Here is a 1084897-nt window from a genome sequence, read left to right as displayed (position 1 = left end):
AATACTGTGTAATGTTTGGTTAGGCTTTTGTACTCGTAGATGTTCAACAGTAAACTATTGTAACAGTATGTGGTTGTTTGCCTGCAACCTATTTTTGAGGCTTATAGAAAGTTAAACAATAATACACCGGCCATGTCACTGTGTATTACTGGAGGGTTGTGAACAGTGAAAGTAAAGAACTGTGAAATGCAAATACGCACTTGTCGTCTACATCATTCAAAGTAGTCAGTGTTTAACTTCCACCCCTATTTTCCAGCCATTATAGCAATGCAGTACGTCGACACCGAGGACTAGCAACGAGATTATAAAGCAGTGAACGTCACCACTTCTTGTATGGTACTTCAACAGTTAGGGTTGAACTGTACAACTGATGGTGCTTCCTGTTACCCTATATATTAGTAATGACCGTATTTTACGTCTACATCAAAGTCTTATGTGTTTGCGTCTAAAATGGTATGTATTTCTGTTTAAAAAAGCGTTTTGTTCTTCAATATTGTTCGTATAGAACGGATTTTTATAAGGAATTTGCGTTTCTGTAAAGTTTGTAACATAACATCCGTTGCTTTAAAGTTTCTAATAGGTCATCAGACGATGGATTAATAAATAAGTTCAGAGAAAACCAGAGACTGTTTCTAAGCTAGTACCACACAGCCTTTTTAAAATCTTTCCAATCATTATATAAGATACTCTTGCAGTTGCCACTCCTGTGGTTGATGCCACTTCTCAGAGGGCTGTCACTGGCGACAAGAGAGAAGCTGCTCTCTTCACTGCTCCAGCTGCACTTTTCCCTACATCGTGTACGGGCCGAGTCCACAGGGGTGAGGTCCCAAATGTGTGCTCTGGTTGCTGTCAGATATTCACTGACCACATCAAAACGAGCTACCTTAAATTCAGTTTACCCTGTGAACCGTGCTCCTAGAGACCAATTGAATCAGTTATTTTGAAAAGGGCATGAGTCACATTTTTTGCCATATTGAGTTATGCTTGGATTTGGTATCTATAGAGATAGATACATCATTTTTTATGAAATCGACATCAGTCCAATGCATAACATAGGTAGGGGAAGTTTGTTGAATGTTTTGAAAAGGGCATTTGTCGAGAACTCATGCCTCTTTCAAAACAACTACGCTGCTGCTATCTGGTGACAATTTTAGTAAACTCTTCACTCTTGGTTGAGTGTAGTTTTATAGTTGATTTGTGTGTTACTAATGAATCACCTCGAAAACGCAAAAATGGCCAACGAAACCCAGAAGAATACAAACAGAATAAGATTAAAATGTGTAAAGTAAAGGGAAATGAGCATGTCAGCTATTCTGGGAACGTCATTGCAGCCGGATCTACAGGACCCGATTGCAGATCAGTTTCTAACCTAACTTTTATGTAGGTTACATCTTATTAAAAATAGAATCTAATACAAACTAAGCATTCAGCATAATGGTCAGCAGAACAATAAAATCACATTTGCATGGGGCAAACATTCACTTCATCTTCACTAATTAAAATCTATAAAACAAATATATCAAAATTTTAATGTAGTATCATTCTGTTTACTGGGATCAATCAATGAATTTTAGTGTAATTATTAATCTTCAACTACATAGCATAAATACAGACTCACCTGTATTTAAGCTCAAACAAATTAAAAATCTACAGTAGTAAATTTATATTTCCACGAATTTATGCAGATAACACAGTTTGCCTAAATACCCATTACAAAACACTAAAGCCAAAACTAGTAGCTTTTATTTGATTTCAGAAGCAGTACCAAGTGTTTTACAAAATTCATTGACCTAGACAAGACAATAATTTTGAAAAATTTCCATGAGTTTGAAACTAAAATGGAGCAAGATATTTTCCTACAAGGCCAGCTGACTATCTGTTGTTCATTGCCATAGACCATGTGTAAGGTGGCAGAATAAATGGTCAGTTTCGCACCTTACATGAGACCTTTACAAATCGCAATGAGAACGTGGGGATGACACCTAACGTAAATCGACAGTTATGAGAACATTTGTCTATCAATATGTAATGCAAAATGGGACGGCAGTCAAATGACTGTAATTAACACTCCAGTCATATACAATGCATTTCTTTGAGTGGAAGGTAGAACAGAGAACGCGGGTCGAGTCGAGTCGAGTCGCTTTTAGTTTTGAAAAGCCAGCTCCACAACAGCGTAGCAAAACCGTGCTGCGGGAGCTATGCTGGTTACCACTTAAAGAGGTGGCAGGAAAGACAGTGACCCCGGGCCAGATGATTCAAGCTGGAGTGCCGCCTGTAGCGAGGGCATTGGTACAAGAGCAAGAGAAGAAGCTTTAGAAAACTGTTTCGAAATTCCAACGGGAGACGAACAAAAGCAAGTGACGCACTTTCGTCCAGCGAGTGCGACACACGGAAAGGTCAATGTACTTTAGGCATCTAGAATGGGCACAAAACGTCCGATTGGCGGAAACTCACTAGGAAGGAGAAAACTACTGAAGTTTCGAAGCAGTTTGATAGAAGGGACGTTGCGATTGGTAGAGGGTGTTTCTACAAAATGAGAGGAACGCTCCTATTGGCCGAAAAAAGCCGTGACGTCAAAAAGGAATCCAAGTGGAGGGAGGCAGTTCTGCCACGAGTAGGACAAGAGAAAAATTTTCTGGGTGGACTCTTCTCTGAACCAGCGTCAAGTGAAGAACGGAGCGCTTAACGCTCCGTACAATGCAGAGAAGAAATTTGTGTGGACACTGCGTTCACTGCGGCTGCACTCCAGCTAAAATTAGCTGTAGCAACGTTTAGCTCCAACTGTGGAGAAACGAACCAGCCAAATTAGTTCTTGCGAGAACTGAGAGGGCACTATAATATGCACACTGCTCCAACTATGCGCGTGTATATCGCCACATAATAAGAGTAGGGCTGAGTACATGTTTTCTCGCATAACGAGAAACATAGGGAAAGTTTCTACTGGAAAGTTCAGCAAAGGCCAGATTAGTTTGTAGGAATTTCAGTGGGAGAGAGTGGCCTTGCAGACAGCAGCGCGTCCCAGCTTAAGGTAAATACTGCGTACAGAGGCGTAAACTTTGTTGGTTCACCAGCTTGCGTCTACTGTATACTCGAGCGGCGTTGGGTAATCTTGCGCTCAGATTTGTCACTTGACTAACCATCCACCGTAGACCTGATTGTCATCCTAAATAGTACCGAACTTTGAACCAGAATCGGACGATTTTCGTAGTACTGACCAACATCATAACGTAATTGTAAGAGCGATTTTGTAAAGAAACATCCAATTAAACTTTCATATTATTGTGCTTAGGATTAATGTAAAGAAACTTCCAATTAAACTTTCATAATACTGTGCTTAAGATTAATGTTCTTTCAGAGAGTTAATATTTAACATTGTTGTGTATAAACGGATTTCACTTTTTGATGTGGGCAAGTTGCGTTATCCATTGCCCTGTTTTTATGTTGACGAGTTGAAAACTGTGTGAAAAGCTGTAATTTGGTGAGAAATATTGCGACATTAAACTTGTCATATCACCTCACACAGTTGTTCTCAATTCAAGAAGAAGCAAAAACAACAAAAAAAATCAACCTTACACATGGAAGGATATTAACTCAAGTTGAGTTACTGTGATCGCTTCTCAGTTTTGGTTACTGATAACTTGGTACCAGTGCCTATGAGTTTATTGTACACCACAGCACTGAAGATGATCACTATGTGATTGAAAATCGCTTTTGACGCTATCAATAAACCATCAATATTATGGTCAATGCTGACCTTCCTATTAATTTAACATATATGGTCGTTGTGCACACAGCACTCCATGGAGTCGCCAATCAATAATATTATCCTACACGGGGGCACTCTTTCCTCCCCAGTGACTGTGACTTTGGGGTAATTAAAAGATATATAAAGCGGAGTGATCGTGTGTACTCGCCTACAGAGTATGCAATGAAAGTAGCTGAATCAAGTTCAAAATGTAAATTTACTAGCATATTGCATGAAAAATCGTTCAGTATTGATTATAAAGGTTGATGGGAAAAATTTTACAAAAAGACAACCAAGTCGACTGAATCTTTGGGAAATAGGGTGCCAAAAAATGACAAAACTGATTGTAATATATCAAAGTATTTCATGTTACAGTGTGAAAAATATAATCCTGGTGTGTTAAAAGCTTATGAACATATTGATGAGTTAAAAGCACACCACTTTACTCTGGCTAAGGCAGTAAACATTTCTTTACCAACAGAGGATGCTTACCACAATAAGTGCCCAATCAACCACAAGAAAGTTGAAGATATTAAAAAGTTGGTAAAATACATTGCACAGGAGCATCTCCCCTTTTATGAAGAAACATGTTAATGGCTGACACAAGACGAAAAACTCAATGATGACTGAATATAAAATATAACCTTAAAATGCTCGTATTTTGTTATTTTTATTGATAATCGAAGTAAGTAATGATTTTTGGATACAATGTTAACATATTCAAGTTCAACATTAAATAAAAACACATTTTCTTAAAAAGTGCTATTATTCAAATTTCCTTATTTTTAAAGGGCATAAGTTCACTTACTTTAAACATTTCTTTAAGAAAACAAAAACAGATAATCACTTTCGATTTAGGTACACAATAGATGTTAAATATATACATTAATGAAAAATTATACATACATATATATATATATATATATATATATATATATATATATATATATATATATATAAACATCCCCATTATATATATGTATATATATATATATATATATATATATACATATATATATATATATATATATATATATATAAACATCCCCATTATATATATATATATATATATATATATATATATATATACACACTCCTGGAAATTGAAATAAGAACACCGTGAATTCATTGTCCCAGGAAGGGGAAACTTTATTGACACATTCCTGGGGTCAGATACATCACATGATCACACTGACAGAACCACAGGCACATAGACACAGGCAACAGAGCATGCACAATGTCGGCAGTAGTACAGTGTATATCCACCTTTCGCAGCAATGCAGGCTGCTATTCTCCCATGGAGACGATCGTAGAGATGCTGGATGTAGTCCTGTGGAACGGCTTGCCATGCCATTTCCACCTGGCGCCTCAGTTGGACCAGCGTTCGTGCTGGACGTGCAGACCGCGTGAGACGACGCTTCATCCAGTCCCAAACATGCTCAATGGGGGACATATCCGGAGATCTTGCTGGCCAGGGTAGTTGACTTACACCTTCTAGAGCACGTTGGGTGGCACGGGATACATGCGGACGTGCATTGTCCTGTTGGAACAGCAAGTTCCCTTGCCGGTCTAGTAATGGTAGAACGATGGGTTCGATGACGGTTTGGATGTACCGTGCACTATTCAGTGTCCCCTCGACGATCACCAGTGGTGTACGGCCAGTGTAGGAGATCGCTCCCCACACCATGATGCCGGGTGTTGGCCCTGTGTGCTTCGGTCGTATGCAGTCCTGATTGTGGCGCTCACCTGCACGGCGCCAAACACGCATACGACCATCATTGGCACCAAGGCAGAAGCGACTCTCATCGCTGAAGACGACACTTCTCCATTCGTCCCTCCATTCACGCCTGTCGCGACACCACTGGAGGCGGGCTGCACGATGTTGGGGCGTGAGCGGAAGACGGCCTAACGGTGTGCGGGACCGTAGCCCAGCTTCATGGAGACGGTTGCGAATGGTCCTCGCCGATACCACAGGAGCAACAGTGTCCCTAATTTGCTGGGAAGTGGCGGTGCGGTCCCCTACGACACTGCGTAGGATCCTACGGTCTTGGCGTGCATCCGTGCGTCGCTGCGGTCCGGTCCCAGGTCGACGGGCACGTGCACCTTCCGCCGACCACTGGCGACAACATCGATGTACTGTGGAGACCTCACGCCCCACGTGTTGAGCAATTTGGCGGTACGTCCACCCGGCCTCCCGCATGCCCACTATACGCCCTCGCTCAAAGTCCGTCTACTGCACATACGGTTCACGTCCACGCTGTCGCGGCATGCTACCAGTGTTAAAGACTGCGATGGAGCTCCGTATGCCACGGCAAACTGGCTGACACTGACGGCGGCGGTGCACAAATGCTGCGCAGCTAGCGCCATTCGACGGCCAACACCGCGGTTCCTGGTGTGTCCGCTGTGCCGTGCGTGTGATCATTGCTTGTACAGCCCTCTCGCAGTGTCCGGAGCAAGTATGGTGGGTCTGACACACCGGTGTCAATGTGTTCTTTTTTCCATTTCCAGTAGTGTATATATATAATTTTTCAGTAATGTATATATTTAACATCTATTGTGTACCTAAATTGAAACTGATTATCTGTTTTTGTTTTCGTAAAGAAATGTTTAGAGTAAGTGGACTTACGCGCTTTTAAAAAACAGTTTTAATCGGTTCCCCAAAAATTGCTTCTTGTGGACTCATGCCCTTTTCAAAAGCACTGATTCAATTTGGGATGTTACGAATTTCGCTAAATATGATTAGAATAACGTATCTCACTGTCAGTAAGTAATTCGAGTTCAGATTTTTCATCCTGTAGTGCACTTACTTAATCATCTCTTGCAGATTGGATTCGCAGAGCAGAAAAAACGCAAACCTCAATATCGCGAAACTTTTTCTGATATACTAACTGGAACCCGAAATACGAGGGGCGATCAGTAAAAGATGCAACACTTTTTTTCTGAAAGCAGGTTGGTTTTATTCAAGATTCCAATACACCATCTTATTCCCCAACGTCGAAGCCAATGTTTTGCTGCACCACTAATCTCCCCATCATTCCTGCGGATTGCATAGTTCATTGGGCCAAACAGATGGAATTCGGTAGGTGCAAGATCCGGGCTGTGGGGTGGATGAGGAATAACAATCCAATGAAGTTTTGTGACCTCCTCTAGGGTGCACACGCTTGTGTGAGGCCCTTTATTGCCATGAAGAAGGAAAAGTTCGTATGCATTTTCGTGGCGACAAACACGCCGAAGCCGTTCCTTCAGGTACCTGAGTAGATAGTCATTGCACCATGACGAAGGACATCGAACACAGTCCCAGAAGACCGTCGGCGTGAGTTTACTGGCTGAGGGTGCAGCTTTGAATTTTTTCTTTGAAGGAAACGTGGTGTGCAACCACTCCATGGACTGTCGTTTTGTCATCGGTTCGAAGTGATGAACCCATGTTACATCGCCTGTGATGGCGTTCGAAAAAAACTTGTCACGGTCAGCCTCGTAACAAGCAAGCAGTTCCGCACAGATGGTGCTTCGTTGCTCTTCATGGTCTTCTGCTAGGCGGCGAGTACACCAGCAGGCACACACCTTTGAGTGGACGAGTGAGTAAGCACTATCAACAGAGAACTCCAGTTGTTCATCGAAGCGTTTGATTGTGATCCGCCCATCACCTAGAATGAGAGTGTCCGCACGTTCCAACTTTGCAGGAGTCACAGCTGTGTGCGACTGGCCGGCATGCCGGAGACTGGACAGTTTTCAGCGACATCGTTGCGATGTGACAGGCGCCTCACCGTGCTTTCGTTCACTGCTAGATCTCCGTAGACACCCTGCAAGTGCCTATGGATACATGCGATGCTCTGGTTTTCCGCCTAAAGAAACTAAATGACAGCTCTCTGCTTGGAGCGCGCCTCCGTTATAGACTACATTTTGAAGGTTGCATAAAGTGGCGCCACCTATCGGAACTTCGTGGAACTACAGGGGCTGAAGCGGGAATATTCCACGATGTCCCAAAACAAATTCCACATTTTTCAACCGTAACTGGCCGAGAAAATCTTTTTTTGCATTAGATATTGAACGCCTCTCGTATGTCAGTATAAGAGATCCTCATGGTAGCATATTAGAATCGTCACTGTTTCTGATATAGGAATGATTTTCCCAATAGTGTTGGTTGGTTTGTGGAATTGAACGGACCAGACTACTAGGGCCATCGGTCGCGTTTTTCACGAACTTTAAACACCCACAAAGAATAAGAACAAACAATGGAGATGACAAGAGACGACACAGGACAAGAAAGACACAGATAGAGGCCAGAAAAAAGGAATTAAAATCACATCGCGTATGACAGTGGTTGGCCGACCAAAGAAACAAAAAAGGAAAAGCCAACCACCAAGAAACGCACCAAAAACCCCAGTCTAAAATCGTAGGCCAAAAGCCAGACTTAACACAAAAAAGGACAAACACTTAGATCAAGTGATCAAAACCCCCGGCACGAGTAAAACTCGAAACTAAATCTGCTATCGTAACGTCATCTGATAAAAGAGCAGGAAGCGTGTCAGACAGCGCAAACGTCTGCCTGAGTGGAGTTAAAACCGGGCAGTCCAACCAGATGTGGACCACCGGTCAACGCTGACCCGCAGCGACATAAAGGTGGGTCCTCGCGGCGCAATAAATAGTAGTGTGTCATCTATGTGTGGCCAATGCGCAGCCGGCAGACGACAACAGAGTCCTCGCGAGAGACCCGCAAGGAGGAGCGCCACGCACCGGTAGCCTCCTTGATGGCCCCAACAGTGTCAGTCATGGGGAAAAATTCACTTTCCTGATGATAGCAACAGTACAGACACTGATAACACAAGGGAACTCCTTGAAGAGAAAGCGAATAAAAACACGAAGGAAGTTCACAATTACACATTATGCAATAAAGTTAATTTGAACCTAAAGAAAGTGAGAAAGACACCGCTAAATCAAATGTAGATTCTGTATTTATACACTGCATGACAAACACAACATTTATAGTGATTGACAATTAGCTGAACTGGTGTACACATACAAAGATGTTTGCAAGCAGAATGACATGTAGAGTTAGATTCCTGTCGTCAATGTGTAACACTCAGGTATTTTAGTTATTTACTGTTCATACGAGACACCCATTTCCACACCTACGTATGGAGTTCTTTCTGGGGAACAAACCCGCAAAATATGAAGCCACATTTCACAGTGATTCAGCGGTCCGGTCGAGACGCTATGTAGGATGCCAGAATGTTCGTCAAACCAGTAACGTCTGCCTGCAGCCCTGTGAATAAAGCTGTTGTCTATTGGAAGATGAGAGTGTCTACAGCATTCTCATCACGAAGATGTAGAAGATAGGACAATTACATGGTCACTGAAAATGTTGAAATAACCAATGTGGTCCACATTCACGATACCTTAAAGATTGGTTCGGAACTTACCGTCGAAACATCACGAAACCATCTCCAGCCTCCGCAAACTGCGAGATAAACACGGCATCGAGCCACCGTGCACTCGATGGCTTCTTTCATTCGCAAAGAGTCACAAACGCAGCTCTTCGGACCCACCGGTCCCCTCCAGGCAACTACTGTCCATTTTCTTTGTTGTTTGGCCTACTGAAGAACGGAACAACCTCCTCAATGCCAACCAGGGTAGATTTCGAAAACATAGATTATGTGAAACCCAACTTGCACTTTTCTCACATGATGTCCTGAAAGCCTTGGATCAAGTCAGTCAGGCAGATACAGTATCTATTTCCGGAAGGCAATGGACTCAGTACCACTCACTTATTATCAGAAGTAACATTGTATGCGGGTATCAGACGAAATATCTGACTGGGCTGAAGACTTATTGGTAGGGAGGACGCAGCATGTTATCTTGGATGGATAGTCATCGACACATGTAGAAGATACTGGGCCCCTTGCTGTTCATGTTTTATGTTAATGATCTCGCAGACAATATTGATACAGGATTTGGGATGGACGTCATCAAAACAAATGCGTTTCTTTCTGCGACGGGATCTTCTCACGAAATTTCAATCACCAACTTTCTTTTCCGAATGCGAAAATATTTTAAAATCAGAGCTCGCACGGAAAGGCATAGATGTTCGTTTTCTCTGCGCGCTTTTCGAGAGTGGAACATTAGAAAATTTTTGTGAAATTGGTTCGATAAACCCTCTGCCAGGCACTTAAATGTGATTTAGAGAGAAGCGACGAAGTAGCCGATAACTAGCTATAAGACGTTAACTAGTCGTTGTAACTGCAGTTAGGGCAGATGCTCCACGAATGTTCTCTCAGTGTACACATATTCCCCTAAATCCAAAGTGGGTACTTTCCCCAGTCTGAATTTTTTAGGTAGGCAGGACTACCCACCATACCCGTACCAACCGCTGACCCTGCATCTATGCCCATTGCACCTTTGTTTTTCAACGTCTGACAATATTAGTGACGTCTGTTTCACCTGTTGGAAACAGGAACAGACATTTGCTATTTCTGGTGAAACTTTGCTCTTTTTAGTCCATGTTTCATTTTGTTTCATTAGATTCTGAACTGTATTTGTATTATCTTTCTAAATAAAGGCAATTTCTGTACCCACTGACTCATCATCGTTAGCCCAAACCATTAAGGATACAAACTTGAAATTTGCAGAGAATGTTGATCTTCTATTGTAGGCATCGTTTAAGAAGAGATTCTTCGAAATTCCACTCCTAAGGGGGTGAAGTAGGGGTAAAAGCCTTTTGAAAACATGTCGTTGTTAACACAACTTTGCAGCTAGAACTATGAAAATTGGTATTTCGTTTCTCAGTGAGAAATAAAAAAAAACAAATACATATTACAGTGTTTTTGGAAATTCAACCCCCTAACGAAGTGAAATAGGGGTTGAAAAGTTTTATGAAAATATTTGATTCTGACAGCATTTTCAAAGTTAAGTCTACGAACATTTGGATTTGGCCTAAGAACAAGTGTCGCGCGGTTTCTGGAAATTTAGCCATAATGATTTGAAATAGGGATGAAAATTTATAAGAAAATATTTCGTTACATTAAAAAGCTACATCTATGAAAACTGATAATTCACCTCTGTACTAGCTGTAAAGAAATATGTGTTACGGGATGGAAGTTTCTACGGAAATAACACCACAAGAACGGAAAAGGCATGATTAACAAAAACTTTCGACTCCAGCTATCAGAATCACTTTTGGTCTGAAGTATATTCAAATAAGAACATGACTCTATTGTCTTAATTAGCGTTAAACTTTTAGATGATTTAGCAGTTCGCGAACGAGATAAAAATACGAAAAATAAACAAAAAGTCTGTGCAGGCCATGCAATTTAGCGAGCAAAGCGACTCGCACTAAGTTACTATTGATTCACAGTGGAACACACTTAATGTGAATGAGTCAGTACTTCCCCTTTTGCTGCAAGTACTATGTTCCCACTAACTGTCTTATTTGATTCATTCCTCTTTGTAATTGTGTGTGACTAGACTGTCTTAGAAATATTTGAAGAAGTTCCAACTTGATGTTTACGATATTTAGATTTTGCTTGCCATATCATCTTGCTATATAATGTCTTCTTATGTCTGTACATTTCACAGTCTGCTTGACTACATTTCCTGTATCTTTTATAAAAAAAAAACTTCTAATCTTCTCTAGTACTGATGATTCCTCTGGTGATTTTTCTTATAAAATTAACTTTTGACAATCATTCATCTGAATTTAAAGAATTTACTAATTTCTCCAATCCATGGTCATTCCGACTATCGTAAAAAAAAATCAGTTGTTTCTTTTAACATGACAAATCTAGTGGCCAGCATTCCACTGGGCTGTGCCAGAAAAATTTCTTATAGGAGCAGATACAAACGCGTTATCCGGCGCCTTCACTGAGGTAAGATTTTTCAATTTATTCAGATTGAATTTTCTGGGCCATGACGCAGCAATGCTGACGTCCAGACTTGCCAGTTTAGGTTCACAGTCAGTTAATTATTGAAAGGTTATATATGACTCACATTTTTTATTGGGAGGTTAGTCATGTTATTATTGCGAGGTTACGGAATAATAAACTGTTGGGAGGTTACATTGAATGTGAATGTTATCATTGTTTTTTTCTGTTGGGATGTTACACTTGGCGACAACTGGCCAGGATCGTATTTCTTGTGAATTTCTGAGAAGTAGTCAGTTATATATCTGCTCTTATTTACCTAATGTTAAATGTAGTTTGCATCTGGCGCAACGCATTTACTAATTTGTCACTCCTTCTTTCACAGATCATCGGCAATTTATTGCTCTTTGTTGTTATTGTATTTGTTCCATTTTGTTTTGTCTTTGATTTTGTTGCCTACCGTCGAGTTGTGAAAATGCCGCGAAAAACTGCTAACAGTACATCGAGATGAGTAATGAGTGAAAAAGCCGACTTGAATAATTTGACTGATAACACTAGCGACACTCAGTGTCATAATGATAATCCTCCAATTATAGATAATCAGTGCGTGCGACCACCAGTAACGATTTCAATCCAAATCATGAACAAACAAGTTCAATCATGTCCACACTTAATCTAACGACAATTGATGACGCGGCACGTTCCGATACATGAACGCTGCCCAGTTTGACACACCAGATTTGCAAAAGTTGCACAGTGAACAGATAAATGTTTCTAACGAAGGTGAACAATGTACTCAAAACATGTCAGATTTATTTGATTCCGATGTAGTGACCAACAGTGCACATCCGATTGGCAAACCTTTTCGTGAGTCAGACAATGAACAAATGGTTACACAAAACGTGACACATGCAGATACACCATCACACAGCACAGAAAATAGAGTCGCTAATTTTGGCATGGATCCAGTTATGAAAATCTCAAACAGTTGAAGGAAAAACAAGACACCAATTATAGACAACTTAATGAAAAGTACGACAGGTCGATCAAACAAACTAATGAGAACTTTAAACAGATTAATGAACAGATTACAGCCGTTGCCGTGCAATGTCATGATACTAAAGAACAATTACGTGAGGAAATTAAGGCTTGTGCTAGGAATAGTAGTGAAGAAATTAGATCTGTTGAAGAATTACGTAATACACATGCAGACACAACAAAATTACTTAGAGATGAAATCAGTGCAGTCGCTAAACAATGTTCCGATAACGCATCACAGTTGCGCGACGAGTTTAAATTAATGTCAGCAGAATTTTCACGCACTCTGGATGCGAATGTCGACAAGAAATTTGAACAACAGAACAGCCAAACTGACGAACGTTTTAATCACCACTTACAAAACAGTGAGACGCGTTACCGTAAATTCATACAGTAACAGAACAAAGTAAAGAAACAAGTCATGGAAACAATTACTGCACAGAGACAGGAAGACAAGCGTAAGTTGTTTACTAAAGCAAAAACATACGTAGACACCAACATTGCTACAGTATCAGACGAAATCAATGCTATCAAACAGTTGAACACTGAATTGCATGATGAAATCTCTGATCTTAAAACAAAAGCAGATACACACACAGTAGACTTTCAGACAGTGACCAGCAAACTTGAATAATTGGAATCAATACAGGATCCCGTTGTCATTAAAGCAGACGTTAAGAAATTGAACAAAACCACACGTAAAATGCAAAAAACAAATTAATGCTTGTGACACTAAAAATTACGATCAGGTAAAAGCACTGACTAAAAAATTTGATGAATTGGCCAGTCGTATTGACGTTATCGAAAATAACAACTACACCAAATCGGACGATACGTCACCTATTTCGTTCAATCAAACACCCGAATTCTAAAATTTACTGCAGACAATCAGTGAGATAGGTTCGTCCAACAATACATTGCGTAGAAAATTCTCATCTTTACAGCAAGAAGTGACAGAAACGAAAAATGTTTCAGCCTCTAGCACGTCACGGCATACGCCACATTTTGAACATTTGTCACACTCACACAGCCAGTATAACTTAGGTAATTTACAGAGAGTACGTGACACAGATTCCGAAGAGACACAGACAAACAGATTATCAAACAATCCTGAACCTGTTCAGACATTCAGAGACGATAATTTTGATTACAAGCACTTTCAATCTGTTAGGAAATTTAAGGTATTTAAAAATGACAGAACACAGATTCTCCCTTTGGATTGGATTCAACAATTTAGTTTTGCAATTCCACCAACTTGGCCCGTAACACATAAACTTGAATTTATTTGCAGTTTTTTGGAAGGTGAACCGGCAACTCGTAAGAGACTGATCGCGAGACAATGTTATTCGGTAGAAGAATTTCAGAATGCTTTTTTGTCAGCGTATTGGTCGAAGACAACACAGCGCTGAATCAAGCATCAGTTAATGAGCTTACCGAATTATGTGAACTCAAATTTTCCCACTGTCACGCAATTTTTTGAACACATGGTACAACAAAACCAATATTTATGTGAGCCATACAGTGAATCTGCACTTATCCAATTGTGTATTTCTAAATTGCCACGATCGTTAAGAGTATCACTTTTAACAGGACAGCAGAAAGAAAAAAATTCGGTATTTAGAGATCTGCTGCAGCTTTTGGAAGTTCAGCAATCAGACTATTCCTTCATAAACAAAAATTTTTCACAACATAACGAAGGCCAACAAGCATACAGTAATTATGATCAGCCACGCTATCTTAATAGCAAAGGTGATAGACGCTCGAGGAATGACAACCACCAGAACTTTGATAAAAGACAAAATTTTTAATTATCAATATCGTCAAAATTATCAGCAACAGCAAACATATTTTGGTAACATTAGAGGTTTTTCCCACAACAACAACAAAACCAGCCGGTTAGCATTCCTAACCAACAATATAATGTGCAAGGTCAACCAAGCTTTAATGTTTCTCCGCCTACACGTATAGTGTCGGCACCGCCAAATAGTAACGCACAGCAACAAGGAAATCACTACGTACAGAAGACACATCATTTCAACTCCTATCGCAACGCGCCGTATAGCGATGACTATCATGACAGACGTAAAACTAATGAGCACAGTTTTCAGCGTACACTTAATAACAGTCGGTCTTACCAGCAGCAGAGTCATCCACAACAACAGCTTATCAAGAATGAACCAGACAGTCGATATCATCCCGAACCTAATACGTTAGGACGAAGTAACAGAACAGTACAAATAGTTGAAATGCCACAGCATCCTCCTGCAAATAGCAGCACGTCAGAAAGAATTCGACTAGATACAGTACAGGTTGCATCTTCTGGCAACGCAAGCAATATTTTCGATACACAGAATCTTGTTCACGAAAATGTTATTACTTTTGACGACATCCGAGACTCATTTTTACATGAAAAACCAGTTATTCAAAAAACCATTTCCCACCCTGTTATTGAAGTAAAGATTGGATCATCCACATTTTCAGCAGTAATCGATTCTGGATCACCTATGTCAGTTATAAATGAAGAAACTTTCAACGAATGTAGCAAAGAGAACACTTATCCTACGTTACCATAAGGCAAAACTAAAGTAAAAGGAGCAGCATCTGGTAAAGGAGTAGATGTAAAATTACAGACACACTTATCATTTTGTATTGCAGGTCATATGTTCCACTCAAATTTTTTGATTGTTCCCTTATTGACAACAGACGTTATTTTAGGTACGAATTTTTTGGTACAACACGACACACTTATTGACTTTCAAAATTCTTGTTTAATGTTAAAGGATGAAACAGTACAACTGGCATTAGAATTTCAGCACGCTTTATCTGCAGAAGAACAAGCAATTAATCGAACATAGGTCATTTCTACATCACGTAACATAGACTGTCATTCCACATTGTTCACAGATACGTATGTACACAACTACAATACACCAGACGAAGCCGACTATGACATTATGCAAATGATTTCTGATAAAGTAAAACAGAGCAACGCAAATACAGCTGACGAACGTACTCAACTACCTACGCAAAACTCTTTTACAGCGAGCTCCAGTTTTTGACAACATCCCTGGTACTATGTCCGGATTTATGTATGAATTTCAAGTTAAACAGCATGACACATTTAAAGCCAAACATTATCCCATTCCATATATTCACAGAGAACAAGTTCAGAAAGAATTACAAGCTATGCTAGACGAAGGAATTATTGAACCGGCAGTTAGTCCGTACGTAAACCCGCTCCACATTGTTAAGGAAAAGGATGGCTCACTTCGCCTCGTACTTGATTCCCGTCATGTCAACGACATTATTGTTAACGAAACAGATCGCCCACAGACACTAAAAGAACTTTTACAGAAATTTCATGGTACTGCTATTTATTCCACATTGTCATTCAAATCGGAATTTTGGCAAATTCAGCTCCATCCGAACAGCAGAAAGTACACAGCATTTCTCTGTTTTGGTGATTGTTATCAATTTTGCAAATTACCGTTCCGTCTTATAATTTCTTCAGCAGCATTTATCCGCGGTTTGAACACTATACTTCCGACAGAACTTAGCCGGCCGAAGTGGCCGAGCGGTTCTAGGCGCTACAGTCTGGAACCGCTCGACCGCTACGGTCGCAGGTTCGAATCCTGCCTCGGGCATGGATGTGTGTGATGTCCTTAGGTTAGTTAGGTTCAAGTAGTTCTAAGTTCTAGGACACTGTGAAAGGTGGCTACACTGTGCCACTGCGCCAGAGAGTGCGCCAAAGAGTACTATTAAGCCGCCTCCACAGTGCGTGTTACGAGATCGTAGAAGTCAGTGCTTGTTGTGACATCGGAGAGGACAGTGTGTGTTAAGAACTCATAGAGACAGTGTGTGCGTGGGCAGAGCTCGTGGTTGTTGTGAAGTTGGAGCAAGATGTTGTAGTAAAGAGTGTAGTTCCATGTCCTATGCAGTTATTTGATGGGAGAGATAGCAGATGTTATTGTAATGAGTGCATTTCGTCAATATATATGAAGGTAAAATTTATAATGTTCCTTTATTAGTTGTGTATCTGAAATAATGTGTCACTACAGGTTCAGTCAACAAAGCATCTGGCTCGTGTTCTTGTATTAGAGTGAATTTTGGTTTTCTTGCGTAATTATAGTTTTTCTAAATTTCTTTTGTCACGTCAGTATAATTGGTATCAAAATTCTTGTCTTGTTGGAAAAGAACCGTGCCAGATGTGGGCGTTGAGTCACACTCCCACATACAGAACAGTTACATTTGTGCTTGGATTTTGTAGGTTTTATAGTTGCTGGGGACTTAATTAATTAACTGTGTTTATGAAAATTTTCTTACATTGTTCTTAGCAGTCAGATAGCGTAATAATACTAGTCAGGGCCAACCGATTACGAGACTTACGTAATCGGACATACAGCAACTAAAAAATATTTTCAATCATATATTTAATTAAGCCCCCATGCACGTGGCGACCCTGCCAGGATCGTCCCTTGGAATTGTTCTGATTGTGAAATTGTAGACTGTAGTATTGTTGTAGTAATTTGTAGTTAGTAATTGTAGTCTATTTTGCATGTGTAGATTTGGTAATTGTCATTCTTCTAATGGTATTTTTTTTCTCAGAATTAAATTTGTTGTCTTGTCAACGGGTTTGACAATTTAGTGCAATTATTTCAATTGTTCGATTAATCGTGTTTGAGGGAAACATCTCGTGTGAATAGTATTGTTGGAGATAAGGAGGCATTGTGTGTAATTTTCGAACAGTGACGAATTTTTTTTATGTTTTGTAAATGATTACGCGATCAATGAAAAAGGCAAAAATGATGAATAGTGAGAATAACGAAATTGTTGACATGGCGAACTCGCCAACAGAGGAAAACAGTATGGTGGATAATGGATTTGAAAACAATGTAATAAGTCGGGAAAATAGTCCGGAACCATTTCAAAATTTTTCGCAATCAGATAATCCACAGAATCCGAGATTAACGACAGAAGATTCTGGAATAGTATCGAACACAGATAGCCTTTTGGCTATGCAGAAGGAAGTTAGTTTTGTGGGAAATGTTAGGGGCGAAAAGAATTCTGAACCATTTAACATGGAGCAGCTGATGGGTGTAATATTAAATTTGGGATCAGAATTAAAAACACGGTTAGACTCACAAATGGGAACAATGGAAAAACGATTAGACTCACTGGGATCACAAATGGGAACAATGGAAACACGGTTAGATTCAAGAATAGGGACATGTTTCAAAAATATGAAAGATGAATTAAAGAAAGAAATCAGGGAAGGAGTACAACCGATTCTGAATTCTCACAATAATAGATTAATTGCAGTAGAAATCAGACAAAGGGAACAAGATAGAGAACAGGAAGAAAGAGATCGCGTGATAGTACAAAAATTTTCAGAGTTAGATTTACAACGTGCAAACGATAAGAAAGAAATATTTGAAAGAATCGAGGAATCCGTACCAAATGACAGATTAAACAACCTAACACAACAATATGAACAGCTAGCTACCAAATGTGTCAATACTGAAACCCGAGTCGCGATACTTACGGAAGACGTAAACAAACAGAAAGAACAAATAGGTGACTTATCGGAAAGAGTTGAGGAGATTTCAGATAAATTGACAAATATTAGTTTACATGGGGACAGAGATTCGGATGATACAGCCCCATTACCATTTGCAGAAACCGAAGAGTATCAGAACATAAATAAGCATGTTGAGAATCAGGGAAAATTTAATGAACGCGTGAAAAAGGAATTTGAGGCTTTAAAAAAGCATGTCAAACAAATAGAAGGCGAAATAGTAGGAAAGGACAGTAGAAGGAACTTAGAATCACAGATAGCAGAGGGGTATGAAGAAAGTAATTTATTTCATTTACGAGAAGCAACAAGAGAGCGCCAGGCGCGCGAACTTTACAATAATCGACATTCGGACTGGGACAGACGCGGTAGGTCTTTGTCGCCACGAGGCGAAAACTTTGACTATAAACACTTTTTGACTGTCCGGAAATTTAAGATCTTCCGCAATTCTAAGAATGACATACATCCATGTGCATGGTTAGATCAATTCATGTACGCACTTCCACCAAATTGGCCACTAAGTCACAAACTGGAATTTATGTGTGGATATTTAGAAAACGAACCGGCGACGCGGATGCGCGCACTCATTAGAGATTGTAATAATCTAAATGATTTTTATCATGCATTTCTATCGGCATATTGGTCCGAAAACACACAAGATAGAGTCAAACACAGTCTTATTATGCAGCGTAATTTCAAACAGTCTGAGTTCCGCACGCCGGCAGAGTACCTTGAAGACATGATTCGAAAGAATCAGTTCCTGTCCAACCCTTATAGCCCGACTGAATTAATTCGGATTTGTTTAACTAAGCTGCCACAATCCATAAGACAAATTGCTTTGGCCGGAAGATGTAAAGACGACATCGAGACTTTTAAGACTTTGTTGCAAGAACTGGAGTATGACAACGACGACGGGACCTCTTGTAACTTTTTCAGTAACAGTAATTACAATAGACTTTCAGAGAAAAGTGATAGTGGTCGGAATGGACGTTATATGGGTAATTTTGAGAATGACAGACGTAACAGACACGACAATAGATACCAGCCCTATGACAATAACAGACGTTCTAACAGAAATTACACAGACAACTATAACAACGGTAATTCGTATCGGAATGATCAATCATACGGAAACAGTAATCGGTATCATCAGGACAGAAATCATTCATACAGTAATAGAAATTCTTACTACAGAAATAATCAGGGTAGTAGATACAATAATAATTTCAGAGATGACAGTCGAAATTACACAAGAAGTAGTTATGCAGACAGACAGGAAAACAGAAATTTTAATAACAGACACAACCAAGAATTTGTATCTAACAGACAGGAGGGACCTAATTGGCATCCTCCACGTGACAGAATTTCAGAGAGACAAGTGCAAATCGTAGAAATGGATCCGCGAAATGACGCGAATACTCAAAGACGTGACGCAAACAATCGACAATGACTTGCAGCTTCGGCTTCTGGCAGCAATATAGACGGTTCAGAAAGTAATGACACTACGACTTTACACTACGTACGCCTGGAAGACATGAGAGACATTTTGTTAAATGAAAAGGAAAATAATGTAGACGCATTTTTACATCCTGTTATTGAAGTATGTGTGGGTAAGAATAAGTTCACTGCAGTTTTAGATTCTGGGAGCCCATTGAATGTCATTAGTGAATCAGTTTTTCGTATATGTGTAAGAACTATTGCTTGTCCTGTGTTACCTATTTCTAAAACTACAATTCGAGGTGCGATTTCTGGAAAAGGTGTGGAGGTCAGACAACAGACCAATTTAAATTTCGTTTGTCAAGGATACGAATTTTCTGCTAATTTTATTATTGTTCCATTACTCAGTACACAAATTATATTAGGTATGGAGTTTCTTAACGCACATAAGGCAATTTTGAACTTTAAAGAAGGAAGTGTAAATTTGACTGTTGCTGGAATGCCGAAATGTCTAAAATTCTTCGAGTGTTTAACAAGATCTGAGTCAGATACAAAATGTTTAAGGTTTCTTACTTCTGATGTTTTCGTTGAGCATTATGACGACAATGTGTTTATTCATGATAATGACAATAGCTACAGAGACGCAATGGATGAGATAATTAATAGCGAAGAGTTAATTAATGAAAAGGTTAAGAAAGCTGAAGTGCCAGATGACGTTGCAAGAGAAGAGCTGCACCACATTTTGACTTCACATGCTACAGTGTTTAGTCATCACACAGGAACTATACAAGGCTTACAATATTTATTTAAAGTGAAAGAACACACACCATTTCGCGGGAAAACGTACGCTATTCCTTTGGCTTACAGAGACAAGGTTAAGAATGAACTTCAGTACATGTTAGATCAGGGCATTATTGAGCCTGCAGTCAGTCCTTATACTAGCCCATTACACGTTGTTCTTAAAAAGGATGGATCAATTCGTCTGGTTCTGGATTCCAGACAGATAAATAACATCATCATTCCTGAAACTGACCGCCCACAAAATTTAGATGAACTTTTTCAACATTTCCATGGAATTAAAGTTTTATCCACGATTGATATGCGCGCAAGTTTTTGGCAAATAGAACTCCACCCTGACTGTAGAAAATATACTGCCTTTTTAGCTTTTGGTAACTGTTACCAATTTCGGAAATTACCGTTTGGACTTACTGTATCTTCAGCAGCATTCATTCGTAGTTTAAATGAAATTTTACCTGTTTATCTTCGTGACAATATTACTTCTTATGTTGACGACATTCTTATTGCGAAACGTTCTTGGAGTGAGCACAACAAAATTTTGGATTCATTATTACGTATTTTTGCACGAGTTGGCATGACAGTGAACTTGGAAAAATCTGAATTTGGTCGTTCTCAGGTGAAATTTCTCGGCCACATTATTTCTACAGAGGGTATTCTTCCTGATCCAGAGAAATTAGATGCTATTCGTAATTATGCTGTTCCTACTACAAAACGTGATGTTCGTAGTTTCCTTGGTGTCTGTAATTTTCTTCGACGCTTTGTTAAATTGGATGATTTGGCCACACCTCGTTTATGTGAACTATCCGGAAAGAAATCTAATTGGTGTTGGGATGAGGAGGCTCAGTCAGAATTTGAACAGCTTCGTGATGCTTTAGTTGCTGCTCCACTTCTTTCACATCCGGATTTATCTAAAGAATTTTGTTTGGCGACGGACTCATCATACAAAGGCCTAGGTGCACATTTATTTCAAGAGATAGAAGAAAACGGCGTTGTAGTACAGAAGACTATTGCATTTGGAAGTCGTGTTCTTTCTAAATCAGAAAAGAATTATTCGATTACGGAACTTGAAGCTTTGGCGGTTGTTTGGGCTTTCACAAAATTTCGCACATTTTTGTTTGGCAGACATACTAAGGTTTACACCGATCATCGAGCTCTGGAATTTCTTATGTCAACAAAATTAACTCACGGCAGATTGTCACGATGGGCGTTGTACCTACAGGAGTTTGATTTCAGTATTGTTTACATACAGGGTTCTTCTAATATTGTTGCCGATGCTTTATCACGTGCACCTATGGGTTTGAAACAAAGTGCTGAAGAGGACTGCAAGGAAAACAATTATTGTTTGATGTATATTCAAGGTGTTGCGTTTGAGAACTTTATTTCGTCTTCGCTCCAGGATATCGCTAAGGAGCAAAATAAGGATCCAATCTGGAAGGACATTAAGGAGAAGTGGAGGAGAAAGGAAAGCGTAGCGATTAGACAGCATTATCTAGTTCGCAATGACATTCTTTTTAAACGAAAATCGGTCGACAACTCCGTTTGGTTAGTTTGTATTCCTGATGAGTGGGTCAATAAATTGATTTGGTATACGCATCTCAGTTATGCACACTTTGGTCCCCGAAAATGCTTTCACAAATTACGAGAAAATTGTTATTTCAGTAATATGGAAAAACGTATCCGATCTGTTCTTGCCAAATGCAAATTATGTCAAATGGCTAAGCCTCCAACGATTTCTCACAGAGCACCGTTGTTTCCCATCATTCCAGCGAAATTAAAGGAGATGGCTGCAGTCGATTTGTTTGGTCCAGTGGTTCGTTCTACTAATGGTTTTGCGTACATTTTCGTAGCAGTGGAGTTGACGTCAAAATATGTGTGTTTTACACCTTTACGCAAAGCAACAGCTCGTTCAGTATCTAACGCTTTCATCAAACATTTTCTTAAAGAAGTTGGTCATGTTGATAAGGTTATATCAGATAATGGATCACAGTTTCGTTCTAAAATTTGGCTTCGTACTCTACAGCGTCGTAAAATTAAACCAATCTTCATTTCACTTTTTCACCCTCAATCTAATGCTTCAGAGAGATGGATGAAGGAAATCAATAAATTGTGCCGTCTTTATTGTCATCAGAATCACAGAACTTGGGATCAGTATCTTCATATTTTTCAAAACATTCTGAATGAACTTCCTAATGATTCAACTTCTTTACCGCCTCTATTGATACTAAAAAATAAAGTACCAACAAATCGCATTTCTGAAATCGTTCCTTTTCCGCCTTCACGGAAACTGCGGCATTCTGAAGTTGTCAACCTGGCTCTGCAAAATATTGCATCTGCGGCTGCAAGAAGAGAGAAATCAGCCAAACGTCCTGGTCGTTTAAAAACTTTTTCAGTTGGTCAAAAGGTATTAATTAAGTCCCACCGTTTGTCTCACAAAGGAAAAGGCTTGTGTCGCAAATTTTTTCTGCTTTATAACGGTCCATATAGAATTCGCAAAATTATTCATGATAACACTGTCGAAGTAGAAACTCTTAAATCACGACGCTCTAAAGGTATACATCATATATCAAACGTTAAAATTTTTGTGGAATGACATACTTGTGAGAAACTAACAGCTACATGTAAACACGCAGAGAGTACAAGGATACCGCGCTGTGTTTTGGCGGCGGCACATACTCAAAGCAACAGTGAAGTCTGCGCGCCGCACAAGGCAGTCGTTGACCGCAAACAATTGCTTCCTACGTCACGCGCCTACAGCTGATCGAGCGCTCAGTGCGAATGCACTGACAGCCGTAAACAAATACACAGTCTAATTTCTCCGACTAAATTCTGTATAAAGCTATAAGGACTTGTTGAATTGTGTTATTAACATTCAGTATTTTGCAGGATACGGTGTATAAAGTATTTAAGACCTTCAGGTAAATTCTGTGCGTGTCCGACGTTAAGACGACTTGCTATCGAGAAATTTTCAGGAAGAATGTAATTTCGAAGAAGAAACTAATAAACTAAAAAAGGTAACTATTAATTGAGTTTATTTTTCAGGTAACAAATTTCCACTTAGGTACGTACTTAGACGTAATTTGCTGCTCACGATTACGTGATTCACACTTTGTGCTAATTTCATGTTCTATGAATTTACGTGTGAAGCGACGCGCTTGCGTACGTTAACTGAATTTGACAATGATTATTAATGAACTGGGTTGTGACCTGTATATATTATGCATCGCTTGGCTGCACTGCTTTTTCACTGATGTCATATTTTTTTTAATTATGTGCCTGCTGTGCTTATTTATTTAAATTATAATGGTAACCTGATTTATTGTGCTGATGTGTTTAGGTATGTAAGTTATACTTTGTGATTTATCTGCTTGCGCCTCCATGCTTACTTATTAAGATTACATATGAACATTTACTTGCGTATGCTGATATAATGATAATGACCCGTTTATTACGTAAGATATATGTTTACTGCTATGCGTATGGATTACATATTTACACATTTCTGTTTTGTTGCCATAATTGCTCTTTAATTTGGTGTATAGAAATGCTGATATACTGTGTATGAACATAGAGTTTAGGTCACATTACTGTATTAATTATAGATTGTTCGCTTGGCAGAGCCTCGTTGTAGGAATTGTGCTGCATCCACTTGTTGACATTCTGTTCTTTACTGGTCTATTTACTCGCTATTGCTTGTTTTGCTTACGCTCAGTGCCTTATATTTTTAAGATAAGGAAATTAACTGCTATAATTCGACGAACGACATTAGTACAAGAGAGTCATAGAAGTCACATGAGCTGAGGTTTTATGGAAGCTGTATAGATTTATGCTAATAGGAAGGAAGCTAACGACATGACATACCAATACTAGGTTTAGACCATTGACAATTATTACACTGCATTTTTCGTGAGCAATTGAAATAGGAAGTGACACTTGACACAAAAAATACTCCACATGTTTGCTTCTGCTATGATTCTTGAAGTGGTGTATACACTGTGAAATATTATGATCATTCACACTCCGTAATCGTACTTAGTTAGTGAGAGTTATTCGAACTAAGTCTGTTAGAGGTCAGGTATGCATTTCTTTTATTTAATGATGGACAAGGAACCAAAATGTATCTTATAATTTATAATGAGTAGAAGATTGGGTCAGATGGATTACACAGAGGTTGTGTGTGGACACTGTGTCTTCGAATTGTATGGGATGCTGAATTGAGGTTTGCATTAGGATTTTATCTGTACTTGTTCGAGGAGACTGACTAGAGGAAAGAGTTGTTATGGAAGTGAAATGATATTGGTGCTGAGGTTTATATTTATCGACGTATTATTATAGGTATTGAGAGTATATGAAGTTGTTTGTGGACAAGAGGTAAGGTAAATGATGTTGATGATAAGAGTTATATGTATCGACGTATTGAAGAAGTATTAGTGACGTATTGAGATTATGTGATGCTGATGATTATCGAAGTTTTGGTGTATAAGAGGTAAAGTAAGTGAGGAGCATATTTTTTTTGGTTGGTCTTATGGAACAAGGAGGATGAAGAGAGCAGACTAGAACACTAAAATAGCAGGAAGATGGTCTATACACACACTTTGTTAAATAACTAAGCAGTATATACTTTTTTTTGGAGAGAGGAAGTAATTGCATATCTTGGCTCACTGACAGTTGTTCAACAACAGTACATTTTGATCTGGCTTGGCAAACATTGGTCTTGACATGATGACTATGACGTTGACTTAACTATTATTGACTGTTATACATTGCTGCCAGTACTACTTGATACACATGATGAACATCAGATTTAGACAGAATTTCAGTTACACAATTAACACTATTCAATTACACAGTAGTATTTAATGTGGATGAGAGATGCGTGAGTGTGTTTTGTGTGTTTTCCTTTCCTAATCCTACCCACCTATCTCCTAAATATTATTTTATTTGTTGGTAGTGGCTTGCACTGACACCATAAATATTATAGGTTTACTGGTATTTGTGTATTGTAATAGTTAATAGGACAATTATCTGACATCATTTGTGTGTTTGTTATGATTTGTATGTTACTGTAAAAGCATTTGTATGTGCATTCAAACTATTGTTCATGCCTGAACTGTCTGATTAGTGAAGATAAATATTCTGAACTGTTACCTGCACTTTTCAACATGATGTGTGACATTTGGTCGTGTTTAATTTCTGCTGATGAACTGTGTGATCAGTGATTGTAAAAAAAAAAAAAAAAAAAAAAAATTATGGACTGTTACCTGTACCTTTTCTACATGATTGGAGCCACTAGGACATGTTTAATTTCTGCTCATAAACTCTGATAAACAGTGTGATCAGTGCTTGTGAGTTTTATGGAACTGCTTCTGCTGAGAGATGAGACTTGTTGGTGTCTGCACCTACTCAATATTGCTGGGTGCCACTGATGGACTGCTTCTACTGAAAAGGTGTCCCCTGTTGCTGTGTGCACCTGATCAACATTGCTGATGCCACTAATGGACTGCTTCTACTGAAATGGTGTCACTTGTTGGTGTCTGCACCTGCTCTCAACATTGCTGGGTGCAACTAATGGACTGTTTCTACTGAAATAATATCACTTGTCGGTGTCTGCACCTGCTCTCAACATTGCTGGGTGCAACTGATGGACTGCTTCTACTGAAATAATATCACTTGTCGGTGTCTGCACCTGCTCTCAACATTGCTGGGTGCAACTGATGGACTGCTTCTGCTGAAATGATGTCACTTGTTGGTGTCTGCACCTGCTCAACATTGCAGGGTGCAACTGATGGACTGCTTCTACTGAACTAATGTGACTTGTTGCTGTGTGTACCTCTTGAACTTTAGTGGGTGCCACAGATGGAACTGCTTCTACTGAAATAATGTCACTTGTTGGTGTCTGCACCAACTCAACATTGCTGGGTGCAACTGATGGACTGCTTCTACTGAAATGGTGTCACTTGTTGGTGTCTGCACTTGCTTAACATTGCTGGGTACATCTGATGGATTGCTTCTACTGAACTAATGTGACTTGTTGCTGGGTGTACCTGCTAAACTTTACTGGGTGCAACTGATGGACTGCTTCTACTGAAAAGATGTCACCTGTTAGTATCTTTTTTTTGTATAAACTAATCATTGAAAGCATTTTATGTGAACATTTGTATAAACTGATTTTTTTGTATATTGTGTAAACTATTATGTAAAGCCACATGTATGAAAAGAATTTGTATTGCCTACTGTATTTTATATATTAGGTTAGTGAAAGGTCAGTGCAAAGCCAAAATTTTTAACTAATTATGTGATATTTAGGTATTAATATTATCTTTTATTTTTGTCTGTATTTTTCTGGACGAATTTGGTGGTATTTTCACCACCAATGCTGGCAAAAATACCATCAAATTCTGGCCTGTGGAGGAGGGGCATATGAAAGGTGGCTACACTGTGCCACTGCGCCAGAGAGTGCGCCAAAGAGTACTATTAAGCCGCCTCCACAGTGCGTGTTACGAGATCGTAGAAGTCAGTGCTTGTTGTGACATCGGAGAGGACAGTGTGTGTTAAGAACTCATAGAGACAGTGTGTGCGTGGGCAGAGCTCGTGGTTGTTGTGAAGTTGGAGCAAGATGTTGTAGTAAAGAGTGTAGTTCCATGTCCTATGCAGTTATTTGATGGGAGAGATAGCAGATGTTATTGTAATGAGTGCATTTCGTCAATATATATGAAGGTAAAATTTATAATGTTCCTTTATTAGTTGTGTATCTGAAATAATGTGTCACTACAGGTTCAGTCAACAAAGCATCTGGCTCGTGTTCTTGTATTAGAGTGAATTTTGGTTTTCTTGCGTAATTATAGTTTTTCTAAATTTCTTTTGTCACGTCAGTATAATTGGTATCAAAATTCTTGTCTTGTTGGAAAAGAACCGTGCCAGATGTGGGCGTTGAGTCACACTCCCACATACAGAACAGTTACATTTGTGCTTGGATTTTGTAGGTTTTATAGTTGCTGGGGACTTAATTAATTAACTGTGTTTATGAAAATTTTCTTACATTGTTCTTAGCAGTCAGATAGCGTAATAATACTAGTCAGGGCCAACCGATTACGAGACTTACGTAATCGGACATACAGCAACTAAAAAATATTTTCAATCATATATTTAATTAAGCCCCCATGCAACTGATGACCTCAGCAGTTAAGTCCCATAGTGCTCAGAGCCATTTGAACAATTTTTATTATATTTTTGAACAGAACTTGAAGACAGAATCACAACGCATGTAGACGACATCCTTATCGCAGAAGCTAACTGGCCTTAACACAATTTGATTCTGGAACAACTGTTGCAAACTTTTCGTGCACAGTTAATCTTAGCAAATCACTCTTTGGCAAAACTTCTATAAAATTTCTTGGAGATGTAATTTCAGCAGAAGGTATCGCGCCTGACCCGGAAAAACTTCAAGCTTTACGTGACACTACTGTTCCAAAGACGAAGAAACAACTACGCAGCTTTCTGGGATTAATTAACTTTTTCCGTAAATTTATTCATTACTCTGCTTTAGACACCCCTCGTTTATGCCAATTGACGAGTAAAAACGCTATTTGGTCCTGGGATAGCCAAGCACAGTCTGAGTTTGTTAATATGAAACATGCCTTGTTAAATGCACCACTTTTATCACACCCAGATATTACCAGGAATTTTTCCATTGCCACCGATAGTTCTAACACCGCTTTAGGCGTACATATTTTTCAGGAAATTGAAGAAGACGGTTCTACAGTAATTAAAAACATCGCCTTTGCAAGTCGCATTCTGTCACCTTCTGAATGCAATTATTCTGTTACAGAACTTGAAACATTATGTGTTGTATGGGCATTTACCAGCTTTAGGCATATTCTTTATGGAAGACATACTACCGTTTATACAGATCATGGAGCTATACAGTTTTTACTTTCCGCTAAATTTACACTGACAGGTTAAGCAGATGGAAACTTTATTTACAGGAATTTAATTTTACAATTGATCACATTCCCGGTACACAAAATATTGTAGCAGACGCACTATCCCGTTCTCTCAGCAACAATCAGCAAGACTTCGCAACCAACTTCTGCCAAGCAAATTTGAAAATTTCATTTCGTCGTCATTACGAGACATAGCACAAGAGCAGAGCAAAGACAACGTATGGAAAGAAATTAAACAATTTTGGCAAGGTAGGAATAACGTTACCATTAGAAACCATTACACTATACGCAAGAACGTTTTGTTTCGCCGCTCTCGCACTGACAGCAACAACTGGTTATTATGTATTCCTGACGAGCTTGTTAACAAATTAATTTGGAATACTCATTTAAGTTACGCACATTATGGAACCAGAAAATGTTTTCTTGTACTGAGACAGAACTATTGTTTTGCCAACATGGAGAAACGTATTCGACGAGTTTTAGCGTCATGCAAAATCTGCCAGAAAGCTAAATCTGACACGACTTCACATATTCCTCCGTTACATCTCATTGTACCGATTAAATTGAGACATATGGCCGCTGTAGACATTTTCGGTCCGATTCCCAGATCTAAAAGAGGTTTTTGCTACATCTTTGTCGCTGTTGAACTCACTTCGAAATTTGTTACCTTCACTCCGTTACGCAAAGCTACTGCTAAATCTATTTCGAATGCATTTGTAAACCATTTTTTATTCCATGTAGGGCATGTATTGAAAGTAATTTCCGACAATGGACACGTATGTTACGATCTAGAAACATTTCTCCGATCTATATATCCAGGTATCACGCTTCTTCGAACCCTTCTGAACGATTGATGAAAGAAATTGGTAAACTATGTAGAATATACTGCCATAAAAGACATATTGATTGGGACATACTCTCATTCCGGGATGTAATCAACTCCATACCAAATGAATCTACTGTGCTATCTCCGACTGTTACATTGAAAATTTTGAATCACCCAACAAAATTAAAGAATTAGTATCCTTTCCTAGATCTCGTCGACTACGCCACCATGAAATAATTGACATTGCGCTCAACAACATCAAACGTGCCGCAGAGCGCCGGAGAAGACAGCAAAAACAGGTTTGTACACGCCGTGACTTTCACATTGTTCAAAAGATATTAGTACGCACACATTATTTATCCAACAGAGGAAAAGTAGATGCAGTAAATTTGAGCTTCTATACGCAGGTCCATATAGAATTCGCAGCATTCCTCACCACAATGTAGTACATGTCGAAACTCTGAGAACCCGAAAAACCAAGGGCAATCACCATATTTCCAATATTAAACCATTTATTGAATAAACACATTTTATGATTTATCACACTGTAATGCCATTTCCTGATATTTATGTGACCACTTACGCAATTATATCTATGTGACTACTTACTGATGATGATCGTATTTTTTCTTGGCAAGTGCCCGGCAAGGTAAGGTTAGCAGGTCGCTTTCCTTGTCGTTATATATCAGACCGTGCGCATTTTCCATTTCTTTTTGTGTATGTATGATTGTCTTCCTATTGAAAGCAGAATTTTTGTCTGTATGCACTATGAAATCTTTAAGATATAACAAACACCAGTTGACTTTGACATTTTGCCTTATGATATCTCAATATCTTGACTATTCTAGATTTTTTACTACTACATTATGATATTGTGAGCACATTTTCGCACTTGAGAACTGTCTATGTTTTGGTCTAATACGTTTTCTGTCTTGCTATGCTGTATGCTTAGTTATAGCACTAGAAAGAGGTTTTCATATAATGGCTATATGAATTAAATGCAAGATATTAATCGATATTCATAATTTTCAGAAAGCAATACCGTGTAAAAGAAATAAATTAAACAACCACAGTGGTTTACTATGAAATGGAAATTTCACAACTGGAATGAACGAAAGAAAATGCAATACCTTGTCATGAAGAGTAAACGGATCAGAATTAACAAGCATTAACAAGAATATTCTATACACATTGTATGATAGCAGTGTTGACTAATTATTTTTCTTTCAGAATATGAGGCAATTGATGCAGGCTGTCAGACAGAACTACAGATGTTAATTTTAGTGATGATATATGCTAGAAGTAAGAAACTCAATAATATATGAAATAATGAATGATAATGAATAGTTGTATGAGGAAAATGGTAATATGAATATGAATAATGAAGTGTCTACTTTTTGCAGATGATAATAAATGATGATGAATAGTTATTTGAAGAATATGGTAATATGAATAGTGAAGTTTTTCTTTGCAGATGATGATAATAATGAAGTTTATATATTTTCTATTAGTTAAGAAATGCTATGTAGTTATTTAAGTATTTGTTGCAGTTCTTTTTGACAGTATGTCATATGTCGCATAGTATAATGACTGAATGTTTTGTGAAAGACAGCTAGAGAACATACATATTAAGTACACGTTTCATTACCTGTTAATACGAAGTTTACTACTTTTCAGTCGGCCGGGGTGGCCGAGCGGTTCTAGGCGCTACAGTCTGGAACCGCGCGACCGCTATGGTCGCAAGTTCGAATCCTGCCTCGGGCATCGATGTATGTGATGTCCTTAGGTTAGTTAGGTTTACGTAGTTCTGAGTTACAGGGGACTGATGATCTCAGAAGTTGCGTCCCATAGTGCTCAGAGCCATTTGAACCATTTGAACTACTTTTCAGCATAATATACATTTGTTCTTTCAGCTCAATAATCCACTTTGTATTTTTTTCCAGGAGAAGCTTTTCATGATATTAATTTGCTACAAGCAGTTAGTTATTAAACTTGTTCTAATACTTGCATTTTTTTACCCAGTTGTGTGTATCATTGATGAATGTGATCACATATACTCTACTTGTTTCATAACCTTGCTACAGCTGACTCATGACGAATGACGTTATTAATCCTTATTTCCAGCAATAAGTCAAAAGCAAATATTTTCATGTCCCAGCAATTGACTATCGATCCCAACGCAATGCATTGCTAGCACAAAAAATTATCACCAGTCCCAACTATTATCATTATACAACTAAATAATGCTTCCAGTTAAAGATGTATTTCTAGTCTTAGATTATAATGCAAATTTTTCTGGTGTATTGATTCCATTATATCTATGTATTATTGGACTAAACACCTTGAATACTAGTTCCAATGTCTTACATTTTAAATATGTCTTATGTCACTTCCATGATATCATAAATAAACACTAGCAGCTTGATGCTGCATGCAATAACTCCTGTTTTGAATGATGACTTCTGAATAATACTGAATAATGTTTTGTATTACTACATAAATGCTTTGTAAATAGCCAAAGAATGCCAATAATTACTGTAATGAGATGATTTATGAATAATGTTCTGCAATACTCCATACATACTACATAAATGTTTGGTAACTGACCAATGAATGCCAAGGATTAATGCAATGAGATGACTTATGAATGATGTTATGCAATGCTCCGTACATACTACATAAATGCTTTGTAACTGACCAATGACTGCCAATAATTACTGCAATGACATTTCTTAATAATGTTTTGTTACATTCTATAAATGCTATGCCAATGATTACTGCAATGAGATGACATGTGAATGATGTTTTGTAATACTCTATACATACTACATAAATGTTTTGTAACTGGCCAATGAATGCCAATGATTACTGCAATGAGATGACTTCTGAATGATGTTATGTAATACTCCATACAAACTACATAAATGCTTTGTAACTAGCCAGTGAGTGCCAATAATTATTCAAATCGATTGACACACTAGTGTAGTTCTGAATGATGACTAGCATAAGACTTAATGTATCCGTCATCTTCAGACCTAATTACCACCAATTACTGCTATATCCATATGTTCTGTCCATCCTCATGATCATGGAGCACTATATTTGGTTTCTGCACTAATTCTACGTTGATGTAAGAGTACGGATTCTACAAGAATGTTGTGTTGACATCAAGCTGTCCACCACTCTGACCGAAGGAGATGTCATTAAGGTCCTAATGTTTGGTGTAGCTAATGTGTTACCAAAAGGATAACATACAATATTAATACAACATTTCAGTGTCTTGGATACAACATTTCAGTGTCTTGGCTACACTGATAAATACTTCAGGAAAGAGAACTTCAGATTGTCTCACTTGGTGTTGTGCTTCTGTAGAAAGATATGGACTTTTAGTGCAGCTTGAAACACGTATGTAACATAGCAGCGATGGCGAGGCATTGTAGCATCTGTGACCAGAGAGTATGCGCTTGACCGCGCGAGTGTTGCGAGCGGTTCTCAGTCTGTCAAGTAGTCGTTGCGAGTCAGTCAGTCTGTCGTTGCGAGTCTGTAGCTCTGTCTAGTGGAGGGCAGTACTCTAGTAGTAGTCGTGCAGTGAAGTACGCCAATAGTCGTCATGGAGAGCGGTCGGCAGCACTGGTCAAGATGGTGAATAAGGTATACTGTTAATTAATATAATCATTAGATAATGAAAAATTTTATTTATTGTAATTATTCTCCAACAAGTCCCCCAATAATAATTTTTATTTCAAAAGCATTTTCTCAAAAATTTAATTTTTTATTGAACTAAAGATTTCGTTGCACTTTCCATTTCATTCCGCTTCTTTTGAAGAAAAATTTCACTAAAATCACAAAAAAAAGAGAATATTATTATTTGCAATGCAGTTCCTCCAAGCGGTGCGCAACAACAAGAGCAGAAATGTGACATCCATTTATTCTGAGGTAAGACTTTAATTCTGATTGTTTTACACAGGACCAAAGACCGATATTTCGGTTTAATTGAATTTTCTTGTCACTGAATGGACTTTAATTTTTTGAAGGATTTATATTTGAGTCAGATTGCGAATTTCACATTTTTGTTGCCATTGTCAGTACATTTCATTGTGAGCAGGTTACGCTTAGAGCAATGTCCATTAGCATTCTTAAATAATATTGTCATTCATGTAAATTTATGTGGGGAGGTTACACTTGGCGACACCCAGTCCAGGATCGTATTTCATTGAGAGTCTTTTGAGCAACAGTCAGATATCTGCTCTTATTTGCTTAGATATAATTAGGATTTGGCGCAACGCTTTTACTAATCTTGTGACTTTCCTTCTACAGGTCAACGGCAATTTGTTGCTTTGTTGTATTTGTGTGTTGCTTTTGCATTGTGTTTATTTGTTTTGTGAAAAATTTTGACTATTGTAAAAATGCCGCGAAAGACTGTGAATAGTGTACCGCGAGGTATTATGAATGAAATTACCGACTCAAACAACTTTACCGATAGGACACGTGACACGCAGTGTAATGATGACAATCCTGCGTTCACTAACAATCAGTGCATTCCAACCACTAGTGATGACTTTTACCCTGATAATGAACAAACGAACTCAATTGTCTCGTCTGTTAATTGGACGACAATTGATGACGCAGAACGCTCTATTGTAATGAGCGCTGCCGAGCTTAACACACCCGATTTGGAAAACTCAAGTAACGAACAGACAAATTTGTCTAATGAAAATGAACAGATCACACAAAGTAGGACGGATTTATTTAATTCCGAAACAATGACTGATAATGTACATTTGACTGGCAAACCTTTTTCTAAAATGCAGAATGACCAAATGGTCGCACAGAACGTGACAATTGCACATATACCACCACACAATACTGACAATGCAACAGCTACTTTTGGGTGGGATCAAGTTATGGCATTTTTACGACAAATGGCTGAAAAACAGGATAATGATTCCAAACACTTAAATGAGAAACTTGACAATAATGACGAAAATCTCAAACAACTTAGGGAAGATAACAAACACTTAAATGAAAAACTTGACAATAATGACGAAAATCTCAAACAACTTAATAAAAAATTAGACGACAATTCCAGACAGCTTAGTGAACAAATTAGAGCCGTTGCCGCGCAGTGCCATGACACTAAGGAACAGCTGCGCGTGGAAATTGAAGCTTGTTCAAAAAAAAATAGCGATGAAATTAAGTCTGTTGCGCAGGAATTAAGAGAAATGCAAACAGCCGCAACAGACACACTCAGAGACGAAATTAGCGGAGTCGCTAAACAATGCTCTGAAAAAGCTACACAATTACGGGATGAGTTTAAAGCAATGACGGTAGAACTTTCGCGCACAATGGACGCAAAGATAGACGCGAAATTTGAACAACAGAACACTCAGTTGAACGAGCGCTTTAATCAGCACATACAAAACAGTGATACGCGTTTCCGCAGATTTATTCAAGATCAAAACAAAGTAAAACGACAAGTCATGGAAACAATCTCTGCACAAAGACAAGAAGACAAACGTAAAATATTCGCGAAAGCGAAGACGTATGTAGACAATAATATTACTACAGTGTCCGACAAAATTAATACCATAGAACAATGGAACGCGGAATTACGGGATGAAATTTCTGATCTTAAATCAAAAACAGATACACACACAGTAAATATTCAAACAGTGACAGACAGATTCGAACAATTAGAACTAACACAGGATTGCGATGTCATCAAAGCTGATGTTAAAAAACTGAGCGAAACTACGCGTAAGTTGCAAAAACAGATTAATGCGTCTGATTCTAAAACCGATGATCAGGTTAAGATACTGACTGAAAAATGTGATGAATTGGCCAGTCGTATTGATGTTATCGAAAATACTAATGACAATAAATCAGACGATACTGCACCGGTTGCATTTATCCAAACACCTGAATTTCAAAATTTACAGCAGACAATTAATGAGATCGATTCATCTAACAACACGTTACGTAGGAAGTTATCAAATTTACAACAAGAAGTAACAGAGATGAAAAACATTTCAGTTAATAACATACCACAACAGACGCCACTTTATGAACATGTGTCAGACTCACGCAGCGCGTATAATTTGGGTAATCTGCAGAGAGTACGGGACTTAGATTCCGAACAACCACAGTTCAATAGATACTCTTACGATCCTGAACCTGTTGCATCACACAGAGATGATAATTTCGATTACAAACATTTTCTGTCAGTAAGAAAGCTCAACGATAGAACGCAGATTCACCCACTGGATTGGATTCAACAGTTTAGTTTTGCTCTTCCACCGACTTGGCCTGTAACACATAAACTTGAATTTATTTGCAGTTTTTTGGAAGGCGAACCGGCAACTCGTATGAGACCGGTCGCGAGACAGTGTTACTCGGTAGAGGAATTTCAGAATGCTTTTCTGTCAGCGTACTGGTCGAAGACGACACAGCGCGGAATTAAAGATCAACTAATTAGTTTGCCAAACTATGAAAACTCAAATTTTCCCAGTGTAACGCAATTTTTTGAGCACATGGTACAACAAAACCAGTACCTAAGTGAACCGTACAGTGAATCCGCACTTATACAACTATGCATCTCTAAATTACCACGGTCATTACGAGTGTCACTTCTAACGGGCCAGCAAAAAGAAAACATTTCAGCATTCAGAGATCTTTTACAGCTCTTGGAAGTACAGCAATCTGATTATTCTTTTGTAAACAAAAACTTTTTGAGTAACAACCAAGGTCAACAACAGTACTGCAATTATGATCAGGGACGTAATTCCAATCGGAAAGATAACAGACGTTTTAGGAACGACAACTACCAAAACTTGAATAACAGGCAGAATTCTAATTATCAATACCGTCAAAATTTGCAGCAACAGGAACAACACTTTAGTAACAATAGAGGTGTTTCACAACAACAACATCAAAACCAGCCGGTTAACATACCTAACCAACAATGGAATACACAAGGTCAACCAGGCTCTAATGTTTCGCCGCGTGGACGTATAGCCCTGGTCCAACAAATAGTAACGTACGTCAGCAAGGAAACAACTACGTACAAAGAAGACAGTATTTCAATTCCTATCGTAATGCACCGTATAGGAATGACTATTACGACAGACGTAAAAATAATGAGGACAATTTTCAGCGAACATCTAACAACAGTCGGTCATACCAACAGCAAAATCATACGCAAGAACATTTTCTCATGAATGAACCCGACAGTAGGTACCATCCAGAGCGTAACACGCCTGGAAGAAGTAATAGGACAGTTCAAATAGTCGAAATGCCACAGAATCCTCCTAATAATAATAACACGTCAGATAGAATCTGACTAAATACTGCACAGGACGCATCTTCTAATAACACAAGCACTACCTTAGACACGCAAAATGTTGTTCACGAAAATGTAATTACTTTTGACGACATCAGAGACACTCTTTTACAGGAAAGACCAGTTATTCAGAAAACCATTTCACATCCTGTTATCGAAATTAAAATTGGTTCATCGAAATTTTCAGCAGTAATCGATTCCGGATCACCTATATCAGTAATTAATGAGGAGACTTTCAACGAGTGCAACAAAGAGAACACTTATCCGACGTTACCTTTAGGCAAAACAAAAGTGAAAGGAGCAGTATCGAGTAAAGGTGTAGACGTTAAATTACAGACGCATTTATCATTTTGTATTGGAGGTCATACTTTTCACTCTAATTTTTGGATTGTGCCTTTATTGACAACAGACGTTATTTTAGGTACGAATTTTCTGGTACAACACGACGCAGTTATTGATTTTCAGAATTCTTATTTAATGTTAAAGGATGAAAATGTACAACTTGCTTTAGAATTTCAGCACTCATTATCTGCGGAAGAACAAACAATCAACCGCACAGAGGTCATTCCCGCAACACATAACATAGACTGTAATCCCACATTGTTCACGGATACGTACGTACACAACTATAATACTCCAGACGAAGTTGACTACGACGTAATACAAATGATTTCCGATAAAGTTCGACAAAGCAGTGCAACTACAGACGACGAACGAACGCAATTACACAAAATTCTTTTACAGCAAGCTCCAGTTTTTGACAACATTCCTGGTACTATGTCCGGCTTTATGTATGAATTTCAAGTCAAACCGCACGACACATTTAAAGCAAAGCATTATCCTATTCCATACATTCACAGAGAACAGGTTAAAAAAGAATTGCAGGATATGCTCGACCAAGGAATTATAGAACCAGCAGTTAGTCCGTACATAAACCCGCTACATATTGTTAAGAAAAAAGATGGCTCACTTCGCCTTGTACTTGATTCACGTCACATTAATGACATTATTATTAATGAAACAGATCGACCACAGACACTAGAGGAACTTTTACAGAAATTTCACGGTACAGCTATTTATTCTACACTAGATTTGAAATCGGGATTTTGGCAAATTCAACTTCATCCGAACTGCAGAAAATATACAGCTTTTCTCTGTTTCGGCGACTGTTATCAATTTTGCAAACTACCGTTCGGCTTAACTATTTCTTCTGCAGCTTTTATTCGCGGTTTGAACACTATACTTCCGACAGAACTTAAAGACAGAATTACGACGTATGTAGACGACATTCTTATCGCAGAAGCTAACTGGTCTGAACACAATCTGATTCTTGAACAACTGTTGCAAACTTTTCATGCACAAGGACTTACAGTTAATCTTAGTAAGTCGCACTTTGGCAAAACTTCCATAAAATTTCTTGGACACGTAATTTCAGCAGAAGGCATTGCACCTGATCCGGAAAAACTTCAAGCTCTACGTGACATTACTGTTCCTACGACAAAAAAGCAACTACGCAGTTTTTTAGGCTTAATTAACTTTTTTCGTAAATTTATTCACCATTCTGCTTTAGACACGCCTAGACTATGCCAATTAACAGGTAAAAACAGTATTTGGTCTTGGGATAAGCAAGCACACTCTGAATTCATGAACCTGAAACATGCTCTGTTGAATGCTCCACTTTTATCGCACCCAGATCTTACCAGAAATTTTTCCATTGCTACCGACAGTTCCAACACCGCTTTAGGCGTACACATTTTCCAGGAAATAGAAGAAGATGGTTCAATAGTAATTAAAAACATCGCATTTGCAAGTCGCATTCTGTCACCTGCTGAACGAAATTATTCCGTTACAGAACTGGAAACATTATGTGTTGTATGGGCTTTCACGAGATTTAGGCACTTTCTTTATGGCAGACATACCACAGTTTACACAGACCACAGAGCAATACAATTTTTACTTTCAGCTAAATTTACTCACGACAGATTAAGCAGATGGAAACTTTATTTACAAGAATTTAATTTTACAATAGTTCACATTCCCGGCACGCAAAATGTTATAGCAGACGCACTATCGCGTTCTCTGAGCAACAATCAGCAAGACGTAGCAACCAACTTCTGCAAAGCAAATTTCAGTGTCATGTACATTCAGCAAGTTGCATTTGAAAATTTTATTTCATCGTCATTACAGGACATAGCACAAGAACAAAATAAAGACAACGTGTGGAAAGAAATTAAACACCTTTGGCAAGATAAGAAAAATGTTACGATTAGAAACCACTACACTGTACGCAATGACATTCTGTTTCGCCGCTCTCATCCTGACAGCAACAATTGGTTACTATGCATTCCTGACGAACTGGTTAACAAATTAATTTGGTACACTCACTTAAGTTACGCACATTACGGAGCACGAAAATGTTTTCTTATACTGAGACAGAACTGTTATTTTACCAACATGGAGAAACGTATTCGACGAGTTTTAGCGTCTTGTAAAATTTGCCAGAAAGCTAAATCAGACACCACTTCACATATTCCTCCATTATATCCCATTATACCTGTTAAATTAAGACACATAGCCGCTGTGGACATTTTTGGTCCGATTCCCAGAACTAACAGAGGTTTTTGCTACATCTTTGTCGCTGTTGAGCTCACTTCAAAATTTGTTACTTTCACTCCGTTACGCAAAGCTACCGCTAAAACTGTTTCAAAAGCATTTGTAAAACATTTTCTATCTCATGTAGGGCATGTAATGAAAGTAATTTCTGACAATGGATCTCAATTTCGTAGTAGCGTATGGACACGCATGTTACGAGCCAGAAACATTTCTCCGATCTATATATCCAAGTACCACGCTTCTTCGAACCCCTGTGAAAGATTAATGAAAGAAATTGGTAAGCTGTGCCGAATATACTGCCACAAAAGACATATTGATTGGGATACACACATACTCTCATTCCAAGATGTAATTAATTCCATACCAAATGAATCCACTATGCTATCTCCGTCTGTTATACTGAAAAATGCTGAACCACCTAACAAAATTAAAGAGTTAATAACATTTCCTACATCTCGTCGATTACGACACCACGAAATAATTGACATTGCGCTGAACAACATCAAACGTGCCGCAGAGCGCCGGAGAAGACAGCAAAAACAGGTTTGTACACGCCGCGACTTTCACGTTGGACAGAAGATATTAGTACGTACACACTATTTATCCAGTAAATTAAAAGGTAAGTGCAGTAAATTTGAACTTCTATACGCAGGTCCATATCGGATTCGCAGCATCCCTCACCCCAATGTTGTACATGTCGAAACTTTGAGAACTAGAAAATCGAAAGGCAATCACCATATATCAAACATTAAACCGTTTATTGAGTGAAACCACTGTATGATTCAACACACTATGATGTCATTTACTAATGCAATTAATTCACCTGACTAATTACTGATGATTATCGTATTTTTTCTTGGCAAGTGCCCGGCAAGGTAAGGTTAGCAGGTCGCTTTTCTTGTCGTTACACATCAGACCGTGCACATTTTCCACTTTTTGTGTATATGATTGTACTCCAGTTTTGTTTGTATGCATTGTGAAATAGTTAAGATATAACACACAACAGTCGACTTTGACATTTTTTTTGCCCTATGACATCTCAACATCGTGACTGTTTTACATTTTTTTTGCTACTGCATTGTATTATTCTGTGTACATTTTTGCATCTGAACACTGTCAACGTCTTTAACATATTACGTTTTCTGTCATGTTATGCTGTATGGTTAATTGTGTCACCATAAACCAGTCATTATTTAGTGGGTATATGATTTAAATGCAAGACATTAATCTCTGCTCATCAATTTCAGAAAGAAATGATGCATGTAAGAAATAAATTCAACAGAAATGGGAATTTCACCTACGGGATAAACGAAAGGAGATGCAATAACTTTATGAGGAAGAGTAAATGGATCAGGATTGGCAGGCATTAACAAGAATATACAATACTCATCACAGAATAGCAGTCTTAACTAACTTTTTCTTTCAGAATACAAGGTGATTGATGCAGGCTGTCAGACTGAACTACACACCTTAGTTTTAGTGATGAAATATGCTAGAGATAAGGAATAGTTGTATAATGAGTAATGAAGTGATTTTTTGCAGATGATAATGAATACTGATGAATAATGATGAGGGAAATGGTATTATGAATAATGAAGTTTTTCTTTACAGGTGATGATGATAATGAAGTTATGATGATATGGATAATGAAGTTTTCTTTACAGATGAGGATAGTGTTGAAGTTATGTATTTATGCTACGTAGTTATTTAAGTATTTGTTGCAGTTTACTTTGACAGCAGGTGTTACATTGCATAGTAGGATGACGGAAAGTTTTGGAAAGGACAGCTATGGAGCACATTTTATACACATTTCACTACCTGTTAATTCGAAGTTCACTACTTTTCAGCATAGTGTGCGTTTCTTCTTTCAGGTCAATAATCCATTTTGTAATTTTTCCAGGAGAAGTTTTTCATGATACTTACTAAACCTGTTACTTATTATACCTGTTCTAGTACTTGCATTTTATTTTTTTTACCCATTTGTGTTTATCATTTATAAATGTGATCACATATACTGCCTTGTTGCATGACCTTGCTACAGCTGACTCATGACGAATGACGTTACTTATCCTCATTTGCAGCAACAGGTCAAAAGCAAATAGTGTTATGTCTCAGCAATTAACTATCGATCCCAACGCAATGCATTGCTAACAAAAAAAAAAAAAAAAAAAAAAAAAAAAAAAAAAAAAAAAATTTATTACCAGTCCCAAGTAGTGATACCAGTTTGAGAAAGTTCTGAGTAATGCTGATTAGCTCTGAATAGTATGTCGCTTGAGTAATGACTTCTTAATGAGACAAAAAAAAAAGTATATATTTAAAATAATGCTTTGTCACTAGCTAATAACTGCCACTGTTTATTGTAATGATACTACTTATAATGCCTGTGATTACTAATGATTTGACTGTAATTAACTGATTTTAATAATGACTTTGTAATGATCTGAATACTACTGAAGGAGGAACACTGTTTATTGTAATGATACTACTTACAATGCCTGTGATTATTAATGATTTGACTGTAATTAACTGATTTTAATAATGACTTTGTAATGATCTGAATACTACTGAAGGAGGAACACTGTTTATTGTAATGATACTACTTATAATGCCTGTGATTTTTAATGATTTGACTGTAATTAACTGATTTTTAATAATGACTTCGTAATAATCTGAATAATACTGAATGATGATTCTATTCAATACTTGCTGGCCACTGAGTGCCAATAATTAATGTCACTTGAAGAATTGTTATTAATTATGCCATTAATTAGCCCTTTTTTCCCATGTTGAGTTTTCATGTTTTGGTTAATGGCCAATGAGTGCCAATAATTTGTATCACTCAATGTATTATGTTAATGCTAGGCCAATAATTGACTCTCCTTTTCAATTAAGGCTTCTGATGAACATTATTCTGTCTTACTAAATATACTTTGTAACTGGCCAAGGACCGCCACTGTTTATTGTAATACGATTACCCATGATGCCAGCTAGTGATTCTTAATAGATTGTAATGACACATAATTAATTAACTATGGTACTGTTTAATAATGCTTTGTAATTAATTAAGGCTAATAATTCTTACTATATTGGAATGACAAATGATTAATTAATTATCTGTAATTAGACAAATGATTAATTAACGACAAATGATTAATCAACTGTAATTAGGAAAAGGCTAATGATTTTTATTGGAATGACAAATGATTAATTAATTAACTGTAATTAGACAAATGATTAATTAACGACAAATGATTAATTAACTGTAATTAGGAAAAGGCTAATGATTATTATTAAAATGACAAATGATTAATTAACTGTAATTAGGAGAAGGTTAATGATTCTTAATTATACTCTGTAACTGAAAAGAATGCGATTATTTCATAATACTTTGTAACCAGGAAAAGAAGGCTACTGATTCTATGTAAAACAATTAATGAACATTTTTCTGTAATACTACATACTTGGTACAGAAATGTTCAATAACTAGGCTATGAATGCCACAAACTACTCATGAAGACTGTAATTGTCAATATTATGTGACTTGATGTCCTTCACCTCATAAGCTGACTACCCTGAATTACTGCAATGTCCATTTGTCCTGTTTATCCTAGTGATCATGGAGCACTATATTTGGTTTTTGCACTAATTCTACGTTGGTGTGCCTTGTAAGAGCGTGGTGTTGACACGACATGCTGTCCACCACCGTGAGCAATGAAGACGTTATTATGGTCCCACTGTTTGGTGTACCTAATGTACTGCCAAAATCAAAACATGGAACATTACTACGACAGTTCAGTGTCTTGGCTACACTGATAAATTCTGATGGGAAAGGAACTTCAAGTTGTGTCACTTGGTGTTGTACTTCTGTGGAAAGATATGGACTTTCAGAGCAGCTGTGTGCAATCTAAAGTGCTACAACCATGATGCAATCCTTCCCTTTCCTATCCTGATTCTTGTCACATAAAGAAAAAAATTTTTTGGTAACATCATTTATGTTCATAGGTTATACATTTTTTCGATTCCTAAACTCCAGTGCGAGTACACTTATGTCACTGGTCGACATGACTTTTTTTTTTTTGCTATTATGTTTATTTATTGCCAAAATGCTAAAGACATTTTTTGATTTGTTCTGAAGTACAGTATATGTGCACTTTTGTCTTTTATATTGTATATACATTTTTTATTTTCTGAACTACAGTGCATGTGCACTTCTGTTAGGTGTTAATATGTTTTCTACTGAACTTCAGTGCCTGTACACTTTTCTCATTTTTCAATATGTTTTCTACTATTCTGTATATTCAATACTTTAATGCGAATGCACTTATGCCATTTGTTACTAATTGTACATACATTTCATCAATTACTGATATGTTCTCAACTGCAGTGCATGTGCACTCATGTCACTTGTCAACATAATATTTTTTGCCAGTCTGTTTATTTGTTCTGAATATGCTAAAGAATTTTTTCAGTGCCTGTGCACTTTGTTATCTGTCAAATAATTTGTATATACATTTTTCTGATTTGCTACTATGTTTTGTACTCACATTTTGTCTTTGTCTGATATATTTTGTACATTGTGCGTGTGCACAACATTTAATATACATTTTTTTTATTTTCTGAACTACAGTGCATGTGCACTCATGTCACTTGTCAACATAATATATTTTGCCAGTCTGTTTATTTGTTCTGAATATGCTAAAGAATTTTTTTCAGTGCCTGTGCACTTTGTTATCTGTCAAATAATTTGTATATACATTTTTCTGATTTGCTACTATGTTTTGTACTCACATTTTGTCTTTGTCTGATATACTTTGTACTTAGTGCGTGTGCACAACATTTAAATATTCTGTAAGTTGTAGAATTTTGTTAATTAAAGAAAAATTTTGCCGCGCTTGGCAAGTCCAAATGACTCACCATCGCTGCCAAATTTTTGCCCCCCCAGTGGAGGGTTATGAAACACGTATGTAACATAGCAGCGATGGCGAGGCATTGTAGCATCTGTGACCAGAGAGTATGCGCTTGACCGCGCGAGTGTTGCGAGCGGTTCTCAGTCTGTCAAGTAGTCGTTGCGAGTCAGTCAGTCTGTCGTTGCGAGTCTGTCAGTCTGTCGTTGCGAGTCTGTCAGTCTGTCGTTGCGAGTCTGTAGCTCTGTCTAGTGGAGGGCAGTACTCTAGTAGTAGTCGTGCAGTGAAGTACGCCAATAGTCGTCATGGAGAGCGGTCGGCAGCACTGGTCAAGATGGTGAATAAGGTATACTGTTAATTAATATAATCATTAGATAATGAAAAATTTTATTTATTGTAATTATTCTCCAACAAGTCCCCCAATAATAATTTTTATTTCAAAAGCATTTTCTCAAAAATTTAATTTTTTATTGAACTAAAGATTTCGTTGCACTTCCCATTTCATTCCGCTTCTTTTGAAGAAAAATTTCACTAAAATCACAAAAAAAAGAGAATATTATTATTTGCAATGCAGTTCCTCCAAGCGGTGCGCAACAACAAGAGCAGAAATGTGACATCCATTTATTCTGAGGTAAGACTTTAATTCTGATTGTTTTACACAGGGCCAAAGACCGATATTTCGGTTTAATTGAATTTTCTTGTCACTGAATGGACTTTAATTTTTTGAAGGATTTATATTTGAGTCAGATTGCGAATTTCACATTTTTGTTGCCATTGTCAGTACATTTCATTGTGAGCAGGTTACGCTTAGAGCAATGTCCATTAGCATTCTTAAATAATATTGTCATTCATGTAAATTTATGTGGGGAGGTTACAAGCTATGTGCAACCCACTGTGCTACAACCATGATGGTATCCTTCCAATTCCTTTCCTAGTTCTTATAAAATACTAAAGACTTACACAGTGCATGTGGACTTTATTTCATTTCTCAATATGTTTAAATTCCTGCAAAATGGTAAAGACTTACACAGCGCATGTGCACTCTATTTAATTTCTTAGCATGTCCTGTACTCATTGCGTATACACTTTGTCACTTCTTAATATGTTCTGTACTCAGTGCGTGTGCACTCTATTTCCTTTCTTAATATGTTCTGTACTTATATTATTTGTCAATAATGTTATATATATATATATATATATATATATATATATATATATATGTGTGTGTGTGTGTGTGTGTGTGTGTGTGTGTGTGTATGTATATGTATATGTATGCATGTATATACTCAGTGACTGTAGACTTAGTAAACTAAATAGATTATAGAAAAATTTGTTGATCATGGCAAGTCCAATTGACTCACCATCGCTGCCAAATCCCCCCCCTCCCCCCCCCCCCCCCAGTGGAGGGTTATATAAGAGGTCCACGACTAAGGAATTTATTGCTAGCGCACTCTAGCAGATGTAATTTCGATGGACTGCTCACGCGCTGCCTGCGATATGTAAGCTATAATAGAATCGCAGACCAGAGAGCAGTGTCGGCTGCAGTAGGAGCTGTGTCGGCAGTACTGGTGGTAGCTCGCAGTCGGCCGGTTGGGGCAGTCGTGCCTGAGCGATGTAGTGTAAGGTAAAAGCAACCACATGCATATCTAATTTGTTACAACTAAATTTGTACTATTGTTGCATCAAGTCACCATGTAAATGTTTTTAAAAAATCTTTTAATAATAATCTTCCTTATAAAATTAACTTTTGACAATCATTCATCTGAATTTAAAGAATTTACTAATTTCTCCAATCCATGGTCATTCTGATTATCGTAAAAAAATCAGTTGTTTCTTTTTATACACGATAAATCTAGTGGCCAGCATTCCGCTGGGCTGTGCCAGAAAAATTTCTTATAGGAGCAGATATACACGCGTTATCCGACGACTTCATTGAGGTAAATTTTTCAATTTATTCAGAATGAATTTTCTGGCCAATGACGCAGCAATGCTGACGTCCAGACTTACCAGTTTAGGATCACAGTCAATTAATTATTGAAAGGTTATATATGAGTCACATTTTTTATGGGGAGGTTAGTCACGTTATTATTGCGAGGTTATGGAATAATGAACTGTTAAGAGGCTACATTGAATGTGATTGTTATCATTATTTTCTCTTTTGGGAGGTTACACTATACCTTTCATTTATCTATCTGTGAACCTTTGGACAAGCTGTATTTATGTGGCAACTTAAGACTGGAATGAAAGTTTTTCAGTTTTCTTCCACATCGTTGCTGTAGACGGTACAGTCTTCCAGTCTTCTCAACTGGGTAATAATTCGAGTATGCTGAGATTTCCAGCATTTGTCAGTTTACGTTCTACAACTATATTTCCAGTTTGTTTTCTTAATCTCTAGCTCAATTAACTGAATATGGTGAACTGAAATTTACTGTGTTAATTGTGTGTACTTTCAGTTTATTTAAAGGTACATTTGTAAAGTGCTCCTTGCTCTACCTTTACGTTTACATCTATACTCTGCAAACCACTGTGAGGTGCATGGCAGAAGATAAATCCCATTGTATCAGTTATTAGGTTTTGTTCCTTTTCCATTCACATATGGAGCGTCGGAAGAATTAGTGTCTGAATGGCTCTGTGTGTGCAATAATTATTCTAATCTTGTCCTCACGATCGCTGTATGAGCGATGTGTAGGGGGTTGTAGTACATCCCTAGAGTAGTCATTTAAAGCCAGTTCTTGGAACTTCGTTAATAGACTTTCTCGGCGTAGTTTACGTCTGTCTTCAAGAGTTTGCACTTTCAGTTCCTTCAGTATCTCTGCGAGACTCTTCCATGCATTAAAGAAAGCTGTGACTATTCACATTGTTCTTCTCTGTCTGCATTCAATATCCTCTATTACGACTATCTGGTACAGGTCCCATACACTTGAGCAATATTCTAGGATGGATCACATGACTGATTTGTAACCAATCTCTTTTGAAGACTGATTGCACATCCCCAGTATTCTACTAATAACCCAAGGTCTGCGACCGTCTTTGCCTGTAACTCAGCCTGTGTAATCATGCCATTTCATATCCCTGCAAACTGTTACACTCAGACATTTGTATGAGTTGACCGATTCCAGCAGTGACTCATTGATATTATAGTCGTAGGATACTGCGTTTTGTGAAGTGCAAAATTTTACATTTATGAACAATTAGAGCAAGTTGCCAATTCTGCACCATGTTGAAATCTTATCAAGCTATCACTGAATATTTATGCAGCGTCTTTCAGATAGAGTACTCCACTATAGATAACTGCATCATTTGCAAAAAGCCTGATTTTTACTATTAATATTGTCTGCAAGATCATTTATATACAACATGAACAGCAAGGGTCCCAATACACTTCCCCGGGGCACACCTGAAGTTATTTCTACATCTTATATTGACTCTCCATTCAAGATAATATGCTGTGTCCTCCCTACCAAAAGGTCCTCAATCCAATCACAGATTTCACTTGATGCCCCCATATGATCGTACTTTTGACAATAAGCGTAGTTGAGGCAGTGATTCAAATGCTTTTCTGAAGTGAAGAAACACTGCATCTATCTGATTGTGTTAATCCAAAACTTTCAGCATGTTATGTGAGAAAAGTGCGAGTTGGATTTCACATGATCGATGTTTTCGAAAACCATACTGGTTGGCATTGAGGAGGTTGGACTATTTCAGAGCAGCTTCACACTACATGTATTTACAACATCATGAAAACATTTTGTACAGCTGCTCTGTTTCAATGTGTTTATTTTTATGTCAGCAGCTACTATAAAGTATGGAAAATCTTTACTAGGTTTATCAAATAAAACTCGAAGTTCTGTTAGAAGATTTTTTATTCTAGAGTTTGGAGAATTGTATATACTTAGCACTAGACATTTGTTCTCATATAAATTTGTTAGAATAGCTGCTGCTTCAAGTCACATCTGTCTACAGTTTGTGACCACCCATGGAACACATTCGCTTATATCGATTTTCACATACAATGCTATCCCATCATTTCATGTGTAGTTCTCCAAAAATATGACACTCTATTATAGCCCTTTAAATTGTACAATTTTGTTTCATTTTCAATCAGACCATTTTTCAGTCATTAGGAAGGTATTAGGTACTTCAGAAACAAGTAAAACTTCTATCTTCTCCGCTGGTTTTGAAGTATACTGAACTTTTTCATGGAATATTCATAAATCAAAATTAAATTAAGTTTATTTTCTATGTTCTAGTTTGTTTACTTTTTTACCTGTGGGTATCAGCATTCCTGGTCTCTCAGCTGTACAGGTTACATGTTTCCTAGTGTCTTTCCTCCTTCCAGCGGTGTAGTTGTTGCTTTTAACAAGAAAAACCCTTCAGATGACTTGGCTCTCATGTTCCTTCTAATTGGCAGTGCTGGACTTTCTTCTGCTGCTGGTATGGTTGGTGCTGATGCTGATGTGATTTTAGCTGGTGTTGGTGAGGTTAATGTTCATGCTGGTGAAGCTGTTGCAGATCTTGTTCAAATTTCTTCTGCTGTCAGAGTGATTACTGCTGATGTTAGAGTGGTTGTTTCCACTGAGGTTGCAGTCATTGGGACAACATTTTTATCATATGAAACAGGTTCTTTATAGTTTTCTTGTCTAGATCATTGATAATTCCTCGAATATCTTCTTTTTTATTTTCTGTTAACTCGAACTGCTGGGCTATTGTAGTTTACACTGTTTTGATTACTTTCTTTCCTAGTCTTCTGTCTTTTTCATTGGAATGCAAATCACACTCCCGAGACCTGACTGGGCGCAACCACCGTATGTTTATGTAGTGCTACGCCTAAATTAACTCATATCAGTGCCTAAGCCCACTTTCAGGAATCAAACTTCCAAACCAAAATTGCAGTCTCAATGTTCCTCCATTGCCAATCACTCTGTAGCGTCACTACTATTTTGCGGCAAAATGTGAAGGAGAATACTGGTGATGCATTACACCTGCCGCAGGAATCTGGAAAGTACGAGATTTAGCATTCCAATCACAGTAATAGGGCTGCTTGTTCGTTACGAGATGGGACAGATTCAGCTCTGCAGAACCTTTCAGTATAGTGGGAAAATATGGTTCTTCCAGTGCAATCAGGGGGATTTCTCAACAGACACACTTTAGTGGAGTTGTCAAGAACGTGACTAGAGGTGGTCCATTGACACAACAGGTGTGCTGTTATCTAGTATAAATAGTTGCCATTTTACAGCAGATTCATTCACAGTACACCAGTACTACCAGGATGTGGAGGTTACACCTAATGGGGAGACGACGTGAAGCCATCAGCAGCAGTAAATAGTCCAGGCAGACATCACTGTATCTGCTTCTGCAATACATTCGCATTCCAGACTTGGTGCCACGGTGTACCAGGGCTATCCTAGGCCCACTCCATCAGCGAATCAGACTCCGCTCAGGAGGTCAGCGGATCGAGTCCTAGGGGCGACAGCGGCCTTCTCCCACCACCAGTGCACCTCACTCCATCACATACATACCAGGATTCACGTGTCCACCAGAGAGCTGGAGAATGTTGAAGAGTTTCGGCTTCCTTCGAGAGATGCGGACGCTAAGTGCTTGTGGTGCAAACGCTAAGTGCTTGTGGTGCAACACATAACTAGGTCGCATGCCACATATTGGGCACTGGCGTCAGTATTCCTGAACGGGCGTGCCGCAGCCAGTCGGCTGGGCACTAGCTGCCAACTCGCCAGTCACGCGGTCCTCGCCACGTGCTGGGACGGGCATGGTCGCTGATCCACGTCGGCAGAGTGCAAATTTCTGAGTAAAATAAAGTGTTGATTTTGATAGCTATGTTTCACTCGGCCATCTACAGCTAGTAACCCAGCCGTCACCGTCTACCATCAGCCATCCTGCACTGAAGCCATCACATTTCCCCTGGGGTCGGCTACAGTAGGAGTCAGAAGTGATGGGATCATTTTCAGTGGGTAGCTGATGGTCTGTCGTTCACACAACATGACGTCTAGATCAGGGCCTGCAGTGTCATCACAGTGGGGTGAGGGAGAGACAGTGGGGTGAGCGAGAGAACAGTTGGTTATTTTTACTTGTGTAACAGACATGGGATCTAGGAACGAGAATCACTGTAACTTGAGGGTTATTTTGGTTAAGCTAGGACAACTGGCTGATGTTTCTGAATTTTGGGGTAACTGCAGGCAGCAGCCTTTCAGATTTTCTCTGTGCAATCTGCTTGGCCGCACCACCATTGTGGTCATATTGCAAGGCTTTGCAGGGAGTTTAGGTGGTTCCTGATAAGACTTAGCGTGTAATTTCATGGTAACTGTGAAAAATAAACAAAGATTTCGCAATGGCAGTGCCGCCAGCCTCAGCAAGGTAGACGTTATTGATACCAGCAACAGAATATTGGTAATAAGGGTAGGCAAGGAGGAAATAAGCAGCCGTTAATCGCAAATGGTAATCCCAAGTCAACCAAAAACCATTCCCATTACATTTAGATTCAGTGGCAGAATGAGCAACAATAGGCATGATGCATAAGTTCTTGTCGGATACAGTGGCGCATTTGTCAGCGGGTAACACAGACTTAGAACGTCAGAGGCCATGGAACCCAACAGTCTACAGGTTGTGAGGGGTGGGAGATAATGATGAAAGTGCAGTGGGGTCAGTAGAGACAGATTTTCGGTTTGAGGCGGCTATGACACTACAAGTGGCTTGGCCAGATTATTTTATACGATGTTGTCACTGGCTTAAAGAGCTGGCAGACTGCTATATACAGTTGAGCCAAGGAGTTGGTGCATGCTGCCGCGAAAGTGTGGTGGACATGAGGTGGTAATCGATCACCCTCTGAGTGGCGGACGATTTACATATTAAGCTGAAAATACTATATCTTCACATAAATTGTTATAATTACCTGCAATGTACTCCAGTGAATCCAAACACACTTTTAAAATTGGCGGAAGCTCTAGACCGAAATAAAATTATCGCCAAAGTCGTATGACTTATGGTTTAAGAACAATTATTGCTTAAACATTTATTATTTATAACTGTTACAACCGTTTACAGACAAGTTAAGGACACATATGGCACATCAATGAGAAGATATGGATGACAGTTACACAGTGAGACACCTTGGTAATGAAATTACTGTATACATAAGTAGTGGACCAAAGCCATCATGAGCCCATATTGTTAATATGGGTTGCCTACATCAGGAGCAGGTATGCACTCAGGGGTTCACCTATTGTTCTCCTTTGATTGACAGGTACTGAACCTGTTGTTCTGTTAAAAGGATCCCTCCTTTAACCTCTTGTTCCCCCCCCCCCTCCCCCCCCCCCTGCCCCCAACCCCACAGAAACCTCCTCCATGCTGTTACAGGTACACTTTCAGGTCTGAGTTATTGGAATAGTCCTCTCCCTCTTATCAATTCAAATGACTACTTAATTAAATTGATCAATATATTAACCAGCTCCCCTCCACCAGAAAATGAAGGGACGTTCAAATTCCAGAAGAACAATGCAACACAACATGACTACCTCCACTAACCTAGGAAAATGGCGAGAAAATAGGTCACTTGGACTACCTCCAGTAACCTAAGTCATCCAACCGCCACCTCCTCCTAGGAATTGGTGGGAAAGGACTCAGCCTATGCTGAATAGGATGGATGTAAGTCTTTATCTTCAGTATTTATTTAAACAATTTGAGGCAGTACCGCCATCAAGTGTGTTCACCACGAGATTTGGAGTCCAACTGACCTAGTACACAGTACCCCCACCAGAGGGCACCATCGTCCCTTCTGTGATGTAATAAAATATGGCGGTCTGGAGGAGGAAAAATGGCAGGAAAAGGACTCAGCCTGTTCTGGGCTGCTGGAGAGAGGTAGGAGTGTATTTTATTTATTTCGGAACAATTTATTTAGGGACGGATTTGACATAGTATATTTATTACACTGATACAAAACACTCACCCTGAAGTGCTTGAGATTGCAATCAATAGTCTACAGATCTGCAAACTACTCGTAAATAATGCAGAACACTGATGTGTAGAGATGCAAACAACTCTGGGGCAAACGTGTTGCATAACCTAATGTTCAGCACTGTACTCTGGGTGTCTTAACCTAATGTTCAACCCTTTGTCGACACTTAACCTATTGTTGTGTTAAGACCTTTTCCACGTCACCCCCATTTCCTTAAACTATTGTACCGCCTATGATACCAAATTAAATAATTAGTTTTATACCCTCCAACCATTTTCTGGTACACTTACGAATTTCACATGCATTTGAACACCATTTCTGACGCATTCTTCTTTGTCACCCAGCCCCTTAAAGTATTGTGCTGCATTTTACATAAAAATTATTCAAAGTGATCTAGTGTTCTGCACTTAACCTGCTGTTCTGCACCATGTTGTCCACTCACGCACACCCTCTCCTTAAATATTGTACTGCTAACACCATGTTGATGTAAAAATTTATGCAAATTAATTAAATCGATTTCTTCACATGTGTGGGGTAGATTTTTTTAATTTGCAGCATCCTATTGGTCAGTGAAATTGTAGGAATATAGTTTAAACAAAAAATCGCTAGTAATAAACACATCCCGCCATCCCCTGTCCACTGGACACCACAGGACGCTACCGCACATGCTCCCAGGAGTCAGGATGCACTGGTGACCCCCACGAAGTGACAACACGGCTGTCAACTGCTGAACCATATGCAGACATCAGTTCAGGCCCTGCAAGGATGAGGGAGCGGCATCCCTTTCATACTTGACGCCCAAGAAATTCCTGTTGAAATATGTGTTCACCTAGGCACCACTGCTGCTGCGATGATGCAGAGTTGTTGGTCCATTGCTATAGAAATCCATTCCAATGCTTCCCAGAATAGCACAGGGTGCATTGCTCCTTGTGGTCCTAGTGCGACATGTGAAGTGCGTCTAGTCATGCATGCATGCTTACCTGCCCAGCATGGCTGACACATCACCGCATAATGTTTCTCCTGTTGTCACCATACATCTTGGAAACGTTAAATGCTCTCACTGGAGAAAGAGAGCCCTGTCTAAGCATAGAAGAGGGGAAATCAGAACAGTTACACGAACAGAATTCGAAACATTGTCTCACAGAAGAGAAAAATGGTGGGAATTTTCAGTATCCTACAGCTACTGGTCTGGAGATGTTCGAATGCCGCAGTGGCAGATGAGTGACAGTATTCCTGCCAGTGATGGGTGGTCTGCTTCAACTTGTCTTTGAAGACTCGCCTTCTCAAAACTTTTCATAGATACCTTGCCTCCATCTTGTTCGAATCAGTTTGTAGACACTTCTACGTCTCAGCACAAAGGATGTCTTGTGAATGAATGGAACATTATGATTGGTTCTTATTTAATTTAACCACTGTATTACTAATACTGGCAGTGTGGAAGCACTGTCCACCTTTTTTTTCTTTCTGTAGATGAGACTTCCAGCGGCAAAAAGTATTTTGTACAGATTACCATATTGCACCCACAATTAAACCCTGCAAAGTGAACTACAGATCGTCAAATACGGAAAGTCTCTCACTCAAATACACTGCTCTGACATTGAGGATGGGAGCTTGAATATTGGAGCGTGAAACCGATCTCAAACCCTGCAATATATCACCGTGTACCATGTCGATGTAGTAAACATACATTTCGTATCCTGCGCCATACAAAATCAGCCCTTTTACATTATTCATATAGCTATCAGACACCAGACACTAGCACGTATACCACAAAGACTGGATAAGCACTTTCACCGTAGGTATATTCCTCGTTGCACTAGATATTTCCGCGATGTCGGGCAGTAATCCACTCCTAACACGTGACCAGAATGCTCTCAGCAGACCGAAGTCACTCTCAGAACTCTTCTACAAATTCGGGGTCTGCTCCCCTCGGCACAAAAGCATTACTGCTTCCGGCCCCGACCTGCTTGCTTGCTTGCTTTCCTACATCCATCTCCAGACTCTGGGATTACAAGAACTTATGTGTTTTTCACACAGTTCGCCAGAATATTATACTATTTAAGCCAGGGCTTCCCAACGTGTGGTCCACGGACCCCTTAGTGGTCCGTCGGCTCTTTCTAGGGGGTCTGCGGTCACCTTTCATCAAATCGTGTAAACTAATGAGTTAAATTATTGAATACAAGTGTTAAAATCAAATTCATCGCTTTTTTGTGAGAAAAAGATGTGTACTTTTACTTCAGGTCGTATTCTCAAGCAGCCTTTGTAGTTCCTATGTGATAACGCATACACAGTTTAGTGCCGAGAATGCGGCTTCTCTGATCGACTGTTTCGCAACAATACGGGCGTCGTTTGTGCGCCGGCTCACGGCGCTAGATGCACTGAAACCTTTTACGCATGCGCGGAGCGAGCTTTGTCGACCAATCACAGCGCTCGCTGGTACGTTTGCGGTCCCAGGCATCATTAAATGTTAAACTTGCTATGTCAGTGCACTACCTATTTCATAAGCCGATTTTTGACCAGTTTATTACATCTAACACGGATCTGTGGCTGAAATCAGGATCATTGAAGAAGGGTGCAGTTTCTACATCACCTTCAGAACAAGGGAATTTTCCAGTTGAAATGAATGAGGAGGGGGGACGGCCAAAGGAAGAACAATCACAAGAAGCTCCACAGCCGGATTTATTATGTGAAACCGCTGCAAGTACTCCATTGGTTGCAATATCCTGTGGAAGTGGAATAACCAAGAAGCGCAAGTACAACGAAAGCTATTTAGAAATGGGCTTTATGGAGACAAAGGAGGGTAAAGCTCAGTGTGTAATTTGTGCGCGAGTCCTTCTGAACAGTTCAATGGTTCCAGTTAAATTGCGCCGTCATTTTGAAGGTACTCATCCGGATTTCCAGGCTAAAGACATCGATTTTATCAGAAGGAAGAGTGCTGAACTAGCTGCTTTTCAGCACTGCACGAAAACTCATGCAAAAGCAATTGATGAAAATTCATTAAAAATTTTTTTCTTGGTTAGTTATCGAGTGGCAAAAACAGGCAAAGCTCATACCATTGCAGAAAATCTCATAAAGCCGTGTGTTAAAGACATTGCTTCTTGCATGCTAGACGAAAAGGCAGTAAAGCTTGTATCTTCGGTGCCATTATCAAACAATACTGTCAAGAGACGCATTGTTGACATGTCAAATGATGTGAAAGAGAGTTTCTCGCATCCAACACAATTAATTTTCTCTGCAGATAGATGAATCCACTGATGTTGCAGGATTAGCGATTTTATTGGCTTTTGTCCGTTATGAATATTCTGGATGTTTTGATGAGGACCTCTTATTGCGCAGACCACTACCTGCCAACACAGCAGGTGCTGAAATATTCCGTCTACTGGATGATTTTTTAAGGACTAACGAAGTTTCATGATCTAATTGCATAGATGTGTGCACAGATGGTGTAAAAGCTATGACGGGTCCTACAGTCGGAGCAATAACGAAAATAAAAGAAAACGCCAAGAATTGCAGCAGTAGTCATTGTGCTCTCCACAGGTACGCTTTAGCGACGAAACAAGTGCCTGTTTCGTTCAAGAAAGATTTAGACGAATCCATTCAAATTATTAACTACATAAATCAAGGTCGTTGAAGTCAAGACTTTTCACAGTACTATGTGAAGATATGGGAAGCCTTCATCGTTCCCTGCTTCTCCACACAGACGTGGGTGGCTCTCACGTGGGAATGCACTCTCTCGGTTGTACGAATTAAGATTGGAAGTCTTAGCTTTCCTCTTGGAGCATAACACCAAATTGGCAGACCTTGTTAATGACGAAAATTGGAAGTGTATACTTGCCCATTTGTCAGACATTTTCTCCAAAATGAACGAAATGAATATTTCACTCCAAGGGCAAAGTGAAACAAAGGTCACTGCTATCGACAAAGTTCGAGCATTCAAGAGGAAAACCTATCTTTGGGCAGAGAATGTCGAGGAGAGGAAGGTCGAGTGTTTTCCTCTTCTCTAGGAGTTTTTTAAAAGCAAAACATTGGCGCTTGGGAAGAATTTGTTTCATCAAATCCTGGAACATCTCCGAAGCTTGATGTCATTGTTGGAGCATTATTTCCCTGCAGCTGAAGAGGAGAAGCCGCAGAAATACGAACGGGTGGTCAACCCATTCACTGTATCCAAAAAGCCGAACATTCTATCATCAAATGAATATGATAGAAATTGCCACAGACCCTACCTTGAAATCAAGTTTTGACATTGACGGTTATTCACACTTTTGGATCCGTTTGGATAACAAGAAATCCTACCCCCTTGTTGAAAATGCAAAACGTGTACTACTTCTGTTTGCCACAACATACGTATGTGAATCTGGATTCTCGATCTATGCTGCCCACAAAACTAAGTACCGAAGCTGTCTAGATGCGGAACCAGACATCCGTCTCCAGTTGTCAAGAATTGAATCCAACATTTCAAAATTGTCAGCAGAAGCACCCTCAACCATCACATTAGGATTCCATTATTCCTCTAGACTCATCTTTTAGATGCTCAGTGAACGTACCTGAACTATAACTCTGTAGGAATTTTTTTTCTGTCTTCTCTCATTTACAAAATAATTATCAATTGAATTCTGTTGGCACTGATATTTTTGTTACGAAAATTAAAATGATCTCTAAAGCTAATTTCTTTTCTTTATCATATATTCCGTCCTCTCAGTTAAAAATATGGGCAGCCTATACCTCAATTACAATTACTTGCTATTACTCTGACACCATTTTGTGGCACCTGGCTGCGAGCGTAAACAAATGAGGACTTTCCACGTGCCACCCTGTAAAAGGTAAACCTCCTCTGCCAGAATTGTTTCCTTTGAGAAAAGAAGTCTTACGTTCTGTGAAATGCTTTGTCTTCTTATATAGAAATAAGAGAGTCTGTTTGTTTGTTTTCCTAATTTGTTTACAATCTATCCTGACTGCCACGATATAGTGTCCAAGTAGTAGTTGAAGTGTCAGCTGTGGCTGTTGCCACGCCGCCTGCCACTTGCCAGCTACCAACTGACAGTACACTGTCGCAACGCCGCCTGCTAGCTGCCGGCTATGGACTGACAGCTGCCGTTCAGTAGATACGCAAAGACGTAAAAATAACTAGACTTTCCTAGCTGTTTACATGGGCACGAAAATCGATTGTGGGACTGGAAAACGGCTTTATAAAAGGAGATTTCCAGAATCGATTTTGAATTGTTTCCCTGACCAACCAAAAGCGGAACTGGGACATCGGCTTACGAAATCCGGTTTTGGAAACGCATGTAAAGTGGGTGAATGTATTCCCACACATTGCACAACAGATGTCACAATAGTCCTTTAAAGGCAATTCCTTGGCCTCTTTTCTTTCGTGATGTGTTTGTATCCCGAATCATGGGTCTGCCTCTTTTCTTCACAGTCGCTGGAATGGCCGCGCAGTCTCAGGCGCCATATCGTCTTGGATTGCGCGGCCGCTCCCGCCGGAGGTTCGAGTCCTCCCTCGGGCATGTGTGTTTGTGTGTGTGTGTGTGTGTGTGTGTGTGCGTTTTGTCCTTAGCGGAAGTTAAACTTAGGTTAATAGTGTGTAAGACTAGGGACTGATGACCTCAGCAGTTAAGTCCCATAGACTTTACATACATTTGAACTTTTTTCTTCGGATTTCACGAAAAACCACACACACACACACACACACACATACACACACACACACACACACACACACACACACACACACACACTACTGTTACGAAATATGCATGCTCCTTACACAACAGCAGCCAAACAGTGGAAGTGAACAGCCAACAAACGGCAGCTCGTCATCAGAGAACAGTTTGGACGTGACGCTGATTGCTCTTGGAGGAAGGCAGTTCCAACGTGTCAAATGTCAATTACCAAGTAATTTTAATTAGGCTGTAGTGTGTTGAACAAAGGGAGTAAATCCACTAGTAAGTGTCTGGATACAGTGGGAATTCAAATTGGATCGTTAATTTCAAGTTGTTTGCATTCATCTCTAAACCAAACACTATAGATACTCCGGGGGTGAGGGGTGGGGGGATGGGCGTGGGAGGGGGTGTCATTGGGAACATGGCACTTGCATTAAGAAGCTTTCAGTTCCCATGGGTTTCGCTCTGAAATTTAAAGTTACTGTGCTCTTGACTGACTAGGAGTCCGCTATGGATTTTCGACTGAAGAAGGGGTCCGCCAGCTGAAAAGGTTGGGAAGCCCTGATTTATGCCATACTTCTCAATATCAAGCACATAGCAGTATCACTCGCACAACATAATTTCAAAGATATAGACTGGAAATTATTTCTCTACAAACTCGACACTTTAGCAAGGTGGAGCGTGCTGTAAAGTACAGGGTGATTCAAAAAGAATACCACAACTTTAGGAATTTAAAACTCTGCAACGACAAAAGGCAGAGCTAAGCACTGTCTGTCGGCGAATTAAGGGAGCTATAAAGTTTCATTTAGTTGTACATTTGTTCGCTTGAGGCGCTGTTGACTAGGCGTCAGAGTCAGTTGATGCTAAGATGGCGACCGCTCAACAGAAAGCTTTTTGTGTTATTGAGTACGGCAGACGTGAATCGACGACAGTTGTTCAGCGTGCATTTCGAACGAAGTATGGTGTTAAACCTCCTGATAGGTGGTGTATTAAACGTTGGTATAAACAGTTTACAGAGAATGGGTGTTTGTGCAAAGGGAAAAGTTCTGGACGGCCGAGAACGAGTGATGAAAATGTAGCACGCATCCAGCAAGCATTTGTTCGCAGCCCAGGAAAATCGACTCGCAGAGCTAGCAGAGAGCTGCAAATTCCACAATCAACTGTATGGAGAGTCCTACGAAAAAGGTTAGTTATGAAACCTTATCGTCTGAAATTGGTTCAAGCACTGTCTGCAGCTGATAAGATTAAAAGAATGGATTTCTGTGATTTTATCCTTGCTCAAATGGAAACAGATGAATCTTTCGTTTCAAAGATTGTGTTTAGTGATGAAGCAACTTTCCACACTAACGGGAAAGTCAACCGTCACAATGTCTGTATATGGGGCACTGAGAATCCGCGGGAAACAGCTCAGTATGAACGTGACTCGCCTAAGGTGAACGTTTTCTGTGCCATTTCAGCCAATAAAGTTTTTGGTCCCTTTTTCTTCGAAGGTGCTACTGTAACTGGACTACAGTATCTGGAGATGTTAGAGAATTGGCTGTTCCCTCAGCTTGAACAAGAAGCACAACAATTCATATTTCAGCAGATGGAGCGCCACCACATTGGCACTTATCTGTCCGTAACTACCTGAACGTCAACTACCCGAGGCGATGGATCGGCCGCCAGGCAGCCCGTGACAGAGCACTTCATCACTGGCCTCCAAGAAGCCCTGATCTTACCCCCCGCGATTTTTCCTTATGGGGGTATGTTAAGGATATGGTGTTTCGGCCACCTCTCCCAGCCACCATTGATGATTTGAAACGAGAAATAACACCAGCTATCCAAACTGTTACGCCTGATATGCTACAGAGAGTGTGGAACGAGTTGGAGTATCGGGTTGACATTGCTCGTGTGTCTGGAGGGGGCCATATTGAACATCTCTGAACTTGTTTTTGAGTGAAAAAAAACCTTTTTAAATACTCTTTGTAATGATGTATAACAGAAGGTTATATTATGTTTCTTTCATTAAATACACATTTTTAAAGTTGTGGTATTCTTTTTGAATCACCCTATATTAAGTAACTAGAAACTTGCCCCATCTGTGAAGATCTTTACGTGAAAACTCGAAAAAAAAGAGGAAAATGATATTTCCACTCACAAATACCGATTTCGGTGACGTAACAGATTCCAAATCATCTTTGTAATTTATAAAGTCAACTAAGGTGTTTCTCATGTCTAGAGAACCAGCAAATGTGCTTCCCACCCATTTTTCAGCTGCAAGATGCACAAACCACAATCGATGTTATCTCAACTAAATAAAGGTGCGAAATGTGCAGAAGCAGTCAACCGGACAATTTACATGGGAGGGAATAATGGTCCAGCGCAAACATACATCCATATTAAATCTCCTCAAATTTCCGCGCGATCACGAAAGCCTTCCAACACATACTAAGTATTAGCTCGCTTTTCGGCCGTCTAGAGATCGACATGGTAAAGTCAGCTACATTCCTGCACCCCAGCTGGCCTCTCCATTCAGACACATCCTACTGTTAGCCGGAAACGTGAATCACTTGCGCCACAGGTCACAGGCGGTGCACATGTAGTGAATTTGAGCTGCGTGTTAGGAGCTGTATTACATTTACTAGCAGTTTTAGAACATGGAATAGAGGTTATGTTGTGATCACGTGGGTAGAAGTGACATAAAAATCGACAGAATTGCGAAAACTGATGGTAAATAAGTAAAAATTGAGGGGAATACGCTGAAATGCGGGGAAATTTAGGAAGTAATTGCGTGTCTTCTGGTTGGTGCAGAACAATTCTTGTACATGGGGACAAGTATGCGACAGCAAGAGGACTCCAAGAAAATGTCGACATTGAAGCGAAGGGAACCAGGGAAACATACACTTTTTTCCTGTCGAGGCAGCATTCTGCTTTGTGTCTATTGAAGGTAACAGTGATACACGCGGGTTGACAACTGTATTTGACGCTTTTAAGGAAAACAGAGAACCATCTGCTTCTAAACATACGTGCATCTGCGTTAAAGGATAACTGGGAGTGGATGGATTGTTCGGTTGAGATGGAGTTGAAACAAGGTACGATTTAATGGTAGACTGATTCTGGTACCGTGCGCCGTGGAATTTGAATCCCCGCCAGACATCATTGACGTCGAAGACCCCTAGAGGTCTCTGCACCATCGCGCCGTAAGCTGTGGCGGCGAGCGCGTCCTGGCCCACATTTAGTGTGAGGGCGCCACAGTGGAATACGTGGTTCCAGCGGCCAATAGTGGCGCCCCCGATAGAGTATTTAAGAGCCGGCCTCTCGCTCAGCCAGCTAGGGCGGACATGCCGACGTCCTCACCCCCCCCCCCCCCTCCCCCCAGTCCACCTTCTCCAGTATGCCGATGACACCGCCTTCCTTGCCCTTGCTCTCCCAACACCTTCTCCAGTCCCATCTTGACCGATTCACCACTTGGTGCAACCAGTGGTCGCTTAAGGTCAATCCTTCAAAAACCCAGGCGATCATTGTAGGCAAAACAACCCCTTCCCTCCGCCTCCTCGATTTTTATGTCACCGTCTATGGCCGTCCTACCGCCCTCACCCCCAACCTTAAGTACCTTGGCGTCAACCTTGACGGTCACCTCTCCTGGACCCCCCACCTCCGGACAATCCAAGACAAGGCACACTCCCGACTCCATCTCCTCAAGCTCCTTTCTGGCCGTACATTGGGTCTGGACCCCTCCACCATCCTCCACACCTATAAATCCCTCATCCACTCTATCCTCTGCTACGCCCACCCTGCCTGGATCTCCGCTCCTCCTACCTTTTACAAATCCCTTCAGATCCTTGAACGCCACACTCTTTGCCTCGCCTATCGTATCTGTCTCCCCTCCCCCACGAAAATCCTGTACGACCTTATTCCGTTCCCCCACCTCCTCCTTTTCCTCGAACGGATACGGATCATCTACACCTCTCGTAAACTCGATCCTCCTCACCCGCTTGTCTCTCCCATCCTCTCCCGCCCCCATCCGCTGCCGTGCCTGTATTTCCACGTCCCACCTGCTCTCCATCTCTCCACTCTGCTTACTCTCTCCCAAGGTGGCTTCCGCCAGCTCCCCCTCCCTGATGATGCCCTCCTCCCCTCCATCTACCCCTCCTACCAACTTTGATACTCCCCTCCCTCTTCCTGTGTTTGTTCCCATGGGCACCCTCTCTCCCTTCTCTCCCCCTTCCCTCCCTCCTCCTTTTCTCCCCCCTCCTCCCCCAGGCTTCCCCTACTCTATACCTTCATTCCTCCCACCATCTCCTTTGCCATTGGCATCTATGCTCTCCCCTCTCCCTCCCCCACCACCTTCTTCCCCTCTTGGCAGGTCCCCAGACTCGCACACGTTAAGTGGACATTCGCGCGCCGTAGATCATCGCCATCAGTTTCCCGTGTGTGCCTTCGTGTTTGTGATTTAGTGTTTTTCGCCGCCACGCTCCTTTGTTCACTTGTACCGTCTCAGTCATCAGTGTTTGAGCGGAGTGCCGACAGTTTTTCGTGTTTTTCGTCGAGTGTGAATGGCTTCGTGTTTTTTTAATTTTTTGTATCTACTGTTTTTTAACCACCAATCTGTTGTCTCTTTTATTGTAATAATTGTGGCTGAAGAGCGGAGTAGATTTATCCGCTGCCAGCCCACCTTTGTATGAGGTGAAAAATAACAATAAAGAAAAAAAAGCTCAGTCAGCGAGTCTAATCGTTGCGTGAGTCTCGACGCATCGCCTCGACAACAGACAGCGTGTTTATCGTTCTTTGTTTTCATTAATAGTGGACGTCTTGGATTCGTTTGGTTGTCTCTGTCACTCCGTTGCTTCTTGCGTGTTGTCGTCGTAAGGTCACTCTCCATCGTCCGTCGTTGTTTCGTGTCTGTCCTTTCCGTTCGTTTGTTTGTTCGCGGGCCAGTCTCCGTTTGGTCCCGCCGCGCTTTCTCGGCCACCCCGCGACCGTTCGGGTCGTGTACACAACAGGTTACAACACTGATGATGATGCATTCTAGAGAGAGAGAGAGAGAGAGAGAGAGAGAGAGAGAGAGGGGGAGAGAGGGAGATGTTGGTGCAGAACGTTAGACTATTTTTTCCGCTGTTCTGTCAGGTTGCGTCAGTTTGACATAGCCTGTATTCGGCTCTTATACAACCGCGTGTTCTGTATCTGATTCAGAGCAATGTCTACTTGCGATCGTTAACAGTAAACCTCTCTATCATCAGAGGACTCCCATCTCATGTGTGACACATTCCTCTAAACGAACGAAGATTTATGCGATGTACTCCATTCCCCTGTCGCATCTTTGGTGTAAAATCGATACTTCAGTTTCATAACTAAGATGATTTTAAGTTAGCAATAGGTGTTTGTGAGACTCTGCAATCCCTACGTATGCATCTGCTTGACAGGTGAGCTGTTTACAGAGTTAATGGCGGCATGAATTGTAATTTAAAGTGTCGGACACTGCTGCTATACATTTATCTGTTTCCCTGTAAGAGGTATTCTCCGTTACTAGCGATCATTTTATATAGTACTGATGGGGGCATAGTATAATTTCTGAACCGTGATCGGATGTGGATGCTAAACATCCATGGAAAGCTATATTGTGCATGTATCACACAGAGCCACTGTTTTAAGAAAGTAGATTTTTTGTTACAGTTTGCTACCATAGTTTTTCGTAGAGAAACCTGCAAGAAGGATGTATGTCATGCACTGGAAATATATTTCTTACACTGGAATATTAACTATACTGGATTCCACATGACTGATAGATCGGGAATTCAAGCGATCTAACATTATAGCCTGTTTTAAGTGCAGAACTGTGTAGCCTTAGGAGTGCATGTGTTTATGTTCTCTCTTACCAATACCCTCCTGGTACTGGTCCCAGACACTAGAACAATACTTTAAAATTGATAGCGTAGTTGATTTACATAAAATGCTTCGAACTCCATCCGTCTGTAGCTCCAGTATGCATAAAAATCACCCGTTTCTTGTTCTTCGTAACCGTTTGCTATTACATCATAACGCTTTCAAAGCTGTTATGTACACTGATAAGGGGTGCTAACCTCCTCAACATGGGTGCGTCTGGAGAAATTTTGTGCACTTGGACAGACGAGGACTTGGCAAGCTCCATTCATTCAAGAGACGCGGAATGTAGCAGTCTACTTCTGGTCAGCTGCAGATTCTCTGTTATTTCCATTCGTATAGAGATAGATCGTAAATTAAGCACTTGCTAGAGGTGTTAAAAATATGTAGAGCGCTGTCTGATATACTTTGATGATGTTTGTGTTCGAGAATTAACAATGAATGGACGTACTGCAGTCATCTATCTACATTTCCAATGATACCCGCAAATTAGAGAAGGGTCGGTTTAGCTATAATACTGAAACTGGGCAACATGCTGTCGCATCGTTGGTCAGTGTTGAAATTACTGTAAAACTGGTAAAATTGTTCGCACTATCAACAGTGATGCTTATTATTACAGTACATCGACAGTGTCTTCTTCATCCCATCTGTCCACTGCCATGCTGTTGGTTACCACATAACGATTGATTGACATCGCTTGTTTGAGTTGGAGAAAGTTTTGGTGGAGGGGCAACACCTTCTAGGTATGGCTAGCACCGAAACTGTGATCGCACACATGAATGCAACATCAGAAATCAGTCGAAATGGAATGCAGAGCCATCAGTTATTCTGCCATTGTGACAGATAAGTTTAAATGTAGAGGTCGTCAATCTCCTTTGGACTGCAGTTTGGAAACTCCCCACAACGCCGTCAAACTCTTCCAGTTTCCTTATGTTGTAACTGTCTTTTATTTAAAATCACACAGTTTGTGTCATGTGTTATAGTTGCAGCAGTAACAACATGATTGAGACCGTGTGACGTCTAGTTTTCTGCGAGAGGCAATGGGTCAGAAAATGTTAACGTCAGTTTAGAACCTGACACAGACCTCAAAGTCGTGGTGGAAAAACATAATGTATGACAGTGTACAAAGTGTGTTACAGCAGAGAAAAACAATGTTTCAAACAATGAGACAGGGTCACAGGGAGCATTTCTTGTGACTTACAGTTTAGTTCGCTGGATACGATTATTCTCCTACGGGACAGGTGGTGAAACTTTAAACCGGTCTGTGCAGTTGATCAATACCTGTATATTTAATAAGATCGTCATATGTGCTCGATGCCGGCACGCAGATGGTATTTGTTTTCGAGATGCAGAGGAGAGAGATGCGGTAAATATCTTATCGAGTTCTCTATTGGATGAAGTTAATGGAGCTTTTATAGTTCGTAATTTTTCTCTGTTGGATGGTACAGAATAACTAAGGTAGCATGTTGGAGTGACAGACATGAATGGGCTCTGAGGGACGCGGATCTGTAGTTTGGGGATGCACCACAGTGCAGTAGCAAAATCCTAGTCCTTCTACCAGTTCCCGTTTCCATCAAAAGGTCAAAACACAGTCATGTCACAGTAACTCAGTTTAGCCTGTTTCTACATGGGTTGCAGAAGGTGATAGATACAGCTTATAACACTTGTGTCTGCTACTGCTGTACCATAACCTTAAAGTTGTAGGCAGGTCGTGAAATAAAACTATTTTGTTGAAGCAATTATGGTATAAAGCAACAGAGTGGTGTTACCCTCTGAGAGGAATTTTGTTATGTTGACCGTGTTGTACCTAACGGAGGTGGCTTATCGGAAATGAAAGTCAGAATTACGTCTATATTTCAACAGTAACAAACAAAATTTTGCCTATCTGCACTGTTTAACGGATAATGAAAACGGTCGCCGGCCTAACTAGGCAAGAGAATGATTAACATTCTCGTTCAAGAAAATAGTTATTAGTAACTTAAATGGATAAACACAACCTATACTTTGTCACACGCGAGTGCAGTGAACTCTGACACATACATATGTTTACGGTAAGATTGAAACTAACAGTTAGAGCAGCACAAACTATTTGCAAAATTATAACAGATACCGAAACACACTATTACTTTCAGGGCCTACACAAACTGAATGGTCTTTATAACGTTATTATTACTATTCACTGCAGAATCATTAATTGGATATAGGTTAAGTCTCTCTCTCAGTTAAATACTTTACTATTTAAAACGAAAGTTAATTTGAATCCACTAACAGGTTGCTTCTCACTATCATTTGAATAAAGAAATTATGGTTTTCATAATTAGTGGTCTTCCCATTACTTGTTACCTAGCATTAACACAATAGACTAACTGTGGATCCTGTTATACTATTAATATGCACTTCCAATACACAAGAGAGAGAAACACTTAGCAAACGAGTATATAGCCTTCCATAAATGCAGTTCACGACTTTTACTACAGTGAGACACAATGTTGACAAATTTGCAAGATACTGACTCACCTTCTGCGATTTACAATAGGCATCAATGTGATCATTTACTAAGCAAAACTTTATAAGCCTCAGTCTTAAGCACTTTTAATTTTGAAGTTGGCAACAACACATTAATAAGCAGTTTTACAAGGAAAATTATTTTCAGCAAGCATCATTAACTTTAACTCACTCTCTTGCCACATTAACTTTAACTTTCTTTTTACTATGTTCAAGAGGCATTAATTAACAAAACACTGGTCTTTAATGTTCTTTCAGTAGGGACACTCGGTAATCACTTTAGTTCAAACGGAGAGGAACCTGAGAGGTGTTATGATAAGGAAAAGATTAAGGTAGGTACATAATTTCAGTTATAAGTTACCTTATATTTGAGCACACTAACGCATCCAATAAGCTGATCCTTCACTGTACATCATTATAGTATTTTGTTACAGTGATTGCGCAATGTGGTGGCAACTGCATATTGGTAGGTGGATTTGCAGACAGAATTGCTGGAGTCTGTCCCTTCTTGGTGGCGATGATGGATACCAATTCCAGAATCGTTCCAGCTATTTATCCATCCATCCGAGGCATTGGAAGGTGTCTCTCTCTCGAAACCTGAACACCATGCAACTTTTGCATGGCAGTTCACAGTTTGGTAGTTCGTCCCCGACTCGTAGCTCGTCCCCGACTGACTCTTGTTCCACCTTTTCTACCTTTTCTACCAACCACAATTTGCGCGCGCTACACATTTCCGTTCCCAAGGGGAAGCACAACAACTTTTACATGCAGAATAACTAAGAACCCTAAGTGAGGATCAGCAGTTTACATAACAGCAAACAAACATTTAAAATAAAACTGAACATTTGCACATATTAGTATTTCTACAAAAAATTATTCACAGAAAATTACAATTATATACAGTAAGTTTTGTTCCCTCCAAATGGGACAAAGAATTTAAATGACAGATATACTACATTGCATAGAATCAAATCATGACGTCAAAATTTTAACAAAGAAAGGAGTGTACAGTTTTATGTTATCGATTCAATCATACACACTTACAGAAGCTCAACGATGTAATATTAAATAAAACAAAAGCAAAATAAATCAGTAGGGTATTAGAATTATGGTGTTACAAGCTTTCTACAACTTCTACTTAGTTCCGACTGAAATTGGAAAGATCACATGCGTAAAGCTGCAGAAATGGCAGCAGTTGCAAGATGCATAGGGTCTACCTAAAACGATGTTGGAATTTTGCTGTAGCAGATAGGTTCGAGAAAGGTGACTCGTTTTAAGATACGAGAGCACCAGAAATATGATTCACTATTGGCTGCAATCATTAAAGGTCTTCTCCATAGGATCCAATGAGGGAATGTGGTTGAATGGAAAGATATGATTCCAAATCCCAGGCAGCATTACTACCGAAAGCGTAGCAATAGAGATTTGAAAATCCAGCGCACATTTCTTACGACCTCAATCAGCACACCATCTACTACTGTTTGTGATCCTTCTCAATCAACCATCGCCTATAAGCCAGCCGATATATCACCAAACCTCTGACATGACATTGAGACAGAATGCGTTACAAATACCGGAGAAATGTCTAGTGGTGGCGGCGTGAGGGGTTGCAAATGCCAGTTTCATATCGCGCTCCTTAGCCAAATCACTTTCAAAATTCAGTAATTTTATTATGAGGTTGCACTGTCTGCAACGTGTAACCGCACTTTTGGTCTGCTACTATACACTCTGGTGATCACCGTCTATATTCAGTGTCATTGTCTTTGTCTGGAAAAAACCACTTCATTCAGAGGTAATGCCATATGTAGATTTATAAATCGAGTAGAGATTTTAACGCCTGTAGAACCAAGACCACTTGTGAAGGTAATATTGTTGTGTTTCTTAACAGCTGGTGGTTAGTAAAACGATTACGCTCTCTTTCTAAGACACAGTGGTACCACTCACAAGAAAACTTATGAGACACATCCACCCATCGCTGATTTTCGGTCAGTATAGTTTTGTATTGCCAGCAGTCAGTTATTGACGAACTATTATACTTAGTAGTAGGGAAGGTGTGATAGGTTCGCCTTGAGCATCAGGCTTATAAAGTATGTGTTTGTGTTCCGACATGTACAAAGGAAACGACTATGTCCAGTCGTAAGGAGGGTCTGGACTTCACGTGGAATACTGTGACAGCAAAGGTAAGAGTATGTCAAGTCATAAGAATGGTAGAGATATTTCTAATTACAGAGCCACTGCCATCAGCAGGGTGTATTTCCGATACTTGCACATTGTCAAATGAGACCGCGATCGTAATATTTAGTTGTAAGTACAGGGATAAAACATATAGGTGGCCAGTTTTCTAAGATGATTCTGCCTATGCGTGCTTGGTATGCAGCGCCAGTGACCTGTGGCGGGAATGATTCACGTTGCCGGCTAACGGTAGGATGTGTCTGAATAGAGAGGCCAGTTGGGGTGCAGGAATGTAGCTGACTTAACCGTGTCGTCCTCTAGACGGCCGAATAGCCAACTAATACTTAGTATGTGTTGAACAGCTTTCATGATCGTGTGTAAATTTGAGAAGATTCAATGTAGATGTCTGTTTGTGCTGGACCATTATTCCCTCCCATGTAAATTGTCCAGCTGACTGCTTCTGCACATTTCGCGCCCTTCTTTAGTTGAGGGAATATCGATTGTGGTGTGTGCATCTTGCAGGTGAAAGACAGGTGGAAGGCGCGTTTGCTGGTTCTCTGGACATGAGAAATACCTTAATTGCCTTGTAAATTATAGGGATGATTTGGAATCTGTTACATCACTGACATCGGTATTCACAGGTGGAAATATCGGTTTGCTCTATTTTTTTCGAATTTCTCATGTAAAGGTCTTGGCAGACGGGATAAGTGTCTAGTTACTCAATGTTTTACAGCACACTGCACCTCGCAAAAGTTTTGGGTTTGTAGAGAAATAATTTCCAGTCTATATCTTTGGGATTATGTTGTGCAAGCGATATTGCTATGTGCTTGATATCGAGAAGTATCGCGTAAACGGTATAATATTCTGGTAAACAATATGAAAATAGATATGTTCTTGTAATCCCAGAGTGTGAAGATGGGTGTATAAAGGCAAGCAAGCAGGTCAGGGCCGGAAGCAGTAATGGTTTTGCAGAGCCGCGCGACTACTACGGTCGTAGGTTCGAATCCTGCCTCGGGCATGGATGTGTGTGATGTCCTTCGGTTAGTTAGGTTTAAGTAGTTCTAAGTTCTAGGGGACTGATGACCACAGATGTTAAGTCCAATAGTGCTCAGAGCCATTTGAACCATTAGTAATGCTTTTGTGCCGAGGGGAGCTGCCCTGAGTTTGAGGAACAGTTCTGAGGGTGCTCTGGTCACGCATCGGGAGTGGATGTCTGCCTAACCCCGTGGGAAATTTTCTAGTGCAGCGAGGAATATACATACGGAGCATGTGCTATAAATGTAACATATTGCGCATACATAGGAAAAGAAATCCACTACTGTACAGCTACACTATTGATGACAAACAGCTGGAGGCAGCATCTGCCATAAAATATCTAGGTGTAAGTATCCAGGGCGACCTTAAGTGGAATGACCATGTAAAACAGATAGTGGGAAAAGAAGACCCAAGACTCAGATTCATCAGAAGAATCTTAAAGAAATGTAACTCATCTACGAAAGCAGTGGCTTATAAGCCACTTGTTCGCCTGTTTCTTGAGTTTTGTTCATTTGTCTGAATCCCACAAGAATATTGTCAAGCCAAGGTGTCCACGGCATAATAATTCATGGAATGTTCTGTGGAGATACAATGTTCGGCTGTGGCTAACTTATGGGTTGAGAAAGACGAGTGTGGAGATCATGTTGAACGCATCGTTCATGAACAGCTGGAGGCAGCAGGGCTGATAGAGCAGATGCAGAATTTCCAACAAAGAGTAATGCGTTTCATCATGGGATCATTTAGTTGGCGAGAGAGCTTTTCGGAGATGATAAACAAACTCCAATGTCAGACATTACAAGAGAGGTGTTGTGCATCATGGAGAGATTTACTATTGAAATTTCAGGACAGCACTTTTCAGGAGAAGTCGAACAACGTATTACTTCCCCCCACATACATCTCGGATATTGACCATGAGGAGAAAATTCTAGAAATTAGAGCCATACAGAGGCTTACTGACAATCATTCTTCCCACGCACTATTCGCGAGTGGAACAGGATTGGAGGGATGAGATAGCAGTACCGAAAGTACTCTCCTTCACACACCATTAGGTGGCTTGCGGAGTATGATGTAGATGTAGACGTATGTTTTCGCAGTATATGTGTGACTGTCTGGCAGCTTATAGCTATAGGAATGATGTAAAATTTTGTATGGCGCAGGATACGAATTGTATGTTTACTACATCGACACAGTGCACAATGATGTATTGCTGGGTTGGAGATCTGTTGCATGCTCTAATATTCAAGCTCCCATCCTCAGTGGAACAGCAGTGTAATTGAGTAAGAGTTTCTCCATATTTGACGATCTATAAGTCACTTTGCAGGGTTTAATTGTAGGTGCAATATCGTAATCTGTACAAAATAATTTTTGCAGCTGAAAGTCTCATCTACAGAAACAAAAAAAGGTGGACAGTGCTTCCATACCGGTAGTATCAGTAATTCAGTGGGTAAATTAAATAAGAGCCAATCATAATGTTCTATTCATTCACAAGACATCCTTTGTGATGGAACGTAGGAGTGTCTACAAACTGATTCGAACACGATGGAGGTAAGGTATCTATCGAAAGCTCTGAGAAAGGGACTGTTCAAAGACAAGTTGAAGCAGCCCATCCATCTCTGGCAGGGATACCGTCATTCATCCGCCACTGTGGCATCAGGACATCTCCAGACCAGTAGCTGTAGGATACCGAAAATTCCTGCCATTTCTCTCTTCTGTAAGACAATGCTTCAAATTCTGTTTGCATAATTGTTCTGATTTATCCCCGTCTGTGCTCCGACAGTGCTCTCTTTCCAAGCTACAAGAATGCTTAACGGTGTTTTCACAAGCATGCACAGACTCGATGAAGACTTCTAGCCGTGAGAACGTTTAACGTTTCCAAGTTGTATGTTGACAGCAGGACTAACATTTCACGGCGATGTGTCAGCCATGCTGGGCCGGTAAGAACACGTGCTCAGCTAAATGCAGCTCGTATGTCCCATTAGGATCACAAGGAACAATGTACCCTGTGCTATTCTGGGAAGCATTGGAATAGATATCTATAGTGACGGACCCACAGCTCTGTGTCATTGCGCCAGCAATGGTGCCTCGGTGAACACGTATTTCGCCAGGAAATTCTTCGTTGTGAAGTACGCCGCTGGCTCATCCTTGCAGGGCCTGAACTGACACCTGCGCATGGTCAGCAGTTGACAGCCATGTTGTCAGTTCGTGGGGGTCGCCAGTGCATCCTGACTCCAGGGAGCACGTGTGGTAGCGTCCTGTGCTGTCCAGTGGACAGGGGACGGCAGATTGTGTTTTTTACTAGCGATCTGTTGTTTAGACTAGATTCCATCGATTTCACCGACCAATAGTCTGCTACGAATTAAAAAAAAATTACCCCATACATATGAAGAATATCGATTTAATTAATATGCATAAATTTTCTATATCAACGTGGTGTTAGCAGTACAATAATTAAGGGGAGAGTGTGCGTTAGTGAGTGACATGGAAAAGAAAAGCAGGTTAAGTGCAGAACACTAGGTTACTTTGCATAATTTTTATGTAAAATGCAATACAATAGTTTAAGGGGGTGGGTGACTGTAGTGGCACCACCGTTTAGGACAGGGAAAGTTAGTTTTGTGCAATATTCTGAGCACAAGTTACAGCCAAGTGCAGGCCAGATTGCAGTGAGCTACGCGTACCAACAGTATTTTTTCAGAATAAGTGTTAGTGTATTTGGGTAAGTAAGATTTGTTATTTGTTTTTTCGTGGCATTTAATTACTTTTTTTATTGGTTTGAGTATGATACGGAGCTGTAGGAAGTCGGGTTATTCTGTACTTAATTTTTTTTTTTTTTTTTTTTTTTGGGGGGGGGACTAACTGGGAACAAATGCAACCCTAGGGCAGAGTTGGTGTTTCGGAACCAGAAGCGGTTCGGATTTTGTTGGAAAAAGTAGCACAATTGATAGCAGACAATACGCAGTTGAGAAATGAATTAACATCTAGAAGTGTGCGGGAAACCGCATCTGATCAGTCGTTGTTGCCTAAGGTGCAGGAGATTGATCCAGCTGCCGCGAGTTTGATTATTCCGTTTTCTGGCAAGGCTTCTGAGGATGTGCGTTCGGTTGCGGTGGACTTGGAGGCTTCAGCGGTGATCAAATGTTGGCCTGATGAGCCGTTGTTACATACAGCCAAGATTAGATTAACGGGTGGAAACATGTGTAAGGTGTTCTGAGACCTTAAGGAAGGCAAGGCAGTTTAAGCAGTTAAAGGATGGGCTTTTACAAAGGTACAGAAAAGCAGAATAGCGCTCAGTACTTTAAAGAAAGGTTGAGTACAATGTCAAAGAGACAGGGGGGGAAGATGGAGAAATTTGCGGACAGGATAAGGGAAATTAATGAGTATACTTACGAGTTGGGCCAGAGGAATGAAGCGAATACTGTTCTGTTGCAGGAGGCCGAGCAAAGGGCACTTGATGTATTTTTGAGAGCGTTACCGGCGCATATGTCACGGAAAGTGCGTGAAGGGACTCCGAAAGATTTGTATTTGGCCATTCAGCTGGCAATTCAGTGTGGGGAAATAGACGTGGCAACAGGGGTACGCAAGAGGTTCAAAATGGTTCAAATGGCTCTGAGCACTATGGGACTTAACAGCTGTGGTCATCAGTCTCCTAGAACTTAGAACTACTTAAAACTAACTAACCTAAGGACATCACACACATCCATGCCCGAAGCAGTATTCGAACCTGCGACCGTAGCAGTCGCGCGGTTCCGGACTGAGCGCCTAGAACCGCTCGGCCACCATGGCCTGCTAGGCAAGAAGCAAACAGTGTTTACAGCAGGTATGAAATTTTTCAAGTGTGGTCGTACAGGAAATGTGCAGAGGCAATGTACTCATTCTCTGAGGAATAGAGGAAGGATTGGAAATCAATAGCGTGGAGGATGGAGAAGTGGAGATAGGAGAGGTAGACAAGCGTTAAACGGCAGAGGGGGCCCAAGACTCACCTAAGGGAGCTCCCGTTTAATTTTAATGCTACAAATACGTATGCAGAGGTGGAATGTTCAGTGGTAGGATCCATAGTAACTAAAAAGTTTAAGATGTTGTTGGACGCAGGGGCGCAAGTGTCAGTGACTACTAGGAAGATAATGGGACGAAGGAAGCTAGACCCACCACGTTATAGGTTGTGTGGAGTGAGGGATAAGGAGGTCACGCCTTTGGGGTCGGTGACAGTTGACTTTGCATAGGGAAAGTCTGATTTAATGCATGCATGGTGGTAGTACCATGGGTGAGCGAAGGCTATGACATGATCCTAGGAGTAGATTTCTTGGATCAACATCATGCCACAATTGACCTTGGACAACGAACTGCGGAACTTGGTGGAATGTTATTTCCGCTAGGGGAAACTGTTGTCAAAGCAAAGCCGTCGCGAGGGGCGTTCAACGTAATGAACAAACCAATTGAACCAAGTACATTAGCATTAAGGATTAATTCGCATGAGTGTGTGTCTAGTGGCACCGGGAAGTCGCTTTGGGTGTGTGGAATCAAATCTACCTGCGGGTGCAGTGTGTGTTATTGAACCATTGGAGGATAATGAAGTTTGGGGTCCATTGGGTTGTTTTGTGAAACGTAGTGTTGTACACGTACAGGAGGGGAACGACTGGCGAGTAGTTCCCGTGAACGTGGATAATTTTAGCGCTGTAGACGTGAATTTGAGGAAAGGAGTTTTAGTAGCCAATTTGGCTGTTCCAGATGACAAAGACTGATGTTCGAGAGTAAGGTGGAGCGATCAACCGCTAACTGCCGATAGAACTGCATTGCGTGACAAAATTAAGCGTTTTAATGGAGGAGAAAGAGAGCATATGGAAGAATTATTGTGGGAATTTAAGGATTTGTTTTTTCCGCAAGGCCCGTTATCAGCAACTCCATTAGTTCAACATAGAATACCAACAGGGAATGAAGCACCTGTTTACCGTAAATCATACAGAATACCGAGTTGTTTGCAGCCGATTGCGGAGGATTTCATTGATCAGCAGCTTACGGACAGTATTATAGAGCATAGTAACAGTTTCTGGGGAGTGGGCACTGTCATTGTGCCTAAAAAATCTATGAACGGTTCTAAGAAATACGGGTTCTGTTGTGACTACCGGCACCTCAGTAATAAGACAGCAACGGATGCATACCCCATTCCAAACATATCGGAGACTTTGGATCACTTAGGACAGTCTCATTACTTTTCTGCGATGGATTTGGCAAGTGGTTATCATCAGTTAGAGGTGGCTCCAGATGATCGTCCAAAAAGTGCTTTCTCTACTCCTGGAGACCATTACCAGTACAATAGAATGCCATTCGGTTTGAAAAACGCTCCGGCAACGTTTCAGAGGTTGCTCGACAGTGTCTTGAGGGTTTTGAAACCACGGTAGTGTCTCGTCTATTTGGATGACATTATAGTGCTTTCAAATAGTATGGAGCAACATAGACAGCGATTAAGGGAAGTCTTTATCAGGTTAAGAGTAGTTCGTTCGACGTTGAGCCTGGAGAAGTGTCATTTTGCATTAGAAGTAAAATATTTGGGTCATATTATCAGTAAAGACTGAGTGCGAACAGATCCGAGGTTAGTACAGGCTGTAAGGGATTTTCGGGAACCGAAAACAGTTAAGGAAGTGCAGTCATTCACCGGAATTTACAATTTCTATCGAAAATTCGTGAGGGGTTTTGCAGATTTAGCATGGCAGTTGATGCGATTGTTATGGAAGGGTGTGAAATTTGAGTGGACAGAAGAGGGTCAGAAAGCGTTTGACAAACTGAAAATAGTGTTAACATCAAGTCCAGTTCTTGTGTTTCCAGATTTTGAAAGGGAGTTTATACTAGCAGGGGATGCATCGAATCAAGTATTAGGGTGTGTCCTTAGTCAGGAAATTTATGGGAAAGAACATCCTGTAACCTATGCGTCTAGGCAGTTCATGCAGCGTAATCTATTGAATCACATATTTTAAATGCTATTTATAAGGGAGAAGATTTCGGGTAGTGACAGATCATGCTGCATTGAAGTGGTTGTTGGGGTTGAAGGATCCGTCTACTAGACTCGCTAGATGGGGTGTGAGGTTTAATGAATTCGACTACGAGTTGGTGCACAAGCCTGAGAAGAATCACGGTAATGCGGATGCACTAAACAGAAAGGTGGTAAAAATAGAAGTCATAGGTTATGACCTAGCAGTATGGCAAGAATTACAGGACGTGGACAACGATTGTTAATAGTATCGGACGCAGCCACAATTTAATATGTACGACGGTCTTCTGTGCAAGGGTAGTAGTGCCAACGAAGCTGAGGGATGGGGTTTTCAAGGAAGCGCATGATCACGTGTTATCTGGTCATGGAGGATGTAGAGCGACGAATAGGAGAGTGGCGGAGAGGTATTGGTGAAGAGGTAGGAAAGTAGATGTGGATCAGTATGTCAAGAATTGTATATCATGTGCGCAGAGAGCAGATTTGAGCCGGAAACAGATACAGCTACAGCGATTACCGGAAGCGACATTTCTATTCTCTTCGCTGAGGATAAATGTCTTAGGACCTTTCAGGCAAACACCGTCGGGGAACAGATTCGTTCTGACAATAATAGACCATTTTTCGAGGTATGTATGCCAAATTAACAAGCAGAAATGGTGGCGCAAGCGTTAGTAAACAACTGGATTTTGAAATTTGGTGTACCGGAGACAATAATTACTGACCAAGGGACCAACTTCATGTTGCATTTAATGAAGGGACTGTTTAAATCGTTGAACGTAAAGAAGTTGAGGGCGAGCGCATTGCATCCACAGGCCAACGGAAGGACAGAACGGGTACACAGAACTATCGGGAAGATGCTGAGTTTTTATGTGGATTCTCATCGCGATCAGTGGGACGAGTATTCGAAGCATATTGTATGCGCATACAATGCAAAAGTCCATACAACTACCGGTTTGTCTCCATATGAGGTAGTGTACGGGCGAAAAATGCTGTCACCCTTTGATTTGGTGAGGCTACAGAAAGGAAGGACCGGTGAATCTGTACGTCAATTCGCAAAACAATTCGGAATGTTTGGAAACAGGTACAAAAGGCGAATACAAAGGCTTTGGAAAGGCAGGAAGACGCAGTAACGCGGAAAGGAAGATTACCGCAGTATAGAGTGGGGCAATTGGTAATGCTGTCCAGCCCCTATACGCAAAAAGGGAAAACGAAGAAGTTCGTCACGAGGTATCATGGGCCATACCAAGTTGTTGAAATCACAGCCCCCGTTAATGTGAAGCTTCAGCTGCCAACTAGAACAACGATAGTACACATTGGGCGGTTACGGCCATTTAAGGGTTGCCCGGATGTGATTCCAGGCGTGTCACAGGATCACAGTAAAGAAAGAGGAAGAAAGACAGAGTGAAAAGAGGTGTTAAGCACAGAGAGAACCAGGAAGATAGAGTACAACATGAAGTATGCTTTGCGATCCAGAAAGTAGTAGAGCATTTGTAGTTTTTTTTGTTTGGGTTTGCATAGAGTAATTAGGCATTGTATTTTCATATGTTGTATGTATTTTCGAATGTAGCCTGCTGCGGACAGCAATCCTTTTGAAGAGGGAGAAAGGGTGATGGTGAGCCCTGTCTTCAGGTCACTGAAAGGGGGTGCGTTGGCATTGATTCATCTCTTCATCATCGGGGAGGACACATTACAGGTGCAGCACCTGGATGGGGGTGTGCTGTACTCAAGGTTGGTATGGAACGTATGAGAAATGTGGAATGAAGTAAGGAGGCTTGAGGAAGTGTTCGAAGAGCTTAGGCAATGTGCAGAGGGCAAGGGAATCCTGAAGGAAGTTGCAGGGGAGGATAAGAAATTGTATGCTTATAAGACGCTACAGAAGCAGGTAGGACGGATGGACGAAGCGGTGCCACAGGTAAGACGGGAACTAGGATGGCTGAACGCAGGGGAAAAAATGTTTAAGACTGCTTTGGAACCGCAGACGAAAGCGATATAAAAGAACTGAACAACACGGTGGAAGAGGTGAGGCAGCTCGCAGAGCAAAATAGGGCAACGGATGCTTGGCTTGCAGCTCAGATAGGGACATTGGAAGGGAAGTCCTGAATAACACACGGTTGCTCTGCGCATAAGCAGTGCAGGTAGTGGAATACGCTAAAGCGTCGGAAGACGCAATAAATCGTAAGCTGGGAACACCACAGGGACGTCTAGAAGTACTAGACAGCAGGGTGGTGTTAACCAGACTTTTGCAAGGAGTATCTGACAGTGTGTGGGATGTGCAGGGAGTAATAACGAATCTGCAAGAAGTGCTGCATCACGAATTGCAAGGCCAGATAAGTACCGATTTGTTATCGCCGGACCAATATTTACGCAGGTAGAGCAAAGCGCAGAAGGAACTACTGTCACGGTTAAATTTAATAATGGTGCCCAGCGAGCAAAACTTGCCGTTTTTCTACCCAGTTGCAACAGTAAGGGTAACAACCGACCACAGACGAGTGTATATTTTGGTCCAATTCCCGGTTATGGGAAAGAACGTGAGGTTTCAGTGTTACACGGTTCACCCATATCTAGCGAAGTGGGGACCGTTGAGCAAGTGTGTGGAAGTGAAAACGAAAGAGGTATTGCTCATCTCGGCAACTAGAAACCGGTACGCCGAGATGGCAAGGGAGGAATTACGAAGCTGCCATAGATGGAAGGAAATTGTATGTACAGCCAGGGTGGCAAGTACCAATCCCGACACATGCACGGTGCAGTTACTTTTAAAATTAAAATTTTAAAACAGTCTTGATCGCAATTTTTTTATTGGAGTGAGTGACCGGTTTCGACTGTTTCATAGAGTCATCTTCAGACTCCAGAGCGGTGGATGGACACAGCCAGACGAGTTCTGTCGACTCTCGACGCTCGTGTAACTGCTGTGGGCAGTTACTTTCGTAAGAAAGAAGTACATTTTTTCATAGGTATAGCTCGAAGTGTAAGGACAAGGGTGATCAGATAACTCTACTTAGTATTAATATTTTCTCTCTGTGTAGTGTCAGCATTTGACAGTATGTTGTCTATAAGACTTTCCGTTCTATTTGTTATTCTTGAGCGGTTATTTATGGGAGTAAACATGTTAAAGGTATGCAATATACTCACATCAAAAAAACATTTGCACCACCTCAGTTCCGAGAGTTCCGGAACCTATACAGAAAATTGGAATGAAGTTCAACATAAACATCGTTTCCGCCCTTTTTATCGCTCATGAAAACCACACATTGCATATTGTACCACCATACAGAGACACCTTCAGAGGTGGTGAAACGCGTATGTATTCAGTAGCAGCGATGGCGAGGCATGACAGAATCTCTGACCAGAGAGTTGTTTATCGTTGCTAGTCTGCGCTTGACTGCGCGAGAGTTCAGTTCCGAGTTGGACGCAGTTGCGAGAAGGTTGTTGTACGTAGCGAGTCGCGAGAGCATATAGTTGCAGTTGCGAGTTGTTCTCAGTCGGAGTTGCGAGTGAGGAGTCGGCGGGCGTCGACATGGGTCTCTGGTCAAGGTTCGGGACGAGGTATATTGTTGAATAAGGTAATGAAGCAGCATTGCGCGCATCTGATAATGTAATGTATGTTAATTGTAATTAATTAATTCAAGAAATGGCCAATAATAATTTCGTTTTCAAAGCAATCGTTTTTTAAAAAAAAGGAATCATTCCAATTGAAATAATACTTCCTATGCTTTTCCTCCCAGAATCAATTTAGCAGATTAATTATTGCACAGGGCCTAAGGTCAGCGTAGCTGCCCTTATAAAATTTATCAGGTTCACCTTAACGTTAATTTTGTGGGGACTTAACATTTTTGCACATTTTTAATATCATTGAGTTTTATTACTGTGGGAAGCTAACGTTTGGCTCTATTTGCAATTCTTTTCAATTTTATATTTTTGTGGGAAGGTTACATTTGGCTCTATTCCCATTAACATTTAATTATTGTCTTTTGAAAATTTCACGGAGAGGTTACAGTGGTGGTCCAAATTGCTGTACACACACCGGTACCTCTAATACCCAGCAGCGCGCCATTTTGCAATGATGCATGCCTGTATTCGTCGTGGCATGCTATCCACAAGTTCATCAAGACACTGTTGGTCCAGGCCGTCCCACTCCTCAACTGCGATTCGGCGTAGATTCTTCAGAGTGGTTGCTGGGTCACGTCGTCCATAAACAGCCCTTTTCAGTCCATCCCAGGCACGTTCAATAGGGTTCATGTCTGGAGAGAATGCTGGCCACTCTAATCGAGCGATGTCGTTATCCTGAAGGAAGTAATTCACAAGATGTGCACGATGAGGGCGCGCATTGTCGTCCATGAAGACCAATGCCTCGCCAGTATGCTGCCGATATGGTTGCACTATCGATCGGGGGATGGCATTCACATATCGTACAGCCGTTACGGCGCCTTCCATGACCACCAGCGGCGTACGTCGGCCCCACATAATGCCACCCCAAAACACCACGGAACTTCCACCTTGCTGCACTCGCTGGACAGCGTGTCTAAGGCGTTTAGCCTGACCGGGTTGCCTCCAAACACGTCTCCAACGATTGTCTGCTTGACGGTAAAGGAACACTCATCGGTGAGGAGAACGTGATGGCAATCCTGAGCTGTCCATTCGGCATGTTGTTGGGCCCATCTGTACCGCGATGCATGGTGTCGTGATTGCAAAGATAGACCGCGCCATGGACGTTGGGAGTGAAGTTGCACATCATACAACCCATACACACAGTTTGAATTGTAACACGACGTCCTGTGGCTGCACGAAAAGCATTATTCAACATGGTTGCGTAGCTGTCAGGGTTCCTCTGAGCCATAATCCATAGGTAGCAGTCATCCACTACAGTAGTAGCCCTTGGGCGGCCTGAGCGAGGCATGTCATCGACAGTTCCTGTCTCTCTGTATCTCCTCCATGTCCGAACAACATCGCTTTGGTTCACTCCGAGACGCCGGACACTTTCCTTGTTGACAGCCCTTCCTGACACAATGTAACAATGCGGACGCGATCGAAACGCGGTATTGACCGTCTAGGCATGGTTGAACTACAGACAACACGAGCCGTGTATCTAATTCGTGGTGGAATGACTGGAACTGATCGGTTGTTGGACCACCTCCATCTAATAGGTGCTGCTCATGCATGGTTGTTTACATCTTTGGGAGGGTTTAGTGACATCTCTGAACAGTCAAAAGGGCTGTGTCTGTGATACAATATCCACAGTCAACGTCTGTCTTCAAGAGTTCTGGGAACCGGGGTGATGCAAAGCTTTTGTTGATGTGTGTATTAGGAAACAGCTTCCTAGATGCAGTTTCATGTACAAGATCTATACTGACGTCCCCACAAACAATTATAGTGACTTTTTCAGTAAACATTAAGTTCAGCAGAGACTCAAATTATTAGTGAATGTGTCTGTGTCCTCACTATTAATTGCTGTAATTCGCATTATCTCAGCCAGCTCCACACGCAACTCAACAGCAGCAGCTTCAAAATGCTCTCCAATGCTCATACCTCCTGCCTCACTCTTCGCTCGTAATCCACTTTAGATTTAAGGAAAATACGAACTCCACCACTTTCGGCACCCTACCTACAAAACTGACTAGCCAACTTGTAATAGTCAATACTAATAAAACCAAGCTATTTTAGATCCCTGTGCCATTGCTCAATGTTACACATACATTCAGTATTGGCATGCTTAACAGCAACATGAGGTACAAAAAATTTGTTTCTCAGGCTCTGGATATTATAGCTTAAAATATGAAAACCACTACGACAGAGAGTGGTAGCAGTTGTACTCACACTTTGCCATGTCACAGCCGATGCTGTTTTGAGCACTACAGGTATTCTGCACCTTGCAAGGTGCTGCGTGCAGTGCTCTCCACGTGAGCTACTGGTGAGGCTGAGTCAACAGCTGCCAGCGATGAGTCTCCTACTACTGCTGCTGCTGCTGCTGCTGTCTGACCACCAGCTGCCGAAGCGATGTCCTTCGCCACTGCTAGGTGTCCCCCACTACAGGCGATGTGGCCCCCGCCGCCAGCGAGGTACTCTCCACTGACGATGAGGTGTCCTCCTCCAGTGTCAGTGTCTATCGGTCTAAAGTGTTCTGCTGTAGGTGTCCCAGCCTCCCTTGCAGGTGATCTGGCCCCTGCTGTGTATGATCAAACATTTGCTGTAAGTGGCCTGACCTCACATGTGTGTGTGACCCGATCTCAGTTGCAACAGTACTTGATTTCAGGACCCTTAGGATTTCAGCTGCCATTGCATCTTTTCTCTTTCTGTACTGGCGGAGGACATGTGTGGTGAAGTGTCCTGTAACAGTACTGTCTACACGAACAAAAGCTGCATTCGCAGTCTCTCAGCAGATTTTTTCCGGATCTTTGTTGAACTACTTTATGGTAACTTCAAAGAGACTTCGGGATTGAAGCCAGTCGTCGTAAACTTCACCCCACGATACTTTGATTGGGCACCTGCTAGTCATCTTGAGGTGAGCCCTTGTACACGGAGCCCATACAGTGTCGGATGCAAGTAGTTTGATTAAATAAATTGCACATTTAAAGGCAATGTTAAGAGACAGTAGATACTCTACTCGGCAAATTAACAGGACATTCTCAGCTAAAACCACGAACCGGGAAGTGGACAAAGACGAGAACGCGCCGTCAAAATCCCTAGCTTTTCTTCCCTTCGTTGGAAATATTTCCTTCAAAATCGCAAGAATCCTTAGTAATTTTGAGGTGATGGTGATTTTCCGCTCACCATCTAAGATTTCGGAATTGCTGGGAGCAGTACGGCAAAAAAAAAGGAATAAAAGTGAGATAGTGTTAATAGTTTCATCCTTCTTTACCTCCTCTGCATTACTGCAGATGACGTGTCACTGAGCACATTTGTACTGTGCATGCAGTACACGTGAGTTGCCTAGTTGTTTCCACTGCCGTGTGTGGAAAACGTAAGTTCTTGTACACTTCACTAATCTGCTGTCTTCATGATGATGATGTTGTCCGCAGCGCAGAAAACAGCACGCAGGTCGTGGATTATTTTTCTTGAGGCTGAAATTAACTTTGCGAGGAACTGCTGCTACGAATAAACTATAACTTATTTGGGATGCTACTCGCGTTTATATTGATATAGACACGAGAAACTATTCTTGATCACAACGTATTGAACATCTTTCCACAGTCATTATATCTGGCTAAAATAACATGAAACACATCCTGCCACAGACAACATGTCTGTCTACTGGAACGGTCAGAACTGGAGAGCCGGACTGTCCGAGACACTTCGCGCGCCAAGCCAGCCAGGCGTGACCCGAAAGCCACCGAAGTGCATCGGCAGTAATACTTTGATTTTAATAATTTTGAAATGACTGATTGATAGCTGGCTGTTGAGAGATGTTTATTTTAAAAATGAAGTAATTTGGATGACAGGTTTAATTAATAATAGCAACTAAAGTTTAACGTTTTGGTGCCCTACCGCCGAACACAGCAGCCAATCACAGAGCAGCAGCATCATGCAGGCGGTCTTTCTCACAGGAACGGTACCGAATCTAACATTTGTCACCGGTACCTCATCCCACATTGCGTCATCTCTATGCTTCTTGCATCTCCACTGCCCTGGGAATAGCGTCCTGGAGCCTAATATGATGGCTGAATAAGCCAGAAATATTACAGCAGTGAAGGATAATTTTTTATTGCAGAAGGCCGGAATTTGCAAAAAACCTTGCCAGTGTGGTACGGCCTCTATATCACAAACAAAACACACAGTGGAAGAACGCTGCACAAAACATAAACGTTACACTCACCGTTTGCAACCCAGCAAGTCTGCAATTGTGGGACGTTGCATCTCCAACGGGCATTCGATGGAGTATTAGAAAACATTAATTTTGCCCACCGCAACATCTTTTACGGGCTCCATTATACAAGAATCCGGTGAAATACGCATCGCGGAAAATCTAATGAACCGTGACAGCGGCTACCAACTGGATAATGCGTGGAATCCCATCACCTCCGAGATTTGTTCCAGATGAAGACGCCAGAATACTGCAATGGCTGCGGTGGGCGGCAACGCCGAAGGCAGCTGATCTTCGCAATTCCATCAGCGAGGGCTCTGCCACCGGGTGGTGTGGTCCATCTTTTGCTGTGATTCTGACTCATGCGCGGCAATACTCTCAGCGCGCTATATAGGGCGGAGAGGAGAACGTCTTCGTCACTCTTCGACGGCTCACCTGAAGATGACTGGCGAGTGTCCAGCCGAAATCTCTTCGAACATTTAATTCGCTGGGAAAATTTTAAATTTCACATCGGACACTTTATGGCACGGTTCACACACGAGTCACACATGAGCTTTCCATGGGGTCACGCCTATGAGGTACACTAACAATGATGAAATTTACTTCCAGTGTTTTTTGCAGTTTCCATAAGAACCGACACAGCAGTTTTGCGCACGTTTTTACAAACAACATTTGCGCTTCCAATTAGCATGTAGTCAGTGTCAGGTTTAATGAACTTCTCATTGCCTTTCAATATTTCTTTGAGAGAGGCACTGGCTTGGTGATACCCGTAACAATAAAATGAAATTCACTACTGGACATAATAGCTGCTACATCCCCTTCAAGGTATGGCTTTCAGACAATATAGCAATGTCATGAGCTTTTCTTTCTTTTTTTTTTTACTTGTTTCTCTACTGCACTCGTTAATGTTTCGGCAGCTTAAGCACACTCACACAAATCATGACACCGTCTATTAAGGCAGACAAATGTGAGCCATTGACAGATTCGTCAGAATCCAGGACATGGAATTTATTAATGGTCCTCAACACGACTTGTGAAGTATCATTACACCACAGTTGAGACGATCTTTGTGGTACTCGTAGTGATAGCACACTACTGGCATCTTCATGTTGACAACAGGATTGCGAGTTTCCGTAAGACGGCGATAGCGATGGCGTGGGATCCGGCGGACCCACTGGTGTGCGCCCACTGAGCCATGCCTCCAGCGGCTCTGCACCAGGAGCGGCCTTTGCCCCTGCAATATAGACCAACTGGCGATAGCCACTCCAGACACTTGCACTTGGAGCTTCACGCTACAGCACCGTCGTTTGTGCTTAGTACAGTGAGCCTCATCCTTGTTGACATTGTGATAGCTGGACTCTCTTTCTTGCTCCATTATTTGTAATGAGTCTTCATATGCTTGCAGGAATACAAGTTAAGTAAATCTTCTGTTTCCTGTGTTAACTTGTTCACTATTCCCAGAGGCTGAAAGTACCGCTATAGTTGTAAGGTTCTTCCGTTGCTCTGCGCTCGTTGTTAGCACACTATGTCATGTATACATCCATTGTGGCACTCGGGATCACAGCACCAAGTTACGACACCTGAAGATGGGCGTATAAGAGACCAAAACCGGTAGTGTGCTAAATAAAATAACCTTACAACTGTAGCGGTATTTTCAGCCTCTGGTATAATGCTCAGTTGCGGATGTTCCTCCGACAGAATTGTGTGTGTTCACTAATCATTTTTGCTCCTGTCCAGCTTTCCTATGAGGACAGTTGCTGCACCATTCTGTAACCCACCTCTCCTTACCGTTTTGTACGAAGTCGTACACAAGAGTATGCTTCGCCACGTAACACCACAAAATAAACTTAACAGATCTTCAGTTTCCCGAACATATCTTTTCGCTGGTGAAAGTTTGTACTGAAGGGCACTTTCCACACATACTTGGTGGTTTTCAAATCCTTTGGCGATTGCTGTTTCACTTGGGCTGCAGTAAGCGAAACCGCAAGTTTCATTTAATGTGCTTGTCTTCGCCAAACCAGTCAATGTGCCCGCACTTGCAAAACAGCACAAAGTCTCACGCTTTTCAACGCATTTTATACCAAATAATGCATTTTACATTTATGAAATGAAGAATTTCAGCAGAAGGATTTACTAACACGTCGGCACGCGACGCTATCTTGTCAACTTCAAATTAAACATTCACCATCTGAATGCCGTCTATGTATTCTACAGCACATTTTCCCCTGTTTGAAACTGCTGTTAGAAAACTGAAAACAACTCAGATACTTCTGTTGAGGTGGATAGAATAATAGTGGATCTTAAGAGCAAGCTAGAGAGCAGGAAACAAAATAAATTCTTAGGAAAGAAAGTTCGTGAGATCCTGGAAGAAATACCAAAATCACGGAAGTTGTGTTTTGAAAATGATACGCAATCTTTCTTGCATTGATTATTTGTCCCAAAACAATTACTTTCCTGAGAACATGTGTTCAATTTGCTTACATGCTTTTCACTTAAAAAACAAGAAGATTTTCGTCTGCAGTGGTAGGATGTTTTAAGGGTTGCCAACAATTTGAATCCCAGCCTGAATGAAGATGTTATACAATGAATTCTGTGTTTTTCGTAATGCATATGTTGGATTCGGTAAAATTAAAGCAGAGACCAGATTTATGTAGATTTCCTTAAGCAGCAGACCAAAATTGACATCTCCCATTCGCAATTGCTTAGGCTTATATCATAGTGTTTTTAATTCATATAACTAACTCATTTGGGCACAACAGCAGAGTTGTAAAAATAAAACAATTGCAACTTTTTTGTTACAAAACACATGTCTCAAGAGGATGCCTTGCTACATGCTGAAGTTGCAGCTGTTTGCTGAACGAATCTTCAGTACGATCAAGAACCAGTGGTCGGAAGAACAAAAATGGACGTCCTTGGTCACAGTGAAAAGTGATCTTCAAATAAAAGTGAACTTTTCTGAAAGTTGTGGTGAATTCTTGAATTTTCCGAGAGGGGGAAGAGTAAGGAATAGTTCAAATTGTTCAAATGGCTCTGAGCACTATGGGACTCAACTGCTGTGGTCATCAGTCCCCTAGAACTTAGAACTACTTAAACCTAACTAACCTAAGGACATCACACACATCCATGCCCAAGGCAGGATTCGAACCTGCGACCGCAGCAGTCGCACGGTTCCGGACTGCGCGCCTAGAACCGCGAGACCACCGCGGCCGGCTAAGGAATAGTGAAAGCAGCAAAGAGCAACGCAAAAAATGCATTCAAAAATACAAAATAGTAATCATTTTACTGTTTGGACATTTTCTTCGAGATTTTGTATCTCTCTTTTGTTATCTTAACCTTAATGTTACTGTATTTCCTGTAAATGTTTCAGTCTATTTTATGTTTAAATGGCGAACCATACATCATAGATAAGAGAAAGGGAGAACACTTTTTTTATTAATTTTTTAAAGACAATATTAAAATTATATTTTGATATGTTTAGTAGTTATATTACTTATGGTATTTGTAGTAAACTATTAGCATTGTGACAAATGGCCTGTTAACTTCTGTCCTAAGTTCTTCGGCCGACGTTTGATGACTTTTCGGACGTTTCGCCAGCACGAGTGGCTGGCATTGCCAAAGCTTCACCCTCCATTGTTGGTGGTGGACTGGAGTCGAATTCGAGACCGCAGATTATATGTCCACGGCGCGCCAGCTTCCACGTGTTTTCCCGTGCTCATTACCGCTACGGTTCTCCCCTTGCCACCTGCAACGATCTTCCGTCGCATCAGGGGAATCGAGGGCCCGTTCACATTATGGCTTTCGTCTTTCTCGATGAAGCTATTGTCATGTTTGTGTAATTCTATAGCTCCACTGACCAAGCAGGTGTGATAGTTATTCTGCGCAGCAAGAACTGCCGTGTCGGCGAATTTTACTGTGTGATCGGTCTGACATAGCGCTTGCTCCGCCACTGTCGGTTTTCCAACTGCGCCAGCCTGCAACGCAGCTTATTTTCGGTGATCCTGATGTTGATCAGTCGTCCAGTCATTCCAACATAGACAAGGAATGCCGTATATTCCAAGCGTTACGGATGGGTCCCTGTACTCCTTTGCCGATCTGAGACACACTTTGATCTTTTTTGTCAGTTTATAAATAGTCTTTACGTTGTGTTTGCGCAGTATACGCCCTATTTGTCCGTCACTGTAGGAATTTAAGGCAGAAAGGCCGTACCCAACATTTCTTTCTTCGATATATCACTTTACAGAGTATTTGATTCTGTGATACTTCTGGTGTAACTGTGGAGTACCCATTGCTCCCCAAGAACGCTTTCCCGATGTTGCACCTCGCGTCTGAGACGCTGGAGGTGACATATTCGTCTTGCTCGAGCTACGAGATTATTAATCATGCCCCTTTTCTGGCTCGTGTGGTGATCTGACAGTTTGTACAGTTATCAGACCCACTGTATCGTTTTCGATGTATACTATGTCACATGTTTTTCACCATCCCTCGTGACCAGCACATCTAGAAAGGGTAGCAGTTGGTCCTTTTTTACCTCCATGGTAAATTTTATGTAGCCACAGAGACTGTTCAAGTGTCTTAGTAAGTCACAGAGCTGTTCCTCACTACGGCTACACTCAATTATTACCTTTATTACCAATTCCATGTCATTTACCAGCCACAGCTGGACAGACAGCGTCAAGATACAACATCATCAAAATACATGAATACAACTCTACTATGATAGTAATTTATACCGCAAGACATATTTAAGTTATAAATTAGATTACAATAATATCACAACTATAAAATAGATACAAGTATATAATGAAATTAAATATAACAGTTGCTGTTGGAGTTATGGAACTGAGCTGCAGCTCAAGTAAACACTATGCTATTACTACAGAAGAATTCATCAATATTGTAAAAGGGTTGCTCTTTTAGCTTACACAGAATAGTAGTTTTAATCTGCTCCCGTGGTAAAGACTGAATGTCATCAGGTAGAGCATTAAACAATTTTAGGACCACCATTGGGAAGCTGTTTTGTGTCTTTGCTAATCGACACCTTGGCATGTCGATACTATCCTTGTTGCGAGAGTTGTATTTGTTAACTTTATTCCTCTTTCTCTAGATATCATGGTTTCTCTTTATGTAGACGAGGCAGTTCAATATATACTGGCTGTAAACAGTCAGAACTCCTACCCTAGTGAAAATTGGTTTACAGTCATCTGTTTTTTGCTCAAAGTAATGATCCTCATTGCTTTCTTTTGCAGTAAAAGCACATCCTTGCAGCCTGCAGAATGGCCCCAAAACAAAAGCCCATAACTGATGTGGCTGTGGAACATTGCATAACACACAGTTAGCAGGTACTGTTCTGGTACTATACCTTTGAGTTTCCTCAAGAGGTACAGGATCTGTGAAAGTTTGGAACATATATGTTTGGTGTGCTGTTGCCAGGTTAATTTGGCATCAATGAGAAAGCCCAGAAGTTTAACATCTGGTGCAGTACCCAGTGCTCCAGTATTGCCGAGGTTGCATATCATCCTCTGAGTATTTTTCATTAATTTTCACGTTGTTCATGATAAACCAGGGTCTAGCTTCATTGAACAAGACTTCTGCTTGTTGGACTGCCTGTACAATATTCTCTCCTTTTGAGAACAAGGTTGCATCATCCACAAACTGCAAGGTGTGCCCATTGGAGACTACGTCATTTACGAAAATAAGGAACAGCGGGGGCCCTATTACCGATCCCTGTGGCACACCATGCTGTAGCTTCTTCTCACCGGAATCAGCTCCTTGCACAGAGAAATCCCCCTATAACATATGTTTTGAGCTTTCAGAGCAGGGCCTTATGTGGGATGCAGTCAAATGCCTTACTAAGGTCACAGAGTACTAGTGCTATAGACTCTTTGTCTTCAAAACCCTGACTTATATTTGTAACTAAGTTTTGTTGTTGACCTGCCCTTCTGAAAGCCATGTTTCACATCATAAAAGAGACTATTTCCTTCAAAGTAACTTAATAGTTATTCTTTCATTATCGACTCCATCACCTTCACTAGTACTGATATTATAGATATTGGCCTGTAGCTTGACACTTAATGTGGACTGCATTTTTTTGTAAACAGGCACTGTTCGTGCTACTTTCAGGAAGTCATGAAATTCCCCTGCACGGAGGCTTTTATTTATTACTACTGTTAATGGCTGTGCAATTTCACTGATTATAGTTTTTAACATAGTACAGGACACGCCATAAATATCAGAGCTCCCTGAAGATTTGTAGCTTTTTACAATTTTTGTTATTTCTTTTGGATACACTCTCTTCCACATTACCACGCTGCAGTTATTCTCACATTTCACAGCAACTGCAGGATCTATTCCAAAGTCAGGAATTCCATCTACTGTGTTTTCCACTATTTTTATAAAATAGTCATTAGACTCATCTGGACTGCAAGATTTAGAACAGGAGGTGGGCTTCTTCCTGTGCTCATTAAACAGATCCCATGCTGCTTTACAAGGACTGTGAGCTTCTTCAATAAATCTGGCATTGCTTTCCTTCTTTGCTTTTTATACTCCCTTTCTGTAGATCCTTTTGGTCTGTAAATAACTAGAGTACAGTCTAAACTTAATATCTATATCTTTAGCAGCTTTGACCTTGTCATTTAATATTTGGACAATACATTTAACTTTGGCTAGTCTAGGAGTATACCACCTCTTTACTTTGCTAGTTTTTTGTCTACATTTCGATTTAGCATTTGAATATCCTTGTCATTTAATATTTGGACAATACATTTCATTTTGGCTAGTCTAGGAGTATACCACCTCTTTACTTTGTTAGTTTTTTGTCTACATTTTGATTTAGCATTTGAATATCTCTTGGGTTTTAATGGAAAATGTTCATCAAATGAAGGTATCGTCAATGTATCTGTATCACACCTTAGGTTTACGAGGGCCAAGTCCAGCGCCTGTGCTTCGAAATGTTCCATGAAGAAGTTGGTCACCACTAGACTAAGTGGCGACACCTTCCAGTTGTTCGTAGAAGTTGCCATTCCACGTGACATCGCTCGTGATGGAACATGTGTGAAAGAGATTGATGATGTCTTTCGGGAAAATAGAACCGATATACTCCAGAGAATCACTGAGTGGCACATTGGTAAACAAAGAAAAAATAGCAAAGCTGACCAGGATATCGTTTGGTCCAAGTTTTAGTTTCTTCAGCTTCTCAATTAAATGTCCTGAGTCCTTGATGTATGTTTCAGCCTTTCCCACATGCGGCTGGAGCAGAGAGGCCAAGTGTTTCGCCATTTCCTACGTCGGTGAACAAGGAGAGTTAACAGTCGGTCTTAATGGAACATTATTCTTATAAATCTTTGGTAATCCATACAGTCAAGGTAGTACGCCTTCTGTGTTGTCTTGATCAACCGATTCTTATTCCGTGTGATCCGCTTCGTCGGATCTGCCTTAGTTTTTGGTACGTCATTCGATCTAATACGTCCTGGATGTTCTGCTCATGATCTTCGGTCTCAATTAAGACGGTCGGCAAGCAGGCTTCGTGGAACATTTCCAAGAACAGGCGCTAGATTCGGCATCTTGTAAACCTAAGGTGTGGTACAGATACGTTGACGACATCTTCGTTGTGTGGAGCCATGGTGAGGAACAGCTCTCGGTAAGTAAGACACTTGAACAGTCTCCATGCCAATATAAAATTTACCATAGAAAAGGACCAACAGCTACCCTTTCTAGATGTGGAGCTCACGAGGATGATGAAGACCTGGGAGACAGCGTTATCGAAACCCGACACACACAGACTGATAAGTGCATGAACTGTCGAGATCACCACCCGGGCCAGGAAACAGGCGTCATTAATACGCTTGTAATGCGAGCAATATGATGCAAGATGTTTGAAAGTCTGAGAAACATAGGGGTAAGCTATAGGGAGGGATGGGTAATATATAATATGTACAAGAGCCAAGAGGGAATAATAAGACTGGACAAAGAGCGAAGTGCTCGGATTAAAAAGGATGCAAGACAGGAACACAATCTTTCACTCCTACTGCTCAAACTGTACGTGAAAGACGGAATGATGGAAATAAAAGAATGATTCAGGAGTGGAATTAAAATTCAATGTAAAAGGATATTAATGATACAATTGGCTGTGACACTGCTATCCTGACTGAAAATGAAGAAGAACAACATGATCTGCTAAATGGAATGAACAGTTTAATGAATACAGAATATGGATTGAAAGTAAATATAAGAAATACAAAAGTATTGAGAAGTAGCAGAAATGAAAACAGCGAGAAACTTAACAGCAGGATTGGTGATCATGAAGTAGCTGAAGTTAAGGAATTCTACTACCTAGGCAGCAAAATAGCTCATGACGGACGGAGCAAGGAGGACATCAAAAGCAGACTAGCTCTGGCAAGAAGGCTATACTGGCCCTGAGAAGTATCAAACATAGGCCTTAATTAGAGGAAGAAATTACTGAGACTGTACGGTTGGAGCGCAGTATTGTATGGTAGTGAAACATGGACTGTGGGAAAATCGGAACAGAAGAGATTCGAAGCATCTAAGATATGGTGCTAGAAACGACTGTAGAAAATTAGGTGGACTGATAGGTTAAGGAATGAGGAGGTTCTGCGCAGAATCGGAGAGGAAAGCAATATGTGGAAAACACTGAAAAAGAGAAGGGACAAGATGGTAGGACATCTATTAAGACATCAGGGAATGACTTCCATGATACTAGAGGCAGCTGTAGAGGGAAAAAACTGTAGAAGAGACAGAAATAGGAATACATACAGCAAATAATTGAGGACGTAAGTTGCAAGTGCTGCTCTGAGACGAAGAGATTGGCACAAAAGAGGAATTCGTGGCGGGCCGCATCAAACTAGCCAGAATACTGATGACTCAGAAAATAAAAATAAAAAAATAAACACATGGAAAGCGTTCTCTGGACCAATGGGTACTCCACCAGTTACATAAGAAATGTCACAGAGTAAAACACTCGGTGAAGTGACACACCAGAAAAAGAAATGCCGGGTATGGCCTTTCTGACATACATTCCCAGAGTGACGAACAGAACAGGTGGTATTGTGTGCAAGCACAGCGTAAAGATTACTTATAAACCGACAAACAATATCAAAGAGTGTTCAGGTCGATAAAGAAGAGAAGTGACCCACTTGTAATGTCGGGAATATACCACACACCACATACATGTCTAGTCTATGTCAGAACGATTGGCCCATCAACCAACACCAGGATCACTGAACATAAGCTGTATTGCAGGTTGGAACAGGTGGAGAAATCGGCTGTGGCGGAGCACGCGTTTTGTGAGACATACCACAGAGTAAAATTCGCCAACGCGGAAGTTCTTGCTGTGCAGAAGAAGAGCTATCACATCTGTTTGGGCACGAAAGCTATAGAAATACACAAATATGGTAATAGCTTAAACTAAAAAGAAGAAAGGCTAAAGGAAAACGGATCCTGGATTCCTGTCCTGCAGCAAACGACCAAGGGGAGAATCGCACCGAAATGCCTACGGAAAATCCGTTGGACGTATGTGCGCCAGATACACATAATATGTCGAAGCGAGCTCAACTCCAGTTCATCACCAGCAGTGGAGGATAGCAGCTATAAAGTGTAGGTTCTAGCTCACTTGGCTCAGTCCTGGATCACGCGAGGACCGAACCAAATTACCTAGAACCTACACTATATAGCTACTATAGTCCAGTTAAGTCCCATAAGATTTCACACATTTTTACTATAGTCCACATTTTTTGGTCGAATTCACATAATTTCATTACAAAAACGTTATTTTAAAATAAATTACTTAGAAAGTTAATAAGAATGACTATCACGTTCACTTATTATAAAATAATAATTTTTTTCGTACAAAAGCTGTGCATAAGAAAATAAATTTAATATTTTTTTTATAAAAGGTGCACATAAGAAAACAAGTTTAATTCATTCCCACAAAGAATAATTCATATCAAAAATTTACTGCCTCTCCAGTAGGTGAGGTGAATGTAAGTAAATAAATAAGAACTATTCTGTTTCTTACCCAAAGTTTTTCTAATTTTTTGTTCTGAGCAGCCATAAGATTTTTATGAACTGTCGATTGTACATGTTTTTTTAGATTATATTTATTTACAATTTAACATATTCACAAGTACCTCTAATTTTCAGGTACAACTTCTTACGTTCTTTACAAATCCAGTCATATATATCTTTTCAATATTTAACTTTATGAAATTCATTAATATTATTTCTCTCTAACAGTCACCACACCGTTTTAGCTGTTTGGTATTGTCCATTTCAAGATTGTAAAATTTAATACGAAAAAATAAAATTTTAAAAAAATTTCACAGAGTGAATTCCAGATCATGAAATTCATTACTTCCATTTTTAAGTTTCTTCATTCCTTTATATTTCACTTGCATCTGTTCTCTTCCAGTTTCTTGAAAATCCCCATCAGTATTTAATTTTGAATATCTATCTAGTAAAATGATCTTAAACCCATTATTAACCTCCATACCATTTTTTCTCCATATTTAGTATGTAAACATTCACAGCTAGCAGTAATAAATAAAACATTTATCTCTAACTCAATTGATTTTTTGGAAAATCCAGGAGGAATGAAACAATATTAAGGAAAGGAAAATTGCTACTCATCGTATAGTGGAGATGCTGAGTTGCAGATAGGCACAACAAAAATACTGTCACAATACAAGCTTTCACCTAACAAGGCCTTTGTCAAATTTGATTACACACACACACACGAGCGCGCGCGCGCGCGCGCACGCACACACACACACACACACACACACACACGAGTGTGCAAGTGCACACACGCGAGCACACACGCGTAAATACAACTCACACACTCACGACTGCAGCCTCTCTCAGCTGAAGCCACACTGTGAGCAACAGCAGCAGTGCATGATGGGAGTGGCAGCTGGATGGGGGTAAGAAGTTGGCTGGGGCAGGGAGGGGGAGGGATAGCGGGGTAGGGGTGGAGGACAGTGAAGTGCTGCTGTTGGTGGGAAGGATCCATATGGCACAGGTTATACAGCAGTCATTGAAATGATGGATGTTGTGTTGGGTAGAATGCTCAGCAACAGGGTTGTCCACTTGTTTCTTGGCCACAGTTTGTTGGTGGCCATTCATGCAGACAGACACCTTCTTAGAATGAAATTTTCACTTTACAGCCGAGTGTGTGCTGATATGAAACTTCCTGGCAGATTAAAACTGTGTGCCAGACCGAGACTCGAACTCGGGACCTTTGCCTTTTGCGGACAAGTGCTCTACCAACTGAGCTATCCAAGCATGACTCACGCTCCGTCCTCACAGCTTTAAATCCGCCAGCACCTCGTCTCCTACCTTCCAAACTTCACAGAACTCTCCTGCGAACCTTGCAGAACTAGCACTTCTAGAAGAAAGAATATTGCGGAGACATGGCTTAGCCACAGCCTGGGGATTGTTTCTAGAATGAAATTTTGATTCTACAGCAGAGTGTGCACTGATATGAAACTTCCTGGCAGGAGTGCTAGTTCTGCAAGGTACGCAGGAGAGCTTCTGTGAAGTTTGGAAGGTAGGAGACGAGGTACTGGCGGATTTAAAGCTGTAAGGACGGGGCGTGTCGTGCTTCGGTAGCTCAGTTGGTAGAGCACTTGTCCGCGAAAGGCAAAGGCCCTGAGTTCGAGTCTCGGTCCGGCACACAGTTTTAATCTGCCAGGAAGTTTCAGACAGCTTCTTGGTTGTCATGCCTCCATAGAATGCAGCACAGTGGCTGCAGCTTAGTTTGAGATTACATGACTGGTTTCACAGGTAGACCTGCCTTTGATAATCAACAGCATGAGGATGCAGAAGGCAATGGAAACCACTGCATTAAAGTCACATAACATGTATCCACAGGACACGTGGTCTGTAATTGAAAAATCCATTGGCGAAAGATTCCGGAAGAGTCCCCTATTCGGATCTCTGGGAGGGGACTAACAAGGGATAGGTGTCTAATAAATACTGAATAATCAACGAAAGGATAACGTAGGTGAGGATACTGAAAGGGTAATACAGTACAAAAGGGAGATGAAAATCTAATAATGATGGGCGACTGGAATGCAGTGGTAGGGGAAGGAATAAAAGAAATGGTTACAGGAGAATATGGGCTTGGGATAAGGAATGAGAGAGGAGAAAGACTAATTGTGTTCTGCAATAATTTTCAGCTAGTAATAGCAAATATTCTGTTCAAGGACCACATGTGGAGGAGGTACACTTGGGAAAGACCAGGTGATGCGGGAAGATTTCAATTAGATTATGTCATGGTCAAACAGAGATTCCGAAATCAGATACTGGATTGTAAGGCGCAGCCAGGATCAGATATAGACTCGGATCACGATGTAGTAGTGATGAAGCGCAGGCTGACATTTACGACCTTAGTAAGGAAGAATCAATACGCAAAGAAGTTGGGTACAGAAGTAATAAGGAATGATGGGACTTGCTTAAAGTTCTCTAAGATATAGATACAGCAATAACGAATACCTCAGTAGGCAGTACAACTGAAGAGGGACGGACAACTCTAAAAAGGGCAATCACAGACGTTGGCAAGAAAAAGACACATACAAAGAAGTTAACTGCGAAGAAACAGTGGGTAAAAGAAGAAATACTTCAATTGATCGATGAAAGAAGGAAGTACAAAAACGTTCAGGAAAATTCAGGAATACAGAAATACAAATCACTGAGGAAGGGAATAAATAGGAAGTGCAGGGAAGCTAAGACGAAATGGCTGCATCAAAAATGTGAAGAAATCGAAAAAGAAATTATTGTCGGAAGGACTGACTCAGCATACAGAAAGACCTTTGGTTACACAAAAAGCAAGGCTGGTAACATTAAGAGTGCTATGGGAATCACTGTTAAATGCAGAGGAGAGCTAATAGGTGGAAAGAGCGCACTGAAGGTCTCTATGAGGAGGAACATTTGTCAGGTGTGATAGAAGAAGAAAAAGAAATCGATTTAGAAGAGATAGGGGATCCAGTAACAGAATCAGGTTTTAAGAGAGCTTTGAAATACGTAAGATCAAATAAGGCAGAAAAGGTAGATAACATTTCACCGGAATTTCTAAAATCGTTGGGGATGAGGCAACAAAACAACTATTCACGTTGGTGTGTAGAACGTATGAGTCTGGTGACATATCATCTGACTTTCAGAAAAATATCATCCACACAATTCCGAAGACTCCAAGAGCTGACAAGTGCGAGAATTATCGCATAATCAGCTTAACAGCTCATGCAGCTAAGTTGCTGACAGCAATAATATACAGAAGAATGGAAAAGAAAACGGAATGTGCGAGATGACGATCAGTGTGGTTTTAGAAAAGATAAAGGGACCAGAGATTAGAAGAGACTAGATTTACTTTCATTCCAACTGATACGTAGTGAGGAGGACCTCCAGGATGTAGAACATGTCAGAAAAACAATAATACATGGCAAATATTTACAACTGAAACAAATAAGCTAATGTACCTTCCTACGGTCCCAAGTGGAATGATCGTCATTTTTTTAGTGAACACTATAAGAAGAAATCATTTTACAAACACTCATTTACTGAGATCACATTAATGCACTGAATTAAAAATTTTAAAAAAGTTTTTATTTATTTATAAGGTAATAAACATATAATAGAACTACTACAATACTTATTTACAATGAACACATTACTGCACTGAAACAGTGCAGAAGTTAGATACACAATTAGTCGGTTCTGCTGAGAAATTCATCAATGGAGTAGAAGGAGTTGGCCACGAATAAATCCTTTAGGCTTCTCTTAAACTGAATTTCATTGGTTGTTAAGCTTTTTATGGTCGCTGGCAAGTTACTGAAAATGTGTGTTCCTGTATAATGCACACCTTTTTGTACAAGAGTAAGTCACTTTAAATCCTTGTGAAGATTATTCCTATTTCTAGTATTGATTCCAAGCATTGAGGTGTTGGTTTGAAAAAGTGACATATTTTTAATGACAAATTTCATTAAGGAATACATATATTGGGAAGCAGTAGTTAGTATACCTACTTCCCTAAACAGGCTTCTGCAGGACGTTCTTGAGTTCAAACCACATATTACTCTTACTGCACGTTTTTGTGCCCGGAAAACTTAAGCTTGGCTTGATGAATTACCCCAAAAATAATCCCATATGACATTATGGAATGAAGGTATGCACAGTATGCCAGTTTTTTCATTTTTATATCCGCTATGCCTGACACAATTCGCATTGCAAATAGAGGTTTGTTTAGTCGCTTCAGCAGTTCTGTGGTGTAATTATCCCAGTTGAATTTATTATCAAGCTGTAATCCCAAGAATTTAACACTGTCTACTTCTTCTATCTGCCTGTCATCGTACGCTAGTCATATACTCATGGGGCACACCTTACAAGCTCTGAGCTGCGTGTAGCGTGTCTTTTCAACGTTTAGTGACAAAGAATTGGCTAGGAACCAGTGATTAATGTCCATAAATATTTTATTAGCCGAACTTTCTAAGGCTACACTTGATTTTCTATTTATTGCAATGTTTGTATCATCAGCAAAAACAAAATAAACTTGGCATCTGGTAATGTTACTGATGAAAGGTCATTGATATACACAAGAAAAAGTAAGGGCCCTAAGTTGGAACCTTGTGGGACCTCACATGTAATTAGTTCCCAGCTGGATGATGCCTGATGGCTTAATAGATGTTTCTTTCCTAATAACACCCTTTGTTTCCTGCCATAGATATAAGATTTCAACCATCTTGCAGCATTTCCTGTTATACGACAATAATCTAATTTACTTAAAAGGATATTATGATTTACACAGTCAAATGCCTTTGACAGGTCACAAAATATACCAGTTGCCTACAATTATTTGTCTAATAAATTAAGTACATTTTCACTGTAAGTGTAGATAGCCTTCTCAATATCAGAACTCTTTAGAAATCTGAACTGCGACTTTGACAGTATGTTATTTGTGTTAAGATGGTTATAAAGCAAATTGTACATTACCTTTTCTAAAATTTTTGAGAATGCTGGCAAAAGTGAAATTGGACGGAAATTTGATACTGTTTCTTTATCTCTCTTCTTAAACAGTGGCTTTACTTCAACATATTTCTACCATTCAGGAAATATTCCACTGATAAATGGCTGGTTACACAGATAGCTTAATATGTTACTTAACTCAGAATCACATTCTTTAATTAACTTTGTTGATATTTCATCAAACCCATTAGATGTTTTTGATTTGAAAGATTTTATGATGGACATTACTTCTCCTGGGGTAGTGAGGGTCAAATTCATGTTATGGAAGTTACTTGAAATGTCTGGTCTGAGATATTCCATAGCAGCATGTACAGAACCTGACAACCCCATCTTTTCAGTAACAGCTATAAAATGTTTGTTAAAAAGTTCTGCAACACTACACACATTTGTAACCAATGTATCTTATACTCTTAATGCTATTTGTCCCTCTCCATGTCTGATTCTACCAGTCTCCTCCTTCACTATATCCCATATTCTCTTTATTTTGTTGTCTGATATGACTATCTTTTCCTTTTAATATATTTGCTTTGATGTCTGTATTACAGTCTTTAATATTTTGCAGTATTTCTTGTAATGTGCTATAGCATCAGCATCAGAACCGTTTCAGATTGACAGACACAGTTTTCTTTTTGTTTTACCAGATGCCTCTATTCCTTGAGTAATCCATAGTTTCTTTGTAGACTTTGCTCTAACCTTGGTGAGTTTTGGGGAAAAACAGTGTTCAAATAAGGTAAGCACTTTATAAGCAAAAGTGTTATATTTTTATTCATGCCATGAGAACTGTAAACATCACTCCAGTCAATGTCTCTGAGGAGTGTCCTAAAATAATCTGTTTTTGACTCATTGATTACCTTTCGAGCTCATATTTAACAGATTTTATTTCCTGTTCAATATTAACATTTAACAGAAGGAACTGCATGTCATGGTCTGAGACCTCATTAACTATTTGTTTTGTAATATAATTTTGTTCATTGGACTTTTCTATGAAGATATTATCTATGGCTGTTTGTGACCAATTGGCTATCTTATTGGGGAACTTTACAGTGGGAATTACGTTGAATGATAGTGTTACTAAGTTCTTATTAGGAAAGTCTTTAAGGAAATCTACATTGAAGTCACCAGCAACCAAGATTTCTTTGGTTTTGGTTGTTAAATGGGCCAGCACAGCTTAAAGGTGGTTTACGACCAGATTAATGTTACATGCAGGTGCTCGATATACACTTAATATTATGAAGGATGTTTTTTAAAATTCTACTTCTCTTGCACATGCTTCCATATGCCGTTCCAGGCAAAATTTATGAATGTCTATGTCTTTAAATTTATGACAAATCCTGCCGAATGTGGCAACTCCTCCATTCTCCATTTCTGCTCTACAAAAGTGAGATGCTAACCTAAATCCTGTAACACTTAAAAGTTCTATACGAGTGGTCACATGCTGTTCAGAGAGGCAGATTATGTCAGCTGGGTTTGAGGACTCTAATTCATCTATGCAGATAATTAATTCATTAATTTTATTTCTCAGTCCTCAAATATTTTGATGGAATAAAGATAGCTGACATTTCACATTGACTGAGTTAAAATTGGATAGATTTGAAATTTCTGCAGATTGTGAAAATTCTTAACCAATAGCTATTTATACTGATTTAATAAGCTAGAACCATGTTTTTTGGTTTCTTTCTCAAACTGAAGGTTTGTCTCAATCCTAACCTCCCTTAAAACTTGGTTTCTTTCTGTCCTCCCTACCCTAAAAAAAGTGTCTTTTCTGAATCCTATAATCACTGGTATTTTATCATTCTGGTATTTAACTTTCCTGCTATTTTCCCAGCCAGTTTACCCTTCCCTTTCCTGTTGAGATGAAGGCCATGCCTAGTACAATCCCACCTATTGAGAGAATCAACAGGAACCACACCAATGTGTGACCCTGCACCCGACGTAAGCAGCCGTTCCAACTCCAAATTAACTCTCTTGACAGAAGAGTCAAATGATGTCGGCCATGGCGCTCAAGCACAGATTCAAACTCAACACTAGTATGCTTTGATGCTGATGCAATCTTTGCCAGGTCACCCTCTGTACTGTACCCAGTCATATATATACTGTCAATACCCAATATAACCACCGTGTCTTCCTTAATGAAATCTTTGGAAAGTAAACCTAAATCCTCTGTCACCTGCTCCAGACCAGCACTAGGTTTTAAAAAAATTGGTGACCTGGTATTCTGATCATAGTTCATCCAGCAAAAGTTGGCCAACACTTCGTCCATGGGAACTATCGAGCAATGACACTTTCTTTCACTTTATTGATTTCCCTATATTCTTACTTTTCAATTTGCTGCTGAAAGTTTGTTGAGCCCTGTCTACACCTGCAACTGCTTGAGGCTCACCAGCTTCTAACTGGAGCAACAGGTCAAATGTATTTGCCACATTCACCATGAATCTGTGAAACAAAATTCTAGGCCTGTTCCTCCTGTTACCTGTTGCCACTTCCCACCACTCTTTACGTTACTCCCTCCATAACCTGTCAAGTTCTCCCCTGGCCTTGTCTAACTCAGCCTGAAGGGCGGCAATTTTCCCATCCTGTACTGCTATCTTCCTATCTCTACTTCATATCCTACAATACCACTGATGAGTCTCATTTACTTCCCCTATTCCCACACCACTACAGTCACCCACATGGAAAAAACCACAGCGCCCGTCACACCAAAGCCCCGACCCCTAACAATTCTACGGCAAGTCAAACACTTTTCACTCGTGATAAACGTAATAGTTTATTAAGAATAAGTCAGTTAAATTACAGATAAACACGAAAATATGTTTGCATAAATTTGGCCTATACGCAATTGTATGTAAACAAAAACAACAGTGCAAAGTTTCTGAAACAACAACTTAAGCTTTACACTACTTCCTGAAAATGTGAGTTAAATAATGAAGAGGTAAGCTACAGTTAAATTGCTGGAAAGAGCAAAGAACAATTAAACGATACTGTATGGATTTGCTGGGGCAAAACGTTAACAGAAAATAATAGACTGTAACCTGGCTGTTCTATCTTTTCGCGTTTTCTGCTATATTACGTTAAGAAAAATTAAACCTTTAATGGTACGCTTAAAAAAGCACAATAATGCACCTATTTACTACGCAATCAGTACTAAACTAAATGTTTTTATAATCTAAACTGACTTATCTTTACGAGAACACCAAAACTCGCGCTAGCCGCCTGGTTGCAGGGCTGCCACAATTTACATTGTGATTGATAATGGAAGCAAGACTAAAGAAAAATAAATACATGTTCAAAGGATTTGTCGACCTGGAAAAAGCGTTCGACAATGTAAAATGGGGCAAGATGTTCGAAACACTGAGAAAAATACGGGAAAGTTATAGGGAGATACTGGTAATAGACAATATGTAAAAGAGCCAAGAAGAAATAATGAGAGTGGACAACCAAGAACGAAGAGCTGTGATTAAAAATGGTGTAAGACAGGGATGTAGTCTTTCGCCCCTATTGTATTGTATGTTGCAGAAGCTATGACAGAAACTGAAAAAAAAAAAATCAAATCAGGAGTGGAATTAAAATTCAAGGTGAAAGGACATCAATGATGTGATTTGCTGATGACATTGCTATCCTGAGTGAAAGTGAAGAAGAATTACATTATTTACTGAATGGAGTGAACAATCTAATGTGTACAGAATTTGGATTGAGAATAAATCGAAGGAAGACGAAAGTAATGAGAAGTAGTAGAAATGAGAACAGCGAGAAACTTAACATCAGGATTGATGGTCATGGAGTAGATGAAGTTAAGGAATTTTGCTACCTAGGCAGCAAAATAACCACTGACTGACGGAGAAAAAGACATCAAAAGCAGACTGGAAATGAAGTCCGATGCTTCTTGACAGAGCATACGGGAACGATGTGGGATAGCCACACCGCCGTACTAGGCGAGGTCCTAATGGAGGTGGGTTGACGTTGCCTTCCTCTGACCATAATGGGAATGAATTATGATGACACAACAGCACCCAGTCATCTCCGGGCAGTTGAAAATCCCTGACCCCACTGGTAATTGAATCAGTCATGGCAAAAAGGGCATTTCTTGCCAGGAAAAGTCTACTAGTATCAAACATTGGGCTTCATTTGAGGAAGAAATTTCTGAGAATGTACGTCTGGAGTAGAGCATTGTATGTTAGTGAAACATGGACTGTGGGAAAGCAGGAACAGGAGAGAATCGCAGCACTCGAGATGTGGTGCCACAGTGGAATGTTCAAAATTAGGTGGACTGATAAGGTAAGGAATGAGGAGGTTCTGCACAGAACTGGAGAGGAAAGGAATATGTGAAAAACACTGATAAAGAGAAGATACAGGATGACAGAAAATCTGTTAAGACATCAGGGAATGACTTCCATGGTACTACAGGAAGCTGTAGATGGCAGAAACTGTAGAGGAAGATAGAGATTGGAATGCATACAGCAAATAATTGAGGACATAGGTTGCAAGCACTCCTCTGAGATGAAGAGATTGGCACAAAAGAGGAATTCGTGGCAGGCCCCATCAAACCAGTCCATAGACTTAACAAAAAAAAAAAAAAAAAAAGAAAGGTGACATTTGTAACCGGACGGCAGTAGGTGGCAGTGGGAAGATGTATGGGACTGGTCTTGCACCTAGGTCTATTATAGGGATATGAGCCATGAGGTAAGGAGTTGGAAAAAGGACTTGTGTATTGATGGATGGGTAAATTGTGTAGGTTTGCTGGATGGCGGAATACCGCTGGGGGAGGGGTGGGAAGGATAGTGGGCAGCACATTTCTCATTTCAGAGCACAACGATAGGTAGTCGAAACCCTGGGGAATGTAATTCAGTTGCTCCACTCCTGGATGCTACTGAGTTACAAGGGGAATGCTCCTCTTTGGCCGGACAGAGAGAGTTTAGGAGGTTGTGGAAGACTGGAAAAATAAGGCAGGGGAGATTTGTTTTTGTACAAGGTTGGGAGGATAATTTCGGTCTGTGAAGGCCTCAGTGAGATCCTCGGTATATTTCAAGAGGGACTGCTCATTATTGCAGATGCAACCATCACAGAGGGCTAGGTTGAATGGAAGGGGCTTCTTGGTATGGAACAGGTGGAAGCTGTTGAAGTGAAGGTTTTGCTCGTGGTTAGTAGTTTTGATGTGGACAGAGGTACTGATGTAGCCATCTTTGAGGTGGAGGTCAACATCTAGGAAGATAGTTTGTAGGAGTTGAGTAGGACCAGGTGAAGCAAATGGGGGAGATGCTGTTGAGGTTCTGGAAGAATGTGGATAGGGTGTTCTCACCCTTGATCCAGACCACATAGATGACATCAACGAATCTGAACCAGGTGAGGGGTTTAGGGTTCTGGGTTTTTAGGAGGTATTCCTCTAGAAGGCCCATGAATAGGTTGGCAACGGATGGTGCCATGCTTTGCCCATAGCTGTACCCTGGATTTGTTTGTAGGCAATGCCTTCAAAGGAGAAGTAATTGTGGGTGAGGATATAGTTGGTTGTGGTAACTAGGAAGTAGGTTGTTGGTTTCGAATCTGTTGGGCATGTTGCTCTAGATCCTGGAGTGCAAGAGGTTCAATGTGATTATGAGTTCCAGCAATTTGGGATTGCATAGTAGGAGAATTTTACAGATGGAGAGAAGGTATTGCGAGGAGGTTTCGGCTTGGTTGATGTGGTTTTGCAGGACTATGTTGGTGAGGGTTAAGGATTGGCGGAATCTGAGCAGACAGAGGACACTGCAGATGGAAGGGTTGCAGCTCGAGATGGGTAATTTGATGGTAAGGCCATTTGGGGGTTGGGAGTTTCCATGAGCCAAGCAACAATGCATGAACAGCATGTGGGACTGGGTTCTGGCTAGGGATAAGGAAACTTTCCTATATTTACGCAGATGGAAGAAGCAATGATCCATGGTGGTGAAAGAATGCGATAAATTATGTAAATAATGTAGAATTACATCCGAAAAAAGTCGCAAAAATACACTCCAATACGTAAGAAAAATTACTAGAAGGAAGAAATCACTCAGAATCGACAACCTAAAAAGACCCGTAACACAGTCATGAACCTTTCCTCCAAAAGCCTTAACCCTACAGAAACATCAGTACTTTCCAAAGGTCTTACCTTTTTTCCCCACCCCCAAATTTAATCACACAGGACTTGTTAAAGACCTTCTCTCCTTCTCCCAGTCCCTAGAATGGAAACACTTTTTTGCCATTAACCCCTAATAGTCAGACTCAACCAAAGGCCAATGTTGAACACTGCCTGATTAGTTCACTCCTCCATCCAACTGTGATCCACCCCCACTGCCCCAAAATCACCCCCTGTTAGCTTCTCAGAATTTCTTAACCTCGAATCTTGCCTCATCCTCATTCCCAAAATCCCTCAACATGCAAACTAACCTTACATCCACAGAAAGAAGTGCAGTCTACCATCTAAAGACTGATCATGACCTAATGATCCTACCAGAGGACAAAGGCTCCATCAATGTGTTTTTTGAACTGCAAGGATTACCTGGCAGAAGGACTCTGCCAGCTATCAGATACATCCACCTACAAACCTTGCACAGTGACCCCATTCCAGAAATACAACAGAATTTCATCTCTCCTCAAATCCTTAGTGCTATCCCAGAACCTCTCCCTGGAGTCCATCACTCTGCTCACCCCTACCATTCCCTGCACTCTTACCTTCTACATGCTTCCTAAAGTGCATAAACTTAGCCACACAGGGTGTCCCATTGTGGCCAGTTAGTGCGCCCCCACTGAGAGAATCTCCAATCTCATAGATCAACACTTTCAGCCTATTACCTAGAATTACCCTCCTACATAAAAGATACCAACTATTTCCTCCACCGACTCTACAAAGTTCCTGTCCCTTTACCACATGGTGCCCTGTTTGTCACTATTGATGCCACCTCCCTTTACACTAACATCCCTAATGACCATTGCCTTATCTCTGTTGAACACTACCTTTCCCAATGCACGATAGATTCCAAGCATACAACCTCCTTCCTAGTCGCCATGACGAACTATATCCTCACTCACAATTACTTCTCCTTTGAAGACATAACCTACAAACAAATCTGGGGTACAGCTGTGGGCACCCACATGGTACCATCCTACGCCAACCTATTCATGGGCCATTTAGAGGAATCCTTCCTAAACACCCAGAACTCTAAACCCCTCACCTGGTTCAGATTCATTGATGACATCTTTGAGATCTGGATCGAGGGTGAGGACACCCTTTCCACAATCCTCCAGAATCTCAACAGCTTCTCCCCCATTTGCTTCACCTGGTCCTACTCAACCCACCAAACCACCTTCCTAGATGTTGACCATCTCAAAGATGGCTACATCAATATCTCTATCCATACCAAACCTTCTAACTACCAGCAATACCTCCACTTTGACAGCTGCCACCCATTCCATACCAAGAAGACCCTTCCATACAGCCTAGCCATCTGTGGTCATCATATCTGCAGTGATGAGCAGTCCCTCTTGAAATATATCAAGGATCACACTGAGGCCTTCACAGACCGCATCATCCTCCCAACCTTGTACAAAAACAAATCTCCCATGCCTTATCTTTCCAGTCTCCTGCAGCCTTCCAAAGCCTCACTGTCTGGCCACAAAGGAGCATTCCCCTTGTAACTCAGTACCATCCAGGATTGGAGCAACTGAATTACATTCTCTACCAGGCTTTCAACTACCTCTTGTCATACCCAGAAATGGAAAATATCCTGCCCACTATCCTTCCCCCGCCCCCCCCCCCTCCAAGTGGTATTCTGCTGTCCACCGAACCTACACAATACATTCGTCCATCCCTACACAAACCCTGCTCCCAACCCCTCTTGGCTCATATCCCTGTAATGGAGCTGGATGGAAGACCTATCCCATACATCCTCCCACCACTACTTACTCCAGTCTGGTCACTAACATGACCTATCCCGTCAAAGGCAGGGCTACCTGTGAAACCAGTCATGTGGCCTACAAGCCAAGTTGCAACCACCGTGCTGCATTATGTGTAGGCATGACAGCCAACAAGCCACTGACAAACTATGGACAAGAAACAAGTGAACCATCCTATTGTTGAACAGACTGCCAAACACAATATCCTTCATTTCAATGACTGCTTCATAGCCTGTGCCATAAGGATCCTCCCCACCAACATCAGCTTTTCTGAATTGCGTAGTTGGGAACTTTCCTTGCAATATATCCTACTTTCCCATAACGCTCCTGGCCTCAAACTTTGTTAGTAATTTTTCGCACCCATCCATACCCTTTCCTATTCTCATTCCAGCACTACACAGCCCTCATTCCTCCAATGTACCCAGTCTTTACTTCCCTCCTTTTCCACTCTCTCTACACCTCTCCCCTGCCCTCTGTCTAACCTCCCAACTGCAACTAACTGCCCTACCCTCTCTTCACCACATTCTTGTGCACTCCCCAGCAGCACTTCACTGTCCCCCACTCCCACCCCACTATCGCTCCCATCCCCACCCTAGCCTCCTCCTTACCCCCACCCAGTTGCCATTCCCATCATGTAATGCTGTTGTTGTTGTTTGCACTGTCAACAAAGGCCTCGTTGGCCAAAAGCTTACATTGTGACAGTCTTTTTGTTCTGCCTATCTGTGACTCAGCATCTCCAATATATGGTGAGTAGCAAGTTTCCTTTTCCTGATACTGTCATTTTATCTTTTAATCTCTTTCGAGATACTTGTGTTGTTTATCTTCTTAATTAGAGTCTCCATTTATAAAGCAAAATCTTTATTAGCTTTTTTTTATAATTTGTAATGCCCATATGGTAATTTATCTATTTTATTTTCCGTACATATCTTCTGTCATCATGAGGACTCAATGCTTTCTTGTTTATTTCAACTGTGTATATTTCGTGTTTTTCACTTCAGATCATATTAGTTTTTCTGTGGTGTTCTCTATTATTAAATAAGCAATTTCTATAATCTTCTAAACTTATTCTATTTCTTAACTACTTTAGATTTTTTCTCTGTTTTACCGCCAATTTCATAAATATACCTTTTTGCTCTTTCCACAAGATTCTTCTAGTATTTTTCCATTCCATTTGTCTTCCATTTTTTCTCAAACTTTCTTGTTTACTTGAAGAATACCATAAATATTATTTTCAGAACAATTACTAGTGTCAAAATTATCAATCATCATTTACATGTATTCATAAAAACGTTCAGTTTTAAATGTCGTAGATATAAATGTCCATATCTTGATAATACAACTCATTATTTTCTCCATATTTTGGTTTCATTATTGTATAGTGAAAATCATACATCAGTTCTTTCGATAAATCAAGTATACTCATATCAACATACATGGGTCTGTTGAACACAATTTTTTTATTCATATAAATAGCAACAGGATTTTCAGTAAATATAGTTTTTCAGCTGAAGTCCTTCCTTTGAAGTCCATGGCAGAGGATATGTCCCATTGTGCCACTTATTATGTTTTTTTCATTTTCCCTCACATTTGGAACACGGGAAGGACGATTGTTTAAATGCCCCCATGTGTGCTGTAATGAGTCTAACCTTACAAGCCCTATGGAAGTAATATGTAGAGGGTTGTAGTGTATTCCTAGAGTCATCATTTAATGCCTGTTCTTGAAAATTTGTACGTAAGCCAAAATTTGTATGTAAGCTTTCTAAGGATACTTTGCATCTATCTTCAGGAGCTTTCCATTTCAGTTTCTTTACCATCTCTGTAACACTCTCCAAATCATGATTCGTGCAGCTCTTCTCTGTATACATTCAATATCCCTTGCTAGTCCTATTTAGTACTGATCCCACACACTTGACCAATGTTCTAGGATGGGTTGTGTGAGTCATTTGTATGCTATCTCCTTTGTAGATTGACTGCATTTCCTTAGTATTCTACCATCTGCTTTATCACGACTGAACATATTTGCTCCTATCAGCACGAAGTGGTACACACACCAGGTGTTTGCATAAGTTGACTGATTCCAGCTGTAACTCACTCATATTATATTCGTAGGATACTATGTTCATTCGTTTTGTGAAGTGCACAATTTTGCATTTCTTAATATTTAAAGTAAGTTGCTACTCTTTGCCCCACTCTGAAATCTTACCAAGATCTGACTGAATATTTGTGCAGCTTTGTTCAGACTTCTTCATTGCAGGTAACTGCATCATCTGCGAAAAGTCTGAGGTTACTCTTAGTATTGTCTGCAAGGTCATTAATTAACAACAATACAACATGAACAGCAAGGGTCCAAAAACACTTACCTAGGGCACACTCGAAGTTACATCTACATCTGATGATGACTCCCCATCCAAGATAACACGCTGAATCCACCCTACCAAAAAACCATCTATCAGGTCACAAATTTCACTTGATACCCCACATGATCGAATTTTGGACAGTAAGCGTGGATGTGGTACTGAGTCAAAGCTTTTCGGAAATCAAGAAGAACTGCATCCACCTGACTGTATTGAACCATCACTTTCAGTATGGTATGTGAAACGAGTTGAGTTTCATATGATCACTGTTATTGGAATCTACGCTTGTTGGCATGGAGGATACCTCATTACGTTTGAGCTCAGAATACGCTCTAAGGTTCTACAATAAATCGCTGTCCAGGACACTGGATGGTAGTTTTTTTGGACCACATCAACTGCACTTCATGTAAGTGGGTGTGACCTGTGCTTTTTTCCAACTGCTGAGCTCAATTTTTGTTCCAGGGATCTACAACAGCTTACACATGGCGATGGGTATAAGGGCGGATGTTCCTATTGGTGACCGAGGACAGTGTACTGAACAAAATTGCATCAGTATTTAAGTTGTCTGCAGACTAATGATTATAGCAATTACAAGTTGTATGCTTTTAGGTTCGTTAGTACTTCCAAGCATGTGTGGCAAGAGCAATCCATTAATGCTTATTTTCACATGCGGAGCATATCAGGTGTTGAAGTGTGGGCGCGGGATGCAAAAAGGTTAGTCCATACTGACAGGCGTAGTTCACCTAGTGTAGTGGGACGCGGAATTGAAGCGTCACTCATCCACCAGTGTCAGCCCAGTTTGCAGGTGAATATAAGTTTAATTTAGTTTTTTGTTTATGTATTTTTGTAATATTTGTAATGGTTGTGAATTGTCTAAAGTTTTTATTTATTTTTTATGTTTCATGTACGGAGAGGGCGGCGCAACGAACGGAGACAGCATCTTCGCTGCCGGGACCAGAGAAAAAATTGCTGGCCACTATACGTCGCGGGTCGACAGCCAAAGAGCAACAGAAGATCCTGAAACCAAGTTGCGTCGTGCTTCTAAAAATTGAAAATTAATAATTTGTAATGTTTCTGCATCAATGACGTCATGCAAAGTTTACTCATGTTGTAAATGTTCAGTCCTATCTTGTCAAGGCTCAGGTTCACGTCTATATGTAGGAAGATAATAAACTAGTGTATACTACAAAAGTTTAAATACGTGTTCCGAGAATTTATTTATGAGGAATTATGTTACGTAATTTATTTGACAAGATTATTAATTTTTGACAACGTTCATCACGAGTTTGAATCTTGAAAGTTTATTCAATGTGGTTCTAATACCTATTAAAGCAGATAACTTGTATTAATATAATTTCTGAGGAGAAACAAACGACATCTAAACTGAAAAAGTTTACGCAAACCAATTGGACTAAGTGACGTAATTCTGCGCATACGACTCAAATGATGATGTTTTACAGTTTCGTTCAGGAACCATTCTGAGGCAATTTAAAAAGAATTTAAATAATTTTGAAGTGTGTTGTAACTGACGTAGGTGACGAAGTCTGCACATGGTCACATGTCAAAAAGAAAATCATTCATACAAAACTTGCGTCGTTACACTACACTAGTGGTACAGTTACGACCAAGCAGAAAACATCAGGTCGTAAACTTTGTGGCGTGCTTATGGGAAGAAATGTTTGATGGAGAGGAAAAACAACCAACACATTGTTGTGTGTACATATTAAGGCAACACATACAAAAATATCTGCACTTATATCCGTTACACTCTGTATAAGGGGCGATCAAAAAATTTCTGTTCGAAGGCTGTACAATCCAGACTCGGTACGCCAATCAAGCAAAATCGCCGTTAGCATCGAGAAAATCATCCTACCGATGCACTAAGTTGAAGACACCCGTTTGATAAAACAGTGTGTCCTACTGCGTGAAGACGTCCGTAACTACCAGCAGCACATCGTCGTCCGAGGGGAATAGTCGGCCCTTCAAGGCCTTTTTCAAGGAATCGGAGGTGTGATAATCGCATGGGAAGAGATGAAGACTATAGTGCAGGTGCTCGAATGTCTCCCAATTGAGTTGGCATATTTATGGGTTACGACATTTGCGATATAGGGGGACGTATGTTACCACGAAGCAGCAGCACCCCTTTTTGCACGATTCCTCAAAAGTGGTTTTTTACAGACATGCTGCCCCATAACATTCTACATTTGCCGATGGATGTGTACCACTATTTGATCTTTGGCAACTAAGAAAAGAATGATAGTGTGTTGGTCCTGTTTAGATGCATTAGGTAACAACGTTGCCATAGTTCACATTTCCGCAAACACATCGGAAAGACTCGAATGTCAACAAATCCCTTGCCTACATGTTGACACTTATATATTATATCACGCTACATTGCCTATACACTGCAGCAACACTCTCAAACAGAAAATTTTTGATCGCCCCTTATAGTTAACAAAAGGGCTAACTCAGCCACAAATTCAGTATAGAATCTGATAGAAATTCCATTGGGCCCTGGAACTTCGTTTAATTTTGATGTATCTCAACATCACTAACACTTATTTCGCTTGTCTTTTCAGTGGTATCAGGATTCAACTGGGGCAACTCTCCTGGGTTTCCCTTTGTAAATAAACAATTGAAAACAAAATTAAGCACCTATATGGTTTTGCTTTGCTAAGCTAAATTTCAGTCCTTATATCACCCATGAGTGACTGGACGATGACTTAGCGCACAAACACCCTTTGCATACGACCACAACTTCTTTGGGGGTCTGTAAAAGATCATAAGGTTCAATATTCTGGTACAGTACTCATTGAAGGCTTCACGCTTTGCTCTCTTTGACAGCCAAACATGTTTCATTTAGCATCTGTCTATAGCCCTATGCCTTTTATACCTATTGTGCAATAGTCTGTGTTTCTTTAGAAGTTTCTTTAGAAGTTTCTTTACAATGACTGTATGTGTAAACCACAGAGGACCTCTCCCATGATGTACTGTTCTGCTGGGTACACATCTATCCAGAGTTTGGTCAACTATTCTTTTAAACTTGATCCATAGTTCCTCTACATGCTCTCTTGTCTTGTGCTGAAAGTTTTAAGTTCCTCATTGAGAGATGACACTACTCCTTTATTTTGTTGATTTAGTTGCCCATTGTACTTTGTAAATATTGTTGCTACAATAGCCTCATGTTCACTGATACCAGTTTTGATGTGGATATTCTCAAACAGGTCAGTTCTATTTGTTGCCATCAGATCCAATATATTTCCATCACGAGTAGTATTCTGAACTTATCGTTCCTAAGTAGTTTTCAGAGAAGGCATTTAGTAATGTTTCACAGGATGTCTTGTCGCGCCCACTACTAACAAAAGTGTAATTTTCCAAATTGATTGTTGGATGATTCAAACCTCCACTGATTATTACAGTGTGATTGGAGAACTTACAGACAAATGAACTGAGTTTTTCTTTGACCTTTTCAGTTACATCAAGAGATTAGTCTGGTGGGCGATAAAAGGATCCATTTATAATTTTATGCCACCATTGATACTGAGTCTCGCCCACAGTCTCACACGCAGCTCCAACTTTTATCTCAGTTGATTGAGTTTCTTGTCTACTGTGACAAATTTACCACCTCCTTTTGCATTAGTCTATTCTTTTGATATACACACAAATTTTCCCCAAAAATATCACTACTGTCAACTTCAGATTTTAGCCAGCTTTCTGTACCTAGCATTGTGTGAGCTTCACTGCTTTTCAGAGGCGCTTCAACCTCTGGCACTTTGTTGCGAATACTTCGACAGTTAACTCCTAGGATTTTAATACTTTCGGCTTTTGGGGACTTTACTTTGGATCTTGCACTAAAACTTTCTGGTCTCCTACAGCTGCCATTAAGGGGTTGGTATCTGGTTCCTCGTTCACTCCAGATGAAAATTCGGCGAGAATCACTGTTCAGACTATACCTGGACTCGTCCGTGAACACAACCTGGGACCACCGTTCCAATGACCATGTACTGTGTTCTTGACACCAGGCTTTACCGGCTCTCCTGTGATCAAGGGTCAGTGGAATGCACCTTGCAAGTCTCCGGGCGAATAAACCATGTCTATTCAGTCGTCTGTAGACTGTGTCTGGAGACAACTGTTCCAGTGGCTGTGGTAAGGTCCCAAGCAAGGCTACCTGCAGTACTCTGTGGCCGCCTGAGGGCACTGATGGTGAGATATTGGTCTCCTTGTGGTGTTGTACACTGTGGACGTACCGTACTATAGTGCCTGGACACGTTTCCTGCCTTCTGGAATCGTTGCCATAATCTTGAGATCACACTTTCTGGCACACGGAGGGCCCATGCTATGATCTGCTTTGTTTGACCAGCCTCCAGTCGCCCTAGTATTCTACCCTTCATAACGTCATAAATATGTGTTCTTTTAGCCATTTTTAACACACACAGTCACAATTAGCATGTCTGAAAACGTCTGCACACTTACTCGCTGCACTGTACTTTGACATTCACCAACACACCTCTGCGTATGTGGACTGCTGCCAGTGCCACCGTGCGACGACTGCTGGTCAAATGCACCGCATGGTCATACCCCGAGATGATTTAAACCTGCAGATCGTCCACCAGAGCGTTGTTTCACCATATATCAGCATTATCCTTAATTTATGAGCATGGGTGTGTATACTCTCTGATGATGGAACAAGGAATTATTAAAAAAAAAAAGATCTGTGACATTCACAAGCGTAACACAAGACAGGGGAAAAGTTTCCATGAAGGCTCCGCAATGGTCTCAAGTCTATAGAGGAGTAACTGAGTCAGGAATAAAAGTTTATAACAAGTTTATCAATATACAAAAAGGAAATTAATTACATACAGATGTAAAAGCAAACTAACAAATTCCTGAGAGAACAAACTTATTGTAAAATGAATGAATTCGTATAGTAATAAGCCAGCCTTTTGAGTAAAAAAAGAGGAACCCACATACATTTAAAAATAGAACTCTTAAAGAAAATTTTTACTTATGGCATGAGGACAAAATTGTATATTCCTAACATACATTATAATAATAAAATGTAAATTTATTTATATCGTAGGTTAAAATGTGTGTTAACATTTATTCTACGCCCATTAAGTATTCACTTGAACTTAAATATGTGATGAAGATAAAAGCTTTGTATTTTAATGTAAATCATAATGACAAAAAGTAAATTTACTTATTTATTTGTGGCACTGGGATAAAAATTTGTATTTCCATTCATTCTGCTATTTCAGACATTCACTTGAACTTACACCTGTAAAATGCAGGTTCTAATATTGTCCGCAAGCAATCATTCATAGAAAATAAATATTTGTATGGCATATAAAATGCTCACTTAATTTTGTATTAATTCACTTGACTTGTCCTATATTACTAGTACACCTGTGTACAATATGTAATCGACAGGACCAAATAAAAACCAAATTCAGTAAAAGAAAATCGTTCAAGTGGCGAGTCTTTCTATGACCAATAGACTTGTGAATTGATGTTGCACAACATGTCAAAGTAGATGGTGTCTACATAACAATCTTTGATGTAATGCAAGATATATACCGACAGTATTGAACAAGAGCAACAGACTGAAAACCAATCAGCTAATGCATTTTCGAATATGCAAAGACTTAAAACAGGGGTTTTGTAGTTCTGTTTCTGTTGTGTGAACCAAGTTCTTATGTATTTTTGTTAATAACTAGTGAGTATGTATTACCAACAACACTAATAACATTACTTTCTGTTGCAGTTTTGTGTCAACATTTGTGCAGGCTTGTTATCCTTCTAACAGTTTAACCTATGTTTTACACAACATGCTGCATGAATGTATGGTACTTTTCTTAACATTTATTTTTCATGTAGTAGTGCAGAATATGCAAGTATACATTTGTTTGTAATTATGAGCAATAAATTAATCCCCATTTGTTTCACAATGCGCCTATTTCCTTCCGAGTTTCTACCTTTTTCAACACACTTTTGTATTCTGGATGGATGGCAGGTATTCTACGGAAATAAGTCTGGATATACAAAAATGACTTATTTCCCGGTTTCTTCCACCACACCGTCAGCAGACACTGTAGAAAATGTCATGCTGCATGCTGCAGACAAGCACGTGCGCCCGCCTTCTGTTTGACCATGTCGATATGGCCCAATTTGAATAATACAATGTACGCGGACATTGTTCACGCGAACTGCCCACTCTCTGACTGAGCCTTAACGTTTCCATCTGACAGACGCATCACCAGCAAGAGTCAATGAACTCACTTCCTGAGAAACTGCATACGGATTTGGAATTTAATCCAGGACATAAAGGCAGAAGGAAAATTGTCAACACAGCATAGCATACCTGAACGGTTACCCATCAGTACTGGCCACGCCCGACGGCGCGTAATTGATCTGACCGCAATGTGTGTGTAAACCGCGGCACTGCCATTGACTACTGCTTGTATGTCATAGAGACACAAGGCAGCAAAGTAAGACACGACAGGCATCATGTCACTTTTACTGATCCATAGCCAAGAGTCTGGAACAGTCTAAGAGACATTCTTGGCATTTGGGGGTAATTATGTCCACGATTGAAATTTTGGGTTAACGGCCAGTTTCAAGTGCTATAAATCATCCTTCAGCACATGTCATGCAGGAACCTACACACTCCATTTGATATTTTTCTGTCATTTTCCATACATATGTCAAAAAACCAAACGGCATCGTTAGTTACAGATATTAGCAAATAAGGTATTCAATGCATTTTAAGAACATTCAAGAATATTAGAGATATTATGCATCCAATTAAAAGGCAGCTTTGGTCTCGATGTTCCTGGAATATATAAAATTAATTGTAAATGCAGTAACATTGGCCAGTCTATACCTACAATGTCAGACTACTGCACACAGCACCAATACTGCAGTAAATATCATAGTTTTAAGTCTGCAGTTGCCAAACACACCCTCACAATCTGACAACTGTGGGCATTCTGTCATGATTGAGCTAAGAAGTGCAATAACAGCTTTAATCCGGATAGTGGCAACACCTTTAGTGGTGACTGGATACGGGCACTCAGTGTCAAATGGTACAAAGAAAGAAGCTGAATTATCCACCATTTAACTGAATAAGAATCTCAGGGTCTAGTGAAGCAGGGGATACAACCCGTCGGCTCTGACCAATGACGTCATACATTACTCATAGATAATGTCTTCACTTTCAGCCATAGACAATAAAACAGTTCTGTGTTCAGGATAAGCGCTACCATTGTACATTAAAATAATAGAATGTGATCCTAAAAGAGATCGCTACATATTGCTCAAACTATTCTGTGTGTGCATTTATTTAAATAATTGGTTGTTCGCAATTCATTCGGTACTTCATTTCATTCTTAGTGATCTTGAGGTAATTTGGATTATTAGTTTCTTATTTTAGGATAATTTTTAGTATCTCATTTTCGTTTGTAGGTATGGATTTATCTATTCCGATGAACCTGGATGATTTGAGAGAGACTATGTGAGTAGACATGTTGGCCACGATTTGTTTTTTAGAAATGTGTGGTCTCGTTGCCGAGTATGTTCGATGTCGTGAGTGAGGCGAACATATGCGCCTCACAAGTGTACATGCGCCATACTCACGACTTTTTCGTATGGCGCTGCAGCAAAGACCGGTTGTGGCAATCCATTAGACGAGGGACGTGGTTCGAAAAATCTAAGCTCGCCTTGAGAGGCATTATGAAAATCACGTACTGTTGTTGTTTGAGATATCCTGTGTGGCCATGAATGTTGTGTGAGTAAGCGTACAGTTGTGGACTGGTACTCTTTTTGTAGGGAAGGTTGTGGGGAATAAATGAAATATATGGGGCCGTTGGAGTGGCCGGGTGTTATGGTCGGAATTGACGAGTCACATTTTGGTGTCCGCAGCTCGTGGTCGTGCGGTAGCGTTCTCGCTTCCCGCGCCCGGGTTCGATTCCCGGTGGGGTCAGGGATTTTCTCTGCCTCGTGATGACTGGGTGTTGTGTGATGTCCTTAGGTTAGTTAGGTTTAAGTAATTCTAAATTCTAGGGGACTGATGACCATAGATGTTAAGTCCCATAGTGCTCAGAGCCACATTTTGGCAAAAGGAAGTACAACAGGGGGGAACCTCCGGTGGGATTGTGTGTTTTGGGGGTGGGGGGGCTGTTGTTTCAGGTCAAGAGTGTGACGATGTAGTGTTTAAAGTAGTACTTAATCGAAGGGAGGACGTTTTGGTCAGCTTAATTGAAGATCACTGCTATGATGAAAACTAAAACTTTCAGTCGATACTATTAGCATCGAAGGCGAAAAAAAAAAAAAAAAACAACTGATCCCGTAGTGAAGTACTGGATACAAATTGTATATGTGTCGTCTTATTGCCTCTTCGCGTAGTTCAAATGTAACGTACGCCCATTTCCACGTTTTCGTTAGCAGTGTACACATACACAGGTCAAGGGAAGTATGGGATACAAATATTATGTACGTAGCTCCTTCTGCTATCGGTAGTACTACTATCTACGTAAGAACAGACTATTCGTGGTAGCAGAGGCGAAAGAAACAACACATGTAAAATTTGTATCCCGTGCTTCAGTTGAGCTATTTAGTTCAACTGAACAACAGGAAATTAATGCTAACGAAAACGAAGAAATCGACGTAAGCTAAACTTGTATCCCGTACTGCAGTTACCCAATATAATTCGAATGAGGTTCGAGATACAACCAATATATATGTGACATGAGGTATTCTATGCTATCAATATTTCCATCCATTTTTTCCCCTTCATTTTCCACAGAAATAATACGATACAAACACGCGCTATCCTTAACGTGAAAATACTACTTGTCTTGATATATATCAACTATATTTTTCGTCTCTCGTATTCCTTTGTTTTTGAACAGCCTTGTCAGTTCTTTCATCTGTGTAATAAATGCTCTCTGGCCAATTCTGACGTCCTTGGTCAAAACCGACGGGCTGTATCCCCTGCTTCACTAGACCCGAATCTCAACTAATAGTCCTCCATCACAGCCATCACTACAATTTCTGATAGCACATGGAAGTTCCAGGCTTTATGATGTCCACATAACATACCGTAATTCAACCAACTACATATAAAAGTTTCACATGTCCTTTTAGTACGGCTGTTCTCCAGACGGTGAGCATCGTTGAAAGCTTGAGTTTAGGAAAAAAAACTCAGATGGGAAGAAACCTGTGAAACATTATTCAAGAGTTTCTGCACGCGCGCACACACACAAACTTTGGCAGTTTCCGGTGATAGAGGGAACAGTCTGTGGTGGTGGTGTTGTGCAAGACTCACACTGCCCCTTCATTAGTGAACTTACGCGAAGTTGTTCTTTTTTTAAAAAAAATGGCTCTGAGCACTATGGGACTTAACATCTGTAGTCATCAGTCCCCTAGAACTTAGAACTACTTAAACCTACCCAACCTAAGGACATCACACACATCCATGCCCGAGGCAGGATTCGAACCTGCGACCGTTGCAGTCGCGCGGTTCCGGACTGAGCGCCTACAACTGCTCCGCCATCGCGGCCGGCTGTTCTTTTCAGGATGGCTGACTGCGATAGTCTGCCTCACTTCTTCTCCGAAGATGCTGTTTTGGAGGAATTTTCTCTACTCTTAAGTAACTCCGTACACTCGAGATACTGTGAACTCAATCCCACTATACACAACACACAACAGTTTTCACATACAGGAATCATTTTTAGTTAGTTCAACAATTTCCGGTCTGACAGATACTATTACTTATTCTTTAACATAAATACAGTACATAAATCTTTCAAAGTTCTAGTTAGTCCACCTTCCGGACCTCACGAAAGTAAGTGAATAATTCAGATAAGTGTCTTTTTTTTCTTTCTATAACCTTCAACTGTTTCCAATAATGACGGACGTCGCACCGTCATGGAGTATGGCGTGCTTGCTCCTTATGCTGGGCGTGTAACTTCTGAGGCGAGCGCTGCGGATACCAGCCAGCGCCGATCATCGCCAGTCCTGCACACACATAATCGTGGCGCAGTAGACACAGTTGCACTTTCACACACACGTCTTTAAAATAACGCGTAACGCGTGTTCGAGACGGTGTAAATACGAGTGTCTCTAGATTTTGCCCCGCAATTCGCGAGGCGCACACACACACACACAACCAACCCCATGTTCTTACATAATTTTATCTGCATGACAACTCCTTTTACTCCACAGAAGAATTTTGAAATGTGTAATAATATGGTGTGTGTGTGTCAAAAAGATTTATATATATATATATATATATAAGAACGAGTCACTATATGTATGACAAAAAAAGAAACATACCCTGAATAGGTGTACTATAATTCTAAAACTGACTTGACCCACATTATAGTTATGGTTGTAATTATGACCCAAAGATGACGCAAATATCTAACTGGCATATTTCAATTTCCGTGGCAGAGTTATGTGGCCAATTCACAAAATATTTACGTTTATTTCCACTACGACTTCATTTTTGTTTTCTTATTCTTTTCCAGCACACATTCATTTCTGAAGTTCTGTATGACTTGCTCTGTTGCAAATCCTTTATCCATGGTGAAAAATAAATACAAAGTTCTGCTCCGAAAAACATGACTATGCAGTTGTATGCCACCTTCTCAAAATATATTGTAAAGACTGGAAGCACTGAAATGAGTTTGTACTTAGATCTCAATTTTTATCATTGATTTACCACTGGTTTTTTAAAGGTCAGGAAACATTGTTTCTGTCATTGATAAGTTACAGGTACAAATATAGATGAAAGGCGTTTCTATTTAGTCAACATGGGGTTTCAGTACTTGGTTAGGAGCAAGGTAGTGGACATAATAGTTTTTCCACCTGCTTAGTTGTTGTATTTTTAAAACTAATGTTCGTCAGTTATGCATACAGTATCCACCAAAGTAATGTAGTCAATGATTTCAAAGTGTCATCTTTTCTACTACAGTTACTGTCTCAGAACTAAACTTAATTTGCCTCGGCACTTTCGTTAGTTACACATGATCCCTAACTCACGCATTTTAATTGAAAAAGGTTTTACATTTTATGTATTTGCAAATATTCATTTCACATTTTTGGCAACAGGATGGAGTATTTTACAATAATAATGTGAATGGAGTTAAAAAACAACTACAACCTGTCCCTAAGAATCAGCCAGAGCTCTCTGCCTGGCACTAAAATTAATGCCAGTTGTTATTCACAATTTCTTCCTGTATCTGTTAAATTTTATCTCCATATGATTTTAAGATAGATGTCATAGAATTGTAGAAACAGTTTGTAAAACCAATTCAAGAAATAAGGGGGGGAGGGGGGGGGGGACAAATAAAAGTGGCCCCGAGAATAAGAGTTGCAGGGTACAAAGAAGTGCAGCAGATGAAAGGAAATAATACGAACCTGACTATAGCAGATGTTGAAAGAGACCATCATTCATCTCTTGACACTTCTGGGCCCTGGGCAGCACGTTGCTGAAGGTGGTTTGAAACTTGACTGCTGCAGTCTCATCTGAAATGTTCTGTTGCGGTTCTTGAAGACTATGAGGGTCACTGCAAACACCTTAGACTTGAGGGCTCCCAACACAAGGTAATAGCACACTAAAAAAAAAAAAAAAAACACATCAGGGACCTGGCAGGCCAGCTAAGGCTGCAGTAGGGATGCATATGCAGGTCCATGTGGAGCGTTTGTCTGCACGAAGGATGTGATATTCTAGTCTCTTGCGACATATGTCGGGTTGATTTGGTAGGGCTCTGAAGGATTTTCTAGTGAACTGCTGCCACGTTTTCTGGTGTGCGGGCATATTTCAGCTATCTAATACCATTTTTGGACTCGACATTGCATGACTCCATTTAACTTCTCAGAAAGCAACTGACCACACCATTTCCATGATTCTGTTGTCATGTAACATTCCACAACAAACACTTGCTATCCCACTGTAACTTCATCCCTTTTGCACTGCTCCACTCACACTAACACAACCAACACTGCACTCTGAACCAGTGTGGATCACATGGCATGCGTACATGTGGTGTGCATGTCACGGGGTGTGATTAGCGCGTACATTCACGTGTAATTGTTTCCACTCATCTGGGCCCTTTTTATTTTCCCCAAGCTCTACTTAAATTTTTCACGTACACTCTGCTTTGTTCCTCCTAGACTTTCAACTGAATTCATGTTATAAACTTGTTTATACTGTATTCTCCACTTGACACGCAAACCAAAACCATTTGTGTCACTTTCGTATCTAAGTCACTGAAGACAGCTGGTTCTAAAGGCACGTTGTCAATTGCTGCTGCACTATCATCCCACTTGCTAGAACAGAAGATATTTGATGTTATAGTACACTATTAGTACTACTAATTAGAGTATTTCCAGATCTACTATTGTGTCACAGCATTTGATCAGTTCGGTTCACTATTTGCAAACCTATATGTCCTGGAAAAACCAACAAGTTCCAGACATACTGTCTGGCACTAAGTAGTGTTGTATGGTCCTGGGGAGATGGCACGCTACACTTCTTGTTAATTTACCTCTATACTGCGACCACAAAAGTTCTGTTGAATGTACAACAGGTTATAAAGAGCTTGTCCCTTTCTTCTATCTGTAGCTGCATTACAACAGATGTGTAGATAATTATTATTATTTTTACAATTATCAAGGAGTTTTTCAAAGATTACTTGATATACAGGGTTTCTACTGATTTTTCAGAGAATCAAATTCATGACTTTTCCATTACTTCTTTAGTTAAAATCATTACCTCTCAAAAACTGGAGTGGTATGAAAAAAACATTTTTTTTTTAAATGAACTGTTAACACTTTTGAAATGAAAGCTGGATGTAAAAATTCTTACATCACTTAAACTGATGACAAATACCTACACATGACTTACAGTGCAGCATTCATCAAATGCTACAAATGCATTCAGTTCTGACCTACAATAGGGTACTGCTATTTTCAGATTCACTGCATCATTTAAAATACAAATTGTTTTAACATAGTAATGTAGTGAAAACTTACAATCTTCAAAACAAAAGGTTCAGTGTTTTAAATATCTTGGCTAAACTTACTGAGCGAGGTGGCGCAGTGGTTAGCACACTGGACTCGCATTCGGGAGGACGATGGATCAAATCCGTCTTTGGCCATTCTGATTTAGGTTTTCAGTTGTTTCCCTAAACCGCTTCAGGCAAATGCCGAGATGGTTTCTTTGAAAGGGCATGGCCGATTTCCTTCCCCATCCTTCCCTAATCTGAGCGTGCGCTCCGTCTCTAATGACCTCATTGTCAGCGGGACGTTAAATACTGGTCTCCTCCTCCTCTTGGCTAAACTTGAAATTTCAACACCTGAAACTTCAGCTTCTTTTTTCTCTCTGAGCTCTTTCATTTCTTGAAATGTTCTCCTTAAGATTGGTCACTTCATTTCCATCAGATTTCTTCTTTTTTAATGCTTGTATTCTTTGTGATGAAACAGCCTTCACAGCTAATATTGCTGATTTTGTGATGTCCATGTTTGGTTGTTTCTTACTGTTACGTAAGCCTCCCAAGCCAGATGTACTGCATTGTAAACACTTCTTTCTGCAACAACTGTATCATCAAAGTGTCCACTTTTTTGTTAACAGAAAAGTCTCTTTCAATTGCATGATTTTTATGAAACATACAGAACAGCTTCTATACAAACTTGATGGCGTCATAATTCACACTTTGTAGTACATTCAGCAGAAACTAACTGTTCCAGCTGTTTTTCAAGATATTCACAAAATTTTAAATATTCTCTCATCACTATGTCAACTGTTGATACAGTTTTACATTTTTTTGACACAAATTCTTCCAATGGAATTGTCACCTGAGAATTGCTCAAAATGGATGTAAGGATAACTTCAGGTAATAAACATGACCCACCTTTGACAAACTTAAATTTCAAAGGGCACTTCTTGGCGATTTTTTAAATGAACTGTACGACTTTTGAAATGAAAGCTGGATGTAATAATTCTTACATCACTTAAACTGATGAAAAGTACCTACACATGTAACTGTGCACTCATTTCTGAAAATAATGATACCCTTTCCCCTGCAATTCTTGAAAGCAGCACTTGCAATAAACCCTATACTGTATCCACATAATGACTTGTTTCATAGTTCTCTGCTAATATCAATAGCAAGTAATTTGACCGAGCGAGGTGGCGCAGTGGTTAGCACAATGGACTCGCATTCGGGAGGACAACGGTTCAATCCCGTCTCCAGCCATCCTGATTTAGGTTTTCCGTGATTTCCCTAAATCGTTTCAGGCAAATGCCGGGATGGTTCCTTTGAAAGGGCACGGCCGATTTCCTTCCCAATCCTTCCATAACCCGAGCTTGCGCTCCGTCTCCAATGACCTCGTTGTCGACGGGACGTTAAACACTAACCACCACCACCACCACCAAGCAATTTGCTAGAACAGTCTTCTTTATGAACTGAGACACATTATACATTAAATTGAACAACTCTTTGTACAATAAGGGGAAGACACTTACTCAAAAAATCAATGTCCAATTGATAATGACATAAGAAACTCAGGAAATGAATAGAATTAGAGAAACAGCTGTTCTGTCTGATAGTTCACCAGTACACATTAGATGACAGCACTGTCTTGGTTGGAGCTACAGTTTATACGTCATTTGCAGTAAGTGTATACACCTCATATAGGTCATTCATCAGTTTCATAACCAGAAGACACCCTGATGTGGTTGTTCAGTGTAAACTGATCACTTAATGTCAATGAGGCATGAAAGTTGCCCTGTTGTGAACTTGTAAATAAAAGTTTTGTCTGTGATTAAGATCCAGGTATTGTAATGTAAGGTAGGAAAATACTACATCATGTATTATACACAGTACTATAAATATTCCTGTTCATAATCTATACACCATTTGCTAAAGCTTACGGAAGATACTCTTTAAGACATTCTCAATGATGCTGCTGCTTTAAAAATGTAACACGTGAAAATTTTAGTAAGGATTTAAAACTGGTTTAATGATGTTCCTTAAACTCCAATAATTGTACATTGCTGTTTATAAACAGAACGTCAGTGAAAGAACCTTATTTACACGTGAAATGAGCTGCCTGTATATTGCTGCCAAGAGTATCTTTTGAAGGTTGTTCAAACTTGTCAAGTAACTGGCTATAACATAAATATATTATTGCTCTTTTCCAAGTGATGGAATACAGCTCAAGGTCTATAGCACAGGAGAAAATATTGTGCGCTAGGACACAAAGTAAACGTCCAGTAATAATACAATGCACCCACCATAGTTGATTTAATTAGAAAACATTTTTTACTAACTCATATTTGCACAAAAATGGTCATAAAAATAGTTTCAAATGCTCAATAGACATTCCATAAATTCAATGATTCTGTCTTTTGTTTTATTGCAAATGATGGAGTGCATCACAAGTAATAAAATTCTATGTTCACATATTTTACTAAGCACCATACACTATTTTAACTATAATTCATGTCAGTCATTGCAATGAGCATATTAAAAAACTTGAAAGATTTAATTGCACTACAATAAAGGTACAAAAGTATATCAAATTCTTCCGAGAATAAAAATTAGCAGACAAAAATACATAACAAATGGTAACTAATGGTAATGTATATCGAAACAATGAATAGCAAACAGGTAGCAGCTGAGCACCATTGTGCCTCATTTTCAGACTCTCTCTTTCATCTCAAGTCTTCTGTGACTTTCACATGCCATTACATTGAAAGTTTAAGGCTGTATGCCGACTTAAGCAAATTTTACTTCTAAAGATGTGCTGTCTTTTCTACACTTCCAAGTAGATAACTACATATACCATCATCACAACCATTAGAACAGTCACAAAAAAAAAAAAGGACGCACTAGGTGATCTGAGGCATCACATGAAATCGCATAAAATAAATGACTATCACATTGGCAAGTTATCACTCACCTAAAAAAATAATGCCTACTCATATTTCATTTTAAATTGTTATTGAACCATTACCACCATTTATTTCCCTTCTGTGGCAAGCACCTTTTACATGGAACAACAAGATACTGTCCAGCAATTTGGAGGGATAGGGAGGGAGGCAGGGAGATGAAAATTTTGTTTTATTGGAAGTTTGTCAACATATTACAAGATTAATCAATGTTGCATGTATGCCACAACAAAGGCAAAACAAAGTACTACACATAAAATGTAAATGTAACACATAAATCTGAATTGGATGGACTAAATTTACGATAGACAAATAATAGATGGAGTGATTGTTTGGAACAATGATTATCTTTCTTAGTGGCTATCCTACTCAATTAACTAAGTTCCCCTTGTTTTCATCTTTTTAACCTTTCTCTAGTAAAGAAATAGCTTTGCAACAGACAGCTGCTACCTCATAAGCACACTATTATTATTAATAGCACAACCACAGGAAACACAACACACATCTGATGCTTAAAACAAAATTGTAGCACATTCCGAGGCTGAGGGCCACTATTTAAATATCTGAAGCAAAAGGTCTTTCAGATGAAGGACAATATATGCAAAAAATATCAAGGAGTGATCAAACACAGGTAAGTACCTCTTATTTCAGTCAAGTGCCATCAAAAATGACATTTGTATAAAAATCTGTAACTGGCCCTTTAATTTATGTTCCTGTTATTGTACTACGGCATATTCTTCTTTCTAACAAAATCAATATAAAATATTTATTTCTGATATACACAATATGTAGATGTATTGATGAACATAAGTGATACTGAAAAATGCATCTTCATAGAACATTTGTAATTTTTCAGCTAGGAAAAAAAGGTGTGAATTCATGAATCTAAAACAGCTTTTTAAAATTAGTCATTCCTTTTCCTAGAAACTAGATATTCTCTACTCAGCCCAAGTCTCATAAGGCTTTTCTGTGGCAAGCTTGTTTTCACTGAGATAAATCACATCTGTGTTGGATTTGCCACATAAAAGAACAGAGTTTCCTCGATTTTTGTTCGGAGCTTTCACCCAACTTTTATACATCAGAAAAAGTAAAGTAACACACTTAGTACCACTCATATAGAAGGTGTCCCTCCTAAAAGCACCCAATGCATTTTCTCTGGTGTTTTGCAGATATTTGCAACATAGTTTTTGCATTGTGTACCTGGAGTGAGCCCAAACAAATGCTGCACATACTGTCACACGTGATGCCCAGAGTCAATGGATAGTGTCAGTTTGTTTTCATTTGTAAATAAAATGATTTTTAAAGTGGAATTTTATATACCCACATGATAGAATGATCCTAAATTAGTCTACTGCAGTATTCATTTTATCAACAGGCATTAACTGGTACTGTAAAACATGAGGAATAAACCAGTACTTCAATAACAAATGAGCAGTTATGGTGCATGACAGTAGCTGTCGGTGTGGGCAGGGCCACGCTGTTGCTTCTGGTGTATTGGTTACTCTTCATGTTTTACTGTTCCTGTTAAAAGATACTGATAAAATGAAAATTGAACTAGACTAATTTGGGGTCACACTATCGAATGGGCTGTAAAGCTCTGCTTTAAAAATAATTTTGTTTGGGTGTTAACAGGAGATAAACTGACACTTTCTACTGACACTGAGTATCACATGAAAGACATGATGAGCAGTATTTGTTTGCAATAACTCTAGCTACATAATGAAAAACAATGTAAAATCCAGCATGGAATGTAATAATATTATGAAAAGGAAAGTTGCCACTCACCGTCGTCTATTTTTGATGCAGATTTATGGGCCGAAAGTTTCATTTGTTACAGTCTTTTTGTTGTGCCTGCCTGTGACTCAGCATCTCCGCTATATAGTGAGTGGAAACTTCCCTTTTCATAATATCATTAATGAAAAACAAAATTCAGAGTATCTGCTGAGACACCAAAAAAAATGCATCTTGAAGACTCTTAGCAGAAAGAACCTGTACATGCAACTGTCAAACTGAACTATGTCTGATGGGTTACCTTCAATGCAGCACTTACCCCACAATATTAAATATATATTGATGCATTATGCCTCCAAAATGAGAGTCCAATAGCCTATTACATTCAAAAATCACTGATATGTAATGTATACTTCAGAGGTAGGTACTGTACGTGCATAATTTCTACATGACTCAGCTAATGCAATACAAATTCCCATCTAAAATGGATCAACCTATCCGCTAGTAGTAGAATGACTTTCAGTGAATTTTTACATTACGTAAAAACTTAAAAAAAAAATTTAAAAAAAATTCATCACCTATAGTCTTTTCATAGTGTTCTATAAATCCCCCCTCCCCCCCCCCCCCCCAAAAAAAACAAAGTAAATTAAATCAACTGCAGGTATTTCAAGGGGTCTCCTCAGTCTATGGCTTCTCAGTGGCAACTATATCTGTTGCAAAATACCATTCTGTCTGTCACTGTGTAATGCATCAAAATGTAGTCTCATTCCAACAACTGTTATCTGCTGGTAGGAAGTTTCCGCATTGTCACCAATCAGGAGAACAGTTCCACAATAAATGATGATAAATCAAACAACTTAAGTTTTTTTTAGGCTTTCCCAACATAGCAAATATTATTGAAGTTCTCATGTTTTGTCTCAAAAATAATTTCATAAACTATGCAACTTCTCCATAGAGCACCTGCTAATCTTGTTGTTGATTATTGGCAGAAGAGGACTACTTATGTAGTATTCTGGTTTAAGGAAGAAAGGTTAAGGTTTAGTTAGCTTCCTGCCAATGATAAGGCCATTAGGAAATTAGCACAAGCCAGGTGGGGCACAGGGGAGGAATTTGACAGTGAGATTTTCAAAGGAACTTGCTTAAGCAATTGTGGGAAATTAAGAAAACCTGAATCTGAGTGGCTGTTTGAGGATTTGGACACTGATTCTCCTGACATTTTGAGGAGGAGGTGGTGTTGGGACTAGTTGTTTTGTTTTAACACCCTCTTGATGAGATCATTACAGACAGAGTACAAGCTTGAACTGAGCAACGAAACTGGGCCTGTGCTAATCAAAGAAACCATCTTGGCATCTACCTTAAACAATTTAGGGAGATGATGGAAAACCTTAATCTGAAATGCCACATGGGGATTTGAACAACCATAATCTCGAATGTCATTCCAGTGTCTTACCACTAGTTGATTCAAGTTCAATGTGTCTTAACCATTGCATCCCAATAGTTGGTATCACCAATTTTCCAAATCCAGTGCTTAAGACGTCAGTTCTGTCAATTTTTTAAATCTATGCCCACAAACATTATAACCTGTCACAGCAAAAATAGCTCTCATCCTGATATCTGAGTGACCTGTTCTTCCTTTTGAACTTCCCTAAATCCATTCCCCACTCATGATCAAGAAAGGAACTGATAATTCTAAAATTAGGATTGCAGCACGTACTTTTGTATGTGTCTATAGACAGTACAAAATATTTTGCCTCCTGAAGGTACGTGTTGTCCATAAAGCTGTCTGAGCAGTGAATCTTTTTGTTGCTATAAAATAGTTCTTAGCTAGAGCACTGCATCCATATTGCAGAACTGCATGAACAATGCTCACTTTGCCCATGTTGCAGAAGCAGGTGCCTGGCAACAGGTGAGTGACCCTGCCATGTGGCTTAAGAAGCACAAGCTTTGTACAGCTCTGTGACATGTAGTGGAACTAATGGGCCCAGCAAGCATTAGAATGTATTTTGAATTAGAATTTCTTTTCAGCTGCCAATTTTCCAAGTTTTCTATAAAGAATGTGTATGCTGTGTACCTGAGATTCACTATTACACAGTGACTGAGTACAACCACGTATAAACATTAAGGAGAAAATTGAATATTGAATGTGATTGATTTAGCTTTGACAGAGCAAAGAAAAGGAATTATGTTGAGGATCATGACAACATATTACAATTGTCAACTTCACTTATATTAACAAAGGAAGACTTCAATCCAGCTAAACAGTAGTAAGCAATAGGCAAATGAACTGACAGGACTCATTACAGTTGACAGTATTAACTGCAAATAATGAAATGAAGGAATGGAGTGCAAGGTGTATTGGCAAGAAGAGATGAGTATTATTCGAATAAATTTCTATTGGGATAATTATTTGAATAAATAGGTCATTCACACAAATCTATGCACAAATAAATTATTTATAACTTAAATAATGAATAATGTAGAATGCCACTGTATTTTCTTTGTTTATTTTTTGTATCAAATTCTATGACTAGTGTTCGTTCCCTTGGGTCAGTGCTGTTTCTGTTTGATAAATAAGTTACTAATGGATTGTTCATAAGTGTGCCTAGCTGGCTCAGTGGGTTATTTTCCAGATGAAAAAACTAAAGGTTTCATGTTTGATCTCCCTGTTGGTAATATGATTTTTTACTCTTACTTATAACTTCTTTCATTTCCGATAATGAGAAAAATGCAAAGTCAAGTTGCAGTATGTTTTGGAGTATATATTAAACTGTAGGTTCCTCTCCAAGTGGCTGTATAAGGTTCAGGTGTGTGTGTGTAAGGGGGGGGGGGGGGGGGAGCTAGGGCACATCACCATGCCTAGTAAAGCACTGCAATGTTCAAAACAAACTTTGGGTTGAGCACAACTTTACTTACTTTACAGAAACATAAAAATACTTAATAGGCAGTTGGCGTTATGGGTTTCACTACCAACACAGTCCATTTCAAATGATTCTGCACTTGCCAGTACTTCCCCCTTCTCTGTGCTAACATGTGGAAGTACTTTACAAGTAGCCACAGGTGAGAGTGCAGCCAACAGAAACTCTTAATCTGCAGCACCTTCTTCCACTGCAGCAAAATTGCTTGCACTATAGGATATTTATGTCTTATTGATATAACTATGCAATTTGTTCATGTTTGTAGTGCTTCAAAATGAGTGAAGCAAGTAAGAAATCAGTTGATAATGACTAACAACAGACTTTCAAGAGCTCCTATAACAATTGTGGAGTGTTGCTATACATACAAAATCATCCAAAAATGTTTTAGGATTAACTCTGACTAAGCTTTCTATCAGAATATGAAATAGTTTCTCATTCCGACTTGTGTATGTGTAAGATTCAAACATTCAGGAAGAGACAATGGATTAGAGTACATAACAGAATGCGTAAACTGCAGCACACTGACATCTTTTTTAATGAGAAAGTGTCAAGAAACAACTGGAAGACATTTTTTACCTTTATACACTGACTGGAATTAGTGTAGCATTGTCTTACCCACAATTTAAAAACAGAGAGTTCACCTGTATTGCTATCCATGACCAATGGAAGCTTACAACAAACTTGGGACATATAACAGCCAAAAAAATGTATAAGAAATTGGGACATGAGTTCTGTATGATGTTACAATGTAAAAAGAAAATTTTATTTTGTATGTGAAATAGGATATGAAATGAACATGGAATCAAACGAATTATCTTATAAAAACTACTGCAAAACTGAAGATTTATCAGTTTTTGCTGAAAACATTGAGAGCTGAAAGTCATATATCATTAAATAAGGACAATTTCAGGGGATTTAATACAGTGCTATCCTCTTTGCAAGAATTATTTTCTTTAGTGACAAATCTTCACAAGTCAAATAAAGTTTAAGAGGAAATCTTCGAAAAAAAATAGTTGTTCAGACAACTAATTTAAAAGCAACAAAAAGTAAATTTGTTTAATAGGTGACAAAGAAATGTTGTAGTAAATGTCATTGAATTTCAATTTTATCTATTATTCATAAAACATTTTTATTCTTGTAAGTGAATAATGTTTCAAATAATATTTAAACAATGAAAAATCCATCATTGAATATAAAAATATCATGAAAAGGATAGTCGCTACTCACCGTTTAGCAGAGATGCTGAATCACAGACAGGCGCAACAAAAAGACTGTCGGAAAGTGAGCTTTTGGCCAACAAGGTCTTCTCTGGCATCTGAAGACAGACTCAAGAGTTGTGTGTGTAAGTTGCAATTGCGCACGTGCACTTGTGTGTGTGTGTGTGTGTTTTGTCTATTTTCAACAAAGGCGCTGTTGGCCGAAAGCTCACTTTCCGAAGCTCTTTTTGTTGTGTCTTCAGCACCTCCGCTATATGGTGAGAGGCAACTATCATTTTCATAATATTGTTTGAATAATATTTGTTATTCACCAGTAACAAATACTAATTTTTATCTGTATTTGTTATTCACCACTCAAATTTTGCCCATCTCTGGCAGTAAGCAAAGGGAGTACTGCATATGTGCAAACTGCAAACTCACAGCCTGTGTGCAAGTTAATGCAAATGCATGACAATCACGTCACTATGAACAGGCATTCACTCAGCTGTGCCATCTCCACTGCTGTGGAGAACCGCTCGCTCAGCTGTCATTACGCAATACACCATTGGTAACCTTCAACAACTTCCACCAAAGTATGTGAAGTGTACTGGCACTCTCTTTCACATACCGCAACTATACTAATACCACACAAATCGGACATGAGCTTGCAGTGCTCTAATGCCATCCTGAGATCTTCCTCTAACAATCAACAGCACCTGGAGATGAGAAACGGGTTCTCAAATCAAAATAACAAATTCAGAGCCCAAGTGTCTTAGTAACATGAATATTTTTGAACTTCCTGAAAGGTGCCAGAATGTGATGCAAACCAAGACATTTGTCTCATATAGGAAATTCTCTTACCAACTGAGTTACCCAAACACGACTTACAAACGAGCACCCATATTTCATCTCCCTGTATCCTTCTCCTACCTTTCTAATTCTAAGGAGACTCCCCTCTATACCTTGCTGGACCATCACCCCTGGGACAAGGAATAGAACAGACAATGGCTTTGTTCATTAAGGGTTCCACAACAAATTTAGAGTGAAAATGCAATAAGATGTTTGAATCTAGTGGCTTCCTGGTAATCCCTTCACTTTCAAAATACAAAACTTTTCCCTATTTAAAAATTTTTCTCCCTCTTCCTCCAGTCACATTGTTTCTTTAAAATATTCTCTATATTTTAGTTCTTCTAGCACTGCAACTTGAAGCCCTTCCAAACATTGCTCCTTTTCTTCATGGTGTCACTTTTGTTCTGAGAATACAAAGATCTGCGAACTAGAAGACGAGTTACCGTTTTGATATACCTGAGATCAGAAAGTCGTTCAGAGCATATTACACATACACGAGAATATCATATACCTTTGCAAGAAGAGAATTTGGGACAAGTCTTGCACTATGTGCACCTACATCTGAAGGAAATCACAATGGAATGAAATTTCTCCCTAAAGTATAATGTGTACTCAATATAAAAAAAAGTATATAATGCATGCCACAACCATAAATATTATCTATTATTATAACACAATGCTCCCATACGAAATCAGCCGTAGATTTCTTTTCAAGCTCTTTGTTATTTTCTGTTAAAACAGATTCTTGAGAAGCTGCATTGTACCTCAACATGACAGCAATATTACCAAGGACTGTTCACATGTGTTGCAGAATACAGCAACACAAGGAAAATAAATGTTGTTATAGGATTGCGAAGTGCACTGAATAATGCATACTAGACAATAAATCTTCCAATCACTCAAATCTAATAACAGGTGGGCCCAAGTACTGTAGAAGCAGGTCACTGAGACCTGCAAAGTACATAATAATGGCAACTACAAAAGTATTTGTAACTGTATGAAAGTCCATTCAACACGTATTTCTAGAATAATCTTTCACATGCCTACAGACATGCATATATAGATATATACTTTATATTTATTTATATATATATATATATTTTTAATACACAACTTTATTTAGTTTTTCTTTTCTTAAAACTTATAAATATATTTTGTGTCATTATAGTCACATATACTCAAATTTTAAGTCTTTTAATTAAATTTTTTCACACATGTATAACACGCACTGATTTCACAGTTACTTTAGGATGGATACCTAACATAAAAGCAGTTCATTTCTTAAAACAAAATTTAAAAAAGGTGCTAAACAATAAGCAGCCTCTACAGATGTTGTAACAACACACTCAAAAATTATTTGTTAAAATACAGCTATAAAAATAAAAATTTCTTGCATTTACTAATAGCTTTTTTTGCAGCAAGCTACAAAATGCTCTGTTAACAGCCAGAGCAGTTTAAAACGATTTTCTTGTTTCCAGTGCTACACAGTGCTCACATTAAAAACACTGTCGTAAAGGCAGAAGTCGAAATAACTAAAACATAAAAGAAAATGACAATAGTGAAGTGGGCATATAGAGGAAAAAAACGCCCTATTAAAGCAACTGTCACTGACAGTTGAATACATTAATAAACTACTTTTTCATACTGCTGGGTGCACCATCCCATATGAGAGTATTCAGTGAATGTGATTTGTTATTATAACCATGTGTGAAGGAAGCACTTCTCAGCTACTGTGTGGCTGGTAAAGCTGATGGGGCTGCTGTTGCTGTGGCTGCTGCTGTTGCTGCTGTGGCTGGGGTTGTGGTGGTGGAGGCTGTTGTTGCTGCTGTTGCTGGGGTTGTTGTTGTTGTTGTGGTGGTGGTGGTTGTTGTTGCTGAGGTGGTGGTGGTGGTGGTTGCTGCTGCTGCTGAGGTTGCTGCTGCTGCTGCTGTTGTTGTTGCTGCTGCTGCTGTTGTTGTTGTTGTTGTTGTTGTTGTGGAGAGTGATGCTGTTGCATATGCTGTGGAGTATGTTGTGGTGCAGGTGGAGGTGGTGGTGGAGGAGGTGGTGGCTGCTGGTATGGGACTACCATTATTTGTGGAGGTGGGGGAGATGCAACCACTTCTTGATGACCTTCTGCTTCATATTTACACCGTTTGAACCTACCATACAGAGAAGAATAGGGAAGGTTGTAATGAATAGCAGCTTGGTTAATGCTCATTTGGCCAATTCTCACTGCCTCTAAAGCCTCTCCCATGGCATCCTCTGACCAAGGAGTTGGATTGCTTCGTGATAATTCAATGCCTTCACGCTTGCAACGTCCGTACAATGTGCCGGTTGGAATACCAAACTCTGTGGAGGCCCGTTGCACTGATGATGCTCCAGACCTTATAGATTCCAGGGCACGTTCCAAGTCATCTGGACTCCACGTCGTTGGTGCAGCATTGAAGGGAGCAGCTAGTCTGATACCTTCACGTCTTGCTATTTTATACAGTGTACTACTTGGTATACCTGCAGAAAAGATTATTGTCATTTGTTAGAAAGCAAACACGAAAAAAATTGATAGTCCTGCCAGTACACACCAAAGAAGGTTATTCAGTGTCAATAAGCACCAAAACTTGATAGTGACTGTTTCCAAGTTCAACTCACAATTTTCTATATTCATAGCGTCAAATGTACAATGTGCACTGTACTACTTGTTTTCATAATATAAACAAGGAGGATTCTAGGGACCTCAAGGAAGTATTCAAAAAACATGCCGTATTTTACACAGGAACTCAAGACACTCAAAGAATCTTTTATCCTTAGTCTGGGAATCTATGATCACAACCATAGGTGGAAGCATAAATGGTCAAAGACACGGCTAGCTAGGGCAAAACCACCTGTGGTGATTAACATACACAGCGACAACATCAGCAAGTTGGTGGTGGCATGTCTGTTGCTGTTAGAAGTAGTTTACCTTGTCGCGAAATTGAAGTAGATAGTTCCTTTGAGTTAGGATGGGCAGAGGTCATTGTTGGCAACTGGAATAAAATAATAACTGTATCCTTTTTATGGACCTCCAAAATTTACCCTTGATATGTTGGTGAAAATACATTTTTAATTCCGGAGGTACACATAAAATATCAGCTGAAACTGTGCTAAACGCATTCTCTGGAAATTATTTGGAGCAGTTAAAATGAACCCACGTAAATAATGAACAATTGTGAAAACACACTTGACCTCTAAGCAACAAATAATGCTAAGCTAGTAATGAACATCAAAACAGATAAGGGATTAGTCAACATAGGGTTGTCGTAGTGATATATATTGTAACCCACAAATACTTCAAAAATAAATGAAAAATATACCTATTCAAAAAAGCATATAAAAATTCACTTGATGCAATCTCCACTTCTTCCAAGTTAACAATGTAAGTGTAGACCAGATGTGGCTTGAATTCAATGAAATAGTATCAGCAGCAATTGAGAGATTTATATCAAATACGAGGGCTCTTCAATAAAGAACTTTAACATACTGTAGTAGTTTCATTGTTGGGGCTCCTGGTTCCTGCCTGTGAGAGGCAGGCAAGGTCAGACATGTTCAGTATCGCCTACCGATGCAACGGAGGTAACATGCGAGGAACAATATGCAGCTCCCAAAGTCTGCTTTCATCTCAAAAAATCTTCAGCTGAGGTCTATACAATGTTACAGGAGGCCTATGGAAAGTCTGTTCTTGCCTATAGCACAGCTTGAAGGTGGTTTAAAATGTTTAAAGAGGGAAGACAATCAATTTCAAAGGAAGGTGGACCCAGTGCTCCAGTTACTGCTCTTGCAGAAGAAAACATCAACACTGTTGCTGTCATTGTGAGAGAGGACTGACGAATTACCATAAGATCACTTTCTGAAATACTGAACATTTCATTGGGTACCACCCACACATTGGTGACAAAAATTACACATGACGTGTTAGTGCACGATGGGTTCCAAGACTGTTGATTCCCGAACAAAAGGACATTTGCAAGCAGGTCTGTATGCAGTTAAAGTTGTAATCACTGCTGATGAAACTTGGTTACATTATTGTGATCCTGAGAGCAAACAGCAAAGCTCAGTGTGGAAATCTCCTCGCTCACCAACCCCCAAAAAAGCAAAAGTGGTTGCTTCTGCTGGGAAAGTTATGGTCATCTTGTAGCGACGCTCCCGCGCGCTAATCCAAGCTCGCCGGTGTGTGTGTGTTTGTGTGCTGTGCGCGTGTGTCAGTGCAGTGTTGTGCGGTTGTAATTACTTTACGCGACGTTTGTGTAGTTCCGCGCCCAGCCTCTAGAGGTGCTGTGTTTTCTAGCTTTTATATACGTTCTGTTATTATTATTATTAATCCTTGTTGTTTGAGTTAGTGAGTAGTTCCGTGCCTCCTGACTTGTGTGGACGAGTACTGTTTTCCCTCCTAACTACGGAAGTTTCCGAGGATTAAGGATCCTCTGTATAGGCCGGAAGCAAATTTTATAGCTCCGATCTGTCCATGCATGCCGGGCGTCGGCAGATACGCGCTCGCAATAAAGTTATTGTTGCTCAACTGAAGGTCTTCATTCTTCTGAATCACGTTAAGCAAAGGTCGGACAGCCACCAGTTTAGCTGAACCCGACAAGTGGTGACCCCGACGTGATTCAAGCAAAGCCCGACGTGATTCAAGCAGAGCCCGACGTGATTCGAGCAGAGTCCGATGTGATTCGAGCAGAGTCCGACGTGATTAAGAAGAAGCAGCCGTGAGCTACGCAAGTAAAGAGCACATAATGACCGAACAGCAGGCCGTCTCCAGGATTGCAGTCCGTTTGCCGCCGTTCTGGCCCGACAACCCGGTACTCTGGTTCGTGCAGGCAGAGGCAAGTTTTAGCTGCCCTGGAATAACGGTCGAAGCAACTAAATTGGCGCTGATTGTGAGCCAACTCGACCAACGTTATGCAGCCGAGGTGCAGGACATAATCACAGCACTGTCCGAGGCTGGAGCTTATGCCAGGCTAAAATCAGAGTTGATTCGACGGGTGGCCGCGTCACAAGAGGACCGGATACGTCAGGTTCTGACACAGGAAGAAATTGGCGACAGGAAGCCTTGTCAATACCTGCGACATCTACGCAGCAAAGTTGACACTGTTACTGTGCCAGACAGTCTGCTCAGAACGCTGTGGAGCAGTAGGTTGCCGCTGCAAATAAAAGCCATAATCGCCTCACAAACGGACATGCCGCTGGATGACGTGGCGCAGCTAGCAGACCGGATTCAGGACTCGATCACACCGGCTCCGGTCAGTGCAAACAGTACCACGTCTGTAGCACGAGCCGACCATGATTCTCTCGCTGCCAAGGTTGAGCTTTTGTGCGCCCAGGACAGTGCGCTGCTGGCACGTGACGACGACAATAATAGAAGAAGGCGATACAGACGGCGGCGTTCGAGAAGCAGATCTTCCGGCGGTACTACCACTCCGCAAGGCGAGGTACCGTTGTGCTGGTACCACCGACGATTCGGCGATCAGGCAAGGAAGTGCACATCGCCATGCTCGCACCCAAACGCCACCGGCGGTCGACAATAGGCGCAACCGACTGCCAGTTATCCTCCAAGCGCCTGTTCGTTACCGACAGGAGTTCCGGCGTTAAGTTTTTAATAGATACTGGGTCGGACCTGAGTATCATACCACGAACAGCCATACATCGTTGCCGGCCGCCAACTGCCTTCCGTCTGATGGCTGCCAACAATTCTTCCATCGCAACATATGGCACACAGAGGATGGAGCTTAATCTCGGCCTACGTCGCGCGTACGAGTGGAATTTTACAGTGGCTGACGTCACGGAGGCGATCGTCGAGGCTGATCTCCTCGCGCACTACCACCTGCTTCCGGACGTCGCGAACGCACGCTTGGTAGACAGCGTCACTGGCTTAGCAGTCACGGGTTTCCGTCGCAACACCGCAACGCACAGTGCCAAGTTGGTCCATGCTACGGAGGGTGAGTACACTGAATTACTGCTTAACTATCCGAACTTGACCAGGCCGCCCGGCGCTCCCAGGTTCATACCACATGACACGGTGCATCACATTCAAACGACTGATGGTCCCCCAGTAGCATGCCGACCTGGGCGTCTCGCTCTGGACCGATTGAAGATAGCGAAGGCAGAATTTGACGCCATGATTCGCGAGGGCATAATGCGGCCATCTAAGAGCCCGTGGTCCTCCGCATTACATCTTGTTCCGAAGAAGGGTGGAGCTTGGCGCCCATGCGGTGACTACCGTGCGCTTAACGCGCAAACAGTGCCGGACAGATATCCCGTTCCGTTACTGAGGGATTATAATCACGCTTTACATGGTGCCACGGTGTTCACAGTTCTGGACTGCGCTGAAGCGTATACACAGATTCCGGTGGCCAATGACGACATTCCAAAGACTGAAATAATAACGCCTTTCGGTTTATTTGAAAGCAAATTTATGACTTTCGGTTTACGCAATGCCACTCAGACCTGGCAAAGGTTTATAGACTCGGTTCTCCAGGGGCTGCCGTTCTGTTTCGCCTACCTGGACGATGTGTTAGTGTTCTCTGCTGACCGCGATCAACACCGACAACATCTGCGAGAGATTTTCGAGCGATTGGAGCGTTACGGTGTCGTCTTGAACGTGGACAAGTGTGTTTTTGGGCAGTCAGAGGTGACATTTCTTGGGCATAAGATTTCTGCTGAAGGCTCTCTTCCTCTGTCCGAGAAGGTGGACGCTATCTTGCAGCTACCCCAACCAACTACGATCAAAGAATTACGTCGTTTTTTGGGGATGCTCAATTTTTATCGACGACACCTTCCTCACGCTGCGGAGCTGCAGGAACCTTTGACGGCGGCATTATCAGGCCCTAAAGTAAATAGCAAGTCTCTGATACAGTGGACAGAGGACATGTGTTCTGCGTTCGAGGCAACTAAGAGGAGCATGGCCAACGCGGCGCTTCTCGCACACCCACGGCTCGACGCGCCCTTAGCAATTGTCGTAGATGTGAGCCAGACGGCGATCGGTGCTGCGTTACAACAATGGTCCGACAACGCATGGCAGCCACTGGCGTATTATTCCCACAAGCTTTCGCCTGCACAGAGAAAATGGAGCACATATGACCGTGAGCTCCTGGCAGTATACCAGGCAGTGAAATATTTTCGCCCCCAAGTGGAAGCGCGAACTTTCACGATATATACAGACCACAAGCCACTCACGTTCGCCTTCCGTCGGAATAGTGTCAACTGCTCTCCCCGTCAATTTCATCACCTTGAGTTCGTGGCCCAGTTTACTACCGACATTAGACATATTTCTGGGATCGACAACATTGTTGCGGATTGCCTTTCACGGATCAGCAGTGTTTCCTGTACCATAGACTTTCCTGCACTGGCACAGGCACAGAGAGACGACGAAGAACTCCTTGCCTATGTTAAAGACACGGCTTCCGCATTGCAACTGAAACTCGTTGATGTTCCGGGGGATGACGTTTCTCGCGGCCGACCTCGTCCCTTTCTGACGCCGGCTTTTAGAAGACAAGCCTTTGATATAGTACATGGATTGTGCCATCCCAGGGTACGCCCGACATTCCGCCTAGTATCGCAACGTTTCGTGTGGCCAGGCATGCAAAAAGACTGCCGTGAGTGGGTCCAATCTTGTCTTCAGTGCCAACGCTGCAAGATTAATCGCCATGTACACGCACCGATCGGTGATTTTCTGGATACCACCGCCCGCTTTGCCCACGTTCATTTAGATGTAGTCGGACCACTTCAACCTTCGAACGGGCAAAGATATCTGTTTACAATGATCGACCGTTTTACACGTTGGCCGGAGGCAGTGCCGGTGGATAATATCACAGCAGACACATTAGCTTCCGCTTTTGCAATGACTTGGTTGGCAAGATTTGGATGCCCACTACATATTACCACTGACCGTGGACGGCAATTTGAATCAGACCTGTTCTCACAGCTGGCCAAGTTTTGTGGTTACACCCACCATAAGACCACAAGTTATCACCCAGCAAGCAACGGAATGATCGAACGCTGGCACCGTTGTTTGAAGGCCGCGCTGATGTGCCACGAAGAAACCTGGACAACCGCACTACCAGTGGTCTTGTTAGGCTTACGGACGACTTTCAAACCAGACCTGGGGTCGTCAGCGGCAGAACTGGTTTATGGAGAAACACTGCGCCTTCCTGGTGACTTTGTAGACGCTGATGCCACAGAGACAGTTGCTACTGGCCAGCCGGATTTCTTGCGACGATTGAGGGACCATGTATCAAAGATTCGCCCTCCGAAAGCCACATGGCATGGCAAGCAGCCCACTTTCATGCACCAGGACCTGGAACAATGTCGTCACGTCATGCTCCGCACTGAGGGCGTTAAACCGCCTCTACAAGCTCCTTATTCTGGTCCATATGAAGTGCTACGGCGCAGTGCCCACACCATGGATATCCTAGTGAACGGCAAAACCATGACTGTTGTGTTGAATCGGGTTGAACCTGCGTATGTTTTTCCTGACACCCCACTAGCGGCACCTCGTCGTAGGCATCCATCTATCGCTGTTCCAGACACTGACGCCACATCTCCGGCGCCGGCTCTTCAACATCCGCCGCCCAACGCAGCACAACATCCGCCTCCAGACGTTGTTCCTCCTCCTCCGCCGAGGACGACCCGTTCTGGACGTCGGGTGCACTTTCCGGCGCGGTAGCTCGACGCCGACGCTCCGCTTCCGCCCGGGGGGCTGATGTAGTGACGCTCCTGCGCACTAATTCAAGCTCGCCGGTGTGTGTGTGTGTTTGTGTGCTGTGCGCGTGTGTCAGTGCAGTGCTGTGCGGTTGTAATTACTTTACGCGACGTTTGTGTAGTTCCGCGCCCAGCCTCTAGAGGCGCTGTGTTTTCTAGCTTTTATATACGTTCTGTTATTATTATTATTAATCCTTGTTGTTTGAGTTAGTGAGTAGTTCCGTGCCTCCTGACTTGTGTGGACGAGTACTGTTTTCTCTCCTAACTACGGAAGTTTCCGAGGATTAAGGATCCTCTGTATAGGCCGGAAGCAAATTTTATAGCTCCGATCTGTCCATGCATGCCGGGCGTCGGCAGATACGCGCTCGCAATAAAGTTATTGTTGCTCAACTGAAGGTCTTCATTCTTCTGAATCACGTTAAGCAAAGGTCGGACAGCCACCAGTTTAGCTGAACCCGACAATCTCATTCTTTTATATCAAGGAATGGTTTATCAGCATGTTGTACCTGCACACACATCAGTAACTGGACAATACTACAGGGATGTCCTGAAAACATTGAAGTCCAAAGGCCACATTTCCGTGAAGCAGGCTTGCACCACGATAATGCACACCCGTATATTGCCAATGTTGCTGCTGAATATCTTGTAAAAATCAAAGTGTAATGCATCCCTCACTCTCCCTATAGTCCGGAGTTAGCCTCATGTGACTTTTTTCTATTCCCTAGCATGAAGAAATGCCTTCGTGGCAGGCATTATCAATCATTAGAAGCGGTGGTGAAGGCTGCGGAGGCAATTTTGAAGGTCCTCTCAAAAAATGGTTTCCAACATGTATTTGAAGACTGGCAGACACTGTTACAAGTGCATCACATTCATGGGATACTACTTTGAGAAGGACCATCAATTTTGAGGATGAGTAAAGGTATGTTGTCAAAAGAAAATTATGATCATTCTTTATTGAACAGCCCTCGTAAATTAACAAATGATGGAACTGATCCTCCTTGGTACCCAAAATGTGTCAGAACACCGTTGCAGAAGCAACAAAAAGAACATGCCAAATTTAAACGGATGCAAAATCTTCAAGACTGGCGATCTTTTACAGAAGCTAGAAATTTAGCATGGTATTCAATGCAAAATGCTTATAATTGTTTCCACAATGAAACTTTGTCTCAAAACTTGGCAGAAAATCCAAAGAGATTCTGGTCACAGGTGAAATATGCTAGCAGCAAGATACAATTAATTCCCTCTCTGCACGATAGCAATGAAGATATTATCAAAGACAGTGTTGCCAAAGCAGAGTTACTACAGGCAGCCTTCTGAAATTCCTTCACCAAAGAAGGCGAAGTAAATATTCCAGAATTCAAATCAAGAACAGCTGCCAACATAAGTAACATGGAAGTAGATATCCTCGGAGTAGTGAAGCAACTTAAATCACTTAACAAAAGCAGGTCTTCCGGTCCAGATTGTATACAACTTCGGTTCCTTTCAGAATATGCTGATACAATAGCTCCACACTTAACAGTCATATACAATTGTTCACTCAACAAAAGATCCATACCCAAAGACTGGAAAGTTGCACAGTCACACCAATATTCAAGAAAGGTAGTAGGAGTAATCCACTATATTACAGGCCCATATCATTAATGTCGATATGCAGCAGGATTTTGTTAATATTTGTGTTTGAACATTATGAATTATCTCGAAGAAAACTGTCTATTGACACACAGTCAACACGGATTTACAAAACATCATTCTTGTGAAACACAACTAGCTCTTTACTTGCATGAAGTGTTGAGTGCTACTGACAAGGGATTTCAAATTGATTCCGTATTTCTGGATTTCCGGAAGCCTTTTGACACTGTACCACACAACTGGCTTATAGTGAAATCGGAATATCATCTCAGTTATGTTACTGGCTTCATGATTTCCTGTCGGAGAGGTCACAGTTCATAGTAACTGACTGAAAGTCATAGAGCAAAACACAAGTGATATCTGGCATTCCCCAAGGAAGTGTTATAGGTCCTTTCCTGTCCCTAAATAATTTGGGAGACAATTTGAGTAGCCGTCTTAGATTGTTTGCAGATGAGGCTGTCGTTTATCTACTAGTAGAGTCATCAGAAGATCAAAACGAATTAGAAAGGATATCTGTATGGTGTGAAAATTGGCAATTGGCCCTAAATGATGAAAAGCATGAGGTCATCAACATGAGTGCTAAAAGGAATCTGTTAAACTTCGTTTACACAATAAATCAGTCAAATCTAAAGGCTGTAAATTCAACTAAATACATAGGAATTACAATTATGAACCACTTAAATTGGAAAGAACACACAAAAAATAACCAAAGACTGCGTTTTATTGGCAGGACACTTAGAAAATGTAACAGATCTACTGAGGAGAGTGCCTAAACTACGCTTGACTGTCCTTTTTTTTATAATACTGCTGCGCGGTGTGGGATCCTTACCAGATAGGATTGATGGAGTACATCAAAAAAGTTCAAAGAAGGGCAGCACGTTTTGTATTATCATGAAATATGGGGAGTGTCACTGAAATTATACTGGAGTCGGGGTGGATGTCATTAAAACAAAGGCATTTTTCGCTGCGGCACAATCTTCTCACGAAATTTCAATCACCAGCTTTCTCCTCCGAATGCGAAAAACTTTGTTGACACCAACCTACATAGGGAGAAACGATCACCATAATAAAATAAGAGCAATCACAGCTCACATGAAAAGATACAGGTGTTTGTTTTCTCCTCGCACTTTACGAGACTGGAAGGATAGAGAATTGTGAAGGTGGTTCGATGAATCCTCTGCCAGAGACTTAAATGTAATTTTCAGAGTATCCATGCAGATGTAGATTAATATTCGATTAAGTTAAGGCAAGAGGTAAGCAGAAGGAACAGAAAACACCAATTTCAGATCCAAAACTACATTTCATGCAGGAATAAAATGGTAGGAACAAACACATTTATAAAAGCAATAACACTCAAAAATGAAACGGATGTCTGCTGTGCTGTGACAAACCAACAAACAGCTTGCTTGTAAGTATAATTTACAGATTCATCACTATTCTAACAGTTTAGATTTTTAGTGTATTCATCAATGTAGGTATTCAGAACACTTCTAGCTTTTTTAACATTCATAACTGTTTCTCATATACCGTCAATGATTTCAGTGCTTAGTCTCTAAAACCATGATTTATATATGACTCACATTTTTGCATCATGTTTATTTTATTCATCCAAAAGTTTTTACATATTTTGGAGTAGCTAGATAATTTGTTTACAAATGGCATGTAGGAATGTAGATTCATTGATTCTCTCTTTCTGACTGTTACGGAAAATATAACAGTAATAGCTGTCTGCAGAAAAGGAAGAAGTTTTCAAACCTGTGCACTATCTAAGATAAGAGACCAACAAACACCTATCATATAATGTGGGCGTACCCTGGAAAATTGCAATAAAAGTCAACAGTTAATACTTCCAACACCGGAAAGCAATAAGAAATTGTATTTCTCAGAGTCAATTCTAATGATTGCAAGCCTAGATGTACAGTGTATCACCAAAACTAAAAAATAAAATCCTCTCAGAGCTTTGTTCCATACATAAAAATGGAACTTACTGTGTATACAAGAAAAGACAGATGAAAGAAGGGACAATAAAACCAGGAACAATACTTTTTTTTATTAACTACATAAAATCCACTCTGAAGTATGCCAGTGCTTTCTCCATAAGACCAGAACTAGCCATTACATCAACCAACAAAATTACGAACAACAACATAGAGCTATTAACTACTGAATGTAGCACCTTTACTATAACACCAGTATATAAACTCCATGGTGACAAGCTCAGCCTGACTTTGCCATCAAACTTCAACAACCAGAAAACACAGTTCATTTTAGATGACCTTAACTGCAACTGCACCACAGGAGTACTGAGGTACAAATGGAAATGGACATATACTAGAGCAATGGGTAGAAATAAAGAATTTATGCCTTTCCAGAATGAGATTTTCACTCTGCAGCGGAGTGTGCACTTGTTCGCTAAAGGCAAAGGTCCTAAGTTCGAGTCTCGGTCTGGCACACAGTTTTAAACTGCCAGGAAGCTTCAATTTATCTCCTTGTAATAGTCCCACACTCATACAGCAACAAGATCCAGAAGGGTGAATCCAACTCCGACAATTGTTTTGCAACCAGAAATAGGGGAAGATTGATACTTAAAAACCGTACATGCACCTCTTCCTAAAACACAACACCAACCTATGATAATCTGAACATATACTGCTGTGAGAACAACAAAAATACCATTCCGCAGGTGGATCAACTTTTAAAACACTAAATGGACAGGGTATGCTGAGGAGTTAGATGTACAAATAAAATCTCTGTAAAGTCCTGGAAAATTACCAAGCCTTTGTGGAGACCCTTCAAAAGACTTCTAGGAGACATATACTATGAGGCTGCACAGAGAATTTTATACCAGGCCTCTCCAATGAGTCAAAGAACATACCAAGGGAATATGAAATGCTCACAAACAGAATCCTTACAGTGAAGAGGTAGTCCTATATGGAGAAACACCAATGGAAATGATTAGAGTCAAAACAAAAGAAATGCGTCTAAATCCTAGGTAGAATGAATAAGACGTACAGCAGTAAAGTGGCCTGGAACTTTGTAAAAGAAATAAACAGTGACTCTAGGATAGTCAAACAACTCCCTGGAGTAATGCCCAAACAAACCGCCCACCAACTCCCACTAAATGGAAATTCCAACAAGAAATGCCAGAAAATAAAAATTATCAGAAGCAAGAGCCAAGACTCAAAATCCCATCATTTATTATAAAAGAAAAATGGAAAAGATGTCGGAGTCAACGATGTACGCATGAAGCAGATCAAGCATGTTGGCACTAGCATCAACTAATAGATTTTCCAAGTCTTTAATCGCCGTCTAAAATCTTGCACGATCACGAAGAATGGAGGAAACCAAGGATAGTAGCACTATCGAAACCAGGGAAAGGCACAGGCCAACAGAAGAACTAACACCCAACTGTGTCCCTATACCATTTGTATAAACTGTGCGAAGAAATTATTTTAAAATTGCACAGCAAATATTTCAGAGCAGAAGCTCATTTCCAGTCCCAAAATACCATGCATACCAGTCAAACCCTGTCCATTATAGAAAACAGAGGAAAGGTCAAAAAACAAACAAATAACAGGTGTAATTCTGGTGGAGTTAAGTTCTGCATATGACACTGTCAGTCATACAATACTCATGAAAGAACTCTACAACACTTTAAGGAACATCAGCTCACAAAAATGATTGAATCAAGTCAAAGGTATTGACAAAATAATGGTATCACCCAGGGCAGTGTCCCGGTCCTCTTTTTATTTAATCTACACACCAATGATCAACCAACCTCAGAACATATTATCCGTTTCTCGTATGCTGACGTTTTGGCTGTTACTGCACAAGGAAAGAGCTATGAGAAAATAGAAGAGAATCTAGAAAACTCAATCATCATGTCTGAATATTATCAAGAGAATTCCCTCGGACCAAACCCCTTGAAACACAAGTTAGCACATTCTGCCTTCACTCAAAACAGGCAAATGAATGCTGGACTGGCAGCAACCTGGGATATAATACAAACAAACCAACCTACCTGGGTGTTGTGCTGGTCAGATCACTGACATACAAATACGGTGACAGCAGGAAGGGGGCGGGGGAAAACAGAGAGAGAGAGAGAGAGAGAGAGAGAGAGAGAGAGTTGGTAGGGGTGTTTCTGCAGGTGAAAGATGATGTCTATTCAAATTTCGTGCCAGTCACTTAAGAGTGATGCTAACAGTGCTACTATGAAGATGCAAATAAGTTTTGCTTTCAATTCAGTCATGAAAATTAGTTACCTTTGAGATTGGGCATGGTGAGTTGATGTCAGTCAAGAAATGCCTTTAAGGTGACAAAGACACCACTATCAACACCTCACCGAGTTTGAATGAGGTTATGTAATAAGACTACAAGAAGCTGTCTATTCCTTCTGTGATACTGCAGAAGGATTCGGTATGAATGTAGCCACTGTACGTGACTGCTGGCAGCGATGTTCACGAGAATGTATGGTCACAAGAAGACCGGACTCCTGGCAGCCACATGTCACTACCGAGAGGGAAGACCATCGTACTCGCGTAAGGCTCTGCTGCATTGTATTGCACTTGTAACAGCAATCTGAGCAGCACTTGGTATCCCAGTGATAACAAACTATTATAAAAAAGGACAGCTCTGACACACACACACACACACACACACACACACACACACACACACACACACACACACCCTGTAGCATGCATTCCACTGACTCCAAACCACTGCTATTTGTGACTTCAGTTGACTCATGTTAAAGCTCATTGGAGGGTGAAGAGGATGCCTGTTGTGTTTTCTGATGAAAGCTGTTTCTGCCTCAGTTGCAGTGATGGCCACGAGTTTCTTAAAAGGACCCCAGTCGAGTGCCTGTGACCGACCTGTCTGTGTGCTAGACACACTGGTTCGGGACACAATTTCGTATGACAGCTGTAGCACTTTCGTGGTTATCCCACACACCCTCACAGCAAAACTGTACATCAATCTGATGTTTCGATCTGTTGTGCTCCCATTCGTGAACAGCATTGCAGGGGGTGTTTTCCAACAGCATAATGCTCACCGGTGTACAACTGTTAGTAACCCAACATGCTCTACAGAGAGTTGACATGTTGTCTTGGCTCATCTGGTCACTAGATCTGTCTCCAATCCAACACATATGGTATATCATTGGTCAACAAATCCAGTATCATCCATGAACAGCATTAAACGTCCCTGTACTGAGCCACTATGTGGAACAGGCAGGGAACTCCACTCACAGACTGACATCCAGACCTGCAGAACACAAAGCATGCACGTTTGCATGTTTGCATTCAACATTCTGGCAGTTACACAGGTTACTAATGTAACAGCATTTCACATTTGCAATGACTTATCTTGCACTTACACTAACCTGTGATCTTGTAATGTCAACCACTTAAATATGTTACCTAGACAAATGTAGTCCCTAAATTTCATTACTCTACATTAATTCTTTTTTGGTGTTGCGATTTCTTTTCCATCAATGTATCACTGCAAGAAGACCTGTCGAAAGGTCATCGCCCGGAGCATCATCTTGAGAAAACTGGCAAATAGTTAATGAGGAGTCAGGTCAATCTTACTACGAACAACTGTCAAGCACTTTGCTTTTCCATGGTGGAATATTAAGGCTGAGTATGGTCCAGATCTACACATGCTAAAAAGTCAATCTAACCCTAAATGACACGCAGATTAACAACAGGATGCATGAAACCCACAGCACCTGGGAAACAATGTAAAGAGGTTGGATTCTCAGGATCTGAGCCCCCAAGAATTGCCCATGAAAATACAGAAAAATTTAAACAGATTTTCAATGAAGGCCACATCCTACATGGTATTCATGTGGACCTGACAAATTGAAAGGCCTGCAAGAGATTCCTTAAGACTGAGCTAAAAGAGCCCCCAAAGGGTTAACCTGTCTTTCAAGAGATGCCCTGTGACAATACAACAAGCTGGAAGATTTGGAGACTGAATCACATCATAATGGGTAAAGTACCAATCAAAACAAATTATTAAATAGGACCTCAAAGACAAGGCAGACAAGAAACACGATTGTGGTGAAGTTCATGACATGGAACATCATGTACAATAAAATAAAAGAAAATATGGTCTGCATTTGGCTGTAACATGGACGCTCTCTATTTAAATAGTGTGATTAGCTAACTTCGAAACTTGTCACTTCCAAGCATCTTGGCATCACTTTCTTTTGCAGACACTTGTTACTGAACGTATACATTCATTCCACTTCAGCATCTTTATCCAAATACATTGGTGTTTTATTATAGTAGCCTATGCTGTACTACAAAAAGACCTTAAAATTTTGTTTTTTGGGGATCCACAGCCTCCTAATGCTTAACAGAAGTAAACATGGTCTACAGTAAGCTGTAATGTAGATGACCTTTATTTACAAAAAAACATGGTTTATAGTAGGCTGAAAATAGAGATCATCTCCATTACAGCCAACTACAGACCATGTCAAATTTCCTGCACACGAAGAAGTAAAGTAAGCGTTCTTTGTATAGATCTAGAAACTGCAGAACTGTACCTGTCAACATATTTTACTTCTTTTCCATTAAGAAAATGAAAACACATTGAAATCAAATCAAATGGACCATGGCAGTAACTGTTTCATAAAAACTGGGACATGTTGTTGATGTTGTTGTTGTTGTTGTAGTTGTCTTCAGTCCTGAGACTGGTTTGATGCAGCTCTCCATGCTACTCTATCCTGTGCAAGCTTCTTCATCTCCCAGTACTTACTGCAACCTACATCCTTCTGAATCTACTTAGTGTATTCATCTCTTGGTCTCCCTCTACGACTTTTACCCTCCACGCTGCCCTCCAATACTAAATTGGTGATCCCTCGATGTCTCAGAACATGTCCTACCAACCGATCCCTTCTTCTAGTCAAGTTGTGCCACAAACTCCTCTTCTCCACAATTCTATTCAATACCATCTCATTAGTTATGTGATCTACCCATCTAATCTTCAGCATTCTTCTGTAGCACCACATTTCGAAAGCTTCTATTCTCTTCTTGTCCAAACTATTTATTGTCCATGTTTCACTTCCATACATGGCTACACTCCATACAAATACTTTCAGAAACGACTTCCTGACACTTAAATCTATACTCAATGTTAACAAATTTTTCTTCTTCAGAAACGATTTCCTTGCCATTGCCAGTCTACATTTTATATCCTCTCTACTTCGACCATCATCAGTTATTTTGCTCCCCAAATAGCAAAACTCATTTACTACTTTAAGTGTCTCATTTCCTAATCTAATTCCCTCAGCATCACCCGACTTAATTCGACTACATTCCATTATCCTTGTTTTGCTTTTGTTGATGTTTATCTTATATCCTCCTTTCAAGACACTGCCCATTCCGTTCAACTGCTCTTCCAAGTCTTTTGCTGTCTCTGACAGAATTACAATGTCATCGGCAAACCTCAACGTTTTTATTTCTTCTCCATGGACTTTAATACCTACTCCGAATTTTTCTTTTGTTTCCTTTACTGCTTGCTCAATATACAGATTGAATAACATCGGGAATTGGGACATAGTACTTATGTTTCAAAATAAAACTGCCGAGGAGCAGTCAAACGGTGCTACTCAATGGTTCAGGAAGGCTTGTGGCATCACTAAGTACAACTGAGTTTAACATTTAGTGACATGACAGCATCTGGCACTATTATAGTCATACCACTGAAAACTAGGTGTTCACACATGAATTTATAGTATGCTGCAAGGAGTGGCATCACTTCAGTTGTGTATGTACAGGGTTATTACAAATGATTGAAGCGATTTCACAGCTCTACAATAACTTTATTATTTGAGATATTTTCACAATGCTTTGCACACACATACAAAAACTCAAAAAGTTTTTTTTTAGGCATTCACAAATGTTCGATATGTGCCCCTTTAGTGATTCGGCAGACATCAAGCCGATAATCAAGTTCCTCCCGCACTCGGCGCAGCATGTCCCCATCAATGAATTCGAAAGCATCGTTGATGCGAGCTCGCAGTTCTGGCACGTTTCTTGGTAGAGGAGGTTTAAACACTGAATCTTTCACATAACCCCACAGAAAGAAATCGCATGGGGTTAAGTCGGGAGAGCGTGGAGGCCATGACATGAATTGCTGATCATGATCTCCACCACGACCGATCCATCGATTTTCCCGTTACAGAGGCATCCAGAAGCTTTAAACTGCGCATACCATCGCCGAATGGAGTTAGCAGTTGGTGGATCTTTGTTGAACTTCGTCCTGAAGTGTCGGTGCACTGTTATGACTGACTGATGTGAGTGCATTTCGAGCACGACATACGCTTTCTCGGTTCCTGTCGCCATTTTAACTCACTGCGCTCTCGAGCGCTCTGGCGGCAGAAACCTGAAGTGCAGCTTCAGCCGAACAAAACTTTATGAGTTTTTCTACGTATCTGTAGTGTGTCGTGACCATATGTCAGTGAATGGAGCTACAGTGAATTTATGAAATCGCTTCAATCATTTGTAATAGCCCTGTATATCAATGTAGCTTTACACAGTAATTACCTTAATCACCTGATGATGTCAAACAGTTGCTTCAAAGAAATATTGGTTGGCTTACAAACTTATCTGCTGGAGTCCACAAAGTGTATTTACAACTTATATGTAAACTGGAACTAACCAGTACTAGTAATATTGTAAACTCTCAGGTTTTATGCCATGGTCATTAAAAGCACAGGACATTCTACTCACAGTGGCTATTCTCTCATATTTTTCTTTCTTATTGCTCCCTTGAGAGGCATTCCACACAAGATCTGTCCTCCACCCGAAAATTTTTGCTTGTGTACTTCCTTATTGATGAAGGACAAAAGTTTTAGTCCCTGTGCTTTCTTACTTAAATGCACAATCATTGTTATGTATTCTCTCAGGCAGATTTGTTTATTTCCTTAGAAAATAGTGTGACTATTGTTTATTTGAATTCTGAGAAAATGACTATGTAGTGAAAATTAAAAACTTTCATATGCACAAGATGTTTTTAAATCACTGTCACAATAGGAAAAACAATAGTCATCCATCTTTTTATGTACTTACCACTGAATTGTTGGGCCACATCTTAGGTGAAATGTGACACGCTGACAAAACCTACATTATGGAAGTAGTCCATATTTGTTTACTTGAGGATTCCAAAGTTCAAATAAATAGTGTGTGTTTGTGATTCTTTTCTTCTAACTAGTTACATTGCTACTTCGGCAAACAAATATACTAAATACCATTCTTCAGAGAACAAAATTTCATTCTTATTATGTTTATGTAATCATTGAAATACAATAATTGGGCCTGCCTGTGTTTTGTTACTTTGATTTCCCTTATGAAAAGAATTCAAGATAAGAAACATGAACAGAAGCAATCAGTCCCAGGATTTTATAAATAACCTGATATTTAAATGTGTGTACCAATGTACGAGCAAACATGTGGTGTCATGAATGGAAGATGGGAATGATAATCTTAGCAGAACATAAATGTGACAGTAATTTTCTCATGCATGGAACATACCAGATATAAGTAGAAACCATACATATAATACGAGGACCAAAAGCAATTCTAATATTAATAGTTAATGAAATGACTTATGTACAGTGATGAAGCAATGCACTGCAGTAATTCAATGGTCAGAATCTTAAATAATATTCGTATAGCAACTACATGTAACTAAACAAATAATCATATGAATATAATAGAGGGAAACATTCCACGTGGGAAAAATATATCTAAAAACAAAGAAGATGTGACTTACCAAACGAAAGCGCTGGCAGGTTGATAGACACACAAACAAACACAAACATACACACAAAATTCTAGGTTTCGCAACCAACGGTTGCTTCATCAGGAAAGAGGGAAGGAGAGGGAAAGACGAAAGAATGTGGGTTTTAAGGGAGAGGGTAAGGAGTCATTCCAATCCCGGGAGCGGAAAGACTTACCTTAGGGGGAAAAAAGGACAGGTATACACTCGCACGCACACACACACATATCCATCCGCACATACACAGACACAAGCAGACATTTGTAAAGGCAAAGAGTTTGGGCAGAGATGTCAGTCGAGGCGGAAGTACATAGGCAAAGATGTTGTTGAATGACAGGTGAGGTATGAGCGGCGGCAAATTGAAATTAGCGGAGATTGACGCCTGGCGGATAATGAGAAGAGATGATATACTGAAGGGCAAGTTCCCACCTCTGGAGTTCTGACAGGTTGGTGTTAGTGGGAAGTATCCAGATAACCCGGACGGTGTAACACTGTGCCAAGATGTGCTGGCCGTGCACCAAGGCACGTTTAGCCACAGAGTGATCCTCATTACCAACAAACACTGTCTGCCTGTGTCCATTCATGCAAATGGACAGTTTGTTGATGGTCATTCCCACATAGAAAGCTTCACAGTGTAGGCAGGTCAGTTGGTAAATCACGTGGGTGCTTTCACACATGGCTCTGCCCTTGATCGTGTACACCTTCCGGGTTACAGGACTGGAGTAGGTGGTGGTGGGAGGGTGCATAGGACAGGTGTTACACTTGTGGTGGTTACAAGGGTAGGAGCCAGAGGGTAGGGAAGGTGGTTTGGGGATTTCATAGGGATGAACTAAGAGGTTACGAAGGTTAGGTGGACGGCGGAAAGACACTCTTGGTGGAGTGGGGAGGATTTCATGAAGGATGGATCTCATTTCAGGGCAGGATTTGAGGAAGTCGTATCCCTGCTGGAGAGCCACATTCAGAGTCTGATCCAGTCCCGGAAAGTATCCTGTCACAAGTGGGAGGTCCTGGGTTTGAGGGGCACCTACTCCAGTCCTGCAACCCGGAAGGTGTACACGATCAAAGTCAGGGCCACGTGTGAAAGCACCCATGTGATTTACCAACTGACCTGCCTACACTGTGAAGCTTTCTATGTGGGAATGACCAGCAACAAACTGTCCATTCGCATGAATGGACACAGGCAGACAGTGTTTGTTGGTAATGAGGATCATCCTGTGGCTAAACATGCCTTGGTGCACGGCCAGCACATCTTGGCACAGTGTTACACCGTCCGGGTTATCTGGATACTTCCCACTAACACCAACCTGTCAGAACTCCAGAGGTGGGAACTTGCCCTTCAGTATATCCTCTCTTCTCGTTACCCGCCAGGCCTCAACCTCCGCTAATTTCAAGTTGCCGCCGCTCATACCTCACCTGTCATTCAACAACATCTTTGCCTATGTACTTCCGCCTCGACTGACATCTCTGCCCAAACTCTTTGCCTTTACAAATGTCTGCTTGTGTCTGTGTATGTGCGGATGGATATGTGTGTGTATGCGAGTGTATACGTGTCCTTTTTTCCCCCTAAGGTAAGTCTTTCCGCTCCCGGGATTGGAATGACTCCTTACCCTCTCCCTTAAAACCCACATCCTTTCGTCTTTCCCTCTTTCCTGATGAAGCAACCGTTGGTTGCGAAAGCTAGAATTTTGTGTGTATGTTTGCGTGTCTATCAACCTGCCAGCGCTTTCGTTTGGTAAGTCACATCTTCTTTGTTTTTAGATAAATAAATAATCAGTTTAAAATATACTCAAAACTATATACTTTATGAGTAAACACACTATTATCATCTTAAATTTGTCTGTTTCCCTACTGTATGGGCAGAATGCTTATTTAGACTTAACTATACATTCCAAAAGCTGAGCATAACATATCTGCAACTTACATGCCTGACAATGTAAATATTTCCCCACACAGGGCCAGAAGTCTTGCTTGATTAGAAAGCTGGAAATTATTGTAGATAATCAGACAATATGCCCTGTACATGAAGTTAAATGGTCAGAGAGAGGGGGAGGGAGGGAGGGAGGGAGGGAGGGAGGGAGGGAGAGAGAGAGAGAGAGAGAGAGAGAGAGAGAGAGGGAGTGGGGGGCAGAGAGCATTTATGTAAACATTTTAATGTGGTAGTTTTTGGTGGGAGGAGTTCTGAACACTGGTTGGGTAATAGTGGAAGTTGGACTCAAACTACCATATCTACAACACTGCCAATAATTGTGTTGTAGCTGCTACTGAATATCTTCCGTTGTGCACTGTTCTTTCATTTATCTTTTTATTTTGAAAGGGGTTAAAAGACTGGTCCATGATGTGGTTCCAGTATGACTCTCACAACGCCAAAAGGGGTTAGTGATCCATATTACTACTGTGTCAGTTCTGGCCTCGTACGAGTATGGAGTATGTACACAGGCTGCCAGCCCTGTGAGAGGGAGGTAGGGCTCGTTTTCTCATTCCGCTCCGCTCCTCTCCTCTCCTCTCCTCTCCTCTCAGGATGTCAAGATACTTCTCTTTTTTGCACTCACAGACAACTGTCATAGTGTTTGCATTCTACCAGTCACTGCTTATTCTATATCACAAAATACAGAGCTGTCGGAATAAAGCCTGTGAAATGCTTATCTTCCTCTAGCCTTGGTCTCATTATTTCACTTTCAAATAAAGTAGGCAGTACATTCCAAACAAATCAAAGTCATCATGTATTTTGCACATCCCAACATTCATAACTTGGGCAGTTGCTATGGTGTATTTTTCCCACAGCATTTTGTTATGGTTTCATATTTCAGCAATAGAGGTTTTGAAATGTTGTCGTAATAACATGTGACAGGAATATTAGTGCAAACAATAGATAGGATTCAAGTGATACTACTGCTCTTCCTACACAATCCCAGCTGACAAAAATATTTTGTCGTCACGTACATGAATCCCTTCCACTCAAAGGTAGGTTAATTATTCCATCAAAGATTGTGGCCATGAACAAACTTATGCATCATAGACGGAAGGATATTAGTCAATACATCTAGAACCCTTTTGTAACATTAACAAAGCTGAATCATGCACTTGATGTTTAATTGTATGTTCACCAATTTCAGACATCATCGTGCCATCTACAGAATACATCAGCAGCTCATTCTGTCTTAAGACTGAATAATCTCAAGCCATATGTGAGATCCAGAGTGGCTACTTTTGGGATATCCTTTTCTTTAAATTTTGTAGATATAGCAAGTCATTTCAATAAATTTTCTGCTTTAATAATTCTCCTAGCTCAAACTCTAGTTAACTGCACATTTTTTCCACAAATTTTGAAGTTACATTTCTTGTTTCTTAATATTATTGTACATAGTTTACATTTTTTTTTAAATTTTTTTTTATGCTAAACATTCTGCAGTGGTCAGGAAACTAGACAATTAAAATATATTTTTGGTAATACCAGCACTCCTTTACTTACCGTATGCTTTGCTTGCTTTGTTCGCTGAAATACTGCCAGTCCTTAGGGCTTCAAGTGCACTATTCAGGCTGTCCTCTGTCCAGCTTTTACTAGGCCCCTCTTTCTTGGGAGTGTCAATGCCTAACCGATGGGCACGTTGCCACAGTGTAGTGGATGGAATTCCATATGTTGCAGATGCTTTGGTCAAACTCATGCTATGATTACGAAGCGCATCCAAAGCAAGTTCCATATCTTCCTGTGTCCAAGACTTTGGACCTGTTTTCGTAACCTCATGGTGGCTGACATCTAAAAAGGATTTATTAAGTGAGTTTCTATATGAAAAAGAAACTACAAGCAAATACAGATGCAAAAACATTCTACATATCAAGTGGCAGAGAGAGTGAGGCACATTCAGAAAACATTACATAAATACAATTTTTTTGGAAGCATGGGTTCCCTCATTCAGCTAATATTCTCCCTCAACCACCCAGAGGAGCTTTTCAGTAAGTAGCAAGCCTTGCAACAAGCTGGTCAAGTCCTAAGCTCCCTCTCTATATGTGTCCTTGTCATAAAGTTCATGGACTTCATCGCTAATAGAAATCTATCAGCTATCTACCACCACTTGCGCCAGCCCTAGCATTGAGATTGATCTAGTTCAACAAAAGAAGAGTTATGAAGGAGATAAATGACAGAAAAACTTCTGGACCATTTAGGGGTAGAATCCTGGACATTTTGATTTGTAGTCTGGCATTTAACCACTTAGTTACACCATTTATACCTCTCTAATTTCATTATCTTGACATACGATTTAGGTCTTGTGACTGCTCCATAGCCAGGTTTGTCTTACGCACCACTAATACTTCCTCCTTCAGCGTCTTCACTGGTAAGACATATTCTAGCGAAGGAAAAAGCAATTCACACTGTATTTCAGCTAACATCAAGACACAGTTCAGCTTATTATCCCAGCATGATTACTAAAAAGCTATCAATAAGGATGCAGTTAGTTAAAATCAAACAATGGAAACACCAGACTGGAATATCAACCATACTAGGAAAAGGATAGATTGCTACTGAGTAACAACGTGTCCTTTTCCTAATGATGATGAAGTTAGTAGCACGTTCCTTCGAAAATATTTATGATCTATTACTATGCTGTGGGACAAGTTAGTTACCTTACAGTAATCACTCATTTTCTCTGCGAAAAATATGGCGGTCTGTTGATCATCTATACGATTACCTTCAATTTTTTTTTTTAATTCATATAGTGATTTACACCTAACTCCATATACAATCATTCACTCCCCACCCCTCTCTTTCTTTTAATTGTGCGCACACACAAATTGTATTAGAAACTCGGATATTCTTCAATGGGGTATAAAGTGTTGTCAATCAGATGAGATTTCACTTTGTGTTTGAAGTTAAGAATTTACAAATGTTACTGTTGTCTTCAAACTCTTTTTGATTATTAACAAGAAACTCTATGAAGGAGTAAATGTAGTGTGTGGCTGTTTTCAATATGCCCAACTATTTAAAGGACTAGCTTCAAGAAAAGAAAGTGTAGAGTTAGCACCGCATATTAAATTTATTAAATGGTCCTGTCCAACCAACGCTTTTTTCCTTAATGAATATTTGCGTTGGAATATGATTTCTTAAGCCATCAGTGATGGAACAGGAAAAGTATGTTAGCTTGTTCGACAACCCTGGTATCAGGCTTCATGCAAATGTTGCAGAATTCAGTCATTTTAAGACCCACAGCATGCAACTTCCAGTTCAGGTTTCTATCCATATAACCAACTAAGAATTTAGAGTATTCTATTTCAGAGATTGATTTTTCCTCATACATTATTTCTAATAAAACTCTCACACACTGAGGAGTACAAAACTGGATATACCGTGTTATTGAAGTTCCATTTGCAGACAACCAAATTTCAAGAAAACTTTTAGTGCTGGAGTTTCTTCAGTAGGCTTGATAATAATACTTGCATAATCAGTAAAGAGAATCAATTCAGTTTCTTGGATACATGACAGCACAGTATATGTAATAAGAACATAAATGGACGCAATATCGGTACGTGTGCATTCCACCATTTCCCCATCGGACAGACTCCCATACAGACGACATACTAATAAGCATCCCTGGCATAGAGAAACAGCTGAAAGGTTTGAAAGCAAATAAATCACCTCGTCCATATGGAATCCCAATTTGGTTTTTCAAAGAGTACACTATGGCACTGACCCCTTACCTAGCTTGCATTTATCATGACTCTCTTGCCCAGCACAAAGTGACTGGAAAAAAGCACAGGTGACTCCTGCAAATAAGAAGGGTAAAAGAACAGACCCACAAAATTACAAACCAGTATCTCTAACTTCGGTTTGCTGCAGAATCCTTGAACATATTCTCAGTTTGAATGTAATACACTATCTTGAGTTTGAGAGGCTTAGAAAGCATTGCTCTTGTGAAACTCAGCTTGTCCTTTTCTCCCATGATATACTGCAAACTATGGATGAAGGCCAACAGGCTGATTCCATATTTCTAGATTTCTAGAAAGCATTTGACATGGTACCCCTTTGCAGGCTGTTCATGAAGATACGAGCATATGGAGTAAGTTCACAGATATCAGTGGCTTGAAGACTTCTTAAGTAATAGAACCCAGTATGTTGTCCTCAATGGCGGGGGTTCATCAGAGACAAGAGTATCATCAGGAGTGCCCCAGGGAAGTGTGATAGGACCGCTGTTGTTCTCTATGTACATAAATGATTTGGTGGACATGGTGGGCAGCAATCTGTGGTTGTTTGCGGATGATTTAACGAATGGCAGCTAGCTCTAAATGAGGAAAAATGTAAGTTACTGTGAATGGGTAGGAAGAACAAGCCTGTAAAGTTCGGTGTCCTGCTTGACACAGTGAAAGTTATTTAAACATCTGTGCATGCCGTTGCAAAGTGATATGAAATGGAATGAACACGTGAGAACTGTGCTACGGAAGGCGAATGGTCGACTTCAGTTTATTGGGAGAATTTCAGCAAAGTGTGGTTCACATGTAAAGGTGACTGCAAATAGCATGCTGCACGAGTGTGTGTGATCTGTACCAGGTCGGACTGAGGGAGGACATAGAGGCAGTTTAGAGGAGGGGTGCTATATTTGTTACTGGTAGATTCAAGTAATGTGTGTCATGGAGATGCTTCGGGAACTCGGATGCAAGACAACATTCTTTTTGAGGAAAACTACTGAGAAAATTTAGAGACCTGGCATTTGAAGCTGACTGCCGAACAATTCTACTGCCGCAGACACACATTTCGTGTGAGAACTGCGAAAATAAGACACCTCACTCTATTTGCAAGTGGAACAGGAGAGGGAATGACTGGTAGTGGTACATGGTATTTTTACTGGGAGGCTCTTATCTGAGATAAATTCGAGGCTTCAACCTGAGGCTCTAATGATTATATGGTGATCTTAGATGCGAATTTCTAGATCTTTGCTATGGTGGAGAACTGTAGACCTTTGCACATAAGTTAGGTGCGCACTATGAAGTGCAATCAAAAATTAATAGAAATTTTTCTTTTTCTTAAAGAATTTACTTATTTAATCATGAACATCAACTTTGTCCCATTCATAAGTAATCCCCCCCCCCCCCCCCCCCCCCGATATAATACACTTTTTCCAATCTTGTAAGCACTTCTGGAACTCACTTTTCTTTACAGCGTTCTGCTCCTTCTGTTCTTATTTTATCAATGGAGGCCAAACAATGCCTTTTCATGGTTCTCTTTAGCCTCAGAAATAGAAAAAAAAAAAAAAGAAAAAAAAAATCGCATGGGGTCATGTCCAGCAAATACAGTGGCTGAGGCAACATAATGGGTTTGTTTAAAAAAAACTTGAAATAGCATTGAGGCGTGAGGTTGAACTTTATCATGATGCAATTTCCATTTGTCACTTTGGCACAATTCTGGACCATACAACCATAAGGCAGCAACTCATGATGCACTATGTCATTGTATTAAAAGAAAACAGTGGGAAGAACCTTCACATGTGATGGAACTTATCGAATTTTTTTCAGTCTTGGCTCTTCAGGCAGTTCCATTGGGACCATGGGGCCTTGGTCTCAACGTCATACCTGTAGACCCATGTCTTGTCACCTGTTATAACATTCTTTAGAAGTTCCATATCATTGTTGACTTTATTCAGCAATTCCGAAGTGTTGTCTACACGTAATTTTTGGTCAAAATTCAACAATTTCAGAACAAACATTGCTGCTACAAGTTTCATGCTAAAAAAAAAAAAAAAAAATTATATATATATATATATATATATATATATATATATATATATATATATATATATGCTCGACATAAGCCACAGGATATGCTGACATCGTCAGCAATCTCTCTGATGGTTATCTGGCAATTTTCCTGAAACATTTTCTTTACTTCTACTACATTGTTGTCAGTAACTGCTGTGCTAGGGCATCCAGGGGCAGTCCGAATCTTCAACGTCTTCTCGATCCTCTTTGAAATGTTTACACCACTCAAACTCTTGTCTTACACACAGTACATTCGCCAAAAGCCATAGTCAATATTTCGAATGCGGTGCTGCACGTTATTCCATAGAAAATTCTTTCATCAATTTTTTCAACGTTTTCAACTGTCAACAAAACAGCTGAGAATGCAAACATTCATCAGGAGTTTGTGTACCAACACAATAATTTTTTAAATGTGACGTACAAAGCCCACAAAATTAAAAAAAAAGTCCCATTTCTTTTTGACCATACCTCGTATGTGCAGGAAGTGACTACTAGGGTATTAAGAGAATGTGTGGCACTGGATGTTTAGGATAGAAAAACCTCCAATGCTAATCTTCCCCTTTTATGCAGTGGATCTCTTGGTCTGTTGTTTCAGAAGGTTTCTTACCACATGATGTGGCTCAACAGTGACACTGAGCTCGCACTCACAGTGCCAGTTAAAATCTTCGTCTGGTCATTCAGACTTTGGTTTTCCAAGGTTTCTCTAAGCAGCTTGAGGCAAATGCTTAGACAGTTCCTTCGAAAATGTCATGGACAATTTTCTTCCCCATTTTTCCCAAATCTGTGCTTCAGCTTCATCTCTAATGACTTCATTGCTGACAGGTGATAAACCATAATATACTTTCCTCTTTGCAGCTTTATGAATTGATTCCCACAGGGTATCATTTCTTCACACTTTTCAGTTACATAATGTGGAGAAGGAATCACTAGATCTCACGGTTAGTATCTGTGTCCCTTTTACTTGTGTGCTCATAAGACTGCTGCCACTCTTTATGTGATTATACACACATTTTTATGGAATTGAAAACTAATTTCCACAAAACTGCTAAACGAAACAAACGTATTTATTTACCTGTTATATCAAGGCTCTCCTGGCTCCAACTTTTGGGGCTTCCTTTCACAGCATCCCCACTCAGATCTGTAAACACAACTGACCTTATTATTGTATTACTCACATACACGAGTTATATTTAGCAACTTAATTTTCAGGTAAGAAATACTCTTAATGACAAATTGAGTTGAGAATTTTTTACAGTTATTTGTATTTATATAATGCCATTTTTGCACAAGTTGCTGAAACTACATATAAGAATAAGAATCTTTACTAGCTGTTCATTATTTTCTTATACAATGGGCTTCGTCAACAAGTTCAATTACAGTACAAAGATGGTTATATTCTCGTAACAATGTATATATAAATCATATGAATGTTTGTGTAGTACAATAGCACGCATTTGGAATTTTGTATAGTGTTAATTTCACAATAATAAATAAACATTATACAAATTTATATTACGCGCGGAGTATTCATGTTAATGACGAATGGCTCTGAGCACTATGGGACTTAACTTCCCAGGTCATCAGTCCCCTAGAACTTAGAACTACTTAAACCTAACTAACCTAAGGATATTATATATAAAAACAAAGATGAGGTGACTTACCGAACAAAAGCGCTGGCAGGTCGATAGACACACAAACAAAGACAAACATACAAACAAAATTCAAGCTTTCGCAACAAACTGTTGCCTCATCAGGAAAGAGGGAAGGAGAGGGGAAGACGAAAGGAAGTGGGTTTTAAAGGAGAGGGTAAGGAGTCATTCCAATCCCGGGAGCGGAAAGACTTACCTTAGGGGGAAAAAAGGACAGGTATACACTCGCACACACGCACATATCCATCCACACATACAGACACAAGCAGACATATTTAAAGACTTTAAATATGTCTGCTTGTGTCTGTATGTGTGGATGGATATGTGCGTGTGTGCGAGTGTATACCTGTCCTTTTTTCCCCCTAAGGTAAGTCTTTCCGCTCCCGGGATTGGAATGACTCCTTACCCTCTCCTTTAAAACCCACTTCCTTTCGTCTTCCCCTCTCCTTCCCTCTTTCCTGATGAGGCAACAGTTTGTTGCGAAAGCTTGAATTTTGTGTGTATGTTTGTCTTTGTTTGTGTGTCTATCGACCTGCCAGCGCTTTTGTTCGGTAAGTCACCTCATCTTTGTTTTTATATATAATTTTTCCCACGTGGAATGTTTCCTTCCATTATATTAACCTAAGGATATCACGCACATCCATGCCCGAGGCAGGATTCAAACCTGCGACCGTAGCGGTCGCGCGGTTCCAGACTGTAGCGCCTAGAACCGCTCGGCCACTCCGGCCAGCCTGTTAATGACACTATGTCATTATCATATAGTTGTTGATACCACTATGTCATTATCCTAAGATATTGATACAAATATAGATCACTCGAAATAGGTCTATACCTATATGTTAGATATTGTTTTTCCAAATTTAGGTCCTACTACAGGCAGAGGTACCTTTCTCTATGTTAAAACAGCAAATCTGCCATATTACAATCTTTATACTCATCAACTGAGTAAAATGCTTTACCTTTGAGCCACTGACCCAATGTTGTCTTAAATTTATTTTTAGATACTGTTTGTACAATTTTAGGGGGCATATTAAACAGTTAAAGGCCTACATATTTATAACTATTACATATCTTGGACAATCTAGAATATGGCAGATCAATTGTGTGGTTTCGTCTTGTATTAAGGGTGTGGACAGATGACCTAAGGCGATATTGAGCTATGTTTTCTTTTACGTGTAATAAGCAATAATAGATGTACCAACAAGGAACGGTCATGATGTTAAGTTTTTTGAAATGTTCGCTGCATGTATCCCGAGGAGATAAATCAACTATATATTGAAGAGCTTTTTTTTTTTGCCATCTAAAAATTGATACTGAATTGGGAGAATTTCCCCAGAGTAGAATACCATATGAAAGATGGGGGTGGATATAAGCAAAATATGAATGCAGCAGTAAGTTTTGGCTGACATTATTCCTAAGCTTATAAAGTAGGAACATAGCACGTGAAAGTTTAGAACAGACGTATGTGATATGTTTATCCCAGCTAAGTTTCTGGTCAATCATCATTCCTAACAGTTTAACAGACTTATTTTCTTTGTTTGATACCTTCAAATTAAAGAATATTTCCTCAGTTTTTGTTTCATTTATGTATAGGGAGTTTGCACTAAACCAATGAACCGATTTTTCAAATATTATATTATGTTTTTCTCGTACAGATTCAAGAGTCTGTCCTGAATTGATAAAAGTTGTAACATCCTCGTAGAGGACTGTTTTACAGGATAAATACTGTGGCATATCATTAACGTACACTACAAACAGGAAGGGCCCAAATATGGAGCCCTGTGGCACACCTCTTTTTATTGTTTGTGGGTTTGACAGCTGCCCTTTTACACTAACAAATTGTACTCTGTTGCTTAAGTAGGATTCTAATAATTTCAGGGTGCCCTCTTCCATGCCATAGTGTCTTAATTTCATGAGCAAAGTACTTTGAGATACAGTGTCAAATGCTTTACTCAGAATGATGGACTGTCAATCTACAGACTGAGGCTGCCTAAACTACACAGTACAGATCCCACAAAGATTATGCCTTTTATAATTGTCTCAAGTCAATGTCAACACAGATAGCCACCAATCAACATCAGCATCTAAAAACTGTTTATCTGCATGTGATTAACTATGCACAGAATCTTATATACATTTTCCTTCTGAACTTTTATAACCAAGTGAAACGTGCTGAACTACATAAACACAATGGATAAAACATCAGTCCCCTCCTTAAAAAGAAATTTTCAGAGTACCGCAGATATAGAAATAGTACCAGGTCGCCATGCGATATTCCAATTCAATCAATGACATAAGCCATGGCAGTGAAGCTGTATGTGTCAGTTGGTTTTATGGAGTTCGTGCAGTATGATGGGTCAGTCAACATGAAGATTTGACAGAATGATCATTCAAATTGCCATATACATAACAAACTCTGTTTATTTCAATATTCTCGGTGACCATTTGTTGCCCTTTTTTCTACAAATTCAGAATGATAACACTGTGAATAGTCTTTGACACAAAACCAAATGACCACCCTCCAGCTAAGGCAGAGACAAAGTCCGAGTCATCCACTTAAGGCACCAATAAAATTAGCTACCTCTCAGAATTTTCCGTCTGGCCATCTGCATGATCTGGCAACACTGTAGGACATGGAAGTTGCTGGAGGAACTGTTGTCTTCCACTTGAGAAATTAGGGTGCCGTATCTGCTCGTGGTCTAATGATAAATATGATACATGAAGTCGTAAGTTGGAGTCCTTTCTTTAATTTTTAACACACATTTCGATTGTCTGCTTAAGCCACCACACTGATTGAATCACGGAGCTAATTTGCATCGTTTTCTAAGCCATCTGTAACAGCAAAATCTTCTGCGAAAGAGGTCGTGGCTACTCCAAAATATGCTTAAAGATTTTCCTTGTCCTACAGTGGTCACCAGCCACCCGCCACTGGGCTCCTTAACTCCAACCACCACCCAACCAGTTGATTCTAGCATGGCACACTTCTCTTACATTTTCAACATAAAATTGTTTGTTATTGTAGTTTGATTTTTTCACATTAAATAACTTCAATAAACCATCTGAACATCATGCAGTTACACAAGTTGTGTCAGTTGTTACGAGTGTGTTTATAAAGTGTCATTTTCTTACCTGAAGTTCTAGCCTTATAGAAAATGTTTTAAGTGTAATAAAATAGAGCACTAGTGCAAAACATCTGACATTTGTGACATATTGTTCGCTTTGTGTTTAATGGAGGGGTGCAAGGAGAGGAACCAATTTGAAACATTTGTATCATGTAGTGTGAGTGCCATTGGACAGATAATACCATAAAAGGATTTTCTTATTTCAAGAAAGGTTATTCTAGAGTTAATGATTTTCCACATTCAGGAAGTCTCGTTAACTGACACATGATGAAGTGCCACATTTGCATTCAATACCTTAAGATTCTGGGGTTGGGCCTAGGAAAACTGCATAGTCTAATTCAAAACAACAAAAATCAAAGGGATAACTATTACTAAGATTTTGGTTGAACTAAATCGGTTTGCTCTTATGCAGTATTGTTACAGATGAAGAGTTATGGTGCCTTTATGTTAACTTCTCGAGGAGGAATTAATGGTTGAGTATTAACAAAACACATGTCCTTGAGCAAAGGGCAGTATCAACAAATAATATTTTGCACCTAATGGTACAAAAAGGGTAGTTGTACGCCGCATTTTTTCCAACAAACGAGACACATTTTGGTCACAGTGTAAGAAAAACAACCAAGAAAACTGTAGTAACTGCCACTACTACACAACAACACTCTGCTGATTTAACATACTAAATTATCCCAGAGGTTCTTGGGAAGTCTGGCCTCCCACACTTATTCATCTGACCTTGCAGCGTCAAATGTTTAGCTTCTCTGCTCCTTATCACACAACCGTCAAGGATGAAAATCTACTTCAAACATTTTTAACACCAAACGAGTGGATTCCTACAGGCATGGAATTAGTAAACTACCTGACCATTTATAGTCTTGTGGGGATGTAGAACCACTGGCTCTATCACCCCCCCCCCCCCCCCACCCTCCCACAAATAATAACACTGCCCTATTGCAGCAAGAACAACCGTATGTTTGGCAGATTAGTTGTCTGCAGTAAATGCTCTATGCTACATGCATTGTGCATATGCTGTGAGAATAAAAGTATTCATATTAAGTGACGGGAGTGCAAGTGATTATTTATTGCCGTAATTACCACAAGCACTTCCCACTACCTACAGACTGTTATAGATAATGTCAGAGAACATAGTGTTGATGATTAACTTTTCTCTTGTGTTTACTGTTATTTTCAATAAACTAAAGGAAAAAATTACATTAAAATATGAACTGTGCTAATACAAATGAATTACGACTTACCAGAATAACCTTAAAATGAGTCTATTCTAATAAAATATTAAGTATTTGTAACACAAGCATGCCTACACCAGCATGAATTAATAAGACTTTGGACTTCAAAATGTACAGGTTTATGTGCTGTCCGGTGTCATACTTGAGTAGTATGGAAATTAGCAGTTGGAGTGGACACATAAAGAAGCTACAATTTAACTAATAAAATAATGTATACATAAAAAATAAAAAATTATGATGGTAGAATCAGAAAAAAAGGCATTATCAAGTGTTAAACTTTGGTCTGGCAGATGGAAACTGCCACAAGATAGGTAAAAAACATGCTTGCACTGAGACCAAACACAGCATTTACTTTAGAGAGAGAGAGCAACCATGTCATCTCACAGCTAGCAAACAGCTGCCACATTTCTCTCTCCAATATAGACCATTTCGAATACTTTATGTTTTATTAAAATAGTATTTCATTGCAAGGTTATCATGGTAAAGTAGTAATTCATTTGTACTTGTACAGTGCATATTTTAAGTGTATTTTTCCATTAGTTTATTGAGAATAACAGTAAAGGTGACAGAGAAATTAATCATCAACAATATATTCTCTAACATTATCTAAAACAGTCAGTGAATGGTCAGGTAGCTTACTGATTCCACACCTGTAGAACCTACTTGTCTGACATTAAAGATGTGAGCATGCCACGTCTGAAGAGGATTTTTGTTGAGAAAGGAACTTTCTTGATGATTGATTGATTGATAAGGAGCAGGAAAGCTTAACATCTAAGGCCATAAGGTCAGATGAAGAAGTGCGTATGGGATGACTTCCAAAACAATCCCCTGGATAATTTACTACGTGAAATTAGCAGTGTGTTGTTGTGTAGTCGTGGCAGTTACTACAGTTTTCTTGGTTGTTTTTCTTATACTATGACCAAAAGGTTGCAAAAAATGCCATCTATGATGGAAACAACACCCTTATACCACTAGACACAAAATCTTATTTGTTCACACTGGCTTTTGCTCAAGGAAATATTTGTTCTTATCTTGATGCAGCCATGAGCTCTTTCCAGGAAGGTATCGATATTACCCGTGGGTTAGAATGTGATGCAAATTATCTTTGAGGTTCACTCAGTACACTACCTTCAGCAGACAGCAGAAATGCAGTTTAGAAAATAAAAGAAGGAGTGAACTTGTTTACTACTAAACAATGAGCAGATACAGCACTGTAACATCTCGACCAGAAGACAACACTTCCTCTAGACATTTCCACACCCTATAGTGTTGCCAAATTGTGCAGATGGCGGGATTTAGAACTCCGAGGGGCAGCCAGTTTTATTGCCACTTTAAGTGAATGTCTTGGACTTAGTCTCTATGACAGTTGGCTGGTGGCAACATTTTATGTCTATGTCTATGCCTGTCCAAGATGATGATAGCCATGTTCAAAGAGCTGCACACATACACCCCTTGTTTGATGACCACTCATGCACCATATCGCATACTGACTGGCCTGCTAAACCACCCCATCTCATACAGAAAATACCTCGGACTATTTGAAACCGTGGGTGTAACACAGGAATCAATATGTGGACAATTTGGTAGCTCTACAAGATTTAATATCAATGAATGGCTTCAGGTGGGTGTGGTGTACTTGAGAAAACTAGTAAACTCACTTCCTTGTTGAATTGAGGCCATAACCTCTTCATAGCATATGTAAGCAAACAATGTATACTCACAGTTAACCTGGCCACTGTACCTTTTCTTGCTGCAGGTAGTTCTCTCCACAGCTAGCGTAAGTTTGAACATTGTCATTCCCAGAACCACAATGTGGGCTTTGGAGAATGACGTGGGGGTTCACACTAGAAGTGGATTCCTAGGGTACAGGTGGTATACAGGACAGATGTATTTTTAACTAGTTCAGTGGAACTCCAATTATCCAGATCATTTTGAGGAAAAAGAAATTTGAACCATGACTAAAATTGTTAGTTTTGTTCGATAGTTATTGAACTATACATTACCACGTAATGTTTCTTTATTGTTCTAAAATCAATCCACAGTGAATGTAATAAAAGATAAAATCTTCCAGTGCACAATGAATACCATATGCACAATACACACACTATTGTGTTTGTGCTGTCATTCAGTGCAGACTACATCAATCTGTTTTGTGACCTTAACTTACACAATGATCTGTCACTATATGTTCTGTCTTCCAAGGCTTTCGCTTTGTTTTGTGTTATGTGGGTGTTTTAATTTACTGAGTGGCATAAATCCTCTAAAAGGAAATGCGCTGTCATATCATTGGCAGACAAAGCCAAAAAAAATCGACAGTTTGTCTTCACTTAATGTGAGCAACCGCTGCCTACAGAATTTCAAGGCAAGGCACAGTATTTGAGAGTTGGATTTAAGTGGTGAAAAACTATCAACAGGCCTAAAAGCAGCAGAAACATTTATTGAAAAATTCAAAACTGAAGTAGATCTTATGACACTGAATTTTTATACAACACGGATGACACAGCCCTTATTTGGAAGGCTTTGCTTGAAATAACTTCAGCTCTAAAAGGGAAACTAGTACTTATGGCCATATGGTTAGTAAAGACCATGTTACCGTGCTGAGCAGGAAACAAAAAAATACCTTTTCTGCTGACAGGAAAATTGAAAAACCGCTAGGCTATCAAGGCTGTTAAAAATTTCCTATATTCTATAAGAATTGACCAAAGGCCTGGATGACTGCTACTTTCTTTTCCTAATGGTATGATTCAATTTTCATACCAGCAGGAATAGTAATAATAATAATCATCAATAATAATAATAAGTACCGTGATGTTAATTCTGGGCCATGCACACACCTACCCCACAGAAAGCCTTCTTGATAGAGAAGACAGAGGTTTTGAAAAACTCTTCCTGCTGCCAAATGTAGTGAGTTTTCTGCAGCCAATGGACCAATTGGTGATCCAAACTATGAAGTGACACTACAGAAGGCACCTGTGGAGGAACTTTTGATAAAAGATGTAAATGAAGAAGGCACTGTGGCTCATCATCAAGTATTGAATTTAAAAGACTGCTTTTACATGGTGGTAGGAGCATGGAATTTAGTCAAAACAACTACATTAAAAAGAATTTGGAATCAATTGAAAGACATTTCAATTGAAGATGAGGTACAGAAAGATCAAGATGAAAAGCATATGTATGAAAAGGAAGAGGAAAGAACAGAAGCAGCTGAGGACAAACATTCATTTGAGGACAAAAGAAAGATCCTTTTGAAAATTCCTGTATGTTCCAACTGCAGTGGTTTGCTTGTGATTCCTCAGACCCTGGATTCCAGATTTTCAGTGACAATGAAATCAAACAAAGTATGAGAGAAGAAAATGATGGTCAGGAGGATTTTTCTTTTAGTGCTTCGCCTGCCTCGTGGATAGTTTCACTCTGCTCTGTGTTTTTATGAAACAAGGGACCGATGACCTTTGTAGTTTGGTCCCTTTAATCTTTAACCCAACCAACCAACCAGGAGGATTACACTGTCACTGAACCAGGTGTGGGACAGTCAGCTCACGAGGAATTTGTGTGTCTTGACACTGCACTAATGTGGATGGAGCAACAGCCTGAGTGGGACCATATCAGTTGCTCACCTCAAGCAGATGCCAGACTTGATTGCATGAAAACAAATGAAGACAGCACAGCAACTGACTGAGCGATATGTGGAAGAACTGACACCGTATGTATATACAGTACTATAAACGGAAAAAAACTTGTTTTCATGATTTATCAAACTACTGTCCAGATAGGATCTGGTACCAAGTCAAAGGGTAACTGGACTTCTACTATATTTTCATAAGGGATGACTTTCAATGAATTTTTATGTTACCAAGGATGTCATCTACATTAAGAGTTTCAAGTACTGCAAATTACTACAGGCAGTTCAAATTATTCTTGTCCATATAATTAAGGTTTTCGTGTGTGTGTGTGTGTGTGTGTGTGTGTGTGTGTGTGTAGGTAGGCAGGCAATAAAAAGGTTGTTAAGCATGCTTATGACATTTACTACAAAATTTTACATCCATAGGTGATTTATTTATACAACCAACTCACACTAATTAATTTGAGAGAACTAATAATCACATCTCTCACCTCTCCGGTAATGGATTTACCTGAATAAAAACAGGATTGCGATTTCTTAAATGGATGTGTGTGGGTCCTCGACCTGACAGGGACAAATAACTGGTGTTTTTAAAATAAACTGAAAAGTATAGTGAAACTTAGCTTTGGAATGTCCTTACTTCAAATAGTTCTCTTGCCAATATCATGTAATTTGATTGGAAATTTAACAATGATCACTTTTGTTAGAGAAAACAGTCTTTCATTGGAATAAATATGAGGTCTATTCAAAAAATTCCGGAACATTCATAATTTTGCCTCAATAGTATGTTGGAGTGAAAAGTGTTTGGCATCCCCGCACATGCCAGTGTTTAAAGTATATGTGCTGGAAGTTTCATTGTTGTACGTCTGTTAGTTTTGTTCTGTGCTGTATTGAGTGGAACATTGTTGCACAATTTGCGAATTTCAGCATGGCGGAGTTAGAGGAGCAACACGTCCACATTAAATTGTGCACGAAACTCAAGAAAACCTATACAGACACACACCAAATGATGCAGGAAGCTTACAGTGATGAGTGCTTAAGCCATACTTGGTTTATGAATGGTTCGCATGGTTTAAAAATGGCCGGATGGACGTTCAAGATGTCTTCAATTCAGGACACCCTTTGATGTCTACTGACAATTCTCATGTCAGGAAAGTCAATGAAATTGTGCATGCCAATGAAAGACTGACAATAAAAGACTGACTGACTGAGGGATTGCAGAAGAATGTAACATTTCAGTTGTATCATGTCATGAAATCCCAATACAGCACCTTTGAATGCATCGTGTTGCTGCCAAGTTCATCCTGTGACCCACGGGTCAAGACCGGAAAGACCTTCACCTCGTAATCTGTGAAGAGCTTTTGGATCACGCAAATGAGAATGAGATGCTTCTTTAAAGAATCGTAGCTGGTGATGGGACATGGGTCTACGGTTATGATGTCCAGACCAAGGGTCAACCTTTGCAATGGATCAGGAAAGATTCTCCAAGACCACAAAACGCTTGTCATGTCACGTCATGTCATGTCATGTCAAACGTCAAAGTCACACTGATGGTTTTCTTTGACTTTGAAGAAATAGTTCACCGTGAATTTGTGTCACAGAGACAAACTATTAATTGACGCTACTATCGGGACTTGCTGTGCTGGTACTGCGAACAGCTGAAAGCAAGGAGAATCTAAAGCCGTAATTTTTCTCGAGGGCATGCAGCTTTACTGTATGGTTAAATGATGATGACGTCCTCTTGGGTAAAATATTCCGGAGGTAAAATAGTCCCCCATTCAGATCTCTGGGTGGGGACTAATCAAGAGGACGTCGTTATCAAGAGAAGGGAAACTGGCATTCTACGGATCGGAGTGTGGAATATCAGATCCCTTAATTGGGCAGGTAGGTTAGAAAATTTAAAAAGGGAAATGAATAGGTTAAAGATAGATATAAAAATTTAAAAAGCAAAATGGATAGGTTAAAGTTAGATATAGTGGGAATTGGTGAAGTTCGGTGGCAGGAGGAACAAGACTTTTGGTCAAGTGAATATAGGGTTACAAATACAAAATCAAATAGGGGTAATGCAGGAGTAGGTTTAATAATTAATAAAAAAAAAAATAGGAGTGGAGGTAAGCTACTACAAACAGCATAGTGAACGCATTATTGTGGCCAAGATAGACACGAAGCCCACGCCTACTACAGTAGTACAAGTTTATATGCCAACTAGCTCTGCAGATGACGAAGAAATTGAAGAAATGTATGAGGAAATAAAAGAAATTATTCAGATAGTGAAGGGAGACAAAAATTTAATAGTCATGGGTGACTGGAATTCAATAGTAGGAAAAAGGAGAGAAGGAAACGTAGTAGGTGAAAATGGATTGTGGGTAAGAACTGAAAGAGGAAACCGCCTGGTAGAATTTTGCACTGAGCATAACTTAATCAAATAACACTTGGCCCAAGAATCAAAAAAGAAGGTTGTATACATGGAAGAAGCCTGGAGATACTATAAGGTATCAGATAGATTATATAATGGTACAACAGAGATTTAAGAACCAGGTTTTAAATTGTAAGACATTTCCAGGGGCAGATGTGGACTCTGACCACAATCTATTGGTTATGAACTGTAGATTAAAACTGAAGAAACTGCAAAAAGGTGGGAATTTAAGGAGATGGAACCTGGATAAACTGAAAGAACCAGAGGTTGTACAGAGTTTCAGGGAGAGCATAAGGGAACAATTGACAGGAATGGGGGAAAGAAATACAGTAGAAGAAGAATGGGTAGCTTTGAGGGATGAAGTAGTGAAGGCAGCAGAGGATCAAATAGGTAAAAAGACGAGGGCTAGTACAAATCCTTGGGTAACTGAAGAAATATTGAATTTAATTGATGAAAGGAGAAATTATAAAAATGCAGTAAATGAAGCAGGCAAAAAGGAATAAAAACGTCTCAAAAATGAGGTCGACAGGACGTGCAAAATGGCTAAGCAGGGATGTCTAGAGGGCAAATGTAAGGATGTAGAGGTTTATCTCGCTAGGGGTAAGATAGATACTGCCAACAGGAAAATTAAAGAGACCTCGGGAGAAAAGAGAACCACTTGTATGAATATCAAGAGCTCAGATGGAAACCCAGTTCTAAGCAAAGAAGGGAAATCAGAAAGGTGGATGAAGTAAATAGAGGGTCTATACAAGGGTGATGTACTTGGGCACAATATTGTGGAAATGGAAGAAGATGTAGATGAAGATGAAATGGGAGATATGATACTGCGTGAAGAGTTTGACAGAGCACTGAAAGACCCAAGTCGAAACAAGGCCCCGGAAGTAGGCAACATTCCATTAGAACTACTGACAGCCTTGGGAGAGCCTGGCCTAACAAAACTCTACCATCTGGTGAGCAAGATGTATGAGACACGCGAAATACCCTCAGACTTCAAGAAGAATATAATAATTCCAATCCCAAAGAAAGCAGGTGTTGACAGATATGAAAATTACCGAATATCAGTTTAATAAGTCATGGCTGCAAAATACTAATGCGAATTCTTTACAGACGAATGAAAAAACTGGTAGAAGCCGACCTCGGGGAAGATCAGTTTGGATTCCGTAGAACACATGAGGCAATACTGATCCTACGACTTATCTTAGAAAATAGATTAAAGAAAGGCAAACCTATGTTTCTAGCATTTGTAGACTTAGAGAAAGCTTCTGACAATGTTGACTGGAATACTCTCTTTCAAATTCTGAAGGTGGCAATTATAAGAGCCGAGGGGCATGAAAGGGAAGCAGTGGTTGGGAAGGGCGTGAGACAGGGTTGTAGCCTATCCCCGATGTTATTCAATCTGTATATTGAGCAAGCAGTAAAGGAAACAAAAGAAAATTTCGGAGTAGGTATTAAAATTCATGGAGAAGAAATAAAAACTTTGAGGTTCGCCGATGACATTGTAATTCTATCAGAGACAGCAAAGGACTTGGAAGAGCAGTTGAACGGAATGGACAGTGTCTTGAAAGGAGGACATAAGATGAACATCAACAAAAGCAAAACGGGGCTAATGGAATGTAGTCAAATTAAGTCGGGTGATGCTGAGGGAATTAGATTAGGAAATGAGACGCTTAATGTAGTAAAGGAGTTCTGCTATTTGGAGAGCAAAGTAACTGATGATGGTCAAAGTAGAGAGGATATAAAATGTAGACTGGCAATGGCAAGGAAAGCGTTTCTGAAGCAGAGAAATTTGTTAACATATAGTATAGATTGGCGACTCCATGGAGTGTCCTGTGCACCACGACCAGATAATGGGTATACTTGGAAGGAGAGACAGCATTGGTCGTATTTTTTTGTTTTATTAACCGCAAAATCGATTTTCGGTCACTTAGTGACCATCATCAGTGCTGTAATATACAATTTAAATTGGTAGGCACTGGTGTCAACAAGCTTAGAGCGATCACATAAACTCATGTGGTGCTGCAGAAGAATGATGAAGATTAGATGGGTAGATCACATAACTAATTAGGAGGTACTGAATAGAGTGATTTGCACAGTCACTTGGGACTTTGCATTGGGCAAGAGATTTGTGATAGACGCAAGCTCAGTAAGGGGCCAATGCTGTGGAGTACTATTTGTAAAACTAAATTGGGATCCCATCCAAACCTGGCAACTTATTTGTTTTCAACTCTTTCACTTATTTCTTTACACCATAGATGCCTATTACTATGTTGTCCATACGGGAGTCTGTGTGATAGTCAATCTGCAATTTCCTAAATACGAAATTTCAAACTTCAGCTTTTCTTTTGCTTCTTCTATTGTCACACCAGACAGGTCAATGAGATACTGGATAGAAGCCTTACCTGCTTAGCGATTTTACATAAGACCTCAGTTTTATCAGGTTCTCGGCCAGACCTTCTGCTAAGGTGTGAAGGTAATGAAGTTCATGCACACACCTTTTACACATGTACTAATCTTGCCTGTCATCATTTGTGCATTCTCTTTTGAACCGATAGTGTAACAGCCTTTGCTTTCTTAGCGGTTTTTGAATTTTGTTGTTAGACTACAGTGAGTTTTTTCTGTCCTTAATCCACTTACTAGGCACATACTTCTCCTGAGAACAATTTACAATCAATTTAAACTTTTCTCATAATTCCTCAACATCCATTACACTGGAACTAAATGATGTCACTTCATTGTCTGCTCTTTCTAGCAGACACAATGTAGTGCTTCGAGAATTTCGGGGTAAATTCTAGAAACACTTGACTCTCCACCACCTCGAACACCCGATATTTTAATGACAAGGATGAGAGAGCCTTTTTACTGTGCCACACATGTCTGTGTGATCAGGAAGGACAGCTGTCACGAGGAGCCAGGAGCTGTGTCAGACAAGCGGCCTCGACAAGTGGTTACAAGCAGCACCCTAGAAGTTATAGCAAAAAGTCAAAGAGTATTTGGATAATGTTCCATGGTCGGTGGTGTCATGAGGATTGTTACAGAGACTTTAACTTTATGTCTTGGCTCTGCATGAGAAAGAGCATATGTAACTGTACGAGTGTTTAGTAGATTTTGACTTTTATCTTGGAACCAGTTGGCTTGCTGGAGTTGTACAGAATAATTGTTACTTTGGGACAAGAATCGAAAATATATTGTTGTTGAACTGACAAGAGCCTACGAGTACATAATCTATTTCAAGAATCTAGAGCTGGTTCATAATATTCCCCTTAACCTGATACAGTCTTAGGAGATTAACTAAACGGTGACAGCAACGCAGCTGATAACCCAAAGAAGAGGATCGGCTGCACACACAATGTACAAGTCAACTGGAAGAGAAGTGTGAGTCATGTAATCCAACATCACACTCTCTTATTGTCCAAGAGAGCGTGAGAACATGGTGACCCAACTTACAGGACCCAAAGAAAGCGGGAATTTTATGACAGAAATCGAGATAAGATATTGAGTTGCCATTGCAACTGAGAGTAACAAGACAAGGAAACTGTTATACAAAATTGGATTCTGCCTAAAAAAGAAAAAAAGGGTGAAAAAGTTAACAACCACCGAACAAAGGAAGACGCAGAGAATAGTTCGAATAAGAAGATTTGGTGTGGGGAAGTAAACAGTCCTCACACATACGTCGACCCAGCTGATGTATATGCAGTAAGCAGCCAACGCCGATGCAGTAACCAGCCTCCAACGTAGTATCCTGCCAATGACGCCGCCTGCAACTGCCGTTCACCGTTGCTGACTTCGCGTCCACTCGCCGACACAGACACCGCAACCACCTTTAGAAGCTGCTAGCGCCCGTGCTGATCACTGGTGCCGATTGTACACCTGCTCACTAACGCAGCCTAGACCTCTACGACGGGTGAGCGAAAACCAGTAACTGTTTGGTAAAGTTGAAAGAACTGCAGGACAATAAACTGTGGGTGTATTTATTGTACACAATATTGTATTTTAGGTTAGATGATTACTAGGTCAAAGAAAAATAGAGAAATGGATAATATTCGGAACGTTGGGGAAACTTCTGAGCCAGTCATGGCAATGACTGTAACAAAATAAATGCCAGACTGGACTGAGGTAGCAAATCTAACTAAAGCACTGAACCTTAAATTATATAACCAGATACAAGAACTAAATGCTAGATTAGATAACCAAAGTGCTGAGTTGGATGACCAGAAGGCTAATACAGCCACTCTAAGTGAAAAGTTAGAACCACAGAGTGAAGCTTTAAATTCTAAGATTGATGTATTAAATGATAAAGAGGAACATTTATGATTAGATTCAAAGAATGAATTAAGTAATTCCTTAACTGTGCAAATGAATCAATGTTTACAAATTTTAACCATAGACAGGATGAGCAATTTCAGAATTTTGCAAAGAAACTAGAATTTGACACTAAAAGTAATAATAAAGAGCCCGAGCTTAACGAAAAATTAGAATCTTGTGAAAATTATGTAATATCAAATTTAATTCTGTAAGACAGGAACTGAATATCTGAAAGAGAGCACAGATCAACCCAAGGAGTTAATATCAATTATTCAATCGAAAATTCCAAAGAAGAGGATCGGTTGCACGCACAATGTGTAAGTCAACTGGAAGAGACGTGCAAGTCATGTAACCCAACACTGCACTGTCTCTTGTCATCCCAGAAAGCATTAGAACACTCCCTTCGTCTTCTTGACTGATTTATTAGCTTTCATAACCAAAGTCAATATGACGACATCATGATCACTTATCACCATCTCTGTAGTGATGCCACTGATAAGGTCAGGCCTTTTTGTAAGTAGCAGTCCAAAATATTTCCACTGCATGTGGGCTATCAAACAAACTGCTCAGGACAGTTTTCGAAAAACTTTGTTCAAAAGCTACTTTGTAAGATTGTTTGTCTGTACCCCCTTGCAATGAATCCATGGACGTTCCAGTCTATACTCTGTGGGTTTTTTAAGTCACCTCCAATTAATATTGTTTGATCTGGGTATGTACACACTAGTGATCATAGACTTTCTTTTAATGACTCTAGAACTGTAACAGCAGTATCAGTTGGCTGGTAAGAACATCCAACAATTATCCTGATTTCACAAACATCTGTTTACATGAGGTAGTTCACAGTCACACTCAGTTTTGCCCTCAATAGATACAATATTTTTCTCAACTGCAATGAACACTCCCCTCTCCTATTGTGTCTAACCTGTTCTCATAATACATGTTCCATGGCTCGCTAAATATATCTGAGCTTTCTATTTTGGGTTTCAGCCAGTTCCCCGTCCCAACAATAATTTGAGTGTGAGAACTTTCCTGCAGAAAAGTAAATCCAGAAGTTATGTTACCAATACTTCGACAACTTACTGATAAAATTTTGACAATCAATGTGTCTTTACTCTGAATGTGGACTGATTTCACTATCTGCATGTAGTCTGGCAAGTGTTCATCAGAGTATGTCAAACTACTGCCTGATCTACAATGCCCGATGTGCACTCCACAAATACCTGAGTAGCTGCTTCCTTTGTGTAGCCACCCCTGACCTATCAAGGGAAATTCTACAATTCTCCACCTGATAATGCAGATCCAGAAACCTGCAGCCAAGACTACCACAGAGCAGATGAAGACTCTCTACTCGGCTCCAAACCAAAGGGGTCCCAATCAACTCTGGGAACAATGCTGGAAATTGTGAGCTCTTCTTCCAACATGTGTGAAGCCAGCAGCTTCTACAACTTCCACCAGCCACCTGTATGAATTGCGGATGGCCTCGGAACCTGTGTCAGGCATCATTAGTGCCAACATGAGCCACAACTTGCAGACAACTGCATCCTGCATGCTCAACAACAACTGCTGCCAGAAGTGCAGTCAGCTGTTCATGAACTGCAGCCAGCTCCTCCTGTGTCCACACACAGTAAGCACATATCCTATCCATCCTAAGAATACTGGCTGAAGAAGAAGAAGGAAAGTATAAAAGCAAGCAGAAACCTAGATATGCAATTTGCTGCCCTCCTGACAGGTTAGCAATGGACCATGTTGCATTAATAAGCTGAGTAGCTTGTCGTTCAGAAAAAAATAAAAACTTCACTAAAGACTTACTGAATTTACACTTGCAGTTAAAAAATTAATAAATCATCCTAAATAAAAAACATGCGTGGAGTTTAAGAAGCATACCACTAGGAAAAAGCAGGAAAAGCTATATATGTAACGTGCCTCTCTGGAGATGTGTAAAAGATGACAGCTGAAGACTGACTGACTAGCTTACTAGGCTGGAATGAGCACACACTTGTCTTCAAAACAAACAAATGAGCAAGTACTGCACTACAGACTGAATGAATTTACACTTGCAATTACAAAACCCAAGTTTAACCCTTTCGTTGCAGTGGCTGTGTATACATGTGACGTTCGCCATGTGTTCTGGACCCATACAAGGCTGTCGCTGAGGTTTTCCTACAATGCTACAGACGACAGAGTGTCGTAGGCCACTGACCTCTCACTGCTGTGGATGAGTTATTTCCATTTCTCGGCGAATAAAAATGTTTCATGCATTTATCGTACGATGTATGTGCCTTCTAGCATGCTATTATTTGTAAAAAAAAGTTTTGATATATTGCATTGTTTATGAGATATGATGATTTTTATGAGCACATGACCTGCGAGGCACGAGGCCATGAATGGGTGTGCCACGTGTGACTGTCCTTCAGAGACAAAATGCAGCAACTTGAGAATAAAATGAGGTATCCCTCTGCTCTCAATTCTAAATAAAATTTGGACATATTATCTACATTTATTCACTGCAATGTATGAGCTAAAACCAACCACAAGCAAAGTTTACAAAATGCTTTATTAATTTGATGCAGTGCAGTAAATGTGATGGAAAACAAAAACAAATTCAGTTCCTTACTGAGTGAAGATATCAGACTCCAAGATGTGCAAAATTCAAGTTTTTTTTTCATCTAACAGTTCTTGATAAATCAGATGATAAGCATTTCATATCAGCCAGAATGCCTCTCTCAGCTCATACGCCAGCATTTGGCGAGCAGTGAAAGGGTTATACCTCTTCAATAGAAAAACATGCACAAAATTCAAGAAATACACTCTTAGGAAAACACAGGAATAGTTAAATATGTAACTTAATGCACTGACGATGTGTAACAGGTGACAGCTGGAAAGATGTTAAGTCCCATTTAACTGTGAGGCCATAGCCACACTCACTGCAGCATGTTGTTGTGGTCTTCAGTCCTGAGACTGGTTTGATGCAGCTCTCCATGCTACTCTATCCTGTGCAAGCTTCTTCATCTCCCAGTACCTACTGCAGCCTACATCCTTCTGAATCTGCTTAGTGCAATCATCTCTTGGTCTCCCTCTACGAATTTTACCCTCCACGCTGCCCTCCAATACTAAATTGGTGATCCCTCGATGTCTCAGAACATGTCCTACCAACCGATCCCTTCTTCTAGTCAAGTTGTGCCACAAGCTCCTCTTCTCCCCAATTCTATTCAATACCTCCTCATTAGTTATGTGATCTACCCATCTAATCTTCAGCATTCTTCTGTAGCACCACATTTCGAAAGCTTCTATTCTCTTCTTGTCTAAACTATTTATCGTCCACGTTTCACTTCCATACATGTCTACACTCCATACAAATACTTTCAGAAACGACTTCCTGACATTTAAATCTATACTCGATGTTAACAAATTTTTCTTCTTCAGAAACGCTTTCCTTCCCATTGCCAGTCTACATTTTATATCCTCTCTACTTCAACCATCATCAGTTATTTTGCTCCCCAAATAGCAAAACTCCTTTACTACTTTAAGTGTCTCATTTCCTAATCTAATTCGCTCAGCATCACCCAACATAAGTCGATTACATTCCATTATCCTCGTTTTGCTTTTGTTGATGTTCATTTTATACCCTCTTTTCAAGACACTGTCCATTCCGTTCAACTGCTCTTCCAAGTCCTTTGCTGTCTCTGACAGAATTACAATGTCATTGGCGAACCTCAAAGTTTTTATTTCTTCTCGATGGATTTTAATATCTACTCCGAACTTTTCTTTTGTTTCCTTTATTGCTTGCTCAATATACAGATTGAATAACATCGGGGATAGGCTACAACCCTGTCTCACTCCCTTCCCAATGACTGCTTGCCTTTCATACCCCTCGACTCTTGTAACTGCCATCTGCTTTCTGTACAAATAGTAAATAGCCTTTCGCTCCCTGTATTTTACCCCTGCCACCTTCAGAATTTGAAAGAGAGTATTCCAATCAACGTTGTCAAAAGCCTTCTCTAAGTCTACAAATGCTAGAAACATAGGTTTGTCTTTCCTTAATCTTTCTTCTAAGATAAGTCGTAAGGTCACTATTCCCTCACGTGTTCCAACATTTCTACGCAATCCAAATTGATCTTCCCCAAGGTTGGCTTCTATCAGTTTTTCCATTCGTCTGTAAAGAATTCGCATTAGTATTTTGCAGCTGTGACTTATTAAACTGATAGTTCGGTAATTTTCACATCTGTCAACACCTGCTTTCGTTGGGATTGGAATTATTATATTCTTCTTGAAGTCTGAGGGTATTTCACCTGTCTCGTACATCTTGCTCATCAAATGGTAGAGTTTTGTCAGGACTGGCTCTCCCAAGGCTATCAGTAGTAATAATGGAATGTTGTCTACTCCGGGGGCCTTGTTTCGACCCAGGTCTTTCAGTGCTCTGTCAAACTCTTCACGCAGTATCATATCTCCCATTTCATCTTCATCTACATCCTCTTCCATTTACATAATATTGTCCTCTAGTACATCGCCCTTGTATAGACCCTCTATATACTCCTTCCACCTTTCTGCTTTCCCTTCTTTGCTTAGAACTGGGTTTCCATCAAAGCTCTTGATATTCGTGCAAGTGGTTCTCCTTTCTCCAAAGGTCTCTTTAATTTTCCTGTAGGCAGTATCTATCTTACCCCTAGTGAGATAAGCCTCTACATCCTTACATTTGTCCTCTAGCCATGCCTGTTTAGCCATTTTGCACGTCCTGTCGATCTCATTTTTGAGACGTTTGTATTCCTTTTTGCCTGCTTCATTTACTGCATTTTTATATTTTCTCCTTTCATCAATTAAATTCAATATTTCTTCTGTTACCCAAGGGTTTCTACCAGCCCTCATCTTTTTACCTATTTGATCCTCCGCTGCCTTCACTATTTCATCCCTCAATGCTGCCCATTCCTCTTCTACTGTATTTCTTTCCCCCATTCCTGTCAATTGTTCCCTTATGCTCTCCCTGAAACTCTGTACAACCTCTGATTCTTTCAGTTTATCCAGGTCCCATCTCCTTAAATTCCCACCTTTTTGCAGTTTCTTCAGTTTTAATCTACAGTTCATAACCAATAGATTGTGGTCAGAGTCCACATCTGCCCCTGGAAATGTCTTACAATTTAAAACCTGGTTCCTAAATCTCTGTCTTACCATTATATGATCAATCTGATACCTTTTACCACTGCAGCATAGGTAAAGCAAAGCAAGGAGTAGACAACTAACAAACTGTTAGGAAACCAGCAGAAAATAAAACAAAGGCAGGCACAAGCAGTTAGGAACCATTAAAGCTCTAAAGCAGAGCTAAGAGGAAATTCTGAGGAGACAGAAAAAGCCTACTCATAAATAAAAGATGTAAATTGTAAGCTCGAAATGTCACTGTAGCACACGTAAGTATCAAATATACCATGAAAGTCCATTACTCGAAGTTGAAATCGCAACCTGTGATGAAGACCAGACAGATTTAGGAGGAGATAGCCTGCACTGGAAGAGGAAGTAGTTTCACTTGATAGTGTGTTAGAGAAGCCACAAAAAGAAGTAGTAAATATTATTTGCAAGCTGGAATGATAGGCAAGGAAAAACCATTGTGGTAATACAAAATATAACACAGCTATATTCACAGGGGGATTTCCTTAGCAAAGTTACAAACAGTAGTGTCCCTGTGCAATTACAAAGATGAGTTGCCAGACAGATGGCCAGATGCACCCAAAATTACACATGCAGTCAAATTATTGGAAGACAAAGCTACAAGTCGGGGTGAGAAGCCAGAAACAGAAATGATAACTTATGCCAATTTTGAAGCTGCATTTTGAGCTGAGTATTGGTTCAAGAGTAAACAAGATAATACAGTAAGTTTGATTAATAATCAGCTATATAACTGAGTGCAAGGTGGTACTCACACTAAAATACTAGAGGGAGAGTTTAAGCAAAATCAATGCGTTGACATCCCCATATGAAGAATGCACTGTAGTACACTGGGTGATAAAACTGCTTGCCATCAAGCATACAAGAGAGATGATTTGAACCACCACTGAAACACATGATTAAGTGAGAAATATACTTGACCAATTAGAGGAACATAGTATGGGTATGTGTGACTTTTTTTTCTGCTACCAAACAAGAGAGGAAAACAATGAAAATGGATCAGACAAAAGATAATTTTGGTACAGGAAACAAAACACCAGTGGCTTGGGAAGCCAGACACTGACCACAACAAACAGAGGTGGTGTCCAGATAAGCTAAAGCAACTGTTACATGGATATCACAACCTTGAAGCAGGAGCATGTCACACTGTGACACATAGCCATTTTTTCCCTCTAGAAAAACATGGCTCAGATACAGTTACGCAGCTCTTTAGGCAGCACTTGCCTTTTTTCCCAATCCCAATATTGATAAAAGACTACAACCTTGGGTGGGTAGCACAGTCCTTGTGACCTGTCATTTAACATAAAACAATATTGCTGCCTGTTAATCAATGCTATAAGCAATTCTTGGAACACCATTCCGTTCACTGGTGTACCACATCAGACAGGCATGCAAATAGCATTTATGCTAGCACCCAACAATGTTCTCACTAGATAGCGAGGGGCACATAAATTGCAACTCACGGAAAATGTGACACCTCCAGCATTGGCACAAGTAGTGAAAGTATTCTGTGTGTGTGTGTGTGTGTGTGTGTGTGTGTGTGTGCATAGTCAAAAGATTTATCGTTCAATTATGGTGGTTAATACTTCCCTTTTTCATAGTTTCTTCCATTTGTTTTGCAGCAGACTTTTAAATTTTCAAGTGAACAGAATAACACTGAATGACCAAACTGTGACACATGGCAAACATGCTTTATCTGCAAAGTTTCTGATGATCAAATGTATTTTTTTGTAATTATTTTAACATTTTACATTGTGATGATGCAAATATTTACAGACATTTACTAACTAAATAACGATGATAACTGCAATAAAGTTACACAAATTCCAAACAGAATAATTTTACACCATCTTTAAATTAACACTTTAAATGTTTTTTCTATGTTTCCGAATATTTGAAATATTGTCTAGTCTCAGCATGATTTAAAACACAAATGATGATTTTTGTGCTTGCATTTAAACACTGACTAAACCTTTTTATATACTTAATGTATGCTGTTTTTCATGTTCTATTATTGTGATTTGGAGTTAGGTCATATTAATAAGATTTGTGGATTTCTCTCTCTCTCTCTCTCTCTTTGAATTTCCCATATAATCTTGATCGTTAAGACAGATCTGATACTTCTTGAACAAAAGTAAATCTACCTCTGTAGCTGAGTGCTCAGCACATCTGACAGCATCCAGAGAACCCAGTTTCTATTACTGGTATTGCCAGGGATTTTTCCTTTGCTGGAAGACTGGAATGGGTCTACACAGAGCTTTGTGATGCCAATTCAGGCACTACTTGAATAAAAAGTCTAGAAAAATGATAATGGACAGGATGGTGGTGTGCCAAATCTATATCCTTCCATGGCATTATATGACAGAGGATAACACAGTGGTTGACTGGCATCGCAGTTAGTGTGGGGGCATAAGCAAACCATGCGCACTTACACTTGACCAACATGGCATAATTTTTTTTTCTGTCAATAGTTCTCTACAGGTTGTTGCATGGCCAGCAATACTCCGACATTGCCATGATGTGGAACAAAAATGTGGGAGAGTCAAGAACATAGTCTGCTTGGAGTGAGAGAGTGGGAAATGGATTCCTACAGGACAGATGACAGATGTAATCAAATAGTGTTTCCTCAACATTTGACTTTTGATGAAGTTTTATATTTCTGATGACATCATCTGTGTCCATAGCTTGAAATACTGAACATAATTATGGGTGGATAGAATTTTTTTGCAACTAAGGTTTTCACCAAAGCGCATTTTCATAAAGCCAACAAAGTGATTGTGAAGCAAACTTGGGATATTTAATACAAACTTTTATTGCCATGAGTGATTTATTCAGGACAGCAAACCTATGCTACTTAATTTGAGACAACTAAGAAGCTCATCTCTCTAATAATGAACTTTACCATAAAAAGACAGGACTGTGATATCAAATATAACTCAATTCTCGCTAATAGTATACACTTTCAATAGATGTTTAACCATGATTTAATTTAGAGCACAATAAATCCACAGATGTGAGCTCCGATACTTGTAAATCAGCACAATGCCTAAATTTTAATGAACTATAACAGTATCAATAATAGCTGGACACCTCTTAGTGGACATAATATGGGGCGTGTCCACCTTTGCTTTTATAATGGCCTGAACTCTGCTGGGAACACTTGAAATAAGACGTATAAATATATTGAGAGAAATGGTAGCCCATTCTTCCTCAGAGAGGGTAGTAATGTTGGTCAATGGGGTCTAAAGTGAAGATGATGTTCCATCTCATCCCAAAGGTATTCCACTGGGTTCAGGCTGGGACTCTGTGAAGGCCAGTCCATTTCAAAAATTTCTTGCCCACGAACAACTGCCTCAAAGACACCGGTTTATGACAAGGACCAACGACATGCTCCAGACTGTTTCTCTACAGCATGCAGTACACAATGCCGCAAAATATATATATATTGATCTGCACTTAGAATTTTTTTGAGCGCAATAAGGCGATCACACCATAACCTGCCAATGTCATACCATCTCTTCCATACTTCACTGCTGGCACTAGATGATGGCATGTAGTGTTCTACAAGTATTTGTCAAACCAAACGCCTTCCATTGGAATGTCAAAGGGTCATTTCAAATCATTCACTTCTACACATCTACTGCCCAGTCGCATTGCTCTTTACACCACTTCAAGTGTTACTTAGCATTGACTATAGAAATTTGTGGCTTATGAGGAGCTGTTGGAACACTGTACCCCATTCTTTTAACACTTTCGAGACCAGCCACTTAGAAGAATGTTGGGTCTAGAAAACCAGGCATTTATGTCGCTATTTAAAGCAGCACTGGCACATATGTAAATGATGTATCTTCAAGACCAATACATGCTAAAAAAGGGCCAATCTTCAAGATTTATTTTTCATATTTACTTTAGTTCTTTTATTGATTACAAATTTCAAAAATAAAGGTCACAGAAAGTATAATTTTCCTTCCAAAACTCCCAAAGAAGTGCAAGATGAGTTACTGAGCAATTTCGTCCTCTTAAGCTTATAAAATTTCTTGCTCACTCAACAAACGTGATGTATTTGCTGCAGAATTACAGTAAACTGTAAAACCTTATGAATAAAGACACGAAATTAAGTCCATACTATCATATTGACTCAGCCATTCATGACAGCAACTGTTACATTCACTAATGTTTCTTTCAAAATAATTCTAGAAACTGACAACAGAAGGCAATCCCGGAGCAGGTCGTCAGATATCTTTACTTTGTCCTTATACGAAATGAGTCCAGTTTTTGAACAATAGGTGGCTCGCGCATCGAGAAAATTGCGTCCGACCTATACTCCGCTGCAGCCTTTTTAACACACAGTTGCAAGCTGAGTTATGCTTAGACTTCCAAAATGTTCACTCCCTGCACATAGTCACTGAGCTAGCTAGACTGCTGGTAGGATGAGTGATTGGTACCACTGATTTTTTACAAGTTTGTTGCAACCACCCTTAGCAATGCTCGATAGTCTCTATCCGACAATACGTGGGGCCTGCCTGGTCTTGGTTTAGCTGTGGTCGTTCCTTTGCAATTTCACTTCAAAATCACGTCACCAACAGTCAACTTGGGCTACTTTAGAAGTGTTGAAATGCTCCTGATGGGTAATGACTAATCCACAATCAAAGTTACTAAGCTTTCCTGACCCATTCCGCTGTTGCTGCTTCTCTACTGACAACACAATACTGCCCACCTCCTTTTATACTGGTACGCCTGCCTATTGTGTCATTTGGTGGCCAAATCCACATTACATACTGGTATTCAGATACTTTTGATCATACAGTGTACTTATAGGGGACTTACACTGCGTTAGATCCTATTACATATTTAATACTGACCAGGTGCCAATGGTCAAGTTAGTTGTTATATGGTCTGTATCACTTCTTTAAGTACTATAACATCACAATGATTTATATTGAGGACAAGCTGCTTGCATGAAGCTTAGATAAAAACTGCATCTTCTGGTATTTTGTAAAAATTTCCTATTGGCACAACCTAAGATATTAAAAACTTGGATAATAGCATCTCATAAATGATTTTCCTTTTGATCATTATTTCTTGGTCAAGGCAGCAGCCTTTGTTCTGAAACATCATACTACAATATCAATATTGTTACATATGCTTATCACATGAGCTCTCTGAAATAGCCTAGGTATAGAAGGAGCATATGGGAGGAGGGACAAATTTTGGCAGTAATGGCGTATACTGCCTCATTTATTTAAACCTCAGTACTGTGGCAATACAATGTTTGGCCAAAACATTGTGAACATCTGCTTATTAACATGCTGATCCACCACTGGAATGCAATACAGCTATGAGTTTGTAGGCATGGATTCAACAAGTCCTTGGTAGGTTTCTGGAGGTATGTGGCACCGAAGGTCTATGAAAGGTTATGCAATTCCTGTAAATTATGGGCAGGTAGTTTATGATTGTGAAGCTGGTGCCTGTTAAGTGTCCCAGAAGTATTCCATCAGGTTCAGATAAGGTGAATTTGGTGGTCAAGAAATCAATCCGAGCTCACTATCATGCTCCTCATGTATCATGATTTTGGCCTTTGACATAAGACAGTTAGTTATCTTTCTGGAAGATGCTGTATCCACTTGGAAGGATATCAAACATGAAGGAATGCAGGTTGTCTGCAATAATGTTCACATAGCCCAAAGCCGTAAGGGTGGATTCAATTACTATAGTGGCATGCACATAATACTGCAGCAGCATGATGCGTTCTATGCACAGAGAGATGAAGAATACTTTTCAGCATCGCCAGTGTGTTCACAGGCTTTGTTCCACACCTCATGCTCCAGTTGTTGCCTACCCTGGTAACTGGCAACAAAGGTGTGAGTAAAACACACACACACACACACACACACACACACACACACTGTTCCTGCTTTTTGACTTATTAGCAGAATTTATATGTTCAGAAAACTATCACTATCACTTCTTAAGGCAGTATTTGTTCCGTTTACTCTATGCCACCCACAGTGAATAATACAGTGGTTAGGTAACCTCAACAAATCTAAACTAACATGAAAATCGAGGCTAAATATTTCACACGCTCTCCTTGTGTGTGCTAAAGGCAGACACGGCATAATGATGCTATTGGATGAAGCATCATGTGGTACATTGCTTCTTGCCACTGCACATCGTCCCACCACCCAGGTTTATTATGTGCACACCACTATACCACAGGTCTCACCACAGGGGTTGAGATGGTTGGATGATACTGCCCCCACCGACCTGTGTCTGTGGGGCAGTGCATGTTTTGGGCAGCCATTCACCTGGATGACAACGAATTTGGACACAATCATCTACCTCATGTAACAAGGAATGTGATTCTTGAGGACCCCATGATCACTGCAATCATGATTGGTGAGTTACTGAGTTAACAAATAGGGGACATTTGCTTCAGAGCCCCCAACTGCTGAATGGTGGGCTTTGAAACACTTGTGCCTGCGGCAGTACTGTACCCTGCTGTCGGATTTACCACATATTGCCACCTATCCTGCTTTACAGAGGGCGCAAACTTTCACTTTCTGTGATAAGTGTGTGTGTGTGTCCAATATCTTGTCACTTCCATGTGGTTTCATCATCCTTCTAACACTTTACAGAAATTCTCATGACAGCGTCACATGAACAGCAGAACAACTTTGCAGTTTTTGAGATGCTCATTGCTAGGCACCAGGTCAAAGATGCTGATGTCAGTTTTTCCTTTCATTTCTTCTCCATTTATACATTTTTATTTTTTTATTTTGCCATGTCACTTGCCTGCAATGACACCAGGTACATACTGTCTCCTGATAGGCAGTAGTCACAACGTTTTGGCTCATCAGTGTATAGAGCCAGGTCTAAAGTCGGTACACTGTTATGGCATATAATACTGAGAGGTGAACAAACTGCTGACTACGTACCAGAATGTCCTGATGAGGACGGTATGAGGCCTAGAAGCTCTGGAGTAATCATCATCGTGTGCATTGTGTGATCCTCCTCTCCCACATTCTAGAACATAGCAAATTTATAGTTTGTAGACAGTTTGTACTAATGCAAGGACTTCAGACAACAATTAGGGTGAATAAGAAAGAAAAAGCAGAAGAAGAAATGAGAAAGAAGAAAGACTTACCCGCTCTGACATGTGGCTATCAATATCTATTGTATCAGCCTGCTCCATAGCACGGAGAGTTTCAAACTTCACTTTCACATTTCCTTGTTCATCACAACCAACGCCAGAACTTTCTGAAAACAAAAGGTAAATTTATTTGAAGTACAAACAAAACATGCACATGTACAAATTAAGTTGGTTGCTTGACCATTTTTAAATATATTAATTTTTTTATATGTGATTACCCTATAATTGAAAAGTTCAAAACAGCTTTTTTTAAATAATTTATCTTGCACCTTTACTGAGTGGCGGCCATTTTCATTTGTAAGCGCGCGACGATGTTTCAGTTTAGAGACATGAGCAAAAATATGAATATCACTGCACTGGGTTAAGTTATTTTAGAGAAGTGTCCTCTGTTAAATCTGAGCTCAAGAGGGTAGTTAATAAGCCAAAAACTGATTATTTTAGGACACTCCTCAGAGACATACTGGAGTGATGTTTACAGTGCTCATGGCAAGAATTAAAAATATAACAGTTTTGCTAATAAAGTGCTTGCTTTATTTGAACACTGTTTTTCCCCAAAACTAACCAAGGTTAGAGCAAAGTCTACAAAGAAGCCATGGATAACTCAAGGAATGGGGATAACTTGTAAAACAAAAAGAGAACTGTATCTGTCAATCCGAAACAATTCTGATGTTGGTGCTATAGCACATTACAAGAGATACTGTAAAATATTAAAGACTGTAATACGGACATCAAAGCAAATATATTACAAGGAAAAGATAGTCGTATCAGATAACAAAATAAAGACAATATGAGATATAGTGAAGGAGGAGACAGGTAGAACCAGACATGAAGAGGGACAAATAGCATTAAGAGTAAATGATACATTGGTTACAGATGTGTGTAGTGTTGCAGAACTTTTTGACAAACATTTTATAGCTGTTACTGAAAAGGTGGGGTTGTCAGGTTCTGTACATGCTGCTATGGAATGCCTCAGACCAGGCATTTCAAGTAACTTCCATAATATGAAAATTGACCTTAACTACCTCAGCAGAAATAATGTCCACCACTAAATCTTTAAAATCAAAAACATTTAGTGGGTACGATGAAATATCAACAAAGTTAATTAAAGAATGTAATTCTGAGTTAAGTAACATATTAAGCTATCTGTGTAACCAGTCGTTTATCAGTGGAATATTTCCTGAAGGGTTGAAAATATGCTGAAGTCAAGCCACTGTTTAAGATGGGAGATAAAGAAATAGCATCAAATTTCCATCCAATTTCACTTTTGCCATTATTCTCAAAAATTTTAGAAAAAGTAATGTAAAATCGGCTTTATAGGCATCTTAACACAAATAACATACTGTCAAAGTCGCAGTTCGGATCTCTAAAGGGTTCTGATATTGAGAAGGCTATCTACATTTACAGTGATAATGTGCTTAATTCATTAGACAAAAAACTGCAGGCAATTGGTATATTTTGTGATCTGTCAAAGGCATTTGACTGTGCAAATCACAATATCCTTTTAAGCAAATTAGAATATTATGGTGTAACAGGAAATTCTGCAAAATGGTTCAAATCTTACATCTCTGGCAGGATACAAAGGGTGTTATTAGGAAAGAGATACGTATTACGCTATCAGGCATCATTCAACTGGGAAATAATTACATGTGGGGTCCCACAAGGTTCCATTTTCGGGGCCTTACTTTTTCTTGTGTATATCAATGATCTTTCATCAGTAACATTACCAGATGCCAAGTTCATTTTGTTTGCTGATGATACAAACATTGAAATAAATAGAAAATCAAGTGTAGTCTTAGAACGTTCGGCTAATAAAATATTTATGGACATTTATCACTGGTTCCTAACCAATTCTTTGTCACTAAACTTTGAAAAAACACACTACATGAGGTTCAGTTCAGAACTTGAAAGGGGTGTCCCGCAAGTATATGCCTAACATACGATGACAAGCAGATAGAAGAAACGGACAGGGTTAAATTCTTGGGATTACAGCTTGATAATAAATTCAACTGGGATGAACACGCCACAGAACTGCTGAAGCGTCTTAACAAATCTCTATTTGCAATGCAAATTGTGCCTGACATAGGGGATATAAAAATAAAAAAGCTGGCATACTATGCTTACTTTCATTCCATAATGTCATATTTTTTTGGGTAATTCATCAAGCCAAGCTAAAGCTATCCGGGCATAATAACGTCCAGTAAGAGTTATAAGTGGTGTGAACTCAAGAACGTCCTGCAGAAGCTTGTTTAGGGAACTAGGGATACTAACTACTGTTTCCCAATATATGTATTCCTTAATGAAATTTGTCATTAAAAATATATCACGTTTTCAAACCAACAGCTCAACTCATAGAATCAATATTAGAAATGAGAATAATCTTCACAAGGATTGAAAGTCACTTATTCTTGCACAAAAAGGTGTGCGTTATTCAGCAACACACATTTTCAATAACTTGCCAGCAGCCATAAAAAGCTTAACAACCAATGACATTCACTTTAAGAGAAGCCTAAAGGATTTATTGGTGGCCAACTCCTACTACTCCATTGATGAATTTTTCAGTAGAACCAACTGATTTGTGTGTGTGTGTGTGTGTGTGTGTGTAAGTACAATCTAACTTCTGCACCATTTCAGTGCAGTAATGTGTTCATTGTAAATAAGTATTATAGTAGTTCTATTACATGTTTATTACCTTATAAAAAACACTTTTTTATTTTAAATTCAGTGCGTTAGTGTTTGTAAGATGATTCTTTCACATACTGTTCATTGGGGGGGGGGGGGGGGATTATTGTTTTTCTGTCATGTTCTACACCCTGGAGGACCTCCTCACTATGGATCAATTGGAATGAAAGTAGATGTAATCTAATCTCTACAACATTCTCTATTACACAAAATACCCTAAATTCAAAAATAACCAGTCAAAATGACCTCCAAAGTTTGGTATCCAAATTTTCAAAAATACAATTTTTAGGTGCAAAAATAACAAACAAGGAGTGATTTATGAGTCTCTATTTTTTGCTATAGTTAGTTATCATACACTACTAGCCTTATATGGAGCAACAACACTTACAAATGTTTCCTTAATTTTTTATGAACTTTCGAAACTTGAAAATTTGTAAAAATTTCAGCATTGATATCTGACTGTGAACAAAGATATGAATTTTTGAAAATGAGGAGATAATTTACATTACAACTGATTTTATGGCTGTTGCCTATTCATGTGTGATATTGGCAGGATATAATCAATTATTATTGAAGTAAGGTACTGACCTATATACAAAAAGTGGAAACATCACTGAAATTAACATTTATATTATTTTGACATACTTAAAATAATTATTTTCAATTAACATCCTACGAGATGCGACTGTTCCTAAACCTGGTGGTGAATGTTAAGAACACTTATTTCTTCAGACAGCTTCTGTGATATAGACTAAGACCTCCCAGTTGCTGTGGCAAGTTCAAGCACTGAAAGTTTCCTTAAAACATTTTCCATTGGTATCCAAACTTTGTCACTAGTAGATTTCTTGAAAGATGTTCTTGGGCCCAGGATGGTAAAAGTGCACAAAAACATCATTGTTTTCCAAACTTATTCTTTCAACCTCTGCAAGCCACCACTGTCCACCATACACAACTGCCACTATGTCATTCAACGATAAAGACAGAGATGTAATTTTACTGCCACAATGATCCTCATAAATTTCAGTTTCAGATGTTACATAGCATCGAACTAAGTTTTCTGCAATGCCAAGGAATTTGTGGAAATGCCTTGCTCCTTTTATTGCTATACAGTTTTCAAATATGGTTTGAAGTGTTGTTTTCATGTGCAGAACCACTTCTTCTTTCTTGATCAGAAAATAGGTAATGCCTTAAATATTATCCTTGCAAAACACATACATGTCCTGTACTGTGAGAATTTGGTCTGTGGTTTATCTTTGTAGGCTGGCTTTACTTACTTCACATTTTGTTGTACCTCCTACTCCATCACATGCATTTTTATCATGGCAAGATGCAAAAAAGTGCCATTCAGCCTCCAACCCAAAGTCTGCTTTGTGGTTGCACAGATTTGAAACATTCTTTTTGTTCTTATACTGACTACCACTTGCATCTGAAAAGTATATCAGCTTCTCAACCTTGGCAAAATTTTCTCTTATGTAATTTATTACATACTTTTGAAACATATGTACAGCCAAAGTGTTGTGCTTTAAGTAGTCGCTTAGAATGCAAATTGAAGAACTGCTAACTTCATCTTTCTCATTTTTAAAATAGAGAAGGCTGCACTGTTGCCTGGTCATTGACCCAGTCGTACACTTGTATTGTATCCTGAATCACAAATGTAAAATTGTCTGCAAAATCAGCTAGCACTATGCATTCAGTTCCATAAAGTTGTGCTTTTTTGTCTGTCAAAACCTTACTTTGGGTTTTAGAAACATAGTGGTGACTTTTGAGGTTTTTGTAAGTTATCGATTAAAGATTCCAAGTATTCTTCCTGAGATTTAACCACTGTTATCATTTCTGCCCTGTCAGTTGTTTGAAGGTAATACTGTCTGGCATTTCCTCATCATAATTGTGAAACAATTCAATAACGGTTTCCTTATCAGGGCATTTATTACATAAACTCATCATGCAGTCATAACTGTTAATGTCACAGATCATTAAATCTAGTAACTCTTTGTAGTTAAAATCACTGAGTTTTGCATCTGCGATCATTGGCATTTTGATGATATAAACAAACACATACAGAGTGTGTCCCTGAGGATCTAGCCAAAATACACCACTTTGGGTGAAAGTCACAAAATTTTGACCTTCCAATTTTGCATTCAGGATGAGAATTTTTGAAAGCTACATAAAGTCCATTTAAATCTGACAGCACTAGTCCTTTCTGCTTTGTTACTTTAACTCCATTTATGACAACTCTTTTGCTATCTTTGCAACCTGGGCACATTCTACTGTTTTCATCATCCTCAAAAAATTGCTGGATCTTTCTAATCATTTCTTCACTTATACCTACTCCCTTCTTCTTTCCTAAAACTGGAGGAATGCCTTGTTCTTTCACTAATTTTTGAGTTAGTTTAACCGAATGATGAGAAATGTTCAATTCATGAACAATTTTTTCTCTTGACCATGAGTCAGGGAGCAAACTTCAAAATTTTTAACTCTTTCCGCTTTAGATGTCACTGAACATTTAATTTTTAATTTCTCTATTAAGCTCGAATATTCAGTGTCAGATGATGTTGGTGGTGGTAGGTTTTCTTCTTCTTTAGAAATAATTTTGGTATCTGTATTATTAAAGCCCGATTCCAAGTCTTTTCTAATTTTGTCTGAAATTTGTTGTACCTTATTTTCAATAGCTGCTTTTTATTCTGCTAATTAACTTTATTGTTTTTGAAGCAGGAGATACCTCTAACTCAGAACAAGCAAAATCCAATATGCCAACAGCTTCCTCATTAGGAATACAAATGTCATTAACAAGGTTACATGATTCCGGTTCTGAATTCACAGCAAATATTTTTGAGTAACAATTTAGGCACAGGGAATTTCCAGGAATCACATTACATTTCACTTGGGAAGCTGTTTCACTCTCATATAACAAGGACAAATGTCCAAGTTTAATTTCCCTCAAACCTTTCGTAATGGGCTTTTTATGAACTTGAAGTGGATCTTCCAAAAATGTGGTTGTACTTCAGAATATATTTCTTCTCATGATACTCACACACTGATGTTACAGAAGAACTTACTCGAAATTTAAACGAAGTTTGTCGAGCTTCATCAAAGTCATTGACATTTTTAAAATTTTTTTAAACTGAACTGTAAACTGTTTTGTGACACACGTCACTTGCTATCTGTCCAACAAAGCACTTGTTCATCCATGTTATTACATTCCAGTTAATCTCTCAAAATTAATTACAAATTACACACAGAACAAAGTGCATCACACATTCTACACTCTCGTTGAAGTATGTACATCCACTCTAACAGAGGTTTCAGAGCAGACTGACTATAAAAATGCCACACCCAGCAATAATGTACTTCTTTATTGAAAATAAACCTAAACATAAATGGGCATTTTTATTACAATAGAACAAAAGCGAAAGCTCCTATTGTATAATATTGCATTATTAAAAATATATGAACTAAATGAATATTGAGTGATGGTGTTAACTAAATATATGTCACAATTAAATTTTATTACAATGAAACAATAAACCATTTAAATAGGCAACAGCCATAAGATCAGTTGTAATGTGAATATTTCCTCACTTTCAAAAACTCATATCTTTATACACAGTCAGATATCAATGTTGAAATTTTTACAGTATGTTGCTATCATATAGGTGTACAAACTGTGCAAAAATAATATTTTTATGTTCAATCCCACCCGAGATAACTAACCCAAACTTTACTAAAAAAGAAAATTTTCAAATTTCAAAAATTAATAAAATATTAAGGAAACATTTGTAACTGTTCTTGCTCTATATGAGGCTAGTAGTGTATGATATTTAACTACAGGAAAAAAAGACTCTCATAAATCACTCCGTTTGTTATTTTTGAGCCTAAAAAGTGGATTTTTAAAAATTTGGATACCAAACTTTGGAGGTGATTTTGACTGGTTATTTTTGAATTTAGGGTATTTTGTGTAATAGAAAATGAGACAATGTTGCAGAGGACACTTTTTAAAAAACAATCATGTGAATTGCGATGTTGTAACTTAACCCAGTGCAGAGATATTCAAATTTTTGCTAATGTCTCCTGACTGAAAAATCATCGCGCACCTACAAATAAGAATGGCCACCATCCAGTAAAGGTGAAAGATAAATTATTTTAAAAAACTGTTTTGAACTTCTCAAATATAGGGCAATCACGTATAAAAAATATTTAAAAAGGGTCAAGCAACCATCACTGGACCACATCATATGGATTGACCCAGTATGTCACATACAACTGCATGTTACAACAATCTGACCTCCACAGCAACATAATAAATGTTTCCCCTAAATACATCTCTGTGCTTGTTTGAAAAAAAAAAAAAAAATGGTTTTTTGGTAAAAAAAGTAATTCTTACTGTAATCCAGTGCAGTATCAAGTGATACTAAAATAAGAATCAGCTTAGTGTTACCAATGCAATTTCAAAATAACTATTACAGCCTACATTCATTATCTCATGTACACAATTGACAGTAATTTAAATCATATTTTAAAATTCTCATTAACAGCAATCACTTACTGAAATGAACTGATGGACCTAATGCCCATGTATCAACTGAACCAGTCATTTAAACTTCACTTGGGTGTTAGCGTTAGTTTGATTTGTGCTGCTGCTAATTACACAGTGGTGTGGTGCAGACAACACAAGTTTATGAATTATTTTATGATACGGCATTTATGTGGAATGTAGAGCATCAGTGGTGCACTTCCTTGTAACATGGACTGTATCCACTAATTTCTCTTAAACATAGTTCTTGATAATGGTTGGCTGGAAATGAATATAGTCCTTTTAATGCTGTACCTTATGTCTACCAGTGTTTGCCCTTCAGCAAGCAAGAAAATAACTGCACATTCATCCTACTTGGACGTATATGACAATAACATTGCCATAGTTCACATTCCTGCTTTTACTGCACTCGCACACTTGCATAGGAAAGTGCCAAATGCTATCCTAATCCCTTGTTTACATGTTGGTGCTTACATGCTCATATCGGAGCGGAGCTCTGTTACATTGTAGCTATACTGCAGCAACGCCCTCAAATGGAAACTTTTGAATCACCCGTTATATTTTTATATATATTGTGGATTGGTGATATCAGATGGAAAGGATATCCTCTATATTTTATTTATATAGTTCATTCACATTCTCTCTCTCTCTCTCTCTCTCTCTCTCTGCCCCCCCTCCCCCCCCCCCCCCCTCTCTCTCTCTCTCTCTGTCTCTCTCACACACACACACACACACACACACACACACACACACACACACGAGGGGGGGCAGGATGGAAAGATCTTTCGGGGGATATGAGGTGAAATTTGTGTAAAACTTTAAGAAAGTTTTCGAGGGAAGCATTTGCCTGAATATCCATACCTGGAAGGGCTTACTTTTCTACAGGGTCGATACAGTATGTATAATTTATGTAACTTTCGTGGGGCAGGGCATTTATATGTTTTATTGATATTTTGGTTGAATTGGTAGGGCTTGTACATTTTTCTAGGGGCCGGTAGCTTTACTTACTATATTTGTCAACATGTAAAATGCACTTTTCCCCCTTCAAAAATATGCTCAAAAACTGGTGTGTGTCTACAAAAATGATCATTTGTCAAGTAAAAGCAAGATCCACTGACAAAGGGATTGCCAACTTTACTGGATCATCTTGGTATTCAAGATTTATGAAGAGGTATTATCGGCTTTGTAGGTGGACCAAGACAAAAATAACACAGAAGTCGCAAGCCAAGTACAAAGAACAAATTGCTGAACTTCATTGCTTTGTTGTTAACACAAGGAAAAGAGAAACAACAGAGTCCCAAAACAGCAAAACTTTGAACTTTCACAAACTGGAAGCATGGATGACATTTCCCTAATCTTTAATGTGCCTTCTAATAGAACTGTGTATTCCAAGGACACAAAAAGAAATATTCTTAAAACTTCAGAGCATGGAAAGCCCCATTACACAGGTTTTTTTTTATCCTGCTGTGTTGATGGGAAAATATTGCTGCCACTTTGGACTTCTAAAAGAAAGATGCTTCCTAAGGAACGATTTACGAAAGGAGTAATGTCCATATACGTCATACTGGCTGGATAGATGGGAGAGGAATGAGGTTGTGGATAGATAAAATTTGGACTAGGCAATCTGGAGGCCCACTGAAGAAGCCTGTATGTTAGTACGGGATCAGTTTCGTTCTCACTGAACAGAAGATGTTAAAAATAGACTGAATGACTTGAAGACTCCGTTAGCTGCAACTCAAAGAGGGCTAAGTAGTTTACTTCAACCATTACATGCGTGTATCGAAAGACCATTTAAGGGACTTATGAAGGAGAGGTGGAACAGATTTTGAAACCACACCATCAAGAAGGAAAAAAAGATCTAGCATTTATAAATTTGTGAGAGGGTCAAAGCTTCATGGCACTCCGTAAAAACTGAAACAGTGGTTAAATTGTTTAAGAAGTGTTGATCAATAATCTGGCTGTGTGTGTGTGTGTGTGTGTGTGTGTGTGTGTGTGTGTGTGTGTGTGTGTGTGTGTAGGGTGGGGGTGGGGATGGGGGTGGGAATCCCAGGTTTTTCCCATTTAAAAATACACTCTCTTCTTGGTAAAAATGCACTATAACCTGGATGAAAGTACATTTTTCCACATTAAGTAACAATACACTTTCCCTTGGAGCTGTAAAACATATCATCCCTTTCAGTAGTGCAGGTTTTATACACAAGCATAGGACTTCCTGGCACTCCCAGCCAAAAAACAACACATTCTGGAAAGACTTTTAATGTGAGACAACACAAACACTGCTTATTTTGGTATTATGAAAAGTATAAATATGAGTTTACCAAATACAGCATTGTAGTTTCTGAACACAGAACACCAAAATTTAAGAAGTGTGATGCCCATGTTATGATAAGGAAGCAGATACCGTAGCAGTGCCACGAGTAGTCCGACAATGAACTTCAAATTCGGGAAAAATATGGTCTGATAATATGTATTCTTGCTTTGCGAAATACTGTTACCAGATAATATTTTTTTGTCAAGAAAAGCTAAGCTTTCACATGTAACACTGGTCGCCAAACCTTTTTTTTCCCCTCCCCCCTCTCTTCATCGACTGTGTGGTAAGGCAGGATCCCAAGACCACAGCTTAAACTACAGCAGCTGAATATTTCTAACAAGAATGATTGTAAATTTCACTGCTGTGCTCTACACATTCCTTGCATTACCCTGCTGAATACAAAGAACTGTCGATTATGGGTGAAATTGCTCAAGAACTCACCTTGCACTTTTTATGTAAGATACTTGTACTTTTTGCCATCATTACTGCATAATTTGTAGTCTCTGAAAGAACTAAAATAAATATGAAAAACTAACCTTGAAGATTTTTTTTAAGATGTGTGTTACCCTATAAGGTATATCAAACATGAATGGGCCAGTAAAATTTTAAATGATGGCATAAATGGCTGATCTTCTGAGCCTGAAATTTTTCTCTGTGTCTGGTCCTCATGTGCAAGTTTTGGAAAGAGTCAGATGCTCTATGATTTAAGAAATTCATTGCACATTCTCACATATAACATACTTCCTCTTGCGTAAGAGGAAATTTACTTTGGAAGTAACACTTCTCAAACTACCATTCATAATATATTCCCGAGACCTGTTGCAAATGTGAACTGTTGTAACATAATGCTCTTCGAAAGAAGTTTGTTGTTACAAAGTACTGCATAATCTTTGTCCTAAAGCCTTTGACACATTTTGCTGTCGGCAGATGCTTGTACAGCCACTGTATTTTGTTGGTGTAAATAGTGCACTTTATGTCCAACCAAAGTTTTTTCCCCCCCACGTTTATATTTTATTGCTGCAGTATTATTTTGCAGTAGTGGGGTAAAGTCAAATTCTCTGTTAGAGTATCTGTTCTTTCCACTCAAAATTATAGAAATTTAATTGAAAATTAAAATAATGGAGAATTCCTGGAATCCTACAAAATTTCTGTGTATTTCCTGGATTTTTCCCCAGATGAAAAAATCCCTGGATTCTTCACAGGGCGTATACACCCTGGTAATGCACTGGAAGCTGCAGAGGATAATTTATTGTATGGGGAGTCAGATTTTGATATGGCGGCTTCAAGTATTTCTTCCTTCAGCTCTGAGGGTGAATGTTGCAAATCTGAGGATGAAAATTGCAAAGTGCCGGCCGGAGTGGCCGAGCGGTTAAAGACGCTACAGTCTGGAACCGCACGACCGCTACGGTCGCAGGTTCGAATCCTGCCTCGGGCATGGATGTGTGTGATGTCCTTAGGTTAGTTAGGTTTAAGTAGTTCTAAGTTCTAGGGGACTTATGACCACAGCAGTTGAGTCCCATAGTGCTCAGAGCCATTTGAACCAAAATTGCAAAGTGAAAACTTTTTCCTACTTATATTGCGTAAATGTTTGATGTACACGTATGTATGTGTTACGATTGTTTTGCAGCAGATATATTACGTGATAAACCTTTTTCCATTAAAAAAAAAAAAAAAAAAAAAAAAAAAAAAAAAAAAAAAAAAAGGCATCTTTAAAGTGGGGTGCATCTTTTATGCCAATGCATCTTATGCCCTGGGAAATATGGGGTGCATCTTTTATGCCAATGCATCTTATGCCCTGGGAAATACGGGGTGCATCTTTTATGCCAATGCATCTTATGCCCTGGGAAATACGATAAGTAGAGCTCATCCTTATTGCATACCAATGAGTAACTTTCTTGGATTATTCCAAGTTTCAAGTTGTCAACTCCTAGTACCCTAGACTTTTATTTGTAGTATGATCAAATAACCTCCTTCTTCCAATCCCTTCCTTATGTTTTAATAGTGAGAACTGATCAGGTATTTCTGGTGACAGTATTATCACTCTACACAATAAACTTAATTAAGGTGACTATCAACAGGATTTAGAACTGGTTCACATGCTATTCTGGGAATAAATTATTCAAGTTGTGCCGTTATATTGAACAATTACAGGGATTCACTTATGATGAATATGAAGTTGCACATCAATTATAATTATGTAAAATTGTTAAACTTACATTGAAACAGGTTTGTTTGAGCTCTTTCTTTAAATAGTTTGTGGCTGTAGCAAACATGGCACTGCATATATAGAGGAAAACAAGTGTAATGCATGTAATAGTTCATGTAGTTATGTTCACTTGTTCATAGTGGCAGCAGATGAAAAGATGTAGAAACTTTGAGGGGTGAAAAACAGAACCTGAAATATGCATGAAGAACATCACACTAAAATTTCTGCCCCCTCAATGTTGTGACTAATGAGAAAATGTGTTGTGTTATAGAATTACGTTATTCTGCAAACTCATGTTTTACCTATGTACTGTAGACAATATTTTCCTTTGCTCGTATTTTTGTAACTTCTCTTTGAGATACTCGTTGGGCTGCGGGTAGCTTTGGGGACACAGCAGCCGATGGTACAATGTCAGAGCATGTGGAGCAAAGAGACCTCATTGCCAACCGCAGCATCAAGGAATACACCAGATGGAAGACTCCGTCAACCCGGGTTAACAATGGAGAAGAAGAAAATTCTGAATTTGTAATTAGTCATTCTTTAGAAAAACGTCTCACTGTATTCTCTGGTGAGACATCATTGCTTGTGTAACCAAAGCTGGCAATAAATGAATTTGACAACACAAACTTCAGGTCTTCTGCTTTAAGTGCGCTGGATAAGCAACTATTTTGTTGAGTAGTATGGTTCAAGAAAGTACCACACAACTTGTCACACTCACCGTTTAGATCATACAAATTCACGTGGCACACTTCCCCCCCTTCAATCAATATCCACACTCTTCCACATACTGATGATGTGTCACCCTGACTATGCTAGGATTAAGGGTAACAGGTAAATTGCAAGAACGGAACTGGTTTTCATATTTAAATAAATTCCAAACCGAATCACCACGCCACTGCCTCACGTAATTACTACCAGCAGATATTAAATTCTTCCATACAACGACTGGTCTCTGCATTGGCAGGGCACAGTGACACATGGTTGCCAGATAGCAGGAGCTGTTTACCAGCGAGATGCCGTAGCCCTGCTAACAACCGATTTAACATTATGGGCTACCAAAAAGCCTGTAATATACTGCAAGCAGTAATCGTAGCATATTATATGTAGGAACTGGAAGATCACAAAAACTGCCAACTCTGCCCAAGTCTGACACAAATTGCATGTAAACAGAACATGAGGAGTGACAAAATGTATTCGGTACTACATGTCAGTATGGATTAGCTCTGTTGAGAATAAGAAATTGCAAGAAATATGAAAACTACAGAGTCAGCAAAAACATGCAGAAAAATAGGCAGATGTGCAAAAAAACATTTCTATGGCTTTTCAGTATTCAAAACTCTTGCTTGTGCTGGTTATACTGTATACTGTATCAAGTTCACAATTGGGCCCCAAAACCTGGAGACAGTGGTAATGTGTGCTTTTGTGAATGAGTGCTTTTTTCCTATTCTGAAAGAAGGACTTTTCTGCCCAGAAACTAAAATGTTATGTAGTCCTTTCCACTGTCTTTGTTTGCAACTCGGTGCCTCCTTCATGTACATGGTGAGTAGCAATCTATCTTTTCATACTGCTGTTGGTTGGTTGGTTTAAAAGTTCATCGGTCTCTTGTTCTGTATAAAACAATGCTGTAATGGTGAGAATAAAACGAATGAGACTGACAACACACAACGGAATGAAAGGAAAAACCACAAGCATGAAGGAAGGGCAACAAACACTTTAATGGACAAAAAGAGGTCAAGAAAATGACAGAAACAGGTAGAAGAGATTAAAACGACAAAGCAGATTACCATGGCTGGCTGACCATGAGAATAAAAAGGAGAAGCCAGCTACTTTGCAACACATTAAAACCTCCACCCTAAAGGCACTAGGGTAGAGGACACAAGGGACAAAGGACATGCGCTAAAACTTAAATCAAATGATAAAACCCACCCTCATGAATAAAACTTAATCAGCCGATGAGGCTCTGTCAGCTAAAATTAGCAGCAACAAGTCCGATAACCCAAGATTTCATTGTAGGGCAGTCAACAAGGGACATTGGACCAGAATATGGGCCACTGTCAACCGGGTGCCGCACTGACACTGAGGCGGGTCTTCATGGTGCAAAAGGTAGTCATGGGTCGCCCAAGCGTGGCCAATGCAGAGCCGACAGAGAACCACAGAGTCCCTACGAAAAGCCCACATGGAGGACTTCCACACAGTCATAGTCTCCTTAATGGCACACAGTTTGTTGTGCATACTGAACCTGTGCCATTCCGTCTCGCAAAGCCGAAAAGCCTTGGGGCGTAAAAACAAATGCAGGTCAGTTATTGGAATGTCGATCTCTATAAGTGGTTTCTGTGTAGCCTGTTTGGCCAGCCTGTCAGCAAGTTCGTTGCCTGGGATTCCGACGTGACCTGGGGCCCAGACAAACACCAACAAACGACTGGACCATTCCAAGACATAGAGGGACTCCTGCATGGTCGCTACCAAAGGATGACGAGGGTAGCACTGGTCGATAGCTTGCAGGCTGCTCAAGGAGTCAGTACACAGAAGAAACAACTTCCCAGGGCATGAACGGATGTGCTCAAGAGCACGAGATATAGCCACCAGCTCTGCAGTGAAAACACTGCAGCCATTGGGCAAGGAATGCTGTTCAATATGTCCACCATGGACATACGAGAAGCCGATGTGACCGTCAGCCATTGAACCATCGGTGTAAACCACTTCGTGGCCTCGGTACATGTCAAGAATCCAGAGGAAGCAGGCCAATCTGTTGGCCTCTGGAAAAGACTGTTCAGATGGCAGGGTTAAATGAGTCCTTAGGGCCATGTGAAAGTTCCAGGAAAAGCCGTGGCGTAGGTGTACACCATGGAGGTATACGTGTATGGACCTCAAGTATAGATGGTAAAGGCAAGGACACCAGTTTGGATAGAAGGGATCGGCTGTGAACTGCAATTGTAAGTCTTTTCCTGGGCCACCAATGCGTGAGAACCTTCAATGGAGGGACTCCAGCCTCCACCAGGACGCTGGTCACTGGACTTGTCCTAAAAGCTCCCGTCCCTAGTCGAACGCCACAGTGGTGCACTGGGTCGAGTAAATGCAACAGTGAGGGTGCCACTGAATCATAAACCAGACTCCCCTAGTCAAGGCAAGTTTGAACAAGGGCTCTGTAGAGCTGTAGCAGCGTAGAGCGATCTGCACCCCAAACGGTGGTGCTCCGGCAGCGGAGGGCATTGAGGGGCCGCCAGCATTTCCGCTTAAGCTGAGGAAGGAGAAGTAGCCAAATCAACTGGGTGTCGAAAACCAGTCCTAAAAATCGATATGTCTCCACTACAGTGAGTGGATCATCATTAAGGTAAAGTTATGGTTCCGGATGAACAGTACGATGCCAACAGAAGTGCATAACTCGCGATTTTGCGGCCGAAAACTGGAAACCATGGGCTGCACCTTGTAAATGGCTCAGCAACACCAGTACTGGTGCAGCAGTACGAAATGCAGAAGTCGTCTGCATACAGGGAAGGTGAGACAGACAGCCCTACAGCTGCTGCTGCTAGACCGTTAATGGCCACTAAAAATAGAGATACACTCAATACAGAGCCCTGTGGGACCCCATTCTCCTGGATATGGGAGGGGGGAGGGGTGGGGGGAAGGGACTATGGGAGGCACCAACACGGAAAGTACGAAGCAATAGAATATTCTGGATGAAAACCGCGAGCAGGCCTCGGAGCCCCCACTCGTATAATGTGGCAAGGATATGAAATCGCCAGGTAGTGTCATATGCTTTTCATAAATCAAAAAAGACGGTCAAGCTGTTGACCTCTGGTAAAGGCTGTTCGGATAGCAGACTCGAGGGACACAAGATTATCAGTGGTACAGCAACCCCGGCGGAAACCACCCTGGCATGGAGCCAGTAGGCCATGTGACTCGAGGACCCAACTAACCGCCAACACACCATATGTTCCAGCACCTTACAAAGAACATTGGTGAGGCTGATGGGCTGCTAGCTATCCACATCAAGTGGGTTTTTACCGGGTTTGAGCACCGGAATGATGGTGGTCTCCTGCCATTGCGATGAAAGACACCATCACACCAGATCCGGTTGAAGAGGACGATGAGATGTCGCTTGTAGTTGGACGAGAGATGTTTCATCATCTGACAATGGATCCAATCTGGCCCAGGAGCTGTGTTGGGGCAATGTGCAAGGGCGCTGAGGAGCTCACACTCTGTGAATGGGGCATTACAGGGTTCACAGTGGGCTGTAGTGAATGAGACGACTTCCCTTTCCATCTGCCATTTAAGGATGCGAAAGGCTGGGGGGTAATTCTCCGATGCAGAGCCTCGAGCAAAGTACTCGGCAATCACATTTGCCTTGGTAGATAACATGCCACCGATGTTAATGCCAGGGACACCTGTTGGGGTCTGGTACCCAAAACACGTCTGATCTTTGTCCAGACTTGGGAAGGTGTCGTATGGCACCCAATGGTCGAGACGTATCTCTCTCAAGACTACTTTTTCAGTCTTTTTATAAGCTGGTGAACGTGGGCACAGAGCCGTTTAAAGGCTATTAGGTGGTCTAGGGAAGGGTGCTGTTGATGTTGCTGAAGAGCTAGCCAACACTCTTCAATTGCCTCAATGACTTTTGGTGACCACCAAGGTACTGACTTTCGCCGGGGGCACCCTAAAGACGCGGCATCGCATTTTCCGCTGCAGAAACGATCGGTGTAATGACCTGCTCAACCACAACATCAATGGCACTATGCATGGGAGATTCAACGGTTACAGCAGAGGTGAGGGCTTCCCAGTCTGCCTTGTTGAAAGCCCATCTGGGTAGACGTCTTCCTGTCACGCTGGGGGAGTGACAGGAAGATGGGGAAGTGGTCACTACCACCACACAGGTCGTCTTGTGTTTACCAGTGGACAGATGGGAGAAGGTCTGGGCTGCAGAGGGGTAAATCAATGGCTGATTAAGTGCTGTGAGCCACACTGAAATTTGTGTGGGCCCCAATATTTAAAGAAGCAGAGGTCGAAGTGAGACAGTAAAGTTTCGACATCTCTGCCTCTGCCAGTAAGCACGGTGTCACCCCACAAAGGGTTATGAGCATTAAAATTTCCCAAAAGCAGGAAAGGTGTAGGGAGCTGAGCAGGAGGAGGAGGAGGAGGAGGAGGAGGAGATTAGTGTTTAACGTCCCGTCGACAACGAGGTCATTAGAGACGGAGGGAAGGAGGGGGAAGGAAATCGGCCGTGCCCTTTGAAAGGAACCATCCCAGCATTTGCCTGAAAGGATTTAGGGAAATCACGGAAAACCTAAATCAGGATGGCTGGAGACGGGATTGAACCGTCGTCCTCCCGAATGCGAGTCCACTGCGCCACCTCGCTCAGTGGGAGCTGAGCAATCAGTGCAGTCAGTGCGTTCACGGGCACTGCACCATATGGAAGAAGATACGTTGCAGACAGTTATTTGCTGTGTTGTCCTTATCCTGACAGCCACAGCTTCAAGAGTGGTGTGAAGGGGCACAGGTTGACTGCATACCAGAGTTTAGGACACAGACACAAACTCCACCTGACACTCTATTATAGTCACTACAGTTCTTGTAATATCCCCCATAGTCGCGGAGGGCAGGGGTCCGCACTGCCGGGAATCAGGTTTCCTGGAGGGCAATGCAGAAAGCAAGTGTAAAGCTTAAGAGTTGACGTAGCTCAGCCAGGTGGTGGAAAAAACTGCCGCAATTCCATTGGAGGATGATGTGCTCATTAGATTGGGAAGGCATGAAACACACGATCAGGCTGTCTATGCCGCAGGGTCACCTGCTGCCACCGGATGAGTACCTGTGCGATCAACATCCATTGTGTCTGAGGCCCCAGAGAGATCTAGGTCCTCAGCAGATGTCAGAATCTCCACTTCATCCTCAGATGCAGAGCTTGTAGGTAGCGGTGGTATGGGTGCCACCACAATGTCTAGGTTTTTGGGGGTCTTCTTCTTTTTTGTTTTCTCTCACTGACACCTCTGAGAGCCAACTGTAGGCCGTGGAATGGAAGGTGCTAGAACCATTATCGTAGCGGCCGGCGTAAGTGGATATCATACACACAGGATGTGGCCTCTTGTATTTTCGCTTAGCCACAGTGTAGGTCAGTCGGTCCAGGGTTTTGTATTCCATGATTTTCCTCTATTTCTGTAAGATCCTGAAGTCTGGCGAGCAAGGTGAATGATGCTCTTTGCAGTTGACACAGATGGGAGGTGGGGCACATGGAGTATTGGGATGTGATGGATGTCCACAATCTCACCATGTGATGGTGGAAGTACAGTGGGAAGACATATGGCCAAACTTCCAGCACTTCAAGCACCACATTGGGGGAGGGATATATGGCTTGACATCACAGCTGTAGGCCATCACCTTGACCTTCTCAGTTAATGTGTCACCCTCGAAGGCCAAGATGAAGGCACCGGTTGCAACCTGATTATCCCTGACGGATGCGCCAGCCGAAACGAACACCTCGCTGCCCTAAATAGGCGCACAGCTCATCGTCAGCCTGCAAATGAAGGTCCTTGTGGAATATAATTCCCTGGACCATATTTACGCACTAATGGGGCGTGATGGTAAGAGATACATTCCCCAGCTTGTCACAAGCAAGTGATGCCCATGACTGCACAGAGGATGCTGATTTGATCAAGACTGACCCTGACTGCATTTTGAACAAAGCCCTCCATCTCTCCCAGCTTGTCCTCTAAATGCTCCAACAAAAAACTGAGGCTTCATTGACATGAAAGATTCCCCATCAACTCCCGTACATACGAGGTACCGGGGCGAATAATCTCCGCTGCCATCCTTAGCCTAGTGATCCTCCCATGGTGTGGCCAGCGAAGGGAACGATTTTGGGTCATACTTCCGTGCATGAAATTGAGCTCTTGAACGCTTAGAGACTGCTGGTGGTTGTCCACCAGCAAGAGACAATGTACTATGCTTCATGGCGTGTCACCCACCCTGATGCCACCTACTCCGACCAGGGGCCCTCCCTACGGCAAAGGCTATCTGGCAGGATGGCCGTTGCTGGGAATCCCGATGCCCCAGGGTGACGGGCATCTACTCTTTGGCATATGCGGGGAGTTAGCGGCGCAGGCAGAGCAATCCCTGTGTGGTCAGGGGGCTACAACCAGCAGGGTACATGGTGGCCCCACCACAACGGACTGGCTACTGTGCTGGATATCAGGTGCAACCAAGCAAACAGGTCCATTATTATCGTTAGCGCAGAAAATGATACTGCACAGTGGATGGAGGAAAATGCACCCAGGAGAGTGACTTTACCCAATAGCTGGAAAATGAGCAGAAATGCAGATCCACGTCGATGAAGGATGCGAAAGGTCTCAGCGCACAATGGACACAATGCACCGTGTAAGGTGCCATTCCCCAACTGACTCGCTCCTTGGCAAAATTTTTAAGAATGGAGGTCAAATCCGACAGGGGACAATAACATACAGGCCGAAACATGTGAGACTCCTTTTAGTCGCCTCTTACAACAGACAGGAATACCTTGGGCCTATTCTAACCCCCAGACCCGCAGGTAGGCATACTGCTGTTATTCCATCCGGGACTTTCCATTGTTTAATATATTGTATCCTAACACACACAATAACAAATCAATATGTTACAAATAAATTTTTGTATTTTAGTTGGTTGTTTGATCATGAGCTTTTCAACATTCTACTGACAACAGAGCATGCAGCAAATAAGAACATAAACAGGAGGAGGGGACGGAGGAAGAGGAAAAACCACTGAATACAATGATGTGTAAAAGTGCAAAGCAACTGTCAAAATGAGAGGAGGAAGAATGATTATGGAACACAGTGCAGGTAAAGAACTTCCGTGTGCCATTGTCCTCCATAAAATACTATCCAATACAGAGTTTTATTGATTGGCGACTCCATGGAGTGCCCTGTGCACCATGATCAGATAATGGATATACTTGGAAGGAGAGACAGCATTGGTCATATTTTTTTTGTCTTATTAACCGCAAAATCGATTTTTGGTCACTTAGTGACCATCCTCGGTGCTGTAATATACAATTTAAATTGGTAGGCACTGGTGTCAACAAGCTTAGAGCGATCACAAACTCAATACAGAGTTATTCAAGTGATATTGATTACATAAGAAATGGAGGGAAATGATAAAGGAAAGGAATTATTTATATTGGAGAAAATAAGACAATGCAGATACAATGAATTTAAAATACAACAATTTAAAATTCATCTATGGTATATGTTCTAATTTGCTCTAATGTTTATAGGACAATTGTGACACTAATGTGAACAAATATCACTTAAAATAAATTTATTCTACATCACGTATTTCAGGATCACGCAACATGCACAATTACACATGATACGTCACAACACATCAAACAATCTGCACAGTTCTTAAATAAGCTCGAATTTTTTTTAAACTCTGTGCCATGATGTCCTTCCAGATTCCTATCCCATTTGGTTGGATGGAAAGCTTGAATTTTCCATGTATTCCAAATAATTCTGAAATTAGGTCATACAAATAGGAAATTCAACAATGCATACTAACTGTACACGATAGGAGAGAATGACAGGTTTCCAGTTGTTGGAAAAAGAGCTCACTTTGACTGCAGTGTAACACAGTTTAAAATTTGCCAAAAATTCATGTTCATCTGTGGAAAGGAATTAACAAATCTGTCTGTGCTGTGTTGCAATAAAAAAATAGAATTAAAATAGTGAGTAATGACAACAGGATGTTAGTCAGAAGGCAAGCCAGTATTAACCACGGAAAGACCTTCAGACAATACCTTCCAGAAGCTCAGCTTCAGTCCGTCTTGACCAATGGGGGATACTTCTATGAGCCACTCACGCTGGCAAATAATCATATTAACAATAAAACAGTCATCGGCCATGGAACTCTGAACAGACATGTCTAGACAATACATCATGAGGTGGCTGCAAAAATCGCGAAGTTTACATAAAATTTAATGAGCTCTAAGAGGGATCCACAAGTTGGAGAGTGTTCCATGATGCCAGACTTCAACTAACTCAGATTCGCCCCAACATATTGCAGCGGTATTGGAATGTCACAGAAACAATGAATGAAACTGTCACTCTAGGAGGCAGAAGTCATCAACTGACAGTATTTGCTGCTCTATCTACAAAAAGTGTAGTATGAGCCAATAGTGACACATCCTTGTCAAGTAATGCTCATAATTTCTGCTAGCACTCAGATACCAGAACCAGTGAAAGAACAATCCACAGACAGGAAGTACAACTTAGTCTTCCTTGTTACTCTGCCAACTGTGAAAAAATTTCACAGTAAGAGTCAGTCTTCTATTCTTTTTCTGAATATCCACTACTCTGTGTTTGCAGATGAAAACACTGTACTGGACAAAAACTTGAACCTGGAAGTTTACCTTTTGGAAGCAATCCTGTTACCAATTGTGCTATCCAGGGATGATTCATGACCCATAACTAACCCTCCCACCATCACTTCTGGCAGTACTAGTCTCATACTTAATAAACTTCACAGAAGCTCTGTTGCATACTCTACTAAGCTAACACTTCTGGAAGAAAGGATATTGCGGTGAAATTGTTAGCCACCCAGCCTAAATGTTGTTTCTTAAATTACTCTTATATTCTGCAGTGGACTATGCACAGGTTTGAAACATCACAGTTAATTAAAACTGTGCGCCAGACTGGGAACTGAACTCAGAACCTTGCCTTCCGTGTTCAACGATCTTACTGACTAAGCAATTCAGGAACAACTCCTTGGTCCTTCCACGCACAGCTTCACTTTTGCGAGTACATCAGCCATATTCATATTAGGCACGGTTCACAATGAGGCAATGCGATATACGATATGACATGCGATACAATGCATAAGCAAGCTGCATTGGAGAAGTGCAGGGAAACATAACAGAACTGACTTAACTGGTTCACTCTGGGATGAAAGCGATACAACACCGATACGTACCTCTATTGTACTGCCTAGTCGCAGTTTACGTTTGGTGCATTTTACTGCGTATATTGCTGCGTAAGAAGTGTATCTCACAAATCACTGGAAGAAAAGCTTTACCTCTTTCCATTCTCAAGTAAGTGTGTGGCACATTTTTGGTTTGGCTGCAATGAGCTATGACGTGCCACACACGACTTAGCAGTAGCCCAAATTTTTTTTAGTCTAAAATGAAGAGTTTCCTTATGGCTCACTCCTTCTGTTCTGTCGAGGAGCTCCTGGAAGAGCTAAAAAATTAAGCAAATTTCTGCGTTACATTGTTGATTTTCTTTATTTAAACTTACGACTTGTCACCTGAATATGTTTTTTTATCTTTCATTTTATCTGTTTTTAATATCGTGTTACAACTTCATGTATTGACTCGTTCCATGGCCATGGAGACTTCTCCTTAATTTGGTCCCACAGAACAATAAATAAATACATAAAAATAAATAAATGATTGCATGTCACACTGTCAAGATTTCTCGTGCTGCTGCGTATACAACCCGAAGCATTCACTTGCATGTGTGCTTTATACTGGGAAGATGACATATAGCCTGTGCATTTCTGTCTGTGCAGCATGTAGTCAACATGCCATTTACACAACAGACACTTCGATGATGATATCTTTTGTCCAGCTTGTTGAGAAACGCCCTTGTCTGTAGGATTACACTATGCAATCACAGTTGTGGACAGATGTGACCAACTTGGTGTGGAGGGAGATAGCAACAGAAATGAAACAGGTAAGAATTTGCTGTGGAATCTGTACTATCGTTTTTTAACTCATTTTCTTCACTATTGCTGTTTCTCATTTAGATAATAAACTTATGGCTTTGGTTGGGGATTGTCAAATTTTGACTGTACTCCAAAAATTACTTCATTCAAAACTTAAATGGGAGAGTCCCTATTTAAGGTTCTGGGAATATTGACTGCAGGTATACAAACTAAGCAAGTCCTGTTTCCCGTACATTTAAATATACATCTTAGAATAAAAGTTGCCTACAGCTGCTTTGACAAATAGATGAAGCTATGGTTCAAGTTTAATCACCATCTTACCATATTGTAATTAGCTGCTTCTTAGCAGGAGAAATACCAAGATGAAATGTGTCTTGCTTCGACATAGTAGCTGATACTACACTCATGCTCATAAATTAAGGATAATTGCAGAATGTGGTGCCATACAATGTGGCACTACACAAAACTGGCGCTAACAGCATAGGCACATAGGGGACACACATGGCTCAGATCTGTAAGTCCACGGTATTGGTGATAAATTGAGAAAACCACCTGAAACACGTACTGCTAAACGCCACTGTTTCCTGCGCATGTAACCCGTCATCAATATGGGATATGATCACCATGCACGCATATACAAGCCACACAACGGGTTGGCATACTCTGGATCAGATGGTCGAGCAGCTGCTGGGGTATAGCCTCCCATTCTTGCACCAGTGCCTGTCAGAGCACCTGAAGTGTCCTAGGGGTTTGAAGACGCCGACCGAGAGCATCCCAGACATGCTCGATGGGGTTTAGGCCTGGGGAACAGGCAGGCCACTCCATTCATCTGAGATCTTCCATTTCAAGGTACTCCTCCATGATGGCAGCCCGGTGAGGCTGTGCATTATCATCCATCAGGAGGAAGGTGGGACCCATTGCACCCCTGAAAAGGTGGACATACTGGTGCAAAATGATGTCCCGATACACCTGACCTGTTACAGTTCCTCTGTCAAAGACATGCAGTGGTGTACTTGCACCAATCACAATCCCACTCCACACCATCAAACCACGACCTCCATACAGGTCCCTTTCAAGGATATTAAGGGGTTGGTATCTGGTTCCTGGTTCACGCTGAGTGAAAACCCGACGAGAATCACTGTTCAGACTATAACTAGACTCGTTCGTGAACATAACCTGGGACCACTGTTCCAATAACCACGCACTGTTTTCTTGACACCAGGCTTTACGGGCTGTCCTGTGACCAGGGGTCAGTGGAATGCATCTTGCAGGTCTCCGGGCGAATAAACCATGTCTGTTCAGTTGTCTGTAGACTGTGTGTCTAGAGACAACTGTTCCAGTGGCTGTGGTAAAGTCCCGAGCAAGGCTTTCTTCAGTACTCCATGGCCGTCTGCGGGCACTGATGGTGAGATATCGCTCTTCTTGTGGTGTTGTACACTGGACATCCCGTACTGTAGCACCTGCACACATTTCCTTTCTGCTGGAATCGTTGCCATAATCTTGAGATCACACTTTGTGGCACACAGAGGGCCCATGCTATGATCTGTTGTGTTTGACCAGCCTCCAGTCGCCCTAGTATTCTACCACTCGTAATGTCATCAATATGTGTCCTTTGAGCCATTTTCAACATACAGTCACCATTAGCACATCTGAAAATATCTGAGCACTTACTCTTTGCACCGTACTTTGACATGCACCAACACACCTCTGCGTATGTGGACCGCTGCCAGTGCCACCGTGTGATGACCGCTGGTCAAATGCACCGCACGGTCATATCCCAAGGTGATTTAAACCCACAAGCCGCCCACCAGAGCGTTGTTTCACCATGTATCTGCATTATCCTTAATTTATGAGCACAAGTGTAGTTGCCCCAAGAAGTGGAAACTGATAGGCTCATTCTACTTAATTTGTGGAATTCATGTTTGTATTGAGGGAGATCATGAGAAACCACAGGTGCACTATCTTTGATATTAATATCATTGTACAGGTGCACCTAATACTTCCTTTTTTCCATTGCTTGAGCTTTAAAAATTGATAAACTAAAATATTATCCTCTTCAGAAAAGTTCATAATTGTAACTAAGGCAGAAACGCAATTCATCCTGTCCTGTTGTTTGTTGCATCACATACTGCATTGTATATTGTATCGTTCAAGTGGAAATGCAAGTGTCTCACTGATAAGCATTGCATTGTGTGACCTGTATTACTATGAATCACATTGCCTCAGTATTAAGAACTTAAATGACAAGCCATTGCTATTCAAACAATGTAAGACTGAAAGGTGGTTGGAATAATACAGAAGGGCTACATAATCTAAAGAAATTGAAGAAAATTTTATGGAAAGGGAGGAGAAGTAGATAACGATGTGATGGGTGATGTGATAATGCTAGAAGACTTTGACAGAGCGTTATAAGTCACATGAAAAAGCAAGGCACTTAGAGTACACTTCATTCTCTCTTCTTGAGAGAACCAACCACGAAAAAAATTGTTTCAACTGTAAGCAGATTATATGAGGCGGGCCAAAAACTCTCAGAACTGGAAGAACCATTATAATCCAAATATCAAAGGTAATAAGTGCTGACTCAAACATCAGTTTAGTGCTAACCTGGAGGAGGAGTTCGTGTTCTGGAGAAATGTAGGAACACTAGAGGCAATGCTGATTCTATGCCTTATCTTAGAAAACAGGTTAAGAATGCTGAACACACATTTAGAGCATTTGTAGATTAAGGAAAGATTTTGACAATGTTGACTGGAATACATTCATTGAAATTCCAAATTTTCCGTAGATAAAATACAATGGAAAATATGAAGCATACTTTGAACACAAAGCAGACTGCAGTGGCAGACATGAAAAGAAAGCAGTAACTGAGAAAGAAGTCAGACAGGGTTGTAGTCTGTCCCTTACATTATCAATCTGTCATCAAGCTAGCAATAAAAAAAATTAAGGACAAATTTATCCTATCTCTTGTGCTATTCAGTGTGTCATCAAGCAGTCAGTAAAGAAAACTAAGGTCAGATATGGAAAAGGAATTGAAGTTCAGGGGAAAAAAAACACCCATATGTTGATGAGATTGTACTTGCATCGGAGATGGAAAATTACTTGGAAATTCATGTGAATGCAATGGATAGTGTCCTGAAAAAAGAATATAAGATAAAAAGAAGCTGTCAAATTTCTCAGTACATCACTGAATCAACAATAGCATTCATTAACAGAAATAGTGATTGGACCTCACTCTTCTGCGATCAAATGTGTGTGTGTGGGGGGGGGGAGCAGAAAAGATGTGTGTGTGTGGGGGGGGGGGGAGGCGGGGCAAGGGGGGGGGGAGCAGAAAAGGAGAGCAGGAATACTGAGAGTTATGAAAGTAAACATGAATGTTGTTGACTTATCCAGTCTCATATATGAGAGAGAGAGAGAGAGAGAGAGAAGTGGGGGAGGGGGAAAAACACACACACGTTCACACAAGCACAACTCACTCACACATGGCCACTGTCTCTAAGTCAGCCCCAGTGCTAAGAGACAGTGGGCCAGATGTGTGTGAGTTGCGACTGTGTGTGTGTGTGTGTGTGTGTGTGTGTGTGTGTGTGTGTGTGTGTGTGTGTTTTCTATTTCAGAAAAGGAATTTTTTGGCCAAAAGCTTAAATGTTTAGGTGTCTTTCACATTGTGCCAGCCTGTGACTCAATGCTTCCTCTGTGTGGCAAGAAGCAATCTATCCCTTTCACACTGTTGTCATTCCATAAAAATGAAGTGGAAGGTGTAAGGCTATGCTCTGTGTTGTATGTGTGGACACACTTGGTGTGTTTAATAAATGAAACTTCTTGTGGGTTCACACATTGCTCCACTTATTTACGTTAACCTCTTAAAATATGTATTATTTACAATATGATGGTTCTTTTTTCAACTAATTTTTTTATTGCCAAAGTGAAATAGTCAGTGAAGCACAATAATGACAGTAACAATGAAGTTATTTTTAGGTGCTTAACAATGGACATTTTCATCTCTAAATAGCCCTTGGTTTAAAATCACGAGTATACTCGTGATGGCTTAACTTTTTTTTTTCTTCTTAAAATTATAGTAATTCTGTTCATCGAAGCACTAAAAGTGAACAGCAACACTAACCATTAAAATTTAGAGCCATTTTTTATATGTTTGTGGCTGTGTGTAATACCCTGAAGCGAGGATCAATACACAGAGCTACACCACAGTCTTTACACATGTATCTTGATTCCCTCCGTGCCTTCTTCCCTCTGGCATCACGCACATTACTGCGCATCCTACACGTTCTTGTTGGATTCTGCTTCTTCTCGGTCGGAGGAATCGTAGATGGGAAATGACGTGGAACAAGTCGCGTTGGGGTTGATTTTGGGTGAACATTCCTCCCCCTGATGTTTGGCAATGAGCTGTTCAGCAACAGCCATGTGAAAGTCAAGGGCAGTGAGCTTTCCTCCATGTTTTTTATATAGGACAAAGGCATTCCACTCTGCTAATTCTAATAGATGAAAAAATATCTTCTTGTAATACTTTTTACCCCTCTTGCATGGCAATGGATTGTTTGCAATGTGCTGATCAGCTTTATCCACACTCCCCATTGTGTCATTATAAGCAAATACAGCCATTGGCTTGGAAATATATTTGTTTCTTACTTTCCGTGTTTGTATTTCTGCATTGTGGATAGTGGACAGCATGCAGATGTCTCTCTTATCTTTCCATTTCAGTGCAGTCAGTTTACCTCGCTGGAATGCTGCAACCTCCCCTTTCTTCAGTTTCTTGGTCCGGAAAGAAGACGGCATTTCTTTTCTAGTAGGACACACGGTGCCATAAATATCTGTTCTTTTTGTTAGCAGAATGTCAGCAAGCTGGGGAGAACTATAATAATTATCTAGAGTCAAGCAGTATCCCATATTTAGCAAGGGTTGCATTAGTGTCATTATAATTTGTGACGACATTGGTAGATCCTTGTATTCTTCCTCAAATGTAGTGCCCTTGCCAACATAAATAATAAGCAACAAAACATATCCAGTCTGTGACTCATACAACATGAATGTTTTTATGCCAAACCTAGCTCTCTTGAGTGGCAAATACTGGATCCATCCCAGTTGCCCTTTATATAACAGCAGGCTTTCATCTACAGTGACATCTCTCTCTGGAACACAGCTGTTTCTAAATTTAGCCGACAGGTAGCTCACAACAGGCCATACTTTATTCAGTTTGGGTTGTGGACGGCTATCTGCGTTATAGGTTGCATTGTCCGAAAAATGTAATTCAAATTGACAAACCTCTTGAATGGTAGAACCTCTCTAAAAATTGGTGTGGCTAATATAGCTCTTTTTGTCCAGTACATCTGATATGTGGGTTTTTTCACAATGCTTTGTAACAATATTACAGCAACGAACATGTACATCTCATCAATTGTTGTTGGCTTCCATGCCGGGATGTTTCTTTGTGTTGCATATTTGTTGGTCTCGGTAACCAAAATTTGCATGTATCCGTCATCAATGAACTGTCTAAAATAATGCAAGACATCTTCAATACAGGGTTCACAATTAATTTGAGGTTTACCTGTAAAAGGAAAACGTGGTACAGCAGGTGGCAGTGGCTTAGATGGATCTATCTCGTACCACACTCTGGCGCTCGCAATGTCACACTGAGAAGAAACTGATTCATCTCTTCCTTCTTCCGAACTCTCTTCATAACTATCTTCAGAACTCTCAGACCCACTAAATTCAATATCCAACTCATCTTCACTCTCCATTTTCATAAAACGTGAGGAAATAACAGGCAAACTGCAAGAACAGATTGTAGAGTGATCGCTAGTACAACTGCCTGATTCAGAGACATCTCTTCCCAGAAATATACACTTCAGAGTAACACACCACAGTGACATCTACCAAAAATATCAAGGAACTGCCAAAACACGAGATAGAATGAGTAAATTCGGCCTTTTAAAACGTGTGCCAGTCGGAAATGATAAGCCTGAGTATACTCCGCGTTTTATTATTACGTCAGAATCAAAAAAATGAGTATACTCAGGATTTTATGTTAAGCGGTTAAGTGCAGCATGGAAAAATGACCACACTGCTATATCATCTTACAGTCATGGAAGGGAAATAGTGGATATTATGCTAAATAGTGTTCCATGTTTCAATGTTATAGGTATCACCAATCCCAGCAACCCTCTCAAGGATGTACTGAAAGGCTGGGAGAAAATATTAAAACCTGGTTGTGAACGTGTATTAGTTGGAGGTGCCAATGATGTGTATAGGAATGAGGGCAAATCCAAGCAATGTATTGCACAGCTTCAATATGTTTCTACTACATGTTTCCACAGAGCGAGGTGGTGCACTAGTTAGCAAACTGGACTCGCATTTGGGAGGACGACAGTTGAAACCTATGTTCAACCAACCAGATTTAGATTTTCCACAATTTCCCTAAATCACTCCATGCAAATTCTGCGATGGTTCCTTTGAAGGGCACAGCTGATTTCCTTCTCCATCCTTGACACAATCCGAGCTCGTGCTCCCATTTCTAATGACCTTGATGTTGGTGGGATATTAGACCCAATCTTCCTCCCTTATAAACAGACCCCCCCCCCCTCCCAAAAAAAAGACAAATAAAATGTAAAGTATTACAGGCAGAAATGTTCAAATGTGGACACCGCAAATGTAGAAATTATTAATACTGATTTAGGTCTATATGACAATACTGGCCCTAGCCACACTATTCCTGCTATACTAGTTGAAGCTGTGCAATACATAGCTGGCTTTGCTGTCACTGCTGTGCAGAACATTGGCACCTGCAATTTACACACAGTCACTACCAGGTTTTAACATCTTCTCCGAGCCTTTCCCTTATCACACTCATATTACTCTTGGAACAGAGAGCTGACTGAAACCCAAAATAACAAGATGCAAAATATTTACGAGATTCGGGACATATATTGAAAAGCCACATTTGACTCCATACAGGGGGCTTTCATGAAGTAGACAGAAATACTGTGTCTATCATGGCCCACATTGATTCAAACTGTGAGGCTATCTGGATGCAAGTAACAGGCCGAGGTGAACTCAAGTTAATTATCCAAATTTCCACTGGCCACCCGATTCCCTGCGACAGTTTTAGAATTACTCAGAAAAAGTCTATACTCAGGAGTCCACAAATACTCAGATTATACAATATTAGTTAAGGCAACTTTAATCATCAAGTGCAGACTGGAACGTATACAGATTCATTGCTGCCAGGATGGACAGACAGTCTTGGGAAATAGACTCGCGCAGCTACTTTGATAGCCCAGATGAAATGGAAATTAGACATTGTACTTACAAACAGGCCTAACATTGTAACATTGATAGTGTTGGTGTAGAGTAGTGCCAGCATTGTGGAAAAATAGCAGTGCAGAACTGCAAAAGCCACAAGCAACTGGCGAGCACAGTATGTTGGCATACCAGCTACAGCAACAGGGCTGTTTATGCACTATGAGACAGACCAGGCCCGGTGCCATGAACCTACCAGTGCAGTGGTAAAAAATGGTTCAAATGGGTCTGAGCACTATGGGACGTAACATCTGAGGTCATCAGTCGCCTAGAACTTAGAACTACTTAAATCTAACTAACCTAAGGATATCACACACACCCATGCCCGAGGCAGGATTCGAACCTGCGACCGTAGCAGTCGCGCGGTTCCGGACTGAAGCGCCTAGAACCGCTCGGCCACCGCAGCCGGCTGCAGTGGTAAGATAGGGTCTTAGGGAACATGAAAATGTGTCAGGAACATGACTAGATGGCACATGGGAACAACAAATGAGCCTCTATCTCATGTAAATAGATGTGACTTTTTAGCAGAGATACTCAAGGCCCAGCCGAGTAACTACCAGACAGGGCTATACCAGACACCGCCACACCATGAGTCAGCAAGCAGCCACCATGAGACCGGTCAGCTGCCACTATGGCACACACTATTAGCACAAAGTCTGTCTTCTGGGACTTGGTGCCACTCCACTAATGTGCCACTTCAGGCTTGCCCCAGCAGCAGCTTGACTCCTGCCCAGGGTGCAACAGGTTGTGACCAGAGCAGTACTGCAATCAGCGCTTTTACACAGCCATTAGTAAAAGCAGGATTTCCACTGGGAGGGTGACATCCATTGCAAGTGAAATACCAGTCTGCCTTTGCATCACTTCACCACTTGGACACAGCACGGCTCACTGAAATGGGATGTATGTTGCTAGCTGGCTGCAGGCATCAGCATTCCGGGGCTCATATGTCAGTACCCACTGGCTGGCCACCAACTGTCACCACTCCACATGCGCTTCCTGCACCATAAGATGCGTGGCTGCTCACTACGGCGTCAGAGTGTAGCTGCATGGGTTGTAATAAAGTGATTGAGTTGTAAATGCTATTTTACTACACTGGCACTGGGCTGCGCCCTCGCCACAACCCACTGCCGTTGACCAGTCCAGCATAGAAGTGGCACATCACACCTCCCCTTCTCCCCCCCCCAGGTTGACTTCCGATGTGTTGAAGTCAACTTCAGTGGACATCAGAAGGCTCACCTTCACAACGTCACAGTCACAGCTTGCAGTGTCATCACACAGTGGGATGAGGGAGCAAACTGTTGATTCTACTTGTGTGTGCAGAAGAGATGGGATCCAGGTATGAAATACAATGGAACTTGAAAGTTACATTAGTCAAATAAGTGGGACCTACTGTTGTGTCTCAGTTTTGTGGGAACTGTAGGGAGTACTGTCTGTAGCCAGTAAGATGTTCTCACTGGAACCTGCTAGGGTACAGTGCATCTTATGCAGAATCAGTGCTGGCAGAATTTTTTTGTGTGCTGTCATTATGGCTATACTGCTTGGCAGTTTACTGAATCCAGGTGGTGCATGGCAAGGTGTAGAGTACACATTGATGTCGATTAGAGCTATGTTGTACTTTTTAGTGAGCAGGCGCTGAAGATTTCACAATAGCAGAGTTCACAGACACATGGTGTTTCCGCAGTGATATCGCAGGTTTTACTGGATAACTTAGCACAGTTAACCATAGATAAAATGAAGTTACTATAACAAATGGCAATTAAGGATGAGCAGTTATCAATCCAGCCATCCGAGGCTGAACTAGATCCAGCTGTGGCCAATCTGATTACTTCCTTTTCTGACAAGTCAACTGAAAATGTGGTGTCTTTTGTGCAGGACCTTAAAAGATCAGAAGGGGTGAGTGTTGGTCAGATAATCAGTTGTTGCAAGTGACAAAGTTATGTTTGATGGGAGAGGTAAAACTTTTGTTAGGTGTACAGAGGCAATAAAAATGCAAAGTCATTTGGGCAATTGGAACAAGGCCTTCAAAATGATATAGGGAGCAACAGAGGGCAAGGTTGTTTTGGAAATGATTAAGCAGAATCATGAAAAGACACAGTGAAACAATGGAAGATTTTGCAGATAGGATACATAATGTACAATCATACAAGTTAGGTGAGAATGATGAGGTGAATAAGATTACACTGAAGGAAGCCAATCACAGGACACCTGACACCTTCCTGAGGGGCCTGTTACCCTATATGTCACGACAGGGTGAGACAGTAATCTCCAGTCAGGTTGAGAACACAATTTGAGAAGACTGATATGGCAATGGAAGTAAGGGATAAGTGCAGATTATTCTCCACTAATACAAAATATTGTAGGCATGGATCAACAGGCACATCCAAAGACATTGTCAACAACCTCACCATACTGAAGATTGAAGGTGGTAGGAGACAGTACTGTGAAGTCTTCAAGGTCAGAGGAATTAAATTGTCTGGTTGGGTCACTTCAATTTGAAAAATGTGTGGAAGTGTTGCCTTATGTGAGCAAAAGTTACTATGTGATCCTGAGATTAGACATTTTTGTATGAACATTGTGCCAAAATTAACCTTCAGCGAGGTGTGGCGGAACTTAGTGGGACAACATCCCAACTGGGGAAAAAGCTGCAGAGTTTGAAGTGCTCCTGCAAAGCAATGAAACTCACATAATACTAGGCACAAAAAGCTGGTTGAAACCCGAAATTGATGGCAATGATATTTTTGGGGAAAAGATGTGTGTTTATTGAAATGGTAGGCTAGTGAGAAATATGTAAAATAAGATTTTACTTTTTAGAATATTTTAAGTGAGAATTGCTAGAAAACAGTGAAAACAGTGTGAAACACCCTAATACTAACACCATTTTAATACAATGCAGCCAATACTTAAAATAATTTCACTATCAAATATGTATCGGCTACCATTCTGCAATTTATGTTATTATTAAATATGTACAGTAATTGCTCTGTATTTTAAAATTTTGTAATGAGTATCCTATGCAAGCAGTTTCATAGGTATTAGAGAAACTCTTTCAGTCATTCTTTAGACACCTTGAGCGATGTTCTTACAGTCATCAATAGTCACTTATAGTTAGTCATCACTGGGACATAGTTTCATACTGCAAGAAATATTCTAATCACTGGAATAGTTTTATACATACCACATGCATAGTTAGGTTAGAATACGTGAAGTTCTTTTACAGTGTTTACATTTTGTAAAACTAATGGATCTTGGTAATAGAAAGCTGCTCTGATTATTACCAACAGCTATTTATTCATCAGTTGAACTACAAAGAGAACATTCTATAGTGCATGAAGGTTCATGTTAGAAGTGTAGCCTTATATGCCAGGGAAACGTGAATGTTAAACAGTTCAGACAAGAGGAGAATAGAAGCTTTTGAAATGTGGTGGTACAGAAGAATGCAGAAGCTTTGATGGGTAGATTGAGTAACTAATGAAGAGGTACTGCATTAAACAGGGAAGAAGAAGTGGGGGGCAGGGAGTGGCCTGTGTGTGTGTGCGCGCCGAGAGGGGGCCCAATAGTGAGATCATGTACAAGTGTACTTGTGTGTAGAAAAGGGGGAGGGGGGGGGCGGAGGGCTTTAGAGGAGAAACTAAGGCTTGACTGTTATGGTAAGCAGGTTAGAGTGGCTGTACGCTGCAAGAGGCTACATCAAACCAGTCTTTGGATGGAAGACCACATGACAAGATAACACAACAAACCACCTCTATCTCTACTTTCCCAATTCCACACACAGTCCCCTGTGAGAAATAACAGCAAAACATAATTTCCAAAATGATTTTGCGCTGTTATGAAACTTCCCACTTTTTCTGTTGCCTAAATAGAGTGCAAGACAGGCCTACTGGTTGACGAGCGAATATATTATTCCCTAATCTGTATCTGTTGCAGTGAAATACCTTTGAAATGTGTTTGAATCATTGCAAAGTTAATCAGACTTACCAGAGTAACATCTATCGCATGTTAACAAGGATTCTTCATCTTGGGGTCAAAGATGTTGTACACTCCTAATCCAAGCAACCATGATTCTTCACTTGGCACCAAACATGAACACTATTAAGCATATCTGGGATGTCTTGCAACATGCTGTTCAGAAGAGATCTCCTCCCTCTCGTACAGTTGCGGATTTATGGACAGCCCTGCAGGATTCGTGGTGTCAATTCCCTCCAGCACTTCAGATATTAGTCAAGTCTATGCCGTGTCGTGAGGCGGCATTTCTGTGTGCTCACGGGGGCCATACACGATATTAGGCAGGTGTACGGTTTCTTTGGCTCTTCAGTGTATGTATCATTAATTAATGGTTTTACTAACATTCTCAGGTTATAGATTATCCTCAAAGATGTTTACTTCAGTCTGGGCACTGTCATAATATACTGACTGGACGAAATTACAAATGTCTGTGAGAAGTTTGTTAACAAACAAAGGTTTCTCAGAAAAAACAATAATATTTGTAACAGGAAAGTGGAAATCCAATTAACAGCTGCCACATTAAGATTAATCAGAGGAGGGTAACAAATGTCTAGATCTTTATGAAGAAAGGAAAAAGAGGACAAGAGAGGAGAGGAGAGGAGGAGGAGAGAGAATCTCCTGATTTTAATTTCATTTGGGGTTGGGTATGGGGGGTGGGAGTTGGAGGAGGAAAACAGAAGACAGAGTTAGCTATAGAATTGCAGAAGTGAAGAAACGTTAATCTGAAATCTGCATCAGCAGTTATAAACCAAGGAAAGTATTTGTGAGTAATAACAAAATAATACCCAAGAAACAAATACTATTTCCCTGTACAAGGAAATTTTAAAAATTCCAGAAACTAGAGATTCAACCAGATCTTTTAATTTTTTGTTATTTTTGAAACACATGCACACTGGATTTGGAAGGAGACAAAATTATCATATCTAACCAGATGTCATGGGCATGATGTGAATACTGGCGTATTATGCTAATTTCTAATTTAATATCATCTCGAAAAATTGGGAAAAGTATCAGGTCATCACTCACCCAACAGATGGAGCTGTAATGTGGCCAGCAAACACATATAAACGCTGCATATATAGTTTTCAAATACCACCTCCATTTAGGAAATACTAGATACACCTGTCAGTTATACCTCTGTATCAAGATTAAATATGATTTCTTTTGAATGAAAATAACACCTAACTGAGGTCATCCATCTCTTCTTTAACTTAATTAACTTTGCAGAGCACAGTGTGTGTATGTACAATGAATCAACTATCATGCTCTTTTTGATTGATAACGTTTCACTCAACCCAAACCAACAAACTGAAGTATTTTATGTCTTGTTATTTCCACACAGATCTGTTTTCAACTCCTACATCTGTAGTGACAGATCATTCACTTGATGTTACAGAGAACCACTTGCCCTCACACTGGCTCTACTAACATGCTATGGAAACTCTTTTGCAACTCATCAGCCAGTTCTGTACATGCATTGCATTTTCTAAATAATACCTCAAATATTGCAGTATTTCCTTAAAAATAACACTGCTTTATTTTATGCACTATTATTTCCATATACAATAAGCAGAAATGTTCAACATAGCCACTGTTTGGCTGCTGATGGAATAATGTAAAAAGAAATCAGTCTTAGCAAGCCAGATTATGATTATAAATAATGACTGCAAATATCAAAAGCCAATCCAGAATGACTTTTCACTTTGCACTAGGCACTGATATGAAATGTTCTGGCAGATTAAAAGTGTCAATTGGACCAGTATTTGAACCTAAGACCTCTGCCTTTCACGCGCAAGTGCTCTATCAACTGAGCTACCTGACGACGACTCTCAATCCTGGATTCGAGTCCCAGTCCAGTACACAGTTTTAATCTTCCAGGAACATTTTTATGAAAAGCCAATGTTTACACAGCAATATAATGACCAGATGTTCATTCTGATCATCTTTATGGAAAAGTGGCATAAACACAGCAATATAAAAACCGAAGACCAGATCTTCTTTACAGGAAAGGGGCACAAACTTTTAGCTTGCTGTTTCCTTTGAATGTTCCTTATGAATTGATAACGAGATTTTATTCATAAACCAGTAAATGAGTATGGTTAGCCTTTTCTTGGGGAAAAAATTTTGGTTAACTTTTTACCTGTTGTTATTCAACTACTCTCACTGTGGAGCACAACATTGTCCCAAAGTAATTCAAATTAAGCTGGAGGAGGTGGGGTAGGGGTGGGAAATCACTGACTCATCTCAAAACACCTTTGTACATGACAAATAATGAGTTGGGATTACCTAAGTTCCAGCATCAATGGCGTATTCTTGTACATATTTTTAACATGCAAGATCAGATCAGAACCAAGATTAGTAAGAAAATCGCATTCATGCACAGCACAATTATTTATATCACTTCAGCCAGATTATCATCAGGGTATTACTATTTATTGCCATAGGGAAATACTACAGTAATCTTGTGATGACAGTACCACTGTTTGCCACTTTGTACGAAGTTGTACACAATAGTTATGCTAGCAAAGGTTTATAAAATGAAGCAAGTTGATTATGGTCATTTGAATCTCATTCCGGATTTGTGATCTACTTGAGAAGAAACAGTATTACTTGTGTAGAATGGTTAAAACACACCAGTCAGTTTAATTTGCATTGTAATATACTAATAGCACAACTCTCATCACAAGCTCACACAGAACAGGTAAACTGATCTCAAATTGTGAGGTGTGCCTTTTGGCACTGTCAGGACAAGACAGAAGCTCCTTCAATTTACAATAATAGTAAATGGTAACATAGTGAAGACAGCACAAAAGGCAGATTTTCCAAATCAGATTATTTTTACTGCAGATTTTCTCAATGAATAACAGTGATTGTAAAGCGGTTGTCGAGGTGGGTTTCAATACCATAGTGATTTACTATTTGTGGTCCCAATGGAGGTGGTACTTTCTTTGATGTACAAACCCGGATAGATAACTGTCTAATGCAGAATCTGAGCTATAGAGCAACCTGGCATTCATCGTAACACAAAGCATTCCAAATCATTGTTTTAAAGACATTACAGAAGATGAGTGGACAAATATATACGTCAATAATGAAATCTTCTGTTGTTAGTCAACACACTTTGTGCTGTACAACACCCTGAGTCCTTAAGCTCTTACCTCTACTAATGGACTACTTTTGTTTTAATTGACTTTTGACTTTTTGGTTCTTTTCATTTGCACTGTTTTTGCTGTATATTTAAATTTGAACACGTCCCACATTTTGCCCTCTCAAAATCAAAGGAAATAACATATAAGATTATTAACAATAATTGTAACAAATTTGGGTGATTAGGTATTTCTTTTTAACTAGTATGTTAAAGCCCAGCTATTTTGATAATCAATTCTTCATGCATCTTTTTAAAGATTACCACAGTTTCCCCAGCTTACTACTGACTCTGATATTTATTGGTAATAACTAAGATTGTCACAGTTATTATCTATTTCATAATCTTCGAGGTGTCAGGTCCTGGCAAAATTTCTTTGGTATCCCACATGCAATCACTACTGATAGATCGCTGCTAACAATTCAATGGTTTGAAGATAAATTATACAATTTGATCACAATCACAAAACAATCAGAGGGCTCACACAGACTGTAGATCTTGCCAATCTTAGCATGTATCTTTCACTCTGCAGTGGAGTGTGCATTGTTGAAGAACTTCCTGATAGTGTAACACTGTGTACAGGAGCATGACTTGGACTCAGATATTTGCCTTTCCTGAGCAATGCTCTTTTTGATTGTTCTACCAAGGCACGAATCATGTATGACTTCACAGCATTGATTCCATCATCAGCTCCATACTATATTACACACTTCATGTAAGTTCTGCATAGCTTGCTGGACTACCACTGCTGAAAGAAAGACTGCCCTGGAGAAAATGACACAGTCATTTGCTTAGGTGTTGCTTCCACAAATGAATGTTTCACTCTGCAGTGGCACCCGCATTGTTGTGAAATTTTATAATAGATTAAAACTGAGTCTTGAATCTTGGACTCAAACCTTGTCTCCTAACTTTCATGGGCAATACTCTTACTGACTGAACCATCAGCTCCATAATATGTTTTCTTCCAGGAATGACAGTCCAGGAAGGTATGCGGGAAAGCTATTCGCAAGTTCCGAAAGTATTGGAGAGAGATATTGACAGAATTGAAGCAGTGAAGAAAGGTTGCAAGCCTGCAAGAGAATTCACCATGAACAGCAGTGTTCTGTTTCGTATCCCAGTCTACGCACATTTTTAATGTAGTTCTTTATTTATTCATTTTTAAAATCATAGTACTCTCAAACTGTCATTTATTATAATCTTGTCTCCTTCAAAAGCCTGATTACACACACCATCTCTTTCCATATTTTCCATATCACATTAACTATTGTTTGGTGCGAATGCATTTGGGGACTAGTTACTCCTTTGCTATCTGAGAATCCTCCCTACCTGATAAGAACAAAATACCTTTAGATATGTATTAGCTGGCCACATCTAAGATGTATCTGTCAGCTGAGTGATGGCCCACTTCACATTCCCACAATTTATATTTTCGGCAACAGAATTTCCTTTAGTCTTGAATAAGCAATAATTTTCAATTACCACAAAATTGTTAATCCAAAACCTGAAACAGAAACATGAGTGAAATAGCTTGTGTATTCAACTGCACCCATAGTTTAATGAATAAAAAAATGACAAACATTTCACAAACATCATGTCTGCCATAAGTTAAGGAACAAAAATAAAATAATGTAAAGGAAAAAGATTTGGTGAAAAAGTGAACTAATACAATGACCCTTACATAAAATAATGTTAACATAGATCAACATAAATTCCACAGTAAGCATATTATTTCCAATCACATCCTCCTCCAACCTTAATGAATACATTGTTAGGGAACTAATGAAGCTGAAATATGCAACAACAATATCCCTGATGAAGTACAAATGGAAGATTGAAAGCAGACTAGAGACTGTAGGATTGTTCAACATTTATCTTTTGATTGATATAATTAATGTAAAATACTGCACAGAATTACAGCAGAAAACACAGTGACTAACACTGCCTGCCAATGATTTAAACTCCCGTATGGGTCTCCAATAATTTGCACATGAGACAATCTGTACATACTAAACTTTGTGAAGATGGTCTTACACTCTTGCCAATCAGTGGTATTCTCACTTGAAAGGAGTAGGTGGCATTTACAAAGAACTATGGAAAATGTGTTAGTCGTTTCTTCACAAATGAATATCAATTCCGTAGGTAGTGATTTTATTTATGTGCAATAGTCTAGAGGAAACTGAGATGTACTGGTTCTTTATGCCCTGTATAACTTGGCTGCTTTGTGGGAAAAAGAGTACTTTTCTATTATTGTTTCGGACAGCTCCTATAAATAAAATAAGAGAAATAATTCCATAATGTGACAATGTTACTTTACACAGAATCCATTTAGTCATGAGGAGCATAATATTTAAAGAATAGCAAGGTCCTTGGGGATTATCCCAAATGACTGTGTAGGACATTTTCTGTCGTTACCTGCCTGGGATTGTGCTTTCTGAGGACAATTGATAGAGACAACAGTGCAAGCTATTCTTAATTGCTTGCGAACAATTATAAGGCACGCATTTCTATCATTTTCCATAGTTGGGCTCAAATGCAACCTCACTATATAGTTTTTCTACAGGCCTTTTCCATGTTCAAGAGTGTAAAATATTGTTTTCTCAAGAATATAATTTCAAGTAAAATCTGACATTGTTTTCATTGCACACGCTGATTTTGTTTTGTTCCTTAAGTTACGACAAACACTGCATTTAATCATAAATGCAAACAGTGTACCTCGGTCATGAGCTGTGCACTCATGCATATCCATATTCTCCACAAGAGTTGCAGAAGGGGCAGGTGGCTGGGCCTCTGGAGGGATATCAACATCTGTTGGACCACTTCCAGAGCTGTGTGGCGTTCCATCCATAACCATCTGTTGCGTTGGCTGTGGCTGCATTCCGTGTGGTGTCATCACAGGAGTAGGTGCATTACTGTGCATCATCTGGAGAGGTAACAACTATAAAAATAATATCAGGAAAATCTAGCTCATACATTTCAAATTCATTGACACTGTGAATGGTAGTCCACTTTATGCTACCATAATTAGCATTTTCAGCAACAGTACTTCCTTTATTTTTGGGTTTGCAGTGATTTTCAATGCTTATTTGTTTGTGACTGTGATGAAAATGTAGCAAAATAGACTGATTGTGGATATAAATTTATAGCTATAAATATAATAGAGGGAAACATTCCACGTGGGAAAAATTATATATAAAAACAAAGATGAGGTGACTTACCGAACGAAAGCGCTGGCAGGTCGATAGACACACAAACAAACACAAACATACACACAAAATTCAAGCTTTCGCAACAAACTGTTGCCTCATCAGGAAAGAGAGAAGGAGAGGGAAAGACGAAAGGATGTGGGTTTTAAGGGAGAGGGTAAGGAGTCATTCCAATCCCGGGAGCGGAAAGACTTACCTTAGGGGGAAAAAAAGGCGGGTATACACTCGCACACACACACATATCCATCCACACATATACAGACACAAGCACACACACACACACACACACACACACACACACACACACACACACACACACATATCCATCCACACATATACAGACACAAGCAGATGTCTGCTTGTGTCTGTATATGTGTGGATGGATATGTGTGTGTGTGTGTGTGTGTGTGTGTGTGTGCGCGCGAGTGTATACCCATCCTTTTTTCCCCCTAAGGTAAGTCTTTCCGCTCCCGGGATTGGAATGACTCCTTACCCTCTCCCTTAAAACCCACATCCTTTCGTCTTTCCCTCTCCTTCTCTCTTTCCTGATGAGGCAAAACAGTTTGTTGCGAAAGCTTGAATTTTGTGTGTATGTTTGTGTTTGTTTGTGTGTCTATCGACCTGCCAGCGCTTTCGTTCGGTAAGTCACCTCATCTTTGTTTTTATATATAGCTATAAATAGTTTGAAACACATGCCAATAACAATTAAAGTAAACTGGTATGTCAAAAGCATATCACTATAAAAGTATGTATATTTAAGTAACACCAACTGCTTTCCCATTCAGTGGAAAAATCAGAGTAAATATGAAAATTTTTTACAGGGATATGAAATATTTTTAAGCAATCACAAAACATTTAGCATCTGAAACTGTCAAGGTGGTAGCATTTCTATGAAGCTGCAGCAATACATAGAATATACAATCTTTGGCAAGATGGTGTCACACATAGATGTAATAGTACTTGCTCTGCTGAAAACCACAACTGTGTGCTAATAAAGGGCATTCCGTGCCATAAAAATGTATTGAAAGGGTTAGACTATGTTCTGTGTTGCACAGGTGGGCACATTTAGCTTATTAATTAAATAAAACATGTTGCTGTCATTTCGCGCATTATAATTGAAGAGTAACAGCCATCGCCAAATTTTTCGAAAATGTGAAGAACCCACAAAAAGTACTCTCATTAATGAAAAGTAAATTTTGGACACTGAAGAGCTATTGAATACATTTTGCGACAGAAATGGGAAACATGAATTTGAACTGAATGACAGTACTGTAGGACAAAAACATTCTGACCGCAGTATAGCAATCCGAAATTCATGTCAAGGGCCATTAATAGATTCGAAGCATCAGAGTCAAATGAATTTCAATCTGACTTAGTTATATCAATCTTGTTAGATAATGCAGTAATTTGTGTTACACACTAAAGCTGTCCTGTACACAAGTACAGCAGACAAACACGATCAAAACATTGCACCACACTGCTATGCTATCTTACAGTCTTGGAAGGGAAGTAGCAGAAATTAAGGCAATGATGTTATGGATATCACCAATTCTAGAGCCCCTCTCAAGGGAGTACTGAAATGCTGTAAGATGATATTAAATATGGGTAGTGACTGTGTATGAATTGGAGGTGTCAACATTGCGTATAGGAAAGAGAGAAAATGTGCAAATGTTATTAGGGAGCTCTGCGAAAAATACCTGAAGTGAATTTCTTTGTTGCTAGTGTGCTGTGAAGACATGATCTCATGGAAAATTCATGTGGTAATCTTGGAATAATAAAGTTCATGATCTGCAGTGATGCCGTCAATGCAATACCTTTTTATGCAGACAGTTTTGGAAGACAACCTCTACATCTACATCCATACTCCGCAAGCCACCTGACGGTGTGTGGCGGAGGGTACCCCGAGTACCTCTATCGGTTCTCCCTTCTATTCCAGTCTTGTATTGTTCGTGGAAAGAAGAACTGTCGGTATGCCTCTGTATGGGCTCTAATATCTCTGATTTTATCCTCGCGGTTTCTTTGCGAGATATACGTAGGAAGGAGCAATATACTGCTTGACTCCTCGGTGAAGCCCGTACCGAGCTACTGAGCGTCTCCCCTGCAGAGTCTTCCACTGGAGTTTATCTATCATCTCCGTAACGCTTTCGCGATTACTAAATGATCCTGTAACGAAGCGCACTGCTCTCCGTTGGATCTTCTCTATCTCCTCTATCAACCCTATCTGGTACGGATCCCACACTGCTGAGCAGTATTCAAGCAGTGGGTGAACAAGCGTACAGTAACCTACTTCCTTTGTTTTCGGATTGCATTTCCTTAGGATTCTTCCAATGAATCTCAGTCTGGCATCTGCTTAACTGACGATCAACTTTATATGATCATTTCATTTTAAATCACTCCTAATGCATACCCCAGATAATTTATGGAATTAACTGCTTCCAGTTGCTGACCTGCTATATTGTAGCTTAATTATAAGGGATCTTTCTTTCTATGTATTCGCAGCACATTACACTTGTTTACATTGAGATTCAATTGCCATTCCCTGCACCATGCGTCAATTCGCTGCAGATCCTCTTGCATTTCAGAACAATTTTCCATTGTTACAACCTCTCGATATACCACAGCATCACCCGCAAAAAGCCTCAGTGAACTTCCGATCTCATCCACAAGGTCATTTATGTATATTGTGAATAGCAAGGTCCTACGACACTCCCCTGCGGCAACACCTGCTCATAAGAACAAAAAGGGTAAAAAAGCAATGATAATTGAAATTCTCACAGTCGTGAAATCATGTATGAAGGTCAAGGCAACATACATGCGAACTTCCCAATCATCAGCCAACTGAACTACAGAAAAAGTTATGGCAGCCACAGCAGCTAAGGTCAGGTCACCCATGGCATAGCATGGGTCACCTATGACAATCATCAGGTCACCTACAGCAGAGGTCAGATCATTTACATCAGAGGACCCTACACCAGCAAAACAGAGGAGCCTGAACTGCAGTTGGAGATCCAACACCAGGAGCAGCAGCCTCATCTGTAGCAGCTGTGGAGAACATTAGAATGCAGCCACGTAAAATACCTACAAGGCTTAGAATACCTGTAGTAGTCAATGGATCAGATATGACACAGAATAGTGTATGTACAACTATTAACTGTATCTACATTAAAGGTTTTCATATTTTAAACTGTAATAAACAGAGTTTGAGAAATAAATCTTTTGAACTTGGAAGTTACAGTTAACAATGACAATACTGGCTGTACATGTATTATGAAACACTAGTCCAGGGATTTTGAATTAGTTACTGATAACGTTACTTATTATAAACTGGCTAGTCTGTTCTGAGAAATGTTGTCAAAAGTGGAGGAGTTGCATTTTTATTAAACCTAATGTTGAACATAAAAGGAGGTATGAGGCAGAAATACTGAGTATTGAAAAGCATTGAAGCTACCGCTGCTCAGTTGCATGGGAAGCTGTATAAAGTAATAAAGTAGCAATCTATCTTTTTTTACAATATTGATATTCCTACACTGAGTTTTCATCACCTACTGGGGACACAGACATATTCATCAATAAATTATCAGCTGTTCTGGACATTATTCATTTACTAAGAAGGCCATGATAATAGTCTATGGGAACTTCAATAGAAACCTTGTGAATGAATCTGCATCCAAGGAGCTATTTCTTAATGTTCTGTACAGCTTCAACATGTTTCCTCTTCTAAATAGGCCCAAAAGAGTAACAAGTAGTACGGAAAGTCTTATAAACAACATATCACCAAATATGGGCATCACAGAGAAACAACTTATTAATATTAATTTTGTGCTATCTCATCATAATGCCCACATCCTTACAATTCCTTCTATATCTGGGAAAGAAAGGGATGTATATCTTTCTTATAGAAGAGACCACACTGTTATTCCTAAAATATTTACATTCTGAAAGAGTTTTCCTTACTATATTTCTTACCGAGGAAATTTCTCTGCAGAAATCTTTGCCAGTTTTATAAACAGTCTGTATAATGAATCATGGTCAGAAGTGCTTTCACAATTAGGTACTAACAATGCTTTATCTTCAGTGTTCATGACTATCTTTGAAGAGAGCTTTTTCAATAAAGTGACCAGAGTCCATTCACAAAGGACCTAGTATGCAGTCATGCAGCAACATTTCCCACAGGACTCTAAACAGGCCTAGACCCCAAATGAAAAGATCCCCATTTCTCAGTTTATAGAATATGTTAAGACTTGTAAGAGAATATAGCAAAAGGGAAGTGCTAAAGCAAACCTACTTAGAAATGACACCGTGATATGACTGTTGGACAATAAATCTAATTCTGTGTGGTAAATTGTAAAAAGGGAAGAGACATGAAGAACAGGAAATTGCACAAATGCTGATAACAGTAATACTGACAAAAATACTTGCCAAATTACATAAATGATTACTTTATAAACATTTCTCACCACGAACCTACTACGGTGTCGTAGCAGGCGGAGAGGTGATACTCCGACGTGGCGCGTCCCAGGTGGCGGATAGGGGGGTCCTCACCGGTTTACCGGCGGACTTGAGCGAAATAAAATAGCTCTCGCGGACCAAACACTAAACAACCTCTACGGCTAACAACCGTAGTTGTAACTCGGAGCTTGCTCCATACAAGGTTGACTACCTTTGAAAGTCAAACATGGAAGGAAATCTTTCAAGGAATAATCCACCGCTTGACAATAACCAAGGAAGACTGCACTCGGATACGGTGGGCAGTCACCTGAAAGATAACTTGGATGAGTCGGAGCATCTGAAAATACCCAAAACGGACAGACGACCAAAACTCAAGACAGGACAAATAAACTACATTGCGACACACAATATAAATTCCCTCATACAACCAGGCAAACTCAAAATTCTGACGGATGAAATGGATCGCAAGGGGATTCTCATAACCAGACTTCAAGAAATGAGAAATACTGATCAGGAGCCGATAGAGTCACAAGGATATAGGATTTAGAAGGGAATACCAGGGAAAAGAGTCATGAAACAGTGTCCACAATTTGGAACAGGATTCGTGGTGAGTCTGAAAATAATAGAGTCCATAATAGAATGTAAAGCACAATCTCCCAGGCTCTCAACATTAACTCTAAAAGCTGCAAATAAAATGTACACAATAATAAATGCCCATGCCCCGACAAATGATAAAAATAATAAAAAAGAACACAGAGAAGAGGTAGAAAAATTTTGGGAGCTCTTAGATCAAACGACGAATAACATTAATAAAAATCACATCAAAATTTTAATTGGAGACTTCAATGCCCAGCTAGGAAGGGAAAAGAGATATAGAGACATAATAGGGAAATGGACAGCACAAAGAAGAACAAACAAAAATGGCATAAGACTAGTGGAATTTTGCAGAAACCATTGCTCAAAGTCGACATATTTTAAGAGAAGACCAAGTAAACTAAAAACTTGGAAACATCCAGACTGGAAAAAAAGGAGAATGGCAACTGGACCATGTCTGCATGGATAAGAATTACCACAAGGAAATTTACAATGTGAAAGTACTGAGAGGGACAGATACCGGATCAGATCATTACATGATAAAAATTAAAATTAAATTAACCCCATTAGCAAAGAAAAAATCCCACCAAAAGAAGAAGAGAACCTATGACCCTCATAAACTGATACAAAATGAGGATTATGAAGCACAAACCAGGGATATAAAAATAACAGATAATCTGGAAGAAATAATTCCCAAATTGAAACAAATAGCTGAACAAGTTGCCCCTATAAATCCAAGGAAAAAACACCAGTGGTGGAACGATGAATGTGATGAAGCAGTGTTGGGTCGACACCAAGCCTGGTTAAGGCATCAAAATGAAAAAACAGAAAAATCATATTTGGAACTCACAAAACAAAGGAAGACAACACAAAAAATAATAAGGAGAGTTAAACGTCAGTACCAAAAAGATATACTTCTAATGATAGAAACAAATAGTGAAAAAACAAACTCAAGAGATTATTACAAAATATTTGGCAGACAATTACAAAGATATGATCCTCCAACATTAATGTTAAAAGATAAAGATAATAACCTAGCCCATAGCAATAGTAAAAATACAGAAATTCTAGCAGAAACATTTAACAAGTTACTAAATTGTGAAGATCCCCCAGAACTTCTGCAGATAAACACAGAAACCCCAATTAAAACACCAGCAGAAAATATAAATCCACCTACAATTAATGAGGTCTACAGAGCTTTGAAAGAACTCAAAAACTACAAAGCAAGTGGAGAAGATCAAACATTTGCTGAACTTTGGAAGTATGCAGCAGAACCAGTAAAGATAGCATTACACCAATGCATAGTAAAAATCTGGAATGAAGAGAAATTACCAGAAAATTGTACTACTGCTATAATACATCCATTACATAAGAAAGGAGAAAAATCAAATCCAGACAACTATAGAGGAATTTCCCTTTTGGACTGCACGTATAAGATCATGTCAAGAATACTATACAACCGCTGTAAAGATCAACTAGAACTGGAACTGGGAGAATATCAAGGAGGATTTAGATGCTGGAGAAGCTGCCCAGAACAGATAATCACCTTGAAGTTAGTTATGGATGTCTACAAAAGAAGGCAAAAACAACTAGTCATAACCTTTGTAGATTTCAAAAAGGCGTATGATTGCATCCATAGATCTTCAATGATGAAAATATTAAGGAATTTTGGACTTCATCCTAAATTAATAAAAATGATACAGTTAACCTTAACAAACACCAAATCCAAAGTAAAATTTAGAGGAGAAATATCTGAACCATTTACGATTAAAACAGGGTTGAGACAGGGAGATTGTTTATCACCATTGCTATTCAATTGTGCTCTTGAATATGTAATGAGAGAATGGTACAAGGAAAATCCTATGAATATTAAAATTGGAACTAAGAAAGATAAAATAAACCTAAATTGCTTGGGATTTGCTGATGACCTAGCATTACTAGCTAATAATATTCAGGAAGCCACGAAACAAATAACAAGCTTACAAAATACAGCACAAAAATTAGGACTCCAGATATCATTTGAAAAGACTGAAATAATGGTAACGGATCCACTTGTAATAGATCACATCACAGTGAACAATAGGGAAATTAAAATAGTGAAACAATTTAAATACCAGGGTGAAATTATAACACATAAATTGGACGAGAAACCTGCATGGCGAGCAAGAACTAATAAAATGATAAAAGCTCAAAAACTAACATGGTCTACGTACAATAAAAAATGTCTATCAATTAAAACAAAATTAAAACATTACAAGACGGTGGTTCAACCAGAGGTTACATACGGAAGTGAAACTCTTTTTAAAGTCACCCAGAAAAACAGAATTGACAAAATTTTAAAAGTAGAGAGAAGAATTGTTAGAACATGCATAAATAAGAAATATCAAAAAGCTGGGCAATGGCGGATAGTTCCAAATGAAGTGGTATACAGAGAACTGGAGCCCATCACCGATACTATACGAAAGAAAAGGATCTCTTTTTGTGGTCACATTCTGAGGACACCAGAAACCAGATTATCAAGGAAAATTATTGAGAAACTCTGGAATTTGAAACAACAAGGAGGATGGCTTAAGGAAATAAGAGAGGATATGGAAGAACTGGAAATAACTCTGGATGATTTGCAGAACAAAACGCCAAATTTAAAGAAGTTGAGGGACACAGAAATAAGATTTAAACCAAAAATTGACAAACGACATACAATGAAAAGGGTATTTACAGATGAGGAACGACGAAAAGCATCGGAACGAATGAAGAGATACTGGGCCACTCGGAAGGGGAAAATACCAAAGAAGAGGACCAGAAATGATTGACTGAAGTGGTCCAATGAGGCCGTAAAAGCAGAAGAAGAAGAAGAAGAAACATTTCTCAAATACACCTTGAATTTCATAAATCAAGGTAAAAATACCTGCACACAACATGGATTAACTACAGCTAGTGAGGGTTAAGTATTAAAGGTGATTGAAAGCCTCAAATGAAAATTGTCAGCAGGTATAGATGAAGTACTAGCATCACATATAGCTCTTACAGTTTCACAAATTGCAAAGCCCTTGGCTCATACTGCTAACTCATCATACACTGAGGGACTGTTCCCTCACAGATTAATTTTGAAAGTAATACCCTTACTCAAGAGTGGTAATAGGTATAAAGTTGAAAATTAGCTACCATATCACTCCTCTCAGTACTAGAGATTAACAAAACAATGAATCACCAAGCAATTCTGCCGACTTTTCCAGCAATCTGTTGACATCTTGAGGTGTCAGGTATTCTGCCAGATAATAGCATCGTTCATACACTACATTTTGACAACATAACATGTTACCTTTATCATATGCTACCTGAGATTGCTCATTGAGTGGTGAACTTGTATGTGTGCTGGCATTCTGTTTTCCATCCAGTGTGGTTCTATGTGTTTCCTCTGTGATCTGCTACCACAGAAGTGTCCTGTGAAGTTCCATCTTCAATCTGTCATGCCTGGTGCTATGTCTGAGTACGTTCACCATGTATACACCTTCAGTTCATCTTTTCATGGAGTTCTCCTGCTACCGCTGTTGTGTTTTCAACAACTCAAGTGTGAGATTTCAGGCTCTGCTGAGATTGGTAATCAGTATGCCTATTCTTGGGGATTTGTGTCACCTTTACAACTATAGATTCTCTTGTAACACTGCCCCAGTATCTGGGGATCTGTGCTGGACAGTTCTTTTCATTGGTTCACGGAATAATTTATTACCAGACAGTGCTCGGCTATGGCTGATTTCGTTTCCTGTTTTAGTTGGGTGTGCCCCTGATGTTCACTGAATTGGATGTCCACTGTCCTACAGTCCGATTAAAGAACAATGGCGACGCGCAAAGGTTAAGGCTTGGACAGGAAGTACACGGTTGCAGGTTTGAAGTGACAGTCACAGTACATGCATACACGTGCTCTGTGCTTGAAAAAAAACATTCATTGTGTAAATTATGTCTGTCCCTTCATTATGTAGAATTTGTCACATACACCACCATCAGCGATGACAACTCACAACAAATGGAATGGAAATTCATTAAACGACTTGCTGCAATCACATTTTATACTTGCACTGACTATGATATTCACAGTAGAGTGCTCAGGACACTACTAAACACTCATTGGCTGTCATAAGATAAGAGATGCAGATGCAAAGAACAAGCCTAAATTCTACTGCCATCTATAGTTGCTTGGCAACTATACAACACGCCACACTTGCAGGGTATATTATAAATTCCTGGGATTTGTAGTTTCAGGTCATATTTCACATTTCCCAGTAGTTCTTTGTTTAGTAATCCACAAATAGTACACTCTCTTTGTGCCACAGTGCCCAGTTGTCAGCAACACTGGTGCATCACTGTAGCCAACAGCAAAGTCCTTGAAGAAACTGCTGTTCCTATATGTGGGAAAGTGTATTCATCACACCCACCATTCTGAGGACTTCTTGCAACATCTCAAGCAACTACATATCACAAAATCTGATACAATGGTCAGTTTCAGTGTGGTATTCCTGCTCACTAGGGTGCCACTGAAAGGCTCATTTGAATTAACTGCAAAAATCTGATGATGCTCTATTGGACCTGTTCAGGCATGTACTGACTACAACTTATTTTCTGCATGGGGGCCAACATTATGAACAGACAGAAAGTGTAACCACGGGCAGGCATTAGAGACTGCTAGATACAAACCTACAAGCTTCTTCAAGCATTTGGAAGATACCTTTGTGATCTGGTCTCAATGTGGCAAGAGGCTCAATGAGTTTTTGGAACCTTTTTACTCACACCACCCAAATATTAAGTTCACCATGGAACTGGAAAGGGATGGCCATTTGCTGTTTCTGGATGCACTTGTGAGAAGAAGAGTAGATGGGCCATTGGGTCACAGTGTGTGTCGCAAACATATATACACTGGTTTATAGCTGCAAGCCAGCAGCTGTCACAACCCAATGCAGAAGAGTAAAGTTCTGAAGCATTGGTTCACAGGGTACACACCTTGTTATACTGAAGTAATCTGGCAGCAGAAATAAAGCATCTACGATTAGTGTCCTTTGAGAATGGAGATACAGCCAAACAGATACAGAAGGCCCTTTAACCAGCCATATGATATACACAAAAAGCTGGATGAGTCAAAGACTTTGCTTGCCCTATGCAGGTCTATTTCTGCCAAAATCAGCAGGACTCTCAGGAAGCATAACATTGAGTGTCTGTTCTGTCCACCTACAAAAATAAGAGAACTACTGGGAAACATGAAAGATGACCTGGTACTATGAAACCCAGGAATTTATAATACACCTAGCCAAAGTGGAAAGTCATACATTGGCTGAACAACATGGACAGTGGACATCTGACATAACGAACATTAGGGAAACACCTAAGTAAATCCAGGCAACTACATCAGCCATTGCCGAGCATTGTCTGGTACTCAGCCCTTCTACAAACAATGATGAAATGAAGGTTCTTGAGATGCTGGATACCAACCCAGTAGAGCCTGGGATACCCCACTGGAGTTGCTGAAAACACAACAAAGGCAGCACCACAACAACACAAAAAGAGTAACTGAGGATGTAGACAAAGGGAACACACCACAGACAGAACACCAGGTGTGCTAGACTAAACACAAAACTTTGCAGAATGCTTCCAGCTGGAGTGGACCACAGTTGGAACACTTAGAACCATATCAGATCAAAACTGAACGCCAGCACACATATGGGTGCATTGGACCAAAGATGAAACACGAGTGCTCGGCCTGGTGCACTGGACTGAAGAATGAAGCGCTTAAGAATGTTTACAACAGGAGCGGACCTCGGATTGAACATCAGGAGCCACAACAGACAAAAACAGAATGCCAGGGTGCAGATAGGGAAGAGGGAACACCTAAAGACACTGCTAGCACGTGCTGGCTGTAGAATGAATGCCTGGAACTAACCATGGAGGGGGAAGGCTGTAGGTATAAATACCGGACCTTGTCAACTTCTTGAAATACTGTGCATGAATCACACTGATATCCAGCAGAGTACCTGATGCCTCCAGATGTCAGTCACCAGGTACTTATACATACACACATTAATTAATAGTAATCAGCACTGTTTTTGAACAAATACAAGTACAGAAACAGCAATAACAGATTATACATATGAAATAATTAGGATACAAAGGATAGAAAACAAATGGTTTCAATCATATTTGCAAAATGGATCACAGGTTGTGGAATTCACTTCCGCTTATTCTAATCGTAAACTCAAATTAACCCTTTCATCGCTGCTAGGTCCCAGCATCCTGCCTGCCTCGACCGCTAGTGGGGACAAACATATTGAATGCCTAAAAGATATTCACAGTTCCGAAAACAGAGAACCATCAGCTGTATAATGGAATTAAAACAACAAAAATTTGTACCGGACTATCATTATGCTATCCAAGCACGCTTCATGACATGACCCAAACTTCCATATGTCGTCGGGGTGTCTACCACCTGCACCCCTTACGCCCATTATGTATATTTCCGTACAGGGGGGGACATTGTAACTGAAAGTTGTTTGCCCTGTTTTCAAGTATAAATACTGCAGTGCCTATGTTGTTTAGATGTATGATGGAAAGTCCCTGAAGACATATATGTATGTCACATGGCTGACAACATATGGAAATTTGGGTCTGACCTGAAATATACTCTGATAGCCGAATGGTAAGGCAACTGCTTGCATTAAGTGGGAAATCTGGGTTAAAGTCCCAGTCCAGCACAAATTTTCATTGTCGTCTTTTCATTAAATAGCTGATGGCTGTCTATATTCACAACTGTGAATACATTTCATGTATTTCACAATGGCTGTAGCCATTGCAGTGCCTTTTCCTTCAGATATGCATGCAGGCTCTGCAATATTGTACTGTGCGCCTGGCTGGCAGACAGCTGACACAGCCCGACGACTGCTGCACACTATGGCCCCTGTGGGCTAATTGCACATTCCTGTATACACAGAACTCCTTTTGTAACATTTCATACATCAGTTCATTATGATAATTCATGCCCTTCAGATTATATAGGATTATTTCTTTTGTCTTCTGTAGGTTAAGAAATCAGACTACATCTACCAGTTGACTCATAAGCAGAAAGGAACCAGGAGCATGTGAAATCTGTGTGAATTTCCGACATTACAGAGATCAGCAGATAATAAACAGCATTGGCAGGAACATTGTAAGGCAGACAAAAGTGAGTCACCATTATGCTGTGCGTGTTTACCTGCTCCTGTGCCCATGGGTACATCTTTGCTATTAGCGGCTGGGCCTTCCCGCCTGTCAGGTGTAGATGAATGCTAATAGCCATCTGAGTATTCTATCTGTTCGAAATACACGTCTGCCTGTAGCTGTGAAAGAGTTGATATTTTATGCAAAGAAAGTCAAAATGTGTTTACCACAGGGCAGTGTGATGGCCGCCTCCTGTTTCTTATATATATATATATATATATATATATATATATATATATATATATATATATATATATATATATATAAAAAAACCAACTGCGTCTCAGCATTTCCGCTATATGGTGAATGGCAACTTTCCTTCTCATTTTATTTATATATAAAAAAAGTAATACAAGCCTCAGAAACTCCAACTAAGACCTTGCTGTTCACAGGTGGGACTAGCGTAATATTGGGCAATGTTAAGGAATCTCTGCTTACAACAATCGATCAAGTCCTCAAGTCCTTGCATTCATGGTTCAATGGCAACAGGTCGATGTTTAATGCAAAGAAAAAAAAAATTATACTCAATTTTAAAAATGAATCGAAACCAAGATCTCCATCTGGTACTGTGTAGAAACGAGTTAGAAAGGGTACAATGCAGAAAATGTTTAGTGACGTATGTTGACTAACACACAATGGAAAGACTACATGACAAAACCATTTCAGGGACTCAGTTCTGCAAGTTTTTCTCTGGGAATCATTTCTAAAGTATGCTCTTCAGTAAGTGCTCGAATAGTTTACTTTGTCTTTTTGTTGCGCCTATCTGCAACTCAGCATCTCCGCTATATGGAGAGTAGCAACTTTCCTTTTCACAACATTGTTACAATGGCTTACTTTGGTTACTTCTGGTCTCTTATGGCTCTCATGCAATAGTTTTTTGGGATAAAACTATAGAATACATACAAAGCTATTTGAATTTTGTCACATCGCTCTATAAGGGTTAACTGCAAGTTCCTATTTAAGAAATTGTGAACACTGATAATACTCTTCCTACGAGCACACAAGTGTGTGTTGATGAAAGAGCTAATCTTGGAGACCTGCACACCAGCAACGATTACCATAGCTAAAACACTCACAGCTGTGGGACCTTCCATGTAAAGCAAGCAAAAACACCTCATACTCAAGGACATGTGGGCTACTCTGGTGTCGTTCTTTAGAATGCGGTGCTAAATACATGAAGAGGTTGCAAAGGGAAATGGCTTTTAGAGCAGAGTTAAAAACATTTCTTGTTGAGATGTGTTTCTGTAGTATAAGAGAACGTGTCAGTTTACAGAATTGAAGCCCATCATTTACTGATGAGAACCTTTTAACCAGTTATTAGGTGCAACATCTATGCTCTGTGTGTCTTTGTACAAGAATGTTTCTGCTGTTGGTTTCTTGTTCTCTCTGTTTCACATGCAGTGCAATACATCTATTCAAAGTAGGGAACCAGGTGCAAGAAAAGTTTCTAGGGATATAGTGTTGGCAGGTGTTCTTGTGTTTATATTTTTTCAAGGTGCAACATAATTTTTCCAGACTGAAATTTTCACTCTGCAGGGCAGTGTGCACCGATATGGAACTTCCTGCAATATTAAAACTCTGTGCCGTACTGAGACTTGCACTTGGGACCTTTACTTTCCCTGGGAAAGTGCTCAGTCTCTGCACTACCCAAGCATGACCGTCCCCACAACTTTACTTCAACATAATATTTGCAGCATAATGTGTTGGTGTGTTCGTATTTCTCAGATGCGTACAACAAATTTTCAAATTTTAGTTACATATTTCATTTTACTATATCTACATCTATACTCTACAAACCACCATGAAATGCATGACAGAGGGCATGTCCCATTGTACCAGTTACTGGGTTTCTTCCCATTCCATTCACATATGGAGTGTGGCAAGAATATTGTTTAAATGATTCCGTGAATGCAGTAATTTTTCTAATCTCATCCTGATGATCCCTATGTGAGCTATATTTGTAGTTTATTCCTTGGATCATCATTTAAAGCTGGCTCTTGAAACTTTGTTAGTAGACTTTCTTGGGATAGCTTACATCTATCTTCAAGAGTATGCCAGTTAGGTTTCTTCAGCTTCTCTTTAACACTCTCCCATGAATCAAACAAACCTGCAAGTATTTGTGCTGCCCTCCTCTGTGCACGTTCAAAATCTCCTGTTAGACCTATCTGGCATGGGTCACACACATGTTAGCAATATTCTAGAATGGATTGCCCATTTGTATGGACTGTCTCATTTGTAGACTAATTGCGTTCCCCTAGCATAGTACCAATAAACCAAAGTCTACCACCTGCTTTACTCACAACTGGGCATATTTGATTATTCCATTTCATCCCCCCCCCCCCCCCCCCCCCCCCACACACACACAAAGTGCTACATCTAAGTATGGCCGATTCCAACTGCGACTCACTGATATTATTGTGATATGATAGAGACTATGTGATTTCATTTATTGAAGTGTACAATTTTACATTACTGAACATTTAAAGCAAGTTGCTGGTCTTAGCAGTACTTTGAAATCTTATAATGATCTGACTGAATATTTATGCAGCTTCTTTCAGGCAGTACTTCATTATAGATAATGGCATCATCTGGAACACTTCCCTGGGGAATACCTGAAGTTACTTCTACATCTGATGATGCCTCTCCACCCAAGATCCACTATATTTCCATCATGGATAGTGTTCTGAACTATCTGTTCTAGCTACTTTAGGAGAAGACATTTAGTACTGTTTCACAGGATGTCTCATCATGCCTACCACTAACAAAACTGTAGTTTTCCCAATTGATTGTTGGATGATTAAAGTCTCCGCCAATGATTACAGTATGGTTGGGGCACTTACGTACAAGTGAATTGAGGTTTTCTCGAAAGCTTTAGGTTACATCAGGAAATAGGTTTGATGGGCAAGAGAAGGATCCAATTACCATCTCATGCCCACCACTGATACTGGGTCTGGCCCAAATAATTTCACATGCTTTTCAGAAGTGCCTCAAACTCTGGTATTTTGTTGTGAATTCTTCAGCAGTTAACCACTAGGATTTTGAAACTCTCACCTGTGGGAGGCATTTCTTTTGAACTAACACTGATACTTCTGGGTTTCCTACAGCTAAAAACACCTTGTGGGCATCCCACACACAGTCAGCTACCTGGCTAGAGCCTCTGATGTACACATTTGGGGCACCATACAGTTCTCAACCCTACGCTGCAAGTCCAGAAAGTCACTGCCTAGCTTGCAACGGGACTTTCAAAATCTCTGAGCAGTCCTTCCGCTCAATTCAGAGCTGAGGGGTCATGATAAGTTCCAAGGGCAATACAGCAAACTGTAAGCTGCATTGAACTCCTTGCACAAGGCCAGTCTTCTCAACCTTCTCTGCCAATCAGGGGAATGATCAAAGTATGACCTTGAAGCCCAGACGACAGGCATCATTTACTCCAATGTGCGCCACAATCTACAGTTGCTTGCACCCGGTTTCTTCAATGGCTGCTGGAATAGACTCTTCAACATATTGAATGCGGCTTCCAGATGCACACATAGTGCACCTGGTGTCCTGTCCTGTTCCTTGCTGCCATTTACCAAAGGGGTATCATAATTTGCTGTATGTTTAAACTGCCAACAATTAGCAGAATCCTATCCTTTTGCGTTTGTCTCCTCTTGACACCAACAAATGTGATGATTGATCAGAATCTGAAGCACACATACAGTGGTATTGTTATGCTCTTGGAAGTAGGTCCTACTCATGTATTAGATATCTTATCGCTGAGTTACATTAAATGAAATTTAAGATATTCTAATGTATTAACAGTCAACAACAGTTTTCTTAATCAAGCATTTTGGCTATGTAGTTTTTTTATTTCAAAAATCATTTACAGTCACAGTCTTTCTACTTTTGTGCTTTGATTGTTGTGCTGTTAAAATATGCGGTATGATAATGGCGGAGGTTGCTTCCTCTCCGTAATGAAACACACATGTGGAAAACAATTAAAGAGTGCCGAGAAATAGTTGTTCTTCATATTTTTTATAACCATACAGAAAAAAAATCGGCTCTGAAGTTTTCTGAGGGACTTTATTTGATACAGTTGAGATGCAAGCAGACATTGGATGTTTAGTGGAATTGCTGGTTAAGTCTCGCCTGGGTCTTGGTGATCTTTATTTATTTATTTATTCTTTTTTTCATTCAATTTGAAATAACTACATCTCATATTGTCAATAAAGATTGCTTAAATTAAGAAAACAACTTAATTTTTCAGGAAAAAAATGAAAAACCAAATACTTTTTATTTGGACTATGTCCATTGTTTTATACCACAGATGTAGTCTCACACGAATCAGAGTAGTAAATGTCATAGAAACACAAAAAACAATCATTTTCACAGCATCGAGCACATCATACAAATGTATTTTTTTACATTTGTCACTGTACCATCACAATATAAACCCAATAGATTTGATATGGAGCCAAGTTAAGCAATTTATTATGAGAATTAACAAGACTGTTAAGCTGCCTAATGTACTGGAACTAACACATGCAGCTTTTTCATATGCCACTGCCGAATGCTGGTGGGATATAGAACGGAACATAGATAGAACTTGATAGAAGATATAGAGAAGATCCAACGGAGAGCAGCGCGCTTCGTTACAGGATCATTTAGTAATCGCGAAAGTGTTACGGAGATGATAGATAAACTCCAGTGGAAGACTCTGCAGGAGAGACGGTCAGTAGCTCGGTACGGGCTTTTGTCAAAGTTTCGAGAACATACCTTCACCGAAGAGTCAAGCAGTATATTGCTCCCTCCTACGTATATCTCGCGAAGAGACCATGAGCATAAGATCAGAGAGATTAGAGCCCACACAGAGGCATACCGACAATCCTTCTTTCCACGAACAATACGAGACTGGAATAGAAGGGAGAACCGATAGAGGTACTCAAGGTATCCTCCGCCACACACCGTCAGGTGGCTTGCGGAGTATGGATGTAGATGTATATGTAGAAAAGAACAGGAGGAAATGCGGAGCCTGGTTGGCTTTGTGGATTCTGTTGTTGATCAACTCATTATCAACGTAGCAGATGACAGTTCCAGAACTGAAATGTATTTCTCAGATTCAGATAAGGGAGGAGCTAAGAAATTATCAGACAATTGATTGTAATTAATACCTACAGTGGCTTCAGAATTGAACAATATAGTAAAATCCCTGTAGCATGCTTTTGCATCACACATAGCTCACTCAGAAAAGTTAAGTTAGGAATTTTCATCACTCTTGTTTGTAATTGGAAGATATGTTAGGTGATAATAAAAGCATTTTACCTGTAATTAATACCTACAGTGGCTTCAGAATTGAACAATACAGTGAAATCATTGTAGCATGCTTTTGCATCACACATAGCTCACTCAGAAAAATTAAGTTAGGAATTTTCATCACTCTTGTTTATAATTAGAAGATATGTTAGGTGATAATAAAAGCATTTTACCCTTTCTGTTAGGCCACGTAGGAATCGTGCGGTACTGGTGGAGTTTTGCTGAATATAATTTCATTCTCTTTTAAAAATTAAATGTCATTCAAAGCTATATTGTTTCTCTGCTTGTCTCATTTTACATCTAAAATGCAACTACTCACATCATTGCAGGTTAGTTCGACCAGGTGGCTGACCAGTGCGTCCAATTAAATGCACTGGTAAAGCTGTTATCCCACATCAGCGCTCAGTCTATGTGCATGTTAACACAGCATAAAATGTATCCTTATGCATCAGCACTTAGTCTACGTGCATGTTAAGACAACATAAAATGTATCCTTATGATTGTACTTGACTGTACTAGACATAGCTTGGCTTCCGCTCTACATGAAATGAAACCCAATCAGATTCAAGCAAATGCAGAAAATACATGGTGTAAAGCGTACATAAGGTTTACTCTTTTGATGGATACAGTATAGACCTAACATCAAAACAACACTAACAAGCAAGTGAACAAGTAATGACAGATCCCATACTTTCTACAGAGGAGACAGGATTCACAGGAGAAGATAACTGAACTTTTGTACCGGTACTATAGGTACAGGACTTGTGACAAAGCAAGCTGGGATAGTTTGACTTCCCCTCTTGTTTTGCCATCTACCACCTTAAAATTCATTTCTTCACTTCTAACTAATTAACATTAATATACATAAGTATAATCTGCATTTTCATAAAAAAGAAAGGTTGGCAATCATTTTTAAAGAATGTAACAGTGCTCCCTACCGCTGTTGGATAAGCAGCTGCAGCAGCAAGTCGTATACTCCTAGCTCACTCATTTGTTACATAGTTTAATTCTTAATTTCTTTGCCTGTTTTTGGTACTTGCATTGTTTCATTCATAAATTTCAGGCGTATTATAGTATTTGAGAGTTGTAGCATCGCGTTTTAGTACCTGAATAGTGTAAAATCGCTTAGTCTCCTTCCACCGCCGAGCAGTGTGTCGGCAGTGTGCAAGTAGCAGCATTACTGCTTTTACTAGGCAATCTTGTATTTTAATAACCGTTTAAATTTTGTGTCGATTTGTTTGCGCTCTCTGTAGATTAGTTCAGACGTTCTTTGCACAACAGTTTTTAGCATGGATAGGGACTGCAACTGCTGTGTTCGGATGCAGGCTGAGTTGGCATCCCTTCGCTCCCAGCTTCAGGCAGTGTTGGCTTCGGTCACACAGCTTGAGGCTGTTGCCAATGGGCATCACTGTGGGGGTCCGGATGGGGGTTTGTCGGGGACAGCCAGCTTGTCCCACGCATCCCCCGATCAGACTACGACTGTGGTTGCCCGGGATACTGCCCGCATTGACGCTGATCCCACACCTGAGGTAGAGTGGGAGGTCATCTCAAGGTGTGGCAGGGGGCGAAAGACATTCCGGAGGGCTGAACGGAAGGCCTCTCCAGTTTGTCTGACGAACCCGTTTCAGGCTCTGTCTCAGGCTGATACTGATCTTTGGCCTGACATGGCTGCTTGTCCTGTTCCAGAGGTTGCCCCTCAGTCTGCAAGATCCGGGCGGTCGCAGAGGGTGGGCTTACTGGTAGTTGCGAGCTCCAACGTCAGGCACGTAATGGGGCCCCTTAGGGATATGGCAGCAAGAGAGGGGAAGAAAACCAATGTGCACTCCCTGTGCATACCGGGGGGAGTCATTCCAGATGTGGAAAGGGTCCTTCCGGATGCCATGAAGGGTACAGGGTGCACCCATCTGCAGGTGGTCGCTCATGTCGGCACCAATGATGTGTGTTGCTATGGATCGGAGGAAATCCTCTCTGGCTTCCGGCGGCTATCTGATTTGGTGAAGACTGCCAGTCTCGCTAGTGGGATGAAAGCAGAGCTCACCATCTGCAGCATCGTCGACAGGACTGACTGCGGACCTTTGGTACAGAGCCGAGTGGAGGGTCTGAATTAGAGGCTGAGACGGTTCTGCGACTGTGTGGGCTGCAGATTCCTCAACTTGCGCCATAGGGTGGTGAGGTTTCGGGTTCCGCTGGATAGTTCAGGAGTCCACTACACGCAACAAGCGGCTGCACGGGTAGCAGGGGTTGTGTGGCATGGGCTGGGCGGTTTTTTAGGTTAGATGGCCTTGGGCAAGTACAGAAAGGGCAACAGCCTCAACGGGTGCGGGGCAAAGTCAGGACATGGGGGGACCAAGCAGCAATCGGCATTGTAATTGTAAACTGTCGAAGCTGCGTTGGTAAAGTACCGGAACTTCAAGTGCTGATAGAAAGCACCGAAGCTGAAATTGTTATAGGTACAGAAAGCTGGCTGAAGCCAGAGATAAATTTTGCCAAAATTTTTACAAAGGTACAGACGGTGTTTAGAAAGGATAGACTGCATGCAACCGGTGGTGGAGTGTTCGTCGCTGTTAGTAGTAGTTTATCCTGTAGTGAAATAGAAGTGGATAGTTCCTGTGAATTATTATGGGTGGAGGTTACACTAACCACCGAGCTAGGTTAATAATTGGCTCCTTTTACTGACCTCCCGACTCAGCAGCATTAGTGGCAGAACAACTGTGAGAAAATTTGGAATACATTTCACATAAATTTTCTCAGCATGTTATAGTCTTAGGTGGAGATTTCAATTTACCAGATATAGACTGGGACACTCAGATGTTTAGGACGGGTGGTAGGGACAGAGCATCGAGTGACATTATACTGAGTGCACTATCTGAAAATTACCTCGAGCAATTAAACAGAGAACCGCCTCATGGAGATAACATCTTGGACCTAGTGATAACAAAGAGACCCGAACTTTTCGACTCTGTATATGCAGAACAGGGAATCAGTGATCATAAGGCCGTTGCAGCATCCCTGAATACGGAAGTTAATAGGAATATAAAAAAAGGGAGGAAGGTTTATCTGTTTAGCAAGAGTAATAGAAGGCAGATTTCAGACTACCAAACAGATCAAAACGAAAATTTCTGTTCCAACACTGACAATGTTGAGTGTTTATGGAAAAAGTTCAAGGCGATCGTAAAATGCGTTTTAGACAGGTACGTGCCGAGTAAAACTGTGAGGGACGGGAAAAACCCACCATGGTACAACAACAAAGTTAGGAAACTACTGCGAAAGCAAAGAGAGCTTCACTCCAAGTTTAAACGCAGCCAAAACCTCTCAGACAAACAGAAGCTAAACAATGTCAAAGTTAGCGTAAGGAGGGCTATGCGTGAAGCGTTCAGTGAATTCGAAAGTAAAATTCTATGTACCGACTTGACAGAAAATCCTAGGAAGTTCTGGTCTTACGTTAAATCAGTAAGTGGCTCGAAACAGCATATCCAGACACTCCGGGATGATGATGGCATTGAAACAGAGGATGACGCGCGTAAAGCTGAAATACTAAACACCTTTTTCCAAAGCTGTTTCACAGAGGAAGACCGCACTGCAGTTCCTTCTCTAAATCCTCGCACAAACGAAAAAATGGCTGACATCGAAATAAGTGTCCAAGGAATAGAAAAGCAACTGGAATCACTCAACAGAGGAAAGTCCACTGGACCTGACGGGATACCAATTCGATTCTACACACAGTACGCGAAAGAACTTGCCCCCCCTTCTAACAGCCGTGTACCGCAAGTCTCTAGAGGAACGGAAGGTTCCAAATGATTGGAAAAGAGCACAGGTAGTCCCAGTCTTCAGGAAGGGTCGTCGAGCAGATGCGCAAAACTATAGACCTATATCTCTGACGTCGATCTGTTGTAGAATTTTAGAACATGTTTTTTGCTCGAGTATCATGTCATTTTTGGAAACCCATAATCTACTATGTAGGAATCAACATGGATTCCGGAAACAGCGATCGTGTGAGACCCAACTCGCTTTTATTTGTTCATGAGACCCAGAAAATATTAGATACAGGCTCCCAGGAAGATGCTATTTTTCTTGACTTCCGGAAGGCGTTCGATACAGTTCTGCACTGTCGCCTGATAAACAAAGTAAGAGCCTACGGAATATCAGACCAGCTGTGTGGCTGGATTGAAGAGTTTTTAGCAAACAGAACACAGCATGTTGTTATCAATGGAGAGACGTCCATAGGCGTTAAAGTAACCTCTGGCGTGCCACAAGGGAGTGTTATGGGACCATTGCTTTTCACAATATATATAAATGATCTAGTAGATAGTGTCGGAAGTTCCATGTGGCTTTTCGTGGATGATGCTGTAGTATACAGAGAAGCTGCAGCATTAGAAAATTGTAGCGAAATGCAGGAAGATCTGCAGCGGATAGGCACTTGGTGCAGGGAGTGGCAACTGACCCTTAACATAGACAAATGTAATGTATTGCAAATACATAGAAAGAAGGATCCTTTACTGTATGATTATATGCTAGCGGAACAAACACTGGTAGCAGTTACTTCTGTAAAATATCTGGGAGTATGCGTGCGGAACGATTTGAAGTGGAATGATCATATAAAATTAATTGTTGGTAAGGCGGGTACCAGGTTGAGATTCATTGGGAGAGTCCTTAGAAAATGTAGTCCATCAACAAAGGAGGTGGCTTACAAAACACTCGTTCAACCTATACTTGAGTATTGCTCATCAGTGTGGGATCCATACCAGATCGGGTTGACGGACGAGATAGAGAAGATCCAAAGAAGAGCGGCGTGTTTCGTCACAGGGTTATTTGGTAACCGTGATAGCGTTACGGAGATGTTTAACAAACTCAAGTGGCAGACTCTGCAAGAGAGGCGCTCTGCATCGCGGTGTAGCTTGCTCGCCAGGTTTCGAGAGGGTGCATTTCTGGATGAGGTATCGAATATATTGCTTCCCCCTACTTACACCTCCAGAGGAGATCACGAATGTAAAATTAGAGAAATTAGAGCACACACGGAGGCTTTCAGGCAGTCGTTCTTCCCGCGAACCATGCGCGACTGGAACAGGAAAGGGAGGTAATGACAGTGGCATGTAAAGTGCCCTCCGCCACACACCGTTGGGTGGCTTGCGGAGTATAAATGTAGAACAGCAGACCTAATTTTGTGCTTAGTTTTATGTGCGTAATTGATTTTAAAATTTATTTCGACTACTCCTAGTTAATACTTTTGTTATAGGGTGAAATCAGTAGTTATTTCATAACTTAAATTCTATTGTTGAATTATAAATAAATATAAATTCCGTACTAATTATAAACATTTGGGGGAACAACTAATAGCATTCTTTGAGTATTTATTTGGCTCCATTCGAAAACATTTTAACAAAGTCAGCTTTTAATTACTTCCAAAAAATTTACCAGTTTTGTCAAAAGTATTGTTTGCATAACCATATTTCTTTATTTCACCATTGAAAGAAATAATTCGGCCAAACCTTGTAGTAGAAGAAACTGCTAAAAAGAAAGAATTTTTCCAGGTTTTCAGTTAATTGAATGAGGTATGTTTTAATTGTAATATCTGTAAATTAAACATTGAACAATGTGTAGTTTTGGTGCCTATTATTGTGATGATATATAAGGGCCCGATTTTTGGTCCTGAGACAGTCAGTCCACGGCCGAGTTTCAGACAAGAAACCTGTGTTGGTTAGAACAACAACATTGTTCAACTTAACTGTGAAATAAGTGTAACAAAAATAGGCCATGTGTTAATACAATGACAGTGTCTGTTAAATTTATTTGAAGTACTGTGAAGTAAGTGGTTATACTTTTACTGTTCACAGATATTCAACAGCAAATTATGGTAGCAGTATGCTGATGTTTGCCAGAAAACTATTAATGAGGCTTATCGTTAAGTTAAACTATAGTGCACTGACCATTTTAACTGTGTATATTGGGGGGATGTGAACAGCGTAAAGTAAAGAACGATAAAACGTAACTATGCAACTGTCAGCTACGTCATTTAAAGTAGGTGGTGTCGAACTTCCACCCCCATTTCTCAGCCAGTATAGCAACGCAGTACGTCGTCACCAAGGACGATCAACGAGGAAATAAAGGAGGCGAACGTCACAGACTCTCAGGAGCTGTTGTGACGCAATGATTTACAGCAGTGTCAATTGTTTGACAGTAGTCTAGTCAGGATGATTTCCAGCTGCTTACGAATGTCAACCAACTCAACCGATGTTCGAGAACAGCATCCCAGTGGGACTGCCTTTTGCCTGGTGCAATGTATTACAGGATAGTGAACAAATAACTTGAAACTAAGCCTGCTGATTATCTTTTATATCTGTGGAGCTACAAATATAACTACTTCCCTAAAAGAATTGAAGCAAATACACAAAAAAACAAGATTTCTATTAAGGAAACAGAAAAACCTGTGGCAAAAATCACTAATTTTCTTAAACTTTTCGAGGTTAAATATAGTTATTAGCAAACTTGAAAATAGAGCAAATTTACAATAAATGTAAATAATGTATGCTCCTCTTCAAGGGAAAACTAGATGTAAGACAACATGTTAGTTAGATTATGCATGGAGCAATTATAACTTCCAAAATTTCCCAAAAATGTGCATTTATTTGCACTGATATACAATGAAATTCAGGATGATTTATTCTTTGGGAGTATCAAAAATGCTGATTTGGTATGAAATAAGTTATCCAAAAACATTCGTACTCGTAACTTACAAAAATACATTTTTGTAAGTGTCCAAAAATCCTCAAAAATAACCTATTTCTCAGGTAATGGTACAACAAAATTAAAGAACATTTGTCCTGAATTAGGATAGGCGTACTGTCCTCAAAAATTGTAAAAGAGTACAAGTAAGTTTGAGCCTACAATTGATGATAACAGTAGGAGTTTATCCCGACATTTGTGAATTTACGAAATTTCACAATACATCACAACACAAACAGTTATTGCTACAATCAAAGAAAGATTATGCAAAAGTGATGGAAACAGTAAAATATGTGAATCTGGAATTTCAAATCAGTGCGCAAATTTGCAGATGCGGTCTTGCACAAAGGAAAATAAATATAAATAAACATGCAAACAGTACAGATTTTACTTAGCTGTTTCACGCCAACGTCTATACTGGTGTGCCAAAGGAGAACGCTACAACTTGAGTTTATCTCAGTCAGAATCTGGTAAAATGTGTAGCGCAAACAAAGCACGACTTCTGCCTGTTGCAGCTAACAAAGAATAACTAGTATCATCAGAATTGTCCAAGAGCTTCCTCTTGATGGCTCTCCTACGCTGTCTGGCCATCTTTGAATAGATTTTAATAAACTATCTGAAGACAAGAGCCATTCCTTGTCCAAACAAAGCACGGCTGCTGGAGTCTAATCCTTTGCTGAGCCCAATCTTCTGCAGACCTTTGCCACTTTTTTATATGGGCCTGATTGCGCAGAGCCTCATCTTCTGCGGACTTTGCCACTTTGTTATACGGCCTTAAATACAGTTTTGGTACCAGTTCCACATCACATTCCACACACTCATTTGGATTCATTTGGAGTCCGGCCACGAAGTCATTTCTTTAGTAGACTAATATATGCAAGGTCTTGGAATATTGGTTTTAATTCATCCGTTATGGTATGTGGCAAATGATGAGGGCGATGTTTAGTTACATTGCCTCTATTCTACTTGCATCAACTATCTCCTCCTCCTGGATGCAGCCCTTGTTGGGGATCTTCACTGCCTAAAGCTGAGTGAAAAAATACAGAGCCCTGGCTGTTGTTCTCATTAATTCTGCATGTCTTGTATTTTATCTAATTGCTAGCAATATAGCAAAATCTGTCAGTCAGTTTTTCCATCCTCAATTTCTTGCCATTTATGCTAGTGTTGAGCTGTTGAAGTCTTGATCCCAACATTTTCTGAATGTTGCCAACAAACCATAGTTTTCAGATGTTCATGATCTTCCCTTGGTCCCTCAGTTCCCAATTTCTTTGAATGCCTCTGAATCATCACTCCAAGATAAAAAATGTATGTAAAGTTGCATCATTTTACTAAATGTTGATAAATACTCCTTACTCCAGCAATTTCCATACTAAAACTTGAATCAAATTTGCTACACACTCTCCCTCATGTTTATTTTTCATTTTATCCTTGGATCTGCACATCTTGGAAAGTACTTCCACATCAACTTCCTTGCCAGCGTCCACACTTGTATCCGTTACAATGCCATTCAGAGATATGTGACTTCCCTTCTGCCAGCTTCCCTCAAAAGCTATAGACAAGTCCCTGCTATTATTATTTTCAACAACCGATCCTTCAACAGCACCTTTCATATTTTCCTGTCAATGATGAATGTGTCAGATTTTGAGGGCGGAGCATAGAGGTTCATCACACCACATAACATGGCACTGCAGCCCTGCACTTACCTACAGACTGTAATCCATACACCACCAGTTCAATGTGTATATCACATAGTTTACCTGTATCTACAGTAGCATGCGAGGAATTGAAAAAGATAACATTGTGTTTGCAATAATTCCACATCAACTCTAATCGACAAGGAAGACCTACATATATGTAGCTCTCAGTGAAAAATATTTTCTACAGTGTTCCTGAAAGCATCTGATGATAAAAACACATTAATCATCTCATATTTTGTAGTCCCAGTTTTTACTTTCTTGTATCATTCTCCCATTTCGGTTAGTAGCTAGTTTTCTTTTTGAAGCACTTTCAGATGTAGTGGCAGGAGCATCACAGTCAATGTACCACTACCAGTGTAGAAGTTAGATGCAACTGGGATATCAAATACTGACATGAACAATGCATTAGAACAATACTGAGTACCCTTTACTTTCCAGCACCAACGTAAATACTTTCTAAATACCTTCAGACTAGTTCTTGGCATGTTTTTTTTAAAAACCAAAACAATAACTTCACCAAATATGAGTTTCACAACAAGCACATTGATATACCAAAAAAAATTTAGAAATGGTGCAAAACTGATTGTCAACTGTCTTGTAGCGTAGCCAACAGAAAAGATAGCTCTACTGTGATCCATTAAATCTCTGGCAAGGCAGACTACATCAGTCATGTTCTGTATCTCATAAACACAGTATGGAATATCATGTGCCGCAATTTTTTAAAAACTATTGAGGATACTTCTATCCACATCATCTCAATATTTTATACACAATTTTAAATGGGAGACTCTAAACATTTTGAAAATGCATTTTCCCAAAAATTGTTTTCCTCATAAAAAAAACTCATTCTGTATACCATTAAGAAATGTTAGTGGAAAATAAGAAGTTAAGCTTTTGTGTAAAGTTGGCACTGGCAAACTAACTGTCAACAAATAAGCAAGTAATGTTGTTGTTGTTGTTACTGTTGTCTTCAGTTCAAAGATTGGTTTGAGGTAACTCACCATGCCAGTTTATCGTTTCTTCTCCGCTCAATTACCTTAACCTAAATTCATTTGAATTTCATTGGTCACATGATCTATTATTTAATTTCCAGCATTTTTCTGCAACACCACATTTCAGTTAGTATTATATGTAATTAAAAACATGACTTTTAAGGGGGGGGGGGGAGATGAACCTCCATCTACATATATACTCTGCTAGCCACCAAGCGATGTGTGGTGGGGGGCACAATTCCCGCCAAAGTCATATCCCCCCCCCCCCCCCCCTCGTTACACTCGCGGATCGCACGAGGGAAAAATGACTGTCTGAATGCCTCATTATGAGCTCTAATTTCCCTTATCTTTGAATCGTGATCATTGCGCGATTTGAAAGTTAGTGGTAATAATATATGCTCTACATCCTCGGCGAAGATCGGATTTCGGAATTTAGTGAGCAGCTGCTTCCGCTTAGCGCGTTGTCTATCTGCAAGTGTATCCCACTTCAAATTTTCTATGAGATTTGTAATGCTCTTGTGATGGCTAAATGTACCAGTCATGAATCTTGCTGCTCTTCTTTGGAATCTCTTGAATCAGACCCAACTGGTACGGGTCCCATACAGATGAACAATACTCTAAGACTGGACGAACTTAAGTATTGTAAGCAATTTCCTTTGTTGAAGGATTGCATCACTTCAGGATTCTACCAATTAACCACAATCTAGAGCTCACCTGACCCGTTACTTGTGTAATCTGATCATTTAATTTGAGATCATTTCGAATAGTCACACCCAGATACTTGACAGATGCTACCGCTTCCAAAGACTGGGCATTTATTTTGTACTCATACATTAATGGGGATTTTCGCTTTGTTGTACACAATAGGTTACACTTACTAACATTGTGAGATAACTGCCAGTCATTACACCACACATTTATTTTCTGCAAATTCTCATTAATTTGTTCACAACTTTCATGTGATACTACTTTCCTGTAGACTACAACATCATCGGCAAACAGTCTAATGCCGCTGTCAATACCATCAACCAGATTGTTTATGTAAATCGTAAAAAGCAGCGGACCTATTACTCTGCCCTGGGGCACACCTGAAGTTACACTTGTTTATGCTGAAGTCACCCCATTCAGGACGACATACTGCTCTCTGTCTGTTAGAAACTTTCTATCCAACTGCATATGCCACTGGATAGACTGTAAGCGTGCACTTTTTGGAGCAAGCGACAGTGCGGAACTGAGTTGAATGCCTTTCGAAAGTCGAGAAATATGACAACAACCTGGGAGCTGGTATCTAGAGCCTGTTGTATATCATGCACAAAGAGGGCCAGCTGAGTCTCGCATGACTGCTGTTTCCTACAACCATGTTGGTTTCTGCAGATGAGATTCTCAGAGTGTAGAAAGGCTATTATGTCAGAACACAAAATATGTTCCACGATTCTACAACAAATTTATGTCAGTAAAATTGGCCGGTAATTAAGTGCATCTGATTTTCTACCCTTTTTATAGATTGCTATGACCCTGGCCTTCTTCCAGTCCCATGGAACAGTTTGAGAAAACAGATGAACAGGAGTCAGATTTTATCATACAGCCTCCATTTAAACAGTGTTTAACAGAAAGTAATCAGAAACTGCCAGTTCATCTTCGCCAAAGCAGTTACAATCCCATTAGTATGCAGTATCAGTTATCTTTATTACACCAGAACATTCCGGGACTTAGAAATAAAGTTGATGAACTCCTCATTTGTATCGATGAAATGAATTTATCTAACCAAATTGACATAATCTGCCTCTCTGAACATCAAGTGACCACTGATATAGATATGTTAGACATTTCAGGATTTAAGCTAGCTTCCTACTTCTGCAGAGTAGATATGGATGGAGGAGGAGTTACCACATTTATCAAAAACTGCCATAAATTCAAAAACATTGACATTAATAAATTCTGTTTAGAGCAGCATCTAGAAGCATGTGCAACAGAAGTAGAGTTCCATAACAGATCCTATATAATAATAACTATTTACCGAGCACTTCACCAAAAGAAATAACGTCCATAATAAAATCTTTAAAAACAAAGCATTCTAGTGGGTACGATGAAATATCAACAAAGTTAATTAAGGCATGTTCTTGTGAGTTTAGTACAATTCTAAGTTACTTGTGTAACCAGTCAATTATAACTGGGACATTTCCTGACTGGCTAAAATATGCAGATGTTAAGCCTCTATTCAAGAAAGGGGATAAAGAGATACCATCAAACTACAGACCGATTTCACTTTTGCCAGCATTCTCAAAAATTTTAGAAAAAGTAATGTAAAGGCAGCTGCTCAACCATCTGACCACAAATAACATATTATCAAGAACACAGTTTGGATATCTGAAGGGTTCTGATGTCGAGAAGGCTATTTACACCTACAGTGAAAATGTACTTAATTCATTAAATAACAAATTACAAGCAGCAGGTATTTTCTGTGATTTGTCAAAGGCATTTGATTGTGTGAACCACAACATCCTTTTAAGTAAATTAGAATTCTATGGTGTCACGGGCAGTGCTGCAAAATGGTTCAAGTCATACCTCACTAACAGGAAATCAAAGGGTGTCAGTGCAAGGGACTAGTGAATTAAGTCATCAGTCATCATCAGAATGGGAAAAAAATTACATGTGGTGTCCCACAGGGATCCATCTTAGGGCCATTGCTTTTTCTTGTGTACATTAATGATCTCTCATCAGTTACGCTGCCAGAAGCAGAGTTCGTTTTGTTTGCAGATGACACAAGTATTGCAATAAATAGTATGTCAAGTGTAGTTCTAGAAAGATCTGCTAATGATATTTTCATGGATATTAATAAATGGTTTAAAGCCAACTCACTGACATTAAACTTCGAAAAGACTCACTATATGCAATTCAGAACCTGTAAGAGGTTGCCACCTAGCATATGCATAAAATATGAAGAAGAGCAGATAGAAGAGGTTGACAGTCTTTAATTCCTGGGATTACAACTTGATAATAAATTCAGTTGGGAAGACCACATCACAGAACTGCAGAAACGCCTTAACAAATCTGTATTTGCAATTCGAGTGTTAGCAGACATAGGCGACATAAAAATGAAAAAGCTTGCATACTTTGCCTACTTTCATTCCATAATGTCATATGGTATAATATTTTGGGGTAACTCTTCAAGTCAAACAAAAGTTTTCAGAGTCCAAAAGCGTGTAATACGTATTATTTGTGGAGTAAATTCATGGACGTCCTGTAGAAACCTCTTCAAAGAACTGGGTATACTAACTACTGCCTCTCAGTATATTTACTCATTAATGAAATTTGTCCTAAATAATACATCTCTTTTTCCAACAAACAGCTCAGTTCATACATACAATACCAGGAACAAAAATGATCTGCACAAGGACTTAAAAGCACTTACTTTAGTTCAAAAGGGGGTCCACTACTCAGGAACACTCATCTTCAATAATTTGCCAGTAAACATAAAAAATTTAGTTACAAATAAAGATCTGTTTAAAAGGAGCCTGAAAGACTTACTAGTGGCCAACTCCTTCTACTCCATTGACGAATGTTTTAATAGAAACAAATGATGTATTGTATATATTCATACTATTAGTATTGTTATTTCAGCTTAAAAATTAAAAAAATACCATGTTCCACATCCACGAGGATCTCCTCAGCACGGATCTATGGAACGAAAACTAATCTAATCTAATCTGCTGTTCCAATGATCTCTGATAGATGATGGATAAGAATGGTGCTATATTTGTAGTATAGTCAACATATAATCTTAAGGGGATATTATCTGGGCCAGATGCCTTCCTGTCGTCTAAACACTATGTCAGCCATCCTTGCGTTTGTTCGATAATTGAAAGGGGAAATGGTGCTGCAGTCCTCTATCGTAAATGAGTTTTTGAAAGCTAGGATTAGGATTTTGACCTTATGTTTATCACCATCCATTACATTACCCGTACTGTCAGCAAGAGAAGGTATTGAATTATTTGTAGCGTTCATAGATTTTATTTACATACAACAAAAATTTTTTGGGGTTATTTTTTTAATCTGCAGATAAAATATTGCTTTCAAATTCGTTAAAAGATTCTCTCATTGACCTTTTGACAGCTTCTTTCATTTCGCATGATTTCTGTTTGTCAGTGGGGCAGTGACTACATTTAAAACGACTGCATAAAATTCTCTGCTTTCTCAGCAACTTCCTAATATGTTTGTCGTACCAAGGTGGGTCCTTTCACTTCCTTATATTTTTGCTAGGCACATACTTCTCTAGTACATGGTGGACAATACATTTAAATTCCGACCAAAGATGCTCAATATCTTTGTGTCCTGTGGTGAATGCTTGGAGCTGACTATGAAGATATTCATTAATGACACTTTTATTTGCCTTCCCAAACAAGAAAACTCTACACTGCTTCTTTGCCCTCTTTTTTTGTAACTTCCACTGACATAGAAGCCACAATGACATTATGGTTGCTGATACCTTCTTCTAGATTAAACTGAGGGGATATGCTACTCACTGAAATAAATTACTAGATGTAGACATTGAAATATTGCAGCAGAACTGAACATAGACCACCCTGCATCTATACACTACTTGCTGAAATCAGTCTTTATCATTTCTCAACTTTCTTTTCAACTTGTGGAAAAACTAATTTGATTATCATCATTTAAGATATATTACATTTAACAGTTTTACCTCATCAAACTAAACACAGTTTTGGAAATTACAACACAGAAAATGCATCATGAAACATAAGGGAGGAAACAGTGCTGTGCTTAATTACTTTACCTGATGCTGCTGTGGAATACGACTCTCAAGCACCACAACAGGTAAATTTTCATGATCATCTTCAGTAGATGTTGCAACAGTGACACATTCTGGTCCCATGGGAGGTCTGTTGGCACCCAATTCAGTCATTTCCATTTGCTGTTGATGCTGATGGTGGAGCTGATGCTGGATTGCCATTGGGTTTGGCTGTAAATGCTGGTGTTGAGGCTGCTGGTGAATGTGGATTTGCTGTTGCTGCTGCTGTTGCTGTTGAGGCTGCAGAAGTTGTTGCTGGTGTGGATGTGGGTGTTGATGCGGGTGCTGCTGAGGTTGTTGATGCTGCTGATCGATAAATTCTTTGAAGATATTGCGACGCAGAGGTTCAGGTTGCCGCTGTCTTTTTATGCCTGTGAGACGTCGTAATTTGGTGAAAGAGCGTCGAGAAAGAATAGGCATTGGGGTCACAGGACCCTCTTTTCCATCTGGTACTTCACAAAGTCCTTTGATTTTTAGTTGGTCAGCTGTTTTCAATAAAGACTGCAAAGCAAAGAGCAAATGGCTGTTACCAAAATAGTCCTCACAACTATTTATAAACATACATTGTTATTTATAAATAGAAGTAAAGCTTTCATAAAGACAGGACCTATAAAATGCAATGGTTAAAGTGTTACTCAGCAAGGTGAATTGGTAACCCAGCTGTTGCAGGAACTAGCTTGCTCCCACAACTAGGTACAGTCGCATTCCAATTGAAAGCAGCGTGCATTGTTAGCTCATAGTATGAGCATGACAAGTGTTCATGAGTGACAAGCGCAGAAAATACCTTCACAGGAAGCCATGAGAACCTGCTGTTAATGTCATTAATTTTACTGACAACAAGAACAACATAGGTGTGATAATACCAACAGATGAGGCACCAGCAAGCAAATGTTGACAAGGAAAAGTTAAGTAGGTCAATGGTGTGCAAATTATGGAAGGATGGACATGATGCTGAGTGGAACACTTTCCTAGTATGAGCCCCAACATAGAACAAGTAAAATGCACACAATAATTATTTCACTGTTGGTATAGATAAATGTATTATTAGGCAGCAGTGTCTAAAATATTGGGAAAAAATTGTTCCATCTTTGGGATTTGATTTTAAAAGGTGTCTTAATAAGTGAGTCACTATTTATTTTTCAAACACACAACACTGTAAATACATGCTGAAAAGTCACAGTATCTGACAAGTATTGTTGAACAACAGCGTCAAGCAATGTTCCATTACTGTGAATACATAATTTTGTTTCATGGTCATTTCTCCTCTATGACTGTAACAGAGAAACTTGTGGACTGTCATGTAGAAATGGACAGAAAAATATTAAAAATACATACAGAAAGTCAAACCTATGGCATTAACTGAGGAACACCAACCTTCCCCTCTTCATTCTACTGACTAAATTTTGCAAGAAAATGGTTTCCTACCTACTGCTGCCATATCATCTAGCGCTAATTCTATAGGATTAGTCTGCAATCTTGCAAAGAATAAGATCTGTAATCATAATATGTCAAGTATCTCACACTCCAACGGAAATAAAGAATGGCTGACACTTTTGTTGCTAATAAACAAACTTCATCTATCACCTTGTCCGATGTAAGCCTTTCAGTGTTAATGCTACTTTATTGACTTGTGTATTAATTTCGCTGCTTTTATATTCAAGTAGCTTTTCAAACAATGGAAAATGACAATATTATGAAAAGGATAGATTGCTTCTCACTATATAGCGGAGATGTAGAGTCGCACATAGGCACAACAAAAAGACTGTTATACAAATAAGCGACTCAATATGTCTGCTGTATGCTGAGTAGCAATCTATTCATTTCATAATACTGACAACTAGATTTTCAGTTTGCTTCACACAGCTCAGTAGATCTCCTTCCAGACCTTTCAACTGAGAAAATTTTTTGAAGTGGTTGCCCAGTACTGAACCCAAGGCCTAAATATTAATGGTCAAAATCATTGACCACTAGACCACATTGTCAGTTTGCTTTTGCTGCTATAATATTAGCCTTTACTCTTGTGATATTAGAAGACCTGAAAGGCTAAGTATAACACCAAAAAAGTGAGTGATGACTATCGTACTCTGATAGACGAGGAAACTGAAAACATAATAAAATCAGTCAGCACATATTCAAACAAAGAGTCAGCAGCCTAATTTGTGACAAATGGCAGATGATAAATGAAAAACTCCACTGTGAAATGTAGTGATAGCTCCAGGGAATATAATTTTATGGATACTGCAAGCGAAGCATCATGAACTACTAAGGTGAGAAATACTGTATGTTCTGTTTCTGACCTTGTTCTAAATGGACACTTCATTCAGTGATATGTAACGACACACAGTGTGTGCATAATAGTAGTGGAGTGTACTCTGTTTGCTACAACCTCTTCCTGCTTCTCAAGTGTAATGGCCAGTTTACCAGCTCAGTTTGCGGAGTGGCACTAGTAGGAGCTACTAGCAAAAGCATGAAATGAAAGGGGAGGGTGGGGTGCAGTAGTTGTTATTCTGCAGACATATGTAGCCATTTTCTGCAAGGTACAAGGTGATAAACAGAAGGATTAAAAAAATGAAAAGAATTAAAACGAAGAAAAACAGCTGTTGTTGCTCAGTAAATAAATACACCCTGCAAGAGAGAGGTAAAGGAACCTGGTACTAAGAACTTTAAAATATAACATAGCTCCAGAATGACACACTTCTCTTTTGCATAAGTTTGTATTTACTATGTTCCTGTGTAGGTTCATCTTCTGTCTAGTTTCATATGTGTGTATATCATAGTTGTGTTTGAAGATATTTTCCTTTTTTAAGATGCTCCCTTTTGTGAAAATTAGTATTTCATATATATACAAGCAAGGCAGTGGCAATATTTTCAGAGTTTTAAAAAGGGGTCTACAGGAACTCTTACATTTAGATTTTTTTATCACCCTGATAATCTTTTTCTATATTTTAAATGTTTTTGTAGTATTTGTGGAATTCCCCCAAAAAATTATTCTGTACATAAGTAGCGACTGTATACTGCAATGATACATTGTCAGCACTGATGAACAGCTTGTATTTTGAGTGAGGATCCTAACAGCACATGCTAGTGAATTCAGTCTCTTATTTAATTTGTTTAGGTGTACCTCTGACTTCAGATCTGCCTGAATATGTACACCTAGAAATTTTGTGTGACTGACCTTCAACACATTTTTTCCTTTGTTAGTGAAAACAGGGTTTACAGGATGGAGGTTTTGTGTGGTATGAAAGTTAACTGCCACAGTTTTTTCAGAATTTATGATAAGCCTATTGGTCTTGAACCTGTGTGTTAAGGTATGCATAACTTATACTGCAGCCTCCTGCAGATTTTCCTCATTCTGTGATTTAATTAGAATATTAGTGTCTTCTACAAGCAGTACAGTGGTTCCTTCATGTATTTTACTAGCCAAGTCATTTACATACAGCAGAAATAGGGCATTTCCTAGAACTGACCCTTGTGGGACTCCATACTTGATTTTCTGCTCATCACTGTAAAAACTAGAAATTTTTTGTTTCGCTGTCTTGGTGTTTTATTTCTGTAATCTGCTGTGATTACTGAGATACACTTTTCAGACTGGCCTCTAATTCCATAATTACTTAATTTACACAAGAGAATGCCATGATCAATTACATCAAAGGCTTTACTTAGATCCAGAAATATCCCAAATACATATTGTTTATCATCCACTGCTTTTAATACTTCATTTTAAGAAGGCAAAAATTGCTGACTGAGTTGACTTTTCAGCTCTGAACCCATGTTGGGAGTCACTTATCAGCCTCTCTATTTAGGAAAACTGTTAATCTTCTAAGGAACATTTTTTCCATAATTTTGTTGAGGCCTGACAAAACTGAAACTGGTCTATAATTAGCAATATCACTTTTTGCACCCTCCTTATGCAAAGGTGTTACATTTGCAGTTTTTACATTATCTGGAAATACACCACTCTCAAAAGATGAATTTACTATGTCTGTTAGTGGTTCCACAATAAATGTTGCACTAGCTTTGACAATAGCATCTGGTATGTCATCAACATCCACTGAATATTTATTAGGTAATTGTTTTAGGATTCTTGACAGTTCCTCACGTGTTGGTGAATACAGGAATAATGTGTCCGAATGAATTTTTTGATCTGAGTGATTGGTTGGCTGTTTGTCATTGTATGTATTTATTAACTGCTGTGCTATATTTGAGAAATAATTGTTGAAAGCACTAGCAACATGTTTGGGGTCAGTTAGTTTATTTTTATTCATAATCAGCTCAATATTACTGTGATTAACTGGCCTGGTGTCCATTTCTTTCCTTATAATTTGCCAGGTTGCTTTAGTTTTATTCTTGGAATCACATAATATTCGGTCATTTTCTAGTTTTTTTGCTTTTGAAATAACTCATGTTAGTATTCTTTTGTATCTTTTGAAATATGCAATAAAGTCAGGACTGGTATTATGCTTGAAGTACTCATACATTCTCCTTTTATTTTGACATGATATCCTTATCCATTTTGTAATCCACTTGTTTGTTTTTTGAGTAGAGTTCAACATAGTTGTTTTCTTGGGAAAAGCCATTAAAATAAAAAAAAAGAAGAAAAAAAGTTTGAATGTAGCCATAAGCTTATATTTCTTATTGGTCTCATTACAGTCATATACATCTTTCCAACTTTCACCCTCTAGGAGAGAACAAAAATATTCCACATTTTTTATACTGAAATTCCTTACAGTGTGTTGTATTCGACTGGTAATTTGGGGTCCTGAAACATTCATTGCGAGAATTTGATCATAGTGATCGCTAAAACTGATGTTTACAACTTGTGTGTTATAGGCATATTTGGACGTATTTATCAAGATCTGATCAATAATAGATGCAGAGGTAAGTGTTTCTCGAGTTAGTTCAGTTACCGTTGGACTGATGTTGAACAATTGTAGTAAATTTACAATGTCATCTCTGAATTCATTGGATTTTGAGAAATCAATATTCAAGTCACCACACACAATTATATTTTTCTTGGGAGAGTGAATTTCTTCCAAGAGTTCCTCCATGTGATTGTAAAACATTTTTTGTCTCCATCTGGTGACCTGTATACACAAATAATGACTGTATTTTGCCTTGGTAGTTCAGCAACAGAGTGTTCTATATCATTTCCACAGGACAGTTTATGGTATTTAGTTACACTATTGAATTCAATATTTTCTTTAACATATAGACAAGTACCCCCATGACTCGATATTTTCCTACAAAACATGCTTGCAAGTTTGAACTGAGGAAGGTATGTTTGCTCTAACGTATCTTGTTTGAGCCAGTGTTTTGTAAAGCATAGTACAGAAATAGCATCTAGATCATTTAATATTATTTCTATTTCATTTAATTTATTCAGGAGTGGCTGAACATTTTGATTTAAAATTAGGGACAGGGAGGGAATCATTCCTTGCTTGACCACTTACCTCACTACTTGAGAAAGTGTACTTAGTGGTAAAAAATCCTCATGTTTTCCAGGGATGGTATCCATGGTGTTTGCCTTGTGGCTTGCTGGTTCAATCATCTGTCGATTAATGACTGCCTTGTTGCTGCATTTGATGGCTCGAAATTCGATCTAGTAAGTGTGTTGTTATGACTTTCATTGGGCTTATATTTTGTTATAAAATGGTCCATAATAGTCTATTTTTCATGGGTGGCTTTTTCACTTCGAGACTGGCACTTTATATCTGATTGTACATTTGTGTATGCTTTTTTCCTGTACTGGTACTTGATTTTCCAGTTTTCGTCATGTGTATGAAAGGAGCAAGCCTATTACAAATGCGAATCTTTCCTTGTTTGTTTAGATGTAAACCATGAGTTGTATATTCATTTCTTTTCAGGCGTTCGATTTCGAAATTCACAGATAATCTCTTCCTACACACGGCTGTGGCACTGTTGATTTTTTCTAACATAATGTGGTTTGCAGCTTTGATTTTTCCATTTAGACCTTGTGTGTCATTTCTAACCAGTATTGGGTGAATTATTACATTTGTTTTTCGCGTGGGTTTAAGTATGTATTCCAAAGAAGCTTTCATGTTCCTCTGCAATTTTTTCAGGGGTTTATCAGTGTCATTTGTGCCACCAATAATGATTAAAGTATTGTTGACGAAGATGTTATCAGTTAATTTGTCTGCATTTTTCACAACTTCCTTAATTTTACAATACTTTGCACACTGAAATTTTTGCCTAATTTGTCTTGTAGTATATTCCCCCTATGAGCGTAAGCAGCTTCAAATCATTGGAAGGTAGAGGATACTTTGATAATGTGTTTTTTTTCACATGATTTGTTACAATCAAATGACAGGAAACAAAATATCGGTAGTTAAAGGCTGCTCTTATTTGATGCTTCTCATTTTCAACTCCATATGGCTTAGTCCAATATGGCATCTCCAAAGTTCTACTTGTGACGTAAAGGCAGTATCGCATCCCATGGACCATGTTCCTCACCGCAAGCCAAAAATTTGATCTGGTAGATTCTTCCTTTCACATTTTCTAATGCAGTTGAACATGAACTTCCATGCTGTGATGTCGCTAAACTTGACCAGATACTCATCCACAAATGCTTTCACATCCCACGAGAGGATGAAAAGTAGCACATTCATGTCTGAGAACTTGCAATTTTTTTTGCCTATGTTTTCCAAAAGATTCTAGGATTTTCTTATTAATTTAATTTAATTTACAAGCATGATCTGCAATACTAAGTGTTATTGTAGTTTTGCTAGTGGTGTGTGTGACAAGACATCCCATGAAACATTACTAAATGCCTTCTCTGAAAACTACCTAGAACAGATAGTTCAGAACTCCACCCATGATGGAAATATATTGGACGTAATGGCACAAAACAGACTTCACCTCTTTGAGGAAGTCTACATCAAAACTGGTTGCACTGAGGATGACACAAATGGCAACAAAGGAAGGCATATATGTTCAATACCGTAGATGAAAAAGCAGTACTTTTATACCTGAATGAAGAACTTTAAACTTTCAGCACAAGGCAGTAGAATGTAGAAGAACTAAAAGAATAGTTGACCATAAACAATGGGACAATAGAATAAAGAAACAATTGCATCACACGTGCAGAAGTATTAATAATAATAATAATATCATTCATTTGTGACCATGTGAATAGACTAGAATCTATGTCTTTGATGTCACGCCAGAAGAGTCCTCAAAGATGGAAATGATGTAATGCCACAGATGGAGAAAAGGGGAGTGTTTTACTCAAGACAAAAGAAAATGGAAATGCTCAAATATTGGCTTAATGTCAAAAATCAGCCGAAGTCAACCCAAACATTTACACATCGCACAACGTCTGCAATGAAAAACAGATTTTGTACTAAATGCCTTGCATGGTGTATGTTGTATGAATGGAAATGTCGGTGGGAAAGAGGAGATTTAATGTTTGTGAAGAAGAAGAAATACAAGCATATTATAATGCATGTGACGGAGACCTTCAAACACGGCTGCCATAGAGTTCGACGTGTTCGGGAAAAACAAAAGCAAGACACTTAAATTTTCCAAGATTGATACCAGTGAATGTTAAGTCTTGTGCTGAAAGTGTAAAAACAATACTGTAAGCTGTAAAGTCAAATCTTCTGTTACAGTGAAAAGAGAGTGTATACCCGTCCCTTTTTCCCCCTAAGGTGAGTCTTTCCGCTTCCGGGATTGGAATGACTCCTTACCCTCTCCCTTAAAACCCACATCCTTTCGTCTTTCCCCTCTCCTTCCCTCTTTCCTGACGAAGCAACCGTTGGTTGCAAAAGCTTGAATTTTGCGTGTATGTTTGTGTGTCTATCGACCTGCCAGCGCTTTCGTTTGGTAAGTCACATCATCTTTGTTTTTAGATATATTTTTCCCACGTGGAATGTTTCCCTCTATTATATTCATATCAATAATATACACGTTTCCTATGCTCTGGTAGTTCTGCTGTTATTTTTATTTAATGTTTATGGCTGTTCTGCTGGGGACAGCACTTAGTACAAACCAGATCAGAGTTTTCGTCTGTCAACATGCAACATTTGGTACAGATCTGAGTGTCTGACATCTGGAGGTCTGGGTGTGAGTAATGTGTAATGCAACATATGACATACATAGATGAAGTTGAAAAATGATGCTCGAAAAGAGGAAATACAACATCACATAAAGTCAATGCAGACAAATAAGCTGATAAAGATATTCATTAATGAAAGATGGACGACAAATTAATACAATAATGCCTAATGCAGAAAAAGGGTGACAATCTTTTGCAATTACCGAACTTGTAAATATGACAGCAAACACGAAACAACTTCATGTAATTATGAAATGTGATTTGCAAAATAATACTCTTAAGATTTAAGTTTTAATTATAGAAAGGGCTAACCCGTGACTAGTGAGAAAACAACAAGTAATTGGCTTCCACTGCTCCAACAATGTAGGAGTAAATTCCTGGATAACTATGCAAATCTGATAAGACATAAAAGGGAGAATGTAGAAATAATCCTGTTTGACACAAAAAATATTTTTTTCTTACTATATGAAAAGATTTTTGGAATGTAAGAGGGCACAAATGTAAAATGTGATTTTCATGGTACAATGTTATAATTACGAACTTCCAGCATGCTGGAATAGCTGTGGGTTAGCAACTTCTGTTAATCAGTATGACATAAAAACAAGCCAAAGTTGCGAATTTCACTTTTTATTCACTTGACGATTAGTTTCAGACCAGGACCCACTTTCAAATCATCATAACATAGTGAAAAATGCTATTTCCAAAAATGCTAAAACATGTCAAAAACGTGCAAATGAACAGCTACAGCACAGTTATCTGTATGCGCTGTAACTGTTTGCTCATTTCTGACACGGTTTCTGCATTTTTGAAAATACCACTTTTGACTATGTTACAATGATTTGAAAATGGGTCCCGGACCAAAACTAGTCACCGAGTGATTAAAAAAGTGAAATTTACAACTTTGGGTGGTTTTTCATCGTATTGACAATGTTATAATACCTCTATTGTATAGCATCTTTGAAGGAACTGAAATGATCGATGCACACTTTCAGGGCATCTAGAAAAGAGGAGACAAGAAAGATTTTTCTTTTTCTTTTTTTATGATAAATTTTATTATCTTACAACCACTTACAGCAAATTGTACATAGCAATGTGAACTAAGAAAACATAATGTCTTTGAAGTCCAATATTAGGTTACATTCAATTTTTTTTAGTTACTACCTCTTCTGTCTATTTGAGTTATTGGTGGAGAATGTTGAATAAATCAGACATAATAATGATATGTAATAGAAACTTTACTTATAAACACATGAGTCTTTATGAACACAAAACTTATTCAATTAATTTCTATATCAATTTGATACAAGAAAAGGATTTTTAGTGGATAAAAGACACAGAAGGCTGGGCGAAAATGAACATTACACTGCAGACTCCAAGCCAAATGGAAACAACGCAAGATTCATTTTGGCAGACCGCGATTAAATTACTGAGGCTGGAGGACCACACTATGAAGAGGTAAAACACCAATCTTAAGTATCTCCAAAAGAATCAGCACCCATAATTACTCCAGAAAGGACAATCCCTACAAAAATCTTTGTAGAAAATTTTCATTGTTCTTTCAGTTTCTGTAAGGGATACTTAAAAAAACACTTAACTGATCAGTAAAATAGCAGCATAATAGCGTACAGTTGTGCATAAATGTAAACATATGACATTGCCTGTAATGTCTCAACAAGGTAGTTTGAACACCATCTCTGAATGTCACTAGCATCAAAACATTTATGGACAACTAGCAGGGAAAACTGTACATGTGACATTTTTATCAGATAAAAAAGTGTATCCTTTTATCTTCTATTTACACAGCAAAATTCTGTCAGTATATTTTGTAACACACTGTATATTGCAACACAAAAAAATTCCAGGCTTGTTACAATGTTCAATATACAGTGCTGGCCACCGTAAATGCAACACCAAGAAAGACAAGAGGTAGCACAACAAAATTTATTTTGTAGATAACATGTTGACCAAGTATCAAATGATTATGTTTACAGACGTCTGTGACATGTGGTTCATGCCAGAATCAGTAGCCAGAGTAGCCTCCATTGTTGGAGATCACCACTGCCACACGTCTCGGCATTGAGTCAAAGAGACGTTGGACGTGTTCCTGGGGTACAGCAGCCCAAGCAGCTTCCACACATTGCCAAAGATCATCTGGTGTGGCAGCTGGGGATGTAATCTGGGTCACTCGTTGAGCAACCATGGACCACATGTTTTCTATCGGCGAAAGATCCGGAGAGCGAGCCGGCCAAGGAAGCACTTCAATCTGGTTATTGATGAAGAACATTTGGACAATGCGTGCCACGTGTGGTCGCGCATTATCCTGTTGAAATATGGCTGTGGCCGAGCCCTGAAGGTAAGGAAGGACAACTGGCTCCAGCACCTCGGATATGTAGCGCCGGCTATTTAAAGTACCGGCAATGTGTACTAGAGGCGTGCTAGAGTAATATCCAATACTGCCCCATACCATAATACCCGGTGCAAGACCAGTGTGGCGGTGCATAATGCAGCTGTCCAGCATCCTCTCTCCACGGTGTCTCCACACTCGAATCCGACCATCGTGGTGCTGCAGACAGAAGCGTGCCTCGTCAGTAAAGACAACATCATTCCATTCTGCCGTCCACATCCGTCTGTCATCACACCATTGGCGACGGAGACGTCTGTGGTTCTGCGTCAATGGTAGACGAAGCAATGGACGTCTTGCGGACAGACCACTCTCCTGTAAACGGCGTCGAATGGTACGCGCAGACACTGGATGATGCGTTACAGACGCAATGTGCTGTGCTACGGTTCGGGATGTCACTGAGCGATCCGTCACTGCCATGCGCACAATTTGCCTATCAGCACGTGCAGTGGTGCACCGAGGTGAATGCGATCGACCACGTTGGACCGTCGTACCCTCCTGCATCCAACGGTCACATATCCGCATGACAGTTGTTTGGTTTCGTCCAACACGACTAGCAATTTCTCTGTATGATAATCCACAATCTCCGTAAGCCACTATCCTTCCTCTGTCGAACTCGGATACTTGATCAAACGATGTTCGCTGTTGTCTACGAGGCATAACTGATCGTCTTGTGAAACAACCACAAGGTAAACACATGTGCCGAACGTACACTCGTCAAAATCGCCAAGCCTTAAATGGCACTATGAGGTGGCGCCACAGGCGCGCGTGATGTGCGTCTGCGCTGAAATTCTAATCAGTTGCATATCTCATCGCTGCAAACCCATGGTGTAAATTTCACTTGATTCGGATGCTTCCTTCAGGGTGTTGCATTTACGGTGGCCAGCAGTGTATCTTGATTATTACATCACTGATTCAAGTGTTAATAAAAAGAAACAATGATTAGCACTGTTAATTTGTGGTGTCTTTTGTTTCCTCGATAGAAGTGAGACACTTAAACAAAAACTAACCATGCTATCACTTTGCAAAAATACTATGGTCACTTCCTTGCCCTTAACAGGACAAGTCAGTGGAGTTTATTCATTCTCGTGTAATATAAATACAATAGTAATGCTTAAATGTGTATGACAAATGTGTATGCAGAAAACAACAGAGATAAACAACTGAAATATCTGTTCGCCACAATTTCTAGAACAGTGCTCTTTCTTGTGAAAGAAAAAATGACAATGTCAAATAATAATGACATGTAGACCAGTTGATGAAAAATGACTGTTGAAAGAAATAAAAATGTTTGAAATCAAAGCACGCTAAACCTTTCAGTGAAGAATTCTAATAGTCATGTAAATTACAGAATAACAACATATAAAGACTTATTAGTTATTAAAAAAAAATCAAGGAGCATCCACATTACAGCAGAGTCCCGGTAATCCGAACATGAAAAATGTTAGTCTAAGTATGGAAAACTGTACGGTAAACTGCTGTACATACACACTGTTTTAACTTACACAGTGCAGTACACATGTATTAGAAAAATTGGCAAGAAAACATTAGGTATAATCAATGCCTAACAATGAAATAAAAGCTGTCAAACTTAGTAAAATACAGCGGACATTTTATCCCTACTTTTTAGAGTAATTGTTTTCTGGCATAATGAAGGCAGTCTGTTATATAACGCATAGTTTCGCCATTGTCTCAAACATCAAATCAGCAGGTGTAGCAGTGGGCTGTTGCTCCAAATAACGTAGCGTGAGGTCAAGGGATTCTGCTGTGCCATTGTGTGGCTCCAGCTCTCCTTTGTCGCTTTCAGGCTCATTGTCACTTCCATCACAGCAGTCCACTTCTTCCTGGTCTTGAGTCACAGCAACAACTAAATCAGTGTCAGTAAGGTTCTCCACACATGTCACATCTGCTACCATCCACTCATCTACACCTCCTTCACTAGCTTCTTCACATCCAGGGATTGTCTGTATCATTTGTAGTAGATTTTCCTCTTCATTTTAAACTAGGTTGTCCTGAAATTCAAGAGATGTCCACAATTTTCTCCACAATTATCTCGGAGTATTTTCTGAAATATTCTACCATGCCTCAGCGGCCCAATAAACAACATCCTTCACATCGGTCTTTTTTATTTTGCCCACAAAAGGAATGCTATCATCTTGGATCAGCGTTCTTAAAAATTGTTTTCTGTAAATCAGTTTTAATGTTTGCAGTACACCCTGGTCCATCGGCTGTAGATGTGGTGTCACATTCGGCGACAAAAACTTTGCCACAATTTCTCCATTGCATAATTCCTCAGAATTGGGGTGAGATGGCGCATTATCAGTCAGAAAGATTGCACGGGGGGACAAATGATTTCCTTAGAAAACCGTTGAACAGAGGGAACAAACCGGCCGCGAAACCATTCTTTGAACAACTACCATCCATCCATGCTTTTTTCTGGTTGCGATAATATCCGAGCAGGAACTTCATGTTGCAGTTTTTAAAAGCTCTGGGCCTAGCAGATTTGCCGATCAGCATTAGAGGCAGCTTGCGATTACCAGCAGCGTTGCTGTACACTAATAAAGTCACACATTTTAAAACCAGGAGCATGGTCTTCTGCTTTTGATGCCAGGCTTTTTGTTGGCAATGCCCTAAAATTAAGGCCAGTCTCGTCAGCATTATAAATTTGTTGGGGAGAATACTGTCCCCCTCTCTCATTTTTTCAAACACACCCAAGTATTCCTTCACTGCATCACGGTCAGAAGAAAGCTTCTCTCCAGTAATTGTTAGCTGACTGATTCCATGAAGTTTTTTGAATATGTCCAACCAACCCATACTCGCACTAAAAGACTCCGCTCCATTCGTTAACTTGTTCAGGTAAACAGCCTTCTACTGAACTAGTGCTCCATTCAAAGGAGTCCCCCTTTCTCTTTCTTGCGTAAACCTAGGGAAAAAGAGCTTCATCCACTTTATCGTACTAGGACTATTTCAAAGTATGCAGAATTTCGAGTGTTTTTCTCAAAGACGTTGCACAGGACTGTTCAAGCTTCACTTGGTTCTTCTTCCAATCACAAACGGTTGCTTTACCAACACCCAGTTCCGTTGCCAGTTTAGATACATTCTATCAGCTTCAAAGCATTCAGTTTTTCTTTGAGAGTTAATGTTGTATGTTTCCGTTTACTCATCTCAACAATGCACAACAATAAGGACAGGGAGTGAGTGAGAGTGAGCCATTGTTCCCACACTTGTTCCCATTTGTTACCATGGTGTACCTACTTGTCTGCTTGGTATACTTCACTGTAGAAACTCGTCACTGCAATTCCGGCTAATCTGAACAAATACGAGGGTTATTCCAAAAGTAAGGTCCGATTGATTGCCAAATTGAAACCACAGTGAACATCAGAAATGTTTTACTTGTAACAATTAGCTACACCTTTCAGCTACTTCTCTACGTAGTCGCCGTTCTGACTTAGACTTTTGTCATAGCGTTGTACCAACTTTTCAATAGCCTCATCATAGAAGGCAGCCGCCAGTGCTTTCCGCCAATTCTCCACGCTGGCCTACACCTCGTTGTCTGTGTCAAAATGTTGTCTTCAAAGACAGCGGCTCATGTGACCAGAGATGAAACTCAGGGGGAGACAATTGCGGACTGTATTGTGGGTAATCTCACATTTCCATTTGAAAACGATGCAGGAGCATCTTCATTGCCCCTGCAGAATGCGGCTGAGAATTGTCGTGAAGACGAAACAGCACGACAGTTATGTAATGTTGGCTGCATAGCTTCAGGCGAAATTTCTCACCAGGCCCTCGTACTTGGCGGCAGACACTATTTTCTAGACATCTTTACGCACTCACTGCGAGCTCAGAAATGAGAAGAGCGACGTGATGCTAACTGGGGTTATACTAGAGACACTACCCAACACATCTGTGCAAAGCTTTATCGGATTTTCATAGTCGTTTCCATTTCGCGACCGATCGGACCTTACTTTTGGAATAACCCTCGTAGGTAATCCGAACAAGGTCCAGTCCCAATTAGTTCGGATTAACAGGACTCTACTGTATGTCAGAAATCAGTAATTCTGACAACAGCCTTAAGGCTATATGGAATGAAGTGAAACAAGAGACAGGACAATCAGCCAAAGAATAGGATAGTATCACTACTGACTTAAATGGAAAGACTGTAAATGATGGGTCACATGTTGTAAATTTGTTCAATAATCATTTCTTAAATGTGGTAAAAAAATACGGGTGTAAACAGTTCAAGAGACAAAGCACAGCATGAAATTTGCGATTTTCAGCCCCTCTATAAGAAAGGTGATAGGAGACATATCAGTAACTACTTACCTGCTTCACTACCGACACCATTTTCCAAAATTTTTGAAAAACTGATGCATTATAGAACAGTAGCCCACATGAGCAACAATAATATACTCAAATTCACACTTTCGATTTCAGAAGAGCTGCTCTACTGGGAATGTCTTTTACAAGTACACTCACCAAATTTTACAAGCATTGAATAACAAAATAGCACCAGTTGGTATTTTATGTAACCTACCTAAAGCATCTAGCTGTGTGAACCACAATATCCTCCTACTCCTTGATGAACTGAGGTTTTATGGAATTGATGGTATAGCCAACAAATATTCATTTCTAACTGAACGAATGCAGAAAGTTGTACTTAGTAATTCAACAAATGTAATCAAGGAAGATCTCTGACTGAGGAGAAATCACACAGTTCTTGGATCTGACATTGTTCCTCCTGTGTGTAAACCATCTACCATCTAATACAAAACAAGCAGAATTAGTTCTTTTAGCAGGTGTCACCAATATAGTAAGTTATCCAACCATACCTACAGCAACAGAAGAAATGGGGGAACAGGTCTGTGGAGTACAGAGGCTGAACCAGCACAGTGATTTCATTTTTTGTGCAACAGTCACGGACCAAAAGGAATGAATGTGCAAGTGTGTTACCATGATGCAAAAGCCATGAATTGTCTTCGCCACATTTCAGGCCATTTCCTTCTCACATTTTCTTGCAGCCGTCGAAACATGTCCCGATAGTACCATCGATTAATAGTTTGTCCCTGTGGCACAAATTCATTATGAACTAATCCTTCAAAGTCAAAGAAAACTATCAGTGTGGCTTTGACATTTAACCTAACCCGACAAGCTTTTATTTGGTCTTGGAGAACCTTTCGTGACCGAATGCGAAGGATGAACCCTGGTCTCAACATCATAACCATAGACCCACATCTCACCTTGAGTTATGATCCTCTATAGGAACATCTTGATCTTGTTCGTGGAATCCAAAAGCCCTTCACAGATTGTGTGGCAAACGTCTTTTTTGTCTTGAGTCACGAGCCGTAGACAAACTTGGCAGCAACTTGATGCATTCCAAGGTGCTGTGTCATGATTTCATGACATGATCCAACTGAAATGTTACCTTCTTCTGCAATCTCTTGGACAGTCAGTCTTTGATCAGCACACACAATTTCATTGATGTTTCTGACATGAGCATCATCGGTAGACATTGAAGGGAGTCTTGAAGCAGGATCATTTTGAACTTCCTTCTGGCTATTTTTAAGCCATGTGAACCATTCGTAACACCAAGTACGGTTTAAGCATTCATCACTGTAGGCTTCCTGCCTAAACACACAACATTTAATACAGACACATTGCTCCTCTAACTGTGCCATGTTGAAATTCACAAAATGTGGGACACGATGTCCCACTCAATAAAGCGCTGAACAATAACTAACAGACATATAACAATGAAGCTTCTGGCAATTACACTTTAAACACAGGAGTGTGTAGGGATGCCAACCGCATTCCACTGCAACACACTATTGGTAAAAATTACAAATGTGCGGTAATTTTTTGAACAGACATGGCATTCAGTTTCAAATGTCTAGAGGTACTACTCCAAGGAAGGCCACTTGACAGTGAGGGGGTGGGGCAGAATGATTGATGTACTTAAGCCCTCCACGAGACACCTTCATCTGGATTACCTGTGAACTCTTGTGAGACTTTAATAGCAGAAAAAGAACGCGAGGAGTCAGAATTATCAGTTGCTTGCTAGTCAGAATGACAGGAAACTACTTTTGGTACTTTAATTTCATTTGCATACAATTTACCAACACTAGGATTAGACATAATCAAAGCTTTTGCTGTGACCATCTGTCAGGAGCAAGGTGCACAATCATATATTATTATGGCACTGATTAAACTGTAGCCCAACTGCAATGAGGTGCATATGATGACTACAGTAATCAGTTACCAGAGCGCACACATCATGAAAAGACAAAACCCTATGGTCCGAAAATGGCATCAATTTCTACACTGCTGCCGTGGACTGACATCTCTGTTACTGTTAAGACATGAACTGCCGGAGAGAAAGGTGCTGTTCTTGCTGTTGTTCCTTGTACTGCTACCGTTGCAGTGAGGGCAGTTGCTGGTGGTGTTCCTCTTTAAGTGCAAACTGCTGCTGCTGCTATTGTTGTTGTTGTTGTTGTTGTTGTTACCAAACTTCCGAATGATTGTGAACATGTCACTGAAAGCATGATATGACAAGACATGGTAGCCACTTTTCTGTCAGCTCCCAACATGGTCATGTAATACATAAAATGAAGTTCATTGAGAGCAGAACATTAAGCGAAAGTCAGTAATGGGAACATGTTCTGGTACAATGCAGATTTGAAATCCAATAAGCAGAATGCTGTGACTGATAGCAGGTCATTTAACAGATTGTACAGACTGAATCATGGCTCCCTGCTTAGTCCTGTTGACGCAAGAGGTTCAGTCCACATGACTTGCTGCACACGCCCCTTGTGGTTATTGTCAGCCGCAGTCTGTAGCGCCTTTGAGCCACAATGGATATTGGCTTTTGGTGGTGATAATGTAACACAGATCTTGCCTCCAAAAATGCAGGATGAAATTAGGTATTTTATCACTTTTCATTTGTATCTAAATTGGGCACCACCTCCTGAGTATAGATGTTTTCTCTAGCTTTATTTTATTGTTACTATTAGAATTATTATTATATTATCATGAAATTTGCAAGCAAGTTACCTGCAGCTCTGCTTGTGAGACATCAATTTCTCCGCGATACACAAATTCAATAATAAATTTGAGATCACTAAAGCATACATCTTGAGGCATAATAATTGTGGGATGCTTGCATGGGTTCTCCATTAGCAACTTCTGAAAATATGATGAGCATGCCGAAAGGACAACCTGAAACCAGAACAAATGCATCTTATTAGTGGATCCTGTATATACAGTGTACAAAAAATGCTACACCCACAGAACTAACTTCCTAAACTGCTATCTTCTTATCTGCAGCTGATTTTTAATCTTATTCATAGCTCGAATGTAACAATCCATCTGCAGGGGTAAAAAGACCTCCATAGCAATCAGCACATGGTCTAATGGTTAGAGGGAGGGATGGACAAAAAATGAAACCAATCTTTAGCTTTTCATAAAACATATGTCACAAATGTATAAAACCTGATGGAGTTGGCACTCCTCGACTCTGAAAAGTCTTTACATTCAGAAAACCAGTGACATGAAAAGCAATTATATTCATATCATGTATCTAACCTGGTTTACTACTGAACTGGAAACTTCTTGCAGAACGCAGCACTCTATCCTAATTGAAAAATCAACAAAATATGCAAAAGTGATTTCTCACAAGCCTTCCGGCAGTTAACAGTTCTATTACAGTCTGTTACATGGTGAAGACTTCTTGTTGCTGTAGTATTTAGTACGAAGATAGGTTTGATGCTGCTCTATCCTGTGCAAGCTTCATCTCTGAATAACTACTGAAACCCACATCCATTTGAACCTGCTTACTGTACTCATCTCCCGATCTCCATCTGCAATCCGCCCCACACTCACACTCACACTCTTCCCTCCAATACTAACAATTCTCTGATGCCTCAGAATGTGTCTTTCCTTTGATACATATCTAAGCCTAACTTTGTTTTGTACGAATAGCAGAAGTTCTTCTATTGTAAGCTTCCATAACTATTTTAATCTGAGTTTTAGTTGTAAATTTATATTATAATGTTTAACAAATGAGAATGTTACCACAGAATAGATAGACATGGAGTGGGATGTGAGTGTTTTGAGTTATGTTTCACTTGGTAACCTGTGTGGGGAAATTCAACAGAGAACTCACTGATGCAGTCCCACTAAACTATACATCACACAGAGAAGATAATCGCTGGTCAGATGAGAAAGATTTTTGCTCTTCAGGGTTAATTAGATCCCACAATATGTGACTTAGACATTCTGAAGAAAGAACTAGGAAAATATTAGAAGCAAGGAATGATAAGGGAACTGAGTTCAAGTGACATTTTACATAACACTAAATGAGTGAACATCAAATATAAATGACACTTTTTGAACAGAGACCACAAAAAAAAAAAATCGGGACATGTTTGTGTCTGCGACCATGTAAAGACTACTGCAATGAGTGTGCGCTCACATGTGTGAAAGAAAGAGAGAGAGTATTTTGTTCTTCTTGTGCAACAAATTGCAACAAGTTTTCTCGTGAACAGGATTATTAATGTTGCTGAAATTAGTCACCTTCTCCCCTCACAGTTCTGGGAAATAAACTTTTCATAGCAGGCATGGTGCACAAGTTCAAGAAAGAAGGCCCACTTGCATTGCTCCTATTAGAAGCATTACTACACTGAAGATTAACACTTTTTGTGAACTTGTCAAAGGTGATTAGCACTTAACTGGGCTTGAAGTCCCTAAAACTTCAAATCAGTTATGGCAGTATTACTATCCAGAATGAGTTGGGATTCCTATAAGTCACAGCTCACTGGGTTCTAAAGTTGTTGAATAAACAGCAAAAGTTGAATAAATTGCAAGTCATTTCACACTTCTCATGAGATGCAAGAAAGGAGATAAAACCCCTGAATCAAAGAAAATCAGTATGTGGAGGCAGACGGAAGTCAAGATATGGTTCTCTGATGATACACTCATGGCTATGTTGTTCTTGAGGCCGATTTCCTGCAGGAACATAGGACCACTGCTGTCAACAAGTTCAAGGTGACTACCATTCAAAAAGGCACAGAAACTAGATCAGAAGTGTGTTGCTCCACCATTACAATGCCAAACTCACATTGCAGCAATAGCCCAACAAACAAAGGCCAATATACTTTGGGTTACAGCCTTCAACCAGACTTACCACCATGTGACTTCCATCTGTTTGGATTGCTCAAGGAAGCTCTTAGTTGAGAGCACTTCACGACCAATGCAGAAGTACAACCATTTAACCATTTGTACCAAATCATTTCAGTCAAGTTCTTGTACTTTCTTTGAAAATGGCATTGTTGTTATTTGTTTTTGCATTAAAAAATTTATGAAAGTATGGCTAAAATGTATCACTAACATACAAGATTATGTAAAAAACAAATAGCTAAACTTTAAATTTCAATTAATTTTGAATAATAAAAGTTTTCTTAATTGAATATAAACAGTCAGAACTGCAATAAACTTTCTTTTTTTATTTATAAAGGGTAACAGTTTCCATCTGTTTTGCACTATCTTCCAACCCACACTATTTATTTATTTATCCTGTGGATCACATATTGTACAAAGTACACATGATATAGGACAAGTCATTTTTCTTAACAAATATGTAGTTTGGAGAAAAAAAATAGGCAATGGACTGCCATTTAAAAAAAATGTACACAAAATTGTTCGTTGATGAATATAGTAACTTCACATACAGAGAATACAAACAATTTACATGGGGAACTAAGAAACATGTAGGCAATGTAGTGCTACTTTAAATTTACACAAATAATCACTGAGATTACAGAATAGCGAAAATGTCAACTGGAAACACAACAGAAGGACAATGTCATTTAAAAACTACATTAAACATGAAATTAACATTGAGATTTCACAGACAATTAAGTTTTAATACTAATAGAATGTGTACTTGTACATTCAAAAGCGAGTTGAAAAATTTTGGGAAGTGAAACTGAAATATAGTTGTGTATAGTAGAAATTAGGTTATTATTTTGCCTACAGAATGTTTTACTCTAATCACAGTATTTTACAAAGGAACTTTATAATTTTTCATTTCCAGGAATTCTTGTACTGAATAGAAACAGTGCTTTGTCAGAAATGCCTTTAGTTTATTTTTAAATATTGGATCTGGAGCAGTTTTTATTTGTTCTGGAATTTTATTGTGTAATACGACACCCAGATGAGTTACATATTTTTGGTATGATGATGTCCTTGAAAAAATTTGATGGATATTAGATTGCCCCCTGGTATAATGAGCATGTATATCATTGTTTCGGATTAATTTGCCTGTTCTTGAGAGGTATTCCCTGGTGAATAGGATTGTTTCTTGAATGAATAGGGATGGGATGCTTAGAACATTAATTTTTATAAATTGACATTTACAGGATTTCAGCTTTTTGAGGCCACAGATTATCCTCAGTGCTCTTTTTTGTAGTTTAAATATATTTGTGCTGTGAGTTGAATTTCCCCAAAAGATGATTCCATAGCGGAGCAATGAGTGGAACTGCGCATGGTATGCTTGCATTAGTGTGGATTTACTTGTAGTAGATTTTAGTATTCTTAGTCCATAGCACAATGATGAGAGTTTCTTTGATAAGTTGTTTATATGTGTCCCATCTTAAATTTTGTTGGACCCGTAGACCCAAAAATTTTGTTGCATTTACATTTTCAATTTTATCATTATTTAACTTTACTTGGATAGTTTTTTGACTGGATGTGGGAATTAGATGGAAGTTGATACATACAGTTTTCCCACTATTAACAATTAGGCCATTTTTGTTAAACCACTCAAAGTTTTTCCATAGAGTTATCAGATATTGTCTGAAGGGATTCAGGGCTAGATCCAGTCAACACTATGCTTGTATCATCAGCAAACAGGATAGTTTTTTGTGGGCTCATACGTTCAACAAGATCATCTATGTAAATGAGGAAAAGTAATGGCCCTAGAACAGAGCCCTGGGGAACACCATATCTTATTGTTCTTTCCTCCGAGAGGAAAACTGTGTTATTTATTTTATTCTGTACATTAATATCGTATTGAAGTGATACCTTCTGTCTGCGGTTTTGTAGGTAAGAGCATAGCCAGTTGTGAGCCACACCTCTTATTCCTCTTCTTTCCAATTTAGCAAGCAGTATTTTATGATCTAGTACGTCAAAGGCTTTAGAGAGATCTAAGAAGATACCTGCAGCTATATTATGTTGGTCAATTGATTTCAGTATGTGGTCCAACAGTTCAAAAATTGCTGTCTGGGTGGATAAAGATTTACTAAAACCATGTTGTTGAATGCTGATTGGTGCGTGGTTTTTTATGAAATTTATAAGCCTGTCATAAAAAAGTTTTTCCAGGATTTTTGAAAAGATGCTTAATATGGATAATGGTCTATAATTGGATACTAAATCAGGGGAACCTTTCTTTAGTAATGGTGAGACTTAAGCTATTTTGAGAGCATCTGGAAAAATGCCAGTTTTTAATGATTGGTTGTAGATGGTTGATAATGGCTTTACTATATGGGGAGCACACACCTTTAATATGAGGTCAGGTACTTCATCATAGCCACTAGAGATTTTATTGCATAACAATTTTATTATGTTCATAATTTCATCAGGGTTTGTTTCATAAACAAACATTGTAGCATTAGTGCTGTTTGATGTATTGGTGGAATTGAAGAACGATACCTTGGAGTTTGCCTGAAAGAGATCTTCTGCTAGTGAGGTGAAATATTCATTGAACTTGTTTACAACTGTGTATGGATCTGTGACCTTAGAGTCATTAAGTGTTAGAGAAATGTTTTCCTTTTTAGGTGTTGAACTACAAGTTTCTTTTTTAATAACTTTCCACATAGCTTTCATTTTGTTTGAAGAGTTTCTTATGAAATTGTCACTCCATAAAAGTTTTGCCTGTCTAATCACTCTAAGATAAGTTTTTTTGTAGGCTTTACAATAGTCAGAAAATTCTTCAGTGACTATGTATTTTTTGGAGCAATATTGGAGAAATCTGTTTCTCTCACTAGAAATTTTGATTCCTTTTGTTACCCACGACTTTCTATTTTGATTGCTTGAAGTTTTTGTTTCAAAAGGAAATGCTGTATTAAAGTAATAAAGGAAGGTGTTATGGAAGCTGAGGAACATATTATCAACAGTTGTTTGCATGTAAACACTGTCGCAATTTTCCTTAGCTAATAGGAAGGTAAAAATCCTAATATTGCCATCTGAAAAGTTTCTTCTTTGAAATACTTTTTTGGGGCTGATTTTACTATTTCCCATGTCAACACTCAGTAGCTGAGCATCATGGTCACTGTATCCCATGCTCAGTACTTCGCCAGTGAATTTGTAACCAGTATCAGATATGAAGATTTGATCAATTATTGAATCAGTACGCTCTGTTGATCTTGTTGGAGAGTGTATTGTGGGGATCATATTAAAGGATTTGGTCATGTTTATCAAATCAAGTTTAGCATTACTGTTTTTTGATAAATCAATGTTAAAATCGCCACAAAGTATTATTCTAATATTTAATGAGCTGACACTATTCAGCAGAACTTCTAATTTGGTCATAAAATTTGGAATATTACTACTTGGTGCTCTGTATACATTTATAATTATATAGTTTAGTTCAGGCAGCTTAACCATAGAAACCTCAAATTCCTTATCTTCAGATAATGCAATCTGTTCATTTAGGCCTACCTCACTGAATTTTATCTGGTCCTTTACAAATATAGCAGTACCGCCATGTGTGGAGAAATTCCTACAATAGAAGCTTGTTAATGAGTACCTTGGAATAGAGGTTGACTGAATTTCTTCTTTAGACAGCCAGTGTTCGGTAATACATATTACATCTGGATTTATTTGAGACTGAAGTAACACTTCCAGCATTTGAATCTTATTTCTGAATGACTGGACAATATGGTGTAATACAAGAAATAATGAACTTTGTGACTTTTCAGTTAAGGGTTTAATTAATTTCCTTTCTAAAGGTATTTCTGACACAGCACTTACCCTAAAAAATTGGCCGAGATTTTATTTTTGTGTGTGGCTTCTTGCACGCAATTTTCAGTAGCAGAGATGGTTTTGAGTGGTTGACACAGTTCTGCTTCCATCAAAGCTTCTGTTTTTGGCCTAAACCATTTTGTAATTTGTGGTTGATTGGCGATCTTGATACTTGGGGCTGATTTCTTCAGGATATGATTTCGGAGTTTTTCTACTATTTGGTCTTTTCCTAACATATTTAAATGTAGTCCATGAGCGGTATGAAATCTTCTTCCTAAATTGTATGTATCAATCATCTCTACGTTATGAAATGTAGAACATATTTCTGATATCAGTTTGTCTGCAATGCAAATTTCTTGGTTGACACAGGACCAGGAAGGCAAATCATAACGATGAGGAATGTTAACAACGAGTACATTTGTATGTAATAGGTTGTTTAAGCATTCCTTCATTTCTTTTGCAAACCCTTTTGTTTCATTCCTACATATATCGTTTGAACCACCTAGAAGCACGACAAAATCACAATCACTTAAGTGAGATACATCAGTAGAGTTTGTTAGTTTATTTACCTCACAAAACTGCGCTCCTGGCTTCACAACACCTGTTACCATTAAATTACATTTATCTTTCAATAGTGCTGAAATTCCACGTCCATGACTGTCACCAAGCACACAAATTTTTTAGTTCATCACAGTTTTGGGGCTAGAAGGTTTTGAAACGTGTTTTTGCTGTGTAGATATATTCTGTTTTTGCACATTCGTTAACCTTTTTTGATAACAATGAACCTGTGTTAACTTTGCGGTCTTGGGAGCAAGTTTATTGTATGCAGAAGAAGTTTGTTTTTCACAATGACCATCGTTTTGTGGTAGGATATCGAATTTGTTTTTTTGATCTATTACTGAAGAAGAAACACTATTTACGATATCTGCACACTTTATTTTACACGGACTCTGTTGTGTAGGTTCCACATTTTTCTTAATAACAGGCTTTTCTTTCAGATGGTGCACGATTTGATCTTTTGTTGATTGGCCTACCGTTTTTTGGAGCACGGCAGGAGAATTTATTACTAAAGGCGACGAAATGATTGCGCTATGGTTAGCGTTACCGGTACACCCAGAATGTGTTGGAAAACTTGAAATGGCGACGGAATCATCGGTTACTGTGTACACTTTATTTCTGTCGAATTCACTTACGCCCAGCTCGGCGGTTTTTAGTTTTCCCATGATCATTTTCAAGACATTTTGAGTCTATCAGCTAATACTCTGTTTTCTGCCAAGGATCTGCGCACAATTTCTTGCAACGAATTAATAGTTTCAACTAGTTGTGCTTTGTCAGGATGGACTTCACATGTTACACACTTACATTTTGATTTGGATGATTTTTCACTGCAGTTTTTTTGCGTAGCACTAGACTTGAAACGTTGCGAAGCACTTTTGTTGATCATCTTCTTGCTATTGATGCCGGATAACATTTGAAAATTCGAAATAACTGGAGGCACAAATTCACTAAACTTCTCAATCTAATGTAGATGGTGGCTGTGAACTGAGCAGGCACTGCTTCTCCACGAATGCTAACAACTCACATAGCAGTTAGCGCATAGTGCAGCACCTGCATAAATGCTAACTGCTATGTGAGTAGTTAGCATTCGCAGAGGAGCAGTGCCTGCTCAGTTCACATCCACCACCTACATTATGGCGTGGGTCTGAAGATGGCCCAAAACACACCAAAACTGGTAACCTTATATATATAAATATAAAAATAAAAGTTTACTGTGGTTGTGACTGTGGATATTCAACTTTAAATAATAAATAAATTGCTGTACTCCAGAGAGACATTTTCTCAGAAATTAATAAAAGTTTCATTTCAAGAGGTTTCTTTGTGATTTAGTGAAACTTCTAAATCTGGCCTAAAGTATATGAGGAGTCTCACAACATGGAGAAGAAAGTAGGGTGCAGCACACTGTTAGATGTGTAACTTAAAGGCAGGTCAGACACAAAGACAACTGGGGGGAAGAACACCTTGTTGGTAGGTAGTAGTCTAGGGATGAGTGTAAGTCAAATGCTATTGGATAAATAAAGAGAAGGCAATCAGGTCACAAATATGATGAAGTGGCGTAGCAATTTGCCCAGTAGAAGATTTTCAGTTCTAATTGTCTTTCCCACTGACCACAGAGTAGAATAGCCTTTATAATTAAAAAAATATTTTTTAACCAAAAAAAAAACCCTACTATAACAGATGTATTCTTAAAAACTAATATGGCTCATATTATGGAACACTCATAGCTTATGAAATGAACGGTTCAGTAATCAACCATGAAACTTTAACTGTAAATGTGAAAAAGGTTGTGGACTGAGCATAATATGGGACTCTGTTACAAAAAACTGAACAAATTATTTTTGGGAGTTACCGGGGACGTGTCAATGCAGATCTTTATAACTCCAAGTATTTTCAGGTTGACAAGGAGAGAGAGTGGCATTGTTTCTTGGGACAAGCTGTGTATATTATTCTAACAATCTTCTTCTGTGTTTTTAATATGGCTGAAGCATGACTAAAGTGAACCAGGCATGAGACAAACACAAGTATTCTACCCTTAGATACTCAATAGTGACTAAATCTAAAAGTTTGCACACGAGATACGACACTCACACTGTATTTCTGCATATTGTTAATACGTTCTTCCCAGACTAGTTATGAGTTTACTACATCTATACTCTACAAACCACCGTAAGGTCCATGGCAGATGGAACATCCCATTGTACCATTTGTTAGGGTTTCTTCCTGTCCCATTCACATATGGAGTGTGGGAAGAATGATTGTTTGAATGCCTCTGTGCATGCAGTAATTATTCTAACCTCGTCCTCGTGATACTTATGTGAGCATACGAATAGGTTTGTAATATACTCCTAGAGTAATCATTTAAAGATGGTTTTTGAAACTTCTTTGGATAGTTTACATCTATCTTCAAGAGTCTTTCAGTTCAGTTCCTTCAGTATCTCTGTGATCTTCTCTCACAGATTAAACACACGTGTGACCATTGTGTAGCCTCTCTCTCTCTATACGTTCAATATCCCAAGATAGTCCTATCTGGTACGGAACCCCCACACTTGAGCAGTATTCTAGAACCAGTTACACGAGGGATTTGTAAGCATCTCCTTTGTAGATTGATTGCACTTCCCCAGTATTTTAGCAATAAACTGAAGTGTAACATATGCTTAACCCACGACTGAACCTATGTGATCACTCCATTTCATATTCCTATAAAGTGTTACACCCAGGTATTTGTATGGGTTGAAATATTCCAACAGTGACTCATTGATGTTATAGTCATAGGAAACTACATTTTTTTTTCCATTTTGTGAAGTGCAAAATTTTACATTTCTGAACACTTAAAGTAAGTTGCCAATCTCTGCACCATTTTGAAATCTTATCAAGATCTGACTGCATATTTATGCAGCTTCTTTCAGATAGTACTTCATTACAGGTAACGGCATCATCTGCAAAAAGCCTGATTTTACTATTAAATATACATCATCAACAGCAAAGGTCCCAATACATTCCCTGGGGCACAACCAACATTATTTCCACATCTGACAATGACTCTCCATCCAAAATAACATGTCGCTTCCTCAGTCCAGTCACAAATTTCACTTGATACTCCATATGATCATACCTTTGACAATAAGTGTAGGTGTGGTACCGAGTCAAATGCTTTTCAGAAATCAAGAAATACAGCATCTACCTGACTGCCTTCATCCAGCTTTTCCTATCATCAGTGTTTCCGAAATTCATGCTGGTTGACACTGAGGTGGTCATACTGTTCAAGATACCTCATTATGTTTGAACACAGAATATGTTCTAAGATTCTACAACAAATTGATATCAAGGAAAGTGGATGATAATTTTTGTGGATCACTTCTACTACCGTTCTTGTAGATGGATGCAACCTGTGCCTTCTTCCAAGAACTGGGCACGGTTTTTTGTCTGACGGGTCTACGATTGACTATAGTTAGAAGAGGGGCTAACTCAGCCGCAAATTCAGTATAGAATCTGACAAGGATTCCAACAGGCCCTGAAGCTTTGTTCAATTTTAGCGGTTTCAGCTGTTTCTTTATACCACTGACACTAATACTTCTTTCAGTCATCTTTTCAGTGGTACGAGGATTAAGTTGGGGCAATCCTCCTGGGTTTTCTTTTGCAAAGGAACACTTGAAAACTGAGTTATGCATTTCAGATTCAGTCTCATTCACTAGGCTCTCGACACTGGCTTTGGTGCCACTAACAGCCTTTACATAGGGCCAAAATTTCTTTGGGTTTGTGAAGATCACTTGACAATATTCTGCTACAATAGCCATTGAATGCATCACACATTGCTCTCTTAACAGCCAAACATATTTTTTTATCTATAGTCTTACACTTTGTTTCACACCTATTATGCAGTAACCTCTGTTTCTTTATAAGTTTCTTTACAGTGAATGTATACCATGGAGGTTCCCTCCCATTACAAACTGTCCTGCTGGATATATATATCTATCCAGTGCATGGTCAATTATTCTTTTAAAGTCGAGCCAGAACTCCACCATACGCTTCTGCCCTGAGCTGAAAGTTTCAAGTTCCTCACTGAAATAAGACACTACTGACTCTTTATATAGTTTCTGCTTGTTTTGGTTCCCCTTTGTACTTTTGTAATCATTGTTGCCATGACTGCATGATCACTGATACCAGTCAGTGAGCTCTGGTCTACTTGTTGCCATTAGATCCACTATACTTCTATCATGGATATCATTCTGAACTAAATGTTCTACGTAGTTTTCGGAGAAGGCATTTAGTATTATTTCACAGGATGTCTTATCACGCCCACCACTAACAAAACTGCAGTTTTCCCAATTGATTGTTGGAGGATTAAAGTCTCCACCAACGATTACAGTATGATTGGGGTTTTCTCGAAAGCTTTTGGTTACATCAGGAGATGAGTGTGTTGAGCAAGACAAGGATCCAATTACCATCACATCCCCACTGCTGATACTGAGTCTGACCCAAACAATCTCATATGCTGCTTCCATTTCTATCTTGGTGCATTTGAGTTTCTTGTCTACTGTGGCAAATAAACCATCTCCATTTGCCATTAGCCTCTTCTTTTGATACACACTTTTATTTCCCCACAAAATCTCACTGCTATCAATTTCAGGTTCCAACCAGCTTTCTGTAACTACACCACTGGCCATTAAAATTGCTACACCAAGAAGAAATGCAGATGATAAAAGGGTGTTCATTGGACAAATATTATACTAGAACTGATATGTGATTACATTTTCATGCAATTTGGGTGCACAGATCCTGAGAAATCAGTAACCAGAACAACCACCTCTGGTCATAATAATAGCCTTGATACACCTGGGCATTGAGTCAAACAGAGCTTGGATGGCGTGTACAGGTACAGCTGCCCATGCAGCTTCAACACGATACCACAGTTCATCAAGAATAGTGACTGGCGTATTGTGACGAGCCGGTTGCTCGGCCACCGTTGACCAGATGTTTTCAATTGGTGAGAGATCTGGGGAATGTGCTGGCCAGGGCAGCAGTCTAACATTTTCTGTATCCAGAAAGGCCCATATAGGACCTGCAACATGCAGTCGTGCATTATCCTGCTGAAATGTAGGGTTTCGCAGGGATCGAACGAAGGGTAGAGCCACAGGTCATAACACATCTGAAATGTATCGTCCACTTTTCAAAGTGCTGTCAATGCGAACAAGAGGTGACCGAGACGTGTAACCAATGGCACCCCATACGATCATGCCGGGTGATACGCCAGTATGGCAATGACGAATACACACTTCCAATGTGCGTTCACCGCGATGTCCCCAAACATGGATGCGAATATCATGATGCTGTAAACAGAACATGGATTCCTCTGATAAAATGATGTTTTGCCATTCGTGCACCCAGGTTCGTCATTGATTACACCATCGCAGGCACTCTTGTCCGTGATGCAGCGTCAAGTGTAACCACAGCCATGGTCTCCGAGCTGATAGTCCATGCTGCTGCAAACGTCGTTGAACTGTTCGTGCAGATGGTTGTTGTCTTGCAAACGTCCCCATCTGTTGACTCAGGGATTGAGACTTGGCTGCACGATCCGTTACAGCCATGCGGATAAGGTGCCTGTCATCTCGAATGCTAGTGATACGAGGCCGTTGGGATCCAGCATGGCACTCCGTATCACCCTCCTGAACCCACCGATTCCATGTTCTGCTAACAGTCATTGGATCTCAACCAACACGAGCAGTAATGTCGCGATACGATAAACCGCAATTGCGATAGGCTACAATCTGACCTGTATCAAAGTCAGAAATGTGATGGTACGCATTTCTCCTCCTTACACGAGGCATCACAACAACGTTTCACCAGGCAACGCCGGTCAACTGCTGTTTGTGTATGAGAAATTGGTTGGAAATTTTCCTCATGTCAGCACATTGTAGGTGTTGCCACCGGTGCCAACCTTGTGTGAATGCTCTGAAGAGCTAATCATTTGCATATCACAGCATCTTCTTCCTGTCGGCTAAATTTCGCGTCTGTAGCACGTCATCTTCGTGGTGTAGTAATTTTAATGGCCAGTAGTGTAGTATTAGGTAAGCTTCACAGCTTTTCATGACTGCTTCAAACTCTGGCACTTTTTTGTGAATCCTTTGGCAATTTACCATTAGCATTTTAATACTCCCACCTGTGCGAGGCATTTCTTTTGATCTTATGCTGATACTTCTGGGTTTCCTACAGCTTTCGTTATCTGGACTGGATGGAGAGTCACCTAATCTAAAAAACCCTTATATGCACCCCACACACAGTCAGTTACTGGAGTAGGAGCCTCTGAAGTGTAGTGCACACCAGACCTATTTAGGGGGACCCTGCAGTTCTCAACTCAATCGCCCAAATCCAGGAAGTTGCAACCTAGCCTTGTCACAGGATCTTCGAAGTCTCTGGTTCAGTCCTTCCACTCGAACCAGAGGGTCACAATCAGTTCTGGAGACAATGCTGCAAATTGTGAGCTTTGCTGGAGCTCCATGCACAAGGCTGCCCTTCTCAACCTTCTCTGCCAGTCACCGTACTGACATAGAATGAGCTCAGATCCCAGATGACAAGCATCATCTGTTCCAACATGTGCCATAATCTGCAACTGGTTGCACTGTGTTCTTTCAATGGCTGCTGGAATAGCCTATTCAATATGTTGCATGAAGTACCCACGCATACACACTGAGTGCACCTAGTGTCCTTTCCTGCCCTTGCTGCCATTTTCTTAAAGGGTACCCTCATTTTCTGTACATTTGAACTGCCAGCAATTAATAGACCCCTATCCTCTTGCGTTTTCCAGTGAACATTGCACAAAACAGGTTTCCACAAAACAGGTGAAGTGACTCCCACTGGCTCAGTATCAGTTTCAGTGAACGACAGCACTCCAAAGTTATTGGTTAGGGGAACCAGTACAACACTCCCTGGTATTGTCCACATCTTACAGAACATGAAGATCTACCACTGACACGCCACTCACAGTCAAGTGTACAAGTAATGACAATTCCTATACTTCCTGCAGAGGAGACAGGATCCACAGGAGATGATAGTAATTCAGGTACCTCTGGTGCAGGTATCACAGGTATATGGCTCTTGGGAGCTCTTACAACAGACCAATTCACAGCAGCTGCCAATCGTTAGACTGTAGTTCGGATGACTTCCAGATGCTTACGAACATCAACCAACTCATCCTATGTTCGAGAGTAGCACTCACAGTGAGGCTCCATTTTGGCTGGTGCAATGTATTACAAGGCAGTGAACAAATAGTTTTAAATTATGCTCACTGATTATATTCTAATCTGTTGGGCTTTAAATTTGCTAAATTGCTGTAAGAATTAAAGCAAATACACAAAATGAAATTTCTATCAATGCAACACAAAAACCTGTGGTAAAAACTACTACTTTCCTAAAACGTTTTGAAGTTATTGATAGTTGTTAACAAACTTTAAAACAGAGTTAATTTATGGTAAATAAAGAAACTGCAAAACGCTATGCTTCCCTACGGGAAAATTAGATGTAACACAATATGTTAAGAGGATCTGCAACAGTAACTAAATCACAAAAGCCAATGTACTGCAAACTGCTAATAGATGATGCAAAGGACAATAGTAGCTTCCAAAAATGCTCGAAAAAGCATATGTATTTGCAGGGTTGATATATTCTTTGGCAGGGCTGTGAATTGCAAACACTGAATTGCTACAAAATCTATTATGTATCTAAAACACTCGTACCAGTAACTTACGAAAATATGTTGTCCCAGAAATTCAACTGACTGCTCTCTCTGTCTTTGGTTAACCCTAGCTGGATGTGCTGCAATTTTCCATATTTGCAGAGCAGTTTATTGGATGTAAAGGAATACTGTGCTGAGTTCATTGTTTCCTGCATAATATGGTGCAACTCTCTAGTACAGTGATGTGCAGTAACCAATTTTGTTTTGACTGTGGCACTACGTAGCTAAACATATCACTGACAACAACTATGAAGTAGAATGGTTAATGAACTGAACCCTTCTACACATCTATCCTTACTTCCTTCATAGCAAAATGTAATGAGACAAATTGTACCCTGTTGCTTAAATATGAATGAATTACAACCGTGGACAAGTTGCTTATGCAAGGGTCACAGTGCAAGTATTCTGGCGCAGAGTATTAAGTGATTATACCGAATGAAGTAAATAACAGCCTGACTAAAGAAGGAAGGTATAGTATTTGATGTATCCTGAATGGAATAAGACCAGCACAAGTGTGTTATTTGTGAGTGGTCCTACAGTGTCATATATATGCTCAGTAAACTAGAAAAAAATCAGTACTGTTATATCTCAGTGAGGAATGTTCTTAGAGAACAAAAGCTAAAGGGAGGAAAAGAGTGGCTTCCTAAACAAAAGTGGAGGGAATTAAAAGAGCTTGAGCCCAAGAGCTCCAAGAAAAGACTGTCCCTGGGTGAAGGGGGTGTACAATCCCCTTCTACATTGGACAGCAGACAGTAAGAGAACAAGGGAGGGATCTAAGACTCCCAATTCCCAGGACAAGCATATCCAGAAAAAAACTGAGGCAAGAAGTAGGGAAACAGACCTATAGTACTGTAGTCTCGGTTTTTAGGATGGTGGTTATCCAGCAAGGCTATCCACTGGTCAAGATCACCTCACAACAGGAGCAGCTCGTGCAGATGGCTCTCTTTAAGAAGATTTGGGGGGTGTGGGGGGTGGGGGGAACACACACACACACACACACACACAGGTCCAGTACCCAAGTTCAGGAGAGTCTATCTGGATCACGGTGCTCTAATCTTTGTCTGTGAAGGGGTGGGTACAGTGCACTGGCTTAAGGAAAAGGTGCCCTATATCACTGTAGGAGGATGTGAAGCTGCTGGTAAAGACAGCAGCTGAGCTCTTCAAGACGGCAAAGATATTAATCTGGGTGCCAAAACTCTTTAAGGATACCTCTCCAGAGACTGAGTGAGAAAATAGGGTCTCACAACCTGAAAGTCTCGACAGAGGATTGGCAGGTAATCAGCCGGAAGGTTGCACCAAACGGCCAAACCATTGGGGTGGAAATCAGAGAGAAGTCCCTCAAGGCAATGTGAGAACAGGACCTGAGACAGTTCTTTGGGTTCTCGCAAGTTGCCGTCAGAGTACTCAAAAACATCAGAAGCGACAATGGCGGCAAGATAGAGACTGAATATGCTGCAGACACAGTAAAGGGGCCACTGCTGCCCTGAGTTGTCTTCTGGGAAGACAAGAAGTGGACGTGGCCCTGATTCAGGAACCCTATTTATATAAAGGGGGTGTATCAGGCCTTGGCAGCACTGGAGGTAAGCTGGTTTATGCTAGAACTATAAGAAACTCCAGAGCATGCATTTATGTAAAAAATGGAATCCCCTTCATGCCGATTGCAGACTTCTGTTCTAGGGACTTAGTGACCATCAGGATGCGGCAACGCGAGAAAGGTATCATGACTGAGTTTGTATCGGCATACCTTCCTTATGAGGACAGTGCTGCTCCCCCTCCTCAGGAGGTGAGGAGACTGACGAAAGCCTGTGCACAACAGGGTTACTAGCTATCGGTTGGATATGGTGCTAGTGCCCACAACTTAGTGTGGGGCAGCACCGACACCAACAGTAGAGGTGAGAACTTTCTAGAATTTCTTCTAGCTAATAACTTAGAGGGAACCTACATTTAGGAATATAAGAAGGGAAGATGTAATTGACATAACCTTCAGTCCCAATTTGATGGATAGTTATGTCAAACAATGGCAAGTGGCTTTAGAACCATCCTAACCAGACTACATGTATATTAAGTTCGAGGTTGAAATGGGCATTAGACAGACCATGTCCCACAGGAATCCCAGGAAAATGCACTGGGAGGCGTATATGAGGGACCTTAATTCAAGCCTATTGGAAGTCAGTGCTTCGATAAGAATCCAGTATAGTTTGAGGAGGTAGCAGAGGCAGTGACCTCTACTATCATGACCTTATACCATGACAACAGCTCAATCACCAGGAAGTGCATGAATAGGAATGTATCTTGATGGAACAACAACCTGGAATCACAGAGGAAACAGGTATAAAGACTGTTTAACCTGGCAAGAAGGAAAGGACAATGGGCGGAATATAGGGAGGCCCTTCTCAAATATAATCTTCCAAAGAAGCAAGCAAAGCAGGTGTCCTGGAAGGTATTCTGTGAGGAGGTAGAGGGTATGGCTGTTCAGGCTAGACTTCACAAAATCCTCACTAGGATACCAACTAATCCAGGAGGAACTTTAAGGAAAGAGGATGGGGAGTATACCAGGACAGCACATGAAATGCTGGAACTACTCCTCAAGACTAGTTTTCCTCAATGTACTATGACAGACAACATAGACCAAGATGAGATTCCTGTAAGATATTGGTTTTCAGGTATTTGAAGGGAGAACTGGGAATCTGTCAGAGAATGTGTTGACCATAGCAAAATCCAACAGGTGGTGAGAACATTCCAACCGTTCAAGTCACCTGCCCCAGATGGAATTTTTCCAGTACTCCTGCAACAAGGAGTGAACTTAGTAAGATTCCTGTGCAGGTTATTTACGGTTAGCCTAGTAGCACGAATCATCCCTAACATTTGGAGGGCAGTGAAGGTTGTCTTCATTCTAAAGCCAGGGAGAATTGATCATACCAAGGCCAAGGATATTAGACCAATCAGTCTGTCATCCTTTCCTCTTAAAACATTTAAAAAACTGATCAACAAGCGTGTTAGGGAGAGGAGGTTAACTAAGGTCCATCTACATGTAAACCAACATGTGTACCAACCAGAAAAATGATTTGAAACTGCTCTCCACCAACTTGTTGGTAAGGTAGAGAAACCATTACACTTTCAGGAAATAGCCCCCTGTATCTTCTTGGACATCGAAGGAGCAACACGACCTTCAAAGCAGCAGGGCAGCAGAGGTGCATGGCTTGGAGATCACCATTTGCACGAGGATTAGAGCCATGCTTAGTGGTACAAAGGTAGAAGCCACCATGAAGCAGGAAAAAATGGTAATCAACACCACCAGAGGCTATCCAAAAGGAGGGTCTGGTCCCCTCTACTGTGGAACCTTGTGACAAATGATCTCATTGTAGAATTAAACTCCAGACAGTACTTTTGCCAGGGATACGCAGTCAGAGCTATGGCACAAGGAGCACTGAACATTGTGCAAAACTGGTGCAGGAAACAGCATCTAAGTGTCAGTCCCACGAAGACTTTTGTAGCACCATTTACAAGGAAACAGATCCAACACACATTGAAACTCAAGCTTCTTGATGAAACACTACCAGTGAAGGGGACAGTAAAATATCTAGGGGTAGCCCTGGACGAGAAACTACTGCACCTGTTCCAAGGCAAAAGGTGCTCTAATGAGTAACAGGAGAGCTTGTGGTAAAAACTGGGGCTTAAGCCCCAAGAGTATGTACTGGATATACACCATGGTAGCTGACCTATGATCACTTACAGGGCTACAGTGTGACGAAAAAGGCGAACAGCAGGTAGCTGCTAAGGAGCTTGCTATGGTGCGGAGATTGGCCTGCTTAGCCATTACAAGTGGAATTAGCAGCACACCCACTCTTGGATGGGAACCATGCTGGACATGCCCCCATTACCCTTGTGGGTAAAGATGGAGGCAGTTGGCAAAAACTGGAACTCATTGGGATATCCAGGACCTCTCACTAAAATACTGAGTGAGATAGCCATAGGTATGGTTAGTGAAATGCTGGCCAACTATATAATAATTCTCAGTTGCTTCAACAAGGCTTTCAATGTAGTAGTTGGAAGTAGAGAGCTCTGGGAGAACAAATTTCAACACCGTACTGGGGACATAGTCTGGTTCACTGACACTTCGAAAACAGACCAAGGTATTGGGGCCGGGGTATACAGAGTGCAGCCAAGGCTGGAGAGTGCAGTCTCTCTAGGGAAGATGGCCACTGTGTTTCCAGCATAAATATCTGCTATCAGGGTGTGCGTGGAGGAGAATTTGCAGAGGTGCTACAGAGGTCATAGCAGTTTCATTTATTCAGACAGCCAAGCAGCCCTGAAAGCACTAGCTGCCTCTGAAACATGGTCAAAGATTGTGGCAGAATGCCACAAACTCCTTGTGGAGCTAGGGGAAAGTAATGGGATAAACCTATGGTGGGTCCCTGGTCACTCAAGGATTAGTGGTAATGAGCAAGCCGATAGGTTGGCAAGGATAGGGGCGATGATCAAAATAAAATTACCAGACTGGACAAGGAGACAGCATGTAGAATATAGGGGCTAAAGTCTAAAAGCAAAAACATGGCAAGGTATTGATGCTGAAGCCATGTTCTAAGAGAAGTCTCTCAATCCTGGACTTGAACAGGAGAGAAATGAAACTCATTTGGACTATTGACAGGCCATGGGAATTTCAAAAAGCACCTACATACAATGGTGGTAATAGAGAAAGACCCCAAATGTAGGATGTGTGGTGTGGGCGAGGAAACCGCATCACATTTGATCTTCGAATGCGAGGCATTGAAAATTAAAAGACACATAATATTTGGATCAAACAGACCTGAAGAAATTGTGTCTAGCAAAGCACTGGTAAAGGATCTCCTTGCACTGTTCAAGTACACTGGTTGGCTTTGCTAGAGACACAGGGACAATAAACTGTTTCGGTGTAGGCTGCAGCAGGCTTGACCAATGTTATTTTGCTTCACTGGTAAAATCAAATCAAAGGTAGCAAAGCAAAAGCTGAAATGCGTAACTCCATATTCAAATGTTCTTTTAGAAAGAAAAACCCACTGGTTTGTTGTAATTTAATCCTCATACCACTGAAAAGATCAATAAAATAAGTATTATTATCAGTGGTGTAGAGAAATTGCTGAAATTGTTAACATTGAAGAAGCTCTAGGGCGCAACAGCACCCCTGTCAGATTCTATAGTGAATTTGCAGGGGAGTTAGCTTGTCTTCGAACTGTAATCTAGAAAAATGTGGGTTCCCAAAACAATGATAACGTGAAACCCAACCCGCACTTTTCTCACATGACCAAGCGTGCCAACTTACAAAGAATATTAGGGGGCCCATACTGGGGGTCTTGCCACGGGAAATTTTCTAAATTTTAGATGAAAAATAGTAAGTTTTAAAGTTTTTTTTTAAAGCATTTTTGAGTCATGTGATCAACATTAGAACCCCAAAAACTGGACTCTCGATAACTTGACACGCCCGACATTTTTTTTGGCTTTGAATACAGAAACAAAACAAACATGCACGGCATTTTCATAAAAAGCTAATTTAATTTACAGTAATAATCATACTTATAGACTATTACAGAGCAGTGAATATATAGCTCTTAGACGAATGAAATTATATTCAAATTCTAAACTATCATTAAAAGAATAAAACATAAAATATTGCTGTCGCACAGTAATAGCACTTTGATTGATAAGTGAAATAGCTACTATAAGCTTACTTTGAATAAGGCTCAGGGTTCATTAAATAAAAACAATATCTCAAAGTTAAAGCATTAATACAGTTAATATAAAGTTAATACAGTATGCCTAAAACTTTCAGTCAGAAAGTATGTAAATAGTGGGTTTTAGTTGGGTCCTACACCCTAAAAAGATTTAAGTATTTGAAAATAACTAATACAGTACTATAGTAATACAGCACAAAACTAGTACTAATATTTCGAGTCTGAAAATTAACATGTATGTACAGGGTGTTTCAAAAATAACCGGTATATTTGAAACGGCAATACAAACTAAACGAGCAGCGATAGAAATACACCGTTTGTTGCAATATGCTTGGGACAACAGTACGTTTTCAGGCAGACAAACTTTCGAAATTACAGTAGTTACAATTGTCAACAACAGATGGCGCTGCGGTCTGGGAAACACTATCTACATTTACATCTACATCTATACTCCGCGAGCCACCTTACGGTGTGTGGCGGAGGGTACTTATTGTACCACTATCTGATCCCCCCTTCCCTGTTCCATTCACGAATTGTGCGTGGGAAGAACGACTGCTTGTAAGTCTCCGTATTTGCTCTAATTTCTCGGATCTTTTCGTTGTGATCATTACGCGAGATATATGTGGGCGGTAGTAATATGTTGCCCATCTCTTCCCGGAATGTGCTCTCTCGTAATTTCGATAATAAACCTCTCCGTATTGCGTAACGCCTTTCTTGAAGTGTCCGCCACTGGAGCTTGTTCAGCACCTCCGTAACGCTCTCGCGCTGACTAAATGTCCCCATGACGAATCGCGCTGCTTTTCGCTGGATCATGTCTATCTCTTCTATTAATCCAACCTGGTAAGGGTCCCATACTGATGAGCAATACTCAAGAATCGGACGAACAAGCGTTTTGTAAGCTACTTCTTTCGTCGATGAGTCACATTTTCTTAGAATTCTTCCTATGAATCTCAACCTGGCGCCTGCTTTTCCCACTATTTGTTTTATGTGATCATTCCACTTCAGATCGCTCCGGATAGTAACTCCTAAGTATTTTACGGTCGTTACCGCTTCCAATGATTTACCACCTATGGCATAATCGTACTGGAATGGATTTCTGCCCCTATGTATGCGCATTATCTTACATTTATCTACGTTTAGGGAAAGCTGCCAGCTGTCGCACCATGCATTAATCCTCTGCAGGTCCTCCTGGAGTACGTACGAGTCTTCTGATGTTGCTACTTTCTTGTAGACAACCGTGTCATCTGCAAATAGCCTCACGGAGATACCGATGTTGTCAACTAAGTCATTTATGTATATTGTACACAATAAAGGTCCTATCACGCTTCCCTGCGGTACTCCCGAAATTACCTCTACATCTGCAGATTTTGAACCGTTAAGAATGACATGTTGTGTTCTTTCTTCTAGGAAATCCTGAATCCAATCACAAACCTGGTCCGATATTCCGTAAGCTCGTATTTTTTTCACTAAACGTAAGTGCGGAACCGTATCAAATGCCTTCCTGAAGTCCAGGAATACGGCATCAATCTGCTCGCCAGTGTCTACGGCACTGTGAATTTCTTGGGCAAATAGGGCGGGCTGAGTTTCACATGATCTCTGTTTGCGGAATCCATGTTGGTTATGATGAAGGAGATTTGTATTATCTAAGAACGTCATAATACGAGAACACAAAACATGTTCCATTATTCTACAACAGATTGACGTAAGCGAAATAGGCCTATAATTATTCGCATCTGATTTATGACCCTTCTTGAAAATGGGAACGACCTGCGCTTTCTTCCAGTCGCTAGGTACTTTACGTTCTTCCAGTGATCTACGATAAATTGCTGATAGAAAGGGGGCAAGTTCTTTAGCATAATCACTGTAGAATCTTAAGGGTATCTCGTCTGGTCTGGATGCTTTTCCGCTACTAAGTGATAGCAGTTGTTTTTCAATTCCGATATCGTTTATTTCAATATTTTCCATTTTGTCGTCCGTGCGACGGCTGAAGTCAGGGACCGTGTTACGATTTTCCGCAGTGAAACAGTTTCGGAACACTGAATTCAGTATTTCTGCCTTTCTTCGGTCGTCCTCTGTTTCGGTGCCATCGTGGTCAACGAGTGACTGAATAGGGGATTTAGATCCGCTTACCGATTTTACATATGACAAAAACTTTTTAGGGTTCTTGTTTAGATTGTTTGCCAATGTATTATGTTCGAATTCGTTGAATGCTTCTCTCATTGCTCTCTTACGCTCTTTTTCGCTTCGTTCAGCTTTTCCTTATCAGCTATGATTCGACTACTCTTAAACCTATGATGAAGCTTTCTTTGTTTCCGTAGTACCTTTCGTACATGATTGTTATACCACGGTGGATCTTTCCCCTCGCTTTGGACCTTAGTCGGTACGAACTTATCTAAGGCGTACTGGACGATGTTTCTTAATTTTTTCCATTTTTGTTCCACATCCTCTTCCTCAGAAATGAACGTTTGATGGTGGTCACTCAGATATTCTGCGATTTGTGCCCTATCACTCTTGTTAAGCAAATATATTTTCCTTCCTTTCTTGGCATTTCTTATTACACTTGTAGTCATTGATGCAACCACTGACTTATGATCACTGATACCCTCTTCTACATTCACGGAGTCGAAAAGTTCCGGTCTATTTGTTGCTATGAGGTCTAAAATGTTAGCTTCACGAGTTGGTTCTCTAACTATCTGCTCGAAGTAATTCTCGGACAAGGCAGTCAGGATAATGTCACAAGAGTCTCTGTCCCTGGCTCCAGTTCTGATTGTGTGACTATCCCATTCTATACCTGGTAGATTGAAGTCTCCCCCTATTACAATAGTATGATCACGAAACTTCTTCACGACGTTCTGCAGGTTCTCTCTGAGGCGCTCAACTACTACGGTTGCTGATGCAGGTGGTCTATAGAAGCATCCGACTATCATATCTGACCCACCTTTGATACTTAACTTAACCCAGATTATTTCACATTCGCATTCGCTAATAACTTCACTGGATATTATTGAATTCTTTACTGCTATAAATACTCCTCCACCATTGGTGTTTATCCTATCCTTGCGGTATATATTCCATTCTGTGTCTAGGATTTCGTTACTGTTCACTTCCGGTTTTAACCAACTTTCCGTTCCTAATACTATATGTGCACTATTTCCTTCAATAAGAGATACTAATTCAGGAACCTTGCCCTGGATACTCCTGCAGTTTACCAATATTACGTTAACTTTTCCTGTTTTTGGTCTCCGAGGACGGACGTTCTTTATCAACGATGATAATGTCCTCTCTGGTAAGCCGTCAGGTATTTTATCGTTTCGCCCAAGGGGGGGGGGGGGGTCCCTCTAACCTAAAAAACCCCCGTGTGCACGCCACACGTACTCTTCTACCCTAGTAGCTGCTTCCGGTGTGTAGTGCACGCCTGACCTGTCTAGGGGGGCCCTACAGTTCTCCACCCAATAACGGAGGTCGATGAATTTGCAACCATTATAGTCGCAGAGTCGTCTGAGCCTCTGGTTTAGACCCTCCACACGGCTCCAAACCAGAGGACCGCGATCGACTCTGGGCACTATGCTGCAGATATTAAGCTCAGCTTGCACTCCGCGTGCGATGCTGGTTGTCTTCACCAAATCAGCCAGCCGCCGGAAGGAACCAAGGATGGCCTCAGAACCCAAGCGGCAGGCGTCATTCGTTCCGACATGTGCTACTATCTGCAGCCGGTCACACCCAGTGCGTTCAATAGCTGCCGGAAGGGCCTCCTCCACATTACGGACGAGACCCCCCGGCAAGCACACCGAGTGCACACTGGCATTCTTCCCCGACCTACCCGCTATTTTCCTGAGGGGCTCCATAACCCGCCTAACGTTGGAGCTCCCTATAACTAATAGGCCCGCCCTCTGTGACTGTCGGGACCTTGCCGGAGAATCGGTCACTGGCCCAACAGGCGAGGCATCCTGTGGTGGCTCGGAAACGATGTCATCACCACTAGGAAGCACCCCGTACCTGTTGGAAAGGGGTAAGGCAGCTGCCACGCGGCCAGAACCCACCTTTGCCTTTCGGCCAGGCACGCGCGAGCCCACCACTGTCCGCCATTCACCCTGGAGTGATGGCTGACCGGTAAGATGCTCACTGCTGGAAGACGCAGCGACATCAGGAGTTCCATGTGATTCCAAGGCCACCGAAGTAGGCATAGGTCTCACCACAGTTGCCCCAACGCCACTACGAGCCGACGCCTGCGCCTCGAGCTCGATGAGCCTAACAGGCAAAGCCTCCACCTGCCCCCGAAGAGTACGATATTTTCCACATATCCACCATGCGTAGCAATAATATGGCGTAGTCTCTGAATGAAATTACCCGAAACCTTTGACAACGTGTCTGGCGGAATGGCTTCACATGCAGATGAGATGTACTGCTTCAGCTGTCCAATTGTTTCTGGATTCTGGCGGTACACCTGGTCACAGGGGTTCATGTCTGGCGAATAGGGAGGCCAATCCACGCCGCCTCCTGTATGTTTTGGATAGCCCAAAGCAATCACACGATCATCGAAATATTCATTCAGGAAATTAAAGACGTTGGCCATGCGATGTGGCCGGGCACCATCTTGCATAAACCACGAGGTGTTCGCAGTGTCGTCTAAGGCAGTTTGTACCACCACAAATTCACGAAGAATGTCCAGATAGCGTGATGCAGTAATCGTTTCGGATCTGAAAAATGGGCCAATGATTCCTTTGGAAGAAATGGCGGCCCAGACCAGTACTTTTTGAGGATGCAGGGACGATGGGACTGCAACATGGGGCTTTTCGGTTCCCCATATGCGCCAGTTCTGTTTATTGACGAAGCCATCCAGGTAAAAATAAGCTTCGTCAGTAAACCAAATGCTGCCCTTATGCATATCGCCGTCATCAATCCTGTGCACTATATCGTTAGCAAATGTCTCTCATGCAGCAATGGTAGCGGCGCTGAGGGGTTGCCGCGTTTGAATTTTGTATGGATAGAGGTGTAAACTCTGGCGCACGAGACGATACGTGGACGTTGGCGCCATTTGGACCGCAGCTGCAACACGGCGAACGGAAACCCGAGGCCGCTGTTGGATCACCTGCTGCACTAGCTGCGCGTTGCCCTCTGTGGTTGCCGTACGCGGTCGCCCTACCTTTCCAGCACGTTCATCCGTCACGTTCCCAGTCCGTTGAAATTTTTCAAACAGATCCTTTATTGTATCGCTTTTCGGTCCTTTGGTTACATTAAACCTCCGTTGAAAACTTCGTCTCGTTGCAACAACACTGTGTTCTAGGCGGTGGAATTCCAACACCAGAAAAATCCTCTGTTCTAAGGAATAAACCATGTTGTCCACAGCACACTTGCACGTTGTTAACAGCACACGCTTACAGCAGAACGACGACGTACAGAATGGCGCACCCACAGACTGCGTTGTCTTCTATATCTTTCACATCACTTGCAGCGCCATCTGTTGTTGAAAATTGTAACTACTGTAATTTCGAAAGTTTGTCCACCTGAAAATGTACTGTTGTCCCAAGCATGTTGCAACAAACGGTGTATTTCTATCGCTGCTCGTTTAGTTTTTATCGCCGTTTCAAATATACCGGTCATTTTTGAAACACCCTGTATATAATCCTATTTATGTATTTAATTCTCTATTTTATAAAGATTTTTAATATTGCTCTAAATGGCATTATTAGGGCTAGAGTGTCTTTAGAAAGGTGCAAATGTCGACTGCCTGACTGGATTACTGAATATGGTCAGATATCCGATTCATCCAAAACATCTCGGTGGGCACGAAGATCATCCAAGTTGTTCAATTGCTTCTGTCCCATTGTTGATTAGAGATATGACTTTACACGTCTAATGTCGCTAAATGACCATTCTGCTGTTGGTTAAGTGATTGGACCTACTTGGTGAAGCTTAATGCACTTCACTATTTCACATAAAATTTCTCCAACTGCAAGCTCTTGTGTAATGTACTTTCTTTCATCACGTGTGTTTTTTAAGATCTTTGCGATATTGGCTAACATATTCAAGTGTAAGTGCAGTCTCTCAATATCTAGGTCATTTTTGAGAAACTCGGTTGATTTCTCCAAATTTGTTTCACCTCTGTTTACTAAAAGCAAGCACTCTTGTTCAACTGCAATTACCTGTTTGAGTCCAGCTAAAGCAAACCGTTCACTAATGCAAGAATGCACCGTTTCACAAACTTCAATGTAAATAGCTTTGTAGTATTCCTTTGGGGTTTTGAAAGTGTGTGGTGAGCTGGCTTCGTTGTTTTCATACTTCTTTGGTATACTTTGATTCCGAGGCAGCGAAGGATCATCAACTTGTGAAGGTTTTTTTCTTTTAAACACAATTCCCGAACATATTCAAAACTATCATACCTTCCACTCAATATACAAATCAAGCCCTCATATTTTTTCCAGATCAGCAATATTTAGATGAGGGCACTGAATTTTTTCAGTCACATCCTCTACTGGGTTCATTGCATGGCAATAAAGACATAAAAAGAAGTAAATCTTGAATTGTAACCTTGACTTAAGGTAGCCTACATATTTGTAACCTGCCTGTTTTGTCCTCTGTAGAAAATGTTTCAAAAAAAGTTCTTCAAAGTTTTTCAACATTCTCAAGGCACTAGAAACTCACACAGTCCATCGAGTCGGGCAAAGTGGCCGTAGACCAGCTTGGTCATTGGCGCTCTCACAGCATACGCTTCTGGAAAGTCCCATCCTTTTATTGGATTCCCTTATGGTGTTTATTAAGTCCTTGGCTAAAGTCATAATGTACCTCATAGGCTTACGATGGTGGAGACTGTCTACAACTGCCAAGTCTAAACTGTGAGCACCGGCCGCTGTGGCCGAGCTGTTCTAAGCGCTTCAGTCCGGAACCGCACTGCTGTTGCGGTCGCAGGTTCGAATCCTGCCTCAGGCATGACCTTAGGTTAGTTAGGTTTAAGTAGTTCTAAGTCTAGGGGACTGATGACCTCAGATGTTAAGTCCCATAGTGCTTAGAGCCATTTGAACCATCTAAACTGTGAGCAATACAGTGCACATAACGTGCTTTTGGTTGTATATCCAAAAATAACTTTTTTGGTCCTTTGAACTTACCTCTCATACTCGAGGCACCATCATAGCACTGTCATCTTCAGTTGTCCATTGACAAACCAAGACAAGCAAAAACATCTTTTAAAATACTAAACAGAGCTTGTGATTCAGTTTTTGGGGTCTTCGTTGATGATTAAGGAATCATCGACAGCATGAATACAAAATGACACTTGTTCATAAATTGAAGAATCACTTGTTTTGTCAACCATAATAGAAAAACATTCAGTTTTCTTGATTGAAGTCAATACCTTTCTCAACACAGACTTTCCTAGCAGATCAATGATCTCGTTTTGAATATTGTGGGACGTCCACATATACCCCGAATGCTCTAACCAATCTTTAAACTCAGCTATGTCATTCTTACAATTGAAAAAAAAAAAATTGAGTTTACATGTTCGTGCCCTCTAATTGCTAGTCCTCGACGGCATAGAAATTTCATGGTAGTAAAATCTCTCTCAAGAGCTAAACGACCTTTCTTCATATCACTAACTGTTCATTCAATTGGAAAGCCACACTTTGGTTAGTGATAGAATTTAGTTTCAGAACACCTTCTTTATGCCTAAATGTATTTTCATGAAGACAGAATTTTTCGAAAGCCTTTTTCCAGTTAGTAAACGCTACAGAAGTAAATGCATCTTCTTTTTTTGAAGAAAATTTTAACGGATTTTTAGCATCTGCCTCTTTGCAGGTTTTGTAAAAAACTTTTTCGGTAAATGTTTCATAGTCTAGCCATGTATATTTGATCAACCAAGACTACTGAATTGATCTTCCCTTACCGGATTGTCCTAGTTTTGGCTGTGAATGGTTCTTGCCTGAAGATTACGAAGCAATTGATGATACAATAATTGTTGGAGGTTAACTTGCAGTATCATCAACTCGCACCTTTTTGGTAACAAATTTATCCATTGCAAACTTAATTCACAATACACTAAGAGAATACAGTAAATGAATAAAATATGATGAGGCAACAGTTTGTTGCGAAAGCTTGAATTTTGTGTGTATGTTTGTGTTTGTTTGTGTGTCTATCGACCTGCCAGCGCTTTTGTTCGGTAAGTCACCTCATCTTTGTTTTTATGAATAAAATATAGTCACACAAAATAGTCCACTAGACACTAAAGTCAGAACACTAAGCTAATGTCTCTAAGCATCAAGGCGATGTGAGGCGGAGGGTTCCAGGTGCTTCTGCTCCAGTCCTATTGATGGCGGCGCAGCCGCAGCGCTGGCCCGCCGGCGCCAGATTTTACTCAAATGTTCGCACACCGGGACAAATTCTAAGTGTGCCCACAGCACTGTAACACTATCATGATTCACACAACTCTTTCAGTTAATCTGCTTATGGCCATAATAATTATTTGTTTTAACTCATTATTGAATGTATTTTAAAAGGTAACCATCATCAAACAATGAAAATAAAAAATTCCAACGTAATTTTGTGATTTTACAAAGCATATTATAACTAATAATATTCTTAAAAAAATGAGGGGGTTTGGGCCCCCTCAGGCCCCATGGAGTCGGTGCCTGTGCACATGATATATCTAAGGCTTTGGATCAAGGCAGTCAGGTAGATGAAGTATTTCTTGATTCCTGAAAAGCGCTTGACTCAGTACCATCTATGCTTATTGTCAAAAGTACAATCATACGGTGTATCAAACAAAATGTTCACTGCACTGAGGGTTTTTGGTAATGAGGACACAGCAGATTATATCAGATAGAGCACCAACGTCAGATACAGAAGTAACTTCGGTTGTACCCCAAGGAAGTGTGTTGGGTCCCCTACTGTTCATGTTGTATATTAATGATCTTGCAGACAATATTAAGAGTTACCACAGACTTTCTGCAGATGATGCAGTTATCTATAATGAAGTACTGTCCAAAAGAGGCGGCTTAAGTGTTAAGTCAAATCTTGATAGGATTTCAAAATGGTGCAAAGATTGGTAACTTGACACAGGAAGCCAATGGCGATGAGTGCTTAAGCCGTACTCAGTGTTATAAATAGTTCACACAGTTTAAAAATGGCCAGACGGAAGTTAAAAATGATCCTCATTTGAGACTCCCATCGATGTCGACCGACGATGCTCAAGTGAGAAGTGCCAATGAAATTGTGCCTGCCAATCGAAGACAGACTGTGTGAGAGAATGCAGAAGAATGTAAAATTTTAGATGGATCATGTCATGAAATCCTGACACAGTACCTTAGAATGCATCATGTTGCCACCTAGTTCAGCCCATTGTTCACAAGTCAAGACCCAGAATGACCTTCGCCTTGCACTCTGTGAAGAACTTTTGGATTCCGCAAATGAGAATGAGAAGTATCCTAAGATCATCATACGTGGTGATGAGACATGGGTCTACTGTAAAGATGTTGAAACCAAGGTTCAATTTTCACACTAGGCCAGGAAAGGTTCTCCACATCCCAAAAAAGCTAGTCAGGTCACGTCAAATGTTAAAGGCATGCTGACAGTTTCCTTTAACTTTGAGGGATTAGTTCATCAAGAATTCATGCCACAGAGACAAACGTTAATCAATGGTGCTATCAAACGTGTTGCGATGCCTGTGAGAAAATGTGAGAAGGAAAGAGCCTGAAATGTGGTGAGACAATTCATGGCCCTTGTATCACAATAACACACCCCACACATTCATCCCTGTTGATGGATGACTACAGCACAAAAATGAAGTCAATGCATTGCCTCATTCTCCGTATTCTCCAGACCTGGCCCCTGCGGACTTTTTTTTGTTTCCAAAGTTGAAAACCCCATTCAAAGGACAAATATCTGCAACAATAAGATGAGATAAAATAAAATTCACAGATGATTCAATGTGATTCAGTTGGAGAGGAGCAGGGACAAGAAAAGAGAACTGTGTGCATTGTCAGAGAGTGGTGCACATTGATGATGAGGCGGCATGAATGGGGTGGTGGTGATAGAACAGACGAGGAGAAACTGTTGGTTAGGTGGTATGGGAATACTACATTATTACAGGATGAGGCCAGGATAATTTTGAGAGCAGAGTATGGGTTTTAACCTTAACTCCCATCTGCAAATTCAGAGAAGCCGGTGGTGGCAAGGAGGATCCAGATGTCCCAGGTTGTGAAGTAGCCACTGAAATCAAGCACGATACATTCAGCTGCATGTTGTGCCATAGGATGGTCCACTTTGTTCACTGCCGAAGTTTGGCACTGGACATTCAACATGGCGGACAGCTGGTTGGTAGTAATACCAATATAAAAAACTGTGCAAAGATTGCAGCAGAGCTGGTATACGACATGGCTGCGTTCACAGGTGCCTGGGAACTAGTAGAATAGGATAAGCGTGATACAGAATTGGAATATGAAGTGCTGGATGGGTGGATTGGGATCTTTGGTAAGATGACCCTTATTTCAGGGCATATAATCAAAGCCCTCAGGAAGGATGTGGTTTAGTGGTTCCTGTCCAGGGTGGTATTGATTGATGATGGAGTCACTCCTTGGTAGCTAGTTTTTGGGGATGGAGGGAGGACTGTGTGTGTGTGTGTGTGTGTGTGTGTGTGTGTGTGTGTGTGTTGGTGGGGGGCAGCATATGGTATGGGAAATCTGTTGGCAGATTAGTTCAGTGGATTGTGTCTTTCTGTGAAGGCCTCTGTGTGGTCTTCAGGGTAGTTGGTAAGGAAGTTCATGTCACTGCAGGTATGCCTTATCCAGTTGGCCAGGCTGTATGGAAGGGTTTTTTTTTTTTTTTTTTTTGGGTGGAATGAACAACAGCTGTCCAAATGCAGGTAGTATTGGTAGTTGGTGGGTTTAATGTGAACAGGGGTGTGGACGGAGCCATCAGCGAGAAGGAGCTGGCTGGCATGCTGTGTTGAGGAGGACCAGATGAAGCAGATGGGAGAGAAGGTGTTGAGGTTGTGAAGGAATGAGGATAGGATGTCTTCGTATTTAGTCCATATCATGAATATATCTTAAGTGAACCTGAATGAGACTAGGGGTTTGGTGTTGTAGTTTGAGAGGCTAGCAAGGTTTCTTCTATATGGCCCATAAATAGGTTGGCACAGGAGTGTGCCATGCAGGTGCCCTTGGCTGTGCTATGGATTTGTTCATATACCTTCCACTCAAATGGAAAGTAGTTGTGTGTTTGGATACAGTTAGTATGGTTTATGAGGAATGAGTGTTGAGTCTGAAGTTTGTTGGGAGAGGTATGATAAATAGTGGCAAAACCATGGCAAAGATGAATGCTGACGTGTAGGGAAGTGTTGTCAACAATTACTAGTAGGGACAAAGGTAAAAGGATGGGGATGGTGGGAAGTGGGTGATGATGTAGGAGGCTAGATTTTGGGCAACTGGTTGGAGGTGTTGGTCATTACGAGCTGAAATTCCATGAATGGAAGCATAAGAAATAACAAAGACAGTTGAGTTTTGAGTTTGTGAATTTTGGGGAGCACGAAGAGTGTGTGTGTGTGAGAGAGAGAGAGAGAGAGAGAGAGAGAGAGAGAGAGAGAGAGAGAGAGAGAGAGAGAGAGAGAGAGAGGGGGGGGGGGGGGGGGGGGCTGCCATTTTGGAGTTGGAAGAGAAATGGGTTCAGAGGAAAGGTTCTGAAAAGAGCCCAAGACTAAGTGGAGATTGGAGGTTATGCTGGGTTTCCGAGATGGGATCACTCTGGCACAGATTATAGTTGGAGAGTCAAACAATTGGTGGAGATCTTCTGCAAGGGAGTCATTGTGATTCATAATGGCACTGCCAAGGGCACCTGTATGGAACCTTTCTATGCAAACCTGTTTATGGGCCATCTAGAGGAAGCCTTGGTCTGGTTCAGGTTCACTGATATCTTTATAAACTGGACTCTGGGCCAAGACAACTGTCCTCATTCCTTCACAACCTTCAAATTCTTCTCTCGCCGCTTCACCTGGTCCAACGCAACCCAGAATGCCACATTCCTGCGGGTTGACCTTCTCCTCTCTTATTGGCCACAATTCTGTCACAAACCCACCAACACCAACAGTACCTGGATTTTGACATCTGCCCTCCCTTTGACATCAAAATATTTCGCAAATGCAGCCTCTCCACCTGGCACAGCATATCTGCAGTTACAAACTCCCTTGCCCAGTATGCTAAATGTTGCACATGGGCCTACACAGACAGGCGCTATCCCCCAGATCTAGTCTGCAAACAGATTTCATGCCCCACACCCTCACACATCTCTAATCCTCTCACCAGCCTCCATGAAACAACTACAATGGACTGTCCCCCCCTCAACCCAATACCACAGAGACTGGAACAACTGAACCACATCCTTCATTACAACTTTGGTTATCTATCATCCACACCCTAAAATGAGGGACACCTTACACAAGATCTTTCACTAAGGTGGTATTCTCTAACCCATCCAACCTCCAGAAAAATCTAATAAATCACTATACCACTCCCAGTCCCAGCATCTTGCCACATGGATCACACCCCTGTGGAAGACCTAGGTACATAAAGGTCCACCCACCAACCACTTTTTATTCCAGTTCTGTCAAAGGCTTATCCTGCCAAATAAGAGGATGGGCCACCTGTGGAAGTAGCCATGTTGTATAGCAGCTCTGCTGCAAACATTGCACAACTCTTTACATTAGTATGACTACCAACCAGCTGTCTATCAGGATGAATGGCCACCACCAATCTGTAGCAAAGGGCAAAGTGGACCATCCTGTGGCACAATCAAGCTGAATATAACATACTTGACTTCAGTGGCTGCTTCACAGTCTGGGCCATCTGGTTCTCTCCTCTACCACCAGTTTTTCTGAACTGCTCCCAATATTATCCCAGCCTCATCCAACAATAATTTACTGTTCCCACGCCTTAACCCAAGAGTTCATGCTCCCTTTATTCTATTACCGGCATCCCACTCAAATTCCCTCATCCACATTCTGCACCGCTCTCTGCCAATACACTCACCTGTCTTTTCCCCTCTCTGCTCCTCTCCTTTTCCGTTCCCCCTCCCCCACAGTGTCCCGATGCAGCACCTGGCAGCCTTGTTCTGTCACTGTCTAGTCCCTGCACACTTCGCTCTTCTCTCGTCCAACCCACACCCTGCTATTCCTCCCCATTCCTTACCCCACTCCAGATTGTTGCTTCTGTTCAGTGAAATAATTGCAGTCTGGCCAGAGCAGCTGGAGATGAGGTGTGCTTACTTTGTGTATGTATGTGTGTGTGTGTGTGTGTGTGTGTGTGTGTGTGTGTGTGTGTGTTTCTTTTCTGAAGATTTTGGCTGAAAACTCAAGTATTTAACAGTCATTTTGTTGTGCCCATCTACAACTCTATGTGTCACCATTTTAGTGAATAGCAATGTATCATTTTCATAACTGCTGATATTACAACTTAGACATTACATTGTTGTATTAAGAAATAAGGTCTAAGAGGGTCTCACCTTTTTGAAGATTCACAAAGTTTTGAAAACATCTACAGCCTGAACCTATTTCAACATCATGTAAGTAAAGAGGTCAAGTTTAAATAGTTATATATTAACATCTTCCTCTTGTAGAATAAATACAGAAAAAAGAAAAAGATGGTACACATATAAAAGGCACGTGTGTGTGTGTGTGTGTGTGTGTGTGTGTGTGTGTGTGCACGCCTTGCAGGGGGGGGGGGGGGGGGGGGGGCAAGGGGAGGCAAGACAGGGAGAGTCCAACATCCCAGCTATTTGCATCTACATATTCTATTCAGTACTATCATGCATTTAAGACTAATGTCAAACAATACACAAATCTTTACAAGCTTAATGAAATTGGGATTTGTAAGCCATTAAAGTTCTAGAGCAGCAGGATCTGTTGGGGCATTCACTTACTGAAAGTAATCACACTATGGGTTTGTTTAACTATTTGACCACAATTATTTTGCAAAAAAGAGATAATTATCTACTTTTAGTTATTGATTATGATTTTTATTTCAATACATGACTCATTTTGAGCCCTGTGATCTTATCTTCAAGTGACTGATCAGTTTACATCACATCTCAAAAACGTGTTGCTTCTGGTTATCAGCAATAACAGTTACATAGTTTTAAGGTACAGCACGAGTAAACACACACATGCATATGAAAACTTTCAATTCCACAGCACAGTTACACAACATTTAACCAAGTGTCTACATGTTTAGATACTCACAGATTTTTTTTTTTTTTTTTTTTTTTTTGTGTTAATGTGTTCTGGAACTAGAAGTGTTTGTTTACATGTAAATGTGTCTACACATGCTATACCTAAAATCCATGTAACCACTACTCAATGATCGAGCAACAGAGGATGAACCCCCAAGGCTCAAAAAGAATAATGTACTATTTAAAATAAAAATTTTAAAAAATCTATGATTAGTGACTGAAGGCAGTTTGTTTTTTGTTTTACAAAATTAAAAGTCATAGTGACAACACCTGTCAACAACGATAAAGCTTTAGGTACAATTCCGTTTCATTTTCTTATTAATTGTGTGTGCGAGTTCTGACAATAAAAGATTACCAACTAACTATTCGTTACTCTACCAAAAGCAGAGAATGACCAAATGTTTTATTTCATAATCCTAATTAATCTTGTCTTCAAGATCCCCATTTAGCATTTGTTATAGATACTTCCAAGAATGTTTGTCATGTTCAAAGACTAAAGTTATTTCATCCCTTAGATGACCAACAAATTCAGATTATGATGTCTGAAACAAATAAAAATTACTTATAGGCACCAGAAGCAGAATATTATGAGACACCAAGAGTGTAGTTCACAGACTTCCAGATGGATAATGAACTGAGTCTGCATCAGCTCATGGATAAGTTAACCAAAAATCTCAGCTCTGTTTCCTTTTCACCTAGGAAATGTTGCTCATTGGTTGACCTGAAGACAGGATTGCTAGCACACTTTGTCAATGGTGTCCTACGGCACAATCTTTTGGACCAATACAGCTAAGAGCAAAATGGATTTATGCTAGAGAACTAAGTAATAAGAATTTTGTGTGAAGTTCAGAAATGAACATCTTGCAGAACCCTCTTCAGGGACCTTGGGATTCTTATGCTTGGATGTCATTACATAACAAGAACGAATTTACGATGAACTATAAAATTCATGGTAAAAAACTAAAAGTAAACTAATTTAATATAGACTATTCATCTCTATCTAGGGTTCACAACAAATGTTTATATTCTGATGCAAAAGGTTATTGTCAGACATCACGCAAGAATCTGAAAAATCTCATATATTCAAAAACAAAGTAAGAGAATACCGAGTTAAGCACTTCTATAATTTACCAGAATATTTAGACCCAATTCTATTCTACAGAGCAGACAAGCCTCCGAAGCACACATTCTGTGAAGAGTTGTGGACATTTAATGCAGCAATTGCAGTCTGGCCAATGTGAACAGAGATAGCAGTCACTTGTGCATGACGTGTGCCTGCTTGAATGAATAAGTGTGTGTGTGTGTGTGTGTGTGTGTGTGTGTGTGTGTGTTTTTCCTGTCTTTGCTGAAAAACGCTTTGGCCAAAAGTTCAGTGTGCAACAGCCTTCTCATTATGTCTGTATGCAACTCAACACGTCAGCTTTATGGTACTCTATCCTTTTCATAATTGTTGTTATTACTTCATCCCCTACCGCCTAATGGTAGTTTCACTGTCCTTCTACTTATTTCTGTAATGCATACAACAGTATGCACATAAACATTTCACCAGATTTGCCATTTTCGATATACTCTTTCACAGGCTCTGCATAACAATTATCTGTCGTTTGTCAAAGTTGCTATTTCAATGGATTTCCCCTTTACAGGGTCATACCCTGTTCCTTCCTGTTTCGCTTACACACTTTTGCTACTGTGTAACGTGCCTACAACACCACCAGGTGGTGTAGGATGTAGAGGTGGACAGTGATCATAATATTCTAACTTATCAGTGTAAGTCTGACGCTGGGTTTATTGCTTGAAATAAGTAGGGCCGAATAATAGGCTGCCGCACTCTCTGTTCAAAATGAGGATGTGCAAACGATGAGAGGCAAAGATTAGTAGAGATTCTTATGTCTATGAAGAGACCTATGCACAAGGCTTACAACACCTTGGCTAAATATCTGGCGGAAAACCAAAAAAAATTCTGGTGCTATGTAAAACTGCTAAGCAGGTCTAAGACTTCCATCCAGTCACTCGATGATGAGTCCAGTTTGACAGTAGAAGATAGCAAAAGAAAGGCCGAAGTTTTAAATACCAAGTTTAAGAAATAATCCATGGAGGAGAATCATACAAATGAACCGTCATTTGACCATTGCACGGAGTCCTGTATGGATGAGATAGTAATAAGCATCCTCAGCATAGAGAAACAACTGAAAGAGTTGAAAACAAGTAAGCCACTAGATCTGGATGGAATACTATTTCCGTTTTACAAATGGTACTCTACACTCTGGGCCCTTACTTAGTTTGCATTTATCACCAATCTCTCAATCAGCACAAAATACCAAGAGACTGGAAAAAGTACAGGTGACTCCTGTATATAAGAAGGGTAAAAGAGCGGACCCACAAAATTACAAACCAGTATCCATAACTTCGGTTTGCTGCAGAATTCTAGAGCATATTCCGAGTTTAAATATAATTAATTTCCTCGAGACTGAGAAGTTCATGTCCACGAATCAGCATAGCTTTACAAAGCATCGCTTGTGCAAAACCCAGCCTCCTTTTCTCTCACACAATATATTGCAAACTATGGATGAAAGGGCCACAGGAAGATTCCATACTTCTAGATTTCTGAAAAGCATTCAACACAGTAGTGTGTTAACGAAGGTATGTGCACACAGAACAGGCTGCAAGATATGTGAATTGTGGCTGGTTACTGTGCCCCCACTGAGAGACTATCTGCTCTCATAGACCAACACCTTCAACCTATTTCCCAGAAACTATCCTCCTATATAAAAGATAGCAACCATTTCCCCAACCGAATCTCCACAGTTCCTCTCCCTTTATCACACGACGCCCTGCTCATCACTATTGATGCCACCTCCCTATACACTAACATTCCTAATGCCCATGGCCTTACTGCTACCGAACACTACCTTTACAGATGCCCTATGGATTCCAAACCTACAACCTCCTTCCTAGTCTCCATGAACAACTACATCCTCACCCACAATTACTTCTCCTTTGAAAGCATTGCCTACAAACAAATCCACGGTAACGGCTATGGGCACCCGCATGGCACCATCCTATGCTAACCTATTCATGGGCCATCTAGAGGAATCCCTCCTAAAAAACCCAGAATCCTAAACCCCTCACCTGGTTCAGATTCACTGATGACATCTTTGTTATCTGGATTGAATGTGAGGACACCTTATTCACATTCCTCCAGAACCTCAACAACTTCTCCCCCATTTGCTTCACCTGGTGCTACTCATCCCAACAAGTCATCTTCCTAGATGTTGACCTCTGCCTCAGAGATGGCTACATCAGTACCTTCGTCCATATCAAACCTACTAACCACCAGCAATACCTCCACTTAGACAGCTGCCACCCATTTCATACCAAGAAATCCCTTCCGTACAGCCTAGCCACCTGTGGTCGTCGCATCTGCAGTGACGAGCAGTCCCTCTCTAAATATACCGAGGGTCTCACTGAAGCCTTCACTGACCATAATTATCCTCCCACCCTTGTACAAAAACAAATCTCTCGTGCTTATCTTTCCAGTCTCCCACCAGTTTCTGAAGTCCCACAGTCCGGCCACAGAGAAGCATTCACCTCGTAACTCAGTACCATCCGGGACTGGAGCAACTGAATTATATTCCCCGTCAGGGTTTCGATTACCTCTCATCGTGCCCTGAAATGAGAAATGTCCTACCATCTATCCTTCCCAACCCTCCTACCGTGGTATTCCACCGTCCACCGAACCTACACAATATACTTGTCCATCCTTACACAACCCCTGCTCCCAATCCCTTACCTCATGGCTCATACCCCTGCAATAGACCTAGATGCAAGACCTGTCCCATACATCCTCCTACCACCACCACCTACTCCAGTCCGGTCACTAACATTACCTATCACATCAAAGGCAGGGCTACCTATGAAACCAGTCATGTGATCTACAAGCTAAGCTGCAACCACTGTGATGCATTCTATGTAGGCACGACAACCAACAAGCTGTCTGTCCGCACGAATGGCCACCGACAAACTGTGGCCAAAAAACAAGTGGACCACCCTGTTGCTGAACACGTTGCTAAACATGATACCCTTCATCTCATTGACTGCTTCACAGCCTGTGCCATATGGATCCTTCCCACCAACACCAGTTTTTCTGAATTGTGCAGGTGGGAACTTTCCCTGCAATACATCCAATGTTCCCGCAACCCTCCTGGCCTAAACCTTCATTAGTCACTGTCCTCATCCATCCAGCCCCTCCCTGTTCCCATTCCAGCGCTACTCAGCCGTCATTTCACCGCCACACCAAGTCTTTTAATTTCTTTCCTTTCTGCTACTTACTCCCTCCGCACCTTCTCTCCTACCCTCCGTCTAAACTGCAACACTTCGCTGTCTGCCACTCCCACCATACTATCCCTCCCCCTCCCCCTCCCCCTCCCCGCCCCAGCCTCCTCCTTACCCCCACCTAGTCGCCACTCCCATCTTGCACCGGTGCTGCAGCTCGCAGTGTAGTTTCAGCTCTCTGAGACTGCAGGTGTGTGTGTGTGTGTGTGTGTGTGTGTGTGTGTGTGTGTGTGTGTGTGTGTAGCATCTCCGCTATATGGTAAGAAGCAACTTCCCTTCTCTCGTATTGTTACATTCCATCCTGGATTTTCCATTGTTCGAAAATGAAAATGTGGATGAATAGGAAAAACAAACCCGTAATGTTCGGATACAGCATTAGTATTGTCCCGCTTGACACAGTCACGGCATTTAAATATCAGGACATAATTTTGCATCAAATTTTTACAGCGAAATCAGAAATCTTCAGTCGGATGATAAAATGCCACGAAAAGCAAAAGTGACTATGTACCACACTTACCAATGCTTAAGTATGGTTTAGAAACATCTACCCACTAAACAAGGACCTCAGCAGAATTAAGACAACAGAAATGAGTTTCATTAGAACTATGAATCACAACAACTAGAAAGGACAAAACCAGGAATGAGATGAATATAAAAGTAGCTGGTAATGAGGTTCCTGTTACCACTTTCATAAAGAAATGCATGCTTCAGTGGTATCAGCAGATAATGGGACTGAACAGTGAAAGCTCTGCCAATGTGAACCTAGTACGAAGAAGACCATGGGGAAGACCAAGAAAATGTTGGATAGAAGTCTCTACAAAAGTAAGATTAGACGTGGAGGAGAAAGGACACAAATGGGAAGTTTTCCTGCAACAAATATGTATGAAAACAGAAGGAGATGGTGAGCACTTGTACACCACACCCGGGAAACTGGAGTTGGAAAATAATAATGATGATGAAGAACATTGCAGTGCGATATGAAATGGAACGAGCATGTGAGGGTTGTGGTAGGGAAGGTGAATGGTCTACTTCAGCTAATTTCGAGAATTTTAGGAAAGTGTTGTTCATGAGGCTACATATAGGACGCTAGTGCTACCTATTTTTTAGTTCTTCTCGAGTGTTTAGAATCCACACCCTGTCGGATTGAAAGACAACCTCGGAACAATTCAGATGTGAGCTGCTAGATCTGTTACCAGTAGGTTAGATCATCATGCAGGTGTTACAGACATGCTCTGGAGCGCAAGTCGGAATCCCCTAGAAGGGCGCAGACATTCATTTTGAAGAACTAGAGAATCGGCATTTGATGCTGACTGCAGAACATACCTATCGTTGCCAACACATATTTCACATAGGAACCCAGAAGATAAGATACAAGACATTAACGCTAATATGGGGGCATACAGACAGTCGTTTTTCCCTCGTTCAATCTGTGAGGGGAACAGGAAAGGACACAAATAATTGTGGTACAGAGTACTGTCCCCCACGCACTGTACGGTGGCTTGCTGAGTGTGTATGTAGATGAAACAACCTATTTAGGATCATGAATTTGCATCAACTGCTAAAACCCAGTAAATTGAACTGAAAGCCAAGATATAAGCATTTCCCTATATTATCAGCACTACATCTGATTGCATCAAATATTTATGAACTACTTTAAAAGGAAACTGAACAAAAAGTGAACAACTTACCTTATGTGCTTTCAGAGATGAATCATTGCAAGCAAGAGTAACATCAACAAATGCCTCATTTCGCAACAGCTGATGGAATACCGATGTCATATTTGACTGATAGTTGTTCCAGCGAAGGCAGTAATGTTGACCTGCCATGCTGAACACAACAGCAGTCACTGTAACATGCAGAAGTATTACAAGTTAGTTTATTCAATTATTATTTACTAACTTAACAGTTCAGCTGGACAATTCTCAAAACAATCTCGGAGACAATGCCTGTAGTGTTGTCTTGTGCAGTGCACTGTGAAAAGTGAATCAGACACCAAGCTAGGAAAAAGTCTGCTTTTTGATTTTTTTTTTTTTTTTTTTACATAACATCCTAATTCAATGCAAAGAAATTTAAGCTTCTCATTGCATTTCTGTGCAAACACCACATCTCAAAAGTGATTATTTGCATGACTGTAAACATTATTTTTTCACGTTTTCATTTCCATAACACACAACTATGAAAAACCCATTTTATGTACACATAATGTGCACCAATACATCTTATTTTATTGTACTTGAAAGTCATAACCTAACATCAATGTTACTGCATAAATGACATTACGTTTGGTAGTTTACATTTCTACAACATTTACTATTAGAGCTGTACCAAAGTCCAGGGAAGGAACTATCAACAAAGTACAACGAACTAAACATACAACTGGTGAAACAATTTTTCCTAACAATGTATCAACATCATATGACAAGCAGCATGTAAAAGCTTGAAGTTCCAAAGGAGTGTAATCAGACACAGAAGAAAGATTATGGGCTTAACAGGACTAAACTACCTGGTTATTGAGTCCGTCAATTCACAGGGAATAGGACAATTGACAGCTGCAGGGTCTGTGACCATGTCACTGTGGTTGAAAATGTATGTGACAGAATTATTAACCACGTGACTAAAAAGTGAGATAAAACCCAGGCAGCTAAACCTGTATCCAGTCACTGAAGGATACAGAAGGGCCATCTTAGTCAGTACAACTAAAATGGGGCGAGAAATTAAAATGGATTGAGAAAATACAGACTGTACAGACCGGAGAGCTAATCACCTTAAAACATAACTGGATAGACAAAAATCTACTCATGAAGTGGCAGCAGGAGAAAACTCACAAAAAAGTACTGGAAATGTGCACGCTTTCAGAGCCAGTGACTCCTCCTCGTGGCAGAAGGGTTGAAGTGAAAGGAAAAGGAATGAAAGAAGAGGGGTGGCAAGGTTTAGGAGATGGGAAGAGTTACAGAAAAGTTGCCAAGAACCCCGGGTCAGGGGAGACTTATCAAGCAGGATAAGAAGGAAAGACTGACCCTCGGGACTGCACTGGATGAGATTCAGAAACCTGAGAGCTTGATGGTAGAACACAGGGTAAAAATCATGATTGTTACTGACAAACCTGGAGCAACAATTAACAAGAGTGGAAAGCTAAAAATGCACTGTACTTGGTAGACAGGCGAGGGGAGGGGAGGGGAGGGGGCAACAGACAACTAAATAAATAAAAGATATAGAAAATTAAAAGGGAGTGAGGAACAGAGAAAGTTACTACAAATATATGCTGACACAAAACAAACTAAAGTAAATTTAAACCAGTTGGATGCCAAGAACCAAGCATATGTCGCAACACCAGTTCCAGTCCTTTGCCTTTATACCTCTTCCCTTACCTTCTCTCCTGCCAGGAGAAGGAGCCACAGGCTCTGAAAGCTTCGACACTTCTATTACTATTGTATGAATTTCTCCTGCTTAGTAAATAGATTTTTTAATGTATCCAATTATTTAGCCCGAGGCCACTGTAGAGAACACCGCAGCAAGAGGTACTCCCCCAACAACCATCCCTAACATCAAACGTGGACACACATTAAATTTTGTTATACATTTTTTTCTCAGAAAATGTAAGACTTCGGTAGCTGCTAACCCATCTTTCACAAATATCTGAGGTTGTGAGGTTGATTGCTTCTCAGGTTAGCCTGCAGGGCACACACAGCGACAATGTGAGCGATCACAAGGTCACTGCCGTAGCTGCACTGTGGGGGAGAGTCCATCTGATGCAAAAGGAACTCATGGGTAAGACTGGAGTAACCAATATGCAGTCAGCAAAGTACTAGGACATCTTTCTGAGAGGCCTGAAGAGAAGTATGCCAGGCCTTCGTGGTCCCCTTGATCACTCTCAGTCAATAAGCTGATCATGGTAAGCTCCCACTGCATATCCCAGGATTTCAACATCTGATGTTGCAATTGTAATCTTACGTCACTGTCTGGTACCCTGAGCTCAAGTTCATCTCCTGTGGTTGCTTCTTTAGCTAATTTGTCAGCAAGTTCATTTCCTGGAGAACCCAAGTGACTCAGTGTCCAGATGAACGTTACTGTCATTCCAGAGCTGTAGAGGTCAACCAACATGTTTTGGACGTTAGCGACCATAAGTTTTTTGTTTTGGCATCTGATGGAGTCACTACAAATCAGGTTAAGACCTTTGTGGCAAAAGTTTTAATGTACTGCAGAGCTCTTGATATGGTGACCGACTCTGCAGTGTGTACAATGCATGCACTTGGCAGAGAATACTTCTCATGCCCACTTGCAAGTGCAAAAGCAAAACCGACTCTATCGATGACTTTTGATCCATCTGTGTAAAGTTGAATAATCATGGCGAACCAAATGGAACAAGCATCTGAGAGTGATGGGATCAGTGCTTTTCTTAGGTCCGTCCAAACAATGGCACTGTGTCAACACGGGTAGGATTGTGGATGCTGAGGAGGAACTCTGAACACACACCAGAGGAGACAGTTGGAAGTCCTTGCACTGAGCTTCCAGTTGTATCCCATCTGGTCTACCTATTTCTGAGCAATTCGTAAACAGCCTGAACTGTTGATTGTGAAGCAGAGTCGAGTATCACAGATGAGTAGGCATCTCAAAGACTGTAGGCATCTCAAAGACTGTGACTGCATAATTTGCCATGTGTTGCTGGCATCTGACCCCTCAATGATGGGACACCTGGTTACACCAGGAGGCTGGATACAGGGCTTCTAAGGAAGGCTCCACTTGCCAACCATACAGCACTGTGGTGGAAAAGGTCTAACAAGCTCAGTATTGATGGTTTTACCAACCTGTAGGCAAACTGTGAGTAGCCAAGTTGGGATACAATCTAAACATTACAAAAAACACAGAACTGTGCAGGTAGCACCCCAGAAGCTGCTGCTGAGAAATCTGAAGGTATTAAGTTTCCTCATGCAATCTACCTTGAGCTGGTGTACATGTGGTAACCACGTAAGCTCAGTGTGAAATAAAAGGCTTAAAAATGTGAAAGTTTCAATGGATTCAACCAGCTGGTTCCTTAGGTATAGACCTGGGCATGGATGCACAATTCTGTGTTGAGAAAAGTGCACTAAGCTATTTTTGATGTGAGAAATTTGATACTCACAATTCAGGGCCTAATTATGTGCTTTTGTATGGCCCATCAAGTTGGTGCTCTGTGGTGCACAATAATGGAGAGCTATAACACTGTGAAGATGAGATTGTGGGTCCCCAAGCAGTCATGATACCACTGATTGCAATGGTAAAAAGGGTTACACTAGCACCAATACCTGAGAGACTCAGTTTCCTGTAGGTATTGGTTGCTGAAGTTTGAACCTATCCAGAATCAGGATTGTCAGAGGGACAGAAAATTCTGGACAAGAATGAGTAAACAGCCCCAGAAGTCCCCCCACTTGTGCAGTGTAGACAGGATATGATGGCACCAGGTGGTACTGTGTGTCTTCTACAGATCAAAGAATACAGTAGGCTTCATTGCTTCTGTAGCATGTATAATTGTGCCAACAGCATCTTGTACCACTCCTTCGATATCCCTCTTTGAATGGTTTCAAAAGATGCTCTGGAGGTGAAAGTTTGCCAGTTGGTTTTCCAAAGTAATCAATAGGAAAGCTATCTCTGTTGGAGAAGGTGCCATGAATGAACCATTGGATTAATGATGAGATGCTCAGGCTGCAGACTGTAATATCTATGGCTGAGTTCCATTGGCCATACTGAAATGTGTTGCAGCTCTGGGGTTCAGGAGGCAGATTTCAAATTCTGAAATTAATTGCTCTATTACCTGATCTCTGCTAGATGTGGTTTGGCTGCCCCACGAGCAATTGTGGGCATCGAAGTCATGCAGTCGGAGGAAGGGAGGAGGCAACCATTCCAACAGCTCATGGTATGATATAGATCTGTCTTGGGGTTGACACGTATTACATACTGTTACCCTAACTGACAAGTAGACATGCATACCAAGACTTGTAATATAATGGTTAGCAGCACCAACTCACTGAAAGTATCAGTTTGAATGAGTGTACAGAACCATTGAGAGGCCCTGTTGGTGTTAATGAAATTAATACAGTAGGATGTGTAATTTTTAATAGTAGGGAGTTGGGTTTCTTGAAGGATGTCTCCTGAAGTGCCATGCCAACTGCAGAGTAAGTAGAAATTAATTAATGAAGTGGCAATGGTAGTCTTAGTTACAATGAAGAAACGTCACATTGGGATCTGAGAAAGTAGCGAAGGAGAAGTGGGACTATGAATTACTTTACTGGAGAATCGTACTCCACAAGAATGCGTTGTTCTCCATCTGTATTCACAGGCTTGAGCCCCAGCAGAGGGACGGGAGGGGGTGAAGGAAACGGGACTGACTGGAGCAGCGGATTCAGCTCTAGTTTCGATTTATTCTCATCTCTGCGAGGTTCCAGTTTCTGTGAGTATTTTCCCAGCTTGAGTTTGGGACAGAAGAGGACCCTTCTTTTCTATGTATGACCTGACACCCGCCGCTTGGTCAGCTACTGGATAGTGAGAGACTAATGGTCTGTTTTGTCCTGGGAAGGAGGCACCTTGACAGATGCCCCCTTCCCTAATGATGCCAAAGTATAACCAAGCAACTTCAGCCACAATGGGGCGGAGTCCATCCCCTGACTGAGAACTGTTCATCGTACCAGATGTGAATTTTGCCAATATGTTTGTAAAACATCACACCTTATCGATCAGTTGGAGTGGTGCAAACTTTTTCTTGGCATCTTGACAAGAGAGGTGGTCAAATGTTTTATATTCCAGGATTCTCTTCTCCCTCTTGAAAACAGAACACATAGGTGAACAAAGGGGATTGTTTTCTGGGCATTTACATATGTAGGGGGCTTTTTGCAAGGGCTGTCCTCATACACTGTCTTGCCACACAACCCACAAGTAGCCTCATTACTACAGCGGAACGACATGCGTCCAAAACCCCTAACACTCAGATCATCTCACAAAGACAGAAACAACATGGAGCTGTAGGCCTCTGCATTAAGACTCTTGCTTTCTATCTGCTGAGACGACCCTGTTGCTATAGCCACTGGTATGGATGGGTTTGATCAGTTTCACTACAGATCATCTGGCCTGATGCCACTCACTCCAATGGGCACCACTCCACCACAGCACAGGCTACCTGGCACAGTAGCCATTGCCCCCAAGTCCCTCTGTCCCACGTTGGATAGATACCTACTCCTCTGTATACATGGGGAGATGACAGTTTAGGCATCAGCAGGGCAAACCCTGTCCTGTAAGGAGGCTACGACTGTGAGGGTACACTGACACCTCCCTCCCCCCACACAATGGATGAGCTACTGTCTTGGATTTTGGGTGTGAACATAAATCCATTCTAATATTAGCTATAGAAGGTCATGGCACACGGTGGATAGATATCCAACAAGTAAGGTGCCCTTCCCCAAACGGGCTGCATTCCAGCCTGAAGGGAAGGTTCTGAAATAATTTAAAACTGATGGGTGCCCTAATTATAGTCAAGTCGTCAATGTAAAATATTCTCTAGAAATAGGACTTCTTTTAGTTGCCTTTTATGGCAGACATGGAGCAACAAGATGTATATTCCAGCCCCTGACACTACCAGTGAGACAGAAGAAAGGAGATTCAGAAAACAGGATGGAGTCAATCCCTGAGAACCAGCCACCAATCAGTGCTTCACGTATCACCCAGGGCTTGATAATCAGCAAACTCTCATCATGCCCTGAGACGACAGGTACCTTATTTAGAATCCTAATCACAATCTTTAAGTTGTATTGCGTAAACCGCCCAAGCTACACAATATCTGATGCCATCCAAATGCTAATTTTGTCCCAAATTCTGCACCTTATGGGACATTCTGCTGTGGATGACCCAAGTGAATGAACTTTAACATCTGGTTGCTGAACAGGCAACACATTGCCTGTCAATGAATAACCACTGCTAAGAAGGCACAATCATGGCTATCCTGTTGTTGAACATTTTGCACACCACAAAGCTTCAAAGACTATGTGCAAATTCTGAAACCCTACACCTCCTCAACTTCTCTGAATAATGTGAAAATTGGTGACTGTAGATACAGAACAGGGAAAGCTTCAGAGTTAGGAGAGGTTAGGATGGGGGAAACAAGTGGCTCAGCAGAAATAGCAAAATGATGATTACCTATGGTGAAAAGAAAGAGAGAGAGAGAGAGAGAGAGAGAGAGAGAGAGAGAGAGAGAGAGAGAGAGAGAGAGAGTGTGTGTACTTTAAGACAACAAAAATCTCAAGAGGCTAACAAAATTTTCTGGGCTGTTGCTTGCATCTACGCATCACTCATCTGGAGAGAAAACAAAATCTTTGTACCTGAAACGAATGCAGAAGAAACATGTATCCTTCTGCTACTAACTGTACAAAGATCGACATAGACAGGGTGCAATTCTTTTTTAGAAACAATATGTTCCCACAGCCATGAAATACAGTGGAACCTCACTTAACAAGCACCTCCCATAATGTGCAATTCACATAACACACAAAACAAATTGTAAGAAAGTTACTCTTTTTAACAAGCCATATTTCGCGTAACAAGTGACGATGACAATGTAACATCATCAGCTGTTCACACGCAGTAGGGGAAACATTCAACAATACGAACACCTTTCACTGTTAGCAGCAGCATCTGAACTATATATTTAGTATGTACTGCAGTCTGGGTTTAGTGCTCTTTCTGCTATCATCTTAGTGCAGCCTGTGATCACACATTTTTCTAAACTTGTGTTTACACAGTGTTTTTTGTGTGCAAACTTTAATAGCCTTCGTAAAAATGTCCCCGAAGATAAAGCAACAGAACACAACCATAAGGAAAGAAAATGACCTTACAATGAAATGTAAAATCATTGAAAAATGCGAAAGTAGTGTGAGTGTTGCTGACTGAGCACGCACATACAATCGGTCTGCATCAACTATTTGCACTATCCTCAAGAACAAGAACAAGATTAAGGAAATAGATGCTTCGAAGAGACTGACAAGAGTATCTAAACAAGTGTTTCGTATTCTGGACAATGTCGAAAGGTTGCTCCTTATATGGATAAATGAAAAACCAATTAAAAGGCGACACTAACAAGAACATCATTTGTGAGAAGATGAGAATGAATTTCACTGGCCTCATTAAGAAGACACCAGGACCATCAGTGGCCAATGAAGTGTCCATGGGAAGCCATTGTTGGTTCGAAAAGTTTAAGAGAAAAACCAGCATCCACAGCGTTGTGAGGCACGGCGAAGCAGCCAGCAACTTCACAATGCTCCAATATTCTGAGGGTTATCTGCCACAACAGGTTTTTATAGTGATGAGACAGGTCTGTTCTGGAAAAAGATGCCGAAGCATACCTTTGCAACAGCAGCAGAGGAGAATGCATTGCCCGGCCAAAAGCCAATGAAAGACTGCCTCATAGTGCTATTATATACCAATCCAAGCAGTGATTTGAAAATTAAACCACTGCTTGTCCACACTTCTTGAAGGCTTGTGGAGTTTCTGAATGGTCAAGTCCGGAAGAGGAGGTTCAATGTGATGTGGAGGTCTAAGAACAGGCCTGGGTGACATGCGATCTTTTTTGTGATTGGATCAATGAAGTGTTTGGTCCTTTGGTTAAAAAAAAATTTGCTCGACATGAATCTGCCACTCCATGTCTCGCTTGTTATGGGCAATGGTCCTGCCAATTCTCCAGGCCTGCAAGACTACCCCGTTGAAGAATTTTGATTTATCAAGATCCAATTTCTGCTCCCCAAAACCACTCTGTTACTCCAGCCTATGGTCCGGCAGATTATTTTTAACTTTAAGAAGCTCTACTATAAAGCACTCTTTGAGCATTGCTTTGAGTTGATTGAAGCTACCAATTTCACTCTCAGAGAGCTCTGGAAATATCCCTTCAACATCACTGCCTGCATCAAGATGATTAAAAATCTGTGGGAATGGGTTACCAAAAAAACTCTCACTTCTGCTTGGAAGAAGCTTTGGCCAGAGCGCATTGTTGAATGTGAGTCTGAGGCCACAGCATGGAACTAGAAGTGGGAACAATCATATCGATGAGCTTGTGAAAGACCACAGCCAAGAAATGACCACTGAAGAGCTTATGAAGATACAGTGTGTTTCACAGCAGCAGGTTGTGGAGAGGGGTTCTTCAGTGGAGGAGAAGGCAAGTGAAGCAGCAATCTTCTGGTGCACTAAGAGAAATGCTGAAAGCATGGGAATCAGTTGCGTCATACATTAAAATCATCATGCCAATAAAGCAGAGGCTAGTTGCACTACAACTTTCACAATAATGCTGTGTTGCACTTTTGCCAAGTGTTAAAGCAATGGCAGAAGCAAATGACTACAGATAGCTTCTTAGTAAAAAAGAATTAGTTATGTATTGTGAATAATAAGTACATAATACTGTATGTATAATTTCACTGAAATAAATTGCTTGAATAAGGTAAGAGTTTTAGTGCTTTTTCTGCATGGAACACATTATCGTATTTTACCTTAATTTTTATCGGATAAATTTTTTCACTTAACGAGTGTTTCACACTATGAGTAAGATTCTGGAACAAATTATGCTTGCTATGCGAGGTTCCACTGTATTTTGAAAATCAAATATAAGCATTTTGTATTTGTATTTTATTACAAAAAAATCCAGGGAGTGCTGGAGGACAACAACGGCGACTCTCACCAGGGTCTTAACTGAAAGAATTTTTTGGGTGTTTGACAATGAGATTTTTTAAGTGGTTTGGGTTGTAAATTACATACATATACTAATTGTACTGATTTAAATGTTATAAATATTTTATATTTCATATGTAAAATCTAGGATGGAATGTAACAGTATTACGAAAAGGATAGTTGCTGCTCACTTTACGTCAAAGATGCTGAGTCAGATAGGCACGACAAAAAGACTGCAGGAAAGTGAGCTTTTGGGCAATAAGGCCTTCGTGAGAGATAGACAAAACACACACACACACACACACACACACACACACACACACACACACACACACACACACACACACACACCTCATGGAGCGCGGAGGGGGAGGGACAGCATGGTAGGCATGGTAGTGCTGCTTGTGGGAGCATAAATGGATGAGGTGGAGAGAGGGTAGGACAGCTAGCTGCAGTTGGGAGGTTATACGGACGGCCAGCAGGAGGGTTGGGGTGGGCGGAAGGAGGTAAGCGGGAAAAGAGAGAAATAAAAAGATTGTGGGTGCGTTGGAGGAATAGAGGGTTGTGTAGTGCTGGAATGAGACAGGGAAGGGGCTAGATGGGTAATAAAAATGACTCGTGAAGGTTGAGGCCATGAGGGTTACAGGAACATAGATATATTGCAGAGAGAGTTCCCACTTGCACAACTCAGAAAAGCTGATGCTAGCGGAAAGCATTCAGATGGCACAGGCTGTGAAGCAGTCATTGAAATGCAGAACGTCCTGTTGGACAGTGTTCTCAGCAATGAAGTGGGGCCAGCTGTTTCTTGGTCACAGTTTGTCAGTGGCCATTCATGCAGACAGACAGTGTGTTGGTTGTCCTGCCCATGAAGAATGCAGCACAGTGGTTGCAGATTAGCTTGTAGATAACATAAGAGGTTTCACAGGTAGCCCTTGTTGGGAAAGGTGATGCTTATGACCAGACTGGAATGAGTGGTGGTGGGAGGATGTATGTGACAGGTCTTGCATCTACCTCTCTTACAGGGATATGAGCCATGAGGTAAATGGTTGGGAGCAGAAGTTGTGTAATGATAGACGGGGATATTGTGTGAGTTCAGTGTGTGGCAGAATACTGCTATGGGAGAGGTGGCAAGGATAGTGGATAGGACATTCCTTATTTCAGGGTATGACGAGAGGTAGTCGAAACCCTGGTGGAGAATGTGATTCAGTTGCTCCAGTCCTAGGTGGTTCCGAGTCACGAGGGGAATGCTCCTCTGTGGAAGGACAGTGGGACTTTAGGAGGTGGTGGATGACTGGAGAGACAGGGCACGGGAGGTCTGTTTTTGTACAAGGTTGGGAGGGTAATTACGGTCTACGAAGGCCTTAGTGAGACCCGCCATGGGTGCGACAATCACTGGTGGTTACGCTGTAAGGAAGTGACTTTTTGGTGTGGAATGGTGTCAAAGTGGAGGTACTGCTGCTAGTTGGTAGGTTTGATATGGGCAGAGGTACTGATGTAGCCATCTTTCAGGTGGAGGTCAATAGCGAGGAAAGTTGCTTGTTGGGTTGAGTTGGACCAGGTAAAGAAAATTTGGGGAAAAGGTGTAGCGGTTCTGGAGGAATGTGGATAGGATGTCCTCACCCTCAATCTAGAATAAGACGATGTCATCAATGACTCTGAACCAGGTGAGGGGTTTGGACTTAGAAAGATTCCTCTAGATGGCCCATGAATAGGTGGTTGGCATAGGACGGTGGCATGCGAGTGCCCTTAGCCTTACCCCAGATTTGTTTGTAGGTAATGCCTTCAAAGGAGAAGTAATTGTGGCTGAGGATGTAGTTGATTAAGGGGACTAGGAAGGAGGTTGTACGTTTGGAATCCGTTGGGCACTGGGAAAGGTAGTGTTCAATAGCAGTAAGACCATGGGCAATAGAGACGTTAGTGTGAAGCAAGGTGGCATCAATAGCAATGAGTAGGGCACCGTGTGCTAAAGCAACAGGAACTGTGGAGAGTTGGTGGAGGAAATGGCTGGTATCTTTTTATGTAAGAGGGTAGGTTGTGGGTAATACGCTAAAGGTGTGTGTCTACAAGAGCAGAGATTCTCTGAGTTGGGACAAAGTAACTGTCCACAATGGGGTGTCCTGATTGGTTGGGTTTATGGACTTTACCAAGCATGTAGAAGGTAGGAGTACCGGGAGCCGTAGCGGCGAGGAGAAAGATGGACTCTGGGGAGAGGTTCTGGGATAGAACTAAGCATTTGAAGAGAGACTGGAGATCCTGTTGGATTTCTGGAATGGGTTCACTGTGGCACTGTTTGCAGGTGGATGAATCTGACAGCTGGCGGAGTCCTTCTGCCAAGTAATCCTTGCAGTTCAAAACAACAGTGGTGGAGCCTTTGTCAGCAGGTAGGATTATAAGGTTGGAATCAGTTTTTTGGTGATGGATTGCAGTTCCTCCTGTGGATGTCATGTTAGTTTGCATGTTGAGGACTTTGGGGAATGATGCTGCGCAAGGTTCGAGGATAAGAAATTCTGGAAAGTTAGCAGAGGTGATTAGCAGGCAGTGGGGGGAGGGGGGGGGGGGGGGAGGCGCATCACGGTTGGATGAAGGAGTGAACTCAGTAAGGCAGGGTTCAACATTGGTTTTTTATTGAAACTGATTGGTAGAATTGATGGCAAAAAAGGATTGGGGGAAGGAGAGGTGGTCTTTAACACATGCTGCACAATTTAATTTGCGAATGAGGCAGAAGGTGAGGCCTTTGGTAAGGACTGATACTTCTGCAAGGCTAAGGCTTTTTGAGAAAAGGTTCATGACTGTGTTTTGGATCTGTTTATGTTCTGCATTCTGTATGGTGGTAGGAGGTAATTTTTTAGGACAAGGTATATGTAGTAGGTCTGCGAGACAGGGCTTGTCAGCTATGCGAGGTTTGGAGGTTGTTGCAGAGGTGTTTTGAATAGTAGTAGTCCAAGGTGGGAGTAGGAAGGGAACAGGGTCGAGATTATTTTGAGGTGGCGTTTGGAACATTGCTGTTGTTCCTGGAGGGCAAGCGTTTTAATGTGTGATATGGGAACCAGAAATTTGGGATTGTATAGCAGAAGAATTTTACAGATGGAGGAAACTATTGCAAGGAGGTTTGAAACTGATTGATATGATTTTGCAGGATTATGTTGGCAAGGGTTAAGGACCAGATGGAGGTCATTGTGGAAGGAAGGGTGGCGGTAATCCATTTGGAGCGATTCCATGAGCAAGCAGCAACACAGGAACAGTATGTGGGGCTGGGTTCTCGCTAGGGATAAGGAAACTTTTCTGTACTGATGCAGACGGAAGGAGTAAGGATTCATGGTGAAGAATAAAAACGTGTAGAAATACATAAATAACATAGAAATACGCCCAAAAAATTTGAAAAAATGAACCCAAACACATGGGAAAAGCCACGAAAAGGAAGAAATGGATGAAGTAGAGGGAAAAAAGATGAAATCTGATAGTGAAAGGTGAAAACCAACTGGAATAGGCGTGAAGACAATGAGATCAAAAGAAAATAAATAAATAAAAAGATTGTAGTGAGGGTTATGTGTGAGAAAGGGGGACAGCAGATGTGACCAGATTAGGTGATAATGTGTGCAAACTCGAATAGAGAGGAGGAGTTGGAGATGGGGAGGGGTTGGTACGGTAAGATACGAATTTGTGTGTCGCAGGAAGGTACGAGAAATATCACGCGAAAATACATGACAGTGAGGCAGGAAGAGTGATCAGTTTGAAGATATTGCAGTAATTATATTGGCAGGAGTAATACTGGATGCGAGATTCTGCACCAACAATCAGCGCAGTCTTTTAGTTGTTGGTTGCGCGCGGCCGAGACAGTTGATACAGTGGGACTGTAAGTACAGCATGAAATGCAGTTTGCAAGGCAATGAGAGAAACACAGGAAAGAGAGAAAGCAGGACAAACACTGAGTATCGGAGCATTAGAAAATAATGTCAAAGGGAAACAGCACTGGGTTAAGGTATGGAAGACAAGCAGCACGGCAAAATTCAATAATGGAAAATCCAGGAGGGAATGTAACAAAATGATGAAAAGGATAGTTGCTACTTACCATATAGCACAATGCTGATTGCAGATAGGCACAACAAAAAGACTGTTGGAACGTGAGCTTTTGGCCAACAAGGCCTTCGTCGGAGAAAGACAACATCCACACATTCACTCATGTAACTCTCACATATTTTATATGTTTTTATTTAGAAATATCAGTATTGCATGTAGACCATTCTTATATTATATTAACTGGTTTACTGACAATAAATAAATGTAACAATGATGCTGGTGAAACTTGCATATCAACGCAATTCTATTTTGTGCCCCATTATCATTATTCTGGGAAGATTCTTTGAGCTGCAGATACAGTTCCTATATAATACACAGTTGGTATGGACACAGTGGGCATTCTGTAGAGTGCTTTTTTGTGTCAGCATTTCTTTTAAAGTGAATCATGAGGTGTTTCAACACTCTGTTGAGCGCAATTGGCCCAACAGGCAAAGCTGAAATGTTTTTGTTCCCCTCTCCCCAATTAGTCGATGTGGGCTTTTGCTGAAATTAGTACCTCCGTATCTTCAGGGGTTGTTTACAACCCTCTCCACTAGTTTCCATGCAGATGTGACGTTTGTGGCCTCTCAAGCTCACTGTGCACAAATATGTCTCACTTATGGAGGTATGTATTTCTGGACCATCAGAGTTGTTATTTTGCTCAGTTGATAGATGAGTAATGTGAATTTGTGAAAATATACAGTATTGTGAGCTCGGCCTTTCAGTCACTGCGCTGGGGTACTGCTGAAGATGATGAAGGAAGAGACGACAAAACAAGGAATTTTTATTTGGGAAGAGAGAAGAAGATCATGTGGGTCAAAAAGCCATCTCGGAAAAGACATCGTACGGGATCTCACAACGTCATCGCTCACCTCTCTGGAGTCATAGGAATAAGAACACTGAAAGTGCAACTGAATGTTGGAATAATTTACTCACTGGTGACATCCTTGACACCATTGTCAAATACACAAATCAATACACTGACACTGAATAGTTTCTCCAGAGAAAGACATCAGTTCCACAGATGTAACTGAACTAAGGACATTTAATGGTTTGTTGTACCTTCCAGGGGCATACAGAGGGAATCGTCCAATTCTGGAGGAACTACAGGGGACTGGAGGTGACGGTGTCTAAAAATTCAATCTCGTGATGAATCTCAAAAGAGTCGGATATATTGCCTTCATTTTGAGTACCAAATTACAGAGCTCAACAGAAAGAATTTGACCAGGTAGCTTCTATTCGTGAAGTTTTTGTAAAGTTCATGGAAAATTGTCAGATGTGCGATTGCCCTGGGGATAACATCACAATAGACGAAATGCTTCCTGGTTTTTGTGGTAGACGTGTTTTTAGGCAGTAAATACACTCAAAACCAAATAAATATGGATTAAAACATTTTGCTTATGTTGATACTATACTTATACACACAATGAACATGGAGATCTACGTTGAACTAAAGCCTGCAGGTCCTTTCTGTGTAAGCAATAATCCAACTCGAAGTAGTGCGACAAAGGGGGTATCATCCAACTCAGCATAGTTGCCACATTTATTCAAAATGGTGGCCATAGATGTGACAACATCACACTGACGTCATGCTGGGAAATTCATATTTTGGCAGGAATATAGGTCAACTGGGCTACCTCCAATAACCGGCCTCCACCCCCCTCCTGCTTGCCCCCATCTGGAAAATGGCAGGAAAAGGACTCAGTTGGTGCTGGGCTGCCAGGTAGTATGGACATAAGTCTTTGTTGTTTTGTGTGATGTGCAGTATATTGCTTATGCTAGATGTGGGGTGGATATTTTCACTATTCATCTAGCACTGGAGAGTTGCTCCAGCCTGTCTATCCAATAGCCGTATATGGAAGGATAGATGATGATGGTAATAGGACAGCAAGCTACCACTGACGTACAGGGGGGTAACCTCCTGCCGATCTACAAGTGAATACCTGCTGCTAGGAGGAACATATGGGTGGATAATAATTATAATATTGTAACAGGAACCCACCGTGCCCCCCCCCCCCTTCTTTTGTGGTTGCTTGGGATATAGCGCAACTGCGCGTCTACCATCCTGCCCCTATATACAGGACTACTTTAGCAACATCATTTGAGAATGAAACACACTTATACGTGTTCCAAGTTGCATTCTAGCCAACAGAAACACAGGAAATACATTGTATGATATGTAGTGCTCATTATCTCAAGACGAAAAAGAAAACTGACTAGCCACCTCCAGTCTAGCCTAGCATCATCTACCAAATGTGTTTTGTACATGAAGAGCCGGCCAGCCAGGGAGTTGCTGCTCACCAAAGGCTCAGCTAATCCTCTATTTCCTACTACCCCAAGAACTCTTACTGCCATCTGTGGTACATTGGGGCCCGGCTCGGCCTAATTCCAGTCCAATCCCTGACATAGACCCCTCAGTTTAAAAATTCTGAAACTGTGATATTTTGTCAATACACCTCAAATTTATCACATGAAATATAGATTCCTCCCATTTATACAAGTTATTTTTGAAGATAGAAGAAATCGGACCACGTGTGCATTTTCACGTCAATAAAAATATCATTACTTGTTGTGAAAATCCTGTACATCACTATGTCATAGGCTATATTTCCTGTAACAAGGAAAATTTCCCATCGCACCCTCCCTCATATTTAATGGTGAGAGGGCCCAGAGGACAGCCCACCAAAAACTGGAAACAGATCAAGCATGAAAACAGTAATAAGGTGTACTGAACTATCAAAAAAAAGTAAAATAGAAACATTCAATGGTCTAAGGACAAGATGTGCAATACAGGGAATCTTGAAATAGCAATGGTGTCGTAGTTAAGTGGTAGCGGTGTTGGACTGCCACGCAGGCGACTCGCGATCAAAACTCACTGCCACCAACTTACATATCAGGTAAAGTCCACAAAGATAAGATACGGAAAATTAGTGTTCATAGGGATACATACAGGTTGTCTTCCCTTCCTGTGTTTGTGAGAGGAATAAGAAAGGGAATGACTAGTAGGACTACAGGATACCCTCCGCCACACACCGTGCAATGCCTCACAAAGTAAGCATATAGATATAAATTTAGTCTCTCTATTAAAATGTCAGTCCATTCATTTATAGGCAATCAAAGAATGTTGTCTCTTATTTAATGAGAAAACAAAAGACGGAACTTCTGCTGTTGCTGATGGTCTCTCTGTACAAACCTTCGTATTAGCCCCAATTTTCTCACTGCAGTTATTTCGTGAGACGTATGTGAGAGGCTGTAATCTACATCTACATCTACATTTATACTCCGCAAGCCACTCAACGGTGTGTGGCGGAGGGCACTTTACGTGCCACTGTCATTACCTCACTTTCCTGTTCCAGTCGCTTATGGTTCGCGGGAAGAACGGCTGTCTGAAAGCCTCCGTGCGCGCTCTAATCTCTCTAATTTTACATTCGTGATCTCCTCGGGAGGTATAAGCAGAGGGAAGCAATACATTCAATACCTCATCCAGAAACAGACCCTCTCGAAACCTGGACAGCAAGAGCGCCTCTCTTGCAGAGTCTGCCACTTGAGTTTGCTAAACATCTCCGTAACGCTATCACGGTTACCAAATAACCCTGTGACGAAACGCGCCGCTCTTCTTTGGATCTTCTCTATCTCCTCCGTCAAACCGATCTGGTACGGATCCCACACTAATGAGCAATACTCAAGTATAGGTCGAACAAGTGTTTTGTAAGCCACCTCCTTTGTTGATGGACTACATTTTCTAAGGACTCTCCCAATGAATCTCAACCTGGTACCCGCCTTACCAACAATTAATTTTATATGATCATTCCACTTCAAATCGTTCCGCACGCATACTCCCAGATATTTTACAGAAGTAACTGCTACCAGTGTTTGTTCCGCTATCATATAATCATACAATAAAGGATCCTTCTTTCTATGTATTCGCAATACATTACATTTGTCTATGTTAAGGGACAGTTGCCACTCCCTGCACCAAGTGCCTATCCGCTGCAGATCTTCCTGTATTTCGCTACAATTTTCTAATGCTGCAACTTCTCTGTATACTACAGCATCATCCGCGAAAAGCCGCATGGAACTTCCGACACTATCTACTAGGTCATTTATATATATTGTGAAAAGCAATGGTCCCATAACACTCCCCTGTGGCATGCCAGAGGTTACTTTAACGTCTGTAGACGTCTCTCCATTGATAACAACATGCTGTGTTCTGTTTGCTAAAAACTCTTCAATCCAGCCACACAGCTGGTCTGATATTCCGTAGGCTCTTACTTTGTTTATCAGACGACAGTGCGGAGCTGTAGTGAACGCTCTCCGGAAGTCAAGGAAAACGGCATGTACCTGGGAGCTTGTATCTAATATTTTCTGGGTCTCATGAACAAATAAAGCGAGTTGGGTCTCACACGATCGCTGTTTGCGGAATACATGTTGATTCCTACATAGTAGATTCTGGGTTTCCAAAAACGACATGATACTCGAGCAAAAAACATGTTCTAAAATCCTACAACAGATCGACGTCAAGAGATATAGGTCTATAGTTTTGCGCATCTGCTCGACGACCCTTCTTGAAGACTGGGACTACCTGTGCTCTTTTCCAATCATTTGAAACCTTCCGTTCCTCTAGAGACTTGCAGTACACGGCTGTTAGAAGGGGGGGCAAGTTCTTTCGCGCACTCTGTGTAGAATCGAATTGGTATCCCATCAGGTCCAGTGGACTTTCCTCTGTTGAGTGATTCCAGTTGCTTTTCTATTCCTTGGACACTGATTTCGATGTCAGCCATTTTTTCGTTTGTGTGAGGATTTAGAGAAGGAACTACAGTGTGGTCTTCCTCTGTGAAACAGCTTTGGAAAAAGGTGTTTAGTATTTCAGCTTTAAGCGTGTCATCCTCTGTTTCAATGCCATCATCATCCCGGAGTGTCTGGATATGCTGTTTCGAGCCACTTACTGATTTAACGTAAGACCAAAACTTCCTAGGATTTTCTGTCAAGTCGGTACATAGAATTTTACTTTCGAATTCACTGAACGCTTCACGCATAGCCCTCCTTACGCCAACTTTGACATCGTTTAGCTGCTGTTTGTCTGAGAGGTTTTGGCTGCGTTCAAACTTAGAGTGAAGCTCTCTTTGCTTTTCGCAGTAGTTTCCTAACTTTGTTGTTGTACCACGGTGGGTTTTTCCCGTCCCTCACAGTTTTACTCGGCACGTACCTGTCTAAAACGCATTTTACGATTGTCTTGAACTTTTTCCATAAACACTCAACATTGTCAGTGTTGGAACAGAAATTTTCGTTTTGATCTGTTAGGTAGTCTGAAATCTGCCTTCTATTACTCTTGCTAAACAGATAAACCTTCCTCCCTTTTTTTATATTCCTATTAACTTCCATATTCAGGAATGCTGCAACGGCCTTATGATCAGTGATTCCCTGTTCTGCACTTAAAGAGTCGAAAAGTTCGGGTCTGTTTGTTATCAGTAGGTCCAAGATGTTATCTCCATGAGTCGGTTCTCTGTTTAATTGCTCGAGTTAATTTTCAGATGTGCACTCAGTATAACGTCACTCGATGCTCTGTCCCTACCACCCGTCCTAAACATCTGAGTGTTCCGGTCTATATCTGGTAAATTGAAATCTCCACCTAAGACTATAACATGCTGAGAAAATTTATGTGAAATGTATTCCAAATTTTCTCGCAGTTGTTCTGCCACTAATGCTGCTGAGTAGGGAGGTCGGTGAAAGGAGCCAATTATTAACCTAGCTCGGTTGTTGAGTGTAACCTCCACCCATAATAATTCACAGGAACTATCCACTTGCTGTCCTATTACCACTACCACCTATCCTTCCCACACAGGGCTATTGGATAGGCTGGCTGGAGCAACTCTCCAGTGCTCGACTAGTAGTAAAATATCCACTCCACATCTAGCAGTTATTGATGAAACTGGATGGAGTTACTGTCTTGTGATCAATCAATGGCAATTCCAATTGTTTAAACAAACAATATCCTGCATGGCATAAAAAATAATAAAGACTTATGTCTGTCCTATCCAGCATTGACTTGGGTGTTCACGTGAGGATGAGGGGTATGTCAGCTATAGTACAGCTAGTGGCAGGGTCTCCCATGCCAGACAGGCATCAGTGGATCAACCTGGCGAAGCGTGTCCCATAAAGCCTCATTTCTCTGACATACATTCCCATAGACCCTCCCTAATCCCCCAGTGTCTCGCTTGGATAGTTAGCTGCAACAGGCAGAAGAAGTGCTTTGATGATGCAGCACATTTTAGCGAGTTTGACCCAGATAAACTGATGCTGTAGTGTTCTTCAGCACGACAGTGTGCATAGAAACAGCTACGTGAAAAATCCTTGAAATATGCATTTATATATAAAAGCCAACTTCGGAATTTTCCTTGTGTGTGACCACGTGTCCAAGAATCGTGTCGATTTGAAGTTCTAGATTCACATACCTTACTGTTTGCGTTTCTGCTGCATATTCTTTCAATGACTGTATCAGTGCTTATTTGCAGTGTGATACGCTGAGAAATTTCAAACATTTGTGACTGCCGCGATAAACTCGTTCTGTTACCGTCAATTATAGGCTTAAACTTAATTATGCTCTTTCAAAATTTTTGAGAATATTAGGCCTATCCTCTATCAAAACAGTCCTTCTCTAACTTCTTTGTACAATTATGTGAGAAATCTGTTAGTTATGAGAATTTTCGGATGCTTGCAAAACTACATTTTCTTAAGTTCCTGGTACAAGTGTTTTGGATATGTAATTTATTTCAAAGCAAAATAGCATTTGTGGTTCACAGTTCTCTCAAAGATTACATCACATCACCCCTCAATTTCATTGTATATCAACAAAAATAAATGTGTATTTTTTAAATTTACGGAAGTTAACATTGTCCTTTTGCATAATCATGAACAGTCTGTATAAAATCAGTGTTTGTGATACAGTTGCTGTAGCAGGCATTCTAACTAACATATTGTGTTACATCATCTTCTTAGAAAGGAGTAGCCCTACACATTATTTACAGTTGTCGTAAATTAACTCTGTTTTGAGTTTGCTAACAACCAAAATTAACCTCTAAATGTTTTAGGAAACTAGTAATTTTTACCACAAGTTTGGGAGTTGCAGTATTGATACAAATCTCATTTTGCATATTTGCTTTGATTCTTATAGAGAATTGATAACTTTTTAGCTCAACAGACTGAAGGATAATCAGTGAGCTTAACTTAAAGTTATCTGTACACTGCCCTGTAATACACTGCACAAGCCAAAATGCAGCCCCATTGTGGATGCTATTCTCGAACACGGGATGAGTAGGTTGACGTTTGTAAGCAGCTGGAGATCACCTTGACTACTTTCAACCAATTGGCAGCTGGAGATCACTGGGTGATGGAAGAGCTCCTGAGAGTCGCGCACCTGTCGTACCAGTACCAAAGGTACCTCAAGTACTATCCTCTCCTGTAGATATGTCTCAAGATACATCATTACTCATCCACTTAACTGCAAATGGCATGTCAATGGTAGATCTATGCATCCTGTATTTGTCTGGTGGCAAGAGGAGGCAAACACAAAAGGGTAGGAACCTATTAATCGTCGGCAGTTCAAATGTATGACAAATGATGTACCCCATAGGGAAATGGCAGCAAAGGATAACAGGTGCACTCTGTGTGCATGCCTTGGGGGTCTCATTCGACATGACAAAAGAGGCTATTGCAGCAGCCAAGGAGGAAACAGGGTACAATCAACTACAGAACATGGTGCACATTGGAACAAATGATGCCCGTCGCCCCGACCCCGAGGCCATACTTGGGTCATTCTAGCGACTGGCAGAGAAAGCTGAGAGGACTTCATAAAATCCTCACTAGAATATCAACTAAGCCAGGAGGCACTCTAAGGAAAGAGGAGGATTGGTATACAAGGACAGCATGTGAGATACTGGATGTGCTGCTTGAGACTCACTTCCATCAATGCACTCTGGCAATTAACACAGAACAAGTCTCTATCAGGTACTGGTTTATAGGTAAGGAGAACTGGGAATCTGCCATATACATCCAGAAGGCGACTGGAACATTTCCACCATACAAGCCACCAGGTGCTGATGGAATCATTTCGGCTCTACTGCCACGAGCAGGAGAGGGGCTAGTTAGATTCCTACCCAGACTGTTTAGAGTCAGCCCAGTAGCAGGAGTCATTCACATTGCTTTGAGGACAGTGGAGGCTGTCTTCATTCCGAACTTGGGGAGATCTCATCACACCAAGTCTAAGGATATGAGACCGAAGATTCTATACTTTCTCATAAAGACATTAGAAAAACTAAGGAGGTTAATTAAGGGACATTCACATGAGAACCAGTGCACATTAACCAGGCAAATCAAGTAAAGCAGCACTTCACCAACATGTTGGGAAGATGGAAAAAACTCTGTGCATCTTCTTGGACATTGATGGGGCTTTTAGTAATAGTATCATCAAATGTGAGGTTAGAGCTGCAGAAGAGCATGGTATTAAGACACCACATGCAGATGGCTTAAAGCTATGCTAAGCAGATGAAAGGTAGAGGCCACCCAGATGCATGAGAAACTGGCGATTAACACCACTAGAGAGTGTTCGAAAGGAATGGTTTGGTCCTTGCTACTGTGGAACCTAGTTGAGAATGAACTCATTGAAGAGTTAAATACTAGTGGTTATTTTTGCCAGTGCACAACTTGCTATCAATTCACCACTGTATGCAGATGGAGACACAACAGCTCAGAGCTTTGCTTCACCACTCATTCTGTGGCATTGTATGAGAGGAATGGTACATCATGAAACGTTACAAAATTGCAAATTCATTCACAGATTTCAGAAGAGGTTTTAAGTAATTTCGTAACTGAGTGAGTCTTGACATTCGAAATGAGGCACAGATTTTAATGTAGAATAAACACAGCCTGTGTTGTGTTTTTTTTCCCATATTTTGAAGGGTTGCATTAGTTAGTAGTGCAGTGAAACTGGCAAGTGCCAAACCTTGGGATTTCCCACTGATGATGATTTGGTGAATGTCGGTGCTCAACAAAATTAGCATCAGAGCCATTACCGAGACTCAACAAGTAATTTCGTTGTTTGGGCGGAGGGGGGGGGGGGGGCGTGTGTTAAAAGGTTAAATCCTATATACAGCCTGCCAAGCAGCACTTACTCCCATCAATGTGGTTGGTATGGAGTCCACCATACCTGTGTAGTTGACTTGAGTTGCTGTCCACCCCTTCCAACCATTATGTTTCCCACTGATTTACAATTCTTTTGTCAGATAATGAGGTATGGCATGCAAGAGGACAGAACACTGATGTACAACAACATATTGACCTGCTTATTTCGCTGCTTTTGCCAGCTATGTAGTTTCTCTGTACCCTGATGTGTCCAGATACACAGCAAAAGACCACCTCCTTGTCTCACTGCTGTAAGGAATCATGGACGGACTTAATCACCTGGTCTACTGAATACATTTGGCGGACTGCTTACAGCATACAGAGTGTCAGAACAGACAAAAAAACCTTGTACTGTGAAGCCTCTGAATCCAGCACAGCACTGTCATAATGCCATATAACTCTGCACAGTAATTTGTAAATTGTTCTGAACGGCATACTTGAAAAACACTTTTGGGGACAACAGCTGAACAACTGAGGTCATTCCCTTGCTGTGATTCATACATATAAACAATAATAAAACTGTGGTACACACTTAAAATTGAAGAGAACTGACTTGTAGAAACATGTTCTGGGGCACAAGTTTTCTTGTACTGCATCAGGCTTTAAATCGCTTTGGGTCTCTGAAGATGCCAAGATGGTAATTTGTTCTATCTCTGATTGCGTATTCGGAGGTCTAATAAATACACATCTGTGAGACAGTTGTTAGCATGAATACTGAATGGCTTGGCTGGATGAGACCAATTGCTGAAAAGCTGCTCAAAGTTGGGATTGATCACTGCACTAAATGCCAAAGACTGAAGCAAAGCTGAGATTTTTAGGGCCTGTCAAGCCATAGGGAGACACTGTCAGTTCTAGAGTGGTGGTCCACCAGCGTCCGGATTTGAGGAGCCAGACGAGGCGGCAGTTGAAAATGCACTTTGGAGTCTTAACCATACAGCTATTAAGGGCTACCTCTACACTCCAGCAACTACCAGGGCTGGCACGATCAATGCCTGCTTTCCATAAGGGAATTAATATTGCTTCCTTCCAAGTGAAGGGGTAGTTTCCATCAAACTAGACCTGATTAAAACAAGGTAGGTGCTTGTCTTTACTCCACGTCACAGTTTGTCCAGATAATGCATAGACAGCAAATAAGTGTTCAGCTAAAACATCAGTCACATCTTGGCCACATCCACCAAGACTCGATTTCTCAGCAAGGCCATAGGGGGAGATGTACTGCCCTTGTCTGAAGTCCACGTTATTGAGTCACAAATTCATGTGGTGAAAGAGGACCGATCAATGGAAATAATGAATTCCTTCCCGAGTTCCTCATCCATTGCTTTATCACTCCTCTCACTCATGGTCTTGCAGACTGGAAGACACAACTACATTGTCTATAGTTGGATCATGCTCGAATTGCCACCTGGCCCTGATTGACAAGTGACATTCTTCATTCCACTAAGGGACAGAAAGTTGTTTGATTACACAGGTGACATGGTCCGCCATCTCATTAGCAAATTCCTGTTGTTCAAAGAAGGCCTGCTGCTTACATCGCAACCAATTTGCCCTTTGAAGCATCCATTTTTGGGGTCTACTGCCATTCATCAACCGAGTCAGCATATGGATTCACACGGCAAAGGAGTCACTAAAATGCAAATCTGTGGCCACTTCTCACTGAACCTGAGTCTGTAATAGCTGGGGAGTTAAAACAAAAATCAATGGGGGGAAAATGACTAACTGTAGAAAAGTGACTAATTTGACCACAGCTCAAAAGGCAGACCCTCTCTAATGGACAAGATGCTTATTAATTCGACCCCTGGAGCACGTGGTAGCTGGGCCTCACACCACATTTGTATGCACTGAAGTTACCCATGAGGAGGAATGGGCAGGTGAGCGCCCAGAAGAGTGCTGTCAGTGTGTCTGCGGGCAATGGATCATGAGGTGGAGGATATAAAGAACGCACTGTGATCTGGTATGAGAACTTCCACTGCAACTGCTTGTATGGCATGGTAAGAGGAAATGGAGAAAGATCATCCTTCATGTAAGGATGGCAGCCTCTTAACTCAGTTGTGTCAGTGACTTCAAAACACGTTTGTAGTAGGATTCTCCAGTTTCTTCCAGCACATTTGTTTCTTGAACAGTCCATGGGTATACTGCCAGTTCATAGTGTCAACGGGCACAATATTTCGGTGATCAGACATGTCGCCATTGTCAGGTGCGCTGACGAACTGAGCTCCTGAGGGTGAGCGACCAATTTAAATCCCCTCCCCCCCGCGGGCCGCTCTCTCTGCCGTCCGCACCCGCGCGCCAGAGGTCACGAATACGTGGGCGTCAGAATCTTTGATGGTGTGCAGTGTTGTTGGCGAAGGTTCCAAGTTCGTTCGTTGACATCTTCCAATGGTTTCAAGGTCAGGTGTAGCTGGCAGACTAGGACCCTACTACTATTACTATTCTGAGATGACTTCACGGACAGACTGACCAACTGAGCTCTCTTTGTTGGGTGGATATAGGTACTACCTAACAGTATAACCATCCCTTCAGGAGTAGATGTGAACTGAGGTGACTCTGTAAGGACTCCATGAGCTGGTAGGGAAACAACTGTCGACCCAGGCAGAGCCCCATGTGCTGACCAAGCAAACAACCGTGGGGGCGGGAGGTGCTTCAGAGGATGGCCACTAGAGACTGTTCTATTTCAACACCTATTCACCCTGTCAACATTGCGTAAACCTTGTGATTCAGGATGAAGTCAGGGTTCCCATTCTTTGAAACACAGTATGTTCCACTGCCGCACATACTGATGGTTTCTGAAGTATGCCAAATTCCCAGTTTGGGAAACAGGGATTGCTGTGCCCACAGCCAACCACTGATAGTGGAGCTTCCTGAGAAAACACACCCCTCCCTTTGCTAAAGAGTCGGACACTTGTTCTCAGGTCACTCCCCCAACGACTGTCCTGCCTGAGTGGCACTGCCAGCAGTTATGCTACCGCCAGCATAGCCCTCAGCATCACTGAGGCACCCAAAGCCTCCAGCTGGTGTTGATGGGGCCTAAAATGAGGAGGGAGGGACTGTTGCTGCTTGCCAACATTGAATAGGTCCCCAATACTGATTGTGGGGCAGGGCATCTCGGAAGCCAATATGGAGACTTTTTCTGGAGATTTATTGGAATGTTTTTTCTCATGTCAGTGTTCAGCTGAAGCATTTAGAGGTATAATATTGTATACTGAGTGCTTGCCTAAGTAACATGTGGATGCAAAAAGTGTCATCTACAGATTCAAATTAAAAGAAAATACACTCCTGGAAATGGAAAAAAGAACACATTGACAAGGGTGTGTCAGACCCACCATACTTGCTCCGGACACTGCGAGAGGGCTGTACAAGCAATGATCACACGCACGGCACAGCGGACACACCAGGAACCGCGGTGTTGGCCGTCGAATGGCGCTAGCTGCGCAGCATTTGTGCACCGCCACCGTCAGTGTCAGCCAGTTTGCCGTGGCATACGGAGCTCCATCACAGTCTTTAACACTGGTAGCATGCCGCGACAGCGTGGACGTGAACCGCATGTGCAGTTGACGGACTTTGAGCGAGGGCGTATGGTGGGCATGCGGGAGGCCGGGTGGACGTACCGCCGAATTGCTCAACACGTGGGGCGTGAGGTCTCCACAGTACATCGATGTCACCAGTGGTCGGCGGAAGTTGCACGTGCCCGTCGACCTGGGACCGGACCGCAGCGACACACGGATGCACGCCAAGACCGTAGGATCCTACGCAGTGCCGTAGGGGACCGCACCGCCACTTCCCAGCAAATTAGGGACACTGTTGCTCCTGGGGTATCGGCGAGGACCATTCGCAACCGTCTCCATGAAGCTGGGCTACGGTCCCGCACACCGTTAGGCCGTCTTCCGCTCATGCCCCAACATCGTGCAGCCCGCCTCCAGTGGTGTCGCGACAGGCGTGAATGGAGGGACGAATGGAGACGTGTCGTCTTCAGCGATGAGAGTCGCTTCTGCCTTGGTGCCAATGATGTTCATATGCGTGTTTGGCGCCGTGCAGGTGAGCGCCACAATCAGGACTGCATACGACCGAGGCACACAGGGCCAACACCCGGCATCATGGTGTGGGAAGCGATCTCCTACACTGGCCGTACACCACTGGTGATCGTCGAGGGGACACTGAATAGTGCACGGTACATCCAAACCGTCATCGAACCCATCGTTCTACCATTCCTAGACCGGCAAGGGAACTTGCTGTTCCAACAGGACAATGCACGTCCGCATGTATCCCGTGCCACCCAACGTGCTCTAGAAGGTGTAAGTCAACTACCCTGGTCAGCAAGATCTCCGGATCTGTCCCCCATTGAGCATGTTTGGGACTGGATGAAGCGTCGTCTCACGCGGTCTGCACGTCCAGCACGAACGCTGGTCCAACTGAGGCGCCAGGTGGAAATGGCATGGCAAGCCGTTCCACAGGACTACATCCAGCATCTCTACGATCGTCTCCATGGGAGAATAGCAGCCTGCATTGCTGCGAAAGGTGGATATACACTGTACTAGTGCCGACATTGTGCATGCTCTGTTGCCTGTGTCTATGTGCCTGTGGTTCTGTCAGTGTGACCATGTGATGTATCTGACCCCAGGAATGTGTCAATAAAGTTTCCCCTTCCTGGGACAATGAATTCACGGTGTTCTTATTTCAATTTCCAGGAGTGTATATTACGAACATTATGGACTTTTCTGTGCATGAAACAATATAACATTTGCAGTTTATTTAGTAAGAAAGAATTCTAAGAGCTTACAACATTGACTACAAGGATGATTCTTTAGTGAAGAAATACACAGCCTAACAACAAAGTGACACACTCAGGAGATATGGTCTGACATCAACATAGCTTCATACACATACAAACCATTGGCGGGTATGCAAATGATTACATTTGCAATTCTCTGTGACAAGTAGAATGGTCACCACACTGCATTAGTGTTGTTCATGTTTACTGCTGTCAGCATTAAGCCACTCTCGCATTTTGGTCAGTTGCAGTTGACATATTTTAAACTGCCTTTATTAATTTTTTAATAATATTATTTACATACAAAGTAGTCTCTAAGGGTGTTAAGTAAAGGAATAAAAGAATGTTATGTTGTAGACTGTTCCGGTCTGTATAAGCTACTATATGATACTGTTAGCTCACTTTTTTTTTTCTTGCTTGCTGCACATATTGCTTGAGCTTGGATCTGTGCTGTGTAAAGAAAGTATTGGAAACACTACAAAGTTTATTTTAAACAGCACACATTCTTTAACCAGATATCCCTGCACCAAGTCAGCACTGAGAGAGAGAGAGAGAGAGAGAGAGATTAATTAACTTTTTATTAAAAGAGAATTGATTAAGAATTGACTTTTAACCAAATAGCCTGTGGGAGTTTAAAAAGTGACTTTAATCAGAATTTTTTAGTGTGAACAGTTTGGCACAAACAACCACGGTGACAGTCATACGTCAACCTCAAAGTTCAAAATGATGCAGATAATAAAATCTCTGGTCAAACTTTATGTGAGCTAGCTGGAACTTTTTCTGATAATTAATTAAATCATATTTCTGGGCCTTGTATGTTATTATATAGCATGTGAACAAACAGTGCGTTACTAACATATCACATGTAGTGCATATTAAAAACTATTAAAACAATGTATTATTACAAACTGTGTTGCTTGGGACCAGGTTGTGTATCTTGTCAATGAGTAAAAAAGACCAGAGTATATATTTACAAAATAGAATTATTGTTACAAAGTAAAGCAGTAGCAAGATCTTTTCTCTCAAGGCGATGCACGTCTCAAGGCGATGCACAAGGATCGTTTCATCTGCTGACCCCACTACTACAAAAAGAACCATGACAATACAAGTAATAAATAAGACTTACTGCTAGTGAGACAAAATACCTTGAACTGGGACTGGTAGAGTATATGAGAGAAGACTTTTAAAGGAGTCTCACGGTGGGTCTTCATTTGGCCGGATGGTCAAACTGTGTAATACCCACAATTGTGGGGAATTGTATGTAACAGTGGCCCGATGCTGGACTGAGTGCGAACATGAGGGCAGATGTACTTGTTGTCAGGTCCCAGTCGACATAAACTGACCACTCCAAGGGCAGATCTCCAATCACGCATCTGTGCCTCCCATCCATAGCAAATAACAGACTCCCTGCAACATTCTGTGTCACCCTACACTATTGGTGGAGACTAGCAGCAACCAGACTAGGGAACAGTTAACACCAGAGCATCAACAGCTGCATTTAGAGTGGTGTTGGGACTGGAAGCATGGACTGTTAATGACTGGCATCACGTTGTCTTCAGCAATGTATAGCAGTGCTTCAGTATCCCGGATAACTATCGTTAGTGAGTATGGTGGCCACCTGGAAGAGGTCCCATTCTTTCAATGCTTTGGAGTGGTACAGCAGTGTTACTCCTATGACATGGACATCCTGTATCCTAAAAGTGTTACCTCACATCCAACAGTATCATGGTGCCATTTTGCCACAGGGAGATGCTCATCCACACATGGCACATCTCTGTGAAATAGAACACGTGTGGTATCAATGACAGTATCCAGAATATAAGGGATTAGTTACAAAAGCTGTGGGCCATTTGCCTCAGTAGCATATACAATGGCTTTATGACACACTTGCCAACTGAATCCGTGCATGTATCCCAGTCTAATGGGGTGCAACATCATATTGAGAAGTTGGCTCATACTGACAATTTATTCGTAAATCTGACTAGAGTTTGTAGCTTCTGAAATAACGTCACACAGCTTTTCAATCTGTGAAGTCAAATAAAATATTTAAAAAATACTACTCAAAAATTAAGATGACTGTTCCTGATTAATTGTTATGTCACTGAATACTATATTAGACAGTTACCCCATCCCAAAAACCTCAGTCATACACTTCCATAAGAACTGTCCTGGTACTATTAATTCCAACAGTTTTCTGCAATGTCCACTTATCAGTGTCACTGGTGACTTCTTTATTAATATTTGCAGAGTACTAATATTTGCAAGTCTCTAATCCTGAAATATTTTTCTTATTTTTTTTTGGCAAATGAAATCAACTAAGACACTTAAAAGACTACCCTGTAGTGATTTTTTGTTTTTGGTTCTCATTTATGCCAATACTATATATATATTTGATTGCAAAGTGATTTTGGTGACCATTTCCACTGCTAAAATTTGTGGCTTAGGTGAACAAGTTTGTAAAACACTAAAAAGTGGTCTCACATAGTAAAAAACTCCTATAGTTTCCATAATATGTATCAAGCATGGCATCAAAGAGATTGCAAAATAAAATAGTGTATGTACTTGCAGTATAGAAGTCGTTCATGAAATTACAAGCAAACATTCTGTCTTATTAATTGTTTGTTGACTAAAAGACTTTTAGGCTTATTTTAATCCATTTTATCTTGTAAAAAACAATGATCTGGTGTCACAGCCTGCTGTATTTGTATTTATTGTTAGTAAGCGAATGAAGATAAAATAAAGTTTATCTGATACAGCACTGAGCAACCAGGCCTTGTACAAGAGCTTTAACATCCATGTAGTTGCCTGTCCTGTAAAACAAAGTATGTGGCAGCCTATGGCACCACTTATAGTGGAGTACAATGCTGAAGAAGGTATAACGTATTATGAGACTACTGTTCACTGAACATTGTAGCATTCGCAGTGGATGACTCGTGTAAGCATTAGTTGGTCCAAGAAAATCATCAGTTATTACTATAATGGCACAGGAACATTGTGGTTGGATCATGGAACAATGGATGCAGATTACCCAACCAGTGGTACTTGTGGAATGTTGCAGATTTCTCACTTTTATTTTGGTGTCATCTATCAAGTTATCCCTTGCACACTCGCCATGTCTGACTTACCAAACTACATCTATTTTTAAACATTTAACTTTAAACAATATGATAACAAGGTGCAAATTCATGAGTGATGCAAGAAAATAAATGGTGATGGGGAATTGGCTGAACATACACGTGGACACATTTACCAGAATATAATGATATTCAGGAATTTAAGAACTAAGTGAAGTGGAGCTAAAGCCACAGCATGGCACTTTCATTGCAGAGGAGGAGAGCTGACATCCCTTTTTGACCATCCAGATTTAAATTATTTATGGCTCCCTATTATTGAATTTAATCGATGAAAGGAGAAAATATAAAAATGCAGTAAATGAAGCAGGCAAAAATGAATAAAAACATCTCAAAAATGAGACCGATGGGAAGTGCAAATGGCTAAGAAGGGATGGATAAAGGACAAATTTAACAATATAGAGGCATATATCAATAGGGGGGTAAGATAGATACTGTCTACAGGAAAATTATCGAGACCTTTGGAGAAAAGAGAACCACTAGTATGAATATCAAGAGCTCATATGGAAAACCAGTTCTAAGCAAAGGAGGGAAAGCAGAAAGGTGGAAGGAGTATATAGAGGGTCTATACAAGGGTGATGTACTTGAGGGTAATATTATGGAATTGGAAGAGGACATAGGTGAAGATCGAATGGGAGATATGATACTGCATGAAGAATTTGACAGAGTACTGAAAGGTCTAAGTCAAAACAATGCCCCAGGAGTAGACAACATCCCATTAGAATTACTGATAGCCTTGGGAGAACCAGCCCTGACAAAACTCTACTGTCTGGTGAGCAAGATGTACAAGACAGGTGAAAAAGCCGACTTCAAGAAGAATATAATAATTCCAATCCCAAAAAAAGCAGGTGTTGACAGGTGTGACAATTACCGAACTATCAGTTTAATAAGTCACATTTTGCAAAATGCTGACACGAAGTCTTACACATGAATGGGAAAACTGGTAGAAAACTATGTTGGGGAAGACCAGTTTGGATGCCGTAGAAATGTGGAACATGTAAGGCAATACTGACCCTACGACTTGTCTTAGAAGATAGATTAAGGAAAGACAAACCTACATTTCTAGCATTTGTAGACTTAGAGAAAGCTTTTAATAATGTTGACTGGAATACTCTCTTTCAAATTCTAAAGGTGGGAGGGGTCAAATGCAGGGAGTGAAAGGCTATCTACAGTTTTTAGAAAAACAAGATGGCAGTTGTAAGAGTCGAGGGGCATGAAAGGGAAGCCGTGGTTGGGAAGGGAGTGAGACAGGGTTGTAGCCTATCCCCGATGTTATTCAATCTATACACTGAGCAAGCAGTAAATGAAACAAAAGAAAAATTTGGAGGAGGAGTTATAATCCATGGAGAAGAAATAAAAACTTTGAAGTTTGCCGATGACATCGTAATTCTGTCAGAGACAGCAAAGGACCTGGAAGAGCAGCTGCATGGAATGGACAGGGTCTTGAAAGGAAGATTTAAGATGAACATCAACAAAAGCAAAATGAGGATAATGGAATGTAGTCTAACTAAATCAGGTGGTGCTGAGGGAATTAGATTAGGAAATGAGACACTTAAAGCAGTAGATGAGTTTTGCTATTTGGGAAGAAAAATAACTGATGACGGTCGAAGTTTAGAGGACATAAAATGTAGATTGGCAATGGCAAGGAAAGCGTTTCTGAAGAAGAGAAATTTGCTAACATCGAGTATAGATTTTAAGTGTCACGAAGTCTTTTCTCGAATTATTTGTATGGAGTGTAGCCATGTATGGATGTGAAATGCGGATGATAAATAGTTTAGACAAGAAGAGAATAGAAGCTTTCGAATTGTACTGCTACTGTAGAATGTTGAAGATTAGACGGGTAGATCATATAACTACTGAGAAAGTACTGAATAGAACTGGGGAGAAGAGGAATTTGTGGCACAACTTGTCTAGAAAAAGGGATCGGTTGGTAGGACATATTCTTAGGCATCAAGGGATCACCAATTTAGTATTGGATGGCAGCGTGGATGGTAAAAATCAGAGGAAGACCACGAAATGAATACACTAAGCAGTTACTTGGAAATGAAGAAGCTTGCACAGGATAAAGTAGCATGGAGAGCTGCATCAAATCAGTCTCTGAACTGAAGACAACAACAACAACAACAACAACAACAACAACATGGCTCCCTAAACCAATTGTGTCAAATAATAGAAAAATACCTTTGAAACGATCCCAATTAATTTTGCTCTCCATCATTGTCAATAATGGATTGCTCATTATCAAGTGACCAAATCAAAGATACTCCCAGCTTGATCATCTTCGATTTTGATTACCTCAGTCAGACCATTGTTCTTAAGCTAATAGAGCTAGGATCCTGCATCTTGCCATCCTAACATTCACACAGAAATAGCATTCCAGCAAATGAAAATCAAAAAGAAATGCCTATGGTATACCTTACAACACTGACGTATGATCATGTTTGCACTGAGTTTTACTCACTGTACAGGGTGTTACAAAAAGGTACGGCCAAACTTTCAGGAAACATTCCTCACACACAAAGAAAGAAAATATGTTATGTGGACATGTGTCTGGAAACTCTTACTTTCCACGTTAGAGCTCATTTTATTACTTCTCTGCAAATCACATTAATCATGAAATGGAAACACACAGCAACAGAACGTACCAGCGTGACTTCAACCACTTTGTTACAGGAAATGTTCAAAATGTCCTCCGTTAGCGAGGATACATGCATCCACCCTCCGTCGCATGGAATCCCTGATGCAGCCCTGGAGAATGGCGTATTGTATCACAGCTGTCCTCAATACGAGCACGAAGAGTCTCTACATTTGGTACCAGGGTTGCGTAGACAAGAGCTTTCAAATGCCCCCATAAATGAAAGTCTAGAGGGTCGAGGTCAGGAGAGCGTGGAGGCCATGGAATTGGTCCGCCTCTACCAATCCATCGGTCACCGAATCTGTTGTTGAAAAGCGCACGAACACTTCGACTGAAATGTGCAGGAGCTTGATGCTAGTACTGTAGAGCAATGAGTCGCATGTCAACACAAGCACCGAAGTCAACATTACCTTTCTTTAATTGGGCCAACTGGCGGTGAATCGAGGAAGTACAGTATGTACTGATGAAACTAAAATGAGCTCTAACATGGAAATTAAGCGTTTCCGGACACATGTCCGCATAACATCTTTTCTTTATTTGTGTGTGAGGAATGTTTCTTGAAAGTTTGGCCGTGCCTTTTTGTAACACCCTGTATATTCCTAGTGAAAATGTGGGAACAATTTTTTCAGCAAATTTGGAAAGAGAGAGGGAGAGGGAGAGGGGGAGAGAGAGAGAGAGAGAGAGAGAGAGAGAGAGAGAGAGAGAGAGAGAGAGAGAGAGAGAGACATATGCATTGATTTCTGATTTTCATTTGTTATTTCTGTTAATACTCTCAGGATTGCAAGTTGCAGCTCTATTGGAACAATAACAATAGCTTGTTAATCCCCCCCCCCCCCCCCCCAAAAAAAAAAAGTACCGAAGAAAGAACAAATTGTGAAAAAGTTATGAATGGCACTGAAAATTCACATAAGTTCATGTATGTCCCTTGTGTAAGCTCCATACAAATTTCGATTAAACTTAAGATTGTTGAGGTGCAGTCCCTAGCTCACGTAACATGGAATGCCTCTACTACAATAGCAAGCATTTGCACTGTCTCTATTTGCATCTCTAATCGGACATTACAACCCAATATTCATTCTTCTGCCTTGGGTTAGGCTTGAAGTACTTTCCTCTTCATCTGTACTATTAGGTTTTTTCATAGTTCTCACTAATCGTTGAGGCAAATGCCGAAATTGTTTTCTTTCAAGAGGGCACGGCAGGCTTTTACTTCCAACATCCTTGTAGTACATCTTTTGTGCAATTATATTATTCTTTACTGTTATATGCAATTATACTTGTCTCTCCATTGTTTCTAGGTCCCCGGTTAATATACAATACAATGCTAGAGGTGAACTGGATATAATACACAGACAAACTATTTTGAGCTTTTGTGCTGACACATAGTAAATTACTGATGTCTCATCGTCTGCACTTGAATTTCTGTGATCTCCCCTCAGAGATAACTGGGATCTGAGCTAGAGGGAGTGGATGGGGGAGCAATCATATTAGTTCCTTGGCAAATAGCATAACAGTCTTGAGATTTCATGACTAATGGTTCTGGGTACACTGCTACTAGTCAGCATCCATTAAATGTTCCACCCTCCTCCAAACTCATACTGAATTGTGATTCTTCAACACCTCCCAGCATAATTAATGACAAAATAACTTACGGATGAATGACCAGATGTCCATTTTGGCAAGTGACCACACTGCCATCAGCGCACTTGATGAAGACAATGTGGTCTCTTGTCAAAATATTTGGCAGTTGAAAACAGAAATCCAGAGATTCGCTCATGAATTATATAGTCACACTGACCTGATACATCTCTCTTTGTGGTGGAGCAGGATGCAAGTTCAGATAGTGAAGACTTTTTTTTTAAATTGGGCGTGGGAGGGTGGTGGGAGCAGGGGGGGGGGGGGGGGGGGGGGGTAGGGGACAGTGCTGCTCCCCTGCTCCTGTGTGTTTCCATGGTGATGATATGGCATATAGCTAGTCTGTGGTTCCCACATAAATCATTTGTCCAATTTTTTAAACTGAATCTGCTCTCAAAGTTGGTATCCATACTGTATACTGTTTTTACACTGTGACACCACCACCCACCAGTAAAAACCTGTAAGATACTTTCATCCATCACCTAGGCAACTTCTTATCGTTAATTGTAATGCATTTGCATTTTACATAACTGCAACCTACAATGTAATACAGGTATTGTTTCTCCTCCTCAGTTTTTTAACCTAACATCAAAAACTGAAATACACTTGCAGTCATTTTTGTTATGGTACCTATGTAGAGTCATTCTTGTTAGGCGATTATGGCGACAAGATAACTGAAGTTATTTACATGACACTGGTATCTCATGTGTCAGTAATACATTCAAATTGTACTGTTAACTATCTTCAGTGCCAATAGAAACTGATTATGCAATGCTGCCTTTCGCAGACGGTAGCTGTGTCCTTACTACATTTTGTTCCACGCGGTTTAGCCATTGTCCACGACATATTCTCTGCCCGACGTTTCGTCTCCTAATGTTGGAGACATCGTAAGAGACTACAAGGACACACACTACGTTTACATGCAACACATATTCTGGAATATGAAAACCGAATTTCGCTGTTGTATTTCCATATCAAGGTCTAAAGTGATTTGCTAGGCCAGTTACATATGGTATCTGAAAACCAGTGATCCAGTTTCTGATTCGGTCAACCAAATCATTATTTCTCTTCACTTAAATATTACAGGTAGACAGCTTCTTGCTCAGTTTTTCTGCATCTTATTCACTGCATAGTAAGTCCATAATAGCCGAATATTCTGAAAACAAAATGTAACTTGACTACCCAAGCATATTTCAAAACCGGCTGCTTTTACATGGGAGCGAAAATCGATTTCGGAATTGGAAAACCGACAACCAGAAGCAGATTTCCAGAATTGATACTGAAATGTTTCACCATCCAGAAGCGGTATTGGAAATAGGTTTACGAAATTCTGTTTTGGGAGCCTCATGTAAGCGGTGTGACAGACAGTAGCTTCAAATTTGAGCAAATTATGCAGGCCAAACTGTTTTACGTAACCCCGCAACGGTTGGTCCGTGACGTCATAGACCGCTGCCGTAAGGATGCGGGTCACAATGGCACCCATATCGGTGGATACCGCCGCCGACCGACATCAACCGACCATTTAAGATTAGCGATGGGTTAAAATGCGATTTTTCGATATCAGTGATTTATGTGAACGCTACTTTTCGGCAACTGCGGTTTGTCGCAGTTAAGAACCGCAGTTGACGAATTCACAACTTGTATCCCTCCGCTATTTCTGCTATTTGCGCGACTTCGGCGCTTTATCACCGGAAGTGTTACACTGTCATTAGTAAGAAGTGAAGTGTGTCAATGCAACCGAGAAATATGTTCTCGGCTCTATAGACAATTGTTTGTGAGAGCCTAATGTAACGTTTCAGTAACCCAACTGACAAAAAGTTACCTGAAATGGTATAGTTAATGTTTCCAACGATTCTCCCTCAGTTGTACATGATATACGGAAGATAAGCTTGACCGCGTACAAAATTTAATCTCAACTAAACAGTCAGTATTAAGTATATTCTTCCTTTAGCCTTTGTTGGAATTGTGTGAACAATATATTTCGTGTGTGACGGAGTAAAGTGCATTGTGTAAAATAGACCTCTTTGGCATTGTCTAACACTCTTTGTGTGCGCTAATTATTTTGTTGTGTTCGCTGTAAATTTTTTGTTCTTGAATGTGCAAATATAGTTATTAGTAAAATGTCCTTTTTTCTCATTAATACTTATTCAGCTGCGCAAATTCCAATAGGTTATGGGCCCAGGCTGCATTTGGAATAAGTATATCAATAAAGTAGTAGGGAGAAAGTACTGGAAAAGTTCCAATTTACGTGAAGTGCGATCGCAATTTTTTTCCGCATTATTTTACCGTTAAGAATGAGTGCGGCACAAATTCCACAGATTGAAAGACTTATAGGTCGCGAAAACTATGCAACCTGGAAGTTCGCAGTAGAAGAGTATTTACGTTAAGATGACCTATGGGACGTGGTAGATGGGACAATGAAATCCATAGATCAGAATTATTCAAATAAGGATAGGAAAGCAAAATCAAAACTGATATTACTGATTGATTCGGTGAATTATGTTCACGTTGAAAAAGCTGCTACAGCGAAAGAAGTCTGGGGCAATTTACGAAGTGCATTCGAGGATGGTGGTCTTACGATAAAAGTAGGATTATTACGCGAGTTAATTACCGCTCGTCTGGACAAATGTAAGAGTGTAGACGAATAAGTTAACAAAATAATAACCACGTCGAACCGACTGAGAAACATCAGATTCGAGATCGCTGACGAATGGATAGGAACATTGCTGTTGGCAGGACTGCCCGAAAGGTATGCACCTATGATTATGGGACTTGAAAGCTCGGGTATACCAATCACAGGCGACAGTGTTAAGGTGAAAATACTACAGGACGTAAAGAGTGCTCCAAGCTGTTGTGCATCGGAGAAGGAAGGTGCGTCTGCTTTCTACTCAAAAAACAAAAAGAAGAAATCGGCGAGGTGCTATAAATGTCAGAAGATGGGACACATTGCGCCTCAGTGCAAAGAAAAAGTAAGCCCAAGATCAGACACTCAGCAAAAGAGGTATGTTACTGATAGCCCAGAGAGAAGGACCAATAACAAAGGTAAGGCACTCTCATGTTTTTATTCTTTTGGTGGGGTGAGTAATGGTGATATGGAATGGATTTTAGACTCAGGTGCATCTGTGCATATTGTTAAAGATAAATCACTTCTTTATGACATCAAAGATAGGACTCATATGGGAATATCTACTGTTGATGGCAACAAGCTCCAGTGTCACCTGGCTGGGAAACTAGATCTACATGTAAGTTTAAATGGCGAATCAGATATGGTTACAGCACACAATGTTCATTATGTGAAAAATGTGGCAACTAACCTGCTATCTGTAGGGGAAATTGTCAAGAAAGGAAATACAGTCACTTTTGACATGCAGGGTGCAAGAGTAATCAGTGAAAGTGGTGAAGTTATAGCTACAGCAAGTAACGAACGGGGTATTTTTAAGTTGGATACCATTGACAGTAAACATAAAAATGTTAGTGATTCAGTATGTTCAGCAGAAGGTTTTTTATGGCACCAGAGGCTTTGACATCTAAATAGAAAGATTATGTCTATAATAAAGGATATGGTAAAGGGAATACAGAATTTTAGTGTGTCCCAGGATCCTTGTGAGACATGTATCAAAGGAAAACAAGCAAGGTTACCCTTCAAGACTAGTAATAGTAAATCCACAGAAGTCTTACAGTTAATCCACACAGATGTATGTGGCCCAATGGAGTGTGAATCCATAGGTGGGAGTAATTATTTTCTTACGTTTATTGATGATTACTCACGATATACTCATGTTTATTTTCTTGGTTCTAAAGACCAAGTGAGAGATATCTTTGAGGAATATTGCAATATGGTTGATAGGTGGACGGGAAAGAAGATCAAGATCATCAGGTCTGATAATGGGAGAGAATATATTAACCAGAAATTGAAGAAACTTCTGGAAGAAAAGGGAATCAGGCATCGAACTACCATAAGGTACTTCCCATCTCAAAATGGAGTTGCTGAGAGGGCTAATAGGACCATTGTTGAGAAAGCAAGGAACATGATGACTGACGATGAAATATCCAAAGATTTTTGGGCAGAGGCAGTGTCAACAGCTGTATATTTGAACAATAGATCACCTACAAGAGCATTAAAGAATAGAACCCCTTATGAGATATGGATAGGAAAGAAACCTGATCTAAGCAATATAAGGTTTTTGGGTGTGATGCAATGGCACATATTCCAAAACAGCTAAGATGAAAATGGGATCCGAAAGCTAAAAAGTATATTTTTGTAGGCTATTGTGAAAATTCAAAGGGCTACCGATTAATGGACCCATTGACTAAAAATATTGTCACAAGTAGAGATGTAATATTCTTTGAAAATAGAAAGGACTCAAAAGAGAGCAAAACCACTAAGTCAACTGCACCTAGTTCAGAAGGTGAAACCTTGTGTGAAGAAATAGAAAGTGAAGAAGAGGAAGACGACAGCCAAAGACAAATGGATACAATTTATGACAAATGGATACAATTTATGATGACAATGAGTTAGAGGACGAAAAAAATGAAGAAAACAATGTAAGGCGTTCTTCTCGTGTACCAAAACCAAAGGAATATCCTGATTTTGAGATGTATACAGCACAGTCTTTTAATGATGAGCCAAGAACAGCAGAAGAAGCAATGAGTCGCCCAAACTCTCAAGAATGGAAAGAAGCGACGAAGAGAGAATTAGAATCTTTATATCAGAACGAAACCTTTGAATGGGTAGATATGCCAGGAGATAAGCAACCACTGCAGGCAAGTTGGGTATTCAATTTGAAGAACCATGAAAGCTCATCACCAAAATACAAAGCAAGACTTGTGGTAAAAGGATATTCACAAAAACAAGGGGTACATTACGAAGAAACGTTTTCACCTGTAGTCAAGTATGCATCATTGAGATATCTTTTAGCCTTGGCAGTAAAACGAAATTTAATAATTCATCATATGGATGTTAAAACGGCATATTTAAATGGGAAATTGGAGGAGGAGATATATGTCATTCCACCGAGGGAAGCCATAAAAACCAGATCAGAAAGTAAAAAGATTTGGCGTTTGAGAAAAAGTATTTATGGACTTAAAGTGGACGTTGCTGGAATCGATGTCTACATGAAACTCTAATAAATATGAATATGAAGCAATCCAAGGCAGATCCCAGCATTTACTATAAGGGGAGAAAAGAAGAAATAATAATAATGGCGATATGGGTGGACGATTTCTTTATACTGACTGAAAGTGAAGGCCAAATGAGAATTTTCAAGAAACAGCTGCAAACCAAGTTTAAGGTGCATGATTTGGGAGAAGTCAAACGTTATTTAGGTATGCAGATTACTAAAGATGAAGAAAGACAAGAATTGAGCATAAGTCAATCATCATACACGGAAAAAAATATTAAAGAAATTTGGCATGAGTGATTGCAAACGCATAAGTACTCCAATGGAAGTAGGAGTGAAGTTAAGTGTAAATGAGACTGATGTGGAATGTGACAAGAATGTTCCTTATTTAGAAGCAGTAGGGAGTCTGTTATATTTGTCTCAAACGTCAAGACCCGACATTGCTTTTGCCACCAATGCAGTGAACAGATATTGCAGAGACCCAAAGGAAAAGCACTGGAAAGCCGTAAAGAGGATATTCCGATACCTAAGAGGAACCTCAAACTATGAGTTAAAATACCATAGAGATGGTAACGCAAAACTAGAGGGGATATAGCGATGCGGACTGGGGGAGTGAATTGGGAGACAGATACTCCACCACTGGCTGCTGTTTTAAATTAATGGGGGGCCTCACATCTTGGTCCTGTCAAAAGCAAAAAACTGTTGCATTGAGCACCGTAGAGGCCGAGTATATGGCACTATCTTACACCACACAGGAAGCATTATGGCTACGAACATTAATAAGTGAAATAGAACCCAATTTAGTTGAGGAACCTACAACCATCTTCTGTGACAATAAGGGAGCCATAAACCTAGCTAAAAATGATGTTACTAGTGCTAGGACAAAGCATATTGATATACGGCACCATTTAATTCGGGACCACATATAGAGCGACAGAACATTGCCGTGGACTACCTGCGCGCAGAAGACATGTTAGCTGACCTTCTGACCAAACCCTTGGAAAGGGAGAAGTTTGATAAGATTGTGGGACTATTTGGTTTATCTTGTGGAAGCAACACACAAAATATAAGTTCAAGGAGGGGTGTTGGAATTGTGTGAACAATATATTTCGTGTGTGACGGCGCAAAGTGCACTGTGTAAAATAGACCTCTTTGGCATTGTCTAACACTCTTTGTGTGCGCTAATTATTCTGTTTTGTTCACTGTACATTTTTTGTTCTTGCATGTGCAAATATAGTTATTAGTAAAATGTCCTTTTTTTCTCCTTAATACTTATTCAGCTGCGCAAATTCCAATAGCCTTGAATTAATGGAACAAATGTGAAAATATTGATAGTGTTATGTTGAGAATCATAACACAATATATCGTGCAGTACCATAGGAGTTCATGTTTGGAATAGGGATTCTAACCACATTGTTACGTTCACAAGTATCTGAATCACATTGTCGGTCGCCGGATAAAGCAATAATTCAAAATATGACAGCAGAACTGGAAAAGCTGCCACAGCGTCTTCGTCAGAAGTATGATTAGCTTCTAAGTTTGTGAATGTACGTAGGGCATCGTCTGTGCAAAGTGTGAAATCTCCCCTCTCTCAACTGCTTTCATTACCACAAGTATTAGCAGTTGTATAATGTTAGTTATACTGCTAGTAATTAGTAGCAGTATGAAAGTTTAATATCCCTCGTGATTTTCCAGACGCAGTTCTCATTTCGATTACTGATTGATCTATGTATCCATCCACAACTAGAAGAGATAATCGTAAAGATTGAAGAATTCGCAGCGTAGAAGAGCGGTAATTGACAACGAACGTGTGCAAAATGAGTATTGGTATAGTGTGTCATTCAACACTGTGAGTGAATTATGAAAGTTCCATTCTGACCTTTCATCCCACATTGGAAAGCACTGATCTTACAGTTACAAGTCGACATTTAGAATAATAATAATGCTATATTTCAAAATACAGACAGAAGTTTAACCGATATGCGGAAAAAATATCTGTCTTGTGAATACAGTTGTTAGACATTCGGTAAAGTTACGTAGTTGACACAAGATTGCATTTATAGTAGTTTATGTACGGTGTGTGTGTGTGTGTGTGTGTGTGTGTGTGTAATACGCATCAAAATACTCATCGGAGCCTTATCCTTTATCTGTTTTTGAAATTCCGCGCAGTTTTAGCTTATATGATGAAGAGTATGTTTAAGTATGTCACGAAAATTCCAAGCTAAGCTTGTCAGTTAGCAGTAGTTTTATTCGGTCTTCACATTCCTCGGCTGCACCAATTCTAAATCGAGTATAAAATTTTTCTCAGAGCAAATTAGTTTCTTGGTTCATTTCTTCGACCATAAGCATGTAACACATCCATATCGTGAGACACAATGTTCTTAGAACGAAGTAACGACGTATGACAAGAAATGGCAATAGCCTCTAATGTTAGCTGCGCTTTTTAGTTGCTCCTTGCGACTTCTAGCTGCGACTTGTCACTGAAATTGCAGCTAGACAAAAGGTTCACAAGAAGTAGTACGAAATTCTGCCAACAGATGGCACACGGCATTAATGCTGAAGGCTACGTGCGACTCCTAGTTGTGATGAAATCGCAGCCAGTTTCTGTACAGTTATATCTCAGACTTCTTAATCGCTGTCGCTATGATTTATAACAGATACGCGATTTCTTCCTCCCTCCTGTATCAGATCAATACGCCACTACGAGCGCAGTCACACTTCACTCCATCTCATCGTCCGAACGTAGAGACTTCACAGACGATAGTTGGTGAAACTCTTGTTTTCTTCCGTCAAATCAACCGACATTCTTTCACACAAAGTACTGACTCAGAGACGGTGATAGTTTATTCCAAGAAAGAGTGGGTTTGTGGCATCCTGAGGATGAAAAATATTATGGGGTTGTAGTTCGGAATATGTGGGTAGAAACTGCACGTTTATTGGTAACTACACGTAGGCGAAATCGTTATCAAAATTGTTTGGCGTAAATAATAATCTGTTCAGGTGAGAAGGGTGCGTATCTTATGCTTATGGATACTGTAGTGGCTCTCTTTTGGGTTGTGGTGGATGGGTAATAGCTGCATACAAATTACTACTACACTTCCTGACGTTTTTATGCCAGCAGAATGGTGACTTATATGAAATGGTTTGCAACTGTAGTGTTTCTACTTTTCAGTGCTTAAGGTTCTCCGAGTGTCTTGATCAAAACTTTATGCTTGTCTCTCACGTGTTGCTGAATAGTAGTCACTAAAAGTTAACTAACGTATGTCTCGAAAACTTGAAATAAATACAGGAAAACAGGGTGTCTGTCATCTTTATCCTCAAGCTCAACACGAATAATCTAGAGTAGATAAACAACGTTTTCGTATAGAGTTCGTGATTTCTTTTTCAATGTGAGGGCAGGTTCTCATGTGCAGATTTTTCATTTTATCTCTATAATGTCTCAGGTGCGGTCTCATAGACAGCTGGCGGTTATTGTTGCTATTGCGTAGGAGATTACAGCATTGTGTAGTTGCTCATATCCGAAGCTGCCGTGGTTCCCTTTGTCAGAAGCCGCTTTAATATGACGTGGACCTGTACTAGGCATCTTTCGTGCCACCAGTCTCTTGACCGCTCCTGGGACTTCGCGTTATGCATTCAGTAGCCAGGTCTGCGTCTATTGTTTATGTTTCAGATTCTGGCTTCGAGGATGCTGTTTAAAAATGGCTTGGGGACAGTTTAGGGAGTGGTGCTAGATAAGAGAGTGACAACGAAATTGAAAGTGAACATAATACTGTATAGGAACGGGGGGGAAAGTTAAGACAAATTTGTTTTGCCACCTGTGAATTCCTCGAATGAAACAAGTCATCAGGCAGATGCAGAGAGAAGTGTGGAGACTGAATCTATAGCTAGAGGTTCTGCTACAAACATATTAGGTCGAAACAAATACCGCTGGTTGTCGAAACCTTTTCCAACAATGGCGAATGGCATTATTTTTCCGCATGTTGGACGTAAGTGGTGGACTGCGACTGTCCTTCACAATTCCTACAAAGACAACACTCTGGTAAACCGCTTTAATTGTTGAAGAAGCTTGTAAACTCGCTGGTGACAGAACAGATAAAAAGCGAGAAAACTAGTATCACACACCCCCTGACTTTCGTGCATCCTTCACCGTGTTTTGGGTGTAGCAGAACCAAGATTATAAGTCGTCGTAACCGATTCGAAAAATGCAAAACACGCTCTACCTGTGATCCAAAAACGAAGAGAAAGGCATCTTATATTTGCCATTGTTGCAAGAAGTTAACCTGAACTAAAATCTGTACAAAAATTACTAACGAGTGCTAAAAAAACCTCTGAGAAGGAAACTGAACACCAAAAAAGTGCAAGTGTAATTTTCATTTTTCTGTATGTTTTGTGGGAGTTTTTAATGCTTTTATCATTACATAAATAGTAAACAATAAAAATATAGCAAAAAGTAAAATTAAGAGAGCAAGGTATTTTAGTTTTGATAGCATTAACATTATCATGTTATGTTCATTATGTACAATTTTCTGTTTAAGTTCGTTTTTTTCGTAAAAATGAACTTTAAAATCTATTTGAATATATTTTGTGTAGTAATAATGCAACCTTTTAAATGTGTGGTATTAATGCAACCTTTTACATAAAATCTGAACTGTCCCCACTGAAACTTCTGAATGCAGTTTTTATGGTTTTTTCAATATAGAGGGCACTCAGACCGCACCTGAAAGTGTGTGTGTGTGTGTGTGTGTGTGTGTGTGTGTGTGTGTGTGTGTGTGTGTGTGTGTGTGTGTGTGTGTGTGTGTACACCTTATGGGCTACACCATTCAATGGATCAACATATTGGTTTCTTCTTCAATAAACATAGTGCCAGCGTTAATGTTAAAAATACCATATTTGCATTTGTATCCATACCCAATGGTGCCAAAATGCAGCATATACAAAAAGCACCTGTTTCAAAATTAAAGTTAAATTGACAATGTTGCTTGGTAACTTCACACGTTTGTTTGACATATCTGTGGCTATATACGGCGAATTTGACAAAGATTCCTCTTTTGCGGGGGTCATAATGAGTTCTGAAAGTTTCATCGACCATTCGAAGAAAGTTGATGTAATCCTCGGATTCTGAGAGTGATATTTCCTTTAGCAAATTTTCATTGGCGAATAACTTGTTTAAAGTCATTACCTGGGCCAGCCTTTTTTTTCTTATTCCTTAAACGCAGTACCAAAGTCAATGCCAGGACTGCTTTGTCTGAATTTGTGGTTATTCTCAAAACTGTCAAAATACGAACACCGTGAATGCATTACATTGACACACATTGCTTGTAAGTATACGTGCTTCCGTGGCAAATCCGTGGCTAGACAAGAACGGTTTTGTCAAACACGATTGATCGTTTACGGGGACCTTTGGCGGCGAAATCGTGTCGACGTGTGTTATGAGCTTGAAATGGGAGAGATTTGGCACTGATTGCTTTATGTAGCTCTAAAGCACACAACTTGTTTAATTTCTATTCTTCTTTGACTGAGGGTCTTATTGCTAAATAAGGCAAAGAGCAACTCTTCCCCACAACATGCTTCAAACATACGTCCGTGCAACACAGCGTAAGGCAGCGGTTTGATGACGTCACGAGACGACTGTTGCCTGGTTACGTATAACCAATTCTACTTGCTGAGCTGGCTTAAGTTTGAAACTGCTATCTAAGTCTTCACAGCCTGTGATGATGTCTCAAGCACTAGAAGACGAAACGTTGGGCACAGAAATGTCTAGTACAACGGCTTAATGCCCATAAAACATAAATGAGAGAAGAGACAAAAGAAATTGTCAAAATTTAGCCATTTCATCTGGCATCACATACAAAGTGAAAAATTTCATTTTCAAAATTGTCGTTCAGAAATGGCGTGAAGAATATCACAACGGGATTCTGTTGTATACTTCCGTAACTTGCAATACACAAGGACGTGGTTACTTATGATTCTTCGTAATTCCTGGGCAGGGACCACAAAGCTGTCGAGATACTGTCCGCCAAACGCGCAGTAACAGACGAGGAGAAAAGAAGTCAATTTATAAATGAACAGGGTGAGGTAGTAAATTTTCCTAAGCTTCGTGTTCCTATCTTGTGTCCACAAGTCGCGACTGTAGAAGCACGATGTTTCACAGTGTAATTTAGTACTAGTAAAATCATAAACGATAATTACCTGATAGATTTCGCTAACTTATTGGAGACGACCACCACACAAGCAAGGAAAAAAAGGACATCACGAAATTTTACATAACGAAATAGTCGAACGTCTAACAGTGAGAAAGCATAACTGAAGGTGAATTCCAGTACCGTTTGAATTCAAACCTACGACCAAACAGCGGAATCGTTGACGGCATCTATGACAGCAACATTAAGGGCAGACGCCTCCTCGATCGCGGTTCGACCATGTGAAACAAAGCATAGGTCATGTAATGTCCCTTATTCATATGCATCGAATAAAAATTCTAGTTTCTGTAAGTTGTGATCAGGACAAAACTGACGTGACCGATATGAATCATGTAACAATGGTAGGACCAAGTTCAAAGATGCACTGGTCGCAAGAGGTTTTCCTTTAGCTACAAGTGTTGCCTTCTCGCTCTCAGAGATGTAAAGAAGTGCTCTCTGATAGAGGAATACTTAAAAGAAGCTGATATACTAATTTAAACTTGGTAAAACTAAACACGTATATTTGAATATGAGTACTTAATATGTTTCACACTATCTTGAATATGACACACTAAATGAAACCATTGTGGGAATAGATTTCTACATAAAGTGTTCTCCTTAATATATTGTACTACCATATTAATTAATACTTATTCTGTCAAATTACTTTAACCTAAAGTTTACGCTAACCCTGCGCTGTTTTAACTACTGCTAGCTGTATGGTCAATGTTGCCTAAATCTAAAATAAAAAAAAATAAAAAAAAATGGTTTATGTGGAGCGACTTGGTTCATACATTTGCCGCCTACACACGTCACTCCTCTTCAACATTGGCATTCTTGCTGCCATTTCGCTACGGCATTTTTAGGGTCTCAAAAGGCTGGCGAGCAGGTGTTCTGACAAATATGCTATTTGACCGAAGGTTCCAGCTTTTGCCGACGGAGAAATGTAACTCAAGCCAGTGATTTTTCTGCTCCAATTTCCAGTAGGTACGAGCGCCGAGTAAGTAAGAAAATATTAACTATTACGCTTTCAGTGGTTGATGAATAGTATTACGGGCGTTGTTAGCCGTCATACCTACAAATAGCTATCTCTGTTAATCGAAGTTGAACGCTCGTGGTAATAAACGTTGTTCCGTCACTGGCACCTGCTGAATTGCTCAAAAGCCTGGTGTCTTAAGGCCACTGGAAGTGGACTTTACTTATGCATGAGATATTTTATTATTCTAGTGTGAATGATAACAACACATGGTATAGCAAAGGAAATCTTTGCGAATCACTCTGCTGAACATATGACCCACGTTATGTAGTTCTTGTATCAAATCTCGCTGGAGATAGTTTCGCTGTTCTTCATTTTTAATAAACCCACTGACAAAGTAATAAAATTTGCTAAATCTATGTAGAGAAATTTAATAGTTTTATAAGGGGAGGGAGGAACAGGCAGCTTTGGCAACTATGGCAAGTGCGCAGTCACCTCAATACTGTTCTGCTCCTCGTGCACCAATGGATGACGACGTTACTTTACGGAACACCTCAAAAGTAACGACATAATTTTTAGTTAAAAATATACCATATGTCAACGTCTCGCGTCGACTGCATCTTATAGTATATAATTGAAAACGTATTATTAAACCGATATAGAAATTCACAGATCTTCCTACGATTACACCGTTAATAATTTTACGTATGAACTATGAATTTTGGTCCATGAGCTCTCCGCGGAAGCAGATAGGTGACTTTCCCATTTTGACAGTGTCCTGTTAAAAAGCAGCTATTGCACGCCGTGTGCTATTACAGGGAAGTAGTGGCAGAATAAAGAGGAACAGGTGATGCCGAACAGCAGAAGACACTGCGGCAGCACACATTTGACAGAGAAGCAAAAACGAGTGGTGACAAAAATAGCATATTAAAGTGCTGGCAAGAGTGAACGAACTTTTTCAAACTCATTTACTGCCTGGACTTTACGTCGACTGTATGGTGAAATGAATGATCGCTTTCGTCCTTTATTAATGCGGTACGAAATTTGCTACAATTGTGAAAACGTTATCGACATGCAGCAGTATAATGCCACTGAGAATTAAATTTGACGGTTCTCTCAGTTCTTCCGTTTCTTCTCGTGCAGGCTGCTTCCTCCATTATCGGACGCTGCTGTCTCCCCACTTCCTTTCACGCAACTCTCCGCCGCGTGCGATTATAGGGAAGTGGGTGTATAAGGAAGAGGAACAGACGGCAGCGAAGAGCAGAAGACACTGCGTCCGCACTGTTATGAGAGAAGCGGAAACAAATGGAGCTACAAATCGCATATAAAAGTGCCGGAAAGAGTGGTTGGACTTTTCAAATACTGCTAGGACTTTAGATTCGCCGTGCTACCTGCCTGAAAACGTTATCTAAATGTGAGAGCACAAGACCACGGAGAAATATATTTTGCCGCTCCCTCTGTTCAGCAGACTTCTGCCTCTCATTATCGGCCGCTGCTGACACCGCGTATCCTCCCTTTCACACAACCCACGGGGAAAAAGGAGGCAGCATGCTGCAGGCCGCAGAGCCTTCGGCATGCAACAGTTTCCTGAAATCAGAAAGCATGTGCCGAATATTGTTAGGAATAAAAAAAAAACATTTCCCTTCAACCACCAATTACGAACCGCCATTAAAACTGCTGATATTACAAACGATACAAGGGCGAGTTTGAGGTGGAAATTAAAGACTGACAAAACAATAACTACTGGCAAAAAATGACCAAATTATTGCACGACCACATCGTGCATACATGAGTGTACTAGTCTAAGGTTTATTTCGTACATAACTATGATTAATTGAGAAAAAGTTAAATTTTGTGATTGGTAAAAGGAGGAGGGAACAAGGTAGAATGGCATACTATCCCACATAACGCCAAACGAAACACGATGAAACAGTTCCTTTTGGATATGATTTGATTCCAGTGTTTTAATATACAATCCTAGAAGAACTGGGTTCCTAATGCTCCACATCATGAATTGGCAGCAGAGACTTACTCTGGACTGGTAAGCGACTGGAAGCGACGTGACATCTGTTCCGTCACTTGTTGTCACCCTGTGCAGCAGTTTACAGTTGTGGGAACTTTGAATCTGAGATATTAAAGCTTAAACATAGCTGCTGTTGTTGACCCGAATACGTAATCTCATATATGCTATGAACTTTGCACTGATTTATCACCTTATGCTCAAAACTGGGTAACTCACAACATACTGTAACATACTAAGCAACAGACTGTCTACAGCTGCATCTTACATCACAACATTCTGATTTCATATATGCACGTCTTTAAATGGAGAAAACCTTCACATGACTTTTGGTCACTCAACTTTTTAGTTTGCACATCACCTGTATCTACTGACTGCATTCACAATCTTGTTAATTTTTATTATTTACCAATGACTAAGCCCATCTCATTTTATACAATCAAAGATCAATAAAGATTCTTGTTTCATGATCCATAAGCTCGTTTTCTTCACTCTTACTAGTTCCCAACACGTATTTCTCCATTACCCACTGAGCAATGCTCAGTTTTTGATTGGTTTTTCTTATAATAGTCTATGCTACATTACTGTATGTCAAAATGGGAAATACATATATTCTATAAATTCATTTTTTAAGACAATTTGCAATTTGAAAACACTATTTAATTCATCAAAATTTCTCCAGGCTCTTCTGTTTATTTCGTCTGCAGCCCATGTAGTCCCCCCTATTCAACTGTCCCACATACACTATCTTGTATTTAATTGACTAAGTATATATTCTTGATCCTCACTTGTACAATTTCATTTTCTATGTGTTCATTGTACATTACTGAAGCCTTACGGTAACTAGCTTATATGCATTTTTTTTTTTTTTTACCCTCCTCTTATCAAACTGCTTCTATTTCTTGTTGAATTTTTGCCTACAACTGATGCAATCGTCATGTGTCATAAGTATAAAAAAATAGGCAGTTCAGGTCTATTCCATTAATGAATATTCCTTTTCGATTTTCTCAGTTTTAAGATTGGCAAATTTCTTCTAGGGCTGCTGAGAATAATTTTTGTGGTATGCAATTTCTTGCCCAACTCGTGCTCCAATTTTGAATTTCTCACTGTCCTGCTGAACTCCAGTAGAAGCTACAACTTTGACACACATATTCTTCAGTATAGTAACATCCCTTGAATAAATGCCTGGTTCTCAAGGGCAATTAGTATAACTGTTGAAAGTAAGTAAATCTTTGCAGCCAACTTCAACAAATTTTATTGTAACCCCATCATCTCCAAGCACCTTTCCTGTCTTAAGCATTAATGTACACAAATTTTTGAAGGAATCTTAAAAACTTGGTGTCCACTCAATATAAATTCCTGTTTTGTTTCCTTCAGAGAATGACTGTGTTAATTTTTAGTCTTGCCAAGTACTTCCTATATCTAGTCACATAGTCCCCCTAACATTCCCAAACAGTTTTTCTTTACTTCAGCAAATTCTGTCATTGTCCCTACTGCTTTTGTCTAATATAAACGTACTTAGTACTTATAACAGAATATTATCTTTTCTGATTAATATAAAAATCTAACCAAACAATGAAAATATGTGCCAATTTATTATTTATTACTTCAAATTGCTTTTGCAATTATCATACACTTTCACTAAACCTGGTTGAATACCAGTTACTGGACTCGGTGCCTACCATGACCATTGGACTCAGGTAGATAGCTACACAGCCCCATCTAGAATTCTATTCAGACATCTGTTGGGGAACCCCAATATTCACTATTACACTTTAATGATAGGCTGCTTCGGCACAATCAATTCAAGTCTCAGTGGTTATATTAATCTTTATTGATGATACTTCATTGATGTGCATTTTTTGTCCCCATGCAGAAATATTCCATCAAATTCATCTGTCCCAATCTCGTTTACCATAGAAGTGATAGTGATTTCAGAGGCTCTCAGATTTAACTATCATGCAGGGGTCTAGAACCCGCTGATAATGTCAGACATAAAAAGCATATGACAATATATTGCAAACCTGAAGTGGAAAATTAAAATGAACATCCACACATTGGAAATTATAATAAAAATCTCAATAAAAGAAATTACACGAGAATTGTAGCAAAATAAATTAAGACGAATGAGAATCTCCTATACAAAGGCCGCAGCTCACATAGGATTGTTTTACAAGAAGGCCGACCTGATGATGGAGGTTGGTATTTCTGGCCCTGCAATGAACGTCAATCTACCATCCTCCGATTTCAATTTGTGGATATGCCAAACTGACAGAGGAAGAGAGAGCGAAGAACTGGCACCTTCCAATTTGCCATAAAAATCAGTACTACACTGTTATCCAATGAGTAATGAGAACACCCCCCCCCCCCCCCAATTTTGAAAATTTCAAGCAAGCAGGACACTTGGTACAAATGCATACTAACAATCATTTGATAACTACCCATTTATATCAGATGAACGATAACCCTTTCTGTGACTGCCAGTGGAAAGGAGGAAGATGTAAATCACTTCCAGTTTTCTTGCAGTTCCTTTGAGGAACACGTAAATCACTTATTGCAAAAACTTGTGAAATTAAAGGTGCCCTTTTCAACAAGTACTTCTGTTTTACTGTGTCATGAAGATACTCAAATTTACAAACCCTTTTTTATTTTATGGAAGGTGGTAACATATGTATATGAAATTTGGCGTACTATCTGCGGATATGAAAACACACTATCTCCAGGCTTGCATACCACTGTCCTCAACGCTTGTAAGCAGTCTCTTAAAGTAAGGGCACCTGATATAGTGGAGATTGAATAAGTTTGAAGTTTAGCGAAACCAACACACTAGAATGTATTAGGACACGTAAGGAACTGGCCAAGGTCTTGGAGAAGCTATTACGAGTTTGTTTGATCTGACTAACTGATGCTCACATTTACAAATATATGAACAAGCCCCCCAGAGTTGCCAGTCAACAATGCTATACAGCTGTCTTTTCACTTCTGGTAACTTCTAAATTAACTTTAAAATGCATTGGAGCTGCTGTATATAACAACAGGAAAGTATACATTGCTTCACAAAAATATATTTCTCTCACAAATTTTATCACGAATCTGTGAAAGGCTAGCATTGTCAGTTGACTGTCTTACATAATGGTTATATACTGAGGAGAGAATGCTGTGGTTGTTTTCAGTAGCGAGTTACTGTACTGTGAGGACTAAATAAGAAAAACATATATTCATGTGATTCTGTGTACTTTAGGAATAGATACTGCAAGAGATCTCAAGCACTGTAGTATTAATACGTCACATTCTTTTGCACACCTTGAACATTTTGTTAACAATGAAAGTATAAATTTACTGTAACAATCCTTGGCACGGATTAAGAAATGACATTTGTTGGTGTTAAAACTGTGTGCTGCAATGGGTCTCTAGCACATACCATTCTTTTAATTGGGCACCCTTATTCACTTCTCACCTTCCATTTAGAAGCACTCTACTCACAAAAAGCAGATGTTTTGAGTGGACTCTCAGTCCATTGCGTTGTAATGTTAGCTGATGATGTCGACATTCTGATGAGCAACTAGACTGCAAGATATCCCAATACTGTTAATTCTTTGTTTGATGTGGCAGAAAGATGAATCATTGCAAATAATTTTTAATATCACAAATTAAATAATGCAGGTCTGGAGGGATAAAACAGTTTACAGGTCCCCTGGACCGGCACTGAACAGCAACGCAATATGGAATACCAGCTAGTTAGATGTTTTTAATATGGAGATGACTGCTAAACAAAAATAATTTCTGAGATACAAACTGTAGTCCTAATAATGGAATCGCAATTGCTAATATTAATTCAATCTTAACAATTTGTACAAAGTAGAGATTAAGATCAAAACCACAGATCCATTCAGCTATGGGCCCACCATTCAATTATGGGTCATGCTACTAGTATCTTTCACTGAACACACATTTCCATTTCGATGATCTACCCAATAGAATAAAGTAGTATCAAGCATTATCATATTGAATGTTAAAATATTTCTTTTCTCTATAAACTCCCCCCCCCCCCCTTTCTTCAATCAGCACATAGCCATAATTACACAATAATATGTGATATGAATATAAAATGACTCACTGTACATCTTTACGATTTAGACCCATGGGGGACAAAAGTAACTACTAAAATACTTGAAGAACTGGTACTTTTTGGAGATGATACTAGTGTTACAATAAATGTCATATACATCTACACTTGTACTCTGCAAACCACTGTGAGGGGCACAGCTGACGGTACATCCCACTGTACCAGTTAGTAGTGTTTCCCGTAATATTCATGAATGGAGTATGAGAAGAATGATTGATTGAATCCTTCGTGCCTGCAGTAATTATTCTAATCTTATCCTTTTGCAAGGCCATTAATATACAACATGAACAGCAAGAGTCAGAATACACTTCCCTGGGGCACAACTGAAGTTGTTTCTCTATCTGATGATGACTCTCCATCCAAAATAACATGCTGCATCCTCCCTACCAAAAAGTCTTCAATCCAGTCACGAATTTCGTTGATACCCGTCGCTTCCACAGAACCATACCAGTCCAGAGTAAGTCCCCGCTGCCCAGTTCTTGTTTCATCGCATTTCATCTGGTGTTATGTGGGATAGTATGCCATTCTACCTTGTTCCCTCCTCCTTTTAACACACACAAAATTTAACTTTTTCCTCTATTAATCATAGTTATGCACAAAATAAATCTTAGACTAGTACACTCATTCATGCACTACGTAGTCGTGCAATATTTAGTCATCTTTTGCCAGTAAATATTGTTTTTGTCAGTCACGAATTTCGTTTGTACCCTATATGATCATACTTTTGTCAATATGTTTAGTTGTGGTACTGAGTCAAATGCTTTATGGAAACCAAGAAATACTGCATCTACCTGACTGCCTTAATCAAAAGCTTTCAGTATCTCACGCGAGAAACATGTGTGTGGGATTCCATACGATTTAATGTTTTCAGAATGCAAGCCGGTTAGCATTATGGAGGTCATTCCGTTCAAGATATCTCATTATGTTTGAGCTCAGAATATGTTCTACGATTCTACAACAAATCAACGTAAAACATATTGGACTGTTGTTTAGGGGCTTACTTCTACTACCCATTTTGTAGACAGGTGCGACCCAAGCTCTTTTCCAAGAATTGGGCATAGCTTTTTGTTCGAGGGATCTACATCCGGTAATAGAAGAGGCTAAATCAGATCAAATTTAGTATAAAATCTGACAGGGATTCCGTCGTGTCCTGGAGATTTGTTCAAGCCACAAAAAAGTTTGTTAATGATGTTCTTAAATAGTTCCCTGTAAACAGATTCTCCCTTAATTGTAATAAAACACTATATACTCAATTCTGTACAATAAGTAGTCATACCAACAACTGATGTAGCACATGAACAGGAGTCTGTAAATGGGGCAGAAAGCTTCAAATTCTTGGTGCCCATATTGCTGAAAACAAACTGCAAAGGCGTATTACTGAGCTGGTCACACAATTAAGCTTAGCTACTTTTGCTTTTCAGATAAATGCTACTCTTGGAAACAAACCAATCAACCTCCTAATATATTCTGTATTTTCATTTAAAAATGTCTTAAGAAATCATTTCCTGTGGTAACTGATCACTTAGAAAGAAAGTATTAATTATAAAAAAGCAAGCATAAAGAATAATATGTAACATTCACTTGCAGTACATCTTCAAATGATCTATGGTACATGTAACTAAATAACTCACAAACAAGGCCAGAAAGATACTACAGGCTTTCGGATTGGTGGAGATACACTTAAGCAGAAGATAGGTGGTAGACGATAATGCTGTAGCAACAAAGAATATCATAGGATGAAAAAGTTTTTATCCCTCAGATTTTGTGCGTTAGCAAGCTGAAAATTCCATGACGTCTCAGAATGTTTCCTATCAACTGCTTCCAAGTGCTTCGTCATCTCGCACAGAATTACGTCATTTGAAATCTGCATAGTTTTTATTTCTTCTCCCTAAACTTCAATCCATTTTCCAAATTTCTCCTTGGTTTCCTTCACAGCGTGCCCAATGTACAGACTGATGATAAAAAAATCAGGGATAGGCTACAACACTGTCTCACTCTCTTCTCAACTATAGTCTTTCTTTCAGATTCTTTGACTCATTTTGTAGTCTGGTTTCTGTACAAGTTGCAAATAATCTTTTGGTCTCTGTATCTCATCCCAGCTATCTTCAAAATTTTACGTAGTGTAGTTTAGTCCTCATTGTCAAAAGCTTTCTCTAAATCTACAAATGGTATAAACATACCTTTGTCTTTGTTCAACGTATCTTCTAACATAAGTAGTATAGGGTAAGTACTGTCTATATTTCACCAAAACTCTTAACTGATCTTCCCCAATGTCAACCTCTACCAGTTTTTTTCCATTCTTTTGTAAATAAGTTTTATAATATTTTGCAACCATTATATTCTTCCTGAAGTCTAGAGGGTATTTTGTATGCCTCTTATTTCTTGTGGACCAAGTGGAATAACTTTGCCAAGGCTGACTCTCCCAAGCAACTCAGTATTTGTGGGAAAGTTGTCTAATCAAGGTGGTCTTGTTTTAGGCTTTGTTCTTTTAATGCTCTGCCAATTCTACTTGGAGTATCATATTTCCCATCTCGTATTCCCCTTCTCTTTCTATACTATTGTTGTTAGGTGTGTTCCTTCCACATTTCAGCTTTCTCTTCTTTGTGTGGTGTTTACTTGCCTTCTGAGCACTTGATATCCATACATTTACTTCACTTTTTTCCGGAGGTCTATTAATTTTCCTACAGACAGCATCTATTTTTCCTGTAGTTATACACGTTTCTATAACCTTCCAGTTCCCAGAAAGGGGCAGCGGCCTTTCCGGCAGTTGTAGGTACAACGGTATGGATGATTTGCTAATTTTTTTTAACATCAGCTAAAATGGTTTTGCTGCAAACAGCTTAAAGCAATTGGAAACTACAGATTGGATCTTTGCCCGACGGCAACCAAATCTACTAAAAGGTTTAATTATAATGGAATCCTCTTGGCTAAAATTTTCTGGCGATAACAATTCAGATCTCCATGTGGGGACTACTCAGGAGATGTTAGCCTCAGGAAAAACAAGGCTGGCATTCTGCAGGATGCAGCAAGCAATGTTAGATTCGTTAGTCAGGTAGCTACAACAGAGAATTTAAAAAGGGAAATGAATAGGTTTTAGTTAGATACAGTGAGAATGTGTAAAGTTCAGTAGCAGGAAGAACAGGACTTCTAGTTAGGTCACTACAAGGTTATCAACACAAAATCAGATGTGGTAATGCAGGAGTACTCCTAATAATGAATAAGAAATGAGGAATGCAAGTTTGTTACTTTGAACAGCATAATGAACAAATTATCATAGCCAAGACAGACATGACCCCAGCACCAATCAAGTAGTAAAAGTTTACAAGCCAACTAGCTCCATAGACAAAGAAGGGACTGAAGGAATGTATAATGATATAATGGGAATGATTCAGGTAATTAAAGGAGATGAAAATTTAGTTGTGATAGTTAACCTTTAACTGCACGAGTGGGGTCTCAGCAGACCCCACGCTACATTTATGTTTTATAATTTCCATTGTTGGTGCACTACAGACTCGTCATTGTAGGTATTCTCAGTGTGCCGCTGACGCTTGCAATAGGTGGATGTGCACCGCACTCTCGCAACAGTATGTGCCTGTTTGTCATTGTTGGGGTACCTGTAGACCCCATGCATGCTTTTACATAGTATTTATTTACAATATGCTAATAAAGTAATTTCCTCTTATTTCAGTGTATTTACACCGATGACCCGCTTTCTTCGTGATGAGGATATTGCACGACTGTTGGAAGAAGGCACTGACTCAGAAGGTGAAGACACAGAACTAAATGACCCAGATGATGTTGATGACATCAGTGATCATGATTCGATACACAGTGAACACCTTTCTGGTTCAGATGGAGCTAATTGAAGGCTCTTCTTCTAGTGAAGAAGGCGAAGAAAGCTCAGGAGAACAATTTTTACAGTAAGAACAGATTCAAATGGAGTAAATCTGCCCCACATTCATCTCGTGTATAACAGCACAATATTGTACTAGAACGCGTGGGACTGAAAGGACCTGCTGCTTGTAAATGTGAAATGTCACCTGTAGAGAGTTGGGAACTATTATTTACCGATGATGGGATTGAGACTATCGTGCACTGTACCAACAAAAAACTTCAGGACAAATATTCACCTCCATTATTACAGCCGTATTATGCCAACAACATTGATCGCTGTGAGTTATGAGCTTATCTTGGATTACTTTTGTTTACGTTGATATTCAAGTCAAATCGTGAACATGTTAGATCGCTATGGGTGACTGATTTTACTGGAAGAGACATTTTTGTAATGGTGATAAACAGGTTTTTATTCATTAATTTCAATGTAACCTTTGATGACATCAGCACATGAGAAGAAAGAAAATCTACAGATAAACTGGCTTTGATACGAGGAATTTCTGAAAATTTTATAAGCAATTGTAGTATGTAACTATTCTTGTGGTAAAATGTCGAGGAAGGTGCTCTTTCAGAATGCTTATCAAATGTAAACCTGGAAAATATGGCCTGAAAATGCAGTGTATTTGCAATGCGAAAAGAAACTATTTATGTAATGCATTTATATACTCTGGAAAACCACTTACCCAAAGAAATATCCCTTTCGCAGTACCAACACAGGATGTGCTAAAACTTGCAGAGCCATTTTATGGAACTAATAGGAATATCAATGGAGACAGTTGGTTTACGTCTGTTGAGTTAATAGACGAATTACTGAAACGAGGACTAACATACGTGGGTACTGTACGAAAAAACAAATGACGAATTCCTTGTCAGTGTTTGCCTGATAAAAGAAGACCCACGAAACCATCATTATTTGGATTTGTTCGGGACAAGACCTTGGTCTCATTTGTCGCAAAGAAGCATAAAAGTGTAGTTCTACTATCTTCCATGCATCGTGAAGTGTCTGTAAATCAACAATTGAAGAAACCTGCAATTATAGACTTTTACAATGCGACTAAGGGAGGAGTTGATGCCTTGGATTTGAAATGCTCAAATTACTCTTGTTCACGTAGAACAAGAAGATGGCCGAATGCAATCTTTCCTGCAATGCTGAATATTTCTCTTGCTAACGGATATGTTCTTTGGGTCGGTTCTAATCCAAATAAAAAAGTCAGCAGAAGAGAGTACATAAAGTCCACTGCAATGAGTCTTGTAATGCCATAAGTTTGCAGGAGATTAGAAAATAACCCAAAGCTGGCCAAAGATGTAAGGGAAATTATGTGCAAATTGGTTGGTAAAGAACAAAGGTTTTCAACGCCTAATGCAGATGAGCCTGGTCCTAGCGCTTCTAGAAAGTGAAGGTGTTATATTTGCCCAAGGTCGAAAGATAAAAAGAGCTCTCTAACATGTAACACTTGCAAACAATGTATTTGTAAGCTTCATTCAAAGACAATTTTTGTTTGTTCTGTGCAGCCAAAGGAAATGAATGATTTTGTAGGCACAAAATGTGGTGTTATTTTTTTGTCTTGTTACTTTTTCTGTTTTATAATTTTCCATTTGATTTTATGCTCAAATTCCATACAAAATTAAAAAAAAAGTTTAGTTAGAAGTTAGTATTTGTTGATTTTTATGTCATTTTAACTGAGCTGTACAAACAGAAAACCAAAATGACATGTTTTTGTAAATGGCTTAAAGTTTCTGATAAGACTGATAATAAATGACTGAAATAATAAATATGTTGTCTTTTATTATATACATATAAAATAGCCAAGTTATTTCCAGTAATTACTTGTAAGCACACCTAAACACTGTTGGGGTACTTCTAGACCCCACATGTGACTGTATGTTACCAGAAACAGCGCGTGTACTTTAAGGTTAACTGGAATTCAGTACTAGGAAAAAGAAGACAAGGTAAAATAGGTGGGAACTGGGGGAAATATTGAATTTTTTGTTTGATATCTATAGGGAGCCTGTTACAGACTTTTCATCAGAACATAAAACTCCAATGTGAATGCAAGATAGGGATACCTAATATACACAGAAATTATTTTCCGTTCTACAACTGTGTTTCCAAATTTCACAGTTCAACACAGATTCACTCAGTAACCACCAGTGTCATCAGGAAATAAATGTATTGGTGTGCATTTGTAAGAATCTCAAAGACCCTGAAGTGGCTTCTGCACAATATTTAGTCATAAAATTCACATTATCCTTAGTGCATGCTTCTGTGAAACAAATATATCTTCTGCCTTACACTATAACAACTTATATGATTATGATGTAGAATATATTGGCGAATTATGCTAGTAATCAAATATGTAATGTAATGTATTGCGAATACATAGAAAGAAGGATCCTTTATTGTATGATTATATGATAGCGGAACAAACACTGGTAGCAGTTACTTCTGTAAAATATCTGGGAGTATGCGTACGGAACGATTTGAAGTGGAATGATCATATAAAATTAATTGTTGGTAAGGCGGGTACCAGGTTGAGATTCATTGGGAGAGTGCTTAGAAAATGTAGTCCATCAACAAAGGAGGTGGCTTACAAAACACTCGTTCGACCTATACTTGAGTATTGCTCATCAGTGTGGGATCCGTACCAGGTCGGGTTGACGGAGGAGATAGAAAAGATCCAAAGAAGAGCGGCGCGTTTCGTCACCGGGTTATTTGGTAACCGTGATAGCATTACGGAGATGTTTAATAAACTCAAGTGGTAGACTCTGCAAGAGAGGCGCTCTGCATCGCGGTGTAGCTTGCTGTCCAGGTTTCGAGAGGGTGCGTTTCTGGATGAGGTATCGAATATATTGCTTCCCCCTACTTATACCTCCCGAGGAGATCACGAATGTAAAATTAGAGAGATTAGAGCGCGCACGGAGGCTTTCAGACAGTCGTTCTTCCCGCAAACCATACGCGACTGGAACAGGAAAGGGAGGTAATGACAGTGGCACGTAAAGTGCCCTCCGCCACACACCGTTGGGTGGCTTGCGGAGTATCAATGTAGATGTAGATGTAGATGTAAGTCAATACAACAAGGAAGCTTTTCCAAGTGCAAATGAGGCTTTTATCAATCTAGGTGCTGCAAACTTCACACACTAAGCCTTAATTGGTGAGAGCCCATCAATATCTACTTCTGGTGTTCCATTATAATTTTGGATGTGTCTAGTATGTATGTGTAGCGTTGTTTATCAGTGCATTTCTATCATCAGGATCTCCGTGTGACACCACATTTGATGTTTGCCCATTCTGAAACAAGGTTTAGTCCTGCAGTATCATTTTTTAAATATTGGTTTCTACTTTTTTTATCATTAAGTTATTAGTTCACCAATGTAATGGGAATGCTTTATGTTTTACTTTCCCAAGTAAAGTTCTATGACCTACACAATCGAAGGCCTTCGTGGGGTTGCAGAAAGTGCTGACACAGAATTTAGTCTATTTTTACCATACGGAGTTTGTGGTATCAACATATTGGATGTTAAAAAAATGCACAACTTCTGAAAAGTTATAATCAGGAAGTGCTTTAATATTCTGTTATGAGATACTTTTCAAAAATTCTGAAAACACAGGAAGAAGAGAGATGGATTTATAATTGGAGGACCCTATCATACGAAAGCTCTTGATTAAATGCATTCAAAAGTGTGCTATGGAAGCAGAAGACATAAGGGATATGCCACGTACAGTAGGACACATACATGATTTTTAAAAGTTTAAAATTTGGTACTTTTTATCTATTGTTTGAAAAGGCTTGACTTCTTATTGTATAACAACAATTATTGCTTTCCCTCTGTAATTTGTAGCCATTTCGTAATGGCCACATTTTTCGGGTGATGAGAGAGTGAATTATTGGATATTTTGGACCTTCATTTCAACTAACTGGCAGGTAAAAATTAATATATCATTATAAGAAGGAAAGTTGCTACTCACCATATACTGGATATGCTGAGTTGCAGATAGGCACAACAGAAACAAATCTCCCAGCCCTTATCTTTCCAGTCTCCCACCACCTCCCAAAGTCCCACCGTCTGGCCACAGAGGAACATTCCCCTTTTAACTCAGTACCACCCAGGACTGGAGCAACTGAATTACTTTCTCCACCAGGATTTCAATTATCTCTCTTCATGCCCTGAAATGAGAAATGTCCTGCCCGCTATCCTTCTCAGCCCTCCCACAGTGGTATTCTGCTGTCCACCAAACCTACACAATATATTCGTCCATCCTTACACAACCCGTGCTCCCAATCCCTTACCTCATGTCTCATACCCCTGTAATATACCTAGATGCAAGACATAGCCCACACATCCACCACAACCACCACCTACTCCAGTCCATTCACTAACAGTACTTAGCCTATCAAAAGCAGGCCTACCTGTGAAACCAGTCATGTGGTCTACAAGCTAAGCTGCAGCCACTGTGCTGCATTCTATGTAGGCATGACGACCAACACGCTGTCTGTCTGCATGAATGGTCAACAACAAACTATGACCAAGAAACAAGTGGACCACCCTTTTGTTGAACACACTGCCAAACATGATATCCTTCATTTCAATGACTGCTTCACAGCCTGTGCCACATGGATCCTTCCCACCAACACCAGCTTTTCTGAATTGCACAGGTGGGTACTTTCCCTGCAATACATCCAACATTCCCATAACCGTCCTGGCCTTAACCTTCGTTAGTCACTGTCCCCACCCATCCAGCTCCTTCCCTGTTCCCATTCCAGGACAACACAACTGTCATTCCACCACCACACCCAGTCTTTTTATTTCTCTCCTCTACCACTACTTCCCTACCTCTCCCCTCTCCTCCGCCTAAGCCGCAGCACTTCACTGTTAGCCACACCCACCATACTATCCCTCCCCCTCCTCTCCCCAGCCTCCTCCTCACCCCCACCCAGTCACCACTCCCATCATGCAATGGTGCTGCTGCTCGAAACGTAGTTTCAGTTGCCTGAGACTGCAGTTGTGTGTGTGTGTGTGTGTGTGTGTGTGTGTGTGTGTGTTGTTGATGAACGCCAATGGCTGAAAGCTTTAATTGGGAGACACTTTTTGTATGCCCATCTGTGACTCGGCATCTCCGCTATATGATGAGTAGCAACTTTACTTCTATAATATGTTACATTCCATCCTGAATTTTCCACTGTTTGATTAGTATATCATTATTTATACTACAGTTACAGACCCTAATGTGTTGCATGAACAGTATAAAATTGAAGTAGGTAAATTATAGATTAGGATAAATAATATAATAGAACAGCATGAACTTTCATGTAACGTGAGCTGCTTTCGTGTAATTAACTTTATATTAAGAGAAATGCAGCCTTGGCAGCAGCCTCGTTTCCTGGCTGACCGACATGACATTGGCTCCACCAAGAGTGAGCAAGTGACAGTTTTCCTGGACCCGCTGCACTAGGGGATGAGCAGTGTACAGCGCACAGAGACTTCGGAGGGCACTGAGTGAGTCTGAGCAGAGGCACAATTGGGAAGGCTGTGTCGCCGGATGTACTCCGTGGCCTGATACACGGTGAAAAGCTTGGCTGTAAATACCAAGGAGTGTGCCGGAGGCCGATATTGAAAGACACGGGTGCAATGACGAAGGCACACCCGACCCCACGGTCAGTCCGAGAGCCATCAGTGTATACAAAGGCACTATCGCTAAGTTCTATGCGAAGGTCGTGAAACTGAAGGCGATAAATGGAGGCTGGAGTAGTGTCCTTAGGAAGCAAATGAAGGCCAAGGTTAACATTGGCCACTTCGCGAAGCCAAGGTGGTGAAGGGTTCACACCCACTGGTACAGTTGCAGGTAGCGTGAAGTTAAAGCCACCATAGCATGTGGCGAAAGCTGACTCCAGGAGGTAACAGAGAAGAGGGACAAGCCCCGTACTGACGATCTAAGGAATCAAAGGAGGAGGCATAGGAGGGGTGGCCACACATGGCAGACAAACGGCATGCATGCCTGCTGAGGAGAAAGTCATGACGGTAGGACAGTGGTAGTTCAGCAGCTTCAGCATACAGACTCTCAATCGGCTGAGTGTAAAAGGCGCCCGTGGCCGAATGGATGGCATGATGATGGATAGTGTTGAGGCAGCGTAAAAAGGATGGGCGTGCAGATGCATAAACAAAGCATCCGTAGTCGAGTTTCGAATGAACGAGGGACCGGTACAAACTAAGTAGGGTGGTTCGATCACCACCCCAAGAAGTACCATTGAGGACACGTAGGACACTGAGGGACTGCGTACAGTGGGCTGCCAGGTAAAATACATGGGAGGACCAAGAGTGTTTCCTATCGAGCATGAGCCCCCAAGAATTTTGTAGTGTCAATGAATGGACGGGCAACAGGCCCAAGATGTAGAGATGGTGGGAGAAACCATTTGCACTAATAGAAATTCATACAAACAGTTTTGTCAGCAGAAAAGCGAAAGCCATTGGCGATACTTTAGGAGTGAAGAAGATCAAGACAGCACTGAAGACACCGCTCAGTGAGACAGGTCCGTGGAGAACTGCAATATATGGCAAAATCATCGACAAAGGGGGAGCCGGAGATGCCCGGCAGGAGACAGGCCATTATAGGGTTAATGACAATAACAAAGAGGATGACGTTCAGGATGGAACCCTGAGGTGCAACATTTTCCTGAGTAAGGATGTCCGACAAGGCAGAACCCACATGCACCTTGAAAACTCTGTCTTGTAAAAGTGCCCAAAGAAAACAGGGTAGGTGCCCATGGAAGCCCCACGTGTATAGAGTCCGGAGGATACCAGTTCAAATGGTCCAAATGGCTCTGAGCACTATGGGTCTTAACATCAGAGGTCATCAGTCCCCTAGAACTTAGAACTATTTCAACCTAACTAACCTAAGGACATCACACACATCCATGCCCGAGACAGGATTCGAACCTGCGACTGAAGCGGTCGCGCGGTTCCAGTCTGAAACGCCTAGAACCCTCAGCCACTGCGGCCGGCAATACCAGTTCTCCAGCAGGTGTCATAAGCCTTCTCCAAATCGAAAAACACAGCCTCAGTTTTGGATTTCCACAGAAAACCAATCATCATATGGGTGGACAAAGCAACGAGATGGTCAACTGCAGAACGCCAAACTCAAAATCCACGCTGTGCATTCGTGAGTAAATGGCGAGACTCGAGCCACCACATCAGCTGGGCACGAATCATACATTTCATCGCCTTGCAGACATAGCTGGTAAGAGAGATGGGGCGGTAGCTGGAAGGAAGGTTTTTATTCTTTCCGGGCTTATGTATGGGTATGAAGGTGGCTTCACGCCAGCGTCCAGGAAATGAGCCCTCAACCCATATGCAGTTGTATGTGTTAAGTAGAAATAGCTTGCCCGCAAGAGAGAGGTGCGGGCAGCGTCTGGCCCTGGGGTGGAGGACCGGGATGAACTGAGAGCATGATCTAGCTCACTCATAGTGAAGGCAGCATCGTAGCACTCACGAATCGGAGAAGAGAAGGGTACGCCCGAGCCTCCTCCACTCTTTTCCGATGGATGAGGGGAGGGTGGTATTGCGTAGAGCTCAAAACTTCCGCAAAATGGCGGCCCAAGGTGTTGGAGATAGCTACAGGATCCATGATGACATCGGCACCTACTGTAGGGCTGGAAATGGGGGAATGGAACTTGGTTCCAGAGAGCCGTTGGAGATTTGCCCACATGACAGAGGAAGGTGTGGAACTGTTGAAAGCAGCAGTGAAAGAAATCAAACTAGCTCTTTTGCTATCCCGAAGAACTCGACGACACTTTGCATGCATCTGTTTATAAAGAATGCAGTTTACCAGCGTAGGGTGGCGGTTAAAAACGAGGAGAGCATGTCTCCGTGCGCGAATTGCGTCGTGGCATGCCGCAGTCCACCAAGGGACTGGGACACGACATGGCAAAGAGGAAGTGGGAGGAATGGAACGTCCTGCAGCAGTAAGGATAATGTTGGTGAGATAGTCCACCTGGTCATCACAACTGAGGAAATCTTGTTCTGCGGAGGTCACCAGGGAGGAGTAAAGCTGCCAGTCAGCCTTAGAAAGATGCCATTTGGGCATTCATGTGGATGGGGTAGGAGTCAGCAGATGGCGAGTACACGTGAAATGGTCGCTTGAGTAGGCGTCAGAAAGAACGAACAGACGACTCAAGACTATGGGCAAGCTGGGCAATGCAAAAGGATAGGTCCATATGGGAATAAGTATGCGAGGAGTCAGAAAGGGAAGTGGGTGCTCCAGCATTAAGGCAGAAGAGGTCGAGTTGGTTAACAGGGTGTCTACATGGACAAGGAAAAATAATTCCCGGATTTCCCGGTTGAAAATACACTTTCTCCCAGGTGAAAATACACATTTTCTGTGTTAAGTGACAGTATACTTCTTCTCGGCACTTATCAATCCTTTTATGGTTTATGGTTTTATACACCGGCGTAGAATTTCCCGGCACTTCAGAAGATGAAACTCAGGGGAAAAAACACATTTTGGAAAGTTTTTTGATGTGCAGCAACATATACACTGCATATTTCCGTGTTACGAAGGTATAAATTCGAATTCCACCAAACACCGCATGTTACTTTCCGAAGCATTAAAATCGAGATTGTGACGCGCTTTTGTAAGCCAGTCACAGCTCATGTTACCTGATCTCGCCAGCTGATGACAGCATTTGACACGTGATGTAGTCAGCCAGTAGCAAGATCACTCTTAAGTAGCGCGAACAAACAAATATGAAAAATTAATAGCTTAAATTAATGTACAATTGTTGCTACAAGAAAAGAAAAGCTATCATATATAATATTGGTCTCTAAGACTAATAAGCTGCAAGAGAAGCTAAGCTTCCACATATATTGTTGATCTTTTTTGCGCATCATAAGTCACATAAATGTGCCAGTAAAATTTTTTAATAACGATGTAAATGTCTGATCTTCTGGGCTCAAAATTCTTCATATGGTCATCCCCAAAGAGTTGATTTTTAAACGAGAGTCAAAGCTCTGTGATTTAAGAAATTCGTCGTACACTCTCTCACATAGTTTATCTTACATAAAAGGAAATTTACTTTGAAAGTAACGCTTTTCAAAGCAATATTCGCAATATTTTTCCGTGACCTATTAGAAAGGTACATTTCAGCAGTTGCCAGAGAGCGCCAGATAACAGGCGTCACTGCACTTGCGCAGCTACGATGACGCAGGAAGCCCGCATGTTCGTACGTGTGAAACATTAAAAGATCTTGCATTGAAACGAATCTAATGTAAAAAACTGTCACTTCACGCTCATTGAAGGCAATGTGTTATTAAGAAGAACTGCACAGTCTTCCTAAAGCCTTTGACACACTTTGTTGCTGGCAGACTCTTGTATGAGCACTGTGTTTTGTTATTGTATATGTCGCATTTTCTTTGCGATTTAAGTTTTATTTTAGTTTTTTTCTCTCGTTCATGTTTTGTTGCTGCAGTATTATTCTGCAGAAGCGGGATACAGTAATTTTTTTGTTAGAGTTCTTACCAGTCAAAATCACAAAAATTTAACTGAAAACTAAAACAATGAAAAATTCCCAGAACACAAAAAGATTCCCGGGTTTTCCCCGGTTTTCTCCTGGATGAAAAAATTCCCGGGTTTTTCCCGGATCTCCCAGTTGTCTCGGGTCGTAGACACCCTGGTTAAGAAGGTCAGCCAAGAGGGCACCTCTCTGGCAGGTCCTGGGAGAACCCCAAACGGGATGATGTGCACTGAAGTCACCGAGTAGCAAAAACAGGGGAGGTAGCTGCCCAATAAGCTGAAGGAAGTCTGCCCTGGTGACATCGAAGGAAGGAGGTACATAAATGGTCATGGTCATCCTGTATGAGCAGCATGACACTCCCCTGAGATGGGATGCCGACCTCAGGGGAAGGTTAAAACGAATCGGTAAGTAATGTGAAAGCCCAAAGTGGTCTTGAGGGCGCAATTTCATTTCCTGAAGGTAGAGTACAAGGGGATGCTGTGATGCTAGAAGCAGCCGTAAATCCTCTTTGTGGCACCGAAGGCTGCAAACGTTCCATTGGAGGACAGTCATGAGGAGTTAGAGATGAAGGAGTGTCAACTCGGTGGCCACCGAGGGACAGCCGGTGGAGAGTCGCTACTACAGGGCACAGAAACAGAAGGATCCTGCTCCAAGGGGCCCGCAGAAGCATCGGCGTGCTTGTGCGGTCGGTCTGTTGAGTCCACAGATGCAGAGCTGTGAGACAGAGGATAGACGTGCTAAGTGACCATGTGGCTACACTGTTGAACAGGATCTTTGTGTTGGTGAAGGAGAAGACCGTTTGTCTTTAGTGGACTTCTTCGAGCCCTTCTGATTAGAGGATGACTTGGATGTTGTTTGGCTGGAGGGAAGTCTTCTTGGGAGTACTCCTTCTGTCCTTTCCTGCTTGCCAGTTGTGTAGTGGGTAGCTTCGCCCCTTCATGCAAGAGTTTGACAGTTTGTTGCACAGTGGAACAGGGGATGGCGATGCTATCTTGACACTGGTCAACTTCACAACCCTAGATTACCAAAATATCTTGTACAGCCCGCTCATCTAGATACACAGTAAAATCCCGGGAGGAGGTGGTGTGGCCACCATTGCAGTTGATACAGCGGGGAGAAGGAAGTGGACATTCGCCGTCTTGTGTATCCCTGCCACAGGTTATGCATTTGGGTGGGTATTGATAAGATGTTCTAGTGTGATTGAACCGATGACACTGGTAGCAGCGCATCAGACTTGGAATGTATGGCCGGATTGTGATGATTTCATAGCCAGCTTTAATCTTGGACGGCAGTACCACCCTATCAAAGGAGAGGAAAAGAGTGCTGGTGGGTACCAAGGAGAAATCGACCTTTTTCATTACACGATGGACAGCAATGACACCCTGATAAGAGGGGTAAGAGTGTATTTCAGCCTCGGTGATATTGTCATGCAGCCTGGTGCACATTACACCACGGGAAGAATTCAAAGCTCTATGTGCCTCAGACACGAGCAGGGTAGCCATGGAGAAGCGAGGCAGCAAGTAATTGTGCTCGAGAATCAGAAGCCATCTCCAAAAGCAAAGTGCCATTCCATAAACGAGAGCAGGATTTCACAGGGCCAGCAATGGCATCAATACCTTTCTGAATAATAAACGGACCGTGGCGAAGGACTGATGGTCTTAAGCATTTGATACCACAAGGAAACGCGGTGCAGCGGGAAGGGTCTCTGAATCAGTATCCTCATTATGTCTACGTATTGTCGATGACGATGGAGAGGACGATTGACTCATCGCGAGGATATCCCCCATGATTGCCAGCACCGTCAATGGCACACCCCTTCCAACTGGGGGCCCCCTTGATGAGGGAGTGCACCTGCCTTAGGTGATTGTTCACACCACAGGTCATACCTCCTGAACATCTGACAGATGGACCAATCGGCAGTTTGGGAAAATTACAGCTCAGGCAATCACCCTTCCCTGGACCTGGCCTGTACCAGGGGGTACGTGTGAACCCTACCTGTCGACCTGGGGCTGAGAATTACACGTTACAGTCACCTTTTACACGTCAGATGCGTGGGCCGGCCTTTGGATACGCACAGGGAGGAAGAAGAATAAAAAGAGGATCCTCAAATGCTGAAGTAGAGGAACGACAAAAAGAAAGTTGAGACTGTTCGCAGGTCAGCGACAGAATGCAGAACATTCTCAATAACACCCCAGACATGTTTCCCAATAGAGAGGAAAAAGAACAGTAAGAGGATAGACAGACAGCACGGAAGGGAAAAAGTGCTGCAAAGGCTGGGGCCCCATGGTAGCAAAGCAGGAACCCGCCAAAGAGTGGCGAGCCCTCTGGGGGTTCTACAGTTGTGATTTTAGTCGCCAGTCACCAGGCAGGAAGGACACAACAGTGATTAGACAAAATAATGAGGAAAAGACAGTTCATATTCATCACTCAGTCATGTCCATCATGGAAACATATGAGGCATTCAAGCAGGAACATCCTGAAGATCAAATTGTGAAATCTGAGTTTGCGGAAGTACTATCACTACATGTTCCATTAAGTGGCAATTTACCTCATAACATATGTTTGTGTAAATATCACTAAAATTTCATAAATGCTATCAGCAGCCTTTATAAGAAACATTGTAATATTCCACCTTACAGCAACGAATTTGTATCAACCATCATATGAAAGCCACCCAGTGAGCTTTGTTGGCAGAATGAATGTATCGCACGTCGAAATGGTAGAGATTCCGATGAAGCCTATATAATCACCGAGCTGAAAATTGTGAATTTATTACTGTACATTTGAAAGATGGAAGAAATCACCTCTAAAATTATTAAAAGTCAAACAAGAAGGCTCTACAGCTGATATAGTGAAAAACATCATTTCCATAAGTCCTCAGTTTCTTCTTCATTGATGCACAAAGACAGCTCGCTCTGCATCTTATTATCATAAAAAAGAAATGGTTCTGAGCGAAGATTCCAAGATGTTTTCATCACTGCATATTGATTTTGATTACACTTGTGTTTATCAAGACTAAGTGCAAAGAGCACAGTGGGAACAAGCGCAAGTTAGTATTTTCACTGTGTCATTGTGGCATTGAGGTTCTCATCATCCAATTGTTGTTTCAGACAACCCATTCCAAGGATAATGTGATTGCGTACATTAGCAAGGTACTGTCAATTACCTGAAAAGGTAGTTTCAATTTGGTTAGATGAAGCTGCATCACAATTTAAAAACAAATACATTACTGCTGCTGTACCTCAACTTAAACTGTTCCACGCTGTGGAAATTATTTAAACTTTTTTGGTACATCCCATGGTAAAGGAGCCATAGATGAAATTGGTGCAGTTGTGAAACAGCAAGTGTAGAACACAGTAAAAAAGCAAGAACTCATGGTAGGTGATGCATCAACTTTTTCTTAGCCAGCTGCAAGAACCACAACTATGTAGGATTTTCATATGTCTACTGATAAAATTCAAGGAATCAATGTGAAACTCAATCTGGCTCAAACATTTTCTTCAACTTCATCAGTACCAATCATAAAAAGCATTCACTGCTTTCACTACAAGAAAGGAGTACTGTAAACATATTTGCTGTCTACAAAGAGTTTCCCTGTTGCAAATCATCATACTGAAGAAACTATGGATAGTGTCAAAATGGAGATGGGCACAAAGTATAGTATGATGGTAAATTCTATGCTGGAAAGTACATGCAGTTTTTGTAAATTCTCACCAACTTAACACAATGGAGCACAGTGCTCACTACTGGGAAATGGCCTGCAAAATGTGATGAAACTGTACACACAGGACAACATTATGAAAAAATTAATCCATCTGATGTTATCAATGCGAGAGGATATTTTCAGTTCTCCAACTTTTAATTGAACTTACAGTTTATTTTCACAGATGTCATTCTCTTATAATTTTTCATAATGTTTAAAAAGTGAAATTTTAACGTTACGTTTATCTAATTTTGCAAATAACATCATATTTTCATTTCGCTGCTCACAGGAAAAAGTTTTTCCAACAATAAGTAGCAAGCAACATAAGTCACATAACATTGAGTCACGCATTTTTTTCAATACATTACAATATTTTACATGGTATAAATACTTAGACCTCCCACCATGAAGCATGGATCTTGCCGTTGGTGGGGAGGCTTGCGCGCCTCAGTGATACAGACAGCCGTACCGTAGGTGCAACCACAACGAACGGGTATCTGTTGAGAGGCCAGACAAACGTGTGGTTCCTGAAGAGGGGCAGCAGCATTTTGGTAGTTGCAGGGGCAACAGTCTGGATGATTGACTGATCTGGCCTTGTAACACTAACCAAAACGGCCTTGCCGTGCTGGTACTGCGAACGGCTGAAAGCAAGGGGAAACTACGGCTGTAATTTTTGCCGATGGCATGCAGCTTTACTGCATGGGTAAATGATGATGGTGTCCTCTTAGGTAAAATATTCCGGAGGTAAAATAGTACCCCATTTGGCTCTCTGAGCGCGGGTCTACTCAGGGGGTTGTCGTTATCAGGAGAAAGAAAACTGACATTCTACAGATCGGAGCGTGGAATGTCAGATCCATTAATAGGTTACGTAGGTTAGAAAATTTAAAGAGGGAAATGGATATGTTAAAGTTAGATATAGAGGGAATAAGTAAAGTTCGCTGGCAGGAGGAACAAGACTTCTGGTCAGGTGTATACAGGGTCATAAATACTAAATCAAATAGGGGTAATGCAGGAGTAGGTTTGGTAATGAATAAAAAAATAGGAGTGCGGGTAAGCTACTACAAACAGCATAGTGAACACATTATTGTAGCCAAGAAACATACGAAGCCCACACCTACCACAGAAGTACAAGTTCATATGCCAACTAGCTCCGCAGATGACGAAGAGATTGATTAAATGTATGATGAGATAAAAGAAATTATTCAGACAGTGAAGGGAGATGAAAATTTAATAGTAATGGGTGACTGGAATTCGATAGTAGGAAATGGGACAGAAGGAAACGTAGTAGGTGAATATGGATTGGGGGAGGGGGGAATGAAAGATGAAGCCGCCAGGCAGAATTTTGCACGGAGCATAACCTAATCATAGCTAATAGTTGGTTCAAGAATCATAAAAGAAGGTTGTATACATGGAACAAGCCTGGAGATACTGACAGGTTTCAGATAGATTATATAATGGTAGATGTGGACTCTGACCACAATCTATTGGTTATAAACTGTAGATTAAAACTGAAGAAACTGAAAAAAAGGTGCGAATTTGAGGAGATGGGACCTGAATAAACTGAAAGAACCAGAGGTTGTAGAGAGCTTCAAAGAGAGCATTAGGGAATGACTGACAAGAATGAGGGAAAGAAATACAGTAGAAGAAGAATGGGTAGCTTTGAGAGACGAAATAGTGAAGGTAGCAGAGGATCAAGTATGTAAAAAGCTTAGAGCTAATAGAAATCCTTGGGTAACAGAAGAGTTAAGGAATTTAATTGATGAAAGGAGAAAATACAAAAATGCAGTAAATGAAGCAGGCAAAAAGGAATACAAACGTCTCAAAAATGAGATCGACAGGAAGTGCAAAATGGCTAAGCAGTGATGGCTAGAGGACAAATGTAAGTATGTAGAGGCTTATCTCACTAGGGGTAAGATAGATACTGCCTACAGGAAAATTAAAGAGACCTTTGGAGAAAAGAGAACCACTTGTATGAATATTAAGAGCTCAGATGGAAACCCAGTTCTAAGCAAAGAAGGGAAAGCAGAAAGGTGGAAGGAGTATATAGAGGGTCTATACAAGGGCGATGTTCTTAAGAACAATATTATAGAAATTGAAGACAATGTAGACGAAGATGAAATGGGGGATACGATACTGCGTGAAGAGTTTGACAGAGCACTGAAAGACCTAAGTCAAAACAAGGCCCCGGGAGTAATCAACATTCCATTAGAACTACTGACAGCCTTGGGAGAGCCAGTCCTGACAAAACTCTACCATCTGGTGAGCAAGATGTATGAGACAGGCAAAATACCCTCAGACTTCAAGAAGACTATAATAATTCCAATCCCAAAGAAAGCAGGTGCTGACAGATGTGAAAATTACCGAACAGTCAGTTTAATAAGTCACGGATGCAAAATACTAACGCGAATTCTTTACAGAATGGAAAAACTGGTAGAAGCCAACCTCGGGGAAGATCAGTTTGGATTTCGTAGAAATATTGGAAATGTGAGGCAATACTGACCTTACGACTTACCTTAGAAAATAGATTGAGGAAAGACCAACCTACGTTTCTAGCATTTGTAGACTTAGAGAAAGCTTTCGACAATGTTGACCGGAATACTCTCTTTCAAATTCTGAAGGTGGAAGCGGTTAAATTCAGGGAGCCAAAGGCTATTTACAATTTGTACAGAAACCAGATGGCAGTTATAAAAGTCAAGGGGCATGAAAGGGAAGCAGTGGTTGGGAAGTGAGTGAGACAGGGTTGTAGCCTCTCCCCGATGTTATTGAATCTGTATATTGAGCAAGCAGTAAAGGAATCAAAAGAAAAAGTCGGAGTAGGAATTAAAATCCATGGAGAAGAAATAAAAACTTGAGATTCGCCGATGGCATTGTAATTCTCTCAGAGACAGCAAAGGACCTGGAAGAGCAGCTGAATGGAATGGACATGGTCTTGGAAAGAGGATATACGAGAATAATGAAATGTAGTCGAATTAAATCGGGTGATGTTGCGGGAATTAGATTAGGAAATAAGACGCTTAAAGTAGTAAATGAGTATCGCTGTTTGGGGAACAAAATAACTGATGATGGTAGAAGTAGAGAGGATATAAAATGTAGACTTGCAATGGCAAGGAAAGCATTTCTGAAGAAGAGAAATTTGTTAACATCGAGTATAGATGTAAGTTTCAGGAAGTTGCTTCTGAAAGTGTTTGTATGGAATGTAGCCATGTTTTTGTTGTTGTTGTTGTAGTCTTCAGTCCAGACACTAGTTTAATGCAGCTCTCCATGCTACTCTATCCTGTCCAGGGTTCTTCATCTTCCAGTACCTACTGCGACCTACATCCTTCTGAATCTGTTTAGTGTATTCATCTCTTGGTCTCCCTCTACAATTTTTACCCTCCATGCTGCCCTCCAATGCTAAATTGGTGATCACTTGATGCCTCAGAATATGCCCTACCAAGCAATCTTCTTCTAGTCAAGTTGTGCCACAAACTCCTCTTTTCCCCAATCCTATTCAATACCTCCTCATTAGTTATGTGATCTACCCATCTAATCTTCAGCATTCGTCTGTAGCACCACATTTCGAAAGCTTCTATTCTCTTCTTGTCTAAACTATTTATCGCCCACGTTTCACTTCCATACATGGCTACACTCCATACAAATGCTTTCAGAAATGACTTCCTGACATTTAAATCTATACTCGATGTTAACAAATTTCTCTTCTTCAGCAACGCTTTCCTTGCCATTGCCAGTCTACATTTTATATCCTCTCTACTTCGACCATCATCAGTTATTTTGCTCCCCAAATAGCAAAACTCATTTGCTACTTTAAGCGTCTCATTTCCTAATCTAATTCCCTCAGCATCACCCATGTATGGAAGTGAAACATGGACAATAAATAGTTTGGACAAGAAGAGAATAGAAGCTTTCGAAATGTGGTGCTACAGAAGACTGCTGAAGATTAGATGGGTAGATCACATAACTGATGAGGAGGTATTGAAAAGAATTGGAGAGAATAGAAATTTGTGGCACAAGTTGACTAGAAGAAGGGATTGGTTGGTAGGCCATATTCTGAGTCATCAAGGGATCACCAATTTAATATTGGAGGGCATCGTGGAGGGTAAAAATCGCAGAGGGAGACCAAGAGATGAATACACTAAACAGATTCAGAAGGATGTAGGTTGCAGTAGGTACTGGGAGATGGAGAAGTTTTCACAGGATAGAGTAGCATGGAGAGCTGCATCAAACCAGTCTCTGAACAACAACAACAACAACAACAACAACAACTTAGAAGTGTGTCAACACGATATGCATTTTCTGTGATACAAACCAGATCCATACTCCTAACAGTTTAAGGACACTTTTGACTTACAATGTACATTAGCAGTACACATTAAATTTTTTTTCTTTGATTTTAATGCTTCTTCCCTGTTTAAATGTTAATTCAAGATCCTTGCCTGAATAACATAATATGTAATGATGATTTACAAAAGAAAATCTAAGTTTATAGACTGATAAAAAGACTACATAATCTAACACCCGATTCCAGAATGTAATATTAGTCAGCATGGAATCTCCCGTAAACAAAGTTCTCAAAATTATCACTGACTGGTTTTCTGTAAACAGTCTCACCATAATTTTTAAAAAGACACAACATACTCAGCTTTGGACATCTAGGGATAATACACCAATGATAAGTATAGCACATGACGACAAAATAATAATTATGGTGGAAACTTCAAAACTCTTAGCTATCCTTAGAATGAGAAGTTAAATTAGAAATAGTACATTTCACAACTCCCGATACAAATGAATTCAGCCACATTTGTATTTAAAATTATTGGAAATCTTGTGAAAAGACAAATCAGTAAGTTAACATATTTTCATTCCGCAATGTCATATGGAATAATGTTGTGGGGTAACTGTAACTCATCTTTAAGAAAGAATGTCTCCATTGCACAAAAAAGTGCCACAAGAATAATATGAAGTGCTCAAACACGATCATCTTGTAGACATCTATTTATTGAATTGAGCATCCTGACTACCGCTTCACAGTATACTTATTTCCTCATGAAGTCTGTTGTAAATAATCCACTACAGTTCAAAACGCACAACACTGTGAAAAATAAAATACCAGAAGGAAAAAAGACATTCACTACTCCACACGAAGGTTAAATGTAGCACAAAAAGGGGTGCAGAATGCTGCAACAAAAGTCTTTGATCACTTGCCCAGTAGTATAAAATGCCCAACTGACAGTAAAGTAAAATGTGAAAACAAACTGAGGAAGTTTCTCCTTGACAACTCCCCCTATTCCACAGTAAAATTTATTTTACTGTAATGTGTATAAGGTGGTGAGTAGGGATTACAAACTCACACCTCTATATCTTTTCTATTTTCTTTTTGTGAAAAGAGGTAAAGCTTGAAGTTCAGAATGTAACTGAATGTACAAATTATCTGATGTAAATGTAAAATGACATGTTCCACTTCATTATGATCTAATTAACTGTGCTAAGCCAGACAACAAACAGGTCAACAGTGAGTCGTACATATTATGGAAACTTCCATTTGTTGCTTACGTGTGGATTTAGCTTCTGAAGAAATTAGGGCACCATCAAAATACATACATTTAGGAAACAGAAAAATGCTGCCCTTTATGTAATTTGAATACATTAAGCCATATAAACCTCTTCACAGTGGGATTTACTTTCTTCTTTGCAGCACTAGGGAACTGTGACAAGATAAATGTGCCAGTTGATAACATATGAGAAAATTACTATCATATCTCCTTGAATATACAAGAACTGTGTTTCATACAAGAGCTACATTAATCACATCATAAAATATCAAAATAAAAGTTCTTACTAAAAGCAATATTTATAGATACTTCGTGTATTGTTTAGCAACTGCAATTCATGCACATAATTTGCAAATCAAAATTCATGCTATTATACATTTTGTATCTGTAAATTGGTGTTTTACTACGACATTTATTTATGTTCTCTTTCCTTTCCTCACAGTAAATGTGTCATATATACAGTTTACTAGTAAAGGGTGTGATGCATCAAAAATTCAGTGATACAGAAAATACTGCTCAAGATCACCTGGGCATGTGTAATGGTTAACCATATTTAGGTACAATCATATTGTGACAATCAGCTTTATTTACTGAACACAACTACTTTAACAAACGGACTTGAGTGTATTTATTTGTTGCGTAACGGGAACATATACCTATTAATAGTTATGGTTGTATTTGAGCTGAACTCGCTACATAAAGTTAAATAAATGTGTAGGCTTCATCTTATTTTTAAAGTTCCAGGTTGTGCATGTATGAACTGGGCAGGCCTGGGTAGGGCTGAACGGGAAATACAAAACCCCAGTTGTTACTGTTAACGCATCGTGGGCGTCTTAATTTGTTAGAACCCTTGCATCACAAAATCGTAAGCAAAGTGGTTTAGCGATTCAAAGCACGTTTCAGATATTCATTGTCCCTGTAATTTAAACTAGTTGGACTGCTCTGTCTAAAATTTATGGTAGTGCCACATTCACGCTTTAAGAATTGACCTGAAAGAGGCAGGTGTCTAACGATATGGTAAAGAGACATCATATGAAAATAATTAACAATTTAAATGAGCATAACAAAGAAATGTTATTACCGTACCCGTTCTAAGATACGTGTCTCGGTTTTTGCAATAAATATCGCGTTCATTTCGCTTCGCTAAACAAGAACTGAAATCTAAAACAGTTTTCTTTTTGCAAATAAAAAAATAAAAATATTATTCACGGGGAACAAAAAGCAACACAGCTAAACTTTAATAATTTTGGCTTCCAATCAATAAAATGTGATTCTTATTAAACGGGCCATAACTGATATGTCGTGGTCGGATATTGTTTTGAGAAGCTGGATGATTGGTATAGTCAAAGAAGATTGATTGTAGTCTGAAAAAGTTGTCTCGTAGCACTGGCTGTTGTAAAGACGGCCATAATTTGCACCACGGAAAGAAGTTTATTATGATGGCAAATGGCGTTATGGACTTTTATTGACAGTAGAAGTAGTCAGACGGGGAGAAATCTCAATTTTAAAGTGTCACAGACACCGTTGGGCCGTCCAATCTTAATTCCCTTTGCTGAATGTTTACCTCGATTCGATGCCATATTTATCAAAAACGCCGAGGAAATTATTGACTTTGTGTACACATCCTATGGCAATTTAATCACGCTTTAACTGGATCATGTTTGTGAAATGTGTACAAAATAATGGAAACAGTATGTTGTGTTATTCATAAAATGTAAACTTGCTGCCCATAAATGAGTAAATTAAGCATCTCCCTCCATGTAGCTTCCTTTGACCCGAAATGAGTTATAATAATTGCTGATTTTCCAGACCTTCTTCATTGCAAGTGTTGAATGTCGAATGTAATAATGGAACATTATTATCTCGAAAGCTTAGCGTGTTTAAGTAAGTTTCTTGATAAATAATTCTGGGAAATGTATTTTATTTTAATATATGGTACGAGTATGCAACGTCGGAGTTTATGTCAGTTTTCTTACACGAACAGTGAATTATTATATTCTTTTGTATGTCCCTTGAGTACCACAGGTAAAAACAAATCAAATCTGGTGATGTGGAGTAGGGAATTGAAGGAAAGGAAGAAAATTTATGTACACCCCTGTACAGGTGTGTGGATTCAATAAAAGTCTTTCGAAAATAAATATTTCTTGCGCTGGTTTTATATCGGAAAAATAGAATCCAGTAGTTTATCATGTTGCCAGAGTTTCACCCCAAGCCAATAAGAGACAGCCGCAATCCTTATCTACAATACATGGGCGTGCGGCTTGTGCATATCGCAACTAGCACTGCACAGCTCAACTGCAAGAAAATGCGCGCCTCGAATCGATCTACGTATGCCACCTACACCATCCACTGTCCTCTGGAAAGTATGCGCATTCTCAAATAAACAGTGGAAGGGAAGCATGCCAAAAAGCGGACAGCGGATAACAGACAGGAAAAACTATGCAGTGGTCAAATCTTTTTATCAGTGCTCTCGGTAGCTCACAGCTGTACTGCACCGCACTATGGCGCAAATTTGTCAATTTTTTCCAAGACTTCAAATAACAGGTCTAATTACCTGAAATTTACTACAGAATTTCAATTTTGGTTGTATATCTTAAGCACTAAAGGCAATAAAATACGAACTAACTTGACTAACGCACTTTCCTAAAACCGCAACGCTTCGGCGATGATTAAAACAGTAAACATATTTCATACTTCATAATACCACTATTTTGTGTCCTTACCTGCTAAATATGATCGAATGAAGTAATGGTTAAATTTCTGCAGCCAACAGTAAGGCAGAAAACAAAGTAGACAATTTTTAAGCTATTTTGTTGTGAACCCACTTCTTCCTCTCAGATCTCTCTTTGGACTTTTCACCGTTCTCCTTGCACCCTTTTCTCCTCCCGGTTCATGTAAAAGGTGGACGTAGGGGGAACGAAAACTGTTACGGAATGATAGCCGATAACCGCCAACGCCGCATACACAAAGATGCGCAGAGTGCGTAGTTTCGTATCTGCGCAGATTTCCGTTCTGGACGCTTCCACCTTTTCCCGTCATCAGCAGTGTGCAGCAGTCGCTACAGACGGTAGCAGGTAGAAGGTTTTATGCTGTTGGCGGTGCTGGCAGAGTGATCGGGTAGCTGCTGAAGTATTTTGTTATTTTTGTGCAAAGTTCCGTATTTTTTAAAAAGTAGCGACAGAAGAGGTAATAATGCAGTTACAGAACGTTTTTATCTGTTTATCGCATGTGGTTAAATATACGGTCTAATTTAATTTGATGTGATCTCACCACCCTTTGTACTAACTACGGAGGAACTGTATACTAAGTTTGTAACTAGTTTATGTACAATGTTTATCATTTAATTTTTTTATGTTTGTCGATTGACAAACTGGTATAATTTAGTGTACGTGTTCTAAAACTTGGTCTTTTTGTATTGAATGGTATTGACCCAGCCATCTTGTCTAGTTCGTGCAGTGAAGCGGCCATTGTGCAGTGGCGTCGCCCCCACCCTAGTGTAGGGTCAGTCAATGCAGTGCGGCAAGATGCGTAGTTAATCAAATTTCAGTCATCTTTAAATTCTTTTCCAGGAACTGAATCGATATGGGATCAGAACAGCAGTTTTGTTTGAGGTGGAATAATCATCAAAGCACTTTGGTTGCTGTTTTTGATACTTTACTGGAGAGTGGAACTTTGGTTGACTGCACTTTGGCAGCTGAAGGCCAATACTTGAAAGCGCATAAAGTAGTTCTTTCCGCGTGTAGTCCTTACTTTGAGGTAAGTGTGGTGCTAAAATATTAGTATACAAATTACTAACTAATTTAACAAATTCGGATATGTGTTTCTAACTCTTGTTTTTCCTCCATTACAGCTCCTGCTGAGTCAGCATTATGAGAAACACCCGATCGTTATTCTTAAAGATGTGAAATTCCAAGAATTGAAAGCTATGATGGATTATATGTATCGGGGTGAAGTGAATATTTCTCAAGATCAATTAGGAGCTTTATTGAAAGCCGCCGAATCTCTGCAGATAAAGGGTTTATCGGATAGCGGTGGCGGAGGTACAGAGAGGGAAGTGGAACCTAAGAGGAGAAAAGAATCGGTTCCACCTCCTCCCACACCAGCAAGAACGCCACCTATTCTACAGCATTCGTCGTCGGGCCTCACTATCGAGCATCGACGAACGGCGCAGCCATCTCAAGTTCCGCAAGTTATTGATTTACCCGAGGATGCCCCGCCGCCGATGCCGTTGCAGAAGATGGCCACGACGAGGGAGGGCAGCATTTCGCCCGTCTCACGTAAACGGAAGAAGCATAGACGCCGATCAAGTTGTGATGAGAACAGTTTAGGGGCACCTGGTGTTTTACCATCAACTGACAATCACGAAACAAGTAGCTCGTGTGAACTTCCACCCCAATCGCAGGTACCTCCTGCTCCAAGTATACCCGCCACCATAACGCCGGTTACGTCGACGCCAATACCCAAACCGTCGTTAGATACCCAGTTAAGTCATACAACTGAGGAGAAAAACAGTGACTCTGAGATTATGAGCAAACCTTTGGCCTCAGTGCAAGGTGCTGTAGCCTCCCCACAGACAATGCCAATTGAACCTGAACCTGTTGTGCATAAAGTAGAGCCACAGACTGAACCTCTATTAGAACCAAAGTCAGAGTACCTGGAGGAAGTGAACGATGACAGTGTGGAGGACTTGACTTTAGATGATGACATGGACGATATGGATCAGCCTAGAGCGGGTCCTTCGCATGGTGGGGAGGGTTCCAGCAGTCAAGGAACAGGTTAGTGTCGACAGTATATTATGTGTACATCTTGATCTTCAGATTTCGAACGTTTAGCTTGAATTAATGCTTGGTAGATTTAGCTCATTTTTTCCTAGCAGTCAGTAAAATTTTTCGGCATTGTCAGTCATTAAAAGCATACGCAAAGATATGAAATGATGGGTGTGTATCTGCAGGCTTTGCACCGTGGCATGTAACTGCAACTGACAGATCGACGGATGAAGTCTTCATGGCTGCGCAGGAAGCGGTTGGTGCTCATAGGGATTCTCAAGGTAAGAGAAAAGTTTTACTGATTATTAGCATATTTCTACGCAAAGTCGGAACATTGTGATTTAAAGTGTAGCTATTTTGTACTACACCGATCGGAAATTGTCTATTCTGGCCGATTTGTTACTTTGCGGAGAAATATGCGTTCATGTAATTGGGAGGATGTGCCAGCAAATAAATTATGTACTGTCAAGAAAGTGTACCAGCGAATTAGTTGTATATTGCAGGAAGGATCTGACAACTGAAGATATTGGCTACATAAGTATCTATAATCACTTCATACATAGGTTTAAATGGGCTGTTGAGGTTCTTAAGTTATGAGTGGACAGTAGGCACATGTTAGGTTGTTTGGAGGTGCAGTACTTAAAGTATAAAGTTTTCATTATGTTATTAGTGTTCTCTCTGTCTAGGTGTTGGGTAGTATCTGCTTCTGAACTAATGGCACTTGTAAAATCTTAGTGACATGCATAAAACATGAAATCTGTGGGAGCAAAGTAAATTTAAAGGATAGTGATACAGCATACTTGATCTTAAAACTTAAAATTCCCAACTTCATAAATTAAGGGTAGACGGTTTTAGTGAAAGGAATCAACTGTGAAGTTTCTTTATATAGGATTTTAGTGTTGTGCTGCTTGGGTCTACTGCTGTGCTTGGTACTTAATAATTGGCATTCAGGAGCTGGCATGTCCTCTTAATTTTCTTTTGTTGCCATGCTTCATGAGTAAGTTTTTAAAATTGTCAATCATGTTACAACTTACTCATGAAGAATGTCGCATTGTTAGGATTATATGTACTGTTAATCATTCTGTGCATGTATTATTATTAACAACAGGGTAGCTTTAAAGATTAAGTGCTAAGGTTTTGTTTGAGAATAAGGCAAGAACAGGTAGCCCAGGTCTGAAGTAAATTATATAAATCATATACATGCATTGCCTTACAATGAGAGGCATTAAACAGTGCTCTCTTCCAATATGATTTTTATTATTTTATAAGCATTTTATAGAATTAAGACAAAAAAGTTGGAATTCAGCAAATGGTACCCGTAGTTGCATATGCCCATACTTTGTGTGGAAGTGGCTGATGACACCATATAAAGTCCCTATTTGTGTATATAGATGTCTGTATACTGTTCCTAAACAGCGTTTTCACCTCGAGCATTGAGTTCCATTCAAAGTGCCACAGAACGTCAAAACTTTCCAGTTCGTTCGGAACATCGTGTCAACTTTTTTGCGATTATGAAATTTCGGATACTTGCTTTATGTGCGCATCGTCTTTATTGATCATACACTAGAAGAATCAGTCAAGCGGTGCTTATTACGAAAATCTTACAAGCCAACAAGATGTCACATGACCATCATTTGATGGAGAAGACATCAAGATATGCTGCAGCATGGAAGACTTCAAGATCAACAGTGTGGATAGAAGTCATCAAGATCTGACGATGCCAAAAGCAGTGAGCTTGCACATCCCATGAAGTGAAGATGACCACAAATCCTGATAGGAGGCCTTGATTGCAGAACAAAGTTTCAGAGAGTAAGTAAATTTTAATTTTTCTTAAATTACTGTTAGTCGCATATTCATCTAAAGTTGCTGTCTTACATGGAAAAGTTTGATAGGATTGTTCTGAGGGTGCTGATCTGAAATACATGTTACTAGTATTCTTTAGTTGTATGAATATAAGATTTGCAGGCAAGACTTTTGTTGGAAGCTTATAAGGTTGTTGGTAAAAAATTTCCACCATTTGCGGATAAGAAAACACTGGATTAACACAGCTACACACAGTGTATTTTGCCTGAAGCAGCTCTGAAACTTATTTCACAGTTTTGAAAGAAAGCCTTCCGTACTTGTTATGGTGCGTTGTTTGAAAATGTATTCTCACCTTTAGGACAGCATCATTACAAATTTTCAACACTGATGACATCCCTAGAATTACCAACGTGCCTTTGAGGAATTAGGTGAGTGCTGAATGTTTTCAGGAAAGTGCAGCAGAAGCCTTTGTACATTATTACCTTAACATGAAATTGGATTTCAGCACACAGGTGAGTGGTATTTGTGGTACCTGCGACTAAGTGGATACTGCTTGTTTTTGCTGCTGTGCAGAATAAATATCAATTTTATTTAATTTATTTTTTCCGTAATGAATGGAATGCGATCTTACTGAACACCGCGGAGGGTGGTTTCACCCAGCCTGAGCGTCAAACGATAAAGTTTCGCGTGCGCAAATTTCTGAAGAGAACTTAGCATCGGTTGCTGGTTATTTTAATACTAGCAGTTGCGATATATTATGAAGCTCTCTCATCATCATCATCTTCACAAGAATTTGGCAAGAAGACAACTTTCCAACTCTGCTTAAGAAGATTACCCGTTGCTGTACTGAAGCAGTGAACATGATGAAGCAGCTGATGGTGGATGGTCCAACAGAGTGCATTCAGGCTATGGTTGACCAAATTGCAGTCCAATTCCATGCTACTGACATCATTTATGAAGATGGATGCATAGCTTATGATGGTCAGTATCATTTTTATATGGCACTTTTAGAAATTTTAATAGTGATTAGATGACATGTCTCTTCTTTCCTTGCGTAGTAGCTGAAAATGTCGGTGGCAGACAAACCTTTATCAGTTGTGATGATAATACAGCTTTCAGAATGCAAAGCTGAGCTTGTTTGTGGTTCTATAATGTTCCCTGAGCAGTTGATGTTGCAATTTGGATTGTACGAGTGTGCCACATTGTTGGTACTGAAACTCATGTTGATTTTGAGAGAGGGGGCAAGACTAGACATGGTAAGTCCATGGTAAGTTGATGGAAGCATCTAATGACAGGCCATAAAAAATTCTGTTGGTTTAATTTGAGTTCGATTAACATGTATTGGATGTGGTTGTGCCTCTCCCGGAGGTTGATGTGACCTGTGAGTGTATTTTGGGCATATGTGTCTAGTTTAATTCTATAAATGTGCCCAGTTATATTTGAATGAATTTAGGTTTAAAGCAGAACGGAGTGGTAAGAAATAATTATTTTATGAATTTAAATACCTGACACAAATATTTGCCTGTTTCTTCCCATCTTCAGCAAATTTCTTAACATATACCTAGTGTAGTGTTTATTACAGGGCCTTTCGTAAGTATTGGGTTTGATGTGTTCAGGAATGGTTGAAATTGTGTTTAGTTTACTTTCTCCCCACTGCTTGAGGAGGCAATTATAATGGCACCAGGAACAATGCACTCCAGAGGTTTGTCACCCAAGTCTGACTGTTCAAATTATCAACTACTGTTGGAGATCAAGTAATTACAGATGTTGGAAATATGTTGCTGTCGAGGTGCATTTATGGTGTTGAGGTGCTGTGTGTGGGCACAGTGCTGGTGGAAGTTTTTTTGACGTATTATCATTGTGGCCATCTGAAATGTTGACATGGGAATACTTCACAGGTAATGTACTACTGTTGCTGCTGTGTTTTCAGGTATTTTCACTGTTAAAATGTGACTTTGAGATGTTTGTAGTTTAACTTCTTTTTAAATTGGTATCATAGCTTTAAGATTTCCTGCTCACAAACACACACACACACACACACACACACACACTGTGCGCGCGCACACACACCCACACACTCAAAATTATTGCTAATAAGGAACTAGCACCTGAAATGACTATTATAATGTGGTTGATTATAATTGCTTTGTGGTTGGTTTCCCCAAGTTAATTTTGCCTAAGACGTGTGACTGGTTCAGTATATCTTAATAAACAGTTTTATTTTATGCGTAAAAACTTTTGATGGGACAGATGTAAGTATCATATGTAAGAGCATGTAGAGTGAAGAAAATTTAGTTTAATGGAACTTTAGAATATGGCATATATTTATAGTTAATGGCGAATCACTATGTTTCATGGTAATACAGGAAAATGTGTGCTTGAAATGTGTACCAAATTACTAGCTGAATGAATTCTGATGTACATGATTTGATAGTTATAGTTTCTGTTCTTACTGGTACTTGTGGTATTGGGCTTAAGTTGTATGGAAGATTTTCCCCATATGCCTATATTTAGTTTGGATAGCAGGTAGTGACATAGGGATGTTTATTGTTGTTCCAGAGGTCTGGCCACTGTATCGCAGACTGGCCACCTTCTCCAGCCGGTTGACTACACTATCCTCAGACATAGGTTGTTCTAGCATGTTGAGTTGTCCGCGTTGCGACCGAAAGTACTCGGTCACCTACACACTTGATCGACACATGCGGTATGAGTGTGGAGTGGAGAAGCAATTTTGTTGTGCAGTTTGTATGAAACGATTTAGTCGGAGTGATGTTCTTCGTGCACACCAACGTAAAGCAGGTCACTTACCAGTTGAAGCTGGCTGGATGGGCTCTCTATTAGCTTACAATCGCAAGTGATTTTTAATGACACTTCACATACGAATGATTGCAGCAAATGGTAACATGAATTTTGAAGGTCTGCATTATCCTGTCACATAACCACTAATTTACTTAAGTTTTATGGTGCAGTAAACTTTCTAAGCTTTCATTGGTAAGAAAATATTTTACAGTTGTTGAAGATTCATTTAAACTGATCTGTATGTAAGTTGGAATTCTGGTTGGAAGTATTCCAGGGGTCCTACACAAATGATGCTTGTACCATGTACTCTGATCCATTATAGAGGTGGAGGCCTACCTATTGTGCAGCTGGTGCTACAGGTGCCAGTGAAGATGAACATTAGTCTAACTCTGTGCCTCACATTAACTTCATAACACATCCTGAAATTCAAAATTTTCAAATTCACAGGTGAAACATTGTCATTTCATATCAAGGAAATTACATCAAACACCAACTGGATGTGATTAAGCCATACCTGGATGCCTAAGTGTTTTGATGACTTACCAATGAATTTCACACATTGTTTACAGGCATAAGTATGTTGTGGAGGAAGTACACGAAATGTGTGTGTGTGTGTTGTGCTTGCTTTACAGATAGCATCATCACATTATAGGCATATCCTTCATAAATCTAGGTTCTTAAAGGGCAAGTTGAATGCCTAAAATGTGACAGAAAAGTCACATACTGATATCTTGTCATGTATTACATTGGAACAACTGGGGAGATTTGAAGCGGTGTGCACAGGTATATTTTGAGAAATCGCTCTGCACTAATCTGCTGCATTCATGGAGAGCCAGTTGGTGATTGGGTGTGAACTGAACTGCTGCCATTGCCACACCAAACTTCACTTCAGCTATTGAAAGTAAGTAAATACAATCTAGTTGCTTAATTAATAAATACTGTTTGAATTTTGAAATAATTTTATTTGCAATGCAGTTCAGAGGAACAAAAATAAGAATTGGCACTTAGTCATGTGCCCCCCTCCCCGAATTTCTCTCTCTCTCTCTCTCTCTCTCTCTCTCTCTCTCTCTCTCTCTCTCTCTGTATCTATCTAGTCCCTCCCTGAATTTTTCTCTCTCTCTCTCTCTCTCTCTCTCTCTCTCTCTCTCTCTCTCTCTCTCTCTCTCTCTCTCTCTCTCTGTATCTATCTAGTCTTCCCACCCTACAGCCTTGGTTCCTCTGAAATGTGTTGCTGGAATTTAAATGATACTAATGTATTTCTTTTTTCCGATAACAATTTTGTAGGTGCGGCATTTGGTGTTCCATTGTGTCTTTTCAACGTGTGCCTTCAAGTTGGAGAGCGTATTTCCTAAGCAGACAGCCTATTCTATGTGGACTAGAGGTATGTAGTACAGCTAATGATTTTTCGATGTTAACCTTTTCAAACAAATTCCTTAAATGGGAGTTATTACAAATGCCTCAGTTTGATGTAATGACTAAATATTAACAAATTATGAGCCCCCGAGTAAACCAGTTGCTGAATTGAGGGATAGTGTATGCTATGAAATTTGAGAGTGAAATTTTCAAATCCCTGTACTGTATGAAAGGGCGACTTGAGTAAAATGATTGACAGGTGTAATCGAACTTTGCTGTCCCATTTCATAGTATGCTCTCATCTCTGATAAGAGCTACTTCATATTTATACCAGTTCCTTTCATACTGTATTGCCATTTACTGATGAAATGCGAGTCGAAGTAATTAAGATTTGTTGTTAATTTTGTACATGATATTTGTGGCAAAAGAAGTGTTATCTTCTTTTGCAGTGTACTATTACCACCCACAGAAACACTTACACATATAGTAATGTTGTGATTTTTTATTCTTTACATGTTTGTTAAAGTGACAGTTTCGAATTTTAGTTCTTTTTCTTGGTATGATGTAGACTAAAATCGGTGTTACATGCTGCAACTGAAACATGGCTCTACACTTACTCAAGTCCGTAAACTTAAGTTTTTTTGTGTTACTGTATTGTTTCCATCTCGGGGAAGGTGGTTTTAAAATATCACTGTGGATTTGCTCAGTGCAAAACACCAAAGCACAGCTCATATTTCTTCTGTTGTCAGAACTGCAGCAACAGCACAAAGATAATTGATTTAACTCACCTGCCAAGTGAATGTTACAGGAAATATGTGCACACTGTGCATTGGTGTGGTATAAATGCATGGTAATGTACTGGAAAATAGTCGTTCAGAACTTGAGATATCCTCTTCCGATCTTTAATTCAAATTATACTTACAAAAGAGATTCATACTGGTGTTTGTTCTCCAGTTGCGGATCATTTCTGTTTTTACAGTGTATTCTGGTTTATTAATGGGGTCTTTTTTTCTCCCCCAACCCTGATTCTAAAGTAATAAATATGCCTGCTATTGTAAAGTATACTTCCCATACTGCAACTTTGTACACTTGTTGTTGTAAATTTTAGAGGGTCTGTATTCTGGTCTTACTGCCACCTCTTTGCTAAAGTTTGTCTTGTAAATATAGATTAACAGTTTGTTTTCTGTTGGGAGTTATAGTTATGAAAACTTCGATTTTTGTGGGTCACTGATCCATTTGAGGCACTTGGCAACACATTAGATACACCAAAATAATTCTCATGAATTTAATAAGGTGCCATTCCATTACAGGTGTGGTTATAAATATTGATTTTGCATCAGATTTCTCTTTAATTTGGTTCATGTCTTCTTTTCAGATTTCCAGCTCATGTCAGCATGTAGAGAAGTTTGTTCGCTGCATTTCGTAGAGGATGTACACATAGGGTGGTGTAGGTAGTGTGTGTTGCGAAGGACTTGAAACTGTGAACACTTCTGTGACTTAGTGCCATCTGTGAATGAAGATATCTTTAACATTGAAATAAATGGAAACTTTGTACTTTACTGAGAGAGAAATAATATCTTATTTTTCTATTACATTGTTTGTTCTTTGTTGCTATATTTGTACAAGGCAGCATCGAATAAAGGTTCCATAGTTGTTCCTGTGATCATTAACTCATGTTCTCCATCAAAGGTTAATGATGCAACTTAATCATCCAAGATCAATGATTCATCATACCTATCCTTACCTGTATTGGGATTTACACACATGCTATATGACAGCTCACACAAAAAATATAGTCACACTAACAATGTGAAAGGTCATCTCATAGCTAGCTGGCAGTGTAAACTTTCGTATGACATGTGACACTACTAATGGGCAGATACCAAAACTTTTCAAGGAGTGTTCAAAACAATTATTTCCATAGGTTATATTGTAGTTTCTTGGAAGAAGGAGAAAATTTATTTTGGAAATGTTTTTCTTGCAACCAAATTGGAAAGAATGGTATTAGCTATTTTTCTTAATAAATTGTGTAAATACATTTTTTCGTTTATATAATGCTTACTGCAAGTTCTAAGACTGCAGGCAGTTTTTAGGGGTAACTGGGAAAATAGATTTATTGCATTTATTCTTGTCATTGGCAGTGGTTGCTTTTGATAATAAAACTAAATGTCTTGGCACATCTTTGGCTCTTAATCAAAGAGGAGGTATTAGAAATGTTCAGATATGTGTTGTTGCTGCAGTGCTGCCAGACAAAGAATGGGGCATGTTCTTTGTATTTCACCATGAGCATATATGTAATTTAACACATCTTAGTGGTGTACACAGTACCTTGTGGCTTCTGTTCTTTCCTTATTTACTTGCATAGCATGTGTTTTATAGCAGAATGATGTAAATCCCATAATTTGCAAAACTGCACTTCGAATGCTGCTGTTCAGCTACTTCATTTATCAGAAAGTTGCCAGTTACTTCCATCACATGGCAGGCAGTTATTGATTGTTAGTATATGTGGTTCTGTGTACAAAATGTTGCTGGTAACATTGATAAAGGATTAGTTAATTTTACAACTATCAAAGCTCCACAATAATAGATGGTAACATGTAAAAGTAAAAAGTTTGTTAATGGGTTGAAGTGGATATAACTTGTCTTGAAAGCTTGTTGAATGTGTCTGTATTATGACTGAATTGTTGACTTGCTGGAGCAACAGTTTAAAGTCATACCCATTGTTGGTGATGCACTTCTGGGAACAGCTATGAGAGACCTGATTTTAATTTGAGGAACAACTATAAGGCTTGAAAGTAGGTTGATTGACTGACACAACTCATCTGTTGGCCAGGAATTGTGCTCTGGAAAGGCAGTGCGTTGTCAAGCATTGTTGTGGAGCAGAGTTGAAGTCACCTTATGTGGTGTACTGGAGGTGTACGTGCGTAATCTTTTGCGGCATTTACTGTGGTGCCCTTGTGGAGGAATTGTTGATAGGGCCATGATTAATCTTCCATGCAAAAGAGGTCTCCACAGGTGTCAATTTGAACTTGCATTTGTTCTAGGATGAGAGTGGGAAACAAATTGGGTAAAGCTTCCATTTGCACGTATGTGGATAACTATGAAGTGGGTCATCTCAGTCAATTCCTCTTATCATTTGCACTGTCACATGATTCTTTGACAGTTTCTTCACTTCCTGTATGCCGTCCAGGGTGCATGCAGTTACAGTTGAAGTTCGAAACAGAGCAGCATACATGTTCACTGATCCATTTTGTGGTCTAGATCATGTGCACTACACCTTCACTCAATGTGCAGTTGAAATACCACACACACACACACACACACACACATTATTGCTACTCAAGAACTGTCTGTTAGCAGTGTGATATTAGAGAATTTTCTGGACTGAGGTTGTGCCTCGTGATTGTAAATACTTATTGAATATTGATGGTTGGTGGTAAAAAGTGCTCAGAAGAGAGAAGTGAAGTACAAGCTATTAACAGTATTGTCAGAAATTGAATTGCATGTATCGCATCTTGTTGATTGTACTAGTGAAAGGTTGTTGCTTAGGCCCTTCCTTATAGCATTGCAATCCATAACTACTGTCATTGTCCACTCTGAGATTGATGTAAAATGAGATCATCTTATTTCACTATGTGCTCAGCATGACTTGCGACTAGTTGCCTGTATGGCCAGACTGGCACCTGCATGTCAGTGCACAGTGTTCCTCAAACATTTCTGACAGTTCAGTAACTTGGGGTGGTACATAGTTTTTCTGAAGGGACAGGGTTCTTTTTTTGTGTGTGTGTGTGTGTGTGTGTGTGTGTGTGTGTGTGTGTGTGTGTGTGTGTGTGTGTGTGTGTGTGTGTGTGTGATTGATTGAAGGAAGCGCTGCTGACGATTTACACTGCATTGGATTCTTTGGTAATTTTTCTTGATTGCAGTATTTTCAATAGACTCTTTGACAAGGTGGCACAAGCTAAACATTAGTACAAGTTAAAGCATGTGTAAAGGAAGTAACCAATTAGAACTGGTGTTTGTGGTTTCTTTCTGTGAAGGTTACCAGAATGTCTTGGTTGCACCAAGGCGAGATTAAGTTGGTCAGAAGAGCATACATGATTTTTAGGAATGTTAGTGAACTTTCGTTTGTCCAGGAAGTAACTAATGTGGTACAATGAAGCTGCAGCAAATTTATTTGGGTCAGTCTAATGTAAATGAGACAGATGAGAAAAAGCAAACTTGTTTATTATTTCACAAATAATCTCCAGAACTATTAGCTTTATTTATATTGCACTGAGAGACAACACTGCCATAGCCTTTGGGGGAAATTTTTTGTGGTTGCCTAAATGTCTATGTGGACATTTCACTAAAAGTAGCCTGCAATCAAAGTGACCAGACAGTCATTTCTGTTGTGGGATAATGCCTTGCCCACATTTTGCCAAGATGGTTTTCCTCATGCATTTCCCTTGGGGCCTTGAAGAAAGACAATTTGTGACTGTCAACTTTGGATCAAGAGGTGCATGCCCGAGTATAATCGTGGCTTTGTGGGCAGCTACAAAGGTTTTTTCGTGAAGGCATTGACCGTTTTGTCTCTCTGGGACAAATTTTTTGAATTACGGCAATTACTTTTGAGGTAATAAACCATTTACTTTCTTTTTTGATCTCTCATTTCCATTTGACTGTCCCTTATTGATGCACACTGAGGTAAGCAGTCAAACAACCACCTTTCCGTTGTGGAATATGCATCATCTGTTAAGGTGAGTTATTCCCACACAGGTGAGCAATGTTCAAAACTTTATGAGGTAGAGGTTTATCAATTTAAAGGGATCATTTAGATTGGGTGTTACATCTTAAAAGGGAAGGCTGTACTTCATTTGCTCTCATATCTCCACACACTCAATGGAACACAGATTTCCACATTTTGTTAATAGCACACTGTTGGTAATTCATACTGTTACTGCAATCGTACAGTGTTAACTGATAATACTGAAAATGGTATTTTTAATAAAGTTCATGGCAATGGAACTTGTCATTTTGTTGCATATTGCTTTAAAGATTTTCCACACACACACACAGACACACACCCAACCAACCAACTTGTCACCTCTGTAAACTTACTTTAATTCTTGAGTACCAAGCTGTTTTAAAATGTACATGGAAGTATTACTTCCAGGACTCTATTGGAAATATGCAGAGGTAGACATTGGGATATACATTTTTTTTATGTTAACACTGTTGAAGCTTGTGGCACAAGGTACTTGTTACAATTGATCCAATTAATTCCATAAAAAATGATTTAAGAACATATGAAAAATTTTTACAATCTTAGTTTCACGGATGTATTTCGTGGTTTTTGTGTGGTTAATTGCAGATACCTGCTGTTTCCTCCAGATGTAAGGTTACAAACATTTTATCACTACCTTCCTAAGGAAATATTTCAGTGCACATGCACTCATTCGAGTAAGTTTCCTTTTTGAAGTGATAGCATAGCAGTGGAGAGGCAGAACAGTTGCACTGAATAATTTTGTGCATGTAAATATGTTCGGCACTGAGTTCCTGTATTTTTAAACTATTAAAGTGGTGAAATATGAAATGTAAGTACTTACCCTTGCAATGAATGAGTAGGCTAAAAATTAATGAATTGCACAATACTGCATTAAACTTTCTACTATAAGTCACGTCAGGAGATATAAAGAGCTACATCAAGTTTGAAGCAGATTCCAGAAAAAGGAAAAATTCATTTTCTTACTGTCCTATCAAAACTTCTTAGTGTGTCCAGCAAAAACAAAACTTTTGAGTGTATGCGGCTGTTACGGTTGCTGGTGGTGTTTGTAGAAGGTAAGTAAGCATTTTCAGTGAAGAATGTAACATTTCTTCATATAGAAGACATACTGGAATTTGATTTGGCACACCATCTGAAGAAACAGTATTTATAAAGTTGTTGGAGTCATTGAAATGGTGTTCATTCTACTAGATTCTTGAACTTTATTACCTATGATTGCACACTACATAAATTTGAATTAGCTATTTTCAGAATAAAATGTGTGTTCATGTGTATTGACATATACGTTTAGTATAAAAAGAAAGTATTTGACAATTTGATTGTGTTGACTTGAATCCCTATCAAGTATTGAGGAGATACGGAATTTGAGCCAGTGAACGCGATCATCTTTGCAATGAACAAACACTACATGACGGCAGCTACATTACTATGTCACTGTTGTTGATTAAGCAGTTTTGAGTGTTTTAGATTGTGTATTTGATTCTTGAGTGGTTCAAGAGCAAGGTGGTTTGGTTGTTTTCATAGTGATTGCTGTTCAGATCAACAGCCCATGCTGATATCGGCACATATACTCTGCCCAATGTGGTGTGTTCAGCACATCCCATTGATGCTGGGATTGGGGTTTCTTAGTGTTCCATTCACGTACACCGTTTGGGAAGAATGATTGAATACTTGACTATGTGCTGTAATAAATCTCTCAGAATCATTGTGACACTCAGAATCATCGTGTGAATAATACAGGGGGGGTTTTTAGTGTCTTCTTAGTGGATATTAGGTGGTGGTTCTTGAAGCTGTGTAAGTTGGCTTTCTCGGGGTAGTTTACATCCAACTCAGTCCGCCAATTAAGTTTCTTCAGTATCACTGTCAATTACTATTTTGTATGGGTCCCACCTACTTGAGCAGAATGGGGTAGAATAAGTGATTTGTAAGTAGGAGTATATAGAGGGTCTATACAAGGGTGATGTACTTGAGGGAAATGGAAGAGGAATAGATGAAATGGGAGATACAATACTGCTTGAAGAATTTGACAGAGTACTGAAAGACCTAGGTCGAAAATGGGCCCCGGGGGTAACAACATTCCATTAGAACTATTGATAGCCTTGGGAGAGACAGGCATGACAAGAGTCAGACAAAATACCCTCAGACTAAAAGAAGTATATAGTAATTCCAATACCAAAGAAAGCAGTTGTTTACAGGTGTGAAAAATTGCCAAATCATTAGTTTAATAAGTCATGGATACTGGCACGAATTGTTTACAGATGAATGGTAAAACTGGTAGAAGCTGATGGGGAAGATCAGTTTGGATTCCGTTGAAATGTTGGAACATGTGAAGCAGTGCCTACGACTTTCCTTGGAAGATGAATTAAGGAAAGGCAAACCTATGATTCTAGCATTTGTAGACTTGAGAGAAGGCTTTTGACAATGTTGACTGGAATAATTTCAAATTCTGAAGGTGGTAGGGGTAAAATACAGGGAGCAAAAGGCTATTTACAATTTGTACGGAAACCAGATGGCAGTTGGGGGTCAATGGGCTTGAAAGGGAAGCAATGGTTGGGAAGGGAGTGAGACAGGCTTCAAGCCTATCCCACTTGTTATTCAATGTTTATATTGAGCAAGCAGTAAAGGAAACAAAACAAAAATTTGGACTAGGAATTAAAATCGATGGAGATGAAATAAAAACTTTGAAGTTTGCCAGTGACATTGTAATTCGGTCAGGCAGCAAAGGACATGGGACAGCAGCTGAAGGAAATGGACAGTGTCTGGAAAGGAGGATATAAAATGATCATCAACAAAAGTAAACTGATAATTTAATTTAGACCAATTAAATTAAATCAGATGATACTGAGGGAATTAGATTAGAAAATGAAGACACCCAAAGTAGTGGAGTAGTTTTGCTACTTGGGAAGCAAAATAAACTGATTATTGTTGAAGTAGGGAGGATATAAAAGTAGACTGGCTACAGCAAGGAAAATGTTTCTGAAGAAGTGAAATTATTTTGTTAATCTTGTGTATAGACTAGGCAGGAAGTTTTTTCTGAAAGGCTAGAAGAAGGGATCGGTTGGTAGGTCGTGTTCTGAGGTATCAAGGGATCACCGATTTTGTGTTGGAGGGAAGTGTGGAGGTAAAAATTGTAGAGGCATACAAAGAGATGAATACTCTAAGCAGCTTTATAGGGATGTAAGTTGCAGTAGTTATAAGGAGATTGAGGCTTGCACGGGAGAGTAGCATGGGGAGCTGCATCAAACCAGTCTCTGGACTGAAGACGACGACAACATATGTTTACAGAATTCGTGCTGGCATGGAGGTCATTCCGTTATATATAGAACATGTTTTTGAGTTGACCTGAAATGAGCAGAGATTCTGCAACAGTTTAGTGCCAACAATATTGGCTGGTTATTTTGTGGATCACTTGTACTACTAGTCTTGTTAAATGCGTGTGACCTGTGCTTTCTTCCAACTACGCTAGACTCTCATTAATCCAGCTTCTCAGTAATCTGGCACATATCCAAAAATGTGCACAATGAATATAGAAGGCTATGAGAATGAAGAACGGGATGTAGCTGTTTATAAATGGTTCATTCTATAACACAGTAAAGGAATTCCATCAGTGGTTTGATTATAAAGGTAAAAGCAACTGCATTTAACTAACAAGTTGGCTGTAGTAACTTGTTTGCAGCAAGTGAGGATTGGCTATAAAACTTAGAAAAATTTAAATGGCATTCGGCAGCTGACAGTTACTCGGGAAAGTTGCTCAGCTAACAGTAAGGATCTGATGAGTTCGTAAGCAAGATACGGAAGACGATAGAGGAAGGAGATTTAACTGCTGATGCCTTGTATAATGCTGATAAAACAAGACTTCTTTTTTTTTTTTTACAAGATGCTTCCATCAAAAACATTAGCTGCCAAGAGGAAGCTTGTGGTTACAAGCAACAGAAACAGCACGTAACATTAATGGCGTGTTGTAATGCAAATGGGAGTCGTGAACTACCGCTTATGGTTGGAAGATCCCAATATCCACATTGTTCTGGGCCTCAGCACACTGACGTAAATACTCTACCAGTGCAGTATTGCATTCAGATGAAAGTGTGGATGGACAGACAAAATTTTGTACCGGCAGTGAGAAAAGAGCTAAAGAAGGAAAAACCTTCCACTGAAAGCTATCTTTATAATTGACAGTGCTCCCAGTCATCCTTCAGATGTTTCTCTAAAGTCTGATGGTATACTAGCAATCTTTCTACCATGCAATGTGTCAGACCTAATTCAGAGCATGGACCAGGGAATTTGGAATCAAACGTCATATCGACATTCACTTCTTGTCTCCTTGCTGAATGAAAGTGAAAACGACTTGATAAGACTACGCTGAAGGGGGTGGAAAGCAATTAATGTATGTGATGTTTTCCAAGGAGCTGAAGCATGGGCTAAAGTGGAGAGCACTACCCTAATGAAGAGAAAATTGTTGCCATCCATTGATGCAGAGTTGGATCCAGTAGTTAGTGACAGCGATGAGCCAGTCAATTTGGAATTATCATTTACTTTGTCCAGTGACAAGTTCCCCAACCAGTACCAATGTAATACTTGTTATGCAGTTGCACGATAAAGCATGCCACTATCACGTATCATCATTGCGACAGTTAAAAATTAGGGACATGTTTCATGGTGAGTGGTACGGCTGTATAATTATGTACAGTATACATTCAGGGACTAAGTTTTCTTTGGAAATTAAATGTATTTTTGGATTTAATAAAGTATCTCCTTGGTTTTAAAATTGTATTCTTTGGTTAAATAAAGTACAGTACACAATATCCCCTTTGTTTTCATAATAAATGAATAAAATAAAATTTCAGAAACTCAATAATCTGACACTTCCGCTAATCCTGCACCCATATGCGCTAGGAATGGCCGGATTAGTGAGAGTGTAGTGTATTGGGCATGCTTTTCCTAGTTGAAAGAGGGGCTAGTTCGACTGCAAACTCTTGTGTTCAATTTTAACAATGTGGGCTATTTTTTGACACGACAGACACTCATATTTATTTCATTCATCTTTTTAGTGGTACAAGGATTTAATTGGTGCGATTCTTGTGGGTTTTCCTTTGTAGAAGAATATTTGAAAGTGGAATTGCTTTGTTGCCCTGACTTTGAGTTTCTGTCTTATTTGTCAATGTCTGGATACTGACTTCAGCGCCACTAATAGCCTGTGCATATGACCAGAATTTATTGGGGTTTTGTGAAAGATGTTGCCCTCTTGAGAACCAAACACCTTTCATTTAGCATCTTTCTATCTGTAGTCCTATGATTTATTTTACTTATTTTTTGCAGTTATCTGTTTCTTTTGAAGTACATTTGCATTTGACTGTATACTGTGGCTGGTTTCTTCCGTTATGAACTGTTGTGCTGGGTACATAATCATTCAGTGATCAACTTGAACCGTAGTTCCTTTAAATGCTCCTGCTCTGTTCTGAAAATGTTAAGTTCCTCATTGAGATGGCACTACAGCTTTTTCGTCTACTACTTTACTGATCATAAATATACCTTTCTTTGTTGCCAATCATGTCATCGTCACTGATACAGTTTCAATGTGAACATCCTGAAAGAGGGCAAGTCTGTCTGTTGTGTAACTGTGTGTTTATTAAAATTTTATGCCCACCGTTGATATTAAATCTTTCCCAGTCAGTCTCTATCTAAATTCTGATTTAATTTCTCTTAACTGCAAAAATACATCTCCATTCACCATTAGCCTATCTTTTCGATAGCACCTTAATGTTTTCACTAAGAATCTCTGCTTATCAGTTTATGGTTTCCATCTGCACATAGCATTGAGAAGGTCATTGGTTTTCAGATGAATACTTTTACAGTTAAGGATTTTAATACTCTCACCTTTCGGGAGGGGGCAGGCATTCTTTTGGATCTTACCCAAATACTTCTTGTTGTCCTACAGCTGTCATTACCTGGACATGTTGGAAAGTGCCTAAACTATAAAAACCTTTGTGTGTGTATCCTACACACAGCTATCTGGGTAGCAGCCTCTTGATGTGTGGTGCACACTGACACCTTTATGGGGACCCAACAGTTCTCAACCCTGTTTCACAAGTTTGGGAAATCTTACAGCCTAACTTGTCTTAAGAGCCTTTGAAGACCCTGTTTTGTCCTTCCACTCGGCTCAGAACCTGGTGGCCGTAATCTGTTCTGTGGACAATGCTGCAAATTGTGAGCATTTGTCAAAATTCCATGTGCAGGGCTGGTCTTTTCAACCTTCGCCGCCAGTTGCTGGAATGACCCAGGTGGAACGTCGGAGCTCAGATGACAGGTATTATTTATTCCAACACGGTCCACAACCTGTAGTTCGTTGTATCGTCTTGTTCTCTCTATGGTGGGCAATATTGCTTTTTCAATGTGATGAATGAGGCCCCCAGGCATACAAACTAAGTGCACTTGGTTCTTTGCTGCCATTTTCCTAAAGGGCACTATTATTCACCATTCATTTGAACTAAAAGTTGCCCTTAATCTGTTGTTCCAAACACTGGTAGTAGTTGGAAATAAGCTACGCAGCAGTTTCGTCATCTGATTGAGTAGTAAGTAACAGAATCACATTCACTCATCATTCATGTCCTTTGAGAAAAGGACCAGTGGCCTACCACCAAATTAAGTTTTGGGCTGAGTGCTTTTTGATGACAGCGTTTTATGTATCTGCATTAGTTCAACAGTGGTAATTGTTGTTTACAAGAGCCATAATGTGAAATGGTCAAATCAAGTGAAGCTGAAGAAATTTTTACAATGTAAAGGGGTAATTGGAAGAAAGTGTGTGTTGGTTAATTCTGAGGTCATAATTACTGTAAAATAAAAGTCTGTTGATAGACCACACGTATCTGACGAAGTAGTGTTACCTGCTGACAACAGGAGGCAGAGCAGTAAGGAGTTCCTGACATCCTCTCCCTCAGTATTTTCTCATTCACGAAAACTGAGATTGGAGATGAATTTGCTCATTTCAGCATTTTTTACCTCCTTCACCACTTGAACAACAGCATTTTTGATTGCCGGTAACAGCAAGAATTACCAATAAGCATAATGTTTGTTTATATTAGCCCTACTACTGTCAAGTTATGGATAATTGTTGATTTACAAAAATGGTATGTATTCCACTTTGGTTTTGACAGCAGTGAGTCTACCAATTCAACTTTCGTGACAGTTATCATTATGTTCTGTAAGGTACATGCTTCTAAAGCAGGGGCTGCCAAACTTTTCCTCTGACGGAACACTTTAGGAATCCTAGTACTTTGAAGGAACACATTTTTATTTTTAAGGTTATAAAATTAAAAAAAAAGAAAAAATTGTTTCATTCACTTATTTCAATTTTAAATTGAAACAAATACCAGAAATTACAACATCATAAAAAAACTGAAACAATCCATGTTATTAAGATTTTTGCGGAGCACGTATTCATTTACTGCTGAACACGTGGTTCTTGGAACAGTTTGGAAAACTGTTCTAAAGCATATGGAAATGTCACTTTTGGTCATTGCATGTTTCTGCTAGATTCAAATTAGCTGTTGTTCCATGATTGGTACAGTTTGAAATGGTTCATCAAGCGAATGTTAATCATAAAATACAGGGTTTCCACACTAGAGGTATACAAAAAGAGTTATTTTTCACTGTTTATTAAGCCTTATAACTTCATTTCTCCAACATTCTACACAGGACATTTTTATGTGCATAATTGCAGTTCAGTGTGAACATAGTTTGTAGCTTGAGAGTTACCAGAATGGTGCTTAATTTCTTGCCCCAAGTTCATAAGCTTCACAGGTGTTACGGTTTCTACTGCAGCAAAGATACATTGTGTCAAATGTACGACAGCCCAAACTTGTTCAGTGGGCTTTATAAACCCCAGGTAGAAATCCAGTGGTATGTGGTAACAAATACATGGTGGCTAAGAGGGAAAGGTTGGGGGTGGGGGTGGGGGCACAACCCTGCTGGAAAATGGGGCAGAGAATGCATTTGTGGGACTGCATAGTTTGCCAACGTGTCAAGATAGGTGCACCCTGTCATTGGAGACGAGGTGCTGTTCGTGAAATGGTGAGGATCACATGTGTGGAAGTGTTTTTGTCTGTATATTTACTCAACAGTATAAAATGTTGACTTTCTTTTCTTGGATATAAGGATTTGTCTGTTTACAGCATTTGTATAAAAAGTAACGAGACTGAGCTTGTGAATCACAATTTATCATAGATATCACTACAACCACTAAGTACTCTTCAGTGTATGACCCTTGCGTCAAAAACCCACTGCATGCGATATTTGCATACTTCAAATGCTATCGCAAACACACAGTCTGGGATGGCCTTCAAAGCCCTAGTCGTGGCGGCTTGGACCTCCTCCAGGGTACCATGATGGTGTCCTTTCAGGGAAGTTTTTAGCTTGAGGAACAATAGTAAAGTTGGGCGGGGCCACATCATGACTGTCGGGGGTGGGGGGGGGGGGGTGTTTCTGAGGTATCATTGGAATCCCTTTCCAGATAGCTGGCCACCATCAAGCAGGTGTGACTGCACGTTGTCATGATGCTGCTTCCAATCATTTGTGATGGCTGACCTCACACGTGTCCAAGGGCAACGAGACAATTTGGGATTCGTGCCAAGCATTTGCTTGAGTCCCTTGGTGTGGAGCGTGTGGCACCCCAACATCAGGGTTTTACCCCCCTGCCTCCCTGGTTGCTCCAGAGGCCCAGCGTCCTTTTAGACTTGTCAGAGTACCGGAGGAGCTGCACTCCTGCGTTTGTTTTTACCTCCTTATTTTACGATATTTTAAACCAGCATCCCGACCATGTACCAGTATTTACAGATGGCTCTAAACAGGGGGACTCTGTAGGTTGTGCTGTTGTTTTCCCTGATCGAGTCGTCAAGTTACGGCTTCCTGCAGCGTTTACCATCTTTGATGCCGAATTGTTTGCGATCTTGCGGGCATTGGAGCAGATGAGATGTGTTCCCAGTCTTAAGTTTCTCATCTGTTCTGACTCCCTGAGTGCCCTTCAGGCCATGCAACACTTGTACCCAGCGGATACGGTCGTCCAGAACATCCATGATGCCCTACTCCACCTGCAACGGCAGGGGAAGGAGGTTTCTTTCTGCTGGGTGCCGGGGCGCGTGGGTATTAGGGGAAACGGAACTGGCGGATGTGGCTGCCAAAGATGCATGTTCCCTCCCTCACGTTGTTGAATGTGCCGGCCCCCTCCATGCTGTTACCTCCCTTTTGCGTTCTCGTGTTATGCGTCAATGGGAAGAGGAGTGGCTGGCAGTCGGTGAAAATAAGCTGCGTTTGGTCAAGGCCACCACGCGGCCATGGCGTATGTCCTACCAGTCATGCAGGCGGGATGAGGTTCTCCTCACTCGCCTCCGCATCGGGCACAGTCCCTTAACGCACGGTTTTTTACTCCGGCGGGAGGACCCACCAATCTGTAGTGCTTGTGGCGTCCAGATAACTGTCCGGCACATTTTACTTGACTGTCCTTTATTCTCTGACCAGAGGGCGGTGGTTTCCTTGCCACCGGATTTGCCCTCTATTTTGCAAGACGACGCATCGACTGTGGTTAAGGTCTTACGGTTTTGTGTCCTGTCCAATTTGTTGCCTCGGATTTTAGGGAGAGGATTTTAATGTGCTGCTGGGTGACTGGTTCACCCAGGCTTTAGGTAAGAGGTCCGCCAGTCACGATTACCTACTTGTTTCACTTCGATTTCTGTTCTCTTTTCCTTGTGTTTCCTTTCCTTTTTTAGTACGTTTCTTCTCCTCTTGTTTTGCCTCTGTATGTTTTCCTTTCCTTTTTTAGTACGTTTCTTCTCCTCTTGTTTTGCCTCTGTATGTGAGGATTTGTAACTGCCTCAGGCCTGTACCTTTTAACCGTTCTCCTTGCTCGCTGTCCGTCTTCGTCCCTTCTCCGCATGTGTTCCTGTTTCTGTGTGTTTGGGCGCTGGTGACCACGCTGTTTAGCGCCCGAAAACCTCAAACCACACACACACACCTCACACGATGGACCCTTCGCAATAAGAAGCACTGTTGATATTTTGACAAACTCATGGTGAACCGTGCCCCTGCCGTTGAAAACCACAATCAGCATAGCTTTCACCTTCTATTTGTTTATTGGGTATGGGGATACTGCGGTGTGCCATTGAGCACTCTTGTGTTTTGTGTCCGGGTCATACTGAAACACCCAGGTTTCATCTCTGTGATAATTTTATCTAAAAATTCCACATCAACTTCAAAAAGCTCTGGAGATGTCTTGGCAGATGCCCACATTTGCTTGCTTTTGAACGTTTGACAAAATCTTGGCGGGGGAGTGGGAGGTGGGTTGCAAGATCGAGCATTTGCTCTTGCGTAGATTCTGGGTACAGCCTTTTTATTCGTGATAGAAATTAATGGAATTCACACACATTTATAATAGTGAATATCAAAACCTAAAGAAGAGATTCAACACCACTGAGCCTGTTGGCAAATATACCATAACTTTAATAATCCCAATTTTTTTTTTGTTTACACAATGTTCAAAGGAAACTATGCCAATTGTTCAAAGGAAACTATGCCAATTGCCAAATGTGGTGGCAACTTGAGTGGTGTTCTGCAGTCAAGTTGGATACAAAACCGTGCTGAAGCAGAGTACTCAATTTTTTCTGTGTCACTTCCTCATAGACATTGCTTATCGAACTGAAGATTCCCTTGTGCATGGACACTGATGTGGCTTCCCAGAACATAAACATAGCTGTAGTATACCTTCCCGTTATCTGGTCCCCAGGCCCCATGACACCAACACCCTTAGCTGCAAAACAGAATAGCAACACCAGTTTTCTGTGGACAAAGGAGACCTGTGATGGCTTGCTGAACATTCAGTTGCACATGGCTAGCAACAGTAGTACTCTGGTGAACATGGTCATTGAATGCTGGAGGTGTGAACACACATTTCATCTGGGAGTGAGATACATGGGGGTGGGGGGAAATATAATTTTCTGTTGTAGACAAGAGGAGGCAAAGTGTAATTTTAAGGTTGAAAGGCTGTCGTCCAGGAATTGGGACTTACTCTAAACTCTATGGGGTGCTACACAGCACAATACACAGTCATGAGAGCTAAGAATTCTGCAGTGAGGTTGGCTGGCTTTAAAATAAGTGTGAGAAATTGAAGACATGAGGGTTGCCTTCATTCAATCCCCGACTGTTAAGCCAGTTCCACAGGCCAGTTTACGGTTGGTTTTGGACATACCACATTTCTCCCGAGGATTTTTAGGATTCCATGCGGCAATCAGTAGAAAGGGAATCCTTATAGGACCACCTTGTCTGTGTCCGGCTGTTGAGAACCCATTTTCTCAGGAACAGGTAGGTGTATAAAGTTCAAATTTGCCATATATGGTCGCTTGGAAGTGGAAAAATTTTATTCATGTAAGTCGCTTCATTCAGAAGATACGGCCATTTATTTCAAGGGTAGTTCCCGCTTAACTAGAATCATGAAATTCAGCTATCGAAAGATTACTGTAGAGACTTTGACACTGTCTTGGGAGTCCTGAGACGAGTATCTTGCTGCTGTCGATCTTGATAATGGGCAGAAATTGTTGTTTCTCGATTTCCAGGATTTGTGAACTGTATGTATATACATAATTGTATAGAACCCTCAGTGCGCAAGTCATATTTGTACTTGGCCAATTTATGTCCTGGGCTATGCTTTCTCATATATTTCAGATTGTAGAATATCAAAAGATTGCATACATCGTTGAAATATACATACTGCGTAGGTATTGAGTAATCTGTACAAGAACTCAGCAGATCCATTAAACTTTTAAAACTGGCATTTTTAGAATTTTCGCCCCTCTTGGATATATTCCTGTGAGTGCGCATGTCAGGAGCAGTAATAATATATACTCAAATGAGGAACATAGAAGTTAGTTAACTTGCAAAATTTTAATAGTTGCTGGGTTTGTGGTTTAAAACAGTAAATATATTGTGGAATATCAGGCGGTGCCACATATTATAACAGTACCTCATGGCTTTCTCTTTCCCTTTTTTAAGAGCTGAAGTGCAGCGGAGGAGATCAGAAGCGAAGACCTCTGAGATTACGTATGAAGTTCTTGAAGGGCCATTACGAGATTCTTGGGTAAAAATTTCAGATATTGGGAACAAGTTGCAACCCGACTTTTTGGAGGTAATTTAGATGTAGGAACAGCATGCATCACTGAAAAAAGCAAATTGTAGGTATGTCCATTGTAGCAATATAGCTTGGCAATGTGACAACATACAGCTGCATTCAAGGGCAAAATGGCACTATTTTCTCGGTCAAAAAGTAGTTGGGGACCTGAATAAAAGATAAGTGTGTGTGAGGAATTTGCAACCAAGATCTTACACTTTGTGCGTAATTGAATTTATGAAATCACCAGAGAGAAGAATGACCATAAACAGAAAGAACAGGAAAACACAAATTGTCCATTATCCACTGTCTGTCTCTTAAATTAGGTCCATTGACTGAATCCAGTCGAGAAGGAAACATGTTGACAATATTGATGAGAATTCCGAAGCTGTAGAGTTCAAAATGATTTGTATCTATGAAATACAGGTAGAGGAGCTATGTCTGAAGCAATAAAACTTGTAGTTGAAGGTTGGTGCAGTAGAAGGCTGTTTAGCAATGGACCGGAAACAGGAAAAGGAATATGCAGGTGAAGTACAGTGACTAAGGAAACTTGAGGCCAGGATGGTTACGGGAACACCGATATATTTCAGGGAGAGTTTCCACCTGTGCAGTTTAGAAAAGCTGGTACTGGTGGGAAGGATTTAGATGGCACAGGCTGTGAAGGAGTTTGTCAGTGGCCATTCATGCAGACAGCTTGTTGGTTGTCATGCTCACTTAGAATTCAACTTGGCGGATTGCGGCTTAGCTTGTAGTTCAAATGACTGGTTTCACAGGTTGTCCTACCTGATGGGATAGGTGGTGGTGGTGGTGGTGGTAGTAGTAGTAGTAGTAGAAGGAGGAGGAGGAGGAGGAGGAGGAGGGTGTATGGGACATACCTTGCACCTAGGTCTATTACAGGGCAAGGGATAGGGAGCAGAGGCTGAGTAGGGATGGACCAGGATTTGGTGAGCGGCAGAATACCACTGTAGGAGGGGTTGGAAGGATAGTGGATTGGACATTGCTCATTTCAGGGCATGGTGTGAGGTAGTCAAAACCCTGTCAGAGTATGAGAATTCAGTTGCTCCAGCCCTTTGTAGTATTGACTCATGAAAGGAATGCTTCTCTGTGGCTGGATGGTGGGACTTTTGAAGATAGTGGGTGACAGGAGAGAGAAGCCAAGGGAGATTAGTTTCTGTACAAGGATGGGAGGGTAATTCAGGCTGTGAAGGCCTCAGTGAGTCCCTTCATATGTTTCAAGAGGAAAGGTTCGTTACTACCGATGTGATGACTGCAGGTTGAGTAGGCTGTGTGGAAGGAACTTATTGGCAGGGAATTGGTGATAGCTATCAAAGTGCAGGCATTGCTGGTGGTTGGTAGATTTGATATGGATAGAGGGACTGATGTAGCCATGTTTGATGTGATGGTCAACATTGAGGAAGGAACTTGTTGTTTAGAGGAGGACCAGGTCAAGTGAATGGGGGAGAAGGTGTTGAGGTTGTGGAGAAATGTGGGTAGGTTGTCCTCACCCTCTATCCATATCATGAAGAATGTCAAATCAAACACCTTATTTTATTGGGCTGCCAGTTCTGACAATATATTACATGATCCTCAGGCCTCCTGACTGACTTGCAGCAAGATTCCCACCTTTGGGCCTGTCAAAATAGGGGCCAGCATTCCAAGACTGGTATCCGTAGATTTTTGAGACAGCGATCACGGCAAGCATCACTTGCTGACCAAGTGATCGCTGTCTCAAAAAATCTGCGAATACCAGTCTTTGAATGCTGGTGTCTATTTTGGCTGGACCAAAGGTGAGAATCCTACACATTTGTCAGGAGGCCTAAAGATGGCATCACTCACTGGGACTGGTAGCCAAATAAAATAACAATTTGGAAATTTAGACAGCTGAAAGGTGTTTGATTTGATATTCTGTGCTGAACAGCCAAGGTTCTGCAACCATCTGTGGAAAGATCGGCATACAGAGATATTGTGTAGATGTCATCAATGAAACTGAACCAGGTGTGGGATTTGGGATTGTGGGTGGTTAGGAAGGATTACTCTTAAGATGACCTGTGAATATGATGGTGCTCTTTGCCATAACCTGGATTTATTTGTAGGTGAAGCCTTCAAAGGAGAAGTAATTGTGGGTGTGAATATAGTTGGTCATGGTGTCCAGGAAGGAGGTTGTAGGTCTGGAACCTATTGGGTGTTGGGAAAGGTGGCATTCAATAGCAGCAAGGCCATAACATTAGAGATGTTAGTGAAAAGGAAGATGGCATCAATAGTTGTGAGCAAGACAGCGTGTGGTAAAGAAATAGGAACGACAGGGAGTCAGTGAAGGAGATGGTTGATAAGTTTTGTGTAGGACAGTTCGTTGTGGGTAATAAGGCCTGTCTGCGACTCTGTATGTCCCTTATATGGTGGGTAGCAAACTGTCATCTACACAATATTGTAAATATTCGATCCTGTATTTCCATTGTGTGAGAAAGTGTATTTCGATGACTGTATTTTTCTAATTGTACAGCAACATTTTGTTCACTTATTTTAACATCTCTTTCAGTTATTTCAGTTGTGAAAGAAACATTGTCAATGTCACCTGGAATAAAGGTACAGTGCTTGGACGTCTTTCCATGACTTTTTATGGGAAGTGATTAGAACCATAGTGTTTTTTTTGGGGGGGGGGGGGGGGGCACAGGATAATTTACAAGGATTATCTACTATCCTACAACCCAGTGCTGTTTTTTAAATACCCTGATACAGGATGGCAACTTGTCTGGTAAATTGAGGAGTCAATGGGAAACTAGATTTTTCAGAGCAGTTTGGGAATTATGAGAGACTAAAGGGGAATTGAACAATTGGAAGAAATATTTTATTACAAATCACTGACATTCATCTTTTAGGAAGCAGTTTGTTGTGGAGTGGCTTAAGGGGGATAGGATGCCAACTTGGAGCAGGAGAGGCACCACAGGACACTTAAAGGTGTATGAAACTCTAGAATTTTCCAAATCTGTTAAAAATTGAGGTAAATAACTATAAAATTTGTGTTTTTTCTAATCATGAAGTTTAAAATATAACAGCTCATTTGTTTTTTCATAAATTAAATAAATTCTAGAGTTTCATACACCTGTAAGTATGGTATGTATGCTGTGCAAAATTCATCGAAGAGTCTCTCTAACTTACGAAGAAAAGTGTACCTATAGCAACAAATGCTGCCATTAGTAAGAGAAAAATGATGAAATTTCACAAGGAAAAAAATTTATTTTGTCATGTTTTTAAACTTCCACCGCAATGAGTGTGAATCCTGAATCCTTCCTGGTGATGCTGACAAAGTTTTATGAATTTATTTGTAATAGTATAGACACTGGAAACTAAAATGTCCTGTGATGCCTCTCCTTTCCAAGTCGGCCCGTTTGACGTCCTACCCCCTTAAGGAAAGTTGAAGGAATTAATTGAATTGCCGTAATGGCTAATGTCTGCTGCCTGATCGTGACTACCTCGTTCCCACTCGTTGAGTACAGGAATCTTTGTAATTGTCTCCAGTTGCATGGGGCTCTTGAATCTGTTTGCCGTTGTCTGAGTATTGCTTGTTGGAGTGTAACATGAATACAAGTTGGGTACATAATTGTGAATTTGCCTTTTGCAGAAAGTTCCATGTATGAACATGTTGTATACACATGTATTGTAGTTCAATACTGAATATTCTGTCTTCAGTTCATTTTTTACTAATTTCTGTGCAAAGTAGTACTTTGTTAACCTACTCTCAGTCTCTTACTGAAGTTAGCAATGCTGACAATGTAAAGAGCACCTGATTTGAAACGTGACGAGTTAAAGCTATGAAAAACTAGCATTCCATTCTAATACCAAGGGTCTGATGCATATCCCTGCAGTAATTTCCCATGTGCCTGAGGTTATTGCACGGTGCCACAGAGTGGTGTATAATGATAGTGAAGAAATTTCCAGGAATGGCAAGGGGGTGTGATGTACAGTGTTGCTGAGAAAATTGTGAAATGCCAACTCAAGAGTTTTGATTTGCAGCCATGAAAAGTAGTTCAGTAAAACACTCAATGTATACAGTAATAATTTACTCAGAGAAATTTGGAATTTCAACCTGGATAAACATGGAAATTTTAGATAAATATTTTGACGAAACAAAAGTTGCCATCCTGTAATAGCTTTTTGTAGTTGGTGACTACTGAAAATTGTGAATGTCATTTGGGGTTTTGTGTATTGCTGTTTGAGTTGAACATATTGATTTTGTGCTGTTGTCTGTATAATTGAATTTGTAGACGGACACCATGACTTGAACACAGCAAGCATGCTGCAGTAAATGTAGGCTGCAGTAGTTACACTGAGATTAAAAAGACATTTGCAAGAATGACAAGTATAGAGAGCTGCATTATTCACCCAACAAAAACTAATAAAACATCAACATATCTATGGGGGAGAGATCTATGTTATAATTCCAATCAAGGTACCTACTTTTAATTTGTCGCATGTTCCCATGAGTTACTATTTCTGTTTTATTTTATTACTGTTAGCTCAATGATTATACTGTCAGGTATAAATCTAAGGTCGAGGGTTCAATATTGAGTCAGTCCTAGAATATTTTTATTGTTACTTACGGTTTCTTTAATCCCCGGGGTCTCATTTTTATTATACTGCAGCCCCCTATAACTAGCTTAGTAATTCAGTTCGTTGAAAATAACACCATAATACCATCTCCACTGGGACCATGCCTTGCAAGAAACGCAGTGTTGTTCCTTTTGAGAACAGCTATAATATGTTTATATTGTTGTAAGTAGGAAAGATGGACCTTCCATCTCAGAATAATTTTATTCTACACAACATCTGTTAGTGTTGTTTTGCTTGGAATGCATTTTTAAGAGCTCTTCTTCGGATCAAGTGTGTCTTCAGTATCTATCACATGGTCTTTAGGTTGTAGCATGTAACTAATTTGTTATTGTTGCTGTTTAATGAAGAATACAAAAACATCTTGCAATCCTTAACGTCACCGCCATTCAGTTGGGATTTAATTATTTTATTTGCAATTAATATGAAAGGCAATTCAGATTGTGAACTATTTTTATACTAAAATGAAAAGCAATGGCAGCAACGTTAAAAGAAACTGGGGCCTCTTTCATTAAATGATTGATGTAATTCAGAACTTTTACAAGAGTTAATGCAATTTCTTCTGAAAGTAGTAACGACCAAAAGCTTTGCAAATCTCTTGGTAAAATTTGTTACTGACCATGAATGTAAATATGTTTCCTTGCAGAAGTTAATATTAAACTGACTATCAGACTTCTAAATATTAAAATGATTGTAGGTTCTGTATTATCTCACAAACAAAAGACTACAGCACACGATGGTGGTGGTGGTTAGAATTTAACGTCCCGTCGACAACGAGGTCATTAGAGACGGAGCTCATGCTCGGGTTAGGGAAGGATTGGGAAGGAAATCGGCCGTGCCCTTTCAAAGGAACCATCCCGGCATTTGCCTGAAACGATTTAGGGAAATCACGGAAAACCTAAATCAGGATGGCCGGAGACGGGATTGAACCGTCGTCCTCCCGAATGCGAGTCCAGTGTGCTTACAGCACATGAAGTGGCACAATTAATCTACAGGGTGTTACAAAAAGGTATGACCAAACTTTCAGGAAACATCCCTCACACACAAAGAAAGAAAATATGTTATTTGGACATGTGTCTGGAAACTCTTACTTTCCATGTTAGAGCTCATTTTATTACTTCTCTTCAAACCACATTAATCATGGAATGGAAACACACAGCAACAGAACGTACCAGCGTGACTTAAAACACTTTGTTACAGGAAGTGGTCAAAATGTCCTCCGTTAGCGAGGATACATGCATCCACCCTCCGTCGCATGGAATCCCTGATGCGCTGATGCAGCCCTGGAGAATGGCGTATTGTATCGCAGCCGTCCACAATACGAGCACGAAGAGTCTCTACATTTGGTACCGGGCTTGTGTAGACAAGAGCTTTCAAATGCCCCCATAAATGAAAGTCAAGAGGGTTGAGGTCAGGAGAGCGTGGAGGCCACGGAATTAGTCCGCCTCTACCAGTCCATAGGTCACCGAATCTGTTGTTGAGAAGCGTACGAACACTTCGACTGAAATGTGCAGGAGCTCCATCGTGCATGAACCACATGTTGCGTCGTACTTGTAAAGGCACATGTTCTAGCAGCACAGGTAGAGTATCCCATATGAAATCATGATAACGTGCTCCACTGAGTGTAGGTGGAAGAACATGGGGCCCAATCGAGACATCAACAACAATGCGTGCCCAAATGTTCACAGAAAATGTGTGTTGATGACGTGTTTGCACAATTGCTTGCGGATTCTCGTCAGCCCACACATGTTGATTGTGAAATTTTACAATTTGATCACGTTGGAATGAAGCCTCATCCGTAAAGAGAACATTTGCACTGAAATGAGGATTGACACATTGTTGGATGAACCATTCGCAGAAGTGTACCTGTGGAGGCCAATCAGCTGCTGGTAGTGCCTGCACACGCTGTACATGGTACGGAAACAACTGGTTCTCCCGTAGCACTCTCCATACAGTGACATGGTCAACGTTACCTTGTACAGCAGCAACTTCTCTGACGCTGACATTAGGTTTATCATCAACTGCACGAAGAATTGCCTCGTCCGTTGCAGGTGTCCACATCGTTCTAGGTCTTCCCCAGTCGCGAGTCATAGGCTGGAATGTTCCGTGCTCCCTAAGACACCAATCAATTGCTTCGAACGTCTTCCTGTTGGGACACCTTCGTTCTGGAAATCTGTCTCGATACAAACGTACCACGCCACGGCTATTGCCCCGTGCTAATCCATACATCAAATGGGCATCTGCCAACTCCGCATTTGTAAACATTGCACTGACTGCAAAACCACGTTCGTGATGAACACTAACCTGTTGATGCTACGTACTGATGTGCTTGATGCTAGCACTGTAGAGCAATGAGTCGCATGTCAACACAAGCACCGAAGTCAACATTACCTTCCTTCAATTGGACCAACTGGCGGTGAATCGAGGAAGTACAGTACATACTGACGAAACTAAAATGAGCTCTAACATGGAAATTAAGTGTTTCCGGACACATGTCCATATAACATCTTTTCTTTATTTGTGTATGAGGAATGTTTCCTGAAAGTTTGGCCGTACCTTTTTGTAACACCCTGTATAATAACCAGAAGAAATGCTTTCATATTTAAGAAAAAATACAAAATTATGGATCTGTAAAGGAAGAACAGGTTTATAAATGAAATACGGTTAAACTTTTGAACAGTATATTTTAAAGAAATACAAGTCAGCTTACACTATTCTTCACAGCCTAATATTTATAGCAAAAGGTCCTCTACATGAAATGCATGATATTCAAATGCACGCACTTGATATTCCGATTTCTAATAACAGTTCCAGTTGTAAATAATTAAGTAAAAGTCCAAGAAAGATCTCCTGTGACCATTTCATTGAATCCACAGAATTAATTGCGTTACATGAATCAAGCTAACCAAGAGAGACGAGCATAATGGCAAAAAGAACAGAGGAAGAAAGAAAAGGGAGTGGTGCCCTTGTTTCACGACTGTTTATACTAATTACACATTATGATCTGTGGATGATTATCAATATATTATCCAGAGGTGTCTAGCATAGTTATATTACTTTGGGGTAAATTTCATATAAAAGTTAGGGACGTTATAAATTGCTCCCTCCATTTTTGACAGTTGTCATTCTTTATTGTTCTTGACTGTCTGTGATCTGTGTGGACTTCTAACAGTACTTTGGTTTTCTGTTAATTCTCACTCAGAAGTGTGTGTGCCGATCATCATCCTGAAGTTCACAGAAGCTTCCTGTCATTTCAAAATGTGTGGTTGTGGTGGTGTGTGTTTGTGTCTACTAGAGTCATCACTCTTGGGTGCATAAAACTGAAGTCACTTTTAAGTTTCACAATTTACTTTTTAGCCATTGTTCACAGTGCAACAGTTTAAGGCATCAGCAAACTAGCAACAGTTCAAGGCATCAGCAAATTACTTACCTTTGTTTTCCTGTTGCACTAAATACCTTCATTTCCACACTTTGTTTGTTGTGTCCAAAAATCTGGACCGTTTACTGGGAATTTTGTATTTATGTCATATTTATTTCAAGTATTTCTCTTTTTGTTTTCAGATTTCTTTTTCTTACTTTTCTAAAATATTTCAAACATAGACCACATATTTGTGTAATGTGATACCAGGAGTTAATGGAAAACATTATTTTGGTTCTTATTACAAACTAAATATTCTTTGAATAGTAGTTTTGTGTAATCTGTTGAGGGATGCTTCAGTGTTGTGGTGCGGTGTTGGGTTGAAGGTTGTATTTTGAGAGTACTTGCTGGACACTGACTATTTACAGCAGCAACTTGAGGATGTTCACTTTGTGGGAGGAAATGGAGGACTGTGAAGCATGACACTTAAGACAGTGAATAGACTTCAGGATATATGTATCCTACTTTCCACAAAAGAACATTGTTTCTGAGTGACAAATGTCCAATTTCAGTATGGCTACACAACATACAGAACAGCACCTAAGTGGCTGTAACTGGCTTAATGTGATATGATGTCTTTATAGCAAACAGAATACTGAGAGGTCACTGGTGTTAATTGTGTATTCATAAGTATTTTAACCTACAAAAGGAAGCAGCTTTTGTGTTGAATTTGTGCATACTCACAATTTCTGAGTGCATTAAGTCAAGTTTTAATTGACTTAGGGTCTTCCAAACTTTAAAATCGTTTCAAATGACAGTGTTACACAAAATCCAGAAATTACAGTCTATCATCTTATTTCTTTCTACGTCTCTGTGTTGATCATTTTGGCAGTATCCTGTCTGGAAACTCTTCGGAAGAAGCCAAAAGTACCTAGAAGGAACATAAACCAGGTACATTTTTTACTTTTAATCATGGACCAGCACAGAATGCCAGTACATTCAAATAGGAAAGTAACACTAACATCATTGCACACAGTTCAAAGAGGGTTCACTTTGAACAGAGTTAACTATAAAAGTCTGCCTTGTTGGAAGTAAAAGGGGAAGAAGAAAGAAAGGTCAGATTTGTAACAATGATTTTCATATTGTGGTTGGACGTGAATACACTGCTCGCCATTGAAATTACAACATGATGAAGACAGCATACAGTAAACACAAAGTGGCATGAATTGTACTTGGTGTTCAAAATGCAAAAAATTAGCATTTCAATACACTGCACAAATTAGGTAGGAGTAATGCCAGATATATTCTGTATACGAGGTCTGTTCAAAAAATTCCAGAACTTTGTCCATGAAATTTTTCTACATTTACCATTTACTTATTGTGCATGTTCTACTTCAGAGTACTGACCTCCACAATTAATACACTGCCCCAAACACCATTTCCACCTCCATAAGCAGTTTTGTTACACCTCTTGCTGGATCACACCAAAGTGCCGTCAATGAATTTTCTTTTATTTCGTCACTCATTGTAGATCTTCATCCTTTCAATGTAGTTTTCAACTTTGAGAATTAAAAACAGTTTCCAGAGACCCAAGTCTGGAGGATGAGGCAGCACAGTGATTTCGTTTTTTGTGCAATAGCCGTGCACCAACAGGGATGAATGTGCGAGTATGTTATTGTGACGCAAGAGCCATAAATTGTCTCACCACATTTCAAGCTGTTTCCTTTTTACATTTTCACTCGGGCATCACAAAATGTTCCTATAGCACCATCGATTAACAGTTTGTCCCTGTATCATGAACTGATGATTAACTAATCCTTCAAAGTCAATGGAAATTATCAGCATGGGTTTTGACATTTGGCCTGATGAGCTTTGAACTTTTCCAGACCCACTATGAAGATTGAACCGTGGTCTCAACATCATAACTGTAGATCCACATCTTGTCACCAGTTATGATTCTCTTAAGGAACTTCTCGTTCTCATTGGCACTATTCAAACGGTCTTCACAGATTCCGAGGCAGAGGTCTTTTGGTGTTGCCTCATGAGTCATGGGACGAAATTTGCAGTAACATGATGCATTCCAAGATGACGTGTCAGGATTTCATGACTTGATCCAATTGATGATGTGATCCAACTGAAATGTTCTATTCTTCTCCAATCTCTCAGACAGTTCAGTCTTTAATTGTCATGCACAATTTCGTTGATGTTCCTGTCATTAGCGTTGTCAGTAGAAGTTGAAGGGTGTCCTGAACTTCTGTCTGGCCATTTTTAAACCTTGTGAACTGTTTGTAACTTCGAGATGGCTTAAGCTTTCATCACCATAAGCTTCCTGCATCATTTGGTATATGTCTGTATAGGTTTTCTTGAGTTTCATACAAAATTTAATGCAGATGTATTATTTCTTGAAACTGCGCAATACAGCATTATACTCAATACAGCCCTGAGCAATAACTAACAGACATACAACAGTGAAAGTTGCAACAGCTACACATTAAACACAGGCACATGCAGGGATGCCAATCACAGTTTGTTTCAACATACCATTGGCGTGAAATTATGAATGTTTGAATGTTCAGAATTTTTTGAACAGACGTCGTATGTGGTAAGATTACACAGTCTTTTTTTGCCCCCCTCATTCAGAAACCAAATCGGAATGTTTGTTTGTGAGAAGATGGCAGCTGTGCCCTATCTTCTAGGTCTCCTTGAAATTATGGTGCAACAAGACCTTATATCCATTCTGTCCAAACCTACCTCATACAGAGTGTGTTGCCCTGGCCAGCACATTCTCCAAACCTCTCACCCATTGAAAGCATGTGGTCATGTATTTGCAGTAATACTGGCACGCCAACATTCACCAGCCCCCATATTTGATTAACTCTGGCATGGAATTGAAGCAGCGTGGAATTATGTACCTGTATCTGTCATTGAAGCTCAGTTTCACTCAGTGCCCAGCCGTCATGCTGGCAGAGATGGCAGCTGTCTACACTAAATTTTATCCCCATATAACCCCAAATCATTAAATTTAATTGCATGTTCTTGCATACTAAAGTCCAATTCATGAATGCTGCCAGTCTGTGTAGGTCAAGGCATGGATGGGTTTGCAACATATCATTTTCAAATTACATGTGTGATACACACCCGAAGAAAGCATTTATCCTGGAAATTATGTCTCACTTACTTACATTGAATTTCTTGCTTACCACCATTATTAGCTATGACAGCTTGCAACAAATGGAATAAATATTCAGTAAATAACTCGCTGTTATCACATATAATGCTCGCACTATCTACAACATTCAAAGTAGAGCACTCAGAACACTACCAAATGCTGACTAGCTGTTGGAGAATGTTTGATGTCAAGTGTGCAGAAGAAGCCTAAATTTGGCCGCTGTGGTTCACGGCTCCAGCTATAGCACAGACAAAGAGGGCGTTGTTAGTCAAGAGAAGTCTAGTAGTAAATAACATTGGCCCTATTTGAGACAGAAGTTTATGAGAATGTACATCTGGAGCAAAGCATTGTATGGTAGTGAATCATGGACTGGTCAAAAAGAACTGAAGAATTTAAAATATTGTGCTATAAAAGAATATTGAAAATTAATGATATCAATATAATAGAGGGAAACATTCCACGCGGGAAAAATATATTTAAAAACAAAGATGATGTGACTTACCATACGAAAGGGCTGGCAGGTCGATAGAAACACAAACAGACACATACATACACACACGTCTGCTTGTGTCTGTATATGTGTGGATGGATACGTGTGTGTGTGCGAGTGTATACCCGTCCTTTTTTCCCCCTAAGGTAAGTCTTTCCGCTCCCGGGATTGGAATGACTCCTTACCCTCTCCCTTAAAACCCACTTCCTTTCGTCTTTCCCTCTCCTTCCCTCTTTCCTGATGAGGCAACAGTTTGTTGTGAAAGCTTGAATTTTGTGTGTATGTATGTGTCTGTTTGTTTTTATGTCGACCCACCAGCGCTTTCGTATGGTAAGTCACATCATCTTTGTTTTTAAATATTGAAAATTAGATGGATAAAAAAGATGTTGAAAATTAGATGGAATGTCAAGATGAGGAATTTGGGGGGGGGGGGGGGGGTGTCTGAATAGAGGGTAAAAACTATGGAGGAAGGTGGAGATCACAATACATTCAGAAAATAATTGTGATCATAGGGTGCAAGTGCCTTTCTGAGTTGTTGAGGTTAGCAAAAGAAAAGGATTTTGTGGTGGGCAACATCAAACCAGTGAAGACTGATGAAAGATAAGTTTATAAATATTCTCCCAGTTGTGCTGTGTATGCATAATAAGTAAAATTTTATTTGCAGTCCTTCTCAGTTGTTGGAACTTTAATGGCAAGCCATGTACTTTTTGTGTGCCATTTTTAAACAGTGTGAATCATTCGTAACACCGAGTACAGCTGAAGCACTCATCACCGCAGGGTTCCTGCATCAATTGATGTGTCTCTGTACAGATTTTGTTGAGTTTCACACAAAATTTAATGCAGATGCATTGTTTCTCAAAAGTCACAAACTGTGTGACACAATCTTCTACTCAATACAGCACTGTACAATAACTAACAGACATACAACAATGAAAATGTCAGCAGCTGCTCATTAAACACAGGCCTGTGCAGGAATGTCAACCGTATTTTGCCGCCAACACACCATTGGCGTGAAATCACAAATGTTCCAGAATTTTTTGAACAGACCTTGTATGTGCTGAAACGGAAATTCCTGACCTGAGAAACTTACTGGTATTTGTGTTTTAAACTTTTTCTGCACTGTTGTTAGTGTCTCAAGCTTAGTGGTGTAAGAGCTGATGTTAGAGCTGCTATAATAATCAGTGACACATATCCTTTCTTGCTTCTGCAACTAATAAAGATTCTCTTTATTTACTCTCTGGCGTACGTACAAAAGTATTCAATTCTGTTTCTAAAAATTCAAATGCTCGCAATAAGTGTCACAGTAAATTGCCCCTGAGTTGTTCAGAGTGTGATACTGTCAGAGTGTGTTGGTCACAGAGAAATCATTACAGTGTTGTTACGTTAATCTGTCTGTGAACTGAAGAACTATCAGATGAATCCCTGTTCAGTCTACCTCAGTGCATCATAAAGAGCAGTTACAGACTGTTGCATAAAATTATACCAACCCTCCCTCAGGCCAACTCTTAAATCAGTGATTAGGAATGTTCAAACATATCTGTTAGTTTATTTGCGTGGCCGTACTCTGCAGTGTTATTTTCCACTAGGTCTGTTAACAATAAACGGAAAACAAGAGGGTAGGAGCTACCCTGTAACCTCCCCACACCCTGATTCTTTAAAGAATTGAACTCACATATAAAACAGCTTTAAATGTCAATTACTGTACAAATGAGTTAATTAGTTTATGTTAATCAACCTTTACGGCTGAAGATGCAGTTAGTTTTGTTGGTTTCAGATTATTCACTCGTAGGTTAATGAAAAAGTCAAAACCAAAATGGAATCAGTATAGTCTGGATAATTTGCACTTATTTTAAAAATAGCTAGTTTTTCATGCACCTCAATGTTTGTGATGTCGCATCACCTTAACACCTTGTACACTGATATTTTGTAAGGACACACTTTGACATAAAACCTGACCACCCGGCCCAGAGTCCGAGCCGGCACTGGTTGTTATATGGGACAAATAGACTGGTCATGCTGGTAATAATACTATGTAAGTCCAGCTACCTGCGCTAACTGGCAACACTATAGGATGTGTATCAGTTCCTGGTGAATGTTGTGTCGCCTGTTCGCGTTGTTATGATGTGTCAATACTCATGGTCTAATGCTAAACAGTATGTCATCTGAATGTAATGTCTTGTGTTCGAAGCTGCTTGTTGTCTAAATTCTTGCAGCGCATTTTGTCCAAATGCTGAAGTCTTTAGTGTAATGGTAGCACAGTTGCAATGTATTTCACTTCCATACACACTGGTTTCAATGTTTTTGTGAAAGCTTACATGGTAGACTGACTGTCACTGGATGCATTAGAGCTCTCCATGCCCACTTGCTGGTGCCCGGCAGAGGCTGCTGCAACTCAGCTGTGCTGCTTCGACTTTCTAAAAGTGTCATCTACTTCTCATAGCTTTGGAGAATAGAAAATGCTTTCCTGTTGTTCAGTAACATTCCTCAAAAAATGTCTGTGCGTTTCAACCTCGATAACAATGGGGCAGATGACCCATTATTATATGATGATTATTGTACTACACTTATATGCAAGGCATGAGTATGGCTCAAAATTAATTTCATAATCTGACTACCTTACTATAAAATTAATTTTATAATCTGTCTACCTTACTATGTTGTTTAACGTTATTCTTAATTCTTTATACCTCGTTTATTGCTCTTTTTGAAGCAATTTCTCATGCAATTTTTGGGCTAGAAATTCAGATTTGTATGTTTTCTTCCGCACAGTTAGTCACTGCGATGTAATGTGTTTTACTGCCATGGTTTGATTTATAACGCTAAATGTATGCGATAAACTGAATGAATACCTTGCAGTGCATGCTCTATTGCAACGCAGGCACACTGCGCATTTTGAAGTTCGTGAACGGATTCAAGGTGAAATTGATGCTGATCTAAAGTGATAGATTTAAACCAACAAAATTGCATATTTTTGAAGCTACCTAGAGTGGAAGGTAGTTCCTAACATTGGTGGCAGCAAATGTCTAGATGGGTGCCTAATTGCTATTTCACAGATTTAGCACAAGGTAACACTTTATAACTATTACCCTGACCTACGAAACTCGAATTTATGTTGTTGATGGTTGAGTCTTAAGTTCTTCAGATGCGTTCGTATAGAAGACACTAATTTTCACAGAGCTGACATCTATGACCATTAACACAGCCTACTGAGTCGAACTTGTGAGAAAACTTAATATGCAAAGTTTTCCTTCAGACTTTGTTAAAGAATTTCTTCTAACAATTTGTAGCTGCATTAAATAAAATGGAAAATAATAACCTAGAGTTCACTGGTCTCTACCACAATTAGAACAAGAACTCCCACTGTCTTGGGATCACAAGACGTATGCAGGAGAACTGAGCTAACAAGATGTTCCTGGGTTCAGGTCTCTCTCATTGCAATATCAGTCATTGAGACTTATAATGCAACATTACCTGTAAGAATAGCTGTTGCGTATGTGAAGTATGACATCCCTGGAGTCCAAAACTAAAATTTTCTCTCTGTGTGTCTCACCTTACATGAGGATTTTATAGCATAAGTCATTAAAATGAACTGTCTGTGTGTCTTGCCTTACATGAGGATTTTATAGCATAAGTCATTAAAATGAACTCTCTGTGTGTGTCGCCTTACATGAGGATTTTATAGCATAAGTCATCAGAATGAAAAGGGAATTCCATGTGAATTTAGTGGAATGATTCAGGACCACATGCGGAAGTAAGTGCACAATCACAGGGTTGTTAAAGGCACAGCTATGTAGCGAAATGTTTGGCGTGCTTGTCGTACACGGGCACTCAGAGGGGAGGCACGACTGCATTTGGTTTTTATGCAGCATTACCTTCTGATACTTTTTTAACGTTGCGAATTATGCTTGTCAAAACATCCAACGTTCCATCCTTCTTGGTTCATTGGTCATGTGCAGTTATACCAGATAGGGATAGAAAAGTTCTCGTGAGTGAATGAATAACAATGGCAGTGACAAGCCAATGATGGATGAAATTTGTTGCATTAACCCTCTGGCAGGTGCACCTGTTGTTGTCACACAAGCAAAGGCTTGTTGCCTAATTTACAACATGGACATTTGTCAGTAGAAATAAACATATGCTGAACTAAGTATTGTATTGATTGAAGAAAGCATTTTACATTCACTATCTTCAACATTTGTAACGAAAGCTTTCACTCTTTTAGTTCTTTTAATAACAATTAAGCCCGGTATTCTGACAACTGTTTATTGTCAGAACACCTTTCATAGACAGTTTGTTTCTTACAGTGCTGTTTACAAGCAAGATTATTACATCTGCGACATTTAGTGGATATGGATTAATTTTTTTATGTCCACAATTGATACAAGCCACGCCTTTCTTTGCTGAGGGTTCAGGTTGCTTTTCTTTTGAAGTCGATGCTTGTGCATGAAACTGCGTAAGAAATATGGTGAGATCAGCTGGTATTGATTTGAGTTGAGCTCTAGATATGAGTTGTTGTTCTGCTTGCTTCTTGAGATCAGCACATCTGCATGAAGTTGACTGTGTCTATGTGAAGGAAAACAGTAGGTATGAATTCATTCCAGCAATGTTTAAAAAATAATAAAATGACTTCAGGTTTGTGTATTTCTTCAACTGTTGCAGTGTCATGCATAGCATACAAAAGTATGATAACACAGTTTTTATGAGGTCTTACCCTGCTGAAATCCAAACATTGTACTCCCAGTTTCTCCTGTTTTGTTTGGGAGAAATTCTGGAGGAACTTCAGATATGTTCTTCCGCATTGTATTAATACAAGTGATTTTCTTCTGCAGCAGATATTCAGAAAGGAGGTAGCTTGTGTACCAATTGTCAGTTGTAAGGTTCCTATTAGAATTTTCGACAGACATCACATTTCATAATTACTGAACAAACAAACCAACCTAAAGCACAAAAAGTTTATAGAAAATTTTATTCACATTATTAATCGGGAAAACGGGTAAAATAATATTATCAGTGGTTCTAAACAACAGATATCCATAGTAACAGAACACCAACATAAATCATAGACAACAACAGTTATTATGAAAAGTTAAAAAAGGAAAATGAAAGTAAAACTAAACTTAGGCAAAAACATAATTTGGAACAAACCTATATGAAAAAAATAATAATGAACAACTGAACTTCAAAAAGGTGTACGACTGTATCGACTGGAAAACTCTCTTCAAAATTGTAGCAGAATACAATGTATACAACAAAACACGTATTATCATAGAACAAGCCTTGACCAGCATGACCTCCAAATTAAAGTTCTGTGGGGAACTATCAGAGCTCTTTGAAATTCGCACAGGTGTCTGAGAAGGTGATGGCCTCTCACCCCTCCTTTTCAATCTAGTGTTAGATAAAGGTAATAAAAGAATGGGAAACATCACAACAGGGGATAACCTTAGGAAACCTACAGATTAAATTCCTGGCTTTTGCAGACAATTTGGTGATTGTCATGAAAGGTATAAACGAAACAAAAGACGCTGTTGAAAAACTACACGAAATCCCTTCCAAAACTGGACTACAGATCTCTTATGAAAAGACACAGTTTATGAGCACAAAGAAACTCTCATCTCTGAACACAAAGTACGGCACGATTTACAAAACGGCAAACTTCAAATACCTCAGTGAAACACTACAAATGAGCGGACATTACAGAGACTCAAACGAAGAAAGAAAAACTAAACTGGGCAAGGCATACAAAGTAGTGTGGAATCATTACAACAAGAAGTCTGTCTCACCAAAAGCCAAATTACTCCACTACAACATGGTGGTGCTCCCTGAGGCACTATATGCAGCAGAGACCACACTAATCCTAGGGCATACACGTATCAGATAACTAGAAAAAGCAGAACGGAAAATACTTAGAAAATATTTGGCGCAACTAACAACAATGGAATATGGATCGAGAAACCTACAGAGGAACTACACAAACATACGGAGACAATCACAAAAAAGATTAGAAAAAACAGACTACAATTCTATGGACACCTATAGAGAATGCCATCACACAGACTGATCAGACAGATGTTTGACTGGCTAACAACTAGAAACAACAAATGAGTGGCAGAGGTAAAAAATGACCTGAACCAACTCAGCATAACAGAAGACACAATAAACGACTGAATAAAATTCAGAAACATCATTAAGAGAAGTAAACTACATGAGATATACTGTGACAAACGAACAGGCATAAAATGGACCAAAGAATGCAAGCAAGATCACAGCCGAAAGATGAAAGAAATATGGGCAACCAAAAAGGCAATCAAGGTTAAGCCGAAGACACAAAGCCGACAAAAAGCACAGACAGATGACCGGAAACAGAAACACAGTGAGCGAATGATGGAAGTTTGGGCAGCAAGGAATGCAGCAAAAGGAATTGGTCATGTAGTTTAGTCCAACTGCGCTCTTTAAGGGCAAACATCAATAATAACAATAATCAACTGAACTTCATGATCACTTATTTATAATGGTAACTATGTAAACATGTAATGTTGCTGACCCACTGTCATCCGACCATCAGGGAAGTTGCATATTTGGAAAACAAATAACATCTGATACACATCTCCACTCTACACCTGGGTGCAAGTAGTAATTCCAAAACAGACAGGACATGACAGGAACAATGTTACATGTAAGGTAAAACACCTAATGATATATTATAAATTTTCAAATTATAGTTACAAAACCATTATATTAAGACCATCGCTTATCTATGTATTACAAAGCACCTAACGATGACAATTTGCCAAAATGGGCTCATTGTGAACGAGATAAAATATAAACAACTTGCATAACAGTGTAGCTAGATATTATTCATAAATAATCATGTCATTAAAAGACATATTTTGCACTGCATGCCCCATCCCAAACACAGCCATTATTGTGTGCCTCGATGTGATGTTTATCATTTCGTTTGCACGAGAATAGATGTCTCTCTCACTGTATATGTATTTGTATAATTTATGATTTCATCAATAATGTCAAGCTCAGTTGTTTTCAAAAAAATCACTAACTTATCAGGTATATGCATCACGTTTCTCTTTGGACCTCGTAGAATTTGCGCACTGTACTTTCTGTTGCTTTTTGACATTTTAGTACACTCACTTCAATATACATCCATGCAGAACTATTTCTTTTCCAATAAAGAACTCCTGCATATCTGCCATCTCTACTGAGTTCATCACCATCCTCACCTTCAAGTTCACATTCAGGACTGTGGTCCTCATATTCATTGTTTCCATCATTCAGATCCACTTCACTTTCCTCCTATTCTCAAAAATCTGGATAGCCTTCATCACTTTCTTTGAGTAGTTCGTGAATTTCCTCATCTGATACACCCTTTGAACTGCAACAAAACATAAAAAGAAATGAAATGTGTAAATAAATTCACATGTCAGTGTAATGAAATTAATGTCTAATGTGCATGTATACAAAATAAAAAAACAATTATCAAGTATAGTTAACTTTTTATTACACTTACCTCTGAATACTGACTGCTGGGGCAAAGCTTGCAACTGTCACTTCAGCAGACGCGCATTGTATGAGGGTGGTTTGAAAAGTTCTCAGAACTGAATAGAGAAAATGTACTTACATTACTGAATTTTCAATGTAGTCTCTGTGTAGGTTAATGCACTTGGTCCAGCGAAGTTCCAGTGACTTGATCCCTTCTTGAAAATTAGTTTCCTCAAAAATAGTTGTCAACTCTTGCTATCAGTTCTTCGTTTGAAGTGAATCTTCATCCACCAAGAAAAATTTTCAGTTTTGAGAAGAGATGGAAGTCTGACAGAGCCATATCAGGTGAATAAGATGGATGTGGCAACAATTCATACCTTAGTTTGCGTAATTTTGCCATGGCAACGGCACATGTGTGTGGGTGCGCATTGTGAGTCATGCAACCCATCTTGCAGATAATTTTTTAATTTCTAATTCTTCATTTAAAAGTGATATACCCTTTCAGATGACATCTGGCAAGCGTGAGCAATTTCACGCACTTTCAATCGGCGATCCTCCATGACCATTTTGTGCACTTTTGCAGTGATTTCTAGAGTAGTGACATCTTGACCGACCACTGTGCGGATTATCATCCAAGCTCTCTCGACCAAATTTAAATTCATTTGTCCACTTGGCAACAGTTGAATATGAATGAGCAGAGTCCGTCCGCCACTGTATTCTGGAAATTGACATGAATGTCCTTTGCTTTCATACCTTTCTTTGCGAAGTACTTAATCACTGCTCAAATCTCGATTCTTTCCATCTTCACAAGTCACTGTGCAGGAACAACAGCAGAGCCATGTCACCGCCACAGATCTCTTCTAAGATCACTGATGTGGCATGTGTTCACAGGCAACAGTCCAATGAATATTACATGAACAACTCGTTGCGCTAGCGCTGACCTCTCGTGATTCTGAGAACTTTTCAAACCACCCTCGTACTTTTTACAACATTTGACACCTGCTTGCTTACAATACAGAAAACAAATTAGGAATGCTAACTAAAGGATCTGAGGCCACTGTAACATTGTAGAGAAAACATCAACACTGGAATACATGGCATCGGTGGCACAATAGCTCAAAGTTAAGGAATCGATTGTGCATAAAAACTGCTGCTGATGTACTTCTTACAACAGTGCACCCGCTGTGGGGTTAAGAAGAATGTTGAAAATTAAAAATAAAAATAGGCTGATGTTCAGTTGGAGCAATGCAAATGTTTTCGTAGCATTTTGTTACTGAACTCTGTTCTGGCTGCTTTCAGAGAAAAAAGAAAAAAACCGAAGTGGTACAGATCAGTAGTCCAACGAGATCTGAACCAGCAAGTACCCTTGCCTTAGATCATGAGATGAGCATGGTGCTACTCAGCAAATATGACAATGCCTCATTTAGCTCTCTGTCATTGCTCTGCTGGTAGTTAATGCAGACAATTTACAATGAAATACAAAACCAGTTGAAATTTATCCATGGAATTACCTTCCTAGGGTAAAAAAAAAGAAGAAAAAAAACGATCATGCTCTCTTATAAACATGATGACTATTCAGGTTACTATACGAGTATAAAAGGAGTGTTAAGAAAATCTAGCAAGATGAACGACCAGGGGGTGCCAAACATTGTCAGCAATATTGCCAAGTTTCAACTGCATTAGCAATAGGAAGAACTTCATGGGCAGCTCATAATGTTCTCACTGGTATCCACGGCCTGCTCCAGCCAGCCCTCAGTGGAGTTGCACTACCAGTCGCCAATCTAAGAGGCAGCTTTCAACTGACTGTAGATTATGGCATTGAAAAATACAAATGAGTTGCTCACTTATCCTCTTTGGCTTGTGGTGAAAACTTATTTTAACAAAAACTTGTTTTAACGAAACTTATTTTAACAAAATGAAAGATGTGTGCAAAATTAATTTCTCCAAATCAAATGGACTACGTCCATGTCCAGTCTAGTGTCGTATGCAACTACGATATCTGGAATACCTACAAACTTTGGTGATATTATGGATAGTAAACTATGCATCTGTGCCACAGAGTAATAAATCAAATTGTGAATTCACAGGGAAAAATTGAACATGAGCCCACTCAATTTGAAACAAATCAGGCGAATGTGCACTGCCGGCCGCGGTGGTCTTGTGGTTAAGGCGCTCAGTACGGAACCGTGCGACTGCTACGGTCGCAGGTTCGAATCCTGCCTCGGGCATGTGGATGTGTGTGATGTCCTTAGATTAGTTAGGTTTAAGTAGTTCTAAGCTCTAGGGAACTGATGACCACAGAAGTTAAGTCCCATAGTGCTCAGAGCCATTTGAACCATTTTTTGAAGTTGTGCACTCTCATACAATCCTCACCTCCAGATCTACCATAGGTAAAGCATACTAATAATCTTGTTCATTGCTTCCATGATACATCCCATTTTGTTTGATACAGAGATGAAGAAAGTACATGTTCATGTCACAGACAGCTGCTTCAAATCTGATTGGGGACTTTCTTTTGTTTTGTTGGTGCTTTAATGTGGTATTTGTGATTCAGACAACGATGGTTACTCCTGTGAGATTGCCAGGAGACATATGACATGGAGTGTTAAGATCATCACTTAGCTTGTGACAGTTAGCAGCTCAGTCAAAGTAGTACTGAAAGGAGGTGATAAGATACAGTTTGTGCACAAAAGCTCGTACTGATTTCGAAACAGCTACTATTTCAGAAAGGGAGTACTTTACAGCTATGCAGACAAGACATTGTTGCAGTGCACTTTCTCTCATTGCCATAACCATAGCTCAAGTAGATAGTTCACAATGTGAAAGATGAGAGGAAGTGTAGTTAATGTATGAAATAACCTCTTTTGAATCATAAAAGTTTACTAACCCAGTGTGATACTTTAGTGGCTGTTATTCAAAATATTTTATCAAGATATGAAAAAGTCAAGCGGATTTGGTAAGATCAATCAGTCTCTCAACCGCTAACACTGTTATGGCAGCAGGGTTGCCAAACAATGACTAAGGCGTTGCAAAGTCTTCACTGTGCTAATGGCAGAATAACAAATTTTCCTAACAGGAATCTTGCAAGATCTTATCCTGACATCCTGTCTAACATGAGACACTGTACTCCATGTATTTAAGATATTTTTAACTTTCGAATTCCTTTATAGAGCAACTAGCAATTCAAACAATTTGATGGTATACAACAGTAAAGGACCTTCTGGATTATGAGGTGTGATTAGAAAGTTTTAAGAATGGGCTTGTAATTGTATAGTGGTGGTACTTATGCTACTGTGAAGCATCTCCTTCAAAATAGTCCCCTTCTGACTGAACACACTGACTCCAGCGGTGTTTGCACTTCTGGAAACATTCCTGGAAATTTTTTTCCTGAAGTGTGTTAAGGATACTCTCCGTATTTGTCTGGATGTCTTCAATCGAGTCAAGTCTCTTCCCTTTCAGTAAAATTTCAGTTGAGAAAACAGGTAGAAGTCTGCAGGGGTCAAATCAGGGGAATATGATGGTTTTGGAAGCACAGGAATTTTGAATTTGGTTAAAAATGCAATGATGGAGAAGGCATGATGAGCTGGAGCATTGTCATGGTGTAGCACCCAACTCCTGTCTTTCCACAATGCAGGCATTTTCTTCTACACCTTTTCTCGCAAACACTGAAGGACGCATTTGTAGTATTCCTGGTCAGTTGTCTGTCCTCTATAGGTAAATTCATGATGCCAGTACCAGCAGAATTAAAAAAAAAAATAAAAAAAACCATCAACATTGTCTTCATCTTCAACCAACTTTGCCATGCTTTTTTCGGTCGTGGTGAACCTGGGGTCTTCCACTGTGAAGACTGCATTTTGGTTTCAGGATCATATCCATATACCCACTATTTGTCACCTGTAATTACCCTATTTAACAAATCTGGGTAATTTTTAGTCTGCTTAATCAGTTCTTGGCACACTTCAATTCGGTGTTGTCTCTGGTCACTTGACAACACTTTAGGAATGAATTTTGCGGACACTTGATGCATGTTCAGATCTTCAGTTAAAATTGACTGAACTGCATAGAAACTTAAATTAAGTTCATCAGCCATCTCCCTAATTGTAAGTCTACGATCGGAGTGCACTAAGTCGCAAACTTTCACAACATTTTCATTCATTTTTGAGGTAGAAGGACGGCCGGACCGTGGTTCATCTTCAAATGATTTGCAGCCATTATTAAATCTGTTGAACCAGACAAAAACATTTGACGGCTCATACAGTTATCTCCAAAAGCTGTTTTTAATAGTTTGTAAGTCTTAAAAGCTGATTTTCAGGTTTTAAACCAAATTTTCATGCAGACAGAATCCAACAAAAAGCCCTAACAGATGTGCACTCGACCAGTTGCCATAACGAACTGAATAAAGGAAATGCAGTTTCCTGTCAGAGGGCATTCAAGGACAAGGCAATGACTCACTCCCCAGCCTCCGTGTACCTGCCCGCCAAACCAGTAAGCAGTAGTGGATCCATTCTTAAAACTTTCCAATCATACCTCGTAAGTTCTGACTGCCAAATGAATTAACCCTATCCAAAACCAACAAAGCAGGCGACAGTGAGAGAAGTTTTGAGTACATTCAGTATGTCATCATGACATGGGGTGAAATTAAAATTAGTAAGAAACTGAAAGGGACCTAACATAGTAAGATATTTCATCTACTACACTTCAGTAGCAATTCCCTTGTGAATATGCCGATAATTTTTCACTAATAGTGCCTTTAGCAGCAATTCCCTTTTTTTTTGCCCCCACAGAAGAGCTAAAAATCTTTGCCTCCGGCATGATTACAAGTGAAAACGAATGCCCTCTTCCACCTGAAGTGTGAACAGTTTACTACACTAGCATACATGTGCGTATAATAGTGTTATCTTGTTGTCCTAGCAAAGAAAGAGAATTCGCAATGCTAATGATGAAGTAAGCTGCAATTTTTGTTGGAACTAACTTTCTTAACACGAAACCATAAATTTGCTACCTCTTACCTCGTTCCTCAAATGAGAATATTCAGAATATTTACTGTAAGTGACATGAAACTATCAATTGAATTTACTACGGTAATTCAGAATCAACAAGCAAGTAAATCGAGAGCCACATAGTTGCCAACATATTCCCAAAAATGGCCGAGCGGTTCTAGGCGCTACAGTCTGGAACCGCGCGACCGCTACGGTCGCAGGTTCGAATCCGGCTTCGAAAATGGATGTGTGTGATGTCCTTAGGTTAGTTAGGTTTAAGTGGTTCTAAGTTCTAGGGTACTGATGACCTCAGCAGTTAATTCCCATAGTGCTCAGAGCTATTTTTGATTCCCAAAAATGTTGGCAATTCTTCCTTAGACTAGTGATGAGTAGAATACCACTGCTCAGCCGTTGTGAATCTTGAACTGAACTGGTTGGAATTGGGGAAGCTTGTATTTTGAAGAAGTGTTGCAGGCTGTCACTGCAATGACTGGGAGCAGACATAACTGGTATAGGCCAACAATAAGTTTTATTCACATTCCCGTCAAATATGATCTGGGTTTAAACCATAGTTATGAATAATATCCAGATGCACGAACTATGTCTCCAGCAGCATAAATAAAGAACAGGGAGAAATGGAGAAATATTTGGGCAGTTCTCTTCTGTAGCTGTCACTGTCCCCCCCCCCTGTCTTAAGCAAACTGAAAAACTAAAAATCTCATGCACTGGAAGTGATTCAGATTTTCAGCATCACCAAACACTATTAATGTTATGAGTAAATAACATTCATTTTATCACTATACACTTGAAAACAGTTTTCCTTCAGGATGCTTGCATTGGCACCACCTTCCGTGCAAAATAACACAAATAAAAAGACAAAATAACTCTTTTTTTTTTTTTTTTTTGGATGTTCAAGTTTGGTGATCAAATTTCATACGCTGAAAATAACGTATAGTTTCAAATCGCAAAAGCAAACCTGCAAGGGCATTTTTCACAATGACTGAAAAATAGGTCTCAAAAGCAGCTAAGATAATTAAACAAGTAAACTGCTGCAATCTCACCTTGATTCCAATAACATGAATGCACAAGTTGTGTTCGGATGTGAAACAAGGAACAAAAAGTGCCAAAATTAATGTTTCAAATAAGTCATTCTTAAGCAAAACTGATATAAATTCCATACAAACCAAAGGGATGAAAAGTGCCATCTTCTTGTAATGATTACATTATAACTGCTGGTTATGTTTTGTCTATAATGGGGAAGAGTGCTTGATGTATTACCTTTCCAGTTTTCAGAAAGCTACTTAAGACAGAGAGAAACCAAAGTGACAAGAAGAGGATACTGTAAGTGAGCATGGGATAGAACATCTAAGCAGTATGCCGCAACTGGCGCATTTTGCTTTTAGTTTATTTCTTGGTTGTTTCACAATAACAAGCCCTCTATTCTATCAAAACATTCATACGTGAATTGTTGTTGTTGTTGTGGTCTTCAGTCCTGAGACTGGTTTGATGCAGCTCTCCATGCTACTCTATCCTGTGCAAGCTTCTTCATCTCCCAGTACCTACTGCAACCTACATCCTTCTGAATCTATCTGGTGTATTCATCTCTTGGTCTCCCTCTACGATTTTTACCCTCCACGCTGCCCTCCAATGCTAAATTTGTGATCCCTTGATGCCTCAGAACATGTCCTACCAACCGATCCCTTCTTCTAGTCAAGTTGTGCCACAAACTTCTCTTCTCCCCAATCCTATTCAATACCTTCTCATTAGTTACGTGATCTACCCACCTTATCTTCAGCATTCTTCTGTAGCACCACATTTCGAAAGCTTCTATTCTCTTCTTGTCCAAACTAGTCATCGTCCATGTTTCACTTCCATACATGGCTACACTCCATACAAATACTTTCAGAAACGACTTCCTGACACTTAAATCTATACTAGATGTTAACAAATTTCTCTTCTTCAGAAACGCTTACCTTCCCATTGCCAGTCTACATTTTATATCCTCTCTACTTCGACCATCATCAGTTATTTTACTCCCCAAATAGCAAAACTCCTTTTTTACTTTAAGTGCCTCATTTCCTAATCTAATTCCCTCAGCATCACCCGATTTAATTTGACTGCATTCCATTATCCTCGTTTTGCTTTTGTTGATGTTCATCTTATATCCTCCTTTCAAGACACTGTCCATTCCGTTCAACTGCTCTTCCAAGTCCTTTGCTGTCTCTGACAGAATTACAATGTCATCGGCGAACCTCAAAGTTTTTAATTCTTCTCCATGAATTTTAATACCTACTCCGAATTTTTCTTTTGTTTCCTTTACTGCTTGCTCAATATACAGATTGAATAACATCGGGGAGAGGCTACAACCCTGTCTCACTCCTTGCCCAACCACTGCTTCCCTTTCATGCCGCTCGACTCTTATAACTGCCATCTGGTTTCTGTACAAATTGTAAATAGCCTTTCGCTCCCTGTATTTTATCCCTGCCACCTTCAGAATTTGAAAGAGAGTTTTCCAGTTAACACTGTCAAAAGCTTTCTCTAAGTCTACAAATGCTAGAAACGTAGGTTTGCCTTTTCTTAATCTTTCTTCTAAGATTAGTCATAAGGTTAGTATTGCCTCACATGTTCCAACATTTCTACAGAATCCAAACTGATCTTCCCCGAGGTCCGCTTCTATCAGTTTTTCCATTCGTCTGTAAAGAATTCGCGTTAGTATTTTGCAGCTGTGACTTATTAAGCTGATAGTTCGGTAATTTTCACATCTGTCAACACCTGCTTTCCTTGGGATTGGAATTATTATATTCTTCTTGAAGTCTGAGGGTATTTCGCCTGTCTCATACATCTTGCTCACCAGATGGTAGAGTTTTGTCATGACTGGTTCTCCCAAGGCCATCAGTAGTTCTAATGGAATGTTGTCTACTCCCGGGGCCTTGTTTCGACTCAGGTCTTTCAGTGCTCTGTCAAACTCTTCACGCAGTATCTTATCTCCCATTTCGTCTTCATCTACATCCTCTTCCATTTCCATAATATTGTCCTCAAGTACATCGCCCTTGTATAAACCCTCTGTATACTCCTTCCACCTTCCTGCCTTCCCTTCTTTGCTTAGAACTGGGTTTCCATCTGAGCTCTTGATATTCATACAAGTGGTTCTCTTCTCTCCAAAGGTCTCTTTAATTTTCCTGTAGGCAGTATCTATCTTACCCCTAGTGAGACAAGCTTCTACATCCTTACATTTGTCCTCTAGCCATCCCTGCTTGGCCATATTGCACTTCCTGTCGATCTCATTTTTGAGACGCTTGTATTCCTTTTTGCCTGCTTCATTTACTGCATTTTTATATTTTCTCCTTTCGTCAATTAAATTCAATATTTCTTCTGTTACCCAAGGAGTTCTATTAGCCCTCGTCTTTTTACCTACTTGATCGTCTGCTGCCTTCACGACTACATCCCTCAGAGCTACCCATTCTTCTTCTATTGTATTTCTGTCCCCCATTCCTGTCAATTGTTCCCTTATGCTCTCCCTGAAACTCTGTACAACCTCTGGTTCTTTCAGTTTATCCAGGTCCCGTCTCCTTAAATTCCCACCTTTTTGCAGTTTCTTCAGTTTCAATCTGCAGTTCATAACCAGATGATTGTGGTCAGAATCCACATCTGCCCCTGGAAATGTCTTACAATTTAAAACCTGGTTCCTAAATCTCTGTCTTACCATTATATAATCTATCTGATACCTTTTAGTATCTCCAGGGTTCTTCCAGGTATACAACCTTCTTTTATGATTCTTGAACCAAGTGTTAGCTATGATAAACATATGCTCTGTGCAAAATTCTACCAGGCGGTCATTTCTTCCCCCCAATCCATATTCACCTACTATGTTTCCTTCTCTCCCTTTTCCTACTGACGAATTCCAGTCACCCATGACTATTAAATTTTCGTCTCCCTTCACTATCTGAATAATTTCTTTTATTTCATCGTACATTTCATCTATTTCTTCATCGTCTGCAGAGCTAGTTGGCATATAAACTTGTACTACTGTAGTAGGCATGGGCTTTGTGTCTATCTTGGCCACAATAATGCGTTCACTATGCTGTTTGTAGTAGCTAACCCGCACTCCTATTTTTTTATTCATTATTAAACCTACTCCTGCATTACCCCTAATTGAATTTGTATTTATAACCCTGTAATCACCTGACCAAAAGTCTTGTTCCTCCTGCCACCGAACTTCACTAATTCCCACTATATCTAACTTTAACCTATCCATTTCTCTTTTTAAATTTTCTAACCTACCTGCCCGATTAAGGGATCTGACATTCCACACTCCGATCCGTAGAACGCCAGTTTTCTTTCTCCTGATAACGACGTCCTCTTGAGTAGTCCCCGCCCGGAGATCCGAATGGGGGACTATTTTACCTCCGGAATATTTTACCCAAGAGGACGCCATCATCGTTTAATCATACAGTAAAGCTGCATGTCCTCGGGAAAAATTACGGCTGTAGTTTCCCTTTGCTTTCAGCCGTTCGCAGTACCAGCACAGCAAGGCCGTTTTGGTTAATGTTACAAGGCCAGATAAGTCAATCATCCAGACTGTTGCCCTTGCAACTACTGAAAAGGCTGCTGCCCCTCTTCAGGAACCACATGTTTGTCTGGCCTCTCAACAGATACCCCTCCGTTGTGGTTGCACCTACGGTACGGCCATCTGTATCGATGAGGCATGCAAGCCTCCCCACCAACGGCAAGGTCCATGGTTCATGACACTTGCACAGTAGGACAGTGTTGCATGCTCTAATGAACCCTGATGCCTTCTTCATCATGCCAATACAAGGACTCGAATCCGTAATCTTCCAGAGGAACTTGCTTGTGTTAATGAGTAGCGTGTGTTCATCTTTCTTTTTTTGATGAAGGCTGTGGCCAAAAGGTTATGTGTAAGTGTCTTTTAATTGTGCCAGTCTACAACATAATATGTCATCTTCGCAGTAAGTATCAATCTATCTTCTGGATTGTTCTGTGTTATTTAGCTATCAATTGAGTAATTGAAAATGAAAACATATAAATTTTATTACATCAAGTTTTGCTGTATTCCACAGGGTGATTCCTATCATTAAATTGTTCATGCATAAACACTCAAAACGCTGACAGCAGTGTATGAAGGCACATACTCTGATCAGCCAGATCATCATGACCACTGACATACTATCAGTATAAACCTGTCCAGGCGATAGCAGCATCACCTGGTAAGGAATGACTGCTATGGGACACATGCACGGTGCATGTAATATCAGTGAGCGTGCTGTCCGTGTGTAGAATGGGGAAGGCATGCAATCTATCCAAGTGTGACCAAGGGAAGACTGTGGTGGCCCGGAGCCTTGGCTCAAGCACCTCAGAAGTTGCACAACTTGTTGCGTGTTCGAGGAGTGCTGTGCCGAGTGTCTTCAACATGTGGCGAAACAAATGTCATGTCCAGACGTCAAGGGGTTGGGCAGACACCCCTCATTGCAGATGTCGGATGTTGTACTCTGGGCAGACTGGTAAAACAGGACTGGTGGTGACCTGTGGTGGAACTAACAGCAGGCCTTGTTGGTGGGCAGAGTACAGTGACCTGTGGCGGAACTAACAGCAGGTCTTATTGATGGGCAGAGTACAAGTGTGTCTGAGCACACAGAGCACCGAACACTCTTAACTATGGATCTCTGCAGCCGATGACCCATGCATGTTCCAATGTTAACACCACAACATCGGCAACTACGGCTGAAATGGACACGTGACTATTGGCACTTGACACTTGCACAGTAGGACAGTGTTGCATGCTCTAATGAACCCTGATACCTTCTTCATCATGCCAATACAAGGACTCGAATCCGTAATCTTCCAGAGGAACAGCTCCTTGATACCTGTACTGCGGGACAGAGACAGGCCGGCGGTGGCTATATTGTGCTCTGGGGGACATTCACGTCGGCATCCATGCATCCAGTGGAGCTCATGCAAGGCACCATGGCAGCCAAGGAGTGTCGTACACTGTTTGCAGATCTCATACATCCCATCTTGACGATCATGTTTCCTGACGGCAGTGGCATTTTTCAACAAGATAGTGCTCTATGTCACAAGGCCAGGGGTGTGATGGAGTGGTTCGAGGAACACAGTAGTGAGTTCCAATTGATGTTCTGGCCCCCCAACTTGCCAGAGCTTAACCCGATCAAACATAACTGAGATATGATTGAACGTGGTGTCAGCATTCATCGCCCCCCTCTCCCTGGAATTTACGTGAAGTAGGTGACTTGTGTGTGCAGATGTGATGAAAGCTCTCTCCAGCGACCTACCAAGGCCTCATTACTTCCATACCATGACATATTGCTGTCGTTATCCATACCAAAGGTGTAAATACCGGCTATTAGGTAGGTTGTCGTAAATGTTCTGGCTGATCACCGTATGCTACAATGTTCTTTAATGTGAATATCATTAAGAAAAGCAACTTTGTTAACATTCAACATGCCTTATGATCTGCCATTAATGCCGCGGTATACAAAGCACATAAAAGTATTTCTCGTAAGCTGTTGCCTGCAATTGATTACAGATTCATTGCTTGTACTTGTGATTTCCGTTTGTTGTGTGAAAGGAATGGGGCAGTAGTAGGGGAATTTAATTCTTCACCTGCCAGTAAAAGTATACTTCATAAGGGTGACAGAAGGCATACAGTTTGGTAGGATTCCTTTTAATGAACTCTTAGATATTCCAATTTCATCGACAACAGGGTCATCGTGTAAGGAGGTATAGCTTTGCCTGTCCCACAAGTCAGTAATGTACAGAACAGCTCCCATTTTATGTAACGTCACAAAACTTTGTCCAGAACTGATGAGGGTACCTTTTGTGAGCTTTCCAGATTTTGTGGCTGTTGTTTACACATTATGATGCTGCTCCATCGGCTAGTTTACGTCTTGTGGGACTGGAGGGCCAACTTTTCCTTTGACTTCTTGGAGACAAACATAAACTGTTGTTTACAGTTTCTGAAAAGTGTTGAGTGCACTAGCTCACAAGTATAAAACAGCTTTTCAGTGGGGCACCCAAGTGACAAGCAGAGGATCGACTCAACATAAATATAAAATGATTGACTTGTGTCTATTCAGACATTTTACAGAGGCTAGAAACAGTGGATATGATTTAACCACATGAACATTGCAGCAGTGGGCATTGGCTGCAAGAGCATCATTGTTGTCAGAGAGTTTTGAATTCGAAGCCTGAAACACCTGGTGAATTTAGTAAAGGGGAAACACAGCATTCAGTTGCGTCATGTCACCAAATACCCACCACCAATGACACGCTAATGTTAATGAATTATTGAAAACAGTTACATTCTTTCAACTTCAAAGCCCCACTGCATGAAGTCAGCCCTTATTTAGTTGTAAGTATGGATCTCAAACAGAATGTGTTACGTCTGTGGCAAGTGAATGTTATCGTTTCGAGGCAATGATGATGATGATGATGATGATGATGATGATGATGTTGATAACAATAACAACAACAATTTTGTGTGTCTCAATGGCCTGGTACAAGTCAATAATAATAATAACAACAACAATTTCATGTGACTCAATGGCCTGGTGCAAGTCTTTATATTGGACGCCACTTTGACGACTTGCATGTCCGTTTACCTACCCTAGTTATCCATCTGGATAAAGGGAACCAGCAGTTTAACATGGAATCTGAACCACATATTGTTTTGGCAACCCCTCACACCATTGAGAGGAGAAGGCTAGGTTAAAACAACTGGAAAATCCATGGTCTCACTAAGATTCAGTCCCATTATCTCTCATTTTGCAGGAACACATTTACTGCTAGACCACCATGTCTGACATATATGTAGATAAAATCCAGGATGGAATGTAACAGTATTATGAAAAGAATAGTTGCTACTCACCACATAGCAGAAATGCTGAGTTGCAGACAGGCACAACAAAAAGATCGTTTGAAAGTGAGCTTCCAGCCACCAAGGCCTTCGTCGAAAATGGACAGTGCACACAACCACATTCACGCAAATGCGACTTGCACACAAATGATAACAGTCTCTGGTAGCTGAAACCAAATTGGCGTCTACTTTCGATGAAGGCCTTGTTGATCAGAAGTGCGCTTTATGGCAGTGTTTTTGTTGTGCCTGTCTGTGACACAGCATACTCGCTATATGGGTGAGTAGCAACTATTCTTTCCATATGTAAGGATAATTTATCTATAACTTTGATGAATAAGTTTCTATTCATATTTGACGCATATCGCTGAATGTTTTGACTGCGTTGGCTTAGAAGCTTAATTTATTTACATTGACAAGGGAATGTGGACCTTAGTACCTTACATAAATTTAAACTCGTTACCTCCACACATTCCTTAAAAAGGGGTCTTAACAATCAGACAGACAACAGAATGTTCCTATAATGGGTTCCGTGTTTACCGTTTGAGGTTCAGAAACCTGAAAGTAGAGTCTTTTCTGTACAGTATTGACTTTCGAGGTGTGCAAAGCTGCCCAGCTTAATGCAGTCTTATCGTTGTCGAAGAAATCGGCATGTTGAAGTGTTCATTGGAAGTGATTCTACTTCTGTCAAAGTGTATGCTATTCTTTCAACCCTACTTTTACTGACAAGTGAAAAATTACATTTGCCTGTTACAAAAGTGCCTTTTTCTTGTCACACAAGAATAAGCAGTCAAATTAATATAATTTACGACTGGATCCATAATCAGTTACATGCTCCAGGTTTCGAGAAACTGGTTTGATACACTTGGTTTGCCACAACATTATCAACAGACTGTGAGGTATTTAGGATGCAAAGGAATATGTTTTTACTCACACAATGCTGGTGGTGGTTCAATTTTGTATGCTTTGAATGTTTTTGTGACAGGTATCACCTTGGGGAATACACTGATTCTCTTGAAGTGTAAAAGAAAAAATCAAACGAAAAATTGATATACTAAAATTCACGTGTTTTTCATTTTCAATTACTGTTAGTTACATACCATTATATAAGATTTGTTATGGTACATAATCATAACTAACACTTGGTTTAAGAATCATGAAAGAAGGTTGTATACATGGAAGAACCCTGGAGATACTAAAAGGTATCAGATAGATTATATAATGGTAAGACAGAGATTTAGGAACCAGGTTTTAAATTGTAAGACATTTCCAGGGACAGATGTGGACTCTGACCGCAATCTATTGGTTATGAACTGTAGATTAAAACTGAAGAAACTGCAAAAAGGTGGGAATTTAAGGAGATGGGACCTGGATAAACTGACTAAACAAGAGGTTGTATAGAGTTTCAGGGAGAGCATAAGGGAACAATTGACAGGAATGGGGGAAAGAAATACAGTAGAAGAAGAATGGGTAGCTTTGAGGGATGAAGTAGTGAAGACAGCAGAGGATCAAGTAGGTAAAAAGACGAGGGCTAGTAGAAATCCTTGGGTAACAGAAGAAATATTGAATTTAATTGATGAAAGGAGAAAATATAAAAATGCAGTAAGTGAAACAGGCAAAAAGGAATACAAACGTCTCAAAAATGAGATCGACAGGAAGTGCAAAATGGCTAAGCAGGGATGGCTAGAGGACAAATGTAAGGATGTAGAGGCCTATCTCACTAGGGGTAAGATAGATACCACCTACAGGAAAATTAAAGAGACCTTTGGAGATAAGAGAACGACTTGTATGAATATCAAGAGCTCAGATGGAAACCCAGTTCTAAGCAAAGAAGGGAAAGCAGAAAGGTGGAAGGAGTATATAGAGGGTCTATACAAGGGCGATGTACTTGAGGACAATATTATGGAAATGGAAGAGTATGTAGATGAAGATGAAATGGGAGATATGATACTGCGTGAAGAGTTTGACAGAGCACTGAAAGACCTGAGTCGAAATAAGGCCCCCGGAGTAGACAATATTCCATCGGAACTACAGATGGCCGTGGGAGAGCCAGTCCTGACAAAACTCTACCATCTGGTGAGCAAGATGTATGAAACAGGCGAAATACCCTCAGACTTCAAGAAGAATATAATAATTCGAACCCCAAAGATAGCAGGTGTTGACAGATGTGAAAATTACCGAACTATCAGCTTAATAAGTCACAGCTGCTAAATACTAACGCGAATTCTTTACAGACGAATGGAAAAACTAGTAGAAGCCAACCTCGGGGAAGATCATTTTGGATTCCGTAGAAACACTGGAACACGTGAGGCAATACTGACCTTACGACTTATCTTAGAAGAAAGATTAAGGAAAGGCAAACCTACGTTTCTAGCATTTGTAGACTTAGAGAAAGCTTTTGACAATGTTGACTGGAATACTCTCTTTCAAATTCTAAAGGTGGCAGGGGTAAAATACAGGGAGCGAAAGGCTATTTACAATTTGTACAGAAACCAGATGGCAGTTATAAGAGTCGAGGGACATGAAAGGGAAGCAGTGGTTGGGAAGGGAGTAAGACAGGGTTGTAGCCTCTCCCCGGTGTTGTTCAATCTGTATATTGAGCAAGCAGTAAAGGAAACAAAAGAAAAATTCGGAGTAGGTATTAAAATTCATGGAGAAGAAATAAAAACTTTGAGGTTCGCCGATGACATTGTAATTCTGTCAGAGACAGCAAAGGACTTTGAAGAGCAGTTGAATGGAATGGACAGTGTCTTGAAAGGAGGATATAAGATGAACATCAACAAAAGCAAAACAAGGATAATGGAATGTAGTCTAGTTAAGTCGGGTGATGCTGAGGGAATTAGATTAGGAAATGAGGCACTTAAAGTAGTAAAGGAGTTTTGCTATTTGGGGAGCAAAATAACTGATGATGGTCGAAGTAGAGAGGATATAAAATGTAGGCTGGCAATGGCAATGAAAGCGTTTCTGAAGAAGAGAAATTTGTTAACATCCAGTATTGATTTAAGTGTCAGGAAGTCATTTCTGAAAGTATTTGTATGGAGTGTAGCCATGTATGGAAGTGAAACATGGACGATAAATAGTTTGGACAAGAAGAGAATAGAAGCTTTCGAAATGTGGTGCTACAGAAGAATGCTGAAGATTAGATGGGTAGATCACATAACTAATGAGGAAGTATTGAATAGGATTGGGGAGAAGAGAAGTTTGTGGCACAACTTGACCAGAAGAAGGGATCGGTTGGTAGGACATGTTCTGAGGCATCAAGGGATCACAAATTTAGCATTGGAGGGCAGCGTGGAGGGTAAAAATCGTAGAGGGAGACCAAGAGATGAATACACTAAGCAGATTCAGAAGGATGTAGGTTGCAGTAGGTACTGGGAGATGAAAAAGCTTGCACAGGATAGAGTAGCATGGAGAGCTGCATCAAACCAGTCTCAGGACTGAAGACCACAACAACAACAACAACAACATGGTAAAATGTAATTTTAATAACATTTTTAATGCTTACACATTTTGTAAATAAGCCCATTGTATTTTTCTGATGTGTCATACATGCCACATACTTCCAAGACAACAAAATGAAAAAATAATAATATCATAAGGTTGGATTTGAACATGAGGCATGAAACATTGAACATGTGCTTTCATGAATTTTGTGTCAGCTCAAAATGTTGAATTTATTGCATCAGCCTCATTTCATCTAAATGCATTGCTTTACCAATGCTTAATTTTTTAAGTTATTCCACAGTGATGTAAAGAGTGACATGTCTCGTCTCAATGCCTATTTGTCCTTCTGGTTTTGTCATATTTATGTGACCCTGAACTTTCTAGTTACCAAGGGCTCATGAGCAGTTGCCCCAGAAGACAGGTTGGTGTGTGCAGTGAATATTTTTAGAGCATTATTAAGCCTCTCCAATAGTCTTCAAGGTAAAATGAAATTACGGAGTCAGAACCAGGTACAAGTGCTGTCATATTTAGAATAGCATACCGTTTTAACAGTTACATCTCGATAATTCAGATATGAATGTTGTGATAGACTAGAAGGCTTGTTAGTGTGAAGCAACCGAGAAATAAACTAAAAGCAAAATGCGCCAGTTGTAGCACACTGCTTAGATGTTCTATCCCATGCTCAGTTACAGTATCCTATTTTTGTCACTTTGGTTCCTTTCTGTCTTAAGTAGGTCTGAAAACTGAGAAGGTAATTCATCAAGCACTCTTCACCATTATGGATGAAACATCACCAGCAATTATAATGTATTCATTACAAGAAGATGGCACTGTTCATCCCTTTGGTTTTTATGGAATGAGTGTCAGTTTTGCTTAAGAATGACTTATTTGACACATTAATTTTGGCACTTTTTGTTCCTTGTTTCACATCCTTAACACAACTTGTGCATTCTTGTTATTGGGATCAAGGTGAGTTTGCAACAGTTTACTTGTTTAATTAACTTCACTGCTTTTGAGACCTATTTTTCAGTCGTTGTGAAAAATGCCCTTGCAGGTTTGCTTTTTTGGTTTGAAACTATACGTTATTTGCAGCATATGAAATTTGATCGCCAAACGCGAACATCCACAAATAGAGTTATGTTGCCTTTTATTTGTGTTATTTTGTATGAGAGATGGTGCTAATGCAAGCATCCTGAAGGAAAACTGTTTTCAAGTATATAGTATGAAAATGAATGTTATATACTCTTAATATTAGTATTGTTTGGTGATGCTGAAAATCTGAATCGCTTCCAGTGCATGAGATTTTTAGTTTTTCAGTTTGCGTATGGCGGAAAATAAACTGTGACAGCTACAGAAGAGGAGAACTGCCAAAATATTTCTCCCTGCTCTTTATTTATGCTGTTGGACATGTAGTTGGTGCATCTGGATATTATTCATAACTATGGGTTAGACTCAGATCATAGTTGACAGAAATGTGAATAAAACTCATAGGCCTATATCAGATATTTCTGCCCCCAGTCATTGCTTTGGCAGACAGCGATGCTAGATCTTCAAAAGACAAACTTCCTCAATTCCAGCCAGCTCAAGATTCAAAAAGGCTAAGCAGCCATATTCTACCCATCGCTAGTCTATTGAAAAATTGGCAACATTAGAAAATATGTTTGGCAACTATGTGACCCTCAATTTACTTGCTGGCTGGTTCAGAATTATCCTGGCAAATTCATTTTATAATTTCTCTCCATTTAGATTAAATATTCTGAATCTTCTCTCTTGAGGGATGAAATACGAGGTAGCAAATTTTTGGTTTCGAGTCCAGAAAGCTCGTTCCAACAAAAACTGTAGCTTACTTCAAATTAACATTGCGAATTCTCTTTCTTTGCTGTGACAACAACGGAACAGTGTTATACAGAGATGTATGCTAGCTTAACGGTAATTTGTTCACTTTTTCAAATGGAAGAATGCATTAGTTTTCAGTTCTAATCTCACTGGAGACAAAAAGATTTTTAGCTCTTCTGTGAAAGAGCTACTAGCAGGAAGTTTGACAATCAGTAACGAAATTCTAAGAGAACTTTCCCCCCCGTAAGTTTTGTCACTGCCTTGATTCTATACCTTGTGGATCTGAAGGTCAGAAACTTTGTTAGTGCCTGATTTTTCAGTTCTGTCATTTGTATTGACTTCATTGTAGCATTGAATAATTTGTTAACTGGATTTTGTTACGTATTTACCACAACTGCTATGTTTGCATACTTTTGTGGTAGTCCTGTAATGCTACTTCAATATGAAAGTGGACTGAACTAAAAGACAGACCATTTTGAAGATGAAATGGCATATTACCTGGTTAATTTGTATAATTTGGGATACCTTGCTTAATTTTTTTTCACAGATCTTTTTTGCAACTATATGTTGATAAGTGATATGTAATTCATGTGTTGGAGTACATTGCATACTAAATAACATCTTTTCTTTAGTATATTAAACACAGCAGACAAACAAACAAGGGACAAATAAATCAGTAACAATATAATCTACATGTTTTCTACATGTTTTGCATAGTTTTTTGGTTTCATCTTTATAGAAAATGTATTGGTAGCACCTTGTGTCCTTGCATATTGTGCTGTATCAACAGACAGCAAAGGTGTCCAATCTAGAGCTAGATACTGCGCTCTCAGGATTTCCGATACGTGCTGTAGCGAGGTGTTTAAATAGAATAGACAACTGAATAACATCCCAGTGAGCATTTTTCCATTTCTGTGACTCTGTTCATGGGTCATTCTTATAAAGGGATATGTTTACAGGCTGTGTCAACAACCTACACCATTAATCCTAGCATATGCCCACCAAAGATTTGTTCATTGTTTTTTAAGTATATTAACAACATAATTTTCAAAGAGGTACTGATGTGTAAGAACCTGGAAATATCTTCGAACACACTTAGCAATCACTAAGTATTTTAGTAGCATATACTACCAAGCTGTGCTGGAGTGCAGTACAACTACAGTAAAATAATTTTTAAAATTGAATTTTGTTGATTGTTGTTGATACTTCCTAACATTCACATTTATCTTTCATGTTTGCATGTTTATCTTTTGACAAAAGCTGTTCTTGCTTTTGCCAGTCTGTATTTTATATCTGTTGTACTTCTGCGACCATCAGGTGCCTTGCTGCCTACATAGAAAAACTGACTCTGCATCAACTGACTTAATTCAGCTACAGTTTATTGCTCTTCTATTTACATGTACACATCAAAAGGGTGATAAGCATCATCTACAATTAATTTTTACAGCATGGTTGTTCAGGAATCTTTGCCAATAAATGCAAATAGAATCTGGTGAAAGAGCTTTTCAATTTGCATATACTTCAGACCAAAAGAAAGAAAATAATAATAACAATAAGAGCAGCATTTTTACCATCTTGAGTGTAGGCAGGGCTGATGCACTGTCCTGAAGTTGGTATAATTTTCTCCCAGTTTACTACCAGATTGCTCCTAAAGGCACTGTTAGAAAGAATAATTGGCATATTCACATGGGAATTACTACTGAAGTGTAACAGATAAAATATGTTGCTAAGTTAAATCAGTAAGTGGATCGAAACAGCGTATCCAGACACTCTGGGATGATAATGGCATTGAAACAGAGGATGACACGTGTAAAGCTGAAGTACTAAACACCTTTTTCCAAAGCTGTTTCACAGAGGAAGACCGCACTGCAGTTCCTTCTCTAAATCCTCGCACGAACGAAAAAATGGTTGATATCGAAATAAGTGTCCAAGGAATAGAAAACCAACTGAAATCACTCAACAGAGGAAAGTCCACTGGAGCTGATGGGATACCAATTCGATTCTACATAGAGTACGCGAAAGAATTTGCCCCCTTCTAACAGCCATGTACCACAAGTCTCTAGAGGAACGGAAGATTCCAAATGATTGGAAAAGAGCATCGGTAGTTCCAGTTTTCAAAAAGGGTTATCGAACAGATGCGCAAAACTATAGGCCTATATCACTGACATCGATCTGTCGTAGAATTTTAGAACATGTCTTTTGCTCGCGTATCATGTCATTTCTGGAAACCCAGAATCTACTCTGTAGGAATCAACGTGGATTCCGGAAACAGCGATCGTGTGAGAGACAACTCGCTTTATTTGTTCATGAGACCCAGAAAATATTAGATACAGGCTCCCAGGTGGCTGCCATTTTCCTTGACTTCCGGATGGCGTTCAATACAGTTCCGCACTGTCACCTGATAAATAAAGTAAGAGCCTACGGAACATCAGACCAGCTGTGTGACTGGATTGAAGAGTTTTTAGCAAACAGAACACAGCATGTTGTTCTCAATGGAGAGATGTCTACAGACGTTAAAAGTAACCTCTGGCATGCCACAGGGGAGTGTTATGGGACCATTGCTTTTCACAATATATATAAATAACCTAGTAGATAGTGTCGGAAGTTCCATGCGGCTTTTCGCGGATGATGCTGTAGTATACAGAGAAGTTGCAGCACTAGAAAATTGCAGCGAAATGCAGGAAGATCTGCAGTGGATAGGCACTTGGTGCAGGGAGTGGCAACTGTCCCTTAACATAGACAAATGTAATGTATTGCGAATACATAGAAAGAAGGATCCTTTATTGTTTGATTATATGATAACGGAACAAAAACTGGTAGCAGTTACTTCTGTAAAATATCTGGGAGTATGTGTACGGAACAATTTGAAGTGGAATGATCATATAAAATTAGTTGTTGGTAAGGCGGGTGCCAGGTTGAGATTCATTGGGAGAGTCCTTAGAAAATGTAGTCCATCAACAAAGGAGGTGGCTTACAAGACACTCGTTCGACCTGTACTTGAGTATTGCTCATCAGTGTGGGATCCGTATCAGGTCGGGTTGCCAGAGGAGATAGAGAAGATCCAAAGAAGAGCGGCGCGTTTCGTCACAGGGTTATTTGGTAAGCGTGATAGCTTTACGGAGATGTTTAGCAAACTCAAGTTATTTGGTAAGCGTGATAGCGTTACGGAGGTGTTTAGCAAACTCAAGTGGCAGACTCTGCAAGAGAGGCGCTCTTGCTGTCCAGGTTTCGAGAGGGTCTGTTTCTGGATGAGGTATTGAATGTATTGCTTCCCCCTACTTATACCTCCCGAGGAGATCACGAATGTAAAATTAGAGATATTCGAGCACACATGGAGGCTTTCCGGCAGTCGTTCTTCCCGTGAACCGTACGCGACTGGAACAGGAAAGGGAGGTAATGACAGTGGCATGTAAGGTGCCCTCCGCCACACACAGTGGGGTGGCTTGCGGAGTATAAATGTAGATGTAGATGTAAGTCACTTTGAGTTTCTTACTAACCTTAATAGCACCCATCTTTTGATGACATACTGAATGTATTCCAAACTTCTCTCCCTGTCGCCTGCCTCGCTGATTTTGGAAAGTGTTAATTCATTTGACAATCAGAACTTAACTTAGAAAACCCATCACTGTTGTATACCAACAAATTGTTTAAATTACTAGTTGCTGTACACAGGAATTTGAAAGTAAAGAGTACCTGAAATTTGTGGAGCACAGTGTCTCGTGCTAGACTGGACCTCAGGATCTGATTTTCCACAATTCCAGTTCAGAAAACCTGTTATTCTTGCCAGTAATGTAGTCATGACTTTGCAACGTCATAGCCATTTTTGGCAACTCTGTTGTCATATCAGTGATTTTGTGAGAGTGGAGCTGATTGATCATGCCAAGTTTACTTGTCTTGAAGAAGTATTCTGAGTAATTGTCAGTTAAGATATGACACTGAGTTAGTAAAGTAAACTTCTGATTCAAAATGGGTCATTTCGTGTGTAAACTACCCCTGCTCTCATTTTTAGTGTTGTGAGCTGTCTACCTCAGCTACGATTTTGACAATGAGAGAGTGGTCACTGCAGCAATACCTTGTCTGCGTAACTGTAAAATACTCCCTGTCTGTGATGGTAGCTGTTTCGAGATCAGCTGGAATTTTTCTGCAAAAGCTTTATCTTATCACCTCCTTTTGGTACTACTTTAATTGAACCACTAACTTTCACAAACTTTGTTATCATCTTAAGCCAAGTGACGATCTTAACACCACTGTCACATGTCTTCTGGCAACCTCACAGAAGTAAACATAGTTGTTTGCATCACATGTACCATGTTACACCACCAAAAAAACATGAGAAAGTCTCTGAACAGATTTGAAGCAATTGTCAGTGACATAAACATGTAAGTCATTCATCTCAGTATCAAAGAAAATGGGATAAATCACGGAAGGAATGAATGCATATTTAGTTTTTGGATCAGTAGTTAGTTCAGGTATCAGGAAAAAGAAAACTGGCGTTCTACGGATCGGAGCATGGAATGTCAGATCCCTTAATCGGGCAGATAGGTTAGAAAATTTAAAAAGGGAAATGGATAGGTTAAAGTTAGATATAGTGGGAATTAATGAAGTTCGGTGGCAGGAGGAACAAGACTTCTGGTCAGGTTAATACAGGGTTATAAATACAAAATCAAATAGGGGTAATGCAGGAGTAGGTTTAATAATGAAAAAAAAAATAGGAGTGCAGGTAAGCTACTACAAACAGCATAGTGAACACATTATTGTGACCAAGATAGATACGAAGCCCACACCTACCACAGTAGTACAAGTTTATATGCCAACTAGCTCTGCAGATGATGAAGAAATTGATGAAATGTATGATGGGGTAAAAGAAATTATTCAGGTAGTGAAGGGAGACGAAAATTTAATAATCATGGGTGACTGGAATTCGAGAGTAGGAAAAGGGAGAGAAGGAAACATAGTAGGTGATTATGGATTGGGGGTAAGAAATGAAAGAGGAAGCCGTCTGGTAGAATTTTGCACAGAGCATAACATAATCATAGCTAACACTTGGTTCAAGAATCATGAAAGAAGGCTGTATACATGGAAGAATCCTGTAGATACTAGAAGGTATCAGATAGATTATATAATGGTAAGACAGAGATTTAGGAACCAGGTTTTAAATTGTAAGACATTTCCAGGGACAGATGTGGACTCTGACCGCAATCTATTGGTTATGAACTGTAGATTAAAACTGAAGAAACTGCAAAAAGGTGGGAATTTAAGGAGATGGGACCTGGATAAACTGACTAAACAAGAGGTTGTATAGAGTTTCAGGGAGAGCATAAGGGAACAATTGACAGGAATGGGGGAAAGAAATACAGTAGAAGAAGAATGGGTAGCTCTGAGGGATGAAGTAGTGTAGGCAGCAGAGTATCAAGTAGGTAAAAAGTAAATGAAGCAGGCAAAAAGAAATACAAACGTCTCAAAAATGAGATCGACAGGAAGTGCAAAATGGCTAAGCAGGGATGGCTAGAGGACAAATGTAAGGATGTAGAGGCTTATCTCACTAGGGGTAAGATAGATACTGCCTACAGGAAAATTAAAGAGACCTTTGGAGAAAAGAGAACCAATTGTATGAATATCAAGAGCTCAGATGGAAACCCAGTTCTAAGCAAAGAAGGAAAAGTAGAAAGGTGGAAGGAGTATATAGAGGGTCTATACAAGGGCGATGTACTTGAGGACAATATTATGGAAATGGAAGAGGATGTAGATGAAGATAAAATGGGAGATACGATACTGCGTGAAGAGTTTGACAGAGCACTGAAAGACCTGAGTCGAAACAAGGCCCCGGGAGTAGACAACACGCCATTAGAACTACTGACGGCCTTTGGAGAGCCAGTCATGACAAAACTCTACCATGTGGTGAACAAGATGTATGAGACAGGCGAAATACCCTCAGACTTCAAGAAGAATATACTAATTCCAATCCCAAAGAAAGCAGGTGTTGACAGATGTGAAAATTACCGAACTATCAGTTTAATAAGTCACAGCTGCAAAATACTAATGCGAATTCTTTACAGACGAATGGAAAAACTGGTAGAAGCTGAACTCGGGGAAGATCAGTTTGGATTCCGTAGAAATATTCGAACACATGAGGCAATACTGACTCTACGACTTATCTTAGAAGAAAGATTAAGGAAAGGCAAACCTACATTTCTGGCATTTGTAGACTTAGAGAAAGCTTTTGACAGTGTTGACTGGAATACTCTCTTTCAAGTTCTGAAGGTGGCAGGGGTAAAATACAGGAAGCGTAAGGCTATTTACAATCTGCACAGAAAGCAGATGGCAGTTATAAGGGTCGAGGGACATGAAAGGGAAGCAGTGGTTGGTAAGGGAGTGAGACAGGGTTGTAGCCTCTCCCCGATGTTAGTCAATCTGTATATTGAGCAAGCAGTAAAGGAATCAAAAGAAAAGTTTGGAGTAGGTATTAAAATCCATGGAGAAGAAATAAAAACTTTGAGGAAGACCACAACAACAACAACAGTCATATGTTCGATTTTTCGTTGTGAATCCACAATTTGATTTTTTATTCAGTGACATCGATGCTTTGGTCTACTATCCATAATACCTCCACATTTTGTAGGTGTTCCTTATATTCTGCTTGTGTGTGACACGGGACTGTACATAGGTATAGCCCATTTCATATTTTGGAGAATGTCATTTTGCACGCATTTTTAGTTTTGATAAAATAAGTTTTCACTTTAAGTGTGCAAGTCTTTTGTGTTTTTCAGTGGTGTAATCTACTGCATCTGTTACCATAGGAAGCTATTTCTATGCTTAAATTTCAGCTGGTTTTGTATTTCATGGTGAACTGTCTGCATTAACTGCCACCAGAGCAATGATAGAGAAATAAATGTAGCATTGTCATGTTTGCTCAATAACACCATGCTCATCTCATGATCTAAGGTGAGGGTACTTGCTGGTTCAGGTCTTGTTGGGCTACTGATGTATGTTGCTTCTTTTTTTTCCCTCCAGAAATAGCCAGAACAGAATTCAGTAACAAAATGCAAAGGAAACATTTACTGTGCTCCAACTGAACATAAGATAAGCCTATTTTTGTTTTTAATTTTCAATGTTCTTGTTAATGCAGTAAACTTCATTCATCTCTGGTTTGCTATGGTTCTCTCACAAGAGCTTTTGTATCCCTATTTGGTACCAACACACATGATCGTGATTCTGGAAGAATGAAATGTTGGATGCTTTGGCACGCAGAATTCATGACATTAAAAAGTATCAGAGCATAACCCTGCATAAAAATCAAATGTGCTCACGCCTCCCATCTGAGCGCAGGACAAACATTTCACTGCACAACTGTTCCCAACACAGCTATGAATTGGCAACATTGTTGCAGACATTTGAAATCCCTGTGATTGTGCCCTTACTTCCACATGTAGTTGTGAATCAATCCACTAAATTCACCTACAATTACCTTTCCATTTTGATGACTTATGCTGTATAAACCTCATATAAGACAGGTCACTGAGAAAGAAAATTTAATTTTTGGACTCTAGGAACGCCAAACATCTTGTAAGTTAACAGCTGGTCTTATCTTTAGCATTGTGTTATGAAGCTCCCAGGAGCATCTTATTAGTTCAATTCTCCTACATCTATCTTGTGATGCAATGGCAGTGGGAGTTTTCGTTCTAATCACAGTGGAGGCCAGTGCACTCTAGATTATTATTTTCTGTTTTATTTAATGCATCTACATATTGCTAGAAGAAGTTCTTTAACAAAGACTGAAGAAAACCCTTGCACATTAAATCTTGTCACAAGATCAACTTCGTAGGCTGTGTTAATGGTCATAGATGTCTGCTCTGTGAAAATTAGCATCTTCACTATACAAATGTGTCTGAAGAGCTTCGACTCGACCATCAGTCATACAAATTCAAGTTTTGTTTGCCACACAGGACTCATATGTCAGTGACTGTAATATTTATGAAGTGAGTATAGTTCCTTTGTGCTAAATCTGTGCCATCGCAATTAAGCACTCCTTAAGATATTTGCTGCCACCAATGTTAGCAACTTTCTTCTGTTCTAGGTAGGTTAAACACACACACACAATTTTGTTGTTTTCAATCTAACTTAATGCCTTAAATATCGCTTTAAATCAGTGTCAATATCCCCATGAATCCTGCAAATTGTGCGGTGTGCCTATGTTGCTGTAGAGCATGCACTACAAGGTATAGACTCAGTTTATCACATACATGTAATGTAAGAAATCAAACCATGGCAGTGAAACTCATTACTCTGCAGTTACTGACTGTGGCTGGACAAAAGCATATGAATTTGTGGCATAAAAATTGCGTCTAAAAGGTAAGAAATAAGATATAGAACATTAAGAATATCATTAAGGAGTGTAGCCAGATTGGATCATAAATTATAATTAGTTTTTAGCCATACCTGTGTCTTGCCTATCCGTGTAGTACAATACTAATGATATAAAAATGTCTCATCTACCTCCATTGCTATGGAGTATGAAATGCATGTTGTAGACATTTTTTGTTTAGCATCACTCATCACTCAACAACAGTAAAGCATTTTATATTCTCCAAAGCAATGAATGGTAGTTGATGCTTTTGACAAAATGCGAGGCAGCACTGCACTTCTTGGCAGCCGCTGCCAGGCGCCAGCAAATGGATACCAGGCAGCTCCGAGGCATGCAGCATTTAGAGCATACAGTGTGCCAAGTAATCAGTCACAAAAATGTTATCAGATGGATTTGTTCTTATTGATGAGTCAGAAAGTGAAATACATTGTAGCTGTGCTACCATTACATTAAAGATCTCAGCATTCAGACAAATGGCGATATGAAATTTTAGGCAAATAGTGGTTTTTAAATGTGAGCCATTGCATTCAGATGACATGCTGTTTATCACTAGACCACAGGTATAGATGTAACAACTCAAACAGATGACAAGACTGCTGCAGTCTGCATTGTTGCCAGTTTGTGCAGTTTAGGTGGACTTAGCTTTGGCCAGCCACAATTAGTGAGGGTTTAGATCCTGCGGTGGCCAGCCAAGTTTAATGTCAAAGGATGTACATTCAGTGGTATATGTAGATACTGTCTGTGAATAATGTTAGTAGCAAAGGAAAAATAAATTGAAACATCATGCCTGATACTGAAGTCTTATTGCATGAACAATGATAATGTCATAGGTTATAAAGTATTTTCCTTTCAGCATTTGCATGGGGGTGTCAGTGAGCAAAAGTTTTGTGTAGGGTGAAATATGTGTAAATTTGTTGTTATTTGCTAAGTGTCCTGGTTCTCAAATACTGAATGACTATAGGGTGGGTAATTTGTGCCCTTTGAGATACACTGCCTCAAGACACATACACAGTTTCTGACATTAGTACTTGACTTCTTGTGCTAAACCCAACATAGGATTATACCCCTTAATGAGTAGGTTATGACAGCATTTTAAATTCAGTCAATAATTATATGGGACATTGAAATTAAAATTTTTGTTTCCCCAGGAAGCTTTTACATTGTAATCTTCAACTGAGTCATGAACCAGGTTAGCCATTTCTATGCAAATGCTCATTGAGAGCAATCTTTTATGATGCCCATAATGGTTTGCATTTCAGCACCATAATCACAAGAGAATCAGTTCCCAATACTGAATGACAGAAACACTTAATCCAAGACTATTCATGTCATGTTAAGTTTTGTCTATGCGAAGTGAGAGTGTTGAACTAAGTAATTTTTGTATAAAGCACAGCTAGACAGGGAACCAATTCATAGGTGTACTATACACCATGTAAACTGTTCTTCTTGGAAGGCCACATGTCCCCCACCCCCCACCCCACCCCAGCCTCCACACCTCCACCACCCTCCCATGAGCACTGGTTGCTGTTCAGTTTACTGTCATATTAATTTCTCACAACACCGTCCCATTTTCCTTGCTGACATTTCTCAGTTGGAAGGACTTGATTACTTTCCATCAGACCGAGTTTGACCATCTTGGGGGTTGTAGGGTGAGGTTGGAAGTACACAGTGACTACTGTAATGATAAATAGTTGAGAGACCACTTTGTGAGACATAGCTGAACTATGACATAATGATTTCTTGCTATTACTATCACCAGGAGCCAGAATCCGAAATTCTGTCACCGCTGAACATCGTCATAGAGGATGCTTATTAACTTCAGTTTCATTTACGATATTTACAGATCTATATTTAGTGTATTATTCTACATTAACATTTGTTTCCAACGAAGTTTGTGCACACAAATATATTTACATCATAAAAAATTAAATAAAGTAAAGATGGAGTGCTTAAGGTCAGCCAAGTACCTCAATGGATACTTTTTAACTTAGGTCTTCCAACAAATCAGTGAATGCTCATTGGTGGCAATCTTTTATGATGTGCACAATGGTTTGCATTTTAGCACCATAATCACAAAAGAATCAGCTCCCAATACTGTAAGACAGCAACACTTCCTCCAAGACTAATCGTATCCTGTTAAGTTTTTTCTATGTGAAGTGAGAGGTATTGAAACAAGTTAGTTTTGCATGTTGTTGTTGTGGTCTTCAGTCCTGAGACTGGTTTGATGCAGCTCTCCATGCTACTCTATCCTGTGCAAGCTCCTACATCTCCCAGTACTTACTGCAACCTACATCTTTCCGAATCTGCTTAGTGTATTCATCTCTTGGTCTCCCTCTATGATTTTTACCCTCCACGCTGCCCTCCAATGCTAAATTGGTGATCCCTTGATGCCTCAGAACATGTCCTACCAACCGATCCCTTCTTCTAGTCAAGTTGTGCCACAAACTTCTCTTCTCCTCAATCCTATTCAATACCTCCTCATTAGTTATGTGATCTACCCATCTAATCTTAAAGCTGCATGCCAATGATTGCATATTGTTAAGGTCGTACATGCATTTGAGACTGTTGGTGGCCTGTATGCTCCTCAGATGCATCAGATAAATCTCATGCTGTCTTCCATGCAGCTTTAGAGATTACAGTCACATTGTAGCACTTTTACTGTCATCTGATCCTAGACCATAATCATGCAATGGCACTTTTCCCTCTATTGTGAGGAAATTGAATGTTGCTCATTGCAGATGAACAATGTAGTCAATATGATTCTTTTTATTTGGCGCATTAGACATCAACCTTGTAGTGTATAACCTGTTTGACCATACCAGGAGGCAATATTCAGCTGGTGAATATACTGGGTGTTTCCCTCAAATGAATGTTGGGGTTTTAAGGCTTTGTAGCATTTATTACATACAACTTACAATTATAAATAATACATCAAATGAAGGGGGGATGATATCAGGAACATGAAAGGTATCAGAGAAGAGATGAAGAATTATTTTGAAATCTTACTGAATGGGGAAGGTGCACGAGAAAGTGACACCGAAGTCATTGAATTAAAGGAGGAGTAGGATCCAGTCTCTTGTTTAGAAACTGAGACTTCCTTGAAACAGATGAAAAGTGGGAAGGTGGCTGGAGTAGATAAGCTGACAGCGGATATCATTGAAGCCGCAGGAATCCATGGAATACAATGGTTACACTGGGTGCTGGGGTGATATGGAAAGAAAACAAAGTGCCGGATGAATGGAAAAAAGGAATCATAACACCATTGTTCAAAAAAAGTAGTAGAAACAAATGCACCAACTACCAAGGAATCACACTGTTATCACACTGCCTTAAGATAATCGAAAAGGTCGTAAAAAAAGATTGTAGAAAATTCTAGATCACCAATTAGAGGAACAACAGTGTGGGTTCAGAAGTTACAGGGGAATAATAGATCTCATTTTCTCCCTCCGTCAGTTAATGAAGAAATATTGGGAAAAACGAAAGGACTTCATAGCAGTATTCGTGGATTTGGAAAGAGCATATGACATTGTACCAAGGGATAAAATATGGGAATGCTTGAGAAAACATAATGTTCCTGATGCATTAGTTAAAAAAGTCCAGATGTTGTTTGATGGTTGTGAGAGCAGTGTACAAGTAGGAGGTGGAAGATCAAAATGGTTTAAGACAAAGAGAAGTGTTCAGCAAAGGCAGTTCGCTCTCCAGTTTACTCTTCATTACACTTATGGACACAATCATGAAAGAAATCAAGGAAGGAGAAAATGAGGATCTCAGTGCTTTTGTTTTTGCTGATGACATTTCCATTTGGGGAGAAATGGAAATGGAGATTCAGAGGAGACTAGATTACTGGAACACAAAATTTAAAAAATGGAACTTAACTTTGAGTAGGAACAAGACAGTGGCAATGAAGATGAGCAGGACGCCCAAACCTTGTCACATCATACTGGAGGGGGAGAAGGTTGAATGTGTGAAATGGTTCAATTATCTGGGTAGTATCATATCACACAATGGAAGTTCCAAACTAGAAGCCTTAAACAGAATAACAAAAGGATCTAGCTTCTTCCATCAAGTACGGAATCTAACCTGGGACAAGGAAGTCCCTCAGGGCAACAAACAGACCATGTATAAAACTTATCTCCTGCCAATTGTGATGTATAGTCTAGAGGCCTGTGCCATAAATAAGAGAGAAGAGAGTCAAATACAAGCATGTGAAATGAAGTTCTTTAGGTCAGCTCTGCAAAAAACTAGGAGAGACAGAGTCAGGAATGATTATGTAATGAGAGACCTGCAGGTGACATTGACTACAGAGGAGAAGATGATTGCTTTAAGATTGAAGTGGTTTGGTCATGTGAAGTGAATACACCCGACTCGAACTCCATGCCAGTATTTGGAGATGGAGGTACCAGGAAGAAGACCAATTGGGCTGCCTAGAAAGAGATGGACAGACCAGGTTAAGGAAGATCTTAAGAGGAGAGGAGTAACATGGGATGTAGTGGAGAGGGAAAAGCTATACCAGGACAGAAACCAATGGAGGCATATTGTTCACAAGTTCCTACCCGGCTCAATGGAAGGAAATCCTGATGATATCAAATGAAAGAGCAAGTCAAACAGTTTTTCTTACAATATTCGATGTGAACACCATTCATCATGTACTCATCAAGTCATTAGGCTAGTTTTTTCTAAACCTTGATCAGTATGCCTGCAGTAACTTTTGCGACTCCTACAATCCTGTTTCATAAGTCGGGTAGATCTGTTGATAGTAGAAGCACATACACACAATCCTTTATGAATCCCCAAAGGTAAAAATCACATAATGTCAGAGCAGGTGAGTGATGGCCATGTGAAACAACTCTGTCATGTGGCCCTTTGTGGCCAATCCAGTGGTTGGTTACAATGTTGTGCAACCAATCACATACCGAGTTATTCCACTGATGCAGCACACCCTCTTTTTTCCCCCCTTAATGAAGTTCTGTGATTTGGCTTTTTGCGGTTGAAGAAAGAGACCTAGTTTTTATGTATCAAGATAATAAATACCAGCTACAGTTGCTTCACTGCAAAAGGAAGGCCCACAAACTTTCCTCCTTGATATGGCACAAAAAACATTCGATTTAGGGAGTCTCATAACTGTGCCATCTCAGGGGAATATGCCGACCCCCACATTATGTGTGTTCACATTTTCTTGTACTGAAATGTCTACTTTTCCCTGAAGACAACATGATCGAGAAAATCTTCATCATCGTGTACCAACATTTCGTTTGCAAAACTGCCATGTAAATCATATTCTGTAGGTTTTAGAGTTTGTAACAATTACAAATGACAAGGACATAATTGTAGTTGTCTCCTTAAAATACTCCACACAGATGTCACTGAAGTTGCTAATTCACAACTAGCGTACCAAACTGACTTCTTAGGTCTATGCACAAAAGACTCTCTCATTCATTCAACACGTTCTTCACTCACTCTTGGTTGTCCCATACTCTTCCCTTTGCAAAGACAGCCAGTGCCTTCAAACTGACAGTACCATCTACAGATGATATTATCACTTGGATGACTGCAATGGAACTTAATACGGTACACACATTTCACTGTAACAACAAATTCAGTCCTTGCAAACTGTAAAACACAAAAATCTTTTTGTTCACCAGTTGCCATCTCTGATACTCCCACTTTGTGGTGGAAGACGTAGGAAAGAGTGCATGCACGTGCACATGCACATGAACCCAGGTATGCAAACAGAATTGTTTGAGTTGCTCTGTCATTTGATGTATTATTTATAATTATAAGGTGAATGTAATAACAAATGCTACAAATCCTTAAAACCCCAATATTCCTTTTGAAACATCTGGAGTTAATGCTGAAGCTGTTGTTCATAGCATACTCACATTTGCAGATTCTTACCAGAAGTTTTTATGGCTTATAAGTTTGGCTGCTAGTTTTTAAAGATAGTACTAGTAAGTTAAGTATCTATCTAAGATATGTAATTCCAGTTTGAATAACAACTTGTGGAAACCAGGCACCTGCATACAGGGGCAGACGGGCAGATCACACTTACTTTGAGATATCAAATATGATTGCAAGAACACGTTTTTGACAGAAAAAATTCAACCTAAGTAAAAAGTTTAATACATCAATGAAACATGAGACTTACTTTTATTTATAGATTTGTTATAACCTTTAATCACCAATAATTGCGTGGATATTCAAACACACTCACTTAGAAACAATAGCTCGTTACATGATAACAACTCAGTATCTCTTATTCGACTGCCATGCCGTGACATGTGGCCGGCGCCGTTCGTAGCTAGGTGGCGCTTCCGCGCTCAGCCGAGTTGCGGAGCACCTCTATCGCCGTTTGCGCGTACTGTCATGGCGGCACTGTTGAATGTCGTGGCACTGTCACAACACTTTTCCCCCCTTGAGAAAAAAAAAAAAAAACACTCACTTCCTTGGAGACATGGACAGTGCAGAGACATCCATGGCCTCTTGTGAGGCCCCGAGAAGATCCCGCGGAGAGACACGAGAGTATGGTCGAAAATGTCCAGGACGGAAGCTCGTGCATGGAACGTGCCTCCTGGACGAGATGATGGGGGAAAACTCTGGAGCAGCATCCATAGGTGTCGTGGACCTGGGGGTGTGCTCCAGCGAGATGGGTCCCGGAGAATGCGGCGTCGCGACTTGGGCCGGTTCCGGCGTACTCAGAAGTGGTAGCGACGTTGGCTGCATCAACACGTACAGTAGATCGGCAGCAGCGACAGGACTGGCTTCTCGGGCTGGTGGAGGCGAAGGAAGGGGCGGTGGCACCGGCGTGGCCACCACTCGTGGGTGCATCTAGTCATAATGGCGAACAACCATGCCGTCGTCCGTACGTATTTCACAAAGCCGGCGGCCGCGAAGAGCCTTGACCACCCCTGGAATCCATTTAGATCCATACCCTCGTGCCCACACGTCGGCGCCCACCGGGTATTTTCCCGCACTAGGGGACACATCACAAGGCCTGACAGGGTGAAGCAGGTGCAGTAGAGTGCGCGGTTGGTGGCCATGCAAGAGTTCAGCAGGGCTGCGATCACCCAGAGGCGTGAAGCGATAAGAACTCAGAAATTGCAGCAGAGCGTCATCTGTGGAAAAATCACTAAGGAATTTTTTCATCTGGCTTTTGAAAGTGCGGACAAGCCGCTCGACCTCCCCATTCGATTGCGGATGGAAGGGCGGTGCTGTAACATGATGAATCGCTTGTCCAGTACAAAAATCACGGAAGGCCTTCGAAGAGAACTGAGGGCCATTGTCCGTGACGATCGTGGATGGAAGACCTTCTAGCGCAAAGATTTTGGACAAAGCCAGCGTCGTCGCCGCAGCGTTGGGCGACGGACATCGAACAACAAACGGAAACTTCGAGAAGGCGTCAATCAACAGTACCCAATAAGTACCGAGGAAGGGGCCGGCAAAGTCAGCGTGCACCCATTCCCATGGCTGCACCGGATCAGGCCACAGAGAGGGCATAGTACGAGGTGCAGCCAGTTGTTGAGCACACTGACCACACACAGCAACCATGTGGGCGATGTCCGAATCGATACCGGGCCAATAAACGTGCCTGCGGGCCAGGGACTTAGTCCGAGAAATACCCCAATGGCCTTCATGCAACAGTTTGAGAACATCTTTGCGAAGAGAGGCTGGCACCACGACCCGTGGAGATGCGCCATCCGTGGCCAGAAGAACAACACCATGACGAACAGACAGACGAAGGCATGATAGTTGCGAAGGGGATCCGATGCCCGGCCCTTGGTCCTGTCCGGCCAACCCCGTTGAACAAAACCGATCACCTGACGCAGGACCGGGTCCCGCGCAGTAGCCGACGCGACCTGGGAACCTGTAAGTGGAAAACCCTCGACCGCACGACGTTCTTCCTCATCAATGTGGAAACAGAGTAGTTCATCACGATGGAAAACCGGGGCGGGGCCCATCGGCAATCACGACAATGCGTCGGCGTTGGCGTGCTGGGCCGTGGGGCGATAGTGAATCTCATAGTGAAAACGAGACAAGTATAAGGCCCAACGTTGCAGGCGGTGAGCTGCCTTATCCGGAAGCGACGCCGATGGGCTGCACAGAGAGACCAGTGGCTTGTGGTCGGTGATGAGGTGAAACTTAGAACCATACAAAAAATCGCTGAACTTTTTTAGAGCATAAATGATAGCGAGCGCCTCCTTTTCGATTTGAGAGTAACGCCGTTGCGCATCGTTGAGGGTCTTGGAAGCATAGGTGATGGGTCGTTCCGATCCATCCTCATACCGATGGGCGAGAACAACCCCTAGGCCATACTGTGACGTGTCAGTCACCAGAACCAAGTGCTGACTCGGACTGAATGTGGCAAGACAAGGCGCCGACTGCAAATGAGCCTTCAGGCGGACAAAAGCCTGCTCACCCTCGTCGGACCAACAGAAAGGGACGTTTTTGCGTAACAGTTGATGCAGAGGATGAGCTACCGCCGCCGCGGATGTAATCAATTTGTGATAATAAGCAATCTTGCCTAGAAACGCCTGAAATTCTTTGACCGTGGACGGCCGGGGTAGAGCGTTAATGGCCACAACGTGCTGACGTAGAGGACGTATACCCTCACGGGACAAGTGGACACCAAGATACACAATGGAGGGTTGGAAGAACTGTGACTTGTCCAGATTGCACCTCAACCCAGCCGAATGCAAAACCCGAAACAGTGAACGCAAATTGCAAAGGTGCTCCTCAGTGGAGGCCCCCTTGACAACAATGTCATCCAGATAGTTGATGCAGCTGGGAACGGAAGCCGTGAGCTGTTTCAAAAACCGCTGAAAAATGGCCGGCGCACTAGCGACTCCAAATGGTAACCGCTGGTACTGATACAACCCACAAGGAGTGTTGATGACGAGACATTCCTTGGAAGATGCATCCAATGGCAACTGATGGTACGCCTCCGATAAGTCAGGTTTGGAAAAGAACTGGCCCCCAGCGAGCTTGGTAAACAACTCCTCAGGACGGGGAAGAGGATAAGTGTCAATGAGGCTCTGAGCATTGACAGTGGCTTTAAAATCACCACACAATTGCAGACTCCCGTTGGGTTTAGAAACCACCACGATTGGCGATGCCCATTCGCTGGAAGTAACAGGAAGGAGAATCCCTGAAGCTGTTAACCTGTCAATCCCAGCTTTGACAGGTGCACACAATGCTACCAGAATAGAGCGTGCCCGGAAAAACTTAGGGCGAGCTGTAGGTTTAAGAGTAATGTGGGCTTCAAAATCCTTGGCACGACCCAGACCAGCAGAGAACCCGGACGAAAATTCAGAACACAATCCATCCAGCTGTTGATATGGAATATCCTCAGAGATGAGGTGCACATCATCATCAATGGAGAACCCGAACAACTGGAAAGCATCATAACCGAACAGGTTTTCAGTGCCCGCATGATCCACCACATAAAACGTGAGGGGCCTAATAAGAGACTTGTAGGCAGTGGAAGCATCAAACTGGCCAATGATAGGAATTTTCTGTTTATTATAAGTTCTCAGATTTCGCGTAACTGGAGACAAGGGAGGGGAGCCCAACTCCAAATAGTGCGAGAATTAATGAGAGTTACTGCAGAGCCAGTGTCCACTTGCATGCGAATGTCTTTATCCAGAACACGAACAGTAACAAACAACTTATTTGTTTGAGAAAGCACACAGTTAACATCCATGTCTGATGCCTCGTCCTCGTCGACAGGAACTTTAGGGGACTGACACACAGAAGCAATGTGGCCGTTTTTCCTACATGAATTACACGTGGCACAACGTTTTGGACATGCAGCCCTGTCATGCTGTACGAAACAACGTGGACAAGAAGGAAGTGCGGAACGAACCTGCTTCTGTGGTTGATGTTTTCGCTGCGAGCGTTGTGGCCCAATGCGACGTTGTTTACGCGAGTGAACCGCCGCCACATCTTCGTTCTCCTGTGAAACAGGCAAATTGTCCGTGTCGAAAGTTGACTGTACAGCGCCTACATCACACCATGCGTCTATTTGCGCGCCAGCAGCGTGAGACACTTCAAAGGATTGAGCGATGCTTAGAACTTCCGACAATGACGGGTTTGGCAGTTGTAGGGCACGTTGCCAAACTTCTTTATCAGGAGCAAGTCGTAGAATAGCATCCCTAACCATTGAATCAGCATAAGACTCATGATGAGTGTCCGTGACAAAGTGACATTTCCTACTCAGACCGTGTAGTTCCGCCACCCAAGCCCGGTAAGATTGATGGGGCTGTTTATGACACCGGTAGAATGCCACGTGGGCGGCAACGACGTGGGTGTTTTTTAGGTAATAGTTAGACAATAAGTCACACATTTCTTGGAAGGACAGAGAGGCAGGTTCCCGCAGAGGGGCTAACTGAGATAGCAGCTGATAGATCCATGGGGAAATCCAAGATAGAAATAACGACTTACACATAGGAGCGTTGACAACACCGAAAGCCAAGAAGTGTTGCCACAGACGCTTCTCATAATCCTCCCAATCCTCAGCGGCCTCGTCGTAAGGAGAGAATGGAGGCGGAAAAGAGGAAGACAGACGATGAGTATGCGACGTTGACAACGCCTGTATAGCAGCCGTCATCTGTGTTTGTTGTGCCTGAATAGCAGCCGTCAGCTGTGTTTGTTGTTCAATGAGCGCTTGCATAAGCTGTTCCATGTCTGCCCCGTCACGAACACACAAATCCACAACGCAGTGAAAATATTCGACCTCGTCACCAAAAAGTGTTATAACCTTTAATCACAAATAATTGCGTGGATATTCAAACACACTCACTTAGAAACAATAGCTCATTACATGATAACAACTCAGTATCTCTTATTCGACTGCCGTGCCGTGACATGCGGCCGGCGCCGTTCGCAGCTAGGTGGCGCTCCCGCGCTCAGCCGAGTTGCGGAGCGCCTCTGTCGCCGTTTGTGCGTACTGTCGTGGCAGCACTGTTGAATGTCGTGGCACTGTCACAACAAGGTTATTGTTTAATAATGGAAGTGGAACTTTTCTACCGATTTTATACTTTTCATGGCAGAATTTATCTATGTGTTCACAATGAAATGTTGCCCCCCCCCCCCCCCCCCCCCCACACACACACTCTAGATGGCAGCTGCATTTATATGTACTTTCAGAAAATCTTTAAAATACTGTTGTTAACAACATCATGTGATTATAATTACCGTGCTTGTAAATCAGTCACTATCTGTACATCCAAATGTACAGTGTACAGTGCAACTGAAAATTGAGCAATAAATAATTTCTGTTCACTGTATAAGCTACTCAGGTCTTGAATCCTTGTCTCAAAGCTTTGATGCGGTGTACAATGTTCTGTTAATGAGCAACAAAACAATGTGTCTTGTGGTAAATGCAACAGTGTAAGACTTTTAAGTTCCCAGCACCAAAGTACCATTGAAATGTATTTAGTTGCCAATGAATGCATTTTATTGCACACATTAATAACTGACACATTCTGCTGTGTACAGAACCACTATTCAGCAATGTTCTTCCTATAAACAGTATACCCTGTATGGTCACAGTTGTTATAGTTTCTGATAACCTGGAAAGAGAGCTTTGAAACTAACCAACACTTTCAGTTATATGTTTATTATGGGCTGAAAAACAGTTGGTTTAGAAAATTGATTGGACCTTTTTTTGATAGTAAATCCTGTAACTTGAGACTTGGAGCTCGATGTATTTGTCTAAAATTTCATTAACATCAAACAAATGTGTTTCAAGATATATAATTTTAAAGTGAGTAGTGCGTAGCAAAAACGCTCAAATCTCAGCTAATTCTTGATACTATCTTAAATAAAAAATTAGTACAGAAATTTAAAAACCAAATTGTTTCATGTATCTGGACTTAGAGTTAAATAAAGAATTTATCTGGATAACTCATGTTACAATAGGCCTGTGGCTTCGTTTGTGATTAAAGCCTAAAGTCATTCTCCACAGTAAGAAATCAGATAGTAAATGTCTACCTTCTTCATACTCACTGTTTTCTTTTTCAGCTCATCATGTTCAGTACAGTTAACTTTAGTGGCTTCACATCCTCATTTTTGACGCAGGCTTTGGACTGCCACTGGCTGAGTTAAAAGCCATTTTTTTTACTTTTATTTACTTTTTTATTTTTATTTTTTACTTTCCTTTACCTGAAACTTTGTCTCTGTGGTGACTTCAGTGCTAATGTCAATGCACAATTGATCATGGATTCGTATCCTCTCCCATGCCAGGAGGAACTGTTGGCAAAAATATCAGGTGGCCAGTACTTTTCTAAAATTGATTTGTGTGAATTGTACCTGTAGGTTCCTGTGGACGAAGAGTCTCGGCAAGTTCTTGTTTTGAATACTCCTTTTGGTCTCTATCAATATTTGTGTCTCCCTTTTGGTGTGGCTGGCACCCCACTATTTTCCAATAATTTTTAGAGCAATTGATTATGCCTGTCTCAGATTGCACTAATTATCTGGATGATATTGTTGTTACAGGCTCCTCCACAGCCAATCACTTGAAAAATTTGCATGCTTTGTTTTCTGTCTTACATTCTACAAGTTTATGGTGTAACCTTGGGAAATCGCAGTTTTCTCAATCTTCTATTGTTTCTTTGGGGTTCGAGGACTCGCAAGATAAGGTTTGCCCTCTGCCAGACCACATCTCCACTGATACATCTATGCCTCACTTCTCATCCATGAAGGAGCTTCAGGCCCTCCTAGGAAAGATAGCCTACTACCATAAATTCTGCTGGGGGCAGCCACATTGGCTCACCCATTGCATCCCTTGATGTGCAAGAATGTACTTTTTTGTTGGAGCCTGCAGTGTGAACGTGCTTTTCAAATGTTTAAATCATTGAAATCCAAATTACTCCCAGCCCCTTGATTAACAATGTTCTCTGCAGACCAGCACGTAGTTTTGGCGACTGATGTCTCACAATATGCCCTTGGCGCAGTCCTAGCACACTCTTGCTGTGGTCTATGCTTTCTGGGAATATCATGTTCCTTTGCATGGCTCCAAGTTTCACCTTATTACTGACCACAAACCCTTGGTTTCCTTTCTTGCCTGACAAGGCATCACAGTGCCTACTATGCTGGTCCCTGTTCTTATCTCACTACAGGTACAAAATCCATTTTCAACCTATGTCTTAACATATAAATGTAGATGCCTTGTCCCGCCTTTCTGTGGATCCTGATCCAACTTTGATTGTGAAGAACTGCTTCGCTCACATTGTAATATTGAAATGCAGGCCACGGTCAAGGGTTTCCCAATTACGAGCTCGTGCATAGCAGCTGCTGTTGCTGCCGATCCATTCTCTGCTGGTGGTTTGGTTTGTTCATCAGGGCTGGCCAGATGAACAGCTCGGTTAGGCTTCAAACCCCCTGTGCAATTATTTTTCCTTGCAGTAGTATAGTCTGTCGGTAAACTGAAGAGCGAGCAAGCGAGTCCCCACTCTGCCAAGTCAGCTACGTCACAACGCTCTTCTACAGGCTATTTCACAAAGTAGTACCTCCCCTGCCACGGCACGCCCTTTAAATCTGTGGCGATGCCGTGTACAGATACGTCTCGGCTGCGTTCATTTTCAGACAAATATATTAAGACCATAAGGAAAACAAAAAATGATACCTTCTTCCGAAACACAATATTATAGAGTAAATAATATTAAGATAAGAGTGGAAGTCAGGATTATACTACAAACATAGAACCGAATGCCTGTTCATGTGAATGTATTGTATGTTCCTCTATTGCTATTCGTAAAACGAACCCCATATAATGCAATCAATCTGTAGAATTTGAGGCTTGTTCTTACTTTGTGTTTCTACTAAAAGGTAGAAGTTTTCTTTGAAGGACTGCATCGAAACTTAACAATTTTTGCAGCACGAAGAGTGTTTAAAAAGTAAGCAGAAATTTATAATTTTGTGTGTTGTATTAGTCTGATTTACACTACTTTTTGTCACTGTCTTCGTAAACATGTCTCAAAAGTATGTGTACGATGCTATGCATATTGGGTATTTACTCTGTTGTCAGCTGTCAAAAAGGTTACATGTGTTTCGGTAGCATCAACGATTATTTGTTTTGTATAAAAATAGATTAGAGAATCTGTATTAAATTTTGTTATAGGAATGTAATGAAGTCTATGAAAATTTTAGAAATGTTAAATATTGCTTTTGGTGAGCCTGTTGTAAGTGAACCAAGGGCATACAAGTCGTATAAACATTTCAAAGCAGGCCTTAAAGGACAGCGGTTTTATAAGCATGGATGAGATTAAAAGTGCACAGTTAAGAGACCTATAAACTAACCCGAAGAAACAGTTCCTAAAGAATTTCGAAAATTGGGAAAAGCAATGGCACAAGTGTATATAGTGTGTAATGGGGAATAACATTGCTGTAGATTAACAAATAAACTTCTTACCAAAAATTAAAAATTAATACGTGAACGCATCTCGTATGTCAAGCTTTTTGCTTAGAAGTCCAGAATCCACATACATGTTTCGAAGAAAATTTCAGCAGTGTTTAGAATAGCTAATGCGCACAAATTTCAAGCAATATGTCTCAGAATCAGGTGAAGCGTGACCGAGATAGAGCTTTAATGTTCCATAAGCATCAAAGGTTTTACGTGATTTAGAAATTGTTTATAACGATCGGTTTCCTCCCAAGATTATTAGTTTTCCTTCGTGACAATTCCACTAAACCATGCGGCTTATTTTCGCGTTCCTTCCTTATGGGTGCTACTGGATGTTTGCATAAATTGCAGCCCTTTGATTGGGACTGGTAATATTAACCAACAGTCCTTTGTGGGTCGCCTCTTTAATACATGATGCAATAACATTAGAGATGATCGAACGCTCGTTACTCCCCAAATACCTCCTCTTCCTCGTATTCTGCACATTTTCTTGCAATGCTAGATGATTATCCATCACTTCTGAAAATTGAAGTATATCAGTAAGTATACAAAGTTATCTGACTGACACTGGCAACTAAGATCATACGAACAGAAACAACATATATCACTACACGGCGATCTGCACCTCTAGACATGTAATGGGCAACAGATTTTGGGTGCCTCGGCTCGCTCTTAAGTTTACAGACAGACTATATCACCTCTCTGTTTCTGATGGTGGTTTGCTGTTGTCGACCGAACACTTGTCTCTCAGAGCAGTCATTCCTGCTGCGTTATGCTGTGATGTTCTATGCCTTCTCCACCAGGGCCATTGGGGGCTTTCATGCACTAAAGTGTAAGCTAGGAGACACATTTTCTGGTCAAGGATTGAAGGCAAAATTGCCCATTTTGTCACAGCTTGCGAGCAATGTGCCTGACGACAGGCAGTCCCCAGGACTCTCTGTCCCCCTGCCCTGCTTCATGCCAGCCATGGAACTGAACTCTTGTAGACTTTGCGGGTCCCTTCTCAAATTCCTGTAGGCTCTCAGTTGTGGTTACATTTGCTGGTTTCTTTACATTCTCCAGTGTGCATTGATATGGAGGTCATAATTTTTACGTATTTGAGGAATTTTTCTATTGAGGGGTTGCCTTGTACCGTAGTTTCCAATAATGGGCCCCAGTTCTTTTCTCAAACCTTTCAGTTGTTTTGTTCTTGTCATGTTATGGCTCCACCATTCTGCCCTCAATCAAATGGCAAAGCAAAACGAGTAGCATGTACATTCAAGTCCCAAAAAGAAAAGTTTGTTGAGGACTCTTCACCAGATGAAGCCCTTCCCCAATTTCTGAACAACTATCACGTCATACCTACAGCGGAGTCAAGCCCGACAGAGTTGTGTCACGGCTGGCAGCCGTGCAAATTCCTCCACTTTCTGTGGTCTGTGCCTCACCTGCCATTGTGGCACCCTCCTCCCATCAGCTGCCTTCTCCACTTGCGGCACAGAAGGGTTTCAGCTTCTCGGTGCTGGGCACTGGTCCATCTCTGGCTTCGGGTCCATTGCCGCAGCCTGCTGTTCTGATCCGGCTGTCTCCACTGGCACCCTCGCCATCGCCACCTCATCCGTCGCCACTGGCGAGTCCGGCCCCTTCTTCTCTGCCCTGGGACTTGCCTGCTGCTGATAATGCAGAGATAGCAATGGTAGTTGTTGGGCACTGTGGAGGCCCACAGCCCTGTGGCATGCCTGCCTCTCTGTGCTTTGCAGCCCTATGTTCCGGTGCCCACCCAGCACATTCTCCCAGCCCTGCCATCAGCACCAGATGCCACTGCTCTGGATCCATCAGATGTGCCTCATATCATGTGCCTACATCTCATGGGTGCACTCTTCACACGAGGGAGAGGCGTGTTGTATTCTACTGCTAGTGCGTGTGAGTGTGAGTGCACTAGGTGTAGTGTCACTGCACACGGTACTTAAATCGACCACCAATTGTATCGGTGCAAGCCGGCCACTAGAGGCGACCTGTAGGAAGCGTGCACTTGGGACGGTGTCTGGTGCGCTGTCTACCGGTGACGTGCGCCTATGTACATGCAGACCAGTGCTGTCTCACTGTCACCATGTTCTTTTAGAGTGTACTGCTCACATAAGCTGTTCAGTGTATTGCTTATGTCGTATGTTCTGTGTGATTCTTTTGTCTTGTTATATGTGGAGTCAAGAGATTCTCATTTCCGCTATTGTTCAGAGATTTATAAATAAAAGCATATTTGTGTTACTTGTATGGGTTTTGTGTATTACTTGGTTACTACAAAAATATGGAAGAGATGGGAACTCTGCTACACTGGTGACTTTTGCAATACAAATTGATGAGGAACAGTGTGTTTGAAGAAAAATCAATGTAAAAAAAAAGCTCTTGTACTTAAATATGCTATGACAGAGCACAATTACGCTTGGTACCTTATAGAAAACTGTGGCTGCAAGATCTATCATATCAGTTTAGTTTTTATGAAATGTTTATTTCAGCTGACAGGAGAAATTATGTTCTTGAATAGACAGCTCATTATTCTGTTATGAGTATGAATGATTTTCATTATAACTGTAAATCAAACCCTCATGCCTGAGATCAGTGCCACAATGTTTGAAACTGCAACGCACTTGACATTGTGTTTCCTGATGTTGGCTGACCGCAGTAGGCAAACACCATGTAAGGGACTAGAACTTAAATCATTGCATCACTCTGCCTACTGAGCCATTCAAGCATGATTTATGGGTCAACTCCCAGTGTCAGTCCTCCAGTACAGTCTGGGACTCCAGGATAAAATACATAAAAATTAAGCAGAAATAGTTCTTATATACAATAATTTGTCTTTACACAAAAACATTCATAACAATCTCTAGGACACAGATTCGCAACCCAACATTGTCTCTTTCACATCACTATTTTATTTATTTATTTTAATTAAAGGTTTTTTGATTTTTCTGTCTCTCAGGGATCATCTCACAATGAAAGACGGTTTATCATGATGTTGTAATGAAAGTAAATAGCTCAGAATATTCGTACACGCAGAATATATGAGTATCCTTATGTAAGGGCAGGGCATGTGTTTGGCCATGACCTTAATGAAGCAACCATCCTGGCATTTGCTGGAAATGATTTAGGAAAACCTGAATCAGGATGACTGGCTAGAATGAACTCCATACTCCTGAATGCGAGGTCATTGTCTTAACAACTGCACCACTTCATTCAGTTGGTCCTTTGTCTCTCTTTGCATTATTTAGCTTATGCTCCTTTCTCCTTTTCCTGGACATACAGTGCTATTCATTGGGCATTTAAATACTCTTCTAGATTCTGTAAGAGGCATCTGGAAGTGTTATGACAACTGAGGAAAGAAGTTTATGTAACAAAGACCAATTTTCAAATGTAGTGATGAAGACTGAATATGAATCACTTACTAATTATGTTGCTTTATCTTAGACTCATCTTTTTTTAAAAGTGAGCGTACAGTGGCTCCCTGCCGCCGTTGGATAAGCAGCTGCAGCAGCAAGTCGTATACTCCTAGCTCACTCATTTGTTACATAGTTTAATTCTTAATTTATTTGCGTGTTTTTGGTACTTGCATTGTCGAATTCATAACTTTTGGGCGTATGATAGTATATGAGAGTTGTAGCATCGCGTTTTAGTACCTGAATAGTATAAATTCGCGTAGTTGTTTGTCTTCTGTTTTTGTTTTGAACGGCCAGTGCCGGTTGGTCACAGTCAGTGTGCTTCCTGCCGCCATTGGATAAGCAGCTGCAGCAGCAAGTCGTATATTCCTAGCTCACTCATTTGTTACATAGTTTAATTCTTAATTTATTTGCGTGTTTTTGGTACTTGCATTGTCGAATTCATAACTTTTGGGCGTATGATAGTATATGAGAGTTGTAGCATCGCGTTTTAGTACCTGAATAGTATAAATTCGCGTAGTTGTTTGTCTTCTGTTTTTGTTTTGAACGGCCAGTGCCGGTTGGTCACAGTCAGTGTGCTTCCTGCCGCCATTGGATAAGCAGCTGCAGCAGCAAGTCGTATATTCCTAGCTCACTCATTTGTTACATAGTTTAATTCTTAATTTCTTTGCGTGTTTTTGGTACTTGCATTGTCTAATTCATAAATTTCGGGCGTATGATAGTATTTGAGAGTTGTAGCATCGCGTTTTAGTACCTGAATAGTATAAATTCGCGTAGTCGTTTGTCTTCTGTTTTTGTTTTGAACAGCCAGTGTCGGTTGGTCACAGTCAGTGTGCTCCCTGCCGCCGTTGGATAAGCAGCTGCAGCAGCAAGTCGTATACTCCTAGCTCACTCATTTGTTACATAGTTTAATTCTTAATTTATTTGCGTGTTTTTGGTACTTGCATTGTCGAATTCATAAATTTCGGGCGTATTATAGTATTTGAGAGTTGTAGCATCGCGTTTTAGTACCTGAATAGTGTAAAATCGCGAGTCTCCTTCCGCCGCCGAGCAGTGTGTCAGCAGTGCGCAAGTAGCAGCATTACTGCATGTACTAGGCAATCTTGTATTTTAATAACCGTTTAAATTTTGTGTCAATTTGTTTGCGCTCTCTGTAGATTAGTTCAGATGTTCTTTGCACAATAGTTTTTAGCATAGGGACTGCAACTGCTGTGTTCGGATGCAGGCTGAGTTGGCATCCCTTCGCTCCCAGCTTCAGGCAGAGTTGGCTTCGGTCACACATCTTGAGGCTGTTGCCAATGGGCATCACTGTGGGGTTCCGGATGGGGGTTTGTCGGGGACGGCCAGCTCGTCCCACGCATCCCCCGATTGGACTACGACTGTGGTTGCCCGGGATACTGCCCACATTGAGGCTGATCCCTCACCTGTGGTAGAGTGGGAGGTCGTCTCAAGGTGTGGCAGGGGGCGAAAGACATTCCGGAGGGCTGAACGGAAGGCCTCTCCAGTTTGTCTGACGAACCCGTTTCAGGCTCTGTCTCAGGCTGATACTGATCTTCGGTCTGACATGGCTGCTTGTCCTGTTCCAGAGGATGCCCCTCAGTCTGCAAGATCCAGGCGGTCGCAGAGGGTGGGCTTACTGGTAGTTGGGAGCTCCAACGTCAGACGCGTAATGGGGCCCCTTAGGGATATGGCAGCATGAGAGGGGAAGAAAACCAATGTGCACTCCGTGTGCATACCGGAGGGAGTCATTCCAGATGTAGAAATGGTCCTTCCGGATGCCATGAAGGGTACAGGGTGCACCCATCTGCAGGTGGTCGCTCATGTCGGCACCAATGATGTGTGTCGCTATGGATCCGAGGAAATCCTCTCTGGCTTCCGGCGGCTATCTGATTTGGTGAAGACTGCCAGTCTCGCTAGCGGGATGAAAGCAGAGCTCACCATCTGCAGCATCGTCGACAGGACTGACTGCAGACCTTTGGTACAGAGCCGAGTGGAGGGTCTGAATCAGAGGCTGAGACGGTTCTGCGACCGTGTGGGCTGCAGATTCCTCGACTTGCGCCATAGGGTGGTGGGGTTTCGGGTTCCGCTGGATAGGTCAGGAGTCCACTACATGCAACAAGCGGCTACACGGGTAGCAGGGGTTGTGTGGCATGGGCTGGGCGGTTTTTTAGGTTAGATGGCCTTGGGCAAGTACAGAAAGGGCAACAGCCTCAACGGGTGCGGGGCAAAGTCAGGACGTGCGGGGACCAAGCAGCAATCGGTATTGTAATTGTAAACTGTCGAAACTGTGTTGGTAAAGTACCAGAACTTCAAACGCTGATAGAAAGCACCGAAGCTGAAATCGTTATAGGTACAGAAAGCTGGCTGAAGCCAGAGATAAATTCTGCCGAAATTTTTACAAAGGCACAGACGGTGTTTAGAAAGGATAGATTGCATGCAACCGGTGGTGGAGTGTTCGTTGCTGTTAGTAGTAGCTTATCCTGTAGTGAAGTTGAAGTGGATAGTTCCTGTGAATTATTATGGGTGGAGGTTACACTCAACAACCGAGCTAGGTTAATAATTGGCTCCTTTTACCGACGTCCCGACTCAGCAGTATTAGTGGCAGAACAACTGAGAGAAAATTTGGAATACATTTCACATAAATTTTCTCAGCATGTTATAGTCTTGGGTGGAGATTTCAATTTACCAGATATAGACTGGGACACTCAGATGTTTAGGACGGGTGGTAGGGACAGAGCATCGAGTGACATTATACTGCGTGCACTATCCGAAAATTACCTCGAGCAATTAAACAGAGAACCGACTCATGGAGATAACATCTTGGACCTACTGATAACAAACAGACCCGAACTTTTCAACTCTGTATGTACAGAACAGGGAATCAGTGATCATAAGGCCATTGCAGCATCCCTGAATATGGAAGTTAGTAGGAATATAAAAAAAGGGAGGAAGGTTTATCTGTTTAGCAAGAGTAATAGAAGACAGATTTCAGACTACCTAACAGATCAAAACGAAAATTTCTGTTCCGACACTGACAGTGTTGAGTGCTTATGGAAAAAGTTCAAGGCAATCGTAAAATGCGTTTTAGACAGGTACGTGCCGAGTAAAACTGTGAGGGACGGGAAAAACCCACGGTGGTACAACAACAAAGTTAGGAAACTACTGCGAAAAGCAAAGAGAGCTTCACTCTAAGTTTAAACGCAGCCAAAACCTCTCAGACAAACAGAAGCTAAACGATGTCAAAGTTAGCGTAAGGAGGGCTATGCGTGAAGCGTTCAGTGAATTCGAAAGTAAAATTCTATGTACCGACTTGACAGAAAATCCTAGGAAGTTCTGGTCTCACGTTAAATCAGTAAGTGGCTCAAAACAGCATATCCAGACACTCCGGGATGATGATGGCATTGAAACAGAGGATGACACGCATAAAGCTGAAATACTAAACACCTTTTTCCAAAGCTGTTTCACAGAGGAAGACCGCACTGCAGTTCCTTCTCTAAATCCTCACACAAACAAAAAAATGGCTGACATCGAAATCAGTGTCCAAAGAATAGAAAAGCAACTGGAATCACTCAACAGAGGAAAGTCCACTGGACCTGACGGGATACCAATTCGATTCTACACAGAGTACGCGAAAGAACTTGCCCCCCTTCTAACAGCCGTGTACCGCAAGTCTCTAGAGGAACGGAAGGTTCCAAATGATTGGAAAAGAGCACAGGTAGTCCCAGTCTTCAAGAAGGGTCGTCGAGCAGATGTGCAAAACTATAGACCTATATCTCTTGACGTCGATCTGTTGTAGAATTTTAGAACATGTTTTTTGCTCGAGTATCATGTCGTTTTTGGAAACCCAGAATCTACTATGTACGAATCAACATGGATTCCGGAAACAGTGATCGTGTGAGACCCAACTCGCTTTATTTGTTCATGAGACCGAGAAAATATTAGATACAGGCTCCCTGGTAGATGCTATTTTTCTTGACTTCTGGAAGGCATTCGATAAAGTTCCACACTGTCGCCTGATAAACAAAGTAAGAGCCTACGGAATATCAGACCAGCTGTGTGGCTGGATTGAAGAGTTTTTAGCAAACAGAACACAGCATGTTGTTATCAATGGAGAGACGTCTACAGACGTTAAAGTAACCTCTGGCGTGCCACAGGGGAGTGTTATGGGACCATTGCTTTTCACAATATATATAAATGACCTAGTACGAGGGCAGTTCAATAAGTAATGCAACACATTTTTTTTCTGAAACAGGGGTTGTTTTATTCAGCATTGAAATACACCAGGTTATTCCCCAATCTTTTAGCTACACAACACTATTTTTCAACGTAATGTCCATTCAGTGCTACGGCCTTACGCCACCTTGAAATGAGGGCCTGTATGCCTGCACGGTACCGTTCCACTGGTCGATGTCGGAGCCAACGTCGTACTGCATCAATAACTTCTTCATCATCCGCGTACAGCCTCCCACGGATTGCGTCCTTCATTGGGCCAAACATATGGAAATCCGACGGTGCGAGATCGGGGCTGTAGGGTGCATGAGGAAGAACAGTCCACTGAAGTTTTGTGAGCTCCTCTCGGGTGCGAAGACTTGTGTGAGGTCTTGCGTTGTCATGAGGAAGGAGAAGTTCGTTCAGATTTTTGTGCCTACGAACACACTGAAGTCGTTTCTTCAATTTCTGAAGAGTAGCACAATACACTTCAGAGTTGATCGTTTGACCATGGGGAAGGACATCGAACAGAATAACCCCTTCAGCGTCCCAGAAGACTGTAACCATGACTTTACCGGCTGAGGGTATGGCTTTAAACTTTTTCTTGGTAGGGGAGTGGGTGTGGCGCCACTCCATTGATTCCCGTTTTGTTTCAGGTTCGAAGTGATGACCCCATGTTTCATCGCCTGTAACAATCTTTGACAAGAAATTGTCACCCTCAGCCACATGACGAGCAAGCAATTCCGCACAGATGGTTCTCCTTTGCTCTTTATGGTGTTCGGTTAGACAACGAGGGACCCAGCGGGAACAAACCTTTGAATATCCCAACTGGTGAACAATTGTGACAGCACTACCAACAGAGATGTCAAGTTGAGCACTGAGTTGTTTGATGGTGATCCGTCGATCATCTCGAACGAGTGTGTTCGCACGCTCCGCCATTGCAGGAGTCACAGCTGTGCACGGCCGGCCCGCTCGCGGGAGATCAGACAGTCTTGCTTGACCTTGCGGCGATGATGACACACGCTTTGCCCAACGACTCACCGTGCTTTTGTCCACTGCCAGATCACCGTAGACATTCTGCAAGCGCCTATGAATATCTGAGATGCCCTGGTTTTCCGCCAAAAGAAACTCGATCACTGCCCGTTGTTTGCAACGCACATCCGTTACAGATGCCATTTTAACTGCTCCGTACAGCGCTGCCACCTGTCGGAAGTCAATGAAACTATACGAGACGAAGCGGGAATGTCTGAAAATATTCCACAAGAAATTTCCGGTTTTTTCAACCAAAATTGGCTGAGAAAAAAAATGTGTTGCATTACTTATTGAACTGCCCTCGTAGATAGTGTCGGAAGTCCCATGCGGCTTTTCGCGGATGATGCTGTAGTATACAGAGAAGTTGCAGCATTAGAAAATTGTAGCGAAATGCAGGAAGATCTGCAGCGGATAGGCACTTGGTGCAGGGAGTGGCAACTGACCCTTAACATAGATAAATGTAATGTGTTGCGAATACATAGAAAGAAGGATCCTTTATTGTATGATTATATGATAGCGGAACAAACACTGTTAGTAGTTACTTCTGTAAAATATCTGGGAGTATGTGTGCAGAACGATTTGAAGTGGAATGATCATATAAAATTAATTGTTGGTAAGGCGGGTACCAGGTTGAGATTCATTGGGAGAGTCCTTAGAAAATGTAGTCCATCAACAAAAGAGGTGGCTTACAAAACACTCGTTCGACCTATACTTGAGTATTGCTCATCAGTGTGGGATCCGTACCAGATTGGGTTGACGAAGGAGATAGAGAAGATCCAAAGAAGAGCAGCGCGTTTCGTCACAGGGTTATTTGGTAACCGTGATAGCGTTACGGAGATGTTTAACAAACTCAAGTGGCAGACTCTGCAAGAGAGGCGCTCTGCATCGCGGTGTAGCTTGCTCGCCAGGTTTCGAGAGGGTGCGTTTCTGGATGAGGTATCGAATATATTGCTTCCCCCTACTTATACCTCCCGAGGAGATCACGAATGTAAAATTAGAGAGATTAGAGCGCGCACGGAGGCTTTCAGACAGTCGTTCTTCCCGCGAACCATACGCGACTGGAACAGGAAAGGGAGGTAATGACAGTGGCACATAAAGTGCCCTCCGCCACACACCGTTGGGTGGCTTGCGGAGTATAAATGCAGATGTAGTTGTAGATGACAATAAATGGGCTTTGTGGTGAGATGTGTTATAGGTTGACAAGAGATTAATGAACAGTGGACGAAGGAATAGTGAAAATTATACTGAGAATGCAGCACATACCTAGAGCCTATGCGGCTCTAATAAAGTGAATCTTACAGAACAGGAAACTGGATGCCAGAAGCATATGCTCAAAGGAAACATGAAGGAGAAATCTAAAATTATGAAAGACTATTGGCATTTGGTAGTAATGGTGATGAAGATAGGTTGATAGAAAAGAAAAGACCTGTCTTGGTACTAATAAATCACACTGTAAAATTCCTAAGATCTTACATTAGTAAAAGAGCAAGTAGCACATACAAATAATGATTCCAGTTTAGGTGGTTGGAAGGTAGCATTTAACTGGTATGCAGACACTATCGTTATCACCATCACTCATTAGTAGCATGAAGTACTTCCCATTCTGTGACAGCACAAACTGTTCAATTCATCTATAATATGGTCTTTCTAAACCTAGCCTGCATATTTGATATTGGAGCATTTTATATGGCAACCTATTATGTGACATCCTAACAACTAGATGGTTCATTTTAGATTGGTACATCTGTACAACATGCAGTCATTATTGAGATCATGACACTATTGTTGTACATAATGAAAACTCATGTCAGTTTCTGTGGAGTACAGTAGTATAAACTGGCCTCACAGGATATGTAAATAATTTGAATCATACAGTGCAATTTGTTGTTGTTCACTTGTTTCTCCCGCCACCCCCCTCCTCCCCCCACAAACCGTGGACCTTGCTGTTGGTGGGGAGGCTTGCGGGCCTCATCGATACAGATAGCCATACTGTAGGTGCAACCACAATGGAGGGGTATCTGTGGAAAGGCCAGACAAATGTGTGGTTCCTGAAGAGGGGCAGCAGCCTTTTCAGTAGTTGCAGGAGCAACAGTCTGGATGATTGACTGATCTGGCCTTGTAACACTAACCAAAATGGCCTTGCTGTGCTGGTGCTGCGAATGGCTTAAAGCAAGGGGAAACTACAGCCGTAATTTTTCCCAAGGGCATGCAGGTTTACTGAGAGCTGCATTAAACCAGTCTCAGCACTGAAGACCACAACAACAACAACAACAACAACAACAACACTTGTTTCTCTAGAGCCATTGCCACTTTCTGACAAGTAAATCTACACAAGAAATACACTTCGATTTGATTGGCTTTGAATATGTAGTAGTGTACAGCAAAATAAGAATAAGAGAAACACTTTTTTTTATTAGTGCCCATATGGCTGTTAAGAGGGTGAAAAAATTGCGTTTTATATTTCTGAATGAGTACTGGTGAAAATATATATATAAACAAAGATGATGTATCTTACCAAACAAAAGCATTGGCATGTTGGTAGACACACAAACATACTCACAAAATTCAAGCTTTCACAACCAACGGTTGCTTCGTCAGGAAAGAGGGAAGGAGAGGGAAAGACTACACGTATACACTCACACACACACACACACACACACACACATATATCCATCCGCACATATACAGACACAAACAGACGTGTATACCTGTCCTTTTTTCCCCCTAAGGTAAGTCTTTCCGCTCCCGGGATTGGAATGATTCCTTACCCTCTCCCTTAAAACCCACATCCTTTCGTCTTTCCCTCTCCTTCCCTCTTTCCTGACGAAGCAACCCTTGGTTGCGAAAGCTTGAATTTTGTGTATGTGTTTGTGTTTGTTTGTGTGTCTATCAACATGCCAACACTTTCGTTTAGTAAGTTACATCATCTTTCTTTTCAGACATATTTTTCGCACGTGGAATGTTATATATAAAACAAAGATTCTGTAACTTATCAAATGAAAGCGTTGGTATGTTGATAGAGACAATAAACAACACGCAAACACACACACAAATTTTAAGCTTTCGCAACCCAAGGTTGCTTCATCAGGAAAGAGGGAAGAAGAGGGAAAGACAAAAGGATGTGGGTTTTAAGGGAGAGGGTAAGGAGTCATTCCAATCCTGGGAGCGGAAAGACTTACCTTAGGGGGAAAAACTACAGGTATACACTCTCTCTCTCTCTCTCTCTCTCTCTCTCTCTCTCTCTCTCTCTCACACACACACACACACACACACACACACACACACACACACACAGACACACATCCATCTGCACATATACAGACACAAGCAGACATATGTAAATGCAAAGAGGTTGGGCAGAGATGTCAGTCGATGCGGACGTACAGAGGCAAAGATGTTGTTGAATGACAGGTGAGCTATGAGCGGTGGCAACTTGAAATTAGCGGAGGTTGAGGCCTGCTGGTTAACGGGAAGAGAGAATATATTGAAGGGCAAGTTCCCATCTCCAGAGTTCTGATAGGTTTGTGTCAGGGGAAAGTATCCAGATAATCTGGACGGTGTAACACTGTGCCAAGATGTGCTGGCCGTGCACCAAGGCATGTTTAGCCCCAGGGTGATCCTCATTACCAACAAACACTGTCTGCCTGTGTCCGTTCATGTGAATGGACAGTGTGTTGCTGGTCGTTCCCACATAGAAAGCTTCACAGTGTAGGCATGTCAGTTGGTAAATCACGTGGGTGCTTTCACACGTGGCTCTGCCTTTGATCGTGTACACCTTCCGGGTTACAGGACTGGAGTAGGTGGTGGTGGGAGGGTGCATGGGACAGGCCCCTTCCTTACAGCCTCTAGCCTCCAGCCTAGGTCTTCGTGGCAAACGAATCTGCTCCAGTCCGGAATCCCTGAACCATTACACCAACAACCTGAAAACAGCTTTCGCATCCCGCAACTACCCTCCCGACCTGGTACAGAAGCAAATAACCAGAGCCACTTCCTCATCCCTTCAAACCCAGAACCTCCCACAGAGGAACCCCAAAAGTGCCCCACTTGTGACAGGGTACTTTCCGGGACTGGATCAGACTCTGAATGTGGCTCTCCAGCAGGGATACGACTTCCTCAAATCCTGGCCTGAAGTGAGATCCATCCTTCATGAAATCCTCCCCACTCCACCAAGAGTGTCTTTCCGCCGTTCACCTATTATATACGTATAACTGGAGCACCCAGATTTGTCTAAAAAGGTTTTTTTTCCCCATATAAATCTTCTCCCCCCCCTCTCCTACACACACACACACACACACACACACACACACACACACAACTACTTTTTTTTTTATTTTAGCATTTAATAGCATAACTTATAACATCATTAATACCAAATTAAATCATATGAAGTGGTATTCCAAAGATGAATTTGTCAGAAATAACCTAGAAATATTGCTGTAAATATAAATGTTATGTGTCTGCTTCAATGTCAATTGTTGTGTTGGCTTGTTTAGTATGTCTTTCCCAGATAAATATATTCTAAATTTATATTTTAATTTTATTAACTATAAAGTATCTTGTGTTGTATTTGTGGTTTGGTGTATTTTGTTTGTTTTCAAGTTGCAACCTTTTCAGATTTAATTATATTATATTTGAAACTGTTTGTCAATTATTCTCAGTCTGTACAATAATGAGGGAGCACAGAATTGTTCCTCCGCTGTCCTGGTGTACAGAATCAAATGCATTCAACATCTTTTTGACCTGAACAATTCTATACTTCCTCGTTATTGTACAGATTTTCAATAATGTACAAACAATTTCAAATATAACATAATGAATCCTGAATGGATTAAAACTTGAAAAAAAAAATACATAAAACATCAAATGTATTAGGTTTGTATATAAGTTTGTAGCATTTTTCCGTGAGTTTAATAAACACAACACAAGACTTAAGTCATCAATAATATATTCTCCCTCACTATTTGCAACTGTCTGCCAATGCTCGGGTAACTTGCCGATTCCACGAATGTGGAAATGACGTGGTTTTGAGATGAAGAACTCGTCGAGCAATGTTCGGAGTACATTTTAATCTGAAAAGGAAGTTCATTGAAGATTGTTTGATAGAGAGCAGAAACGATTAAAATCTGAGGGTGCAGTATCAGGTGAATAAGGGTAGTGCGAAATGACTTAACCAACACAACTCCTGAATGGTTTTTTTGTCAGTCTAGCATAATGCGGGTGGAGATTATCGTGGAGTAGCATCATTTCATGCAGATTTCCAGGTCTTTGTTTGTGGACTGCATCTCCAAGACATTTCAGTTGTTGACAATAAATGTCAGCAGTGATGGTTTTGTGGATATGTGTGTGGCGAACATGGGACCCCGAGCTACTGCCACTCTCTTTCCTTTCCAGGCTGCATAACTTCGTTTTCTACATCCCTCCCTGTCCCCCAACCTTCCCCACTCCCTCCTCCTGCCTCTTCCCTTCCCCTTCTCCCTCTCTTTGGGAGTATGTTTCATGCCTATCCCCAGAGACAGAGGCTTTTAACTGTAAGACATTGTTTCCCTTCTTTGTTCTCTCTGCTGGAATGTCTCTGTCCTCTCTTTGTCCTTCTCTTTTCCTTGCTTCTTCTCTTTACCCTCTTCTCTGCAGCATTGTTGGAGACCTCTCTTCTTTCCTGTTCTTTGTTTCTCCCTTTCTCTTTCTTTCCTCCCTCTTTGTGTCTGAAGGCTGACCCTCGCATAGCTGGTGGTGAGCTAACGCGTAATTCCCTAGCTCAGGTAGAGGGTGATTACCCGAGCTGCTACCTTCCGAATGTGCCAATTGGTCCCTCCATCCATTTCTCAGGAGGTGCGACCTGAGGTGTGGACAATCATCTAAGGCGGGAGTGCCCTCAGAGAGGGCCCCCACAAGGAAGGAGTGCGCCATTGGAGATGCCAGTAATCATGGGGGATACTTTCGCAATGGTTTCATCTACTTCTGCAACTTCTGCCCACTAGAGAAAGCTGGATGAGTCTCAACCATGGACAGTTCTTCCATCAGTGCCAAAGTTCCTAATTGTTTCTCAGTCTGACGAAGGTCAAGACTTCTCCACAGTCAACCGTTTCATTATTCAGAAAGGCGTCGATGCAATTGCAGATCCTGTAAAGTCTTGTTCCCAATTATGAAATGGCACTGAGTTGTTAGAAATAGTCAGAGCCCTACAGGTGCAAAAATTGCTGCAAACTACATTGCTATACACCTTCCCTGTCCGGGTGAAGGCGCACCATACTTCAAATTCATCATGCAGTGTGGTTTATACACACACACTCGATGGATTATCCAACAAGGACATTCAACACTACCTGTCTGACCAGGGCGTAATGGCTGTACATCGAGTCATGAAACGGGTTGACAAGGACTTGGTACCGACCCGTACTCTCTTCTTGATGTTTTACAGAGTTCATCTTCCTTCGAACATTAAAGCGGGATATGAGATCATTTCAGTTCGCCCTTATCAGCCCCAGCCCTATGCATTGCTATCAGTGTCAGCAGTTTAATCATACCAGGAAAACACTTTCCAATCTGGCCAAATGCATTACATGGGGCAGGGATGCCCATGAGGGTGATTGTCCTCCTCCATGCCCTTGTTGCATCAACTGTATGGGCGACCATGCTGCTTCTTCTAGAGATAGCCCTATTTTCAAAGATGAACGAGTAATTCAGGAAAGCTGAGTGAAGGAAAAGGTGTCCACATTTGCTGCTCGTAAGTTACTCGCCATTAGAAAGTCCACTGTGTTCCTAACAGGTAAATATAGCACTGTCCTTACATTGCATATCCTCGGCCTACTAAGGAGGTAGCCACACAGACTTGCGATCTCACCTTCATTGCTACGGTCGTCAGATACGCCAGCCCAAAGATTGCCCATTTGTCCTCCCCACTATCACCTGCTCACTCTCAGGTTCACCCACCCTTTATCAGCTCAAGCTAAATCACGGGCCCCAAAATTGGATGCCTGGTCTTCCAAAAAAGAGCTCACTCAACGAAGATTTTTTATGTACCCTGATCTCCCATCCGTCGATTCCTCCCTCCTCTCACCGTCCTGCTTCCAAGAAGACTCAAAAGAAACAAAGTTCCTCTCCTTCTTCTGCCAGGGCATGTCTCATCTGCAGCACCACCCAGCAGTAGCCATCCTCTGCCGTGTCTCTGAGCGGCACTGCTGGCGGCCGATCCACCAGCCGATCACTGGCGGCAGGAGCTGCCCCTGAACAACCTACGGATCAGGATATTCTGTTTTTGGCTGAATGTCATTCCACACCATTGGCCGCCGGCTCTCAGTGGTCGTTGTGTTGGCGGCAACCGTGGTGAGACTTTTCCCCTTTCTGTCTGCCCTATGTCAATTATCCACTGGAATATCCACAGAATTCACTCCAATTGGAATGAATTGTCGATCCTCTTATGATCCTCTTCCCAGTCATCTTCTGCCTTCAGGAAACAAAGCTATATCCCCATGATCACTTTGTTTTCCCTCATTTCCAATCGGTCCAGTTTGATCTCCCCTCTGTTGATGGCACTTTGTCACATGGGAAACTTATGATTCTTCTCCATTATACTGTCCATTAACATCCAATCCCCTTTAACAGTTCCTTCCAAGCTGTCACTGTACGTCTTTCCATTTCTGGATACACCTTCTCCCTTTGTACCATATACATTCCATTGTCCACATCAATGGCAACAGCTGATCTCCTTCATCTCCTTGGTCAGCTCCCGCACTCCTATTTGCTGATTGGGAACTTCAATGCCCACCACCCGCTTTGGAGATCTCCGCGTCCTTGTCCACGAGGCTCCCTATTGATTGACCTCTTCCACCAAGTGGATCTTGTTTGCCTCAACACTGAGGAACCTACATTCTTGTCTGCCTCCACATCGAACATTCTCATTTGGACCTTTCGGTTGGTACTGTTCAGCTAGCTCGGCACTTTGAATGGTTCACTCTTGCTGATACACACTTGAATGACCATTTTCCATGTATCCTTCGATTACAGCCATATCTGCCATCTATGCGCCCCAGACAATGGAAATTTTCCCAAGCTGATTGGACGATTTTCTCCTCTGTAGCAACATGACCATCACTTTCCTAGCATTGACGATCAGGTCACCCATGTTACAGAAGTACAGCCACGGAACATTCAATACGTCATACCTCCCCTTTGCCCTGGCGCCCCCCAGTTCCTTGGTGGAATGAGACATGCCATGACGCAATACGTGAGCAGAGACGTGCTGTTCGCTTTTTCTGCCACCATCCTACATTGGCCAATTATATCTGCTATAAGCAATTACGTCCACGATGTCGTTGCATCATCCGCGATAGCAAGAAGGCAAGCTGGGACTTCTTTACAAGCTCCTTTAACACCTTCACTCCCTCATCTGTAGTTTGGAGTCAAATACGACGGTTATCCGGCATGTCTAGTTTCTCCCCAATCTCTGGGCTCACTGTCGTGCCTGATATCTTAGTGGACCCAGTCGCAATTTCTAACTCATTGAGACAACACTTTGCTGAGATTTTGAGCTTCAAATTATCTGCCAGCCTTCTCCTGAAGAAATGAACAGTGGAAGTGCAGCCTCTTGCTTTCTCATGTCAAAATCACAAAAGCTATAATAGTCCTTCACCTTTATAATCGAATTTGGAATGATAGTACTTTTCCCAGAAGATGGCGGGAAGCTATTGTCTTTCCTGTTCTGAAACCTGGAAAAGACAAACATCTCCCCTCTAGCTATTGCCCCACATCTCTCACGAATAGTGTGTGTAGGGTTTTGGAGCATATAGTGAATTGCCGTTTAGGCTGGTGGCTGGAGTCCCAAAACCTTTTAACACCTGCCCAATGCAGTTTCTGAAAGCATCATTCTGCAGTTGACCATCTTGTTGCTCTCTCCACTTATATCATAAACAATGTTCTCAGGAAACACCAAACAGTAGCGATATTTTTTTATATGGAGAGAGCATATGATACCAGTTGGAGGAGAGGCATCCTCCACGCACTGTTGTCTTGGGGCTTTCGAGGTCGGCTACCTCTTTTTATTCGTGACGTTATGACAGAGCACACCTTTAAGGTGCGGGTGCACACCACTCTCTCCTGTACTTTCTACGAAGAAAATGGGGTTCGTCAGGGCTCTGTGCTGAGTGTTGTACTGTTTACCATCGCCATAAATCCAATTATGGATTTTCTCTTTCCCGATGTCTCGGGCACCCTCTTTGTTGATGATTTTACAATCTACTACAGTTCTTGTTAGCAGAGTAATTTACAGGTGGTTTCTGATTGGAAGAATTTGTTAATACATTAAGCAAGCTCCGTGAATTACACACACAAAACTCAATACACAGAATAAAATAAATCATAGCATCTGTAGTTGCCCAAAGCAACACAAAAGATATTCACACACCAGGGAGGCATAGATTCTAAAATCTCTCGTCCCCACTAGAATTATGTCTGCAACAAAGATACACACACACACACACACACACACACACACACACACACACACAAACAAAACAAAAAACTACTTTCTTAGTCCAAAATCTTGCAGTAGCATATAATGGCGTACCTTCGTCAGAGATTTTGTCATCATATCTGCCAGCATTTGGTCGGAAGTATGAGCTCCACAGTAATTTGTGCTGACTCTATTTTTTCCCTTAGGAAGTGGTGTCTTGTATCTGTATGTTTGGTTCGACTCTTATAGCCACTAGTCTTAGACAGGTCAATTGCTGGCTTGTTGTCACATAATAGTTTGATAGGCTGTTTTTTGGGGTTTGGTGATATTTCATTGCATAGCCTTTGAAGCCATAGAGCCTCCTGGCATTCTGAGGTCAGAGCCATATATTCTGCCTCAGTTGTAGATAAGGCCACTGTTGGCTGTTTCTTACTCTGCCAAGATATCACTGCTCCTTGAGATTTAAAGAAATATCCAATCGTTGACTTTCTGTCTTCAGAATCTCCAGCCCAATCTGCATCACAGTAACCTACTATGTGGCAGTCCTCTGATTTAGAAAACAAAAGTTTCATATCCTTAGTACCTTTTAGATATCTGAAAATTCTTTTGACTTCGTGCCAGTGCGGTATGCCTGGATTATTACAAAAACGGCTAACAATTGGAAAGGTGAGGTCCGGACATGTTCCTAATTGAACATACATTAAACTACCTATTGCTTCACGATAAGGTATGTTCTTCATAGATTCTTGCTCTTGTTCTGTTTTCGGACACATATCATGAGTGAGCATCTGATTACTGTCCATTGGTGTACATATTAGTTTACACTCTTTCATATTAAATCTGTTGAGAATTTGTTCCACATAGTGTGTCTGATACATCCACAAAAAGCCTTCTTTGCGGTTCCTAGTAATTCAAATGCCTAAACAGGTTCTAACTTCACCAAGATCTTTCAGCTTAAATTTTTCTCTGAGTTTGTTTTTAAAAGCATCTCTGTCTTGTGAATTGTTACCAAAAATGAGCATATCGGCCTCATAAACAAGCAACTGTTCAAAGGTCTGAACCTTAATTTTTATAATAGACACAAGGATCAGCTATTGAACTTTTGAAGTTTAGATTCAATAGTCTACTATCTAATTTCAAGTTCCAGCAGCGACCACCTTGTTTCAATCCATATACTGCCTTTTTCAGTCTTTTTACACCATTATCTTCCACTGTCTTTGTAACTGGATCTACTTCTGGAACTTTCACATAAGTCTCCTCATGTAAGACACCTTGCAAGAAAGCTGTGACAACATCTAAGCGATCAATGTCAAGATCATATTTAGCAGCAACCATAGCAAATAAATACTTTAACGAGTTATATCTTATGACTGGTGCATATGTTTTATCATAGTCCAGGCCTTGCTTCTGGGCACAACCTTTTGTCACTAGCTGTGCTTTATAGCATACAACGAGACATTTCATAGCTTTCTTTCTTTTAAATACCCATTTTGCTTTTAATGGCTTTTTATCTGAAGGTAAATCAGCAGACTCCCACGTGTGGTTCCTTTGCGAGATTGTAACTCATCATGTATTGCCTTCAGCCAGTTTTCAGTATTGTCTGACATCATCGCTTCTTCTAATGCCGAAGGATCAGAGACAGTAGACTGCTTAGACTGATAAGTTACAAAGTCATGCAGTTTCTTTGGCTGTGGAATTCTCTATGACCTTCGTATTTTCTGCAGTTGCTCGTTATCATTAATTGTATTGTCTGGACTTGTGTCATCATTGCTGGTAGTATTCATTGAACTACTACTTGGTTTACACTCTCAGGTTCAGGTTCAGTTTCTTCTAATTCAGTTGTAGTTACTTCATCTTGCTTCTTCTCTGTCAGTGGGAGAAACAGTCAACTTGGTTCCTTTGACTCAGTTCCCTCTGTACACTGTTTCGAAGTATCTTCATCAAAAATCACATCTCTCATTTTTATGATTCTCTGACAGTTAGGTTCAAAAAATCTGTATGCTTTTGAATGTTCGCAGTATCCTAGCAAAAATACACTCAACACTTTTTTTGTCCCATTTTTGTCTGTTGGCTCTTGGAATGTGAGCATGTGTCTTACTCCCAAATATTCTAAGATGCTTAAGATTCGGCTTCTTGTTTATCCAAGCTTCCTCTGGGGTCTTGTTCTTCAGGGCATTAGTCGGGACCTGTTAATTAAATAAACAGCAGTGGAGACTGCTTCTGTCCAGAATTTATTTGGCAAATTTGCTTCAAAGAGTAGGCATCTTGCTTTTTGTACTATTGTACGGTTGTAATGCTCAGCCACTCCGTTCTGTTCTGGTGTATACGGCGCTGTAGTCTGATGTTGGATTCCTTCCTTTCTGAAAAATGTTATCAGATTATCATTAACATATTCTGTGCCATTATTGGTATGTAGAGTGCAGATCCTTTTTCCAATTTGCCTTTCTACTAGATTTTTGAAATCTCATATTAGTTGTGCTACTTGATGTTTATTTCTGAGGAAATATACAGATACTTTCCTGGAATAATCATCATTTAGAGTAAGGAACTATTTGGCTCCTCCAATTGATCTAGTTTGCATCGGCCCACACAAATCTGAGTGAACTAGCTCTGTGGCTCATGAGCTAGATCGTGGAAAAGGAAGTCTTGTTTTTTTCCCCTCTAAGCAAATTGCACAGGGAGTATTTATTGTTCCCTTATATGGAATTACACTATCCAGGCCATTACAAAGTGCATCCATAGCTTCAGAATGCAGATGACCTAGTCTTTTATGCCACAAGTCTGCACTCTTTGCCTGCAATACGGATTTTGCTTCAAAATTTCGATCATATGGTTGGTCTAGTCAGTACATTCCATTTGCTAATGACACACTAGCAACCATATTTTTTGCATGCATCATAAATACGACAACCTTGTTTGTCAAATAAAATCAAATGACCTTTTTCTACTATTTTACTAGATTTGTGCTTAGCTGAGGCATATACAGAATATCCTCTACTTATATTCTAGCTTTCTTGTTACTAGTGAGAACATCTACAAATGAAGAGCCTATACCTTTTACGGGTAAGTTTTCATTATTTGCTATTAAAACTTGTGAACCTGTCAGTGCTTCAACTCTACTTTAATTACAGTGATATTTAGACATGTGCACTGATGCGCCTGACTCTACATACCATTCTGTCCATGTATTTTTACCTGCAGCTGCTGTTGTGAGAAACGTCTGGTAGCTGGCTGTCTTGGCCGAAGTTTTTTCATCATTTTTCTTCTTGGTGCGACAGTTTAAAGCCAGATGCCCATACTTGTTGCAGTTTTAGCACCTGGGACTTTTTTTGAATATTACATTGCTCTTTTTCTTGTTGTCTCACAGAGCAGATCGCTCATGAATTGTTTATTACAAGCTTCATCATTTATTTCTTGCAGTACTTTATTTTTTATGGAGGCTTGCTTTAGCTTGTCGCACGCTTCTTTTGCTGAAGATGTATCTTGCAAGTTTACATATATTGACAGATGGACGGAGAGTATAATTTTGGCTCTTGCTGTACAAACTTTAGTTACATCCTGTACTTCGCCACTGATGCAACCCCACAGTTGTTCGTGTTCTAAATATGTTCACATAGCAAACTGACAGGTACTGTGGTTTTCTCTTCCCATCAGTTTTTCGATCGTAGGTAATGAATTGGTATTTACTGACACCGTGATTTTACGGATTACGTCGTTCCAAATTACCGCGCACTGCTGCTACTTTTCCTGAGCAGGTGATCTTGTAATTTTTTTTTAGAATATTATTATATACTACATGAGATTAAAAATTGTACCAACTTAGTAATAAACACAGGAGAAACAGTTACAGTGCATATACACACAGTGCAAAATAAATGTCCACTAGCACCAGACATAGAGTTGTTTACTAGAACCCTCGAAAATGTAAGCTACAAAATTTCTTGGGATATGGATCCAAGAAGATCTAAGGTGGGTCCAACATGCAAATTACATTACAAATAAATTAAATAGCATTTGCTATACTATCAAAATTCTTTCTTATTGCACATTGAAAGAGACACTAAAAGATGCATACTTCGCCCAGCCAAAATTCTTACTGCGATATGGCATAATCTTTTGGGGAAAGGCATCGCCTAGCAAAAGTTGTTTTATCTGCCAAAAGAGAATTGTAAGAGCAATAGAAAATGCTGCATCAAGAAGCTCATGCAAGCACTTATTCAAGAAACTACATATCCTTCCACTACCATGTCTGTAAATTTTACTGGTAATCGTATTTGTAAGGAAAATCTTAGAAAATAGCAACAATCTTGTGTCAACCAACCAGAGTATCCACCTGTACAACACAAAGAGAAAGCAGGACATACTTGTTCAACATGCACACACAACACTAAAACAGAATGGACCACTGCAAACAGGAAACAGACTATACAATAAGCAACCTACAAACATTAAAACAATAAAAGACACTTCAAAATTTAAAACTGCTGTCCATAAATATTTATTGCAAAAATATTATTATAGTATAGATCTTGAAACATCAAAATTTATTGCCAAGGTTAAATATAATGTATGGAAGCTAAACCTTCAGTTGTGTTAATATTAAGCCTAAATCAATGTAAATATTCTTGTGTGATTTAAAAGCATGTACTGTAAATCACAATGACTTGTCCAATATCATATTGTATACCTTGTACAACAAATGATCAAAAGGACCAATAAAAATGTAATGTAATTTATAATTCTGGGCCCATAACCTGTCAGCAGAGTAATTTACGGGTGGTTTCTGATTGGAACAATTTATTAATACATTAAGCAAGCTACATGAATTACACACATAAAGCTCAATACATGGAATAAAATAAATTATAGCACCCCTAGATGCCCATAGCAACACAAAAGATATTCACATACCAGGGAGGCATAGATTCTAAAATCCCACGGCTCTCAACGGACCAACCTTCTTGAATGACATCTTCAAGGATGCCTCGATCGCCTCCACTCATGAAGCATCGAAACCGGGTTCAGATTTTCTCCCAGTAAGACTGTCTGCGTAAATTTTTGCTGTTGTTTATTTTATTTATTTATTTATTTATTGTTCCGTGGGACCAAATTAAGGAGAAGTCTCCATGGTCATGGAACGAGTCAATACATGAAATTATAACACGATATTAGAAACAGATAAAATGAAATATAAAAAAACATATTCAGGTAACAAGTCGTAAGTTTAAATGAAGAAAATCAACAATGTAACACTGGAATTTGCTTAATTTTTTAGCTCTTCCAGGAGCTGCTCGACAGAATAGGAGTGAGCCATGAGGAAACTCTTCAGTTTAGACTTAAAAGTGTTTGGGCTACTGCTAAGATTTTTGAGTTCTTGTGGTAGCTTATTGAAAATGGGTGCAGCAGAATACTGCACTCCTTTCTGCACAAGAGTCAAGGAAGTGCATTCTACATGCAGATTTGATTTCTGCCTAGTATTAACTGAGTGAAAGCTGCTAACTCTTGGGAATAGGCTAATATTGCTAACAACAAACGACATTAAAGAAAATATATACTGTGAGGGCAGCAATGTCAGAATTCCCAGATTTTTGAATAGGGGTCGACAAGAGGTTCTCGAACTTACACCACATATAGCTCGAACAGCCCGTTTTTGAGCCAAAAATACCCTTTTTGAATCAGAAGAATTACCCCAAAAAATAATACCATACGACATAAGCGTATGAAAATATGCGAAGTAGACTACTTTTCGTGTTGAAGTGTCACTTATTTCAGATACTGTTCTAATGGTAAATAAAGCAGCATTTAGTTTCTGAACAAGATCCTGAACATGGGCTTTCCACAACAGCTTACTATCTATCTGAACGCCCAGGAACTTGAACTGTTCCGTCTCGCTTATAATATACCTATTCTGTCTGATCAAAATATCGGTTCTTGTTGAATTGTGAGTTAGAAACTGTAAAAACTGAGTCTTACTGTGATTTAGCATCAAATTATTTCCCACAAGCCACGAACTTATTTCATGAACTACATTATTTGTTACTGTTTCAATATTACACACAAGATCCTTCACTATCAAGCTGGTGTCATCAGCAAACAGAAATATTTTTGAATCACCTGTGATACTAGAAGGCATATCATTTATATAAATAAGAAACAGCAGTGGCACCAGCACCGACCCTTGGGGAACGCCCCACTTAACAGTGCCCCATTGGGACTGAACATCACTACCACTCTCAATATTGCGGAGAATTACCCTCTGCTTTCTGTTCTTAAAGTAAGAGGCGAACCAATTGTAAGCTACTCCCCTTACTCCATAATGGTCCAACTTCTGCAATAATATTTTGTGGTCAACACAGTCAAAAGCCTTCGTTAAATCAAAGAAAACACCTAGCATTCGCAACCTTTTATTTAATCCATCGAAAACCTCACAGAGAAAAGAGAATATAGCATTTTCAGTTGTTAAACCATTTCTAAAACCAAACTGAACATTTTACAGCAAATTATGTGAATTTAAATGCTCTAGTAACCTTGTATATACAACCTTCTCGATAACTTTAGCAAACACCGATGGCATAGAAATAGGTCTAAAATTGTCAACATTATCAATGTCTCCCTTTTGTGCGGAGATTCCTATGCCTTCCCTACATCTAGGCCCTGTTGACCTTCCGTTTGCTGACGTCGCCCAATTCTCGGGACTTATATTTGACAGAAAACTGTGCTGGTCTTCCCATGTTTCATATCTTTCGGTTCGCTGTATGGGATCCCTCAGCACCCTCAATGTTCTGAGTGGTCCCTCCTGGGGAGCAGGCCGAGTGGTCCTCCTCCGCCTATATCGCATCTTAGTGCACTCGAAATTCGACTATGGAAGCGTAGTTTACTCCTCTGCACGGCCATCTGTTCTTTGGTGTCTCAACTCTGTCCATCTCCATGGATTCTGTTTAGCATCTGGAGCTTTTTATACCAGCCCCATGGAGAGCCTTACGCTGAGACTGCTGATCCTCTGCTGTCCAATCAGTGAGCTGTCCTATTGAGTCATTACGCTAGTCATCTGTCTTCCATGCCTGCCCATCTGACCCATGCCCTTTTTTTTGACACATCCTTGGATTTAGCATATGCAGGCCGCCCTTTGTCTCAACTAACACTGGGAGTCTGCTTCCTTTAAGTGTTACAGTCTCTTTCCTTCCACTTTCCTAAAACTTTCTTGACATTTGGTTGTACAGCGCTACCTTGGCTTTGTCCCTGGATGTGCCTTCCTCATGCCCTTTGTCAGCTTCACAAGGATAGTACCCCCCTATAGTTTATCATTGGGCATTTGCTGCTCTATGCGCACAAATGGAGGATGCCACATCTATTTACCCTTATGGCTCAAAGAACACATTTGGTGTTGGGATTGCCTATATTGTTGACAACACCCCTAATAGATTTCGGCTTCCCGACCAGTGTTCGGTTTTTACTACAGAACTTTATGCTGTTCTCCAGGCTGTCCAATACATCCATCACCATAAGCGGCTACAGTATATTACATGCTCAGATTTGCTCAGCTCACTTCTCAGCCTCCCAGCTCTTTGTCCCGCCCACCCTCTGGTCCACTGGATTCAGGACAGCCTCCACTAGCTCCACTTGGGGGGAGTCTCTGTGGCATTCCACTGGATCCCAGGGCACGTTGATATCCGCGGAAACGAGGCAGCTAATATAGCGGCCAAGGCTGCAGATTCTCTTCTTCGGCCCGCTGTTCGTATGGTTCCCTTTGCTGATCTACACAGCGTTTTATGTCATTGTGTTACTCTTTTATGGCACACACATTGGTCTACATTTCCCAATAATAAATTACGGGATATAAAACCTCTTCCCTTTGCTTGGACATCTTCTTCCTGGCCTCGACATTGAGAGGAGGTAATTTTAACTAGACTCCGGATAGGGCTTTGTCTTTTTAGCCATCGACATCTTTTAAGTTGCGATCCTCCCCTGCTTTGTCCTCACTGCTCTCAGCCGTGGACAGCTACATACCTTTTACTTCAGTGCCCCTATTTTAATCCGCTATGCACCCATTTACAGGTGCCACCTGATATATCTTCCCATGCAGCAGATGACCCGCGCTCAGCAGATCATGTCTTTGAGTTTATCAGTGTCAGTGAGATGACATCGGTCATGTGAAGCACTTTTTTTTGGGGAATACAATCCCCCTTCAATAGTAGTTTTCTAAGGTTTCCTTCCATTTTTAGTTTACCTCCTCCTTGAGTTTTTCTCCCATTGCTGCTGATTTCGCATTCAGTTTTTTATCCTTCCCTAAGCCACAGAATGAGTGCTTATGACCCTAAAAAAAAAAAAAAAAAAAAAAAAAAAAAAGGCAGTGAAGGTTACACTTTGGGGAAGCAATTCATAGTTCAACATATCATTGCTGTTCCACCAGATGCATAACATTATCTTTTTTGGATGCGCACAGGTCTTTGCACAGGCAGTTGCTGCTTCATTTATGCTCAATAAATCCTTTCTTTTCCTTATGTTAGCATAAATACACCACTTCTCCTCACCAGTAATGATACAGGATAGAAATGGTTGGTATTGTTCAAGAGCCAATTGATGATGAGCAGGCAGAGATGCATTTGTGGCCACCTGCTGATTTTTGTGACTTTGGCTTAAGAGCATGCGGTACCCATACACCTGATTTTGAAAACATCCCTATTGCATGCAGATCTGACACGGTGGTGGAATTATCATAGTTCATCACATTTGCCAGTTCTTGAGTGCATGGATGTGTATTGTCATGGATTAATGCCTTTAAATGATCTTCGTCGAACTCCAGAGGTCTTCCTGAAAGAGGAGGGTCACTAATGGTGAAACAATCCTCCTTAAAATGAGAGAGCCATTTTCTTGCCATGCTCTGTCCAGTGGTATTATCCTCATTCAGTCTGCCTCCGTAGTGCAGCGGTACCATTACTGCTTTCCACACAAGGGCGCCTGGGTTCGATTCCTGGCAGGGGACTGGGTGTTGTGTGTGCTTCATCATCATTGACATGCAAGTCGCCGATGTGGCGAGAACTAAACAAGACTTGCAATACGGCAGCTGAACCTCGAAGGTGATATCCCAGCAAATAAATACCATACGATCATTACATTTCATCCTCATTCACGGCACAAATGTTTGTGTCTGTATCAACTACTGTCGCCCCTCTATTGAACTCAGACAGAATAATATGTTCTAATTTCTCCACTTGGCACTCCATTTTCCAGTGTCCACAGTTCCACTCACTATCTCCAAATGACAGTATGTAAACTGAAATAGCGATGGTTAAGTACAAATAAAAAATGACAGTTGATTAATAAATCCATAGTAACCAAAGTACCAACATGCCCTCCCCCTCCCCCCCTCCCCTTTTGCCCAAGCTAAGAAAAACACAAATACAAATAAATATTTTATTTTTCATAAAATTAAAGGAAAATATGTATACAGAACAATATATGTGGAGTACACATCTAGTGAATATTTATCTGAAGAAGCATTATTAAACAACCCAAACTGATAATTAGTATTGAAGCATGCACATACCAGTTACGGATACAGCGTTATAAAGGTATTTCTAGCTTATTTCTGACAAATACACTTTTGGAATACTACTTCATCATATATGATTGAATTTTGAATTGATGATGCTATGCATTTTGCTATTAGAAACAGTATAGTAGGGGGTGGGGAAGGTTATTTTCGGGGGCAAAATTGCTTTTTCTGTACAAATCTGGTTTCACCATTTTGACATATTTTAACCATGGAACTTTTATTTGAAGTTTTTATTTTAAATCTGTTACTGTTTCAATGATATTCATTCATAAATATTGAACCCATTTTTTCAAGGGCTTGTTTCACCTCCTTAATGGCCTTATGGACTCATATAAAAATATATGTATCTCTTATTTTCCTTTACACTACAATATATTCAAACCTGAAGTGTATCCTTGAATAAGTTTACTTGTGAGTCAGAGAAGATGGATATGTGAGAATGTTATATCATCAGTACTGTGTATATGTGTAGGTGAATAACAGTCCAAGTGCAAACAAGTTTTTTGTGAAAGTGATAATAATCCTGCAACTGTAGCTCAGTAATAGTGTTGTTGCAGAATGTGCACTTTTTGAAACACATTTTAATGTAAATTCATTGAAATGTATTAAATTTAGGACTAATTGCTAGTCATTTGGGAAGGACAGAGTAGCTCCTCCCTCATATATCTAGCCTTCAACAAAGCCAGTGAATTGAACAGCAGTCTCTAAGATAGAGACGCAACGGTAGAACTCCTCCACTTACCTGAAATAGTACCTCAGCATTATTTATTTAAGATACTCTGGGCATGCCATGAAATTGCATATTTGTCTTTATAGCTTAATAGATGTGAATGAAGGTCTAGTGGATGGTGGATGAGGTTTCAGAGAGGAAAAGATATTCTACCACTGTGAAACCTATGATAATGGTATAATAGCTTGTCTGAAATAATTTAATCATTATGTATGCACATTTGTTTGTTGTCAGATTATGTATCATTTTAATGGCTATTTATTATAAATGAAATTGTGAAAGTGATGATAATCATGCAACTGCAGCTCAATAATAGTGTTGTTGTAGAATGTGCCTACATTTAAAGCACATTTTAACATAAATTCATTGAAATGTATTAAATTTAGGACTAATTGCTAATCATTTGGGGAGGGCAGAGTAGCTCCTTCCTCATATATCTAGCCTTCAACAAAGCCAGTGAATTGAACAGCAGTGTCTAGAATAGAGACACGGCACTAGAATTCCTCCACTTACCTGAAATAGTACCTCAGCATTATTTATTTAAGATACTCTGGGCATGCCATGAAATTGAATATTTGTCGTTATAGCTTAATAGATGTGAATGAAGGTCTAGTGGATGAGGTTTCAGAGAGGAAAACATATTCTACCACTGTGAAACCTATGATAACGGTGTAATAGCTTGTCCAACATAATTAAATTATTATGCATGCTCATTTGTTTGTTGTGAGATTATGTATCATTTTAATAGCTATTTATTATAAGTGAAATTGTGAAAGTGGTAATAATCATGGAACTGCAGCTCAATAATAGTGTTGTTGCAGAATGTGCTTACATTTACAGTACATTTTAACATAAATCATTGAAATGTATTATATTTAGGACTAATTGCTAATCATTTGGGAAGTACAGAGTAGCTCCTTCCTCATATATCTAGCCTTCAACAAAGCCAGTGAATTGAACAGCAGTGTCTAGAATAGAGACATGGCAGTAGAATTCCTCCACTTACCTGAAGTAGTACCTCAGCATTATTTATTTAAGATACTCTGGGCATGCCATGAAATTGCATATTTGTCTTTATAGCTTAATAGATGTGAATGAAGGTCTAGTGGATGAGGTTTCAGAGAGGGAAAGATATTCTACCACTGTGAAACCTATGAGAACGGTATAAATGCTTGTCCAAAATAGTTAAATTATTATGCATGCACATATGTTTGTCGTAAGATTGTGTATCATTTTAGTAGCTATTTATTATAAATAAGGCAGTTTATAAAGTTGTTGACACCTTGGGAGAAGAAATGCCTGGCCACCAAGATGTATTATGTATGTGTTATTAAACTGTTCTGAAATGTGTTGTACATGTAAATATACCTGTTTTACCATCTAAATTGTGTGAAACATAAAAATAAAATACTTGGATATCGCTGTGAAAAATGAAATAAATATCACTCATGTACAAAAATGTGCAGTATCATGGAAGCAAATTAAAACTGTGTTTTTTTTTAATACACTACAGACTTAGACAGAGGCGTACAGCAAAGGCTTGCTGGAATCTTATGTTAAAGTTGTGTTGATGTTGAGAATTGTTTTGTTATTTAACCTTATCTGGAGACTATGAGCATTGATAGTTTTACTAATCTAGTGATCCACATTTTGTATTGTTTTTTTTCTGCCTGAGCTCGTTGTTTTGCATTGATCAAAATGTTGAAATGTTGTTTGTTCTCTCTGTGTTTAGGCTAAACATCTATGTAGTGAATGAGCCCGTCCTCCCCCCTCCCCCCCAACCCCATGCCACACTGAGAACATTGCATCCAGCTTTGATTGATTTTCATGTTCATCATGTGCGCAGTGAAGTGTATATAGTTACCGAGAATCAATTATGTAAAATAGATGTCTGAAATGTACTGCATGTGTTTAATTCTAATTTCTATGTTTACGTGATGTTTTCAGGCATAACACAAGATTTAAATGACTTTCCTTCAGTTTTGGCTTCACGCAGATTGCCTTTCTCGGATACTGTGCGTGAATTTCCAGCTTCTCACTCTGTTTGTGAAGGTGATATAGATTCATTTTCATATTTGTCACCAAACTTCAGTAATCAGAGCCATCAAGAAGCCCCATATCAAAGTAAGCACTGGACATTTTACTGTTTGGACTTTGACCTTTTTTGTCCCATACACAACAAAATATTCAGGGGACCTTGTAGCCCTCAGTTTAAAATAATTGCATTTTTAAAGTACTAAATGCTAGTATTGTAGTTCTTAAGAGTTTTGAGTATTTATTGCAAGCAGTAATTTCAATTCAAGTATGAATGTTTTATAAAGACTACACATGTTTTCATTGCAGATGATGGGTGAGTATGAGACCACTATTTTTAATCATCATAAAATGGAGTTTCATAATGGAATAATGCAGTAATGATAGAAACTGGTTTAAACATATACAGTAAATGTGAATATACACACAAATTAAAGGTGGCATGAATGTTAGGTTTTTGGCATCAGTGTATTTCATGCAGTAAAATAGCGGGAAGAGTTTTAGGAACAAGTCTGTTGTAGCAGTTAAGTAGTAAAAGGTACCCAACATCCCTGATCAGTGAAAACACATTAGGGTGAACAGTACTCAAAACTAAAATTCTGATATCATATGAAAACCCAAAAAGGTGGTAGTTGTAGAAAGAGAGTGGTAAAGAAGTCAGTAGTAATGAAAGGACAGATTGAAATTAGAAGCAAAGATCGGGTAAATATGGGAGAAATGAAGAAACCTGTGAAGCAGATAACAATCAAAGGAAATTAACAGTAAGAATAGCTGTGAAATACATAAGAAAGATCAAATGGGAATTTAGTAAATAAATAAATGTGCAGTTGAAAGATGCTGCAGTACTGAGTTACGATAAAAATTGAATGGAAGTAGGCAAGAAGATTAAGTAGTTTTTAAGTTGAAAACGGGTGAGATGAAGGAAACCTGGCCTACTGCTGCCCGCAGATAAACACCTCCTTCTGCGGGTCTACCCATGCCATGAGCTGTGTGCATCCTCCACACTATTTCACTCCACTACCCTCACCAACAGCCTGTCTGCCTCCAATGTGATGTCCACAGGTAGGGTTACTAAATTACCCCCCCCCCCAAAAAAAAAAAAAAAAAAAAAAAAAAAAAAAAAAAAAAAAAAAAAAAAAGGTCACATAGGGCTGAAAATGACCAAACTTGGGTTGCAATCTCTGGCGCAGAACTGGAGAGGCCTCAGGAGAACCTGAAATTGAATCAACCACCAAAGAAGGCAATGCGCTTGGTGATAGATCCATGGGAATGGCAGAAAGGCACAGAGGTTGCAACAATGGGTGTCCACCGGCAACAGTACAGGTGATACCACCTCCGTTGGTGCAGGGTGGGTGGATCAAAATCCATTGAGTTCCCCATTGACAGGGTAAGTATGGGCCTCACTGGGGGCTGCTGCTGCTGCTCCAGATGATAGGAGGACAGTGGAGCACAGGAAGGGGATGGCAGTGGGGAAACATGCTGTTGCAGTTGGGAGCCATTACCCGTAACAACATCATGACCCAACCTGCTGCCCAGGGCAGACCAGCAATAGCTGATTTGCATTACAGGTCAGCTGCTTCCTACCAACATCCATCACAACCAACAGCTGACTCTTGTACTCACCATGACACCCTGATGCTGGCAGAAAGACTGGCCCTAAGATGTAGCCCGGGGAGATGGCACTCCACAATGCAGTGGTAGGTGACTCGTGCAACAAATCCAGGGCACCCTGCAGCTGGTGCCCTTGCAAACATTCTGCCGGGTGGCACCTGTTTCCTGGAATTTCTCCAACAATGCATTGTCACCTGGACATCTTCATTTAGGTCTTAAATGTATGCTCTGAAGTGCTCCAACTCTGAGTTAGAAGCTAGGCGACACAGAGCGGTAGTCAGATGCTGCATACCACTGCAAACACAAAAGTCCTCAAACTCCCATAATACATACTGCCAGCTGTTGTCAGATACCAATATCCTGTGGAATCCCTCAGTGGCAAAAATAACCGACGATGCCTGAACCATTGCAGTCAACAACATGGAGGACAACTTGACAAAGTATGGGAAAATGGGATAATACCTTGACCACGAACAACCACATGTGCCCAAAAAGGGGCTGGAAAAGTCAAAGTGCACCCTGCGCCAAGGGTGATCTTGGACTGGCCAAGGAGAGAATTGGCACAGCAATGCAGCCTGATTATGTTCACAAGCCATGCAAGAATGCACCAGATGTTTGATATTGCACGATGCATGCATCATCTGGAGTATGCAAGGATGAAATGCTGCGGGAACTACTTCATGACAGCATTGTTCCTCTGTGGCAAGCATAAGAGATCCCTCTGTACAATGTTAAGCCGATCACATAGATGGAAAAACATACACCACACCTGCTCCGCACCTGAAGAGATGTGCTGGAAGGTCAGCAGCTATAGCGATCATGACTTCACATGCATCAGTGGAAAGTCCAACCGGGTTTGCTGCAAGACATCACCCAGCACAAACAGAAAAGAGCCTCCTGCCGATCAAACTCTGAATCAGACCCTACCAGTAGTGCAATAGTGCACCAGCGTTGGCATGCTGGGTAATGGAGCAGTAATAAATATTATAAAAATAGTTGCAAGTGGGTCCACTACTGCAACCAGTGGGCAAGGCTATCCAGCAGCTTGGAACAAGGGCAAAATAAGGAAACCAATGGCTTGGGGTTGGTAATGAGGAGATATGCATCTTTGATATGTAAGGAATGGGCTGTTTGATGCCGTTCGGATTCCACTGGGACAGGATGGCACCAATGCCATACTGGGACATGTCAGAGCCCAGAGTTAAAGGTTTACCCAGCATAAAGGAAGACAGCCAGAAGGCAGAGCACAAATGCTACTTGAGAGACTGAAAATCCTGTTGACAATCGGCAGACGAGAAAAACTTAATGGTCTTCTGGTGTAGCCAGTTAAGAGGCGGCAGAAGTGTGTAGCCTGGGGATTGATTGGAGCATAATACGAAATCTTGCGCTAAAAAGGCTGGAGCTCCTTCAGGTTCTTGAGCTGTAGGTTGACAATGGCCTTGATGTAATCATCAGTGGGGACCAGGGTGATTTTTACTAAGTACATAAACCAACAAATGCGCCTTCATGGAGAGAAAACTGAACTTCTGCAGCTTGCAGCAGAGGGCATTCTCCAGGAGGCATTGAAAAACTGTCTGGTTTCATAAATTCTCCTTCTGAGTATGGCCCATTACCTGAATGTCATCAAGGTTTTTGATGCAACATGGAATGCCCTGAATCGGGAACACTTTCCATTATATATTGCACAAGAACTAAACATTGTACAGATGTCATACATATTGCATTTTGAAAAGAAACTCTGAAAGTTTTTTTTACAAACATTCAATACGTGAGCCATGAGTGAGCGGGCAGATGTCAGTATGGTGATTGAATTCTTGCCATACCTGTCCCAGCATGGCATCGTCGACTGTGGCGGTCGCTTCCCGTAATCTCTACCAGAGTTCTGCTACATCATGTGGTAGAGGCGGTACATACACCAGATCTTTAATGTGTCCGCGCAGAAAACGTCACATGGAGTGAGATCTGGAGATCGGGGAGGCCATTTCATGAAACAGCTGTCCCCTTCTGTAGCACAGCCATGTTTGCGACTAGCACTGACTATTGGAAAATTACCAAACTACGTTGTGGCGGTATACATGAAAAAAAGCTTTCATATGTATGATATATGTACAATGTTTCATTCTTGTGTAATAAACAATTGAAAGTGTTTCCAGACTTCATGTACACCCTGTACTGTTGGTAAATTCCCAGTGCAGATGAGATTCTAAAAGGCAAGCAGCTAAACTGATAAAGCCCAAAGGGGATGGGGGATGTTGAGGACCAGGAAAATCAGAAACTGCATCCAATGTCAGCTCCAGGTATGCATCACACAAGTTAATGTGGGAAAAATACTGACCTTCCGACAACATTGCCAAAAACTCTGCCTGCCACACACATTGCACATTGACCATCTGCTTAAAATCACTGCAAAGGTGCATGGTGCCATCGATCTTATAAATCCCCATCAGAGGGGTGGCCCACTGACTCAACGAAATGGGAGAAATGACACACTGACCCTGCCAATGCTGGAACTCAACCTTTACCTTAATGTGCATAGTGAAGGGAATGGGACGAGGGTGACAAAATTTGTGGACTGCCAATCGCTTAAGAGAAACGTGCCTCGAAATGTCCAGTTCAGGCCAAGGTATTTCAAGCAATGGGCTATAGGACAACAATAACAAGTCAAAATCGTGAAAAGGAATGGACTGACACTAAATGCACTTTGTCAGTGATCTGGAAGCAAAAAATAGAAAATGCATTGAGCCGAAAGATATTCTGTGCCAGTGGTGAATTGACCACTAAAAAGATGAGTTGCTGTTTCACACTCTTATAATGCGTGGAGATGGAGAATTGCCCCTGCAAAGGAATTCCCTGTGTACTATAAGACACAACCAGATGGAGCAGGTGTTGCAACTGTAGGCACCCCAAGATCCTGTACATATTTATGTTAATTGTGCTGAATGTTGCTACTGTGTCTACCGGAAATTAAACTGGCCACATATCCGTTACCAACATCAGCAAAATATGCCAGAGTTACATGTGTGGGACATTGGTGGCAGTGCCAGAGTCAAGTAGAAACATCAGAACGTCTGACAACTGAGTTATGGCCCATCAACTGTCACAAAGAATTGCAAAATGTCATATCACCACCATACCTTAGACGTAACCTCCACATGCGGGCAGTCACCTCGAACGTGCAGCAAATGACAATCAGGGAGGACTGCTGTCTTACACAACAAATGGAAGGAGAATGACACCGAGGACCCAAGAAACATCACTGGCAGGAATTATGATGTGCGAACCTGCTGAGCTAAGCACAAGCAAAGATGGGCAGCACTGCAATGCCACTGCATAGGCATCATTAACGGCAGCAACACATGGTGACTTACCCTGAGGCAAGACCAGCAGGGGTATCCCTTGGGACACTGGGGGCCGTTTACCATGCAAACCCAATTGAGCCACCTGCCAATTATCAGAAAGGATGCCCACTGCTGTACAGTCATGAAATTCTACGAGTTGGGCAACTGCTGTACAGTCATGCAGTTCTGCAAGTTGGGCAACATTGGGTAAAGATGGGTCAGGCAAGGTCAATGCTGTACTCTGAACCTCATGATCAGGAGCTAACCTGACAATCACTTCTCAAATTAGTGAGTCTGCATAAGAGGTAGCATATTGGGGACACCCAAAACTACACTTGCTTGGAGTCTCTGCAAATCGGTGATCCAGGCCACACACGACTGCGCTGGGCACTTATGGTGCTGGTTAAACAGTAACTGTGCTGCCACCACATGGGTTTGATGTCCACAATACAGCACAGGTAAATGACAAAGCTTATCACTGGGAAGTTTCTTGTACGCAGTGGAGGGCTTCAAATTTTGTACAACTTTGTGTAAACCTGTGCTTCTGGACAACAAGGCAACCTTATCAACTGGATCAACAATACATCTTAGCTGGCAGTGCAGCAAGAATTGGCTCAGTTAATTTTCCCACCTTTCAGTCAACTCATGAAAACTGGCAAACAGCTTCATAGGTGGTAGAAGTGGCACAGAAAACAGAACTGTGGGTGCCTGTTCCTCAACAGCAAGGCAAGGGCATAAAGCAGGTTCGCATTCTGGTTAATCAGCATCTGCATGTTCACCTGTCGATGCTGCTGCTTCTTCTTCTTCTTCTTCTTATTCTGTTAGGCACAATTGATCCTGCCAGCATTGCAGAAATGCTTTGTCCATGGTTGCCCAAATGAACACTAGGAAAAGGGGAAAGATGTTGGCATTTTACTATTAACACAGGTATGAAGCAGGGGAAAATGCTGCTTCACTGCATGGTCAGCACAGATGCTTCATGGACTGACAGTGGTTCAGTGATAGCCGAGGAACAAAACTACATGAGAGGGAAATGAACTCACCACAGGAGTCAGTCTACGGGAAGCAGAGAGTATGAACCCACATAGGCAATCACAGAAAGAATCCAGCACCATCTGGTGTGGACACCTGATGGCTAAACACTTGTCACAACACGCAAGATGAGGTCCACAGTGGTTGAACTCCAAGTAAGCCCTAGCCTGCCCATCCTGCTGCTGATTACAGGTAAAGTCTTCCGCCAGCAGGTGTGCCCAAACCACGTGTTGTGGGTGCCCTCCATGGCAGCTTTCAACACTGTTCCCCTGCACTATCCACACCAACTCATCTGCTTCCATCATGATGTCTGCTGGTGGAGATCATAAAGTGGCCATGCCATTGCTCTGTTAAGCAGAGTTGGAGTTTGTGTTGCACTGGTGTTGTGGGCTCATCTATGAGGGCATATGATCATCTGAGTTATGCTTGTGCACCATCAATACTCTCACAGATTTCACTCATTAGATGTAACATTGCACATGCTACTTCTTCCATCATAACTCATTTCCATATAATAATTCATTTTCCCTTTGAGATTTTGTCATTTAGCAATCAATGTAGGAACTTGTTTATGGTAGAGGACTGCAGCACCATTACCCCTTTCAATTATTGAACAAACACAAGGATGGCCGACATAGTGTTTAGCGTACCTGAGATTGTAAAACAGTTAAGATTCTTAGATGCCAGGAAGGCATTTGGCCAAGATAGTATCCCCATAAGATGTTATGTAGACTATGCTACAAATATAGCACCATTCTTATCCATCATCTATCAGCTCATCTGCTGAAACCAGCATGGTTTCAGGAAGCAGTGGTCATGCGAGACACAGCTGGCCCTCTTTGTGCATGATACACAACAGGCTCTAGATACTGGCTCCCAGGTTGATGCCATATTCCTTGACTTTCGAAAGGCATTCAACTCAGTTCTGCACTGTCGCTTTCTCCAAAAAGTGCACGTTTATGGTTTATCCTATGACATATGCAGTTGGATAGAAAGTTTTCTAACAGTCAAACAGCCATATGTTGTCCTGAATGGGGAGACTTGAACAGAAACAAGTGTAACATCAGGTGTGACCCAGGGCAGTCTACAGGAAAGTAGTATCACATGAAGGTTGTGAACAAATCAATGAGGATTTGCAGAAAATAAATGCGTGGTGTAATGACTGGCAGTTATCTCTCAATATTAGTAAGTGTAACCTATTGTGTATAACAAAGCAAAATTCCCCATTAATGTACGAGTACAAAATAAATGCCCAGTCTTTGGAAGCGGTAGCATCTGTCAAGTATCTGGGTGCGACTATTCGAAATGATCTCAAATGAAATGATCAGATTACTCAAGTAACAGGTCAGGTGAACTCTAGATTTCGGTTTATTGGTAGAATCCTGAAGTGATGTAGTCCTTCAACAAAAGAAATTGCTTACAATACTTTAGTTTGTCCAGTCTCAGACTATTGTTCATCTGTATGGGACCCTTACCAGTTGGTCTGATTCAAGAGATTGAGAAGGTCCAAAGAAGAGCAGCAAGATTCATGACTGGTCCATTTAGCCATCACAAGAGCATTACAAATCTCATAGAAAATTTGAAGTGGGACATACTTGCAGATAGACGACGCGCTAAATGGAAGGGGCTGCTCACTAAATTCCAAAATCAGATCTTTGCTGAGGATGTAGAGCAGGCTGTTCCAACCGAGCTCCAGGGAGCCGGAGCGCTCCAGAGCGCTCACTGCGGCAGCTCAGAGCCCGCGTGGAGGGGGAAAGCTAACTCACTGCCCCCTGGCCGCATGCAGCTGTAATAATCCGTGCTCAATGACAGCTATGACTAGCTGCGGGAGCCCTGTACCTCTGTTGGAGGATACCTTTCTATTCATTGAGAGGCATGGTCGACCGCAGTGTTTTGTATGTCATAAAGTATTTAATTCTGCGAAGAGGTACAATATACAGAATTAAGTACAGTCAGGTTGAAGGCGTTACACGCAGAGAACTGGTAGCCAGGCTTAAGAACGACATACCAGTAGACGTATGTTTAAAAACGGATTCGTAATACGGAGGGTATCAAAACATGCAACATAGTTCGTGTTCTGTAGTGCACCAATAGGCAATGTGTGCTGAAACAGTAGAGCTAGGTGGCGTAATGAAAGATGTCGTGGGCGTGAAGTGTGTGAATTTTGTGCGTCGTCAAAGGATTCCTGAAAGATGTGGAAGCGGAGTATGGGGATATATCTTACCACAGTACAGTTCGTTGGCTGAGTCGTGGAAAAGTTCTTGATGTTTTCTTTGCCATTAGTGAGGAAATACCCCTTTTCTAGAAATGAAAGGGGAAGAAATGCGTTGTCTGAAAGATATAAAATGGATATCAGACCTGGCGTTCCTAGCTGACATAACTATGCATCTGAATAATTTAAATCTGTCATTGCAGGGCAAAGGGCAGCTAATCGTTGACATGCACAACCAGATCAAAGTGTTCATGGAAAAGTTACGTTTATTTGAGAGGCAGATGAGTAATGGACATCTAACGTTCTTCAATCATCTTGCTTCTTTAAAACTACCTGAAGGTACTACTTTCGGCGATTACCAAGCAAACTTAAAGCAGCTCATCACGTCATTTGAAACACGATTCCGAGACCTCACTAGTTTGGAAATGGAACTTAAGGTGTTCAGCACTCCTTTTTCAGTTTCCACCGATGACTTATCATCGTCACTTCAATTGGAGATTATTGATTTGCAAAATTCAACTTTGTTGAAAGAGAGGTACTACAACACGTTGTATTTGTCACGATGGTAGTGTTCATTACAGAAAAAACATTTCCCAAACTTCACAACAATGCCGCTCAGATCATGTGCATGTTCGGATCTACGTTTTGATGTGAGCAGCTTTTCTGAGCAATGAAAACAGTTATGAAGTAAGGAACGATCGCTTCTTCAGGATGCAACAATGAAGGCCATCCTCCGCATTAACGCTGCGAACACTTTGACGCCTGATATTTCCGATCTTGCAATGAAAAGAAAATTTCAAACTACAGAGGCCCAATAAATTTAGTATGCAATTTCTTGTAAAACATTTGTTTCTTATTTATTTCCCGAAGATCATATTTTCTGGTATAGCACGTCACCACGTCTTAGCAGCTAAGAGTGTGAGGTTGTCGATCTTGTAAGACGCAGCTGGCACATCAAAACGCTTGCCTTGCCGCCTGCCTCAGCCAGCCGTGCCACGTGCCAGCGTGCCGGCCCACTTGACTGGTCACAGCGAGCGACACGGCTCCCTGGAGCAGGGAGCGCTCCGCGGCTCACAACGGAGCCCACGAGCTGGAACAGCGTGATGTAGAGCATATATTATTACCACCAACTTTCAAATCACACAATGATCGCCATTGCAAGATAAGGGAGATTAGATCTCGTACTGAGGCATTCAGACGGTCGTTTTTCCCTCGCGCGATCCGCAAGTGGAACAGGGGGGGGATATTACTTTGGCACGAATAGTGCCCTCCGCCACACACCACTTGGTGGCTTGTGGAGTATGTATGTAGATGTAGATGTAGAACTTAACACATGATATTCAACGGCAGTCTCAAGTAAGAAGTATAGTAAATAAAAATGGCACAGATTCTGATGCAGTGTTCTAGTACGAACAACATTACCTTCGATACTGTGTTGTTACAGGGTTGTAATCATTCTCAATTTCCTGTCACAGCTGTAGTCCCAGCAAATTTGTTACAGAAGGAGTGTGACTGGTAAGCTGATGATGTTAACTCTGGTTGTGATTGATGTGATCCATTGTGAACTAAATTATGTTTGAGATGAAATTATTTTCCATTACTTGAGCTGAAGTACTTGAAGTACTTTGGTTATGCTTTCATCATCTACGTCTTGTATGTAGTGTAGTTATAAACAATCTGGAAAGCCTGTAAGGTTGTTGCAGGGTAGGTTGTGCTGAGAAATAATTGTCAAGAAAAAAGTTTGATACATAGCACTTTTTCCCAGTTAATTAGCATTGATGTTAGTCAATGAGGCCATTGTGTTCAAAGATTCGAGCAGCCCACGAGAGATGGTGTCACCAGACATGTTCTTTGTTTGCTATTTTACAACCAAACAAGGGACACTATCATCTACACTATGAGAACAACTGACACTAATTGCGTCTGGCGGGCTGTGTAAATTTGCACATGCAATGGCCTGATTGCCTAACTTCAATGTTAGTTAACTCAAAAATGATGCAAGATATCAATTTTTTTCTTAACAGTTATTTCTCAGCACAACTTACCCTACAGCACACTTACAAGCTTTTCAGACTGTTTCTGACCACCCTGTATATTGTCTCTACAAAGCCTGTTATCATAGCATGTGTCATCATTGAATCAATGAGAAATATACCAGGGATACTAGAAGTGAATTCCCAGAGGTGGTCTGGACTGCATGAGGAAGGCATATGAACACACACTACTGTGCATGCTGCAGGGGTGCCCTCATGCTGATGACAAAGTTGGTGTGCCCACACACTAGCAGGGACCTTTTCATGTACAATGACAGTGGTGGTGTGATTTATCCTTGTGTCATACATAGCTTATTTGTATATGACATTGTTTGAGTGTACACCTTTATTCGTAATTTTAATAACTCTTTTTGTTGTCTTTATGTGATTTCTGAAAGTGCCATCCACATTTAAATTATCTCCTGACTATTTGCTGGTGGCTTGCTTAACATTTTGCCTCATTTAAATTTTAGAATTTTAACTGGTTTTCCTTCTGAGTAACTTTTATAACATTGTGTTGTATAAATATTATAAACTGCGCAATATACCACATACATTTTGCAACTATTCTGTGGATAAGTTGATCAATTTAAAATATATATATATTATCTTGCGTTTAGCTCTTATCACACCTATGTCAGGCTGATCCAACTTCTAACAAAATCAATTTTGTGCAGATTAACAGATGTAGTCCTTCAATGTCTAATGCCTCAAATGCACGAGATTCATGAATGTTGTGATGGTTACTACCAGCTTGGTGTCAATATTCGCTGCGCGGAGAATTGAATCTTGTGCATATGCTGCAACAAGTTATTAAAATATTGTAGAAAAAAATAATATAATCTTCTGCACCACTTAGAGCAACTTGAATCACTCTTTCAACCTCTTTAACATTCAGAAAGGAACATCCAGGCTGAAATAATGACAATATTATGAAAAAAATGGATTGTTACACACCATATAGTGGAGATATTGAGTCACAGACAGCCACATTGGTAAACAAGTAAGTTTTCAGCCAAAAGGCCTTCTTCTGAAGTAGACAAAGTAAACACACATTCATGCAAACATGACACACACACACACACACACACACACACACACACACATGAACGCAGACTGTGAGAAACAGCACATAATAGGAGAAGCAATCTGAGTTGTGGGGGCTGGGATGATTAGGGGAGGGCAAGGGGATGGTAAAGGTGAAGAGAGAATAGGGTAGCTAGTTGCAGTCGTAGGATAGGTGCAGGGCAGGGGGTCAGAAAAGGAGAGGAATAAAAAGAATGTGGGTGCATTGGTGGAATTGTGTAGTGAGGGAAGGGTATAGGTGAGTGAAGGACTGTGAGTAATGAAGGTTGAGGCCAGGAGAGTTCTAGGAGCATAGGATAGATTGCAGGGTGAGTTCCTAACTGTGCAGTTCAGAAAAGCTGGTGTTGGTGGGAAGCATACAGATGGTGCAGCCAAGTTGGTGTTGGTGGGAAGCATACAGATGGTGCAGCCTGTGAAGTAGTCACTGAAATAAAGAATGGTGTGGTGGGCAGCATGCTCAGCAACTGGGTGGTCGAGCTGTTTCTTGGCCACAGTTTATAGATGGCCATTCATACAGACAGGCACCACGGAGGTTGCAGCTTAGCACGTAGCTCACACCACTGCTTTCACAGGTAGCCTTGCCTTTGATGGGCTAGGTGATGCTTGTGACAGGACTGGAGTAGGTGGAGGTGATGGTGGGAGGATATATGGGATGGGTGTTGGGTCTAGGTCTGTTACAGGGATGTAAGCCATGAGGCAAGGGATTGTTAGCAGGGGTAGCATAAGGATGGATGAGGATGTTCTGGAAACCCTGGCAGAGAATGTGTTTCAGTTGATTGAGTCATGAGTTTTACTGACTCTTGAGGGGAGTGCTCCTTTGTGGCCAGATGGTGGGCTGCTCTCATAGACCAACACCATCAGCCTATTAACTACAATACCCTCCTACATAGAAGACACCAACCATTTCCTCTACTGAATCTACACAGCTCCTGTAGCTTTACCTTGTAGTGCTCTACTTGTTACCTATGATGCCAGTTCCTTTTACAGTAATATCCACAATGGCCATGATCTTGCCACTATTGAACAGTACATATTCCAATGCCTGACAGGTTCCATACCTACAGCTTCTTTCATGGTCACCATGACCAACTATATCCTCAACCAAAATTACTGCACCTTTTAAAGCACCACCTAAAAACAAATCCATGGTACAGCAGTGGGCACCCACATGTCACCATCCTATGCCAACCTATTCATGGATGTCTAGAGGAATCCTTCCTAACCACCAAGAATCTAAACCCCTCATATGGTTCAGATTCACTGATAACATCTTCCTGATCTGGATCAATAGTGAGGAAATGCTATCCATATTCCTCCAGAATCTCAACACCTTCACCTGGTCCTTCTTAAACAAACAAGCCACCTTCCTCGATGTTGATCTTGACCTCAAAAATGGCTACATCGGTACCTCTGTCCATATCAGATCTACCAACCACCAGCAATACCTCCATTTTGACAGCTGCCACACATTCCTTACTAATAAGTTCCTTCCCTACAACCTAGTCACCTGTATCTGTTGCATCTATAGTGATGAACAGTCCTCTTGAAATATACCAAGGGTCTCACAGAGGCATTCACAGAACAAAATTACCCTTTCAACCTGATACAGAAACTAATCTCCCATGCCTTATTTCTTGAGTCAACCACCACCTCCAAAAGTCCCACCATCCAGCGACAAAGGAGAATTCCTCTTGTGACTCAGTACCACCAAAGACTGGAGCAACTGAATCACTTTCTCTGCCAGGGTTTCTACTACCTCTTGTGCTCTGAGATGAGGAATGTCCTACCAATTATCCTTCCCACCCCTCACACAGTGGTATTCCACCACCCATTGCTCCTACAGAGTAATCTTGTCCATCCTTACTCCACCCCTGTTCCCAACCCCTTGTCTCACGGTTCACAGTCTTATAATAGACCTAGATACAAGACCTGTCCCACATATCCTCCCACCCCCACCTACTCCAGTCCTGTCTCTGGCGTCTTGTACCCCATGAAAGGCAAGGCTACGTGTTAAAGCAGTGATGTGATCTAAATGCTAACCTGTATCGACTGTACTGCCTTCTATGTGGGTATGGCAACCAACAAACTGTCTCTCTACCCGAATGGCCATTGACAAACTGTGGCCAAGAAACAGCTGGACCACCAAGTTGCTGAGCATGCTGCCCAACAAACGTTCTTCACATGTATGTGCCATCTGGATCCTTCCTACCAGCACCAGCTTTTCTAAATTACGTAGGTGGGAACTCTCTGTGCAATATATCATATGTTCTCATAAACCCCTGGCCACCAGCCCTTTTCACATTCAAGCACTATACAGCCTTTTAGTCCACCAACAAACCCATGGCGTTTTTGCTTCTCTCGTCATCAACCCTCCACCCCTCACCCCTCCCTGCTCTCCCGCCCTTGCACTCCATCTAACCTTTCAACTATACCTAGCTGCCCTACGCACTCTGCACCACGTCCCTGTATTCTTCCACAAGCGACACTTGACTGTCTCCAGCCCTGCTCTGCTATCCCTCCCTTCCCCACCCCAGCCTCCTCCATACCCCCACCACCCAGATTGCTTCTCCCATCACGCACAGTTGCTTGGAGTCTGGTCTCGGAGGCCAGAGACAGTGGTCATGTGTGTGTGTTGTCTACTTCAGAGGAAGGCCTTTTGGCTGAAATCTTACTTGTTTAGCAGTCTTTTCATTGTGGCTGTCTGCGGCTCATGATCGCCTTTACATGGTGAGTAGCAATCTATCCTTTTCATAATACGGTAACATCCTGGATAGATTCTGTGGCCTTCATCAAGCCTTTCAATTGTCACAGTTCATGTGACTACCTATTGTAATACACTTTCCCTCAGCACCATGTTATTATTTACTCTTTTTACATATACAAGGGTCACTCCAAAAGAAGTGCACACTATTTTTGTAAAAATACAGTTTTCATTCTGCATGTGTGAAAGTTTTACAGTGTGTAGATACATCCTTCCTGCTTGTTTTCAAACTTAGTTCAACTTGTTCCCATGAGTGGCACCGTCACAGCATGTCTTCAAGATGGCTGCTACCTTGACATTCATCAGAAGCAACGTGCCGTCATAGAATTCCTGTGCTGTGAAAACGAGACAGTGGGAAACATCCACTAGAGGTTGAAAAAGGTGTATGGAGATGCTGCTGTCGGTTGCAGTATAGTTAGTCGGTGGGCAAGCAGGTTACGTGATGAAAGCGGGCATAGCAATATTGAGGATTGTCCTCGCAGCGGCAGGCCTCACACTGCACACACTCCAGACAATGTGCAGAGAGTTAACGAATTAGTGACTGCTGACAGACGCATCACAGTGAACGAATTGTCACACTATGTTGGGATAGGGGAAGGTAGTGTTTCCAGAATACTGAAAGTGTAGGAGTTAAAAAAGGTTTGTGCCAGGTGGGTCCCCAGGATGTTGACAGTGGCTCACAAAGAAACAAGAAAAATGGTATGCAGCGAACTTTTGGAACACTACGAGAATGGTGGAGGTGAATTTCTTGGAAGAATTGTGACAGGTGATGAAACATGGCTCCATAATTTTTCACCAGAGACGAAGAGGCAATCAGTGGAGTGACATCATGCAAATTTACCCAAGAAAAAAAAAAAAAAATTCAAAACCACACCTTCTGCTGGAAAAGTTATGGCTACGGTGTTTTTCGATTCCGAAGGACTCTTGCTTGTGGACATCATGCCAAGTGGAACCACCATAAATTCTGATGCATATGTGACGACACTGAAGACACTTCAAACTCGACTGAGTTGTGTTCGACCACATCAGCAAAAGCAGGATGTTTTGCTGTTGCACGACAATGCATGGCCACATGTCAGTCAAAAAGCCATGGAAGTGGTCACAAAACTCGTATGGACAACACTGAAACACCCGCCTTACAGTCCTGACCTGGCTCCATGTGACTATCATCTCTTTGGGAAACTGAAAGACTCTCTTCATGGAAAAAGGTTTGAAGATGATGACTCCCTTGTGTACGCTGCCAAACAGTGGCTCCAACAGGTTGGTCCAGAATTTTACTGTGTGGGTATACAAGTGCTGGTTCCAAGATAGCGTAAGGCAGTTGAGAGGGATGGAAATTATGTGGAAAAATGAAAATATTGTTCCTAAAGGATGTATCTACACACTGTAAAACTTTCAAACATGTAGAATAAAAGATGGATTAAAAAAAAAAAAATAGTTTGCATTTCTTTTGGAGTGACCCTCGTACATACATGCTCTGCAAGCCACCATACAGTAAATGGTGGAGAGTACCTTTTATCACTGCGAGCCATACCCTTTCGTGTTCCACTCACAAATGGAGTGAGGCAAAAATGAGTGTCCATATTCCTCAATAACAATGTATCAAAATGATTAATTTAATCTCTTATTGTCTGCTGTCTTTTGCTCTCCCTGCTTTTTGCCTTTTTTCCCCATTTCTCTCTCTCTCTCTCTCTCTCTCTTTTATTTTGCACTCATTCCATCTCCTTTACACAGTTATCATTTTTTACCTTTTGTGTACTTTTCCTGCTTTCCCATTTTATTTTTTTATTGTTGCTAATAACTTTTGTGTGTTATACATACTTCAGTCTCAGTTGGTTTACCCTTATCTCTTATGTGTCTGCTAGTTCTAACTTCTGATTTTTTGTGTATCTTTCGTTTGAATATTTCATTGTTGATTTTCTTTTCATCTTGTCCTAGTATATCTCCTCCTAAGTTGGATAAAGCCAAAAGCCAGCATTTGTGTTTGTTTATTGTGTCCAGGAAGTAAAAGTGCTTTCATTTGATTTCAATTTCAGTTTTTAAGTTTGTTGTAGCGATTTGAGTATACTGAATGTAAGTAAGCATTTTCAGGATCTGTTCTGAGATATGTAATGAGAAACAATGTTATGCATATTAGAACATTAGCTTTACAGCCAAGTTTTGCAGCAGTTGGATTTTTTTAAGGTCATTCATATATAAATTATCTGATCTTGACTGTCAACAGAGAAAAATGTATCGCATGGAAAGATGAATAACTAGTTCGAAAATTTGCATAACAGACATGTAATTTCTTATCAGATACCTGATATGTCTGTTGGTGTGTATGTTTGCTTGAGTGACAGTTAATCAAGAGGCAATAATACCAGAGAAGGAAAGTTTCTACTCACCATATAGCAGAGATGCTGAGTCTCGATAGGCACAACAAAGAGATTCACACAATTATAGCTTTCGGCCATTAAGGCCTTTGTCAGCAGTAGACACACATACACACATGCACACAAACACTCACACAAATGCAACTTGCACACACATCTGCAGTTTCAGAGGACTGAAACCACACTGCGAGCAGCAGCAGCAGTGCACGATGGGAGTGGTGACTGGGTCGGGGTAAGGAGGAGCCTGGGGTGGGGATGGGAGGGATAGTATGGTGGGAGTGGCGGACAGTGAAGTGTTGCAGTTTAGACTGAGGGCATGAGAGAAGGTGTGGAGGGGGGAGGGGGTAAGTAGTGGAAAGGAGAGAAATAAAAAGAAATGAAAAGACTGGGTGTGGCGGTGAAATGATGGCTGTCTAGTGCTGGAATGGGAACAAGGAGGGGGCTGGATGGGTGAGGACAGTGACTAATGAAGGTTGAGGCCAGGAGGGTTACGGGAACATAGGATGTATTGCAGGGAAATTGCGCAATTCAGAAAAGCTGGTGTTGGTGGGAAGGATCCATATGGCACAGACCGTGAAGCAGTCATTGAGATGAAGGATATCATGTTTAGCAACATGTTCAGCAACAGGGTGGTCCACTTGTTTTTTGGCCACAGTTTGCCGGTGGCCGTTCATGTGGACAGACAGCTTGTTGGTTGTCATGCCTACATAGAATGCAACACAGTGGTTGCAGCTTAGCTTGTAAATCACATGACTGGTTTCACAGGTAGCCCTGCCTTTGATGTGATAGGTAATGTTAGTGACTGGACTGGAGTAGGTGGTGGTAGGAGGATGTATGGTACAGGTCTTCCATCTAGGTCTTATTAGAGGGGTATGAGCCATGAGGTAAGGGATTGGGAGCAGGGATTGTGTAAGGATGGACAAGTATATTGTGTAGTAAGACTAAAAACAGCCGACCAGTCGCTTATGAGCTCTGCTACATCCATGTACTAATTTTTATTTGCGTGACAAACCCTATTTTCAGGGCTATATTTTATTTTGGACTAATGGATCTATGCAGATATTTGTAAAAACGACAATGATACATCATTCCATATTAATGTAATACTGCCGCCTTCTGAAGAAGACAGGTTTAAATCTGTCGAAACCTAGGTAAAGATTACTTTATCCATTGCAACTGGTCGGCTGTTTTTAGTCTTATTGCGTGGAACCGTTGCTGTTGCGCAGCTATGTTTAAAATACTATATTGTGTAGGTTCGGTGGACGGCGGAATACCATGGTAGGAGGGGTGGGAAGGATAGTGGGTAGGACATTTCTCATTTCAGGGCACGACGAGAGGTAATCGAAACCTTAGCAGAGAATGTAATTCAGTTGCTCCAGCCCCGGATGGTACTGAGTTACGAGGGGAATGCTCCTCTGTAGCCGGACTGTGGGACTTCAGGGTGTGGTGGAAGACTGGAAAGATAAGGCATGGGAGATTTGTTTTTGTACAAGAATGGGAGGATAATTACGGTCAGTGAAGGCTTCAGTGAGACTCTCGGTATATTTTGAGAGGGACTGCTCGTCACTGCAGATGTGACGATCATGGTTGGCTAAGCTGTAAGGAAGGAACTTCTTGGTATGGAATGGGTGGCACCTGTCGAAGTGGAGATATTGCTGGTGGTTAGTAGGTTTGATATGAATGGAGGTACTGATGTAGCCATCTCTTAGGTGGAGGTCAACATCTAGGGTGGTGGCTTGTTGGGTTGAGTAGGAACAGGTGAAGCAAATGGGGGAGAAGTTGTTGAGGTTCTGGAGGAATGTGAATAAGGTGTCCTCACCTTCAATCCAGACAGCAAAGATGTCATCAATTAATCTGAACCAGATGAGGGGTTTAGGATTCTGGGTTTTTAGGAAGGATTCCTCTAGATGGCCCATGAGTAGGTTAGCACAGGATGGTGCCATGCAGCCGCCCATAGCCATACTGCAGATTTATTTGTAGGTAATGCTTTCAAAGGAGAAGTAATTGTGGGTGAGGATGTAGTTGTTCATGGAGACTAGGAAGGAGGTTGTAGGTTTGGAATCCATAGGGCATCTGTAAAGGTAGTGTTCGGTAGCAGTAAGGCCATGGGCATTAGGAATGTTAGTGTACAGGGAGATGGCATTAATAGTGATGAGCAGGGCGTCGTGTGGTAAAGGGAGAGGAACTGTGGAGATTCGGTTGAGGAAATGGTTTGTATCTTTTATGTAGAAGGATAGGTTCCGGGTAATAGGTTGAAGGTGTTGGTCTATGAGAGCAGAGGTTCTCTCAATGGGGGCACAGTAACCGGCCACAGTGGGGCGTCCTGGGTGGTTGGGTTTATGGACTTTAGAAAGCATCTAGAAGGTGGGAGTGCGGGGAGTGGTAGGGGTAGGTATAGAAATGGACTCTGCGGAGAGGTTCTGTGATGGGCCTAAGGATTTGATTAGTCACTGGAGATCCTGCTGGATTACTGGAATGGGATCATTGTGGCATGGTTTGTAGGTGGAAGTATCTGACAGCTGATGGAGTTCTTCTTCCACGTAATCCCTATGGTTCAAAACAACGGTGGTGGAGCCTTTGTCTGCAGGTGGTATTATAAGGTCAGGATCAGTTTTTAGATGGTGGACTGCAGTTCTTTCTGCAGATGTAAGGTTAGTTTGCATCAATACAATTTTAATCGTAAAGAAGAAGGATTAAAATTGGATAAGATATGGCGGTCGACGTTGCATCAATCACGTGACAATCGATTGCCTGCAATCGAGAGAACAGACGATAGCCAGAGATAGCTGCACATCGACGCCACGTGACATGCGGTGGCGCCCCCTACGATATCCATATAAGCGGCGGCCCCAGCTCCTAGCAGCCAGTCGTTGACTCACCTCGGAAGATGTTCTCCGTAGTTTAGAATGAAACGTCAGGGAGAAGAAGTTCTACAGATCGACCACGACAACTTAGCCCGGAAGAGTTTACTGATGATTTGGGGAATGATGGTGAGGCAAGGTTCGAAGTTAAGAAATTCTGGAAAGTTAACAGGGGGGTGGTTTGGAGGCAGTGGGTGTGGATTGTGGTTGGATGGAGGGGTGAACTGAGTTAGGCAAGGTTCAGTATTGAGCTTTGGTTGAGTCTGATTGGTTGGGTTGGTGGCGAAAAAGTGTTTCCACTGTAAAACTGGGGCAGCTGAATTACATTCTCCGCCAAGGTTTCGATTACCTCTCGTCGTGCCCTGAAACGAGAAACGTCCTGCCCATTATCCTTTCCACCCCTCCTACCGTGGTATTCCGCTGTCCACCAAACCTACGCAATATACTTGTCCATCCTTACACCCTTACACAACCCCTGCTCCCAATCCCTTACCTCATGGCTCATACCCCTGTAATAGACCTAGATGCAAGACCTGCCCCATACATCCTCCTACCACCACCTACTCCAGTCCGGTAACTAACATCACCTATCCCATCAAAGGCAGGGCTACCTGTGAAACCAGTCATGTGATTTACAAGCTAAGCTGCAACCACTGTGCTGCATTCTATTTAGGCATGAAACCAACAAGCTGTCTGTCCACATGAACGGCCACAAGCAAACTGTGGCCAAAAAACAAGTGGACCACCCTGTTGCTGAACATGCTGCTAAAATGATATCCCTCATCTCAATGACTGCTTCACAGCCTGTGCCCTATGGATGCTTCCCACCAACACCAGCTTTTCTGAATTGCGCAGGTGGGAACTTTCCCTGCACTACATCCTATGTTCCCGTAACCCTTCTGGCTTCAACCTGCATTAGTCACTGTCCTCACCCATCCAGCCACCTCCCAGTTCCCATTCCAGCACTGCACAGCCGTCATTTCACCGCCACACCCAGTCTTTTCATTTTTTTTTTTATTTCTCTCCTTTTCGCAACTTACCCCCTCCCTCCTCCACACCTTCTCTCCTGCCCTCCGTCTAAACTGCAACACTTCACTGTCTGCTACACCACCATACTATCCCTCCCCCTCCCCACCCCGGCCTCCTCATTACCCCCACCCAGCCACCACTCCCATCATGCACTGGTGCTGCTGCTCACAGTGTGGTTTCAGTTCTCTGAGACTGCAGACGTGTGTACAAGTTGCATTTGTGTGAGTGTGTGTGTGTGTGTGTGTGTGTGTGTGTGTGTGTGTGTGTGTGTGTGTGTGTGTGTGTGTGTTTGTGTTTGTGTTTGTATGTGTGTTTACTGCTGACGAAGGCCTTAATGGCCAAAAGCTATAATTGTTTGAATCTTTTCGTTGTGCATATCGCGACAGCATTTCCACTATATGGTGAGTAGCAACTTTCCTTCTCTGGTATTGTTACATTCCGTCCTGGATTTTCCATTGTTTAATCAAGAGGCAGGTATTCAGCTACTTGTTGATTTAATTTAATCGTCCTTGACTATTCAGTGTGTAAAGGGCGAAGGAAAGGTTTGGAAGCTGAAACATTAATTGTAACTCTTGACAGAAAGCACCAGTCACCAAATGAAAAATGATAATATATAGGGATATCTGTTACATAACTTTAAGAGGTTAAGTATACATATAGCTGTGAATAATTCAGTATTAGTTATTGACAGTATTCCTCTGGGTGTCATTTTAAATCATCACTTTGAGTAGCTTATGAGATGAATTTATGGTCATTGACTTTACTGATGTCATTGTTGCCATAATGAGTTACAGTTAGCAAAGTGCCTCACAATCACATGTATGGAGAGACAGTCTTCCATAAATAGTTCATATTACTAAGTGACATTCACAAGATTTTACAATAAATAATTTTCTGTTACTGATGTCATTTTTACTTCTTTCCCCTTAGGAAAGGATACTACTGCTCAGAGGGACGAATTTAATGTAGAAGCAAGGAATTCTTCTGATGTGTCCTCTCAGAGGCTTAAGTGCAGAGTAAGAACAACATTGAAAGAGCAACAACTTGCTGTTCTGTGGAATAGCTTCAGTAATAATCCACGGCCTAATTCACAAGAGAAATTACGTATTGCTGAAATGACAGGTTTAAGCGTGAAAGTTGTGTCAATATGGTTTCAAAACAAAAGATGTCTGCAAAAGAAGAAGAATACTCTGTCTCAAGTCCAATGACAAATTATTATTTTGGCTGTTCAAAAACGTTCTGTTCTACTTTCTTGTATTCAGAAATGGAAATTGCATGTGAAGATGTGTACCATAAGCTGAAAAGCTCAGTAGTTGCTGCTGAGAGCTTATTAATGCTTAGTTACCTTCCATATACATATTTCTATTAATATCACTTGTGTTATCTGCCCCTTATGGAAGGTAGGTGCAATTACTTCATCAAAAGTGATGCAATCTGTGCTGCGTTATCATATGTGATAAATGTTAACAGTGATAGAATTGTTTCTTTCTACCACATAAAAGTGGGAAAGTGGGAAAAAGGAGAACTAACTGACAAACTCCACTTCTTAATTCTTCCAAGGCCCTTCATAACAGCAATTTAATATGTGCATTGCTCCTATCTTCCGTGTGTGCTGAATGTCATTGCACCAGTATCCATATCTTTCTTTCTTTTCTAATTCCACTTGGTTTAAATTGACTCACCAACTACAACCTGAAGTTGTTTACTTCTTTAAGTTGTGTGTTGCGACATTACACCAAAGCATGAGACTCACATTCATCCTTCTCTTCCCACTACTTTTATTCTTTGCCCTGTGCTATCCTTCTTTTCACCCTCCATTCCTATTCTGCCCCATCCTTTCCTACTCTCCCCCTCGCTCCCCCCTTTTCCACACTTACGTACTCTGCTCCATCCGCTCCTACTCCCCCCTATTTTCCTACTCTGCCTTATCCTCTTCAGCCCATCCCCTTTTCTCCTCTGTCTTTTTTTTTTTTTTCAGTGGTTAGCACACTGGACTCGCATTCGGGAGGACGACGGTTCAATCCCGTCTCCGGCCATCCTGATTTAGGTTTTCCGTGATTTCCCTAAATCGGTTCAGGCAAATGCCGGGATGGTTCCTTTGAAAGGGCACGTCCGATTTCCTTCCCTAACCCGAGCTTGCGCTCCGTCTCTAATGACCTCGTTGTCAACGGGACGTTAAACACTAATCTCTTCCTCCTCCTCCTCTTTTTTTTTCTTTTTTTTTTCTTTTTTTTTCCCCTACTGATTTCTTTACTTTTCTCCTAGCTTTCCCCTACATTTCTTTCCTCTTTGACTAGCTTTCCCCTCTGCCTCTATATCTTTATCCTCTACCCCTCTTTCATTCGTCTTGTTGCCTTTGATTCCTGCTTTCAGCTTTTCTTCTCCTCCTCCTGGCCCTTCTCATTTTTCTGCCTCTTCCTATTCCCTGCCTAACTTACACCCTCCATGGCCTCTGTCCTCATCTGTACAACTGGTCCTTCTGTGTGGCAAAACTAGACAGCCACCTGATGTGCCAAAATTTGGAAGGGTGCCAAATATTGGGTAAAAGTACAGAAGTTCAACAAATTTAATTTTTCTCTTGATTAACACTGTTAGCCGTTTCATCTCCTGACTGCTGTGTTACAGAAGTATCACTCTGGAGACTGTGCACAGCCAAGAAATGAGCAACCTGCTCAGCAGTGACACACATCAGCCTTTTTCTACATTTAAGTCTCACAAACTGTTACTAAACAAGCTTCTTAAAGATTATAATTGTTGGATTATGGGTCCATACTGACTTAGCATTCTGGCTCTGATGAGCAGTTCAGTGCCTATCAGCCACTGTGTCATCCTCCATTTGAATGCAGCATGGAAGGTGTGTAAGGTTAGGAGAATGTTCTCCTAGCCATTGTTACCTCTCCAAACCTTAAAGAAACCTTCATTCATGATGCTCCTCAATGGGCACTCCATTCCAGTCCTTCCACCTAGAAAAAATCTCTAGTGGTACTGGGAACTTAACCCAAGTCCTCTGCCTGAACCCTCAGCTATGAATTAATTAAACAACATTATATTACAATATATAATTATTTTTGTGGTGTGAGGCTAAGATTGAATGACAGGGGGTTTGTTGGCAAAGGGATAGTGGGGGCACCAAATACATTACTTATCACAGGTGCGAAAGTACTTGGAAGCATCCATGCTAACATATGACATAAAACTGTCCCAGAATTTATTATGTGAATGTAGACATGCCCGGTATATGCTAGTGATGAAAACTCATGGGTTTCGAGCCAAATGATAGTGTTAAAGTGCTGCAGCTCGTATTCATACAGTACTAATCATCTTATGACAAAGTCACATTATATAACACTCTTCGAAATGTTGCATTATTTTAACACTGCCACCTGATTAGAAACACGAGACCTTTTCATCAATAGAATTTATTGCATTCACTATCTTTTCACCTATCAATGCAACACCTGGCTTTCAGGTACTTATAATGTATGACAGGAGTCATCGAAACTATTCATTATTGATTAAATCCTCTTGGATGGTTCATTTGGTTTTTATGTGTTCTGTCTGCCACTGGATTAAAAATGCTCTCCTGTAACTGAAAGACGAAGATGTATACCATGCACAGTGAAATGCCTCTGAATGGTACTACTCCGACTTGCAATATATTGTGTTCTGTTATTAATTAATTCTTTGATAACTACTTGGGGAAACAATACAATCCTTAAGAATGATTACACTAATGTGTGATTATTCTAAAACTGTGTATTTAACTTGTGAATTGATCTTTGTTTTGTTTCTTGACAATGTCTTTGTAGTATCAAACTAGAAACCGAAATATTTCACAAAAATGTGTTCCTATCTTGTTTGTCACTCATAAATATAATTGAAATTTTCCTTTAAATTTAATGTGATTATTGAAATTGTTTTTCTAAATAAATTTTTATTTGAAATTACTGTAGTTGCTGTAAATTGAACTGTCATTTGTACCCTCACATTCACCAATAATAATTGTGATAAACTGAAACATATTGATATTAAATAAAAGAAGTATTTGGAGATGGAAAATCTTATTTGAGCTTTCATTTTCTTTGTGTAACTATGTTGGCTCTTGTAACACAATTTTACAAAGACTTACCAGTTTTTGAATGGGGCTGTTGTTTTGACATCTTGCCAATCAGTGCACTTGATATAGTTGTGGCTTTGGATATTATGCTTTCAGCTGAGCAATGTAAACATTCTGAGAAATGTATGAAAAAGACTTCATATAACTTAGAGTCTTTTCTGCAGAAATTAGCTTCATGTGTAAAATAATGCTAGTAGTTCATATTTCCCAAGACCAGCCTGGCCAGTGCCTCCTCATTGCAAGCAATTTAATTTCTAGTACTTGTAAAATTAAAAAGAGGTTACATTTTTGCTCTTGGCACTTCACTAAAACCTAAACCAATTGTTTTAATAATTATATGAATATAATAGAGGGAAACATTCCACGTGGGAAAAATATATCTAAAAACAAAGATGCTGTAACTTACCAAACGAAAGCATTGGTATGTTGATAGAGACAATAAACACACAAACACACACACAAATTGCAAGCTTTTGGAGAGGGAAAGACGAAAGTATGTGGGTTTTAAGGGAGAGAGTAAGGAGTTATTCCAATCCCGGGAGAGGAAAGACTTATCTTAGGGGGAAAAAAGGACAGGTATACACTCGCGCACACTCACACATATCCATCCGCACATATACAGACACAGGCACACATTTGTAAATGCAAAGAGGTTGGGCAAAGATGTCAGTCGAGGTGGAAGTACAGAGGCAAAGATGTTGAGTGACAGGTGAGGTACAAGCGGCAGCAAATAGAAATTAGCGGAGGTTGAGGTCTGGTGGGTAACGCTAATTTCTAGTTGCCGCCGTTCATACCTCACTTGTCATTCAACAATATCTTTGCCTCTGTACTTCCGGCTCGACTGACATCTCTGCCCAACCTCTTTGCATTTACATATGTCTGCCTGTGTCTCTATATGTGTGGATGGATATGTGTGTGTGTGCGAGTGTATACCTGTCCTTTTTTTCCCCCTAAGGTAAGTCTTTCCGCTCCTGGGATTGGAATGACTCCTTACCCTCTCCCTTAAAACCCACATACTTCTGTGTTTCCCTCTCCTTCCCTCTTTCCTGATGAAGCAACCTTGGGTTGCGAAAGCTTGAAATTTGTGTGTGTATTTGTGTGTTTATTGTCTCTATCAACATACCAATGCTTTCGTTTGGTAAGTTACAGCATCTTTGTTTTTAGATATGTTTTGATAGTTAAATTTACGTGAACAAGAAATGATGCCATAATGTTCTGCAGGAGTCATTCGTAAAGTTTGGAGAAAGTAATGTGTATTGTTGCCTTTCTTAAAAATGAACTATCTTGTCAAAGTTATTCTTTTCTAAATTGTGTGTACCAGAGCTTCCTCTCAAACCATTCAGTGAAAACTGTCAAATATTCTTTCTGGAGAAGACCGGTGAATACTATGTAAAGAGATACAGCCACGTAGAATTCTTCACATGCTTTCTTTTGGTTTTGATAAGAGAAAGAAGTTACTTATGGCGTGGTATAGGTCATTAAGTAATGCCAAAATGTATAAAATACATGTTTCTTAACTGTCCAATGAGCAGGAGCATGGCTGTAGTGCCAAATTTCAAACACATCTTTCCTTGGCTACTTCTCCCTGATTCGTTTGAAAAGCTCAGAAGGGCATGCTCCACCATATCATTCAGCAGTTTCTGTAACTTGGTTTCACTAGCTCATGTGATAATTTGCCCACTTTCTGTGAGGAAACCGTATGATCCAGAATGGCAGACCTTACTACATTGTGGGCCAAACACTGTAAAAGACAATGCCACTTTTGTTAGGCAAAAATTTTTGGAGGCGATCCAAATGTATTATCAACTTCTCATCTCTGGGTTATATTGACCTTGCTTCTTGTCATCATGAGTTGTAATGTTAAATATAGATTTTCATATTCCTGAACTATAAAGCAGCTGTTAACAGAATCTGAGTTATTGGTTTAAGCAATGTGGGAGGGAAGTCCTGGCAATTGGAGTTCTGAACTAGTTTGTAAGGTATACTAAGATGCATCATCAGTTGACTGTTCCCCATGGTCTGTCAGCTAGAAACGTGTCTAGGATACCACTGTACATGTACCGTGAGATAGACGAATGCAATTTTCAGCATTGTGTTCATTTGTGCAGTAAATAGTATAAAATATTCCTTCAGACCCAAATGTATTACTATCACTGACACAATTTGCGAGAAATGTGAAATTTTATACTATAAATTGTTTATTATTTGTTTGTTTATTGGGAGGAACTCTGACTGCATAGTAACAGTAACGATAGTGATATGAACATCTGCAACTTGCCAGTTTATACACTGTTTGTATTTATTTAAACTGTAACTAATGATTTCTTGGTGTAAAGTGGCTGTTCACTGTTGGGTTAATCTTGTGATCAATAGTAATGCATGTTACTGTGTTTTCATTTGACAAGATTTTTAAGTAAAAGGGATCTGGATCCCATTTCATATCTCTCTTGTTTAACAATGAAAGAGACTAAAATGTTGATACTTTGTTCTTCATACTTGCTTTTTAACTTTTTCATTCGGTCTACACTACACCATGAAAATAAACATTAGAGTGATAAAACAGTACTTCAAACTCTGCTGACTGTTTTTGAAAATGATACTTGGAAAAGACACCTAAAAATTAATATATGTAAGGCACAATTTCGACTTGTGACTAGGTATTTAATGCCTATGAGTTTTAAACAAAGCTTGCTTCTCATACTTTTATCAACTTAAAAAGGACACAAATAGATTTCTGTGTACATTTTCAGTATGTATACAACAATGCAAATTTTAGATATGCTACATTTTTTGTGTCTTTATTCTCAAATAAATATTCAAATGTCCAGTATGTTTCATTAATGTGTTTTAGTAAACACACAGTGCTATTCTCACGTGATTGATTTTGCAGAATGAAATCAGTTTCTGGATTTTATTGAATCACACTTATAAATCATGCACAATATGGTTATTTTGTAGGAAAGTTCTGGCAGAATGTAAATGCTTTGGAAGAAAAGGAGACCACTCACTGGAAAACAGAAGCATTGAGTCATCAGCAGACACACACAAAAAAGAAAGAAAACATGCTAGCTTTTGGAGTAGAGGTAGAGCGTACACGCATACATGCATGATGTGCCCTTTCTGGGAATCGAGTATTTCAATGATTGTTGCCTGTGATCCAATATTGGTACTAGCAAGATATCAAAATATGTGACATAAATAGCTGTGTCTTTTGACTGGAGTGATGCAGAAGCCTAATGTTTTAACATTTCCAAGGGACAATAGACCTTAGTATGTGACATAAATTTCAACTTTCTTCATCTGTCCTTTCCTGAGAAAAAGGATTCTTCTCAGTCAGACATATCAATAGACACTCGGGCAACTAATCGATCCTATAAGGGTTCTGTTTTTGCTGAATGATGCACAGACCCCTAAAAATATAATGAAAAAGAGTGGGGGTGATGAATTAACTGAGAGTGAGTTCAGGCAGGTGTTTGGCTGTGTTGGAGGTCAAGCTTCCTTTTCAGGAGTTCAGGGAATCTTGTGTCTGATGGGAGGATTCGAATTGCCTTTGTGGCATAGCATACACTCCCTTGAGTCATGCTGTAGACCATGTTCAGCAGTTGGGTGCTGCATACCCCAAGGTAGCAGTTCTTCTGTCTCTATTCATGCTTTCAACCAGTTTAGTGGTCGCCATTGTTACATAAAATCCTGTACTGTGGACACAAATTAGTTGGTAAACAACATGTGTGGTTTTGCAAGTTTCTTTACCTTTGATATTGGGGGATTTACTAGTAGTCGGAATGGAACATGTGGCAGTGGGTGGATGCATGGTATAGGTTTCACAGTGGGACATTTCCAGGGATAGAAAAGTTGTTGTAAGAGTAAGTGTTAAGAATTTCATACGGTTTTACTATGATGTTGAGGAGATTAGGAAGGCGACTGAAGGTGACAGTAGGTGGTGTAGGGAGTGTATTGGTGAGAGAGGATCTCATTGCAAGGACTGATTCATGAAAGTCACAGCCTTTGTGCTACTGGATGACAAGGGGGATGTTTCTGAGCTTTTTTGTACGTGGGAGATGTATTAGTCAGAGGGTGATACTGCCCAAATATTTGTTTGTGAATAAGATCTGTGGGGTAATTGTTGGGGAGTAAAGTGTCAGAATGGTGATTGTGTAGTTGCTGATGGACACGTGCACCAATGTCACAGATGAAATCTTCTTGGGTTACCAAACAAGTAACAAGATTGTCTCAAAGTTTCTTATTCATCTTCTTCAAGTAAATTATTAGGTTCCCATTGGATATGATCTTTTATTGCTACTAGCCCACTCTTACTCAGCCAAGAGATTACTGAGTGAGTGAGCAGCCAACTGCCTGCAACCACAAGAACGTGTTCCAGCCTGTGGTGGTGTTTTTTGTGTAGCAAGGTTGAATTGTTTGTGTCATGCGAAATAGCATATTGTTTGCTGCTGTGTCAGTGAATGTAAGTCTAACAAGGAGCAGAGATTCCTTCCTTCATCGTGCTCCTACAGAATGATTTGTTTCACTCAATGACCTTGTTACAGAATTCCTCAATGAACTCATCAACATTTTTATAATAGTTCTCAGCACACTGCTAATTTCTTTTCTAAATGAGGTAAAGGGTGTCAATATGACAATTAAATTGCCTGTATTGTTATTGCATGTTCAGAAATTTTGTACACATTATTTTCAAAGCTCTCACTGTAGTGATCAGCAAGTTCTAATACTGCCTGGTCGTTCTGTTTGCTCTCAGTTAGGAACTTTTGATGGATAAGTGCTAATGCAGTGTTGTACATAGAACATAGATGAAAACCTCTATCCCGGTTGGCAATTGTGTCATATATTTGTAAGAGAGATATCAAGAAAGTAACAGACATTTTGGTCTGCCATTCAGTGGGCAGGGCTACAGCTACTATCTTGGTACCATAAATTTCTTACACAATACTCATCCAGCAATGGCAGCATGTGGTCTGTGTCTCTGCTACTTTGCTTTCTGTGTCATGTTAAAATGTGCAATGCAATAGAAAATTCTGCTACTTGTGAATTGTGTTGGCAAGAAACAGCAAACCAATTGAAATTTATCACAACCTTTGTGATGTGTACAGAAAAGGAATAATGAGTGAAAGCTAAAGCAGTGGTGCATTTATTCTAAAAATGGCTGGATCAACGTTCACAATGAGGACCACAGATGTAGACCTAGCTTTGTCATGGATAAACTGGTCATAAAAATCAACATCAAAATTCATGAAAATCTTCATGATTATAAAACTTTTGCAACATTTCCCCCAAATTTCATGAAGTTTGGTACATGAAATTGTGGCAGTGAAGCTTGGTTACCCAAAAATTTTGTGCTAAGTGGTTTCCCAAAATCCAGACAGAAGGCAACAAATAACAAAGACTGGCTACAGCTTTAACATTCCTCAAAGATTATGAGAGAAATGGTAACAAAGTTATCGATCATATTATAACTGGCGACGAAACTTGGGTGAAGCATGTCAGTTCTGAAAGAAAAAAGCAATTTATGAAATGGGGACACACAGATTCTCCCAAGAACCAAAGGAAATATTTGCAGATGCTGTCAGCATGGTTACTATAGTACTCTAAGAGAGTGATTCTTGTTGATTTCCTTGAATGTGGCACAACAGTTAACTCAGAGAAATATTGTCAAACAGTGACAAAGTTAAGGCAGGTGTTACAAAACAAGTGCCAGGGAAAACTTAGTACAAAAGTTTTGTTTGTTCATGACAATGCACATCCACACAAGGCCAATTGTACTAGAGAGCTCCTACAGGGCTTTGGATGCAAGCTGTTTGATCACCCACCATTTAGCCCAGATTTGCTGCTGAACTATTACCATCACTTCCCAGCAATGAAGACATGGCTTGCTACACAATGATTCAATACTGCTGCCTAACTGCTTACCAGTATACACCCGTGGTTGTAATTGCAGGTGCAGGTTTCTGCACAGACAGTATTGAAAAACTTTGCACGGTATGATAAGTGCCTTAATTTGAATAGCGATTATGTAGAAAAATAGCTTACGGATGTACTTTTAAAATGTATACAATGAAGTCGGGTTTTTCCTTAGTTTTAATTTTTTATTTCAAAATGTTTGTTACTATCTGGATATCCCTCATATACCCACTACTTCTATGAAGACTGTCACAAAACCCATTGGCATAACGCACATCAGTTTTCACTTTTATAGATTGAACATGTGGTCTGCCACTGCAGAGTCATCTGTCTGGCACAGGCAAATGCTTCTTATATCCTCCACACAGCATGTAGTTTACAGCACTTCATTTAACTGTAATACTGTTGGGATATGATTTGTAACTGTTGTTTCCCAGATTCCAGTCGGTTTTAGCTGTGGGTAATTCTACATGCAGTAAGAATGATAGACATTTGGTTTCCTGTTACAATTTCTCCTTCTTCTTCTTCTTCTTCTTCTTCTTCTTCATGTTCGACTGCAAAGAACATTTTATTTGCTCTCCAAGTAGCCAATCTTGCAGAAGGTGTCTTCTGCATACATCCCGTAGATGATTGTTGCCAATGGTCCAAGATCTGTGCACCTGTGTGGTAAACACATGGTATTGTTCTGCATTGGATAGTGGCAGCTCATATTATTTAGGTACAGGTCTGTGCATGTTTTCTTCTTGTAGATACAAAGTGTGTTCAAAAAGTTTTGCGCATTTGTCTCTAATTTTTTTATGTTTTGCAGGAGGAGAATTGAATTTTTTGTGAACGTACTTGGAACATTTAGCTATAAGTTGGTATATAAAATTATTTTCTTTTATTTAGAGGGGAGCCATAATGGACCGTGAAGTAGATGTCAGGTTGCGACAACGGTCGGTGATGGGGTTCCTCTTCAAGACCAGCAATGACACAACAGTTTGCTCCAATGACTCTTTTGTCACTGTATAGTGTGGTATCACTGGTACAGTCACTAGGGAACAGAAAAATCTTTTTGATTATTTGAACAATGGTCTCCTTATTCATATCACTCACTGCTGTCGATGGTCTACCGCATCGTGCATTAGAGAGAAATCACCTTCTTTAAACCTCTGGAATCACCGCTGGATGCTACTGTGATCCACTGTGTCCTCTCCATAAACAGCGAGCAACTTCCTGTGAATCGATGTGGCAGAGTCATTGCTGGTCTTGAAGAGGAACTCCATCACTAACCATTGTCACAACCTGACATCTACTTCATGGTCCATTATGGCTCAATTTTATATACCAACTTATAGCTAAATGTTCCAAGTATGTTCACAAAAAATTCATTCTCCTCCTGCAAAAAAATAAAAAAAATTAGAGACAATTATGCAAAACTTTTTGAACACCATTTGTAGTTACCCAAGAGTACCATCACATTTTTCTTTATTGGACTGTCCAGGAGCAATGTCAATAAATAAATAGATAGAGCTCCTTTAGCCCCTTTAAGCACTATTTTGTATATAGAGCAGTTACAGGAAAGAGCTCTTGAATTCATTTCCTTTAACCAGAATCAGTCTACATATATGTATGAATGTTTCATGGTTAGACCAAAAGGCTAGAAAACCTGCAGAAATTCCTGCACAGCATCAACGACATGCACAAAACATCAAGTTCACCATGCAGATGGAAGGAAATGGATACCTAACATTTCTGAAATATTCACGAGACCTGCTATGAAAAATATAATGAAAATGACAAACTGTTGTCACCATTCTGACACATAGTAATCTACAACAGCACTTTCAGAGCACACTAAAAATACATTTGTTTTTCTCACAGTAAGACACCCAATACGAAAATGAAAATGATGTCTGAAACACCAGTTTTTCATCATATGGTGTTGTTTCATAACAGAGAGAAAAACTGCATAGAATGTGGCACAGCAGATATCAAGTGAGTTATTTGTCTCTCTCTTAAAATATGCATCAGTTGCTCTGGGAGTCTCTTATCTGGAACAGTGAGAATCCGTTGTACATAGGAGAGAGGAAGATACTGTCTACTGAGATAAAGAAATAAGTCAATAATGCCTGTACAAATTCACACACTTACAGTGCAGCTGCTTAATACTTGCATCAAAGTCATCTCATCCAGACATCCCCACAAGGAGGCTACAAATTTACGCGGCTCACCGTGTCTTTCTGACCAGCACTTAAAAACAAGTACACGAATGCTAGGTCGATAAAGCATTCAAAAATAGAACAACCTTAATGAGGAGAAGACAAATGATAACAAAGTCTCCCCTTTCACCCTCTCTACTGATTTGGATTTATTGTGTCAGTCTTATGACTGTAGGCTAATATGGTCCCTCCGATGTAACGTCATGATTCCCACAAAAAACAGCATTTTTTTTTTATTATTATTTTTTTAACTTCAAAACAGCTCCCCCATCAATTCTTTCTTTGTCGGTACTTCATTAAATACATTGTGATATGCAACACTGGTGTCAGCTGTCAAGATTTTGAGAAATTTATGTCAAGAGAAGTAGTATGTGTTCTGAACATTGAGCAAATTACACACTTAGTCTGTTCTGCAAGTTCTTTCTCAGTCATAAATATTTATTATGAATTTCTAACAAGTAGAAAGTATCAATTTTTTCGACTCCAGTGACATCTTCCCACTTGGATCCAGCAGTCAGGCAGAGTAGTATCAGGAAAAAACTACCAAAGTTAGTGAACTGGACAATTTCCAGGCGAATGCTGATTTTTGAACATCGTCAGCATCCAACCTTATGAACTTGATGTACCATCCCATGGAGACATTCATTACACACTTTCAGGACACTTCCAAATGTAGGCTGTCTTATATACAGTTGACATTATATTCTTCTGGGTGGCATCTCTGAAAGTTAACACTTCATAGGGCTGTGTTTTGAGAGTGAAACACAAAAATGTTGAACACTATCCTTACAACAAAGCATACATTTTTCTCTGTTTGATAGTCCAAGTGGTTTGGATGCAACAGTCTCATTATCAAACACCCACTTTTGTGTAGCGAGGTTGAAAGGTTTGTGCCATGCGAAACAGCATATTGTTTGCTGCTGTGTTAATGAATGTAAGTGTAACAACGAGCAGAGATCCCTTACCTCATTGTGCTTGTACAGAATGGTTTGTTTCACTCAACAACCTTGTTACAGAATTCCTCAATGAACTCATCAACATTTTTATAATAGTTCTCAGCAAACTGCTAATTTCTTTTCGAAATGAGGTAAAGGATGTCAATATGACATTTAAATTGCCTGTATTGTTATTGCATGCCCAGAAAATTTGCACATATTATTTTCAAAGCTCTCACTGTAGTGACCAGCAATACTGTCAAATGAAGCTGTAAGTTGGCAGGTATCTGTAATCTGAAAACTTGGATAATTAACTCTATTCAAACCACTGTAGATTCAAAATCTATGTTGATGGATTTATTGGTTGTGATAAATACAGTGCACTTGCCTTTGGAGTTGGCTTGTCTTTCTCTTTGATTTGCATTTGCACATGATATTTTCACTATTTCATGAGACTGGTTTGATGCAGCTCTCCATGCTACTCTATCCTGTGCAAACTTCTTCATCTCTGAGTTACTATTGCACTCTACATCCTTCTGAATCTGCTTAGTGTCTTCATCTCTTGGTCTCCCGCTACGATTTTTACCCTCCACACTGCCCTCCAATACTAAACTGGTGATCCCTTGATGCCTCAGAACATGTCCTACCAAACTATCCCTTCTTCTAGTCAAGTTGTGCCACAAACTCCTATTCTCCCCAATTCTATCCAATACCTCCTCATTAGTTATCTGATCTACCCATCTAATCTTCAGCATTCTTCTGTAGCACCACATTTTGAAAGCTTCTATTCTCTTCTTGTCTAAACTATTTATCAAATAATTTAGAAAGGAATTCCTGACACTTAAATCTGTACTTGATGTCAACAAATTTCTCTTCTTCAGAATCGCTTTTCTTGCCACTGCCAGTCTACATTTTATATCCTCTCTACTTCAACCGTCATCAGTTATTTTGATCCCAAAATAGTAAAACTACTCTACTACTTTAAGTGTCTCAGTTCCTAATCTAATTCCCTCAGCATCACCTGATTTAATTAGACCACATTCCATTATCCTCGTTTTGCTTTTGTTGATCTTTTATATCCTCCTTTCAAGACACTGTCCATTCCATTCAATTGCTCTTCCAGGTCCTTTGCTGTCTCTGACAGAATTAAGATGTCGTTGGCAAACCACAAAGTTTTTATTTCTTCTTCATGGATTTTAATCCCTACTCTGAATTTTTTACTGCTTTTTCAATATGCAGATTGAATAACAACTGGGATAGGCTACAAGCCTGTCTCTCTCCCTTCCCAACCATTGCTTCCCTTTCATGCCCGTCGACTCTTACATCTGCCATCTGGTTTCTGTACAAATTATAATAGCCTTTTGCTCCCTGTATTTTACCCCTGCCACCTTCAGAATTTGAAAGAGAGTATTCCAGTCAACATTGTCAAAAGCTTTCTCTAAGTCTCCAAAAGCTAGAACGTAGGTTTACCTTTCCTTAATCTATCTTCTAAGATAAGTCATTAGGTCTGTATTGCCTCACGTGTTCCAACATTTCTATGGAACCAAACTGATCTTCCCCAAGGTTTTCCATTCGTCTCTAAAGAATTCATGTCAGTATTTTGCAGCTGTGGCTTATTTAACTGGTAGTTCGGTAATTTTCACACCTGTCAACACCTACTTTCTTTGGGATTGAAATTATTATATTCTTCTTGAAGCCTGAGGGTATTTCGCCTGTCTCATACATCTTGCTCACCAGATGGTAGAGGTTTTGTCAGGGCTGGCTCTCCCAAGGCTATCAGTAGTTCTAATGGAATGTCATCTATTCCCGGGGCCTTGTTTCGACTTAGGTCTTTCAATGCTCTGTTGGATTCTTCAGGCAATATCATATCTCCCATTTCATCTTCATCTATGTCATCTTTCATTTCCATAATATTACCCTCAAGTGCATCACCCTTGTATAGACCCTCTATATACTCCTTCGACCTTTCTGCTTTCCCTACTTTGCTTAGAACTGGGTTTTCGTCTGAACTCTTGATATTCATACTGGTCCTCTTTTCTCCAAGGTCTCTTTAATTTTCCTGTAGGCAGTATCTATCTTACCTTTAGTGACATATGCCTATACATCCTTACATCTATCCTACAGCTATTCCTGCTTAGCCATTTTGGACTTCCTGTCAATCACATTCTTGAGACGTTTGTATGTATTCCTTTTTGCCTGCTTCATTTACTGCATTTTTATATTTTCTTCTTTCATCAATTAAATTCAATATCTCTTCTGTTACCCAAGGATTTTTACTAGGCTTCGTCTTTTTACCTACTTGATCCTCTACTTCCTTCACTATTTCATGTCTCAAAGCTACCCATTATTCTTCTACTGAATTTCTTTCCTTTGTTCCTGTCAATCGGTCCCTAATACTCTCTCTGAAACACTCTACAATCTCTGGTTCTTTCAGTTTATGCAGGTCCCATCTCTTGAAATTCCCACCTTTTTGCAGTTTCTTCAGTTTTAATCTACAGTTTATAACCAATAGATTGTGGTCAGAGTCCACATCTGCACCTGGAATTGAGACTTTTCCGTGTCTCCAGGCCTCTTCCATGTGTATAACCTTCTTTCATGTTTCTGTGTTAGCTATGATTAAGTTATGCTCTGCAAAATTCTACCAGGCAGCTTCCTCTTTCATTCTTTACCCCCATTCCATACTCACCTACTACTTTTCCTTCTCTTCCTTTTCCTGCTATCAAATTCCAGTCCCCCATAATTATTAAACTTTCATTTCCCTTCATTATCTGGATAATTTCTTTTATCTTATAATACATTTCTTTAGTCTGTTCATCATCTGCGGAGCTAGTTGGCATATAAACTTGTACTACTGTGGTAGTAATGGGCTTTGTATCTATCTTGGCTGCAATAATGCGTTCACTATGCTGTTCATAATAGCTGACCCACACTCCTATTTTTTTATTCATTATTAAATGGACTACTATATTGCCCCTATTTGATTTTGTATTTATAAAAATGAATTCACCCGATCAGAAGTCTTGTTCCTGTTGCCACCAAACTTCACTAATTTCCACTATATCTACCCTTAATCTATCCATTGCCCTTTTTAAATTTTCTAACCTACTGGCTCAATTAAGGGAACTGATATTTCATGCTCCGATCCATAGAACGCCAGTTTTTTTTTTCTCCTGATATCGATGTTCTCCTGAGTAGTCCCTGCCCGGAGATCCGAATTTACCTCCGGAATATTATACCCAAGTGGACACCATCATCATTTAACCATGCAGTAAAACTGCATGCCCTCAGGAAAGATTACAGCTGTAGTTTCCCCTTGCTTTTAGCCATTCGCAGTACCAACACAGCAAGGTCTTTTTCGTTAATGTTACAAGGCCAGATCAGTCAGTCATCCAGACTGTTGCCCCCTGCAACTACTGAAAAGGCTGCTGCCACTCTTCAGGAACCAAATGTTTGTCTGGCCTCTCAAGAGATACCCCTCTGTTATGGTTGCACCTACTGTACTGCTATCTGTATTGCTGAGGCACACAAGCATCCCCGCCAATGGCAAGGTCCATGGTTCATGGGGGACACTATTTCAGACAAGTGTTTTAATACTTCAAGTGTTTTAATCAGATATCCACCTATAATAAGAGAAAGACAAAACTTTAATTGGCAAGTGTGTTGAACACTTATTATCAACATAAAAACACCAGGAAATTATCTCAAGTGGTTAAGATTTTACTATCTAACCTGTAAGATTGATATTTACACTCAAGAACAAAAAAAACCGGTACACAGCACAACATGGCATGGACTCAACTTATTTCTGAAGTAGTGCTGGAGGAAATTGACACCATTAGTCCTGCAGGGCTGGCCATAAATCTGTAAGAGTCTGAGGGTATGGAGATCACTTCTGAACAGCATGTTGTAAGGCATCCCAGATCTGCTCCATAAATGTTCATGCCTGGGGAGTTTGGTGGGCAGCAGGAGTGTTTAAACTTGGAGGAGTGTTTCTGGAGCCATTATGTAGCAATTCTAGATGTGTGGGGTGTCGCCTTGTTCTGCTGGAATCACACAAGTCCGCCGGGATGCACAATGGACATGAATGAAAGCAGGTGATCAGAAAGGATGCTTACCTACACGTCACCTGTCAGAGTCATATGTAGACATATCGGGGGTGTCGCATCATTCCAACTGCACATGTCCCACACCATTACAGTGCCTCCACCAGCTTGAACAGCACCCTGCTGACATGCGGGGTTTTTGATTCATGAGATTGTCTCCATACCATTATGCATCCATCCAATCGATGTGATTGAAAATGAGATTTGTCTGACCAGGCAACCTGTTTCCAGTCATCAACAGTTCAATGTCAGTGTTGATGGGCCCAATCAAGGCATAAAGCTTTGTTCTGTGCATCCATCAGTGGTACAAAAGTGGGCTTTCAGCCCCGAAAGCCTATATCGATGATGTTTTGTTGAATGGTTGCATGCTGGCATTTGTTGATGGCAGCATTGAAATTTGCAGCAATTTATGGAAAGATTGCAGCTGTGTCACATTGAATGATCCCATTCTTTCAGGATCTTTTTCCACCCGCAGCAAAGTTGGAGATTTGATGTTTTACTGATTTGCTGATATTCATGATACACTCGTGAAATGCTCGTATGGGAAAATCCCCATTTCATCGCTACCTTGGAGATGCTGTGTCCTATTTCTCATGTGCTAACTATAACACCATGTCCAAACTCACATAAATATTGATAACCTGCCATTGTAGCAGTAGTAACTGATCTAACAACTGCGCCAAACAGTTGTTGTCTCATATAGGCGTTGCCAACTGCAGCGCTGTATTCTGCCTGCTTACATATCTCTGTACTTGAATACGCATACCTATACCAGTTTCTTTTGCACTTCAATGTATATCCAGCATGGAACCCTGAATTCTCTCTCTGAAGAGGCCTACATAATGACACTTGTTGGGATTAATTAAGTTGAAAAATTGGCATGTGTAGTCTGCAGATATTGTATTACCTGAATATCTGTTTTGTATATGCAGTTGACTCAATAGGAGAGGTCCACAGAAATATTGCATGTTGGTTTCAGAGGAGGCACATCTTCCGGTTTTGCCAAAACCAAACAACAAGAGTCCGATCAGTTCTTGGTACAGTGGTGCATGTGGTGAACCCAGGAGCCAGCCTGATTTGTGAGGCTTGCAAACTTCACCACAGCACTGTGGTGTCAGTTGGAACTCAGGGTGACACAGGTGAAAAGCACGGCATCACTAACATGGAGTACAATTTACAGTGGACTGTACCCTTGATAGCCACTGTTACAGCTGTGTCCACTCCTCATCTTGGATTTGAGTAATTGAGGTAAAGATAAATCTGTAATCTACCTGAAGATTAGTTCCAGCAAGACAGTGATTTACTAGGCTTCATCCCAGTGGAGATGGTAGACCCCTGCCATTTTCCAGTCTTTGAACAAAGTTACCTGTCCAATTGCAGGGAAAACTACAGTTTACCATGGACTCTGAACCATGGACGACTTGGCATTTTCCCCATTAACAAATCATTGCCAGAAATGAAAAAGTGATAAGTGACAGAAATCTCAGGATAGACAAAGAACTGTACCATGGACCTATGAGTTTGAAGTTGGAAACTTCACTGTTTAGCCACTGAGTCACACAATAATAATTTGTGCCATTTGACACCAAGGGAATGGCCATAGTTGAAAGAGCAGTGGAAAGTTGTACTGCCTTAGTTTAATATCTTAGTTGATCTATCACCTTCAAAAATGTTGCATACATGTTTGTAGGGATAACTGACCAAGATCATACTGATAAGAGAGCAAGGAGAGAATTTATTGATCTGGCACATGGATATCAATTTAAAAAAAAAGGTTTTATTATGCTAAATCATAGCTGATTGCAAACTGATCTGTGGAACAGGTAAAAGAGATGTAAGAATTTTTTCATTGTCAATGAAAATTTGTCTAAAGTTGATGATGGATCATAAGGACTCTAATTCTTCATTATCAACATTTAAGAGACGAGCTCCTGAATCGATGCTGTTGTAAGCTTATGAGCCCCTCCTTTTTCTGCATGCACGCCCCCCTCCCCCCCCCCCCCCCCCCCCCCCCACACACACACAGTGCATTTTTTACCTAATTCACAATTCCTTGATGCCTGATGATGTTTCGTATCAAGCAAACCTGTCTTTTTATCAAGTTGTGCCTTAAATTATTTTATTTTCCAGTTTGATCTAATACCTCACCATTACTTATTAGTTATTTCGTCTACCCATCTAATTGTCAGCTGTATGGATTAGGATAGATTGCAACACATAAAATAGAGGAGACATTGAATGCTAGACAGGCACATTTAAAAGTACATTTGAAAGTAGACTAAGATATCAGACAAAAGATTTAGAAAAATATGCACACACATTCATACACACACAACTTACACATTCCTTCCTTCCTGCGTTGTGTTTGCATGAGAGTGTATGTGTATGATGTCTAATTGTGTCGAAGGTCTTTTTGGCTGAAAGCTTACCTTTTTGTCTTTAGCCTATCTGCGACTCAGCATCTCCCTATGTGGTGAGAAGCAGTGTATCCTTTTCATAATATTGTTATTATTCTAGCCTAGATTTTCCATTGTTTGATTCAAAAGTAGTATTGACTTTGTTTTTGGTAAATTAGCTGTCACTTAGTTAAAAGAAAGGAACATAATTCATTCAGTCCTGTGCAAGGTAAGATACATCTCATCAAGATCAATACAATTTTGGGGGGAAGGGGGGGGGGGGGACAGGAAATAAGTAAAACGGATTGTCCAGAGCTCCTGGGCATGCATACTGATCAGCTGACTTTGGTGATGAAAGAATCGGAAAGTTGGCTTACTTTGGATATTTTCATTTTTTGATTTTGTATGAAATAATTTTTTGGGACAATTCCACACACTGCACAAAGTATTCATTGCACAGAAACATAGTGTAAGAATAATACCTGGTCTCCGGTCTTGAATGTTCTGTAGGTAAATGTTTAAAAAATTGAGCATAGTAACAACTGCCTCACAGTACATTTACACTCTGATAAAGCTTGTTGTGAATATCGAGGACTGTTTACAAATGGTAGTAAAACTCATAAACACAACACTAGGAACAAAAGTGGTCTCCATTATCCCAACTTAACCATAGTCTAGCAAAGAGAGCTGCAAGTATGCTGTCATAAAAATATTTATTTTACCACCTCCCTTGTGAATTAAAGGAACCGACAGATAATGGAAATTTTCGAAACAAACTGAAATCATTTCCAACTGATGACTCCTCTATACCACAGATGAATTTCTGAGTGGTTATATGTGATTGGGTTACATTTATCATTGTTTGCTGTAGATTAAGATGAAAATAAAAACTACAATTATGCACGCGATCAAGATATATCTATGTTTTCACAGGGAAAATGTGCCTTATTTGTGAACCTACTGACACATTTCACATAGAGGTGAGCTGTTGTGAGTATGATCCACAAAAAATTAAACTAAGATGGCGTGACAGCAACAGATGCTCACAACGAAAATTATCTTTTACCCCCAGTTGCGCCTTGGGTGCTTTTATGTCACTGCTGAGGAGGAGAGTTGTGTCTTAGTAGGAGAATGATAGGCTGGAGCTAAAAAATAACAAATTAAGGATGGTGAAGTCCACAGTTTTGCCATTGCAAACATTCAGTCACACAATTGGAAATAAACATCTTTAACACAAATCAGAATAGGGCACTGCCCTTTGACACAGCCACCACCTCCAGTGGTAGGACCTACCAGAGTCTTGTGCTTGTGGTGTTCCAATGTTGGCCCACCACATTTTACTTGATTGCAATTTATATTCAAGCAAGGCATGGCATTTTTTCTTGATAGTGATTTGTCCACTGTGAGATGTGTGTGGAGAAGTTTTAAGGCTTCATGTGTTGTCCAGACTCCTGTCCAAATTTACAGGTTCCCTGTTTTAATGTGACTCGTTCATCCTTTTTCAGTTGGTGATCAAATCGACCAAGATTATATTAATCATGGCCATTTCTGTTTTAATATGTTGTTGTTGTTGTGGTCTTCAGTCCAGACTTGTTTGATGCAGCTCTCCATGCTACTCTATCCTGTGCAAGATTGTTCATCTCCCAGTACCTACTGCAACCTACATCCTTCTGAATCTGCTTAATGTATTCATCTCTTGGTCTCTCTTTACGAGTTTTACCCTTCACACTGCCCTCCAGTACTACATTGGTCATCCCTTGATGCCTCAGAACATGTCCTAGTAACTGATCCCTTCTTCTAGTCAAGTTGTGCCACAGATTTCTCTTCTCCCCAATTCTATTCAATACTTCATCATTAATTATGTGATCTACCCATCTAATCTTCAGCATTCTTCTGTAGCACCACATTTTGAAAGCTTCTATTCTCTTCTTGTCCAAACTATTTATCGTCTATGTTTCACTTCCATACATGGCTACACTCCACACAAATACTTTGAGAAAAGACATCCTGACACTTAAATCTATACTCAATTTTAAGAAATTTCTCTTCTTCTGAAACGTTTTCCTTGCCATTGCCAGTCTGTGTTTTATATCCTCTCTACTTCAACCATCATCAGTTATTTTGCTCCCCAAATAGCAAAACTCATTTACTACTTTAAGTGTCTCATTTCCTAATCTAATTCCCTCAGCAACACCCGACTTAATTCGACTATATTCCATTATCCTTGTTTTGATTTTGTTGATGTTTATCTTATACCATCCTTTCAAGACACTGTCCATTCCGTTCAACTGCTTTTCCAAGTCTCTGACAAAATTATAATGTCATTGGTGAACCTCAACGTTTTTATTTCTTCTTCATGGATTTTAATTCCTAGTCCAAATTTTTCTTTTGTTTCATTTACTGCTTGCTCAAGATACAGATTGAATAACATTGGGGATGGGCTACAACCCTGTCTCTTTCCCTTCCCAACCACTGCTTCCCTTTCATGCCCATCGACTCTTATAACTGCTATCTGGTTTCTGTACAAATTGTAAATAGCCTTTCACTCCCTATATTTTTACCCCTGCCACCTTTAGAATTTGAAAGAGAGTATTCCAGTCAACATTTTCTAAAGCCTTCTCTAAGTATGCAAATGCTAGAAACTTAGGTTTACCTTTCCTTAATCTATCTTCTAAGATAAGACAAAGGGTCAGTAGTGCCTCATGTGTTCCAGTATTTTTACGGAATCCAAACTGATCTTCCCCAAGGTTGGCTTCTATCCGTTTTTCCATTCGTCTGTAAAGAATTCACATTAGTATTTTTCAGCTGTTACTTATTAAATTGATAGTTCAGTAATTTTCACATCTGCCAACGCCTGCTTTCTTTGGGATTCGAATTATTATATTCTTCTTGAAGTCTGAGGGTATTTCGTTTCTCTCATACGTCTTGCTCACCAGATGGTAGAGTTTTTGTCAGAGCTGGCTCTCCCAAATCTGTCAGTAGTTCTAATGGAATATTGTCTACTCCCGGTGCCTTGTTTCAACTTAGGTCTTTCAGTGCTCTGCCAAACTCTTCATGTAGTATCATATCTCCCATTTCATCTTCATCTACATCATCTTCCATTTCCATTACATTGTCCTCAAGTACATCGCCCTTGTATCGACCCTCTATATACTCCTTCAACCTTTCTGCTTTCCCTTCTTTGCCAACTACGGTAGTTCAAGTTTATATGCCAACTGGCTCTGCAGATGATGAAGAAATTGATGAAATGTATGATGAGATAAAAGAAATTATTCAGGTAGTGAAGGGAGACGAAAATTTAATAGTCATGGGTGACTGGAATTTGAGGGTAGGAAAAGGGAGAGAAGGAAACATAGTGGGTGAATAGGGATTGGGCGAGAGAAATGAAAGAGGAAACCGTCTGGTAGAATTTTGCACAGAGCATAACTTAATCTTAGCTGACACTTGGTTCAAGAATCAAAAAAGAAGGTTGTATACATGGAAGAATCCTGGAGATACTAGAAGGTATCAGATAAATTATATAATGGTAAGACAGAGATTTAGGAACCAGGTTTTAAATTGTAAGACATTTCCAGGGGCAGATATGGACTCTGACGACAATCTATTGGTTATGAACTGTAGATTAAAACTGAAGAAACTACAAAAAGGTGGGAATTTAAGGAGATGGGACCTGGATAAACTGAAAGAACCAGAGGTTGTACAGAGTTTCAGGGAGAACATAGGGGAACAATTGACAGGAATGGGGGAAAGAAATACAGTAGAAGAAGAATGGGTAGCTCTGAGGGATGAAGTAGTGAAGGCAGCAGAGGATCAAGTAGGTAAAAATACAAGGGCTAGTAGAAATCCTTGAGTAACAGAAGAAATATTGAATTTAATTGATGAAAGGAGAAAATATAAAAATGCAGTAAATGAAGCAGGCAAAAAGGAATACAAACGTCTCAAAAATGAGATCGATAGGAAGTGCAAAATGGCTAAGCAGGGATGGATAGAGGGCAAATGTAAGGATGTAGAGGCTTATCTCACTAGATGTAAGATAGATACTGCCTACTGGAAAATTAAAGAGACCTTTGGGGAAAAGAGAACACTTGTATGAATATCAAGAGCTCAGATGGAAACCCAGTTCTAAGCAAAGAAGGGAAAGCAGAAAGGTGGAAGGAGTATATAGAGGGTCTATACAAGGGTGATGTACTTGGAAATGGAAGAGGATGTAGATGAAGATGAAATGGGAGATACGATACTGCGTGAAGAGTTTGACAGAGCACTGAAAGACCTGAGTCGAAACAAGGCCCTGGCAGTAGACAACATTCCATTAGAACTACTGACGGCCTTGGGAGAGCCAGTCCTGACAAAACTCTACCATCTGGTGAGCAAGATGTATGAGACAGGCAAAATACCCTCAGACTTCAAGAAGAATATAATAATTCGAATCCCAAAGATAGCAGGTGTTGACAGATGTGAAAATTACCGAACTATCAGTTTAATAAGTCACAGCTGCAAATTACTAATGCGAATTCTTTACAGACGAATGGAAAAACTGGTAGAAGCCGACCTTGGAGAAGATCAGTTTGGATTCTGCAGAAATGTTGGAACACATGAGGTAATACTGACCCTACGACTTATCTTAGAAAATAGATTAAGGAAAGGCAAACCTACGTTTCTAGCATTTGTAGACTTAGAGAAAGCTTTCGACAATGTTGACTAGAATACTCTCTTTCAAATTCTAAAGATGGCAGGGATAAAATACAGGGAGTGAAAGGCTATTTACAATTTGTACTGAAACCAGATGGCAGTTATAAGAGTCGAGGGGTATGAAAGGCAAGCAGTCATTGGGAAGGGAGTGAGACAGGGCTGTAGCCTCTCCCTGATGTTATTCAATCTGTATATTGAGCAAGCAGTAAAGAAAACAAAAGAAACTTTTGGAGTAGGTATAAAAATCAATGGTGAAGAAATAAAAACGTTGAGGTTCGCCGATGACATAGTAATTCTGTCAGAGACAGCAAAGGACTTGGAAGAGCAGTTGAACAGAATGGACAGTGTTTTGAAAGGAGGGTATAAGATGAACATCAACAAAAGCAAAACAAGGATAATGTAATGTAGTCTAATTAAGTCGGCTGATGCTGAGGGAATTAGATTAGGAACTGAGACACTTCAAGTGGTAAAGGAGTTTTGCTATTTGGGGAGAAAAATAACTGATGATGGTCGAAGTAGAGAGGATATAAAATGTAGACTGGCAATGGCAATGAAAGTGTTTCTGAAGAAGAGAAATTTGTTAACATCAAGTATAGATTTAAGTGTCAGGAAATCGTTTCTGAAAGTATTTGTATGGAGTGTAACCATGTATGGAAGTGAAACATGGATGATAAATAGTTTGGACAAGGAGAGAATAGAAGCTTTCGAAATGTGGTGCTACAGAAGAATGCTGAAGATTAGATGGGTAGACCACATAACTAATGAGGAGGTATTGAACAGAATTGGGGAGAAGAGGAGTTTGTGACACAATTTGACAAGAAGAAGGGACCGGTTGGTAGGACATGTTCTGAGGCATCAAGGGATCACAAATTTAGCGTTGGAGAGCAGCGTGGAGGGTAAAAATTGTAGAGGGAGACCAAGAGATGAATACACTAAGCAGATTCAGAAGGATGTAGGTTGCAGTAAGTACTGGGAGATGAAGAAGCTTGCACAGGATAGAGTAGCATGGAGAGCTGCATCAAACCAGTCTCAGGACTGAAGACAACAACAACAACAACAACTCCTTTGCTTAGAACTGGTTTTCCATCTGAGCTCTTGATATTCATACAAGTGGTTTTCTTTTCTCCAAAGATCTCTTTAATTTTCCTGTAGGCAGTAACTATCTTACCCCTAGTGAGAAATGCCTCTACATCCTTACATTTGTCCTCTAGCCATCCCTGCTTAGCCATTTTGGACTTCCTGTTGATCTCATTTGTGAGATGTTTTTATTCTTTTTTGCCTGCTTCATTTATTGCATTTTTATATTTTCTCCTTTCAGCAATTAAATTCAAAATCCCTTCTGTTACCCAAGGATTTCTACTTGGCTTTGTCTTTTTACCTACTTGATTCTCTGTTGCCTTCACTATTTTATCTCTCAAAGCTCTCTGTAATATACAGGGTGTAAAAAAGTATTCCATATTTTGAGAGATTGTAGTATGGACAAAAACAAGAAATATATTGCTCACTTAATCTGGGCTTTAAAATGCATACCTTAAGAGCTATGAGGACATACACATCTTCAGTACTCTTAAACACATCTCTTCTACTTCAAGGTCTTTGCTATTATTAATGACCTATGGAATATAGTAAAAAAAAGGGGGACACATTCCTCTGTTATTGTCTGTGGATATAGAATGCAGTAAACATCTGTTAGTGTTCTTACTGTAAACTGTATTCACAGCTCTAGGTAAGTGCAGCACATACATTAGTTCTAATGGAACCAGTTTATGTTTTTAAAGGTTGGAAAATGCTTTTACATTGTAGTTTTATCTTTGTGCTTACCAGCTTAGTGGAAACACTTTTATTCCACACAGAAAATGGCAGATATGATCTTCTGTGATGGTCTGACATGTGGAAGCAAACAAAGATTGTGTCCATCATTTCCCATATGGAATAATAAGTTTCCATTATCATGGTAAGTGCAAAATTAAGACTAGAGCTTTACACATTTCAAAAACTTAACAAAATAGAAACTGTTCCCATTATCACTAATTTATGTAGTGCAGTTATGCAGAACTGTAAAAAACATTTACAGTAACAACACTAACAGATGTTTAGTGCATGCTGTATGCATGGACCATAACAGAAGAATGTGTCCTTATTTGTTTACTGCATTCTATAGGTCATTTGTAATAGCAAAGAGCTTGCAATACAAGAGATGGGTTTTGTACTGGTGAAGATCAACAACCCTTTCAGTCTTTTTTTCCGTTTTGGGGATGAAAATTTTGTAATCTGGTATCCAAGTAGAACTTACTTATTGGAACTGTTTCACGTAGCAGAAACAAAAATTGGACTATCCTAATCGAAGTTATAGATTACGCACTTAAATTTTTCATATTTTTTCGGAATTTTTTATTGTGTATTTTTAGTCTCTAAAGTAATTGTGACATCTGTTCTAAAGGAATGGAGCATTGAAATATGTTAGTAAAGTAGCTGTGAAAATTTATTAGAAAAAGCTTTGCAAAAGTGAAATGATGCTACTGACACTGTATTTTCATGCAAAGTTTATTTTGTATTGAATTGTAGAAAGCAGTTGTGCCTTCTTGCTATACACAGATGAAGCTTGCATTTGGGACACTGTATCTGTGTTTTAGCTTTCCAATCAAGATTTCATTTGAAATTCGGCCTCTCTTCTTAATAGTTTGCTTTCATGCCGTAATCCACGATTCTGCAATATACTGATGAAAAGTGAATATATCCAAAGTTTCCTTTTCACGAAACCCAAGATATTTTGCCACATGCCGATATTCCAGCCATGAAATGGTTACAGCCATATCACTGGCATGAGTAAACATGTGCTGTGTCCACCTACGTGATGGAATTAGTTTTTTATAAATTGAAATGAAAAGGTCACACTTGTCAACACTACCAGTGGCTGTGTTGTACAGTTCCACATCCTCAATCTTGGAACATCAATATTCAATTTATTATTCTTATCCCAACATTGACATGTATCCTTGGTTCCAAAGCCTTTTAAGTTCCAGTGCCTTTGAAATTAGAGCCTAAAATCACAGCTGTTGTCAGACTTTGGAAGAATTATAGCACCGATATTCCTGACAACCTGCTACATAAGTCTTTTTTCTGAAATCAATTTACCCAGATAGTTCCAATAATACCACTGGAATAGCCAGTATGTGCTGAAATAATTATCAAAGTGTTACTGTGGAAATGGAGCACTGATTCTCTCGGTTAGTCACATGACAGTACTTGCACCTAGACCAAACTGCATTTACTCTTCATGTATAGTTGAAGAAACTCCTTGAAAAATCAGGAGGACATTGATGTCACTTTCCACACACAACACAGACACTTTGAATCCTCACCTTTTTGGCTTAATTAGTATGAATGGTTTGACACTGATCTTCCGTTTTAAAGGGTTTGGGCTCTAACTTTTAAAGGGATCACCTGTTCATCCGCACACAATTGAGGTTCCATTTCATGAGTTTGACGCCTCTATTTGACTGCATCAAACAAAGGACAGACTTCCCAGAAATTATCTGAATTCTGGGGATCTTTATTATTAGTATCTACAAAATGCAGATTTTGTCTCAATTTGAAAACCTTATTCATTGTTATAGCTTCTGATATAACATGTACACAAAACTTTGTATTCTAATTTAATCATATTTGTGGCTAGTTCAAGTTTCCAATTAGCAAAAGAACCCCAATGTAACATATCATTTCTCCTACATTTGTCGGTGTAAAATTTGTAGTATTATTCTGAAATCCATACAACTTTGTACTTTCTACTGTTGTAAGTGGTAAATCTTTTAGTAAAATAATTATCATTGTAGGTGTTGGGGGCCTGACTACTGTTACATGCTCTTTGCAGTTGGCTGAGAAAAATGAATTTGTGGTGAGACGTACAACAGAATTCCTTGAAATGTCCATCTTATATGTGAGCTTTTGTCCATTCAAATATTTTCTTGAAAATCCATCACCAGGCATACATGTTTGTTCAACAGAGTCCTTCTCTCCAAGACTTGTGATTCTTGTAAAGTATATCAAGAATCAGGCCCACTATCATGATTATATTCATCTAAATCTTCCTCCTTGAAATAGTCCATTGTCAGGGAAAGTTCAGCATTGCTGTTAGCCACTGAAGAAAAATTATCATGTAAAGTTCTTCAGTATCAGATATATAGCTATTTTCCAGAACTTCTAAAATCTCTTCCATACTGAGTTTTTCTTTATTATTCCTGATCATTGTTGAAATAATTCCAAGTAATTACTAACAACAAACTATGGTGAAAATGAGAGCAAGCATTTAGAACCAAGTTGAATTGTTGTAGGAAACCGAAGATGAGAGTTACTGTAGACACTTTGTTCACTGTCGCAGACAATTTTTTGAAACTTTGCCATGGCAACTGTGATTCCACTAACTTATGATTGTATCCAATTTTGACTTTATGAAAAGCTCCTTCAACAGGAAAAAATACCAACAATTCATTGAACATTTAGAAAAAAATTGTATACAGTACTATAGGTACACTTTCTGCATGCTTTGGAAGTTCAAGCATTGGTCAACAAATGACACTGGAATGCAGACTCATAGAAGAGAATGTCCAATAAAAAGTACACGATGCCCAGCACCTTATGAAGCTTTTAGAATGTGTACATTGACTGAAAATAATATTGTCCACTACAGTGGACAGATAAATCGAATGGGTTACAGTATGCATTTTAGGGCCCCTATTTAATGGACATTTGTTTCTTGTTTTGGTCCTTACTACCACCTTTCAAAATATGGATTATTATTATTATTAACACTGTGTATTCTGGGATTAGATTTTCACTCTGCAGTGAAGTGTGTGCTGCATATTTCTTAAACTGAAACTGAGGTTTTCCGTTAAGCAATTTTAACAGCCACATATAGAACCGTTGATTAACTTTTGCTTGTTCTCATAATGACTGGCCACTGTTTTTATGAGTGGTCAGCCAGCCACATGTACCACCTATTCTGCATGTAGTCATGCTTGATCGCATGCTTAATTTTTAATGATCAGTTTAAAACATTTTGTAATTAAACACTGCTGCCGTTGTTGTTGCCACTGCTGGTGAGTCTTTCAAATCTCTAATATATGTCCATGGGCCATTTTTCCAAGAAGATTGCTTACTAGGAAAGACTATTCTCACTAACCATTTAGTTCATATTCTACAAGGGCACTCGTAACAATTTCGTTGAGTGCTATGAAACCAAAACAATCACCATCATCATCTTATATGCTGATAATAAATTGCTTGTCTTGGTCACTCTGTTGTTGTGGTTAGGTAATCAAACAGATAAGATAATTAACTTGCTATCAACAGACCTATGCAGGGAATATTGCTCTTGGTAGTCTGTGCTTTGGATGTTTCGAAGGAAAACAGAAAGTATGACCAGTCATCTTTTGAATACTGCCACATAGAAGTAATTCAGGAGGATATTGTCAGGGATTTAAAACTATGCACAGACAGTGGGCCTCATCATTTTAAAGTTTTGAGTGCTCCCACACAGGATTGCAACAGAATGAAGCTGTGTTACAGCCAAGAAAAGAGGACATACTTCAGTGTGAACAATCACTGTTGTAGTTTGTGGATGATATGGCTGGTGATCTCCAGTCATTACATTTGAAATTGACCAAGCTGATAATTCTTGCAGGAAACTTCGGCTGCATCTCTTTTACACTTTGTACTTGCATGCTGGTGCTGCTTGTGTGAAAAATTGACTTATCTGTTTTGACCATGTAGAATGAGACACTTCTGTGCATTGAGACTCAATCCCACATGGTCAGTGGCTGGAACAGCAGTGCCAACAGTCTCCTGTAGATACGGCTGGCAATGAACAAACAGATGTCATCAAAGAAAGAACTTACATTCATCCTTCTTCTAATTACTTACACAGCTATGTGAGATGGAAGCTTATAGTACATCATGATTATCTCTGTGTTGATGCGATGTAATTTAGGAGATGACACTGTAACTCCACATGACAGCAGCCCAACATCTGATGACTTTCCAGCTGAAACAAACAGGATGGTGCTGCTTTTAAAACAGCAGACTCCATTTGGGTGGATCAAGCTCCAAATCACCATCCAGCCATCCACAGTTTATTTTTCTGTGGCTTTGCAAAATCACTTAAGGCAAAGGTCAAGATGGTTCCTTTGGAAAAGGATATGGCTGACTTTCTTCCCCAATCTTAGTTAGTGCTTTGTCTTTAGTGACCTCATCACCAATGGGACAAGAAACTCTAACCTTCCTGACTTCTCGACTAATGCGATTGTGACCATACTCATCTGGAACTGTCTTTACTGGTCCCAGAATATTAGAATACATTAAATCAGAGACCTATGATGTGTCCAGAGTTGCCATACAGAATCACTGACTGGACAACATTACATCAGGAATTGTGAGGTGAAGGAGAAAGTGGTTTTCCTGAATCCGATCCTAAGAGGTGAAAGCACAATGTCATTCATACAGATCAAGGAAATGCATAAGGTGTCTTGGCCGCTACCAGAAGTTATGAGAGCTGTGCACTGAGATTGAGCTCTCCCACTTAACACAAATGGCCTTTCATTGTATCAGGAGACATTGTGGGAAGAGCTTAACCTGTTTGTAGTTTATAAAATTAGCTCCCTTGATAGTTAAGGAAGTCTAAGCATGAGTAATAGAATAATCTCTCCTAACCCTCTCAGTGTGACTCTCCAGATTTGTTACTTTGTTGCGGGAATGATATGGTAGATTCCTAGGCAGAGCTTCATATGGAAACAACTGTATCCTGGCACAAGTCACATGCTACAGCTGGATCCTCTCCAGAATTGGATCATTGGCTGGGCATAGGGTCTGCTCCACTTACATATCATTCTTCTCAATGGATTAAGCTAGAAAATTAGTGACCGAGGCATGCCATCTCTGTGGTACCTCTAGTGCTTGTCCACTGCAGTTGTAGCTACTCCCACAATGGATGGTTTAACACTACAGCATTTCACCAGGCAGGGTCCTGTTGGAGGTTGTGCAGTCTTATCTACCTCTGATTGGTGAAGCAGCTTTTCCACCCAGATTGGGGTGTGTACTCCAAACAATATAGAAATTAGTTATTTGTTACTTAGGAAAATAACTTTTCAAGATGAAAACCACATTACACACAAAGAAAATAAATAAAATCATAATACTGCAGGAATCAAATAATGAACTCTGCATTTGTATCTTGACTCATACCCTTTGCGTCGTGTAACATAGATTCTGAAAAACAACAGTAAAGTAATCCAGAGGGGTAGCTGCTCCATTTCTAGAAACACATTCTGCACAGTGTATGAACCTCCTATTTGCTCTTTTTAAATGTGTCCTATCTGCTTGGTTTCCTGTGGCCTAAGTGTGTCAACATTCTTTGCTTCCTTTGAGGTGACACGTTCTTCTGCTAAGTGTTACAATTATGAAATATGGTAATGGAAAGTCTTAGTGGAATGTAAATAATTTAAGCAGTAAAGGTAGAACATCACCAAATGGTAGAGGTGCTGAGTTGTTAAAGGACATAAAGAAGATTGAGAACTTAACTAGATTTAGGCGGAATTCTTTTTCAGAGCTGTAGGAGACATGCGTGCACACCCAACACACATGTACACATGCATGTGCATGCACGCACGCGTGCGCATACACACACACACACACACACACACCTACCTCTGTATGGCTATATTGTTCTTACTGGTTACACTGTACCAGTGTTGCTGCTTGAATGGAATGAGGAGGGGTTGTGTCGGGTGAAGTGGGTGAGGGGAGAAAGGAAGTGGGAGGGCAGCTGATGGCTGGAAAGAAAGACAGAAAGTGCACAGGACAGAAATGTGGCACCAGTTAACTCATTCTTGCCTCAGGCAAGGGCTGTTGAACACACTGCACAGTGACATCAATGAGTGCCAACCGACTTAGGGACCACCTATGAACTTTTCAAGACAGCCACAATTCATGTCCAGTTCAGGGCTTCAGCTATTTATCATTGTGCCCTGAAATGAGGGAATCCTACCCACAATCCTACCCACCACTTCTAAAGGGATATTCCAACAACCACTCAATTTACGTAATGTCCTAGTCCATCACATCCACTTTCAACCACCTGCCATATATGTGCCAATAAATGCACCCAGAACAACCTACTCCACCATTACAGGCATATCCAATTCTATCAGAGGCAGGACCACTTTGGAAGCAAACATGTCATATTCCATCCCTGCCGTAATTTCTGCACAGAATTTTGTATGGACGTGACTGCCTACCAGTTGCCCACCCAAACGAGTGAACACCACTAAACTGTGGTGAAGAGAGGAGTTGACCAGTGTAATATTACCATCTCAAACATCACTATTAAAATTCTCTGTCTTTGCACAAGTTTTGAAAGCTTCAAGAGGTGTAAGATATACAAAAGGAAACCTTTTTACTTATCTTCATTTTCTCTTCTTATTGTTGGCTGCAGTTATTGCGTCTAGCGGTACATTCTTGTGGCTGAATTTTTGGTTTATAACATTGAGGGTTCCTGATGACTAAATAACTGATAAAGATTTACCTGTATTATTCTTGAATTTTATTCTTTGTCACATTTTCCAGTATAGCAGCAACTTTACAATTTCAGTTTGTATCACACCACAAATTAAATTATTAGTGACACAATCAAAAACATGTCTCACAATATTCCAAAGAGTTAACAAAGCAAAAGAGTCTATAAACTTTCTTGACAAAAGAAGAATCATCACCAAGTTATAACATTATTTTATAAATGGATCCAGAAATTAATTTAATAGTTAGCATCAGATTGTGCAATTAATAATATGAATTTTAAGTATGCCAGATATATCGTAACTTCAGATATTTCTGCAAGAAGAATAATTTTAACTGTACATACAGAGCATAACAAATTAATTTATTTTTATACATTTTAGTTGAAACATATATACAGAATCATATGAAATTCTTTTAGTTATACAACTGAGATAATGTTCATCTATACGAGAATCAGTAGTATAAATGGTATCGGTTATTTCTATAAGAAAAAGGTTATGTTAAAAAAAGGGTGTCCCATTACACCACTCAGTGGCAGACCATGCTGCTGAGCACAGCCCATGTCATCTGGATCCATGCCCCCAAAACCAGATACTCTGAATTTTATAGCTGGGAGTTGTTCTCGCAACACATCCTTTGATCCCATAATCTTCATGACCTTCATGTTTTCTGTAAATCACTGAAGACAAATTGTGGCATGGTTCCTTTGATAGGATATGGGTGATTTCCCTTCCCACCTTTTCCCCCAGAACAAGCTTTTCCTCTATCTTTTTAATGAATTTGTCAACAGCACCTTAAAGCCTAATCTTGTGACCCTCCCAGTTGACAAAATATTGAATGGCTTGAAACAGTGAATTATGTGGCAGATTTGCTTGGTCAACACATGAATATTGTAGAGACACTTGCACAAGAAAACTCAATAACAAAGGCAGTATGTGAAGAACTGCATTCAAATTTTGAGAACTCATATTCACAGAAAATTGTAAAGACATATCACATAATAATGAAGTAAAGAGAGGATACGATGTATAAAGAAGTATATGGACAGTTTTTTTGTGCATTGCATCCACAAACATAATATGAAGGATTGTAAATTATACTGACACCAGGTACCTTTCATGAAATACATTGAGTTGTCGAATAAATGCAGAAATAGATATTGCATTTTCCAATCTTTTGTTTGAAATGGCATCAGTCCCTTTTGAATTCATTGGTTCATTTACATATTGTTTCTCTAAATACATAAATAACAAGCTAGTGCTGATCTACTCACATTGTTAAGTACAGAAATTACTTCTGTACGACATAAAAAACCGCTACTTTGAAGGAAGAATACAACTACACTTATGCTATTCAGTGGTTGGTTTCACTTGATATTGTTGCAGAAGAAGCTGAGTATCACAGTCACCATGGTGTAGTGGTTATGACACTAGATGGTTGCATGGATGGTCATTAGTTCAAAACTCACCTGAATTGTAAAATTTTAATTTCTATATTCAGTTCAAGTACATTCTAGAAGTATCCAAATATGTCAAGAATCATTGTACTTGAATGTTCTGTAACTGTATATCTACCATATGTGTTCTGGCCAAAGGCAGTTCGCTCTGCACTCTTGTGTGTGCAAGTGCTGAATAAACCATCGTTAAGTGAAGTTAGTGTTCATCATTCATCTAATTGCACCTTCTTCTACGTGACATTATTCTGGTGGAGGCGCCGCACATTGTCGACGACACAGTGGCTCCCATTAGGTCATGACAGAGCTGCTGTTTATGTGGCAAGAAACCCGAGTTCGAGCCATATTCAACAGATCACAATCTATCACAGATAGAAGAAGAAGAGGACGTTACAATGACAGTAACTGTGTGCCACCACTTGAGACATCCCTTCGGGTTCCCTGGTGACAATGGCCAAGATCCAAACAACTGGCTGAAGGTGTATGAGTGTATAGTCAAATTTAATAAATGGGATGACACCGTGTGTTTGGCTAACGTATTTTTCTATTTGGAGGGCACTCTCAAGTAACGGTATGAGAACAGTGAGGAGAAGTTCACAAGCTGGGAAGTATTTCAGGTGGAACTGCACAAGTATTTCGGCAACACACAATGACAGAAGTGCTAGGCTGAAGATAAATTAAAGTGCAGGGCACAGCGTCCAGGAGAAACTACAGCATCCTACATTCAAGACGTCTTGGAGCTGTGTAAAATAGTTGATCCTAGAATGAAGGAGGAAGATAAGATTGCACATCTCATGAAGGGTGTTGCTGAGGGCATGTATCAAGCCCTACTGCTGAAGGAGGTTTCAACAGCAGATGACTTCATAAAATGGTATCAATATATGGAGACAATGCAGCAAAAAAGAATTACATGCAAGAAGTTTGAACAGCTTCCAAATGTCATATCGATGTCTGTGATGGAGGAAGGAACTGATTTCACAAATGTTCTTAATCAGATAGTGAGAGAGGAAGTTCAGAAGGCACTTGGATTGCATGGCGAACAAAAAACCGAGACACTTCGAGAGGTCATAAGGGAGGAAGTGGAGCAGACATTGAACCCAATCTCTCGTCCTTCATTTCCCTTTAAAACGGTGAAAAGGTTGAGACCCAGGCGAAGTTACGTTCCTACAATGTCGCATGAGGAACCTGTTTGAGCACCAAGGAAGACTGAAATCTGGAGGACCCAGGATAACCAACCAGTATGTTTCCACTGGACATGTGGTGTGCTATTTTCGAGAAAGGCAGCGGATATTTGATGACACCCGTGCCAGAAGACAGCAGACTGATCTTAGCCGATGCCAACTTTGGGACAACGAAGATGAACAAGAAGATGTGTGTGCAGGACGACGTAGGTCACCATCGCCGCAAGCTAGCTGGTGGAGAGGATGCTCCTCAACATGCCGATCAAGGTCTCCATTGCCGTTTAGAAGCTCCAACCGATCACCTAGCCACTGCAACCTGAAAAACCAGAGGGCCACCAAAGAGAAAAATCCCCCACTGTCGATCACTACAAAAATGATAGGAAACTATGTTGATATCTTCATGAATGGCCGACCAGCCCAAGCTCTTGTGGACTCTGTAGCATCATATTCAGTCATTCCAGAGAAGTACCATTGGCAGTTGCAGAAAACTGTATTGATTGACTACAAAACATCTCTGCTGAAGGTGGCTAATGGGAAATATGTAAAACCTACACAAAGATGTACCATTTGTATGGGTATAAGAGGCCATACACAACCATTAGAACTCGTCATCTTACAAGAGTGTAGTCACGATGTCATTGTCAGATGGGACTTTTTGAAAGGTTCTCAGGCAATTATAGAATGTGGTCGCTCAAAGATTTTGCTAGACGAGCTGGGATACTGTGGGCAGAAAGATGCGCATCCGAGTGTGTGGAGACGATGTGTGCTGGATGAAGTGATCTTTCCTGCAGTCAGTGCTAGAAAGGTAATTGTCACATGTCATGCCATGCATCAACCCATGGGTCTTGTAGTGGAATGTAAGAGAAGCATACCACTGAAGAATAACTTTGTCATCCCAGCCTCTTTTGTCTTGTTCAAGAACTGATTCAGAGAATTGTGGATTGTTAACTGTTACTGAGAACCGCAGATCCTTCCAAGACAGCATGTGCATAGCAAACGCTGAGCTGGTAACTGAATAACAACTGAGCAGCATAGAAACCTCTCATACTGTCTGTGGGCGAAATGAGTGCTACCACTAAAATTCAAGATCTTCGAATTCGATTATCGGCGGGCCTCACTAAGGGACAACAGAAGAAGCTACTTGCCATTCTTTAAGAGTTCTCTGAATGCTTCAATCCACAGGTGAAGAGCAACTTAGACAAATCGACAGTGAAGCATCAGATTAGCACTGGAGACGATCAACCAACAAACCAGAGAGCATACTGTGTCTCAGCAATGGAACATCGAATAATTCATGACGAGGTAGAGAAAATGATGAAGAATGACATCATTCAGCCTTCACAGAGTTCATGGTCATCACCAGTGTTTCTTGTCAGGAAGAAGGATGGCAATGGACGCTTTTGTGTTGATTGCAGGAAGCTTAATAAGATAACTAAAAAGGACGTTTACCCTCTTCCACGAATTGACGATACACTAGATTGTCTAAAGGGGGCTAAGTTTTTCTCAACCATGGACATGTACTCGGGATACTGGCAAATCGAAGTATTTGAGGCTGATCGTGAGAAAACTGTATTCATCACCCCTGAGGGCCTGTATGAGTTTACAGTAATGCCATTTGGTTTGTGTAATGCACCAGAAACTTTTGAACAGATGATGGATAATCGTCTAAGGCACCTGAAGTGGATTATGTGTCATTGATATTTAGATGACATTATAGTGTTTTCAGAGGTATTTGATGAACATGTAAAAAGACTGAGGGCCATTCTTAAGTGTCTCCAACAAGGCGGACTGAAACTTAATTCAAGAAAGTGTCTCCTTGGAGCAAAAGAAATTAAAATACTTTGACGCCTTGTGTCAAATGAAGGTGTGCGGCCAGACCCAGAAAAATTGAGATCTATAACGGAATTTCCTATTCCTAAAAGTATTAGAGATATGAAAAGCTTCCTCGGATTATGTTTTTATTACCGTTGTTTTGTCAAAGACTTTTGTATCAAAGCCAGGCCACTCTAAGAGTTGTTAAAAACTGATCTAAAATTATCTGGTGTGGTGCTCAACAAGATTCTTTCAATGTGCTGAGAAAAGCTCTGACGAGTGACCCTGTACTTGGTCTGTATGATGAGAGAGCACCTACCAAACTACACACAGATGCCAGTGGGTATGGGATCGGTGCTGTTGTAGTGCAAATTTCCGATGGGAAAGAGAAGGTTATAGCCTATTCTTCTAGGACACTTACAAAAGCCAAGAGAAACTACTCAACTACAGACAGAGAAAGTCTTGCTGTGATCTGGGCCGTGTGCAAATTTCGACAGTATCTCTATGGAAGGCCATACACAGTTGTTACAGACCATCATTCACTTTGTTGCTTGACAGGTCTTAAGGATCCAACAGGATGATTCGCCAGGTGGGCACTACGTCTTCAAGAGTATAACACTACCATAGTGTACAAAAGACGAAGAAAACAGCAAGATACCGACTTCCTGTCAAGAAAACCTGTGCAAGACCATCAAGACTTTGAAGAAGATAGTGACTGCCTCGCTGCACTCCAGGATCTCTCTGCTGAGCAGAAGGAGGACGCCAAGATATCTCAAATTACGCTTGCCTTAAATTGGTCAGAGGTTGTGAATTGACAATTTAAGGTAGTTAATGGATTACTTTGCAAGAAAAACTTTGATCTGTTTGGAAAGAGGTGGCTACCAGTGATTCCTAAACACATGCGCTTAGATGTTTTGTAGAAATTCCATGACACACCTGAGGTCAGACATTTAGGATTTATTAAGACATATGATAGGCTCCGCAAGAGATTTTTATGGCCAGTTTTATTTAGAAGTGTCCGTCACTATGTGTCGCACTGTCGAGAGTGCCAGAGGAGAAAGGCAGTTCATCAGAAACCACCTGGCCGACTCATATCAATAACACCAGTATAAATGCCTTTCCATTGTGTTGGGATTGACCTCCTAGGATGATTTCCAAAGTCTGCTAGTGGAAATAGATGGATTATTGTTTGCATTTATTATCTGACTCACTATGCCATTACAAAAGCTGTGAAAACAGCGCAAGTACTCGAGGTAGCCAAATTCATCATGGAAGACATTGTATTAAAACACCATGCCCCAAGGTGGTTAATTACAGATCAAGGGAAAGTTTTTCAATCAAATCTTGTGACAGAGATAAACCGTCGGTGCAATATTACTGATCACATGATGACTGCCTACCATCTGCAAACTAACGGGCTTACTGAACGCCTTAATAAGACCTTGGCCAACATGCTATCAATGTTCGTCAGTGTTGAGCAGAGCAACTGGGATGAGGTGCTACCATTAGTGACATTTGCCTACAACACCGCAAAACAAGACACAACAGGATTTATGCCATTTTTCCTGGTGCATGGGTGTGAGGCAACTACGACGATAGACACCGTGTTTCCGTTACGTCCTGATGATGTGGACAATGACTACATCAGCCAGGTGTTAACCAGAGCTGAGGAAGCTTGGCAGTTAGCTTGACTCTGCACGCTGCAGGCTCGAGAAAATGATCACCGAAGGTATGACGCGAGGCACCGCTCTGTTGTCTACCATCCTGGGAACCTTGTCTGGATCTTCCTCCTCAGGCACTACTTTGAACCTTATAAAGTTGTAAAGCAATTGTCTGATGTTACTTATGAAGTTCAAGATTTTGACCCCGACACAAGACAACGAAAGATCAGAGATACAGTCGACGTCCTTTGAATGAAGCCTTATAAGGATCCTGCAACCCAGGGTAAATTTGAAGCTCCAGTGACAGGCAACAAGTGGAAAGGTGATGAAGAGCATAGCAGCAAAGGAAGTTCTAAGAAGATCACCGCCAGGGCGAACATCAGTCATCGGGAGTCAGAGTATGCAGGCCCGATGACTCGTTCCCGGACTAGGAGGACATTACACCGAGATGCTGTTCTCTTAAAGAGGGAGCAGTGTTGCAGAAGAAGCTGAGTAGCACAGTCACCGTGGTGTAGTGGTTATGATACTAGACTGTTGCATGGAGGATCGTGAGTTCAAAACTTACCTTCTAAACAGCTTGGCGGTGAGCTGGTATGACATGGGCATACAAAAACTGCAACAACGTCTACAAAAATGCATCAACAGAAATTTCTATATTCAGTTCAAGTACACTCTAGAAGTATCCACAAACGTCAAGAATCATTGTAGTGGAATGTTCTGTAACTGTATATATACCATATGTGTTCTGGACAGAGGCAGTTCACTCCTCTCTCTTGTATGTGCAAGTGCTGAGTAAACCTTTGTTAAGTGAAGTTAGTGTTCGTCATTCATCTAATTACACTTTCTTCTACGTGACAGTATTACAGAGCATGTGTATAACTTACACAGAACAGCGATGACAATATGAGAAGAATGGATGGCTGCTCAACACTGAGTGACAGACAGGCATATTGAAAAAATGCTGTTAAATATTATTAGCCACCAAATTGGGTTCTTCATCAAATATAGACAAAACAAAATACACAAACGTTCACACTTACATCACTCACACACTTGCTAGTGCCATCCCTAGGGACTGAGGTAAGCAGCAATCTTTGCTCGTGTAGAACGTGAAGGTACAAGAGAGTTATGGTGTGAGGAGGGGGAGAGTGGCAAAATACTAGTACTGCCTGTAGAGGCATGCAGGGACATGACTGGGACAGTATAGTGAACTAGTAGGTGCAGCAGCAGGTCATGGTTGGGTAGGGGAAGGGTAAAGAGGAGAGAGGGAAGAAGAGGAAAGGAAATGACTACAGGTATGCTGATGCACTGGTGTGAAGAAGGCATGTGCGGAGCTGGAGTGGGAGCGGGGAGGATAGGAGATGGCTGTGCCCAGCCCATCAAACCATGTAATCTACCAACTTAGCAACAACCACTGTGCTGCATTCTGTGTGGGCATGACCACTAACAAACTGTCGGTCCATATGAATGGCCACTGCCAAACTGTGGCCAGGAGACAGCTGGACCAACCAGTTGCTAATAAGCATGCTGCCTAACACAATGTGCTTGACTTTGAGGACTTCCTCACAGCTTGTACCATCTGGAGTCTTCCTGCAAACACTAGCTTTTCGGAACTGCGCAGGTGGGTATTCTCCCTGTGGCATACCCTTTGTTCCCATAACCCCCCTGGCATCAAACTTCATCAATCTCTGTCCTCCGCCTGTCTATTCTCTTCCATGCTACCACTCAATCTCTACAAGGGTAATCCCTAAAGTAAGGTCTCCTATTTTTTTATAAGTACATAGACCTGTTTAGTTCTACAATGGTTTACTACAATTTACAGCTTGAACATTTAGCTATTTTTTGATATAATCAACATTTCTGTCGATGCATTTTTGTAGACGTTGCTGCAGTTTTTGTATGCCCATGTCATACCAGCTCACCGCCAAGCTGTTTAGAAGGTTACAAACCTCTTCTTTCACCTCGTTGTCAGAGCTGAATCACTTTCCGGCCAAATGTTCCTTTAACCTAGGGAACAGGTGATAGTCACTGGGCACCAAGTCAGGACCGTAGGGTGGGTGGGTGATTATGTTCCACTGAAACATTGCAGGAGAGCAGCGGTTTGCTGAGTGATGTGTGGGTGAGCGTTGTCATGGAGAATGTGTACACCCTTGCTCAACTTCACTGGTTCTGAATTGCCCGCCTGAGTTTTTTCAGATTTTCACAGTACCTGTCAGTATTAATTGTGGTCCCAGTGGGCATAAAGTCAACCAACAATACCCCTTTCTGATCCCAAAAAACGGTTGTCATGACTTTATTGGCAGACTGTGTTTGTTTGAATTTCCATGGCTTTGGTGACGAAGGGTGCCGCTAATGGTGTGATTGTTGCTTGGTCTCAGGTGTAAAGTGGTATACCCAGGTTATGTCACCTGTGACAATTGAGTCCAGAAAGTTGTCCTGTTTGGCTGCAAGGCGGTGAAGAAATGCACTGGAAGCATCAACTCGTTGCCGCGCGTGGTCCTCAGTCAGCATGCGTGGCACCCATCTTGCACACACCTTTCGGTAGTTCAATGTTTCTGTTAAAATTCTGTGAGTGGTGGTTCAGGAAAGCCCAGGAACCAACATCCAGAAACCATCCAGGGTAATCTGCCGATCTTCACGCATGCTTTGCTCAACCTTCAACACTGTCTCCTCAGAAATTGATGGTCTCCCGCTCCTTTGTTCGTCATGAATTTCAGTCCGACCAGATGCAAACTCTCTACACCACTTACAAACATTTTTGACGTCCATGCACAACTCACCATACACTTCTGTCAATTGGGGGTGGTTTTCAATTGGCGCAGTGCCCTTTGCATTCAAAAACCGAATAACTGCGCGCAATTTGCACTTGGCGGTAACATCCAACAGGAGCTCCATTCTCAACGGCTGCCAAGTCAAGACTGAGTGCCCCAGCACAGCATGCACATGTTTACACACAGCGCATGAAGCCCTCTTAATAACAGTGTGACCAACTGCCACACAAACAGAGTTCTGTAGTTTAAAAAAATAGGAGACCTCACTTTTGGGATTACCCTCGTACAAAGTCCCTTCTATCCTGCCATTGCAGCTGCATAGTACTTTCCCCTTCTCTATTTCTCTCTCTTCCCCTTCGCCCCCCTCCCCCCACCCTCTTCTTAAGAACAACGTCCTGACACTGCAGCTGTCAGCCCACTATCTTGTCCCCGCCAGATCACTGCATGCTTCTTCCAGCAGCACTAGCATCTTCTCCCACCCCTGCTACCCCTTCCTGCCCTAAACCTTTTCTGTTCCCCCACTGCCCACCCCATCAAAGATCACTGCTTACCTCAGATGTAGTCTTGGTTGGGCCTAGCACCCGGAGACAACAATGGCTATAGGTGTCTGAGCTATTCATGATTGAATATGTGTGTGTTTTGTTTTGTCTGTGTCCGATGAAGACTTAGTCTGATAGCTAATGATATTTAACAGTGGTCTCTCTGCCATTAATGATTTGGATTTAAAGTCATATGTCTCATTGCTGCTATTGTCAGGGTGTTGAATACCATTTGCCTTACTGACTTTATTTGTTTTATACCTAATGATGTCACAAATTCTCTTTGCTTTGCTTGTGATCTTGCAATTTTGAATTTTTTTATGCGTACTGCATTTTTATGATGCAATTCTGAATTTGGCAATACTGCTTGTATCACAACATTAAGTTGTACTTAGAGCTAGTCCTCTGCATTCAGTAAATCTGTCTTCATGGAGCATTTTCTGGGTTTCCATTGGAAACATCACAAATCTGTTGTAACAGAAAACTGGATTCATAGTGTCATAAGAATATTTTTAGGAAAGATAAATTTCTTAATTAGTGTGGATCTTTTGTAAATTTCTTCCTATTATTCATCCTGTAAATTCTCTCTGAGAAGTGTAACTGATTTAGCATATATGATTTGCTGAAACTGTAATTTCCTTTCTTAGCTAAACATGATTGATGACTATGATTATTGTTACCAATTGACCATCGTAATTGGATAAATAATTTATTAAGGGACTTAAATCTGTTTCAGAAAAGATTGTTGTATTTAGAAATAAGTTACCAGTCACTGTTGTGCTGTGTCCTTTTCTGTTGTTCTGAACATTATTGTATAATAATCAATAATATTTGACATCTACTGCTAGATAAAGGCCTCCTTCAGACTTTTCAATACAGTACCCTCTTCAGTTATATGCACCTTTATTTTTTCTACTGCCGACTCACCTCCTGTTAGGCTGTCACTTTGATTTGTTCTCAGCCCTTGGAACCCAGAATAGGACATCCTTGGTGGCCACAGGCCCTGCCCACTTTCATTGCAGTCATAATTACACATGTTCCATTCAAATCTTTATACTTAACCATCTGTCTGTTTTCCTTCCTCTTTTAATAATTCCCATTGTGCACCTGTCTATTGCTCACTGAGCAACTTGCAATTTGTGTAGGGGTTTCACACTGAAAGTCCATGTCTCACAGTCAGCTGTAGCAGCATGACTTTAATTCTGCTTTGCTACTAACATAGAAAGTACTTTCCTTAGTGAGTTCTGCAGAAGATGGCCTGTCTTAGAGCAACGTGCAACGTCCCTCAGCTAAGAAAAGCTGTAAAAAATTAGCTGCACTACGTGTGTCAACAGGGTGCACGCATATATTTAGGTTTATTATACTGTTGAAGTGAGTTAATTTTATCATGTCTGGCTGGAACTAATGAATGAAGAAAAGTCTTTGCAGAAAACACGTGTTCCATATTGTCACTTTCTTCACACACATTAAACCAAGTCCATCTTAGTATACAATTTCAGAAAGGAAAGAACGAAATTAAGCACAGTTCAACTTTTCACATTTACAGATTTATATCACTCTATCTCTCTCTAGTAGCTTGTTTAAGGTTTTAGCTCAGACCTGACACTGAAAGAACCACAAGAAAATATGTTTAATAGTTCTGAATACTCATTCAAATATTATGCAAATTATCACTTTTGGATTCTGAAAGTTCACATTTGTTACTGTTCAGCACACCACATGGAATTTATACCCTCAAACGAAAATAGTGCTGATCTGCTCACACTGTTAAGTACAGAAACTACTTCTGGATTACATTATCATAAAAAAGCTACTTTGAAGTAAGAGTACAACTACACTTAGGTTATTCAGCTGTTGGTTTCACCTGACATTACAGAGCATGTGTATAACTTACACAGAACACTGATGACAATATGAGAAGAATGGATGGCTGCTCGACACATAGAGGAGGCACTGAGTGACAGACAGGCATATTGAAAAAAATGCTGTTAAATACTATTAGTTATCAAACTAAGTTCTTCATCAACTCTGTACTGCCACACTGAGGCAAGCTGCAACTGTGATCATCTTGCTGTCAGTCCAAAGTGCTCCACACATTGCTGCCCTGTCTGTGCGGGTATTTGTCTTGCTCTGTGGAACATTAAATTGCCACCTCAATGGACTACAAGCTGCTGCTGTAAAATTCTGACAGGTGCCGGCAGACATTTCTCCTCCTTATGTAGAGCATAACACAATCTCCTCAACAACAAACAAATTTTAAGTTTGAATGCTGAATGAGAAACCTGGTGCATAATTTGAACTTGCTTACAGAATGTAGATGCCATTACTTCTACTTTTGCATAACCAAGTATATCAATCCATTGCATGCCTCCTTCAGAGAGATGCCATTTTAATGGCCTGCAGTGTACATTACAATCAACACCTACAAATAGAAAACTGCCATGCATGATTCCCCGAAAGGTTGTCTTGCATTAGTCTTGAAACTGCTCAAACAACAGTAGAATTCTCTTCCATCTCGTCAGTTTTTTTCCTGGTTGTGATAACATTCGTGCTGCAGTGTTGTTATTTGCTAGATTCCATTACATAGCCGGCCAGAGTGGCCAAGCGGTTCTAGGCGCTACAGTTTGGAACCGCACGACTGCTACAGTCACAGATTTGAATCCTGCCTCAGGCATGGATGTGTGTGATGTCCTTAGGTTAGTTAGGTTTAAGTAGTTCTAAGTTCTAGGGGACTGATGACCAAAGACGTTAAGTCCCATAGTGCTCAGAGCCATTTGAACCATTCCATTACATATTTTCATGAACACTGCACTGTTACACACAGAAACACACCCACGCGCACACACAAAACCATAACATACGAGGTCTATTCAAAAACTTCTGGAAAATTTGTAATTTTGGGCCAATGATGCATTAGAGCAAAATGAATTTGGCACCCCTGCACATGCCTGTGTTTAAGGTGTAACTGCCTGAAGTTTCATTGTTGTATGTCTGTTAGTTATTGTTCAGTGCTGTATTGAGGTGTCAGTGTTATAGGAGCAAAGTGTCTGCATTAAATTTTGCATGAAACTCAAGACAACCTTTACAGAGACACAGCAAATGATACAGGAAGCCTATAGCGATGAGTTCTTAAACCATACTTGATGTTACAAATGGTTCACACAGTTTAAAAATGGCCAGGCAGAAGTTAAAGATTACCCTCGTCCAGGATGCCCTTCAACGTCTGCCAATGATGCTCTTGTCAGGAATGTCAATGAAATTATGCATGCCAATCGAAGACTGACTGACTGAGAGATTTCAAAAGAATGTAACATTTCAGTTGGGTCATGTTAAGACATCCTGACACTGCATCTTGGAATGCATTATGTCACTGCCAAGTTCATTCCACGGCTTCTGAGCCAAGGCCAGAAAGACCTTCATCCCGCATTCTGTGAAAAGCTCTTGGATCGCGCAAATGAGAACAAGATGTCCCTGAAGAGAATCATAACTGGTGATGAGATGTGGGTCTATGTTATGACGTTAAGACCAAGGTTGAATCTTCATAATGGATCATGTCAGGTCAAATACCATGCTGATAGTTTTCTTTGACTTTGAAGGATTAGTGCCTCATGAATTCATGCCACAGGGACAAACTGCTAATCGATGGTACTATCGGGATGTGTTGCAATGCCTGCAAGAAAATCTGAGAAGGAAATGGCCTGAAATGTGGCAAGACAGTTCATGTCTCTCGCATCACGATAACACATTTGTACATTCATCCCTGTTGGTGTGCGACTATTGCACAAAAAACAAAATCACTATGTTACCTCATCCTCTATACTCTCCTGTCCCTTGCAATTGTTTTCTTTTTTTTTTCCCCCAAAGTTGAAAACTCCATTGAAAGGGTGAAGATCTGCAATGATAGACGAGATAAAAGAAAATTCTTGAATGGTGCTTCATGTGATCCAGCAAGAGCCATACCAAGACTGCTTCTGGAAGTGAAAACAGCATTGGGAGTGGTGTATCACTTGTGGAGGAGAGTATTTTGAAGGAGACTATAAGTAAAAGGTAAGCACAGATAAATTTTGTGGACAAAGTTCTGTAATTTTTTGAACAGACCTCGTATTACACGTTTGAGGTGAGCTAATGTTTCATCTGAGTTAATCAAATACCTGTGTCAAGCCTGCCAGGTATGTGATTAGCACACTCATGTATGATTTTAAAGTTGAATGCTGCACAATACCATCAAATAAACTAAACATGTACGTTTTGGAAGATTAGCAGCGTGCTTAGTAACAGATTAAATGTGTTATTCTGATCTTGCTAAATGCCAGATGATTACTGACACACAAATTGTTTGAAATATAGAAACAATTTTAGAGATGCTTTTGGGCTATGTTGTCATGAGTACATGAAAGCTTATTATTCTCTTGCAAGTTGCTAAGTGCTCTTTGTCATGATACCTGTCTACATCTTCTCTGTTACTTTTTCTGAAGGTATTATCAGATGAAGTTTAATGACCCAATTCAGCTGACCTACTTCTTGGTCTGGAAATCTTTATAAGTCTTGTCTATAATGAGATCATAGTATTTTAGTGCCTTGGAATAAAGTACAGCAGGAAACTAACATGTAGATTAAAATATCATTGTGCTGAGAGTAAGCAGCAACATATGAATCAGTTTCTTTTGGTATTTGGATATCTTTTCACCATTTTCAGTGTTCTGTAAACATAGTCTTACAAGTGGAATAATGGTATGACAAAGCAGTGATTGGATTTTAAAGGTGAAGAACATGAAAGTGAACTCTGTGTGCATACAGAAGTAATAACCATTATTGTTACTGGATATGTGTATCCCTTTAAATATTCTAAAAACAAAGATGATGTGACTTACCAAATGAAAGTGCTGGCAGGTCGACAGACACACAAACAAACACAAACATACACACAAAATTCAAGCTTTCGCAACAAACTGTTGCCTCATCAGGAAAGAGGGAAGGAGAGGGGAAGACGAAAGGAAGTGGTTTTAAAGGAGAGGGTAAGGAGTCATTCCAATCCCGGGAGCGGAAAGACTTACCTTAGGGGGAAAAAAGGACAGGTATACACTCGCACACACGCACATATCCATCCACACATACAGACACAAGCAGACTTGTGTCTGTATGTGTGGATGGATATGTGCGTGTGTGCGAGTGTATACCTGTCCTTTTTTCCCCCTAAGGTAAGTCTTTCCGCTCCCGGGATTGGAATGACTCCTTACCCTCTCCTTTAAAACCACTTCCTTTCGTCTTCCCCTCTCCTTCCCTCTTTCCTGATGAGGCAACAGTTTGTTGCGAAAGCTTGAATTTTGTGTGTATGTTTGTGTTTGTTTGTGTGTCTGTCGACCTGCCAGCACTTTCATTTGGTAAGTCACATCATCTTTGTTTTTAGATATATATTTCCTACGTGGAATGTTTCCCTCTATTATAACCTTTAAATATTCTGAATCACAAACTTCACAGTCATTTCATTATGACATTGAAATTCCATGTGATACGGTACAGCTTTTCCCAACATTAAGGTTGGTTTCAAAACCACATTGTTTTACTAAGCATGGTTCTATTGGAAGTGGTATCCCACTTGCCTTATTACAACCTTTGAAAATAATTAACCATCCAATTACAGTAGGACCTACTGTTTAATGCTGTCTCTCAACCATTGTACAGCTTGGCATTTTCACATTAATAATAGTGACATAAAAATATCCTATTACAAACTGAGAACTGAAACTCGAACTTTAGGATTTTCTCTTGGCTACTGAAGATTTCTAGTAGCCTAGTATTAAAAAATAAGTTGATGTAAAAGTTTGTTCAGTATTTACATGTTACCCACATACACTCAAACACATAATCACAGCAGGAGATGTTTATTTACTATAATGGTTTCTTTTTTCAGGTTACAATATATTTCAAAATACTTTAGAAGAAAGTGGGAAAACACCTGTACCTCCATCTCCAGTACTTGTACTTTGCAAAGGAGAACCATACTTCAGTGCTGAACATTTCATTAATGGTGAAAATAAGATGTACAGCTCTATCCATGACGAACGTGAATTGTTGGTAAGAAATGTGTGCAGCACTCAGTACTTGGACTGGAATACTGATCTTGGGAGTGACAGCCAACAGGTGCACTCTTTCCATTTAGTTGAAACTTCTCTTCACAGTGAACCTGATAGCAACTTTCATAATGTCTCCAAACAACTGTATAATTATACTGCTTGTAAGAGTGGTGATCAAATTACTAGTAAAAAAGTATCACTTCTAAGAAAAAGTACCACCTCTAAAAATTCATCTAGAAGATCTTCAAAGCAACACTCACAAGGAAGACAAAATGTACAAGGTAACAGCCACTGTCAGAAGAAAAAAAAAAGAGTATGTAACACACAGCCTAATGATACATCTCACACGCAACATAAAAAGAAATCAGCTACAGTTTTTCACAAATTTGATTATGTGCATAGTACGTGTACTTCATTAAATGCTAAAGTTCCTTGTATACAATGCCAGCAATATTTCTGTAACAATAACCAACTTATGAAACACTTATTATCATGTAAACAGTCAACACAGCAAGGAAAAAAACACAAAAAATTATAGAATTGTAATTAGATATTCCACTCCCAGTACATTTAAGTAAAATTGGCTTTTGTGATGTGTGCTGTACAAATATGCATGACTTCCTCAAATTGGCATTTTACTAATTTAGTTCAGCTGGTGAAGCACTATATAAAAGTATAATTATATGTTTATGCACCATTACTATTAACAGTTTAGTAATCTATACCACTTGACTCCACATTAAATTTGCAGACATGCATTTTTGTTGTCATTGCTTACAATTTTATTTCTCCATTTACATAATAAGTGCTTGATTATTTCACCACATCATCACTGATAAATCTAATCTCACTATTAACTGTACTGATAGCTTTTTTTCCCTTCCCATGTATTTAATTTTTGGTTATTAAAAATTCATGTGCTTTCTTCTTCTCTCCTTTTTTTTTTTTAAAAAAAAAAGGGTGAAAAAATTGTAAAATAAGTTCCAAGATTCTGCAATGTAGCAGAAAGAAATTTTAAGTATTACTTCATCATTAGTCAATTGTTTAATACAATTTATTATTTGTGGATATGACAATAGTACAAAGAATCACCACTATATATTTAATTTTGAAAGAGCATTGAACTGTAATCATACTTGAATACAAATACGAATAACAGTTGTAATAAAATTTTATAGCAGGTTGTGCACCAAACAATATTCTGTACAACATAACTGTTAATGTATATATCAGATAGAATCATGAAACTTTGATTTGTTTTCTAGTGGTCAGTGTAGTAGGAACTGTAATCAGAAGGAAATAAAAATGCGTAGAATTATTTCTGCTTTGTGATTTTACCCTATATGCATTTTCAGGAAATAAGTGAGTAGCAATTAAATTTACAACATGATTGTAAATAGCCTTTTCTGAACATGATACATGGCAATATACTCAAATGATATGTTCTTGAGAATTTTCTTCATCAGTGAAAAAGTGCATGTAAAGTAAGCTAACATAATAGTTTATGAACACTGTGATAAAATTGCCCAGTGATAAATATAATTATGTATGGTAATCAACTAAATGTAAGTAATATATAAATGTTATAACGATCAGGAAATTTAAATACAGCTACAGGATAAATTGCATGTACTGGAAAAAAAGTCACTGGTTAAATCATTTAAAAAAATTTTCAGCTTAAAGCTTACGAAATTCACTGTGTATTAGTCCTGACACAAATGACCTGTAACATGACACTTCATTTCCTTAATGACTATATTTTCAGATTTTGGTATTCATTACAAAGCTGCACATTTTCATTGCCCTCTTTTCTGTGAAACTGAGCCCACCTATAACATGTTCTGGCATAAGATCTGTAGCAAGTAGAGCACATTTTCCCAATCTGCAATGGAAGAAGTTTAGTTTTCTCTTAACAAACTCTGGCTCAAGCAAACAAAAGATAACAACAATAATAACAATAAGTTGAGCAAGTACTGCCATAGTAATCCAGCACAACAGTCTGTGATAAGAGGGGCTTTGTATCGTATTCAGTTTCACAGTGGAATTTCTGAAGAAACACAATAGTTGAAAAATAGTGTATGACTAAAGATATAAAAAATGCTAAGTTAAACACTTTTGACTGTAAAAGAGCAATGTAAGAAACATTCAAAAGTCTGCTGCAATAGAATATTATTCAAAGATCTCTCACAAACCCCCAAAAAATTATATTTCCTTTGTGGGGGACAGCAGTCATATAGAATTTTTTGAAAAAAATTTCCACCATTTGACTGTTAATTGTTCATTTGTTGTGTACAATGGATGTGTACAATAATTGTTCATTTATTGTACACAATAAATGAACAACAAACATTCAGATAGTGGAAATTTCTTTCAAAAAAAATTAGGTCACAAGTAAAGGCTGATAGTGGCATTAAACCCAAATTAAAAATACTTTGTGATTGATGTTTCAGAGTGTCGAGTGGTAGGGGCCAGCAGCCAATCATAGTTCTTCCCTGAGTGCCATGTGCTCCCTCTGTTGCCTGTTTTGTAGATACACGCAGCGCCTCATGAAGTATGGCTGGCTGCACTGCCACACCCCTCCACCCCTCCTCTCCCCTGCGACTACAATCTATCAATCACAAAGTAATTTCAATTGGTGTATAAAGTTAGTGTGCAGATACACACGAAAAGCACACAAACTGAAACCAAGGATATCAAACCAAAAACAGAAATACTGAAATCTCCTTTCATATGTTCCTTTTGCAAAGCACAATCCAGGTGCACTGCCCCTGTTTAAGCCTCACACTACTGCAAAGATAAGTGATATAGGTAGTAGTATCAGTGATGTTAAGAAACATATGAAACTGCTAAAAATAAACAAGTCTCTTAGCCACAAAGGAACCACTACTGAATTGTATAAAGAAATTGTGTCTGAGGTTGCCCTTCTTTTAACCATAATATACCCTCTCTCCATTGAACCAGTAATTGTAAGAAAGCACAGATCACACTCATCTACAATAAGGGTAGCAGAAGTATTCCACCGAACTTATGTTCAATATTGTTGGCATCCACTTGTCGTAGAAACTTAGAACATATTATGACCTCAAATGTAATGAGGTATATCTTACAGAAAGACTTCCTCTGGTGCAACCATCATATAGTTTGAAAACATTGGCTGTGTGAAGCTCAACTGGCACTTTTCTTGCATGACATCCTGAAAACCATGGGTCAAGGCAGTCGGACACATCTGCAAGCCACCATACTGTGTGTGGTGGAAGCTATCCTGTACCACTATTTGCAATCTTTTTTTCTGTTCCAATCACAGATATAGAGATGGAAAAGTAACTGTCCATATGCCTCCATATGAGCCCATATTCCTTGTATCTCTTCTTTGTGGTCTTTACACAAAATGTTTGTTGGCAGGCTGCAGTAGAATTGTTCTGCAGTCAGCTTCAGATGCCAGTTCTCTAAATTTTTTCACTAGTGCTCCTCAGAAAAAACCCACGGCCCTCCAAGGATTCATAGTTGAGTTCCTGAAGGATCTCCGTAACACTTGCACGGTCTTCGAACCTGCCGGTAACAAATCTAGGAGCCCACCTCCAAATTTCTTTGATGTCTTCCTTTAATATGACCTAGTATGGTTCCCAAACCCACAAAGCAGACCTAATGAACAGGCCGCATTAACGACCTATATGCAATCTCTTTTACAGATGAACCACACTTTCCTAAAATTCTCCCAATACAATGATGTTGAGCATTTGCCTTCTGTACCACAATCCTAACATGCTCATACCATTTCATATCGCTTTTCAGTGTTACACTCAGATATTTAAATGATGAGACTGTTTCAAACAGGACACAACTAATGCTGTACCCAAATATTACAGGTTTGTTTTCCCTACTCATCTGCATTAACTTACGTTTCTCTACATTTAGAGCCACCTGCCATTCACCACACCACTTTGAATTTAGTCTAAGTCAACTTGTATCATCCTGTGATCACTCATCTTTTACAATTTTCAATACTTCACAGCATCATCAGCAAACAAACTCAGATTGCTGCCCACCCTCTCTGCCAGATCATTTATGTATATAGACAATAATAACAATTCTATCACACTTCCCTGAGGCATTGCTGACGATACTCTTGTCTCTGATGAACAACCATGCCAAGGGCTACATACTGGGTTCCATTTGCTTAATAAGTCTTTGAACCACTCACATATCTGAGAACCTGTTCCGTATGCTAGTTAGTACCTGTGTTAACAGTCTGCAGTGGGGTAACCATGTCAAGTGATTGCTCCTCATGCATAGTTTGCAGTATATCATGTGAGAAAAGGGCAAACTGAGTTTCACACGAGTAATGCCTTCTAAAACCATACTGGTTCATGGACATAAACTTTTCAGTCTCTGGGAAATTTATTCTATCCAAATTCAGAACATGTTGTAGAATCCTACAGAAAATCAATGTTGAGGCTATTGGTCTGAAATTTTGTAGGTCTATCATTTTACCATTCTTATTTACAGGAGTCAGTTGCATTTTTTTTTCACTCGCTTGGGACATTGTGCGAGAGATTTGTGGTAATTGCAAGCTAAGTAAGGGAGCAATGCCTTAGAGCACTCTTTGTAAAACCAAACTGGGATTTCTTCTGGACCTAGTGACTTATTTGTTTCCAGTTCTTTCAGTTGTTTCTCTACACCGGGGATGCTTATTACTGTGTTGTCCATACGGGACTCTGCATGATAGTCAAATGATGGTATGTTTGTATGATTCTCCTGGGTGAACGATTTCTTAAACACAGACTTTCAAACTTTGGCTTTCATTTTGGTACCTCCATCTGCCACACCAGACTGGTCAATGAGTGATTTTTATTTATTTATTTATTTATATACTTGTTCCATAGATCTGTACATGTGAGCAAGTCACTCAGATGTGGAACGTGTCAATATACATAATGATATGAATATAATAGAAGGAAACATTCCACGTGGGGAAAAAAAATATATCTAAAATCAAAGATGATGTGACTTACCAAACGAAAGCGCTGGCACGTCGATAGACACACAAACAAACACAAACATACACACAAAATTCAAGCTTTCGCAACAAACTGTTGCCTCATCAAGAAAGAGGGAAAGAGAGGGAAAGACGAAAGGATGTGGGTTTTAAGGGAGAGGGTAAGGAGTCATTCCAATCCCGGGAGCGGAAAGACTTACCTTAGGGGGAAAAAAGGACGTGTATACACTCGCACGCACACACATATCCATCCACACATATACAGACACAAGCAGACATATTTATACATCAATATACATAATAAAATACATAGAATAAAGACATTGTTATAGTATTAATAACAGTGCACAAAAGTCATACTTATTAGCTTAAAAACTAGTCAACATAAATGTGAAGATAGCTGTTTCATATTCAGGGCATTTTGCATTTATTTTAACCTTGAACAGTAATCAAAACTTCCCACTTTGGGTTTAAAAGTGACCCAAAAATGGAAATGAGAAAAACAGGAATTTTTACATTAGGGCATTAATACATTAGTTTAACAGTAAACAGTGTCAAAAAGTTTAAAAACATCTTTCCAATCTGGGTTTTACTTATTTCTCTGAAAGAATTCCTCTAGTGAATAAAGTGAGGTCTCAAGTAAATAATTTTTCAAGCTACGTTTAAATACTGATGTACTACTCCTTATACTTTTGATGCTGTTGGGTAGGGAATTGAAAATTTTCATTCCAGCGTACTTTACCCCTTTCTGAATAAGTGTCAAGTTCTTTATCTAACAGTGGAAATCCTCTTTTCTTCTGGTGTTATGTTCATGATGTAGGCAATTCGTTTCATACAGAGTGGGGTTATTTATTATGAAGCACATCAGTGAATATATGTACTGAGATGTTGCTGTCAGTATTTCAAGTCGTTTAAAAAGATTTCGACATGAGGTTCGTGGGGGTACACCACAAATGATTCTTATTGCTCTTTTTTGTGCTGTGAGGATTTTCTTTGCGGCAGGTGTATTGCCCCAGAAGATGATGCCATAACGCATGACTGAATGAAAATAGCCAAAGTAAGCTGACTTTGAGATGGTAATGTCATTGAAGCGTGACAAAATTCGTAAAGCAAATGTTGCCGACGTCAGCCGTTTTAGTGTTTGTAGAACGTGATGTTCCCAGTTCAGCCTACTGTCCACGTATACGCCTAGGAATTTTGATAAGTACACTTGCTTTATCATCTGATCATTCTGTGTGATAACTATTTCTTTTGGGTTTTTGTGGGTTGTCTGGAACTGGATAAAATTGGTTTTTTTCAGGTTTATTGAAAGGGAGTTAATACTAAACCAACCCAGAACTTCTTTAAGGATATCATTGACCTCGGATTCTAAGTCAGTAGTTGACACATTATCCACCACAATGCTCGTATAATCAGCGAACATTGTAAATTTACACTGCTTATTGATGGATAAAGGCAGGTCATTAACATATATGAGGAACAGCAAGGGCCCAAGCACTGATCCCTGTGGCACTCCATGCTGCACAATTCCCCACTCAGAGTCCACTATACATTGTGATACACTATCTGAAACATCTAGAATAATCTTCTGCTTCCTATTTTCAAGGTACGATTTTAACCAGTTCCCTACAGGTCCTGTAATTCCATAATGACAGGCCTTCTTGAAGAGTATCTGGTGATCTGCACAGTCGAACGCCTTTGATAGGTCGCATAAGACACCAATTGGCAGCCTCTTGCTGTTTATAGACTCTAGAACATCATTTGTGAATCAGAAAATTGCGTTATCTATTGAAACTCCCTTTTGAAAACCAAACTGCTGACTGTTAATGATGTTCAGGTCACCAAGGTGTGCCACAATCCTGTTGTACAGAGCTTTTTCTAGGACTTTTGAAAATGTTGTTAATAGAGAGATAGGGCGATAGTTTGACACATTTGTAGCATCCCCTGCTTTGTACAGGGGCCTGACAACAGAGTATTTCATTCTGTCTGGAAACACTCCTTGTTGCATGGATGTGTCGCAGATGTGAGACAAAACTTCAGCCACTTCACTACAGCAAGCCTTCAACAGCTTGCTTGAAATATCGTCGATGCCAGCAGAATGTTTATTTTTCAAAGACTGTATGATTTTTTTTATTTCATTGGCAGTAATGGGAAGCACACTTATTTGACTGAAAGGTTCTGGAAAATTATTTTTCATTATACAGGCAGCTTTATCTACAGAACCACGGCAACCTATCTGTGTTGGGACAGTTAAAAAGTGTTGGTTAAAGATTTCAGCAATTTCCTCACTATTAGTTATCTCTGAGTTGTCAACAGTTAAAACAATATTTTTGTCTTTGGTGTAGTTTACAGTCCCTGTTTCTCTCTTTATCACATTCCAGATTGTTTTAATTTTATTTTCAGAATTAGTAATTTCAGATGCTATAAACATACTTTTAGAGTTTTTAATTACTTTGGCAAGAATTTTACAGTAGAGTTTATAATGTTTTAGCTGAGCAGGGTTGTTAGAAGTCTTTGATGCTATGTAGAGTTGTCTTTTTCTCTGACAGGAAGCTATGATGGCCTTAGTGAGCCATGGTTTTTTTTTGCAGACCTAGCAGGTTGGACTCTGTATGACTTTTTTGGAAATACACTTTCAAAGGTACCTGCTATCTCATTTGTGAATAAATTGTATTTTGAATTAGCAGTTTCTGCTAGATAAACAGGTGTCCAGTCAGTATGCTGAAGACATGATCTGAACGTTTGAATAGCTTCCTCACTTTATTTTCCTTGCTGTTTTCCATCTAAGTGAGGTGTCACTCAGAGGAATTCCCAAGCTGTTGAAAGTAACTCGTTGTCCGTCATGGTCAGACAGACCATTTATAACCATTTCAATATTAATATGGTTGACTTTACTCTGATCAACAAAAACGTTATCAATGAGAGTACTGGAAGAGGTTGTGGTTCTGGTGGGCGAGCTAACCACGGGAACAAGGTTGTACGTGCCCATGAGATTTTCAAACTCCACCTTGCAGGGAGAATTAACCAAGAAATCTATGTTAAAATCCCCAACAACTACCATGCCCCTATTTTTTCTACTTAAGTACAACAAAAGAGTATCTAATTGTTTAACAGATAGACGACATAAAGGGAAGAGGAAATTATGCAGACCTGAAGAGGATGACAGAAGACCGGACAGCCTGGAGAACTACCATGTGAAAACCTGCCTTTAGGCAGAACACTGATGATGATGATCAGTTCAGTGATTGTTTGTTCTCTACTGTCACCCTAGCTTTCTCAAACCTAACACTTTCAATATCTGCCTCCGTAGCAGAGTGGTCAATATGACAGGCCCACATGCAGGGAACCTGGGTTTGACTCCCAGTACTGCCAAGGATTTTTCCATGGTGAGAGGACTGGACTGGGGTACCCTTAGCCTCATCATGTCAGTTGAGGAGCTACCTGATTGAGAGGTAGTGACTCCAAGGTTGGAAAGTTGACAACAGCCTGGAGCGTGGTACCCTGATCTCATGACCCTCCATACTGCATCTAATGATGAATGACTGAGGATGACATGGTAGTAGGTAGACTATCAAGTGGTCTTCATGGCATGATTATGAGGTTTACTTTTCCTTTACTTTTCTAATACTCTCAGTTTCAATACTCACATTCAGTTCTGCTTTATTTGCATCTAGCTTAACACCTTCGGCATACAACTTCATTTGTACTTTGCATTATACTGTACCAATTGTCCCAAAATAGCACTCATCTCAGATATGATTTTAAACATTTCCTCCATTTTCCTGGTTCTCAGTGGCATACACTTCAGTGATGATAAATTAGCAGCTACGTTCTTCCAGGTACTACCTGAGTAAGCTCAGTTAAGAAGCGGAAGAAAAAGACATTGGGGGAAAAATGAGAAAAAGGATAGGAAGGGGAACGAAGATGTGAAACTAAAAGCAATAAGGAAATTATTTAAATGAGTCATAATATAAGGTGCAACAATAAAGTAATGAGACTGATGTGAAAAAAAAAAAAAAAAAATGTTGCTTACCATTTTAGTCAAGTTTAGTTTGTCTCCTTCAGAGTAGTTCCCTTCTGATTGCACACACTTTTTCCAGTGCTTCTGCCATTGATGGTAACATTTCTGGAACTCATCTTCTGTAATATTTTCCAAGACCCTCATCATAGCTTTTTGGATATCTTGTGTTGTTTGAAAATGGTGTCCCTCGTCCGCTGTTTTGACTCTTGGAAATAGAAAAAAGTCGCAAGGAGTGATATCTGGTGAATAAGGTGGCTGTGGTAGTACTGAAATTTGTTTTGAGGTTAAAAATTGCTATACTAACAAAGCAGTATGGGATGGCTCATTATCGTGATGCTGAATCCAGTTATCAGCAATGTTGGCACGGACACGAAGAACTATTTTGCGAAGTCTTTCTAAAATTTCTTTGTAATAATATTGGTTAACTGTTTGTCCAGGAGCACCCACTCTTTATGAACAATTCCCTTGGAATCAAAGAAGGGCACAAGCATGCATTTCACTTTTGACTTTGACATTCGAGCTTGTTTTTGGTCTGGGTGATCCCTTAGAACACTATTGAGAACTTTGGCATTTTGTCTTTGGATTGTACTGGAAAAAAATAAAAAATAAAAACAACTTTCTTCTTTCATCACCAGCGATAACATGGCTCAAGAATTCTGGATTGATTTCCATTTGCTCTAACAGATTGGCAACCACATTTTTCCATGTTTCTTGCTGTTGTGGTGTGAGATTTTTGGGAACCATTTTTGCACAAATCTTTCTCATACCAAGATCTTCAGTTATTATTAGATGAACCATTTCTTGATTGATGTTCAGTTCTTCTGCAATCATTTTCATGGACAATCTTCGATCAGATCATACGAGTTCATGCACCCTGGCCCAGATGACATCTGACCATGATGTTGATGGTTGTCCACTCGATCTTCATCTTCAACATTTGTTCTGCCTTCACTAAACATTTTATGCCAACGAGAAACTTGAGCTCTTGACGTAACCTCCTCTCCAAAAGCCTTCTAAAGCAGTTGTCATTGCGCTTTCACCCAATTGAATGCAAAAAGAAACGGCATACCGTTGGCAATATTATGTGGTTCCATTTCCGTGATGAAAGATACAAACATTTGTTAACTTATTACAGCGCAACTCACGACTGAGCAGTTGCATTGATGTGCTGCTTGGACTATAAGCAGTTTATAGACCAAGGTCAAAGATAATGTGCCTAGCAAGCCTGCAGGGTTTGCCACATCTTGCAAAGAAAATCAGTCTCATTACTTGTCGCACCTCATTAATAAAAAATCTGGATAATGCAAATAGGATTCGTGCACCAAGGGTTCCATACAAACTTCTCTCATGTTAGTTATTTTTGCATACTACTCAAAAGGTACCCTGAAGGAAGAGACTAAGAATTCAAAGCTACATTGCTGTGATTGTAATCAGCTTGTCTAACAGGTGATGTGGAAAAGCTCAATGAACATAAATAAATATTGGTGGAATAAAGATGATTAGTTCATCACAAAAGGTGGTAGGGTAAATTTTAAAATAATCTATGTTTGAGATGTATCTTACATAAAGACATTGTGTAAGAAATTAGGGTGAATATGGAGTTGCATGTTGTTTGCTCATTTCATGAATGGAACAGGAAAAGCAGTAAGAAAAATTGATATGAAGTACTCTCCACTATCCATTGTTAAGCAATATATTTTGGATGTGTAGAAATAATCAGGAATTTCATCAAGCTACAATACCACAACAGGTTATTCATAGCTGAGTCATGAATCATGAATATTTGTTAGAAAAATTTATTTAGATCATTATTGAAATGTCAGTTGTTTTTAGAATGGATCAGTAGTCACAGCATGAAATTAGGCACTCATTTCAAATGACTTCTCTTTTGAAGAAATTTTACTCTTTATTTCAGTATAATTGTAAACATATTTGTCTCAAGTGAAATGATTACTGAATTACAGCATTTTACATTGTTTTGTCTAATTTGTAGTTTAATTAGTTTGAAAGTTCTACATTTATGTACTATTTGTTACATAACATATTTTCAGCATTCTGTCTTTGAGATAATGTACCGTCCATTTCTTTTTTTTGTTTTCACAGGGTACAGAAGAAATAGTGAAATGTATATTAACCAGTTAAAGCTGTGTCATATTTCACAAAAATCTGTTCCTTTAAATTCAAAAATGTGGAATTATGTGGATGGAAAATTTAAATGTAATGGATGTGGAAAGATGTACCAGTGGAGAAACTCACTTTACAACCATGTGAAACTTGAGTGTGGGAAAGAACCCAGCTTTCACTGTCCTTACTGCCCACACCGTTCAAAATTAAAGGGAAATTTGTTAAAACATATGAAAATCAAGCATGCAGAAATAATTTAATTTATGGACTGATGAAAATTATCTTCAGAAAAAATCAGAAGATTTATCTGAAGTTTCTTTTCTCTCACTTTTCATTACAAGATATTTCATTTTCTATTTTCATTTTATGTGTTATTAAGTGGCCCATACAAGTATCATTTGATGCCTGCACATGATCCATTAAGAAAGGTGTCACTGATTTACTCAGTAATAAGTACTGGAATACAGGATGTACAATATTCATTGAGGTATATTTTTACATGAAGCATAAAAGCTGAAATCATAATTTGAACTTTTTTCAAAGTAACTCTTCTGAATAAAATTCCATTACAGTGACATTCAGAAGCAAAAATCACTTAATGCAGGAACTAAATATTTAAATTGTAGATGTTATACTCATATTGTTTTCCTCTGAGCCAGGAAAGCAACAGAAAAAAAAAACAATGAAAGACTTCAAATACACGAGAATAGGCCCTGCACATAAAGTGTTAGTAGAGACAGATGAGCAGGGAGAAGAAAGGAGAACAGAAACAGTTAAACAAGATTTGTAATCTTTGAAGAATGACACTGGAACTATATCATGAAAAAGTGTTAGTGCCACTATTATTGCTACACAAATCTGCCATAAAGCAAAATAAATTAATGGAGACATTATATTCACCAGGTTAGGAAGTATACTGTAATGCTTGAATCTTAGAAGATCTTACGAGTATCAATAGTGTTTTGAAAAACAGGCATAGCATATATAGAAACATGTTGAGTATCTAAATCATGAAGAAGATAGCTAAAAGGAAGATGCACAGTTATTAAGGATGCAAATGTCTACAGCAAAATAAAATATTTTGCCTTAAGCTGCCCCTTTGTAACCTAGATATCACAAAAAAAGTCTTAGCAGTGTTGTGTAAGATATAATGGAAATTAGAAATGCACAATTTCTAAAAATGAAAACGAAAGAGGTAGCTAGTTTTCTTCTATCAAATTTTGTTTTTTTATTGATTGAAGCATTCACAACATAATTCAACAGTTTAATGACATATCTAAGAATTGGAAATATGGCTCCTGGAGCTGATATCAGTGTGGAAACTATGTAAATTAAATAAAATTAAAATAAAGTGTGTGAACCATTCATAACTGATTGACCTAAACTATCACCCAGAAAAAGTTATTTCTGTGTATGTAGACCTTCAATTTCCTAGGAATTTTTTTGTTCGTGTGGATGATGCTATATTCAGAAAACAGATTCAAGAAGAACATATATTACTAAATAAATAAAATACTACATGTTTTCATGATGACGGAATACTTTGGTCCATTCAGCTGCAGGTAGTCTTTAAATTTGAATGTATACTTGTGAGTCAACTGGAAAAAATTATAGGGCTAATAGAGGAGTGTAATTCATCCATAAAACAACTGAATAAATGTGTGCACTTAATAGTGTATGCAAATGCATATAATACAGAACTTCCACGTGAGTATAGTGCTTTGCTATGCCACCATAAGTTGGGTATTATGAACCAGGAATCATTTATCACTGAAAAGCAATGTTATGTTTGTGGACCTTTTAGGTTTTTATGTTTACTATCTTTCTTAGGTTTCTAGTCAGTTTAACTGTTATATGCACACAACTATTCGCCAGAACATCTTTGTGTTATTACCAGACACCTCATGCTAAACTGCTATAATTGGATGAAATTATTGGATTTTACACTTAGCATTCTAATCCAACAAATTTTGTGATGTGCCCTTACGAGTAACTACACAGACAAGACTAAAAGAGCTATTGCCAAACCAAAGACTGGTCTGAGCAAGGCAGTGCTTTCCAAAGCATAATCCAATTAAGGGTGGTATACCCTTGTCTTCTTCAAATATTTCAACTGATTTATCCAACCAGTTGCAAACGTACTAACAGTATAATGAGTTCTTGGAACATGGTGCTACTTGGTATTTTCCACATATGCAAATCAATGTTAGAAGTGAGAGAAGAAATTAGTGACTCAAAAAACCCAAGAACTGTCTGAGAATCAAACCCTGTACCTTTAGTTTTGTACACTGGCAAATAATCACTTAGCCACCAGTCAACATGTAAACGAGTGCTGCTTTTTAATTTCAAGATAAGTGAGTTTGCCTAGAGTGCGGTAGCAGAAAAATTTGCTTGTGAAATAATGACAGTTTTAATAACTTGGTATGCTGATTATATGAGAACATCACCAACATTAAGAAAGTTTTCTTCAGCAAAAATCAGTATTGACAGTGTGACCTTTCACAGCTACATGAGAAGAATGTGACAGTGTGCTTCTTTTTTTCATACAAATGAGTGCAATTGATGTTTTAAAAAAGAAAAGATAATAATTCATTTGTATACAATTTGTACTTGGATGCTGACATTACTGCTCCACATAGTCTCCACCCATTTTCTGACATTTTTTATAATGTAACACCAGCTTCTCTATCGCTTCATCAAAGAACAGTGTTGTCTGGTGTCTCAGCGAATTGTTGACAGCATCATTAATTTGATTATCTCTTGTTAAGTGCTGAGTAGCCAGCCAGTCTTTCATCTTGGGGAGGAGATGAATGTTGCTTAGTGCCAAGTACAGACTATAAGAGGAATGTCAGAACAACGTAAGGGAATGCAACCAGGTGACATCTTTGGCAACTACCAGTATTCTGACATGTGACCATCCCATCATTTTCAAGGCATAAGTGCAATAAGATGACATTGTGCAAGGAAACTTAAAACCTTGATTGGCAGAGCTATATTGACCAAGAACTGTAACAAGACATATGTAGAAAGACAACACACACACACACACAGAGCCAAAGAGAGAACGTTGCATTAACTCTCCCTCTCTTGTTTGACTAGGGAGAGAGTATGATTCCAAACAGAATTTAAGCAATAACACCGTTTTTATAAGGTCATCAGCTAATTTAATCTCAACTGATCCTTAATAACACTGTCACAATAGCTGGAAGTTCATGTGAGAATCTGTGACTTGTTATACTCCGTAGCATGATCAGTACTGGGGCAAACTTCTGCAGTGGCAGATTTGCTCAGCTGTTGTAAGCATGTGTGCTGCTTATGCTGTATAAACCATTCCTCCATGATAATGATGGTCTGACCACTGTATTACATGCCACAACTGCATGGAATATGGTAGACACTGATCATACATGCACCGATGTCCTCCTATACAGTCCCATCTTTTTCTTGAGTCATTAATCTTCTAACTGTTGTGATGCAGCCAGCCACAAGTTTCTCTTTTGTGCCAACCTATTCTTTGATGTCTTAACACACATCCTATCAACCTGTCCCTTCTTCTTGTCAATGTTATCCACATGTTCCTCTCCTCACTCATGGATGGAGAACCACCTCATTTTTGATCTTATTGGTGCACCTAATTTTCAATGTCCCTCTGTAGCACCATATGTCAAACACTTCAATCCTCTTCTTTCCCAATTTTCTCACAGTTCATGACTCACTACATACAGTCCTGTGTTCCAAACATACCTTCACAGAAATTTATTCCTGAAATTAAGGCCTATATTTGCTAACATTAGGCTTCTTTTGGCCAGGAACACTCTCTTTGCCTGTGCTAGTCTGCCTCTTTCATTCTCCTTCCTTCAGCTGTCGCACGTTATTTTGCCTTCAAGGTAGCATATTCTGCAACATTGTCTAATGTGTGGACACCATTTGCTTTTATCTTTGTTTGGTTTAGTTCCCAATCCATCGTGTGTACTCATTAATCTGTTTATTTCGCTCATCAGGTTCTGTAATTCTTCTTCACTTTCAATAATAACAGCAATGTCATCAGCAAATATTATTATTGGTATCATTTCACTCTGAATTTTAATGCCATTCTTGTCACTTTTTTTATTTCCATTACTGTTTCTTTAATGTGTAGATTGAACAGTAGGGACAAAAGACTGCATTTTACATCTACATCCATACTACGCAAGCCACCTGATGGCATGTGGTGGAGGGTGCCTTGAGTACCTATATCGGTTCCCCCTTCTATTCCAGTCTCATATTGTTCATGGAAAGAAAGATTGTCAGTATGCCTCTGTGTGGGCTCTAATCTCTCTGATTTTATCCTCATGGTCTCTTCACGAGATATAAGTAGGAGTGAGCAATATACTGCTTGACTCCTCGGTGAAGGTATGTTCTCGAAACTTCAACAAAAGCCCGTACCAGGCTACTGAGCATCTCTCTTGCTGAGTCTTCCACTGGAGTTTATCTATCATCTCTGTAATGCTTTCGCAGCTATAAATGATCCTGTAACGAAGTGCACTGCTCTCCATTGGATCTTCCCTGTCTCTTCTATCAACCCTATCTGGTACAGATCCCAGATAGGGGATTTGCAAACCACCATAAAGTTCATGGCAGAGAGTACATCCCGTTGTACCAATTATTTTGAGGTGGAGTATGGCATGTCAGAATTTTGAACGGGATAAGGAAGCTAGAGAATCTGAAAAAGAGAATGAAAAGGCTCAATCTAGATATAGTGGGGGAGAGTAATATCAACACCAGCAGAAAATGGTGTAAGAGGAGTAGAATCCATTAAGAAGGTATGGCAAAGAATGAGTTCCTGTTAACAGTTCAGTGATACACCAGTTCCCACCAGAATCAACTGTAAACCCACCTCAACAACAACTTTTCTGTGGATGAGATGGAAGAAGAAATGGGAATCAGTATAAAAGACATAGTGAGTCCATATTAGAGTGAGTGTTTAACAGATCTCTGGAAAGGATGGCAGAAGACACAGATGACATTCCATCAAAATTTCTGAAACCATTGGGGAGGGGGTGCCAACTAAATGATTATTCAAGTTGGTGTGTAGAATTTATAAACCTGGAGACAAGCCACCGCAATTTGGAAGACTATCATCCACAATCCTGAAGATAGCAAAGACAGATGAGTGTGAGAACTATCGCACAATGAGCTTAACAGCTTATGCATCCAAGTTGCTGCCAAGAATAATACATACAGTGATAGATAAGAATATTGAGGATCTGTTGGATGATGATTAGTTTGGCTTCTGAAAAGGATATACACCAGAGAGTCAATTCTAGCATTGAGATTGATAATGGAAGCAAGACTTCAGAAAAATCAATATGTTTTCTTAGGGTTTGTTGCACTAGAAAGTGTTTGACAATGTAAAATGGTGTAGAATGTTCAAAATTCTGAGAAAAATAGGAGTAAGCTGAAGAGAATAACAGGTACTATGGAGTATGTACAAGAACCAAGAGTGAACAAAAAGCATGAAAGAACAAGAATGAAGTCCTTGAACTGAAATGAGTGTAAAAAAGCAATCATCATGACACTTTTTCAAATAAAGGCCCCTAGGTTCTGTGGAAACAAATTATTTGTCTCTAATGCAGTGGTTTCCATTGCCTTCTGCATCCTTATGCTGTTGATCACTGCTGATTATTCATTCTTTTAGGAGCAGTTTCCTACTCCAATGCCAAGATGTTGCACTGAAACTCTCCCCAATCCTTTGTCCTCTTTGACGAGGCCATTGACAGAACTAGAGTGACTCCTTGTTCTGGAAGCTTTCAACAACCACCACTGACAATCTTTATTCAAAACTTAAGCAGAGCCTCAGATCAAATCTGGATTGTTATTATTATTATCTTTCCTTTCTCAGACCTTGGGTCTGGTTCGGAATGAAAGTGACGCGGACCTTGATCAAGCGTCACTTCCTTTTAACTGTACGGTATATGTTACATTGCGTTTAGGAACTTTCGGGTAATTGAACATGTATCAATAATTACGGATTTCTGAAGTTGTATATATAAGTTTGGATGTAGCTGTATTGCATTGATGTACTGGTGGATATTGTGTGGTATGACTCCTGTAGTTGAAAGTATAATTGGTATAATGTCAACTTTATCCTGATGCCACATGTCCTTGACTTCCTCAGCCAGTTGGATGTATTTTTCAATTTTTTCTCCTGTTTTCTTCTGTATATTTGCTGTATTGGGTATGGATATTTCAATTAGTTGTGTTAATTTCTTCTTTTTATTGGTGAGTATGATGTCAGGTTTGTTATGTGGTGTTGTTTTATCTGTTATAATGGTTCTGTTCCAGTATAATTTGTATTCATCATTCTCCAGTACATTTTGTGGTGTATACTTGTATGTAGGAATGTGTTGTTTTAAAAGTTTATGTTGTAAGGCAAGCTGTTGATGTATTATTTTTGCGACGTTGCCATGTCTTCTGGGGTATTCTGTATTTGCTAGTATTGTACATCCGCTTGTGATGTGATCTACTGTTTCTATTTGTTGTTTGCGAAGTCTGGATTTATCTGTTGTGGTATTGGGATCTCTAATAATATGCTTGCTGTAATATCTGGTGTTTATTGTTTGATCCTGTATTATTATTATTATTATTATTATTATTGTTGTTATTATTATTATTTTCGGTTATTCCCTTTTAAGAGAGCAATTGTAGTCATTATTTCTTCTTCTTTCTTCGTTCTTCCCAAATTCTCTTTATACGTTCACTGTGTTCTCTCTTGTGTTCTTCCAACCATCTTTTTCCCATTCTGTTCTCTGTGTGTTCTTGTTTAAATGTGTGTTTCTTCATGATGTTTCTAAACTGTTCTCTATTGTTTATGTTGTCTTGTGTGATCTCCATTTCTTTACTGTCTTGTTCTGTTTCAGTGATCCACTTTGTCTTGTTTTTGCTCTTGTTTACTATCTCAAAGATTTGCCTTGAGAGTCTGCTTTTATTCATCCTGCTATGTCCATAAAATTTCATCCTTCTCTTTCTAATGGTGTCTGTTATTGTTTCTATGTCTTTGTAAATCTCTCTAGCTGGCCTCTTCATCCAAATTCCTTCCCAAAACACTCGTCCATATATTTTCCTCAGAATTGTTCTTTCCTGCTTTTCAATCTCTCTGATCTTCATATGATCATGAATCACTGTAGTTTCTGCAGCATAAAGTGCTTCTGGTAGGACTACTGTGTTGTAATGCCTTAGTTTCGCATCTTATTATAGTGGCTCCAAGTGAGCTTATATGCTTTTTGTAATCTGGAGATTCTATCTGTATTGGCTATTGGTTTCAGTCCTGATGGATTATCTCTCCCAGGTAACTGAAGTGGGCAACTTGTGCCACTTTCCCATTTTGGGTAGTAATGGGGAAATTATCTACAGGTTTGTTTTCCATATACTGTGTTTTCTCGTAGGAGATTTGTATTTGGGTCATTTTTATTATTAGTCAGAGAGGCTACAGCTAGACTTTAAAAGTGCCCTAATTTAGATGGTGATAAAAAAACACACTTTAGAGCATGTTTCTGCAAAATACAACCAGTCCTGTTGGTAATGCTACCTGCATAAGGCAAAAAAGGTGTGGATCTTATCGTTTTCATCACTTACCAAATTCACAGTTGGTCAATAGCACAATGCACAACTGATCTGTCTTTCACTGTAACAATTCTGGCAAAAAGTAACTTTGAGGTGGGCGAAATCAGCTGAAAAACTTTCAAGATTTAAATATCCCTTTGTGCTGAGCCAGATGGTGACAACTATCATGCAAAGATACAAATTGGTGAGAGTTGGCTCCCTATAAATATCACCTCCCTAGTGCAGAAAATATTCAGGTGGCTGGAATTCAGATATTCTAAAAAGCATTGCAAAGTTTCACTGTCATGCGGAAAAACAACAAAAATATCACCTACATATCTAAAGAAGCATGTGAGTTTCAATGGACCTTGAAAACAGAGATTGAGGCTTTTGCTTAAATTCTTCTTGGAATCCTGCTCTCTCCATGGCCAAATGCCAGAGGAACAAGTTACACTACTTTCTCACCCAGTGGTAATTAGAGTTTACTATTGATATCATCTGATGTTGGTCATCTTTGGATGTCAAGTGATGCTAGTTGTTTGTCTTTCCGCATGTGCCATTTTTTGATTCTTCACCAGCATACCCGTGCATACTGAAGATTTATATTTCCTTTCAAAGCAGTGTGTCATTGCATTTGTGCCTTTAAAATGATAGGATAATCACCTGCTGAAATATCAGTGCTATCAAAGACATCATCTGCCTGCATTTCCATAAATTGTTTGAACATTTTATACATTGGGAGGAACTTAAGTTTCATATAGGGAGAATACTGAAAAATGTCCCAGGCAGAAAGTCTGAGATTTTGCTTCAGTTCATTTTCACTATGTGGACACACATTATTGTGAATGAGAATGATTCCTTTTGTATTGGTCCTGTACTGTTTGTTTTGGAATAACCTTCAGAGTATTATAAGTGTTTACAATAAATACTGTTGATGTCACAGTATTCTCGTGTATTAACTCTCATGAAATGTGCTGTCAAAATTCCTTTGCAATCCCAAAAGACTGTAATCATGAGCTTGCAGTTTCACAATGTCTTTTGGAGTTTCTCTGGTTTATTTAGAGAATGAATGTGCGTCGACCTGTTTGGACTATTAATTTGTTTTAGAAATCACATACTGTACCCAAGTGTCGTCATAATTCTGTTCAGAAACTTCTCCTCCTCTTCATATAGTGATGAAGGGAATGTCAAGGCCAAAGTTAGTTAGTTAGTTAGTTGGCTGCATGTTCCATTGATCAATCACATGGTACAGTAGCTGTTATGATGTGGAACGTGTCAAGTGCAAAGAATTCGTCTATGGTATAGAAGGAGTTGTCAAGGAGATATGATTTCAATTTATTTTTGAAGCTATTACTGCTGTCTGTCAGACATTTTATTTCATCTGGTAATTTGTCAAAAATTTTTATAGCAGCATATTTTACCCCTTTCTGTGGCAAAGATGGGTTGAGTAAAGGATAGTATAAGTCTTTCTTTTTTCTGGTATTATAATCATGAATGTCATTGTTGTTTTGAAACTGGTCCATGTTGTTGAGAACAAATTTCATTATTGAGTAAATGTACTGTGAGGCTGTTGTAAGGATTTCCTATCTTTTAAAAAGATGCCTACAAGATGTGCGACTATGAATCCCACACATTATTGCGATGACTTTCTTTTGAGCAGTGGATACTTTTTCTCTAAATGTTGAGTTACCCCAAAATATTATTCTGTATGACATCAGAGGGTAAAAGTATGCAAAGTATGTTAGATTACTAATTTCTATATCCTCAAAATTGGCAATTATTCTTGTTGCAAAAGTTGCTGAACCTAGTTGCTTTATAAGATCCAAAATACGAATTTTCCAATTAAGATTCTCATCTATATGTACACCCAAAAACTTAGTATGCTCTACCTTCTGTTGATGTGTTATATTTATTGAAGGAACTGTACTTTTTGCAGCAGAAAATTGGATGTACTATGTTTTTTCAAAGTTTAAAGCAAGCCCATTTGCAGAAAACCAATTAATGACTTTTCCAAAGACCCTATTTGTATCATTTTCAATTGAAGTTTCTTTTACTGGATTAATAATGATGCTTGTATCATCAGCAAACAGTATCAGTTCAGCTTTTTGTTTCAGATAAGAAGGGAGGTCGTTCACATATATCAAGATTGGAAGGGAACCCATGATTGAATCCTGTGGAGCACCCAATGTAATTTCACCCCAGTTAGATGAAGTGGCAAACTTATTTAAATCACTTGACCCACATAAAGAAACTTTTTGTTTCCAGTTCTGTAGGTATGACTTAAACCACTCATATGCTATTCCATTTATAGCATAGAATTGTAATTCCTGTATCATAATGTCACGGTTCACACAAATGCTTTGGACAAGTCACATAAAATTTCTATTGGTGACATTTTACTATTTAAAGACTCTATTATGTGGACAGTCAAACTGTATATTGCTGTCTTAGTGGAACAGCATTTTTGAAATCCAAACTGTGATTTACTAAGTATCCCATTACTGTCGAGATGGCTAACCACTCTTGAGTACATTACTTTCTCAAAGATTTTTGAAAATACTGTAAGCAAGGATACTGGCCAGTAATTGTTGACGTCTGCGGTGTCCCCCTTTTTTGCAGAGAGGCCTGACAATGGCATATTTTAACCAGTCTGGATAAATACCTTGAGTTAGTGATGCATTACATATGTGACTCAGAACATCAGCTGTAATTGCTCCACATTGTTTTAATATCTTATTAGAGATGTCATCTACTTCAACAGAACATTTATTTTCCAAAGACTTAATACGAGGGCTATCCACAAAGTACATTATGTTTTGGAATTAAAAATAAATAAAGTACTGGAAATTTTTTTATTATATACAGATGAAAGCCACACTTAAATACTACTTTTCTACAAAGTTGCCATTTAAATTAAGGCACTTATCATAGTGATGGACGAGCTTGGAAATTCCTTCGTCATAAAATTTGGCCACCTGCACCTTCAACCACGTGGTTACCTCTTCTTGAAGCTGTGCATCGTCATCAAAACGCTGCATAGCCAACCACTTCTTCATTGTTGGGAATAAGTGGAAGTCACTCGGTGCCAGGTCGGGACTGTACGGCGGATGAGGAAACAACTCCCATTTAAAAGATTCAAGAACTTCACGAGTGGCATTTGCCGTGTGGGCCCGGGCGTTGTCGTGAATCAGCAAGATCTTTGAGCCCAAATTTCCCCTGCGCTTGTTTTGTATTGCTCTTCTGAGGTTTTGCAGAGTTTGGCAATACCTTTGAGAGTTTATTGTAGTGCCTCTTTCCAGGAAATCCACAAAAATCACACCTTTTCTGTCCCAAAAGACAGTCGCCATCACCTTCCTTGCCGACATTGTCTGCCTGCATTTCTTGGGTTTTTGGGGGGAATTTGTGTGCCCCCACTGCATTGACTGCAATTTTGTCTTGCAGTTCACATGCTTAACCCATGTTTCATCACCAGTAATGATGCGATCGAGTAATGAGTCGCCATCTTTCTTGTAAGCATCCAAAAACGTTAATGCTGCAGCCATTTGCTGATTTTTGTGAATCTCTGTCAAGATTTTTGGTATCCATCTTGCACAAAAGTTGTGGTAACCAAGCTTTTCGGTAATGATTTCGTGCAACAAACTTCGTGAAATTTGTGGAAAACTCATAGAGAGTTCCGTTATTGTGAAATTACGGTTTTCACGGACTGCGGCATCGACTTTTTCGACAAGTTCGGCAGTCACTATGCTGGGTCTTCCACTTCGCTCTTTGTCGTGAACATTAGTTCGGCCATTTTTAAATTTTATGACCCATTGACGCACTCCACCTTCAGTGATTATGTTGTCCCCATACACTTCACAAAGCTGCCGATAGGTTTCTATCGGTGTACAGTTTTTTGCAGTCAGAAACCTTATTACAGCACGCACTTCACACTTCGCGGCATTTTCAATTAACGCTGACATTTCAAACTGTCACAGTAACTCAACGGAGTACAGCACGAACCTCTCACTAGCAAGCAGGATGCCGACTGAGCGGCGGAATGCCATGACACCAAGATGGCCGCGTTAGCCCCACCCCTAATGGTCAGAAACGAAAACGTAATGTACTTTGTGGATAGCCCTCGTAATTTTACTTATTTCACAATAGGTTGTTAGGTGAAAATCTGACTAAAATTTTTCAAAACTGACTCTTCTATGTACTGCCTGGCTTTTTCTTTTGAACTATTCTCACCAATTTTTTCTCCTACACTTAAGATATGGTTGTTAAATACATTAGCTACTTGTGTACTGTTGGTTAGGATGGGCTCATTCTCTTTAATAGTAATACTACTTACCACAGTGGTTTCTTTTCTTGTCTCCTTTCAAACAACATTCCATACTGATTTGATTTTATTGCCAGAGTTGTTAATTTCTTCTCCAACATACGTATTTCTTGATTTCCTTACAACTTTTCTCAGTGTGTTACAATAATTTTTATAGCGTAAAACTACTTCTGGATCTTTACTAGTTAAACCTGTCTCATACAGTTTTCTTTTTCTTTCTGAAGACACTTTAATACCTGTAGTAATCCAAACCAGTTCTTTCACCTATGTGAACATTGGGTAAATAGTTAGATTCATGTTCCATGGATCATTTGCACAACAAACAGTGCACAAAACATATGTTAATCTAACCTCTCTATGACAATGTTAAAGAGGGTTGTTCTTCAAATCTGAAGCCCATCTTCAGAAGTTGTGAAGTGACATTTCATATTCAGAAATTCATCAACATGTTGCAGAAGTTCATCAGTCACATGTGAATGTTTTCCTTAACCACTTTCATCATGCATATCTATGTGACCAGTCTTGAATTTTCTGCACCACTCCCTCACATTCTCTTGTATATGACCAACTGATGACAAATTTCAGCAGCATTGACTCTTTCTGCTTGCAGGAAGTACATGGCTGGCCACACGAGTGGATTTCTGCAGCGGGCCAGAAATGATACTCAGTTCTTCCGGTATTTTTATCAGATCTTGCCTGCCAATCACAGGCCTGTTTTTTTCCCCTAATGATCAGATCCAGTCCCTCAGATCAGCCTGGAGGCCAGGTCTTTTTGTGTGTGACACAAATCAGTGGATTTTCATGAATACCTGTGGACCCAGGACTGCAGTGCATCTTCAACAGGTGAGAAGCCACAGGCAGCAGAGTTCAGTAACTGCAAACATGTCTCACCAAAAGTGCGACTTTCTAGGCGTTATTAAAAAAACACGTGTGGATTTTGAAACTCATTCACATTATCAGCAGGAAGTTAGTTTGGGCGATAGCAGGAAGAAAACTGTGACAGTCACTGGTGACTTGTACACTGTGCGCTCATTTATTTTTTGAAAGAAAAATCACACAAAGTGGGGAAAAAAACACCAAAAAGCAACATTCCAGATGTACAGATCTGATTTAGGATATTGGGCATTTCCTTTGACAATCATGAGGTTCCATATGCAAGGATGAGGATGTTCTTGATCCTTTGAAAAGTACAGTAATTCATAATACCTGTAAAATAATGGATGAGACACAGTTGTGGGTAAGACAATAATGAACATAGTGCTAGCTACTTTTAATTGACGCTTAACATAATGTTTGTTTACAAAATTCTACCTTCTGTCCTATTTTCCACTTCTTTCAAGAGCCCTGTACCTTTCTGAGCACTCTGATGTCGTTGTTGAAGGTATTTTAAATCTGTAGGTGCAACTACAAGAAAATGCTTTTTTTTGTCACCCTATGTGTTTCTTTTCTTCTTTTTAATAAAACAACATATTGTGTTGTGTTTTGCACCAAGAAATACTATATTTTGGAAAACAGTGTGGGATAAGGCAGAAAATAACAGTGCCTAACTAGGGGATTTTTGTAAAGAACTGTTTTCAGCTCCAGGAAGCATGCCAAATTGCAAATGTTTCATTAATGCTGTTTTATTTCAATAAAGCTAAACATGTTTGGTGACAGAAATAAACTTTTTTTGTAATTGGAACTATGGATTTAAAATACCTTCAAAAATTATAGAGAAACTACAGACAATATATCCACACAAATGAAGAATCTCTTTTCTGAACTTGATTTCAAATTTTGTACCTTAGATTTCATTAACTTTGACCCATAGTTGGTATATCATCTAGGAATGTTTCAACCATTCGTGTTTGTGTAATGTTCATGTCTGATTTCCACAAACACGAGGTATTTCATCGTAGAATTGTACCAGTACAAGTTTCTCACTGGGGTCTTTGGCCCATACCTTTACTATACTAGTAGCAACTAAAATTTGCTGTTCCCTGAAAACCACAGGAAAATTCACAGACTTTCTAAACATGGGCTGCCGCAGAAATCTTCATGTGTGTGCCCGGCTGGGGGGGATTGCTAGTTCCGAGCTCTGCAGGCCATACCTCCACTAATGCACAGGCGTTGAATTTAGGTGTTCCAGAATTCATCGGAAATATCCCTGGCCCATTGGTAAAATCTGCTTGTGAGTGGCCAGTTAATGACAGAACATAACTGGAACATAATTGGCAACTGGCGGAAGAAGCAATAACACCATTCTTTTCAGTCGCTTGCTGCTTACAGGGTGACCAACAGAAGACAGAACTGACTGGTGTAATGTGACATTCAAAATCTCCTTTTACAGCTATGCAAGTGGCATGAAGCTACAACAGGATGTATATGCCCCGGGACAAGCAGAAAAAAAATCAGGAATTTTTTCATCTGGAAAAAACTTGAGAATTTTGTAGAATTCTGGGAATTTTTCATTGTTTGTTTTCAGTTCAATTTTTGTAACTTTGACTGGTGAGAACTGATACTCTAACAGAAAATTATAGTTTATCCCACTATTGTAGACAAATACTGCAGCAATAAAACATAAACGAGTGAATAATACCAAATCAATACTTTAGTTGCAAAGGCAATGCACCATTTACAACAAAACACAGTGCACACACAAGCATCTGCTGACAGCAAAAGTGTCAGAGATTATGCAATGCTTTGTAACACCAAACTACTTTTGATGTGTCTTACTCATGAGCCTTGTTTGGATGAGCGTGACGTCACAGCTGTTTATATTTCTATCAGGCCATGGGAAAATATTGCGAGTGGTGGTTTCAGAAGCTTTACTTTCACAGTAAATTTCCTTTTACGCAAAGTGATTTATGTTACGTTCGAGAATGTGCAATGAATTTGTTAAGTCACAGACTGTTAGACTCTCATTCAAAGCATAACAATGAGGGCTAGCTGCAGAAAAATATTGACCCCAGAACACTAACGATTTATGCCATTATTTAAAATTTTACTGGGACATTTGTGTTTGATATATCTTCTTAAAAAGGTAACACACACTAAAGAAAGACCCAAGTTTCAAGGTTAGTTTTTCATGTTTTAGTTCTCTCAGATTACAAATTATGTAATAACAATGGCAAAAACTATAATATCGTGAAATTTAAAATTTTCCCAGCGAATGAAACATTTGAATAGATTTCAGGAATGCAGCCAGTCATTATAAACTTCACTCCACTGCATTTCAACTCGACACCTGCTAGTTAACTTCAGGTGAGCCACTGATGTCCATTTGAAATATCGTGGAGTGAAGTTTATGACGACCAGCTGCAATCCCGAAACCTATTTGAACAAGTATAATATTATAGTTCAGGAAAAAGTGTAAAGTGAGTTCATGAGCAATTGACATGAGCCTTGCTTTACCATGCAAAATGTTGAAGAGATTGATGGAACTTGCATCCAGCCAGGTAACCTATGAAATGTCTTGTGTATAGCTGTGAAATTTATAATCGTGCTCGTCAGAAATAATCATCTGCTGCAATTTAAGCTGGTGCTCTTAAGATCCTGCATAATCGCACCCTCTGACAAAAATGCAAATTAGTTTTGACGATGAATATTGTATATGAAAGCTTAACTTTGCTTCCGGTTGTGCTGCGTGTATATTAATTTAAACCATTAACATTTCTGTTTGTGTGTTCGCACTATGAAATGATGCCACAATTGGCTGGAGTAGAGGTGGCAACAGTGCCTCTGCAGCTTGAGACTGGTCCATTGCCGTTGGAATGGGGGATGGTTTGGGAGGAGGGAGTAGTTCTGCCTGTGATCCCATCACCCAACTATGTGCAACTAGGAATGTAGCTTCGGAAGTTGTACCATGAGGGGTGAGAGAGGGGTGGGAGACGTGGCTGAAAGTGATCGTGGTGGCCACGGGATGGAGGAGGAGGCCAGGACAGGAGCACCAACTGTGGTCATAGCCAGTGCTGGTTGTGATGGCAGAGCAGGGGAATGCCGCAGCCTCGACATCAAACAGCTGATGGGGCCTGAATCTATGATGACCTCTTTGGTCCACAATGGACACTAGACAGATGTGCAAGCCCAGACAGCAGCACCCTGAGTGTACGTGGGCCTGTACACAGGAGGGGCACAGTGCATTGGACACAGGAAGTCTATCAGGTTCTGATGTCTGTGTCTGTGGAGAAGATCAACTGGACAAGAGTGAATAGATATATCATGGGGAAGCTGTGCAATGCATCCTCAGTTGACAACACTTGTAACATGTGAGTCTTGAATGGTAGGATGATCTGTTCAGCCTCCACAATGGAGATGAGATGGAAAGGGGCAGTGGTTGGATGGTTAATGTCATTTTGAAGAAAGAAGATCTGAAACTGAGTTTGGGGCCTCTTCTGACACCAGGCTGTGGGGTCCCCCTCAGTGGTGAAAATCCTCTCATGGGCACTGATGGTAGCGAGGATGTAGTGTACGACATGTGCACCACATATGGAAATTGGGAAAAGGCATCCACAAACAACAACCATATAGCTTCCTGAAATGGCCCAGCAAAACCATTGTGAACATTCTCCCATGGGTGGTCACAGTGGGGCCATGGCAAAAAACATTCCGCTGGGGATGCCTGATTGAGGAAGAAGGCGTGGCAGGAGTGGCAACAATGCTGGGACAGCTGCCGGACCAGTGCCTTCGTGCATGTCTTCCTCTAATAGGATGCATGAAGGAGTCCTCCACAGCCAAAGTCTAGACACCCTGAGAGACAGTGAGCTGGTATGCAACTTAAAAAAAAAAAAAAACACAGGTTGGCCTGGGGGAAACATGCTCCAGCTACTCCTTCTGGACTGCCTACAAAACATTGTGTGAGATAGGTCACAGGAAGCTGCCAAGGTGACCATGTGTGCCACCAGTGGAAATTCATCCATGGTTGTTTATTTTGTTGATCCAACAAACAATTTCATGGCGGTCAAATTCTGCATTGGAACCAAGAGAGAGGCAGGACAGGTTACCTGTGTGATATGTTAGGTAGCAGGGCAAGTATGGTTGTATTAATGATAGATGCTTAAAAGCAATGCCCGGCACTGCTGATGCTGCAGTTTTATCTAGGAGCTTTGACTGGTGCCCAGTCAAGGAAATTAAGGATTTGTCATCAGTCAAGAGGTGAAATTTGTAGTGATACAGATACGCATAAAACTTTTTGACAAAATAAGTAATTGCTGAAGCTTCTTTGCCAATTTTGGAGTAGTTGAGAGATGCAGAGTTTAATGTTTTATAGGTGAAGGCAGTTGGGTACTCTGAACCATCTGATAGTTTGTGAGACAAAACCTCTGCAATGCCTTACTTGGACACATCTGTCACTAGCATCAGCCCTGGGATCAGACATGGAGCTGCCTTAAGACCATACTTAAGGCATCAAAAAGCCTATTGGCAGGAGGCTGACCACACAAGTTTAACACCTTTCATGCACTACTGATTTAAAGGGTGTGCATCTGCACAACTTATGGAATGAACTTGGCATAGTATGTGATTTTAGCCAGGAACATTGGCAACTATTTATGGTTACTAGGAACTTTCCAACTGACAGTGTAAACCATTCTCCTTGAGCCATTTGAAGGGGGATTCAAAAATTCTTTATAATGTTATGCATGAATTGGGCCCATAACAATAATATTGTTCAGATAATTAACACAGTGCAGAATAGCTTGAATCATCTGTTCTAATTACAGGGCATTATAAATTAAACAATGGAAAATTAAGGACAGAATAATGACAACATTATGAAAAGGATAGATTGCTACTCACCAAATAGTGGAGATGTTGAGTCGCAACCGGGCACAACAAAAATACTGCTAAACAAGTAAGCTTTCCGCCAAAAGGACTTCTTCTGAATTAGACAACATAAACACACACATTCATGCTAACACAACTCACATATACATGATCACTGTTTCTGGCTGCTGAGGTGAGACTGTGAGCAACAGTGCATGAAGTGATCTGGGAGGTGGAGGTAAGGAAGAGACTGCAGCACAGAGGGGGTTGGACAGCAGAGTACGTGTGGGTGACAGTAAGGTGGTACTTTCTGTAAGTGTGCAGCTATGGGGTGGGGAGAGGGTATCGCAGCTAGATGTAGTGGGGAGGTTAGATGGAGGGCGGGGACTGCGGGAGGGAAAGTGGGAGTGGAGAAGGAGAGAAGTAGACTGTGGGTGTGCTAGTGGAATAGAAGGCTGTGTGGTGCTGGAGTGGGAACAGGGAAGAGGATGGGTTGGTGAAGGACAGTGATTATCACAGGTTGAGGCCTGGATTGTTACAGGAATGTAGGACATATTGCAGGGAGAGTTCCTGCCTGTGTAATTCAGAAAATCTGGTGTTGGTACAAAGGATCCAGATGGCACAAGCTGTGAATCAGTCATTGAAATGAAAAATGTTTTGTTGGGCAATATGCTCAGCGACTGGATGATCCAGCTGTTTCTTGGCCATAATGTGCTGTAGCCATTAATGCAGACATACAGCTTGTTGACTATCATGCCCACGTAGAACACAACACATGGCTGCAGCTTGGCTTGTAGATCACATGACTGGTTTCACAAACAGTCCTACCTTCAGTGGGATAGATGATGCTTGTGACTGACTGGAGCAGGTGGTGGTGGATGGATATATGGGACAGGCTTTGAATTTATGTCTATTACAGGGGCTGAGTAGGGATGGATGAAGATACTGTATATGTTTGATGGGCGGCAGAATACCACTGCGAAAGAGGTGGGAAGGATAGTGGGTAGGACATTCCTCATTTCTGGGCACAATGAGAGGTAGTTGAAACCCTGGCGGAGTATGTGGTTCAGTTGCTCCAGTCCTTGGTGGTATTGGGTTACAAGAGGAATGATCCTCTGTGGCCAGATGGTGGAATTTTGGAAGGTGGTGGTTGACCGGAGAGATAAGGTTTGAGAGATCTGTTTCTGTACACGATTGGGGAAGGAGGGGGAGGAGTTTTGATCATTGAAGAGGAACTACATGTCACTACAGTTGTGATGGCCACAGGTGGCTAGACTGTACGTAAGGGACTTATTGGTATGGAATGGATGGCAGGTTTTGAAGTGGAGGAATTGCTGGTGGTTGGTAGGTCTGGCATGGACAGAGGTACTGATGTAGCCCTCTTTGAGGTGAGCTGGAAGTCAACATTGAGAAAGATGGCTTGTTGGGTTGATGCAGTTCATGCAAAGTGAAAAGGGGAGAAAGTGTTGAGGTTCTAGAAGAATGTGGATAGCGTGCCATCACCATTGATTCAGATCATCCTCACCACCAGCTGAGAGCACGAAGATGTTATCAATGAACCTGAACCAGATGAGGGGTTTGGGCTTCTGGGTGGTTAGGAGGGATCCCTTTAGATGGTCTGTGAATAGGATGGCATAGGATGAGGGCAAGCGGGTGCCCATTACTGTACCCCAGATTTGTTTGTAGGTGTTGCCTTCAGAGGAGAAGTAATTGTGGGGGAGGATACACACTGAAGCACCAGACAAACTGGTATTGGTATGTGTATTCAAATACAGAGATATGTCAACAGCCAGAATATGGCACTGGGGTCGGCAATGCCTATATAAGACAACAAGTGTCTGCTGCAGTTGTTAGATCGATTACTGCTGCTACAATGACAGGTTATCAAGATTTAAGTGAGTTTCACATGGTGTTATAGTTGGCGCATGAACGATGGGACACAGCATCTCTGAGGTAGCAATGAAGTGGGGATTTTCCTGTATGACCATTTCAAGAGTCTACCGTGAATATGAGGAATCGAGTAAAATGTCAAGTTTCCAACATCACTGTGGCCAAAAAAAGATCCTGCAAGAACAGGACAAATGAATACTGAAGAGAATCATTCGACATGACAGAATTGCAACCCTTTCACAAATTGCAGCAGATTTCAATACTGGGCCATCACCAAGAGTCAGCATGTGAACCATGCAACAAAACATCATTAATATGGGCTTTTGGAGCTGAAGACCCACTCGTATACCCTTGATGACTACAATACACACAGCTTCATGGCTTTCCTGGAGCTGTCAACAATAACATTGGACCTTTGATGACTGGAAAGATGTTGTCTGGTTGGACGAGTCTTGTTTCAAATTGTATCAAGCGGAAGGATGTGTACGGGTATGGAGACAACCTCATGAATCCATGGACCCTGCATATCAGCAGGGGGCTGTTCAAGATGGAGGAGGCTCTGTAATAGTGTGGGGCATGTGCAGTTGGATTGATATGCCACCCCTGATATGTCTAAATGTGACTGTGACAAGTTACACATACTTCAGCAACCTGTCTGATCACGTGCACCCATTCATGTCCATTGTGCATTCTGACAGACTTGGGCAATTCCAGCAGAACAATCCGACACCCCGTATGTCCAGAATTGCTACAGAGTGATTCCAGGAACACTCTTCTGAGTTTAAACACTTCTGCTGGCCACCAAACTCCCCAGACATGAACATTATTGAGCATAGCTGGGATGCCTTGCGATGCGCTGTTCAGAAGAGCTCTCCACCCCCTTGTCCTCTTAGAGATTTGTGGACAGCGCTGTAGGATTCATGGTGTCAATTTCCTCCAGCATTATTTCAGACATTAGTAGAGTCCATGCCACGTTGTGCTGCAGCACTTCTGCATGCTCATAGGGACTCTACATGATATTAGACAGGTGTACCAGTTTCTTTGGCTCTTGAGTGTAGTTGATCATAGTTACCAAGAAAGAGGTTGTAGGTGTGGTATCTGCCAGGTTTTTGACTACTTCACATCCTGGCCTGAAATGAGGAACTGCTCACAGTCTGGTCTCATCAGCCAGCGACAGTCATCATGTATGTGTGAGTTGCATTTGCATTTATGTGTGTGTATGTTGTCTAATTCAGAAGAAAGCCTTTTGGCCAAACACTTATTCACTTAGCAGTCTTTTTGTTGTGCCTATCTGTGAATCAACATCTCCACACATGGTGAGTAGTAGTCTATCATTTTCATAATATTGTGTTCATACATTAGTTTTACAACACTAACCTTTAACTGTAAAAAGCATAAACAACTTACAGAAATGTTTCCTACAGCACTGAATGCAGTTATCTTCCAAGTTTTATTCCTAAAGAACACTGTTAGCTCCCAATGTTCCCACTAGGTGGAAAGCACAAATGAGTTATTCCGACAGTCTTTATTGAGTGGTATAATGGTGCAGAGACTGAAGATTATTTCTTAATATAATTGTGTTCAGTAACAAAGCATCAAAGGGAATCAGCATAATGTTCAGATATGGGCTGAGCAGAAACCAGATTTAACAAGATTTATCGTCCTTTCTTTCTTGCTGGGTCAACTGTAACTGGCATATCATAGATGGATATGCCTGAACAATATCCAGTGCCTCAGTTACAACAGTGTATGGACACGGAATTTGTTTTTTCAGTAACCAGATTATCATGATGAAGTTGTCACATATCTCTGTAGGGACGTGCTGATTTGAGCGGGGCATGTTGGAACATCATCCTGGGCACTGTGATCACCTGATTAACCTTATGGATTTGTGTGGATGGGTTACATTAAAGACAGAGTGTTCCTCCACTTCCAGGAAATATCAATGAGCTGAAACAACAGATGATACAAGCAGTTGTCACCATACTCCAAGATGGGCAGAAAACTGATTAAATACGGGACATTTGTCATGTTACAAAAGGTAGCCACAGTGGACATTTGTAAGTAAAACTTGAAGATATACTGCATTCAGTGTTGTATCAAACATTTCTGTAAGTTATTTACCATTTCCACAATTAAAGGTTACATTTGTGCAACTGATTTGTAAACACCCTGTACTTTTGAAAATGGCAGATACACCTGAAACCCCAAATGATAAGTGATTATACCAGATTAACCTGAATGGTGCATTTAAAACCAGCAACTGACCTGAAGACTCATCAAGTGGCAGTTGGAGGTAAGCATCCTGTAAATCAATTTTTGAAAAATATTTCCCCTCAGCTAGCTTAGACAACAGCTTCTCTGGATGGGGCAGTGAATGTATATCAATGTTAGAATAATAGTTAACAGTAGACTTAAAATCACCACAGATACATAATGGTCCCATTTAGTTTCTTAATGGCCAGTACAGGAATTGCCCATTGACTGGTGGAAACTGGGGAAATGATATATTGATCCTGAAGCCATGTGAATTCCACCTGAACAGCCTCATGAACCACAAGTGGGTGGGCTCTGCAAAGTTTGGAGAAATACGAGTGTGAGCCATAAAGAAATTTGCACACCCGAGTGTTTGTTCCAGTATTTCCCTACATGTCATGTGCAGTGCATCAAGACCAGAAAAAGGCACAATGGTAGACAATAAATTAACTTGGTCCTCCACTGTGAACACAAAAATTGTAAAGGTGTCTAAGCCAAAAATGTTGGTAGTAGTCAGGGAGCATCATATTAAAAGATTAGTACTCATTCAATGTTTTTGTAATTAGCTACCAGAAAAAATTCACTGAGAAGAGGAATGACTCTATGGCAGTAAGACAGATCTCAGCACTGGGCCTGTTGCAACATAGCAAACCAAGCTGTCAGTACGCAACCACATTGATTAAGGACACAGCAGCACCCATGTACAGTGGAATCATGTGCCCTGGATGAGTAGTGTCATGTCCAAGGTAAGCTTTCGTGATGGCAGGGAAACTGCCAGTGCTAAACCCGTGATGAGGTGGATGGCCTTGTTGTCCTCCTGCTGCAGTGGAGTATGCATCCATTGGGCTACTTGTTGATACACAACATCCAATTGACCACCCTTGCCTCAAGCGCAGCATACCACAGCATAATGTGGGCATCAGCATCTGGTATGCCCACTGCCACACGCACGCATGTGAAACTGTACTTGTATGTGAGAACCTGCAAGTCACCTGCCCAGGTGGCATACAATTGACTTCTGCACTGTTTATGACACTGATTAATCTGAAGCTTAGCAGCAAGAAGTGCCTCTGCTGAATGTAGTATTTGGTTAACAGAGCACAGAGATCACCAACAGACAACTCACTAGGGTCCAAGAGGCTGCAATTTCCACACTTTGTATAAATGACTGCTAGAAAAAAATTAAATTATGTTTCCACTCTCTGGAAATATAATACACAGGACAAAACAAGTCAAAATGTCAGAGGCAGACATCTCAGCTCTCTGAAGCCTTGTCAAAGGAAGTGAACATCAGTGACGGGGCAGCTGTGTCCTCCACTTGATGTGCTTGTTGTTGCTGAGATGCAGACTGCTGTTCCTGCTGAGATCCAAGCTGTTGCTATTGTAGCTGCTGCTGTTGCAGAGCCACAAACTGTTTTTGTTGTAGTGACAGCTGTTGCTGCCACTGTTCCATAAATATGGACTCCATAAAGCAGGAACTTAAGGCAAAGCCAACGGCGCAGAAACAATAAGGTAAGAACTCAACACCTCTAAAGAGTCCACACCTGATGCAAATATGGGATCCTTGAATAAAGCCAAAGTTGTCATGAGTAGAGCATTAAACAAACACCAAGAATGTGTACCAGAATGTAAAGTTCAAAGCAGTATCGAATTGTGAATAACAACTGAGCCACAGTGGCTCACTTACCCTGTAGCTGTCAGTGTGTCAGACCATGTGACTCTTGCAGCCATGCCTGACTAGGTCTAACTGTAGTGCCTCTGCTTTGCTGCTGCTGATGGAGATATCGAGATATTAAATGAGGGAGACAGGAAAGGGGGAGAGAAAGGGAGAAGGATGGAAAGTAGAGGAGAGGGGAGAGAGAGAGAGAGAGAGAGAGAGAGAGAGAGAGAGAGAGAGAGACAGAGAATGCCTGCACCTGTGTTTGGATCAGGAGGGGGGGGGGGGGGGGAGGGAGGGCAGTGGTAGGACAATTCAGTACATAATCTGTATGGGGAAGAAGTAGTATGGACAGAAGAGAGAAGGGGAAGGTAAAAGGTAACAAGAGGAGTCAGAAACAGATTAGCAGAGATTTAGGTCAGGCAGATTGCAAGGGTGCAGGTACACTGAAGAGAGGATTCTCACCTACGTAGTTCAGATAAACTTGTGCTGAAGAGAGTACCCAGTGATGCGTCAGTAGAGGCTCTGGTAAGGTTATCAATATATTTTAACTTCTCATGCTTTCTGCTGCAGATGCAACATCTAGGGGCTGGTGAGTCTGTAAAGAAGATACTCGTTGACACAAAACGGGTGACACTTGTCAATGTGGAGCTATTGTTGGTTTGCTTGATATGTACCAATGCATTTATGGAGCCATCTGGGAGATGAAGATCAGCATCTAGAAAGGTGACTCATTGGGTTGGGAATAGATATTTAAGTTGCGAAGGAAACAGCAAAGGTTTCATTGCTATGAGTCCAGCTCATGAAATTTTCATCAGTGAATCCAAACCAGACAAGGGATTTTAGGTGTTGACCGGATAGGAACAATTCCTCCATATGGCCCATAAATAAGCTGGTAAAGGACGATGCCATGCTGGTAACCATGACAGTACCATGGATTTGTTTACAAATTTGACCTTCGAAAGTTAAATTACTATAGTTCAGGATGTGGCTGGCTAGGAGGATTAGGAAGAAAATGACCCGGAAAAATCACCTTTGGGGAAAAAAGATCTATATTTTTCGTATTAGAAATGAAGGTCATTCTTCAGAACGTATTGCAGAACTGCCTGTAGATTTTGTAATGCTTCTTTTGCATGGAATTCATGACCCAGATATAATCAAGCTAGTTTATGCAACAGAAAATGCCATGAATCAACTGCTCCAAATATTGTGCCGAGCAAGCTGGTGCAGTGGTTAGCATACTGGACTCGCATTTGGGAGGATGACAGTTCAAACCTGTATCCGGCCATCCAGATTTAGGTTTTCCACGATTTCTCTAAATTACTGCAAGCAAATGCTGGGCTGGTTCCTTTGAAAAGGCGTGGCTGATTTCATTCCCCACCCTTCTCACAATAAGAGCTTGTGCTCCATCTCTTATGACCTTGGTGTTGATGGGATGTTAAACCTCTTCCTTCCTTCCAAATACTGTTGATAAATTCCAAGCGTGGACAAGATCCTAAAATGCAAGTGATTAAAGTGATAAAGTGTAAGGGGGGTGTTGAGCACTAAGAAACTCAGAGGAGGAGTATCCAGTGACAGCTGCAGGTATGTGTTGACCAAGTCAGCGCATGAAAAATACTGGCCCCGTGACAACTTTCCCAGTAACCCCTCCTTCCATGGAATCAGATATGCGTCTGAGATACATTGTGCATTAACCATCTATTTGAAATCAATGCAAAGAGGTGTGGCACCATCTGGTTACTGAATCATCACTAAAGAGGTGGTCCGCTGACTCGATGAAACAGGAGGAATGACACCGAGGTCTTGACAGTGCTGCAACTCTGTCCTGATATTTTACACCAAAAGTGAATTAACCCCTGGCAGTGTAAGTTGCCATTCCGTATTCTTATAATGTGCAGAAATGGACAGTTGTCCTCTAAAAGGAATACACTGTTTACTATAAGACACAATGTCACGGAGTGGCTCTAGCAGTGGAGGGGAGCACAAGAGCCGGTATGTATCTAAGTTAATGAAGCTGACTGTCACTCCCATGTTTCCCTGAAACACAATTGGTCACTCATCTACTACCAGTATCCGTAGAATCCTAGTGGAGCAACATTTGTGAGGTGTCGGAGACAAGCTCCAAGTCCAGGAAAAACTCTGGGGCCCCTACTGACCATCCCACAGCTCGCCCACTGTCACAAACTGTTGCCAAATGGCCTAATTTACAGTATACTCCATGGACAGCATCTGTGTACAGACAGTCCTATTGAATACGCAACAAATGATATTTGGGACAGGATTGCCTGCTTGCTCCTTGAGTGAAAACAGGTGCGGAAGGGGAGGGAAACTAAGAATTTGAAAAGTGTTGTGAGTGGGGATTATGATGCTGAGCCCAGCACAGGTGAAGATGGGCAGCACCATGCATCAACATATGGTGGCTCAGCGGAAGGGAAGGCCACCCAGCTCACCTCCTGGTACACTGGAAGCTGTTTACCACACAGTCTAACTTTGCCACCATCACTTTTTGGAAAGAACCTCTCGTGCTGCTGCAATAAGTTCATGTGATTCAGCAACCTTAGTGACTTCAGCTAAAGAAGGATTCACCAAGAACTGGCCCAGGTAATTTTCCTGCCTTTCCATAGCCTCATTGAAACCTGAAAATTGTGTGGTGAGGGTGGGGGGATGGGGAGGGGGGGAGAAAGTTTCCCTGCACATTGTTTTGAGGATATTGAAATCTATAGCCACATGCACCACAATAAGATTGATATTCTTAACGAAGAAAAAAGCCTTAAAAACATTGCTGTCGTGGATGCCTTTCAGAATGTATTTGATGTATTATAATGTAATTAATTTTAGTTCTGTTATGTCTCTTTCAAATTCTAAAGTGGCAAGGGTAAAATACAGGGATCGAAAGGCTATTTACAATTTGTACAGAAACCAAATGGCAGTTATAAGAGTCGAGGGGCATGAAAGGGAAGCAGTGGTTGGGAAGGGAGTGAGACAGGGTTGTAGTCTCTCCCCAATGTTATTCAATCTGTGTATTGAGCAAGCAGTAAAGGAAACAAAAGAAACTTTTGGAGTAGGTATTAAAATCCAGGGAGAAGAAATAAAAACTTTGAGGTTCGCCGATCACACTGTAATTCTGTCAGAGACAGCAAAGACTTGGAAGAGCAGTTGAACGGAATGGACAGTGTCTTGAAAGGAGGATATAAGATGAACATCAACAAAAGTAAAATGAGGATAATGGAATGTAGTTGAATTAAGTCGGGTGATGCTGAGGGAATTAGATTAGGAAATGAGACACTTAAAGTAGTAAAGGAGTTTTGCTATTTGGGGAGCAAAATAACTGATGATGGTCGAAGTAGAGAGGATATAAAATGTAGACTGGCAATGGCAAGGAAAGCGTTTCTGAAGAAGAGAAATTTGTTAACATCGAGTATAGATTTAAGTGTCAGGAAGTCGTTTCTGAAAGTCTTTGTATGGAGTGTAGCCATGTATGGAAGTGAAACAAGGACAATAAATAGTTTGGACAAGAAGAGAATAGAAGCTTTTGAAATATGGTGCTACAGAAAAATGTTGAAGATTTGGTGGGTAGATCATGTAACTAATGAGGAGGTATTGAATAGGATTGAGGAGAAGAGAAGTTTGTGGCACAACTTGACTAGAAGAAGGGATCGGTGGGTAGGACATGTTCTGAGGCATCAAGGGATCACAAATTTAGCATTGGAGGGCAGCGTGGAGGGTAAAAATCATAGAGGGAGACCAAGAGATGAATACACTAAGCAGATTCAGAAGGATGTAGGTTGCAGTAGGTACTGGGAGATGAAGAAGCTTGCACAGGATAGATTAGCATGGAGAGCTGCATCAAACCAGTCTCAGGACTGAAGACCTCAACAACAACACGTCTCATTACACAGTACAGCAGGCAATTAATTGTAAACAGCAGACCATGTTCAGTTCCTTGTGGTTACAGGTTGTATTAACATCATTTTTGCATGCAGATATATCTTTTGCTTCTTCATTTTGTTTACTGTTGTTGGTTTCCAAATTGACCTTTCATTCATCATAGGGTCTCTCAGTGTCCTATATTGTGCTTTCTCTCTTTTTGTGACCATACTTTTTATGTTTTTTATGCATCCTTGTTGGTCATTTAAATTCCAATTTGTTTTGTATTTTATTTAACATTTAAAGCATTTTTATCAGTTTTTAACTGCTCACCTGCATCTGCCTGCTTTCCTGGCTGACCCCTAAAGACATCATTTGCAACTTTCCTCTCACCTACTTAGGTGCCAGCTCCTGACACATCTTAGCAGTGATCCTGTGTCCTCGTAGGATGCCTCACATGTAAGTTCATGTGACATATGTCAGTTTCCTAGATTTTAACCAATTTCATACAACATCTAACAATGGATGTGTGTTTTCTGTTTCATAAGAAGGAATTTTTGGCCAAATATTTAAATGTATAGCAGTCTTTTTGTTGTGCCTGTCTGTGACTCATGTAACATCTATGTTATTATGGTGTTTTTATTATGTTTGTTGACAAGCTTGTTTTCAACATTATTCAGTGTAATAACATGTATCCATTTTAATAGCAGATGAGTTCACAATACATTACTCTGTAATTTGTTTCTTTTTGAAGTCTATGGAGAGTTGTTTTGAACATTTATGTATTTGATTTATTGTCGATGATGCTTATTGCTGCATTCTTCACTATTTGACTAACTCTGTTGTACTTTGTTGTTTGATGCTATGTATACATCACTAGATAATGGCTGTGGGGGCTAAATCTGGTCATGGTTTAAAATAAAAAGAAAAGTGCAACTGATACTGATATTTTCTTCAAAACCATTTCTGCAGTTTCAGTATGTACACCAAGACACACCATATGCTGAACAAGAAATTTTTGAGGATGCTCCTAGTTTCATTTATGAAATGTATTATTTATGTTTATCTCCATACAAAATTGTGTCAACTTTTGTACTTGAGGCTTTTTGTAGAACTTCTGTTAAGTTTTTGAAAACAGCATGCATGTTACCATTGGGTGACCAATACACACTCAAAATGATTAATTTCTTGGTGATTTCAAGCCCTGCTAATTCAATAGATGATATTTCAAAGTGTTAGTCTTCACTTACTGTTCTCAGGCCTTGACTTGATTGAAACTATGTTCATTTTCTGATGTAAATGGATGGTCCTCCAACTTTCAAAGTGGTCCTACAGTAACAGTTGTGACAATAATGGCTTCTTGCTGTTTAATTCTGGGGATAATTTATAGTCTACACATAGTAATTGTGTGCTTTTAAAATAAAATAAAGTAATAAATTTGCCTTAGATGTATTAATCAGACAGACAAATAACTCCTAGGTTGACCGTAGATGTGATCAATGTTAAATAACATACCCCAGCACAATGGTTTTTAGATTAACTAAAAGAAGTTTAATGTCTGTAACAATCACAGATTAGTTCATTGGCTGGTGTAAGAAACTACTCATTTAAGTGATTTGAAAATAGCTCAAGCCCCTAATATAGGGCTGAGCGAACATGCTATATAAAATTAATAAATAAAAATAGCTGGAAAACACATACTGGTTCATACCTCAAATTAACAGAAGATAAACTCCTTACTAACTCACATATAATAAGAGTCTTAAATGACACACAAAGCATAACCTAAATATTGATTAGTAACAGAAAATATTCAAAATACTCATTGGAAAACTGAGTTAAAGTACATACTCAGTGCAAAAGTTCAGAGTCTACATCAACCTTCACATGCAAAACATACAAAAATACAAGTTCTGCTGAACTGCTGGCAGAAATAAATCAGAGTCATGACTACCACAGAAAAACTCTTTATAAGTCCCAGCAAACTAGCGTTAAATACATTGGGTTGGTGCATAAGTTTGTAGTGTTTTTCTATAGGTCTATAAACGCAACAGACACATATAACAGATACTTTAGCCACCAATAATATATTTCTCCTTCACTGTTTAGAAAAGTGTGCCAGTGCTGGAGTAACTTCTTGATTCTGTGACGGTAGAAATCAAGTGGTTTTGAGGCTAATGACTCATTGAATAATGTTTGGAGCCCAATTTCACCTGGAAAGAAGATTCATTGAAGGGTGTTTGTTAGCAGAAAAGGTGAAAATCTGAGAGCGCAAGATCAGGAGAATGAGGTGGGTGTGGAATGACTTCCCAACCCAACTCTTCTATGGTATTTTTTGTCAGCCTGGCAGCACGGGTCTTTGTACAGGGCACAAACATTCCTTTCTTTTCCTTACATCAACATAAAGACACCATTTCTCATCACCAATAATGATGCAGTGTAGGAATGCCTGGTGTTATTCATGAGCCAATTGATGATGAGCAAGCGTAGATGCACATATGGCCACCCACTGATTTTTGTGATTTTGGCTTAGAGCATGTGGTACCCATACACCTGATTATTGAACCTTCCCCACTGCATGAAAATTTTGCATAATGCTGGAATGATCACAATTCATCACATTTGCCAATTCTCAAGTACACTGACATGGATTATTGTGGATTAATGCATTTAAACTACCTTCATCAAACCCTTAAGTTCTTCCTGAATATGGAGAGTCACTAATGTAAAAACAATCCTCCTCAAAGTGAGAAAACCATTTTCTTACTGTGCTCTGTCCAATAGCATTATTCCTTTACACAGTGCAAATGTTTCTGGCAGCCTCTGCTGCTGGTCACCCCTTTATTGAACTCAAACAGAAGAAAGTGTCTTAAATGTTCTGATTTCTCCACTTTGCTCTACATTTGCTAGCATCCACAGCTCCACTCACTATGTCCAAATGACAAAATGGCTGTATGTGTACTCAAAGAGTAACAGTGAACTTCAAAATAAATGACAAACAATAAATAAACCCGTAGCAACCAGAATACCAACATGCAAAACAAAAATGCTGCAAACCAACCCAATATTTCTGAGTGTTGTGACTGATGACGTGAAAAATATCTATCACCAAAAATATGTGTTGCTAGATCACAGTTCAGACCAATGTAGATCTTGCCACTTCAAACTCATACCAAACTGCATGTGTCAGCGAGATGGTGGCAGCCCTTTTAAAGTGTTAGAGCTCCCCCCTCCCTGCCATGAAATGCCATGCATGTAAATCACTTAATGACTTTATACTTTCCCCAGCCTGACTCATAACTTTTTATGGATAAATGATATCCAAAATCTGATTGTGTTATTACTGTGTGCCTAAATTCAGACTGATACCTTACACTTAATTTTATGTGCAGTAGTTCACCAAACAAATGCAAAGTTTTGTTTCAGTGTTAAAAATCAGTTCATTATTTCTGTGGCATCAATTCAACTATTACAATAAATATGGATATGGCACAACTTTCTTATTAGATTTTCCTCCTCTTTCCATTGAAATTATCAGAGAAAATGGTTAGGTATAACAGTTTTTAAATTGTGGGCAAAACTAGGCAAATATTTAAATAATTAATTACAGATCCCAATAAAAATTATAAATCTTATGAACTCAATGTTGGAGGTGGTGTGTAAGTATGTCTGCCAGTGCATACAATTGTGCTGACTGTGTGTGTGTCTTGTATTAAATTATATGTAGACTTTTAATCAAAGTTCATGTAAAAACAGTCTCAGAGCCTAATAAATTATGATGTGATACAAGTGAGTAGTTCAACTAATGCACATTACTGGGAGGCACAATTTGAGTTCTTGATCTCTTTTGTATCATAAATATTATAAAAGTTATTAAAGATTTGTTGAATTTAAAATCAATAAATCTTCTAGGTGTTGCATATTCTGACTTATACTTATTACAAATTATATCTGCATACTAGCAACTTCTCTGTATCCATCAAAGTTTGTGCTGCAGGTGTACAAACACAAACATTATAAAATAAGCCATTTGTGTGGACTGGTGGTGGAAATGACATCACACTGCTAGTTTCAATCTGACAAGAGCATGAGTGTGCAGTCACTGCCACTCAGCTGTACAGCACAGCATGCTGGCATGCGACCACCTCCTCCCAATGCCTGGTTAGCGCTTGTCATCAAAACCAATCATCCATGCTCAAACATAGTAAGTCGTATCACACAGTCTGTCATTTTACAGAAAGTTAATTGGATCTTTGTGCCTCTACACCACTGCTCAGTGACACAAAGTACTGTGCTGTTTAAAGACTGGAACTCAACTTCAAATTCCTGTATCTTATTTTTTCTTGATTGTATGTTTTGATGTAGGATTGTAAACCGTGTGAAATGTTCCATGTTAATTTTTCCAATATTTTCTGTTCTTCATCACTTGTAATATCATGTGTCATTTGGTGTTTTAGAATGTATGTCATAAGTCATTACTTCAGAATTTTTTAGACTGTTAGAGAGGCTCTTCAGACAGCAGAATATGTCATCTGGATTTATCCTAAAAGGCCATGCATGACCTGAGAGCCACTTCCTGTACTTTCATGCATCAGCTGTGCCAGTCTCCCATTCCCAGTCCTATTAAGTGGAAGGCTATGACTAATGAAATCACATCTACTGAAAGTCCTGACTAGTACCAGACAACACACATAAAGTCAGCTGTCATCATGCAATCTCTAACCCTACATTAATCTCACAGCTCCTTTAAGGTATGTCTAAACAGTTGTGACACATTTCTGTAGGCACAGGTATATAACACATTCAGAGAACACAACTGGAATCACAATCTCACAAAGACATTGCCTGCTAACTCTGGAAATAGGCTTAAATGGCCATAAACTGACTGAAACACTGTGTATAAAATTCTGTGGAGAGTAGCTGGTCAGCCAGAAATAGACAAACTAATCAAGGAACTCAGTTTAATATGTTTTGCTCTTAGAAGTATCTTTCATTGTATTGACTTAAACACATGAATGTTGGCTTTTATGTATTTTCTACCCCCCATTCTCTTAAGGGATTGTCTTCACGCGCAATGCACCCAAAGTAAGTAAAGCTAATCTTCACCACAAGCGAGTGGTAAGAATATTCTGTAAAGTTGATAACAGTACATCTTCCAGGAGCCTCTTTAAGGATCTTTGAATTCTTATACTCACTTCCCAACACATTTACTCCTTAATAGTCTTTGTCACTGATAATTGATATTTTCAGATCAAACGTAATTAGCATACACACAATAGAAGATGAAAAAAAACATTTTCATGTAAACTTTGCTTCCTTGTCAAGTGTTGAAAGCTGAGGTCTGTGCTTTGGTGCAGATGTCTTTAACAAGCTCCTATCTAATATAAAGCAAGAAACGAGGACTCGCTACCTTTTGAAAAGAAAATGAAAACATACAACTTTAACCAGTCCTACAAATTATTGTGTACATGTAATGACTGAAAATTCCTATTAGCTCTGTGGCAAGTAGCAGTGTTCATTGTAAAACCATATGACGAGTAGTAGTATATTGTAAACTGACATGTGTTGTTATAGATATCTATTTTCCTTGGGAAAATACCATTGTACTCACAAAAAAATTAAGCTGGCCATAGGAAATAAACAGCAAGTTGCATTTACAGAGTGATTCTTATTAATGTTTAAGAACCCCTGAAGCGGCTTAGATGACTTCAAGACATGTAATTTAATATGAAATAAATGTCGGGAAATACCCCAAAAGTGGATGACAAATGTTGAATGTGTGATGTCAGCAGTTGATGTACTTTGCTGCACATGCAGCAGTGGAGTGTATCGATCTCTTGCACTAGATCATCCCAACCAAAGTCAAGTACTCACTTCAGGGTGGCTCTGGTCCTGCTTGTGTGACTTTAGCACTTGGGGCTCAAGGTTTGAGTCCTGCATGTGGCAGGCAGTGAGTTTTTTGGCATTGTGTTAGACAGTTGTGTGTTTATGTTGAGGTAAGATTTATTATTTTATTTACTGGTCTCACAGTCTCATGGAGCAATGTGTAGCACTGCCCCTATTGACGATGGTAGGGTCGACAAGCCCACTTGTTGCACATGTGCTGACATACCTCATGTGATGCTGCCACATTTTTAACATCCACTTTTGGGGTATTTCCTGACATTTATGGCCTGATGTGTCTTACATTACACTACTTGTCTCACTGTCAGGTATGTCACTTTGGAGGTTTTTAAACATTAATAAGAATTGCCCAATATCATATAATAGCAATTTATCAGATTCCATTTAGCTTAGAATCAGTACCGTTAATGATAAGTAGTATACTGATAATTTATTTGCAGTGGTTAAGTTACTTCAAGTTGCTCATCTTTTACTAAAATATAACTTGGCCCATTCCACATGCCTAAGATTATGCTTCTTGATGGGATTTGTAGAACACCATGAATGATTGAAAGTGTGTAATAAATAAATGTGATAAAAGTCATAGGAGTTTGCCTAAATGCTGCATTTACCAATGAGTAATTGTGTTATTCAGGTTTTACTGCAACCAGCATTCAGTTATAAAGACATTTACATAACTGAAAGTCATCATTTACATTTCCTTTCCATTTGCTTATATTTCATTTGATTTATTGTTAAACTGTGCTGTGGAAGCTGTTATTAGCTGTTAATTCTTGGAATGTAAGGAAGTGTAAGTGTATAAAGACACAATAATTTTCATGTCATTAATGTCTTAATGGCAAGAAAAAAGAGAGTGCCCAGACTGTTACAGAAAGGAAAAGAAAAAAATGGAGAATGAAATACTGAACAAAGCCAGAAGACTACAGTCTGTATAACAGGTTTATTTTCCCTGCCTTGCTCATGATAGGGTTACGTCTTAATATCAGCCTAAAAACAGCCTGTATTTTTGATCATTTCCATGTACTGCAAAAGGAGACAAGCAAATACTTTTGCATAACTAAATAATTAAACTAACGCAGCATGTTCACAGTAGTGATATAGATTCAGGTTACTGTGAATGAGAATGTTAACAGTAAATGTAAATCAGTGTTGGTCTTTACCTTGATCAATTATTTTTATGCTACCATGATTAATTCCAGATGGCACAGAATGATGATCATACTCCCATCTCATACACAGGTGTACAACTTTGACTGTTGGAAATATAATGCACAAAATGTTTGTTTAAACACACATGTGGAACATCAGTCTTTCTCTAGTTAACATACAATTGTGTTAATATAACACAAAAAATTCCTAACTTTCCATTTTGGTCAGAAAAAAGTCTTTGATAGGAATGTGGCAAAAAACTTAACTTTGTGTACTTATTTCCCCTCCTTAAGGCACCATAAAAATATCAGTATACATACACTGAATACCTACAGTAATAAACAAGTAATCTACAAAAAATATGTTTTTTTCTGTTTGTTTTTCTGAATTATTAACTCCAAACAAATTATTGTCAGAAATAAAATATGTTACATGAGTATTAGAATTCTTATTGTGTACAAAGAAGAAAATGTGATGTAGTTATAAAATTATGTAACTTATATTTTTACAGCACTGTCCATTGTCAAAGGAACTTGTTGTTTTGGTTTGGACTTACTAAGAAGAAGCATATTTTTTATACCAAATATGATCAGTAACATAATTGCTACAAGTAATGAAAGCAATAATTATTAATATTTTAATTTTTTTCTTTTGAACATAAATTTTTGTTTTCTGCACTGTTTGTACTTTGAGTAAGGAACTTCCTTTACTATTTTAAAACCAAAAAATATTTGCACAGTGAGAAGATGAACTTCTATAGCATCTCTATGCGAGAATTAGAAAGTAACAAAACAAGAGGTTGATTAAAGTGGTTTTACAGTGCTAAAAGTGTCACACAATCACATGAAAGGTCTGTTTCCAAAATCCAAGGACATGTTACTCTCTACATATGTAGTATCTCTCTCTCTCTCTCTCTCTCTCTCTCTCTCTCTCTCTCAAAAGTAGGGGCAATGTCTCATAAACTAGCTTAAAACAGACACTGCTACTGTACCTGAGTAGGCATTTTTTTCTTAGTGTGCCTCTTTAAATCACAGTGAACACTGTACCATGCTGAAGACATGGCTCATGTGCCTCTTTAAATCACAGTGAACACTGTACCTTGCTGAAGACATGGCTCATTCCCAAATAAGTAGCTTTGTATGCACAAAAAAATTGAAAGGCGATCAGTTGCTGGGAATTACACACTGAAGAGCCAAAAATATTTGGTACATGTGCCTAATATTGTGTAGGGTCCCTGAGAGCACATAGAAGTGCTGCAACACAATGTGGAATGGACTCGACTAATGTCTGAAGTACTGCTGGAGGGAACTGACACCATGAATCCTGCAGGGCTGTCCACAAATCCATAAGAGGACAAGGGGGTGGAGATCTCTTCTGAACAGCGTGTTGGAAGGCATCTCAGATATGCTGAATAATGTTCATGTATGGGGAGTTTGATGGACAGCTGTGTTTAAACTCAGAAGAGTGTTCCTGGAGCCACTCTACCAATTCTGGACATGTGGGGTGTCTCTTTGTCCTGCTGAAACTGCTCAGTCCATTGGAATGCACAATGGACATGACTGGATGCAGGTGATTAGACAGTATGCTTATGTATGTGCCACCTGTCAGAGTCATATCTAGACATATCAGGAGCCTCATATCACTCTAACTACACATGCCCACACCATTACCAGCTTGAAGAGTCCCTGCTAAATCCAGGGTCCATGGATTCATGAAGTAGTCCCCATACCTGCACACATCTTTCTGCTCAATATAATTTGAAATGAGACTCGTCTGACCAGGCAACAGGCTTCCAGTCATCAACTGTCCAATGTCAGCGTTGATGGGTCCAGGTGATGCATAAAGCTTTGGGTCATGCAGTCATCAACGGTAGTCGAATGGGCCTTCAGCTCTGAAAGCCCATATCAATTATGTTTTGTTGAATTGTTTGCACACTGACGCTTGTTGATGCCCCAGCATTGAAATCTGCATAAATTTGTGGGAGGGTTGCACTTTTGTCTTGTTGAACGATTCTCTTCAGTATTGGTTTGTCCTGTTCTTTCTGGATCTTTTTCTGGGTGCAGCGATGTCAGAGATTTTTTGCCAGATTCCTGATATTCATGGTACACACATGAAATGGTCATACAGGAAAATCCTCACTTCATCACTATCCCAGAGATGCTGTGTCCCATCACTCATGTGCTGACTATAACACCACATACAAACTCACTTAAATCTTGATAACCTGCTATTGTAGCAGCAGTAACTGATCTAACAACTGCGTCAGACACTTGTTGTCTTATATATGCATTGCTGGCTGCAGTGCAGTATTCTGCCTGTTTACATACTCTGTATTTGAATACACATGCCAACAATAAGCAGCTTTCACTCGGTTAATACGTGGCAGAAATCAAACCTCCATTTGGATCGGACTTCCTTAACTCTTGTGCAAAAAGGTGTGCAGCATACTGCTGCATCCATTTTCAATAAGCTGCCACCCGAATTCAAAAATCTTAGGAGTAATCCACGCGCTTTCAAATCGAAACTGAAGAGTTTCCTCATGGGTCACTCCTTCTATTCTGTCGAGGAGTTCCTTGAAAAATTAAGCTGATTCTCATTATATTGCTGATAGCATTTGCTTAAACTTATGGACTGACCTTTTTTTTTTCAGGTTCATGAACATTTATTTTTATCTGTTATTACTTTTATGTTGTAAGTTCATGTACTGACACATTCCATGACCTTGGAGATTTGTTCCTCAATTTGGTCCTACGGAACTTGACATGTGAATAAATAAATAAATGCCAGTTGCTTTGCCACTTCTGTGTATTTACTCCATTTTTGCTCTGAGCAACATTCATTGATAAGAGAACAATGTAAGGATGCACATCACTCCCTTGAACTGGCCTGTATCACAATGTATTGTATCCAGTTAGGAATACTCATAGAACAATAACTAAGGCATGACTGTGGTGCACGGAGAGGGAGGAAGATTGCCAAGGTCTTGTGCAGCTGTATGGACAAGCTGTGCTGTGAATGTCTGTTACACAGGGCATGGCTGGACTGTTTCTTCATGAGAGAGTAAAAGATAGTGTGTGTTGTTACCCTTACCTCTCTTTCAACACTTGGGGTAGAGCCTAGGGTGGGGTGAGAGTCAGTGTGGTCTACTGTAGTGTGACAGTTAGTCTGTATTGGAGTGGAAGTGGGGGAGGCAGGGGAGTAGGCTGTGGAATTGGCGGGGTCATAGTTGTGGTTGCCTTATCCTTCATTTGGTTGTGTGGGAGTGGATGCTGCTTTTTAGTAGCTATGATGGTAATGCTCCGTCAGCTGGTAATCATGATCTGATCATGGTTGGTTCGACATCATGGGTTAGTTTGGTTTGTAGCTGTGAATAAATTGCCTGGAGAGGAATCCATCCTTAACCTACCATTCTCTGTGCTGTCCTTCAATGACAATGGAGTTCTTGCCCAGTTTCTCAGTGATGTCTTTTGTTTGCCAAGTTTCACTAACAAACTGCTGTTGCTGTTTGACATGTCAAATGCACAGGCGTGCTCTCGAGTAGCATGATAATTTCCATTTGTGTGTGTTGTACCTCCGTTAGTTGTGCTGCTGGTATCTTGCATAATCCATGGAGGTTCACTATAACAGAGGTCAGTTTCCCCTCGAGGAGAGGATGTCAAAGGTGTTAGCACTGCACTTTCTCACTCTGTGGGACCCTGAATATGGTACTGCAAGACAGGGAAAATAGAATCATTCCACAAAATGACAGAGTCATTTTCTTTTAGAGCTGGATATTCAAGCCACATGCCTGCAGAGGTGGTATTCTGAGGCATGCAGTGTGCTGTTTAACTTGCCGGATAGGAGTAGGTAGTTACCTGATGGTAAGACAAAGTCAACTTGTAGGGTGAATGGCTCACCATGTAAGATTTCTGCAGGTCAGCTTTATACACAGAACTCAAATATAAAACACCCACAACAAGGATTCTGTCCAATCGCCAACATGATGTGAGTGCTGTTTTTAGTGTGTGGTCCCAGTGCTCCACCAACCAATTGCTTTGAGGGTGATAATCTGTAGTGCAGAGTGTTGGACATTGCAGAGATTACAAGAGTTCGGTAAGTAGAGATGACTCGAACTGTCGATCTTGGTTGGTCATGAAGGAAGCAAGGCAGCTGAAACATGAGATCTATAACTGTTAAATCCTCTTGCCGTAGTTACTGCTGTGGTATCAGGAAGAGGTATGGCTTCAAGCCAGAGGATGACATGATCAACTGTGGAGAGAATCCTCCTGACCCTGGGAGGAGTTTGACTAGGTAAAGTAAACATGTTGAGTGTGGCTTTTAGGTATCACAAATTGACCTATTTCTGCTGTGTACAGGGTGATTATAATTAAAGTTAAACTTTCAAACTGCTGTAGAAATAACACTACTGGTCAGAATGACGTCAAATTGCAATGGAATATTATTGGAGAAGGTGGAAAATGTATGTCAGAAGAAAAGTAAATAGTTACAAAATTCAGCAATAAATGCCACTGTAAGCATCATAATGTAATGACAAATGAATCATACAACAATGCCTAAGGTGTATGTTTGATATTAAACAAACTGTACCACTCATTTTGTGTGGGTGTACAGGTGTGATGCTGTTAGTTACATAAGCCCATCCACCACAGCAAGGTCATACCACATCCGATGGGAAAAATTGGTTTTTAATTGCTCTGAGGCCAAAAACCTCATGAAAAGCATCAATCACATCAGTTTTTAATTGTCTTGAGGCCAAAAACCGCATAAAAAGCATCAATAAAAATCAGATCGGATTATTAATTTCCGTGTGACTGACACAAAACATGTTCAATATGTTGTCCACCATTTTCTGGAACAAGTTGAAATTGAGAAACAGCATGTTCCACAACCAATTGAAGTGTTTCTGGGGTCTTATTCAGAATGTGTTGAGTAATGCATGCCTTCAATGCAGCTAAGTTTGTAGTCAGAACACTGAACACAACATCTTTCAGATAGCCGCGCAGCCAGAAGTCACATGGATTAAGATCAGGTGATCACGACAGCCAGGCTGTAGGGAAATGGGGGCTGACAATTCTAGCATTTCAGAAATGGCATTTCAGCAGCCACTGAACTGGATTAGCAATGTGCAGAGTTGCACCATCTTGCAATAAAATGATCCCATCCACACTGTTGGAGAGCTGAAATGATGTGGTTGTGCAAAAGACACTCATAGCGCTTACCAGTGACAGTAAAAGTGACAGCACCTGTCTCTTTGCAAAAATATGGCCCTATGATAAATGATGCTGTAAACCTGCACCACACAGTGACCTTTTCAGGATGAAACAGTACTGGTTGATTTGTGTGTGGATTTTCTGTTGCCCATATTCAACAATTCTCTGTATTGACATATCCTGTCAGATAGAAGTGTGCTTCATCTGTCCACAAAGTCTCCCATGGCCATTCGTTGTCCACATCGATATGAGCAAGAAATTCTGAAGCAAAGGTCTCTCTTGCTTGCAGATCAACAGGAAGCAGCTCATGCACATGGGTTACTTTGAATGGATAGCAAAGAAGGATGTTTTGTAGGATTTTATGTCCAATCTTCAGGCAATTCTCCATGCACTACACATTTGCACAGCACCACTCATCTCCTCCTGCATTACTTTGGCCACTGCTACCACTGACATCAAATCAATTCATTTCTTCCCTCTACCAGGTTGCACACCAAAAGAATCTGTCTTTTCTAATCATTTTCTTCAGACCCACAGCAGTCATCAGAACAATGCATTTTTTTCAAACCCTTCAGTGTCCAGAACTTCTGCAGAGTGATGTGTGCACAGTCATCATTCTTGTAATACAGCTTTACAAGCAGAGTGTGATCCTGCATTGAGTCAGTCATGGCGAATGTCGCAGACATGAAAGGAGGAATTGCAATGTACCCGGCATGTTTATACCACCTTCAATGGGCAACCGCATGACAGGTGTTTTCATTTACATATTCTGACACATACAGCACCATCTATTGATCAATTTTCACACAATTATTTTCTTCTGCCATACGTTCCACCCCCCCCCCCCCCCCCCCCTCTCCCTCTGATAATATTCTCATTGCTGGGTGTGACTGTCCACGCAGTCAGTCATAAACTGTGTGATTAGTCCAGGTGTTGTAAACGGCAAGGGCAGCAGTCTTTCGATGGGCTATGAGTGAAATCTGCCAATGGCTAGCGATCGGTATAAATAGTAAAATGTCTGCTGTCTATGTTGTCTTTGTAATGACACACTGCTGCATATACTGCCAACAACTCCCAGTCGTATGCTGACCACTTATACTGGGACTCAGATAGCTCTGTGAAAACGAAATGCAACAATTGCTCTACTCCTGCTATAGTCTGCTGAAGTCACCGTATCACTCGCGTCAGATGCGATTAACAAGGGAGTGGTTGGCAGCAGGTATACCCAATTAGTAGCAAGAGATAGGCTATCTTTAGTGTCATCAGATGCTTGTTGCATATGCAGGATTATCACAAGATTTCTTTTGTTGTATGCTTGCTTTCTTGCAAGTGCATTCATCTGTGGAGCCTGAATGGCAGCCAAATGTGTAAGTGCTGTTGGTAAAAGTCCACCACACCAAAAAATCAGCATAATTCCTGGTGGTTCTGGGTCTGTAGCAGCTGATGGATGAGTTCCATACATTTCACTGTTGGGCAGATGTCATTGCTAACAGAATGGTCATGGAAGGTCACTTTGGATTTTTACAGTTGGTATTTGTCGTTATTGATCATGATGCTGAAATGTATCAGTGCTTTGAAAATGATTATGAGATGTTCCTCGTATCTGCGAGGGGAAAGGGAAAAGGCCGAAATATGATTTAAATGTGCATAGCAGAAAGGAAACTTGAAGACAATATTGTGTGTGAAATTCTGTCAAGTTTGCCCTGCATTTTTCAGGCTACAGGACATGAACAGAAATTTATGAAGCACAAACAGGATGATAATTGCTGTGTTGGATATATCCTACTTGTCAATAGCGATTTTCAAGTAAGCTTTCCTACTATTTTAAACACTGAACACAGAAGTAGCTGGTAATATTTTGGTGAAGTTTTAAACATTCAAGTTCAGGTAGCTATCAACAATTGTACAAGTACTGAGTATATGAATAGCCACATAATTGATATGTAAAATCTGTTTTGGGGATGGGATGGATGGGTGAGGCCCAAGGGCTGTCAGACTGTCTGATGATCCCTGCTTGAAGTGCTTTATTTATAGCTGAATTTTCTGCATGGAGTATATCTGTATGGCACACCGAGGGCCGGGGGCTAGGTGTAGTGCTAATCTTATGTACAGCACCCTATCAGATAGCACTCTGTTGGGATGTCACACATGAGTCCTAAGGAGAAGGGGGGCTCACGCATGGGAAAGTGTTTGGGCACTGAGAAAAATTCACTATACTGACCTGTGCAATCTGTACCGGAGACGTGTGTATGTGTCCACTGTTGGCAGTCTCAGCACTCACTGTCTCATTCACAATGCTGTTTCAGGAAGACTGTGACTGCTCAAGTGTGAGGTGTTGCAGATAAGAACATGTGGCACTGAGCTTGTCTGCAGTTGACAAAAATTTAGCACGCAGTTCGTGTTTATCCATGTGTTGGCTGATAGTCTCTTTTCTGACTTTTTCATAATACCACATCATCTGTTGTAACTCTAATTTCATTGTTTGACATTTGCAGAAAATTAGTAGATGGTTACTGTAGACAACAGTATTTGATGCCTGCGAGTCAGTATCTGTCAATGTGTATTGTGCTGGGGCACTGAAAACGCTGGTCACAGATTCTCAGTTGCTTGGCTGCTGTGCTGTGTAAGATTCACGCATGTCAGGCCTGCAGAGAAATGGAAATGGTGAAAAGCCTGTCACCAAAACAGGTTCTCTGCCGTCTGTGTCCAAAAAGTGCCATGGGAATGTGTGATGTAGGCCCAGGTTTATAGTTCAAATGCCGATTTCATAAATTGCAATAGGAGAATTGTTTGCAGCAATAAGTCAGATGGCTGGTAAGGTCCACTCTGTCAGAGGGTCCTCATAGGGAAGGGGTTCCAACCCCTGAACAAGTGTTGATACGAAGGAATCTCAATGTGGTGGTGGATCAGATTCATTGATGACATCTATGTGATATGGACTGAGGGTGAGGACATCCCATCCACACCCCTCCAGACACTCAACACATTCTCCCCTGTTCACTTCATCTGCTCCTCCTCAACCCAAAAAGCCACCTTCCTTGATGTTGATCTGCACCTTAAAGCTGGCCACATACGTACCTCCATCCATATCAGTCTTACCAACCACTAGCAATACTTCCACTTGAGAACTGCCACCCATTCCATACCAAGAAATCCCTTGCATACAGCCTAGCCACCTATGGCCATCACATCTGTAGTGATGAGCAGTCCCTGTCGAAATATAGCAAGGGTTTCACTGAGGCCTTCACAGACTGAAATCATCCTCCCAACCTTGTACAGAATCAGATCTCCGTTGCCTTATCTATCCAATCACCCACCACCTCCCAAAGTCCCACCGTCTAGCCATAGAGGAGCATACCTTTTGTGACTCAGTACCACCCAGGACTGGAGTAACTGAACCACACTCTCCACCAGGGTTTCGGCTACCTCTCATTGTGCCCTGAAATGAGCAGTATCCTATCACCCACCAAACCAACACAATATCCTCATCCATCCCTACACAACCTCTGCTCCTGGCCCCTTGCCTCATGACTTATATCACTGAAATACCTAGATGCAAGACCTGCCCCATATATCCTCCCACCACCACCACCACCACCACCACCACCACCTACCCTATTCCAGTCACTAACATCACCATCCCGTCAAAGGCAGGGCTACCTGTGAAACTAACCCTGTGATCTGCAAGCTAAGCTGCAACCACTGTGCTACATTCTATGTGGACATGGAAACCAACAAACTGTCTGTCTGCATGAATTGCAACTGACAAACTGCGCTAAGAAACAGACCAGCAGGTTGCTGAGTGCTGCCCAACACAACGTTCTTCATTTTAATGACTGCTTCACACCCTGTGTGATCTGGATTCTTCATACCAACACCAGAATTTCAGAATTGTGGAGATGGAAACTCTCCTTGCAACATATCCTACATTCCTGTAACCCTCCTGGCCCCAGCCTTTGTTGAACTTTGTCCATCACCCATCTGTCTCCTTACCTGATCCCACTCCAGCACTACACAGCCCTTCTATTCCACCAACACACCCACAGTCTTTTTACTTCTCTCCTACCCCTCACCCTCCATCTGACCTCCTGACTGCATTGTGCTACCCTACCCTCTTTCCACTTCATCCCTGTGTGCTCTCACAAGTAGCACTTTACTGTTTACCACTCCTACCCTGCCATCCCTCTCTCGCCCTGCCTGATATTCCTCCTGACCCTCGTCTGCTCCCCTCGTGGCCTTGGCAGCAAGAAACAGTGGTTGTGTGTGTGTTTGTATGTATGTGTGTGTGTTAGCAGTCTACCCTTTTCATAATATTGTCATTATTCCATCCAGTATAATATTTTGGGTTAGTCCCATACCAGTTTTTGTTCGATGTTGAATAATAACGTGAAGGAAAGATCATATTTTCTCTTCATACTCTTGCGGCATTTCCTGAGATATTTTGGTTTTGGTTTTCATGCCAAGTCCATGACACTTCATAAAACTGTAGCACCAACCAACTCCACCCTTAAAGTCTGTTAGGTTCCACTGTAGCCCTAGTTTACAGGTGTGTATTTGAATCATTTTTGTATTAATTCCAGTGCCATTTTGATGGTGTACTTGAATCAATTTCAGTATGTCATCTTCTAGTTTTGGTCATTTTGCGTTCAAGCCTCTATTTGCACATTTAATCTTCCTGATTCTTTTATGTTCTTCTTGACTAGCCCACCAATTGCAAATGGTTTTTTCTGTTGGTGGACGGTCGAAATGCCATTCAGTTGCTCTGTTTCCATGTTCTACTGCATATGCTCTTACTTTCAATTTATAGCCCATGTCATATGAATCGTTTTTATTTTTTTAATTATGAAACTAGCTGCTAACAAAAATTCTGTACTGTTACCAATAACATAATCACCTTCAGTTCAAGTTTACTGGCACTGTAGACTGCAGTGACACATATGCTAGACAGTGTTCTGGGTTTGTGATGGCAGAGCGGAAGAGAGAAGGTGTTAGCAAGTTTGTGAATCCCCAGAACTCATGTTCATCGCATTGGTGCACTGCTGTTGCCAGTTGAGTCAAATTTTAACAGATAGGGATAGGTTTCCTGTGGCATTGAAAATATGGCCATTTTTAAGACTGATGGTAGCATAAGATGCATCTGAATTTTGGAGGCAATTTTTCAAAGAAAAAAATGGGTCTTATACTCCATAATGTATGGTTCTCTCGCAACCTATTAAGTTTTATTTTGTTCGTGCCTCACCTTCTTGGTGCTTCAGTCTTTTTCAAGCAGTGGATTTCAGTATTATTGCACACTAATTAGTGTTTTTCTCCCATGTTTGCTGTTTATGTGACTGTGTCTTGGTTAGGATCAGGTGTATTTTACTAGGATTTGTCATCAGTAACTTTTATTAATCCAAGTTGTCATTAACATTTGATCTCATTGGCAAAATCCTTTGTTATGAATCAGTTCTTAATGTTCTCCATCAAAAATTATTTCAGTTTGTTCTATCTCACACTCTGTGCATGATCCTTCAGCTGATATATTCTTACATACACATACCACTCCAATATGGAGGAATCTTCCACACCAATTCACAAAAAGTCAGCTAGTCATTACACAATCACTGTCCATGGAATGTGTAGCATTAGACTCTATTTTCAAGACACAGAAGAGGGAAGTTTTTACTCAGCTGATTGTCTTCATGTTGTCTTCTTTGTCTTCTTTAGAGGCATTTAAATTTCCGCAGACTGGGCTAGTACATAGAAAATTAACTGATGTAAGGATTGTGAATATCTGCTAAATTTTAGGTTACAAAATGAAATAAAGCATCTCAACATTTAAATGTTTGTATTCTGATACTCTTCACACATTACAATGAAGAAATTTGAACTAATAACTGGAACAACACATCTACTTTCAGCAGTCTCATAGATTTGCTTGATCACCATTCATCAGAGCCTTCTTCCAAATCTATGTACGATAAAGGAGCACGAAGATACTATAGGCTACAAAGCAAAGCTCTTACGTCTTTGTGAGAGACATTCACTGATAAATATTTAATAAAACTTAATAGAACTGCATTTATAAAGTTTTATGTTAAAAACTTCAATAACAATTTAAAGACATTAAATATAAATATTTAAATATGAAATAAAACAATGGAAAATCCATAATGGAATAATGAGAGTTGCAGACAGCCACAAAAAAAAGACTGCTAATGAATCTTCATTAGTCCTGGTCTTTCACCTATCTATCCCCCTTCCCCCTTCCCTGTACCCAGTCCAGCACTACACACCTTTCTATTCCATCAGTGCACCCACAGTCTTCATCCCCTCCTCTGCTTCTCTCCTTTGCCACTCCCCCCCTCCGCTCCCCCCACTCCCTCTCCCACTGTGTAATCTCCTGACTGCACCTAGCTGCACTACCCTGTCACCACCACATCCCTATATGCTCCCACAAGCAGTACTCTTCTGTCCTTCACCCCCACCCTGCTATTCCTCCTCCTCCTCCCTGCTCCACCACCATTCTCATCCCAACCACTCCGATGATGTGTAGGTGCTCGCAGTCCAGCCTTGGTGGCCAGAGGCAGGGTCATGTGTTTGTGAGTTGTGCTTGCATGAATGTGTGTGCGTGTTGTCTGCTTTAGAAGGATGCCTTTTGGCTAAAAACTCACATGTTTAGCAGCATTTTTGTTGTGCCTGTCATGCAACTCAGCATCTCCTGTGTGTAGTGGTGGATAGCAGTCTATCGTCTCCATAATATTAAGCGTGAAATAATTAATTTTAGTTGCCATAGTTCTTATATGAACTTTTCTTTTGTAAATGAAAATTCTGTGATATGCACAGCGTGGTAGGCGTAAAGAGAACGTCTTAATCACAAAGGTAGATGGCTTATGGGAACATGTGTTATTGCATCTGTAGGCAAATGCAAGCAAGCAATTGGAGAAGACAATGTGAATTTACTTAGCCTTGGTAGCGTAACCAAACAGTGGGGCAGGAATGTGAGGCAGATGTCATCTGCTGCATCATTCAAACTGGATTCCACCAGAGTTTCATAATTTATTTTAAAAAATCTGTGTATATTGCATATAGTTATTTTCCACACATAAAATGTATTGAAATGATCACAATTTATCATTTCTATTTTGTTTTCTTTGGTTGTTAAATGACTGTACAGTACCTAAAATATACGTATTTTGTAGTGAATAGCTAAGCCAGAAGGAATCAAAGGGCATCTTGCACTGGTTACCTGATAGTCTTAAATAATGTTTACTTCTCCATGAATACTCCATGTAGAAAAATTCCTTGACTGTTATCAACGTACCTTTTCTGATTGTGTATTCCATTCTGCTAATTCAGATGTCTCTATAGACATTACTTTTTAAGGTCATAATGTCCTTTGCCCTCCTTCTTGTCTTGCTGTGCCTTTATCACCCTCTTCTCTGCTTTTGTGGCTGGTTTTACAAACTACTGATGTGCCATCTCCATGATTATTACCTTTCTTCTCCTCCTCCACATGCTCCTGACCGGACCATGCAGCAGCTGCTACTTCATTATCATGCTACATCAGTCAGACTGAATACGAGATAATTGAACCCTAGAGTTTGAAAATTAATTTAAAAAAATCTGTGTATAATTGCATGTTGTCATTTTCCACCTTCATTCTCTTCTAAATGTTCTATGTTAGATGTTTCAGTATCTGGTTCATGATTTAATCCTGCCATTTGGTTTTAAAAAATAGCTGATGATAACTGTTTTCGTACTGAAATATTATTCTTATAATACTGTTAGTATGAATTAGTTTGTCTTTTTTTCTAATTATTCCAATATAATAATACGATTAGTCATAAAGTCATAGTTGTACATAAGCACTACAGGATTGCAGTTATGCAGATTTTAAAAATGCAATTTATTTTTATCTTTTTTCCTTGGATATACTTCACTCCCAGTTGAATAAGAATTGGTGTTACATTAAACTGTTCTTTGGTAGATGGATAGTGCAGCCTCAACCTAGTGTATTGCATTACACATAAAGTGCATGGACCTACACAGTTTCAGTGGGGTGAGTCAGTGACCTGTGCATTGATTCACCATTCAGCTGTATGTCATGCCACTTTCATACAGTAACTGCAATTTCAGTACACTACACACATGAAGGGCATGCTAAATAGTGTTCCATGAGTTACAAAAACACTTGCATATATTCTTAAAATGATGCATCCAAATTACTCAGTTACATTTTAAACAGTATTTTTTTCTATATGCTCTGATTCATTAGAGGCTGGAACAGATTATTGGCAGACCATTTTTGGAGCTAAAAGTTCTAAATGTTCCACAGCAGTTATGCAAAGTTCATTTGGTGCTTATTGTACTTGTATGATATTTAATTCAATCCTGACATGGTGGAATACATATTTTTTTCTTTGCCCCCTCATATTGTACAAAAATCTTTTCAGAGATCATGCTATAATTGTGCTGAGGGTATCATGTCATGTTTTTCTTCTGTAACCACTTTCTGTTCACCTAATTGCATTAGAGCCACACATTTTTATGCTATTAATATCACATTAAAAATACTTTCCACATAGAAACAATGCTATAGCACTTGTGTACTGTGGCTGTCCTTCCACGTGACAGATTTGCTGACTCACTCTGACCAGACTGCTGCCACATTGTCAGTGACAAAACTAAAATTATGGCAACAATGTGCATGTGAAATTATCTAGTGCAAGCACTTAATTTCAAAGGAATGACATATGCTTACAAAATGATTCAACACCACGAATCCCTCACTGTATTCCACAATAAATAAATATAATTTAAGCAAATGAAGGATAGCCCTTACACTCTCTTGTAGCTGTAATGTGTGTCATTTGTTTTTCCAAACATGTAACAGATTGTTAAGTGACCATGCAAACTGTTGCCATCTGATGAAGCAATGGTGAACTATATCCTTGCTTAACCACTGTTCTGATAAAATATAATATTGGAGAATTTGTGTACACAGTACTACATTTTGTTAATTTCTGAATTTTTGTTTTCTGAATGCCTCACATAATCATCTCCAATATGCATGCAACTGCAGCTGCTCTGCCCCAGTACTCATCAATCTTAATTTGGAGATAATCTAGATGAGACAATGTTATCATCAATCAGTAAAGCATGGAAACTGATAGCAGTATTTAAACCAAAAATTATGTTTACAGTTATTCCTTTAGTTACTTCTTGTTCACTTTTCTTCTGACATCGACAGAAATGAAATATGAAGAATTGGTGAAACCTATTGTATGTCTTCTGATGCTGCGGCACCTGTTATTTTTATCCAGTAATTAAAAAAGTAAACTGCCTGGACAACTGAGCACATTAAAAGCATCTGCTTCTCGGACATGGGGAGACACTAGACCTGAATTAAGTCTGCATGGTGATTAACGACGAGGGACAGTGTGCTAACTGGTCTGGATGTTGTCTTTAGGTGGTATATGCTGGGCTGATTCCCATGTTCTGCCTCAGATACACAAAATTCATACACTTTGAAAAATAATGTCACATTTAGCCAATGAATTACGCTAGGGGTACACAGATTCATCCCAGGAGGAGGAGTGGAGGGGTGGGGGGTAGTCTTAAAATGCTTTGTGGATGGGTGGCTGCATTGTATGAGGGTCATTCTGAAAGCAGTGCCTCCTATTTTTATTCATGGAAACGACAAGGGATACATAAATCACAACGTAGCTAAACAGAGCAATATTTTAGCTACAGACTGCCATTTTCCCACATAGTCACCACCATTCATTATGAACTTTTGCCAGTGATGAACCAGAGCCTGTATGCCACACTTGTAAAAATTTTTACCAGCTGAAGCTCACCACTTCCTTACAGCTTTGACAACTGCATCTGAGTTCTGAAAATGTTCGCCACGTAGTCCATCTTTCAGAGGCCCTAAGAGATGGAAGTCTGCAGGCGCTAAATCGAGACTGTACAGTGGGTGTAGTAAGACAGTCCAGCCACATTTTGCAATGAGTTGCATGGTCACAAAACTAATGCGGGTCGTTTCGTGTTGCATGTGAAAGTTGGTCTTCTTCTCTGGCCTTACCCTTGAAATTCAGGCTTTTGGTTTAGTTAGTGTCATCTTGTTGCATACTGAATTGACAGTTTCTCCAGTCTCCAGGATATCCAAAAGATCCATAACCTGGCTATCCCAGAAGATTGTGCACATCACATTGCCTGAAGATGACTGTGTCTTGAATTTCTTCTTTGATGGAGAATTTACATGTTGTGATTCCATGGACTGCCTTTTGGATTCTGGCTCATAGTGGTGACACCGCTTCTCATCTCCAGTGATGATACTATCCACAAAATAGTCACGTTCAGCTTCATATTCATCATGCAGGTCCCAACAAATTTCCATTCAATGAGTTTTTTGTTCTTCTGTAAGCAACCGTGGGACCCATCTCACACAGACTTTGCAATAACCAAGATGTTCCAACAGAGTTTCTAAGGCATTCCAGCTGACATTCAGCTTTGCATTCAATTCTCTGGTCATTATCGGTTCAGATGAATTAATCAAGACATCTTCATTGCAAGGGATGACAGCTGTGCAGGGTTGATTGGGCCATGGCTTTTCATGCACACCCTTTTCACCACCTTGAAAATGCCGTACCCATTGCCTGACATTGCTCACGTCTATTATATTGTCTCCATACACCTTTAGCAAGTGTCAATGGATTTCATTCAGCACAATTTCTTCAGCAGTGAGGAATTCAATCACACATTGCTGTTTTATACACATGGCCACCTCAGACTCTATTTTGGAACACTCCTCTACTGGAGCCAACTACAGCAGAACAACGGAACCACCTGCAAATGAAAGAGGAAGATTCAAGCATTAGCACTACACCAATGAGCGCTGGCATGGATAACCAAAGTCACCACAAACAAATAGTGGCAATACTTTTGGAATGTCCTTCATAATAGTAGCTGATATATGGGTGTAGTGGTTCTCTGCAAAATTGGAGAAGTGCCATATCAGTCCTGACCCTTTATCAACTGGATAAAGGGGACCAGGAAGGAAGGAATTAAGAAGCTGATTCTGTTACAAAAAGTATAGCAATACAATCACACGATATTACATTAATTTTTTGATTCTCCCTTCACTTACAGTGGAATGTGTGGTGAAGGGAATGGCAATAGTAGAGAGGGGGGGGGGGGGAGGGGGGGGGTGGAGAACTACCATAATAAGTTATTCCCATATGCTAAACAAGTTTACTTATCAAAAGACAGCAAATTAACAAGTAAATACAACAACTGAGAGAGTCATTAGCTTTCAGATACAAGGATTCCCCTGCCATATGAAATAGGGTGAAAAAGAGTTTAACAAAAGTAACTTTGCTTTAGTAAGGGCAGGAAACATATTTAGGAAAGTAATCAAGATGAAATCAATAAAAAGGGCTTCAACAGGATGCCTAAGACTATTGCTGGAATTTCATTCTTAGTTTTCCTGTTGCTCTGTTCCACAGAGAATAAACATCAATTTCATATTTAATCATGCTGCTGTCAATAACAAATATAATATCCAGCAATAGCTATTTATTTATGTTTTACGAGCATCAGACCTTCTGTGTAATCCATGCTGTTATTGCTTCCAGACTATGAGGAAAGGTGCCATAAAATCTCTGGCTGTAATTCATTGCCCGTAGACAAATTAAAATTTTGATAAGTTCAGATATATGTTTGTCAGTATTCACAGTTTTGTGATGATACAATGAAACTCATGTAATAATTATTATAAAACAAAGCAAACTGTTCCCTCTAATATAGACTCAGTTGTGTAATATTCCTGCAGTTGTTGTCCAATGACTGTCAAGAATTATCCTATAAACCAAAGTGACCTCTTGCATAAACAGACATGGATATTTATCTTTTTTTGGTGTATTGTGGACATTGATTTTTATTAAAATTTTACTTTTTAGTACACTTTCAAATGATAACTGTGTTTTTATGAATCCATTTGAAGTTACATGCCATCTGTTAGCTTTTGTTTAGGCAAGATTCTTAGGAACTTAACAAACACTGTTGTAGACCAGTCACAAACATATTGTAACTCACTCCTGCTGCTTCTCAATCCAAAACAGGACTAGTTCAGAAATTATCTTGTAATATGAAAATGGATCTTAATCTCTGTGTGTGTGTGTGTGTGTGTGTCTATATATATATATATATATATAGACACACGCACACACACACACACACACACACACACACTCTCCACGACTCCATAGCTGAGTGGTGAGCAAAGCTGACTGCCATGTGCAAGACCTGGATTTGGTTCCTGGTACCCTGGTACTGCCAGGGATTTTTCCTTGTTGGGAGGATTGGTACAAGGTGCACTTAGACTTGTGAGGCCAACTGAGGAGCTACTTGATTGAGAAGTGGTGATTCCAGATCACGAAAACTAACAATGGCCAGGAGAGCAGTGTGCTGATCTCACGTCCCTTCATATTGCATCTGATGACACCATGGGCAGAGGATGAAACAGCAGTCGGTTGGTAGCAGCAGGCCCCAACATGGCCTTTGGATGGAATTTATGTTTATTGTTGTTATATTTCCATCTACAAGCCTTGCTGCAAGGATCTGATTCAAAATCTCCAGGAAGACCTCTGATGCTTCTTGAGAGCCCTTTACTCATTCCAGAATCTTGTTTCCTTCCTCACTCCTGTAAATTTGACTTACTCTTACTAAAATCCATAAATCGTATTACCCTGTATGCCTCATTCTAACTGGTCATTGTACTCCCATTAGAAAGTTTCTTACCTTATTGACTAACACATTCAGCCCATAATCCCACATCCCAACTTACTGCACCAAAACACCATTTCATCCATTGCCTCTCCACAGCTCCTGTCCCATCATCACTGAAATTCTCACTTGTTACTTTTGATGCAACTCCCATACACTAACATTTCTCATTTTAAAGGCTATGCCACCATTTAAAACTGTCCGCCCCCGGTAGCTGAAAGGTCAGCGTGATGGATTGTCAAACCTCTGGACCTGGGTTTGATTCCTGGCTGGGTCGGGGAATTTTCTCCACCCAGTGACTGGGTGTTGCGCTGTCCTCATCATCATCCTACCATCCTCATTGACTGCAGGTCGCCGAAGTGGTGTCAAATTGAAAGACCAGCACCCGGCAAACAGCCTCCCGATGGGAGGCCCTAGCCATACAATTAAATAAAACCATTTAAAACTGTCTCACTTCTCCTATGAGGGAAAGTATTCAAACAGATCTATGTCACAGTCACGTGTAACCCTCATATCATTCTGTTTAAGGCATTCATTGGCAATTCTCAACCACTAATCTTATTCAGGTTTAGCATTATCACTGGAAGCTGGGTCCAGAGTCAAGATATTTTTCATCATTATTCTTCTACAGTCTTAGTTCTTTAACTCCAATTTTTTTCACCTCCCTGAGTACTGACCTCCACCTCTGTGATAGTGCCACAAAAACTTTCATCTCCTTTAAACCCAGCAGTAACTAATAATACCTCCACTTTGATAGCTTTGATTCTTTCTACACCACCTCAGAGTTGTTTTTGTTGATTCCTAATTGGTAGTCTGATGTCCTCTGGACACATATAGTTTCCTGCTCAATCTCAGTCCACTTTCCCTTCTAACTCGTTGGTCCATCAGTCATATCAGTGTGAAAGACACACTATAAACCTGCCCCATAAACTCACTTAGCACACCCTATTTCAGTCCTGTCAGATGTTTCTTACCTCATTGGAAGCAAGACCATTAGTGAAAAAAGCCACCTAATTTACTCATTCTGCTCTAATTACCACTTTTTTCCTTATGTGGGCATGACCAACTGTTGGTCTGTGCTCCCATTGAAATATATCCTATCATAATAGACCAACACTATGGACAAAAGCAAATTTGACCTCCTTGATGCAGAGGACATCATCACATTCAGTGGTTTTTACCCCACCCTCCCCCGCTCCCCTCATCACCTCGGCCCATGTTCCAACATTGCACCACCTCCCAGGGGTGCAATATCCCTAACTCCCATTCTTCTGCTTTTGCTGTCATTCATCATTTCCTTCCCTAGCCTTGCATCTCCCATATTTCCCTTCTCTTCAGCTCTTAATTTTCCAAATCCCTCATTTCACCCATTATAACCTGTCACCTCAATCATAGTGCAGTGCTGGGAATCTGTAGTATGTGTGTGTGTGTGGGGGGGGGGGGGCGGAGGGGGGGGGGGGTGCACATGTGTGTGTGTGCGCATGCATGGGTACGAATCGTGAAGAAGAAATGAGTTTGTAAATTAGAAACTGTCAGTAAAACCCATTTCTTTAAAGAAATGAATTCCTGTGTGTAAAACCACTTCAAACTTCTGATTGATTTACAACTTTACAAGTAAGTTAATGTATTAAATATTTGATGTTATGCATGTAAGCAAGGGAAACTTCAGAAAAATGTTTGAAATTATGTATAAAGTTCTCAAGAAGTCAGTAAGTGCTCTCATCATCAAACACTGAATGAGTATAGTCTGGGTAATTTGTGCTCTGTTGTAAACAAAAGCTAGTTTCTGATGCATCTCAGTGTTTGTGACAGCATGTCTCCTGAATTATCTGTTGTGCAAAGGTATAATGTTGCAGTTACATTCAATGGTATAAGTAGATACTACCTATTAAATGTGTTGCAAATAGAGTTACTAGTAAGGAAGTCATCATCATCATCTTGGACAGTTTCCAGCCACTGGCTGGGTCTGTCGGGAACACAAGCCTCTCCATCGTGTTCTGTCTTTCCACCATTCCCCCTCTTCCACCTTCGTCCAGTTCTCTCCTCTTCTCATCACACATTCCTTTACTCCCTTCACCCATCTATCTCTTGGTCTTCCTCTGGGCCTCTTCCCCTCCAGTTGCAGATCAAACATCCTCTTTGGAATTCTTCCCTCATCCATTCTCTTCATGTGTCCATACCACTGCAGTCTTGATTTTTCTATCCTGTCCTGTACTGGTTCCTCCTTTAGTCTTTCCCTCACATACAAATTTCGCAATCTGTCTCGTCTTGTTACACCCAACCTGCTCCTCTGGAACTTCATTTCACTAGCCTGTATTCTACTTTTGTCACTTTTGTGCATTACCCATGTCTCACTTCCGTATGTCAATATGGGGACAAAGTAGGTTCGGTATATAATTCCCTTGGATTTCTGTGGCACCTCCTTGCTCCAAATAAGCCCCCTAATGCATTTGTAGAACTGCCCTGCTTTTCTGCACCTTTCATTTATTTCCATTGCGTTTCCCCCCTTACTTTCAATCACGCTTCCCAGGTACTTGAAGTTCTCTACCACTTGTAGTTTTTCCCCTCCACAAGTTATATCCACATTTGGCCTATTCTTCTTCCTTGTTGTGACGATTATTTCACTTTTCTTTGCAGAGAAATGCATTCCATATTGTGCTGCCGTTGCCTCCCATGCATCTAACTGCTCTTGCACCTCCTTCACGCAATTTCCCCATAACATCAGGTCATCGGCAAAGAGCACTAGTAAGGAAGTAATAAAGTAAAATGTTATACCTGAAGCTGAACTTTTATTGCACAAACAGCAAAGCTAGTAAACAATAAACTTTTTCAATTTCGTCATTTTATGGGGATATTGGAAGGAGGGTTATCAGCAAGAAAAAGTTTTGTGGTGTTTTTAAATTATTTGTAAAGTTTGATGGAGGTTGCTAAACACTCTGGTTCTCATGTATTGGATGAATACAGTCTGGGTAATTTGCGTGTCGTGAGCTGTGCTGACTCGTGACATATACCCAATTTCTAACTGTAATGCTTGTCTTCTGTGTTAAACGTTAAACATAAGATTATAACTTCTAATGAATAGATTTGACAGCATTTAAAATGTTTAAATTCTGTCAGTAATTATATAAAATAATGAAAATCAAATTTTTATTGGCTCTAGAAGCCTTAAGATAGGCACCTAGAACTAGAATTGAGTGACCATGCCTGAGGTGAGCCATTTTGGTAATGTCGATTTTTCAGTATTATTTTTAGATATCCATCCAATGTGCAAATGATTATCTTTACTCACCCTGCTGCCTTTGTGGTAAAACAATTATGTAATGTAATTATCATTATAAGATGAAGTAAGAGATCCTCTAATGCCAACAAATACCCACAAAAAACTAATTTCTTGCAATCATATTTTTGTGGCATATCAAGCATTACTTGAGAGGTTCTAGTAAAACCTTTCAAAATAATATGTGGAGATCTGTATCCTGTCACCTATATTGTGAACACTGATTAATATTAAAATGTTGGTTCTCTGTAGTGCTCTATATGATAAATTAGTTGGTTTAAGTTATGTACAGCACATCCATTTGTTTTCACAGAATACAGAGGAACTGATGGACTAAATGAAAATATGGTACAAACATCCCACAGTTCACAACTACTATTCCCTGTCAATCCAAAAAGATGGGCCTATGCAGACCGAAGATTTGAGTGTAGTGAATGTGGTAAGTTGTACCAGCAGAAAAAGTCACTTTACAACCATGTGAAATATGAGTGTGGGAAAGAACCTACTTTCCAATGTCCTTATTGTCCCCATCGCACAAAACTGAAAGGAAATTTCCAGAGACACATAAGACTTCAACACATGAATCTCTCACAACTCTCTTCATAAATTTGTCTGTCTTGAGCTATGAGAAAGTGAAATGTAACTTCAATAATGTGATAGTGCTCTTATTTTCAGTGTGTCTTATGTCTAACTGGGTAAATTTTGTACTTACCTAAATTTTCATTAGATGGAGTACTAATTTAATGTTGAATGGAAGTAACACAGTGACTTATGCATTAAAGATTTCATGAATGTGAGCAAGTTGTGTAGTGTGTCTTGTGTAGATTTTTTTATTTTAACATTACAGTGGAGACAAAAAATGTATTCAGATGCTACCTGACTAAAAGTTGTTAAATCAACATCCTAATAAATATTGTAAGAAATTGCTGTGTTTTGATGCTTTTTAAAATTATTTATTGTGATATTATCATTTCTTATCTTACTAGAAGGAAAAATGGTGTTGCAAATTTTTCTTTAAAAACCTATCTGTGCAGATCAGCTGACAGATGAGTAAAATGCATTTTATATATTTGTAGCTTCTGTTATATTACCCAATACATGGAGTAATGGTGTTTGGGAATCCTCTATGATGCTATTTTTCCTGCTGGGACATGAAATCAAAAATGTTCATTTATATGTTGCCCTTTTTCACCACACACATGAATGGTGTTGTCCCCAGGATATGCTTCATCCATTGTTTGTGTCATTTGTTAATTTCTTCTGTATCCTAAATTACTATCATCATACAAATGTTGATTTATATTTGCAGATGGCAGCTCTTTGTGTTGAGTACACAGTGAAGTCCTATCTAGTGCAACTTACTTTACTTTTTCTGTAAAACTTTAGTATGCTTTGTGATAAACATGTTTAAACATTGTAGTTTTCTGTTACAACTTGGATGAAGATGAAGTAACTAATATATTTTAATTACAGTAGCAAAATTAGGTAAGTAACATGAAATTCTAAATTGTTTTATTGATTAGCAATGTTAAAATTACAGAAGTGAGTATAGAGAATTTACTGTATAAATTTTTATATAATTATGTACTCAAATGTCTGTATATGCTATAAGATTATCACACTGTATTTCTAAAAAACTGACTCATTCCACATCCTTGTGAACCAAACACAGTTGGACCTATGGAACACAAAATCAAATCAGTGCATAAGTGTTATTTAAAGTCTGAAATCATTTGTAAATGAGTGAGATAAAGTGCAACACTTATTAAAACTGAAATACTTATTTATTTTATTCATTGGGTAAATATTCCATGGTTCTCTAAGTGTAAGTGACTTGGAAGTGAAACGAGTTTATATATACAGGAAAAATAATAGTTACGACAAATGTGGCAACAGTGTGTTAGTAGTAATCAGAATGTTATAAATGTTACAATGCCTAGTTCATTCCATTGAATTTTCTTTTTGTGGTAGTTGAGGCAATTTTCTTAAACCTGCCATGATATATTTATCATTATAAGTACAACAAAAATATCGAGGTGGTGGTGAATAGATTTTTTATTATGTTAATGGATTATTTTGTTGATCTTTTGGTCTCCCTCTACAATTTTTACCTCCCACTCTCCCCTCCACTATCAAACTGATGTTTCCTTCATACCTCTGGATGTGATCCCCTCTTTTGTCAAGTTGTGCAATAAATTTCTTATTTTTCCAAATAAATTCAGTGCCTACTCATTGATTACTCATTCTAGCCATCTGATCAGTATTCTCATGTAAGACCACATTTTATAACCACATATTTTAATCTTTTTTGAATTGCTTAGCATCCATGTTTCAGTTTTGTCCCATGCTACACTCAGTACAAATACAATTTCACATGTACAAAGAAAACAGAAACTGTTGATGCCCTATATGTTTATTTATTCTGTGAACAAGTTTTCAGCTTTCAAGGCCATCATCAGATTTTTTACTATTGTTTTGTGAGACTTTAGAAAACTGTTGAATAAAACTGGGAAGAAATCATGTATGAAATGTTTGTTTCAAAACTTGCAGAGTAAAAATTGTCTTTGACAGTGCAGTCTTGATGTAGCAGAATATATAAAAAACTAATGATAAATAAAAATAAAAATCAAGTGAGAACTGGGACTATGTCCCAGATGTTTGTCTCCAAGAGAATCAGTTTTCTCCCTTTGTTTGCTAAGTGGATGATTGGTAGTGCCTAGTGTATCTGGTATCTGTCACATCTGTTAATATGGGCACAGCAAATGGAAAATTGGTCCTTTTCAACCTCTCGCTATGTTCATACTCACTGATCAGTTTGATATGGTTGACTGGTACCAAACTAATGAATAATGACAGCTGAAATATATTTATACTCTACTGTTATCTACAAATCTTCTTTTGTCTTGACTGTTAAAATTATACAAAGCTGTAGTATTTATAATATAATATGATGTTTTATAGTTGCAGGATTGTGATGTTTCTGGGATACTAACGCAATTGTACAGCAATTTTCTGCTAACTTTGCAATGAATTGTTAGTGGAGTACAGTATCTTAATTTTTTATGTACAACATGATCACCCACAAGCAGAGTATATTCGTTGTTGGTGGCAATGAATTTCATGGTATCTAGATCTAATTGAAGATACACTTACAGTATGTGAACAGATGTGAGATGATGTACCATGGTGTGGAAATCTACAGGTTTCTGTTCTAATGAATGCCTTATGCAAAAATTATCACTTCAAAAATTCCTGATAATAAAAACTATGCTGAACCTGTGACATGAACCTGGGTCCTTGCTCTTCACAGGTAATGTTACTGAATAAACAATCCAGGTAAGACCCACAACCTACCCACATTCATTTATTCTTTCATTGTGTTTCATGACTCCATTCTTGAAGGAGAGGCTTCAGGGATGTAAACAAATCAAAGTGTACATTAACTGGTAGAAGCACTCACAGAAGTATACTTATAACCAATTATTACTAGTGCTGACATGTTTTGGGGGTGTGATAAAAAAGTAACAGGATATTTTTTCTTAAAGCATCTTTATTTATTCATCAACATCAACTTTGTTCCCTTCAACATAATCCCATTCAGATATAATACACTTGTACTAGTGATTTTTCCACTCTTGGAAGCACTTCTAGAACTCAGTTTTTATTAAGGTTTCAGATCCTTCAGCAATTATGTTTTTATTTCCCAGTGGTTCTCTTCATCCTTGGGAACAGAAACAAGTTGCAGGGAGCCATGTGTGGTGAATATGGTGAGTGAGGCAACATAAAAATTTTATATTTTGCCAAATAATCCCAAGCATTGAGGTGTGAGTGAGAGCATTTTTGTGATGCAGTTTACTTGAATGGTTTTATCACAGTTCTGGTCATTTTCTTCAGGTTACTTCAAGCAAATGGTGAATAACTTCCATATAGTATTCCTTATTGACCATATGACCATGAGGCAGCAACTCTTGAGGCGCCATCCCACTGTAATAGAAGAAAACAGTGAGAAGAACTTAACATGTGATCCTACATGTTTCATGCCCAATGAGCATGAGCTAAAGGATATGTCAACATCATCAGAAACCTCTCTGATGGTAATTTGGTGATTTTCCAGAACCATTTTCTTCACTTATTCCACATTTTCATCAGTAATTGATGTGCTAGGGCATCCAGGGTGGTCATCATCTTCAATGACTTCTAGGCCCCCTTTGCGTAATATGAGATGTTGTAAGACAGAAAGTTAAGCTATTTGCTGGGAATCAGTTGTAAGCTAATTCCAGTATTCCTCTGGATATGTCTGATATTGATGTGTTTTGACTTGTACAAGTATGTTTATGTCATCATCAAGCATCACTGTTTTTCTAAGAGTAATTTAATACATTTGATAAATAATTTAAGTGTATGAAAACAAAAGTCAGCAAAATATAAACCTTCCTGGGACACCATATTTAATGTTCTCGCGTTATGAGTTTGGTTTTATTTTTATGGTAATATTTCTTAATGTGACCTTTTGATTTCTCTTGTTGGGATATGAGTCCAGATATCAAAGGAGCTCCTTGTAACGCCATAATATTTTAATTTTTCTAGTAGAACTTTCCATATTGTTGGTATCTCTCTACTACTATTCAACCTTCAGAGAAACTCTCATGCCTAATTGCATGGACTAACATACATAAATGGAATCCACAGCTTAGGCATTGTTTCTAGAGGGGGTATGTACTCTTCTGTGGTGTCTACTGTTGTGAAAATTACTGATTACTGTGAAATTTTGGACCAGGACTGAAATCTCTATTGTTATCATTTGTGAGCAATGATCTTTTAGTTTGTTAATAGTTGTTGTTTTTACTGCCACTCTGAAGAAGTAATAATTGAATTTATGCTTCTATATCTGTTTTACATTTTTTGTACCATAAAATCCTTTCTTTCAGAAGTGCTAGTCCTGCATGGTTCGCAGGAGAGCTTCTGTAAAGTTTGGAAAGTAGGAGACGAGGTACAGGTGGAAGTAAAGCTGTGAGGATGGGGCATGAGACATGCTTGGGTAGCTCAGTTGGTAGAGCACTTCCCCGCGAAAGGCAAAGGTCATGAGTTCAAGTTTCGGTCCAGCACACAGTTTTAATCTGCCAGGAAGTTTCATATCAGCACACACTCCACTGCAGAGTGAAAATCTCATTCTGGAAACATCCCCAAGGCTGTGGCTAAGCCATGTCTCTGCAATATCCTTTCTTTCAGGAGTGCTAGTCCTGCATGGTTTGCAGGAGAGCTTCTGTAAAGTTTGGAAGGTAGGAGACGAGGTACTGGCAGAAGTAAAGCTGTGAGGATGGGACGTGAGTTGTGCTTGGGTAGCTCAGTTGGTAGAACACTTGCCCATGAAAGGCAAAGGTCCCGAGCTCGAGTCTCGGTCCGGCACACAGTTTTAATCTGCCAGGAAGTTTCAAAATTGCAACTGCTTAGTCATTAAAAATTATGATAATTCATATGCATTTAATCACAGAAGGAATAAGATGAGTATTTCATGTCTACTAAAATCATAGCTCATTGCATGGTGAAAATATTACTTCTTATGCAAATGAAACATATACATTACAATTCTTTTGAAAGGATATGGGAGCAATTCAAATAAATAAGATTTGTAAACATTTTATTGTGAAACATTTTTCAGGCATATAACTATGCATTGTGCACAGTATGTCCTGGACACTGCATTGGTTTCACACAAATGCACTGAAATTTTCATATCTTTAGGGCAGACTATGGCAGTGACATCATTGTAAATTTACACGCTGATGTGTGTGATACAGTGTGATGAGATGAGATGGAGGGTGGATGTAAACTAAAAAAATACTGGTGAATTGGGAAATGAGCAGACATTGGCCATCTCATCAGCTACGATGGTGATGGCATGCTGCTTGTTGACTGATCAAAATATTTGCAAATGTGACATACCCAATTTGTGTCATGCCACAACATGATGTAGTGCATCCCATTACACCAATTGCAGCTTTCATTCATGGTGACACCACTTGACTGTACCCAGAAATGTGAGATATGACACTGTACAGACCTTCAGTTACTCTGACAGAACACAAAATGTTTTAAAACCTGTTCATATCAGTGTCTCTCTGCCTCCACACTGTAAAATGACATAAATAACATTTTACTAAATGTAAATCCGTTACATTCATGAAATCCCAACCACTCCACCTCCCTGCCTTCTTTTCTCTTGCTCAGTCCCTCTCTCTTGTCCCCCTTATCCTCCCATCTCCTCTGCACCCCCCCCCCCCCCCCCCCCCAGTTATCTACATGGATAATTTCAACAGTTAGGTAACTCTACTTTTTGTAAAATAGTAGATACTACAGGTCTAGTTTTATTTTGTTTTGAGATCTGAAGATAATCCAGGGAGTTCAAAATAAGTCACAATGATAACAATTGTGCAATGGGACTGGAGAGTAAATGATACATAAAAATTTTTAAACTTTTCATGATGATGGAAATATTCCACAGGTTGTCTATAATCTATGTATGTGCACAGTCCATCTTCTCTTTTATTGAAACAATTTGCTAGCAAGTGATTTCTTGAAACCAATCTTCACATAATGAAAAATACTCATCATAGCTTCTTGTGTCAGAATTCCCTCTGTTGCTTTGCTCCTTCTTAATCAGTAATCTCCACATTATCTAATAATACCCATATTTATTTAGTTTCATGATCCAAAGACAAAGACAGTTTTTCTTGTACCTTAACAGGTACTGTTTGAATTATAATTTCAACTAACTCTTGTTCTTGTACTGGATCATCTATATATTCATTTTTACTCAGGTTTTTTTGTAAACATTTGTACATGGTACTTTCATTCCCTGTGTAATTTGGTAGTGATAACAACAATGATTTCATAAACCATCAGTGGCTTTGTGACCAATATTTGTTCAACAAAGCTGCTTCAAATTCTTTAAAAGTTACACATGTTGCAGATGCTTTACTTCACACGTGTTAATTTTTTTCTTTCTTTATGGACAGGTTTTAGGATAAAGATTTTGAAACTGTTTGGTGATAACCACTGGATGTATGTCATGAAGTAGTTTGAATTCATAAAATTTCAAATTTAAACTGTGATTCATGATGAGTACAGATGTGGTAAAAATAAATTTACTGGTCCATTCGCTGAATGCTGTATGAGTCTCATTCTTCACAATTTCATCATAACACTTCGCTGTATTGTTGAGGCAGTTCACTAATATTATTAAACTTTATTTCAAGTTCTTTCCAGTAAACTCATACACCATGTGTCATTTTTGTAACTGGGATTGTTGTGGCTGAAATCACATTATTTTTTCACTAATTTGACTGCTTTCAAAATTTCTTCACTTTCTTCTAGTTCAGATCCATTAATTACATCACCTGTGTATTTTTGTTATGGTATCAATTTCTCGATTCTGACCAAATGAGAACCTTCAGCTGCAGATTTTTGATTCTGTATCTTCTGTTCTTCTCACTGTATTTTTATTGCGGTGATTTGGCCCTCAGTATGAGTGCATTTACCTTGAAATTTGGCCTTGAGCACATGATGCTAAATGAATACAAAAATGACAATTTTACAAATGCTGCTTTTTTGTGTTGAAATAATGATATTTATTTATTTCTAATCACATTAATGTGAAACAATTGTTCTTTTGAAGTAAACTCAAGTTAACAAAACACGTAATTTTCCTACAGTTATTTTTGAATGGCCTGGTCAAAAATTGTCTTATTAATCAAAGTGTCCATGATAAGGGTCATCTGTGGAAGTTTCTAGCCTTTAGTGTAAATTTTGGGTACTAATTGTTATACAAATTTTCTTATGTGTCTTATGACTTAGCAAATCTATGTGTTTTTAAGGACATCACTGAAGTGACATATCTGTATTTCTTTTTGTTTTCATAGGTTTCATGGAAATTGAAGGAATATGTGTAGTCAGATACCAACATTGTAACATGACTGCCTGCTTTGTCTCAGCTCCACATCCCGGAACAACAAAAATGCGTTTTGAATTTAGTATGTATGGTAAGATGTACCAGCAGAAAAGCAGGATTTACTGTCATGTAAAAAAAAGAGTGTAGGAAAGAATCATGATTCCAATGTCCTAATTACTCCTTCTCATCAAAACATAGAGGAAATTTCCAAAGACATATCAAATACTGACATATGCACTTCTTATATGTCATATTTTTCTTGTATTGAAGCCTAATACAGTAAAATATCCGCAACTACAGAACTGAGGGAGAGCATTACTTCCTAAGAGCACCTTAAATTCATTTGGACAGATTGTATTTTAATCCAGATTGCTACAAGATTGGGCATAGAAGTTTAAACAAAATATCTACAAATTCTGGTCTATATTTCCAAATAGATAACAACAGGTCCACATGCACCTACGTAGCTCTAAAAGTGACAAACTCTGATTAAAAGTAGTCATTTCATAAAAATAAATGCACAACTGAGACAACAAAATGAAAAAAACTGTAAATCTCAACACAGTTGAGAATCCTTCAGGACAAATACATCGGTGATAGTGAAATTAATCTACCATACCACTGATTGCATCCAAGTAAGTTTTTTTTAGTAAGTGTCTGATTATGAGCTACACTATTCTAATTGAATACAAAGATAAAGCTGTGTCTTTTGCCTTCTTTTTAACATGAGGTAGTGAAGGTGACAGCTGTGTGTGTATGTTATCTAGATGGAAGTAAGCAGTTCCAAAACATTAATAAAATATATAAGAAACCAATGACACCATCATTTCTTATTTTGTTGTTATAGAGATAATGAAATAAGGAATTATGTCTTCTGATTAACAAATTATTTGAGATCCTAATAAATACTTTGAAAAGGAATATGTGTCATGTATGCGGATTCATGATTTTTACGTCCATGACAGGGAACAATGTAGCAAATTCCATGGTGATCACAGTCACGATCAGAAAGTGAACTGATCAAATGCGGTGTGACACCGTGTTCTAGTCTTGATCCTCTTTTGCTTCTGATATGCATAAATGACCATCAACTTACATTTTGAGTAGAAATAAATTTTCTTTACGTGGAAGATGATACCTGTTTTAGTGCAGGAATACACTCAGGTGACAAAAGTCATGGGATAGCAATATGCACATATGCAGATGGCAGTAGTATCAAGTACACAAAGTATAAAAGGGCAGAAATGGCAGAGTTATCATTTGTAGATAGGTGATTCATATGAAGAGATTTCTCACATAATTATATAGTTGCATGACAGACTACATGGGAGATTCCATTTTGGCAATTGTTAGGGAATTCAATATTCCAAGATCCACAGGGTCTAGAGTGTGCTGAGAATTTCAGGCATTACCTGTTGCTGCAAACAACACAGCGGCTGACGGCCTTTGCTTAACGACAGAGAACAGTGGCGTTTGTTTGTAGTTGTCAGCACTAACAGACAAACAACACTGTGTGAAATAACCTAAGAAATCAATGTGGTGCATAGGATGAACATATCCATTAGGACAGTGCAGTGAAATTTAGCATTAATGGGCTACGGCTGCAGACAACTGACACTAGTGCCTTTGGTAACAGGATGACATCACCTGCAGCAGCTCTTCTGGACTCGTGACCATATTGGTTGGATAATAGATGACTGTAAAACCGTGATCTGGTCATATGAGTCCCAATTTGAGTTGGTGAGAGCTGACGGTATGGTACAAGTGTGGCATAGACCTCATGAATCTGTGAACCCAAGTTGGCAAGAAGGCACTGTGCAAGCTGGTGGTGGCTCCATAATGGTGTGGGCCATGCTTGTACAGAATGGACTGGGTCCTCTGATCCAAATGAAACTCTTGCAGACCATTTGCAGCCACTCATAGACTTGTTCCCAAACAACTTGTGGAATTTTTATGGATGACAATGCACCATGCCACTGGGCCACAATTGTTCACGATTGATTTGGAGAATATTCTGGACAGTTCAAGCACATGTTCTTGCCACCCAAATTGTGTGACATGAATCCTATTGAACATTTATGGAACATAATTGTGAGGTCAATTCATGCACAAAATCCTGCACTGGCAACACTTTCACAGTTACGGATTGCTATAGAGGCAGCATGGCTCGATATTTCTGCAGGGGACTTCCAAAGACTTGTTGAGTCTGTGCCACATTAAGCTGCTGCACTAAGGTGGGCAAATGGAAGTGCAACATGATGTTGGGATGGATTCCATGACTTTTATCAACTCAGTGTATCTCACATAAATTAGTACAAAATGCTAGCTTTTAATTTTTAGGGAAGTATCAGTATATGTGTGCCAGAAATAGTCTTATGTAACTTCTGTGCCCTTAAAACAGTTAGTTTAATACAGTCTAACTGACAGTCTTTTCTGAACATAGGTGAGTGTTGTTCTTGCAGCACATCCTTTATTCCAACAATCCTCCTGTCTCAATCTCGACTAATCAACTGTTCTCACATCCTCAACCCAAAAGTTTCGCCTGCCATTGTCCTATCACACCCTCACAATCTGTGCCTCAATGTTATCCTATTCGTGCCCCGCACCTAACCTGCTCCAGCACCCATGTATTGCAGGGGTAGGCCACACATCTGGCACTATTCCTCCTGCATTCCTAGCCACACAGCTCCTGCCTCCCTCTGAGCTGTTAGCTACTGATCCCCAATCCCTCCTGATTCCTGCCTCTTTCTCCCTCTACCAACTCTATCTGACACAACTCTCATCACAGTCTACCTGCTGAACTGCAATTCTATCATTGTATGTCGAGCTGGCACAATGTGGTGCACAGTTTTCTTTGTATGTGTATTTGTACTCTAGCTCATCAAAAGATTTCTTCTGATAACTAGCAAAATTTTCTTTCTCTTTTGTGTGTGTATATCATTCCTCAACACTTCTGGTTAAATTACTTATATTCCATGAAGATGTTCTTTACTGTATTTATACTAAGAAGTTGTTCTGATTTATTTTGATTGTGTAATGGCTGTGAACTAAACAAACAGCTATTTCTGTGGTAGTAAATGTTTTCGTCTATTGTGTAGTCTTCATCAACTGACACTTACGATCAATAAATTGCCCTTAGAAATCATGTGAACATAATCTTTTATGAATGTTTCCAGAATGAAATTTTCACTGTGCAGTGGAGTGTGCACTGATATGATACTTCCTGGAAGATTAAAACTGTGTGTCAGACCTGTCCTCACAACTTTGGGAGACAAGGTACTGGCAGGAGTAAAGTTGTGAGGATGGGCCACGAGTCATGCTTGTGTAGCTCAGTTGGTACAGCACTTGTGTGCGAAAGGCCAATGTGCCAAGTTCGGGTCTTGGTCTTGCACACAGTTTTAATCTGCCAGGAACTTTCATGAATGATTTAGATTTTTTCTCATAAGTAAATTTCATTATGTACAGTATTTAAACTTACAAGTTACATTTAAATTTTACTATGCAATTGTCACTAAATTGCTCTCATTTACAAAGTAATTGATCAAAAATTCAAAATTTATATGTTACCTTTCATTGAAAAATGTTCTTTCTTCGAATAGTGTAAGCAAAGCTCAACTGTCAAAATAGGCAAGTGTGTAAGCTACCACAGAATGCGACTGTGACCATCAGTATGTGGAACATTATCAGTATTCTCATGTGGCATGTTATAATAAATCTTCAATGACAACTGAGCTGGCTCCATGCATATTATCAATACTAGGAATAAGAACAATCTACATTAAGACCTAAAATCACTTACCTTGGTCCAAAAAGTGGTCCAATATTCAGGAACCCACATTTTCAATAAATTGCCAGCAACTGTTAAAAACTTGGTTTCAGATAAAGCACGGTTTAAACAGAGTTTGAAGAATTTTTGATAGGCAACTCCTTCTATTCCACAGATAAATATCTTAACATAGACTGTTAAGCCAGCTTAAGCAAAAATGTGTTAGATTTCAGTTTTGACAAAACTTGGTCACAACAGTCAAGATTAGGTATTTTGTCTATGATAAATTTATTAATAGTGCATAACAGTGTTTCATTCTGACAGTTTGTTGATTCTGTAAATATTAGATGTTCCCATTTACTGCATTGTATTAACCTATTTCGACTATCTCCTGATAAATGATTAGGGTAGTAAGTATTATATTCAATGGCTATGAGCCACATGTGAAATGTCAAAAGTCTGTCAAAAAAATTTGTTGCACCACTTATGATAAATCAAATGCATGTGAAATTCTCAGCACTTCTTTCAGCTAGAGGCCCAATTGTCATTGTTTGCAAGACTCCTTATCTGAGGCTAAGTGAATCACTATGCCATGATTTTAATTTTACACGTATGTTTTACCACACTCACTTGTGAAGTTACATTTTCGACTCAACTCCCACAGTTCCACAATCTAAGCAATATAACTGGCATAAACTGACTTGAAATGTTGCAACAATTTTAGCATGCCAGTACCATATTCATTTGCTCAGAGAAATGCTTGGACAATATAAAGAATAGATCAGACAATAGGAATGCAAATGGATTGAATAATGGAGCTAACTTTTGAATCAATGAATATACTGAGAACTCATAAATAGCAGAAAGGCCCATTGGTGATCTGAACATTGGATATCACTTGCCTAAAAATGAAGTGCAATGCATATTTGAAATACTTTCCAGTCTTCATGAGCCTCGTTAAATAGCTGAAATGCTGGGATGGTTGGCAACTCCTGTGATGCTTCTGCTGCTACTGCTATTGTTGCTGTTTTAGCCACTGTTGTATTGAACTAGACAACCAATTGAATAATTCTTGATGCTGTTGTTGTTGCTGATTTAGCTGTTGCTGCAGTTTTTCCTGTGCACATTGGTGCTTGATCAAGTTGTTATGCTGTTGCTGCCCAAGCTGGAGAATTCTGGTGTCCATGGTAATGGATGGGTAACTTTTCATAGATCACTCCATAATAGGATTTGACCCCAGTGAGAATAGCTAGGTAACACACTTCATAAGGTAAAGTCCTGTAAAGGCAAGAAATTGTGGGAATCACAATTCCAGGAACTATTGTAATAATACACATGCTAAACTACTAGCACTGCAGAGTCCACTTGTAGAGATGATTGAATAACGATGAACTGAGGCAGTGGCAACTGACAGTTGGCATTTTATTCAGCCCCTTCTGATGCTCATAATACTGGACTGCGATAAGGGCCAGATTCCTGCCACAGGATGTGTGCGCCATTGCCTAATTACCCATATCAATCATTTATTTGCACATTTGGTGAGATTACTAAAAACAATCTACAGTTACTCTAAAGTGTACAAACAAGTGGCATTAATGTGTTGTCAATATTCAATAAATGTCCAATGAAAATATTACACAGATGAGCGTCTGATGCCACAAAAGGCAACAGTAAATTCATCTACATGCTGCAATGCCTCAGGGAAGTTTTGGCACACCATACAGAATAAACAACATGCCCTACAATCTTCTGAAGTGTTGCACCTACATGGCACTGCACAGTGTTATTCTGCTGCGTAATCTTAAGAGTTAATGAGATCCTTTGGGTGGTAGTGAATGTGCTATGCATGATATAGTCAGACCTTGCACCGAGGTATTACTGCCAGTTCCACTGCCTGATTATGTTTCTCACTGATAAGTGTTTATAAAAATCTAGAAAAATAGCTTGAAACTTAAGGAGTTAAAATGTTAATGTAAATACTTTTATTTTTATTGAAAAACATACCTTACATGAAAAGTGAACTTTCTAGAAATCAAAAGTGCATTGCAGTGTGTGCTCTAAATTTCTCCGAGGAACTCCTGTAGTGATAATATACTAACCAAAACACCATGACTGGTGCTGTACTTATATTTACTTGCCTTGTGTCTTTCCATCTTGGGAAGGCCCCTTCTTTTCCTTCACCTTACTCCTCTATTCCCTTTTTCCTTGTGCTTTTCATCTGCTGTACTGAACACCACTTCTCATTTTCATCCAGCAGCAGTGGGATGGTGCAGCAGTGTGTGTTTGTACATTCTTAAGAGGAGCAAATAATGGTAAACTCAGCTTCTGTGGTCCAGTTCTTGTTTGCCCATCTATTTACTATCCAATACCTCCACCACACTTGTTTTTTAAAGTTAGTTAATTCACAGATATACAAACAAGAAAATCACTTCTTGATATTCTATGTTTAAAAGTATCTCTAATTATTCTTGCTTGAAGACAGAACCTTAACTTCCATTCCATACATTTAGTCAGTCTTCTCTCACAGAAAAAATTGCTGGGGCAATTCATTTAGAGAAAAATGAGACATAAGAATACTATGTAAAGATATCAGCTTATATCACAAAGGCCCATTCAGAGAGATTGAAATTTTCATGCTTGCTTTAAGTACATTTAAACCTTAATGTAATTTGCTGATTATAATAAAACTCTTTAATTTACACAACCATTTAAAGGCAGCATGATAATAGTAATAACATCAACATAGACTTTAATCAGCATTAGTGTTGTGAGGGATGTGCCATAATATAAACTGTCATTCTGTAATTGCAAGTATAAGACCACGCCAACTTGGCAAAATTACATTAGTCATGATAATTTCCTAATCAATTTGAACCATTTCAAGTAACTAGTTTTGCTAAGGCTCAATTCAGTTAACTAATCATTTTTTTTTCAAGTCATGATAATTTCCTAATTAATTTGAACCATTTCAAGTAACTAGTTTTGCTAACAGGATAGAGTAGCATGGAGAGCTGCATCAAACCAGTCTCAGGACTGAAGACCACAACAACAACAGTTTTGCTAAGGCTCAATTCAGTTAACTAACCATTTTTTTCCTATTCCAGCCACAGAGTTGACATGTAAACAGGTGTAATTACTATATTGCTGATAAAGTTAGGAAAATAACCCAAAAATAGAAATCTGTAAAGTATTCATATAGCTAATGTCCAAAATATGGTAGGAACATCAACACTTAATTAGTTTCTAGGAAATTAATGCTTTTATGAATGGTATTGTTTATTTAGCTATTTTTGCAACTTTCAGTCAAAACTCTTATTGTATTGTAAAGTTCAGACGAAAACCAGTTTCCCTGCACTATTCAATTAATTTGAGATGTTAACTTGTAAATTGTTAAAATTACGTATTTAATGTGAATGTTCTGCAGCCATTTTTGAAAAGATATAAAAGCACTGAGTGGGAAGCCATTTTTAAGTCAGTCCATTCTGAGATTTTGAGTGTGGAAGCAATGTCAGTCAAAACAGCATTAATGTAATGGTGCGATGCTGTGTCGTTGTGAATAAGAAGGTGGACAATAAAGAAGGACAGTTAACAATGATTACAGACTAACTTTAATACACTCATGCTCATAAATTAAGGATAATGCTGATACATGGTGAAACAACACTCTTTTGGGTGGTTTGTAGGTTTAAATAACCTTGGGGTATGACCATGCAGTGCATTTGACATGCGGTTGTTGCACGGTGGTGCTGGCAGCAGTCCACATATGCAGAGGTATGTTGGTTCATGTCAGAGTATGGTGCAGCAAGTAAGTGTACAGACATTTTTAGTCATTCTAATGGTGACTGTGTGTTGAAAATGGCTCAAAGAACACATATTGATGACGTTACGAGGGGTAGAATACTAGGGCGACTGGAGGCTGGTCAAACCCAGCAGGTCGTAGCACAAGCCCTCCATGTTCCACAGAGTGTGATCTCAAGATTATGGCAACGATTCCAGCAGATGGGAAATGAGGAAATGTGTCCAGGAATACAGTATGGGACGTTCACAGTGTACAACACCACAAGAAGACCGATGTCTCACCATCAGTGCCCGCAACAGCCATGGAGTACTGCAGGTAGCCTTGCTTGAGACCTTACTGCAGCCACTGGAACAGTTGTCTCCAGAAACACAGTCTACAGTTGACTGAACAGAAATGGTTTATTTGCCTGGAGTCCTGGAAGGTGCATTCCACTGACCCCTGGTCACAGGAGAGCCTGTAAAGCCTGCTGTCAAGAACACAGTAAATGCTCATTGGAACAGTGGTCCCAGGTTATGATCCCGGGCAACTCTAGGTATAGTCTGAACAGTGATTCTCACCGGGTTATCATCTGGCGTGAACCAGGAATAAGATACCACCCCCTTAACGTCCTTGAAAGGGGCCTATATGGAGGTCGTGGTTTGATGGTGTGGGGTGGGACTATGATTGATGTACATATACCCATGCGTGTCTTTGACAGAGGAACTGTAACAGGTCAGATGTATCAGGACATCATTTTGCACCAGTATGTCCAACTTTTCAGTGGTGCAGTGGGTCCCACCTTCCTCCTGATGGAAGATAACGCACAGGCACACTGAGCTGACATCATGGAGGAGTGCCTTGAAACAGAAGATATCAGATGAATGGAGTGGCCTGCTTGTTCTCCAGACCTAAACCCATCAAGCATGTCTGGGATGCTCTCGGTCAACATATCGCTGCACGTCTTCAAACCCCTATGACACTTCAGGAGCTCCGATAGGCACTGATACAAGAATGAGAGGGTACACCCCAGGAGCTGCTTGACCACCTGATCCAGAGTATGCCAACCCATTGTGCGGTCTGTGTACAAGTGCATGGTGATCATATGCGTATTGATGTCGGGGTACATGCACACGAAACAGTGGCATTTAGCAGCACGTGTGTTTTGGGACAGTTTTCTCAACTTCTCACCAATACCGTGGACTTACAGATCTGTGTCATGTGTGTTCCCTATGTGCCCATGCTATTAGTGCCAGTTTTGTGTAGTTCCACATTGTGTGGCACCACATTCTGCAATTATCCTTAATTTATGAGCATGAGTGTTGTTCGTCAGAGTGAGACTGTTGTAGGTTGATTAGGTTATATTACACAGTGCTCATTGTTGTACAGTTAGAAGGTGCAACATATGCAACTTGGAAAATGAGACTTAATAATCTAATTAAGACATGGACTGGCCGTAACACTAATTCTGTGAGGGGGATCTAGCATTTATGGAAGTAAAAGATGTGAGACCAAATGTGTGTGTCTCATCCATGTTATTGGATATAGGTTGTGCTGGTGCAGTGATGGGGAAGGATAGCAGAGTATGGGGGGGGGGGGGGGGGGAAGATGCTTTATTGCTGCCTGTGGGTATATCCAGGGATGTATTGGTGACCACATTTACAGCCAATTGTTCACTGTGATCGCTGCCACTGGGAAACTTCAAGCAGATGTATGACTGGGTATGTCAAAACTCCTTATCTTCATTTCAGAATAGCCAAAGACAGCATAATAATAAATTCAATGTAGACTTTTTCTTCTCACTTTAGATTCAGAGTAGGTTAACTGTATTCTACTGAAAAGATCTTCAATTCCTACAGTTGCAAAATAAAATGAAAAAGATTGCTGACTACTTGTTCCTCATACAAATTATTTGGCTCTGAAGGAAGTAAGTTTCAGGTTTTACTCCAAGAAACTTCAGTTTGTAAGTAAACCTTAGAGTAAAAGTATTAAATCCTATTTTTGAAATAATGAAAGATCACAGATATTTAATTAACATTCATGCAAATAAAACTCACTTGTTTTGGTAGGTGTTCAGTTAAACAAAGTAATAATAAGGCAATGAGAGAGGTTGGTGTGTCTCATGTGTAAGACCATTTTTTAATAAAATAGTGGAAAATCCAGGGTGGAATACAAAATATGAAATAGGATGGAATGATATTCATCACACAGAGGATGCATTGAGTAGCAAATAGGTACATTGATGAAGACTGCTTGATATTATCAGCTATTAGATTAATTACTTTGTCATATGTAAACAAATCAGCAATATAAGCTGGGATGAGTAGTAAGAGAGCTGAAGAGGCATGGTGCAGTGAAGAGGAAGGATAGCAGAGTATGGGGGAAGGGGGGGGGGGGGGAGATGCTTTAATGCCACCTGTGGGTATGTGCAGAGACATGGTAGGGACAGGATGGTAGGCTGCTAGGTGCAACATGGGGAGACAGTGCTTTCGGTGCAGAAGGCGAGAAGAAGGAAGTAGAGAAGGGGTAAGGACTGTGCAGATGTGCAGGTGGATAGAAGGCATGTGTGTGAGATTTGAGTGGTATCAGAGAAGGGGTTAGAGACAGGTGGAGGACAGAGACTAGTGGAGGTTGACACCAGGGGATGTTACGGAAACAACGGATATGTTGTATGGAGAGATTTCAAGTGACAATTCATGTGAAAAAATATGTTTTTGGGAAGAACCTTGATGGCATAATCTGTGAAGCAGTATTTGAGTCAAGAACATCATGTTGGGTGGAATATTCAGCTACTGGGTAGTCCTGCTGCCTCTTGGCCACAGCATTAATGTAATGGTGCGATGCTGTGTCGTTGTGAATAAGAAGGTGGACAATAAAGAAGGACAGTTAACAATGATTACAGACTAACTTTAATACACTCATGCTCATAAATTAAGGATAATGCTGATACATGGTGAAACAACACTCTTTTGGGTGGTTTGTAGGTTTAAATAACCTTGGGGTATGACCATGCAGTGCATTTGACATGCGGTTGTTGCACGGTGGTGCTGGCAGCAGTCCACATATGCAGAGGTATGTTGGTTCATGTCAGAGTATGGTGCAGCAAGTAAGTGTACAGACATTTTTAGTCATTCTAATGGTGACTGTGTGTTGAAAATGGCTCAAAGAACACATATTGATGACGTTACGAGGGGTAGAATACTAGGGCGACTGGAGGCTGGTCAAACCCAGCAGGTCGTAGCACAAGCCCTCCATGTTCCACAGAGTGTGGTCTCAAGATTATGGCAACGATTCCAGCAGATGGGAAATGAGGAAATGTGTCCAGGAATACAGTATGGGACGTTCACAGTGTACAACACCACAAGAAGACCGATGTCTCACCATCAGTGCCCGCAACAGCCATGGAGTACTGCAGGTAGCCTTGCTTGAGACCTTACTGCAGCCACTGGAACAGTTGTCTCCAGAAACACAGTCTACAGTTGACTGAACAGAAATGGTTTATTTGCCTGGAGTCCTGGAAGGTGCATTCCACTGACCCCTGGTCACAGGAGAGCCTGTAAAGCCTGCTGTCAAGAACACAGTAAATGCTCATTGGAACAGTGGTCCCAGGTTATGATCCCGGGCAACTCTAGGTATAGTCTGAACAGTGATTCTCACCGGGTTATCATCTGGCGTGAACCAGGAATAAGATACCACCCCCTTAACGTCCTTGAAAGGGGCCTATATGGAGGTCGTGGTTTGATGGTGTGGGGTGGGACTATGATTGATGTACATATGCCCATGCGTGTCTTTGACAGAGGAACTGTAACAGGTCAGATGTATCAGGACATCATTTTGCACCAGTATGTCCAACTTTTCAGTGGTGCAGTGGGTCCCACCTTCCTCCTGATGGAAGATAACGCACAGGCACACCGAGCTGACATCATGGAGGAGTGCCTTGAAACAGAAGATATCAGATGAATGGAGTGGCCTGCCTGTTCTCCAGACCTAAACCCATCAAGCATGTCTGGGATGCTCTCGGTCAACATATCGCTGCACGTCTTCAAACCCCTATGACACTTCAGGAGCTCCGATAGGCACTGATACAAGAATGAGAGGGTACACCCCAGGAGCTGCTTGACCACCTGATCCAGAGTATGCCAACCCATTGTGCGGTCTGTGTACAAGTGCATGGTGATCATATGCGTATTGATGTCGGGGTACATGCACACGAAACAGTGGCATTTAGCAGCACGTGTGTTTTGGGACAGTTTTCTCAACTTCTCACCAATACCGTGGACTTACAGATCTGTGTCATGTGTGTTCCCTATGTGCCCATGCTATTAGTGCCAGTTTTGTGTAGTTCCACATTGTGTGGCACCACATTCTGCAATTATCCTTAATTTATGAGCATGAGTGTTGTTCGTCAGAGTGAGACTGTTGTAGGTTGATTAGGTTATATTACACAGTGCTCATTGTTGTACAGTTAGAAGGTGCAACATATGCAACTTGGAAAATGAGACTTAATAATCTAATTAAGACATGGACTGGCCGTAACACTAATTCTGTGAGGGGGATCTAGCATTTATGGAAGTAAAAGATGTGAGACCAAATGTGTGTGTCTCATCCATGTTATTGGATATAGGTTGTGCTGGTGCAGTGATGGGGAAGGATAGCAGAGTATGGGGGGGGGGGGGGGGGGAAGATGCTTTATTGCTGCCTGTGGGTATATCCAGGGATGTATTGGTGACCACATTTACAGCCAATTGTTCACTGTGATCGCTGCCACTGGGAAACTTCAAGCAGATGTATGACTGGGTATGTCAAAACTCCTTATCTTCATTTCAGAATAGCCAAAGACAGCATAATAATAAATTCAATGTAGACTTTTTCTTCTCACTTTAGATTCAGAGTAGGTTAACTGTATTCTACTGAAAAGATCTTCAATTCCTACAGTTGCAAAATAAAATGAAAAAGATTGCTGACTACTTGTTCCTCATACAAATTATTTGGCTCTGAAGGAAGTAAGTTTCAGGTTTTACTCCAAGAAACTTCAGTTTGTAAGTAAACCTTAGAGTAAAAGTATTAAATCCTATTTTCGAAATAATGAAAGATCACAGATATTTAATTAACATTCATGCAAATAAAACTCACTTGTTTTGGTAGGTGTTCAGTTAAACAAAGTAATAATAAGGCAATGAGAGAGGTTGGTGTTTCTCATGTGTAAGACCATTTTTTAATAAAATAGTGGAAAATCCAGGGTGGAATACAAAATATGAAATAGGATGGAATGATATTCATCACACAGAGGATGCATTGAGTAGCAAATAGGTACATTGATGAAGACTGCTTGATATTATCAGCTATTAGATTAATTACTTTGTCATGTGTAAACAAATCAGCAATATAAGCTGGGATGAGTAGTAAGAGAGCTGAAGAGGCATGGTGCAGTGAAGAGGAAGGATAGCAGAGTATGGGGGAAGGGGGGGGGGGGAGATGCTTTAATGCCACCTGTGGGTATGTGCAGAGACATGGTAGGGACAGGATGGTAGGCTGCTAGGTGCAACATGGGGAGACAGTGCTTTCGGTGCAGAAGGCGAGAAGAAGGAAGTAGAGAAGGGGTAAGGACTGTGCAGATGTGCAGGTGGATAGAAGGCATGTGTGTGAGATTTGAGTGGTATCAGAGAAGGGGTTAGAGACAGGTGGAGGACAGAGACTAGTGGAGGTTGACACCAGGGGATGTTACGGAAACAACGGATATGTTGTATGGAGAGATTTCAAGTGACAATTCATGTGAAAAAATATGTTTTTGGGAAGAACCTTGATGGCATAATCTGTGAAGCAGTATTTGAGTCAAGAACATCATGTTGGGTGGAATATTCAGCTACTGGGTAGTCCTGCTGCCTCTTGGCCACAGTTTGGTGGTGGCTATTCATGTGGACAGACAGCTTGTTAGTGGTCAGGCCCATTAGAATGCCATATAGTGGTTGCGGCTAAGTTGGTAGACCACACGACTGCTTTCATGTTTGTTAATACCTTTGTTAGGTTGGGAGATGCCTGTGACAAGGATGGAGTAGGTGGATTTTGGAGGATGTATGAGACAGGTCTTGCATCTAGGTCTATTACAGGGGTGGAACAGGGACAGACAGAGATATTACACAGGTTTTGTGGGGAGCAGAATACCACTGTGGGAGGAAAGTAGTGAGTAATAGGGTGGATAGTTCCCATTTCAGAGTATTACAAGAGGTAGTCGATATCCTGATGGAGAGTGCGATTCATTTCCTCCAGTCCTGGGTGTTATCAAGTCTGAGAAAGTTGCTTGTCTGTGGTGGTCGGTGAGTATGTGGTGAGGTGTAGGAAAATGCTTGGTAGAGCATATTGTTAATTGTAAGTGATAAATTATTTTATCTGTGATTGAGCATTTTTTATTACAGACATCGAGTATTGTTATTAGTTCTGTGAACATTAAAACATCATATATTTCAAATCAATATTGGTAAATCTACAACTTGCAATGAAAACTGTCAGTCTTTTCCGGTCTATTAAAATATCCACCAACTTTCCTTGCAAGATAATGTAAGTTTGATTTCTCCAAATAAATTCACAAGATATGTCAGTTTGAAAGTAAATACATTATTTGTTATTTTGTCTTGATGAATGAACAAACAAAACGGTGAACAACAGGCAAGGTTGTAATTCAGTCAAATGACTCAACTTGTCATGGTCATCTCTGAATGTGTACAAATTTCAGATAACATTGTTTCTGGATTTGTTACACAAGCTGTGGCTTCTTCCACTTTGGGTGATATGATTTGAAAATTTCTGGTAATCCTTGTTGACTTGTGCAATAAAAGTTAAAATCTAATGATATAATGATTGTAGAGATGGCTTATTAACTAAAGTAATTTAATTTAGTGATATGTTTGGTATTTAAAATTTTGTATTATCCTCCATGTGGTAATTACCCACATGTTGGCAATCACTGACATAGTTTGAAAGATTGAAACTTCTAGTGACTATGTAACAAGTGGTTATGTTCATTATGAACAGGCCACTATTCTAACAGCATGTAAGTTACCATTATTCTTTGATAAATATCTGTATGGTCCTCTCGACATTAATGTATAGAAAGGAGATACATGACAGGGATGTAATATAACCTCTTAAGTAACAGACTAGTCTCAAAGTGGTAACTTTCTTGTTAAGCTTAATACGTTATTAACATTCCACATGAATACACATAGTTTATAATGTTTAATGATCATTATTGCTAATACTGTTTTTAAGATGTTCTTCACTTTGTCTATACCCAAATTCTTTTCTTCATTTTATGGACAGAAAATGATGAATAACATAAAGGAAGATGTCGTACAACCTACCTAAGCAGATAAATGTCAGATAGACAAGATAAGTGTTTTCAGATGAGACTTAAAGTTGCTCCTTGGTAACTCATTCTTTACTATAAAGGAATTCTTTACTAACAATAAGGTTTTAATTACAAACATGGCAATATCCAGCATGTAGTCATAAAAATATATATTTTTTTAGAAATTTTTGTAATGGTTGTTGAATTGACGCATTTCTTATGATAACATTTGCTGTGAATGTGATCCACAGATCACATCAGATCATTAACTAAACCAGGTTATTAGAAAATAAACTAATTCAGATATGTATTTGTATGTGTTAGCTGTTTTTTTAATGAAATAATGACAGTGATGTATCAAAATAATGTGAAATAGAATGTTCCTTTGATGTAAACTCCATTTAACAAAATGCTTTATTTTTATACTATTGTCTTTTTATGGTCTGTTACAAAATTGCCTTATTAAGCAATGTGTTGATCTGGATATTATCCATTTGTTTGTATATTTTGGATACTAATTTTTACATAAATGTTTCATTTTGTAGGCTTTTTATGACTAACAAAGTTAATATGTTTTTAAGAACTCAATTGAAGTCATATACTCCATATTTACTTTTTTTTCACAGGTTACGTGAGAACTGATGGAATACATGTGGGCCAGATATCAGTGTTGCAGAGTTCACAACTGTATCATCTCACTTCCAAAACATGGAACAGCACAGATGCAAGCTTTGAATGTAATGAATGTGGTAAGAAGTACAAGCGGAAAAGTGGACTTTACAGTCACGTGAAAAATGAGTGTGGGAAAGAAGCCAGATTCCAATGTCCTTATTGCTCATACCGGTCAAAACGTAAAGGAAATTTCCAAAGACATATCAAATACCAACATAGGGACATCTTGTAACTCATTTTTTATGATGTGAGGCTGATACAGTAAAATACAACTACAGAAGTAAGAGAGAGCATTCATTTTCAGAACAACCTACAACCATCTGGACAGTTATTATTCTAATCCTTATTGCTGTGAGATTGGGTACAAATGAAGGAACAAAATGATCTACCATGCCACTGATTGCATCCAAAAAAATTTATCATATGCTCTTTGATTATGAGCAACAATATTTTAATAAAATCTGGAAAAAATTGTGTTTTGTTTTCTTTGTAAAATGAAGTAGTGAAAGTGAAAATTGTACCATGTGTAGTAAGATATGTTAATAAATGTCAATGTGAAACTTGTGTCATCATCCTTTTTACTAGATACACACACACACACACACACACAATTGAACAACAGTATTAATACAAATTGTTGTTTAGATTAAATTCATATGATTATTTTGAGAACAATGAGGTTACACAAAACTATTAATGTCTCACATTTACTGATACTTTGCTAAAAACAAAAACAACATAGCTGTTTTGGGCTAAATTGTTGAGACAGGCTAATATTGTTAAAGATGTAAATGCACTAAAATTAAACTTTATGCCAAGGCTGTGCAGTTTGACAAGATTATGAATGTTCTTAGTAGTGTAAATTTCATGCAATCTGCAGGACTGAATCACAGACAATGTCAAGATTTGATGGATTCACTAGAATCTGATTTCAATGATGTTTCCTCTTTCCCATTCTCTTGATATTTTTTATGTAGTATTCATGAAAAGATTTGAGAATTTCATGTCACTTGAGCTGACTTTGACATCTTCATGTCAACCACACATGTTGACACCAGAACTGTGTCTGCAGAGGTGCAAGCAGAATTAATAGATCTGCAATATAATTATTTTATTAAGGAGGCATTTAGAATAGGAAATGACGTCATTCAGTTTTATTCTTACCTTCCACAGTATAGATTTCCTCAACTATGTGCAAAAGTGGCAACTATTATGTGCATGTTTGGTTTTACATATTTATGTGAACAACTTTTCTCATCCTTAAAATTTTGCAAATTGAAACACGTATCACAAATGGCAGACCACACAAGCCTGATAATGTAAATTCTCTAAAAGCAAACTAATTACAAATTCAATCTTCTGTCAGTACAAAAACTACAACCACCACACATAAGACCTTTTTGTCGTTTTTTGTTGACACACAGCTAACCTTAATTATTCTTTCAAAACTGACCATGAGGGAGAAATGTGGGAGCTGTTATAGGATAGAGAGTAGAGGGATTTGTTACCAATCTTGTAGGAAATATTTTCACTGGGGGGGGGGGGGGGGGGGGGGGGGAGGGGGGGGGGGAGGATGCAGTGGGGAGAATGTTGGGAGAACAGAAGAGGCTCTCTCCTGCAACTGCAGAATATGCAGTAGGAACATTTTGATTGGGGAACAGGAAAGGAAAGTCTGTGCCCTTCAGGCACAGTTGACAGAAGCAAGGAAGGAACTCATAAGGACCCAGGGAGATAGGGAGGAGGAGGGTGATTGGGTACTGGCAGCTGGTAGGAGGATAGGAAGAAAGAGAACGCGGTCTGATAGTTTTATCATCAACACCAAAAAGAACTGCCAGAGGGGATTACAGAAGCATCTGATTACACCTGTCTGCTTTGACCCATGATGTTACCAATATGGCGGAAAAATCATTCTCAATGTCTCCAATATGGCACCTATGATGTCATTACATAAACACGACAACAAACACGAAAATACATATAAAACCAACAAACATGTACCCTCCAAAAATATAATCAAAATAATGGGACCAGCATGGGAAATTTGGGGGTTTGGGCGGGGACAAACGAAATATAAAAACATACCCACACACGCACACACACACACACACACACACACACACACACACACACACCATGATCCCAAATCACAAAGCATGACGACATAAAAACACCACAAAATCCCCAAATTCCGCTACACTTACAATATCAACAGGAATAGATCACTTCCCTGCACCTACATAGCTCAACTGCAATTGTCGATCCCACAAAATAAAAACCAACTACTCCAAAAATTATAATCCACCATAACTGTCGATTACACAAAACCAACACCTAAAACAACAAAAATTGTATTTGGACACTTCCCTTGACCTATATAGCTCAAGAGCAGCTCATGATACTAAAACACACACACAGCTACGACACATTGGAATTGGACACTTCCCTTGACATATATAGGTCAACAGCAACTCACAGTACCAAATCACACATAGCTACAGTGACACATTGGAATCGGACACTTTCCTTGACCTATATATGTCAACAGCTGCTCATGATACCAACACACAGTTACAATGGCAAATTGAAATTGGTCACTTCCCATGACTTATATAGCTCAAATTCAACTGACGATACAAAAGAAAATTGAAATTGAATACTTCCTCTAAGATACATAAATCAACCACAAGTAATGATACCATAACATCAACCACCAACACATCCAGTAAATAACACCGACCCAATAACACATAAAAAACCCACCGAACATCATAACACACAAACAGGAGACCCAAAAAAACAACTACTTGCCACAAAAATGTTCTGGTGCTACACACTAGCTCAGCCACCCCAAACACACACACACACACACACACACACACACACAAAAGCTTAATGATGGACAACATGTCATCCTCCATTTCAGCTTGCAGACATGCACTATTAAACTTAGAAGTCATATCCATACCTAACAAAAAAAGCCACAAATTGAATTAAACAGCTTAAAATGCGACAAACAGCAAACCAATAACATCAAATGATACCACAATAACATAAACACAATGGAAACTTAATTCTTAACTCACTGAAATTAATTTCCATTCTTCTATAACAGTCACGACCGATAAATGCACACTGCAAGCACCGACACCCAAATGAACCCAATACACCACATAACATGCAGACCATACACACACCGCCAGAGGACACCACCAACTGCAAAAAGACAACATCTACGAATACAACACACTCATAAACTAAACTCCGTGCCGTCATGACATCACACACGACAACACCCTTATGTCATGGGTCAAAGCCGACAGGTGGGATCAGATGCCTCTGTTGACCCCTGCGAGAGTTAAGTGGAGAAGAGCCTCAGATAGAACAAGGAGCAGGAAATGTGCAGCACACTTCAACCAATGCCAAGAAGCCTAGAAATGTACAAAGTGTTAGGAAGATGAAAGTGCCGCTGCTAGGCAATAGCCTTGGGCGAGGTGTCGGCCCTCGGTTACAGGAAAGTTTAGGGGCAGCTTACCAGGCCACCATTATCTTCAAGCCAAATGCAGGGCTAAGTCTTTATGTATGGACTTTACAAAAGAGGACCATGTAGTGGTAGTGGGTGGTGCAGGAAACAGTTTGGACAGGGATGGGGCGTATGACGTAAGTGGTGACTTGAACAAGATAGCTTCCCTGACTCGTGGCACCAGTGTACACTTCGTTGAGCTGTTCCAGCATCATGATCGACCACACTTTGATGGAGCTGTGAGGTGAATCAATGTGGGGTTAGGGATGGCTCTGAGGACAGCCAACTTTGCTCATGTTTCTCTAGCACCTGTCAGGACTATCAACAGATGGGGTTTTGCTAGGCATGGCCTACACCTAAACAACACTGGGAAGGGAAGATTCATGAAAGTATAGGGGGTGGATCTCAGGCCACACATGGTCAAATACCTGTTGTCATAGGTAGGAAAAGTAAGTCTTTTTTAGGATAAATCCAGACAACTGGTTCTCCTGCCTAAAGAGTATCTCCAGCAGTTTAAAAAATACTGAAACAATCACTCACAAGACAGATTTTAACACTTCAAATATCACACAAACCAGGTGTCACAAAGAAAAACAAACCATTGGAAAGAGTAACATAGGGAATTTCACAGACTCAAGAGTCCTCCATCACTACATGCAATCAATAAAAAATAAAATACAACCATTAGAAGTTGAGCTCCAAACTTTGAACTCCACAGTCATTTGTGGTACTGAGCACTGGTGTAGAGACACAGAAATCCAACATGTAGTATTATAATTGTATGAAAGGGCAAACTGTTACTGCAGAACTGCTTCAAGGGGTGGAGGATCTTGCATTTATATCAGAAAATGAACACAGTTCAAATCAAGACATGACCTCAGTGCAGTAAGTGAAGACAAGCACTTTGAAATATCAGCTATTGAATTAACAGGGCTTGATATCACCAAAAAATTAATCATTTTGTGTGTGTATAGATCTCCCAGTGGTAATGTGGACACAAGTACAAAGGTCAACATAATTCTGTGCGGGGACGTTAACATCAACACTAATATCATAAATGAATCCAGCAGCATCTTCATAAATATCTTCAAAGTTTTGGCATGTCCCTATTGGTCAGTAGCGCAACATGGGTTACTACAATGACTGAATCAGTAATTGACCATCTGGCCACAAATATGGACAATTCAAAATGTGATGTAGCTGTAAATGAGTTAAAGGATCTTCTAAGACTCTTTTCTTGTGAATTAAGTAGGCACTCGAATGTTACTTTTCATCAACTAATGATACACTAGAACTTCATACAGAACAAAAGTCTCATTTCTCACATAAACTTCTCGTAAGTCATTCATTTTGTCTCGCATCAGAAACAAAGTTAATCATATTTACAAATGAGTTGGCTTAATAACCACAACTCTATCACAGGATTCATAAAAAATATCTTGCCTCTAGCAAGGCTGGAATAAGAGTTTTTTAAGAGTTCTTTTTTCACTAACAATAGCCACTGACACTATTGTCATAGAGTTACATAAATACTCCATGGTCCTCTCGTATGCACTCACTAAACATCCATGCACTACCTGACAGATACTTGTCGGTGCCGTTCAACAGCCGCATCTACATTCTTCCTGTGACTGAATTTAAGCCTGCACACACAGACGTGTGACACGCAGTTGGTAGGATTCCACACTCTCACACTCATATCTAAAATATTATGTGTTCGAGATGGTAGAAGGCCGAGTGGTTCTAGAATTTACACTGAAATTCTTAAAACACTACATATTCCCCCCCCCCCCCCTCTCAGATCGAACACGTGATGTTTTATACATAATCATTATGTACATAATATCACACATGCTAACATTTACATTTTAGTAGTATACATTTCTTACATAGGTTTATATACAACTGTTCCACTTCAATAACAACCCTTTGTTTTCTCTAGACCAATCTTTAGCTGAGCGTTTCTTTATTTTATTCTCACTTTACTTTGATTTCAAGACCTGAGTATTCATTTGTGCTTTAGTAAGCTTGACTAGTATTTAGGAATCGTGAGGCTTTTTCTTTATTTCCAATTGTGAACTTCACGTGTTCATGACACTTGAGTATTCTATTTTCTGTTCTCATTCTTTGTATTAGTTTGTAGCTTGTGGCATATAGTTTGGAGGAACTCTGGGTGAAATGAAAGTGTTCTTTTGACACTCATTTCTTTATATGAAACATAATAATGCTAGTTGTGCATAGAATTCAAAAAATGGTTCAAATGGCTCTGAGCACTATGCGACTTAACTTCTGAGGTCATCAGTCACCTAGAACTTAGAACTAATTAAACCTAACTAACCTAAGGACATCACACACATCCATGCCCGAGGCAGGATTCGAACCTGCGACCATAGTGGTCGCTCAGCTCCAGACTGTAGTGCCTAGAACTGCACGGCCACACCGGCTGGCCATAGAATTCAAACTTTCCAGAATAATCCCTATAAAATTTTGTGACTTTCGTCACGATACTGTCCCCTTCTCCTAGGATCAGTACCTATACCTTGCTTGTGGGTTGACACTATGAGAGCACTTCCTCTTTCCATTTTGGTAGGTATGCCCCCTTATAAAACATTCCTATCTTTTAGGCCACAGGTAGTACTATCTCCATCATGTAGGTATGCCTGCCCTATATACTTCGTAAATGCCGGGTACACCCCCCCCCCCCCCCTACCTCCTACCCCTTATCCTTTCTGAGTAGGCCTCATGGTTCATTACCCTAGTATACATTTCTATGTATACTATAATTAAATATTCCTTGGTAAAGCTACAAATCTATTCTACACTTCACATTCACTTTTTACTGCATCATTTACCCCCTAGAGCCCTCCTCTACTTCCCAAATTCTATACTCTCCATAGATAATATGTCTCCATACACTATTTAAGTCCCACTATCCTACAATCCATCAATTCCTCAGAGTATAAATTACACTGACTTTTCTTAAATGACTATCACAATTAATTCCACTCTAGCTTACATTCTCTTTCTTTGCTCATGCCTCTTCCTTGTCTGTCCCCTGCTCTCTACTGCTTTATTGTTATTCCACTAACTGACATGCTTTTGTCTCTCTTTGCGCATGAGTTGATCGCCACTATACTTTCTTAATTTACACTTCTTCATATAAATGGAACCATCATAGTTTATATATATATGTACATATTTTCCTATGCACACACATTCTTTCCCCTACAACACCTAGCGGTTCTCATATCGCAACAGGTTTCTAGTCTGTCATTTCAATGTTTGTGCATAAGGGTATTCTTGTGTGTATGTGGGTGTGTGTTCGTGTAGTCTGATTCTTCGGCCTTCTTATCTAAAGATAAGATGTAGGTTATTGAAACCACAGAAACCAGGAAGGACTTCAGCAATAGAAGTTAGTGAATATGGAAAAAGGGAAAAATAGATAGGTCTTCAAATGATAAGTAAGAAAGAAAAAAATAGATATGGTTGCTAAGATTGAAGAAGAGAAAGAAGATAGCCCCAAAGACAGGAAACCCTTCCCACCCCCATTCCCCAGGATCCCTACCTCGCAGGTACTTGAGTGAGACACTGGAGGAGGTTTGGTGTTAAATCGTCTCCTACAGAACGTACATTCCCACCTTCACCCTTGAGGTCCCAAAATGAAATTTTAGCAACCCCATGGAAATGGCAAGTGATGAAGAATCAGGCACATTTGTTTGTGAGGGTTGTTTGAAAGGTGTGATGTATGTTTTGTGTCAGTCATGATTTATGTGTTATAAACCATGCTTTTATCTATGTTAACCACCCCTTTCAAAATTGATACAAACCCTCCCATCTACATCACATTTCATAAAAGGTATAAAATATTCTATACAAAAGAGAACATTTATACACTATTATACAATAGTTATTTAGTTAGTCACATCATATTATATTTTCCACACATATAATATTTCATTCCTTTTATTTTCATGTCGATACCTCTTTCCTTCTTATTCTATGATTCACCTGGATAGTTTTCTACTTGATTTTCATGTGCAGTTTTCTAAGTACTAAAATTATAGGATAGATTTTAGGAATAGATGACAGAATAGTTTAAGATTTTGAAGGAATTCGGTGCAGGAAAACTATTTTGTGAGAAAAACCGAAAACAACTCGGTATCCGACAGTCATCACTCTACCTGTTAACACAGAATGTTAATGTCTCTGGGGGATATATGTCTCCACCCAGGTCCCATGGATCTGCACTTGCAGATCAGTACTTCTCTTTAAATTTCATTTGGAAATCTGCCCAAGAAGAAAAGTTCTCAGTTTTTACAGTCCCCCATTCTGCAGGCTTCCCCCAAAAAGGCAACCCACAGTAAATTCAATCTTTTTAGAATCTTCCCAATTTTTCAGCAGAGCTTGGTTAAACATTGTTGAGAAATGCATTGGATCGACATCTCCATCGGGCTTGAATTTAGGGAATTGTCTCGTTAACCCCGAATTCACTCCCCATTGCAGATCAGTAACTACTTCACTAGTTAACACGACATTGGGTGAAGTTATCCATTTTTCCACTTTGTCCTTAATAAGTCTGACTTCCCTCCACAGGTCATCTATGCCCTTCCTGGTATCTAAAAGTTCAGAAGAAACAATAGGCGACATGTTCCCAGATGTTATTCTCTCGGTGACTTTTCGATCTATAATCCCTTTAAATTGTTCCTCCAAACTACTTATATTTATGATATCAGAGTTTGCTATATTCTCTTGAAAAGTTTTCTCTACATTCTCCACTCATGTACTTACACCTGTAATTTGCGATTGAATGACAGGCATTAATTCATTATGCTTATTGACATTCTCTTTTAAAGTATTCTATCCCTGCTTTACAGCATTAAGCTTAATATTACATACATTTTCAAAGAATCCTAACATTTCATTGATTTCAGATTCTGCAGTATTACATCTGTCTTCAATGTTAAATTCCATCTTTTTTGTAGAGCTAGGAAATCGTCATTTTGTTTCTGACTAAGGTCAGTAAACATTTGTTTTACATGAATGGTCAAGGAACTAGTCAATTAAGTCTTTAAATCTATTTTTAAATTATCCACTTTATTATTTAATGCACTGAATTCAGTCTTCATAACACCCATGCCTTTGCATAGATTACTAAATTCTTTACTTTGTGAATCGACCTTGGCATTTAACAAACATAAAGTTTCACTGTGAACCTTCAATTGAGCATTTAATTGGGTTCTTAAAGCTTCACTCTGGGCATCTAATCAAACGTTTACTGAGCCTATTTCTTCACTTAGAGTCACTTTTAATTGTATACTCTGAGCTTTAATTAGATTTACTAATTCAGACCAGTCAGAAACTTCATTGGGAACTTTCACGGCCATGGTTGGTTCTGAAGTTTCCCCAACAGACCTTGTGAGCATTTAAAAATTAACTTTAAGTATAATAACTGCACTACTAAAGTGCACTCAACAGTTTGTACCACTTTGTACTAAAACAATAAAGTTCTGTTTTACGCTCACGTGGCATAGAATTTGTGACATGTTGGTGAGCAGGTCAGCACCGGTGAACAGCAAATGGTGCCGGCGGCATCTGAAGTTGGTTTTCACGTCTGCATCACCGTAATATGTGTGAGAGCTGTACACTCCGCACACTTTACCGTCTTAGGTGAATCGTTCTAGGCGTATCTCTTCTTGGTCTAATACATCGAGATTTTCTCTTCGGTTTTTAACATTGTGACTCTCTCACATCTTCTCCTTTTTTTGCGTTCACAAATTCTCTCCATCAGATATGTGGGCAGGATCTAGTTTCTTAAAATGGTTCCCTTGTCTTGTTATGCTTGGTTGCAATGGCAACACTTGACAGCTTTTCCCTCATTTTCATCTCGAAATTCCTTTTTTCTTCGGTCCTTCCACACCGGTCACCACATTCTAATGGTTTGGCCAACAGAAGAGTGTGTGAAGTGTATGTATGCTACCTTCCCCCCTCCTTTATACAAGTTGACTTACTCGGGAGTGCACAGTCAACCTTCTTCGCTGGTAAGGTGGCTGCTGGAATCTCTATAAACTTCTTCTCTGAAGGATGGTGCTAGTTAAAGGAACCTCTAAGACTCCCTCTTTACTCACGAAATAAGTAGGTACTCGAAGGTTACTTTTCATCAACTAACGATATATTAGAACTTCATACAGAACGAAATTCTCATTTATCACATAAACTTCTCATATGTCACTCATATCATCTCACATCAGAAACAAAATTAATCATATTTACAAATGAGTTGGCTTAATAACCACAACTCAATCACAGAATTCATAAAAAATGTCTTGCCTCTAGCAAGGCTGGAATAAGAGTTTCTTAAGAGTTCTTTTTTCACTAACAATAGCCACTGACACTATTTTCACAGAGTTACATAAATACTCCATGGTCCTTTCATACACACTCACTAAACATCCATGGACTACCCAACAGGTACTTGTTGGTGCTGTTCGACTGCTGCTGCTACATTCTTCCAGCAATTGAATTTAAAACTGCACACACAGATACATGACGCACAGTAGGTAGGATTCTGATCTCTCACACTCATATCTAAAATATAGTGTATTCAAGATGGTAGAAGGCTGAGTGGTTCTAGAACTGACACTGAAATTCTCGAATCACTACACTCTGTGAAATAACAACAGTAAAATCAGGCATTGAGACATTCCCTAAGCTACAAGGCTACAAATGACATCTATCAGAAATCAAAATAAAAGATTTTTCAAAAGAACTAGAAAAACAAAGCTGGGATGACGTGTATAAGGAAACCAATGTGAATATGAAATTCTCTACATTGTATTCAAGAGTAGCTTCATATATCTGTAAAAATGAAGTACTAACAAAATGTCAGTTTGGTTTCCAGAAAGGTTTTTCAACAGAAAATGCCATATATTTATTTATTTATTTATTTATTTATTTATCCTGATCAGATTAGGGCCATCAGGCCCTCTCTTACATCGGACCAGTGTTTCACACATGCAGCATTTCACACATCAGAGTTACATCATGAACATAGTTTAAATGAGAAAATTAGCTTACTCTAGTGACAATATGAATAAAGAGTAGTGACTAAGACCTAATAAAGTAAATGCGGAAGTATTTTTACAACAGTTGCTATACATACAGATTATGATAAAAGCAATAATAATAACAGTAAAACAAAAAATCAAATAATAATGATGAATATGACTAAGACCTAATAAAGTAAATGCTGGCAGTATTTTTACATCAGGTGCTATACATACAGATTATGGTGAAAGCAATAATAATAACAGTAAAAAAAATCAAATAATAATGACAAACATGAGAAAGAGTGGCAATAATAATGAAGGTTTGTGCAGATGTACATTAATATATTGGTGTGTAAAGTAGATGTTTACTAGTATAGCGAGTTTTGGGTAAGGGAGGTTTAAGGAGGGGGAGAGAGGGAAGTAATGAGGTGAAGTGCACTCATGTACAGAGGAAGGCATTACTGTTGCTTAAGTAGATACGTCATTAACTGTTTTTTGAAGCCGGTCATGTTTTTAAGTTCTCTAACATAACGAGGGAGGTTATTCCAGAGTCGGGTTCCCGCTACTGTAAAGGACTTGGAGAAGGTGACTGAGCGATGCAGTGGAACGGAGAGGATTTTATTATGATGGGAACGTGTGTTTCTGTCATGTTGTTCCGACATGAGTGTTAGGGAAGAGGAGAGATATGAGGGACAGTGTACATTTATAAGGCAGTAGATGAGACAGAGTGTATGGAAATCTCTGCGTTTGTCTGCACGCAGCCAGGACAATTTTGCACATGCTGGTGAAATGTGATCAAAAAGTCGAACGTCACAGATATATCGGACGCAGGCATTCGTGACCAGTTCTAGACGTCGGGAATTTTCCTGAGAGAGGCCTTGTAGGATAATATCGCTGTAGTCAATGATTGGGAGTATAAGCGTTTGTACTAATTTCTTTTTCAGATCGAAAGGGAAGAGTTTTTTATATTTTTGTAGGACATGAAGGGATGCTGATGCTTTTTTGCACACTGCAGTTACGTGCTCTGTCCAATTTAGATTTTCATCAATTATTACTCCCAAACTCTTTGCTGATGGCGAGAAGTTAATATTTGTTCCATTTAGGATAAGAGGTGGTACGGATTCCCGATGTTTTGGGCTAATGAGCTTAGAGTGACCAACAAGTACCGCTTGGGTTTTAGATGGGTTTAGTTTTAGACCTATGTCCTGTGCCCAGTTTGACAGCGCATCGAGGTCAGTATTGAAATTTTCAATAGCTTTCTTGAGATTGCTTGGTTTCGCACTTAGATACAACTGAAGGTCATCAGCATACATATGGTATTTGCAATAGGTCAGGACCGATGACACATCATTGACGTAAAGAGAGAAGAGTATAGGACCTAATACTGAGCCTTGGGGAACGCCTGACACTACCTGCCGCCATTGTGATTTTATATCCCCAGACAGGACGCGTTGCTGACGAGACATCATGTATGAGCGAAACCATTGCATTGCGCTTTGTGAGAAATTTAGACCGCTAAGTTTGGCTAGTAAGATGTCGAAGTCGACAGTATCAAATGCTTTGCTGAAATCTAAGAAGCAAATAATAGTCGCTTCTTGTCTGTCCATGGCAAGTTTCAGGTCATCTGTCACCTTTATCAGAGCGGATGTTGTGCTTCGATGTTTACGGAAACCTGATTGGTATTCGTCTAGTAGGTTGTTAGTAGTTAGGTAGTTGGTGAGCTGGTCATGAACTATATATTCTAAGGCCTTTGATAGTGCAGGAAGAAGGCAGATGGGGCGGTAGTCAGAGGCTGCTGTGGCGATGTCCTTTTTAGGCAGTGGCTTAATTTGTCCCAGTTTCCAGGCCTCAGGGAAAACACTTGTGATTAATGAATCGTTGAAAATGTCTGTTATAGAGGGCAGTAGTTGGTCAATAATAAGTTTTACCATCTGGATAGTGATACCATCATGTCCAGTAGATGCTGATCTAATCCGCATTATGGCTTTCTTGACAGTACTGCAAGTGACGTGCTGTAGATAGAATTTTTCTTTGCTACAGTCGTTCATCCCAATGAAGTAATCAATGATTCTCTGTTTTTTTTGCGGATCAATTTTGGTTGCAGGTAATGTGAAGAATCGGTTTAGTTCTTCAGCTGGGACCATGGGATTTTCTGCAACTTTTATTTTGCCTAAACCGAGACTACGGAGATTTTTCCACAGGATAGCTGGTCTACATCTATTGTCAGCTAATGTACGGGCATGTCTGAGCTTAGCGTTTCTCACCGCTTGACTGACTTTGTTTCGTTTCTGCTTGTATACAGCGTGATTTTCAGGTGTAGGGTGTATCTTGTATGCTCGATGTGCAGCATCTCTGAGATTCATGAGCTGTTTTAGTTCATCAGTCAGCCAAGGTGCAGGTTGCCTTTTTACTTTTCTGGTCTTTATTGGAGCATATTTGTCATATAGCTGAGTAATTTTGTTAGTGAAATCGTGGAGTTTGTCGTTTATGTCCATGAGGGGAGTAGAGGTCATCCCCCAAACTATTTTTTGTGCCTCAGTTTCGAGTTCAGGCAAATTTGTGCGTTTGAGGTCTCGGTATGTAGACAGTTTTTGTTTCTTTCTAGGGCATTCTAGTGAATACGTCATGGAAATGATGTCATGGGCAGACATGCCAGGCGCAGATATTTGAGAGGTGCGGATTATTCTGTTCGGAGATTTCGTTGCGAATATATCTATGAACGTGTGACTGGTAGTCGTGTGATGAGTAGGTGCCAGCTGAAGTAGCGTCATATTTGAGGAAGAAAGCATCCTCTTAAATTTCCCAGTGGAAGGACTATTGCACAGAAAATTAATGTTAGTGTCACCAGCTATAATTACATGTTCATATGACGATTCGAGACTAGAGAGGGCAGTTTCGAAGCAGGCGAACCCACCTACTTTAGGAGGTTTGTAAAGGACACATATTAAGCACTTTCTGTTAAGTGATTTGATCTCTATGAACATATATTCCACTTGTTTATCTACATTGTTGTCGGATGTGTGTAGTACTGTAGGTGACAAATCAGAGCGTATGTACGCCCCTACTCCGCCCCCTCGTCTGTTGCATCTGTCGTGCCTGAGAAAGATATAGCCATCTAGGTTTACGGAAGTTGTAGGAATACTTGGTTTGAGCCAAGTTTCTGACAAAAGTATTACGTGTATATCAGCAGCTTGAAATATATATTTGAACTCGTCGAAGTGAGCTGGCAGAGACTGGACATTTGCATGTGCAATATGCAGCTTGGTGCGTTCGGGTGTTGATTGCCCGAGGAGGCTGCCGACCGATGTTTGCGGGTCGTGGTTGGCGGTGACAAGAGGGTCTGGCATGAGGAATGCGGAAAGCGTGTGAAGGAGAGGCGGGTGAGGGAGTGTCCTCCCAGTTCTGTGCAGTGAAAGCGGGCGGGAGGGGGTAGGTCCCCGGGGAGACAACGGGATCTGCGGCCAAGGTCAGCGAGGTCTGCAACGGTTATGGAAGTAGCAGTGGGCTGGCAGGGGAAGGAATTTCGCTAAATACAACGGGAGTAATCTGCACGTTATGACATAGTGTGATACTAATTGCACTTATGAGGATAACAACTAAAGTATGATGGTGAGTTGCTAATTAAGGATGGAAGTGAGACTACCTAATGCAATAATTAACAAAATTACATGAGAAAAACAATTAAAAATGAAAATAGTTATGTGGAGAAACGAAGAGTTGATAATACAAATAATAACAAATATTACACGAGAAAAAATAATTAGAGATAAAAAAAATAGTTATTTAGAGAAACGAACAATTTGATGATACATTAGTTACGATATGGTTGACAGTGTAAACAATATAAACATACAGGTTAGTGGCAGCAAGATTAGACATAATTTAGCTTCTAAAGCACAGGCTTTCGAGTTCATTAACACTGCAAATTGTTTTCTTTCCGTTTTCGGTCTTAACCATTATCCTGCCGTCATTTGTCCATACGTTATGTAGCCCAAATTTCGAAATCGCGCTCTTCAAAATGTTTAGTCTTTCAGAGGTCAGATCCTCGCGTACTGTCAGACCCGACTTCGCGAGATTCTTCTTTGCTCTGAAGATTTCAGATCTCTTCCTATACGACATAAATTTCACTATTATAGGCCTTGGTTTTGTAGAACCTGGCGACTTACGACCCACTCTATGACTTCTGTCAATGTCACTCAGAGTCACCTGCACGCCTAGCTTCTCTTGGACAAGGTTCATCACAAGCTCATCTGTGTTCTCTCTGCTGCTCTCTGGAATGCCGAACAGTCTGAGATTATTGCGTCTCTGATATTGTTCGAGCTCGTCCGTCTTCTCGATCAATTTCTGTTCGAGCAGTCGTGCTTTCTCCTCACTTGCTTTTAAAGATGTGTCCAGTGCACGGATCTCGCTCGCATTCGCCTCCAGAGTTTTCTGTATTTTGTCCGTCACTGCTGCAGTGACAGCATCAGTGATGGTTTGAACAACGAGCCCGAGCGTCTCCTTAGCCTGCAGCGCGGCACTCACCTCAGCCTTCACGAGTGCGGCGATGTCAGCGATGGCGGGCGGAGCGGCCGCAGCTCCCGGTGTAGACTCCACGCCTGCGCTGTCGCCGGCCTGGCCGTTGGCTGCACTGCGCGTTGTTCGGCGATTTTCCATTTTTAGTACGATTCCGTGTAATTGGTGCTCAGTATGTGATGTAAAATACGACACTCGGCAGTAGATATACGGCTTTAGTATATATAGACTAGCCTAACTGCTTAAAACACCTCCAGATTTCACGTAAACTTGCGAGCCAAGCTAACGCACGTCACTCACTCGCCGCCATGTTGCTTACAATATATGCTTTCACCAGTCAAATTTTGAATGATCTGAATAGCCGAACACCACCCATTGGGATTTTTTGTGATCTCTCAAAGGCTTTTGATTGTGTAAATCATGAAATTCTGCTAGACAAGCTCAAGTATTGTGGCATGAGTGGGACAGTGCACAAATGGTTTAATTCGTACCTAACTGGAAGAGTGCAGAAAGTTGAAATAAGTAGTTCTCGTAACATGCAAAGATCAGCACATTCCTCAAACTGGGGAACTATCAAGAATGGGGTTCCACAAGGGTCAGTCTTGGGTCCTTTGTTGTTCTTATTATACACTCCTGGAAATTGAAATAAGAACACCGTGAATTCATTGTCCCAGGAAGGGGAAACTTTATTGACACATTCCTGGGGTCAGATACATCACATGATCACACTGACAAAACCACAGGCACATAGACACAGGCAACAGAGCATGCACAATGTCGGCACTAGTACAGTGTATAGCCACCTTTCGCAGCAATGCAGGCTGCTATTCTCCCATGGAGACGATCGTAGAGATGCTGGATGTAGTCCTGTGGAACGGCTTGCCATGTCATTTCCACCTGGCGCCTCAGTTGGACCAGCGTTCGTGCTGGACGTGCAGACCTCGTGAGACGAAGCTTCATCCAGTCCCAAACATGCTCAATGGGGGACAGATCCGGAGATCTTGCTGGCCAGGGTAGTTGACTTACACCTTCTAGAGCACGTTGGGTGGCACGGGATACATGCGGACGTGCATTGTCCTGTTGGAACAGCAAGTTCCCTTGCCGGTCTAGGAATGGTAGAACGATGGGTTCGATGACGGTTTGGATGTACCGTGCACTATTCAGTGTCCCCTCGACGATCACCAGTGGTGTACGGCCAGTGTAGGAGATCGCTCCCCACACCATGATGCCGGGTGTTGGCCCTGTGTGCCTCGGTCGTATGCAGTCCTGATTGTGGCGCTCACCTGCACGGCGCCAAACACGCATACGACCATCATTGGCACCAAGGCAGAAGCGACTCTCATCGCTGAAGACGACACGTCTCCATTCGTCCCTCCATTCACGCCTGTCGCGACACCACTGGAGGCGGGCTGCACGATGTTGGGGCGTGAGCGGAAGACGGCCTAACGGTGTGCGGGACCGTAGCCCAGCTTCATGGAGACGGTTGCGAATGGTCCTCGCCGATACCCCAGGAGCAACAGTGTCCCTAATTTGCTGGGAAGTGGCGGTGCGGTCCCCTACGGCACTGCGTAGGATCCTACGGTCTTGGCGTGCATCCGTGCGTCGCTGCGGTCCGGTCCCAGGTCGACGGGCACGTGCACCTTCCGCCGACCACTGGCGACAACATCGATGTACTGTGGAGACCTCACGCCCCACGTGTTGAGCAATTCGGCGGTACGTCCACCCGGCCTCCCGCATGCCCACTATACGCCCTCGCTCAAAGTCCGTCAACTGCACATACGATTCACGTCCACGCTGTCGCGGCATGCTACCAGTGTTAAAGACTGCGATGGAGCTCCGTATGCCACGGCAAACTGGCTGACACTGACGGCGGCGGTGCACAAATGCTGCGCAGCTAGCCCATTCGACGTCCAACACCGCGGTTCCTGGTGTGTCCGCTGTGCCGTGCGTGTGATCATTGCTTGTACAGCCCTCTCGCAGTGTCCAGAGCAAGTATGGTGGGTCTGACACACCGGTGTCAATGTGTTCTTTTTTCCATTTCCAGGAGTGTATATTAATGACTTGCCATTCTATATTCATGAAGAGGCAAAGTTAGTTCTCTTCGCTGATGATACAAGTATAGTAATCACACCTGAGAAACAAGAATTAACTGATGAAATTGTCAATACTGTCTTTCAGAAAATTACTAAGTGGTTCCTTGTAAACGGACTCTCACTGAATTTTGATAAGACACAGTACATACAGTTCCGTACAGTGAATGGTATGACGCCATTAATAAATATAGACCTTAATCAGAAGCATATAGCTAAGGTAGAATATTCCAAATTTTTAGGTATGTCCATTGATGAGAGATTAAATTGGAAGAAACACATTGATGATCTGCTGAAACGTTTGAGTTCAGCTACTTATGCAATAAGGGTCATTGCAAATTTTGGTGATAAACATCTTAGTAAATTAGCTTACTACGCCTATTTTCACTCATTGCTTTCATATTGCATCATATTTTGGGGTAATTCATCACTGAGGAATAAAGTATTTATTGCACAAAAGCGTGTAATCAGAATAATAGCTGGAGTCCACCCAAGATCATCCTGCAGACATTTATTTAAGGATCTAGGGATATTCACAGTAGCTTCTCAGTATATATACTCTCTTATGAAATTTGTTATTAACAACCAAACCCAATTCAAAAGTAATAGCAGTGTGCATAACTACAATACTAGGAGAAAGGACGATCTTCACTATTCAAGATTAAACCTAACTTTGGCACAGAAAGGGGTGAATTATACTGGCACTAAAGTCTTTGGTCACTTACCAAATAGTATCAAAAGTCTGACAGATAACCAACAAGTATTTAAGAAGAAATTAAAAGAATTTCTGAATGACAACTCCTTCTACTCCATAGAGGAATTTTTAGATGTAAATTAAGAAAAAAAAATAAAAAAAAAAAAATATTAAAAAAAAAAAAAATAAAGAAAACAAAAAAACACAAAAAAATAAAGTTGTTATATTAACTTAAGTATGTTGTTAAATTAACCTAATTATGTCATGTATTGGAAAATCCGACTCGTTCCACATCATTACGAAATATTGTATTCATGATCCATGGAACTAGTATTAATCTAATCTAATCTAATCTAATCTGTTTAAATTGAACTTTGCTAAAGGGCATTTTCAAAAGTATGCATGTCTGTATCACCATCTCACAAAAACAGATGGATAAAAGCAGGCATTAAGAAGTCCTCCCAAACATTTAAACACCTCAGTTCCATGAAAAAGATTCATAATGATCTAGAATTCTTAAATTTCTATCATAGGTACAAAAGCATCTGTAGGAGGGTGTCATTTAATGACAAAATAATATATAATGCAGAGAATAAAAGCAAAGCAGTCTGGGATGTTATAAAAAACGTAACGGCCAGAGGCACACAAATGCAGAATAACATACTGCTAAGGGAGGGGTATAAGGTAATAAATGATCCACAACACTTAGCAAACTATGTAAATGAGCATTTCTCAAGTATTGTAGAGAAGTTACAGCAAAAATTCCCCAAAACAAATATAACACCTGTAAATAATGTTGCACTAAGTACAATGATGTTACTTCCAACCATAGAGAATGAAGTCAATAAAACTGTTCAAAAACTAAAAAATAAAAACTCAATAGGCTTAGATGAAGCACCAATGTGTGTACTGAAATGATGCATAGGGATTATACAAGCCCCTTAACAAATATAATAAATGAATCCTTCACATCAGGGACATTTCCAGAGCAGTTAAAACAGACAAGAGTTGTACCTTTGCTTAAGAAAGGTAATGCAGAAGACACAGAAAATTGCTGGTCCATTTACCCTGCTGTCAGCATTCTCAGAAATAATAGAAGCAAGTATGAAAGACAGATTAATGAATCACCTGAATAAATACAATCTTTTAAGTGAATCACAGTTTGGTTTCTGAAGTGGCAAAAATACGGGGTCAGCCATAGTAGAATTCACAAAAGTTGTACTCAATGCTCTTGATAAAGATGAGTGTGTCACAGGCATAGTTTTGGATTTTTCTAAGGTGTTTGATACTGTTGACCACAAGATTCTATCAAATAAATTAGAAGCATTAGGAATAAGAGAGGTAGCTAATGGTTGGTTTCAATCATACCTAGCAGATACGGTACAAAGAGTGGAGATAACACATACTTCAAATAGATTTAAGCATTTAGTAAAACACTTATCAGAACCAAAATACATTAATATAGGGGTTATGCAAGGTAGCACATTGGAACCAATACTATTCCTGATATACATCAATGACTTTCCCAGTAGTGTTACTCATGGTGAAAAAATTCTCTTCGCTGATAACAGCAATATTACAGTTATTGAGAAAACAAGAGAACTCCTTGCAGAGAAAGCAAATTAAACTCTCAAGGAAGTTTATGATTGATCAATAAGCAATAAAGTGACATTGAACATAAAGAAAACTAATGCCATGAATTTCAGTTTGAAGACGAAAAATGACAATGTTAAATTAAATGTAGATGGCACCTCTGTCGACTGTGAAACAACTGCAAAATTTCTAGAAATGAATATTGATTCAAAGTTGAAGTTGCATGAACACACAAAGATACTTGCAAACAGAATGTCATCAGCATATCATGCCCTTAGAATCCTACCATCAGTGTGTAACATGCAGTGTCTTTTAGTTACATATTATTCATATGTACACTCAATTCACACACAAAAGGTGGGAATTTAAGGAGATGAGACCTGGATAAACTGACTAAACCAGAGGTAGTACAGAGTTTCAGGGACAGCATAAGGGAACAATTGACAGGAATGGGGGAACGAAATACAGTAGAAGATGAATGGGTAGTTCTGAGGGATGAAGTAGTGAAGGCAGCAGAGGATCATGTAGGTAAAAAGACGAGGGCTAGTAGAAATCCTTGGGTAACAGAAGAAATACTGAATTTGACTGACAAAAGGAGAAAATGTAAAAATGCATTTAATGAAGCAGGCAAAAAGGAATACAAACATCTCAAAAATGAGGTCGACAGGAAGTCCAAAATGGCTAAGCAGGCATGGCTAAAGGACAAATGTAAGGATGTAGAGGCTTATCTCACTAGGGATAAGATAGGTACAGCCTACAGAAAAATTAAAGAGACTTTTGGAGAAAAGAGAGCCACTTGTATGAATATCAAGAGCTCAGATGGAAACCCAGTTCTAAGCAAAGAGGGGAAAGCAGGAATGTGGAAGGAGTATATAGAGGGTCTAAACAAGGGCGATGTACTTGAGGACAATATTCTGGAAATGGAAGACGATGTAGATGAAGAGGAAATGGGAGATATGATACTGCGTGAAGAGTTTGACAGAGCACTGAAAGACCTGAGTCAAAACAAGGCCCTGGGAGTAGACAACATTCCATTAGAACAACGACGGCCTTGGGAGAGCCAGTCCTGACAAAACTCTACCATCTGGTGAGCAAGATGTACGAGACAGGGGAAATACCCTCAGACTTCAAGAAGAATATAATAATTCGAATCCCAAAGAAAGCAGGTGTTGACAGATGTGAAAATTACCGAACTATCAGTTTAATAAGTCACAGCTGCAAAATACTAACGCAAATTCTTTACAGACGAATGGAAAAACTGGTAGAAGCCGACCTCGGGGAAGATCAGTTCGGATTCCGCAGAAATGTTGGAACACGTGAGGCTTATCTTGGAAGAAAGATTAAGGAAAGGCAAACCTACGTTTCTAGCATTTGTAGACTTAGTGAAAGCTTTTGAAAATGTTGACTGGAATACTCTCTTTCAAATTCTAAAGGTGGCAGGGGTAAAATACAGGGAGCGAAAGGCTATTTACAATTTGTACAGAAACCAGATGGCAGTTATAAGAGTCGAGGGGCATGAAAGGGAAGCAGTGGTTGGGAAGGGAGTGAGACAGGGTTGTAGCCTCTTCCTGATGTTATTCAATCTGTATATTGAGCAAGCATTAAAGGAAACAAAAGAAAAGTTCGGAGTAGGTATTAAAATCCAGGGAGAAGAAATAAGAACTTTGAGGTTAGCCGATGTTATTGTAATTCTGTCAGAGACAGCAAAGGACTTGGAAGAGCAGTTGAACGGAATGGACAGTGTCTTGAAAGGAGGATATAAGATGAACATCAACAAAAGTAAAATGAGGATAATGGAATGTAGTCGAATTAAGTCGGGTGATGCTGAGGGAATTAGATTAGGAAATGAGACACTTAAAGTAGTAAAGGAGTTTTGCTATTTGGGGAGCAAAATAACTGATGATGGTCGAAGTAGAGAGGATATAAAATGTAGATTGGCAATGGCAAGGAAAGCGTTTCTGAAGAAGAGAAATTTGTGACAACGAGTATAGATTTAAGTGTCAGGAAGTCGATTCTGAAAGTATTTGTATGGAGTTTAGCCATGTATGGAAGTGAAACATGGACAATAAATAGTTTGGACAAGAAGAGAATAGAAGCTTTTGAAATGTGGTGCTACAGAAGAATCCTGAAGATTAGATGGGTAGATCACGTAACTAATGAGGAGGTATTGAATAGAATTGGGGAGAAGAGGAGTTTGTGGCACAACTTGACTAGAAGAAGGGATCGGTTGGTAGGACATGTCCTGAGGCATCAAGGGATCACAAATTTAGCATTGGAGGGCAGCGTGGAGGGTAAAAATCGTAGAGGGAGACCAAGAGATGAATACACTAAGCAAATTCAGAAGGATGTAGGTTGCAGTAGGTACTGGGAGATGAAGGAGCTTGCACAGGATAGATTAGCATGGAGAGCTGCATCAAACCAGTCCCAGGACTGAAGACCACAACAACAAGAACAACACTCAATTCTTAGCAATGGCATTCTTTTTTTGGGAACAAACACACAAAATATGAACACAGTTTTCAAACTCCAGGAAAGAGCCATAGAATAATAACCAAAAATACTACTCAATCTCATTGTAAAGATCTGTTCAAAACACTCAGGGTTTTAACTGCTCCATGTGTATACATTTACCTGTCAGTTGTAAACATAAAAAATAACATTCGTAATTACTAAAGAAACAACCCTGTCCATGACCATGCAACAAGAGCTAGACTCAACTTACATTTACCAAGAAAAAATGAACATAAAACCCAAAACAGCATTTCCTACCAAGCAATAAAACTGTACAATAAATTACCAAAAGAGGTTAAAGAAGTTGCAAAAATACAGTTATTTAAAAAGGCAGCTAAAAAGTACCTGTTATGCAACACATTTTATACATTGAAGGATTACTCAGATAAAACAGAGTAGGGTTTGATAAAAAATGTTATATAAATAATAATAATAATAATAATAGTAATGATTATAAAATATCCAACATTCCACATAATACCTTCAATTTATGTTTTTTTCCTTCTTTTTTTCCCTTTCTAGTAATACTTATCCCCAAGCTATGCATAGCACAATACTAACACCTCATCCTCTTCTGAGCTCAACATCTCACTCACCAATGTGTGTGTGTGTGTGTGTGTGTGTGTGTGTGTGTGTGTGTGTGTGTGTAGTGAGTGAAGTGTCACGAAACAATGAAACAATGTGTGTATAGTGTGTGGTGACTGATAGTGAGATATGAGTGAACAGTGTGGCATTACATTATTTAATAAGTTATTTGTAAAAAAAGTATTGTATACCAGGAGTAAATCTAATGATTTCCTCTAACTAGAAGTCTGTAAATGTATGTGTGTACAAATTCCCTTATTTTAAGTTTGTCTAATTTTGTAAATATTTCGACATGTCCTATATCCTTGTAAAAAGAGATCTACAGATGAATAAACCAACTACTACCACCACTACTACTAGCAACATCAGGGGGCTGTTCTTCAACTGCAGACCACTGGTGATATTTGTCCATACATACTTTTACTTACAGCAAAACTCAGAAAATATACAGCATAATATACAAGAATGAAAGTTACAATGTCTGTATTTTTCTATGTGATGTAAATATATAGTAAATAATAAAATAATATTAAATTTAACCTGTTGCCACTGAACCCCTATCACTTCCAGGTGTGACACTGCAGTTCCAATCACTGCCCAGTAGAGCTGAGTTTGCTCTCTTGCTTTGTCTTGCTACACTGTGATGTGTGTTTGCTGCTAAGTTGTCCACATTTATATCAGCTGACTACTTCTGGTCTGGATGCTGCTGCTTGCAATTTCATAAGTAGAGAAGTTGAATTTTAGTACCTTCACACCAATAGCAATATCCTCTTGTCTCTACCTAGGGGACAATATTTATTACAGTGATATGTCTCAACAATTTATTTTTTAAACAATGGAAAATCCAAGATGGAATGTAACAATACCAGAGAAGGAAACTTGCTACTCACCATATAGTGGAGATGCTGAGTCATGATAAGCACAATAAAAAGATTCACACAATCATAGCTTTTGGCCATTAAGGCCTTTGTCAGCGATAGACACACATACACACACGCGCACACACACACTCACACAAACGCAACCTGCACACACTCTGCAATCTCAGAGAGCTGAAACTACACTACCAGCTGCAGCACCATTGCATGATGGGAGTAGCAACTGGGTGGTGGTAAGGAGGCGGCTGGGGCGGGGAGGGGGAGGGATAGTATGGTGCGAGTGGCAGACAGTGAAGTGTTGCAGTTTAGACAGAGGGCAGGAGAGAAGGTGCAAAGGGGGCAAGGTGTAAGTAGCAGAAAGGAGAGAAATAAAAAGAAATTAAAAGACTAGGTGTAGCAGTGAAATGATGTCTGTGTAATGCTGAAATGGGAACAGGGAGGGGGCGGGATGGGTGAGGAAACTGACTAACGAAGGTTGAGGCCAGGAGGGTTACGGGAACATAGGATGTAGTGCAGGGAAAGTTCCCATATGCGCAATTCAGAAAAGCTGGTGTTGGTGGGAAGGACCCATATGGCACAGACCTGAAGCAGTCATTGAGATGAGGGGTATCATGTTTGGCAGCATGTTCAGCAAAAGGGTGGTCTACTTGTTTTTTGGCCACAGTTGGTCGGTGGCCGTTCATGTGGCCAGACAGCTTGTTGGTTGTCATTCCTACATAGAAAGCAGCACAGTAGTTGCAACTTAGCTTGTAAATTACAAGACTGGTTTCACAGGTAGCCCTGCCTTTGATGGGATAGGTGATGTTAGTTACCAGACTGGAGTAGGTGGTGGTAGGAGGATGTATGGGACAGGTCTTGCATCTAGGTCTATTACAGGGGTATGAGCCATGAGGTAAGGGATTGAGAGCAGGGGTTGTGTAAGGACATACGAGTATATTGTGTAGCTTCAGTGGGTGGCAGAACGTCATGGTAGGAGGGGTGGGAAAGAAAGTGGGTAGGACATATCTTATTTCAGGGCACGACAAGAGATAATCGAAACCCTGGCAGAGAATATAATTCAGTTGCTCCAGTCCCAGATGGTACTGAGTTATGAGGGGAATGCTCCTCTGTGGCCGGACTGTGGGACTTTGGGAGGTGGTGGCAGACTGGAAAGATAAGGCATGGGAGATTTGTTTTTGTACAAGGTTGGGAGAATAATATTGATCGTGAAAGCTTCAGTGAGACCCTCGGTATATTTAGAGAAGGACTGCTTGTCACTGCAGATGTGACAGCCATGGGTAGCTAGGCTGTACGAAAGGGACTTCTTGGTATGGAATGGGTGGCAGCTGTCAAAGTGGAGGTATTGCTGGTGGTTAGTAGGTTTGATATGGATGGAGGTACTAATGTAGCCGTCTCTGAGGTGGATGTCAACATCTATGAAGGTGGCTTGTTGGGTTGAGTAGGACTAGGTGAAGTTAATGGGGGAGAAGTTGTTTAGGTTCTGGAGGAATGTGAATAAGGTGTCCTCACCTTCAATCCAGATAGCAAAGATGTCATCAATGAATCTGAACCAGGTGAGGGGGTTTAGAATTCTAGGTTTTTAGGAAGGTTTCCTCTAGATGGCCCATGAATAGGTCAGCATAGGATGGTGCCCATAGCCATACCATGGATTTGTTTGTGGGTAATGCTTTCAAAGGAGAAGTAATTGTGGGTGAGGATATAGTTGGTCATGGAGACTAGGAAGGAGGTTGTTGGTTTGGAATCCATAGGCCGTCTGGAAAGCTAGTGTTAGATAGCAGTAAGGCCATGGGCATTAGGAATGTTAGTGTACAGGAAGGTGGCATCAATAGTGATGAGAAGGGCACCGTGTGGTAAAGGGACAGGAAATGTGGAGAGTCGATCGAGGAAATGGTTGGTATCTTTTATATAGGAGGATAGGTTCTGGGTAATAGGTTGAAGGTGTTGGTCTACAAGAGCAGAGATTCTCTCAGTGGGGGCACAGTAACTGGCCACAATGGGGCATCCTGGGTGGTTGGGTTTATGGACTTTGGGAAGCATGTAGAAGGTGGGAGTGTGGGGAATGGTAGGGGTAAGTAGAGAGATGGACTCTGGGGAAAGGTTCTGGGATGAGCCTAACGATTTGGGTAGTGACTGGAGATGCTGCCTAATTGCTGGAATGGGATCCCTGTGGCATGGTTTGTTTTTAGGTGGGAGTATCTGACAGCTGACAGAGTCCTTCTGCCACGTAATCCTTGTGATTCAAAACAGGAGTGGTGGAGCCTTTGTCTGCAGGTAGGATTAAAAGATTGGGATCAGTTTTTAGATGATGGACTGTGGTTCTTTCTGCAGATGTAAGGTTAGTATGCATGTTGAGGGATTTGGGGAATGATGGTGAGGCAAGGTTTGAGGATAAGAAATTCTGGAAAGTTAACAGGGGGTGGTTTGGAGGCAGTGATAGTGGATTACGGTTGGATGGAGGAGTGAACTGAGTTAGGCAAGGTTCAATATTGGTCTTTGGTTGAGTCTGATTGGTCAGGTTGGTGAAGAAAAAGTGTTTCCACTGTAGGGACCAGGAAAAGGAGAGAAGGTCTTTAACTAGTTCTGCGTGGTTGAATTTGGGAGTGGGGCAAAAGGTGAGGCTTTAGGAAAGGACTGATATTTCTGTGGGACTAAGGCTTCTGGAGGAAGTGTTCATGACAAACCCTAATTCTAGGGCTTTATTTTATTTTTGATAAATGGATCTATGCCGAAAATTGTAAAAACGGTGATGGTACATTAGTCCTTACTAATGTAAAATTGTAAGTATCAGTCATCGTTATCATACTTCTGTGATGCAAGAGTTCTCTAATTTATCTTAAAATTTATTCTTAGCTTATAAGTTTCATACTTTTCTAATGTAAACTATGATGTTCATTGCCCTTAGGTTACCCCCTTAAGAAGACAAATTCATATTTGTCGAAACCTAGGTAAAGAATTTCTTTATCCATTGCAACTGGTCCGCTGTTTATAATTTTATTATGTGAAACCATTGCTGTTGTGCAGCTATGTTTAAAATATTGAAGTTTTGTGTAACTTAGTTGCTCTCAAAACAGTTACTTAAATTTCATCTAAACAAGAAGTTGTAATGATTTCTCTTGATTGTGCGGTAGCTGTGAATCCTTATTTATGAACTATTTTATCAAAATCACAATTTAGTTTTTGTTAGTGTTCAGGGTTATCTCTCACTGATCAGAACTCTTTAACTGAATGCTGTAAGCAAAACTCAAATTTCAAAATGGACATGTGTACAAATTGCAACTAAGTCATCAGAATGGCAGCCATTGTATCGATGGTGTGTTCACGTGGAATTGATGCTAGCCATTCCTGGAGGTACAATGATTGACACTACCTCTACACAGCATGGGAAGAAAGATAGAGATAGCAATTTATGAGAGAACTTTTGAGTTGTTGTGGCAGAAGTACATGAAAAGGTTTGTGAGTGGCAGTCTGCTATAATACTTTTAGCGCTGGGCTAAAAGTCATGATTACTGTCAAACTATGCAAAACAGTGAAAAGATCTAGGAGATGCTGCAAGTCTGAGAGCTTCAGATTATCTGCCCCCAGTAGCTTCTGTACTCAAGAGATTATGGACAAAGCATTCAGACAACACAAGATATTCAGAAGCTGTCTGACAACAGAGCATAAGGTGCAAGAAGATTCTATGATGAAAAGTATTAAGAATGTTTTATTGCTGGGTCATTATGATGTTACGGGAGGGGGGAGGGGAGGGGGGGGGGGGAGATGTCAGAACTGGTAAGAAATTCTTTGAAAGATAATTACCAGGTAACTTGTATTTTTAACCCAAGTGAAGGGCTCAGTGATGTCACCTGTAATGTATGGAATTTGAGGAAAGTTGTTGGAAAAGAAGAATATGTAGTATTGATGGAGTTGTATGCAACCCTTTGGACAATAACTTTATTCATACAATGGAGAATGATCCCATTGCTGAAAAGACTCCTTACACTAATTTAAAAATTGTGTCACTCTATCAGTGGTGTGGTAAGCTATGAAAGAAGTTTGCTGTGGAAGATGTTGCAACAGAACTTGGTAAATTGCTCTGGGGAAAGAGACATTCTTACAAGGAATTGACTGATGTATCACTGCTCCTTTGGGCTCTTTGTATACAGTGTGTTTTTCATCTGAATTCTTCTGCTAAGAGGCTACTCCTACAGCTAATTGCTAGGATCATCCAGCCTGACCAAAGCAGTATCCATCATTTTCCAGTGATTTCTGATGTGTTCCCTAGGCCAACTTTGGATTATTTGTCATAGTAAAATTCTTTGCAGGTATTAAATGATACAGTGCTACAACTAATGACAATGTACTTGTAGGCTCAACAACCTGCATTGGTTTAGCTATAAAGCCAATGTCCATTGGCTTCTCTGACAATGATAATCAAGTGTTAACAGTTGTAAGAGGTATCTCTCCTAAGAGTTCTCAGGCACATTGTCTCTGGTGTTTCAGCAGATATTTGCAATTTATTTTCAGTACTTTGTAGATGGAGTCAGCCCAGACAAATAGTGCTCATCATTTCTTTCAATTGTCAACAGAAAGTTTCAGCTTATTATCTGTCACAAAGAAAATGATTTTTAAAGTGGAAATTTTGTGCGTCCATTTGATTGAGCAGTCCCAGATCAGTTTTCGGTGATATTTGCGAAATTGATATGTATTAGCAGTAACAGTAAAACTCAAAGAATAGCCAGTATCCAACAGTGACAGTACTGTCTTGGCCCACACTGACTGCTGCTGCCAAACATGCAGTGCTACTGAGTTGCTACAGGATTGTTGTTTATTCTTCAGGTTCTATTCGAAATGGCTCTGAGCACTATGGGACTTAACATCTATGGTCATCAGTCCCCTAGAACTTAGAACTACTTAAACCTAACTAACCTAAGGACATCACACAACACCCAGCCATCACGAGGCAGAGAAAATCCCTGACCCTGCCGGGAATCGAATCCGGGAACCTGGGCGTGGGAAGCGAGAACACTACTGCACGACCACGAGATCAGGTTCTATTGTTCCTGTTAGTACATATCACTAAAACAAATATTGCACTAGATTAATTTGTGAACACTCTATCAAATGCACAAATAAAATTTCAATTTAAAAATAATTTTGTTTTCCATGGGAAACAAATTGACACTTTCTGTTGACACTATGCATCACATGAAAGGTGCAACAAGCAGTAACTGTATGGGCTAATTCCAGCTAAAATGCTAAAATAAAATTCCAAATATCTACCAAAACATCAGAGAAAATGTGCCTGACAAATCTTAGAGACTTAAAAATGATTCCACTATGGTGTTTAGAGAGAAATTATGAGAATAAACTGAGAGGTAAATTTATCAAGCAGGCAGTGTAGATGGAAAATTTACCTCTTTTTGTATAGAAATTTCAACAGAACTTTGCATCTTGTTTTCCCCTAAAACAACATTATTTCATTGATTCCTTCATCATATTTCATAGAGCCCATCAAGGAGGAGAATCTTCAGGGATATAGAACAAGTCAAAGTATATATATTAAATAAGACAAAGGCATCATAGAAATTTAGTCCATATGCTATATTAACCATAAACTGTCACTATACTATTTGATGCTTTCCACAGTTATGGCATAGAAATCTAACTGACAATGAGTAAATTACTCAGAAAACTCCCCTTTCCTCAGTTTTATTATATAGCTATTGTTTATCTTCTATTAGTAAGGTAATATCTACTTACAGTGACATTTTTTGTAGAAAATATTTTGACACCTGTAAATACTAAGTCCTATTTATAATACATTATTCTGTCTCATGCAGCTTTATATCATACATTACTACTTGCTATGTAGTTAATAGAACTTTTCAATCCCTGACTCTAGAGATTCAGATAATTTGTAGAAAGAGTAATTAAAGAATTTTTTTGGGTGGGTGGATCTCATTTCTTGCTTCATGTTGGATAGAAGCTTATTGAATACCTTTGCACCAAAGCATATAACACCATTCTGACTCTGGACAAGGAGGCAAAGTCTACATGAAAATTGTGTTTGTGTCTTGTATTGTGACTTTTTATATTATAGTTCAGATGGAAACGGTTGTTGTTATCAGCAACAAGAAACATTAAGGAGTAAATATGTTGGAGACTGAGTGTAAAAAATCCAAGATCCTTAAAAAGGTTGCTGTAAGACGTACAGTTATCTACCTAACACAGCATTTTTACTGCTTGTTTCTGTTATACAAACAACTTATGTTAGGTGAATTCCTCTCGAAGATAATTTCATAAGAGTAAAAATATGCAAAGTAAATAACACTCTTTTCTTTACATCAACATAATGAGGGAATCTTCTAAGGACATAACATGCTGAACTTAGCTTCTCAATTAGTTTAACCATGCCTTGACTCCATATGAACTTCTTGTCCATCTGAACCCCAAGGCATTTTACATGCTGTCTCTCATTCAGCACTTACCCAGTAATGCATACTTCTGGCACTAAAAGGTTATTATTGCTTGCTTGAAAACACATAATATGAATCTTTGTAAGATTAAAACTTAAACATTTAGCTGTGAACCACTTGTAAGCCTTTTCATCTACCATTTGAATAGTGTTTCATGTGGTTGAGTGCGGACCCTCCACTAGTATCCTTGTGTTGCCGTGAAACATCAGTTTTGTTTCGCTCTTTAAAGTCACTGGAAAATCGTTTATGTAGGATGGAAACAAGAGTGAACCCAGTAGTGATCTTTGTGGTACTCCATTCAATATGTTTCCCCATAGCACATTCTGCAACTTAGTGGTCAACTTTGTTCTTGGCAAGAGTTTGGTTGTGACCATTCAACCTCATGTAAAGCTCATTAGTAGTTATATTGACATTAAAAGCTTTGCATTGTTTGCAGCAGAGCTGATACATGATGTAGATGCTTTCAAAGATGGTGTGGCTTCTCATGGGGTAGGATTTATTTATTTATTCTCCATAGACAAATACAAGGATTTGTTTTGGATTGTGAACATATTTTACACTTCTTCTCACAATTCTGTGCAACTAGTTTAAACAGCAAGGATAAAAAAGTGTATAACTTGATTACTGGCACTACTCTCTGATAGTCATTCCTTAGTACTATAAAAAGATTTATTGGTGAGAAACTTCTTCAAGGCCATTTCAAAGCACCTGAGCTTTTGAAGTATGTTATAAAATTGGATCCCTATGTATTAGGGGTTCTATACATGTTTCCTCCTCACTGTGTGGTAACGCTTAGACTATTATATGGCTTGTATTTTAAAATTAGATTAACAGTTTTATATTTTTAACATATATATTTCAAGGAAAGCTGTTTGATCATCAATTTCATTTCTGTACCATCATCAGACCCAACACACCATTTAACTAGGTCAGGTTGTTGGTGTACTTGAAAGTCCATTAGACTTATTCTACTGATATCTAAACTTAAGTGATTGTTTTGGAAATTATTCTTCAATCCAAGTAAGACATCATAAAAATTTTGCACCAGATCGCTCATTGTGGGTCTCCTGGTAACAACTATTGTGTTAGCTGCATAATTTAATACCTTGCTGTTGTGCTCTGTGTGCAGATCATCAATACATAATATGAACAATAAAGGCCCCAGAACTGATCCTTGGAGCACACCACACTTAGCTATAGCTGAACTGGAGCTGTAATTGTTAATGATGTTGTCCACTTTGTGTGAAACTTGTATGACCTGATATCTGTCTTGTAGGCATGGCTGTAAGATACTTTTGGCTATTCTTTTTGATACTGTTAGTTTCCAGCTTATCAAGTAGCAGCTCATGATATACTGTGTCAAATGCACACAGTAGATCTAGGAATAAATGTGGCACCATTTCTTTCTCATCTAACTTCATAAATATTGTAAATACTAGGTCATATATGGCAGATACTGTTGAGTAACATTTCTTAAAACCATGTTGGGTTTCTCATAATACTTTTTCCGACAAGAAAATTTTCTCATCTTAGTGCAATAATCTATTCTGACGCTTTGGTTTGGACTCCCATTAAGCTGTTTGGTTGGTAGTTTTTGACTTTGTTGGTGCTACTTTCTTTTTTGTGCAATGGCTTAACTGTTGTACATTTTAATTCAGATGGAAACACACCTTGCGTCAAACATTCACTGAAAAGATGGACTAGAACAGGAATGAATAAATGGATTGATCTTTGCAGAGGAAAATTCATCCTGTCCAGGGGGGACTTTGTTTTGCATTTTTTAAATTATTCCCTGTATTTCCATTGCATCTGTTTCATGCATGAACATTGATTTTTGTACCTGGTAAGGGGTTCTGTAGTTATCAGCACCATAGTTCACAATTCTGCTACCTGAATTAATAAAGTGGATCTTAAAAACATTACTGGTCATATAAAAACTGTTACACTATTACTCATCAGTTGGATATTACTGACATTTGACTTTGGTTTTCTGCTGAGTCTCTCATTTACACAGTTCCAAACTGATTTGCTTATGCTATTTGAGTTTGCTATTTTTTGTTGTATAATTCCCTTTGTGTATAAATTCAGTGACTGTTTATGGGCTTTTTGACATGTTTGGTAGTTATCCCTACCTGACAGCTCTGGAAACTCTTTATATATATTTTCCAAGTAATAAACATTTTCTTCTTCAGTTGTTTCGCTTCTAAAGACAGTGTTACACAGTTTTGAGTATATTTCTTTTTGAAAGTAAGTGACCATGTTACAATGGAATTGGCAAAGGAAGTGTTTTAAAATTTAATCAATTTGTCTGCAACCTTCTCTGCACAATATGCATCATTCCATCTCTCAGACTGCAATGTGGAGTCTCAACTTCTCTAAAGATTTTTCATTTACACAACTTATTTTCATCCTCTCATACGTACTTTTTGAATCATGAATATTCATTATTTCCATTGTCTGTTATAAATGATCAGAGAGGTGGAAGGCTTTTTGTATCAACTCTGCAGTTATCTAAGTTGGTGAAAAGTGATCTAGACAGTGTGAGGAGTCTTTAATTAGTGTAGTTGGCCCATCAACTCTGACTGACAAATTATAACTATACCGAATATCATTTAATTTATCAGAATCTTATAAGCCTATGACAGGACTGGAGTAGGAAGTTCTATGTGTGTGAATTGTGCAAGTCTTGTACCTCCATCCACCATAAGGATATGATCCCTGTGGCAAGGGGTTGGGCGATGGGAGGGGGGGGGGGGGGGCATAGATTTAGTTTTGTCTGTTTCTTGTTGAATAATGTTCCAACTAGTTTTTGCCTTATTCTTTGAGTGTATGATTTTTTGACAGAGTGGAGGATTCTACAGTATTGATGGTAATGGAGTTTAAAATCTTGATTACTGTTTGTTCTCACAATCACATAGACATCTATCTTCTTAACACAAAATGCTTTAATGCCAGGAGTTTTCTAACCATTATCTTTGCTTTTATTAACTTTGCCCTTATTTGTTTAAGGGGAAAACAAGACTTAAAAGGCTGTAGGAACATGTTTTAAAAAAATTAAAATTTTCCATTAACAGAATTTGCTTTATAAATTTCTTCCCTGAATCCTTCCTGTAATTTCTGTCCAAATGCCATGATTGAATTATTGTTTATGATTCTGTATTACTAACTTTCCTTTTATGATCCATACCTGACTGGTCAGTAAATTTTATTGCTAACTTTTGTTAATACACTACTCAGTTGGGGGAAGGCCACTACACATTTTCTCTGAAACACTGTTAAGTGGTCGAAGAAGACTGAGTGGACAACAGCTAGCTGTACACAAATCCAAAAGGACAAATTGAGAGGAAGTCAAATGGGAAGTTAAAAGAATCATCAACATTGTATGAACAAAACCTGAGTAGCAAACTGAGAGAATAACCTAGAGCAAGCATGCCACTGCCTGCAGATACCAATTTTGGTGACTAGACAGCTTCAGATACATAAACACAACTAGCTGAGAAATACCATCAATACTGCAAAATCCTCCACTCTGTCTAAAAATCAGACACTCACTACTGATCGAAGGCTAGCCAAAATATGACTCAGTATTATGGGTGCAAATGCAACTGTTCACTACCAACCCACTTTGCAGATGAGCCACGTGTAAAATAGGTAGTGAATGAGCCCAAGTACAGTTGCAGCAGCCACAACTGGTTTCAGTGATGGGATAACTGCTCCAAGCCAGATGCAACATGGTACATTTGGTGATCAATGTGGCTGAGAATGAAGCCTAGTGTTCAACCTTGCTTCCGACTGAATGTGGGAGTCACACGGTGGCACACTGGTGATAGCGGGGTGTGTAATTTGGGCTTTCAGTCTGCGGGGCAGGTTGCAGCAGCCTATGAGTGTGCGCAGCTTGCACCTGTGGAGTACCTCAGCTGGGCTCTGTCTGTTGAAAGTGCTGGACTCATAGATGGTCCACTTTCAAGTTTGATGCTGGGTAGAAAGGGACAATGATCAGGTGCTTTATTCCATTGCATTGACAGAGTGTCTCAAACTCTGAGGTCCATTGTAAGATGAAAAGGTGTGTGTGTGTGTGTGTGTGTGTGTGTGTGTGTGTGTGTGTGTGTGTGTGTGTGAGGGGGAATGATAACATGTGCTCTAATCATAACATGTGCAGTCATACAAGTGTCTCACACATCATATGGAAAACTAGAGAGCAACCACAGTGCATGTTGGAAAGGGTCAACAAAGTCAATGTGCGCCCTCTCCTAAGGTTGCTGCATCTGGGCTCATGAGGAAAACAGTTTTGCTGGGGATGCTTGATTGTGAACCCAGGCCTGATATATATGCAGTGGTAGCTCTATTGTGCCATCTATCTCAGACCATTTAATGTGATACTAAGCTAAAGCTCTCATCCTTGACATATTCCAGAGGGATGTATGTAGCAACTGGAGGATGTGGCTGTGGAGTGAAGTAAAGCAAAAAAGCAACTTTCAGTTTCCTCTATAGACAATAATGGTTGGGAAATCTTGCAAGGTGTGGTGCATAGTCCTGTGTAGGGCAAAACACACTCCTTTCAGAAGGCCAAACTCAATATTTGAGTTGATGGGGAAGTATAACAAAGCATGAAAATGTGGACCAAACAAGAGCCAAGGAGTTTGTGATCTGTAAGTAACTGGAACTTATTGCTATATAGGAAAACATGGAACTTTTTAATGCTGTACACAGTGGTCAAAACCTTCTCCTCAATTTGTAAATAATTTTGTTGTGCCTGTGTGAACATCTTAGATGCAAAACTGATCGGTTTCTCTGCGCCACTGGTATTTTTATGTGAGAGGATGGCCCCAATCCTGTAATGTGACACATCTGTTTACAAGGTCAGGAGCTTGCCCAGTGTGAATGCTGCTAAATGTGGGGTCTGTTCTCAACTGTACTTTGGAGACCAAATAAATGTAATGTCTACCTTCCTCTAATGGTCCAATGAATGTGTGAGGTAAGCTAAATGGGGATTGAATTCACATAGTAGTGCACTTTCCCCAGAAAATACTGCAATTCCTGTATGTTTTATTAGTCTGGCAGCCTCTCAGTTGCATCAACATGTTCTGCTGTCAGTGTGATGCCTTTACTGCTTGACATATGCCCTAAGTACTGCACAGACAACTTGCATTTATCCATTTTACAATGGAACCCATTTTCCAGCAGCCACTGACATAATGTTTATAAGTTCTACATGTGGTCTTCCCTAGTAGTACCCACCAGCCAAATGTTAACAATATCAACTACTCACTTCAGAATACCATGCGTTAGTTGTTCTACGTACCTATGGAAAACTCCTGGTGCTGAGGCAACCCTGAAAGACAACCTTTTGTATTGATACTTTCCAAAAGACATCTTTAATACCAGGATTCTATATGTGTCAGCATCTATATGTGTTCTTCAAATCAATCCTTGAAAAACTCTGCCCTTTCTGTTAACCATGCTAAAAGTTCCTGTGGCTGAGGGATTTAGTAAATGTTGACCTCCTTTTGTAACAATATTATGAAAAGGAAAGTTGCTACTCACAATATAGCAGAGATGCTGAGTTGGAGATAGACACAACAACCTTCTGGTCAGTAAGGCCTTTATCAAAAATAGACGACACACACACACACACACACACACACACACACACACACACACACACACACACACGCAAATGCAACTCACACATACAACTGCAGTCCCAGGCAACTGTAGCCATACTGCGAGCAGCTGCACTAGTGCAAGATGGGAGTGATGACTGGGTGTGGGTAAGGAGGAGTCTGTGGTGGGGAGGGGGAGGGATTGTAGGGTAGGGATGGTGGACAGAGCAGTGCTACTGGGGAGTGTGCAGGGAAAAGGTGAAGAGAGGACAGGACAGCTACATGCAGTCAGGAGTTAAGATGGATGGCAGGGGAGAGGTAGGGGTGGGGGGGGGAGGGGGGGGGGGCAGAAAAGAATAGAAGTAAAAAGACTGGGTGTGATGGTGGAAAGAGGGCTTATAGTGCTGGTATGGGAACAGGGTGGCTGGATGGGTGAGGAGAATGACTAATGAAGATTGAGGCCAGGAGGGTTACCGGAACATAGGATGTATTGCAGGGAAAGTTCCCAACTGCGCAGTTCAGAAAAGCTGGTGTTGGTAGGAAGGATCTATATGGCGCAGCCTGTGAAGCTATCATTGAAATGAAAGATGTCATGTTCGGCAGCGTGCTCGGCAGTGAGGAGGTCTAGCTGTTTCTTGGCCACAGTTTGTCAGTGATCATTCTGGTGAACAGACAGCTTGTTGACTGTGATGCCTACATAGAATGCAGCACAGTGGTTGCAGCTTAGCTTGTAGATCACATGACTACTTTCACTGGTAGTCCTGCCTTTAACGGGATGTGTGCTGCTTGTGACAGAGCAGGAGTAGGTGGTTGTGGAAGCATGTAAGGAGACAGGTCTTGCATCTAGGTCTATCACAGGGATATGAGCCATGAGGTAAGGAGTTGGGAGAAGAGGTTGCATAAGGATGGACGAGGATATTGTGTAGGTACGATGGGCAGCAGAATACCACTGTGGGAGGAGTGTGAAGGATAGTGGGCAGTACCTCCCTCATTTCAAGACATCACAAGAGGTAGTTGAAACCCTGTTGAAGAATATGATTCAGTTGCTCCAGTCCTGGATGGTACTGAAACATGAGAGGAATGCTCCTCTGTGGCCAGATGGTGGCACTTTGGGAGATGGTGGGTGACTGTAGATCTAGACATGGGAAATCTGTTTCTGTACAAGGCTGGGAGGGTAATTACTGTCTGTGAATGCCTCAATGACACCCTTGGTATGTTTTGACAGGGACTGCTCATTAAGTACAGATGTGACAGCCATGGATGGCTACACTGTATGGAAGGGACCTCTTGGAATGGAATGGGTGGCAGCTGTTGAAGTGGTTGTACTGTTGGTTGTCAGCAGGTTTTATAAGGACAGATGTACTGATGTAGCCATCTTTGAGGTGGTCAGCATCAAGGAAGGTGGCCTCTGGGTTGTGGAGGACCAGATGAAGCAAATGGTGGAGAAGGTGTTGAGTTTCTGGAGGAGTGTGGACAGGGTGTCCTCACCCTCAATGCATGTCACGAAGATGTCACATAAATGAATGTGAACCAAGCGAGGGGTTTAGGATTCTGGGTGGTTAGAAAGGATTCCACTAGACAGCTGATAATTAGGTTGGCATAGGATGGTGTTATGTAATTGCCCATTGGCTTATCCTGGATTTGTTTGTATGTGATGCCTTCAAAGGAGAAATAATTGTGTGGGAGGATGTAGTTGGTCAGGGTGACCAGAAAGGAGGCATTAGGTTTGGAATCTGTTGGGAATTGGGAAAGCTAGTGTTCAGTAGGGCCATGGGCATCAGGGATGTTAGAGTAAAGCAAGGCAGCATCAGTGGTGATGAGCAGGGGCACCATGCTGGAAAGGAATAGGAACTACATAGAGTCAATGGAGGAAATGTTATGTATCTTTTATACAGGAAGGTAGGTTGCAGGTAATAGGCTGAAGGTATTGGCCTATGACAGCAGAGACTCTATCAGTGGGGGCACAATAACCAGCCACAATGGGGCATCCTGGGTGGTTGGATTTATGGACTTTATGGAAATGGAAATGAGCAATTGTCGTCATTGGCCAGGAGGCCCCTTACAGGGCAGGTCCCGTCGCCGTAGTGCAGGTCTTATTACATTCGATGCCACATTAGGTGACATGCGTGCCAGATGGGTATGAAATGATGATGAAGACAACACAACACCCAGTCCCTGAGTGGAGAAAATCCCTGACCCAGCCAGGAATCGAACTCAGGCCCCTTAGGACGGCAGTCCATCAAGCAGACCATTCAGCTATCGAGGTGGACATGAACTTTATGAAGCATGTGGAAGTAAGGAGTGTGAGTAGTGGTAGGAGTGAAGAGAGAGACAACCTCTGAGGAGAGGTTCTGAGATGGGCCTAAGAATTTGAGGAGAGACTGGATATCCTGCTGTATTTCTGGAGTGGGTTCACTGTGTCAGGATTTGTACACAGATGAATCTGACAGCTGGCAAGTAATCCTTGTGGTTCAAACGACAGTAGTGGAGCCTTTTCCAGCAGACAGGATTATATGGTTGGCATCAATATTTAGGTGGTGGATTACAGTTATTTCTGCAGATGTAAGGTTAGCTTGCATTTTGAGGTATTTGGGGAATGATGGTGAGGCAGGGTTCAAGGTTAAGAAATTTTAGAAGGTTAACAGGGGTACTTTGGGGGCAGTGTGTGTGGATCACATTTGGATAGAGGAGTGACATGAGTCAGATAGTGTTCAATATTAGTCTTTGATTGAGTCTGATTGGTAGGGATGATGATGAAAAAGTTACAGTGGTCATGTGTATGTGAGTTGCATTTGCGTGAGTGTGTTTGTGTACATTATCTAATTTGCGAGGCCTTTTGGCCAACAGCTTATTTGTTTAACTGTCTTTTTGTTTGTTCCTGTCTGCAACTGAACATCTCTGCTATATGGTGAGTTGCAGTCTATCCTGTTTATAGTAGTATCGTTATTCCGTCGTGGATTATCTGTTGTTTGAATTCCGGCTACACTTTGATACTGGAAACATCCCATATAGTTAAGAGTTGGAAGTCAGAATGAAAGCTTTTGTACAATTGTAGTTCATGTTGTGTAGCTCTGACAAACAGTGTTCTATGGCTACATATTTACTTAGCTGCAGTAGATAAGACTGCAGCTGGTGTTCGTGCAGCAGTCTTCAGTAATGCACACCATTTGGATATGGAGGTCAAGGACAGGGCAATGCAAGCTGTGAAAGTCATGTGGAGCATGGAGATAAATGTCCTGCATTTACCTGACAGCTGTCAGTCCATCAGTTCAACTGATGATGGCGGCATGGTCAACTAGCGAAACATTATGTTCATAGAACACAAAGATCCAGCCAAAGGCTCAACAATAATTTTCTCAGCCTTAATGCTGGGAGAAACTGATGAGATACAACTCATGTCAGATGCCAACTTATGTGCAACCACTATTCATCCTTTTCTCTTAGTATTTCAGCCACAAAGTTGCCAATAAAAATGAGTGGACATACACGATTGCCTCTATGTATTGCGAACACAAAGTACCTTGTAGCAGAACATATTCTGCAGCACAGTAATTATGACCTTGTCACACATTTTTGACATGTAATGTGCTTCCAATTCCAGATTTCTGTGACTTCACATGTGAGAACACTCAACATGTGCTTAATTTGAGCTAATCACCATGTAATACTAGTAATTTTTCGTGGTGTGCTCTTCTTTCTTCTCTTATTTCTTTCCTTGCCTTTTCATTGTATCTATGTATTTGATCTTCCTATCTATGATTTTTCCCCTCTCTTTGTCTCATTTACACTTGTGTCTGACATGACTATTGACACCTCTGTTGTTTTTGTTGTGGCCTTCAGTCCAAAGACTGGTGTGATGTCGCTCTCCATGCTACTCTATCCTGTGTGGGTCTCTTAATCTCCAAATAACTACTACAACCTCCATCCTTCTGAATCTGCTTACTGTATTCATATCTTGGTCTCCCTGTATGATTTTTATCCCCCCACACTTCAGTCTGATACTAAATTCATTCTCTTGATGTCTCAAATGTGTCCTATAAAACCAATTGTTTCTTTTGGACAATTTGTGCCACAAATTTCTTGTCTCCCCAATTCCATTCAGTACCTCCTCATTAGTAACATGATCAACCCATGACGTTATCAAATTTCTCATCTTCTGAAATGATTTTCTTGCCATTGCCAATCTACATTTTATGTCCTCTCTACTTCAGCTATCATCAGTTACTTTGTTGCATTATAGCAAAACTTATCCACTACTCTAAGTGCCTCCTTTCCTAATCTAATTCTCTCAGCATCCCTTGATTTAATTCAACTATCCATTAGCCTTGTTTTGCTTTTCTTGATGTTCATCAAATATTTTCCTGTCAAGACACTGTCCATTCCACTCAACTACTCCTCTAAGTCCTATGCTGTCTCTGACAGAATTACAGTGGCATTGGCAAACCACAAAGTCCTTATTTCTTCTACCTGAACTTGAATTCGTACTCCAAATTTGTCTTTGATTTCTTTAACTGTTTGTTCAATGCACAGATTGAATAACTCTGTCTCACCCCCGCCTTAGCCACTGCTTCCCTTTCGTACCCCTTGACTCATACATCTGCTGTCTGGCTCCTGTGAAAGTTGTAAATAGCCTTTTGTTCCCTTTATTTTACCCGTGCTACCTCCAAAATTTCAAAGAGAGTTATCTACCTAACATTGTCAACAGCTTTTTCTAAGTCTACAAATGCTCTAAACATAGGTTTGTCTTTACTTCGTCTATCTTCTATGTTAAGTCATAGGATCAGTATTGCCTCACGTGTCCCTACATTTCTCCAGAATCCAAACTGATTTTCCCCAAAGTCGGCTTCCAAAAGTTTCTCCATTCTTCTGTAAAGAATTCATGTTAATATTTTGCAATCATGACTTATTAAACTGATTTTCACACTGATTTCTTTGGAATTTGATTTACTACATTATTCTTGAGGTCTTAGGATATTTTGATTGTCACAAACATCTTGCATACCAGATGGAACAGTTTTGTCATGGCTGGCTCTCCCAAGGCCATCAGTAGTATTATTGCCAGCCTATAGGTGTTTGGGACAAAACCAAACAGAGTAGGAAAAGGAGGTGAAGGCAGTTTATGTCAAGTACTGCTGGTCTCTGGTTATGAAGGAGGTAGGACTAGAGACAGATGGCATGGAGCAGTCAAGTCTGTCTGAAAGCTGGAACACAAGAGAGAGATGCAACCACACCCTGCTCACAATGATGTGGCCAGAAATCACCATGAAACCACGAGGGGTATGCTGGCTCATTCAGCAAGACACCAGAAAGGTTGCTTTGGCGTTGATTCCAACAACCAAAAGAAAATGTTGTGTGATGCTGGCTCTGAAGTTCTCAGGCATATAGGCACAGCAGAAACTAGGGCCAGAGGAGTATTTGAAGGACTTGTCGAAAGATGAAGTTTGAAATAAAATGTTTGAGGAAAAATCCTAAATATTTCCAGATTGACTGGCCATCCTATCCATACCTGAAGTCATGGAAGTAAGCACCTGTATATCCGGGTTTGTATACAAAAAATAAAGAACGGTAACTAGTCAACTACAGATGAATATAGCGTGACCCATAAATACAGTAAAACATTGAACAGCGTCACTATCACTGGTTGTCAAGCTTCCACTATTCTTACAGCTTTATTACAAACAGCCATCCATTCATCCATTCTCTCTCTCTCTCTCTCTCTCTCTCTCTCTCTCTCTCTCTCTCTGACACACATACATACACATACACACACACACACACACACACACACACACACATACACACACACAGAATGAATGAATAAATGAACATAATGTACAATGGAGGTGAAAATTATTATGTGGGGTTGTGAAGGCAGATGGAAGGGAAAGGGAGCAAGAGAAAGGAGTGAGGCAGTGGGGAAGTTATAAAGGTATAATACATTAGGAAAGTTGCTACTCTTCATATAGCAGAGATTCTGAGTCACAGATAGGCACAACAAACAGACTTGTCACAAATAAAGCTTTTGGCCAGTAAGGCCTTCGTTGAAAATAGAACACACACACACACACACACACACACACACACAAATGCAACTCACACAAACAGCCGGCCGGTGTGGCCGAGCGGTTCTAGGCGCTACAGTCTGGAACCGCGTGACCACTACAGTTGCAGGTTCGAATCCTGCCTCGGGCATGGATGTGTGTGATGTCCTTAGGTTAGCTAGATTTAAGTAGTTCTAAATTCTAGGGGACTGATGACCACAGTAGTTAAGTCCCATAGTGCTCAGAGCCATTTGAACCATTTTTGATCACACAAACATGACTGCCATCTCAGGCAACTGCAGGCCCCTTCCCTTCCCCACCTCTCCCCTGCCCGCCGTCTAACCTGCAGCATTTCACTGTCCAACTGTTCACCATTCCTACCCCACTGTCCCTCCCCCTCCCCACCCCAGACTCCTCCTTGCCACCACCCAGTCACAACTCCCATCATGCACTGGTGCTGGTGCTCACAGCGTGCCTACAGTTGTCTGAGACTGCTGTTGTGTGTGTGAGTTGCATTTGCATGTGTGTGTGTGTTTTTTTTCTTGATGAACACCTTACAAGCCAAAAGCTTTACTTTTGTCAGTCATTTTGTTGTGTCTATCTGCAACTCAGCATCTCCACTGTATTGTGAGTAGCATCTATCCATTTCATATGATTGTTATCATATATTTGGGTCACAGTAGAAGTAGGTAAGTTTTGGGAGAAATGCAAGAGGGAAACAGATAGGTCCCAGAGCCTGTAGCAAAAATGATTATTATTAGTGGTACCAGTCAACAGATTGAAAGTGTTGAAATAGGAGATAAAAGAGGGAAAATAGAGAATAATACCTTCGCAGCAGAAGTAAGCTGTGGAGGAAAATGAAGAGAGGGGTTTAGGTGAGAAGTGGGGCAGGGATGACAAAGGATGGAAACTAACAGAGGTTTTGGTGAGGGTGACTGTGGGTATAGAAGATGAGCTGGAGGGACAATTTCCCTTTGCACAAAATAATAGGAGCAGGAGGAGGAGTTGAATCCAGATGGCCTAGGTATAGAGCCACTTGTTCATGCAACTGGTTTACATCATGTTCAGCAGCTGTGTGGTTGAGTTTGTGATTCATCACAGTTAGGTGGAGACTGTTCATACAGATAGTTCTCTATTTATTTGTTTGTACAGATAGTTCTGTACTTATAAAAGTATGTGAAATGTCAGTCAATAGGTGCAGTACATCTGATAACAGATATATCCACTTTCACCTATGATCTTATGTCTGATTGCATAGAAAATGTCTGTGACCCATCTGAAAATTAGTGTGTAACAATTGAACAACAATGGAGATAAATACTCTTATGGTATTGGATGAGTGAAGGAGTGGAACTATTTAGTAGGAATAGCCTCAGTCATTCCCAGAAAGCATTGCTAAATTTAAATACTTGGTCTAACACTAGCAAGACTCCAATAATTATCGCTAGTAGGATAGTTTTCTAGCAGATTATTGTGTAATAATGCTAGGGATGTAATGTATATCTGTGATGATAACCAACTCAGCAACAGCCGTACTTGTGAGCAAATTAAAAATTATCCAATTAAGAGGTGGTGGGCTAGTATATGGGACAGAGCTTTCATCTGAGTCACCAGGAGGGAAGCACCATCAGGCTGTAGAATCAGAAGAAGGTTTAGCATAAGTATGAACCAGAAAGTACAATAGACTGGGCAGCTGAAGGAATGCTGTTGGGGGAGTGACTGGGGCTTATAAGTGCAGTATTTTGGTTAGCATAGTATTCTTGTAGGAATGCAACTAGAGATATCTAAAGCCTTGGCAAAGTGTATGACTGGAGTTCTCAAGATTAAGGTGGTAAGCAGAGTACTAGTGATTGACTGGTTGTTGCCACTGATTTATTTGTTGATATTATGGAAAGAAATGAAAAGGAGGATCCATCAGTGTATATAGTGGATGCAGTTTCCATGGGTGCCAAATGCAAGGCTGAACGGAATGGAGTTTTTGATTGGAGTCTGTGAAAGCAGTGACAACAGAAACCACTACAGATTAAAAGTGTAGGTTCCATTCTCAGGATGAGAGCTGATAAAGATGTTGGATGACTTGAGAAATTGGAGAAGATAATTTACTTACACTACGGTTTAAGAGGAGGAGTCCTGTCTCTATCTGAAGGAAGAGAGGTTAAGAGAAAGAGAATTATGTTTGTGGGTTCATAAGGTCAAAGATTATGGGTAATCAAGCCCTAGACAAGTGTAATATCAAATATTATAACCCTGGACTTGTGCCACAGCAAAGATGCAAGAAGACTTCACTAAGGCATTGGCCCCTAACCTAGCTTGTATTTGTGCTGAAAAAGTGGGTTACGGATGGAAAAGACCCACCGTGGTTTAACAGCGCAATTCGGAGAATGCTCAGGAAGTGAAGACAGTTGCACTCACGGTACAAGAAAGATCGGGAGAATGAGGACAGGCAAAAGTTAGTAGAGATTTGTGCTGCTGTAAAAAGAGCAATGTGTGAAGCATACAACCACTACCATCATCATACCTTAGCAAAACCCAAGGAAATTCTGGTCTTACATAAAATCGGTAAGCGGGTCGAAGGCTTCCATCCAGCCACTCACTGATAAGTCTGACCTGGCAATGGAAGACAGCAAAACGAAAGCTGAAATTTTAAATTTAGCATTTGAGAAATCTTTCACGCAGGAGGATCGTACAAACATACCGCTGTTTGAGTTTCATACAGATTCCTGTATGAAGGACATAGTGATAAACTTCCCTGAGGTTGTGAAGCAGCTGAATGGGTTGAAAATAAATAAATCACCAGGTCCTGATGGGATTCCAATTTGGTTTTACAGAGAGTACTCTACTGCATTGGCTCCTTACTTAGCTTGCACTTATCGCGAATCTCTTGCCCAACGTAAAGTCCCGAGCCAATTGAAAAAAGCACAGGTGGCCCCTGTATATGAGAAGGGTAGAAGGATGGATCCTCAAAATTACACACCAATATCCTTAACATTGGTTTGTTGCAGGATTCTCTAACATATTCTCAGTTCGAATATAGTGAATTTCCTTGAGACAGAGAAGTTGCTGTCCATGCATCAGCACGGCTTTAGAAAGCATTGCTCCTACAAAACGCAACTTGCCCTTTGTTCACATGATATCTTGAGAACCTTGGATGAAGGGTATCAGGCAGATGCCATATTCCTTGAATTCTGGAAAGCGTTTGACTCGGTGCCCCACTGCAGACTCCTAACTAAGGTACGAGCATATGGGATTGGTTCCCAAATATGTGAGTGGCTCGAAGTTGTCTTAAGTAATAGAACCCAGTACATTGTCCTCGATGGTGAGTGTTCATCGGAGGTGAGGGTATCATCTGGAGTGCCCCAGGGAAGTGTGGTAGGTCCGCTGTTGTTTTCTATCTACATAAATGATCTTTTGGATAGGGTGGATAGCAATGTGTGGCTGTTTGCTGATGATGCTGTGGTGTACGGGAAGGTGTCATCATTGAGTGACTGTAGGAGGATACTAGATGATTAGTACAGGATTTGTAATTGGTGTAAAGAATGGCAGCTAACTCTAAATATAGATAAATGTAAATTAATGCAGGTGAATAGGAAAAAGAATCCCATAATGTTTGAATACTCCATTAGTAGTGTAGCGCTTGACAGAGTCACGTCGATTAAATATTTGGGCGTAACACTGCAGAGCGACATGAAGTGGGACAAGCATGTAATGGCAGATGTGGGGAAGATGGATAGTCATCTTCGGTTCATTGGTAGAATTTTGGGAAGATGTGGTTCACCTGTAAAGGAGACCACTTATGAAATACTAATACATCCTATCCTTGAGTACTGCTTCAGCATTTGGGATCCCTATCAGGTCAGATTGAGGGAGGACATAGAAGCAATTAAGAGGTGGGCTGCTAGATTTGTTACTGGTAGGTTTGACCATCATACGAGTGTTACATACATGCTTCAGGAACTCAGGTGGGAGTCTCTGGAGGAAGGGAGGCATTCTTTTCGTGGATCGCTACTGAGGAAATTTAGAGAACCAGCATTGAGGCTGACTGCAGTACAATTTTACTGCCGCCAACTTATATTTCGCAGGAAGACAACAAAGATAAGATAAGAGAGATTAGGGCTCATACAGAGGCATATAGGCAGTCATTTTTCCCTCGTTCTGTTTGGGAGTGGAACAGGGAGAGAAGATGCTAGTTGTGGTACGAGGTACCCTCCGCCACGCCCCATATGGTGGAATGCGGAGTATGTATGTAGATGTATATGATGGTTTTTTACTTACTTTTCTTGTGAAACTGCTACAATAACCATTCCTACTCTTAAGGTGTGTGTTATGCTAATGTAGATGTAGATCATGGGTCTCTCACCCAGCACAAAGACTGGAAACAAATGCATGTGACTCATGTGTATAAGAAGGGTAAAAGACCAGACCCACAAAATTACAGACCAAAATCCCTACCTTTGGTTTTCTACAGAATCCTTGAACATGTTCTCAGTTTGAATATAATAAATTTTTTTGAGACTGAGGACCTTATGTCGAAGGGTCAGCATAGTTTAGAAAGCATCACATGTGCGAAACTCAGCTTACCCTTTTCTCACACAATATACTGTGAACAATGGATGAAGGGCAACAGGCAGATTCCATATTTCCAGATTTCTGAAAAGCATTTGACATGGTGCCCCATTGGAGACTGTTAAGGAAGGTATGAGCACACAGAATAAATTCACAGATATGTGAGTAGCTTGAAAACTTATTAAGTTGTAGAACCGAGTATGTTGTCCTTGATAGCAAGTGTTCATGAGAAACAAGGCTTTTGTCAGGAGCGCCTGAGGAGAGTGTGATGGAACCATTGTTGTTCTTCATATACATAAATGATTTGGCAGCAGGGTGGGCAGCAATCTGCGGTCATCTCCTGACAATTCGTCAAAGTTGAGTGACTGTAGTAAGATACAAGATTACTTAGACAACATTTCTAGTTTGTGTGATGAATGGCAGCTAGCTCTAAATGTGGGAAAATATAAGTAAATGCATTTGAGTAAATAGAACAAACCTGTAATGTTTGGCTACAGCTTTAGTAGTGTGCTGCTTGATGCAGTCATATCATTTAAATATCTGTGTGTAACATTGCAAAGTGATATGAAATGGAATGGGCACGTGAGGACTGTGATAAGCAAGGCTAATGATTGAATTTGTTTTGTTGGGAAATTTTTAGGAAAGTGTAGTTCATATGTTACAGGAGACTGTGTATAGGATTCTGGTGCAACCTGTTCTTGAACACTACTTGAGTGTTTGGGATCTGTACCACGTCTGACTGAAGGAGGACATTGAAGCAGTTCAGAGATGGGCCGCTACATTTGTTACCAGTATATCTGAACAACACATATGTGTTATGGGGACACTTCTGGAATTCAAATGGGAATCCCTGGAGGGAAGGAGATGTACTTTTTGAAGAACAAAACTGAGAAAATTTAGAGGAATAGCATTTGAACGTGACTGCCAAATGATGATACTGCCACCAAAATGCATTATGCGTAAGGACCATGAGGATCAGATATGACAAATTAGGGCTCATACAGAGGCATACAGACAGTGGTTTTTCCCTCACTATGTGCAAGTGGAACAGCAAAGGAAATGGCCAGTAGGGTACAGGTTACCCTCTGCCATGCATTGTACAGAGGCTTGTGGAGTACCTGTGTCAATATAGATGTACATGTAGATCGAATGAAAGGATAGAATAAATTAAATTAAGATGAAGTCTCTTCATTGCCCAATGTTTCCTCTGTGCATAGAGTAATTATTAATGCTGATTGTATTGTTTGTATTCCATGACTAAAGTTGTGGTGGTTATTGCTGAAACAACCATTTTTGGTTATATCAGTTGTTTTCTATGTCAGTTTAACCTGACTGTTAAAACTGCTCAAAATAACTAGTTTCTGACATAACCAATTTTCAGTTTCTTCCTGTTATTTCCTTTAATAAATGTAAAAACCAAAGATTGAAGAACTTTGACTCTCTCAGTTCGAGATACTTAGAATCAAAATATTAAATTAAACAGGCAAATAAAAGAAAATGTAGTCCCACCACCATTTGGTGCTTGTCCTCAAAATGTGATAAGTGGTTGAATACCATACAACAATCAATCACTGGATTCACCTAGTGGTTCTAACTTATTGAAATTCTGCTCAAAAATCTTCTTGTAATCAGGGATAATACCACTATACAGTTCCGCACTGTCGCCTGATAAACAAAGTAAGAGCCTACGGAATATCAGACCAGCTGTGTGGCTGGATTGAAGAGTTTTTAGCAAACAGAACACAGCATGTTGTTATCAATGGAGAGACGTCTACAGACGTTAAAGTAACCTCTGGCGTGCCACAGGGGAGTGTTATGGGACCATTGCTTTTCACAATATATATAAATGACTTAGTAGATAGTGTCGGAAGTTCCATGCGGCTTTTCGCGGATGATGCTGTAGTATACAGAGAAGTTGCTGCATTAGAAAATTGTAGCGAAATACAGGAAGATCTGCAGCGGATAGGCACTTGGTGCAGGGAGTGGCAACTGACCCTTAACATAGACAAATGTAATGTATTGCGAATACATAGAAAGAAGGATCCCTTATTGTATGATTATATGATAGCGGAACAAACACTGGTAGCAGTTACTTCTGTAAAATATCTGGGAGTATGCGTACGGAACGATTTGAAGTGGAATGATCATATAAAACTAATTGTTGGTAAGGCGGGTACCAGGTTGAGGTTCATTGGGAGAGTGCTTAGAAAATGTAGTCCATCAACAAAGGAGGTGGCTTACAAAACACTCGTTCGACCTATACTTGAGTATTGCTCATCAGTGTGGGATCCGTACCAGGTCGGGTTGATGGAGGAGATAGAGAAGATCCAAAGAAGAGCGGCGCGTTTCGTCACTGGGTTATTTGGTAACCGTGATAGCGTTACGGAGATGTTTAATAAACTCAAGTGGCAGACTCTGCAAGAGAGGCGCTCTGCATCGCGGTGTAGCTTGCTCGCCAGGTTTCGAGAGGGTGCGTTTCTGGATGAGGTATCGAATATATTGCTTCCCCCTACTTATACTTCCCGAGGAGATCACGAATGTAAAATTAGAGAGATTAGAGCGCGCACGGAGGCTTTCAGACAGTCGTTCTTCCCGCGAACCATACGCGACTGGAACAGGAAAGGGAGGTAATGACAGTGGCACGTAAAGTGCCCTCCGCCACACACCGTTGGGTGGCTTGCGGAGTATCGATGTAGATGTAGATGTAGATGTATTTGAGCATTATGAATAGTCATTGTTAAAGGATGAAAATTGAACATGAAGAACTCGGTTTTTCATGGTAATTAGCCCACTTTTCAAGGGCTACAAGCAGATAAAAGGCAGATTATATAGACACAGGGAGCAAATCAGTTATTTTCTATTTTTATTGTATACTATCATGAACTGTTGTTAAGTTTAAAATTTATTACTCTTATCGTAATTTCCTTCTTCTTTCATCATTTCATAGAAATGGCAGACAAATCTTCAGTCTTTTAAAGCAAACAAAGCATTGCACCTCATTGCTATGCCACATGATAACAATATTTCCAGACTAGCATTGGTGCCATTCAGCAAGACAATGGATGCCTGGTGACGGCAGTGAGAAACTACTGTACGGTTTGGGTGGAGGCAAATCTTGCACATTGCACAAATACACATACCTTAATTCATGACATGCAGCAACATGGACATTATTGTCTCAGATGTGCTGTAACAGTTCTAATGCCATGTGTTTGTTGCTTGTTTCTGTCAGCATTGTTGTTAAAATAGCACTGATTACTTATCCCATTTTCAGTAATAATGCCATATTTGAAACCAACGCAAATTTTACTTATAAAAATTACTCCTTTGGGAAAAATGTTTATTTAAAAAAGAAAAAATTTACCATTCCTGATAAGGCTAATTGATATTTCAGTTTTTTTACTTGGTTATTAGTTTTCACCAAGACCAAAGAAATACCAAAAAATAATAATTATTCAGAATTTAAATACTGGTATCAGTTTTAACTAATTGGTTTTTCCCATCCCTAGTGAGATGAGGTGGTAACCAATAAGTTTGTCCAAACAGAAAGTGGAGAGTGAGGTTAGCAAGTGGTGGAGGCTCTGGTGATGGGGTCATTGGGGTCAATGCACTGGATGTTTGTTCTGTTGACAGAAATTGGGGCCGAGGTGTCTTTTAGCAGCCATGACTATGAGAAACCCATCTGCAGAAAATGTGGAAGTGATGGAATCCAGATTGGCCTCCAGCAAGAGGTGGTATTGTCAGGAGAATGTTCCTGGTAGTGTGCCATCATGGACATGTTGCTGCGATCATGATTGACCTCTGATGAGGGGTGGCACTGCCAGGAGTATATTGCTGGTGATGTGTCATCATGGATATGTTGCTCATCTTGTTATCCTTCTGAGAGGAGAAGGTCTTCAATTAGTTTGACTGAAATATCCTCAGGTCAGAATTGGTGTAAGTTCATTCACACTATAATTATGTTGTCATCTAGGTTAACATGCAGAACATTGTCTATGTGATTGCTGATACCATGTCACTGCCATGTTCTGTAAGGTGGCTTATGGAGTATCTATGTAGATGTAGATGTAGTTAGGTGAGTCTGTGGCATCATGCAGGGTCCACACCAGTTTAAGTCTGTTGACCATAACAGTGGTTAGTTTACCATGCAGCAAAATATCGAAAGTATTGTCAGTTTACCATGCAGCAAAATATCGTAAGTATTGTCGCCCTGTCTAATTACTTTATGAGATCCTGAGTTGCATGTGTGGATTGCCATTTGGACACGAACTTTGCACACAATTATATGATCCCAGTCCTGCAGAGCTTCATCCACAAAGACTTTATGTTGTCCATGTACTTGTGGTGGTGGCCTCTTTAGATGTGCAGTATGTTGCTTGATTTTGCTGACAGGCTGCAGCAATTCTTTGTATCTAGGCAATTGTGGCAGTTCTGTGAAAGGTGATGGTTTCTCTGTAAAGGAGTCCTGTGAGAGGTGCATGGAGATCTTTATGAGCTATACACACACCTAGAAGAACACATGAGAAGGTGTCTGTCCATTCCCCTCCATTGCACCTGAGAGGAGTTTTCTTGTGCAGTGCCAGCATTCTATGAGACCATTAATTTGTGTGTGGTAAACTGTTGTTTGAAAGTGCTGGACACTGCATGTGTTACAGAGTTCAGTAAAAACTTCTGACTCGAATTGCTTTCCTTGGTCTGTTATTATTGTGGCAGGACAACAAAAACAAGAAATCCTTTGGCTGATAAATGTTTTTGCAGTTGTTTCAGCAGTGATGTCCAGAATTAGTGTAGCCTCGACACAGCATGTTACTCTTTCAATCTCTGGAAGAATTTATCAATATCCAATCGATGTGCTGAAAATGGCCTTAGGAACAGACTTACAGCTGAGTTGTGTTTGTGCATACCATCCTATTTTGGAAAACTGGTCTGTAGCACAAGCTTATCTCCAATATTTACAGTCTTTCTTGACATTTGGCCAGACGAAGCAGTCAGTGACAACCTTCGTTATTAGGTATATCAATAGATGTGCAAGTCCAAGCAGTTTATAAAAAAATGGTTTGTCTCATGGTATGTGGTACCAGTGAACATACATGGTTTTGGGAGACATCACACAGTACTTGTTTTAAAGATCCAGAGGCATTACAGATTTTGACAAGCAGTCCTGCTGTGTTGCTATGCAGAAGGTCCTTTAACTGCGGGTCCTTGAAGTATGCTTGCAAGTGTAGCACAATCAGTATCTATTGAAACAGCATTTATCCATGAAAGAAAATCAGCTACAACATTATCCACAACCATGCCGATGTTGGACATCTGTTGTGAGTTGTGTGATGAAATGGCGGAAGTGCTGATCACAACAATCTTTCATTAAATTTCTAATGGAATGCAAAGGAGTTCAATGATCAGTATAAACTGTCAAAGGTCTGTCTTTAATGTCATCTGTAAAGTACTATATTGCTCTGTACACTGCCAACAGATCTGTCATAGGCAGACCACTTACATTGCAAGTCTGTCAGTTTTCTGAAAAAGAAACAGAGTGGTTGTGGCATACCTGTTATTGACTGTCAGAGGACAGTGTCAGTCACAAAATCACTCGTGTCAGTGATGGTAATGACTAGTGTGTGAGCCATGGTTAGATTAGATTAGATTAATACTAGTTCCATGGATCATGAATGCGATATTTCGTAATGATGTGGAACGAGTCAAATTTTCCAATCCATGACATACTTAAGTTAATTTAACAACATACTTAAGTTAATATAACAACTTTTTTTATTTTTTTGTGGTTTTTTTTTAAAAAATTTTTTTAATAATTTTTTTTTTTCTTAATTTATATCTAAAAATTCCTCTATGGAGTAGAAGGAGTTGTCATTCAGAAATTCTTTTAATTTCTTCTTAAATACTTGTCGGTTATCTGTCAGAGTTTTGATACTATTTGGTATGTGACCAAAGACTTTAGTGGCAGTATAATCCACCCATTTCTGTGCCAAAGTTAGATTTAATCTTGAATAGTGAAGATCATCCTTTCTCCTAGTATTGTAGTTATGCACACTGCTATTACTTTTGAATTGGGTTTGGTTGTTAATAACAAATTTCATAAGAGAGTATATATACTGAGAAGCTACTGTGAATATCCCAAGATCCTTAAATAAATGTCTGCAGGATGTTCTTGGGTGGACTCCAGCTATTATTCTGATTACACGCTTTTGTGCAATAAATACTTTATTCCTCAGTGATGAATGAGTGAAAATAGGCGTAGTAAGCTAATTTACTAAGATGTTTATCACCAAAATTTGCAATGACCCTTATTGCATAAGTAGCTGAACTCAAACGTTTCAGCAGATCATCAATGTGTTTCTTCCAATTTAATCTCTCATCAATGGACACACCAAAAATTTGGAATATTCTACCTTAGCTATATGCTTCTGATTAAGGTCTATATTTTTTAATGGCATCATACCATTCACTGTACGGAACTGTATTTACTGTGTCTTATCAAAATTCAGTGAGAGTCCACTTACAAGGAACCACTTAGTAATTTTCTGAAAGACAGTATTGACAATTTCATCAGTTAATTCTTGTTTGTCAGGTGTGATTACTATACTTGTATCATCAGCAAAGAGAACTAACTTTGCCTCTTCATGAATATAGAATGGCAAGTCATTAATTTATATTAAGAACATCAAAGGACCCAAGACTGACCCTTGTGGAACCCCATTCTTGATAGTTCCGCAGATTGAGGAATGTGCTGATCTTTGCATGTTATGAGAACTGCTTATTTAAACTTTCTGCACTCGTCCAGTTAGGTACGAATTGAACCATTTGTGCACTGTCCCACTCATGCCACAATATTTGAGCTTGTCTAGCAGAATTTCATGATTTACACAATCAAAAGCCTTTGAGAGATCACAAAAAATCCCAATGGGTGGTGTTCGGTTATTCAGATCATTCAAAATTTGATTGGTGAAGGCATATATGGCATTTTCTGTTGAAAAACCTTTCGGGAAACCAAACTGACATTTTGTTAGTACTTCATTTTTACAGATATGTGAAGCTACTCTTGAATACATTACTTTCTCAAAAATTTTGGATAAAGCTGTTAGAAGGGAGATTGGACGGTAATTGTTGACATCAGGTCTATCCCCCTTTTTATACAAAGGTATAACAATAGCATATTTCAGTCTATCAGGGAAAATGCCCTGTTCCAGAGAGCTATTACACAGGTGGCTGAGAATCTTACTTATCTGTTGAGAACAAGCTTTTAGTATTTTGCTGGAAATGCCATCAATTCCATGTGAGTTTTTGCTTTTAAGCAAGTTTTTTATTTTCCTAATTTCAGAGGGAGAAGTGGGTGAGATTTCAATTGTATCAAATTGCATAGGTATGGCATCTTCCATTAACAGCCTAGCATCTTCTAATGAACACCTGGATCCTACTATATCCACCACATTTAGAAAATGGTTATTAAAAATATTTTCAACTTCTGACTTTTTGTTCATAAAATTTTCATTCAATTTGATGGTAATACTGTCTTCCTGTGCTCTTGGTTGACCTGTTTCTCTTTTAATAATATTCCAAATTGTTTTGATTTTATTATCAGAGTTGCTGATTTCAGACATGATACACATACTTCTGGATTTTTTAATAACTTTTCTTAATATAACACAGTAGTTTTTATAATGTTTGATAGTTTCTGGGTCACTACTCTTTCTTGCTGTCAGATACATTTCCCTTTTCCGGTTACAAGATATTTTTATACCCTTAGTAAGCCATGGTTTGTTACAAGGTTTCTTACGAGTATATTTAACTATTTTCTTGGGGAAGCAGTTTTCAAATGCATTTACAAAAATGTCATGAAATAAATTATATTTTAAATTGGCATCAGGTTCACGGTACACCTCATCCCTGTCTAACTGCTGTAGGCTTTCCCTGAAATTTGCAATTGTTAAATCGTTGACTGAACGTACTACTTTGGAGGACTGTTTAGTATTGCTGAATGGAGCTATGTCATATATTGTAACTAGCTGTGCACCATGATCAGAAAGACCATCCTCAACAGGCTGAGCATTTATCTGGTTACACTTATCTTGGTCTATAAAGAAGTTACAGCATGGGAAAGGCCATCCTCAATTTTGTCGAATGCTTGTTGCATCTGTGGAGTCCAGTGAGTAGTCATCATGTGTGAGGTGTGCTTGTCTTTTAATGTGTCTGTAAGAGGTGCCTGTGTAGGAGCTGCATTAGGCAATTTTTTTTTACAATAAAAATTTATCTTGCCGAGGAATCAGCATAACTCGTGAAAGATCTGTGCTCGGGGCAGATGATGGATTAATTCAGCACATTGAGGTGAGGAACAAGTACTGTCATGGAAATCAAATGGCTGAGCAAGGTAACTTGAGACTGTCTCAACAGAAATTTAATATGTTTGTGTAAAATATCAAAAACTAAGTTGAGATGCTCTTTTTGCGTCTGTCTCCAGAAGAAGAAAAAACTAAAATATCGTTCAAGAAAGCATAGCAGAAGGGGAATTTAAAAAGATCACAGTCTATCAATCTTTGCCGTGTTTGTGCTGCATTTTCAAGGTCATATGGCAAGTAAAGATATTCATACAGTCTGAAAGGGGTGACGATAGCTTTCTTTGGAATGTCATCAGGGATCGTAGGGGTCTGTAAATATGTTTTCTTACAATGCAATACACTGAAAACAGAGGCACCTGCCAAATAATGTATGAAGTCCTGAATATTTGGGAAAAGATCACTATGCGGTACCGTGTAGGAGTTTAGCACTCGGCGGTTGCCGCATAGTCTAAAAGTACTGTCCTTCTTGGGTATTAATGAGTGAGGCCCAGGGACTATTGAACTGCCTAAGAATTGCAGCTTGTAATACTCCTCAATAACCAACATAGCTGTGCATAGTCTGTTGGGGACCAGTCTGTGTGCTTTGTATTAGATTGGTGGACCCGGCATAGAACTGTACTGTTACTATAAAATTGTTACTGATAGCAAGTTGTTTGAACTGGACACAGGGATCAGGTGTCACAGGGAAGACACACATGGCAGCTGCACAGGTACCAGAAGAGCAATGCATTTAACTGACATTTACAAGTGCTGATGAAGCTGTTGCAGATTGCTCCGATTGTGTGTGAGTGTCTGCTGTGGTCTGTCTCGTGCTCACTGATTCATTTGTGATGAAAAAACAGTAATAATAAAATGAATAAACAGGGGATTCATTCATTTTGTCTAAGCACCATTGTCTTGTTGCCTTTAAAGTCTTATAGTTTTACATGTCTATGAGTTGTCTAGGTTGATGACCTGTTTTCTTTATTATCCCTTTAAATGAAGTATTGCAAGTGCCCGAACCAACCAGTCCTGTTTTACCACCTTCTACATAATAATGACTTAAGTTACTTCCTGGTGCACTACATGGACCTGTGTCACTCTGGACTTCTAGGCCTCTGGTATGACCCTGTGCTCAGTTCTGGTTTGCATCCAAAGCATACAACTGCATGACGGTGTACAGTGTGGGTACAGTATTTAGTTTTTGTTCCTTTTTCTTTCATCCCATTGAATGGACGTTAAATGTTAGGTACATGTGATTGTTGGGCCCTCACTCCTTTTTTTAGTTTCACCTAAAATGCAGTGACTTCGAGCCCTTGCACTGTCTGGCCTGACTGTATGTTAAGTATGATACAATAAGTGAGTCACCTTGTTTCATTAGTCTGCTCTTCTGATTTTTCCAAATATGAGATGTGATCAGTAAGTAATGGAATTTTTTGTTTTTCTTAAAGAATTTTTATTTATACATCAACATCAACTTTGTCACCTTTAAAGTAATGCTCCTCAGATATAATACACTTGTGCCAGTGCTTTTTCCAGTCTGGAACTCACTTTTCATTGTAGTGTCCAGCTCCTTTAGTGATTATGTTTTTATCTTATCAGTGGTGGCAAAACAACATCCTTTCATAATTCTCTTCAAACTCAGGAAAAGAAATAAGTCACAGGGGGCGATTACCTGTGAATACAGTGCCTGGGGCAACATAAGGATATTGTTTCTTGCCAAAAAAATCATGAACAACCATTGAGGTGTGAGCAGAAGAATAATCATGATGCAACTTCCATGAGCAGTTTTGCCACAGTTCTGGTTATTTTTTTCAGATTGCTTTGCACAATGCACAAGCAGCACATAGCTAACAGATAGTATTCTTTATTGCCCGTGTGACCATAAGGCAGAAACTCATTATGTAGTATCCCATTGTAATAGAAGAAAACAGTGAGAAGAACTTCACATCTGATTGAACTTGTCACTTCTTCTTCTTCTTCTTCTCCTTCTTCTTCTTCGTCTTCTTCTTTTTTTTCTTTTTTCCTTTTTTTTCTGCGCTCTTCAGGCTTTGGTTGTACTCGTATACCCATATTTTGTCATCTCTTATGACTTTCGTTAGAAGTTCTTGATCATTGTCAACTTCATTCAGCAATTCCTGAGTGATGTCTACACAACATTGATTTTTGGTCAAAATTAAACAGTTTTGAAAGAAACTTTGCTGCTACATGTTTCATGCCGAAAACATAAAAAAAAAAAATTGCATGGCATAAACCACACAATATGCTAACATAATCAGCAACCTCTCTGATGGTGACTCAGCAATTTTCCAGTTCAATTTTCTTGACTTCTTCTAGATTGTCATCTGTAATTGATGTGCTGGGGCATCTATAGTGGTTGTCGTCTTCGTCTTCTCGATCTGCTTTGAAACGTTTGTAGGATTTGGGTAATGAACACAATGTTCATGATGTTTAATGACTGTCAACGTTACTGATTTACATACACAATATTTATTTATACACATTATACGGACAGATATGACTTAAACACTTGGTGTCTCAGAACACACTGCCCAAGGTCCAGAGATAATGTTTTCGCAGCAACGTTCATGGGGATGGAAGTCCATAGAGCTTGTATCATGACACATTTATAGGAGTACCTCTTGTAAATACTTGTCTTACTCATAGTAGATTCACCATAGGCAACACTCAACATTTTGATTGCAGTGCTGAACTTTATTCCATTTTTCAAGCAAAATGTAAAGCACATTCTTTGATCCATCTTTTTCTAAAGTGAATATTCTCTGAGCACTCCAGGACACATACAGTCTTCTTGACTGTCAACAATAAACTAAACATTAAAAACAGCTGAAAATGCAAACATACATCAGGAAGATGAATACCAACAAGATAAAAAAGATATGAAAATCGGATGTATAAACCCCACGAAATTAATATAAATCCGTTACTTTCTGATCACACCTCATATGTTTCCTCACTCCTACCCTTCTGTATGTTACAGTTGTTTATACATGTGGAGACATGATTTTAACACCCAAAACTGTCTGTGGACTGAATCATTTAATAATGCAACTGAAGCAGATCTCTTTAAAGTAATTAACTTGAATGATTGTTTGGAATGTGTCACAATTTTTTAGGCTAAGGTTAGGAAGGAACGCAAGAGCACAACTTAAATTGAAACAAACAGCAATCATATTTATAGTCTTGGTTGTCACAAACATTTAACATTGATCAAATCCTTAACCATGCTTTTGTAAATTTGTCAGTCATGACAGACACCGCACCACTCGAACAAGCAATGTTACATGATTGCTTTCCGGTTTCATTCAAATGCCAGACACACTTTTGATTTTTAGTCACTTTTCCTCTCTTATTAACTCTTGCACACTTTCGTCAGTAAACTCTCTCTTGCCTATCACTCTATCTTCCACCTTGAAGATCTCAGGATCACAAATCTCATTCGATTCAGTCCTCAACAATCAGTGTTTCCTTGTCATCCCGTGTGGTAAGTGTCCACTGACTGGTGGTTCTGGGCAGACAGTTCCATAACTCTGCCCACTTTGTAAGCCTAACTTGTCTGTTTCCTTCATTCTTCTTTCTTTCCCTTCAACAGTTGTACAAGCAGAAAGAGTCACTGACTCTGAAAGCTTGCACATTTCCATAACTTTTATATATGTTTTCTCCTGACACCACTTGGTGATAAGATTTTTTTTATCTATCCAATTATATAATATTTTCAAAAATGGATTATTTTTATTGGCTGGTCTATATTAGCTCTTGAGGCTGTCATTTCTTCAAATATAACCCCCATGTCTCTCTTTGTCATTGTATTGTGTTATCTTGTTCATCTTTTTTCAAGCATTTCACGTGTTACACATATTATTGCCATAACCAACATCTTTTCATGCCATACTGATTTCCATCGTCTTAGATGGGTGCATTTTATTTACAAGAGACCTGCATAGGAAATTACTCAGTACACTCTGCAGTTCCCTCTGAGAAATGGCAGCTATTTCTTTATTAATGTTAGTTTAATGTCACCTGAAGTGTGTGGATTTGATTTATACACTTTCTCTTTTAATGTGACCCCCCACCCCCACCCCACTCCCCCTCCTCACAGAGGTAAAAATTGCAGGGGATTTAGTTGGGGTAATGGGGACCCCATATGTTGTTAGTGATAACTGTATCTTTGTAAATACATAATGAATTTTCTGTAATGAGAGATTGGCTGTATGTGCCATCACAGAGCCACTCTGAAAAGTCACAAAATTACATTCTCTCTCAGTTAATTGGACAAAAAATAGCTGCAAAATGTTTTCCACATGTCTCTGACTGTTAATTGTTTCCTGGAAAAATATAGGGTGAAATATTATGTCAGCACTAACAGTACACCACACTCCTATTTTTTGAGCCTACAGGGATGCCTCATTTATTACGTTAGGCCTTTCAGAATTCCAATAACAGTTACTTTGTGAATGAATGTCTCCACTTAGATGGAACCATCACTTTTCCAAGAAGAAAGATAGTCAAGGGTAAATGCCTCCTATTCAGGGTCCAGTCACAAAAATGTAACCATCCTGGAGTGTCACACAGTTTAAGTTCTTGCACTACAATTATTTTATAGGGCTGTAACCTTATTTTATAGCTGTTTGAACACAGTCACTGGAAATCCCTATTTCACTTAATTTTATTATCTACCTGTAAATCATTTGCATGATGTAGGGATTGTCATGACAAACTTATTGTACAAGTACAAGTACTACAAACACAATAATGGAATATCACCTTCAAGGTATTTTTAAAAATAAAAATTTAGACATGTAAATTAAAATGTTTAGCAATAATTTTACACACAATCAAAGTACTCATCTATGTCATAGAAAGGTAATTTTTAAGCTCAGTCTTAAATTTTCCTTCATATATTAATTTCTTCATGTACACTGGCAAAGTATTGTAAAGTTTTATTCCAAAATAACTTACATGCTTTTGGGTTTGTGTTGTCCTTACCCTTTCTACATACAAATTCTAACGACTTCTTGTATTACACTACTGGTCATTAAAATTGCTACACCACGAAGATGATGTGCTCCAGACACAAAATTTAGCCGACAGGAAGAAGATGCTGTAATATGCAAATGATTGCTTTTCAGAGCATTCACACAAGGTTGGCGCCGGTGGCAACACCTACAACATGCTGACATGAGGAAAGTTTCCAACCGATTTCTCATACACAAGCAGCAGTTGACCAGCGTTGTATGCTCAAATGTTGTTGTGATGCCTCATGTAAGGAGAAGAAATGCGTACAATCATGTTTCTGACTTTGATAAAGGTCAGATTGTAGCCTATTGTGATTGCGGTTTATCGTCTCGCGACACTGCTGCTCGCATTGATCAAGATCCAATGACTGTTAGCAGAATATGGAATCAGTGGGTTCAGGAGGGTAATAAGGAATGCCGTGCTGGATCCCAACGGCCTCGTATCACTAGCAGATGAGATGACAGGCATCTAATCTTCATGACTGTAATGGATCGTGCAGCCACGTCTTGATCCCTGAGTCAACAGATGGGGACGTTTGCAAGACAAAAACCATCTGCATGAACAGTTCGATGACATTTGCAGCAGCATGGACTATCAGCTCGGAGACCGTGGCTGCGATTGCCCTGGACACTGCATCACAGACAGAAGCAACTGTGATTGTGTACTCAATGATGAACCTGGGTTCACGAATGGCAAAACGTCATTTTTTCGGCCAAATCCAGGTTCTGTTTACAGCATCATGATGGTCTCATCCGTGTTTGGCGACATTACGGTGAACGCACATTGGAAGCATGTATTTGTCATCACCATGTTGGCGTATCACCCGGCATGATGGTATGGGGTGCCGTTGGTTACACATCTTGGTCACCTCTTGTTCGCAGTGGCGGCACTTTGAACAGTAGATGTTACATTTCAGATGTGTTACGACCCATGGCTCTACCCTTCATTTGATCCCTGCAAAGCCCTACATTTCAGCAGGACAACACACAACTGCATGTTTCAGATCCTGTACGGGCCTTTCAGGATACAGAAAGAGTTTGATTGCTGCCCTGGCCAGCATATTTTCCAAATCTCTCACCAATTGAAAACATCTGGTCAGTGGTGGCCGAGCAACTGGCTCATCACAATAAGCCAGTCACTACTCTATATGAACTGTGGTATCGTACTGAAGCTGCATGGGCAGCTGTACCTGTACACGCCATCCAAGCTCTGTTTGACTCAATGCCCGGGCGTATCAAGGCCGTTATTACGGCCAGAGGTGGTTGTTCTGTGTACTGATTTCTCAGGATCTATGCACCCAAATTGCGTGAAAATGGAATCACATGTCAGTTCTAGTACAATATATTTTTTCCAATGAATTCCCGTTTATCATCTGCATTTCTTCTTGGTGTAGCAATTTTAATGTCCAGTAGTGTATAATTGTGGCATTCTTCGTTTGTACATAGATTTTTCATATATGCTCTTGTACACATAATACTTTTAAATATATACAGTGATGGCATTGTGAGTATTTGTAGTTGTTTGAAAAGGGGCCTACAATGAGTTCTTGGAGAATTATGTGTTATGATTTGTATAGCTCTTTTCTGAAATTTGAAGATATCTATTAAGCTTGATTTAGTTTTACCCCAGGGCATTATGCCATAAGACGTGATGGACTGAAAGTAAGAAAAACACACAAGTCTAGTACAGTCTGTGCTGCACACTCTAGATAATATCCTCAATGCAAAACATGCCAAATTGAGCCTGTGGGATAAATACTTAGATGGACTTTCCAGCTTAAGTTTTGATCAATATGCATGCTCAAAAATGGATGGACTTTCCAGCTTAAGTTTTGATCAATATGCATGCTCAAAAACTCTGTGGATTGCACACTCTCTATCAGCTTATCAATTAGTTTTAACTGGAGGTCCATTTCTTGGGTTGTTTTGCCATACCATTGTTGTATATATTTCAGGACTATGTCAGTTGTGATGTTTAATGATTTTTTATCATCACTTATAACTATGCTCATGTCATCTGTGAACAACATTATTTTGGTAGAAATATTTGGATTTTTTTATATCATTTATATAAATCAATAATAATAAGGGACCAAGAACACAGCCCTGTGGGACTCTTATTTCCATTTTCTTTGCATCTGAAATCCACTTGATTTTCTGATTTTTATGTTCTGGATGATTTCGACCACCTGAGTTCTATCTTGAAGGTAAGATTCAAACCATTGCCTTACAACTCTCCTTACACATATTTCCTCCATCTTGTTTAACAGAATTTGTTGATTTACTGCATCAAAAGATTTAGATAGATCTAAGTTAATCCCCACTACACATTTTTTAGTGTCGAGATTCCGGACAATCTCTTCAGATATGCATGGATAGCTGACTGTGCTGTGGCCTGAGCCAAAGCCATGTCAACTGCAGTTCAGAAGTTTGTAAGCATCTAAGTAATTTATGAGTCTGGTTTTCATTAATTTCTCTATAATTTTGGAAAATGATTGGAGAAGGGATATTGGTCTATAATTTTCTAATTTGTGTGGATCTCCTTTTTTAAACAAAGGTCTAGCCTTAGAGATTTTCAACCTCTGAGGAGACACATCTTCACTGAAAGACAAATTGGCAATATACCAGGGGCTTTATAATTTGTTGGGCAATTTTCTTGATTATTGACACAGGCACTTCGTCCACACCTGCAGACATTTTTGATTTTAGACTCTTTATCACCTTTAATATTTCATTATCATTTGTGGGAATTAACAACATACTACTGTCTACTTTTGGGGTTCTTAATTTCTCATGTTTAGTAAAGTTTTTACTTAATTACACAGGTACCCTTAAAAAGTAAATATTTATGTAATTTGCCAGAGTTTCATCTTTTAATTCAATATTTTCAATGTTTTTGAGTACTATTTCCTGATTCCAGGGTGCCTTACCTATTTCCCTTTTCACAATTTTCCAAGTTGTTCTTGATTTATTACTTGATTTTCATATTAATTTATCATTACTTAATAATTTTGCTTTTGTAGTTACCTTTATATATATATTTTTTGTAGTTTCTTACATGTTCTTTAAACTTGTGGTCAGTACATCTTTTCAGTTTATAGTTAAGCATTTTCATGGTCCTGGAGGAATTTCTAATACCTGTTGTGACCCAGGAGTTAGCATGTAAATGCCCATATGAGTTTGTTTTGACAAGTTTTTTTTAGGAAAACACATTTCAAAATTCAACATAAACGGGGAAGAAAAAACATTGTATGCAGCATTTGTGGTAGTTTGTAACAGTACTTCTGCCCATGATTGGTTAATCAGCATGTTTATGAAGTGACTGCAACTATTTGTGTAGAAGGTTCTTTTGTACATTTGATATTAACTATTTTTGGTTACAGGTGCTATGGGAAATTTAAGTATGAGTGCATTGTGATCAGGTATTCCTAGGTCAAAATTCATTACATCTATATCTATGGAATCTATATTTGTGAAAACATTATCTATGAGACCTTTTGAAGAGTTTGTTACTCTTGTAGGGTTAGTTATATGCGGATGCAAGTTGAAGCTCTGTAAAACATTCTGGAACTGATCTCTGGATGCACCTTCAGTCAATAAGATGACATTAAAATCTCCACTTATAATTATTGTTGATTTTTTATGATGTAATATATTTCTAAAAATTTCAGGATCACCACATGGTGAGCTGTACACTGACATTGTTATTAATTTACTCTTTTACATATTCAGCTGTTTTGCAGCAGCCTCGAAATGTTTTTCTTTGCTCAAGAATTCAGTTACAGTCATATTTCTAACCTTTATTCCAGGTTTTACATAACTGCAAACACCACCATGTCTTCTTTCCTTCCTGCAATAATGACTTACTAATTTGTATGGGGAAATGCAAATATTTTCTAGTTCATAACTCATGCACATATGTTCTTGAATATAAATACAATCTGTACTAGCTTCACTGGCTGCAATCGCAAGTTCTAATATTTTATTTTTAATGCATTGTATATTAAGGCTCATTATTTTTAAATTATTAAAATTAGCTTGAGAGGAGAGTTCGTACTTATGCTTCCCAAAGTTACCAGCTATTCCTTGTTGGGGCTGGGTACCAAAAACCCTTAAGAATTACATATTTCCTGCTCCTTGTATTTCTTACCTCTGGAGGTGCCACCATACTTGTTGTTGTAGCTGCTGTTTCAGTGGATGCTGGAGGTGTTTCTGGAGCTGATGTTCTGTGGATGTTGGAGATGCTGCCAGTTTTGATGCTGAATCCGTTTTTGTAACTGATGTTCCAGTTGACACTGGAATTTTTGCTGAGACTGAAGCTTCTTTTAAAACTGGAACTACGGTTGGTGCTGATGTTACTGTGGATGTTGAAGCTGCATATGAAGCTGATAAATGATGCTTTGATGCTGTTGATTTTTCTTCTGTTGATGATGTCTGAGTGTCATTTTGTACCACTGGTCTTGCCTCTGTTCTTCTGATTGCTTGACTAGTCACAGATGCTGTGATTGTTTTCAAACCTGCTGGAGAAGGTGGTACATCTGCTGCTGATGATAATGGTTCAACTGTTTTTGATGATTTTGACACCCTTGATGAGTTGGCTGATGTACTGGATGACACTTCAGATTGTTTTACTTCTTCTAATGCCAAAGAATCTTCTGTTGTTACCAATGATTGTGGGACATCACCTCTTCCTATTTCCACTAATGTTGATACTGTATTAAGGTTGTTTTCAGACAGTGTGATAGTGTCTCATACTACTTTTGACTCTTTAGTATCAATCGATATTTAAGCACTCATGGCTTCTTTCCCTTTCATGTTCTGTGAAGTCCATGCTCTGTAAAATGTTCTCTGCAACCACTATTTATCCTAACATATGTAGCATTAGGATAACCTTGACATATCTTGGCTAAAGGTCTGTTGGTTGTGATAATTTCAGTATTCACGCAAGAGATCATACCTACAAGGGATACTGGCAACAAAAAATTTGACTTCAGACATTTTATAAATTACTTGCGTTAAACTGTTGTAGCACATTTAGTTTCATCATGGTATATATCGCTGGCACCTCCAATTATTACACATGTGCTGCCATTCATCACAGATTGCTTACAGCTATTTAAAACTTCACATAGTGGTGCTCCTGGTTTGATTATGCCTGTTACGTTGAATCCTGATTTGCCAGAACTCGTAATTTCAGCTACACCTCTTCCACGGCTGTCTGCTAGAATAAGGATTTCATGTCTATTTTTAATGTGTGTTTTTTGTTTTGTTTACAAATATTAGGGTTATTTGTTTTGCTTTGTAAGTGCAATTTAGCATTGATCATTGAAACTGTCCATGTGGATCATAGTACAATTCGATTGTTCTTTCTCATCTGTGTCATTTTCAACCACACTAAACCTATTTCTTAGTTTTAAAGTAAGTTCCACTGTTTTTGTTTTTGGTCGTGTGCTGCTTATTTGACTGGTATTTGAGAAGTCTTGAAGCCAGGTTTTGAGGAATTTCTTATACTTATTACCAAGTTTTCAAGTGTTTTAACGTATTTTATAGTATAATCAAGTTCTTTCCTAAGTTCATTCTCTACATTCACTTGCAAACCTGCACTGTGCATTTCACTGGCATTGTCCCACCCCTTGCATTCCATACCACAGTCACACTTATTTAGAACTTCCGATCATGAGAAACAATGTGTGTGACACCACTTATGATTGAACACGCAAATTCTTAATCCATTTAACACAGTATTTTGGCATAGGGTACACTTCACTGATGAAATATGATCACAAATTACAGAGTGATTTGAGACTACATGTATACTTGCTGGTGAGACAGATGTCAAACTGATTTTTAGGAGACTTTTCCAGAGCATATGCCCAGTGTTACCACTTAAGACAAATGCCAGAATGGTTCCTTTGAAAGGGCATGGCTGCTTTCCTTCTCCATCTTCCCTAATTCGAGCTTGTGCTCCATGTCTAATAACCTCACTGTTGATGAGATGCTAAAAGACAATCTCCTCTTCCTCCTCCTCCAACATTGTCCAGAGTTTCTTCTCTGAGTACTGTTTGTGGTTGCCTTATGTTTCCTGTCAAGAACAGTTCCTGTTATGAGGAATTTATTTACCAGTTGGTGAATCATGCTCTGATTAGGAACTTGAACATGACGAAATTCCTAGTGAATTATTCTCCTTACTGAATGCACTGATTCTGTACACACATATGAATCATACAAGGATATTCATTGACAAATATAACACTTTTAATTCGCAAATAGAATACTTTTATTCACCATTTCACTTGAAACACTTTCATTTAATACAATGTATTGCATTGCCTAAGGAACATGTGCTACCTCTTCAAACAAAGGGCTTGCAGCAGTGGAGAAATATAACCCCCGTCACTGCCACTGCCGGGTGGCTGCCCCAGGCAGATGCATTAAGAACTGATCACCCTGTACATGGCCTGTATGCTGCTGAGCTCTATCTCAATGAGTGCCCAAACCTGTAACATCCTTCCTGCTCACCTTCATCAACTTTGCGTTTACTAATACCTATTTTGCCTCTCAGGAGCACATACTAGCAGGTCAAAGGCATGCCCATTGGAATGAGGATGGCTTCTTCCTATGCCAACATTTTTGTGGCCTGCTTGGAGGTGGCTTTTCTGGGATCCATATGCCTCTGGTTGGTTTAGATACAGTGATATCTTTGTCATATAGAAGTATGGTGAGGCTGACCTGTTAAAATTTTTGTAATCTCTAAATACATTCAACCAATGAAATTTCACATGATCATATTCCAAACCCCATTCCACTTTCCCTGATGTTGACCTAATCCTCTCTGAGGGTCAGCTACCCATTTCAGCTCTCATTAAACAAGGGGTGAGAAAAACTTGGGTATTCTTTAAAAATCAGTCCAGTGTCTGAAGTTCGGTTTTTATGGGTTTTTAATTTTTCTTTCATATTGACAATTAAATAATTCATTTTAAATCTATTATTCACAAAAAACCATTCTTACAAATACTTAATTAGTGCCTCTTTTCCATCCCTGCCAGCACTGCATCCATTGACAGAATTTTTTCCACCTATGGGTTTGTTTGTTCAGAATTAATAAGTAATTTAGGAGAACAAAGACCAAGAAATTAGTGAAAACTATAAAGTTTTGCATTCATCAAAAAATTAGTAAATTGCACTTTACACTTATTACAATTCTTCATTAAGTTAAATTTTTTTTATCTGCAAGTGTAAATGTTATGTAGCTGTGTTTCTTATGTTAAAAGGTAAGTTAAAACCCAATATTCATGAAATAAATCCTTGTGACATAAATATTTGCCTTTAATAAATGTGATTGCTCTTTTTAATTTGTGTAAAGCTAAGTATGTAACAACACAACATATTTTATATTGATTAAATTCTCATAATTTTTTGGATTTGGTTTTCCCAGGTTGGGTTAAATTACAACAACCCTGCACTAAATCTGTAAACAAAACTTACATTTTGATAGATGGCATCTTCTCCAGACCAAACACTCCCTCCCATACAGCCTTAGCATTTCAGTCAAACATATTTGTTCAGAACCAAACTCTTTACAGCAATACACCACCATTCTTACCTCAGCCTCCACTGGACATAATTATCCCACCAACCTAATTCAAAAGGAGACTTCTCAGGCTGTTACATGCAGTACTGCTGCTGCTAATCCCCCGAAAAACAACTTAGGAGTATACCTCTTGTCACTCAGTACTACCCTGTCTTGAATGTATTAATCAATTCATTCAACAAGGCTAGACTTCCTAAAAGCAAGCCCTGAGATTAGGTCCATTCTGTCTGACATTTTGCCCACCACACCTAGAATAGCTGAACAGCTTTTCATTGCCCCTCCCCCTCTGCACCACTCCCCCTCCCCTGTCCCCCCATTCCCCATCTCTCCTCCGTCCATCCTATCTCCACAGTACCCCGCTCAGACACTATGCTTCTTCTGCACCCATTTCCTTACCCTGTTAGCCCTATCCCTGTAACTGTCCACCCTGTAAGACTTGCCCCATGCACCCTACTACCACTGCATACACCACCTCTGTAAATGGCAAACACATATACGAGGGGAGAGCCATCTGTGAAACAACATGCCATACCATCTGGTACGTAAACATTATTTGACCTTCTGAATTGGTATTACCACCACCAAGTTATCAGTTAGGCTAAATGGGCATAGACGTAGAGTGTATACTGGCAACACACAATATCCTGTTGCAGAGCATGCTCTACAATATGGCGGTCATGACCTCGTTGCCTGTTTCACCACATGTGCCAATTGGATTCTCCCTCCTGACACTAAGTGGGAACTGGCTTTACAACATTTCCTTGGTTCTTGCAACGCATCTAGCCTAATTTACATTAATTTCCTTTGGTGTCAGTATTTGTTTTCAGTAGCTATTCCTTTTCTTTGCTACCTTTTTGTTTTCTGTATCTTTTATTTTCTGAACCTTCCCCTCCTCCACCCCCTCCCCAACACACCTATCTATCACATAGCTTTCCACCCTTATTAGTTCTTGCATGATGTTTTGTCAGTAATGTCTGTCTTGCTTACTACTCTTATCATACATCTCATCTCTAAGCTCTCAGGTTCTCAAATCTTGTCCACAACAATCAGTCTTTGCTTCTCATGCTGTCTGGTATGTCGCCCCTGACCCACAGTTCTGGCCTACTTTTCAGTAACTCTCCCCATTTCCTCAACCTCACTAGCACCTTTCCTTCATCCCTCTTCCTTCCAATTCCACCATTCTGCAAGAAGAAAGAGCCACTGGCTCAAAAAGCTTGTACATTTCTGTAACTTTTGTATTTGCTATCTCCTGCTGTTGATTGGTGAAAAGAGTTTTTAATCCTTACAGTTACATTATACTTTTAAAAATTGATTATTTTCATTGACATATTGGCACTGAATGTTTGATTTTTAACAATGCCATCGACAAATTTGATTGATTTTTTAAAATAAATTCAGGTAACAATGGCATTACAGTCAATGGTTACTTGTCAATTTTGTAGTCCTTCCTCATTTCTGACTAAGAATTCCTTCTTTCCATTCTGTCAAATGGACATATTCATCTAAATGCAATTTTCGTCAATTATAGTCAATAGATAGCAATCATTGTCACAGTTTTGGCATATGGATAATGAATTGCTGAAATAATCACCAGCATTTGAAGATGTGATTGTATTCACCATCTCTAACCATAATTCAGTGAGCAAAGAATTACAGCAACACTGTGGAATGTTCCAGGGTCTTAAATAACTATTCTAATATTCCGATATTGTGAGAAGGAAGTTGCTACTCACCATATAGCGGGGATGCTGAGTTGCAGATAGGCACAACAAAAAGACTTCCACAATTCAGCCTTTTCCCACTGGCCTTCATCAACGCGCGCGCACACACACACACACACACACACACACACACACACACACACACACACACACACACATACACACAACTGCAGTCTTAATCAACTGAAACCACACTGCTTCTCCTGGATTCCATCCTGGATTTTCCATTATTCTTATATTCCTAAATACTACTAACTTGACTGGAACTAATCATCCAATTTTCCTTGGTGTTGCTATTCAGTAGCTTGGATGCTTTGGTGCTGTGCTGCTTTTACAGGCAGGAAGGCAGCATGATAGCAGGTCCAGCAGGTCTACCATTGTGCTAATGATTAAAGATTAACACTGACATACTAGCACATACTCTTAATGCAGCAACTAAGGGTAGCACCACAGCTTCACTCTTGCTTATACATACTGTAGTTGCCATAACAAACAATGGGGCCTGAAAAGGGAGTGGTTAGCAACTGAATGATGTAGAAGTGATTAGTAAATGAGATGTACATTTTTCTGGAGAAATGCAGTCATTCACTCAAATTCACCAAAACATCATATAAAAATTTGTTAACTTCAGATGTGTTCAGCACATCACTTACAAGAGCACACAGAAGGCACTGATCACAGGCATCTGCTTTGCCAGTGTGCCTTTAGAGACAGCTGCTAATCATGCTTGTAAAAGTTATTATGATTGTATTTGTGAGGGCAGACTAGTTAATACTAGTCAGAATTCATTGAAGAAGGGAAACTGAAAAATGGTACCCTCTATATCAATTTAACTTGGATTGAACCTACTATATGGGCCACACTACCATTCTGACAGCATGAAATATGTAGGACTGTGTTATTAAGGAGGCCATACATATCCATATGGCAGACAATCTTATCAACAGAGATGCAGGTTTTCAATTAAGTGCCCCCTGGAATCTGGCACTGGCTGCCATTAAATCAAAAAAGGGAAAGTGAGAACTTCCAATTCATGATTCAATGCAATGTACTGCTGAGATTTAATTCAGCTTTTAACCACAGGATCATCTGGCAGCACAGTGCACAGTGCACATGCCAAAGACCTTTCTGCAGCTCCAAGTAGGGGCACTGGGAGTGCCGCTTTCATCCAACTGTGAGCATCTTCCCCTGTGTTCATACTGCTTGCTCCTGGCTTGATACATTTTGACACTGCTGTGCGATTATCATCAGTAATGTCTTGCAGCAGTAACAGCAGCACCTACCACCACCTGAAGATGTCAAGCAGTTGCATCAATGAAATATTGTGGGATTTACACAATACGATCTGTCAGCAAACCTGAGAACTGTATTTGTGAAGGCTGAATGTACTTCTCTGTAACTCAACCCACTACGTGCAGTGCAACTCTTGTTTGGTATGAAAGGAAAAAAAGACTAAGTTTCAGTGCTACAGTATTCCTAACTGAGTCACTTCAGCTTAATGGAGGCATGATTTCTTACTGCATTATATAATACAAATAGCAGTTACAGTTGCTACACTACAATATAAATATCAGTGACGAGTTGCTGCTGTAATAATTGCTGACAAATGAACCATAATTCAATTGCATGAGTGATAATTCTTTATTGGTTACAGGATTTGTACTTGGATTGATTTGTTAGATGTTGAAGAGCTAAGCTACTATCTTTATCTTTCCAAAATATTTCTAGGTACAGTTGCAAGTCATAATTGAGATGTTCTTCAGCAATATGTTGCAATGTATTCTTTAGCTATTGAATAATGATGTCATGCTGTCAATATTTGCTGTCAGTGATTACCTATATGACCTTGAGGTGCATTTAATATTCATTCAAGCTCAAGTCTTGGTCTTTTGTAGACTTGAATGACAGTCTTATAGTTTTCTGAGACCATTTATTCCGCTCTTGAAAACAATGACCAATTGATTGTGATTATAGAGTGGTTATTGTAATTACTGGACTTATTGTAGATCCTAGGTGATGGTGCATTGCTGGTCCACTCTGAGTTGTTCATCATTGCAAAAATAGATCTGTAGAAATTTAACATTGGCGATCTGACGTTGCCACTCATACAGCACATGCCTTGAGTCTTGCTCTTGAATTTTTGTTTGCCATAGTACCCCAATTTCCCAGGGAATCACTTTGGATGTTGATTGTGTATTTCATGGGCCTACAGTGCAATCCACCAAGTTCCAGACTGCATTTACTGCCATGGTTTAACTCATCAATTAGCATGAAGATTGCTCATTCTTTTCATGTTTCATTGCTCCTGCAATTTCTGTTTTTCATCAGATTCTCAGTTTTAGTATGAATGAATCCTTATTCTCACGTATGTTTTAATATCCTCACTTTAACCTTCTCTTCCTAACTGCACCCCTCTTCAGATTACATGACGTCATCTTTCTCTTTCTTCTTTTGTTTTGTTTCTTCATACTGTCTTATCTAGTTGTTATTTTGCTTCATACTGTGTAAACATGCTCTTATGGTTTTGCATTTTATTGATAATTTTTGATTATTCTTTGCTAAAATAACGGTGGATGATGGCAAAGTTTTGCTATCACAGTGTAAATGAATACAGATCATGTAGAAGTGTATGAAGTGATGTACCAAGTGGCCATCAAAATGGAAGCAGACTAATGGACACTAACGGAACAAAAGCCGCCATTACTGTCACAAGCCAGCACCCAGCATTATGCTAGAAATAGTGATTAACACCCAGAAAATCATCTGAAGATATACCTGAAAAGGTTCAAAAACTGGTTCAAGTAATAATAAATAACTATTAAAGAAAGTGATGGTTGCAGTTTTATGTATTTACTTTCAATTGACAGTCACAGGTTCCAAAATGTCTGTAATGGATAAACTTAATCAAGCCTTTTGTTATTTGCAGTCTTATTTCAGCATTAGCTCATAACCAAGAAGAGGACAGGTTGTCTGCTAATCTGTAACAATACAGAATGGAATAAAAAATTATAGAGCAAACAGTATCAGTAAAAAGACAATTCAAAACAAACCAGTGATAGGCCTACTTACACACCAACATCATCATTTTCTAAGTTTTCATCAGTGTCTACATTTGGATCTGGCAGCTCAACAAACCCATCACCCTCAATATCATCATTATGATGAATCTCCAGCGTCTCAGTAAACGATAAATCTCTTCTAAAGCAAAAAAGGGAAAATTCATCATTTTACTGGGTAAAAGCACTTATAATTGCCATGTGGCTGCACAAAGTTCAAACAGCCTAATTCAACATAAATTCCACATCAAGCAACAACTTTTAAACTATATGTATTTGAGTATGTAAAGCATAATCATACTAAAAGACAAAATCATATTCCATATCAGTGTGTAAAACATACTTACCTAAAATTATACTCCATTTTTCCTTCATTCAGCAAATGATGAATTCCAACACTGCAATGTCACAACTTTTAAATGTATTGTTAAGACTATTGTATTGTAGTGATCTTTACAGTTGTATGAAATGGAAGCAAGTGCTGCCAAAACTCTCGCTTCATTGCTGTCATGAAAACAATGATTTTAACAATGTGTGACAAATGCATAGTGCTAATGGGTTAATAAACACCACTCAGTCTTGTTAAGTTGCTAATCTTTATTTAATGCTTCCCCCAAAATTGCATTATTTTAAGCTTATTATGTGACCTCTTGGAACCACTACTCTTCTAATATTAATTAACTTTTTAATTTTTTATGTTGGCTCATGTTTAAAAAATCCTGGAATTTTATTTTCATTTTTGAAAATGTAAAGTAAATAGTTAGATGAAAAATCTACTCACCTAGTGGCAGCATGAAAACACACACACACACACACACACACACATATAAAGGTTAAGGAAATTTTCAAGCCTTATGAGCCAGTGGCTCCTTCTGGCAGAAGGGCTAAAGGAGAAGACAGAGGGATAAAGAAAGAGGACAGGAGGGGTTTGGTAAATGGGGAGAGTTTGGATAAGGCACCCAAAACCCTAGGTCAGGGAAGATGTACTGGACAGGATGAGAAGGGAAGACTGATTGCAGGGGACTGCACTGGATGAGATTTGAAAACCCGAAAGCCTTGAGGGGGAAGATATGGCAATAAGCAGGACAGAGATTACTAACAAAACACTGTGCAAGAGTTAATAAAAGCAGAAAGCTAAGTGCGTTTTAGGTGTTGGAGGTACGGGGGGGTGGGGGGTGTGGAATAGACAGATCTGAAAACAAAATATATGAAAGCTGAAAGAGAGTGAATAAAGGAGTAGTTGCTGAGAGAAAATGCTAAGACTGAAAAAATTAATGTAAATTAAGGCCAGGTGGGTGGTGTAACTGAGGATATGTTGTAATCCCAGTTTCCACTTGTGGACTTCTGAGAAGCTAATATCTGGGTAAAGAATCCAGATGGCATGTGTGTGAAACAGGTACTGAGGTTGTGACTGTGTACATACTCTGCATCTGGGTATTGTGTGTTGTTAGCATACACCCTCTGTCTATGTCCATGGATCCCGACTGATAACTTGGTGTAGTTATCCCATTGTAAAGGGATGAACAGTGTTTACATAACAGCTGGCACATGACGTGTGGTTTCTCAGGTGGCTCTCCCTTCTACAGGGCTGGTAAAGGTGATGGCAAGAGGGTGCGTAGGGCACGTTTTACAGTGGGGATAGTCACAGGGGTAGGAGCCATAGGTTAGAGAATTTTTGTGGCATGAACAGTGCAGTCTGACAAGTCTATCCTGACCCGGGGTGCTGAGAAACTTTTTCAAATCCTCCCCATTTCCTAAACCTTGCCACTCCTGTATCTTTATCCCTCTTCCTTAGAGCTACTGGCAAATTTCTTCAACCTTTGTAAGTGTATGTTCTCCTGCTGTCACTTGATGAGTAGATTTTTTTTATACATCCAGTTACATTATACTTTCAAAAACTGGAATCTTATATATTTTATTTAATTTTTTTCCTCCCAACCCTTGAATATTTTATACAAATAAATTCAAATAAATACAAATAAATTCCGATGATATATATTTCTGATGATAATCTGTGAAAGAAATATGTTTTTTTGTTGAGTACAAAACAAAACGTTCTTAAACAGCTATGACCTGTTGAAGGTTTAAGAACTTTTAGCATCATACTCTACACTGGGAAAAGAGCCGAAATCTAGATAGAACAAAAGATAAATACACTAATGCACTGTCAGATGGTGGTTTATTCTTTCAAAAAATATTGCATGACTGTTACTCAGCACATTCAAAAACTTCTTAAAGAAATATTCATTTGTATGGTGTAACAACTTTTATAAGAAATGGGTGTATTCATATGGAATGACAAGTATTTGACAGATTATCTGCTAATGTTCCAGGATAGTTTTTTTCCCTTTTTTCGTGGAACATTGCATCAATTTAAATGAGGTATGGGAGAACATGGTCTGAAATCACACATGGGCTATAAAAATAGGATGTCAATTTTTCTGGAAAACCTGAATTCTCAGGGAATTACATTTTACCTGGAAAAGTCAGGGAAATCTCAGAGCATTTTGTGAAATCGCATGGAGTTCTGTGCTTTTAACCTAACATTGGAATTTAATTTTATTGAGCATTTTATGTCTGAAATTTTAAAATGCTTAATATTTCGTAGTGTGTTAATAATTTGAGTACTAGTCCTTATAAATTATCAGTGTTTAAAAACTGTAGTTAAATCACAACTGTGAGGGAAGAAAAGTAAGTGATGTGATACTTTTTTTTTTTAAGTATTCCAAATTATACAGACTTTCTTAACCTGTATCAGACTGATAAACCTTTGCTCCCATAAATGTTACAATATTAAAAAAGTGATTCATGCATTAATGTGAAGAATTTTGAAATCAAAATTGTTGAATAATTTATAGTTGTCTTAATAAAAGTTGAATACCAGAACCCTATGGATCACATTCTTACAAAAAAGTTGAACTTGGTTTGGTTGGTGAAAAAGAGATTAAAGAACTGTATTCTTCTGAAAAGGTTTCCAATGGAGGAGTACTGACTTTTTATGGATGTAAAATTGGTGCTAATTAAAGTGGTATGAGTTATAATTTCAAAATCACCAGCAGTTTTCTGCACTGTCAGAAATTTGTCATATGTGATACCAATACATTTAGTTGAAGAGAAACAAAATTGTATGAGGAAGATGAACTGTCTTCTAAGTAGCTTATGAGATGTAAATATTGTGAAAATTGCTGAACGTGATGACATTCCAGCAGGTTTTGTCAATTTTTCCAATGAAAATGTTTGTGAAAACATGGAATTATGATAAGGAACTTTCATGGTTGGACAATTTTTTTCCCTCTCATTTAAAAACAAAACTTATTTAAGTTTGGCCATATACCCAGAAGCTTATTTTATTAAGCATGACCAAGCAACTGTGTGAAGAGGTTTTAGTATTAACAAAATAAACAGAAGTCGGAAACCTTAAAGAGGAATCATACATAGCTTTGAGATTCATTTGTGATCATATAAATGCCTTAGTTGGAGATGACAGAAAACTTGTTATCAATAAAAATTCGTGCAACTCTTTTTCAATGGGAAGACATCGTAATTGATATCTTAAGATGTAAAAAACACAGAAAACACTAAACAAATAGGATGACTGAGATTAGTGAACTTGATGAAAATGAATTTAAAAAGAAAGGAAAACATCTAGTGCATAGAGAGATTACAAAATATGCAGATGAATGTGCTGACTAGGCAGAGAAACAACACTATACGACTGTGTTAACAAAATCAAATAGGTTGAGGAAGTCTGCAAAAGAAAACAGAAATGATCTGCAGAAATTAGAAGAAACAAATAATTTCATAACTAGAAATTAGCTTTAATACATTGTTTCATGTAGCACATACTTCTATCCTCAAAATAGTTTTATAGAAGTTTTCCAACAATTTTTTCCTTTTTATTTAAATGTTCCTTTGTATGTCATAGCCTTCTGGTGTATTATTTATTCTAATTTTAAAAAATATATAAGACAAAGTTAACCTTTGTTACATTATTGTTGATCTTTGATTTATATTTTGTGGACATATGTGATGTAATTGAAATATCAAGAGTAGAAAATGTAGATGCACATCTTACATGAATAAAAGTAATGCAGCCTTTTTAATACTTTTTCTGAAGCATATATGAAATGAACAGAATTCACTGTCTTGTAGGATGAAAATTTGGCTTATGAAAAGGTTGAAGTGATTACTGCTGTTCTAAAATAACATATTTATAAATTAAGTTACCATATTCATGCATGCAATTGTTTTTTTTTTCCTCTTTCCTCAGTTTACTTAAAAAAGCAATTTGCATAGTCAGCAGTCACATAATGTGTGTTTAGGGTTTATTTTGTCTGCACATACAAGCAACAGTCATTGATTTAATATATATATATAATAGAGGGAAACATTCCACGTGGGAAAAATATATCTAAAAGCAAAGAAGATGTGACTTACCGAACAAAAGCGCTGGCAGGTCGATAGACACACAAACAAACACAAACACACACACAAAATTCAAGCTTTCGCAACAAACTGTTGCCTCATCAGGAAAGAGGGAAGGAGAGGGGAAGACGAAAGGAAGTGGGTTTTAAGGGAGAGGGTAAGGAGTCATTCCAATCCCGGGAGCGGAAAGACTTACCTTAGGGGGAAAAAAGGACAGGTATACACTCGCACACACGCACATATCCATCCACACATACAGACACAAGCAGACATATTTAGTCATTCCAATCCCGGGAGTGGAAAGACTTACCTTAGGGGGAAAAAAGGACAGGTATACACTCGCACACACGCACATATCCATCCACACATACAGACACAAGCAGACATATTTAAATATGTATACCTGTCCTTTTTTCCCCCTAAGGTAAGTCTTTCCGCTCCCGGGATTGGAATGACTCCTTACCCTCTCCCTTAAAACCCACTTCCTTTCGTCTTCCCCTCTCCTTCCCTCTTTCCTGATGAGGCAACAGTTTGTTGCGAAAGCTTGAATTTTGTGTGTGTGTTTGTGTTTGTTTGTGTGTCTATCGACCTGCCAGCGCTTTTGTTCGGTAAGTCACCTCATCTTTGTTTTTATATATAATTTTTCCCACGTGGAATATATACACACACATGAGACCACCAAGGTCTAACACATATCAGATTTTTAATGATGTAGGAAAATACAGATTGAACTAACGGTTTTTTGATCTTAAAGCAAATCAAAATGTAAATAACTTAATTACAGATCACTGAGGATGCTTTACCTCAATAAAGCAAAACACATCTGATGAAAAAAAATAATGCATTTTTGTAGTTGTAACGACAGAAAAAAATACCCTTGTAAAACAACTACAGACAATATGGCCACACAAATGAAGAATTCAAGCATTCTCATTGTCATCTCTGTTCTACAAAGCATGGCACCACAGTCCCCATGCACAGCAGCTGCAGAGGTAGTGCTTCATATCATCCATGGGAGACTGTGTGCAGTGTCATAAAATTTGTGATGGAAGAGCCCAATGAGGGAGTAAAAATCCCTTTAAAATGTATGCTAATGAGGGTTGGCACTCGTGTTTCTCAATGCACAATAAAGAGAATAAAAAATGTGGTGAGAAACATAGCTATAGTTTCTTCCAAAGGTTTCTCTGTTCCAAGAAAGGCACAGAAGATGGAAAGAAAAGTTTACCTTTAGACAATTTTGATGAACAAGTTGTCAGGAGACTAATACATAATTTCCCCATGGCACATAAACAGTGCTCAACATTAAAGTCACTACTTCCTTTAAGACGGAAAAAACTGCTTTTAATGATGGCGTTTCATTAATATGATCCTTACTACACAAATTGTCCGCCCCCAGTAGCTGCATGGTCAGCGCGACAGAATGTCAATCCAATAGGCTCGGGTTCGATTCCTGGCTGGGTTGGATGTTTTCTCCACTCAGGGACTGGGTGTTGTGTTGTCCTAATCATCATCATTTCATCCTCATCGGCGCGCAAGTTGCTGAAGTGGCGTCAAATCGAAAGACTTGCACTAGGCGAACGGTCTACACGACGGGAGGCCATCGTCACACAACATTATTATTATTATTACTACACAAATTAGGCTACAGTTACATCAGTTTCTGTTTTATTGTTCCCAACTTCTTTCTATGTTTAAATGTTTGTACATTTCACATTCTATAACACATACCAGGTGTAGAAGTCATCAGAAACACAAAGGCGCAAACTGAACATTTAAAAGCACAAAGTAAATATACAGACTTCCTGAAAAAAAGCTGAGAAATTGCCATTAAGAGGGAGGTTCATCATATCTATCAATGAAAGGTATATTCTAGTTCTCATATTAGAAGGAATAAAAGCACTACTTTCAAAAGGACAACTCCTTGCTGTAGCACACACAGGTAAAAATCATATATCATGTCACCATTGTGCAGAATACAAGAAATTTATTTGTGTCTTGAGATTAAGTAAATGATTCCACTACAGGAGGAATATCTGATTATGTTCCAAATGGACTTTTAACATTAAAGCCAAGGAGTAAAACAGCAGATCGGTACAAAGAGACAATTGCTGTGACTTTTTCATGATAATTGTCTGAAGCCTTACAGTACTATTCGCTTCAAATGTAGGCATAAAGCAATATTGCATTTCAACTGAATTACTGTCATTTTTGTATCAGGTGGCTGGAAAAGAAATCAGTTTTTAAATTTCCCAGTAGCCCCACTATTGTGCTTGATAATGATATTTTGAAATTTTGTAGTTGTTGAATTATTGGTTGTAAGTATCAGAAATCAATCATTAATGCGTAACTTATAACTATACATGGAAATGTGATCTGTATGGCCTATTTTAGCTTTTTAGAAAATAGGCTGTAGTTATGAAGAATAAATAAATAAACAAATAAATAAATATTGGTCATATTGATTTAATCTTTAATGTGATCATTTGCAGGCTAGACAGCTGTAGGATAGATAGGTGTAGTTATGCAGGATATGCTATGAACAAAGGCATAGCTATCCTAACTGAATCTCCCCTACTGCACAAGGCCATTCACAGGGAAACCCCCACCACTACCATTGTCCCCTCCCCTACTGCACTCTCTGTGCAGACATGGCCATGTTATTTTATGTGACCTATAACATCAATATTCTGAAAACTGTGACTTATATGTTTACCTGTTTAATAACATTTGTCACTTCTTTCTGTGGTTCAACACCCTCTCATGTTAAAAAGTAAACACTACATGGATAATCATTACCCATAAAATCCTTCCATGGTATGCAAAAATTAAAGAGTTTTTTTTTGTTGCCTGTCAAGGATTATCTCACTAGCTAAATTAACTCCTTGTATATTTTGGCAAGGAGTAATAATAAAATAATGTGTTGCTCTAGCCTTCTTCTTCATATCTGTATATTTTACAATCCTTGAAAGTTATGTATCCCATATTTCCTTTTTTCACAGGATACAGAGGAATACAAGAAATGCGTATAAATCAGATGCAAGCATGTCACAGCTCTCAACAACACTTTCCTCTAAATCAAAATGCATGGAACTACACAGATGGAAGATTTGAATGTAATGAATGTGGTAAGGTGTACCAGAGGAAAAACTCACTTTACAACCATGTGAAATATGAATGTGGGAAAGAAGCCAGATTCAAGTGTCCTTACTGTCCTCAGCGATCAAAACTCAAAGGAAATCTGCAAAAACATATCAAACACAAGCATATGGGCTTCATGTAACTCAGTTCATATGTCTGTCTGCTCAGAAACCTGAAAAAGTGAAACAAAACAACAAAAGTTAGGAGATCATAGTCATTTTTAGAGTCTGTTACTTCCACCTTCACAGATCATATTTTAATCCATATTATCATAAGGTGGAATACTGACATAACATGAAAGGGCTGTATTCCAGCACTGATTGCATTAGAATCTGTATTTTGTGGTGCCTGGCTATAAAAAATCTCTGTAAATATTCTAATAAACTTTGAAGAGAAGCTGAATATACTGTATTTTTCTATTTTAAACTTATAGTTATGGTGGAAAGTGCATCATGCCATCCAACTAGATACTCTAAATGTCTTAATAATCATTTATGAGAAAGTTGTTTCATCTGCACTTTTTTATTTCTGTGTTATAGCGATAACAAAAAGGGATCATTTGTAACTGACTTATAAATTATGTTAACATTCTGATAAAATTTGAAAAGAAAGATATACCTTCTGCATTCAACACACAAGTAGAAAAAGGTTTCATTTTGCATACAAGGAATGAATATAACTGGACTGCCTTTTAGAAATTTCGAACTACTGTGAACATCATAGGATATATGTTGTTTTTGTTTGCTGCTGCTGTCATATTACCCTGTATGTAAAGTAGTGATGAATGATGATTTGTCTGCAATAGTGGGAAACTTCATTGTTTTTGATGAGTCTCTACATCAAACTGTGCACCCTTTCTATCCCTTATCCCTCTATGCTTGAACTATGTTAGTACAAGGCTGTCTCACAACAAATTGACATTGGAATGTTGAACCCTAATCTGTTCCCCTTTTTTCCTACAATTACTACATCTATTGATATTGTCTGAGTCTGTTGTTAACCTGTAACATATTATTGTCATATTACTGTACACAGGCCCAGTTGTGATATCAGTGGGGCTGCTAGTTCTCCCATAAGAAAATTATTTTCCACATTTTGAGATGGTGCAAACTGTTAAACTTATTAATGGTTTTAAGCAAAATGCTTTTTGAATAATATCTGTATTGTGAATATAATGATATAAAAGAGACTAATATTTGTTTGGTTATGATAAGAAACAGTATGAAGCAACAAGTATCACCAATTATGTTCTCTTTTTTTCAATCATTATAAAAATTTTGAGAAAGGTTCTATGGACACTCTGTTCATTATTAGTAATGAATACTAAAGAAGACTTTCATTCTGAACCAAGTAGTGTGGATTTATGCTCCAAGAAAATGTTTTCTTGCATTCTGTTTGGTTGACATAATAAACATTGAATTGTTCCTTGCTATCTGGGTGGTTTAATTTGTAGCATGTTGTTCCCCCTGGTCATGAACATAACAGTTCAGCTTGCTTATTCTTTACATGTGGCCTATCCATTTACAATGTCAGTTATGATCGGATGTAGGATTAGAGCTTGGCAGATCCAGTTAGAGTGTAACTATTAAACTGCTGTCACTTTGTAACTAACATTTAATTTCAACACCTTGACACCATTTACAACCTTAATTACAAAACAGTCCACTATCGATGCAATATGGACATCACATCAATGTAGACATACTTGAAAATGGCAACTAAGCCAAAGAAGTATGTCCAGTCTGTCGTGAATAAACATTACTTATTGTGAGCAGCTATTTGGTGTATGTACTCAAACAATCATGTCATTATCAGACATATATTACGCTGCTGACCCTAAAGAAGAAAAATTGTTATTTAATCTGCAAACTGATGGAACGTTGGTATTGAAGACATACAAATGGTCATTGTTATTGTAGGTTCATGCTTTTCATGCTATGACATTTTAACACCTTTAGTATTTTTTGACAAATGGCAGATTCTTTTAAGACATCTATATTAAGATTTCCTTACAGCAAATATTGGGGTATTTTAGCTGTAGTGTTGTAGCAATGTTAGCAACTATATCAAAATCAAATCCTTTTATTTGTGTGAAGAAAACATGAGGCATTATCAAGCATAAGTTTCTTCTTTAAAGACAACAGAATACAATGTTACACATTTAACTTTCATAAATGTCAGTTTACTCTTGAATATTACACAGTTTATATTTTACAGCATTTACTTCACATTATAATTAAATTATTGAATCATTTACACTATTACAACATTGTAGATGGCCTTTCTTTTTAGCCATGATTCCATCACCATTCTAAATTTGTTGTGTGGCATTTCCTTGACACTTTATGGTACTTTGTTCAGAAACACCTTGTCAGTGTGTGCACAGTTGGTTTTGGTCTTAAATAGTCTAATCCAGTGGACATTTATTTAGTTTCTCTCCCTGGTTTCATAAGTATGGACTCTAGCCATAATTTTATGTATATGGGTATTCTCTTTGACATAGACAAGAACTTAAGACTATGTGCAATCTGGAAATGGGTCATACTGTATTTTATATTCAGTGAAGTATTTTTTGTAGGAAGTTGCACTTTGTAGAACAAAAATGTGTCTTATTACTTTCATGTAGATGTATATAGCTCACAAGCTTAAGAATTTTGATCTACTGCAATATGTTCAACATGTTTTTCATAATTCATTTGTTTGGCTTTAATGTGGGGTTACATTATACACTGTTTCTGGAAAGGCAGTCACTTCCCCTTTTGTTATTTCTACAAAACTGATCAGTAGTGTGGTAGCCTGGAAGAGAAAAATAATGAACTTCTAATCTTTATGACAAAGCTCAGCTGAACAAAGCAAATTTATAGCTGCAGCTGGATGTTTAGGAAATATGTGTTTTCAAAATTTAGCTTACATGATCTTGTGTAAACACTAGTATTTATTAATTTTCTTTAACCTTCTGAAGCTGTGACCAAATTTTAATCCATTATTTTAAATATGAACGGCTGAAAGCAAGGGGAAACTACAGTCGTAATTTTTCGCGAGGGCATGCAGCTATACTGTATGGTTAAATGATGATGGCATCCTCTTGGATAAAATATTCTGGAGGTAAAATAGACCCCCATTTGGATTTCCGGGTGGGGACTACTCAGGAAGACATTGTTAAAAGGAGAAAAAAAACTGGTGTTCTACAGGCCGGAGCATGGAATGTCAAATACCTTAATTGGGCAGGTAGGTTAGAAAATTTAAAAAGGGAAATGGATAGGTTAAAGTTAGATATAGTGGGAATTAGTGAAGTTCAGTAGCAGGAAGAACCAGACTTCTGGTCAGGTGAATACAGGGTTATAAATACAAAATCAAATAGGGGTAATGCAGGAGTAGGTTTAATAATGAATGAAAAAATTGGAGTGCATGTAAGCTACAACAAACAGCACAGTGAACACATTATTGTGGGCAAGATAGACACAAAGCCCACGCCTACCATAGTAGTACAAGTTTATATGCCAACTAGCTCTGCAGATGACGAAGAAATTGATGAAATGTATGATGAAATAAAAGAAATTATTCAGGTAGTGAAGGGAGCCGAAAATTTAATAGTCATTGGTGGCTGGAATTTGATAGTAGGAAAAGGAAGAGAAGGAAATGTAGTAGGTGAACATGGAATGGGGGTAAGGAATAAAAGAGGAAGCCACCTGGTACAATTTTTGCATAGAGCATAACTTAATCATAGCTAACACTTGGTTCAAGTGGCTCTGAACCAGAGCCACTTCCTCATCCCCTCAAACCCAGAACCTCCCACAGAAGAACCACAAAAGTGCCCCACTTGTGACAGGATACTTTCCAGGACTGGGTCAGACTCTGAATGTGGCTCTACAGCAGGGACACGACTTCCTCAAATCCTGCCCTGAAATGAGATCCATCCTTCATGAAATCCTCCCCACTCCACCAAGAGTGTCTTTCCACCGTCCACCTAACCTTCGTAACGTCTTAGTTCATCCCTTTGAAATCCCCAGACCACCTTCCCTACCCTCTGGCTCCTACCCTTGTAACCACCCCCGGTGTAAAACCTGTCCACTGCACCCTCCCACCACCACCTACTCCAGTCCTGCAACCCGGAAGGTGTACACGATCAAAGGCAGAGCCACGTGTGAAAGCACCCATGCGATTTACCAACTGACCTGCCTACACTGTGAAGCTTTCTATGTGCGAATGACCAGCAACAAACTGTCCATTCGCATGAATGGACACAGGCAGACAGTGTTTGTTGGTAATGAGGATCACCCTGTGGCTAAACATGCCTTGGTGCATGGCCAGCACATCTTGGCACAGTGTTACACCGTCTGGGTTATCTGGATACTTCCCACTAACACCAACCTGTCAGAACTCCGGAGATGGGAACTTGCCCTTCAGTATATCCTCTCTTCTCGTTATCTGCCAGGCCTCAATGTCCGCTAATTTCAAGTTGCCGCCGCTCATACCTCACCTGTCTTTCAACAACATCTTTGCCTCTGTACTTCCGCCTCGACTGACATCTCTGCCCAATCTGTTTGCGTTTACAAATGTCTGCTTGTGACTGTGTATGTACAGATGGATATGTGTGTGTGTGCGAGTGTATACCTGCCCTATTTCCCCCTAAGGTAAGTCTTTCCGCTCCCGGGATTGGAATGACTCCTTACCCTCTCCCTTAAAACCCACATCCTTTTGTCTTTACCTCTCCTTCCCTCTTTCCTGATGAAGCAACCGTTGGTTGCAAAAGATTGAATTCTGTGTGTACGTTTGTGTTTGTTTGTGTATCTATCAACCTGCCAGCACTTTCGTTTGGTAAGTCACATCATCTTTGTTTTTAGATATATTTTTCCCACGTGGAATGTTTCCCTCTATTATATTTGTAATTACTTAGTAATAGTTTAATGAAGCTTAAGCTCTATGGAATTACTACTGTTATGTTACTGACCAATGATGAGGCACTAGATATGACAAGATAATTACGATAATATGTTTGAGTTCATCTGTACCATCTGCGTTTACTTTTATGTCTCATATACGTGGTGTGTGCTCTTTTGGGTGTGTCCAAAAGAATGGACACCATTTTGATTCTGCAGCCATCATGAATCAGAAAACAAAGGATTTAAAGACATCAGTTTCCAGAAGGCATTGATTTATATCAATGGGTAAGTTGAAAATTTGTGCTGGACCAGGCTGCAAATCCGGTTCTCTTGCTTACTAGGGGAATGTGCTGACTACATCATGATCTGGACACAGTGGTCATCACAACCACATGGACAACCCTAGCATGCCTCCCTTCAGACCAAAATTCTCAACTTATACTGCACACTACCGATTACAGCCAGTGATCCCTTCAGTCAAAATGCACACTAAACTTGAGCTCTAATGGGGATTGGAAAGATGCCACAAATAATGAGGCTAATGAGAAGGCTCACTACATTAATATGTGGTAGAAGTCTGACGGGAGGTGTACTATGGGTAGTCATTGCAGGTGTGGTGGCCACTGTGCCCGAATAGCATAGTGATCATCACATCTGCCTAGTAAGCAGGAGACCTGGGTTTGAATCCTGGTCTGGTACAAATTTTTAACTTGCCCCATGGATATAATTCAATGCCCATTTCAGCCGAAAATAATGAGGTAAGACTTTTTTTCAAAATTTGCAAAAAAATGTTAAGAATGATTTCTGTACTATGCAAGTGTTTTTGTTGTTGTGGTCTTCAGTCTAAAGCCTGGTTTGATGCAGCTCTCCATGCTTCTCTATCCTGTGCAAGCCTCTTCATCTCCCAGTACCTTACACTGATCAGCCAGAACATTATGACCTCTACCTACCAGCTGGTACGTCCATGTTTGGCATAGATTACAGCAGTGATATATCATGTCATGGAAACAGTGAGGACTTGGTAGGTTTCTGGAAGGAGTGGGCATCACATCTGCACAAACAAGTCACCTAATGCCCATAAATTCTGGGGAGGGAGGCCGTAAGCTCTGAGACCACATTCAGTCACAGCCCAGATGTGTTTGATTGGGTTCAGATCTGGCAAGTTAGGGGGCCAGACTATCAATTGGAACTCACCACTGTGTTCATCAAACCACTTCGTCACACTCCTGGCCTTGTGAATGGCGCATTGTCCTGCTGAAGAATGACAGTGCCATGAAGGGGTGTACATGGTCTGCAACCAGTGTATGATACTTCTTGACTGTCATGGTGCCTTGCACAAGCTCCACTGGATCCATGGAAGCCCACATGAATGTTCCCCAGAACATAAAAGAGCTGCCGCAAGCTTGTCTCCATCCTGCAGTAGTGATGTGAAGGAGCTGTACCCTGGAAGATGATGGATTCGCTCCATCCTATCTGCATGATGAAGAAGCCATCAGGATTCATCAGACCTTGAAATGCTCCGCCACTGCACCAATATCCAGTGCCAATGGTTACATGCCCATTTCAGGTGTAGGTGCTGATATGGTGTTAACATTGGTACATCCTTGGGTTGTCGGGTGCAGAGGCCCATTGTTAGTAGTAGTGTTTAGTGCACTGTGTATTCAGACACACTTGAAATCTATCCAGCATTAAAGTCTGATGTTAGTTTCACCACAGTTCACTGCCTGTCTAGTTTTAACGGTCTGCCAGCCTATGACATCTGACATTTGTAATGAGAGAGGCTGTCCAATCCCACAATGTCTGGGTGTATTTTCATCTTGGTTTCGCCGTATGTTATAGACACTCGGAAACCCAACATGTCATGCCAAGCCTACAGGCCATTCCAATTTGCCTTTGGTCAACCTCACACAGATTACGGGGCTTCCCCAATCTACACATGGACAGCATGCTGACTGACACTACATGCACCATGCATGTGTCTTACAAGCAGTCAGATCAGTAGTAGGTCAGCGGTCATAATGTTCTGGCTGATCAGTGTATATCCTGCTGAATCTGCTTACTGTTTTCATTTCTCAGTCTCCCTGTACGATTTTTACCCCTCACATTTCTGTCCAATACTATCCTGTGATCCCTTGATATCTCTGAATTTGTCCTATCAAGTTATCCCTTCTTCTAGTCAAATTGTACCACAAATTTCCTTTCTCCGCTATTCTATTCAGTACCTCCTCATTAGTTATGTGATCTACCTATCTAATCTTCAACATTCTTCTGTCTCATCACATTTCTAAAGCTTCTATTCTCTTCTTGCCAAAACTGTTAATCATCGATGTTTCACATCCGTAAATGACTATACTCCATACAAATACTTTCAGAAAAGGCTTCCTGACACTTAAATCTATATTTGATGATAACAAATTTCTCTTCTTCAGAAACACTTTTCTTGCCATCACCAATCTACATTTTATATCCTCACTACTTCAGCTGTCATCAGTTACCTTGTTGCCCAAATAGCAAAACTCATCTGCTACTTTAAGTGTCTTGTTTCATAATCTTATTATCTCAGCATCACCTGATTTGTAATTTTCAGTGTGATAGAATCTGCAGCTGCAATGAATTTTTTGAAAGATTTCATGATGCCTTCAGCTGCCATTCTCTTTATTTCATATATTATTGTACAATTTTGCCCTTAGACCATTTCAAGTATCTAAAGTGGAAGCATCAAACAATGGAAAATCCAGGATTGAATGTAACAATATTAGAGGAAGAAAGTTGCTACTCACCATATAGCAGAGATGCTGAGTCACAATAGGCACAACAAAAAGATTCATACAACTATAGCTTTCGGTGGTGGTGGTGGTGGTTAGTGTTTAACGTCCCGTCGACAACGAGATCATTAGAGACGGAGCGCAAGCTCGGGTTAGGGAAGGATTGGGAAGGAAATCGGCCGTGCCCTTTCAAAGGAACCATCTCGGCATTCGCCTGAAACGATTTAGGGAAATCACGGAAAACCTAGATCAGGATGGACGGAGACGGGATTGAACCGTCGTCCTCCCGAATGCGAGTCTAGTGTGCTAACCACTGCGCCACCTCGCTCGGTAGCTTTCGGCTATTAAGGCCTTTGTCAGCAATAGACACAAATACACACACACGCACACACACACTCATGCAAACGCAACTTGCACACATGTCTGCAGTCTCAAACAACTGAAACCACACTGCCGAAGCATTATAAATTGGATACATTAGTGATACTTGTGATTTTGATGTGAGAAAAGGGCACATCTGTAGATATACTAGGCACATTATAACTTACTTTATGGATGATTTAATTTGACTACATTTTGTTAACTTTGTTTTGCTTTTGTTGATGTTCATCTTATATCCACAACCAAGACACTGCCCGTTTTGTTCAACAACTCTTCCAAGTCCTTTGCTGTCTCTGACGGAATTACGATCTTATTGGGAAACCTCATAAAAGTTTTTTTCTTCTCCCTGAGCTTTAATTCCTTTTTCAAATTTTTATTCATTTTCCTGTTCTTCTTGATCAATGTGCAGACTGAATAACATAGCCTCATGTATGTCCACATTTCTTCAGAATCCAAACTGATCTTCCCCAAGGTCATATTCTACCAGTTTTTCCATTCTTCTGTAAAGAATTCTTGTTAGTATTTTGCAACCATGACTTTTTAAACTGATAGTTCAGTAATATTCACACCTGTCAGCATATCCTTTCTTTGGAATTGGAATTACTACATTCTTCTTGAAGTATGAGGATATTTTGCTATGTATCTTGTACCCCAGATGGAGAAGATTTGTCATGCCTGGCACAGCCAAGGCTATCAGTGGGTGTGATAGAATGTTGTCTACGTCTAGGGCCTTGTTTTGACCTAGGTCTTTCAGTGCTCTGGCAAATTCTTCTCACAATATTCATGTATCCTATTTCATCTTCATCCAAGTCCATTTCCATTTCTATAATACTGCCTGCAAATTCTTCTCCCTAGTATAGATCCTCTATGTTCTCCTTACCTCTAGCGATATATGCTTTGAATCCTTGCATTTGTCCTCTAGCCAATCCTACTTAGCCATTTTGTGCTTCTTGTCACTCTCATTTTTTAGATGTTTTTATTCCCTTTTGCCTGTTTCACTTGCTGCATTTTTATATTTTTTCCTTTCATCAGTTAAATTCAATATCTTATATGCTACCCAAGGATTTCTACAAGGCCTTGTCTTTTTCCTATTGGATCCTCAGGTGCCTTCACTACTTCATCTCTTACAGTTACCCAATCATCTTGTAATGTAATCCCTTCCCCTGTTCTAGTCAGTTGCTGCCCAATGCTCCTTTTGAAACTTGCAACAACCTCTGGTTCTTTCAACTTACCCATATCTCATCTCCTTGATTTCCTACCTTTTTGTAATTGCTTCAGTTTTAAGCTAGAGTTCATGACCAATACATTGTCATCAGAGTCCATATCTGCCCCTCGAAATCTCTTACAATTGAAAATCTGGTTCTGAGATCTCTGTCTCACCATTATATAATCAATGTGAAACCTTCCAGTGTCTCCAGGTCTCTTCTGCATATATAAACTTTTTTCATGATTCTTAAACCAAGTGTTAGTGATGATTAAATTATGCTCTGTGTAGAATTGTACCAGGTGGCTTTCTCTTTCATTCCATTTCCCCTGTCCATATTTACTTAAAATTTTCCTTCTCTTCCTTCTCGTACTTTCAAATTTCAGCCCCCCATCACAATAAAATTTTCATTTCTCTAAACTACCTTAACAGTTTCTTTTACCTCATCATACATTTCTTCAATCTCTTCATCATCTGCAGAGCTAGTTGACACATACTTTTGTACTACTATGCTAGGTGTGGGCTTCATGTCTATCTTGGCTACAATATTGTATTCACTATGCTGCTCATAGTAGCTTACCTGCTTTCCTATTTTCTTATTCATTATTAAACCTACTCCTGCACTATCCCTATTTGATTTTGTATTTATTACTCTGTATTAACCTGACCAGAAGTTCTGTTCCTGCTTCCCTTTTTAAATTTTCTAACCAAACTTCCTGATCAAGTGATCCAACATTCCATGCTCTGATCTGTAGAACACCAGTTTTGTTTATCCAGATGATGAAATCCTCCTGAGTAGTTCCTACCCAGAAATCTGAATGGGAGACTATTTTACCTTTGGAATACTTTACCCAAGAAGATATCATCATCATTTAACCATACAGTAGAGCTGCATGCTCTCAGGAAAAATTACAGCTGTAGTTTCCCTTGCTTTCAGCTGTTCACAGTATCAGCACAGTAAGGCTGTTTTGATAGATGTTACAAGGCTAGATCAGGCAATCACCCAGATTGTTGCCCCTGCAACTACTGAAAAGGATGCTGCCCCTCTTCCAGAACCATATGTTTGTCTGGCTTCTCAGCAGATATCCCTCTGATGTGGTTGCACCTACAGAGTGTACTGTATTGCTGAGTCATGTAAGTATTATAATTGTGTGAATAATCTGATGATCTTGGATTGTCCCATTATTTCGGTAGCTAAAATTCGATTGTTTATTTTTCGGTCATATCTTTGAGAGGATTAGAAACAAGTATCTCTATAAATTTCACAATGGATTTTTGTTTGAATTTTGGGAACCACATGAACATTTAGAAATCAAATTGACCAGCTGAGGTGTACTTTTTTTTCTGTGAGTAGGGGGGGTAGATGAATTGTCAAAATGTTCACTTATTCAGGGCCCAGCTTTTCTGTGCAGAAAAAGTTACATTGGTGTTAAAATTGTGGAATTCTTTCTTTCATGTTGAAAAACTAAAATCAGTATCAAATTACTGGATGAACTGAAACTTCTCTGCTTTCTCTTCATCTATGTGTTGCTACTAATAACAGAATACCAATCATTATTAAAATATTTTGTAATTCATGCTTTCTGAACAAAACTTGAAAATAAAAAATTGAAATACAAAAAGGTTAAATGTTTTGTGAAATGTTTTGTGAAATGATTTGTTTAAAAGTAAGAAATAAAATAGAGTATAGAAACATTTAATGTACCTTGGAATGATGTACAGCATCAAAATCATGTAAAGCAAATGAGGTGCCGACTGAGAATTTAAAGTTCAATGTTTAACTAAGAATCTTATGATTTTTAAGACTGCTGTATGATTCTGAGTGTCATTCGAAGGCATATTAAATATTTATTTTATCTTTTTTGTTTCTTACTTTTACACAGATTGTTTCACACAACATTTTACCCTCTTTCCTTAACCATGTGTATCTAATCCTCTACTTATGGAAGAAGCCCTACAACACAAATATATTCCTTCATATGAGAATGTAACTGTAATGGGACAAATTACAGTAGAATTTGAGGCAGAAGTCAAAGCCCAGAACAGCAGCAAGGACACAGCCCGATGGCAGATGCTGTTCATTGTACTGCACAATCAGCTTCTGTGTTGTCAGATCACCAGTGCCAAAATCAAGCCACAGACATTGGGAGCAGCTGGCCGTCATCCATGTTTTATTAGCACCTCTTAGCAGCAGCAAGACTGGCCTGGGTCCAGCTCTTTAGAAGCCTCTGTGGCTTTACTGAGTTCTGTTGTTATGCCAGAGACCAGTCATTGCCCTATTCCATACAGTTCACAGTGGCCCACAAACACAGCACTTCTGCTAATTCAACACCAAGAACAAGTATGTAATTGCTGATCTGGTTAAGTACATCATGTTCAGTGTGGCAGGGCCATGCACAATGCTTACTGTGTCAGCTGGGAGTCTTCACAGTAAACTCTGCAGTCACCAGTCACGAACAAAGGACCTCTGCACGTCTGCCCAGCCCTGGAAGCCAACACTGCACCAGCCACCCACAACTACTCTTCACTATTGGTTTGTACTTTGAATCCATGCAATGCATTTCCTGCACCACCCGGAATTCTGTGGCCTACCGTAGAAGTAGAAGGCACTGCTGGCTGGCCTTCTTCTACACTGCAACCTGCATATTTGCTGTCAGAACTGAAATCTTTGGGAGACTAATGGAATAACAATAACCAACAAAAGATGCAGCATGCTGATGGAAGAAGACTAGAAACAGTGATTCAACAGGGTCAGGATGAGATGTAAGTAGTAACCCAACCTTTTTACTTTCACTCTCGGGATTATGTACAGCCTTTGGTTTGAACTTCCCATATTTTTTCCCATTATGTCTGTGTTAGATACCACTGTAGTGTTCAGTAAGGGACCAAGGGTCAAAACATTAATTTCAGTAATATGGACCAAGTGTAATTTACCTGGGCACATCAGAAAGGTCATTACACGAACCATTGTTGGAAGTGTGTTTGGTTTAGATGTGGAAAACTGTGCTTGCTGAGAGGACTTAAGAGTAGACTGAAGTAACTGTAAGTTTCACATTTAGAAAGAAAAATGAGAACTGTAAGTAGTTAAAGTTTCGGTAACAGGTTAGAGAAACTTTTAGATTAGACTCAGATTGTGTGGGATACGAGTATAGTTGAAACATAGCATGGTCAAGGAAAGGATAACCAGTGGTATGTAAGCACTGACCAAGTAGGGCATGGTTTGAGAGCAAGAACAGAATTGGATGGTTCATATTTTCTGTCTCTACATTATGCATGACTGACCAAAAGACCAATATGCTGAGGCACCACGTGGATGCGTGACTTGTGACTGTCAAAGATGTCATCAATTAAATCACTCCAGGTTTGCCAGGACACAATGCACATAATAGTGGCAAATCAAGCTAGTGAAAGTAATTGATGATGCTACCTTATCCGTACTTAAAAAGGGGCTGAATTTCGCACCAACACCGACAACATTACCAACAGAACAATTCATCAGCGTGGTAGAACAGGCTGCTCTTGCACTTCCACGAGACACTGCAGAGGAAATACGATGGGAAACATACCATGTACTCACCAGGGTGGTTCCGCTGAAGCCAAACATCTTCAGGGAAGAGAGGAAAGCACTGAAGCGGCTCCGAGAAGATGCCGAGACTGTCGTCCTCCCAGCAGATAAAGGGAATTGCACAGTCCTACTACCATGTAATGTATTCAAACAAATATTGTATGACCTATTAGAAGACAAAACCTACCAGAGAATTGAAGATAATCCTACCAGTAGAGTGAAAAGGAAGACTATTGAGCTTCTCCAGCACACCTTTGAAGATAAGAAGACGGTGAAGAAACTTCGTCCACTAGCAGCTGCACCTCCTAGACGTTACGGACTACCTAAAGTCCATAAGGATGGATTGCCTCTCTGCATGATTGTAAGCAACATTGGAGCACCAACATGTGAATTAGCAAAACATCTGATGTCGATACTGAGTCCCTTTGTGGGCAAATGTCAGCACCACATCAGAAACTCCGCACATTTGGCCAGCAGCTCCAGACCTTCCAATTAGGCCAAGAAGACCTCATGGTGAGCTTTGACATGGTATTCCTGTTTATTAGTGTACCTCTAAGAGAATCCCTAAACCTCAAAGGAGAAAAATTCGGACCGACAGTAACAAAAATTTTTGAATTCGTACTTATGTCAACATACTTTCTGTTATATGGGAACTACTACAAACAAACTAATGGAGTAGTGATGGGCTGTCTGCTATCACCAGTAGTGGCCAATATGTTTGTGGAGGCTTTTGAAGAAGAAGACAGGCCTTCTTGCTTTTTTTGATATGTAGACGATACATTTGTAATCTGGCCACACAGAGGACAATGCCTCCAAGACTTTCTGTAGCATCTGAACTTGCTGCACCAGAATATCAAGTTCACGATGGAGGTAGAAGAAAACAACCAGCTTCCATTTCTGGATGTGCTCATCAAGCGAAGACCAGATGGCACACTAGGACACAGCACCTACCGTAAGACGACACATACAGATTTGTACCTGTATGCCTCCAGCGGTCATGCTCCTTCACAGCGAGAGGGTGTTCTAAGCACACTGCTGCACAGAGTACACAAAATCTCAGATTGTGAGAGCCTAGCAGCTGAATTGCAGCACTTGCAGGCCATGTTCTGTATGAACAGTTACAACAACCGGCAGATGAAATGGGCCTTAAGACTGAAGAAGCTGGACCGCAGCCTTCCGAGGACAAAGACAAACCGGTTGTGACAGCGATCATAGCAGATGCCGGGAACACATTGGTGAAGATCGGCAGAATACTCAAACATTGGCTAGACATCTCACCTCCTTGCTACAACTGCATATTAGTAATACTGATAATCACATTAAAAATTCTGTGCACTTTATTGAAAAATTGAAGGAGATGACTGTCAGCCCATGTGATACCCTTGTAAGTTTTGATGTGGCATCCCTGTTTACCATGGTTCCTGTTGACAAAGCTCTTTCATACATAGCTGATATGCTTCCCACTGATATAGTAGCTCTGTTTCCACACTGCCTGCCTATGACTTGTTTTCGGTATGATAATGAGTTTTACGAGCAAACGGAAGGAGTTACCATGGGCAGCCCTCTGAGTCCAGCTGTTGCTAATCTATTCATGGAATTTTTTGAGCAGCAGGTGCTGCAGTCTGCCAGTAAAATCCCTTTTAAGTGGTATCAGTATGTGGATGACACTTTTGTGGCATGGAATCATGGTGAAGAGGAATCGTATGGTTTCTTGGTGCACCTAAATATATTCATCCAAAGATACAATTTACTATGGAGAAAGAGAGCAATCAACAACTAAATATTCTGGATGTATCAGTAATCAAATGGGCAGATGGGAATTTAAGGCATAAAGTGTATAGAAAAGATACAAACACTGAGCGTTACCTCCATAATGATTTGAACCATCATCCCAAGCAGAAGAGAGGTGTCATTAAAACATTGGTGGGCAGAGCTAATAAGACCTGTGAGCCAGTTTATTTGCAAGATGTACTAAATCATTTGCGAATTGCTTTTAACAAAAATGGATACACTGACAATGAGATAGATTGAGCACTTCATCCCAGAAGAAAAGTGTCTGACCACATTCAGCAACAACAATCGTCAGCTGGAAAAGTTTTTCTTCCATTCATCCGCAATATTACAAACATTATTGGGAAAGTTCTGGCCAAGTTTCAAGTTGACACAATCTTTAGACCCACTAAGAAGGTTAATGAGTATTTAAGATCAGCGAAAGACACACGATGCCCTTTAGCAACTCCTGGTATATGAAATTCCGTGTAACTGTGGAAAGGTTTATATTGGAACAATGAAAAGATGGGTCAGTACCCTCTTAACTGAACCAAAAGGAACTGTCGACTAGGACATACCCACAAATCAGCTGTAGTGGAACATGTTTTTAAAGACAGTGATCATGAAATAAAATTTAGTGATACAGGCATGCTAGCCAGGACATCACATTATTGTGCAAGTATGTATAGTAGAAGCCAACCTCGGGGAAGATCAGTTTGGATTCCGTAGAAACACTGGAACACGTGAGGCAATACTGACCTTACGACTTATCTTAGAAGAAAGATTAAGGAAAGGCAAACATACGTTCCTAGCATTTGTAGACTTAGAGAAAGCTTTTGACAATGTTGACTGGAATACTCTCTTTCAAATTCTAAAGGTGGCAGGGGTAAAATACAGGGAGCGAAAGGCTATTTACTATTTGTACAGAAACCAGATGGCAGTTATAAGAGTCAAGGGACATGAAAGGGAAGCAGTGGTTGGGAAGGGAGTAAGACAGGGTTGTAGCCTCTCCCCGATGTTGTTCAATCTGTATATTGAGAAAGCAGTAAAGGAAATAAAAGAAAAATTCGGAGTAGGTATTAAAATGCATGGAGAAGAAATAAAAACTTTGAGGTTCGCCGATGACATTGTAATTCTGTCAGAGACAGCAAAGGACTTGGAAGAGCAGTTGAATGGAATGGACAGTGTCTTGAAAGGAGGGTATAAGATGAACATCAACAAAAGCAAAACAAGGATAATGGAATGTAGTCGAATTAAGTCGGGTGATGCTGAGGGAATTAGATTAGGAAATGAGACACTTAAAGTAGTAAAGGAGTTTTGCTATTTGGGGAGCAAAATAACTGATGATGGTCGAAGTAGAGAGGATATAAAATGTAGACTGGCAATGGCAAGGAAAGCATTTCTGAAGAAGAGAAATTTGTTAACATCGAGTATAGATTTAAGTGTCAGGAAGTCATTTCTGAAAGTATTTGTATGGAGTGTAGCCATGTATGGAAGTGAAACATGGACGATAAATAGTTTGGACAAGAGGAGAATAGAAGCTTTCGAAATGTGGTGCTACAGAAGAATGCTGAAGATTAGATGGGTAAATCACATAACTAATGAGGAAGTATTGAATAGGATTGGGGAGAAGAGAAGTTTGTGGCACAACTTGACCAGAAGGAAGGATCGGTTGGTAGGACATGTTCTGAGGCATCAAGGGATCACCAATTTAGTATTGGACAGCAGCGTGGAGGGTAAAAATCATAGAGGGAGACCAAGAGATGAATTCACTAAGTAGATTCAGAAGGATGTAGGTTGCAGTAGGTACTGGGAGATGAAAAAGCTTGCACAGGATAGAGTAGCATGGAGAGCTGCATCAAACCAGTCTCAGGACTGAAGACCACAACAACAGCAATGTATAGGGAAGCTATATAGATTCAGAAACATCGCAATAATTTTAATAGAAAAGAGAAAGGTTTGAATTTAGGCAAGACATGGCAGTTGACTTTGCACCAATGATGTGACAATCAATTACCTTCAATTGAGAATAATGACAATAGTCACAGATAGACTTACAGTCAGCCTCACATGATGTATGGTGAAGCCCTCTACGTGATCTATATAAATGGGACCTCCACCGCCTGGAAGCCAATTGTTGACTCACCTCAGAACATGTTGCCCACAGTTGGCAATGAAATGTCAGGAAGAAGATGTTTTACTGATTGACCACTGCCTCTCAGCCTGGAAATTTTAACTAATGGATACAATATGTTATTACAGATTAATATAATATAATATAGATATAAAAACACAGATGATGTGACTTACCGAACGAAAGTGCTGGCAGGTCGATAGAGACACAAACAAACACAAACATACACACAAAATTCAAGCTTTCGCAACAAACTGTTGCCTCATCAGGAAAGAGGGCAGGAGAGGGAAAGACGAAAGGATGTGGGTTTTAAGGGAGAGGGTAAGGAGTCATTCCAATCCCGGGAGCGGAAAGACTTACCTTAGGGGGAGAAAAGGACAGGTATACACTCGCTCACACACACATATCCATCCGCACATACATAGACACAAGCAGACATTTGTAAAGGCAAACTCTTTGCTTATTTTACTGCCTAGGTAGCAGAATTCCTTAACTTCATTGACTTCGTGACCATCAATCCTGATGTTAAGTTTCTCGCTGTTCTCATTTCTACTACTTCTCATTACCTTCGTCTTTCTCCGATTTACTCTCAAACCATACTGTGTACTCATTAGACTGTTCATTCCATTCAGCATATCATTTAATTCTTCTTCACTTTCACTCAGGATAGCAATGTCATCAGCGAATCGTATCATTGATATCCTTTCACCTGGTATTTTAATTCCACTCCTGAACCTTTCTTTTATTTCCATCATTGCTTCCTCGATGTACAGATTGAAGAGTAGGAGCAAAAGGCTACAGCCTTGTCTTACACCCTTCTTAATACGAGCACTTTGTTCGTGATTGTCCACTCTCATTATTCCCTCTTGGTTGTTGTACATGTTGTATATAACCCGTCTCTCCCTATAGCTTACCCCTACTTTTTTCAGAATCTCGAACAGCTTGCACCATTTTATATTGTCGAACGCTTTTTCCAGGTTGACAAATCCTATGAAAGTGTCATGATTTTTCTTTAGCCTTGCTTCCATTAGTAGCCATAACGTCAGAATTGCCTCTCTTGTCCTTTTACTTTTCCTAAAGCCAAACTGATTGTCAACTAGCGCATTCTCAATTTTCTTTTCCATTCTTCTGTATATTATTCTTATAAGCAGCTTCAACGCATGAGCTGTTAAGCTGATTGTGCGATAATTCTCACACTTGTCAGCTCTTGCCGTCTTCGGAATTGTGTGGATGATGCTTTTCCTAAAGTCAGATGGTATATCGCCAGACTCATATATTCTACACACCAACGTGAAAAGTCGTTTTGTTGCCACTTCCCCCAATGATTTTAGAAATTCCGATGGAATGTTATCTATCCCTTCTGCCTTATTTGTCCGTAAGTCCTCCAAAGCTCTTTTAAATTCCGATTCTAATACTGGATCCCCTATCTCTTCTAAATCGACTCCTGTTTCTTCTTCTATCACATCAGACAAATCTTCACCCTCATAGAGGCTTTCAATGTATTCTTTCCACCTATCTGCTCTCTCCTCTGAATTTAACAGTGGAATTCCCATTGCCCTCTTAATGTTACCACACTCTGACTATGTTGGGGTAACTTGTTAATTCCACCACAGTAGAACTCAGATGGTTTTGAGGCAGAAGACTTGTTGAGCCATGTTTGAGCACATTTTCATCCTGAAAGGAAGTTCCTTGAAAGTGGTTCAGTAGACTTTAAATTAATTTTTGTTTGTGTTTTTTGTTCTATTTAAATGTACTTCCCTTTAAAATGTGAGACTGTCACATTTGCTGCCATGTTAATATTTACTAATTTTCATTTGCTACATATATTACTGGTAGGTTACTCTATACAATGATTTAGACCCTTTTTTATATTCTGTTTTTAGTGCATTTAGTACTAAGATTTATCAATATTTATTTCTCTTTCTCATTATATATATCTTCTATTTTTAGTTAAATAATGTTGCCTGAATTCTGTCTGTGAGTTTGTTCATAAACTGTTACCAATCTTTGATTGATTTTATTGCAGAAATGAATAAACAACAAAAAACAGCAAATTTGTATTAAGTTACCAGTGTCCAGATTGCCTGAAAGTGTACAAGAAGCTGTGTAATTTGAAGCAACACCTGAGAAATGAGTATGGCTAACCTCCTCAATTCCAGTGTCCATACTGCCCTCAAAGAACCACACGGCAAAACAGCTTAAGACAACATATTATTCAGAGACATGACAGCAACATTCCATATTTTTAAATAATTGCAGGATAATAGGAAATTATTGTTGCTGATACAAGTGCTGTAATATAAATATGGAGTCAGCCACTTATTAGTAACTTTACCTTAAGAACTTGAGCTTCCACATTGTGAACTGCTGCAAATATACAGATATGAATTTGAGATCATCCAAGTGACTTAATTTCTTACATAGAGTGAAACTCTCTCTCTCTCTCTCTCTCTCTCTCTCTCTCTCTCTCTCTCTCTGTGTGTGTGTGTGTGTGTGTGTGTGTGTGTTCACTCTTACAATAGAGTTCAGTTCAGTTCTACATGAAAATATAAACACTATGACACATTAATAACAGATGATATCAGCCATACTTTATTTGAGACACTTGTTCCTTGCTGGTAGAGACATAAATATAGCTTAACTAATGTAAATAGATAATGACAAAATGGAGAGAATAAAATGCTAATCGCCACATAGAGAATGCTGAGTCACAGAGAGGCACAGTGAAAAATACTGCTAAGATAATTAAGTTTTCGGACAAAGTTCTTCTTCCAAAAGTGATGGGGCACCTGAAGATTGTGGCAATGTATGTGTGAGTTGCACTTGAGTAAATGTGTGTGTGTTTTCTATTTTGGGATAAGGACTTTGTCCGAAAGTGTAATTATTTTAGCTCTCTTTTTCATTGTGCCTGACTGCAACTCAGGGCCTCCTCTATGTGGTGATTAGCAACCTATCCTTTCCATATTGTTGTTATTGTTTACTGGACATTTCATTGTTTTGCATAGATAATGGATGTAATAAAGATAAAAACTCACTGTAAAATTGAGGCATGTAGTAAAGGTAACAACTCACTGTAAAGTGAAGGCACTGAGCTGTCAATAAGCACATAAATAAGACTGTAAAGTTTTCTAAGCTTTTGGACAACATCCTTCTTCAAAGCTAAGTAATGCAGAACACAAAATATGGCTGCACTGTCCCAGTCAGCTGCATTATACAGGCACTCCACGTTAACTATGTGAGGGGTTGTATCAAATTGATTGGAAGAGAGGAAAAATGAGTTGGGCGGTGGCTGGGTGGTGGGAATGGTGGCTGACAGCTGAAGCTGGCAAGGAGGATGGGGGAAGAGGGAGAAAATACCATGGGATGGGGGTTAAGCACTGGTGGATCCACCCAGGTACAGGAAGAGAGAATTGCATGTCACACAATAAGGTGGAGGAGTGAACTGGGAGTGGAAGATTCCACTGAGGAGGAGGGAAATAGCTTTTTCTCATTAAAAAGGGGCAGGCACATATGCAGTGAGTAACCAATTTTGATAATTAATGGCATTATAATATCATGTAGAAGGAAATGGGAAGTATATCATAACATGGAGGACAGTCGGAGCCTCATAACAGAAGTAAAGTGCTGAGTAATGTCATCTGATAGGCCATAACATTGCATTATGCCAAGAGATTAGGAATCTCACAGAACAATAATGAAACTATTTGGTGAGTTGTGAATGAGGTGTCAGGGTAGAATGTGAATGCACAACAATTTACATCCATCCTTTGTAAGAATTAAACTGTTAGTGACACACTGTAGTTGTGTAAAATCAATTGTTGTCAATAGTCAGTATATTTAATCTAAATTTTATTGATACAGGTAAATATGTAGAATTCTTGAAACTTGCTGTTCCGGACAACTACATCATATGCGGCTACAGGAAACAAGGAAAACAAAATTGAATCAATTATTACACCATTAAAGAATGAAGACTCCCATAGGTATGATGAAGTTTCGAGGATTATGAAGATCAGTGCACCAAACAATAGTTCCACACTCAGTCACCTGTGCAATGTGTGTTTCAGGTGTTATCAGTTTCTTGATAAACAGAAACACTGATTTGTGACACCACTGTGTAAAATGAATCAAGAGGTAACATATACAATCTTTGGCCAATATCTTTGCTGCCAGTGCCTTCAAAAGCTTTTGAGAAAGCAATGTATAGGAGAGTAGAGGCTCATTGCAGAACACATAATTTGCTGTTGATTCTCAGTTTGGCTTCAGGAAGGTAGTATCTACAGAAAATGCTAGTTATTCTCTTGTTTGTGAGACACTAACAGGTCTAAATAATAAGTTAAGATGGTAAGCATTTCTTTAATTTAACAAAAAAATTTGATTTTCTGCCATACAATACTTTTGCCTAAGTTGAAACATTGGTTCCACTTCATATCAGGGAAGTAGGAAGCATAAGGTTATCCTCCAGTGTCAGCAAAGAGAAAAGAGAAACAAACAGAGAAGAGACTGGGCTCATGTAAAGTGAAGAGTGTCACAGATTTCTGTTTTGGGTCCATTTTTTCCCTCTTCTTAGTGTGTGTCAATGATCTGTCACTTAACATGACGAATGACGCAGAAATTGTTCTCTTTGCAGATGACACAAGTATTATTGTGAAAGACATTGAACATAGTATAAATTATGTAGCTAATAGGGGATGGATATGTGTGTGTGTGCGAGTGTATACCTGTCCTTCTTTCCCCCTAAGGTAAGTCTTTCTGCCCCCGGGATTGGAATGACTCCTTACCCTCTCCCTTAAAACCCACATCCTTTCATCTTTCCCTCTCCTTCCCTCTTTCCTGACGAAGCAACCATTGGTTGCGAAAGCTAGAATTTTGTGTGTATGTTTGTGTTTGTTTGTGTTTCTATCGACCTGCCAGCGCTGTGGGAAAATATTTCTAAAAAAAAATACGATGTAACTTACCAAACAAAAGCGTTGGCATGTTGATAGACACACAAACAAACACAAACACACACACAAAATTCAAGCTTTCGCAACCAACAGTTGCTTCATCAGGAAATAGGGAAAGAGAGGGACAGACGAAAGGATGTGGGGTTTAAGGAAGAGGGTAAGGAGTCATTCCAATCCCGGGAGCGGAAGGACTTACCTTAGGCGGAAAAAAGGACGGGTATACACTTGCACACACACACATATCCATCCACACATGTACAGACACAAGCAGACATTTGTAAAGGCCCTTACAAATGTCTGCTTGTGTCTGTATATGTGCGGATGGATATGTGTGTGTGTGAGTGTGAGTGTACACCTGTCCTTTTTTCCTCCTAAGGTAAGTCCTTCCACTCCCGGGATTGGAATGACTCCTTACCCTCTCCCTTATAACCCACATCCTTTCGCCTTTCCCTCTCCTTCCTTCTTTCCTGATGAAGCAACTGTTGGTTGCAAAAGCTTGAATTTTGTGTGTGTGTTTGTGTTTGTTTGTGTCTCTATCAACATGCCAACACTTTCGTTTGGTAAGTTACATCATCTTTGTTTTTAGATATAATGATATAATAGGGTACTTAGTAACATTACGACATGGCTTTCAGAGAACAGATTAATTCTTGATTGTATAAAAATGCAGTGCATATACTTTTTGACATAAAACTCTGTAAAAGATAAATTCCATTGTCTGGTGGTGGTTGAACAGTCAGTGAATTCAACCATTATAAATTCTTAGTAGTGAGGGTGGATGGAAGACATTATTGGAATCACCACTGTCGAGTACTTGTGCAGAAAATGAATGCTACTATCTTCATTATGACAAATATCTCTACTGTCTCTGACACTGAAACAAAAAAGCTTGTTTATTTTGTTTACTTTCATTCTATTATCTCCTATGTTGTCACTGAGTGAGGTGGTGCAGTGACAAGACATCAGAAGGAGGATGGTTCAAATTTGCGTACAGCAATCCTGATTTAGGTTTTCTGTGATGTCCCTAAATCACTCCAGGCATATCCCAGGATGATTCTTTCCCCATCCTTGAAACAATCTGAGCTTGTGCTCTATCTCTAATACCCTCATTGTCAATGGGACATTAATCCCTAATATTCCTTCCTTTCCTGTCTTGTCATATTTTGAACCAACTCATCAATAATATTCTTAGCCCTGAAATGGACTGTCCAACTGATCTACGTTTGCAGTTCATGAACTTTGTGTTGACCACTGTCACAGCTGTCTAACTTTGCCATCCTTGTCCATATAAGGGGCATTCAACTGAAAACGAGACAGAGGGAAAAACCTAAGTAAACTGTTTATTATTTCAAGAGTAGTTGCCATAATTGTTAATGCATTTATCCCACCATGAGACAAGATAGTAAAAACCTTCATGGAAAAATGTGTGCAGTTGCCTGTGGAACCACGATTGTACCTAGGCATGCACTCCTTCATCTGCAGCAAATCTACAGTCACAAACGTCTTTCTCCAGGGCTCCAAAAAGTGGAAATTGCTTCGGGAGAGATCAGGACTGTATGGAGAATGTGTAATGGCTTCCCAGCAAAACTTGTGCAGTGTAGTTGATACAACTTTGGCAACATGTGGGTAAATAAGCCCAGAAGAAAGCCATTTGTAGCCATCAATTTATGTACTTCAGACTAAGAGATGCACACCCAGCTACAGTCATAGTTTTTCAGGCATCCACAAACATTTTTCCACAAAAGCATTGACCGTTTTGTCTCACAGTGGGATAAATGTGTCAACAAGTATGTTGATTACTTTTGAAACAGTGAGCAGTTTACTTAGGTTTCTTTCCATCTGTCTCATCTTCATTTACTGACCCTTATATATTGCATCATGGGATTTGCTGTTGACAATATTAACTCATTCAGAAGAAACTGCAAGATTCATTCAGCGACTACTAGGTGGAAAAATGATGTGCACTTATATAAGACTTCATTAGGGATTGTACAGAAAAGTGTGTATCATTCAGCAGACTTCAGTTTTCAATAGGGTTTCAGCAGAACTTTGTTCGTGATACACATTCCATGAGCTCATCTTTAACTTGTAAAGTTATGGTTGGGTTTTCTGCTTATGTGGAAACCAATACTCTTTTTTTTACACTTACGGTTCATTTGTTGTTTTATATCCACATGCATATGTGCCTGGGTGTTTATTTGGTTTTTGTATATAGTACACTTGGTAACACATTACTCATCACTGACTGGTATGTTAGTGTCATCAGCAAACGATACTGTTTCACTATGTTCGGCATGTTGGTGAAAATTTATAGTAAATATCAAGAAAAGTATTAGCACATTCCTTGGGGTACTCCAATATTAATGTATTCTGGTGGAGAAAATTTTTTTAAGGTATGATTGGAGTTAGTTTCAGTGATCTCCATCCATTGTACTCTGTTTTTCAGGTATGAATGAAATTGCTTATTTGCTACTCCCTTTATTCCTAGTGCCTCCAGTTTACTTAGCAGAATTGTGTGTATCAAAAGCTTTGGTAAAGACGAGGAAGATACCTGTTATATGATCTCATTTCTCTACTGCTTCCAGAACAACATTTATAACTTGAGTGATAACTGATGCTGTGTTTTTACCAGATCTGAAACCAAACTGTTCTTTACACAGAAGATTGAACTTTGTTATGTGCCCCATGAGTCTATTTTTATTTGATTTCTATTAATGTTGAAAATGATAAGAGTAAAGAGATGGGTCTATAGTTTTCTATGGTTTCTGGGTCATCTTTCTTATGTAGAGACAGGATTTTTCATTCTTTAGTGTCAGTGGGAAGTGACCCACAACAATGAAGGATTCATTTATGTTATGCACTAAGGAATCCACAAAGTCCTTCAGCAAGCACACAGGTACTTCATCTATATCTGCTAAGGTTTTAATTTATAGGTGGCACACAACACTGCTGAGTTCTTCCACAGGGTTGCAGCATCACTGTGTTTAGTATACTGTACAGTGTTTGTATAGGCTGGGCCTTATAAAACTACTGTTGCAGTAGGTGTCTATATTGCTGAAGCACTGATGTGCAAAGTTTGCTAGATTTTTGAGTTCATGTACTATGGTACCATCAGGCTGAAATTGCATATTTACTAGCCTCCCTTTTTTTCCAGGTTGCTTTGATTTTATTTCCTGCCTTTTAATCATTTTGGAACTTTTTTCTGTTGGTAACACTTTTCTGTATATCTTTTTGTATGTGTGGTGACAGTTTCTAAATGCAGGATAATTTTGTTTGTTTTTTATGCTGTTGAGTTATTTAAGGTTTATGGAGGACTTCCTTATGCCATTGGTCATCCAGTCATTATTTGTTTTGTTCTGTAATAACTCTTTGTGCTTTTGGAAACACTTCTTCAAATTTGAATGTAAATATCTAGAGGAACTTTGATAACTTTCCGTTCATGGTAGTCTCTCTGTGCACTTCATCTCATGTGTGATTTTTCAACTGCATGACAACTTCAACTCTTTCTAGATTAGAGAAAACCCTTCTGTATGTGAATATTTTAGTTTTGTGTTCTATGGATACATTTAATTTTAAGATCTGACTGGAGTGATCTGAAAGGCCAATATAATATTCTATATTATAACTTTCTTTCTCTATCTCGGTCAGTATATGACCAATCACTGACACTGCTAAATAGTCAAACCTCTGGAGAAGGATGTGTTTTCAGCTTTTCAGTCTGAGGTGATGTTGGGTAATTGTTAGTGACTCTTTTGCAGCTGGTTCTCGTGGACAGTTGTAGGATTAGGCGTATATGTGGATAGTTTGTGGAAGATTTGGTTGCAGACCATACTTGGACGGTAGTGCATGTCTGCGAAAGCCTTACTAAGACCTTTAGCATACTATGCAAGGGATAAATCATCATTGCAGTTACTCTGTACTTAAATTACATTTCATACCACAAATGTGTGCCAGGCCCAGACTTCAGATCAAGGGAAGTGTTTGGTTCCAATTTTGTTGGTTTGATGTAGTTTTTGAGTAATGATGATTGTGGACATGGTTGTAGTTTTGAGTTTCATGATTTGGTGTCGGTAGTTTCTGTTGACCTGTATAGGTCAAGAGAAGTGTTTGATTGTTGTTTTTAGTTGATTTTGGGAATGATGTTGTCATTTTATTTTATCGTTTTTGTCATTTGGTTTAGTGGTGTCTGTTTATTTTTAGTTTTCCCCACCCACAAACCCCCAGTTTCCCCTGCTTGTCCCGTTAGTTTCATTATATTTTTGGAGGAATATGTATTTGGTTTTTCGATCTATTTTTGGTGTTTGTTGTCATGTTTATGTAATGATGTCATAGTCACAATATGGGAGTTGTTGTGAATGGTCGTTTCCACCATATTGGTGACATCATTGGTCAAAGCAGATGGGTGGAATCGGACATTTCCGTTAACTCCAGACTTCAACCCAGACATGTGTCTTTCAAATGTAATCCCCTTACTGTCTGAGCTACCTTGGCAAATCTTATGGCCTTTTTCAGAGCTACTATACTGTAACCCCATCCCATATATGATAAACTCTTGCTACAACTGTAAGAAGGATGATACCATCAAGTACTTCCACAACCATGGCTACATTGTCCTTTAGTAATAGACACAGTAAATACATTAGATAGTTCGACTTTATAGTCATTTTGTAATAAATTCTGAAGAAGGACATGATTCAAAAAATTCTCAATATTTTCATCTTTGTTAACTCACTACCTCACATACAAGGTGACGGTTATTATTACACTTTACATTGTTTGTATTCCACTCAGGATTCTCCAGTACCATATTAACTCATGATTACCAAGATTGTGTATTCAGCAACAATTGCAGTTTTTCAACCAGCCTTGAAAGTCATTGTAACTTCATTTATGTAGCCTAAGAATAAGAGTGAGCCCTGTACCAATTACTCTGGGTCCCCACATTCTTCCCAATTCTGGTTAGTTTCATTCCTGTAACATAGTCTGTCAGTGAGATCCCTTGTTTCTTCTGTTGATGGTAAGATTTAATCCATACTAGGTCCATGAATATGAGACACTGTACAGTTAGCCATGTAGAATTTTGTCATTTACACAACCAAAGGCTTTGGCAAGGTCACGAAGTATACCAGCAGGATAATTTTTCTTTTTTAGCTGGCATTTCCTTTAGGATGTCTTGTAGCATATTGTTCTCACCAAGAACAATTCTTTACAAAATCCAAAGTGAGAGATAACTAACAAGTTCTGTTCAATCAAACAAGTCAGTATTCTATCACAGGTCAGTTTTGGAAAGATTGGAAGATGAAATAGGTTTGTAATTAAAGGTGGTTTGTGTATCTCTCTGGTTTTATATACAAGTGCAACTACAGCATAATTAAGTGTGTCAGAAAAAAATGCCCCAAGTCATTGACTGATTTCAAAGAATGCTAAAGAAGAAGCCTATCAATTCAGCATAACTTTCAGTGTTCTGCTAGAAACACTACTATAGCCAGTGGAATTATTACTTGTTAATGATCTGGGAACTCAAGTTTAATATTGATGACTATTTTTGATAAGGTTTTTTGTTTGAGTTTATTCTAAAATGTTTTACCTTATTGTTGGAATGTTTTTTTTTTCTTTTTTTTTTGGCACTTAGTGCATGTATATCACTTTTTTAATAGCAGACTGATTGATTTTACAATACTAGCGATAATGTAGTTGAAACTTGGGACTGCAGCTTGTCCTCAAAGTTAGGTGAAGCTCTTTCTCTTCTAGCACAAGGTATTTTACTCCCAGGAGCTACCCATCCATAATCCTTGCTGCTGTTTGTTTTACTTTTGTTTGTTTTAGATGAAAACATGACTCAAAGTACTGTAAGAATATGTTTAAGAAAGAGTGAAATTTTCCATTTACACTGTCTGCTTTATAAATTTCTTACAAGTATACTTCCTATAATTTATCTCTAAATGCTGTGATAAAACCATCATTTATCATTCTGCAATACAATACTTTCGTTCTATAATCTGTACCTAGCTGGTCAGAATATTCCATCATCAACATTTGTCCATCGTGTTCATATAAACCATTGGCTTTTGGCTTTACACTTAAATCATTGCAGATTGTTGGGTCTAAACACAAGCTATCAGTGACTGTCAGTCCTGTCCTTCAATTGTTATAGAGAATTTTACAGTGGCAAATAATCTGAAATTGGACATCAACATCTTTTGGTGCTCTTGATCAATACTGTCTGACAGAAAACAATGATTCTTTGGTTGAGTGTGCATGACCTTATTAAAACTGTCACTGGCTGTTTTATGAAACTTAAGACAGTATTACTAACTTGTGTGTTTCTTGTTCCAGTATTGTGGCATAGCAGTCAAAGACATGTTCATTAATCTCATTTGCTTCTCATTTCACATCAAATGTTATTCCTTCTTTCGCACTGAATCTCTTGTGTTCTTCAGTTAGCATAAGAGTGTATCTAGAATTGTTGAGGTTTGTTTTCATTTTTCAATCACTGGGTTCCTAATCTTTTACTATGCCATCCGTGTGCCAGTACTCACCAGTTCCTTGAAGCTGCCATAGGATCCATAATACTGTTGCAGTAATAATTGTTGAAATGTATTTATAGCACACTTTTATTTAAGAGTGATATGATGTGAGTATTTGAGGATGAGAGCAGTATTTTTCACTTTGCTTTTCCAGGTAACTCATCTGAGTGGACATCATTTGCTGACAGTTATCCTCTGGAAGATACTGAGCAATTTATTCAACACAGTGCAGAAAAGCCACTTAACCAAGATGAGTTCCAGTGTCCAGCTTGTGACAAAATTTACAAATATAAATCAAATATGATTCGTCATTTTCGTCATGAATGTGGTAAGGAACCACAGTTCCAGTGTCCCTATTGCCCATATCGTTTGACACAGAGAAGCAGTCTTTATGTTCATATTAGAAGAAAGCACACCACACATAACTGACAAATCACAGTTTTAAAAATCATTTCATAATTTCAGATGTCTCACAATCAGTGAACTGTCATATTCACTGTGATGGATCTTTGTAAACCAAAGTAGAGCAGTTGCTGTGACCTTGAATCAGGCAGCAAAATGGAAGGTGCCAGTTATGTAAAGTGTCAGATCCAAAGATCCATTTGCATTCTCATAATTTATTTGAACTCCGACAATTACATAACAGTACATAATTTCACTGGTGTGTTGCTATTCAGTCATTCATCCATTCACTGATTAAGTTCCATATGTACATTAAAAACAGAAGCAGCTGTTAGAGACTATATTAATAATTATCTGTTGTTAAACTACTGTAAACTATTTGCGCTCCCTCATGCTAAATGCAAATTAAAAGTAACAGTATATTTGCCACTTTAAAAGTGCTGACTCTTTCTCTGTTGTATTAAATATATGCCATGTTCTTCCTACTAGTATCTTATTTTTGCCATGATCATATTGCTTTTAATCATAACATCAAGTATTTGCATTTGTAACAGAGAGGACCTGTATACCATGAACAGTGGGACTCGTCATGAATCTGAAAGGGAACTTCAACCCTTAAAACTAGCTTATCAGGTACTCAACATAGGTTGTAAGAATATTACATTATTTATTATATCAAGCACTACAACTTCCCAAGATATCTTGTTTTTTTTTCTTATTCATATGTTGTGAAATATGTAAATATCATTGATATGAGGATGACATCCTCATAACAGCTATTGACTGCCAAAGATGCACTTCATAGTAAGTTGTCACATGGGAAATAGAAAAATGATGAAGTCATTATTGTAAATAAATAAATTCAGTAACATTCCAGGTGTAATATGTTGTACTTTCTGAAATACTGTAGAACTGTGGATGCCAGTTAACAAAAAATAATAGATTTATTAATTTTTCCATAAATTGTGTTCTGTAGACCCTATCCTGAAGACATATTCAGGGTCGTAGGACAAAGTTTATTACACATTAACATAGACTACCCCTACCACTAAGAGTATATAAAGGTAACGGTTAGCCACTGAACACAACTTATATCTGAACTGTAAATAAACATCATACACAATTATCATAAATTGGTTACTTTAATGTAATCTGCTCCTTTTTTTGTTTGTGCAGCATGTAAATTAAAAGTATTATGCATTTACTATAAGAATTAAATGTCATTTTAATGAAAGCATTCTTCTAAAGAAACACACAAGAAAAGCTGTAGGACCAAATACAGTGGATTACCATTGAAATGTTAGAATAATGAATGGGCATAGCTGAGAACTATAAAATATTACAAAAGCTGTATGGTACAGTACAATAATAAGAGATGCAAAAGCAAAATTAAATTAACAGCACCATAATGAACACAGAAAACAAGATAAAGGTAGATTCAAATGTAATTAATTCTGAAAGAAAGGAAAACGATGTATCAAACAGGGAAACATAGATCAGGACAATGAAAGTACACAATGCAGTGGTTACAGATGGAAGAGAAATAGCAAACATACTCAGTAATAGCTATATAAACATAGTGGAGCACTTATCATTGGAAAGAAATAGGTCAAAAAAGTGGGTTACTAAGATATCAAGAAAATTATGTTTCTGAACCAGTCACAGAAGATGAACTGAGAAAATTGATACAGAAATTAAAGTCCAAGAATCAGCTTGTGACAATGAAATATGAATTCATACAACAAAACTAGTATGTGACCAAGTAATTACATGATATATTCTTCTTTATAATCTATGGAGTTAGAAAGTCTAATCAAACTGGTTGCTCTTTAGGAAATAACTGATAATCAATGCTTTCTGTCTTTGATGTGTCTTATATTCCACAAACTATTACAAACAATGAGGAACCCAGGATGGAATGTAACAATATATGAAAAGGATAATTGCTTCTCACCATATAGCAGAGATACTGAGTTGCAGAAAGGCACAACAAAAAGACTGTCAGAAAGCTAGCTTTCAGCCAATAAGGCCTTCGTCAAAAGTAGACAACATACACACATGAGCAAACTCATGCACACGCACCTAAGGCACAAATGGCCACAGTTTCTGGCAGCTATAGCGAGAATGTGAGCAGAAGGGCATTGTGGGAGTGCAACTGGGTGAGGGTAAGGAGGAGGCTGTGGTGGCAAGGGGAAGGGATATCAGAGCAGGAGTTGGGGACGGTAAAGTGCTGCCAGGAGTGTGCAGGCACGATGTGGAGAGTGGGACTGCAAGGTACAGTTGGGAGGTTAGACAAAGGGAGGGGGAGAGAAGGGGGATAGCTGAAAAGGAGAGAAGTAAAAAGACCAAGTGTGTTGGTGGAATAGAGGGCTGTGTAGTGCTGGAATAAGAACAGGGCAGGGGCTGGATGAGTGACAATGACTAATGTAGGTTAAGGCCAGGAGGATTACGGGAACATATGATCTACTGCAGGGAGAGTTCCCACCTACATAATTCAGAAATGCTGGTGTTGGTGAGAAGGATCCAGATGGCATAGGCTGTAAAGCAGTCATTGAAATGAAGGACATTGTGTTGGGTGGCATGCTCAGCAGCAGGGTGGTACAGTTGTTCCCTGGACACAATTTTTCGGTAGCCATTCATGCAGACAGTCAGCTTATTGGCTCTCAAGCCCATGTAAAATGCAGCACAGTGGTTGCAGCTTAGCTTGTAGATCACTTAACTGGTTTCACAGGTAGCCCTGCTTTTGAGGGGATAGGTGACATTTGTGACAGGAACGGAGTGGGTGTTGGTGGGAGAATGTATGATACAGAACTTGCGTCTAGTTGTATTACAGGGATATGAGCAGTGAGGCAAGGGGCTGGGAGCAGGGATTGTGTAGGGATGGACAAGGAATTGTGTAGGTTTGGTGAGCAGCGGAATACCACAGTGGGAGGAGTGGGAAGGATAATGGGTAGGACATTTCTTGTTTCAATGTACAATGAGAGGTAGTGTTAGTCATTGTCCTTACACATCCAGCCCCTTCCCTGTTCCCAATTCGGCACTACAGAGCCCTCCAGAGCCCTCTATTCCACCAACACACCCAGTTTTTTTACTTCTCTCCTTTCCTATTTTCCCCCTCTCCCCCACCTCCCAACTGCACCTAGCTGCCCCACTCTCCACCTTGTTCCTGCATTCTCCCAGCAGCATTTTATCATCCCTGTCCCCTCTCCCGCTGTCCCTCCTCCTCCCCACCCCAGCCTCCTCCTGACTGCCATTCAGTTGCCTCTCCCGTTATGCCCTGCTGCTTGCAGTCTGGCTCTAGCTGCCAGAGACTGTGATAGTATGTGTGTTAGTTGTGTTTGCATGAGTGTGTATGTGTCTGTATGTTGTCTAGTTTTGACAAAGGCCTTGTTGGCCAAAAGCTTACTTTCCAGCAGTGTTTTTATTGTGCCTTTCTTCAATTTAATTTATCCATTTATTCTTTTCCCATGGACTTGAGCTGATAATTTTCAGCTGAGTATGGGGTGCAGCATACGGTTTTATAGGAAGACACACTAAGACAGATGTTACATATGTGCTTTAGCTGCATTTACTATGTTACATTAAATCAAACTTATGTACAATGTATATATAATAAATGCATGGTAACAAAAACAGGATTACATTTAACATGCCGATAAAAGCTCATTAAATATTTTCTGTAATAATACCCACTGTTAAACTCCTGTCGATTTTTTGTACTCACTGAAGCTAAATTTGAAAAAGTAAAATAAGTAAGAAAGCTGTTTCTATAAAACAGTCTGCTGTTCCCTCAATTAAATAGCTGCAATTTCTTTCTTTCTGCTGGAATAATATTTGCAAGGACATGCTTATTTTTATCAAAGAACTACAGTTACCTATATGATGTAACAATAGACATCTGTTTAAAATGAACATTGCAGTTTGTTGTGCAAGTAAAAGGAATATTCAGGCCTTGAATCTAGAAAGATAACTTTGTAATTTCTTTCTTTGTATCTGATGAGAGTTTGTTGTTGTTGTTGTGGTCTTCAGTCGTGAGACTGGTTTGATGCAGCTCTCCATGATACTCTATCCTGTGCAAGCTTCTTCATCTCCCAGTACCTACCGCAACCTACATCCTTCTGAATCTGTTTAGTGTATTCATCTCTTGGTCTCCCTCTACGATTTTTACCCTCCACACTGCCCTCCAATGCTAAATTTGTGATCCCTTGATGCCTCAGAACATGTCCTACCAACCAGTCCCTTCTTCTGGTCAAGTTGTGCCACAAACTCCTCTTCTCCCCAATTCTATTCAATACCTCCTCATTAGTTATGTGATCTACCCATCTAATCTTCAGCATTCTTCTGTAGCACCACATTTCGAAATCTTCTATTCTCTTCTTGTCTAAACTATGTATCGTCCATGTTTCACTTCCATACATGGCAACACTCCATACAAATACTTTCAGAAACGACTTCCTGACCCTTAAATCAATACTCGATGTTAACAAATTTCTCTTCTTCAGAAACGCTTTCCTTGCCATTGCCAGTCTACATTTTATATCCTCTCTACTTCGACCATCATCAGTTATTTTGCTCCCCAAATAGCAAAACTCCTTTACTACTTTAAGTGTCTCATTTCCTAATCTAATTCCCTCAGCATCAACCGACTTAATTCAACTACATTCCATCATCCTCATTTTGCTTTTGTTGATGTTCATCTTATATCCTCCTTTCAAGACACTGTCCATGTCGTTCAACTGCTCTTCCAAGTCCTTTGCTGTCTCTGACAGAATTACAATGTCATCAGCAAACTTCAAAGTTTTTATTTCTTCTCCATGGATTTTAATACCTACTCCGAATTTTTCTTTTGTTTCCTTCACTGCTTGCTCAATATACAAATTGAATAACATTGGGGATAGGCTACAACCCTGTCTCACTCCATTCCCAACCACTACTTCCCTTTCATGCCCCTCAGCTCTTATAACTGCCATCTGGTTTCTGTACAAATTGTAAATAGCCTTTCACTCCCTGTATTTTACCCCTGCCACCTTCAGAATTTGAAAGAGAGTATTCCAGTCAACATTGTCAAAAGCTTTCTCTAAGTCTACAAATGCTAGAAACGTAGGTTTGCCTTTCCTTAATCTAGCATCTAAGATAAGACGTAGGTTCAGTATTGCCTCACATGTTCCAATATTTCTACAGAATCCAAAATGATCTTCCCCGAGGTCAGCTTCTACCAGTTTTTCCATTCGTCTGTAGAGAATACACGTTAGTATTTTGCATCCGTGACTTATTAAACTGATTGTTCAGTAATTTTCACATCTGTCAGCTCCTGCTTTCTTTGGGATTGGAATTATTATATTCTTCTTGAAGTCTGAGGGTATTTCACCTGTCACATGCATCTTGCTCACCAGATGGTAGAGTTTTGTCAGGACTGGCTCTCTCAAGGCCATCAGTAGTTCTAATGGTGTGTTGTCTACTCCCGGGGCCTTGTTTTGACCCAGGTCTTTCAGTGCTCTGTCAGACTCTTCACGCAGTATCTTATCTCCCACTTCATCTTCATCTACATCCTCTTCCATTTCCATAATATTTTCCTCAAATACATTGCCCTTGTATAGGCCTCCTATATATTCCTTCCACCTTTCTGCTTTCCCTTCTTTGCTTAGAACTGGGTTTCCATCTGAGCTCTTGATATTCATACAAGTGGTTCTCTTTTCTCCAAAGGTCTCTTTAATTTTCCTGTAGGCAGTATCTATCTTACCCCTAGTGAGATAACCCTCTACATCCTTACATTTGTCCTCTAGCCATCCCTGCTTAGCCATTTTGCACTTGCTGTCGATCTCTTTTTTGAGATGTTTGTATTTCTTTTTGCCTGCTTCATTTACTGCATTTTTACATTTTCTCCTTTTGTCAGTCAAATTCAGTATTTCTTCTGTTACCCAAGGATTTCTACTAGCCCTCGTCTTTTTACCTACTAGGTCCTCTGCTGCCTTCACTACTTCATCTCTCAAAGCTACCCATTCTTCTTCTACTGTATTTCTTTCCCTCATTCCTGTCAATTGTTCCCTTATGGTCTCCCTGAAACTCTGTACAACCTCTGGTTCTTTCAGTTTATCCAGGTCCCATCTCCTTAAATTCCCACCTTTTTGCAGTTTCTTCAGTTTTAATCTACAGTTCATAACCAATAGATTGTGATCAGAGTCCACATCTGCCCCTGGAAATGTTTTACAATTTAAAACCTGGTTCCTAAATCTCTGTCTTACCATTATGTAATCTATCTGATACCTGTCAGTATCTCCAGGCTTCTTCCATGTATACAACCTTCTTTTATGATTCTTGAACTAAGTGTTAGCTATTATTAAGTTGTGCTCTGTGCAAAATTCTATCAGGCGGCTTCCTCTTTCATTTCTTAGCCCCAATCCATATTCACCTACTACATTTCCTTCTCTCCCTTTTCCTACTACCAAATTCCAGTCACCCATGACTACTAAATTTTCATCTCCCTTCACTTCCTGAATAATTTCTTTTATTTCATCATACATTTCTTCATCATCTGCAGAGCTAGTTGGCATATAAACTTGTACTACTGTAGTAGGCATGGGCTTCGTGTCTATCTTGGCCACAATAATGCGTATGCTATGCTGTTTGTAGTAGCTTACCCGCACTCCTATTTTTTTATTCATTATTAAACCTACTCCAGCATTACCCCTATTTGATTTTGTATTTATAACCCTGTATTCACCTGACCAAAAGTCTTGTTCCTCCTGTCACCGAACTTCACTAATTCCCACTATATCTAACCTTAACCTATCCATTTCCCATTTTAAATTTTCTAACCTACCTGCCCGATTAAGGGATCTGACATTCCATGCTCCGATCCGTAGAACGCCAGTTTTCTTTCTCCTGATAACGACTTCCTCCTGAGTAGTCCCCGCCCGGAGATCCGAATGGGGGACTATTTTACCTCCGGAATATTTTACCCAAGAGGATGCCATCATCATTTAATCATACAGTAAAGCTGCATGCCCTCGGGAAAAATTACAGCCGTAGTTTCCCCTTGCTTTCAGCCGTTCTGCAGTACCAGCACAGCATGGCTGCTTTGGTTAGTGTTACAAGGCCAGATCAGTCAATCATCCAGACTGTTGCCTCTGCAACTACTGAAAAGGCTGCTGCCCCTCTTCAGGAACCACACGTTTGTCTGGCCTCTCAACAGATACCCCTCCGTTGTGGTTGCACCTACGGTACGGCTATCTGTATCGCTGAGGCACTTAAGCCTCCCACCAACGGCAAGGTCCATGGTTCTTGGGGGGGGGGGGGGGGGGGATGAGAGTTTATTGAAGCTTAACACAAGAATGCTGGACACCACTCCAGCCCGAAGTTAAGGAGATAAAATATACATGAAAAATTACTTTTGTGTCTATATTGTAGCTGGTCAGATCATGGTTCATCTGAAACTGACGTTTATTATTACAAATAAATACCATCAAGCAACAAAAGTCCTAGGAAATTAGTGTAAGAATTCTGAGAGCTTAAAAAAGGCTTGTTCAAGATGTTAGTTACTTTACAAATTCTCCTTATGTCTATTATGCTGAATATGAACTTTATTTAATATACTTTTAGATGATATTTCTAAAAGACAAAGGAAAGTGATAGCATGCAAAAGAAGATGGCATATTTTTCTTCATGTCAGCACTGTGAGATATGTTTCCAAATGTAATATACTTGCTGCTGAACATCTGTTTAGTTTATCAGTGTGTTGACTCCACTTTTTGCTGTGAACCAAATGAAGTCCTGTTGTCCTGCCACCTGTGTCAGGTATGTTCAGGTTTGGGCTTTTGTTATTACCATATTCTATTGTCATCATCACAGACTATAATTTTTCAACAACACTTCAAAGTTATGGGAAGGTCATTGATGTATAGTATGAGTAATTGAGGTCCTGATGTGGAGTGTTGTGGCCCATCAAATTTTGTGTTCTCATATTCCAAATTTAGTTTTATTCCTGTTGTGTAACTTGTCAGTATGGCTTCTGTTTCCTATTAAGAGTATAATGCCATAAAATTTTCATTTATGTCTTCTAGTACTTTGTTTGTACTACCATTTACGTCTTTCTCTGAAGAGAATCCCCTATGGGAACAAAAACTATGAGAGCCATAGCCAAAGCCATTTGACAAGTTATGCTCATCATGGTGAATCAGCTTTCTCTTCAAAACCACAATATCAGATTTTAAACCAAACAACTGAATGAACTGAAACGCAGTTGGAGTTATAATAGATTTAATTCTTAAAACTATTATAGATAATTATTGTTATGGAATACCGTATTTAAGTCAGTCTCGAAACTTTCCTTGAACCAAGCATTCCGGTAGTTGTATACAGTTGACAAAAGATTTTATTCTTCTATTCAAGGGCCCAAATTGGACCATGTCAGAAGCAGCCCAGATTATTTGTTGGATCACAGCAAATAGTTTGACTCTTAATTTCAGATAGCTTCTAATTATGAAAATTCAAGCAAGCAGAATTTACCTGTTGGTATCAGATGAAAATAGTAATTATTGTTCTTAAATCATTCACTTACATATTGTGTTCCATATCATCTACTGTGTTGAAAAGCCTTCACAGAATAAGTCAAGTTATTTGTTTAAAGACAGAAGCAGCCATTGGAGTTTGCTTCCATAAATTACGCTAAAGCCATTTACACATAGGAGCTCATCTATTCACATAACTAATTATGGAAACCACTTCTATATTATTTTTTAAAACATGCATTGTGTGTCATAATTAACTGCAAAAACTGACACAAGTGAAAGAATAACGTCAGTATTATGGAAAGGATAGATTGCTTCTCACCATACAGAGGAGATGTTGAGTGGCAGACAGGCACAACTAAACAACTGCTATACATTACAGCTTTCAGCCAAGAGGCCTTCCTCATAATCCAACCACAACGGTCAGAGACAGTGGTCATGAGTGTGTGACATGTGCTTGTATGAATGTGTCTTCTGTTTGTTTTCTGTTTTAGAAGAAGGCCTGTTTTCTGTTTCAGAAGAAGGCCTTTTGGTCAACATCTAAAATGTATAGCAGTCTTTATGTTGTGCCTGTCTGTGACTCAACGTCTCCTCCATATAGTGGGTAGCAAACTGTCATTTTCATAATACTGTTTTTATTCCATCCTTGATTGCAACAGCTGAAAGAATATTATAATACAAGCAAAAATGTGCCAGTAAACATTTGGCCACAAACCACCCATTTACAAGATGATTTCAAATTTGTTGTTATGAGCCACTACTGATTTCAGTACAAAATACTGTCCTAGTCAGTACAAATGTGTATGAAATGTAAACTTTTCAATTATGTTCCCATCTAATTGGGTTTAAATTATAACCATAACCTACCTTAACAAGAAATGCAGTACTACTTTAGCATACTACATGTTCCAATTTATTGTACACCACATCCGATAAAGGAGATGCTGCATGTATCATCCTCACTTTTGTAGGCAATACTGCACTCATTTCTGCAGTGGGTTACTGATTCTTTCAAATACCCATGGACAGTCTGATAATTCTTGACAAGATGCCATGATTTTTTGCTTTAGTTCTTGAACATTTTTACTTTTGAAATGATCCTAGACAGAAAAATTGAGGTTAGAGTATCTTGGAGGTCAAGCTAAAGGCCCTGCTTGACTTGTCCCTCTTGGTCCCAATTGCTGCATTAAATGTTGTCTTATATCAGCAATATAATATGTTGGTGCCCTGTCCTATACAGTGAATGGACAAAACTATGGAAACACCAAAAACCCAATCCTAACAGGATGCAGGAAAATCTTGGGCATTCAAACTGGCTCCCTGCCATCTTGGAAATGGTAAATGCAGGTCCTGTATGGTTTTGAGGGAATCTTATACCATTCTTCCTGAAAAATTGAGACATGTTCAGGTAGCAGTGTAACACACACCCATCTCTCCAGAGTAGACCAGAAAGGCTCAACAGCATTGAGGTCTGGTGACTGTGGCAGCCATGGGAGATGTGACAGTTGACGTCACTATCCCAAAACTAGTCCTGGATGATGCAGGCTGTGTGAACAAGGGCTCTGACATTTTGGAACGTGGCACTAAAGATATTGTACCATGAGAAGGATCTGATCAGCCAAAATGGTCACCTAATTCTTGGGAATAATGCAGTTGCTGAGTAACCATGGGGCCCATGGACTACCACAATATGGCTACCCAAATCATCACTGAACCCCCAAAATGTTTCACTCGGATAGAAGTTGGAAACAGTGTGAAAGAAGACTCATCTGATCAAATGACTTTCTTCCAATGCTCCATACTTCAGGTTTTATGGCTTTGGCACCACATTTTCCTGCTATGGGAATTTGAATCACTGGTGGCTGGTTTTGGAATTCATATCATCTTGCAATTCCCTGCTTATGGAGCTCTGTTTGTGTAGTTTTGGTGCTGACATGTTTCACAGATGCTACGTTCAATTCTGATGTGACTTCTGCAGCTGTTGTCCTCTTTTTATTTTTTTTGTCACAGTCCTCCTCAGTGACCATCCATGATGATCACTCGACACACACATTTGTCTGTTCATTGTGACTTAGTAGATTATGTTTTTCCAATTTCCCTGAATGTGGTAGAGATCTTTGATGCGCTTCCTCTTGAAACACCAAACACTCTGTCTACCTGTCTTGGAGAAGACCCATTCATATGAGCACTAACAACAATCTGAATGCACTGAGCTCTGATGTAATGCCCTCACTGCTATGCAGAAAACTGCCCTGAGCACGAGAAACATTTGCAACAAATTGAGGATATTGAGCAAGTTCCGTTCATGGTCGACTCCAGTAGCGTAACCTGCAGGCTTGGCTAGCATTTGCATTTTTGTTCAAGCTCTCATTTCTCACTGTGTTTCCATATTTTGTCTACTCCTTAATAGGTACCACATTCCCAAAGACAGCTTATGGGTGAAAGTTGAGCCTGATTAGATGGGCACTTTATCATAAAGCCTACATTTTAAATAAAGGTATTCTAGCTAGTACTAAACTTCGTACTGATGTCAGTGGCAGCTTGTAATCAAAAATTTGCATTCATCTCATAAATGACTTGTTTGTAGTCTTCTTTCACCCATGTCAGTTTTTCCACAGACCCTCTATATCAGTATAAAAAATACACCTCTTCCTCAGTGATTGGTCAGCTGATTTTTTATCTACTATTTCATACAAAGCATTTATATACATTTACCAATTTCAAAAATTATTGGGAAGTTAAAATATATTTAATATGAGCATTAAAGTTATCTGGAATTAACATCCCAAGTCTTAACATCTGATTACATTATACACTGAAGTGCCTAATATTGTGTAGGGCCCCCGTGAGCATGCAGAAATGCCACAACTTGACATGGCATGGACTCAACTAATGTCTGAAGTAGTGATGGAGGGAACTGACACCATGAATCCTGCAGGACTGTCCACAAATCCATTAGAGTACGAGGGGCAGGAGATCGCTTCTGAACAGCACATTGCAAGGCATCCCAGATATGCTCAATAATGTTCATGTCTGGGGAGTTTGTTGGCCAGCGGAAGTGTTTAAACTCAGAAGAGTGTTCCTGGAGCCACTCTGTAGCAATTGTGGATGTGTGGAGTGTTGCATTGTCCTGCTCAAATTGCACAAGTTCGTCTGAATGCACAATGGATATGAATGGATGCAGGTGATCAGACAGGATGCTTATGTATGTGATCCCTGTCAGAGCCATATCTAGATGTATCACGGTCCTATATCATTCCAACTGCACACACCTCACACCATTACAGAGCCTCCACCAGCTTGAACAAGGTGCTGACATGCAGGGTCCGTGGATTCATGAGGTTGTCCCCATAACTGTACAAGTCCATCCACTTGATACACTTTGAGATGAGACTTGTCCAACCAGGCAACATGTTTCCAGTCATCAACAATCCAACGCTGATGTTGACGGGCCCAGACGAGGCATAAAGCTTTGTGTCATGCAGTCATCAAGTGTACACGAGTGGGCCTTCAGCCCCAAATGCTCATATTGATTATGTTTTGTTGAATGGTTCACACACTGACACTTGGTAATGGTCCAGCCTTGAAATCCGTAGCAATTTGCGGAAGGGTTGCGCTTCTGTCATGTTGAACAATTCTCTTCAGTTGTTGTTAATCCTTTTCTTGCAGGATCTTTTTCCAGCCACATCAAAGTTGGAGATTTGATGCTTTACTAGATTCCTGATATTCACAATACACTCATGAAATGGTTGTAAGGGAAAATCCACAATTCAGCACTGAGATGCTGTGTCCCACCACATGAGCACCGACCATAACACCACATTTAAACTCACTTAAATCTTGATAACCTGCCATTGTAGCAGCAATAACTGATCTAACATCTGCTCCAGATATCAAATTTTGTAGTCTGATATAGGGATTGCCAACCACAGTGCTGTATTCAGCTTGTTTACATATCTTTGTGTTTGAATACGCTTGCCTATAACAGTTTCTGTGGTGCTTCAGTGTACATGGAGTGGCTAAGACGGAACTGTTTTACCTTGTTCTTCACAGGTGTGGAATTCCAATTTCCTTTACTAAGTTTGGTGGAAACCTGTTTAAGACCCTTGCACTAAAATGTAAGACACATATACAAGAGTACATGGAAATTACTTTATTTCTAGTATTTGAGCTGAAAACTCCTTAGTTCATCCTAAATTTATTGTTATTAGTAATTACAAATGCCTTTAGGGAGTCAGTGTACTGACATGTAGGTGTAAGAATCCAAAGGTCCCCAATGATATGCCTGGTTATCAGTAATAAACTGTATTCTTACTTCACACTTCTATATAATAAGTCCTATTCAGACTATTTGTATATTGACCCAGAAGATTACGGGGGAAGAGAAACAGCTTGATAATAATGGCGGAGTAGTGTAAGGGCTATTGAATTGGGCAAAACTCAAATAATCAGACTTTGAAAATCCACCATTGTGGAGCTATGGCTGTAAAATTACAGCCAATCAGTGATGAACATGCAGAAGTGTGTGCAACAAACTAACTTATCCCAATTATTACCTGATATGCTAAAGACAGCATTTAATAATTAAATTAGCCAACAATAATCATTTCTGGTGATCAATCAAAGTTAGGCAAAATTTGAATTCTTGTGCATGGTTGTCTCTGTTAGACAGAAAAAATTTCTGAGTCATCTACTGAGTAAAACTTAAATATGAAAACAACTATGCTAAAAGTACCTAATGTTATTAATATGTTAAGATAATAAGCCACCATGCAGTAACATAGTACACATGCGGTACTGTAAGGTATAATACAGTATTATTAGTAATGAAATCTAAAGCCTACATGATTTCATTTTTGCTAATGTATGGAAGGCATGAATGAATTTTTATTCTAACGAGTACAGTAGAACAAAAAGTTTGAACTAAGACAATGGTGAAAAAGAGAAGAGAAATTCAATTTTACACTCTTTTTTTCACATTTTTTACAGCAAATGTCAAAAATTCCAGCCTCCGACATTGCTAAATAATTTTGCATAGTCAAATAAACAGTTGGTACACCCTGTCGAAAACTACCCTCATGTTGTGAATAACACACACATTAAAAAATGTTTTGCATCACCCTGGTTCCCTGATGTTCAGAGGTGTCACTAAACCTGCCTAAAGACGTAAACAACCATGCATGAGCAGCACCTATTAGATGGAGGGTGTCTGACTGCCAATCAGTTCCAGTCATTCCACCAGGAAGGAAATACACAGCTCATATTGTATGTAGTTCAACCATGCCTAAACGGTCAATACCATGGTTTGATCATGTCCACCACTGTCACTTTGTGCCAGGAAGTGCTCTCAACAAGGACAGTGTCCAGGTGTCTCGGAGTGAACCAAAGTGATGTTGTTCAGACATGGAGGAGATACAGAGAGACAGGAAATGTTGATGACATGCCTCGCTCGGGCTGCCCAAGGGCTACTACTGCAGTGGATGACTGCTACCTATGGATTATGGTTCAGAGGGACCCTGACAGCAATGCCACCATGTTGAATAATGATTTTCATGCAGCCACAGGATGTCATGTTATGACTCAAATTGTGCGCAATAGGTTGCATGATGCACAACTTCAGTCCCGATGTCCATGGTGAGGTCCATCTTTGCAACCACAACACCATGCAATGTGGTACAGATGGGCCCAACAGCATGTCGAATGGACCACTCAGGATTGGCATCACATTCTCTTCACTGATGAGTGCGCGTATGCCTTCAACCATACAATCGTTGGAGATGTGTTTGGAGGCAACCCGATCAGGCTGAATGCCTTAGACATACTGTCCAGTGAGTGCAGGAAGGTGGAGGTTCCCTGCTGTTTTGGGGTGGCATTATGTGGGTCCAATGTACACCACTGTTGGTCACGGAAGGTGTCGTAATAGCTGTATGATACATGAATGCCATCCCCCGACCGATAGTGCAGCCATATCATCAGCATAATGGCGAGGCATTCATCTTTATGGATGACAGTTCACACCCCCATCATGCACATCTTGTCAATGACTTCCTTCAGGATAATGATATCACTTGTCTATAGTGGCCAGCATGTTCTCCAGACATGAAACATATTGAACATGCCTGGGTTTGATTGAAAAATTCTGTTTATGGACGACGTGAACCACCAACCATTCTGAGGGATCTGCAGTGAATTGCTGTTGAGGAGTGGGACAATCTGGACCAACAGTGCCTTGATGAACTTGTGGGTAGTATGTCAGGATGAATACAGGTATGCATCAATGCAAGAGGACATGCTACTAGGTATTAGAGGGACTGGTGTGTACAGCAGTCTGGACCACCACCTCTGAAGGTGCAATGCGTTGTTTTCATTAGCAATGAAAATGGCAGCAATGATGTTTATGTTGGTCTCTATTCCAATTTTCTGTAATGGTTCTGGAACTCATGGAACCAAGGTGATGCAAAACTTTTTTTAATGTGTGTAGTTGCATCTACAAAGATTCTTGCAGCCAGCCCTCCATGGGTGTCAGTTGAAATCAGATGATCTGGGGATCACTCTCAGAAACCACCATGCCAAACGCACCTGCAGCTGAACACTTTACTCAAATGTCACCTGACTGCTGGAGTAAAATGTGGCAGACCACCATTCTTTTGGAATAACATCCTTTGGAGTGTGTGAAGAGCAGTGTCTTCCAACACTGTGAGCAGTTTCACCTGCAAAGATTGGAAGTAAATGTGTTCATTTAATCAAGGAATCAGAATGGAAGGTCCAGCTGTGAGTCACTGTTGCTGCATCTCAGTCAGTATGAGACAAATACAACTCCCTTGAGGAGCAACAACACATGTTTAAGCACCTCTGGACTCAACAAAGAGTTTTGCTGTTGCTTGTTTTTGAGCGTGCACCTGTGTGGCAGATGTTAAACTGGTCAGCCACAAACACTCGGTTAAAGGGAATATTTGAAAGAAAGCCAATCAGCCTGCTGAATTTTACACATGTATTGGAAGAATATTGAACAGTAATTCTCAAGTAGTGAATGTCATCCAGAACTGAAGCATTCGTGGAAGTTAAAGTTTTATTCAATTCTCATGGCATGATTTTATTGGTATAATTCAATAATACCTTTTGACAAAGGATATAATGAATTATTAGTATGTAATGAAATTCATCCAAACAATCACCAAATGATACTAATGATGAAACACTCCACCATCAACAAGGAGAAAAGTAATTATCAACAAGGTGAGCAACAAAGTGAAATCCTCACACAGTCAGTCTGTCAATGATAATTCACTGAAAACATTCCTGAATATAATTGGTATTTTCATATGCCCACTGGTTACAGTTGTGGACATTAAGTAATTACTGTTTGCCTTGCCCATAAACAGGAAGAATTAGGGAAAATTCACATTTTTGGGTGCTAGTATTGCCTTCCCACCCACACACAAAAATTTGCTCATGTTGGATAATATTCTACTTTCAAAGCTTGGATCTTTTGTATATGGCAAGGATTTAAATTATTTTTCTTTCCAAGATTCCAAACAAGCCAAAGTGTAAAATCATATTTGTGAATATTGCTGTGTTACTATTTATAGGCATTGTCTCAGAAGGACTTTTTTGGGTGCAAGCATTTCCATTTCTATCAAGTGACAGTCCACAAGGCTTCTATTTTGGACATGTTCAGTATGCCCTATTCTCACACCCACAGTACAGCATCCCTCTTTCCATAAGCCACATATGAATGTTGACCAACGTGTTGTTTGTGTACCTGTTTGTGGTGGCTGCAATACAGTACAACTCATGGAAACAAGTGCAATAGAGCACAATAACCACAGCAGCAACTATGCCACTAGAGACATGAGACATGTTCATTACCAGGCAATCTTCTACACATTCCTCACATTTCAACTGTCATTTTATGCAAATTGGTTCAAAATGGTGCATTTCTATATTATGGATATTTAAAAGATTTTGCTCAACTTAAAGTCTCCTACTCTGATCATACTGTTTCTCTTGACCCTGGCTATGTCTGTTTGTTACATAATGACATCCTGGTACTTACCCTCAACAGGAAAAATTCTTAGCACTCATGACTGATACAAGTAAAAGTACAAGAAAGTATCCCAGTGCTACCTCAAGGAAGAAAGTGGCATAAGTTGAGGAACTTTGTAAAGAAAGGGAAGGTCACTCAGAAACCTGTTTTGAGTTTTATTCTTGGAGTATTTGTGATGTCACTAATCTAATGTAGTTTGTCTCCTCTCATTGCCTCTCCTGCAGCAATCTCCAGCCTGTAGCTAAAATAGAACTGCAAAAATCTTACTGACTCAACAATTTTATTTACACTAACTTGCACATTTATTCACTTTTAGTTGTTTTCATTGATAAAATGGCCAGTTTGTTGGATATAAAAAAGTAATAAATAACCATGTCAGGCTAGCCTACAGCTCACAATAATTAATTGTCAGTGTGGCATACCTCAATAAATCTAATAGCAGGCAGCTGAAGCACAGTTTTTCAGTGATGATGATGAGGTCCCATACTCCAGTTCAGCATACAAACACAGCTTTTTAAAATAATATTTCTTATACAAGCTGACACAAGATGTGGAGTTCTCCATGTATTTTGACATACATTTTATGTCTAGAAGCTGACTAAGGCCGCCAGTTTTGGGGCCAAGGTGGCCTTATAAAGACTAGTGTAAGAATAAACTATTATTTTGCAAACTACATAAAACTTTTAAATCTGGCTACGTTAGATTTTATTGCTTTGGGGAGACTGCAAGCTCCAATATGATTATGACTTACAGAAAATGTTGCTGGTTAGAAATGTAGAAAAGTACATGGATGCTATCATTTTTCTGTGATGTGGATCCTCTTGCCATATTGAAAAATGTAGTAAGTTACTTGAAAGTATTAATTAGTAAGTTGAGTAATCAGTGGAATCTGTCATATTTTCCAGAAAATCTAAGCAGCAAAAGTAGGCGCTCAAAGTTCAGAATATAACAGTAGTTATGACAAAATCTGTGGTGAAAAATGATACTAGATTGTAATTTCAGATCTGATTATTTTGGACGTTAATTAGTTTTGGGCAAAATAAAGTATGTTACATGAAAATTGGAATACTTAACATTACAGTGGTATGTGTCATTAGGTAGAATGTGCCAATTAGCTTACAAAGTTTCCAACATGTCAAATTATAATGCTAACTTTAATCAACCATAACTTTTAGTAAATGTGCTCTATAGACCAACTAATATTACTCATGGAATCAACCTAGCCAAAAGGAATACCTGAACAATAAACTGAAGTGGGGGAAGCTTAATCACACTTTTGGAATATCAGTACATATATCACATATTATTTATATGACAATGTTGAAAATATAGCAGAAAACTGGAAAAAGGAAAAAAATTTACTATGGGGTGAAAAACAACATATGGGTTAAAACTATCTTGCTATGTCAAATGTGTTTGTTAGTCATATCCTATTTATTCTGTTGTTCAGATATGAATTAACCCATGTAAGAGTGATCCCACATTTTAGTTTCCAAATAAAGTTCTAGTATCTAATTAATTAAAGCATTTGGCATATTTACAGAAAATTAACATAGGGTGGTTTTCATTGTTTAGTTCTACAAGAACCAAGTTTATGAGATCCTATGTTGCTCTCCCTGAAGGCAATCCTACCAAGCGAGTGGCACAGTGGTTAGCATCCTCGACTCGCATTCGGAGGATGATGGTTCAAACCCACAGCTGGCCAAGCAGATTTAGATTTTCCTTGATTTCTCTAAACCACTCCAAGCAAATGCCAGAATGGTTCTTTTGAAAGTGCATGATGTATTTCCCTCCCCATCCTTGACACAATACAAGCTTGTCCTCTGTCTCTAATGACCTTGATGTTGATGATGTGTTAAACACAATCTTCCTTCCTGTCTTCTTCAGACAATTCTTTACACAAGCCAAATTGAACAGTTGTAAAAGGTTACTGTCAGAAAACTGTCTCAGAGTTCTGTTATATGCCACCTTCTCAAAAAATGTTAAGGAAATGGGAAGGAAGGAAATGGGCCTACAAATTATGAACTAAATAAAGCACAATTTACAAAAATTTTTTGTGCTGCAGCTAATAAAAACCTCTGATTCTTTCAGAACACCTTTGAACTAATTCAGAAGGTGAGTCATTTTGTGATTTGAAGAAAATAGTACTAGCTTATTTTTGGATAATTTAATTCCCTGTTATCTTATAGAATTGTCTTACTAGCCAATGCAGTTAAAGAAAAAGTAATTAGACAATAGAGGTGAATAGTAAGAATATTGTATGAACAAGATAACCAGTATCTTCATACATTTTAGAAATCTAACACTAATTTCCTAATACAATTACCAATTTACATCATTTTTTGCTAATATTAAGAATTAATTTAAACTGAATTGTGAATTAGACAACCATAATATAGGACACAATATTAATTTTCATGCAATCTTTGTTCTCTTGTCTAATATTGAGGATAGTGCTCTATATTGTGGTACAAATATATTCAGCAAGATACCGTCAGCCATAAATTAGGAGAGTTTTAAACCCAAAATAAGTTAAATGTACACCTTATTAGAACACCCGTAAAATGTCTAATTATTTAGATTCAATGACTGAAGTTTATTATTAACTGCATGACACATAATAATGTTCATGGGAAACAAGTCTCCATTTTTACACCAACTATCATACGTAAACAAATATTCATTTCATCATATAAATATTGTACTACCTGTAGAAGATTAACTGCAAAAGCTTAACTTAACAGGGGGAGCAATAACTCTTTTTAAAAGTTACATCTTTGCTGCTATTTTTACTATGTTCATGTTAACATGGTTAAGTGCAAATATGGTATTGCTCTTTATTGATAGTTCATTGTCAGTTTGTTACTAACAAATGTTTCTCTTTGTTAATGTGTTCCTTGATTTGTTCCACATCCCTGAAAATTCTCCTTCAAGATATGACCTAAGTAACATTATAAATAGTGAAGTAATTCAGGACATTAGATTTGCGGCAAGCTGGAGCATCTTCCGTATCTGTTTTCCATACTGCTTACAAAATGAATTCAGTACATATGGCCACTTTTAACATGTTCATTTTGATATTTTATTTTCCATTTTGTTACATAAATAATCTACTAGGTTTAACATATTTTGTAGGTACAGTTGGTTGTATTACTATACAAAATAAAACCAATTAAACATAAGTGCCATGACATATGGCACATATAATTACACTTCAATAGTTCAAGATTTGTCACCTCTTCAAATTTTGAATTTGTAAAATGGCTTTTGTACTGTAAACTACCAGTGACATATGCACACCTGTGGATAGTTCAATAACTATAACTCTTGTCCAATACTGCTAGTTAGAAATATATGTATTTTTGTCTCAGAGACTGATGTATTAGTACAGGAATATAGTATACAAGATATCTTTAAAATATACTCACAAAAACAAATGAAGATGTATTAAAATTCATGTAAAATATGAATAAATGCACATGATGAATCATGTAAAATATACAACTATTTGACTTTGTGATGACTGTTCATTTAAGTTAATACTATAAAAAGAAAAATCTATAGTGGTAGTTACAAGTTTTATAATGAATTTATGCATTCTCCTCATTGCATACTGTGATACAGCAACATTTCTAGATAAAATAGAATATTATGTTCACTTTAATGTCTTGTATGATGTAAACATGCACAAAAGTAAGTACCTTTATTTATTTTATTTATTTATTTATCCATCTTTAAGCAATTACATGCAGTTGATGTCATCGTGAGTAATGTACAATTTACATATTTGGACCTGACTGTTATATTAACAGACCATTTTCTGTTTAGGAAGTATGTAGATAGGACTTTACAACTGTATGTGTATAAACAGCCTGTAATGATCACAGAAAATGACCCTTATTTCGTGGACCCTTGTAAGATATTAAAATAAAATTAACAATGCCTAAAACAGTTTTGTAGTTTCATTATCAACATCTGCATACACACTCTGCAAACCATCGTACCCTATGCCACCACTAGTCATTTCCTTTCCTGTTCCACTTGCAAATAGAACATGGGAAAAATAATTACCTACAGGCCTCCATGTAAGCCCTAATTATCATATCTTATCTTTATTTATTTATTTATTTATTTCATGTTCCGTAGATCTCGTATTGTGAGAACGTCACATGCAAAACAACAAACTTACAAAAAGATACAAAAACAGTCTTCATTAAATACATAAAAAAATGTTCTACATAACTGCATATAGTTAATACCAAGTTTAGAGGAAAAACAGATATTGTACATATAACAGCAGATTTCTTTGCGTGTTAATACAAAATTTCATGTTTTAATTTGGAGAAAAATTGCAAGCACATTTCTTTGTTAACAAGATGGATAATTCTATCTAAATGCTATTTCCCTTTTTCATCATAAAACTCTTCTAATGTATAAACAGACATATTTAACAAATATTCCTTTAGTTTTGTTTTAAAAAGAGATTCATTTTCTCTTAAACATTTTATCTGGTCAGCGAGATGGTTAAAAATTTTTGTTCCTGACCATTTGACACCTCTCTGAACAACTGTCAGGTTCTTAAGTTCACAATGAGGATTTTCTTTCCCTCTTGTATAATATTTGTGATAGTTCTTATTTGATGGAAATTGTGCAGGGTTCTTAATTACAAAACACATCAGTGAATATATGTACTGGGATACAGTGGTCATCATTTGCAGCTTTTTGAAAAGGTTATGATATGATGTCCTAGGGGGTACCCTGCACATAATTCTAATAGCCCTTTTCTGGGCCACAAAAATTTTCTTTGCCAAAGCTAAATTTTCCCAGAAGATAATTCTGTAACACATAACGAAGTGAAAATACCCATAGTAAGCGGACTTCATAGTGGTTAAATCTCCAATGGAAGACATCATTCTGATAGCATACATAGCCGAGCTCAATTTTTTTAGGGCCCTTACATGAAATGTATGCTGGCATCAGTGGAATTGAAACTTCCTGGCAGATTAAAACTGTGAGCCCGACCGAGACTCGAACTCGGGACCATTGCCTTTCGCGGGCAAGTGCTCTACCAACTGAGCTACCGAAGCACGACTCACGCCCGGTACTTACAGCTTTACTTCTGCCAGTACCTCGTCTCCTACCTTCCAAAAGTTTGGAAGGTAGGAGACGAGGTACTGGCAGAAGTAAAGCTGTGAGTACCGGGCGTGAGTCGTGCTTCGGTAGCTCAGTTGGTAGAGCACTTGCCCGCGAAAGGCAATGGTCCCGAGTTCGAGTCTCGGTCGGGCTCACAGTTTTAATCTGCCAGGAAGTTTCATATCAGCGCACACTCCGCTGCAGAGTGAAAATCTCATTCTGGAATCAGTGGAATTGTTCGGCAGTCAGTTTCAGATGCCAGTTCTCTAAATCTTGTCAATAGTTTTTCTTGAAAAGAATGTCACCTTGTCTCCAGGGAATCCCATTTCAGTTCCTGAAGTATCTCTGTAATACTTGTGTTTTGCTTGAACCTTCCAGTAACAAATCCAACACCCTGCATCTGAATTTTTTTGATTTTTTCCTTTAAACAACCTGGTGCAGATCCCAAACACTCAAACAGTATTCATGAATAGCTCACACTAGTGTTCTGTCTGCAATGTCTATCATAGATGAACCACACTTTGCCAAAATTCTCCCAACAAACAAAAGACAACCATTCGTCTTCCCCACCATAATCCTTACATGCTCATTCCATTTCATATCATTTTGCACAACTATGCACAGATATTTAAATATCATAATTACGTCAAGCAGGATACTACTTATGCTGTATTCCAACATTATGGGTTTGTTTTGCCTGCTCGTCTGTATTAACTTACATTTTGCTGCATAGCTTGCTACCATTCATTGCTCCAATTAGAAATTTTGCCTAAGTCATCTTTTATCCTCCTAAAGTCACTCAACAATGACACCTTCCTGTGCACCACAGCATCATCAACAGACAACCTCAGATTGCTGCCCTCCCTGTCTGCCAGTTCTTTTATAAATATAAAAATAATAGCACTCTTATCACTCTCCCCTGGGCCATTCCTCATGAAGCCCTTGTCTCTGGTCAACACCTACCATAAAGGACAACATTCTAGGTCTTGCTACTTAAGAAGTTTTCAAGCCATTCACATATCTGGGAACCTATTCCATACACTCAAACCTTTGTTAACAGCTTGCAGTGGGACATCATGTCAAATCCTTTTCGAAAACCTAGAAATAGGGAATCTGCCTGTTGCTCTTCATCCATAGTTCACAGAGTGCACATTGTCAGGCAATGGTAAGCTGAGTTTTTGCATGAGCAGTTCTTCCTAATACTGTGCTGATTCATGAAAAGCAAATTATTGTATTCAAACTCAAAACATGTTCAGGAATTTTGCAGCAAATCAGTGTTAAGGATATTGGTCTGTAATTTTGTGGGCCTGTTCTTTTACTCTTCTTATGTACATGAGTCACCTGTGTTTTTTTTCAGATGCTTGGAACTTTGCACTGGGTGGGAGGTTTGTTGTAAATGGGCTATGAAGGGCCATTACTATATAGTATTGTTTGTAAAACTGAATTGGGATTCCATCCTGACCTTTGATTTATTTGTTTTCAGTTCTTTCAGTTGTTACTGTACACGAGGTATGCCTTTTACTATGTTGTCCGTAAAGAAGTCTGTGCAATGGTCAATCTATAGTGTGTTTGTGTGATTTTCCTGCACGAATGATATCTTAAATGTGAAATTTAAAACTTTGGTTTTTGTTTTGTTATCTTCTACTGCCATACCAGAGGGGTCAGTGAGTGGCTGGATGGAAGCCTTAGACCCACCTAGCAATTTTACTTAGAATCAGAATTTTCATGGATCAGAGCCAGATCTTTTGCTAAGGTGTGACAGTTGTAGATGTTGTTTGCTTCACACATAGATCTTTTAACAGACACATAAATCTCTATTTGCCTGTCATTATTTGCACATACTCTTTTCAACTGAAAGTGCAACAGCCTTTACCTTCCCACCATTTTCTGAATTTCATTGTTAAGCCACGGTGGGTCTTTTCTGCCCTTAATCCACTTACTAGGCACATACATCTCCAGAGTATGATTTATGACCTGTTTAAACTTCATTAATAATTCTACTTTGCCCATCATACTTGAAGTAAATGATATCAGTTCTTTGTCTAAAGTCAATTCATTGTATAAGTGAGAGGCTAACAACTGCTTATGTGATCCTTCTACTGCAAAATGCTCGTACATTTCGTGGCTGAGTTATTATCTTCAGTGACCATAGTCACTATAATGACATAACGATTACTAATCCCTGTCTTTATACTGCTGCTGTCAATAAGAAACTTTCTGGAAAATGTGTTCAGTAGTACTTTGCAAGACTGTCTGTCTGTACCCACTGGAATGAATCTATGGATGCCCCAGTCTATACTTTATAGGTTAAAGTTGCCTCCAACTAGTGTTGCATGATCTGGGTATTTACACACTCCTGGCTGTAGTCTTCATTTGAATAACTCTAAAACTGTCACAATAGAATCAGATGGCTGGTAAAAACATCCAACAATTACCTTGACTTCACCTAGACCTGTTATACATGACCAGATAACTTCACTGTCACTTACTATTTCCCTTCAATAGGGAAAATACTATTGTTAACTGCAATGAACACTCCCCTTCATATGGCATCTAATCTGCCTTTCTGATATATGTTCCATGATTCATTAAATATCTCAGAGCTGCCTACTTCAGGTTTCAGCCAGCAAAGTACGAGAACTTTTGTGGACTTCAGTAAATTTGGGAACTTTGTTATGGATGCTTTGATAGTTAACTGATAAAATTTTGACAATCAAAGTCTCTTTACTCTGAGTAAGGTCTGATTTTGCCATCTGTTTGTCATCTGGTGAGTGTTCCTCAGAGTACCTCAAGCTACCACCTAGCCTAAAAAAAATCCCTGCACTCTCCACAAGTACTCTGCTACCCAAGTAGTTGTTTCCTTTGTGTAGTGCAAACCTGACCTATCAAGGAGAGGCCTACAATTCCCCACCTGATAATCCATGGCCAGAAATCTGTAACCCATCCCATCACAGAGTTTATGAAGTCTCTGGTTGAGACTCTCCACTTGGCTTCAAACCAAAGGACTCTAATCACCTGTAAGGACAGTGCTGCAAATTTCAGCATCTGCTTACACCTCATGTGTGAGGCCAGCAGCCTTCCTAACTTCTGATAGCCACGTGTATTAATTGAGGACGGCCCTCAGGACCCATGTGTCAGGCGTCATTGGTGTTGAAGTGAGCCACAACTTGCTGACGATTGCACCCTGGACACTTGATAGCCACAGGCAAAACCTCCTCCACATCTCAGATGAGGCCGCATCAGACATGCCGAGTGCATACTGGCTTTCTTTCCAGCCCTGAATACTATCTCCCTAAGAGGCTCCATAATGCAACTAAAATTGAAAGTCCCAATAACTAGAAAACCCCTGCTCACATGTGCCTGCTGAGATCCTGCTGAGGGAATAGGCAGTTGTTCACTCACAGGGCAAATAGGGGAAAACAGGTGACTGATCCGCTGGATTGGGTACACTAGGAGGTACCTTGGCAGCAGAGTCCATGGGTGAAACAAGCTACACCTGAGGTGTCCCATGTGAAGCGTCAAATTCTCCAACGCCCCAAGGCAGCAGCCTGAAGGTGACTAGCCATAGCCAGAAGTGCGTGCAACTGTTTGTGAACTGCAGTGCATTCCTCCTGCATCTACATGCAGTATGCATACATCCTGTGCACCCTAGGAAGAATAGCTGAAAGAGTATACTATAAAAGTAGACAAAAACCTGGATATGCATTTTGCTTTCCTCTTGACACGTCACCAATGGATGCTGATGCTTTAATAAGCTGTGTAGTTCACCAGCTGATCCCAAAAATAATAATAGAGTGATGCTGAAAGAAATGTGCTTGGCTGTCAAGAGAACACTGTATGAAGCCTCTAGTGAGTACCATAAAAAAAAGTTTGAAAGATCTTCCACAAAACCCAAAGAAATTCTGATTGTATAAGAGGCTGTGAGTGGCACCAAAGTTAGTGTCCATTCACTCACAGACTACACAGCAACTGTATTTAAAAAACAGTAGCTAGAGAAAACCACAGGCGATACCCATCTACAACAAGGCTAGCATAAGTGATCCACAAAACTACGCTCACAGGCAGACTCACCATGTTCATGCCAACCAGCACAGATTTCTTATACATTGATAAACTCATACTTTTCACACACAACATACTGAGCACCATGGATTAAGGCAATCGGGTATCTGCAGTATTTCTTGATTCCCAGCAAGCATTTCCCTCAGAACCTCACTTAAGTGAGTAATCAATTATGTGGGGCTTTTATAACTTGATTGAGGATTTTTTGGTAGGGAGGACACAGTAAGGTATATTGGATGGGGCGTCATCAACAGATGTTGAAGTAACTTCACGTGTGTCCTAGGGACAACATGTGTTGGCACACTTGTTGTTCATGTTGTATATTAATGATCTTGGTGACAATGTTAATAATAACCTCAGACTTATGTAGATGATACAGTTATCTACAGTTATGTACTGCCTGAAAGAGGCTGCACAGATATTCACTCAAAGCTTGATAAAGTTTCAAAGTTGTGCAAAAATTGGCAACTTGCTCTAAATGTTCAGAAATGTTGAATTGTGTACTTCAAAAAATTTTCTAACCCATCACTAAAATATCAGTGAGTCACAGTTGGAATTAGTAAATGATTCCAAATACATGGGTGTAACAGTTAACAGGGATATGAAACAGAATGATCACATAAGATTAGTCATGTGTAAAGCAGGTAGCAGACTTTGGTTAATTTGTAGAATATTATGAAAATGCAATATGTCTACAAGGAGATTGCTTATAAATCACTCATGGGACCCATTCTACATTATTTCTGAAGTGTGTGGGACCCACACAAAATAGAACTAATGTACACAAGAAGGGCACCATGGATGTTGCAGGTTTGTTTGACCCATGAGAGAGCATCAGAAAGATATTGAAAGGACTGAACCCACAGACTCTTGAAGATGACTATTTATAGAGAGATTCTCAATGAAACATATAGTTAATTTTAATTGGATAGATAAAAAATCTACTCAACTAGTGGCTGCAGGAAATCACACATGTAAAAAAAGGTTTTACGTATGCAAGTTTTGGAGCAAGTGGCTCATTTTTCTGGCAGAAGGGTTGAAGGGGAAGGAAGAGGGCGAGGGAAAATAACTGAAGAGGTTTATAAAAAGGGATAGAGAGTGGAAAAGTCACTCAGAACCCTGGGTCAGAGGAGACTTACTGGACAGGATGAGAAGGACCATTCATGTCAGTCTCAAAAATACAGTTGTATTATATTTGTAAGTTCACTTCCTGTCAGTCTCATTTTTTATATATTTGTATGCCCTGTTGCCTGCTTCATTTGCTGCATTTTTGTGTTTTATCCTTTCATCGATTAAGTTCAATATCTCCTGTATTATCCAAGGATTTCTATGAAACCTTGACTTTTTACCCATTTGATCATCTGTTACCTTTACTATTTTGCTCTTACGGCTGCTCATTAATCTCCTACTGTATTCCTTACTCCTGCACTATTCAACTGCTGCCTAATGCTCCATCTGAAACTCTCAACAATGTCTAGTTCTTTCAACTTATCCAGGTCCCATCTTCTTAATTTTGTACCTTTTTGCAATTTCTTCCTTTTTAATCTACAGTTCATAACCAACAAATTGTGGTCAGGGTCCACATCTGCCCCTGGGAGTGTTTAACAATTTAAGATTTGGTTTCGAAATCTCTGCCATACCAATATATAATCAATTTGAAACCTTCCAGTGTCTCTATAGCCTTTTTTCATGATTCTTAAACCAAATTTTAGTGATGATTATGATCTGTGCAAAATTGTACCAGGTGGCATCCCTTTCATTCCTTTTCCCCAATCCCATTCATCCACTATTTTTCCTTGTCTTCCTTTTCCTACTATCAAATTCCTGTCCCCCATCTCACATACATTTCTTTAATCTCTTCGTCATCTGTGCAGCTAGTTGAATATAATCTTGCACGATTGTGGTAGGTGTGGGCTTCTTGTCTATACGTTCACTATGCTGTTCATAATAGCTTTCTGATTTTCTTATCCATTATTAAACTGTTACCTCTATTTGATTTTGTGTTTATAACATTGTATTCATGGGAACAGAAGTCCTGTTCCTGCTACCACTGAACTTCACTAACTGCTACTATATCTAATTTGAATCTATCCATTTCCCTTTTTAAATTTTCTGGCCTATTTGCCTGATTAAGGGGTGTAACATTCCATGCTCCAAACTGTAGAATATCAGTTTTGTTTCTCTTGATGATTACATCCTCCTGAGTAGTCCCTGCCAGGAGATCCAAATGGGGGACTATTTTACCTCCAGAATATTCTACCCAAGAGGATGCCTTCATCTTTTAACCATACAGTAGAGCTGCATGCCCTCAGGAAAAACTACAGCTGCAGTTTTCCCTTGCTTTCAGCCATTCACAGTACCAGCACAGAACGGCTCTTTTGGTTGATTTTACAAGGCCAGATCAGTCAGCCATCCAGACTGTTGCTTCCACAACTACTTGAAAGGCTTGCCCCTCTACAGGAACCTTACGTTTTTCTGGCATCTCAAGAGATATTTATCTGTTGTGGTTGCACCTACAGTACAGCTATCTGCATCACTGAGGCATGCAAGCCCCCCCACCAATGGAAAAGTCCATGGTTCACATATGTAAACCATTTACGTTGTTGACTTTTGGAGGACAACTCTCTGTATGTACGATGCAAAATTTGTAATGGATGAAAAATGTGATATTTTATTTATTTATTTTTATGACAGTTTATATTATTTGAGACTGGTTAATAATGACACTGTGATGCTCTTTATTTTACTTTGATGTGGCCACTGGCCATGGACGTGCACCTAAACGTAAAACACTTCTCTTATATTCAGATACATAATGTTTATGCACCACATTATAATTAATATTTGTGTAATACTTGTACATTTGTTATTGTCATTACTACACTGATGTCAAGATTAATAAACATGCTTAGATGCATCCATATTTAAAACACAATGCTCCGATTGGCTGTGGTCATGTGCTTGTACATGATCCAAGCCATTATTAATGTCTAAAGCTTCCTGGTGCTGTTGGCTATGTTGACCTCCAGTTTGATTTTGCTAAGAGGCACATGTGGACTGTGATAGTCATTCTGAAAACATTTTACGAAGTATGTATTCCCATTTTTAGGTTTATTATTGAGATAAGGCACTCTCAGTGCAGGTACATTTAAATTCAAGTAATTAATTTGTGTTAATTTGAACTTTATATTGTAATTCCATTTTTCTATTCACTGTTCACTGATGACAATGTACTGTTATTTTGTAGCCTCAGTAGGCCAGGCTTGAAAATGAACCACATGGTTTGAAACTAGTCAACAAACATATGTACTGCAACTATTGACAGATTCATTAATAAGAACTTCATGAAGGCATTAAGAAATTTAAATGTTTACATTATCTGCATTGGAAAGACAATAAAACTGAAAACTCACATTTCTTACTATTTTATATGCCAATTCACCATTTAATTCTATATTGGGCTAATAAGCCATCCATAACATTTTATCATCACATTGGATTGTTGTATTCTGCAAAAGATATATAACGTATCTATATTTGTGAACTGACTTTTTCTTGGTTGTTAATGATCACAATGGTTATGAAGGAAAAGCAGATTTTCTGTTATTTTCGGTTTTCTGAATGGAGATGAAATTGTGATTAATAGTTCTACTCTTGCTCTTTTTTCCTGCTGTATAATGAAATGTATAATTATATTTTTCGCAAACTCCATTGTATGTTAAGAAAAAAACAATGATTATTTGCCAGTGCAAAATAACAATGATAAGAGATTATTCATGTTCACTTTTTCAGAATCAGCCAGTTGGTCATTTTTAACCAACAGTGAGTCAGGAGACATTCTTCAGCAGCTTCATCAGAACAGTGATAATCAGTCAAATCATCAAGAAGTGTTTCATTGTCCATCTTGCAGGAAGATGTACAAATACAAGTCAAATATGACCCGCCACTTTCGCCATGAATGTGGTAAGGAGCCACAGTTTCAGTGTCCCTACTGTCCATATCGTTTGACACAGAAAGGCAATCTTCTGACCCATATTAAAAGAAAACATTCAGATACTCAGGCAAACATACAAACTTCTCCTGAATTTTTCGATGTTTAAAAAGCATAGACCTTTTAAGATAAAAAGTACAGTAATTAGACACTGAGTCAAAGTAAGCTTCATTAAAATAAAAAATGTGCAATTTATGTTATTCTCCGCTTCACAGACATTGTAAATGAGTATGAATTTAACAATATTAAACTGTTTGAAAAAAATGAAGTTTTACATTCATTCAAGTTTCCCCTTCCTTATATGTGTGATTGTCTCCAAGTAAGCATATAAGTGGAAAATTATGCTTTTCTTTTATTCTGTCTACTCATAGCACTTAAAATTAAAACCAATTTAAAGAAAACTAGAAGTCTTTAACTTTCATACTGAATTTTCTGTATATTTTTAAACTGATAGCATTGAATTATAGAAAAAAAATTACATAGCTGTTTACAAGCATAATGTGATAGTGAGAATTCTTGAAGGATTTTACAAGGTACACAAATGCTGTAGTAGGCTCCATCTTTCCTATATGATTTAAACTTTGTTTTCTGGAGATGGCCACATGTTATTTGAATGGTCTTCCTTTTGCTATGTGGCATCTTGCTCTCTCTTTTCCCTTTTCTCTACATTTTTCCTGGTGAAAAACTACTTAAAAGTTTTGAAGACTAGACTTCAGCATTTATTTTTAATTTATCTGGCTGTTGCCATACTCCAGTTGATACTTTTTTCAAGGACTGGTAAGCAGATTCTTCTTCTCCATCTCATTTCTCTTTTTTTAAATTTCCTTATGTTTTTTAAATTTCTGTTGTTAACTGGATATTGTTTTTCATTCCTTTTCATCAGAATAAATGTAGTACTATTAATACATTAATTCCAATAAAGAGCCCTTAGCAAGTTCTGTTCAGAGAAACTTAATAGGGATACAATTGTACATAGTTATATAGTTGAATTTTGAGAATAAGAATGAGAAATAATGTAACTGTTGGTTACTTGTACCAAGTATTAATGCAGGATGTATGAATCTGATTATAATGAGAACTATTACTGATCTGTAATGATTACTTCCTTGAGAGACTGATAATGTTTCATAACAATTATTAAATGACTGTTGAACTCTTCAAACATAACTGCATATAGGTACTATGCTAATCATAATGATGAATGATTAATTAATTACATTGCAGAAATATAGGTTACCAAACTTGTAAAGAAGTCAATATGACTTCATTTCAAATTAATTAAGTAACTGTGTTATGTGTAATGGATAGAGAACATGAGCCTTCAGAGTTGTAGAATGAGTCAACTTATACACAGATATTAGAGAAAAAACTCCTAGAAACTTTGTTTTTGCTCTGTATTCACAAGAAACTGTCACTGTGTGGCTTAATACTAATTGTGCTTTTGCCATCTGAATATAACTTACTAAATTAGCTAGTAAAATATTTCTGCTTTCTCAGCTATATTGAATAACTGCTGTTTATCTCTCATTGGTAGATTGGTATTTAAAAGAACACCCTGGTATTTTTCAAAGAAAATCAGTAGCAGTTATGTATACCTGTTACAGTACACTAATTCTAGTCATTTACCTTCACAAAAAATACTGCTACTTACCACAACAGGAACATTAAGTTCTTGAAACTATATAAATAGATAATTTGTGTAGCCCACAAGCCAGTGTAAGAGCTCAAAGACCTTCAAAGAAGACTGCAGAAACATGTGGTTAGTTGCTTTACATAATATTCTTTCTGGCCAGATATTCTGAATAATTGCTTTTATGTGGCATGTAGCTAACAAGAATTTTCATTTATTTTAATCTAGTGTAGTCAGATGATTTGTAGAAAGAGTTGCTGATGATTTGATCCACTTCAATGGCAGGGCAGTCAGCTTTTCTGACTGTCACTTGGAGGCCCTGAATTTGGTTCACAGCACTACCAGGGATTTTTTCTTGGTGGGGCATCTGGAGCTGCAAGCACTCACTAGGTCAATGAAGGCACTGCTGAATGAGAAGTACCTGCCCCAACATCTGGAAATTTGACAATAGTTGGTAGTGTGGACCACATGTCCCTCCACACCACACCCAAATGACAATGCTGGCAGATGACATGGTGGCTGTTTGGAATGTGTGGAACATGTAGTCCGTATTGGCTAGTGATTTATAATTTTAATTTTTGTGTGGTTTTTTGGGGGTTCCCAGTTTCTTGCTTTATGTTAGATGGGAACTTGTTGAATAGCCTACCTTTGCACCAAATTATACAGGGTGTTACAAAAAGGTACGGCCAAACTTTCAGGAAACATTCCTCACACACAAAGAAAGAAAATATGTTATGTGGACATGTGTCCGGAAACGCTTACTTTCCATGTTAGAGCTCATTTTATTACTTCTCTTCAAATCACATTAATCATGGAATGGAAACACATAGCAACAGAACGTACCAGCGTGACTTCAAACACTTTGTTACAGGAAATGTTCAAAATGTCCTCTATTAGCGAGGATACATGCATCCACCCTCCGTCGCATGGAATCCCTGATGCGCTGATGCAGCCCTGGAGAATGGCGTATTGTATCACAGCCGTCCACAATAAGAGCACGAAGAGTGTCTACATTTGGTACCGGGGTTGCGTAGACAAGAGCTTTCAAATGCCCCCATAAATGAAAGTCAAGAAGGTTGAGGTCAGGAGAGCGTGGAGGCCATGGAATTGGTCCGCCTCTACCAATCCATCGGTCACCGAATCTGTTGTTGAGAAGTGTACGAACACTTCGACTGAAATGTGCAGGAGCTCCATCGTGTATGAACCACACGATGTGTCATACTTGTAAACGCACATGTTCTAGCAGCACAGGTAGAGTATCCCGTATGAAATCATGATAATGTGCTCCATTGAGTGTAGGTGGAAGAACATGGGGCCCAATCAAGACATCACCAACAATGCCTGCCCAAACGTTCACATAAAATCTGTGTTGATAAAGTGATTGCACAATTGCGTGCAGATTCTCGTCAGCCCACACATGTTGATTGTGAAAATTTACAATTTGATCACGTTGGAAAGAAGCCTCATCTGTAAAGAACATTTGCACTGAAATGAGGATTGACACATTGTTGCATGAACCATTCGCAGAAGTGTACCCGTGGAGGCCAATCAGCTGCTGATAGTGCCTGCACACACTGTACATGGTATGGAAACAACTGGTTCTCCCGTAGCACTCTCCATACAGTGATGTGGTCAACATTACCTTGTACGGCAGCAACTTCTCTGACACTGACATTAGGGTTATCGTCAACTGCACGAAGAATTGCCTCGTCCATTGCAGGTGTCCTCATTGTTCTAGGTCTTCCCCAGTCGTGAGTCATAGGCTGGAATGTTCCATGCTCCCTAAAACGCCGATCAATTGCTTCGAACGTCTTCCTATCTGAACACCTTCGTTCTGGAAATCTGTCTCGATAGAAACGTACCGCACCACGGCTATTGCCCCGTGCTAATCCATACATCAAATGGGCATCTGCCAACTCTGCATTTGTAAATATTGCACTGACTGCAAAACCACGTTCGTGATGAACACTAACCTGTTGATGCTACGTACTGATGTGTTTGATGCTAATACTGTAGAGCAATGAGTCGCATGTCAACACAAGCACCGAAGTCAACATTACCTTCCTTCAATTGGGCCAACTGGTGGTGAATCGAGGAAGTTCAGTACATACTGATGAAACTAAAATGAGCTCTAACATGGAAATTAAGCGTTTCTGGACACATGTCCACATAACAGCTTTTCTTTATTTGTGTGTGAGGAATGTTTCCTGAAAGTTTGGCCGTACCTTTTTGTAACACCCTGTATAACTCCACTTTGAACATTAAGCAAGGAATCAAAGTTTACATGCAAAGTACTGTTGTGTATTTGATTGTGGCTGTGTAGGTACAGTGCAGCTGAAATTGGTTCTTATTATAATCAGCAAATCATAATAAGGAATAAAAAGTATTATGAAATGAGTATATTATTTACAATGCTGTAACACACCTGCTTCCAATATATTTATGAAAAAATTAATTTAAAATATTTTTAGCACTCAAATGCAGTTCTTCCAAACAATTAAATGAGATTTTTGTAATATTTCAAGAACTTTAACTTTAAAGAATAAATTCTGCTGGTAACTGTTGATTGTGGTAATTCTTCATTCTGTTCGACAGCAGAAGTCCTAGATTTTTCATTTGTTGATTATGTATACGATGTGGAACATGTTGTACACCTTTCAGATACATTCTGACATCCATCTTACGTAATTGTTTTCTTTTGTTAACAATTTTTACTTCCAGCCTCTCATATACTGGTGATGACAATTGCTGCAATACAATAACTTACAACCCATAACTGCACTCTCTCTTTCGCTTCGGCCTAACACCAACCCTTATATGCATTAATGACAATGCATTATTATTGGGATATTGTTACAATTTCAGTTTTTCATAGTTTGCAATGAAAACAAATTTGTTCAAATAATTTTAATGATTAGAATGACAAAGTGCCTGGTAGCTAGTTGTTTACAGGACAGTTACCACAGCAATAACCAATTAGAGAATGAGTTTGATCACACTCAAGGTCTGTAGAAAAATGGTTACACCTTGTGTCCAGTGCACAGTTGCCATATCACTCTGCTACCATTGCTGCTGGCTACCAGTCATCTGTGGTCGACAATTCTGGCCCATTACATAATTGTTATGATTTGTTCTCACGCGCTTCAGTTCTCTCTGTAGTAATTTTTTAATGAAATTTTCTTAGGAAAATAGTGAGACTATTAAGATCTGTTAAACAGAAGACAATACTACAACTAATGGGAAAGTATGAGTGTACTCACTAAGGAACTTCACTGTATTATGTATTGCTTTAACTCTTCTTACGTAGTTGTGACTGTAAAGTTGAAAGTTAACCCATGAACATAAATATGTAACTATGCAATAAACATTCATTGTGTACTATGTTGTTCAGTAGACAGGTGTATCATATATTTCAACTGGTGAATCTTGGTCTATCACAATGCAATGAGCAATTATTTACTTTACACAATATTCTTAGTACTCATTTCTGCTGAATAATTACTTTATTTGGTTTAGATGCTTTGTCTAAGAAGATGATATCCTAACACTATAGGCAGTGAATGTATTGTCTTTATGTTAAAACAATGGGAGATGCTTTTGATTACAAAACATGCTCAACAGAGTTTTTTTTATCAGTTCCTCTGTGGACTGACCCAGTGTTAACTTATTATCTAGCTATATCCCAAGGAATTTAACTCACAGTATTTTATTCAGTTTATGATGATTAATGTCTACTTATGGTACTAGTAGAGCATTTTTAGTTGTTTGAAATTATAGAATATGAGTCTTTATGAGATAAAGGCTTAATATGTTAACTGTGAACCAAGTGCAGTCCTATTCATGTGTAATTTGTATCCTGGTAATGAAGATACCTTGTAGACATATAATGCTATTTTAGACATACATCATTAATCAAATTAAATGGTTTGAAATCACATGTTAAAGACAGAAAGCAAAGGACAGATCAATATGTTTCAGACAGCATATCATGTTATACAGTATCATCTGAATGGGAGTCCCACAGTGATCTGATTTTTTGCCACTGTATATCTAATATGTCAGTGGCATTCCTTCACCTGTGTGTAAAAAAAGTAACTTGACAGTGTTTACAGATTATACAAACATGTCAACTATAAAATCTCAAGATTTTAAACATGGCTGAAACAGCAACTGTTGGAATTCTTCACAGTAAATGATAATTGCCAAACAGTTGCAGGATATAGATTATTAAATTTTTTGCTAATGAAGGTGTCTTCCTGTTCAGGTGTATTTTACTTCTGATGAAGGTATATTTAGATATACCGAAACCGTGGTCAAGGATTTTAATAAATCTTTATCCTGCAACTGTCTGGCTGTTATCATTTACTGTGATCAACTACAAAACTTAAGAGTGTTATGTGCTAACCTCATTCTCAACTCTGTATGAACAAATAAGAAAAACTCACTTCACACAAACCACAAAAACATGGAAGGCATAGTTATTGCACATAACTATTAGATTGCAAAGCAAGTATAATCCTGCAAGTTTATGGCTGTTCAGTCTAACATAACTGATGGAGTAACAGCTTTTTTCATTCTAGTAGCTCTGCTGCTAGTTTTACAAAGATGAATGTAGCTTTAGTTTGCACAAACAGCTAGGAGGAGTTCAACAGTTATTAATGGAATTTCAAACAGTTGCGTCACTTTGTTAGTTTATAGTTTCACTTGTTTGACATCCATGAAGGTTATCTTCCACAATTGGACCTACAGAATGTAGTGAATAAATGAATATATATGCAACTGGCTGAATGGGAATAGGATATTCTCCTGACACTAAGAAGGAAAAAAAATCAGCATTTTGTGTCAGGTCTGAAACTGACTGTCATGAAAGAATGAAAAATATGGTAGCAATCCTGTCTGCAGGCCAACACAGTGAGAGAGATTTTTGAGTGAAAGCAGGCAGGACTCAGCTTTTTGGTTAGCTTATCCACACGATGGTGCCATTTCAGCTTATTCTCCACCCACACACCCCTGAACTTCACACATGGAGCCCCATCCAGTGTACAGGATTTAAATGAGTTAGCAGCAAACACGATAGAATACACGGCATAGTGTTTACATTCTTCTACCTTTTCTTTTAATTTATTTGCTGACGCAGAGGTTTTCGTGCCAGTATTTACCTTTGTGCCTGCAAAGCATCCCTGTGTAGCACTACATATGTACGACGGCAGACGTTAGTTGTGGCAGCACCTACCAACATTTTTCAGAACTTCCGCTTACTTTGCACTCGATTCTAAGCCGCAGGCGGTTTTTTGGATTACAAAAACCAGAAAAAAAGTGCGGCTTAGATTCGGGTAAATACGGTATGTTCAGCATTCTGCTAGATGCAAAAATGTTGTCTTTTAGTTTTAGAGGCCTCTCTTCTGCAATCATAAAAGCTAGAATAATTCCCATATTAATTCTCCAAAATGTTTGATGACACAGGAAGAAGAGAGATCAGTCATTAATTAGACATCAGTTGCTTACTTCCATTTTTGTGTATTGGTGTTACAACTGCATACTTAAGTCTTTCACACAATACATCTTGACTCATCAACTGATTACAGAGGCAACTCAAGGATGGCCCTTTCAAGTTATCACAAGATGTTAGTACTATCACTGACATACCATTATAATCAGAATATTTACTACTTTTTTCAGTCACAATTGATTTTTGTGATCTGTCTAACATATGAGTTGGCAAAAGTGATGTCTGGCTTTGGAGTATGAATAACATCTCCAAGCAAGCTTATGGAACTGCATTTGATTGACAATTTTTTTTTTTTTTTTTTTACCTGTGTTTCAGCTACTGTCAGTAAGAATTCATTTATTTTGTAACCAAGGGTTTGAACCTTGCAATACTGTTTGTTGTGTATTTTTATATGTTGATTAGAACTAGTCCTTTACTTTAAATTAAGCTCTCTCTCCCTATTACATTATATTTTTGATTCAGATGCTACCCACTGTTTATCATGGTTTCCACTTTAAATGTCTCTGGGCGATTTTAAAGGATAACTGACTTCATAAAGTGGGAAGAATATTCTTAGGAAAGGATTAATTTCTCATCCTCTTTGTGTCTTTAGTAATCTTCTTCCCATTTTTCACCCTGTTAGTTATTTAATGGGATATAAAAAAAAAAAAAATCTGCTTACCAAGCAGCAGCAGAACACATGCATAAAAGGGTTGTAATTTGCAAGATTTGGAACCAGTGGCTCCTTCTTCAGGGAGAAGGGTTGAAGGGGAAGGAAGAGGGGTGAAGGAAAAGGACTGGAGAGGTCTAGGAGAAGGGGTAGGTTTTGGTAAAGTCACCCAGAACCACAGGTCAGGGGAGACGTACCACATGAGATGCGAAGGAAAGAGGAGAGAAGCAGTCTTTTCTTCTAATCCTCTACAGTAAGTCTCCCCTGAAAGAGGAGAGGAGTCTTTCCTTCTCATCCCCTATGGTAAGTCTCCCCTGGTCCATGGTTCTAGGTAACTTTCCCAGACTCTACCCCTTTTCCTAGACCTCTCCAGTCCTTTTCCTTCACCCCTTTTCCTTCCCTTTCAACCCTTCTGCCTGAAGAAAAAGCCACTGACTATGAAAGCTTGCCAATTACAAGTGTCTTTTATGTGTGTGTTCTGCTGCCACTTAAGGAGTAGATTTTTTTATCTATCTCATTAAATAATTTTGTCAATAATTGTTGTTTTTGCTGTTAGTTAGTTTCATGTTCTTTGGATCATTTGCATGATAGATCATAATGACATGCAACAAGTCATTTTATATTTTCATCACAAATTATTTTGAAAAAATGCCAACATTTGGATCATTTATAAGTTTTTCTCTATACATTAAAGAAGAAGAAGAAGAAGAACAAGACAGAAAGACAAGTGTGAGTTAGTAGTTTGTACCTGCAACCTTTTACAAATTAGAACAACAGAAGTTCTTCCTCAGATTTGTCGAGGAGAAATATTTTCATTTATTTTCAAATTTACTTTGATGTCTGTGAGACATTTTCTATCACTGTGTAAGCCATCAAAACTTTTGGTTGCAGGATTGTGCACCCCTTGTAATCTAACCTTCCCTCACATCATTTGTTGATTTTCACTGTCTTTATGGTTAACTCTTTGAATAAGCTTCGAGAGGAGTAAGATCTAATATAAACACTTTACTTATCTTCTTTTCTTGTTATTGGCTTCAGTTCTTCGCATTTAGGGGCTGTTTCTTGAAGCTGAAATTTTTAACATTAAAGGTTTCATCATTCCCATTGATGTAATAAGTTTTGAAGTAAGCCTGTTCAGCTTTTTTGTTTTCTACACTATACTTTATTCTTTCAATTTTTCTGTATCACACTGTCTTTTGAATTTTCACATTAACAAAAACTAAAATTAAATGTTTATTCCACATCACAAAAACACATCCAATCACATCAGAGGCATGCCCACTACTACTCACTCGGCAGTGATAACAATATTCCAAAGGGTTTACACATTCTCTTGACAAATGAGTTTCTATAAATTTATATTATCATTTTGTAAATGAATCCAGAAATGAGCATAAAATAGTACCAAATTTTGTAATTAATAATAGAAATTTTAAGTTTGCCAAACACTTTGTAATTTCAAATGTTTCTAAAAGAAAATAATTTAAACTGTAAATTCAGAGCTAGTACATATCGATTGTAATAAAGAAAATAAAGTAATTTCTTTTTACAGACTTTAGTTTGAAATATAATTCATTGTGTGCAAATTTATATGAAATTCCTTTAGAAAAGCAGCTGAGATGATATTAACCTATTCAAAATTTGAGTATATTCCTGGTGTTGATTACTTCTGTTAAGGAAAAGTAATGCTAGAGGCAGGGTGTCGCTTTACACTCTTTATGTGCTAAAGACAATCTTAACATGGAGTAATTAATGTCATTTTCCATTCTGGAATTGTAATTATGTACATCCTTGATCCTTGTTCCTCTTAAAATGTAGTGGATTATTAAAGAAAAAACCATTCTTGAGAGGATAAATATACTGTGAAGCAGTAGTCAGAATGTCCGCCTCCTTTAACAGATGTGTACAAGATGATCATTGATGAGCACTACATCTCATTCTTACAGCACACATTTTAACAATGAATAATGAAGACTTTCTTTCTTAAATATGAGTTACCCCAGAACATTATTCCATGTGATGCTGAATGGTGTCAACTTACTAATTTTTGTCTCCCCAAAATTTGCATGGATTCCAAGTGAAAATATGGCTGAACTAAGTTGTTTTAGCAGTTTCAAAACCCGCTTTATCCATTTTAAATTCTTGTCAATAGGACACCTAAGAATTTTGAAGTTTCCACCCTATTTATTATTTCCCTCCATGTGTTATGCCTACTTTTATGACCTGATGAAGCTGTGGATTCACTGACTGCTCTGAGAGATGGCTGATTGAAACTACAATGTATGAAACATTGGTTCACTTTCTTGGAAGAATGACAAAAATGTATACTTAACCATAAACAATCCATTGCCATGGAAGTGTATCAAATGTTTACAACTTTCTTGGAATATTAAAGCATCACTTGATGCACACAATTACAATATCTTCTCTTGAATTAGTAGTTCAACATTTACAAAAGTTCAGTTCCATCTGAGACTTGATTAGCACTGGTGTCCTAACTATATGATGTTGACTTGAATGAAATTTTCACTCTGCAGCAGAGTTTGTGCTGATATGAAACTTACTTGTAGGTTAAAACTGTGTGCTGCACTGAGGCTGAAATTGGTATTTGTACCAACAAGCACTGCACTTATATGAGATTTCATTTCAGTCACAAACAGCATGTTATACACACACTGAGCCCACAGCAGTGTTCACCCAGAGCTGGTCAGGTTCTGTAGGACCTCCAAAAACACACTATTAGGTGTGTTTGTTAGTATTCTTATTTCATCCAGGTCACATCTAAGGCTGTAATTTCTGTCTTCAGCCAAGCTGTTCCATGTTCCACATCCTATATAATAAACTGATCCCTTTTGTCAGAATCCTTGGACAAATTCCCTTTGTCCTCGGTCATCTGGCTAAGGCTAGCTTCACAATACTTGTGACCTGGTGCCCTGTTCCTAACATGACCTGTGCCATCTGACCTACACCCCTGGCATGACTACTGTCTAGCAGTAAGACTCATTTGTTCCTTCTCTCTATTGGTACAGACCTAGTCTTAGTTTCTTTGATAGAAGTCTGCTGCACCCTACTGTGACCTACAGCTGGATGAGGTTCTTTACTTCAGGTAAAAAGTCAAATTCATTTTATACCATGAGCTCAAATGTAGACAAAAAAGCTGAAGAGCTGTTCCCCTTTCAGGCATCACTTATAGCCTTTACCCAGTTCCCACAATCTTTTCCTACTTTCAACCACTCTAGTACAAATTTTGTGTAATCTAATTCAGCCTGAAGGGCACAAGTCTTAACATCCTGTTTAGTGATCCTCTTGTCTCTTTCTGCGGAGCCTAAAGTTCCATGGAACAGCCTCGTTGAGTTCCCCATACAGTTCCCCACCAATTTCACCTCAGTGACACCCCAACCCACGACCTACATGTCTGACCAAGCTACAGCAACATCCATATTCATGCCTTGTGCAGTTTCATCTTGTAACAGATTACTAGCATGTGACACTGCCATGTCATTTATGGAAGAATCTTGTGCAGGTAATATAAAAACATTACTGAATTAGATAAACACCAATTTCACCTCAGTGACACCCCAACCCACGACCTACATGTCTGACCAAGCTACAGCAACATCCATATTCATGCCTTGTGCAGTTTCATCTTGTAACAGATTACTAGCATGTGACACTGCCATGTCATTTATGGAAGAATCTTGTGCAGGTAATATAAAAACATTACTGAATTAGATAAACATTACATTACTAAATATTTTCCACAGAAGGTGATGTTCCCTGTATGCCACTGCCACTATAGCATGTATTTAGATCAGGTTATGTTGTGTTTGCTACACAAACAAAAAGTAAACAAACTTTGTAGGAAAATGTAGCAATGCACTTTGTTTGTTCTATTATCTGGATCGATGAAAAGCTAGCCACTGTATTATACAAATGACACTTTAGAATGACAATACTGCAGTAAATGCTTAGCTTTGTTGTTCTTGGAACTCTGACTATTGACAATATTTGATAATTAAAGTAAAAATTGGTATGCTAAAACTTCGACTGCTGTCCTAAAATATATCTTTTAAGTAACTAATACTTTTACAGCAGCTTTTTAATCGCTAAAATAACAAAATTTAATGATGGCAGATGTTTACAGCATCAATGTTCAGTGTATTCAACTTATAAAAAAGCATCTTCAGATCATTTGATTTGCTCTACATCTAATATGTTAAGTCGTACTTTGAAACATAGTTTTTATTAAACATATCATGAAAAGGATAGATTGCTACTCATTGTACTCGCATAGTGGAAATTGCAGACAGGCACAACAAAAAGACTTATTTAGCAGTCTTTTTGTTGTGCCTGTCTCCAACTGAACATTTCCACTTTATAATGAGTATCAATCTATTCTTTTCATAATATTGTCATTATTTCATCCTGAATTTTCCATTGGTTTATATTTTTAATAAAAGTTATACAATAATTTACGTTATTTGCCACATATTAATGTACACTGGCCATATAACACACACTACTTTTCATAGTTTACAGAAAAATATACAATTTTCTTGTTTGAAATGAAAATATCATACACAAATTCTTCAGCAAATAATAACACTTTTGCACTGGAAGGTTAAAGAATGGTCTGCTTTAGTGATCCAAGCTTCTTTCTAAATATGTTTGTGCCTTAATGCTTACTTCAAATTATACATTGATGTTTGGACACAAGAGTTTTAAAATGTGCGTAGGAAGCTTACAATTTGCTCTGCATCATGCTGTATTTGTGCTGGTAATGGAAGGTTTCAGCGGTATGTTAGTTTTTGTATAAGAATTTCTAGATCTCATAAATGTGTGGCACCAATGAGGTCAACACCAGCATTGATATACATTCGTCTTTGGACTCAACATTGTCTTTGGGCTGTTCTGCCATGATCAGTTCTTTGTGAGCCTTGCATGTTTGTTCCTGTCCCCCCAGACATAATACATGACATCTCAATAATACTGCATGATTATATACTGTTCGTCATGTGTTCCTCTTCATCCAGTGCTCATGACACAACCTCCATCATTCCCTGCCACCTGGTGAAATGTGTTCCCCTCCCACCCGACGTCGACCTGGACATGCTTCGTGTGTTCGCCACACCCACTGGAGACATCGTCGTAGTCACTCCGTTCCACCTGCAAACCGCTGGCCTACCTGTCGCCGCACGACCAGCACGCCCAGTACGATGCCCGGCTTGCTTCAATGACTTCCAGGTTTGTTGGCCGAACCTTCCTTCATTACATCTACCCACACAGCTCCCCGATGACGCTGTTGAGCTGACTGTGGTCCGGCTCCCATGGACCACCCCTGCTGATGCCTTAGTCACCCCCCCCCCCCCCCCTGCCTCTCAAGAGTACCCTGTACTGCTATGTGACGCCGATGAGGTCAACACCAGCATCGAATCATTTGTCTTTGGACTCTGAGCATTGTCTTTGAGCAGTTCTGCCATGGTCAGTTCTTTGTGAGCCTTGCATGTGTTTAGGTGAATAAATGAACTACTGCTAAATGAGTGTTGTAACCAACCTGAACATCTCCCTCAAATGTAAAGGGGAAAAACATTATTTTCAAAGTGTGTCAAAATGACACACTTTTTCTGGTGATATACTTGTTCCTGTGTATCTTCTTCAGCAGTGTTGGTTGTCTCGTAGCTTTTGTTAAATTCTGCAAGAAGCTTCTGCCGCAACAAATAACTGATTAAAAGTAAATATGGTACACTATTTTCTTGGTATCCATGTTTGTAGCACTAGCAGGATACCCATTGCAAAAGTTTATGTGTATCTTCCAACAAAATTTTTGTGAATATTTAGGTCTAAAATGTTTTCAGTGTTTGCTTCTGTCATCTCCTGATCATTGCTAGTTATTTTTATGTTGTTAAGTTCTATTGATTTAGTTTGAGCTTCTATCATCTGGTTTTTTTGTGACTTTTTTTTAGTCCCTGCTGACTGAAGCAGGACTCATTCTCTCAAAAGTGTTTTGCCACTCTCTGGATTTTTTTCTGGCACTTTGTATTCAATTTCAGTTTATCTATCATCCACAAATAAAACTGAATGAGCATCAATAATAAGTGGTAGAGCATCCATATAGAAAAGAATGTAGGAACCCTATATCAAACCCTGTGGGATCCCTCAGGAAACAGATTTTCAGAGAAATAATTGCCAGAATTTGATATTACAATTATTTTTTGTTCCCTGTCTGTTATGTATGAAGTGACCACTGTAAAGCACTGTCCCTGACTCCATGCATCTATAATCTGGGCAGAAGTAAGGAATGATTCTCTGAACTGAATCCTTTTGTCAGAACACAGAATTTTTGTGTGGCCCCTTTACTGTTATCTTATGTGGATCTTATCTTTTATGTAGATTTTCTAATGGCTTTCATAATGCCTTTTTTTCTTTGTTAGAAGCCTATCTGTTTTTATAATTTATAGAACTGTTTTCTGCAATCTTTTAAAACTCATAAGAAAAGTCCAGTGGAATAGTTATAGAGCTGTATTTTCATATATCTTTGTCAATACCTTTCTGAACAATGGTTTAACCAACTCATATTTCAGCATGTATGTTTACAACATATGTTTCCACGTATCAGAGGAATTTCAATGAAACTGGCAATGATGCCTATGTCCACATCTCATTTGAATTATATAATAATGACACAGTGAAGGAACAGCTAAAAAGATATTTCAGATCACAGTGAGGTGTATTAAAATCAAAAGTGCATTTGATCCTCTGCAAGAAAGTCAAAGGGGTACAGTTATCATTAACACATTTCATGTAAAACATTGCAGTAAACCTAAACTATTTGTAAGTATCAGTTTAGCTGATCTATTCTCTGCAAGAATGTCAAAGCGGTACAGTTTTCATGAACACGTTTCATTTAAAACATTGAAGAAAACCTAAACCATGTGTAAGTATCAGTTTAGCTCATCAGTAATGTATATAATTATCTATAATACCTAAGGAACTTGCTGGAAGGAATAATACATAAAATAAAGGAAAGGTAATCACTCGCCTATAGCTGACTGATCTGTGGTGCATAAAAACACTCAACAAAAAACAGTATTTACATTAGTTTTTTTAGCAGAAGTATCTGCATTCATACACACAGCCACACAGACACCCGAATGTACACACCTGCAGCCATGTGTACTTCTACCAGAGAAAGAACAAGAGTTCTAAAGCTAGTGGAAATATTGTTTTCTGTTGTGTCATTCTATGCTATAGGCTAGTGGTTGCCTTTCCTTTATTTTATGTATTATATAATTATCTGTTTTGAAGATTGGAAATATTTGTTAATAGGATGATAACTAATAATGCTCAATGTAACTATGTTGTTTTTCTTACAGTTTGTACATAACTGCCATTCTTTGGTAGGGGTCAAGATAGTGGTTTACATTTATATGATATTTCTGGGGGAAAATCCTCTGTTCACGGAGAAATGTGTATGTTCATGAAAAAATGTTTATATTTCTTTAAAAAAGTGTCAAACATGACAAGCTACAATTTGTTAAAAGTCCACTTGCAGAACACAACTTTAGAATATCTGCATAACTAACCATATTAAAACTAAAACAATGGAAAATCCAGGATGGAATGTAACAATATTATGAGAAGGAAAGTTGCTACTCACCAAGTAGCTAAGATCCTGATTCTCAGACTAATATTAGGTTTGTGCATAAATTGGTAGCGTTTTTGTTTTGAGTGTTGGTAATCTGGTTCCTTTGTGCTTATTTATCAATTGTCATGTTTTGTTTATTGTTCATGTTGCTATTTGAGTTTAAATTTTGTCATTTAGTCATTTGGATAAAGTGAGTGGAGATGGATGCTAAAAAATTGAGTGCCAAGTGCAGAAATTGGAACATTTCCAACATTTTCTTCTGTTTGACTTCAGGAGAGCAGTAACAGCAGCAGAGGCAGCCAGAAACATTTGTGCTGTGTATGGGGATAATGCCACTGGGCTGAGCATGGCAATGAAATTTTAAGGAGGATAATTTTGACATTAGTAACTCTTCACTTTCAGCAAGACTTTCAGGGTTTGATGAAGATTGTTTAAACATGATAATACACAATTATTCATGTCAGTGTAAGAGAGAACTGGCAAATGTGATGAAATTTGCATGCAATGGGGAGAGTTCAAAAATCAGGTGTACGGGTGCCGTATGCTCTAAGCCAAAATCACAAACAAATATCAGTAGGTGGCCATATGAGCACCTTTGCTTGCTTGTCATCAATTGGCTGTTGAACAACACCAAACTTTCCTATCCTGTGTCATTACTGGTGATGATAAATGGTGTCTTTATGCTAACATACAGAAAAGAAGGGAATGGTTGAGTCCAAACGAAAGATAATGTTATGCATCTGGTGGAACAGTGATGGTGTTGTGTACTACGAATTGCTTCCACTAGGTGTAACTATCACTGCTGACATTTACTGTCAACAACTGAGATGTCTTGTAGAGGCAATACAAGAGCAATGACTGTGTGAAGTGATGCTACTCCATGCTAACGCCAATGCACATTCTTCTAGACTGACTAAAAACACTATACAGGAGTTGGGTTAGAAAGTCAGTCTGCACCCACTTTGTTCACCTGATCTTGCATCATCATATTTTCACCTTCACTCTCCACTGAACAGCCTTCAAGGAAGTTTCTTTCCAGATAAAAATGCATTCTGAACATGGCTCGACAAGTTGTTTGCCTGACAACCATATCATTTCTACAGTTTCTAACAACAAGAGAAGCGGTGCAAAACTGGATAGCGAACTCCACACTTCTCTTACTACAGTTGACTAACTTGAAATGCTTAGCCAATCTTCGTCTTTGGACACACAGCTATGTTGATCTACATAACTTCTTCTCCAAAGAAATAATGCTGGTTAGACAAGCCAAAAAATTACTATCTCTCTCACTTGAAATAACTCGGTACTCTCATACTTTCAGTTCAGCTCAGGTGTATTTTCCTTTCCACAAGTTTCATATAATTTACTCAAATCTAAGCCGCACTTTTTTTCCGGTTTTTGTAATCCAAAAAGCCGCCTGCAGCTTAGAATCGAGTGCAAAGCAAGTGGAAGTTCTGAAAAATGTTGGTAGGTGCCGCCACAACAAACTTCTGCCATCGAATATATGTAGCGCTACACAGGCATGCTTTGTAGGCACAAAGAAATACTGGCACCAAAACCTCCATGTCAGTAAATAAATTTAAAAAAAAAAGGTGGAAGACGAGCTTTTTTTCTCTGCCCCAAGTTTCGACCACTGCATTTTCATACATTATCCAACGAAGTAAATACAAATTCCGTATCGTTCATCTTCAAATGTAGCAGAATTTCAATGTACTATGAAAATCCGACATGCAAGACTGTGATGTTTGATGGCCAACTCTACTTTCTGAATTTTTTCCTACCTGTGAGAAGAGATGGTTGCTAATAGGAACCTGATGAAATGTGAATCACATGCAGTATTCTCTTCACCATAAGAATAATATGAATATAAACATTTTGCCATGTAGTCTTTCGTGTTTGCTGCTATCTCATTTAAATCCTGTCTGCCTAATAAACTACGAAACTAGAGTGAGACAACAGCAAACGCGGAAGAATATACATATCGCGTCATGTTTATATTCGTATTATTCTTATGCCTAATAGTGATACAGTCAGAAATGAAGCACAGCAACTGACTAGATTTTTAATCCTAGGATGACTCTAATTTCTGTGCAGAATTTGATGTACTAAAGAAGCAGCCGCAAGGATTTTCAAACGGAGAAACATTATTGCCTAACTCTCGTTCAGAACATGTTCTATCATACGCAGTCTATTATTTGGTTCTTGTTGATCATTATCAAAGAAAGCAGCAGTGTAAGTAACAACAAATAGCAGTCTCTTGCCATTGTTTTGCTAATGAGATGATTACTCTCTCTTTTTTTTGAATTGTAAGCGGCGGTAGTGCTCACAAAAGCAAGTCATGCCGCGAGCAGTGACACGCAGTAAACACGCACTATCAGAATGCGACAAACAATGCGTGACACAGTACAGTAATGCATTTTCAGCTTTGAGTGACGTACACCTATAACAAAGAAAACAGCACTTATCAGATCAAAGCAAAATAAGCAATCGATTCAAACCAGACGAAGCACGTGAAAAAGGAAGGGTACCCGTATAAATACAGACGGAGCACCTGATGCATAGCAATGGCTACCTGGTAAAGCTTAATTGCTAAGCTTACGACTCGAACCAAACTACTGTAGCTCTATCGTCATTCATTTGACCTAAATTGTGTCTCATATTACAATGGACCAACTTTGTTTCGATTTGGAGGTGCGGCCTAAAACTTTACTCTCCCCTTGAATTTCGAGTCTCAAATTTCCAGTGCAGCTTAGATTCGGGACATTTTTTTTTCCTTTATTTCGAGTCTCATTTTTCAGGTGCGGCTTAGATTCGAGTAAATACGGTAAGCATACGAACTCTTGCAAGTCAACTACACTGATACCCATGAGATACAATTAAATATAATCACAATTGCATGGTTTTAACAACCAAATTATTTATATACATCCCACGTGTGTTGCTTCGTTCAGAGCTAAGACATGAAGTTAAAATTCTATAGTCAAATGTCCGTTTTTATGTTGTTGTCTTTTTTTTTTTTTTTTTTTTTAACAATCACATTCACTAACACAGCAAAGAATAGTGTTTAATTACTCCGTGTCCTTTCGCAAAGCTTCTTTGGCTCTTGCGGCAAACAGTTGTTGGCATTGTTTGACTGCCCCGATTATTGTCTTCTCATTAAAAACTTTGAACCTGCACACAGAAACCAGCGGTGCAGTAGATACCTTTTTGTTCTCTTACTTACTTTTAAAATATCGGGTGTTGAAGAAGGTGGAAGGCTGAGTGTCTCTAGAATCTACACCAAAATTCTTGAGTTACTACATATCCCTCCCCTTAGCTCGAACATGCGAATTTTATACATATTCATTATGTACTTTAATATCTCACATAATGCTAATTTATATTTTAATCAGTATACATTATATTTCATTTAGTAATTGCGTACTTAAAAGCAACCCCATTTTCAAGAAGGGACATCGAACAGATGTGCAGAACTAAAGACCTATATCTCTAACGTCGACCAGTTGTAGAATTTTGGAACACGTATTATGTTCGATTATAATGACTTTTCTGGAGACTAGAAATCTACTCTGTAGGAATCAGCATGGGTTTCGAAAAAGACGGTCGTGTGAAACCCAGCTCGCGCTATTCGTCCACGAGACTCAGAGGGCCATAGACACGGGTTCACAGGTAGATGCCGTGTTTCTTGACTTCCGCAAGGCATTCAATACAGTTTCCCACAGTCGTTTCATGAACAAAGTAAGAGCATATGGACTATCAGACCAATTGTGTGATTGGATTGAAGAGTTCCTAGATAACAGAACGCAGCATGTCCTTCTCAATGGAGAGAAGTCTTCCGAAGTAAGAGTGATTTCAGGTGTGCCGCAGGGGAGTGTCATAGGACCGTTGCTATTCACAATATACATAAATGACCTGGTGGATGACATCGGAAGTTCACTGAAGCTTTTTGCAGATGATGCTGTGGTGTATCGAGAGGTAACAATGCAAAATTGTACTGAAATGCAGGAGGATCTGCAGCGAATTGACGTATGGTGCAGGGAATGGCAATTGAATCTCAATGTAGACAAGTGTAATGTGCTGCAAATACATAGAAAGATAGATCCCTTATCATTTAGCTACAAAATAGCAGGTCAGCAACTGGAAGCAGTTAATTTCATAAATTATCTGGGAATACGCATTAGGAGTGATTTAAAATGGAATGATCATATAAAGTTGATCATCGGTAAAGCAGATGCCAGACTGAGATTTACTGGAAGAATCCTAAGGAAATGCAATCTGAAAACAAAGGAAGTAGGTTACAGTACGCTTGTTCGCCCACTGCTTGAATACTGCTCAGCAGTGTGGGATCCGTACCAGATAGGGTTGATAGAAGAGATAGAGAAGATCCAACAGAGAGCAGCGTGCTTCATTACAGGATCACTTAGTAATTGCAAAAGCGTTACGGAGATGATAGATAAACTCCAGTGGAAGACTCTGCAGGAGAGACGCTCCGTAGCTCGGTACGGGCTTTTGCTAAAGTTTCGAGAACATACCTTCACCGAAGAGTCAAGCAGTATATTGCTCCCTCCTACGTATATCTCGCAAAGAGACCATGAGGATAAAATAAGAGAGATTAGAGCCCACACAGAAGCATACCGACAATCCTTCTTTCCACAAACAATACGAGACTGGAATAGAAGGGAGAACCGATAGAGGTGCTCAGGGTTCCCTCCGCCACACACTGTCAGGTGGCTTGCAGAATATGGATGTAGATGTAGATGTAGAACCTCTTCTTTTTTCATTTTGATAATAACTATCTGAGCATTTCACCTAATGAATTTTTATATCTAGGAATCATGCAGACAACATTCTTGATTTCCAATCACAAACTCCAGGTGTCATAGACACTTAATTATTTCTTTTTTCATTCTAATTCTCTGTACTATTTTTTTCTTTAGTACGTTATAGTTTCATTACCTACAGTAGCTTGTAGTCTGGAGGAACTCTGGGCAAATGAAATTGTTCTTTCTGACACTTATAAACATAAAACATAATAATGCTAGTGGAATGTAAAATTCAAATTTATGAGAGTAATTTCTACAAAATGTTTGATTTCTGCCATGATACTGTCCTTTTCCCTTTAGTAACAGTACCTATACCTTACATACAGGTTGACCCTGTGAGCGCACTTCCTCCTTCTGTTTCGGTAGGTATCCCCCTCTTAATTCCTATTTTCCTATGGTACAGGTCAATCCCCTTCTTGGTGTCTCTGTCCACACAGTGTAGGTCAGTCTTTCTCAGATCTGCCTATCTGCCTTTTGTATCCAATAAATGCTGGGTGTGCCCCCCCCCCTTTTATCCTCCCTGAGTAGGACTCATTGTTCATTTCCCAAGTATACACCTTTATGTACTCTATAATTAAATATCCTCTGGAAAATAAAATCTATTTCATATTTAACACTCACTTCCTAATACTTCACTTCATCCCCTAGAGTCCGGTGCTACTCTTCCACTTCTAAGCTTCCAGTAGATATCACATTTATTTACACTATTCTGTATATCATTCATTTACTTATGCCATACTTGTCCTCTATCCTACAAATCATCAGAACAAATGTTCAACTGACATTCCTGAAAAATTATCACAATTAGCTCCTTCTTGGTTTATGCTCATTAATTCCTCTTTATGTATCTTATGTATCCCTAATGTAGAATTATCATAGTTTTCATACACACACACACACACACACACACACACACACACACACACACACACGCGCGCGCGCGCGCACATATCCATCCGCACATATACAGACACAGGCAGACATATGTAAATGCAAAGAGACTGGGCAGAGATGTCAGTTGAGGCGGAAGTACAGAGGCAAAGATGTCCTTTGAGAACATTTCTGTTTTCTGTCAGACATTTTATTTCTATGGAAAAATTCTCAAAACATTGTGTAGTCTTCTATTTGAATCCTTTCTTTGCCAAAGTTAGATTCATTAGAGAGAAGTTCAGATAATTTTTCTCTTCTATTGCTGTGTATACTGCTATTATTCTCGAATGTTAATGGATTTTTGACACACAGTTTCATTGGGAAATAAATGTACTGCGGGGTTGTGATTAGTATTCTCAATTTCTTACAGAAACAATGCGAAGTCCATGTTGGAATATCAACAATAGCGGAAAGTACAGATTGCTAATATCCACAAAGGTGACATGTTGAGTTGCAGACAGGCACAGCAAACGGACTGTTACACATTAAGCTTTTGGCCAAAGGCTGCATCAGAAGAGAAAAAGACATATGCATCCACACAAGCAAGCACACCTCACAAAAACATGGCTGATATCTCTGGCTTCTCATGCCAGACTGAAACAAACACTGTGAGTGGGAGCACCAGTCAGTAGTGGAATGGGGAAGGAGGAGGGACAGCAGGGTACGGGTGGGGAAAAGGAAACAGTGCTGCCTGTCAGGGTGTTTCAGTGATTGAAGGCGGCAGACATATTTCACTTTAATATCTGCTTCACAACCTGGGGCAGCTGGATCCTCCCCTCCACCATCAGCTGTTATGAACTATACAGATGGGAGTTATCCTTACAACACATTCTCCTCTCCTGAAATCCTCCCGGCCTTAGCCTGCAGTAATCTAGTACTCCACATACTCCACCCAACAGTTTCCACTCCCTCTGTCCTATCAGCTCCTCCAAACTCACATCCTCTTGCTTGTTGTTCACTGCTCTCTGCCAATGCACCCACTGATATTTACCCCTTCCTTGCTCCTCTTCTTTCAATTCCTTTTTTTTCCATTCCCTCCCCCTAAACAGCCTCCCTATGCTGCACCAATGGGCCTTGTCTGCCACCTCTAGTCGCTGCATACTCTGCCAGGCAACATTGTTTCCTCTTCCCCCACTCATACCCTGCTACCCATTCCCCTTCCCCATTCCACTACAAATTGTTGCTCCCATTCAGTTCATTTGTTTCAGTCTGGCTTGAGCAGACAGAAATAGTGGTTGTGTGTGTGAGGTCTGCTTGCTTACATGAATGCATGTGAGGTTTTATTTTCTGATGAAGGCTGTGTCCTAAAACTTAATGTGTAACAGTCCTTTCATTATGCCTGTCTTCAACTCAATATATCATCTTAATGGAGAGAAGTTTATTAAACAGCTTAAGAAGATCTGATATATAGATATTCCAGTTAAGATTTTCATCAATTTGCGCATCCAAGAACTTAGAACTTTCTACATTGTTTATTATCTTTTTTTGTTAACTACATTAATATGAGAGGGAGTATTTTTGACAGTGCAAAAGCTAATCTTACTGTGCAAAATCTGTTAATAATTGTTACAAAGGTTGTTGTTGTGGTCTTCAGTCCTGAGACTGGTTTGATGCAGCTCTCCACGCTACTCTATCCTGTGCTAGCTCCTTCATCTCCCAGTGCCTACTGCAACCTACATCCTTCTGAATCTGTTTAGTGTATTCATCTCTTGGTCTCCCTCTATGATTTTTACCCTCCACGCTGCCCTCCAATGCTAAATTTGTGATCCCTTGATGCCTCAGAACACGTGCTACCAACTGATCCCTTCTTCTTGTCAAATTGTGCCACAAACTCCTCTTCTCCCCAATTCTATTCAATGCCTCCTCATTAATTACGTGATCTACCCATCTAATCTTCAGCATTCTTCTGTAGCACCACATTTCGAAAGCTTCTATTCTCTTCTTGTCGAAACTATTTATTGTCCATGTTTCACTTCCATACATGGCTACACTCCAAACAAATACTTCCAGAAACGACTTCCTGACACTTAAATCTATACTCGATGTTAACAAATTTCTCTTCATCAGAAACGCTTTCCTTGCGATTGCCAGTCTACATTTTATATCCTCTCTACTTCGACCATCATCAGTTATTTTGCTCCCCAAATAGCAAAACTCCTTTACTACCTTAAGTGTCTCATTTCCTAATCTAATTCCCTCAGCATCACCCAATTTAATTCGACTACATTCCATTATGCTCATTTTGCTTTTGTTGATGTTCATCTTATATCCTCCTTTCAAGACACTGTCCATTCCGTTCAACTGCTCTTCCCAGTCCATTGCTGTCTCTGACAGAATTACAATGTCATCGGCAAACCTCAAAGTTTTTATTTCTTCTCCATGGATTTTAATAGCTACTCCAAATTTTTCCTTTGTTTCCTTTATTGCTTGCACAATACACAGATTTACTAACATCGGGAAGAGGCTACAACCCTGTCACACTCCCTTCCCAACCACTGCTTCCCTTTCATGCCCCTTGACTCTTATGACTGTCATCTGGTTTCTGTACAAATTGTAAATAGCCTTTCGCTCCCTGTATTTTACCCCTGCCGCCTTTAGAATTTGAAAGAGAGTATTCCAGTCAACATTGTGAAAAGCTTTCTCTAAGTCTACAAATGCTAGAAACGTAGGTTTGCCCTTCCTTAATCTAGCTTCTAAGATAAGTCGTAAGGTCAGTATTGCCTCACATGTTCCAACATTTCTACGGAATCCAAACTGATCTTCCCCAAGTACGGCTTCTACCAGTTTTTCCATTCATCTGTAAATAATTCGCGTTAGTATTTTGCAGCTGTGACTTATTAAACAGATAGTTCGGTAATTTTCACAATCGTCAACACCTGCTTTCTTTGGGATTGGAATTATTATATTCTTCTTGAAGTCTGAAGGTATTTCGCGTCTCTCGTACATCTTACTCAGCAGATGGTAGAGTTTTGTCAGCACTGGCTCTCCCAAGGCCGTCAGTAGTTCTATTGGAATGTTGTCTACTCTCGGGGCCTTGTTTCGACTCAGGTCTTTCAGTGCTCTGTCAAACTCTTCCCGCAGTATCGAATCTCCCATTTCATCTTCATCTACATCCTCTTCCATTTCCATAATATTGTCCTCAAGTACATCGCCCTTGTATAGACCCTCTATATACTCTTTCCATCTTTCTGCTTTCCCTTCTTTGCTTAGAACTGGGTTTCCATCTGAGCTCTTGACATTCATACAAGTGGATCTCTTTTCTCCAAAGGTCTCTTTAATTTTCCTGTAGGCACTATCTATCTTACCCCTAGTGATGTAAGCCTCTACATCCTTACATTTGTCCTCTAGCCATGCCTGCTTAGCCATTTTGCACTTCCTGTCGATCTAATTTTTGAGGCGTTTGTATTCCTTTTTGCCTGCTTCATTTACTGCATTTTTATATTTTCTCCTTTCATCAATTAAATTCAATATTTCTTCTGTTACCCAAGGATTTCTACTAGCCCTCACCTTTTTACCTACTTGATCCTTGCTGCCTTCACTACTTCATCCCTCAGAGCTACCCATTCTTCTTCTACTGTATTTCTTTCCCCCATTACTGCCAATTGTTCCCTTATGCTCTCCCTGAAACTCTGTACAACCTCTGGTTTAGTCAGTTTATCCAGGTCCCATCTCCTTAAATTCCCACATTTTTGCAATTTCTTCAGTTTTAATCTACTGTTCATAACCAATAGATTGTGGTCAGAGTCCACATCTGCCCCTGGAAATGTCTTACAATTTAAAACCTGGTTCCTAAATCTCTGTCTTACCATTATATAATCTATCTGATACCTTTTAGTATCTCCAGGATTCTTCCATGTATACAACCTTCTTTTATGATTCTTGAACCAAGTGTTAGCTATGATTAAGTTATGCTCTGTGCAAAATTCTACCAGACGGCTTCCTCTTTCATTTCTTACCCCCAATCCATATTCACCTACTATGTTTCCTTCTCTCCCTTTTCCTACTCTCGAATTCCAGTCACCCATGACTATTAAATTTCCATCTCCCTTCACTACCTGAATAATTTCTTTTATCTCATCATACATTTCTTCAATTTCTTTGTCATCTGCAGAGCTAGTTGGCATATAGACTTGTACGACTGTAGCAGGCGTGGGCTTCGTGTCTATCTTGGCCACTATAATACGTTCACTAAGCTGTTTGTAGTAGCTTACCGTATTCCTATTTTCCTATTCATTATTAAACCTACTCCTGCATTACCCCTATTTGATTTTGTATTTATAACCCTGTATTCACCTGACCAGAAGTCTTGTTCCTCCTGCCACCAAACTTCTCTAATACATAGGTATCAATTTCCATTTTCCTTGTTGGTGCTTCTGTTATTGGCTTAATGTGTAACAGTCTTTTCATTATGCCTGTCTTCAACTCAACATGTCATCTTAATGGAGAGAAGTTTATTAAACAGCTTAAGGAGCTCTGCTATATAGTTTTTCCAGTTCAAATTTAATATGTAACAGTCTTTTCATTATGCCTGTCTTCAACTCAGCATGTTCAAATTTTCATCAATTTCCACATCCAAAAACTTAGAACTTTCTACATTGTTTATTATCTTTTTTTGTTAACCACATTAATATGAGAGGGAGTATTTTTGACAGAGCAAAAGCTAATCTTACTGTGCAAAATCTGTTAATAATTGTAACAAAGGTATCAATTTCCATTTTCTTTGTTCATGCTTCTGTTATTAGCTTGAGTATAATGCTTGTATAATCTATAAAAGGAGTTTATTCAGGATCTGGATTCAATTAAAGAAAATAAGGATAAAAAAATTAGTTTTTAATTGAGAAATGTGGGAGTGGAAATATGAGGCTATCACTTCTATGCACTGTAAAAACTACAGTTTACTTTTAAATATAAAATTAGGAGTTTATACAAAGAATGAGACATTCTACTGATTATCTAGTATACTGAGGTGTTAGATTTCTATAAATGAATGATGTAGCAAGAATATTTCTATATACTTACTTATCAAATATTAAATGCAAAGTCTGTGTTATATGAATGCCTAGCCACACATTATTGTGATTGAGTAAGACCCACTTTGCTACAACTTCATACCATGATAGAGTAATACTTCATGTGCTTGAGAAGAGTTTATGAAACTGTCATTGTTCATAACATTAATACCAAGAATTTTATTTATTTTTATTTCACAAATATTGAATGAACTAACTGGCTTACCCATATAACATAATGCACAGTGTGCTATCTTGTGAGACAGGGAGGTGAGCCAGGCCCATGTTGAATCCAGGCAACAGATTAATGACTGAGTGTAGTTTTCAGGTGGCTTCCTGTGCCTGCTCCCCAAATTCTGCCTCAGAGGGAACGTTTCACAAACACTTAAAATACAGTCATACAGAACAAAATTTAGTGCACATGACTTCCTTCACTTATTTACTTTGTCAGAAAGGGCATCCAGCTGCTCGGTTAAATAATGGAAATAAATTTGCCAAATCCTGAATCTGCATACAATACAGGATAAATGCAAGGGAAAAGAAAGAGTTTCATTTATTAACTAAGAAATTGCTATGTTTTTGGCACAAAATGACATAACACAGGACCTTTCAGTAACTTGCAAGTTAAATAATGTAGGAATTTGAATTTTTCTATTATACTGCATCTTGATAGTATTTGCCATTTTCTTCTTTCCTTCCGTCATTTCAGAGAAAACACTAGAGAACAGTGATTTTATGTGCTTTCTACATAATTCAAATAAAAAAAGCAAGCTCTTTGCCAAAACTGTGGCTTAAAGGGGTTTAAAAATGATTCATTCACTGCAATAGATAATCCATAGGCATTTCAGTGTGTTTTCTGATGGTTCGTTAACAAGATTATGTATTTACTATAAATGTCTCATACATGTTGATTCCAATAGAAGTATGACAGAATTGTTATTTATTGTTTCAGATGCAGCAAACAAATGGAGCAGTTTTGCCCTGAATACTTTCTGTACAGAAGCACTTAGGAATTTTGATTCAGAAGCTACTACTTCAGAAAACCCACCCCGTTTCACATGCCCTTACTGTGGTAGATCATATCGATACAAAAGTTCACTGACTTCTCACCTTAGGGTTGAATGTGGGCGTGGACCACAATTTCAGTGTCCTTACTGTCCTCAAAAGACAACACAAGACAGTAGTCTAAGAAGACATATTCGGAAACTTCATCCTGGAGCAAGTCTGGAGATACATTGATACAAAAGAAGATCTATTTAAGTATCAGCTGCCTTAAATAATGTACTTTCTGTTACTTTTACCATGGTAACATGTAATCCAGATCTGAAGCTCTTTGCTGGGCTAACAGAGACACACACAGCTTTGTTATTAGGATCAATAGAATAATATTATCCTAGTTCAGAGGAGTAAGCTATGGGTTCTTAAATCCACAGAAGTCCACTGATCCCAGCTGGGTTTTGAGCCACTGCAAAGGAAAGGTACAGTTAGTTTCTGCGGCTGGCATTGGCCAATATTGGAGCAAATTTGGCTGTAGTATTTATTTTCATCTCAGCATCTGTCTCCAACTCAATACAAATATTTTGGAGAACTAATGATTTCCAAAGCTTCACAGAGAAGGATTTGAAGTAAATCTGATGAGACAGTATGAAAATATTCTCATGTTTAAATATAGAAGTAACTGTAATATTCAAGTGAAAATATACACTTAACTGAGGTGAATGTGATTAGAGTGTTTAATATGATAATTTGGTTCATCAGTAATGCAGCCAGATAAACAAGAAGCAAATGTTTAATGGCTGTTAGAGTGAAACAATTGTAGTACAGCTGACAAAAGCACAAAAAGCAGACAGACAAATTTTAATTTCTACAGTTATAGGTATCTTCCTTGTGACCTCCTGGAAATACAGATGAAAAAAGTAATGTTAACAAGAAAGATAAAATTAGTGGTGCAAGGTAGAAGTCACTCACAAAAAAGTACCCACAAAGACAAAAGTGGTAACTGAAAAGATATTGTTATATCTGGCTGCTTCTGTGTAACTTCTCTCTCAGTTTGGTGTTCTGAGTGACATTTTCCTCTCCTTCTTACTCTGTTAATCTTAACGTCTCCCCTATTTTGCCAGCTGTTAATAAATAATACAAGGACAAAATATCTGTTTGGAAGCAGGAGAGTCATTGTTTTCATTTTCCATTTTTATATCTTTAAGATCCACCTTTTTCAGCAAATAGTAAGTGCTACTCTTTTTAATTAAAGTATTATTGGATATCTTTAGTCTTCATTTTTCTGAATCTAATTCATCAGGCCAACAGGACTATTCATAACTTTCAGTTAATCTTACTAAGAATGAAACAAATATTTTAGTAAATTCTAAAATACTATTGTTTTTATTTTAATGGTAAAAAGTCCTAGAATGTTTTCATAACTACTGTTCATCAGATTTCTTTCATGTAAGTATGTGAAATATACCTCATATTCATTTAATACTTCTATAACAGTTTTTTCATTTGTGTGTCATAAGGTAGTTATGACTTAATACATAATTTATTAAATGTGTTAGAGTATCTAAAAGGTTTCACACTGTTTCCTGACATAAAGCTGCAAGAAACATATAAACCTCTTATGAAACTGGTGAGTTCACTTACATCAGAAAAAGGAGTGGTTCATGTTTCACCTGCTGCTTGAGAATTAGTGGTGGATCACTTTTCTTTATCTCCAAACAATCACTTAATATACCAATGTAAGTCCAATAATAAGGAAGTCTATATTTTTTGTATGCTAAGATTTTGTTGAACATTTCCCTCTGAACTTGGTGTAACAACATCTAAAAAAGAAAAAAAAGCTATATCTTGCAATGAGGTAGTTTACAGCACAAAGTCATTAAATGATATAGAAACAGTAGTGGGGGCATAACATACTTGATATTCTTCCCATCTAAACACTTAAATGCTTTACTGGCTCCCTTCTGTATAAATACCTGATAACTCACAAAATTTAAGGATCACTATAAGTAAATAATATTGGACTGATGCTTTGCTCAGAATTGATTGTTATATAAATCGATAAGAAGTCATAAGAAATGCAAAATTTATTCATACACATTCACTAGTCATGTCATATAATGCAAGTATTCTGAACAGCAGAAGTTCTCTCTAAGAAATCTACATGTGCAATGTCTCATTGCATCAACATTTGTCCTCAATTGAAATTTATTTTTGTGACTCACCAGTCTATGACCACAATTATTCATTACACATGCATGAGTACACTGCAGCATGAAACAAAAAGTCAGTAAGGAAACTGTAAAATAAGTAACTCTCCTGAGCCACAAGGAGATTAAAAAATTCGAACAACAAATTCACTGTGCATGCAGGTTAAGCAGAATACAGTGAAGCTGCTGTATAGTACCACAGATTTGGCAATACTAAAAGACAGTGGTAGAAACTACTACAGTAATTAGTTAGTTCACTTGGCTGAATAAGTATATCAGTCCATAGGTGACAAAGTTTAACTTCAGTCTACCTATCTTACATATAGGCATAGTTGACTTTAATAATAGTACGCACAGACTCCTTCACTGACTGACAGAGTTTGCAGACATATAACATCCTATCATTGGAAGTGTCAGTTAGATCAGAACATGGCATCCGAGATACAGCAAGCTGGGACCATTCCATATCTTATGATGCCAGAAGAACATTTGTGAATGTGCAGTAAAGTGCAGCATTATTCTGTAGTGTTGAGCACACTGACAATCTTCTTTACTCTTTTATTTTTATGACTAGTCTTTCTATTGACTTAGATTTTTCACTTCATGGTGTCCACACTTAAAAATAAAAAGATATTGGCTAACTACTTCATTGGATATGTAGATGAACAAACATAGCACTGTACAGTATCACCTACTGCAGTCAGTGTGTCCCCCCAAACACATTGTATTACAGATCAGCATGACACTTTGTTGAAGCACATCGAAATTTTCAATGTGACATTGGAAACCAAGAAAATGCTGCATTGAACCTTCCTATTGCATCAAGGCATGACCATTCAGTGGATAACAGTTGGAAGCTGAAAATATGTCCATTCCTGATAAACCTGAATTATGGCTTGCAATGCTCAATCTGACTTTCTAGTGCAATGGAACTGTAAATGAAGATATCAAATTTATGATCACCATTAGTGTGCCTGGCAATAAAACATCAACAATCAGCACAGGTATAATATGCCACCCGACTGCCATGCAGAAGTGTACACATTTTAAACAGTTACTTCTTGAGTGGCTACATCAGTCAGTGGAACAATATATCCAGCAAGCACTGTGTAATGAAAAGAGAGGAGGTAAGTCACCTTCAGAATTTTGGCAGCAGCTGTAAAGCTTAGTTGATGACACCAAGTTGCCAGATACAACACTGCAACATGTATGGCGTGTGGCCAGAGACAGTTAGAATGGCTGTGGCGTTTTCTGACGCATGTGATATTTCATCATTGCTCTCAGTAGCCAACAAGGTCTATGTCTCGTTAGATTCAGAGCATACATCATCTGTGATGTTCAAACATAACAGTACAGACCTTGAAGAAGCCACAGCGGAATGATGACGTCAACAACCGGATGTTACTCGACAACTGGACGAGCTACAAAATCACATAGACAGCTTACATCAACAGATATCAACATTGCTTGGAGGCAAGGCAGGTACATAGAATAAGAGCAAGGAAGATGGCAGCGTGTTTAAGGAGCTTATCTCCTGGTATCACCATTGCATCAGAGACAAGGTGATGCCGTGCAAATAATTCTGTACTCACACAATTGGTGACAGTGGCCAGCGATAGGCACTGCCAGTCACGAGTTTGAGCACCAGTGCCTACCACTGTAAGATGAGAGTGATCACAGGCAACTACTGGTGGGTAACCTTTCTACTTTACCCTTGCTGTCCCATCGACTTTAAGTCACAGACGTTAAATCCGGCCGCACTTATCTAATCGACTCAAGTTCCGGCATCAGCACATTGCCTGTTGAAGGTGAAATGTGAAGCTTCCTCCATCTCAATCAAAGCTCACAGCAGCAAATCAGACTTCAATAATGACTTATGGAAAATCCCAGATACATGTAGAACTCAGTTTAAAAGAATGTTTACCATGGACTATCATGATTGCTGATATGTCAGATGCAATATTGGGTGCAGATTTGTTGTTTATTTATGTAGTTGAAGTAGCTATTGGCTCATTGAGCATTTGTGGGGTACACAGTGCATTACAGGCACCCTAGGAAGAGGTTCTCTGCCTATGTTCAATGACAGACAGGGGGTGACACCACACGTAGTGTACTGCAAATCCTTACCATGTGTGCAGGCAGTTAAGCACAACATGGTCCATCACATCTGGACTATGCCTGGTCAACCAGTGTCTCAGTGCCTGCACTGGTTACCTCCTGATCATTTCGCTACTGTGAAGACAGAATTCGGAAAACTATAGTGCTCGGGAATCATCCGTAGATCTGACAGCCCATGGTCATCACCACTCCATCTAGTAAAGGAGAAAGACAGGAGATGGAGACAATGTGGAGACTACTGGGTACTCAATACCTGTACCATTTCTGATTGTTAACCAATACCACGTATTACTGATTTTATACAAACACTGGCAGGCAACACCATTTTTAGTCTCATCGATTGCTGGAATGCATATCACCGGATGCTGGTCACACCTGCAGATATACTAAAGACAGCTGTGATGAAACCATTTGGCTTATTTGAATACCTCTATATGGCTTTTGGTTTGAAAAATGAGGTACAAACTTGGCAGTTATTTGTCAACAATATACTAAACAGTTTACCGTACTGCTTCACATACCTCAATGACATTCTGGTCTTTTTGGCATCTGCTAAATATCACATACTGCATCTAAAGAATGTTTACCTTGACATTGATGCATATGAGATTTCAGTCAATGAATCAAACAGTTTATTTTGACAATGTCAGGTGGGCTACTCGTGACAGCAGCTCACTACAGGATAAAGTTACTCTTTTCAAATAGATGGCTTGCCACCGATTTTCACCAGCTGCACTGGTTCCTTGGAGCAGTGAATTACTACAGACAATGTCTGCCTAATACGGTGGCTATAAAGGGACCTTTCATGTCAGCACCAGCCAGCAAGGATACAGTGGGCAAACAACATTTGCTGTGGGCACCAGAGATACTGATGGCATTCGATAAGATCAAAGCATGTTGGCATATCTGGTTGCTCACTTACAACTGGCAGTTGTTGTGGATGCTAGCCAGCAAGCCACTGCTGCAGTCTATGGCATGTCAAAGGCCACTGGCATCCTCAGGTCTTCTTCTCCCATAAGCTTATGTCATCACAAGTTAAATGGAGCGCTTACAATATGGAATTGCTGACAATTTACAAAGCTGTCAGAGATTTCTGGCCATATGTGAAAACCACAGATCACAAGCCAATTACTTTCGTCTTCAGTAGGAACAAGGATGACTGCTCACAATGACAATTTAGACAACTTGAATTCATCACCCAACTCATGACCTGCAGCATATAAAAGTATCTGAGAATGTAGTGCCAGATTTCCTGTGTGTTTGGAATCAATCTCTCAGGCTATTGACTACAAGGAGTTAGCTGCTGGGGAAGAGTCAGATCATAAACTCACTGAATTCTGTTGTGATAGTTAATGTGGGTTATATCTGCAGGAAATACAACCTGCTAGTGAACATTTCCAAGTTTGGTGCAACACATCACGGGGTAAATCTGAGACATTCTGTACCTGAGAAATTGCAATGACAATTATTTGACAGCATCCGTGGGCTGTCTCACTTGGGAATAAACGCCAGTGTCAAACTGATAATGGACATATCCATGTGGCCCAGTGTAAATGCATGCATATAGACCAAAATGGGAAGAGCCAAGTAGTATTGTTGTTCTGTTGGAACGGATCAAACCTGAGCATGTGTTACCAACTGAAAAGGACATACATGCTAAACACAAAGTGTCACCTTCCACAGAACCAGACATGGAAGATACTGTCTCAGTGCTACAAGGGGAACTGGTACAAGCACTGGAGGCTGATGGAGTTCAAGCGACACCTTCAGTGTAAATACCCCCTACATTCCCGGAGCTCTGCTCTACCGGCAGAAGGGATGGGGGGGGGGGGGGGGGGCAATTGTGTGAGTGTCACCAAAAGAACATCTGTAAATAATGCAGTGAAGCACAGCATTATTCTGTAATGATGAGCGCATCGACAATCTTTTTTACTCTTTGATTTTTATTACTATTCTTTGTATTGACTTAGATTTTTCAGTTTGCGGTGTTTAAGCTTAAAAATAAAAAGTTATTGCCTAACTACTTTGTTGAATCTCTTTAGCGGACAGAGATATAAACTGGAGTTGGTTGAAAAGGTAACATTTTTAATGTGCTGACCCTAACACTGCACTTAGTTTTACTGGGAAGTTAGGTAATTAAAAGTTATACCTAATTTAAAATTCCACCATCGTACTTAATAGGAAAAACCTCCTGAGCCAATATGTATTTCTGGATGTTGTGACACCATTAGTTATAAAGACTGGCAGTTTAAATTTCAAATAACATATATTAAATTTTGTGAAACTAATTAATTTAACCTAATTAATTTAAATGTCAGATCCCTTAATCGGGCAGGTAGGTTAGAAAATATAAAAAGGGAAATGGATAGGTTAAAGTTAGATATGGTGGGAATTAGTGAAGTTCGGTGGCAGGAGGAACAAGACTTTTGGTCAGGTGAATACAGGGTTATAAATACAAAATCAAATAGGGGTAATGCAGGAGTCGGTTTAATAATGAATAGGAAAATAGGAGTGCAGGTAAGCTACTACAAACAGCATAGTGAACGCATTATTGTGGCCAAGATAGACACGAAGCCCATGCCTACTACAGTAGTACAAGTTTATATGCCAACTAGCTCTGCAGATGACGAAGAAATTGAAGAAATGTATGATGAGATAAAAGAAATTATTCAGGTAGTGAAGGGAGATGGAAATTTAATAGTCATGGGTGACTGGAATTCGAGAGTAGGAAAAGGGAGAGAAGGAAACACAGTAGGTGAATATAGATTGGGGCTAAGAAATGAAAGAGGAAGCCGCCTGGTAGAATTTTGCGCAGAGCATAACTTAATCATAGCTAACACTTGGTTTAAGAATCATGAAAGAAGGTTGTATACATGGAAGAACCCTGGAGATACTAAAAGGTATCAGATAGATTATATAATGGTAAGACAGAGATTTAGGAACCAGGTTTTAAATTGTAAGATATTTCCAGGGGCAGATGTGGACTCTGACCACAATCTATTGTTTATGAACTGTAGATTAAAACTGAAGAGACTGCAAAAAGGTGGGAAATTGAGGAGATGGGACCTGGATAAACTGAAAGAACCAGGGTTTGTACAGAGTTTCAGGGAGAGCATAAGGGAACAAGTGACAGGAATGGGGGAAAGAAACACAGTAGAAGAAGAATGGGTAGCTTTGAGGGATGAAATAGTGAAGGCAGCAGAGGATCAAATAGGTAAAAAGACTAGGGCTAGTAGAAACCCTTGGGTAACAGAAGAAATATTGAATTTGATTGATGAAAGGAGAAAATATAAAAATGCAGTAAATGAAGCAGGCAAAAAGGAATACAAACGCCTCAAAAATTAGATCGACAGGAACTGCAAAATGGCTAAGCAGGCATGGCTAGAGGACAAATATAAGGATGTAGAAGTGAGTATCACTAGGGGTAAGATAGATACTGCCTACAGGAAAATTAAAGAGACCTTTGGAGAAAGGAGAATCACTTGCATGAATATCAAGAGCTCATATGAAAACCCAGTTCTAAGCAAAGACGGGAAAGCGGAAAAGTGGAAGGAGTATATAGAGGGTCTACACAAGGGCAATGTACTTGGGGACAATATTATGGAAATGGAAGAGGATGTAGATGAAGATGAAATGGGAGATATGATTTTGCGTGAAGAGTTTGACAGAGCACTGAAAGACCTAAGTTGAAACAAGGTCCCCGGAGTAGACAACATTCCATTAGAACTACTGACAGCCTTGGGAGAGCCAGTCCTGACAAAACTCTACCATCTGGATAGCAAGATGTATGAGACAAGTGAAATACCCTCAGACTTCAAGAAGAATATAATAATCCCAATCCCAAAGAAAGCAGGTGTTGACAGATGTGAAAATTACCGAACTGTCAGTTTAATAAGTCACAGCTGCAAAATACTAACGCGAATTCTTTACAGACGAATGGAAAAACTGGTAGAAGCCAACCTCGGCGAAGATCAGTTTGGATTCCATAGAAATGTTGGAACACGAGAGGCAATACTGACCTTAAAACTTATCTTAGAAGAAAGATTAAGGAAGGGCAAACCTACGTTTCTAGCATTTGTAGACCTAGAGAAAGCTTTTGACAATGTTGATTGGAATACTCTCTTTCACATTCTGAAGGTGGCAGGGGTAAAATACAGGAAGCGAAAAGCTATTTACAATTTGTGCAGAAACCAGATGGCAGTCATACGAGTCGAGGGGTATGAAAGGGAAGCAGTGGTTGGGAAGGGAGTGAAACAGGGTTATGGCCTATCCCCGATGTTATTCAATCTGTATATTGAGCAAGCAATAAAGGATACAAAAGAAAAGTCCGGAGTAGGTATTAAAATCCATGGAGAAGAAATAAAAACTTTGAGGTTCGCCGATGATATTGTAATTCTGTCAGAGACAGCAAAGGAATTGGAAGAGCACCTGAACAGAATGGACCGTGTCTTGAAAGGAGGGTATAAGATGAACATCAACAAAAGCAAAAACGAGGATAATGGCATGTAGTCGACTTAAGCCGGGTTATGCTGAGGGAATTAGATTAGGAAATGAGACACTTAAAGTAGTAAAGGAGTTTTGCTATTTGGGGAGCAAAATAACTGATGATGGTCGAAGTAGAGAGGATATAAAATGTAGACTGGCAATCGCAAGGAAAGCGTTTCTGAAGAAGAAAAATTTGTTAACATCGAGTAATGATTTAAATGTCAGGAAGTCGTTTCTGAAAGTATTTGTATGGAGTGTAGCCATGTATGGAAGTGAAACGTGGACGATAAATAGCTTAGACAAGAGGAGAATAGAAGCTTTCGAAATGTGGTGCTACAGAAGAATGCTGAAGATTAGATGGGTAGATCACATAACTAATGAGGAGGTATTGAATAGAATTGGGGAGAAGAGGAGTTTGTGGCACAACTTGACAAGAAGAAGGGATCGGTTGGTAGCACATGTTCTGAGGCATCAAGGGATCACAAATTTAGCATTGGAGGGCAGCGTGGAGGGTAAAAATCGTAGAGGGAGATCAAGAGATGAATACACTAAGCAGATTTAGAAGGATGTAGGATGCAGTAGGTACTGGGAGATGAAGAAGCTTGCACAGGATAGAGTAGCATGGAGAGCTGCATCAAACCAGTCTCAGGACTGAAGACCACAACAACAACAACAATTAATTTATGAGATAATCAGTATTCAGTTTCGGAAGTAGCTACATTTTCCATGGCAGATTTTTTCCTCTTTCCTTAGTACATTCTGACCTTTGATATTATACTCTTGTCAATCTGAATTTGATACACAAGATGACATACTTCATTAACTGAGTCATTATCCAAGATTTTAAATACCTTAACATAATTTTCAATACAATGTTTGTACTCATAAGTCAGGTGTTTCCAGTGCTGATGCCTAAAATGATTCTACAAACTTTTTCTAAATTTCTAGACCATCACATTTTAATAAAACAAACATTTATCAGTACTTATAGTCCAACCTGACTAGCAAAATCTTATCTAGAAATTTTTCAAATGACTTTGTAGTAGCTGAAATAACAGTTCATTTATAGACAGTCTGAAAACAGTCAGACGTCACTCAAGATCAACAGTCTGCACACAGTCCTGTTCAAGTTAACTAACATGTAACACCCATATTGAGTCTGCTTCTGATGTTCGCTCATGCATTAACTAATACTAGTTAGCCCTTGAAAATACCCATATTGACTTGTACAAAAAATACAGTAATTTCAAAGTCTAAAGGGCTTGAGTGCTTTCTTAATTCAAGTTTGATAATGTTTTGACTGAACTGTGTAAAAGTTGGTAGGAGGTCTGTACTGTCATTGTCTTTTGAACAAGTTATTGTTGAGAATGACAACTTTAATTAAGGACTGAACTTAATGTATGTCCACCTGATCAGTCTGAGAACAATGACATGAAGTGTAAATATGAACCATTTTCTGTACCACATTTAAAATATTTTTTTAGTGATATATTCCATCTACCACTGGTTATTGGACAGTGCTTTATTAACTTATGCTTCAATAACTTTACAAGTACTCTGAGTAATTCTGCCACTGCATTCTTAGTTGCTTGTGGGCACCAACATGACTGTATACACTAATAATCTCACAAAATTGAAAAACTGATCATTGTCTAAGCAATAGAGCCACAGGATAATAAATGTGTGAAAAGTACAACCAAAATTGTGGTATTGTGTACATTTTTGGGCAAATACCATCCCATATTCATTAAGATCTTCAGCTTCATGACTACAGACATTTGCTACCAAACAGTTGATGGAAGAGAGACTATGAAAATCAGCTAGATGTCCTTACAATATGGTACCACAGTTTTTGGAGCATAATGCAGTGGGAGTATTGTGTTAAAGAATGCTTGAGGTTAAAGACAATGATGTGTGGCAAAAATTATAAACTGATAGTTTGTGAACTTAAGATCAAAACTGAACAGTGGCAGTGAACAGTAAAAGCAATTACTGTGGCAAAAATAAACAATAATGTGAAGAGGACTGTGTGTTTGATGTGTCTGACAGGAACCAAAATTAATTAAGACACTGTGCAACCAACAATAAACAGATGCTACCATATGGAGACGACTTCTGCAAATCAATTATGTGGAGATCGATGACATTCTAGACCGAGCAGCAGGCAATGAGGTGAACCAGCTTTGGAACCCAGCAGTACGCAAATCAGCCTGGTACAGAAGCACAAATGACCTGATCTAAGAGCTACAAGGAAGGGCAATAAGCTAAGTGTGGGCAGCAGCAACTGCCACTGGGATAATTTAAAGGTAAAGTGTTCTTGTTATTGGATATAATTAACTGTTCACCAAAATGAATGATGAAGGAAGAAAAGGCAATGTGTCTGTAAACTGTGAGGGACAGGTGGTAAAAATCAAAAGTAAAACTAATGACAACAGTATGTCTGATGATCAGGAAGAAGAGCTAAGATTTGTATAGAAACAGAATGCAGGAATTCATAGTAAACTTTGTGATAACAGTGGGTTGAGATCAGAGCTAAACCCAACTTTGTATGATGAAGTAAATGCCTGTCAAGTTCTACACAAAATGTCAAAAACTTCACCCAATGATTATTGTAATGTGAAGGAGGAATAGCATAATTCTGATTTGATTGGACAAGTTAGTGTCAAATAATGAATTTTGCAATGTAAAGCAATGTGTGCAAGAAACATATGGGACTGAAGGCATTAGGTCAATATTAGAGGCATTCATGGACAGCCTAAATGCAAACAAAGACAAATATAGTAGTGACATCAAAAATATTATGAAAAGGAAGCTGCTCACCATATAGCACAGATACTGAGTCGCTGATAGGCTCTGTCACAAATAAAGCTTTCAGCCAGTAAGACCTTCATCAGCGGTAGACGACACACACACACACACACACACACACACACACACACACACACACACACAAACAAACAAACACAACTCACACATACGACTGCAGTCTCAGGAAACTGAAACCACACTGTGAGCAGCAGTACCAGTGCATGATGGGAGCAGTGAGTGGGTGGGGTAAGGAGGAGGCTGGGGCAGGGAGGGGGAGGGATAGTGTGGTAGGGGTGGTGGACAGCAAAGTGCTGCAGGTTAGACGGAAGGCAGGGGAGATGTGGGGAAGTAGTGGAAAAGGAGAGAAACGAACAGACTGGGTGTGATAGTGGAATGGTGGCTGTGTAGTGCTGGAATGGGAACAGTGAAGGGGCTGGATGGGAGAGGACAGTGACTAATGAAGGTTGAGGCCAGGAGGGATATGGGAACATAGGATGTATTGCAGTTAAAGTTCCCACCTGTGCAGTTCAGAAAAGCTGGTGTTGGTGGGAAGGTTCCATAAGGCACAGACTGTGAAGCAGTCACTGAAATGAAGGCTGCCATGTTTGTCAGCATGCTCACAACAGGGTGGTCCACTTGTTTCTTGGCCACAGTTTGTCAGTGGGCATTTATGCGAATAGGCAACTTGTTGGTTGTCATGACCACATAGAATGCAGCACAGTGGTTGCAGCTTAGCTTGTAGATCACATGACTGGTTTCACAGGTAGCCCTGCCTTTGATGGGATAGGTAATGTTTGTGTCCAGACTGGAGTAGGTGGTAATAGGAGGACGTATGGGACAGGTCTTGCATCTAGGTCTATTATAGGGGTACGACCTATGAGGTAATGGGTTGGGAGCAGGGGTTGTGTAAAGATATATGAGTATATTGCGTAGGTTCAGTGTACAGCAGAGTACCATTGTGCAAGGGGTGCAGGACATTTCTCATTTCAGGACACGATGAGAGATAGTCAAAAACGTGGTGGAGAATGTAATTCAGTTGCTCCAGTCCTGGGTTGTACTGAGTTATGAGGGGAATGCTCATCTGGGGCCGGGTGGTGGGATGTCGGGAGGTGGTGGGAGACTGGAAAGTTACGGCATGGGAGATTAGTTTTTGTACAGTCTGTGAAGGACATCAAAAAGGAATTTAAGAATGATATTAGTGAGTTGGGTTTGAAACTGAATGAAACTAATAAAAAGATAGATTCCATGAAAACTTGTTTTGAAAATAATGTAGGAAAAATATATTGCTACTTACAGTAAAGACGACATATTAAGTTGCAGACATGCACAATTAAAACACTTACACAAAGCTTTTGGCCACAGCCTTCATTAGCAAAAGAGAAACACACACCATTCACACACACACAAGCAAGCACACCTCATGCATACAAGACCACTAAGTCCAGCATCCCTTCACTTCCGCCAGTACCTTATCTCCTACCCTCCAAACTTCAGAGTTATGTCAGCTGTTCATTGAAGAAATAAATTATATAATAAACTTTGGTGTGGTTGAACAAAATAATCTTGTCTTTAATAGGCCCTAAATTACAAAAAGATAAGATATACAAGTGAGATTAAGCAGGTAAATGAAGCGGCTGTGATTATAAAAAGTATTTATTTTAACTCAACAGGAGGAATTATAGTAACTGTAATAAAGGAAAATGGGGCAGTTGAGTAAGAGGGATAATGTACAACATGGCCTGGATGCACTTATGAGTAGTATCTGCAGTTATAAGTGGTGAGTAAGGCAACTATGTCTGGTCATTGAGTACTAAGCTGGGTCACTCAGATACCAGGCTTTCCTTTTTACTTTCATGTTATAACACAGCACAGTAAGAGAGAGATCTAGAATGCAAACAAGAGGATAACTGAAGAGAAAGAAATAACTAAATTTGAAGTAATGAAACAACTAACTTGAACTACCGACAGGCATTACTCTACCAAATTTGCAAAGTGTGAAAATCCTCTTGAGGATTTAAATTCTTTATTATATCAGTGTTACATAGTCATTTTTCTTGCCATTTTGAGGTATACCAGAAACAATGTTACTGGGTGTGGAATAGCCACTATTTTAAATAGTCCATGATATTTTTGAAAAATTTATTGATTTCTGTCTTTAAATTATAACTAGGATGGAAATCCTTACCTAATAGCAGATCATTAACCCATAGTGGTGGTATATTGCCTTTCCATTGGCTTTATTAATCTATTGTTTGCTTATTTTAATAGACGTCCTTTTACCAGATACTGTTTAAAATGCATTGAGGGTAGCCTTTAAACAGCTTTAACAGTGGTTTGCCAATAAAAGTTTCCTCCATAATTTCTACTGGTGATAGTCCTGTAGACATATGAGGTAATTCATTTAATATCTGGAACTCAGGAGTCAAATAAACCCATGTTGTATGGTTGTTAGGAAAATATGTTCTATGTAGACATCTAATTTCTTTCATCATGCATTACAAGGATTTGATTGTGGATGATATTTCGAAATAGCTACATGTTTTACACCTTACCATGGTAAAAATTACGTCATATTATTACTTTTAAAGTGTGAAGAATGCTATGAGGATTACCCACATCTTTAAACTAGTCTCTGATACAGTTTATTACTGTATCTGTGCTGGCTTGTTTAATGGGGTGAAGTTTTATGCGTTTTGACCAACATTCTATTAGTAGAAGAATGTATGTTACTCCTCCCCTATGTGTAGGTAACTCTCTATAAATACTAGCAGCAGTTAAATCATGTAATCTTTTGGGTACTGTGGGATATAACTTATTTTGTACTTAGCTATGATAATTCTTAACCTTCTAACATACTGCACAAGATCACATTAACTTAACTACTTTTCTACTTAAGTTCCTAAAGTAATAAAATTTATTCATGTGAATAATGCATTTGCAAATGTTGAAATGTCCATATTATACCTTCTTCTATGCTCTTAGAAATGCCTTACAACTAGATACCTTGTTATCTAATCTCCAGAACAAAATATCATCAACAATGGTCCACTGTTCCTGCTCATCTGATAACATCCTTGTATGTGTGTTGCAGAAATCTGGCACTAAAATAGTCACCCGTTTTACACCCCGCTTTGTTCTTCTCTTACTGATGTAACTTAAGGTTAAAAAATTAATCCCAAAAATGACACCAGGCCCTTCACTATGTTTCATTTCACTCATATTCAAACATAATCTTGACAGTGCATGAGGAACTAGATTCTGAGAAACTTTTATGTAATTTATTTCTGTTTGGAACTCTTGTAGAAAACAAGGCCCACCCCATTAGATGGTTATGCAATAGCCTACTTTCCATTAAAAGTGCTAATGTTTGATGGTCAGTGTAAATAATTATTTTTGATCCCCAAGTTAACATCTGGAATTTTTGTATCCTCCAAACAATAGCTATTAACTCCTTCTCTGTAGCTGTGTAATTTAGTTCATGTTTGTTACAGCTTCCACTTGCAAAAGTGATGTTTTATGTTCACCAATTTTCGGTTAACATTCTGTCTGGAATAATTCTGGCACAATGCCATATTCTGATGTATCTGTGGCTATTTTAAATGGCTCATACCTTACAGTAGATTGGCTCTTTCACTAGTACTTCTGTAGTATTCTTAATTGCTACTGCTACCCTTCATCTCATATCCATTTAGCTCTCGGCATTCCAGCCCAAAATGCTGGAGTTGGCGGTCATGTGTGCATGAGGTGTGCTGTGTGTGTCTAAGTATTTGTGTGTGTGTGTGTGTGTGTGTGTGTGTGTGTGTGTGTGTGTATCTTCACCAACGAAGACTGTGGCCAAAAGCTACATGTGAGTGTCTTTTTATTATGCCTGTCTGTATCTTGACATCTCTTCTTTATGGTAAATAGCAATCTATCTTTTCCTACATTGTTAATATAGCTCTTTGTTTGAATAATGATAACAATCAAGGATCATTCATTACTTGACCCTGCACATATCAAGGATAAAATCCAGCTAGTCAGAGGAATGAGCATAATTATTTTACATTCTGGGCAGTTCTTTATGGCCCTTATCCTTTCAGGATCCAGTTCAATGCCATTTACCCCAAACAGATATCCCATGAACTTCAGTTTTTCCCTGCTAAAACGAGATTCTGGTAATTTAATAGTAATAACTTTTTCATAAAATTTCTGCAGTGTTTTTGTTAATTAGTTACAATGCTCTTCCCACATTTTGAATACTAATAAGATGTCATCCATGTAGATAATCTGCTGCTATAACTGTTCTTTCTCCAGTTTCATCTAAGGTACCAATAAAAAGGTAACACCCATAACTGATGTGAATTTCCATGAAACTATAAAGCTTTATAACATTTTGCATTTTCATGTAATTTTACTTGCCAGTATACAGGTACCAAATCTCTTTAACTGAAATATTTGTCTTGGTTGAAGAAATGAGGAATTCATCGATGCATGTAGGTCTATATCTTTCAGTGTCTATATGCTTAATCAGAGAATGTATGCATAAGACCCAGCACACCCTGCCTGTAGCTTTCCTAATAACTAACAACAGATTGTCTTAGACACTTATGCTCTGTTCAATTACTTTGTTTTCTGTTATTTTATGTATATCTTCTTGTACTGCAGATCAGAAACATTAAGGTACAGGATAGGGTTTGCAAAAGAAAGGGCTCTCATCTTTTATTTTAAATTTGCAAATGTAATCACCTATTACTCCCAATTTATCAGAGACTATTGACCTATATTTCCACAGAACATTTATAATTCCTTTTCCTGCTCCTTCCCTAAGGGGAGATATTTGATCGTTATCAGTTTGCATATCAACTGCAGGTCATTATCTACTTATTAACTTCACATTTGGAATTAAATGTACATTATTCACCAATACATCTTGTCTATCTATTGCTGGATTCATCTTAAACTATATTATTGTCCAGCAGTCATCAAATTTCCAAACCAATAATTCTGCAGTAAATTTGGAGCTAAACTGCTTCAGTTGTAAAAGGCTTTTATTTTTTGAATATCACAACTGGTTCCAGACTAACAGATGCCCATCATCAGGTGTAATATTACTGAAACAAGCAAGACATAATGTTAGAGAATTTTTTTTTCTCAAATGATTGTAAGCATAAGGCAGTGGATACTAATAAGAACTATCTTAGCTAAAATTCTACCTGTGATTGCTCTAGCTGTGGTGAAAAACATAAGAAGCATCACAGAACAATAGTAGCTGGAGAATATAGAATGGAAACAGAGCCTGTATTGATAGAAGGGTATAATGCAGAATAACAGGTTGAAACTTATGTTGCATGTTGTGACCCTGAGCACCACAGGGCTGGTTAGAGCAGGGGCATCCACCACAATCAGGAGCAGGGTATGGAGTGGCACATGCAGAGAAGGGAAGTGAACAGATAAGCTACTAAATCAGCTCTGATTGTCATGGGACAGGGTAGAGCAGAGGTTACCAGCACAAGCAAGAGCAGGGCACAGAGCGCTGCACTTGGAAAAGGGAAGTAAATGGGTAAGCTACCAAATTGATGGGGTGATGCGATAGCCATTTCCCAGTATGACTAATAAGTGCCACGAGAGTGACTAGCCTAGCCACTCACATGAAAATGACTGTCTTAAATACAAGCTGGGAAGTATGGTATGAGAGATGTAACTGTTGCTGAAGGTGCATAAAATGAAAAAAGGTATGGTAAAGCAAACTGACCATTTAAAAAAAATTCAAAATTGAAACAGTATGCTAAAAGCAATGTGAATGATTGCATAAAGTGTAGGAGGTATAATAAAACAGGCTAAAAGATTAGATAAAATAAGTCATAATAAGGAAAACACACTTTTTTCACATCCATAAATAAAAACACAATTAACAATTCCAAAAACCTTCCTACTTACCAAGAACATGTCATATAATGAAAAACATTGTTGAGATGCAATAAGACAGCAACCAAGCATAATTAAATAATTATCTGAAGCCAGAAAGCAGAAGAGGTGAAGCTGGACACTGTTTCAAAACAGATAAATTGTTCAGCAGGGCCATATGTTTAAGTGAGTTTGTTCTTTCAAGAGTATTTCAGTTACCTTGAGAATACTTAGGACACAGTCTTTATGGTGAATGTGTGGGGTACTAAAATCCATGTTTATGTCTGAAACAGAGTGACAATTATTTTTTAATTGACTAGTCAAGGCTGAATTTTAGTTGCTAAGGTCTTGACACTCTCTGAAAGGTATGTTAAAGGAATGGCCAGTCTGGCCTATAGAGACAGACAGACTGGCAGTCCTTGCAATGAATCAGATGGATACATGATTGGCTGTAGTAACTGCACTCTATGGCTTTGTGATGTTGCAGTTAGAGTCCAACTTTAGTGAGGATGTAAAAAGCAGATGTCATCCCTGCTTTCCTAAGCTATTTACTGATTCTATATGATGTGGTACCTAGATACAGGACTCTGCAGTGAATTTTTACAAGCATGTCTGCACTAAGGGGTGATAAAGTAATTTGGTAACTGTTGTTATGAAGGACTTTCAGTTGCTTTTTTTGGATGAATGAATCAATAATATTTGGTTGATAACCATTAGATAAATTTAACTGTGGGATATGATTGGCACAATGAAGCATTACACCGAGAGCAGCCGTTTTATGCAGTTTTGGGTGATTTGAAGTGCACTGAATGTACACTTAGTCATTGTTTCCATCCTGAAAATATTAAAGTGAACTTTATTGCAGGATTGTTTCCAGACCCAGAAATGGAAATGTGAAACAACTGTCATGCTCCAAAGTGTACTGAAGGTTAGGATGCATTTTATTAAAATCCTGCTAAAAGAGCAGTAATTGGGCATCAGTTCCATTATGAATGAGTATAATGTCATTGACATATCTTTTATAACAAAATATTCTTTGAAGGTGCTGAGGATGGGTTGAAAAAAACTGATGTTCAATATAGTTAATGTTAACATCGAGTATAGATTTAAGTGTCAGGAAGTCATTTTTGAAAGTATTTGTATGGAGTGTAACCATGTATGGAAGTGAAACATGGATGATAAATAGTTTGGACAAGAAGAGAATAGAAGCTTTTGAAATGTGGTGCTATAGAAGAATGCTGAAGATTAGATGGGTAGATCACATAACTAATGAGGAGGTATTGAATAGGATTGGGGAGAAGAGAAGTTTGTGGCACAACTTGACAAGAAGAAGGGATCGGTTGGTAGCACATGTTCTGAGGCATCAAGGGATCACCAATTTAGTATTGGAGGGCAGCATGGAAGGTAAAAATCATAGAGGGAGGCCAAGAGATGAATACACTAAGCAGATTCAGAAGGATGTAGGTTGCGGTAGGTACTGGGAGATGAAGAAGCTTGCACGCAATAGAGTAGCATGGAGAGCTGCATCAAACCAGTCTCAGGACTGAAGACCAACAACAACACAATTGATACACTGCTCCCAATGCTGTTTCCACTTGTGGAAACGGTCTTGGTTTGCCTCTTGCTGGATCGCATGAAGTGCCATCTGTGAATTTTCTTTTATCTCATCTATTGCTGCAAATCTTCATCCTTTCAACAGGATTTTCAACTCTGGAAATAAAAACAAGTCCATATGGGACAGGTCTGGAGTGCATTTTGCTCCAACCCACTATTGTTGAGAAATTATGAATGTTTCAGAATTTTTTGAACAGACGTCATACGCCAAACAGTGCTCGTAAATTAGCATTTTGTACTTTCAGTAACGTCTACATAAATTCGAACTTTTTTGTACTTACAGGTATATGCATTTCTTGTTTAATTACATTACCTTCACTTCCATTAATACCTACCATATATACACCAATAAAGGTAGTAGAAGACAAAGTACTCTACTTCTTATTGTAGAAATTTCTGGGAGATCAATGAAATCTCACTGCCTCAATCTATATAAATGTATATACTTTCTTTCTACATGGTTCTCCAGCTATTATTGGTTTTCTTCAATTTCCTCATTTTCATCCGGTAACCACTTCCAGGTAGGCATTTTAGGCTAAAAGCTATGGACTTCTCTATATATGGGCATAATGCTGTAGTTTCACAGTCTGGATTCTGGCCTCGGGTCCAGGGCACTCCACTTTTTCTGCTACCCTGATAGGATAATCCCTTAGTAGTACTCCATTATTGGTCCAAGATATACTCTTAGGTATTTCATTATTATATTCACTGTTGTTTACATTTGATACTGATAGTTGGGCCGGCCGCGGTGGTCTCGCGGTTCTAGGCGCGCAGTCCGGAACCGTGCGACTACTATGGTCGCAGGTTTGAATCCTGCCTTGGGTATGGATGTGTGTGATGTCCTTAGTTTAGTTAGGTTTAAGTAGTTCTAAGTTCTAGGGGACTGATGATCACAGCTGTTAAGTCCCATAGTGCTCAGAGCCATTTGAACCATTTTGAACTGATAGTTGTGACTGTGTGTTATTCCTTCTATGCTGTCATGAACGATTTTGATTGTTAGCTCTGTTGCTTGTACAGGATAAATTAGTTTCCCACTTTCATGCAAAGTTGTTGGAAAAACTTTTGTTTTCTGTATTAGGATTGATCTAGTTCTTTATATGGACATCTGCATTACATTCTTTATTTAATGTATTGAACCCTTCCATGCAAGTCAATAAATAACTAACTGTTGTCCATCCTCTCTACCAAATTTCCTTTTGTGCATAATGGGGTAATCTGCAAACAAAATCTTCACTGGGCATGATTCTTCTATCATGTTATGTAAATATTTAATCTAGTTAAATGCCATTCAGTGAACATCTTACAAATACACCAAGGACTAGCATAGTGCTGTGGAACTAGTGCTTTAGTGTTAATTTGTCTAGGGTACTAGGTGACCAATATTTTCCTGTGATTTTTTTCTGGAAATCATCCAAAGATGTGAATTCTTCTGAACCGGTAATTCCCAATTTTGTGGCATCACCCGGTAGACAACTGAGCACAAAATATATTTTTGTAGAGTCCTCTGATTTCTTAGGTAATGATCTGGAGTATACTCTTACAAATAGGTGCCTAATTGAAATTCTACTAACCAGTCACTTACTATCCCAGTGTTACCTGTAAATGAGCTCTTGCTAAGTTCACAATGTGTTCTTTCCATTTTCCTCCCATAATTTCTTAAACTCCTTTTGGCTTTATACTAACCACTCATCAAATTAAGTGTAGTACTAGCAGAATCTACTTTTCTTGTACTATTACTTTCACAAATACCTGTAGTCATTTTTCCAAACCAGTCAAAACATTCAAGTCACTAATAATGTTAACCACATCTCTACCTAGTTCTAATGCACCTACTCAGTTTCATGTCTCTGAGATTTGGCTATGTATATCTTTGGGTTCCTGAGTGACTACTTCCTCTATATTTTCGATTTTACCATCTCTTAAAGTTGTACAGTCACTTTGTTTCTTACTAGGGCTCACTGCTTATTTATTTACAGCTATAAATCCTTAGGTAACTTTGCTAAGATAGCTTCTGTACTAGAAATCTTAATACCTTATGGTTTACTGTTAGAGTTTAAATCTGCCTTACGTGATTTCATTATTACTTTTTAATTCCTCCCCTTGTCTTTTCTATTCTTTAATTTTTTTCAAAGTTTTTGACATTCCATTAGCCATTTTTTGTGTGGTGAACAGCATAAAGTAATATCTTCTCTTACAAACAATGAAAGACAATTTTCTTCTTTTAGACATCAATGCAAGGAATCAGTAAAGCATATCCACACTTCAGAATCAGATCAACTCCCCCCTACCCAACACACACACACACACACACACACACACACACACACACACAAAATGGGGCTGACAACAGCTCACTTAATAGGGCACTCTGTACACTGCAGCTGCATTGTGTTGGGGTAGCTCGATGTCTCAACTAGCTCCTGTGCAGTGGTCAGTCATGTAGTCAGCTAATCAGCCACTGTGTGGATCGGCTGCCCTAGAGATGCTCTTGTAGATCACTGCTACTCATGTAAGCATGGAACCAGCATGTTGAAATCTTCCATTTTGTAGATGTACTGTTTCTTCACTCTCCTGTCAATAGTTCTTTCAACATGCAAATATTTGTTGTTGGTGATCTGATGGTATATTCAACTAATCTTATTTATGACTTCTGTTGTGCTAAGTCAAACTTGTTTTATTTTTATCAAATCATGATTAACTTCATGGTAAATACAGTAGTTATGTTGGGGGACACTAGAGCTTGTCTTTGCCTGTATCTTCTTCATTTTGTTCTTCATCTGCTCTAGGCAGCATTGTACATTTCTATTTTATTTCATGAAAATATTGTTAAAAGGATAGTTGCTACTCATCGTATAGCAGAGATGCTGACTTACAGATAGGCACAACAAAAAGCCTGTCAGAAAGTAAGTATTCAGCCAACAAGGCTTTTGTTGGAAATTGACAACACACACACACACACACATACACACACACACACACACACACACACATGACTTGACTGTTGAGGCCACACTGAGAGCAGCACCGCATGATGAGAGAGGCAACATGGTGGTGGTGGTGGTGGTGGTAAGGAGGGAGCTGGGTGGGGAGGGGGTGGGATACCAAGGTAGGAGTGGGAGACAATAAAATGCTGCTTGTGGGAGTGTACAGGGACGAGATGGAGAGAGGGTGGTAGGTTATATCCCTGCAACAGACCTACATGCAAGGCCTGTTCCACACATCCTCCCACCACCACCCACTCAAACAGTCCAGTCACAGGTATCACCTATCCCATCAAAGGCAAGGCTACCTGTGAAACCAGTCATGTGATCTACAAGCTAAGCTGCAACCACGGTGCTGCATTCCATGAGGCATGGCAACCAACAAGTTGTCTGTCTACATGAATAGTCACTGACAAACTGTCATGCTGAGCATGTGGACCAAACAACATTTTTTTATTTCAATGATGCCTGTGGCATCTGGATCCTCCATAACAATACCAGCTTTTCTGAATTGCACAGGTGGGAACTCTCCCTGCAACACATTCTACATTCCAGTAAACCTCCTGGCCTCAATCTTTGTCAGTCAACCATTGTCCTTACGCATCTGGCCCCTTCCCTGTTCCCATTCCAGCACTACATAGCCATGTATTCCACCAATGCAACCAAAATCTTTCTACTTCTCTCCTTTTCCGCTATCCCCCCTGCCCTGCCTATTTTCCTGACTGTACCCTCTCTATCTCATCCCAGTATGCTCCTTCAAACAGCACTTTACTGTCCTGCACCCCTATCCTGCTATCCATCCCCCTCCGCACCCCAGCCCCCTCCTTACTGTTACCACCGGGCCTTGTCAGTCGAAAGCTCATTTCCTGACAGTCTTCTTGTTGCACCTATCTGCAACTTGGCATCTCCACTATATGGTGAGCAGCAATTATCCTGTTATGTTATTTCCTGAAAACTCCTTTTTGTAACTCAAAATCTCTCTTATCGGCATCCTTCACATTGGGTGCCAAATGAAGTGATATAGAGGGGCCTCTGATTACAGATTGTAAATAAGTCCACACTTTTCAGTTGATGTGTCACCCTCGTACTTTATGTTATTTAAACTCGACAGGCACCTTACCGTAGTTTCTCTGATGTTGTGGACCTGCTATGCAGTGCCACTACACCTGGCCGTGTGTCTTTGTCACCATCTGTAGATGGTTGAGGGCTGTAAGGGAGCTCATAACTACACTTTTCATTAATAAAATGATGTAAACAGTGTATCATTAATTTTCTGTATCTTATGTTCAAGTTTTCTCTACATACAACTTCAATGACCATTTCACATGGACAGATCTCAGACAATTTCAACATACATATGTTTTCCTTTGACATATGCCAAAAATTGAGACAGTTATAATTACTGCTCATCATTTGTTTTTTTCATTGACATCATTGTGTGCCTCTTTTTGCTCCTTGTTCTACAAGGCACATAAATCATGTGAAACCCAACTCAGCCTTTTTTGACATGATGTCCTGAAAGCCATGGATCAAGCCAGTCAGGCAGATGCAATATTTCTCAATATCCAAAATGCATTTGACTCAGTAGCACACCTATGTTTCTTATCAAAAGTATGATTGAATGGGATCTCATCCAAAATTTGTTGCAGGACTGAGGATAATTTGGAAAGAAGGATGCAGCATGTTATCTTGGATGGAGAGCCATCAACAGATGTAGAAGTACTTTGGGTATACTCCAGGGGAATGTGTTGGGTCCCTCACTGTTCATTTCTATATTACTAACCTTGCACACAATATTAATAGTAACCTCAGCTTTTTGTATTTGATGCAGTTACCCACAATGAAGTACAGTCTGAATAAAGCTTCACAAATATTCATGGAAATCTTGGTAAGACTTCAAAGTGGTGCAAAGATTGGCAACTTGCTTTAAATGCTCAGAAATGTAAAATTGTGCACTTCACAAAACAAATAAACATAGTATGCTATAAACATAATGTCAGTAACTTAACAGTTGGAATCAGTAAGCTTGTACAAATACCAGAGTGTAACACTTAGTAGGGAAATGAAATGGAACAATCACATAGGCTTAGCTAAGGGCAAAGTAGGTAGCAAACTTTCGTTTATTGGTAGAATATCAGGGAAATGCAATCAGCCCACAAAAGAGATTGTTTATGAATCACTCATGTGACCCATTATAGAATATTGCTTAAATATTTGGGACCCATACAAAAGAAGACTAGCAGGGAATATTGTCTGTATACATAATAAGGCAGCACAAATGGTCACAGGTTTATTTGACCCCCAGAAGAGTGTCACAAATATGTTGAAAGAACAGAAATGGCAGACCCTTGGCAAAATATGGCAAATATCCCAAGAAAATCTACTAAAAAAGTTCCCAGAAACAGCTATAAATTATGACTCTAGGAAGATACTACTACCACTTGCATATAGCTCCCACTGGGTTTGTGGGGACAATGTTAATGTAATTACAGCATGCACAGAGGCATTTACACAATCATTCTTCCCTACTACTTATGTGAACAGAATGAGAAAGAGCCCTTATAACTGCTACAGTGGGATATATGTTTCTGTCATGCACTTCACAGTAATTCACAGAGTATAGATGTAGATGTGAACATAGGTGTTTCACTGCTCTTTAGTTAGTACATTATGTGGTGATTAATGCCTCCCAAGGTGTGTCATTCTATTCTTCCTTTTACACATCACTTGATCTTCTATCATATCAATAGATTGTAAGGAAATGTAAGCACCTTCAGTTTTTCTCAGTTCTCATGTATGTCAAAGTTTACTCTCTCAATGATTGCATTTTCTGTGTCAAGAAATGCTAAGAAAGCAGATGGAAGCAAAAGCAGTTAATGTTATATTCCATGAAGCTTCAGAACTGCACCAGATGGCATCAACTTCTTGCAATGTTTTGGATGACACCCAGTCAGCCGTCTTCAGGTAAGTGTTTTGCACTGGACATTGCTAGTTTGCATTGCAAGCTTTATACCAACAATTGGCACTGAAAAGCATGAACAAAGCCAGCCGCCGTATGAGCTATGTTGAGTTTCTCACTGTCTCCAAGTATTGATCCACCTATGGCACACAGGCATACATATATTGGTCATACTGCCAGAACGTGGGCTTGTTGTTGCTTTTGTGGTCTTCAGGCTGAAGACTGGTTTGATACATCTCTCCACACTACTCTATCTTGTATAAACACCTTCATCTTCTAATGACTACTACAACTGATGTCCTTCTGAATCTGCTTACTGTATTCATCTCTTGGTCTCCCTCCATGATTTTTACCACCCCTTTTCCCTCCAGTACTAAATTGGTGATCCCTTGATGTCTCAGAATGTGTCCTATCAACCAATACATTCTTTTGGTCACATTTTGCCATAAATTACTTGTCTCCCAATTTCTATTCAGTACCTCTTCATTAGTTACATGATCTACCCATCTAATCTTCAGCATTCTTCTGAAGGACTACATTTCAAAAGCTTCTATTCCCTTTGTACCGAAACTGCTTATCGTCCATGTTTTTTTTTTAATTTATTTTATTTATTTATTTTATCCATCTTTCAGCACCTACATGCAATCGATGTCGTCAGAAGAGTTACAGCTATTTGTACATTATGTTTTACATACCAAAATATTACATAGTAAAAATATAGCAATGTTGTAAACTATTAGCTTACAACAGCCTCTATACCTAGATCCATACATAACAGTAAGCCATAATTTATCAGCATTAACATGCAATCAATGTTGTCAGAAGTATTATAGCTATTTGTACATTATGTTTCATATAACAAAAATATTACATGGAAAAAAAAAGATAGCTTATAGCTAGCTGCCTCTACATCCATAACTATACATAACAGTACGCCTTAGTTTATCAATAAATTAGATCATCTTTACAACTATTCTGAAATTCTTCTACACTGTACAAAGTATTTTTCTTCATCCACACTTTGGTTTTAGTTTTGAAAATATCCATTGAAACCAATTGAGCCTGTATGGGTAAAGTGTTGAATAATTTTATGCCTATGTATTCATAGCTAGATTGGGTTTTCTTAAGCCTGGTTGTGGGTATATCAATCATATTTGTTTGTCGAGTATTGTGTTGATGAACTGATTCCCTTATAGTGTAGTGGTTTAAGTTTTCTTTTATGTTTAATAGGCAACAATATATGTAAAGAGATAGGACTGTGAGAATTTTTAAGTCTCTAAAATAAGGTCTACATGAGGTCTTGTTGTCAGTGATTCCGTACAAACGTCTAATTGCTTTCTTCTGCCAAGTGAAAATTTTTTTGGCTCCTGGAGAGTTACCCCATAAAAGAATGCCATATTGTAGATGGCAATGAAAGAAGGCATAGTATGACTGAAGCAATAAATCTTGTGTAACACATGTGTGTAATTTGGCTAGTAGGTAGATAACTCGTGATAGCTTTCGACGTACATAATCTGTATGTGTGTCCCAAGTTAATTTTGAGTCAATGTGTATTCCTAGTAGTTTAACAGATGGTAACTCCATGTTACTGTTCGATAAACTGAAGATTATCTTGACAGCCTTTTCATGGTTCATAGATAAGTCATTAGCTTTAAACCAGATATTAGATATTTTGAGACACTCTTCACTTTCCTCCTTCAATATGTTTATATCCTTTCCAGAATTAGCTAATGTTGTGTCATCAGCATAGAGGATAGATTTACAGGGTAAGTTGTTCGGAAAGTCATTACAAACAATATAAATAGTAGAGGGCCAAGCACTGAGCCCTGAGGAACACCTCGTTTTATATTTAAAGTCTGTGACTGTTGGTCATTATGCTTTACTATTTGTTTTCTATTGCTGAGGTATGATTCAATTAGTGAGAGTTCCAAGTGTTTGATTCCATAGCAACACAGTTTATCTAATAATAATTTGTGGTTAACTGAGTCGAAAGCCTTACTCAAGTCAATTAGAATGGCTTCAGCAGATAATTCTGACTCAAATGCGCTTAGTACAAAAGAGATAAGGTTTTCAACTGCTTTGACTGTTGATGAGTTTGACCTGAATCCATACTGAGAATCATTTAATATATTATTGTCTGATAGGTGTATGCATATTTGCTGCGTTTTGCAATGTTCTATTATTTTTGAGAGAATAGGCACAAGTGAAATTGGTCTATAATTATTTATACAGGACTTCTCACCCTTTTTGTATAATGGTATGACAACTGTTTTTTTGAGACATTCTGGAAAGTGTCCACTCGGGAGCATCCAGTTTATCAGTATGCAAAGAGGGTATGTAATGAGATCTACAACTTTTTTAATTACATAGTTTGACAGGCCATACACATCTTCAGATCTAGAGTATCCTAATTTAGAGGTTGCTTTAATTATATCAGTTACTTGTACTTCTCTCCATTTACAAGCTGACACTATGTTTGTAATGTTTTGTTGAAAATTTCTGCCAGATATGGGGTGAGAAATAGGTGTATGTGTTGAATTGGAATTCTGGTTGCTATGGGTTGGAAGGCTAAGATTGGCAGAGTTGACAAAAAAGTGATTGAAATCATCAGCAGTGACGTTAGCAGCATTTGTGTTGTCTTTGTAGTTTATATCCATACCTAGCTCTGCTTTTATTACTTTCCATGCAGCCTTACATTTATTGTGTGATTTTTTAATGAAATCACCATTTGCCTTACACTTGGCTATTTTAATTTCAGATCTATATTTTCTTTTCAGGTTTTTGTAAGTTTCTTTATCTACTGCTCCCTTTTTGACCTTATCGTGACAAGTAATTACCAATAGCCTCAGTTTTTGTAATTGGGCTGAAAACCACTTCTGTAAAGTTGAGTGGCTAGGTTTCCTAACTTTTTTGTTTTTTTGTTTATTAACCAATGGACAGCATGTGTGGAAGATTTGAGAAATGATTTTGAGGAATGTGCTGAAGGCTTCATCTACATTTCTGGAGGAATGTATAACAGTATTCCAATCTATAGACTTAAGTTCTTCTCTATACTTGCTAATATTTGTATCTGTAGATAGTCTGACACAGTGGGTTTGTTCCTCGTCTTCTTTTGGTTTTTTAGTAATTAGTTTCACCCATATACCTCTATGGTCTGGCAGGTAATCGACATTAAGTAAGCCTAGTTTCACTTCCATACATGGCTACACTCCAGATAAATACCTTCAGAAGAGACTTCCTAACACTTAAATCAATACTTGATGTTCACAAATTTCTTTTCTTCAGAAATGATTTTCTTGCCATTGCCAATATCCATTTTAAATCCTCTCTACTTTAGACATCATCAGTTATTTTGCTACCCAAATAGCAAAATCATCTACTACTTTCACATCTCATTTCCTAATCTGATTCCCTTAGCATTACCTGATTTAATTTGACTACATTTCATTATCCTTGTATTGCTTTTGTTGATGTTCATCTTATATCCTCCTTTCAAGACACTATCCATTCCAGTCAGCCACTCTTAAAAGTCCTTTGCTGTCTCTGACAGAATCCAAACTGATCTTCCCTGAGATCTCCTTCCACCAGTTTTTTCATTCTTCTGTTAAGAATTAATGTTAGTATTTTGCAGCCGTGACTTATTAAACTAATTGTTCAGTAATTTTCACACCTGTTAGCAACTGCTTTCTTTGTAATTGGAATTACTACATTTTTCTCGAAGTCTGAGGGTATTTTATATGTCTCATACATCTTTTGCACCAAATGGAAAAGTTTTGTCATGGCTGGCTCTCCAGTCACATGGACAGATCTCAGACAATTTCAACATACATATGTTTTCCTTTGACATATGCCAAAAATTGAGACAGTTCTGACAGAATATTGTCTGTTCCCAGGGCCTTGTTTTGACTAAGATCTTTCAGAGCTTTGTCAACTTCTTCTCACCATATCATATCTCCCATCTCATCTTCATCCATACCCTCTTCCCTTTCCATAATACTTCTTTCAAGTTCATTTCCCATGTATAATCTTCTATATACTCCTTCCATCTTTCAGCTTTCCCTTCTTTGCTTATGACTGGTTTACTGTCTGAGCTCTTGATATTCATACAACTGCCTCTCTTCTCCCCAAAGGCCTCTTTAATTTTCTGTAGGTGGTATCTACCTTTCCCCTAGTGATATATGCTTCTAAATTCATACATTTGTCCTCTAGCCATTTCTGCTTAACAGTCTGGCACTTCCTGACAACATGATTTTTTAGCCTTTCATATTCCCTTTCACATGCTTTATTTGCTGCATTTTTAAATTTTCTCCTTTAATTGTTTAAGTCTGATATCTCTTGTGTTATCCGAGGATTCCTCCTAGGCCATGTCTTTTTCCCCTAGTTGATCCTCTACTGCCTTCATTATTTCATCTCTTAAAGCTACCCATTCATCTTCTACTGTAGTCCTTTCCATTGTTATAGTCAACCACTGTACAATGCTCCCTCTGAAGGTCTCAATAACCTCTGGTTCTTTCAACTTATGCAGATGCAATCTCCTTATTTTCCTACCTTTTTCCAATTTCTTCAGTCTTTTTTGTTTTTTAACCAATGGACAGCATGTGTGGAAGATTTGAGAAACTGATTTTGAGGAATGTGCTGAAGGCTTCATCAACATTTCTGGAGGAATGTATAACAGTATTCCAATCTATAGACTTAAGTTCTTCTCTATACTTGCTAATATTTGTATCTGTAGATAGTCTGACACAGTGAGTTTGTTCCTCGTCTTCTTTTGGTTTTTTAGTAATTAGTTTCACCCATATACCTCTATGGTCTGACAGGTAATCGACATTAAGTAAGCCTAGTTTCACTTCCATACATGGCTACACTCCAGATAAATACCTTCAGAAGAGACTTCCTAACACTTAAATCAATACTTGATGTTCACAAATTTCTTTTCTTCAGAAATGATTTTCTTGCCATTGCCAATATCCATTTTAAATCCTCTCTACTTTAGACATCATCAGTTATTTTGCTACCCAAATAGCAAAATCATCTACTACTTTCACATCTCATTTCCTAATCTGATTCCCTTAGCATTACCTGATTTAATTTGACTACATTTCATTATCCTTGTATTGCCTTTGTTGATGTTCATCTTATATCCTCCTTTCAAGACACTATCCATTCCAGTCAGCCACTCTTAAAAGTCCTTTGCTGTCTCTGACAGAATCCAAACTGATATTCCCTGAGATCTCCTTCCACCAGTTTTTCCATTCTTCTGTTAAGAATTAATGTTAGTATTTTGCAGCCGTGACTTATTAAACTAATTGTTCAGTAATTTTCACACCTGTTAGCAACTGCTTTCTTTGTAATTGGAATTACTACATTTTTCTCGAAGTCTGAGGGTATTTTATATGTCTCATACATCTTTTGCACCAAATGGAAAAGTTTTGTCATGGCTGGCTCTCCAGTCACATGGACAGATCTCAGACAATTTCAACATACATATGTTTTCCTTTGACATATGCCAAAAATTGAGACAGTTCTGACAGAATATTGTCTGTTCCCAGGGCCTTGTTTTGACTAAGATCTTTCAGAGCTTTGTCAACTTCTTCTCACCATATCATATCTCCCATCTCATCTTCATCCATACCCTCTTCCCTTTCCATAATACTTCTTTCAAGTTCATTTCCCATGTATAATCTTCTATATACTCCTTCCATCTTTCAGCTTTCCCTTCTTTGCTTATGACTGGTTTACTGTCTGAGCTCTTGATATTCATACAACTGCCTCTCTTCTCCCCAAAGGCCTCTTTAATTTTCTGTAGGTGGTATCTACCTTTCCCCTAGTGATATATGCTTCTAAATTCTTACATTTGTCCTCTAGCCATTTCTGCTTAACAGTCTGGCACTTCCTGACAACATGATTTTTTAGCCTTTCATATTCCCTTTCACATGCTTCATTTGCTGCATTTTTAAATTTTCTCCTTTAATTGTTTAAGTCTGATATCTCTTGTGTTATCCGAGGATTCCTCCTAGGCCTTGTCTTTTTCCCCTAGTTGATCCTCTACTGCCTTCATTATTTCATCTCTTAAAGCTACCCATTCATCTTCTACTGTAGTCCTTTCCATTGTTATAGTCAACCACTGTACAATGCTCCCTCTGAAGGTCTCAATAACCTCTGGTTCTTTCAACTTATGCAGATGCAATCTCCTTATTTTCCTACCTTTTTCCAATTTCTTCAGTCTTAATCTACTGTTCATAACCAATAAATTGTGGTCAGAGTCCACAGCTGTCCCTGGAAATGTCTTACAATTTAAAATGTGGTACTGGAATCTCTGTCTTATATAATCAACAAGAAACGTTTCAGTGTCTCCATGTCACTTCCACATATAGTCTTCTTTTATGATTCTTAAACCAAGTGTTAGCAATGATTAAATTATGCTCTGTACAAAATTTTACCCTGCAGCTTCCTCTTTCATTCCTTTGCCACAGTCCATGTTCACCTACTATTTTTCCATCTCTTTCTTTCCCTGCTATTAAATTCCAGTCCACCATCATGATTAAATTTTAGTCTCCTTTAATTATCTGAACAATTTATTTTATCTCATCATAGATTTCTTCAATCTTCTCATGATCTGCAGAGCTAGTTGGAATGTAAACTTTATTACTGTGGTAGGCATGGCCTTTCTGTCTGTCTTGGCTATGACAATTCGTTCATTATGCTGTTCGTGGTGGCCGCCCTGCATTCCCATTTTCTTGTTCATTATTAAACCTACTCCTGCATTACCCCGATTTGATTATGAATTTATAACTCGGTATTCACCTGACCACAAGTCCTGTTCCTCCTGCCACCAAACTTCACTAACTCCCACTATATCTAACTTCAAACTATCCATCTTCCTTTTTAAATTTTCTACCTTACCTGCCTGATTAAGAGATCTAACATCGACACTCCAATCCGTAGAATGCCAGTTTTGTTTCTCCTGATGATGACAAACTCCTAAGTAGACACAGCCTGGAGATCCAAACGGGAGATTATTTCACCTTTGGAATATTTTACCAAAGAGGACACTATCATTATGTAACCATACAGTTCAGCTGCATGACCTCGGGAAAAATTATGGCTGAAATTTTCCCCAGCTTTCAGCTGTTACCAACCAGTACAGCCAGGCCGTTTTGGTTGATGTTACAAGGCCAGATCAGTCAGTCATCCAGACAGTTGCCCCTGCAACTACTGAAAAGGCTGCTGGCCCTCTTCAGGAACCACAGACTTGTCTGGCATCTCAACAGATACCCCTCCATTGTGGTTGTACCTATGGTATGGCTATCTGCATCACTGAGGCACACGAGCCAATTAACTGATGGCAAGGTCCATGGTTCATGGAGGGAGGGGGAATGTGGGTTCATGGAATTAAAATCTGGATGTCACATTAATAAAATTACTAGTCATTAGGCGTGTCATTAGCCATAAATTGCTTTCTTTCTTTCTGAAGATATAAAGGAAATCACTGGTCCTACACATGATAGAAATGAAAGCCACCATGATAAATAATATGATCTTCCACCAAATGTATTTCATCGATTCCTTAATAACTAAATCCCAGAAGGCTCTCATCAACCAAGGCAGAATAATCCATGAAATGTCCTGAGTAGATGCAATGCTCATCTATGGCTGATGTACTGGGCTGCGAAAGGCTAGTGTGGCAGTCATGTTCAACTCAGCTTTCATGCACCGTGCATGTTGCCTGACCAATGTAGACATTGCCACACTCACAAGGTATTCTGTAGGCTGCAGTCCTCCTCAGTTCCAGATTGTTCTTTGCTGGACTGAGAAGAGTACAAGTCTTTGTAGATAAGTCGAAGATTACTTTGACTTATTGTTTCCTTAAGATTGTGCTTGATTTTGACAAAATATTGCCAAAGTATGGGTGGAACACCCTGGACTTGTACCGCTCTTTCTCCTCTTGATCTTGTGGGTGGTCACGCTTTTTCTTCCTTAACGTTGTGCTGATCTGATGAGAGGAGTAATCATTATCTTTGAACACAGACTGAAGGTATTCCAGCTCTTTTGCAAGCCTATTGCTATCACACACAATGTGTGCCCCGTGCACCAATGTTCAAAGGTTGCCCATAATTTGTGATGGGTGGTGGCAGCTTGATGCCTGCAAATACACACCAAGTGGGCTAGCACAGTGGTTAGCACACTGGACTCACATTTGATAGGATGATTGTTCAAATGCATATCCGGCCACCCAGATTTAAGTTTTCTGTGATTTCCCTAAATCACTTAACACAAATGCCAGGATCGTTCTTTTAAGAGCAAGGCCACCTTCCTTCTCTGTTGTTCCCTAATCCAAGTTTGTGCTCCATTTCTAAGGACCTTGTTACTGACAAGCCATTAAACAAACCCAGGTGTAAGAATTAAGATCTCCTGCCACAAAGTCAGATTTTGAACAACAAGCACACACACACTGCACTCAGAATGAAGACAAACAACATGGCAATCCTTTAATATGTAATACTCAGGTGAAAGTGTGACACTCAATGTGAAATTAATACTAAGAAATGAGTGCAAGCACGTATGATGGTAGCAACTACCATGTTGGCCATTAGCAGCTCGTGCTTAGCCACCAAACATGCCAGTGCACAGGCCCAAAAGCAATGAAGCCGAAGCAAACTGAACATTGTCAGCATGCTAAATTCAAATATGTAGTGAACTATCACATTATGTATATAATCTTTTGTAGAATTCGAACATATGTAGGATAAGCTGACATATCCACTCCATTAAATAAAAGAAAAGCTGACAGTAAAAAGGGGATTTGACCCCTATCAGCAGATATAGATGAAAGTTACACACATACAAAAACACTGTATGTCTCCGTACCATATCAACGTGCAGTGTGGGGGCTATTATGTAGGTACTTGGTGAAAGACCACCTGGATATGTTAAAGTTAAAATTTATTAAAAATATCAAACAGCAGTAATGATATAATCAAAGACTGACTATAAGCATCAGAAAAGACATTAGTTATGAATGCACAGTAAAGTGCAGACAAATGACCATAAAACATCATTCACTTTTTGTACATGATTTTGTTTCACTCTCTCGTATGTAGAAGTTTTGTTACACTGTGCTGCTTGGAGTATGGCAGGCTACGAGTTTTTCTTATCGTGTTTCTGAATAAGAGAAGACTTAATAACAGTATTAAGTATTTTTATTAAAATGAAACAGAACCAAGATAAGAAGAATTCCTTCAGATTTTATATCATCATAAGAGGCACTGGTGTTCCCTGTAATTGGCTGCCTGCATCTACAATTGAAATTGAGGAAAAGAAGTTTGCGGTCACATTTTCATAAAATTAACAGAAAGAGAAGCTTTCCGAAGATGAGAAATACAATTAAAATATGTATAGCGATGGACACAGTAAAATAAATGATGCAAGATAAAGTGAATGAACAATGACACAATTTCATACATGCTGAACATTTCATAATAATGCACTTGTACTAATACTCTCTTTTCATTGCAAGTGAAAAGACAATTACCAATCAATTTCTTTCATTCTTTCCTTTAATTTTTTAAATTATTTTTTTATTATAATACAGCTGGTGGCCTAAGTGCCATGACTTCAGGACACCAGTTGTAAGTAGGGTTTGCTAACTATTGTTCTAGTAAGAAGTTGTTATTAGTCATAATAACTAATTGTCTGTACTTTCTGTTTGCATGAATCACAATGGGGAGTAAGTAAAGCAAAAAGGCAAAAATTGAGGAGAAATTTTGAAATGAAATAACAGTTGGGCCCAGTTTATGTAAAATTTTACATAGTGAGCTGTTTTGTTCAGCGCAGCAAAGATGGGATGTCTATGCAAGTTGCTTACATGGTTACACTTGGTAGCACTTCATTTGATATAGATAGAAACCTTTTCCTCATTATTCCCTTCCTTGAATTTTATTGTGGAAAAATTACAGGAATTTTTCAGGTGATACGCATTGTCAGTAAAACATAAAGAATTACAACTATGGTGTGTCTTATACTTATAACACAGAAATAGTTTTCGACAATCACGGTAACAGTCATGATGAATGTCTCACATCAATCAGTCAACAACCAAAGCAAGTAAAACAAAGTACAAAAAAGCAAAGGTATTAATATTTTCTGGCAGTTCTGCCACAGAGCCCCCCCCCCCCCCCCACCACCCCCCTTGTAACTGTAACTGAAAAAGAACTTTGGCTGTACATTGGGTATTCAACAAATTCAAAAATTAATTACTAGTTCACAAAGTCATCATCTACACTGATCACAAAGCATTATGTTATTTTCAGGTGTTTAAGCTGTGCCATAACAGAATTACCCATTGGGCCTCGTTTTTACACCAGTTCAGTTATGAAATCAGATGCATTAAGGACACAGACAATATAGTTGCTGATGCTTTGTCCAGACTCCCTTTAGGGAATGAATTATCTAACAAAATTTCGAAAAGGAGAGAAAGAGTTTAGAATTATGTACTTGAAAGGTGTGAAAGGGTAACAACAGATCTTGAAAATTTGCAAAGACATCTGCGGGTATCAAAATCATGATCAAAACTGGAAACTGGTTAAGAGAATGTTGGCTAAGGAAGGAGGGGAAAAAATGGAACAGTATTACAAGGTACACAAGGGTATTTTATTCAGGAAACATAAGATGACTCGGAGGATTGGAGATTGGCCAGAACAATGTATTGATACTTTAATTACTTATACACATGAGAGTTTTCATCATTGTGGAACAACCAAATGCACATAAAAGATTTAGGAAAACATCAATTTTGCAACATAGGAAGAAGAGTCAAGAAGAAGATTGCCAGGTGCGACAGATGTCAAAGAGTGAAGGTTAGTAACCAAACAAGTAGAGGTCAAATGCAAAACATACTGCCTAATAGTAATATATACCTCATGTTGCTTATTTCTAAGAATGTATTTTGTTATGTTTTTGTGGTGGGTGATGTATTTTCGAAGTTCATAAAGCTGTTTCCCCATAAGAATGCTATCAGTAAGCAAATCGTCTCTAAGTTCAAAAAAACATATTTTCATCAGATGGCTATTCCCTAAACAATTTTATCTGATAATGGTTCTCAGTTTACATCACAAGCTTGAAAAGATTTTGTTGATAACACAAAAATAAGACATATTCTGACTTTGGTGTACCATCCTTCGAGTAACCCTGCAGAAGGTGTATGAGAGAGATTGGAATACTGTTTAGAACTTATTGTAGTAAGAATCGTGCCAGTTGGGTAGATTATGACAGTGATTTTTAGAATATAATGAACAGCTTACAAAATACTTCAACAGGTTTTTCACTATTTGAAGTGATGTTTAATTGCAGACCATCTAACCTCGGTTCTGAAATTGTTGAGTTTCCACAATTAAAAATTCTGTCACCACAATTGAGGGAATAATGTATTTGGGAGATGATGAAAAAACAGGGGGATAGGAGAAAGCAGACACACGATGGTAAAGGGAGATTTTTGAAGTTTGAAGTAGGGGATCTTATGTTGGCAAAACCCAAAGAGAAATGTAAAGTGTTGACATTTGAGATAAAGAAATTTTTCAATATTTATATAGGACCATTCGAAATTCATAAAAATCCACATCCTAATGCATGCAGGCTTGTGCACCCTAAATCTAAGAAGTTGTTTGGCTTACATAATATCACTGAACTGCAAGGACATAGGCATGGTCCTAAGCATCTGATTTTTGTTTGTTTCTTCTTTTTTCATTGTCATGGATTTAGTGTGTAAGATGATGTTATTTCTAGAGTTCTGTCTTATCTGTTGATTGAGTTAAGAATCTATGACACACTATATAGTTATGTTCTTTAATAGGTTTGTGCTTTAGAATTAGATACATATGTACCATGAGACTAAATGAGTATTCCTTTTACAATTTTGAAATGGGACAATGTTCATAATTTGTATTCTAAAAATTAGGAATAGTACATTAGGCATAACCCATGTCACTTTAGGCAGGGGGTTACCTTCATAGTCTCAGATATTATTGAATTTAGCATATGTTAAAATTCAGGAGTAAGTAAGAAACACTTATTTTTTGTTTACTCCAAAAAAATTCCTGCTCCAAGATACAGGTCTCCAAAGATGACACTGCCAACACCATTTTGAACATTCAGAAAAAAATTTTTAACTGCTGGATCTCTAAAGTGTTCGATATGCAACAAATTCTGTGTGTATTATGACAGTACATGTATGCCACGTTATATTATCGCAAAAGTAGACGCCAAAAAAAACCTGGTAACAGGAAAATGTTATAATCAGGCATCTCATCCAGCAAGTACTTCGACTCATTCGTGGGAAATGGTGAACTCTGATACAACATGCCATTGCAAGAAACGTGTTGTAAGAGGGATAATGTGCTTAAATTGTAAAACGGTTTTTCATTATTCGTGTGTTAATGTCAGTCCTAAAAGGAAACTATGGTTCTGCAATAGCTGTTTCAAAGGCGACTTAGGTCAAAAACCTAATATGAGAAACACCAAAGACGAAGTTATCAGTGCTCTACTGGAAGAGTTTTCAGTTATAAAACATCACGAACACGAACAGTATGAAAAAGAAGCAAAGAGGCTTAGCGTTTTACCTCAAGATACTGTAACTTTTGTTAATAACAGTTCTGTTGTTTATGTTTGTAGAAAGTGCGGGAAAAACACAAACAGTGGTGTAACCTGTTGCGAGTGCGAACGAAAACATCAGTCTAAAACTCCCGTCCATGTTCCAAAACTTTACATTTTAGGCGATAGCCACAGCCGCGGTATTGTCTCACGCATAAATAAAGCTTCAAATGTGAAATCGATGAGCTTTGTAAAGCCTGGGGCGCCCCTCTCAGAAATAAGAAAACTAGTTTTTTCTGAAGAAATAAAAAAGCTGTCTTCGAAAGATTTTGTTGTCCTCTTTGGTGGATCTAATGACATTTATCAAAATGATACATCTAAAGCCTGTTGCGAATTAAACAAGTGTATCTGAACTAAGTCATACAAACGTTATCCTCGTAAATATACCACAAAGGTACGACTTGATGTCCTGGTCGTGTGTAAACAAGGAAATTAGTGCCGCCAATGAACTTTTTTCCAGTATATGCAAACAATATAGAAATGTTTCTGTTGTTAATATTAATACCATTGGACGCAGATTCCACACTACTCACGGGCTGCACTTAAATGGCCTTGGAAAGCAACTTGTTACATTAAAGCTAATGGAAATTATTCAGAGACTGCAATACTTCTGCTGCAACATCTTCAGTGGTACCTGTATCATCATCACAGAAAGTATCTCTAGGAGTGACTGATGCAGAATTAGATACAGTAACAGAAAATGCAGCAGAAGTACCTAAAGAAGCAATACTAACAGAAGTAGAATCAACAGCAGCGTCAGAAGAACCACGTTCAGTAACAGCAGAAGTAACTCCTCCAGCATTAGAACGAGCTCCTACAGCAGTAACACCATCTCCCTCACCAGCAGTAACAGCACAAACTACTTCACCAGAAATAGCAGAAGAAACACCAACAGCAGAAGCAACTCCTCCAGCAGTAGAACTAGTTCCTATAGCAGCAGCACCATCTCCCACACCAGCAGTAGTAGAACCAACTCTTTTACCAGTAATAGCAGAAACAACTCCTCCACCAGCAGCAACTAAACCAACTTCACCAACAGCAGAAACAGTACAAGCTCCTCCTCCATCACCTTCAAGAGTAGCAGAAAAGAATAGACCAGTCACAGTAAGTACAGAAAAGAATAGACCAGTCACAGTAAGTAAAGTATCATCTTTGTCTCATGATGAAGTGATACCAAATGATTTGGGAAAACACGTTCCTATAAAACTTGCGGACAGTAAAGTGAAACAAACTTCCAACCGTGTTTCAAACAGACCCAAAAAATTACCTAAGAGAAATGAAGATTTTTTATGGTTTATCCCAAGGAAGTCCAACCGCCACCTAACGTAGATCCCAGGGCTGAAAAAACAATTAAATGTTCTCCATTGCCCCATAATACTGTACTCCTCCCCTCCTGTGACAGTAACTCTATTTTATTTCTGCACTTAAATGTCAGGTCTCTGAAAAATAAAGCTGATGAGCTTGGTATACTATTAAAAAGTAACAAAAGAATGATTTTATGTATAAACGAACATTGGTTAAAGGAAGAGGATATAAAATTGTATGTACCATCAGGTTTCAGATTAGCTACATACTTCTGCAGACCCAGTGAATCCTATGGGGGTTCATCCATATATATTAGCAATGATCTAGACCTAAAGTTTTCTGTTCTTGAAGTTAGTGACCTATGCACTAAAGGTGTTTTTGAAGCAGCTGCTTTTATTATACCTAGTATACAGCTCATAACTGTGTCTTGATATCACACTCCTGAAAGTAATGTAGAACAATTTATAGAACGTTTAGAAAAACTTGTGATCAGTATACAAAAATATACTAAATACAAAATTTTAATCTTTGGGGATCTAAACATAGACATTAGGAAAATGACAGCCAGAAATGTTAATTTAGTAAATATGTTAAGATCCTATAATCTCTTTTGTGCTAATGAAAGTCCTACAAGGCACTCCTCCTGTCTTGACAATCTAATAACAAATGTATACAAATGTGATTTTGAGCTAGGCTTACTTAATGTCGATTACCTGTCAGACCATAGAGGTATATGGGTGAAACTAATTACTAAAAAACCAAAAGAAGACGAGGAACAAACTCAGTGTGTCAGACTATCTACAGATACAAATATTAGCAAGTATAGAGAAGAACTTAAGTCTATAGATTGGAATACTGTTATACATTCCTCCAGAAATGTTGATGAAGCCTTCAGCACATTCCTCAAAATCATTTCTGAAATCTTCCACACATGCTGTCCACTGGTTAAAAAACAAAAAAACAAAAATGTTAGGAAACCTAGCCACTCGACTTTACAGAAGTGGTTTTCACCCCAATTACAAAAACTGAGACTATTGGTAATTACTTGTCACGATAAGGTCAAAAAGGGAGCAGTAGATAAAGAAACTTACAAAAACCTGAAAAGAAAATATAGATCTGAAATTAAAATAGCCAAGTATAAGGCAAATGGTGATTTCATTAAAAAATCACACAATAAATGTAAGGCTGCATGGAAAGTAATAAAAGCAGAGCTAGGTATGGATATAAACTACAAAGACAACACAAATGCTGCTAACGTCACTGCTGATGATTTCAATCACTTTTTTGTCAACTCTGCCAATCTTAGCCTTCCAACCCATAGCAACCAGAATTCCAATTCAACACATACACCTATTTCTCACCCCATATCTGGCAGAAATTTTCAACAAAACATTACAAACATAGTGTCAGCTTGTAAATGGAGAGAAGTACAAGTAACTGATATAATTAAAGCAACCTCTAAATTAGGATACTCTAGATCTGAAGATGTGTATGGCCTGTCAAACTATGTAATTAAAAAAGTTGTAGATCTCATAACATACCCCCTTTGCATACTGATAAACTGGATGCTCTCGAGTGGACACTTTCCAGAATGTCTCAAAAAAACAGTTGTCATACCATTATACAAAAAGGGTGACAAGTCCTGTATCAATAATTATAGACCAATTTCACTTGTGCCTATTCTTTCAAAATAATAGAACATTGCATAATGCAGCAAATATGCATACACCTATCAGACAATAATATATTAAATGATTCTCAGTATGGATTCAGGTCAAACTTATCAACAGTCAAAGCAGTTGAAAACCTTATCTCTTTTGTACTAAGTGCATTTGAGACAGAATTATCTGCTGAAGCCATTCTAATTGACTTGAGTAAGGCTTTCGACTCAGTTAACCACAAATTATTATTAGATAAACTGTGTTGCTATGGAATCAAACACCTGGAACTCTCACTAATTGAATCATACCTCAGCAACAGAAAACAAATAGTAAAGCATAATGACCAACAGTCACAGACTTTAAGTGTAAAATGAGGTGTTCCTCAGGGCTCAGTGCTTGGCCCTCTACTATTTATATTGTTTGTAAATGACTTTCCGAACAACTTACCCTGTAAATCTATCCTCTATGCTGATGACACAACATTAGCTAATTCTGGAAAGGATATAAACATATTGAAGGAGGAAAGTGAAGAGTGTCTCAAAATATCTAATATGTGGTTTAAAGCTAATGACTTATCTATGAACCATGAAAAGACTGTCAAGATAATCTTCAGTTTATCAAACAGTAACATGGAGTTATCATCTGTTAAACTACTAGGAATACACATTGACTCAAAATTAATTTGGGACACACATACAGATTATGTATGTCGAAAGCTATCACGAGTTATCTACCTACTAGCCAAACTACACACATGTGTTACACAAGATTTATTGCTTCAGTCATACTATGCCTTCTTTCATTGCCATCTACAATATGGCATTCTTTTATGGGGTAACTCTCCAGGAGCCAAAAAAATTTTCACTTGGCAGAAGAAAGCAATTAGACGTTTGTACGGAATCACAGACAACAAGACCTCATGTAGACCTTATTTTAGAGACTTAAAAATTCTCACAGTCCCATCTCTTTACGTATATTGTTGCCTATTAAACATAAAAGAAAACTTAAACAACTACACTATAAGGAAATCGGTTCATCAACACAATACTCGACAAACAAATATGATTGATATACCCACAACCAGGCTTAAGAAAACCCAATCTAGCTATGAATACATAGGCATAAAATTATTCAACACTTTACCCGTACAGGCTCAATTGGTTTCAATGGATATTTTCAAAACTAAAACCAAAGTGTGGATGAAGAAAAATACTTTCTACAGTGTAGAAGAATTTCAGAATAGTTGTAAAGATGATCTAATTTATTGATAAACTAAGGCTTACTATTATGTATAGTTATGGATGTAGAGGCAGCTAGCTATAAGCTAATAGGGTACAACACTATCTTTTTTTTCCATGTAATATTTTTGCTATATGAAACATAATGTACAAATAGCTATAATACTTCTGACAACATTGATTGCATGTTAATGCTGATAAATTATGGCTTACTGTTATGTATGGATCTAGGTGTAGAGGCTGTTGTAAGCTAATTAGTTTACAACATTGCCATATTTTTACTATGTAATATTTTGGTATGTAAAACATAATGTACAAATAGCTGTAACTCTTCTGACGACATCGATTGCATGTAGGTGCTGAAAGATGGATAAAATAAAATAAATAAAATAAATAAATAAATAAATAAATCTCTGTAACAGTTCTATATTTTTTTACAGGTTTTTTATTTTGAATTTCTTTTAAATTTACAGATTTTTCCTTTTTTTTCCCAAAAATGCCAGTCCAGAAATCTTCAGAGTTTGGGGATTATAAGAACCTAGACACAATATATCTTTCAGTGAGGCTTGTAAAGAAAAGCACACTCTTCTCTTCCCCTGCATGTGTAACTTAAGCTGGATGGATGTATTCACAGTATCAAAATGATACTGAAAGTATGCTGTACTATGACTAAGTAGTGTTCTTGCAATAGGGAATGAATTTTATGATTGAGCCCCTGATCTGCCAGTTACTTTGGAATTAGTAGTTGATTGCCTTAATTATTTAACAACAGTCCGTTTATTAGGCACACAGTTCAGTTTATAAAGAACGGAGATCATAATATCACTAACTGCTCAATGCGAATACTCCACTGAATGATAGGGAGGATATTTTGTGTTCACTGATAACTTTCTCATAGTCTAACAATTACGATCTATGCCAAAGCCAAGGTCATGCATCACAGCTGAGAAGATGGCAGCTACACCATCCAATATCACATGCAGCAGCCAATTATGCAGAACAATAGCTTTCTTTATTCAGTGTAAAAGTTTTGACTATAATTGGTGCATTTAAACAATTACTGCAACGTGTATGGATTCATCCTCTGGTAACAAATCCATAATTATTACTTGCTAATAAAATTCTGGGACAGCTCTGACATTCAAGGATTTCATTTTACTTAGAGGCAAACATTGAAAACCTTCGAGCAAACTGTTATGAAGCAACAGTTTATAAGTGTGCTCGGTTTCTGCCCTTTCAGCATGAGAATCAAGGAGCTCAACTTCACCACTGTTTAATCTGAAGGGTCACCCATGTTCAGTATTTCCATCAAAACTGAACTCAAAAACAACGTCGCTTTCACTCTCTCCTCTTTGGTGCTTTTCTTAACTTCTGCTCATTTCAGTTTCTCTGTTATGATATTACAACTACTACCTGTCCTGCCGGGTTCCACATTTACTTTTGAATGCCATGCTTTCTGCACTCATTGAATAAAGAGATGTTACATTTATTATAGTCCTTGTGCCTCGTTCTCTCTTTAGACAAATGTGCTGTAGCTCCTCTTGCCTCCAGCGTTTAGTGTGTTGTTTCCTGTTGTCCCAGTCGCACCCAACATACTCTGGTCTGCTGCTCTGCAGCTTTCTCTATTTGGCGGGTGCTGGTCACGCAACTAAAGGCTAATTCATATTGGTTATCATGGCACTATGTCAAGGCACCATCATATTAAGATGTATTCACACTGTCCATCACATCACAGCATGTCAATTAACGTAACATGATCTCAACTCGCATGGCTGCGCTCAACCATGTTGTTGCAGGAACTTCGAGCTTGACAAGATGATTTTCAACTGTTTTTACATGTGAAGTGCACTTACGCCATGGAGGTAAGAATAGCTTACCTCCATGACTTACGCAATCTGGCAGCTCGCATACATGGTTGCTAGAGTCCACATTTGTACGAAGATGGCACGATGGTTAGCAGCTTGCAGGGATACCTTAAATATTAGACAAGGAACCAGGAGCGCCGACTTATAAAAAATATATGGGAGGACCATACTGAGGGTCTTGCCCTGGGAAATTTTCTAAATTTTAGATGAAAAATAGTGAGTTTTAAAGTTTTTTAAAGCATTTTAGAGTCAGATGATCAATGTTAGAACACCAAAAACTGGACTCTCGATAACTCGACACTCCAGGAAACTCAGCAAGCTTGACACAAATTTTGGCTTTGAAAAAAGAAACAAAACATATACATGGATGGTATTTTCGTAAACAGCTTATTTAATTTTCAGTAATAATCTTGCTTATAGACTATTACAGAGCACTGAATATAGCTCTGAAAAGACTGAAATGATATAAATCCTAAATTATCATTAAAAGAATAACACATAAAATATTTCTGTCGCACAGTAATAGCACTTTGATTAATAAATTAAATAGCTAATTTAAGCTTACTTTAAATAAGGCTCACGTTCATTAAATAAAAGCAATATCTCAAAGTTAATGCTTTAATACTGTTAATAAAGGTAATACAGTATGCCTAATACTTTCAGTCAAAAAGTATGTAAATAGCGGGTTTCAATTGGGTCTTACACCCTAAAAATATTTATTCAAGATGGCGTAGAGTAAACGTGTAACATATTCAAAGCTCACGAAAACTGATATGTAAATACGAGACTATTATGTGCGAAATGTGTAGAAAATGGTGGCGATAAGGACAATCTTTGCTACTCTTGCGCTGTAAAAGTAAATAACTGTAAAGGTATGTTTACACGATCAAAAACGAAGAACTGTGTTTTGGTGCCACATGGCGATCACAAACTCGTAACGGACTCAGCATCGAAAGACGAAATAATTAAAGGGTTGCAAGAGGATAGAAACGTTCTGTTAGCGAGAATCGGCGAGTTAGCACCAGAACTAAGCAGATACGTAAGCAGTGAAAAGTGGTGCACCGCAAAAAGTGCGCCCAACACACACAATTTAAAGTCGCAACTTAAAATTCACTCGGTTTATAATCTATCTGCAACGCCAACGGTATCCAGAAAAAGTGCGTCTAAACGAGTAAGTGCACCTTCACATAAAGAAACTGTTCTGATGTCAGTTGGTAAAGAGCAGTGCAATGTGTAAGTGTAACTGAAGGCAGTGTTTACACGGCAATCAGCGAAAACGGATATGTAGTGAACGATACCAACAGTGTTCCAGAAGATAATGCACCCGAACATATGAAACAAAATTGCGAGTAAAGGCATGCCGTACGGAATCCGAAAGTTTTAATAGTGAGTGACAGCCAAGGCAGGTACATTCTGGAGACAAAACTAGACACAAAATATGACATTCAAAGTTTTATTAAACCAAATGCTCCTCTCTGTGAAGTTTTTAATCAAATTGACAAATTAGCAGAAGACTTAAACGCGAGTGATACTCTCATCTTAATGGCTGTGTCGAATGATACTGAAGACTCCTACAACAACATTGTTGAAAGCGTGTTACCAAGTGTTCTCCAACTCAGTAACAAGACAAATATCATTTTGCATCCAATTCCACAAAGGTTCGACAAAGAATATATAAACGAAGAAATTGACATGGTTAATCATCATTTAGTGCAAACAGTGAACTGTTCAAAATCTTGCAACAAAAGTAGAATATCCATAAACTTTGAAATGGAAAGACTGTCTCGTGATAAATACACACATCACGGATTCCACTTGAACAGACAGGGGAAGCAGCAAGTATGCAATAGACTTTCTTCGGTAATTAAAATTAACAATCGTACAAACAAGATGCATGTATCTCTGAATCGACCACTCTACCTAAAGAAATCAGTGTTTCACCAAAATAAATACAAATGAAAGCCAATGCAATACAAGTGCCTAAAATGAAACAAATGCTACTTAACAAGTGGATTACCATTAGAGGCACCACAGCACACGAAAGGCAGGGCCCAGAATCCAGGGAACCAGCTAGCAAGAAGACACCACCCACACCTCAAATCCAGGAGGATTTTTTACAGCTAACAATACTAGATGTAAAAAAGAGGTAAGTGGTCAAGCAAGACACAATATAGTCCCTGCTTCATACTTTAAATTGTTACATCAGAATGTTCAGTCCCTTTCCAATAAACTGAATGAAATACAAATCTTGTTAAATGATATGAGTGATATTTCCGTTTTATGCTTTACTGAGCACTGGCTAAATAAAGACATGATAGAACTAGCACACCTACCTCAGTTTAAATTAGCTGCCACATTTTGTAGACAAGTACTCAGGCATTGTGGTAGCTGCATATATGTCTGAGAAGATATAGACTTCACTAACATAACCAAATTTGACAGCTTATCTAAAGAAAGAGAGATAGAACTCTCAATAGTAGAACTGGCTACTAACAATTCTGTAATCATCTGTGTATATAGGTCACCAGATGGCGATAAAAAAGTTTTTTATAATCATATGGAAGAGCTGTTGGAGGACTTCAACACCCTTAAAAAAATTATCATATGTGGAGATTTCAATGTTGATTTCTCCAAACCCAGTAAATTTAAAGATGGAATCAAAGACTTACTGAAGTCCTTTAACCTAAAACCAACTATAACCAACCCAAATCGTATAACCACTACGTTTGCAAAAACCATAGATCAGGTGTTTGTAAATACAGATAAATATATCTACAACACACAGACTGCAAACACGGTTTAGTCATTATAATGCCCAAAAACTAACAATCGCTATTCCAGGAAACGCGAAAGTCCAGAAAACTAGATCTATTGTGAGGAAATTTAATAATGAAAACATGGATTACTTTTGTTCTCTCTTGAGAAGAGAAATCTGGACTGATGTTTACAGTTCAAACAACACAGATGACAAGTTTGATAAATTTATGGCCACATACAAACATTGTTTTGAAATAGCCTTTCCTAAACAAATGTCACTTATAAATTTTGTGAACAAACCAAATAAATGGATCACAACAGGAGTGAAAATATCATGCCAGAATAAAAGGAACTTATACGAAAACTCAAAGTAAACCACAAATCCTGTATTTATCAACTACTTTAAACAATATAAACAAATACTTAGACAAGTTATAACAAAAGCAAAGAAAATGGAAAATCACAAACAAACAAAAAATTCCAGGAACAAGACTAAAGCAACCTGGAGTGTCATAAAAAGAGAGACAGGTACTACATCATTAGCCCACAAAAATATAGAACTTCATGAAAACAACAATAAAATAATCAACCCCACAATAGTGGCTAATAAATTTAACAATTACTTTTCTAATGTAGCACACCACCTGATTACCAAACATTACAACTCACAACCAGAGAGCAATACACTTCAGTCAGATACAAAAATTCTTACAAGAACCCTATTCATGTCTCCAACAACACCTGAGAAATTATCTGTCATTATAAAAAGGTTACCGAATAAGTATTGAGCAGGTACTGATGAAATACCAGATATTATCATCAAAGCAAGTATAACGTCTATTGTAGAACCATTAACAGATTTTTCAATTCATCATTCATGAGTGGTATATTCCCGAAAAATCTGAAAATGGCAGAAGTGACACCACTGTACAAGAATGGGGACAAATACGAAGCTGCAAACTGTAGACCTGTATCCGTATTGTCAGGATTTGGTAAAATTCTTGAAAAACAATTTTTTAGAAGGCTGACAGCTTTTCTAAATAAAGAAAACATAATAAGTGATGTGCAACACGGATTCAGAACTGGCAGATCAACACAGTCGGCTATTTATACCTTCTTAAATGAAATTCTAACTGCAGTAGATAATAAGCAACATCTGTCTGGCATATTTCTTGACCTTAGTAAAGCCTTCGATGTAACTGATCATAACACTCTGTTGCAGAAGCTAGGTAATTATGGAATACAAGGCCTGCCAAACAAGTGGATACATTCCTACCTGCATGACCGTCAACTGATCACTCAAATAAAATACGAAGACATAAAAACACAAAAAAATTGTAATTTTTACAGGAAGACACAAAACATTACATATGGAGTTCCTCAAGGGTCAGTCCTTGGGCCAATTCTTTTCATTCTTTATGTTAATGATTTGTCAGAAAAAATGACTAAAGGGACAACAGTACTTTTTGCAGATGACACAAATATCCTAATCAAATCGTGTGATGAAGAAAGCTTACAAAAAACAGCTACAGGTATAATACAAAATTTGACACAATGGTTCAGAACAAACTAGCTAATAATAAATAATGAAAAAACAGTGACAGTCAATTTCCACAATTCACAGAAACTACATCCTGCAAGACCAATTTTTAAAATTGATGGAAAAACTGTCTCATCTGTGAGCGACACAAAATTTTTAGGTATACATATTCAGCAAAACCTCAAATGGGAGACACATCTTAACCATGTAAATAAAAAGCCTAACACACTTACGTATGCAGCAAGAATCCTTGCACAAAATACAAGCCATGCATCTGTGATCACAATGTACCATGGCACTGCTGATGTTCGGCATTATCTTTTGGAGGAACTCAATAGATACAAACAAAACATTTGGCTACAGAAAAAGATTATTAGAATAATAAACCATGCTAAGTACAGAGACTCCTGTAGACCAATATTTAAAAATCTCAGTATACTGCCTCTTCCTTGCTTATATATGTATGAAATATTAAATTTCACAAAAGGAACTATTTTAAAAGATGGAAATATCTTCAAGTATAACTGTGATTACCTCTCTCATGATACTATGCAGAAGCAATACTTGCATGTCAACACAGTAAGTACAAACATTTGTAAGAGAGGAGTGTATCATACTAGCATAATGCTTTACAATGACATGCCACCCTACTTGAAACAGATTCAAAATTTACAAAAGTTTATAGTGAAATTGAAAGAGTACTTGCTTGACCACTGCTTCTATTCTGTTTCCGAGTTTTTAGAGTACCAGAAAAGTGTAGTGTAACTGCTCAAATATTCTTAATAAGTCTATCATTTTATTTCATTATATTAAATTTGTCATCAATATTCAACATGTATTGAATAATTTTTAATAATTTATTCTTTCAAAATAACAATGTGTATGATGTTGTATATACTGTACCAACCTCTCTTGTCCTACATCGTTTGTGTAAAATATGTACCTAAACACGATTTACAGGACCAATAAAGAAATACAAATACTAATACTAAACTAGTGCTAATATTTCGAAACTGAAAATTTATCATTATGTATGTATTTAATTCTCTATTTTACAAAGATTTTTAATATTGCTCTAAATGTCACCTAGAAAGGTGCATATGTCGACCGTCTGTTTTACTGAATATGAACTCATTGATGACTGGTCAGATATGCAATTCATCCAAAACATCTCGGTGGGCATGAAGAACAGCCAAGTTGTTCAATCGATTCTGTCCCATTGTTGATTGGAGATATGATTTCAGATGTCTAAGGGCACTAAATGACTGTTCTGCTGTTGCTGTTGTGATTGGAACTACTTAAAGAAGCTTCATGCACTTCATTACTTCACATGACATTTCTCCAGCTGCAGGGTCTTGTGTAATGTACTTTCTTACATCACTCATATTTTTAAGACCCGTTGTTTTTTATTAGCGATATCGGCTAACATATTAAAGTGTAAGCACAATCTCTCAATATCTAGGTCATTTGTTTCACCTCAGCTTACTAAAAGCAAGCACTCTCGTTCAACTACAAAGACCTGTGTTAGTCCAGTTGAAGAAAACTGCTTAGTAATGCAGGATTGCTCCATTTCACAAACGTCACTGTAAATAGCTTTGTAGTATTCCTTTGGGGTTTTGAAATTGTGTAGTGAACTGGCTTCGTTTCTTTCGTACTTCTTTGGTATACTTCGATTCCAAGGAAGCGAAGGATCGTCAACTTGTGAAGTTTTTTTTGTTTTTTTTTTTTTAAACACAATTCCCAAAAGTATTCAGAACTATCAAACCTTCCATTCAATATACAAATCAAGCCCTCATATATTTTTTCCAGATCAGCAACACTTAGATGAGGTCATTGAATTTTTTCATTGACATCCCCTAGTGGGTTCATTGCAGGGCAATAAAGACGTAAAAGGAAATAAGTCTTGTATTGTAACATTGACTCAAGGTAACCTGCACATTTGTAACCTGCCTCTGTTTTGTCCTCTGCAGAAAATGTTTCAAATAACTCTAGAAGTTCTTCAAAGTTTTTCAACATTCTCAAGATACTAGAAGCTTGCATAGGTCATCGAGTCGGGCTAAGGGATCGTAGACCAGCTTGGCCATTGACGCTCTCATAGCATATGCTTCTGAAAAGCCTGATCCTTTTGTTTGATTCCCTTACGAGATGAACAATCGTATTACTTAAACAATGCAATTAACAAAGTGTCGTGCATATAAAGAACCACATATGTGGATAACGACTTTAGATCTATTATGGGAACTATAGCCTCATGGACAAATGTAACATGCGCCCTTATATTTCTCAAGAGTACGGTGGTAACCGATACAAGGATTGCCAAATCACTGCCAACCACCGGGGATAATGATGTGTGCTCATCAATAACTATGCTTTTTTCCTGTAGATGGCCACAGTGGTTCGATCTAGTTCACTGAGGGAGTAGATTAACAGATTATATGGTTACTGTTTTTCCGTTTTCTAATGGTTAACATGTTGTTATCAGTATCGCCTTACTCGATATATGGCGGCCTTTATATTTTTTGGGCAAAATTACGTTGCTAATCGTTGTTTCAACGAATATTTTAGGTCATTAGAATGTACGTTTGCAGCATTGAGCAGATGATCTGTGATTGCAAGATTGTTCATATTTGTTCACTTAGTACCGTACAATATAACACAGTATGTCGTGTTGTTCTCTTCCTGATGATTATTTATGTCACATTACATCAAGTGACGTCTATTTATTCTACGATTTTAACTATTGGTTTTATAAATGGTTTTGTATCTCCTTATATGTATTAACTTTTAAAGAAAATATGTATTTTGTCAAATCTGATGCAACTGCCAATTTTGGCACCTAAACCGAGCCATTCTTATTCAAAAGAGTGGTTATTAGATGGTAAATGGTTTTCGGTGTTTAGAGTTGGTTTTACATATTTTGAGTGTGCTGCTCTTGTTGTTTTGTGTTTGACTTTTGAGCACCTATTTTGTCATGGTGGTTTGCAGTGATATAGCAATCCTTGTATTAGTTACCCTTATACTCATAAGAAATATAAGGGCGCATGGTACATTAATTCATGAGGCTATAGTTCGCATAGTAGATCTAAAGTCGTTATCCACATGAATGGTTCTTTATATGCGCAACACTTTGTTAATCGCATTACTTAAGTAATACTTTGTTTATCTCATACTGTAATTTTTACCTTAACTCTGTCAACTTTGGATTTATGCATTCAGCAACATAGCGTCATCTATTGGAAGTAACATAAATGTGCCTTTTGATGCACTTGTAGTTCGTGTGTAGAATGGCACATGGCGATTGATACCACTATTCGGTTTCGTCATTATGAAAAATAAGTTTCATTCCTTCAATTTGTGTGAATGGAATCATATTTTAGCGAGTTTATCTCTTCTTACAATTCTGATAATCGGCGTTTTGACGTATATACTTAATTTTTTATTATCATTTTACAAACAATGTTAAGACATTTTCACTTTTATAATTATTTAAATAGGTTATTATCAATTACCATCACTGTATAATTTTTTGTAATGTGATCTATTCCTTATTGCTTGTATTTTACATTACATTTGTATTTTGCATAGAGTGCGGTTATTGCAATGTGGCACCACATGTTGTCTTGTTGTAGTGTTGACGAATGATGTGTCACTTCATGATAGAAATCTGCCAAAGACGGTGCTTATACTTGTGGTATGTATCGGTTAGAAAAATGGTATGTTATGACTTTGAATTTAAATTTCAGACATTTGTATATGTTGTAATTGATATAACTATGTTTTATTGTCAATTTTTTTGTTTGTTAAAGCAGTTGTTGTTTATGCCCTGTCTCTTGTATTTGTTTTAGCACCGATGATGACTGATATCAATCAAAATCGATTTGCAACAGGATAAATAAATTACGTTTCTGCGACTGGTTGCTACATTCTTTATAATTCCCTTACAGTGTTTATTAAGTCTTTGGCTAAAGCCATAATATCCCTCAGAGACGTAAGATGGCGGATGCTGCCTACAACTGCCAAGTCTAAACCGTGAGCAGTGCAGGGCACATACTGTGCTTTTGGTTGTATATCCAAAACTAACCTTTTTAGTTCTTTGAACTTATCTCTCATATTCGAGGCATCATGACAGCACTGTCCTCTTAAGTTATCCATTGACAAATCAAGATGAGCAAAAAGTCTTTTAAAATACTAAACAGAGTTTGTGATTCAGTATTGGGGGTCTCTTATAAGCCAATAAAGTCTTGTTCGTGAACAGAAGAAAATTTGTTCAGTCTTCTTGATTGAAGCCAATACCTTTCTCAACACAAACTTTCCTAGCAGATCAATAATCTCGTTTTGGGTATCGTGGGACGTCCACATATACTCCGATTGCCCTAACCAATCTTTAAACTCAGCTATGTCATTCTTTCAGAGTTCCAACAACTGAAAAAAAATTGAGTTTACATCTTCATGCTCTCTAATTGCTAGTCCTTGTCGGCATAGAAATTTCATGGTAGTAAAAATGGTCTCAACAACTAACCGGCCTTTCTTCATATCACTATCTACCTGTTCATTCAATTGGGAAGCTACACTTCGGTTAGTGGTAGAATTTAGTTTCAGAACACCTTCTTTATGCGTAAACATACTTTTATGAAGACGGAATTTTTCCAAAGCCTTTTTCCAGATAAAAAACCTACGGAAGTAAATCCAGCTTCTTTTTTCAAGAAAATTGTAATAGTTTTTAGCATCTGCTTCTTTGCAAGTTTTGCAAAAAACTTTTTTGGTAGATGCTTCATATTCTAGCCATGTATATTTGATCGACGAAGACTTCTGAAACAATCTTCCCTTACCGCATTGTCCAGGTTTCGGCTGCGAATGGTTCTCACCTTAAGACGATGAAGCAATTGGCGACACAATAATTGTTGGTGTTGAATTGCAGTATCGTCAACTTCCAAGTGTGCCTTTTTGGCAACAAATTTATCCATTGCAAACTTAATTCACAATACACTAAGACACTAAAGTAAACGAATAAAATATAGTCGTATAAAATAGTCCACTAGACACTAAAGTCAGAACACTAAACCCATCTGCAGCGTGCAATGAATGAAAGTATCCATACTGAATGACTGTGACAGCAGGGTGGTCTTTATATAGCATGTTGTCGTAGTGTCTCAAAGCGTCAAGGCGAGACAAGGTTGAAGTTCCAGGCACTTCTGCTCCACTCCTTTTGATGTCACCACGGCCACAGTGCTGGCCCGCTGGCGCCAGACTTTACCTCAAGGTTCGTGCATAGGGACAAATTCTGATTGTGCCCACAGCACCATGGCACTATCATGATTCACACCACTCATTTTAATTAACGTGCTTCCTACTGTAATAATTATTTGTTTTAAGTCGTTATTGAATGTATTTTAAAAGGTAACTGTTGTCAAACAAGGAAAATAAAAAATTCCAACATAATTTTGTGATTTTACAAAGCATAATATAACTAATAATTTTCTTAAATAATCCCCCCTCATACGAACTTTCGAGGGGGCTTGGGCCCCCTCAGGCCCCATGGAGTCGGCGCTGTGCAAGGAACACAGAAGTGCAAAACAATGTGAAAAAGAGTGTAGATACGAATAATACTGTTACATAGTCAGAAATGGAATTTCGCTTACTATACAAGGAGCTCGAGGAAGAAGAATCTGCATTTTATTTTTACAAAGTCAAAGCACCAGTTTGTTTCATTTGTTACGTCTATATGCACCCAGAATTACCAAAAGGAACTGCTATCACTGCCTGTGAAAAACTGGTTTCTTTAAGGTCCAGTTGTCAATACAGTGCAAATTTTCGTGCAATAGTCACAGATCCCTCAAACCTTTCCCTTCAAGATTTATTGGTTTCCTTTAAACCTTGTATCTGTTTTCAAATAATTCAAATGTCTTTCTTGCACTGGGATTAGCTAGTGAAACCACTTACACATTGACCACAGACACTTGCAAAACTCTTTCACACATAGTCACAGGAAGTACTTAACAAAAAATAAGCCTGCCACAAACACATATTTAAACAAAGAACCCAATACATTACTTGGTGCATATTTCATAGAAAAGCATTTTCCAGTGTTGCAGTGTCTGAAGGTTTCAGTCCATTTCTTTGTGAAACATTACAAATCCCTGACAACATACAAGTAAATTCCACTTACTTATCAGTCTGATTCTACCCATTACTTTTATCTCTTCCAGTTGCAGCCACATTGCAACACGTTTCATTGTAAAATATTAAGTATCGTATTAGTATGTATACAATACTGCTTTATAAATGTAGTAGAGGGCAAGTAATTTAGACACTAACATTGTACAGTTCAGACTGCTGCCTCACTGCTTGAATTAATCTTTCATCATTTATTATGAAATTTTAAATTGCAACAGAAGAAATAACAAAACGTAACAGTTTATAACTAACAAGTAAAATAACAAAGAACTGATACCAGCCACAAAAACCATGATGAAACAAAATATGGAGACCTGTGCATGGTCGTATATTAGGAAGAATTGAGCTTGGCGGTCATGTGATCAGTAACAGATAGGTGATGCCAGTTATCAAAACATTCTTCCCAAGAAAGAAATTACAATGAAATCCAGACATTTAGCTGCTTACAAGCGTCGATAAAAATCAATGGGCACAGTTGAAAACGTGTGCCCCAACTGGGACTCGAACCCAGGACCTCTTGCTTCAGCCCCTGTAGGTCTTGTATCACTCAAATTTATTTTCAAGCCTTCTTTCTGTTCCATTAACTCCCCACTACTCTACTTAGCTTTCATCAGCGTTTAAAAGTCTTGTTTAATGCATGTCTGGACTGAAACACTTAGTACTACTTAGCTCCCTCCATCTCAACCACCTCCCACATCCTTACAATTGTCCTTCACCTCCTCCTCAATGCTAGCTTTATCCTGCCTGCCATTCTACTTTTTAATCTTACAAAGCTGCTCAACAATGAGTAAAAGGCTTTGTGGTTTTGCTTTGATGACTTCTTCGATGCTGCTACTGTGTGTGTCTGCCTGGATGACTGCTTTGCTACTTCCATGACCATTCTTCTCCATTCAGCTCTCGTCATCTTCTTTGTGTAACGCTTTGGCATCTGTCTCCAGCTCTTGTCGTCCTCTTCATGTGGCTCTTTGGCGCTTGCTGCCAACTCCCATCGGCTGCAACATCTGCACCCTTCACAACTTTTTATGCAAAGCATACACCCATATCAGCTACTACATAAGCCTTTCAACTGCCACAGCTCCCAACAACACGTGCGTATGCTACCCTACCTTGCCACTCTGCTGATGCACTGGATTACTGGTCACTGGACACTTTTAACATTCCCCTTTTACCTGATGCCAAACTACCAACAAACAATTACGTTTCACGTTTCTTCTTTTCTGATGACTAATTACTCATTTCTAATGTTCCTGTTTTCACGTTATCCGGACATCTAATGCACCATATTTGTAACATTGCATCATGTCCTGCTCTCTTAAGGAGAACACCCTACTCCTACCTGTCGGCAAAAACAAAATAAAACCTAACATTGGTTTTTTATTAGGGCAAGCAATGAATGACAATCGCTATGTGACAGTATACCTAGACCACTTTGACTGATCTGGTATAGTAAGCAATAGCTTTGAGGCTTGTGTGGCAGGTCCTATCTATGGCATTAGCAGCACAGTCAGCCTCCACATTTTCACGACCTTTAACCAACCTTGCCTGCAGTACAGCTACTCATGCATTTTTCATCATCACGTTAATTCTGCCTCTCTACAAAAGTGTAAAACTGATGTATGGAAGTGAAGGTTTGCCATTGCTAAAGAAAGTAACAAAATTCTGGTAGAAATGAAGTAAATTCTTGAGGTGCGTTGACCTCTATAAAATCTTTTTACAAAGTTTCCCAGAAATCACCACTTTCGTGCTGCATGACTCTGAATCCGTTATGATGGCGGATGTGTGGTTATGCCCATGTGTGTCACGCTTACCCCACTGGTGCAACATCCATTCCAGTTCCAATTTGTAATGAATTGTTCACAATTAGTATAATCTCATTTGTGCCATTGAGGCTAATGTTCTTTTTGCCAAACAGGTCTTCCTTATAAAATCACAGAATCTTTTCGAAAGGGACAACATGGAACTACACAGTCTCGCCCCATTAAAGTCCCGCAATTCAAATTAGTAGCGATTTTAACCAATAGGCTATCGTCGACTTCTGCTTGACTACAAAAGAGAAGTACAGCAGCTGACTTACCATGACCGACAGGATCCCTGTTGTTGAGAAGAATAAGCTTTGCTGAATGAACTGCGTCCGTCTATGCCTCTATCATTCTCACTGTCCAAATCACAACCTATGTACACATTACTTCACAGTCTCTGGTTCTGTTTGAATAAAACGGAAAGCTTATTTACAAGGTTTGGTCTAGCGACGCTGACGCCCATCCGTCCCGTTTTCCCCTTAATTCCATGTCCTAACAATGGCGTTCCTGCCACCCTTCCTTGTCTCTGCCCAACCATCTTTTTCGTGAAATTGAATGTGCTCATGCTTAACTCGTTCTTACTGACGCCCTAGCACTCGCAACACGGAATTATGTCTTAGTATTAATTTTTAGAACTGTTTTCTGCTTTACTTTAACTGTTTACCGACACAACTATTTTGTCTTTGCCGGAGGGCACTGGTGGAACCAGTCCATCTTTCCCAATGTGGAGGGTTGTCAACCTATAGGTACGCGTTTTGAGTTTTTGACCTCCTCTTCGCGGTCCCTGTGGGAATATCTCTCGGTTATTCACTTAAACCTGCTTTTCGAAACTTTGTTGGGAGGCTTTCTCTTGAAGTGTCTGGCAGCTTCCTTGGGCTTTTCATTCTGCAGCGGTACGCACGAGTGTTTTGTAAGCAGTTTCATTTGTAGACGTTCTCTTTAATAATATGTGGAGCTTTACAAAACTTGAAATTATTTTCATTTTCAATTTAAGTCCATATTTTTCAAAGGTTGCGCTCTCCAACCTCAAACTTTCTATTCCGACAATTGAATTCTTTCATAAGCGTTGTACTTCTCTTACAGAAAAAGACGTATGGCACCTTAAGCCAAACTCGCCACAGTAACTGTTATCAGAAACGATACTCTTGCGGCAGTGAGACGGTCCAGGTCCATTCAATATTCGATGCACATCCTTGAAAACTTGTGAAACACTTTCATCACTTCTCACACCGAGAAATCCATTTTTGTATACTACCGCCACGAGCGATCATATTCCCATGAGCATACTACAGAGTTAAACATCGAGAGATCATTCGTGGCAGAGATACCTATCGTTCGGAAGTGTGCTGAATTTGTGCAGATGGTGTTGTTAAGTTGGCGAGTGTGTAAATGTAAATATGAAGTTGTTTGTTTTCGAAAGTGTGTGGAAATGCGGGTTCTATGTTTTCGTTGTAATTTAAGTGATTGGTGGAATAGTAATTGTGAAATTTTGATTATTTAAAAAAAATGTGAAACCCAATTACAGAGCATTAAGTAATATTCATCAGTCACATTGTAACAAAACGGAACCACAATAGGATTGTAGCAGCACATCAGCTTTTGTGTTGTGTTCTGTCGGTACTGTCAGGTATTAAGTTAATCAAGCACTGATAGACTGTAGGTGCGAAGATCTAACTTTGTTCCGGTATTCTATATGACGTTATCTACCTATATTCACCCAGCTCGTTCACGTTAAGTTTTTATGAAATTCGTTTGTGTTATCGTAAGTTGATAAATCTCATTAATGTTATGCTACTGAGTCTCTTGCGTAGCTTCCTGAGCCCAGAGAAAATTTATAACATGGGAATGGACAAACAGCCTATGTTTCCCATACTCTTTAGCTTTCAATCGAGAATAGGCCTATTTATATGGTATGAGGAGTGATTGCCTAAAGACTAATTACTGAGCAAAAAGGCAAAATGGAATTTGGTTATCTGTGCTAGCTGCGTATTAAAACTATTGAGTTGTCAGAAGATACTGATAAGAAAACAATGTGGAGACGTCTAACATAGGCCTATACTTATAAATATTTTTTTGTGCGTTTAAGTATCTTGAATCAGTGCATTGAGAAAGGGTAGAGAACTCTTCAGTGATTGGAATTAAACAGAAATTTTACGTTGCTTACAGTTTAGTGAATTTTCATCGACTTGGATGTTGCACAAGTGGTTACTTTTTGAATTTTCCATTTGCTTCTGGTTTTTTTTTTCTTTTTTTACCATGAATGTCGAAAGCTAATTTATAATCCACTCTCACAAGCAGCAATAACAGCTTGTCATTTATATTCCAAGTTAAGGTCATAGTACCCAACCAAGACTATTGTGCTGTTATCATAGCACCAGTAATAAAGCCAGGGAACCTAACTATTTTGAATTTGTGGGACTTTAATTTTTGACAACTGTTATTTTTATATATATATATATATATATATATATATATATATATATATATATATATATATATATATATTTTTTTTTTTTTTTTTTTTTCGAAATTAGGAGAGACCAGTGTATTATTGACTGAGAGCAGAGCTAGCTGACTTGCCCTAATGATATGGGTCAAAACTGTGATAATTTTTTACGTTTTTCTAAGGATAGGAAATCAATAGCAAATGAATTTTGCTGTTCCTTTGCAAAATCTAAGTAGTTTGTCAACAGACCTACTCATAATGGGATGTAGAATTTTTAGATGCTTTTCATTTATTTGTTACATATATTGTATACTTAACACTTCATTTGTCTATTAAAACTTTTATTCGAATCCCATACATCTTACAGTGAGACCAAGTCAAACTAAACAATAAGGATGACATTATGGTTGTATTATGAAAAGAAGGGGCAGATAATCTGTTATTAGCATCTCGCTTGGACAGTGAACTGACATATCTTAGTTCCACTACGATGGGCAAAGTGTAGTCAGGTTGTAAATCATGGCCTGGAGAATTATATGCCTAGTAAGTGCATTAAGGATGGAAAAAGTCATCACTGTTTAATAATGAGATACAGAAACTGCTGAGGAAGCAGAGGCTGTTGCACTCTTGGTCCAAACGAGAATGCACAAAGGGCAACAAGCAAAAGTTTGTAGAGATTCATGTGTCTGTGAAAAGGTTGATGCGCGAAGCATACAACTGCTACCGCTGTCATACCTTAGCAGGTTAGCAAAGAACCTGAGCAAAATTCTGGTCCTATGTAAAATCACTTAGTGGGTCTAAGGTTTCCATCCAGTCACTTGTTGAACAGTCTAGTGCTGCAGTTGGAGATAGCAAAATGAAAGCCAAAGTTATAAATTTCTCATTCAAATAATCATTTGTTCAGGAGAATCGTACAAACATACCATTGCTTGACCATCAGACTGACTCCCTTATAGACGACATCCCTGGCGTAGAGAAACAGCTGAAGGTGTTGAAAACAAATAAGTCGCCATGCTGGATGAAATCCCAATTAGGTGTTTTGAAGAGTACTCTACAGCATTGGCCCCTTACTTAGCTTGCATTAGTCGAGAATGTTTCGCCCCCCTACAAGGTCCCAAATGACTGGAAAAAACCGCGGGTGACTCCTGTGTATAAGAAGGACAGAGGAATGGCACCACAGAAATACAAATCAATATCCCTAAGATATAATCCGTATCACTTCAGGCAGGGGGGCTACCTTCATAGATTTAGATGTTATTGAATTTAGCATATGTTAAAATTCAGGATTAAGTAGGAAATGTGTATTTTTTTGTTTTCTCCAAAAAAATTCGTGTCCTGAGATACAGACCTCCAAAGATGACACTGTGAGCACAATTTTGAAGCTGCGAATTTTGGAAAAAAATTTTAAATGCTGTATCTCTGTAATAGTTCTAGATACTTTTTTAGAGTTTTTTATTTTAAAAGATAACTGATTTATGATTACAATGGTATCCTCCATTTGGACATACCTGTCAAAGTGCTTTTATTGTTACTTTTTGATTTTTTTTATAATTTACAGAAAAAAACCTTTTTTCAAAAATGCCAATCCAGAAAAGTGAGATTTTTTTTCTGTTGATTAGTACCATGTAGTACTATATTCTATGTAAAGGAGAGCTTCCACATTTTAATTTGGACAGTTTTTATTTTAAAAAATCATATTTTTTAACTTTCATGGGTAATGTATGTCTTAACTGAAGTTGTTTCTTAATAATTTCGTTGTTAAGAAGTTTATTTCTATTGTCTTTGTTGCAGTTACTTCTTATTACTTTCTTTGTTGCAGTTATTTCTTTTCACTTTCATTGTTGCAGATATTTCTTACACTTTCTTGTAGTTTCTTGTCAGTTTCTTTGTCCTGCTTGTTCATTGCAGGTTTCTATATTGTAGTTGTTCAGTGCAAATTTGTTTACTGAAGAGGCTTCTAAGAAATCTCAGACCACCCAGTGAGTTCTGCATTTTTATGATGAATTTGCCTGTTGACACAGTTGCAGTGTGTTTTGTGAAAACGACTGTTCGAAATGCCTTCTGATTGGGGCCACGGGAGAGTGAAGTGTGCTGACTATTTGCATATCCATAAAAAAGTGATATATAAGACAAACAAAAAAACAGACTTTATTCAGGTTGGAAATAAGTGTTCTCATATGACGACAGTTTCAAAGTGAAGATTTTTCCAGTGACGACTTTTCGTGTTCTAAATGTTTTGACAGAATAACAATAATGATAGTATCTGAACAAGGTGAAGCCTCCCATGGTGCAAATGATGCAGATTTTGCATCAGTAGAGGAAGAATTAAATACCTTGAATCAATCAAGTTAGAAGTAGCTGTTAGTCCTGTTGAGAAACCGTGGTCAGTGAAGTCGAGTCATAAGCTATATGCATCAAGAAAGTACAGAGAAATTACTAAAGGTATGGATGAATACACTACAGCAAAACTGACCACACTCTTCAAAGTAGGCTAGAAATTCCATCTTCAGAAGAAAATTAACCAAAGCACTCTTGCACCTCTTGCCAGGAATTTTTCACGAATATCAATTCAGCTGTTAAGTATTGTGTATCCTACAGTGAAAAGGCGCAAGATTTAATTGTTATCCCAGAGGCATTTTCAAAGAAAACAATTTGAACCATGTTCCATCAGTATCAAAGTTCATGGTAGACAAATCAAGAAATGTGAGGTCTGTAGAAGGAGCCTTTGGAAGACCAGATCCCTATTATGTTCATCCTGTAGAAGCAGCTCAAGTTCAAATAGTGCAGTCATTTTATCTGGAAGATAAATGGGGCTGTTCTCACCAGAGTGCCAACAAAAAAGACATCATAACTGCAACAGCTGGAGATCAAAAACATGTGAAAGTGAAGAGGTACATGACTTGCAGTATTAAAGAAACTTTTGCAATTTATAGGAGTGACTATACAACTTCACATATTGGAAGATCAAAATTTTACGTACTTTGACATAAGTGGGTAGTTCCACACCCACCTAGAGATGCCTGTTTATATGTGCACTGCGCAAAATTTGAACTTTGTGTGGTAACTTTGAAGAACTTACTGGAGCACATGAGATATGGCACCTGGACTGAGCGTGTGAAGTCATTACTAGTTTGACATAAAAGCGAGAGACTTGTTTGTTTCAAGCATGTGGTGACTGCCCTGGAAAGGGAGGACTGTCTTAACAGACACTTGGCCTGGAAGAAGTAGCAGATAACTCTGCAGAAATTACATATCCGACACGGGAGGAAAATAAACTAATTACGAAAAATGTTGCCTTTGTCAGATTCAGTGATGAACTTCGTAAATGGTCAGCGAAAATACTAACACACCAGCATCTGAAGAAATTGCAGCAGCAGCACTTGCTGAAGTGGAAGAGAGTCTACAGGCTGAAGAACTATGTTTAGTGTTTCACTGTGATTTTGCTAAGAATATGTCTGTAATTCACCCATAAGAAGTACAAGGGTGTCATTGGAGTAATGACCAGGTTTTAATTTTTACAGGAGTGACATATTTTCTAAACAAGACCACAAGTGTTGCCATTATAAGTGATGACAGCACATTCTTTGCTAGCAATGCCCAAAATTATTCAACTGCAAACAGGGGCAGAGAAGATCATCATTATTTCTGATGTTGTCGTAGTCATTTTAAAAATCGTTACCAGCTGTTTGAAGTGAGTAAGTCACTTGTGCCAACTGACTGGGTATACAGTGCTACTGGTCACGGAAGGTGAAGTGAGTAAGTCACTTGTGCCAACTGACTGGGTATACAGTGCTACTGGTCACGGAAGGGACCTTGTGATGATGTAGGAGACCTGCTGAAGCACCATGCTACAACACACAATGTTTCCAGACCACATACAGCTGTGATTAAGAACGCTGAGGATTTTACGAGAGTCGTGAAATCTTACACATCCGCAGCCCTCAATCTTTTGTCCATCGAGGAAATCATAGAATTCAGTGAGCAGAAAAAAGAAGAATGATCCAAACAAACTACTCCTGTGAAAGGAATGCAGAAGACGTATTTTTGCACTAAAAGTGATAGGCGAACTCATATTGCACGCACTTTAAAGAGCAAGAAAGAAGAAATATCATTTGTTTGGCCGACACCTCAGAAACAGCAGGATAATATTCAGATTCACAACCGGAGAAGGGGGATGTTTGTAGCATGTGTGTATGACTGTGACTGGTGGATTGCAGAGATTATTGACATCAATTATGAGTTAAACGAAACTGTAGTGAACTTTATGGTACCACATGGACCAGCTGCTGGGTATAGGTTTCCAGCTGAAGGACAGCAACAGTGCCATCAGTGCTCTCTTCCTATTCACAATGTTCTGAAGATTGTTAGTGTTCCAGTTCCTATTGGTTCAACAGGAAGGCATCTCTCTATATCAAAGAAAGATACTGAAGCAGTGGAACACATTTTTAGTGCATTGACTGGCTAATTTCAGTACAAAACAGAGTGCACAGGAGTTGTATAAATTGAAACCTTTGTCTTTGGACCTTTCACATACATTTTGAAACCATTTAAAATGCTTGAAAAATGAGTCTCTTACTCATCTTTCAAAACTAAAACTATGTTAAATAATTCTAGATTTTTATTTTTATTAGCCTGTTATGTGATAACGTGGTAATAAAATAGGTTTTACATATGGCAAAAATTTCAATTGTTTATAAAACCTATAAAACCTATTCAACCTAAAAGGGAATGTTGAACTAATCAACAGGAAAAAAATCATAATGGTATGCACAGTGTTATCTTTAGGGGGCTGTATCTCAGAGCAGAAATTTTTTTGGAGAAAACAAAAAAATACACACTCTTTGCTTAGTCCTTCATTTTAACATTCAATAACATCCGAGACTATGAAGGTAGATTTTTTCCCAGCTTGCCTGAATTGATATGGACTATGCTGTATCATTGATTTGCTGCAGAATCTTTGAACATATTCTCTGTTTGAATATAATGAATTTTCTTGGAACTGAAAGCTTATGACCACAAATCAGCATGGCTTCAGAGAGATCCACATGCGAAACTCAGCTTGCCCTTTTCTAGCATGATACACTGCAAACTATGGATGAAGGGCAATAGCCATACTCCATATATCTAGATTTCCAGGAAGTCTTTGACACGGTGTCCTATTGCAAGCTTATAAAGAGGATATGAGCGTATGGAATAGGTTTACAGATATGTGAGTAACTCCAGGATCCTAAGTTATAGAATCCAGTAACTTGATCTCGGCGGCACAATGATATCGTCAGGAGTACCCCAGGGAGGTTTGATGTGATGGGACCACTATTATTCACTGTATATGTTGTGATTTGGTGGACAGGGTGGACAGCAATCTGTGGTTCTTTGCTGGTGATGCTGTGGTGTATGATAAAGTGTCAAATTGAGTGACTGTGGGAGGATACGAGGTAACTTAGACAAGGTTTCTAGTTAGTGTGAAGTATGCCAGCTAGCTCTAAATGTAGAAAAATATTAGTTAATGTGAAAGAGTAGGTAATGCAAACCCTAATGTTCAGATACAGCATTAGTAGTGTCCTGCTTGGTACAGTCACATCATATAAATATCTGAGCATTATGTTGCAAAGCGATATGAAATGGAATGAGCATGTGAGGCTTGTGGTAGGCAATGCGAATGGTTGTCTTCAGTTTTTTGGGAGAATTCTAGGAAAGTGTGGTTCATTTGTAAAGGAAGCTGCATATAGGACGCTAGTGTGACGTATTTGTACATGGCGTAGTGCTTGAGTGTTTGGGATCCATACCAGGCCGGATTAGAGGAAGACATTGAAGCAATTGAGAGGTGGGCCACTAGGTTTGTTACTGATGGTTTTGAACAACGCACAAGTGTTACAGAGGAGCTTCAGTAACACAGGTGGGAATCCTAGAGGGAAGGCGACATTCACACTGTTGGGAAAATTTAGAGAACCAGCATTTGAAGCTGACCGCAGAACATTCCTACTGCCACCAAGATATATTTAGTGTAAGCATTGCAAAGAAAAGCTACAAGAAAATAGGGCTCATACAGAACCATATTGACAGTTGCTTTTTCCTTCTTTCTGTTTCCAAGTGGTGGTACGAGGTACCCTCAGCCACACAATGTAAGGTGAATTGCAGAGTATTGATGTGGATATAGATGAAAGTTGCAGATTTCACTTCTTTATTTATTTATTTGTTGACCAGTTTTGGGCAGGGACCCATTTTCAAATCATTCAGATAAAAAGATGGTATTTCCGAAAATACAAGAATCATATAAAAATATTGTGGAATACAAATGAACAGTTTCAGCACATAAAGCACAGTTATGTGTATACACTGTAACTGTTCATTTGCCTTATGATATGTATATATTTTTGACATGATTCTTGTATTTCTGAAATACCATTTTTACCATCTGGATGATATGGAAATGGGCTCCGGCTGGGAACCAGTCATCAAGTAAATAAAAAAGTGAAATTTATAACTTTGGCCTGTTTTCCCTTGTACTGTACGTTGGAATAGTTTGTGGCAGTTTGTTAGTGAGTTATTTTAATGTTGGCAGTTATGGGCAATAGATTCATTTTCGGATATGGAATTATTGGTGCAGTCTGCTGTATATGGTTGGAGATTTACTTTTATGTTTTATTTTTTGCTAGTTATAGATGCGACAATGAAGATCATGAGTAGGTCCCTGCATGCTGCAATGGCAGACAACATTTTGACTGTGATTAAATTGCTACAGTTATTTGGTTTAATTGCCAAGTATGTGAAGTGATGCTTTTGTGGAGAAGGTATCACATTAATCAAAGTTGCTCGCCTTGGACCATGAACCAGTATATGTGGTGATGTTTGCTGAATAGAGTATCTAGAGGGGCTTTGGTTTGAAAACTCTAGGCTGGCCATTCGAGAGATTGCGTCATCGACATTTTTGTAATTGCTAGTTTACTAGATTTATTTGTTGGCTGATTTTGTTTGGTAAGTATGTTTTTATTTTTTTATTATATATGTATGGATGTGTGTTCATACTCATAATTGTATGTTTCTTATACATCAAGATTTGGTGTTAATCTGATTTTTTTGTGAATTTTTTCATTGTGTTGTTGGTAATTATGCTGAATTGTGATTGGTAGCAGTTGTGAAGGTTTCACCTACACTGGTGAAGTTGGGTTTTTAATATTAGTTATATGCATGAGTTTTGGTTTTGTGGTCCTGTGGACTTAGTTTCAGCTATGTAGGTCAAGTGAAGTGTTAGATAGCTTGCTCAATGTGACAAGTTGTGTGTGGCTTTTTGGTATCATAGATATAATTTGAGGTGCATAGGTTAAGTGAAAATTCTGGTACCAAGTTTTGGATTTATGTGTGGTTTCATGATATTGTGGACATCGCTTGAACTGTATAGGTCTAATGAAATTTCCGATACCAGTTCTTATTCAAGCTTTTTGAATTTTGGTTTTCTTGATTGCTGAGGATTTCATTTGTTTTATTTTTGCATTAATAAATTTTTTGGTATGTCTTCATTATTAGAATTGTTATATATTTAGTTTGTTCCTGCCCTTAGTTCCATGTTATTTCTGAAATTAAATATGTTTCATATTATTTTATTGTTTCCCCTTCTGTGTAATGAGTGACATCATGGTTACCATATTGTATAAGCTTGAAACAGAGGTGTGTCTTCTGTTTTGCCAAGGAGTTTAAATTTTTCTTGTAGAAAATACTACTGTACAGCTCTGTAGTGGATCTGTATCTTTTAATATTTACTGTGTTTTGCTTAATTCTACTTTTCTTTTACCTCTTAGAGAGCTTAAGATTCCAAAATGCACAAGAAATGTAAATCTCAGTAGTGACCAACTTGTTCATTAGCATGTAGAGATACTTTGCAGTAAAATTTCCTCAATTTTGTGTGATACTGGGTAATATGGCTATTAAGATAAACAATCTTGCCAGTGGGGATTACAGTTGATGATTGAATGTGTCTTTAAATGTGAACATATTATGTTAGGCTTTACCGTGACTGTTATTGATTTCGAATGAAACAACATGTTTGCTGTTACCAGTCTCGGTTTGCTTGTATCTACACCGTGTTTTGAAGGTTTAAACCTCCATCATCAAGTGGATTTACAAATCGTAACACAACACGTCCATCATACTAACACAGATCCACCATAATGATGAAGGTTTAAACTTTCAAAACCTGCTGTGGATGTAAACATACAGTGACTGGTGACACAAACTTGTTGTTTCATTCAATTCAATTCAGTGTCTCATTTAGATATGCACACTGTGGTTGATATTCCGTGTGAACTATGTGACGTTTCTGTACAGACTGTCAGTAATGAGTGAAAGAAAAATAAGGTAGGTGTTGTGCACTCAGGGAAGACAGTATCAAGTTGTACAGTGCAGAGTCAGTTTAAAGATACTGTGTCATGGAAGCTTGATTTTGGTAGTGATTGAGATCCCAGGAGGACGACTGTTAGATCTGGGTCACCAAACTAATGCAATGCAATTCTTAATGCAAATTGCACCTAAAGGCATGAGGTGTAGGCTCAATGCAGTCACACTGTATTAGACCTCAAACCTACTGGATTGTTGTTGGGATGTGCTGATGTGTGGAACCAGTGCATGTAAGAGCAGACATAATGTGCCTGGGACAATTGCAATAGCTGTTGAAAAATTAAAACAGATTTTCATTTCAGTCATATTTGTGATTTAACACTAGTAATTACTGGTTTTCAAACAATGGAAACACCAGGTAGGTATATTAACAATCTAGGAAAAGACAGATTCCTACTTACCATAAAGAAGACACTCAAGTAGCAGACAGGCACAATTAAAAGACCCTTACATATAGCTTTTGGCCACAGTCTTCATCAGTTAAAGCGAGACACACACACACACACACACACACACACACACACCTCATGTACACATGACCACCAACTCTAGCATCCATGGCATTATGCCCCAAGATGCTGCAGTTGGTGGTCACGTGTCTGTGAGGTGTGGTTGCTCGTGTGTCTGTTTTTTTACTGATGAATGCTGTGCCAAAAGCTATATGTAAGTGTCTTTTAATTGTGCCTGTCTGCAACTTGATGTGTCTTCGTTATGGTAAGTAGCAATCTGTCTTTTCCTATATTGTTAATTTCTGGTTTTAGTCATTACAGGTGCTCACCTTGAGGTATGATGGGAACAAAAGAAGGTGTGGCAGCTGCTGGCCCCACACAGCCATTAAGAGCAGTGACATGTTTTGTAGCAAGACATGACATGTTTTATAACAAGACGTTACATGTTTTACATCTACATGCGTATTCTGCAAGCCACCATACCCTGCAAGTCGGAGGGTACCGTGTACTGCTACTAGTCATTGCCTTTCCTGTTCCACTCGCAAATAGAGTGAGGAAAAATACTGTCTGTGCATCTCCATATGAATGCTAATTTCTCGTATCTTACCTTTGTGCTCCTTACACAAAATGTATGTTGGTGGCAGTAGGATCATTCTGCAGTCAACTTCAAATGCTGATTCTCTAAATTTTGTGAATAGTGTTTTTTGAAAAGAACATTGTCTTCCCTCTAGGGATTCTTGTTTGAGCTCCCGAAGCATCTTTCTTAGCACTTTCTGAGCCTTCTAGTAACAAATCTAGCAAGCCCACCTCTGAATTGCTTCAATGTCTTCCTTTAATCTGATCTGGTGCAGATCGCAAATACTTCAGTGGTACTGAAGAACAGGTCACACTAGCGTCCTATATGTGGTGTCCTTTACAGATGAACCAAACTGTCCTAAAATTCTCCCAGTAAACTGAAGTCGACTATTCTGAACATTACAGGTTTATTTTTTCTACTCATCTGCATTAGATTGCATATTCCTACATTTAGAGCCACGTGCCATTCATCACACCATCTAGAAGTTTTGTGTAAGTCAAGTTGTATCCTCCAGCAGTCACTCAAGTTTGACACCTACCTATACACTGCAGCATCATCAGCAATCAAGCTGTAGATTACTGTCTGCCAGATCATTTATGTATATAGCGAATAATAGCAGTCCTATCATACATCTTGGGATGCACCTGACTATATCCTCATCCCTGAATAACGCTCGGCGCTGAGGACAACATACTGGATTCTATATCTGAAGAAGTCTTTGAGCCACCCACATGTCTGTGAATTCCATATGCTCATACCTTCTTTAAGAACCTGCAGTGGGGCACCATGTCAAATGCATACCGGAAATCTAGAAATATGGGTCTGTGCGTTGCCCTTCATCCACAGTTTGTAGTATATCTTGTGAGAAAAGGGCAAGCTGAGTTTCACACGACTGATGCTTTCTGTAACCATGCTGATTCATGGACATAGGCTTTTCGGTCTTTAGGAAATTTTTTATAGCTTAATTCAGAATATTTTCTAGAATTCTGCAGCATGCCAATGTCAATGATATTGGCCTGTAATTTTGCGGGTCCTGTCTTTTACGCTTCTTATATATAGAAAAGCTTCTGAAGTTTGAGGCAATGGAGTATTTTCACTTTCTCTTATCATTCTAGGTGCTATTTATTTTGTGACATGGCTTCTTTTTATGTGACACATTTGTTGGTTACACAAATATGCAATGAATTTGTCACCTTTCAGTCTAACTTATACCTCAGGTTATGCCACAGAACAGTCTTGTCATCATAACCTTCATTCAGAGTAAGTATCCACGAATCAACAATGAAGACAAGAATTTTTCAATTTCGTCTCTGTAAATATACAGCCTCTTTTCTTGCCTCTCATTAATTACTTGAAATTGTGTCCCACTGGCTATGTGAACCTGACACATTGCTAGTCTCGGAGCAACAATGAAAAACCACTGTGACTGGCGCTGTACCCGATCGAGACTTTAGCATTGTGATTCAGATATGCTCACTGAACTTGAAGCAAGACAATATTGTTTTTGCAAAACGATATCGGGTAACATCATAGAACTGGTATTCAAAGAAGACTGTGTGAAACTGCTACTGCCATCTTGCATTTGAACCATGAGAATAAGATAAAAGAAATTGTGCCACTCAATATGTGAATGGATTAAGAATAGAACTCAATGACATTGGAACAAAGTGCCCTCTGCTGTACACTGTTCAATGGCTTGTGAGGTATATATGTAGATGTAGGGTTATCCTCTATACATGACCAGTTTTCATGCAGCCCAGTCCATTTTAGTGGCTTGAAATTGTAACAGTGTAAATTACTCCAATATCAACAGTATTTTTAGGTATTCATTCCATTCCAGTGAATTACATTTTCATTGCAGTTACATTCCTGCAATATAAGTAGACCTAAAGTATTTTGTAACAATAGAAGTTTTCCGGGGAAAGAAAAAAAGGAAGATTAGGGTTTAATGTTCTGTTGACAGTGAAGCCATGAGATGGAGCACAAACTTGAGTTGGAGAAGGATTGGAAAGTAAATCAGTTTTGTCCTTTTCGAGAAGACTGTCATGGCATTTGCCTTACGTGATTTTGGAGTACCACAGGAAACTTGGATCTAGCTTGCTGGACAGAACCTCCATCCTCCCAAGTGCTAGTTCAGAGTGTTGACAACATATCACCATAATTAATAGTTTATGAGGAAGAGGTTTCAAATTGCATTTGAATTCTTGCTTTTTGTCATTAAAAACATTAATTTATTGCGGAAGTTTGTTGAAAGTATGTCCTGTAGAGTGCTGCACACTTACTTAATGGCAGTTAAGCATGTACTCATAATACGAGAATATTCCAGTTTTGGGTTTCCAGATTGGGTGCTGCTGTTCCTTTTATCCAAGTTCGTAATGGCAGTCACAGATGTCATAAGTAGATCTCCTGTTCTGTTATCGTGAGAATCCCCACATTATTAAATAGTGGCTACTTTAGCTTTGTGAATTATGACCAACTTGTAGACCAGAAATATTTATTCTACCTGAATCAATTTGCATTTTCCTATCTAGCTTCAAATAATGGAGGCAGGAAAAGTAAACAAGTTCCTTTAAGGAATTTAATTTCGAGAACACCACAGACTTCAATGTACGAGGGCTATCACTAAAGTGTTAACCGTCACCTCAAGAAAAAAGGAAAAATAAGAACTGCACCCATGAAACGTGGTGGTGGTGGTGGTGGTGGTGGTAGTAGTAGTAGTAGTATTAGTATTAGTAGTAGTAGTAGTAGTAGTAGTAATACTTTTCTGTACATTCACCATCAGTGAAACACACTTTCCCAGTGATGAGCGACTTAATGGACATTGTAGAAGTCTGCATTTTAATTTAGGATTTTCAGGAATCATTTCACCTCGAAAATCACATTCTCATCATTCTGGAAATGCGTGCTACACAATAGTTTCTTCAACTAAAGAAACAGGAAGAAGACACTCGGTATCATGTTAGGAGAATAGTTGCAAATTCTTTAGCCCTCTGCGGAATGTAATGGGACATTATCATGGATCAAACACCGCCCCTTCGATAGGGTCCCATGACATTTCGTCTTAACAGCCTCCCATAACCTTGTCAGGAGATTTTCATAGTATGCATTTGTGGCAGTTTGCCTCTTTTGGGTTAAAAGCAATCTTAATCACCTTTTCCAGTGATGGCTGAATCTTTGCTTTTTTGGCTGTGATGAATCCACATGCTTCCAGTGGTTACTTTGTTCCCTTCTTGTCATCGTGATTTTGCAGATAAAAAGTCATCTAGATTGACCTGACACAGCTGCCTCTATTCGGCAGGCTCTTTAGAAAGATGTGAGCAGTCACAGAACCCAATAGGTGACCACCTTTGCTGTCTTAAAAATGTTCTATAATATGTTGAAAACTAGCCCGTGACTGCTTTTCACTTTTACCACCATTGCTTCAATTCTGATGTGGCGGCCTTTGAGCACTAGGGTCTGACAGTCATTGTGGTTACTGATTCTTCACAGAGAGATGGTCTGCCACCTCATTCTTCATCATTCACACTTGTTTAACTGCACTGGAAGCATCTGAACTACTTACTCATTGTATCATATGACGATGCGTAGTTGCCATCAACTCAACATGAGTTGTTGCAGTGTTGTTTACATCTAAATGGAGAAAACAAATAACCAGACAATATTCTGTGTTATGTGTGGACTGTGTCATTTTGTTTTGACTCCTCTAGTGGCATTCTACAGTGCTTTTGCATGGAGGATTCGTTCTACCCATATACAAACATCTATTTTGTGGCAACTAGTTTTGTTTTGTATTGATCATCATCTGTTTGATCATAGCTATCCTTCTGTTATGGCATCTCTTTGGTGGTGCTCATGTCATTGTTGCTATTTCTGTATTCAGTTAACTTCTTAGTGGGCCTTGTGTAGTTTGCTGGACTCCATTCTACCATGGAAACATCTGACGTTGTTGACTAATATCAAATTTGGTTTCTCTGAATCTGTAAGTTGGAATGTCAGCTACTAGACACTGTCATAGATGGTTGGAAGATCCAGATGGGTATCAGGGAAGTAGAAATTGATGACTGTAATTCATTCAGGAGCGAAGGAGCGCACTGCTTAAATATTAGAAACATTGAGTTGCCAGCTGGTACACAAAAAAGAATGAAAACTTTGCTAGAATCCTTTAACAAGTTAGAGTACAGAAAAACACACACACACACACACACACACACCTTTCTGTGCAGCTATGTTGTACCAGATTAACCCACAGTACTGGGATTGTAGTTCAGCATGTGGACTCTGGTGAAGGAATGGGTGGAGGGAGAAAGAGGCCAAAGGAGGGGATGGAGAGGACGTCATTGGAGCTCAGAGGGAGGCAGCAGGTGTATGGCAGGGGAATGGGTGAGGGAGGAGCACAAGCTAAGAATGCATCAAATGGACACCAGAATCGATGAGTTTGTCCAGTGCATGATGATATGGATTGGGAAGGGGATCAGGACAGAGGAAAGGGAAGCTGTTGGACAGGGTGTGTGTGCAGTGCGTTAACGGAGATTGAGGCAAGAAGGATTACGGGAGCAAAGACGTGCTGTAAGGATAACTCCCAGCTGTGAGTTCAGGAAAGTTGGTGTTAGAGAGAAGGATGCAGATGGCACAGGTTGTGAAGTGGCCATTGAACTCAAGTGTGCTGTGCTCAGCAGTGTGTTGTACCACCTGGCCACAGTTTGGCAGTGGCCATTCATTCTGGTGGACTGTGGATTGGTGGTCATGCTCAGATAAAATTATGTGCAGGAATTACCTTAGGGCTGGGATATGGGTGGTTGCTTTCACAGGTGGCCCTGCGTATGAGGGAATAGGATAAGCCTGTGACGGTACTAGAGTGGGGTCTGCTGGGTGGGCAAATCGGGTAGGTCTTGCACCTGGATTGTCCACAAGGATATGACTTCTGTGACAAGTGGTTTGGAGTGGCAGAGGAATGGATCAGGATGTTCTGTAAATTTGGTGGTTGGTGGAATATCGTTTTAGGAGGGGTTGGAAGTTTTGAGGGTAGGATGTCCCTTGTTTCCAGGCATGCAGACAGATAGTTGAAGCTCCGTTTAAGCAAGTGGTTCAGTTGCTCCCATATGCGATGATATTGTGTGATGAGAAGTGCACTTACTTTTAGCTGGTTATTGAGGATGATGGGAGTATCATGGTTGTGTGAGGTTATGGCACAGGAAATTTGTTTGCAGAGAAAGTTTGGGGGCTGGTACCTCTCTGTGGAGGCCTTTGTGAGACCTTTAGCATACTGGGCAAAGGGATCCTTGTCACTGCAGATATACCGTCCACAGTTGGCTGGGCTAAATAGGTGTGGAAGGGGTAAATGCCTTGAAATGCAGATACTGTGAGCTTGATATGGACAGAGATATGGATGAAGTCGTCATGAGGTGGAGGTCAGTGGCCAGGAGGGTGGCACATTTGTCTGAGAAGGACCTCTGGTGCAGCAGATGGGAAAGAATGTGTGGAGATTGTTGAAGAATGAAGAAAGCTCTGGATCCAGATCATAAAAGTATCATCAGTGAACCTGAACCAGAGAAGGGCTTTCAGGTTTCAAGAGGCTGGGAAGGTTCCCGTGTATGATTAGTTAACAGATTGGAATAGGAGGGTGCCATGCAGGTGCCCATGACTGTGCCACATTTCTGTTTACATATCTTCTTGTGCGTGAGGATGTAATTGAGAAGGTCAATAAGGAATGAGGTAGTGGGAGGCTGTTGGGAGAGGTAGTGTTTGATAACAGCAAGGGCATGGGCATGAAGCATGTTTGCGTGTGGGGAGGTGGCCTAAATGGATGAATAGGGATTCAGGTGGTAATGGGATGTGGATGGCCAAGAGTCAGCAAGGGAAGTGGTTTGTACAAGAGCAGATCAAATATAAACAGAATTTTATTTTTTATTTAAATTCATTTATTGAAAAACTCAAAGCAATTATAATTTATTTTTCCACATAGTCTCCTGCTTGGAAATGCATTTGTCCCAGCATATGGGCAGCTTTTTGATGCCCTCATCATAAAAAGAACTTTGTCGTGCCACTAGCCAGTTGCACACAAAGTCTTCCACACTCTCTTCATCTTCAAATCGTTGCCCTTCTAGAGTTTCTTTAAGTGGTCCGAATAAATGGAAATTGCAGGGTGATAGGTCCGGGCTGTAAGGAGGATGATCGAGTGTAGTCCAGTGTAGCTTGGAGACAGCTAGAGCTGCAGTATGGGGTCACGCATTGTCGTGGAGGATGACCTGTTGAATCGATTGGTCTTGTCTTTTGTGGCGATATGCAACTCTTGCCTTTTTCAACAGTGCGCAGTAGTAAGCAGCATTGCTTGTGCGTCGCTCATGCAAAAAATTGATCACCAAAATGCCTCGCTGATTGAAAAAAATGATTGAAAGAACCTTGCCAGCTGACAGTCGAGTCTTGGCTTTCACTGGGGCTGCCTCCTTTCCTCCGCCACTCCTTACTGGCTTATTTGGATTCTGGAGTGTAGTGGTGAACATGTGTTTCATCGCAGGTGACTATCCGACTCAAAAATGCATCATCTTCTTCCGCAAATCTTGCTGTAAGCCTCTGACAGACCTCCAGATGTCGCAACTTCAGATTTTCGGTGAAAAGTTTATGGACCTATCTGAAACATACTTTACGGAATGGTAGGTTGTTTGTGATGATTGCTTGACAGCTCCCATACTGATTCTGACTTCTTGTGCAATTTCTGATACTCTCGCCCGTCGATCGTCATCAATAATGTCTTTAACCTCACAAATGTTTTTGTCTGTAATGCTAGTCCGAGTATGGCAATCGTGTTGCTGATTTTCCACATGTTATGTCCTTCTTTGAACTTTTTATGCCAGGCAAACAGATGCATCATTGATAATGTTTCATCACTGAACTGTGCAGTCAATCTTTGGCAAATTTCCGGTGCTGTAACTCCTTCACAAGCAAGAAATTTGATAAATATGTGTTGTGCAATGCAGGGGTGCACCTGTTGCTCAGACATCATGAGCGTTACTGACGAAACAGCAGGAAATATCTAACAGCACGCTCTCCTCATTTCTAACAGTCCCACCTAAGCATAGCAGACGTGGGGGGCCAGTCCTACCAGCTGTTGATGTTCGGGAACAAAAATCCCATTTACATTTGATCCTCCCTCATATATACGAGAGGCTAGAATATGGGAAATTGGTTGGAGGTATTGGTCAACAAGAGCAGAGATTCTTTCAGTAGGAAAACAGTAACCAGGTACAATGGAACTTCCAGCCTTCATGGGTTTGTGGATTTTGGGAATCATGTAGAAGATGGGTGTGCGAGGGTTCATTGGTGTGAGGTGGAAGTTGGATTCACGGGAAAGATTCTGGAATGGGCTTAAGGATTTGAGTAGGAATTTTAAATGGAGTAGGTAATTGTTTGAAGCCTTCTGTTAGTTAGTCGCTGTGAGCCATCACCCCAGTGGTGCAATTCTTGTCTGCACAAAGGACGATTAAATGAGTGTCTATCTTGGGATTACGAAATACTGTTCTTTCTTCTGTTGAGAGGTTTGTATTCTAGGAAAGGTATCTGGGAAAGGGTGCTGAGGCCAAGTTGGAGGCAAGAAATAAATTCCTAGAAGGTGACCAGGGCTAGGTTAGATGGGAGAGGGAGAGAGCCATAGTTGGATAGTGGAATGATCTGAGAGGCAAGATTCAGTGTGAGGGTTAGGTTGGCATTGTTTGAAGGGATTGGTACTAAGGAAGTATTTGCACTGTAGGGACCACCGAGCGAGGTGGCACAGTAGTTAGCACACTGGACTCGCATTTGGGAGGATGACGTTTCAATCCCGAATCCGGCCATCCTGATTTAGTTTTTCTCTGATTTCCCTAAATCACTCCATACAAATGACGGGATGGTTCCTTTGAAAGGGCACAGCCGACTTCCTTCCCCATCCTTCCCTACCTAATCCGATGAGACCGACGACCTTGCAGTTTGGTCTCTTCCCCCAAAACAACCCAACTGTAGGGACCAGGGGGGGGGGGGGAGATTAATCTCTGATGAATCCAGCAGTATGTTTGAAATTAAGTGTGGGATTGAAGATGATGCTTTTGGGTAGATCTGAAACTTCTGTGGGATTGAAGTTTTTGGTGGATAGGTGGAGAACAGTGTTTTGGGTTTGTTTAGGTTCTAAGTTTAGTGGAAAATTAGGAGGAAGTTTGGGAGGATGTGGCAAATTGAGGAAGATTGCAAGGCATGGTCTGGATGCTACAAGGGGTTCAAGGGGTTGATGGAAAATGGAGGGGGGGGGGGGGGGGGTTATGCTAAGATAGCTGTTGATGGATAGCGGTGCTCTGGATGACGACGATGTCTGGTTTGTGAAGTGCTCAGCTGCACGGTCATCAGCACCCATACAAAGTACCAATTTTTACACAGTCCAATCCAGCCTCTGTCACAGATGATGATGATGATGATGATGACAATGATGATGATGATGATGATAATGACGATGATGATGACGACGGTGACGATAACACAAACACCCAGTCCTCGGGCAGAGAAAATCCCCAACCCCTGGGAATCGAACCCGGGCAGCACTGCTAGCAACTAGACCATGAGCTGCAGATGTGGTGCTCTGGGGCAGGAGTACAGGATGTCAACAAGTTTGATAATTTATGCAGTTGGTGTTTAAAAAGCTTTTCCATGTGTTGGAGGGCAAGGTTTTCAGTTTGGGATATGTGTGTTATAGGTAGTTGGGACTGCATGGTAACACCACTTTGCCACAGTAGCAGTAACTTGAGGAGGAGGTGGGAATGGTAGTGGGATGCCTGCACCATGATTTGTTTCTATAGTACCAGGATTGTGAGGAATAGGGACTGGTGGAATCGAGCAGTGAAAAGACACTGTCAAAGGAGAGATGGGTTCCAAAGAAGGAAACGTATGGTTAGAAAACATTTAAGGAACAGGATTCGGGACTGGTTTTTAGCTAAGAGTGTGGATAATGAGCTAACATGGATAGATAGAGCAGTAGTCAATTTGGAATGGGATATCGCTAGGAAAACATGAAATACACAAAGGAAGCAGATGAATGAAAGCATTAGACACTTGTAAAGGGAACTGTGGATAATCAGTGTAGAGGGTGGAAGATGATGTGCTTAGGGCTGTCAGATAGTTCTGTCACTTGAGGAAATTTAATCACATGTAAGCCATCATTGCACATAAAAAAAATAAAAATAAAATCCAGATGTATAGTTGTGATGGAAGTAATGTGTAAGGAGAGCTGGGGCAAAATGGAGATGCAGTGTAGTAATTTGTTGCTTAGATAACGTTCAACTATAATCCAGCTGACAGGTAGTTCATAAGATAGCATGTGATACAGTCTAAGTGGCCACTACTCATGTTGCAGGGCATCACAGCATCACAGAAGTAACACACCACCATGCTTGTAAGACAGGTGAGCAGGAAAACATAGGGAAAGATAGGGATGACGAATACGGGGAGGACAAAGCACCTTTGATGAGTTACACACACACACACACACACACACACACACACACACACACACACACACACACACACGGATTGGGGGTTTTCTCTGCCCGGGGACCGAGTGTGTTGTCCTCATCATTTCATCATCATCATCATCATCATCTTTTGTGACAGTGGCTGGATTGGACTGTGTAAAAAAAATTGGACTGTGTAAAAATTGAGAATTCGTACGGGCCCTGACAACCATGCAGTTGAGCACCCCACAAACCAATAATAATAATAATAATCATAATCATTATCATCACCACACACACACACACACACACACACACACACACCTGTGCAAAAATTTTGGTGGCAGCATTGTGCAATCCTTTTTTTGCTAAAGACAACAATGTGGAGTTAATGAACATCATTTTTTTCTTCTGGTGTTTAACTATATACATCGTTGTTCCTTTTAAAGAGCATGGGATTATTTGCAACAAACCTCATGAGGAAATAAGTATATACTGTGAAGCAATAGTCAAAATGCCTAACTCCTTCAACAGATGCCTACACAATGATTGTGAGTGAACACCACATATTATTCTTACAGCATTTTTTTTAGCAATGAACACTTCTTAATGGTGAGCTACCCTGGAACATTATTTCATATTCCATTGATGAAAATATCCAAAATATATCAACTTATTGATTTCTCTCTCCCCAAAATTTGCAATGGTTCAAAGTGTAAATGTGGCTGAACTAAGTTGTTTTAGGAGTTTAAAATGTGTGTTTTTTTTGGGGTTAAGTGGTCATCAACATGTAGACTAAAATGTTTGAAGTTTCCACACTAGTTAATATTGCCTCACCATGTGTTAAACCCATCATTGGTGTTGTACATAAGGATGGGCTGAACTGAATTTGTTCTATCATATTTTTGAAATTGAGAGTGAGATCATTTGCAGAAAACTACTCAGTAATACTTTTAAGAAAATCATTTATCGTTTCTTCTATTGCTGCATGTGCATTTGGATTGATTGAAGTACTAATGTCATCTTCAAAAAGAACCAATTCTGCTTGTTTTATGTTAGACAGAAAGTCATTTACATGGTGTGAGAAACAATAGTGGACTTGAGGTTGAGCTTTGTGGAGCCCCATAAATGATTTCTCCCCAATAATAACTATCTCCCTTGCTTACATTGGTTGAATTATTAAGTATAAGTTTCTGCATTCTCTTAGGTAGATAAGACATTATTCATTGGTTTGCTGTACCATCAGTTCCACAAAACCTTGGTTTATCCAGGAGAAGATTGCAATTCACACATTTGAATGTCTTGAAAGATCACAGAAAATACCAGCTGATGCTGTTTTGTTACTTATTGCTTGTAAAATTTAGCGAGTGAATATGTAAATGGCACTGAGTAAATATTCTGAAATCCAAACTATGATATACTAGGATATTATTGTTGTTTGTGTGATAATGTTCTGGAATACATGTAGTCTTCTCAGTAAGTTTGGAAAATGACATCAGTAGTGAAACAGGTTGGTAGCTATTGACATCTCCCCTATCAGTTTTCTTACAAAGTGGCTTAACAATTGAATGTTTCAACCTCTCTGAAAAAATGCCCTGAGTTCATGATGCATTACATATTTTAGAAAAGTCGGTGCTTATTATATGGGAGCTTTAGTACTCTCCTGAAAAGCTCATTGAATCCAGATCAGCTTTTAGTTTTGAGAGAATATGCAATTTTCTTAATTTCAGAAGGGGGATTGTGTGTCTTATTACATCATCTCTGATCAATCACCGAAACCAGTCGCAACCGGTATTGTTTTTTCTGGATCAGTCTAAGGTGATAAAATGGCGATTCCTTTGTTAGCATAGAAGGCAGACTTTAGACTGAAATTCATTGGAAGAGTCTGAAGGAGTGTATTTCACAGACAGAGGAGGTTGCTGACAATACTCTTATCCTCTTGATTTTTGTATAATGTTCATCAGCTTGGTAAACTTGTAAAATTAATGGAGGAGTATGGGTGAATTCAAAGCTGAATAATGTGATATGTCATGTTATTGTTCCGTGAACATTTAAGCTTCAAAGAAATGCTCTATGAGAGATACTGCAGGTAAGTCATTATGATTGAAGAAAAGGTTTAACTCTTAAAATTCTGAGACCCTATAGCTAGGCAAGTAAAGGAATAAATTTCTTTCACCCACTTACATCTTCTGTAATCATCATGATGGTAGAACTAGAAGAAATTTACCCTCGTTTTCCATCACACAGTCTGCAGTTGTAGTAGGAAAAGTGCAAAATATGAAAGGTGCACTATTATAAGTCCCTACCAAAAACTGCGCAATGTGTTATGGAGTACAAAACAATGTCCCAGAAAAAATCTTCATTTTCAAATAGCCTTTCAAAATTAGTGTTGCAACTGAAAATCCCTCCAAATGTGACAGCCGTTCTGCAGTAAGGGTTCTAGTGGCAAACAATTTCTAAATTCTTGATATTCATCACATACTTTATGCTCTGTGTAGACCAAATAAGTGTAGGTATTATGCATTGATATTTGTTATTTAAGAGTGGAGGGACAAATGTTCATGATGATGACAGAAGTACTCATCCATCAATAATCATCCAAGAACTGGTGCAGAAAATTGACAGAAAAATTTGTGAAGATTGAAATTACGCAGTATTTCAACTTTTGGGCAATTTTCCACAGATTTCTTGGAGTGTTTTACGTGGGATTGTGGCCAAAAAATTACGGTACCACAAGTTCTGTGCTTGTTGGGCTCCAAAACTCTTTTTTGAGAACCACAAAACTCAATAGATGTCTGCTTTTTTGAACTTTCTCATGTGTTATGGTGTGTGGAGAGAACGCCTACCATACATGAACTTGACCAATGACAAGACACTGAGACAAAGCAGAAATCAGTAGTGTATGGACATACTGCCAAGAAACCAAAGAAAACACACCAAACTCTTATCAGCTTGAAAGGTTATGGATGCCCCATTTTTGGGACACTAATTGAATCTTGTTTACGGATTTTATGAAACATGGAATGATGATCAATTCAGAAGCTTACTGTGAAACAAAAGAAAACTGAAAAGAATAACTTAAGCCAACCAACACAGTCACAGTCTCTAGATGTGCAATATCATGTTTTGCATGACTGCTTGGTCACATTCTGTGTGCAAACACTGGAATTGTTACATCAGTTCAAATCGGACATTTTGTGAACATCTACCTGAAAACCCACACTTGGCTCAAAGTGATTTCCACATCTTCAAGCACATTAAAGGTTCTTGACTGGCAACAAATTTACTCCGATGAAGAACCTTAAGAGTGTGTTACGATCTGACTGCAATGTCAGGGGACAGAATTTTCTGCGTATGGAGTTTGGCAACTTGTGGAGAGATATGCTTAAATTTGAATGATGATTATGCAGAGGAGTAAAACAAAGGTACAGGTTTAGATTTTTCTAACCAGTTTACTTTAAATATTCTAGTATTTCGTATGTAGCAATATGACTGATGGGTGTAGCTTAATTGACAGAAATTGAATGAAATTCGTGAGCATTAATTGCTTTCTGGACACTACCGATTTTAGTTAGCCAAACACTACGTATTTAGCATGCCTGTGTCTAAAAAAAGCGATTTCAAGCTCAGTTCTATATAACATTTCAGCAGATGTTAACTCTGTGTGTCACTTCTGCTTCAGAGACATAGATACGTTAAACACAGTGTTAATTGTTACTTAAGTTGGTAGTGACTAGAAAGCTGATAATACCAGTCAAAGGCATTCAATTTCCATCCATTCAGTTGCTGTCCTCAGCAATCTCATCAAGAATCAGTTTGTAGAATGCACAAAGTATATTCTTATTTCTTAATTTTTTCCATTATGAATTCAAGAAAATCCTTTTTCTCTTACTGGAGTGTGTGGACATAAATATTTTGACATGTCAGCATATTCAACATAATTTGCATTAGTGTAATGTGTGTGAGGGGTGAATGGCTATTCTTTGCCAAGAAAATTCTTGTACACTTCCTGGTGGTGGTAATTGGAGTCTTTGCTGCAGCAAAAATCTGAAATAATGTCTGCAAATCAGAGTGTGATACCCCAGGGACCCCACAGCTCTTTGGTGGGTACATATGATGCGTGCATGAGGCCCCCAGCTATTGCAGCCTTTCTTCTCTCCCCGACTGCTCTCCCTTCCCTATACCCACACCTTCCAATCCTAGCTCCTCCCCTGCCTGCATTCTGCCGTCCCCCTCCACCTTTCTCCCTCGATGTTTCCCTTTATGAGGACCCAACTATGTTTCAATTTTGTGTGTCGTGTTTCCCCGTCCCCCTCCACCTTTCTCCCTCGATGTTTCCCTTTATGAGGACCCAACTATGTTTCAATTTTGTGTGTCGTGTTTCCACTTACCCTGCCCCCCTCAGCCCCACCTCCTTTTTTTTCCTGGTCCCCTTTTGGGTTTGAACCCCCTTTCTAAATTGTGTTTCCATAGTGTTATGAGCCATTTGTGGAAGAACTCCATTCCTATAATCTCTGGCATGGGCTCCCTTCCTTCTTCTCCTTCTCCCCCCCCCCCCCCCCCTCCTTTCCCTGCCATAGCCCCCTTCTCCTCCCCTGCTAGGTGATGAGCACTTGTAGCCAGTTCGTGTGCTGGAGCTGTTATATGCCAGTCTGGCTAAGCCCCCTGACAGCACGGGGATCACACTTCCGGTACCCGAGCTGTCACAGCTTGTGTATGCCTAGGAAAGATTGCTCTTCTTGTTGGGGTATCATAACTCCTGGCAATGCCTCCTTTGCCTGGTGGCACTGGCCACAACTGTATGGCACCCACAGCATGATCCCCTGATCAGAGTGGGTGCTACCATGGCAGACACTCCACACATGAAGCATGCTCAACTCAATTGTGGTTGCTCTTTCGTAGCCATCTCTTCAGACAGGAATGGCTCTCTCCCTGCTCCTACTTTTTCTTCCCTGGCCTCCCCTTCCCTGGCCAACCCTGAAAAGAGGGCGAGGCCCACTAACTTGGGGCAAGACTGTTCCCCCATTACTTGGTTTGTTCAAGGCAAGGGGAGACTTTCATCGCTACCAAACTACTCCTTTTTTGTAAAACATGTTGAAGTTTGCTGAAGTTGACTCAGTAAGAAGCCAACTGGTTCAGTACTGATTAAAGCTACTTTTGCCAGTCAGTCACCTTCCCTTTGTGCCTGTGAGTGTGTAGGACACATTCCGGTGAGCATTACTCGTCCTGGACTCACATTCGGGAGGACGACGGTTCAATCCCGTCTCCAGCCATCCTGATTTAGGTTTTCCGTGATTTCCCTAAATCGTTTCAGGCAAATGCTGGGATGGTTCCTTTGAAATGGCACGGCCGATTTCCTTCCCAATCCTTCCCTAACCCGAGCTTGTGCTCCGTCTCTAATGACCTCGTTGTCGACGGGACGTTAAACACTAACCACCACCACCACCACCACCACCACCACCACCACCATTACTCATCACCAGTCCTTAAATGTGACCAAGGGCATTATTTTCTACACATAATTCGTTCTTAAATCTGATGAGGAACTTGAATCTGACGAGTACACGGAGGTCCTAAGGACAGTCATGTTGATACCGGTGCTTTTATCGTGGCTTTTGAGTGGGTTACGCTTTCGGGAAAAGTCAAATTTATGGTTTACCATTGTAATGTGAAACCCTGTATCCCACCTCCAATGTACTGTTTCCAATGTCTGTGATTTGGTCATATGTCACCACGATGTACAGCAAACCCTGCTTGCGGTGACTATGGCCACCCTCTCCATGTGTGAAGTCCTTGCGCCCACCATCCAACTGGATGAATTGTTCTGGCCCACACTCTCCACACTATCCAGATTGCCAGATGTATAAAAAGGAAAGGATAGGGAGATTCAGGAATTCAAAACTCTTGACAGAGATTTGATTGTCTCCACCAGGTATCTTTAACGTCTTCCTTTGCTGATGTTGCATCCTTTCTGTTTCCTCAGTCCTCCTTACTTCCATCCTGCCTCACTTCCATTTCCTCCTCCCAGACGGTTCCCATTCCCTCCCTTCGTAGAACCCCTCCTTCTCCTCGGGTGGAGAAGAAAACTTCTCTGGCAACTGCTTGGGCTGGGACTCCCTGTAGGAATCCCCCTCTCTGGCATCTCCAAAACAAGAAGCCTGTTACTTTGAGTCGGACGTGAGACCCAACTCTGTGGGCCTCAAGGCTGCTTGTTCTCTTTTGGATTCTGATATTAGCTGTGACTTACTCTCTTCCTGACCACACCTTCACCTCTTCTCTTGCGCTCTGAAGTAGAGGAAGAAGTGCAGATCTCAGGTAAGGCTCCCCTGCTCTCTCCCACTCTGACATCCCAGGGATGTCATTCCTGGATTGGATGTCACTGCATCCTTACACTGAGTTGGCACACTGATGATTCTAGCCCATTCGGCATCCATCTGGACTCTAGTACTACTCTGCTTCCATGGAACTCTAATGGTTGCTGTCACCACCTTCTGGAATTGCAGTGTCTTCTTTCTCTCTACCCTGTAGCTTGTGTTTTATTGCAGGAATTTGTTTTGGGATGCTCATTCACCGACTTGTTGTATTTTCTCAGCCTTCTGCTGTAACTGGGTCAGCCCTTTGTGAGCCTCTGGCTTTGTCTGTATGTTGGTCCAGATGGACATTGTTAGTTCCTGGGTTCCTCTTCATACTGTGCTGTAAGCAGTGGCCATTAGGCTCCATTTAGACTCTGCTGTAACAATATGTAATCTTAATCTCCCTCCAGACCAGCCTCCTACACTGCTTGCTCTTCTTGTCCTCCTTCAACAGCTCCCTCCCCCTTTCCTTCTCCTTGGGAATTTTAGCATCCATAGCCCTCTGTGGGGTAGTATTGCAACCAGTGACTGGGGTAGGATTGTTGAAGACCTGCCGACAGGGCTTGATCTCTGCCTCCTCAATATGGGAGCCCCCACATGCTTTAGTGTGGCACATGGCACTTTCTCAGCTGTTGATATTTCCACCTGTAGCCCTGGATTCCTCCCTTTCATTTAGCGGGCATTTTGTGACGATTTGTGTGACAGTGATCCTGTTTGAAATGGCTTACCTTTTCATTACCATCACTCGCCTGGACACCCTCTCAAGTGGGTCTTTACTAATGTGGATTGGGATATCTTTTCGTCTACTGCCATCCCATTCACTCTACCACACAGCAGCACTGATGATTCCGTATGGAATTTGGTCGAAGCCATTCCAAAGAGGAAGGAGTCACTGAAGCAGCTGACACTTTTGTCAGCTGCTTCAGTGACTCCTTCCTCTTTGGGTTCTCCCTGACGGAAGACTGCCCCTTGGTTCACAAAAACTGCTGCAGTTATTAATGACCGCCATTGTGGCTTCCAACGTTACAAATGGCGTCTTTCTGTTGACCACCTCTTGGTCTTTAAACAGCTGTGCCTGAGCTGTCATATTCTTAAACACCAGGAACAGATTTGTTGGGAACGATTGTTGCTGTCATAGGACCATATACTCCCTCTTCACAGGTATGGGCAATGATCAGGTGCATTTCAGCCACCATCTCTCTACCGGATTTCCCAAGAATTTCCGTGAATAGTGTTATCCTCACCACCGATCACAGCATTTTGCCGGATTTCGCCCAATCCTCAGCACCAGTCCACTATCCACCAGCATTCCATCTTCTGAAACACTGCCTGGAATGATTCCCTTTATCTTTTGTTCCCCACCACCAGCCTTATAATGCCTCGTTTAGTAAGTGGAAATTCACCAGTGTTGTTGCTCTCTGCCTTGACATGGCTTGTGGACCGGACCAGGTGCAATCCAAATTTTTCAACACTTATCAGTTGCTAGCCAGTGTTATATACTTGTTCTTTTTAACTTTCTTTGAAGTCAGAGGAGTAGCCGTCTCAGTGACGAGAAAGTGTCATTATTCCAGTTTTGAAATTTGGTAGCCTAAACTGTCTCTTCAAGTGGACACCTATTGTTCAGTCAGTTTAACCAATGTCCTCTGCAAGTTACTTGAACGTATGGTGAGTTAAACACTGTATTGGGTCCTAGAATCTCTGGATCTTTTGGATTTGACCCAGGGCTGTTTTTGCTGAGGTCGCTGTACTGCAGATAATTTAGTCCATCTGGAGTCTGCTATCCCAATGAGTTTTGCATAGTGTCAACACCTTGTTGCAGTCTTCCGTGATCTGCATAAAGCTTATGATACCACATGGCACCACCACATCCTTGCCACCTTACATGAGTGGGGCCTCCATGGCCCACTCCCAATTTTAATCCAGAATTTTCTTTCATGTTGCACTTTTCAGTCACAAGTTGGTGCCTCCCATAGCACCTCCCACCTGCAGGAGAACGGAGTTCTGCAGGGTTTTGTGTTGAGTGTTCCTCTCTCTGTAGTGGCTGTCAATTGTCTGGTGGCAGCTGCAGTGCCTGTGGTGTCCCCTCTTTGTACGCTGATGATTTTTGCGTTAATTTTTGCCTGTCTGCAATGGGCATTGCTGAATGCCAACTGCAGGGATCTATACACCAAGCGCAATCTTGGGCTCTCACTCATGGCCTCCATTTTTCAGCTGCCAAGACCTGCGTTACACATTTGTGTTGTCACCATACAGTCCATCCCCATATGGATCTGTACCTTGATGGCCAGTCCCTCAGTGTGGTGGACTCTCATCATTTTGATACCCAATTGACATGGCTTCTACATCTTTGTCAGCTAAAGCAGACACGTTGATCACAACTCAGTGCTTTTTGATGCCTCATCAACCCCAACTGGGGTGCGGACCACTCTACTCTGCTACATTTCTACAAAGCATTGGTGCAGTCCTGTCTACGTAGATCACTGGAGTGCCACATATGGCTCAGCATCATCTTCTGTGTTGCAGATGCTCGACCCTATACACCATTTTGGGGTATGACTGGCAACTGGTGCCTTTCAGACAATCCCTGTAATCAGCCTTGTAGCATAGGTAGGGGTTCCAACATTGCGAGTTCTGCACCAACAACTGTTGATCATTTATGTGTTAAGCATCCACTGCTTCCTGGAGCAACCAAACTGCTGTCTCCTCTTTCCAAATACAGAGATCCGCCTCCCACAATGGCGACCCAGATCTGGGATTAAGATCGTCATCCACATCTGGGAACTCCAGCTTTCCTCTCTTCCACCTGTTTTCCAGGCCCACTCATGTACACTTCCATGGTGCAGCTCCAGTCCACAACTCTGCCTTGACCTATTACAAGGTCTGAAAGACAGCTCATCCTGAGACACTCTGCCGACAATTCTTCTCCATTCTTATCACATTTCGGGATTCAGAAGTAGTTTATACAGATCATAATGGCTCGATGGTTACTGGTCATGCTTACTTTGCTGATGTTCATGTAGGATGCAGTGAACTCTTGCACCTTGCTGGATGGCTCTAGCATTTTCACTGTGGAGTAGCCGTCTCTCGTGTTCTTGAGCATATCCATTCCTGAGCTGGATAGTCCTTCCTCATTTGTTGTGAATCTTTGGTCAGTTTACAAGTTCTTGACCAATGTTACCTTCGCCATCCCTGGGTCCTGACTGTCCAGGATTCCCTTGTGCCCTTAAATGTTGTGGATGCCTGGTGGTCTTTGTCTGGACTCTGCGTCACATCGGGATCGCAGAGAATGAAGTCACTGTCTGGCTGGGGAAATTTGCCACTGGCAAGCCACCTCTTGAGATGGGTATTCCGGAACTGGACCTTCGATCGGTATTAAACTGTCAAGCCCTAAGGATTTGAAGTAGGGCATGGCATACTCTGCCTTTGCCAAACATACTATGGGTGTTAAGGGTGACAACTAATTTGTGGAGGTCCTCCATGTGGGGCTCTTGCAAGGACTCCATCATCCTTTGCTGGCTTTGCATTGGCCATACTTGGCTGACTCATGGTCATCTCCGTAGTGAGAATCTGCCCCAATGTTGTTGTGGTGCCTATTTGACAGTGGTCCACATTTTGCTGGGCTGTGGTAATGTAGCTGCTCTACAGTGGTCTCTTAATTTTCCTGATTTGTCAGTCCATTGAGGGTTTGGCAGAGCCCATTGAGCATTTGGCAGGATGCCTTGTTGCCTCCTCTGCCTCAAATGGGCAGCAGCTGTTTGGATTTGGTGCTCCACCCCAGCCCACACTCTGCTGGCTCTTTTGCTCGTCTTTCCCCTTTTCGTGTGTTCTGCTTGATGTGGTGTTCTTCCTTTGTTTTCTTGTGCTTATTTCACCCTGTGTCCATGTCACTTATCTCTTCTGGGTATTGTTGGGTGGGGTGCCTGTGGTAAGTGGCAACGGGCATGTGGCTCATTGCATTTTCTGTCTTTTGGGGCCTCCAGCTTCTCCCTGGTTGGAGCACCTCGCCTGCCTTTCTTCCTCTCCCCCGTTTTCTTCTTCCTTTCTCTTGGTTTTGCTGGCCTTCAGTAGACCTTGGGGTTTTCTTTCCTTGGGTTTCGCACACTAGGCTCTTCTTTGCTGTGCATTTGTTTGTTTATTTTTATTTATATGTCTAGTTCTGTAGGACCAAATTGAGGAGTAAACCTCTGAGGACATGGAATGTGTCAGTACATGAAATTACAACATAAAAGTAATAAAAATAAAATGTTTATGAACCCCAAAAAAGTCAAGCCATAAGTTTATGAAAACACAAGCAACAATATAACAAAGGAGTCAGCTTAATTTTTCAAGGAACTCCTCAACAGAATAGGAGTGACCCATGGGGGAAATTCTTCAGTTTAGATTTGAAAGTGCATGGTTACTGCTAAGAGTTTTGAGTTCTTGTGGTTGCTTATTGAAAATGGATGCAGCAGTATACTGCACACCTTTCTGCACAAGAGTTAAGGAATTGCGATCCAAATGCAGACTGGGTTTCTGCCTAGTATTAACTGAGTGAAAGCTGCTAATTCTTGGGAATAAGTTGATATTGTTAATAACAAATGATAGTAAAGAATGTATATGTTGAGAGGCCAATGTCAGAATACCCAGACTAGTGAACAGGGGTCGACAAGACGTTCGCAAACTTGCACCACTTATTGCCAGAACTGCCAATTTCTAAGACAAAAATATCCTTTGAGAATGGAAAGAATTACCCCAAAATATAATACCATAAGGCAATAGTGAATGAAAATAAGTAGACTAATTTTCGTGTCAAATGATCACTTACTTCAGATACTGTTTGAATAGCAAAAATGGCAGCATTAAGACTTTGAACAAGATCCTGAACATGGGCTTTCCACGGCAGTTTACCATCTATCTGAATACCAAGAAATTTGAACTGTTCAGTTTCACTAATCATATGCCCATTTTGTAAAATTAAAATGTCAGGTATTATTGACCAGTGTGTTAGAAACTGTAAAAACTGAGTCTTACTGTGATTTAGCATTACTTTATTTTCTACAAGCCATGAACTTCTGTCATTAACTGCACTGTTTGAAACTGAGCCAATGTTGCACACAACATCCTTTACTACCAATCTGGTGTCATCAGCAAACAGAAGTATTTTAGGATTACCTTTAATACTAGAAGGCATATCATTTACATAAATAAGGAACAGGAGTGGCCGCAGCACTGATCCCTGGGGCACCCTACATTTGACCATACCCCTCTCATACCCCACATCAGTGCCATTCTCAACACTGTGAATAATGACCTTTTGCTGTCTGTTGTTAAAGAGGTGAACCAGTTGTGAGCTACTCCCCATATTCCATACTGGTCCAACTTCTGGAGCAGTATTTTGTGATCAACACAACCAAACGCCTCAGTTAAAGCAAAAAATATGCCTAGCATTCAAAACCTTTTGTTTAATACATTCAGTACCTCACAGAGAAGAGAGAATATAGCATTTTCAGTTGTTAAACCACCTCTTAAACCAAACTGTACATTTGATAGCAAATTATGTGATATAAAGTGAGCAATTATCCTTACATACACAGCCTTTTCAATAACTTTAGCAAACACTGATGGCTTAGAAATAGGTCTAAAATTGTCTACATATCACTTTCTCCCATTTTATAAAGTGGCTTTACTACTGAGCACTTTAATCATTTAGGAATCTGACCATTCTTAAAGGAAAAATTACAAATATGGCTAAGTACAGGGCTAACATGTGCAGCACAGTACTTTAATATTCTGCTAGGCACTCCATCATATCCATGAGAGTCTTTTGTCTTCAGTGATTTAATTATTGACTCAATCTTGCCCATGTCTGTATCACTGAGGAGTATTTCAGACACCAATCTCGGAAAGGCATTTTCCAAGGGAGTTATATGATACCCTGTAGAAACTAAGTTATTATTTGCTCAGAAAATGACTGTTATTTAAATACTGTACATATATATGACTTACCAATAACAGAAATATTTTTACTACTATGAACTGACTTTATATCGTTGACCTTGTGCTGCAGACCAGACACTTCCTTCACAATGGTTTTAATTTTATCATGTGAATTAGCTGTTCTATTACTGCACCTGTCTACGTAGATCACTGGAGTGCCACATATGGCTCAGCATCATCCTCTGTGTTGCAGATGCTCGACCCTATACACCATTTTGGGGTATGACTGGCAACTGGTGCCTTTCAGACAATCCCTGTAATCAGTCTTGTAGCATAGGTAGGGGTTCCAACATTGCGAGTTCTGCACCAACAACTGTTGATCATTTATGTGTTAAGCATCCACTGCTTCCTGGAGCAACCAAACTGCTGTCTCCTCTTTCCAAATACAGAGATCCGCCTCCCACAATGGCGACCCAGATCTGGGATTAAGATCGTCATCCACATCTGGGAACTCCAGCTTTCCTCTCTTCCACCTGTTTTCCAGGCCCACTCATGTACACTTCCATGGTGCAGCTCCAGTACACAACTCTGCCTTGACCTATTACAAGGTCTGAAAGACAGCTCATCCTGAGACACTCTGCCGACAATTATTCTCCATTCTTATCACATTTCGGGATTCAGAAGTAGTTTATACAGATCATAATGGCTCGATGGTTACTGGTCATGCTTACTTTGCTGATGTTCATGTAGGATGCAGTGAACTCTTGCACCTTGCTGGATGGCTCTAGCATTTTCACTGTGGAGTAGCCGTCTCTTGTGTTCTTGAGCATATCCATTCCTGAGCTGGATAGTCCTTCCTCATCTGTTGTGAATCTTTGGTCAGTTTACAAGTTCTTGACCAATGTTACCTTCGCCATCCCTGGGTCCTGACTGTCCAGGATTCCCTGCCTTCCTAATAACATTTTTAAGCACTGTACAATAATGTTTGTAATGGGCTACTGTAGCTTGATTGTGATTACTTCTAACATTTTGATGTAATTCCCGCTTTGTTCTATGTTATATCCTTGTCCCACTAGTCAGCCACCCAGGCTGCCTTTAACTGCTAGTACAATGTTTAGAACATTCTAATGGAATGCAACTCTGAAAGAGCATGAGAAATGTGTTAAGGAAAGCTTTATATTTGTCACCTATGTTATAACCACTATAAACATCTTGCCAATCTTGTTCCTTAACAAGGTTTAAAAAACTCTCTGTTGCCATTGGATTAGCTTTCCTATATAGTTTGTAATTATATGTGACATTTTTTTAGTGCAAAATCCTTTCAATGTTAAAATTTGTGCATCATGATCTGAAAGGCCACATTCACCCTCTTACTAACAGAATGCTCATCTAGTAATGAAGAATGAATTAAAATATTGCCTGTGGCTGTGCTTCTGTTCCCCTGCCCCTTGGTTGGAAAAAACACAGTGTGCATCAGAACATGATTTTAGGAGATCTACCAACATCCTTTTTCTTGCACAGTCATGTACAGAATTAATATTGAAGTCACCACATGTAACTAACTTTTAGTACTTCCTATAAAGTGAACCAAGAACCCTCTCTACCTTGAGCGGAAATCCTCTGAAGTCAGCATTAGGAGACCCGTAAACAACAACTACAAGTTTAGTTTCACTAAATTTAAGTGCCCCTGCACGACGTTCAAATATCTGCTCAGTGCAGTGCCGTGATATGTCTACAGACTCAAATGGAATACTGTTTTTTACGTGCATGGCCACTCCCTGATTCCACAAGAACCTTCTTGATAAACAGCCAGCTTATCTGTATCCTAGTAAAGGAAGTCTCTGAATTAGCTTATCTGTATCCTAGTAAAGGAAGTCTCTGAATTGTCAAATTATTTAAGTGGTGCTCCGATATACCAATACCCATGTCAGAGTCAACATCTATCAGCAGTTTACTAACTTTATTTCTAATACCTCTTATATTTTGATGAAATATGCTAATTTGTTCTCTACTTGGATACCAGATCTCCTCTGAAGGTGATTTTTTTGTTAGAGGGACTTCCTTTAAGCAGATTTACTTACCTGCTGACTTTGTTTTGTTGACTTTTTGGTGACTGGCCTGTTCCAGGAGAGAGGGACTGATAACCTCCTAGTTTGGCCCCTTTAATTACTAGAGCTACCAGCCACATTGTGGGAGGTGGATTTGTTGTATAAACAATATGTACTACCATCAAATGGGGTGATTTCGGACGGTTTTGTCATTATTTTGATTGTAACTTTCATATATATTGTTAGATTAAATTGATTGTTATGGAAGTGGTAGGGTATATGTGTAATGAATAAAATATCCCAGAACCAGAAAGTGTACCGAGCGAGGTGGCGCAGTGGTTAGAAACTGGACTTGCATTCGGGAGGACGACGGTTCAATCCCGCGTCCGGCCATCCTGATTTAGGTTTTCCGTGATTTCCCGAAATCGCTCCAGGCAAATGCCGGGATGGTTCCTTTCAAAGGGCACGGCCAACTTCCTTCCCCGTCTTTCCCTAACCCGATGAGACCGATGACCTCGCTGTCTGGTTTCCTTCCTCAAAACCAACCAACCAACCAGAAAGTGCATGTGTAGGTATATTTATCTGAGGCAGTTACCGTAAATAAGTGTCCGAAGTCACCCCATGGATTGGGGTGATTGCGGACACATGTGATTTTTAAATCTCTGTCCGAAGTTACAGTATATAACGTATTTACTCGAATCTAAGCCGCACTTTTTTTCCGGTTTTTGTAATCCAAAAAACCGCCTGAGGCTTAGATTCGAGTGCAAAGTAAGCGGAAGTTCTGAAAAATGTTGGTAGGTGCCGCCACAACTAACTTCTGCCGTCGAATATATGTAGCGCTACGCAGGCATGCTTTGCGGGCAGAAAGATAAATACTAGAGCCAAAACCTCTGCGTCAATAAATAAATTTAAAAAAAGGTGGAAGACGAGCTTTTTTCTCCGCCCCGAGTTTCGACCATTGCATTTTCATACATTATCCAACGAAGTAAATACAATTGCCGTATTGTTCATCTTCGAATGTGGCAGCATTTCAATGTACTACGAAAATCCGACTGGCAAGATTGTTTGGGATGTTTTGTCAATATGGCCAACTCTACGTTCTGAATTTTTTTCCTACTTGTGAAAAGAGATGATGGCAAATAGGAACTTTTATGAATTGTGAATCACATGCAGTATTCTCTTCACCATAAGAATAATACGAATATAAACATTTTGCCATGTATTCTTTCGTGTTTGCTGCTATCTCATTTAAATTCTGTCTGCCTAATAAACTACGAAACTAGAGTGAGACAACAGCAAACGTGGAAGAGTATACATACCATGTCATGTTTATATTCATATTATTCTTATGCCTAATAGTGATACAGTCAGAAATGAAGCACGGCAATTGACTAGATTTTTAAATCTAAGATGACTCTAATTTCTGTGCAGAATGTAATGTACGAAAGAGGCGTCTGCAAAGATTTTCAAACGGAGAAAAATTTTCGCTAAACTCTCGTTCAGAACATCTTCTATCATATGCAGTCTATTATTTGGTTCTTGCTGATCATTATCAAAGAAAGCAGCAAAGAAAACAAATAGCAGTCTCTTGCCACTGTTTCGCTGATGAGTCGAAAGCAAGCCATGCCGCGAGCGGCGGCAGGTCATAAACACTCATAATCAGAATGCGACAAACAATGCGTGACACAGTAAAATAATGCATTTTCAGCTTAGAGCGACGTAAACACCTATAACAAAGAGAACGGCACTTATCAGATCAAAGAAAAATAAGCAATCAATTCAAACCAGACGAAGCATGTGAAAAAGGAAGGGTAACCGTATCAGTACGGATGGAGCGCCTGACGCATAGCAATGGCTACCTGGTAAAGCTTAACTGCTAAGCTTACGACTCGAACTTAACTACTGTAGCTGTATCGTCATTCATTCGACCTAAATTGTGTCTCATATTACTATGGACCAACTTTGTTTCGATTTGGAGTTGCGGCCTAAAACTTTTCTCTCCCCTTGAATTTCAAGTCTCAAATTTCAGGTGCGGCTTAGACTCGGGAAATTTTTTTTTCCTTGATTTCGAGTCTCATTTTTCAGGTGCGGCTTAGATCCGAGTGCGGCTTAGATTCGAGTAAATATGGTAGAGGGTGAATTTGGACAATTACTGCCTTTTTTTTAAAATTCTACATGCTTTTTATTTGATTTTGGTGACATTTTAAACATTTTAAGGTACCCTTTGTTACGAGTAAGTGATATGGAATGATGTAATGAATTTTATATATTACAGATAAGTTTTTATTTTGCAAGAGTTTAAATAAAAATTTTTTTACAGCTCTTAACTGAAGTATTAGAAACAGACAGAAGCAAACAAAGTAATTTAACTAAAAGGTCAAGATAATTTTCTCACTTATCATTCTAAATTAAGTTGCAAACACTTTAAATAAATGATTGTCTTCGAGTCTAAAGTGCATCTTCTCGAAAAATGAACATTCCTTGTTTCACAACTAGTGTGGGAAGTATTCTCGAAATTTGCAATTTTGGTATTGTGTCTTCATCGGAGACATTAGGAAACACAAATATGTTTTTGCTTTTCTTGTGTGGGCGCAAGAATTTCACACTTACTTCCCTAGCACCAACATTTGTGGCCACTCCAACATACTGCCTTGTTTCCACGTTTATATTTGTACTCTGCAACAAGAAAAGCCTCTTCTTTCAGCAGTAAAACTTTGTTGGATGATGTGTCTTTTCACTTTCACTACTGCTAGAAGCACTGTCACTTGTTTCAGCACTGTTTTCGTTTTCTTGAAAATCTCGCCCAGGATTGATTTTCCAGGTTGAATGTCAAGTTTGCGTCGGCGGGAGCTACCAAGCTTATTTGGAAGATAACGAATTTCTTTGAGCATTTCTTCAAAAGTGGAAGACCATGTGTCTGCATTGCTTTGCTGGCTCTCCTTATTATCAGGCAATTTTCATAAGACATGATCTAGATCAAAAGGGATTAGGCCTGTGGCGTGAAATCCACCCTTTATGTTTTCCTTGGAGTTTGCTGAAATCTTAGTCTGTGTGTGCTTCAGAAAAGATGTGAAGGCATACTGGGAAATGGTCCCACGAGTGTGTTTCTTCCAATCAGTTAATACAGCACGCCAAGCTGCTTTCATTGGCCTGAAGACGCTTACATTGAGCGGTTGGAGGAGGTGCGTACTATTGGGGGGGGAAGGAGAATGAATGACATATTGTTCCGCTCACACTCTTCAATAACACGTAAAGACACATGACTGGGTAAGTTGTCTCCAATCATGACTGTTGGCCCGTTTTGCCTCTTCAAATAGGGCAAAGCGATTGTAAAGAACAAGTCTTCAAATATTGGCAGGTCAAACCATCCACTTTTGTTCACTGAAACGGGTTCCTTGTGGTCCACCTTCTTCCCACGTGTCCCACAAATGGTCTGATTTGTAAAGGACGTACGGAGGAAACAGTGTACCATAAGCACTAGGTGCTATCATTATTGAGATACTAGATTTTGATGAGTCCATCACTTTTTCAGAATGCTTACTCCCTTGTTTTGTAATTATCTGCTGCTTGCCTGGATGATCTGACATGTTGATTTCACCATAGTCGATCATGTTGCTGGGTGGGAGATTTTCCAGCTTTGCCTTGATATTGGAGAAAAACATCTCTGACTGTCGTTTGAGGGATAAATGCACCCATTCTTCTCCTGGCAAATTATTACGAAATTTTTTCTCTTTTTGGGCAGATTTATCAAGGTAGCCTTTAACTAAATATCTAATATCCAGTTTAGTGAAGGGAAATCCCCAATATGCAGCCCTCAAGATACTTTGCTTCAAAATTTCTTCTTCTTTATTTAGCACTGGCTGTCCTCCCATTTTTTTTGGATGTGCTTCCTGCGCTTTATTTTGTAGGGTGGGTTTAGGTATACCATACAATTCACACGCTTTTCTATACGATAATTTACCACTCTGAATATCACAGCTTTATCTAAAAGTTCCGGGTCATAATTACACCATACTGTAGCACCTCTCTTGCTCTTATACGTTCTTGACATTGTTCAAAATCAATCCACATAGTACACAGTTTTACAAAAACCATCATTATTTTATAACCGTACACGAGAAACTCAACAAACTTGTACAGGAATTGTCTCAATGCTGTTAGCTACTGAGCGCGCCGATAATTACGGTTACAATAACTTCCCGCTCGGCGCAACAATAGAAAGTTTCCACTTTACGATAATGCATGGATTTTTAACAATTATTCACCTAGGGAAACAACTGACGCAAAATAAAAGTTGTGGAAAGCGATAAATGCAATCTTGTGCTTAAAATATATGGCACACGGATGTTAAAATAAGTAACTCTTTGTTTCTATGCAGTGGCAAAGAGCAAATAAGCCATATTGTCTGAATTTGCCCCTGTGTCCGAAATCACCCCGTTTGACGGTACTCATTTTTTTGTAGCCAATAGAATCACTTTCCTGGCATATTTGTGATCAAGTGAAGTTTGTCATTCCCAAGTTTTCACACTCATGTGGCCAAAGGGGACCACTCGCCGATTAGCAGAAGAGAATGAAAACTTATTATCTTTCATGTATGAGTTATGCATGTGTGAATGTGTATGTGTATGTGTTTTGTCTGTATCTGATGAATGGCTTAGTTTGATAGCTATTTTTATATAGCAGTTTTTGTTCAGTGTACCTGTGTGCCGCTCAATACCACATCTATGTGGTCAGTAGCAGTCTGTCCTCTTCACATAGTTGTCAGTACAAATGCTATAAATACGGTATCCATAAGTGTATGAATCTTAGTAAATAACACACCTTCCACAGAAATAACTCACTAATGATATAACATTGTCAAAACATGTCTCAGAAAAGGCAAAAATGTAGACACTGTTTGCTCAAGCCGCTGACCTCAAGGGACCGTATCTCTCTAATAATTCTTTTACTTTGTCTTCTTATTGCTATTTCTGTTGTTATACTTTTTAAGAATAGTTTTCTTCTTAACTGTTTGTTTTAAATAACACTCTTATCCATTGATCTCCTGTTTATTTCCTTTATGATCCTGCTGTCGTCATACTGATGTTATCTCTGCTATTTTGCTCATACTATTCCAGTCTTTATGGGTTTGTGGTGTTTTTTTTTTTTTTATCTATGCTTATGAATAGGCTGACTTGTCTTTCACAGTCTTGCTTAGGAAGAGACTGCAGCTGTAAAGCTAAGACACAGAGCTTTTATTTATACGTATGTTTTGCCTGTAGCAAATTGATTACTTTTTCTTGCTGAATTAGTCTGTTTTCAATAATATTATTATATAGTGACGCTATTGTACTTGTATTTGAATTTCTGTCATATGCAGCAGAAAAGTTGCTGAAAAGTAATTGTAAATTTCCCTTTTTATTAGTTTGTTTCATGAATAAATATTTCATAGATTTGAGAGGGTTCTTGGAATGCTATACACATAATATGCATATACACAATAAGGAAGACGCCAAGAGAGAGAGAGACAGAGAGAGAGCATAAAACCTACTATTGTGAAAAATATAGGCCTCTTTTCTGTGGTGTGATGTTGTGAGTGTTTTTCTCATTAATGGATTAATGGAAGGTAAATGATATATTTACCTGTGGTGTGTTTGTCGTTATAGTGAATATTGGATTGGTTTTTGTTTTTGCAGGTTCATTAGTGTATCATCACCTATGTCATACAAGAAAAGAACTAAATTTATGTAACTTTTTGTGCACTGCAGATATTTTGTTGTATTGTTAAATAAAAACCTAAAATGACCACTTTTCAAGGTCTGAATGAAGTATTGTTGACTAAAATACTAGTCTATAAGACTACATAAATCACAAAATTAGTGCCTCCATGTTGTTGGCTGAGCCAATACCAACTGCAGTATGGATAACAGAATAACAACACAATAAAAGGAAGTGGGTTTTACACTATACATATTGTGATCCTAATTTTTTTCTTCTGCAATGATGGTAAAGACTGTAAGATAATTTTTATGAAGTTTTGGATTGTCATATCATGAATGCCGACACATATTCATTTATAAATTTGTCCCTCGTTTCCCAGTTCCTTCAGTCAGTGAAATGTATAACACCATTTCATTTTGTGGTGTTGCAGATGATAAGGACTGGCAGTGGTCAACATATCCACCTCCGACCAAGCAGTTTCATCAACATCCTCATGGGAGAGAAGCAGAATTATTATCAGGTTATTCAACAACACTCACACTTAAGAAAGATTTCCAACCTGTAAGTTCCCTGTTGCCATCCCAACCTGATCCATTTCCATGCACGCGTTGTGGAAAACTGTACAAATGGCGAACAAATTTACTTCGGCATATAAGGCTCGAATGTGGCAAGGAACCTCAGTTTCAGTGCCCCTTTTGTCCAAAAAAGACAAATCGTAATGACACACTGGTGAGTCATATTAAACTGGTACATCGCATTCCTGTACCAGCACGAAATGCTGATGGGAATTTCTTAGCACCAGAAGATTGCCGCTAGACATGCTTTTGACATTGTTAATATATTTGTAAAAAAGAATTCATCCTAGCAACAATACGAGAATATTTCTGTCATGAATTTTTTGTCTGCAAAATCAAATGGAACATAATTATTTGCTGCTGTTCGCGTTTCAGAAGATTGGATGTTATTGAAATGGTGTGTGAACAAATATTACAGAGAAGGTTTGAGATCATTGTTTCCATAATAATATTGTAATTGAATGTGAAGCTTATATTGTCATGAATCAGATATTTTATTTTGTGTGTAAAATGTAAAATATCAGTAGTCCCCTGTCTCTTATGTATACTTCAATTAATTCTTTGATTTAATTATTTATTAAGCTTTATTTTCACAACATTAGATTTATTAGTAATTTTTTGACCTTGTTGTAAACTAATAAATCAGCTTGTTGAAAATTCCAGACGCAACTATACATACTTCAGAAGTTATGACAATTGCTTTTCATTACAGTTTGATATTTATGTGAGCTTTGGAAGTAGTTGTATGCTGTGTCAAAATTTCTCACTAGTCTCTAAGCTATAAGATTTGATGAGAGTGCGTAGATATAGCTATTTTAAATGATGTGCCTAACATATTATTGTTGTTTTTACATTCTATAACTTGAAACTATCTTCTTCAATTTTGATTTTCTGTATGTTCATACAAGATCCTTTATTTTGTTGTCATTTAGCACACAGCAGATACATCTGTTGCTTGTTGATTTGGTATTAATGATGATTGTAACTTGTGAACTGAAATTTAGCAAAATAAAAGGGGGTTATCATGTATAAATTTTCTGTGCCCAATGTCTATATTGCATTTTCTAGTGATGCCAAAAATTACACTTCATCACTTTTGGTTGTTTGCAATAAAATGCTAACAGATGACTTATGTGCTTGAAAATTTTTGTAACTTTTAGAGGTATGATGTTGATTGAATTTAATATGTGTATTAACAGGCAAATAATGTTGATTATTTACACTCCATGCATATGATTTTGAGATCTGCTTTTGCTTGTCATTTTGCTGCCCCTGTTTCTTTGCCGCCTGCCCCCCCCCCCCCCCCCCCCCCGCCCAACACACACACACACACACACACACACACACACACACATATATTCATTCTTACAATAACTATTTTCATTGTTTACCATGTGGTGTTTTTGTAGCTGTATGGGCAGCAGCAGGCTGACCAGTGCATGTATTACCTAATTCCTATTTTTGCTTTCCTTTGTGTTAGTATTTTCCTCTTGTTGGTCAGATAATTTAATTGCCTAATAAACACAGAGCAGAATTTTGCTTATTACTGTTTCTATGTAAAAAAAAAAAGAAAAAAAACCACATAGTTTCCCATGAACTCAGCTGAATAATATCCAGGAGAGACTCTGATCATTTCTTTCTGCTACACACTTTAGCGTAGACTGTTCACAAAAGTAGTTGCCGAGTGGTGCACACATGCACAGAGTGCATGCAGTAAGGCTACTTACCAGGTAGCCATTGCTAGCTGAACTTGGCTGTGAGCAAACTGAAGGGCACTCCCCTGCACCCGTGCCCCTTGGAGCTGTATTGGAACAACTTACTTTAGAGAATCTTTTTCTTTTCGGGAAGGTTCTAAGGTTTTACTTCTTTTTGGCATAAACTGCTTCCATACATTCATTGTTGGGTCCATGTTTTTGCTGTGTAAATATTGTACTTTAAGATATGAAGTAACTGTTTCTGATCTTAGTAAGTAAGAACTAACAACATGGGACATGAGATACAAATTACGGAAGGTTTAGTTTGTAAACACATATTAAGTGGCCTGCTAAACAGCTGAGCATGGTGTACTATGCCATAGCTAGTGTGCCAGGTTAGATCTTTTCTGTTACTAACAACGACTTGCTTAATTTAGAAGGCAAATAAAATGTTAACTTCATTTTATGCATTTAATTCATTGCATCACTATCTGTATCTGGTTTATTGTGATTTGCCTATCTAAAAAAACCTTTTATTGGTTACTAATATGGGCTGTGGGTAGGTACTTGTATCTGTGACTAAAACAGTGTATATCTGGTAAGACCTATAGAATGTATAGTTGAACTACTACTTTTATGCCTTCCAGTTGTAACTTCTTGAATATATTTTTATAAAGATGTCACAGAGTGTACAACCTCCTTTATTCTGTGACAGCACATACATTAGATTGAAATATGGTACTATTCATCATAATAAAGAGGAACATCTCCAAGTCATGGATGTGAGCTTACTGAGAAAACAGTAATATAAATAAAATTACATTTGCAATTTGAAGTTACAATTCTTCTATATAAAGAATACATCTGCGCTCTATGCTTGGTGCTGTACACATCAGCAGCTTAGTTTGTACTCGGATCCACAGTCATCATGAAGTTATTGAATGAAACCATTTTCCTGCATAAGCTGTTGGTTTATTTGAAAGAAACAGTTATATCACACAATTGGTCAGTTATGACACTTTTCAAGTGCACATAAGTTTAAGTGCATAACACCTACAAATTCAAAAGAAAAAGATATTTTAGCTACCAACCCTCCTACAAATTACCCGATTAACTTCTTGTAGATCCAAGAATTGAAACCTCCTATTAACTGTATGATGAGTAGCAATATTCAGTGTAAAATGCCTTTTTGTTACAAGTGTAGAATATGGTAGTGTAGTGCTTAAGCTAGTAGTGGGAGATAAATAGCAGTTGTTAAACAACACTGAGGCAGAAACAGCATTTCCAAAGTAGCATCTTTCCAGCTAACCTTTAACATTGTAAACCGTGGTAGTAGTGTACGGCTATGTCGTTAATACAGTGTAATGATGTAGTTTTGGATAACTGGTTGGGTGTACAGATTTAAATTTGAACAGCTGAGCTCATTCCACTTTTCCAAATGGTTCTTCTTCTTGATTGGATATGTGAAAAACAATCAGTGAATAAATGGGAAAAAAATGAAAAGTATTTTTGGTACTGAACTTTGCATGTTCTATTAACGAGGGTAAGCTTTAAATGTACATCTGCTAATGCAGTGTTCAACTGCTTCATGTTCAGAAGAAATGAAATAGATGCTGTACAACTATTCAGATTATGTAAATCCCACTTGAAGTGTCCTTGATAAATCCAGTCACAAAGATGGGTGTCTGGACCTGTGGAACAAATCCTAATGTACACTAACAATGAAAAGTAGTTATTGCTAACTTCTTTTGAAAGCTGTATTAACAGTTAACTAACACAAATATACTCTGATATACAATATTCATACTTGAAAAGCAAATACACTTTGAGCTAGTGGCCACTTCTTAGAAGAAAAAATACCTGCTACTCTCACAAGGATAATATTAAGTACCTCTCTTCTGGTACCGTCTGCTTAAGATTGACATGAGTAGAATGATACCAGATGATGGTGATTATCTGTGTGTTATTACCTTTTTATTACTAACAGACATCACAAACTCCAAAGCAAGATAACCACATGATTGAAACAAGTAATGGCTAATAAGGTAAACTTAAGTATACTTTCAAAATTATGAAGATTACCGATTTTTGTAGCTTTATATCTGTTGTGTATGATAGACTTTTGCATTGAAACCTGGAAACAGAGCTGAATGGTCTATGCTACAATTATGCTTGTGCTTTGTATTGTAGTTGTGTAAATTATAAGTTAATAATATTTTCTCCAAATACTCTTAATCTGGGAATGTATATTCCAGAAGTGTTTATAGAGACTGGCTGGAGCGTATATATCTATTGCATACAATATTATTATTCCTGACATTGCAGTACCTTGGAAGACATATCCTTAAGACAATGCAGAGTGGTTTTGCATAACATAAACTGACGTTTTTGTGTGTAGCTCATTGCAGTGATACTTCTAAATGTAATGCATACCAAACCAAGATTGTTTTCAGCTGAGAGTAGACACTGAAAAAAAAATTTGTCTCTCCATCAGAGTTTGTTACCAAATTTTCAGACTTGTTGAGAAAGAATTCAAGCAACCTAAAATTTCTCGGAGTTGTTAATTAATCACATGATTTTTTTTGCTGCACAATTCACTGATCTTTACTGTTTGTTTATTATCATATATTAAGTGTTACATATCCAGAGACACAGATGACTACCTTGGCATATTTAAGGAACAACTGTTGTAATGGACTTTACTGTGCAAACTAGGAAGGTGATTTACACTTTTCAGGTACTTACTTTATTCTAAGAAAATGCAGGAATAAATGGAGAGAGAGTATTGATTTGAAGTTATGTAAGTATTCATTTTTACATTTCCATGAAATCTTTTAACTGCAACAAATTCTGTTGTCAGTGATTAGGTCATATATGCATTTTATTTTCAAATGCATCAAGGCAGTTTGTAGAATTTTTATCTAATAAAAATGGTACAGAACTGCAGTTATTTCCATCCAGTGATTGCTGTGAAAAATGGTGAAATTTTTCTATAACCTACCTGAGTTGGTTACATATTTTGTGTGACAAACTTAAGATGATACACCATTACTATTAATACTGAGTATTGTCTGAATTATATAAAACTAAAGTAAAGTAATAAGAACAATTGATTCTGTGTTGTCCTAGCGCAGAGAGCCGAATGTTGACTTTTTTTGTCAAATATGGACAAATATGATTTCTTCTGCTGCAGCACTATTTTCATTTTGGTTGTGCTTGAGGCTGTTGTCTTATGCAACAACAGAGGGCACAGTTGACATGGATTAGTATTAAGTTTAAAATTTATTTCAGGCATCAAGCTTGAGATTTAAAAAAGTTTACATATATACAGTTTAAGAACTGCACTAGAAGAGTATTTTTTGTGATGTGAGTATAATAGGTTGAATTCTTTTTCAGCTAAAGAATCAAGCAAGTGGCTTCAGCAAGATCGTTCCTCCCACTCATTCCTTCGATTGTCTTCAGAATCTGCTACAAAGTGCTTGACAGAAAATGACTTTCAGAACTTGGAGACAAATTTATACAGTGGGATGAATTCAAATTTTGCAAAACCAACAGGAAATACAGCATTTCAGCAGTCTGATGACATCAGTAATAAGGAACCTGTATTCAGCAACACCTTCAATAGCGCAACAAATCAACAACCTGCTAATTTACAGCTATTTACATTCCAGGATTTTCCTCCATCATTCCCTTGTCCAACTTGTGGCAATGTGTATCGTTACAAATCATCCTTGGCCAGACATGTAAGGCTAGAATGTGGGAAAAATCCTCAATTTCATTGCCCATATTGCCCACACGAAACAAAACATAAAAGCAGTTTGTTGAGTCATATAGAAAGTAGGCACAGGCAGGAGAAAATGTAGGTCACATGTGTAGAAGGAGTTATTCAGAATTTCAGGTTATTACACATAAATCAGTCACTGAAGGTAGGTGATGTGTAAGAAACACTACAGAAACCATCCAGACAGCTTTACTTTTTTTTTTCATATGAGTTTGTCTTTATCTTCACCTTTACATGAAATACACTGAGATCTGAAAATTGTTAATTTGTTTTCTCAACAATCTAAGTGCATTTGTCCATATACAAAGTGCCTGCCATGTGAAAGCATAGTTCAACTTTGGAAAGTCAGAGCTTAAAAAAAGGGGGTGAAATTTAGACATTTGCCAACATTAAAACTGTTGTACTTTTAGTGAGTGTCAAATTTCCAACAATGGGAGAATGGCATATGACATTATAAGAGTGAACTAGTACTCATCTGAGGGAAATCACATCATTTTTTCAGTCTGCAAACATTTGTGCTATGAAGCCATTCATGAATGGTGTAAGGAAGGGGTATGATTGGTAGATGATTGGTCTTGAATTCACACTTTGACTGAGATTAAAGGAAGCCTGTCATAAAGTGTTACCAGATGGCTGTAGCTTTCATGGCAAATTATTTACAAGGATTTGATAATGAAAACTTTCAGGTAATGATACATTAGATGATGTGGAGGATTATGTAGACTCCACTTCAGAAAATAATTCTTTAGATAAAACATAATTCTTATACCGTCTTTTAATTTTTTTTTTGTGTTTGTGGTTCATTATATTTCTTGTTATTTGTGTAAGCACATATTGCAGTCATGTATTTATACCTACATTTATACCCATTTAAATTTCTTTTTGTGTTTGTGCTTCATTGTATTTCTTTTATTTGTGCAAGCATTTATGACAGTCTTATGTTTATACCTATAATTATTTGTACAAGTACATATTGCAGTCATATATTTATACCTATAATTATAACTACTACCATTTTTATGTTATCATGAATTGCAGTATTTGTAAATGATATTTCATAATAAAGTGCAGCATCCCTAACATACATGCAGTAAGCATCTCAAATTACAATTCTTTTTCCCCTTGGAAGATTTGTATCTGTTCGCAAGCACTAGTCCCTTACTCAAATCTCTCTTTTTTTATGAATTTCTGTAATATCTTTATATGTCCAGCTGTCCATCAGTATAATACTATTATCTTGGCATCATGGTGTTTGGAACATTGATGGTATGTAAAAATTGAAACTTTCGAATCAAGGTCTAATTTTTCAATTTTGGCCTGACTAATGTCTTGAGACATTGGTATGCTGGCTTGATGCTCCCATTGAATATTATGTATGTATGTACATTTTTTTTACATTTCTCAGTTTAACAGTATACTCTTTTAAACAGCTTTCTGTCAGCAAGTGAAAGCAGTCGGCAACATTCATCAATATATTCTTATTTTGAGTTAGATGTACAGGTAATTTGCGACTTACGTGGGGTAAAATATACATTTTTGTTTGTTTTTCAGTTGCAAGTTTAATAACTTGGTTGTCCAGTATCTGCTGCTTCTTTCACAGTTTTTAAGTATTATCACAAATACTTTTTCTTTTTTTCAAACTTTTTGTCCTCTTTTTTTTCCATGGGCATTTGTTTTCTCATAGACTATCATAAGTAAAAGTAAATGTGTTTATGGATATTTCAAACTAATTTTTCAATGACTTTTAGGCCATTAGTATTGTGTTTGTTTATTTGTGATTTTCTGTAGGCATGTCTGTCTGCTGTACCATTGTTTTGATAGGGAAATGTGATTTAAAATGTTCTGCTGCATGTTAACCAATGCCATTTTTATGTTGTTCCCTAGATTACTTAGGCTGTAAATATTTAATCATAAATAAGTGCATCTGTTGTGCATAAATGACACAAAAAACCTATTCATGTCAACTTCTTGGCTTAATTCTGCAAACCACTCATTCTCCTCTTTTGCCTTACCTTGTAGAAGTTTTTAAAGACATTAAATACGCATTTGTATCTGTATGAATAGACACATAAATTTTTCATTACATATTTTTGAACAGCATATACCACTAACATTTCTGTCAGTTTTTGTGGTGGAATAATTGTGTATTCAGCAACATTTTATGTAGACAAATCTTTGTCAATTTTATCAGTACTTTAAAAAAATCCTGTGTCTCAGTGTATTATCATCCACAAAAGGCAACTATTTGAATATTCTTCCTTACATTTAATGTAAAAGTTTTGTGAAAAATATTAAATATGCAACTGAGGGCATCTGCTTCGAAATTACCCAAAACATTTGAGCTGAATACATTTTTTGTTTATTACCAAATGTATTGCTATAGAATCAGCTACTTCATCCCAGTTTTCCAAACCAGTTTCATGTAATATTTTGAACTATTGACTAGTATGTAAATATATTTAGTTTGTGTTGCAACCTTTCCCCATATGATCTCTCTCTCTCTCTCTCTCTCTCTCTCTCTCTCTCTCTCTGTTTGTGTGTGTGTGTGTGTGTGTGTGTGTGTGTGTGTGTTTTAATTAATTGGCGAAGCAGTGCTATTTAGTTTAATCATGAAACTTTTGCAATATGATATTCAACACAAAAGTGCCAAAATGATGCCTGACTGTCAAAGTCTCACTGTGGCTATCAACTGGATATTACTGCTCTTCAGTGTTTATGTTTTCTCCACTGATGGAACATGATCAGGATACATAGCTCTTGTGTATTAAAATGACAAAACAGCTGTAATTGCTATAGTAAAACAGTAATCATAGTTATTCATCAATACTATGCTAACTGACAGATTAAAACTGTGTACTTGTTAGGTACTTGAAATTACAGCTTTTGCTTTTCATTTGCTAACACAAAGTGTGGATTTGAGTACCATCCTGGCAAACAGTTGTAAAGTACATTGGAATTATTTTTATTACTGCACTTTGTATTGTGGAACAAAAGTTTCATTCTAATCCTGCATACTGACTGTCTGTATTAAGTACCTTTATGTGTCTGTGATGTGTATTTCAGTTGTGTACTAGTATTAAATAGCAGTTCGGTTTTCATTTTAAATGTTTTCATTTTAGTGTATTTGCAGTAATAGATACTTTTATGTACTACATTTTTATGAGTATTCAGTTGTTGGGGAAGGTTGCTTGTATTTACTATGCATGTTTGTGGGTTTCATAAGTCTTTAGGCATGTCACATTTCACAAACTGCTGCAACATTATTACCTTTCACTGCAACTGATATATACGTTTTGTTTCAGACAGTGAAAGATTATGGAGTTCCTACTACGAAGGCTGGACGTGTCCCCCCAGCCCACAAAAATTTGGCGAAATTGTGTCAGTGGTCAGTATTAATAGTGAGGAACGAAAGAAATTTAAATGCCCTAATTGCCTGAAAGGTTATTGCTCCAGAGGTACATTGTTACGACATTTGAAGTTAGAATGTGGGAAAGATCCACAGTTCCATTGTCCTAATTGTAGCTATCAGACGAAACATAAAAGCAATCTCCAAAGACATCTAGCAATACACAGAATAGATTAGGTGAAATGGTAGCATGCCGTGGAAAACGTGTGTATTTAGAGCGCAGCCAGCTGAATATCTGATGTAACATACGCAAGACAAATCTTAGCTTAAAATATTTATGTTTGAAAGGTGTTGTAAACTGATTATATGGTAAACCAGCAACTGAATTATGAAATGGGAAGATTTGTTGCACTAATTAACTTCTTTGATCTCTCTCTCTCTCTCTCTCTCTCTCATATGTTGAGAAGGAGAATAAAATGTCATTAAACAGTATGGACATATGAAAGCAGTTATAGGAAAGATGACTTAGATTTGTTATGAGTATTCTGGAAAAGTGTGTTGTGTACCTGTTTGGGTAACCACGTTTGGAATCTTTAGAAGTAGACCTAGTAGCGGAGTATGAAGGAATTTTGAGTGCAGTGTTAAAATCATAATAAGTTGGTATGGTTCATAGGAGAGAGTAACAGAGAAGCTTAAGGAAGTTAAATGGGAACTGTTGGAGCGAAGATAGTGTTATTATTAGGAAACAGTATTGAGTAAATTTGGAGAACCACTATTTAAGTTTCACAGTGTGACAATACTTTTGCCTCTGTTTCTATGCATCTGTTCATGAGAGTAGGTTAAGAGAGATTAGGAGAAATGTGAAAGCATACCAGTAGTAATTCTAGGAACAAACGGGAGGAGGGGGACGATAAGTAATGGTAGTAAATACTCTCTTCCATGCAGCGTACAGTGGATTGTGTAGCAAGAATGGATAAAAAAAATCATATTCTGGATAGAAAAATTAAAAAAAATCAGTTAAATAATAAACACACGTACCCTCTGTTTACTCACCACTGATAACTGTATGACATTCGTGCACATCTTGTTTATACAACAGCTGATTAAGTGTAGTGTTTCATTGCCTTGTTTTTTCAGTATTGCCAGTGGTAATAACTTCTCAAATAATGTGCGGAACAGCAATGAATGTGCTATTCAAATTACAAGCATTGCTGTTTTTATTTTGCTTGAAGAGGCAAATATTAAATTGAGGCTTATTTGAAATTCTAATCCATACTAGCTTTCTAACAGAGAACACACAGCACACACAAAATAAGTTAAGATTCCAAAATGGAGTATTATGGTGTCATATTCTAGATTTAGATAGAAATTTACTGGACTTCTATTAGGTTGTGTGTCATTTAGATTCAAAAACTTGTAAATTATCTTTGTGTTCAAAATCCATCACTCCAATGAAATATATTCAAGTGGCAGGATATTTTAGTCTCATTTTATTGTTGTTATTGTTGTTGCTGCTCATTCCTTGTTTCATACATAATGTTATTCATGATATGAACTACACAAAATAATTAAAATTGTCCCTAGTATTGTAATAATGGAAACATTTCATCTGAGATGTTAATGAAATGATCTGAGATGTTAATGAAATGATCTGAGATGTTAATGAAATGATCTGAGATGTTAATGAAATGAAAATGATTTGTTAATGTATATCCCCAAGTGTTCTCAGAAATGTCAAATGCCTATCAGAGGTGGATAAACGAAGCGGTGTGCAGTGAGTTATGTACACAGTGTTTTTTCAATAATTAAGCATAAGAATGTAAATGGGATAGCTGTGAAGAGAGAATATTGACTGCTTTAGTGAAGGGAATTTGTATTGGAAATGATTCGTAGTAACAGTCTACATTGTATGCTTAAAACATTTGTTTTGGGCATGCCACTTTTATATTAATGGCACACACATTAGAGTTTAATAAAGTGACATAAAAATAAGCTTTAGCTTACATAATTCTGTTTTTTTTTTTCTCCCCCTCTCTCTCTCTCTTTGACTTCCTCCTGACCATTGTCTACAACCTATCCCAGCATAACCTGAAAACAGTATTTGAAATCACAGTTGTCATTATTATTATTTATTACTTTAAGCATCCATTAGTTTCAGAGATCAGAGATGATAAAAACTGAGGTTTGTATTTTGCAGTTTTATATCCAGTGGTATGAGTCATAACTGTCATATATGTATCACAATTTAGTTAAAAATATATGATTTTTTTAAAGTAATGAAATCTAAGAACACTCCACATTCAATTTTGTATGTATGTTTGGTTTAAGAAAAGTTGTGTTAAGTGAAATACTGAATGCCAAGCAGTTAACCAAGAATAAGCTATGTATTTCAAGTAATGAAACTCCACCACTTCTTCTCTATTTCCAGTGCTATAAAGTCATAAATCTTTTCTCCTCTTAGTAACCCCTGAATGAATGCAATTCTGTGAGATTCTATGGCCGTGATTTCTTTGTATAGGTCTTTAAGCAGGGTAAACAATATTTTTCGTAGGAACTTATTCTTGCCTGTAGATTTATTCGCTGAATGAACATACAACATGGTTTTGTGTGAATGCAGTTCCTGCGGATTATTATTAAGTAACATTTAACATGCAAATTTCCATTGCTTTCTTCAACTTTTATGTATTTAGGTTATTGTTGCAAGAAAATCCTTGGTGTATATGTCTTTAGTAGTTTTGAACTTACTTAGCCTGACAAATCAGAGATTTATATTCAAGTATAAACATGCAATATAGAACCTTGGAAAAATATGATAATGCAAAAGAGACTGTAAGTTGACATGTAAGTTGTAGATGAATGACACCATTGTGTGTCATGGAGATATTGTTTTGCCTAGACACACTCTACTTATAACAGAACTGACTGGTCCATACGAAATCAGTAAGTGGAAATAAACTAAGATCTAATGGAGAGAGACAGCATTTAGGTTGAAAGAAGAGGACAGTTTACATTTTTGGAGACAGAAAAGCAAGAATTGGTGCCTTAGATGTGGAATATTAAAGGGAACTTCCTGTAAACAGATCTTAAAATGAAACAAACCCACAAGAATGATGAAAAGAAACTTGTTTGTGAAAAAGATTAAACATAAACATTTTGCCCTTTGAACAGGCTACCATTTTTCATTTGTTGTCTTTCTATTCTTCTACTACTCCATAGTCTTTTTTTCTCTCAAAAGCATGAGGAATAAATGTAGACTTCTGCAGTCAGCACAGTGTCAGTAATGTTATTCTATATGTATTATTTCATCTTCCTCCATTATTTTTGCTAGTATTGCAGGTAGCCACTTTCAGGGTGATTTTGTGTGTTACTGAAGCAGTGCACCACAGCGTTACGTACATACTGTTGCGTCTTCTTGTCTTTGCTGTGATTGAGGTATCATGGAACTCCTATTTTCACCTGTTTATGAGAGCATGAGGTAGAGGAGCTTAAGTGCTTTGTTGATATTGATTTCCATTTAATTTTATTAGGCAGTACTGGTGAATCAGGTAATAGACACTGCTATATAGCGCTGTTCACAGCAACTGGTTGTGATTGAGATAAGTCAGTGTTTTATGTTTCTTTAGCTGCAAAGTACAAAGCTTTGTCTGATGAAACAACTGCATTTGCATTGTATGCCTGTAGGCTGCCTGTTGTTAGGATAGGAGAAGCTTGTATTCATCAGGCTGTTTAAACTATCAGGAAGTCCTTGTCTTCTTTGCAAGGCTAAGACAAAATGCCTGTGCTGGTTTGTGTGATATTCTGGTTATTGATTTCTCCATTGTTTCCACAGGAATCACTAATATGTCTTCCTGGTAGGCTTGTATAGAACCAGTTTATAAAGTTATCTCAGATCATTCATTCTATCAGTGTGGTGTACTTCGTGATATTCTCATCTAGGGTAAGGTATTAATTTAGTATCAAATGTCATTGTTTGTGATATCCATTGTGGATGCCCATAAATTATTTCTTGGAAATTTCATCTTGGATGACTTCAATCCTTGACTGATATTTTGCTGAGTGTGTCCAGTTCTCACCTCTGTAAAGTAGTGTGAGACCTGCCATTACTCTGTCAAATTTAATTCTGATCTTGTGTGTTATGTGTGTGAAAAAGAGTATATGCTGGAAAACATAAGTTTTTATGTGAAATATTTTTTGAGTTGTTGCGTTATAACACACTCATATATTTGAAATGTGCCATTTGTTTAAGGCTGTTTACTGCAATTTAACATTTCACTGTTCTTACATTTGAAGGCAAATAAATTTGTCTTTTCTGTCAGTGCTTTAATATAATATTGTGATACTTTTGCACCATTAGGCATGCTAATAAGTCCCTCTGTCTCACTTATGTATATTAATCCACTTTCACAGCTTTCATCTCCAAGAAGGTGCAGTATTTCCATAGAGAACAGCAGATTACCAATTTTGTTACTGGTATGGTAAACTAGTTTGATGACCACCTATCTTAGAAAATGGTCACAGAGCCATGACAGTTGTAGCATGATGGCTATTGATCTGTGTCCTTATTCTTGTCATCCTTGTCTTTGTTTCAAATTGTCATTATTTTATCAGTGGTATTCATATGAAACCTTAGCCTCAGATGATACAAACCACTTTTTGGAATTCCACCTTCCAAGTCTTCAGCATCACATCTCCAGTGAATGTTCTTGCTTGGTGTCTGCAGAGCAGAATAGTTTTATTTTTGTTCATCAGTAAGGCATGATGTCTAAGATAAACATCCAGTTGAAAACATCCAGTTGACACACATTACAATGATGGCTATAAGGCTCAGTCCCCTGGCCAACCACAGCAGGAGGTGTGCAGCTCAACAAAAGTCTTGTGGTTATAAAACACCGCATCTGAATTAACATAACAAACTAATACATCTTAAGTGATAAATCATAGAATAACAGCTACATTACAACAGCAGCATACACCTGGTTTGTCCATATTATCTAGTAAATTCAAATTAGAGTTATTTTAATGATTTTGTGGTTACATATGTGCAACTAAATAACAGAAATTCTCATTTTGTCTTATATGTTTCACCTTGTTCTTTAAGAAGTATTTTCTGTAGCCTAAAATATATATGTATACAGGGTAGTCAGAAACAGTCTGAAAGGCTTGTAAGGGTGCTTTAAGGTAGTTTAAGGTAGTTGTCAAGAAAAAAATTGAATATGTTGCACTGTTTCTAAGTTAGTTAGCATTGAAGTTAGCTAATCAAGACATTGTATGCAAAATTTCAAGTGGCTTGCCAGAGACGGTGTCACCAAATACATTCTTCATTTGGTTTCCTAGAATCGAAGAGACTGATACAAAAATTGGACATAGAATAGTAGTAAGAAAGGAATGCGAGCCAAAGGGTGGGCATTCCCATGCATTATCATCTATGCTCTGAGAATGACTTGACACTCATTATATTTTGTGGACCGCTTAAATTTGCATGTGCAACAGCCTGCTTGGCTAATTTAAATGCTAATTAAATTGGAAGTGGCATTATGTATTGAACTTTTTTCTTAAGGGTTATTTCTCAGAACAACCTACCCTGCAATACCCGTTCAAGCTTTTCAGACTGTTTCTGACCACCTTGTGTACATGCAGCACTTTCCATTAATATATACTAACATTCTCGGAATAGCCTATAAACTGTTCTGTCACTGTCACATATGTAGTGAAAATTTTCTTCTGCCTCCGACACTATGATAACTTTTGTGCTGGTGAATATGACAACTTTTTGCTGGTGAAGTTTTTCTGTTTTCAGTACTATAACCAATTGTCATAGCAACTGAGGATTGATGAGACATCTGTATTGAAGATCAAATTAAAGCTGTAATTACTAAAGTGACTCAGTCACCCCTTCCTCCTGTTTCTATATTTCACCCACAACATGAGTTTCATGATTCTCCTGTCAGGTTACAAACAAGAAAGGGAGACAAAACATTACTGCACTGGTTGAGTAATATACATAAGCAACTAGATTAAACCCACCTGCAATAATATCTGAATCTATTAGGGTATTTGGCATCATGATTGAGTCACTGAGCCAAAAGAATTTTAATGAAAACATTAAATATGTAATTTTTCTGATTGTTAATGCGGATTATGTTCAGTTAGGACAACACAAGATAACTTGGGTATGGATATTACATTTTGCTTTTTCATAAAAATTAATGATGTAATTGATTAAAAGGAAAATCTCATCCAGAAATATGAAAAATATAGAGAGACAAATGGATTGGCCAGTACGTCCTTAGTGCAGTACAGCTGCCAGTCACAAAACATTTCCCTTGCTAACTCTTAATTTAGGGTAGGTTATACTCTTTTTCCCTCTCTCTTCTTTCCTCCCTGAAGGGAGCTAGATTTTATTAATTTTTGTGGGTTTTGTGTAACTGTCAGCAACACTGATCCAAGGTAAGTACTGGCCAGCCCATCTGCCTCTTTGTATTTTTTTCACATAACTGATGTAATGTACAGTCTGAATGGATATCTATAATTAAAAAAGCGATAAAATAACGATTACAGGCCCTTTTAACAATTACTTGCTCTGGTGTTGTTTTCTTTTAATTTTCAGCAACATTTGAGCATTGCATCTTAATCTTGAGGGAACTTCTTTTCTGTCACACATTTATGTAATTCTTTCACCTGTCATATGAAAGAGCAAGGGTGGTTTTTAAGTCATTGTTTACTGTTTCCCTTTCCTAATTTTTAATCTGAGTGAGCTGTATTAGTTTTTATTGCTTAAGTACTTCTGAATGTTTTAGCATATTTGGAATCAGTTGTATTATTACACGTGAGTGGTGGGAATATGTTGAAATTGGAGAACGTGCAACACCTTCTGATTCTTTTTTGAAAACACATTTTTCATGCAATAGTGAATCCATTATATTTCATATGATTTTTTCTCATTTTTATAGGTACTTTCAGTGTGGGGCCTGTTTTAGATTGGACTACTTCACAAACAAAGATAAATTTGAAGCCATCTGTAGAAGCAACTGATAAAAGAGAAGCGGTGAAATTATTTTTACCAAACCAAATTGCAAATGACGAGTTGTTCCTGAACAGCAGTACTGCAGTCACAAAACCAGACCAGCCGCCACTATTTAAAGTAACTTATCATAGTGAGAGTGCAGTAGGTCAGTTTGCTTGCCCTAAGTGCAACAAAACATTTTGTCACATGCGTATTTTTGTAGAACATTTGGCTCTGGAATGTGTTCAGAAACCTCATTTCCAGTGCCCTTACTGCCCCCAAACTATTACAAAGAAAGGTAACCTCAAGAGGCATATAAGAGAAATACATAACTGTGTTTTGTGACTGGAGTCTGTGAACTGTTTGCCTTGCTCAGTTTGAAGAGTCACTGGACATATATATTTATTTATTTATTTTATTTTTTTACTAGGTAACTTTATCCAAAATTCAGTGTCACTGTCATCGTATATGATTAAGAAGCTGGTAGCCGAGTAACATGTATTCACATATTGAAGAATAAATGGTTGTCATACGTCACGCAGTAGTTAACTTCAATTTTTTGGATTTGAAAGTATTTCATCCGGCTAAAGTTCTTGTGCGCATTTTTTAAAAATAATGGGATTGTACTTTTAAAGTTAATTATCATTTTTCTGTTTAATTCTGACATTTTACAACAAAATATCATTTGTGGTATACTGAATGGACATTTTTGTTAGAGTTATTATTTATAGAAAAGATGCTAGATGATTGTTTTTGTCACCTTTGATTTAAATTTATTCATTTATATATTTTACTTGATCTTAATTTTGAGTATTGAGTGATCAAAGTGTATTTCTACATAATCATTTTGACATAAACCAAAATGATTGGATTAAGGTGATAACACATTTGCTCTAAGGCGTATCTGACAAAACATAACCTTTTTACTCATGTGTTATAAAATTTATTGAACATTAGTATTATTGTTGTAAATGTGGGATAGACTGTGTAGTATTCAGCACGAATTATCAGTTCAGTTTAATGTTGCCACAGTTGAAAATTTCATTACATGAAAAAATTGTAATAAGACTGAAATTAATTTTCTGATTGATAATGCAGAAATAATATCCTGAACTGACAGTCATTTCAGGATTATGCATGGTTGTTAAAAAAATTGCTGAAACAGCTGAAACCTGTTACCTTTTAACTTTTTTCTGAAAGCATACAATGAATACTTATAGAAATCTTCATTAGCATACAAGTTTTGATCTTCAAAATTTGACACGTTTTCTGTGGAGAGGGTATGCTGTATATTCAGTTACTTTATATAGGAGTAAATGATCTATGACTATATACCATCTGCAGACAGAAACAAAACGTTGTAGTGATTGGTAAGCAAAGTGGTTGAAAGTTCATCATGATAAATTATGATTAAAAAATGCAGACTAAAAAGTCATGTTGATGTAGAGATAAACTAATATTATATCAACTTTAAATGGAAATTGAAACTACTTGAAACGAAAAGGGGCATGTACTTGCCAAAGTGAAATAAGAAAAACTGACCAGTGGCAACAGATAAAAAACCATATATACGTATAGACAAAAAATATGAATCTGCAGCTTTGAGAATTTTAGAGCAATTACTATCGCAGGAGAAGGAGAAAGATAAGAAATCACGTGCTCCCTCCCAATGAAGGCCTATAATTAAAGTTCCGGAGACCAGAGTGTCCCTATGCATGTGTTTAAAATTAGTGTTTAGGCTGTTCTTTTTTGCCCACATCAGTAGTTAGTAAGTAAATCCTGCTCTTCTGTTTCCTGTGGCAAGGATAGGATAGGAATCATTCACCCTTAGATGCCACATTGTAAATGGCCTGCAAAATGCAACTTATAAGTCAGAATGTGTTCCACAGTTGAAAATAAAAAGCTTTATGAACTTTTAAAAATACCTCTGTTTTTCTAGACAAATCCATCTTTGTTTAAAGGCATGGCCTGTTAAAGAAATCACACTTTGATGTGTTTGCACCAAGACAGAGATCTCCGGTTGCTCTCAGTTTTAGCATATTTTTCAAATTACATCACAAAATATTTCAGCATCAACATTAACTGGCGTTATATTACTGATCTCATCTTCTGTGAGCTTTTGAATGATATTAAAAATAAGAATATAGTGATGTAACACTTGTTGATGTTGATATTAAAATATGCCTTGAAAGTATCTTAGAAACAAACTAAAATTCAGAGCAGCTTGTGGGAGAGTTGTGTACAGCATATACTGAACTGTATCCCTAATATGTTCTGAATGCTAAAATCTTATCTGACCTTGTACCCGTGTTGTATAAAATAAGGGCAGGTGGAACTATGTCCGTAGCTTTGGTCTGTCTTCTTGCAGCATATACCAATGGAAAATGGCAAGAGAGCCTCATTGGGCTGTGTTTACACTGGACTCTGTCCACCTTGCCTCTCAGTATTTTGTTGATTTCTCAGATACTTTTACCAAAAGATTCAGAGCCAACATTAATAAGTGCTATATTATTATAATTGTATTATAAAAAATTTTTGAACATTAAAAAAATTACATCACCCAATTAAAAAAAAAAAAAATAAAAAAAAAAATAAAGAAGCTTCCTTCAGTATCTCCATTGATGTACAAGTTAACAGCTTTAACCATATAACAAAATCAGATGCACCTTTACTCATGGAAAGCTTGTTTCATTATATTAAAATATTCAGTAAACAAAAGGATGTTCTGTCGTATGTGACTCACCTTTACAGTCGTTACTCCATCCTGGTTTTCCCATTGTTTGATTTCACCCTGTACACTCCTACTTACATTCAGAGATGTATTTGGAAATGTTAACTCCTTTTATGTAAACAACACTATTTGGTTCGGGAAGGGGGGGGGATTATTTACATTTAAGCAGATGGTGTTATTTATGGTTACTGACAATTTGCAGTTGATGTACTAACATTTCGAGATCATCTACATTAATCCTCTGCAAACCATTGTAAAGTACATGGATTTAACCACATATTAGCATTCTTTCCCATTTCATTCATGATGGATTGCAGGAAGAATGCTTAAATGCTTCAGTAATTCATCTGACCTTGTCATTGAGGTCCATATAGCAGCAGTATGTAGGAGGCTGTAGTATATTCCCAATTTACTGAGTGAATACTATTCATGACACTAGGCTGTAGTATATTCCTAGATTACTCAATTAATACAATTTGTGACACTTTGTAAGCAGACTTTCACGTGTTAGTTGTTTTCTATCTTCAGTTGTTCACCACTAAGAATTCTCAGCATTTCTCTGTGACACTGTGTGGTGGGCCACGCAAACTGGTCACCATTCATGATTCCCTTCTCTGTATACATCCAGTATAACCTGTCAGTCCTATTTGGTGTTGTTCCTAGACGAATGTGAGGTATATTTTAGAATGGATCACATGAATGTTTTGTAAGCAAGCTTCTCTGTAGGCTGGGTGAGTTTACTCAGTTCTTGTCAATAAACTGACGTCTGTCACTGCTTTACCTTTGACTGCACCTATGTGATCATTCCATTTCGCATTCGTAACAAATTGTTCTACCCAGGTATTTGTACTCCATTTTTTTTGTTGTTTCTTTTTTTTTTGTTGTGAAGTGCACAATTTTACATTTCTGAACATTTAAAACATGTTGCCAAGTTTTGCACCACTTTGAAATCTCATCAAGATCTGCCTGGATATTAGTACAACTTTTTTCAAATAGTACTTCATTACAGATAACTGCATCATCCACTTAAAGGCCGAGATTACTACTAATGTTGTCTGCCAGGTCATTAATATACTACAGGAACAGCAAGGGTCCCAACACATTTCCTCGTGAAACGCCTGAAGTTGCTTGTGCATGTGTCTATTACTTTCTATCTGAGCTTATATGCTGCACACTACCTACTGAGACAGTCTCAGTCCAGTCACAAATTTTGTTTGGTACTCAGGCAAATGTTTTTCAGAAATAAAAAATACTGCACTCACTGTATTTCCATTATCCATGACTTTCCGGATGTCTTATGAGAAAAGTGTGAGCTGGGTTTTGCGTGACTGATGTTTACAGAATGTATGCCGTTGGCATGGAGTTTGTGATACATCATTATGGTTTAGCTCAGAATGTGTTTTGAAAATCTATGGTCAGTGGGTGTCATGACAATGGACAGTTGTTTCGCTGATAACTTCTGCTACCCTTCTTGCAGATAGATGTGATCTGTGCTTTCCTCCAAACACAAGCGCACGGTTATTTGTTTGAGGGAACTGTAGTATATTATAGTTAATTAAGGTTCTAACTCATCTGCATATTTTTTGTAGGCTATGACAGTGATTCCATCATTCAGTTTTAGGGAGTTCAGTTTTTTCTCAATGTTTCCTCTCAGAAGACGAATACAGTGGTAAAAAGTTTGACAATAATAAATGTATCATTCTTCTTTCCTGTGGTGCAAGAATTAAACTGGAGCATTCCTCATAGATCTTACTTCAGCATTTATGGTTTAGTTTGCTTCCCTCAGTTTTGGTTCCTGTGTTGTCCTTGAGCATGTCACTTGTCCTTGAGCATGTCACTAACAACAGCCTTAACCTGTAACTAAAATTACATTGGCTTTTGTGAGAGATGTTTTGATAAGATTCTGCTATAGCAGTTGTTGAAGACTTCACTCTTTGCCATTTATTTCATTTAGCACTCTCTACCTGTATCCTATGCATAGTTTTACACCTATTGTGCAATAGTTACTGTTTCTTTGAGACTTTCTTTATAGAGACTATGTATTATGGCTAGCCGTTGTCCTCATGAACCGTTCTACCAGGTATATATCTGACCAGCTACTCTTCTTACTGTTGCTAAATCTACTTTACTGAACGTGTAAATCTTTGTATTTTGTTTTAGTTGCCCATTCATAGCTTGATAATCATTGTTGCTACAACCTGCCTTGTGCTCACTGATACCAGTTTCAGTGTTCACAGCCTCAAAAAGGTCATGTCTTTTTGTTGCCATTAGACCTATTTTCTTCATGAGTGGACTTCTGAACTATCTGTTCAGGTACATTACTGGCCATTAAAACTGCAACACTGTGAAAGTGGCAAGCAACAAACATCAAATTGGCATGAAGTGTACTACGTTCATGGACAGCAAATGATTACACCATTTCAGTGCAGTTGCATGGAATGGATAGGAGTTACACCATCTGTTTTCTGTGTATAATTATGATTATACAGTATGTTTCTCATTCAGATATAACCTTTGAGTGATTGTTGTTTCTGAGAAGACGTAAGGGAAGACACTTTTGGAATCGCACATTGGAGTTCTTGGTCCGTCAAATCTGTGGTTTGACATTCCATTTTACTGCTACTCGTGTTTGTTAAAGTCTTGTTACTTGTTTGTGTATGGACACAGTGTGTTCAGGTGAACTGTACTCATTGGCGTGCAGGGTCTTACTAGCTCTACATGACTATCACACTTGAAAGCAGACATATTGTATTTTTGAGGATCATACACGCAAGGCATGCAACCTGAGTCAGGAAATAGCTAGTTTGCAGCATCATGGGTAGTCAGCATGGTGACCATTGTTTCAGCTTCCTTTGACGTAACACAGAGAGAGGGGTGGTGACAGTAGTGCAACCAAGGATAACACTGGACACATTAGTGGCACCACGTTATTTTATCAAATGAATCTCGGTTCTGTATATAGCATCTTGAGGACACATCCCTGTGTGTAGGTTCTGTGGATAAAAAAAAACATTGCCAGATTGCGTTTGTCATAGTAATACAGGTTCAGCATCTTGTATAGTGATATAAATACCCTTGGGTACTCAACAGGATCACCTCTAGTTTGCATAGCCAGTAATTTACAGCAACCATTACATTTCTCTGCATTATCATAAAGATCTCCATGACATTATCTTTCAACAAGGTAATGCAAGACTGCAACTTGCCTGTACTGTTCTGACAACACCTTGATACAGAGGTTGCTGGACTGTTGGGCAGATCTCCCAACTTTCGAAAACATCTGGTCGTCGGTTGCGAAGACATTGGCATACCACCCCTCATCTGCCACTATGATTTATGCATTATTGGCATAGAGTCAAAACAGCATGGAATGTGAGTTAGGTTTGACTCGATGATCAACCAGGTTAGACCCCTTGTTACTGTCAGATGTGGCTGTTGCAGCTCTGTGTACTAAATTTTATACCTTGTAAAAAGGTAAACATCACTCAAGGATTAGGTCTAAGGCCTGTACTGACATGTCAACTGCTACCTAAAGGCAGTACAATGAGCGGTCTATGGCTGTGGGACACGTGATCAGTATGTCATCGGTCCCTGTGGCCTTTATTGCCAGTAGATGAATCCCGCTGATGCTGTTGCTCCTTTATTCGAACAGCTCCTCATTTGGCCTCTTGAGGCTGAGTGGACCCCATTCTAGACCCTCCTAACTCATGTTATGGCTGGAAATGGATTGCCACTACAAGGGGTGGTGGAACTAAGTTGTTAGCATCAGAAAGCCAGTAGAGCAACACCCTAAGTGAGGTAGCAATGGAGCAGTGTATGGATGCCTTGTAGGCGCCCAATGTATCAACACAGAAACATCATTTTAGAACTTTTATTTATTACTCAATAAACTACAGCAGTCATGTTGGTGCTCACAGAAGTCAGCTTTCCCAGGATGTGAGCTGTAGGCAGTGTGTGATGAGGTGCTACTGTCAGCAGCATCGCAAGGGTGGTAGAGTGATAATGCCAGCAACACCCAGAAGAGCGCTGACCACAGCAGCGGGCGGCAAGAAGTTTGCCCACACTGGAGAGTAAAAGCGTGTCCAGCTGCATTGGACAAGGCGTGCCAAAACCACACTGTGAGTCCAGTGTGGATGAGAAGGCTCACAGCAGTGTCAGTGTCTGTCTACATCAACAGAAGCAGGCAGCAAGGGATTTGCCCGCACGACCAGTAGTGTTCATCGGTGGGTGGTTCGTGGCCTCGGGCTCGAACAGTTGACAACCCGTGTAGGGGGCTGGCAGCAGCTGAAGTAGACCCTGAAGTGATCTGCTGGTTATAGGCTGTTAAGTTTGTAGCATTGGATTTGATACGAGCCACACCTATCTGATGCAGAGGCAGGAGGTGGTGACTTGTCGATCCGTGTAGGCCCGTAGAGCCCTAGGTGCCCCATGGGGCTGGTGTGTGGCAGATTGCAATACCTTTGACTAAAAATGACAAGTATCTATAACCCACCAGGGGACTGACAACTTCCCCGGCAGCTTAACGTCACACTATCTTGCACATTCCTGATGGGTGTGAATCCTTCACTGATTTGCCTTTGTGCAGCAGCTCACTTTCATATTTGACTTCATTCGCTTCCCAAGTACACCACTCTGGAGTTGATCTGATCTATTGCTGTAAATTTCTCGACCATCACATGCAACTTAGCTACAGCATCTTCGTGTGGCATCAGTCTGATGAGAAATAAGGCTGCTGGCACTGCTGTCAAGGCTGCAGTCGTCCTGTCTCAGCCTTCTGTCTCTTCCATTCCACTAGATGATTTCCATGTTGCCATCTGTCGGCAGGTGGTGCCACTTTGGCATCATCACTGGTCTCCTCTTCACAGGAACAAGCTCCAGTGAATTAAACCTTTCCCAGTGGCTTGGCTGACCACATCTCGGCCCTCTCACCACGAGGAGTTCATTTTAGCTAGGTTGCTTATTGGGCACTGACTTTTTGGCCATCGCCATTTGTTAAGTGGTGGTCCCTCGCCACTTTGTGCTCATTGTCGTCAACCTTTGACAGTGTGGCATTTCCTGACTGAATGCCATCAACTGTTTTATCAAATGACGCGCGGACAGTTGACTGTATACTCCTCTTTATCCATTGTAGCAATATGGCAAAGAACATCTAATCTTTGGTTTGAGATGTCCGCTGTGTCTACAGTGTATTTTGTGGACCTTGCTCCAGGAGGAAGTCCTTGTTTTTACCTCTCTTTCCTTCCATCGAGTGCGCTTAATATGTTAACATCTTTTTCATATTAATGTTCTAAGATTATGACATTGGTGCTTGTGCCCTAAAACAAAACCAAACCAAAAGTATTTATATGATCTTGGCTCATCCTTTTTTTGCTACGGCATCGGTTTCTATCACAATAGAACCATGGCTCGGACATGAAGCAACTTGATCACTCATGCCGCAGAGTCTTTGCCTTTCTGCAATGTCAATTCTAATACGTCTGTAGGCCCCTGCTTGGTTCCAGCACGTTGTAATCATCTCAATGCCTTGGAGCCATTACTTATGATAACAGCAGGTAGCCCCTGATATAACTGCATCTGTCTGGCTGTGGTCTGCCCCACTTCCATGGCCTCTTGCAATAGTTACAGCAGTACCATTATTTTTCTCAGTTGTGCCAAAAAATAGTGGTGGCATTACACTAAAAAATCATTCTGAAATGGTATCGGTAATCGAACCCAGGTCCTTTGAAACTAAAGGCAGTGACACTAACAGTTCGGCTACTTGTACACCCTGCGTACCCTCAGATAACCTACATATATGCTCATGTATTCTTCACAGTACTGTGTAAAAGCAAAAAAGTAAAATTTCGGTATTTGGTATCATTTCTACTGTTACAATTTTATTACCCAGCAGTGTAGTTTTCAGAGAAAGCATTTCGAATTGATTTGCAGGTGTCTTTTCACACTGAGCACGAAACTGTAACTATTCCAGTCAATTGGTGGATGACTAAATTCTCCTCCATTGATGACAGTGTGATTGAGAGCATATTTATTAGCAAGCTGTGATTTTTGGTTACATATGGGGGAGAGTTTGGTGGTCATATTCATCGTAAACATAATGAAGTAGTTTCATTGGTACAATAGTTACACACATTTAATTAAATGTGATACACTACTTTATGCAGACCATTTACAAATTTTTTGTTCAATAACTCAGTCAAGAAAGGAAGTGGTAATCAAAAAGAAAGAACTTTAAACAGCTTGCATATGTATTTAAATTATCAGCCATGATATTTCCATGTGAAAGAGTTCTGTGGCTGTGTACTTCAGCATTTTGTCTACCAAAATTGGTTTGATAGAAAGTTGAAAATTATTTTTCCTTCTGGTACCATACCTTGATGACTTACTGCTGTTGTCCAACAGCAGTGGGTTATTCATAAGAAATTTCACCAAAATAAATGTAAGAATTGTTTAGATACACTAGTGAAACAATGGCAAAACAGTCATGGTGTCAGGCATGAAGGTGATCATAGATGTGATATTTATTTCCATATTAAAACTGGGCGCCTTACTTGATCTAAAACCCAGGATCTTGTCTTTCATTGGCAATTTTCTTACCAACCAAACTACGCATGCACATCTCACTAGGCTTACTTGAAATGGAGAGATAGTGGCAAAATTGAAACTGGAGGACAGGTCTGTAGTCATGACTGACTAGCTCAATCAGTAAGAGCATTGCCCATGAAAGGCAAAGTTCTGGCCTAGAGGCTGCATCTTGCTTGCCATTTTGACCTGTGTGGTATTTTCAAAATGACACACAAACTACTGCAGAGTGAAAGATTCATTCTGAAAATAATCTCCATGTTATGGCTAAGCCATTTCTCCATGCAGAGTCGCAGATAGGCACAATAAAAAGACCGTTACAAATACAGCTTTCGGCCCATAAAGTCTTCATCAAAAATAGATGACACACACACACACACACACACACACACACACACACTCTCTCTCTCTCTCTCTCTCTCTCTCTCTCTCTGTCTCGTTCTTGCGCGCACAAACGCAACTCACACATGCGTGACTGCATTCTCAGGCAACTGTAGCTACACTGCGAGCAGCAGCATCAGTCCATGATGGGAGTGGTGACCGGGTGGGGGTAAGGCGGAGGCTGGGGTGGGGATGGGGAGGGGTAGTAGGGTAGGGGTGGCAGACAGTGCAGTGCTGCTGGGGAGTGCGCTGGGAAGAGGTGGAGAGAGGATAAGGCAGCTGTATGCAGCTGGGAGTTTAGACGGAAGGCAAGGGGAGAGGTGGGTGGGGGTGGAGTGGGGTGGAAACGAGAAGTAAAAAGACTGGGTGCAATGGTGGAATGAGGGCTGTATAGTGCTGGTATGGGAACAGGGTGGCTGGATGGGCGAGGACAATGGGACAATGACTAATGAAGGTTGAGGCAAGGAGGGTTACGGGAACGTAGGATATATTGCAGGAAAAGTTCTCAGCTGCGCAATTCAGAAAAGCTGGTGTTGGTTGGAAGGATGCATGTGGCACAGGTTGTGAAGCAGTCATTGAAATGAAGGATGTCATATTTGGCAGCATCCTCAGTAACCAGGTAGTCCACTTGTTTCTTGGCCACAGTTTGTTGGTGGCCATTCATGCAGACAGACAGCTTGTTGGTTGTCGTGACCACATTGAATGCATCATAGCGGTTGCAGCTTAGCTTGTAGATCACATGACTGGTTTCACAAGTAGCCCTGCCTTTGACGGGATAGGTGATGTTTGTGACTGGCTGGACCACCACCTACTCTAGTCTGGTCACAAACCTCACCTGTGCTCTCAGTGTGGCTACAGTTGCCTAAGACTGCAGTCATGCATGTGAGAGTTGCGTTTGCATAGTGTGTGTGTGTGTGTGTGTGTGTGTGTGTGTGTGTGTGTGTATTTTTGATGAAGGGCTTATGGCCTGAAAGCTTTATTTGTGACAGTCCTTTTGTTGTTTGTATCCGCGACTCAGCATCTCCACTATATGGCGAGTGGCAACTTTTCTTTTCATAATATTGTTAGATTCCATCCTATATTTTCTATTGTTCGACTTTTTTCTGGAAGAGCTAGTTTAACAATGTGTACTGAAGAGCTTTTGTGGAGTTTGGAAATTTGGAAAGAGTTAGTGTTAAAATAGAGGCTGTATGGTGGATTGTGAATTGGGCCTAGATAGCTCAGTCGGCAGTAACTGTGAAAGTTTGTGTGATGATCTGGCACATAGTTTGTTTCAAAGCAGTGCACTTTTTGGGTGATATTAAATCCTGTTACTACCACGTGTTATTGCGATAGATAAAGAGATATTACCAGTAACAGTCAATACCATCTTACCATGTGCCTGTCATGGTAGGTGCAGGACATCTGGTGACTGTGGTTGCCAGAAGATTTGACAAACATCTCTGAGAGTATATTAGGTATCATAATGTGTGTGTTTTTGGGGATGTTCGTCTGCAGATGTACCTCTCTCAAAGATTGTGATGTTGACAGCAGAATCGACTGGATGCTGCTGCACTCTTTAGTGGTCTGTCAACAAAAATTGCAAGGGCGTGGGAGGGGGGGGGGGGGGGGGGTTGGTCATTGCAGACTATCACTCTCCTCTGCATCCTGACGGAGGTGATCCCGTATGTCACTGTGTGAGACACTACAGTGTATTCAGTAAAGAGCACATTGATGGATGATTATTTGAAACATAACATACTGCAATTGTTATAGTTCAGACAAAAATATTCATTCGTTGCTACAAATTTCATGTGCTCAAATCTGACCAGTGCTATCAGGGAGGCTTTTATCTAGTCTTAACCAATATCAGTCTGCTGGGTGGCAAGTGCTATTAATAGTCTAAAATGGTTGTTGCTGAATACATACAGATCATTATTAGGTACTACCAGCAATATGGTACAACAATTGCTGAATATGTGCAGAATATTATTTGGTACTAAAAGCAGTATGGTATAACAACTCTTACTCTGCCTTGAATATATAATCTACATTGAAAGGTATTTATATCACTGCATAAATAATTATTTATACTGGCTTATGCTAATGTAATTTTAGTTTATAATTTATAAGCCAATTTAAGTGTTAATTAATTAAACCCGTAAAATATAGTAAAGACAACCACTTACTATAGCTGAATGACGTGTGACACACAGAAACACTCAACAGAAAACAGTATTTACACTAACAGTCGAGCTCTTTCTCTTTCTTGAGCAAAAGTACGCGCGCACACACACACACACACACACACACACACACACACACAGAGAGAGAGAGAGAGAGAGAGAGCCATGGCAAGAGTGACTGTTGATTACCATGCATGAGGTGATGAGAGGATAGCAAGATGGTGTGAAGCAGGGCTTTCAACAGATGAATCACAGCAGCTGTGCAAAAAGACGAAAGGGGTTCAAAGGGTAGAGCATAGAAGAGGTAGAGAGAGGAACAAAGAGGAAAACATAAGGGAAAAGTAGACTAGAGCTGAGGTGAAGGGGGAGTCAGAGGAAGAGAGAGAGAGAGAGAGAGAGAGAGAGAGAGAGAGAGAGAGAATATGCCCGTTTGTGGGAGAGGGGAAGAAAGCATGATAGGAGAAGGCAGTACATGATATGGATGCAGAAGGAATGTTGGGGACAAGAAGAGAGAAGGAAACATCTAAGGAGAGGCAATGGGAAACAGGTTAGCAGAGTTTATGCAAGGAAGATTGCAAGCGTACAGGATATGCTGGAGAGAGAATCCCCACCTGTGTAGTTCAGAGAAACTAGGACTGGTAGGGAGTATCCAAATGTCTCCATGGAATGCTTCACAATAATTGTGGTATAGTTGATATATAACTTGGGTTCTTTCAAACATGGCCCTGCCTTTTATAAGGTAGGAATAGCCTGTGACTGGATGGGGTGGGAGGTCATGGGTGGATGCATGGGACAAGTCTTGCAACTGGGTCAACTACAAGGGAATAACCTGTGGGATTCAGAACCAGAAGCAGGACTGGAGAAGAGATGGACAGGGATATTCTATATGTTGGATGTATGGTGGAACACTACTTTGGAGGATGTGGGACGGATTTTGGATATGATATCCTTCACTCAGGGCATATGAGAGGCAGTCAGTGCCCTCATGCAGGATGTGGTTGAGCTTTTCAGGGCCTTGGTGATACTGGGTGATCAGAGAAGTGCTGGCTGGTGACTGGTTAACAGGTTGGCTGGTGTCAGCGGAGCTGGTGGCTCAGGAGATTTGTCTGTGGATGAGCTGGAGGAGATATTATCTCTCAGCAAAGGCTCAGGTAAGGTTATCAGTATATTTTGACAGCTCCTGCTTTCTACTGCAAGTGTGGTCTCCACAGGTGGCGAGTGTCTACGGAAGATACTTTTTGTTATGGAGCAGGTGACAGCTGTCAAAGTGGGGGTACTGTTGGTGGTTCACACAATGAAAATCAACAGGTGTATTTATGGAGCCACCTGAGAGGTGGAAAAATATGTCTACAAAGGTGGCTCATTGAGCTGAGGGGGACCAGGTGAAGTGGATTTGGGAATAGGTGTTGAAGTTATGGGGGAAAGAGCAGAGGTTACCATTTATTTGCATAGCTATGTTGTTTATTGGGACTGGGTGTTGAAGTTATGGAAGAAACAGAAAAGGTTACTCTACCTTAAGTCCAGATTATAAAAATGTCATCAATTAATCAGAACCAGACAAGGGATTTTAGGTGTTGACTAGATAAGGAAGGATTGCTCCAGATGACCTAGAAATAAGTTGTCATAGTATGATACAAGTACCCATGCCAGTACCATGAATTTGTTTACAGGTTTGGCCTTCAAAAGTGAAATAATTGTGGGTCAGGGTGTGGTTGGCTAGGATTAGCAGAGAGGTGGTGGGTTTAGTATTAGGAAGACCTCGAGAAAAGTAGTATTCCATGGCTGTAAGACCGTGGACGTGGGGGATGATATAAGGATATCACATCCACAGTGGTCAACAAGGAATCCGAAGAAAGCAGGACAAGAACTGAGGAAAGGCGGTGATGGAGGTGAATGGTGTTTTCAGTGTGGGATGGGAGATTATGAACAGGGTTTGGAGGTGTCGGTCAACAAAGGCAGAAGTTCGTTTCTGTAGGAGCACTGTACCCAGCCACAATGGGATGACCATTAGGGAGACCTGTGGTGTTGGGTTTGTGGAGTACGTGGAATAGGTAAAAGGTAGGCATTCAGGGGGCTGCTGATGTGAGGAGGGAGGTGGATTCAGGTGTCAGGTTTTGGGATGGAATTTAGGTTATCTGCTGGGGATTGTGTTCCACTTCTGGGATAGGATCATGGCTGTAAGGTTTGTATGCAGAGGTGTCGGAAAGTTGGTGGAGACCCTTAGCCACGTACTCACTTTGATTCGTGATCATTGTGTGGAGCCTTTGTCTGTGAGAAGGATAATAAGGGCTGGATTGGTTTTCAGGTTACAGATAACTGTGTGTTCCATGGGAGGAAAGGCCAGATTAGAAGTGAGGAATTCCTGTATTACTGGCAGAGGGCAGTGTGGAAGAGTGGGAAGAGTGGAGGATCACAATTGGAGGGATGTTGGAACTTTTTTAAACAAGGTTCTTTTTGGAGTTTTAGTTGTTGTCAGTGAGGTGTGTTGTGAAGAAATGTTTTCACTACAGAGAATGAGTAAAGGAAACAAGTCAAACATGGCTGAACACAGGTTTTGTACTAAAGGCAAGGAGTTAGAAAGTACTGATACTTCTGTAGGGATAAGAATTTTGGTGTAAAGGTTGACGACAGTGTTGCAGATTGGTGTTCAGGAACAGTGTGTTTCATGGAGGGTGGAGGAAGTTTTTGGGGATGTCGAAGGCAGAATGAGTCAGCAAAGCATGGTCAGGGAGCTATGAAGGGTTGACAGGGGGGTGAACAAGAGTGGTAGGCTATTTCTTGGCTATAGGCAATTCCATGTAGGCATAGGACAGGAGTAGCTCGGGCAGCTTCCTCAGATGGTGCTGGGAGCACTGTTTCAACAGTTGAAGGCCAAGAGTTTGTATTTCCAGTGGTTGCAATAAGGAGGTTGTGGTAATGGAGTAAAAGAATTTTGTGAAAGAAGTAGACTGTCAACTATGGTTTGAGCCTGGATTGTAGGATTCTGAAGGACCATATTGGTGAGGGGCTGATATAACTGAAAAACCTCATCCCAACCCTGACATCCTTTCTTCTCCCCCCCCCCCCCCCTCCTCCCCTCCAGTTCCCCCAATCACTCTTAACCTCTTATATGCTCTATACTCTGAACTCTTTCCATCTTGTCGAAAGATCTGCCTCACATTATCTTGCTATCCTCTTCTCGCCTCATGTATCCATCCCTACCGCCTCCTTACCTCCAAGTACTCAGGCGAATGCCCTCAGTAATGATAATTATAAGTCCCTCTTGCTATAGGCATGAGCGTTTGCTTGTATGTGTAGTTGTGTGTCCAAATGTGTGTACTTCAGCTACAGAAAGAGCTGGAGATCAAAAGCTAGTGTAAGTACTGTATTATGTTGTGTGTTTCGACGTGCCACAGGTCATTCAACTATAGGTGAGTTGTGGCCGTTCCTTTAATTTATGGATTAATAGGATCCTATTGTTCTGAAGTTTAATTAACACAATATTTGTTATTATCTTTTGATATAAATACACAATATTTAAGTTAAAATATTCTCAAAATTATTATGTATTATATAAAACCAGACACTTTTCTGTAATAAGAATACTTAAATCTTTAAATCTGCATAGGCAAATATTCCAACAAAAGCATTTTAGTGTGGTGTGAAATTTTAAATATCACTTTCCTCTGTAAAAGATAACCTTCTGCTAAATGTATATTACAGTCTGATTAACAAGAATTATGAAAAAACCTGTAAAGTAATTTCAGCATTGTCTGCAAATAAAACAATTTTTTGTTGCTCATGTATATGACCGTTGCCATAGTGGTGAACATAATGTTAGTTAATCACATAACAAAATTGTATCCCTAGTATTGTTATAGAGTGTTTTACTATGCAGCAGATGAAACTGAATTTACCCTTACTATCTTGGCCGTAGTCGTTGGTGTTCTGCCAAGGCTAGACCTACTACGTGAGTTTAGTCATGATTTTTGGAAATTGACTGAGGATTCCCCTTCGCAAATTGTTTCACTCATTTACTAGCCACCAGCATAAGAGTATTTACTTCCATTGTTGTTCAATGATTTCACAGTTAATTTATACTGTTGGCCATTCCTTCTTTTGTATATGCCATCAGAAACCAGTCAATGTCCTATGTCTTCCCCTCCATCTGTCTACAATTGCTTGGTAAATGCCAGTAAACATAGTTCTCACCATTCTTTGTGCCAGACTTTGCAATTTAAATTTTTTGAGCACTTCTGCGTTACTATGTGTCATTCTCTAATCTCCCATTATATACTCCATCTCAATCCTTCTGTCTGCTTTGACTGGTATCTTTGCTGAGGCTATCCCTGCTGCCTGCTTCAAGTGGGTCCTTACAAGGGACATCTAGGCTTTCTCCTTTGTACCATTGCTCAACACCTTTGGTGTTTTCACATCGGTTACAGAGACTTATTCTGCTTGTTTACTGCTTCAGTTATGTGTAGTACCCAGTGTAGTTTTCCAGCACTTGAGTGTCACACACAGGTATTGGGCTTGTCCTGCTGTGATGATTTCCTGTCCCAGCTGTACTAGTTTCTCACAACACTTCTACTGTTTGTGAAGGTCACCAGTTGGCTCTTTTCTGAATTTGCTAACATCCCATTTCTCTTTATCATATTTCTGATGTCTTCTAGGTCCTTCTGTAGTATCCCGCAATATTCTATTTTTTTTATTTCCTTGAATACTACTATGTCATCAGAAAATAGTCTTAATTCTAATTTTAACTTTTCCTCAATATCATTTAATAAATCGGAAACAGCATTGGCTGTAACTTACTACCTTGTAGTATGCCTCTCTCTTCCATCACTACCTTTGATGTGGACTCTCCTATCCACATCCTCTGTTTTCTGTGGTGTAAATATCGTGTCACCCAGCATACAATTCATTCAAGACTGAGGCCTTACAGTTTTGTTAGCAATACTATGTTATTCACCCTATCTAACACTTTGGAGAGATTGGTGACTATACAATCAAGTTGTCCTCCCTTTTCAATCACTTTTGATATATCTTGCTGAAATTTTTTGTATGTTTTGTATATTTGTAAGTACATGTCTGCAGTCCTTTTTGACAATGGAAACCCATCACCACATACTGTAGCACACCACTATAGGAGCCAAAAGAAAATGATGCAAACCATTGATAAACTGAAGATGATGTGTTGCTTCCACTCATTTCTTCCAAATCAGCATGGATTGTTGCAGCATTGTTCTCTTTCAAATGCCGAATGTTATTACCATAAGATACACCCAATTTATCAGTGGGCTGCACCATTTTGTTTTGATTCATCTAGTGGTGTGCTTTAGTACTGCAGCAGAAGATTTTCATTCTGTACCAGAACTGCAGTCTTGTGCTTCCAAATTAACAAAATTTCAATTACAATGGAAGCACTGAGCCCCAATTATAGTGAACAGCGATCTCACTAGGGTGGGGGTTTATTGGGGGTACACAAGAGGTATGAGGTGAGGAGGTGGAGGCAGAGCAGGACAGGGATGGGGAAGATGCTATAGTGCTATGTGTAGGAATATGCTTGGATATGGCAGGGGTAGGGTGTCGTGCTGTGCAGCATAGTATCCAGAGGCTGTGCTGGGGGTTAGAAGGTGAGTGTGAGGCTGGAGGTGGAGTAGGGAAAGAAATAGAGGCAGGTGAAGGCCAGGGGCAAGCAAAGGTTGATGCCAGGGGAGTTAAGGGAATGAAGGATGTGTTACAGGAAGAGTTCTCATCTGTGCAGTTCAGAAAAGGTGGTGTTGGTGAGAAGAATCCATGTGGCCTGGGATGTGAAGCAGTCATTGAAGTCAAGCACGCTATGTTGCACGGCATGCTGGGCAGACAGTTCATTAGTCTTCATTCTCGGGTAAAATGCTGTGTAATGATTGCAGCTAAGTTGGTACACTATATGGCTGCTTTCACAGGTGACCTTTCCTTTGGTGGAGTAGAAAATGCATGAAACAGCACTGAACTATATGATAGTGGGAGAATTTATGGGACAGGTGTTGCATCTAGTTCTTTTAGAGGGACACAGGCCTTGAGATGTGGACTTGAGAACATAGTTGGAATGGGGAGAGAGAAGGATGAGTGGGTGGGAGGGATGCAGTGGATAGTAGAGAGGATATTACTCATTTCAGGACACGATAAGAGATAGTGAAAACTCTGGCGGAGAACGTGATTCAGTTGCTCCAGTCCTAGGTGGTAATGAGTAGTGATGAGAGGCAACTCCTTTGTGACCAATCAGTTGCTATATGAGGGTAGTAGGCGACCTGTGAGACAAGGCCCAGGAGATGTATTACATGGCAAGGCGTAGAGGGTTTGTAGAAGCCTGGGCAAGACCCTTGGCATTTGGCAAGGGACACTTCATCATTGCAGATCCAGCCACCACTGGTGTCTAAGCTGTGTAGAACGGACTTATTGGTGTGGAAAGAGTGGCAGCAGTTGAAAAGGAGATATTGTTCGTGATTGGTAGGTTTGATGTGCACGGTAGTACTGATTGAGCCATCCTTTAGGTGTACGTCGGCATTGAGGAAGAGGTCTTGTTGGGCTGAGGAGGATCAGGCGTAGCAGTGAGGGAGAAGGTGTTGAGGTTCTGTAGGAATGAAGATAGGATGTTCTCACCCTTGGTTCCAGATCGTGAGGACATCTTCAGTGAATCTGAACTAAGTGAGGGGTTTGGGATTTTGGGTGGCCAGGAAGGATTCCTGTAAATAACACAGGAATAATTTGGCACAGAATGGTTACATGTGGATGTCCATTGTGTACCATGGATTTTTTTGTAGGTGATGCCTTCAAAGTAATTGTGGATGAAGATATAGTTGGTCATGGTTTCTTTGGGGTTGTAGGTTTGGAGTCAAGTAATTGGGAAAGGTAGTGTCCCATAGTGGCAGAGCCATGAGCACTGGGGATATCAGTGTAGAGGGAGGTGGCATCGACTGTGACAAGCAGAATACCAGGTGATAAAAGGATGAGGGCGATGGAGAGTTGGCAGAGGAAATAGTGTCATTTATCTAGAGGGTTAGGGTACAGGTAATAAGCTGAAAGTGTAGGTCCCCAGGTGCAGAGATTCTGTCTGTGGAGACATCGTACCCAGGCACTACGGGGTGACCTGCGTACTTAATTTTATTTCTAAAAGTGATAACTAAAACTTCATGACTATCTCCTGTACTACCACATCTTTCCACTCATCTAGGAGTACATTATTATTTACGTAAAAATCAAATAGCAATTGTAGGTAAGACACAGTGATACAACCTATGACTTTTTGAATTTCTTAATGTATACCTCACCCCAGCTGCCTTTCTTGCACCTGTTATTTTTATGGCAATGTATGATTCATTTTTATTAATGTGGAGCTGCTCCACTTTGCTACCTTTCAAGGTTGGTTGCTCAGTGCTGGTATTTGAGAGGTAGTTCAGTGAATGGCATCCTTACTTTTAGTTCAGCTTCCAGGAAACATGTTCGATGGTCCTGAGTGACTATTTGGGTGCACTGTTGGCCCTGGTTTCTGCTTCAGTCTCTCTTAGATCAGCATTATACTGCTTTTAGTGATGTTCTGTGTATTTAGGATGAACTAGTCATCAATTATCACAGAAAACACATAACTATTTTCTTTGTTTATAGTTCTTTTGGTTGTGTTGTCAACATTTCTTGATTAGTGCAACTTGATGTTAAAAAAAGAGAAGTTTTAAAAATGATGGAATTAATGAAAAAATGTTGTGTGAATTAGATCTGTACGAAGAGGATACTACAAAACTGGCCATTTGTGGGGCTTCCATAACAGTTGAGACAAAAATGCAGGTAGGGTGTAGCCAAAGAAGAGCAGAATGAGTGATCACAGGACAGTTTGCACACAAAAGAGTGCAATGAAAATGCTGAGAAATCTCAACTAATATACAATGAAAAGAAGACATCAAACATCTTCTAAAAATCTATTTAGAAAATTACGGGAACTAGGTTACAGGATGGAATCTCATTTATCCCATAGGAAGTGAAAAGATAAAATTAACCAAGATGCCAAAAGCAAATAATTACAGTTGCTGTTACAAAACAAGGCGGTTCAAGGTTGCTCATGACAACCTCTTAAGTTTCACCCCACTTCATCCCTGCCTATAAAGTGTCATCATTTACTGGCTGTTCATTTGTCACAATTTGCTATGTCCATGTGTTTGGTTTCATTTTGTTTTGTGAACTCTCTTCTCTGCAGACAATTATTAATGTAACTGAAGAGCAGCTTTCTTTTCATAGCATAGTTACTAGTCCATATTTTCTTGGTGTCTACCAGGACTTAATGGACATCAGAAAACAAGCTAACTGTGTAGTATTTAATGCCTTAAAGTTTTGCAACGAACTTCCACATTGTAAAGAAGCTAGACAGAATATTGACTTTGCTCAAGAACAAAAATTGATGGCAGACTCATGTAGAGTCTCAGAAACAACACTGCAACATGTTAGTGGCATCATAACATTTACATCTACATCTCTGGCAGAGGGCGCCTTGCGTGTCTATATCCCTCTGTACAAGCCATAATTTCTCTTATATTTTGCGATCCTTACGCAAAATGTACATTGACAACAGTAGAATCATTCTGCAGTCAGTTGCAAATGCTTGTTCTTTAAATTTTCTCAATAGTGTTTGGTGGAAAGAATGTCATCTTTCCTCCAAATTCCCATTTGAATTCATGAAGCATATCTGTAATGCCAATGTGTTGATTGAACCAGCTGGTAATAAATCTAGCAGCACAATCCGAAATTACTCCATCTGACCTGGTGAGGATCCCAAACACTCAAGTATGGGGCACACTAATGTTGTATATGTGATCTGCTTTATAGGTAAGCCACACTTTCATAGAATTACCCAGAGAAACCGAAATTTATCATTCACTTTCCTTAATGCTGACCTTATGTGCTTGTTCCATTTCATAGCTCACTGCAACATTCTGCCTGGATATTTAATCGACATGATTGTGTTAAACAGCACACCACTAATATTGTATCCGTATGTTTAAAGATTGCTTTTTTTTTTTACTCATCTGCATTAGTTTATATTTTTCTATGATTAGAGCAAGCTCCCATTCTTCACACCAAATAGAAATTCTAAGTCACCTGTATCTTCCTACAGTCACCCAATGAAGACACTTTCCTGTGTGCCACACCATCACCAGCAAATAGTTGCAGATTGCTTGCTCACCTCATCAGTCATGTCATTTCTGTATATAGAGAACAAGAGCAGTCCTTTCACACTTTGGGGCACTCCTGACGGCATCCTTGTCCATGTGATATTTGCCATCCCGAACTATTTACTGGATTCTGTTGCTTAAGAAGTCTTCAGGTCATTCATGTGAGAAACTATTCCATATGCTTGGAGCTTCCTTAACAGTCTAACTAGGGTACTACATCAAATGCTTTCTGGAAATTTAAAAAAAATGTTATCTGCCTGTTGCTCTTTGTCCATGGTTCGCAGGATATTATGTGAGAAAAGGGCACGTTAGGTTTTGCACGAGTGATGCTTTTTAAATCTGTGCTGATTTGGGGACAAAAGTTTTTCTGTCTTGAATAAATTTATTACATTTGAACATATAATATGCCCAAGAATTCTGCAATGAACCAATATTAAGGATATTGGTCTGTAATTTTGCAGGTCCATTCTTTTACGCTGCTTTTATACAGGAGTCACTTGTGTTTCTTTCCAGCCACTTGGGACTTTCCACTGGTCAAAATTTTCATGACAAATGCAAACTAAGTAAGGGTCCAGTGCCGAAGAGTACTCCCTGTTAAACCGGTTTAGGATTCCATCCAGACCTGGTGACATCTTTGTTTTCAACTCTTTTAGTTGCTTCTCAATGCCGGCTATGCCTATTCTGTGGTCTCCATTCAGGAATCTTTGTGATAGTCAGACAGTGTTACGTCTGTACGATCCTCCTGTGATCTGTTAAATACAAAATTTAAAACTGCACCTATCCTTTTGCTGTCTTCTATTGTTTCACCAGACTGGCATAGTGACTGAATAGATGCCTTCAACCTGTTTAGTGATATTAAGGAGGACCAGGATTTTTTTGGATTCTGGACAAGATCCCTCACTAATAGCTGCGAAACTTGTTGAATGTTTTGCGCAGCAGTCTTTTTGTACATCCTTGAATTTCAACTAACATTTGTCTGTTGATGTTTCTGAATTCTTTTTTAAACAAAGTGTGTGACACTCTCTGTGTTTCTTCAGCATTTTTGGAATTTTGTTGTTATGCCATGATGGGTCCTTTCTGTCCTTAATCCCATTACTCAGAATGTACTTCTCCAGAGCGCAATTCACAGTCAGTTAAATTTTGCCCGTAGTTCCTGTACATACATTATATTGAAACTAAATAATGCTCATTCATTGTCTAACTAGGATGATAACAACTCATTATCTGCTCTTTACAGCATTAAAACTCTCCTACCCTCCATGATGTTTTTGTTACCTTTAGTAACTATTGTTGCCGTGATAACATCATGGTCTCTAATCTCTCTGTCTGTATTGACACTGTTGATAAGGTCAGGCTCATATGTAGTTACAAGATCTAAAATATTTCCATTGCGTTTGGGTTGTTAAACTAGCTTGTCAGGACAGTTCTTGGAAAACATCTTCAGAATTGCTTCATAACACATGGAATGTATTTGCAGTTGTGAATATGGACAACCATCAGCTGTGTAATGGAATGACAACAATGAAAATTTGTGCTGGATTGGGACTTGAACTCAGATTTCCTGCTTATCGTGACTGGTCGCCTTAGCCTTAGGCTATCCTAGCATGCTTCATGGTTGTGCCCAAACTTCCATGTGTCATCAACCGTATGTCTGCAACCTGCACTCACACAATCATTATGTATGTTCTCACACAGGGGAGATGTTTTAATTAAAAGTCACTTGCCCAGTGGCGGCAGATAAATATATTGTAGTGCCTGTGTTGTTCAGAAGTACGATGCAGTGTTTCTTTGGACATGCTCGTGTGTCCAAAGAAACATTGCATCATATTTCTGAACAACACAGGCGCTGCAATATCATACTTCACATGACTGTCTGTGCCACCTGCAATGATTGCATAGATGTCCACTCTATATTCAGTAGATTAAAATCACCTGCAACTAATATTTTATGATCAGGGCACTTCCACACTACTGAGTGTAAAAATTTCTTTGAATCTTTCTACAACCATTGTTATAGTGACCAGAATTGAACAAAATTGGAGAAGACGTGACAGTCTGTATAGACTGGCTAAATGGCTGAGGGTGTCAGCAGCAAGCTGCCTAAGAGCAAACAGGTAGACAACAAGAAGAGGAGGACAAACAGTGGAGACACAAGTCCAGTGAGTTTAACCAAGTCAAAAAGCCAGAGACAGCGAATCCAGAAAGAGACAATAATGTTTAGCAAGATCAGTGCAATAGCGCAGTGAAAACTTAACTAGCTGAGCAACTGCACTGCTGGGTTGAAAGAGCAGCTGTGGTTGCTGATATGCCACTGGGACGGACATGTAGTCTGGGTTGCAAAGGCGACAGCAGTGCTCTCAGATTATAATAGTGCCTCTAGTGGTTGTGATTGAGGTCTATGCCTTCTGGTGGGCTTTCAAACTTGCCGGTCCAGAATACCAGATCTCTGTCCCCTGCAATGGGCTCTTGAGATTCAGGATGATACTTGAGAAGGTGAACTGGTGGTAGTCGGGGAGTCGCGGCACTGTAGCCCACCAGCTGGAGGAAATAAACCTCGCTTCTGGCAACATGCTGGGGACCGACAACTGTGGGGGCAGAGTCTACAGTAAGAACTACTTCACCTCCATGCCTGCATCCATGGGAGTGATGCCCTGGAGAGAAAGTTGTATCCATGCGGATGGGGCATCAGCAAGGTTGAACGTTCCGGCTCTGGCTGTGCCACTGACGGTGGTGTGATTGGTAGACACTGATGGAGTAGATTAATATGATGACACTCCAAGCCCCTGGGAGTGTCAGCTGTTGCAAGACTTTGCTCGTGGTGACAACCTCTGTAACTGGCTTCCACGATGGTTTCACACTATATGGGTGATCCAAGTGGGTATCTTGTCAGTTGTGGGCTGTGGGGCTAGTAGATGGAGGAGTTTACATGGCTGCCAGCCATGGAGGGGCTTTGCTGGGCTGTGGTTATGGGAAGTGGTGCCCAGAAATATTGTGAACGTAGCAGTGGTGGTGGAAGTGCCCATCGCCTTTAACGTTTGTGTTTAATCATTCACACCATACAATCCACTTCACTTGTGGAGGACAGGAGAAACAAGTGCTTGATGCTGTGGGAGGTGCAGAACTGTTTGAAAGTAGCCCTATGAATTGGTGTTCACTGTCCATCACGATGGTGCAGGAATGCACTTTGATGGCTAGAATAGGGATGAGGGCATTGAGGTTGGCTTTAGTGGTGATGGATGCCATGCTGATCACATGTGGGTAGTTAGAGTAAGCTTTTGCTACAATAAGCCTGGGCTATCAAAGTCCAGGTGGTTAGTCGCGGCAAGTGGGTCAGTAGACAAGTCACCTTGCAAGAACTATCCTGTGATATACCCTTACCCACAGAGGAGTTGCAAAACCTGAAGGCACAGGGTAGACAGGATGACGTCATGATGAGTATCTGCCCCTGCATCAAGTGGGAGAACATTGGAGATGACTTTTAAATGGTGGGGGAGGCGAGCCCAGGCCCAGTGTTCCAGCTTGGAAGATATCTAAAAGTAAGCAGGCCATCCATGGAGCACATAGCATAGGACACACCATAAGACAGGGTTGCGGCATTTGTCTGCAACAATATGGGTAGCTATAATGTGTAATGTACCCAAGGCATACTGTCATTTCATGTCAGTGTGGTGACATGAGATCTTCTCTTGGCCAAATACTGGGTTGGGGCTCGAGGGGAGACGAGAGAGCATCCGCATTTGTGTGATGCACTGTGGTCTTGTATTTAATAGCATAATTGTAGGAGCTGAAGAAAAGTGCCCAATACTTGAAGCTGTTGTGCTGAGCTCTCCAGAGGTCAAGAGTGAGCCCAAAGAATGGTACCAATGGCTTGTGATCTGTAACAATGGTGAACTTGGTCCTGAATGGGTAAACATGGAACTTCGTAATGGCAAAGGTGATCACCAGAGCTTCTTTTTCAATTTGCGAATAGATCTTTTTTGAGCAGGTGTCAGCGTCTTGGAAGCATAGGCAGTTGGTTACTTGATACCGTCATCGTTTCTATGCACCAGCTCAGTTCCAGTGCTGTAGGGAGAAACATGCATGACTAAACCCAGTGGACATGTGGAGAAAAGAGCACATGGTAGGGTGCCAAGTGCAGCAGATACTTCAACTGTGTGACAGCATGCTCACAGTCAGTTCTCTACTGGAACTGAACACCCTTCTTTCACAACTGGTTGAGTGGAGAAATAATATGGCATGCTTGTGGAAGAAACTCAGATTAATAACTCACCTTTTCCAGAAAGAGCCTGCAGCTGCTGTTAACTTTGGTGTCTGGTAGAGAATCAGAAACTTTGCAGTCAGTGGGCTGGATACCAGTTTTGTTAAGCATGGAAATCTGTGACTTACCCCAGGTCAGTTTCCAGTAGAGGTGTGATGGCTGTTCTGGAAGGGAACCGTGTCCGAAACAACCATAACCTTGTCAGTGATGGAAAATCCAAACAATGAGAAGGCATCCAGACTGAAAATGCTACCAGTTGAGTGACTTTCAATAGTAACAGAGTTATCAGTGGAACAACCTTTTTGTATGCAGCATTGACTGTGAACTGAATTGACCTTGCAGGGGAATCGAACTGTCATCATGTACAACAAATGTACAGGAGAACGGGGCCAAGTCAGGGGAACCAAGACAAGCATATGTTTGGAAGTTAAAAGTAACAGTAGCTCACGTGTCCACCAAGAAACAGACTTCCTGCTTTGCAGTTGTGAAGTTGATAAACAACGTAGTGGTCAAAGGATCACCTCGAGAAACAACTGCCTAAAGTTTATGCACAATCCCTTAATGCATGTGGTGAGGAGTATCTTATTGGGGGCATCTGACTGTCCTTGCAGTTGACAACAGACAGTTCAAAGATGCCCATCTTTCCCACAATGGGTACAGTGTGCCCAGCGATCTGGAGAGTCCACATGTGGGTGCATTGTGGAGCCATCAGGACAAGATGGGAGACTCTGAAGCTCATGTCAGTGGGGTATGACAGCTGCTGAGAGGTCATTAATCTGAAATTGATGACTTGCAGCACTACCATTGGGAAAAAGACTTACAAGAATTCAGAGGGCCCTCCCCTCCCCCCCCCCCCCCCCCCCCTCCCACTCCTCGAGGCCGCTACATGGTGTTGAGCTATGCATGATATTGAAAGACCGGAAGATTTTCAAAATATTGTCCAAGGAAGGGTTGTCTAGTTTGTGGCCTGCAGTGCATACTCTGGATCTGGAGCCAATTGGATCACTACGCCTTGATAAAACAATTGATATATGAAATTTTGCAAGCTGGGTTCGTACAAGTGAAAGTACAATGTTGACTCATTCCTTCTAAATATGCCGTCCATGGGCAGTATGGCTGACCAAATTGCTCATGGTATGGGTGGAACTCAGCATGTGATGAGACTACATGAAATTGTTGTGAACAATAACTTGACAGCAATGAACAAATCTTCTCAAATGCAAGTTCAACCAGATGTGAGAATGGAACCAATGTCTTTAATAAGGAAAGTGTTTCTGGGGAAGCCCAAGAAAGGAAGAGTGACCATCATCCAAAACCTAAAAAATGGCGAAATGCAAACATGTGTCCCAATTCTTTTTGGAATCCTTAAACAGCAGAAGTGTATGTGGGTTGCTCTCTGCTGGAAATTATCACAATCTGGATGTGTTGGGAACAATGAACCTAATGGAACAAGTCAGTTTACTGCTGCTGCTGCTGTTGAAACTTCTGTTGGAACTGCTGCTGCAGGAGGAGCTGTTGCTGTTGCTGTTCCATGAGTTGCATGGGCTTTGTGATCATGGGACACTGCTACTTTTTATCTCATCGTCAGTTATAGTGACCAGAATCAGACAAGTCCAGGAATGCCTTGAGAACCTATTGAGACTGACCTAGGGTGTCAGCAGTGAGCTGCCAAAGAGTAAACACGAGGACAACAACAAAGAAGTACAGAAAATGGAGACAGCCCAGCTGAATAATAAGTCCAATGAGTAAATCGAGATTGAAAAGCCTAAGACCTAGTGAATTGAAAACTAAAACAATAATATGTAGTGTGATCATTACAGTAGTGCATTGAAATCATAACTCACTGACTGAGCAGCTGTACTGCTGAGTTTAAAGGGCAGTTGCGGGTGCTGATAGGCCATAAGGATGGTTATGTCTCCATAGCCAGTGCTGCAGCAGCAGCAGCAACAGCAACTGTTGAAGATTATGGTAGTGCTGTCTAGTGGTAATCATCGAGGACCATGCCTTCCCTCAGGCTTTCAAACCGTCCGGGCTGGAATACCAGAGTTTTGGTGGAATCAGGTGGCTGGTGAAAGTGACATGAGTTCACCTAGGCCGGTTACTTGTGTGCAGATAACTTTGTGGTTGGATTCAATTTAACCTCAGCAGGCACAAAATTTTTTTGATTGTAGTGAATTCTGCTTCTCCAAGGGCTTACAACCTGTCTTTTCATGTGTGTTCCATGCCTTGATAAATATTTTGGAGGTTTCTGCTTTGGGTTACATCCACCTGCTTGGTCTTGGTACAATGTGAGTATGACAGCCTTTCTGGACACTGGTAAATTCGGGGACTTTTGTTATAAACACTTAAGAAGTTTGCTGTTAAAACTTAGGCGCATGAAGTGTCTTTACTTTGTTCACTGTCTAATTTTGCTCTCTGCATATTGACTGGTGGATGTTCAGTCAGTGTCAGAGGGGTGTAATCTACTTCCTAGCCTAAAAAGCCCACATATGCTCCACAAGTACTCTGCTGCCAGAGTAGCTGCTTCCTCTCTGTAGGGCACCCCTGACCAACCAAGGGGCTGCAGAGGCAACATGTGTTCCTTATCAAAACTTTATGTGCTGTGTCCCTCTTGCAGTCTCTAGAATTACCCCCTTACAACTCCTGGATGCCTGTAGTAGGAATTGTGAAACATTGTGTATAAATATGTAGATGTGCAGAGCAGAGGGTTTCTGCACTGATACCACCTTGGTCAAGGGATCGAAGATGAGTGCAAATGTAGTTTGTGCAATGCAATGCTTTAATGTTGTTGTTATCATTGTCATACATTGTTTATGTATGTTTCAAGTACTTTAAGGGTATCTAGATATTTGTTTGTATTTTTTATTTAAAAGCAGTCATCTCTGTACTGCTTGTTGACCATTCTTGATACAGTGTCAGTAGGTGTAATCCCATACTCTCTAATCCAGGGTTACTCTTCTTCACATTCATTCTCATACATTGTTCTGTTCACACACACAATCACACACACACGCGCGCGCACACACACGCACACACACACACACGCACACACACACACACACACACACACACGCACACACACACACACACGCACGCAATTTACTTATGATGTTTTTGCCTCACGTATGTGTTCCAAATTCCTCTGCCTTTTCTTTCTTTGTTAATAGAGGTTGATGTCAAAAAAACTTCATTGCACATACCGTATTTACTCGAATCTAAGCCGCACTCGAATCTAAGCTGCACCTGAAAAATGAGACTCGAAATCAAGGAAAAAAAATTTCCCGAAACTAAGTCGCACCTGAAATTTGAGACTCGAAATTCAAGGAGAGAGAAAAGTTTTAGGCCGCACCTCCAAATCGAAACAAAGTTGGTCTATTGTAATATGAGACACAATTTAGGTAGAATAAATGACGATACAGCTACAGTAGTTTGGTTCGGGTCGTAAGCTTAGCAGTTAAGCGTTACCAGGTAGCCATTGCTATGCGTCAGGCGTGCTTCGTCTGGTTTGAATCGGTTGCTTATTTTTCTTTGATGTGATAAGTGTCGTTCTCTTAGTTATAGGTGTTTACGTCACTCTAGGCTGAAAATGCATTATTGTACTGTGCCATGCATTGTTTGTCGCATTCTGATAAGTGTTTATGACCTGTCACCGCTCGCAGCATGACTTGCTTTTGTGCGCGCTACCGCCGCTTACAATAAAAAATTGAGAGGAATTGTCTCATTAGTGAAACAATGGCAAGAGACTGCTATTTGTTGTTACTTACACTGCTGCTTTCTTTGATAATGATCAACAAGAACCAAATGATAGACTGCGTATGATAGATGTTCTGAACGAGAGTTTAGCTAAAATTTTTCTCCGTTTGTAAATCTTTGCAGACACCTCTTTTGTACATTACATTCTGCACAGAAATTAGAGTCATTTTAGATTTAAAAATGAAGTCAATTGCCGTGCTTCATTTCTGATTGTATCACTATTAGGCATAAGAATAATACGAATATAAACATGACATGATATGTATATTCTTCCGCATTTGCTGCTGCCTCACACTAGTTTCATAGGTTATTAGGCAGACAGGATTTAAATGAGATAGCAGCAAACACGAAAGAATACATGGCAAAATGTTTATATTCGTATTATTCTTATGTTGAAGAGAATACTGCATGTGATTCGCAATTCATAAAAGATCCTATTAGCAACCATCTCTTCTCACAGGTAGGAAAAAATTCAGAATGTAGAGTTGACCATATTGACAAACATCCCAAATAGTCATGCCAGCCGGATTTTCGTAGTACATTGAAATGCTGCTATATTCGAAGATGAACAACACGGCATTTGTATTTACTTCGTTGGATAATGTATGAAAATGCAGTGGTCGAAACTCGGGGCGGAGAAAAAAAGCTTGTCTTACACTTTTTTTTTTTTTTTAATTTATTTACAGACGCAGAGGTTTTGACGCCAGTATTTATTTTTGTGTCTGTAAAGCATGCCTGTGTAGCACTACATATATTCGACGGCAGAAGATAGTTGTGGCAGCACGTACCAACATTTTTCAGAACTTCCACTTACTTTGCACTCGATTCTAAGCCGCAGGCAGTTTTTTGGATTACAAAAACCGGAAAAAAAGTGCGGCTTAGATTCGAGTAAATACGGTACACATTTAGCAATTTTGGTCTATTTTGAACCTGCTTTTTCTTATGCTGCATTTGTGTTTTTCTACTTCACCTCACTTCTGGAAACTACACAAAAGAAATAATACTATAGTTTCAAGTATTAAGCACTAAGCACAGTGTTTATGTTCATTCATTTATTTGCTTTTTAGGTTTTTTGAGTTTTACCAACCTCTGAAAGTACATTTTTTTCTTTGTATTCGTGTGTGTCTGTGTGTGACAGAGAGAGAGAGAGAGAGAGAGAGAGAGAGAGAGAGAATGCAAATTAGAACAGATATATTAGATGTGAATGAGTGGGAGTGTGGTGATCAGTTTGGGAAGAGGGGAATTGCGATTATAGGAAAATCGACTGGAAGGAGATGGTAGAGGTGGGTGGGATCTCTTTTCAGTACAAAATAGGCAGAATTGAGTACTTTGGTTTACTTATCCACATAATGGTTTCACCTCAGTTTTTTATCCATTTGGATGTCTATAAATTTCACAAGTGAGTTTTTTGTAGTTGTGAGTGCTGATTGATCTCTACTTTTAGAACCTTTTCTTTGTTTGCTGTTGCATAATATCAATCTTTGGAAAATAGGGCTTAAGATGTATGCTGTAAACCAGTTCAGAGCCTTTTCGATTGTTCCTGCTGTTTATGGTATGGATGTTTTTTGGCCTTTATTAGTACACATATGTCATCAGCAAACATTGAAATCCTCCAATGTCCCAGGCAACTCATTTATGTAGGTCAAGAACAGGAGAAGGCAAATCACCGAACTTTCCAGTATACCATTCTGAATTAGCTAAACAAATAGTGAGAAATGTACAAATGGGATATCAAATTCACCAGTGTCATGTTTAGTTTTGCAAAGAAGGTTTATTTACTTTTAAGTAATCATGTAGTTAAGAAAAAAAAAACAGTAATTTGAGGAAAATTTTTTATCTGAATTCTCATTGCCATATGAAGAATGGGAAATGGACAAGTGGGGCATCAAGTTGAACAGTGTGAGGGCGAATTTTGCAGAGTGGGTGGAGGATTACTTCAAAATAACTTGGGTAATTAAGAAAAACTTAATGATTTGAGGGCAAATTGAACAATATGTCTACCAGTGGTGATGGAAAACTCAGTGAAGACATCAGTCGTGCAGACATTCTACCTCTACCTTTATTCGTTTCTGAGGTTGCTTGAACTGCCAAAAGCTTTGTGCTTAGAGTGATGTGGGAACTGAGACAAATTATGTACAGCAAGACTGATGCTGTTCTTGTCACTGTACCAACTGCTGTTGCAGCTAAGAATGTAAATGGGATGACTTGCCAATGTGACTTTAGCCTTTGAAGTGACCAGAATTGTCAAATCACTTCTGTGCCATTGGCCGGTGAGCAGCTGGAGAAAGAAGTTGATAAATTCAGTGACGTTCATTGGATCATAACTGATGAATGCTCAGTGATTTCAGATGGAACATAAGCTGTGTTGAACAAGCGATGCATAGAAGTCATTGACATCCAAAATGGAAATTTGCTAATGGAAACATTCTCATTGGAAACTTGTTTCAATTGCATCCTGCTCTCGATTGGGGGGTTTTCAAATAGTCATAGTCATACAAGTGTTCTGTTAGTCTTTGATGCCTCTTTAATTTCATGGAACTCCATCAGAGTGTTTGACAGCAAGATAATGTCTTCATTGAATTGCTTAATTGGCTTCATGAAGGCAACATCACTTCAGATGACATGGATGTCCGCTACAGCAGAGTTGTGTCTGAAGTTGACTTGAGACCGGAGAGTGTGAAGCAGTTGCTTCTCATCTATCGAACAAATGCACTATGCATTTGGAATCAGCAAAGTCTTGCAGAACTGGCTGGAAAAGTTTGTAAAGTTTGCACCAGTGATACATACTCCAAAATGTCAGAGAACCCAAGAAAGGCAGCAGTGAAAAAGTATTGTAAACAACATGCCAATGGCTATGGAAGGTTTTATTGACATAATTATTATTCCAGTAGGTGCTGGAGTTATGCTTAAGGTACACATTTCAGTTTGCTATGGTCTCATGAGTGGCACATTGGGTGAAATTGATGAGATTCGTTGGTTGCTTCACAAAGGTCAGCAACCAGTGGAAGTTATTGTTTGCTTTGATGACATTTCAACGAGTGATAAAGTGATTATACAAAACATTTGGCTGTATTATTATTATTATTATTATTATTATTATTATTATTATTCGTTGTGTTGTTCTCACAAGGGGCTACCTTTCATCCATACCATTTTAGTTTACCTAGTAGAATTTTGTGATCTCAAATTATAAATGTATACAGTTGAAATCAGTTTCTTGTAAGATTCATGGATTACAGGAATTATGTATTTCAGGACATCTAAGTCACTCTAGACAACATTAACCAGCTATATTCCATGTTCATTAGCTTTCAATCGAACACTATTTCTCAATCAACAAGAGATATTTTTACACAATATGCAGTTATTTGGTGTCCACAAATATATGCCCATCTTTGACATTGAGTAAAAGCGATAAAAATGAGGACTGGCAAGTAGTAGTTACATGAACAATTGATTACATTTATTATGAAATTGAAGGCGAAAAATAAAAAAATCAGGAAAGATATTGTTAACATTAATGAAAACATCCTTTTTATGTCAAGTAAATCTTAATGGTACCAGTTCATATTTTGTGCTCTGATTTAATTGTTTCTGAATCACTTATTTTATTGCAGTAGCTTATTTCTTTGTAAAAATCCAGTTGCTTTCTTGTTTGGTGATTTATTGTTGATGTCTTCATAGAGTGTTGGGGTACTGTGTAAACTGTAGGATAGATGTTTCTATGGGCAAAAATGTCAGGTCTGAAGTATTTTCATTTCTACTTACAAGCCTTCACAATGTTTTTATTCATATGGAGCGGTAAAAGACCACTGTTGTTTTATAGGAAAAGAGAGCCTTTGTCAAATGAATTAGAGAAAATAATTGTGATTATCACAAAAATTACCACATGTTTGTATCTATATCACTGCTTTGTTGAGTGTTTCCATCTTAAATGGAGTGCTGGAGTACTGTATTTCATAAACAATATATGATATAGAAAATTTAAAATTCAGGATGCAATAATGACAATATTACGAAAAGGATAGATTACTGCTCACCATACAGCAGAGGTGTTGAATCTCTGATAGGCACAACAAAAAAGACTGTTAATGAAGTAAACTTTCGGCTAAAAAAGCCATGCAAACGCAACTCACACACGACCACAGTCTCTGGTCTCGGCAGCCAGAGACTTTGGACATATCTGTGTGTGTGTGTGTGTGTGTGTGTGTGTGTGTGTGTGTGTGTGTTTTGTCTAATTCCGATGAAGGCCTTATTGACCGTAAGCTTACTCGGTTGACAGGCTTTTTTTGTACCTATCTGTGACTCAGCATCTCAGCTGTATGGTGAGTAGCAACCTATCCTTTTCATAATATTGTCATTAATATAATTTAATTAGACATACTAAGCAGATTAATGCCAGTTAATTAGTTTTGGCCAACTCTGTTAATGTTAAATTTTTCCACATTCCTGATTGTCTGTCTTCATGATGAGCTCTGTGGAAAAGAAATAAATGAATACATGCTGGGTCATTAGGAGAAATATAATTTACATAGAATTTCAATGAGGAGACTGGTCCCATAATACTTGATGTTTTCTTATTTCCAGTTAAAAACGCATTTGTTTTTTCATGTATATTTTGTCTGTGTTATTACAACTCTTCATTTATTCCACAGTAAACAAACATTGTAAAGAGAACTTACATGTAAATGTAGAAACTGCAGTTAAACCACCTACAAGAATGGAAAGTTGATGCAGCTGTCATTTATTTGAAACTGATCTGTCCATCTTTCCTCCACCACACTGTTTAATGAGCACCAGTTTTTCTGTGCCTCCATTTTCATGCCATCCCCATTTATAAGATTTCCAGACATCATTATTTCAATACTCCTCTTATGCATGATGTCCCAAAAACATGATCCTGCACCATAATATTGGTCTTGTCATATCTCATTTCGTGGCTGTTTATAAGGCAGTGCTGATTTGGTTGGTTGTTTCAGCTAAGTGTACTGCTAGTGTTCCTTGAACCCCACCTTGACTGTTCTGAAGGTCTGTGCAAAATGCATCATGCCACATTGTTATGAAATGCAGTGTATGTCTGGGCAGTGTAACCTAGTTCGCCTTTTAACATTACAAGCCAGATACGTGATCTTTGTCAGTGGGAATGAAATGTGTTGGATTTCATGTTTAATGGGATGTCCCTACATTTCTGGCAATTGGTCTAGCATAGGGAGTGAAGTGACTTTTTTTCCTTGGTCTTGATCTCTTTCACAGGTATTATTATTCTGACTATTCCTTTGGAGTGTTATTTATGGCTGTGATGTTCTCTCCTTGTTTGATACTGTGGGAGCTTTATGAACCAAAGTTCTTATGTAGTCTTACTTTGTGACAGATGATGATGGCTCAAGGCATGGAGACATAGTTGGTGTGTGAGGGTTTTCTGTACGTATGCTGGTGAATAGATCTGCCCACTCTTCTTGTAATTATTATCTAAAGAAAAGTATTTGGCCCTTTTTATAATCCTCCGTTGTAAATTTTGTATTGAAATGGGTAGAATTTAAGTATTCTAAGAAATTTTACAGTTTTTCTGTTCCATGTTTTTCCATTTTGTGTGACCACAACAGTTGCGTGCTCTTCACATACTGATGTAAATATATTGGCTTAAACATGGTGGTTTGCATTGCTTCTAAATGTTCCATTTGCAAGTTACAGGGAGCAAGTGATAGTACCCTGTCTGTTGTCGTCCTGTCAGTTTGTTGAGATATTTTCCTCAGATAGAAAACTGATTGATGTGAGGGTTCAGTGGTGATTGTAGTGTTTGCGTTTCCCCACATATTGGCAGAGAATGTGCTTTAGTGGAGTATACACTGTTTTGAAATGTCCTGTCCGATCAAACTATGTGCCAGACTGCAGTTCAAACTAGAACCTTACACTTTGCAATCATTGCTCTGCCAACTGAACTACTAGTCAAGCATAGTATCCAAAATGAAAGGGTCTGGGTTCGACATCTGGCCCCACATAGCAAGTTTCAAAACAATATGTACTTTCTGCAGCAAAGTGGAAGATTAATCCTGGAAACAGCCCCAGATTCTGGGTAACGTATTTTGCTGTAGTTTCCTTACTTCCAGTAGTGTTAGTCCAACAAGGTATGCAGATGAGATTCCATGAAGTTTGTAAAATAGAAGAAATACATTGGCAGAAGCGGAACTGTGTGCCTCTTGAGTTGTGCCTGGGTCACTTGGTAGAATATGACGTGTGAACGACAAAGATGCGAGTTGCCAGTTTTAGTCAGCCGGGAAGTTTAAAAAATATTTCTATTTTTGGACCCTGTCATTATCCTCATCAGATCACCAAATTAAAGTTTTTTTAGCCTAATGCAGATTTGTAAGTGCTGTTCTTTCTTGAAGACATTGTACTTCAATGTTAGTACTTTGGTAAGTGCTCTACATTATTCACGGAAAACCTCTTTTTCTGCCTTTAGTGGGAATGAAATGGTGACGTGCTCTCCAAATCTAATGTAGTTTGTTATTGTTCATACTTTTGAATTATGTTCAAAATTAGCTCCTTGGCAAGACTCTTAATAAATCATATCCTCAGACAGACGTTCTTTCGTTAGGTTAATTGCTGTACAATCGTCATCATCATCTTGTTTTGTCTTTATGTACAAAAAATTACCATGCTGCATAAACATTTTCAACAGCATTAATTCTGCATGGGGCCAAGCATTAACTGGAAAATAATTGAAGGTGGCAGTAGAAGCAAGTGCTTATCCACAAGGTTGTATTTTGAGTTATTCCATCTAACATGCGTGGTTGAATACAGAAACAAAAAACTTAGAAAACACTAAGACATAACAGTTTATATAGTTGACAGTGCTTTGTAGCAGAACATGTGGAAGTACTTGTTATCAGCATGTTCAGTATTCGAATATACAACAGATGAACCCCTTCAGTTGTGAAATGAGATACAACAAGGCAAGTATCATGGAGCAGCTGTAATCGTCTGGGATTGTGTAGCTAAGCAGTCTGTTGAAATAAGGATGTAGTGAAACTTCATAAACATGGATGAAAATTTCAATTGAAACTAAGCTTGGGATCCACCTCTCAGTCATTAATGTTTCACTAAACATCTTGTATATCAGGGCTAGAATACACTGAGAATATCTGTAATTTGTTGGATAAAAGCATGGAAATATGAAACAAATTTGGATCAATGGTTGCAAAGGGGGCTAGAAGTTGAACTTGGTTACAAATAAGAATGTGACTCCATTAATCCTTTTAAGTGGGCACAAAGGACATCTGCTCATTCTCAATGAATTGGACAAATATATCCATCCACAGGTTTTGTGTGAGTTTTAATTCAATTTCTAACAAAGAGATAGAGGGGCTGGCCAGTACTTACCTCAGCTCAGTACAGCCGATAGATACACATAAAACAGAACTGAAAATTTACATTCCTAGCTTTCGGAACTTTGTTCCTTCATCAGGGAGGAGAGAGGGGAAAAAAAGGGAAGAAGGGAAAGTGGATTCAGTTACTCACAACCCAGGTTATGAAGCAACAGGGAAAGGTAAACAGGGAGGGTAGCAAGGATGGAGGCATGGTTGTCAGAGGATAAGGTACACAAAAGATGATGATATATGGTGTTAGTTAAGCTTATTCCACTAAATTATAACTCTTGTTAGTGACAATAATGTGTTCCCAGCTAGTTCTAAAATTTTCTCACTTTGTGCCATCAAGTGGTGGTTCAATAGTATGCCTTTCATACTTTTTAATGATATTTTGCTGTGGCAAAAATGAGTTGTTTGTTGGAGTCAGAAGTAGAATAGCAGCTTTTAGAAAGTGACAACAACTTAATAGCTCAGAGTGTTTACAAGACATGGACAGTGAAGAAAATGAAAGTGACATGGATTCAGGATCATCTGACAACCACACAACAATGCAACAGACCTCCACAATATGCTTTTGTAGATGTTAATTCAGATCACCATCACTTTTTATTTGCTTTTGTGATTTCTATAAATGTGCCACTATTACAGTATCATGTGATGACTTGTTTTGAGTGGTTTATAGAGAAGTCTTTGTGCCAAACAGGATCAGACAGAAGAAACTTAATACGTACATCAGTACATAGCTTCTCATCCCAATACAGCAACAAGCTTTAGGATTCACGATTGGCACGAAACAACAGTGATGAGCTGAAGACACTCATTAGAATCTTAATTCTTCAGGGGATTTTGCACAAGACAGAACAAAAACTGCAGTTTTTGAAGACATAAGTCATTTGACGCACAATTTTTTAGGAAACTTGTGAATGAATCTTTCGCTGAAATTTCTTAATTTTGCAGACAATACATCATATGAGCTCTTAGGTACTGTGAGCAGAAAACTATTCAAAGTTCAGCTGATTATAGAATATTAAAGATGCACTTTCAAATGAGTTTATATGTCAAAAAGGAACATTACTATTGGTGAATCTCTGTTGCTCTGCAAAGAACAGCTTGGGTGGAAGGAATTTATCCCATTAAAGTTCATCAGATTTGGCTTTCTTTTTTTAATTTGATGAAAAGTGTTCTGGATGTATATGGGACCTTTTTGTTTGTATGGGAAAGGAAACAAATTATGGTAGTCATTATCCCAAAGAGAATGCAACATCTCAAATTGTTTTTGAGCTTACTCATTATTGCTCAGAAAGTGTGGTTATATTTACCTCAACGATTGGTACCTTAGTTATGATTTGGATGACAAACAATTGATATGAGTACCAGTATTGGCAGCACAACAGAGACAAGACAGAAAGGAATTCCCAGGCTTCATGAAAAATAATAAACTGCATAAGAGGAACAGTTAACAGAGTACAGAAACAAGCATATGTTGATGAAATATAAGAACTAGAGAGATGTCATAAGGGTCCAGGCATGTTCCATCATGATGCATTTATACAGTCAAACTCAAATAATGGCATAATGCATAACCTGTGTGTTTTCATGGATTACAACAAGAATATTGGAAGTGTGAATAGGAGTTTTTTGCAGTTGCAAAGCTACCAGGTGGCCAGAACAGACTGGGAAAAAAATTGTAAACTTTTTCTACATTTCTGTAGAAACTGCATTCTTCTTTATAAAAAATCAGAATCAATTTTGTGGTCAGTCTTGGCTGGGGTTATCAGTTGACACCCCCTTGAACACCAAATGCAACTTGTCTTAAAACTAGATGTTGAATATGCATGAGAAGAATGCTTACAAAAAAGACATCCCACTGGCATTCTGAATATAAAATTCCTCTGTGTTAAGTACCATGTTTTAAAATATTTCATACAGAAAACAATGTGTAGTTAAATAAAAATAAAATAACATTTGCTTCTTTACTTCATTTTATTCAATCTTGATCAATTTTCATGTAGGATCATAAATTAAAATTCAGAGCTGAAGAAACTTGCATAATATAGACTAGTGTGGAGAGCTGCATCAAACCAGTCTTTGGACTAAAGAGCACAACAACAACAGTGCATGTCGTGCACCTACAGTTGGGGAAATCACCCAATGAAGCAGAAGTGTACTTCCATAAATTATCCACTGATCAGATTAACACCTCACAATCTGGAGACCAGACAGAGAGCACACTAATGCACGCTGCTGCTGGTAGGAAACAAAGAAAACATGTTGTTGAGCTTACAAAATAGAGAGCACAAAACGGAATTGTCAACTCTCAGCATACCATCCACTTAAAATGGAAGTAAAGATAACTTTTCACTATATGATTGAAGGGTTGAGAAGTCGACAACCAAAAATGAATTTTTTTGCTAAGATATTATACACTGTCCTTCCTGACTGACTGACAATACACACACATGGTCACATTGTTCTGAAACCTGACTGTTAGGCTTCAGTGTGTGTGTGTGTGTGTGTGTGTGTGTGTGTGTGTGTGTGTGTGTGTTTTACATGCTGACCAACCAAAACGTTTGTGATTGTATGTTGGTCCACTTGTCGACTGCAACACATCAGTGATCCCTGTTCTGTTGATTTGACTAGTACTTGGTAGGTTTCTTGAGGTATGTAGCACCAGATGTGTATGCACAGATCACACAGTTCCTGTGAATTTTGGTTGGGGGTTTGGATGCTGAGCTGGTTCCCAGTAGCACCCTAGATGTGTTGCATTGGATACAGATAATGTGAATTTGGTGACTAAAAATGTACATGAGTTCACTATTGTGTTCCTCAAACCACTGCAACATGGTTCTGTTGTGAAATGAACAGTTGTCCTGCTGGAAGATGACATCACCTTAGGAGAAGACATCAAGCATGAAGAGATGCAGGCAGTGTGGAATACTGTAAACACAGCTATTGTGGTGCCTTTGATTATTACCACAGGTCCCACGGAAGCCCAGGTGAATCTCCTCCAAGCAAAATACTACTTCCTCTGTCCTGTGGCTATGATGCAGTGCACATTTTGAGCACCAATTCTTCTGAATCGTGGCTTATCTGGACAGGATCGTTGATTTGGTGTCACAAGAAACATGATTCATCTGACTAGGGTCAGATTTTCATTGATCCATGGTCCAATCTTGATGATCCCATGCCTACTGCAATCATAATTGACTATGTTGTTGGGTCAATGTGGGAACACCTAGGGGTTACCTGCTGCAGAGCTCCATGATCAGCTATGAGTGCTGAATGTTGTACTCTGTAACACTTGTGTCTGCACCAGCATTGTAGTCTGCTTCAGACCGGCTACAGACTGCTGCCTGTAATGCTTTACAGAGAGGACAAGCCCTCTGATCACCATATTCTATGATAAGGCTTGGGCATCCAACACCTTGTCACCTACGCACAGTTTTGTTGTTCTTCAGTTGTTTTCCAAAGACATTGGCAACAGTCGTATATGAACAGCCAACCAGCTTCGCCATTCTGGAGATGTTCGTTTCCAGGTACTGTGTCAAAGCCACTTACATGTCAGTAGATTTCCCGTGTCATCACTAGAATGAATCCCCTTTCATCTCTGCTCTGCTTGTATACTTTTGTTATAATGTCATATGCCCGTAATGCCACCAGGCGGCATTCAATTTGGTGGTCATAATGTTTTGAATGATCAGTGTCTCTCTCCACTCCCTCCACCTCTCCCATCCTTTTGTGTATGTGTGTGTGTGTGTGTGTGTGGGGGGGGGGGGGGGGGGCACACTTGTGTTTAGCAACAAGTTCATTCTTGATTATCTTTCTGTTGACTGTGCAACTTTAGTCCTCTTGTCATTTGTTTCCATTCAGGACTTTCCAGCATCCTGTTAAAACCTCCCATTTATCTATTTTTAATGACACTAACAAACCTTTGTGTGAAAAACTTACTAAAAAATAAATCTACTGTTTCTTCGGACTTCATTTGGAACCATTTATATAGGTGCATGCACATTTTTTACTTGACCTCCTAAAATTCTTCTTTAGAGTAATAATGTGTTTTTCGGCTTGAGTGTAATAGTAATTAGGGTATGAGAGTGTGCCAGAACAATTATGAAAGACTATTCTAACAAATTTGTTTAATTTTGGAAGGAATATACTCTTGAACATTAAAACATGTATTCATTACAGATAATCCAAAATATGAGATTTTAGTCTTCAGTCGTGACCAGCAAATCAGCTTTGTAATTCTAGCACAACAGTGTTTCTCATTATCACATATGGCCCCAATGAGAAGCAGGGGAGAACTTTACCAACCACTCCAGGAAGAATTGGAGAAAGATAAATTTCTGATCATTGTCCATCAAAGTCTCATCCTGCCTTGATGCAAGACCAGACATATCAGTTCAGTATCAGTTTGAAAAAAGTCCAGAAAATGTAGTAGATTTTAAGTAGTAGGAAGTGGGTCCCAAACAATTTGTCATGAAAGTTCAAAACACCTTCACAGTTCTCCTAAAACTGAAAATGCTAGATGGCCCTGGATTCTAAAAGCTTCCAGTAATGTTACATGTTCAGTTCATGATGTTTCTTCTTGTGTTACTTGCCAATATCAAAAACTACTAAATATGTGAACATAGACATTATTCGCAAGTGTCTGAACGTTACCTGTCTAACATCAAAATAAGACCACAAATCGCATACAAACTATACTCTCAGATTAAATACATTTTGTATAGTACATACCTATTATGAAATGGGAGCGCTAGTGTTTCTACTGATTGATGAAAACCGTTTTTCAATAGTTTTGAGTTTTATTTTGTAAGAAATTGTGCTTTATTCCTTCCACCCCCTGAGCTCTTTTTTTCTACATACCCCTCTTCCCATCTGCCTCTTCCCCTCTCTTCACAGTTTTTTGCTTTTCCCCCATCTCCTCTTTAGGTTTTAATTGCAATATTCATTTAACATTTCATTTATCTTCTTCTTTCCACCATTTCATTTTCACTCTTCCCTTGCACCTCCTCTGGACTGATGCTAGTGTTTACAGATAAAACATCTTTGACCTCCTACACTTTCTGATGCCTCCTTGTACATCTTTGTTCCCTCTCATTCTCATAAGAGGTGGGCCCTTTCATTGTGAATTCTGAATAATCTGCTGCTCTTCCTTTTTATCCAACTCCCCCCTCTCTCTTTCTCCTTGCCAAGAAAGGAACTAGTAGTCCTGAAAGCTAAGGTTAGTGTTTTAAATTTTAAATGTGTCTGTCAACAGAACTGAAATTAGCCTCCAATTTCAAATATTTAAATCTTCTTTTTTTCATGTAATCATGTTACATTTTGATCCTGATCTAGAACTGTGATTCCTGCTTTATGACTTTGTCTGTTACATGTCCACTAGGTTACTTCTACAGGGTTAAGTACATTCTCCAAGTGTTACTTTAACTTGAGTTACACATCTACATCTACATCTACATCCATACTCCGCAAGCCACCTGACGGTGTGTGGTGGAGGGTACCTTGAGTACCTCTATCGGTTCTCCCTTCTATTCCAGTCTCATATTGTTCGTGGAAAGAAGGATTGTCGGTATGCTTCTGTGTGGGCTCTAATCTCTCTGATTTTATCCTCATGGTCTCTTCGCGAGATATACGTAGAAGGGAGCAATATACTGCTTGACTCTTCGGTGAAGGTATGTCCTCGAAACTTTAACAAAAGCCCGTACCGAGCTACTGAGCGTCTCTCCTGTAGAGTCTTCCACTGGAGTTTATCTATCATCTCCGTAACGCTTTTGCAATTACTAAGTGATCCTGTAACGAAGCACGCTGCTCTCCGTTGGATCTTCTCTATCTCTTCTATCAACCCTATCTGGTACGGATCCCACACTGCTGAGCAGTATTCAAGCAGTGGGCGAACAAGTGTACTGTAACCTACTTCCTTTGTTTTCGGATTGCATTTCCTTAGGATTCTTCCAATGAATCTCAGTCTGGTATCTGCTTTACTGACGATCAACTTTATATGATCATTCCATTTTAAATCACTCCTAATGCATACTCCCAGATAGTTTATGGAATTAACTGCTTCCAGTTGCTGACCTGCAATTTTGTAGTTAAATGATAAGGGATCTATCTTTCTGTGTATTCACAGCACATTACACTTGTCTACATTGAGATTCAATTGCCATTCCCTGCACCTGGCGTCAATTCGCTGCAGATCCTCCTGCATTTCAGCACAATTTTGCATTGTTACAACCTCTCGATACGCCACAGCATCATCTGCAAAAAGCCTCAGTGAACTTCCGATGTCATCCACAAGGTCATTTATGGATATTGTGAATAGCAACGGTCCTATGACACTCCCCTGCGGCACACCTGAAATCACTCTTATTTCGGAAGACTTCTCTCCATTGAAAATGACATGCTGCGTTCTGTTATCTAGGAACTCTTCAATCCAATCACACAATTGGTCTGATAGTCCATATGCTCTTACTTTGTTCATTAAACGACTGTAGGGAACTGTATCGAATGCCTTGCGGAAGTCAAGAAACACGGCATCTACTTGTGAACCTGTGTCTATGGCCCTCTGAATCTCGTGGACGAATAGCGTGAGCTGGGTTTCACACGACCGTTTTTTTCGAAACCCATGCTGATTCCTACAGAGTAGATTTCTAGCCTCCAGAAAAGTCATTATACTCGAACATAATACGTGTTCCAAAATTCTACAACTTCTTCGTGTCTTGACAAACGACATTGGTATTTTAGACTGAATGTTGCTTGATATGCAATGCCTTGAGTTTTGTATGTAAAGTATCAATGATTCACAAGAGTTCTGAGTACAATTTTAACTCCCATGTAACAAATATGCCAATCACTGTTTCATATTGATCTCAAGATTCCAAGAAGGTGATGTAAATGACAACAGTCAACCAAGCATAATAATGAATATCGACAGAGCAGAGCATTGTCATGATTTTGAAGCCAGATTTACTCTACTGTTTCATTTATGCATTTGAAACTTTGATAATTAAACAGAAATTATGACAAATAAAGAAATCAGTTAGCTATTATTTCAACAATACCTTTCTTTGACATGGAATGTTTCGGTTATTTTACAAAGATAATATATTTTCGTACAGACCATTTCGATGACTGATTTTAATTAATGTGTTTCTAACTTTCAATCTGTGTGTGTTGATAAACTGGAGAACATCTTCAACAACACAGACAGAAAAAAGTGAAATACAATGTTATATATGAGGTGCGTCAATAAAGTAATGAGACTGATGTGAAAAAAATGTTGCTTGGCATTTTAGTCAAGTTTAGTGTTGTCTCCTTCAGAGTAGTTACCTTCTGATTGCACACACCTTTTCCAGTGCTTCTGCCATTTATGATAACATTTCTGGAACTCATCTTCTGTAATATCCTCCAAGACCCTTGTCACAGCTTCTTGGACATCTTGTGTTGTTTGAAAATGGTGTCCCTTGACCACCGTTTTGACTCTTGGAAATAGAAAAAAGTCGCATGGAGCGATATCTGGTGAATAAAGTGGCTGTGATAGTACTGAAATTTGTTTTGAAGTTAAAAATTGCTGTACTGACAGAGCAGTATGGGATGGCGCATTATCGTGATGCAGAATCCAATCAGCAATGTAGGCACAGACACAAAGAACTCTTTTATGAACTCTTTGTAAAATTTCTTTGTAGTAATATTGGTTAACTGTTTGTCTAGGAGGCACCCATTCTTTATGAACAATTCCCTTTGAATCAAAGAAGCACACAAGCATGCATTTCACTTTTGACTTTGACATGTGAGCTTTTTTGGTCTGGGTGATCTATTTGAGAACCACTGCGAACTTTAGCATTTTGTCTCTGAATTGTACTGAAAAAACCAACTTTCATCACCAATGATAACACGGCTCAACAATTCTGGATTGATTTCTATTTGCTCTAACAGATCGTCCGCCACATTTTTTCGTGTTTCTCCCTGTTGTGGTGTGAGATTTTTGGAGACCATTTTTGCACAAATCTTTCTCATACCAAGATCTTTATTATTAGATGAACTGTTTCTCGATTGATGTTCAGTTTTTCTGCAATTATTTTCACGGATAATCTTCGATCAGATCGTACGAGTTCACGCACCGTGACCAAGTTGACATCTGTACGTGAGGTTGATGGTCGTCCACTGCAGTCTTCATTTTCATCATTCGTTCTGCATTCACTAAACATTTTATGCCAATGAAAAACTTGAGCTCTTGACATAACCTCTTCTTCAAAAGCATTCTGAAGCTTACCGTAAGTTGTCGTCGCGTTTTCACCCAATTTAACGCAAAAAGAAATGGCATACCGTTGCGCAACATTATGCAGTTCCATTTCTGTGATGAGAGACACAAACACGTGTTAACTAATTACAGCACAACTCACGACTGAGCAGTTGCATCGATGTGCCACTTGGACTTAGAAGCAGCTTATAGACCAAGGTCAAAGATATTGTGCCTATGCAAGCCTGCAGGGTTGCCACATCTTGCAAAGAAAATCAGTCTCATTACTTTATTGTTGCACCTCATACTTAAATATTCTTCTATTAAACAGGAGCTGTGAAAAATCTGATTTGAATTTGTTTTTAAAATTGTTTGTATTCTACGTCTACACTGTTCTACATCTGCATACGTACTCCACAAGTCACTGTACGGTGCACGGTGGAGGGTACCTTGTACCACTGCTAGTCATTTCCTTTCCTGTTAGAATTGCAAATAGAGTGAGGGAAATACTTCCATATGAAACCTAATTTCTTGTACCTTATCTTCGTGATCCTTAAGCGACATGTATGTTGGTGGCAGTAGGATTGTTCAGCAGTCAGTTTCAAATGCTGATTCTCAAAAAGAACTTTGCCTTCCCTCCAGGGATTCCCATTTGAGCTCCCAGAGCATCTCCATAATACGTGCATATTGTTCAAATCTACTTACCAGTAGCCCACCAATGAATTTCTTCAGTGTCTTCCTTTAATCTGGCGTGGCACAGATCCCAAACACTCAAGCAGTATCCAAGAATAGTTCACATTAATGTCCTAATGTGGTCTCCTTTACAGATTTACCACACTTTCTTAAAATTCTCCGAACAACCTGAAATAAATCATTACCCTTCCCTACCACAACCCATATATGCTCGTTCAATTTCATATTGCTTCACAACGTTATGCCCAGATATTTAAGCGACTTGACTGTGTCAAGAAGGACATTACTAATGCTGTATCTGAACTAATGCTCCCATTTTTCCTACACATCCACATTAACTTATTTTTTCTACATTTAGAGCTAGCTATTATTCATCACACATACTAGAGATTTTCTCAAGTCATCTTGTACTCTTCTACAGTCACTGAGCTTCGGCATCTTACCTTACACCACAACATCATCAGCAAATAACCACAGATTGTTGTCCACTCTGTCTGCCAGATCATTTACATATATAGAAAATAACAACAGTGCTATCACATTTGTCTGGGGCAGTCCTCATGACACCCTCGTCTCTGATGAGCTCTCATCATCAAGGGCAACATACTGGGTTGTATAACTTAAGAGGTCTGTGAGCCACTCACATATTTGGGAATCCATTCCATATACTGTGGGGCACCGTGTCAAATGATTTCCAGAAATCTGGAGATATGGAATGTGCCTGTTGCCTGTCATCTTAGTTTGCAGTATACCACATGAGAAAAGGGTATGCTGAGTTTAGCATGAGCAGTACTTCCTAAAACTGTTCTGATTTGTGGACATAAGCTTCTCGGTCTCAAGAAAATGTATTGCATTTTGACTGAGAATATGTTGAATGATTTTGCAGAAGACTGGTGTAGGGGATATTAGTCTGTAATTTTGTGGGTACGTTCTTTTACCCATCTTACATACAGGAGTCACCTATGTTTTTTTTTTCCAGTCACTTGCGACTTAGTGCTGGGCCAGAGATTCACAACAACTGAAAGCTAAGTAAGGGGCCAATGCCCTAGAGTACTCTTTGTGAAACCAGATTGAGATTCCATATAGACCTGGTGACTAATTTGTTTTCAACTCTTTCAGTTGTTTCTTTACACTGGGGATGCTTATTGCTGTGTCGCCCACATGGGATTCTGTTTGATGATCAAACAACTGTGTGTTTGATTTTCCTGCATGAACAATTTCATAAACACGAAATTTAAAACCTCTGCTTTCATTTTGCTGTCTTCAACTGCCACACCAGACTGTTCAACAAGTGTGTTGCAGCCTTAGACCCACTTAGCAATTTTACGTAGGACCAGAATTTTCTTGGATCCCTAGCCAGATATTTTTGCCAAATGGTGGTTGTTATTGTGTGTGTAACGCATAAATCTTCTCACAGACGCATGAATCTCTACTATCCTTTGCTTGCCGTCATTTGCACATTGTCTTTAGAACCAAGGGTGCAACAGCCTTTGCTTCCCCTGCATTTTCTGAATTTTGTTGTTAAGGGGCTCCGGAATGCCCTATACTTGCAATGTTAAAATAACGCTTATAAATTACATCTTTCCTCACAAAGTACTTGAGGTAGGAAGTTGAACTTTTTACAGATTATTTATTGGAATATGGGCTACAACTTAACACAGGGATTTTACAAAATTTTAGTTCAGTTATTAAAGATGATTTTTTTTCGATTGTAATGAAAATTCACAACATTTTTTTGCAATTTTTTATTTATATGTTCAAAAATATACAGTTTTTTGGAAAAAGGCTGTGTTAAATTATGCAGAAGGTACTGTGTAACATTTACTGAAAGTTTGAAGCAAATATGTTTGGAAGATCCTTAGAAAACATGTAATTAGTATGAGAAAATAAAAGTTTTGGGAATCGAGCGACAAAGATTGGATTAACTTTTTAGTGCATTCCAGGTCCATAGGATGGATTATCTTCATCCTCTGCAAACTCCTCCTCCAGCTTCCTCTTGTTCCTCCTCCTGTTTACTCTTGCTTGTATTTCTAGACTCTTTACAGCCCTGTCTGCAGCCCGAAGGCGTTCCTTGTCTAAAGCAAGCATCGCTCATTGTTATGTTTGTAGATTTTGCTACCATTTTCTTCAGTTGCAGTTACTGCAACACTGTTCCAAAAGGTGGTCATGTATGAACACTTATCACATTTCAGTCGTATTTCACTAGCAAGTCCTACGTGCTTTATTATCGAGAGTTCCAGACCAACTTCACTACAATGAATACATCTTACACAGTTTGAAAAAATTCCTTTGAGAACCGACATATCAAATATTTCATTCACATCCGATTCGCCCATAAAACATTCATAGTTTTCACTCATTGAACCAAGCTGCTTCTGTGAAGTATTTTCTTTCCCACTTTGACTGCTATGGGCAGGTGTACTTGAGAGGTTAGGTTCACTCACTTGGTTATCGTCTTTATTGTTTACAGTAACAACACATACCTTTGGCTTTCCAACATTTCTCCTTTTCTTAAAAGCCTTCAGAGGATTTCTAATAACTTTACTTTTACTCATTATTATACTTCAACAAAACAGAGACTCAAGAAACAGAATTAATTACGAATATTTTCGAGACAACGACAGAGTAAATAAACATGAAACAATCGACAATCACACCAGCGATATATATTGAACCATCACAGGTTAGCCACAACACATACTTTATCTCACATCACTAAAATGTACCTGATGAACACGGACGTTAATAATAACACCATTTGACAGCAGTTTAACAGCGCCACAGTGGGTTACGCCCATGTAGAACACATTTCAAAAAAAATTTAAAAATAGTTGTAGTCTTTGGAATTGAATAAATTATATATCTATTAAAAGGTAATAGTCTGCAGATTCAGAAAACGCAAAAAAGTAAAAATTGAACTTTTCATGATTTTGAGCCTTTCCGGAGCCCCTTAAACCATGGTGCATCTTTTCCATCATTATTCCACTTACTAGGACTGAGTGCGGTAGCACAGTTGTTAGAACACCAGAATTGTATTCCAGAGGATGATGGTTCAAACCTGCATCCGGCTATCTTGATTTAGGTTTTCCAGGATTTCTGTAAATTGCTTAAGGCAAATGCCAGGATGGTTCCTTCAAACAGACACAGACACTTTCCGTCTTCATCCTTCCTTAATGTGAGTTTGTGCTCTGTCATTAATAGCCTTATAGTTGATGGGACACTAAACATTAATCTCCTCATCCACTTATTAGGCACATAGCTCTCCAGATCATCATTTACATTCTATTTAAACTTTGTCAACAATTCCTCCATGCCCGTCTTGCTGGAATTGAGTGATGTCATTTCACTGTATAAATGAGATATGGACAACTGTTTTTCAGCTCCTTCTAGTGGAAACACTCTCCTAGCCATCTTGACTGGTTTATTAACTTTTGCAAACATAGTTGCTATAATGACATCATGCTCATCAATTCCCATCTCTATATCGATACTGTCAATATGGTCCAGCCTGTTTGTAGCTAAAAGGTCGAAGATATTTCCATTGCATGTGGCTGCCAAACTAGCTGCTCAAGACAGCTTTCAGAAAGCATGTTGAAAAGTACTTCACAAGACCGTCTGTCTATATCTCCTGCAGTGAATCCATAGACACCCCAGTCTGTACTATTATTTTGCTAGGAACTCGATTGAGTATATTCAAGGCTGCATAATTAATTGTTTTGTTGTTTCAGAGTTAGACTATGTTGTTCCTCTGTTTATAGCTCTGTACTGTTATTTTCAAATGTGAACAATTGTTGGTAGCGAACTTCATGAGAAAATACATGCATGAGCAATTTAATTAAAGATAACTGCCATGTAAGGTAAGGAAACACTCCTGTTATCACGGCAAATGGAGCAGTCTAATATTGGCTGTTGGCCCGACTGTCAAGCACATAATGTACAAAGTCTGTTGTATAGGATGTAATGATCTTGCTCTAAATATTGATGAAGATTGATACATAATCTAGCAGTAATTGCAGTTTACTTTAAAATATTGAATTTACTGCAATATTTTTAAAGTTATATAAGAGCAGGAAATGAAATGTATTTTGTAATTAACTTCAAGAATCAATGCTCTTGGCAGTTGTTGATCATAGTAAATCCATATTTTGCAGAGAACCATGGATTTTTATTTTCTTTTGCATACAGTATGTGAAACTGATGAGTTTTTGGATAAATTTCAACAGCCAATTTCAGTAATTCTCCCATGTATTCACATTCTCTTGCACACATAACATTATTGACATATTTTTCCACTTTGCTTGCTCAACCATAACATTTTGCACTACCTTTGTCATCCTGGCCACTCAGCAGCATCACTCACAGCTAACTACTTAGCCTTGCACAAGCCATTGTATAGACAAATAAGAACTGCAAATTTTCTTATACTGTTACAGTTTTAATATTTTGATTTACAAAGAAGAACTGAATTTTTATATAAACCCTTAAGTATGGGAATATGTTTTTCATAAATCAATAGCAGATTTGAAACACACATTTTTTTGAACACACAACTTTCCAGTATTAATTTTTTTAGTTTTAACAATCATTTGTAAAGGGTACAGATTTCAGTAATGTGGATAAGATATTTTATTTGCCTTCATTCACAGAGTTCCCCATGCTTAAGTTTTATTATTCTATACAAAATAGTCTTTAAAATTGTACTGTTGGTTTTTTATGTGCTAAATGTTTATATTTTGAACACTTGGCTACATCATTTCATGATGTTTTCCAAAACCTTCCATAACAATATTCTATGCCTTTTATACAACAATATCATTTCATCAACAAATTTCTATCTTTCCAAATTATTAAGGAATCGAAAAATGTAAGCACAAGATTTCAGTTTGTACAGAATAATAATTTTTAATAAGAAATGAAATGACGAACTTTTCTATTGCAGCTCATTAAATCACTTTAAATGGTAATAAACAGTATTTACTGTATATGATACTATTACATTATACAGTGCATTTGATAATGACTGTGTCGTAGGTGTCTGATGTATTATCTGATGTATGGGGCACTCCATCTCTAAGACTGTGAAGACACTCTGACTTTCACATACTGCCATGTCAATTGTGTACTGTGTGTATCTCAACTTGTGTGAAAAAACTCTTCTGCCAATGTCAACTGGTGTGAGTGAAATAGTCATTGTTGCAGGCAGAGAGAGAGAATTGTGCAGAAACGTATAGTTCATTCATGTGAATTCCTGTATTCAGAAACAGAATCTTGATGGGCATCTGCAGGCAGCTGTTGAACAGTCAACGATGGGGCTGAAAAAATGTCACCTAAACTGTGTACTGTATTTATTCAGAATTGTTGAGATCCCCCCCCCCCCAATCCCCACTTCCCCCCTCCTGTGAACCTCTTATTCATGATTGTTGACATGTCACACTTTGCTTTTTTTCTCGGTTCATCTCAGAAAAAATTCATAGCACTTGGTTGTTTGCTGCTGCTTGATTATTGCACTACACATGAGAAAAGAGTGCTATATTATCATAAACCACAGCAGCATGTGAGAGGTTGTTCAATGTCATTCCTGTGAAAACAATTTTATGAGTTAGTTTTTTAATATATCTATCACTTTTCATATGACGAAAACAATACTTCTGTTTTTCATTTTGCATGGTTTATTTCACATACAAGATATTTTACATTATTTTGGAAGAATTATTTGCTAAAAATATGTAATTTTTTGTGTGTAATACCCACCAGCTCTAGTCATCAGTGAGCTTCATTTTTCAACGCTTTTCAGGTCTAGTGGAGTCTAGAACATGCTGTATTAACACCATGATCAGGGTGAAAAGGGCTGCAATACACTGCTAGGTGGATGTGGCTAGTTAAGTTGTCAATGATTGTAAACATATTGTGAAGAAGTTGGTATCTTTATTTGCTTAAGCAGTTTCGTGCATAAGTGTATAGTATATAAAACTTGTGCAGTGAGTACTTTCTGTCCAAGTGTTGAATCATCCCAGATTAGCTTGAGTGATATTAAAGACAGAAGTACTCAAAGTAAATTAATTTTATAACATTTTGATCTTGAAATTAGCAATCGCACATCTGCCAGCAACTGGCAAAGAAGTTAGGGAAGACCAGCCTTGTACATGGAGTTTCAACGAAGTTCACAATTTGCAGCGTTGTTCCAGTGGCCCCTTGGTTCTGAGTCGAATGGAAGGACTGAACTAGAGACTTCGAAGGTTCTGTGATGGACTAGATTACAAATTCCTGGACTTGCACCGTAGGGTTGAGAACTGTAGGGTTCCCCATAATTGAGTCAGGTTTGCACTACATGTCGCAGGCTACTATCCAGGTAGCTGACTGTGTGTATGTGGGATGCTCACAAGGGTTTGTTAGATTAGATGACTCTCCATCCAATCCAGATAATGAGAGCTGTAGGAAGCCCAGAGATAAGATTGAATGACATACCTCCAACAAGTGAGCATTCAAGTCCTAGAGGTTAACTGCTGAAGCATTCGCAACAAAGTTCCAGAGTTTGAACTGCTCCTAAAAGCAGTGAAGCTCCATAATACTTACATATAGAAAGATTGTTGGAACCTGAAGTTGATAGCAGTGACATTTTTGGGGAAAATTTAGGTTTATATTGAAATTATAGGATAATGGGAAATGGAGGTGGTGTTTTTGTTGCAGTAGACAAAAAAGTCTAATCCATTAAGATAGAAATTGAAGCTGTATGTGCAATTGGTCAAGACTCAGTATGAGGGGTGAACATAAAATGGTAATTGGGTCCTTCTGCCACCCACCATACTCATCTCCTGATGTAACCAAAACTTCTAGAGAGAACTTCAGTTCATTGTACATAAATTCCCCAGTCATACTGTAATCATTGGTGGGGACTTAAATCATCCAACAGTCGATTGGGAAATTTACAGTTTTGTTAGTGGTGGGTGTGATAAGACATCCTGTGAAAAATTACTAAATGTCTTCTCTGAAAACTATGTATATTTATTCCATAAACTAAATAAAAAAATCATCAGTATCATATCTCAACATTGGAGTTGAAACTTTCAGCACAGGACAGAAGCATGTAGAGGAACTGTGGATCATGTTTAAAAGAACAGAGTCTTTGCACTTGATAGATATGTACTCAGTTCTAAAGAAACAGAGGCTACCACATAGTAAGTGTAAAACAAAGCATAGAGCTATAGATAGAGAGGTGATGAATGAAACACGTAAGGAGACCATGAATGAAACGCGTTCAGCTGTCAAGAGAGCAATGGGTGAAGCCTTCAGTGACTACTATAGCACAATATTGTCAAATGATCTTTCACAAAACTGAAAGAAATTCTGGTTGTATGTAAAGGTGGTTAGTAGCACCAAAGTCAATGCCCAGTCTCTAGTGAATGAAACAGGAACTGAAATTGAGGATAACGGAAAGAAAATTGAAATGCTTAACTCTGTTTTCAAATATTCCTTTGCAAAGGAAAACCCAGAACAATTGCTCCAGTCAAGTGAAATTTGTGAGTGGATTGAGAACTTTTTGGCAGAGAGGACACAGCATGTTATCTTCAATGGAGAGTCATTATCAAATGTAGAAATAACTCCAGGTGTGCCCCAGGGAAGTGTGTTGTGACCCTTGCAATTCATGTTGCTTGTTAATGACTTTGCAGGCAATAACCCTCAGAATTTTTGCAGATGATATAGTTATCTGTAACAAAGTACTGTCTGAAAGAAACTGCATAAATATTCAGTCTGATCTTGAGAAGATGTCAAAGTGGTGCGAAGATTGGCAACTTGGTGCAAATGCTCAGTAATTTAAAATTGTGCACTTCACAAAACCAAAACAGTTGTATCCTATAATATCAGTGAGTCACATTTGGAATCACCAACTTGTGCAAATAACTGAGTTTTACGCTCTGTAGGGATATGAAATGGAACGATCACATAGGCTCAGTCATGGGCAAAGCAGATGGGCAAAGCAGGTGGTAGACTTCAGTGTACTGGTAGAATACTTGGGAAGTGCAAAGGAGATTGCTTAAAAATCACTCGTGCAACCCATTCTAGAATATTACTGAAGTGTGTGGGGCCTGTACCAAATAGGATATTGAATGTATGCAGAGAAGGGCAGCATAAATGGTCACAGGTTTGTTTGATTCATGGGAGAGTGTTACAGAGATGCTGTTACAGAGATGCTGAAGAAACTGATCCGGTAGACTCTTTGAAGGTAGATGTAAATTACACCGAGAAAGTCTACTAACAAAATTTCAAGATCTGGCTTTAAATGATGACTCCACGAATGTACTACAACCACTGTGTATTGCTCACATAGGACTCATAAGGACAAGATTAGAATAATTACAGCATGCACAGAGGCATTCAAACAATCATTCTTCCCAGCTCCACGTGTGAATGGAATGGGAAGAAATCTTAACAACTGGTACAATGGGATGTACCCTCTGCTATCCAATTTGCAGAGTACAGCTTTGAATGTAGATGTAGTTACAGCTGCTGAGCATAGTCTTTCAGTATTACATTGTACAGAACAGAATTTTTTGTGACATCTTGAAAACTTTGGGTAACTTTGGCTAAAGGTATTAGTTGAGTGTTGTGAGAACAGAGTCGCTAATATTCTATACATTTTTTAATTATTGATGGAGATATTATGGTTGATGATGAACATCATCACTATCAAACATCTAACCATTCCTGGTAATTTACAACCTCAAATGTTTTGATCCAACCATGTCTTGTTAGGTTCTGAAACATTTCTTCTTTTGTGGTTTGACTTATAGCTTATGAACATCTTTCGAGTTCTGGTCTCGCCCAGTCTTGTCTTACATTCCTTCCATTTCTTTATATATTTTATTATTTCCATTTTGAGGTTAAGTGTCTTTACTTGTTTTCTTATGTCTTGTCTTCTATTCCTGTTTGGTAAGAAATCTACATTATTTCTGGTATGTTGTTTCATCAGTGTCCAACATTCACTTCCATTAAGCAATGCTGACACTGCTAATGCTTTGTAGATTTCTAGGTGTTTCTCCTGTGTGCCATTCCAAAAGTTCAACTCAGTACCAGACAGAACACAGAAACCAAAATGTTTGTAGCTTTTGAAACAATATCATGTTGTGATTTATAGATAATGCCACATACCAGTAATAGGAACATGTTGGCTAATTCTATGGTATTGTTGTTAGTAAGTATCTTGTTCCAGATTGGCTCACTACCTCTGAATGCCATCACTTTGGTCTTCATTGCTGAAATTTTCAAATTGTATTTCTGACCTACTTTTGGAAGCATGTGCAGCTCTCATTGGAGATCAGCCTCAGAGTCCACTAAAATCATTTGCTAATCCACAAGGAGTATTATGTTTAGAATGATATCATTAACTGAACAATGTATTGGTGTTTTTTCTGCCATTAATTCATGTCATTATATACACAAATATTAAAAAGAGAAGGTGACAATGGACACATGCATCTAGAACCATGGATGAGATGCTTGTGCAGTAGAGATCAGAAATGAGCTCCGTATACTCCCTTTAATCTCGCAAGCAAGTCCTGTGACATCATTTCTGTACTCACTTTCTCTTTGTGCTTGGAGACTTGCCTCAAGAGGCTGAGCGATGTGGTGCAGTGGTTAGCACACTGGATTCACGTTCAGGGGGATGACAGTTCAAACCCTTCTCTGGCCATCCTGATTTAGGGTTTCTGTGATTTCCCTAGATCACCTCAGGCATATGCCAGGATGGTTCCTTTGAAAGGGCAAGGCTGATTTCCTACCCCATCCTTCTCTAATCCGAGTTTCTGCTCCATCTCTAATGACCTTGTTGTCAATGGGACGTTAAACACTAATCTCCTAATCTGCTTCAACTCAAGAGTCTCCGCTGCTGCCCTTAACTGGAAACTTGTCACTTGAGTTGTTGTTAGCCACAAGTGGACTTGTTCCACGTAAAAATAAGAGTGATTACACAAGCTCACAAGTATTACCACTAACTCGCGGCATTACTATTCGATATGTAACCAGTGTGTGTGACTATTATTGTATACCTATACAGTGGCTGAATGGTTAACAGTGAATGTTGCTCTGTTAAGTGTGTGTGTGTGTGTGGGGGGGGGGGGGGGGGGGGGGGGGGTGAGAGAGAGAGAGAGAGAGAGAGAGAGAGAGAGAGAGAGAGAGCGGTGTACATGTGTATGTTTGTAGCTCTGAAACACCTGGATTGATTTCAACCAAAGCAGACTTGAGGAGTATCAGCTCTGTGAGGGGTTTCTAACCTTTTAGCTTCAACAGAAGTAGAGAGATGGAAAAAACCACGTTTTTTAGTCCCTGCCATGTAGGATGTTCTGCATGGCAATAGGCTTGTGTCAAATTAGTATCAACCTGCTTTGCAGGGCAGGCTTCATATCAAGGGCAAGAAATGTTTTTCTGGCGCCTGATGTATAAGGTGTCATGAACCAAAGGCACGTTGTGTTAGACTCTGCCTTATTAACCTGCTTTACAAGACAGTCTACATGTCAGGCGAAAAAAAAGTTTTTCAAGCCTCTGATGTGTTGGCTGCATGGCACTACAGACGTTTTGTGGCAGTAGAACCGGTCTGCTTCATTTACCTTTTTTCCAGGAACTATGTGTGCAAATGGGCATGGATAGAGGAGGTGATAGACACAGAGAGAGGGAGGCAGGAGGGAATGGATAGGAAGTAAGGTGGCAGGAGGGGATAATGTGGTACATTTGCTACTTGCTATAAGAGAATTAGCACTGTGGGGGCTAGAAACTCACCCCTCTCAGAGGAACTGAGATAAGGGCAAAAATTTTTGTATTCCTGAGATGTAGGCTGCCATCCACAATAGGTGTGGTTTTTGGGTAGTATCAGCAGGTCTTTCAGGACTACAAGTGTGGATGGGCATGGCTGAGCAGAGAGCGGAGGGAGGCTGGGTGGACAGAGAAAGGGGGAGGAGATGATGGACAGACAGACAGACAACGGACATAGTGCACACAGAGAGGGGGGAGGAGTGTATGGACAGAAAAAGAGTGGTGGGATGAGGCATACAGAGAGGGTGGAGAGGAGTAGAAAGAGGGAAAGAGAGGACATGATCACGGCAAGGGGGAGGAGGGGGAGTTGTAGGCAGCAGGTGGTTTGTGTAGAGGAATAATGAACAGGTGGGAAGCAGGATATGTACTGGGGAGGGAGATATGGTCCGAGAGATGGGACAAAGAGAGGGGGAAGACGAAAAAGAAGAGACAGAGAGAAAGAGAGAGTTGGGAGAAGGAGACAGACATATAGAGAGAGGAGGATGAGGCGGATGGATAGATGAGAGTGGGAAGAGGGGGACACAGAGAGGGCAGAGGAGGAGATGTTTCAAATGGCTCTGAGCACTATGGGACTTAACTTCTGAGGTCATCAATCCCCTAGAACTTAGAACTACTTAAACCTAACTAACCTAAGGACATTACACACATCCATACCCGAGGCAGGATTCGAACCTGCGACCGTAGCGGTCACGCGGTTCCAGACTGTAGCGCCTAGAACTGCTCGGCCACCCCGGCCGGCAGGAGATGTGCACAATATTTGTGTCAAATGCATTCGCCTATGAAGCCAGAAGGAAGAGGATGGTTTTGTGTGTGTGTGTGTGTGTGTGTGTGTGTAACTATCTCAGAGACTGCTGTAAATTAATTTGTAAATTAATTTTTAGATTTAATTTATTTTTGGAGAATAACAATTATGTTGATATACACAACACTTTCAACATGATATCGAGTGTGTAAGGACAGTACAACAAAACATGACATATGGATGAAACATATTCTCTAAATAGTGCTTAAGTATTAAAATACATTTACTACAGTCTTCAAAAAAGTTTCTTATATTAATTATGAAGTACAGAAGTCGCAATTAGCCCATAAACACAAGTTGGGCTCTATGTTTACAGTGATACAATGGTGACGTTGCTCTGTGCCATTTTCATTTGATGGAGCACATTTGTTTTCTCATGATGGAGGCGGAATAAACAAGAGTACAAACACACTGTTTGCACTGGACAAAATTTGTTTGTTTTTCATCTAAATTATGGACTGTAGTATGTAACTTATTCCAGACATCACTCTTGCTCTTATGCAGTGATCAACAAACCATGCCCCATGGGCTGCATGCGGCCTGAACCCCTTATTCATGTGGCCCGTGGATGACAAGCATATTTTATAATAATATACGTCTAGTAACTAACATCCATATCCAAAAACACTAAGTGTTATTAACAGCACCTTAAGGGTCTAGTCTTCCCATTCACTAACAAAAATACTTACAGAGACTGTAATATTTTAAGCTGTGTTGAATTTTAATTGACACTGTTAAATTCAGCTGTGGACCAAATAAAGTTGACTACTAAACACATGGGTAGGCCAGTAAGTAGCGTGTCCGCAAATGGGATTAGGGGATGTGAGAGGAAGAATGTTTTATTATTTGTCTTCTGACAACTCATAGGCATGTGTGACTCGTATCAGTCAGCTGCTATTGTATAAATTTCCAGCGGAAGTAGTATGGATTCATGAATATGCATCATATAGGACAAAAAAAAAAAAAAAAAAGTTATCACCGTGAAGGAATTACCTTTATGAGACACAAATCGGTAGCAGGGATGTACGTTTACAGAAAAACAAATGATTACAGTTTCAGTAAAATTTGATGCTTTATACAAAAGAGAGAGTGTCACAAATTGAACAAGTGGTAATGTGTTGGTCCACCAATAGCCCTTATGCAAGCAGCTATTTGGTTTGGCTTTGACTGATAGAGTTGTTATAAGTCCTCATGAGGGATATCATGCCAAACTCCATTCAGTTGGTGTATTAGATTGTCAAAATCCTGAGATGATTGAGGGTTCTGTCCATAATGCTACAAATTTTCTCCATTGAGGAGAGATCCGGAAATCTTTCTGACCAACATAGGGTTTTGCAAGCACAAAGACAAGCAGTAGAAACTCTTGCCATGTATTGGTGGGCTTTATCTTTCTGAAAGGCAAGTCCACGATGGCTTGCCACGAAGGGCAACAAAACGGGGCTATAATATCACAAAGGTGTCACTGTGCTGGAAAGGTGTGTTGGATGACAACCAAAGGAGTCCTGCTACAAAGAGAAGTGGCACCCCACACCATCACTCCTAAATGTCTGGCCATACGGTAGGCTACAGACAGGCTGGCATTCCACCACTCTCTGGGGCGACTCCAGATACGTCTTCGCTGGTTGCGGAGCTGAATTCAAAGCAGAACTCATCACTGAAGACAATTTTACACTAGTCAGTGAGATTCCAATCCGAAGACATGTCTGGAGATGTCCCAGACAGTGGTGGGATACCAGTCTGACTCTAGCCTGCCATACTGCCTGACAACCAGGAATGATGGTCTGGGGTTCCATTTCATTTCATAGCAGGACCCCTTTGGCTGTCGTCTGCAGCACCCTGCACAGCAGTATGTGAACAAAATTCTACCTCCCAGTTTGTTGCCCTTCATACCAAACCATTCCGGGCTTACAATTCAGCAAGATAATGCCTGCCCACGAACGGTGAGAGTTTATAGTGCTTATCTTCGTGCTTGCTAATCCAGACCTTGGCCAACAAGGTCATTGGGTCTCTCCCCAAATGATAATGTTTGAAACATTATGGGCGGGGCCTTCCAACCATCTCAGGACTTTTATGATCTAATGTGCCACTTGGACAGAATTTGGCATGGTATCCCTCAGGATGACTCCAACAGTTCTCAGTCAATGCCAATCCAAATAACTGCTTGCATTAGGGCCATTGATGAACCAACGCATTATGCCTTGCTCAATTTGTGAATGTCTTTCTCTTGAATATATCATCCAGTTACTCTGAAACTGCAGTCATTTGTTTGTCTCTATGTGTACATCACATCTGCGGATTTCCATCCCATTTGGATGATTCCTTTGTGGTTTTATTTTTTATTTTTTTTCCCCGTATCGTGTATTTGTAGCAAGGAATATGAAATTAAATTAAGGTGGTTGTAATACAACACAGTGAGTAGATGAAAAATGTTGTTCAAAACATGTAGTAAATCTGTGAGATCATGTCTCATGCATAACAGACAGTTACAATGTCACAACTTATGGGTCATTGAGGGTGGCAGCAATCTGAAAAACAGCGCAGTTGATACGAAGTGTTCCATTGATGGCAACTTTCTGTGATCAGTGCATGGAGTTCAGCAGCCAACTTGTCATGCTCTTTGATGGGTGGTCTATTAGGTGCTCATAACATACAAATTTATCCAGGTTTCAAATTACGAGGGCGGTTCAGAAAGTAACCTCCGATTGGTCACAGTGCGGGTTGTGGGCGGAGTAGCGACGCCATCTGTGTGTTCACGCACTCAACACGTCAGTCGGCATCAAGCCGTGGTCGAGTGAACGTCGTACCTGTGCTAGTTTAGTTTTTGTGGCAGTTTGAAATGTTTGCTGCAATAGAAAACCCCGCCAAATGTGAAGTGCGTGCTGTCATAAGGTTTTTTACAGCCAAAGGATATTCTGCTGGTTTTCCACAGATTTCTAAGACTCTCTTGTACGAGATAGTGACAGCAAGATTGGGTTACCGTAAGTTCTGTGCACGATGGGTGCCCAAAATTCTTACCGACCACCACAAAACTCAAAGAATGGCCTCTGCATTAGACTGTCTGTCACGTTATGAGGATGAAGGAGAACCAATGTTAAACAGAATCGTGACCGGTGACGAAACCTGGATTAAGTACATGAACCCTGAGACAAAAGAACAATCAAAGATGTGGGCACATTCAAATTCGCCTACCAAACCAAGAAAAGCCTCGCAAGATTTTTCCGCCAGAAAACTGATGGCAACGGTGTTTTGGGATGCCAAAGGGGTGTTGTTGGTTGAATTCATGGAACGTGGTACGACCATTAATCAAGACGTGTACTGTGAAACAATAAAAAAGTTACGACGGGCTATACAGAACAAACACCGTGGTATGCTGACTTCCGGTATAGTTTTTTTGCACGATAACGCCCGTCCTCACTCTGCTCGCAGAACAACGGCCCTTCTTGAGTCCTTCAAGTGGGACGTTATCAAACATCCACCTTACAGCCCAGACCTGGCGCCAAGTGATTATCACCTCTTCATGCATTTGAAGAAGTGGCTCGGGTCACAGCGGTTTGATGACGACGAAGAGCTCAAAGATGCGGTCACAGGCTGGCTCCAGGCACAAGCGGGTGATTTTTATGCAGAAGGAATTTCAAAGCTTGTGAAGAGATACGATAAGTGCCTCAATCGCTATGGAGACTATGTAGAAAAATAATGCAAAGATGTAGTTGTAAGATGTATATATTAAAATATTTTTATTTAACTTGGTGTATTTTTTTAAATCAACCGGAGGTTACTTTCTGAACGGCCCTCGTAATAATAAGTTCGGTATGTATGTGACCCAAGGTATTGCCCTACAATGTCAGAATTGGCTCTTTGATGACTGCTGCTTAAATGGAACACATTTGCAATTGTGTGCACTGTGTCACTCAACTTTTGCCTTCAAAACACAGCTTTGTAGAAAGAGATCTGATCCCAACTACTTATCATTTTGCCCTGTCAGTGTTACTTTACAACAGCAGGATTGTGCATTTGGCTTCGATACTAAGTCACGTCTATCCTTATGCTCCTGCTCACTTCAGCAAGAGAAAACATCTCAATGAGTAAGAAGTGGTCACAGTGCCTCCATTCTCAGACTAATCATATTCATGGAACTACAACAGGAAGGAAGGAAAACAGTACACCACTGATGCAACAATGGTGCCTTGATTTGTAAAGTATCAGCATTAGGTTCATATTCACTCTGTTTGTGTTCTGTGTTGTGGTGTGCCATCTAAAATTCTGAAGTTATTGTTTGTGGGAGATCCCTTGTTCTGTAAAACTTCCAATAACTTTAATCTATTTACTCTTTCCTTGCAATAGCAGTACTCTCTTTCAGAGGTGCCGACTTGAATATATATATATATATATATATATATATTTATGGAAGAGGGGGGGGGGGGTTGGCAAGGACCATTTTATTAGGTACTACATTTGACAGATAACTTTGCGTTTCCATCTACATGTTTCACACTACAAACCAGTCCTATTTGCAGATTGAAGGTGGAAATAGAAAGGCTCTTAGGCTGTATGCTGAAGTCACAAATGAAAAGATTTCAGAGTGGTTTGTGAGGAATAAGCTACTGATTAACCCTTTTTTTAAAAAAAGAAAAACGCCACTATACAATTCCACACACAGCAAAATTAAAAATCTGTCAAAACCAAATATTTCTTTGGAAAACCAAAAAATTAAGTGTCACTGAAACAAATTTGCTTTGTTTACTTACAAGACAATCTGAAATGGAATTCCTACATCACATTCTTAAATTCTAAGCTATCTAAAATGACCTATGCAATGAGAATTATATGGAACAACATAAGTGCTGAAGGAGAGAGGTGTATTGTGCACACATACTTTCCCTTTTGAGTTATGACATCATATTCTTGGGAAATTCCCCTCACAGCATAACAACTTTCAAGAAACAAAAAAAGATTTTGAGGATAGTGAAAAATGCAAACAGCTGAAAATCATGCAAACTACGATTGGCTGGCGACTAGCCCCTACTCCTCAACTCACTGAAATGTCAATCACAATGTCATTTCAGTTGGAGTATAGGTCAGTAGTGGTACAAAACAAATACATAAATAAAGTTGAAGAAACATACCTTAATTTTTGAGGGCAAATGTACTCCTTCTCAGATCATTCCTGCATATGAACTCGTCACATATGGCATCAAGGTCGAATTTCATTGATTTATCTCTATGGGTGTTGAGAAGGGCGATGGCATTTAGATGATCCTGCCTCTTTATAGAACAAAGATACGTTTCACCCTCCGCATACAAGAAAACGATCCCTCAGCGGTGCAGGACGTTACTGGAATCATCAACACCACACGTATGAATTTCACTAGTTCAGGCAGTAGGTCAAACAGGTGGTTTTCCTGTTTTAGGTATTTCACTATGTCATCCAACGAACTAATATTCACAGAATCACTACTTTGGATAATCTCATGAAACATGCTTCGGTGGAGAAGCAAGCGTTCTTCGTCTGTATCTGATTCGTAGAAAGATAAAATATCGAATGAATGTTTGTTATCACCAAGAAGAAATTGTTCAATTTGATTTACAAACATGAATGATTGAGTTTTGAACCGTGATTCAAAGAAGCAGATGGATGTACCCATTGTTTCAGAATACAATCTTATATATTTGTCACATACTTCAGTGAATGTTCCTATAGATGAATTGATGGAGTTATTGTATTTCGTAGGGCCTCCTCTAAGTGTAGGGATTTCCTCTGTAATGCTACGTTTATGGTATCAATGTGACTAAACAGTTTTACCAAAAGTGATAACATGAAAAAGAAATCATATGTCTGCATATTAATCAAAAAGCCGTTTGCTTTGACCCCAGTGTCTGATTGTCATTTCTTGAAACATTTGGAAAAAATTCCTGAAGTTCTGTATAGTTGGATAGAACTGAAGACATTGCCAACTATCTTACGGCCCACCTTGTAGGACAGAGTGGTTTCAAATTTGTACAGGCATCTGCCTTCAGGTGAGCAAAAAGATCTACTCTTTTAGGTGAATCTCTCACAAAACATTCAATGCATTTCGACATTCTGGAACTGCTTTCACAGTGTCTTGTAGTGTTAGATTTAAACAGTGTGCAAGGCAGTGCACAAACACAACTCTCTTCTCCATTTCCATAAACTTTGCCTGGACACCATTATATAATCTGGCCATGTTAGCTGAACCGTCAAAGCATTGGCCCCTACAATTAGATGTAGGCAAATCAAATCGTCTTAAAATGTCAATAATAATAATATCAAACAGAGCCTTACCTGTGGTACTTTGTATTGAGTATAGCCCTAAAAAATATTCTTCTATCTCTAGTGAAGCATCAAAAAATCTTGTACAGATACTAAATTATTCTTTGGTGGCTATGTCTGTTGTTTCGTATGCTACTATTGCAAAATACTCTGCACTCTTGATATCCTCCAATAATTTTCTAAGAAGTGTATGACTTAAAATGGCCAAAATTTCATTTTGCACATCATGGGATGTCCATTTGTAAGTTTCGCACTGTAGCCATATTAAAAGTAGCTGGTTATCTTCACATCGACGGCATAATAAATTGTCCAAGTTACTTGTTTCATCAGTATGCCCACGTATTGCAAGCCCCTGCACTGCTAAATAATGGGGGAAAGATATGATATTTAGTAAACAATCTCAGTTTTCTTTCATTTGTGTCAGTTTTTCTTTGGCAATCTGGCTAAATACATTGGCATTCGATTTTAAGGATTTGAATTTCAGTGCAGCTTCTCTGTGGCAGCCCGATGCTTCATGCGCTTTCAACATTTCTACCCCTTTCTTCCAGTTTGAAAAACCAGTTTTCATTAAAGGTTTTTTCCATTTTGTGAGAAAATTGAAAACGATTTTCTTCAAACATTTGTCTGCAAATTTTGCAAAAAATAACATCTTTTACCTTATTGTAATCGATCCATGCAAATTGCTGTTTACAAGAGGGCTGATAACAGCATTGTTTTTTTCCAGGAACAGTGTTTTTTGTCACCGCCACAGTTCCGTCACTATCTGTGTCTTTGTTGCCACACACAGCACCACTAACACTGGGTCTAGCTTCACCATTGGTAACACTTGCCACATTGTCACATTTCTTCCTAATTATAAACTTGTCCATTTTAAACTGGACAGTAAGGGACTAAAGATTAACAACTGAACCGAGTCACAGCTAGACTAACTGACCACTGGCGATGCCTAGCTCCGGAATATTTACATTAGCTGCCAACATTAGCTGCGGCCTGCGTAACAGTACTGTGCGCCTAACAAGAAGTAGCCATGTAACAATAGTGTTGATTATTGTCAGGGCCGGCTCTAGGCATGGGCGGAGGGGGGTGGGGTGGGGGGAGGGCGAACCGTGCCATCGCCCAGGGTGGCAGATTTTTGGGGGCGGCAAATCCATCTTGCGTAAATGAAGGAATGTGAAAATAAATTGGAAATACAAATTATTCATAAAATCAAGGGTCTTATTGAAAATTATCTATGGTACAGAAACAGTGTGCTCCGATTTACGAAAGAAACATTTCCTCCAACAAAAATGGCTTAAAATGTATTGCACTGGAAATGTATCACTGACTGCTGCTTTGATCTTAAAGACATACTCACAACAAAGAGACGAATGAGTGTGATATGTGAAATAAGGCGTCATGTATGAAATATATTGTGGAAAAAGTTGACTATGTCGAAAAAGGGGGGTTGGGGGTGGGGGCACTTGACGTGTTCGCGCGGGGCGGCAAAATCCCTGGAGCCGGTGCTGATATGTTGGGTGTTGTACCTAGTGATTGTCAATAGAATTTACAAAAATGAATGAATAGTCTTTGACGTTACCTAGTCCTTCTAGCAATCGCCATCAAATTTGGTGTCACTATTGCTCATTAGTTTCTTTTACAAGCTGCCAGCAGGCTGCTGTGGGAGGAAGTGGAGCTCGTCGTAGCAGCCAGAGCGCTGCAAGCTCATGGTGAGCTTTCGTTCCCCGCATACCTCCGTACAGTAAAAGTGTGCGAATACTACAGATGCAGGGGACAAATCCTGTCACGACAGTTCGTCATATGCAGAGGTTGGAGGAGTAGCAGAAAGGAATATGCAATAGCTTGTAAAATTGGTAATTTTTTCCTACATAATCATTACATAGTATTATGCAAAAATGTATGTGCAAGTTTTAACAAATTTCCCAGTAAAGGATGAGGAAGGGGGAGAGAGCGGTGAGAAATGCACGTTTGAATATTGGGGGAGGGGGGGGGGGAGGGCAAGGCCCCTACTTTTAACTATTGCCCGCCCCCCCCCCCCCCCCCCCCCACCCCACCCTGAGTTGGCTCCACTGCTCTGTTTACACTTTTTAATCCTTTTTCACAAATGTTAAAAGTTATGTAAGTTTGCCAACTATTTTCTCTGTTTTATATATATTTAACATTTACAACGAACATTCAAAAGCGTAAACAGAATAAAACACACACACACAGTACAGTACAATCCAGTCTGTGCATGATCTATCTTTGCAGAAACCATTTTCAGCACCACATATGAGCGCTGCTGCTGTAATTCCAACTTATACTTGAATGTCAAACAATGGAAAATGTAGGATGTGAATGTATCAATTTTATGAAAAGGAAAGTTACCACTTACCATATAGTGGAGATGCTGAGTTGCAGACAGGCACAACAAAAAGACTCTCACAATTAAAGCTTTCGGCCATTGGCCTTCGTCACCAATTCGGCCATTGGCCTTCGTCACCAAAATACACACACACACACACAGATGCAAACGCAACTCACACACATGATTGCAGTCCCAGGCAACTGAAACCACAATGCGATCAGCAGCACCAGTGCATGATGGGAGTGGTGACTAGGTGGGGTTAAGCAGGAGGCTGGGATGTGGAAGGGGAGGGATAGTTTGGTGGCGGGGCTGGGGTGGATAATGAAGTACTGCAGGTTAGACGGGGGGGGGGGGGGGGGGGGCAGGGGAAAGGTGAGGGAAGTTGGTGTTGGTGGGAAGGATCCATATGACACAGGCTGTGCAGCAGTCATTGAAATGAAGGATATTATGTTTGCCAGTGTGTTCAGCAACAGGGTGGTCCACTTGTTTCTTGACTTTAGTTTCTCAGTGGCTATTCAAGTGGACAGACAGCTTGTTGGTTGTCACATCTACATAAAATGCAGCACAGTGGTTGCAACCTAGCTTGTAGACCACATGGCTGGTTTCACAGGTAGCCTTGCCTTGCCTTTGATGGGATAGTTGATGTTAGTGACTGGACTGGTGGGCGGATGTATGGGACAGGTCTTGCATCTAGGTCTGTTACAGGGGTAAGAGCCACGAGGTAAAGGATTGGGAGCAGAGGTTGCGTAAGAGTGGATGAGTGTATTGTGTAGGTTGGGTCGATGGCGGAACATCACTGTGGGAGGGGTGGGAAGGATAGTGGGCAAAATATTTCGCATTTCAGGGCATGAAAGAGGTAATCGAAACCCTGGCGGAGAATGTAATTCAGTTGCTCCAGTCCTGGGTGGCACTGAGTTACGAGGGGATGCTCCTCTGTGATCTCACGATGGGACTTTGGGAGGTGGTGGGAGACTGAAAAGATAAGGCACGGGAGATTTGCTTTTGTACAAGATTGAGAGGATAATTACAGTCAGTGAAGACTTCAGTGAGACCCTCAGTATATTTCAAGAGGGACTGCTAGTCACTGCAGATGTGACGACCACGAGTGGCTAGGCTGTATGGAAGGGACTGCTTAGTATGGAATGGGTGGCAGCTGTCCAAGTGGAGGTATTGCTGGTGGTTAGTAGGTTTGATATGGAGGGAGGTACTGATGTAGCCATCTTTGAGGTGGAAGTCAACATCTAGGAAGGTTGGTTGTTGGGTTGAGTAGGACCAGGTGAAGCAAATGGGGGAGAAGTTGAATGTGCTTGGCATACATTTTATAGACTGTGCTCTGTAGGCCTATGCCCCTTTAGCTAAAAGATTTCACACACTCTCTCTTAAATAGTGGGCAACTGTTGCTGTGTTCCATTCCTCAAATATGTATCTGTGATCCCAACAAAGATTTTTGTAGCTCATATCTATTTATTAATTCATTTTAACATAACAGAGGGAAACATTCCACGTGGGAAAAATTATATATAAAAACAAAGATGAGATGACTTACCGAACGAAAGCGCTGGCAGGTCGGTAGACACACAAACAAACACAAACATACACACAAAATTCAAGCTTTCGCAACAAACTGTTGCCTCATCAGGAAAGAGGGAAGGAGAGGGGAAGACGAAAGGAAGTGGGTTTTAAGGGAGAGGGTAAGGAGTCATTCCAATCCCGGGAGCGGAAAGACTTACCTTAGGGGGAAAAAAGGACAGGTATACACTCGCACACACGCACATATCCATCCACACATACAGACACAAGCAGACATATTTAAATATGTCTGCTTGTGTCTGTATGTGTGGATGGATATGTGCGTGTGTGCGAGTGTATACCTGTCCATTTTTCCCCCTAAGGTAAGTCTTTCTGCTCCCGGGATTGGAATGACTCCTTACCCTCTCTCTTAAAACCCACTTCCTTTCGTCTTCCCCTCTCCTTCCCTCTTTCCTGATGAGGCAACAGTTTGTTGCGAAAGCTTGAATTTTGTGTGTATGTTTGTGTTTGTTTGTGTGTCTACCGACCTGCCAGCGCTTTCGTTCGGTAAGTCACCTCATCTTTGTTTTTATATATTATTAATTCATTTGCTTGTTTTGATTCATGACTTAACCATTTGACAATATTTTCTACTGTCCTTTTCTTCTATACATGATTTCTTTAAAACTATTTTGTAAAATATTTAACATGTGGCATTAATCTGTTTTCCTTATCAACACACCATCAAGACATACAATTATTGTTTTGACATTTTATAAGAAAACCCAGAGAAATCACATTTGTGAGACATTTGAATGTAAAATGCTTTTCCATGTTACATTTACAGGAAAGGAAGAATATACTCAGAAAATTTTTTTGTAAAAGTTCTGATGCAATGCCGGCTATGGCAAAAGAAAGGAAAAAATATAATAAACACTAAGTGGATTTAATAATTATTAGTGTATAACAGATATAACTTGATTGCAATTTAGGCTTGTAAAAAGACATAAATATTGTTATTCATTTTCTGTCATTGCAGTTTCATGTTCAACAGAGTCCACAGATTGGATGAAAGACTCACTGGGCGTTTTAAATGCTTCAGAAGGAACAACAGAGTGTTGGCCACAGCAAAAGGATCTTGGAAATAACAGAGAAATTGGAAATGGCAGTGATGAATTTTCATTCCAGCAGTCAAGCAGCAGTACTGAACATTTCCATCAAAAACATAGGTTTGAGGGTTATCAACATTCACTTCAACCAAATGAGGATGAACACCTTGTCATACTGGAAGATAGCACACGAATGCATGCTCCACAATACGCTGCACAAAATTCTAATGACTTCCCAAGTCATGAAACATTTGAATGCCCTCGGTGTAATTCGAAGTTTATCTCACATCTTAGTTTATCTGAACATCATTGTTCCAGGGGCAGGAAAGTTTCAAAAGAAATGCAGATCTTATGGTATCGTTGTCACCAGTGCTACAGATCCTATGCACGGAAAGGAAGCCTTGCAAGACACTTAAAATTTGAATGTGGCAGGGACCCACAGTTTGAATGCTCAATTTGCCACCAAAGAATTAAACACAAAAGCTCGCTTGTACAGCATATGGCGGTCAAACATGGGCTTACCTCTTCAACTGATAAACCTGGGGAAAATTGATAATAAGAACTTTATTTCATATGATTTATTGCAATTGTAACATTTTAGTAATCAGTGACATACTATTTATGTAATGAAAACTAGTACCCTTATGAGAATATATGATGTTTCAAGAGAAAAAGTAATTGTTATTTTTAGACATGAATGCTTAAAATTCTGTGCAACCTAGTTCATGTGTTCAAATTGATATAGCTTATGTTGTTGATATGATGTCTTTACAGTAAAGTGACATCTAAACTGTATACACAGATACTAAACAATATGTTCCATTTATCTTACCTTTTAGTCAAATTCAGTATTAAGCAACTATTTATAACATTAACTATCGTAAACAGCTACCAAAGTCTATTTTTTCAAAATGCAGAATCTGCTGTTTAAAACTTTTTTTTGGTTCAATTTGTCACTTTGCTTACTCTGTAAGTCTCTCTTGCTTGAAGACTTGGGCCAGTGTAATTTTTTCACCTGTTTGGAAGTTTCACAACAATGTATGTTCTACTGTATAGTGAATGGTACATACCTTGTATTAAAAATTACAATGCCCTTAAGTATTGTTGTAAAAGAGAAGTTTTTTATTTTATTTTATTTTAAAGCCAGCATTATCAAGATTATGTATGTATTCATTACACTTACATCAATCATGTTGAAGAAAACTGCCAATGGCCAGCATCTTGTTTTTCTCTTGACATTGTAGCATTATGTCTTCTGGTCTGTGGTGTCAACATCACCTTTTGTGGCATTTTATGTCATTATAACTTTGGGCTTCTTTACTTCTGATGGTAATATTATTGGTTGTTCATAAAGACAGCTAAAGACAGTAACAACTTTGTTCTTCTTAGGAACATGAAAGGCTCTCATTACATCAGGTTGAAAAGTAAATAGTGTGGAATGTACTTTGTATCTATTAGGTCTAATGAAATTGGCAGGCAGTTTACCTTGATTTTTCCAGGTAGTACAGACTAGTGTTAGATATATTGTCAACAAATAATGAGCCAAATTGAGAGATGGAAAAAAAATTATCACAGGTGATACTATGTCCATACTTTTCAGGTTTGGTCACCAGGTTTTTCTCAGCATTCTCTCTAAGTTGCATGGCTTTGGTTTCTTCCTCCATACCCAAATACACTTTAATATTCCAGCAGTACCTTGTTTCACTGTCACAAATTGCTCAGTACTATAGTCCATATGTTCCAGGTTTTGAAGGCATGGACAGCAACCTCGAAATGTGACCAACTGTTCATCCATGGTCATGCACCATCCTGAGTAGTTCCCCGCATCTCAAAAACTTCTCTGATTGGTTCCAGTTTGCCACTTGACATATGTTCACATCAGGCTGCTGCGTTGTCTAAGTGTAACACACTCAGAATAGCATGGAAGGAATTGCGAGACATAATTTTGTTGACCAGTGGTTGGCTATTCTCAACACTTCAGAGGTGACTGATATCTTCATTTCTTGACTTGCAAACACCAGTCAGGATCAGAACACCAAGAAACTTTTTCATTTCATCACATCTACATCCTCTCAGGCCTTGTAAACAATTCGACTTTCCTTGTTGGTCCACGTGCACACTTTTTCAGCGAGGGGTACATGAAAGAAAAACATAAAACAAGATTCTTCATTATCATAGTTCTAAACCAAATATTTAATAAGTCCCTGTTCTTTTTTCAGTACATTGTTTTTACTATGCCTACCATACCAGAAATTCCAGCTTGAGGGATTGTAGCCCATATTTCATTCCCATCACAAGAAAACAATAAGACATGCTCAACAGAATTTGCATTAAATTGTTCTCCGTATTTGTATTGAGTTGTCTTGTGACAGCCAGAGCGACAGCACCAGCAGCAGCGAGTACTGTTTGTATAAAGCGTTTATTTTGCATTTTGTTTACGACCTTCCACTAAGGAAGGGGTTCTATTTGTGTTTATCTGCTCTGCATAGTAACTAACAGTTCTTGATAAAACTTTACGTAGTTTTCGTGTTAGATTTCTTAGTGTTTTCTTGATCGTTTAGAACAGAAAGCGCCCTAAAACCGTCTTTTGTTTGTTTCGTGGCCGTTAGCCACTAGTCACCTGAATCAGCAGTTGTCTTGTGACAGCCAGAGCGACAGCAGCAGCGAGTAGTGTTTGTATAAAGCGTTTATTTTGCATTTTGTTTACGACCTTTCACTAAGGAAGGGGTTCTATTTGTGTTTATCTGCTCTGCATAGTAACTAACAGTTCTTGATAAAACTTTACGTAGTTTTCGTGTTAGATTTCTTAGTGTTTTCTTGATCGTTTAGAACAGAAAGCGCCCTAAAACCGTCTTTTGTTTGTTTCGCGGCCGTTAGCCACTAGTCACCTGAATCAGCAGTTGTCTTGTGACAGCCAGAGCGACAGCAGCAGCGAGTAGTGTTTGTATAAAGCGTTTATTTTGCATTTTGTTTACGACCTTCCACTAAGGAAGGGGTTCTATTTGTGTTTATCTGCTCTGCATAGTAACTAACAGTTCTTGATAAAACTTTACGTAGTTTTCATGTTAGATTTCTTAGTGTTTTCTTGATCGTTTAGAACAGAAAGCGCCCTAAAACCGTCTTTTGTTTGTTTCGCGGCCGTTAGCCACTAGTCACTTGAATCAGCAGTTGTCTTGTGACAGCCAGAGCGACAGCACCAGCAGCAGCGAGTACTGTTTGTATAAAGTGTTTTTGTACTTATTTGCTGCGCTTAGCTTTTAAATAGTTTTTCTGGGAAAACCTAGCGTAGTTTTCGCGTCTCGTATTTCAGTGAGTGTTTCTTGATTATCAGAGTAGCTCATCAGAAGATTATCTTGGGAATTTGTCACCGTATAGAGTAGGGTAAACATAGTCATGTGTAGGGGCTGTGGTTGTTGTGAGCGGACGCAAGGAGAATTGGCCACTCTTCGGGGGCAGGTGGAGGCTTTGTCTGTTAGGCTCATCGAGCTCGAGGCGCAGGCGTCGGCTCGTAGTGGCGTTGGGGTAACTGTGGTGAGACCTATGCCTACTTCGGTGGCCTTGGAATCACATGGAACCCCTGATGTCGCTGCGTCTTCCGGCAGTGAGCATCTTACCGGTCAGCCATCACTCCAGGGTGAATGGCGGACAGTGGTGGGCTCGCGCGTGCCTGGCCGAAAGGCGAAGGTGGGATCTGGCCGCGTGGCAACTGCCTTACCCCTTTCCAACAGGTACGGGGTGCTTCCTAGTGGTGATGACATCGTTTCCGAGCCACCACAGGGTGCCTCGCCTGTTGGGCCAGTGGCCGATTCTCCGGCAAGGTCCCGACAGTCACAGAGGGCGGGCCTATTAGTTATAGGGAGCTCCAACGTTAGGCGGGTTATGGAGCCCCTCAGGAAAATAGCGGGTAGGTCGGGGAAGAATGCCAGTGTGCACTCGGTGTGCTTGCCGGGGGGTCTCGTCCTTAATGTGGAGGAGGCCCTTCCGGCAGCTATTGAACGCACTGGGTGTGACCGGCTGCAGATAGTAGCACATGTCGGAACGAATGACGCCTGCCGCTTGGGTTCTGAGGCCATCCTTGGTTCCTTCCGGCGGCTGGCTGATTTGGTGAAGACAACCAGCATCGCACGCGGAGTGCAAGCTGAGCTTAATATCTGCAGCATAGTGCCCAGAGTCGATCGCGGTCCTCTGGTTTGGAGCCGTGTGGAGGGTCTAAACCAGAGGCTCAGACAACTCTGCGACTATAATGGTTGCAAATTCATCGACCTCCGTTATTGGGTGGAGAACTGTAGGGCCCCCCTAGACAGGTCAGGCGTGCACTACACACCGGAAGCAGCTACTAGGGTAGCAGAGTACGTGTGGCGTGCACACGAGGGTTTTTTAGGTTAGAGGGACCCCCCCTTGGGCGAAACGATAAAATACCTGACGGCTTACCAGAGAGGACATTATCATCGTTGATAAAGAATGTCCGTCCTCAGAGACCAAAAACAGGAAAAGTTAACGTAATATTGGTAAACTGCAGGAGTATCCAGGGCAAGGTTCCTGAATTAGTATCTCTTATTGAAGGAAATAGTGCGCATATAGTATTAGGAACGGAAAGTTGGTTAAAACCGGAAGTGAACAGTAACGAAATCCTAGACACAGAATGGAATATATACCGCAAGGATAGGATAAACGCCAATGGTGGAGGAGTATTTATAGCAGTAAAGAATTCAATAATATCCAGTGAAGTTATTAGCGAATGCGAATGTGAAATAATCTGGGTTAAGTTAAGTATCAAAGGTGGGTCAGATATGATAGTCGGATGCTTCTATAGACCACCTGCATCAGCAACCGTAGTAGTTGAGCGCCTCAGAGAGAACCTGCAGAACGTCGTGAAGAAGTTTCGTGATCATACTATTGTAATAGGGGGAGACTTCAATCTACCAGGTATAGAATGGGATAGTCACACAATCAGAACTGGAGCCAGGGACAGAGACTCTTGTGACATTATCCTGACTGCCTTGTCCGAGAATTACTTCGAGCAGATAGTTAGAGAACCAACTCGTGAAGCTAACGTTTTAGACCTCATAGCAACAAATAGACCGGAACTTTTCGACTCCGTGAATGTAGAAGAGGGTATCAATGATCATAAGTCAGTGGTTGCATCAATGACTACAAGTGTAATAAGAAATGCCAAGAAAGGAAGGAAAATATATTTGCTTAACAAGAGTGATAGGGCACAAATCGCAGAATATCTGAGTGACCACCATCAAACGTTCATTTCTGAGGAAGAGGATGTGGAACAAAAATGGAAAAAATTCAGAAACATCGTCCAGTACGCCTTAGATAAGTTCGTACCGACTAAGGTCCAAAGCGAGGGGAAAGATCCACCGTGGTATAACAATCATGTACGAAAGGTACTACGGAAACAAAGAAAGCTTCATCATAGGTTTAAGAGTAGTCGAATCATAGCTGATAAGGAAAAGCTGAACGAAGCGAAAAAGAGCGTAAAGAGAGCAATGAGAGAAGCATTCAACGAATTCGAACATAAAACATTGGCAAACAATCTAAACAAGAACCCTAAAAAGTTTTGGTCATATGTAAAATCGGTAAGCGGATCTAAATCCCCTATTCAGTCACTCGTTGACCACGATGGCACCGAAACAGAGGACGACCGAAGAAAGGCAGAAATACTGAATTCAGTGTTCCGAAACTGTTTCACTGCGGAAAATCGTAACACGGTCCCTGACTTCAGCCGTCGCACGGACGCCAAAATGGAAAATATTGAAATAAACGATATCGGAATTGAAAAACAACTGCTATCACTTAGTAGCGGAAAAGCATCCGGACCAGATGAGATACCCTTAAGATTCTACAGTGATTATGCTAAAGAACTTGCCCCCTTTCTATCAGCAATTTATCGTAGATCGCTGGAAGAACGTAAAGTACCTAGCGACTGGAAGAAAGCGCAGGTCGTTCCCATTTTCAAGAAGGGTCATAAATCAGATGCGAATAATTATAGGCCTATTTCGCTTACGTCAATCTGTTGTAGAATAATGGAACATGTTTTGTGTTCTCGTATTATGACGTTCTTAGATAATACAAATCTCCTTCATCATAACCAACATGGATTCCGCAAACAGAGATCATGTGAAACTCAGCTCGCCCTATTTGCCCAAGAAATTCACAGTGCCGTAGACACTGGCGAGCAGATTGATGCCGTATTCCTGGACTTCAGGAAGGCATTTGATACGGTTCCGCACTTACGTTTAGTGAAAAAAATACGAGCTTACGGAATATCGGACCAGGTTTGTGATTGGATTCAGGATTTCCTAGAAGAAAGAACACAACATGTCATTCTTAACGGTTCAAAATCTGCAGATGTAGAGGTAATTTCGGGAGTACCGCAGGGAAGCGTGATAGGACCTTTATTGTTTACAATATACATAAATGACTTAGTTGACAACATCGGTAGCTCCGTGAGGCTATTTGCAGATGACACGGTTGTCTACAAGAAAGTAGCAACATCAGAAGACTCGTACGTACTCCAGGAGGACCTGCAGAGGATTAATGCATGGTGCGACAGCTGGCAGCTTTCCCTAAACGTAGATAAATGTAATATAATGCGCATACATAGGGGCAGAAATCCATTCCAGTACGATTATGCCATAGGTGGTAAATCATTGGAAGCGGTAACGACCGTAAAATACTTAGGAGTTACTATCCGGAGCGATCTGAAGTGGAATGATCACATAAAACAAATAGTGGGAAAAGCAGGCGCCAGGTTGAGATTCATAGGAAGAATTCTAAGAAAATGTGACTCATCGACGAAAGAAGTAGCTTACAAAACGCTTGTTCGTCCGATTCTTGAGTATTGCTCATCAGTATGGGACCCTTACCAGGTTGGATTAATAGAAAAGATAGACATGATCCAGCGAAAAGCAGCGCGATTCGTCATGGGGACATTTAGTCAGCGCGAGAGCGTTACGGAGATGCTGAACAAGCTCCAGTGGCGGACACTTCAAGAAAGGCGTTACGCAATACGGAGAGGTTTATTATCGAAATTACGAGAGAGCACATTCCGGGAAGAGATGGGCAACATATTACTACCGCCCACATATATCTCGCGTAATGATCACAACGAAAAGATCCGAGAAATTAGAGCAAATACGGAGACTTACAAGCAGTCGTTCTTCCCACGCACAATTCGTGAATGGAACAGGGAAGGGGGGATCAGATAGTGGTACAATAAGTACCCTCCGCCACACACCGTAAGGTGGCTCGCGGAGTATAGATGTAGATGTAGATGTAGATGTAAAGGGATTCTTCATGATGGTGGTCATCATCATCATCATCATCATCATCGTCATGTTGTTCTGAGTTTTCGGTGACATCTACCTCATTATCATCATCGCTGAAAAATTCAAATTGACTAGGTGGGTTTCAGATCAGGAAACTGCTTCAATAGTTCTCTTATCTCCGCATCTGATAGTCCTCTTCTCCATAACATTTTCACTTTGTAGAACAGACAACTGAAATAACGCACCAAAATAAACACGTGCTTATCACAAATAGGACTATTGAACTTTGAAAGAATAACAACATAAGTCAACAACAGTAAATGACGTAACAGACACTGCACAAATTATGACTAACAAGATGAATTAGAAAAAGTCCTAAAATTTCATTAAAGTAAAACATATAGTTATTAATAGAGAAGATGGGCCTATGAGGTCTGACAGTAGTAAAAGGGTTACAGAAGTTCCTTATGTTGTTTCCGATAGCCTGTTTCCTTTCAGTTGTTTTCCTGTTTCTGTGGTCCAGGTTGACAACCTTTTCCAGAAATACAGAAATATTTGTGTTTTTGACGTGTCTGCTTCCATTTTGTGTGGGAGGTGCCTGTAAGTTTTTACAGAAACAATTAAAATATATATTTTTGTTTTGTTTTGGAAAACAATTTTATTGCTTCTTAAAATACATACACTGTAGCATGTTTTTGAACCAATTTTGAAACCTTTTTTTTTTTTTTTCGTTCTGATGTTGGCACCTCAACAATAGGATTCGACCAATTCTTGAGGTGATGAAAATCATTGTGCAGGCACTTCTTGTTTGATCTAAGAAAAAATAAAACAAAGTCATTGAAATCAGGTGATATAAGCAGTGAGACATTAATTTGATGTTTTTCTTCGTCAGTTAATCACTTGTGTGACAGTTTGCATTGTCATGAGAAAGTTCGGTATTTATTTATTTGTCCTCTGAATCATTCTTGTACAAGACCTGCACATGGTGATGCACAAAACACACTTTATGATATGGGTCAAGTCATAGTATGACATTATGGATGATATGAGGTGAGGTGATGAGAAATTACAAAACATGACTTTACATGAATGCATTATGGGAACAGCAGTGATCAATGTCTTGTAAATAATTACTATTAAAAACAGTCTTGATCACGATTTATTTTACAAGGTGACCGGTTTCGACCACTACTGTGGTCATCTTCAGACCATTGAGTGGGAACCCCTTTCTGTTGGAGAATCACAACAGAAAGGGGTTCCCACTCAGTGGTCTGAAGATGACCACAGTAGTGGTCGAAACCGGTCACCTTGTAAAATAAATCATGATCAAGACTGTTTTTAATAGTAATGACTTTACATGGCTGTTATTTATTGCTGTGTTGTTTTAGGTTTGAGTCGGACTCACATACACCACTTGAAGTACCTGGACATGTGTACATAATGTGGAATTGATCACTAGATACCATGAGAGGTGGACCCACCAGTATGAAAGCAAATGCAGAAAATTGTGCTGTCAGTACTCCAACTAGCACAATGACTATGTAATAAAAAGAATGAGGCTCATTGGTCAAGCAGCTCCTCATAAGCCACAAATTTTTGTACTCAGTGCTAAGTGATGCTTGAGGCCGTGTAAAGAGTGATACCACTGGACAGTGGATGCCTGGAAATGAGTGATTTGGGGTGATAAGTGTGCTATACCCTGTGGACATCCAGTGGAAGGGTTTGGGTTTGGCGAATGCCTGGGAAACGTTACATGCCATTATATGTAATACCAACAGTGAAGTACTGGAAAGTGGGTATTACAATATGGTTCTTTTTTTTCATTATTAGTGTGTGGTCCTTTTATTGGGATCAAGAAAATGCTAAATGTGGAAGGACATGAACACATTTTACCGCATGTGTATTGTGTACAGCGGAGAAACAGGAATAATTATATCAGCATGTCAGTGCACCCTGTCACAAAGCAGCATCTGTGAGGCAATGGTCTGTGGGAAATAACATTCATTAAATGGATTTGCCTGCCCAGAGTCCTGACTTGAACCCAATGGAACATGTTTAGGATGAGTTAGATGTCAACTTTGCTCTATATCCCAGTGTCAAACATCACCACCTTCTCTGGTTTCAGCTCTAGTGGAATTATAGGCTACCATTCCTGCACAGTCATTCAGACACATCTTTGAAAGTGTGTCTAGAAAAATTCAAGCTGTTAAAAAGGCAGAGGGTGGACACACCTTGCATTAATGTCTGCTAACAGATGTGGGATACTTTTTATCAAGTAGTATATATGCAAAACAGGTACCTGGTAGTCATAGTTACATATTTTAAGTTATTACAAGCACACAGTTGGCATAGTTGCATATGGTATAAACAGAATACATTTTTTACCCATATATTTTGTATCAGTGTTTATTTCTGATGCAAAAATTAGTCCTGCAGTCGATTTCATATTTATTTGCACACCTATCAATTAAAAATTCAGATAAAGTGTGAAAACAATGATCAAGTGAGAATGTTTTCAGATACATATTAAACAAAGACAGATACTACCTTTTTTAAAAAAATTTCTGATGGCAGATTGTTGTAAAGCTGAATACCTTGATTAAACAGTGAATTTTAAAGGCAGAGGTCACATTTTCACTTTTACTCTTGTACCATGATCATGAACATTCACATACTTATTGGATTTTGCAATGTTACTTTTAATAGGCTTATAATTTATAAACTTGTAATGTAACTGAATGGATAAAAAATCTATTCACCAAGTGGTGGTGCATTTATGATATGTAGGGACTGCCAAGAAATAAAATGAGTGATTTTTGGAAGAGATGTCTCCAGCTGTCAGTAGGCTTTTTCACTTTGCATTATTTGCACAGCTCTCTTCTGAGTGAGAAGAATGTCTGAGCTATTCAGGGAATCTCCTCAAAATATAATACCATGCTGCATGACACTTTGAAATTGTGTATAGTCAATGGTGTGAACAGTCTCTGGACTTGTGCAGTATGAAAGGATGCAATAGGCATAGTATAGTTTATTCAGTTTACTATTAATTATGCAGTTGTGTGCTTACCATTTTTATGTTTTCTGAAACCACAGCCCTAAAAACCTTGATATGGCTGATATTTCAGAGCTATTTATTTTTGTATTGGGCATAAATTTCTTGGTTCTTAGGTGAAAGTTCAGGAAAGTAGATTCATTTATGCTGACACTCAGGTTATTTTTATCAAACCAGTCACGCAACTTACCTTTACCTTCAGTTATGGTCTCTTGGAGCTCATGGTCATTCTTGCTGCTAAGTGTCATCTGGAAATAATATGCTGGTAAATGCAGCAATGTTGAACAGTAGGTTATTTATGTAAAGAAAAAACAGATTTGGTTCAAGTGGATGACCTTGGGGCACAATTTTGTCAGCAGTGATTTCCCAGAAAATATAAAGGCTAAGGAAGTGTTTATTTTACTTTGTCTTTTGTGTGTGAGTGTTGACACTGTATATTGGTTTCTTTAAATTATATCCATAGTGGTTATGGAATATATTTGCAGCTTCTTGTGGATCAGTGACTCTAAACTTGTTGTAAATCAGTGTAGTGTTTTCATGTTCAGAAGGCAGTTGATTTGTTTCATGTCTTACGATATTCCACACATTTCATGTCTTACAATATTCCACACACTTTGCTTTTTAGAGGATGTTGCCCCATAGCTGTCATTAGCTGTTCTCTTGACTTGTGCTATAAGTTTCTGTACTGTTTTGACATATTGCTTAAAATGTAGTATCCCGTACACCCACAGTAGCTGAATCGTCAGCGTGATGGATTGTCAATCCTCTGGGCCTGGGTTCGATTCCCAGCTGGGTCGGGGAATTTTCTCTGCCCAGGGACTGGGTGTCGTGTTGTCCTCATCATCATCCTATCATCCTCATTGACTGCAGGTCGCTGAAGTGGCATCAAATTGAAAGACCTGCACCTGGAGAACTGTCTGCCCGATGAGGGAGGGGGGGGGGGGGGGGCCCTAACCGTACAATTAAATAAATAAAATGTAGTTATCCCAAGAGAAGGTAGGATTGTTATTTATTAAGTATTTCAACAGATCTCTCTTTCTTTTGCAGGAAATCTTTAGGCCAGTTGTTATCTATGGCTTTGTTTTGGATCCATTTGATTTAATATATTTGAATTTGAGAGGAAATCCAACACCGAACTAGCAGAGAAATGCGTTTAAGAAGGATTCTATTTTTTTTGTCTGTATGCTGTGCTTCATATACTCTGTTCTGCTTTTCTGATTCTTGGAAATCATTAAACGTTTTCATAGTTTTCGTGGTGTAACTTCTTATATCAGTGGTGTATTTTTATTTGTAATTTGAAGGGAGGACACTTATAAGGTAGATGATTTGGCCACAGATGTCATTATAGCCCATAGCCACAGGTTCTACAGAAACTTTATAAATATCTGTTGTAGAGCTGTTTTAATATAGTTTTTTCATCTTGTGGGGAAAGTTACAGTAGCTTTCAGACTGAAGGAGCTCGTGAGAATTAAGATAGAGTCTCTCACCTGCCCCAGAGTTTCAAAATTAACATTAAATTTGCCACAGAAAATGAGTAATTTTTTGCGCAGTTTGTTTATTTGTGATTGTTTTTCCTGATTTTCATTGACAACTTTAGGCAAACTGTCATGTACCATCCAGTGTTAACTGTATTTAAAACCCCAAGGAGATGTTCATGACAAGTCCAATGTGACCAAAAAAGAGCTGCAGTTGTTTTAAAAATAACATGTCACATATTTTGAAATAATTGTAATGTTTGTAAAGACTTAGACAACACTTGTAGAAGGTCCAAAAAAAGAATAACCTTCACTTTGCATTACCTTGATATTTTCCATACATTTGTGCAGGCTTGATCAATAATATTTGGCCACAGATTCTGAGAGATCATGTGTAGCAATATTATATGATCATGGAACAAGCTTCTGCACAGTTACAGAGCAGTAACGGCAATAATTTCTTTAAAAAAGTGCACCAGCAAACAATACATTGCAGTGAAAGGCAACTGTTTGGAACTCCTGTACAGAGTAAAATGAGTTGACAGCTATGTTTCTTTGGCCTTTTGTGACTGTTCACCATATCTGTCTGATTGTTTATGTATATGCGGTGTCCTAGGGAGAATGGTCAATGTCCAGAGGTATGACAGGAATGATCATTTGAAGCAAAAAGTCTAGTAAACATGGGCTTTAAAATGCATACCTTAAGAACTGTGAGCACTTCATCATCGTTGATACTGTGATTCAAATCTTTTCTGCTACAAGCTCTTTGATTTTGATATTTTGAGTGGTGATAGTATGTATCAAAAAAAGAAAATAAAGTCCAGTAAACATGGATTCTAATGTAGATATCTTAAGAGTTATGGGCACTTACTCATCTTCGTTACTGTGAAATATATCTCTTCTACTGAACAAATGCTTGCAGCTCTTAAGGTATGCATTTTAGGACCCATTCTTTGTTTCAAATGATGGTTCCTGTCACATCCCCGAAAACTGACCATTCCTCCTGGGACACCCTGCATAAGGAATAAGAGCATCCCTATCGCACTTTCCTGTGTTACTCCTGCTGATACCTTTGTTTATAATGAACACTTGCCCTGCTGGACAATGTATTAGGCTCTGTTACTTTACAAATCTTTGAGCCACTCATATATCTGAGAACCTATTTTGTACACATGGGCCTTTGGTAGTGGTCTGCAGTGATTAACAGTGTCAAATGCTTTCCAAAAATCTTAGACATTCTCTCGCTTGGGATCTGAATCATTAATACATAGGAATGTCTTTAAATCATGTGTAAAAAACATACATATTTGCCCTTGTGGGTAACGAAAGTGCACAGGAACTGACATTGTTCATATGTTGCCCATATGAAGACAGTTTCTAAAAGGAAATGGGTAATAACCATGGGATCTCCATATAACACAGAGAATACCATTAAATCACCATTACAGTGTTGCTGAAAATTTCTGAAAGATGTACATTAGAAAACTGATTATGAACTTTCGTATTTTATTTTGCATCATATAATTTCATTTTAACTGAAAAATACTGTAGGTCCAACAAACACTGTTTGTATGTGTGCTTGCACTAATGTTCCCAAATATTATAACCACCTCCTTAGTAGCATATTGGTCCCCTTTTTTAATGCCATACAGCAGTGATTCTGCATGTCGTGGATTTGACAACTCCTTGGTAGATTCCGGGAGTCAAATGGCACCAGATGTCTGTACAAAGGTCATGCAATTTCAGTACATCTACATCTACATGATTACTCTGCAATTCACATTTAAGTGCTTGGCAGAGGGTTCATCGAACCACAATCATACTATCTCTCTACCATTCCACTCCTGAACAGCGCGCGGGAAAAACGAACACCTAAAACTTTCTGTTCGAGTTCTGATTTCTCTTATTTTATTTTGATGATCATTCCTACGTATGTAGGTTGGGCTCAACAAAATATTTTCGCATTCGGAAGAGAAAGTTGGTGACTGAAATTTTGTAAATAGACCTCGCCGCGACGAAAAACGTCTTTGCTTTAATGACTTCCATCCCAACTCGCATATCATATCTGCCACACTCTCTCCCCTATTACGTGATAATACAAAACGAGCTGCCCTTTTTTGCACCCTTTCGATGTCCTCCGTCAATCCCACCTGGTAAGGATCCCACACCACGCAGCAATATTCTAACAGAGGACGAACGAGTGTAGTGCAAGCTGTCTCTTTAGTGGACCTGCTGCATCTTCTAAGTGTCCTGCCAATGAAACGCAACCTTTGGCTCGCCTTCCCCACAATATTATCTATGTGGTCTTTCCAACTGAAGTTGTTCATAATTTTATCACCCAGGTACTTAGTTGAATTGACAGCCTTGAGAATTGTACTATTTATCGAGTAATTGAATTCCAACGGATTTCTTTTGGAACTCATGTGGATCACCTCACACTTTTCATTATGTAGCATCAACTGCCACCTGCCACATCATACAGCAATCCTTTCTAAATCGCTTTGCAACTGATACTGGTCTTCAGATGACCTTACTAGATGGTAAATTACAGCATCATCTGCAAACAACCTAAGAGAACTGCTCAGATTGTCACCCAGGTCATTTATATAGATCAGGAACAGCAGAGGTCCCAGGACGCTTCCCTGGGGAACACCTGATATCACTTCAGTTTTACTCGATGATTTGCCGTCTATTACTACAAACTGCAACCTTCCTGACAGGAAATCACGAATCCAGTTGCATAACTGAGACGATACCCCATAGGCCCGCAGCTTGATTAGAAGTAGCTTGTGAGGAACGGTGTCAAAAGCTTTCCGGAAATCTAGAAATACGGAATCAACTTGAGATCCCCTGTGAATAGCGGCCATTACTTCATGCGAATAAAGAGCTAGCTGCGTTGCACAAGAATGATGTTTTCTGAAACCATGCTGATTACGTATCAATAGATCGTTCCCTTCGAGGTGATTCATAATGTCTGAATACAGTATATGCTCCAAAACCCTACTGCAAACCGACATCAATGATATAGGTCTGTAGTTCGATGGATTACTCCTACTACCCTTCTTAAACACTGGTGCGACCTGCGCAATTTTCCAATCTGCACGTACAGATCTATCGGTGAGCGAGCGGTTGTATAGGACTGCTAAGTAGGGAACTATTGTATCAGCGTAATCTGAAAGGAACCTAATCGGTGTACAATCTGGACCTGAAGACTTGCCCGTATCAAGCGATTTGAGTTGCTTCGCAACCCCTAAGGTATCTGCTTCTAAGAAACTCATGCTAGCAGCTGTTCGTGTTTCAAATTCTGGAATATTCCATTCGTCTTCCCTGGTGAAGGAATTTCGGAAAACTGCATTCTATAACTCCGCTTTAGCGGCACAGTCATCGGTAACAGTACCATCGGCACTGCGCAGCGAAGGTATTGACTGCGTCTTGCCGCTTGTGTACTTTACATACGACCAGAATTTCTTCGGATTTTCTACCAAATTTCGAGACAACGTTTCGTTGTGGAACCTATTAAAGGCATCTCGCATTGAAGTCCGTGCCAAATTCCGCACGCCTGTAAATTTTAGCCAATCTTCGGGAATTCGCGTTCTTCTGAACTTTGCATGCTTTTTCCGTTGCCTCTGCAACAGCGTTCGGACCTGTTTTGTGTACCATGGGGGATCAGTTCCATCTCTTACCAATTTATGAGGTATGAATCTCTCAATTGCTGTTGCTACTATATCTTTGAATTTGAGCCACATCTCGTCTACATTGCATAGTCAGTTTGGAAGGAATGGAGATTGTCTCTTAGGAAGGCTTCTAGTGACAATTTATCCGCTTTTTTAAATAAAATTATTTTGCGTTTGTTTCTGGTGGATTTGGAAGAAACAGTATTGAGCCTAGCTACAATGACCTTGTGATCACTAATCCCTGTATCAGTCATGATTCTCTCTATTAGCTCTGTATTGTTTGTGGTTAAGAGGTCGAGTGTGTTTTTGCAACCATTTACAATTCGCGTGGGTTCGTGAACTAACTGCTCAAAATAATTTTCGGAGAAAGCATTTAGGACAATCTCGGAAGATGTTTTCTGCCTACACCGGTTTTGAACAAGTATTTTTGCCAACATATCGAGGGAAGGTTGAAGTCCCCATCAGTTGTAATCATATGAGTGGGGTATTTATTTGTTAAAAGGGTCAAATTTTCTCTGAACTGTTGAGCAACTATATCATCGGAGTCTGGGGGTCGGTAGAAGGAGCCAATTATTAACTTAGTTCAGCTGTTAAGTATAACCTCCACCCATACCAATTCGCACCGAGTATCTACTTCGACTTCACTACAAGATAAACCACTACTGACAGACACAAACACTCCACCACCAATTCTGCCTAATCTATCTTTCCTGAACACCGTCTGAGACTTCGTAATAATTTCTGCAGAACTTATTTCAGGCTTTAGCCAGCTTTCTGTACCTATAACGATTTCAGCTTCTGTGTTTTCTATTAGCGCTTGAAGCTCAGGGACTTTCCCAGCACAACTACAACAATTTACAACTACAATTCCAACTGTTCCTTGATCCAAGCATGTCCTGTATTTGCCATGCACCCTTTGAGATTGCAGCCCTCCTGTACTTTCCCGAGGGCTTCTAACCTAAAAAACCGCCCAGTCCACACCACCCAGCCTCCGCTACCCGTGTAGCCGCTAGTTGAGTGTAGTGAACTCCTGACCTATTCAGTGGAACCCGAAACCCCATTACCCTATGGCACAAGTCAAGGAATCTGCAGCCAAAACGGTCGCAAAACCATCTGAGCCTCTGATTCAGACACTCCACCCGGCTCTGCACCAAAGGTCCGCAGTCGGTTCTGTCGACGATGCCTCAGATGGTGAGCTCTGCCTTCATCTCGTAAGCAAGACAGGCAGCCTTCCCAAAATCAGATAGCCGCTGGAATCCAGAGAGAATTTCCTCAGATCCAAAGCGACACACGTCATTAGTGCTGACATGTACCACCACCTGCAGCTGGCTGCACCCTGTGCTCTTCATGGCATCCGGAAGGACCCTTTCCACATCAGGAATGACTCCACCCGGAATGCACATGGAGTGCACACTGGATTTCTTCCCCCTCCTTAGCCGCCATATCCCTAAGGGGCCCCATTACGCGCCTAACATTGGAGCTCCCAGCTACCAATAAGCCCACCCTCTGCGATTGCCCGGACCTTGAAGGCTGAGAATCATCCTCTGAAACAGAGCAGGCAGCTGCATCTGGCTCAGCCAGAGACAGTACCTGAAACCTGTTTGTCAGACGCACCGGGGAGGCTTTCTGACCAGCCTCCGGGGACGTCTTTCGCTACCTGCCATGCCTTGGAACGACCTTCCAATCAACCACAGGCGAGGGCTCAGCCCCACTGCGAGCAGCAACCGGGGCAACCACAGTGGCAGACCGATCTGGGGACAGACAGGACGAGGTTGACATCCCCATGATAGCCAAGTCCGGCTCCCCACAGTGGTGCCCATTGGCAACGGCCTCAAGCTGCGCGACCGAAGTCAGAGCCGCCTGCAGCTGTGAGCGAAGGGATGCCAACTCAGCCCTCATCTGAACACAGCAATCACAGTCCCTGTCCATTCTTATCAATGTTGAACAACAGTTACTGAAACACGAGTCCGTGCCTAGATAACGCAAGGGAAACACACAAAGAATGTATGAACTAACCTGTACAAATGCCTAATGACTGCACTACAATCTGCGCTACAATCAGGTACTAAAGCACAATGTTACAACTCTCAAATACTATAATACGCCCGAAATTTATGAATTAAACAATGCAAGTACCCAAAAACACGCAAAGAAATTAAGAATTAATCTATGTAACAAATAAGTAAGCTAGGAGTATACGACTTGCTGCTGCTGGCAGCTGCTTATCCAACGGTGGCAGGGAGCACACTCATTACATTAAAGGTCACTGGTTTGTGGGCATGGAGATGATGCCATATAGCAACCCAGATCTCCGCAGTCAAAGAAATACGTAATGATTTGAATACCTTAAAACAAATAGCAGTAGCTAATGAGTATACCAAAAAAGACATGATATATTCTTATAATAGAATAAAGAAAGCAGCACTTGATTAGCACTGGTGCATATACCTCTGGCAAAAATGCATTAAAATAATGTTTTAAGATGTGTAAATTTCAAAAATACAACTCCCAGAAGTTCATAGCACTGGAACCCCTTTTTTTGCAAATCACTGATTGAGAGAACAGCTATTGTCAGAGCTGTGCACAGGACATTTAATGGTAAAATATCACAGCAAATCAAAAAAATGCTTTGGATGGTCCAATATCAGTTTTGTGGCTTCCAAGTATATAATACAGTAAGGTTGAGAATTGGGTGTAATAAAGTAAAGAAAAACAAATTTTAAGGGTCAGGGTTATACACGATTGATTGTGGCCATTATTATATATGCCAGATTGGCAGATCCTTCAATGTCTGGATTAGGGAGTACTAGTGATCATAGAATGGGTCCAAACTTGGCATTCATTTGTCTGAAATTGGGCACTGACTAGATAATATAGAAAAGAGTACACACATTCTCCACAAGGCACCAAAGTGGTGCACTCTTTGAGGTGATAGGAGATCTGTAAGCATAGGAAGGATCAGCCAAACAGAGCACTTAATGAACAAATTGATTTTGTGTATTTTGGTCTGTTTGATAGCTTTCTAAGAAAAGTCAGCTCTTCTTTTTTTTTCTCTTGGGAGTCATATTGAGCAAGTAGTACAGCCTAGAGCCTAGATAATTACCAGTAGTATCTCTTTCTAGCTTGATTTCTTAGGTACTCCACTGATATTCCATTCCATTGTCTGTTTCGCCCCTTGTACTTGATCCCCACACTTCATAAGTTGTATTAGTTACATACAACATGTGAACTGTCTTTCAGTATTGAATATAACTAGGTCACTTTTTAGTCCCTTCAACCAATACCATTTCTTTGTGAGTTGTGTGTGCAGGAAGTTTAAATAAGGATGTTTGATCGACTATTCCTTTCTAAAGCATTTTATACCTTAAGTTTTGACTGCCCTTTGCATTTCATATGAGCCTTGTGTTTCACAGTTTTATATCTTAATTGTTTTTAGTCATCTTCCTCTCTATATTTTCATGTGTGTCTAAATGTTCTATTTTCCTGTATATGAATGCATAAAGCATTTAACATGTGTGCAAATTTGTCTTTTCAACATCTTATTTGACAGTGGGCCACTTCTGTACAGAACATCACAGTTCAGGGAATGGAGGTTGTGCAAGAACAGGCAACTAGGTTAAGGTAGTTGGGGAGATTAGCAGTTAGCTTGGAACCTAATGGGTGAAATTTGTTTCGTGGCTAGCATGGGTGAAACAGTAGCTTGATTGGTGAGTTGGCCTCATTATGAATTTGTATGAAAAGTTACAGAGACAGGTAATGGAACTCTAGAAAAATTACCAGAGGTTCAATGAGTAATCTAGCTGAACCCGTGAACTGCCTACATCTTTTATGAACTGGCCCATTTCAAATTTAATTTAACAGAAGTTTCAGTAAGACACTGTGGAACAGCACTTAAAGGGAATAGGTAATTTCAGCGGTCCAAAATACCCCTAAGAGCTGGAGTACAGCACAAAAGCAATGGAAGCGATCATTGGTAGCCGTGCAGCTTTCAACTTGTCAATGGAGCTATCTTTGTGGCAAAAGTGCCTGTAACAGCTTAGCTTTCAACCTGGCAACAACAGCAGCAACTTCACATTGCAGGGAGCACACAGATGCAACCATGAGCATCAGCAATGGGCAGCACTCTACATAAAAGTTTAGTGAACAGCTGTGCAACTGTACTAGTGCATTGTTCTTCAGCTTCACTAGCCGTGATCGATAGCATGAAAGAACTGATGAGCAATCAGGAATGTCCTAAATCGCCAGGGGACATGGAGTTTGAGAACTGTGGACAGAATTAAATGAAGAAATTAGGGAAATGAAATATAGCATGAGCAGTGATGTTGAGGGGATTGAAATTAGAATTCATAAAGGAGTTAGGAAAACAAACAGAATCGGTTGGTGGGATTAATGAGAGAATTTAAGGGGTGGTATCTCACTTAATAGCGCAAACTGAAGCAGCAGAGAGGGATCTGGGGAGTGTAATCTAATAAAATAAATTTTTTTATTATTTTGTGACTATTAGTGTAATGTAATAAAATAAAATATGAGCCATGACTTATATTAAAAAAGAAACACACATTAATGCAATGGCTCAGCATAAAAGAGAAAATAACTAATGTAGGAATATTATTAACAATTTAATATGTGGTTTAATTTAGCCCGACGTGTATAAGCACTCAGTAACTAGCTCAGTTCTCAGGGTAGTTACGTAATCGTCGATTATTAATTGTCCTTTTCTTATTTCCCAAACACTGTGGATATTATTCCAGCTTCATGAGAAGTCATGTACTTATTGCACCAGAGAATATTTGCCAAGTCTGTTTGATGAACACTACTGTAATATGTAACTTGTCATTGTTTTGTCTCAATTCCCCAATATAAGATAACAAGAGTAGCATCCACAAATGAAATCCTATAATGGAACTGGAATCCTGTGACCAGACCTTTTCTGCCTGGGATTTTACCTCATTATATAAAGAAAATCTGTTAATAAAATTGTTTAATTATTAGTAGCTGCCTCTGGTCTCGTGGGATCTGAAATAAACTTAATTGTCCTAACCGACGGCCCATCTTGTAGAGGAGCTAAAAGAAAAATGTTAAAAATTTTTCTAAGATGGCGCTTAACAATGAAAATTCTTTGTTGAGGTCCATATCTACTTAAGGCAGTCTAGGTATCAGACTCACAACAGATTAACCACATACACAAATTCTTTTGACAAAATAACCATTATATTTTTCGGGTTTTAAGTACAACTTACATTATCAGCTGGTGCAGCAAGATGAGCTTAACACAAGAACGTTTTCTTAGGTCCGAATCCAAGCAGATAAGATAAGCAAATGACAAAGTTCATGCAAAGAAGCGCAAGAGTCCGTGGAATGACATGCCCATTGTAGGCTATCTCTTCTTCTTTGGTGTACATGTCGATTATTTATAAAATTTATCATAATATTTAGTTTACTTTTTTTATTTTTTTTAACCCCTGTCCACCCAGGAGAAACGCCCCCCTGGTATGGCTGGGACAAAAGGATGTATTTGAACCAGACATACCACAGTACTGTTCAGTTCTTCCACATGATTGTACATGCATGTTTATTCAGTTAGTTTCCAAAATTAGTTTGCACATATTATCATTTAAAATGCATGTTTTCTCAAATGGTAAGGGAGAGCAAGTATAATCCCCTTATTTGTGTGACAGAAGTTTCAGTCCAGAAAAATGTTGACTAATCTCACTGGAAAACGACTTATGTTAACCCCCCCCATTTGGGTTCACAGGCATGGGAAAACAGGGAGTCAAAAACCAGCCCAGGGTCTTCGGATTATTACAACATTTATCCAGTGTCTCAAAAAAAACATCACAATCTGAATATTGTTATTGCTTAAGGACATAGTATTTGAATGTTCCCCAAGTGAACTGGGTCAGAGAAAAGGTACAACAGTAGTTACATATTGATATATATTACATAAATTTCTCATATATGATAATCGGAGTACACATTTGACTTTTTCGTGGCAGACACACTTTGACTCCTATAATTGGAGCTTGCTACCACAACACATGCACTCATCACATGCAATACACGTCGTCGATAGTCGGTTCTGCGCAATTGCAGCACCGTTGTAACGAAGATGGTGGCGCGGCGATGCTGCACGTGACGAAGCTGCCTGGCACCCCCCAGCACGCGCAGACAGGCAATTGTTGAGCGGTGGCTGTTGGCCCCTGGTCAGCTGTTTCGCCTCTGCTTGCAAGCTGTCTCAGCATTGTGTTCGTGAATGTGAAATAACCCATACTAGCATTAGTGTTAACTAATTCCGTAACAGATGTAACTGGCTAGGGGGGGAAAGAGAGTTATTAGAAGTTAATTCATTCATTATTCATTCACAAGTGTTTGTTTCAATGTTCTGTAACGTATTCAAGGTTCCGTAACTTTTAGTCAAGTTTTCGGGACACAATATGTTTTCTGTCAAATTGCTTAGAAAATTATACAGTTTATTACTCCATGACTAGCTAAGGTTGGCACTCTTAGAATGTCCTGTGAACTTTTGTAGTCACTTTACATAAACTCCAACTCTGTACCGTCATCCGCAACACACACGTACACAGTTGTATAACACACACTGAGTTTTCTACCTTGTCACTATGGTTGGTGTCCAAAGGTTGATTCACTTTGGTTCATATTTACTACCACGTTCCCCATGTAAAACATTTAGCTTCACACAATATTACCATTCATATTATTTCGTGAAGTCATCTTTGCTGCACAGCTATAGTCTTCACATATTAACTATTTAAAACTACTTTTTTTTATATCAGAACAAAATAAATTACTGTGTCAGTCATCAAACTCCAATTGTAGAGTCCTTTTCTCCTTAAGTTGTTAACTGATAAACAAAATGCACATTGACACAGTCTTGATGCGTTTGCTAGTATTTTTTTCTTTTCTTATGTAGCACACGCTGATGCATCTATAACTGACATTGTTTCACATAAACTGTCTATTGAAACATTATTAATCCTGTTAAGATTGACATGTTTCAGTTTGACAAGTCATGACATTAACATTTTGTCCACATTAGGATTTGATGTTATTTAAATGATTTTGTCATCAACTGTCCTCAACCTTTCGTGCCGAAAGTAGACCTTGGGCCATCTGGACTACTGATCCTCAGGCAGTTACATGTGTGTTATGAGCCATGCATCACAAATCCACACCCTTAACTATTCTAAATTTTAAGTGAGGAACAGTTTGCCCTAAGACCGGGTCTCAACTTCGTGGATACAATCCATGTTTTCGCACGCTTCATTTCCTGACAGACGTCAACCTTAAATGCGGTGTCATGAAGTTACTTTCTCCACATGAGATGCTCTCTTTGGTTCTCAATAGTGCCCCTCGGACACATGCAATTACATGGCTGAAGGCCACTACTGGAAGAAACAAACTATCATGTGGTCTCAATAGTGTTCTTAAGTAATCATAATATGCTTGTTTGTATTCACACACTGAGAAGTCAATTATTAGTCACTATTTCACATTATTATTTTATTTCTCATGTACTCTGGCAAGTTCTTAATCACATAATATAAAATCACATTTTATTTACTAAAATTGGTTACTCAAAAATTCTTATATTAGTATATACACACAAAACTGGCAACCATCTTTTAATTCTACCTTCAATGCAAGTTATTCATTGCTACTTCTTTTTGTTTCGAAATCAAGTGCATCCTTCAGACTGAAGGTCTTATTACCACCATATCTTATCTTAAAACTACAAAAATATCAATGATATTGACACATGAATATAAAATTTCTTAGTTACTAAAGTATTTTACTATGTACATTACAAGTCAAGAACAAATGTTCTCTTTCTCAAGTGTCTATCTTTGTCTGTAAATACAATTTTAAGTCATAGTATAGGTATATAACCCGTGTATCTTTCCTGAGTCGGGATACCCCAGAATATAGCATCCTTCATTTCGAATTCTTAATATTTTGTGCGGTCCTGTGTATATTATTTGCCATTTTTAGTTTACTTTCTTTACTGCTGATGCTTTTGGGTGCGCCTTTAACAATACAAGGTCTCCTTCGTGGTATTGTTGCACCTTTTTTAATTGTCGGTCATATTGTTGTTTCCTGAGAGCCGCCTGCTGACTCAGAGCCTGCAGTGCCTCTTTTATTTTTTCCTCATGACTTTCTGTTCTTGTCCTTACTGGTATTATAATTTTGTTGATGTCTCTAGCATCAAGTACTAATCTGATACTCCCATCCGCTTTCCCCAGTCCAACATTTTCTTTATTTACCTCCACACAGCTTCATGTTTACTCCACAGCATGGAATAAGAAGCATGACAAAATGTCTGACGCAGATATACCTGCATATCATATACGTAGCCTTGAATTATTCCAGGTTTTTCCGAAAATGTGCCAGTGTAATCACTCAATAATTTAGAGAGTTCATGCTGCTCATCTGTTAAATATCCTTACTCCTTAACCTTGGATTGAATCTCCTGTTGTATCTGAAGGACTTCTTTATTTGTTTCAGGATACGCCTTTAGTGGTACATTATACTGAATATTGAGTATAAAGGGTTCTACTTCTATCTTTTCAAACCACTGACAATACCTATTGTGCCTTGCCATTGTTTTAATCAATGGTAATTGCAAATCCTTGGTAGGCATTCGCAGGAAGCTTAAGCCCTGAGGGATGTCGATTATAGCACTCCTTTCCCTCAGGATGTCCCATTCCATGATGCAAGTTGCAGTTAAATTTTTAACAATGAGGAACATGCATGATATTGGATCATTTCCTATTTCTATTCCTGCCTGGACCTGGGCCTTGACACTTTGTGCCTTTCCCTTTAGTGCTGCCGTAATTTTTCAATTTTGAACCGGCAACGTAGGCAGTCTTTTACTGTAGTTAATAATGTTAAAGAAATCCTCAGACATGACTGACAAAGCCGCTCCTGTGTCAATCAAAACTTTAGCAAGTACACCGTTTACTTTCACATGTACTGCAGCCTGCACAATCTCTGTTTGCTGGTCAGAACATTTACGCAGTTTGGCGATTAATTCGTCCCGCAAATCCTGGCTGTAATTATAGCACAGCATAGCAATCCAATTATTGTTGTTTTCAAGTTTGCCTTCGCATCTATTCCTGGTGGTCGAGTGCCGAAGGCTTACATCGACCCCCTGTAGTTTGTTGGCTGGTTCTCCTCGGTAACTTCTACTATTTGCACATTGTGTTGTCTATTCGCACTATTTTGTGAGGTACTTGGTTTATTAACCCATGTTGGAGTCGTCGTATTCCCCGGCATGTGAACAGCCTCAACACTATTAATCAAGATTCCCTGCTCTGGTCTATTTGACTGCGCCAACCAGTTAGCAGTCTCATTCTGACGCCACTGCCCACCTTGTTTCATATTTTGGGTTGAAAATTACTTCTGTAATTTTCATCATTTTTCCTTTTTCGATTCATCGTGTCATTTCTATCCTTATTCAGTGAGCAGTTTTCGCTCGATATACCGCTTCCTCTATTCCCCTTACCTCCTTTTTGTCCATTTGCTCTCTCATAACTATTGCCGCCACATTCATGTCCCCAATTATTATTTCGGCTCTGATTTCCATAACCATTATTTCTAGGTTCATGGTTATTCTTTATTCCCTCACCATTATTTCTTTGTTGTCGTGCATCCTCTTGTATCAAATCTAGAGAATCCACGACCAACATGAATGTCTCTAAATTGTTATCAGGTACGTGTATCAATTCTCTACTATTGAGATCAGCAACTTAGATTTCAATATCCTAAGCACGTCGCGTGTAGTGATCAGCTCAGACCAGTACCTTGTTTTGTTAATATACTTTCCAAAGTATTTTCTAAGTGTTCCTTGCTTGAAATTGTACATCTCCGGATTGTATACCTGTTTCCGCAATCTGTCTTGTATACTAGCCGACCAAATTTTGGCCAAAAATTGTTGCTCGAATTCACAAAAGGAATGACAGTTCTCTGTAACTTCAGATGCCCATAATGGGGCATCTCTGGTAATACATGAGATAACAAACTGTATATTTTGCCTTTCCTGCCACGATGCAGGTAACACATTCTTAAAACTTTTTGTAAATATTATTGGATGACAGGATTTTTTCTCTTTGGAACATACCTGAAATTGTCTATGTTTCAGTGATGACTCTTCCTGTTTCAGTGTGGTCAGAGTGTGTGCTTTTTTGCAAACAATTACTGGGTTATTTTTACCTGTATTCGCTACTTATGGACTGACAGTTACACTGTTTGCTAGTGGGTTTCCGCACGCGCCTCAATTTGAAGCATAATTTTCTCCCTGCTGTGCATGACTGCAACAGGGACTGGGTGTGGCACAGTTCCTGATTCTATTATCATAGTCATTCACTGGCTTTTCTGTAATCTCAGGTCTTACGGGTTCGTGGTTCATGGAGGTACCGTGCTGACTCTTGTGTTCAACATGGTCGAGCGTTACAAGCTTCACTTCAGCTTCTACCTTTCGCTCAATAGTTAAAGAGATTTCCTCGATGCCTTTGGTTAATTGCTTAACTTTGGCATCAAGGGATTCCTGCACCTCTTTGACCTATGATACCTCTCCGGCTAAAGTATTTACTTTATCGGGTAATTACTGTAAATTTTTCTTCACTTCCTATACCTCAGATTCAACCTTTCCTATCTCGCTGTTAACATGTTCTAATATGCATTGATCCCTATCGTCAAGAGCACGATTCAGTTTTTGTATCAACACTTGTCCACTGTGGCAATTAGGCTAGTCTCAACTTTTTCGAAAAACTCATTCTGATGTTGGATATCCTCCTCGTGCTCTCTTTTCCTCTGCTGTTCCATTAATTCTAATTTCTGGAATAGCTGTGCAAGCATATCGCTTGGATTTGGAAAGTCAACCTGCGCGCAAACAATTTCGTCTGCTTTCTTGCAGTTGATTTCTCTTGCAGTCTCGACATTCTCTTCTCCACCCAGCGATTGTATATTCGGTTGAGAAATATAAATCTGCGATACTGCACTATCATGTGGGATCGTAGCTTGTTCATTTTCATCAGCACCCGACCCTCCTGCCAATGATCCAGGAATATTCTCTAATTGGTCATCACTTTCATAATTCTCAACCTCCACAAGGTTACGTCTAGTATTTGGCCTAACCATGTTGCTAGCTGATACTAATCAGTTCACACACTTGATTCAGACTATAACTACTCAACACTCCCAACACTAATAGTCAGAATTGAAAAACTAGAAGAAAGCTATGTGTACAGATTGTTTTAATTGCATGCGCCCATGTGCTACTGACTAGTTTTAATTAGAAACCTGGTCACGTGTATTCGGTTCCTTACCTTACGGTCTATGCCAGATGTAATGCGTTGGTTTGCAATTACTCATTCAGTTTTCTATCAGCTTGCCATAGTTCCCGTGCATATGGTACATGAAATGGAAATGTTTTATGCATTAATTACGATTCACTATTTCTGATATACATATAGGTAATCAATTACAACAATGGAGATAGGTCGTAGGATTCCAGTTTCGATTTCGGCCCCACATTGGGCACCAAGTGTAATGTAATAAAATAAATTTTTTTATTATTTTGTGACTATTAGTGTAATGTAATAAAATAAAATATGAGCCATGACTTATATAAAAAAGAAACACACATTAATGCAATGGCTCAGCATAAAAGAGAAATAACTAATGTAGGAATATTATTAACAGTGTAATATGTTGTTTAATTTAGCACGACGTGTATAAGCACTTAGTAACTAGCTCAGTTCTCAGGGTAGTTACGTAATCGTCGATTATTAATTGTCCTTTTCTTATTTCCCAACACTGTGGATATTGTTCCAGGTTCATGAGAAGTCGTGTGCTTATTGCAATAGGAAATATTTGCCAAGTCTGTTCAATGAACACTGCTGTAATATGTAACTTGTCATTGTTTTGTCTCAATTCCCCAATATAAGTTAACAAGAGTAGCATCCACAAATGAAATCCTATAATGGTGGAACTGGAATCCTGTGACCAGACCTTTTCTGACTGGGATGTTATCTTGTTATATAAAGAAAATCTGTAAATAAAGTTGTTAAATTATTAGTAGCTGCCTCTGGTCTCATGGGATCTGAAATAAAGTTAATTGTCCTAATCGACGGCATGTCTTGGAGAGGAGCTAAAAGAAAAATGTTAAAGATTTTTCTAAGATGGCGCTCAACGATGAAAATTATTTGTTGAGGTCATGCATAGAAGTGCAGAAGTCCATGGAATAACATGTCCATTGTAGTTCTGTCTCTACTTCTTTGGCGTACTTGTCAATTATTTATAATATTTATTGTAATATTTAGTTTACTTTTTTTTTAACCCCAGTCCACCCAGGAGAAACAGTACAGGAAAGACAGGAGCAAGAAGCAAGATACAGATGTAAAAAGGGTTCTGACGTGTGGATGGTAGGATTAAAGTTTGTATGTTTGATGTGAAGACTTGTTTCACAAATGCAGTGGAACAATCATACGTATTGGAGAAAAAAATAGAAGGGGAAGGGATAGATCATGAGTTACAAACTTTGGAACTGTGCAGCATAATAAATAATGTGGCAATTTGTCTGGCAGGAATACAGATGGGAAATATTTTGCTCATATTTGGAATGCATGTTTCTTTTCTGGAGAAGGAAACTAACACATAGTTGGTTTAATAGCTAACTATAAAGACTGTTTTGTTGTGGGAAAGGTTGATGATTCAAAAATTAAATTTGTGAACTTTAATTTTGAAGGATATGTGCAAAACATGGATGAACCAAAATATGAGTGCACTTTGTGATTTCACCAGGTTCAAGACAATGTTATTAGATAAATTTTGAGAGCAGAATAAGCAAGTCAAGCTGCAAAATGGATTCTTAAATGAGCCAAAGTATTGATACAAGAGGGGTAACATGAAAAGTTTTTGTCAAAAAGAGATGAGTTGGTTGGCATGCTTGGATCATTGTCTGGTTGTATTGATAGAGATTTTGACTTTAAAACATCGCTTGCCAGAGGAAGTGCTGTGGGAGTTGATCCACAGCCACACAGATTCAATATAAGATTCTATTGGTTTTGTTGGCAAAATGGATTGTGCTTTGTAATAAAAGCCAAGATTGGCAGAGAAAAATTTTGATAGAGCAGAATAAATGTGGATGAATGAATAGGGAACTGGTGTGAGAGTCAGCAAGAAATAATGGAACGTTTAAGGGGGGCAGTCATGTTGAAAGTGATAATGGTGATCCCATGAAGTAAGAGAAGCCAAGTGCAAGAAACTAATTTGTGCTTTGAAGCAGGTTGGTAGATAGGTTTGACAATTTGCAAGGAATAGGACCATGAATAATAGTGGAACATATTTTAGAGGAAAAGAATCCATGACAGTGGTCAGCTTATCACCTGCTGTAAGGATGCTATTTTGGAGGATGATTAGATGTGAAGAGGTTTTAATAAACATGAAAGAAAACTTAAGAATGAAAAGAAATTTAATAATAATAATAGTAAGAGAGGCTTCAGTGGTAGTTTTCATGTAGGTGAACTATTTGAAATAAATTGCATAGGATTCACTGCTATGAGTATCTATGAGGCATCAGAGGCAATTTGTCAGAAGGGAGACGCCTTGTGCAAATCTGACAGATAGTGTGAAAGGTTATGGAATGAGCATTATTGGTGAGAGAGATTTTAGGAATGGAATTCTTGTGTTGGTAAAATAATTGTCAGAAATAAAGGAGGGTCAAGTATTTAGGAATCAGCATAAGGTAATAATGAAACATCAGTGTATTGTGGTAGAAATGAATTATTGAGAAACAATAACTGTTAGGTTAATTCATTGGTTGGGTGTATTTGTTACACTCAAGGTGAAGAAGTTGACTTTGAGTTGGTTGAACACTTATGGAAGGATGATGTGAAAGGAATTTTAATTAACTGATTTTTAATAAAATAGCTGAGCATCACAAGATTGATGTTGTCAGCGATCAAAGTTTACATGATGTTAGTGATGTTCTTGAACCATGTTATTTGATGGAATATGTGCAAATATGCATCTCTCTACAAGATGGGGCTTCTGTGGTTCTCGATGATAATATTAAGTGATGAATTAAGAAAAATAAAGAAGATCATTCTGGATGAGATTAGGTTCCTTATGGTAAAGTAAATAAAATATTGTTCCCTGAGGAGTGGGGAGTGAACAAATGTAACTTGGCAAGGGAACTATATGCACAAGGTAATGATGTTGAAATAGAGAAAACATTCAAGGAGGATTTCATTTGGGCTGAGGATATAGAGCCACCCACTGAGGAAGTGTTTAGGAGAGAAAAGGGTGTATGCAGATAAACCGTAGAAGATTTATTGGAAGTAGTTGCATGTAAGAGATGAGCAGAAGAGAATACAGCCAATAACTAACGTAAAAGTAGGAGACATAGAAAGCAGTGCTTTGCTGTTGGAGTCAGGTGTCAGCAATGGCAGTGCAGTTTGTAGATACAATTAGAAATAAAGATTTAGTTGAACTATTTGTGGTGTAAGGATAAAGATAGTCACAGGAGCTTATAGTAAACCAGTAAAGACAGAGATTATTTTAGAATATGAGATGGATGGAAATAAATTTGTAATGTATTTTTTTTTACCAAGTGCTGAATTTGACCATAAATATCCTGGGCATGGACTCTCTGTGCACGTACTCGTGCAGCATCAACTGTAAGAACAGGTTAATAGAGCTCAATCAGAAGGGGAATAGAAAGTGTGTATGTTTCAAAGGGTTGCTTCAGTGAAGGGATTTAATGGCACACATTGTCTCAGACATATGCAGTGAGAGCAAAGAGTGTACCATTGACCAGTTTAGAGAGAAAGTAGATGAAATTGAGCCTCTGCATGCTGAGGGCAAAGATGAATTGCTTTTTACTGCAAGTACAAAGGTATTTTTTCCGATAGACCTGGCCTCATTGAGGAGTTTCAGTGCAAAGTAAAAGTTATTTGGTATGATCCCACAAAAGTGAAGCCATATCCAATAGATTTAGCAAATAAGGAATCTGCCAAGATGAAGCTGAGGCAAATGGTAGATTAGGGCATAATCGAGCAGGGAAGGAGTGGTCATTGAAGCCCAATTATTGTGGTTAAGAGATGAGATGGGTCAGTTCAGACTGGATTGCATGCCAGATGCCTTAACAACATAATTGTCAGGGAGTATGATGAGACTGAGAATATGGATGAATTAATTCAGAATTTCATGAATATAAAAGTGATGTTGAGTATGTGCCTAGCATATAGTTTTTGGTAGGTTCCAATGGCAGAAGAAAGCTGAAGATAGACTGCTTTCTTATTTGAAGGGTGCACATTCACGTTTAAGGTTGCCCCTTTTGTTCTATCTATTTGGTAGCTGTATTTATCCGAGTGCTAAATCATGTGCTTGGGAGCAGATGTGATGAGATACTTAACAGTGTATGTTGAAGACATTCTGCATACATTGTGGAATGGTCATTATCAATCACAGGGGCAAGTTTTTACAGCAGTATGCAGAACTGTCGTGACCTCAAAACCCAGTAAATGTGAGTGTGTGGGGGCTGAACTAATGTTCTGAGGGCCCAATTTGACAACTGAGGGAATGCTGCTGGACAGCATTAAGATCAAGGCTACTGATGAGTGCAACATGTCACGCAATCACAAACAATTGAAATCTATTTTTGGACTGTGTGGATATTATCACAAATTTCTGTATGATTACAGCTTAAATTCACCAAGTTTATGCAAATTGGTAAAGAAGAACAGCGTATGGATGCACACTGAGGAGTGTGCGAGAGAATCCGTGGTGATCAAAAATGGACTATCAGATAGTAAGCTGTTGTTCGTGCGCATATGTTGTTTCCTTTCTGCCTGGCAGCTGCTGACTCAGATTACAGGATAATTGTAGTACTGTCCCAGAAGAAAGTAATGGATGGCGTCAAGCACCACTGAAGCACTGTGTTCACAAGTACAGTGCTTTCATACCATGAGAGGGCATATGGGATATCCAAAAATGAGGTTCTGATATACACAATATACCTGCAACAATTTCAGTACATCATTAAGGTGGACAGACACTCCCTTATCTACCTATTGATAAGGCACATGGCGTTATTGATGAGGGAGGACATGATGAATATCGGTTGTTGTATATAAAGAGGGTGGAAGAGGAGAAAAAAATTAAGTCCACATGCAAGGATATCATGAGGATGAAGGATGGAACTCCTGCACTGAAATTATAAAAGCTAACTTTGGAAGCAAGGGATGTAAGAAGATTCTGAAGTGAAGTATTGTAAAACTTATGAAGGTGTTCTCTTCTTCAAGAGAAATCCTTAGAAGGACAACTGGAAGTTATACTTTCCAGAGGGCAGGGTGGAGACACTAATAAATTATACCCACCACAGTAGCTAGCATTATGGTATACATAAATGATTATAGATCCTGCAAGAGTATGTCCTGTCTAATGATAAGGCTATGCAGGTGAGCAGGCAGTTGGCCGCATGTGATCTGTGCCAATGTGTCAAATACAGTACTGTGGCAGGGCACGAATTGATGCAAAGGTGGGCTAGCTTTTTTGTATTGCTCCCAACTGGAAGGAGAGACCTAAAATATAGTCTTTTGGCTGTGGATATACTTTCAAAGTTTGTCAAGCTGTGTCCTTTTGAGAGAGTCACTAGAAAAATCATGGAAGCTGGAGAAGAACTACCCGAAAAATGTTAAGGTGTCTGAAGCTATTCTCTCTGACAACAGGCCACAATACATACCAGGACTGTGGAATACATTCATAGAACTTCTGGATCTCATTATAGAGCCCAGCAAGTAATCATGCTGAGAGCTATAAGCAGGATTTAGAGCACTTGTATTGCATGTTTTGTTCCCAATGGCGTGCAAACTCGGTAACCTATATGCCTGTAATTGAAGACCTCATGTATACGATAAAAAGCAGTGCAACAACATTCTCCCCATGTGATGCTATGACCATTGTAAAGCCTAGTCGTTGAATTGCCAAAATAGTTTCCTTCCTCCCAGGTGTTGTGATCACTGTGAAAGAAAGGGACAGAATAGTCAAGCAACAGCTGGAAAAGAATGCATCTGAGAGAAAGAGGAGACACGAGGCTAGATACAAGGTGACACGCTTTAAGGTGGGGTGACAAAAGTCTGTGTAAAAACTAAAAGAGAAATCTGGTGAGATAAGAAGTTATTTATGCTACATCAAGAGCTATTTGAAATCTTCAGTTCTTCTCATCCAAATGCATGTGGTACCCAAGAAAACATTTGGGCTTGGCAACATAACTAAGGTGGCCACAAGAGGGGGGGGGGGGGGGGGGGGGACAAGAGGGGGTGCTCGTCTCTCTCCCCCCTCGAATCTGGAGTACAGACTTTTTATTTATATATTGATTGGATAACCACCAATTCTTTGGGATGTAACAGTTAGCTCTTATGGCATGATGTGTCTTGAAACTGAACATCTCATTGTGTCAAAAATGGCAATCATAAAGTATAACCCCCTTCCCTGGAAGACTTTCTGTAGACTAAAGTTGTACATTGAGAAATTGATTAAAAAGGAAATGCAATGGTTTTTATATATTACTTCTTGGTGTAGCTGTTTATGTATTGATGGGTAATTTGCTTTTAATTGTGATTTTAGTTCGGTGATTGGTAGTGTTGTTGATATTTTGTTCCTGTTGATTGTTTATATTGGCATTATGAGGGAGGATGTCAGTGTTTATATTATGAGGGGGGGGGGGGGGAAGTCAGTGTTTATGTTATGAGGGGGGATGTCAGTGTTTATATACTTCTTATTTCACAATGTTTTGATGAGAAATAAAAACAAACAGTTTTGAAAGATGTGCTGGCATATTTATTTGTATTGATTTCATAGGTCACGTAGAAAGGAGTACTTTATTTGATGCAAATATAATGGTTAACTGAAGTGAATATGACACCTTCAGTGTGAAACTGGAGTGTGGGGATGGTGTTACTGTGAGACAGTTTTGAGTATAGCTTTTGCTTTTTTAATGTTGGGATTCAATTAGGGGATATTTAGAAAAAGAAGCTTGATTGTATCTCAGTGCTTGGGGAGTTTGTTTTGTGAGGAATGTAGTATCTATAGTTGTTTGGGAACTGTGTTTAAATTGTAAGTAGTTATAGAAAGCAAACTGAATACCACTTTGATAAGGTGGAATGTGAATTACATACAACCAACATAAAAATCATTTGTTTCTGTCATGCGCTAGTGTCAGAGCTATGATTTTACTTTCCTTGTGTGTCACAGTGACAAATGTTTTGTTTGTAAAGATGGGTGAAGCTCCGATCACTGACAAAGGTATCACTGTGAGTAGTTCTGTATCATGTGTCCAGTGTTCTTCGCCTATTGATTTCTACTGTAAAACCAGAGGAGAGGTTTGATAATCTTATCCAGTGGGGAGTCAGGAACATGTAAGTTCTGGTTACTACTGGGAGATTTCTCTGCTTCCATTGCTTGATAGCATGAGTGAGGCATGGCGAATGAGAGTGGAGGTGACACATCTCACAACTGGCCCTTTGGTGAGGTGTTGGAGTAGCCAAACTTGCCTGGTTTCGCGAACCTTGCTTGAAGATGCCTAAAGAAGACAACACAAATTGAGCGTGTGTCAGCTCAGTTTACATTGAGCAAGTTTGTGTTGTGCAGTTTATTTTTTGAATTTGGGTTCGATGAATGCAAGTTTCAAAATTTAGAAGTCAGATGAGGCATCCAAGCTAAGAAGACAAATTTCGTACTTTAAAAATTTGAAAATGGGGATGATGTCCAAAACGCAGTTTGCCAGATATTTTGCTGAAAAACAATTGATTTTTATTGATCCAACATTGAAAATTTGCTCTGTAGATGGCAAAAAGTTGTTGATAACAAGGATGATTACATCATTGATTAAAAATAAAAACTTGTTAACAATGTATCTGTTTGAACTTCATGTAAAAATGACATTATGTTCTGGTTGCCATAATATTTGTTTATCTCTTCATGCAGAAGAGTGACTGACTATGATGTATGGCAAATGTCAGATGTCATATATGACTACAATTGCTAGTTGGCAATGATGTATGGCACATATCAGATGCTATATTTGATTACTCCTTGTAATATAATTTTACTTATTTTCTGAATTATGCCACAGTTCTGATGAGCAGAACTGAGTTCAAGCATATTGAAGCTCCATCAGTACACTGTTTGGTATTTGACAGTGATTTGGATTCTGCTTCATGGATGTGGACATGTCACAGTTACTAAAGCTATGAGTGGTGGCTGCAGGCCGCCATTGTAAGTGGAGCTATTGTTGAGATATGCATGTCATGTGGCACCACCTGATGGTGACTTTTTGTTGCTGAGCCTGTGACCTGGGCTCACAGTGCGGTTCATTTTTCATCACCCCCGCCCCGTTCCCCAGCAATGTATTTTGGAAATGTTTATTTTACCAGAGCCTGAAGCTATATATGTTACCTACATTTCTAAATGTCGTATGTCAATATAAAGTCATGTGTCCAGCACTCACCAAACACATATGGAAGTTTGTTTTGTTTCTTTCTTGTCTATGTCGTAATGCAGAATAATATTTAATTGACTGTAATAAGTAGCAGGTTTCAGATGCTTCAGTATGATGGCTATTTGTAATACATTTTATCCACACTTTTGTTTTATTCTACAGCTCTAATGAGTAAATTATATGTGTACTGAAACTCCAACAGAACCTTTCACATGTTTATGTGTTCATATTTTTAACTCTTTTATTACTATTTGGCACTCCGATCCACACATGATTCATTTATTCTATAGCCCATATAAAAACAATTGATATGTAAGGCAGCTACACTGAATATGTTCTGTCTGACAGCAGTCTATTCACCTGATCATGCAATTGTAAACTCATTGTCTGTTACTTTCTGCCGCCTGCGGTGTCCGTGTGGTTATAGATGCTTCAGTCCGGAACCGTGGGACTGCTACGGTCGCAGGTTCGAATCCTTTCTCGGGCATGGATGTGTGTGATGTCCTTAGGTTAGTTAGGTTTAAGTAGTTCTAAGTTCTAGGGGACTGATGACCTAAGATGTTAAGTCCCATAGTGCTCAGAGCCATTTGAACCATTTTTTTGTTACTTTCTGTCAAATTGGATGCACTTTTGTGTTTTAGTCATCCTGGTTGGAACCTTAACTCATGATTAGCAATTGTATTTTTGTTTTGTTTTAGCACTTAGTCATCATGATGCAAAATATATCTGATGCATGTCTCAGAATGTAGAAAAAATTCTTGTATCTCAGGCTCATAGTGGTAGGATGTTTGTTTTTAGCATATACACGTGCTGACGGTAAATTAGAATTTATGCTTCAGACTGTTTTAGTTCAATTGCCATTTAAATTGTGCAATGTTATTTTTAAATCTGTTTTGCAATATATTTATTAATGGTCATTAATAAAGCCTCCATATCTTTGTGATTATAGTGTAAATTGCTTGCTAGCACTCTGGTGACTGATGTATTATTAAGTTGTGTTAGCTCCCACTGAAATGATTTTGTACATTAATTTATCAAATAAATAACGAATGTACAAGTCATGTGACCTGTTGTACAGTAGTGACACCTAGTGTGCCATACTGCAGCAGTGTTAGTTGTTGCTGCAGTACAGTCTAATAAGTTTCTTCATAGTGCCAGCATTCAACGTGTCTGTTACAGTTTGCATATGGTACTTAAATTTTATATGTATACGATGAATCTTGTTTAAGTGATTATCAGGACTATACCATCATTACATATGCCGACTCGATGTGATTAGCAAACTGTGTGACTCAGGTTTGTGACTTTTGTTTATTCTTAAATTGGTTTTTAATGCCTTGTTTTGTGATTCTGGTATATTTTGTATGTCAAGATGTCTCTGTATTTGGTAGGTCTTAATGTGGTTGTTACTGACCAAAATCGTGATCCGTAACGGGAATAAAAAATGTATAAACTTCCCAGATATGTTCCATTGGCATCAGATCATGAGAATGTGGTAGCCAAGACATCAATGTCAGTTCACTGTTATGCTCCTCAATTCTCTGTAGAACAATTTTCATCTTGTGACACTGGCAGTTATCCTGTTGGAAGATACCATTACCTTGAGGAAACGTCAAGCATGAAGGGGTGATGATAATCTGCAATAACTTTCTCTTTCTCCACAGCTCTCACAATGTCTTTGATTACTACCACACCTCCCATATTACTGCCCCAACCAACTTGTGTGCATAATGTGATGCGTGTTTCGATCAGCCATTCACTTGGATGATGCCATATCTGCTCACAATTGACTTGGTGTGACAAGAAACATTATTCATCCAACCATGTGTCATGTTCCATTGATCCACGATGCCTGCTATTGTAATTAATGATGTTGTTGTGTCAGCAGGGGAACATCTTGGAGACATCTAGTGTGGAGCACGATGTACAACAGTGTGTGTGCTAAACAGTGTGTTGTGAAACACTTGTGCCTGCTCCAGCCTTGTTCTGTGTCACCACAGATTTCTGCCTATCCTGCTTTACAGAGTAGGCAAGCCTGTGACCTCCACATTACATGATCAAATGTGGACATCCAACAACGTGTCACCTAATTATGGTTTCAATCATCCCACAATCACTTCCCGTAGTTGCTCACGACAGTAGCATGCGAACAGCCAACCAATTCTGCTGTTTCCAAGATGTGTGTTCCCAGGCATCAGGCCACAATAATCAACTCTTTGTGAATGATCTGTGGAAGATGCTTATGTCAGTTGATTTCTACATCTACATCTGTTCTCTGCAAACCACAGTGGGTGTGTGCTGGAGGGTGCTTTCCATTGTACCAGTTATTAGGGCTCATCATTCCATTCACATATGGGCATGGAAGAATTACTGCTTAAATGCCTCTGTATGTACTGTAATTAGTCTAATATTTCCCTTACGATTCCTAGGGAGTGATACATAGGGGTGTTGCAGAAGTGGGGTGGTTGTAATTAAACTGACAATGTTCTGAGTGCTTCAGTGTGGGCTATATGCATCACAAGATGCTGAAACATAGGTATGTTCATTAATTGGAGTGCTCACAGAGGTTGCTGAAAAAAATATATCCCTGTAAATTGTTACACCCAGATATTTGTGTGAGTTGATTGATTCCAATTCTACTGTATCTTCCTTCGCCGTTGGCGTTGTCGTTGTTACTGTGAGACACCGTTATACCAAGAGGGAAAGGCGCGTCGATCTCTAGAGCATGAGATATGATGACCTTAAGCCATTGGACAACACACAACAGTCACGGTAGCACATGATTCCAGAATAGCTGCAGTAGTTAGGATCTACGAACTATCCCCTCTTGACCAGGTCCCCAAAACTTAACTCGTAACGAAGATCCCTTCAAAGCAAATTGTCATAACGATCGTCTATAAAGGCTTCGTACAACGAGAAGAAATGTTACAGTTTATTAAATAATAAGAGATACGACCAAACTGTCTTGTCTCTTCTGCTTTATTTAACATAACTTCGTTCACAGTTTCATTTTGCATTCACCACTCATTCACCGAAACCCTTTGATGAACAGTTTTGGTTGCTTGACACCAACAGTCAATGATAATGATACAGCTTTTCTCCTTTTTATAAATTGAATACCGCGTCCCTCATGAGATGCGAATAGACTTATCCCGGAATTGACCGCCCTGTAGGTGTACTCAGTTTAATGACCACACTTCACTATCCGCTATTTTGCATAACTGAATGTCCATTTGTTAGTCTGATTATACACTGTAGCTATTTAAAATTCGCCCCTATATTTTTCACAATGCACAATTAGCACTTCTTTACTTGTGTTCCCCCCCCCCCCTCCCCCCCCTTTAAGAGTAAACGGAAAAAAAGACGCCGTATCATCGGCTTAGTCGATATAAAGCAAAACACCTTAATATGCCCAATTTTACCTCTTCTTATAGGATCGGCTACCTTACTCATTAATTTACTACATATTATTTCTAATAACACTAAACAGGCATCACTGTTATATTTTAATTGTATTCAAAAGCATGTTACTGTTATTATGACCGACCAAATCGTAAAAAATTGCGCGGGCGTGCATTTTTAATGATAACTTTATGCTATTCAAGTTCCGTTACAGCTATCTTGACTCGTAATGTTACACAATTATGAGTCATTGATATTGTATCCAAAGGATACTATATTTTCTTTTGTTTTGTGAAGGGCACCATTTTTACATTTATGAACAATAATGCAAATTGCTAATATTTGCACCACTTTGAAATAATAAAAAGATTCTTTGAGTTTTGTGAGAGATCTTTCAGTAATATTCAACAATTGACAGCCAAACATGTTTCATTGAGCATCACTCTACCTACAGCCCTATGCTTTGTTTTACACCTGCTTTGAAATAGTCTCTGTTTCATTACAATTCTCTTTACATTGACTGTGTGTCATGGATGGTCCTTCCCATCATGATCTGTCCTACAAGGTATATATCTATCAAGTGCATGGTCAACTCTTCTTCTGAACTTGAGCCACAGTTCTTCTGTGTACTCTTGATTAGGTCCAAATGTTTTGAGTCTTTATTGATATGTGATGATGCTGCCTCTTCATCTAACTTGGTGAATGTATGAATTCTATGGCTTGATCTATTTGCTATTTTTTCTTTGCTAAACATAGTTGCTGCAACTGCCTCTAGGTCACTGATACCAGTTTTAATGCAGAGATGCTTGAAGAGTTCAGGTCTAAGTGTCATCATTAGACCCAATATATTTCCCCATTTGTTGCCCATGTCATCACTAGAATGTTTTCCCATGTGTCTGTGCTCTGATTATATATTTCCTTACTGCAACACTCCCGCCCCCTCCCCCCAACACAACGTCTCAACAGACAGTGGTCATAATATTTTGGCTCATCAGTGTAATTTCAGTTAACCATTTAACCAATATTCAGAATACACCTTCTCCCAGTTCTCACATGTCAAGTTTAGCAGTGTTAATGGTCACAATAATATGAATCTTGTTGTTGTTGTGGTCTTCAGTCCTAAGACTGGTTTGATGCAGCTCTCCATGCAATACAGTAAAGCTGCATGCCCTCGGGAAAAATTACAGCTGTAGTTTCCCCTTACTTTCAGCTGTTCACAGTACCACAACAGTAAGGCCGTTTTGGTTAGCATTACAAGGCCAGATCAGTCAATCATCCAGCTGTTGCCCCTGCAACTACTGAAAACGCTGCTGCCCCTCTTCAGGAACCACACGTTTGTCTGGTCTCTCAACAGATACCCCTCCATTGTGGTTGCACCTACGGTACGGCTATCTGTATCGTTGAGGCACGCAAGCCTCCCCACCAGCGGCAAGGTCCGTGGTTCATGGGGTGGGGGGGAATACGAATCTTACGACAAGGAAATGTGTTGAGATGGAGCATACAATTTGACCAGTTATGGAGGTGGGCAGTACAATGAAAAGCATTTCAGCTCAATGGGGCAGTGGTGGATGAGGTGTGCTTCCTCTCAGAAAGTTGCTTCAGAAAATCATAGCTGTCAAGTATAAGTTTACTGATGGACTCTGGAGCAGATTAATATTATGTGACTATATAGCAAGAGTCTCTCTCTGTTGGGGACTGGTTGAATTGTCTTCACGTGCCTACTTGATAATCGAGTCTGATAAGGTATAATGGTGTTGCAAAGGGTGAAGACAGTGATGTAAACTGTCCATATATTCAGTAGTTTAATAGGATGCAAAGCTCATAGAAATGTTAACATTTTGTGTTGTTGGAAACTGTTAGTGTGAAAGTTATGTTTTTGTATGGTGGGTTTGAAACAGTGTGAAGTATGAAACTGGTTTTCCATGAGAATGAGGTCAACACTGGGGAAGGAGACACAGAATTTAGATAAGGACAGGGAAATCTATCCATGAAAATACATTCTTTTGCTATGTCTCTTGTTGTCTTTTGTTCCACCAATTGTAAACTGATAAGTTTCTTGTCCAACAAATGGAAAATGGTGGTGCAAGTTCTGTAATTGTAGTATCACTTGGTATCAAATGACAGCACCAGTTGCCATCAGCACCAGTTTCCGTCAGCACCAGCTTTTTACTTTCAGTTATCATGATCAGTTTTGGCCACCAAGATCATAGTCCAGTGGTTATATGTCTATCATTGTAGGCAATTGTGATAAAAATAAAAATAAAAGGGCGTCTGGTGCTGTTGTTAGACTCATAGTAAAGTGTTAATTTTTGATGTCTTAGAAGTCATTTTACCACACTGTTTCTTCAGCTAAAGTTCAAATGTGGGAACCTCTTCTCAACTTTGCTTTCTTTCACTGATATTTATTACATGCTTCTGAGTTGTTATGTTTCAGAAGGCTGCAGTATGTTCTCAGATATGGAGTTAGTTGTCTTAATATAGATCCTACCACACTGACTGTTCCATCTGAGTTTGGGACACATACAAATTTTCTCACATTAGGTATTTGTTATTTATCATTATATCCACTTTTGTCATTCTGTCCTTTTGTAGTGTGAACATGATAGATTTTCTGTCTTTTCATCACAAAAATTCAAATACATATTTAGTTCCTGCAACTGCAGATGCCCTCTATAGCTCTCCAAATACAACAAAAAAAGAAGTCCTGGTTTATATTTATTCCTACCGTGCTAAAAGTACCATAGCAAGCAGTTTAAATCCATGAAATGTCAGGCATTTTGTGAATTAATATTCATCTTTCTCTGGTAGCAGTACATGTGAAACCGTCCTAGTAAAAGCTCTGACCATTTTATTCGTAATTTGATTTTATGCTTCGGCTTAAAGTTTTTCTTGGATATACTCTACACACTCTTGCTCTGAAGTATATTATCAAGTCCTAGTAGTTATACCAGCAGAATTGCTATGATATATTGCATTATCATATGAAAATCAAGGACAATCAAGCAAAAGTTAATGAAATATTTTTTGATGTAGGATGGGTCTATTATCTTCATTTAATGATTAAACATGGTAGCTTTCCATGGTCAAAAGATATATGTATCACAAACACAATTCTGAGTAATCCTCATTTTCAAGCAAAATCTCATATGCAGATATGTCATTCCAAGCTCCAAGTGAGTGTGAATGGTATCCAAGATACACAGTAAAGAGACATACATAAAACATGCCAAAACCACACCAATTATGTATTTACTGTAATGCAACTATCAAGTGGACCTATACGAATGTTAGAATATAATATTTCACTGGCATGGTTTTATGCAAATCTGTTTATTATTTATTAAACAATCGAAAATCCAGGATGGAATGTAACAATATTATGAAAAAAGAAAGTTGCGACTCACCATATAGCAGAGATGCTGAGTCACAGATCGGTACAACAAAAAGACTGTCACAAATAAGGTTTTGACCAGTGTGACCTTCATCAAAAATAGAACACACACACACACACACACACACACACACACACACACACACGACGTGAACACCACTCATAATTATATTTTAAAACAGCAGCTCTAGTTATGCCTGTGTGTGTATTTTATTTGTGATTTTTGCTTGAAAATGAGAATTATTCAAAACTGCAGTTGCAATAAATAAGAGTTTATGATAGCCATGATTCGTAAATACCATTTTTATAACTAAGGAAGTATTTGTTTGACAAAATGAAACAGTATTAATGTTGCATAAAATTGACAACTAAACATTGTGCAAGCGTTTCTCTGAGCACTTTGGCATTCTTTCTCTTGTATAATTAAAATGACATAGACTTGAGCCCCTGTCTAGCCTTGAGTGTTTAGTCCTTTGTTTGGACACTAATCTATTTAACATCCAATGTGTGGGTGTAGGAAACCAGCAGAAAGTAAGATTATAGAACATCCTTATCAGCCATCCAGTCTATAAATTTTCACGACTCCAGCAGTAATAATCACAGTTGTACCTAAAGGAAATAATGCTCACAATAAACAAATCTTATTGTACTTTCATACTTTCCTGTCTACTTTTGACAAGTTTTCATACCCAAACTTGAATGTGAGCTTTGTGCAGTAGCTACCATGCGGCCATATACTATGATCATAAATATAACAGCTTTTTTTGGTTGTTCCGTCTTTGAAGTGACTTGTTTTTTTGTGCTATTGTAAAGAACATATTAAGTGAAAAAATTGCATTTCCTGAATATTGCTTATTATTATTATTATTATTATTACTATTATCATTAATGTTAATTGTTTTTGTGCCCCAAAGAAACAGTTTGTAGTACTTCTTCTTTGTGATATTGAGCTGCCTGTCTTGTCCTACATCCATGAAAATTTATAACCATAATGGTATGTGCAAACATTAGTTAATGAGAAAGAAATTATAAAAACTTCTTATTTGGAACATAAAATTTCCAATGCACACTTTTACTGTTGCACTAGAGAATAGATTTATTCACCTTAAACTCTTTGTTCTCCAGTGTTACTGAGCTTACTTTGCTTGTAGTGATAGTTAACTTAAAATCCATCCCAACATTTTTGTTTCAATATTACAAAAGGATAGTTGCTACTCACCATATAGCGAAGATGCTGAGACGCAAAAAGGGAAAACAGAAAGACTGTCGGAAAATTAGATTTCAGCCAACAAGGCCTTTTGTGAAAAATCGACAAAACACACACACACACACACACACACACACACACACACACACATAGAAACACATCTCACACACACATGACCACAGTCTCTGACAACTGGAGCCAGCTGCCAGAGACTGTGGTCGTGTGTGTGTGAGTTGCATGTGCGTGAGTGTGAGAGTGTGTATGTGTGCGCGTGTTATATATTTTTGATGAAGGCCTTATTGGCCAAAAGCTAACTTTCTGATAGTTTTTTTGTTGTGCCTTTCTGCAACTCAGCACCTCCGCTATGTAGTGGGTAGCAACTATGCTTTTCATAATATTGTAACATTCCATTCTGGATTTTCCATTGTTCATTGTTTTTGTTAGGTTGATGAAGTTATGGAAAACTGTTTGTATTAAGTTTAACTTCTTTAATTTGACTTTGAATGCTATAATATGAAATGTAACCATAATTAACTTACAATTAATTTTTAATGTTGATATTTACAAGCCCACTGTCTTCTTTGCAGTGAACATACGTGTACAAACTATTGTAACAAAAATATATATTCTTATTTGCATTAATGTGTATGCCATGTCATGAGTGTGTTTGCTTGGATGAATAAATAAATAAATTAATTAATTAAATAAATAACTAACAACCCCTTTCTGACTTTCAGTGTATACTTTTTGTCTTTTTGTTATTTTCTCAGTTAAAATCCAAGTCCCCTTATGAACAGGCATTTTTGACATATACATCTGGAATCAACACCTTTTCTAGCTATTTCTCAATGTCTGCTTATTTCTTGTATGGCCTCTACCCACTTATCATTTTCAGTTTATCTGCAACAATTCTGTTTTTGCACTTTTACATCTGTTGCTGCTTTCCTTCTGAAATAGCTTATAGCTTTAATTCTTTGTTCGTCCAGCGTATTTTTAATTTTTATTCTTATAGCCTGAGTATCTGTGAAGCCTTCCCTGAAAATGTCATATCCTCCCACTACATGTTTGTAGTTTTTCATGTAACTCCAATTGCTTTAGACAGTATTGCATTCTGTTTTACTTTTATTATAATATCCTCAATGAACCAGGGATCTAGAGCCTCAGGGAAATGTATCTATTGGTCTTTAGTTGCACTTCAAATTTTTGCTTTCAAATATTTCGTATCATTGCAAGGGCATGAAATGAGTGAGTTACATACACCTGGCCAGGTTTTGCTGTTGGAAATTTAATTTTCTAAAACTCTTTTTAACTACAGGTCTAATGTACCTGCTTATGCCTCATAGTGTATTTTTAGTCATATTGCACTGTGATTTTTAAGACTGTGTGTGTGTGTGTGTGTGTGTGTGTGTGTGTGTGTGTGTGTGCGTGCGTGCGTGCGCGTGCGCATGCGCATGTGGGGGGGACGGGGGTTCAAATGCATGTACACGCATGTGTGCCTGTGCAATGACAGAATGAACTTATTCAAGATCCTACTTGTCTCTTTTTACTTTCCTGTTGTTTATATTTCCTAATAGAATTGCACCGTTTACTCTTAAATCACATAGCATTCCATTCTGTTTTTAGTTATTATACTGATGGAAATGAAAAATGTCATACAATGAAGCAACAACCTGATGTTTATAAAACTATGTGAAGATGTTCATCCCATAATGGCTATTAAGTGATTAAACTTTCATTATGTTCAGAACAGTTGTCAATTACCTATATCAGTAGGACATGCAATTCTCACGGGTATGAGTATGCTCTTGTATTCATAATGGCAAGGAGCGAACAGTCTCTGAATGTTGTCTTAAGGAATTTTTTGCCATGCCTGGAACACATGCTGTGTCAGATTGCTGATATCAGAGTACTCATGTACTCTACAAGTGACAAATCAGGGGACTAGGGAAGGCAATGAAGGATCAGTACATTCCTCAAGGTGTCTTTGTTCTGAACTGAACTGCAGTATGGGGGCTTTCATATCCTGTTGGAATGTGCCATTTGCTACCCGGGTCAAGAAGGTTATGATGACAAGTGTTAACCATTCTTACCACAGACTGGCTCTTGTTTCAACATAGGTATGGGGCTTGAGGATTGTGGCTTCCTGTGACCTTTCACTAACTGACCACCACTACCCGAACCAAGACTCATCACTGAACACCATACCAGTTGACTTCGGCTTTGCACCATGCATGTGGCTGTTGTCTGTCGTATGATGGCAGTAGTAAACTAAATGTAGCAACTCAAAATCTCAACTCAGTTTCCACTAATCTGTTTGTAACCTCCACTGGGATTTCTGCTGTTGTTATCTAGATACTTGTCAGAGCCAGTCGAACAATATTACAATCTTATCATGGTGAAGTCCCTCTGGAATAATCCGTGCCTACTAGTTTTGCCATCCTGTCACATAAAACTCCGTCATCACCACTTGGTCTACAGTCATTGGACTACAGCCAACTGTCTGTGTGATGTATTCATTTGATGCTCCCGCATCACTCATGTCAATGACTGACCTTTCTGAAACTCCAAAAGACAGTGATAAGCTGCATGTTCATGTCCCATAAGCGTGCTGTGCTGTGATATCCACATGAAAATTTCCAATAACCTTAGAAACACACAGCACCGTCTTAAGCATACACCATTCATCATTTGGAATGGCTTTCTTCTGTACTGAAAGTAAGCAAATGTAAGGATACTTGAGTATCAGTTTGGTAGAATTTGGTCAAGAAGTTCATGGTGTAACACTTTCCGTTTCCATCAGTGTACGTTTTTATTCTTAAACTGGCTGCAGTAGGTCCTTAAATTTTGTATATGCCCTCTTTATTTTACCATCATATGCTTGTGGTGGTGAATTAAACATATATAAAGATTTGGCTAACTGCTTACTGAGAATGATTGGTTCCATCAGTCACCCTATGAGTAACACAAGCTACGTGTATCTGGGAATGGGCTGCAAGGAGGACAAATAATATAAATACTCTCCACTCTAGAGTTTGTGGCCACTTGTGGTATATGAATACAATGGATTTGTGTGCTTGCATGCTGCTGATTTGTTACATCAAATGTCACAGTGATTGTGTTATGATTCAAAGAACTTTGTGTCAATATGACTAAAGCAGAAATGAGAGTTTTATATAGGATGAGGGTAGTAACATATAAGCAGAAGGGGATGAAAACATGAGCAAAGAAAAGAATCATAATGGAATTTAAAAAATTTGGTGGGCACTAAAAGTTCCATCTGGTCGGTTTTTTAATTTGCCCTTCAAAATTTGCTTTACATATTTTGCAGATTCTGATGACCTGCATGTTTATACTTGTCCATTCTCATACATTTTTGGATGGTTGTGGTGTAATTGTAAAATGCTGGACAGTGTTTTGTTTGTGAGCTGTTAAGTAACGAGTGTTCTTGTCAGTTTTGCTTCTAATGATGAAAATTGTGTTAGACTTCATTCATCATTCATTCATTCATTCATAAATTGTGTTTCACAAATCCCATCATGAAGAAGAACCTTCAGGAAATGGATCAAGGTATACATTAACAGGCAGACGCAGCCACTGTAGTCAACTTCTGTAAAGTATGCTACAATAAATTGTGACTAGTGCTAATCTACCCTTACTGATAATTACGGGAATTACTTCTAGATTAATTTATATATATTTATGATAAAAGCGGCTTAAATACACTGCTCTCTTCTTATAGACAGTGTTTCAAAAAGGTTCATTCACTTACACAAGACCATATCTTCTACATGAATGAAGATAACAACTTGGGGTGAATTTTAACTTGTGCATCAAAACTAAAACTTTAGCTTGACCTTCAGTTTAAAGTTGCTGGTTCATGAGGTAGCTGTTAGCTCCCTAGTGCAGCTAGCTCTCTCACTTGCTTATTAATTATCCAACATGTGTCAAACTGAGATGGTGCTAACACAGCAACAAAAGGCATTTTGAATTCTCTGTTTCTGTTGAAGTGATTCAGCTCCAAATGTGTTGCACAATTTTACTTGAGATTATGGCACTACACCTCCTGAAACTGAAAGCATTCAATGGTAGCACCAGCAGTTTCAGGACACTGGTTGTTTATGTCCTGATTCAGGGCATATGCACTTGACAAAGTTGTGAACATAGTCCATAGGAGTCTACTTCTCATACTGGCTGAGAGTTAGCCCTTCCTGAAGTGTCCGTCTGGTATATTTTGTAACTGAATTGCTCTTGTTATACAAAAGGCCTTGTGTTGCGGTGTTAACACTGTGTACACTCATTACATATTGGATAATGAACAAGTGAGCAAGCTAGCTCCACCAGGAAGATCCTATACTGGCAGCCACCTGAACTGCCTGTTTTCAACTGCAGTCAAGGCAAACTTTCAGTTTTGATGTGTAAGTTAAAATGTGTGGCAAGTTTTCTTCATTTGTGTTGAAAATATACTTTTGTGAAGTTTCTACTGTTTTTATTTACTACTTCATTTCAAGCACTTAATTAAATTTTTGAAACCAATGTATCTGTCTATTTGCTAGAACAGTTATATACATTTATTACTAACATTAGTGCTAGCCAGAATTTACATCCAAGTGTCTAATTATTCTGAAAAAATATGAAATCAGTGGCCAATAAGGTGCTCTTTTTAAATATCTGGGGATTTCCATCTTTCTCCCATACATGTTTTGAGGGTGTGCTGTCTGAGACCTTGTAAATATTTAGAAAAAGTTGTATTTGTTTACCACCAAGAGTTGCTGGTAAAATAAATCTTTATTTGGTATCTGTGTCATTTGAAATAATCATGATGCACCGCTATCATCAGTTATCCAGGATGAGTGTTTTGTTGTTATTATTATTATTATTATTATTGGTGCTGCAATGAGAGTGATACCATATTTGCTGCTGCCAGATGAAGACTTCAGCCAAAACTGGTAGCAAATAAAGGTTTGTTTTATCAGCAGCTCATCATCATACATCGTTTCTCCCTTATTTCTGCCAGCAACCTCTTGTAAACATTAGCACTAGAATATAAAACTCATTTCTGAACTATAGAGAAGGATGCAAAGTTGATATGGAAATTATTTTTACTTCTAGTATTGTAGTTGTGAACCTCACAGTTCAAAATGGTTCAAATGGCTCTAAGCACTATGGGACTTAACATCTGAGGTCATCAGTCTCCTAGACTTAGAACTACTTACACATAACTAACCTAAGGACATCACACACATCCATGCCCGAGGCAGGATTGAAACCTGCTATGAACCTCACAGTTCATCCTAAATTCACTTGTATTAACCACTTATACTGTTGTTGTTGTTGTGGTCTTCAGTCCTGAGACTGGTTTGATGCAGCTCTCCATGCTACTCTATCCTGTGCAAGCTTCTTCATCTCCCAGTACCTACTGCAACCTACATCCTTCTGAATCTGCTTAGTGTATTGATCTCTTGGTCTCCCTCTACGATTTTTACCCTCCACTACTGCCCTCCAATGCTAAATTGGTGATCCCTTGATGCCTCAAAACATGTCCTACCAACCGATCCCTTCTTCTAGTCAAGTTGTGCCACAAACTTCTCTTCTCCCCAATCCTATTCAATACCTCCTCATTAGTTACGTGATATACCCACCTTATCTTCAGCATTCTTCTGTAGCACCACATTTCGAAAGCTTCTATTCTCTTCTTGTCCAAACTGGTTATTGTCCATGTTTCACTTCCATACATGGCTACACTCCATACAAATACTTTCAGAAACGACTTCCTGACACTTAAATCTATACTCGATGTTAACAAATTTCTCTTCTTCAGAAACGATTTCCTTGCTATTGCCAGTCTACATTTTATATCCTCTCTACTTCGACCATCATCAGTTATTTTACTCCCTAAATAGCAAAACTCCTTTACTACTTTAAGTGTCTCATTTCCTAATCTAATCCCCTCAGCATCACCCGATTTAATTTGACTACATTCCATTATCCTCGTTTTGCTTTTGTTGATGTTCATCTTATATCCTCCTTTCAAGACACTGTCCATTCCGTTCAACTGCTCTTCCAAGTCCTTTGCTGTCTCTGACAGAATTATAATGTCATCGGCGAACCTCAAAGTTTTTACTTCTTCTCCATGAATTTTAATTGAATAACATCGGGGAGAGGCTACAACCCTGTCTCACTCCTTTCCCAACCCCTGCTTCCCTTTCATGCCCCTCGACTCTTATAACTGCCATCTGGTTTCTGTACAAATTGTAAATAGCCTTTCGCTCCCTGTATTTTACCCCAGCCACCTTCAGAATTTGAAAGAGAGTATTCCAGTTAACGTTGTCAAAAGTTTTCTCTAAGTCTACAAATGCTAGAAACATAGGTTTGCCTTTTCTTAATCTTTCTTCTAAGATAAGTCGTAAGGTTAGTATTGCCTCACGTGTTCCAACATTTCTACGGAATCCAAACTGATCTTCCCCGAGGTCCGCTTCTACCAGTTTTTCCATTCGTCTGTAAAGAATTCGCGTTAGTACTTTGCAGCTGTGACTTATTAAACTGATAGTACAGTAATTTTCACATCTGTCAACACCTGCTTTCTTTGGGATTGGAATTATTATATTCTTCTTGAAGTCTGTGGGTATTTCGCCTGTCTCATACATCTTGCTCACCAGATGGTAGAGTTTTGTCATGACTGGCTCTCCCAAGGCCATCAGTAGTTCTAATGGAATGTTGTCTACTCCCGGGGCCTTGTTTCGACTCAGGTCTTTCAGTGCTCTGTCAAACTCTTCACGCAGTATCTTATCTCCCATTTCTTCTTCATCTACATCCTCTTCCATTTCCTTAATATTGTCCTCAAGTACATCGCCCTTGTATAAACCCTCTATATACTCCTTCCACCTTTCTGCCTTCCCTTCTTGGCTTAGAACTGGGTTGCCATCTGAGCTCTTGATATTCATACAAGTGGTTCTCTTCTCTCCAAAGGTCTCTTTAATTTTCCTGTAGGCAGTATCTATCTTACCCCTAGTGAGATAAGCCTCTACATCCTTACATCTGTCCTCTAGCCATCCCTGCTTAGCCATTTTGCACTTCCTGTTGATCTCATTTTTGAGACGTTTGTATTCCTTTTTGCCTGCTTCATTTACTGCATTTTTATATTTTCTCCTTTCGTCAATTAAATTCAATATTTCTTCTGTTACCCAAGGATTTCTATTAGCCCTCGTCTTTTTACCTACTTGATCCTCTGCTGCCTTCACTACTTCATCCCTCAAAGCTACCCATTCTTCTTCTACTGTATTTCTTTCCCCCATTCCTGTCAATTGTTCCCTTATGCTCTCCCTGAAACTCTCTACAACCTCTGGTTCTTTCAGTTTATCCAGGTCCCATCTCCTTAAATTCCCGCCTTTTTGCAGTTTCTTCAGTTTCAATCTGCAGTTCATAACCAATAGATTGTGGTCAGAATCCACATCTGCCCCTGGAAATGTCTTACAATTTAAAACCTGGTTCCTAAAGCTCTGTCTTACCATTATGTAATCTATCTGATACCTTTTAGTATCTCCAGGATTCTTCCAGGTATACAACCTCCTTTCATGATTCTTGAACCAAGTGTTAGCTATGATTAAGTTATGCTCTGTGCAAAATTCTACAAGGTGGCTTCCTCTTTCATTTCTTCCCTCCAATCCATATTCACCTACTATGTTTCCTTCTCTCCCTTTTCCTACTGACGAATTCCAGTCACTCATGACTATTAAATTTTCGTCTCCCTTCACTACCCGAATAATTTCTTTTATCTCGTCATACATTTCATCAATTTCTTCATCATCTGCAGAGCTAGTTGGCATATAAACTTGTACTACTGTAGTAGGCATGGGCTTTGTGTCTATCTTGGCCACAATAATGCATTCACTATGCTGTTTGTAGTAGCTAACCCGCACTCCTATTTTTTTATTCATTATTAAACCTACTCCTGCATTACCCCTATTTGATTTTGTATTTATAACCCTGTAATCACCTGACCAAAAGTCTTGTTCCTCCTGCCACCGAACTTCACTAATTCCCACTATATCTAACTTTAACCTATCCATTTCCCTTTTTAAATTTTCTAACCTACCTGCCCGATTAAGGGATCTGACATTCCACGCTTCGATCCGTAGAATGCCAATTTTCTTTCTCCTGATAACGTCCTCCTGAGTAGTCCCCGCCCGGAGATCCGAATGGGGGACTATTTTACCTCCGGAATATTTTACCCAAGAGGACGCCATCATCATTTAATCATACAGTAAAGCTGCATGTCCTCAGGAAAAATTACGGCTGTAGTTTCCCCTTGCTTTCAGCCGTTCGCAGTACCAGCACAGCAAGGCCGTTTTGGTTAATGTTACAAGGCCAGATCAGTCAATTATCCAGACTGTTGCCCCTGCAACTACTGAAAAGGCTGCTGCCCCTCTTCAGGAACCACATGTTTGTCTGGCCTCTCAACAGATACCCGTCCGTTGTGGTTGCACCTACGGTACGGCCATCTGTATCGCTGAGGCTCGCAAGCCTCCCCACCAACGGCAAGGTCCATGGTTCATGGGGGGAGGACCACTTATACTATTAGGCAGTAAATGTGTTGGCAGGAAAGAGTAACAATCCCAAGGTCCATAAAGATGCATCTGCAAGATGTCCAGTTATCAGTTTTGTATAATATTCTTTTTTCATCCTGCTGTAGAACAATTTTTTTTTTCAGCTATATCTGCATTCCCCAGAAGGTTATACCATAGAACAGTTCGGTACTGCAAGTCAATACGATGAGAAAGATTTCCGAGTTCAAAGCAGGCAGAAATGAGTGTTTTGCTTGTTTCTCACATGAATGCCTAGGAATTTCGCACAATAAAAGATGTGGATTGTTTGAAAATAATGTGCAATCTAAAGCCATAGAAAATAGTTCTGTGTATACACTGAAGTGAGAAAAGTCATGGGATAGCAATATACAGATGTACATAAGGTTGTAGTATTGTGTACAAAGGTATAAAAGGGCAGTGCATTGGCAGAGCTGTCATTTGTAGCCAGGTGTTTCATGTGAAAAGGTTTCCAAAGTGGTTATGGTTGCTCAACAGACTTTGAATGTAGAATGGTATTTGGAGCTAGAAGCATGGGGCATTCCATCATGGAATTCATTAGGAAATTCAGTATTCTGAGATCCACAGTATCAAAGTGTGTCAAGAATACAAAATTTCTAGCATTACTTCTAACCACAGACATCAAAATGGCCAACAGCCTTCACTTCATGACCAAGAGCAATGGCATTTGCATAGAGTTGACAGTGCTAACATACAAGCAACACTGTGTAAAGTAACTGCAGAAGTCAATATGGGATATATGATGAATGTATCCATTAGGTCAGTGCAGCAAAATTTGGTGTTAATGGGCGGTGGCAGCAGATGACCAACAGCAGTGCTTTGCTAACAACACGACATCGCCTGTAGTGCTGCTTGTGGGCTCATGACCATATCGGTTGGACCTTAGGTGACTAGAAAACTGTGGCCTAGTCAGATGAATCCTGATTTCAGTTGTTAAGAGCTGATGGTAGGGCTCTAGTGTGGCACAGACCCCACGAGGCCGTGGGCCAAAGTTGTTAACAAGGCACTGTGCAAGCTGATTGTGGCTCCATAGTGGTGTGGACTGCATTCACATAGTTTGACTGGGTCCTGTGATCCATTTTAACTGATCATTGCCTGAAAATGGCTATGTTCAGCTTCTTGGAGACCATTTGCAGCTATTCATGTACTTCACGTTCCCAAACAGCAATGGCATTTTTATGGATAAGAATGCACCATGTCACTGTGCCACAATTGTTCACAATTGGTTTGAAGAACTTTCTAGACAACTCAAGCAAATTATTTAGCAACCCAGATTGCTCACCATGAATCCCATGGAATGTTTATTGGACATAATCGAGTGGCAAGTTCATGCACAAAATCCTGCACTGGTAACACTTTCACAGCTATGGGCAGCAAGGCTCAGTATCTCTGCAGGGGACTTCCAACATCTTGTTGAGTCCATGCCATGTCAATGTGCTGCACTACGCCAGGCAAAAGGAAGTCCCATACAATATTAGGTGGTATCTCATGGTATCTCATTGTGTAAATTTCAGAGCGAGGAGTTGGTCACATTTCTTACCTTGTAACCTTTTTTAACATTGTTTTCTCTTTAAATTTTTGTCACCTTCTACAACTTTTAGATCTTTTAGAGAGAATAAAAGTTATTTACTTTTCTTGCCAAGTTTCTGTATTCATGTTTCTTCATTTAAATTTTGGAATGCTCCAATGATGAAAGTAGATAAAATCTAACCTGAGGGGCATCTGAAATTTGTGATAGATTGTTCCTTTTTGATTTTTTTGAGGGTTTATGTTTTGTGCAACTGTTATTAGTGTCAAATATCCCACATCACTGGAACAGCATTTAGGCTAGCCTGTTGTTCATATAGGGATACTGAAGTTAATCATTTCTCTTTATGTGTCTGCAGCTGCTAAAGCTAAATCTAAAGCAAAATCGTCATTATGTGTCTGTGAATTAGCTTCATCATGCTCAAGACTGGTAGTGTGAATTTAAACATATCAAAAGCACGTAGCACCTACATGGAGATCATACTTGCTGTTCTACTCATGGGTATTTTATTTTTCCATCCAGCCAGAATTGTTCATTGACACTGCAGATGGAAAATTCCTGTAAAATTTATTTGCCTCTACTGCATCCTAGACTGAGCTTCTGTTAATCCTTCACTCTCTGATCCAGACCCTACTCTTCTTTGCATTTCTTCAAGTAATTTCTTATATATACTGTAACTACTCTCATTTTTTTGCTCCAGCCATTTTTGTCATGTGTTTTGTTCATATTACCATTTCCAAAATGATTTTTCAGATTATTTTAATTGATTCGGCTATGGGTTCTTGGTGAAACATTGCATTTTTTAACAACTAGATGATACATTCTTTTGCCTTGTTTCACATACTTTATTATTATTGTATAGGTTTGGTGTTACATGCTCATTGCCTAGTACACAGCTGATCCCAAAGCTAGGAACCAAGTGAAGGTAAATCATCAGCTTCTTAATCTATCAGTTCTGACTTTGACTAGAAAAGTTATTTGTGTTGTCAATTTTGACATGATTACATATATATTGTACACAATTTGTTAGGACAGCATTTAGAATGATTATGAATAAACATATATTGGAGTAGAGCAATGTGCACAGGATTGGGAGTTTGTGTCATTATCAATTTATGAATAAAGGCACCAAGTTTCTTCTCCGATGCAGAGGTTGTCTAAAAGGGCTGAATAATTGAAATGAGTTTGCTAATTCATTAGCAAATGTGATGATACACACACCTGTTTCTTAATTTTTAATATTCCTAACTGAGTGAGCTTTGCACAGTTCCAGTCTATGTGTAGAACTTCTACATATATTATGTACTTGTGGTTTTTGTCTAAGCAAAATTCAACAAAGGATGAATCTGGCTTCTTTATCTCCTGCTTTGTTGGTGTTCTCTGGGTCTAGTGCAGATAGACCTGCCAGTCTGTTCAGTCTTGGCAGATGATCTTAGAAACCCCATTTTTTGAAACAGCTGATTGTTAACCTTTTCAGTTGAAGAAACATCTACCTGATCTCTGTGGGACATAGGAAAACACAAACCCCATTGCCTTTAAAACAATGCTTATTCATTTTGAAATTTTGCCTATAGAGGATAAACTGCACTATTTTGTTTTTGATCTATGTTTATTGTACGCTAAGTAATCAGATGGTGTGGCAATGGGCTCACCCTTATCCCATTGCTGGCAAAAATGTTCATGGATAAGTGGGAGACTGATTTTCTTAAGAGCAAATCACTGGCAAACATGATATGTATTGGTACAGTTATGTCAATGATTTTATTTTTATGTATTTTTTCACACATCTAGTTCTGTAGGATCAAATTGAGAAATTGAGGAGCAAATCTGCATGGTAATGCTATGTGTCAGTACATGAAATTACAACATAAAAGTAATAACAGATAAAAATAAAATGTTTATGAACTCAAAAAAAAAAAAAAAAAAAAAAAAAAAAAAAAAAAAAAAAAAAAAAAAAAAAGGGGGTCAAGCCATAAGCTTATGGAACGCAATCAACAGTATAACATAAGAATCAGCTTACTTTTTCAAGGAACTCCTCAACAGAATAGAAGGAGTAACCCACAAGGAAACTCTTCGGTTTGGATTTGAAAGTGTGTGGATTACTGCTAAGATTATTGAATTCTTGTGGTAGCTTATTGAAAATGGATGCAGCAGCGTACTGCACATCTTTCTGCAAAAGAGTTAAGGAAGTGCAATCTAAATGCAGATTGGATTTCTCCTGAGTATTAACTGAGTGAAAGCTGCTAATTCTTGGGAATAAGCTGATACTGTTAACAAGAAATGACAGTAAAGAATATATATATATATTGAGATGCCAATGTCAAAATATCCAGACTAATGAACAGGGGTCGACAAGAGGGTCATGAACTTTAACAATTTATTGCCCTAACTGCCCATTTCTGAGCCAAAAATATCATTTTAGAATGAGAATAGTTACCCCAAAATATAATACCTTGTGACATAAAGGAAGGAAAATAAGCGAAGTAGACTAATTTTCATGTTGAACGATCACTTACTTCAGATACCATTCGAGTAGTAAAAATGGTAGCATTAAGTCTTTGAAGAAGATCCTGAATGTAAACTTTCATGAACACATAGAACTTTGAACTGTTTAGTTTCACTAATCATATGCCAATTCTGTAAAATTAAAACTCTGGGTATTGTTCATTTGTGTGTTAGAAATTGTAAAAACTGAGTCTTACTGTGATTGAGCACTAGTTTATTTCGTACAAGCCATGAACTTATGTTATGAACAGCATTATTTGAAACAGAGCCAATGTTGCACACAACATCCTTTACTACCAAGCTAGTGTCATCAGCAAGCAGAAATATTTTAGAATTACCTGTAATACTAGAGGGCATATCATTTATATAAATAAGGAACAGGAGTGATAAATAAGGAACAGGAGTGGCCCCAACACTGATCCCTGGGGCACAACCCCCCCCCCCCCCCCCCCCTTCTCATTTGACTGTACCCCACATCACAGCCTTTCTCAACACTGTGAGTAATGACGTTTTGCTGTCTGTTGTTAAAGTAAGAGGTGAACCAATTGTGAACTACTCCCCAAATTCCGTAATGGTCCAATTTCTGGGCAATATTTTGTGATCAACACAATCAAACGCCTTAGATAATTAAAAAAATATGCTTTGTGTTCAAAACTTTTTGTTTAATCCATTCAGTGCTTCACAGAGAAAAGAGAATATAGCATTTTCAGTTGTTGAACCACCTCTAAAACAGAACTGTACATTTCATAGCAAATTATGTAACATAAAATGATCAATTATCCTTACATACACAGTCTTTTCAATAACTTTAGCAAACATCAATGGCATAGAAAGAGGTCTAAAATTGCCTACATTATTCCTTTCTCCCTTTTTATAAAGCGGCTGTACTACTGAGTACTTAAATCATTCAGGAAACTGACCAATCTTAAAGGAAAAATTACAAATATGGGCAAGTACAGGGCTAACATGTGCACCACAGAACATTAATATTCTGCAAGGCACTCCATCATGAGAGTCCTTAGTCTTCAATGATTTGATTATTGACTTAATCTCCCCCTTGTCAGTGTCACAGAAGTATTTCAGAAAGGTATTTTCCAAGAGAGATATATGATTCTCTGTAGAAACTAAATTTTTATTTATTTCACCAGCAATGCTCAGAAAGTGATTGTTAAATACTGTACAAATATCTGACTTATCAGTAGCAGAAATGTTTTTACTATGAACTGACTTTGTATTGTCAACCTTGTGCTGTTGATCAGACACTTCCTGCACAACTGACAACATGGTTTTAATTTTATCCTGTGAATTTAGCTGCTCTATTTGTGTACCACATACTCTTTGCTGTAATAATAACATTTTTAAGCACCTTACAATACTGTTTGTAATGGGCAACTGTAGCTTGATTGTGACTACTTCTAACATTTTGATATAATTCCTGCTCTGTCCTACATGATATCCCTATCCCACTAGTCAGCCACTCAGGCTGCCTTTTACTGCTAGTACCATGTTTAGAATGTTATAATGGAAAGCAACTCTCAAAGAGCATAAGAAATGCGTTAAGGAAAGCTTTATATTTGTCATCTATGTAATTAGCACCATAAACATCGTGCCACTCTCATTCCTTAACAAGGTTTAAAAAAGTCTCTATTGCCATTGGATTAGCTTTCCTATATAGTTTGTAATTATAAGTGACATTTGTTTGAGTACAAAAGCCTTTTAATGTTAAAATTTGTGCATCATGGTCTGAAAGGCCATTCACCCTTTTACTAACAGAATGCCAATCTAGTAATGAAGAATGAATAAAAATATTGTCTATGGCTGTGCTACTGTTCACCTGCACCCTATTTGCAAAAAAAAAACGCGGTCTGCATCATGTCATATGTGTTTAGGAGATCTACAATCCTTTTTCTTGCACTACCATATACAAAATTAATATTGAAGTCATCACATGTAACTAACTTTTGGCACTTCCTATAAAGTGAACAAAGAAACCTCTCTAGCTTGAGCAGAAATGCTCTGAAGTCAGCATTAAGGGACCTGTAAACAACAACAATTACAAGTTTAGTTTTGCTTAATTCAAGTGCCACTGCACTACATTCAAATATCTGTTCAGTGCAGTGCCGTGATACGTCTGTGGGCTCAAATGGAATACCGTTTTTTACGTACATGGCCACTCCCCCACTCCGCAAGGAACTCCTTGAAAAACAGCCAGATAATCTGTATCCTGATAAAGGAAGCCTATGAATTGTCAAATTATTTAAGTGGTGCTCCGATATACCAATAATGTCAGAGTCAACATCTATATGCAGTTCATTAACTTTATCTCTAATACCTCTTATATTTTGATGAAATATACTAATTCCTTCTCTACTTGTATACCCAACCTGCTCTGAAGGTGATTCCTTAGTTGAAAGGACTTCCTTTAAGCAGGTATACGTATCAGCTGAATTCAATCTGAAAAGGTGCAGCTCTAACACCAACTACTACAGGAATTTTTCCATGGTATTCTCTGTATGTGGAAAGGTTCCACTTGACAACTCTACAAGTTCGTAGAAATTATGAGTCAGTAACATGAGTCAGTACGAAATTAGGGGGTTCCACCATTAATTTACCAGACATCAGCTTATCATAAATTTAAAATTAACTGGAAAGACACCTTTACTGACATATTCATCCCAGATTCCTTTCAATATCCATCAGCCTACAATCATGCAGCATTCCGCTGTGTGATCTATCATCACCATTCCGTTCCCATCTCCCAAGAAGACTATAACCAGGAGCTCAATACATAAAAGCAGTTGCCAGAAATAATGGATTTGAATCCTCACTGATCTCTTTCCCTTCTCTAATCCTCTCCTTTCCACTCCTTTTTTTCCCTTCGCTCCCTCCCCCCATCCTCCCGACACTGCACTGGGTGTCATTGTCCGCCAATTATAATCCCTGCAAACTCCACCAAGCAGCACTCTTTCCTCTTCCATCACATGTACCGTGCTATCCCTTCCCTTCCCCACTCCACACAGATTGTTAATCCTGTTTGACACTTTTCAGTTTCAGTCTGTTCTGAGCACCCAGAGATAACACTTGTGTGTGTTTGTGTGTGTGTGTGTCTGCAACTCATCATCTTTATGGTGAGTAGCAATTTACCCTTCCCGTAATTGCTGATATCCCAGACTGGCTTTCCATTGTTTGAATTTGAATCTAACATCATTAAAAAAAATTCTCAATAAAAAGGCTGGAAAAGTATGATAGATCCTTACAGTACACAGTGAACAATGTAGACAGACTGAAAAGGAAATGATGTAGTTTGCCTTTTGTAGGTGAAATTTCAAATTTGATAAACAACATTTTGAAGCCAAAGGATTCACTGTGTTTCTCTATGTGCTACAGACATTAGGCAGATGTTTTTTCAGTTCAAAAGATAAAAAAAACCAGCTGTCGTGAAAAGTAGGGTTTCTAAGATCATCTGTCAAGAATGTCAGTCCTGCTGTATTGGATGGACTGGGAGGTCCATTTGTACTAGACCCAGAGAACACCATTGGAGCTAGAGAGTAAAGAAGCCAGATTCATCTTTTGCTGAACATTGCTTGAACAAAAACCGCGAATGCATAATAGATGTAAAAGTCCTACACATAGAGGGAAAGGTGAAAAGCCCGCTCAGTTATAAATACTAGAATTTAAGAAACAGATGTGTGTATCCCCAAATTTACTATTGAATGAAAAAACTCAGTTCAATTACTCACCCCTTTTAGACAATGTTACAACCTCTACACAAGAGAAGAACCTAGATACCTTCATTCATAAACAGATAATGACAGAAATTTCCATTCCTTTGCAAAAACTATGTGTTTATTCATGATTACTGTAACCAAGCGAGGTGGCGCAGTGGTTAGCACACTGGACTCGCATTCAGGAGGATGACGGTTCAATCCCCCGTCCGGCCATCCTGATTTAGGTTTTCCGTGATTTCCCTGAATCGCTCCAGGCAAATGCCGGGATGGTTCCTCTGAAAGGGCACGGCCGACTTCCATCCCCGTCCTTCCCTAATCCGATGAGACCAATAACCTCGATGTTTGGTCTCTTCCTCCAAACAATCCAATCCAATCCATGATTACTGTAAATGCTGTTCTAATGAATTTTGTATAAGACGTATGTAACCATGTGAAAATTGTCACCAGAGATAATTTTGAAACACGTTTCTTGTTGTGGCCATTTTCACAGCAACTGTATATAAATTGCAGTTGTTTCAAAGAAAATGCCTTTTGCATGATGCGCATCGAAATTTTTATTTTTATTTATGCACTCAGACGTGTTTTGCCTTTTTAACAAGGCATCTTCAGTGGGTGTCCTGAAATATTACGATTTGTCCTTTTTACACATAGGTTTCTTTGAAACAACTGCAATTTATAATTTTTAAAGTTTAAATCAGAACTGATAGATTAAGAAGTTGATGTGTTTGTCTTTGCTTAGTTCCTATCTTTAGGACCAACTGTATACTAATCAGCTTATAACCCAAAACATAGGTCACATAATAATAATAAAATTTTGTGAAATTGGCTAAAGAAATATTTTGTTTATGCGTTGAACTCGTACTCTTCTATCTTCACTATATTTAATATCTTCTGCTAGCAATCCATTATGCCTTCCTGAGTTACTCTTCTTATATGTTCCATATTTGTCCTATTTTACTATTGGTTTCTCAGTAATCAGTCAGACAGATTCCTACATTTAGAAGATTTATCTTGCACCAGTACTCTGACTGACTGGCTCTACACATTGCATCTCCTCATATTTTTCTAATCCTATATAATTTTTGTATCCGTTTTAGGAGGAAATAACACGAGGCAACAAAATTTCACCATTATTTTCGGATAGATATCTAGTGACTGTGCAGCTATCACTTTGTATGGTTATTTGTGCAATTTCCTCATAATTATTGTTACGGATTTAGTAGAAAACAGCAAGTCTATGGTATCTCTATAAGCTGACTTGATAATTTTATATGGCTTGAGTCTTTAATCATGTCTGCGTTGTAGAAATAATTTACTTTTATTTTCCATAGTTACTTTTGCTAGCTCGTATTTATTTCATTCCTTATTTGCATGCATTTGTTTATAAATTCACACTTTCCACAAACACACACACACAGATATATACAAGGGGCAGTCAAATGAAAATGAGACAGACGATATAAAATGGCTCTGAGCACTATGCGACTTAACTTCTGAGGTCATCAGTCGCCTAGAACTTAGAACTAATTAAACCTAACGAACCTAAGGACATCACACACATCCATGCCCGAGGCAGGATTCGAACCTGCGACCGTAGCGGTCGCTCGACTCCAGACTGTAGCGCCTAGAACCGCACGGCCACTCCGGCCGGCACAGACGATATAATAAGCATGGTGTGGACACATTGGTAAAGTAGTTGCGTGTGTGTGTAGAAGTGCCATTTGTCTGTTAGATGTACCCGAGATGAGGTCAGCAAGTCATGTGTGTGTCATACTTCACTGTGGAGGCTGGTAAAGAGGAACAGGGAGATGTGCAGTTTTTGACTGTGGAAGGAGTGTCAGGAAGTGAAGTTCATTCCTGAATGCGTGCTGTGCATGCCAAACACAGTATATCACATGCACATGTGTTTCTATTGAATAAATGATTGTGAGAAGGTTGGGTGCCACTGAAAGATAGCAGTTAATCAGGACAGGCTCATCTAGTCATTTTCCCTTCTGTCATTGCTGCGGTGGGTGTTGCCATCAGAATCAGCTGATGGTCGATGGTGAAAGACATTCAGCTCATGTTGGGCATCAGTCACAGTACTGCTCACGCCATCATGACAGAGCAGTTGAAGTTCTGGGAAACCTGTGTGCGGTGGATTCCCCACAGCCTGATGGAGGAGCAGAAGTTGGAAGGAATGTTGATGTCACTGCAAGCACCAGTAATGGTATCACAATGAAGGATATTATTTCCTGTCATGCAGTCACAGGATATGGGACATGTTGTCATCATTTTTAACTGGAGAACAAGTGTCAGAGCCAACAGTGGAAGCACATGGGTTCAATCCCATCAAAATACTCTGAAGCCATGGATGCCATCTTTGGGAAAGTCATGATGACCTCTTTATTTGACTTTTGGGAACACCGCATCACAGTTAATGCTCAGTAATATGTGGACACTTTGCAAAAATTGAAGTGTGCCATCAATTCCAAACACCCAGGAATATTGGTACATGGCATCATTCTGTTGAAGGATAATGTCCGCTCACATGTTGCCAAAGTTGTTTCGTTTCGACTACACTATAGAAGTTCCACTGGGAAGCCCTTATACATCCTCTATACAGTTCCTATCTTTCCCCATGCAATTTCCATATGTTTGGAGCCCTGAAGAAAGACATTGTTGACTATCGATTTGTTTCAGACGAAGAGGTACGGGCCTGGGTACAATCGTGGTCCTGTAGGCAACCACAAACATTTTTCCATGAAAGTATTGGCCATGTTGTCTCACAGTGGGATAAATTTATTAACAGCTGTGGGGATTAATTTTGAAATAATAAACAATTTACTTACCTTTTTTTTTACATCTGACTCATTTTCATTTGCCTGCCCCTCATACATTGATGGATGCCTTCTTTAAAATGCTGTTTGTGCCATCTTTTTAGCATACTTTATCAATTTGTGTAGCTTACTTTAAAAAAATCCAGATAAACAAAGAATTGTGTTCCTACTTTCTAAGCAAATATAGATAAATAATATTCTCTCAGATTTGCATGTAAAATGCTTTTACATGTTACATTATTTTGAAGGATGGAATTTGTCTAGAAAATGCTTTTGCAGAGGTTGTGGTATGTGGCTGGTGGTGGTGAGAGGAATGGTGCTAATGGATTTAATTATTATTAGTATATAACAAAAATAAACTTGATTGCATCTAGATTTTAAGAGAGGAACCTAAATGTTGTTATTCATTTTCTGTCATTGCAGTTTCATGTTCAACAGAGTCTACAATTTGGATGAAAGAATCACTGGATATATTAAATGCTTCAGAAGGGACAATAGAATGTTGGTCACTACAAAAGGATACTGGAGATAACAGAGAAATTGGAGATGGAAGTGATGAATTTTCATTCCAACGATCAAGCAGCACTAGTGAACAACACTTTCATCAGAAAAATAGGTTGAAGAGTTATCAAGATACACTTCAACAAGATGAGCAAGAACATTTTGTCATCTTTGAAGCAAACACTCTTGTGCATGCACCACAATACACTGCTCAGAACTCCAACGACCAGAACTATCAGGAATCATTTGAGTGTTCTCAGTGTAATTCAAAGTTTCAGTCACATTTGAGTTTATCTGAGCATCGTTGTTCTGATGGTGGGAAAGTTTCAAAAGAAATGCAATCCTTATGGTACCGTTGTCACCAGTGCAGTAGATCCTATGCATTGAAAGGAAGCCTTGCAAGACACTTAAAATTTGAATGTGGTAGAGATCCACAGTTTGAATGCTCATTTTGTCACCGAAGAACAAAACGAAAAAGTTCACTTGTGCAACATATGTTTGTTAAACATGGGGTTCGTTTTTCAATTGATAAATCTTTGGAAAATCTGTAATAAATATGTTACTTCATACCATTTGTTATAACTCTAACTTCTTATTAATCAGATACATATTACTTATGGAATGAATACTGATACCGTTATGAAAATATCATGTTTTAAGAGATAATATAATTATTAGTTTTACATATGAATGCTGAAAATTACATGCTAAATAGATCATGTGAGTGAATTAATATGGTTAACGTAGAAAAATGCATGATTTTTTACAGTTGCAACATAACATGACATTCATGTCTTCAGATATGAATGAATTACATGATCAAGTCAAAAACATAGGAAACATTTGACAAAGGCCTTCAGTACTACAGCAATGACTTCATCAGCGAGAAGTGAAATATTCACTTGTTGTTGACTTACGCCATTGCTATACTACTGAATGACATCTCATTTTGCCACTGTAAAAAATTTTTCCACTATGGAGATGGTCTATGACTGAAACTGATTGTGAACAAATAATGTACAAGACAGCACTGTGTCTTAAACATTTTTCTAAGTGTATTGATGCTGTTAACAGTTGCTAGAAAAAAATATTAACATAGCTAAGGTAGTGACATTAATACATGGCAGCCAAAGTGACAGCAAAATAATATATACAGATACAGAAAAGTATGTTACATCTAAGTGATTTTTTTAACTAAATTGTGTACAGTTTTGTTCATTCCAGTAACTACTAGGAATTTCTACCAAATTCAAAATTTCATGAATGAATAATTCATAATTTTGCTTTGACTCTGTGTTTTTTCCTTTAGTATGTTGCCTTGTGTACTCTCTAACTAATGTTTTGTAATTATGTGACTGATAATATCTCTTAGAGCAGGAATCAGCAAACTTTGGGGATCTGTGACTTGATTCACATACTTAAGCTAATGGATCGCTTATCACATGAAAAGCAGTATTCCTAGCACAAAAAGTCAAACCTATAGCACCCATGAGGTTAATGTTGATGGGGTAAAACACTGATACACCGTACCAGCAAATTTTGCCTCAGTAGATATAGTTTTTGAGAGTACGTTTATCTTGTGTTCACCTGGAATTTCTTCTGCAGTCAGACTGAAACTGATTGCAGGTCAGATATAGCCTGTGAGACATTGGTTGCCCACCAGTGTCTTAGAGGAAAAATAAATTTTGCGAATAGAAACCTATTAATGTTGAAGATCTGGTTACATTGTTCTCTGATGTCTGTCTGAATCAGCATTCCAACTAAATTACCAGCATCTCTCTTATCCATCTTAGACTACATGCCATGCATTTGCCTTTCTCTCTTTAATGGTTTAACCTCAGAGGGAAGAACCTTTGGTTTGGTAGTATGAAATTATGTGTTGAATAATTAATTACTGTGTGTTTATTACTCAGCCAGCAGTGTCTCTTCTCATATTTTTCTGTCCTCCTCAGTTTAGTTAGTCTTCAAATTTTATATGTGTTAAGGCATTTCTTTTCTTTGTATGTCTATTAAATTATGTTGGTTTCACTTATATTTTCTATTCTGTCAGCTTCTCATGAACAGCTTACTTCTTTTTTTACTTTCTTTTTTCTGTGTCTCTCTTGTGTCCATTGTTCGTTTCAAGTATGCCCTCTTCCAGTGGTGTAGAGCTCTTCCATAAATCTTCATTTGGCATCTGCCTTTACCATGTCTAGATTTTTGTCCTTTCTACCAAATTACTGAAGAGATCTTTCCTTACAATTCTGCCTTTTCGATGACCAGGAAACTGTTTGTGTTTCTGAAAATCATCTTTTGTGGCATTCATATTTGTGCATGTGTATGTTGGTGCATGATAAGTGTAATGTGCTATCTACAATTTAGAAAAATACAAAAGAAATGTACTTTTGTATAACAAGCTACTTCAGTGTTATGACTCAGTGTGAAAGCCGTACATTAGCACAAAATGACAAATATTTTTGTTAAAACTGCAAATTGCTTTTGTATATGAGTATAAATGGTAATGAGATGTTAAAAATTTAGTGGATGGCTTATGGTATTATACAAAGAGACATTTCATCTCCTAACTTTCAGAAACTTTATCAGTATTTATTATAGTTGTATCTTCTTAATAATGCCTCATCATCATTATCATCACCACCAGTGTTCTGCCCAAAGGCAGGTTTTCACATGGTAACTCTCCATGCTCTGCTGTCTTCTGCCATCCTCTTCAACTCCATGTAATTTGCACTTCTCCTCCACCAAACTAAACCTTCCAAAGTGTCTGTTATCAAGAATTCCTGTCATAATAATACATAAAAAACTGAATTTATTTCTACTACAGTCAACTGTGTCATAAAAATACCAACTACAAATATATTCAGAATGAGTAAATAAATAGAGGTATGGTTTTTGCTTCTGTGGTAAATTTTCAGGTGCCCCGAGTAATTTTTAACATTTATAGATTCTGAAGTGTAATTTTTGTATGGAGCTCCTCCTCTCTCTCTCTCTCTCTCTCTCTCTCTCTCTCTCTCTCTCTCTCTCTCTCTCCCTCCCTCCCTCCCTCCCTCCCTCCGTCCCTCCCTCCTTCCCTCCCCCCTACCCCTCCCCCCCCCCCTCTAGCCTTCCCCCCTCTCTATCTCTCTTTCGAAAAGAAAAGGGGGGGGGGGGATTATGTGCGCTGGCACCTGGTACCAGGCACCAGTATCTTCAAAGAGGATTTCAGTGACAGAACACATATGAAACACAATCAAGGAATAAGGTGACAGCATTGAAAACCACTGTCCCATCTTCAGGAGCAGAGGTCTTATAAATGTCTACCCCCTACCATACCAAATGTAAGAGAAACACAAAACTCAGGTATAGTTCATGTGTTTCCATTTGCACTTAAAGACCGTCATTCTGTACCATGCTGTTGTAGCAATCAGCCAAATTGCTCATGAAGCTATTTAGACTTCTACGTTTTATATGATGGCCGAAAAAATAGGTATGGTTTTCGTTTGTGGTTATGTAACCAAGCTGTTAGAAAAGCAAGGTGTTTGTATCCTGAAAGGTATCCTGATCATGCAAAGACCTCATGATCTGTTTTTGAAAACTTTATGAAAAAGTTTAACAGACTGAAAGTATGAAGAGTGAAATAAACTAACAAAGAAGAACTACAACAAATCAGAGAAAAGCATCTAATATTTTAGCAGCAGAAACACACAATCCACATATCACTACAAGAGAGCTTGAGTGTGCAACTGGAATTGGTTAACAGTGTGTTCCACAGTGAATACTACATTCTAATGCACTTAAATCTTTCCGCATGTTGGACCATCAACAGCTTCATGGCAATGGTACATGAAACTGATTGCAGTTATCTGAATAGGATCTACCAAAACTGTGAAATGATAGTGTGTTTCTATGTAGGATTTTGTTTTATTGATGAAGCATCATTTCCAAACTATAATCAAATCAATATTCCCAACATTCACACCTGGTAAACTGTAAACTGATGATGGCTGGTAGAGGTGGATAAATAATGGCCATGGTCTTACAACATGTGTCAGGTTTTCAAGAGTCTCATCATCGCTTTCTATTCATCGATGAAGTTCTAAATAGCCCCAGATATATATAGTTTTTAACAATATTCTGCCAGTCATTAGAAGAAATCTCAGTCTATGTAACACAATTCATGTGATACTGACATGCCTGATGTCCCACCCATTCTGCACAGATAACTATAGGCCTTCTTAAGAGAACATTTGGAGATTATTTCATCACATGTTAAGGTAACACTAAATGGTCTGCTCCCTCACCAAACTTAACACCCCTTTTGGGGAAAATTAAAGCAAGAAGTTTATGTGGAAACACTGATACTCACAAAGACATAAAATGCCTTATGATGCAGATCTGTGCAGGAATAAGTCCAGATAAAATTCTAATGTGTAGTATTGTCTGTCCCTAATCATCCTATGTTGTGTCAGTCTTTGATCAACTTAACATTTGTAGTACTTGCTATGACAGTCATCATAAGAAACACACAAACCGTACCTGATTTACATGTTTGGTACAGTAGTGCAGATGATGGCAGGATGGTGGTGTTAGGTACTGTTGTCTAGTTACTATATGATTAAGTTCCACACATGTTATGTATTGAAGCCCTTTCACAGATTCTTTCCAGTCTTCTGTAAACATTAGTAATCTTCGTAAAAACCATACCTCAATAGTTTTATTCATTAAGGATATAGTTGGCATGGTCTGTTTTAGCTGCCTCATTTAGTGGAGCATCAACATTGAAGAAAGTAACAATCTGTCAGGTCTACTAAGAATGTGGCAGGGATTTTGTTTTAATGTAATCTGTCTCATGATGGATTTGTCTCTATCCTCCATCCCCCCCCCCCTCCCTCCACCCCAACCCCACCCCACTTCCCCACCCCATCCCTCTCAGCCAGTGCTGATATTCCCATTTTTGGATACTTTGTACAAAAAAAGTCCCCAGTCAAAATTTGTTAAATGTTCCAACTTGTCAGTTTATAGCCTTTTACAAAAATATTACCCTCTGCAGTTGATTATATATATATTCTTATGGGCTCCACCCATCTGCAGTTGATTATATATATTATTACGGATTGCACCCAAGAGCCAAGAAACAGTGAGACACTATTGAACAGATGAAGAGTAATATTGGCAGAAAAATGCTAATAAAAGACAAGAATTTGAAAGCCCACTCACACATGCTTCTTTATTTGAGAAAGTATATGTTATCAGTGATGGAATTAGAATTAGGTAATGGCATGAAAATGCACAGTGTGCAGTTCACACTTCTTTTCTCAAGGTTCTGTGGACCACTGGGGCAATGCTTCTTGGTCATAAAATAAGGAACTAGATAGTTCTCAGAATGATTATTAAAAAGTACAAAAAACAAACCATTTGGCTTGGGTTACATTAGGTTGTAGCAGCATATACAATAAAATAATTCATTCCAATGAAAAGTACCTAGTAGTAGTTAATACTGTTAGGTACTCCTGTATGGAATATTGTGTACAATAGAATAGAATCTTTATTGTCATGTGACATGCTATATACAGTCATTTTATTGAAACATTGGTGACTCATCCATGAAGAATTTTATGCCTACGTAGGTATACATAAAAAAAAAGATACATTGAAGAAAGCATATGCATGCACCCAGGAGCACATTACAACATAAAA

The 1084897-nt window shown here is 39.5% G+C and overlaps 4 protein-coding genes and 1 non-coding gene across 12 annotated transcripts; 3 read left to right on the top strand and 2 right to left on the bottom strand.

Moving 5' to 3' along the window:
- Positions 1-94261: 94261 nt before the first annotated feature.
- Positions 94262-94336, bottom strand: Trnal-caa (transfer RNA leucine (anticodon CAA)). Its single transcript has one exon. It is a non-coding gene; the product is annotated as a tRNA-Leu (tRNA).
- A 37952-nt stretch (positions 94337-132288) lies between these two features.
- On the bottom strand, positions 132289-393704 carry LOC126474902 (protein bric-a-brac 1). The gene is made up of 10 exons (XM_050102399.1): positions 393637-393704; positions 317093-317250; positions 276906-277070; positions 259369-259884; positions 227103-227310; positions 187499-187611; positions 187290-187377; positions 159921-159986; positions 154575-154859; positions 132289-133465 (listed from the first exon to the last, which is right to left on the bottom strand). The coding sequence occupies exons 2-10, from the start codon at positions 317228-317230 to the stop codon at positions 132699-132701; spliced, it is 2346 nt and encodes a 781-aa protein (XP_049958356.1). The 5' UTR covers positions 317231-317250; positions 393637-393704; the 3' UTR covers positions 132289-132698.
- Positions 393705-395600: 1896 nt separating this feature from the next.
- Positions 395601-835157, top strand: LOC126475335 (longitudinals lacking protein-like). Of its 8 annotated transcripts, XM_050103126.1 has the most exons (8): positions 395601-395736; positions 396120-396306; positions 396401-397325; positions 397502-397597; positions 748899-749024; positions 777367-777540; positions 807156-807326; positions 834502-835157. In XM_050103126.1, exons 2-8 carry the CDS (start codon positions 396133-396135, stop codon positions 834786-834788), a joined length of 1953 nt encoding a protein of 650 aa, XP_049959083.1. In that variant the 5' UTR covers positions 395601-395736; positions 396120-396132; the 3' UTR covers positions 834789-835157. The 8 variants fall into 8 exon arrangements, with proteins under 8 accessions (XP_049959083.1, XP_049959086.1, XP_049959090.1 ...); XM_050103129.1 differs by lacking the exon at positions 748899-749024 and having other exon boundaries at positions 834502-835147; XM_050103133.1 differs by lacking the exons at positions 748899-749024; positions 777367-777540; positions 807156-807326; positions 834502-835157 and adding exons at positions 510537-510713; positions 579212-579375; positions 646451-646489.
- A 56377-nt stretch (positions 835158-891534) lies between these two features.
- Positions 891535-943306, top strand: LOC126474247 (uncharacterized). Its single transcript, XM_050101711.1, has 4 exons — positions 891535-891678; positions 891822-891978; positions 932365-932454; positions 941287-943306. Exons 1-4 carry the CDS (start codon positions 891535-891537, stop codon positions 941565-941567), a joined length of 672 nt encoding a protein of 223 aa, XP_049957668.1. The 3' UTR covers positions 941568-943306.
- Positions 943307-1013470: 70164 nt separating this feature from the next.
- Positions 1013471-1017093, top strand: LOC126474246 (zinc finger protein 2-like). Its single transcript, XM_050101710.1, has 2 exons — positions 1013471-1013528; positions 1016471-1017093. The coding sequence occupies exons 1-2, from the start codon at positions 1013471-1013473 to the stop codon at positions 1017091-1017093; spliced, it is 681 nt and encodes a 226-aa protein (XP_049957667.1).
- The last annotated feature ends 67804 nt before the right edge of the window (positions 1017094-1084897 follow it).

Source organism: Schistocerca serialis, chromosome 4 (assembly GCF_023864345.2).
Source record: "Schistocerca serialis cubense isolate TAMUIC-IGC-003099 chromosome 4, iqSchSeri2.2, whole genome shotgun sequence".
In the NCBI taxonomy this organism is placed as follows: Eukaryota; Metazoa; Arthropoda; class Insecta; order Orthoptera; family Acrididae; genus Schistocerca; species Schistocerca serialis.
The sequence above is the reverse complement of the archived record's forward strand: the minus strand, read 5'-3'. Positions and strand labels throughout refer to the sequence as shown.

Bases quoted from the DNA above. Each gene is read 5' to 3' on its own strand.
- LOC126474902 (XM_050102399.1), bottom strand. From the start codon at position 317,230: ATGGCAGGTCAACATTACTGCCTTCGCTGGAACAACTATCAGTCAAAT. The intron at 159,987-187,289 runs GTACGTAGTCAG...TTGTGTTTACAG, and splicing joins GTCCTCATCAGGACATTCTG to ATCTGAGTGGGGATGCTGTG. The intron at 133,466-154,574 runs GTAAGTAAAGGA...TCTTTTCTGCAG, and splicing joins CAAAGCAAGCAAAGCATACG to GTATACCAAGTAGTACACTG.
- LOC126475335 (XM_050103125.1), top strand. From the start codon at position 396,133: ATGGGATCAGAACAGCAGTTTTGTTTGAGGTGGAATAATCATCAAAGC. The intron at 397,598-510,536 runs GTAAGAGAAAAG...TGATGTTTTCAG, and splicing joins TGCTCATAGGGATTCTCAAG to GCATAACACAAGATTTAAAT. The intron at 510,714-579,211 runs GTAAGCACTGGA...TTCTTTTTTCAG, and splicing joins TCAAGAAGCCCCATATCAAA to GTTACAATATATTTCAAAAT.
- LOC126474247 (XM_050101711.1), top strand. From the start codon at position 891,535: ATGTGGAGCTTTACAAAACTTGAAATTATTTTCATTTTCAATTTAAGT. The intron at 891,679-891,821 runs GTATGGCACCTT...TCTCACACCGAG, and splicing joins CTTCTCTTACAGAAAAAGAC to AAATCCATTTTTGTATACTA. The intron at 932,455-941,286 runs GTTATTCAACAA...GTTTTGTTTCAG, and splicing joins AGAAGCAGAATTATTATCAG to ACAGTGAAAGATTATGGAGT.
- LOC126474246 (XM_050101710.1), top strand. From the start codon at position 1,013,471: ATGTATGTGCAAGTTTTAACAAATTTCCCAGTAAAGGATGAGGAAGGG. The intron at 1,013,529-1,016,470 runs GTGAGAAATGCA...CTGTCATTGCAG, and splicing joins TGAGGAAGGGGGAGAGAGCG to TTTCATGTTCAACAGAGTCC.